Source organism: Podarcis tiliguerta (genome assembly GCF_965153285.1).
Source record: "Podarcis tiliguerta genome assembly, chromosome: 1".
NCBI classification, from domain to species: Eukaryota; Metazoa; Chordata; class Lepidosauria; order Squamata; family Lacertidae; genus Podarcis; species Podarcis tiliguerta.
The window spans coordinates 76,531,568-77,369,266 of record NC_139534.1 but is presented as its reverse complement, the minus strand read 5'-3'; the positions used below and the strand labels follow the sequence as shown (position 1 = coordinate 77,369,266).

The window sequence follows — 837,699 nt, the reverse complement described above, 5'->3', positions numbered from 1 at the left end:
TGGACTTGGTTCATAGCCTTATGTTCGGTGTTACTATTTCACACATGTAATCAATCAGCAAGTCTCCAAACATAATAAGCATGGCTTAGATGTGCATATATTATCAGCGATATTTCAGGGTTAAGGCCTCACGCAGTAACAGGTGCTGAATGAATGCAGCCTATGCATAAGGGTGCAGCCTGATCCTGACAAAGCGAATGGGCATATTCTTTGCAGATTTACTGCTCTCCCTAGGATGAGATGGAAGTGCTAAAAGCTTAAGCTGATACACAGGAGGCTTGTTTATTGCATTGTACAGACCAGAGAGGAATTTCCTGCACATAGTGCCAAAGACAGAGCGCACAAAAATGCCTCTGAAGTCTGTGGATAGCATTGAACAGGCTCCCTTCTGTATTAGCTTTACTCCTCATATATCTGGGTTTCAAATTTTAACACAGCTGTATAGGAGGGGCAACCCTAATGCCAGTCTACAGCCCGGCCAATTGTGAGCCAGAGTTTGAGAAAGAAGGGAATTGATTGGACAGCAAAATGGCTGGAGGGGGGGGGAGCTCGTCTACTGCGGGTCTGTAATGACATCATTCCCTGCGCTGTCTCCATCACAATTTTCTAGAACAGGATTAAAGTGCTGACAGATTCCATTCCAAAACTCCCAGGCAGCTCTTTACATAGCTGTTAGCAGAACAAAAGCATTACACGAGATTTCCTCTCTCCCTCCAACAGCATTTGATGCTCTCTAATCCTCACCTTGGGAAAAAGCACGGGAGAGCCAACTGCACTTGCTGACATCACACAGGATGTGTTGTCTCTCCGCTGGAATAAATGGATTGGGGGAGCCATGGGGGGTGCAGAAAAGGGAGGCTGTGTCTTCCAATCAACTGCTTTGGGTCCAAGGGGGAAGGTCATGTCCACAATCCAAGAGCTAACGTCTGCAGTTAGTAGACTCTGTTTGGCAGACCACACATGCAACTTTTACAGGAGCTCTGCACAGAGCGAATAAAAATAATGGCCACATCATGTGTTTTCCCTCCAACAGCTGGACAAAGTGAAAGGAGCATGCTCATTAAAACAGCACCACTGCAATTAACACCAAATTGGGCATGATATAATTCTCCTTCTTTCCATACTTCCCCACTGCTGTTTCTTCTGCAGGCCACAAGCCTGACCGTTGACGTTTTGAGTAAGCGTCACTGAATGCAACAAAATAAGTCATCATGTATAGGATGTGTCATTAGTCTATCCATGACACATCAGGGCTTCTGTGACATGCTGGTGGCATATCTGGACTTGCTAAAAAGGAATCCTGCATGTAGAAAAATTGGCTTGAAAATGAACAGAAGTACACCGATGCTCTTCTCATTACTGAACAATTCAAAGTGTTGGTGCTGACCTTTAAAGCCCTAAACAGCCTCAGCCCAGTATACCTGAAGGAGCGTCTCCACCACCATTGTTCAGCCCGGACACTGAGGTCCAGCACTGAGGGCCTTCTGGTGGCTCCCTCACTGCGAGATGTGAGGTTACAGCGAACCAGGCAGAGGGCCTACTTGGTAGTGGCGCCTGCCCTGTGGAATGCCCTCCCATCAGATGTCAAAGAAATAAACAACTATATGACATTTAGAAGACATCTGAAGGCAGCCCTGTTTAGGCAAGTTTTTAACGACTGATGTTTTAATGACCTTTCAATCTTCTATTGGAAGCCACCCAGAGTGGCTGGGGAAACCAAGCCAGATGGGTGGAGTATAAATAATAAATTATTATTATTATTATTATTATTATTATTATTATTATTATTATTACTATGGATGCAACACTTTGGCATTAAAAATTTAGACATTTAAAAAATGGCTTGAAAAAATAAATTACAAGCTATCTGCCATGAATGATCGCATTCAAAATAAAGCTTTTGTGGACTCTTCCCTTGATGGACCATGATGAACATTATGGCAACAAATGAACCTGTGGTTTCATTTCAGGCACCAAGGGAATAATGGACTGGAAGCGGCAAAGAAACAGAGGGAAGAATGGAGAGATCTAATGAATGTTTTCCCCTCTTTGAAAACTGATCTCTGTAGCTGAGATTTAGACTTGCCACACAGCTAATGGCTGTTACAATTGGTTGTAGATAAGATAGATAGCATCAAGATTGATGGTTTGCTGTTGTTGGGCCTAGCGCTTTAAGCAGTGCTCTTGCTGGAATGCAGAGTTCCCAGCAACAACCCAATTATAAGAGGATATAAAGGAGAGAGAGAGAGAGAGCACTGTGGTATTTGCCTATTTTTCAGACATCCCAGGAAGGGAGGGCTTGCAGTCACATGGCAATTTGTGATCCCCTTACCCCATTTATTTATCGTTTAGATGCACAGTGTCTTGGAAGTAACATGTTTCCTCACCCTGAAGAGGATTCTCCAATACATTGTTTTCCTCTCTCATTGATCCTGTAAAGTTGGGGACTTCATTATTTTCAAGCACTCTGCTCCCACTAGGTAGGAGAGAGAAATTCAATGCAGTTCGCATTCAAAGGCAAACCTACCTAATTCACACTTTCTGAAACCATACAGGAACTAGAACCCAGCCATCCTTTGAAATGTACATGTCTCTGAGTTTTACAATGCAGTTCTGCAGCCAAATGAGGTGTACAACATGCATATGCTAGTATAAAGTATGCATTAAAATTCATATGTATGTCAAAGTAATGTACAAAAATGCATTATTTGAAGGGAAATGGCTCTCCAGATATGTGTATATGAGGCAAAATGGCATACAAAAGTGTGTACATTAGGAGAAAGTCAAAGTAAAATGCTGGTGAATTTTCATGAGGGCTTTTAAAAAAAAAAAAAATTGCAAATTATGTAGAAATGTGGAGAAGTGAACCTAAAATTGGAAAAATTGTAAACGAGGGAGAAAACAAAACTGACAATCCCTTGCACCACTCAAACACACAACAGTTGAATGTACAGGAGAGTTTATCTTCCCCACATAAGATAAACAGGAAGTCCAGCTGGTCTACAGAGGCCCAGCAGAACAATATATCTGCTTCATTACTTAGCTATATATAGAAATTTATATTCTTTAGCCCTTTGCATCCTATTAAAACACAGCAAGAGTTGGGAAGGGGTTATTGGTTTGTTTTGCTTTTGTTTTATTATGTATTTTGTGTTTTCATTTTGTATTTTTATGTTGTAAACCGCCCTGTGAACTTTGGATGAAGGACAGTATACAAATTTAATTAACAACAACAACAACAACAACAACACCCAAACCTGTTTGTCTGTTACTAAGCTGATGACACTAGTAGTTTAGGATTCTGTGGTTATTGTGTATCCCTGTTTAATAACTTCACCCCTCTGTTGGTACTCCAGTTTCAGAAATTGGGTCTCTTGCATCACTGGAGAAAAACCCTTCTTCTTTATTAAACGTTTCTTTCATGTCTTTATAAATGAAATCGGGGATCATCCCGACATCCTTACATAAGGAAAACCCATTAGCAAATATAGAAGCAGTACTGAGAACTCTTCACGGTCCGTTGGATTTTACCACATTCCTCTGTAACCCCCTTCATCCATAGCTAGCCAGATGATAAACAGAGAGCTCTCTAAGAAGCTTTTGAGAAAAAATGAGGTTCAGAATGTTACACTAGTCCTAGCGATTCCACAGGTGATTGTTAAAGAATACAGAGTTCATGCCTTAAAAATAAAAAATTAAAAAGAGTCCATAGAAGAAGAAGAAATAATATGTGAATGTAGGGCAGGCTACTAATTTTAAATTATTCAGACATTTTAATTATTATTTTGTGTCATTTTTATAGTATTTTATGTTTTCTTGTACCTGCATGTGAGGTAGAACCGAGTCACTTTGGCTAGTCGCCAGTGATAGCCTCATCCTAGCAGTTTGTCTAATCCTCTTTTAATGCTATCGAAACTGGTGGCCACTGCTACCTCTTGCGTAAGCAAATGTCATAGTTTTTGCACTGTGTGAAGAAGTGCTTCATTTTGTCTGTCCTGAATCTTCCAACATTCAGTTTCATTTGATAACCCTGAGTTCTAGGTTTGCAAGAGAATAAAATATTTTCTCTATAGACTTTTTCCATGTGAAACCTTATTGTGTCCCTCCTTAGTAAGTCCTTGCTGACCTTTTCCTTCTAAACTAACAGTCTCCTGATGTGGTAACCTTTGCTTGGGGGAGTTGCTCAAGCCCCGTGATCATTTTGGTTACCATATTCTGAAACCTTTTCAGCTCTACCGTATCATTTTCGGAGTGAGGCAGCCAGAACTGGACACAGTGTTCCAAGTGCTGTCGCTCCATTGAGTTGTGTAATAGACTTATGGTATTTGAGATTTTATGTTCAATCCTTTCCCTAATGATCCCTTATCTGGAATTTACCTTTTTGACTGCTTCTGCATGTCTTCCGGAGAGTGAGTTCATTCATTTATGTGCTTCCAAAGTTCACAATACGTTTGGTCATAATCCACAGTAATTTTTGTTGTTGTTACTTGCATTATAAATTGAGATTTTACTGGGGAAAGTGGCTACTGTGAACCATAAAGCAATTGCCTCAGTCAAAAGCAATTTTGCACATTATGTGTAAGCATTGAAAGGATCGAATTGTTGCATTTATGCTTTTTACACGTTACCGTGCATTAAACCTGGGATACCTGATTTGTAGTACTTCACCCAATGCTGTTGGACTGCATATCCCATCATCCTTGCCAAATTGCCATGCTGACTGGGGCTAATGGGAGATGTAGTCCATCAACATATGGAGGTTACAGTCTTGGCTACATCTGCGTACGTAAGCCTATTGAAATCAATGCACTTAAGATGGAAAATAGCACTTTTAAATATTTTGAAAAAGAACAAATTGTATTTCCCACTAAGTGCTTGTTACTAGATATTTTATCCCATAAGGAACTAATAACAAAGCCGCTTCAGAGAATGTGGATCTAGACTGGCCTCAGAGACACCATGCATCCAAAAAGATCCCAATGCCTTCACAACTGCTGAAGAATTGGAATAAAGTAAGAACACATTCCTTAAAATATAAAGTGTGTGTGTGTGTGTGTGTGTGAGAGAGAGAGAGAGAGAGAGAGAGAGCAATTTTATGTCTCTATATTAAAAGTATTAGATATAAAAAAATATTAAAGAAGAAGAAACATTGCGGACAATGGTCTTTCATTGGTTGGGTAACAGCATCTACTTCTCTGCTCCAAGTTTCTGAGACAATATTCGAATTAAAAGCACTTCTCATATATGTTAGCAGCTCTTGTCAGTTACAGCATTTCCCCTTAAGCTCTCATTTATGACGGGGAGTTTATTGTATGCAGTTGGCAGACAAGACACTAGGCCCCCAGCTGTTCAGATTCCTTCTATGAGTCAACATAATTGCACCCCCCACTCTAATATCTTCAGCCTCTCTTTGCTGTTGGTTGGTTGTAATGGACATACCTAAAGTAATTGAGCCACCTGTTGCATCGCCAGTTCTGTTTATGGAAGCCCCGCTGAACACTCAGTAACTTGGTTTGACACTAATTGTTTAAGAGCATGCCATTGTAATGGCATTGTAAATAAAGTTGTAGATTTCTTTTAATCAATAATAACAACTTGCTCACTAGAGTATAAGTTTATGGCTTTGTTACCCTTTACCTTAGGCGCTTATGCCAATTTTAAGCCCATTATAAAATCTGTACATTTGAAAACAAGTTTATTTTTACAATAATGTACTCTTCCAGCTCGCATTTTTTGGAGTCTTAGAGCAAATGTCAAAATAGAAATGTCTACAATGAAATTCATATTTCTACATGGTTTGAGCTATCTGTTTGTTGTTCATTAGGGGGTATATGGCAAGTTAAATGATATCAGCACAATCCTTAGTAGGGAAGAGTAAATGGTGAAGGGATGGGAGGAAACAAAGATTGTGTCTAGGTTCACCACGGCTGCCATTGGCTCACCATCCAGAGGTTGGGCAGATCCACAATTCCATCTCATCCAGGGAAGGGAATGATGGAAACCACAGGAGGGGAACGTGCTCTTGTGCTTGAATCCTGCTAGCTGGTTTCTCATAGGCAACTGTTCAGCCATTGTGAGAACAGGATGCTGGACTAGATGGACCATTGGCTTGATCCAGCAGGCTCTTGTTATGTTCTTAAATAGTTATTTAGATTATGGTACATCTGTACTAATGGCACAGGTAAATGACCTTACACCAACCATAACATACCATGGAGACAATGGTCCTAATCTGTTTGCAAACACGCCATTTCCATTATCTTCTAGCCAGCCAATCCATAAAAGCCCAAGCATCTAGAACTGTCACTGGATTCAAGGCATTCTTCCTAAATCAAAGACACCAATGGAAGGGGCTGGTGTCAGCTCCCAATGGTAAACTTTTGGAAGTTTTCACAGGACCTTTATTAGGCCTTTAAAGTGTTTGGGAAATGGATATACAGTGGTACCTCAGGTTAAGAACTTAATTCGTTCTGGAGGTCCGTTCTTAACCTGAAACTGTTCTTAACCTGAGGTACCACTTTAGCTAATGGGGCCTCCCGCTGCCGCCACGCCACCGCCACACAATTTCTGTTCTCATCCGGAAGCAAAGTTCTTAACCTGAGGTACTATTTCTGGGTTAGCGGAGTCTGTAACCTGAAGCATTTGTAACCTGAAGCATCTGTAACCTAAGGTACCACTGTACAGATGAATGTAACTGAAAAGAGGTGGCATAAACTATGGTTATCTAGACTGTAATGGTCAGCTTCAGCATACAGAAGGGAGTGTACATTCAAAGTCACCCACAGGGGCACAGCACAGTGGTGCAACTTTCCCGAATGACATCAGGGACTCTCACCAATTTGCTGATGTTGATGTAGAGGTAAAGGTACATTCCACCATTTATGGTGGGAATGCCCAAATGTCGGTCTGATGTCTATAAAGAAATATCTAATGTCTGTAAAACTGATTGCTGTGTTGTATTTATGGGATGGGCTTGTGGGTACTCCATTCACAAAGGAGTTAGTAACATATTTGCTGACTGAAACTCGTATTTCAATTGCTTGAAATTGGAAAGACATAAAGGATCAGCAAATCACGCTCTGGTGTAAGAATATGTGGGTAACTGTAACTATATATATATATATATAGTCCTAATGACCCACCTAATGACCCACCACCTAATGACCCACCTAAGTGGGATTCAGGAAATCACTCAAGAAATCACTCAAGATATCCCTCAAGTAATTAAGGAACAAAAGAAGAAAAGGCACACTAGCCTGGGAACCTCCTCTCTGCCCAGAACATTGGAGGCTATACACCACACCTCCTCAACAGTATTTATAGGAACTCAAACACTGAGATCCTGCTCTGTTCCAGTAACAAGAAGCCGAAAGCACCAGCCTGAAGATGACGAGTGAGACCTCGTCGAAACGTCGCCTAGACACCCCAACTTTTACACGGGAAGACACCCGAGGACACCAAAACCTGCATTCCTGTACCCGTGAAAATCTACGAAAGCATATATATATATATATATATATATATCATTTAAAAGTTTCCACTGGCACAGAAAACCCAGAACACTTTTAAGCCATTTGGTGGGACTTCATGCACAAACTGGACCCAGTGCACAAACTCACCTGTCTGCATCGGTGGGAGAAATTTGGGTGTCTTAATCAATCTCTGTATCAATACCTTTGGCATATCAAAGATTGTTATCTGCACTACTCCTGTAATTGTCAGCTTTGTATACACAGTGTTAGTTTCTTATTATAGTGGTACCTCGGGTTAAGTACTTAATTCATTCCAGAGGTCCGTTCTTAACCTGAAACTGTTCTTAACCTGAAGCACCACTTTAGCTAATGGCGCCTCCTGCTGCCACCGCACTGCTGGAGCCCGATTTCTGTTCTTATCCTGAAGCAAAGTTCTTAACCTGAAGCACTATTTCAGGGTTAGCGGAGTGTGTAACCTGAAGCGTATGTAACCTGAAGCATATGTAACCCGAGGTACCACTGTAGTGCTAATATGTCCAACTCAGTTCTGCTCAGAACGGCTCCATTGAAATAAATGGATCCAAGTTAGTCTTATCTCTTTCAATAAGTTTACTCTGGATGGAGCTAGCATTGGATACAATCTATTGAGCTCAATGGAACTTAGTTTATTTTTTATTTTTTTAAAAACAGTAGATAACTAAATCCTAGGGCCATTTGTCACACAAACCGCATTCCATGAGATTTATGGCATATCAAATATTTGTTTTGCCAATGTGGGAATTTGCTGCCATGGCTCAGGATGAGTCCTGCATGCCTTGCTACTCTGTTATGTAACACCATAGTCTGCGATTAGGAAATTTCATGGAGCTCTATTGTTCATTTTCTTATCTGAATGGTATTTTTTAATGCAAGTACATATGCTTCTCTGCCAGAAAATCAAGGTCAGACAGAGACAACAGCTACAAATCAGACAGAGTATCTTCTGTGCCAGACATTGGGAAAGGGATTCTAAGCAAGGTTTGGATATCAAACCATTCATGGATGACTATCGAAACCAAAATATGTGACATTATAAGTTTCTCAACCTGAACTGGCTTGCAATTCATTTCTGGATCCAATTCATGGTCCTGGTGTTGACCTATAAAGTCCTATCTCAGTACTGAATGGTGCAACCATACCCCAAGATCATCATCAGAGACTATTCTCCAAGTACCCCCTAAATCACTGTATTTTCAATGCCAAGCAAATACTTATTTTTTGTGCCTTTCAATATTTTTAAAATCATTTTAACATCTATTTTGTCTCTGACAAATTGATGGAGCAAGGAAGATCTGCTGTTGCTGCTCTCTTTAATTGTTTGTTGCTTCTTTTAATTATTATATATAGTATTTTATTTTTATTTTTTGGTAGGGGGCCACCCTGAAGATATTTTTAGATGGGCACAACTCACTTGTGAGGCAGATGTGTGGTTGTCTCTTTTTTTCTGAATCAAGGGGGAAATGATAGAACTCTCTAGGGTAAGTCTAACCTAGAGAAAGAAATGCCCATGGGGAATAAGGGAAGGAGAGTATCAGACAGCTCTGAGTGAGCCCTGAGAAACAGGCTAAGAAGGCAAAAGTAGGAGCTGCCTTGAGTCTCTGTTGGGGAAAAGGCAGAGAATAAGAATAAGAATAATAGGAGTAGGGCCAATTCAAAAACTGTGAGTGGGGCAGAGAATCTTAGAAGATGAAGAACCATTTAGCACAGCAGTTAAATCATCTGCTTTGCATGCAAAAGGTTGCAGGTTCAGTCTCCACCATCTGCAGGTAGGACTAAAATAGACCCTCACCTGAAACCCAGTACAGCCACTGCCAGCTGAGCTAGATGAACCTATGGTGTAACTCAGTATAAGACAGCTTCCTATCTTTTCCTCTTAGGCCAGGCATGGGCAAACTTGGCCCTCCAGATGTTTTGAGACAATTCCCATCATCCCTAAAGGCTGGTCCTATTAGCTAGGGATGATGGGAGTTGTAGTCTCAAAACATCCGGAGGGCCGAGTTTGCCTATGCCTGTCTTAGGCAGTCAGTGACCAGAACCTTATTCATGAGTTACTCATGTGTAGGGCCTTGCTATGTTGACAGAGAAACAGGGCTGCAATTTTAGGCCCCCCAATATGTCACTACACCTTTCTGTAAGAAATGCATGTTGCTCTTGGTGGTCTGCAAAGAATATCCAGCAGGCTCTGCATCATGGCAGCATCCATGCAATGGACATCTGTGGATGCATAGTGGCAACACCTATCAAATATATAGATGATAAAGCTCTGCATGCAGAAAACCCCAGATCTTAGCACTGGCATATCAAAGGATATTACAGCACAATGCTAACCACGTCTACTCAGAAAGGAGCCTTGTTGAATTCAATGTATCAGATTTCCACAGATTGATATTTTAGTTTTAGTTAGCAGAACTGGGCAAGACCTTTGCCCTGAAGACTTGGGGAGCCATTGCAGGTCAGAATAAGCAGTCCTGGGCTGGACGGGCCAATGGTCTAACTCAGACCAAGATCAATTCATTGGTATTGTACCACTTAGTCAACTTCTGAATCCCTGCAAATGAGGAAGGAAAAGAAGTATATACAGCAAGCCAAGCCATTTATTCACAGTCACTATTGAGGTTCATTTTAATTAAACAGTTTTCGAGTGGCATGTCTTCAAAGCCCAGATCCATTTAGAATGTTGAGATCTAAACAATCACTTCTAAACATGTCCATCTTGTTTTTTTTAGAAACAACTATTTACATCAGTGCTTCAGAGGGATGCTGATCTTCCTGATTCAAGTTGGTATGGGTGAGTCTTTGCATCTAGGCAGCTGTTGTAGACTCAGGCAGCAGGTCAGCAACTTGTGCAAGAGGAAGGAAGTCATCTCACTTTGTCAAGACAGTGGAATTGTCCAATTGGCTGCCTGGATTCAATAAGATTGCATTCAGCCTATCCAAATACTTAGGTAGCAAATGGCTACAGGTCTGTTCCAGCAACAACTGCATGAACACCAGTTGACTGGACTACTTTGCAATTCGCTGCTTATTATAATCTAGGCCTATTTAAACAAATGGACCCTAAACTCAGTTGACCCTATGAAGAAAAGAATCATTAACTAGCCCCTTTGAAAAGATTTTTTTAAAAAAGAGTGTCCTGTTCTATGACATTGTCCAGTAAGGCACCATTTGTTCATTGAAAATGCATATGAGCTCTTTCAAGAGTCCTTCCTCTTTTCAGGAAACCTACGGGACAGTTTGTAATCTAAATAAGCGCTGAAACAGGACCATAAAATGAATCGCGTTAATATAATTACAACCACTAAAATCATCAAAGGGCCTGATCCCATATTTAAGCTACAATAATGAGGTAACGGGGTAGGGGGGGGATACTAATCCTACTACTATCACTGCTCTGGGAGATCTAATTATATAATGTCGTATTCAGGGCTGTGTGGCGGATGGAGCAATTCCTGTAACATTCCAATCAAAGTGATCTCACTAGCATGTGAAGGAAGAGTCCAGCTGACAGATTTGGGACATGTACTATTTAGTCAAGAGGCCCCATGTACTATTCATAAAGAATTAACAACTCTTATATTGACAATGACATTATTGTCAGAAGATCTTTGGAAGGGGAAGAAGGGGGGGGGACCTCCATAAACTCTCTCTCACACACCCTGTGAAGTTAGACTCCCTCTCTCTCTCTCTCTCTCTCTCTTTCCAGCCTCTTTTTTCCCAATGCTGATGTAATCTCCAAACATCTCCAACAGCAGCTGCTTAGCGAAACCGGGCACCTTCTCCCTAGTCCTTTTCAGAAGCACACGCGGCACTTTCCAGTCCCCTCAAGACAATTGGGGCCTTTCTTTTGCCAATTAGCTATCACTTCAAGAGCCCCCACGCTGTCCAACGGGCTCTTAAGAACAGTCTTTGCAGGAAACAACACTGGAGGGGCTTTTTCTTTTCCTTTCCTAGACAAATTAAAAAGGAACAAGAAGGGAGGGAGAAGAAGGGGGAAAGCAAATCAGAGCACAGAAACTTCCCAAAATGCATTGCTCATAAATTAGTCCAGGGCCGCATGCAAAAGCACCCATGAGAGTCAATCTCATAGCTAGGAAGAAGGCGGTCGGTGGTGGTGGTGGTGGGGAGGGAAATGCTCACTTTCTCTTTGGGAGACTGTTTCGGTCAGTATGTTAAGCAGATGTGACAGAAAAGACTGTTTGTTATAGCAAAGCTCAGAGTTACAAAAACTGTACAAGAAAAGGAGTTCTTGGAAGGCTGGTCTTTGCTTCTCTGTGTTAGGGGCATTGTTATTTGTAGCAAAGTGAAATAGGAAAACGAAGCTTTGTGGGGCTTGATTTTGCTAACTATTGGTGGAGATAAATAGGAGGGGGACTTTGCTAAAAGCCCTACTGTAGACCAGTGCAAATGAGACTCAGCTACTGTGCTTTCAAGAAAATAAAACAGGTTGGGTTCATGGGAAACTAGATATTGAGGCAGAGACAGATTGAACCGTAGTTATTGCCTCAGTTGGTCTGCCATGGTAGGATATGATACAGCTACTTGGCCCACTGAAGTTTCAATTCCTTGAAAGCAATAGAGCTGAGGGATACGACTTTGGTTTATTGTAGTACTTTACTCCAAACAAGGTGCCTTTTGGTCCCTGTCAGAACCAAAGGTCACTAGTTATTGTTAGCAGACTGACTGTCAGACTGTTTCCTAACTCTGATTTTATATATATATATATATATATATATATATATATATATATATATATGGGACCCGGGTGGCTCTGTGGGTAAAAGCCTCAGTGCCTAGGACCTGCCGATCGAAAGGTTGGTGGTTCGAATCCCCGTGGCGGGATGCGCTCCCGTCGCTCAGTCCCAGCGCCTGCCAACCTAGCAGTTCGAAAGCACCCCCGGGTACAAGTAGATAAATAGGGACCGCTTACTAGCGGGAAGGTAAACGGTGTTCCATGTGCTGTGCTGGCTCACCAGATGCAGCTTGTCACGCTGGCCACGTGACCCGGAAGTGTCTGCGGACAGCGCTGGCTCCCGGCCTCTAGAGTGAGATGAGTGCACAACCCTAGAGTCTGTCAAGACTGGCCCATACGGGCAGGGGTACCTTTACCTTTACATATATATATATATATATATATATATATATATATATATATATATTCTTAGAAAAATTGCCCTTACATCAGGGATGGAGAACCTCCAGAAGTTGCAGGAGTGCAATTGCTGTCAGCTTTGATCATTGGCCACGGTGACTGGAGACTCTGCTCGCTGGGACTGATGGGAGTCCAATTGCTTACCTTGAGGGATACAGGTTTCTCATCCCTGCATTAAAACATATGGTTGGAGTAAATCTTTTCTTCACATATTGACCAATCTCACAACCAGCTGAGGTCAAGTCAGCTGGGCCTGTTGTTTACACTGTCATTTTGACAGGTTCAGCTATCATCAGCTAAAGACTGAGCATTTAAACTGTAGCCCCAAGCCATGAAACCTCCCAGGCCTGTGTAGAGCTTGTCTGAGGACCAGTACAGGAGTCTTGTTTTAATAAAGTTATAAACGCAAACAAAAAAGCAGAGGGTCTCTGATGGGACCCCCTGGCCAGCTTAGCTCTCCAAGGCCTGGGGCAAGTGTCCCCAGCTGCCCGTCCCGTCCCCGCCCCCCGCCCCCCGCCCCCCACACAGGCCTGGAGCTTCTCAAGAGGTAAGGAAGGTTCATCTCCACTGCCCTTTCACATGGGTTGTAAATCCTCTCAGTTTCATCAAGGTTTCCAGAGAAGTTGTATTCATTTTGGTGTTTCGTTTCATATGCAATATGTACTGGTTTCAAATAATGTTTTGGTCTTGGCAATTTCGGGTGGTTGTAACTGCTTTGAGTTTAAGAAGCATGGGATCAAATTAAAAATAAATCATATTTATTTACATATACAATTTTATTACTCAGATTTCTACAATAAAGTTTCAGAATGATGTAACATACAAGAAAAAAAGTCAATACATACTACAATTTTATGGAAGTACAATAATCCATAGCCACCAGTCCAGTACTAATCACACTTTAGCAGAACTTAGAAAACTCATTTATAAAAGGTTCTAGTTCATCCTGTCCCAAAAGGAACTAGTTCAAGTTAAATCTCGTACTTTTATAAAACAAACTAGTTTGGTTCAAGTTCATCCAAATGAACTTTTTAGTTCATGAAAGACTAATTCTTTGGAGGTGGGAAATCAGCATTCAGAATATGATAAGCTGAAGTATAGGGTCCAAAAGTAAATCAGGGGCTACACACAAGTAATAAGATATCTAAAAGACAGAATTGTCTTTCCCCATAATTCTATTTCTATCTTGGAAAAGGCTTACCTGTTTAATTTCTGCCTGCTACACAGCAGGCACAAGACAGCATTCACTTTGTTATTTTACCTGTACTTCACACTGCAAGCTCCACCTGTTGGAAGAGAATGAATCTCTTCAGCAGAGAAGATACTGGAAATGCCTCATATTCCTTCTTTCTTTGCTTAGCAACAGTGATTTTGGTGACTGAGTGACCATAGCAACAGCAATACCTCCATATCTGCCTCATAAGACACATAATGTTGCCTCCATGTTTTGTTTTCTAACTTTCAACTGACACTTTAAAAAAAAAAATATGAAAGCTTCCAGGCCTCCTACTGGAGGCAAGGGGTGGAAAAGGGGAATGAACATGAAGATTAACTAGAAACAATTCAAAGTTCTACCCCAAAATAACCTTAATTCACCTTTAACTCATCCAGAAATAATGGGAACTATTTTCAGGTGTAGTTCAGAGATTTTTGAACTAGTTCAGTGAACTTCATTAAACCAAACAGGTTTATTCCAACCACTGCACTTTAGTCTATATCTAACCCAGAATGAGGGTACTTAAGCCAACAGTTATGCAAACTTAATTCTGGGTTTGATTTAAGCCTCTGTTTTGTGTGGCTAGTGGCCCAGTTGAGGGGAAGGGGATCCCTAGATGCAATAAACACAACAAACACATTGTGCTTAATGGGGATCAGATGAGAATTGTATTAGTTCTCTATTTCTGTGTCAGGATAAATTCTTCTTATAACATAACAGTGTTGACCTCATTATTCACAATTATCCTGGGGGGCGGATTATATCAGGCATTATTTTACAGTAATGGATCAAGTTACTTTTCTGGGGGGTATATTCTATGGCTTTTGCAACACAATCCCATGCATGTCTACTCAGAAGAAAATATCATTAAGTACAATGGATTTCCTCCCAAGTGTATAGGGTTGCAACCTTAATGTCCAGCATTGACTTTTGCCTCACACCTCCCTCTTCTGGAATTGAAGATCCTTCCTCTGCTTCACCATAAGAAAGAAATATTCCCAATATACTATGGTAATTTTAGCTCCATGTATGAGATGGGAAATGCACACACTGGGAGATTCATGGGATGGGAAGCCCCATGCTGTACATCTTTGTCCAGATCCAGTAAGGCAGATCCGCATGCACAGCTCATTTGAATGTGTATCTTCATCTGGATGGACTGTGAACATTATTATGCTTATCCTATCGAACTGGCTGAGTGCATCTTTTGATGCAAATGGGGCTGCATGTCGCCCCCATTCCAGACCACCAGTTGTTATGTATAACTAGATCTCCTTGACTACAATGGGACTGTGGTCAATGTATGTCGTATACACCTCTGTGAAAAATGGTGATATACTCATAACTAATACATTGTCATAGTATCTCGATTATATGCCTTTTTTTTAAAAAAAACCAACCAGATTCAGTATTTGTGATCTTCATGTGAATTAAAAACCTCGCAATCAGGAGGAAGATACTTGAACAACTAATCAGGAAAATAATAATTACATTTTAGGTGACCTCCAATTTGCAAACAAAAATTACTGACATTCAATATCAATAGTAAACAAGGATTATGTTCAGTATCAACTGCAATGGGTTCTAGTCCATAAAATTGTGTGTGTATGTGTGTGTGCATGTGTGTGTGTTACAAATTTATTTTACTTCTTTATATTGAAATATTTACATTCTGCCATTCCGCCTCATTTAAATTACCTTCAAGGTGCTTACAGCTCATAAGAAAACGACAATTAAAACATCCTAACCATCACCACAAGCTAACCACTATAGGAAATAAATAACATATGAAGCTGGTGAAAATTATATCTTAACACAAAATTAAAAGGAAATAGGATACTTAACTTACTCTTATTAGTCACATATTCAGAGAAGGTGGAAAAGGCAGCAACACAAACCTAGCAAGGGCCTTTTGACTAATACAGAGGTCTTGAAGTTTTCTTTTAAAGATTTTTTTAAATTAAAAAAACCTAGATATCGCCAATGCTTATCCCTTAGCATCACAGGTTTCCTACATTTATCAGACTGGAAAGGTAAAGGCATCTCTTTTCAATGTATTTACCTAAGGTCCCACAATTCCCTGTACAATGAAGTGAAAACAATACAGCCTTTTAGAGGAGTCCTGTTAAAAGCCAAATCAAGGAGTTTTATCTTTAAAGGGCAAAATTTGAAATGTTGACAAAGTAAACAACTGTTTCAAGACCTTGTGATTATATGCATGCTCCAAGTTCTTTCAATGTTACATTGTGCCGAGAAGGACACAAACCACATGCCTCTTACTTACTCTTCGGCAACGAAAAATGTCACAAAAGTACTGAGAGAACAGGCAAGCATTGATAGAAACTAAAGGAGAAACTATGCAAGAGTAGCTTCCCCCTCAATCCCAGATTTAAAAAAGAGTTCATTTTAATATCGTCCTTGCATTTTAATCAAATTTGCATCATATTGTGTAGGAGCGCTGGTCAAACCTGTGACATCAATTCTGAGCTGGTATGGTGAAAAAGACTGTTCAATTGCTTCAGAAGTGCATCAGCCTTCGTTCCATTTATTTCTGTGAGGGAAGGGAATGCTGTCAAGATGGCTGGGATTAACGTCCCCCAGTAATGGAGGCTGAGGACTGAGAGGTGGTCCCGGGATGTAGTGAAGCTAAGGGACAGGAAACCTAGAAGGGAGATTACAGAGCAGGCAAAGGACTTAGAGGGACATGAAGGAATAGTAGCTTGCTTGAGAGAAAAGACAGCAGGGACTGGAAATGAAAAATGGGACTAATCAGAGAAGGAGTCACAGCATTCAGTTTCAAAGCATTTAAGGTTGAGGGAGCTATATGCTTTGATGGGAAAAGAAAGGCATACTAGGAAGGCTGGTCAAGATATAGAGTGACTAATTGCTACATCCAGACTATGCCAAGGGATTCTTCTCATTGTGGGTTGGCCAGTATAACTGTCAAAAAGCGGGGGGGGGGAGGGGAGGCAAATATTATTTGAACTAATCAGCCAATTATCTCACAGTTAGACGTCTAGCACTTACTTGACTATGGAATAAAACATTTTAATAGAATGCCCAGGTGCCATGTACTAGAATTCCAAAAACTAATGGAACCGTCTCTGAGTTTGAAGAGGTATTTTACTAGGCCTCAGACCCAGAGTTGGTTTTCAACATGACAGGCACCAGAAGGTAGTCCACCTGGCTGTTGGCCCATAAAGGTAGGAATGGCAACAGAGGAGAGGAGACCTCAGATGCAACTCTTTGCCCACATACCTGCAGGGTGAAAAGGGGAGCATTGTAAGGGGGTGGGGAGGAAGGGGGACCAATTTTGGGAAGGGAACAATTTGGGAGTCAAAATGGGAAAGGGTTGCATTCTTCAGTAGCTGCAGCTTCCAAAACCAATGTAAGGGGAGCCCCACATAGATCACATTGCTATGATCCACATTACAAGGTGACCAGGGCATGGGGCACTGTAGCAAAGTTATCTCTATCCAGCAACAGTCAGAGCTGGCACACCAGCCAACGCTGATAAAAACCAATCCAGTGGCAATGATAGATGAAGGCATACTCCCAGCCTATATACCTGTTTCTTCAGAGAAGTGCAACCCCATCCCGTGTGGGTGATTATAGTCAAATCCAACAATGCATTTTCTTGCTTTTTAGTATGTTTTGGTGCTGATGACCACAGAGCTGTATTGCTGTTGACAGAGACTCAGACCATATAAATGTAATTGATAGAGAGGGTTCTATGTGATATCATTTCCCCATGTCTCTTGAGCGGGAAGAATCAAAGAAGTATTTCCTGTTCCTTCTCTCTCTCTCTCTCTCTCTCTCTCTCTCTCTCACCAGAAATGGGGGCAGACATGCCCTCTGCTTGGTCCATCTCAGGCTCATGCTCAAGACTGTTTCGACTGTAAAGTAGATTTCAATTGATCCAAAATACAGCAGCCAAATTACTGGCTGGCGTTCCATTTAGATCACATCTAACTCCTGTTTTAAAACAGCTGCATTGGTTGACAGTTTGTTTCCAAGCCCAGTTCAAGGTATTTAAAGTCCTAAATACATGAAAGACAACCTATTGGGAGTTGAAATCAGCCATGTTGGTAGTTCCACCACCCTCAGAAGTTTGGGGTTGGGGTGGGAGAGGCTGTTCTCTGTGACAACCCCTAAGTTGTGAAACACCTCCCCTGTATAATTTCAGGACCTACCCTATTTATTGTAATTGCTTTTTTCTGTAATTGTAAGTTTTTAAAAACTGCTTTTAATGTTGTGGTTTAAATTGTTGTAACCTGCCCTGGGACCTTAGTGTGGAAGTTGGGGGTGGTAATAATAATAACAACAACAACAACAACAACAACAACAACAACAACAATATCCTTTAGGGAATTAATGCACCACCCATTTCTGATCTTTTATTTAGTATTAATGGTCTATCTAGATTATGTTTACGATCTCTTTGAACATGAAAAGGAGGGCAGAGAGGAAGGAAAGAAAGTCCATTTCAGCAAGCTCCACTGAAAACTGATATGTAACTTTGTTCTGGCTGATCAAGCTGTTAACCAGGAATGCTGTCAGGAAGCAGGAAGCATGTTCTGTTGCGTTTTTTGGAAAAACAGTATACCTGAATGATTTTTCCTCATTCCCGTTGAGAACATACAAAATCAGTCAAGGAGGTGAAAAGTAACTGTATCGCCTTACAGACAAAAGCAACTTTCTGATTGCAGCTATTTCAGATACTTGGCAGTCTAAGGAAGGAAAGAAAGAAAGAAAGAAAGAAAGAAAGAAAGAAAGAAAGGAAGAAAGAAAGAAAGAACTCAGACTGCATTCACAGGTTTACATGGTGACAAACACACTTTTGTAAAAATTAAGAAGGCAAGGTTTGTACTAGCCATAGCTAAGACTACCTTAAACTGATTAGAAGTCTGAAGAGAAGCGTTTACAGCGGGATGATGTATTTGGATTGTAAAGAGGCCAAAATAAGCATTTTGAAAATAATCTCTGACTATGGGACATTTTATTTTTCATAAGAAGGAAAGAGCTGTTGCTGCAAGAGGAAGAAAAGAATTACTCTTTTATTTAAGCATTTTCTTTTCTTTTTTTTAAAAAAGACAATTTTGTAAAGGAAGGAAGTGATCATCAGGCCACAATCTTAACAAAAAAAATGCCCGCATGCTGAAACACCATACAAAACAAGGATTCTACAGAGAAAATGAGGAGATGACCTAATGATTCAGAGAGACAGTGAAAACACTGATCAAAGATATAACCAGCTCTCTGCAGTTCCTCCTCACTCTGTTTTAAGTGAGAGAAGTGAAGCAAGATTCAAGAGAAGGTATTATGGGGGGAGGAAAGGATGTGATCACACAGATCCAGTTACAAATACCCCACTCTTCCCTTAATTCAGTCTTTAGTATTGACAAGTTTAATATTATTGTGACAAGCCAATAAATAAATAAATGAAAGAAGACAATGGTGAAATTCTAAATGTGTGTGTGTGTGTGTGTGTGCGTGCGTGTGTGCATGTGTGCGTACACACACACACACACACACACACACAATACCTGAAGGATATCCATTCTAGAGAAGCACAAAAATTCATCCACTTAACATTCCTCTCTCTAGGGTTAAATATATTATGCACATTGCATGAATTTCACACTGCAAAAGAACAAGAGTCTCCTTATATTGCTTTCTATTACATGTCTAATTTTGAAACCAAACAGCCACATTCAACATTTTCTTTCACTTAATTATCAGAGCATTGCCCATAGCCGATTAGGTATTTAGGTCCAACTCTTCTGAAGATTCATTAGGGAAGACTTGCCTGTGGGGAGAATGAAATCATTTCCTTCCCCTTCCTCTGTTATCTCCCTTGTGCATATGTCTAGATTGTAAGCCCCTTGGGGCAGGGAGCAGTCTTTCACTCATGGAAAAGTGCCAGGTCATGTACATGGGGCTATATAAGTAATAAATAATGACAATATGAAGGAAGTGAGGCTTGGCTACAACAGCAGTCAGGACTGTCAATGACCAAACCTCTGGATGGCCCAGGAAGTATCCAGCCTGACGTTTTAAGAAGCTGGTAACAGTGCTGGCCAAAAATAGCAAAGTTACTGCAGCATATTTACACAGCTAAGGTAACGGTAAGCCTTTTTACCACTTACCTTAGAGTAAGAGCCACTGAAATCAATGGGACTTGATTCTAAGTCAATAGGGTTGTGTTGTAATATGTCTCCTCTGAAGCAAATTCCATTGTGTTAAACAGGACTTAATCACAGGTAGGCGTGAACAGAATTGCAGCCTAATGGCAAAAACAGGATAGAGCTTTGAGGACTGTAGATGTATCCTGATGGCCCAGCAGCCCACAACCATGGTGTCTTAGGTAAGTTGTAGCATCACAACTCACTGCTTTCCAGAAACACCTAGTTCTTCTCTGAGGGCACTTGCAGCACAATCCTAACCATGTCATAAGTAGATCCTATTGAATCCCGTAGGGCTTATTCATAGAATCATAGAATTGTAGAAGGGACACCAAGGGTCATCTAGTCCAACCCCCTGCAATGCAGGAATCTCAGCTACAGCATGCATGACAGATGACCAAATTCCAGGTAACTGGGGTTGGGATTGCCACCTAATTCTCACTGAGTTCAGTACAGCACGCTCACAACAAATTTTGGTTGAACTAGAAAGAGGGGGGCAGTAATACAGTAATTAAAACTGCTTACAGCCTTAAGCAGGATGCGGGTGGCGCTGTGGGTTAAACCACAGAGCCTAGGGCTTGCCGATCAGAAGGACGGCGGTTCGAATCCCCGCGACGGGGTGAGCTCCCGTTGCTCGGTCCCTGCTCCTGCCAACCTAGCAGTTCGAAAGCACGTAAAAATGCAAGTAGATAATAGGTACCACTCTGGCGGGAAGGTAAACGGCGTTTCTGTGCGCTGCTCTGGTTCGCCAGAAGCAGCTTAGTCATGCTGGCCACATGACCCGGAAGCTGTACGCCGGCTCCCTCGGCCAATAAAGCAAGATGAGCGCTGCAACCGCAGAGTCGTCCGCGACTGGACCTAACGGTCAGGGGTACCTTTACCTTTACAGCCTTAAGCATGCATAATGTTGTAATACCACACGTCTAAACAGTCAGACAAATGCTCATGAAAGTGACAAACACTAAGAAGAAAGCACTCTTCATGTCTGAAGCACTATAACACTGTGATTCTTGAGAGTCTCCCTCTACCCTGAAAGAAAGAGCAAACAGAGTGGCTGAACCTCCAGCATCCTAGAAAGAACATAAAGCCACAAATGTAATCAGCACTATATTGAGAAATTAGGTCCTCTGCATGTTTTGAGTTTTGCTCTGCATCAGGGATAGAAGCAATAAAATAGGCAAGGCTTATTGCAGAATTTTCAATGAATTTTTTAAACAGACTTTAGAAATGGGTACTGTATAATTTACCTCGTTTCTGTTACTAAATGTGGAGCTTTCTTTGCAATCGGTCATTTTACAGATTTTACCCAGAATGTATTCCATGGGTTGGGTTTAGTCTAAGTTAGTCACGTGTTAGTCCCATGTGGATCACTGGATCCAGTTAGTAAAGTTGAACTGCAGTCCCATTGCTTTTAATGGAACCCCAATGTGCCTAGTCTGGACCCAACCCCAATGAATGCAATTTGGATTGTTTATGTTTTGTAAATCTATGATTAGAACCAGAGAAGCAATGTGATATAGTGGTTAGAGTGTTGGACTAGGAGCTGGGAGACCAGGGTTCAAATCCCTACTTGGCCATGAAGCTCACCCTGGGCCAGTCATGGCCTTTCAGCCCAACCTACCTGATGAGGTTGTTGTGGGGATTGAATAAGGAGGTGGAGAACCACGTACATCTCCTTTTTTTCTTCCTGAAGAGCCTGCTGGATCAGGCCAATGGCCCATTTAGTCCAGCATTCTGTTATCCCAGTGGCCAAACGGGTGCCTATGGGAAACCAGGGAGCAGAATTCAAGCACAATAGCGCTCTCCTCTCCTGTCGTTTCCAGCAGCTGGTATTCAGAAGCTTGACTGACTTTGACTGTGGAGGTAGATAGAGCACAGCCACTGTGGCTAGCAGCCGTTGGTAGCCCTCTAAATCCATCCAACCGCCTCCTGTGGGTGCAAGTTTCATAATTTAACTACGTGCTACATGGAGAAGCATTGTCTTTTATCTCTCCTGAATCTTCAAACGTTCAGCTTCATTGGATGTCCATGAGTTCTGTGTTATGTGAGAGACAAACTTTCCTGCATCCTAGTAGCCCGCCCTGTGGAACGCCCTCCCACCAGATGTCAAAGGGAAAAACAACTACTAGACTTTCAGGAGACATCTGAAGGCAGCCCTGTTTAGGGAAGCTTTTACTATCTGAAGGACTATTGTATTTTAATATTTTGTTGGAAGCTGCCCCAGAGTGGCTGGGGAAATCCAGGCAGATGGGCGGGGTAAAAATAATTTATATATTATTATTATTATTATGCATATATTTGTGATAAAAATATAAGGTTACTTTAATTGTTAAGCCTATTCGGAAAGGGGCGGTATTCCAGGTTTCAAGCTTTTAAAGTGAAGTTTTGTCAGCCTTTTTGAGACATAGGCTGCATCTCTAGACACATGAAGTTAAACGCGTTAAACTTTGTATGAGAAATTTCGTTTGCAAAAATAGAACTCCACAGCGCCATCTGGTGTCACAGTGTTATAATGCATATACAATGCATATAAAACACTTTTTCTTTACCAATCTAGCTGAGTCCCTAGTGGTACAACCCGGACAAACTGGGGTTTGAATATGGGAAATCAGATTCGGCTTCAAATAATTATGCACCTATATGTTTACTGATCTCGGGCAGCCAAACCTACCTCATAGGGTTGTTGTGACAGGAAACTGCCTCTGTCAGCAAAAATGGAAGGAGAAAAGGATGCAGATGGGTGTTTTTGATGCTATGATGTCTACACACATCAACAATCCCCTTCCATCTTCATGTGGGGATGTGGCTATCATGTGAAAAGGACCACCACATTTTAAAGAGTCAAAAGTGACTGTTGCTGGGTAAAACTTCCTTAAAAATTAACACGCTGACTTCCCTACATTGGATGAAAAGAAATGTGTGAATCAGATACAAGTCACCTAAATTACAAACGATGCAGCCTGTTAATCAACTCGGACATGTGGTCCGATTAATGTTTGTGCCAGTTTCCTGTAGGGATGTCTTGCTGTTAGTTATTGCATCTGTCAGTGCAGCTTATCTTCATCCTTGGCCCAAAAACTCCATAAAGTCCAGAGAACAGCAGCCTTCCTTGAGGGAAATGAAAAGACAATCGCATAATTAACTTATATGGGTAAAATATGAAATAGGCAGAGGGAATCCTTTAGGAATGTTTATTTCCTTCCCTTGGAAGAGCGAGAAATTTGCTTCTACTACGTGCAAGCTGTGAGGAAGGGGCAGGGAGGTGGGGGGGCGGGGAGGGGGATAAAAAAAAAACGAGAGAAGAATTTGGACTTCTCCAAGTTGTGGATCACAGCCCTGAGTTAGCAGCGAGTCTAAACAAGGCCGACGTTAGCATTCAGAGCACACGTTGCCGCAGAGTATGGGAAAAGGACAGAACAGCCCAAAGAGCTGGCGCCACTAACTGACGAGCAGAGCGCAAGTGATCAAGATTTACTGCAAGAGAGGAGGAAACAGTCCGCTGGCCCGATTAGAGCTGTGAATACCGAGTTGTTCAGGGAGGATTTTGCAGCTGACTGATCACAGGCTGGCGGAGCAGGCCTCGGACAACAGCTGCAAGGCTTGCTGGGCTGCGAAAACAAAGAGCGCCTAGCACAGCGCAAAGAAAGAGCTGACAGGTTGTTGTTAGCAGTGGCAAATGTGTGAGGTATGGCGCTGTGTGTGAGGAGACACGGTGGGTTGCTGTAAAGGAAGGAAGGAAGGAAGGAAGGAAGGAAGGAAGGAAGGAAGGAAGGAAGGAAGGGGAAAATAGAGAGCAGGCAGACCTCAGGGAACAGGGACAGGAAGCAGAAGAAGGCAGGGAAAGGGAGAGAAGGTCAAACATGCTCCTAAAACCAGGCCAATGTTTATATGGGGAGCAATTGCAAGGCCCATTTGCTGCTGCTGCAGAGATGAATTAGCCCATCATCGTCTCATTGATAAGAAAAAAATCCAGTGGCACCCACTGCACAAGTATCTACTTAGTCATTTAAAGAGACCAATTACAGCCCGTTTGAATTAAGGCACAGTTTTTCTCCTTTGGCAAGCAGAACAGTAGGGGCCTAGCTGCAGGCAGCTTTCCCTCTTCATTGCTGAGGGCAGAAGAATGAACTAACCTGTGCAAGTACTGCTCTTGCTGGCTGATTGCATTTAGGGGGTTGTTCTCCGACCTACGCCTGGTCCCACTTCTCCAGCATTAAAAGTGAGCTCTCCCTCCCTCTCATTTAGGTGTTTGCACACACACACAGTTTTTCCTGCAGACCAACAGATAATGCGCTAGGAAAAGCTTCATCGGCTTAATTGCTTCATGTAGCCTGCTTTAGTTTTTCTTTTTAAGTTGAACAGTTTAAGTTGAACTCCCTCCACACAGTTACTTACTTTAGCTACTTGAATTGCATCCCACAACAGACAGTCCTGAAGCAATTTGCGAAAACAACATACGACAACGGTAGAAAATATACAGGCATGTTCAAATCAGCATTGTATCCAACCAAGTCTTGTTCATGAAGTTGCACAATGGAACTTCCCATCTCTATCCACAGACACATAAACCTATTCTGGGGGTCCCTCAACCCTCTGGAGCAGGTGGGGGGCAGAAGGAGACAAGAGAGAGGGGGTGCCATTGCATCCTGGAACAAACAGGATGACTTCACTAGATACAACCCATAATCAGAGTAAAAACAGCCAAGCATTGGTGCTGCCCAAATGCCCGAGAAAACAAAAAACAGTGTTTGCCTAGTGTCAAAACTCTGACAAAGTTGGCATCAGGTGGCCTTCCCTGGGGAGAGCCTTTCATGGAAAAGGCCTGCTCTCACTCTCTCTCGACCTCCCTCAGGTGACATGCAGAGAAGAGTTTCAAATGATGACATCGAGGTCCCTGTTTAGACAAAACACAACCACAGTGTTCTTGAAATGATAGAAATGACACGTTTAAATGAAGGTTGTGGTCCTTGTGCACTGCTCACTCAGTGGCTTTGCATGTTACACCCAAGTAGGAATCGTTTCAGCTAAAGTGTGTCGCCCATCTCTTCCGCTTCCGGCGTAACATCCAGAAAGGGTCCCTGAACATTTGACACCAAGGCAAGAAAACCATGAGCTACCTAAGCCTTTGAAACTGATGCAGAACACTGCGAGAGAGCTATCCTAGGCATGTGAAAAGCTGATGTGTAGAAGTGCACCTCAGTGTTCAGTGTCATGTTGCAAGATAGCCAAGCTGAAAAGACATTCTCATGTCTTTCTGACTTCTTTCAACATGTTGTGGTGAGGAGCAGAGATGGAAAAGGGTCAAAGAAGCCTATGTTAAGATTGCAGAGCAGCGATTTGGGAGGTTAGCAAGGGCTAGGATATGGGGAAGGAGGATGAAGCTAAAGTTCTTCATCACTTGACCATTCCATCTATCTATCTATGAGAATGAATAAGGGCTTGATTGTCTGGACTGCAATATGAAGTTTCCTATTTACTTCTCCATCTGACGACAAAGAAAACAGCTTCTAAAAAGTGACAGCCTCCCGCTAGAATGTAAATAAGAGATATTGTGATGCAGTGGAATAACCAAATCCAGCTCTCCTCCATGAAGGATTGTTTTAATTCAGAAATATCAGCATTATGCCACGTAAGCAATAAACAGCATTCACTTCATGGGGTATGTAGCTTGCCAAATAATGGAACTAGATTGATCAACCAGTTCATCTCAGATAAAAGCTGTACTTTCTTTTTTCCAAGTTGCTGAAGTTTGTTTGTTTTTTATGAATAATTCTAAAATAAGGGGAGTTTCAGACAAGAAACATCACGAGGCTTCTAAACACATCGCTGTCTATGTTCTCCCAAAATGTCAAATATTCCAATGTGCAGATTACTCCATCTAGGGGCAGAAATTTCATCTTCTTCCCCCTTCCCACCCCAAGCCTTGCTTTGAGCTGTGGCACAGTTTCAGGAAGCCAGACAAGACGTCTCTAGGCTCACAATTTTCCTTGATATCAGCTAAGTTAAGGCAATATAAAGTGTTACATTCCACCCCCAGCACTATGCTTTCTGTGCATAAACTTGCTCCTCTTGGGTTCGCACGAACACCTAACCATGGATATGTTTCATTCATGTTAATTTTTCCAGTCGTGAATATCCATGCCTGGTACCTATGCTGCATCCTTCTCAGAAGTTCACCCAGCTGTTTTTCTTAAAGGATTTTTTCATCTCAGTTTTTATTTCTCCTTTTTTTATTTGGTCATCTTTACCAAAAAAAAAAAAATTAATTCTGTATTGCAACCGGGTTTTTTTTTATTCATTCCATTTGTAAAATGCCCTGGAAACTGTTGTTGAAGAGCAATATAGAACTAAATAAACCTGAAAACTTTTTTTTAAAATGATATACTACTTTTTGGGGGGTGTGGCAAGGGGTTGGAATCCATGTTGTCATATGCTAAAAGAAAACCAACAGTTGCACTTGACTGTCATCCCAAGCTGCTTTCCCAGAGACAACTGAGGGTTGGAGGGAGGGAAACAGAAACGCAGGAAGACATCTGAAGAAATGATGCCTCTATCATGCCAACTTCAGGTGGCACAGTTCAGGTTGGGAGATGTTCGCAACCCCCTGTCCTTCGAGCCAACCACAACGTCAGTACCTTCGGCATAATTCCATGACATAATCATCTGCATATAATATTGGCATCTCATACCTATTTGCATTTTCTCCCTTTTGAGGAGGCGAATAGGCCAACGGCATTAAAGCCTCTCTCATTTTTCTTCTTCCTTTTTTATAAAAAAGCTTGCCATGTTTGCATTGCTGGACCATGGCAGTGTGGAAGCCAGTTAATTCCTCATGCAAGCAGTAAGGTCACAGCTTTCCGGCATACTGTATTTTGGTCCTTTGTCTCTCGCATCTGCCAGCATAGTCAAGTGGATTCAGAAGCGGCATTATAATATTCTGGAAGGTAACCAAATGACTTCTTTTAAAAATGCCCCTCTTCTCCATCCTCCTCCGAGGAGTCGGGCGTCGCGCACAGCTTATTTTCTGCCTACTCTGCCATTTCAACTGCAAAAACTTTTTTTTTTTTTACACAAAACGCAAAAGGCTCCAGAGACCGTGTTAATTTTTCAAATAGCAATCCAATTACTGAGCAAATTGGCACAGGTGCCTAGTTACATAGTGACTTGGCACTGGCTTCGTTCTCTCTCTCTCTCTCTCTCTCCTGGCAGTGATGAATGAGCTCGCCTTCGCCCTCCTCCTCTGTCTGCTCTTGCCTCGGAGCCAACATCAGTGACCACATAAGGAGAGTGCCTGGCAGCTGCAAGTCCTGGGTGCCAAGAGGCAGATTGTATTCGGTGGCAGCAGGATCAGGCACTGCGACTGGCTTCCTGGCTAGCCTTTTGTCAAGGCCCTCTCTCCCCCGAGCCTCTTTGCTGGCTCCAAAGTATAAAATGCCAGAGCGGGGCCAGTACGGAAGCAGAGGATTTGCTTTCCAAAAATGAGAGGGGTTTTAAGTTGGCACACACACACACTTTTCTACAACTACTGGGCTCAGGGTGCATGACAGCAGTACCACCAAACACATCACTGTCCTTTGAGGCTAGAGTTGGGCGGTCATTTTTGAGAGACCTGTGCGCTGCCCACAGTGTCTACACGTGTTTCTTTTGTCCTGTGGGCGCCTCTGATCCAACAGATTATGTAGGCTTTTGAAACACTACAAGACCCTGCAAAACCTAATTAACCCGTGGTGAAATTGGGCTAAGTGTGCTCACCAAAAGCAGCCAGCCTTCATTCAAATGGCTGTCAGCCCTCTGAGAAACTGATTACCTGCCTCCAGCCTTTGCATCAGTCGCTCTCCACATTGGGGGGTACATTTCTGGTTCCTGAAGGGTACAGTAGAACTGAGGTGACAGAAAGAGCAGCTGCCCTTCAGTAAGGAATGTGTTAGAGTGAAATTACCTGCATTTCTTTGAGTTACCTGCATATACAGCATTGCATGTTTGAAGCTGCTCAACTTGTGCCGAGTACTGGCCTTAGGCATGCAGCTCCCATTGAAGCACAGGAGAAGAGAGCAGGGAAATGGGATTTTAGGATTCTCAAGAGGGGGGGAAGGGGCTTCCCAAGAATAAAACTGTCTGGACCATCATGTGCATAACAAGGATCACACAGGTGACTTCATTTGCTTCTTCATTCATTGATTTATTCATTTACATACCATTTTCTTTAGCCAGAAAAATTCACAGAGTGACTTGCAAATCAATAAAAATATCACTCTCTCTACTTCCGGGCTTACATTCTAAAAAGACATGATACCAAGGGATAAGGGTATGGGGGAAGAGGAAAACAAGCAAAATCAGGCACCAAATGTTTAACACTATGAAGTTGTTGCTGTTGTTTTTTAAATAACCACCTTGGATGGAAATGATCCACTCACATTTCACAAAGCAGGACTTTGTAGCGCCTAAAAAGCCTAACAGACATATCTACACAGATATGCACTCTGTGACATCAAAATATATAAGATGTAATGTTAATTTTTAAGTCACTCTCATTTTTGGCTTAGAGTTGTCTTTTGAGCCCGGCCTATAAAAAAAAAAAAAGAGGGGTGGACTGGGTCAGTCCTTTTTCAGAAACACGCTCCTGGCATACCTAGAAGCCACTGAAGAGAATCCTAGTCATCTGACTGGCTGCTCTCAGCTGTGGACGTCAATCTTGAAAACATCTGACTGGACTCTGAACTGCACATGCTAGGATATTAATGCACAAGTCACTTGCTTGGACTTTACCTGCAAATCCAGCTGTTACCAGCGGAATTTTGCATAAAGTTCTTGACCGATAAGGAGGTAGCTCACAAACAGGTGGGGGCGGGGAAAATTCTGATTGGAGCCATGGCAGCAATAAAGGGTTAAAGCATCCCTCCCCACCACAACATCGTCTGAATCAGGCTCAATTCCTCCTTTTGCCAGCTATCTTTTCTTTTTTTAATGAACAGTTCACAGTCCTTCCTTTCAGAATTTTTAGAATTTTTTAGATAGGGGGCAATAGGACCTGTTGAAATCAATGAACTTAAAGCAGACATGACTGATATCAATGTATTTTGAATAGTGGATGGATCTACTGTATTGCTTAGTTGGATACAATCCTCTTCATTGATGGTTTTTCTTTTTCTTTCTTTTTTTCTTACTTAAGGTGCATTCTAACTTCTACCCAGCTAAGAGTAATGAGGCCATCACTGCATTTGCAACCCTACTGCTCACAGCAGCCCTGGTGGAAGAATCACCGGGCCCAATCTGGACCCGATCACTGCATCACCTCCAGGGTGGTGCAGTGATCAAGGCCAAATCGGGCATGGTGCTGTCATGCGATGGTTGTGAGACTGTCTCAGGATCCAGTGGATCCTGGGCTGTCTCAGCCTGCTTTCCCTCCACTCTCTCACAGAACTGTAGAGTTGGAAGGACCCCAAGGGCCATCTAGTCTAACCCCCTGCCAAGCAGGAATCACAGTTTAAGAATCCCTGACAGGCAGCCATCCAACCTATGTTTAAAACCTCCACTGAAAGACAGTCCACCACCTTCGGAGGTTGTCCATTCCACTGTTGAACATCTCTTACCATCAGAAAGCTCTGTCTCATGTTTAGTCAGAATCTCCTTGCTTGTGATTTGAATCTAATGGTTTGGGTCCTAGCCTCTGGAGCATCGGAAAACAAGCTTTCTCCATCCAGATGACAGACCTTCCGATATCTAAACGTCATTTGGGGGAGCTTCCACTGGTTCCCACCGGTAAGAAACCTACTGCCAGCATAATGTAGTGATTAAGACCGGTGGACACGTAATCTGGTGAACCGGGTTCGCTTCCCCGCTCCTCCACATGCAGCTGCTGTGGGCTAGTCTCTCAGCCTCACTCACCTCACAGAGTGTTTGTTGTGGGGAGGAAGGGAAAGGAGAATGTTAGCAGCTTTGAGACTCCTTAAGAGGAGTGAAAGGCGGGATATCAAGTCCAAGTTCTTCTTCTTCTTCTTCTTCTTCTTCTTCTTCTTCTTCTTCTTCTTCCAGCTTTCCTCATCCACACCCACCCATTTGGCTGGCAGGAGGACTGCTGCTAAGCCAGGAAAGCTGAGTAGAAGGACACATCCTTTTAATCCAACCCCGACCCCAACCCAGGATAACAAGGGTTTGGATTGCTCTGCCCCTCATTTATTTTAAGTGAGCTTTAAATGTTTTCTTTTAAACATCTCTGTAATGCACATTAAGCAACTCTTTAATTATCACCCAAATTTGAGATTTGAAGTTATCTGGTGCTATTGTTGTTTCAGTTGGCAACTATAATTGTTCTGTTTAGGCAATGCAAACTGAGTAGGAGCACTGTGGTAGGTGGTACCTATTTCAATGAATTTCATAAGCAATTTGTGTCCTGTTTTAGGCTAAATGGCTATGCTCATTGTCTACTCAACCAAATTAATTCATGCACATGAAATTTTGGATAAAGAATTAAGACTGAAGTGCATGATATACTGAGCCATAAGATGGCCGACCTTTTTAAATGATGATCTGGATTCCTTTTTTATGTAAGGTAACTTTTACTTTTTATGATGTATTGTCCTCTAATTAGCTGGTACATGCAATATTTTGCACCTTAGGTAATTTCAATCCTTAATTTTCAAAGCAACTCAATCAATTGACTATATAAAGTTTAATAAAAATCTGGCAGCAGCATTCATCTTTATCATTACATCTTGGGCTTGTTACCGTCACATGTTTTCTCTGGGTTTACACGTTCATGCTTAATGATATCTGTCAGAAACAATTTAATCAAGAACTTCTTTTCTCTTTGGGGATTGAATTGTTGCTAACAGGTATAATTGAGTTGTTGCTAACAGGTATAATGAACAAACAAGTAACAAACATGAGAGCTTTGTAGAAATGCTTTGGAAGTTCTTGGTAGTCTTTTTCAATCTTGTGACAAACAGAAGAGTAGTGGATTACACAAGTAACTGAATTAGACTTGACTCAAAATGGTAACAATAATTACAAAACCATTTCACTGACTATGAAATGGGTTGTTCTAAATTACCTTTTTCATTGTTGGTGGTCAAATGGTGAAATATTTTTTTTTAGAATAGGTGTGCTGAACCTCCAGCCCACAGGTCTACCTGAGGGTTTAAAATGGCCCATGAGGCCATTTTACTGGTAGGAGAGCAGGGTTCAATTTGCTCTTCAATCATCTTTGCAATCAGAGGCTCATTCCACTGCAGCTTCTCCTGCTGTCCCATCACACATCAGCATATGAATGCAGAATAAACTACAGGGCCTTTCAATATTGCAAACAGCTTTCCTAGAGGGGAGAAGCCACCGGAAGGTTTTTGTTTTTTTTTAAGGCTTGCTGTGATTCTGTGCATTTGCTGAGACAACATCTTCCAAAAGGACCCACTGGGAGCTGCCCAGGGTCCTGATTTGTCTGGTCAACATCCTGGTTTTCATCACAGCCTCGCTGCAGGTCTCTGCAGAACAGAATAGAGGCTAGAGAATTGCTGAGGGAGCAGGAGGCAGGCAGGCAGGCAGGCTGGTTCTTGCCTGCTCAGTTTCTAGCTCACAAACAAATATGGCAATGCCAAAACCCATGAATTGCAATCCAGTTGTCATGGAAGATTTAGAGGCCACACCAGTCAGGAAGTGAGATAAGAACTTTATTGTCTCCCTCCAAAAAGAAGAGAACAGAAAACTCCTGACTATGCACAGATTCAACGAGATCTAGTGATCTCGTAACATCAGAAATCACTTGGAACCTCCCAGCCATACAGATACAACTATCCTAGCACTGGCTTAATTTGAACCAGGGAGGACAGCTTTGGAATCTCTTCTGAGTGCCCCACAATAGGTGAATTCATTAAAGATTGCATCTGAAAGACCACCTCAGGTGTTAAGATGGCAAAAGGGGTCCTCTTGGTAGTTCAACCACCCTAAGAAGTTTGGGGCAGTGGCCCAGAAGAGGGTAGTCTCTGTGGCAGCCTATCAACCATGGAATTCCTGTCCCACAGAGGTGTGTCTGGCAACTTCATTATGTAGCTTTAAGAACATAAGAACAGCCCTCCTGGGTCACACAAAGGGCCCATCTAATCCAGCATCCTCTTTTCACAGTGACCAACCAGCTGCCTCTGATTACTAGCAACTGGTATTCAGAGATATACTGCTGTAGAGGTAGAACATAGCCACCATCAGAGGCTAGTAGTCATTGATAGCCTTATTCTCCATGAATTTGTATAGTAGTAGTAGTAGTAGTAGTAGTAACATAGTAATAGTAATAGAATTCCTAGAGTTCCCTGAGAAGAAGGATTTACCATTAAACCATTCTTGCAATCGAAGCTCTGGGGAATAGGGGTCTCCTAATAACTCTCAGCGCTCTTAAAAAACTACAGCTACCAGAATTCTTTGGAGGAAGCCACAACTGTTTAAAGTAGTATCATGCTTTAAAGGTATGGTGTGCATGTGGACTATATGCCTTCCCCCAAATAGTGGCAGCTAACAGGGTGCAAGTTATGAAGGGAATGTTAGGGGACTTTAATAAAATCCACAGCCCCCAACTCTTCACTCTCCCAAATTTTGGCTAAATCATGGTCTTCTTATAGTCTTCTAAAACTAAAAGGGAGGTGGGCAGCACAAAACATAGGGGCCTAGTCCCCTCCCCAGCTCCCTGTAGTTCCAACGTTGGCTGTAAGCTGCGGAGGGGAAAGATTTGTTTGTATTGTTCCCTTACAACAGCTTTGGTATAGTGACATAGATTAGGGAACATCGGAAGCTGCCTTCGTCCATCTAGCTCAGAATTGTCTACACTGACTGGAAGCAGCTGTCCTGGTTTTCAGGAAGCGGTCTCTCTCAGCCCTAACCTGCTGGTGCCAGGAACTGAACCCAGGATCTTCTGAGCTACAACCCCTGCTCTAGAAAAACAACAAGTGGGTGCGGTTAAAGCCTGCTCCTTCAGCCGTGCTGCTCTGATCACATTCAGTGCTCCCTACAGCCAGGAGAAGAAGGAAAGACACCAGGAGACCCAGTCACTGATCGCCTCTGGAAAATGCAGATTGGCCCTCAGGTTTCACAGTGCAGTCATAGGTTTAGCGCCTCATCTGCTGTTTGTGAGGCCTAGGCCAGAGGCACATGAGCAGTTTACTGCAGTGGGGTGTCTCTCCCCAGCCCACAGCACAGCCACTGCAAATCCATTGCAAATGCCAACTTGCAAAATGCCTAACTTGGCGTTTTAAATTCCCCATGTAAATCATCATCTTGCTTGAGGAGACGCATTAAGGCAGCACGCTTGTTTTTCCATTCCTGCTAGCGTGTAAAAGCAGCCCTCTGCCAGGCAGCAATCACATGGCTTCGAGGTGCTAAGCTGGCAGAGAGGTTCACCTGGTATTTGGCATCTCACCTTCTTGGCAACCAGCTCGGCAGTTGCGCTGACAGCCTGTGGATCTGTCAGGCAGTCAGATTCCCCTGATAGCCTATCAGACGCTGTGTCCTTGGGACACAGTTTTCACTGGAATTATCTTCCAAGGAAGAAAGGAGGCAAGGAAGAAGGTGATTGTTGCAAGAGCAGAGTGTCCCACAAATGTTTAAAAAGTCAAAATATGTGTTCCATTCATTAACATTGCATTAGGAGAGCAAGCTCCATACCCCACCTTTAAAAGAAGAAAGAAAGAAAGAAAGAAAGAAAGAAAGAAAGAAAGAAAGAAAGAAGCCACCACTGAATTCATCCATAAATTCAGTCGATTCATCCTGATCTAGGGAAAAGCCAAGGAGAGCAATAATCAGGTGAATTATTAGCTCTAGTCTAAGACATTCTTGTATTCTTGAAGAACATCTCAAGCTGTGTGACTCCCCAAACTAAAGCCAGCATGTTATTAAAGAAGGCAAGCAGTCCTGTCTTTTGCTTGCACAAAGAGCATTCTTTCATTCAGATGCTTTGGGGAAACTTGCTAAAAATTATATTTCCATGAGATCTTTTGAGTGGGCAAAACTGATAAGCATTTGTGCCTTTTTGATGTTACGGCATCTCCAGGAGAAATTCAGGGAAATGGTCCTTCCAATTCCTCTGTCTGCAAATAGAGTGGAAAATTTGGAGAAGCCCTAATGTGAGTGATACTGAGCTAGATGGACCAATCAGCATAAGACAGCTTCCCACTTTACATCTGTGCCAAATTATAAAAAGAGAGTTATACTACCAGAGCTTAATTTAAAAATGGGAGAAAATGTATTTAAGAACATCAATATTTTTTAAAGCAACTATTTATGCTTTTGAATAGGAGTACTCTTCAACAGATTTAAAAGCCAGAAACTGGACTTTTTTAATCCTGTGACATCACACTGCTTAAAACACTGTGTGTGTTTTGTACTGAGCTTAAGGCTGAGAAGTTAATAGAGTCCCCAGCATTTTACATTGCCTATTTCAATATTCACACAGAGCAATGACAGGAGAAGAGGTTGGGGAAGCTAATAAACATCCCCCATTAATTAGAAGGGGGGAAAAACAGTAATTGTGCCATAATGCAGAACTAAAATGATGTTTTGGAAGGCAGCTACCTCTGTCCCATTTATATGTTGATTTTTGAACTGCTTCTTCCTACAATCAGGTAAGGAGCTGAGGAATGTTCCAAAGGTTTGGATCCAACTCATTATTAACAGATTGGTTAGATCTGCATTAGTACTAGCTACTGGTTTTAACACCATGTGACCTTTACTCCCTGCACCACAATAAATTCATTTTACTTCTGTGTTTTCTAGCTCACTTGAGAATATGTAGATGGTTCTGGTTTATGAGACCTGCTCCTGACATTCTTTTATATTTTAGTAAAATTAAATTATATACTTAGGGAATCTATCACTGAGACATTTCCAAGGCAGGCAATTCTGGCTAATTTGAAAGAAGAAACAGCAAAGGCCATAATATATGTTAAGTTAGGGTCTCCCTTGAAATTTCCCATTCGGTGAAGGGGTCAAGCTACATCAGCTTGAGTAACCCTCAGGGCACTGTGTGTGACTTGGTGCATATGGCCTCCACACATTTTTGCACACTGCATGTGCCAGAAACTGAAATCTCAGGCTTTCAAGAATGTAAGCAATTGACCCTGTGGTGTCTGTGACACATCTATTCCTTGATCTGAACCATCAGAATGTTCACATTGCCTTTGGTTAAACTGAGGTTGGTCAATTCCAGTACATATACATTTTTGGATGAACCAGATTATCTATCTGGGACCATTTCAAGCCATCTTCAATCATGTTTTCAGGATTGAGACAGCTTTGGCTTCCTTGGGAAATGATCTCCGCAAGGAACTAGACATGGGGGTATGTCCTTGTTGGTTCTGCTGAACCTCTCAGCAATGTTCATTCCCATCAATGTCTGGACATTTTGACAGGAATAGTCTTGAGGGTTGGTTCCAGGAGGTGGTGTTGGAAGATTCCTGCTCAGAACATTGACCATTGGTTTGCGACACTCCACCACATTCAGTGTTGTCCCCCATGGAGCTGCTGGGAGAGATCATCTGGGGACTGGGGACACTTTTCCACCAATGTATGGATGACATATATTTATCTTTTTCCATCTAATACCAAGGAAGCTTGGTGTTTTGAATTGGTTTCTGCAGAACACAATTGGTTTGTTGTGGGCTAGCAAATGGAGGCTTAATCCTAAGGAGCTCCTGGATGGGAAGGAGAGGGTCTTTGAAGTGGGGATTTGAGCTGTTGCGGATGGGTGGGTGCTTCCCTTGAAGTATCAGGTTTGCAGGTCATGTTCAGTGGGGCCAAGCAATTGCCATTGCCACTTGCCATTGCCACTTTCTGGAGCTATCCATAGAGACTGCAGTGGAGCGGTGTTTCCAACACCCAGTCCTCAAAAGGACTCCTGGGGACACCATGGTCAATGCTATCGAATGCTGCTGAGAGGTGAAAGAGAATTAACAGGGTTGCATTCCTCCTATCTCTTTCCCAGCGGAAGTCATCAATCAGGGAGATCAAGGCAGTTTGCATTTCCCAAACTAATACGCAGATGAAAATGCAGTTAGTCTTCAGCTTTCACACTTCTCTGAATTTTGTACTACAGTTTGCAGCTAAACAAAAAAATACTAAAATATGTATATAAATGCACATTCTTTGCGCTGGAGGCAAATTCATAAATAATGGAAATTTTCATGACATATAAGAAAGAAAGAAAGAAAGAAAGAAAGAACACGTTGATGTGGGAACAGGACATAACAGACATCACAACAGACTTGTGGACTCAAGCAAAACTGACACAGACCAGAAATCATCCATCCATCCATCCATCCATCCATCCCTATAGACTGGGATATTGATCAATACTCAACTGGGCCCAAAATATAAAGTTTGGTAAATTTAAGAAGGCTTACAACATCATTTACATGAACACATGCGTCTGGAGAAAATAAGAACTAATGAAGGCTTACCAGGAAGGGTCTATGTGGTGACCTTGGCTAATGATGAAGCAAAGTATGAGCTTTCGGCCTACATGTGGTTTATGGAGAAATGTTTCAGAATCCATATAGCCCCAAATCTAGTTGAAATAATGTAATACTTCTACTAGCTTTTCTCTGCAGGTACTTTTGTCACATGGGGTGTTTCTTGTGGGGAGTACATAATGAAAAGCAGAGGCAAGCATCTTCAAAGCTGTGACAGACACATTCTAGGGAACCCCAACCTTTGCTGCTTCCTGGGTGTATGCCTACTGTCTGTTCCCAAATGTTTAGAGATACACAAGTGCCCTTTATGAGAAACACTGGTGTAAAGAGAGAGGTAACAGCGGGTTGTATCTAATGTTAGTCACACTCAGCGTAGACCCATTGAAATTAATGGACATGGCCAGTTTAGGTCAATTAATTTAATTGGTCTACTCTTGAGTAAACCTAGGTTGGCTGCAACTCAATGTGCATTACCTTATATTGTGTTGGACAAAGCAGCATTTGGCAGTAAGATCTGGGCAACAGCTAAAATCACAAGCGAGTCAGGAACACGCCTTCCTATGCGTTAGATACTTCAGTCAAATGAATCCTGATAATGATCTATGATGGTAAGTTGGCAGCCAGATGATGGAAAACCTCCAAACATTACCTCCACACTACAGAAATGAAGAGGATATGTGCAAATGCAATGCTTGGCAAGGAAAGGCATATTGTTTTTAGTGCTGTGGGAAAAAATACTTAATGCTCAAACATTTCCTTAAAATGAGATTATAATGAAACATTAGAGGCAACGTTATTAAAGTTAATCAACTCTGCTGGCTAGATGAAAAAAAAGAACGTCATTCTAAGCCTATGTCCTGTCCTCAGCCTACAAAATAAATCCAGTGTTTCCTACCATCATGTTTTATCTGAATGCTAGACAGGAGACATTTACCTAGAGAATGAGCTCTTGTGTGCCTTGACTCTTGAAATTCAAGCATGTTCCTGAATTACCTGAGGTTTCCAAATGAATGAAGAAGTGATTAGCTAAACCGTGAAAGGGTCTGGCTATGTAACACCAGTAATCTAACCTTACTTTGGCTGAGCAGATCCTGTTTATAAAAATTTCTCCAGAAAATTTGCAGTTATAAACAGAAGAGCCCTGTCATCTCAGCTCCCTCACATGCAGATGTGTGCACCCATACACCCCTGGGTTGAGGGCACCCTGTAGCTCAGTACCAGTGGAGTATCATTTCACAGTCCATATTTACTGGTGGCCTTTCAGCATCAATTACTGAGGCAAGAAGTGAGTACTGAGTCAAGTAAATAGCATGTTGGCCAAATTCTAGGAGCTACCCATCCTTTTGAGGTCCATTATTCAGTTGAAGTTATATTCTGACCTGAAGGAGTGTCTCCACCCACATCATTCGGCCTAGACACTGAGGTCCAGCTCCGAGGGCCTTCTGGTGGTTCCCTCACTGCAAGAGGTGAGGTTACAGGGAACCAGGAAGAAGGCCTTCTTGGTAGTGGCGCCCGCCCTGTGGAACGCCCTCCCAGCAGATGTCAAGGAAATAAACAACTTAGAAGACATCTGAAGGCAACCCTGTTTAGGGAAGTCTTTAATGTTTGATGTTTTATCGTGTTTTTAATATTCTGTTGGGAGTTGCCCAGAGGGGCTGGGGAAACCCAGTCAGATGGGTGAGGTATAAATAAATAAATCATCATCATCATCATCATTATCATTATTATGTCAAACATCAGAAAATACCAGTCTACTTTAGAACTTCGGGTTATTTCGTGGCTGAAAAAGAGAAATCCATTAAAAGGGCCACTGATCAGTAAATAGTCTGAGCGTATGATATTTTGCTCCTTGGGAGTCTGGCCAATTGGAATATGGGGAGAGAAAGATCACAATTTTATGCCATTTTATGCATGGAATAATCTTTCCCCACACACACTGCCAGGCTGTGCCTGAGTTAATACTACCCCTTCAATCAAAGAGCTGCCTAGAAAGAAGAACTTTCACAGATGAAGCTGTGGAAATTTCCGCCAGCTTCCCTTTGCCAAAGCCCAAACCAGGGGCATTCAGTGCCAAATTGCAATAACCAATTTGTTTTTCATAGCTTTCTCTGAGCAAGCAGGTAAGGTTTTTAAGTTGCTAGATGGGTTGACACCCTCCTATGTGGCAGAATCAAGCTCTTATTGTTCATAGCATTTTGAATACATATTTTAATTACAATAGTTGTCAGGGAATAGGCACATACTTGTTTGGGATTACGGCTTAAACATATACAGAAATGAAATAATGCTCATATCCTTCCTTATCTAAACTGTTCCATGTTTAATCTTGCTCTTTTTCATTTGTAAGCTCCTCAGGGCAGGGTTTGCCTGTGTCTCTGCTTGCAAGCAAATGCACAGCATTATATAATGTTGAGAAATGGGCCTGTTAATATGCTGTGCTGTGTTTTTAGTCACCTGTAAAATCTTTTTCCTCTGAGAACTCTTCTTGTCCCATCTCTTTTTATGCCATTGGCGAACCTGCTCTGATGTCACAGCAAGCCAAGGCAAACAAAGGATTCGCTTCCTGCCTCTGACTCCTGTTGGATTAGATGCTTTTAATATCACACAAGTCCTGAGTGTACTAAAGCCAAACAGCAGAGACCTTAGAATTTAAACGCTACAGGGTCATGGAAAATTTTGGTAAATTAAAATTGCCCTTTTGCAGCATTTGCAATTGGGAACACCTTGTAGATTTCAATCATTTGAATAGTTTTAAAGCCTCTTGAAAAGCTCAATCAATGCTTGACATTTACAAGTATACAAGTGGTGTCTCATTTGTACACAGAATTGCAGGTGTGGTTTTGGGTTTCTCTGGCTATTCCTTTTATCTGTTGCCCGGCATGCCTGACTGGGAGAATAAGAGTGAGCATTGCCAACCACATTGTTCCTTGCTAATCTACTCCATAGATTTCAATTTATCCGTTGGCCAATTTATCTGGTGGGAGTCTTGTATGTGACACACAGAAATTCAACAGGATGGGCAGCCCTGACAGCTACTGGAGATACAGTAACCTTCTTTGGTGACGGAGGCGGCAACTTTCGGAGATAGAGGACCCTAAACAGTTGGCTAACAGAGGCTTGTTATTACAATGTTTGAGAACGGCTCATTCAAAATCTTTCTGTTGTATGTCAGAGTTTTGAGCCAGCTTAGGAGTTTGGGTCCACAGTCTCCAGCTCGCTGACTGACAGTCGCTGGAATGTCACCATGTGGTACTTGGATGTGCCAGGTGTTTATGTGTCAAATGCTTTGCTGCCATCCAATGACGTTTCTTGGTATTGCCCCATCTCTGAAGCCTCCCAGACACTGGTCAGGTGGAAATCTATCCAGTTTAATTAAAAGATAGCACTCACAGCTGGAAGGACTTTGCATACCTGGCAGTGGCTTGGACTACAGCCTTGCCTCACCTGTATGCAAATACTCTGTTCTTTTCATCCGCTTGCCAAGAGAAGCAGAGCTTTATCTGAATTCCTCAGTCACAAAAACAGCATTGTGCTCTGGCAGTTAATTTTTACCGGTTTACAATGTACTTTCCTTTGCAAAAAGAGATAATGCCAGGTAACCACCACAAACCTTCTCAACACAGCTGTTATTCTTTATAGCTGATCAAAGCATTGATTTTTTTTTCACCCCCTTTTCTTTTTTGCAGGTCGTGTCTATGCCAGACACAGATATTCCCTCATTGCTTTCATTTCAGAATGGTTCTGCTTTCTCACAAAGGCCAACCTGTTTGTGGTTCCTCAGTGAAGCTGGCAATGGTATATTTAAGTACAAGCAGTATCTTGTAGGCTGAAATGGCAAAAGGGCATTCCGAAAAGAAAGTGACAACAGGGGAAACAATTCCAGCTCTGAACCCACCAACCACAACAATAAAGTGGACAAGATGTCGCTGCTGGATCTGGTGTCTTGAGCTTCGGGATCTGAGATCCACTGGGGGCCAAAACTACCCACGACCTCAGAGATGTGGGGATGAATTCCTGCCCACCCTTGGTAGCTGGTATTTGTGTGTGTGTGTTTACACACACGCACACAATTTGCATCATGCTGTGGCACATGAAAAGGAGTGGGCTATCCCTTCCCCAGCACATCGCCAAACTGTCAGCCAAAGTTTGGAAACATACAGGCAGAATAATGTCAACTCCATGGGATGGGTGAAATGGGTCACAGATGCAGCATGGGCAGAAAGGATCAACCTTCCATCATGCCACATCCCCAAATTGGAAGGAAGGCTAAAGAATCTGAAAGATGGGGAGCTGCCCTACACCAAATCAGTGCACAGGTCCAAAGTGCTAAGCATTATCCATACTGGTTAGCATCAGCTGTCCAGAGTTTCAGATAGGAGACTTTCTGAACCCTACCTGGAAATGCTGGAGATTGAACTTGTGACCTTATGTATATAAAGTATGTCCTCTACTACTGAAGCCCTTCCACCAGTGGGAAGCTGTATTTCTACCACCACCACCACCTGGACCGGTGTTTTATCACAGGGGTGTTCTGCAACACATTCTTGACATAATAATAGTGCATCAGTGGTGTGTTGCATAGAACCATAGAATTGTAGAGTTGGAAGGGATCCCAAGGATCATCTAATCCAAACCCCTACAATGCAGAAATCTCAGCTACAGCATCCATGACAGATGGCTCTACTTAAAAGCCTCCAAGGATGGCCATTCCACTGTCAAACAGCTCTTTCCATCAGAAAGTTATTCCTGGTTTTTAGTCAGAACCTCCTTTCTTGAATACATTGATTTGAGTCCTACACTCCAGAGCAGGCAGGAGAAAACAAGCCAGTTCCATGTGACAGCCTTTAGATATTTGAAGATGTCTATCAGATCTCCTCGCACTCTCCCCTCATCCAGGCTAAACATGCCCACCTCCCTCAACTGTTCCTCATAAGGCTTGGTTTCCAGACCTTTGGTCACCCTCCTCAACACACCTTTGAGCTTGTCAATATCCTTCTTAAATTGTGGTGCCCAGAACTGTTGACTCCTGTTAAGCTTGTGATCTACTCCTAGATCCTTTTCACATGTACTACTAGCAAGCCATCTTATATTTAAAGCCCATGGCATCTTCAACAAACCCTGGGAACTGTAGTTTGCTAAGGACACTGGTAATTGTAAACTGTGATTCCCAGGATTCTGCAGGGGGAGGGCAGGAGTCGTTTTTGCTGCCCATACATTTTCTCAGGAAGTGCAGACTATGGAACCAATGACACTGCAAGCAATAGCCTCCAGAAGATCAAAAGAGACTACGAGGCTCTGGGCAGGAAATTGAAGCAATTAAATGCACAAATCGTCATCTCATCTGTCCTCCCAGTTGAACGACGTGGCCCAGGGAGAGAGAGGAAAATAGTGGAAGTAAACAGCTGGCTTCGCAAATGGTGTAAACAGGAACGGTTTGGATTCTTAGATCACGGACTGCAGTTTCTTGAGGATGGACTTCTGGCAAGCGATGGGCTGCACCTCACAACGGTTGGGAGGAATGTTTTTGCCAAAAAACTAAGAAACCTCATCAGGAGGGCTTTAAACTGACTAATGTGGGGGAGGGAGACAGTGCTCCTGAAGGTAGGAGTCTATTAATTGATGAAGATGATCATCCAAATGTCATAGACCAAATGGAGCAAACAGCAAGCAGACCTAGTGGTGGGAGGAAAAAATCCTTAAATAAGAGACACGGGGGAATGACTAATGGACTTCAGTGTCTGTACACTAATGCACAAAGCATGGGAAATAAACAAGATGAGCTTGAGCTCTTGGTACAGCAAACTAAATATGACATAATAGGCATCACTGAAACCTGGTGGGATAAGTCCCACGATTGGAATGTAAAAATGGAGGGATACAATCTATTTCAGAGAAACAGACCAGACAAGAAAGGAGGAGGAGTGGCGTTATATGTCAGGGATGTGTATACCTGTGAAGAGATCCAAGATTTAGAACCTCAAAGCCAAAGTGAGAGCATTTGGGTCAAAATTAAGGGAGAGAAGAATAACAGTGACCTCATTGTGGGAGTTTACTATAGATCCCCAAGCCAAACGGAGGACATAGATGATGCCTTCCTGGAACAGATGGCCAAGCATGCAAAAGGAAGGGAGATAGTAGTAATGGGGGACTTCAATTACCCAGATATTTGTTGGATGTCAAACTCAGCCAAGAGCATAAGGTCAAACAGATTCCTCACTGGCCTTGCAGACAACTTCATTGTCCAGAAAGTGGGAGAAGCAACAAGAGGAACAGCCATTTTAGATCTGGTCCTAACCAATGTCGATGACCTGGTTAATGGGGTAGAAGTGGAAGGATCATTAGGCGCAAGTGATCATGCTCTTCTGAAGTTTACTATACAACGGAAAGGAGCAGCCAAGCATACTAGGACTCAATTTCTTGACTTTAAGAAAGCCGACTTCATAAAACTTAGGGAAGTGCTGGGTGAGATCCCATGGACAGTAATACTAAAAGGAAAGGGAGTTCATGATGGCTGGGAGTTTGTTAAGAGGGAGATAGTAAAAGCACAACTTCAGGCAATACCAATGAGACGGAAACATGGAAGGTGCCTAAAGAAGCCAGGGTGGCTATCTAAAGAACTTTTAACTGAGTTAAGATTAAAAAAGGATGTGTACAAAAAATGGAAAAGGGGGGAAACCACCAAAGAGGAATTCAAACAAATAGCCAGCACGTGTAGACACAAAGTCAGAAAAGCTAAAGCACAGAATGAACTCAGGCTTGCTAGAGAGGTTAAAAGCAACAAAAAAGGCTTCTATGGGTATGTTCGTAGCAAAAGGAAGAACAAAGAAACAGTGGGGTCACTCAGAGGAGAAGATGGTGAAATGCAAACAGGGGACACAGAAAGGGCTGAACTCCTCAATGCCTTCTTTGCCTCAGTCTTCTCCGATAAAGAAAACAATGCCCGACCTGAAGAATTTGGAGGAAATGATTCAGCAGAGGAAACACAGCCCAGAATAACTAAGGAGATAGTACAAGAATACTTGGCTAGTTTAGATGTATTCAAGTCTCCAGGGCCAGATGAACTGCATCCAAGAGTATTAAAAGAACTGGCAGATGTGATCTCAGAACCACTGGCAGTCATCTTTGAGAATTCCTGGAGAACAGGCGAAGTCCCGGCAGACTGGAGGAGGGCAAATGTTGTCCCTATTTTCAAAAAGGGGAAAAGAGAGGACCCAAATAATTACCGCCCAGTCAGTCTAACATCAATACCAGGGAAGATTCTGGAGCAGATCATTAAGCAAACAATCTGTGAGCACCTAGAAAGGAATGCTGTGATCACCAATAGTCAGCATGGATTTCTGAAAAATAAGTCATGTCAGACGAACCTGATCTCATTTTTTGACAGAATTACAAGCCTGGTAGATGAAGGGAATGCAGTGGATGTAGTCTACCTTGATTTCAGCAAGGCATTTGACAAGGTGCCCCATGATATTCTTGTAAAGAAGCTGGTAAAATGCGGTCTTGACTATGCTACCACTCAGTGGATTTGTAACTGGCTGACTGACCGGACCCAAAGGGTGCTCATCAATGGTTCCTCTTCATCCTGGAGAAGAGTGACTAGTGGGGTGCCACAGGGTTCTGTCTTGGGCCCGGTCTTATTCAACATCTTTATCAACGACTTGGATGATGGACTCAAGGGCATCCTGATCAAATTTGCAGATGACACCAAACTGGGAGGGGTGGCTAACACCCCAGAAGACAGGATCACACTTCAAAACGACCTTGACAGATTAGAGAACTGGGCCAAAACAAACAAGATGAATTTTAACAGGGAGAAATGTAAAGTATTGCACTTGGGCAAAAAAAATGAGAGGCACAAATACAAGATGGGTGACACCTGGCTTGAGAGCAGTACATGTGAAAAGGATCTAGGAGTCTTGGTTGACCACAAACTTAACATGAGCCAACAGTGTGACGCGGCAGCTAAAAAAGCCAATGCAATTCTGGGCTGCATCAATAGGAGTATAGCATCTAGATCAAGGGAAGTTATCGTGCCACTGTATTCTGCTCTGGTCAGACCTCACCTGGAGTACTGTGTCCAGTTCTGGGCACCACAGTTCAAGAAGGACACTGACAAACTAGAACGTGTACAGAGGAGGGCAACCAAAATGGTCAAAGGCCTGGAAACAATGCCTTATGAGGATCGGCTAAGGGAGCTGGGCATGTTTAGCCTGGAGAAAAGGAGGTTAAGGGGTGATATGATAGCCATGTTCAAATATATAAAAGGATGTCACATAGAGGAGGGAGAAAGGTTGTTTTCTGCTGCTCCAGAGAAGCGGACACGGAGCAATGGATACAAACTACAAGAAAGAAGATTCCACCTAAACATTAGGAAGAACTTCCTGACAGTAAGAGCTGTTCGACAGTGGAATTTGCTGCCAAGGAGTGTGGTGGAGTCTCCTTCTTTGGAGGTCTTTAAGCAGAGGCTTGACAACCATATGTCAGGAGTGCTCTGATGGTGTTTCCTGCTTGGCAGGGGGTTGGACTCGATGACCCTTGTGGTCTCTTCCAACTCTATGATTCTATGATTCTATGATTCTATGACTTTGGAGGTTCCTATTCAGGGTTCTCTGTATCCAGGTCTCCTCTCTCCAAACTGCTGATCAGCTTCAGATCTGGATCTCATGGTGATGAGTCCTGAGTCAAAGCCCAGACTGCTGCTCAGGTTGGGGGACCCAACAGACACAGGGAATTCCATATCTACAGATCTTTGGTTATGTGGCCAGCCAACCCCCAAAATTGGTTTGGCACCAAATACAACTCCACCCTCTTTACTACTCAGTGAGCACTCAGGATAAGTCAAAATGCTTTGATGTAAAGAACAGCACAAGCCCTTCATGGCGGCAATGCAGAAAGCCAATTACATGAATCAAACCCACATTTCTCAATATTCTTTCTGGTAAATGCCCCGTGGGCAGAAATACTTGAGTTGCAAAGGCGTTTTTATTTTGTTGCATGGAAGCACCGCAATTACTTTTTGATTTGCACAGCACTTTAAATGTATTTAAAAGAGATAGTAATTAGGGATCTGTCTGTGCCAACAACATACTGGCATTCCGCAGAATCTTGGCTAAAGACAGAACCAACTTTAAGGCGACATCTCCCAAACTGCATGTGACCCTTTCACTGCAGTGGCACTTTTGGACTACAGGAAGGCAGCACCTGCTGTGTCATATGATTGGCGATAAATAATATGAACTAGGTGACCCTAAGGAAATATTCAGGGTATCTTCTGTAACACGGAGCGCTTTCTGATAATTGTATTTGCACAGTAACATTATGGCAACCATTCAAAACAGAGGGAAAAATAATAACCCCATGCGGCAAAGTACAAAGCAAATGGCAGGGAAAACTCTGGCTTCCAGAAACCTAACTCAGCAGAGCCTCAGGCCTACAAATCTAGACATATGATGTTCTTCCCTAGATATGAAGTACCTGACCTTAAAACCAGAATAAAGGTGGTAGTTAAGAGAGTGAGGTCTGAGCCAAGATATTCCCTGGTTCAATTGAGTTGAACCAATGGGTGGAGTTAAATAAACCACAGTATTTCCACCTTACCCTGTTCCTTGCAGTGGCACCACAAGGGCCAGTTTGTGAGACCTTGGTCTGGGGCCCTGCAGTCCAGAGGACCCCAAACTACAGGACCCCAAGGGCAGCAGTCGCCACAACATCTTTCCTTTATTTTCCTTTTTACAGAGCAAGCGCCTTGCTCCGGGGGTCTATACAGTTGTGGCTGCCATCATTTTCCCAGAGGCACAGACACTATTGGGCCAGCTCATCCACTTCTGTAAAACGTAGAAGAAAGAGAAGAAGATGCTCCGCAGATTTCTGCCACTGCCCTGGGGAGTGAGAAGGGATGGGCCAAGGGGCAGGAAGGTGGCCAGAGAGTCTCTTTCTCTTTCTTCAAAACTTTTTACAGAGGATGTCAAGCAGACTAGAGTCAGCGCATTCACTGGACATCCTCTGTAAAAAGATTTGGAAAAGGGGACCAGATCCTTCCCTTCCTGCCTGGTATGCAAGAGACGGGGGAGGAAAGGAGCCCCTTTTCTATCTGTTTGAAAAAGGGAACCCTTTGTGTCCATCCCCCTTATCAGGCATTGGGGTGAAACAAATGGGTACTTTTCCCCTGTTGCCTGATAAGTGGGTTGTCACATAAGTGGCGCCCTCCATGCATGCCAGATTCCAGGGTGTGATCTCAAAGCTCATGAGGCCACCACTTTGTGGATGCTAAGCAGTTCTGGGTCTGGTCAGTTCCTCGGATGAGTGAGTGCCCCTAGAAACCACATTCATGCTAATTTGGGTGTGAAATGAATGTCGGAAAGATAAAATAAATGGCATCCAACGTGTGGAGAGGTGAGTGAGTTTCGTGGCGAGTCCCACTTCAAAATGTTTGAAAAACACAGGTCTAAGGCCTTCCTTCCTCCAACACCAATGTAAGCCTGAAGCCTTGCATGCCGGCATTCAGAAGCCTTCTTCATGTAATCCTTATGGCATGCAAGATCAACAAACTGCCCCAGCATCGAAACAGAACAAGGAGCAAAAGGCAGCTACCGTGAGCATGAGCCATCAAGTTGTTGTCCCATTCATGCAAAGACTTGTGCTTGCACAATCAAATTTCTCCTCCTTCTCCTCCCCCAGAAGAGATTGGGGGAGTGCATGGGGAGAGGAAAAGAGAGGAAGTTCAACTGAACAAGCAGAAGTCCCTGCTCAAACAGGATGACTCTGCAGGATATAAGCATAAAGATTTATTTTTGTGCCGAGAGTTTCAGCAGATTAAAAGCCTCGGCAGATTTATTGTCACATAAGCTTCCATGGACTGAACTTCACTTCATCAGATGCAGGAAGTATTATCTTTGCTTGGCTATATATACACATCAGGGATACAGCAGTGTGTGTGAGAGAGGCTGCAGGGGGGTACTAAATGACAATGAAATGGGGGGGGATAAGTATGTGAATATATCTATCTGCCAGCCGACATAACACTTTATGCATTTAACAAAATGGACTCAAATCTGCTGCAATAAATTTGTTTGCCACAATATGTTTTGTTGTTTTTGCTTTAGCAGACTTGCACAACAGTGTGCAAGTACCAGAAGGGTGGAATTGACATTTTATATAAAATAAATAAATCTGCTGGTCTGCAAAGGAAGGCAGTTCATCTGTGTCTTCAGGAGACTGGAGAATAGTTAGAAAAGATGGGTGCACAGCTTTTGAGATTTCAGAAAGCATCAGCCATATCTTTAAACGTGCCTTTAAAAGATAGGTGCCTGCTTCTTATTTAAAATGAAAACTTTGACTCTCAGGAAGCTGAATTCTTTACCCATTACCACATTCTGAGTTACCGTATTTCTATACTTCCCCTGCATTGCAGCATATGTATATGGCCTATAGAGGCACTTCCTTCTTGGTGGGACCTATGTTGGGTTAGGGAATAAATGAATAAGTCTCTTTCCAGTTCGTGTTAGCTTTGGATGTGTCCAGTCATTATCGATTTCATCCCTTTAAAAAAAATTGCAGAAAATTTGCATTTTTATGTACTCACTTCCCCTAAACTTGACCAATAATACACATTCTTGTATAATTTCCTCCTAAGCCATGCATTTCCCTATACATTTCTTTGAGCTGAGAACTACATGACACAACCTGAAGAATAACTGTATTCCAGTCCGCATAATAGATCAGGATGTTTGAATTAGTTGGTTTGCTCTGAATGGGGGATTCCACTTTCCATATTTAGCAATGAGGTAGGAATTGTATCCAATAACTATTGATAAAGAAATGAGTCTGATAAAATATTCAGGCTTTCTCCAGCCAAGCTAAGAACATTTGCCTGGTATTGAATCACCCAAACCTCAGTAGCTGTAGTCGAGAAGTTCTCATAGATAAAGCTGTGCCCTACAGAGCAGCTATCATGCTTGAAATACACTGAATAGGGACAGTGACAATTGCATAAATGACAGACCAACAGAAGCATTTATGGAAGCAAAAAGGATTTCCACCAGCAGTCTTTGTATTAGAGATGAGCCTATCAATGAAGTAATAATAATGTGGGGATGGGCCACTGTGTGTGCGTTTTAAAATATCTGTTCTGTTTTCTTGCAGGCAGTCCTCAACTATCATTTTGCTGACCCGGGTCAAATGCATGGCAGGATCTGAACTAATAAGGGTTGTATTCGATTGTCAGCTGCGATAGCTCAGTCGATAGAGCATGAGACTCTTAATCACAATGTCATGGATTCGACCCCCCCCCCCCTTCTATTTCCCCCCCATGTGAGCAAGTTTATGGCCATACAAAAAAAAAGCCATTATCAATATTTATGGTTTTGTGCTATTCAACTCTGCTGCAACTGACACAGCTGGAAGGATGAACGTCCTTCACAGCATAGTTACAGAATCCAAAACCTGCCTAATATGAACTGGGTTAACAGCACACTTGGGCAACAGGTGTTGTTGCTGCCCCCGCAAGCTGGGCTTGTGGATTAGCCAACCCCCATCAGGCCAGGAGGGTCTGCAGCCCAAAATCTAAAGCAAACAAAGCAGGTGCTCTCCTTGTCGATCCAGCCAGCGGCCCGATTGAATTACGTTTCGAAAGAATGGCTTTGCCTCTTTCATGAAATTCAATTACGAAAAGAGAGAGGTGGCACCTTCTGTGATGTGATGGAGTCGAAAGGACAATCTGCTCTTCTTGTGGCCTCCTTCTGTTGGCTACTTTGATCTGAGTTTTATTGTCTGGGTTTAACACCTTCACCTTTAATTCCAAACAGAGAAGGTCTTTAGAGCCGTTTTTCTATAGCAAGGATTGTTCAGGCCTTTTTAATAGGAACCCTCAATTATCCAGGAAGCCAGAAACTAAATACACATAGGTTTGGTGAAATATAAGATTATTCTCACCAGTATTAAAACAGGTAGGAGAGGCCACATTAAAGACTCGGGTTTTACTTTCTAAGACCATTGCTTAATAAAAAGCGCACTGGCAACAGCTCAGCAGCACATTAGGGCTGGAACCGGTTCAACCCAAAATGCAGAAAGGAGATGTAACTGAGTAAAATAATACAGGTTAGACAGGCTCTCCTGCTCACCTCAATGAGATCTTTATTGTAAAGAGCTACCACCATATTGACATGACCCAAGGCCGTGGCAGTTCAACACTATAGTGTTACAGATTTGCATCACAAATCTCCGTGGAACAAAACCACACTCCTCTGCTGGATAGAAATGCAACCTAAGCTGCCAGGACCCAATCCTGCACTACGGTTCTCACGTACATTTCAGGACCAGAAAGAGAACGGCCATCTAGCCAAGCTTCCACGCTGACAAAGGAAAAAAGAGGGGGCGATTCCACTTGTTTATTCTTTCACTAGACAAAATATGTCTCTTTTAGGAAGTCAACTTGTCTGTCTTCTAGACTGTAACAATTTAACATATTTCCTTTCTTTCTTATTCCAACTTTCAGCTGACGCTAGCCTCTTAAGGTTTCATGAATAAGATTGTCATCATCCCCCATATGTTTTCTAGCCGTTTCTGTTTTAGCTGTAAGCCGCCATGAGTCCCTGTCAGGGGAAAAGGCAGGATATAAATAAATATTTAAATAAATAAATAACATTCCTAGGTTCCTTTCTTTGGCCATACCTGATTGCTGGTTCACTAGTTTCCTATTTTCTAGTAGTTGGGAGTCCAAGATGATGAAAGAGAAAATGGAAATTGTGATTAACAGGCCTACTTTTGCAGAATTACAGATATCTGTCTTGCAGTCAATTTCAGATGTGGAGTCATCTGGGAAATGCATGGATGCCTGCTATGAATTGGGACCTTTGGTATAATAAGAAAAACAGAAAATGCAGAAACACTACACACCACTGGCATGTCAGCCTGACATACACACAGGTTGGAGATGTCATCTTTTGCTCTAGATTCTATCCCCATGGTTGAACTTGTTCTGTTCTACCAGATGACAATGGGGTAGATAGACAGTGAAAAGAGCAGTGCTGGTACAAGAAGATACCTATGCACATTTACTTTGGAGTCAGCATAACTGAGCTTAATGACCCTTGTTTCTGAGTAGATGAGGAGTCAAATCAAATCAAATCTTGATTACGGTCATAGACCAGCATAAGTAGATGGGGAGATTATGGTAAAAATTGATAATGATTTTCAAGCTTTTTCTACAGGGCATGAGGATGGATCTGTTGGGAGATTCCATTCCACTTTTTGTTGCAGATATGTGGGATTGTTACATGTCACATGTCTGTTTACATTCCAGCACAGACTGCTGGGTCCCGTGAGCGGAACTTCCGCTCTGTGTATTGCTTTTGTTTTTAGTCTCTCTCCGAGATGGCAAGGAAAGATGACATATTTCTTTGTTCTGATTTATGTAAAATAAATCCGTAGTTTTAGTAGGTATCTACTAAAGCCTCTTCTGTTGTGCAGTTTACTCTGTTAAGTAAAGTGTGCTCAAGTCAGCAAGCCTGATTTACGCTGATTTACGTCAGAGCCAGAGGTTGATGAATCTCTGCAGCACAAAGGCTGAGAGGGAGACTATCGATCCCTAGATGCTGACAGGATCATGTTGAATAAACAAGGTGAGAAGTGTCTACGCTGGAGGGGCTCACAACATTAACACCCCAGAAGGCCTTGTTTCTCCCATAGCCACAGCCTTGGATTCAAACAGAAATCAAACATCTCTCTCTCTCTCTCTCTCTCTCTCTCCGGCTTGCTGCTTTTCTTCATTTGTTTCAATGGGTCTACTTTGTGACTACGACTTATAACACCTGTATGCAGATTGCATACAAAACTATAAAATCATCTTGTTTCCTTAGGCAGCAATATTGTACCCATTACAACAAAGGAGACATACTTCCAAGTATACATGGCTGACAAAGGCAGGGGGTTCTCTTTGAATATGACATTTTGTTTTGCTATCTGCAAATCTAACATTAACATGAATCTTTTCAAGGCCTTGAACTGTCATTTCTTGTAAGTTCATCAGTTCCCTTCTGGTAAAAGTAACACAACACTCATCCTCGTTGGACTCTGTTGTGTTGAGTAGTTTTCTGTGCATTAGATATACAGTGGTACCTCGGGTTAAGAACTTAATTCGTTCTGGAGGTCCGTTCTTAACCTGAAACTGTTCTTAACCTGAGGTACCACTTTAGCTAATGGGGCCTCCCGCCACCACCGCACAATTTCTGTTGTCATCCTGAAGCAAAGTTCTTAACCTGAGGTACTATTTCTGGGTTAGCGGAGTCTGTAACCTGAAGCGTCTGTAACCCAAGGTACCACTGTACAGTAAATAACTGCACTGGTCTGACATTATCAAAGTCAATCCTCAATGAGAGCCCAATGAGAGTGTAGACTATGACACAGGAAGCTGCCTTATACCAAGTCAGCGTATTGGTCCATCTAGCTCAGTACTGTCTGTACTCATTGACTATGGCTTTCCAGGGTTTCAGGTAGCACACATTTTCAACTCTGACTAGAGGTATTGAACCTTGAACCTTTCAGATGCAACGCAGGAGCTCAGCCAGTGAGCTATGCCCTTCACCACACTGGGAAAGCCTTGCTTCCATTCCCTGATCAGCAATAAAACTCACTGAGTGACTCTCTCTCAGCCTAACTTACCTCAAAGGATGTTTTAAGGATATAGTTGATTTGGCAAGCAGGGGAAGAGATGGTACCCTGATTTCCATGGAGGAAACACGGGATAAAAAAATGAATGAGCAAATATTACTGTGTTGCTCGCTTGTGTAATCCGACTCATAAGGCAGGAATTTAAGCAAAAATATGGCAACACCAATTGAGCTAAACAATGCACGAATAAGAGGTTGACAGTAACCCACCTCAGACAAAACTGCCCCCCAAAATCTAGATGCTTAAAATGTTCAGAAAACCAGAGGACAGCTTAAGATTTCAGACAGCCCAATTTTCAAACAAGCAGACACACAAAATAAATGGGAGGATTCCAGTTGTTTCAAAAATATTTTACTATATTAACAATTACATTCAAATTTTTGTGCTCTCAGTAATGGACTTGCATTGACACACTTAATTTTTAATGCATTTTTAAAAATCACAAAATACACAATCCTAGTGGTTTTTCTATAAAAGATCCCAGAGCATGAATAAAAGGTATGTTGCATTGATATATTGGACACATTGTACTGGTCAAATGGCACTATTTTATTGAAAGTTGCATAAGAGGAACTTTTTGGGAGCCCCAACTGGTGTTAAGAGTATAGAAAAACGCTCATTTTACTTGTAATTTGAAAAGGTGAAAAATTACAGAGACATACTGTTCACAACTAAAGGTGAAACTAAGTTAAGACATGCCCTAGCCGTTATTAGACGGAGGAACATAAAATACAGTCCCAAAGTTCCCATGAGTTTATTATAAATGAAGAACCAGGTAAATTAATCTGGCATGTCACAGAGACAGTTATGGTATGTTCATTATTCCCAATGCGCTAGCCTTGTACACACAGGCATATTTTTCTTTTATTTTTGTATGAGGGGAGCATTCAGAACTGCAATCCTTTATGTGCAGTCTGAAGTGGTGCAGTAATGGAAGCAGTGCCAGATTTACGTATAAGCTAAACAAGCTATAGCTTAGGGTCCCACTCTCTTGGAGCCTCCCCCAAAAATGTAAAGGGAAAATAAACTGGATGTACTGGATCAAAGACTTTGATAAAATATATTTGTTATGTGCAAATGACTTTAGATACCTATTAGGTCCATAAATTACCATATAGCATATATTCAAAACAAAAAACAGTGGAAATTTGTTGTTGACAAAGGACAGCTGGACATATAATGGGCCCCCATTACCTTCAGTAGCTTAGGGCCTCATCAAACCTAAATCCAACCCTGGCTGGAAGTATTCTACCATATGACTGTACTGAACATGTATGTTGCCCTAAAGAGTTCTACTGATGCTAAGACAGGAATAATCCCAGGGCTGGTATAATGGCGCATACATATGAAATTGCTACAAAGGGATCACTACTCATTGCTTATTTTTTACAATTCCATTTGCTTGTCAACTGCAAAGATTGGAACTGTCTTCCTGAGGAATGAACGTGGTGTGCCAGTTTCCCTAATTTGTGCGGCAGGTTACTCAACACATTCTGATGTCCCTGTTCAATTTTCTGTACACTTCCCCCCCGCCCTCCAGGTTGTGGTTTGGGGACAGGTGGCACCTCTCAGGGGTCTGGCACTGGACCTCCAAGTTATTAAACCCTCAAAGCTATGCACAGCATGTTTAAAGAGGAAAAAGGATCCCAGCAGACAGTTTAAAGAAATTAAAAATTCAGGATTGCAATGGCCAAGAGGTTATTGGTTTAGAACTGCTTATGAATCTAGAATCTACTTGCTAGATGAAGTTCACAAGGAGAATGGGGAAAAGGGGGCAGAGCGTGCCATATGATGAAAATAACAGAAAGGGGCTATTTAATAGCTCTTGCTGACTAAATGAATCACAGGAATGGATATCAGAAGCAATGTGTCATAACACAGAACTCCTTAACCGGCAGGGATAGTCTCCATAACATCTGCGGTCTGTATCATGGTGTAATGAACTACTTTTACTTCTAAAACTGTATTTTTAGGACTCTTTCAAGGACTCGCATCCCAAGGTATTGCACACATGCTGTGATGGAACCACAGCTCATTCCTGCACACACAAAAAATTGTCTAAATGCCCAAGAAAAATATTTAGACTACTACTACAATTAAAAGCACTGAGATTTTCCTACTGTAATTCTCGTTTTTTAAAATTTGATGGCACAACAGCCTCAAATTCTCATTTTACTAATATAAAATGGATGTTGGTTTCACCTTTGTCTAATGGGATTCAACAGCAACGCAATAGTCCAAATACCAAAGGCTGTCTAGAAGTTTTATTCCACACTGCCAATAACTTCAGAGTCTACACTTGAAACATGGCTTTAAGCACCAGTCTTCGTAAGCATGGCAATGTATGGAAGTTATAGCTCCATGCAACCTCAAGATCCCATATGTAATGTTCTAGCAAAAACCCAAACCCCTGAGAAACAAAAGGATGCTAATGGGAATAGCCAGAACTATGGCAGGGTAGTACAATTAGGAATGAAACATGCACTCGGCAGTCTAACAATTTTATGAATGTGTAGAAGCAAAACCCCTAAGAGCAAAGGGGTGCTCCCTCTCATCTTCTACTTGCCATATAAAAACCATAGTGGTCCTAATCCAGATGCAGTCATGTTCCACAAGGCATTGCGCATGATCGGATAGCGGCCTAAGAAAGCAAATGAGGCTGTGTGTTCTCCTCCATGCTGCAAGAAAGAGGTGGCTCCTCCTAGAAATCTGGTGAGCATCAAATTTGACCACAGGTTTCCCAAACCAAGACATGGCGTATGTGCACAGAAGCCTGCTTCAATGCACATGTCTCCCTTATTGCAACAAGGCATATAAATATATATATCTGTATATCAACAACAACAAGGAGGCACAATCCATCACGCTCAACTATTGTGAAACTGCCAATCCATTTAATAAGGCATGTGTGGGAATTTAAAATAGGGAGAGCAGGTCTGCGGTTCTCAAACCGCTTCAGTGTAAACCCAGCAACAGGTACAACTGAGTCCAATTGCTATGAAGATGCTGTACTGGCACTGCATTATTCTTCATTCTAACCTAGGCTGCACATACACTTTACCGTTAAAGCACATTCAAAGCATATTTTCCTCTCAAAGAATTCTGGGCACTATAGTTCATTCATTGATGATAGGAAATGCAGTTCTCTAAGGGGAAAACTACAGCACCTAGAATTTTGGAGAAGATTGCGTTTTTTATGTGCATATACAGAGTCATAGATTTACCACTTTGGAGCAGGTGATATTGGAAAAGAATTCCCAGGATAATGGCGTCCTGTTTCAATCCTCACGCTTTTGCATTAAATATTTACTTTTTTAAAAGAAAAAAGATGCTATTTTCCAAGAACTTTCCCCGTTATCAAGGCATTGTCCGTGGCATATCACACACACAAAAATAACAGAAAAAGTTAAGTCCAACTTACAGAGTTTATGTTTTTAAATGCTAGCAGCAAGCCAGCATAGTAGTTCTACATCTTCCACAGTTTCCATTCTAAAGTGCAGTGTCATTAATGCATTTCCCTTCTTTAAAAGACTTAATTGCTCTGTCACATTATTTCCCATATTTTTAAAGTTCTGCATTTTGAATGTGACAGTGCCATAAGCTTATAAAAGTCAACTTAAAATAAAGTCAAATTAGGATTTTTTTAAAAAAATAATGTTTTAAATGAACCGTTTAAAACAAACCTTTAAAGACCATGTACTACAGGCACCATTCAAAAATAAAATCAAAGATATAGAGTACTTCTTTCAGAAAGATTCCCGATATCTTTCCTTCTGCTACAAAACCTGCATGCAGGCATGACTAGGAGAAACTGCTGCTTCCACCTGTGTCATCTACATAGATGCATATGTGGGTGCTGGTGAAGTTTTTCAATTAGCTCTTCTTCTGTAGGTTCTTCCAAAACATCCCTAGAAGGACAAAACAGGAGCCATTAGAAGTCAACAGAGCTAATGTCTCAGCGCAGATTTTGCACACCTTTATGTACTCTAGATATGAGGGATGCGGGTGGCACTGTGGTGTAAACCACAGAGCCTAGGGCTTGCCGATCAAAAGGTTGGCGGTTCGAATCCCCGCAACGGGGTGAGCTCCCGTTGCTTGGTCCCTGCTCCTGCCAGCCTAGCAGTTCGAAAGCACATCAAACTGCAAGTAGATAAATAGGTACCGCTCCAGCGGGAAGGTAAACAGGGTTTCTGTGCGCTTCTCTGGTTCTCCAGAAGCGGCTTAGTCCAGAAGCAGCTTAGTCATGCTGGCCACATGACCCGGAAGATGTACTCCTGCTCCCTTGGCCTATAGTGTGAGATGAGCCCCAGAGTCGTCCGCGACTGGACCTAATGGTCAGGGTTCCCTTTACCTTTACATACTCTAGATGCAACTTCTACAGTCGCTTGAACATTAATAACCTCTGTGGTGGCACACACTTTCTAAGTTGGTCTTCAAGGTATAGTTCACCCACATAATGTTTTACAGTTATCCCATATGCCCTTGCAGAGAATATAAAAGAATCCAACATCAAAAGGGGATTCACTCTCTTTCAATCAGGGAAAATAATACATCTTTCTAAAATCTGGTACCACACTGTGTCTTGACCATACTGTGTCTATAAGGTTGGTCCCTATTGAATATTCTGATCTTTAATAGAGTTAAGAAACAATCACTTGTGGAACACAAATTTCGTAGCCCTTAGGGAAATTCTAGTGTCAACAGCCATTCAACTACTCCTTAAAACGTGTTTTAAATCAGGAAATAAGATTAAGCACTCCATACTCACCGGAACATGAGTTCCATTGTCATCTGGTATTCAACTTCTGAGAGAGATGGTCGATGGCAGAGACGGTCCCATTTATGGATAAAATTCTGCCAGTCAAGAGAAAGAATGGGAAGAGGGCTATTTCAGGTGGTCTTTCTGAGAGGTGCTCATCACCACACCCACCAGGCAAGCATGACTCTACTCATGGAAGCAACCATTCATGGAAGCCTAGCTGTATGCCTCATAAAAGTGAGGTTCACCAGGAGCAGTGGAAATCTGCTTTCCCAGATTTCATGGAAGTTGGTGGTGCCCCTAATCACCACAGCAGCCTTTCTGTGCTGAGTAAAAGACAGACAATTTGAACCCGCTCTAAGTCTCAGGATGTAAGGTGGCCCAGGCAAAGACAAGGCTTTTGAAATCAGTCTAAATATTGTTTGGGAGAGGTACTGTAGGACTAGACAAATGTGTCTAAATGGCTATCAGCAAAATAAAAAAGACGTTTTCATTGTACTTGGGTGTCAAGTCATTTAAGGCTTTGTACACTGGTTCTAACACTTTGGGCCTGGTGGTTCATGTGCAGGCAATGCAGTTCCCTGAGGAAAGCAGTGGTATATCTCTTGCCATATCATTCAGCAAGTGGGCAGCAGTGTTCTGCACTAACTGCAGATTCCGGGCTATCTTCAATAGTAGTCCCATGTAGAGGGAATGGCAGTAATCCATCCAGGAACATGGGTCACTGAGGCCCACTGAGGCCTCTTGGTCTAGGAATAACCACAGCCAGTAAATCAGCTTTATCTGGGTATATGTGACATTCCTTGCCTCCAACAACTGCTTAGAATTGAGGAGCAGCACCAAGCTACATAACTGCTTTCTCAGGTGATCTGCTACCCTGTCCAGAACAAGCTGCCAGCCCTGTGCCTGGACCTGAGCCCTAAGGACCAACAGGGCCTCCTTCTTGTCAGGCTCCATTTTCAGTTTGCTGACCCTCACCCAGCCTGTTGCTGCCTTCGGACACCAGTTCAGCAACTGAACAGCCCTTTCTGATTCAGATGGAATGGAGAGAAAGAGCTGGGCATCATCCACATACTGACAACATTGTGTTCCAAATACTGCCTGTACGATAGCATAGCTTGCCTATTCCATTTATCCATCAGAGGGTTTGCTACTTCAAGAAGAACAAAAAGTGAATTCTCTTGAGATAATTAAGCCCATCGGCATTACCTCCAGAAGCAAAGCAATGAACAGATTGACCCAGATGACAGAGGAAATTAGCCACCAGGAGACAAAGTATAATTTTGACCATCTAGGGAGGGAAACAGATACATATATTTAAAGATAATCAAATAGCACCTATTATTCCAAATGAATGGGTTGGATCCAGACTTAATGATACTTAGGCTAAGCCCACTGAAATAAATGGGATTTAAGTTAGTCAGGCATGATCAACTCTAGATTCAACCCAATGTGTGCTGATCATGCAGGTGGACAGGCAGCCCACACATACTGGCAGACCTTCAGAGGAGGTCATTCAAAAAAACACTGCATTGCAAGTTCCACAATCAGGGCATATTCCAATCCCAGCTCTCCCCAGTCATGAAAGATGAAACACAGCATTCCAAGAATTCTTTCTTCCAATATGTATGCCTGTGTGAACAGACATGAGCTTCAAAACATACAGACTAGCCCTGGTAAGTGACATGGAGCAGATTTGAGTTCTTTTTTGTCTAGCAGAATGGTCACCTGTAAGACTATCCCTTTTCTCTTTATTTATGCTCTGGACTTCACAAGGGATCCATGTGTTCTACTGGGGATAGGTCTCCTAGCTTACACATTTTCAAAAAATGAAATAATAAGCATGGTCCCCATAACTCTGGATGCAGCCTGATCTCCATTAGGGGGTTATCCTACACTGTTTCTTAAGACTGCAGATTTTAGAGCTTTCCTATCATGCCCTGATATGTGCCTCTTTCTCCCACCCCACTCGCCCGCCCACCAACAGTACGATTTGTCTCATTCTGCTGTTCTTATTTGTTTCATTTACCATCCATAAAAGTATTTATTTTTTAAAGTACAAAATGTTCTAGAGAACTTTAAGAAACCTCACTCGCTTGGTTGGTCCTGATAAAGGGACTATCTGCTGGTTGCTTTAGGGTTATTTCCAAAGGGCCTACAAAATGCATCTCTCCGTGCTGAGTTTCTGAAGCAGCAGCACATGGCACTCTCCATACTGCAGAAGCAGAGCAAACCTCTTCCCCCCAAAATGCAAAGATCTTTTTTGCTTTGGAGACATCTGCCAAATGTACAGCTTCTGCCCATTACTTACGGAGATGAGTATCTGGAATATGCATCCAAGAAAACCTGCCAGTTGTTCACAACCATCACATCCCACAAAGTCACCAGGGATGCCTGAGGGACAAGAATGAAAAAATGAGCAGTAATGGAGATTATTCTAATTTGAGATTTAGAAGCAACAGCAAAGAGAGGAAACTGGTAGGTCTCAAACTGGTAGGGTAAATGTTGAAAATGACAAGAAATCCCTAATGAAAACACTCACCGCAAAGTCATCAAAGTTGTTTGGCCAATACTGCAGCTGTTCAAAGGTGCCGCACTGCAAACTGGCATTTGTTGCATTGACACCGCTATAAACAGAAAATAAGCGTAAAGTAGTTTCATTATTGCGCACAATGCATCGCAGGACCAGATGAGATGCTGCTCTGCAGCTGGCTATATTTGCACATGGAAATTACAACAAATTCTGTCTTAAAGCCACATTTAAGTGAGACTTACCTGATACTTCCCATGGGAGTAATGGCACCCCTAAACAGCTCCATCCCTACTATTGCAAATGCATAGAAAACCACCTGGAGAAGAACGAATTGGGCATCAGTTATTTTCTATTGCTAAGCTACCATTGCAAAGTCACTGGCAAGACAGCAGTCATTTTATAGGTAAGCTCAACGTTTTCCAGAGCACGCTAATCTTTGTTCACTCTTGAATTTTAATATAAGCAGTTTGGAAAAGAAGCGGAGACAGCAAAACCTCAAAGCACCTGCTCTGTAGTAATCTCACTGAAGCAAAATACAAGCCCTAGGAGCAGATTCATACACGGATGGGTGGCTCGCTCCAGGATCTTGGTGCATGCTCCTTCATGTGCCTTCTGGGCTTATTCAGAGGAAAGCATCATGTGCCCTTTTTGAATGCCTGCCTTGCTTTTCTAATACAAAAAAACAAACCCCTATGTTGCAAACTTAACACAACAAACAACACAAGCAACAAGACCAGTATACTAGATAGCACTGTAGTTCTTATTGCATAATATACATGATTTAGTACAACAAAAACAAAATGTGTACACTTGTAAATTCTCTAATATATTTGAAAACAAATGAACACACGTCTGTCAATCTTTGAAAGTCCGTAAAAGTATAAGTCTATGGTTGAAACAAAGTTATAGATGCTATCCTGTGGGGTGAGCCGTGTTGTTTGTTGCCTTGCTTTTTGGGTTTGAGGATTGTGGTCAAACTTTCTAAAAGCCCTAATTACACCCACTGGCACATACAGATACAGACACATAAAAAGGAAGCTTGTGCTTGTCTGCAGCACATAGCTTATGGTTCGTGGAACAATCATTGGCCACATTATGATTCTCAGTATGCAGACGCCCACTATTCCTTTGCTCAATTTTAAATAAATAAATAAATCATAGGAACATTTCCAACAGCTATCTGTGTTCAGATCAGAGATGACAGGCCCCTTTCCTTTGCCATCTAAATTATAGGCACATTGAAACAAGAGAGGAAGATAGGAAATAGAGGCACAGGCAGTTGGAGGAAAGTGGCTATTTAAAACAAAAACAACAAACTTTTGCTTCTGGCCTTACTGGGATAGTTATTTGTTCCTACGCTTCCGTGATAGAAAACTCCCACAAATTGTCTGACAAGCTATTTGAGGGATTTATCTTCACCTTGCAATTCCTAAATATATCAACAGATGGCACTTCACCCTTTAGGACAGAGCTTTCTAAACTGTGTGTAGCAACACATTCATGTGTTGGCTGCAGTGTGTAAGTGCTCCTCCCGGGGCTGGAAAGGGGTTAGTTTAACCTCCGGTTTGCTAGTAAAACTGAATTGCTGTGTCGTGAAATGATGCATGTCTAAAAAGTGTGCCACCAAGGTGAAAAGTTTGGAAAGCTCTGCTTTACGACAACTCTTATTTGTAGCCAATTAAGTTTTACTCTGATCGCCCAATGGGTTTGATCATTTCAGTGGATTTACTACGAGTAAAATTTAGCTGACTACCACCCTTTACTTTTATATAAGCATCTTGTATATTAAAAAAAACCATAAATGATGCCACACATTATTATAGATAATGATGTGATAATGGTGACCTACTGGAGTGGCCAGAGTTTGCTTACATATATTCCATTGCCAAATATTGTTTTATAAATCTATTTCATTAAGATGAAACATAGAAGGAGAAATGAATCTTTCTTGGCTTTCACTTACCACTAAGATCCCTGCGAAAGATCTTATGTTTTTCACAAGGTCCAACAGTGTACTGGCAACTAAGGACATGAACTGGAAAAAGAGATAGAATCATTAGGATTTTTTTAATTTTAAAAATAGTTCTTATACTTATGAGAACAGAGACTATAACCAAATTCAGATAAAAGCAACACAGTGAAGCAGAAGTACCTTTATGTTAGGGATGATCCGCAGAAATCGGAACACAATCAGCATGTTTGCCAGGCGAACCATGTCCCACAGAGAGAGCAAGCCCAACATTTCAGGTCTCCTAGAATTAAGATACGAACAAAACAAACAAACAAAAAACCTGGGAGAACGAACCAACACTATAAACTACATCTGCTTTTCTAAGCCAACTAAAAGTGTGATCTTACTCAAGCAAGGTGTTCATGCCAGTATTGGGAAAAGGAACACAATGCCACACAGTCTTAAATTATCACCTTTGCCTTAAGAGTTATAAGCTGATAACAGCACGGTCATTTCCCCATCCTCAGATCACTGGGATCACACTCACTGTGACTATTTCAAGTATTAATATGGCAGTGGGGAGGGTGCAGCGAGGAAAATCATGCCTATTTGCTATCCTTTCCAAGCTGCAATGTTCCGAGTGGCCTGCAACCCTCTTATCAAACTCCATTTTAAAAGGGATTGAGACTGAAGAGAAATACAACATTTTGGCTATGATCATACAAAGCCCCATGGCTGTAAGCCTGCTCTTTCAGTGCCACATCATCATAATCATCAATATATTCCTACAAATAAAGAGATACCAGAATCAACCACTATCAGGAAAAACAACAGTTGATTTTAGAGCTGGATGTGAGGCAGCTCCTGGTCACAAGTTTCTAGCCCCACTTTTCCCAGCAAGAATTCTAGCAAGAAGCAAAGTGGATGTTGGTTAAAGCATCAAAAGTTGCTGGTTTCTGGATAGCTGAAATTGCTTACAAAGAGCACATACCAGCCTCGATGAGGAAATCCATAGACAGCAAATGTCGACACCTCCAAAACCTTTGAGAAGAAGGAGCAGAGCAAAGCTATAGCAATTTCAAACGCTATTTAATAACTGAAATTTAAGTAGTAAATATCTGTTAGAAACAAATGTTCTGTTAAAATGCTGGGGAGGGATCTTTATTACAAGCAAGGTCCTAAAAGCTTTTCTTTCTTTCTTTCCTCTTGATCCAACAAAATAGTTTTCACCCATGAAGGAAACATAACCAACACAGTCATACTTTTAAACTCTTACAAACAGGAAGTTATTTTCGGATTTGACCGTGCAAAACACACACACACACAGCCTGGGTGAAGTCACACGTACATTCTCTTTTCCTATCTTATCCTCCAGCCAACAATTTGTGGTCAGTGGTCATCTTTACAGTAAAAAAAACAAAACAAAAAAAAACAAACCAGAATGGAACTTGTGCCACAATACTCACCATCAGAACTACAGTCAGAAGGCCATCAAATATGTTGCTTGGATAAGATATGTATCTTTTTAACCCCAGTGCTAGAATTTTCAATGACATTTCCAGGAGGTAGTAGAAAATGAAGACACAGTTTATAACCTTGAAAATTTAGAATTGAGATGTACATTAAGAATTGAGCATTTGGAAGAGAAACTCTTACAGAGAAAGTAAGAGAAAGTGGCCTTACCCCTAAAAAAAAGTCATCCCGTGCAGCAGGTTGCTTATCTGCATCTAGTACCATGACCACCTTAAGGGGAAGAGAAACAGATACTGGTCAGTTGGCACCCAACTTTTAAACTACAACATTATGAAGTGTCCAGAGCAAAGTTGTTCATAGCACATAAAGCAAGATAGAAAAAGGACCAAACCATAATTATGTTATAAAGACTGCATTCTCGCCCACTGACCATGGCAGCAGTCAAATATTTCAAGAATCTTCAACAGTTAGGACATACCTAACAGTATATCCATGCATCTCTCATTCCCTTCCTGCAATAGATTCAGGCATCCCCCAATAGGAAGGCAAGAACTCTCTAGCTGTGCAGTAAAAGCCACTGCACTTCAAGGGCCAGCAAGAATAACAGCTATCTGATTTGCTTTGTTTTTGCTTTGTTTTGTTGTAATTGGCATGCAGATACTGTTGGACTCCCATCAACCTCAGCCAGCATGACCAATGGTCAAGGCTGCTGGAAGTTGCAGTGTGACAACATCTGGAGGACCACTGGACCCAACTGACATTGTCAGTTACTGGGAGAAACAACAGGAAAGGGCTATTGCTTCCTAAGAATATCTGCCTGGCTGCAAGTGGAATCAGGATGCTTCCTGGAGTCTTGGTCTGATTCAGCAGGGCTTTTCTTATGAGAACAATTGCTTCGCAGAAAATGACAAGAGAACTGGGCTACTAAACTGCCCTGCTAAAACTTGCCTTAATGTAAAATCACTACTATTTGACACATGTTATACTTACGCACACAGACAAAACGTTTGCTACAGCAACTGCATTCCCTAAATAGCCAAAGTAACGGTGACCAAAGACAATTTGGATTCTCTGTAGAAAAGGTGACTGATAATCTGGCCTGGGAGGACGCTGAAAGGAAAGGATATGAGAGTCTTGTCAACATGACCTGTTGTTTCTTCAATAACACATGGCCTTGAGGAGGCATCTCTTTAGCTTAGGATATGTATCCCTGAGGCCTGCTGCGACAGCACTATGACAGCTCCACACCTGCATGCAGCCCCTCCTTAGAGACCAAGAAGAAAAGGATGACAGGGAAACTGTCCCCACCCAGAAATCTCTGAGTGCAACAAGATTAATTCCCTGGCACAACACGATACCTACTGGCCCAGTTAATCATTTATTTGCTTAAAACTTCAAAAAAAAACCACCCCCAAAAAATGCAACAAAAGTTCCAGTTATCAGCACTGATCATCAATCAAAGGGGTACAGTTAGTAGAAGATGATCTCGCTCAAATGATAGACTGTACAAATCTCTTGCATAAGTTATGGCATATTTGCGCCAATCTGTCAACAAAAAACCCCTCTTACCACATTGAGCCAGCTCAACATTACTACTAATTGGAATCTTTAGAAGTCCTTCTCTGGGAACCTTATATAACTGGTGGAAAAGTGTATTCTGAACAGTTTTCATATGCATAGGGCAGCGTTTCCCAAACTTGGGTCTCCAGCTGTTTTTGGACTACACATCCCATCACCCCTGACCACTGATTCTGCTGGCTACGGATGATGGGAGTTGTAGTCCAAAAACAGCAGGGGACCCAAGTTTGGGAACCTCTGGCATAGGGGATCTTTGTCTTATATCTTAATTTTTAATTTTCTGCACATTTTTTGGAGCAGTCAGACCCTATTCAGAAAGCAGAGGTTCATATCTCACTGACCAGCTATAATACGTTCTGTTCAGCTTCGCTTTCTTTTATTGGTAGGGGAGCAGCAATTTTCCAAATATGCTTTGTGCTTTAGGAAACACAGGAGCCCTATGCATTCATGAGCCATATGTAGAACACTCCTGGGTAGCAGCAGGAGTGGGACCACACATCTATACCCATTGCTGATGTTATGCCCTTGCCATTAAACTGCCCTCAACCTTCACATATTGAGCACAGAGGTCTGAAAAGGGAACCCTATGCAGAAGAGCAGCCCACACACAGAGGCTCTACATAAGCAGGACACCCATGACACTGGGTGTCCCAGTTGCATGGAGCTTAGATGTGTGAGCAGCTGCTTGCCTGAAGGGCCCATTGAGGCAGACACAGTGATGCCCCATCAAAGGCGGGGCTTGAAGTGCAGCCCCACTCCTCCTGAGGTATGGGAGTGCCCTACACTCAAGTAGACACATCATTAGAGCTAAGAGGAAACAAAAATTGAAAGGCTACTGTTCTGCAGAGAAGCAAATGCACCCAAAAACAAACAAACCCCTATTCGCAACTATTCCCATTAACTTTATCCAAGCAATTCTTTATTAGAACAACTCAGTATTAACTGCAGCTCCTTCAAGAGTTCTCAGACTCAACAAAGCTAGAAAATGTGAATATTTAAATTCTACATTTTATGCCAGGTAAAGGGAGGAAAGTTACATGCATGATTCAGACGCAACTTTCATGACTAACACATAGCACGACTCTCAGTAAACTTGTACACCATCCCCAAATGTATAATCAGCATTTGCCAGGCTGGTACCCTGCAGATGTTTTGGGCCACAGCTCCTATCTGCCTCAGCCACCACACCTGGAGGGAACCTGAAAAGCTAGCATAAATGAAAGCCAGGTCCATACCTCTTTAACTTTGTGTTTGTCCAGTTCATCAAAGAGTAACTGAAACTGAGCAGCGGTCAGACCTCCTGGGGGACACAACTCAAGGTTCTGCATATACAAGAGAAACTGGAAGTTAACATACCAATGTTGTTGTTCAAGAAGATTTTTTGAATGAAATCCAACTTCTCATTAAGTTAAAAAGGTGATTCCTACCCTAATGATTGCTTCCTTGCAGTCAGGATCCATTTTTACTCTATGAAGAACTTGAGCTAGAGTCTCCGCCTGGACACGCAAGCTACATAAACAAAGTTACAATGTGTGAGAAGGAATCGTTAACCTTCTGTTCCTTGTCTCTAGCCACCCTATGTGTGCTTGACGCCTTTCACTCACATGTTCTTATTGAGAGAAGTCTCCTTCAGAGAACAAAGAACTTCAAAGGCAGCCCGGATTCCTAAGCGCCTTCGGAAAAGTGAGGACTGAACCGATTTCTGAAATGGGGAAAAAAAATATATCCACCAACACATAGGAGAAAGTTACAGGCATGAAGAACACAAAGAACTAGAGAAGATTCGCTCTGTTTTGAAAGTGTCACATGGAGCAGAACACAAATCAAAGGCGCAAGTCCAAGACAAAAAGTCACTGGGGAAAAGTCCATCATGAGCTCCTGGCCTTCAGAACATCTCCATTGGCTGAACTGATTTTCTCACTCTTGCAGGTGAGGTGGCCAGATAAGCATTTCCTTGGGAAATGTTTGCTCACAATTTTGGTTTCTGAAATGTTAAAGAATATGAGTCTACCTCCATCACACAAGACAGCTGCAATGTGTACGTAAAAATCACAACCATGTATATGTGGAAGGGAGCGAATCGTGTGGATTTTCCTCACTCTGCCATCTCCCTCCTAAGGTGGCAATCACATGGGAAATACCCTAACCACCCACTCATGTGCTTGCAGCAGCAGCCACACATACAACACAAGCACATGAGATCCAAATGTGCCACAGCTGTATTCGACCATGCCATAGTCAAAATCTTCTAACAAAGACTCCCTAAAACCCAGATTCCTGAAGGCTGTTGAAATACCCCAACAGCAGGAACTTCCCGTGCAGTAGCCTGTGCTAGGTTTCATCATTTCAACAAAATGTCATCATTTCAACAAAATGTCATTTAGGCTTTACTCACCAGAAGATAGCCACGAAACTGATTGTATATTATTGCTGTCAGCAAGTTCATCAGAAATAAGTTCCCTTAAGAAAAAGAAAAAAAAATTACCTTTAAAAAAATAGAAGCTGTGCTGTTTGTTCAACTATAAACTGAACCCATATGAATGCCCTAGGAATTTGCATCAAAACTGTAAAAATAAGCAGAATTCCCAAGGTAAGCTGGTAAAATGGGAATTTCCTAGAATCATTTTACCACAAGTATGAATGCCACCTTTTAAAACCTGTTCGTTCTAGTACACTCTTTCCAAAGAAAGGAAGGAAGAAGGTACCTTTTTTTTTAAAAGACTGGCTTAGATAACTTTACGATGTATGAAAGTATAATGAATTTTAATCAGGTGAATTTTAAGTGTCAATAGTGTATGGGAGGTAATTTCTTCTGTCCCTAAATGTTATTTTATTTTCCCAGAGAAAGCCACAACTTCGGTAGAATACAGGGGAGGTTGAGGAGTATAGGTGCTTCCAAACAGAGGCTTAATTTGCAAACTGGTTTTGTGTGTGTGTGTGTGTGTGTGTGTGTCAGATTCCTCCCCCACCAGTCAGAGTTAAAATGGGGAGAGGGATATTTTAATGCCAATGATGTCCTATGGATGCTGAGGGGGGGAATGCATGAATGAGGAGTACCAATCTCACAGAAGTCTGGAAACACCCTTATATGGAGACAAATAAAACAAAGGTCACACTGAATGACTTGAACAGGGATCTTATTCAAATGAAGTGGCAGCTTACCTATTACAGTGAAGAATATGAAGAAGATGGAATATGCTCGATTCTTAGAGTAGGCAGGAATCATCACTGCACAACAATTTTTAAGAAGGTTAGAAAGTAATAATGAATATATAAAATGCTGAAAAAGAGAAGCACACACACTGCTTCTGTTGGGCCAATGAAGAAGTGCGCTCATTAAAACATATGTATACAATTATTTTTCAGGTAAAGCTCAGGGTGAACCTCTACTTATGAGGGGGGTTTTTTGCTAGAAGCCAGATATGCACAATACTAAATGGCCAGCCTTTATGCCAGTCACAAAGCCAACTTCTTCTTCTCTCCAAACGGTGTTTAAAAAATCAAGGCAAACACCAAGGAACACCTATCAGAGAAACACGCTAGGTGTTTGAAGAGACAAAAGAAGCAGTTAGTCGGCATGAAACATGGGGAAGAGAGGCAAACTGAAAAAGGAGATCAGAATTCAATTCATACTGGGGTAGATAAGAGCTTACTCTACAGGTCAAAACCCATTATGAACTCCAGTCCGTAAGTAAATAAGTTTAAAGAAAAACTGGAGGGGGGGTCTTGTATATTGCTATGGTAGTCAAATCAGGCCTGAGACACAGTGAAACTGAAGTAATTTGCGTTCACACTCCTAGCCATATGTCTCAAAGTTTGCACCACCATGAAAAACATGAATTTGCTCAAATCTTAATTCTCTTAACAGTAGAAAGTAAGAGGGGGGGAGAGAGAGAATACATTTAGAAAGTTATGCTTACCATCTGGATTATTTGCAGTTGTCAGCAGTACCAGCAGGGAAGTTAATGAATCTGGCAAGTTGTGAAAATATCCTTGCCATTCCTTGTCCTGCTGGGCATCCTAGTCACAGAGAGCCAAGCCATTAGCAAAGCAATGCCAAGTGTCTGCCACAGCCATTTAAGTAGCATGCACAAGTCCTGGGATCACACTGTCTGACCCAAGTGCATGATGTGATGCCACACACACACACACACAAACACACACACACACAACTAGCTTATCAGGCAGAATAGGACTGTGGAAGATTGGGGCCACACATCACAATGTTACAATCAAACCAGTTACTTCTGGCTTCAGATAGACAGGTGAGTACTTCAGAAAAATATAATGTAAAACATGATATTCGTTAAATTTCCACAAGACATACAACTAGTCTCAGGTGGCACTTTTTCTACTCTACTTGCACATAACAACATCATATATGAGCATCTTCCCAAAGTGGTCTTGTCTGAACTGGTGTATGAATACTAAGATGACTAGAATTAAGCTAGAATCTCAAAAAAAAGAACATTCTTCATATAATATTGCATTTTAATATCTATATAATTCTTCAACATTTTATCATTTTTGTATCGTTATCATAAACTGGCAGATTTGCAAACTATAACCCAAGAAAACCAATGGACATTTATTTTTTCCAATGTTGTATTTAGAAAGCAAACACATTTTTAAAAACCTGAGGGAAGGAATGCAGCTGGGGGGGGGGGCACCTAGAATAGAAAATATTCAAGCAGCAAAATGGTTAAGTATCCGCTTCTGCTTGAGAACTGGAGCTGTGTTACAGAGATTTGTTCCTTACAAGCAGTCAGCTTCAAAGTGAATATGCTGGAAGAGAATTGGTACCAGATATATATTGGTACTATATACATGGGCTTGTGTGTGTTCGCACGTACTCATTTACCCACAGGAATAAGACTTCTGTATTTAAATGCACAAGGGGGAAAGCACAGCAAAGTTCAGAGTGCAAAGATTCAAGAAAGACACAGTGAAATGAAGACATCCGTCTTCTACACAGGCATTTATTTTGGAGTTTGTGGTGGTTTGCATGTGGTAACTATCACCTCAGTTTTTCTTAGAGGGAACAGTTTGTGGGGAAAGCTATCATGCTGGAGCGTTTCATATATGTAATTTCTCTTATATGATTGGTCATGATATGGCAAGGGGGATTACCACTTTCTCCCTTGGAAAGTGCAAAGAGCTGAGGGAGGGAACTGAAAAGGGGAAGCTGGAGGAGTGATACTCTTTCCCACTTTTTTCAGCTCTATCCGCTTTTCAGGCTAATTCTGCTGGATCCAACTTTTACAAAGATCCTCTGGGAAAGCAAAGTGTGTACACACAAGCTTTATTTCCTTCTGATAAAGGAGGGAAATTAATCCAGACCTATCATAACACTATGTCTGAAACACAGAAAAGATAGCAGACATTTCAGAAAGGGGCAATACTTTTTTCCCCCAAAACTTATTACATTTGCCAACATTTCTGACAATGCTTTCAAGACAACCAAACCCTATATGAATCGTTCACGTTAGTTACCTTCGTTCGAGCAAACAGCAGCATGCCAAACATGGTAAAGAGAAACAGGTGAACAGCTAATAGCAGCATAACACTATTAGGGAGAAAGCACAAATGCCAAAATTAGTTCTTTCATTAAAATATAAGAAGGATGCAAATGGAGAGATGTCAGACTACAACATTCAAATAAACCAGAATACAGCATTTTTGAGGAGGAGGAGGAGGAGGAGGAGGAGGAGGAGGAGGAGGAAGAAGAAGAAGAAGAAGAAGAAGAAGAAGAAGAAGAAGGAGAAGGAGAAGGAGAAGGAGAAGGAGAAGGAGAAGAAGAAGGAGAAAGAAGAAGGAGAAAGAAGAAGTTGCCCTCTATTCAGAAAATAATTTCTTTGGCTGAGGCATTTAAGTTATAGCAAATTTAGTCAAAACCTGGGAAGAATGAGGATAAGAACATAGTACTTTCGTACATCTTCCTATGGTAATGTAGAACTTTTCCTTGATAGACCCCTCTCAACAAGTTTCCACTATACTCCAAAGACCCCAAAATTCACCCTCAACTTGCAAATGTTGTGCCAGAAGATTATCATCAAGATGGTTTTCCTGACTTCTCCTCACTTCCAACTGATTCCCAACCAGTCATTCCTTCAGGCATTTCCCAATTTCTACCCTTAGTTATGGTAGTGTGGTGACCCAAGTCATACTTTATGGTAAATCATAATTAACAGTTTACTGCCATCCAGATGTTGCATGGCCTATGGCCAAGGATGATGAGAGGTGTAGTCAAACAACATCTGGAGGGCCACAGTCTCCCCACCCCAGGTTTACCATGAACACAATAATCTGGGTTGTTTTCTCACTTCCCACTGGTTCATAGAAGACAAAACCATCTTCTGTCCCTGGCTTAGTGTTATGTCTGAAGTGGGGACCATGGTTTGTTTTGCTCATACAAACCATCATCATCATTCCAAAAACAAATCGGACATGAAACGTGGGTTGTTTTATCCACACACTACGGGCAGGAGCAAAACATCCCAGATTGACATGTCATGGTAAACAACTGTGGTGTGCAAACTGGGCCACTATGGGGAAGTAAAGCCTACAGTATTTATTGATTTCTTATCTGCAGGCTGGAAGATAGTGGCTCTATTACTCCTTATTACCTTGTAATTTCTGGCAATGTCCTCTTGATGCTTTTTAGTGTCTTTTTCATCATTGAAGAGTTCTGAAGGAGGAAGAAAGGACGCAGGATTCGCCGTATTCTCAGACTCTAAGATTGAAGGGGATAAATTTTGCACTTGTTAATGACAAAAAAGCCAGCATCCAAACCAGAGAATGAATTTGCTTTTTAATGCAATGTCCACATGGGCTGCTCAAGCTGAACAGTAAAATTTAGTTTTGCAAAATATAATGCAAGCACAAAAGGGAATAATTTCTTTATTTTTTTAACTGGAAGGCTGGTAACGAGACAAACAGGCAGCATTTGATCACCCACATGATGTAATGACTACCAGTGTATAAATGGATGACAAGAAAGAAAAACAAGGTTTGAACAAATTAACTGGGGGCGGGGAAAACATTAACGATTAACCAAGGTAAATGCTCATTTTGGGGCCATCTCAGTGATTGTGTTCCTTGTGGAATTCCCCCATCAGAGATATCCAACAGGCAGCAACAATGCTATCATTTAAGGGCCATGCAGAAAACTTTTGCGTTCTTTCAGGTGTTTTAATGTATTTCCTTTTTTTAACAGATTGCTGCAGAGAGGGGAATTGGTTTTGGGGTATCTTGGTTTTGGGGTTTTTTATGTAAACTGCCCTGGAAGTTCTGCTGAATTGTGGCTGAATTGTGGCATAAAAATGTTTTCAATAAATAAATAGACACTTTCCAACTTAAGACTTCATATGTTAGCTAAATGCCACTAGAAAACTCTTTGTTTCTGTTGTTGCTAGAACAGGTTAACCTGAGAATTCTTTAGAATGCTTTGAAGTCCGACAGAGGAAGGAAAAGATGGTTTGCTTCAGCTGCACCTGTTTTCACTGATATTGACAGTGGCATACTGAACCCTCACACAGCTAGCCAAGGAGAGAAGGACCTCAGGCCTTCTCCAAGCGATCAGCTCATCAGATGCAAAGTTTATATCTTTTGCAGTCATTGAAATAATAACCTTGGCATAAAATTCTGCAGATGGAGCAAAGCACAAAACTCTTCCTCTTTAGTTCCTCATACCTTTACATAATGTTAACATTTGGTTATCTTCATTTCTGGTGTGGGAGTTATTTCTAGTCAGCATACCTTCCAGGAAGAAAGTACAGGTACCAGAAGGGATGTTTCCAAAATCATTTTAAAAAACGCAACAAGTAGAAACACCACTGAAACAAACATACTTTCCAAAGAAAGCAAACTTCAAACACTCATACCTGGCTCAGCTGTTATATAACTGGGTGTCAACCGCAAATTAGTGATGCCTTGTTCCAGCCTGGAATCTTCTGCATGCAAAGCAGAAACTCTGTCACTGAGCTATGGCCTCTCCTTGTGGGGTTTACCGGCTAGTAATTCACAGCTTGGTTATAATGCATTATTGTTTACAGTGGTTTGAATGACATTGTGTTGCTATTATGGGCATTTTGTTGTACTGTCTTTATATATTGTGAACTGCTCCAGCATCGTGTCAATGAAAAGTAGTGGTACCTTGGGTTACATACGCTTCAGGTTACAGACTCCACTAACCCAGAAATAGTGCTTCAGGTTAAGAACAGAACAGAACAGAAATTGTGCTCCGGTGGCGCAGCAGGAGGCCCCATTAGCTAAAGTGGTGCCTCAGGTTAAAAACAGTTTCAGGTTAAGTATGGACCTCCGGAACAAATTAAGTACTTAACCCAAGGTGCCACTGTATAGAGATATTTTAAATATAATAAAAGTTAAAAGTTAAACATTACAAAGTTACCCAGTGTGCTTCAGGACTGAATGGAGATTTGAACTTTCAGCTGAGATGCCAATATGGTATGAAGGCTAGAGTGTTAAAAAGAAATGAGGGAGACCCAGATTCAAGTTCCCACTTAGATAGGAAGTGCACTGGGTGACTCTGGGCGTAACCTACCTCACAGGGTTGTCATGAGGATAGCATGGGGGAGGAAGAGGTTAGGAGGAGGACAGGATAAAAAGGCCAATGACAACAACTTCATAGCAGAGTGGGACTTTGAGCTATGCTTGCTCCAAGTTGTAAGTATATAAGCAGAGGATGCTCTCAGATTACAAACTCAAAAGTTTTGCAAAAGTAAAAATGTTTTTGTTGCTTGCTCAACTGCAAAGTGCCACTTGCTCAATCTGACCCTTCTTCTCTGTAGCCCCTGCCTCAGTGACATACACACATATAATCCTTACCTCACCACAGGAAGAGCTCAGTGAAACAGTCCAGTCTGCAAGGGAGACTACTAGCACCAGGATATATGCCATCAACCACTTGGTTTTCCGAAACTCTTCCCATCCTATTAAGTAACTCTGATGAAGCAATACAATACATGTTTAAACAGTTGTTAGATCATTGTAACATTTTCTTTCGCAGAAAGATTTACAAAACTAAAGTGTGACTAATTTTGATATACTCTTTCTAAAAAGGGCTGGACCAGTCAGCATGAAAATGAAGCCTTCACTGATGGGGAGGCTTTTCAAAAGAACTATTTCCTAATTTTCCCATTTCTGAAGCATAGAGCCCAGAATCATGTTGGAATTCATTGGTTATTCCATATATCCCACATAAGGAAATGTGGGCAATTCAAATGCACCTCATGAACCTGGAGATTTTCTAAGTGGCATCAAATGTGTCATCGCTCACCTTTACAGAGACATCTGCTATAAAGACAAGGAAGCAAAGCAGTTCAATGCTCTCCGTCAAGCCACAAGGAGGCTCCCAGGGTTCCAAGCGGTATCGTATGTCCGACGTGACAGTAAATGAAGAAGGCGTTTCGATGAAAGCAAGAGCCAGGATTAGTGTAATGGTGGCAATCAAAATCCTTGAAGAGCAAAGGAAGATCAATGTGATTACTGAATGAAAAACATATCCTCCTAAAAGCTACTTGACCAAAAAGAACTGTGCAGTATACAGCCATACAATCACTTAATATCAGGAGCAGTCAAAACGCATAATATATGGGATTGAGCCTAACTGGACAACTGAAAGCCTTTTTATAGCACGATGATGTGCGATAGTTACCTCCCTGCAAAGTGATAGTACAGCAGAAAGAGATCAAGCCCTTCATTCCAATCTCTATGGGCCGAAAGCCGGCCAAGCCATTCAGGCATCAACTAGTACATTCAGTGACATGCTTTTAGTTCAGGAATCCAAAAACAAATAAAAATGGCTTCAGCTCACAGGATCAGCTCAGACAGGTTTTTGCTCCACACCCAAGTAGTGCTAACTGTTCTCTAAACAAGGACCAGAGGGGCATACGAACGACGAGAGCAAAAAATTCAGCCAGCTGCAGCACCATTTCTTTTCCAGCTATTGCTGCCAGTTATACCTGCAATTGCTTGGTTCACATGTTACACTGTTAGGCGAATGCATATCTTAGGTTGGTAAGGATAGCATGCCCTTGGAAGAGGGTGAAAGTTTTGTGTGGACTGATACATGATGAAGCCACTGTATCTACAACAGTGTGAATAGCTGATACGATGACTATTAATAGTAAGACCATTTTTTAAAAATTAGTTTTTATTTGAGGTTTTTTCTGTTACAAAACAAATTAACAGGGGGAAAGTACATATAGCGTCTCTACTTTAGAATCTTTTTCACAGTTTATTTACATTCAGTATGAGACACTATTGTCAGAGACACCGTGCAGCTGGAGGAAAGAGGGGAGAGAGGGAGGGAGAGGCTGGGATAATGAACTTTTATTCTATCGCATAGTGTTTGTGCAGGGTTTTGGGGTCAGCATCACCTGAGTAGGTGCTTTATTTATATATGGGTTCATTTTTATTGGAATTGCAAGAGATTGGGAGGGTTGTGTTTGGTTGGTTGCAGCATGGTTTGTTTACATGTGTTAGAGGGGCGAGTGTTGGGTCTTATTAGCCATATTGATTTGTATGCTGTGAGGGTTTTTTTTTGGGGGGGGGGGATAGGCAAGCACCCTACTAGAAAAGTTAACCAACAAACTTAAACTAGCAAAGGGACAATCAAAGGAGGACACCTTCACCCCAGTGTGGCTCCCCTTTATCAAATATACAACGCAACAAGACAATGACCTAATGGTAGTACCATTGTTACTGCTGCAGTGGTCACTATTCAACCATTTCTGGTTTCCCATACCTCTGCTTTCATCCAGTGGGGTGTTATGCTATCACAAGAGCAGACAAAAGTGCAAATTCCGTTTCATCTTAAACGGAATTTTAAAATGTGGCTGAAACACTCTAATAAGGCCTCTGACTAAAGGTTGGTGGGGAACAGCAGCTGTGGAGTGCTGCTACACTCACATTCTGTTTGTGAGGTTTTCCACAGGCATCTGGTTGGACAGGGGCGATTTTATATCTGTGATGACCAGCAATATTTGTAGCAATGTCACATTGTTTAGCAAAAGGTCTCTTTCTCCAGCCTACCAACTTGGGAGTGCTGGAGAGAGGAATCATGGTTATTGCTGCAAAATGAAAGTGGCCAACGTAGCTGCTGACTTGCAGAAGCCAGATAGGAAATCCCAAGAGGGATAGTTAGGAAAATACAAAAATGCCTTGGATTGACAGAGGAACCAAGGATTTGTGGAGTCAGAGGCTTTAAGCATCAGAGATAAGCAAGAGAAAAGAGCCCAGTTTCTCACCATTGGCAAACTTCTGAGTAATACCACCGATAAAGCCACAAGGAGTAAGAATCCACACGGTGATTTATGGAACGATACTAGAGAGATGAAAGGCAAGATTGATCACTCAGGCATCACAATTGCTCTCTTATTCAAAGTCAAGCCATATCAATTTATACAGGCATGCACTATTCAAGGCAACAGCCACTAACCTTTAAACAAGCTGATTTCCCAACACGGAACGGCTCTTACAATTGCCATGAGCAATAATTATGCAATCCCGGTTGTCCAAAGAGATGTAAACACAAATATGCAGAAATCAAGCTTCCCTAAAATTATTTAGGGCAGTCTCTTACTGCACAGCTGGTAAGACCAGACTGCTGAGCCTAACGTTAATTTAACTGTGTGCCATAAACTGGCAGCTCACCAGGAAAACAGAATACTCAAGTCCTATGCAATAGTTTATTTTGCTGGGCACTAATCAGTTATCTCCACTTTGGCCATAGCCTGGCAGATGAGACATTTACCTGAATTGCATCTTCAATGAACACTACTGCTTGGTTCAAGTAGGGATTTTGGTCATCGGCAACTGCAAAGATACAACAGTCATTTCTGTGATCCCAACAAAGCTAATAGCTAGTTTCATTAATCATGAAGATCCCACACAAAGTGCTGGTAATGCTTAATTTAGCCTTTTGACTGCTGAGGATGTCAGACTATGTGTCATCCTATCTCAAGCCTCTTTTCAGTGAATACAATAGGAGAAGAAAGGAGGAAAGGAAGCTGAGAGCCCTTCTACTGATCTACCATCAGGATTAAGACAAGGCTCTGTGAATTAATCCAAGCACTGGATTTTAGGTTATCTAAACCAATACAGTAATGAAGTGAACATTCATGTGTTAGCCTTATACCTATCTCTGCTGTGCTGAGCTTGCATATATTAGGAAGGAAGACTGAAGATGCCACCAGTGCCAAATTTGTGCTAAAACAAACAAACAAAAATCAATTGAGGAGAAATCTGTAATGTTCCCCTTAAAGCAGAGATGGAGAACATTCAGCCTTTGGACAAATCATGGTCCAGCAGGGGTTCCAATATGGCACATGAGACCATTTTTCTGAAATCATGGCCACCTGACAATTTGGTAACATCATCCTAATAGGTGGGTGACATCGCCTTAATGGCAGGACACCATACTGCTTCGTTAGTTTCCTTTAGAAATGGTCCAGAGTTTATTGCTAATGCACCCAAAAAGTCCTCTTTTTCTAAAAAGCCAGAATCCTATCTAGTCATATTTCAGGAACTTTGGCATCAAGAAAAAAGGTATTTTTGAATTACAGTGGTACCTCGGGTTACATACGCTTCAGGTTACATATGCTTCAGGTTACAGACTCCGCAAACCCAGAAATAGTGCTTCAGGTTAAGAACTTTGCTTCAGGATGAGAACAGAAATTGTACTCCGGCGGCATGGCAGCAGCGGTAGGCCCCATTAGCTAAAGTGGTGCTTCAGGTTAAGAACAGTTTCAGGTTAAGTATGGACCTCCGGAATGAATTAAGTACTTAACCCGAGGTACCAATGTACTGGCTAATCTTCAGCTTTTTTTGTGTGGCTGAACCTTCAAAAACTAATGTTAATTGAGTGGTCCGGAAGGAAAATGAGGGGCCATTCACAATTACCCCTTTGATCATGATTTCAGTCATTTTGGACAGTTTCCTGGTTAACAGGATGTGACAAGAATGTTCTGGCTCCCACCTATTTCCTTTCTGATTTCCAGCTGCGATCACATCTACATGCTAAAGCATGTCCAATGAGAAATTTCACGTGCAGCGCAATGCTCTGCATATTTGCTCTGACGTAATTCTCACTGTGCTCCTCAGAGCTTCCTCCCTAATATGTCTTCTTAGGCTTGCAACCGAAGACACTCTTGATTTACTTCAAAACTGCCTCATACATGAGGTAATTTTCACATTGTTTACCACTTCCCTCTTGTTTAAGATGAAAGGGTTTAACTCAAGGAAACAGCAGCAATTGTAAATAGAGGGTTGCAGCAGATTACCCCTCATTTGGTGCTGTCCTTACATTCACTCTTCTCCAGCAAGGGCATACAGGCAAGCAAATTAGCAGAGGGAGTACTGACAAATCAGCATGGTGAAAGCAATTACAGGAAAGCAGCAACAAACCATTCCTGTAACAAGCAAGTCTGAGACTTTTGGATACAAAGTTGCACCCCAAATAGGCAGTGAGCCAACAAGCAAGATCACATATCAGGCTCTATGGGATAAGAAGCTCTAGAAGCAAACATGCATGTTAAGAGAAGAGCTGTGCTCTTGCATCACTCCCATCCATTGTAATGAAGCTTGTGAAGAAGTTCTTGGTGGACTGGGGTCCAAATCCTAAAAGTAGACACCAGGGAATGCAATAGAAGCACTCAAGAGACAAGTGCATTGCCCTTCTAAAGCCGGAATAGCTCAGGAGAAGGAACCTCCATCCCAGACATAGCCAAGATGGTACCCTTCAGATGTTTTGGACTGCAACTTGCATCATCAATGGTCAATGGTGAGGGATAATGGAAGTTGTGATCCACATCTGCAAGGTGCATTGACTTCCCATGTTCTAGCTCCTTGTCTGCAGGAGATAAAATTCTGGAACATACTGCAAAGCTCACAGCAGGCTGCCCAGCTCAGATACCCAGTGAGCTTCCCTTTCTTCCAGTTTTGCAACTGAAGTGACAGCTGCATATACCAGGAAACAAATGCCAATGCTGCCATGATGGGTCTTGTCCCTATGCTGCTTTGCACAGGCTGCCCAACATTTTAAAAAGCACCATTTGCAAGTTAATCTATTCAATTAATATTTTTTTAAAGGAAACGTTTTAAAGTGCAAAATTGCCCTGAAGATGGAAAAAGAGGAAATTGGGGGCTAGACTATGGCCATCAGTCAATCAGTCTTGTGCAAACAAACTTCTGCTGCAAACTTGCAGTACTCCCCCCCCCCCCCGCCACCACACAAAGTTCCACATTAGAAGGAATGGTGCATCTGAACTGAACACAGTGATGTACCTTCAGTGTCGAAGGTGGTATGCCTCCAGTGTTAGAAACTGGGATAGGAAAGCTAGGAGCCAAATGACTCCTGGGACCTGGGTTGTGGGCGCCAAAACAGAATGTCTAGTCGCTGGGGGGGGGGGGTTGGCAACACTTTTTATTTATTACTTTGATAATATGCAATTCACATAAGTGACACATTGTTAATACTACATTTTTTACATAAATTGTTAATACATGTTTAATTTGGTGTTTAAAATTTAAAAAAATTGGTACCATACTTGTTTTCAAAACACTCTACTCTTTATTGTTGAACTCCTTAACATATTGCCTATCCTCAACATATACTTCGAAGCTTCAAAGAACGTATATTTCAGTAATCCTTGAGTGTCAGCCAGGTGCAAAAAATGGCACCCAGGCTTTTGGAGGTGCTCGTAAATGGAGAATCTTTAGGTGCAAAATGCACCTGGCACCCTGCTAGTTTCGAACCCTGTATACTAGTCCTGAATACTAGTCACTGGGGATGCATATAGGGAGAGTGCTGCTGCACTCATGCCCTTCTAGCAGATTTCCTGTAGGCATTTGGTTGGCCACTGATGCTAGACTAGATGGACCTTTGGCATGATCCAACTAGGGCTCTCTGTATGTTCTTAGATGCTTCAAACGCAGCCCCCCTGTTCTAAAAATGTTGTGCCCTTCTCTTAAGCCAAGTATTCACGTTGTCCAGGAAAGTATGAACAAATGATTTCCAAATGTTATTGTGGGTGGAACTTGGGTGTGCCCTAGAGATTATAGGGAGAGTGACTTCTCAAGATGTGGAACTGAATGACTAATCCCCAACACAGATGAATCGTCTCAGTTAAAAACTTGGATGTAAATGGTGCCAGTCACTACGCTGACATTTACCATAGCACTGTGCATCTACAGTACTTTATAGAGTTCAAATAATTCAGGGGAAAGGCACAAAAGTCTGAGCTAGACTTAGCTATTGCAAATGCAAATGACTGATGGGAGTGCATGGAATCCTTGCTGAAACAATATGTAAACATGTTCTATGAAAATTGATTGCTTTCCTAGTGTTATGTGAACTGTGGAGTTCCTGTTCTGTATTTATTGGGAGGGTATCCCTGGGGATGTGGCACTGGACCTGCAACATTCCAGGCCATGGAATTGTTTGTACGATTTAATATGGATGGATTAGTAAATGGCTCTGTAATCCAGAAATGCAGACAGTCAATTAGCAGATCTGTTGTACCACTTCCATCACAGAGGTTGGCACAAGGCACAAGTATGCATCCAATGTTAATGTTTCATTGTACCATCTAAAGTACAGGCTCTATAGGTATTGTCCTACATGCTGTAAATGTAATTTTCTCTCTCTCTCTGCTCTTTCTTGCAACTCCAGTTTACCCAACAATATTTAAGCAGGCAAAGAAGTAAAACAGAAGGAATGCTGCCACACCTACCCAGCAGAGACCGTCATAAACAGGAGGCTAAGGTTACAGCACAGCAAATGGTGGGGCAAAAGCCTATAAAGGCGATTTATTTCTAATCCTGAGAAAGTTGCATTTGCTGCTCTGAAAATGCCTCACGAGGTCTCTGAGGTGCTGGTAGCGGACCTTGAGTCCTCCTGTCTGCACATGTTCAGGGGCACTTTAGAACCCATGCAGGCCTTACTGACCAAGGGCGCCCATTTTCAGTGCAAGGGCTCCCTGAGCAGGAACAAACTCCTCTGTTGTGAAAGCTACGCGATCCCACACCTGCGATCCCACACCTACTTACCGGGGAGAGGAAACCCTATTGAGAGAAAGCATGCAGAGATGGATGTAACAATGGAATGATGAATGGTTTAGTTTTTGTAAAAGATGCAGGGATTTATGATATACAAAATGAGCCATGGAAAGAGAAGAAGGAAAGTCACTGGTATTTTAAGGATGTTTAAATGAGTATTTAAAATGGTAAAACAGAAAATTGAATAAAAATGAGAGACAGAGAGAGAGAGAGAGAGAGAGAGAGAGCATGCGGAGGCTTGTGCTGCAGGCGCCTCACCCCCACCCCCTCCAATCAGCCCCCTGCAGGTGAGGATGAAGGGACGGCTCTTGGGCATCACAGGATGCAACTTCGAGGTTGGCTCAAGCCCGGGCACCTCCAGGGTCAGAACTCGAGCCCTGCAGTGGACTCGCTCTTGCCCCACCAGCCCTGCCCGGCCCGCGTCCCTGGCTTCAGGATCCAGCAGTCGATTCCCCACCGACGTCGACGCCCCCCTGGGCTCACCGTTCCCGCCCGGGGGAGACCGGGAGGCCTCGGAGCCGCCGCCGTCTCCTCCGTCGCCCGAGGCGGCGCTGTCCCCGCCCGAGTAGAGGCGCCCCAGCCCTCGGGGGCCGCCGGGAGCCGCCGTCGGCGGCGGCGCCGCGAGCAGAGGCTCTCTTTCGGGGTTGCCTGCCTCCTCCATGGCGAGCGGAAGCGGCTCCCGAAGCTGGAGGAGGCGGAGGCAGCCGGGCGAGCCGAGGGGGCGGGACTCTGGCGCGGAGCCCGGGGCGCTCCGTCCGCGCCGCGCCGGGGGAGGAGCCGCTTTCCCCACAGGGTGGGCTGTCGCCTCAGTGCCGCTCCGGCTGTGGCGCCCAATAGTCAGGAGCGGGGCGGGGCTTCCTCCGCGGGGGGGGGGAGAAGGGCAGTTCGCGCGGTTCGCCCGTTTCGCAGCGCTGCTGAGCCGCGGGCGCTCCTCTTCTGCGCGGCCGTCAAACTCCCGTGCGATTCTGGTCTTGCTGAGAGGGGGACTAAAGGGCCAGACCCGCGGGATCTTCCCCGATCCGAAGAATCTTCGGTCTATAGAGCATGTGGCAAATAAAGATCCTTGCATTGCAGGGGGTTGGACTAGATGACCCTCGCGGTCCCTTCCAACTCTACCGTTCTATTCTGTGATTCAAAGAGAGGAGCTCCGGAGCTCAGGCCTGCGTTAAAACGCGGGGGCAACTTCCCAGATGCTTCCAGGCGGGCGGTGCTGGGAGGTGCTTTCTGTTCATGCTCAGAGGAACTCTCGTCGTGTGACTAAAGGCAGAAAGCTGCAGGCCCGCACAGCTGTATACCCCCAGCCAGTCAGTGGCGAATTCAACAGGGGGTGCTAACCTCCGTATAAGTATCTGCTCCATCCTATAATGCAGGTTCCCACCCACTCATCCGCCGGCCGACTTAATTCAATTGGGTAGATATCATTGCCGCAGCGATGTGCTGCCCCAGACACACATTAACAGCAGTCCCAAACCTGTCTGCAGTAGTAAATCCCACTGCGTTCATTGGGACTTACCCCTTTGTGCATGTGTCTGGGATTGCAGTTCTAGGAACGCTTTCTTGGGAGTAAGTAAGCCCCATTGAACACTCTAGGACTTACTACTCTGAGCAAGCATGCATAGGATTGCGCTGCTAGAGGAGCAACTGTATACTAAATGGGAGTGAATAGAGACGAGTTATGTGCTCATTAGTTGTGTCTCTGAGCAGATCTAAACCATGAATTTCAAGGACATGACTCCCCCCCCCCCCCAAGACCCCTGAGAACTGGTTGGTTTAGGGGTGTTGGAAATGGTAGCTCTGGGAGGGTTCTTCAGGGGAAGATGCACTCTAAACACGCACTGGATGTCATTTATGTGTGTGTAACTGGAAAAGTTTGCTGCTGATTTATTACTGAAGGTCATGTCAGTTAGTAACTTTTCCATTAATTTAATTTTAGCAACAATGTATTTCATTTTCACACATGTCACCCTTAGTTGGGCATTAAATTGTGGTGGTTTCCCAAAAGGAAACTTTACCAAACTCTCTAAGGCTATGGCACTTTAAATTCCACACATTATCCCTTTTACTGCTGTTTTCTTGAGAATGCTTGGCCCAGTATATTTCTGTTGAAATTTCCTGTCAAAGGTATGGGAGCCCTGGCAATCATTTCTCACTGATCACACTTGTCCTTGCATGCAAAGTGGTTTTGTTCAACATTATTATATAGGATTTTAATTAATTCAAAAGCTTCCTTCTTTCAAAATGGATCGTTTTTGGCTGCCAGTGAATCAGTCAGTAGTTTTTCATGTTCAGCTTTTCAGGTTTGTTCAGCTGCCAGCATTTTCGTTGCCTAAGCTTTTAGGATGATAAAAGCATTCCATTCACGAAGGTGAACTCATCCAAATAAAGATGATCTCATTCAGATTTTTATCCTATGTCCACAGATACAATTCTATATGCCAGCCTTTTTTTGTTGCTGTTGCTTATGCTGGGCAACATTGTAAAGCATTACTATGCAATTACCTCCTACAAGGTTATCCAGCCAGCATAAGGCGAACAAATTATCCAAGCCATAGAAGTCAGCAACAAAAAGATAAAAACTTGGTTTAATGCATAGATCAGGCAAAAGGTGTAAAAAAACAAATGCAAGGAAAAAAACAGCAAAATGTTATATGGCCACAGTAGAAACAAAATAGAACAAATTTTTACTTCCATAATCAGTATCATGGTGTCCACAAACAAATGAGCATTAAACCACACAATCTGTCACACATTTCCATGTTTTTAGCATGTGAATAAAGGTGGTCAAACTAACTCAGGCAAAAGAGTCCAACCTGGAGTATTTTGATGATCTGTGTATGTTCCCACTATTGAAACTATATTTTTGAAGTGCCAAGAAACAATGATAATTTGCCAGCTAATATTTCTGAATGATATATGTTCATACTTTATTTTCAACTGGTTCAAACTCTACTATCCCATTTTTCTTTTCACCATACTGTTTCCCACTGTCTATCAATAAATTACCATGACAGAAAACCTGGCACACCTCTTTGACGCATAACTCAAAGTGAAAATGCTACTATGTCTATATCCATCACCCTTGCATAGAAAATGTTGACTCTGGGTTGTATCCAAATAAGCCCTACTCAGTGCAGACACAATGAAACTGAAATTAAGGGGTCTAATTTAGTCATATCAATTAATTTAATGAGTCGACTCAGGGTAAGGCTATTTGGATACAACCCTCTGTCTTAATCAGTTTATCCCTCATCTAAGTAGGATGCTGATTCCATAAGAAATGCAACTTTGAAAAGAATGGAACTGTAATATTCAATAATTTAAAAGGAATAACAACTTTTGCAATAAGAAAAATGAATAGCTTCATTATAAAATTAGTATTAAGCGCCTGGTTGGTGCAGAGTGATGAGCTATTTGCCTCTTATCCATCTAGAAAATTGGAAACATGATCCATTTTGCAGGGGTCTTTTGAAAATTAGTGGAACAAAAATGGTAAAGCACATGTTACCACAAATTTTAAATAATAATGCTCCCAAGAGGTAGGATTTTAAAAAATAATTGTGAGTGGCTAAACAATCTGGTAACATATCTTCATTCCTATATTGCCAAAGTAAAAACAAAAAAAAACCTTTGCCTTTCAGAACTTCACTGAGATCTTGTGTGACCTTTAGCTAACAATATTTTAATATCCAACTAGGGAAGCCTTATTTTGCTTTCTAGACATTTGTTATCATTGAGATCCAAATTAGTTTAAGTAACTATAAATGATTTTTCTTATTTAAATCTGATCTAACAGAAAAGCGAAATGGACCCATTCACTGAAACAAATAAGGACCATTAATTTCAAATGTGTCAGGCTAGTATTTCTTCCCACTGTAATAAAATTGGAGTAAGTTTAAGCCTGTACATGGTGAGAAACTCTTAGGTTTTCCTTTCTGGCATTTTAAATTCATTTTTTTCTTATATAATAGCCAAAATCCCATTAGTAATTAGGCCTATAGTGGTTTTATTCCATGCAATAATCATAGTTTGGCTATTGGTTTATAAATGATGACATCATTGTTCCCATGATAACTTACACAATAATTAGGAGTTTTAAAAAAAGTTTACTGCTGGACACGGGTTATATTGTGGGAGTTAGTAGTGGAGTTTTCTTTGTTCATTATGAAATAAGTTATAATGAGAAGTTACTGAGGAAGAGTTCAGCTACAGGTCAGATTAGGTAATGATTATTTTTTTAAACCCACATAAGAGTAAAAATACTCTTACACTGGTGGCCTGATAACCAGTCAAGATTTCATCAATGAGAAGTGGTTCTCTTGATAGTTGGGGATCTCTGCCCAGTGTTCAGAATGTAATCTGACTTTGAAAGGTAACAATGTTCAGTTACTGAGAGGGGACAGAGTACGGTTTTGAAGCAATCACAAGAGGTAAAGAGAGCTTGGAGTTTGGTGAAGTCAGAATCTGATGCAAGATTTAGCGGCTGTACTGTCAGCTGCTGGAGTACCTGTTTGCTTCAAATATGTGCAGCTTGTACATTTAAAAATAAATATTACAAAGACATTACCAAGTAGTGTCAACCCTGAAACTTCTTACAACTTTGGGGAACGCAGGTTATTTAATATTTAATTATTTTATATTTTAAGGAACAGCTTTTCTGATGTAAACTAGATCAGGGCTTTTTTTTACATTTTGGTAACCAGATAATCTGCAGGAAGTTTGGTGTTTAATTCAAGTATGGCACCATTCTGAAAACACCATTTGTGGGGCTTTTCTCAAATACATTGTAGCCTAATACCATTGTAGTCTAATGCCACACAACCACCCTATTTGTAACTCAGGAGATGTCATTGCATAGGGAAATGAAAGGAAGGGAGCAAAAGTCTCACTTGGGCTTTGTTTTGCACACACCATTACAGTGGTAGCTTGGTTTTAGAACAGCTTAGTTTATGAACAACTTGGAAATAGAAGGCTGCAAACCCGGAAGTACTGTAGGTGTTCTGGTTTGTGAAGTTTGCCTTGGAAGCGGAACATGTTCTGCTTCCTGTTGAGTGTGTTCCGTTTGTAAATTGAGTTCCCCACTGCTAATCAGAGGCTTCCTGTTGAGTCTGTTGGCTGCTGAGTCCTGAGCACCCACGCAATACAGAGGTGATATTTGGAGATTTTGTTTTTGCTATTATTATTTTTTGCATTTTTGTTTGTGTGGCTTTTTCTTTTCTTTTTACTGTGACTTGTTCTTCGTTTTATGGGACTGACTTGTGACTGTGGCTTGTGACTCCGTTTTTGTGACAGTGTGGAACCCAGTTCAGCTAATGATTGATTGATTGATTGATTGTGCAACTGCGGAAATGGATAAAAGCCCTCCATCCAAACAATGACTATCATCAGTGCACGTAAGAAAATAAATAAATTTTAATTTCTACCATCTACAATACTGTCTTTTTTTATAGTACAGTACATTGATTATTGCTTTAATTTTATGGATTAATGGTATTGTTAGATAGTAAAATTCATGTTAAATTGCTGTTTTAGGGGTTGTTTTTAAAAGTCTGGAACGGATTAATCCATTTTGCATTACTTCCTATGGGAAAGCGCGCCTTGGGTTTAGAACACTTTGGTTTTGGAGCAGACCTCTGGAACGGATTAAGTTTGGGAATCAAGGTACCACTGAATAATTTGTGATGCATGTATGAGAGCCATTATGTAAATTCAGCTTCTCTGCCTCCACCTTTTTTAAAGTCTACTATCTCAAGAAGTAAATATGTATATATATGTGCTAGAAACAGGCTAATATTAGCCCTGAAAGGAGGAGGAATAAAAGAAATGGGATGAGGCATTATTACATATGCATTTTTAAGTCAACATGGGCTTAAAGAGACCGACATTATATTCGATGATTTGGAATGTGTAAGGTGACATTAATTTTCAGCAAAGGAAGAAACAGTGGGATTTCTAACACTGCTTGGGTGTGGTTGACAGAAGCAGGTGTTGGGAGGTTAGTGAAAAACCATGTCTTTTAAAAGTGATTGTGCGTATCTCCCAGCAGGGCAGCCAAGTTACGGTAATCTGCTGCAGCAAAGCCAACAAAGTCTTGTGGTATTTTAAAGACTTAACAGCTTTACATGTATCTTTATTGGGCCATCCTCATAAAATGCATTTGTTGACTGAAAAAAAACACCTTTGTTAAACAATTCTTGCCTCATCTGAGACCAGGAGAACAGACCAGGTATCGCCTTAGCTGATAGGAAGGATAAACTGCTCTCTAGTACAAAAGCAGTAGCAAGCAACTAATTGGACTGCCCAAAAATAGATTATCAGGAGAACTTTATGTTCCTTCTTTATCTTGAAGACACACAGTGAGGACATTAACAAAACACTAAACTTCTGTCTCTGAATTCTTCTTCTTTGCAAGAGAACAAAAAAGGGAGACACACACACAGAGAGACTATCTAAGTCAGGTGGGGAACCTGTGGCCCTGTGTTGTTGATCTCCAATTCCCATCTCCTCCAGCCAACATGGCCAGGAGTCAGGGATGATGGGAGTTGCAGTTTAGCAACTTCTGGAGGGCCACAGGACTTCAGGTGGTCCTTGGTATGGCCATAAAATGACTGGACCATACTTCAGGGAAAGCCTTCTTTAGTAGCAGGTAACCTTAAGCCCCATGCTTTTTCACTTTTGCAAGCCTCTAGTTACACAAAGCAGCTCTCAAGCTGCAGGATCATTAAAAAAAAAAAAAGAAAGATCAGGTTCAGAGGCTGGTTCTTAATTGCTGACCCTTCAAAGGGGATAAGTAAAATCTTATTTACTCATTCCTAATCCTTTGTGTCTGAAAACAATTAGAATTAAAGTAAGAGCCAAGTGCACATAAGGACTCACCACATGGATATTGTTGCCCTCCTGCAGCTCAGCCACTCTTTCCACACAGCAAGCCATTCAGGGGACGGATTAGGCAGGAGATTTTGCCTACACCACCAAAAGAAACTCTTTCACTTATGGTCTGGGACAGAATCCTTCCATCTACACTGCAAACTGCTGCATGCAAATAGGCTACTGCTGCTGCAAAGAACCAGACACTAGTGGGAGTGATTTAAAATGTATTGTGTGGCCTATACCGTACACATTTGCCCGAGTCAAGTCTATGGCACTTTTGAGGAGAAACACACAGGATTTCATTGATAGTGGTCATGGGTACCTGCAAGATATAAATTCTGGTACACATTGCTCTGGCCCTCATTAGACAATTCCTCACACAGTGCATAGTTAAACTATGGAACTCCCTCCCACAGGAGGCACTGGATGGCTTTAAAACAGGATTACACAAATTCATGGAGGTCAGGGCTATAAATGGCTACCACCCATGATGGCTATGCAATGCTTCTGAATACCAGTTGCTGGAAACCACAATCTGGTTTCCCTCAGCCATCTGGTCAACCACTGTGAGGACAGAATGCCATACCCGCCAACATTTCTCTGATGAAAATAGGGACATCCCATTCCAAAATGATAATTTTACTATATGTACCCCACACATCTTACTGGGTTGCCCCAGCCACTGTAGGCAACTTCCAACACATATAAAAAAATAACGAAACATTAAACATTAAAAAAACCCCTTCTCGATACAGGATTGCCTTCAGGCAGCTTGGGGTTTGGATAACTCCATACCCTCCAACATTTCTCCAATGAAAATAGGGACATCCTAAGGAGAAGTGGGATATTCCGGGTTCGAATCAGAAACTGGGACGGCTATTTTAAATTAGGGGCGTCCTTGGAAAACAGGGACACTTGGAGGGTCTGGAATGTTAAATTAGATGAGTCATTGGCCTGACCCAGCAAGCTCTTCTTATGTTCTTATCCTTTTCTTCTAGAAGGCATAAGATTATTCTTAAAATGTTTATCATAGAATACATTTTTTAAGCTTCTCAGGATCTCTCACTATTTCTGTTCAGCAACCAGATCTCTCAAACACATTGCCCCCGCCCCCCCAAAGTGTGGTTTGCCATTTCATGAGGGCTTGGAACTCTTATAATCTAGCACTGCAGCATACATCACCCTAATCTAAAATATGCAAACACTTGCAGTGAGACTGTATCAGCTATTACATGAGGATGGAACAGTGCGGTGTTCACACCAGATCACGGCTAGCACAGGTGCCACATTAAGGGGAAATGTGCTTGTTTCAGTGTTCACTAGCTGATAAATTAAGGCCTAGATCCAGCCCCTCTCCAAGTTCTCTCTCTCACCCTCTGCATAGCTCCTACCTAATCCCAAGCCCCCATTATGTACACCAGCCACTTCCTCCGAAGCAGAGACAAAGGCAGAAGGCACTTAAATCCTTTCTCCAACCACTGCAGGAACAGATAAAGGCATCTCTTTACCCAAAAGGCTATTTTTCCAGTCAACAAACTTATGAGATGAGCAAACCAAAACAGCCTTCCAAGTTGCCACAAGGCTTATTGTTTTTAGTTCAGCCAAAAACTCTTTTGCTCATGCCAAGACATAAGAAAATGGCAGTGAGGCACTGAAGTAAACGAAGTCAGTGCCTCTGTTTCTGTTCACAATGGGGGGGAAAGAGGGTTAATGAACTTTTTGCCTATGTCTCAGCTCATACATATGGGCCAACATTGCTGGCTATTCTACCCTTATTCAGCTAAAAAATATAGCCCTCGTTAAAAATTAGCTGGCCTTCAGGCCCCTAAAAAAAAATCAAGAGAGACTATTTCATTCCCCTTTTCCTATAATTTTGGCCACACACTTGCAAGACACAGATGACACTGTGAACCTTAGTGCAAGTAAGCTAAAAACAGCAAGGGAGAGCCAAGAGGAGAGACTTATGGAACTTTCAAAAGAATCTAGCTTTATATGAATCTTAAATGTCTCAGAATGCAACGTATTTTTAAAAAATGTAATGAGGTCAATTCCAGGAAGACAGCATAGCCAAACAATGGTGTCATATGACCACCTTATGACTTACAGTCTGTGTAAGTGACTGTGGAAATTTTGGTGGGAACACTTGCTCACAGTCTCCTGAAGCAAACATTTCACACATCTGGGCTATTCTTAAACATAAAAGACCCATTTCATTCTCCCCCCCTTCATAGTTCTGGCACATCACCTCTTAAACATTTTTGACAAGTTTTTTATTTGATGAAGACCAAAAAGCAAATGAATATGAATGACTGCTTCCATATCCCAGCTCTCTAGGCATTAAATATGGAAGAAGCAGAGACAAAAGTCCTTGCCAGGTGTGTGTGCCAATTGCATGAGGTACCTGCAGGTCCCACATACAAGGGTGCCTGGCTGACTGCAGAGGTATCAGTGTAAATGCAATCAACATGGGGATGTAGACATGTGGAGTAGGTGTGCAGGTGAAAAGCAAGGACCAATCTGAGCATTACAGGCTGTGCACAGTGGTTGCTAAAATCTGCTTCTGGCATTTAAAGCCCTGTTACACCTCTGTAGCATCAATCCCCAAGAATTTGAAAATGCCCTTCTCATGTGTTGGCCTAATACACGCATGGACCAGAGTCACTCACAACATTAAATGTGACCCTGGGGAGAAGCTGTTTGGAATCCATCCCAATAAGGCCTGCAGCATTTCAATGGGCCAACTTATGAGTGTTCATATGTGGAGTTACTTGGGAGGGAGAGTATTATGGGTACAGGAACCGCAAAGCTTTTCAGACATTCCAAACCTGTCTCCTCCTGTCAAAGTAACTCCACTTTTTTTAAAAAAAGTGTGGCAAATAGGCAAGAATGAAGCATGATGGTTTAGAAGCCACAGATTAGTTTCTACACAATTCTACAATGGACAAGAAGACCATTCAGGCCGAGAATGGGCAACCCTGAAAAGACGGAGTTTCGTTTAAATGGGAGCTTTGTTATTCATCATCTCTTTCCTGTTTATGTACATATTATGAACAAACAGACAAACTCTATACCATGATCTCTCAGTGGGTTTTGAAATGCTTTTCGAGTCTCCAAGCTCCCCACTCCTACTGTGAGAACTTGGCTCTTTTCTAAATCTTCAGTTGTTCCACACTCTTGCCCCGTTTCCTGTGTGTGGGGAGACTTGCACAACCATATTCTGCCAACACAGAAGTTTACTTAAGCATAAAGACTCTTACCGGAACCCCACCCCACCCAGCCTATTGGTAAGCAAAACCTTCTACATAAATTCTCTGGAAAAGTCCAGTAACAAATTGTTTTTCTTCAGAATCTGGTTGTCCAGTCTACAGTCCCTGGTGTTCATTCACAAATAAGGCCATGAACCGAATTCATACCCACTGTGGAGAGACTTTCCTTTTGTCTCCAAAGCATATGATGTTTTCTTGCATGCCATATGGTGTTCTAAAGCCTAGTTCTTACAGAGGTGAGTCTGGGCTGAACCAATTTTTAGTGGAAATGAAAAGCTAAGGGACAGAATAGGGTAGGCAGATGGTTAGAGTAGGAGGGAAGAGAGATGTGGCTGTGCTGGCAGCCAGAGATGAAGCACCTGGGGGCCAAATCAAGCCACCAGACCTGTCACTAAAAGGCAATAACTTATATGCTAGCCTCTAACTACTACGTAAAATTCATCAGAGATAAGCACTGTAACATAAAAATGGAGGCAGATGGGAACTACCCTAGGTAGCAATGCAAAAATGCAATGCAAGGGCAAGCTCTCAAGGGTTTTAATGTTTAACTAAATTATTAAATATCAAAAGTGCCAAGCAAAGAACCCAGAAGTCCCTGTTTAGGCCATTCTGACGTCAGCAGGATTATATCCGTGTTTAAAGTTAATCACATACTCCACTACCAGGCTTAATCAGGGCCTCTATTTGCTGTCCTAGCCACCAGACCAGAGCAGTTAAACCTATGTAAATAACAAAAAATATGAAAAATAAAAACAGAGCCAATTAGATTCATTAAAATGTGAATTTATTGCACAGTAAAATGAAAAAAAAAATCATTTTTCACGTCCACATGTGCCAGTGACTGTAAAATTTTATGATTTCAGTTCAACAAGTTAAAAGAGAAAAATCATATGCAGACTGTTCATTAGAGGAGCAAATATTTTCCCAAACTAAAGATTGAGTTGCTATGACTGGTGTTGGTCATATTAATTATTTCCATATATTCCAATGGTTTCCAAGTATTGAACATTTTTTGTTTCATCCAAAACCTCAGACACAGCTACTACTCGTGTTCTAAAAGTTGCCACCCCAGCCAGAACACTGCAATAAATCCAGGCAACTTAAATGGCCAAATCATATTATATGACCTGTAAGTAACCAAAGTTTTGGAACAGTCATGTTGCTGATCCATCTTAAATCTTTAATGTATACAAAAAGGGCAACTGAATTATTACTTTGTTGGTCTTAATTCTGCACATGTTACTGATTATAGTGAAGAGTCTGACCAACTTTAGAATTCGTAAACTTGGCGCTTCTATAATCTCACAGGTTCATGACAGCAAGAGCAATTTCTTAGAAAATAGACTGATTCAATTCAATTCTGCAATTTTATTCTGCGTCAGTGCTTTTCCTTCTTTTCTGTTTAAACATTTAGTTTAATTTATTATTCATGATTGTTGATTTTTCTAAAAAAAATAAAAGCTATTGATTTAAAAAAACAGCTGAGACTGTCTCATGTCAAACTGTGGAGAGGGATGATTCAAAACAAGGACTAAAATGTCCTTAATAAAGAGACAATCAGAAACCAAGAAAACATACTAAACTGTGTAATTGGAACAATTTTATAATCATAATCATACTTTATGTGTTCAGTTTGAATTGTTTACTACTGTTGATATTACAGTAACATAAATCAGTAACATAATCAAAAATAAGGATGAAAATAATTCAGGGAACCTGCAGAACTTCTGATCTTCAAGATATCAACAAGAGTGAGAGGAATCAAGCCACTTCTTCAAGCTTGGAGTTCACTTCCTTGGATTCTACTTTTGAAACCTGTAAATCAGAAGTTCAAGCAACCATTTAACCTTTCGTCAAGATCCAGGCAGGACAAAACTCCAATTAAGAGCTGAATTATACATTATGCAGAAATAACTGCATCAGCTCCCCAACCCTTGTGGCCTTTTCTTCCAAGAAAAAGTGGAACAGAATCAGCAGGTGGGGTTCTTAGCCCTTCCAGCCCATGACTTCTCTACAGTGTCTCCTGAAAGCTTGTCACCTAACACACTTTGCTTGGAAGACAAACATATCCCAACCTTCAGTTTAAAGCAGGGAACCTGGAATATCTCCCAACAAACAGATTTGCTTGTGGGTAAAATATCACAACCAGTATTCCAAGCAGCAGGGAAACAAATTGAGAAGCACAGAAATGGTTTTGTGAGTCAATGGACCCAATATGCTGTTCCAAATGGCAGACTGGGGTGCTTCCTTGTGAGCAGAACTACTGGTAGAGAAGGCAAGCAAGCACCCCAGGTTGTTTGCCATAGCAGGCTGTGGCAATTCCTCTTGCGTGAAAATAGCTTAACTCATATCGCACAAGCTCTGCCCTGTCTGTTCTCACCAAGGGACACTAAAAAGCCATATAACACTGTTCCTGAAAGACCTACATTGGCTCCCAGTATGTTTCTGAGCACAATTCAAAGTGTTGGTGCTGACCTTTAAAGCCCTAAACGGCCTTGGCCCTGTATACCTGAAGGAGCATCTCCACACCCATCGTTCAGCCCGGACACTGAGGTCTATCTCCGAGGGCCTTCTGGTGGTTGCCTCCCTGCAAGAAGCGAGGTTACAGGGAACCAGGCAGAAGGCCTTCTTGGTAGTGGCACCCAACCTGTGCAACGCCCTCCCAGCAGATGTCGAGGCAATCTTACTTTTAAAAGACATCTGAAGGCAACCCTGTTTAGGGAAGTTTTTAATGTTTGATATTTTATGGTGTTTTTAATATTCTATTGGGAGCTGCCCAGAGTGGCTGGGGGAAAGCAGCCAGGTGGGCGGGGTATTAATTATTAATTATTATTATTATTATTATTATTAAAACACCTTTCTCCTCTCCAACTCCCATAATGGTCACTATACATGCCCCCTCGTCATGATGAGCATGTTCCCAATGAGCCAGTTTCCACACTAAATGGGTACTTCCTTTCAACATTTCATAGGGCTGTAGTGGCAACACATAACTGGTACTCGTACACTAGTGGTAGGAAATAGACTAGCATTCAGGATCTGAGCAGCTGCAATTGAAATTGCTGTACCAGGGTGTCTCCCTCTCTCCTGCCCAGTTACATCCCTTAAAGTCCCTCCATGGCTCTGATGGGAAGAGAGCACAGCAGTCCTTCTACGGCATCCCAAGGACCACAAGAGAGGCCTGGAAATGGTTTGGTGTGAAAATGTGCACCTCACTCACACAAACAATCCAACTCTGTGCCAGTTGTGGCCTTCAAAGGGACACTGGCAGGGAAGTAGCCGGGAGTGAAAAGGGAAATGCCAAGAGTTGCAGGGGTCCGCAAACACATGGAATGTGGCTTTAGCTTTAGCCCCAGAAACTAGCTGAGTGAGTGGGGCAGGGAATGGGAAGAGGGATCCTGGGCCTGCAACACAAATCATTCTGGTGTTCTGTCATAGATGCTTTAGCTGAGATTTTTGCATTGCAGGGGGCCAGACTAGATGACCCATGGGGTCCCTTCCTACTCTACAATTCTAGCCTCCTGGATACATGAGATATTAGGAATGTCATCCTTCCTGACAATTCAAATTGCTTAAGTTAAGCAATCCGGCTGCCAGCATAACACTGGTGCGCAGTCCAAGCTCCACATAAGGCTGCAAGACCTGGCAATATTGCCTAGGCATCTGGCAAAGGCTAATGACTACACCAATATACTGGGTAATTAGATACTTAAGCCTCGATTAATCATGCCCATAAATTATTACAGGCACAGAAAGATTTTAAAAATATGACCCCGCAATAACATCCAAACGAGCTCTCACTGAAGCTAGTAAGGTTTTTTTTTTTGCCCCCTTTTGACTTCAATGAGACTGGGTCAGGTCTACGTTGTGGAAAAAATGATGGAAAAACAATACAATGCTTAAAAGAAAGAAAGAAAAGAAGCAGGGACCACATGGCATCTTTTATCTTGCGTTTCCAGGAAGTCAGATACTATTACAGCATGTCTGGCATTTCAGGGAGGTGGGAATTAGCATTTTATTGCATGCATAAACATACTATTAAAGGCAACCAAGGTGTAAAAATCTTTGGCAGGGAAAATGTGAAGGTGTTAACATTCCTCTGTCCAGCAAAAGAAAATACATTAAAATAATGTTACGGCTGTGACTGAAGACCACAAGCAAGTCATAATTATGATGCCTGCTTGATCTTTTCCATACCTTCCAGTACCTTGTCTTGGAACAGAACCATATCCAGGTCTAAAACTCCACTGATCAGGCTGAATGCTGCTGCAAAGCAGGACCTCAGCTACGAACCTAATGAACCTTGCTTTGGGCAAGAAAGCCAGTTCAAGCCCCACAAAGGCTGCTTCTTCTTCTTCTTCTTCTTCTTCTTCTTATTATTATTATTATTATTTAAATCAAGGCCTTGGGCTGGGGTAAGCTCACATTTATCCAGGTGTGAGAAATAGTATTGCAAAAGACAGAGGCAAAGAGGGAGCATGGCCATGAATACCCACCACATTCATCACAGGTAAATTCAGGAGGGAGCCTAAGCTTTGCAAGACTCATGTCTTCTCCCCACTCATGTACCCAAAATTGAAGGCTACATAAAGCTATCCATTCTGCCTGTACTGGAGGGGATGGACAATGGCTCAAAAGCTTCCTCACCCAATGGTCCCCACAAAAGAAAAGCAAGTTAGGAAATGGGTTTGGGACCCCTTTAAAGAGGTAGTTTTGACATCCACAGACATCAACCTTTGCTCTGAAAGCTAGATGGTTATAAACAAATCCCATTACTAGTGTAGGCTTGAACAGTGAGGAATCTAGACTACAGACCCCATCCCCCCCCTTTTTATCCCTGGCCATGCTGTCTGGAGCTGATGGGAGCTGGAGGGCCACAGGTTTTTCACCTCTGGGCTAAACTGTTGTGCATGGACCCAAGAACCCCAGATTCCAATCCCTGCTTGGCTATGAAATTTGATGGTAACGTCTGCCATGCTGACCAACCTCAAGAGAAAGGGTGCCTATAGATGCACAAAAGAATAGCTCGTTCATTAAATGAACTTCTGCTTGCTGATAAGGGTCTCCATAACACTTAACTACTTCAATATTTTGACATCCATTTCTATAGAATATTTTAGCTCCTTGTAATGGCCATTGTTTTCTCTCTACTGGAGATGTACATTACAGTGGTACCTCGCGTTAAGTACTTAATTCATTCTGGAGGTCTGTTCTTAACCTGAAACTGTTCTTAACCTGAAGCACCACTTTAGCTAATGGGGCCTCCTGCTGCCGCGCCACCAGAGCACAATTTCTGTTCTCATCCTGAAGCAAAGTTCTTAACCTGGAGCACTATTTCTGGGTTAGCGGAGTCTGTAACCTGAAGCGTATGTAACCTGAAGCGTATGTAACCTGAGGTACCACTGCACTAACCACAATTCCATTATACATATAGTGAGTATATTATGCATCATCATGATGGCAACAACTATGGAAAGTTGCCCTCCAGATGTTGTTGAGCTTCAACTCCCATTATCCTTAGCTATGGACTAGGCCTAGGGGGCGATGGAAGTTGCAGTTCAGCAACATCTGGAGGGTCAAATGTTCCACGCACTTGGGCTCTGACATTAAATAAAGAACAGGCTCCCACTTACCTGTTCATCTATGCACCTGAATTGCCAGGACCAGGCGGTATTATAAAGAAAGGGCCTTAGATCAAATCGGTTGTCATCAGGGCTATAGTCTGCAGCATGGTAGGATGGGGTGAGAATTGTCATTTTGTGTCGATTGATAGAATACATTCGGAAGAAATGCTTAACCTTGGACGCCACCTGGTGTACAACACACAAAATTTCAGAATAAAACAACCTGAAGGTGCTTCACAACAGCAAACAGAATCCCAGATGAGAAAGGGGCTCTTAAAAGATGGATCTTTTTAGTATAGCATACTAGATTCAGCAAGAGAATGAGAATACACATCAGAATATGTATCAGAACATACTGATTCCAAGCTTCCTCAATCCTGACTTGGCAAGATGTCTGAATTATGCCACTGCATCTCTCAGCGTCAAATTGATTTCACCTTATATATTCTTGGTCAAATTTTAACAATCTATAAAGTTCTTAAGCCTCAGTATCTGTGCTGAAGGACCTGCCAATGACATGTGCATAAAAAATGGACTCTGTCCAAAATGGTGGCCAAATTCTGTCTGGCACACACAGAAAAAGAGAAAGTCTCCAACTTCCCATATTGCATCAATCTTGGGCCAATTCATTGATAAAATTGTCTTCCTCCAAATACTCATCAACCTCCTTTCTTCTGAATATATATAGCACTCAATAGGAATGGACACATCAGCCCATTTCCAGCCTGTCAATTTCACATATATATTTATAAATCAGTTCTATTCTGTTTCCATAATAATCTGCTATTTAACTTTTTTTATAAAGAATGTATTTAAATATGCAATAAAATGCAACTTTAAATATGTATTTTATCTCAACATACACATTTTAAAATACATTTCATCATAAAATATGCATTTTTAAATGCATTGTGGTATGTTTGAGCTTAGAACGGTATCATAGAATTTGGAGAAATACAACATCTGAAAAATAATTATATTCTAATCAATGTATTAGTCTGGGAGGTGAGAATTAATTCCTGCATTTGCTTAAAAATGCAGACCAAATGAAATTCTCTTCCTCCTCTACACTCAAAAGAAAAGAAAATGACAACCTTCTGCCATTAAGCTTTTCCTGCAGCTGACAATTTCATTGCTGCAGCCTTTGAACACCATGCCCAACATTAGCACCCTGCCTGCAAAATATCATGTCACTCATCTCCGCAGCATCCCAACTCCCAAATCTCACCTCCCAACATGGGACAAGGGTTCTCATTACCTCTCTTGGGGTGCAAATATCTTTCCACATTGTGATTAGCTTGCAAAACATAGTGTACGGTCCAGACTTGGCTATTTTCCTTAGTTTGCCATATACAGAGAGTTCAGCATATGTCATCCCCATGTCTTCCTGAAATCACATGGATTAAGATAAAAACCGTGAGTTCCTAAGGAGCAACCATCAACCGAATCAGACTCATGGTACATGTAGCCCTGTTATCGTTCTGAGGCTAGGAAAAGAGACTTTTCTTTATACACAGCAGAATAAAAAGCAATTTGAATGCTCCTTCACATATAGAAGCAACTCTTTTAAATTTTAAAAAAACTAGCAAAGCAGAAAGAATTATTCCCATCCAGCCAACATTTGGCTTCACTGGATGTCAACGAGTTTCTGAGGGAGAAAACCACTTTCTCCATAGCATGCCTAATTTTCTTATCACGTCACCTCTTGCTCACCTTTTCTCTAACTAAAAATTCCCCAATTCTGCAACTTCCCCTCATAGGGGAGACGCTCTATCCATTTGATCATTTTGGTTGCTTTTCCCCCGAACCTTTTCCAACCCTACAATATCCTTTTTGAGGTGAGGCGACCAGAATTGTACATTGTTATTCCTGAAGGAGTTGTGGTGTAAATTTGCATGATGACACTGTGATGTTGGCAGTTTTCTCTTCAACTCCTTTTCTATTGATCCAGACCATGGAATTTCCCTTTCTCACAGCTGCCACAAACTAACTCAGAGCTGTCAGACCAAGCCTTCTCGGCTGCGCAGAAGCTTCCCTCACTGACATCATGTCCAATACAATATATCATAATTGAGATGCCTTATTGGTTTGCTGGAGAAATAATTTCAGGAAAAGATGTGATATTTGCACATTTGCATTGATTTGTTTGTGCTGCATGAGTCACAAAACCAACACATAATGTAGAGTAATCAGGAACATTAAACAAACAAACAAACAAACAAAAAGCAGCTACACATCAGGCTTCCAAGGGGTTTTTGTAGTTGCTGTCCTTTACCTCATCTAATTGAGTGACCTCTCCTTTTTTCAGGGGCTCCAACTCTGCTGTTGGTGGTGCAGACACAACACTGAAAAAGAAAAAGAATCCAGCCGGATTAGTTTTTTTGTCTCCTTTGAAGAATTAGCTCTTCTTGCAAGGGGGAAGCTTATTTACATCAAGGACTCACTGTGCTCCCTTTTCCCCAGAACAATTATCAAGGGGGAGATATGACTTTCCAAGGACAGGTTTAAGTGTGAAGTTAAGGAAGATCTTAAATCTTCTGTAATGACTGTTGGTTTGAAACAAAGTGCTGTGCCTTTCAAAGGTAACCACTAAGCTATAACCCCCCTTCAAGTGTAAACAAATAAAGTTCTAGTTTTGTTGTAAAGGTGCCTCAATCTTACTTAGGTCCTCTGAGTTACATGAAAATGTCTGCTGTGGGAATACACAGGCTTTTTCCAATAAAATATATTACCCAGCACCTATTTTAAGCGTGGGTGTCTGTCACATGCAGCTCCCACTATTATCTCCTTTGTGGTTTTGTTTCTACTGAATGGGAAGCATACATAAATTGTCAATCAATGTCAAGATGATGGAATACAATTGGCCTCAGGAAACTATTTCCCATTGGTCAAGTAAGCTGTCAAATACAATCGTTCTTTAGGGTAAGCAATACTGTTTCTTGCTGGCATTCAAAAACGGATTGAAATTTAGTCAAAAGTCCTAATTGGGGTCAGACTTCAATCATACTAACATGCAACTATCACAGAAGAGTTTGTGGTGTCAAGAGTGTAGTCCAGTTTAAAGGAAAGCTTCATCACCGCACGTCTTACCTTCTGAGCGACGTTAGGTGAAAATTATCGATGCAATACTGGATAAAGCTGATCAAGTCTGTCTTCCTAATTCCACCAATAGGGTTGATATCGGCACTGGAACAGTCATACTTTGTGAAATATCCACGAAGGCTGACAGACAGAACACAAGTATTTTTACTCTGCATTTAATCCAGAAAGAAAATGAGAGAAAAAGGTCCAGATTCTTACACATTGTCATGCAAACGTATAAACATTTTAGTGGTTGTGTTCAACTAATGTTTATCCAGAGTAGAGTCACTGAAATTCACGACCATGACTGTCTGAACAACTCCTTTCTTTGAAATTTCCACAGAAGGAGAATCTACTATTAGTTGCTTCAGACAAAACGTGAGAAACCTTAGTATTCCTGGAATGACCCACTTCCCACTTTTGGTCAGCCCTGAACAGCTGGATCTTGTGCCGTCATGGTGAGTAATAGTTGACAGATATTACATAACTGAATTACTGGACTCTACTTGTTCAGTACAGTTTGCCATCCATTTTTAATCAGACATATTAAGCAAACATATTGAGAAAGTAAAAGGTGTGTACTACACACACAACTTTCTCAATCCACTTCCTATATCCAATTAAATGGTTATGTATATGTTTTCAGTAACTGTTTAACCGATGTTAACGAAAGTGGAACAAAAGATAATGAGTAAGCAGAAACAAAACCCACAAGCTGATTGTAGAAAAACAAAATGCTGAGCAGGTAAACTAAATGATTGCTAAGGCACCAAACTGGAATACAGAAGAAAACTTGACAAGTTTTTTGTGTTTTGTTTTTTTAGATTGGCACTCTGTTTTGTAACAAAACCCAAACCCATCAATGATATTTTTGTCTCTATCAGCATTTTAGATATCTACTGAAGTTATTTAGAGAGCTTCATTCCTAACCCCTAAGATGCATACCTTTCATCCACATTAGATGTTCCAAGTACTAGCAGTCCACCTGGCATTCCGCGACTCCATAGGCACAGCTGCGCAAACAGGTAGGCAAGTACCATTCTTATCCTGGCCTAGAAGTCAAATATAGAAAACCAGGTTTTAAGGAAGAAGGAATTCTCAAGTGGCAGGTTGTGGCAGGTCGATCAGTCTCAGCAAGAGGATATTAAGAACAGTATGAATTACATAAAGCCTGTGGGCACATTTCCTTCTGGGGAACCTTCTGGAGGCCACATGCCTGTGGTGGGCAGAGGCCAAAGTGGGTGGAGCAATGAATATCAGTAGGCTGGTGCTTACGCAGAAATTCATGCACCCCTTTCTATCCTCTATCCAAGCAAGCAAGAGGCACTATCAGAGTTCAGGGACACATTCCAGGCAGGCAAAAACTCACAGGACATGCCTAAGGAGAATGTGTGGCCTGGGGAAGAGTCTCAAGGCAGAGGGGCCTGAAAGGCCATATTCAGCTCCCAGGCCTGAGGTTCCTGACATAACAAAGTTAAGTGGGAGCAAGGTAAGTTATTGGAATGTTTAGTAAATTACTCTGTATTGTAAGAAGTGCAAAAGAGCCAACTCCTCTTCCTAAGGACAGTAGGCAATAGATGTTGCTAGTGAAGAAAGATAACTAAAACTGCAAGAAAGAGAAATTCTATGGTCAGTCTAAAGCGAGAGAAATCTGACTTCAGCAGCTAAGTCTACCATAGTCAGAAGAATCACTGAGTCCCCAGTAAATCAATAGGAAAAAATAAATATAGATAAAATTACCTGCACATTTTGTAGGGCCATATTTTCCGTGGCACTTCCTCCATGTACTTTATACTGGGGCAATCGTCCTGTTACAGCATTGAAAATGCTCCAAACAGCCTTCACAGCTCCATCTATGTTTATGTTTATATGATAACTGAGAGAAGAAACAAATACTTACCACCAAAGAAAAGCATTATCTACCTCATCAAGACAAAATTCATAAGTTTGCTTTAACATACTTTACTGTCTAACAAGGATTAAAGGCTTGGAACCAAATATAAGTTAACCTAAGGAAGTTCATAGAAGGAAAGCTTCCTGTCTCCTCATCTAACCTGCAGAGGCCCCTAAGAATCACGAAAAGCCTGGCAAACAATGTTCCCCCCAGAGGCTTCTGGGGGAAGAGATTCCTGTGCAAAACTAGGCTTGGTCCCAAGATGGCTTATTGAAGTTCACAGAATGAACACTTTCCATCCCCATCTCCCATAACAATACCCTCCCCTCCTTCTACAATCTTCAAGACAAACCCCCCAAACCTCCAGAGAGACTTTAGGGGGTCAGGCAACAGCTGTAGGGGAGAAGGCAACAATAAACTTTCATTTCATGAACTTCCTTAAATTAATGTAGCTCAGGAACCAAGCCAAAGTTTGTCAAGTGTTTAACTCACTGAAGATAGACAAGTTAGAACTGAATGTCACAGAAGACACTTTAGATTTCTGATTAAACTACCAAGTTCTCTAGCCTTGCCGACCTTTACAAAAGTTAATGTGCTCCCCCCCCCCCCGCCCAGTTCTTACTATTTACACTTACTAAGTATTTGAGGCAGTCCAGTAACCAACCTCAAAGTGACTTGAATTTCTAAAATACACCGACAAAATAAAATAAAATACTGAAAAACCAACAATACATAAAAAATACAAGCCAGAAGATGAAAATAAAAGCCAGAAATAATCTAGCAACATCTTTGACTTTAGATCAATGATTTGCGGAGGTCTGAAGAAACAAATGCATCTTGACTAATGCCGGGAGACAGCTAACGTAGGGGCAACTATCTTCATGTGGAGAAAATCCCATACCCATACAAGGGTTGGCTCTTCCCGCCTGTGATTTCCAGCAACTGTTGCATACGCAACATGGCTAGTAGCTAATGCAGATGCGTATCTGAATGTAATGGTACTGCTAGAATGTCTAATGGTACTGCTAGATCTGAATCAAGGTTTTTAATCACAACCTACAGTTTATCAAGCATTTATCATTCATATACCTGCCTATCTCTTCAGCCAAACATTTGGCTCTATTGCATGTTTCCTGAGAGGAGTTTTCACTAGCCATGTAGCAAGTTGTTAAGACACGTCCACAAAGTTCCTGAGGCTCCTTTGGTGTGTAGGCCTCATCATTTACTATTTTGCGTACATCATCCAGCACACTCTGATCTGAAAACGGTAAGAAAGGAGGGAGGCGGGAAATGAGAGATGAACTGAGTGTATCAGAACTAAAAGCAGTTGCATCATTTCATAAAGTAACATAATTCTGTGTTGGTAAGTATTCTGAATACAATTTACTGATGCTGGTAAGCTTACTTTAAACTGAGGAGCAAATATTTAATTTAAAGATGAAAAGGCATACTTTGGAGAAAGTTGTTTGAAGTAAGCATTTCTCCCATTTTTTGGAAAAGTTTGGACTCTTTACTACTCCTTGGTAGCAGAATAGAACTTCTTAAATGTGATTACATTTGTTCCAAATAATGTAAGTGATATAAAATTAAACCTGAGTGTGACAAGGCTGAAAATCAGGTGGGGGTATTACTGTATATGCAGCTAATTAAGATGTACAAAGAACTGTTATGGGATGCTGGGTAGGGAGTCCAAAAGAATTATTGAACAAGAATGTAAAATAAGAGCGTATAACTGAAAATCTATAAATAAAGAAATTAAACCTGAGAGAAATCAGGTAAACAGCCTTGGTTCAATAAAGGAGCCCAATTTGCTTTCGGTTCTAACACACCAACAACACAATCCTATGCATGTTTAGTTGGATATAAATCCCACTGTGTTTAACAAGACCTACTTCCTTAGTTGAGTATGTTTTAAGATTGCAGTCTTAAGCAATTTGGGAGTATGATTCTAAGCTGTGCTGATTACAGCATAACACACTGTGTGACTCAAAAGATCAAAAAGAATTGTTTCCATTATTTTGAACACTACAAAGGGGCTAGGCCAAATTAAAGATACTGACTCACTCTTGTTCCAGAGTCTTGGATTCTAATTCCCGCTCAGTAAAACAGATCCCACCTTTATCTAAAGCATAGACTCTAAGTGCAAGACATACTTTGAAAGACATTTTCAAAACTGTTTTGCTTAGAACGCTGAGGTTACTTGAAAGCTCCTCAGGAGCATCTCAGTAAGAAGACCACTAACGCGGGAATACCTTCTCTGAAAGACAACATGCTCAGACTACTGAACTTCCTCTGCAACATACAACTTCAGGGGAATATTAAGAGTACACTCTCAGTGCTTGCCATATGCTCTAAATGAGCTGTGTGTGTGTGACCTAAGATAAGCCACATGATCCTCTGTAACATACACAAGTTCTGGGCCAGCTGCTCAGAAAGGTTGCAGCTCAATAGCAAAGCACATGATTTTCATGCAGAGGACTCTTAGCATCCTCTGAGAAAGTCCTCTCTTTGCCCAAGACCCTGAAGATTGGCTGTCTGTCAGTGTTGACAATACTACTGACCTAGACAGATGAGTGGTCTGACTCAATCTAAGTCAGCTTCATACATTCAGCAAACTGAGCAGAACTGGAAAGAGTTCATGGAAAGTTTGAAAACAAATTCTTTGTAGAAGCATCCCCAGCATCTACAGCAGGGATGGGGAAGCTGTGGCCCTCCAGATGTTGGTGGACTACAACTCCCATCATCCTTCACTAGCTATGCTGGCCAGGGCTCATGAATTCTGGAGTCTAACAACATCCAGAGGATCACATCTCTGATCTATAGCTAACCTCCGGTCATCACAGCTATTCATGTGCACTTACTTCCATTCTGTACTGCATGACAAACCTGAAGACACATGGAGTACACAACGCAGGCGGCAGAAGAACTGTCCACGCCACCACTAAGTGGCAAAAGAAATCCTCCCTTAACGAATTGCAACAGAGTGGGGAAAGAAAGAAAACAGAACATTGTTGGCAACCATGTATCTGACTATTCAGCCCACCGCTGCACAAACTATATATCCACCCTAATCTTATTCACTTCTGGCCAGCTGTGGTCCCAAGACTCCCTTTTCAGATCAGAATTAAAATGCATATGACAAAACAAGGCCCCTTCCGTCATTTGGCTGAGAACAACTCCCATTTGACTCTACCCTTCTCAGAATTTATTTCTGCTGTGATCCTTCCGGATAATAATATTGTTGCATAATGACTATCATCATCATAATCAATTTATCATTCACCTTCTAAGCAACCACCTCAAGGTGAGGTACACAGAAGATAACAAAAAATATCCAATACGTTTGTGAACAGTATGAAACAGTTGGTACCGGAATGCCTTCCTCATTCCTTTTCCCTTATGTATCACGTCTCTTATACTGTAAGGCTGCAATCCTAATCCTAATAAAACTTACTTCTAAGTAGATATGGGTAGAATAGCACTGTAGGCCTTTTGTTTTGTTTCTGGCTGATTTACCAGAAATGTAGTGAACATGGAGTGTACTGAACATGTGGTTCTGACGTAGGGGTGGGAAACTGGCACAATGATTTAGTTGAATACCACCCATAGACTCCATATTCATTATCAGGCAATTCAAGGTGCTAGTGCTTTCCTTTAAAAACCCATACCAACTCAGGCCACAACTATCAGAAGAAGCACCTCCTCCCACACCAAGTTGTCTATGCACTATGATAGTCCAAGGTGGTCCTTCTCTGTGTTCCATCTTTAGGAAAAGTATGTCATGTATATGCTTTGTCTATGGTGCAACACAACTATGTAATGCCCTCCTGAGGCAGATATGCATGGCATCAACAATGTATTCTTTCCGGCACCGGATTAAAACCTTTTTACTTACCCAGACATTAAAAAAATTATTTTTGTCCGGTTAGGTGGTTTTATTCCTCTTAAATTTTGTTGTTGGTTTGTTTTTTTATAATTGGGTGCTTTTTAAAAAAGTGTGCACTGCCCTGAAATCCATTTTTGGACAAAGGGCACTTCACTGATTTTTAAGATAGAGTAATTATATAATAAAGCTGCCTGCATATGAATATAATTTTAAAAAATAAAAGAAGTGTGTCAGCACAGCAAATCCCTATTCATGGCAAGCAAAACTATGTCCTGCTTCCAAGGCAATTCACCAAGCTTATCTTTACTGATTTTCCCCAACTGTCTCCTTAACTTTAAGACATTAGGGGCTGTGGAATACTATGAATGGGGGGAAATCAAGCAGATCAAATTAAGTCAAAACATCTTTAAACAGTAAAAAACACTCCATAAATACCAGTTTTGCTACCTATTTCAGAAAGAAACAAGAATGGGCAACCTGCAATTGTAAGTTAAAAGTATCTTCATCTCAAAATCCATGCAGACTTTCCATTACCCTTTTTTTAAATAAAAAATTCAGCCTTCTCCAACCTGGTGCCCCTGAGATATTTTGAGTTGTAGTCCAATTTTTTTGAAGGACATAAGACTGGGGATGGCTAATTTAGTTGAATGAGGGAGTAGAAGTCTTTACCTGTTTACTGCGCCGCAAATAGTCCCAAAGCCAACATGCAGGGCCAAGGCTGAAAGCAAAAGAGCACCTGTTTCAAGATGACTGAGGAAAGAAGGCATATTCTCACAAAATCATTGGAGCTTCTCCTGGGATTGCACCTTGGCAGCACCTATATTTTATTTTTAATTTCATGGTCTCTATTTACATTGCACGCACACGCACGCGCGCACACACACAAAACTGACAGCACAATCCTGTGCATATTTACTCAGAAATCAATGTGACTTCTTTCCAGGTAGGTGTCACAGGGTTACAGAGCAAGTTACTTAAACTGGTCAATGGTATCGAGAACCATGAAGAGGAGTAGGAGAATGAGCACGGTCACACGCCATCAACAAATGTCTTCAACCTGGGTGACCAAGACAGTTTCAGTGTCGTGACAGGGACATGAATTCAGACTGAAATGGATCCAGGCATTTCATATCCGTTATGAAGGGCACATTTCGATATAAACCACAGCTTTGCTCTTTCAACAGATATACCAACAGTAAGTGAGAAGGGCTGGGGGAACTGTTCCTTTTCCAGAACTGAGCAATGATTGCATCCTATCCATACCCTAGTGCTAAAATCATGGAAAAAGAGGCCTGCAATATGCTTATTTTATTTTTATTTTATTTGTATCCTACCAAAGGAACTCAGGGAAACATACATGGTTCTCCCACACACTTGTGTGTACACAAATAAACAATTTTGTCCTCACAGAGTAGATTATGCTGGGCCAAGGTCACCCACTGACCTCCATGGTTGAGTAGGGATTTGAACCTGGGCTTCCCAGTCTTAGTCTGATATGATAATTAATAAATAATAATAATAATAATAATAATAATAATAATAATAATAATACCCCACCCAGCTAGCTGAGTTTTCCCAGCCACTCTGGGCAGCTTACAGCATATATTAAAAATTGTAAAACATCAGACATTAAACATTTCCTGATAAAGTCAGATAGTTGTTTATTTCCTTAACATCTGAAGGGAGGGTGTTCCACAGGGCGGGCACCACTACCGAGAAGGCCCTCTGCCTGGTTCCCTGTAACCTCACTTCTCGCAATGAGGGAACTGCCAGAAGACCCTCAGAGGAGGACTTCAGTGTTCGGGTTTAATGATGGGGGTGGAGATGCTCCTTCAGGTATACCCGCTATATTCCCAATTATTCAACCAAATCCTTACTCTATCCTACAGAACGACCTTACACTGTTACATCAGACATGTGCTCTTCAGAACTAGGTTTATATCACAGCCCTACATATGCTTGCTTAGAATTAGCACAAATGAACAGAAGCTCCTGGTAGCAAGGGTCTGAAATGTCCCAGCAATGGATGCTTCACATGTGGCTTCTATCTGTATTTTATTTCAGGAAGTCAATTCCTCTGAAATAAATTCCATTTAAATGTGTCTAGTATTGTTGTGCCTGTTCATTTTAAGTTTTAGAACTTTTGAACACAATGGGAAAGGGTGAGGGAAGGCTATATTGTAGTACATAATTTTCACTTTCCATAAGAATACTTAAGGCATTAAAAATAATAATAGAAAAATGGAATTAGAAGGTAGACTGTACAAAAATGAAGGTTGGGAAAGAGTCTGTAAGAAGGATTCTGTCATTCTTCATCACATTTCACCACAGAGAATCAACGTCCACTTAGCAGAAGGCTGAGGCTGAACAGTGTTCAGTTATGGAGAATGGAAATGTTGCTTGCTATTAAGTTCCAAACTGCTCCAAATCTGTTTACTTAGCTATCAACCTTGGAGGGAATCTTGCAGAAATATCAGCCTTGAAAATGAGCACACTTTGTAGAACACTTGTTCAGAAGTTCAACATCTCATTTTTAAATCTCCAATAAGGATAATTAATGATTTCTTTCCCTGCTCTAAAGACTTGTGGCTTATCTAGTAAAGGGGGTTGGGGAGCCCAGGAGTACAAACTAAAGCTTATGGGACTGATCATGGAGGGGAAAAGTGGAGTGGTGCGGTCCAACTCTGCTCTGTTTGCATCAGACAGGGAGATGTTATACAAGGAGACAGGCTTCTTCCTAATTTTGCCTACCTGATCTCTTCCTCAGGACTATGATACCTCCACTGGATTGGCTCGCTCACAGGTGTACATACGTCATCAAAACATGACAGGGCAAAATTTACTTTTATTCTATGGTAAGGAGTCACTCTGCTTCCCTGCTCAATTAAAACGGAAAAAGAGAAGGTTCAGAAAATGAGAGGCATTTTACCTGTAGAAAAGCAGGCTGTTTTCTTATGTTCTGGAATACAGTATCTGTCTGGATGCTTCAGTTTTAGCTCACATTGGCTGTAGTTTCTAACCTAACAAGCACCTTGTGGGGAGGGGAATCACATATAAGGAATTCTTACTGCTAAGTTTCGAGAGGATATTTCCGCCCTGTAACTTCTGACATCTTCCAAGTCCAGTGTGGCAGTCAACACTTCCTAAAAAACGACAGTGATATCAACCTGTAATAAGGTACTGAGTTTAGAGAACCATTTTTGATGTGTTTTCTCATTTATACTAAAGGCATAAGAATTTCTAACATACTTTTACTTTGAATGTAAATAAAATAGTAAAATAGTAAATAAAACTCCCATTATGCACTCACACTAACACACAGGAGTGTCCTTTTAAGAGTATTTTGCAGCACTCTCAAGCACAATTCCGAGAAGTGGGCACCTTCTGTGCCAGCATTTAAACACCTACTGAAAACTTTTGTAGTCCACCAGGCCTATGCAGGCAATTAAAGATTACAGTACATCTTCCACAACTGATGTTTGTTATTAACTTGTTTCTTTATTATTTTATTGTTTTGTTTTGTTTTATACTGATGTAAACCACTGTGAGATATTTTTATGATGCATTAGTACATTACAATTTAATGAATAAATGAATGCATTACCACATCATCCAGAGAAAACTGAAGTCCTTGAGCAACAATGTCTCCATTCATAGAGATCATAGCACAGCCATCATAATACAGACGATCGCCATCACAGCCTTTCTGGTTAGCCATGACATATATCCCACCATTCTAAAAAAGCATGCACACATATATTATTAAAAAGACAATTCAGCCCATATGTCACTAACTGCCACAATAATATTAACCTTTTAAATAACATAGCAAAAAAATGCTTTTCATTCTACTTTTAGAGAGCTGCTGTGAGCAATTTATGGGAAGCCACACTTTTGTCCGTCAACAGAATGCTTCATCAACAAGTGCCCTCAAAGTAATTTCCATAACAGCAAACAAAGCCATATTATTAAAAATTCACAGAACACAATTAAAACATCAACATTAAAGCATCAACAACAGGCATAGGCAAACTCCGGCCCTCCAGATGTTTGGGACTACTATTCTTATCATCCCTGACCACTGGTCCTGTTAGCTAGGGATGATGGGAATTGTAGTCCCACACATCTGGAGGGCCGAAGTTTGCCTATGCCTGATCTGTAACATACCCCCCAACACACACATGTCAGTGGTATAATACCAGACAAATTCAAGGCTTGCTCAAAACAATCTAACCACAACTCCAGAAGTTAGAGAAGTTTTGCAATCTCTATCAGTGTTGTGGCCATCTATGCCTCCAGGGCAGGGAGCTCTGCAGCTGGCGCACCACTACAAAGAACGACCTACTCTAAGGTCCCTGCACAGCAAGCTAAATGTACTGATGAGACCACAAGCAGGAGTCCCTGTCCCATATCTCGGAGCTTGGGCTGGCTGATATGGGGAGAAGTGCCCTGTCAAATACCTAGGCCTGGAGTCATTCAGAGCTCTATGCATTAAGAGTCAACACCCTGAACTGGGCCTGGTAACAAAGAGGCAGCTAGCGCATATTGCACAAAGTAGATGTTCTATGAAATTGCACAGAAGTGCCTGTCAGTACTCTGGTGGCTGCATTCTACACTAGCATCTTCAGACTGTCTTTAAGGGTAGTCCTGCCTTGTCTAGTAGTCTAGCTCCAATATGTTTAATAGGAGCATCAGCGTAAAGGCAAGGCCGTTCTCAACAAGTCCTTACAAACAACTGGGGCCACCCGTGCCACAGCAAGTTAACAAGCAGTGGGAAACAATACCAGCTCCACAAATATAAAAGCAACAAGGCCTAGTATTTTGCTTTCACCCACACAACTCAGCCACTTACTTCTCCCCACACAATCTGCTCCTGGTTACAGAATTATGTAAAGAAGTCAGGGAGGTTGTGGGAGCCAGACATCAAATACAGATACTTTTCAAAGAACTATAGCTCATTTCCATGATCAAGAGGGAAACTTTTTGCCAAATTGCTGCTATCAGAAAAATAACTTCTGGCCACTGCAGAGTATCTCAGTTTACAAGAGAATCCATACTGAAGTAATCAGTTTTTTGTGGAAATTTATCCTGTGTTTTCTTGTCAGGGTTCCAAAAACTGATCATCTGCTTAAAGCAGCGATGGCCAAACTTGGCCCTCCAGCTGTTTTGGGACTATAATTCCCATCATCCCTGACCACTGGTCCTAGGGGTGATGGGCATTGTAGTCCCAAAACAGCTGGAGGGCCAAGTTTGGCCATTGCTGGCTTAAAGGTAACTACCATGGCCAGGGATTTCTTTCTTTTCACAAGCACTAAAATCAAGTCCTAGGTTATAAAGGATAATTCAACATGACTACGCTTTACAGATTATGATCTGAAGATAGATAATGAAGCAGCCTTGCTGGCCCCAAGGAAGTCTGACTCTGGGAACAGAGACTTTTGGGCAACACTACATTTGCCATCTTGAATTATATTGATTAGATATCACTGTCACACACACCATTTAATGAAAAATCAGGTTAAAATGTGGGGGTTATTTGACCTACCTTTGCTGTTGCAAAATTTACCAATTCCACTCGGGTATTAGCTTTTCGCAATACATGGTGACTCGCTGAAGAATTTGTGAAGATCTCCACTCCATCAATTCCCATTTCAATGTGAGGACTATGAAATTGAGGAACCACAAATTAAGTGAAAAGCTTGCAGCTGTGTGCGATCCAAAATTTGCATTGTGCTACTGGATCAAAATTTAGCACAGCAACAGCTTGCTGTTTGACTACATGGAAAATGCAGTTTCACTGCCACCAAAGAGCTCTTCTAGGGAACAGATGTTCGGATACAACTAATATACCCATACAGAAAATGCCACTTACACCACCATTACTGCATGAGTAGAGTACGCAGCAAGACGGATGAAGTCTTCATTTGGAAATCGTCATCTATGTGAGTGTTGCCCACTCTTTGGTAAGAGTGCCTCTCGTCAAGTCCAATGTATGAGATAGTGCCACCAATCTAGAGCACTGCAGCCAGTGTGCAACGTCCCACATGCCTTGCAGCTTTACACCAGGTTTAGGCAAACTCTGTCCCTCCAGATGTTTGGGACTACAATTCCCATCATCCCTAGCTAACAGGGCCAGTGGTCAGGGATGATGGGAATTGTAGTCCCAAACATCTGGAGGGCAGGAGTTTGCCTATGCCTGCTTTACACTGAATCGAATGTTTATGGATGACTGAGCTCCATATATTGACTTTAGAAAAGTCAATTTACGAATGCCAAGCCCATGCTTACATTATAAAGTAATTAAGAAAAACTATTGTGCAAATATGAAATGTAAACTGAAGCTCTGGTAATAACATGGACATAGTCTATGAGCACCTCAAGCTACAGGAAGCATAGATACCCTCTGATTTAATGATTTGCTGATGCTTGTTATCAGATTTCTTTTTATGCATACAGAGTTATCGTTACTACCATTATTCTTTATATTATTATGGTTTAAGTTTGGTATTTATGATCAGTGACTTTGGATATGAACATTTATTTCCTCAAATTAGAAAAGCTCAACCGCCCCCACCCCCACGCACAATTACTAAATACAGTGGTACATCGGTTTAAGAACAGCCCTGTTTACAAACTATTCGGTTTATGAACTCCGCAAAACCAGAGGTAGTGTCCCAGTTTGCGAACTTTACCTCAGTCTAAGAATGGACACCGAATGGTGGAAGGGCACCGGCGGCGGGAGGCCTCGTTAGGGAAAGCGCGCCTTGGTTTAAGAACAGTTTCGGTTTAAGAACGGACTTGTGGAAAAGATTAAGTTTGAAAACCGAGGTACCACTGTATTCAGTGTTTAAAACAAGCAATAAACAATTTAAGAACATTTGTGGATACAGAAATATCTACAATGAAAGTTCTCCATATTGCCATCTTACTGATTAACCTGACTTGTTCTCTAGAATGTTCCACAGAGAGAGAGGGAGAGAGGGCGAAGGGGTCTTCAATGTTAACTGCAAAATTGATTTGGATTTTATTTATTTTAGCAGTTTTGGGAATCCTCTCCAAACCTTAATTCACCTCTCTTACCTGACTGGTGTCCACAGTTCTTCACAGATTTCACTCCCTATGCAGGTATCTAAAGTTGCCAGAACTGCATCACCAAATGGGACACTTTCCTAAGACAAGCAAGGAGTGAAGATGGGCCATTGGAATAGGAAAAAATAATCCACGCCCCAGTGATTGACCAACATACAAAATGATCCATCTAAAGCTGTGATAAAGGCTTTTATCGTATGCAATTTGACTCACAATACCCGAATAAAAACACCTCTCGAAAAGGTTATGAAACTAGTGTTTACATCATTTATATTTTTTTAGTTGGAACATACTGTACCATAACACAGGGATGGCCAATTATAATCCAAGTCACAAGATGTAATATTGGGCACAGTAGCTCTCAGCTACAAAACATGTCAGGAAATTAAGCTCTGGAAACTGCACTTCTGAAAGGCATGTTTCTGATCCCTTAACCAAGGAAAAAGGTATCACAAGTGGACTATGGGGTTTCACAATTCCTCCTCTCCTGCCCTTCTCTCCAATCAGTCCAGTGTTAACTTTTAATATTAAGCAAGGTTTTAGTTTAAATCAGATAATTTAAACTTGCTTCAAACCCTGGTTTGAAAGTGAATCCGGATGAGCAACAGCTATGGTTAAGGGCTATGCTAACATAACCATTGTATTAAGGCTAATGGAATTAAATGAGAGTTGCCAACATGACAATCACAGAGGCCTTCGCTGTTAGCCTCAGGGTCCCCTCTTCCTGCAGAATCTAGCCAGAAGAATAGGATATGGTGTGGCACCCACAACAATTCACCTGATTTGCAAATGTGCCCATGGTCTCCAAAACATCCTATGGCTTGTTTTACATGAGCTTTCATTTTAAATTTGTACACTGCAGAAACTGCCTTTTTGGCAAGAGAATACAGCGTATAAATACTGAGGTAACATTTAATCAGGAAAATTCGAAGTGCAAGGCTATGCATGTCCCATTAACAGTAATAATACATGAGTTTTCAATCAACTTTAGTTTTTGAATTTATTTATATTCCAAATATAAGAACATGGAAAGGAGAACAAAAATCACCAGTTAGCACCTGTAACATTAAACTGATAGTATCTAAACCTTGGGACACGGCAACATTTGTAAAGATAAAGCGCTTTATAAGCATTATAACACCAGATGGCACTGTGGAGTCCCATTTTTCGCCAACGGAACTTCCCTGTATGAAGTTTACAATGCGTTTAATTGAATCACTTCTTTGACGTGACTAGATCCAGTCATGGTCGACAGTCAAAGGTGGTGGATTTTATTATTATTATACTGCTATCCCCCATATGTATCAAAGCATTGTACCTGAACTGTTATCTCTTGTATCATCCTGGGAGGAAAATACTCTTCCACATGCCTAAAGGAGAGGTATGCGGGGGGGGGGGGGGAATTATGTGACAAATAAGCACTTAAACACACTTTTCAATATCCTAAATTTTAACACACTGCCAAACCTCTTCAGCTAAAACTCTGTGACAAGGAGGGGTTTTTTTAAAAAAATATCAAGTTAAAGCAGAAGCTTTTCATAAACGAGGCCCGCACAACTTGCAACCTACCAAGCCTGAGATCTAATAATAATTTAAAAGTCAAATGCAACTTTAATAATAATTATATTAATAATACATTTTTATTTGTATCCCGCCCTCTCCGGCCGAGGCTGAGCTCAGAGCGGCTAACATCATAAAAACAACACAATAAACATAAAAACAGACATCAATTAATTAAAATCCATCTTAAAATTAATTCAGACAAGTTAAAATCTGGGCAGGTGGCAAATGTCAGGGTGGAATTGAGAGTGGTTAATACTTGCCAAGACCAACTGTTTCCACTGATCATACAAGGACCTGTGAGCGGGTTGGGGGCCTCCTTTGGGCTTGTTTTATACAAAGGAAAGCAAGTCAAACTGCATTCTGCCCAAAGGCCTGGCGGAACAGCTCCGTCATGCAGGCCCTGCGGAAAGATGTCAAATCCTGCAGGGCCCTGGTCTCTTGTGGCAGAGTATTCCACCAGGCCGGGGCCACAGCCAAAAAGGCCCTGGCTCTAGTCAAGGCCAGTCTAATTTCCCTGGTGCCCAGGATCTTCAAGGTGTTGTTGTTAGCAGACCATAAGGTCCTCCGTGGGGCATACCAGAAGAGGCGGTCCCGTAGGTATGAGGGCCCTAGGCCGTATAGGGCTTTAAAGGTTAAAACCAGCACCTTAAACCTGATCCTGTACTCCACTGGGAGCCAGTGCAGCTGGTATAGCACTGGGTGAATGTGATACTGCAGCGGGGACCCCATAAGGAGTTTCGCTGCAGCATTCTGCACCCGCTGGAGTTTCTGGGTCAGTTTCAGGGGCAGCCCCAAGGGCAGCTTTACAGCCTGAGAGGACAACCCTCCTGGCTTTGCGGTCTCATGCAAAGGACAAACACAGCTTTGGCGGGCTGCCATGCATGGCTAGCATGCCACATGGTGCTCATGACAAAGTATTATACCAGGATGCAATGTCAGCATGGGTGCAATTCTGGCAATGATTTTTTAAAAAGATGTTTAAGACAAGCCACACAACAAAGCCTCCTGAAAGATCTTCTAACAGAGGTTTGGCATGATATACGTCAAGGAGCAACCCAATTCTCTAGAATAGCTATCACAATGAAGTATAGGAACTTGCCGTGATCTACTCCAAGGAGTGAACCATCGCATCTCCCGGTAGTTTCCTGTATTTGCCAGCGCCATCTTTGGTCGTATCAGAAGTATTTTCCTTGAATAAAACAAATAAAGCTACCCATGAAGACATGTAGTGCAACAAAATGAAAACAAGGCCCTTGAGAAATGTTTTTTTATTGCAACCCAGCCAAAGTTAAGGATTTTGAAATCTGCTTATTTCAACAGAGAACAATCAAACATATACTTAGGCCTAAGCATTAGGTTTTCCACTTTAAAAATGGGGATTAAATCTACACCTAAACACAAGCACACAGAGTATCCCAGAGAGGCACATTCTGAAAAAGAGAGGAAGAGTACTTTGATTGGAAAGCAGCCACGTACTTGTTTAAGAAGATCACTCTGCAATTGTAGCGAACATTTCGGTGCATAACAGGCCTGCAGAAATAATAAAAATGTGTAATCAAGAGATTCCTTACTAAAGATGACATTCACATATATATGTATATGAGAGGACCTGAACAAAATAATGGAATTTTGAGTATCTTTCACACACCTAGACTCTGATGCACTCAAAACGTCTGTTCTAGCACACACCAGAAATATTTCTCACTGTTGTCACTCTTCCTATTATAACCCCACCTTGCCAGAAACAGCCAATTCAGTGCTGCAGGCGTCCCCATTGCATGCCCATCATCTAGGCAAGGCAAAACTAGATTCTAGCCTTCTGCAGATCCCACTTCATTTATATATGACTGAGATTGTACAAATGTGCTCAGTACTGGAGAAGAGGAATCTCTGTTAATCATTTTACCCTTTTTTTAACTTTTAAAAAACCCCAAATGGCTTCACCTTTCCTCATAGGGGAGTTGCTCCAGCCCCTTCATCATTTTGGCTATCCTGTTCTGTACCTTTTCCAGCTCTACAACATCTCTGCTGAAGTGTAATGACCAGAAGTGTACACAATGGGTCAACTGCACTAGGGGAAGCCAGTACAAGGATTCCTACCAACGTGGTAGGAATTCCCCCTGATTCCCCCCCTCCCTAAATTCACTCTGAAGGGTTGGGGGAAGCCCTGGAACAGATTTAGAGGATGTGTGGCAAGAGGAGAGGGGAAGGTTCAGCCACAGAAGGAAAATCCTTGCATTGACAGAACCACACCCTCAGCACTACATTGAATACAACGCAGTACTTCAAATGAGGGTCATATTGTTATGAAACAAACGTATGAAATAATGGAATGAAACACGACACAGATGGGTGAACATGTCTTTTTTCCCCTTTAACAAGGCTAAAGGGGTTATAAGTCTAGTACTACCAAAAACTGCTGGAGTTGTCAAAAAACCAGCCGGAACAGGAAGACCAGGAGATAAGAACAGTGTGTACTTTGAAGGAAACAGCTGCAAAAAGAGAATGAAATGTGGAAACAAGGTCATGAAAAATAAAAAAGTCTAAAGAGCTATGAGAAGCCTGCATCCAGTGAAGAACAGAACCAGGTTAAAGAAAATGAAGGATATTGCCAAGACTCCCCCCTTTTAATCAAGACTAGTCGTGCAAGGGCTGCCCCCTCCATGTGCTTGCAAAAGTATGAATGAAATGAAAATAGCATCATGTACTGCTAGGTTGTTAAGAGTTAATAATAACAAGTCCAAATTGTCCTTAGCTTCCTTCTCTACAAGACCCACACACTTTCAAGGCAGTAATTTCATCACCCACTGGGATAAAATTGGCCACAATATCATACTTTCATATAAAAGCATAATCAAGTTGCTAGTTTCAGTCCCAATCCCATTGCTAGTGATGCCTACCACATAATTTGTTTGTTTCCCCCCCCCCCACAGGGGCAGCAAACCAGGTCAACATTTTCACTGAGCTATCTACCACAGCCCCAATATTTTGCTTCTGCAATGTTACCAACCCGTTAGGGCATGTGTGAAGTCAGAACAATTGAGGGTTGTTGTTCTTTAGCCCCCACGTGCATCCTTTGCTTACAATGAACCATATTTGACATTTTAACACCCATTCACAGACTTTGGAGAGATCTTTGTACAGCTCCACGCAACCCCTTTTTATTCTACCACCCTAAAGAACCTGGTATTATCAGCAAACCTGGTCATTTCACTGCTCACCCCTAACTCCAGACCAGTTATGAAGAAGTTCTGCTCCCAATACATTATTACTTCTTTTTCTGTTCACAGAATAGCATGGAGGAAATGAGGTCACAGAAAATAATTGAGAGGTTGTGCTGCATAGCAAAACACGACATGCATGTGGCTAGGAATGCTACACATAGAGTACATATTTGTGACGAGCAGAGCATATGCTCAGCTTTGGCTGGATCACTAGCTACAGCCATTCCTGGACCAGGGCAGCCTGACCTCAGTTGTCCACGCTCTAGTGTTCTGCTTGGACTACTGTAATGCATTCTATGTGGGGCTGCATTTGAAGATAGTGCAGAAGCTGCAACTAGTACAAAATGTGGCTGCTAGTTTGGTAATTGAGGCAGCCCAATGGGAACATCTGTCACCGATCCTGAAAGCACTCCACTGGCTGCCAGTGAGCTACCAGGCCCAATTCAAAGGGTTAGTACTAGAAAACTGTAACTGTTTTTTAGGTATTTTTAACTGAAACTGTTGTTAGAATGTTTTTCCTGTTTTAGAATCCTTTTCAAAAAACAAAATGTGGATGTGTTTGCTACCCTGGGCTCCTTCCGGAGGAAGGATGGGGTATGAAGCCAATAAATAAACAAACCATGGATCTCAAGCTAATGTACGCACATTTAATTACAAGGTAACTTACATTCCAACATCACAGATTATGTCTTGTGTAACAGGAGATTCCAAAAGTTTGGCCAGAACTTGAAATGAATGTAGAAGTGTATCAGACTCATAGTAATGATCAGAGCAGCCATATCCACTGCATGAAAACAAGAATCATATCGACAAACACATTATTTTCATACCAAGAAGGAAATTATGAGCTTTCGCAAGAGAAATTACCTAAAGCAGAACCACTTCAATATAGGCAATTGTACATTAATTGTACCAATTAATGTGAAACAACCACTTGAACCAAGAGTATATTATTATATTATATTTTTATATAAATATAAATTTTATATAAATATAAATTTATATATTATATTATATTATATTATATTATATTATATTATATTATATTATATTACTCCAGTGGTAATTGACGTTAAAGAAATAAGTACAGTGGTACCTCGGGTTAAGTACTTAAATCGTTCCGGAGGTCCATTCTTAACCTGAAACTGTTCTTAACCTGAAGCACCACTTTATCTAATGGGGCCTCCCGCTGCTGCTGCGCCGCAGAAGCATGATTTCTGTTCTCATCCTGAAGCAAAGTTCTTAACCTGAAGCACTATTTTTGGGTTAGCGGAGTCTGTAACCTGAAGCGTATGTAACCTGAGGTACCACTGTATGTAGGATACAGAATTATTTCCTTTTTGTATTAAAATCTCTATCTCATCCTTCTGCTGTCCACAATCAAATTTGCTACTGGTTATGCTATTGGCATGAATGAGATGGTTCTCTTTCCTCTCCAACTACAACCCCCCCCCCCCTTTGCTCCACAAATGGACAGAAAGAAGTTTGCACATTATTTCAGAAGGTAGAATAGAAGTGTTGAGGACAATTAATCTCTTAAGGTTAAATGTTTCAAACATTGCATAGCCCAACTCAAAAACCAGTAAGCATAGCAGTGAGCGTTAACACTGTCACCTTTAAAAGTGCTGATCACCTGTCTGAAGAGGTGAGCAGATGAAAACTGGCTTTCCCGTCTCCCATATAAAGACAGGAACAAGAGGGTGGAATGTGATTCTGGTGACTAGTCGACTGCTCTGGATGCCACCCCTGCTAAGTTTGCACAGCATTGTATCTGAACAATTTTCAGAAACAATGCAAAATAATATTTTACTTAAGTATGGTTACAATAGCTATAGCTATGTACAGAAACATTTCAGTTACATTTACTTTGACATATTTCTAACATACTTGATATCCTTACTCCCCAAGGTTATGGAGGATTAGGAAAATCATATTTCTCTTTTTAACTGCAAAAGGACTACATGTCTTTTCAGCATGGAGGGTAATAAAAAATATGAAATGGTTAAGCAATTCTCACCAAATTTCAAGTTCTGGCCCAAGCCGGTATCTTGCTCCCTTCTGTTTAGCAATTTCAATACCTAGAATATCAAATTATAATTATTAATCTTTGGCAATCTCATGGAAGGGAAGAATCCTACATCTTCAAGTATAGCGACATGAATGATACGACTCAGTAGAGCACAAAAAATGGCAGCATGTGATGCCTCAATACAGCTTCCTCAGAATCTCAGGTTTTTTAAAGCAAATTCCCAGCTCTTATGGTTGTACAAAAAGTGCTTGAAAATACGTGAGCGCTCCATTTTGAAATCTCAAAAGCCTGAGACTATTCAATAACTGAGAGGACGTGCTTCATGCAAATTGTCATCAGCATCAGTCTTTCTTGGTACAGAATATTTTCTTTTTCCAATGGGGTACTTACTGCCCTATGTACAACTCAGATTCAAAGAACTGTTTTAACTGCAATCAGTGGAGAACACAGGTGCATGAAATGGCTATCACAGAGCAATAACTATGCACTGAGCTCTCTTACAGCTTACACAGAACATACAAGCTTTACAAATTATAAGAAATGTCCTTCTGGATCAGACCGAAGGATTAGCTAGTCCAGCATCCTGTTCCCTGGTCACCAACCAAATGCCTGCAAGAAGCCTACAAACAGAACTTGACCACAACAGCCTTTTCCTGCTGTTGCTTTCCAGCAACATTATCCTTGGAACCAGGGCTTTTTTCAGCCGGAACTCGCTGGAACTCAGTTCCAGCACCTCTCAGGTGGGTGCCATTGCTATTATAAGAGAACAAGGGAGGCGTCCATGGTGAGTTCCGGCATCTCTTTTTCTGGAAAAATTGAACTGCTTAGAACTGCCACTTGAACCAGTCTGTGCTGGGCTAGCCAGCTGGAGATCACGGTAGTCCTGCCTCTGTGCTCCACCTGATGTCAGTCACCTTGTAGGGGAACAAACATTAACCAATTCTGCCATAACTGGAGTTTGCAAACAAAAAACAGCAGTGTTTCAATTGTAAAAAAACACCCAGCTGTGCAAATCAAATATGCAGGGCCCAATTAGACAACATGATGAAGAGTCATCACTAGGTATCTTAGTGACATTTAAAGAGATAGGAAACTGAATCACAGTTCTCATCACAGATCATCATTGAAGACTCATACCAGCTTCATGCCTTACAGAGCCACTGTAAGAGGTGCAGCAAAGAAGCCTGGTAAGTCTTGAGCAGGATTTGAGTTATGAACAACGGAAGTAATTCATTATAATATTGTGATTATGATTTAACAGATAGAAGATAGGGTACAGAAGAAGGAGAGAAACAACAACTCCATGGAAAACGGGGTGGAGAGAAAAGATGAAAATGTGTTTTGATTGTATATACTAAAAATGTTGAAAATTAATAAAATATAATTGGAAAAAGAGAAAAGAAACAGAATCCTGGAAGGGGAAAATCTGCATGGCACCCTGAACAAGAGCACCTGTGTCTGAAACATCTCATTGCATCATTTATTATAATTTATTAGCACTTGCATAATTTATTGTTGTGCTGCTGTGGGGCACAGGGTAAGCTAACTCCACCACAACCACAGAGTAAAGAGAAGTGCCGGCCTTTCATAGAGTTAGGTATTCATTGCAGAGTTGGAAGGTATTCATTGCAGAGTTACATCTTTGGTAAAGGCTGTTCTCCAATTGGAGCGCTCGCAGGCTAAGGTAAAGGTAAAGGTACCCCTGCCCATATGGGCCAGTCTTGACACACTCTAGGGTTGTGCGCTCATCTCACTCTAGAGGCTGGGAGCCAGCACTGTCCGCAGACACTTCCGGTCACGTGGCCAGCGTGACAAGCTGCATCTGGCGAGCCAGCGCAGCACACGGAATGCCGTTTACCTTCCCGCTAGTAAGCGGTCCCTATTTATCTACTTGCACCCGGGGGTGCTTTCGAACTGCTAGGTTGGCAGGCGCTGGGACCGAGCGACGGGAGCGCACCCCGCCGCGGGGATTCGAACCGCCGACCTTTCGATCGGCAAGTCCTAGGCGCTGAGGCTTTTACCCACAGCGCCACCCGGGTCCCTTTGCTCGCAGGCTAGTGTTTCCCAATTGTTGGTGTTTATACTACATTGTTTACAATTTGCCTTGAGACAGTCTTTGAACCTCTTTTGTTGACCACCAGCATTACGCTTTCCATTTTTAAGTTTGGAATAGAGTTGCTTTGGAAGACGATAATCAGGCATCCGCGCATGACCAGTCCAATGAAGTTGAAGAATCACTGCATGCATATATATGCACACACGCCCCCCCCCCCCCCCGCATCCAAGAAACACCAGCGTTCTTTGCTTTGCCTTACTTCTCAATATCCTTTCCAGATTGCCATCAAAATCCAGCGCCCATTGATTCAAGGCGCAGGTGGCCACAGTCACCTTCCTGCCCATGGTGCTTCGGTGCCTGAGGCTTCGCTTCTCCCGGGAGCCCTTCGGCGACAGCAGGTCGACTGTAAACAACGCACAGCGACAGCCCCAGACCAGAGCAAAAGCGGACCCTTTCGCTTCCGGGGGGGTGGCCAGGCGAGAGAATCCACACATAAGCCCCGCGGGGCACTTCCGGGCTAAATCATAGAGGTTGGAAGGGATTCGAAAATGGAACTAAACCTCCCACTCTCGTTATCCCAGCGCCAAGCAGAGGGCTTTCATCACAGAGATGAGAGAGGGTAGAGAGACGCGACGCCATTAGTAACGCGTTCGCGCCCCCCCTGGCTTCCTTTGGTATTTCAGTTTTCTCCCCGCGCGGCCAGAAATGGTTGAGAACGGTAATTCGGTTCCCGTGTAAATAAATGAACGGAGTCTTTATGTTCAGCTGAACTCGCGTCTGTATCCTGTAGGGCGCTAGATTGGTGGGTCGGGGTGGAGAGAAGGTTTACGGGGTTGATGGAGGGGGCCATGCGATTTCAGGTCTAGGGTTTGTTTTGGCTCCCCCCCCCGTCTCTTTCGGCATCTGTACTGTTTTAAGCATGATTGTGCGAGATTTTGGTTCAATTAAATGCACTTAGCAAAATGTGTGTGCTTGAAACTACAAGAAAGAAGATTCCACCTAAACATTAGGAAGAACTTCCTGACAGTAAGAGCTGTTCGACAGTGGAATTTGCTGCCAAGGAGTGTGGTGGAGTCTCCTTCTTTGGAGGTCTTTAAGCAGAGGCTTGACAACCATATGTCAGGAGTGCTCTGATGGTGTTTCCTGCTTGGCTGGGGGTTGGACTCGATGGCCCTTGTGGTCTCTTCCAACTCTATGATTCTATGATTCTATTAAATATCTGCATATCCTGTGTAGTTGTTTTAGTAGTATCTATGTTGCATCATGGTTGGTTGGCCTTCGTCTGTCTTGGTCTCGGAAAACAATTTCACCAATCAAGAGTGAGCAAGTCACAGTTACAAAGCCATTATTATAAAGTTGCAAGGCGTTTAACAACCACAGCCTGTATCTGAAATATGGAAAACCTAATATAACATAGCTGCATTCCCCTTTATTCTAAATTATTCTAAATTACCTGCTCTTCATCCTAAGGTCCCAAGGCAGGTTTACAGCACTATAACACAATATTAAAACAGTGCAATCCTACTTTTACATGGAAGTAATTACCACTGTGTCCAATGAGGCTTGCTCCCTGTGCAACTTTTTCTCCTGCATGGATGTTCCTTGGTAGTTCTTAAAAGGAGACAAATCTGACTAAAAGCAATGTTCTCTAATTTATATGTTCTGGGGCTGCTGTGATAGTGCAAAAATAGTCACATATGTTCTCCTTTACTAAGAATCCCCCATTTTATGTGGCCTTTTTTTCTTGTGACTGACAGCAGTTTGGGGATGACCATGACTCAAGTTAACCTTAGCCCAAATCCCCCAGACTGTTATGCTCATCTCCCCCATATTTTCTTCTATAGATGTAGAACAGCTGCTTCCAGAGCTGGCGTTATGCCGTCAAACTGAAAGACAAGGAAAGAGCAAAAATTAACCTGTTGAATTTGTTTGTGATGTAGAAGTTATAACTATAGAGCCCATGTAAGGGGAAAAGACCCAGTTAACATGCAAGTCAAGACATGAGCTCAGCAGCCCAACTTGTGAATCGCAGCAATTATACTGCCTCTCATGGGTGTAGCCATGATTTTTGTTAGTGGGGTGTAGGCTTTTTGGGGGGGGGGGAGAACCTCAGTTAGCTATGTATTTTTATTGACATTTATTGATTTGGGGAGGCAACTGCCCCTCCCTGTCCCCCATGGCTACACCCATGCTGCCTCTCATCTTGGAAGTACAGTGGTACCTCAGGTTACATATGCTTCAGGTTACACACTCCGCTAACTCAGAAATAGTGCTTCAGGTTAAGAACTTTGCTTCAGGATGAGAACAGAAATCGTGCTCCGGCGGCGCGGCAGCAGCAGGAGGCCCCATTAGCTAAAGCGGTGCTTCAGGTTAAGAACAGTTTCAGGTTAAGTACGGACCTCCGGAACGAATTAAGTACTTAACCTGAGGTATACAGCCATTGTTCTCCCCATGCATTTGTCTAACTTACTTAGAAAGCCATTTGAGCTGATTGCCACCACATATTGTGGGAGAGAATTCTGAGGTTTAGCTGTGCATTGCACGAAGATGTGCTTTGTCTGGGAAGGAGGTTATTAGCTTGTTGGTGGGGGTGGTATGTACAGTAAGGTTGCCAGATGTCCCCATTTCCTGGGGACTGACCTTGGATTTACAAATCAGTCCCCACACAAAATCCTATCATTCCTACTGAAGTTGAAAAGTGTCCCTGGATTCATTGAAAAAAATCTGATAACCTTAATGTACAGTAATTTGTGTCCTCATGTTGATCATTTATGTTGTGAACTGCCCTGTGATCTTCAAACAAATAATGCTTTATTTGGTCTTCCCTGAATCGTCCAACATTCAGCTTCATCAGACGTTATCGTGTCCTAATATTTTCAAAGAAGCCTGTTCACCTTTCGTGTCCTGTCTTATTTGTTTCCAGCGCCCTACTTTTTTTTTAAGCGCCAGATACTGCAACCTTTTTTCCTCCTATAGGAATTTCTCCTGTCCCTTGACCATTTCAGCTGCCCCTTTCCTGAAACTTTTCGGGATTGCAAGCCTTTTTCTCATTCCTAGAAAATGCCACACCAAGAAGTATGTTTTTCTTAGTGATTTGCAACACGTGCAAGGAGGCTTCCGTTGGATTTCCCACATTCGTTTTTATGCACACCACGGCCAAGCCCCTCGCTCGCTCGTGCGCGCGCGCGCTCTTTATCAACAAAGCGTTTCTTCCTCCGCTTCGCAATATTCATCAGGCGGCTGCTGCCATGGTGACTGGCATGGGCTCAGCTGATGGCTTGAGGCAGATGCACCAATCCAGCGGTGAAGCACGGGATGATGCTGAACAAACCCGGCAGGTGATTGGGCAGTGGGTGCAGGGTGCTATTTTTAGGGGGCGTGGCAAAGATAGGAGGGTGAAGGAGGCGGGAGGGGAAGAGTGAGCCTCGAGCCCTCCGCGCTGGAGCGAACAAAAGCGTCCCTTGTTCGCGGGCGGCTGCACAGCAGCGGCGCAGGTAAGTGGGGGGAATCGGTTTCTGGAACCCGAAGCGAAATGGGATATTGGAGTGAATCGAGGTCTCGGTAGCTAAGCAAGCAGAAAATAAATAGTTTTGCATGCTATTAATAAAGCGGCGCCCGCCTTGGGTGGTTTTCCGGCGATGAGAAGGTGCACGTCGCGGTTGTTGGGAGTTAAAAAAGAGCGGACAACAGGTTTCATAAGCTCTAGCTATAAAACAAAGCGGAAATTGAATATATTTCCTATAACGTCCCTTCGTTTTAACACTGGCACTAGGCATGAAGGGGGTCATTTTAGGCTCCTGTTAACGGTGGCCAGTTTTATCTCTAGGCTGCAATGGCTTGAATTCCATTTTATTTTCTTAACTTTGCATCCTACCAATGTAGTGGGGGGGTTGGGGAATTGTAGAGTTGAAGCAATAATGCCGTCTGCTCTTTAAAGAAAAGAAAGACCTTGTGTGTTTGCCAAGCCAGAGTACATAACAGATACCGGTAACTAAACAGAGCCCCCCCCCCTTTTTTCTACCTTCTTTTGAACGGAGTTCAAAGTGTTCAGCATCTGACTGGTTGACGACCTGTGCACCGAGATAAGCCTGCATATCGTGCAGATTGCTTAACGTCCTTGTGGATGAAACAGACCTCTAACATGTTCACTATTGTAGTCCTGGGAGGGGAGGCAGGGCGGCATTCTGCTTGAGGGGCAGCTTCTGGGGCAGGCGAAAAATGCTATTGTTATACTTGCGTCTACATAGCTTTCACCCCCATGCGGTTTAAAATTATGAACAACTGTGGGGGTGAGGCTTACTCTCAAGCAAGTTTTGGACCATGACCCTGATTCAAGAATCCACCCTGTACTTAAATTTCACCGAGCATCCTTGGGCTCGCTGTGCTCCCAGGGTTGTTGTACAGATAAAGGTGAATTCGGTAAATGTACTAAACTCTTTGGAAGAAGTGTGGGAATGAAATCCTCCCATTATGCAACAGTAATTCCCTCAAGGTGTATTGAAAGAAAACTAGCTAAATGGAAACTTACTCTCTTCTCCCCTCCCAATAAGTGAACAAGATTTCCTTGAGATAGGTAGAGTGTTTGGGGATATATATATTAGTGGGACTTTTCTCTGCGAGTCAGTCCCTGGTCTGCAACTTACTGGATTTGGGGCATGTTTTGAAGTAGAATGTCAGTAGCATTGACTCTTACCTATTCATTTACATCAGTACCAGTAAAAGTTCGCAAGGAGGAAGGTGTCTTTTGAACAGTGACTCTTTCTTAATCTCGGATGCTCCTTGTGGAGGAGAAGGGGAGAGAATGGGTAATTTTAGGGCAGGGGTAGGCAGCCTAAGACCCTGGGGCGGGATGCTGCCCAATCGCCTTCTCAGTCTGGCCCGCGGACGGTCTGGGAATCAGCGTGTTTTTACATGAGTGGAATGTGTGCTTTTATTTAAAATGCATCTCTGGGTTATTTGTGGGGCATGGGAATTTGTTCTCTTTTTTTTTTCAAAATCTAGTCCTGTCCACCACATGTTCTGAGGGGTGGTGGACCGGCCCACGGCTGAAAAAGGTTTCTGACCCCTGTTTTAGGTACCATTTTTGTCTTGAGAGTGACCTAGGAGCATAACAGTAGGAAAGGTCACACTCGTGCTGCTCACTCTAAGGAGAAGGAATTGTAAAAGCCAATAAAAAGTACTTGAGTGTGTAATAAATGTGTGTCCTTGAGAAGATATCTGTGCTGGAAGCCCTGAGGCTCAGATAAAACTCCAAGGTTGGCATTCTCCACTGTATGTTAAAGATTGGACAAAAAGAAAATGAGATGTTCCTAACAATTGTACATTGGAGGTAGGCAATCTTATCATTTGTTTTTCAATGATGGCAGATCACTGGCCACTGTTCCTATATTATTCTATATAATAATGCTACCTAGAGCTTAGCAATAAATTACTTTTTTACACTACTGGTGGTATTGTGTACTGTATTCATGCTTGGACAAGATTAGATTTCTTTAAAATATTTTTTGCCATGTGCATTAATACTTGCTCCATTAGGTAACAATACGGTTAAGGAGCAATGCTCCAGTTAAGTAACAATACATTGGTTTATGCAGTAGGGTGTTTCCTTTTCTTTACACTCAGGGCTGGTCTGAGCTCACCTTTTGAACTGTTCAAACCACACAAGTAAAACATAATCTACATCTGTTAAAACAACCTACTTTTGATATAGCTGTACTAAGTTGCCAGTTTCTTTCTTCTATGGTACCTGAGCTTTTAGGAATTAAGCAGTAGTCAAGCATTCAGCAGACACTCAGATCTAGAGAAGAAAATATTGTGCCTGTGGATTTTCTGCCTATCATAGACACAAGATTTCCTTGGTTTAATTCTGGTGCAAGTGAATTAGATCAGATAGCAATATAAAAATCTAGTTTAGTTTTATCCACACATGGTGTGTGTGCAGGGGCCCAGATGCTTGCTGATACAGCAGATGGAATTGGTTGTTGGACAGAAGTAGAGATGGGTCATCAGTTTTCTTTTTTACTATCTATATGAGGATAAAGATGATTTGGGAGAGGAGCAACAGGTAATCTGCTTTATCCAGGGAGATTGCTTGTGTGTTGGATTGTACACTACAAATCAGGAGCATTGGTAGCTGCCACTTAGAAAGGTTTTGCCTCCTCTTGAGGCAAGCATTGGCTTAAGAGAGGGTACAGAAAGATGTTGAAATGGAAGTAGTTAGGTACTTCTTGTTGGGATTAGGAAAGCAGGAGGCTATTGATCTGCAGTATTGGTGACTCTGGCAACTTGTAGTTGTATCAATCTATCTACAGGTCACTTGGGCTAAGGACTAAGTAGTTCTCAATTTGAAGATTATAAGCCCTAAGCTTATCTTGGCACTTTTGTGCCCAGCCCTCTATCCTTAGTTGCTCTAACCAGCAGAGTTTAGTAAGGGTATGATCCTCGAAGGCATTCAGCCTATGCCAGCATCTCAGATAGGCTAGATCAATTCTGGCTGCTAGTGAGGGAAGGCCCAACTCATTTCTGTGGTGGGTCTCCCGATGTTCTGCCAGGAAGTCCCAAAAATCAGCCTCATAAATTTATTTTGTAGGACCTCTATTTAAGATCTAACACCAATTCCCAAAATATCAGCCCGGTAGAGCATTTAGGCAATGATTTTAGAGACAGTGATCTTAATAGCTAGGTTTATTAACTGGCCACCCTTTGAATGGACGAACCTATATAGCTGCCCAGTAGTGACCAAATATTAGCTTAATTGCTTCCAGATGGTGTTTCCATTATGACTTTCCATCAATAAGTAATCCTAGATATTTAAATCTGGGTACTTGCTCAAGGGTGCAACAACCTAGAGTCCACCTGGACTTGGTAGTCCTCTTGCCAAATACAGTGACCTTGGTTTTATCATAGTTAATTTTTAGATGTTCGTTTTTACACAGCTGTCCAATTTAACCAGCACCCTCCTGTCCAATTTTATTCTGAGATAACAAAACTAAATCATTGGTGTAGAGCAGAATTGACAATTTACGATTCGCAAGGGTGGGGGCAGAAAAGAAGGAGGATTCCATATCAGAGATTAAATTATTTATATAGTAATTAAATAGGAAGGGTGCCAGGATACATCCTTGCTTGACACCTCTGTTAATTGTGATTCTTCTTCTTTGGCTATCACTTGTAGTTGAGTAAGATTGTCTTCCATAAACACAGTTTTAACAATGAGTCCTTACGTGACTGTGGAGGCCAATTCTGGATCCACATGTCCTTCCACAGTGGGGACATAGTTTTCTGGGCAGGAGTTGATCATGGTAAGGGTTTGCCAAGTGTGCCTTCCTCTTAGTGTGTTTCTCCCTTTCGTTCTGAGTTTGAGCATCTTCAAAGCCCATGACACCTTTGGTAAAGGCTGTTCTTCAATTGGAGCGCTCACAGGCCAGTGTTTCCCAATTGTCGGTGTTTATACTACATTTTTTAATATTTGCCTTGAGAGAGTCTTTAAGCCTCTTTTGTTGACCACCAGCATTATGCTTTCCATTTTTAAGTTTGGAATAGAGTAGTTGCTTTGGAAGACAATCATCAGGCATCTGCACAACATGACTAGTCCAGTGAAGAATGTTGAAGAATCATTGCTTCGACACTGGTGATCTTTCCAGTACACTGGCATTAGTTTGCCTGTATTCCCAAGTGATATGTAAAACATTTCAAAGACACCGTTGATGGAATCTTTCAAGGAGTTGGAGATGGCGTTTATAAATGGTCCACATTTCACAAGCATACAGTAAGGTTGGTAGTACAATAGCTTTGTAAAAAAGCATTTTGGTTTCCCTGCGAATGTCCTGGTCCTCAAACACTGCACATCGGGAGAAAGCTGCACTCACAGAGCTCAGGCAATGCTGGATTTTGGCATCAGTGTTGACCCTTATGGAAAGATTACTGCCCAGGCAGGAAAAGTGATCAACATTTTCCAACCTTACACCATTGAGTTGGATTTGTGGTGCTGCAGAGGGGTTGTTTTGTGTTTTTTGGTGCAGCACTTTGGTTTTTTGGATGTTGAGTGATAGGCCAAACTTTTCGTAAGCTTCTGCGAACATATTTAGGATGGTTGGGAGGTCATCTTCTGGGTGTGCACACACTACGTTGTCATCAGCATACTAAAGCTCTAGGATGAAAGGTACAGTAACCTTACTCTTTGCTTTCAGCCTGCTCAGATTGAAGAGCTTTCCATCTGTTTAGTATATGTTTTCTACTCCCGAGGGGAGTTTCCCTTTAACAAAGTGTAGGATCATGGCATTGAAAATAATGAATAGAGTTGGGGCAATAATGCAACCCTGTTTAACACCTCATCTCAATGTGAATGGTTCATTTTGAGAGCCATTGTTATCTGTGATTGTGGTCATCATATTATCATGGAGGAGCCGAAGCATGTTCACAAATTTATCTGGGCAGCTGATTTTCAGAAGGTCATTCCACAGGGCATTACGATTTACAGTTTCGAAGGTCTTAGTCAGGTCAATAAAAGCCATATAAAAAGGCTGGTTTTGCTCTCTGCATTTTTCTTGAAGCTATTGAGAGGTGAAAATCATGTCCACTGTCCCCCTAGAGGGTCAAAAACCATTTTGGGATATAGGAAGGGTCCCCTCAGATATTGTTAAGAGACCGTTTGCTAAGATCCTTACAAAAATTTTGTCAGCCGCAGCTAATAAAGAGATGCCTTGACAGTTTGTGCAATCTGTTCTGTCACCTTTTTTTTAAGAGATTGATTATTTTGGCGTCCCTTATGTCTGCTGGGATCTCCTCTCCCAGATTTTTTTCATGAGCTTGTGAAGTTGTGCAAGTTCATTTCCACCCACTTTGAAGACTTCAGGCAGGTATCCCATCAGGTGCGGTGGCTTTGTTGTTTTTCATTTGATTAACAGCTGTACACAACTCTCCCCGATTTGGAGATACTGCAAGCTCATCTTGTTTTTGCGGAATTTGTGAGAGGACCTCAGCAGCTACGGGGGAGTTGCAGTTAAGGAGATGCTGGTAATGTTATTTCCAGCACAGTGCAATAGCTTCTTTATCTTTACAGTGGTACCTCGGGTTAAGAACTTAATTCGTTCTGGAGGTCCGTTCTTAACCTGAAACTGTTCTTAACCTGAAGCACCACTTTAGCTAAGGGGGCCTCCCGCTGCCGCCGCGCCACTGCTGCGCGATTTCTGTTCTCATCCTGAAGCAAAGTTCTTAACCCGAGGTACTATTTCTGGGTTAGTGGAGTCTGTAACCTGAAACGTCTGTAACCTGAAGCATGTGTAACCCGAGGTACCGCTGTATTTATATAGTAATTAAATAGGAAGGGTGCCAGTATACATCCTTGCTTAACACCCTCTATTACAGAAGTACCTTGTTTTGCAACCAGGATTCGCTGGCAGAAAAGGACGCTGGACAAAGTGCCGCGTCTGCGCATGCATGCCAAACCCGGAAGTAACCCATTCCGGTACTTCCGGGTTTGCCACAGACATTTGATGGAATGGGCACTCGACGAGGCGGATGCTAGATGATTTGGAATTAGCAGGGAGTTCAATCCTGCTGCTTTGCCTTGTGCCCCTGGTGGGAAGATTGCAGGAATATGCAGCCAATGCAGGATTTCACTCCTGCCCACCAATCAGCATCAGGAGTGATGTCAGTGACTGAACATGGTTTGAAGGAAATTGCCTCACACCCAGATTGAACCCCCTCTGCTCTAGAGCATGGGCAAGTACCTGTATCTGAAGTGATACAGAATTCAACCAGAATTCTGATATTTCATTCTGCAAAATGTGTAGAATGACTCCAGAGCAAGTCTAGAGGAAGCTGACATTGAAAATGTGTGCAAATATTGTTGAAACAGACCTCAAACTAGTAGCAGTCAGCTGTGAGCCAGAAAGTCCCTGTATTTGCTATAGCAATGAATTATTTGGGGTAGTTTCATGCAAGTCACTCTCTCTTGACTTCAAACACAGCTAAACACTATGTAGAGGCTAAATATTTATTAGTCATAAGTTTTTTTATATTTCACAACTTCTTTGCTGACTAATAATTAGTTTGGCAGTTTACAAAACATAACTATCTGGACAGGGTTGTTTCTACTCTGTAAATAATGTACCAAGCGGAAACATGCATTTCCATGTTTGATCTTATATCATTTGTTTTGTAACCTTAAAAATTGGACAAAGAAAGAGGAAGTGAAGAGCACGCACTGTTGCTTATATTTTTAGACTTGTTTAAATGGGTCACACTAGATAGCTCAGTCGGTTAGGGTGTGGTGCTGCTAAACATCAAGGTTGCAGGTTCAGTCCAGCTGCATATTCTGCAATGCAGAAGGTTAGACTAGATGATTCTCAGGGTCCCTTTTAACTCTATGATTCTGTGAAATGGAGAACTTTTTGTTTTTACAGTCAAGCAGTGTATAAATTTTATTAAATACATGCATAAGGCACCCGTTGCCCTTGCATTTCAGAACAGCTACTGCAGACAGAAAGAAACAAAGTACAATGGAACCTCCATTGTCAAACATCTCGGCTGCCAAACATTTCGGAAGCTGAACGCTGAAAACCTGGAAGTGAATGCTTCTGTTTTCGAACACGCCTCGGAAGTCGAATGGCTTCCGAGGCACATTTCTCCATTTTCTCCATTCACCTTGCTGACAGCCCTTTGATCTTCAGTTTTCGAACATTTCGGAAGTTGTAACGGACTTCCGGAACAGATTCCGGAACAGAAAACTGAGGTCCCACTGTACAGTGGTACCTCGGGTTACATACGCTTCAGGTTACATACGCCTCAGGTTACAGACTCCGCTAACCCAGAAATAGTACTTCAGGTTAAGAACTTTGCTTCAGGATGAGAACAGAAATCGTGCTCTGGCGGCAGCGGGAGGCCCCATTAGCTAAAGTGGTGCTTCAGGTTAAGAACAGTTTCAGGTTAAGAATGGACATCCAGAACGAATTAAGTTCTTAACCCGAGGTACCACTGTACTGTACTGGAAACCACAGGAGGAGAGAGGGTTCTTGTGCTCTAAACCTGCTTGCTGGTTTCCTATAGGCCACTGTTCAGCCACTGTAAGAACCGGATGCTAGACTAGATGGGATGTTGGCCTTCTCAAACAAAAATGGAGGGGAAATAATGTTAGTTAATTATCACACTGAAGTGTCCCATCCCTTTCAATAATGAGATTTTTTGAGATAATTCATATATTTATTTAAGAATATTAGATTGGTTTTGTATTAAGATACAGTAGGAATCTTGAAAGGTTTCTATAACAGGATGTGTTACATTGTGTGATATTCTTTGCTGATATTTGTATTATCATTTGGAGTTCATATAGCACATGTAATGTTTATATTAATTGGATAATATATTTAATTAATAAATAAAAACAACCAGACACTTTTTGAGGGTGTTATGGAAGAGGGTCATTTTTAAAATTTTGCCTCACGTCCTTCCCTTGGGCTGGAACTTACATAACCCTGTATATAATATAACCTTATATATTGATCTTATATATCCCAGTTATAATGAAGATTCCCTGACACTTTCTGGGGCAGCCCAGTCAGATGGGGAGCATGTAAATAATAAATTATTATTCTATTAGCTCTCGCAACTGAAAGTTTTATAGTAGGCATGGGAACCTTTTTTAGCCTGAGGCTTGTGTCAGATGAATCCAGAGATGAAACAGGGCAAGAGCAACAGATGTGTCTCCTACTTTTTACAGTGACTCATTCCAGCTGTACAAAAACTGGCGCGTTTACACATTCCCAAACAGGTATTTCTTTCATCCAGGCAAGCAAGAGGGATTATCGTTGTTGAAGAGCACATTCTAGTCAGGCAAAATCACTCTGTGTTCATGAGTAAGGTCTGGGAAGTGCTAGATGGACTTGGAGGTTTCCTACCTGTTAGACAGCTTTCACAGCCAAGTTTTGACAGACCTTCGTGGGAAGAGCATACTGAATGCCTTTCTGTTCAAAACATACAACATAGATGATATTAAGAACACACTCAGTTTATGATGGTGCTGGATGTTTCAGAATAAAGGGTGTGGTTTTAGAGGTGTGTTGATTCTTAATTATGAAGAGTTTTGTAGATTAAAACCCAATGCCTTAATCTTCCCTGTAAACAATTGGGAGCCAGTGCAGATTTTGGAGCCCTGGTTTAACACACTGTGTACCATCCCAGCAAGGTAATGTTGTGCCTGTGCTAACTGAAGCTTTGGAACCTGGGAAGACTAGCACCACATCACCTATCCTATAGTATTTTAAAAATGACCAGGCTGGGTTCATTTTGCTCGGAGACCACCTGATCTCAAAACAGTAGTTTAGAGTGAAGCTGATCACCTCAATGACGTCGCAAGTAATATATGCACAGGAGTCCAATCAATGAGATCCAAAATAATTGTGAAAAGGTGGCCTTTGGGAGAGAAGCTCATTGTTCGCCAGTAAAGGGGGTAATAAAATTACCCTCTTGAAGTTAGAAGTCCTAGATAATTTAAGTTACTAAAGTCTAAACTCTTCATACACGAGGAAAAAAAATGAGAGAATGTTGAATTCAGTATTTAAAAATTCACCTGAAAACAGTTTGTTATAAGATGGAGGTTTTAAATTGCTTTTTTTCATTTTTATTCACCTTTCAGGAAGCTTTTTTTGTACCACTCGTTATTAACTGCATTCAGTTTTGGCATTAAGACCTCTTTTTGTAAGGATGTTTTTGGTCAGTTGGGTCAACTTTTAATTCATAAGCTGTTGTCTTGCTTTGGCTTAAGAAATACATAAAGAAAAGAAGTAAAGACAAAGTGTCTACAAACCTGTGTGCACCATTATTTTATTTGAAATTTTCCTTCTTTAACTACTATCAGCTGTAGCCAACAAGCCACAGATAGAGGAAGACTGATTTGAAGATGGAAGCCTGTTATGTGTGCATAATCCATTTTGGGTTGTAGCAATTGGCCTAGTGGGGAAATGTAGGGTACTTTTATTTCCTTGGAGCTTGCTTGGGTAAATTTATTGTTATTATTTGCATTCTTATCCCATCTTTTTCTCCAAGATAGTCAAAGTTGTGTACATGGTCCCCCCCCCCCCCTTTATTCACCACAATCCTGTGAAGCTGAGAGTGGGTGACTTGCTCAAGATCACCCAATGAGTGTCTTGGCTGAGTGGAGATTCGAACCCTGGTCTCCCAGGTCATAGTCTGACACTCCAATCACTGTACCACACTGGTGGAAACCTAGTATTTTCACTTTCATATGTTGAAGTCTTTTTTAAGAGCAAAGACTACAGAATTGTTCGTGGTGAGTTCCGGCATCTCTTTTTCTAGAAAAATAGCACTGCTTGGAACTATATTGTGTTGGGCAGGTTAAGGTTTGTTTAGCAATGACACCCTCAATAAACCATTAAATGTCAGACTTGGAAATATGTAGTATACAATGGTACAGTGTAGTACAAGCTTGGGCTTGTTTATCTGTACTTTAGAGCTTTGTTTTCTGCATTTGTATGCGAGGACCTTTTTGTTAAAAGGTCACTGATTTTGTTAAAGGCAAAGGGAGCCTTGCATTTTGTAGCTGTCAAAACTGTGTGATGCAGCAGTGAGCCAGAACAATGCAAACATAGTGGCCTAATCCTGAGTATTGTAAAAGCTGTTTGGAATGACAGCAGTGGATGTAGTCGTCGTCTTTGGCGATCACTCATAGCCGAGTAAGATTGTCTTCCATAAACACGGTTTTAACAATGAGTCTGTAAGTGACTGTGGAGGCCAATTCTGGATCCACACATCCTTCCACAGTGGGGATATTGGTTTCTGGGCGGGAGTTGATCACAGTGTGGATTTGCCAAGCGTGCCTTCCTCTTAGCACGTTTCTCACTTGCATCCTGAGTTTGAGTGTCTTCAAAGCCCATGACATCTTTGGTAAAGGCTATTCTCCAACTGGAGTGGATATAGTAGGCCTCTGCAAAACAGCTGTGGGCTAGGCCCAGGGCTTCCAAAACGATTAGTGGCAGAAGTACTGCAGGGACTCTCCAGGCTGCTGCTTGGGTCTGATCCTATCCATTTTGGTTCCACGTTTATGATCTCTAGCACACATACAAATGCAGGAAGCTGTAACCTCTTGGTAATGCTGTTCCACAGTGCCTCGTCTGAGAGATCCCCTGCAGCTTGCTGCTGTGTTCTTCTGGTGTCTTTCATGTTGGCCAAATTTTGCCAGTTCCTCTCCCCCACCCTCCACAGCTCTCCACATCCCCTCCTGCACAATGTTTGAGATTTTCAGGGCTTCAGTATGTGGGGAAGGCCTGTCGTGCAAGCAGAACTCTACTCAGCCTTCTCTGAATCCTAAACATGGCAGTGTGTGTAGGATATTCTCATAGACGTGTCTCTTAAGACATTCCATATGGGCATGAGGAGAGCCTAGCCCAGGGGTGCAGAACTTGTTAGGCTCCATGGGCCAGATCCTGATCAGGGGGCCCCCCACTTGTCAAAATCCCTTTCACTCTGGAGTGAGATCCGGCTGAAGGGGGAGAGAAGTCTTAAGCCCGAACTTGCTGTGATTTTAAAAAAGGAGCAGGAGACTTTGCTAGCCTTTGGGAGACTCACCCCACCCCAGATTTAAGATTGTCAACACCTAATGTTGTGGGAAGTGCCAGGAAAAGGCCTGCTAAAAATCCAATGCTTGGGAACTCTGGTTTTTTATTTATGTTGTATTGATATAACACGAAATTCATGCTTTGTAGACAAATGCAAACTATTATTTCCCCCTGCAAATAAGATAGCAAACTCTGATTTGCCATAGTCAAGCATAATAAGTTAGTGCAAGTCACAGAATTTCGGGCAGGGGTGTGTTATTGTTTTGCACTCAACAGTTTATGAATTTCCTATCGTCTCTCCCTGTAGGTTTCAATGGCTGCCTGTCGGCAAACACAATTTTCTGAAGGAGGAAAAAGTAAATCCATAATGAATGGAGCTGGAACCTCGCAAGGACAATGGGGGAGGGCCTGGTAAGAGAATACTGCCCCAACATACGGTAGTTTTAGGTGCTATATAAAAATTGCTTCCATTACTGCAACATGAAGAAGTGTCAGATCATAAGGCTGGCAGGCTGTGTTTTAGAGGTGATGTAGGTCCAACCCATTCTCCAGAGCAAATTACGGCTCCACTTCAGATTAATGTCTTCATTTCCTTTTAGATGCATTATTTTATGTGTATCAAAGTTATCTGTGTACCAAAGAAAGCAAAAAATCGACTCAAAAGCCTCTTTTGGAAACCTGCCTGGAGACATCCTCTCTAACTGGTATAGTTTGAGACAGTCTGGAAGCTGAGAATACAATTAAAATTTTCAGAAGTTGCCACACTTGAGGCAGTGTTGGATTTTGATGTATCAATGCAATCCTCATGATTAAGGCATTCAACAGATTATTGATCCTCCTGTTCTGGAAGTTTTTAGAACATGGATGGGCAACCTTTTTGTATGTGGGGGACACATTCCCTCAGGGATTATTGCTCCGGGGGGGGGGGGGGGAGTGTTAATATGCCAGCAGTGACCAGGGCCAGAATGGGAAGGCAGAGTAGGGACACCCCCATCTCTCTTTCTCCTAGTGCAGGAGGATTGTGGGGAGAGAAGCAGATTCCTCTTTCCAGAGCCCTGAACTCATTGCTTGCAGAGGGCTTTTGGACCTTACACTGAGGGCTGCATGTGGCCTTAGGTTACCTAGGCCTGTGTTAGAGGGGTTATCATATGAGTTGGATCCCGAGCAGGAAGGTGAGGGAGGTGTCTTGTGCTAAGTTAGGTTCATTGATTACATGTGGTAATTGTTGGGATGCAGCCAAGGAATCGGCAATTGGCAGGCCCCCAGCTGGCCCCAGCCTACCAGCCAGTGTGCCGGGCGATCTCCAGTCCTTGGATCAGCATGAAACTGCGACCCTAGCTTCAGAAGCCTTCAGAAGCTGGGCACACACACTCAGCAGAGTAAAACGCTGCACAACAGAAGTGGCATGGAGAGGCTGTGTTGAGCATATTTACCAGCAGTTTATCCAGCTTACATCAGGACGAAAGGAAAACATGTCTTCTCCCCTTCATGTCCAAAGCAAGACAGCAAAACAAAAGCTATACACAAACGGAAGTTCCCAGCAAGCTGTGCTGGACTATAAACAGATATGTGACACACAACAGTCTCATGCCTGTTCCTTAAGGTGGAACGGAATATTCTAACAGTAATATGCAGATGTTTATGAACAAGAAACAGAAAGGTACCCCTAGTAGGGTTATTTGGAGTCACAGATCTGAGATCAATGCCAAAATAAACATGGTGGCAGCAGGCCCATTTCTAGAAGTAAAGAGAAAATAGATGTGGGATGCTGAACCTTCCCCCAAATATGTCACTTACCTCCTTGAACTTTGTCCCTTACTATGGCTTTTCAGTGGGTGCAAATGCTGGAAGTGAGCCTAGGTGAAATAAGTTGTTATGGCAGGAAGAAGGGTGTGTGTAGGTTGGTTGGTTTTGCAAATTCTACTGTCATCCTTGAGACCCCGAGCACTGCACAATAAACAAATTATTTATCTCTGTGTCTAAATCAGGCCATAATCAAAGCAGCAGCATCTTGCAACTATTCAGTTTCTTTTGTCTCTTATGTTTCAGGAAAGTTGACGGGTATTCCTTGGCGTGTGTCATCTTTCTACTCCTATTTGCACCCTTCATTGTATATTATTTCATAATGTCATGCGATCAGTACAGTTGTTCTCTAACTAAGCCAGCCATTGACTTGGTCACGGGGAAAGCCAGTCTCTTGGATATCTGGCACAAGACACCACCATTGACTTGGAAAGCTGTGACCCTCTATGCTTCTTGGGTAATCTTCCAGGTATGTGCCTTGAGGCTTCTCTGTTGGAATCCAATAGGGCATAAGTAAGGCAGTCTCAGGTATGTGATCAAAACTGAGCTTTTCTGATTGCAAAACAGTATTTTATTGGTAGAATCAAAGTTCACACATGAAACTAGGGAATATAGACTGTCCATTATTATCCTGTGAATGCTATTGGCAACAACCCAAGACTCTGGGATTCAGCATTCTGTCACCACCCGATTTGCATCAGCTGTTAAGATCCCTGGCTTTCGGGACCCATCTGTGACAATTCTACTGCTGACCCTTTTTCATTTGTATTGCTGTTTCCAGTACTCTGTCCTCCCACTCATGTTCTACATACATACACACACCAAATACAATGACTGAGTCATTAGAAAGACTGTAGGTACATAAGAATTGACACAGGGAGAAGAAATGTAGATAATGTAGAATAATGCCTGAAACTGCAGGGAGTAGAAATTATCAAGGCGGGATTTGGAAGGGGGAAAAACAACTGTCAGAAATAAGAGCATTGAGAACACGAGCCAAAATTACCCATCCTTCATAACTACCTGACAGTTCAGAAATCATTTAACGTTTTTATAACAAAGATTCCTGCATTGTAGGGGGGTTGACTAGATGACCCTCAGGGTCCCTTCTGACTCTATAATTCTTTGATTCTAAGATGCTTCTCACAAATTAATTTTTGTTACAGGTATTTTTGTACATGCTTCCTGACTTTTGTCACAAATTTCTTCCTTATTTTCGAGGAGGAGTGCAAGAAGGGGCTGTCACACCCGCTGGTAAGCTCATTTTTGCCAATACTTTTTCTTCACAAGGCTTTTTAGCATCACCCAGAAATACAATGATGGCATGGGCGCTACTCTTGTCGTTCCATGTGCAGAGACCTAAAAAGGCAAACTCAAGCCTATAAGCGTGTTGCTTTTGTGATGCAGGAGAAAAGGCATTGTTTACAACTAAACCCCAAAGGAATTCTTAGAATGTGGGATCTGTGTCTTTCAGCTGCTTAGATTTTGCCCCTCAGAGGGTTGTATGAAGTCAGTATGAGGTAGTGGTTAGAGTTGTTGTGAGGATAAAGCAGGGAGGCAAAGAACCATGTCTATCACCTTGAGCTCCTTGCAGGAAAGTTGGGCTATGAATGCAATAAATAAATAAATAAAATTCTACAATGAAGTGTATACATGCTTAGGCATGCTGCATTGTACTGTAGAAACCCTTTTGACTCTGCAAAAGTGATTCACATGCAACATGCCTCCAGCTCAATGCCAACTGATCCCAGGAAGCTTGACAGCAGAAAATCTATGCAGTGTGCTAAAGCAGAGGCAGGGAGCCCAAGGTCTACATTACCTCAACGGCAACCTTCAAAGAGACCAAATGCCAGTGATGGGTAGGGCCAGAAGCAAAACGTGGGTGGGGTCCTAGGCAAAATGTGGTTGGAGCAATAGGTGTCGCTTACCTTTGTGCGGCAGGCTACATTCCAACCACACAAAAATGTGATGTTGCTACACAAACACACCCTCTGCTTGCATACATCCTACATCCAGGCAAGCAAGAGGTAGTATCATAGTTCAAAGGCATGCTCCAGACAGGAAGGATTGTGGTCTAGGGTGTCCCAAGGGGCAGATGCAGAGACCAGAGGACGACATTTGGCCTGTGGATTTGAGGTCTGTGTCAAAAGCTCAATTACAAGGTCCCCGGTAATAATGCAAGTAGCATTCCACAAAGCTAACAAGACATCCATCACTTGGGAAACGTTTTCTCTTCATAAAGGTCATCCTAATATTGGCTGAATTTCTGAGAGCATCCTAATGTCAAATTAAGGATTGAGAACTAAACCAATGCATATCACAGACAAGGAATGTAACCTAAGAACATCTCTGCTGGATATTTCCAATCCAGCATCCTGTTTGCAACAACAGCCAGGCACATGCTTCTAGGAAGTTCACAAGCAGGACATGAGAACCACGGGATTCCTGTTTCTTTATGTGATGTTAAACATGGACGTTCCATTTGGCTATCCTGGCTAATAGTAGTTGATACTCAATTTTACAGAAAATAGGTTTTATGGCTAATGCTTTATTTAGCATTATATTGTCAAGCGTTCACCATTCTGAGAACTCTTGCGAAAAGGCAGTCTACAAATACATCTGGGTACACAGTTGCCCATGTTGTACTATTGGAACGGGTTGGGAAAGTGGGTGATTTTTAAAATGTTCCATTACATTCAAAGCAGATTCATACAAATAGACTGGGTAGGATGAGTTGGTTCCTCCCCACTCCAAAACTCTATGCTATGAAGACTTGCATCACTTTATGAAAATGGTACAGAACTGCAAAGTTCACAACCACTGGATATCACACTGACTTCCCTACCTCTTTGTCAAGTGCCATCACTAAACTGGACCATGCAACTCTCTTCCCTTTCAGGCGCAGTACTCAAATATGAGGTCAATGGACTTCAAGCCTGGCTTATCACGCACATACTCTGGTTTGCAAACACTTACCACTTCCACTGGTTCTCGCCCACCATCATTTTTGACAACTGGATTCCTCTCTTGTGGTGTGCAAATATCCTGGGCTATGTCGTTTCCATATTTGTAATGATAAAAGCCTACTATTTCCCCACTAATGCAGAAGATCGGTATGTTGGCATTGCATATATTACTACATCTATGGTGTTTGCACATTTGATGAGCATTTTTCATTCTGATAAATAAAACAAATCAATCCAGTAGCGCCCTACTTTTGCTTTCCCACATGACATCCTAGATGCAGGAGTCTAATATTTGTCCGTTATGGCATACAACCATGTAAACTCATTAAACTAGTCAGTAAGTACAGTGGTACCTTGGGTTACATACGCTTCAGGTTACAGACTCCGCTAACCCAGAAATAGTACCTTGGGTTAAGAACTTTGCTTCAGGATGAGAACAGAAATCGTGCTCCGGCGGCAGCGGGAGGCCCCATTAGCTAAAGTGGTGCTTCAGGTTAAGAACAGTTTCAGGTTAAGAATGGACCTCCGGAACGAATTAAGTACTTAACGTGAGGTACCACTGTAATTAAGGGACGCAGGTGGCGCTGTGGGTTGAACCACAGAGCCTAGGATTTGCCAATCAGAAGGTCGCGGTTCGAATCCCCGTCATGGGGTGAGCTCCCGTTGCTCGGTCCCTGCTCCTGCCAACCTAGCAGTTCGAAAGCACATCAAAATGCAAGTAGATTAAAAGGTACCACTCCGGCGGGAAGGTAAACGGCGTTTCCATACGCTGCTCTGGTTTGCCAGAAGCTGCTTAGTCATGCTGGCCACATGACTCAGAAGCTGTACGCCGGCTCCCTCGGCCAATAAAGCAAGATGAGCGCCGCAACCCCAGAGTTGGTTATGACTGGACCTAATGGTCAGGGGCCCCTTTACCTTTACCTTTTACCACTGTAATTATGTGCCTTTTAAAAGAATTTTCTCAATATCATGTTTTGAAATTGATTTTAGATTAATCTTTTCAATTTTTTGTTTTTGTTTTAAACAATTTTAGCAAATTCACTGGTAACTTCTTCTATGACTTCATGATGGGGATTGAATTTAATCCTCGTTTAGGAAAGTGGTTTGATTTCAAACTGTTCTTCAATGGCCGCCCAGGCATTGTAGCATGGACTCTGATCAACCTCTCTTATGCAGCGAAACAACAAGAATTATATGGACAAGTAACTAACTCAATGATACTTGTCAATGTCCTCCAGGTAAGCCAAGACCTTGTTAAATGCCAAGTGAATCTTAATGCTCTGAATATATAAACTGATGGAATTTAGGATCTAATAGGTGCTCCATATATCTAGCTTCATCCCCTTGCTCCTGCTTACATTTATATCCCAACTTTCTTCCATCATGGAACTCAAGGTAGTGTACATGTGATTCCCAGTCACTCATCCAGGTGCTGAACAGAACAAGATCTGCTTTACTTCAGCAAAGTGCCTTCAGGCTAAAACTTGTAGACCATCATCAGTATAAGTTAGTGAGTTCTGATCTTAGTGTGGTAAAGAATTATGGCTCACATAAGTGTGCATGTGTGTGCCCATCCAGTTTAGGGGCTAGCTATACTTTCAAATATTGGAAGTTTGATTCTCTGAAGTGTGGAGTGTCTAGAACTGCATTTTTGTCAAAAACGTTTATCCCATCTCAAATAAGAGAAAATTTGTAAGATGAGGCTCAGCAGAAGCAATCAAAAGAAGCCTGATGTGACTATACTGCCAAAATCTAGCGATTTAAGCATTTAAATTTTCAAGGAAGGATTTCACAGTTGTCCCTCTATGGCTAGCCCTAGTGATCTCTGTTGTGTTCTTTTTCAGGGTATATATGTTTTGGATTTTTTCTGGAATGAAGCCTGGTATTTGAAAACGATGGACATCTGTCACGATCATTTTGGATGGTACCTGGGCTGGGGAGACACTGTTTGGCTTCCTTATCTCTATACACTGCAGGTATTTTCATATGTTCATGTTGTGAAATTCATTAATCCCTAGAAACAGTAGTAACAACAGTGGCATTATTAGCTGCTACAGTAAAGGTCCTGTTCAATTTTATTGACTGCTTTGGACACATGCTGTGGCTCCTGACATCCCAAACCAAATACATTTATATCCTGCCCCTTTTTCCCCCCTAAGAAGCAGGATACAAGTGGTCTCCTTCCACCCCATTTTATCCTTGCAGCAGCCCTGTGAGGAAGATTTTGCTGAGAGGTAGTGATTGATCCAAACTCACCCAGGGAGTTGATGACTGAGTGAAGATTTGAACCCAGATCTCCCCAGTCCTCATCCAGCAGTCTGAACACTACACCATATTGGCTCTCATTATGACAAAGCGAGTGACTGCAGGGTCATCTGTGGCTTATCTATCTGTGTTATAGAGTATTTATCATAAGAGCAGTTTCCCCACCCCCCCTGGCAGGCAACAGCTTCATTCTCTAGTATGGGCTCCTCTAATGAAAGCAGACAGGTACCAATTCTGTATAAACGTTTGCTTATGGGGTATGTTTCTCTCTCCTTCTTTAGGGATTATACTTGGTCTACCACCCTGTCCATCTGGCTACAAGCAGTGCAGTTGGGATTCTACTATTTGGTTTAGTGGGCTACTATATCTTTAGAATGACCAATCATCAGAAAGATCTCTTTCGTCGTACAGATGGCAACTGTAAAATCTGGGGCAGAAAGCCCAAGTACATTGAATGCTCCTATACGTCAACAGATGGGATCAAACACCACAGCAAGTTGTTGACATCCGGCTTCTGGGGAGTGGCACGCCATTTTAACTATACGGGTGACTTGATGGGCTCCCTGGCATACTGTCTATGTTGTGGTTTTGAACACATTCTGCCTTACTTCTACATAATTTATATGACCATTCTTCTGGTTCACCGTTGCATCCGGGATGAACACCGATGCTCCAGCAAGTATGGCAACGATTGGAAGAAGTATACTGATGCAGTACCTTACCGGCTAATTCCTGGGCTCTTTTAAATGCTCGATTTCTCGACTTCAAAAGGTTTATGAACAGTTATCTTTTCAGTGCAGCAAGTTTTGAGGATCTAAAAAGCAGCACCTTTTTGGCGCACCTGATGAGACACAATTCTAATATCTGTTAAGGTCATTGTGCCACTAAAATGATCTAACTTTTTTAAAGGTGTGGATTTTGTTTTGTTTTTTAAAAGTTCCCTGTCCTTGACCAACAAAGCTTCAGATTTAAAAGTTGAATCTTGAGGAGCATTCAGACTGATACCTTGGACACACAGAGATTCCAAAGTGTGTACAGGGACAGGAATACACACACAAGCCCTGCCACCAGTGTCCTCATGGATCTTTTCCCTGCCTGTCCTACCTGTCCTCATGTTGTGTGAGGAAGGTCTTGGTTCTTCTTGAAAGTGCCTAACTGCACATGATGGAAGATGTTTCTCCTCAACTTCACATGTTCAACTTCACAGAAGTAGAAGCCGCCTGCAGACTTCCATTGGGCAACACAAGGGAGGTTTAGAATGGGGGGTTGGGCAAGATGCTCGTGAGAACTTTGGGGACAAGGTTTCCTTGTGTGCTGGCCACAAGGATGCTAGGGGGAGGGATTGAATGCACATCCCTGCTTCCATCTACACTTGGAACATTTGCGTGTGAACATGCTTCTGGTTGTAACTGAATCTACAATGTCACTTCACTCTGGGGCACAACCCACAGGCAAATGACTGGCCCTTTAAAACTTCTATTCTTTCCCCTGTGGTTTGAACAGTGGTGATTCTTGATAGCTTCAATCTGAGTTTGATTGTTCTGGTCAGCTATAAATGAGCAGAGCTCCAGTTACATTATCATCTGATATATGGTCTTCGGATAGGTTTATTGTAACTACATCAGAGATTCTGGAGCAGTAGTTAAGCTCTAAATGCATACTGGATAACAAAGGGACACGATTCTAAAACATGACAGCTGGGTTGGTAGAAGGTCTCTTATCAGTTCTGTTAATTGTGATAAAAATCGCATTCTAGAAATGTGTTGGAATACTGCCCTCACTAATTATCATAGATGTTTTCTGCATACAAGTTCACCCTTTTTTATGGGAATGCATATATTTTAAGTGGGAATAGCAACACTTCTGCCTACCTTTTTCAGAATTGCATACTAGATGCAGATAGTTTACCACTTTGAGAACCAAGTTCCTGTTTGACAAGGAACCACCTAGCCTAAACTTCTTATGCAGTCTTTCCAGTGAAGTGACACCTCTTGCGTATACAGCTTAATGTTAGGGTGAGGAAGACTAGCTGGTGATGGACATCAAGGCTTTACCCTATAGTTAAATGCAAAAGTCCTTTGCCTGGCCCTAGATGGCTTTGATGCTTTCTATTTACTGTGAAAACAGTGCTGGAATAGTGTCTTCACAAAATCAAATTCAAAGGTGAAGAAAGAAGGCAGAGTATTCTTCCCATTCATGCATTAAGTGACACAATGTAAAAATAAAGTGGAGTGTTTTCTTCTGTCCTATCTTCTTAAATCTGCTCCCACCCAGATATAGTGCCACGGAATTAAAGTTGCTTTATGCTTGCTTACCACATTTTTCACATGCAAGAATATATTTTTCGTAATTAGGAAGGCACGGTTTTCACGTATGTACACAGCATAACAACAGTGGCTCACCAAGTCCACTGACAGATGGACAGATGGGAAACTATCTGTCTGCTATGTAGAAATCAAGCATGTTTTTAATAAAAGGATCACCTTGATCTTCCAAAATGTTATCTTTTCCAGAACAGAATATCTTTATTGTTATAAATACAATACACTTCCCTGTGATTCATGAATAGTCTAAGCCCCAAGCACATTCAACTGATTTGTGTTGGGATATTGGGTTGGATTGCACAAGCATAAGGCCTCTTCCCTGTACACATGGACTTTTCTTAATTTAGTGCCAGTAAGTTTATGTAAGCACAGAGAATGCAAATCCAACAGTTTGCTTGTATAGGTAGAAGCAAGGCATTGTGCAATATCTTACACAAGGCCTTACATGATATCTTACACAGTGCTGTTATCAGAAGTTTGAGTTCTTTTTATGAAATGAAAGAAGGAATGATGTGGAAACCAGATTTTTCATGCCGCATGCTTTGAAGCACACAAATGTACCATGCATTATTCACAGTATTACAGGTGCAGCCAGTGGCGCTCATGAGATGTTGTCATACTACAACACCCATCATCCGTAACTGGTAGCTGGGGCTGCTGAGAGTTGTAGTCCATTAATTGGAGGGCATCAGGTTGGCTATTCCTGCTATTGGTGGTGGTGCTAAGAAAATATCACCTTAAGAAATTGTAATGGAAAAATTATGGATCACCATAATTACTGGTTTGTTTTACTTTTGTTTATTATGTATTTTATGTTTCCATTTGTATTTTTATGTTGTGACCTGCCCTATGATCTTTGGAGGGCGGTATACAAATTTAATAAATAGGTAATAATGTGATCAACTTAATTTTCTAAAACTACAAAGTTACGAGGTGCATCTTCCCCACCATTTGAATACTTGCTCTGTTTTATCTTGATCTGAACAACATCTGCAAACATCTTTATAGCTCAGTTCCATACATAAAGAAGCCAGAGGGGCTTCAGCCGTTAAGACTGTTGAATTTTGATCGGGAAGACCTGGGTTCTAATGCTCATTCAGTTTCTTTCTCGGCTCATCCTCACAGGATTGTTGTGAAGAGAAAATCATGTATGCTGATCTGACCTCCTTACATACATGATTACTAAGAAGGCAGGGTATTCCCATTGCGCCCTGCAGGGTTAGGCACAGGATTGCAGCCTTAGCAGCTAGGTTTAAAGATTTCCCTTTCAGCTCTACAGCCGAAATGAAAAGGAGCAAATTAGTCAAAACGGAAGCCCCCCGTTGCTTTCAGTGGAACTTTCAGACCAACTAGTTGCCTTGTTTTACTCAGGGAGTAAGAGCTGCCCCACGATAAGCGCTTGCTTCTCAGCTAACAGATGCAGGCTGGGGAAACACAGCCGGATGGGCGGGGTATAAGTAATATATTGTTATTTTCAGGCTGCTCCAGGGGGCCTTCTCCTCCCAAAGACGGCGTGCAGCGTTGCAGCCGTTGAGCTGCGTTAGCCAGGAGCAAATGAGAACAGGAATAAGAGGACTTGTCGCTGCATGAGCTCTGTCCTCCGTGTCTATATGTGCACACACCGACCCACCCACCCCTGGCCCCCTTACCCACACAACACAACCGTATGCCCAGGAAGACCCGTGTAGCATGGGGCCTCCTCTCAGGTAGCTTTAACTCGCGTGCGATACAACTGGGGAGCGGAGGCAGAGGCGCTTTTCCCCCTCGGGAGCCTTGCAGGCTGCCTCCCCGCCGCCAGGGGCCGGGGCAGCCCAGGGAAGCCCGCCGCTCTTCCGTCTCCAGCAGCAGCAGCAGCAGCTCCTCCTCCTGGGCCAGAGCGGCGGGGAAGGTGCGCGTCGGTAACCAGGAAGCGGCGCCAAGAAGCAGCTCTGGTCAGGCGAGCGGGGCTGGGCCTGGTCTCGGCGGCCTGGCATGGAGGGCGGCGGAGGCTGCGGAGGGCATGAGGTGAGCACCGGGGTCGCGCAAGGGGGGGGGCGGACAGAAATGGAGGCCGCTAGCGGGGGGGGGGGGGAGAGGCTGGAGGGGTTGCTAAGCGAGGGCCGGGGAGGGAGAGGCCTAGAAGCAGAGCAGTAAGGCCGGAAGAAAGCGAGTAGGAGGAGGAGATGGCGTCTCTTGGCCCTCCTCCCCCCCCCCGCCGCCTTGTGCCCTTCCAAAGAAGAAGAAAGGAAAGCACGGGGGGTGGGGAGTTGTTTCCCGAGGGGGCGGATCCTGCTCCTTCCCACCGCCCAACGATCAGAAGCAAAACCCCAGTGGGAAGGCATGGAGGATCCTCCATCTGATCCCATGGCGAGGTTGGTTGGGGGCTGAGGCAGCAGCCGGTATAGGACAGCCCGCGGTTGCTATCCTTTCACAGTGTGTGAAACTGCAGGTATCATCTAGATTAGAGGTTTTATATATATATATATATATATATATATATATATATATATATTTATATAGGCCGGGGGGGGGTGCAGGTAAGCCCCGCCCCACATGATCGATCACAATATGTGGCACCACTTGAATGGCAATGCCCATCAACTTTGGAGGGGCAGCCTCTCAAGTGTTTTATGGGGGTGGGGCTGAAAGGATCTTGGCTGGTATGGCAGTATTGGGCTGGTGGGAAGAGCATCCCAGTTTCCTCACTCCTCCGCTCAACTTATGGGCGGACCTGACTCAAGCCTCCTTTTGGTAACAAGAGCTGAAATCACCCTCCTCCACGAAAGGTGTTGCATTTACAGACATTTCCCCCCCCCCCCCATCCCCAAATAAAGAGTGTTCAGCATAACTGATATGTGTGTGGACAATCCAAAACTAGCAGCAGGGCTTACATGGATGCAAGATTCAGACAACAGAGAATGATGGGGAGAACTTGAATGGGGCATATAACCAGAAATGAATGTGAGATGCCCTATAAAGGAAGATGATGATCTGTTGTTAAATGATCCTGATCAAAGATTCTTGCTGATATGGGGAGAGGTGCTCTGTTGAGACACACCAGCCCTACTCAGTAGAAAAGCTCATAAGTGGAAAAGGTGCATGTGCGGAGCTGCACCAATTAGCAGTTACCCCAACATCCTACACCCTTTGCAACTTCAGGGAGGAAGCTTTCGCAAATACTTCTATTCTCCCTGGTGTATCCATGTTGTTCTAGGAACCTGTGTGGCAATGCTCTAGATTGCTTGGATGTCTTTATGCGTAGACTAATTTTGGGAAAGTTCCCTCCAGCAAGCATCTTACACTGATATCAATGTACATTCCTTGGGAAACATCTCCAGCTTTTCTGATCTGAATTCTGATTGGCCAGAGACTCTTTGTCACCTGCAAGTTTCTGGAGGGAAATTGTATTGTAATCCTTGCTATTACTTCCTGTCATTAAATGGCTCATCCATCCATCTCTGTCTTCAATGAGATCACCCTTTATTTTAGAGCCTACGCCTTCCAGTGACTTTCCTATTACTTTTAAAAGAAGTCTTTAAGGGTGTGTCTACATATACATATACATATACATATAACATTCTTAAATATATTGCAATCAAAGTACTAATATTTATATGTAATGATTAATATTCACATTCTATGCTGTGACTGTACACGTGTGACTGAACTTGTTTCTCTGTTGTCTTCCTTCCTTGGGACACTCATTAATAGTGTTTCATTCATCCAAGACAAAATGGATGCCAACCAACCAATTCCTATTTCATTTCCTTAGTCCCTTTTCAGTTCCTTAGTCCAGTTGTCTCTCACTTCTTGTGTTAGTTCAAATCTCAGTCATTTGCATTCAAGCTCCCCCCCCCCCCCCCCGCATTTTAAGCCTGCACTGCGTTCTGCCTGATTCACTAGTGGCCACCTTCATTCCATATAAGACAAGCTCTGCTTAGCTCTGTGTAATAGGAAGAGACACAGGATAATAGGATAAGACACAGGTTCATGTGTACTCTTGTATACAGTGGTACCTTGGGTTACATACGCTTCAGGTTACAGACTCTGCTAACCCAGAAATAGTACCTCGGGTTAAGAACTTTGCTTCAGGATGAGTACAGAAATCATGCTCCGGCGGTGCGGCAGCAGCAGGAGGTCCCATTAGCTAAAGTGGTGCTTCAGATTAAGAACAGTTTCAGGTTAAGAACAGACCTCCGGAACGAATTAAGTACTTAACCCAAGGAACCACTGTAGATGCATAAATTGATATGTTTGAACATGAACTGGGATGTGGGATTATGTGCTCCCTCGTTGTTGTTTATTTAGTTTTGACCTAATTCCCATCATGTTCACACTAACAGGGGTAGGAAAAATGACTGTCTATCCTTAACTATGGTCAATGCAAATTACTCAGAGGCTTGGATTAAATGCTCCCATTACTGTTCATTTGTTTTTGTATATAGCAGATGGTTTATAACAGGAATACATATTGTAAATTGCAAGTAAGCAACAGCCTCTCTTAAGAATACAATGTTTTCGGGTAAAATATTTCTTATGAAATATGTTAATTGTTCATTAACAGTGTAAAAACCATAGCCACGGTCCCCTTGGCCATCATGGGCATAGCTGGTCTAACATGTATGAAGAAAAAGATCTACCAAAAGAACAAGATGTGCTTCCTTTTGCAGAGGACTACAGTAATTTTGATATTGTCAAAGCAACTCAGTAAGTTTCTTGAATAATTCACGTGTTATAAAGTAATGCATTGAATTTCAGCTACAATATGTTGTATAAGTGAGCGAGGTACTAGTTGTTGGCTTTTCGCAGTATAGTAGCACAGAGAGCTTGCTGGGGAGAGCTTGCATTAAAAAGGAAAGGGACTCAAAAATAACTTAAACAAGGTTTTAATAAGAAAAAGAAAAACTCCTTAAACACTAAATACATCTACAAACAAACCAGACCCAACCACCAACCCATCCCCCAGGGTAAAAGGCAGAGCTAGGTGCTGCTCCTTATATACTGTGGCCAATTCCCAACACAGCTTAATCAATGCAACTCAGCAGCACCTGCTATGCTTCACAGCTGTAAAGCTGGATCTCGTCAGCTTGCTCTGGCCCTTGCTCCGGCCCCTTAAAGGTATACACATTGGGTGAAACAATGATGAACCTTTTCATTTAAAGAAACAGTTCAACACTAGTAACTAGCATTTAAATATGTAGTGTGTGTGTGTGTTGGCCTAGCTATTTCTCACCCTGTTGCTCAAAAATGACTTGTTTCTCATAGGAAAGTCTCCCCCCCCCCCCCTGCTAGATTGTGTTTCTTATGCTTTCTTGGAATAAACGTTGCATTCTAGAGACTCTGTGTTGGTGCATGTAATATATTGTATTGTCCACTCTTACTGTCAGAGTTAGACGTAATGATGACTTAGAGTAAAGCTATAACTCTTTGCCTTTCAAATTTATCTTACTCTGATTTCAGATATGGCCTGTTGGATCGGTGTCAGGAATTGGTAGAAGCAGGGTATGATGTAAGACAGCCAGACAAAGAAAATGTTACTCTTCTTCACTGGGCAGCAATCAATAATCGGCTTGATCTTGTAAAGTAAGTGTTGTCAGTGATTGCGTGTGTAAGGACTTTGGACTGTATGTAAATGAAACAGATAAAAAATTGTTTGGTTTTTTCTTTGTAATGTGTTAAATTATCTAATTGAATATTATATTAGAATGCTAGTTTTCCTGTTAGGCAAAGATCAGAAGACAACCCAGATGGTCGCCAGATTCTGTGTACAGATCTCCCAACTTAAACTAGTTCGTTAAGAAAATCCCCAAACTCAGTTCTATGGGTGACTCTGGGTCAGCTCCCTGCGGTAGTTTATTATTGTACTTTGCTTTTAAATTTATTGTTGTACATTGTTTTAATTGTTTGTTTTCCTTCTGTGACGGTACCCCCAAGTGTGTTTTATAAGCTGGTCTGACCGTAATAAATTATCTATCTATCTATTAGAATGCTAATAAATTCTAATGATTAAGTGGCCTACAAACACCTTAAATAAATAAAACATGTTGCTTAGTTTTAGAAATACCTGTCCATATTGCACATTAGTTATGCCTGTGAAACTTCATTTTATTACTATTCACATTTGTTAGTGTGACCTTTGTGAGGCTTCTGAGTCTTAAGATCAAATATAATTGATATAATGGTTACAGATAATATCGAAAATGTTAGTTTTCAGTAACTGCAGTTTTATTATATGCCTTACTTTGAATTGTGGGTGGAATCCAAATAGCCATTTGCATGAGTCAGATATTTAAGTTGATATTCTGCACAAGGCAAGAATCATTAACACTAAGTTGCTATCAGAGTCTCTGTTCCATGACCCTCAAAGATGCAGCAGACAGGGAAAAGGGTCGGGAGATTTCCTGTAATGGCAGTAAGAGTCAGAAATAGCCTCCCAAGAAAGGTCAGCATGGGCTCATCTTTAGATAGGCATTTTTATTACAATAGGCCTTTGGGTCCTTTTGTTGATGTATTTTGAGCGTTTGGTTCTTAATCTGTTTTGGTTGGTTGGTTATTAGAGTTAGTTTATGCCTAGTTTTCCATTATTATATGACCCAGCAAAGTACAAACGTATAAATGTATAAACGGTTCATTTGGGAGAACAACCTTGCAATTAAGGCCAGGAAAGGATTTTGTCACTCCTTCCAAGTTTAAGGAGACCAGTGGCTTAATCTAGTCAAGCCTCCTGTTTCCCAGAATGTCCAGCCAGGTGCCAATGGGAAGCCCACAAGAAGGTCTTAAGGGCAATAGCGCTCTCTGCTGTTGTTCCCCAACAACAGCAGAGAGTGCCATTTATGTTAGTATCTCAGATGTGTATTAAAATATTTGCAAGAACTTGTTCCTTCTCAGACCCGAAGTGGTATACTTCTAGCTATTAAAACTGCCATGATAACCACTGAATGGTTATTTTTCAGAATGCATTTTGGGTGACTGAAGAAAAAGTCATCATTTTGACAGTCTTTAAATTTCTGTTTTTTAAAAGACTGTATTGCCAATTCTTGAATAAATTTGTTTCTAAAATCTACTGTGGGCAAATGTTCAGTGAACGATCCACTTTAGAACAAGCATTCAGTTTTAGTTATACATTGTCGTTTTGTTTGTTTGTTACCACAGGTTCTTTATTTCCAAAGGTGCAGTGGTGGATCAACTAGGAGGTGATTTAAATTCCACTCCACTTCACTGGGCTGTTAGGTATGGAATTAATGAAGAGCGAATCATGCTTTAGACTTCTTGAGTGTATGCATGTTACATGTGATGCAAGAAGGAAACATAGTTTTGCTTTTGTGAAAGTTATGTTGCTAGAAAGGTGTAGTTTTCACACTCTTGTTATCTCCCCTGACCCATACATAACTACTAATTTTATATAACTACTAATTTGTTTCTCTCTCATCTCATTTGTTTCTCTATTCTTTTCTTTCACCTCAGTTGTTGGCAAAAAGTCAGCTGACCATAAAAATAAGAAACACAAACAAAAGGCAAAGTTGTTGCCCAGGTTTAATGGTTCATTCAATTTCAGGATTTTAATACCGTTTTCCAAATAAGCACAATATTTATTTATTGCATTAATTAATTAATTAATTAATTTGCCAGTCTTCATCTGAAGATCACAGGGTGGTTTACAACATAAAAATACACAATGAGAACACAAAATCTGTTAGGAGAAAAACACCAATAGCCCCCCCCCCTTGGAAAAAAAAATTAAAAGGCCATAGAAGGTTAATCACCAAAGGTCTGATTGAAGAGAAACATTTTCACTTGTCATCTAGGTAAAGGTACCCCTGCCCGTACGGGCCAGTCTTGACAGACTCTAGGGTTGTGCGTCCATCTCACTCAAGAGGCCGGGGGCCAGCGCTGTCCGGAGACACTTCCGGGTCACGTGGCCAGCGTGACATCGCTGCTCTGGTGAGCCAGAGCCGCACACGGAAACGCTGTTTACCTTCCCGCTAGTAAGCGGTCCCTATTTATCTACTTGCACCCAGGAGTGCTTTCGAACTGCTAGGTTGGCAGGCGCTGGGACCGAACGACGGGAGCGCACCCCGCCACGGGGATTCGAACCGCCGACCTTTCGATTGGCAAGCCCTAGGCGCTGAGGCTTTTACCCACAGCGCCACCTGCGTCCCTTTTTGTCATGTAAAAATATGTAATTAAGGCGCCAGGGAAGCCTTCCTGGTAAGAGTATTCCACAAACAAGGAGCCACCTCAGAAAAGGTCCGTTCTCATGTTGGCACCCTCCGAATCTCCAGGTTGGTTCATATGGGGAGAGGCAGCCCTTGAGGTATTGTGGTCCCGAGCCATTTAAGGTTTTATAAGTCAAAAACAGCACTTTGCATAGGGCCTGGAAACTAATTGGCAGCCAGTGCAATTGGGCCCTATTAGGTTAGGCTGTGAGCTGGTGACTGGCCCAAGGTAAGCTACATGAATAAATGTGAATTTGCACCTGGTTTACTGTGTACTAGTCAAACACTTCTACACCCCACAATATATATACACCCAGAAAAAAAGGAAGATAGCCAAGCTCACAGAATTGACATTCTCATTTGAAACCAAATTATTGTTAATATGTCCATTCAAAAATTCCATAAATAAATAAAGTCTGTGGGTAGAATTCAACATAGCCCAACCATTCTATGTGGGAACTGCAGTGCTTGCCAGATGAAACCATTCCTGCTCTCCTACCCCAGGGGCATGTTGTTCTGGGGGCTCTCCTGATGCCGCTAAGCCAGTTTCCGGGGGGCACAGGACAGGGTGAAAAAGTCACATTGTACAAGTGGAAATCCTTTTGCAGGGCTCCTGCTGATGGGGCTGGTTAGGTGAATCCAGCCCAATTTTCCATCTTCGTTTCTTATTCTAATCTGATCAGTGCTTCATCAGTTACTGTACCTCACACAGTCACTTAGCAATAGGAATATCTCTCTTCTTCCATTTGCTAGTGACTAATAGTGTGGCTGCTATCAATATTTTTTGTGCTAATAATTGTAATTCCAAATTACAGTTTTAAAGCCGGCAGTTGGCAGTATCAGTGTTTTCTCTTTTCCATAAGAAATGATGCATTATATTTTCTATATCAGATAGTGTTCTAAAACTAAACACTTCTGTCTCTTTCCAGACAAGGGCATTTGTCTATGGTCATACTGTTGTTAAAATGTGGAGCAGACCCAACTCTAATTGATGGTGAAGGATATAGCAGCTTGCATTTAGCTGTGCTTTTTCAGCACATGCCCGTCATAGCTTACCTCATATCAAAGGGTCAGGTATGTTCTTAGTATGATAATATTACACCGGGCACTTCCTTTGTGTGGGTGCTATTATGAGATGAAACCTTACTGATGACTTGGATCCTAATAGTGGCACTGTTATGAAATCCCATTTCATAGCTGCACAAATAAAAGTAAATCCCTACATCCTGCCACAGATGTTTACTTCCTTTTGCAACAGCCTTTTGGATGAGTCTATTTAATTTTCCAGTTTCTTTTAGAGATCCAACTGCACAAACTGCTGTTATTCTAACTGCATAACCAGAAGAGTCTGGTACTGCATCTCAACCTCTTAGCCTTTGTTTCAGTGCTCAACATGTCAATTTGAAGATTTCTTTATCTGTCAGCCCAATTCATACAATCATACTTAGTCGGTTTAAAAAGTGCATTAAAATGCATGGTTTTTTCTCAGATCCCATACATATCAGTTTCTTCCCATTTTCATCACTGATAACATTGCAAAATGCAGCTGCTGAAGTAGGATCTTGAACCACTGATGAATTTGTTTTAAAGATTGCCAGCTTGGGGCAGGGCTGAAAAATCCTCCTAGTAATATTAGTAGTTTTTTAGATGCACCAAACCGCTTCTGCCTAGCACATCTTATTTTCATTTAATATAATTTATTATTTAATACTTCATGCTGTAATATTAATAGTCTAACAAAAAATGACAGTTGAAGGTAAGCCATTCAGATATATCACTTTTTCCTATTAATGTCTCTGATTTGGTGTGTATATTTATAGAAAATAAAGTTCCCAGAGTGTGCTGTGCTGCTTTTTAGTGGTACCAGTTCTAGAACTCCCAGTTCATGAGAACAATGGATACATATCATATATACCAGAGTAAGAAAGGCAGGGCCTGTGGGCCATACAAAAATGTTATTCGGCTGTAAATGTTCAATGAAATAAGTAGCTTAATTTAATTTGATGCAGGACTGTCAATTTATGGCTCTGTTTGTACATCTAGCTTAGGCTTTCATTTCCTGAAATGGTAATATCTTTTCATTTTTAGAGTGTAGATACAACTGATCATAATGGACAAACACCTCTTATGCTGTCAGCACACAAAGTAATTGGGTAAGTAATGATTATAATTAAGGTGCTGTATAATCGTAAAATGTTTATTTTGAAGTTAGTTGCACTGATTTCACTGAGACCTCTCCTGAATAAGTATGCATAGGATTGCAGCATTTAACCTGTATTATTTCAAAACAGCTCAAATATTTCATGAAGAAATACCAAGTGACATATTCATTACCAAAGCAATTGTTCAGAGTTTATTTTATAATGGAAAATATGATGAGTTCCCATAAGTGTAACTGTCATGAAATCAATACATCCATGTTGAACACTTATTTCTCTACTGCAGGCGAAACCATTTTGACAGATAATATCATAATCCTAAGTATTTCTGTCTCTTCTCCTTTCTGTAATTTTGCTATTTCTCGTAAGCTGCTTATAACTTTTTCTACCATGTACAAATTCTTCTTTAAATAGGCAAACATGTATGTCTGTTCACTATGCATCCTGTCCAGCTCAACAATACCCCTTCTCTGCTCTTGAAATGCTTTTCCTCTGTCAAAAACACAGAAAAATGATTGCAGTCATGAATCTTCTATGTCCTGCGCTGAATATCTTACTTCAGATGTTGAGATGTCCTTATTCCAAAGTGACTCAAAATAGAGTCCTGTGGTACTTTAAAGATTAACAGATTGGTTATGCCAAATTTATTAAGACTTTTTAAATCTTAAATGTACCACATTCTTCTGTTTGCAGTAACAGGTTAACATGAGTACACCTCTAGAATTTATTCCTAGGTAACAGCATACCAGTGTTACTATTAATAAAATAAATTATTAAAATAAATACATTTTAAAGGTGATGTGTGTTTTCTCTTCGCTGACTTTTATATATTTTCATCTAGGACGGAACCTACTCGTTTTCTGTTAAAGTTTAATCCTTCCCTCAAAGCTGTAGACAACATAGAGAAAAACACTGCATTGCACTGGGCTGTTGAATCAGGAAATGTTAGTGCTGTAGACGTGCTGTTAGAAGCTGGGTCGAGTCTGGACATCAAAAATATCAAGGTATGAGCTCCTGGCTATTAAAATCACAATACAGTTTTCAAAGTACAGCTTCAGGGCTACACTCTTTTTCCATCAAAAGCAAAAATATCTTTATTTCTGTTTCAAAGCAAAGAGCAATGCTAGCCACAAGAGTTTTGCTGTTCTGTTCTGCTCCATTGTGTTTTTTGAAATCACAGATAATATTACTCCCCATGGTGGTCAGAAGTTCTATATTTGTGCATCTAGATGCCTCACCTGTACATAAGCATGGTTAGCACTGTTGTAATAATAATAATAATAATAATAATAATAATAATAATAATAATAATAATAAATTTATTATTTATATCCCACCCATCTGGCTGAGTTTCCCCAGCCACTCTGGGCGGCTTCCAGTCAAATATTAAAAACAACGTTGTTGCTAACTATTTATATAAGCCATCCAACAACTGGTTACCTGGGCAGCTCACAAGAAATAAAAGAAAAAAGAATCATATTGAACTGTTTATTTGCTATAGTATAGTGGCTTGGAGTGTGAGTCAGGAAGTCCCTGGTTCATCTTAAACTCACAAAATAGCTTTATCTCCCTGCTTCAGTGTCCATCTACAGTATTGGGATAATAAAAACTTTACATTACAGGGTTGTAAAGATTACTGCAATTGTGTGTTGTAAAGTACTTTGTAGTGTTTGGAATGCAAAAGAAATGTTGGGTGAGATCCAAAGTATTCCATGACTGTGCAACCAAGAGGGCTTAGGGCTTGTGTTTCTTGGAACAGTGGCCACACTCTCCATGCCATGTGGATAACCACTTTTGAATCTGTTGGTGCCTTCAAAAGTAGGTTGTGATATGACATGGCAGTCTGTGATATGGCATGGAAAATGTCATGGTAGTCTGTGATATGGCATGAAAACGTCAATTCCATGGATCATGCCCAAGTCCTTTGGCACATCTCTCTGGGTTGCATTCAACACTACACCAGCAGGATTCCATGGGCACAGTGGGACTTCTTTTCTTTTCCTTCTCCCATGCCCCCCTCCTGCTCCAGAGTGTTCCCCAACCCTTAGGAGCTTATTTTGAGGGCATGTGGGAAACGAGTGGAAAGGAGAGGCCGAGGCAGTTCAGTGGCATGCAGGGAAGTTCCTTGTGTGAGTGGAGCTGCTGTGTTGGATATGGTCCTTTGGATACCAGCTGTTAATATTACTATTATTGCTTTAAGAAATACTTGTAGAGGAAAACACCACATTCACCTGTACGGCTGTTCTGTTCGAAAAAATGAAGTAGTGTAGCTTCATAATTATTTGTGAGGGAAATCAATTTGAGGAAATTTTTGTAAAGAGGATAAGTGGTCATCTTTTGTGGAGTGCGGGGAGAGAAATAGCTTATTATTAGAACAGGTAGGACACCTGGTCTCTGAAAACACCTGTTTTCTTTATGGGAGCCTTTGACAACCTGAGGCCCTCCAGATGTTTTTGCACTACAACTCCCATTGCCCTAGCCAGCACAGTTGTATGTGAATTGTGGTTTTAAATAGAGTAGCTGAATAAATACGAGATTTTGACAGTAATTCAACCATACACAAAAACCGAAGTATAATATGGTAGATCTCAAGGCAATTGAGTGTAGCATTACAATACAGTGGTGCCTCGCAAGACGAAAAGAATCCGTTCTGCGGGTCTTTTCGTCTTGCGGTTTTTTCGTCTTGCGAAGCAAGCCCATTGGCGGAGTAGCGCTATTAGCGCTATTGACAATTTAAGGGCTAAAAACGGCTTTTTAAGGCTTGGGGGATTAGCGGTTTTGCTGCTAAAATGCTTTTAGCGGCTTAGCGCTTCAGGAAAAGGGGTTTCTGGAGCGAAAAAAAAATTCAAAATTTTTCGTCATTTTTCGTCTTGCGAAGCAAGCCCATAGGGAAATTCGTCTTGCGAAGCGCCTCTGCAAACGGAAAACACTTTCGTCTTGCGAGCTTTCCGTCTTGTGAGGCATTCGTCTTGCGGGGCACCACTGTACATGATAAGGCATTTAATCTGTGCTCCTGTTGTTTTGCAGAATACTTAAAAGCATTCTCCCGTTTGAGTATCCTGGTATATCTCTCGGGATTTTAGCACTACGTAATTTTAACTTTGTTTGGAGCTAGGACTGCATGACATATAGAGAGGGCTGCTATTAAAAAACCCATCTATTTGTAGTGCTGATGTTACAATAGTTCATTTATTTCTCATAATTGGATTCATTTGCACAAAGCTAATATATCTGTTAATCTCCTCACACCGTTTAACTTTTAAACATTTCTGTAAGTTTCTCTTCTTACAAGGTAAACTTAAGGGTTTGTTTTGTCAAGCTTCTTTAGAACTAAGGTTGCCAACATGGTGCCCACGAGCTCACGTGTGGCCACAGAGGCATTCCCTGACACCAGCAGGGTTGCTGACATTAGGCCTGAAATAAGCATTCTGTTGTGATCAATAGAAGACGTTGTGCTATGTGCTTGCTTGCAGTGTGTGTGTGTGTGTGTGTGTGTGTGTGCGCACGCTGCCCACAACAGTTTCTCCAGTTTGCAAATGGACCATGGGCGCAAAAAGGTTGACAAGCCCTTCTGTAGAATAGCCCCAGTCTAAATATAACACTTAGGACTGTCAGGTAGTTGGAATTCTAAACTGAAGTAGCTACATAACCTTTTTGATCTTTTCTTCCTCTTACTTGTTTTTTAAAGAACTTTAAAACTTTTTATTTGAAGGGTGAGAGGCCGGTTGACCTTGCTCATCAAACTAAAAATCGCTTACTTGTTCATCTGCTTTGTGAAGAAGAACAACTGAGAGCCAGAAAAAATTCCAGGTTTCTGAGGATTCTGGGAAAGTATGAGGTATTGTACAGTGATACACATCTTGGCATGCAGCAGTGCACTTTCAAAGAAAATCTATTTGAGTTAGGAAGGCTTGCAGATTCCCACTTACTCCTTAGGCTGGAATTGAACCAGGACTTGATAGAATTTGCTGGTTGAGTCAACCTCAAAGAATGAATGGTGGAGACAAAAAGTTTATGAAAGCAAGGAGAATGTGTAGCTGGGAGAGAAACCTCGTGATGGGTTTAGGAAAAGTAAGATCTTGTGTATTGTTGGTAGAAAGAAAGGGGACAATTAGCAGACTCAAGGAATGCAGGGTTGTTGGTTCAGACCATTGGGTGCTTCCTTTAAATTTAAAGGAAGAGAGAATTGCTCCCAATATTCCTTCTCTAACACAGTTGCTCTGTCATGGGGAAAGTCAAATAAGGCAAAGTCTCCCATTCTTTGACAGCCACAAGAGTCCTCTTAGGGTCTGAACCTTGCAACTGTAAGTGAGTATTAAGGTCAAAGAGACAAACAAGGTAGTGGGCGTACAATCACATACAGTGGTACCTCGGGTTACATAAGCTTCAGGTTACAGACTCCGCTAACCCAGAAATAGTGCTTCAGGTTAACAACTTTGCTTCAGGATAAGAACAGAATTCATGCTCCGGTGGCGCGACAGCAGCAGGAGGCCCCATTAGCTAAAGTGGTGCTTCAGGTTAAGAACAGTTTCAGGTTAAGTACAGACCTCCGGAACGAATTAAGTACTTAACCCGAGGTACCACTGTACTTATTTAAACACACCCGCCAAATACTTGGCTATGGTTCTCTAATCGTAAAGTTGTTGGGTTTTTTTTTAATGCATCTCTTGACCTTCAATATTTTGCACGATTAAAAAAAAAACTTTAAATGATTGTTATCTGGCTGGGGAAGAGGGAACTTGTACTTCTGGGATCTTGCTCCCCAGCGAGAGAGGCAGAAGTGAAGTGAAGGGATGTACACAGCGCTTTCCCCCCTAGAAAAATAGGTGCCGGTATTCACCAAGAAGTTGTTACAGCAAGTGCCACACTTGCAACAACAAAAAGAGGTGATGGTACTGAGTACCCCCTGGGAAGCACTGGCTGTACCTGAGAGATGCCAGATAGGCTCTACTTTCTAGCTGATAAGCAAGGCAACTTCAAGCATTTCTGAGTTGTGAGATATGATTGTTCTCTCCCCTTCCCATTCTTCAGCATCAGCTTCTTCTGATCTGTTTTCCAACTTTCACATGTTGTTCCCTCCATACCATGTTATTATGAAACTGATACTATTTTATTTTATTGTAGTTCTTACTCTTGCTAGTGTCATCGTTGGCGTTGATATGGGCTATAGGATATGTAGCGGACTTAAATTCAGATTCATGGCTGTTGAAAGGAAGCTTGCTAGTCTTCATATTTGTTATCATGTCCCTGATTGCAAGGTAGGTGCCCTAGCTTCCTTGTGGGTATTTCTACATTGCAAAGAGTTATGCTTTGTGTTCCTGGAAGATCAACAAGGAACTCGTTTTAAGTTATAGGGAAAACACATGATTATATATGGCCTGGTTAAGATGATCACCTCCTAAACTATGAGCCACAGCAAGCATTGCCCTCTTTCATAAATAAGATGGTAGTCTTTCAATAATATTAATTGTGGCACTTGGAGTATTGGATGGAGAGATGGCACTGAATAGAATCCAAAGGGAAAAAGTTCTGCTGGACAAACTATGGCTTTCTTGCACAGAAATTACTTTCATAGTGAAAAATGTGTCATTGATTGGCTGCATGCAGCAGTAATTGACTGCAACTTCCCACAATGTGTGCACCAGGTGGATGCACAAGACATGTCATGTCTGTAGCACTGCTTACAAGTGATTACATATATTTTGAAAGTTTCTGTTGTATAGAAAAAACAGTACTATGTGAAACAGCCTTGGAACATTATTCAAATCTACATCAGTGTAAACAGTGTATTTTAAGTCTGTCTCTCTCTCTCTCTCTTTCTTTCTTTGTTTTTGGGTGGGGGATTTAGGAAGGCTCAGTTGAGACATCACAGGAAACCGTGGTTTTCCATCTTGTAGATAAGCCTGCATGACTCCTCCTCCCCTGCCTTCACGGAAGAGGGAAATAATGAAAGCTTCTAATTCATTTTAAAACAAACTGCAGTTTTGTGTTACATATAAACTCAGAACTGTCGTTTGAGTAACCTGAAAAATAAATTCACTGAAGTTTTTTAAATATTACTTTTAATGTTTGAATGTCAGATGTTATTATGAATGTTTAAATGTATACTTCATGGAAATATTTTTCAAATTTCCTTTTCAGGCAGTTTGTAGGTGTCAACAAACTACAATATTTCCCATTAGCATTCTTGCTTGGTTCTGTCTTCTGGATATCTTGGACCTGTTTCATCTTGTTCCTGCCTGATATCCTTTGTGTTTTATTGCATAGAAGAAACACTGGTCTTGTTCTTTCAGATATTAAAATGCTTTCATTATCTAGAAATTTTAAGAAATTCTGATTTTTAACATTTTATAGGAAGCTGCTTTAAGACATTTGCTGAGGTGGAAACATAAAATACAGTTTTCAATGTACTGACAGCTTGGGGCAATAGGTGGGCTTTTTCTTATCAAGGACGAGTCATGTTCCTGCAACACGTACCACCGCCCATCTGTCAGGGCTGTTGGCCTCTGACAACACTGATGTCTTGCTATTCCATCAAAGGAAAGGAAAGCAGATACTGACAATGAATCTAGTAGTTTTCCCTTGTCTTTAACTGGAATACAGTCTGGATCACCTCCTCAGCAGCATCCTTTCCTCCTATATGTAGGGTAGATAAAATACAAGTAATTTATTCCTACTGGGTTTGAGTGAATACCAACAAAGCATTACCAACACTCAGTGAGAGAATGGTGCAAGCGGCCTGATGTGTTGATATTACTGTGCTAATGGTACAAAAGATTAGCCATGTTTTGGTTGACAACAGCTAGGTAGCAGCATAACAAACATCTCTGTCTCCACATTGCCTTTAAGTTTGTTCTAGTACAACAGTATGTTCTTGCTCGCAGCTGCTGTATTTTGCATAGAATTGCTAATTCACACAGCTGCATTGTGCGAGTGACATGATTCTGATATTCATATATTGTATTTTCAGCCCTCTGTTTTGCTTAGCTTCTGCACATAGGGGTTTATTTTTTTTATGAAAAGGGATAACAGAGATTCGGCAGCAACAATAATTACTGTTTTAAGCCATCTTTAATCTGTTCTAGTACTAGATAGCATTTCAATGTTAATTACTTCATCTCTCAAGTGGTATTTTCTTTTTGCATGGTTTCTAATGAGATCTCATTAATACAATTATCTGGATTAATTCCTGTGAACTGCTTGGGCATGTTCCAGCTAAAATGCATGCATATATTTGCTTGGCTTCCAATAAAGATACTTTATAGCAGTGGCGCTACTGCTGCTTCAGTGTTATGATGTTGTGGCTTTATTTACAAAAATGTTGTAAACGTTGTTATTGTAGCATGCTTTGCAGGCATTAAAGCATCCATTCAACTTTGAAGCGTAGCTTGGGCTGCATCTAGACACATTAAAGAAGCATTTCAGTTTAAAGCGTTGTAAATTTAAATGGAAAACAGGTAGAGGAAATTGGGACTCCACATCGCCATCTGGTGGCACAATGTTATATTGCTTATACAACGCATATAAATGGCTTTTTCTTTACCAGTCTAGCGATTCCTTGGAGAGGGATGCTTAATATGCAGCAATACATGAATTTTGGAAGCATAAAAAGAGCCTTCCTGGGTCATAACAAAGGTTCATCTAATCCAGCACCTTCTTAGACGTATTCCTTAACTGGAGCTTACATTTTTCAGGCACGATTTCTCGGCTTCCCTTCTTTCTTGGTATAGTGGGTCTTTTCTATTATTTATACAAAACTATCAGAACTGATCCTGGATTCATTAAGACTACAGAAGAAGAGAATAAAAAGGTATTTTTTGCTTACATCAAATGTATGCCATGATTTCCTATAATACATTGTATTTTTTATACATTTGTCACCTGAGAACAATGCATTTTGGAGATACTTTACTTAGCACTTTCCTCATAATGTAAATATTCACCACCAGTAATAGCAACTTGGGGGGAATTGTGAGAGTATAGCAAGGAAGCCTGTCAGCACTTCAAGAAAATAGGAACTTGTATCAGATATATGAGGACAAGTAAAAGGAGTCTCCTGGGCCATAATAATGTAGGGGATACCTCCCAGTTTCAGAAACACTGCTTCAGCATCATACTTCTTTGCCAACAACATCCTTCCACTCTTTTGTTTACACACACACAGCACTAAGATACTGTAAACTTTTAAGGCTCTGGTCAGTTAAAGCTGAAATGATCCAGGAAGGGGTGTGGAGAAGCTTCCTATACTAATCAGGCAGAGATAAACTGCTTTAGATTGGGATGTCATGGCTGCCTTGAAAGGGATGAAAATCCCACTCCCAGCACCCAAAATGGGGTTACAGAAGTATATAAAGGTGAATGTAGGATCTATCAATGATCATGCCATTATGAGGATTCACGAAAATGATAGATAAAATGATTGCAAAATATCTTTCTTTCAGAATATTATTAATCTTGGAGAATCTGGCTCCTTGGATTTCAGAACCTTTTGCACATCATGTCTTGTAAGTCATGCTTTGTTCTAGTATTGATTTTTTTTTAATTCCACAGATATATATTTAATTTGGTATATAAGAAATTACACACAGAGCTTTTTATGTACTGGGATGAGAAAAGTGTGTCTGCACAGGTGTGCCTTTATGGCTATTCTAGAATGACACCAGAAGCATGGGTGCTCCTCCTTCTAATCTTCAGCTGGTCAGCAAGCATCTAAGCACAAGGGCCAAGTGTTAGTGGAGGCCTTCTTGCACAATTCCTTCCTGCTTTCTCTTGAGACTAAAACCAAGGAGCCCAGTCCTATGGCAGGAGTCCTAAGTGTTATAAGAGCCCAGTTGGATCAAATCAAAGGTGCCCACCAGAAGTTTGCAAGCAACAGCACTTGCAGATCAGCAGTTTTGTTTTTGTGGAGTCTGATTTCAGGTTGACCACATCCCAGAGGATGTGTGAAATGTGCATGCATACCCCATTCAATATACAGTGGTACCTCGGGTTAAGTACTTAATTCATTCCAGAGCTCTGTTCTTAACCTGAAACTGTTCTTAACCTGAAGCACCACTTTAGCTAATGGGGCCTCCTGCCACCGCCACGCCTCCGGAGCACAATTTCTGTTCGCATCCTGAAGCAAAGTTCTTAACCCAAGGTACTGTTTCTGGGTTAGCGGAGTCTGTAACCTGAAGCGTCGGTAACCTTAAGCGTCTGTAACCCGAGGTACCACTCTATATAATAAGTGATATTTTTTGCAGCCCAATCCTGCAAGCTGCTCTGCTGTCTTAACAGCTCGTGAATTAGGGGTTATAAGACCTGATAGGAGTGCCAACAAAAGTGGTCCATCAGTGGCAACAAACAGCTCTTGCAGCCTGCTTGTTGGCCTTGGCCTGCATTCAGATTTAAAACCCTTTCCCCAAAGGTAATGGGCATCTTCAGAATGGTATCCTTTATGTTACATGAATGGGAACTTCCTTCCTTCCCGCCTCCCATTCATACGTAGAAGCACTTTGCATGTGCACACAGCCTTCTCTGAATCCAACCAAGCCATGATCTTGGCCACCCAAAGTGGTGGCTCATATTGTTGGGTTTTGTGTGGTTTTGTAAGTAAACAAGGATGAAGATTTAAAGCTAAGCAGGACACCTGTGAATATATTGTCTAAATCATGAGTTAATTACTTTCCCCTGCATTCTTCCCAAGGTGAAAAAACCGTTGAGATCCATGCACTGCCACACTTGCAACTCATGCGTAGCTAGATATGACCAGCATTGCATTTGGATTGGACGATGCATAGGTGAGCTTATTTTAGCAGAGCTAGAAGTCCGTTGTTAGTGCCAGGAATGAGACTTCAAAGCAGAGCCCTTAATACATCATGTAGAGAAACTTTAGTAGTTGAGTGCTATGTGACGGGATGTTGACAAGCTGCACAGGGAACCGCAACCAGTTAGAATGTAAGAGTAGTTTCATATGCACCTTGCACAGTTTGGGTATTGTTGAGAAGCTTGGCTTGAAGTACTTAAGATACATTTTATGTAGTTTTGGGCTGAAATCCTATACATGTAAAAGTCAGCCTTACTGAGCTTTTCAGAGTAAACATGCACATTTCTGTTCTGTTAACACTACCATGATTTGGGTGGGATCTCAAATGGCCAACTCCTGAATTCTTACAGCAGAAAACATGTAGAACTTTAGTTATTAATTTCCCTGAACTAGTTTTGTTTCCATGAATTACTTGGGTGCATTTTTTTGATGACTGGGGATACGGTGTGGAAGAATTGCCTTGTGGCTGTGGTATAAACAAATCCTTACTAACTTTTCTGATCTAGGTGTTGGCAACCATTCTTATTTTGTCCTGTTTCTCGCTTTCCTGACAATGGTGAATATCTGGGCACTGTACGGAACAATTCTGCGTATGTATTCCCTACACTTATTTCACTAATTAGTTTGCCACAAACTGCTACATATTGATACCTAGCCCTGTATTGAGTAGCACTTTAAAAAATTCCACTGTCTCATGTTCCAGCTAAAAATGTTTTTTTTAAAAAAAAACTCTGGAGTCCTAATCTGGAATATGTAAAGTTGAGATCAGGAGAAATTACCATGTGAACAATTCTACTTGCAAAATGCATAGCTTCTGACATACACACACAAAATATTATGTAAATGGCAATGGAACAAATGGAGGTTACCTTTTGTTAGGGAAGCTTGTTCACGTTGAGCAATATCTCTCCCTAAAGCTTTAATTTTCAATTCAAAGAGTTCTGCTACAAATAGATCTTTGACCCTGGCCGCACTGAGAGAACGGCACTCCCTATTTATCCTTACATTCAGCTATTCCTGTGGGTTGTTAAATATGTGAACAATACTTTTGTAGTAAATGTACAGATTGGATCTTGTGGGTAGCTCACCATCATCTGTTCTCAAGCAACCTTTTTTAAAAACTGAAAATAAAAATTCCTTGTCCTAGATTGGTCAGAACACTGCACAACAACATACTGGGAAGATGGAGCATGGACTTCCTTCACGCAGATTGTGTCTTGTTCTCCATGGGTGTTGTACATTTTCACACTAATATCTTTTCACACGTCATGGGCTATGTTGTTGCTAATCCTTCAGCTCTATCAGGTACTGTTTGATTTTATCTAAGATTTAGTCCTAAAGGTTTTTCAGTTGTAATACTTCTTCAGCAACCTACTCTTGCATCCCTATAATTAATATCTCAATACTGAACCTCAGTTTTGTGTGTAGATCTAATTATAATAATATATAATAATAATTTATTATTTGTACCCCGCCCATCTGGCTGGGTTTCCCCAGCCACTCTGGGCGGCTTCCACAAAGACCAAAAATACACTAATATCTAACCACATCTCAAACCAGTAGGTGCCAATCAAGAGTGTATCTGTGAATCAGTACATCTGCAACAAAATGTTAGTGCAGAGTGCTTCTGTTCTGTTAGTCATCCACACCTTCCTTCATGATATTCATTCTGGTTTCCCTCCCAAAACAATTCCATGGCTACTGAAATTCTCATTGGGCTGTTTTGGAGGGCTCTGTTCCCTGTCCATTTCTCCCCCAAAAAAGACTTTTTGTACTTTTCCAGGCCTTGGAGTTCCTCCAGGCCTGCTAATACCCTTCTTGTGTGTTTTGGCTACATAAAGATCCACACTCACCTCTGAAGTTTGGATATAGATAGAATGATGATCTAGTAAACTAAGTTATTATGGAAATGCAGCAGCTCAGAGGATTGGATAGTAGCTTCAGCACTGGCACAAGAGACAAACTGGTGTCCCAGTGCCAGAGATGGGACTGGTTCCAACTCTAATCCCAGCACACCAGCAGCCAATATTGCACAAGTCCTCCACTTAATGTGATTGTACAACAGAGGTGCTCTCATTTTCAGTCATCCCCTGTCCTGGTGTGTAGCATGCCCGGTTTGCTCTTAATTGCCCTACTTCCAGATTTGGGATCTTGCTCTAGCTGCAGGATCGCAAACTGCAGCAAGTAAACTAGACCTTTAAAGTTTGGCTGTTAGTTTAAGGTTCATGCGCAGCAAATGCTTGTTGAGAATGTTATGTTCAGATGGAAGGACTTGAGAGAAAAATAGTCCCGTTGCCAGTTTCTAAAAATATGGTATGAATAATTGATCCTGCCCAGTGGAGTGGCTAGTGCTGAACTGAAGACTGTCGGGCAGCTCAGCTGTGCATCATTGTTCCATGCTAAACCCTTTATGACCTTTGAAAATAGCTGCCTGGGAGCATTAAGTCACCTTTTCCTCTTCTTTATTTTTGTGCCATTACAAATCAAGGATGCCAGCTTGGCTGCATAAGTAGCCACTTGTGCGCTCATTTTCAGCCAAGGAACGAGCATGGAAAAGTGTATTAGCAACAAATACATAAACTGGTCATCTTAGCTCATTTTCTTTAAGCTGTGATCAAGCGGAATGTGCTGAACATCATGAGCACATTCAACCTAAAGAGGAGGGGATTCTGTAGCCTCCCTCCCACTGGCAGTTATTTCTGGCATCAGTCTGAGATCTACCCTTCTCTTCTCCTGATTTTGACTCTTTTGAACTGTGCATATGGGGCAATGATTGGAGATGTGTTTCTAGTTGAGCTATTAAAACTGCACAGGGGGAAAAATACATGATCTTAAGTAAGAATGCCTGCTTACAGAATTTAGTTAAGATTGATAGTGTTCTTGACTTGGTATCTTGTGCCCAATAAGAAGTTGCTGAATAATTAATAGCATTACACAGAAAGTGATTCAAGCACACAGTTCTAACAGCTTGATATTGAGACCTCTGTCAATAGTTTAGGATGGTGAACCCAGCATTAATTGTTAGTGGTACCGCTCTCACAGTTTTTCCACTGTCAATATGCTTTTAACTGAAAGGGGCCCTGTTTTTTATGGCTTCATTAAAATACCGTATTTTTCGCTATATATGACGTACCAGACCATAAGACGCACCTAGTTTTTAGAGGAGGAAAACAAGAAAAAAAATATTCTGAATCCCAGAAGCCAGAACAGCAAGAGGGACCGCTGCGCAGTGAAAGCAGCGATCCCTCTTGCTGTTCTGGCTTCTGGGATAGCTGTGCAGCCTGCACTCACTCCATAGGATGCACACACATTTCCCCTTACTTTTTAGGAGGGGAAAAGTGTGTCTTATGGAGCGAAAAATAAGGTACTTCATTTCTTTCCGTATTCTTCCTGAATTGCATGTAATAGGTAATTTCCTTTTTTTGTTTGTTTGTTTGTTTGTTTGTTTTTTGTTTGTTTCTTTCAAGATTACCTTTCTTGGATTGACCTCACATGAGAGGAGTGCCCTCTGGAAGCAGAGTAAGCGTTCAAAGCATCCCGTTTCACTCAGGAAAACTCCATATAAGTAAGTAACTTTTGGCCCCATCATCCCAAGCCAATATGCCTTCAACTTCTAGAGACCACAAGATTAGGGAAGAGTTGCTGGGAGAGTTTCTGTTTCATGTCTGCATCACTCGCATGATATAGAGGGGACCTCCACCTAACCTTGGTGCATAAGAACCATGTTGCTTTGAAGCATCTGCAGTGACCTTGAGAAACAAAGCTGTTATTCATTCCCTCCACCATCACCCCTCAAACTGGGATGTTAAAGGATGTACAGCCTTTACCAAAGGTGTCATGGACTTTGAAGACACTCAAACTCAGGACCAAAGGGAGAAACGTGCTAAGAGGAAGGCACGTTTGGTAAACCCTCACCATGATCAACTCCTGCATGGAAACCTATGTGCCTACTGTGGAAGGAAGTGTGGATCCAGAATTGGCCTTCACAGTCACTTATGGACTTACTGTTAAGACGTGTTCATGGAAGACAATATTACTCGGCTATGAGTGATCACCAAAGAAGAAGACACATCTCAGTCTTGAGCTGGATCCCTTCATCCATAGCAAGGACTTGCAGACTGAAATAGACCACAAGCCTTTCATTTCTTTCCTGGATACAGTTGATAGCTCTTCTAATATCTGTTTTCATGGATACCCACAAGAGCCCAATGCCTTTATTAGAACCTACCAAGATGTCCCAAAACTTATCAGAAACCTTTTACATATGGGGGATGCTGTTTAGTTTTAATGTTGTTTCTGCGTTGTAAAAGTTTGTTACATATAGCTAAATCTGATTGGTTTCTTTTAGCGTATAAATACATTACTTATGTCCATTTTGAGTACCTTGGAAGTATGTAAAGGCCTGTGTGGAAGTGCCATATATACAAACCAGTATCTCTGTATGGGGCATATATGACTATAGCCGCATGTTGAGAAACTAGTTCTCACAAACAGCCCTTTCACAGGAGTGCTGCTCAGCAGTCCCCTTCTCCTCCCAGAACATTTCCCTGGGGTCATATAAATGTTTCAAGCACTTTGTTTATTAGCAAAACAAGGGAAAATATTTCCACTCTCATCATGTTGTTTTCTTCCCCTTCCTAGCTATGGCTGCCTTCAGAACCTAGCAGACTTCTTCCAGTGTAGATGCTTTGGAATGTTCAAGCCCAACATCATTGACTGGACTAAGCAGTACACACTAACGTTTCATTCACTGAAGGATAGAAATGTTCACGCTGTGTGAAGATAACTTACATCTGGTCCTTGGGAATCAGGTGGAAGCTGAAATAAATATGGATATTTGGTATATATTTTACAGTTTGCAACTTATTTCGGAATTTCCTTTGCTATATTTGTATCACTGTTATTTTGGGAAAGGTTGTTTTATGTGAAAAAACTGCAGCAAAGTGGATAATGCAGTGGGACAACTGTAGTTCATATATTAAATCTTCCAATAGGTTGGAAGTAAGTACAACTGTGAAATGTCACTTTACAAATTGCTAATGAAAGGCCTTTTTTATAAAGCAGCCTGGAAATCCTAGCCATTGTTGTTCTTACGTGTCCATTAAAATTTGCACTTGATAATTAAGGGTGGGGAGAGATGCTTTGAATTTCAAAATATTTTAGTATATGAAAACTGATTTGTAACTTGAACTGTCTCTTTGATCTGTAAATCTGTATATAAGGGCTGTTTAGATTTAATATATTCATGCTCACATTTATTAAATTAGAAAATTTTTGTATTTACAAGTGTAATTACTGGCTTTTCAACTAATCAAGGGAAAACATTTATATATGAAATAATAACCGTGGCTGAGGCCCTGATACACTGAATAATGATGAATAATGGCTGAAATACTTCTCTCAGTTGTGCTAATGCATTTAGAAGCAGGTAGCAGCAGCTTCAATACAAGTTTGCAAAATTCTCATGGCATTTGAAGGGCTTGTTTCAGACTACAGGTTTGTGGTTCACCTTTCTTAAAGGTTAAGAGGAGTGTGCAGCTCTTAAATACTACAAATCATACGTCTCGGTGGATTTGACACACAGCAAGGGTCCTGTGTACCCTGAGTTTCATACTGTAGTAAAAAAAAGTCACACTGAAGAATGGGAGGTTAAAATTAATAATCAGTGAACATATATTGTTTAAGATTATAGAATTAGTACAAGCTTGTTGGTCTTGAAGTATAATTCTTGCTTTGGATATGAGGCTTAGTTCCCATACAAGCACAACATTTGAGGGCTGGGTGAAAAATAAGATATTGTATAGAATAGCAGTTAAAATGTCAGAACTGATGTGACCTGGATTTACCTCTGAAACTCAGTCACAATGAGTGACTTTTGGCCCTTCACTTTCTATGTCTTATCTACCTCCAGGGTTGTTGTTGTTATTTAAAAAAACAACTGATTTTTTTATTGAAAGTTTTCAAAACAGAATACAGTAAAAACCAATCTAATATACCTCCAGTGGTTGTTGAAGTTGAAATAGGGTAGGAAGAACCAGCTACACTTCCTTGAGCTTGGAGGAGAGGCAGAATATAAATGTAATAGTAGAAATAATGAAATTACGGTGATAGACTTGCTTGTAGCTGAGTTCTACATAGTAAAGTAATGGACTTATTTCACTAGTACACAATGTATCATTTTAGAAGACACCATGGCATTAAAAGCAGCCTGTGGTGTATTACAACTTAAGGAATCAGACCATGATTTGATTTTAATACTGTTTCCACTCTTATTCCTGCCAAGTTTTTTTCTTGATGAAAGACGGTGGCATCAAACTGGGCTTCTGTTGCTAAAATTACAAGTGCTGTCCATTTTTAGAAGGGTTGTAGAGTTCAGAGTCAGGATTGTGGAATTACATTACAGGCTCTGTTAGACACTCAGAAGAATTTGAGAAATGATCAGTTGTAATCCAAGAGGTAAATATAACATACTTTTTTTCAGCACCTGCACTTGTAAGGCATATTTTTATTTCAAATCAGGCTGCCAACATGCAAGTGGTTCTACGTTCAGTGCTGTCCTTGTATTATCTGTTTGGAGATGAGATAATACCATCCCAAGTTTTTCCCAAGGAGAAATGGCATGGTTTTGAGAGGTTCAAATTGGAAAAAATATATATGAGATAATCCTCATAAATGAACTTGGTAGTAACTGGAACAGTGCTTTTTTAAAAACATAATTATTGTGGCTGCTTACAGTCCAATATCTTTATTTCATGACATACCAACAACACATCTTCAAAAGTGCTATTTTGGCACTTATAAGCAACAGAATGTAAAATAGGAATCAGGTTCTGTTTCTTTAACATTGATGTAAAAACAGTAATCTTTATAGTGGTATCCTATGTGCTCCTGTTATTTAAAATAGGTAGCAATTCTGAAATTATTTGTGAACAGTCCAGAAATTAAGATATTAAACAGTAGCTGTTAAGAAAGTAAATGTTTTCCTACACTACCTCTCACAACAAGCTTTCCTGCACCATTCTACAAAACTTGTGGAAGAAAGGAGAGTACTTCTTCAGATGAAAAAAGGATTCTTAATACGTTCTTGTTCATGTGTTACTATTTGGACAAGCCTAAGCCTGTTCAACTTGAGTGAGGCCACCAAATCCAATTCCTTTAGGACCAAAATTCTTTGCATAGCAAACTGGAAAAGAAAGAAAGGCATAAAGTTTGAGCTGTTTTCATGTGGCACTCAACAAAACACATATCCCTTACTTCCTTCAATGCCGTCCCTGAAACTCAGCTTCTCCAAAAGAAGCCTTTGGAACAACCAATAACATATTGTAACTAAGCCAAAGTATGTGTAACTTAAATGAGATTGGGAGGAATTCAGTATAGCACTACAAAAACTGCAAGTTTTTCACTTGCCAGACGGAATGATCCCCCTCCCCTCTGCCTGTGTGCTGTTCTGGGGGTTCTGAGCCTGAAGAGCCAATTGGGGTGGAGGCAAACCCCCACTGTACAACAGATCAATGGCCCTTGGCCTAGTTTCACATGGGTGAGAAGGAGAGGAAAGACGCCAGGGGAAGAGGGTATTTTGCATTTCCTTGCCTCAGCATCACTGGCAGGTTGGGGTGGGAAGATTCAAAATAGTGGGGTGTCAAGACATGGGGGTATCTCATACTTGAGGGAGGAGCTCGATATGTTTTCTCACATGTCTAGTTTAGCCCAGCCCTGAGAAGACAATTGGATCCTGTGAAAATTTGCACCTAGAATTCATAAAGCTAGCATTCCCATCCTGACCCCCTCCCCTTTCGTTTAATAATATTTCCAGTTTCTGGTAGGAACCCAGTGCTATTGCAGCCCAAATGTGAGCAGTAGAGGCAGCCTCTTTCTTTAAGGACCTTTAAGAAAACCAAGTGGCAGCAGAGTTTCACTCTGAAAACAAGCTTTTTTGGTAACTCCACAAGTCTTCAAGGGAGGCACGTTAATTTGTCTGAATTAGGTTTGAGGCCCGACAACTACACTTGCCTTTACAGTAAATCTCTCCATCTTTATCTGTGACATTTGTAGACTCTAGACTCTTCCCACAGAAAGCACATCGGAAGCATGTCTTGTGCCACGGCTGAAACGGAAAGCAAAAGAGTATTCAGGAAATTATAGACATTGCAGCTTTTCCTTTCCAAGATTTTTGCATTGGTAAATAAAGAGATTAACTCCCTTTACACAGACACCCACACACCTCTCCCCAGATTTCACATTTTCAACAGCTCAGGTGGAAATCTATTACCAGACTGACTGGAAGCGATGGAATCTATTATTCTCCTGTAGAAAGGAAATGTGATCCTTGATATGGGTTGTCTCTGCCTATCTCACCACTGGCAGGAAGTTAAACTTTTGAGGAAGACATCAGAGGCAGGACCACCCCTAACTCCTGATCTACTCCCTGCCTTTGCCACTTCAGGAAGGCTTCCTGCCCTGCTCTAGGCACAGCAAAAGAAAAAGGTGGGAACGCCATCTTGGAAAGGATTTCAAGAATATAGTGAATTACTTTGCTATATTACTGGATGTTAGCTTTATTTACAAGATGGAGTTGGTGGACGCCCAAAGAAATGATGCCCCATTCTCTGAAAGGGACTGTTACCTCAGTGCTCTACTGGGTTGCTTTCCTCTCTTGTACATTTGTCAAGCAGCCACTTGACAATCCCAACACACAGTCCAAGATGGACTCATCTTCCTCAGATGATCTATCCTTTGGAAGGAAGGTTCTCCAGAGGGTAGCCTAGCTGTTTGTCAGACAAAGTCTTCCTGGGTTTATATGGACACGGCTTTATTATATTCTACTCAAAGAATGGCCTCCAACCCCATCTGGTAAAAATGGAAAGCGAATTTCTATTTACAGATAAGAGTTGGAGGACATTCTGCCCACCTCTCCTTCTTCTTGAGACCACCTCTGGTGTGGGCTGGGTTTTAGGGCTTCTGCCTGCCTCATACATGTCATGCTTAGTGCTTGTGTTTGGTTTCTTCCATCCAATTGTTGATCTACTTTCTAAGTTTCCATGTTTTATATGGTTGCTGTGCATTTTTGTTTTGTGGGGGCTGAGGAATAATAGGAGTGGGGCGTTGTAAGGATCCCAAGAGACATCTTGTCCAACGCCCTGCAATGCTGGAATCTCAACACGTGAGTTGTTCCTCCTTTGACAGTTTGGACTGGAGGGCAAGACAATTCCTCTTCCTGGAAGAGGAGGCAAAAGACTTGGAAGGGCTGCCTATCATGATTAGAGGGAGACATCATTTGACCCAGAGAATGTCTTCCAGTTCCATCTGTAATTAGAAATTCACACCAAGTACCAATTTCCATTTCCTGCTATTGAAGAACACTATAAAGAACATAGAAGGAATTTGACATCACGCTTTTACAAACATGCTGTTAGTACAGGCAGTTCTGTTTGCCTGACAGAATGATCTCGCCTCTCCTCCCCCCACTCACCATTCTGGGGGTTCTCCCATAGCAAATAGGAGGCATGTGGCAGGTGTGGGGAGACTGGAAAGCCCCATTGCACTGGTGTCCTTCCGTGGGGCAGCAGAAATATTGGGGAGAGGAATAAACATTAAGCTTTCTATTACAAGAAGCTAATCGGTATTTGACTGGGAAGTTAGCCTCTTCTGCAATCAAGCCCTCCAGCCTCAGGAAAATACATTTAGAATCCATTTCAGGCAACTATGGTAGAAATCTTGAGTTTTAAGGATATAAATTCAATTACCAGCTGAAATTAGACAAGAACATTCGTGTCATGATGTTTGCATGCCTACTGGAGACATTTTTGTTTAATAAGTTTTTCCTTGGGGTTTGACCCAGTCATTTGTGGAATATTAATTGTGTTTTTTAAAAAGAATTTGTGAAGATGGCTATAGAGTTTGATGTTTTTAGAGCTGTGTTTTAGTCTATTTTTATCTTGTACGTCCCACCTTCAATGGCTTCAGCTTAGAATGGTTTTTACATTTGTGAAATAATATTTTTTAGTTGCCTTAATAAAAGCAAAGCTGTTGCAGTAAAATTAGTAAAATTATGTTGTATATGATTTTATGTGAAGTCTTAAAACATTTTATTTCTATGTGGAATTTAAATGCAGCTTATTTTGTTTTCTTTTAATCTGGTCTATGGGTTTAGCTATTCCAACAGGGAAGTTGATTGTTTGAATTAAATGTAGAACAGAAACATGCCTTTACAAGTCAACCCTAAATGTGTCTTTTCAGAAGCAACACCAAACAGTTAGCACTCTCATGCGCTTTCCATTCTCTTTGATTAAAATTTCAATTTTGGCAGCTGCCCCTCTGCTATAATGCAAAGGCACTTTACCTGCTTAGCTTGTTTCTTACCTTTCCTCCTCCCATTATCTTCTCTGCAGCATACACTGACTTCCCACAACGAGGGCATTTATCAACATCACCAATTTTTTTGGCAAACTTTGAAGGGTTGGTAGGAGTGGAAGGACGAGCTGGCTTTGGTGAGCTGATGACAAGAATGTTCAGTGCACATTAAGCTTTTTATCTTGGAGCAGCTAAATTAAGCACTACAAGCAGAAGACGTGTCGTGGCATCCGTAACAAAACACTAATCACTTTTGGTTGAAGAATACAAATACTTTATACAAAAAGAGGGGGCATTCTGTGGAGGAAGAAAGTAGCCGCCATGCCTAAGGTAAAGGTAAAGGGTCCCCTGACCATTAGGTCCAGTCATGACCGACTCTGGCATTGCGTCGCTCATCTCGCTTTATTGGCCGAGGGAGCCGGCTTACAGCTTCCGGGTCATGTGGCCAGCATGACTAAGCCACTTCTGGCGAACCAGAGCAGCGCACGGAAACGCCATTTACCTTCCCGCCGGAGTGGTACCTATTTATCTACTTGCACTTTGATGTGCTTTCGAACTGCTAGGTTGGCAGGAGCAGGGACTGAGCAACGGGAGCTCACCCCGTCACGGGGATTCGAACCGCGAACTTCTGATTGGCAAGGCCTAGGCTCTGTGGTTTAACCCACAGCACTACCCGCGTCCTGCCGCCATTCCTACTACCCTTCAATAACCCTCTCCTCCATGAGATGTAATGTGCAGTGGTACCTCGGTTTTCAAACGTAATCCATTCCCGAAGACCATTTGAGTTCTGAAACATTTGAAAACTAAAAACTCAAAAGCCGATAGCTAGGCCTCAGGATCTTGCACTCAGCGGAAGCTGCATGGCATGTTCGACTTCTGAGGCATGTTCGAAAACCAAAGCATTTACCAGTACTTCCAGGTTTACGGCATTCGAAAACCAAAATGTTCGTCAACTGAGACATTAAAAAACCGAGGTACCACTGTACTTGGAAGTAAGTCCTATCAATTTTCAAATAAGTTTCCTTAAGGTTACAGCTTTGGGAAATAATGATAATCTGATTCTACAAGTGATGAAAATCTTTATCGAATTAACATATTCATGCCACCACACATCTTGTAATGCTCCTTTTCTTATTCTTACTGTGTTGCAATTGTAACCTTTCATTCCATGTCTTTATGAACATAGAATTCTCCAAATGAAACAGCCCCCGCCCCCCAATATAAAATACCCACAGTCATTTTTCTGCCCGCCTTCCTTAGACAATACAGATTACATTGTGGCTATTTAAGTATTAATAACATCTCAGTACAACGCAGGAAAATAATTTCATCATTGTATTGAGAACCGATCCCTTTGATTGTACTGCACTTAATGAGTCACAATTGCGGTGAATAGTAAAGACTGTGACAATATGTAAAGCAAGGGCTCTTTCTGTAGTGTAATTGCCCACTGGCATAGGAAATCTTTTTCAAGTAATACTCTGCAGGGACAGAACATCATTAAAATGGATAAAAATTATTAGATCTATTGAAGAAAAGTCTGTGCTACAGCTTCCCCTGCGTGTTGTTATGGAAACTAATGAAGTGACTTGATGCAACAGAGGCCATAATTATTATTTTGTTAAAAACCAAGGATTCCACTCACTGCTGTAGATCCAGCCCAAGATGCTCTCCAGTGTCTGTGCTGAGGCAGCCTGCACCTTGTCCAAAGCCAATCCCTTTTGGGCCATACTTTCTCCCGTAACAAGTTTTGCAGTAGATTTCAGATTCGTGGGCTGCTACTGTCGTACTGTCCAGAGCTTTTCGGCAGGCCACTGGAAAGGAAGCAAATGCACTGAAACATATGCACCTACAGTTTGCTATAGGTTTGGGGGAGTTGGACAGGAGAGGGTTCCTGGAGCCTAAAGGTCTACTAAAAGCTACTTAAAAATATGCTACTCACATCTGGGATGTTAGTAAAATTACAGGTAAATGGCTCGGAAAAGTTAGGAGAGCAAATACTAAATGGTAGAGGTCTTTGTTTCAAATCTCTCTTCAGCCACAAACTCTTTAAGTTGCTTCGGGCAAGCCACATACAGTCTTGCCCTCTCCACAACAGGAGTAACAGGACTGGCCTACATTACAGGACTGCTGTAAAGATTACTAAGAAGATCTATGTGAAGTGCTTTGGATATTCATAAACGCTGCATATATTTTTTAAGGTCTGGTCTTATTAAGCCTTGCTTGTGTCTCATAAATGTGTATTACATCTAAGCACCACTTTGGGAAGTAATTGCTGTCTGATTCTAAAAGTGATTATTACCTCTACACATATTAACAGAACTTAGTAAAGCCATCACCAGAATTGTAACCTGCTCCAATTCTTATTCATACTTTGCTTCAGTTGTGGAAAATGTCATATTCTCTTCAGACATAAAACATCCTGATATAATGAGTGGTATAAAATGGAAGAAATGCCACTGGAGATATTTAATTTTCTATCGCTGGATTTTGGATCCAGTCCTAAATAGTGAAGAAATAGGAGAGTAGGGAAAAGAGAGAAACCAAAATTCCTGCAGAGTTCAATGGGATTTACTCTTTCATGATGATGATGATGATGATGATGATAAGAAGAAGAAGAAGAAGAAGAAGAAGAAGAAGAAGAAGAAGAAGAAGAAGAAGAAGAAGAAGAAGTTGTTATTTACCGGTATACCCGCCCATCTGGCTGAGTTTTCCTAGCCACTCTGGGCAGCTCCCAATCGAGTGTTAAAAACAATACAGCATTAAATATTAAAAACTTCCCTAAACAGGGCTGCTTTCAGATGTCTTTTAAAAATAGAATAGGTGCTTATTTCCTCGACATCTGACGGGAGGGTGTACCACAGGACGGGCGCCACTACCAAGAAAGCCCTCTGTCTGGTTCCCTGTAACATCACTTCTCACAATGAGGGAACTGCCAGAAGGCCCTCAGCGCTGTATCTCAGTGTCCGGGCTGAATGATGGGGGTGGAGACGCTCCTTCAGATATACAGGACTGAGGCCATTTAGGGCTTTAAAGGTCAGCACCAACACTTTGAATTGTGCTTGGAAATGTACTGGGAGCCAATGCAGATCTTTCAGGACCGGTGTTATGTGGTCCCGGTGGCCACTCCCAGTCACCAGTCTAGCTGCTTCATTCTGGATTAATTGCAGTTTCCAGGTCACCTTCAAAGGTAGGCCCACGTAGAGCACATTGCAGTAGTCCAAGTGGGAGATAACTAGAGCATGCACCACTCTGGCAAGACAGTCCACGGACAGGTAGGGTCTCAGCCTGCGTACCAGATGGAGCTGGTAGACAGCTGCCCTGGACACAGAATTAACCTGCGTCTCCATGGACAACTGTGAGTCCAGAATGACTCCCAGGCTGCGTACCTGGTCCTTCAGGGGCACAGTTACCCCATTCAGGACCAGGGAGTCCCACCCACCCTGTCCCCCCAAAACAGTACTTCTGTCTTGTCAGGATTCAGCCTCAATCTGTTAGCCACCATCCATCCTCCAGCCGCCTCCAGGCACTCACACAGGACATTCACCACCTTCACTAGTTCTGATTTAAAAGAGGGGTAGAGCTGGGTGTCATCTTCATACTGATGAACACCCAGCCCAAACCCCCTGATGATCTCTCCCAGCAGCTTCATATAGATATTAAAAAGCATGGGGAAACGGACAGAACCCTGAGGCACCCCACAAGTGAGAGCCCAGGAGTCTGAACACTCATCCCCCAACACCACTTTCTGGACACAGCCCAGGAGAAAGGAGCAGAACTGCTGTATAACAGTGCCCCCAGCTCCCAGCCCCTCTAGATGGTCCAGAAGGATGTTATGGTCAATTGTACCAAAGGCCGCTGAGAGAGCCAGCAGAACTAGGAAACAACTCGCACCTTTGTCCCTAGCTCGTCGGAGATCATCAACCAGTGCGACCAAGGCAGTTTCAGTCCCATGGTGAGGCCTGAATCCCAATTGGAAGGGATCCAAATGGTCCACATCCTCCAGGCGTGCTTGGAGTTGTTCAGCAACCACCCACTCAATCACCTTGCCCAAGAATGGTAGATTTGATACTGAATCAATAGTTGGCCATATTGGCTGGGTCTAAAGATGTTTTTTAAGAAACGGTTTAATGACTGCTTCTTTCAGCAGGTCTGGGAAGGTTCCCTGGCAGAGGGAAGCATTCACCACCCCGCAGAGCCCATCACCCAGCCCTTCCCGGCTCGCTTTTATTAGCCAGGATGGGCAAGGATCCAGGAGACAGGTGGTCGGTTTCACTCGTCCAAGCAGCCTGTCCACATCCTCGGAGGTAACAGATTGGAATTGATCCCATGTAACAGGACTCTAGCAGTCTCTCGCCCCGGCCCTGCTCCCATGGTGAAGTCTACCTCTTTCTGAATCTGAGCGACTTTATGTGCAAAAAAAAACTTTGCAAATTTTGCAGGAGATCTTGGGGTCCCTACTAGGCCCCGGTGATGAAGGTGGTTCCGATAGATTGCAAACCACCTTAAAGAGTCTCCTGCTGCTGTTTTCTGCAGATGCAATAGAGGCAATGAAGAAGGTCTTCTTCGCTGTTGCCATTGCCACTTGGTAGGCTCAACATTGAGCTCTAACCTGTGTCCGGTCCAATTCAGAGTGAGTTTTCTGCCACCAGAGTTCTAGCAGTCTCAACGATTATTTCATCGCCCTCAGCTCTGGGGATTATATTGTTGTCCTAAAATTAAGACCAGTAAAGCAAGACATTTCTGGCACTATGTGAAGCTGATCTGTCCCTTTTCTGCATTCTTCTCTGTGAAAAAATGATTTTGTGTGTCTGTGTGTGTAAGGGGAGTGATGCAGATAAAGTGCTTCTATTTCTGGCCCCTCTGGGACAGAGTATCTGTTTGCTGCAACAGATGGAGTCAAAGCCCTTGAAGTGCTATTGTTGAAACAGCTCCGAGATATTCGTCAATCTGCTGGCAGAGGCAGCACAGCCGCCATGAATTAGTTTTAGGCTTACAAATTGTGATCATGTCACATGTCCACCACAGATGTGCTTTAAGTAAAAGTCAGCTGGGAAGTAAGTAAATAGCAAGCCACACATGAAAGTGTATCTTTCAAGTCACAGGGCTGCAGATAATAGGTGGGCATTTAATTTTTTTAAAAAATGGAGGAAGGGGACTTTTCTGCCTGCATTATACTATAGAAATAGGAAGAGGATGGTGATATTGTGCATTTAATGGCACATTATGAGCTGCTTTTACCTCTCTAGTTTTTGATGATTTTTTTATTTAATCTCTGATTGCTTCTTTGCTTTAGCTGATTTTGTTACTTTTATAGACTGGTGTGGTTTTAGTGTTTTACCAGGGGAATCGAGATTCTTGTTGCTTTGCTTTAAGTTATTATTACTGCTATCATAATCAATATATTAATTTATTAATTATGCCCCCCGTATTTGAATAATGTAGCCAGCATATTGTACAGCATGAGCATAAGATCATATACTATATACATATACAGTGGGATCTTGGTTTTCAAATGTAATCCATTCCAGAAGACCGAGAAAATCGAAAAGCAAGTTCAATGGGGAAAATGGAAAAACATGCCACGGAAGCCATTTGACTTCCAAGGCGTGTTCAATAACGGAAGCAATTACTTCTGGGTTTTTGGCATTCGGATTCCGAATTGTTCGGCTTCCGAGATGCTCAAAAACCGAGGTTCCTCTGTATATAAAACTAACGAAGTTTCAAAAAGCAATGCAAAAGAATGTATAACCTAAACCATATCAACAGCAGCACAGCTAGAAGATATTACACATTCACAATGCAAGTAAAGGCATGTTCACTCAGAAATAAATCCTGCTCACTTCAATGGAACTAATTCCCAAGTAAGCATGTATGGGACTGCAGCCCACAACTGACAGCAATAAACCTAGATTTACATCAAAGTCTTCAAACAAAGGGTATCTGCAATTTCTGGCAATAGTCACCTGCTGGCTATGCCAACAGGGCATGAAGCTCAAGATGGACAGAATTGGTGCACTTTATAACATAAAATTTGTATCCAGTAACATAAAAGGTGTATTGACGTCTTCAACCTGATAGAATGTCTTTAATGATAGTAGCATGTGCTTCACAAATGCTCCTGTTCATTCCAATAAAACAGGATTTTGATATCAGTTTATGTGGTTTACTCTTGGTAGAGGGCATCTTTGGGCTTTCCCCCCTTTTTATACTTTCAGGAAGAGAAATGCCATCAACCTGCTGAGGCAGAGTGCTGCCTGCCTCCCTATCAGAGGCAGAAACTATGTACAGAGAAACTGAATTGTGAATAGCCCACTTAAAGTGTGGGTAGACCTGCCCTGCACCACTCATTGTCAGTCTGTCATTCAGAGAGCCAGCAAGAAAAATAATTACTGATCAGGGTTGTAGAGGCAGGAAGTCCTTTCTAAAGTTTAACCACAACTCAGCTTTCCTGTACTTTAAAACCATCACTCTTTATCCTATCTTCAATGAATCTCAGTTTAAATTATGGGAAAGTAAATGAGGGTTGAACATTAGAGGAGAATGTCTTACCAATCAGGGACAATCAGTAAGGAAAACAAGCTGCTGTCTGCCAGCCATCAATCCTTCTCTGTCCATGCCTTGCTAAGCTCTGTCCATGCCTTGCTAAGCAATTCCTTTTTTTAACCTTGTCCTCTCCCCCTTAACTTTATCTGATGATTGTTTGATTTGAAACATTTGCTTTTATTGTTTTTAAATATTTTGTTGTGGTTCGAGGGCCCGACCCCCGCAATGTGAAATGTACACACAAGGACACGTGATATAAGGTTAATGGGCAAGAAAAGGCCACAACTTTATTGATTACAGCAGTGAGAAGGTATTGGCTTAGGCATTGGATTTCTAAACAAGGGGGGTTTATTCACCAGTAGGTGGAGCCTGTTGATGCTAATCCAACTAAAGGCTCACCCCCTGATGTCACCGAGGGTCGTGCCATGGCCTCCCGCCAAGCAGGCATCGGACAGAATACACGACCGCCAGATTCCTTTAATGGAATACCCAAAAATTGAAGGCATAGGCGATGGCCACACCTAGCTCTTCGACACACCACAACACAATTCCAATGCCTAACCTACCCACCAATACCACAAAAGTTGTGACGATTGCTACGAGGTAGGCGAAAAAACCAAAAAGCCTAATGCCAAATGCCAAATGGAAAAATTCCTACCAGGCCCCCCAGACAACCAGGGCGACCAACCTAAGGTCCATAGCAAGGCCAATGAACTAAGACCCTGAACTAAAAGGGGGAGTGGAGGGTGGGTGACTCGCGATGAGACGACGAAGGTGAATGAGGCAGAGGAGGGGCTGGTGCCGCAGCAAAAGGCTGCTGTAAACACCCCCTCGGAGGCACCTGATTGGGTGCCTGCCATGGGGGGGGGGGCGTGGGCACCAGCCAGGTGGGCAGAAGAGGCAGGGGGCTCACGGCCCCCTGCGAGAGGCGGAGCTCGGGCTCCCGCCCACAACCACTCCCCTCTCTTCCAGGGAGGAGAGTCTTTGGGAGTCAGCCAGAGTAGCTGGAGCAGCCCTGTCAGATGTAAAAGGTAAAGGGTAAAGGAACCCCTGACCATTAGGTCCAGTTGTGACCGACTCTGGGGTTGCAAAGCTCATCTTGCTTTATTGGCCGAGGGAGTCGGCATACAGCTTCCGGGTCATGTGGCCAGCATGACTAAGCTGCTTCTGGTGAACCAGAGCAGCGCACAGAAACACTGTTTACCTTCCCGCCGGAGCGGTACCTATTTATCTACTTGCACTTTGATGTGCTTTCGAACTGCTAGGTTGGCAGGAGCAGGGACCGAGCAATGGGAGCTCACCCCGTCGCAGGGATTCAAACCGCCGACCTTCTGATCAGCAAGTCCTAGGCTCTGCGGTTTAACCCACATCGCCACCCATATAAATAATAAAGGTGTTGTTGCTGAGTTAAACTGAGTGTAATTTCTTCCTTATTCTTCACTGAAGATAATAACTTGTCGGCATCCGTCTATCCCAAGAGACAGTGATGTGTGCCTCCAGTCAAACCACTGTGTTAGCAGCACCAGCGTGACCTCCCGAGGGCACAAGCCTGGGCAGTGTGTATGGGGGTTCTGGGCTACCCAGGCAACAGGACCCCACTCTCAACCTAGCTGATATGGTCCCAAGGAAAGCAGAGCAATATGTTGGGCACTAGCTTGGCTGTAGGTGTTGCTGGAAGGAAGCATGCAAGGTGCCATCCAACCGTCTTTGGGGCTCCACTCTGAATTTGTGCAACAGAGGGTTAGGATTAGAGTTTTCCTTCTCCTAGATGGGCTACCTTCCCAGGTTGACAACCCCATCTACCCCTCAGATAATAACTATTCCACCATAAACCTCCATTCTCCACATATTCCTTTCAGTTTAGACGAGTAGGGTTAGTGCCACAATCAACTGTAGTATAATGTTACCAGACGTCCCCGTTTCCCAGGGACAGTCCCCGGATTTACAAATCAGTCTCCATATAAAAACCATTGAAGTTGAAAAGTGTTCCTGGATTCATTGAAAAAAATCTGGTAACCTTACTGTAGTACATTGTGGATTCGCTGGTGAAATAAAATAGCATAGATCCACTTACTGCAATGGAAGCACGTCTTATGAAAACTACGGCCATTACACTGGATTTCTTCAGCATGGTAGACAGTCTTGTCACACGCACCACATTTGGCTCCACCTCCCCAGTTTGGCATCCTTGAAACTTCCAACTGGTTTGCAATGACACCTTTAAACCAAAATACAAATGAGTCAGAATGAGAACATATTAGTAACCTAGTTTGCTCTCTCATACCTCTCTCTTTAGTAGTGGTCAGCGTTCCGGCAGCCCTTCAGAATGCCCCCTAGAAGGAAGCTATGTCATGATGTGGCATCATTCTAGAGCATTCTGGGGGAAGCAATGGTGGACTCCTAGAGGGTGACCACTCAGAGTTGCTCCACCACCTCTGGTGGCAGCGGCAGAAAAGAAAGGCAAGCAGAGGTTGCTACCACTACTGTGAAACTGATATGCCTTCCTGAGACTTTGGGGACTTCCAGATGGGTGTTTATTCAGTGCTCCTCTTGCATCAAATCTCCTTCTGGCATCAAAAGGCCAGACCATATCCCCCACCCCCCAATCTGAATTTTACCTTTCTGTGAGAAAATCTAACAACAACAATCTTCTTCTTCTTTGGCAATCATTTGTAGCCAAGTAAGATTGTTTTCCATAAACATGGTTTTAACAATGAGGCTGTAAGTGACTGTGGAGGCCAATTCTGGATCCACATGTCCTTCCACAGTGGGGACATAGGCTTCTGGGTGGGAGTTGATTATGGTGAGGGTTTGCCAAGCGTGCCTTCCTCTTAGCGCATTTCTCCCTTTCATCCTGAGTTTGAGCATCTTCAAAGCCCATGACACCTTTGGTAAAGACTGTTCTCCAGTTGGAGCGCTCACAGGCCAGTGTTCCCCAATTGTTGGTGTTTATACTACATTTTTTTAGATTTGCCTTGAGAGAGTCTTTAAGCCTCTTTTTGTTGACCACCAGCATTATGCTTTCCATTTCTAAGTTTGGAATAGAGTAGTTGCTTTGGAAGACAATAATCAGGCATCTGTACAACATGACCGGTCCAATGAAGCTGATGTTGAAGAATCATTGCTTCAACCCTGGTGATCTTTCCAGTACACTGGCATTAGTTTGCCTGTATTCCCAAGTGATGTGTATTCCCAACTTTCGAAGATACTGTTGATTGAATCTTTCAAGGAGTTGGAGCAGGCATTTATAAATGGCCCACGTTTCACAAGCATACAATAAGGTTGGTCGTACAATAGCTTTGTAAACAAGCATTTTGGTTTCCCTGCAAATGTCCCAGTCCTCAAACACACTGCACTTCAATCTGGAGAAAGCTGCACTCGCAGAAGCCAGGTGATGCTGGATTTTGGCAACAATGTCGGCCCTTGAGGAAAATCTAACAACAACAATACCCCACTGCCAACAATCTCAGTGACCTGTTGTAAACTTCATATAGGATAGGGGCTTAATTTGCAAAGCTCCCCAAATTTTCCTGCCAATTTTGCACAGACATTTTAAGCTGAATTTAACTTTCAGCTCTGCCTTTTTTAAAAAAAGATGCACTCCAAGAAATGTTGCCTTCTGTGCAGCTATTAATGGTACAGAAATCCCCTCCAGTTCTGAACCGGGTACACAGCTGACATCTCTTGCTGCTCCAATTACCGTTTCATCAAAGCCTGTGATGTGTTCACACCTGCCTTCTCAAGCTGCAGTTTGTTCTTTCCAAGTATTTCTCTTTTACTCCACTTGCATGCAATTGCCTCAGAGATTAAGGCGCTGCTGAACTTTTTGGATTCATCTCCACATTGAGAATAAAGTAATGGCTCTGCCACATTATAGTGGGAATATGCTGTGCCTATTAAGGGGACATGAAGGATTCTGCCTTTGAAAAGGAAATGTTGCCTAACTACACGTACTCAGCCCAGGAGGAGTGAGAGGAGATAGAGTTGTATTCCTAAAACATTTGAACTGACTCTTGCAATGATACATTGGGGGTACTCCTGACCATGTTTCTTCATCAGGAATAAGGGTATGCCTGGCAGTCCAGTCCCTAGTAAACTGCTAGTAGAAATATGCCATTGTAATGGTATAGGATAACTCTATCAATTTAAAACAGGGGTGGGAAAACTTTCAGCCTGGGGGCTGAGTTCTCTTCTGGACCACCTGGCAGTGGTGGGTGGGGTCAGAGGCAAAAGTAGGTGTAATAACAAATACAAATTTTATCTTTTCTATCCTCCATCCAGGCAAGCAAGAGCCATTATCAGAGGTTGAGGGCAAAGTCCAGCCATGCAAAAACACTTGGGGTGGGAAGCAAAACCAGTAATTGGTGTGGCCTGGGCCTTACAAAGAGGTCTGGAGAGCTACATTTGGACCCGAGTGTAGCTGTGCGTCATATTTTAAAGATTTTTAAAGATTAAAAATAAGAGAGTGAAGGGACCTTGAATCTGCCCATCAACAGCACTTGGACAGCAGAGTGAGCAGCCACACAGCTCAGCTGGTCAGAGTCTTTCCCACCATAGTGCAATGAATCACATTTCTATTCCATTTTTTCCTCCTAAATTTTCAGCTATACATCCAAACCACCCTATGTACAGCAGTATCCTCTTTTGCCTACCCTATCTAGTAGGCAGCTATATTTTCTTCCACCTTATGTTTCTAGCTGAGCTCCTTTCCTTTCTTTAGCTCAGTCTTCTCACTTATTCCCCCCTGAGCAGATGCTATTTTATCACAGCTTGCTATGTGGTGTTGCTCAGCGACGGAAGTTAAAAGGAATTCTTTCCCGCAGGCATCATGTCTCTGATATGATACGGTTGGTTATGAAGGCAGACTGCAGAATGAATTCCCACATGCTGGATTTTACAGCACAGCGATGCACACGTCTGCGCGGAGCATTTGAAAGTGTATCGGCTCAAAAAGGATATTGTAGGATTGGGAAAGAAGTAGAAAAGGAAAAGCCCAAATTATCAAGTAGCTGGAGCAAATGCCCTATGAGGAGAGGTTAAAACATTTAGGGGTTTATAGTTTAGGAAAAAAATGGGGAGGAAAGACACATTATAGAGGTTTATTGGATTATGCATGGTGTGGAGAAAATAAACAGAGAAGAGTTGTCCTCTCCTTCGCATAATCCTAGAGCCCAGGGCCAGTCTCACTACTGCCTGTTCAGTTGTCCTCTCTGAGCAGGTAAGCAGTGAAAAGAGTAAGATAATGGAGCAGTTTCCTTCTGTTGTGTCTCTTTGAGGTTTGTCCAACAATGAAATCTCTCTCAATAGTGAGTTGTCATACATCCGGAATTTCCCAGACACAGCTGGGATTCATCCGTACAAAAGAGCATCCGAGAGGAATGGCAGCCCATATGAGCAGTGCTGATTTTTTGGCAAGTTTTCCCCAAAATAGGCAAAAACTTCAGGGGGGGGGAGAGATTTTTCAAAAAAAGACCAACAACTTTGCCCCCCCCCCCCAATGCTCAACAACTTTTGTGCCCAGATTTTCACTTTTTGAAATATGGCAACCCTATTTTAACCTCTTATTCCTGTGCCACAGGAGTGGCTAACCTGTGGCCCTCCAAATCTTATTTGACTCCACCTCCCATCAGCCCCCAGCCAGCATGGCTGATGATGAAGGGAGAGCCACAGGGTAGCCTGTTGTAATAGTCCTGAAATTGTCAGCTCCTTCTTAACCCCCTGGTCTACTTCCTGGCTTCCATTTTCTTCTTCTAACTCTTACAGAAAAGTTCCAGTTTCTCTCCTGGAAACTACGGTCCTGCAGGAGTATTCATAAATAATTATTCATAAATAAACAACAACTATACTACATTTCCCCTTTCCCTCTTTTTTTTTTTTTTAAGATTAAAACGAACAATAATAGATTTGAGTGACACTTCTAACATTAGAAAGCTTACCACAGACTCTTACACGCTTTTTAAAATGCGTACTTATATAAATGCACTAGACATAAACATGTCTTTGGATAGCTTGATCACTCCTAATAGTCTTCTTTTGAGTAGGTTCAACAGCCACTATCTCTACCGTGGGCATAGCAAAGGGGGTGGGGGCACCTGCTCCCCCAAATCAATACAAATCTGAGGTTCTGACCCCCCCATAACAAAAGCCTGCTTCCCCCAACAAAAATCATGGCTACGCCCATGATTTCTACTGTTCCATTACTGCTGTTATTACCATATTCTTCAACATGTTGCAGTCATGAGAGGTCTCTGCATCACTGTACTACAGCTGTGGCAGGACCTTTAACAGATGTTTGACATTCTTAATTACAGTTATCTAATTATCAGTGCTAACAAGCTCAAAATAAGTAGCTGATCTGCTCCAAAGAGTTACATAGCATGCATGCTTATCTATTGGCCGATGCTGATCACCTGTGCTATTGCTAGCAACGCAGGCCAAATCTCCAACTCTGAAGTGTCGTTTCGCAGCACTGGCACATTCAGAACCTAAGAAGGCCTTGCTGGGCCAGGCAAAAGGCCCATCTAGTCCAGCATCCTGTTTTCACAGTAGCCAACCTATGAGAAGCTCACAAGCAGGGCATGAGCACATCTGCACTCTCCCCACTTGTGATGCCCAGGAGCTGGTATTCAAAGGCATGCTGCCTCCCACACTGTTGTTTCACCTTCTCACAGTTGGTGAATGTCTTTGAGGCCCTATCTGCAGTATACATTTAAAGCAGTACAATACCTCTTTAAACAGTCATGACTTCCCGCAAAGAACTATGAGAGCTGCAGTTTGTTAAGTGTGCTGAGAGTCGATTGGAGACCTCGATTCCCCTCACAGAGCTGCAATTCTCAGTGTGGCTTAACGATCAATCCCTGTTTCCAGAGAACTCTGGAAATTGTAGCTCTGTGAGGGAAATACAGGCCTCCTAATAACTCTCAGCTCTTACTAACTGTAGCTCCCAGGATTTTTTGGGAGATGCCGAATGTCTGAATGTTTAAGCTGATGTGATGCTGCTTTAATTGTATGGTGCAAGCAAGGCCTAATAGAAAGATCATTTGCCTCACCTTGGTTGTAGGGCCCAGGCGCGAATTTCACATAGCAAAAGCAATCTAGCAGGTGTCTCTATTAAAGTTCTGAGCAGAGGAACTTTGCTCCGTAGGAGATTGGTGAAAGTATCTTGTATAGAGAGGCTCCTTGAAACCTGGATCTGGCAATGTGTTTGGTTATGCTAACCTTTGTATTTAAGAAGTCAAAATGAAATTAATCTAGAACTACACATCATGCTGCATGCTTTTACAGTACCAATCACCTCTTAGGTTTGGTAATGGCTGGAAGAGAGAAAAGGGGTCTAGACCAGGGGTTGTCAATCTGGTCCCTACTGCCCACTAGGGGGCGTTTCAGGATTCTAGGTGGGCGGTAGGGGGTTCTACCGCACAAGCTGAATCCTCCTTCCATTGAGCACTGGTGGCTGGTAAGGAAATTTTACCATCAAGAAAGATGCATTAGTGGGTGGTAGGTATAAAAAGGTTGACTACCCCTGGTCTAGATACTTCCTTCATCTTAGGTGACTGGCATTGTCATTAAGCTCAGAGAGAAAAGGGAAAATGAATACTTTGGCCATATTCTGTGAACATGGAGAGGTGATATGATCACAGCTGCTTGGCTGGTGGCAAAAAAGTAAATCTAATGTCCTCTTCATTGACTCATGTTTCAGATTTACCGCAGAATCTAGTAGGTGGGTATCTGCTTTGCTCATGGCGCTTTCTTGATGTCTCTGAGTCATATTTTCTTGGATGATCAAATGCTAACTTGACATTAGAACATCACATCAACATTTGTCAAGTTGTTCTTGACCCAGTCCTTGCCAGGAGAGTTGTTTTCTTACTATAGCAACCTCACCCCCAAAATAAAAGTTGTGCTGAGTTTCTCTCAGTGGTGCTAGACAAAAGCACAACTGAGGTATTCTTAACTGAGTCAAAGGATTTCGAATAGTGAAAGATTTATCAAGTTCTATCCTTCCTTCATAAAAATGACCCTCTAAATGTCAAAAAGAATATGGAGCAGATTTTGTGTTGATATATTACCAAAAGGAGTTGCTTTGATTCTTTCTCACTTAAAGCATAAAAAACCACCCCAAAATAATCTGAGCAGATATGACTTATAAAGAAAACATAATACTGGGAAACCTATAGAAGAACTACTGTGGACTATCAATACTGCCATTTCTAAGAGCATTACACTAAACCTGTTCTCTCACATAAATGTTGAATGGATTTGATGATACTGGATACTGAAGATTTCAAGTTTAAGGAATATTGACTTAGGAACACTACTGTCATAGAGTCTTTTAAAGAACAAATAGTCTTCAATAAACTTCTATTTTCTTTATTTCTTTATGAAGAAAAACACAGAAATATAACTTCACTCTTAAACGATTTCGGCTAGAGCAAAATAACCGAATTACTATTTCTTGTGACATAAGATGGCTAAGATAATTAGATGCCTAGTGCACCCACAGTTCTCTATCAGGAAACTTAAGGCTTGATTCCAGTTTAAAACAACACCATCTAATAATGAAAACTGAAGATCTGGCTGTCGTAAATTATAATTGTTTCCAAATTACTACTAGTGCTAGTATCAGGAGCAGCAAACGTTTCATTCAGTACCAGAGGTCTGACACTGCACAGCACATAATGTTCATCTTTCTAAGAGTATTTTAAAAATCTATAATTCAGAATTTTTGGATATCAAGATGTCAACCGCCACTTCTTAACATAATTTTTGCCAGCATTACATTTTTAGTTGTGCTGTACTAAATAGATTTTCATTTATTGGAAGAAAAATTCAGAGAACCACAACACATTTGGAAGTAGCCAAAAAAAGATGTTAATAATCAACATGTCGTGAATCTTCACATAAAGCATCATGCCCCTGCAAACGTAAAATACAGAGCACTACCTTGGCTTGTAAATTAAATGAGATATAGGAAAAACATTCTCTCAATGAAAAGGAAAATGCTCAACGTGCTCCTCATTAAACATAATTGGAGCCTTTTGACACTTTATCATCATGACTTACCAGGATGAGTTGTATCCCCTTGTCTTCTGTGTCTTTTTGAAGAGCTTAAGCTAGGATCTGGAAGTCTTTAAATACTTCCAAGTAGTTACAAGCTTTGGCTAGGAAAGGGTAAGGGAAAGAAGTGTGTGTGTGTGTAGGGGCACAGGAGAAAGAGTACGTGAGCAATGCTACTGCTATCAGGTGGCTTAAAATAACTTGTGACAAAGCCTTGGATTGAGCACCAATTATGAGCAAGTTGCAGAACAATGCAGGGCCCTCCGATTACACCCAGATGCCCTTTCCAAGTGCAGCTGCCTAGATATAAAGAAATTTAATAAATCAATGTGTCACACAGGGCATGTGCTAGGTGAGAGGTCAATAATGAGTGAATCTTTAAAAATAAAATTAAAGGCAGAAACACTGCTCAACAATATAGGCAGCAATATGACGGTGTCCTCAGCCACGATGAATGGTCATTAGGGAAATACCTTACATGAATACTAATTTGCGTAAAGAAAATAATATGAGAATTGCGTTGCTACAACCTAAAGCCAATAACAGTCGAGCCAGTTGGTCAGGTATCAACCATGGAGCTGGCACTCATTGCTACTTTGTCAAGCCGCAGCTCTTCTGACAAAGCCTTACAGAATGCTCTGTTTACTTTTTGTGAAGAAACAGGGCTTTCAGACATTTTGTTCTGGGTTTTTACTTGGTTTCAGTGATTGCTTTTTTGCTTCAAGGGCACCTCCTGCTTAGGAGAGTCCAAAGTTCAGAGAAAGTTGTTCACAGAAGAGTAAGAAATCTAAGAGGCGATGTTTTGCTTACAACATTTTGCACAGGGAGGGTCAAAGTTTCATTCTAGACATCTGGAAATGAAGAGAAAATAGAAAATTAACCCAGACTTTCCTTTCCTCCTGTTTGGGTAAAAGGGGGGTGGGTTAGTAAAAACAACAACTGTATATAGGTCATGTTTAACAATAGATCAATTAGTCAGATGGTTGTGAAGTCAGAAATGTGAAGGCTTGAAACTGCAAGAGAGAAAAAGGGAATGAAACAGCTTCAGAGACCTGGAACCCTGGAAGATGTTGGTGGGCACAGTTAGGCATTGCAAGAGTAAGGAACCAGGAGAGGACTGTGAAGAAGCTTAGAAGTGGAATGAAACCTTCACAGTCCTTTAAATCTAGTTCAACATTACAAGAAGAATAAAGTATTACAGTGGCTTGTGCTTACAAGAGTCCAGACTAATTCAAAGAAAATAACAATCATGGCTGAGAGACAAGAAGATACTGTAGTAGAGGAGGCAGACATAAAGGGATTGAGCTAGAATGAAGACATTTTGCTCCGGCAGGCATCCAGGGGTTGGAGAAGGCTTGAAGAGAAATGTAGAGTGGCCAGTGAGTGTTAAACCTGTAAGGCTAAACTGTTTGGGAATCTGTACAGTACAGTACAGTAATAGGAAATACATTTCCTGAAGGGTTTAAGCTCTAGTTCAGAGAAAGGGACATTAATTGCTAGTTAATGCATGTGGCGCTGTGGGTAAAAGCCTCAGCGCCTAGGGCTTGCCGATCGAAAGGTCGGCGGTTCGAATCCCCGCGGCGGGGTGCGCTCCCGTTGCTCGGTCCCAGCGCCTGCCAACCTAGCAGTTCGAAAGCACCCCTGGGGGCAAGTAGATAAATAGGGACTGCTTACTAGCGGGAAGGTAAACGGCGTTCTGTGTGCGGCTCTGGCTCGCCAGAGCAGCGATGTCACGCTGGCCACGTGACCCGGAAGTGTCTTTGGACAGCGCTGGCCCCCGGCCTCTTTGAGTGAGATGGGCGCGCAACCCTAGAGTCTGTCAAGACTGGCCCGTACGGGCAGGGGTACCTTTACCTTTAATGCATGTATGGAATGGTTATGAGGGATATCATTGTAGGTTTCCTGTCACAAAGAGGCAGGGAGGTCACAAGGGACATTTGGCCAATTAGAATTCAGAGTCAGGTGACCAAAGTGCCCCTCGTGGAGAAATGTGGTGATGTTTCTCCAAAAATACAGATTTAGATTTAGTCCAATTACCAATGGAGGATTCTTTTACTGACCTCAGGGTCAGTAAGAGTATATACTTGCTTTAGATATAGCAAAATTGCCAGGGGCTAAGCTTGTAATTTTTTACAATTTTGCCACTCTAGCACATGTGTATATACAGCAATAACTCAGGACACGAGCACATGGAAGCTATAATATTTTTTTTAGTCTTCAAAGGAAGCACAAGGGTCTCTTTCTGTCCATAGATTCTATTTATTTCAATCTAAGTGTAAATGCAGGTTTGTTTTTGATCAAATGAATCACAGCAGCTGCTTCAATTTTTATTTCAATCACTCAAAGTGCAAGATGCAGTTATTTGGACTGACGGAATATGTGCAGAGTCTACGAACACCTTTCAAATGTTTGAAAGCTGCACATCAAGAACATGAAGTCAGACCCAAGATCAAAGAGAGCTTCCCAAGGCAGGCAAGTGAATGAGGTAATCAGGTCATACTGTATTTTAAGTCAGGCTGGCAGAAAAGCACAGCAAGTCTGATAAGCAGATCACTGATGGTATTAAGAGATACAAATAGGAAAGAAATAACAGAAAGGTTGTCATGTTGTAAACGTGAACCTGAGAACCTCCAAGAAATTAAAAAGAAGAAACAAAAGAGCAAGTTTTAGAGAAGTTGTTATTATTTCAGAAGCAGAGCCAGGAAGCCTTGATCTTGCAGTGGCTCAATAGCAAACAGAAGAGTACATATTTTTTTCCTATACAAAACATAAATTGGTGTACAGTAGTTCATTCTTCTAAGTCATTCCTTCATATAAAAATGTATCAAAAGAGAACCTGCAGGAGTTAAGAAGTGAGTAGAGGGCAAGATAAAAATGCAGTTTTCAAATGAATAAAACAATGGAGATTCTGTAGACAAAATATTTGACAGACTAATGATCTATAGCGTGGAAGGCAATAAGGTTAGATGGCTAATTTGGTTGGCATAATTATTGCCTCCTCCTCTTCATTAATTCAATTTCTTACCTACCTTTAAGGTCCCAGGACCTTAGAACTAAGTATAAATCAGAGTAGGCTTGAGATTGCTTTTAGCCTGAGATCATTCTTTCATTCTGAAAGAACAGTGAGGTTTTTCAACTATCAGTGGCAGAAACTGCAAAAATATAAACTGATAAGCCAATATTTTATTGAACACTGAGTGTACAGGGTGATAAAGTACAGGAAGATTATGATTTTGTCTCAGGCCTTTGTCACCTTGACTCACTATTTTGTTCAGATATTAATTATTCTTTTCAAAATCTAGCTTGTTTTTTTCTGGTTTAATGTTATAAATACTTAAAAATGATAATAAATGTGATTTGATACAAGGCCCATTGTAGTACTTCCATTCATATTTTTGTAGTGCTTTGTATCAACTCTGATGCAATGCCCCTAAACAAACTTATTTACAAATAGCAATACAGCTTCTTTTTCTAGATAACTAACTTTAGGATTGGGGTGTAATATGCTCACACTATTAATAGTATGTATAAAATTATAGTAAAAAGTACTTAGGTCAAAGTGATTTCAAACATGACATCTTTCTATACAGAAAAATCTCAGCTGTTGGGGTGAAGAGATTTCAGTTTCTTGCATCTGTGCCATAGATTCCATTTGCTTTTATTAGATGCAATCTATTACTCAATTTATATATTAAGACAACATTCAACAGATGGGGGGAAAGGGCATGAGCTATGTGCTCGAGAAGCTAGTAAAAACCAAGTTGTTCTGGCTACAACCCAAACAGACAGGTGGCAGCAAGTCTTTGCAGCCATTTCCAAATGGCATCCACATACCAGGTTGCATGATTTTGAACCTTGGCAAGGTTTTAGTCAGATTTAGGGGCACAATCTTAAGCTTTTACACACACACACACACACACACACACACTTTGCTGCATCTACAGCCATGACAGAAAGTAGGGGACGAACGATCGGGCTTCATCACTGTGACAACTCCAGGCTAGGGCAGTAATTGGACCCAATGCCATCATACGAAAACTGAGGGCAGTTTGAGATCCAGTGGGTCCTGGCCTGGCTCAGTCCTACCCTCCGAACATCATTTTGGGGTTTTCTGCCGACCCCTGTAAGCATGGATACAACCATGTTTAGCAGGTGAAAGGATTGGTTGGCGACACTTTTGTGACTCCATTGACAGCACCTGTTGGGAGGCCACCTCAGTTGGAGAGCTTGGAGAAATGGACCCTTTGGTCTAATCCTCATGCACTCCAGTCCATTTTAAGGCATTATGCAGCATTTTATCCTTATCCATACTTTTCCTGATATATATATGGCACGTTTTTCTGCACGCTCTTTCTGTGCATGTTCATTTTGTTTCAATGCCAAGAAACAACCCACAAGTATAAAAGTTAGAAAACTGACACAAAATTTAATTTGAAGAAATTGATTAATCCCTTAAATAAACCTTAAAATTTACACAGACGTGATTAAGATTTTAAAACTTTGCAACAGTATTAAAGAACACACAAAATTAAAATGTTATGTAAACTTAAGTAACAAGAGCCTCCTTAATAGTTTTTTTTAAAATACAATATATTACATGTTTGGTACTTGCAATGTGCCAGTACATATTTAGTATGTTTTTATACAAATAACGTACAAGAGCTTTCTATGAAGTCAGACATTTAAGTGGTGTTTTTACAGACAATAGTGTGTGTCCTTACTATATATATATATATATATATATATATATATATATATATATATATAGTTGATCAAGTAGAACTGTAACTAAAAAGATATTCAAGCACGAAGAAGTCATCATTATGATCAAATATTATTTCCAGAGTACACATTTATAATACCAGAAATAAGTGTTTCAATCATATCTGTTTGGCGGAAGAGTTCAACAATATTTTATACCAACTCAAAATTTATCTTCTGTTGAAACACCATGTTCTCTTTGTGGAATTGCCAGTGTTGCTTGAGATATTCTATCTGATTCATGAAAGGATGAACAAAACTCAGGAACTACAGCTGACTCGCATGATGCTTGGAAGTCATCCAGAATGCTGGACGTAACAGGAACAGTGGCCTGAATGGAAGAGAAAACTAAATTATTTGCAAGTGATGAGACTGAAACAACTAAAATGTATTTTGGAACCCTGTTTGGGGCTTTCCAATACTGTAACTAAACAGAAGAAACAGGAACAACGGAGAAGGAAATAAGAAGCAGGTGAAAAGGACACTGTTGCTAAGTCTTACTAATTATCCTCTCTCAGCATGCTCTATTAATGCTTTTGGTCCACTGGTAAATATTTGTAAATACGGAGAGGGTTGCCAATATAACAGCCAATTTCACAATCATCCCTTCTGTAATTTTCTAGCCCTTTCATACAATGGTACTGCTCTTTTAGCAGTCTGCATTTTAAACAGTTTTAACCAAGTAAATTTCTACAAGCACTGGTATACAAAGTTAAAAATCCTATTATACTGAAAATTTTATTGCTACTGAAAACCCACTTTTCCGACATCTGTATCCAAAGCTGTTAATGTCTTGCAGATCCTGTTGTTGCTAATAAAGAGTTAACTCCAAATTGCTGGGTGTGGTTTCCTGCTGGCTTGCTCCTGTTACCAAATCATGTAAAATGCCCCATTGCTTATGAGTGACTGTACACTCTGGCAAGAATATGTACCCATCAGTCTTATTTGAAACAGACTATTATTTAAAAGTTCTCTTACCTGCTGTAAAGAAGCTGCTGAAACTGATTTACCATTTAACTCATCACCGTACGGTGGTAAAACATTCTGCATTGCTTTCTCCTGTTTGAAGCCTACACTTTTTGAAACCAAACTAGCATGTTCTGCTCCTTGACAAACTGGGCCAGATCTAAGTACTTGATTTGCAGACATTTGTAGATTGGCTGGAATCAGTCCCAAGTGTTGTAGTGTAAAGTTCATAACTGAAGCGCTTGGGGCTTGGATCGAATCAGCCTGGTCTGAAGGCATAGCAGTGCCATTCACCACGGGGACAGTAGCAACAGAAGATGCGGGTAGTTTTAGGTTCACAGGTGCTATATGAAAAGCAGGGAAATTAACGGCAGTAAATTCAGACGTCACTGGAATAGCACCTATGAGAAGGAGAAAGAAAGAATAAACCGTCACAAATGACAATACTTCTGAGTCAAGGAACACAGGCCAATGTTTGGCAGGCGTGAACACCAAGTGCAGCCAAACACCAGGAGCTTGGTCACAGCAGGCTTCAGATGAATGAAATTAAGCCTTGGCATAGAATATTAATGCACAAACTATCACATTATAAGAAACTCTGAAAAGGTCCTGCAACAACAAAATGACTCACCTAGAACATTGATTTAAATACATTCAATAACTGAAAAAACAACCACCCCTCAAGATCAGAACATGGAACATGTGTAGAATGTGGATGTTTGTTTTAATTGGTTTTTTCCTTTATTGTTGATTTTATTGTTTATTGTTGATTTTACTGCATTGTTTTTATGGATTGTTACTGATGATTTTATTGTTTTATTCACTTTGACCTCACCGTTTTATTCACCTCACCGCTTTGAGGTGTTTTTTTTTTAAACAAAAACAATCCAGCGGCCTATCAATTTTATGAAACAAACAATCAAAAAGAAGTGCTTGAAGGAAATGAGAATTATAGGAGACAATAAGAACATTTATTTAATGAATTGTTAAATGGGTAACAAAAATGTTAGCTTTTATTTGTAGTTTTGTAAGCCCTCTGTAAATGAGTTCAGAACCGTTAATACATACTGTATTGAACTGATTAAATCCATCTTCTTCAGATCACAGAAAGTGGAACCATGTGGGACAAGCCACCATTGCAAAAGCTGAATGAGGAGGGCACAGGCCTCAGGCATGCAATAGCTGTAGTTAAATTGTAGTTAAATTTCCCACCTAAAGTCCTTCATCAATAGCTGACAGGAGTCATCAGATATAAACAAGTCTGGAATATTTTAGAGGCAGAGTTAATGAATACACACCAGCAATAGGAGAACTATAAGACTTCTGTTCTGCTGCACACATCTCAGCTTTCTCCTTGTTAGAAAAAATGGTCTCATTACCAAGCTTGGTACAGTGAGGAAGAGGTATAAGGTATCCTGAAGGAAACCAAGTCTAAAGAACAAGGGGAAATGTACTGTTTATATTCACAACAATAATCAACACAAATTTCATAGATTTAGCCCAGGTACTGCACTGTTCCTAAACTAGAAAGGGCCAAAATAGATATGACATGGCAGAACAATGACTGGATCTCTTGATGTCTTAACAATTAAAGAAGCCACTGGGACTGAAGGAAAACATTAAGAGAACTTAGCCATGCCATTTCTAAGATGGAAAACCACCCCTCTCCGCAAAGCAACTGTTACCCATGGGTGGGTGGGGGGTTCTTCAACATTGGATCTCCAAATGATGAGGTTGGACTACAATTCCTATCATCCTGGACCATTTGCTGGCTAAGATGGGAGTTGTAACCCAATTTTTGGAACCCAAGTTTGATATTACACTTGTCCAATATTGCAATGGATAATAATAACTTTGTAGCAGGGAAAAGATCGTAAACAACCACCACACCGATGCAGTTTTGGACCACCTCACGCTCAATTCATGCCACACTTCTATGTTCTCCTTCTTCCTCTTTTTCCACGCCACATTAAAAATGAAGACCTTATGTATATGAAGCAAAAGGCATCCCTGAATAATGATGAAAATTAAACATATTTGGGGTGGGTGGAGATAAATACAACATTCAACTTTTAAGAAAAAATGCAGCTATGTGTTTGTGCTCTACAAGCATGCAGAATGCATGATTCTTTTTCATTCTGATCTCTTTAAAAAAAATTAAATGATAAAATATTTTAAAAGACCATTACTTTTCATCCTGGAGTCTTATAAAGGATAATTTTAATATGGGCAACTTACTGATATATTATCAGTGTTGCTGGACAGTATTACATATCCATTATTGCATTCTACAATTCTGCCCATGGATTGCACAAAACATGTGCTTTGTCCAAATAGCGAGGGTCTGTCTGAAATGCAATACAGTAAATTCCAGCAGCAGTCCTTAATTAAAATATAAAAGGAAAGAGGGGAAAATGTCCATGGGCTGAAGCTGAAGATACATTGGTCCTGAATGTGATCTAATTTTCTTTCTTTTTTTGTAAAGATGGAGCATAAAATGCCTACTTTAAGACATTCAGTGCTCTTTACAGAAGAGCAAAGATATAGGGCAAATGTGCTTAAGGGGAAATATACCTTGTGTGTAGCGATTGCAAATGTTGCGGGCATCTCCTGCATTGTGGTGACGCTGTCGGGTTCCAAAAATTCCCCTTGCCTCTGCTGCTTAGGTTGACCCTCCAAGTGTTGATCTGTTTTTTCAGATTTACTTTGTTTCACAGCTGATGAAGTTGAGGTTTCCTGGTCAAGATGCGAAGCTATGGGACATCGGGATTTTTTGCTCTCAGCAGATACTCCCTGGGGTGGGGGAAATGCAAAATAACCAAAGGCTAATTTAGAGGGGGATACACACACCCATATGGATATTATTTATTTATTTCAACAATTTATACACTACTTAATTACAATAGTCTCTAAGCAGTTTACAAGTAACTCAGTACAGCAACAACAAACCAGTTAAAAGTATAATATCAGAATTCAGTTAAAATGCCTTTTGGAATAAACAAAAATTTCAGTAGGTGATGGAAGTTCAACCAAAGGGCAGGCACTGTTTGACCTCAACTGGAAGGGAGTCCCATACAATTGGGCCCACAAAGCTGAATGTGCGGCTCCTGGTGGATACAAGCCATGGGAGACCACTAACAAGTGACTCCGCTTCAGACCTCAGTGATTGGGCAGGGATATAATGAATCAGGTGGTCCCTGAGAGCCAAGTTGTTAAGGGCCTTGCAAGTTAAAACAAGAATCTGGAGCCTGGTCTGTGAGCATGCAGGCAGCCAGTGCTACTGGAGTTATGTGCTGGTGATAGTCTCTCCCCAACGGCACTACAGTCAGAGTGTTCTGTAACAGGTGAAGCCTCCAGACTAGGCCCAAGTGCAGCCCTACATAAACCACATTGCAATAACTGAGTCTTGAGGCTACTAAGGCGTGGTTCACTATGGCAAGACTATTCCTGTCGAAGAATCACTGTCATTGGCATATTGGCTGTACATGGTAATAGGTACCCCTCCCCAAATGAGGCTACCTAAGCTTCCAGTGACAAAGTTGGGTTGGGGAGCAGCCCCAAATTTATTCTTTCAGAGTGAGTGAAACCCCATCCAGAATAAGCAGTCAGGCAGAGACACAGACACAGACACAGACACAGACACAGACACAGACACACACACACACACAGACACACACACACACACAGAGAGAGAGAGAGAGAGAAAGCATATCTCTGAATGAGTAATATTAAAGGTGCCTTCTCCCTTCTTGTTCTCCTTCTCCCGCATTCTGCATGTCAACTCCATCCTCCAACACAATTCCTATTTTTCCCTTCTCCCAAGTTGAGGCTGGACTTTCCCCACCCTCTATTGCACTCCTGGAAAAGCAGCTCAAAGCACAACCGAGAGATATCCAGTTCCCAGAATTTAGAATCTATATCAAACCAGATTCTTTGAAACAAGCAACTGGCTGTCATCACTCAGAAAAACAGGAATACAGTACAGAGTAAAAAATAAATAAATGGGGAAACATGGTGCCTTGAAAACATAACTATAAAAAGCAACTGGTTGGGGCTATTGAAATTCCCAGATCTCTACACACACGAGACAGATTCAAGATATTCTTAACCTTAGCAAAGCTGGTGAAATGTGCCTCTCCAAAAGGTGTCATCCTTATGTAATCCTTCCTAACAGAGGTCTATTTCATGTTTCTTTAGTCATGTTGTCACTTATTTGTTACTAAGGAGTCTTCTACTCCCTCACATTACTTGCCAATCCTGCCCACAGCAACCCCCTGTTCTAGACCTCACCAACACCCCGCCCACAAAATTAGTATAAAAATCCTGGATACTGCCACCAAGCACCAATAATACAGAAGAATCCCAAGCTTTAAATCAGTAAAAGTAACAAGACAGAGGGAAAGTAAAAATAAGTTATGAAATTTAATCAATAGCAGAAAAGGCAGGACTAGCTTGGTCCAAGAGACTCAAGGAGGAGTGGGAAAAGGAATACGGAATAGCTGATGAACCTGACTAAAGTGCAAAAGGAAAAGAGAGAAGTACAAGCATACTCTAGTACAGTACTTTGCTTTATCATCAAAGTGCACACAGTAAATACATTTGATATTGTTTCCAGAACATTTGATCAGGGCTAGGAAAATAGGAAACAATCCTAATGCGGCAGCTGGTTCTGTGGGCAGATGCCCCAATTTTAAAAAAGGATTTCCTCCACTCTTAATGCCTTCTGCATTCATTCAACTGAGGAATGTAATCTACTTGTGTACTGCTTTGTGCTCACTGATGTTCCATCTCAATGACTGAAGACTTTTGGACACACACCTTTGGATCAACTTCTTATTAAAAAGAGCAGCTCAATATATGGGTCACATGAGCTCTGCATTTAGCAAGCCAGCCGCTAAGGAGGGCAGTTTTGCAACTTGATCTGCAATTACTGATTTGTCAGGTAGAAAATAATAGGCTTGCTCCAAAACTTAGTGCACTCTGTAATATGTGTCCCACCGTTCTGCAGCATCTACGGCACAAATTCCCAAAGCATACTTTAGCCCATTATCCATAAAGGGTGAAAGAAGTATGAATTACCTCTCCACGTGCCCTCCCCCAGCAGGAGAAGATGCTACATCATGTTAGTGTGTGTGGCAGCAGTTCTGAATATACCTGCCAGTTGGAAGGAGGCAGGCCCAGAGCCAGTGCTCTTGTTCTAGAAAAAGAGGTGCTCATCACAAACGTCTCCCTTGTTCTCTTAGAATGGCAATGGCACCCACCTGAGAGGTACTGGAACTGAGTTCTGGTGAGTTCCTGCTGAAAAGAAGCCCTGCCCAGAGCTGTAACTCATCCAAAAACACAAGACAGCTTCTTCTGAGGCTGGGCAACTGCTGTCCTTCTATATGGGGAGTAACTGGATGCTCCAATACCACAAAAGCAAAGCTACCTGGAAGTTAAAAGGGAGCCTGAGCAGATGGCCTCCTCCATAAGGTTAGGGTTGCCATATTTCAAAAAGTGAAAATCCGGACACAAAAGTTGTTGGGCCAAAGTTGTTGAGTTTTTCCTTAGCTTTGCCAAGGTTAAGCTTTTTTTTTGGCAAAAGTGCAAAAAAGGAGTTTTTGAGCTATTTTGAAGGGAAATCACCAAAAACAACGCTGGCAACATGGGTTGCCATATGTCTGGACACTGCTTCTGACTGCAGTATTCCAGGTATGTCCGGATGTATGGCAACCCTACATTAGGCTTGCAATACGGATGAATGGGGAGGAGGAAATGAATTTGGCACTTTGGGAGTTGGCAAGAACTTTTTCAGCTGTTGTTGTTTTAAAAAAATAATACTACTATATTTCTTAAGCTGTTTTCTTTCTCTGCTCCTAAGGCTTTGTGTAGAAAGAGAGTGGAGGTCAGGCAGTCAGAAGGGGAGCTCTACTGATAGTGTGGCTACCTGTGGCACAGATGAGATTTGAAAAAGCTGCCGCTGCCACTGCTAAAGGTAGACCCTGTGCATGAACCTGACTCACAGGAACCCCTAACTATTGAATTGATTTTCCACAGCAACCAATTAGAGAGCCCTATCACATGCATTTCATGCCTCAGCCACCCATTTAGTATTTGGAAAGTGTGTGCACTTTAATACAGCTTACCAGTAGCACATCATGCAGTGCCGCTTCTTCACTCGCACATTTTTTCATTGGACTGCCCTCCATTCTACGTCTCTTAAAATGTCTCTCAGGCACCACGTCATCCTTTGTACCTTCTTGCTCCTTCCCCAGCGAGAGGTCCTGGCCTTTAGCACAGGAAGCACTTCCTTCTCCATTGCTGCCACTGTCTTCAATAAATATTTTACCGGGGGCTACTTGGGAACTGGGCTCCTCGGGAGACTTACTTCCAGCCACATTAGCACAGTGGACCGGCCGCACCGTGAAACTTGGATTGTATGCTGTCACTAGCTGTGTTTGGGAAGGGTGCAGATATAATGCATAGGGCACATTGGGATGGAGAGGTAGCATTGCTGGAGGTACCGAGTTGTGGATCAGAGGTAGGATCTCAGCCTGAGAAGGTAACAAGAATGGTTTAGGCTTCAAACGAGTTTTGGGTGGCAGACCTAGAGGGGATGGCAAAGTAGAATGTTCCAGTTTCATTTTTCTCTTCTTGAAATCCCTAAGAAAAGAAATCCACAGCATTAAAATCCTTGCATCCAAAATCACTCCGCCAAAGCAATACAGTAGTATTGGCTTCGTTTTTTAGAAAAGAAAGCGCTGCCAAACATTAAGTCATGCTCTTCTTACACCAAATATGTTAATTTTAGTCCTGTTGTTGAGGAGTTGCGTTAGTAAGTGTGATATGCTGCTGGAGGATTCACCTAACTGGGAATTTTTGCTTTCAATAGGCAGGCTTTGTACGCATCTTTTCTTTTACAAACATACCTTGACTGTTCATCCAGCTGCTGTTTGCATATTGTTGCAAGTTGAGCCATCTTGCTTGGAAAGCTTGGTGGAATTTGATCTTTGGGAGAAGAGATAAATAAAGAGATTTCACTAAAACCGTACTGTTTGCATAGCTTGAGGATGACCAATTCATGGCCTTCCAGAGTCCATCACTAGAAGGACAACACCTTTTGGTACTGCTCATAAGGTGTTGTATACGGTTAGTCTTGTGGCCTGGATTTGGCCACCCACACAGCCATTGCCACAGTGGGACAAATCCATAGGATTACATGAAGCTGTCATATTAAGAACATTTTGATCCGACACAGCATCTCCAAGGGCTCAAGGTTTTTCAGCGCCTTGCTGCTCAAAGTCATCAGCTGGAAATGCCATGGATGGAGCCTACTACACTTCAAAGCTTCAAAATGGAACCTGCGACTGCACCTAACAATATTACCCATTAGCCTTTCCAACCGGAATACAGTGGTAACTCAGGTTAAGTACTTAATTCGTTCTGGAGGTCCGTTCTTAACCTGAAACTGTTCTTAACCTGAAGCACCACTTTAGCTAATGGGCCTCCTGCTGCCACCATGCCGCCAGAGCACGATTTCTGTTCTCATCCTGAAGCAAAGTTCTTAACCTGAAGCACTATTTCTGGGTTAGCGGAGTCTGTAACCTGAAGCGTATGTAACCTGAGGTACCACTGTATAGCACATACCTTCCACTTTGTATAAGTCTAGCCAAACTTAGTAAGGCTGCTCAGGAGCAGACAACTCAAGAGATTGCAAGATATACTGGGGTTTGTTTGTTTTTCTGCGCTAAGGCATTAAGCAGAACCATTCAACATTTCAATAGCATCTCCGGAATGACACTGAATAGAGTTTACATTTCAACTACGTACTTGCATTTTTCTTGACGGGGCTGCTTGGAGCAGATCTAATTTTCCTCTGATTGCTTTGCGTACCCTTTGCCAATTTCATTAAAGATGGGTGCCGTATGAAGCCTTGCTTGCTTCTCGTAGGGAAGAGGTTCTTGGAACAATGCTCTTTGGAAGACTTCCCTTCCGCAGGATGAGATGAAGCAGTCACAGTGGGTGTAGATACAGGCTGCGCAGCTACAAATCAATCGCGCACAAAGTTGTTATTAAGCCTTTGTTTGGGCAGAACTATTGGGAAATGATCACATCTACATATGAGTGAAAAATGCCTTTCATAAAAAGCCTTCTTTGGTTGGTAGCAGCAAGGAGCAGTGGATAAGAAAGCTTCACCATTACAATGACAGGTGGCGACCATTTTAGGTGAGTCCAATTGACATGCAACCACTGACATGGAACCACCGACATGCGGGTCCTTTCAGACCCCGGAAGAGGGAGGAATAGTGGCATAATGGGACACACTTACACACAATCTGCCAATGCATGCTTTGACCTGGAACAAAACCCCTGCGGAAATGGGGAATTGCCTGCAATTCTAGAGTACAGAAGTAATAGTCCACCTACCCAGAATCTCTGAAAAAACATCTGGTCCTGTCCATTTAAATGCTGGTTTGCGACCCTTCTCTTCTGTAACGTGAACCTTCCTGATGAGCTCAAGGCTACTGAGAACATTTGCAATATCATACAGCCTTCGAATTTTAGCTGAAATAAGTTAAAAAGACTAATGAAAATGCTGTACTACTCCATCACCATTAAGCAGAGGTTCAGTACTATGAAAACATCAGCCGCCTTCTCCTATTCATCCAAATGGTGCTTTAAACTTAGAAAACAAAAGCAACAGGGTCATTTATGTTCCAAAGATCCACAAGACTGGAGCACACAAATAGGTTAGTTAAATTTTGGTCCCTTGGTCAAGTCATATACTCAATATTTTTAAATGAGCTTCTGTGTGGATGACAAAAGGGTGGGGTTTAGGAAACTGTGGAAAATTAAATTTGGTAGGAGCCCTAAGAACTGTGTGCCCACGGAAGGACATTCTCAACAGACACCTTACTTTGTTAGATGGAGGCTGGATGAGAAAAGAGTAATCTTTCCCACATCCACAAGCTTTAACTTAGCTGCAGTTTGCTGTCTCATCTGAACACAGAACTGTAGCTATGGTTAAACCGCTGCAGGCCATTGGCTTGTTTCAAACAAGAGATGAGGAACCTGCAGCCCTCTGGTGTTGGACAACTCTTTATCTCTGACTATTTGACCAATGTTACACATTCCTGTTTCAAACTAACCATAGTTGATATAAGGCACCGCTTATCAGTTTGTATAACACAACAAACAGCAGTTAACCGAGTGGAAGTGAAGGTTCCCAAATTCTTCTTGGCTGTGCAGGAGGATAGGAGCAGGTAGAGGAGGCTGGGCTCATTTGTGATTTGCTTAGCCAGTTAAGAAATGACAGTCTGTCCAAGAATTATGAGGAGGCCAACATCATATACTGGTCGGGTTCAGGAGTCACTATCTAGGTCCAATCAGCCAGTTTACTGAACCGAAAGGTGTGTGCTTGTGCATTCAATCCTACTTTTGTGTGCCTGGCTTGTTAGATACCCTGGTTCTTAAACCACAGCCTCCCAGTATGGACATCATAGGAAACTGTGATTTAAGAAATCATGATATCTTCAAAGATGAGCAAAGGGGAGGAGTGAGGAGGGAACTTGGGACACATTATTTCAGTTTATTCTAATAAATCAGTTTCATGGGCCACCACTGGGCCAAACCTGGCCATTAAGAGCTAATGTCTAAATCTACCTGGGAACATTTGTACTAAGGTCATACTAAGCTGTAAAACACCTACATTCTCAGTATGCTATCTTATTTTTTTCATATTTTTAGTCTTGTATTCATGGGCTACAGGAAAAAGTGTTTAAATACATAAAAATTAAGACACTTAGGCCAAGCACAGTATAGAGAAGATATGTAAATAGCCATTTCTGCCACTTACTTTTAAACTTGCTTTTATCCAAATACTCAACATGGTCTTCACCAATCAAAATTTTAGCAGCGACTTCAAGATTCACAACTTGGGGGGTTGAAACAAGAAACAGCATCACAAATTTCTGACTCATCACCCGTAAAGACTTGTCTTTACGACTGTTTACTGAAGCTGTACGGAGAGATAACCATGGCAGAATATAATCCAAGTCATGAGAGCTTTGAAATCATTGTTCCTAATTCGCCTAGGCTTCGGGTTCACCCACTCCCCCCAATAAATGTTTCCATGCAGATTCCATTTGTTTATTTAAAGGATTTATATGCTGTCTTTCTAAAGAAAAAATGATTTGCTGCCCAGTATACAAGCCAATCATAAGGAGAGTTAAAAACAAATTAATCCAACTAATTAATTAAACATTGCCCCAGATGCAAGCATTTGGAACCAACCAAACTCAAATCGTAGAAGATACTGGCATGCCAAAACCAGAAAGCAAAGATGTACCTGCTCGAAACTCCATTCCAGGAAGTTCCACAAAGCAGATGTCTGTATGGTCATTTGGCCTAACATGCTTTGCCATCAACTGAATCTTCTGGTCATCCCCTTCAGGCTCTTCTTCATATTGTCTTCTTTTAATCAGCTCAACTTGCTGACTATAGTTGTTCTCCTCAGCCACTTTTTTCAAAATCTGTAGTGTTTTCTTAAGATTATGACGCCCATGCCAAGAATACCTGTTTTTGGCAAGTCGGCTCACCATGTGAAGACTTTCTAGTACATTCATTATGTCGTAGATGCGCCTGCGTTCAACATCTGTAAGAAGGGCAATTTAAAAAATATATATTTTCCACCTGCTTTTTAATCCTGTCATATTCTGGAAGGTGGGTAGACCCTCATGATTATATCTTAATTCCCCGTGAAAAGTGGAAGACTGGAAAACTGAAGACTATGCTCTTTCCACATAGTTTGCCACACTATAACATGCCCATTCCAAATTCCTGGTTGCTGTAAGGAGCTGTAAGGTTGCTGTAAAGACCTGTATGATGACCTTCAGCTGGCAGCCCAGCTGCCTCCATATCTGGGCAGGGATAGCCTAATTTCTGTTTTCTATGCCCTTGTAACCTCTGTGTTAGATTACTGCAATGTATGGGGCTGCCTCTGAAGACTGTTTGGAAACTTCAGTCAGTGCATAATTCAGTGGCGAGGTTGCTCACTGGGGCAAGATGGTTTGAGCATCTGCCAATTACTTTCCAGGCCCAATTCAAAGTGTTGGTTTTGATCTGTAACTTTCCAGGCCCAATTGTTAAAAAGGTAAAGGTACCCCTGCCCGTACGGGCCAGTCTTGACAGACTCTAGGGTTGTGCGCCCATCTCACTCAAAGAGGCCAAGGGCCAACGCTGTCCGAAGACACTTCCGGGTCACGTGGCCAGCGTGACATCGCTGCTCTGGCGAGCCAGAGCCGCACACGGAAACGCCGTTTACCTTCCCGCTAGTAAGCGGTCCCTATTTATCTACTTGCACCCGGGGGTGCTTTCGAACTGCTAGGTTGGCAGGCGCTGGGACCGAACAGCGGGAGCGCACCCCGCCGCGGGGATTCAAACTGCCGACCTTTCGATCGGCAAGCCCTAGGCACTGAGGTTTTAACCCACAGCGCCACCCGCGTCTCCAATTGTTAGTTTTGACCTATAAAGCCTTGAATGGCTCAGGACCACAATACCTCAAGGACCGCCTTTCTCCATATGAACCAACCCAGACCTTGTACTCATCATCTGAGGCCCTTCTCCGTATGCCCCCTCCATGAGAGGTCCAGATGGAAGCAACACAAGAATGGGCCTTTTCTGCAGTGGCTCCCCAGTTGTGAAATGCTTTCCCCAGGGAGGCTCGCCTGGCACCTTCGTTACATATCTTTAGGAGCCAGGCAAAAACATTTTCCTTCTCTGAGGCCTTGGGCTGCTTAAACAATCTGTGGCTTTTAAAATGTGACGGGAGTATTTGGGGTGGGTGGGGAGGGTATCATGTTATGTGTCTTGTCAAAATAACAGTATAAAATCCGCCCTTTGATCTTTGGATGAATGACAGTATATAAATTTAGTAAATAAATAAAAACGGTAGTTATTAATGTAATAACCTATTAGTATCAGCTACAGTGAGAGTATAAGGATCATAGCTGTTAACTTTTCCCTTTTCTTGCGAGGAATTCTATTTGGAATAAGGGAATTTCCCTTAAAAAAAAGGAAAACATTGACAGCTATGATAAGGATACTGAACCACATTATAAAATTGTTTATAAGAATTACCAAGACTCTAATCAATTGCTTATCATTTTGAACAGCGTGAAGTGAGTTTTGCTTTTTCCAGTAATAAACACCGGATCTTAGTCCCAAACTTACTAAGCTCTTCTGCTACTTCATCAAGGCAAATTTCATTGTTCTTAGAGATGTCGGGATAACTAGGATAGCGAGCTAAAAATTTGTGACAAAGCAACCCTAGACTTTTCTCTTTACGGCTGGGTTGAGATTTTTCATATTCGTCTCCTGACAAATGGTCCTGCGGAAAGAAAACAATGCAGAAACACCAATTGGTAACGCCTTACATGAAAAATATTAAGATTTGACAGATTTAGTAACAGCATTTCTGGCCAATGTGCAATGCCAAGTGCCTTCTTGGTGACAGCTGGTGAGCCTCAAAATAATAGAGTTACCCTGAAGCGTCTGCTATGCACACACTATAATCTCTAAAAATAACTAACACTCCAGATTTGAGGTCTAGCACAAAATACTGAAACAAACCAAAGCTGAGCTACTTTTCAAGTGCATACTTAAGCTTTGAGTACAGCGCTCAATAATATTTATAGCGATAAGAAGAAAAATGTTTTACCTCAGGGATTTCAATTCTGCTGTCTGACAATCTTTTTTCCTGTTCTCGATTTCTAATCTCAGGACTAGCTGCGCTGATTAGCATTTTCAGGTTAGCCGTTGGTGTCCATGGGTCTCCAGGAGAGATTTCATTAGGCTTGGGTGGCGTTGTCAGATGGCCAGAAGCAGGAGGCGGCTTCTCTGCCAAAAGCCAGTTGGAGGTCGCTGCCTGTTTCAGAGGAGTTTTCAATGTGCTTTCATGTGGTTCAAAAGACCAATTTTCCTGAGCCAAAAAGAAATGAAACTGTGTGACTCGAGATCAGCAATGCCAGGCATAAAAGCAATATGAAAACAAAGCTGTTTTTAATCAATAAACCAACCAATGTCATGTTGAAATCAATCAAGTGCCTGTTGTCAAAACAGTAGTCTGCAATTTCTTCAGACCTGGGACCCACCTTTAGCCCAAACATGTAAAGGACACATTCCTTTACATTTTGCCATGTATTTTTATGGTGGTAGTTGTGACCCATCTTCGATCAGGCTGCAGTATACCACCAGTTGAAAACCAATGTGTCAAAACTTTCACCTGTTTAGTTCCTAGGGGGTTTTATCATACTTCCTATGTATTTCAGTCAGTCTTGATTGTTTTGCTTTAGGGCAAAAATACATGCTGCAGTAAAAGAAGGCTGCTGCCAAACCCTTACCCTGCATAATGTGTACAATTTACTTGTGTTTTGATATACAACATCATGCATTTCTACATGACTGAATGTTGGGGACAAAAAAATGGATGGCGTCAAAATACAAATAAGTTTTGTTGTCTATTTTATATTTGCTAACAAAGCAAAAAGTGTAAACAAGTTCCTGATAAAGGGAGAAAAATAGCTGAAGAACATAAACAGCAGGCCTGTGGATAAAATCAAGCGCCTATCTAAACCAGCATTCTCTTTCCACAGTGGCTTTTTCTAGCAGACTCATTTAACTAGTGAACATGAAAATTATATGAAGAAAACTTAAGTTAGGAATAACATTTTTGGCCAGCTAATTTCAAAGTCAAAGGAGTGGCCAATACTTGCTATGCGGTAGATAAAGTGGGAGATAGGTTACCTTGTCTTCAGCATTCATTTTGCCACTGCAAGCTTTTCTCTTATTCATATTCGTTCGAATTAAATAGAGTAAGGGCTTTGTTGGTTGGGCAACCTTTACAGCATTCTTTGAGAAGAAGAAAAAAGGAAAATTGTTTTATGTATATGCACTTAACAAAGCAAAAAATGGAATATCGGTAGATGGAAGTCTGTGATGGTACAGTGACCAGTGTTGGACTTAGGATTTAGAAAACAGAGTTCAAGTCCACACTGAGCCAGTTAGCTTTGTAGGTGACCTGTTGTGGCGAAAAAGTGGGGAGGGGGCGAGCCATGTATGTCACCTTAATCTCCATGGAGGAAAGGTGGGGTGATGATGACATTATTTTACCAGAGATGCTGAAACAAATTTGATGTGGGAATACTGGTGCAAGACCTCTAGAATGAGAACTCTGGCCATTCATTCAGATGACAAATGTGCCACACAGTAGTAAGCACCTGTATTCAGAAGGCCAACTGAGTTTAGGTGGACTTACTCCATAGGCAGCATGCTTAGGATTGCAGGGTTATAAAAAGATTTCCCAACTCCATTGTTAAGAATGTGTCTACATGAGTCTTATTCTCACATATTGCTAAATATTGCTAAAGACGGTCACATGTCTTTACACGAAGGGGACTGGTGCAATTTGCTGAAGTACCGTATGTGTCTAGATTAGCACTAGTTTTGTTTAATCCTGTTTCAGGTTTTTTGCTTCAGTCAAGTTGGTGACTGTGAAGTTGCCAAATCAGCATTATAACATAAAAACAATAAAGAAAAATAATAAAGGCTGATGATCAGAAACTGCAGCATGAGACTTCTGTCCAAACTGGTTGTAGGAAGGTCTGTACCAACCTTCACAAATCTGGTGCACCCTAGATGTTTTGGACTACAACTTCCACCAGCCCCCGCTGGCATTCAGGCAGGAACAGATAGGCGTTGTAGCCCAAAACATCTAGGGTGCACCAGACTGGCAAACACTGGTCAATATCTGTTTAACAAGGTGCAGCAGGCTGTTCCCACCATTTACTGGCAGAATGGATAACCACAGATTACACAACATGGTAGGCAGCACATCACCACCTTCTTGCAGCCACAGCAGATTGACTCCAAGGCTGCCAGTCTGCACATATCTTTAGAGTTTTGATGACTGCAGTGTATGTCATCCAGAATACAACCCCCAAGTAATCCCGTTCAAAGGTGAGCCTTCCTTCTCTGGAAAACATCTCAAGGACTGCCACTTGTTTATCAAGCTGAGTGGCTTTCTTTTCCGTCCCAGCAGTTCCCAGACATTTTTTTAAAGTACTGTGGAGAAAAAGGTAATGTTTTGTGGGGCACCTGTGTAGTGAAATACATAATTATATATGATATTTTTTAAACTTGCAGGCCTGTGATTTTATGAAATAAAGCACCAGTACTTTAAAAGAAACAGCATTGGATAGTTGTGTCTGTTGAAAGGGAAAACGGCACCATTTCACTTTCTCTAAAATACATATACATATGTATGTATAATTTATGCAGCAATGATATTCTCCCCAGTGGTACAGCTGCTATCATGGTTGTTGGAGGAACTGAATCTGGCCAGTGTGCCCTGTGCTACCTCCAAGGTCCAGTTCATTGCTATTTGTTACAAATCACAGAAGCAGAAGCTAGTTGTAGCAAAAACGAGGCAAAGAGCCCCAAGATACCATAAAAATGTACAAAGCTTATCACAACACACACTTTCACGGGATAGAGGCTCCTTAATCAGATACAACCAAAGAATGGTGCATCTGTCAAAGTACAAGTCAATCAGATTTGAGCTGAATATCGTCAAGGTTATTGATTTCAGCAAACACGGTTTAACTATTAAGCAGCACTTTTTAAAATAAATAAATGAAAAGGATCCCGCTGCTGCAACCCAAACCTTACTGTCCACACACCCCAAAACGCCCACCATTTAAAATCACCTTTTTGCGGGCTACTTTCTCAAGCACGCCCCCCAGGTCTCCTCTGCCTTCTGTTACAGCTCCTTCTCTGCCAGTCACTCACCCCCCCCCCCTTTCCTCCTCCACTTCAACTTTCCCCTCCTTCCAGCCCCGGGATTCCACCCGCGCTCTTTCGTTCGGGATAAGCTCCTCCCACCCTTCGGGCGCATGGCGCCTCTGATTGGCTCTTGATGGGAGCGGGGCGGAGACCTGCCCTGATCCAGTTTAAATCGTTTGGCGCCACCAACCCCGCGAGATGAAGAATCCCCGCCCCGCCCTCACCTACCTTTTTTGTATGTGTGTGAGTCCCCCCCCCCTCACTTTCGTCCTCGCTTAGGGGGAATCTCGGGCGCGGCGCGGCGGTCGCCGTTCAGACGAAACGCGCGCCATCCCCTCCCTCGCTAGGCTGAAAGCTGCTGGTCCGCCCGTGTCAGCGATTTGAATTTGGCCCGCGGAGGGCGGAGAAGGTGGGCGTGGAAAGGAGCGCGGAGGAGGCGAGCCCCCTCAGCCAATTGGAGCGCGGAGGCTCTTGCGCCCCAGCCAATCGGCGATGTTCCTCGGTTAGGGAAAGCGGGTGGGGTTGGCGCGCGGGGGGGGGGTGAAGTTGGGCGCTCACTCGGAGGAGTTTGGCGCGAGAAGTTTGGGAGCCGGAGGGTGGGGGGCAGGCGCGGCGCCAAGCGCGGTTTTCTCCGACTTAACGCTCAGGGTCCCGTGGAGACCCCTAAATTTAGGAAGGTGAAGGTTCAGTCTTGAGGTCTGTGAATGACTGTCATTGTCTCTGAGCATGTGCAGAGTACCACCTTTCCCCTCATCTTTAGGATGAAAGAGCTGGTCTTTCCGCAGCACGGCTCTCGGCATCTCCTTTTCACAGGGTTGGAAGGGTTTGCCTTGGCGTGGCCTCTGGGGCGGGAACGCCTCAGTTGCATTTCAGGCAGATGCTCAGCAGGTAAAGCTTTCCCTTTTGTCCTCGCTGTATTTCCAAAGCGGGTAAGCTGCATTTGTTTAATATAAGGTTGGTGTAATTATTCATGCAGCTTTGGAGGGTACAAGAGCTTTGCAAGTGCAGAGAAACGAGATGGCAACTACTGCAGAGAGATCTCTGAACAAAGTATGCAAACTAATCAGCCTTGTGTCCTTTCAGGCCTCTGTTTACACAGTAGTTGAACAGAATGGCTGGATCAGACAATGGACACTTACACTTTGTTTTGAATCCCTAACCTTGGGCTAATCATCACGTTCTATAAACCTATCTCAGCTTTCTTAGGGGGAGAAAATGAGTTAACCATCTTGTACTCTGGCCTCATCTCTGGAGGATGATATACAGAGGAGGAGAGGAGCAGGGTGTATAGTGGGTGGGTGGCTGCCTATCAACTCAAGCTTTTTCTGGTCCCCTATCTTGCATGGTGGAGTCACTTTGATTTAAAACAAAAACTGCCCATATTGTCTAGGAAATCTTGTAATAAAGGCACTGTGTTTATTGGGAAAAAATCAAAACAGCAGCAAAACTTTGTGCAGATATTGTTGTAGAAAGAAAATTCATTTCATAACATGAAACCACATAAATATGAATACAAAGTGATAAATTTGTATTGTGATGGCTTCATTTCTCTCCAGGTGTTTTCAGAAGAGGAGGCAAACAATTAGAAAGGTATTGGAAAACAAGTTGGGCCACAGTCATAACTTTCAAATTGTTGTGACGCTGACCTCTGTGAGAGTGAAACAGAGAACTACCCTACCCATAAAGTTTTAGCAGCCAGGAATAAACTGCAAAGCTTTAGGAGATTACAGTGTACTATCTGGTTCCAGATGTACAACCGAGTCACTCTGAATCCTTGCGTATTGCAGATTTCAAGACATTCTTGAATTTTTTAATTCAATCCAAAAATCTTAAATCTGTAGGCAGGACCAGCTCAATACGTTTTGCTGTCTGAGACAGAGGACAAGATGGCACCCCCAGCCATTTTATGTACAGAAACCAGCCGGACTGGTAGCTGCATCTTAGTTCAACTCTGCTGATGGGACGTCATTGCTCCCTCAGCATTTACTGCCTGAGGCAGCTACCTCACACTGCCCAATAGTACAGCTGACCCAGCTATCAGGATTTTTCTGCTATACATAATAGTATGAACTGGCCTCCATCATTTTGAAGAAAACGGCATTGACTATAGACATGACATCAATTTAAGTTGTGTTTCTTGGATATTAATGCTCGCTGTAAGACAATTTGGATTTCTGTGCAGAAGATTCTAGGTTCAATCTGTGATATTCCCACATACAGGACTGGACAAAATTCCTGTCTGGAACCATGAGAAAGACTGCCAGTAAATGTGCATAGAGACTAACTGCCCCATTGTGTTCAATAGAGCTTATTACCACACTGTAGATATAATGACTATGAATAGTTGCAATCTTCAGTTTCTGAAGTATTCCCAGTTTTGGGCAGCTATCTTGGGAATCACAACTGGTCAAACAAATCTTGCAAACACGTTTATTATTTCCACAGAGTTTGCTGCCAAGCTTTGTATCGGCCTTGATATTTGTGTCTCATTCCTAAAGATACATGTAGGTAAAAAAATCTTTCCTCTGAAAAGATTCCCTCCCTGAAACAGGTTGGCTTACCCACAGGCAAAATAGTTACTGGAAATTTTCACCAAGAAACCTGTTCATCTTGAATAAACTGATCTGGTTTTTAAGGTGGACTCAGCCAAGATAGACATTTTACCTCTCTGTTGCAGGCTCTCATTGTCCATTGGAAAGTTTTTAGCATTTTACCAACTGGGTGCTTTTATCGACAAAGTGCAGCAATAATTCTTTACATAAAATTTTGTGCTCTTTTCGGAGATAATTGTTTTGTGTAGAGATAGATTAATTATGCACAATTAAGAAACTGGACATTTCTGCAATACTTTAAACTTAATAGAACTTCTGTTGTAGTATAAAAATACAACATACCATGCAATTTGCTGCCTTTGAGTTTAGATTGTGACAATCTGTGTGGTGTGTAGTGTGATCCTGTTAATTGTCGCCTTAAAGACAGAGAGGTGTGGTAGGAGCAGGCTTTTAAATTGACAGTTCTAGCTTTTAGAATTTTTTGTGTGTATTTAGTGGAAAAGGCCAATATTACGATTTCCATTACACCATTAAACAGTACTCAGATATATGAATTATGTACAGGACTGGACATTTGACGCATCTGTTTTGATTTGATCTACTGCCAAGGCAGTGGATCAACATTGCTATGCAGGGTTCAGCTTGGATCGTGAGCTCGCTTTAATTCCACCCTGTGAACTGAGAAAAGGGCTCCCCTGTTGGTGTTACAGTGTGTGTTATTGTGTGCATCTGTGTTTAATGTATTACATTTCTGGTGTGTGTCTGTGTGAAGTCTGGCCTCACCTGCTACTGAAATGCAGCCCCTAAGAACTTTCCAATCCAGGTAATCAGGCTCTCAGACTCATAAAAGTTCCCTGCTCCTGCATTATGGGAAGAGAAGGCATGACAGGTGCAGGCTTGGGGAGTGACTCACAATGTGTCAGTTTAGAAGATGCTGAGATATCACTGAGTCAACTGGTTTGTTGCAAACCAACACACCTTATGTTTGATATTAAACAGACTTGTTTGTACCTGGCATGTTGCATTACAGGACAGATCTCTCCTACTCGCCTAGATCAGGATATCTTTTCCCTTTTAGGGCATCTCCTCCTTTAAAAAATGGTCTCCCTTCCCCCTCTCCACAGGTTTTTGTAGAACGAGGTTCAGTGTGTGTCTTAGCAACGGATCTTTTTTTTAATGCTGCTACAGGGCCATCTGAATAATTTTGTATGGGTGACACCATTTTTACAAGGGTCTAAGGCAGGCATAGGCAAACTCAGCCCTCCAGATGTTTTGGGACTACAACTCCCATCACCCCTAGCTAACAGGACCAGTAGTCAGGGATGATGGGAATGGTAGTCTCAAAACATCTGGAGGGCCGAGTTTGCCTATGCCTGGTCTAAGGCAAAGTTTTTTGTTGGACTACAAATCCCATTATCCCTGACCATTGGCCAATGGCCATATTGGCAGGAGTTGATGGGAGTTGGAGTTGAACAACATTCGGAGTGTCACAGGTTCCCCATCCCTGAACTGTTGTACTTTGTCACTTAACATTATTAAACCAATAAATACATTTCATATGAATTCCTTCTTCAGCTATAAGTTTGACCTCAGTAACTACAGGAATTGTTGCTGCGACCTTCATTTATCTCTGAATGCTTCATGCTTTCCCCAGCACTATATTATCGACACTCATTGTTTCATCTCAGCTCAGATTATAAAGTTTGCGGTTTAGAGAGTCTTGTTTTAGCTCCTTATCCTGGGAAAACAAGTTCTAACATGCTTCAAGGTACTTCAGTAATGATAAGTAAATAGTGATTAACGACACTGAACATCTCAAAGGGTAGATAAGTACAAAAGCAAACACTGGAGAAATTAGCAGCCGGCAGGCGGCGCTGCATGATGCACAAGGCAACTTACTTCATTCAGCCAAAGGCTGGGGAAGAACCTCATGTTTTATTCACTAGCATGAATAAAATTAAATCAGAAGTATTGTCGAAAGAGCGGATTTCAATTTTCTTTTAATTTCATTTATTTGCTTTAATTGTTACATGATCCTGTAAGGGGAGAAAAGAAACCCCAGTCAAATCAATTTGTCTCAGAGCTTTGCTTATGCAAGAAGGGTGGAGGTATAGAGGAGGGAGAGATAGATCCTGGCAATCCTGATTCCTAAACAAATTAACACCTCCAGTGGTTAATAATAGGATTCTTGCTTTGTTTGAGGGAATGCTAATTAAAAGTTAATGCATACAGCTGGAAAGACGCTGAGAGAATGCTAAGAAGGCGGCACAAACAAAAGCGAGAAGATGTGTACTAACAGCCACTTCCGTACTGCAGTCTGTACCATGTACAGTATATTTCCACATTATTTGACTGGACAGGGAAATGGAAGTGACTGAACTGGTCTGACTGGGATCAGATGATAATAGCTAGAGTTATAGTGTATCTTTTGTCACCAGGGTGCCATGAAATTTAATATTTTCAGTATCTGAAGCTCTATAAGCCATGAAGATTAAGAGATCACCTTTTCTTACAGTGATCTGAATTATTTCTTTTGTGTCGTTTTGTGCTGCTTTTTCCTCGAATTAAAAGGGAAATAATATTGGAGACTTTGGATTTTTGTATTAGTTTGCTTACAAATACACAGGCTCAGCAGCTGAGGAGAAAAAAGCACTTAAGTAGTGCTAGTCCTAAAGCAGCATCATTCCTCCAAAAGAAAAGAAAAGAAAAGAAAAACACCTCAAAAAGCAAAAGCAGCGCTCCTGAACTCTGCAGAAGGGAAGGTTATAAAGCATTTTCACAAATGTGAAACATTGTGTTTTGTGTGCTCTGAAAATTCAATATTTCTAAGAACTGAGAGAAAATGTAAGCATTTGGCACAGAAAAAATAGAATCCAGTGTACATTTATAGCACAATATACAGAACTCTGCAAAAAGCTTCTAAGAGTTGTGCTATGGAATTGCTTCCTTTGTTTCTTTAGTTATTTATACCTTGCTTTTCAGGGCAAAATGTCTCCACAAAGAGGTTTCCGATATAGCTGAGCTAGTTCAAATTTTAGCCCAAATATCTTCTTTCACTTTCTCAGGACTAGTTGTTCCCCATGAAAGTCTGGAGGCACTTTTGTCACCCACATTTGGGTGACTGGTGGCAAAAAAGAAAAAAGGGGATGCCTCCTCACCGTTTTGAAAAGAGGTGCTAGAGCAGACATGGAGAACATGCAGCCTGCAGGCCAGATGAAGCCCATGAAGGGTCCTAATGTGGTCCATAGAACCATTATCCCCAAGCAACTCTCACACCTTACCTGGAACACGCAATCCTTTCACAAGTGTGGTCTGCGGTCAGTGTTGATCGGACTGCAAGCTTTGCTTTCTGCAGGAATCTCTCTTTGCAGCCTGGCTTGAATCCAAGCCGGTTAAGAAAGGAAGGAAGAAAAGAATGGATAGTGAGCTTAATAGTGTGCTCCCAATTATTTCCTTTGAAGATGAATTGCTTGATGTCATGGTGACATCAGGTGAGTGGCAGGTGGGCAAAGCTGGCAGCCTTCAAAGTGGCCCATGGTGGAACTGAGGATCCAGCCTGCTGGTAGGATCATCTCCACCAGAGCATTCTGCCCATTTTTCATTATTACTCCCCAAAAATTTTGCCTGCACTTCAAGTGGTAGGAGAGCTGCAAATGGGCCATTTGCTTTTCTATTAGACTAAAAGTGCAAGAAGGATTCTATGCTCCCCACCCCCCATTTGGGTACCATTATATGGCTCCCACACCTTTTCTGGACAATTCAGTTTCTGCTGGCCCAATGCTTATCTCAGTTTCTGCTGGGGGTGTGGAGAGAGGTGGCTGCTAGTGCTTGTATGTTCATGGATTTGTACATTCATCTCCTTCAAATGTGCTATGAGGATTACACCCAAAGTAGCAGAATCCGAAAAAAAGAACAATGTCTTTAAGTGGAATCTAATCTGGAAGCTTTTGTGCAGGCTGTCAGGCTGGCCAATAAAGCCTTAAGAATGTGCAATCCTCTTCTTTGCATCTGTAACAGACTCATCCATATTTTAATAACCACTTCTAACACAAGCTACCCTAGACTAATAATTGTGGGAAAAGTCACTGCTGGCATTAGAAGCATGATTACAAAACCTCAATTGTTATAAACGGATTAACAAAACAAGTGCCTAAGAACTGAGGTGAACACGACTGAGGATTTTAAAAAATATCATCATTCTCTGAACTTGGAATTTGTTAGCAATATTAATGGCTGAGGTCCAGATTGGATTCATCCTTGTCTTGATTTATAGTGAATAATGCTGCTTGCTGCCATGCAAATGACCATTTACCCGGTAATCCTTCATGTAACTCAGCTGGTGTTTGAGGAATTGCACCACCAAATTATGAACACAGGAAATGCATTTTTCTAGAAGGCATTTCTTATGGCACAAATCTATACACGTCTACTTTGATGTACCGTAAGTCCCAATGAGCTCAGCAAGAGTTACCCTACATGCATATAGGATTGCAGCCTCGGCGTGCAATTACAATAGTGTTAAAATACTATCAGATTATTTTCTTCTGGCTTGGCTCTCTCTTACCACTTGTTATTTTTGAAAAGCTGTCTTTTTTTTTTTTGCTTTGAGTTTTTTTGCTTTGTTCTTAGCATCTCATGCTTTATACATTTTGACCAAATTCTCCTTTTTATCTATTTAACTGCCCTTTCATCTTCTGTATCTGTTCTGTTTCCCCCTCCCCGAGTTCTTTTCTCCCTAATGTCTGACAATTCATTTGTTTCGCACACATTCTTTTAAAGCCTGTTCTCAAAATACTCTCATGAGTGGCTTCTTTCTTTTTTAGAAGTGCATGCGTAGAATTAGAACAAGACCCTCAGTAATAGGTTCAGGTTTGCAGCCCACTTTGTAAGTAAGAGTAACTGGGGTTGCTGGGTTCATAGTCAGGGTCTGTACAAATTGAGTTACTTAGTAAAGACCTGTCATTACATAATGGAGGAAATTGTGTGTTATTTTGTAGGATCTTCCAACTGAGATATGAAAACTAGGAGCTGAATGGCACTTTAAACCTAGGTTATGGGTGCAACAACAGAATTTATAGGTGCACTTTTTAAATAACAAGAATACAAAGCTGAAAATGAATGAACTGCAGATAAAATATTATATTCATTTTTCACATGGTCTAGTCCTTCCCCTGCCCACCCTCCTAATATTCTTAAGATGGTCTCTTCTCCACTCTTCAGAGAGTAGCTAGAAGTGGGGAGGCAGAAAAAGGCCCTCCTTTCCTTCCACTGTGCAGTTTTAATCTGAAATCTGAGGTGCAGTGCTGCACCCAGAGCTCAGAAACTGCTTGCGCTAATGAAATTCCCTGTCGCAAAATGCACCTAGAACAATGGGAGTTTCGAACACTGGGATCTTCCAATAATTATTGGCAATTGCACTGTCTTTCTGCCAAGGGCAAGAAGAATGTTGTGCACTGCAACAGACTTCAGTTTGGATCTAAATTCATGGCTGGATGCTCCATTCAGAAAGTTTTGGGTGAGAAATTTGCTATTTGATCCTTTGATTATTTTGTAAAGTGCCCAATATAAATACATTCCAAACACCTAAAAAAATGCAAGACTTCAGCATAATTACTACTGTTCATTGCTGAGACATATCCTGGAAAGGGGACAAAATAATAAGGCTTCTTTGTAGCTCAAAGGGTGGGATTGTGCGCATGGAACAAAGGCTGCTCTTGCCACAGAACCTCCCCCTGCACCCCCTAAATCTGCTCTGGAGAGTTGGGGGAAACCCCAGAACATGTTTAGGGGGCATGTGGGTGAAAGGGGGGGGAGCCATATTGTGTGAACAGACCTCTTTCCCCACATGCATGCTTCACTTAGTGCTATGTTGAATTCTACCCTATGTCTCAGGAGCATAATCAATAGCTCCATCATACCTTGTGAACTTTGATGTACCACATTGCAGAGAGGCTAGTAAGCTTGCCACCTGGGAACCATTCCTTTGAGAAATAATAATAATAATAATAATAATAATAATAATAATAATAATAATGATAATAATAATACTTTTATTTGTACATGACCCATCTGACTGGGTTGCCACACGCATAAGAAATGTGTGGGAAATGTCTTGTTCTGGTCTGGCAGAATGGCAGCAAGGCAGGTAGATTGTCACAGCACCACGGAGAGCTTCATGTGAGCAACTTGCTCCTACAAGGGTTGGAAGTGAACTGACGGTTTTTGAGCCTCTGCCTTTAGTCTACCTCTTCAAGGACCCTCAAGGGAGCTTTGGAGAATTAAAATCATTTAAGAGGCCAACTCTGAAGATTGGTACTTCTTCATCCCATGGCCTTCTGCCTGGAGCTTTCCCTCTGCTGTTGGACTGGTTAGGAATTGTGGGAAGCATTTGGTGGCTCAAGAGAAAGTGCCCTTAAAGGTCCTGGCTCCGGTTCTATGGGGCCCAGTGCTTTGGGATGAATGGATTCCCGATCGGCAGTATTAGGCTTAGATCAAGAAAACCATTTTGGCATCTTATCCAAGGATCTTGGCAAGGTGTCCTGATCACTGCTGAACTTTGGGGTCATGACAGCAAGCCCAGGAGCTGGGGATTATTAAGGGATGCCTCTGACAGATGGAGGAACAAAACACCTGTGCAGAAGGTATCCTTTCCAAACTGCAGACTGTGGTATCAATATGTAGGTTAAAGTGGCTGGTCCTTGAGTGATGGTCTTGGTGGAACAATGTTCAAGTTTGAAGGGTACCACAGTCCCAAGGAAGAAATCTGTACAGTCTTCATTTCAGCCGTCTTCAGAGTACAGCTTGATCCACTGGCAGATTTAATTCCATATAGAGAGAACACATTTCACCACAGCCCCTCCCCCTTGAGACTGAGAAAGAACCAGAGCTTTTATAATTAAGCTGCTGCAATTCCCAGTGAAGAACGGTTTGCTTATACAAGCCTGCGAGAAGGATGCTACACACTGGGTAGCATCGCAGTCCAGGATGTAGCCTTTAACCACTGCCTGCATAATAATTGGGAATATGTAACAGACTGCAGACATGAACCATGTTATGACGCATGCTATGAGGCATTGATCTTCAAACTCAGTTTATTATTGCAAGCAACAGAGCTAACTTGCAGAGTTAAGAAAGAGCTCTTCTGTTCCCTAGACTGAGTAAACAAGTCTGAAGCCAGCCTACCTTGTAGGAGTCTTAAGCAAAGCCCAGTTGTTAGTTCTGAAGTCCTGCTTTGTTTTCATCTATGTTCCTATGAGCAAGTTTGGCAGTTTCAGTTTACAACTTCAAACACCTCCTGACCAAACTACATTCTTACCTCTGCCTCCTACCCATATGTCAGTGCTGCCACCTATTGCCATCTTCAGTCTGTAACTATAGGTTTTGCCAACTCCACCTTACGTCAACCAATGAAAAGATCAAGCTTGAAATTATGCCTTGTAGCATATCTGCAGTGGAGAATGTGTTGGTTCCAGGAAAAATAATATATAGAAGGAGTATTTCCTGCATGCCAAGATCCAGGCTGGGAGCAAGTACTCTTTGGTGAGAGAACCCCAGCACAGATTTTTTAAAAAATAAAATGCAGCAAAGCAAAGCGTGGAAATATAGGCTGTTAGACCTTTAAAATTTGCTCTTCCAAGTTCCTTCCAAAGTTTCCCTCTTCCCCCAGCACAGAAAAAAACACACATGTTTGGCAAGTTAAAAATGGTTTACTTACAAACTCTTCAAAAGTCAGATTCACATGCTTCAGAAAGTTGGACAGGAGGTGAAACTTTGCTAAGTTAAAGGTAAAGGTAAAGGTACCCCTGCCCGTACGGGCCAGTCTTGACAGACTCTAGGGTTGTGCGCCCATCTCACTCAAAGAGGCCGGGGGCCAGCGCTGTCCAAAGACACTTCCGGGTCACGTGGCCAGCGTGACATCGCTGCTCTGGCGAGCCAGAGCCGCACACGGAAACGCCGTTTACCTTCCCGCTAGTAAGCGGTCCCTATTTATCTACTTGCACCCGAGAGTGCTTTCGAACTGCTAGGTTGGCAGACGCTGGGACCGAACAACAGGAGCACACCCTGCCGCGGGGATTCGAACCACCGACCTTTCGATCAGCAAGCCCTAGGCACTGAGGCTTTTACCCACAGCGCCACCTGCGTCCCTTTGCTAAGTTACAAAGTGCTAAAAGTTCCTAGATTATATTGGTATACCGTAGACACTCAAGAGAGGCTTGTGATAGCCATGTGGCAACCCCAAGCTATTTAGGGCTTTACAAGTAAGAAATAGCACCTTGATTTTGACCTGAAATTCATTGGGAGGCAGTGCAACTAATAAATATGCCTATATGATCAGGCTGTTGTCAGCAGCCTTAATGCCACATTTTGTACTAATTACAATTCCTGGGCACTCTTCAAGGGTTGCCCCACACAGAATGCTAAAGATAGTGTAGCTATGAAACATTTTTCCAGGAACCCATTCATGTGGTAGAGGTACCTCTTCCCGTAACGTCCTGCTTTTGAGAGGATGCTTGCATTTGTCTCTGCACTGTCAGAGAACAATGATGATGCTACTCACAGTGATTATATACGAGCCCATCAAGATGAACTGCTTTGTGTTTATAACAACTACAGTAGTTTTGCCCAAGAACAATAGATTTCTTGAGGATATTGTCATGCTGCAACACAATAAAAAAGGAGATAAATGTTTCTGTAGTATCTATTTCCTTGCCATCCAAAATCACCTTTCTTTGTAGAGTCAGATTTGCAGAGTAAAAATCTGCATCTACTGAAGATTATGGTTGTATGTCTTGCTTTCAGATATGAATTTATGTCTAGCTCCCAACCTCACGAATCCCTCCCTGTCAGTCAGGTGCACATCATTTGGAAAAGATTGCTGCAGTTCCCCCTAAAGGCACTGACATTTGTTTAGCCACAATAGAGAGTTGTCCATTAAAATGACAGGGGGTGGAGAGACACTCGGCATACCAGGCTCACAATATGAGGTATAATAGATAGTGCTAACAATCATCCTGGCACCTTTTCAAGGGCCATTTGTTCTGAGAACAGCTCACTGTGTCCTTTCAAGTAAAAAGCAGCTTTTCATTGTGAAGCTAAAAAAACGGAATGTATCACCTCCATGTATTGCCATATCTAAAGGAAAGGGTCGGGGTGTAAATCTTCAATCACTGTCAGAACAGAGAGTGGTTGAATTTGATATTGGTGTGCCAGTTTAAAGTTGGATTGGGCAGTAATTCATTACGTTTTCCACTATACACACAAGATTAGTTTTGTACTCTGTGGGCTGGTTCACACATGAAGGTCCATCACAGCAGTGACTTACTTATTATTTTCTGGAATGAGGCCACTGTGTGTAGCCAAGGATGCAGTGCTTCCAAATCTCCATCCATATTAGTGCACTGATGGCTACATGAGTGCTTTCAGACAGGTGCTTATTGTGGAATTGGTGCTCATCCATACAAGTTGTGGGGTTTTTTTGCAGTATCCACAAGATTTTGGCATTGACATAGCATCAGCCCATGGTCTGCACACACCCATTTAACCATTCCAAGTAAAAACACAACACCCTGTCCCTTGCAACCTGTTTGTAGTATCTCAATGACCCATTTGCAAGTAAGCTTCCATCTGAAGAATGTAACTATAAAGTGTGCTTTGTTTGTTAGTTTATATTTTTGTCTCACTCACCATCAAAAAAGGGGGAGGGAGAGCGAAAGGCCCTACTTACCAATTCAAAGACAAGGCACACAAGACAAGGGGGTGGAGGAAGATGAGTTTAGCAATGCCAGAACTAAGTGGTGAGATGTTAACTGGCATTTATATTCACTTGGAACCAGGCTGATACTCCTTACCTGCTGGTGATCTTTCTGGGATAGAGGTACTGTAAGTGACCCAGCAGCTCTTGTTCCCTGGGCCAATGGCAGACGCAAAAGCGTTGAACTGACTGGGTAAGGAAAGGAAGGTGTTCTTTGCTGGAAACATGGAGTATAGCTCCCGCAGAGAACTCCTTCCTTTCCTTTGACCTCTGCTGCATGCTTTTCTACTCTGCTAAGGTCCTTGGTTTTTCCCTCCTTCCCTTTAACATGGAAATGCGCATCAGAGGAAGTGCCATCAGGACAGTAGTGCTACACATTACTAGGAAGTGGGTTGGGAGAGAAATTGACACAGACCAGACATATTTGGCAGTAGCTCTGTTTTTTATGTGTAGTTTTGTCCTGAATTAGTTTTGGAGGCCTGTGCACCGCTATTGCGTTCTTCATTAAATAAGGGAGGAGAGAGGGTTTCCAAATTTTAGTCAAGAGTCCTACATTGCTATATCTGCCACTGGTGCTGATTTCTGGGGATAAGTATTGTTAAGTTTAGTTACCTGGGAATATTCTTCCCCAGCCCAGTCCTGGTGTCAATCCTTATACAGTGGTACCTCGGGTTACATACGCTTCAGGTTACAGACTCAGCTAACCCAGAAATATTACCTCGGGTTAAGAACTTTGCTTCAGGATGAGAACAGAAATCGTGCAGCGGTGGCACAGCGGCAGCAGGAGGCCCCATTAGCTAAAGTGGTGCTTCAGGTTAAGAACAGTTTCAGGTTAAGAACGGACCTCCAGAACGAATTAAGTTCTTAACCCGAGGTACCACTGTACAAGAAAAGGTACTGTACAAGTTTAGATTTAAAGAACAGGCCCCATTGGGAAATGGGAGGTATGGATAAAAATGGGACGTGGGTGGCGCTGTGGGTTAAACCACAGAGCCTAGAACTTGCTGATCAGAAGGTCGGCAGTTCGAATCCCCGCGACGGGGTAAGCTCCCGTTGCTCAGTCCCTGCTCCTGCCAACCTAGCAGTTTGAAAGCACGTCAAAGTGCAAGTAGATAAATAGGTATCGCTCCAGCGGGAAGGTAAACGGCATTTCCATGTGCTGCTCTGGTTTGCCAGAAGCGGCTTAGTCATGCTGGCCACATGACCCGCAAGCTGTACGCCGGCTCCCTCGGCCAATAAAGCGAGATGAGCTTCGCAACCCCAGAATCGGCCACGACTGTACCTAATGATCAGGGGTCCCTTTACCTTTACCTTTGTGGATAAAAGATGCTGAAAAAAACTGGATTAGATATGTTTGCATGTTCAGGCTAGCTCTTTTTCAAGAGATAGCCAGATATTAAACGTATCCCTGAAATCCAGATCTGGAATGTAGCAGCTTTTTCTAGCACATATAATATCTGGCCTGGTCTTATCCTTATAAATAACTCATTTGTTTTACAAACCTGCCCAACAGATCTTGTATGAGCATGAAATGACTTCAAACAATATGTTAATCACTGAGCTTCTCACTGTCCCAACCACCCTTGGGAAATTTGAGAGCATGTCCCACTAATATGCTTAGTTGTCATGACTGTCAGTTGCCTACGTCTACTCAAATTATTGTCTTGAACTTGAGAGAAGCAAAACCAGGATGGGTGGTTTTTTATGCCTTGTTAATCAAAATCTAGGCTGATCTGAGAGCTTTTTTCTTTTTGTCACTAGCTTGCTAAAATCAGGGAATGGAAAAGGGGAAAACACAAATCCTTTATGTTTCAAGCTTAACCGTTCTTAATAGATAACATTTTACCATGCACTCATTTCTGTGGTAACCCAGGACACTATTTTAGCAACTCACTGCAGTTTGACTTCATGCCAGGGTCATCTGCATAGCTTTCAAAAGCTCTTTGAACAGCAGGACAAGCTACCAGATCCTGAATACAGGGGGGTCAGACCACATATCACCCAAAGGGAAAAAACAGAAGACAAAAAAGGAGGTTATGCCTTTACATTCTCATCAAGTTTGCTGGCAAGTTTTATGATAGGGTACAATAACTCTATTAAATGCTGGATTGTTGAATCAACATCTGCTTTTCCCTGGGAGCTCTCCCCAGTCCTGAAACTGAGTCTGCCATTTCTTCCATTAGCCAGCTCCAGTTATTAGCCTTTATTTCTGAACTTGTTACCTGGAATAGGGAAAGCCCTCTTCCAAGTAACTTTGACATAGCACATCACCTATGCAACTCCCTTCCAGATGAAACCAGGTTGTTACCCACTCTAGCTATCCCTTTTGCAACTAATAGGAGTTAGAGGAGTGGGAGAGTAATTTGGCTTGGGGTCGTGGCATGGAAACAAAGGTTTAAAATTCACTTTCTTCTGACATTGTGGTTCCAAACCACATAGCCCCTACTGCACAGCTACAGTTTCAGAAAGAAAATGATGTGGGCAGCTCTAAAATGCAGCCCCACATCACAACTAGTTTGACCCTGACATTCAATAGTACATAAGCATTTGCAAGGGAGTACTGACAATCTTAGATTATTTTTTTGGTAAATGTCTGACAGTTTAGAAATACACTGGTGAATGCTGACAGTCACCTAATTGTGATTGTCAGTACAGTGGTACCTTGGTTTAAGAACGTAATTCGTTCTGGAGGTCTGTTCTTAACCTGAAACTGTTCTTAACCCGAGGTACCACTTTAGCTAATGGGGCCCTGCGCTGCTGCACAATTTCTGTTCTCATCCTGAAGCAAAGTTCTTAACCCGAGGTATTATTTCTGGGTTAGAGAACTTTGTAACCTGAAGCGTCTGTAACCTGAAGCGTCTGTAACCCGAGGTACCACTGTATTCACTGAATACTGAGAGGGAAATAAGTGTGTGTGTGTGTGTGTGTGTTTATCCACCCACCCACAGCTTCAGGCATTCACAAAATTAATTTAGAATTGTCACTATTCACATATTAATGGTCATGGTTTCACCTAATTTCTGGCATCCACTACAATGTAAAAAAAATAGGATTTTGCTTGCCTCTAAATTGAAACTCAAACAACAGGATCGTGCCCATCTTATTGGGAGGGAGGGAGTACTTATTTAATCAGGATAGACCAAAGTGTTGCAATTCATGAATTAATATTAGAAAGTCAACATAGTTAAGAATGAGCAAAGATTTGTGAATATGTTTAAATGAGACAAAGGTGGTTTTCATGAAGATCAGATATGTTTGAAAGGACTTCTGTCCTTTTCTTTCTGCATTATTGAGGCTGCAGACAAAGCTGAGGGGAAGAAATGTGATGATAAATTAAAACTGGGCTGTTTTACTAGATGATTGGCAGCCTATCAGTTAGGAGATAATCACTGCTTGTGCAATGTTTACAGAGAGTCCTCATGCTCTTTCCAAATCATTTAGTCTAGTAATCAGTGAGCCATGGAGCAAGATAAACACTTGTACAGAGTCAATAATAACCCTAATTCTTACTTCTATAATTAAAGAGGAAGAACCACCTGATTTTCTACATGGCATCAGTAATATAATTTCAACAGCAAAAGAAGCAAAGTATAGGGCCACTTTTTCAATTAATTAGAATTTTGTTGCCAAGGAATTAATCTGTTTTCCTGTCTCTTCGAGAGAGAAAAAAATCCTGCTTTCAAAATGAGTTTCTCAGCAGGATTAATTATAGAAAATGTAGAGTGAATTTCATTGGCCTGGAAATACATTCAGCATTTTGCTTTCCTTTGGATTAAGGTGCATGTGTGTGCGTGAAAGAAAGAGAGAGAGAGAGAGAAATGGGGGAGGAAATGACTGAATTCTTAGCATAAGCAAACGTAGGTAGACAAAGAATATATAACCTCCTGGCCTGCAATTATCATCCATCCTGTGTGAAATGGAGAAAGCTGTTCCTCCAGATTGTAGGTAACCATGTTTGAGTCAGTAATGGGTGGCTTCAGGTCTGAATTTCTTTGCAATTTTCTGCTGCTGTAATACTGATGGGTTACTGCTGCCAGAGCAGACAGGGCTGCATTTGCTTTTATTATTCCTTTGGCTTGCTCATATTATAAAAATTACTCTGGCTGAATTTACAGATTGAAGAGGTAAAATGGTTTGATAAAACACAACTCAGTGTCTTCTGTGGTGAACAGCCAATATGTAGCTTACAAGTGAAGAACCACGAGACGTTGAAGAAATACTGGGGAGAAGGTGTCCCTGGCAAGAGCTAGAGAGCTTCTTGTTGGGGAGTCCAGTGATCCACCCATGGCTGCATTCTCTTTCCTTCTGTCTGACAGTGTCACAGTTCTGTTCCAGCTGCTTCTGCTAGGAAACAGTGTGAGTTTGGGCACGGGGGTACGGCACAAATATCAGCCTCATCGCTTTCAGCATGGTGGGTGTGTCACACAGATGGTTGGGTTTAAATATTACTGAAGTCACCCTTTCTGCTTTGAGAGCTGCTGAGCATCAAGGGTGGTTTTTTCTATTCATGGATCATTTCTATGCTGTATTATAATTTAGGCAGATAATATCAGGGGGTTTGGGCTGGGTGTTCATCAGTATGCGGATGATACCCAGCTCTACCTCTCTTTCAAATCAGAACCAGTGAAAGTCCTGTGTGAATGTCTGGAGGCAGTTGGAGGATGGATGGCGGTTAACAGATTGAAGTTGGATCCTGAGAAGACAGAAGTACTGTTTTGGGGGGAAAGGGTGGGCAGGTGTGGAGGACTCCCTGGTCCTGAATGGGACAACTGTGCCCCTGAAGGAGCAGGTGCGCAGCCTGGGAGTCATTTTGGACTCACAGCTGTCCATGGAGGTGCAGGTCAATTCTGTATCCAGGGCAGCTGTTTATCAGCTCCATCTGGTACACAGGCTGAGACCCTACCTGCCCACGTATTGTCTCGCCAGAGTGGTGCATGCTCTAGTTATCTCTTGCTTTGACTACTGCAATGTGGGGCTACCTTTGAAGGTGACCCAGAAACTGCAACTAATCCAGAATGCAGCAGCTAGACTGGTGACTGGGAGTGGCCACCGAGACCACATAACACCGGTCTTGAAAGACCTACATTGGCTTCCAGTACATTTCTGAGCACAATTCAAAGTGTTGGTGCTGACCTTTAAAGTCCTAAACGGCCTCGGTCCAGAATACCCGAAGAAGCGTCTCCACCCCCATCGTTCTGCCCGGACACTGAGGTCCAGGGCCGAGGGCCTTCTGGCGGTTCCTTCATTGCGAGAAGTGAGGTTACAGGGAACCTGACAGAGGGCCTTCTTGGTAGTGACACGCGCCCTGTGGAACACCCTCCCACCAGATGTCAAAGAGAAAAACAACTACCAGACTTTTAGAAGACATCTGAAGGCATCCCTGTTTAGGGAAGCTTTTAATGTTTAATATACTACTGTATTTTAATATTTTGTTGGAGGCCGCCCAGAGTGGCTAGGGAAACCCAGCCAGATGTGTGGGGTATAAATAATATATTATTATTATTATTATTGTTATTATTATTATTGTATATTATTGTATTCCAAAAACATCTGGAGGACTACAGGTTTATGATCCTTGGCTTAGATGAAGAGTCTTGGGCACTTTATTTATGGCATATGGCTTCTGATTCTATGAAAGCCTTCTCCAAATGATTGGGATCTAAGTCTCAGCATAACAGGCAAGCACAGCTCTTAGCCATTTCCCAATTAGTGGGGTTATTTCCCATGCCAGAGTATGGCTTCACTCGGAGATGAAGCTGCAGTTGTGTTCAAGTGTCAATAGGTAATCAGCGCAGAATTAAATGTTGGAATCGGAGGAATGGTACAGCTCATATCTGAAAGTCAACAAGGATGATGAAAGCCAATGACTATTATGGGCTTAGATGACTGAATAAAAGTCTGGTCCACATTTGTGATTATGAATATAAAACCAAAGGCGGTAGTTATTCCATGTTAATTAAGCCAGAGTCAAAATTCTATGTAGACTTGAGAAGGGCAAGGGCAATAGTAGTCACAGAGTTCTGTGATCAGAGGTCTCAGAAACTGAAGATAGTGGAGTAAGTACTGAGTAAAGGTACTCATTAGACTTCCACAAGAATCTTGAATCCTACTACTGCCTTTTTCCTTAATTTGCCTTATGCCAGGTAAGTATGGTTGGTTGACTAGATGAGCGATGGAAACCATGTTGAGTCTTGGCAGACTACTAGGCCAGGCTGGGCTCAATATTCTATCATTTAATAGGGCTTTCCCCATCTACTGGCAAAATAAGGTGGCTGTTTCAGGTGGCTGGTTTTTGGGTGTCATGAAAGGGCAGCAGATAGTTTATTAAATATATTCACCCATTTTTTTAATCAAGGGAGTGGGAGAGGTGCCAGTGGGATTTTCTGCTTTGGGTGGCAAAATAATCTCTCAGGCATTGGGTACTATGTTGTTTTGTGCATGTGGATGCTCTTCTTCAGATAGCAACATGGCTTGGGCTGGCCTTGGGTCCAAGGAGCCAAAATGCTCAAGGCTAACTCTGGCGAGAATTACCAGCCACATTGTTTGTTCTGAGAAGACTCAAGGAACTAGGTGTCCTCAAATAGTAAACTTTCTATAACACAGTTTGAGGCAGCCAGAGACTAAACTAAAGGAGCTGAAACACAAGCGACCACTACTTTCTCAATAATTGTCATTGTAGGACCTCCATCTAACCTTCCTTTATGGCACTGAAACTGCCATTTCTGATGGGAAAAGGCACTCCTAGTCTATTAGCAAGAGTGTGAAAGTGAGATTTCATTTCACAGTCCATCTCCTTAAAAGGCTGTCAAAGCATCAATAAATGGAGGATCAGTTGAAATCAGTGACAAAAACTTCCATTGTTTGTTATACTACTACATATCATAAGATGAGCAATTTCCACTCCAGTGAAGATTCTTGCATTACACCTTCCCACCTGACACTTAGCACTTCAATAATAGTCAGAACACAGGAAAAAAGAAGATTATAGCTTTATGTTAGTGACACTGGAGTTATGTATGAAGAGGCACTTCTGTTCAAATCATCTGTTTCACGCACTTACAGCTATCTGAATATATTAACCTTTGGGTTCATTTTTGTACTTGTTTTTTGTGTTTTATATTTAAAGTTCCATACACACACACTTTTAAGCTACTGACATTTTGAAGTTATTTGACCATATACAGATTGTTGGAAATGGCCAGATTTTTAAGCACATAGTCTGCATTTGAATTAAAACTTTCTTTAGAAAATGTGCTATTTATTTGATTTGATTTACTGTATATATTTATAAACCACCAACCATTTCACAATACCAGAGTGGTATACAAGGTTAAAGCCATAAAAGAAGATAAACCTTACTTGTAACAACCATTGTTAGCACTAACTCTACATTCTGTAGTACTGTGGGGATGATAGCTTAAACATTGAATACTCAGTGTAGTCATGTAGCAGAAGAGTTTATTCGCCTCTTACTGTAATTTCATGTTGCTCTTCTGCATGGATATGTACCAAAATAATCACTATGCCTTTTCTGAAGCTGGATTCAGCTGCACCTATATAGATAACTCTATAGGACTTTGGCAAAGGTTTCCTACCCAACTGCCCCTTATTTTGGAACTTCCTCATATGTTAAATTTACACATGAGAAGAGAGAGCAGGAATGGGTGCATTGAGCATCATAACCCTATTGCCCTCCAATTCATAGGGTGAAGTTGGGAATCTGGGAGCCTGCTGTATCCACATAGCTTCCTCATACAATATAGAACCCCAATTATGTAGGGTCCTAAATCTCACAGGGAGCCTCCCTGCTTTAGGTCTTCACCCTCCATGAATTCGAAGTCAGTGAGGATGGCAACAGAGCCCGTACCCTGGCTATGCTTTGCTCCTGTGCATGTAACTTTGATGCACAAGCAGAATGGGGTTGAAATACTGTTGAATTGTTTCTTTAAATCTAAAGGTTCATCATTGTTTCACCCAATGTGTATACCTTTAAGGGGCCAGAGCAAGGGCCAGAGCAAACTAACGAGATCCAGCTTTACAGCTGTGAAGCATAGCAGGTGCTGCTGAGTTTCATTGATTAAGCTGTGTCGGGAATTGGCTACAGTATATAAGGGGCAGCACCTAGCTCTGCCATTTACCCTGGGGGATGGGTTGGTGGTTGGGTCGTGTTTGTTTGTAGAAGTATTTAGTGTTTAAGGAGTTTTTGTTTTTCTTATTAAAACCTTGTTTGAGTTATTTTTGAGTCCTTTACTTTTTCTAATGCATGGTCTCCTCAGCAAGCTCTCTGCGCTACTATACTGCGAAAAAGCCAACAAATACACCCTGGGGTCCCATTTCACTGCAGAACTGACACTAAAGTAGCCCTTCTAGGATGTAGTCCCTGCACAATTGTTGAAAACAAAGTCCCCAAATTTTCATCCATTTGCTTACAGAACACAAATTGGAAAAGACACCAGGGCAAAACACGTCTCATGAAATCTATTGGTTCTTGGTATCTTGCTCCACATATTGGGGTAAAAGAAAGATCCCATGCAGTTTTTCAAGTGGAAGCTGATCCAGAAATGATTAGTGTTCTTGTGACATACCACACATAGCTTCATTTCTGGGATGCATGACCAATCTGACACACATTTGAGTTTGGCTAGGGGTGGAGAAAAAAACCTCCACCCCCCAGTTTATGCCTGTTTCTGAGTTTCTCTTCAAGACTTAAAGTACTGGGGAGGGGGAATGTTCCATATGGTTTTCAAACAAATGCTGATTCCTGGAAGCAGATTAAAGTACTCTTCTCTTGCTTCAGCATGTGTGGCCTTGTCTGAGACATTCGACAACCTGAAGATAAATTGGAAGTCACCTTGAGGTAGAAAACTACTCCATAAAACTGTCTGTGTTCATTTTGGGAAGGGTTATACCTTGCCTACATAGCAGGAAGAAGTGTTCGTGCTGTATTATGGCAGGCTAAGAATGCTCTGCTCTTAGATAGTCAAATAGTTCACCTTATAGAGCCTGGGAAGGGTGTGTGTGCACGTGCAACACTCACATATACGAATGCCTTTTTCAGGATAACTGTTTCTTACGAGCAGAAATAGTGTAAAAAGGGATAGATCAGAGGAATTATTAACGTTAGCATTAAAGGAAAGCTCTTCCTTGTTTTTTCCTTACCTCCCCTCCACACCTTCCTTTAAACACACACACACACAGACACTTAGTCAACAGCGTTTTCTTGCTCTATTGATTTTTAAAAGGATTCTCTGCTCCCTGCTGTTAGATTATTTCCAGGAGACTGTCTCAGGTCAATAGGCACAATAGTCTTCCTCAGCTAACTCACTCATCATACTCTTGCACATTCTCTCATACACGACGCAGCAGGCAAAAAGGTGCAGCCTATCAATCTAAGCTAAAGTGAAAGCAATGAATCTCATGCCTTTTGCTTTATTGTACACGTTATACCATTTTAGGTATTAAGTGACTTCTCTGGGGGTTTTCAGCCAGGACTCCCTAGGGCTATGTCCAGGAATCTGTTACAAATGCCAGGGCTCTGTTGCGGTAGATGTAGAATAATAACAGGCTCTCCCTGAACATGTTTGGAGTGCATTTCCCTCACCAATGACTAAACGTATCTGGGATTAGAAACTAGAAAGATTTCAGAATAGAAATTGTGATTTCCAGAAAATTGTGGTTTCTGCTTTCCTTATAGCCATGGCTTTGTTATGCTTTGTTTTGGAATAAAATTCACAAGGGAGAGGGGAGGGAAAACAAACTTCAGATTTCAGTTATTTCTAAATCAGAATTTGTAACTCAAGTGCTATGCTGCCTACTTAAGCATATTATTTACTGTTTTTGGAGAAAAAAATACATAACGGCCAGATTTCCAATAAAATAAACAAAAGGTTAATTTTCCATCTTTATCAAGCTTTAGTATCAGATCAGTATTCTATGAAGGGCATTATAACCACACAGACCCCTCCTAATATTTTAATATTTTGTGAAGTTAAAATCATTCACAAGATTTTGGGATATAACTGCTTGCTGAGGGCCACATGCAGATGTTTCAAAGTGATAAGAGATATATTCAAAATGAATATATACTTATTTAAAAATCAACTGCATAGATGATAACAAGATTATTTTAATTATAGGTCTTGTATTAGCAGAAACAAAAATCATTCTGCAGTTCAGCTGATTCATTCTTTCCCAGTGCAAAAGCCAGTGTAATTCAATAAACATTGTTTCCATGGACTTGGATAGCAAATTTGCAGGATGTCGCCCTACAGTTGCAACAGCATTCAGGAATGGAAAAGGTCACAGAGGCTAATTTGAAAACAGCGCGGATTGATGGAAGCTATTAGGTGAATACAATGTTTGTCATGTCATGGTGGCTTGAGTTTTGGGAATAAATTTTTTATTGTGTTTTCTATTTTGAGATTGCAAACCCAGTCAAAACCCAGTCAAAACATTCTTAAGCATGTTGACTTCAGGTCTCTGATGCCTTGGCTCCCAAATCACTTACGAGGAAACATTTACTGATGCACATGGGTGAAATTGAGAATCTGAGGGACTGGTCCATTTCAGAGGACCAGAAAACCAGGAGATTTTCCATGCATGCTCTGTAAAGCTTTTGTTCTTAGACTATACTGTAGTATAAAAATGCAGTTGAGTCAGTTGTACTGATGTGCTGCCACATGAGGACATAAGAAGAAACTGTGGCCAAGCAGATGCTTGTGGGAAACCCACAAACAGGATTTGTGGTTTCCAGAAACTGGTATTCGGAAGCATTGCTGCTTTCAACTGTGGATGCAGAGCGCAGCCATCATGGCTAGTAGCTACTGATAGCCTTATCCTCCCTGAAATTGTCTAATCCTCTTTTAAAGCCCTCTGTGGGTTCTATAGTTTAACTCTGTGCTGCATGAAGAAGTAGTTTCTTTTGTCTGCCTTGAGTCAACATTCATATGACCAAATATAATGACTTCAACTCTGTCAAAAGGAGGCAACTTGTGTCCTTGGCCCAGTGTTTTGGGCCAAGCCATCTCTGCCATTATTAGTGCAGTGGCTGTCACAGTTACCCCAGCATTGCAAACAAGAAGCAGAATTTGGTTTTGATATCCCGCTTTATCACTGCCCTAAGGAGTCTCAAAGCAGCTAACAATCTCCTTTCCCTTCCTCCCCCACAACAAACACTCTCTGAGGTGAGTGAGGCTGAGAGACTTCAGAGAGAAGTGTGACTAGCCCAAGGTCACCCAGCAGCTGCATGTGGAGGAGCGGGGACACGAACCCGGGTCACCAGATTACGAGTCCACCGCTCTTAACCACTACACCACACTGGCTCTTTTTCATGATGGAAAATAGAGCTGGATAGGAGTGGAAAGGGAGGCAGAACTGCTATCAAAAAGCCACGTCTCTTTGGATCAGCTGCATGGGTCCCATTATACCCCTGACTTTTGCTTCTGCAAAGACTGAAGAGGGATTGTGCTGCTGTGATGACTATATATCTGTATTTCGCAAGAAGACCAACATACCTTGAGAAAACTTTTTTTTAAAATGTCAGTTGTGGTGAGATAAAAATTCTAAAATGCAGAAAAATATATGCTTATGAAATCCATAAGAAACAACAGCATTAAGGATTATCCATTCCATGGATGCATGCACACAACCTTTGTCCAATCACAGGGAGGACAATGGGGGAAGGAACAAAGCAGAAAGGGACTAATTGAATGGTGGGTTCAGATGTTTCTCATCTCTCTGTTTCAGGGCACATGCAGACTGTTGCTATTTTGGGGTGGGATTCAATCGCATCCTGGCAAATTCAGGTTGTGCAACAAAGCTAAAAAATAAGACTTTCTGGACTTTCAAGGAAAGTGATGAGCAAATGTACAGGTAAATGTGGGATAATGATTCATTTGATGCCACATCATCTAACCGCCCTGCAAACAAATCAGAATAAATGCTAAATAAAGAGGCCAACAGGAAGCCCCCTCAGTCTCAAGAGTTTGTACTTCAGTCAGGGTGGGAAATAATGGATAAACCAAGCAAGAGATGAAATATATCCTAGCCTCCCTCTTCAAGGAACCTCAAACAAGGAGTCTTTAATATTTCCCATTTCAATTTTATAGACCTGGGTCTTTGAAAAAACTGGATTTTCAGCTTAGCCCTTACTTTATTCTCCTAGGTCTAAGTAACCAAAATAGCTCACTTGTTCCAGGCATGATAGACTGCCTTGCATTATCTGAAGTGTCAGAAAAACATCCATGAATACAAAGCCATGAAGGCCAAAAGCCCTAATAGCAAAATATATGTCAGATACTGGAAGTGTTGACAACAATTTCCTACAGCAGGATACACTATTTGACAATCAATGTATCAGCTAAATGGCAGTATGGCGATAAAGGACCTTGACTATAATTGTGTCTTCAAAACTAAGAGAGACACCATCAAGCCCACAAGCTTAAATTCTTTGAGCCTAATGTGATAAATTGTGCCAATTTAGGGAATTGCACTTTTGAACTTTAAATATCAGTGGAATAACTCACTCCAAGCCTTTTCCCCCAACATGCAAATAATTAATTAAATTATTTTCTGCTTTACCCAAATTCCTGGGCCACATTATCATGGGTTGATCAGTCCTACTCCCTTGCCACAGGTGACTTTAGTGGGAGCTGTTGGCTGGCAACAACTTTCAAGGGAAGTCTACTTTATGATGGACTGGGGCGGCTAAATTAAACTTTAATTTATCCTTTAGGAAATTTAAAGCAACTCCTGTTTCTGAGTTGAGTACTTTGTGGATTGTTTTGTATTTCCAGACGCTAACAGAGCAATCCACCCCCTGCTCATGCTAGGCTTGGGTAGAGGTGGACTTAGTGGAGATGTCCTTCCATATAGCTTTCCTGGCTAAGCTGCCTTCCCTTTGGCTGCTTGGGGGCAACAGGCAGTATCCCCACTGGTGGCACAAGCAGAAAGCTCCAAAATGGGGCATTCCAAGAGTAGGGAGGAGCTGAGCCAGCCCGGGGTCAATGGGTTTCACTGCATTAAGGCAATGGCATTGGGCCTGATCCAAACCTGATCTCTGAGCCAATCTGCTTGACTCCCACCTTCTGTCCTATCTGCCATGCAGTCACTACATTCAGCCCTTCTGTATGAAAGAGGAAGAGGGTAGGGTTGAATTGTGCCCTAAATCTACTTCCAAAGCTGGGTTTTGGCGTCATTTCCCCCCAATATGTGAGGTTATTGCAACATCTAATGTAGTCTTTTAGTTCTCTCTTCCACCCCTCCCCCAGGTCTATTATGTTTTATCTACTATAAGAGGTTTATTCCAACTCAAAATGTATTCTCAAGAATGTTCAGGACTATATTTGCAATAAGAATTAATCTGTTGGTGCAGAAAAGTCAGTTGGCAGTGAACGGTCTTACCACCTTAACTGTGTCTGTGCATTTATTTGAATAATAATAATAATCTCAAGCTAACTTGTTGTTATTATTACATTGTGTCTCAGAAGCGAGGCAAGTTGCCTTATATCTGGGCTCAGAAAAATGCAGCAGTAAAACAGGTACGAGCCAAGCTCCTCTTTCTTTTTTCCTTGACGGTTAGCAGCATGAACATTTTCTTTGAAGTTCCATTTGTCACAGATTCACTCTCTCCTCCATGCATGTTTGTACTTCCCTGTGAAATTCAGAACTGAGACAGAAGCTGCTCTTGTATCTCAGATGGGCCATGTACATTGTGCCCATGTAATGAGGCCTCTCTTGAAGTGCAGTTTTTGTTCAATAGCAGAGTCCAAATGCATGTAAAGTGCATGTAATTCCTTTGCTCCGAGGCTTCTGCTGTTCCCCCTTTCCCAAACCAAACTGCAAAATTATATTTTAATCAATTATTCATAGCATAAACTCGGAGCTAGTGAAACCAGACCCAATGGAATTACAAGTACTAAGCTGTTTCTGAAGTTCCTTCAGGTTGCCCACCAAAGAGCTGCATAGCTATTCCCATCTAAGAATCCAGAGGTGCTGTCACCAGGTTGCAAGTTAATTGTTATGTCCAGATCACAAAATAGGAGCACAATTGTTTTCGGTACAAATACAAAAGTCCACAGCAGTGAAGGTGCCTTCCATAATGAAAGCTTGGTGGCATTGCTTTGGCATTGTGTCGAGAAAGGAGGAAATGATACTGGGCAGTGGGCTTTCCGCTGCACTTCCTGAGTTCCATCTTGACCCCCATGCTATTTCACATATTGATGAAGCTGCTGCAGGAGGTCATCTCAGGATTTGGAATTAGGTGTCACCAGCATCCTGATGGCAGTCAGCTTTATTTCTCCATGGTGGATTTGTAGAAAATCAGGTGCAGTTGTAGAAAATTTGGAACATTGTCTGAGCTTGATAAAGGGCTGGATGAGGGTCAGTAAACTGAAACAGATGTACTATTGGTGAATGGCTCTCCAGTCTTGGAAGGGGAAAGGAATTCATCCTTTGTGGGATGGGATTGAACCCTGTCTGAAAGATCAGGTTTGCCACCTGGGAATACTTCTTGATCTGGTTTTGTTGATTGAGGTTTAGGTGTCCTCAGTGGCACAGGGTGCTTTCTACCAGCTTAGACTGGGATTCTAACTGGGACATCTACTAGACAGGGATAGTTTGGCAACAGTCTGATGACAGCCCTTTTAAACTACTGCAATGTGCTAGACATTGCGCTTCCCTTGAAGACAGTTCAGAAGTTTAAAATACTGCAATTTGCCTGAGACTGTTTGCTGGTGTCATGTGCCCTAGTCTTGACTCACACTGAAGCACAAAGGAGGACACGAATAGAGTTGAAACATTATTGTCCTCTGCACCAAGTTCTTCCAGGTCAGAGGAAGTTGCTTCTTGAAGTCCCAGGGTAGCCCCTGTCACTTCCACGAAGCAGGAGCCAACTCCTCTAGAGCAAGGCAGTGATCTTTTAAGGGCCCAGACCTCAAGAGGGTGGGAATAAACAGTGGGAATAAACTGGATAGCCTTCAGAAGGCTTCCAAGGGCCTGTGCACCTCACTGATGCAACAACTCTTCTTCCATGTGTGAAAATACTCGGGCCCCTTTCTTACAATGCTCTGTCCAAGGTCCTGACTACTGATGCCTTGCCCAAAACAGACTCTGCCTTACCTTCCTTGACCTGACCTTACCAGATGTAACTCTGCCTGGCCTGACCCTATTGGAAATGAGTCTGTCTTACTTGCTATTATGCTGCCCCACCAGTAGATTGTGTTGTTGCAGTGTACTTTGCCCGGAAGCTGAGAGTCTGGCCAGAATAGGACAGCTGGGAACACATCATGACAGTTTTGAGATATTTACAATTATTGTTGGTTTATTTGGAGGATGGATGGTGGCTAACAGATTGAGGTTGAATCCTGACAAGACAGAAGTACTGTTTTGGGGGGACAGGGGCTGGGTGGGGGTGGGGGACTCCCTGGTCCTGAATGGGACAACTGTGCCCCTGAAGGACCAGGTGCACAGCCTGGGAGTCATTTTGGACTCACTGCTGTCCATGGAGGTACAGGTCAATTCTGTGTCTAGGGCAGCTGTCTACCAGCTCCATCTGGTACGCAGGCTGAGACCCTACCTGCCTGCAGACTGTCTTGCCAGAGTGGTGCATGCTCTAGTTACCCCTGCTTGGTCTACTGCAATGCACTCTACGTGGGGCTACCTTTGAAGGTGACCCTGAAACTGCAATTAATCCAGAATGCGGCAGCTAGACTGGTGACTGGGGGCGGCCGCCGAGACCACATAACACTGGTCCTGAAAGACCTGCATTGGCTCCTAGTACATTTCCAAGCACAATTCAAAGTGTTGGTGCTGACCTAAATGGCCTCAGTCCTGTATACCTGAAGGAGTATCTCCACCCCCATCGTTCAGCCCGGACACTGAGGTCCAGTGCTGAGGGCCTTCTGGCAGTTGCAAGAAGTGAGGTTACGGGAACCAGGCAAAGGGCCTTCTTGGTAGTGGCGCCTGTCCTGTGGAACACCCTCCCATCAGATAAAGGGAAATAAGGAAATAAACAACGATCCGACTTTTAGAAGACATCTGAAGGCAGCCCACTTAAGCGAAGTTTTTAATGTTTAAAGTTTTATTCTATTTTTAATGTTCTGTTGAAAGCTGCCCAGAGTGGCTGGGGAAACCCAGCCAAATGGGCAGGGTAGAAATAATAAATTATTATTATTATTATATTGTAATTATATCCAATGCCAATTCAAAGTGTTGGTTTGACCTTTAAAGCCATCACACCTTGAGACAGACATACCACAAGGGCTGCCTTCTCCCTACCTAAGCATGAATGTCCTTCTCAGTAGTGCTGCTACCACCACCAGAGAGCTGGTGTATGATAACATAGGGGGCTTTATTTTCTATGATGCCCTAGTTGTGCAATGCCCTCCCTAAGGGGGCTTGCCTGGCATCTGCCTTGCTATCACTAAGGCATTAGGTACCGTATTTTTCGCTCTATAAGATGCACCAGACCACAAGATGCACCTAGTTTTTGGAGGAGGAAAACAAGAAAAAAATATTCTGAATCTCAGAAGCCAGAACAGCAAGAGGGATTGCTGCGCAGTGAAAGCTGCAATCCCTCTTGCTGTTCTGGCTTCTGGGATAGCTGCGCAGCCTCCATTTGCTACATAAGACGCACATACATTTCCCCTTACTTTTTAGAAGGGAAAAAGTGAGTCTTATAGAGCAAAAAATATGGTAAATACATTTGATTATCTCGGGTATTTTTTTTTATCCATTAAAATAGCGTAGGGAGGATGCTATATTATAAAACACTGGATTTTTAAAAATGTTGCTGTTTAACATTCAAATTCACGTGTGTATTGTGCTAGTGATTGTTTTATTACCTCCAACTTATGGATTGTAGGTGTTGCTGCATTGTTTTAACCACATTGTTAATAAGCCCAAGACATGAAGGCTAGCAACATCAACTCTGCTGTGTAGGAATCCCTTGCAGACGACCGTAGTGCCTGGAGACATACAGGTTGTGCATCCATAGCGGTGACCAGAGGAGGAATGAACATTGGGAGGAGAGCAGAGAGAAGAAACGCCATGGTGCACCTGCAGCAGCGCAAGTGGTCCCCTTCATCTTCTCCAGCTGCAACAAAACATGTCTCTCCTGTATCGGTCTCCACAGACGCTGTGACTTTGCAACCGTTTGACTTCACCCACAAAGGCACACTCCTCCATTGTCTCCCGAGGCAGACAGATACCAACAACAAATAAGCCCAGGATCAATATTAGGAAGAGTTTTATACTGTTCAGAGCTACCCTACTGGGTAGGGGAGAGAGGCATAGTGGTGGATAAACGGCAAAATCCAAGGCCTTGCTATGTCTTTTTTTCTTTAATTGCCGTCATTGAGAGGGTACCTCAGGGGCAATGGACTATCTCTCCTCCTCCAAGGGCATGCCAAATGAATTGGGATGGTGGCATTCGGGGTCCATCCTTACCCAGTTTGTCCCAGCCACAAACCCCAGGGCACTCCTCTTTGCCCCATGACTGTTTACTGTAGAAGCAGCAAGCAGACTTTTCCTCTGCTGCTGCAAAGACGATTCCTTAATCAGACCTTCCTTTCCAAGGGTTGGGCTTCCCTCTCCATCAGAAAATAAAGAGTTTCACACCATCCTTTTTAAGGGTAGGATTGCAACTTTAATAACCAAAAAAAGAAAAAAAATTAGCTGAGCAAGATGCTAAGAGATGAAAGCTTTTTGGATACCATCATTTCTTTTTCTTTCAGCAAGATGAGGCTGGCCAAGCAAAAACTTCCAAGCATTCTTCTAGTGTTGACTGTCTGGAGGGCGCCTTCAGAGTTCTCAAGAATCGGAGCCTGGCTACTTTACAACTTGTAGTCAGGCCTTTAATCAAAGGCCAAGCAATACAAAGAGTGCTAAAGTGCTTTCTAATACACATCTCATATTAGCTGAGCCTGGAAACCATAACCTTTTGATCTAACACAATTTTAGTAGGCATTATGGAAACTCTGCCAAAACGGTCAGAGTCTGGCTAATGCAATAATATATACGTGTCTGTATCCTTGTCACATTCTTTTACTTCATAACGTTTGTACATTGCATGGCCTTAGTAAGAGATCATTTCCCCCAGACATATCTAGGAAACAATGAACCCTCAGATTGACCTGAAAGTCTCTGTAAACCCCTCAGGAAATGCTGGCTTGCAGGATCTGAGGATCAAAGCAGAAAATGTCCAATGTTAAATGATTAACATTCTTTGGATGATGGATTGCATGGGGTTCCTAAATGATTTTTGTTTTCTAATTAAGGCTTTTGTTTAATGCTTGGTCTCATATTAAATAACAACAATACCCTGAACACTAGGTCATGCAGTTGCTGCTAACACCACGTTAATTAGATTTTGATTTATATGCTAATTTTATCTACATATATCAGGCTTTACATGCAAACGGTCAGGTTCTGATTTAGTAAGAATGATAGTAGCTCCACCAAACTGTTTGCATGACAAAGAAATCCCTCAACTGTATGTACACAGCCTAGGTAAAACACAGTCTTTTAAGCACCCCCAACTTTCTCTGGTTGTTGTGTACTGGCAGTTTGGCGGGGGGGGGGCAGAAAATAAAATTATCATGGTCTATTGGCTTGCTTTGTTTTTATTCTTGTTTTTATTATGCATTTTGTGTTTTTATATTGTATTTTTATGCTGTGAATTGCTCTGAGATCTTCAGATGAAGGGCGGTATACAAATTTAATGAACAATTATAATTATAATAATTATGATTGCAACAACTTGATAAGAGAGACATCATTAACTCCATTATGGCCAGAGGTGTGTGTGTGTGTGTGTGTGTGTGGAGAGAGAGAGAGAGAGAGAGAGAGAGAGAGAGAGAGAGAGAGACTTGCCTAAGGCCATCCACTTAGCACACTGCAGAAGAAAGATTTGGTACAACAGATTTCCTGGTCCATATCTGTAATTTACAGCCAAGTGTGGCTTACTCCAGTGTAACAGGGCTATATTCCTAGGTATGCTCACCTGGCAGTAAGCCCCACTGAACACAGTAAGACTCACTTCCAAGTAAGCATGCACAGGATAGTTCTGTTTGGAACACTATATTAGCATATATTTTTGATGGAACACTAAACTCGTAGTTTGGTGTTCTACTTTTACAGGCTCTAAAGTTTATAGGAGCTAGGAAACTGGAAAAGATTAACAGTAAATCTTACTATGTGTATATCCTATTATGCATATCCTTTATCAGTCAGAACACCTACAAGACAACTCAATGTTGAAATAAAAGTGGAAATCTTCACTTAAACTGAGTGAACAAATAGTATGGCACTTTCAAACATTATATTATCAAGCCTCACAACTGGCTGAATTATTTAAATTTTCTCAAGGAGCCTGAACAAGCTGATATTCCACTACTATTTTAGTCAAGCAAGTTGATATCTCAATACCGTTATGAGCTCTTGTTTGATTAGGCGAGAGAGATTATACTTCATAAATTAAACCTAATTCAATAATTACTTCAATTCAAGATAATTGGGATTCATTAAAGAATTGATTAAATCCTCCGGGGTCACCATTAATTCCAATTTTCTATAATAAAATGTTCTATTCGTGGTACAGTCTACAAGTATTGCACTTGCAGCCTAAAGATTCAAGGATTGTATTGTTCTTGGAGATTATGGTAAGAATTATTTAATTTTTACAGAAATGTTCTGTGAAAAATGGGTGGAAAGTATGTTTGGATTTCTGTTTTAAACCTTAGGGAGCTGCTGCAATAATGAGCTGGATAAACCAATGGTTTTATTTGCTATAAGGCACCTTCCTGTGTTGCTATGTAGGTAGATCACATCTGCATCTGCACTTGCACAGAAATGCAAGAAGACAGGAACATCTCCAGTCCTACCTGGAGAGGCCAGGTATTGGAAGCTTTAACATGCAAAATATCCTCCATCACTGAGCTATGATCCTTCTCCAAAGGGCCCATTCAGTATGGCTGTGCATCAGCTTTGAACCTTGGCCTCCCAGGTCCTTGTCCAGCACTCTAACCACTACACCTATGCTCTGCTTCCTGTTTCTTAACTAGTTACTGATCCATAAAAGGACCTGATTTATCCTATGTCTGCTAAGCTAAATTTGCTTGGGTTTTTTTCCTCTGTGTCTTTTTTAAGGGACTGTGGGCAAAATAGGGAATCTGGGATGTTCTTCTCAGTGCTGATTCATGTCCATTGGCTATAGGAAAACATTGCAAGAAAGGAGAAGGATCTGTCTAAATCCCCAAAATCTCAAATACCCACTTTTGTCCCTCCAAATTCACACTCTGCTGAGCTGTATAATAGCAATCAAGAATCATCAAACTGATCTTACTTCTATCTTCTGGGCTCAGTCTAGAGATTGTTTCTTATGCTCTCATTCATTTGAAATTATTAACACGTCCGCGACTGGACAAGGGACACGGGTGGTGCTGTGGGTTAAACCACAGAGCCTAGGACTTGCCGATCAGAAGGTCGGCGGTTCAAATCCCCGTGACGGGGTGAGCGCCATTGCTCAGTCTCTGCTCCTGCCAAGCTAGCAGTTTGAAAGCACACCAGTGCAAGTAGATAAATAGGTACCGCTCCGGTGGGAAGGTAAACGGTGTTTCCGTGTGCTGCTCTGGTTCGCCAGAAGCAGCTTAGTCATGCTGGCCACATGACCTGGAAGCTGTACGCCGGCTCCCTCGGCCAATAAAGTGAGATGAGCGCTGCAACCCCAGAGTCAGCCACGACTGGACCTAATGGTCAGGGGTCCCTTTACCTTTAAATATGTACCTAACTCCCATTGTCTCAGATCAGTGTATTTCTAACTTACGTCTGTTTCAAATTCTGCTTGTGTTTGCTGCTAGATACAGTACTGCCTTTATTAATTAACACTATGCATAGCTTTTGCATATTAAAACCACTAAAGGGATGATTCACAGATCACTTAGGACTGGAACAGTCCCACAGAAGACAATGGGACTACATCAAAGTAAGTGGTCTGTAAATCGCACCGTAAGCATCATTATTGTTTTAACAGATGCTCATACAAATGCCCATGATTGTTCTCATGATTTACATTTACCAATAAAGCACTATAAAAGCCTCTTAGAACCGTGTACTTGAGAAAAGCTAAGTACAGTTGCTTTGCTGGCAGTGGGACTGGCTGCTCAATCCTCAGTGTTGTTTTCTTTTATTTAAGACACTGAGGAATATCTATAAATCTTCAGACATTGCTGCGTGTGTCAGACATGTGCATGGATGCAACTTGCTTTTGTGCACAGGCACCAAAGAGGAATTTTATTTCAGATGTGTGGGGGAGCTGTCTACATATTTCAGGGGAATGTATGTAATTGTGAACAACGGCCCACCAGTCCCGACCCAAGCTATATGATATCATACATGATATGATATGATACATGATATCAGGAATGGGGCAGGTAAGGTGAAGCGAAGCCAAAAGTAGGATTTGCAGGCACTGCTGCAAGCACTTTCATGCTGCACCTATTTAATGGTGTTTGCTTGTGGAATGTTCTTATTTTAGATTACTGTGTGATAGGTTGTGATTGTTACATGAACTAAGGAACTGATCATGAAGAAACCTGAACCAGTGTACTACCAGGAACTTTGTGCAAATATTTCCCAAGTGGGAAATTACCGTATTTTTCCGTCTATAAGATGCCCCCATGTAGAAGATGACTCCTATTTTTTGAGCCCGAAATAAAGAAATAAATATTTTAAACATCAAACAGTGAGGCAAGCTGTGTAATGGTTGCTGCTCCTCTCAGCCCACCCTGGGTGCCATCACTGAGCCCCTTGCAGGGGCGGGGTGCACTGCGGGGCCTCCAGAGTCTGCCTGCCCCCTCCCACTCAGCTGCCCTACATCCGGGGGGGGGGGGGGGCAGCACAGAGCCACAAGGGGCAGAGTGCAGTTTGCTCTCCTGGATGCTTGAGAGTGTAGCAGAAAAAAATCAACTTGACTTATGCCATTACCAGCCGTTGGGGACACGCTCTCTCTCACACTCCGCTGCCACTCGAGTTATTTAGCTTTTAGGGAGGGAATTCTAAAAAAGTAAAAAAAAGTTTTTGAGCTATTTTTAATGAAATTACACTTCTGACATGGGCTGCCATATGTCCAGATTTTCCCGGACATTTCAGCAATTTCTGCCCTGACCTTGTTTACAAAGGCTGAATACCAGCTATGTCCAGCAAATTCTGGACATATGGCAACCCTATTAGTGGGTATATGCCGTCTTCCTACAGTAAACCCAATTTAGGGCTTTTATTTGCAGAGCCTGGTTCTATTTTATATTGTATGATTTTATATATAATAGGATTTGAAATATTTTTCATTGTTGTAAGCCACACTGAGTAAAGTGAATGCATTGGAAGGGTAAGATAGAAATCTTTGAATATGCATTCCTTCTGCCGCTTATTTCCACTCCATTCTGACACTAAGGCACAAGTTGCACAGTGAGGTTACAAATGAGAAAAGCCTCTCCATTAAGCCTGGTTAGTCTTAAGGTAATAAGAAGATAATTTCTAATTGAAAAATGCTGTCCAACTCAGCCTTACAAATTTACCTTTTTTGGCCATGAGGAAAACAATGTGTAGAAAATAAATGTAAAACCTATTACAAAAAAACTACTGCTGCCTTCCCCAGAGCTTCTAATATTGGACAGTTTTAGCATACTCAGGAATCAAAGGTTTTGTATTTCTTTTGTAGGTAATGTATAATTTTTTGTGCATTGTGCAATTTCCAGTCAAGATATAAGACCTGCCCCTCATGAACAACTGAACAAAAACATTTTTCTTCTAAACATGGCAAAGATAAATCTATTTAATGCTAAGAAATATATCAATTTGCCCATCAAAACTAGGTAACAGTATGTTAATAATAGGGTGGCCCTACAGACGCAATCAGATTTGCCCATGGTGCTGTCAGTAAGGGCAAGTGAAGCCCGTTGCCCGTTACACACACACACACCACCTTGCATCTGTTCACTGCCATTATGATGTGCAGTAATGTGCAGAAATGCCTGCACTGTAAACAAACAAAAAGTTTTGGAAGGTAAGTTTTGTGTACCACCCCAAAAATTTTATTAAGGCTTTTTCATAATACAATAAACAAATAAACTTATCCAAATGGAAAAAAATGCAAAGTCATCTCTCAAAAGTAGATCTTAATCCTTGTCTCACACAAAGGGCTGGACCCTCGCAACACTCACCTGGGAGCTTCCCTTTCTTTTCCCAGCCTCCCACCTAGGGAGATCTTCCCTTCCCTGCCTCTCTCACAGGGTTGTGCACTTTTTTGAATGCCTCCCACTAACAAAGGCATTTTTTAGCCTGCTCTTCCTCCAAGAAGCTCATTGTACCATATAAGGTGTTGCCACTTCTTTTTTGTCCTTTTAACTATCCTTGGAGGTAGGATAGGCTGCAAATTAGACAGTAGCTGATGACATGGTGAAGTGGCTGTGCCCACTTGATCTCTGGACGGATGAGTTGCTGCTGCTACCTGGGAAGGGAAGGGAGGGGATAAGGCAGTGGGGAGATGGCTGCCCATTCCCTTCCCAGTAAGCAGCAGTGACTCAACTGTTGGGAGGTCAGGTGAGCACTGATGCTCCACCACATAGTTTGCTATTGGGATTAGGAATTGAACCAAGATTGACATATGGCTGATAAGGGTCCCATTTCTAGTCCAGCCACGAAATGGGGGCAGCCCATTTCAAGGAGTACAGAAATGTTCGGCACCCCAGTTCAGCACTGCACTAATTTTCAGCTGCTATCAATGCTGCTGCTGTGGCTATTATGGGATTTTTAATCGAATTTTGCAGGATTTTTAGAAGGCCATTTTAATAGATTTTGCATGAGCCACTTTGTACCTTCGAAATCAGATGGCAATATAGGGATGGCAGGGACAGAGTATAGAGCAGAAATGGAGATAAAGCGAGAATCTCGACTGCTCTGACAGTGGGAGGAGGGAGGAAGCAGATTCAAAAGAAGTACACACATAGAAGACATTGAAGTGATGCACCTGTTGGAAATTATACAAATTAGGTATGCTAATGTATTGCAACTGATATGTATAATTAGCAGTTTGATTGGCATCATATGCAAATTGTTATTTGGCTTTGGGAGCCTGGAATATGCCAATATTAGCTACTGGAGAATTCAGAGTAAAATTCTTCCAGACTGAGGACCCTGGAGGACTTCCCTCTTCCCTCGCAGTGGGATCTTTTAAGCACAGGTGTATACACTGTGGACCTGTCCCCTGGAGGTGGGAAATGGCTGCATCTCCTTCTCTATGTGGGTAAAAGAAAATAATGTCATTTTTTGGTTGAGCCCCATATCGCATTAACTGTGTTATCATCATCAAGATTATTAAAGTATTACTTGCCCTTCGTCAGCAGGTCCCAAGGCAGACGACAACTTAAAATTCAGTATTAAAAACAGTTAAATTACAGTCACTGGAATAGGCTGGGTGCTGAAAGCACACATCTCAGGTGACAATGACCAGGATAAAGAGGTGTGTCTTCAGCTTTCGCCAAATCTGCAGAGTGTATAGGGCACCTCTGTGATATTTGGGGCCTAAGTTATTTTGAACTTTAAACACTAGTGCAAGCACCTTAGACTGGGCCCAGAAGCTAACTGACAACTACAGTACTTGGGGTTGTTTCAGTTCTGAAGGCAACCCAAGTCTGGATTCTGACTGCTGCACTGTGGTCCAGTTAAAGTTTCTGAGTCGTCTTCAAGGGCAGCTCCACATAGAGTGCATAGCAACAAGCCAATCTGGAGTACTGTGGCCAAGTCATCTCTGTCTAAACAGGGCTGTAGCTGGTGGGCCAGCCAGTGCTGGAAGCAGGTACTGCTTGTCCTAGCCACTGTGGCTACCTGGGTGTCGAGTAACAATACTGGATCCAGCAGTACCCACAAGCTACGAACCCGCTTCATCCAAGAAAGTGCAACCCCATTCAGAATGGGCAATCTTCTGATCTCCTAGAAGATTCAATAACCTGGAAAACACAACAGCTCTGTCTTTCCAGGATTCAACTTCAATTTGTTGGACCACATCCAGCCCACCACTGCCTTCAAACACCTATCTAGCACCTCAGCCATGTCTCCTGCTTCAGAAGAAACAGAGAGATAGAGCTGTGCGTCATATTGCGGACACTTCACTCCAAGACTCCTGGTGACGGCTCCCAAATACTTCATGGAGTTGTTTTACAGCATGCCCCTCATCAAAAAGAACCCTGGAGGACAGGAAAGTTTCCATAGCACTGAACCCCTTGCTCAATAACTACTTTCTGGAAATGACTAGAACCACTGAAGTACAGTGCCCCCAACCTCACCTCTGAAGCCACTCCAGAAAAATACTGTGTTCAGTGGTATCTGGACAACTACTACCATCCCTGAGCTTTGGCTATGTTGGCTGGGCTGATGTGAGCTGGAGTCCAACCAATTTGTGCACACCACCCCATCAACAGAATCCTTTCTGATGTCTCACTCTGTCCTTCCATATCAGACTTGTCAGCTCCAGTGATCAAACTATTTGGCTAGACCTCATACCTACTGAAGAAAACTTAGCAACTCTCCCTCCTGGCAGCATTCAGTGGGACGGACACAGCTGTATGTATTCAAGCGAAAGGCAGGCAAGCCCAGCCATACAATTACTCCAAGGCCAAGGGCAACAACCAGAAATTAGGAGAGGGAAGCTGTGGTTGCACTGCCCACTTAAGCCCACAGAAGGGCGCTGTAGCCTCGCGTGGCTCACCATTGGCAGGCAATGATCTTTGATCTGGAGCTGCCCCCCAGGTTTCCCCTTAAATTAAAATCAGAATAAGCTTTCTGTCCCTCGCCAGTCTGTGCTGGTTCGGAAGAGTGACTCCTGCCAAGTAAGAGGCTGCCCCGTAGTTGGTTTGATCGGGTGCGTAAAAACTCTTTACTTCTTTTCCTTATACCTCGATCGGTACACCTTTCCGACGCCTACGCGCTGCCCAGTAGCTCCTCAGTCCCCAAGCAAAAATAAGCTACCAATAAAATTACAGTAAAAGAAAAATAAATCCTTCTTTAATTTGGTTGCCTCCCCCTCCTCGAGCTCCTTATTCCTGCAGCGCGATCCCCGCGCGAATTTACTGAGGGAAGCAAGTTACGCAGAGTTCGGCGGGACTTACTCCTGAGGATACCCGCCTTTAGCTGAGAGTAACTTATTTCCTCCCTTGGAGAAAGCAACTTATTTCCCTACATGCGCCTTCCCTTCACCCATCGCAGCCCCGCAGCAGCGCCCTCGACTCCTTCCACCCTCCGCCGGCGCGCGCGCTTCCCAGATCCTCCTCCTCCGACTTGAAAGTGGCTCTTCAATTACCGGAGTGCGCCCCGCTCCCTCGCCATTGGCCGCCGTGCGCGCACGTGCGCACCCAGAGGGTTGGGCTGGTTGGCTAGCTGGTTGCTAAGGTAACCGGGAAGAGTAAGGAGCGACCCCCCCCCGCCCCGCCGGCAGCCTCGGCTCTAAAAGAGCGCCCCCGCTCCCCGCGGAAGGATAGTGGCCCTCGTCACCCCGGGGGTTATGGAGGCTCCAGGGGCGCAGCGGCGGGGCAAAGAGAGGGTGACTGAGGGAACATCTCTGGAGGAACGCGAGCCCGGAGACGCAGGTAAAGCTCGGCTTCTAGTCCCTGGAGAGGCTCTCTTTGCCGGCTTTTGCGGAAGAATGCGAAAGTTTTAAGCCGTGGCTTGAGGGAAAGCGGTGGGTGGGTCGCTTCCCAGCAGGGGCTGCGAGCGACACGGGCAGCCCTCGCGCGCGGTTTGTTGGCGGTCTCTGGCAAAGCAACCTGCTGTCAGTCCCATCTGCTGCCGGCTGCCCCGCTTCCCAGATGAGGGATACTACTACTGCTGCTGCTACTACTACTACTGCTGCTGCTACTACTACTACTACTGTTAGTATTATTCCTATTATTAATAAAATAATAAGTACCCCCCCCCCCCGAGCAGCGCAGGGAACTAGGCTCCGGCTGCGCTCGTGAGCTCCTGTGGAAGTGGCGGGGCAGCCTCCCCAAGTGCCCAGAAGCGCCGTCCTCGGCCGCTCCCCGTCAGGCGCGAAGAGGAGGTGGCGGGAAGAAGAGGAGGCGGGGCGCAGGGACAGGCGCCGCTCCTGCCTGCCGGCGTTTCCTCAGCTGGGGCTGCTGCTCCCTGCGTGAAAAGGGCAACAACAGCCGCCGCCTCGCCGGGGAGAAGGAGCTGAGCGGGGCTTCCGAAGGAGCCAGCCAGGCAGCCGAGCAGTCGTCAGCGCCAGCGAGGTAGATGGTGCGCGCGGTAGCTCGGGAGGCGCCGGGTGCTTGGAGCAGCAGCAGCTCCTCCTCTGCTTGTATCATCTCCATTCCTGCCCGCCGCGGAGCTGGTGGCGCTTCTTTGCCTCCCTCTGCCTGTCTTCGCCTTGCAGGCAAAGGTGAGGGGAGAACTGGTACCCTTTTGCCTTCCTCCCTTGGCACAAGAAGGTAAATGAGTGTTAACGGGAAGGTTGGTTCATCGATGTTTCTGGAGCTCGGTAGCTCCTGTATGCCAGTCCTGGTTTCTTTTACCCAGGTTGGTTATTAGTTTTGTGTATTTGTGAAAAGAGCATCCAGCCAATTAAGCATGGTCTCTGAATCCTATAAGGCGTCTGTTTATTTGTTTTTATGAGGTTAGTCAAGAGAGAAGGCCTGGATATTTTTTCCCTAGATACCTTCTACTAAGTATTGTTTAGCAGGCTAGATTGCTATATCAAGGTTTGGCAGGAGGTGAATTGCGGTGGTTCTTTGGTACACCACTGGGCTATTTCTGCTGGACCAGCCAGTGCCTGCTGGTTGTTGGGATTCTTGTAAAGAATGCTGGACTAATGCAAGAGCACATTCTCAAGTTCACCTAACACAGGTTCGTATAAGCATCCTGTCTGAACTCTTGCTTTGCACATAAAGACATATTACTGAATGATGGGGACTAGGGGTTGGGGTGGAAGAAGGGAGGGAGGGAGGGAGAACGCACTGCCCATAGTTGGCTCCTATTTGAGGCATCTATACAAAAACAGGCTCATTTGTAACCTAAAGGAAGATGATTTATCTTGGTTTTTGTCTCTTTGTTGTATTTAATGTTATACTGATTCTTGATTCTACAGCATTTCAAGAAGGTTTATGATAGAAGGGCATACTAGTACATTTCCTCTCTTCTTGTAGTTGCTAATCTTCCGAACATCATGTTTCTAGGCTGAAATCTCTTGAAAGGTTATTCTAACTTGAAATAGACAAGGTTATATATTAATTCTTTTTTGCTTCAGGGGGTAGACTGTATTGTTTGACTGTTAGGATTCTAGGCCAAAGAGAATGAGAGAGAGAGAGAGAGGGAGGGAGAGAGCTCACGTGGTCCTCTGTGTACTTGGAAAGTTCATGAATATACTGGATAGCCTCTGCCAATGTGGTTGTTGATTCCTGACCCTGTAGCACTCTCTTAGTGTATGACACAACAACTGTCTGTGTTCCTGGAGTGGTATGCTGCCAGCCACAAAGAAATTTGGGAGCCTTCTAAGGGAAACGGCATGTGCCTTTTATCCCTGGCAAGCTACAGCTTTCTACCACCTGTATGGAGTCTGCAGTGCCCACTTGCTATGTACTACCAGGGGTTGAATGACCTGTTATTGATGGCTGGTGGGAATCAGAAGTGTGCTATGATTTGCACCCAGCCTCTGAAATGCAGATATATTCTAAGTATAGCATTTAATTTGGAATCAGAAAAGTTCCTACATGGAGCAATCTTGCTCAACTTGTAAAGCATCTGGTGCTTCACTTGAACACATTTGCAGGGTTTTATTATCTAGCCTCAATATATTTTTGTGAGATAGCCAATGTTTCAGATTTGTATCTAGCTAATGTGACACAGTGGATAGATTGCTTGACTAGGGAAACCTAAGTTCAGCTAGTTGTTCTTGGGCCAGTCAGTTTCTCAGCTTAACATACTGCACAGGGATAAAATGGAGGAAAACTCCTTTGACCACCACAAATGAGAGGCTCTAGTAAGTTGATGACATAAAAATATAGGGGTGATGTGACATCAAATTGTTGCTTTTGATAGAGATAGAAAAGCGGTCTTACTTGAAATAGTCAAAATTTTGTTTGAAGTGCCATTAGTTTCTCTTTGATTTTCCTCTTCACCAATCTTTAGCATGCCAAACTAACCTCTTACAGCATTAACAAAACAAGCTTTGTTTCCTGGGAAGATAAAACAAATCACTGTGTATATTGCAAATATTTGGGGACTTTTAAAATCATTTAGCTATGGATCTCTCTCCCCAGTCCCAGTTGGTAGTAAAAGTTTTTTTTTTTAAAGTTTTTCAACTCCATAGATTTATTTTTTGTACAAAGGGCTGTGTGAGCATCACCCTAAGGCTTTCCTGCAAACTCCAATTTCTACTCATGCATGTCCTGAGATTAATCTGAAGGGTGTAGAAGTAATAAAAAAAATTCTGGAAATTTTAATACAAAGGGACATTGAGGGAGAGATTGCACTTTTTCTGCTTCAGAGGATCGTTCACACTGTCCTTACTTGCACTGGTTATGTCATGCTATTGCAGCATGGTATAACATGATGTGACTGATGCAGTCTCGTGTGCCACATCATGGTGAAATCACTGAAGGGCGAAAAAAAGTTTTTCTCCATTGTTTTAGTAATTTTACCACAAAGTAAGCTAGTGCCTGTAACAATGAAGTTAAGATAAAGAAATACGCTGCCATCTTGCTACATGTATATATCGCTGCCAGAGAACCTTGCCTATGGGAAATGTTGATTTTGCACCACCACTTTTTTTAAAAAAAGAAAGCATTTAGTGTGCAAATAAAATATGTGTGCATATATCTGTGTAGACACATCTGGGGAAATGGGGGCAGCCACTCACACATTTATTTCCATGCGTGATGCATTGGCTGTAGTAGACACTGGCGTGGTGCCACTGGCGGAGGAACTGGGGGAGCGCACCACCCCCAGCACCATTGGGGAGGGGGTACCATCGTGGCCGCCCCCCTGGACATGCGCCATGCACCCCCAGATGCCAGGCCCCCGGGAAGCACACCACACCCCCGTGGGCAGTGTGCCACACCCCCACCTGCTCTCCGCCCCCAGTGCCGGAGCATGCAGCTTCACCACTGTGCGGTGCTGGTATTTCCCACAGTGATCCTAACGTATAGCTCCTTTCCTGATAGGGTGACAAATGGGGTTGTGTCCAATGTTGGCTTTGTACTAGTGTAAAGTCCTTGCAATCTCAGAAGGCAAGATGCCTGATATTCACCAGTCCTCCCTTCTTCAGTCTTCCATACCATATTGATACTGTTCCAGAGGGTCATCTAACTTTCAGGGGCAGCTTTCAGAGGCCATGGGGAGGCCGTCATGATTAGGAAGTCATTGGAAAATTGGGTGCCCTGCTTTGCATGAGTGGAGGTTCAGAGTCACAAATGGATGAAGCCACTTCCATAACATTTGCTAGTTGTGTAGAAGGGGTTTCGTTAGGTATGGTGAGTGAAGCAAATCCTACCACTCAGTCTGATGTGCTGTGGGAGGGACCTGAATGAGGATTTACATCCACTCGGCTCCACCAGGCTCTGACAGTGGGAGGTCTGCCACCATGCAGGTCACCACTATGCTCAGCAAAAGCACAGGTGGAAAATACTACCATCAGTTTACTCGGCAGCAGTAACTGGCACAAACCTCTGAAGTGCGGTGTTTCGGGGCAGAGCTGGGCTGGCCATAGGTTCTATCAGTGATGGTTCCAACCCAGGCCTTTCCACTGTGCCAGCCTGAAGCTAGTGCAGCCAAAGCCCAGCAGTTTCATTGAGCCCCAGTCAGTGTGGTTGATGGGCAGGGTGTGTGGCAGGGCTTCAGATTTATCGGTGCATCTGCTGGTTCATTCAGCCCTGCTGCTCCTGGTCAGCAATAAGCCAGCATGCAATAGTGCTTCTGGGAGCAAAAAGCTGCACATGCCAACATTTGCCATTCTTTTTTTTTTACATTTGAGTTTTAGTGGTTTTTGAAAAACTTTTAAAAAAAACTTTTCCATGGAAACCTGTTTTCCCCATGATAACAGACAAACAAAATATGCAAAGTAACAATTGCACAAGCATGTCACTTATCCTGTAGGTCATGAAAAGAAGAAATAGTTATGATAATTTAAATAAAGAGGAGGTGAAATACACTAACAGGGTGTCAGCAGTGTGATATTTAATCATAAATAGAAATTTGTCTCACCAACAGTATGTTGGCACTAGAACTATCTCCGTATTAAATGCGGATTTATATAACATACTTTTACCATTCCAGTGTTTAATAAAAAGGCCCTGTAAATATGTCCCATACTTTCAAACACCAATAATCTGAAGACAGCGGGTTATTTCTAACATAACATCTAAAGCATGGAAACCTTTAAAAGTTATGTTAGAAGTCAAAAGAGGTTCTATTCCTGTTGCACCTAACCATTGTTGACACATCACTCTGGGTAAGCTGATTGCACCCAATGGAAGGAGGGGGCAGTATGGGAGCAGCATTCTGTGCATTGAGCCGGCTGTGTGAATAGGCCCAGTGTAAATACAAAAGAATTCTCTGCATGCAGGATCAAGGAACCTGAAAAGCAGAGTCCAGATCCACATGGACAAGCCTACAAGCTTGCTGTTTTTGGAAACACATTTGGTCTGTTTATATGAGCAACAATGTGCATGGGACAGAGTCTGTCTGCCACATTCTCTTTTCAGCTGAGTGTATTCAGTCAGATGGCATGAACAGTGCTGTAGTAGTTTATACAGTGGTACCTCGGGTTACATAGGCTTCAGGTTACATACGCTTCAGGTTACACACCTGAAATAGTGCTTCAGGTTAAGAACTTTACTTCAGGATAAGAACAGAAATCTGGCTCCGGTGGCATGGCAGCAGCAGGAGGCCCCATTAGCTAAAGTGGTGCTTCAGGTTAAGAACAGTTTCATGTTAAGAACGGACCTCCGGAACGAATTAAGTACTTAACCTGAGGTACCACTGTATATGGTAGTTGCTTGCTAGAACTAGATACATTCAACAAATGACAGCCCTATGGGAAGAACTCATAATGCTTAGGCAAGGTTACCCATGTTGTTCTGTGGCCTTCATTATGTGTTTCGCTAACCCTGCCTCAAATAATTGATTGCCAGTAGTGAGGATGGGGAAACAATGTAAGTGTGACCAGCAATATAGGGATTAGTTGTAGCCCTGTGTTATGTAGATTGAGAAAGAGTGAATGAACCATACAGAATAAATCAGCGATTCATAAAGAGCAGTTCCTTCAGAGTAAATACAGACAACCTGTATGTGTATCCAAGAGCTGCGGATAATTTTACTAGATTACTTTTTCCTTGGAGATTGCTGAAGAGATGCAGAAGACTGGTAAAATTATGACAACCACTTGGTAGAAAAGGGGTGGGGAACTGAATCTGTCTGGAGCCTTATTTCCCCTGCAGGCAAAGTTTGACAGGTGGACAGTGACAGGTAGAGTTGAATTGTAATTGTATGGCAAAAAAGGAGACTGTTGTTCTAGTACCTTTGTTGCTCTTTATCTAGACTTTGTAAATAATTCCTTATGGGAGCCATTTTCATTTTTGTGTTTAGATAAAGAACCAATTAGACAACAAGGCATCCCACCTAAATAAATATTACAATTTGGCCTTTCCTTTGAGGTGACACATGATTATATACTGCAGGGTCTCAACTAATCATTTTTTAAAATTAGAGTAGGGAATGAGTTGTTTAAAAATACAGTTTTTAGATGATAGTAACTTTCTTTTTCTTTCACTGAGGAACAATAGTTCATTTGGCTTATGGATAATGTGTTTGTGTCTTTCTTGGACTTCTTCGTTGCAGAGCCAGGAACTGTCCAGTCTTGAACATTAACTTACCTGGTGATTATTACACAAAATATGTTATTGCTTTCCATGTGCCTTTCACAGATGGCTATATTTGGCTGAAACAGAGAAAGAAATTTAGATGACAGTAAAAGTATATAGAAGGAATGTTGGAGCACATTAAACTACTCTTGTAAAGCAACATTGATTTCATTTCTGTTAAATTAAATGCCAAAATAAGGAGGAGCTACATATTGGGAGACATCCAGTGGTATATGTATGTGAGGAGAATTGACTTCCACTCATGCAGTGGGACTTCCCCTTCCTCTCTTTCCCCCTGAAGTCCCCTATGTACCCCCCCCCAAAAAAAAAACTGCTTCTGAGAGTTGGGCACACTTTGGAAAGATTTTAGAGGGGATTTCAGAGGAGAGGAGAGGAAAGGGATGCCCTGTTGCACAAGTCAGCTCATCTGATACTACATTTTACCCATTATTTTAGCAACAGTGTGTTCTTAACCATGTGCATAAGAAGTGTTCTATGTGCAAAGCTCTGATTTTATCACACATTTTAGCTGCTAATGTAATAAAGATCCTTTCATCTGTCAAACAGATAAAATATATGTTTTCTCCATTTTAGGCCTTTGCTTGTGTGGAAGAAGATGATGACGACGGCACCGTTGCATGGATGATTTTATGTAATTTACACTTGCTAGATTTGCAAAAGGCAATTATCATTGTGAAGTGTTTACACTGATTTATGGGAGGAAGGTGGCCTAGGAGAGGGATGCTGATAATATCAACACAGTGGATTAAATGCACATTTACACCTTTATTGACACATATATTATCCATGCCAAGAATGCTGGTGGAGCAACAAGGAAGATGCTGGTGAAGCAATGATGTGGCACAGACTGTTAAATATGGATTCAGCTCTGCCAGCTCCCTATAAGGCACATCAATGGATTTCTACATCTGAGCTAAAATAGGGAATAAAGGGCTTACAGTGCTTGTCTGTTAAGATAATTAGCAGAGATGGCAAACCAGAGATCTGAAAGGATTATAAAAAACAAGGAAGAGATTTGAAGGTTCTCTCTATTTTTCGTTTCACATTAGTGTTTTCTTATTCATACTGTGGATTTTGAGGAAAAAGCTTCAGGAGACACGCAGGATATTTGTTACTGGGAAATGGAATCTGGATCAGAGTCTAGCCAGCATCAGAAAAGAAAGCCTGTGACACATGGACTGGAAGATCAAAAAAGAGTAAGTGACAAGACTTCACCACTGGCATTTTGTGCTTAAATTGCTGAGCATGATTCAGGGAGTTCAAATGCCACTTACAATTTTTGTATTCAGCGCAGATTTTCAGTGTTGTAGCTGGTGGTGGATGAGCTTTCTTAGGTTGAACATTGAACATTGATCTAGTTTAATTGGCTGGCACTGAGTGGTAAGGGAGCAGCAAAGAACTGGGAAGCATCTAGCTGTTTTTGAAAGAGCAATAGGAAAATAAGAAGCAGGAAGAACGATTGGTTATTATAATGAGTCTGCTGTCACGTGGTGACACTAGTGAGGAAAATAAAGCTAACTTACTATTTCATTTGTTGGTGGGTGCTGGGTTATTTAAAAAAAAAATAAAAATGCATAAAGGACTGTTTTCTATGTAAGATCTTAAATGAATAGTCATGTAGTGCAATCCTATGCATGTTTACATAGGAGTAAGTTCTTCCGTCTTCAGCAGAATTTACTCCCAGTTAAGTGAGTGTTGGATTGCAACCTTAATGGAATATTTGGTACCCGTGGATTTGCAAGATCGGTCTCTATATGTTTCCTGATGTCTCATGTGTTTGAGAAAAGTGAGAGTATACTTAAATAATTGTATGCTTTTCATTGGCCAGCAAGAGTTTGATGAAAACTATGCCTTGGGTTTTTCATTGACATGTGACTCTATATCCAATATAGTGTTGTCATTCATTAGTAGTAATTGAAAGTAGTGAGCAACTGAATTTTAAACTTATTTTACTGGTTCAGATTGTGATGTGTTGTTGCTATATAAGTCCACAGGGATTAGTTGGTGGTACACTAATGTATTCTGGTTCCTCTGGAGATCCCTTTTTTTCATTGTGACTTAAATGCATCGCTCTGAGAAAATAGTTGAAATATGCCTGAGCTGTAAATGGAGCAATAAGCTTTACTTCTCCTTTTCAATAATGCCAGTGATACAGCGAAACAAGAAGGATTATGTGTCTTGATTTTCTTTTGCTGAGTCTGTTGAAGAATAAAACTTACTTTCCACTGGAAATAAAACCAGCTTGGATAGCGCTCTCTCTCTCAACAAGATGAAAATGCAGTTGTTTGCTTAGGGAGCCTTCCCCAAAGAATCTCTCCCCCTCCCTCTCTCCTGTTTGCTATATCAGCTGAAGGCGACAAGGACCCTTCATTCCTCCCATTTTCACAACCCCATTCGGAGGTGGAAATAACAATCAATAGACACTGAAAGAAAATTCTTCTTATCGACTTAATTTCTAGAGGCCTTTAATATGTTTTAAAGCCCTGCTGTATACAAGGCTTGCGCTCTATGAGACAAACATTTGGTGTTCTTGACACTAAGATACCGTAGAGCTGGTTTACTAATATTAATATGCGGTTTTGACTGAAACTCTGATAAGTATGGAGGCCTACATCTTCCATCTGCTCTTGGCTCTGGGTGTTTGGTGCACATGTAAAATGGGGCCTCTGAAAGTATAATATAACCCCAAGTGAGGCTCGGTGGCAGCTGGGATAACATCAATTGGTCATGCTTAGCTGACATTCATTTTAACTTGAACTCTAGCCGTCATGGAGATTATTAAATTTATAATGATATATGTAAGATCTATTTTAATGACTCTTCACGCTTGGGTGATCTCTCTCTTACTTGTGTTTGCAAAACAACACGGGGAATTGGGTATTATTACGTTTCCTTCCTGGCTGAATTTCCCAGGGAAAAGGATGCGGGTCAGAAACTTCAGTGAAACCTATTTAGGATTATAGAAAGAAGCACTTTGGACCACAATCCTTGGGCTGAATGTGTGCTACCTGCCTGCCTCTTTGCGAGATACTCATCCAGAGATGTTGTGTATTTGACGGCTGTCTAACATTAATAATTAATTATTGGAACAGATTTGTTCATTGGAAATAAATTGGTCTCCTACATGAATAAATAAGAAAGAAATGGTGTTAAATTAGCACATGCTCCTGTTCTCTGTCTGTAAGAAAACTGTGCTAGGAGATTGTGAAGGTTTATCCACCTTTATAGAGGGAAAGAAAATAATGTGCCCATGTTCTTTGTGGTTTCTTTTCTGTAACATACATTGCCTGTGCAAATTGGAATGGAAAGACGAACACTACCCCATGAATATGTTTGAGGCTCAGCCCTTAATATGCTTTTTTCATAACCACATTTTGTGGGTGTTGAATTTAATTAGTATTCTTAGCCCTGATCTCCAGCTTGATCTCATCTAGCTTTGTTGTTATAGATTGGCCTTCAGAAAGCTGTAGAAAATTGGGGTCTGCTCCTGCCCCCACCCCCGAGTTGTAGTGATAGAAGGGAAGCTTTTCACTGATTTATTAGTTTCCAGAAAGAATTAAAATGGGATTGACACTAATCATGTTCACAGTTGAACTGGGTTTAGCCATACAATTTTTAATGGCTTTGATGTGAATTACATGCCTAAATCCTGGTTAACTTTTCATTTTAAAGTTAAAAATTAATAACCTAAATAACCATGTGAATAGATCTGCTGGAATCAGTAGAATTATTCTTATGGGCAAAGAAATAAGTTTTTGCTATTGATAGCATTACATAATTTTGGGGGCTTGTAGGTTACTGGTTTCAGGGAGGAGCCATAAATTAACTGTGCAATCCTATGCATGCTAATAAAAAGTAAGTTCCACTACAGTCAATAGGGGTTTTCTTCCCAGTAAGCATGTTTAGGGTTGCTACATCATAGTTGTTGTTTTTAACTGAGAAAAACTTCCTGGAAGCCACAATGAACCACGTAAAAATTGCTGGAAGAACAAGCAGCATTGTTTGGTTCAGTAAGAATCTATTTAACCAGTGTAGATGCAAGACGTCAATTTTCTGTGACACAATAGTATTGATTTCTCTTGGATTGATTCCTTTCCTTGTTAAGTTTCTTATTCAGAATTTCATAGACGTGCATTGATTTGAAAACAGTGCCAGGGGGTGGAGTATTGTCAAAATGTTTCTTTTTGTTATTAATAAATGTTACTTGGTTCACATTTTGAGGTGAACTGTTGTTTGTTTTAAACTTAAGCATAAATTTGCCTAGTAGTTTTGATATGACTGGTTATGCCATTAGTTTCATTGAGTTAGTGCACAATCACTTAAGGCAGAACTGACTTAAGAATGTATTCTTTTAAAAGCAGCTCCAGGCTAGGGATGTCAGAGATGTCTGACTTGAAATGGTAGCAGAAATTGCTGGTGTACACTTAATTCGTCCCATGTCTGGAGAGGAAATCAATCCAGCGACTGGTACATATGACTGGTCTTCGCTGTTGCTTTCAGTCTGCAAATGATAAATAATTGATGTTCCCTTCCCCCAATTTGCATTGTTTCCTTTGCACTGAAATTAATGGTATTTGTATTGAAATGAATGTAATAATAACTTAATTACATAAAATTCAGCCACAGTGAACATCAAGCACAATAATGTAGTGTTTGTTAGAAGCTGAACTGAAGCAGAATGGAAACAGTGCTGCATGCAACAAGCATTGGTTGGAGCAGACATTGATGGCTTCTTACTCCAGATTGTTTTTTTGCAGAATTCCCTTGACTTCTCCACCTTATTCCTTTCTCATAGCTGTCAACGTTTCCCTTTTTTAAAGGGAAATTCCCTTATTCCAAATAGGATTCCTCGCAAGAAAAGGGGAAAGTTGACAGCTATGTCCTTTCTCCAGATTTCCACTGAATTTGAACATAAGCGAAACAAACATTTAATTAGTTTAAGTGCATTAAAAGGCATTTTAAAGTTTTTTCATGATTTAATCTAATTGATACATAGGGACTTTTCTTTTTTCCTAGTAACACCATTTATTTGTTTGATTTTTGGGTACCCTTTCTTTGAGTAGTTACTTCTGAATCATCAAGTAGATTGGAGGTACCTTACCACTTCCTCACCATCAATCAAAGCAAATTTCACAGATTAAGTGGTCCAAGAAGTACTAACTAGAATGTTTAGTTCTCATGTTTCTTAAGGTATGATTAGATTGGCTGAATTAATGTTGTAAGAGTAGCACATGATTAGACACTTAATAAATTATGGGGTTCTTGTCTCATAAGAAAAGCCCTGCTGGATGAGACCAAAGGCCTATGGAGTCTAGGATTCCTTTTTCACAGTGGCCAACCAGGTGTCTATGAGAGGCCCACAAGCATGACATGAGTGCAATAGCACATTGAGTTTTACATATCCATGCCTATTTTAGCAGTGCAACAGAAATATATTTTCGATTATTTCTCCAATAGCACGAGCTGTTTGCATGTTCCACCAGGTTAAGAGTCTCAAAAGATAATCTGTGTAGTTTGTATGGCCACTGAGTTACTGTGGTCAGTTTGCCTCTTCAATGAATTTGAGATTAAAGACAGTGGCCAGGAACATACTATGTTAGAATAGATGGAGCATAGTTCAGTCTTACTGTCTCCCATATTGACTGAGTGTTCCCATATTGACTGAGCCATCTCTGCAGCATAGAAATGCAACGCATGACTAGGCTGTGGGACTTAAACACTCTTCTAAATTCAAATCTGCCCCTAACATGCAAAGAATAAGCTAGCAATTATGAAGCATGTATGCTACAGGCCTGCTGTGAGCAGAAAACTCTTGTTGTGAGTCATTCTAATACTCGGCTATCAAACTCTTGTAGTGCTCGAGTGATTTAAATGTGTTGAAATAATGGGTCTTGCTTAAGGCTTGTGTAAATCAACATGACATTGATGAAGCCTTGCAGATTTACTCCTGTTCAAGATCTTGTCCTATTCAGTGTGTGTGTGTGTGTGTGTGTGTGTGTGTGGAGAGAGAGAGAGAGAGAGAGAAGAGCTGATCATTGACTGGGTTAAATTCAAATAGAATTCTGACAGTTTAATAGTGCCCTTTTGTAGTCATTACCTATATCATTGGAAGAGCTCAGCTTTTATATTTGAGATTTCTCTTTTTCTTCTTTCCAGGTTTCAGATTTACCATTTTGCTGTAAAATTAATAAGCTGCTTGTACATATTTTAAAGGTTGTTTAAATGTGTTAAGGTGAAAGCTTAATATTCAGGTTTTTATGAGCAAAATGCTTGCGCCTCTCACTGTAAGGAACTCATTATCTTCACATTATTTTCTTTTTCAAGAGCCAACAGCCGTACAATGGCTTGTGGATAATAATCAGCATTTTAGCTGCACAATGTGCATGGAAACTTAAAAAATGAATAGGTTGTTTTCGATTGCTGCTTGGAGTCTTCTATCCCTATAGTTTCTTGTCTCCCCTCCTTATTTCTTTTGTTACAAAATGTTATACTTAATCTCCAAGTTCGCTCCCATTGCTGCCACAGTTTCAAGCATATACTACTTGTATTGCTGCAACACTGTGACGAAGAACTTCAGATCACTTGGAATTACGCTTTATGAAGAAGGCTTAATTTTGTTAATCCCTGAGCAGAGTTGTATCGCCAGTGTTCAGTTTGCAAGTTTAGACATACCTCAATGTTTGTTTCTCTGGACTTTTGCCAGTTTGCCTTTTGAGCTGCATGCAGAACTTGGTGTTACTTTGGCTGGTAATGCATGCCTCAAGATGGATTGTAGTTATAAGAAACTCAAGAATCTGCTTGGAAAGCAGGGACAAGGTTCTCCTGTAACCTGTCTTGGACTTTTTCATTTTTATTGCTATAACCTGCATTGTATGCTGAAATCCTTGCTTGCAGTTGCTAGAAGAGACGGTGAAAGGGCATACCGTTTCTTAATATTGCAATACGTTGATCTGTTTGAATGTTGTGTAAGTGGGGGTGTGGAAAGAGTTAAATGTGATTTTGCTCATTCCGTTCATACACTCACTACCTGCAGACCCTTAATTAAGATCCACATTGAGTCCCTCCTGAGAGGCTCCATATGGGGGAGAAAGGGAATGGAATGGAGACTAAACAATTTCCACTTATGCTACACTGAAAATAATTTTTAAAAATGAAATCTACTGAATTTTTGCTCAAGCTATAATGAAAATAAATTTTGGAACTGGGACAAAACAATTTTTGCATATGTGGCAACCAAAATGTTTTTTTATGGGAACTAGCGTTAAAAATAAAAAGCATTTGTCCAAAATGTAACCTTGGGTGTTAATATGAATGGGCTGGGCAACCCAATGAAAAGGAGAAGGGTATGAAATGAGTTAAAATGGAAATCCCTTATTGTCTTGCCAGTAACCCATTTGAAAAAGCAATTAGAGTCAAACCCACCAATCAGCATGTCCAAAGGGACTTGGCACTCAGCTGCTGGTAACTCCAAAGCTAGCAGGGTCAGCATCTGGCATGGGTATGGGCTCTCCTCAACTTTGGGAGTGCTCAGTGTGTGTGCATGTCATGCGCACAACATGCACATGTGACGTCACGCGGCAAGAGGAAGCTGCGAGGCCCGCCACAACTGCTTCAGCCTTTGCCCACGTCATATTAAATACTTCGGAATACAAAATCTTGGACACAACTTTACAATTTTTGTCACTAATAAGAATATCAAAACTTGGCGTAAGGCATTTTTGTCATGGATTGGTAGAGTGGCATCAGTTAAGAATATGGTGCTTCCAAAGTTTTTATTTCTGTTTCAGAATTTACCTATATGTATTTCAGTGGAAACCCTTAAGAAATGGCAAGAAATGGCAAAAATCGCAAAAGCAAAATTAAAGATTTGACAGATTTAGACCCCCAAATTAGCTCAATCTATATCACCATTAATACCTTTGGATAGCACCCTTCCTTCTACATGCCTGACAGAAATCGAATTGGCAAGAAATAGAAAGAAAAAGTCTTTTATATATTGGCTAATTTTTATGAAAACGACAGCTCCTTCACAGCAGAACAAATTATAAAAAATATGAGAGGATGCAATGTGAATTGGCTACTTATTCATCAAATTGTACATTTTATTTCAAGCTCAACACTTAAGTCTCAGGCACTTTGGTCATTGACGCCCTTTGAAAATTTAAGTTTGAATACGATTGAACATTCTAAAAAGATCCTGTCAATTTTGTACAAAATAGTGACCTTACTGCTGGACAATGTTCAGCAACCAAACAATTATGGGGAAATAGACCTAGATATAAAAACAGAAGAGGCTGACTGGAACAACTTATGAGGAAAAAACCCTTTAAGACCCATGTCAACCTACATAAGATCATTCTTTTAAGTTAATTTATAGATGGCATTTAGCACCTTTCAGATACAGTTACATAAACAAAGTATCTTAAGCAATGTATTGGAGAGGATGTAAGGCAGTTCGTATGACATTCTGGTCAGACCTCACCTGGAGTACTGTGTCCAGTTCTGGGCACCACAGTTCAAGAAGGACACTGACAAACTGGAACGTGTCCAGAGGAGGGCAACCAAAATGGTCAAAGGCCTGGAAACGATGCCTTATGAGGAACGGCTAAGGGAGCTGGGCATGTTTAGCCTGGAGAAGAGGAGGTTAAAGGGTGATATGATAGCCATGTTCAAATATATAAAAGGATGTCACATAGAGGAGGGAGAAAGGTTGTTTTCTGCTGCTCCAGAGAAGCGGACACGGAGCAATGGATGCAAACTACAAGAAAAAGATTCCACCTAAACATTAGGAAGAACTTCCTGACAGTAAGAGCTGTTCGACAGTGGAATTTGCTGCCAAGGAGTGTGGTGGAGTCTCCTTCTTTGGAGGTCTTTAAGCAGAGGCTTGACAACCATGTCAGGAGTGCTCTGATGGTGTTTCCTGCTTGGCAGGGGGTTGGACTCGATGGCCCTTGTGGTCTCTTCCAACTCTATGATTCTATGATTCTATATGTGGCAGTCATATGAACTTGTGCAGCCATTCTTGGAAAGTGTATTTGTGGAAATAAGCAATGTTACAAATCTTCATGCATAATGTAACCTAACTCTCTGTTGATTAACAATATTTAAAGAAGATCAGCTCAATTTACTTTATAAGGAACTCATCCCTTTTTCCTGGTGGCGGCATGACCCTATGACCATTTCTCTATGCTGAGCTTTGTCTAAAGGTGACATATGCTCCTCTCTGATATTCTGGTAGTAAAAGTGGGGGAGGGCAGGGAAATACTATGAAAAATTTCAGTCTGGGCTCCTCTGATCATGGGACTGTGATCTTCTTCTTTTTCTTTCCTTTTGGAGATTAACACTGTGTTGATAAGATTTGACAGAGCAGATGAGACCAGTGGTCCATCTGGTTTGGTATCCCGCCTGTGGCAGAGATCAATATCTTATGCTTTAGAGAAAAAAGTGCACATCAACCCCTACATTAATATGCCAAGTCAATCATGCAGTGCTGAATATGGGAAAGGAATAGCTTCCTTCCTTTCTTTACACCCTGGAGATGAGATGATTATTCTTATTTTAGTTTGCATAGTTCAGTATAATAATGGTCATAACATTATCTGTTCATCAGATTTCGCATTATTATATGCTTTTTGTAATACTAAGGCCAAAAATTCCACACTCGTGCTGTGTTGTGCAGGGAGTTTTGCTTCTTCTTGGTTGTTCCCATTTGTTGTTCAAAAGTTAACTTCAGCAGTAATGCGAAAGGGCTTTGATTAGAATCTGAGGTGTATTACATTTGCTGCCACTGGTTTCTCTAATTCATTTTTTATTAGGATGCACACAGACATAAGGCAAAGACACTGTACAAGAGCTTTGCAATTTTAAAAAGATTTTATCAGAATAATAACAAAAAGCAAACATTTACGAACCAGTTCTGTAATTCCACCTGCTTCCATTGTGCAGGTGCAGTTTTTCAGCCCTTGCTAAATTCTGAGACACTTGGTTCCTGTGTTTGCTGAAAGCTCAAGAGTATACTGCTTTGCATAAAAATAGCACCATGGACAGAACTGGCACCTGCATTCAGTAAAACATCTCTTAAATGTCCTTTTCTCCTTGCAGCTATTTAGATTAATTTGGATTACTCAGTGTATTGTGTGAGGACACTATCAATTTAAATGGGTTGTGCTTTAGTGAATCAGATGAGCCTCTGGGTAGGAAGATGATTCAGAAATAGAGAAGCTATGGCTTCCTTTAACAGAGACTCCTTGTTCTGTAAATAGTTAATAAAGTTTATCTTATGGTTATGGACATCCTGGATTCTGCAAGTCATTAATATGAGAACAACACAAATTGCTCCCATATTCTTGTTACAGACCTAAGCAGATTCCTTTACTGGGATCCATAGAGCTTTGTATGTGCCTAAGACATTTCCTTGCATATATAATTTCTCTTTCCAGGTCAATGTTGTGTCACACTGAATACTGCTCCAGAGGCCTCAATCCTCAGTAATGGCTTAATGGAAGGTGTGTGTTGATGATAGGAACCAACACAGATATCTCTGGCATGGTTTTTTAGTTGCTGTTGATTTTATTTACATGTGAATAATAATAATAATAATAATAATAATAATAATAATAATAATAATAATAAATATAAATATTTATACCCTGTCCATCTGGTTGCTTATTTGATTTTATAAGTTTTTAACATTTTAGTGTTGTGATTTTATTCTGTAGACTGCTTTGGGGTCCTTGGATATAGAAAGCAGTCCATAAAATTTAATAATAGCAACAATAACACAAACAATATCGCTGTTATGTGGAGCCTCATGTATGACTTGTTTGGATTCTGGTGTTTGGAGATACACTTACAGAAATAATTCTGATTTTCTGCTGTTGCTCTTAAAGTTTGCCTGGGGCAGTTTAGAACAAGACAGTTCCCTGCCATTCACCTCCTATATTCTCCAAAATTTGCCGTATTGGAGGGTGGAAGGTGTGAAGTTTTATGAAAGGTTGATGCGTGTAGCACAGGAATCCTAAGGAGAGAGAGCTCACGTTTTAAAATCTGATTTGAAAACTGGGCTTGAAATTTGGAGATGCGTGACTGAATGAATTCTGTGAATAATTTTGGTGCAAATAAATAAATTCTGAGGGGTATGCGAATGAGTCTCTGCCATTAGATCTGTAATGAGGTGCAGTAAGATAGGGCACTGGACCCAGACTCGGGCAGCTGTTCCCGTTTAAAGTTGTCATTGCTGAGACTAATTTTATGAATAGAGATAGCACTATTGGAGCAAATATGTATGCACTGGCTGTTTTTATTTTTCTTACTAGCATTTTTATTCTGTCCCCATTTTAGAGTCTGCCTAACAAGGCATCTGATATAAAGATTTCTTTATTTGTGTAGCCTGGTTCTACTTCTTAGACGTCATACAGCAAAATTCACCAGTTTGTTGGCTTCCCGTATCATTTTCAAGCGAATAAGTCAGTACCATGCAAATAGGTGCTGCATAGCTCCAAGTAAACTTTACATATGGTGTAACACAACTGTGATGGGATGAAGAGCTGCTTGTGTGTAAATTGCAATCCCTCAGAGTTTGAACAGCTTCTCAAACCTCTGCCTGTGACGGAGCCCCTCCAGCATGGCTGCGTCAGTCGCTAGCAGAATCCGAAAGTGGCTGCTTTCGGAAACGTTTCCAACATAAAAGCTCCTTAACGGAAACACGTCTTCTGGACTCTCTGCGTGACAGTTTCCGCCGAGGAACGGGTGTTCCTATAGGAGGTCCTGAGACCTCCCCACTGTTTTCACTGGAAGCATCTCTGAGCCATTCCTCCGACTCTCCTTCCCTTGACGTTCCTGTTCGCCCCCTACTGGTTCCCTCTTCAGGTGTCAAGTCTCTCTCTACCTCAGAGAGCCTTGGCCCCTCCTGTCCTGCCGATGGCAGTTCCCTGACATCCACCTCCCCTCCAGGGCCCCCTTCACCCCCTCCCGTCTCCTCCCCTACGGGTTGTGAGGAGGTAAAACCCCGGAAAGAACCTTCCTCATCGTCTGAAGTTTCGAACACCTTTCTCCACTCGTTGTGGTTCCTAGTCTCTCGGTACTCCTCGTCATCTGAGTCCGTTCCTTCTTCCAACTCCGACTCCGCGAATCCTTCCAGTTCCTCTTCCTCGTCTGTGGTGCCGAAATACTCCCTTCTAAACCTTGCTACCGGCTGTGGTTTCCGCGGGAATCTTTGGTGGAACGTTTCTGTTAAAACCTCGTCATTGACCTCCTCTGCAGTCACCCAGGTGTTTTCTGACTCCGGTTCCCCTTCCCACGCCACTAAATACTCCACCTGATTGCCCTTCCACCTGGAATCGAGGATTTCCGCTACATGGTTACTGCTTTCCCTCTCTTCCAAGACCGGTCCACTGGTGTGCTCCTCTTCACCTCCCCCCTTGTACGGTGACAGTAATGACCTGTGGAACACTGGATGCAATTTCATGTGGTTGGGTAACCGGAGTTTGAAAGCCACTGGGTTGACCTGCTGAATGACCTCAAAGGGTCCCAATCTCTTGGGTCTTAATTTCTTACAACCCCCTTTGAACGGCAACCCTTGGGTGGACAACCACACCTGATCCCCCACCCTTATGGTTTCACCTTCCCTCCTGTTCTTGTCTGCCTGCTTCTTATATTGAGCCTTGGCCCTTTCTAAGTTGAGCTGAAGCTGACGATGGATCGCTTCCATCTCTTCTACAAAATGTTCGGCCGCTGGGACGCTCCATCTCTCGCCCCCCTCCCCCGGGAATGCCCTGGGGTGACACCCGTAATTGGCCAAAAAGGGGCTCATCCCTGTGGACACATGCTCCGCATTGTTGTAGGCAAATTCTGCCAGCGCCAGCTTTTCGACCCAATCATTCCCTCTGTCATTGACATAACACCTCAGATATTGTTGGAGGATGCCATTTGCTCTTTCCGCCTGCCCGTTGGTTTCAGGATGCCGGGCCGTCGAAAAATTGACTTCCACGTGCAGCAAGCTCATGAGCTTCCTCCAGAACCTGGAAGTAAATTGTTTCCCGCGGTCCGAGACAACCCTCAAGGGGGCGCCATGCAGCCGGAAGACGTGTTCTACAAACAACTTCGCTGTTTCTTCCGCTGTGACTGCATGTGAACATGCTACAAAGTGGCACATCTTAGTTAACAGGTCCACTACTACCATGATGGCCGTCTTCCCTTTGGATTTGGGCAGATCCGTCATAAAATCTATTGATACCGCCTCCCAAGGCCGTTCTGGCGTGGGTAGTGGTTCCAATAACCCTGCCGGCGCCCTTCTTTCCCCCTTGGCCCTCTGGCATTGGTCACACCCTCTTACATACTACTTTACATCTTCCCTCACCTTGGGCCACCAAAACTCCCTGGTGACCATCCACATGGTCTTGTGTTGTCCAAAATGTCCCGCCGTGGGACTATCATGCAACTGCTTGAGTACCCTCCCTCTCAATTCACCTTCTGGTATATACAGTGCCCCTTTGTAATACAATGCCCCATTTCTTTCTTCAAAACCCTCCGGGCTCTCACCCTCTCCCCTGAGGCCTCTGAGCTTATTTTGGGCATATTCGTCAGTTTCCGTTTCTTCTACCAGCTCTCGTCTCCCCACCAGCGCCGCCCCACACACCCAGCGGTCCTCAGGAATGACATGTCTTTCTTCGCTTGCCCCCTCCCCTTCCAAGTACTCTGGTTTGCGTGAGAGAGCGTCCGCCCTGACGTTCTCTGGGCCTGGTACATAACAAATCTCGAAGTGGAATTTGGAAAATTCCTGTGCCCATCTCACTTGCCGTTGGTTGAGTACTCGAGCTGTTCTCCAATACTCCAAATTCTTGTGGTCGGTGCACACTTGCACCTTGTGTTGTGCCCCAATCAATAAATGTCTCCACCTCCGGAACGCTTCGTGAATGGCAAGTAGTTCCCTGTCATACACCGTGTAGTTCCGCTCGGACTTATTCAGCTTCCTCGAGAAAAAGGCACACGGTCTCCACTCCGACGTATTTCTTCCCGGCTGAAGAAGCACACCCCCCACCGCTCTGTCTGACGCGTCTGTCTCCACCCTCATGGGCTTCTGTAGGTCCACATGCAGAAGTTGTTCTTCCGAAGCGAAAGCCCTTTTCAGTTCTTCAAAAGCTCTCTCCGCCTCCGCCGTCCAAACAAATTTCTTCTTGCTACTGAGGCAGTCGGTGATGGGCGCCGTCAAGTGTGCAAAATTCTTGATGAACTTCCGATAAAAGTTCCCAAACCCCAGGAATCTTTGCACATCCTTCTTGGTTTTCGGTGTCTTCCATTCCAGCACCGCCTGGACCTTGCCTGGATCCATGGCCAATCCTTGGTCTGACAGGCGGTACCCCAGGAATTCCACCTCCTTGGCATGAAACTGGCACTTCTCCAGTTTCACCCACAGCTGATTGGCTTGCAGCCGGCCCAACACTTCTCTCACGTCCCTCACATGCTGCTCTTCATTTTCCGAATACACCAACACGTCATCCAAAAAGGCCACACAATTCTTGTAGAGCAACGGCCCCAGGACGTGGTTGATAAAAGCTTGAAAACATGCGGAGCCGGCTTGGAGACCGAAGGGCATTACGAGGTATTCAAATGCTCCCAAAGGGGTGAACATGGTGGTCTTCCATTCATCCCCCTTCCTTATTCGTATCAGATTATACGCCCCCCGCAGGTCCAGTTTTGTAAAAATCTTCCCCTTCCTCACCCTGGTCAGAATGTCATCAATTCGGGGCATAGGAAAGGCCAGGGGTTCCGACACGGCGTTTAGGGCCCTGAAATCCACTACAAGTCTCGGCTTATCTGTGTTTTTTTTGTCCACAAAAAACACTGGGCTGCCCCCCACCGCTCGGGACTCTCTGATGAAACCCCTCTTCAGGTTTTTGTCAATGAACTCCCTCAGCTCCTGCATCTCCCTGTCTGACATGGCGTACAGCTTGCCCACTGGGAGTTGAGCCCCCGGGAGTAGGTTGATTTGACAGTCAAAGGGTCTATGCGGCGGCAGTTTGTCCGCTTCTCTTTCGCTGAATACGTTGCTCAGATCTGCATATTGCGGAGGCACCTCCCCTTGCTTCATTACCTCCATCCCAGCTAAGGTGATCTTGGCTCCCCCTGGATCCTTCCCCTGCTTGCAGTGTTCCAGGCAATGCGCCGACCCAAAGGAGACCACCCTCTGGTGCCATCCCACTAGAGGATCGTGTAGTGCCAGCCAGCTCATCCCCAAAATAATGGGAGCTCCTCCCAATGTGGCCACATTAAACGCTATCCTCTCGGTGTGTCTTGCCACCCTCATTATCATGGGAACTGTCTGTTGGTTCACTTCTCCTCCCAACAGCTCTCTGCCGTCAATCGTGGTTACCTGCAGGGGTTTACTTAAGGGGAGGGTTTGTATCTGGTGCTCAGCTGCGAACTCCTTACTCATGAAATTACAGGAGCTGCCTGAATCCAGCAGGGCCTTGATCTGTAGGGGGTGTCCATTTGGCAGCTCTAGCAACACCTCTATCACTAGAGCAGGTCTGGGAGGTTCTGGTGCGGGCACTCTCACTGCTTTTGAGCCTGGCTGCTGTGCCCCGACGGCAGCCAGGCGTTGGCTTTTACTTGCTCTGTGCTTTCCTCCTCCTCTCCCCCAACAGCTCCTGCCATGCCTTGCCATTCCTTTCTCCGTGGACAGACTCTGGCAAAGTGTCCTGGCTGTTGGCAGAGATAGCATTTTTTCCCGCCCTTTCCCTCTTTCTTCCGCCCTTCACCGATGTTTGAAACTGTGCGCGCACGCGCTGTTCCCACTTCCATCGGCTCTGCCGGCGGGAAAGGCTGCTCTGGAATGTCTGGAATGCGGAGCTCCCTCCAACGTTCTCCTTTCCCCTCCCGCTTCTCCAAAGCCCTCGCTTCCTGGCGCGCTCCAATGGCTAGCGCGGCTTTAGTCAGCTGGTCCATAGACTCTGCTCTGGGGTTCCGGGAAAGTTCATCTTTCAAGGACGAAGACAGACCCTCTTCGAAAAGCATTTGAATGGGCTCAGAAGCCAAGTCCCACCCCAATCGATGAATCAACATAGTGAACTCAGTCCAGTACTCACGGACAGTCCGGTTTCCCTGTTTGCAAGCCATTAACTGCCTTCGCACCCCTCCCTGCTCAATGTCACTGGAAAACATCAGGTCCATGGCACGAAAAAACTTCATCGCGTCCTTTAGGATCTCATTATTTGCTGCCATCAAGGGTCTAACCCAGTCCTTCGCCCCTGATTCGAGGTGGCTAATTACAAAAGCCACTCGCGATTCCTCATCAGGGAAGTCATCGAATTGCAGATTGAGAGCATATTGCATCTCTGTCCTAAAGGCATGGTAGTTCCTGGGGTCCCCCCCAAATTTCTGCACCAATCCTGGCATCTTTCTGTTGAGTGGGGTGGCTTTCTCCCTCCCCCTCTCTGCATCCTGAGCCCTCCTTTCTTCCAGCCTCGCCGTCTGCAAGGCAAGCTGGATTTCCAACGTCCTATACCTTTCCTCCAGGCTTGGACCTCCTCCAGCTGCCCCTCCGGTTCCTGCTGGTTCGCTCATGATGCCTCTCCCTGGCACAAGCTAGCTGTCGGTGACTTTCGGATTGCTGTGATGGGATGAAGAGCTGCTTGTGTGTAAATTGCAATCCCTCAGAGTTTGAACAGCTTCTCAAACCTCTGCCTGTGACGGAGCCCCTCCAGCATGGCTGCGTCAGTCGCTAGCAGAATCCGAAAGTGGCTGCTTTCGGAAACGTTTCCAACATAAAAGCTCCTTAACGGAAACACGTCTTCTGGACTCTCTGCGTGACAGTTTCCGCCGAGGAACGGGTGTTCCTATAGGAGGTCCTGAGACCTCCCCACTGTTTTCACTGGAAGCATCTCTGAGCCATTCCTCCGACTCTCCTTCCCTTGACGTTCCTGTTCGCCCCCTACTGGTTCCCTCTTCGAATGTCAAGTCTCTCTCTACCTCAGAGAGCCTTGGCCCCTCCTGTCCTGCCGATGGCAGTTCCCTGACAACAACAGACCACAATATTACATCCTAGGATGTGTATGGCTATAGAGCTCTATAGTAACTGTTCCCTGAAATCTGTGGGAAACTGAAGATGCCCTGTACCTGTTTTGATAATCATACTGTGAGGTCAGGGAAAAGTCACTCAGCTGTTAAGACACCCTGTGTGGCTCATCTTCCTTCAGGGCTTTGTTGGAAGTAGGGGACAAAAGAGACTTGTGTGTGGCGGTTATACATGTCTGCTTGATACAATTTTAATTCTTTAGGGTCTTGCTTCTTGGTGATTTCTGAGCCATTCTTATTGCTTAATTCATGTTGCTGCATTTCGTCTTGTTTTTATTCTTAAGTTCCCTGATTAAATATTTGGAAGTTTTAGCATGTGGTACATTTTACAGTAATGCATAGTGTCCATTGCTGCTGCTGAGTCAGAAATCAGGAGAGTTAATAGTAGGCAGAGCCAGGGGGTAATGACTAGCAAATCTAGGACAGGTAGAAATGGTTTATGGTAGTTCTTAAGGTATCATTTTTATTACCTTATCTTGTTTTTAGAGCCAGGTGCTTAGCTTAGAAAGAAGCATCTGGTATGAATAGTATGGAAGAGACTGGTTCAGCCACAGCACATGAGCAGAATGCAGATTCCACACAAACACACCTAGGGAGTTTCCTCATGCCTGTATTTGTTGTGTCTAAAGGCTTGTGACTTAACACAAAAAGGCTGCAATCCTATGCACCTGTATAATCACAACATTAATGAAAGGCATTCTTTCGTAGTAAAATCCCTATAGAGCTTTCATCTGAAGGGATAGGAAATACAGCCTAAGGCCCTGCTCCTCAAATTCATTATCATTCACTACTACTAGTTTTAGATGGGAAGCTGCTTCTATGCTAATAACAAGAGACATAAGGCTGCAATCCTGTGTGGACTTATCTGGGAAGTACATTCCGCTGAATGCACAGTTATGCACAGGATTGCACTGTGTGTCCTTTAGACTTTAAATATAGGAGATCTGGCAGATTTTTAGGATTTCCCGTACCAGTCTAGAATTAGATTGTCACAAGGACAATCCTCACTCTCGTAATACAATAGTGCTTTTCCCCCCAAGCTGCTTCCTATACATATGAATCTTGGAAAGCATAATCTGGCCCAGACAATAGCCTGAAATGATGACATTAAAATGTCATTGTTCTGGAGCCTAGGGGTTTTTTGTGTGTGTCTTTTTTTGGAGTTGATACCTGAATGTTAACTACTCCTTTGTCGGCTGAGCTTAGGCTGATTGTGATAACTATGTATTATGATTTGTATGGCTTAGAATTTTTTCAGCATTTCCCCGTTAAAGCAAGGACTGAATTCAGAAGGAGAAAGCCTCCTTCTGAAGTATCAGAGAATAATAGATAGCAGAGTGTTTGACATGCCTAAGAAACGTATTCATTTTACATTTTGCATGCAGAGGCACAGCGTGGAAAAAGTGTTGCAAGCATTTACTTTGTTCTAGGTTCATCTGAATATACCCTGTGATGACAATGGGGGCAGTCAGAACTTTAATAAAGGGTGTGCATGCCTTAGGGAAGCAATGCAGTCTCATGTTTCTCACTTGAGAATTTGAATAGAGTTGCTCCCTTTCTCTTCTATTATTATTATTAAAAAGCTGTAAGGCTAAAATCTTTTGTGACTTTCTGAGGTTTACACTTTAAGAGGAATGCTCAAATCATCAGGGGAATAGTGATAACTATTTGCTTTGCTTAGCTTTAGCTAAGTATCTGAGTTTTTTGTTTTTTATTTTATTATCTCAAGGGAAGGATCTAAATACTTACCAGTAACTCTAGGAGCAGTTTCTGATTCCCTAACACTAGTGACACTCACCATCATTGGCATATTTTAAGATAATTTTTGGTGAAAAATGGGTTAGGTGATGAAAAGTTTTATTTACTGGGTAGGCTTTTGTCTTACCCTATCCTAAGGATTCACTGTTTTGAAAAGTAAGATGTACAGCAGCAGTTCTAGTTAAAAACCAGAAAATTTTGAAAAGATTTAAAATTAAAAATACTCAATATTGGCTTGATATTAGGGGCTGAAACTCAGCTGAGTTCAAGGCCATATCACATGCTTCTCATCAGGCTTTCAGGGACTCTGTCCCATGGAGCATATGAAAAGGAAACTCCTTAATAAGGGACCAGCATGATCAATATCTGCATCTGTGTTCATATTTGGCACACAGTGGGAAGAGGAAGCTCTTGTCTGAATGTAGAGGTTGAAGTTTGTTAGGTGAGATGGGCACAAGTTTCCTAAGGGCTTCACAATGCAATAGTACCACTTGGAAATGTTCACAGACAAAGCGCCAAAGCATGTGCTCCCAGTGGCGGATCTCAACTAGGAAGCAGGCTACCTTCATCTATAGCAGCTGTGTAGAACTTTAAACTGTGCTTTTACAGTCCACTGTGTCTAACCACATCTTTAGATGCAGCAGGTTAAGTGCTATTTGTTTCAGACCATTAGGTTTCTGAATTCCAAACGAAATGCAAGGCATCCAAACGCCTGTGGCCTCTGGTGTGATGCTCAGGTTCAATATGTACCCATGACATGTGATGAGGGCTGTAGTGGAGAATAGATAGTTAGCCCCCATGCTAACCTATTTTGTTCCTTTTGTCCTTGAGTGATATTGGGAAAGCTGCATAGCTGTAGAAAGCCTAGGAGACCCATCTGTGCAATTTCCCACCCCCATCTTTCTTTCCTAGAAGCGGGTAAGAAGGGATGTATCCATTTGCTTCTCTCTGTATCACTGTTGGTTCAATAAATGTTTTAATTCATCTCAATTTCCCAGAATAATTTATAATACTGTACTAGCAATTCAGAGATGGGTGCTGGCTTTCGGACAAAGCTTGGCTGTGATGGGCACTGAGACACAGAAGCAGGTGCCTGGTGAAAGGACTGCCGCATGTGCTCATTGTGTACCCCAAGGTTCCCAAGGAACTAGTTCTAAAAAAAATAAATGAGTGAACAAGATATGCTGGGAAGAGGGAAGCTTGCTCCATTGCCCAGAACTCAGTCCTCACAGCTTATAAAGGGTGCAGAAGCCACCACATCATCGTGACTAGTGGAGCAGTGTATTTGTCTGTCACACTGAGCCAGTGTGGTGTAGTGGTTAAGAGTGGTAGTCTTGTAATCTGGGGAACCGGGTTCGAGTCTCCGCTCCTCCACATGCAACTGCTGGGTGACCTTGGGCTAGTCACACTTCTCTGAAGTCTCTCAGCCCCACTCACCTCACAGAGTGTTTGTTGTGGGGGAGGAAGGGAAAGGAGAATGTGAGCTGCTTTGAGACTCCTTAAAGGGAGTGAAAGGCGGGATATCAAATCCAAACTCTTCTTCATCATCTTGGTTCATTCAAATACTTAGTGTCAGATCAACAAATGTTGCTGTATGGGCCAAAAGCCTGCACTTCGGTTCCCTCTCCTGCAGGTTTGTGCCATCGTAATCTGTTCCAGGATTCCTTCTCTTGGGTACAGCAACACCAGCAAGGGCAGGGGGCAAAAAGTATTTCTGCCCTTTGTGTCCCATGCAGGCTTCCTTCTCTTGGTGGCAGTGGGACAGCGACAAAGGGAGAAAGTATTTCTCCCATTCGCCTTCCGTGCTACTGCCACCACCAAAAGATGGAAGTCTGCAAACTGATGCCCTGTCTTGCAGCTTCATGCCTTCCTCTTCCTGCGGGAGTGGGCAAGGAGCAGGCAGAACTTTCTGTTGCCACCCATCTCTGCTTTTTAAAATAGTGGAAGCCAGCGGGAACATCTAGGAGGAAGAGTCAGGCCCTGATGACAACATGGCATGGGAAAGTTGGGAGAGGCACTGCACAGTTGCAGCATACTTTCAGTGACTCCTTACATTCCAGCTGGGTGGAGCTTCCTTCTAGAAGAGATAGGTGGATGACCCCCCACCTCTTCTAATATGTGGAACTTGGCCGGAATGTAAAGAGTCATTAAGTGTGTGCTGCAGTGCTCCTATCTCCTACGCTGCCATTTTGCCACTCCCTTACCTGCCTCCTGGGACATGTGCCCTCTTTTGTCCTCCTCAGTCTGGGCCTGTGCTTAGAGACAGAATAATAAAAGGGTCCTGAGGAATGTCATGTTATGCTTGAAGATCACAGACTGCTTCTTGAACCTTGGGGGCCACTGCTACTTGATAAAGCTGCTTAAGGGCCAGGGTCTTCTTATATTGTCAGGGAAAAGACGCTCAGTTTTCTCAGCCATTGCTTCATATGAATCATCAATAGCAGGCACACAGTAATTCTCCTCCGCAAACTTTGAAAAATAAGCCGTATCATAGTGCCATTAGCATTCATCTATAGAGTGCCAGGTGTGATAAATTTGTCTAAAGTCCTGGGCTATATGAGAAATCATCAGATAATCTGACGCCTTAATAAGATGAAGTTAAAATAATGCTGCAACAATTTTTTTATACACTGGTATACGTATGAGCCACACCAATTTTTGTGTTTATTACTTTGAAGTTGCTGTGTTGGGTTTGGAGAACTAGGTTGTAGCAAGGTATTGGCTATTGTAGTCAATAAGCATGGATATGCCTATTTAAAAGAGGCAACACAAAGGCTGCTGCTTAGAGTCCTTGGAGGTTACAACAGGATGCAATTAGATTTCTTTCAAAAAGCTTACATATGAACCCACCCCCTCCCACCGTTTGCAAATCTATCAGAGGCCTGAATGCTCAGGCTGTATTCTTCCATGAGTCTGCAATGTCTAATTTTCCTCTGTAAGATTATAGCCCATTTAAATTGCCCATCGCAAATCAATTCCTACAGTGCAATTTAATGAAACCTTTTGCTGGCAATTAAGATTACAAATCTAGAAATGCTTTCTACATAACTGTCACTGTTAAGCTGGGTTACCTTGTTATCTTTAGAGGGGGGAAAAGTGCAATGCATATTCCAATGGTGTGCTTTAAAAAACTTTAATCCAATTTTAATGTTTAATCTAGGAAAAATTTTGCTATAAAGTATTTATTTTGTTTTTTAAAAATTAATTGAAACACATTTTCCAATATTAATATTAAAATTAACCAGCTTTGAAAACCTTTCATGTAGAAATTCTGAAGGGAAAGGCTCAATTCCAGAGATTCTTTTTATACAAAAGTGAGATGCGTGCTGTCCTCAGTGGATCACATATTTGGGAATTAATCCCATCTCCCAGTAGTTAGCATTTAATGAGAGAGATCCTAGAGCACATCTCATTCCGTATGAGGACTTCTTGGTACCTGCCAATTCTACCCTCCCCTCAGCTTTGCCCCAACACACTTTTGTACTTATATGACCTGATCCAGAAGGAAAATTCAGGTTTCTGCCATGCAGATTGTCTCTGTTGGATACAGATAATTTGGGTATTTTCCATTTAAAGCTCATGAAAGCTTTAGCTCATTATCATTAGCGCCCCCCCCCCACCTTCACCAGCAGTTATATGTGCAGTTGTTGGGGGGCATATGTGTGTTTCCCTTCTGGATCAGGTCATATATCCTCAGAATAGCTTTTCATGGTGGAACAGTCCAGGGCATTAGAAATATTGGGAACTGCTTTTATTTATTTATTTTTGTTGGAATCACGTGTTTTTAATTAGCACTGGCATTTCAAAAGCAAAATGATCAGAAGCAGTGACAAATAACACAGAACTTTCCCTTTTGTCATCTCTGTCCTGTTCTTCCACAAGTTTGATAACTGCTTGCATGCTGGCCTTGTGAGACTTAACAGGCATGAGAAGTTGGACTTATCTCTCCGCCCAGATTTGGTAATTTGTTCAGCCATGGCAATCTGACAGCTCGCATGCCTTGAAGCCAATGACAACGGTTGGGATGTTTCCCACATTGACAGAGTTTCTGAATCATTTCCCATTAGATACTTAGAAGCATCTCTCAGCTAGAGATGTCCTGCGCATTAGGCTTTGACAAACTAAGTGACAGTTTGCTTTTGAAGTGGTGGCTGTTTGTGAACTCTGACTGAAGTGGCCTCTGGTTCAGATGCCCGGCTGTCCTCTTGGGGCTGGGCACACACTTTTTCCTGAGTGTTGGATTCCTTGTTTTCAGTGGCACTTTGCTGTTGCTGCCTTGCATGTTCCCCATCCCCCTTTTATTTTGGCTCCAGAGGATTGTTTGACCACAAGACAAGAATCTTCGGTCAGAGGTTGTGATCTCTTTACAGGAGACGACTCCTCACACAACATGAAAGTCAAAGTAATAGCCTCTATTGGAGGCAGACCTTTTTGTTTATGCACATCTGCACTATGCCCCTCATTAGCATTGATTACTACTGTATTGGTAACAGGCCTTTGATTAAAGCAATATATAGTTCCTTGAGAGAAGCACCCTAGATACTGGCAGGTGAGCCAGCCCAAGATCTAGTAATACGACAAGGAGAGGCATTCTCTACATTATGCTGATGGTCTGTTTTTGGTGCTGGAGATTATGGGGAATCTGTTAAGAAGATGAATCAGCACCCTCCCCCTTTGGCAACTTGCTGAACATTCAGCCTTACAGGGTTCACCATCTTCCACATGGCTTCCTCCATGCACAGAAATGCTGCACTTCATAGGAGTCAACTCCTAGGGGACAAATTCCCCGTAGCCCATGCAATAAAACATTTGAGCCTCTCACTCCCAGTTGATAGGCATTGCCATTCAAGTAACGTGTACACACTGCATCTTGTGATTGATTGGGCAGGGCGGGGCTTACCTGCCTCCTGCAATATTTTATTCAAGTTGGCACCCTTGCTGCACTCTCCACACACTTTCTCCAGTGCAAAATGGAAATTCAGAATGAAACAGTAACCTCCTTTTCCAGTTCCCAGTTCCTCCTTTTCCAGGCTCCTCCATATGGCAAGCCCAATGACATCTCAGAAAGCTGCCTTTTTGTTGAATCAGTTGATTGGCTCATCCAGTTCAGTATTATCTACCCTGATTGGCAGATGCTCTCCCGGGTTTTATTTAGAAATCTTTCTTAGCTCTCTCCGGCAATGCCAATGATCAATCCTGGGACTTCTTGCATGCTTAGAATGTGTCTTGCCACTGAGTGACATCCTTTCCTAGTGGAGCTTCTCTTGATGCCAGCCTCCCAGGAATTTAGTAGTGACCCTCAAGAAGGTGTGTTAGGTGCCATACTGGGCTGTCTTGGTTGATCCCTACTCTGAGCAAGCCGGATTTCCCCCTCCTGCTTTGAGATATCTGACTTCCAGAATTCATCTTCTCCAGTAGATCTCATGGGAAGTCAGAAGTTCTAACCATCAAAGCCACCCCCCCTTTTAAGTAAATGAAAGCTTTTATGAAGCAGAAGTAATAGTGTGTCAAATGTTTTCACTGTTGAACTTTGCTAGCCAAGAAACTATTCATAATGTCTGATAATAATTTAATATCCATTGATCCTTTGTTTCTCTTTTGCTGGCTGCCTGCCCAGATTCTGTAACGATGAGTAGCTGTCTATGTGACCTTTTTCATTATTGAATGCATGGTAATGTGCCATGCACGTTCTTCCCATTGCATCAAACACCAATCTTTAGGTAATGGGGAAAAGAATATCTAATTAGGGAAGCACCTTAACTTATTCTACAGCCCTGGAGATTTTAGCTGGGTTTCTTTTGTATGAGGTTTTGAAACTGTGCCTTGATTCTAAACTGTCTTCTTGCTGGGGTGGGGAAGCAATTAGTTCTGTTAACGTACAGATGATATCTATTGCATAGCATAAATTTTCACATTCAAGAATCACGCAAATGTTGTAAAATAGAGCTTCATGATTGCAAAATTATAGGTGGGTATTATGTGGGTGTAATTTATGCAAAATGATCTGCAATGATAAGTAGCCTTCAGGCTCAGGTACAACATGTTTATATTTCCCCCCAGGTTTATGTGAAAGTAAAGAGACTTATTGGAGCCATCAGAATTAAAAATTCAGCTGATCAGTTCCCATCAACTGATGAGTTCCCATGACCTAATGTCCGTGCAGGGGCAGGACGGGACATGCCTTATTTGCCATCTGATACACTTTACTACTTTTGACGGGATGTCTGCAAATACAAACTGAGGTTGGGATCCAAAGATCAGGCACATAGGTATGGGAGAGAAGCATACCTATAACTGGAGCTTTGTTTGCTGCTATGATTGATTTATTGCATTTCTGTGCCACTTTCCACCCAAGTGAATCCCAACGCGGCTTGCAAACAATAAAGAACAATAATATCACAAGCACAGGCTTTTGCAACAACAATTGCTCTCTTTAAGAGACCTGCAGTTGTTGAGTTTGAAAAGCACCGTGTCTCTCTGGCAGTGAGAAATCCTGCATCAGACAATAGCAAACAAATGTTATGTGCTATGTAGAGACATGTGGCACTGAAGTTGGTGCAGATTTGATATTTTCATACCCCCCCCCCCCCCGCATTTCTATGTGCCTCTTTTCCCCCCAAAAAAGAAAAAAAAAGGATGACAGCTGCATTTACTTTTGCTTCAGTTGCCAAAATGTTCATGGCTACCCCTGGTGCCCTATATTGGGCCAGCTGACAGCCTGTGAGGCACAGAGCAATACTTGAATGGAGCCCAGAATTGGAAGATGTCATCCAGCAACCGCCTGCCAGTAGATATTTGATGATAGCTAATCTGTTTCCAGAGACAGATGGACGTGGGTGGCGCTGTGGTCTAAACCACTGAGCCTCTTGGGTTTGCCGATCAGAAGATTGGTGGTTCGAATCCCTGCGATTGGGTGAGCTCCCGTTGCTTGGTCCCAGCTCCTGCCAACCTAGCAGTTCGAAAGCACGTCAAACTGCAAGTAGATAAATAGGTTCCGCTCCAGCGGGAAGGTAAACGGCATTTCAGTGCGCTGCTCTGGTTTTGCCTGAAGCGGCTTAATCATGCTGGCCACATGACCCGGAAAAACTGTCTGTGGACAAACGCCAGCTCTCTCAGCCTGTAAAGCGAGATGAGTGCTGCAACCCCAGAGTCGTCTGCGACTGGACTTAACTGTCGGGGTCCTTTACTTTTACCTTTAATCTGTTTCCAGAGCACAAGGCAAGGTTGAGTTCTGTAGGATATAGAGAACTCTTGAGTGACATCACCATGGCAAGACTGGACCTTGCTTTGTAGTCAATTGAGAAACTAAATCGCACAGCATTTCTATTGACTGCAAATCCCCACAGCATGATACCTTGGCACTGGGAAATTAGGAGTTCCTCAGCTTTTCTTCTTTGCTAAGAGCTTACAAGGGTGAATGGGGTTTTTTTACTGGTAGAACTGTGGGTTCCTGTTCCTCGCTTAAGGAGGCTTATCCCCAAACCTTGTGGCAGAGTAAGGCATTAATACTTTTTGCTGTGGGGGGCATGCAGATTGGCTTTGCCTTGAATTGCCCGCCAGGGGGTTTGAAGGAACACGGACAAGCTGTTTTCAGCCGTGGGCTGGTCCACTGTCCCTCAGACCATGTGGTGGGCTGGACTATATTTTGAAAAAATTTTATGAACGAATTCCTATGCCCCACAAATAACCCAGAGATGCATTTTAAATAAAAGCACACATTCTGCTCATGAAAAAACACCAGGCAGGCCCCACAAATAACCCAGAGATGCAATTTAAATAAAAGGACACATTCTGCTCATGTAAAAATATGCTGATTCCTGGACCATCCACAAACTGGATTGAGAAGGCGATTGGGCCGCATCCGGCTCCCGGGCCTTAGGTTGCCTACCCCTGATCTAGGGGATCACTAGTCTTTACTGTTCATGCAATCCCAGGGAGCTAGCAGAAAATGGAGGCAGCCAACACTGGACCACCATAAATGGATAATGAGTAAATCAGAATGAACAAGGATGAGTGTTGTGTGTTTTGTTACCTTTTGATAGATAGCCAAACAAACTAAGGGTGATTTTTCAGAGTCAAATAAGAGATTTTCATTGTTCTTTGTATAAAAAAATGAAAAAGCAGAAGCATTTTTTGTTTTGGGTTCAGATTTTTTTAATTGCAGTATTCTTCTTAAAAAAAAAAATCTCATCCCTATTCGTACTGCAGTTGAAACTACCATTTCAATTCCATTTATATACTGTGGACAGATAATAATCAACACAGCATGCTTACAATTACACGCAAATGAATGGAAACTGTGGTTCTTGTTGTGACAGAAATGATATTCTTGCATAATATCTTGTATGATATTCACAGAGGTGAATTGTTTGCAGGAATGCTCATAATTTCAGCCTGGAAATAATACTACCGTACCCATTTTTTGTGGAGGGGGCTTGCCTTGATAAGTAATCTTCCTCTGTTCTCCTGGGCACTCCTCTGGAATAAAAATAGGCCAGGGATTTTAGAGTTCTTATCCACGTATCTTAGTCTAGTTGAATTGTGACCCTCTCTTATGCCTCTTTAGACCTCTGGCTACATTTATTCTTCCCCTGCTGCTTCCTATTAAATAAGTTAAAACAAATACTCATCAGATTGACTAGCACAATGTTAAAATATTTTTGTTTCTATATTACCTTACTTATTTGGACTCCCCATGATCTTAGATCTCATGTACTACTGTCAAACCAAGTGTCACCCATCCTTTATTTGTGAATCTGTTTTCCCCAACCTAAAGGCAGAGCCCACCACTAGTGAATGGCTGAGAAGTTATATCTTGATCATGGATGCTTTTTTATATCCCCAAAGGTATTTGCTGCTGCTTTTATTTCTTTGTTCAAGTCTTGTATGCAGGTCTTAAACTGTAGTGGGCCCAGGACAGAACCCCATAGCTCAGAAACTAGGATGTGCAAGGAGGTTCAGAGCTAAGTAGGAATTTGCATCTGAGGTCCCTACGCCCAGAGCCAGCAGTGTATGTGTGTCGTTCCAGTGTGGAATAGTATGTGTGAGGCATGCACAGTTGGGGCAAAACCTAGCTCCATATTTTAATTTTAACAGATAACCATCCTAGATGAGTACTGTACTGAGAGATGCTTTGTTTCTTCACTTGTTTCTTGATCTGCTTGCCATTTCTTTTGAATGCTGATCATACTTGAAAATGATACCCATTTTGTATTACAGTGGTACCTCTGGTTATGTACTTAATTCGTTTCAGAGGTCCGTCCTTAGCCTGAAACTGTTCTTAACCTGAAGCACAACTTTAGCTAATGGGGCCTGCCCATAGCTGTCAACTTACAGATTTGAAAATAAGGGACCAGCAGCCTCGAAAATAAGGGATCAGCAGCCAAAATAAGGGATTTTAGTCAACCAGCAGCCAATTGAAGCCTCAAGCGGTGGTTCCCACAGCCTAGCAACCTGGCAAAGGGGGTGCAGCAAGGAAAACCACCGTCACCTCTCCACTGGGAAGCACTGAGTAAAGGCAAGTCCCCAGGCAATGCAGCCAATTTGATCGGCGCAAGGCATGCAAGCTCCACCCCCCACTCGTTCTTAGACTCCTTATTGGGTGAGCAGCGCAGCCAAGCAACACAGTTGGAGCCTCCCTCCTCCCTGGCCGGCAGGCAGGGAAGGAAAGGAGCTGCTTCCTTTGAAACCCAGGAAATTTAAGGGACATCATCAATCCGGGACAGCAGCGGGAAATGGCGCTGGGAAAAGGGAGTTTCCTGCCAAATAAGGGACGGTTGACAGCTATGGGCCTGCTGCACCGCCACCATGCGATTTCTGTTCTCATCCTGAAGCAAAGTTCTTAACCCGAGGTACTATTTCTGGGTTAGCGGAGTCTGTAACCTGAAGCGTATGTAACCTGAAGCGTATGTAACCCGAGGTACCACTGTATGTTGTCAGATCATAACCAGGATAGGCAATGGCAAGGCATGTGAGAAGAATTAAGATGAGCTTCTTGCTACTGATGAGAGTGTGAAGAGGAACAAAACCAATCAGGTTATGATCTGTGGAAAAGATAGAGCTTGCAGCATTTTAATAAGAATGTAATTGCCCAGAATTCTTAGATTTCACCATGGACGTTTCACTTGCTGACCAACATTTATTTTATAGTTCATCTGTTCTGGGCAATTTGGTTTTCATTTTTAGAATTGCAAAAGTTAACATTTTTGTGTCCCTGAATATGCGGGATGCAACATCAAACTTCTAATGCCTATATCTTAAATTGAAATAAATGAGGCTTACCTTCAGATAATGAGTTTAGGATAAATATGCTGAAGTTGGTCTCAGTCCAGGGCCCATCTTCTCTTTCCTTAAAAACAACAACTTGATATGGCGGTATTCCATCATACTTTCTCTATCTTTGAAGGGATTTTTCTGCCTGCTTTGTCAGTTTTGGGGCTGCCTTTCATTTCCCCCATAGTTATTAGTCATGCCATTTTAGATGACTTAGTAAGCAACTCTCGTAACATAAAATGTTTTAGACTTGTATCAGGATAATGCTACAGAAACTGCTAAATATTCTGTTCCTGTCCAAAAATGTTCCCATGAGTTATTGCCAGTGAAACATGCGGCTCCTACAAAGCAATTGTTTGGTTGTTTTCCTACTTTGTTGCTTGTCAAAATAGGGCTGTATATGTCTTATCAGTTCAGCCACAGACATATGACAACAACAAGGTGTGAAAGCCATGAATTTTTTGATACGCATTGCAAGCATGATGTGTTTGCTAAGGCAATAGAAAATCCAGCGTTTCTATTTGCTGTGATGCTGGCATAGTGATAAGAGAGCTTCATTAAGATTTGATTATTTGCAACAGCAGTGGTATAGCCATCCTCTGCCTTGCTAATCCTCCAAGTTCTACTTGAGGGATCCCTTCATTTGGCATGGATTTTTTGGGGGGGGGGGCGGGGAGCAACGTATGAAATTGGTTTCTGATTTAGAGCCCCATTTATGCCCTTCTCATGATTTTGATTCTGTTATAATTATTTCATTGACTTTGACTGTAAAAATCAAAAGGTTAGTCAGAAACATACATCTGTTGTCTCCTAAATTTTCATTGCATACTTCAAATACTGTTCTTTTGAGCACCAGTGGATTTCTGCTGATAGTGCCAAGTTACGTAAATGTTCCTGGTCTTTTCCAGTCACAAATATATATTGGTATATTTTGACAATACTGAATTATAGCAGTGAACCTTTTATTATTTAATGGCTTTTAATTTTTCCTGGACATTTGACTTAATACATAGGCTTGAATCTTAACTAGTTATCCTTGAATGGAAAACCATTCCTGTGTTCATGGAGGAAACTGGGAATTGATGGGGCTTCTGCAGGAGTACAAGGGTGGGACAACTCTTTGTCCCAATCTCCCCTTCTCCTTGCAGCTGCTTGCTCTGTTTCTCATCCTTCTCTGGAGGATCCCCCAACCCTTTCTCACTTCCGTTGTTGGGAATGTCATGTGTGAGGAACCCCACAGAAGTTTCTAACTTAGTTAAGAGCTTAGCATCAGAACTAAAGGTTTCCAATTGCCTCATGAACCGTGTCAAAAGCCCTCTGCGTAGGGAAAAAAAAAACTTTCCCGTCTTTCAACTTAAATTTGTCATCAGTTGCTAAATGGATGAAGAACAGGGAGAGATATGAAGGACAATGAAACCCTTTATGCTGTGGACAGCGCTAAAAATTCACCAGGTGCTAGGCACATTTTGCATCTGGTTATTGGCCACTTGTGACCAAGTGAAGGTGCCAGGAAGGCACCTGACATCTCCACCATCTGAAGGTGCATGCCTGGGGATCCTTGGGTCTTGCCTGTTTTCACACACTAACATATTTTCACACACTGAAACATCCTGTTGAATTCTATCTGTGATATTTTATCTGCACAATCAGAATGAATTTCAGGAACCAAAAATTTGGGCTGTCTGGCCCAAAAAGGGCAACTAGGCATTTCATTTTGGCAACATTAGTTTAATAAGCCATTTGGTGTCTAGCTTGAATATCTGAATTTCTAGCACTGGCTGTGGAGAATACCTATTTTGTGAGAAATATTAAAATAAGCAAAACATGGAAACAACAAATACTTTCTCAAATTGTCAACTCTATTGTACTTTTGGTGTTCATGTTTAGTCAGCATTCATTAAAGAAAATAATTTTATTTATAGTTTTCATTTGTATTAATTTCAATTTAAAAAAATTTACAACATTTGAAACAATTTGACTACCTGATCACTCTTTTTTAACATTAAAGGAAGAAAGAGTGAAATGTAACAAGCTTTGCCATATGTAAGCTATATAAAATTGTGGCTGGTAAATGTCTATAGTGCTGCTATATAGTGGACATTTAGTCCTGGAGGCCATCTGGCTGAAGATATTTCTACCTCTCAAACCATTCTTAAACCCATGAAAAATCTTTGTATTGTCATGTGCTAGGTAAGCTAACATATGCTTCTGGTGCTATGCTGGTTTTTAAAGCACAGTGGTCATTCTAAAAGTAAGTGCCCAAAGGTTATATGTGTTGATAACAGACAGAACAGGATCTGAGAGGAGGAGCAGGAAATCTTAATTTTTCCTGATGAATAAAGCCTGAAAAACCCCCTAAGGATGTAGTTTAATTCACAGTTCATGTCTTTCCCCCTTTACTAGAATCAACATTGAAAGAGAATTAGGGGTGGGTAGAGGCATGTAAGTCAAGATCAATATATAATTTCCCAACCGTTCACTAGTGGTGGTGGGGGGCGCGGGTTTGGTGGTCTTGGTGCAACAACAGGAAGTGTGTATCCTAGAGTTCTGATATCAAGTGGTATTTAATTTACTATGTCTGTTGGACCTGGCTCCTGTAAAGTCAGGGAACCAAAGCAGGAAACAGCAGCAAGCTAAGTCTTTTCATTGCTTGGTGCAAAAGAGCAAATCTGACTCATTTAGAGTTTATCATACTGCATGTTCTGCCTGGCCCATTGATGATCAAGAGGTGATTTTGCCGTTCCGGTTAGTTATTGTTAGTGATGTTGCTGGAATTTATAATTACTTGGTGTATGAATTTGTGCAGCTCATTCATGCTTAGCTGCCTCATGAATTTGGCATAATTTCCTCCAAGTTCTGCTTTAGCTCAAAATGTAAATAAGATTCTGATCAGGAGACGAGAAAAAGAAAGTTAGCTGGTGCATATAGTATATGTATACTGTGTATGTTGAAGTTATTTATTATTAACCCTTTATTCTCAAGGAGAGTGATGTTGATTGTTGTGAAAACACATGAATCAGCATCCTAAATATTCTATATTATATTCTCTAGTTACAGGATCTGCATGTGGATTATATACTTGCAGGGAGAGAGTGAGCGGAGAATGATAAAAAGCTTTCTCTATATTTTTAAAAATGTTTGCCTAAGCTTACCGTTTTGACTTAAGGTTTCTAATATACTATAGAAAATAAATTCTTAGCCCTTGGCAGAGCTTGCCAGGTTATTACTTTTGCCAGCTCTTCCCAGTACCAGGGGAAACTGTCAAGTTTAAATGCAAGAATTGCAGCTTGCTACTTCCCTTTCATGTGTAAGTAGAGAGGAACAATCTGAAGATTTCCCCCCTCCCCATAGTTATCTGGCTACTTTTTTAAAAAGTGATTTAATTGTAGAAATAATGAAGTACATTTATCAGCTCATATCTGCTGAGTTAAATGCAAACACTGCCTTTTGTTTTCTTGGGGGGAAATGCAAATAATGCCACTGATAATTTAAACTTTCCATAAAAGCAGCAAGATTTAACTTTTAAACTAAACTAAAACTAAACTAAAACACCCCCTTCTCAACAAAATGAATCTGTAGAAAATCAGTATCAACTGCTTGCCAAGAATTCAACACTCTACAGAAATTTCTATTCATTTATATGTTTATTGAATTTATATACCGCTTTATACCTGGAGGTCTTAGGGCCATTCAGAGGTACTGAGGTACAGCCCTTTGTCATAATTGTATATATGTTCAGTAATTGAGACTTCTAGACACACCAGTTGGACAGAGAAATAGAGGCCCTTATCTCTGGTTTAGTATCAGAGTTTTCCATCTCCTAGATGGGCTACCTTCGCAGGTTGCACTATTGCATGTTGACAGCTTCTAGGAGCCACAGTTGAGTGCAAGGTGGGAACCAAAGGTGGACAAACTATCCCAGGAGGTGCATGACATATCCCACAGCAGAGGTATTACCCCTCCCCTAACACCCCATGCATCCCACTAATGATGTCTTTTACATTTAAAACAAGATTAAAATCAATTTAAAGTTGGCCATTACCCATTTACAATTGTGTAATCCCTTTACCTTTTTAATGGTTGCTTATAGATTTTAATTGCTCGGAATTCAAACTTTGTGATTGATTCAGTTCCATAAGAATGCCACTTACTGTACCACTCTACAGAACTTTTGTTGGATTCCAAGCCTTTATCAGGAGAAACCGGCAACACTCCCAGGCACCCGGCTTGGAGTCCTGTTGACCTCCCGGTCTGCTCTCCCGGCAGGGACCTGGCAGAGGTCGCGATAGGCGATCCTTCTCAGCGTGAGAAGAACACACCACTCTTCCCTGCCCCCCCGGCAGGGGAAAGAGATAAGACAGAAACGTATTTACATGGCTTTATTCCTGTCTCTGCAGTGTTACAAAAATCATGTCTGCTCTCATCAACCTCCAGCAGACGACTCCACAAGCACTTCCTGTGCAGCTCATATTACACTCTGAGCTAATTCCGGTGCTGTCTGTTTCCCACAGACACTCCCAACAGAATGTGACTTTTCCAAGCAATCAGCTTGCAGCATCATTGCTTCAATATCGTAACAACTTTGTGGGAAGGGGCAAAGGACAAACCAGCCTGGTTCTTTCATCTCAATACAAGTAGGATCACAGTGCCAAAGCTGGGGTGTGAGAGGAGAGGGGAGAAGAGGGGCAAGAAGGGGGGGCTTGGCCCTGACACTCTTTCCTAGCTTCATAAAGCATAATATTTTGAACCAGGGCAGTCTGTCTCTGTATGTGGGAGATTCCATTTAGTCTGTAATTACTGAACTGCTCCCCTGAATAGATGATATTGTGTTAAATGATGCAAGATTTTGCTTGGATAACAGACACTTTCTCACTTTTCTTTCTTTTTTATTGGAATGAGGATACTTTTAGTCAGATTTTTTTTTTTAAATACTGAAACTTCTTGTCCCAAGTGGATTTCCAAATTGATGTGACAAGGTGTTCAAAACAATGGATCTTTTGTCTGTTATTATAATTGGTACATGAAAATTTTATGGGTGAAGTAATTCATATAAGAAAAGTAGCAGTGATTTTACAAAACTATGTTGTCAACAACAGCATATTGCAAATTTTCTTTTTAAAAAATTGTCAGAATATTATAATGAAATGTATTTATTATGAATTATGTAAACATTTCTTTTAGATTCCAGTATTTCATTTGTCAAAAGTGTCCCTCAGGAGAAGTATACATTGAAATGTGCAGATGCTGGATCTTTAAACTCTGACAACTTTATAATGTTGGGGTTTTTATAGCCGTTCACTGGTTCCCTGCCCCCTTTCTGCAATCTTTCTTAAAGCCATCTTGCCGCCTCACATTCTGAGCATGTTACGATTCTGATTCTGGCACACCACTTATTAGCACACATTCTGCTTGCTGGTAGATGGCCTCACTGCCAGACGCTGAAATCCCTGGGTGAGAGGGACCAGAATTTCACCCTGAAATAGCACATGGCAACCCAAAGGCCCAGGAAACATTATTTGTTCATGATATACACTCCTTTGCAATAATGAAGGCAGTGTTGTATTCTGAGGTACCTAAAACACAAATTGAAGAGGCTTCCTTAGCTCCAGCGTCACAAACAAGCTTAATAGGGTCCCACAAAGCTGTCAAAAACCAAAATGCCAAGCGTGTAGGGACTTACCCCGTTGCTTAAGGACTGCTGTTCAAATACCGGTACATGTATGGGAGCAGTGGTGCAGCAGTATCAATGGCTGCTTCTGTATCGGGGCTGGGACTAGAATGAAATGCATGCATCTTTCTGATGTTTCCTCAGATCAGTTGTGTCTTAATTGTTCTTAGCACTCCAAACCATGTTTAGTGGGGCAGGTGAGTACAGCACAAAGGATTTGCCAGCAATTTCGTAAGCTCAACTTTCTCTAGTACTCCTATACTCCAGGGATGCTTGAGCAGCAGTTCTGGGAAGCTGCTGATCTAGAAGGAAACTTCCCTTGTCCTGGACAAGCGGCTTAAGAAGTACTTGTGCTTGATTGTATGAAGTGGTCTGCTGCCGAAGCTCTCAGTGGCTCAGCCCATGAAACTGAAATGTCTGCCTCTTTCTTCAGGGAATGGTGTATTAGGCTAACTGCTTGATCCTGCGTAATCTTTCTCAGAGTTATTCCTTGATAAATATTTTATGAACAAGTTTTTTCCCCAACTTTTCTCAGCTAACAGATACACACAGTACTCTTTTCCAGAGGAATTTCATTTCAATTGAGCTTATTTTAAAACGTTAATGCTCACAGCTGAAGAGTTTTCTGTGGCATATGGAAGTCTTAATATGCATACACCTAAAATATACGTAACCTTTTTTTTTTATTGTTAGGTCAGCTTGTCCCTTATTTACTCCAGTTGATGCCAGACTATTTTGTACTGGTTTAATGCTTGCTGTGAGCTCTTCTGGCAGTATTTGTCCAATGATATTTTTCTTTGATGTTTAGAGCTTTTAGCTAAGCATATAATGGAATGGGTAAAAGGGGATTATTCAGTTCTAGAAAGTAGGCTGTGTTTTAAATGATGGGTTTTGCTGCCTGCAACTTGTTTTTAAAGTGAAAGTATTAGATTCAAAATTGCAGACTTGAGGTTTCTAAATTGGAACAAGCTCTGGAAATTAGCATTTACAGGGTATCCTCTGAAACCGCCTGTGTTTTGGGTATGTTTATTTATAAATATCATTTCACTAATGCAACATTTTTGCCAGGTAATTTTATTCAAAAATTTAATTGTCTCCTTCTTTGCTGCACATATTCATCGTTCCTAAACGCAGTAGTGATTCAGTTTGTAGGATGCTTGAGAACCCTGTAGAATGCCTCAGAAACTTTTCATACTTGTGAAACGTTGCATAATATGTGTGTATAGGCCTCATTCCCAGCCACCTTGAGTCCTGGGATGCCTGGAGAAGGGAGATTTGAACACAAATCTGGTCCTTCCTCACTTAAGAACCTGCTGCCACCAGATAAAGTGGTTTTTTTTTAAGCTGCCCTTTATCAATCCTCCTAAAATCTTTCCTAGCACCTCCCTGAAGCCTCTTAAAAAGATAAAGGTAAAGGACCCCTGACAGTTAAGTCCAGCTGCGAACAACTCTGGGGTTGCGGCACTCATCTTGCTTTACTGGCCGAGGGAGCCAACGTTTGTCCGCAGACAGTTTTTCCGGGTCATGTGGCCAGCCGCTTCTGGTGAAACCAGAGCAGCTCACGGAAATGCCATTTACCTTCCTGCCAGAGTGGTACCTATTTATCTATTTGCACTTTTTGGTGTGCTTTTGAATTGCTAGGTTGGCAGGAGCTTGGAGCGAGCAACGAGAGCTTACCCCGTCACAGGGATTTGAACCGCTGACCTTCCAATTGGCAAGCCCTACGCTCAGTGGTTTAGACCACAGTGCCACATGCATCGCCTTGAAGCCTCTTAAAGTAGCATAATTTATGGTTTCTATGTTTAGGGGTGTTCTAAATAAGATGAGTCCATTACTGGCTTAGGAAACAACAAGTTTACTAACACAAAATAAGAGTTTTAGGAAAAGGATATTTGATGGAAAAGATTCAGAAACCAGCATATTCTACAACAAAACAAAAGGTTACACTCTTCAGGGGGTGGGTTGTACTTCATATGTCCTCCATATGTTATCCTTGCTGACTCTGAAAAACACTGGTGTCCAAACTTCTTTCAAAGAGGGCCGGATTTGAAATGAAGGGCTGTGAGGGCCGACTTTTTTTAAGGATTGAAGTTGCTGAGCTTTTTTAGGATTTTACCCAGGAAATAAACTGCCACAGGAGCTGGATTAAACTGACCGGTGAGCCGGTCCCTGAAATGGATTTTGGACATGCCTGCTGTAAATCCTTTAATGCCTTCAGGGTCCTTTCTTGACCTGTCTGCCCCAAAGCCAGTCTTCTTCGAAATGGCCTCTTCTTACCAGCCCCTTCCACATCATGAGTTGTGCCCACCAGGTGACAGGCAGCAGGAGGTTTTCCTTTGGACAAGAAAAGTGCTGCATCTAACATCTTCTGTAAATTCTCCCAGTTTCTCATTAAAATAGAAATATTGATCATCTGTTGGTGATTACCACAAAACCAATTGCATTCTGGTTAGGGATGCACAAGTATCTTTATTTGTGCGTGTTCCAAGAGAGCTCTTAAACACACCCATGAGGTTTCCACCATGCCTTTCCTCTTCCACTACCTGAAGGGAATGGTTACAATCTAATAAAGAGAAAGGCAGAGGCACCACTGAGTGCTCACAGCCTCCAGCAGAGTGTCTTTCCCACCAAAGATGGAGGCGGGACTTATAAAGAGGAAAGTGAAACTGTATGTGTTCTGTTAAGTTGTGGGTGAACATATCAGACGACACAGCGATTCTTCAGACAGCTCTTGTTTATTCACAGGCCAGAACAGAACTGAAGGGTTCAGCCAGCCTGCTTATATAGAGCTCCACTACAACGCAACAGTAACAACTTTCTGAAACTATCCAATCAGTGAATGTCACTTTCAATTCTTTATTTACATATGTGGACCTGAGTGAAAACTATCTAGAGTATACCCCTGCTGGCCCAGGGTGAGAACTTCAGTACATAACATGTTCCACCCAGTCTTCAGCTGGGCCATTTTTTCCTGTGACCTGAGAGCATCTTCACTATGGCCTTTCACAACTTTATTTTCTAATGTTCACCTTCGAACAGTGGAAAGGTGGAAACTGGTTGCAGGACTGAGCACCAACCTTCCTTGTGAGTGTTTGAAAGCAGGTCTTCAGCTTTATGAGCACCTGTCCTCAAATGCTTGTATCGTCTCTCGTTTTGCTATCTGCAGTGTGCTTAGAACATGTAATGTTGGAAGAAGTGGTAGAAAATGTGGGAAGAACTTGCATATAGGAAATGACCATAGCAAAGTGAGTGGGTGCCAGAGAATGTTGGAAGCTGCTTAGTGTGGCTGGGGCAACCGAGTCAGATGGGTGGGGGTAAAAATAACAAAATTATTGTTATTGCTTTGTCATAGGGAGGGTGTGTTGTTCCGGCAGCCAAGCACATCAAACGAAACTGCCTTTCCAGTTCTATCAAGAAAGAACAACAATGTGTGATTAAGATCCAATTCTTTGTTCTATTGCACGGGTGTCAAACACAAGGCCCGCGGGCCAAATCCGGCCCGCCAGACCTCGTCATGTGGCCCGTGTAGCCAGCAATTCCTGGTGTCCGTAAGGGCCGCCCCCTTCCCCCGCAAGCCCTTTTATCAATGACAAAGGCAGGAACGCTCCTTCCGCGCCTGTCCGGCTCTGGAAAAGGCAACCCTTTCACGCGCTTGATTTGCAACCCAACCCAGCCGCGTGGTGCCCTTTCGGATTTCTCTCTCTCCTCCTCGCCAAGCCCCGAATCGAGCCCGCCCTCCGCTGTCAAGGCCTGTCTGGCTCGCAGTACCCATTGCGGCGCTTGTTTCTGGGAAATGCGGATCGCTTCCCGGCTCTCTGCCCTCGCTTTGCCCGCTTGGATGGAGCAAAGCACACGACACCGGCTGCGCCATCGCGGGGTCCGCGCGCGTAAGAGCCGCCGCTGCGCACGAGGCTAGGGATCCTTCTCTCTCTTCCTCCCTCGGTTCACCTTTGGCCCTGATCGGAGAGGCCTGATCCTGGGCCATCGCTCGCTCTTCCCTCCTGCACAGGTGACTCACCCGCCGCCGCCTCCTCCTCCTCCTCCTCCTCCTCCTCTCCTCCCAGAAAGGCAGGCTGGATGCGGGAGGGTCGCTGCACCTTTAAAGTCCTGCACATTTTCTGCAGTGTGTACAAACACCGAGGTCTAGCCGCAAAGTTAGCAAGCCTAGGCCCTTGTTAAGGTGGGCTGGAGGAGGGTTGGCTCGGAAAGCGGGTTGCTCTGTGCGAGCCCCCCTCCAAGCAACCCACGCGCGACGGGTGCTGGCTGAGCAAGGTCGCTGCTGCAAAAAATAAATAAAGAGAGCACAAAAGCAAATACCACGCACCAGGGGAAGCTTGGCCTGAGGAAGCCGAGCAGCGGCGGCGGACACATAGTCCTACAGATACAACCGGCCCTTTGAGGGTGACCAAACTGCTGGTGCGGCCCCCGATGAATTTGAGTTTGACACCCCTGTTCTATTGATATGTAAGTGTGACTAAGTAATTCCAAAACATAAAGTAGGTTGCTAGTAACAGAAAACTCATAACTGTAATTAGTGAATATGGGAGCATGCCAACAGTAATCTGGCTTTCGCTCACTTAGTGGTAGAAATGAAATCTTGGTTGGCCACAACAAAACATCTTTAGCAGTTAATATGGATTGGATAGCAGCATGATTATACATGCATCAGGCAAAGGCTATAAAGCAAATTTCATATGTCTGTTGGATTCATGGAGCCAAGGGAATTGGGAGCACAGCTGTCATCATTTGACTTTTTTGCTGCTGATGGTGGTCGCTTCCAACTCGTATGCAATTAATACATATGGCAGCCAACTGGCTATACTGAAGCATCTTTCCAATTTCTTAGACAGCCCTGAGGCTCTATTATCTGTCTATTCCATGGAAGCAATTTTTTTAAAAATAAAAAAAAATGCCTTAAGGATATATTTTTTTGAGCTGCCATTCATTTGCCTCTACTCTAAGGATTATTCAGTGTCTCTTTCCTCTGGGTTTTTGCATTTCCCATTCAGAACCTTGGCATTCTTAGAAATCCATGTGTCCTGCATTGATGGAGAGAAATCCTGTGAGCAATGTGGAAATAGCTCCCTGAAAAAGAGGGGTGGAAATTCTACCTGCTCTAGAATTTGAGCAATCAGTTCAAAAGATGGGAGCAGAAATGACTCATGGCATTTTTTATGAACTGTAATCCAGTGGGCATATTGAGCCAGATATCTGTCTGTCTGTCTGTCTGCCTCTATTCCCCAAATGTTTATAAATCACTTGGATTTGCTGCTCTTTATACAGTCTAGCACCAGCTTCCAAAAACACTGCTGCTCTGAACAGAAGGCTGCCTCCCTACTTGCATTCAGCGCAGTGAAATGATTCACTAAACACCTCAAATTTACATCTGTTATTCAATAGAAATTCAAATAGCAAGACAGTCTGGCTGCACTGGAATCTTGCCTTCTCTTCTCCTCCTCCTCCTCAGTATCAATAACATTCCCTTTGTCCACTTTACCTGGCATGGTGTCCTTTGGTTCAAGAGAAATGCCTCAACCACCATTCCAGTTACATCAACTGCTTCTTCATACAACAAATGTGATTCTCTTTGTTCCCTTTCTTTTCATTTCTTTCCAGCTGATTAGTTGGCCCCACAGTTGCCGAGATCCGGCTTCTGATAACATCTATTAAATCTGTCTAAAGAGTTAGCTGCCTGAATTAATAGACCATTTAAGATTGTAATTTTATGGCTTTGTATTATAGCTCTACCTACATCTGATTGGAAAATGCCATGTATTGTGAATACTGCCCCCCCCCAACAGTTGCCCTTTCATCAGGTGCAGCAAAATGCCATGTCCTTTCCCGCCTCTGATTGCCTACAAGGAGATGAAATGAAAGACCTTGGTTTGAGCTTAGATGCTTCTACAAATTGAACAGAATTTGGGGAGTTAATTCCTTTGACAGTTTAATGCTGTGGTGAGCATAGAAGGGCCTGCTCCCTCTGCAACACCTTCACCATCTGGCCTACGGGGAGGGGGCTAGGCCCTCACACTCCCAGCTATAAAGACTCCTGCTGCAGTGAAGGCTGGACCATCAGCTGTGGTGAGGACTGCAGGACCTGCTCCTTTTGCAAGGCCATCCCCAGCTGGCCTGGGGGCGGGCCGGACTCACTGGAACGAACTCTTGGGGCAGTGCTGGGTGGGGTGTTCTGCTATTGTTTCACTGCTCCAAGTGTCTAGTGTTTTTTTAAAAAAATAAGCAGCTTTTAATCTGTGGGGTTTCAAATTTTACCTGTCTTTTTTTTTGTTTGTTTTAGTTAGGTTGGGGTTGTTTTCAATGCTTAGATGGAGGTGGCTTTTATTTTAATCGTGTCTGTAGTAAAAAATTGTGTTTTGAGTTTCTTTAAATTTTCTATTGGTTTACTGGTTTGTTTTTTTGTTGCCTTAAGAGAACTTGTTTTTAAGGCAGGGGTCAGCAAACTTTTTCAGCAGGGGATCGGTCCACTGTCCCTCAGACCTTGTGGGGGGCCGGACTATATTTGGGGGAGGGGGGGGAAATGAATTCCTATGCCCCACAAATAACCCAGAGATGTATTTTAAATAAAAGGACACATTCTACTCATATAAAAACACGCTGATTCCTGGACCATCTCTGGGCTGGATTTAGAAGGCGATTGGGCTGGATCTGGCCCCCGGGCCTTAGTTTGCCTACCCATGTTTTAAGGGATAGGTTCAGGGCTGCCCTGGGAGTGGGCCCTAGCCAATAGCATGGCTGGGGCAGGTTCCACTGGGGGGGATGCATTGGGACACCTGATCTCAGTGATCATGGGTAGGAGGAGGAATTACGCTAGGACCAGACCATGTCATTACTGAGGAGGCAGGTTCAGTCATTGTTAGAAGACTATCCCTGCCTCCATGTTGGGTCCTGACCATTTTATAGTTCAAATTGGGAAAAATAAATACAGTAAATGGACAAAAATACAAAGATTCACAAAATGTGCCCCCCCCCCCAGAAAAAAGCACTGAGTCACATGACCTTAAGGTGCTGCTGTGCAATGCCAGGTCAATGGTTTTAGTGATTCTTAGGAAGGCAGAACCTTACATTTGTTCCTATTGAAATGCATTTTATTAAGTTCTTCTGGAATTCTTATTCTGTCTTCAGTGGCATTGACTACCCCTTAGTATCTTCATCCAAGTTATTTATAAAAATGTTGAACAATAATGGGCCCAGGACAGAACCCTGTGGCACACAACTTGCCACTATTTTCCAAGATGACAAGGAACCATTAGTGAGCACTGTTTGGGTTTGGGCTGTCAACCAGCTACAAATGCAGACATTCCCAGAACATTCATTCCCTAGGCCCCTGCTTCCTGCAGAATGCTTCTGTTATGTATTGGTGCTTATATAACAACACTTGGAGATAAATGTTAATGGTGCAATCCTTTCTGCTAATTGGAAAACCTGGTTCCAGATATCCAGTTGGTTTATAATTTTTGTAAAATGTCTCTCTCTTATTTTTTTCTCATTTAACAACTAACATTCAAACTACCCTAAGCTTTTTAGTGTCACCTTCTACCTCTGTCACCTAAAAAGTGGATTCCAAAACATAGTGGTTTTCTCTAAAGAAGGTAGGACCTTCAGGCTATTTTTACCTAGAATCTTTGGAAATGTAGAATCTCCCGTGTCTGACCTTTCCCATACGGCCTCTTCCAACGTACTGTATTTTCTCTTTTAGTTTTAGAGTTTCAGACTTCCTTCTGTTCTCATCTCAAACATTCTGATGACAGGTTGAATAACTCGGTAGGCTTCTCAGGAGACTGGAGGAAAAAAGAACCTCATTTCTTTGAGCTGCAAAGGTCATTTCCCAGTCCTAACCTGTGGAGGGTTCAATGCAAGGAAAGTGTCCAGTAAGAACTGAATCTTCACATTTCTGCGTAAGGAAGAAAAACGTGATAATGGAAGAAAAAACAATTGACCCTGCAAAGCAAGGTTTTTTTTGTGGGTTGGGACAAAAGTTATAGTCTGAATGTCACAGCATTCAACCCCCTTGAGTTGCTATAGGTGCTTGAAATAGTAAAAGAGTCAGATTTAATACAGCCAAACAGGGGATTTGGGCATACTTTCCCAATGTAACTTCTCTTAAGATACCTTATAATATGCTCTAATTATCTTACATGGGAAATGGGGAAAACAGGACTTCTAAGGTTACTCCTGTCCTTTTAAGTGTTGCACATGCAGTTCCTTCTCTTCCACTCTTTGTTCATCTTAATGACATCATAGCCACCTCACAATCTGGACCACACATCCCTAGTGATTATGGCCCATGAATTTGATGGGTGGAGTTGCAGGAGCTCTAGCTTTATCCTTTGCAGGCTGATTCCTTTCCAAGGACTCTTCCGTTTTCCTTTTCTCACACCTGCAATTCTGCTTCTCCCCCCTCATGGCCTGTGAGTGCCTACCGATCCTTTCCTCCTATGCCAAGTCTTTTTCCTTACAGAATTTAAGGCACTGCAAGAGGCAGTGTACAGAGCATCCCTCTCAACAATGCAGTGGCATTTGAAGCAAGAGCAGCAGGTTATTTTTTGTATCTGTTATGAATATTCAGGTTGAACTATTCATAAAGGTCTTATGAATCGGTGTACTATGGATGACTTTTTTGAAACTAGATTTATGAATAGAAGTATCTGTTTCAGTCCAGTTCATGGAAGTTGTTATAACGATCCCCTGTTCTGCCCTCTCAAGCAATTCTGAGTACGTATTTTGCCGCCTACAATAAATAAATAATTTAGATTGAGCAGCCACCTTCGAATAATGAGACATTTGTGAAACAAACAAATGGATCACATAAGTGGGTTAGTATTTCATTATCAGCTATTAAGACATTGTTTTCATCTTGTTCAACGGTAAAAACAACACACTTCTGGCTTCTTCAGCATTCCAAACCTCAGTTGCACTAAATGAGCACAACAAATGCAATAGAATGAAAGCATTATTACTGTCTGCCTGGCAATTCTCATGTCAGCTTTTAAGAGAGACTTCTTTGGCACATTTCTCTGTAGGTTGCATTTCTCCTCCCTTCTCTTTGCTAGTTTTGTTTCTGGAATGCAGTGCTCATTACAGTTTCTAGTATGACACTTCTGAAATCCTCTAACAGGCTTCAGAGGTGAAGGTTTTATCATGCTGCTTCCTAAATATTGGCTGTTAAGTGCTCTGTGTGAGTCAGAATGGCTGAACTCTCTTTTTCCAGGACAAGTGTGCTACTTAGATGACAAAAATTGCCTTGCCCTGTGCTGGTACCGACTGAGGCAGGTGGGACTTGAGGTGAGGCCCAAGCAATGGTGTCAGAACAGGAAGCACACAGTACAAAGATAAGAATATTGAAGGGCCCCAACCACTGTGGCCAATAGTTAGGGATGACAGGAGTTATGATGGCCATGGATTCCAAATCCCTGACGTAGCAGGTAACAAAAGCCGTCAATAAGTACCAGGCTGATGTTGGGTCTGCAGGACCTACGATAGCACCCAGGTTGTAAAGAGTCCATACCCTATCTCTTGACTGCAAACTAGGAGGTTCTTTAAGGGAACGAGTCCTTGCAATTTGGTTTTGGAGCAATACTTTTTAGCTAGTACATGCATGTGCAGAAAATGACAAAGATATCTCTCCCCACCAGTATTCTATCCTCAACTGAACTCTCTTCCCACAAAGTGATTTTTTTTGCATTTTTGAGATCCTTGCAATGTGATAATTGCAGTTTCCAGTAGACAAGCATCTTGGTTTTTTTGAGTGAATAATGTTATGGCCGCAACTCAAAGTAAAATAAACAAAAGTATTTCATACCACTGATTTAAGTGGAAGATGTTTAACTCTTTAAGTCTCCCATGGAAATCAATGAGACTTCAAAGTGCTGAATTTTGATTGGACTGCACCCCATATATATTAAAACCTTTCATTACACTTTCAAAGTCACTGGTGAAATTTAATCTTTCAGACTAACAGATTGTAGTCTTTGACATAGGTTGGGTTCTTTTAGAAGATAAATTATGAGCAAAAGCAGCTATTTTCCCTTGTGCATATATAGATAATTTGTGATAATTCAGGAAAGCTGCACCCCTGCATGAGATCACATAATTTGCTTTGAAGTGCTGAGATCACTTTTATTTTATTTTTTAAAAAATGATTCAATGGGGTACTCTTTTTCCAAGGTCTTCCTTCTGTGATATTTTTAAAGATCATTGTTAAATGTGTAGTCTCGTAGAATAATAACCAGGTGATCCTTTCCCTGATTTTAGGGTTTTGAAGTGTGTGTCATCAATCACTCTGTAAATGTGTTTGGAACATGTATTGTGTTATGATAAATGATGCTGTTCTAGGGGAACAGAAGATCAAGGAAGGCTTGTAACCTGGTTTCTATTTTGTTAAATTGCAAACAAAAAGGATTGGGTGACTATCCTGTTTTCTAGGCTTGCAAGGAACCACTTGCTTTTATATTATATGCTTTAGCAGAATCACGAAGTACTTAATGTGATGTAGTCCCAAAAATGTGAGTGAAAATACACCAGCATAAGCAATCTGTGAATCATCATTTGAATTCCCTTAGTTGATTGGGGTGTAATAATTAAACTGTTTTATTGATTTTCGCTTATGGTGCTTCACGGCCCATCCTATTTACATCTAGCCATAAATAGACCTAACGCATACATACATTTTGCCTCATTCCTGCATTGCTTTTTTCCACTCTGCCATAATAATACATTAAGTTAAAAGCAGCAACCTTAATCTTTATTTCTGAAAATGCATTTAAATAGCTCCCAAGAGAGAAACAGCAATCTCTCTATCTTCAAAATTTCTAGGGAATTTACATCTAAACTTTAGAGCATGATTTGGAGGCTGACTAAAATGAACTTCTGAATGTGTTTACTAGGCACCTGAGATGGCTTAGGAGACCTAATCTTCCATGATTTCATGCTACACTTTTCTTTTCCTGTTGGTAGTTTTTTTTTTCTTTGTAGGGCAATTTTTGCTAAAGTTATGCGTCTGTTGCACTTATAACAAACCACTAAGAGTTCTTCCAGATATGTTTTTTAACAACAGTACTGTTATCATCACATCACCTCAGAAAATATAGCAAGAAGTATCCCAGGCAGAGCTTTAGAGCAGGAGTTGTGGGCTGGATCTTTGCTTCCCCCACTCTTCCTATAGGCTAATTTTGACAGGTGGGTGGGGCTGACACCTGTCAGTCACTTGATGTCATTATGAGGTCAGATGATAACTAACTATTTGTATTTGCATAAACTTTTACATTCACAGATGAGGCTGAGTGATTAAACTGTTCAGGAGGACTGGGCAATATGCTCATACTCTTAATTGTTTTTCATTTCTGGCTTACTGTGAATGGTATGTTTCACAAGGATTTATAGAACCAGTCATGAAGATCGGGTTGGCTCTATTAGTATTACCACTAATACTAATAATACTACAGGATGATCAGTGAATTACATGCTATATTAATGAATATTCATGTATTACCTTGTAATTTATTGTAGTTTCAGGAGTTTCCACCCCTGATGATAGTTTTCTAACTTTTGCCTTGTATTTTCTCACAAACATGGGTACTTTCAGTGTCTTTTGGTACTTTTGATGTCTTTTGGAAGCATAGGGGTGGTTCCTGTTTGATTATTCTGTTGTCTGAAGTCTAGTAGTCTTAAGTCTTGTTCTAGTTTCTCCCTTGTCCCAGAAAAAGGCAACAGTATCAGCCTGTGTTGATAATACTACCCTCCTCTCCCTTGAGCAGGTGGTTTGTGAACCATAGAGTGGAGACTCCTGGGACATGAAAGGCCAAAAAGGGATGAGTATCTCTTCTGTGACTGGCAGTGTATGCCTCTTAATGAACTGGATCCCTTGATTTGCGGTGGCTGGATGGGCGTTAAAGATGTAGAGCAAAGGAGAAAGAAGAATAAAAGATAAAACCAAGGCTCTTCTTTTACATGTGAGCTTCTGTCATGAAAATTGTGATAATTAGATTTTATTAAACTGGAACCAACAGCATCCAAAATAACATAAAAATGCTCTTCCTGAGCCCCCCTGCAGACTGTCTCCAGCTATTTTAGATCAACGTAACCTCTAATGGATATAGGAAGTAATCAATACTCTTTTAAAGACATTTAGATTAGAGCACATAAAATATTTATTCCCTGCATTTGTCACTTTAAATATATATATTATATTCTTTATGCATTATTGAAAGGTGCTTATCTTATTAAATTAGTTAAGATGTTGATTTTTATATTACTCTGAGATAAAACTTAAAATTAATTTGTCCAAATATTGTTGTGTAATATTGTTGTTGTAATATGAAAGAGGAAACCTGATCCATTAAGTCTGAAGTTCTAGCAAGCTAATAACCTACTGAGTGTTTTATACAGTAAGTTATTTTATACAGAACTGCCAGCCAGTTTCAGGAGGCAAGTGCTGTTTATAAGCATGCTTACAAATTAGCCAAACGTTAGCAGATTTGAAAGTCCATTGCGTGTCTCTAGCATTGAGCATGATCTACCAAAGCGGGTTTGTGGCAAGAGTGACGGTCTGGTATTTTTAAAAAGTCTCCCCCAACCCTCTGCAGTAGATTTTGTGATGGCATCTGGGACGGACGTTGGGGTGGAGAGGAGGGAGAAGTCCTATAATGTAAGCAAAAGTCTGTTCTGCTAGTGGATGGGCACAACTGGATGACACTATTCTTCAGTGACACTGGAGGGGGAGCACTCCAAACAAACTTATGCTTTCTTAAAATTCCTATAGAAGGTGCAGAAGTAGGTAAAAAGGTGTCCTCCAGATGTTTCCGAACTCCGACTTCAGTCAGCCCCAGCAGGCATGGTGCATAGCCAAGGATGATGGGAATTGGAGTCCGATAGCACCTGAAGGATATCGTGTTGGCAACCCCTGACACAGGGGATTTAGTTTTCAGTCTCAGGCAAAAAAATTATTTAGATGTGAATCCCGGTGAAATTTAATGTCATCAGTCAGCATTTACCACAGTAGTTACGACAGAGAAATTCTTTTCTAACCTCTGTGCCTAGTGGAGATTCACTATACTAAATGTTGCAAATACAGACATTTGCATGGAAGATGAATAATGATTTGGTTTAAAAATAAAATTCAATATATAAAGGCACACTTGTGTTGAAATTCATGAAGCTTTTCATATTTATTGTGTTATACTGCAGCATGCATTGTTACACTGCAGCAAACATGAAGAGAAAGTGGACAGATTATCTGAACAAAGCAGATATGCAGAATAGTTGATCCAGAATGCAATCAGTTGAATAAGCATTGCAATAACACAAAACTGACTTCTAAAACAATTACACATATTTCAAGAGCTTTTAAAATTTTGTTTCTTACCCCTATTGTCATGAGAATAATGTTTCGTGCAATTGTCTGTCCCCCATGCAGAATCTCAGCTATCTGCCTCCAGCTTCTGATACCATTATGCAAGCATTAATGCTACTGGCAAGATAGTGGCACTCATGGAGATTCAGAATCCCATTAAGGGGCTGCATACCATGAACCATGAAATATCAGGACAGAGGTTGAGAAAAATCTGTTCACCTTCACTCTTTTTATTTATTTTTTAGCTAAAGATTACCCTGCTGGTTAAATACATGGGGGAAAGTGGCCTTTATGAAGTTCAGGATGAAAATAACTCAAATGCTATAAAATTCCAGGTCTTTTCTAGTCTTTTTCTGTAATTATTATTATTATTTGGGGGGGGGCGGGGGGAGAGAATCAGAATCAGAATAGCTTTCATTCTGTGTTAGTGTCATCTCATCCCAAGCTACGGAGACCTATGCATGCATAATTGGAGCTTGAACTGCAAATATAAATTAGAATGCTATTCCTGCATTGCTTTCAATGGGGTGTGCAATGAAGCACATGTTTTAACTATACATCCCTGTCCATATTTTGGGGTAATTAATAATCATGCTTACATTACCTTTAAAAAGTTAAACTAGAGCTGGATCAAGCATCTGCTTTTATTTTCTCTCTCCACATGTTTTCATTCTCTTAGTCAATTATCTCTGTCATTCCTGATTCAATTAGCAGATGCTGTTTGCCTTTAGCTGTGATAAGAAATTGCAACAACTTGTAATTGTTGGGAATACTATACAGTGGTACCTCGGGTTAAGAACTTAATTCATTCCGGAGGTCCGTTCTTAACCTGAAACTGTTCTTAACCTGAGGTACCACTTTAGCTAATGGGGCCTCCTGCCGCCGCCATGCGATTTCTGTTCTCATCCTGAGGTAAAGCTCTTAACCCCAGGTACTATTTCTGAGTTAGCAGAGTCTGTAACCTGAAGCGTCTGTAACCTGAGGTACCACTGTATCTCCATTCAGTGCTTTCTTGGGAGCTTCTGGGCTGCCACTTCCTCCTAGGAACAGAATTTTGTCTGTTTCCTCTTAAAGTGTTGTGTGCTTTCAAGAGTCATTTTCCTTTTGTTACAACTGAATATATCTTTGCTAAGGAATATTGCAGTACTCCTAGAGTTTAGGTTAATTGACCTCTCTATCTTTTGTGAAATTTACTACCAGTTCTCTGCAGTTTGGTATATTTCAGATTCGTTTCTCTTTCCTCGCCTCCTGCCCACCCCACCGTATACTTTTCCTGTGAACATACTCAGCCAGTTGCTTATCTGTCAGGTTTCTCTCTCATCTGCATGAGAAACTGCAGGCAGAATCTTCCTCCAGGATCAATCTCTGCTTTCATGAATAAGCCTTGATGTAAATCTTGTCACAGAGAAAATAATGAAAAAGTGATAGAAGCCTTCAGACTGGTTGCCAGTAAGCCTTAGCATCCGCCCCCACCCCCCTAGCCAAGGCAGTAATTTTTCCACATTAGTTTGAATGTAAGAAGAAAGCCAGAGTTAAGGATGGATTTGAAAATAAAGAACACAAGTTACCAAGTGCCTTAATGTTAGTATTTCAATAAGAACTTAAGAGGAGCCTTCTGGATCTAGCCAGTGGTCCATCTAGTTCAGTATTCTGTCCTTACAGTGGCCAAACTGTAGGAAGCCTGCAAGTGGGACCTGAGCATAAGAGCTCTCTCCCCAGCCATAGGATTTCTAGCAACTGGTGTCCAGAAGCATTACTCTCAATTACCCTCCAATTGTGAAGTCAGGGCATGGCTGTCATGGCCAGTACCCATTGATTGTCTTTTCCTCTGTGAATTTATCCAATCCTCTTTTAAAGCCATCAAAATTGGTGGCCATCACTGCCTTCTGTAGGAGCCAGTTCCATAGTTTAATCATGGTACACAGCAGTACATGATGTTGCCAATAAGCTTTCTTATTAGAAAATGTATGTTAAATTACTAGCTGAATTACCATATTATCTTGACTTTCAGAAGACCAGTGAACAACTAAATAATAATATTTTTTAAAATTATTTATTTATACCCCACCCTAGCCACTCTGGGTGGCTTACAGCATATATAAAACATAGTAAAATATGCTGCAAAAACATGACCTGCCACCCAAAATGGTAGCATGTGTAGTGCTTTTGGTGCTAATGCATGGTCTGTGGGCTCCTTTGCTGGGTTCTGACTCAATTAGTGATAACAGCAGGCAGCATGAACTCTGCCACCTCTTAAAATTTCTCACAGTGCTCCAGAGCAACACTGTTGGTGCATTGTGGTTAGTTAAAATTGCAGCTGGCTGACAGCATTCCTGTGCTGCTTCCAACCACTGCTGGTAATCTTGTCAAGGGGATCTGATGTCAAAAGGGATCTACCTGATGGCATTTTGTCAGGGCCTATTTCACTGTCCTTGTGTTTCCTGATGCTCTGCTCCTTATCACTGGCTGCTGTGGGTGGGAATGCTGAAACAGACCACATAATGACATCTGCACACGGAGCATGTTGCATAACATATATTGGAGGAGAACAGTGGAACTTTAGCAAAGGGTTGCTGTTTGTGGTGATAGCCCATGTTATTTATGTTTTATTCATTTGACAGTTTTATGTCTTGCCCATTCTCAAACCACACAACTTCAATAAAGCCACAAAACTGCAATAAACAACAGTGATGAAAGTTTATAAAACCACAACACCAAACCAACAAGCCTTTGCTGGGGATGTCAGCTATGGGGAAGACCAAATGTCACCTAGGTAGGAGTTCCATAGACCAGGGACTGAGAATGCCCTGTGTCGTGTCACCATTCTTCTTGCTTCTGATGCGGGTGAGATAATGAGTAGGGCATCTTCTGCCATTTGTAATTTCTGGGTCATTGGAAGTGGAGAGGACTACTTGTTGAACCCAAGTTGTTTACGGCAGGGATGTGAAACCATTAGCCCTCCAGATGATGTTGGACTCCAACTCCCATCAGTCCCATTCAGTATAGTCAGTGGTGACAGATAATGGGAGTTACAATCCAGCAACTTCTGGTGGGCCAGAGGTTCTCCATCCCTGGTTTAGGACTTTGTGCTAATAGCACCCTCAGTTTCTGTTTAGCCAGTGGGCCAAACTTTTCTTAAAATGCCAATATAGAGTTGGCAACAGAAGCTACTGCTGTTTGGCTCTTATACAGATTTCTGATGTATAATGATGTACTTTCTAGCTTTCAGGAAGCATAATTTGAAGCCAACACTTGACAAAAATCTCTGGAGGTACAGCTAACAGACCCCTTGGAAACAAGACTTCTTGCTTCATTTCCTCTCTGCTACAAATTGAATAGAACACAAGTGCAGCACGCCATTTTTGTCTGTCATGTTGGAGAACATTTCTTCCACTGTCTGATTTTGTTTTTATCCCTCCTGCCTAAAATTGTTTCATGGGAAGGGAAAACAGGTTTCTGCTCTTAAATGTCAAAAGCCACCCTGACAGAAAGGTTAAACTTAGGAATTAGAGAAAGGGAAAGAGACGTGATGTTTCTTTTTTATTTCTTCATTGATTTTGATTTGTAGACTCAGACAAAGGCTTAGGGTGCATAGCAACATGTTAAAGCCATAAAAGTCATTGCAATTATTAAGCATTTTCCTCCATTTTCAGACTTCAAACACCATTTAAATTATAACCTCTTAGCTTTGGGGGGATTCTCAGGCACAGATGAAGAAGGCAATTGCTGAGAGCCTATTTTAGTCTTAATACTACACCAAGAGTAGTCTTGAGACATAATTTAAGTGAAAAACAAATAACGCTTGTAACGTTTAGCGAAGCTTTGTAAAAAAGAAAGTTAAAATTATGGACTGAAAGTAGATTTAATTTAAGAAGTAGATAAGAACTAAGAAATGTGTGGAAAATTGAGAAGGGAAGGAGTACCAGCCAAGTTGAGGGAAGTCAAAAAATGAGAGAATGGTTTTATAAATTGTTTGAATTGTATTAATTTGTCTTATTTGTAAACTGAATAAAAATTATATTAAAAAAAAAAAAACAAGAGTAGTCTTGAGAGTGTTCCCAGTTGATCATAGAGGTCATGATGGAACTTCAAGGTAGATGCAACTGCTTCTTCTGAGCCTGCTTATTCATAAAGCAATTGTCCACCTCCCCACCTTAATTTTTAGAGGAGGACTGTGTTTGTGTTTTTCCTCCACTTAGTCTGTTGCCTCTACAAGGGAGCTGTAGATCGCTCTATCTCAGGGAGGGGAACCTGCAGCCTTTCAAATGTTGCTGGACTCCAACTCCCATCAGCCCCCAGCCAGCATAGCTAGTAGTAAGGTTAATGGAGCCGTAGTTATATATATGGATGACTTTAGGTTCCTCATCTCTGCTCCATCTGCTCAATAGTCTGGATATAGTAGCATTAAAGTTACTGCCCACCTGAACATCACAGGGTGGTTCACAACATAAAAATACAAAATGAGAACACAAAACAGACAATAAAACAAAAACAAACCAATACCATCCCCACTTTCCACAAACACATTTAAAAAGCCATAGAGTCTGCATATAGGGAAATGTTTTTGCCTGGCACCTAAAGATATGTAATGAATGTGTCAGGTGAGCCTCTGATGGCGTGCAGCTCTATTTCTCCATAACATCTGAAGCAGGAGACATTGTGAAAGTTCTGCATCAAGATCTGAATGCGGTGGTGGAATGAATGAGGGCTGACTGAATTCTGGGAAGATGGAGGTATTTGCAATGGAATGAAAGTAGTTCAGTTGCTGAATGTGGGAGGGTGTGGGTCTTACATAGTAAATATTAATTGCTTAAATGAAAGCACTGGGTGTTTTAATACTTCAAACTCACAAATCTGATCTAAGAAAGTGAAAAAAGGGGGGGACAGGACAAAATATGTGGTCTAAGGTTTCCATTTTGCTACAGCTAGTGAGAAACTGAAGATTTTCTTGGTTTCTCTGCATTCTTTGTGTATTTTAAGGGGTCTATGATCTTGAACTAGAAGAAATAGGGTTTTCTAGATTTAAGCTCTACAACATTCAAAAGAGGCGAGAACATAAAAGTTAACCCAGGTTCAGATGACACACTAAGCCAAACCTTGGTTTAGTTCAGTGCAGTATGGGAACAAAACAGGCCAGGGAGGAGTAAAGTGTCTGCCACCTGCTCTCTGGAAGACCCAACATTTGTATGGTCCTGGTAAGCAATGCTTGGTTTATCATTTTGTGTGAGCCCAGGGCCATTGTAAACTTTGATTAGTCCTTTAAAAAGTATTATTTCACTGACTTGTACGATTTTTATTTTTATCCAGACACTTTCTTCGGGCATAGAATGAAGTTGTCTTTGCAAGGGATATTTTCAGCCTGTCACTTCTTCATTCTACTTGGCACATAAGCTGAAATGAACACTAGCTGACAGGCAACTGATCTGCGCTGGAAAGTGAAAATGACAAAGGCAGCAATCCTCTGCCCAGTTAGCACTTCCCTGTTCCTTTTGAAGTCAGTAGGGCAGAGCAAATAATGTTGGGTGAACCCATATGCTATCCTATTTCAATATATATTATATATGGATTTATTTTTCTCATAGCAGATTTTATCTTGGGAAGAATTCACGGGAATCATTTTTTAGGTACATTCATTTGCTCTTATCATGTTGGGAAAGATCCATTTACTATATCAGTGGTGGAATTAAAACATGTAAGGATTTCAAAGATCATGGCAACATTTTCTAAGAGTCTTGGTGGATGTGGCTCAAGTCTTTTGAAACAGACATTTGGCAAACTGGTGGCTTTCACAACTTAGTTAAATCTTCCTCTGTTTTTCTCCATCAGACAGGCTTTGATGTCTTCTTAATGCCATGTTTTATCACACTTAACTGAACCCTTATACATTTATTTGCAGTAACAACAGCCTCTGTCCTTGTACATCTTTTATTGTGGGGGAGGAATTCAGAGGGTGTGTGTATTATGGGTATTACGCCATGGGTATTATCAATGGCACCATAATATTCCACAATAAACAGTATGCATCACACTTTGGGGAGCTAATTTTGGCTTTCCACGGCTACTGTTTGAAGCATTGCAAGGACAGTTTGCCCTGAGACCATCACAGCAGAACAGGAAAAAGTGAAAATGTGTACAATGACAGTAGTAAAAGACTGCTTCAAGGTCCCTGAGAAGTTAATGTGTGCACAGCACATATGAAGTCCATTTTGAATTAGCCTTAACTTTGTTCCAGGTTATGCCCACACTTTTTAATGCAAAGGCTATATTAATATAACACTTTAAAAATAAAATAGAAATAAAACCCTGAAAAACGTTGAGGCTGCAACTATGTGTCCAGTTCCTTTTTACTTAGGAACATATCACTGGCTGCAGAACTGCAACTTTGGGGTGCGGTTCAATAAGATTCCATCTACATCACAAAATAATGTTAAACCACCGTAAGACCCATGAGCTCCAAGATGGAAATCTGGGAATGGTGGAGGTATTGGCAGTTCTGATTGAGACCCTTTTCTACTTTTACTCTAGAATTGGGGAACCCTTCAGTGTACATTTCTGGGGTTGTGTGATGGGGGCTGAACTACGCATGTGGAATATTGTATGCAACCCTCCATCTCTGTCTACTCAGTCTGGATAAATTCTAAACTTATGCTTTGCGTTATCTTACCAAGTTAATCCCTGACATTCCATTAAGTTACAAACGTATGAATAATGCCATTGCTAATAAGCTTTATGAATTCAGTTTTTCTAGTTCCCCAATTGTTTAGCCTCTATTATGCTATTGAAAGGCCTGTCAACTTACCTGTAATAAATTCTCCATCTAGTGCCTTTTGGACTTTGATAACTTTTCATGTTTAGCATCCAGGCACAATTCAAAGTGCTGGTTTTGACCTATAAAGCCTTAAAGGGCTCAGGACCGCAATACCTCAGGGATTGCCTCCTCCCATATGAACCTACTTGGACCCTGAGATCATCCTCTGAGGCAGGCCCTTCTTTGTGTGCCTCCTCCACGAGAACGGGCCTTTTTTTTTTTTTTTTTTTTTTTTTGCAGTAGCTCACCATTTGTGGAATGCTCTCCCCAGGGATGTTCGCCTGGCACCTTCATTATACAACTTTAGGCACCAGGCAAAAACGTTCCTCTTTAACCAGGCCTTTGGTTGACTGACATTCAATGCCCTTTTAAAATGTGTGGGGGGTTTTTTTGGGGGGGGTTGTTACTGGGCTGTTCTTGTTTTGATTATGTATTCTGTGTTTTTATATGGTGATTTTATTTTGTGAACTGCCCTGAGACCTGTGAGTATAGTGCAGTATACAAATTAATATAATATAATATAATATAATATAATATAATATAATATAATATACTACTTACTGATCAAGTCTCCCATTCATGGTGAATCAGACTGTGCCCCTACCCACCTCTCCTCCACTTCCCAGGAAAGCAGCAGTAGCAGGTTCATAATTTGGACAATGCATCTGTCTATTATGCATAGTGTGGCCCCTAGGTGGCTTGATCAGCCTCTTGATGCTGCTGCCTTTCAGGGCTACAGCCACAGGGGGTTGTAAGGCTCCTGGCAGGCCACAATTGCATAATGTGTTCCGCTTCATGGATCACTAGTGGCACAGGCCTGGTCTAGCATTTTCTTAATGATTTCTTTCAGTACTCTCTTAATAGCTTTGCCAGTGACCTCTGGAAAGCCTTCTATGTTGTATGTGGCTTTTTGGCTTAAGTTTTCCTGCCATCGTAAGAGGGCCGGTCATTTGTGGTTCTGCTGCATGCTAACTGATAGTTTTCGATGAAGAGTGGGCTGAGATCATCAGGGCTGTCTTGTTCCAGGCAGATGTGTCTCTTCATATCCCCCAGGGGATAACAGGCTAATGGTTTGCCCATAAAGCCATGCAGCTTTTAATAGTCCTCTCTAAAAATGAACAGAGCAGCAGTAGAATCATATGCTGCATTGTGATAACATAATGCTCTTACAAAGCTATTCATTATACAAGCCGCTTTGGTGGACAAATTAGACATGCGGAATTTTCAGGTTTTTCCTTATTCAGAGTTTAATTAATTTAGTGTAATAAGCTGTAAGCGCATTAATATCAACAAAATACTTTGTACTGTTATCTGTAATACTCAGATGAAAAGCCATAGGCATTGTTGTTTCTTTTTAAAATAAGAAAGGCTTAGTAGTGTTTATAAATAACGTCTTCCAATTTATTGCAATTTATGCATGGAAGGGAGGAAAATATGTTCTTTTCTGTGGATGGAAAACCAATGTGGCAATGCAGATCTTTGCAAGGAAATCTTTATTAGTGCTTTTAAAACACATTCATTTGCATGCATAGCTGATCTTGAGATTTGAGAAAGCAACGTTTCTGCTCATGTGCATTAAGACATTGTAACTTTTCCAGTTACCACATTTGCAACTGCTTATATCTGATCATACAGAGCAGGATAGTAAGGTGATTCTAACTATGGCTGTTGCAAAATGTGTATTTGCAATGAGAATTATAGTGTTGGAACACAGACATCAAATGTACATTATTCAAATCATCTACTGCATGGGTAGGCAAACTAAGGTCTGCAGGCCGGATCAGGCCCAATTGCCTTCTGGATCCCGCCCGCGGATGGTCTGGGAATCGCTGCGTGGATCGCCAGCGCACACGTTCTTTCCCTCTCTCTCCCTCTTATGGCGGCGTGGGCGCCTCCTCCCTCCCGGCTTCTCCCTGCCCTGCCTAGAGGAGGAAGGGGGCTAGGCTTTGTTGGTGCCAGCAGCAGCAGCAGCCGCCATTTTAAGCAGCCCCTCTCCAGAGCCCTTTCACGCGCCGCTCATCGTCCCTCCGCCGCTACCACCGCCACCAGCCCCTGCCACTCGCAAGTCACAGGTAAGCAGCCACCGGGGCTTGTGGTGCTCTTGCATCATTCCCCCCCCCAAAAAAAATATAGTCCAGCCCCCCACAAGGTTTGAGGGACAGTGGACTGGCCCCCTGCTGAAAAAGTTTGTTGACTGTCTGAAACAGGGACAGCTGCATGCCTGATCTCCATGGATAAACTTGGATAATCCAGACCATAGTGATCACAAGCAGAGAGCAGTCAGATGTCTATTGCCATGGATGAAGTGTAGATGGTTGTCAGTGGGAAGTCCAGCACTAGGAACCAGGAGCCAAGTGGAGCTTCTTGGCAAATTCAAAGCAAATAGCTTCATATAACTCATATAGCACAGTGTTGTTAATTTCTTTACACAAAGGTTGTGTCATCAGAAAACATGACAGCATGGAATGGTGAGGGTTTGGGGTCATCCTAATGGGTTCCCGTGATTTGTAGATAGCCTCCAAGAACCACTTTATTATTTTAGCCATTTTTACGTTATGTCCTAGTTTGCATGAAACACTAAAACAAACCATGTCTTAGTGCCAATGAGCAAATATGCAGGTTTCTTGAACAAAGACTGTGGCTGTTGCACTTCTCCCCCAGCCCTGCTACAGTTGGGCTACTTGGGGTTAAGCTATAGTTTATTTTAGCATTATATCCAAACCTGGACTTGTGGGTTGCCTCACTCCAGACAAATCACTAGCAGTAACTAAGGTTTTGTTCTTGGTTCAGTCTTGTGGTTTGTCCAGGAGAAACAGCCCATGAACCTGGACATAAAGCTAAGCCCAAAGCACGACCTAGCCCTTGGCAGTCCAGCAGCAGGAGGCCATGGGAGGAGTCAAATGGCCATAGTCTTTACTGTGCGAAATATTGATTGTGCTAAGCCATGGTTTGGTTTAGTGTTATCTGCAAACTGGGGCAATGAACATATGCATGAGGGGGTGGGGTGGGGGTGGGAACAAGATTGCAGCAGTAGGTCTGGTCTCTGAATTACGCACATTCATTTGAAGGTCAGGACATGGCTTCTATCCCTACAATTGCACAGGTTCAGGGATCTCTCCATGCTTTTTCTGTTTTCCATTGTATGGAGAGAGGCCTGTGTTCCAACCTTCAAATGAATTCACGACAAGAGGACAGCATACAATGTGCCAACCCAATCCCATTACCCTCTCCCTCTTCCAGATGCATTCATTTGTCATCTGAAAGGGGCTTTGGCCTTTCACCTTTCTCTTTTCTTGTATAGAGAATCTCAGTACAGTTCCTTACGCTTTGCAGAAATTCTGCCTTTCAAGTTGGAATTATGATTCTCTTAATTCTGTCTTACACTTATTGTCCAGGCTGTGGAAAAGACCAATTAGTATGTCATCTTTGGAGAAATGTCTTCAGAATATATAACACCGGGAATGCACTTTCTTTCTAGTCGAGACTTAAATTGCATTGATCCATCAGAATATGTGCGGAATGCAAAGCGGTTTTTATTTATTTTAACTAATTAGCCAGCCGTAAAAGTTCACACTGTGCTCTGAGAGTCAAGCTGGGATCTTTCATCTCACAAAAACCATCCATTCTTACAGTGATTCTTTAGGGAAAACTTCTTAAATGCTCTCCATGCAATCAGATTATCTTCAAATTATATCCAGAGTGACAATATATGACTTGTACAAAGGTAACTGTAAAGGAGTAATTCAAAAACCAGGCAACTTGGGCCCTGTATGTTTTTCTCTTTAGAAAATAAATCCAAGTGATGTAGCAACTCTTGGTGAATAGTGACTGGTTTTCAATCTGTGTCAAAGGACAGGCACTCTACTGAATCTATACCAAGGTAGAAATTAACTGCCTTTAGCATCCTTCCACTTAGAATCTTAGATCATATCACTGAAGCAGTGTAATTTGCTTAAGGGCAAGCCTGGCTTGGTTAAAGAAATCCTTTGTCCAGAATGTAAAATTTTTGTGTTTTTCCCCTCCCTCTCTCAGTGATGCTCAGCAATCAGTGTAGCTTCACAATATTTATAAACAGATAATTGGAGCACGTTGTTCAGCTCTGCTGCCCTTCAACTGGGCATTATATGCTGTTAAACCAGGCACGCGACCAATATAATTTTTCATCTCTCCCATTGATCTTGTACAACATAATATATATCTTTGCAAGGTTGTTGCAGATCAGCTGTCAAAAACTTAAATAGGCTGGTGTCTAAAGTATACAGAATTGAAAGAGAAAATAGTCCGGCTTGCTGTCCCTTCTTTCCATTGTTGATGATCCTTGCAGTTAATAATGGCTTATTGTGAACAGGGTGCTGTTTGTTTGTATCCTGGGTTATCTTCCCAATCATTTCTGGATATCAGGAATGTTTCATATGATTCTGCATGAATGAATGAAGAGGGGTGTACACCACAGTAACATATTTCAAACATGCTACCTATTTATCTATTATCTAACATGTTATCTATTTAATTCATGTGGCGTATGGAAGCAATTTACAATGCTTACTACACTAAAAGAAAAATGAAACAGATAACATGTTGTAATAGTTCTCTCAAAGAGTTCGTGAGGAATTTGATTTCTGTGAATTCAAATGTGACCTTACATGATTCTTAAAAACTGCTATAAATATCAGAATCAATTGTTCTTGTTATTTTGCACATTTTCAGATTTTATGGTAAAGTTCTTGGCTGAAAAAAGAAAGATACGAAAATGCATTAAAAAGGCACATTTTAGGATAGGGTGCACTTACTAGCTTATATGTAGAAATAAAATTTATATTTAAATTCATATTTTGTGACAGAACACGTATTTAAATATGGACGTTAGTGTAGATTGTATAAAACCTTCAGATTAATGAAGACATAGAATGGAACAGGCTAATAAATAAGCACATGTGGAATTGACTTGGGCCCAGTCCATCCCTGGTTGTCTTGGAAGAGACAAATCTCTGCAGCAACTAACAACACACACACACACACACACCACATCCTTTCCCCTTTATTTCCAGCAGTTTTTAGAGTTCTCACTACATGGACTAATCAAGTAAAAAAAAATAATAATCTAATGTTTACTTTTAACATACACAGTCGTGAAGACAGGAAAACGATCAGACCCCTCACCTTGCATTTTAGAAAATTATTAATAGTGGTCTACATTGTAGGAACATGGTGCACTTTTTACTTTGTCAGCAATGTCTGCAGATTGCAATATGAGGAGAATGGGCTATGATAGCATTGCCTGGGTAATTTTTAATTGTCTACTAATGTGGCTACTAGGATCTTTGTGTGGCTGACACAAGTGTTAGTGTGCAGGGGGCATGGCTAGCAATGTAATGCTGCTGCCCCATCTTCTGTTCATTATCCACATGTACCGGATGTGTGAATAGTTGTGATAATTAGATTCATTAACTTGCACCACCCCATGAACCAGTTATTGAACCTTTATTGTCCTGAATTGGAACTGAACCAGATTACCATCAGTCACAACTGAACCCAAACAAAAGCCACAAAACCAGAACATTTAGTATTTTGATTATCTGGATCTAATAAATGTGGCTTTGGGGGTGGGGTGGGGTGGGGTGGGGGAGGATTTATTTACCATGTTGAGTGAACTTAAGAGATGCCTTTTCTGTGGACCCTTAACAGCCATGAAGTCTTACCTGGTTATGCATTTGTTACTTCACTGTTTGCTAGAATGATCTAATGGTGAAAGAACACTTTGTAGCAAAAAGAGTACATATTTGTTCTCTTTGTAGAGTTTTTGAACCTTTCCCTTCACTTTGCTTGTAGTATGTTGTGCTAATTCAGTTTTGGTTCAGCTGCACCAGTTTTTATAAACACACAATTTGTTTTCTTGTCTTGATGCCAGGCATTGTTTTTCAAGCTTCCGGACCATGACCAGAACTCTGAATACAAAGTACACATTTATTTTTTGCTTGGTTGAAGAGCACTGCCTAGGAGCAGAAGGTGCTTTTGACAGCTATATTAATGAGACAAGATGAACACAAAATGCCTATTTGGTACAAACCCATTGTGTATAGGAAGCATTTTTTATTAAGCCTTTAAAGTATTGTTCTGTATTTTAGGAAAGATATTTAAATAAGAATAAAAAACAACCCAACTCTTTTAACAGCTGACTTATTAGTTGAATTGACATGAGCGAGAGCAGTCACTAAAGGAATTTCTAAGTGGCGTGTGTGTGAGAGAAAAACTCAAGAAAATTCCTATAACTTTTCAAGGCACTTGTGTATGTCTTCTTATTACCACAGTTCCTGGGCTTCTTTTATGCCAAATTATATTGAGCTACAATGCTGTTGTTGCTATTTATATTACCTACCATTCACCAGAAGGTTCCACGACAAGTTACAGCAATTTAAAATATGGTGTAAGGCTAAACTATTAATAATTGAAATGGATATGAACAATTCTGATCCTCACGCAGCAGTGCTAGGAAAGGTGAGTGAAATGCAAGAGTCTGAGTCTTGCTGTAGCTCATGCCCATAATGATAAACCAGAGTTCATTGTTATGTCCAAATGGAACCAAAGCCAAGTTCAAGGTGGCTAAGTAATTTTGAATATTATACTGGTAATATTTCTGTTACCAGATACAGTATTCACAACGTACAAGATTGCTACATGGAGTTCTTTTCATTTTTCTCAAATGCTGTGAGAATAAAAATGCTCCCGAACTTTTTTCTTATCTCATCTGTTACACTATTAATGAGTTCTTTTAAATTAATTGTTTTTCCAGTTCTGTGATATGCCAGCATGCTCTTTTGGTGGTAAAAGTCATGATAATCTTAATATGCTGCAAATCACTTAGTGGATGAAATGAAAATTCTTCATCTACATGGCGCTTGATTTTTCTATTTAAATGCTTTGAAATGCTAAATTGAGAATTACGTTGCTGTGCCCATGTACCTCCCTTATCTGAAATGAGATTAACAGGAACATAGAGCAGGACTGTTCCTTTGGCACTCACATTTCAGAATACCCATCTCTTGGCAAATCTCTCAATAAATATTTCCGTCTCCCCTTCTCCTCATTTTGTTGCTTTCTACTGGTGTTGCTGTTTACTAAGTAATCATATTATATATTGTTTGCTTGTTGCTCTTATTGTATTTGGGTCACCTTGAGAGATATCTTGGGATGTTTCTCGTTTTCACAAGAGGAAGGCAAATCATCATGTTGCCAGTGTTCAAATCCAGTGTTCTATAGCCCAATCCATGCATCCCTTTCATGCATAGGGCTAATGTGTGGAGGCTGGAACACGGCCATGCCTGTGGGCCACTCACCCTCCATCTTCTTATACATGAGCAGCTGCTCGTGAATTGGTACTCTGGGTACACATACCTTACTGTTGCTTCTCATCATCCCAAAGCTGATAAGGACTCCACTTCCCACCCAGAGGTTAATCCTTGGATTAATAGAATTGCATTTCATATGAGCCCATTCACTAATTGGGGACAAGACAGTGGGCACTGCTGTCTGTGCCATCTATATGACACATTCAAACAGCAGCAGATAGAGGTCAAGCCTCTCCCCAATAGCCCCCAAATTGTGGAACCTCCTTCCAGAATGAGTCCGGAAAGCTTTGTCAATGGTCTTTGGCAAGGTTTATAAAACTTGTGTATTCCATCAAGCTTTTTGAGTAAAACTACTTTTGTTAGGTGTCTTTAACAATGGTTTAAATATTGTTCAATTTTTGTTTCAGCTGTACACCACTTCAGTGGCATCAACACATTGTAATATAAACTTCATCAATGAAGAAATTGATTTATGGGATTGTTTTATTCATTTAAAGCATTTCTATTCTTTAAATGGTCTAAACCACAGAGCCTAGGGCTTGCCGATCCGAAGGTCGGCGGTTCAAATCCCTGTTACGGGGTGAGCTCCCGTTGCTCAGTCTCTGCTCCTGCCAACCTAGCAGTTTGAAAGCACATCAAAGTGCAAGTAGATAAATAGGTACCGCTCCGGTATGAAAGTAAATGGTGTTTCCGTGCGCTGCTCTGGTTTCGCCAGAAGCAGCTGGCCATATGACTCGGAAAAACTCTCTGCAGACAAACAGATGCCTCGGCCAGTAAAGCGAGATGAGCGCCGCAACCCCAGAGTCGGTCACGACTGGACCTAATGGTCAGGGGTCCCTTTACCTTTACCTTTATTCTTCTCTTCTTGTTTTAAGGATTTGCAGAAACTGAGAGATAAGGAAGGCCCAGTTAAATCTGCTTCCCACAGTTGTTTTAGAAGGAAGGCTCAGAATTATGCCACATTCTGAATACAGATGACTTTATGCAGAGTTGAAGATTTTGTACATATTATTACATATTGTTCCTTATATGAAGTGCTCAGGGAGCAACACTTGGGATAAATTTTTGGAGAGATGTGGAGATGTCTGACCATGGGGTTGTAATTTATCTACACGGCCCACAAGATAAGTATTCAACTTCCTAATATATCTTCATCGAACTGTTGACTATGGATCCAATATGTCATTCCTGTCCAGTTATCACCAGTGAAGATCCCATGAGTGTACCTGTGAAGTTAAGATTTTTTGCATGGGACGTGTATAACTTCTTCATATTCAATTGCAATTGTCAATTTACTGCCTGTTTACTCAGTTTGGAGATATCCTTTTGTTACATAAGTTCTGAAAAACAAATTAAATTATGCAGCCTTCTCCAAAATGGTGCCCTCCAGATGTTTTGGACTACAACTCCCATCATCCCTATCCAGCATTGTTAACAATTAGGGGTGATGGGAGTTGCAGTCCAAAAAGTCTGGAGAGCGAAAGGTTGGGGAAGGCTGACCTCAGCTCATGATGTGCAGTCCTAAACTCGTGTGTACTATTGAGCTCAATAAGTTTTGCTTCCTAGTATGTTTAGGATTATAGATTACCTATTTTTGCTTCTCTTTTCCTAGCTTCATAGTGTGCAGTATGATCATCTAGCTGAGACCCTACTTTAACTTAATTAAGATTGAATTCCTTTATGAATGAACTGGAAGAACTCCAAGGAATGGATTCCTTGAGGCACATGAGAAAATAGTCTGCTTCAAGAAGGCATGGCAGGATTAGCATTTTTTCAGCTATAGCTTGAGGGGATTAAATAATAGGGGGAAGTATTATTATATTTGTGAGGAAATCTTCTAACTTGGTAGACATTAGCAACCAGTTGAAGCAGTGATGGTTTCATAATGTGCATTTATCTTGGAGCATGAGATGAATAACTACTAGACTCCCTGTTTTATAGAATCAAAAGGTATCTCTGTCTCTGAAGCAAGATGAAAATAATTTCAGAAAATTATGGTTGTTTGTGGTTAGAAACATATGGCAGTAAGCTGGGGGGGGGTTCAAAAACCAAAACATGAAACAGGTGATCAGTTTTAAGCTAACATCTTGAATCCGTCCTGGGAATGCGAGGAAAACAATTATTTCGGTTCATTTGTATCTTTTGTGCTTGTCAGAAGTGGAAATTATTTTAGCTGTAATAACTTTGGAATAAGAAATAAAAGAGTATTGCCCCAAATATCTCTTATGAAGAAGCTGACTCTGATCCCAAGGTAGCAGCAGATGTTATCCATGTGTACTGGTGGAGTTTTTTTTACCGCTCTTTCTCTGAACTGTTTAATAGGCTTGCTTATTCATTGATCCAAAACAGTTAACGAGCCCATACTATATAAGTCAAGAGTGGACAGACTTCTGATTCCTTGGATATACTTTGTATTTTTTCTAGAACCTCAAAGTCAGAGCTAAGTGCAAAAGATAGTTACAATTCATATAAAATAACAGGGTGGCTCCAAGCACATACTCTGAACCTCGGGATTTGTTTGCAGTACACATAACTGAATTGAAATCACAGTAGCTTTACATGAAACTTCAATTTTGATTAACTTTCTTAATTTCAACAGTGTGATTTAGGTTAAAAAAATGTTACAGTTGGGAATCAGAAATCCACACCCTTGGGAATCAGAAACCGACACCAATCTCCTGCAGATCAGCCATAGATTTACCAGTAGATCCCAATCTGCCTTCTACCTACCTGTGCAATAAGCTGTATAGTAGACTTGCAAAGGCTGAGAAATGTCAGGTTATCCACAGACTCACTGCATGGCTTCTGGCACTTTTTTTAGTAGGATTAACTTCTCAGCACTGCGTGTGAAATTGAATACAAACAAAAAGCACGTCCATCCCAAAATAGCATAATAATATTAGCTGGTGATGAGAGATGGAGAGTTAACTGGTTAAACTACCAGTATTCTAAAAGCAATGCTTGATAGGAAGCTGTTCTGTGGTGCCAGAATAATATATTAGGTATTGCACAGAAGATAAATGGCATAAATTACAGCACAAATGTTATGTTGGGACAATCAATATGGTGCTGATGTTCCTGTGGTTGTGTGCTGCTGTGATGTTTATCAGAAATCTTTATAGAAATGGCTTAGCAGAAAGGTATATATTTGTCCTGGCGCAGTGATGATTGTGAAAAAGAGACTGCATACAAGAAGTGTCATGGGTCTCTGATGAAATGATAGCGGTCTGCAAGATTAATAGTCTCTTGCAATTCACTTGCCTCCATATGTGGGTAATGCTTTGGGCATTTGCTGCCACAAGGTGTCCACTGGCTTAAATGGCTTTAAAAGAGCTTATGGAAATTCAGAGGTTCTTTGTCCATCAGTGCTTATTTGAGCCCTGGTAGTTCCATATTGGGATGCAGTATGTCTCTAGCAATGGATGACTTTGTCAACTTTGGTTTCTCTTAGTTGCTCAATTTTTCTAATCTTAAATTCAGTTCACCCCATTTCCTCATCAGTTGTGGCTTTTGTTTTTTTAAAAAATGCATGTGAATGTGTGTGTATTTCTGGTGCATTTCTCCTAACGTTCACATGTTTGCGTGCAATTTTACTTAATATACACATTTTTATAAGCAGTTTCTCCGTATACAGTGTGTTTTTCTCTATACTTACTTTCAATAATATGCTATGCACTTTTTTGTTTGCAGTATTCGCTTGGAGAACTATATCATTAAATTCAGCGATATTCAAAGAACAGCTGTGTTTTGGTTTGTGTATTGTTTCAAAAAGTGCAGCTTAGTTGGGCATGCATTAAAATGTGAACCAAACAAATGTCTATCTCTGCATCCCTATCTCTGCATATTTGAAGCTGTAATATTAAAGGCTGTGATTATTATTATTATTTTACTGTTGCTGTTAATTTGGTATTTACTTTGCTTGCTGATAGCAAGAAATTTCATGCAGCAATTTGTTTTGGGTTATTGTATTTTATATAATTGTATTTTAATCGTTTATGTTTTATGGGCTCAAAAACATTGCATTTGGCTGGCTTACGTAAATAAAAATAATTAATGATGCTATTAGGAAGCACAAGTGTACACTGGAAGAGTGGGTAAAAATCCAGATCCCGTCTTAAACTCTATTTAGAGTAAACCATCTTTGGGGTTTGGGGGCTAATGAGGGCACTGGAGCAGCAAGTCCCCTGGAGCAGCAGGTCGGAAAGTAAGCTTGCCGAAGGACCCCCTCAGAGTTGACAGTGCCTCTGTGAGGCTTTTGGAATTTATTTTTCTATCACCTCTGCAAACATTGAGAAGCAGGGGGAAAGGAGCATGACATACAGTGGCAATGCAGCAATGGATTTGGAGGCTTGGTGTCATCTATATGCAGTTTCTGTTCTTGTCCCCATCTAATCCAGCACTCTGCTTTCAACACAGTGCCCAGTCAAAAATGCCTGTGTCTCCTACAGTTAGTACTCAGTGATGTACTACAACAGTACATAGTATGAGGCCTGGGTGCCCTATCCTGGCTAATAGGAGTGGTTTCCATGGATGGAACTGGAATAGGGCAGGTGGGAGGAAACTTTGGATGGGTAGAGCTGTGAGAAGTGTCTTGCCCAAATGCCCAGTGCAGAGAGAAATTAAGCTCCTCACTGCAAGGGTTGTTTGTATCCAGTGCTAATCTGATAGCATAGCAGATTTTTGTTTGTGCAACAGAAATTTTGCCTCCTTCTCCTCCATAGCAGCTTGTGCATTCTCAAAATATGCTGCAGAGGGTTGGAGGAGCATTCTGAGGACACATGAGGAAAGGAAAGGAAGATCCTGCTGCATGCATTGAAGTCTATGTGCACAGTGTTGAATACAAGCTTAAATGAACAAGTTGGTCATGATGGCATGATTTTATGCAAGGTTTGGGACAGAACTAGGTTACAAGCCAGTCTGCATTTTTTCATAGATGACTAGTAGCCTTTGCTTCTTTATTTTGGAATCTATCAACAGATATCCAAAACAGCTGGGGGGGGGGGACTTGTTCAGCCTGCAATTTCTATTTTGGAACTGGGTCTAAAAGGTAGCTTTTGTTTTTTCTTCTTCACCCTCCTCACTTTCCATACTATCTTGTCTGATGTAGAGTTCCAAAGAACTCAAAAGCTTGTCACACACTTCTAACATCTTAGTTGGTTCCCATAAATGTATTGCCCAACTGTGGATTATTGATTTCAGCAGGATCTAAGTTCAACTACTGAGTTCAACCTACAATCTGTAACAGTCACGTACAAAAAGCCTGTCATAGAGCACTAAGCTACATTGAACGATGTTGGGATCAAAGCCTTAGTTTTCATCCTGTTATATAATCCATGTGCTTGAATCCAAGCCAGTTTTCTGATTTCTTTTTTGCTCTTCCATTTAGAAGGAAAGAAGAGATACTACTCTTTATTGAACCCAAACTTATTTATTGCATCAGTTGTGTTTCTATCATCAGTGAATATTTTTATGATTAGATCAAAGCAGTGACGTTGGGCATATCTGTGTCTGGAGCTTCAGTAATCACAGGCTTTATTCTGCGTAAGAAACAGAGAAACCTAGGGAGCTAGTTTGTCTTCTGACCAATTCTCTTATTCATCTGTCAAAGTTGGCTGGATCACAGACCTTCTCTTGGCTGGGATTCATCTTCTTGTATAGCCATTTGGAGCTGGGCTAATTGTTCTTGTTTTTTAATGCTTTGCTTGGTTTAGCACTGTCAAATTATTGTACTCTGTACAAGCAACTTTGAAATTTCTCCATGCCTGTTAACTTGCTCAGGAAGCACTGAATGCCAGGCATCTCCTTTTGGATCACGGCTGAACCTTTGATTGCTGCCTTACACGTTTTCAGACAAACAATGGTCATTGTTAAAGTGGTTGTTTTGAGATTTGTTCTTCTGGACGCACATTCTCTTGATCAGGAACACCTGTACAAATGGTGGCCCATCTAGATACAGTGTTGGACAACCCCCCTGCTTTTGCAAGCAGATGGTAAAGCAACAACAAGAGGTCTGTTGAGCTGCTTGTTGCCATTCATGGCTGTCAGGCCATGTTCAGCTTGCTGTGTTATAAGTTGTTTAGCCCTTGTTGAACTAAGTTTCTCTGTCCTCTTTGGATCCAGCATTTTTGTGGGGGTGTCTTCTTCCATATGTTTTAGACTTTTTTGCTCGCCTAGCCAGAGTCTGCCATTCAACACAGACTGGGAATATTGCCATGGTTCTGCCTTGCTCCATGCCCTTTGGGTTGTCTGGCTTTGCTGGCAGCTTTCACACCCATCTTGTGTTTACAAGCAGAAGCACACTCAGCTTGTTCTCACGCCTATTTTCTTTCTGCTGTACCTTTGGAAATTTCCCAAAGTCTGTCCTGATTTGTCTATTTAGAACTAATCTGTATGAAACCTTATTATCTCTTCAAGAGCTGCTTCCTGTGGAGTGCAATTTCAGTTCAGATATATTTTTAATCTCCCCTTATTTCTCCTAATTAATCGTGGAAACAGAATCCCTCTATGTGGCATCAGGTGGGTGAGCACACTTAGTTTCCTTGTGGCTGCAATCCTGTATTCACTTACCTGAGAGTAAGCATCATGTAAACCAGTGGGATTTACCTCAAAGTAGACATGTGTTACGTTTGCACTGTAAGAATCTAGATTAACAGTGGAATCTTGTACACGTATGCTTGAAAGCAAGTCCCACAAAATTCAACGAGGCTCTCTCTTTAGAAAGTGGAAATATCCCTGTGTGAATAATGTGCTTAGTTCTTTATCTGACATTTCAAAATAGCCTGGAGTTGGCAGGTTGTTGCCATGGGTCTCTGTACAGCCCTCGCTCTGTAATTGCTTCAGCTGCTGTTTACAATCAAGATGATTTTGTCCCAGATTTAAGGAGTGTTTGATGTTGGAAACAAGTGAAATGAATCTTACAGGATTTTTTCTTTCAGAACAGTTGGCATCTAAAAAACGATGTCCAAAAAACATATTTGTAATGAACTCTGTATGTAAAATTTAAAAGGTTAATGTGATTGCATAGTTTTTTTTAAGGGTAGTGCAGTGCTGGAGATTTATGAGGCAGTAGATACATGACTCTCTTAACCTTTGTGTTGCATCAGGAACAGCATTGATACATTTCCTGCCTGGGCTGCTGCAGTTCTTCAGGAGCAGCCTAATGGATTTCTATCACTATGCCTCAGTTAGGGATGCAAAGCACTGAGTATAGTTGCTGGGAAACAGAAATCTTCATTCCAGAAAGTGTGACGATCATGCATGCTGGGGATGGCAGTTAAGTTTGTATCAGTAGTGCCTACTGAATGTGTCAGGGCTTGGTAACCAACAATTGTTTCTAGCAGCCAGCAGGAATATAGTAAAAGCACCCCTGAGCCACATACAGAGTGTCTTTCCATTTCCACTGAGCAAGTTTGCAACCTGCTGCTCCTGCAGCTGTGCTATCCTATGAATAATTAGGCACACTCTGCTTGGGGCTGGATTTTAAGCCATCACAACACACAGTTGTCTTGTCTTTTTACCAGGATGGAAAAAACCCCTGTTGGTGAGTGGCAGCACCCTTGACTTTACTGTAGGATCATCACAAGGCCTTCTCCTTGTAGGTCCAGTTTCAAAACATTTTAAATAAATGTTTTCTTTAAAGCCATCTTTTTTCATTCAGTATACACCTACAGCTGTGCAAAAAAGGGGGAAACTTATCTTCCTCCTTCCCTGAAAGCAAGGTTAGGCTTCCCACATTCTGTTAAAGCAGGGATGGGAAACCCATGACCCTCTTATGTCGGACTTCATCTTCCGTTCTCCCCAGTTGGCATGGCTGATAGCCAGGGACAGTATGAGTTTGTTTATTTCATAAAGTTTATACACTGCTTGATTGTAAAAAGCCTTAAAAAGAGATTTACAAAAGATCAAGCAGTAATGTCAAGAAACAATCCCAGTCCTACTTCAAGACATACAAAAGTTAAATGACTAAAACAGATTATAATTACCTCAGGGTAGGTTTGTCTAAACATGAATTTTTAAAACAGGCGCCAGAAAGGGTACAGTGAAGTCACTTCCTTGATCTCAATAAGGCAGAAAGTTCTAAGTGTAGGTGCTGCCACGCTAAGCGTGTATTATGTGGCACCTGTAGTAGTGCCAATTCCGCCAGTTGAAATGGTTGAGGGGGCATATGCAGGGGCTTTGTATACTATTAGTAACACCTTGAACTTGGCCCCGCAGCAAATTGGCAACTAGTACAGAACTCTGACCACAGGTGTTATATGCTGACAAGTCCTCACTCCCCTCAGCAATCGTGCTGCAGCATTCTGCACTTACTGAAGCTTCTGCATCAAGAGAAAAAGAAGCTCCACATAGGTGAAGTTTTAGTTTGGATCTAGAGTTGATGTTGGGAAGGGTCAACCCAGCAGATGTAGAATAGTGTCCCAGAGTAAAACATTCCTTTAAGCCGATACAATTGCTCAAGATGTAGCAAAGCAGGCATTGGATTTGGGTGCCAGACTATATACGTACATGACATTATTCACTTCAATAGCCTTTGCATTTTTTAAGTTCCCGTCTATATGCACCTTTGTGTCCCTCTTACCAGATAGATAGATAGATAGATAGATAAAAGTCAGTGCCAAATGACATCTAGTTTGACACTCATTACATTTCTTAGCTGTAAGAAGAGTTGAGCATAACTAATTTCTTCCATTTGAGATGATAAAAGGTGGGATAACATAATTTTTTGTTCCATGGCCCACAGGTCTAGATACAAACGTAGTCCAGTAACATAACATGCCAGATGTCCCTTACCCCTGAATTAAAATTTTAAATGTTGGAGGAAATAACTTCTCATGTTTGAATATTCCTGAAAATTAAAATGCAGTTTGGAAGCTAAACATGTCACTTACTAGAAATGGTGCATTATCTATGTGTGGCATTTGTCTTATAGAAGGTCCACCTGCGTGAAGCTTGCCAAATCCATTCTATTGACTTCAGTTTTGCTAGATCTTCTGAATTTTATGTGTCTGATTTTGTGATCTCTCCTATTTAGTCCTTTGCTTTTTATGTTTGCTGTTTATTATAGTTGATTTTCTTTTTTTAAAGCTGTGAGGATGACAAGAACAGAAATTGGCATTGTCCAGGTCTTGTGGAATTTGGCCATTAGAAACTACAGCTATCTATGCTGTCTATGCCACCTCCCATGCTGTTTCAAAGGGTAACCCAACAATCTGGAGCAGATTTGGGGGGATTCGTTTTGATGATCAAATGAGCCTTCCATCTGTGGAGGGATGCTATTTGGAAACAACCCATTATATCTGTGAAACATTTCAATGAGTAAAGTATGTTACAGTTCTCCAGTGTTAGAAACTGAGATATGAAAGCTAGGAGCTAAATGGCACCTTAAACCTAGGTTATGGGTGCAACAATGGAATGTCTGGGCATGCTATTTTTAAAACAAGAATACAAAACTGAAAATGAATGAACTGCACCTAAAATATTATGTTCATATTTCAAATGGTCTAGTCCTTCCCCTGCCCACCCCCCTAATATTCTTAAGTGGGACTCTTCTCCAGTCTTCAGAGAATATCTGGAAGTGGGGAGGCGGCAAAAGGTCTTCCTTTCCTTCCACTCTGCAGCTTTAATCTGAAATCTGAGGTGCAGTACTGTGCCCAGAGCTCAGAAACTGCTCGTGCCAATGAAATTCCCTGTTGCAAAATGCACCTAGAACGATAGGAGCTTCGAACACTGCAGTTCTCATCTAAACCAATCAATCAATCTAAAAAACAACACTTGCTCAACTCCACTGTTTTAGCCTCCTGGCTGGATTAGGATTTCAGCTGGAATCTCTCATTCCCAGTTCCCCACTCTAGCCACTGTTTTCCAATGTATTCTTATATTGCAGTTGCCTTAGCCTCATAATTTCAGCCATAAAACTGTGTCTCTAAGAACTGTGAATTTTTCTCTTTGCCTTCCCATGTTGCCCGACAGCTCTAGCAGGATCTGCCTTTCAAGATGCGGGAGATGAAATCCTTAATATTTTACAGCACAATATTTGCAAGAGAAGTAATACACATCTCAGCATGGGAATGGTTTGGGAGGAAATCTCACTTTAGCAAAGCATTTAATGATACTAAATTGATCCAAGTTGTTATAATTTGTATCTTCCCTTTGGGAACTGTGCAGAGAAGTAGAAACTGTAAATGGATAGATGTGTGAGATTAAATGAAATATCCTCTTTCCTTTAATGGACTTAGATCTACGCAGCCATGACCCATGCTTTCGAGAAGGCAGTGGAAATGTTCACACAATGCCAGTGGACTCAGGCCCCATCTCATACACATCAAGGGAGCTCTTCTTACTCAGTGATATAAAAGATGACTGCTGTGTGTGTATGGGGGGGGGGAGGTAGGGAATACTGCAGAAATGCAAGTGGGTCTTTACTACATGCCTGACACTCTTACAAAGAGTGGCAAAGACTAACATGATCAGCCCAACCAATGTGGCTTCTGGCATTCACGTATACATCACTCTCTAGAAACACTCTCTCAGCATCTGGAAGTAGCTCCCATGCTGTTCAGTGTACACTTGAAGGAGGGCTTGGAACAAGCCAGAAAGAGGGTAAACCTGCCCAACATTAAATGAAGTGCAGGCATGAAATGTATTATGCACGACTACTTGGGATTCTTCACTAGCTAATATTCCTCTATAGTGCCAGGGTGATTGGCTTGCTTATCAGAGAGTCCTTTGCAATCAGAACTCAAGAATGCCTCATAGTCAGCGGTTCAGCAGTACCTTCCATACTCTCAATCCTCCTAGCAGAAACCCATCCTTTTCTTTAGATTTTTCTCTTGTTATCTTCCTCTTGCAGGAGAAGTTATTTAATACAAAAGAGCTCTTTAGCTTAGTGGACAATTCTCTAGCGGCTGGAAGTTTGCACTTTGATGAGCTGAAACTGGCAGTAGAGCACATAACATTTCAACAGTGAGGAAAAGTCACCTATCAAGGCTCAATCAATGAAGCTGTCAGGTTTTCTCTGTTACTCAGAACAATTAAATCAGAATTAGTTCCTGGCCTCTTGTTCCATATTAGAAGTTGTGGTTTGTGCTATGCATGAGATCTGACTTGATTCCCTTAAAGTTCCTTTTTGAATTTCAAATGGATTAATCATCAGTTTCCCCAAGCCAGTAGAGAAAAGCTTTTATTACAATAGTTTGCCTTGCATTTCTTTTTTAAAGAAGTTTTTAAAAAATAAAAGTCTCTCTGCAGTAAGGAGGAATAAAACATTTAAGTACAGCACTAACAATTGTATGTATAACATGTTGGTATCATACAGTGATTTGTAGGGATGGGTGACTCACTTTCGGTTTCAGTTTTTCCTTTTTCCACTTGTAAGTTCACCTTTCCACATTTCCATATCAGTGGGATACCAGGTCACAATTTATCTTGTTATTAATTACAAATGGAGCTAGAATTATAGGGTGAAAGTTCCTGACTCATAGTAAAAGCAAGTACTACATGCAGTGAAAAGTCACAATGCAAACCTATAAATGACATCCACATCACCAATAACATATCAATTTGAGAATTTAGAAATGGGTTTTGAGTTTCTTAATAGGGGGCTGTAGCAACTTTAGTACAGTGCTACCTCTAGTTATGAACTTAATTTGTTCCGGAGGTCCGTTCTTAACCTGACACTGTTCTTAACTAGAGGTGTTCTTTTGCTAATGGGGCCTCTTGCTGCTGTTGTGCCGCCGGCACACAATTTCCGTTCTCATTCTGAGGCAAAGTTCTCAACTTAAGGTAACTCTTCCAGGTTAGCAGAGTTTGTAACCTGAAGTGTTTGTAACGTGAGGCGTTTGTAACTCGAGGTACCACTGTACTATAGCCTGAACTCAGCAGATCTGGTGTTTATGGATTTCATTTACTTTTGCAGTTGAAAAATGATCTATGCTCGGGGTTCCAAACTATGGTCTACAGACCACCAGTGGTTCATGAGCTTCATTCAAAATATAGCCATGTTAATTTGTTTAATTAGTTTTTGTAACAATTTCTGCTGGCTATTACTGCTTTTAAATAGTTAATGCTGCTGCTTTCATTTTAGGTCAGTACTTCTAAGGCTTTCTGATTTGGTGTACCAGCAAATCCTGCCCCCACAACAGGCCAGGAACCTCTGTTAAATGGCCATTGTAGTAATTATGAGAAATGTGATCCATAGGGGGCAGATAATAATGCCCCCTGCAGATTACCTGGAAATTGTCATTACACCCAAAGGAATAATGTAGTGAGTTTCCCGTTCCCTTTGTTTGAAGAAAATGTTCTATTTACCAGAGATATTTATTTGACTCCTGAATCCTTCTAATATGTGTGTATGATTATCTTTTGCCCCCCCCCAGCCCGGGTTAACCTTTCCTGATGCAGAAACACCCCACCTCAATGTATTAGTTTATTCTTTATCCCCTCCCCACCTTCCTCAATCAGGTAACAACGCTGACATTTTCCTAGTATGCACAGCAGCTACCGTAAGCTTTTCCTCTGAATCTCATTATTCAAGTTCACGGAGCAGAAGAGCAACACAGCTCATCCATCTTGCTGGCTCGTTGCCCAGGGCTGGTGTCCAAAGATGGGCTTCATTATTTGAGAACACATGGAACAAGAACGCTTTTTCCCTTTAGCCTCACACAGGAGTGCCAGCAGTGTGAGTAACAGCCAGCGTCACTGGCAGAGACCAGAGTACCAGTTACAGGCACGGACTGGAATAGTGTCTTGAGATACTAGATCAAGAGTAGTTTATATCACTATCATCTACATACGCTGGTCTAATGATTTTCAAGTGGATGAAATGGCAAGAATGCCCCTAGGTGAGAGAGGCTATATTTGCCTTTATCCTTACAGGCATACACGTTGGTTGTGAAAGAGAAAAGCAGAGCCAAGCAACTGTGCCAAAAAATTTCATCTCAGCGGCACTACATGGCCTTATATAGAAATCAGTGTGCTGATCTGTAATGCAAAGAGCAGGAATTTCTTCATGTATTGACTGAGGCAGTGTCTGCCTCATAATGCCCCTGGCAGTTCAAAAGATCTGGTTCTGGGCCTAGCAGATTCTCTGTTTGCATGTGCAATCTCAGCCAAGTTACTTAGGGTCGGATTCTTCCCAGTCTTTTGTAGCATAGAAGTAACGGGGAGGCTGAGCTCAATACTTTGTGATAATGCTGACACAGCTGCTTCCAGCTGGCACTTAATGATAGGTTTCGAAATAGGTGGTGGGGGTGAAATAGCATGTTTTTTCTTTCAGATCTCAAACTGTTCAATACAGTCCTTCCAATGTAGATGCTTTTTAAAAAGCCATCCTGCAATTGTTTATTATTGAGGCATATCTTCTCTGGGGAATTATTGTAAAAAATACACATATGAGACAGATAGTGGTATTTATGCGAAAATTTTGACCAAGTTGATAGCATTATTCCCCATTGGAAATGTTCAGTGAAAGGAACACTTGGATCTGAACCACTTTACCCAGTCATTTGAAAAAGAACAAAACAGTGGGCATGATCCAGTCAAAGGCCTATTTAATAGCTTCAGGAGAAAGGAATGAAGCTTATGCTTCATTCTTGGGCTGAAATTACTCATAGAATCATGGAATTGCAGACTTGGAATGAGTCATCAGATACTCCAGTTTGGCTGGCCCATGCCCAATGTTTGTAGCCGCTTCTGAAAATGTAAATTGATTATATAAACCGGTGTAATGATGCACACCAAAACCTGCATGTAGCTGATAGCAAAAACTACCCCATTTATTTCTGTCTTCATCAGTGTTGTTTCTCTTTATCCTCATCCTTTTTTTATGCCTGGACACACCCACAGTTGGGCAGTGCATAGTATATAGTGCATAGTGCATAGTGCAATGCTGTATTTCTGTAGTGAGCAAATTGATCATCAACATGAAAGGACTGAATGGTTGTGGAATGGGCACTATAAATACGTTTCCCTAAGGGAACCATTCAAAAGAGGGTCATACATTCCCCATGACAAAATTGGTCTCTCTCTCTCTCTCTCTGAAACTTTGTATGACAATTGTGAAACCACTATATCATACCTTCCAACTGTCAGTATTTAACCGTGGCATTTCCAGAAATAAAGAAGCCATTGCGGCTTCTGATTTGTTCCAGGAATATCTTAGAAATGGAACAGGCCCAGTTTGCCTGGGTAGAGGTGGGGTGGCAGGGAGGTTCCTAGAGTCCTCCTGTCTAGGGTTGCCATATTTCAAAAAGTGATTGAGCTTTTTCTGCAAAATCTTTTAAAAAAATAAATGATCTATTTTTTGCCAAAATTTAGACTTCTGACATTGGTTGCCATATGTCTGGATATTCCAAGACATTTGAGCGATTTCCATCTGGGCCCTGTTTCTGATTTCCATATTCTGGCTATGTCTGAGAAATTCTGGGCAAATGGCAGCCCTACTCCTCTCTCCTTCCCAAAGCTGGTAAGCACTTAGGGGGCTTTGAGAAGGAGGGCTCTTGGACCCTGCCAGAGCACCACGCCTCCTTCCCAAAGCCAGACGAGGGCTTACTGGGCTCTGGGAATGAGGTGGAAGAGTCTGCTTTCCCCTGTTTTCATCTGCTCCAATTTTCATCTGGCAAATGTTAGAGGGTATGCTAATTTTATTTCATTTATTGCTGTTTGATGAAAAATATCTAAATAAATACTATCTCATACTAATGAATCAAAACAAGTATAATTTTTCCAAGATTAATTGCAGTGACTTACATAAGGCCTGTCCTCCTGGGACTTTAGCCCAGTCGATAATCCAATTTCATTAAAAATTAATAATTTTGAATTTAGGATGGCTTAGGTTTTTAGATTGCTTAATTTCACCTCCAAATTCACATCGAAGCCTTTAGGCAAAATTTGGTGACAACTCTTGCCCTAGCTTTCACCAACTTTGCCAATAGCATGCAGTGGCCTGGACTCCCAGCAGGACATGCCTTGCTGATGGACATCCACAGCATGGCTTGACCAACAGCCTGGCTTCACATCTTGCATGTGCAGGCTTAAAACTCATGGAAGGGCCATAGCTCAGTGGTAAAGCACATGTTCTGCATCCAGGTTCAGTCCTTGGTTGTTCCAGCTAAAAATGTAACAAGTGATTTAAAATGCCTCTTGAGACTGGAGAGCTGCTGGCAGTCAACATACACAGTACTGAGCTAGAAAAACCAGCAGTCTGGCTCAGTATAAGGCAGCTTCCTACGTCCCCCTGAGCATTTCTCAGATATTTTATGCAGGCATGACCATCCAAAGCCTTCAGTGTTTTCTTTTAACATCAAGCCTCTTATACCTTTTAATACGTGGAAGTTTGGCACATTTTAATCAGAGGCAGGACATGTTGCACAGCATTATCTTGATTTTCAAAATATTATATGGAAGTAAAATGTCAGGACAAAGAAAGGCTGGCAAGTTAATTACTGCACTGTTGATCATCCCACTCTTCCCAAATGATATTGGCTGTGTCAGTTGTCAACTCATGCAGAGAATTAAGAGCTGGTGTTATTAGCTTTTGTATTGTTCTGTATGACAGTAATCTGGGTCCCTCAGGATAAACTGCAAGGGTGGATTATTGTCAAAGAAAAACAAACACCAGACGCTACTATTGCTAACTTTGTTTTTCTGCAGGTTATTGAAATTGCCAGTGAAATAATGCCTTGCGCTGGTTGGAGGTAAAGAAAAGCTGAGGGCAAGGATGTGTGCTTGCTTCAACCTTGCTTGCATTAGATAACAGTGACCTCCATAGTTATCCCTTACTTATTTAATGTGTTACTCTACCTGAGTAGAGCATTGGCATATGGGTACAATGAAATGAATTAAAGAAATCAACTGTGCTAACTCCTGGAAATCTAAAAGCAAATGAAGATAAAAGGAGCAATGAAGTTAAGGGGAGTGAGGGAATATGCATTTGCCATATTAGTATTTTATCAAGTTTATCAATATTTCTTATTTTTGTTTAATATTGTTTAATATTTTGTTTAATATAGATAGGTATTTTGGTTGAGCATGTACACTTGATTTGTTTTGTTTTTTCCTGCATACATTTTCCCTCCTTGTTAAATTGGTTTATTGTACAGGATAGTTCATTATTTTGTTTGGGTGACATGTGAAAGCTCACATTAAATAGCAGGGCGTGTGGGGGGCGATGAGAGGACTGTTCCGGCCCATTTTTTTCTAGAAAGAAAACTGCTGACTACAACCCTCGTGAGCAGCAGCCAGCATGACCAATGAGACATTCCTTCCTGCTCTCTGCCCAATGGCACTCCTGACTGGAGTTGATGGGAATTGTAGTCTGCAACATCAGGAGGGCATGAGGTAGGGGCAGGGCTAACCTTGTGATCCATTTGGAAGGTTACCAGAGCATAGAGCCAACCACTAAACTGTGATGAAGCCAAATTTTGAAGTGAGTTTTGAGGATTCTGCTCTGGTATATTTGGAATTTGGAGAGAGGTTGAAGAAGATTGATGGGGGAATTCCTGTAAAATAGTTTAGAAGATAATTCTATATGTGCTGTACATGACATCTTTAGCCTGAGGGCTGTATTCGGTGAGATATTTGTTATGCAGTTTGCCCTAGCATGTCTGATTTAAAAGTAAACAAATAATGAGCAAGGGGTAGTGGTGCTGAGCTGGAATAAGATTATGGCACAGGAATTCATCCCTCCTCAACTGCTATTTGCAAGACAAGGAAAGCTCACACTGATCATTAGTGAACTGTTAGTTCCCAGTTCTGTGATTCTATGAATTTCCAGAGTTCATTACTGCAAAGTGAGTAAATGGAAATGTCTGCTTACATTCTTGAGGAGCACATCCAATATACTGATATTTTCAGCATTCTTTGTATAAAGGTAAAGGGACCCCTGACCATTAGGTCCAGTCGTGACCGACTCTGGGGTTGCTGCGCTCATCTCGCTTTATTGGCCAAGGGAGCCAGCGTACAGCTTCTGGGTCATGTGGCCAGCATGACTAAGCCGCTTCTGGCGAACCAGAGCAGTGCACGAAAACGCCGTTTACCTTCCTGCCGGAGTGGTACCTATTTATCTACTTGCACTTTGACATGCTTTCGAACTGCTAGGTTGGCAGGAGCAGGGACCGAGCAACGGGAGCTCACCCCATCGCGGGGATTTGAACCACCAACCTTCTGATCGGCAAGTCCTAGGCTCTGTGGTTTAACCCACAGTGCCACCCGCGTCCCATTCTTTGTATAGCTTTGTATAAATTGATGTTTCTAAATTGCTGTTGGTAGTTCAACTTCTTTTTAATATAATGTCACTGTTTTATATGGTGCTTTACTGAATAATTTAAGGGGAAAAACAGGTCCTCTGTGTGATTGCTTTTTGAAGAGTCAGATTAGCTTTGTATAATAATAGCTTTACAGGACAACAAAAGTATCCCAAGAACTGTACTTTTAGTACTATGAATTGCTGATAACTGGCTTTTATTCAGTCAATTGGATTAAGACCTCTTACAAAATATGTGAAAAAGTACAGTGTCAGATTCCTGTTATATGGTTCCTTTCCATGGTGATAAAATAGCAAAGGAGTCTGTTGGAACTTAATCTTAAAACAAAGCCCCTTTCCGTGTGTGTGTGTGTGTGTGTGTGTGTGTGTCTTTTAAACCAAATACACAGGTAACGGTTTATGCTGTGATCTCACTGCCAAAAATCCATTCTCTGCTGTGAGTAATCCCTTGTTTCCTCTGTGCCAAATGGCACTGTTGTGTGTGTCAGAAGGCAGCTAATGCCAGTTAAACACACTGAAACAGTGAAGTGCTTTATCACAGCTATCATTTCAAGCTTAGCAGCTTGCAATGTTATCTGTTTCAAGAGCACAGGGTTGCCATTTTCCCCCCCTTCCAAAAAGGGACTTTTGATAATACAGATATAAAGGTAAGGTTCTGTGGAGGTGCCGTGGCCAGTTTCATGCCAAGAGCAGATGGCCCCTTTCTTGGAGACGGTCCCATAAGATGGATTACTCCTCTGATGCAGAATGATACACCGGAAAATTGCAGATCCACCATGACCACACTTTTAACTTCCTTAATGCTTTTATTCTCCCCCTACTTTTCTTTCAGGCATATACACACACACACTGTTCTTTGTGCTGCTTGGAAAGCCTTTGATAGACAGAGTACAAGCTAGCACAGCAGGGCAGATTTATCATTAAACATACAAACACACATACACACTGCAATGTCTCTGAAAGGGAAGGGGGGGGGGACTCAAGTATCATTTGTTGGGTTAGTACCACAATATGTTTAGTTTTCCATTCAGGAGAAGCCAGTGAAATATTGATTTCTGAGTAAGGGCAAGGATTTCCAAATGTCTGCAATCAGGTGACAGAATGTAATGGAAGGTGTTGGTTTTTTTAAAATTCCTCTGTGGATGGAATTATTTCCTGGAGAGACAACCACAAAATTGGTTGTGTTTTGTCTTGAAAATTCACCCATGGCTCATTTATAAAGCCATAAATTAAATTCTAAGCCTTGTGGGAATGAAACAAGGAAACATAATTATGGGCTTGGAAGGGTAGTGCTGATAGTTTATTTCCTCTTGCCCATCACTTTGACTTGCACCTTCTGTTATCTGTATCCCCTCACCCCAGTATCTCTCTGAGAAGAGAATGTATTCAGCAATTGGTTTCAAGCAGGCTCCTAGATATAAAGTTCCTTTTGCCAGCTGCTTGCAGGTATAAACCAGAGCAATCCAGAGTCATAGCTGGCCCATGGAAATATTGCATTCTGGATGATTTCAGCCTCCACTGCCTCAGGGGAGCAGGGATCCTGACATAAGCCGGGTGCTTTGTGCTGCTAATGAAGCTGTATGGCCAGAGGTGGAAAAGGTGCCTTTCCCCCTGGAACTCCAGACTTTACTGTTATTCTGATTACATCACTGAGGCCACAGACATCTGCTGTTTAAAGGCCCTCTGCGACACGGGTCTGTCATCCAGCCATAGCAAAGGGCAGCAAGGATGGCATGAAAGCAAGCCAGCATCACTGAACTGAAATGTTTGTTTTGTGTCAGAGCTGAAATAGCTTCAGGTTAGGCTTTAGACAGATGCAGAATCTGTGTTATAGTGTGCAAAGGAGCAAGGGTACTGTTTAAGGCTGCTGGACCATTGACCAAAAGGCAGTAGAACAAAGAAAACAGTTGCTGAGCCTTATCCTTGAGGGAGCGGGGTGGGGCGCCATTACTGATGTCAGCATTGTACTGCCATGGAACTGTAGTTTATCATTGTAGGTATAACTTTCACTTCAAAGGTCTTTCTGTGATTTCTAAGCTCACATGTGGCCACCATATGATCAGGGTAGATTAGAAGTAGGGTTTGTCATGCCTTTTGGGCCAAATAAACAGTTCCCATGGAACTGTTGCTAATGCCACTCCTCCCCACCCTGGCTTTCATTTTTGCCCCAGCTTCTTCTCTATCACATTTTCAAAGGCCCATGAAAGATCCAGCTCAAGCTGCCTTGTTACATTGTTCATTGAGGATTCTAAACTTTGCTGCTCTTGCTTCCCTTGAGATAGCTGTTCGTTCATTTTATAAATTATAGCATTTTACCTGTTTAATTCTGACCCACAAGACATGGGGTGTTTCAGCTAGCTTGCAGTGAAGGAAGAGGTCATGTAAGTATTGACACACACATATATGTTATATCTACACCTGATTGCAGGTATAAAGCAGAGCAATCCAGAGTCACAGCTGGCCCATGGAACTTTTTCTTCTGGGTGATTTCAGCCTCCACTGTCTCAGGAGAGCAACTGTATCATTCACATCCCCCCAAGTTTTGAATTTTGCTCTGTAATTTTATTACAGAGAAGCATTGACACTAATAAGGTCACAATGACACTTGGTTTCCAACCACCATCCTCAAGGTAAACAGGGTCTTTCCTCAAGGGTCACAAACTGCATGCAGGAGTGCTAGCAAAAACAGCAACTATCTTTGACTTTATCCCGCTATAATTTTCCTGTTTTTATGCAACAGTATTGCATTACATAGGAAGTATTTGCCAAGAGCTGTGCGACATGATTTGGCCCTTTCTGTGTTCGAATATCCAGCATTTTCAATTCACAGGCTTGTGTTAAGCATTATCTTGAAAAATAAATATGCAAGTAACAAGGAAGCTTCGGTCAAGAAAATGTAAAACTCAGCAGACCAGAAAGACTATTGAAAGTGTGAAATGTAAATACCAAGATGCCTCAATCTATTTATAAACCAGGCTGCTGAATTAAATTATCATGTTCTGTAACTAAATATAAAGGCTCTGAATTTGCAAGCAAGAGGTTGAGAAATTTTGGGCACCATAAATAATAACCACAGCAGTATATTTTGGGGATTATAGTCATCTCAAAAATCACATTAGCTCAAACCTTGCAATATTTATCAAGAAGCTCCATTGTTTGTAGTACCGTTTGCAAAGGTTTATTTCCCTGGGGAACTATCGAGAGGAAATCAGTAAAGCAAAACCTTCTTTTCTCTCAGCTAGGCAATGCATTGACTGCTTGATATATAAACTGTTCAATGCCTAGCTACGTTGACACAAGCTTTGTGCATGTCCTTGGATTTCTTATCTCCCCTTGCTTAAACCCCAAAGATCCCCCCTTTCATGCTGGAGTGAAAGAGCTTGTGAGAGGAGCCACAGCACAGTTTGTAAAGAAAAATGTAATAGGACATAGAATCATAGAATTGTAGAGTTGGATAACCCTCAATCCTTCACACGAGGAATGATTGCCATTTTCCCTTACGCTCTGGTTGGTACAGATATAATGAGCAGTGGCTACCACCTCTTTGTGACTGCAGCTCCTTCACTTCACCATTCGATCTACTTTTGTCAGGTTGAGTGTAGTTTGCCTTGTGGGAGCATTGCTGCCTTCTCTTGAGCAGGGAAGGTAGAGTTGCCGTACGTACAGAATTTCCTGGACATACCCAGAAGACTGCGGTCAGAAGCAGTGTCCAAGTGGAAATTGGGCAAATGTCCGAGAAAATCTAGGCGTATGGCAACCCATGTCAGCAGTGTTGTTTTTGCTGATTTTCCATAAAAATAGCTCAAAAACATCAAGCTGAGTGTGCAGGCCATCCATCTCTCTCCCCCCAACTCCTCTCCCCCTACTATGGCCTCTGCTTCCTCATAGGGCTTCTCCTGCCTGTAACACAGCTAGCAGCTCTGCTGCTGCTGCCACCAGTGGTGATGGTTCACTCCCCACAGGGGAGTCAACAGCCTGGTCTTCATGCTCAGCAACTGAGAAGGCGTCGCTGAGAGCCAAAAGAGACTGAGGTTTGGTCAGCTGCAGAGGCAGATCCAGGTTTCAGCTTAACAACCACCTCCTCTGTTTGGGGGATGTGAAAGGCTGGATAAGAGGGAGGGAGAGAGGAAGGGGAAAAGGGAAAGAAGGCGCTTGGCGAAAGGGGTGCACGGAGCTCCTCACGATGGCTTCCTGTCTGTACCTGAGGTGCTGCAAGGGAGGGTGGCAGCCTTAAGTAGGCAGGAGGGAGAGAAAAGGTGCTATTTTAAAATGAGGGATTTCAGACTAGGGTTGCCATGTGTCAAACAACAACAACAACACTAAAAAAACCTTTGTGTCCGGATTTTCCCTTTTTGAAATATGGCAACCCTAAGGGAAGAGCCATGCTGTATATCTCAGCTACCATCCTATTAAATGTAACATCAGAAAGCACTCTTGGCCGCCACAAATGTTTATTACAGCAGTGTTGTTGCTAGGATTCTGAACTGCTCTGACATCTACAATAAGCACATTTGTAGTAGTACCTGCATAGTTTGTGCCATTTTTTTACTCTGCTACGAACACCACATTGCTCACTATAATCCCTGTCGTGCTGAAAAATTCACTGATTCCTGCGAGGATCTATTTAAGGCTGCTAGCAAAGGGCTGATAATGGAAATGTGGGAATCAAATGTTTTAAATGAAGTAAAACATTGCAAAATCTACTGTGAAGCACTAACATGGTAATTGTGCCACCAGGATATTATTTGAGTTAGCCCACAAGTTTGTTTCGGAGTGAATCAAGCGGTAGTGTATGGTAGTTGGAATTGCATATGAACAGACATGTGGAAACTTGCTTTATTCTTATATGAAATTTATACGTCACCTTATCGTCCCGCAGGACAGCTTACAATGTGTAATGAAATATAATAAAATACATCAAAACCGCAATGAATCATGATACCTAAAATATTCCTGCACAGCACTGGATATCTCTCCAAGAATAGCAGGAGTAGAATAAATGATCAAAAATAAAAAAAACATATGCAGTTACTTAATTTGCATGTGTAACACAGGTAGTAGAATTTAGTTACCCTTGGTACAGATTTTAAGAAGCAAAAAACCATTAAAGCACACAGCCCAGGATATGACAATGGGTATGGGAAGGAATTCATGTTCCAGAGTTCATGACCCTACTACTACTAGTAGTTTATTTCTTACACCCTGCCCATCTGACTGGGTTGCCCCAGCAACTATGGATGGCTTCCAACACTAATACTGCATCAAACATTAAAAGCTTCCTGAAACAAGGCTGCCTTCAGACATCTACGGAAGGTTGTATAACTGTTTATCTCTTTGACATATGACAGAGCGGGCACCACAACTGAGAAGGTCCTCTGTCTGTTTCCCTGTATTTTCACTTTAGTTCAGTGAGGGAACCGCCAGAAGGACTTCAGAACTGGACCTCAGTGTCTGGGCTGAACAATGGGATGCAGATGCTCCATCAGGTATACAGGGCCAAAGCCATGTAGTCCTTATGCACTTATTTGAAAGGAGGCTTCCAGGATCCATGCCACCATAAACACTTGGGTGGGTACAGAGAGTTGGTGGACGAAGACAGGCACAACTTCAAATTCTTTGTGCACCATCAACATCAGAGGAATGACGCCTATGCTAGGATTGTTGTTTCATTTATTTAAAACATTTTTACTCCACCCTTCATTAAAAACCCCAAGATGGTTTGCAACATATAAATACCAATCAAAATCCAATATGTACAGTACAGTAAATACAACTACTATGGTAGCCAGACAATTCTCAGTGGCTTTGTATCAACGACTGCATTCAGTAAAAGCAGTGAAGAGAGCAGTCAGCTTACCCAACACTGCAGTGCCTATACTGCAACTGTAGCATGGTATTATATGAGTGCCATTCCAACAAGGAGAGAAGTCGATGTTAGAGGGCTCATTCTCAGGACTGCTAGGAATCTTTATCAAGTTCTGATGCCTAAAACTATTCCAATATGCGTATCTTCACACCTAAGCATCATAGCAGGCACTTGCTCTCTTTCCAGGCACAGCTGCACACAAAATGATTCCCAACAGCTTCCTGGCCCCCAGTCCCTAGAGACAGCATTATCAGCACATTACCAGGCACGAAGGTGAAAACAAGGGAATGGAACTAGTCTGAGGAGGGAAGGGGAAAGGGGGGAAACTAAATGAAAAATACACAGCAGCTGGTCAGTGAGACTTGATTTTCAACTCTAATCTCAGCTTGCACAGTCAATGGGGGAGAAATACCACAATTTGCATGACAAGAGCCAAGTGAATTGAATGGTAGCAAATCAATTCTGCAGGAGGAGATAAAGCCAGAATATAGCTAATGTATTAGCAGAAAGGTAGAAATTCAATTCCCATAATGTCAGATGATATTGATTAAAACTGACACTTTTTTTTATTCTCCTGCCACTTGGGCTCCTGGAACAAGTTAGACTTATAAAGACACAGTTGTCCTACATGTATGTAAATACACTTTGGTGTTAAGGCGAATAATGTAAACTCCACCTTTTGAAAAATACAGTACTTGGGGCTTAGAAAGGTTGATTCAACTAATCACTTATAAAAGAAGAAAGGGCAGGAGTTAGGGACAGGATACCATCTATCAGTAAGAGAGTGTAAAGACAAAAATACAACCTTGGAGGTATGACGGACTTTTATAGTTGCACCCTTCCAAAATCTGCAACCATCACAGGCAAGGCAAAGTCCAATTTGTGTTCCTAATCATGCAACAGTCCACTGATTGCAGCCATAAGCCATTTCACTCCAATCATTAGCAATGCAAAGGGTCATCCATGGTTATATTTTACTGCCTCCTCATAACTACTTTTGACCTCCAGCCTCTGACTATTTAGTATTGTAATGGAATGATGTGCATTTAAAGAACAGCTCTATTCTGTTCTCCATCCATAGATATTCCCTTAAGTTTCTTTATGTTTGGGCTCTGCTTCAATACTGCTTCTGAATTTAATAAGCTCCACCATCAACACTGAATTTAATAAGCCATAAGATATTCTAAAAATGTGCACCTGTTTTCTGTAATTAAAAGCAATCCTTTTCATCTCACTATTCTGCCTCCCCCAATTTAATTATCTCATTAAATGGCAAGTCAGGTTTTTCTTAATGGAAGATATTACATCCATATCAGATTTGCTGATTTGACAAAGTAGGCTTGTTCAGGGTTTTTAAAAAAGCTTCAGTTGATAGGGCAGCTTTACAAAGAAGGAAGAGAGAAGGAAAAAGACAAACTGGTCATGCCTGCACAATAATGGAAGATTTGCAAAGCTGAGACTTCCAATAAAGATCCTGAAATAAAATTTGTATCTGGAAAATAAAACATTTTGATATTTTGTGTGTGAAATCCTGAACACTGTGGAGAGGTTTGGGGAAGATGCATGTTGGCTCCTTTCATGGGTTGCTAAACTGCTACTTGCTGTTGTGCTCTAGTCCTGCTTGTGGGTTTCTCACAGACATATGATTGGCCACTGTGAGAACAGGATACTGGACAGGATCCAGCAAGGACCTTCTTATGCCCCCACCACAAATACATCACATTTTCCAAAAGTATATGACTACCAGCGGTTCATTTACATAGGGGATACCTTAGCTTGTCATTTATTTTTTTTGTCCTGTAGTTTAACCGCTATAATGAAATTATAGATGTATAATTTACCCACATTTCCAAACATTGTGCGATAAGAATACAAGAGAGAATTCAAAAGGGGATACAGCATAAACTCAGTTAAAATAAACCATAAAAATCAGGAAACCTTGCCTAAAATGCCTACTGAAATGGAAAGAAGTTTTCAACAAGCAAAGCCCAGTGCTAATAGTATTTTATTTATGTTAGCAATGAGGAGATTTCACCCCTCCCATACTCAAGAATCACCTCATCAGTCTCCTGACTCTGAGGAGAGGAGGAGGCGTGTTCTTATATCTGCATGTTCCACTCCAGCACTCAGTCTGAGATAGTGTGAGAGAGACACTCAGTGTGAGAGAGAGACTCTGAGAGAGAGAGTCAGCCAGCGAGTGAGTGAGTCAGCAAGTCAGTGTATAGGAAAAGACTGAGAATCTCCATTTGTATATAGTGTATAGAACAGTAGCTGTTAGAGAATAAAGAAGATATTCTTCAGCACTGTCGTCTGAGTATTTATGCTCTGCTGTACTTCTGCTGCACAACGACTGTTATCTTGGTGAAGTGATTTGCGGTGCTCACAGCTCTGAGTTGTGAGTCCACGGCACTTGGACCTGTTCTACAGAGGAAGGTGGTCTCTGGAAGTGCCATCCAGCTCGCCTAGCCCAGTCGGGGCTGAGGTGGACGAGTCCAGTTGGTGACACTGGCTCTAGGGCGATGCTGACAAGCAATGCACCCAAATGTCACTTCTCTGGGTCTCAATGTGGTTTTATAGTTATATCCGTTACACCACTTGCATTATTCCAAGTTTTCTCCCCAAACTTTCTTGATTAGAGAAGTCTAATTTAGAAAGAAAAAACAACTTTTTAGCTGTTTCCATTGTTAGAAAACTGACAGTCAGAAACCCTTGCAGATCTACTGCAGATCATCCTGAGAGCTACCAGTAGATACCTATCTACTATTTGTCCAGCCCTGTGCTATAGCGTTTATATCCTTTGCCTTATTTTTGCTCCTCTCCACAGCTATACAGTGAGGACAGTTAGGATGGAGAGCAGTCTCTTCCAAAGGCTATTCTACCAACCTTAATAAGATGTTTGCATTTGGGTCTCCAGCATCTGAATTCTTATCACTATCCAACACTGGCAAGGAGAATGCCTCACTGCAGGCTCCTTGTATGGAAGTGAGGCCTCTGCTTAGGCAAGATGTCTTCTTTTGCTATAGAAACAAGTCAATCCTTGGTTTAACATTCTGTATTACGGGATCAGAAGGATTTGCATATTTGGCTTTAAATCGTGTTGTTGTTGTTTTTGGCCCGGTACCCCTGAGGAAGAGCGAAGACCCTCCTGCAAGTGGCAGAAGGAGAGCAGCTGGCAACAAGCCTGTATCCTAGTTGTGGTTCAGGGTTACTGAATCAACAGGCCTGAAGTTCCATCTTGCGAGATGATAATCAGGTTTCTAGGCAACCAAGCCTATTTTCACTTCCCTCCCATTGAGAGAAATGCCTCTCTGCGCAGTAAGGCAAGAAAGAGTGACAGATTTCGGCAGCGTCTAATTTGAGCTGAAAATAAAACTTAGCCCCCGAAATCTGAGGGCAAGGCAGTGTAAAAATGCAGCACTGGGAGCAATAAGAAGTAAATTGTTCCCACTAATTAAACGAAGCTACATCGGAGCCATGCTGATGGAAGCCTATCTCAGGTGTGCGCAGAAACATGCTCTTCTCCATTGCATCCATCACCCCTGCCGCGTGCTCAGTCATGCCTTACTCCAATTATCAAGGCAACATTTCAAGTGTGGTGTGGGGGGCCGGTTTGCAATTTTTAATGTCCAGAGTTAATTTAGTGCACAATCTATCAAGAGTGTTTCCTCTGTAAGGAATAACGGAGGTTCAAGAGCACTGTGCTGTAATGCACACCACCATTCATTGGTGGGGCCTGTATAATGTAGAAATTATGCTTCTGCTTAAATATATTGTTTCCCTTTTTATTCTTGTTCATTTTGTTTTCCCTTGATTGCTTCGGGCCCAGCTCTATTCAGACTTGTGCCTGTCCATTCCTTGTGCTGCTCTTACTAGGCTAAGGTAGGCTAAGTTAGTTTAAGGCAGACTTCCTTAGCTCTGAAAATGTTATCGCCCTGCTAAACTTTGCTGATCCCTTCTCTGTTCCTCATACAACCACAGCTGTGACAGCTACAACATTTCAGGTGGAAAACAGCAGGGGAAGGGGAATGGTGCTACAGTGGCACTACAAAGCGAAGGGCAAAGGGGGCAGCTCCAATGGTAGCAGAAGGGCATGGGCAGCAGTGTGGGGAGATGGTATTGGCCAGACCATGCCAATGGTTCCCTGATGCCTGGCACCTAAACATATAGTCCATAGACCATTGGCCACATATATTTCATCAAAGTTTTTCCTGTGGAAAACCGATCTCCCCATAAGCTTTTAGTGGTTCAGGAGACCTCTGCAGTACAGGACAGCAGTATATTTGAACGTATTTCCTTTGTTACATTCTGGGCAGAAACATCTTCAGCTTCCTCTTCTCCTCACTGCAGCCTCCCATGTGCTCCTCTCGCCTGCTCCAGAAAGTCACTCAACTCTCTGAAACAGATTTTGAGGGTGTGCGGTGGGGCTGAGAGGAAGGTAAAGTCCTGTTGTGCAAGTGGAAGTTCATTCCACTTGTGCATGAACAGCGCTGGATACAACACTCTGTCCTCTGGTCAAAATTTCACTGCATGTACATTCTTAATAGTGTACATGCCTTATAAATCTCCATTTTTCTTTCTAAAGCAGCTGGGAAATGTCCGGGAACAAATTATTTTAAAGGGGGAAAGTTGTGAATTTTTGTTTGTGTACATCCTTCATTGATGCTGTGCGCATGGATCTTCCACTTGGATATTGGTGTTTGAGTATAAAATATAGCCTAAAAAGCCACTTTGAGATTTAATTCCAAGTTAACAACAGCTTCCCAGCTTCCAGTGGCCATGGTCTTTAACCAAAATATGAGGAGGAAAATCTATTAAGATTCTTGTTATGAAACTTTATTCATTTTTTTCTCCACTGGTACTTGTTCCACTTAAGTGTGATTGAGGGAGTTCAGTAGGAAGGAGATGTGAGAAAATTAAAAATTGGTACAGGCAGACTCTTGTGAATATTAAATAAATAAAGGGAGCTTTAAAAAACCAGTAGCTGCAAATATTTACTTAGCACTCTGCATATTTTGTAAATCCCTCTTAACAGGGAATTGTATTGTTCATGCCAAGTGGTGTACAATACAGCTGCAGTGATGACAGATATTGGCTTGGTGCTAGCAGACCAATTTTTAAAGAGCAGTGACCTGCCGGGCCACTATATACAGGAAGCAGATGAGCAGGCTGCCGCAGGTGCTTGAGTGTTCTCACTGATTTAACTCTTTACAGGCCGATTTAGCCTGCAAAGGCAATAATTTCCATTCTTTAGAGTCCCCTTGTATGATCCAAGAAGCAAATCAGCACTATTACTAGGGGAAAGGTTTTGTCATTAAATTTGCCTTTGTGATTATCCTAGTTTATTGACTTATTGGCATTCATTTAATGTCTTATAGGCTCTAAATTGAGGGCAGGAGGTTAAACGTTATCACAGATTGTTACTGTGTTCCAGAATTCATCACCTTACAGGGATTCCCCACACCCCATCCTACTCAAGGGATTTTGTGTTTTTCTTTACCGATAATTCTTTATCAGAATATTTGTTTCTTATTCTATACTTGCTTTCTTTTATTTGTTATCTAAGCAGTTGCCAAATGTTAAGTATTAATTTTCTATAGGTAGGGAACAAAAATTGGCTGTGACTTGCAAAAAAATGGGCAGTGATTTGTATTGCCACAATTTTACTTTTGTTAAAAATGTATCTTAGTGAATCTAAGACTGAAAAGTTGCAGCTTCCATCCTCATATGTATCTATAGCTAAATGGCCCAATTCAATCATATTTCAAACATTTCCACATTTTCTTACTGACTAGGGATTTTTTTGGCTCAAATAAGCAAAACCTTGAGATACCCAACATCTCTCACATCTTTTCTGACTTTAATTGAGGGCTGGCTGACACATTTCCCCTGACACAAGTAAGATAATTTGATGAAAGTCACCTCCTTTTGGGAAACTGGCCAGTTGCCTGTTTCTGCCGATGCGTTGCTCATAAATATGAAGAATTAAGAATGCATTACAACAGAAATGCCTATAATACACATGCTTTTGCAAAAGATGATAGCCAGCTAGCTAGACCTGTAGAAAACTCCAGTTGGATTCTCAAACAAGAAAGAAAGGAAAACATCATACTGGGAAGCAGAGTCTATCTTTCAATAATTATCAATGAAGTATATATGTTACATATTCTGTAAAACCACAGATGATGTGCAGTCACTTGCATTTTTTATGTGTTCTCTATATCCCCAAGTGACAAGAGGTTCTAAGGACAGCACTTACTCTCGGAGGAGAGATAACCAGAGAAAACTTACGGTGTTTCTCTAAAAATTGAGTTCAGTTGCAGATATGTAAGTAGAGGACATGTGGGGCTGCCCCCATATCAGATCTCCAGAGACAACCCAGCATCCCAAGATGATACTTGTTTTCCCTCTGAGGTCAACCCTATCTTCTCTGTCTCCCTCTGATTCAAAGTGCAGTTGTTCCAGTACCCATGTACACCACCATGTTTTGTCCAGGAGAAAAAAATGTGTTCCTGGCCAATGATTTTCCCTATTCAGAACACTCAAGGATGATCCCACATTTTACTGGTTATTGGCTCCCATTAAGAGACATTTAGCAGGCCAATAAATCATCTCCCTAAGCTAAAGAAGGCATGAGCTGACTTGACTGGTAGAGTTGACCACCATTCATATCATCAAATTGAAAGAGAATAACTTCTGCTATTCTGTTGTTTTTTCCAGTCTTCTACCATAACAACTCCAGGACAACATTTTGTAGTCACTGAGTGTACTGAGTGGGATGACCCATTAAGCCTAAGAAGGATACACCACATTCTGGGCAGGCAAGCTATCACTGCAAGCAGAACAGTCATGTGGATCATTCCATTGACCCCTGTAGTTTGTAGCACTAGGGACATTCAGCTTGTGGGGTGGGATACTTTGGTAAATGCACATTGGTAAAAACATAGCTTGTTCTACTGTGATCACATGTGCAAAGCCATTCTAAGACTTAACTATGGTTAAGTGTATGCAAGTCTTCTGTGATGGAATGTAGGACATGCTCTAGTTGCAGGGAAATGTATTGCCTGAACATAATTTATATGGCTTTTAAAAAAAGTATGCGCAAATGCCGTGGCAGTGTGCATGAGTTTAGCCACTATTTATGAACTCTGGATTGTTTTGTTTTCAGTTGGCAGGCTGTGTTTGTAATTTGCTTAAAAATTGGAAAATTAATGTGCTGGAACAGTTTCTGAAAGGCTCATAAATAAAGAATTGAGGACCAAAAGCTTGAAATGTATCTGAGGTTCTGTTAATTATGATTAATTGCTACTCCTAAAGGTTTTTTACAGAAGCCTCTTAGCAACCATGAACCATAATTATTGCCCATCAATGAAGGCACAAGAGACTGGCTCCATTCAGCATTTCTTCCACAGGATGATGATGTTTTCCTTCATCCTTATGCCTTAAACGTATTGGCAATAATACAAATGAAATGTGAAGGTCCAATCTTAGGGGAAAGTGGAGATTATGTTTCCTTTAATACTACTGATGCCTTCTGTCTCAAAAGCTAGCAAAGTTGTTTTAATGTTTCTTCCTTGTTACCAGTTATATGAAAGTCAGTAAGGTGACTGGATGTACTTCATGATTGGCTCCCTGCTTGTGGAATCATCCTCTTGATATTCACATCTCAGGTAGCTTCTGGGGCACCAGCACAAAGTGGAGCATCTTGTTTCAAGATGTTTCATGTAATTTTTCCTCATTATGCAGTTTTAGTCACCAGCCAAGTAAATTAGCCAGAGGCTGAGACTGATAGCATTTTAAAATTGTTCATAATTTAACACTATCAAAAGATTATAATTGTATCATTTTTGCAGACAAGCATACAGACATCGGTTCTGGATTGCTAATACATTTTGAGGTCACTTTATTTGATTTTGTCAGATTGCTGTAATTACAGCTTTTATACCACACAAAATGACTTGAAGGCCTTTTAAACATGACCAGGGATGTACAAAGAAAGCTTTCTTCTAACTAAGAATCGAGCCCTAAGCTTTTGTATTTGGACAAACGAAGCTGCAATTCTGGGTTCTGTTCCCTGAACATGTTTCATTTAGTAAAACAAAAGCTGATGCCAGTTATGGCAAACAAGAGATGCTTATTTTGCTGCAACAATTTAAAACCATTTGCACAGTTGAATGAGATTATGCATGAACAGATACTTTCACTTGAGTACTTCCCCCCCTCCCCATTCATGTAAAAATCACTTTTTGATAGCTGCAGAGAATTCCATTTCAAACCAGCAACAACAGATGAGCTCAGAGCATTATCTATGTACAGATCACTTACTCACCTCTCTTTGCTTTAAGCAGCAAAATACTCTAGGAAATATAGGTTTATATGATGGCTGAGAGAGGTAGGGGGAAAATTGCTTAATGCAAATGAAGACAGAAAATGTGACTTCATGAATAAGAAATAAGCAAAATCTGAAACTTCCCATAGGCAGTATTGTGTGCTTTAAAATTAATTGCACAAAGCACTGCAGTACCCATGCCTCTTTCTTAGAAATACCATGCATAAATATACAAATTTTTCCTAGCTCATTTAGGGTGGATGAGAATAACAAAAAAAGTCTCATTTTGGGGGGTAAATGCTACATTTTAAAAAGTAAAAATATGTGTATTTAAATCTCAGCTTTACATGGAAACATTTTGTATTCTTCAGGGTGCAAATACATAGTATTAAGATTACTGAGTCTGCATACAAAGCTGGAGAAAAATGCAGAAAAATAAAAATAGATTAACAGTAGCAAGGCAATATGTAAATTATAATACAAAGACCATTCACTTACCATATCTAATCTAAGCTTTGGAACAGAAGTTGACACCTTTGTACTTCTTGGCATTAAACAGTAACTTTAAGATGTATGCAAGCACAAGCCATTTACCATCTCCATTCCTCAAATTCTCACCTGGAAATAAATGAATGTATACAAATGACCAGCAGTCAATTGGCAATTTTACACAGTGGACTTGCAACCACTTATCTATTGGTTGTTGCATTGTCTTACCAATTTTGCAGGAAGTTTTACTGTTTCACATTTGGTTACATGCACACCGTGGTGAGTTGCCAATGGACAAATAGTCATGTATTTATCCACTGTTAGCTTGAGCCTTTCTTGGTGCTTACCAGAGAATGCACCTGGTCAATTACTATTGTACAGACCTTACTGAAGCTAGAATCCTAGCACCCTTACTGAAGAGCAGGCCCAACTGAACCCGAACTTACTTACGGTCATTAAACAATTGCTATAAGTAGGTTAACTGCATTATCATTTTGCTACTGCTTTTGTCAGTTTATTCTGCTTTGCATTCTGATGCATAGAAGCCCAAGATTTTATTGAAAAATATTATATACCTCTCCAGGTGGTGGCAAATGTTTTTTTCCCCCACTTGCATTTTTCCTCATGCATTGATAAGGTAAATCCAAAATTTTAGCTTGGTTTTTACTCATAATTACTCTTATGAGTTGGTGAGTATTAAAGTTGACACATCTCACAATGAGTACATCATTCCTGGAGGTGTTCTAGCTTGTGGGGAATGTGTTGCAAGCGTGGTGTAGTGGTTAGAGTGATGAACTAGACTCTGGGAAACAGGAGTTTGAATTACCATTTTGTCATGCTAAATGGCTCAGGACCCCAATACTTCAAGGGCTGCCTCTTTCTATATGAATCTACCCAGACCCTGAGATCATCTTCTGAGGCCCTTCTTCATGCGCCTCCATGCTCTCCCCAGGGAACTTTGCCTGGTGCTTTCATTATAAAGTGGAACCTCGGGTTGCGAACGTGATCCGTGCGGGAGGCACGTTCACAACCCACAGTGCTGCGTTTGCGCATGCACATGACGCGATTTAGCATTTCTGCACATGCGCAAGCACCGAAACCCAGAAGTAACCAGTTCCAGTACTTCCGGGTTCGGTGCAGTCCGTAACCCGAAAACGCGCAACCTGCAGCGTTCGCAAATTGAGGTATGACTCTACACCTTTAGGCGCCAGGCAAAAATGTTCATTTTTAACCAGTCCTTTGATGAATTTGATTGACACCCTATGCCCTTTTAAAATGGGGGGGGGGGCAAGATTGGAGGGTTATTGGGTTATTGTTTTTATTTTGATTATGTAGTTTGTGGATTTATATTTTGATTTTATTCTGTGAACCGCCCTGAGACCTCAAGGTATAGGGCGGTATATAAATTCTAATAATAATAATGTCACAGAGATCACTGGTTAACCTTAGACAGTCACAGTCTCTCTGCCTAGCCTACCTCACAGGGTTGTTGCAAAGACAAAATGGGGAGGAGAACTATGTTTGCCACCTTGAGCTGCTTGGAGAAAAGGTGGGGTATAATTGCAAAGGATATAAAATGGCTCATTTGGTGTTCTTGGCTCTTCGTGAATTAATAACTGCACTAGCAGTACTACTATGTGTTTGGCAGTTGTACTATTACCTGCCCCCAAATGCCTTGTGCTATATTGTCAGAATCTAAAGGGAAAGAAAGTGGGAAGACATATTTTGACAGAAGATGGAGCGAGTGAGAGCAGAATTTCTGTGCTAACAGAATTTCCTTTGCTAACTTATAGCAGATTGCACTGTGCTTCAGTGTACAGAGATTATTTGATTTTTCCATAGCAACATCACTCACTGCACTTCCAGGCTATACTAGGCTTGAAGACATTAGTTTGAACAGAAACAGGAAAGGAGTTGGAAAGATGAGGGGGGCGGGGGAGCAGACAGGAGATATGGTGGCCTGAATGAAAATCCCTTACACTGTGTTGCAAATCTACTATAAGCAGCGTGTGTGTGTGTATGTTTCCTTGCTGACCAAATCCAGTGTGGTTACAGAAGTGTTGCTATGGTGACTGTAAGTGACAGCTGTTATGTTGTGCTCCCCAGAGTAATGTATGGTAATGATGGTCAACCTTCTCATGGGAACAGCTGGCATTAAAAGTTTAAAATAAACGAACAGGTAATGTGTTTTTAGAAAATCATTATCATGTGCAGTAATCAACAACATCTCCTGTATTCCAAAATTGAGTTTATTGCAGAAGTACTGTTTAACCAAGTGGATGTATTAACATGGTGGAGAATATGCACTTTTATTCTATAGGTCTACGTGAGACATGAAAGCAAGAGTGTTGAGCTGCAACTCTTTGGCTTTACGTGATCAAGCCTTTCTCAGCTTTTAGTAAAATAGCTGAAGAATTTTGTTTGTTTATGTTTTAAATGTAGATGTTATGCTAAATACTTGAGTATGCTACTCACAGATTTGAGTGTATAACATAAACTTTGCTGCTTACATGAATCCGAAGCTTTAAAGTAAACTTTAAAGTAGCCAAATCCCTCTTCTCAGGTTCCCATCCACATGTTTAATCAGCGTTCAGAGAGGAGTGGGATTGCAACTACTAGCTGCACCCTTAAATTATTTGCAGCCACTGGCCCCATTGTCTAGCTTCCCTGCATTGGGCAAAACATAAGAACAGGCTCTAAAGTTTTACATGTTCACATGTAAGGTATATGCACATGTTCAGAAAACACAGCTGCACCAGAATTTGTGGCTGCAAATGCAGCCACTATGCATGGAGTATCTGCGTGGGGTGAGCATTGTTATGTTACATTCAATCAGTGGAAGTCGGGGGCAGAGCTATCCATCATGGTTTCACTTTCCCTACATTAGTTGACTGAACTCTGATCTCTGAGGGGGGTCATGAGCAGTGGGGTTAGAGAAGCATATCTCATTATGAACTCTGAACTATGGAACAGGAGTCAATATAATTTTTCTGATAAGAAGCTTATGACAGACTAAGGACCAAACAAGACATGATGTCATTCGTGTAATTAAGAATTGCATGAATGGCTTTTTTAAAAAGTAAATTGCAGGCACAGGGAGGGTGGGGGGCTCCCTACCCCTCATGCTAGAGTCCTGATCTGGCTCTGGATCAAGTTCTCTTGCACTTAAGCCTTAAAAAGCCATTCATGCTAACTGTCTGCATGGCAACTTTGCCAGGTTGGCCCTAACATGTGTGTCTTTTTATGAGGCTTTCCTTAGGGATAGGGAACTGGCTATAATGACTCTCATTAAACCCCGCAATCCTGCGGATTGTTCTCTGACTAAGGATGGACAAATCTGTCAGTTTTGGTTTCTCTCTATTTCTCCCCCCCCCCCCATCTTGAATTATGTTCTCCACATTTCTGCATCAGTTAGCAATTTTTAAAAGGCATCTTGGAAATTCAACAATGTTTTACTGCAAATCTCTTCCAATATACGCATTTGCATATACCAAAACAATTTCCCCTAATACAATGCATTTTGTATGTTATTTTCACTACTGTTTGCATTTGTATGCACACTTTACCGCAGTATATGGTTTTCTGTGTACACATTACAGTACTTTGCTGGAGAATTGCCTTGCAAAATTCAAGGGAAGGGTGAATTTTAAATGACAGCTGTGCTTCGGTTCAGGCATTGTTTTGGATAGTGCAAATTAGATAGGTTCACCTTTAAATGTGCACTGACTTGAATTTCTCAGACATCAGTAGTTCTTACTGAGATGCATGATAAGGTAAAGGTTCTGCAGAGGCTTTTGTGGTTGATCACACCTGAAAAGAAGGGGTTTAAGAGCCTTACTGAATGTGTTTTTAACCAAGTCCTTTAGAGAATCCATAAACCTATTCACAGACAGGTTGTTCCATCAAAGGACTTTGGTGCCTCCTCTTGGAGTTTCTTTCCTGAAAAGGGCATGCCAGAACTCAGTTCCATATGCTGTGACTCCATTGGGGTTCAAATGCTGTCCCTCCATCATTGAGACGCAAGGTTGGCAATAATTTCAGGACATCTGCTTATAGACTCCTTACTGCTCTTTGGCATCTATTTTTCCTTCTGGTCCTTTTGTTCCACATCATGGATTGCCAATTTCACTGGGTTTGTGATGTGGTGCCCTTTGTTTGGACAGTTATGGAAAATCTCTTAAACACATTCCTTTTCTTCCAGAGGCAAAATTAAATGGAGTGCTATCTTTCTTTAGTTCTCATCGAGTCTGTTGACAGAGTGTTCTTTATTGGGGTAGATTTTTTCTTCAATTTGTTTTTGCAAAAGGAGTGAGAAGAATGGATCATATCAACTGTAGTAGAGAACTTTCATAAATAGTGAGCCCTTTTTGTGAACCCTGGGTGTCCAAACATGGAATTTATAAGCCCTCTTCTCAAGCAGTTTATAGAGGGCATCTGCCTCTCCTACAAGCTCCATGTGTTCAGAGATATCAGTGTTTTAGGCATAAAATAAGTGCAGCCATCGTACCCTCTTGTGTGTACAAGAGAAGATCATAGCTGATTTGCTCCTCCTTGGACATAAGCTAAACCTTGGTTTGGCTTAGCATATTATCTGAACCCAAGCCCTTGGCTTACTCTTTCAAAACAAACCATGAGTTGTAGCCAAAATCTGTCCTATGGTTTACAACTTGTGGTTTGTCTAGGAGAGGCAAGCCATGACTCTTAGTTTAGGTGACATGCTAAGACAAATATTGGCTTATCACAACACAGCAATCAAAGGACTGGGGAGAAGCAAAGTAGCTGCAATTTCCTCTCTGAATTTGCACTAAGTGATTATTGGGCTTAGCATGACGAGCAAACAAGGGCACTGCCTTCTACTTTACTCTGCAGCTTGCTCCATGTATTTCATAATGTACTTAGCAAATTTATGTTACTTTCCTAAGTTCACTGACCTCTGACCTAGTGACATTAAATCCAAGGAAGTCACTCTGTATATTTCTCATTTTTCCATTGTTGGCCACTTTCAGTCTCTCTCTCAACCATATGTACCTTCTTCTATTTTCCTGCCAAACAGTTATCATTTTTCATTAGTGGTTACTCAAGCCTGCATTGTGAATTTCCACGTTTTAAGAAACTGCTGGTGATGATTTAATTACCTGGAAAGCATGTTGCCAAGTGCTCTTGGGTATAATTCCAAGCCAAGTGGGAATTACGTAAAGAGGTGCAAAGTGTACAGTAATCATAAGTGACGACAACTAAAGGATATGATTACTGAGAATGGCTGATGACTAGATAATGGTTCAGCTTGACAACAATCAAACTACTACTGTAAACATAAAAAAGACACCAAGAAGCCAGGATAGTAACCTAATGGCCTTTCTTTATTTCAAATCATTGTTTCACCTCCTAGTTTCTGGGACATTTTCAAGAGCCATTTTAGAGATTCAGATTAGCTGATAACCAAAGCCTTAGTAAGGTACTTACATGTATGTATTTAGGACAATGGGCAGTGTGATGTTGTGAAGACACTTACCTGACCTCCTGACAGGTGAGTCACTGCTGCTTACCAAGACTGAGAGGCAGAGGGGAGAGACAGTAGAGAAAGAAGAGTGGTACCAGTGCCCTGGCAGGAGCTCCAGACTGGGCTGGTATTTGCACCATGACAGCCTTGTCATTGCCTTGTCCCTCCCCTTCTCAGTAACTAGAGATTCACCCCACCATGTTGTCCATTATTTGGTAGGATCTCAGACCTTCTAAAGAGTTATTCATCCTATTAAAGAGTGCTCAGACCATAAGTACTTTAATACTGTATCTCCCTGTGGCCCTGGTTATGCATTACATCTTTCTTAAATGAATTGGAATGAATACAAAGTTTCCATTTCTTTGACAGAAAGAGTCTTCCATGAAATGGATATTTATTCTGTTGAAGGAAGAGAACCTTTGGATACAACCCATTTATTCTCTGTTGTTGTGCCAGAAATTCAGAACTGAAATCTATTAGAGATCAATCAAGGACTAAAATAGATTGATGAACCAATGTGCGGTACACATTCTATGTAATATATATAAACAGCAAATGAAACCCCTCCCATCCTGCAAACACCTATATGCCACACACAGCAGTAGTCACAGGACTTTCAAGAACAGAATCACAGGACAAGGAACAACATTTTGCCCTGTTATACTTTAATCAGCTACAGATATATTTAAAGTTTAAAAGAAATTGACCACTAGAACTCAGCAGAAGGCCGAGGGACTGAGGGCATGGAATAATTAATGATCCATATAACTCTAGCAGCCGGGGTGTTGACTGGCTGGAGAATCAAGGCTACTACAGTCTGTCACTACTGTTTCATCACTCATCTGCTAATTGTGGTAAATAGCACTTTTATGGATCCCAGGGTGCTCGTTTCTGTGTAGTACCAGCACCACAAGGAAAAATTAAAGTCCCCCATCCTCCTTTTGTACTACTGATTGGGTTAAAAAGCAAAAAAGAAAAGAAAAAGGTTTCTGTTGGGATTAATTGGAGGAAAGGAGAGTAAGTAAAAATATATATTTTTCTGTTTCATTAAATGAGGGAAAAAACACCCTATGTCCATCAACAAACAAACAAACAAACAAACAAACAAACAAACAAGCCTCTTGCTTTGTGATTGCAGATATTGCCCATGGGCAACACAACAATTAAATAACAGCACAATCCTTTGCATGTTTACTCTTAAGTTAGTCCCATTGTGTTAATGGGGCTTGATCCCAGGTAATTACATCTTATGTCAGGTTGCAATTCAAAGACTACAAGCCATTTTTAATTTTGCTGCTCTAAATTCAAAGAATAATTTTGGTAGCCTGGAGATTACTGGATTTTTTTAAAGGATCATTTTGATAGCACATTGCATATGTTCTGAAAGTGCGAGCACTGCTCTACATCATTCCTTTTCAACAAAAAGAAAACACTGAGAGTTGCTGTGTATCTAACAAAGCATGATGGGCAGAAAGAAAGTGCAACTTCTCCTGGCATAGTGATGGGGAAGACTCCACCTGTTAAATTTCAATCCATCATGCAGCTGTGGGGCATACGGGGTGTTGCATTCAGCGCACACCTGTGGCTCCTAGGGGCTGACAACATGCAACGGCAGACACCCCCTGGGAAATCGCTTCAACTGGCCTGCTAAACCAGGTAAAAGGAGCCGATGGGTCTCAAACGCTCGGTGAATCAGGGACTTCCCCTCCACGTGAATGCAGGCTCTGGCAGATTGAGTGGATGGGACCAATAGTGGGTCCAATGGTCAAGAATGCAGCTTCTGCATGTGCTGTAGAGGGAAGTGTGGGGCAGATGGAGCTTGTCAACCTGGGAAGGTAGCCCATCTATAAGGAGGAAAGCTTTAATCCTAAACCTCCACTGCCTTGTGGGATATATTTGGAAGAAGGAAAAGGTAAAGAGTAAGTAAACCCTACACAAATCAGGAGTGGAGTCCCTAAGATGGCACCTTGTACACCTCTTTCCGGTAACTCCTGAAGCCAAACTGGTACCAAAAAAATTCCTCTCCTTTCCTTTGGACCACATCAGCGACAGCAACATTGCCATCTGGGCAGCCCAGGAGACAGGACCTCCATACACACTGCCCATGGTTGCATCCTGGTGTATTAATTTTGGTACTGCTGATGCAGTGGTTTGATTTCACCCCTGAGGGCACACTCCATTGTCTCTTGATACAGACAGATGCCAACAACAACATGTAGCTGTTAAAGGCTGCTAGGTTATAGTATTGTGTAACCAAGCATAAGGGGTGAAGGAGACATTGGCTGGGATTCACCTAATGAACGCTGTCAGCAGAAGTGCTGCCCAGGGGGTTCCACAAACACAAGTGGGTTTTCCCTCTGCACCTTATAAAATTGCCCTTGGGTAGTCCGGAGAAACCCCAGAACAGTTCTGGGTGGGGTGATCATTCTATATGCATGCTGATATGCTTGTGAAGCCATAGCACAACCTTGAATTCCACCCAGTTTGCCTCTCTTAGCCTGGGGATTCTAAGGCTGCAGTTCCATACCACTTACCTGGGAGTAAGCCCCATTGAACTCAGTGAAACTTACTTCTGAAACGCATACATAGGATTGGTCTGATAAGTTTAAATTCCTTACTGGGTGGGCCTGTCTGCCTAACCTTCTTGACAGGCTTGTTGTAAGGCTAAAGTGATATTATCCCTGTGTTCTGTTAGCAGATATCCTAGAATTATTAAATAAATAGGAATTATTAAAATAAATTATACAAAATGATATGAATTGAGTTTTGTGTACCCAGTACAGATGGCAGGAACTAATATATGCTAATAATTATCAGCTTCCAGAGAAAATATTTGCATTTGTATCTTGAATGGATAACAGTATGTTTGCATTATATCTTTATTAGAACAATTATAACAGATAAAGACCAAAAAAAATATTATTCATAAAATGTTACATTTATATTATTTCTTAATGATTACCAAAAAATACCCTGTCATGGCTAAACTGTTTTAAAATATAATTTTGTTGTCGTCATATAAACTGATCATTTTCCAGACACTTTACATCTTTGCAATTGTGATAATCTTAAAACCTGCCAAACACTGATCCATTGGTTACAGTCTAATTAATATCTCAGTTTAATGTACCAGCAGTGATTCATTTTAGGGGATATTTTGGCTTCCATTCCATGATTAAATGGATGTATTTGCTTGGTACAGATTGGCTGACAGTTATAATAGGAAACAATTCTAGCAATTAACTGCACATAAAAAAATGCTGCTCACATCATGCTTGAAATTCAAATTCTGTTCAAAATTGTTTGAGATTAATATGGTCATGATGGGAAAGACTATGAAGGGCCATTTCGTCTTCAAAGCACCTTACACCAAGTAATGGGACAAAGTGGCTGATGATGCATTGCATAGAAAGCACATATGTCAAAATTTTGATTGGGGAAAAATTGAGAAAAGGGGATACTGAACTCTCCCCCTCCCCACCATGTCTCCGTTCTGCCACTCTCAAACACCTTATGGAAAATACATGTAAATATATGAAGCTTCCCTAATATTGAACCAAACTATTGGTCCATCTAGTTCAGTGTTGTCTGTACTGAGTGGCAACAACTCTGCAAGGTTCCAGACAGGGAAGATTCCCAGCTCTGGAGATGCCAGTGGAGGTGCCACTGAGCCATGACCCAAGCCACTGGTGAAAAGCTACAGGAGCAAATACATAACAGGCTGGGGGGAAATTAAGTTCTCCATCTCTACAGTAGTTTGCTGCTCAAAGCCTTGACCCAACCATAGGGTTAGTGCTGGAGTGAGTGGTGCCCTTCCATTATAACAGGGACATATATAGATGAGCATATAGAATGGGTAGGCAAACTAAGGCCTGGGTGCCGGATCTGGCCCAGTTGCCTTCTAAATCCGGCTCGCGGACGGTCCGGGAATCAGCGTGTTTTTACATGAGTAGAATGTGTGTTTTTATTTAAAATGCATCTCTGGGTTATTTGTGGGGCATAGGAATTCATTCACCCCCCCCCCCAAATATAGTCTGTCCCCCCAAGGTCTGAGGGACAGTGGACCGGCACCCTGCTGAAAACGTTTGCTGACCCCTGGTATATAGAGTGGGAAACACTGCTGAGTAAAAGTACTAGACTGAGGGAGGCAGGGAGAGTGGTCTCAAATGACAGAAGAAAATGGGGACCAAAGGAAAGAAAATGTGGGCAAAGCATTCTGGGAAGGGAGGTTGAAGCTTGAAGCAAACTACTCATACAGTTACAGCCACCTTTATGGCCACATGTCCTTACCCATTCCTACCATTTGGTAGACATCTTACTAGTTGTTTATATAGAACTTTGAAATGTTCTGGGCACATCACAAAGACATAACTGAAGTCAATAACTTTAGAGTACTAGAGATAAAAAAAAAAATATCTCCACATAAAATGACTTACAGGTGAAGCGGGCAGGGAGTGAGGAAATAGATCTTTGTCACTAAGACAGCAGAAAAGTACTCCGAAACAGTTAATAAACCTGACCAGAATATAGCAAATAGGTGACAAAACAAACTTGTCAAAATACTTAGAATTAATTTCCAGCGGCTTGGATCCAACAGTGCCCAGTGTGAGTTGAATGGCATTTCCAGTCATGCAATGCTTGGGTCACTGGTTTCTGTCAGTTTTCTCCAGCTTCATGCCCCCCCCCCCCCAATCAATTGCTGTTCTAGAATGCCCCTTGGTGCTCACTACCAGGGCTTTGGAATGGATAATGGCAGGAAAGCCCTGTTTTAAGATCATAAGTCTACTTATGATTTGTATTAGTATTTTTTATTTTATTTGGTCAGTTTATCTACCACTTATAATTAAAAAGGACTCTAAGCAGTTTACAATAATTAATTAAAACATTTGAAATAAACAGCAAATACCCACACACCCCATATAATTTCTGTATTCTATAAAGCACAATTAATAACAAAGTAATACATCTTCTTTAGTATCAAAATGCAAACACCAAACATGAAAGCCAGTCATTTTTCCTCGCCCAGGAATCTCTCTTAGAGGGAGCATTCTGGATAAAGCCGTCAGAAGCAGCTAGCAATTATTATGTATGGTATTTTCCTTGACAAATCCCTGATCCTCATTTAGTGTGTCTCAGCAATAAACAATATTTGTCAGAAAAGCAGGATGAAAATATAGTAAAGAAATATTTTAAGAAAAGGAACTCATCATTGCCAATAAAATTTTGTAAGAATAATTTAGGATAGTATTCAACTACTTTTTTCCCTCAGAGCAGGCCCACTGTAATTAATGAACCTAACTTAGCGATATGCTTTACTTTCAAAAGGTCTACTCTTGAGTAAAGCTTAATTAAAAACGGCCCACATAGATTTGTTCCCAACATGAATTTTTCTAATTGATTTAACTGCTAGCTATGTCTGCTTCACAATTTCTTGCAGTAAGTTTAATTTCCCAGCATGAAGATAAATAGTAAAACAAATTCCTTAAGGAACCTGTGACAGATTTCAGATACAGAAATAGGAAAATGTGAATTTATGACGTTGTATGCAACATTTTCATTATATTCACTGTTACATTAGCACTAAAGCCTGATTTGTATTTATTTTTTTGCTAAAGGTACTATATATAAAAATCTGCTCAGCTCATATCTTGAATTCTATGTTTAGATGTTACGAAATCACCTTCCATTCTCTCTAAAATAATGCAGAATATGGAATCTATCTTTTTAAATGCGGTTATGCTAATTGAAGGTGAATCCTTCACTAAGCTGGGTCAAGGGTAAGAATTACAGCTCCTCTAGACGTAGGAGCTGGGATTCTTCTTCGGCAAGAATGAAATATTATGAGGTTACAGTGTTGACAGGAAGAGCTGACATGATGCTACAGAGGTTGATTGGATTATAAAGGGATTAAGTAGTAATGGGATAGGAAGATACTCCTGGAGTGAAAAGACACCACAGATGATTGTGAAGGCTAAATTTCTGGGGTCATTCCAGTTCAATGCTATGGTCGAAGGTTTTCGTTAAATATCAAAAGGTGGGACAAAGAGCTGGTGGTGCTCACTAGAGTACTTACAGTGCAAGTCTAGGCATGTCTACTCTGAAGCAAGTCTCACTGAGTTCAGTGGGGTTTACTCCCAGGTAAGTGTGTTTAGGATTGCACTCTCTGATTTTTAAAATTTATGATAGCCGCTTATTAAAACCAACATCAAAATTGTGCCTAGCAGTTTTCCAAATGCTTTTAGTCATCACAGATTATTTTTCCTTTTAATTAAGCAAGAAAGGATTATTTGGAATCGTATCAGCAGCACCTTATTTAGCCATTATTATAGTTATTGTGCTGTTGCCTAGGGCACCTTGACACCATATAAACGCCAAGCCAAGCCAAGTGTCCAGGTGAGTCTGAATTTGATTACACCACCCTCAAAAGTGATCAGTGATGTTGTAGTTCAGTATCAATTTACCGGTAATCCAGGTGTGTATGAATTATTTCTCCAAGAATTTTCTCAGTCCACATTTTGCCATTATTCTTGTTGTGACCATGCTTGCAAAGAAATGTGTTTGGGGTTGGTTGTTGTTAGCGGGGTGGAGAAATTCATTTCCGTTTATATTTTAATGCTAGCCTACCTATTTTTCACTTTCAGAAACAATATATGAACTCCGAAACACAATTCACAATTCTCTGAATTTTTGACAGAGTTTTCCAGTCAAACGATGTAAACAAGAATGTGCATACTAGTGGAAAGTATGCTCTAAAATGCATATATTAGCAAATATATTATTGTATTATTATATTATATTATATTATATTATATTATATTATATTATATTATATTATATTATATTATATTATATTATATACAGTCATACCTCTGGTTGCATTCGCTTCATGTTGCGGATTTTCGGGTTGCGAATGTGGCAAACCCAGAAGTGTATACAGAAGCGGCACTCTACTTACGGACTTTTCGGGGTGCAAATGGCACCCCAAAATGGATCATGTTCATAAGTAGAGGTACCACTGTATTATTATATTATATTATATTATATTATATTATATTATATTATATTATATTATATTATGGGAAATTGCTTGCATAAATGTGCATATCATGTAAAACTGTGTACAGAAAGACATATACTGTATTAGTACTGACAATTTTATAAGCCTTCTTAAAACCATAAAGTTGCAAACTAATTTTTTAAAACTGAAAAACAGGAAATGGTGGGAAGCCAAAATTAATAATTCGCCCATCCCTAGTTGAGCTGATCACAACCAATGCAAGCCATTCACCTGTCATTTGGATTTCAGGGATATTGATGAATGCGAACTCATACTTCTGGAACCACCTCATCCCATGCTTTCCTTCCTTTTCTTTTTGTACACTTCCTGTAGCATCTGTTCTTTCCACTCTATCCTCCATCTATCAAGAAAAGAAGCTGGAAAAAAATCTCTGGAAACTCTACTGTTTCCAATTCCAATAAGATAATTTTACTTTACTTAGCACTGAATGGTGGGAATATAGTACTCTATGGGAGGACAGAACAGAGTGTCATGTCTCCAAAAATGACACACCCTGCAGTGGAGGGCTATATATTTTATCTATGAATGAATATTTGCTGCTGCTTCCTTTTTTTCTTTTTTTCTTTTGCAAGATTGATGCATGTTTAATGTAACCTTTAAGATGACAGCATGAATGTATAATAAGACTGGATTATTCAAACACCGTTAAATATTGGTTTCATGGTAATGATAACATGCCCTCCTGTACTCATCTTCCAGAGCCTTTTTGCTGTTTTGAACTTTAAAAATGCAACATAAAACCGAGCATATAAAGCAATTTTACACAAAATGAATTATGCATATGTTGTTGCCATTGCTTTCTTAGTGCTTACTAATTTCTTCACAGGAATGTCCCCATCTTTAGAAACATGAGAGCATTGCAGGAAAGTGCTTTGCTACCTCAAATAGTACTACCACCTGAGACTGCATAGGTGAAAAATGGGTGCTGTGCAGGTGACTTGCTCACTTTCTAAAATTAATTCCCCTCCCCAAAGATAGTTGCTCCTTTCAAAAAAGAAAGTCCTGGCACTGTGCTCTCCTCTGCTACCACCTGGTTCCTGTTCTATTCAACCCCACACCACTTATTGTGCATTTATTTACATAATTTATTTACATATTCGGTAAGCAATGGAAGACATTTCAAAACATTTCAAAATTATGACATTTCAAGACTTATGAGAGATATAGTCTTCCTTTAAGGTTGTGATTTCTGGTTTACCTTATTTGAATATCAGCTGTTCAAAAGGGTGGAAATATGTAACATAGCCAAAATCTTTGAATTTCCCCCCAAATTTGCAAAGGACAGTAAAGTTAATAATTTTGATATGTAAAGCAATTGTCATGCATGCAAGAGTAGGGTATAATGAAAAGTACACTTTACCTAAGAAAGAGACCACCATATTGCATACAAAATGGTTTCCTGGGCAGAGCCTTCCTTAATCTGACCCACAGGCATCCCAGTATGATACATTGCTACTACATAATGACCAAACCATAGTGGTTGAGATCCCTTGGGGGAAAGTTATCTGATCTCTATGTTGAGTCGCTACACTCTGGAAAGGAAGGCCCAGGAAGGCTGTGGTAGTAAGCTTTGTAACTAGTGTGTCAAGGGGAATCCGTATGAGTCAAAAGATGGTGGTGGCGGTGGTGGGTCGAGGTGGGGGGTGGCAGGAGGAAGAGAGACAAGAATGGATGTGATGGGATGAAGAGCTGCTTGTGTGTAAATTGCAATCCCTCAGAGTTTGAACAGCTTCTCAAACCTCTGCCTGTGACGGAGCCCCTCCAGCATGGCTGCGTCAGTCGCTAGCAGAATCCGAAAGTGGCTGCTTTCGGAAACGTTTCCAACATAAAAGCTCCTTAACGGAAACACGTCTTCTGGACTCTCTGCGTGACAGTTTCCGCCGAGGAACGGGTGTTCCTATAGGAGGTCCTGAGACCTCCCCACTGTTTTCACTGGAAGCATCTCTGAGCCATTCCTCCGACTCTCCTTCCCTTGACGTTCCTGTTCGCCCCCTACTGGTTCCCTCTTCAGGTGTCAAGTCTCTCTCTACCTCAGAGAGCCTTGGCACCTCCTGTCCTGCCGATGGCAGTTCCCTGACATCCACCTCCCCTCCAGGGCCCCCTTCACCCCCTCCCGTCTCCTCCCCTACGGGTTGGGAGGAGGTAAAACCCCGGAAAGAACCTTCCTCATCGTCTGAAGTTTCGAACACCTTTCTCCACTTGTTGTGGTTCCTAGTCTCTCGGTACTCCTCGTCATCTGAGTCCGTTCCTTCTTCCAACTCCGACTCCGCGAATCCTTCCAGTTCCTCTTCCTCGTCTGTGGTGCCGAAATACTCCCTTCTAAACCTTGCTACCGGCTGTGGTTTCCGCGGGAATCTTTGGTGGAACGTTTCTGTTAAAACCTTGTCATTGACCTCCTCTGCAGTCACCCAGGTGTTTTCTGACTCCGGTTCCCCTTCCCACGCCACTAAATACTCCACCTGATTGCCCTTCCACCTGGAATCGAGGATTTCCGCTACATGGTTACTGCTTTCCCTCTCTTCCAAGACCGGTCCCCTGATGTGCTCCCCTTCACCTCCCCCCTTGTACGGTGACAGTAATGACCTGTGGAACACTGGATGCAATTTCATGTGGTTGGGTAACCGGAGTTTGAAAGCCACTGGGTTGACCTGCTGAATGACCTCAAAGGGTCCCAATCTCTTGGGTCTTAATTTCTTACAACCCCCTTTGAACGGCAACCCTTGGGTGGACAACCACACCTGATCCCCCACCCTTATGGTTTCACCTTCCCTCCTGTTCTTGTCTGCCTGCTTCTTATATTGAGCCTTGGCCCTTTCTAAGTTGAGCTGAAGCTGACGATGGATCGCTTCCATCTCTTCTACAAAATGTTCGGCCGCTGGGACGCTCCATCTCTCGCCTCCCTCCCCCGGGAATGCCCTGGGGTGACACCCGTAATTGGCCAAAAAGGGGCTCATCCCTGTGGACACATGCTCCGCATTGTTGTAGGCAAATTCTGCCAGTGCCAGCTTTTCGACCCAATCATTCCCTCTGTCATTGACATAACACCTCAGATATTGTTGGAGGATGCCATTTGCTCTTTCCGCCTGCCCGTTGGTTTCAGGATGCCGGGCCGTCGAAAAATTGACTTCCACGTGCAGCAAGCTCATGAGCTTCCTCCAGAACCTGGAAGTAAATTGTTTCCCGCGGTCCGAGACAACCCTCAAGGGGGCGCCATGCAGCCGGAAGATGTGTTCTACAAACAACTTCGCTGTTTCTTCCGCTGTGACTGCATGTGAACATGCTACAAAGTGGCACATCTTAGTTAACAGGTCCACTACTACCATGATGGCCGTCTTCCCTTTGGATTTGGGCAGATCCGTCATAAAATCTATTGATACCGCCTCCCAAGGCCGTTCTGGCGTGGGTAGTGGTTCCAATAACCCTGCCGGCGCCCTTCTTTCCCCCTTGGCCCTCTGGCATTGGTCACACCCTCTTACATACTCCTTTACATCTTCCCTCACCTTGGGCCACCAAAACTCCCTGGTGACCATCCACATGGTCTTGTGTTGTCCAAAATGTCCCGCCGTGGGACTATCATGCAACTGCTTGAGTACCCTCCCTCTCAATTCACCTTCTGGTATATACAGTGCCCCTTTGTAATACAATGCCCCATTTCTTTCTTCAAAACCCTCCGGGCTCTCACCCTTTCCCCTGAGGCCTCTGAGCTTATTTTGGGCATATTCGTCAGTTTCCGTTTCTTCTACCAGCTCTCGTCTCCCCACCAGCGCCGCCCCACACACCCAGCGGTCCTCAGGAATGACATGTCTTTCTTCGCTTGCCCCCTCCCCTTCCAAGTACTCTGGTTTGCGTGAGAGAGCGTCCGCCCTGACGTTCTCTGGGCCTGGTACATAACAAATCTCGAAGTGGAATTTGGAAAATTCCTGTGCCCATCTCACTTGTCGTTGGTTGAGTACTCGAGCTGTTCTCCAATACTCCAAATTCTTGTGGTCGGTGCACACTTGCACCTTGTGTTGTGCCCCAATCAATAAATGTCTCCACCTCCGGAACGCTTCGTGAATGGCAAGTAGTTCCCTGTCATACACCGTGTAGTTCCGCTCGGACTTATTCAGCTTCCTCGAGAAAAAGGCACACGGTCTCCACTCCGACGTATTTCTTCCCGGCTGAAGAAGCACAGCCCCCACCGCTCTGTCTGATGCGTCTGTCTCCACCCTCATGGGCTTCTGTAGGTCCACATGCAGAAGTTGTTCTTCCGAAGCGAAAGCCCTTTTCAGTTCTTCAAAAGCTCTCTCCGCCTCCGCCGTCCAAACAAATTTCTTCTTGCTACTGAGGCAGTCGGTGATGGGCGCCGTCAAGTGTGCAAAATTCTTGATGAACTTCCGATAAAAGTTCCCAAACCCCAGGAATCTTTGCACATCCTTCTTGGTTTTCGGTGTCTTCCATTCCAGCACCGCCTGGACTTTGCCTGGATCCATGGCCAATCCTTGGTCTGACAGGCGGTACCCCAGGAATTCCACCTCCTTGGCATGAAACTGGCACTTCTCCAGTTTCACCCACAGCTGATTGGCTTGCAGCCGGCCCAACACTTCTCTCACGTCCCTCACATGCTGCTCTTCATTTTCTGAATACACCAACACGTCATCCAAAAAGGCCACACAATTCTTGTAGAGCAACGGCCCCAGGACGTGGTTGATAAAACTTTGAAAACATGCGGAGCCGGCTTGGAGACCGAAGGGCATTACGAGGTATTCAAATGCTCCCAAAGGGGTGAACATGGTGGTCTTCCATTCATCCCCCTTCCTTATTCGTATCAGATTATACGCCCCCCGCAGGTCCAGTTTTGTAAAAATCTTCCCCTTCCTCACCCTGGTCAGAATGTCATCAATTCGGGGCATAGGAAAGGCCAGGGGTTCCGACACGGCGTTTAGGGCCCTGAAATCCACTACAAGTCTCGGCTTATCTGTGTTTTTTTTGTCCACAAAAAACACTGGGCTGCCCCCCACCGCTCGGGACTCTCTGATGAAACCCCTCTTCAGGTTTTTGTCAATGAACTCCCTCAGCTCCTGCATCTCCCTGTCTGACATGGCGTACAGCTTGCCCACTGGGAGTTGAGCCCCCGGGAGTAGGTTGATTTGACAGTCAAAGGGTCTATGCGGCGGCAGTTTGTCCGCTTCTCTTTCGCTAAATACGTTGCTCAGATCTGCATATTGCGGAGGCACCTCCCCTTGCTTCATTACCTCCATCCCAGCTAAGGTGAGCTTGGCTCCCCCTGGATCCTTCCCCTGCTTGCAGTGTTCCAGGCAATGCGCCGACCCAAAGGAGACCACCCTCTGGTGCCAGCCCACTAGAGGATCGTGTAGTGCCAGCCAGCTCATCCCCAAAATTATGGGAGCTCCTCCCAATGTGGCCACATTAAACGCTATCCTCTCGGTGTGTCTTGCCACCCTCATTATCATGGGAACTGTCTGTTGGTTCACTTCTCCTCCCAACAGCTCTCTGCCGTCAATCGTGGTTACCTGCAGGGGTTTACTTAAGGGGAGGGTTTGTATCTGGTGCTCAGCTGCGAACTCCTTACTCATGAAATTACAGGAGCTGCCTGAATCCAGCAGGGCCTTGATCTGTAGGGGGTGTCCGTTTGGCAGCTCTAGTAACACCTCTATCACTAGAGCAGGTCTGGGAGGTTCTGGCGCGGGCACTCTCACTGCTTTTGAGCCTGGCTGCTGTGCCCCGACGGCAGCCAGGCGTTGGCTTTTACTTGCTCTGTGCTTTCCTCCTCCTCTCCCCCAACAGCTCCTGCCATGCCTTGCCATTCCTTTCTCCGTGGACAGACTCTGGCAAAGTGTCCTGGCTGTTGGCAGAGATAGCATTTCTTCCCGCCCTTTCCCTCTTTCTTCCGCCCTTCACCGATGTTTGAAACTGTACGCGCACGCGCTGTTCCCACTTCCATCGGCTCTGCCGGCGGGAAAGGCTGCTCTGGAATGTCTGGAATGCGGAGCTCCCTCCAACGTTCTCCTTTCCCCTCCCGCTTCTCCAAAGCCCTCGCTTCCTGGCGCGCCCCTATGGCTAGCGCGGCTTTAGTCAGCTGGTCCATAGACTCTGCTCTGGGGTTCCAGGAAAGTTCATCTTTCAAGGACGAAGACAGACCTTCTTCGAAAAGCATTTGAATGGGCTCAGAAGACAAGTCCCACCCCAATCGATGAATCAACATAGTGAACTCAGTCCAGTACTCACGGACAGTCCTATTTCCCTGCTTGCAAGCCATTAACTGCCTTCGCACCCCTCCCTGCTCAATGTCACTGGAAAACATCAGGTCCATGGCACAAAAAAACTTCATCGCGTCCTTTAGGATCTCATTATTTGCTGCCATCAAGGGTCTAACCCAGTCCTTCGCCCCTGATTCGAGATGGCTAATTACAAAAGCCACTCGCGATTCCTCATCAGGGAAGTCATCGAACTGCAGATTGAGAGCATATTGCATCTCTGTCCTAAAGGCATGGTAGTTCCTGGGGTCCCCCCCAAATTTCTGCACCAATCCTGGCATCTTTCTGTTGAGTGGGGTGGCTTTCTCCCTCCCCCTCTCTGCATCCTGAGCCCTCCTTTCTTCCAGCCTCGCCGTCTGCAAGGCAAGCTGGATTTCCAACGTCCTATACCTTTCCTCCAGGCTTGGACCTCCTCCAGCTGCCCCTCCGGTTCCTGCTGGTTCGCTCATGATGCCTCTCCCTGGCACAAGCTAGCTGTCGGTGACTTTCGGATTGCTGTGATGGGATGAAGAGCTGCTTGTGTGTAAATTGCAATCCCTCAGAGTTTGAACAGCTTCTCAAACCTCTGCCTGTGACGGAGCCCCTCCAGCATGGCTGCGTCAGTCGCTAGCAGAATCCGAAAGTGGCTGCTTTCGGAAACGTTTCCAACATAAAAGCTCCTTAACGGAAACACGTCTTCTGGACTCTCTGCGTGACAGTTTCCGCCGAGGAACGGGTGTTCCTATAGGAGGTCCTGAGACCTCCCCACTGTTTTCACTGGAAGCATCTCTGAGCCATTCCTCCGACTCTCCTTCCCTTGACGTTCCTGTTCGCCCCCTACTGGTTCCCTCTTCAGGTGTCAAGTCTCTCTCTACCTCAGAGAGCCTTGGCACCTCCTGTCCTGCCGATGGCAGTTCCCTGACAATGGACTAGAAGTGATGTCACTCAGAATAGTGGGTACAAAGGGGACAAAAGTGGTATTTTGCATATTAGTTGGTTGAAGAGAAAACAAGCCCTCATTTGGAGTAGCATTGGAGGTGTTAGCCCTGACTGATGCTTCTGAGCCAGCAAGATGGCACACAAGGTAAGTCTTGTGAGACGTGACACCTGCAGCCACATCCAGTATCTTAAATTCGAAAAGACTACACAAATCCATGAAACGAAACAGACCCCTTCATGCAGTAATAACACAAAAGGGCCAACACCTGATTACTAGTCTTCCTCCTGGCATTGGACATATTGCTGCCCCCTCTCCCAGGGAAGTTCTGATTGCTTGGAAGCCAGCCTGTGCACGAGCAACTGCATTTGAGGAGGCTTTCCCTGTGTGGATAGCTCACACCAACATGTGGACATCTGGCAGACATGGCCTGGTTCCACTCCCTGTAATTGTGTGATGCTTCCTTCATGCAATTCACACATGACAGGGGGAATATAAATGGATATTAGGCAGGACACAGCCTCACATTCCTAAATGCTAATCTCCTCTACCCTGATACTGTTATGCTGTCTTCTAAAGCACCCAAAACTGAACCTTGCCTGGATATACTGAGATAAACAGGTAATCGGAGCACGGTAATAGGATCATATTCTGAGGTTTCTGTTAACTCATCAGAAAATTAGGCACAATCATTTAAAATTAAATGCTTCAGACAAATGGTGATTAATTTTAAATATAGAATTGTTCCTTTGGTTGGGGAAGTTCCTTAGTATAGACTAAGACTTGCAGTTGTTGCAGCTGTTAATACTGATCAGCCATTACAGCTGCATACTTGACTTCATTTATAATGAAAACAAACCTGGCCAGATTTTATTCCATATAACAACAACAACAACATTATAAATCAGACCTACAGATATTGCACAGCTAGGAGGATGTCTTTTAAAGCTTTTGCTTATATTTCCCATTAACCACAGTTTAACATTTCATATGAACCCTAAACGGTGGCTTTTTAGTTATGTTTTGTCTAAACAAGCCAACTCATAACCAATGATTTGAAGTTGGCATGTTTTAAACAAAGTTATGGTTAATCAGATTTTTGTCAGTTCAGACAGTGTGACAAACCACACTTAAGCAAAAATAGAAGTGAAAGATTTCAAACTCCTCCTCCCACATAGATGAGGAAAAGATGGGGGGGGGGGGAGAGAATTCATGAGCTGAGGCTTGCCTAAACTTTTTCATATCACACTTATCTATGGATTAGTGCAGGGATTGGGAACTTGTGGTCTGCTGGATGTTATTGGACTACAACTCCCATCATATTTGATTGTTGACCATGCTGGCTGGGGTTGATGGGAACTGGAGTCCAACAATATCTGGAGGGCCATAGGATCCCAGTGTTTAACGTGAGATATAAACATAACAATGACTTATATGGCATTAGTTTCAATAGTGATTGCACTGATATAACACCTAGAGTGCTAGATGGCTTCTATCTCCATAACAAATGGAAATATGGCCATGTGTCAAAATGTATCTATTTAATAGGTACATATCCGTTTGTTAGACATGTAGGTGTTTTCATTAGGGGTTCACAAATCAGGCTTGTTGTGTTACTTTTGCATATGTTCACTGATATGTCCATTCCATCCAGTTTCCAAATGGATTAATGTGTTCCAACATCTGCATATTAGTGTAGGAGGTGTGAATCAGATCAGAGATTACCTACCAGTTTTGGCAAAATAATGTTTGCCCTGCAACTATGCTTTTGGTTTGTACTTTGTCTTGTACTTTATTATTTTTAGATTGATATGTTTCATATATAAATTGCTGAGAAATGTATAGTTTGCAGTCTTTCAGAAATTATTTGGTAAGACATACCACCAGTCTTCCATGAAGTGATTTATTCATAACTGCTTCCAAATGGCCCTAAGAATCTCAGGGTGGTGGGTTTGAGACCCACATTGGGCAAAAGATTTCTGCACTGCGGGGGGTTGGACTAGATGACCCTAGTGGTCCTTTCCAACTCTACAGTTCTATGATTCTCTTATTCTACTTTGTTCACATACATATCAGCTAAGTATTCGCTATATGTTAATTAACTAAGGGGCAGATTATTTCAGGCACCAAATAAAATAAATTTAAAACTGGGTCATAGCTTCTCTGTATTTATTCCAGCGATAGATAATTCTTTGCCCGAGGGCCTATTTACAAATCATCCACCCCAAAAATACCCATAATGTATTAATTTAATTCAAAGTGAGATCTGTCTGCATGTTCCAGGAATAAATAAAAACTGTTTTTTTTTAAAGAAAATGTGAAACATACGCATAACAATACAACAAGATCATTAATTAAGAGAAAAAGGAAACTCACTGGATACAGTCCTTAGTATAACATGGATGGGCATATGGGACAAATGGAGTAAAACATCCTAAGGTGAATATTGACAGAATTTGGATGTATAAATTGCGTGGCCAAGTTATAGTCTGAAAAAACTAGAACTGTAGAGTTGGAAGGGACACTGAGGATCATCTAGTCCAACCGCCTGCAGTGCTGTTGTCCCATATGGGGATCCAATCTGCGACCTTGGCATTATCAACACCACGCTCTAGTCTAATCAACTGAGCTATTGGTTGACCTACCTATGTACTTGATTTGAATTTGATCAGAAGCTTGTAAAATAGCCCCCACCACAGATATCTTCTGTCAGTCTCCCTGATTTGATTTGAAATGTGTTCTTTGAGCCCCTGCTTGTGCTTGGGGTTCATCACCTTCTCCTCAGTGCTGCAGGGAACTTAAGCTGCCCGTGAGTTGGAGGGGTAGATGAACGTGTTGTAGCTGCTGGGTGCTTCCAGTGCCAGAAACTGTTATCCTTCGAAGGCATGTGAAGGGAAGCAAAACTGAGCTTCAAACTCTGTGAAGAGATCCTGTCCACCCTTCTCCATGCCTTGGGCTGAGCAATGTATTTCCTCTGCCCGTCCCCTCTGCCTCCTTCTATGGCCCAGCCAGGAGCAAATTTCACTCCAGCTCCAAAGTTACAGGGGCCCTTGCATCGCTTGCACGTGCACTCATTCGCTGTATGTATGCCCTTTCCACTCTGCCCAAAGGGATGGAAGGCAAGAGTGACATGATTGTAGATCTCCTAGGGCTGTTGGCCTGGCTTGCTTTAGCTCTTCCAAGTGAGAGTCAAAGCACAGTCGTCTTCTTAAGCTCTGCACTGTGTTGTTGCCCCCTCTACTTCCTGCTCCTGGTGAGAAAGACAAAAACAATAATTAGTATTTTAAAGTGTGTCGAGATTCAGATGTCCTTCCTTTTTTGTTATATGCATATTTATTGATCACGTGTGGAGATTCCAGCTTCCTAGGATCTGTTTGCTGGTCCTCCTAATTCTTCCATTATCCAGTGAGATAAACAGAAGTTAAATATTGTCCTGAGCAGCACACCCAGCCTCAATGAAGACAAGCATTTGGAAGTTTAGTTCTTTATTGGCAAAGCATTTACCGTAATTATATCAGCTCCTTACATGCAAGGGATATATGCACCACTCTTGCAAATTCACTAACTAAGCATCTCCTTCTTCTGACTTGCGCTCTGACCCAGACAGCTGGAGTAAGAGCGCAACCATTCCCCTTTCAGCACACTTAAACCCCCTCTTCTGATGTCGTGGGTTCAAGCAGCTGGCGACTTCTCTTGTACAGCACCTCCAGCTGCTCCTGTTGCTTTAAGCCCCTCCTGGAAACAGTGGTGGAGGGGACAAAGGAGATTCTAAACACCCAACTCTGGGACTGTCATCTCTGTGGCTCCCCTGCACCTCTTCCCCTGCCTCGTTTTCTCCCATCTGACTGCTCAGACTCTTCCTCTTCTCTCTGCCTTAAAAGTGGCACAGAACCCCACAAATCTCTGGGCCCTTCCTCTCGCTTATCCTCCTGTCCCCCTTCCTTCTCTGCCCATGTCTTGGACTCCTGCCTGCCCATGACAAACATGCTTCATATCTCACAGACTGCAGTCACCCCACATTGCAAATGCAAAACAGTCTGATGGGAGGAGACAGTAGGAAAAATGAAATTCTTGCAACAAATTATTTTGCAAAAAAAATATGTTTGAAAGGAAGGAAGATATTTACAATAGATGAAAACGTTTTCTGATTAGCTAAGCATCAATTAGTATTCCTTATGTGTGATCCTGAATTTAACCCCTGCCTTCAGAAATGTCTAATCTGCAATCTGAGCATTGTACTCTTAGCTCTAGCATTTAATACCTGTCTCATAGGGGGCTGGTAAGTCAAGGTTGTGGGCGGGTCAGGACTTAAAATGTTAACCATATTGAGGTTGGTTAACATGTATATGTGTTCTTAATTATAATTATAATCATCTGAACATCACTTAAAATTTTACTTTGGGAATTTCTCCAATGCAAATCCCTCTTTATAATTAGTTTATTTGCATTCTCTTTATCCCTTATTAATAAATCACATTTCAGCGGTTGCTGCCACCTCCCTTTGATCACAGTGTCTGGTAATTTACAAACTTGGTTTCATTCCCTATTGACATTTAAAATGCAGTGATGCAAGCGAGCAGAGCTTTCCATGGTCTGAAGAATTTAGCGTCGTCTTCTTTTTACTTATTGCAAATCAGTAATGAATTCCTCTGTTTTGCTTACATTTGAGTCTCCATACCCACACACGAACCACATTAAGTGAGGTCACTGGTTCATCTGTCCCTTGTGACCTAACCTCAAGAAAGAGCTCTGAGAAAGTGTATATGTGCTCTATAGCTGCTGTCACCATTTATTTCAAACCAAATAAAAGAGACCTAAACCAAGAGCGATATAAACATTTCAGTGGTTTGCTGCTGGCAAGCGTAATGTTAAGCAAACACTTCTCTAATGAGGGTAAGAATAAAGAGAGAAATGGCAGATGATACAGAGGAAGTCTTTAAAGAATCTAATGCAAGGGCGGGGTGTGTGGTGGGATTTGGCCACAACAAAAATGATACTGTATTTTTTGTTTTTGCACAGACACTCAAAACTTGAGGTGGACCTGGTGTTTAAACCCATACCATGCTGGTCTAAGTGAGAAGGCATTCTGATCCTCTCGGACAAGTATATAAGCAAATGGAATGTGGATTATTTCCCATCAATCTTGCACATCTCCTTGCTTGCCCTTCCTGTTGCACTGCTGCTTCCTCTGCTGCCTTCTCCTGCACCAGCTGACCAGAGTTTTGTTAGCTGCCTTCAGCTGGGGCAGTAGGAGGTGGCAACAAGGGAGGGAGAGGTTGGGAAGGGGCAAGATTTAAAGTTTCACTGTGCTTTCGATTTGCTGGTACACTCACCAATCAGCTCTGATGCGAAGGCAGACTAAGAGTACTGTACTGCCAAGAATATGACTGGTGCCCTCCTTTTAAATGAGATAAGTCTTCTCCTTTGATGTAACTGGGTTTGGGAACTCAGTTTGGCAAGTGGGCTGGATTCAAAATTTGGCAGCCTTCCACAGGCCACTTTGACAGGTGGAGTGGGGTGTGGGGCACCCACCTACCAATTGTGTGGTGTTATATGCCTTCAAGAGATTTAAAATTCAAGCAAGGAGCCTGCAGCATACTTCCTTGAAACTCCCAAGGAAAAATTGTCAGCACCTTTCCCTGGGGCACTGGTTTCAAAAGTGATCAGGAGTTCCCAAGTGTATTTACCTTACTCCTTTTGATCTCAGTGTCAATCCTAATTACATAATGGAAAATGTGGCTTTTACAGAGGTCATGTATATATAGTTGGTGTAAAACTCCTATTGTTGCTCCCTGCCTGAAACTGCAAAAACAAGGGTGGTCACAAGCAACTGACAGCAGTGGCAAGCGGACTGTGCTGAGCTTGGTGAGTCAGAAGTTCTTCCGGGTCTAGAAGGACTCCGAGTGGGAGCATTTTAGCTGTTCATGGGATTCTAGCTCTTATGCTCAATGGCAGGTGAGGTGACCGTACTCTTTTAAGCTACAGAACCTGCCATACTTATTTCTGTCTTTGGAGTCAGTTTCATATCACCTGCATCAGTCCTGGGTCTCATTGCTAGATGAAGAACTCAAAACTCCTAGCTCAGTTTCAGCCAAGGACTTCAATGCTTAAATCAGAGCAGAGAACATGGTTATGAGGTACAGCAGGTATGCAAGAGAATTAGATACATGGCTGGGTGCAAGCTAAGGTGTTGATCAAACAAGTTACATGCCCTCTGCACTTTCATTTTGAAGGACGGGGTGGGCACAGCACTTAGTGTGACAATAAAGTGGAGTCCTGGAACTGGGTGAGCAAGCAGGCACCCCTTTGAGTGGGTTGGGCTTTTGAAGTCCATTAGTGCCAGAGCTAGGGGACGCGGGTGGCGCTGTGGGTTAAAGCCTCAGCGCCTAGGGCTTGCCGATCGTAAGATCGGCGGTTCGAATCCCCGTGGCAGGGTGCGCTCCTGCTGTTCGGTCCCAGCGCCTGCCAACCTAGCAGTTTGAAAGCACTCTTGGGTGCAAGTAGATAAATAGGGACCGCTTACTAGCGGGAAGGTAAACGGCGTTTCCGTGTGCGGCTCTGGCTCGCCAGAGCAGCGATGTCACGCTGGCCACGTGACCCGGAAGTGTCTTCGGACAGCGCTGGCCCCCGGCCTCTTTGAGTGAGATGGGCGCACAACCCTAGAGTCTGTCAAGACTGGCCCGTACGGGCAGGGGTACCTTTACCTTTACTAGTGCCAGAGCTGGTGTCTTTGTGTCCTTAGAGAGGGAGAGGGAGTTGGTGCCAGCAGAGTGTCTGATTTGCTGCCTGTAGCTTTCTTCTCCAGAGGAGGCTCTCCACTGGCAGGAGATGCCAGGGTAGCTCTGCAGCAGGAGGGGTCTGCCTAGGAGTGTCTGGTGGCAGAGGAGCAGAACACTTCTCTGACAATCTGCTTAGTCCTTCCCATTGATTCTACTCTACATCCTGCTATTGGCCCCTTCCCTGGGCTCTGACACTTATTGGAGTCTCACAGACACTCCCCCCCTCCGCCATCTGGTTAGGACCCTGCCCTAGGAAATCCAACTATCTGAGCTGCTTTGATTCTTCCTCAGGATCTGACCTCTCCCTCCATGACACCTCTGTGGTACTCAGGGCAGCATCTAGTCATTCATTACAGATAGATAATTCATGAGAAGAATTGGGTCATATAAGCAAAAAGACCAAGATGGAGTATTACTCATCATCATATTAATGACAACTCCTTGGAAATCTCCACATGATCTCATCCACCTGCTTTGAATAGAAGAAAGAACAATATAGAATTCAAACACACCCAGCCTCCTAACCAGATGCATATACAGTATTTCAGAACTATCAATAATGTTTTAAGGGGGAGGGGGTAGTCATTGAACATTTTACAAAAACAACATGGAAAGTCATATTGAGGTGGTTTTTTTTACCAACTGAGAATATGATGTGTTTGTGTGTGCAAATCTGTTTCAGCTGAATACTTTTTTTATTCAGAATAGGAGTAAAGCTACATTGTGCTCCTAGATATGTTATGCATGATAATCATTAATATTTAAGTGACATGAAACTCCAGGATGGAAGATGCCTGAGAAGTATAAATTATTATTATGATTTGGGCTCTTTGTTTCTTTCCCTTTGCTGTAAGTGCTTTAGTCAAGACCCAAATGTAAAAAACCCAACCAACCACGAGGTTGTATTAAATTTTATTTGGTAAATATTCAGTTCCTTATATCCTGAATCTAAGAGAAGAAAGCTAAATATCGCTGCATATATTGACTAGCTTGCATTTTCTAGCAGGATTGTATATTTGAACCACAAAATTCTTCAGCAGCTCCAGGATGACTGTGTGTGTGTGTGTGTGTGTGTGTGTGTGTGAAACACTAAACCATTTATGCTGAGGTTATTCCTGCAATTACATGAGACAATCATGTAATTTGTGGGAATGAAAGTTAATGTAACATGCAACTACTGCATTTTTATTGTATTCACATTTTATTTTAAGTTTCATATCATGTGCAAAGTGACAATAATGGGGAGGAGTTTTTGTCAGGCAAATGACATAGCACATAGTCTCAGATGCTTTCACATTCAGAGCCTTTCCAGATGATTGGAGGTTTATTGCACTATAAATGAGCAGTTGTAATAGTTGTTGCTGAGAATCAAGGTACGGTACCTTTTTTTTTTTGCAAGTAAAACACATTTTCTCTGTAATCACAAAGCAATCTTTTGTTGCTGGTAAAATGCAGATCTCTACCAGCTAGTGCTCTGCTACAATAGTTTGGAGTTGTGTGGTGCAATCAATGATGTCATTTACAATTTCATGGCTTTGAATTTAATTTAGTTTTTCTGGTGGTGAGGGTTATGGCAGTGAGTGCTCTTCACTGCCCACAAAAGAACAAGAAAAAGCACATTGACAATTTCTGCAGAGTTGCAGTGCTACTCTTCTTGATAGGAAGAGGAACAAAACCAGCCTATCTCTTCTACTGCTTTAGTGGGTAAGACAAACCTCAGAGGTAGTAACATGGCAAAAAGATGAAGACAGCCATAAAGGTGGAAGACATAGGACTGAAAGGTCAGATTTGAGATAAAACCAACCAATTTCTTCCACCATCTCAAGACTTCTGGCTGGTATACTGTACACCTAGATGCTTGAAGCCTTCCCTGAAACATGTCGGTTTCCTAAGTACAGTATAGAGAGCTTTTGACATGGAAGCCTTTTAAAAACAAGGCCTGAAATGGCACCCACTGTCCTTACACATTTTTGATGGCTCTAAATTTCTTACTTTGAAACATGAAAACATAAACGTAGCCTTTCCAAAATTGTGATATGCAACTGACAACTTGAAAGACTCTGCATGAATCTGAGCGTCTTTCAGTTTGCCCTCCTGGTTTTCTTTTCTTTTCTTTTTAGTCCTTTGGTAATTTTATTCTCTTATTCTCTTGGTCATGTCAATGTCTGCCACCCCACGGTATAGATATGTACTTCCTCAGAAACAGCATGCAGCCTACAAATGGTGTTCTGCCCACCTTTCCCCTTTTCCCCATCTATTTCCAATAATTACAAAAGACCAGTAAAGTGTCATATGAAAATAACCTATGGAGCACATAATGTTGCTAGTCAGCTACCGCAAGGGAGTGAAGAGTCTCATCCTATCCATGTGTCATGCGCTTACACATGGGGTTGTGTAGGTGCTTACCTCAGGAAAAAAAATCATCCGTTTAATGCACGCCTGAGATGACAGGTCTGTGGCTCTGGAAACAATCAGAAGGGCTTAGAATGCAGAACATGCCAGCAGAAGAGAGATGTCTCTGGGATTTGTACTGCCCATGGGAGCCATTTCTTCCAGTGGGTCATTTTATTTTGTTACAATTGGACACCATTATTGATCTGAGCTGCATACCACCTGGTGTCCTAGCTGCACGCACTGTAGTAGAGCCTGATCTGCACATAGTGTTTTAGCTCACAAATGATCTCACAATAGCAAGCAAAATAACATTTGTCATCACTGTATGTATCCCCTGTGCTTAAATGCTGCTGTTTGTTTATAATGCTTCCCCGTTCTAATATGTGCATTTCTATAAAGGCACAATGCATCCTCATTCCTCTGCTTTTAAAATATATTCATGTTTTAAACAGAAAAATGAAACAGCATGTTCCTATTAACCCTACTAATATCAGAAGCCACCGTTCTCCTATACATGTGTGAATCCTTCCTTTGGATTATGCCCTCACTTTCCTTGTTCTTGTAGCGCATCTCTCCTCCTACATTTTCATAGTCTTTTACCCCTTTCCCTCCCATTCCTTCAGTGTGTGTGTGTGTGTGTGTGTGTATTTTAGAATGTTTGAAAAATTATGCACTGTGCTATTTCAAACCCAGTAGAATCAGCCTGTTTCTGTAATTTCCTTTATTTACTTGTTTTTGAGAATGCAGAATGTGTGTGCTTTAGTGTTGATTTTGATGTGCCTTTTGGACCATTACCAGGACCAATGAAATGTAACAAAATCCAGATGGATATGAAAAGAAATGTAAACATCAGCTTAATTTAACACATTATATTTAATCCTTAGACCAGAACCCGTGCAGGTCATCTCGAAAGATTTCTTATGGTTGAGCTTACTACTTTTCATTCCTTTCATATCTTCCTTCCCTGCCTGAAACTGCCAGGTTTCTGGCAATTTTTGAATTAATGGTTACGTATTAATATTCAAACCTACATATTATTTCTTATTTAATTGAAAATACGAAATGTAATTGAAATGCCAAATCCAGCACTGCTCCCTGGCTCTACATTCTCTGCCAGTAATTTAAAATGACAATCCATTTGGAGACTCACAAATCAAGAAGAAGGCTTTCTATTCAAAAGCAACTTATCTTACAGTAGGTGACGCGGGTGGCGCTGTGGGTAAAACCTCAGCGCCTAGGACTTGCCGATCGCATGGTCGGTGGTTTGAATCCCCGCGGTGGGGTGCGCTCCCGTTGTTCAGTCCCAGTGCCTGCCAACCTAGCAGTTTGAAAGCACCCCCGGGTGCAAGTAGATAAATAGGGACCGCTTACCAGCGGGAAGGTAAACGGCATTCCGTGTGCTGTGCTGGCTCGCCAGATGCAGCTTGTCATGATGGCCACGTGACCCGGAAGTGTCTCCGGACAGCGCTGGCTCCCGGCCTCTAGAGTGAGATGAGCGCACAACCCTAGAGTCTGTCAAGACTGGCCCATACGGGCAGGGGTACCTTTACCTTTTAGCTATCTTACAGTACAGTAAGTATATAGGCAGCAGTCTAAGCAGTAACCACAACCTTTACACCAAGCCACTGGTAAAGAAAATATGAAATAGCCACTCCAAATCTGCAGAGAGTGACGTTCTGAAACTTTCATGTTGCACCAGTGATTTGTATGTGTACAGGTGCAAAAGTGAAATTGCAGGTTTAGTATTATTTTTAACAGCCCACGATCTGAAGAGGAAGATATAACATTTAGGAAAGTGCTGTTGATTATTGGAAGTGGATTCACCGGCATGGCGGATGAAGGCCTCTAGTCTCAGCCCTGTTTTACAGAAGAAAACAAAACCAGCCAAGCACACTTTTGTGTAGTTAAATTTCATTCAATTACAGTTACAACAGTTCATGACATTTCCTCAAGATTACTGTGCTGATTAAAAGCATCCTAGATGTAATTGCCATCCATTTAAAGACAACAATGGGGAAGAAATGAATGGCGAAGAGATGGTTGGTTTTTTTTAGGCAATGCCCCTTTTATTGTCTGCTTTTGCGATGGCTGCACTTGACAGGCATGCCTTTCCTTAGGGAGCCACTGACAAACTCTTGCCAGTGTTGAGTATTGACACTGATCAATGTAAGGGTTAAACCAGCCATGTACATGGGGACAGAAACCCAGAGGACAAAAGGTGGGAATAGAACTGACACTAGAAAAAACTATTAACTAAACATTTCAATAAATATAAATATTTAAATAATAAAAAGTGAATAGATAGCTTTTACACCAGACTCCACCTCTAGACCTTCCCCTAAGTGTCAGGCTCTAGCTTTGTTTGGCCCCACTAAAACAGCTGGGGTCCAGACCTGCACCCCCCCAAAAAAACCTAGAGTCTGCCTACACTAGCCGTGCTCTGCACAGTATCTCAAAAACCCTTCCCAGATATCAGACGTCAAGAGTTTATAACCCTAGTTACAGTGCCATGTGGAGAGGCTCATTTGCAAATGCAATGAAAAGAAGACCTTCTCCACTGCCACCACTGTAAGAACAACCCTTTCCAAAAGATTTAATTGGGAAGTTAGCTATGGCACAAATCGAATGCCAGATTCCCTCTAGTCAATCCCCCACCATTTCTTGGTCTTCTGCTTACTTGCACACTTTGAGTGCATTGGTTCACTATTGATTCATCAGACAGAATACCCTTTAGATAATAAGAAGCAATGATGGTACAAATTCTCACTAGATAAAGCAGTCACTCAAATCAAACTCAAACCCAAGCACCCGAGAGGACGACCAGTTTGGTTCTGCTGGCTACGTTCAAAAGTTTCACTTAAACCTCTAGAGAAGAATGTGGGAGTGTGTTTTCCTCCCAGTTTTTGCTCTGTCATCTCTGAAAGCAAACTGCAAGCTAACGTTCTCCAGGTTCATACATGCCTTTTAAAAAATTTAGAAACCAGTAAAAATAGTAATTAGAGAGCACTAATTGCTTTGAAACAGACGTCATGTCAAAACAGCATTGCAATGCAGAAGCCTGTGTGAACATCTCTTACATTTTAAATTCCAGCCATTAAAGGCATTCAGAGCAGTAAATTATATTATAGCAATTTGCTTCACAAAATAGATATTGTAAATCTAGCTTTCACTGACAGCTGTGACAATCTGTGCTCCTAAATATATGTCTGATCCGGGCTTGATTGCTAGGCTGGATTCCCTGATCTATAGCAGCAATTAAACATTTCTTATCTGTCACTAATTTTTTTATTTGATCATTCATTCTGTTTTGCTGGTCTGATTCACCCTGCAGCTTCATTGGATTCATAAATGCTGTATTCTTTCCGCTCTCGCAGCATTAGAAAAATCTTTTTAGTGCCAAGGCAGTCATATTAGGAGACTTTTCTTTGTCTGCAAAAGAAGGAAGAGAGCATGAATGGCACTGGTTCCTGTGGGGTCTTGCTGGGGGTGGGGGAGAGAGATTTGTCTGTTGTATTCAGCTAGTAAATAATTAATGGAAGCTGCTAAATGGAAGCCACATGGTCAGCCAAGGCTGGAGGTGCTGCCTTTAGAAGACACCAAGGAGCCTTAGGCAGCGAGTTGATGCACAATGTTAGGTTGGGGGAGGCACTCAGATAAGCAGCTTGCAGATTTGCTGGAGTTATTTTTCTGTCTCAGGTCCTTCCACCAGCAAAAACCTGGATTACAGAGGAACGCTATCATGCTACTCCCCTTCATTTCCATGGCTTGGATGAAACAAATGCTGGGTTCTCGTGCCTGTTATTTGGGGCTATCTTTTTTGCTAGTACTTTTTTCCTAGTTCATAGTCATCACCATCACCATCAAGGCAATATTTTGAATTCTAGTTTAGTTGAGTTACCATGTAGCAAAAATAGGGGAGAGAAATGACTGCACATTTAATGTTCACACGGTGCTCTGTCAGTTAGGCAATTTATGATGCTGGTGCTTAATGGTCTCTTTAGGATTCATGAGGCAAAGCAGAGATAGGGCTCTTTCTACACACGATAGATACCAGGAACCTTTGGCAAAAGCCTCAATTTGTTCATTTGCTGCAAAACCCTTGAGGAAGTTTTTATATCCACTTAAAACAGCTGAAGCAAATTATGACATATTCTCTGTTTTCCTCACTTTCCATTCTTTTTTTTTTTTTTTGAGAGAGAGAGAGAGAGAGAGGAAGAGAGAAGAGAAATAAATGAATATGCTAACCAGATTATTCAGTGCTGAAGATCCTGCTTTTTAAAATTCATACAGGATAATACCTCTTCAGGAAGAAACTAGAATTCACCAACAGTTAGAGGATTTCAATTTTCTTTCTTTCTTTTTAAAAAAGCTTAGTTCCAGCTATAATTACCAGGATTGTAAAAACAAAAATTTAAAACACTTGTTTCTCTTGCAGTTTTCTCTGTGGTAAAAAGTAGTGCTAATTGTAAGTTTATTTGTATGTATAGTACAAAGCTGTCAGGAGGAAGTCTCAGTTGTGAAATGTTTTACAGTCCTTACAGTCCTTAATGCCACAGGATCAAATCCCAGGAGAACCGGTGCATTTCTTGGTCTTCCCGGAAACCAAGTACCTTGCCTTTCTGTTGTGAAGAGTTGTTCTACATTTCATTTGTACCTCAATATTTTGCTGACTTGTTTGATAAAAACATAAGAAGAGCCTGCCAGATCAGGCCTAGAGCCCATTTAGTCCATCATCTTGTTCTCACAATGGTCAACCAGATAAAAGCAGATGATTTTATGATCGAGATATCTTACATTCTACAGTCTGAGGAATAAAGGATACATACAAAAAAATGCAAATACCGTTTTTGACATGCAGATTCATGTTAATCAAAGAAAAGATCATTGAAGCTGCTGACTGTCCCAGTCTCTCAACTAGGCCCACTACTGACTCAAAATGGCAGTTACAGACACCTGTGGCCACCATTTCTCATTTAACCATTCTAGATTCCAGGCAGCTGAAGCCACAGTTTTAATCCCCGCACAATGCCTCATGGTCCTGACTTAGCATCAGTTCCAGTGATGCTATGGGGAATATATATTGCAGGCAGCAGCAAAAGCTAGTGCTTGCCATTTAAGCATTTCTTTTTTTATATAATATTTTTATTAGTTTTCAGTTACAGTCCAATATTGGCCTCATTATAACAATACCATTTTTAAAGTAATTATTAATATCAATCGTTCAAATACTGAATTATATAATTTAGTTAAAGTGGTCCCCCGTGTGCTAGACTTGATGATTTTCTTTATTTTTGCGTTGCAAAATATTATTAGTTTCCATCACATTTCGGTCATCATAATAATCCCTTATACAACAACTGCAATATTAATAACTTCTATTTGTGTTAACACATTAAATGATTTATAAAAATGTTGTTTCTTCCTGTCCTTGTAAGATGTTATGTCTTTCTTTCCCCCAATGGTTGCTATTATCTGTCATGCCTTGGGTGGGGATGATATCCCATTGCTGCTCCAGAAATTTCTCCATTGCTCCATCCCGTGCTTCCTGGTTTGCACCGAGAACTTTAACAACAGCTCCAAAAGTTGCTCTGTCCCAGTAAATAAACTGTTGTCACCATTTCCCCCCTCAGCCTGGGAAGAAGAGTGGTCTGTCAAACTGCAGATGACTCAATAAAACACCTAGTCAGTTCCTTAGCAGCTCACAGACTCTTTTCATCCTTCCTTCCAGCTAAAGATATATGGACAATTATCCTTCTAATTAAATTAAATTAGATTAAATTTCAAGTCCTCTTAGCATTATTCAGTTCACTTCATAGATACTAAGGATTGGGAAGAGTCAGCTCTTAATTTTCCATCGTAAACCTTTTGCAAAATAGAGCTTCCCTCCCTTCCCCCCTTTTTTACACACACACAGTTCCGTTTAATGTTATATTCCATATTTATAATCCAATTTCTTTCATCCTTACTTGTACAAATATAATTTGAACTATCATTCAGGGGAGGGTTGCCGAATCATAAAGGTAGAGAAGAAAACTTTAAATAAAGAAACCGTAGGCTCCCCCCCCCACGTCTTTTGCACTGAATGAAGTCTTATCTCAAATTCAAACCTTAAAGTCCTTGCAGCTGGTTTGTTCCACAGTTTGTGATCTCATCTCTTCCAGCATGCAGCTGTACTTTAGTCAAATTAAGCTCTAGTTAACAGGAGAACCTCTTCTTCTTAATAGCGACGTTGGAGAGTTTTCACCAGGTGTGCTGTTCCCGGGGGGAGGTTACCGTGGGAGAGGTCCAGGACCTGGGTCGAGAGTCGGTAGACTGTCCTCCACGGGCGAAGCGGGGTCCAAAGCGAGGAGCCGGGCAAGGACAGGAACTCTGGAGGAACAGGACTGGGTGCTGGCCGAAACAGCTCTTCAACGAGGTTGCTCCTGCAACCTGGGACTGGGCTGACTGGCCTTTATCTTCTCTGAGGCCAGGGGCGGTCCCGGCCCCCAGGTGACCCGCCTCTCCTGGCCTTAAGGCGAGCACTCCTCCTGGGAGAAACCAGTTCCCTCCGCCTCTCTGCCCTGAGCCTCTGCAGCTCAGGAGAGGCCAGAGGGTTACTGGACCCAGGGGGAGACTCACCTTCCCTTGACAGAGCTGGGAGAGGCACACTTGTAGGCAATGCATCCTCAATCGCCTCCGGAGCCAGAGTGGATTCACCTGGTGCCTGCTCCTGAGGATCCGGCACAGGTGCAGGTGCTTCATAATCAAGGCCCTGCCCCAGCTCAGCCGGCCCTGGAGGCGGGGACTCCTGTGCAGGCTGGGATTCCTCAGGTTCAGCCTCTGAATCGGATTCCCAGGCCATCACACCAGGTAAGGTGCTTTTGCACTCAGCGCCTTCCTACCCCCCACATTCCATGCCGGGGTGAGAGCCAGGTACGGAGACGAACTGCGAGTGAAACCCGTTCCCCCTGTCCCTGGGGGGTGGGGTGGGAATTTGCAAGGATGATTTACCCTTAATCACCCTTGTTTTTCCTTAACCTACAGTATCCCGCTGTCATGGGGGCTGCCTCCATTAAGGCAGAGTGGAAATGGAAGCTACCATTTAACCATTTCTTAATACTTTGTCCCCATTTTCATAGTGGCAAAAATAATAACGCTGGACTACACACTATCAGACACCATGACCACAGGAGGGGAAGACTATGTAGTGGTTTCTGCTGAGAGCCCTGCTAAACCTGGAGGTGGCCATGCTGAGGAGCTGAACCAAAGCAAACTGAGAAAACACATTGTTCCACACACAAAAAAAGGAGGTTCCCTGACCTGAGGGAATGCATACCTGTGTCTTTATTACAGTTTCCAAGCTGGCTTCCAGCCATGGAAGACCTGGGAACTATAGTTGTATTAGAAAAGGCAAGGAGTCTCTAATGCAATTTCCAGATGCCCCACAGAATTGTACCAACCAGAGATTTTTTTAACTTGTAAAGCGTTGCTGACGTTTCACAGATATGGATAAATGTCATAAATTGGCCTATCAAATACATTGCCTCCAGTGAATTTTGTGGCATATGCCAGATTAAACTGCCTTTGTTTGTGGATTGGTTTGTACATGGTTTTGGGTTGAGGTGCTACCGTTCTCTAACTGAATGGCTTTGTAAAGGTATTTGCATACATTGTTGGTGAAGTTGTTCTGGCAACCAGATCTGATCCAACACAGTTTTATTTTTCTTCAGGTCAGGAAGTTCTTGTCATAAGTCCCCCCACCCCCATAAATTTGGAATAGATCAAATTGTCAGACAGATGCTGCCTACTAAATCTTACACTGTTCCTGGCAATCCACACTGAACTGTATTAAGCTGTATATCAGCAGGACTTACAATAGTAACTTCACTTCACCTAAGATACAAAAGAAATGAAATTGTCTAGCAAATATTTTTAAATAACATTTATTTCATTTAGAATATTATTGTTTGTTTGTTTAGCCATTTTATATACTGCCCTTTGCCAATAAAGCCCCAGAGGAGTTTACATAAATAAAAACCTAAAAACAATACAAAAGAGTGCATATCAAGTAAAATAAAAAACAGTTCCACAACTCCAACAAACATAAAAAGGCAGCATTTTACTTCCATTCTTAATGTATATCCAACGACCGGGTATATTTGTATCAGATATCAATGTTGCATGTGTTTCAAGTGCATAACTGAGACTATTTTTTACCAAAAAGGATTTGTAACTTTGTTATGAAGGCAAAGAGCAGGTGTTACCTATTATCTACAGAAATGTTCCCAAGATCTTGTTGGCAAGAATATCTCCATGTTGAATAACAGAACACATTATTGATAAAACAAAGGTAGATACATTTTGTTCATTAATTTCCTCATGTACTGCATATGAGATCATAAAGTGCCCTCTACTGGTTTCTTACAAGAAATGCAAACTTTGGCCAATTGAAAAAATTATAGTGATGAATAACTAGCAAACTGCAATATGATTTGCAAAACTTTTCTGATCATTTGACTGAATCTAAAGGCAACACTGTCCTGAATTTTTATATTGAGACTTCCCCCTGTTTACTTATGAAAGTGAGTACTTGCAATGTATAAGTACAGAAAGTATCAGAAAAAAACATTCAGGGGCACTAGCAAAACTTTTCCCCAGGGGCACATAGTGTTGGCACGTAGCTGCTGCTACATTTATTAGACGCTAGCAGGAGAGAGATCTTGAATATTATTATTTAGTTATTTCAGCATTTTGGCTACTGCTTAATTAATCATAGTCATCTCGAGCAGTATACAGGATTATACCCAATACAATTACTCTTGCATCACAATGAGTAACCCAAACATGGGGTAAGAAAATAAATAAATCTAAAATCTAGATTATAACACAGTAGGACTGCTTCCAATAAACATACAATCTACCTTCATTGATCCTTCTGTTTGTCCCGACACAGTTATGGTCATTCCCTTTACCTAACTATTGATAAGAAAATGGACTATTCTGATTCAACTTGGCCTCATTCTCATACCTAGAATTAGTCCCACTTTTTTGCCAGGTGGATGGTGATATGGGTACTTCCAGACAACCTGTTTATTGAACTTTCATCCTGATTTGCTTGCAGGAATATTAGATGGTGTTTGCTACTTAATGAGTACTGTATTCACATTGATTTGCTTGCAGGGAGGTTAGATGATGTTGTGTCAAAGCAAGTGTTATACTTAATTATACTTGCTTACTTAATTCATGGAGGGTAATGGCTCTAAGCCACCTTGTCTATACCCTACCTCTGTGCTCGAAGGCAGTATCCTTCTGAATACCAGTTACTGGAAACTGCAGGAAGGGAGAGTGTTCTTGTTCTCAGGTCCTGCAGCTGGATGCCGAACTAGATGAGTCGTTGACCTGATCCAACATGTTCCTGTTAGGTTCATACTTTCCAGTGCCATTTCCCATCACTTTCATTGTCACAATATAGTCTGATCGTGAAAGGAAAGCAGGTTTGTTGCGCAAGAGCTCCAAATCTGCTGTGTGCTGCCTGAATTCACCAGTAGGTGATTGAATCCCACAATAAAATAATGATAGTCTGGAAGCACCTTATATTTCTTCCACACCTTCCTAAATGGCACATGAAACCTCAGCAACATTTTTTGCGTTAAAGAACTAAACAGTATTGGGAAATGGACCTTGAAAATAGGTTCTTAAAGCTTACCAGTCAGTAACAAAAGTATTGCTAGATCTCACACTAGCATTTGCAAATGTTAGCCACTTTTGACAATACTGCATTCTTCCTGAAATATTTTTTTAACATGTATTTCTGCAAACGTTAGGGCTCTCACAAGTCTGCTGATACCTCGTATATGTTGATGGTGGCATTTTGGCTGAATAAGGACTGGAACTCAGGGAACTGAGTTTATTATCACTATTAGTATATGTGGCAAGCCTATATGAAGACCCATCTTTTGATTACATGAATGCTGTGTCAGGCCATTTAGTAAACAAGGTTTCCCCTTATACGGAAAGTCTCTGTGTGATCCCTGATTATGAAAGAATTGTAATTTAAATGCAGACAAATCTATTTTGTTTAGCTTTCTTTCTGCATCTCCTGTGGTTACAGTTGTAGCCAAAATCCATTTTCTTGTTCAGAAGATACTCTTGGCTTCCCCTCACTTACTTTAACATAATCAGCTTTTTGGGGAGGTTTTAAGAAACAGAGACAAGAGTTAGGAGAATGCCAAGCCTACAAGTATAGTTTAATTGTCCTGAGGCAAAAAGGAATGCTTTCTTGTTGAATCATGCACATATTCATAATCCAAGCTCTTTTTTATATTATTTCTTGTGTTACCAGATTTATGTATGTGGCCTGCAGATGGCAGTAAATAACATCCTGCAACCTTAGAGAGTGACCTACGGGTACTCTTCTATGCTACATGTTCAGTATTGTCTACTGAGCTACAGATGTTTCCTTCGTGTGAGCCCTTTGTTTCCCCCTAGGACTATTATTTCCAGAGACTCAGTGTTTGTAATCGACATTAATTAGATGCCAGGTCTTCCCTAACCCCTCCATTAGCCAGGACTAGAATAACTTTGACAGCACTACCAGGAGAAAGAAAGACCCACTTTTATTCACTTTGACCTCCCGGGATGAATCAGAGCATGGCAGAATTAACATGCTTGAGTTCTGCACAATTCCGCTTGTGGTCAGGACCCCTTACATTATAATCAACAAGAGTTACATCTGCTCTGGTTGTCTCTTTTCTCACAGTTGAATTAATCAAGCATATTTTATGAAAGCTTCTTGTTATTTGTCTCTTCTGCATATGCTCATGCAGTCAGTTTAAATGGCAGTTTAGCTGCCTGTTTTATCCGATTAGGGGGAGAGGAGAGATAATGAGTTTGTCAGAAAATAACCATGATTTCTCCTTTACTCATTGGTAGCTTGTTGCAATGTCTCTTGAAACTTTTTGATAAGCTTTTTTAAAAAATATAAATGGTTGGCTTATATATTTAGCAGGGCAAATGGGGCTCAAAATGCTGAGAAGGTAGCTCATCTAGGAAAAGGAAAACTCTGATCCTAAACCTTCTTTGTGAGGTCCTTTGTGAGGGCCACCTCAGAGGGAGGTCTATAGGGTAGTGATAAGAGAATGTGCATTTTCCATGGTATCTTCCTGTCTAGGGAATGCTCTCCCCAAGGACGTCTGCCTGATGCCAACTTTGTCATCATTTCCATGCCAGTCAAAGACCGACACCACTACCATTTGTTTTTAGTCCTGTATTTCTAACATGCTTGTGTATTATTATTATTATTATTATTATTATTATTATTATTATTATTATTATATTCTTGCTGTAAATTGCTTAGGACTTTTTTGTGGGGAGCAATTCATTCAGTAAACCTAAACCTAGGAGTTCTTGGTGGACTGTATGTGTCCTGCAGCACATCTGTGAAGATGCTGCAGACTGTGAATATTAATGTTCATCCTTCACCAAGTTTAGTCTTAGAGGTTAGAATATGGGTAACATATAATGGAATAATGGATTATTCTGGAATATAAGGAGATGGCTGCTTCCTCCTTCTTTTTTGCAAATTCAAATATTATATAGACAGCCAAGTGTTACAAGTTGCTGTTTCTTTCTACTCCTCCAAGTTGGCTGCTCGGGCAGCAACTTCTATTTATTCAAATGGTGCAACTAAATGAAAGAAGCACTGCCTGGCCTTTCACACTGGAGTGAAAACTTTAGAACAGAGACTGTTTTGTATTAGGACTTTGCATGCTTTATCCTTATGCAGGGGGAGATTTTTAAGGCAACAAATAGATGGACAATCTTCCAAGAAGATTCTGGCAAGACCTTAAGGCTGAATTGCTCTTTACAAAACCTTTTGCTTTCCCCCCAGATGATCTCAGATGATCAGTGAATTGGGAGCTGCTTAATGGCTCCATCTGGATGTGGTCCTCTGTATACCGTTGCCCACTCTCCTAAGTGCAGTTAATTGATCGTGTCATTTTGAAATTTCACAACCTTGGCAATCTTTTCACCTGTATCTTAAAACATGTCGGCCAATTGCCTTTGTTGCAAATGGGCTTCTGCATTTCTCTTGTGCACTTTTACATTATTCTTAACCTTTTTCACTTCAAGAGAGGAAAAGCATTTTCTGCATTTGAAGTCTCCTGCGGTGACTCGGCATGAGCAAGACCCTTTGGGCTAAGATATAGCTGAAATAGCCTGCTGCATTCCCTTAAATTCCGTATGCCTCTAGAGGAGGTGAGTGGAAGGACCATAGCTCATTAGTAGAGTACATGCATGCATGCATAAAGTCCCCGTATCGATTCCTGGCATCTCTAGGTGAAATGGTCAGTTCATATAACAGGTAATGTGAAAGATGCCTTCATGAGACACAGGAGAGCCACAGCCAGAGTAGACAATCTTGAGGTAGATGGACAGATAGAATGGCCTGGTATAAGGCAGCTTTTGATGCTGTGGCCTCTCAGACAGTGACCTACCATGGAGCCCTGCAGCACCCAAATCACCTGAGACATATTCCTGAGAACAAGCTTCTGAAAACTTCTCTAAGAAGCACAGGTCATCAACTGATAAACCTGGGACTGATGGTTCAACCAAGTAATCCTCAAATGCAGACTATGCTCTAACTTCATGCAAATGAAGGATTGTGATATGGCACTACAAATCCTCCTATGGGTGCTGCACGATATCAGCCTTACATATAGGAAGGATTTGTTAAAATTCTTGTAATTGACTTGCAGCTTCCTAGTTATGGTTGATATCTAACTATGTTTGGATATCCATCTGCCTGTCTATTGCCACCTTGTCAGTTTCTATATGACTGCATCCTGTGCTCACTTACCTGGGTGTAAACCACTTGAACAAAATGGGAATTATTTCTAAGTAATCATGTATAGGATTGAGCTGCATACTAAGCAAGTCTTGCTCATCCACAACTGCCCAGAGGGATTCATCGACAAAAACAATGAATGCTCCAGCACTCTGCAGAGTATCATTGCTTTCAAAAAGCAAGACCTAGTTCTGTGGCTGGGACCACGGGGCTTGCTGTCATTTTCCAGTAGCTTCCTTCTTTCCCTGTGGGCATTTTTTCTCATGACTCCATGGCTGAATTATTGGTGATAACTTCTTTCTGACATTTACATTTTGCTCCCTGCTGAACCTCCTACTTTTGATTTGCTTTTATAATTGCTTTCACATTTTCCCACCCTTGGCCTTTTCAAAACCTTACAGCTCTATTTTAGAGTTGTGCGTAATAAAAGAACACAGGGGGTGGGAGGGGAGAGTCTCTGCTTAATGCAGGTTTATGCAGATGGCACTCGGCATTGAAGCTGCTGAGTGCACACTGCAGTGTGCATCCATTCTAGTGGCATGAGTTTGTCTCTAAGTTATATTCCAAATAATGGACCTAATTTCCCCCCTCCAGTTGTTGCTGGACTACAACTCCCATCATCCCTGACAAATGGTAATGCTGGTTGTGGCTCATGGGAATTGGAGTCCTCCACATTGGGGAGAGGGCATAAATCAGCCACCCTTGAAATAGAGCAAACCTCAAGAACATACATATAAAGTGTTGGTGAAGGTCTCCAACTGCTTTTCATTATTCTGTTATAGCTGGTGTAGCTGGCAAATAACAGTAGTTTTGGGAATGAGTGGCAACACATTTTGCGGTGCTGTATTGGCTCTGTTTTGTATCCCAGGAGTGATGTTGGCACAAGGACATTACTGCATCCCACTCTGGGTACTTATTTGCTCATGCACTGTTGCATGGATTCTGGGAAATTTGTAGTTGTTGAGTCTATTCGTGTAGAAATAAAGGAGAAGACTGGCATAGAGGTTTTTGAAAAATGAAAAACAAATATCCAATATATGGATAGAATATGGACAAACATGTTATTACTGGCCAGCAATATTTTGCTTTACTTTTCTTTCATTCTGCATTTTATTAACTGTTGTGCTTTAGATTACGGTAACTTGCACTGTTCAGTTTAAGGTCCACATGTGTTAGAACTGATGATTTTATGTTATTCTCATGCAATTTTTAGAATGGTGCACCGCCTTGTGAGGACTCCTCTACTTTTTAGTAAACAAATATTTTCAATATAGAGCAAATATTTTTTAAAGTGTTTTTGTAAAAGAAGAGAAGAGGCAAAAAAATTCTCCCACATATGAAGTGGATGAAAATCACTTGAAATGTGCTATTATAGAGCAACAGCTCTATATCTTTTCTGCCTGTTGAGTTCAACAGATGAACAAATTTCATTTCAGCAACTCTTTCATTGGAATCAAGTCTGTGTAGAGCTGTCATTTTAATGGCAGGTCAGCTTCCTACATTCTACCAGACTCCAAAATCTGAAAGGTGTCCCAAGCTATCAGAGGCTTTATGCTGTCAAGCTGGCATAGATAAAACTCCGGGCTCATAGAATCATAGAGTTGGAAGAGACCACAAGGGCCATCGAGCCCAACCCCCTGCCAAGCAGGAACCACCATCAGACCATTCCTGACATATGGTTGTCAAGCCTCTGCTTAAAGACCTCCAAAGAAGGAGACTCCACCACACTCCTTGGCAGCAAATTCCACTGTCGAACACCTCTAACTGTCAGGAAGTTCTTCCTAATGTTTAGGTGGAATCTTCTTTCTTGTAGTTTGGATCCATTGCTCCGTGTCCGCTTCTCTGGAGCAGCAGAAAACAACCTTTCTCCCTCCTCTATGTGACATCCTTTTATATATTTGAACATGGCTATCATATCACCCCTTAACCTCCTCTTCTCCAGGCTAAACATGCCCAGTTCCCTTAGCCATTCCTCATAAGGCATCGTTTCCAGGCCTTTGATTGGCCAGTTCCAATCTATTTGATTTATTGACAAAGTTCAAAAGTACATCTCCAGCGTTTCAATTTACGTCCGGCCCTTTTGGCACAGTTGCCGCATCTACCTTTCCCCCCCTTTTCTTTAACCAGCATCCAAGTCTGTGGAAACCCCGCCCCTGACTTCCTCTGTGTACAGAATGACTTGTTCCAGGCTCATCCTCCTCCCTCCCTGTGTCAGACTCACTGTCAGACGACAGGCTGCTAATGATCTCTTTAGGCTCTCTATAAGTGCTGGTTTCTGTTCTTGAATCTTTTCCCGTTTGCCTCTCCCTGACAAAAGGAACCATAGCCCAATGGTACTGCATCCTTTGCGTACAAATGTCTCAGCTTCGCTAAATACAAAGGAGCCTAGAATAGGTGATAAGTCCACTGAGAGCTGGTGCCAGACAGAATAGACAATATCGGACTAGGCAAACAATCGGACCTGAAATGAAGCCTCATCCTGTGTTTTGTCTATAATGCTCTAAATTCCACCTTGGCTTCATGTCTGTTTCAGGTTCAACTCGGGACCTGCTGGATGTTGCTTCAACCCATCACTGGTGGGTTCTTGTTTTATTTTTGAAAAATGTCTCATGGTCTATATTTGCCTAGTGCAGCAGAAATGTACTAATACCTCAGTCCTTTGTCACTTGGAGAATAGGTGGGAGTAGGGATGGCAGCATTTCTCAAGTTTTAAATTCAGTTCTCCACGTTTCTGCAACCATTTGTGATTTATTTATTTTTCACCCTCGTGAAAATTCATCAAAATTTTAGTGTGAATTTTGAAAGCCTTGCAAGCAATTCTTCCTGATATAATGCATTTTTGTTTGTTATCTTCACAAATATATTAATTTTATGCACAATTTCCCTTAACTGCTATCAAATCTGAAAGAAAAATGTATACTTTAAAGCAGTGTTTTTTCCCTGGGAGGATACAGGGGGATGCATACCCCTAAATATTTTGTGAAACTTTTTACTTTTGTTCACTTACTGTATTTATTTCCCCCGATTTGAACTATAAAATGGTGATTTTCTTGAGTCAAAATGAGAGTACCCCTAAACATTTTTTAAGAAAAAAGCACTGCTTTAAAGCCACATTTGCCTCTGAAACAATGAGCAAGTGATATAATCAGTTCCTGAATCTCTATGACTTAACTTTGCTTACTTTCCATAACAGTATTTATTTTATTTTTATTTAATACAATTTATATACTGATTAACTGCAGATAAAGCCTCCAAGCAGTTTTAAAAAAGTATAACAAACATTGAAATTGTTAATAAAAAACTAAGTTGAAAACAGGTAATTCAAAATATGAAAACATAATTAAAATCAACAGTAAGCTTTTTTTTTAAAAAAAAGAGAGTAAAACACTTATTGGCTTCTACACATCTGAACAGAAATGTAATTGACAGGTGCTGAGAAGAGTACAGCAAAGGCATGCACCTGCCAATATTTTTTTATTTATTCATGTTGGTAACATTGGCTGTATACTTCAAAATGTTTGGACATCTTTCATAGCTTAAAGGAAGTAAATGTTACAAGGAAAGCTATGAAAATATAAAAATAGTGTGCTTTTAATTAAGACCAACTCATTTGCACTTATGCTCTCGCTCTGTGTGTGTGTGTGTGTGTGTGAGAGAGAGAGAGAGAGAGAGAGAGAGAGAGAGAGAGAAGGCTAATATAGGAAAATATGATGAGTACAGCAATCCTGTGCTTCCATGGTGATGTGTGGCTGGAGATACATTGCTGCTACATGGGTGGAACAGCCACTATATCCAATACAAGTTATAGGACAGGAGGGTGAAACACATCAGCAGGAAATATTTAAAAGCTGCCACAAGAATATTCTCCAGGATCACAAAAATATCCCCAGCAATGCCTTTGGTATCTTTGGTAAACCCACTACTGCTCATCAATCTCAATAGGTAGCAGAAGCTACTCCATCAGGCAGCCCAGAAATGGAGGGGGCCAACCCAGACTGGATGCTTGACCAGGACCATGCCATGCCATCTCAACATGTGAAATACCCACAAGGACATTACAGCATGCTCAATACATGAGCCGCAATAGCACAGCTACTAAGAGACCCCAGGTATCCTTGCCCAAAGGAGTCTGAGACACCAGCAGCTACACTCTGCACACAACCAGCAAAGTCAATCTCACCAGGTTGGGATGGGTGGATCACTCAATTTAATTTTGTCATTTTTTCCGTTCTTATGTTCATTTCTCTGCATTTTCACAGCAGATCGAGACTTCTTTAAAAAAAACACAAAAACACAAATCTTCATGAAAATTCAGCAGCTTTTTAGTGTAACTTTCTCCTAATAGTCACATCTTTGGGTACAATTTTGCCTAAAAAATACATATTTTTGCGTAGCAATTCCCCCCTTTTATAAGGCACTATTGGTATGCTATTTTCATGAACATTTGCATTTCTATTATCATGTGCATTTTGTACATATTCCTTGGCTGGAGAACCACATTGCAGATTTTGGAGAAGTTCAAAGGATGGTTGTATTTCATTTCACATTTTATTACAGAAAGTGTGAATTAGGGAGATTTGCCTATGAATGCATATGGAATTGAATTTCTCCCCATCCCTTCCTGATGGCCCATGGTAGCAAAACCCACTCAACCCAACCGCTTCCTGTTCACCTGCCACAATCTTATCTCTTGTAGTTCAATTCTAAGAGAGTTGAATTGACTAAAAAGCAATCTGTGAAGTGTTAACTAAAACAGTGGCAGTAGCAGAAACAAATTATACTTAGTGAACTCCCACCCCCACCCTGCATGCTTTATTTTCCTGGAAGGCTACACATTCATTATCATTTCTAGTAGCATTTATTACTAGCATCTAAATAAATAATACCAGAACGGATTTGAACAAAGGGATAGATGATAGATGATAGATAGATAGATAGATAGAAAACATATTACAGCATTTGATATTTATGGAGGCATTTTTTGATCCTGGGAGATGTTCATCTTTATTGCTGATAGAGAATTAATTTCATGGACACCCATATACAACTGCATTTACATTAGAGGCTAATACAATCAGAGGATGTTCTTGGTTAGGGACTGACCATGTTTTATAATGAAGGGATGATACATATATTGCATTCAGATGTGCATAATGAAGTGATCTCCTGATATGGGCCATCTTTTGTTTCAAAAGACTTATTGGTATTGATGTCACCGGGTGCCTGCCTGATGTTTGCCCATTGCTGCAGGATATAATTTGTAAATTGCTGGCAACAGGGGGCAGGCTGGGTTTAGGTTTTAAAGGGGAAGCCCTCACTGCGGGAGAAGATGCATTGATCTGTTCACATGCATTTCCCTTTCTTTTTCTGCATGCAAAATAGAGACCGCCTTTTAGCTCCACTCTTTCTTGTCTTAAGTGCAGAGATGTAAGTGTGGAGGACTTCAATTGCTATGGCAGATCCCCTTTTCATAAAGCAGATAGATTGCAAGTTTGTATTCATCTTGGTTGACTTAAAATCTTTTTATTAACTGTTTATTTAATTTTAGCCACCCAGTATGGCTCTGGCATGCTCTCAGCATACTTTTGGCTGCCTTGCCTGTCTAAAGAGACTTTTGGCAGAGCCCTTGGTCTGGGATTTGCACGCTTTTTCCATCCTAACAAGCATGCTTGAGGCGCCTAACCATACTTAGAAAATAAAAAAGGAGCAAGCTTCACTTAACCATGAAAGGAGTAAAAAGGGATTCTGTTGCTTCGATTAATACCTTTTGTGAGCCTCGCTCTGATTTGAATTCTGATACCAAGCAAGAAAAAGAACTGCTACTCCAAATATACACAACACAGAGCAAAATATAAATCTGACTTTAAAGCCCAGAATATCTGCATTCTCGTGCCTCTGGGCTATGAAATGATATAGGCCAGGATATTCAGAGCTATGGTAGACCCCCAAGCGCAAGACAGTGGCCCATGCATTGATAACACCGAGTCTAGATTGCTGCAATGCACACCGAGTGGGGCTTCCCTTGAGGTTGGTCAGGAATCTGCAGCTGGTACAGAATGTGGCTGCTAGCTTGACAACTGAGGGAGCATACAGTGAGCACATTATGCATCTGGTTAGGGGCCTGCACTTCATGGCAAGGAGCTGTCAGCACAGCATGCTGTTATTGATGATAAAGCCTTTAAAACCTTGGTGCCAAGTTACCTGAGAGAATGGCTTCCTCTCAAAATGCCTGCCTGTCTCTCCACTGAGGGCATTCTGGTTGTTCTGCTGCCTGCACAGGTACATCCAGTAGCAACCCAAGGGATGGCCTTTGTTGCAGTTTGGTTCTTCTTGTTGTTTTGTTATGGTGCCTAGCCTCTGGAATCACAGCCGCACCCACAAGGTATGATAGGTGCCACTATTCTGGTGTTTGTTAAAGGCCCAACTGATTTTTACTGCCAAATTTTTGGTGATGGCTTTTATTGTGGCGTATTGTTACTGTTATGTGTATTTTTATTTTGATATATTTTGTACACCACCCTGAGATATTCTCTCTTTCTCTTTCTCTCCCTCTCTCTGTGTGTTTATGTGTTACATTAAGACTTTTAATTAATATGGGCTTAATTAATAAGGCACACTTACAAGATAAAGTCATTATTATTATTATTGTGTGGCAAGGCTCTTACATCAATATAGCAGCAGCATTAACAAAAATAACCAAGGAGAAAGTCTATAATATTTCTTCATTTACAGCAAGCAGTGTGTGTAACCCATTAATTCAGGCAATTCCTTCTCTGTTTCCAAGTCCTGCAAGTTAACTAGGGTTGCCAGCTTGTGATGCTCAGGGCTGCACTGAAATGGGAGCCTTTTTGCAAGCTCAGCCTCTGTAGAGAGAGGCCTGTTTTTCAGATGGGGACTTGAAAAGTGGCTGGTAGTGTTTGCCCATTGTGAAGAGGTGGTCATTGCTCCTATGGGGATGGTTCTCAAGTGGGAGATGAAGTCACAGAACTGTGGCCCAGCAGGTGAGGAAATCACCTGTAAAATCTACCTAAACAAAACTGTTGAGAAATGTATCAGTGATAAGTTAGAACCTGACATATGCTCCAAAAGCCACAGAAAGTAGGCTCAGAAGCACATTTTGTAATGTGTTACGTGTGATTCATTCTTCAAGCTGTCTTCAAGGGATAGTTTACCCACAGAGTGCATTACGGTAGTCAAGTTTTGAAAAGTTGAAGGCATGAATGATGAGTCCAAGATCTGAATCTGTAAGAAGAGGTTGCCTTTTAAGTCGTTGTTTAGGCTCTGCTTCCAAATAGTTCTAATCACAGTTATGGTATATATCGTTGTTTCATTTTAACTTAAAAGCTAACAGCCTCCAGTATGGTGACATATTCTTTCTGGCTGTAAGGTGAAACTGTCTATAGAATGAGAATGAAAAAATATACACTTTATATGGAAATGTTTATTCATTCTAAACATTGGCTTACTGCTTCCACCGTTCTTCCTCACACCAGAAAATAGGCACAGGCTGAACTTCTGTGTTTGCTTATGCACACTTCAGTCCTGCTTGGAAGCATTTCTGTGCATGGGGAGTATCTCTCCTTTCAATCTCTTTCATGTTTGACTGTTGCTGATGTGGAGTAGAAAGCAAAGGAGAGGTGTCTCCTATCTGAATGAGTGTTTTTGTCATAATAGGTTTTATGGTAAATAAGACAAAAAAGGAGAAAAATTGTAAGTGTCATGTGCAAATTCTCCCTTAAATGTATGCACTTGTAATTGGGGATAGAATTTTGACCATATCTACTTAGAAGTAAACCCCAATGATTTCACTGGGATTTCTAAATTAGTGCGCATATGACTGAAGCTAACTGCTACAAACTCAGAAGGAACATAAGTCATTTTCTCCCACTTTTAGGGTCATCTCTATAGCAGACTCAGCATAAACTGTGATGTTTAGCTCCTATTTATTAAAGCATTGTCATGTCATCCTTGCCAGATGGATAGGTGATCAGCAATAAACCTATAATTTATAGGTTGGACCAGATCAGCTATTGCTTTGCCATTTACAATGAATAATTGTTGTTGTTGCTGCTGCTGCTAACACGCTAAGGTTATCAGTTGCTAATAATGGCCTGGTTCACACATCAGATTAAACCATAGTTTTTAAAAATGTGGTTTATCATGAACTAGAAGAGAGTTCCTGGTGCTGGCCAGAAATTTTTAGAAACCAAATAATACTATGATTTTTAAATGGATAGTGTGATTTGTGAGTTTAGATCAGTCATACCAAAAATCAGCTGAGGTTATGCTGTCATGAACTGGCAGGACAACAGGGAGGACGAAGGGGATCCCAGCAAGGGATGTAGCTAGGGCTGGGACACACCAGGACAAGCAGGTGATGGGAGTCAGCACACAGAAACCAGAGCAGCAGGACCCGTCACCAGAGCCTGAGGAGCCCCTGTCTCCATGGACACAGCAGACACTGAGGCATAGGGAGAAGAGGGATGGGTGCTCTAGGAGGCTGAGGCAGGCAAAGGCCCATAGCTCAGCTCCTTAGCTGGCCAGGTGGGGCTCACTAGCTCTGGGAGAATGTATGTGATTCCTCAGCTGGAGTAGACTCAGAACAGAGGAGGGTCACATCAAGCCCAGATGCTGCAATCAGCATGCAAAACACAAAAGGGGAGCAGAGCTGCTCAACTGCCCATGTAGATGGCCCTTGACTTGGATGCACCTGGACCTCTAGGGGACTGTGTTTCGGGTTTGACTCTGGACTCTATCCTGACTGCTGGACTTCAGACTTGGCTGCTTGGATTGACCCTGGATTGTGTTTCCTGGATTTTGGACTCACTTGTGTGGACTGAATTCTGGACTTTGGATCTGGCATACTGCTTTGCAGCCAGTCAGTATGCCAAAGTCACATTGTGGCCCACCCTCTTTATTCAAATTGGTGCCTGGCATCCAAATGTTAATGAAATCCCCCACTTCCACTCATGCTGTGTTTGGCAACAACATCTCAAGAGATGGATGAGCTTATGGGGAAAGGGGGGGGGCAAAGTCATGCCAAAGTCACACCTGATTCAAAATGTCCCCCAGCATCCAAACAGTAATGAAGACTGCTACCCCTACCTCAGGAATGCTTTCTCTAAGTTTGGCCACAGCATCTCAAGAGGCACCAAACCTATGTTGAAAAAGTCACATTTCAGTATGCCATCTTGATTCAAAATGGTGCCTAGCATTCTAACAGTGAAAGAGTCCACTACCAACACCCCCCCCCCCCGGGAACGCTCAATATCTAGATAGGTGGCTGAAAGGCTATGCCAAAAAAGGGCCAAGTCACATCAAAGTCACATTTTGATCCACCATCTTGATTCAAAATGGCTGGCATCCAAACATTGATGTAGGGTGCTGCTCACACCTTGGGAACCCTCGTTCAATGGGAACCCTTTGGCAATGATCTCATAGGTAAGCCACTTTCCAAAATACATAATACAAAATACATAATAGATGTGCAGCATGGAAGTGCATGCTTGCTCCACCCCCCACCCTCTTGCCACGGCTGCACTGCCATGGCTTGTTGTTACATCTCTCCAAACAAGCCATGAATGATAACCAAAGTTTATTCTTGGCATATTGCCCGTGGTACATTTTGGATAACATTCCAAGCAGCCTGGGGAAGGAGTGAAGCAATATTTCTTCAACAGCTTGCAGCAGAACGCCACACCTTACATCAAACCACTGTCTGTTTTTAAGTACGGTTTAATGCGATATGTGAACCAAGCTAGAGAATGACAGCCAGATACTTTTAGGGGGAAGAAACTTGCTAATGGACAGTTAGTATGCCAAGCTCACGCTCTTGAATGTGTAAAATGAAGACACTAGTCTTTGAGGATGAGCAAAGCTATTTCAAGAATGATTCCCCAAGTGAGTTTGTAAACACTTCTAAAAACACCACTGGGAAATGCAACATCTGTGGTAAAACATATTTAGCAAGATGCAATGATAATGAAAGTCAGCCTTCATTGTTTTTTGAATGGGGTGTACCGTACTGGAACAAAACACCATTGGCCAAGATTTAAAGCAGCATGCAAATAGGGGCTTTGCATTATGCTTTATTGATCAGCAGCCACCCCATGCCCTGCACAGCAACCTGCTTTTAAAATTGGGTGAGGTTTAAAAACAAGCTGTGCTGATACTGCAAACCAAATCCTACAGAGTGCACAAAAGTCCTTGGCTGTTCCTAAATTAGACACTGGTCAATGACTTTACACACTTTGCTGCCTTGAGTTCTCAGTTGCTGGCATCTGTCTGTCTCAAGAAACAATGGAATAGTGCACTGTGGGGAGAGAGGGGATAAAGTCAAACTGTTGGAGAGTTACCGTGCCTGCTGTGGCTGTGGAGACCAATATGAGGGACACATGTTTCATTGCAGATGAAGACGTCAGTTTTCCTGTTACATATGCAGCATGGCATTTTTTCTCTCTGTTCGCCTCCCACCAGGCATTTCTCCTCTGGTCACTAGGAGTAACTTTAAATTACATTCATTACATTTTGGATCCAATGTTCAATTTTTCTCTGTTGGTAGTGCAACAGCCGAAATCATTCCATGTGCAATGTAAGTGTTAATCCTGTTATTGTTTAAAGTCAATTAGCCAATAGAAGGGCAGGTGAAGATGTTGCTTAGAAACCAAGCAAAGTGGCATGGTCTTCACTGAGGAAACGTGCTTTTAGTGGCTGTGCAGTTTTGAGGGAACGTTTCCTCTGTTTGTTTGGTGGTTCTATCTCTGCTATGTATAAGGCCTGACCTAAGAAAGACAAAACATTTCTGTTTCTTGCTCCTCAAATAATACACTGTTTTGTTCAGTTTTCTGAGTAAAGTGTGTCAGGACTCTCCTCTTTAGACTCTGTCTGCATTATTTAAGTGGCTTTGCTAATGATCCCCACCTCTTCAGCTGTGTTTCACAAATCAATAACTTCCAAGGATTTTCAGTGATATCGAGTGATAAGAAATGGAATACACTTTATATCATTGTAGAAAATTTCAGAATGAAAACTCCAAGAGATAATAGCACAGACAGTTTTGAATTTTCTATTTATATAAAATACCTGAGGGGAGTCTTGTGCACATTGCCTATGGTCCTACTTCCAAGTACAGTGGTACCTCGCAAGACGAATGCCTCAGAAGACGAAAAACTTGCAAGACGAAAGAGTTTTTCGTTTTCTGAGTTGCTTCACAAGACGGATTTCCCTATGGGCTTGCTTTGCAAGACGAAACGTCTTGTGCCTTTTTTTTAAAACCGCCAATGCATTCCTACGGGAAACCGTCAATACACAGTGGTGCTTCACAAGACGAAAAAACTCGTAGAACGAATTAATTTCGTGTTGCGAGGCACCACTGTATAATGGTTTGAGATAAAATCTCCATAGCAACTGCCATCTCTTGACCTTTGGACTCTAAACATGAAACTCTCATAATCTGATTTAAGTGGCTGTCATTAGACCTGGTAATAGAGTCCCTAATAGTACCTTTCCCATCCGAATAGGTATGCAGAGCACACCCTTAGCAAAGAAAGCAGGGCTACTCATGAAGACTATTCACCAGGAAGGCACCATAAAAACAAATGGTTGCTAGGCTAGAGCATGCTAATGTGGAGTGGGCCCTATATTTTTAAAACTTCTTAAGCAGCGTGCTCAGTTACATGAAATAAAGAAAAAAACACAATGGAGCAACTTTATTAATGCAAGCGCAGCAGAGTCTTTGTTTCACTTGAGCAGTGCTTGCTTACATAAGGGAAGGATCAATAGAAAGAGACAGAGACTTGACCTCCGCCCACCTGCTGAGATTTTCTGAATAGCACATTATACTATGAAGTGGGGCCCCTCAATAGCAGTATTCATTCCGCTACTGTTATCTGTCACTAAGTGCCAATTATAATAGAGACATATTTTGTAAAACATGATCCATCAAAGCCTCCACTGTGCGGTAATAGAAAATGTCAGGACAGTATTAAGGCATGTATATTTAACGCATTAATACATTGCAAATTGTGGCATTCCAGTAGCTAAGAAAATATTCAGAAGATAAGGCAGTTAAAAGAAATGCATTTAACTAAGTATTTATCAAGTATCACTTTTGTGGCACTACTCCTCATCATTTTAATAAATAAAAATAAACATAGGATTGGTATCATATGTGTGAAGCATTTAAACAAAAAGAAATTTAAATTCGGATGGGTTGGCTCCATGTTTAATGTGCTTTCCAATGTTATCTTCCCCTGCTAATATAAAGAGCAGTGTGTATATAGCAGGATACACACCAGGAGATGCTTAAACTGTGTCCCAGGATCTATCTGCTCCCTGGCCCGTCCCTGTTTTTCCCTCTAGTCAAGAGTCAAATGGGCAATCCAGTTTAAGATGCCACATCATCTTGCACCTATGCAAGATCATAATCCTGTGCAGTCTTAACCTGGGAGCAACAATGCATGGCAAGGATTTTTCCTTATCCAGTTCTAGTCATATCTTACAATTACTAGTTGCGACAGAAGGTGGATTGGGATATGCATTGTGAAGCCCATCAAATACACAGCCATTTGATAATAGTGCAATGCAGATGGATAGAATTCAGATACACACCTAGAAGTGGATGTGCTTTCAGTGGAATATGCACAGGCATCCTTAATCATGTGTATTATTGGATAAGGGTCCGGGTATGTCTCAGCCATGGGGACGCATTCTGCTGACAAGCTGGAAATATTTCATGAAGGGATGCAAGAAATCACCAAAATCCCTGCTTTTCACAGGGGAGCAAAAACATGTCTTTTGTGACATTGTGTGTGTATGTGGGGCGGGGTGGAGGAGAGAGAGAGAAGAATAAACTACATTAATGTTACTGCTCATTCAGAAAGTCAATAATGGCAGTTCAACACAGAATAAGAGAAGGTGTCCACTGTTCTGAAGAAGCTGCTTTCTGGGGAACAATATTGCTCCCTGTAATATTGATTCAGGTGGTAAGTGCCAACAAGACTGAAGCCAAAATAGGGCCACTAAGAAGGAAGAGGAAAGCATTTGCCCTGGGGATAACCTGTGGGAGATTTGCAGACATACAACTGAAAAGAAAACAACAACAACAAAGAGATCAGCTGCTTCCCCTAAAAGAAAAAAAGCCCTGAAGTGGACTGAGCATGCTCAGTATCAATGGAATATTAAGCATCAATTGAAAAATAAAAGTCAGAGGTGGTATTGGAATGGAGTGTCCTAGAGGAGGGTGTGGTGACTGTCTGGAAATCTGAAAAGAACACTCCTGAGGATATGCAACAATGTTTTTGCAAGTCCTGGTTCTTTCGTTTCTAGTACTGTACTGAAATTCTGGGATTCTACATCCCCTCTGAATCCAATTTAAATTAAAAAGCAGAAAGCTTGCCAGCTCATTAACAAGTATTGATCAGGGAGGGGGGAGTCCTTTACTCGTGGGGCCCAAACTCAGAAAGAAATTACATACCTTTAAAAAAAGCAATCAACATTCAGCTTTTGGATTTAAAGCCAGCTGCATGAAATATGCTTAGAAGACACACATTGAACATCTGGTCAGAAAAAGAAAACAACATAGCAAGTATAAGAAGTGACTGGATGCCCAGAAATTACATAAAAATGTAAAGTTAGAAAGTCACCAGTGTAATAAATCTTGTTCCCTTCTCCTAATAAAACCTAATTTTATGAAAATAATAATAAATAATAATCAGACACCCACCACATGCTTTCGGGCAGAAAAAGTGTGTTACCAATAATACACATTCTTTAAAATCAGCAGTTAGTTGCTAAAGTGTAATTTATTGATCTAATATAAATATCAGGCTTGAGAATCATTGTTATTTTATATACCACTCTTGATAAACAGGACTAGGGAGATCAAGAGATCAAGAGGAGATTCTGAATAAACATTAGGAAGAACTTCCTGATGGTAAAAGCTGTTTGACAGTGGGAAGGTCTCTCTCTGGAGGTGGTGGGCTCTCTCCTTCCTTGGAGGCTTTTAAGCAGAGGTTGGATGGCCATCTGTCATGGATGCCTTAGTTAAGATTTCTGCATTGCAGGGGATTGGACTAGATGACTCTTGGGATCCCTTCCAAATGTGATTGTGATGCATTGCAAGCACCTGCAAACACTCAGATTTAGGGCTCATCCACACATTTGTTTCCCCCGCTGTTTTCCCCCCATCACCAGAAAAATGCTCTCTTTACCCCTGAATGGGAACAACGACAAACAGGTTTTCTGCAGATTACCATTTGTTCCAATTCAGCGGTAAGGAGCATGTTTTCCAGGGGAAAGATGTGGAACAAAAGCAAAATGTAGAAAACATGGGACAAGCAGCAGTGTGGGCGAGTCCTGAATCTTCTCAAGCACCTGCTGCTACTGTCCACCTCAAGAATTCAGGAACTGGATTTGCTGCCATTTAGGATAGGGGAGGCCAGTGGCTCCCAAAAGCCTAGCTGAGCATCTTTTCCTGCATGTTAGTTTCACTGGCGATTCCAGAATTTGCAGTTCCAGTCTCTAATGGGAAAAGGTGCTCAGCTGTTTCTGCCTTCCTGAGTCCTGAAAAATATCTGCAGATCATCAGTTGGCTGGTTACTTATTTATCTTACATGTAGGGCTATCTATAGCACTGGGGTGCAAAGATCTGCCTGGTATTCCCCCCCCCCCAGGTTGCCCAGTCCCAAGCATGCAGGAGGGCGGGGCTAGCTGGCTCGGTCGCCCCCAAACTTGCAGTGCAGAGCCACATGCAGCAGAAGAGCCCACTGCGGTACTCCAACTGACAGATGGGCTCTTTGACTCAACTTTCGGGCCCCAGACTCTCCTGGCATCCCTGAGAACCCAGCGCCCAGGTGCCCTGCACCCCTAGCACCTATGGGTAAGATGGCCCTGCTTAGATGCAATTACATACTGCATTTGGTCACACAGTAAGCACAATATGAACTTTCCAATATACCAATTAAAAAATATATTGGAATATATGAAACACAATTAAAGCATTGACAATGTAACTCATAGTAAGAATAAAATAATTGCTACTGCAGTATAAAACAATCCCAAAACTCAGAGCTGCCAGGGTGAAACATTCAAAAGCTCAGGAGAACAGATAAGTTTTCACCATGTGACGGAACTGCACCAGTGTTGTGGCCATCAGTTCATCTAAGGGAGGGGATTCCACTTGGTGTTATTGACCCTATCAGAGTCAAAACAGCTTTGCTGGTTTCTAGTTTGTTTCCAGGTACAATTCAATGTGGTGCTTTTGATCTGTAAAACCCTAAACAGCCTGGGATCTGGATATCTGAAGAACCAGCTCTCACAGCATAATCCTGCCCTGCATTAGGTAAAGGTACCCCTGCCCGTACGGGCCAGTCTTGACAGACTCTAGGGTTGTGCACCCATCTCACTTAAGAGGCCGGGGGCTAGCGCTGTCCGGAGACACTTCCGGGTCACGTGGCCAGCGTGACATCGCTGCTCTGGCGAGCCAGAGCCACACACGGAAACGCCGTTTACCTTCCCGCTAGTAAGCGGCCCTGCATTAAGGTCAGCCAAATAAAGTTATCTTCTGGTTGCAACATTAGATGGGTGGCCACCAGGACAGAGCCTTTCAGTTGTGGCACCCCAGATGTGGAATGTCCTCCGCACACATGCCTAGCACTTTCTTTAACCATTTACAAATATGCCCCAGGAATATCTTGTAAAGACCGTCCCATCTAGTGTGCATTACTGTGTTTTATGGAGGGGGACGGAATGCATATCCAAGTAGTTGATCTTAGTGTAGGCCATTACAACTGAATATCTATTTATTCATCCATTCCACTTTCTTTAGTAGGTCAGTTCACAATCACCTGTTTGCTCTCCTGTTCATGCCTTATGCCCCTGCCTTTGTTGCTGCCTCCTTCTTGCCTCTAGTACATAGGTTTGACAAATTACAGCATTTGGATTTTTAATTGCATTGCCATCCATTTCCCCACCCAGGGCTTCCTTCCCCTTTCCCTTGCTTCACCACAAGCATTTGGGCAGGGGATGTTCTCGTGATAAAATAATGAGAGACCCTTGAGAAAACAAATCAAAAAGCTCATTTTCAAAGATCCTTGGGTACCCTGGGAAGAATGACTTTACATCTTGGGTTCTAAAATGCTACTGGTGTGTTGTGTGTGTGTGTTGGGGTGGGAGGTGTACAGAGTGCCTCCCCACTGCTGAAGCTGTTCTCTTGAAGCAACCACTGCTCTCCCTTCACACACAGCACACACACGCAAGGCACCTACTGTGCCACAATGTGTTTTCCCCATTCTGAACATCAGTATGCTCCAGCAGCAATGCCAGGAAACTATTCACTGGAGGAAATAACTGTGATAAGAGGCTAAAAATAGTCAGGCTGGGGGTGGGGTGGGGAGGAGGATGGAACACATTTTGTTGAAAGGTGTGTTGAAACTAAAGGAAATGAAGCTGTTAAATAGATATCATGTGAAGCAACACACACGTAAAACATAGAGAGGAAACATGTTCCCTTGGTTGTTGTTGTTTGTTGTTTAGTCGTTCAGTCGTGTCCGACTCTTCGTGACCCCATGGACCAGAGCACGCCAGGCCCTTGGTTAGAACAGGGCTAAGGATCCTGTGGTCCTCCAGATGCGGCTGGACTGCAACTTCTATCATCCCTGGCAACTGGCCACTGGAGCTGGAATCCAACAACAGTAGAGCCACAGGTTCTGAGGAAGTTGTGGTAAAATCAATGCAAGGTTTCCTGTTGAGATTTGCCCCCCCCCCCCGATGAATATTTGGGTTCAAAGCTGATGCAACAACTAAGCATGTTGGCTGAATGACAAAGAGGGGGAAGGTTACTTTTGCAGATTTTTCATTAGAAAATTATGCTGAGACACATAGACAACATGGTACAATTTGTGCCTCAAGGTCACTGCCATCCTTCCTACTTTCCAGAGATTAGGAGGGGAAATAACTATTTACAGCTAAAAACATTAGATCTAGTGGACTCGTACAGATTGCTTACCTTGATTCAGTTGCTAGTTAAAATAGCCTGATCAGCAATTAAAATAAAGTCTAGATGCTTTTCTCTTAAAATTAACATTTATATTGATGGATAAAAACACTTACATCCTGCCCTTCCTCCAAGGATATCAGAGCAGTGTACATGGTTTTTCCTTCCTGTCGTATTCTCACAACATGCCTGTGAAGTAGTTTAAGCTAAGATGGTACCCCTGTCACCATCTCACCCTCAGGATTGTGGGTGCCTGCCACCAAAATGCAGATGTGCAATGTCACACGCACACACGCCTGCAGCAGCGATGCCTCTTCTCGCTATCTCTGTTCTTCTGAGTCGGAGCCCCCACCCTTCCCCAGAAAAGCATGCTTCGCTGGCTGGCTGCGAAGGATGGAGCTGAACTGCTTCTTTCTCAGAGGCAGCACCACTGCCCCCTGCCAGCTTTTCTCATTGACTTTGTGGGTGTCCGGCTCCCACAATTATACTATTGTGGGTGCCCAAGCACCCAGGGTCCCCTGAAGTTAACTCCTGTGATGATGACTGACTCAAGGTCATCCTTTACGACTGAGTGAGAATTTGAACCTGGGCCTTCAAAATCATAATCTGGCACTCTAACCACAATGGGAAAGCTATTCTGTTGTTGTTGTGTTTAGGAAGGCTATTCTGTTTACCAACAATAATTTCTTAATAGGCTGAAACCATTGGCTATAGAGTCCCTGTGAATGTGTGGCTTGTTACCACTTGATGCTGTAGCCTACATATATGTTGCCTACGTGTATGTTAATAACAGATACCACAGGCAGAAGACAAATTGAGAGCCTTGAAGCATCTTCTCCCACTCTAAACTCCTAACAGCCAGTTTCAACATTCATGTTTACCATTCAATAGTGCATTCTCAAACTGTACCATGCACACAAGTTTTTTGAAGACTTTGCTATGAATTTGAATTACTGAGTAGGTCCAGTTTCCAGGATCATCTTTGAATGAAGTATGTTCGTATGTGTTGTGTAGCCGCAGGGATTGTTCCCCAAAGCTTCCAGCAAGTAGATGCAAAATATTATGCTGGAACTAGCCCTTGTGCCCAAACAGTTCAGCATAAGTTGAATGGTCATTTGAACCAATACATTTTGGTATCTGAGGCAGACCTCAAAATGGTGCCCCCTCCCGCATGGGGCCTCATAGGTGGATCGGCCCTGATTTGAACAGTCAGTCATACAAACTCCTGCCCATGAGAGCCTTTCAGCACCTTCTACCACTGTGCGCTCCTCCTTCCCATGAATGTGGCTAGACTAGAAAGAGCAGTGATGTGCTAGTTTGATATGGAGAATGCTTTCAAATGAGCAACCCTCCATTTGCCTTCAGAGCCTGATACACTCCTATGCAGGACTTTCTCGTTGGCAGCTCTGAATGTTGCATCCATTCTCTACAGAAGTCCTCCACGTGCTCTTGAACTGGGTTGGTTCTAATTGGATTGATCAATAAATGATCTGGGAAAGGTATGTAGCACCAATTGCTGAGGCAGCACTATCTGCACTCAGATTTAGACAGCACTCTTTGGCAATATCTGGCAACATCAGTGCCTTGAACACCTTCTATCATATGTATTTAGAATAAGCACTCTAAATCATTTGTGTGTGTGTGTGTGTGTGTGTGTGTGATGCAAGGCCTTAGTTGTGGCCAGAGGCATGACTTCTCAGAAATTGCTTTTTATCCTGTTAGCTTTTCAGTTTCAAAAGAGGTTTCTCCTGCATCATGAGGTTGTTAGCATCTGTCTGTCTCAGGAGACAATGGAGGAGTGCGCCTCCAGTCAAACCACTGGAGAATTACAGCGCCTGCTGTGGTTGTAGAGCTGATACGGGAGAGAAGTGTTATGTTGCAGCAGGGGCAGATGAATGTGTCTAGCTGTGCTGATGCAGATGCACCATGGCATTTCTTCTCTCTCTGCTCCTCTCAGTGGTCATCATGAGGAGGTCTTCAAGAAATACAAATTCATAGCCCTGTTGGATGCACAGAACTACTTGTGTATCTCATTGGATCCAGGCCAATATCTGGCAATCAAAAAACAACAACAAACCACAGTCACAGATCCTGTTGATCATGACACAATCTTCTTTCCTCAGGGAAACAACAGATTCACCAATCCATATGTATTTGAGTTAAATTGCATTTTTCAGACTTGGGGAAGAAGAACAAATGGAATTTGTTGTCGTTCTTCCTGCTTTATAGAATCTAGAATACGGATGACAAAACTTCACAATCTATTATAACTTTCACTCTAGCTTTGTGTTCTGGTGTGCACTGAATCAGTGCCAATTCAGTCTTCAGTAAACAATGCTGCTCTGCTAAAGCAGCATCTGCAAAGTAATTTGTGTGTGTGTGTGTGGCACTGCTGCAAAAAATAACCCAGAGGCAATTAACCTCTCTTGCTTCCAGAAAATCAAATAGAAAACTGACATCACATCAACGTGATGGATCCAGCAAATGTAAGGAAATACACAATGAAGGCTACTACTCAGTCCATCTTTCAGACACTTATATTTAAAAGATGCATTCTAACCACAGAACTGTCCTGTACGTACGTGCACAGCACTTGAAAAGGTTGTTTTCTTGACATTCTCTTAAACTGGGAATTTTGTGTCTGTTGTAATTTTCTTGTACCAGAGTCCCAATTACAATCATCTAGGTCTTGCAAATGAACACATGGACAGGCTAGCACCAATAATGCCTTTCAGACACTCCATCCTGTATGGAGAGCACAAAGTAGAAGCAAATCTGTTCCTTTGAAACTGCATAGAAAACAGATGCTTTTTTGGCACAGTGTATCAAAAGAGAATATCATAAACTGTAATTGATGTCACTTGTGATACTAGTCCAATATGGAAGGAGATTTAAAAGACCCTACTAGGGCATTTTTTACCAATGTATCTCTCATTTATTCGGAGTGGGTTTCTTATAGTGATGTGTCTTCCTCCCATGTGTTCTTCCCAATGTGGAAAGTCGGTGCTAATCACATTACTTGGCGTTAAAAATGGAATATATACTTCTCCCCCAATATTCTGTAATCAATGAAATCAGTGAAACTGCCTCATTATTTCTCTTGCAACTGTGTTCCAAGTGCCCATTCATTCTACTTAAAGTATGGTTTAAAATAGTTCAAATTTAGTAATAAAGTTTAATCAGTACAAAATATATCATTCAGATGTGATCCTTCCTGGGGGACTTTGAGAGAGGGGGTAATAGTCTTTGATTCTCCGTCCTGTAGAATTCAAAGGCAAAACCTCCCTTGTTTTGAATAACTGCAACTTATACCAAAATAGTTAGGCATGGAAACATTAATAAACAGGAAGCAACTACTTCGATCATACAGGTGAAATGATACATCCACAGAATAACTTTCAACACTTTCATGTGCATCAGCCACAGAACCTGAGCAAAAACAATTCAACAATCTAGATTGACATTTGGAGTTTGTTTTAGTTCTCTGCTACTTAACATCTGGAAACATCCTTTCATGATTGTGTTCTTTAGCAAGCAGGGAGAATTACAGTGGTAGAAGCTTGAAGGGATTTCAGCATAACTGCTCTTACCTGTTAGGAAGCATGGTTGTGCTATTCAAGATCCCAGCAAGGGGACAAAAATACACAACCTTCTGATGTCACGGCATTCAGCTACTTTTGTCTCTATGGGACACCTGCAAAGTAGAGATCCAGTGGGAAAACAGGACAGAATTAAGCATTCAGTATGTAGTCATGTCACCATAAATTAGGCAGCAGCTCATCACTTCCCAAGCTAATGTGACAACACACATTTCAGCCCTACCTGCTGTATGCAAACACAGATGTAGCAGTGCATGCTCTTAGACCAGACAAATGTAATTAGCAGCAAGCAATCTCAAACCATGGCATAATCCATTTTCAGTGTTACTCTGGCTCCATTATGATTTTTTATTTCTTTTATTGGTTCATGTAAACAGCAATCTGGGTGGTTGCCTAACTCCATGATTCTAACTCATAACAGTCACAGCTGAGCTGTTGAGAATTATTTTCTCTTAGCAGCAATTTCTGCCTATTAATTAAATGCGTTCTGCCAGTCCATTGGAACAGAGAATGCATAATGAAGAGGAATACATCTAAGAAAAAAGAAGGCAGCTAGCATCTTCCAGCAGTTTTTAATGTGCTCATTCTCAAAAACAGAGCCTTTGGGAGGAAAAGGGAAATTCCCTGCTGTTCAACAAGACAAGCTCTTTGCTTACCTAACATCTCTTTCCCTTTTTCCCTTTGCTGAGCAATTCATCAAGGGCAGACACTGAGCAACAGCAATTCCACCCTGATAGATCATGACTGAAAAAAAGCCTCTGTTGGGTTGAGAGGAGGCAGGCATTGGCAGGAAAGTGTATCCATGGTTCAAAAGTTCTCTCAGGCAACCTATATCAAACTTCGCCTTCTTATGTGTTAGTCAATGGGAACATTTGATGCAAATGTGCTCTCATTGGCCATAATGTTTTGGGATGGGAACTCTAAAGTAAGATTAGCCGCCTTTGGTCTTCCTCTTCAGAATGCTTAGAATTGTAGTGCCATATTGTTGCTGGGATCTCTTGGCAAGAAATCCCCAGGGAATTTTCCCTGTTTAGTGCACATATGCCCAAGGTACATCTAATCAAGCATGCATTTTTCAGGTGCTGGGGGAAATCTCAATTTGCCTTGCCATTCTTATGTTTTCTTTTTCCTTTGTGGGAATCTTCAAGAGACAAGTGTGTCTGTGATCAATTCTTGCAGACAATGGAAATATGTAATATCACAGCTGAAGGCATCGGATAATATTTACAGTGCTACATTTTGAACTTTTATTTGAACTTTTCAGTGCAATTCCTCAACACTTTCCTAATGCAAACAGTCTGTTGTTGTTATATTTTTAAAAGTGGCTCTGTTGCACTGGAGCAATAGAGTGCTTTAATTCGCTTTAATTGCACAAACTTAATTTCTCAGTATGTACTTGACCCACTCCTGCAAAAAATTTTTTTAATTAATTTCCAATATAACAATACAAATTTAAAGTGAGAGAAAATACCCTTCTACAAAATATGGATGGTCTGGAGGCATTCAAAGTTTGCAGTCATTGTGAAGCTTTTGGACTAATATGGATTCTGGTTTTCTTTGTGTGATTAAATGCAGGTTGACCAGATGCAACAGAAGGCAGGGCTCCTGCCACTTAGCTTGGTAGATATGGGGCTTTTGTCAAGTGTGGCTTATCATGAAAGCTACACCTGCTAAAATTCCTTCTTCTATGTTGTTGTTGTTTAGTCGTTTAGTCGTGTCTGACTCTTCGTGACCCCATGGACCAGAGCACGCCAGGCACTTCTGTCTTCCACTGCCTCCCGCAGTTTGGTCAAACTCATGCTGGTAGCTTCGAGAACACTATCCAACCATCTCGTCCTCTGTGGTCCCCTTCTCCTTGTGCCCAATATCAGGGTCTTTTCCAGGGAGTCTTCTCTTCTCATGAGGTGGTCAAAGTATTGGAGCCTCAGCTTCACAATCTATCCTTCCAGTGAGCACTCAGGGCTGACTTCCTTCAGAATGGATAGCTTTGATCTTCTTGCAGTCCATGGGACTCTCAAGAGTCTCCTCCAACACCATAATTCAAAAGCATCAATTCTTCGGTGATCAGCCTTCTTTATGGTCCAGCTCTCACTTCCATACATCAGTACTGGGAATGTAGGGAACGTATATCACTACTTCTTCTATAGTACTATTTAAAGTGAAGGATATCCTGCGCGCTCGCTCTCTCTCTCTCTCTCTCTCACCACCATAATTAAGCAGAGTAAGAACATGATTCAAACTCCACTTTTAAGGAGCAGATCTTATGGTGCTTTCTGAGGAGGGTGTCAAGACTGGACTCTCAACTTCATCATGTTTAAAAACAATCTTCATCTCCATTGCAAATGAAATGCCTCTTGTCTAAATTAGGAAATGGAGATTCACTTTGAACACTTGTAAATCGAGATTGTTTGCGATGGAAGCCTTGGAGATGCATAAAAATAATGTGTGATATTTAGCATAGTGAGCTTTATAGAGCTTAATCTGCGATATTAACGTTTTAAGTATTTCCCCCCTCGGTTTAATTAGCTATTACATTGTAATTAAAAGGCAAACAAGAATTAATTCTGCAAGATGGCTGTAGAGAAAATAGTGAAGTTAATTAAAACCAAACTGTATTTTAGAAGGATAAAACTGTTTACGGTGCCCTAAATGTGAGCTAATGGTCCTATATCTGACTCTAATGATCACTTTGCCGACTTTGGAAAACATCTCATATGAAATGTGATGCTAAGGGTATCTCCAGGATACCATTTCATGCTCACATCTGTCCTAGATTGCCTGTTTACTAGGCCACTCTGGTCTTCACTGGATCATTCAGGAGGTACAAGCCTTCTTGAGTGTGTGTGTGTGGGGGGGGGGTTTGCACCACTTCCCAGGCATTCTCCCAACCATTTATTGGAGGTTCCCCCCTCTCAATGCTTTTAGGGCAAGCTATTCCCTCAATAATGACACCAATAATTTACCATAGGGACCTTACACAATGTCACCAAGAACATAGGAGGAGACCTGCTGGGTGAGACCAAGAGGCCAGACTAGTCCAACATGCTGTATCCTGCAATGACCAAGCGGATCATACCCATGGGAAGTCCACAAGCATGGCATGAGGGCAAGGGCTCTCTGCAGTAACTGGTCTTCAGGGGGATATTTCCTCTGGTCCTGGAGGTATAGAGCCATTACTTTTCTCCCCCCCCCCTTTCCCCCTTTGTTCTTACTTTGTACAATCTTATCTTATAATTGCACTGTTGTTCAATAGTGGCGCCTGCCCTGTGGAACGCCCTCCCATCAGAAGTCAAGGAAATAAGCAGCTATCCTGTTTTTAAAAGACATCTGAAGGCAGCCTTGTTTAGGGAAGTTTTTAATATTTAATGCTGTATTGTTTTAACACTCGATTGGGAGCCACCCAGAGTGGCTGGGGAAACTCAGCCAGATGAGTAGGGTATAAATAATAAATTATTATTATTATTATTAAGCTCTTAATTTGGTTATTCCTCATATTTATATCCTACTTCTCAACCAAAAAATAAGGTGGCTTACAATGGAAAGTTAGGGGTGTGTGTCTTATGCATCTTGAGTGATGGGGGGGTGAACCATAGTTTAAGTCCAGATTTGTTTACACTGGGTTTCAGGACACGCTGCAAAGCAGAGTGCCAGAGAGACCTCGGACACCTGCCCTCTTAACTTGCCCAGAGGCTGCTTTGTGTCATGGGCTTCTGTCCCAAGACTTCTAAGTACCTAGTGATGCTGCTAGGTTCAGTTCACTTGTCCAGCCCATCACAGGTACTCTGATTGGAAATGGACCAAATATGGCAAGCCCCTATTTAGAAAATTACTCCTAATTTTTGTGAATCCAGACCCTTTCTGGTCAGTTCAGGTTATCTGCAGTGAAAAGGATCCTGCTTTAATGGCAGGCATTCCTGCTTCCAGACTTGAAATGACAGACTTGTCATTTTCCTGCCAAATCAAGGGACTTGTAGTTTTCCCTGCCCATGAAAAAGTAAAAAGCTCTTTGCGTCCAGCAGGAAATGACGGTTCTGAGGATGCTCAGAACCATCGTTTCAAGTTCTGCAGCTGCCCAGCATGCCTGCCTGTCTGATACTGAGTCAGGCTCTCTCCCGCTGTGGTTATCCTCTTTCACAATGGTAAGGATTTATTTATTTTTCCCTTTTGCAAAAGGGGTGGGAGGAGAGCCTAGAAATATGCCATCTCAGGTTTTCATCAGCATTCTTTGCGAGTAGTCACAAAACCCCTTGAGGATTTTTGAGTGCCACAAAGGAGTACTCATAAAAGCCACAATGGTTTGTGATGCCCCCTCAGTCCCTGGCTGCAATAGTACAAATGAAGTCTAGAATTCCTGAAGAGAAAAGCTCATAAATACAAGAAGTTTGTTACATTTAATACTGAGAGAACAAGGGGCAACCTGAAATGACACGAAATATACAAAGGAGGGGGGGGGGATTTACACCCCGTGAGTGTCTGCTGTGCTGTCAATCTTCTTACATTTATTCCATTTCACTTTTGTTTTATGCTCTTCCAGAACCAATCTTTGTATGTTTGCATGTACTCTGTACATACAAAAGAACCAAATGATGCTAATGAAATCGCAAATGTGGAACAATGGCCAAAAAGAATGGGACTTGGAGATTTCTGTCCAAACATTCACTTTTTTATGTTGGTTTTTTTATGTGACAGAAACTGGAATTATCTGGAATGGGACTGATAAAAAGCAACAAAGTTTTACAAATTGTGAAATGTGCTGCAGTCTGGACAACCTCTCCACATATACTTACACGATTGTGTGGGAAACTGCTCTTGTGGTGGTATCTGATGTGAATATAAGCACAAAATTATAAGGGATTGTGCATATGAGATTTGGCATTCAGCATTCAGTTCTGCTTCATAATTTGCTTCTTGCCTTCAGTGGTAAGATCAGAAGAAGAGGCATTATCAATAGCTTGGGTCTCACAAATCAATACACAGTGCAGGAAGGAGGAGTTATTTTTTTTTTTAAGCAACCTGTTTTATGTGTCAACAAAATCTCTAGATATCTCATTAGATTCCCCAGTATAGTTTCCTTCTCAGAGGCAAATGTAGTGAAATCTAGAAATTAAAACCCATGTTCCCCTTATGTTCACACAACTGTGTCAGTTCGCTACTGATTTTACCAAGCATTTGGTGCAGTAGCATTGTTCCCAAGTTTAGCAATGGAGACAATCCATAAGAGGATAGCTCTGGGGGGTGATTCCCCCACCCCCATTGTGTTCTACAAGTATAAACTTTCTTTAACAGGGCAATCCTAATTATATTCACTCAGAAGTAAGCCCCATTGAGCTAAATAAGACTTACTCCCCCCCCCCCAAAGCCTTTACCATGAATAAAAGGAGTGGCATTCATGGTTGTGCTATTACAAACATACCACCTGCACAAGCATATTGGCTCCCCCTCCCCCATGTCCTGTTCTAGGGGCTCTCCTAGGGAGAATTGCCATTGTTTTGGGGTGCTAGACATAGGGGTCACCAATATGAAGAAAATAACTTTGTCAGGTAGCACTAGATGTTACCAGGAAAGTGTGACTTTTTCCTGCTTCCTAGAACAAATGTAGTAGGACAGGGACATTTGCAGGTAAAATACAGATTGGTGGTAGCCATTGCTGAAACTTCCTCCCATGATTCTCCCCTGCAAATGTGCCCTTTGTCTTTTTCATAAGATATCCCTACCCCACCTCCAAGCTTGGCTCTGAAACCAGAATCTTAACTGGAGAAAAACAAAGGCCATTGGAAGGAATTGCATCAGAGAATCAATGGATGTGGAAAGGGTTAAGCATCAACCATGGCAAGTATCCCTTGCCATGACATTCATACCATCTCACCCAACACTAACAAAATGGGACTTTTGCTTCTGAATTGATCTGTTATTCCACCCCACTTTGAGCCACTGTTTCTCAGTCACCAAGCAGGACCCTCATAGTACTAGATTCTCACATCTAAGCTTTGCAATATTGCAGTGGCATTGCTGTCCCACTCTCAGGGGGTCCACACCAGCAGATTGCCAAAATCCAGCCTCTGACACTCATGTAATTCTTTCCATATGATTGCAACCTTTCCCAGATGATTTCAATACCAGAGTGGCATTGGGATGGAACCCTAGGCCCACAGCTCCTGTAATATAAGAATTGGGCATGCATTCTATTTACATGCCAGATAGACTTTCGTGTAATTTACTACTATATAATTAACCTAATCCAGCTGCATGCAGGACTCTCGTATGCTTCTTATGCATCATCCCATTACCTATGTGGGTGTTTTCTGATACTGAAGACCAAGAATCCTTTGCAGATCTCTGTATGCTTATCTCCTGTCGCCAGTAGGTTGCAGACAGAGTGCTTAAAACTGGTATGAGATGAAAAGCAAATTAAGGCATCTTCAAACGTTAACTGCAAACAGCAGGAAAATGACTTGTGTGGTACATGAGAATAAGTGTGAGCCTATATAATGAAGCGTGGCTTTCTAAATGCAGTTCTGAAAGCATTTACATCTTAAGTGGCCACAAGTACAAAGCAACCCAGTGTTCTGTACATGCAACAGTAAACAGTCTGGAGAAATTCACAGTTTATGTGTAAAAGTTTCATCCAATTATGACGGCTTGCACACACTATTGATTTCAGCTGGGCTGCTTCATAGCAAGAGGATTGCGGATTGTGCCTTGGAGCCTGAAGCAGAACTCCCATTGATTCCTTCGAGTGTGGCTGTAATTGTGATTTCATATAGCCAGGATTAATAAACTAAGAACCCCTAAGGAAATAAATGTGAAAAGCTGGCTTCTTCTAAGAGGTGCCCTTTTCATGGTCAATACATGCAGAAAAGTTTATTCTCCTCCAAAGCTCCAGGGAGAACTTTGGTGCATTTGAAAATAATCCCAGAACTGTCATTTGAGCTGGGCTCCTATCACTGAATAAACCAGTCTCATATGCTTAATTATATGTGTGCTTATGAAGGATTCATCAGAAGCAGACAAGTTTTAAAAAGAGTAAGTTTTCCAATAATGGCAGCTTTAGCCATTTGCTGTTGGAGTTACGATATCAAACCAACTTCATATAGATTTATTTATAGCCGAGAGCACATTTCAATTTATGAAGGATTTTCATGAAGGTATAAACTTAAGAGGAAGAGGGTTTTTTTAATATTTAAGGCCTCAGAGACTTATATTTTTTTGATATTGGTTTAAAATTTAGTTTCAAGTTCCAAGAAAGCAACTTCCATATGTACATGAGTGCCATTGTTCTGAATTTCTGAATAACTATAATATTTGGATGGTTACCTATTTACCCACACAGAAACAAATCCCAAATCCTTTGCAGCTGGAGAGCTTAGAGCAACTGTATGTTGGAAATTACTGCTTTCTATCAAATATAATAACACTTAGCATTTAGAAATCTCTTTTTCACAATGTTTGGCATGAAATATATTAAGTCAGTAAATCCTTACAGCTATGCTGTGACCTTACAGTGGTATAATCAAGTTCCTATTTGCAGTGCTTGGTCTGAGTATGTGAACGCGGGAAGAGCTGGTGTGAATTTATAGTTGTTATTATTATGTGTACTTATTAGTCTTTTTTTTTAAAAGATAAGGAAACTCAAGGTAACTTATAATGTAGTACTGATCATTTCCATCACAGAGATCTCACACTGCTGTCTAAAAACTCGACAGCACTCCAAAAATTATCACAGGAAATTCCTTGGTAAGAGAAAGCAACATGCACATGAAGTCACTAGGGCTTAAACAACCAGCTAGATTCTTTTGGGTAGGTTTGGTGACCCCTGTACTCCAGTCTTGAATCAGTTGTGGATTTAGGATGGATTCAGTTGTATGCTTCCATCCTCTAAACACAAGATAGCATCAGATGCATCAAGTTCTGTATCCCTAGATACAGAGGGATGTATAGCTTTCCTTGTGATGTGGTGGCCTTCAGACGTTGCTGAACTACAACTCCCATTAACCTCAGCCAACATGACCAAGGAGTGACGATGAATGCTCTCAGTTCTACAAATTGGACTACAACTCCTTTCATCCCTAGCTAGCAGGACCAGTGGTCAGGGATGATGGGAATTGTAGTCAAAAACAGATGGAGACCCACGTTTCAGAAACCCTTTGACTATAACTTAACCTGGGTGATGGGAAACTAATTCTTCTCTAGTCTGCCACACCCTCTTTGTGAGTTCATTTGGACACCATATTGAAGGTGTGAGGAGAGAGGGTTGAAGCAACCCATTGGTTTCATGGCTCAATCCATTTTCAACCAGAGTGGGTTTAGCTCAAAGCCCTTGCTTTTGATTACTGCTCTGCTCCAAATGGTGTCTGTGTCTTCCTTTCAATCATGCTTGCAAACACCCTGTGTTGATATGTAATATGCAGAACCTGGTTCCATTTGAACCATCTCCTAAGTCCACTTCCAGATGTGGCATGATATTGATACGGTTCCATGTGTGTATGGACTAGGTAAGAGAGGTTGAGTGCATGAAAAGAGGGCACTTCAGACTTTCTACTTTATGCACTTCTACACCAGAACATGCAGTTCAGAGGAAAGCAGGGAATATATATCTCCCATTATGTTTTCCTAGTAGCCAGAAATCGATTATGAGAGCAATCCTAAACTGTGATCTGTGAATCACAGCTTGTTTTTAGTAAGTCCAGAACGGGGCAGGGGGAGTGGGTACAGTAACTCAAGATCTGCTACCTTCAAACAGAAATTGTAACAGTGGAAAAGACTTGTGTGTGGACTCAGCTCTGCAGTTCTATTACAAGAATGTCTTGAATAATGTATGAGTGACTTAAACAGAAATCTCAAACGTGACAAATATCTTTTGGAGAACTATAAAGAAGCCCTGTATAATCTCAGACGTTAGAGCCTAGATGTAGAATTACAGGCAGTCATTTACTTACAAGCTAAGGATGAGAACGTTGCCAGCTACATTTTTCACTGCTGCCTGAAGAAAGGTTTCTGTTAACTGTAAGTCTCAATTTGTTTCATATTAGTTCAAAAATAATTGCAGATGCTGGTGTGTAGTATTTAGCTTTCAGTTCTGGATGTTGCAGAGATGCTTGTGGTCATACTTGACATTTTCTGCATTTCAAGTTAGCATGCGACTAAATGTTATTTTTATGGTATTTTGTGTAATATACAGTATTTGCCAGTACTGAATACGATGCCTTTCTTTCTTCCTTTTTTTTCTTAAAGAAAAATGTTATTTCCATCTGTAATTTTGGAAAAAAATAAACTGGGGCAGAAAAAATATCCCCATCTAATATCTTCCAAACAAGCAAATAATTCCACCAATTATTCATGTATTTGGGTTCAGCTATCCAGCTAAAACTTGAGGTTAGAGATCTAACAACTTGTAATTCGTGGCAGGCAATGATGGCTGGCAGCACATTGACCTATTGGTCATCTATTAGAATGGTTTTTCTACCTTAATACAGTTGGTTCTTCTCTGGTCCATTGGAGACCATTCCTAATACTATCCCACCTGATGCTCTAAATTTATTTTTGTCTTTTCTATATTCCTAGTTCTCTTCTGCTTTAAAATCAGTTTTTTAAAGGGGGGCTGGTTTTAAAGTCTAAGAGTTCCTATCAGGGGTCGGCAGTGCAGTATAAACACTGACAACTGGGAAACACTAGCGCTTGGGAAACAAGCGCTCCAATTGGAGAACAGCCTTTACCAAAAGTGTCATGGGCTTTGAAGACACTTGAACTCAGGATGAAAGGGAGAAACAAGCTAAGAGGAAGGCACGTTTGGCAAATCCTCACCATGATCAACTCCCACCAAGAAACTTATGTCCCCACTGTGGAATGATGTGAGGATCCAGAATTGGCCTCCACAGTCACTTACAGACTCACTGTTAAAAATGTATTTATGGAAGACAATCTTACTCGGCTACGAGTGATCGCCAAAGAAGAAAGAAGACCATTGTGCATGTGTGTGTGAAATCATTATTGTCACAAAGACCTACATTGGTTCCCGGTACATTTCCAAGCACAATTCAAAGTGTTGGTGCTGACCTTATAAAGCACTGAACAACCTCGGCCCTGTGTACCTGAAAGAGTGTCTCCACCCCCAACGTTCAGCCTGGACACTGAGATTCAGCGCCGAGGGCCTTCTGGTGGTTCCCACACTGCGAGAAGTGAAGCTATAGGGAACCAAGCAGAGGGCCTTCTTGGTAGTGGCGCCCACCCTGTGGAATGCCCTACCATCAAATGTTAAGGAGATGAGTTATTATATAACATTTAGGAAACATCTGAAGGCAGCCCTGTATAGGGTATCTTTTTAAGGTTTAATTTTTTAATGTTTTTATATATGTTGGCAAGCCACCCAGAGTTGCTAGGGCAACCCAGTCAGATAGGCGTGGTAATACTACTACTACTAATGATAATAATTTACTATTAAAATTCTTCTTAAATGTAATACCAAAGTAACTAAGATGCTAATTCATTTTTGGAGAGTAGGAACACGGGTAGCGGTGACTGTCACGATTCTGAATGGCAGGGCTCATATTTCCCAGTAACATGTTGTGTATTTTTAAAGAGAACTCTGCCCATAGGAGTATTTCAACAAGCTCCAAGCATGGGGTTAGGAAAGTTGACACTTTACTCAGTGGGTAGAGCCTGGATTGAAAATCCGTTACCATGTGAGAAGAATTAGAGCAATATTGAAGATCATGCTTGATTATATTTAATCAAGATGGGCGGGGTATAAATAATAAATTAATATTATTAAATTATTATTTCTCTGTATCTAAGTCGTATAAGATTGTGTGCAAATTGTTGGAGCCAATCAGAAGTATTGTTGGAATAGAACAAGCAACCTCGTTGAGACAGAGATATTCTACAGGAAATTTTAGAACTTGTAGTTTGAGTGACAGAAAGATGTGTAGGACCCTATGTGATATGCTCTCTCAAGACCAATATGTCCCAGAGTTCCTTAATTTTTTCAAGCATTTTCTGTGCACAAACTGGGGAGGCCATCGGGGCATGCTAGGAGGGTTGGGCAAGCACCATAATACCCACACTATTTGGATGTTAATTAATTGCATCTGTGGAAGGGATGCAGGGCTTCCACCACTCCCTCTACCATGTGCTGAGGCATGCAGTTGGCTGAATGTAATCAGTAGTCCTCCTTGCTACCAGGGTTCTTGATTGCTGGGGTGGGGGAACCTAATGTGCTTACAATCTCCCTTCAAACCTACCTCCCTGCTCAGTGCTGGAAGCTTGGAATGCAAGGAGCAGGGCTGGTGTCCAAAGCCCATCTATGGATACCATTGAGATTTACCAGCCTCAGAATATATTTGAGCAAATAACCTGTACTTCCAGTTTCTAGAGTGCATAGAAGAGCTGGTCCTGCATTTCAGGGACAGGGAACCCCATCTAATAGGCATTTCTTACCGAGGATAATTAATATACATACATGCCATTCTCAAATATCTGGCTATAAATACAGATCAGGCAGCAAGGAATGTAAGGAGCTTAAACAAACAAGAAAAACTAGAAGACACTCTTTAATTTTTCGAAACAGGCAAAGCCTTTCATGGAGTGGCAAGGGGCCCACGCTACAAGTTTTTTTGGGGGGGATCCTAGATGGGCCCAGAGAAATGATGCTTGCATTCTGCATTCCAGTATCACATAGTTAATTGAAGGAAGCAGTTCAGAGCCCACTCTCTCAAAATCTGCTCCCACAATTGCTAGCATTGTTGAGATTCACATTGCACACTTGAGGCGAGGCTTTAGTGTTCCGGATTCATACACCAATGTGGTTCCTGCCCAAAACCTGTTCCTGCATGGTTGGAGTTCTGTGCTGATGCATTCTTAGCTCCAACCACATGGAAGTAAATTTTAGAGGAAAACTATGTTGCTTAGTAACACAGACATTAGACTGAAAAGACTGCTAAATAAAGACCCATTAGTCTTAAATACATAAATCAAGAGGGTGGTTAAAGCATGTTAAGAAAGGAACTGTCCACTCTTCTCAGTGTAAAATGTTTGCTTCACATTTTGTGACACCTGTATACAGTGGATGATGAGATCACACCATAGGAGTGACCCAGAAACAGGCCTTATCTCAGCAGGCTAAATAATAAGGCAGGGATGCCATGCAGGAGATGTAGCTTTCTCATCAATCTGACGGAAGTATATGACAGTTAGTTACTAATACCAGCAAATTAAAGTAAATACGATATCCAGGGTGTTGCAAAGGGATATGCTTTTGCTGTAAAACCATGAAGGGATAAAGCCCTTGGGATTTTTCCTGAACGTTTTCAAGCATTTTCTTTGCTTTTATCATTGCTACATGATAAGAAGCTAGATGTTATATATTATTTCAGATTTCAATCTGTACATGGCTTAGGATTTTTACAGTAGAGAAAAAAATTGAAGCCTTGTTTTTGTGAAGGGTTAACAGACTAATTTCATAGTTGACTTGCTCTATTTCCCCCTGCTATATTTGATAAGTTGATTTCTTCTTTTAGAGAACACACACACACACACACACACACACACACACACAATCTTATGCTGATGTCAGTGTTTCCAGCACAAGCAATTCAAAGGCCTATTTGAAAAATCAAATTAGGAGGAAACAGACCTGCAGGGAGGCAATGTTCCATTTATCATTATTACTGCCTTGATTTCTCCCCTCCCTCCAAACTATTAAAATGTTTGCGTTTTCACTACAACTTGCAAATTAAAAAGAAATCATGAAACCTAACCACGGAAATGCTTTACTTAAGAGAGTTTATTTACTCCACTTTTTCAAGAAGAATTTCCAGCCTGTTGATATCTTGCATTGTAATACAGTATGCTCTAAGTCATCCTGCCAACTCACCCTAATGGAGAAGCTGCTTGACTAGTGAATTGAAGCAGGAAGCATACGTAATGCTTGCACATGTTCCCTTGATTGGATTTCTTTGCAATAAATGGTTGGCAGCCATCATGAATGCTCTAAATCTATTAAAGGAGACTGTGCTGATATAGGCTTATGGTCAAATTAAATTTCACATGGAAACCAAGAAGTGGTCACTTAGTGGCGGGAGGGGGGGGAGCAGGTGTTCAACTCTGTAGGTTTAAGCGCTTTGAGCAGGTGTAGAAGTAAATGGATTATACGTTATGGTTATTAGACTCATAAACTCTGACAAGCGTCACACTTCCCAAGCCACCAACCTGGCTGGGGTTTAATGGGACTTGTCCCAAACAGCTGGAGGGCACCAGGTTGAAGAAGGCTGCCTTCAATCCCTTTCTCTCTGTATCGACTGGCCCAGAGGACAGTTTTAATTCTTCAGATGTGCTGATAATTCTTGAAAGATGGCCCATCTGCCAGACAAATGTTATCAAGATTCAGTTTGTAACACCAAGGAAACAGCATCTCTATTCTTCTGGTTCAGCTTTTTTGCAATTAGTTTATTGAAGCTCAACACAACCTCTTATATTCCTGAATATATTTACAGCTTTCATCAAATTATAATATGCAGGAGTTGTTATGATTCTCTCGGGCTCTCTGTACACTCCATTCATCAAATTTCAGGCTGAGTGCCACTAAGAGCAGCTTTCATACTGGTTGGGAGCAGAGAACAGCTTAAAAAAAATATGCAATAGCATCTGCCAGAAAGGAAGGTCACTTTTCTGGTAGCTGCTTAGTTATGTAAGACTCCATGAATGAGCATTTTAAGTGATATATTTCCTACTATAAAATGATTAACACACCCCAGTCTCTTATGTGGGCGGAGATCCCAAGGGTCTAAGCAGATGTAATGGGATTGGTTTCCTTAGTCCAAAACACAACTGGTTTCTGGGTTTATTGTTCTCTTGTTCTTATTGTTATAGACAATAAGATTATTGTCATAGTCATAGAACAATAAACCTCCAGCCAGAGAAGTGTGGGAGGCCTGTTCACTTTAGGTCATCTTCTGGGAGCAGCTCAGGTGTTTAGTTTCTCTGGCAATGCACCTGCATGTGGCCAACTCTTTAGTTATGCAAAGAGATGCTTAAAGTAGATCCCATAAGTCTGAAGTCTGCCCACGTTCAACATAGGTTTCGTGCCCAGTGGCTGTCTTGTCAGGGTTGTGTGGCTGGAGGCAGGCTAGTGCCCAGCAGACCTTCTACCAGCTAGGGTGTGGGAAAGGGTGGACAATGTAGCTTTTCTGGTGGGGAATTGACCACTCTGGACCCCTTGCACTACCTGATTGTAATCAAGTATAACAACCAATAACTTGTGTTCATGATTGGGGCTCCAATCCTAAATAATTGTATTTGGGTAAATTCATTTACCCAAGTAAACGTGTTTAGGATTGATCAGTAAGCTGGTAATTTGCATTATATATAATTGTATGTAAACATTTTTTTAAAAAAGCTGCTTCTTATAATGCTTTCATCTTCTTTGAAGTCTTCAGAATTTTTACAGTCTGTTTCCCTTGCTAAGACAAATGTAACGGCAATGTGTTTCTTCAGAATTCCATTGGTGTTTTTCAATCAAAAGAACATTTTTATTAACTATTCATAATGTTGTTTTTGTTTTGCCAATGGCTATCTTTCACAGCAGAAACCTATTCTAGGTAAAGACATATATCTCAATTAAGCAATTTCTTATTGCAAGGCACAAGCTATAGGAAGCATTCTCATTTGAACAATGATTGTTTAATTAACTGTGTTAGCTGCTTGGAGTTTAATGGCACAGAATAAGGGGAGAAATGAAATGTGGAATTACTAGATTGCACACTGTAAGGAAATGCTACTCTGAGTGAGTTGACATGCCATGCCTGATAGTCACTCCCTTACAATCAACATGTAAGTGCTGTTAGTGCTGCTCTTTTGCAATTGAGTAGAACCCAGACAAACCTGAAGCGTATGTAACCTGAAGCTTATGTAACCCAAGGCACCACTGTATTGGTTGCAGATAATCAGTAATAAGCATGCCTGCTTAGTAGTACTTGAACTTCAAGTTAGTTCATGATCATGAATTTAGCAAACAATATTGCTTCTTGTATATCAAGTAGCAATTGCATTAAATTGTGGAATGGAAGGTGTGGAAGGAGCTCAAATGCAAGCCTATGCTCAGGACCGCAATATGTCAAGGACCACCTCTCCCCATATGAACCAACCTGAACCCTGCAATCATCACCTGAGGCCCTTCTCTGTGTGCCTCCTCCATGAGAGGTCTGGAGGGCAGCAACATGAGAACAGGCCTTTTCTGTGGTGGCTCCTCACTTGTGGAAAATGCTGTTCTCAGGGCTAGGGATGGATGGCAGCTAACAGATTGAGGTTGAATCCTGACAAGACAGAAGTACTGTTTTGGGGGAACAGGGGGGTGGGTGGGGGTGGAGGACTCCCTGGTCCTGAATGGGGCAACTGTGCCTCTGAAGGAGCAGATGCACAGCCTGGGAGTCATTTTGGACTCACAGCTGTCCATGGAGGTGCAGGTCAATTCTGTGTCCAGGACAGTCTGTCAGCTCTATCTGATATGCAGGCTGAGGTCCTACCTGCCCATGGACTGTCTTGCCAGAGTGGTGCATGCTCTGGTTATCTCCCGCTTAGACTACTGCAATGAGCTCTACATGGAGCTATCTTTGAATGTGACCCGGAAACTACAACTAATCCAGAATGCGGCAGCTAGACTGGTGACTGGGAGTGGCCGCTGAGATCACATAACACTGGTCCTGAAAGACCTACATTGGCTCCCAGTACGTTTCCAGGCACAATTCAATGTGTTTGTAAAAGGTAAAGGTAAAGGACCCCTGACAGTTAAGTCTAGTTGCAAATAACTCTGGGGTTGCAGCGCTCATCTCACTTTACTGGCCGAGGGAGCTGACATTTGTCCACAGACAGGTTTTCTGGGTCATGTGGCCAGCATGACTAAGCCACTGCTGGCAAAACCAGAGCAGCGCACGGAAGTGACGTTTACCTTCCCCCTGGAGTAGTACCTATTTATCTACTTGCACTTTGACGTTCTTTCAAACTTCTAGGTTGGCAGGAGCTGGGACCAAACCCCCCACAGAATTACCAGAGCAGAAAATTCAAGCAACTCATCTGTTATTTGTGGCATGACATACATTAAGGGAAATGACACTTTGTCTGGGTGCTTCAGGTTAAGAAGTTAAGAACAGTTTCAGGTTAAGAATAGACCTCCAGAATGAATTAAGTTCTTAACCTGAGGTACCACTGTATTGGTCTTTTATTTAGCATTGTGTGAAGGCTGCAACATTGTGGCCTCTGATCAATTCGTTTGGAAAATGGATACAAACGGTGAAAGCTCCTTCATGATTATTTTGGCTTTTCTTACTTTCAAGATACTTCTTTACTTTTCATTGGTGGGGAGGTTACCATGTTTCTTTCCCTGGTTAGTTGTTTAGACCTATGTGTTTCATTGTCGCTTGTTCTAGGGACCGAGTCCTCTGTTAATTACATAAGTACTGTACACTCTGCATAAAATGCCTGTCCTTAGGCTAGCAAGTGTAAAAAGTAAAAAAAAAAGCACACACACACAAAAAAACAACAACAATGATTGCATCTAGAAGGGTTTGTTTTACAGTGATCCACTGGGCACAATTTATTAATGGGAGCGATAACCTTGTAGGTGAATTCATTGTGCTGTTGCAAACAAAACTGCACAATCACTACTGGAAAACATACCGTAACAGCGCTGAATCTCATTGAGTGTGAGGGATGGAGGGAGAATTTGGTCCACTCTTCACAGCAGGCCTTCCCAATTCAATGTTTCCGAACTTGCTTGTAGATTGGAATGCAGCTATTAGTGGGATAATGCACTTCTCCATGTTTTGGCATGTAGTTTTAGTCCCATATGCAAAAATAATTTCATGTACAAACTGCATATTTTAAGGGACCCCTCATCTCTCTCTTGGCAAAGGACACCCCACAGATTGACCCAGGCAGTTTTTTCCACCATCTCAAAAACAAAGAAGGAAAAAAAAAAGACGATGAAAGGGAAGGGAAAATCTTTTCATGCTTGATGAAAGCATCAGCAGATGCATCTTCTCCCTTTCAGCTTAGCCCTACAAATTGCTAAACTGAGCTGTATGCGGACAAGTTAAAAATAGCACAGTAAAGTGCATGCAGTACCGCTGGTATATTGATGGAGAGGTTTCCCCCTCCTTCTTATCACTATTGTTTTCCAAACGCCTTCCTCTTCTAACCCCTAATTATTACTTGGGATGGCTGGAACTTCAATAAGAACACAGTGCATGGCAAACAATAGACTGAAACACACGTTGAAAAGCAACCAGATAGTGTAAAATGATTACAGCCTCCATAATCATAGGTTTTCAGACAAGAAAGGTTTAAATCCATGCTGCTTTTTTAAAGTCAGCAAACCATTTGACATTAAAAAAAAAGTTTTAGACTGCTACAAGAATATTATCCTCATACAGCAAGACTATTTTCTTCAGATTTGATTCTTGCTCTTCTGAATCCCACTTTAACTGAAATCCTTTTGTCGGGTGTCATCCAACACACTTTGGTGCATATGACAGGACTTCCCATTCTCTTTCTCCATCCTGCTGCCATCCCCCGGCAGTTTTTGTTGTTGTTTAGTCGTTTAGTCATGTCCGACTCTTCGTGACCCCATGGACCAGAGCACGCCAGGCACTTCTGTCTTCCACTGCCTCCCGCAGTTTAGTCAAACTCATGCTGGTAGCTTCGAGAACACTACCCAACCATCTCGTCCTCTGTCGTCTCCTTCTCTTTGTGCCCTCCATCTTTCCCAACATCAGGGTCTTTTCCAGGGAGTCTTCTCTTCTCATGAGGTGGCCAAAGTATTGGAGCCTCAGCTTCAGGATCTGTCCTTCCAGTGAGCACTCAGGGCTGATTTCCTTAAGAATGGATAGGTTTGATTTTTTTGCAGTCCATGGGACTCTCAAGAGTCTCCTCCAGCACCATAATTCAAAAGCATCAATTATTTGGCAATCAGCCTTCTTTATGGTCCATCTCACTTCCATACATCACTACTGGGAAAACCATAGCTGTAACTATACGGACCTTTGTCGGCAAGGTGATGTCTCTGCTTTTTAAGATGCTGTCTAGGTTTGTCATTGCTTTTCTCCCAAGAAGCAGGCGTCTTTTAATTTCGTGACTGCTGTCACCATCTGCAGTGATCATGGAGCCCAAGAAAGTAAAATCTCTCACTGCCTCCATTTCTTCCCCTTCTATTTCCCCTTTCCAGTGGCCATGATCTTCATTTTTTTTATGTTGAGCTTCAGACCATATTTTGCGCTCTCCTCTTTCACCCTCATTAAAAGGTTCTTTAATTCCTCCTCACTTTCCTCCTCACCCCCAGCAGTATCAAGGGACAAATTTGAGCAAGCAAAAGTGGCTTGCCTAGAGTTGCCACATTGCTCTCCCAGTGACACCACTGCTGCTTACCAAGAGGGGTGAGATGGTGGAGAGGTTGGAGCTGTGCAGGTGCACCAGCAGAACCAGTCTAGTGCTCCTGCCAGTGCACCCACACAGCTCTGACCTCACTGCCAGCTGCCCCCTCCCCCTCCCAGTATGTGGCAGTGACACTGCTGCCTGGAAACTAGCATTGTGCTCCCCCCCTATTGCTTCCACTTGCTTTTATGAGCAAGTGACAATTCATGAATTTGGGTTTTATTGCATTTGGACGATTATGATTTAGCCTTTATTTCAGTTCAGCATTGGACGTTACTAAGAATGTACTAAACGCGTCATCTTTCCAGTCCTAAATTCAGCTCACCTCATTTCTACACCAGTTTTGCAAATTGCGACTGGACTTAACTGTCAGGGGTCCTTTACCTTTATACCCTATAGTTCTTAAAAAGGAAAAAAAAAGCTAGCATAAAAATTTGTACACATTTTTGTATGTTGTTTTCCCTAATATGTGTATATGCTTTTCCATATTGATATGTGCTTTTTTAATACATTTTTTGCGGGTGGAGAGAAGTGGAGAGAATTCTACAAATTCGTAGAAGTGTGAATTTTGAAGGCTAGCTGTGTTTCATTGCATGCATTGATCTAGGGAAAGCAAATTAGGTAGGTTCACATTCAAAGGCCAGTGGAACAGATTGCTTCCCCATCCCTAGAGGCAGTGCCTTTTTTCTAGAAAAACAGGTACCGATACTCACCATGAAGTTGTTACAGTAAGTGTCACACTTTTTAACAACAACAAAAAGAGGTGCTGGTACTGCATACCCTTAAGTACACCTGGGGGGGACTTCCTAGAGGTAACACCAAAACTTCCCAGAAAAAGTGCAGATGCATTTGTGCAATGGTTGAGGAAGGGGGCTGGTTCACATGTAAAAGTTTGAGATGGTTGAGTTAAAGCATATTTATGTCTGTCTACATATGTTGTGGCTGGGAAGGAAAATAAATAAACCATAAATTTGTTTGGATTTTTCATCTTCCTTTAATACCATTACTAGATAAACTTTGGGCCATCTATAGTGATGAACAAAGATACCACTGAGAGGTAGCTTTGTGCCACACACCAGCTGAGTCTTTCCTCGATTTCTAGGCCTTATACAGATTCCGTTGAGCGGCTAACAACAGTCATCTGCTTTGTCTAATATTGTTGTGGTTCCTGATCAGCATAAATCCCCCGGTCTCTTTCTCTCTCCATACCACATGCATATATGAAAAAGTTAATCTATGTTTTATTAATCATGGTAATAAATGTATTATTTTAGTGATTAACTGCACCCTACCAGGATTCACAGCAAATTGTGCTGCATAAAGTTTAAAAAATCATCTGTATGTATTCATGTAGACTCATTTCAATCTGGCTTCAAGACAGGAAACAGCCAGGATTCAGAAACTGCCTTGGTCACCTTGGTTGATGACCTTTACCAGAAGAGCGGCAGTGGGGGTACAACTTGCCCTCTTTGTGGCTTTTGCCCATGATATCCTCCTGGATGGTTTTGATGGTTAGGGATTGATGGCACTATGTTCTGGTCCTCCTTCCAAGGCTGATTTCAGAGAGAAGAAATATGGGACTATGGCTCTGCATCTTGGGAGCTAACTTGCAGGGTTTTCCAGGAGCTGCTCTTGTCCCCTGTGCTCACTTACATTTGTATTGGGGCAGGCAACCTTTTTGGCTACACAGGTCAGATACATATCAGGATGTAGCCTTGTGGGCCAAATTTGACAGATGGGCAGAAAGAGATGCACATGCTCCTTAAAGCCAGCAGTACAGTGCATTGGGGAGAGCACAGAGAAGGGGGGTGGCTACTGTATTGTGTCAGTGGAAGTGAGGCTAAATGTCTTCTGGAATAATTTTTTATTCAAGCTGACGTGGTACCTAGGGATAGCCAAACTTTATGGATGGGACAAACCAGGAGTCCAATACATACATGGAAATGAGAGTCTAGACATAAATTCTGGGTAGATGCCACAACTGTATCTGGGATTTCAGTGACAGTAACTTTAAGGCACAGTATCTGTGTAGTTAAGGTGCTTTTAAAAAGTTTTTTTCTTCACCTTTAGGTGTCCATATGCACTTGCCCCAATTGGGTATCACCTTTCATTGCTTCCGATAATTAAATCAAGCCATTCTGTAAATTGGTTTTCATATGTAATCATAAGCAGATGGTTCTGTGGTCCTTACATTAAATGAGTACTTAAAGAAAATAATGTGCAGCAGAGCTCTTGTATAATTTTTGGTTTCAGTGCATCCTGTCAATCTGGTGCTGATTCCAAAATTGTCTTCCTGCAGCATCTATTCAGTTCCATATTGGATGTCCTGTTCAACTTCCTCAAGGAAAGTGATTAATTTTTTAAAAAAGACATTGTGGAGAGAACATCATGGTTTCATAATCCATGGTTCTTTCCCCTCCACTAACATTGTCATCTTTAAGAAACAGATTTTGAACCTTGAGGGCCACCCACACCAACAGTACAGGAGACTTCAAGAAGGGGATGGGAGTGTTTATTTTTCTGGCTTGGAAAATGTAATGCTCCACGAAATGCCTCACATATAAATTGACTGTGTTCATTTAAACTAGGCTCTGGTATTTACTAGCCTTCCCTCTCTTCTCAAATGAGAATTAGATTTGCCAGATGTTGCTGATCATAAAGAATATTCTTTTCTTCTCCCTGTAATGGAAATGTTCCTTGTTATTTCAGAACAGAGAAGCGGCATAGAACTCCACAGACCAAACCACAGCCCCATAATATAACTTTACCCTTATTTTTGAAATTCAGTGTTAACAGTGCCATGTGGACAACATTTTCTTTTAATGCTGTATTAGCATTCCTGCTTAGGTACATTTTTCTTGATCAAAGGCTTCATTTTTATTAAAATGCTGACATCTTCTTTTTCATACTCTTGGAAGGGAAGAAGATGTGATACAGCAGGTTTCCATGGCTGGAAATTGCAGCTACAATCATAACACAAGCTTTACAAGTAGGCATCTTTATGCAGCAAGAGAAAGCGTAAATGGATGCATGAAATAGATCCTAATTGCATAACTCGCAATTACAGCCTTGACTGAACATTTAGAAGTGCTATTAATTGTGGTCCAGAACACTTGTTCCTTTCACAGGGATGGGAATGTTTCTTCATCACTGTTTTATCCCAGTCTCCCTCCAAGGGTGGAATTTCTCTTCACAACAATCGTATGAGCTAGGATTGGCAAAGTGGCCATGATCTGCTCAGTGGCTGACTGGACATTTAAATCCAGGTCCTCCTGATCCAAGCCCAGCACACTGTCCATTATATCACATTCCATCTCATGTGGGATGTTAACAGGTTCTGCGCTTGGGTTCACTTTACACTTTGCTCTACTATCAGAAGCCCTACCTGTTAGCTATATTCACATTCTGCTGTCAGGGTTTGCGGAGGACTAGCTCCAATTTATTTTATGTGCTAAGACATTCATAAACCACCTTTCATATAAAACAACAAGGTGGTTTACAGGATAAAATCAATACAATAAAAGAGGAAATGTCACCAATATCCAATAGAAGTGGTGCTAAAAACAGGGTTTGGGAATGCCGTTGCAAGAAGATTAATCAATGTTTTAATCAATTGGTGGAATATCTTTAGTGGAGATGCCTGATGTATCTGTAAGCAGGGAGTAGGCACTGCAGAGGAGTGCCCTTGAGTAGTAACCAGATGATCTCAGTAAACTGGCTGGATTGTGCAAAACAAGACACTCACTTAGCCTGACCCTAAGCAGTTTAGGACCTTAGAAGACCTTAAATTTACCTTGCTAGAGAACAGTCACTCAAAGCAATTTCTTTAGCACAGGTGTCATATGTGCACAGTAAGATGCACCATTGAGCATCCTAGCACATTTTGCACTAACCACAACTTCTGAAGGGCATCTTCACATAAAGCACATTCTCTCTGTTCCTTATTAACACTGCTCTGGCTGTTTGTTGTCTGGCTTCTTGCTAAAAAATTGGCCCACTCCATTCCCTGGACAAGAAATCAGTATGCAGACAAGTGGCACCTGTAACAAGATGTTGCAGTTTATCCTCACCTCCTAGCAGTAATGCTTTTGTTTCAGAGTTCTAGCCAATCAGCCAGTGCTGCCCTCCTTGGGATGTTATGTTATAAGCTGTGGTGGGTTAACCAGAAGAATGTCTGAGATGAAAGAGTTTATTAATTCAGGCACATGGCACAGATAACAGTGGACAAGGGTTAGGGGTGTTATATGTTAAGACCTCACAAAGACCAAAGTTGGGCTGGGGGGTGGTAAGTTGAGGGCTCAGATCTTCAGAAGAGTCTCCCCAGCAATGTAATAGCCTTCTCTACAGCTGTTCAAGATTTCAAATATTGGTTTAGCTGAATGTCATTTTCCCCAGCAGCTGAATGTTATGGCCAGCATGATGTTGTGCTGGGGCTTTAAAACCCATTTAGTCAAAGAAACAAGACACCAGAGTAGCAGCCAAAACCACCAGAGCTGTCAAAGGCTAAATTCTCTCTCTGTTGTTTTACACCATGTAGCCAGCTCTGATGTGAACTGTGAAGACAGGTGTCATGTCACATTAATTATAGAGCAACTGGGTTGCCTTCTAAAAATACTATTGTAATGCTGAATAGACGTTCGCAGAGATTCAGGGGTGATTGTAGCAAGGGAGAGTGGGGTCTGGGGTCAGTTGCAAGTTCAGTCTTTAAGCAACCCGGGCAGTTTTGTTCAGACCTTGGAGAACTGGCTGTGTGTTTTGTTTTATTTGACATTTCTTTTGCTTATTCATTTGAAAATAATTCTGTGCCACCTTTCCTCCAAAATTTCACACCAGTATCCAGTAGTAGTAGCAGCAGCACTAACAGTATGCAGAAGTGATGGGGCCTACTGATCCATCATACTTTTGTTCACCCTGAGGAGAATATAATCATTGAGTCAGATAAGCCTTTCTCTTCCTGCTTGACCCTTTAGGCCAGCTTTCAGATAGTGATCTGCCCCTTAGAGATTGATGTGCAATCTGGTTTTTATGGTTTCTAGCTGTACTACTCTTTTGTTATATCATGCCTTAATTTTCTGTAGCTCCTATTTTCAGCACCATTGAATGCCTAGGATCAATTATCTCACTTTGAAAGAGAGAAAATGAACATAAGTTTTCTATTCTTCTAGCTCTCAGGAGCAGAAATTAGATAAGAACTTTACAAAGAACAGGAGTAAAATATTTTATTTTATTTTTTCACCACAAGACTATGATGAGATTTTTCTGGTGCTGTTCAAATGATTCCTACAGATGACCATTAATTAATAGGAAGCTTTCACTGGCCAGCCACATGCCTGAGGGAAGCCTAAAAGCAGGACATGAGCACAATGTAATTCTTCTGCCTTTGTGCAGCAACTTATATTCCGAACCACCTTGCCTTTGATTCGGGAGTGAATCTACTGCCGTCATGACTAATAGCCATGGTTTGCCTTAGCCATCATGAATTTGGTTAAGCCCCTTTTAAAGCCACCTGAGTAAGTAGCCGTCGCCACATATCATGGGAAGCTAGTCATTTGTCATTGCTTATGCATTGAGGAGAATTTTACCACACATCTACACCAACGACAACAGGAGTGGTGACATTTGTACCACATGGGATGATACTTCAGATAGATAGCTTCCTACCTGGTTTGTAAGCTCCCTATATCTTTTTATTGCCAAAACATCCTGGGCATGTGCTGAATGTACATGATGCAGGCGCTTTGCTGAAGTAAAGCTCGTTTAGGCCCAAATATGGTAAACCTATTTATGTCTGTGTCCTTTGGCCTTTTGACTAATTAAACAATGTATAATTTTAAATTGAGATAGGGTAGGTATTGTGTTTGTTTGTTACTACATTTTTGTGTTTTGATACTGTATTGTAAACTGCCTGTAAGCCTTAGATAAAGGGTGGTATAGAAATAACAACAACAACAACAACAACAACAAACAATAACAATAATAGGCAGGAGGAAAGGCAGGATATAAATGGTTTTGTATTTTTTTCAAATTAAGACTAAAATAGTTATTAGTTATTTCACAGAAGAAGACAGGGTCATAATCTGAACAGCCTAAGTTTCTGTTCAGTGAAACAAAGCAGTAATGTTTCCATTTCACAAGAATATCGTTTTGGAAGTATACTTTTTTTGTTAAGGCATGTGCTCAGATCACAATAAATACAGGTCTCATGGATGTGAGAAATGTGAGTGAAAGAAAGGAGAGCAAAACTTTATTTAAACTGACATCGTGTCTTCAATGATGTCCAATGGAATTTCAGGAGGTAACATGTTGTGTTTCCTTGGGGAGCTGTAACAATGAATTGGCAAGGGTAAAGATACCTCCACTGTGGAACAGAAACAGATTACTTTGAATCAAAGCGAAGAGAAATTGATGGATATTCCAGCCACCCAAAAGGTATATCTTACAGGCTCTTTCTATTTTTATACCATCTGGTAGGATCATTGCTGCTTGATATTAATGAAGCTTTCCCTCTGTGTTATGATGGTTCAAAGCATATACCTCCTTGTCAATATATATCTTGCATAGCCCTGCAGAGACAGATATCAAATTTATCTGCTTCAGGAGTTTCCACTTCATAAGCAGAAATGTTGTATGAATAGAAAGCAAACCCACTACTTTTTAAGTGTAAATTGGACTAAGAGCGGTTCAGCATATAAATGAACAGTATTGTAATCTGCCTGTGTTCTGAGATAATATATTGGGATAATAATTGTTTAAATGCAGAAACAAGTGCTTTCTATTTATTTCTTTATTTTGATAGCATTTACCAAATTGCAAAGTCATATCAAGACACTTCAAAATAAAGTAAATCAGCCTCTAAATATTCTTAATGGAATATTGAAACCTGCATATATTCTTTGATACAGATGAAGTGTATAACACCTTCTCTATCACACGTCTACTCACCCTGTTCACGACACTATACACATGTTCACACATTACTTATATGTCACATTCACCCCAGTCTTCTATACATGCAACATTCATGCTTGGACCTATGCTTTCTAGGCATGGTGCAACAGAAGTGTGGATGAGTCGTCAGTCAGAAGCTCCAAAGCATTAAAATATACAGTGGTACCTCAGTTTACAAACTTAATCTGTCCCAGAAGTCTGTTCTGAAACCAAAACCCTTTCTAAACTGAGGCACGCTTTCCCTAATGGGGCCTCCCACCACCGGTGCCCTTCCACTGTTCAGATTCTGTTCTTTGACTGAGGTAAAGTTCTCAAACCAAGACACTATTTCTGGTTTTGCAGAGTTTGTAAACCAAATCGTTCTTAAACCGGACTGTTCTTAAACCAAGGTACCACTGTAGTAGCCTGTGTTTACCTCAGCATTTGTTTGTTTTTAAACAGTTTTCTTTTTTTAGAAGATGGGGGAATATCAGGTCAGCACAACTGCTACTTTTCTGCAGATCTGTGTTTTAGGTTGATATCTTATTTGTCTCTCTACATACCCAGCAAGCGCCCTGAAGGCTAGGTGATATGCATTCCAGTGCATACTCAAGTTGCAAAGAAAGGACTTCCCATGTGAACTGAAACTGACTTGTTTCAAGATAATGTCTGGAGGTGCCTTTTGTCAGTTTCACTGCAATGGGATTGCAGCTTCCAAAGCCTTGAGGCAGAGTCTGAATACTCCTTCCTTGGGATTTGTGCGTGTGCTGAAACTGACAAATGACTTCTCCAGAATTTGTCTCAAGACTATAGCATTCTTCATGTGCTACTATGAATGTACACAGAGGAAGCAGTGGGACTGTGTCCATTATCGTTGCAACTGAATCATAGGTGTATATAACATAACTTCTGAAACAGCTATGCACGTTCAAAGTATAGGAACATAGAATATTTGCCTGCAGTTGGGAACTCTGTAATCTGTATGTTCCTAAGATCGTTCAGAATTCATATGTAGGATGTGAAAGTAAGGACAGCAGATACAAAACCGTGGTTCCCTCAATACACATTTATTGTAATGTAGAAAGAAAGTGTATGTTCACCTGAATGGACCTGCTCAAGTTAAGGCTAAAGGTCACCACCTGGCATTCACCAGCACGATCCTGAATGCCACAGGCAGATCACTATTCTTTGGCACTTGTGGCAGGTCACCACCAATGATTGTCTTTTCTGGTGGTAGCTGCCATTTTGCCCTCCTCCTTGAATACCCAGATGTTGCCTCATTTCAGGGAATTATTGGGGCAGCCACTATTGGTAGAACCTCACCCCCCCCCCAATTCCCAGAATGATGCTATTTCTGGGAGAAATGGCACCACTGATAGATGCTCTGCTGCTCTCACACCAGTGAATCCCTTCCACTTCCTCAATTGCCAACTGTCCCTCACTTCTGTCATTTGTTTCAGTCTGGCGTTTCAGTCTGTATGGTGTTCATCGTCTTCAGAGGCACTCATCTGGAGAGAGGCGAGTGGTGAGAGGGGTGCTATCTTTCTTGTTTGTGGTATGCCCCCCCCCCCCAAGCTCAACTGCTTCCAACTATGATCTCTTTTCTGTGCCAGGCAATTCAGCAATGTGTTATATAGCATGTTGGTGGTGTTTGTTATGGCTTGGTGGATTTTATGGATTTGCTGATTTTACTGGTACTTGGCTGTTGCTTTGTGATTAGTATTGATTTTATATGGTGTTTTACTGTATTGCTTTTATTGGACACTGCCCTGGGGGTCTTGGACAGAAGGCTGGCCTGTGCGTTTATCAAATAAACAAATGTTTAAATGCAGAGTTTTTGCTTGTTGTTTTTTTAATTTATTTATGCATTTTACATATCTTAGTACCTCAATTATACAATTGTCATTGTTTATCTTACACTCTACTTTCCACACACATCCGTCTGTGGGGTCTTATTTAAGCTGCATCTCCTTAATTACCACCCCTCTTCTGCTTATTTTTAACTGCTGCTCATATATCTAACCCCACTTGGAAGTTTATCTGATTGTGATATTTCTTTAAATATTCGCCAAAGTATTCCTACTCTTCTTTTATATCCGACTCATCCTGATTTCTTATCTTTGCAGTCAACATTGCTAGCTCCACATATTCTATGAGCTTCTTCTGCCAGTCTACTTTTGCAGGACCATTTTTGTCCTTCTACCTTTGGGCATAAATTATTCTGGCTGCTGTTATTGCGTAAAGGAAAAGACAAAGTACTTTCTTGGGTATTTCCCCCTTTAATATACTCAATAAGAACATCTCTTGTTTCTTTAAACCCAAATGGCTGACTAAGTTTTAGGGTGGTGGTGTTTTTTAACTGAATCATTGAGAACATCTTCTTTAGGTTCATTACCAGCTCATGCATCACGCTGAAGAACAGGCTGAGTATTCAGAAAACACATGAGTCTGTTATTGCCCACTTTTTTTGGCTCGGTGTCAGTGATCGCTGTAAGAAAGTTTCATTGGTCCAAAGAATGTGTAAAATGGCTTGGAAAGTTGCCTGCATATATCTTTCCCCCCCTCTTCCTCTCCCCGTCACCCACCCTTCCCCCTTTTGAGGATGGCATTCAAAATTGCAAGCTTTGCTCTCTTTTTCTTAGCTCTGAAAAGCATGGCCTTATTGCTGAGACCTTGTCTCTCACATTGTGTTCTCCTGTTAATGGTGATTTTATTAGCCCCTCTTCTTTCTTTCCATCTCTGGCAGCACACAAAATGACATAGCATCCAGGGCACCTTTCCAGGCTCTGAAGTTTTACAAGCAATACACAGTGGAAACATTTACAAATCTTTTCCAAAGCACATACACTACATGGGGGTGAGGGCTCCGTTATTCAATACTGATAGCTGTTATTTGGATTACCGTAGCTTTTCAGTTTATTGGACTTCTAAGGTGCAGATGAAAAATTTGTGAGTCTTCATGGTTTTTTTTAAGAAACTGAAGTAACTCAGAGATGGCAATGATAGTGGAATCCGTGTTCTTCAGACTCCTTAATATTAGCAAGTTAAGAGTTTTCAGTGTGATCAGATTCCTTCTATTGTTGGTTTGCCCTACCTGATTGCTGAATTGTTAAAATCACTGGATCCCTTGAGTTTATGATGTTGGCTGAGATCTCAGCTTGCTTAATCTCTTAATCGTTTGCACTAGTAAATCGCAACTTTGTTGGGGAGAGCATACCCTTCATATATTCTCTGTTCAGCAAACACAGTATCATTTTCAGACTATACACACCTGAATGGTGCCTGTAAACGGAAGTGCCAGTCTTTACCCATCTTGAAGGGCCAAGTATATGTTTCTGCTTTTTACATGTGGTTAATGTATATTAATAGCTCAAAAGGATGGTTTTATGGCTTTTTTCAGTATGGTTTTTAAAAACTGTATTTAAACTGTTGACCTGAACTTGGGCTGATCTGATTGTTTTTGTAATAGTTAAGAGTGTGGTTAGAACTATTTTAATGTTCATATATTTTATAGTGTGTTTTATGACACTAATCATAGGGTTTCCATACCTTGGAAAAGGAAATAGAAAGGATTTTATTTCTTCTTTAAATTATGGGTCAAAAAGTTTGCTGAGTCAAAAAGTTTATACCTAGAAGTATCTAATCTCTGGTTAGGAAGATTTCTGGCTTGGATATATTTCTTACGTTAATTAATTAGTTCCTGTGTACAAAATCTCTTCTTACCAGAATACTCTTAAAAAATCTGGCGTTTTTGATATATGCCCAAGTGCCAGTGACCACCATGTTATTTTTCATTCTGAGTACTATAATTAAAGACTCCTTAGAGTTCCATTTATTGAATGGCAATGCACACAGAAGAGCAACGCTCCAAAATAGCAGTATTTTAAACAACATTTGCCTAGAGCTAATATGCACCCACCGTTAATAAAGCTTCCAATGCAACAGAATTTCAATCACTCTCTCTGTCTCATTGTCAGAATGTAGAAATTCAGATCAATTCAGTCTTTTGCAATAATTCGTCCTCTGCTGCTCTGCTGCAAAAGCTGGACAGGAGACTTAAATTATTAGCAATATGAAGAATCTTTGACATGTATGCCATGTTAGATGTATGAATCTGTGAAGCAAAAAGGTAATGTGTGGCTGTAGTTGAGGGGGGGGGTCACATTCATCCTTTCTCTTTTCCTACCAGAATCGCTAGCCAGTTGACTGTGGGAGATTGTGGCCGTCCTCTTTTGTCTCCCTACTTGATCCTCCCTACTTTCCCCACTGTTCTCATCCACTGCCTGTGACCTATAAAGCCCTATAAATAAAAATAAATAAATATATATAGTTTAGGCCCAGATTGTCTGAAAGGCTGTATTCTCCCGTACAAACCTGCCCAGGCTCTGAGATATTCAGAGAAGGTAGACCCACCACCTTCACCAGCATGTTTGTTAGGGACATGGGAGAGGGCCTTCCTGGTGGCTGCTCACAGACTTTGGAACCCCCTTTCTAGAGAAACTAAACTGGCTCCCACCTTGTTGTTCTTCAGCTATCAAGTAAAGAGTGTTTTATTCTAACAGGCATCGGGGGAACTAACTGTTTTGTAAAGAAACTGCTTTTAATAGTGCTGTGCTATTTTTACTCTCCGCATTTTAACAAATTTGTTTAAATATTATTTTAATTCTGTTACAGTTTAACTGCTTTTTAACTATAACATTTTATTTGTTTTTAGCTTTCTGTCTGTGTTTTTTTAATTTATGTAAGCTTTCTTGAGTCCCGATCTGGGGGAAAGGCAGGGTATAAATAATGATAATGATAATGATGTAGTAGTAGTAGTAGTAGTAGTAGTAGTAGTAGTAGTAGTATTCATGGTACTTTGTTAACATTGCAGTTTGATTCAGGGTCAGGTAAAATAAGCCCAAATTACCTCTATTGTCCCATTATTTGGGACCCAGCACAGGAATCAAATAGGGGACACCAACCATCTGCTCATTCCCTAAGACAGTGACAATTCCATGCATTTTAACATGGAATTGCCCCAGTCTGTAGAAATAAGGAGGTAGGGTCTGATTTTAACAGCAAAAAAGGTGCCCAAATGAGAGGAGGTGAGCTCTTTCCTTCCAGAAGCTTCTCTGTCCAAATGCTGGGAGAATATAGCTTTAGAAGAGGGGTTAGATTTGGGAGGAGGGTAGAGGTTCCATCAAGCAGAGCTCAGGGATAGAATCCTAATGCCCAGAATATAAAACTGCAGAACTGCACCACTGGAGGAGAGACTGTTCAATACTCTGCATCCACACAAGCCATTTACCTTTGAAATTGGAACCCCACCTCTTTGCTCATGATTGGAGCAGTTCCATGTTTAAGTACAGGGAACTAGTGGCATTGCTTCTGGTTTGACACATATAAGGACAGTAGTCAAATAGGTGGCACACATCTACAGGATACAGAGAAAGGGGCAGCAAAGATTGTATGGAATCCCCTACTCAAATATTGACTATTGATTTGCATATGCATTTGGAGGAGGGGGATATTATGGGTTAGTACAGTTCCAAGGGAGCTGAGCTATGGGAGATCATTTTAAATGCTTATCTGAATAAGCCCACCAAACAATATAATCAAATAGAAGTTCTCTGGTCTCCATTGTTCACGCTAGCCTCTACATTCTGCAGGCAGTCCAAGTGGCATTCACCAAGAAAGTAATTACCCAGTTTGGCACCCGTCTGTACATTTTGCTGCAGCAAAACGGCTTTACATGCCAAATATTTAGATGGGAAGGAAAATAAAACATGTTTAATTAAAGCTGCTATTGTATTTTGTATTCTCTGTTGTGCCTGCATTTTGGAATACACCCTTCAGTACAATTACTCAAAAGACCGATTCCCATATGTGCTGAGAGACTTTTAATTAGACAGAGTATTTCAATATGCGGCAGTTTGGCAAAATGTTTCTTATTTCCACTACATCCATCTGCAAATAAGTGCCACAAAAATCACATCTCTTCGTCACTGTGTTGTGCTTGGATTGGAGGGATGGCAGCATCCTCACTTTCTTTTGCAATAAGTGCATGCACTTATTTACAAGGAAAGAGCACAAAGACAGGGAAATAATTGAAACTGGTGCTGCTACACAGGAAATATTTAAGCAAGTGCTTTATGAAAGCAGGGAGAGAGACTCACTGTTGTTTTGGAAACTCAGAGTCAGATTATGCAGAGAATGAGAGATTCCTAAGACAGTCAGATATTAATCATATTCATACTTCTTCCATTATTACATGGAGCTAGGGATCACACTTTATTCTCAACACAACCCAGTAGGGTAGGCCAAGCTCAGAGACAGTGGTTTGCTCAAGGCTGCAGCTTCACAGCTAAGCAGGAATTTGAACTCTGGTTTCTCCAGTGCATAACACCACACCTCATTATTGGGTACCTCATTATTTAGAAACTGGTTCACATAAATTAGCTGGGCAAAAGTAGACCATGCTTTGCTGTTGCGGATAAATATTGTCATGCCTTGGCTGAACACTGCCTTTTGAACAAAGGCACTAGGTTTTATCTGCCTAGGCTTTTTCATACAAAGTAATTTTGTTGTTTTATTACTATTGGTTTTATTGGCTCTGGTTTTTATTGTCTTTACTGCATCTCCTATTGTTTTATTTGTTTTCTGTTGTTTATTGGCTATAATGTTGTTTTTATTGTTTATTTTAATATTATGGTACACCACATTATAAATTTTTAATTGAAAGGCAGGGTAAATGAGTTTAAAAATGAATAAATAAGTGTCTGCTTTGTGGATTAGCAAACAACAACAAGAAGAACAACAACAGAATATTGTGAAATCTTAAAGACTGATTTAGTGGGCAAGATTTTATCATTTATCAGATGTAGATTAGGTAGCATTCAAGTGGAGAGCTCTGCAATATATATATTGTATCTGCTGATCATGTGCAAGTGGAGAGTTTCCTGTACTACATAATATACTAATGTTTTCACACACTAATCTGGAACTACAAAGGCTATATCTTTTTTTCCTAGTTGTAATGCACAGGATCCTTAGGCTGCATTCCCAATATTGTCGTCTTCTTCTTCTTCTTCTTCTTCTTCTTCTTCTTCTTCTTCTTCTTCTTCTGTGATCACTTGTAGCCGAGTAAGATTGTCTTCCATGAACACGGTCTTAACAGTGTTAAGTGACTGTGAAAGTGACTGTGGAAGCCAATTCTGGATCCACATGTCCTTCCACAGTGGGGATATAGGTTTCTGGGTGGGAATTGATCACAGTGAGGGTTTGCCAAATGTGCATTCCTTTTAGCACATTTCTCCCTTTTGTCCTGAGTTTGAGCGTCTTCAAAGCCCATGACACCTTTGGTAAAGGCTGTTCTCCAATTGGAGCGCTCACAGGCCAGTGTTTCCCAATTGTCGGTGTTTCTACTACATTTTTTAAGATTTGCCTTGAGAGCGTCTTTAAACCTCTCTTGTTGACTACCAGCATTACACTTCCCTTTTTAAAGTTTGGAATAGAGTAGTTGCTTTGAAAGATGATAATCAGGCATCTGAACAATATGACCAGTCCAACGAAGTTGATGTTGAAGAATCATTGCTTCGACACTTGTGATCTTTGTTTCTTCCAGTACACTGGCATTAGTTTGCCTGTCTTCCCAAGTGATGTGTAAAATTTTCAGAGACACCATTGATGGAATCTTTCATGGAGTTGGAGATGGCATTTATAAGTGGTCCATGTTTCACAAGCATACAGTAAGGTTGGTAGTACAATAGCTTTGTAAACAAGCTTTTTGGTTTCCCTGCAAATGTCCCGGTCCTCAAACACTCTGTACTACAATTGGGAGAAAGCTGCACTCGCAGAGCTTAGGCGATGCTGGATTTTGGCATCAACGTCGGCCCTTGTGGAAAGATAACTGCCTAGGTAAGAGAAGTGATCAACACTTTCCAACATTATACCATTGAATTGCATTTGTGGTGCTGTAGAGGTGTTGTTTTGTGCTTGCTGGTGCAGTACTTTGGTTTTTTGGATGTTGAGCAATATTCCTAGTATACACATTTATTTGGGAGCAAGCTGCCTTGAACTCAGTGGAGCTTGCTCCTGAGTAGACATGTATAGGATTGTGCTGAAGGGTTGTATTTGACAAAGCCCTGCTCAGAGTCATTGAAATCAATGGACCCTAATTAGTAATGACTAATTTAAGTCTACTGATTTCAATGGGTCTACCCTGAGCATAACTTAGTCAGATGCAGTCCTAATTGTTGTGATTACCACTTCTTTGTTGTCCATTTTGATGATTTGTAAGAACTGTGCCCTTAAAGGCAGCCTATAAGTAAGAATACAAATTGAATTAAAAATGTGTTATATCCTTATATTTTTAAATAGGCTTTTGCTATGCAAAACCTGACAATGTACAAAGGCCTTTTTTGGTCTACAATCCCAACCAAGACAAGAGAGAGAGAGAGAGAGAGAGAGTCCAGTTTAGATTTTGACTATTAACTTGAATTCTGCTCTTTACCCTAAACTCCATTCTTGTTGCTGAGGTGACTGGTGACCGGAATTGATGCTAGGGGCTAATTGTCTGGCTTGTTGGATAATTCCTTTCAGGGCAGAGAAAGTAGGTCACAAGTGTTCTGAATTTAGGATTTGGGTAATTCAGGCATTTGTGGAGACTTTCTAACACATTGTGCTGCCAAAAAGCATAAGGTTTCATAGTGAAAATCAACTAAATGTCCAAATCAGCTTGCAAACTTAGTGTTTTTCTTCTTCTTCACTGCCCCATGAAAGTGATGATAATGTAAAATCAAACTGCAATGAACCAAAAAGGAACTCTTTTAAAAACTAGCCATAGCTGTGATATAATGACAATATAGTTTCCTGGCACATAATTTGCAGAAGTCCAGTTACTTAAAACCAAGAGAAATGGTACCTTAAGGACTTTAATCAATCTTACTCTGTCAGCATGACAGACTTGCACACTTTCCTTAACAAATAATGGGGAGAAAGCCCTGTAGTCGATGCAGACCTTTCAAGGTACACCTCATTAAGTGTTAAGTTCACATTAGTTGCTTGATTTTAATGCTGATGATGAATTGCCTAGGACACATTATTTTAAGAATGTAGTATAAGAAAAGCTCTGCTAGATAAAATCAAACCCCATTTCAATTGAGGTTTAGGCCCAGTTTTGGCACAGAAACTGCTTTGGTCATCCTATATTATGACCTGTTGGGAGAGAGAGAGGAAATATGCTCCTGTTAATTCTCCTCGACCTCGGCAACATTTGATACCATCAACACTGGTATCTTTCTGGAGCAGAGGAGGTATGGGTGGGTGACACTGCTTTATAGTGGTTCTGGTCCTACTTGGATGGACATTTCCAGAGGCTGATGCTTGGGGAGTGTTTTTCAGCCCTGTGGAGCCTTCAGTTCCTTGGGGTTCATTTTTATCCTCTGTGCTGTTTAACATCTACATGAAACCACTGAGTGGGGTTATCCAGAGGTTTGGAGTATGTTGTCAGCAATATGCTGATGACACACAGCTCTACTTCTTCTTTACATCTGCAGATGTGGCAGAGAATGTGCTGGACCATTGTCTGTAATGGACTGGATGAGACTCCTAGGCTAGATGGATGGGAGATGGCCTGCTTATGGTGGGGTTACAGTCACTCCCTCTGAAGGAGCGGGTATGCAGCTGGATCCATTGCTGTTGCATGAGGCTCAGGTGGTCTGCATGGTGCAGAGTTCCATCCATCAGCTTTGGACCCTGACCCTGCAATAATCATCTAAGGTCCTTCTTCATGTGCCCCCTCCATGAGAGGTCTGGAGGGTGGTAACATGAGAATGTTGGCCAAAGGCCAAGCGGAACAACTCTGTCTTACAGACCTAGTGGAAAGAAATCAGATCCTGCAGAGCCCTGGTCTCATGAGGCAGAGCGTTCCACCAGGCCGGAGCCAGTGTTGAAAAGACCCTGGCTCTGGTTGAGGCTAATCTAACTTCCTTAGGACCCGTGACCTCTAGGGTAGCTGTGCAATGGGAATGAAATGGTTTCCTGGATCCGCTACCATCTTTTGGCTACCAGTTTTTTGTTCTGTACATGCTACTCTTTCAGCATGAAAGAATAAAGTATGAATTTGTATTGTTAGGAGAAAGAAATTTCAAAAATGTAACCCTGAAAGAAACTTCCCAAAGTCCTCAGTCACTGTTTACTTGTGTGATTGGGAAAGCAATTTAATGCTAACATTTCTGCCCAAATCAATATTATCTGGAGTTTATCATATATATTTTCTTTAAATACTTCTTTTCCTCCCTCTAACACAATATGATTCTGTAATGGACAAAAATATGATGGAAGAGCAACTATGTAGACCCTTTGGGAACATTTTCTTTCTAAATATTTTTATTTTAAGTTGAAAGAATGCCATCATATAAACAAATCATAGCCATGAACTATCTTAAAATATGCATCAGAGTGGAAGAATAGTTCACATAGCATGTCCCCTACACATCTCTGATGTAATGAACTGTTTTGTTTTGTTTCCAAAGCATTGATAATAAATGTTTACCACCCATTAACATACAAAATGATTAATGGGTAGAGCTTGAACTATGGTCACACATGGTCCCCATACCAGACAAAGTCAGGAACAGAGACTTAAACAGGAAAAGAAGTGAAGTATAAAGGAGTACTGGAGAGAGCAATATTAGTTTCAAGGCAGAGAGGCACAGGGATAATTTTTTTGGGGGGGGGAACACTGAGAGATATTGGCATAGTCCTGTGAATGTTTACTTGGGAGTAACACAATGGAACTTACTTCCTTGTAAATGCATTTAGGACTGCAGCCAAAATGTTGCTCACGCTGAACTACTCCCAAGAGAAATAAATCTACCTGACCCTGAAGGCAGCATAAGAGCAGTGCTTTTCCTATAAGGACCAAAAGCTTTAACAGACAGCAAGCAAGATATATTAAACAACAAATGATTCAAAGGGATAAACTATTTATATTGAATTTCATTTTCTGAAGACTCCCATAACTCTGTGGAATTATAAATGGCATAAAATGCAGATTTGAGAGATCTGTAATCTTGGAAAAAGTGCTCGGTTCAAGCTTTTTCTTGTTGCAAGTTGTTGGTTTCCCTTCTTCAATTTTTCATCTGTTATTTGTGGACAACAAGACTGGGTGTCCATTGCAGGGCCATTTTAAGGATTACTAAAAAAAATATTTATTTGTGAATTGTTTTAGAAACCGGCTCGATTTCTTTAACAATTTCCCTTGCTAACATTGAGAACATTGGTAGAGGTATGAAATCTTTAGTTAGATTAGGAATGGGGAGCTCTCCCCCATATTGATGGAACAGAGCTCCCATCATCCTTAACCATTAGTCATGCTGGCTGTACAGTACAAGTGGAGAATAACAGGTTCTCCATCCCTGACTTAGATGCTTTGATACTCAATAGGAGTTATTGGTCAGTAGAAAGAAGCTGACTTTGATAGATAGAAACTGCATCTTATGTATCTATGGTCTCAGCTAGATTGGTAAAGAAAAAGCCATTTTTTGTGTTGTATATGCGATATAACATTGTGCCACCAGATGGCACTGTGGAGTCTCATTTTTCCCTACCGGATTTCCCTGTTTAAATTTACAGTACGTTTAACTGAAACACATTTTTGCTGTGTCTAGATCCAGCCTATGTCAGAGAAACTGGTAATCACTTGGTAAATTCAGAACAATTCATAAAAAACAACAATCGGCTTATTTGGGAAGCAGTACTTTTTTTACTCACAAAACATACAAGCGTTCTGCTTTAGGAAAACAACAACTTGTAAGCTTTATAGTCACAGATGCCTTATTACTGCAGTGCTACTACCTCCACTGCTAGCTTTTTTTGGCAGGAAGGGGAGGGAGAAACTCCCCTTTCACAGCAAGCTGCTGCTCCTAAGTACAGAATTCAAAAGGCCTGTCATCAATCTTGATACTCCCCATAAAAAACGCCAGGATGATTTGCTTGTACGAGACCACATGAGATGAAACCTACAGCTTTCCAAATGCATGTGCAAACAAATGATGAGGGATGACATGCCATCATCTCCCCGTGTAGATGTGTGCTGTCATTTGCTTCCTATAGTGGCAACAGCATGACTGTACAAACAAGCAATGGAGTAAAACCTATGGTGAGCTGTGTGCCTGCACTGGAAATCACAGGTTTGCTGTGATTATGGTTATCATTGCTAAGAAGGGGGCAAGCCTGGGATGAAGGAAGATGTGCAGTGTGAGACATATCTGCATCTATTAGAGATTATATGAAGCAAGGAGGTCTTACAAGAGACACTGATTCTAACCTGTAGAATCTAAGCTGGTCAGGGTGAGGTGGTGACATGCGATTTTCCAGGTGTCGCTGTACAACATTTGCTAACCTTTGGCCATTCTGGTTGGTGTCGATGAGAGTTAGAGTCCAACTACATCTGGAAGGCCATAGGTTTTCCACCACTGATCAAAGCTATTGTCTCTTGCTATTTTTGCACTGCCAGATGTTTGTCCTGCAGCTGTCTCTAGCCACGGCATGTTGTCCCATGGTGACTTCTCAAGATGAAACTTCAAAGTTATACATTTTACTTCATGTTCTAGCAAAATAGCTGGCAAAGAAACACACGTACAAACAAGGACAGTAAAGAATGGCGACTTGATGGATGTGACCACATGCTCCTATGGCAAATCTGTTGCAGGACTGTTTCAGGCTTCAAGTGGAGGGCTGAATGTTTAATAACCTCTTGTGTTAAAAACACCTTGCACATTCAAAACTATGTATCAAGAAAACTCTTAGACTAGAACATTTTTACATTACATGTTCATGCAGGGACTTATTTTTAAAAAATGTGAGGGGCCATTTATTTATTTCATGAAATTAAATAACACTTGATTGTTTTTTTTAAAAAAGGCCCAGGCTGTCTTGTATTTGATATATGGGACAAGAGTAATCACATGACTTTCTCATAAATCCCCTTGAAAGGGAATGTAAAGCACATATTTAGTCTATGTGGACTTGCTCCTACCTCTCTTTTTGGCTTGAAGATAAACTTAAGCACTTTGAGAAAGGGTACAATTTTTTATTATCATTTGCAGTTTGGGTGGTTCAAACATATGAGAAAGCTTGAACACCTCTTTTTAATGAGTTTAATGTCTGATTGGTTTCAATTGGTAGCTCATGGATATATGTTCAGAAGACAGAACTGACTTCCACACAAGAATTTAAGAAATTTTTATTGGCTTGTCTTCTCATGATATCGCTGAGGAATTATGCTTCTACAAATTCCACTCCAGTAAAACCACATATTCTAGCAAAGATAATTTTCTTGTTGCATGATGTAGTAGAAAGGAAAAACTAAGAGAGGGACTTATATTTATAGCACAAGTCTACCCATGTCTACTTAAAAGTAAGTGTCATGGAGTTCACTGGGGCCTATTTCACAACAATGGACATACACATACTTTATTCCCTCTGGTTATAGCTGGACGGTGTGGATAAACCAGCCACAGAAAAACACATAAACACGCCAGGCAACTGAGATCATAATCCAAGGTCTTTCTCTGAATGCTCTGTCTTTGGTTGGTCGGGAGGTGGCTAATGTGTAGAGGCACTGAGATTATGGAATCCTTTGCCCACTGAAGTTAGTCTGGCACCATCTGTAGTGTGGTTTAGATGGCAGCTCAGAACTTGGTTGTTCCAGCAAGTCTTTTCTTGAAAGTGACCCATACTGTATTTCAGTGAAGTTTTCTTTCATTCATTGTTTTATTCTTTTTTGCAAATCATGTTGAGGTTTCATTAAGCAGTATTTGCGTGTTCAGATCCAGAGACCTCCCCCCTAAATAAATTCACACTCGACTCAAATTTTAGTTTTGGTTTTTGGCAGAATTTAGGCCACAACTTTATTGATTACAAAAGGTGAGTGGTTGCATAGGCTCTGGTTCGACTAGCTCCCTGCACCCTTGTAGGCAGCGCTGACCCAGGGCACCAGCATAGGTCAGCCAAGGGTGAAAACCTGGGTAGGCGAAAAGCTGGGAACAGACTATGTTCACCACCCAGATGCCCCCTGGACTCAGGCGCACAGGCACAACCCCCTCCTGGGGGTTGACCAAACCAATTGAGTCCCTGGATTCCTTTAACAGAATACCCTTCACATAGGTATGCTGTCCCATCCCTATCACATGAACCAGTGCCTATCCGCAACCTTAAAAGTTGTGATAATTTGCTACGAGGCAGGTGAAACCCAAATGGCAACAGCCAATCAGCCAAGTGGGGAAATTCCTGCCGTGCCCCTGTCCCAACAACAGACGACACATGACGGCATAGCAAGGTCAATCGCACAAAACCCTAAAAATAGGGAGAGGTGGGCGGGTATTTCAAATGCACGAGCCGAAAGAGGAAGCTCTGGGTCTCGTGCATGGGTATATATAGGTCCCTTGATCCGTTTAGACTGTGCCCCATTGGCCAGATTGAACCCAACACTGAGGGACCTACCAATCGGGTGTTGTGGCTAACCAATCCAACCCACTCACAACATAGGAGGTCAGTCTCCAGGTCTCACTGCAACACTTGCCCTCTTTTAGGGAGGACATGATATACATGTTGTGATTTTCTTTTATCTTTTGCTTTATTTTACAAATGTATAAACTAGTTCACAGCCTGAAGTTATCAAAGTGGTGTGTAAGATTAAAATGAGATAAAATACAATAAGAAGAGAATCATAGAATCATAGAGTTGGAAGAGACCTCAAGGGCCATCGAGTCCAACCCCCTGCCAAGAGAAGAAGAGTTTGTATTTGATATCCCACTTTATCTCCGCCCTAAGGAGTCTCAAAGCAGCTATCTCCTTTCCCTCCCTCCCCCACAACAAACACTCTGTGAGGTGAGTGAGGCTGAGAGACTTCAAAGAAGTGTGACTAGCCCACGGTCACCCAGCAGTTGCATGTGGAGGAGAGGGGACGCAAACCTGGTTCACCAGATTATGAGTCTACCACTCTTAACCACTACACCACACTGGCTCTCTAAGAACTCTTACAAGCTTTAAGAACAATTAAAATCCTTTCTCCAACCCTAAAAACTGAAACAGTTTCTGTAGATAGACCCTTAGTATTCCATAAATGAGGAAAAGCCTTCTCAAGCAAATGTCTTCATCAAGCTCCTAAAATATAGGAGGCTCCTCACTAGAGAGATTGCCCTCAATGTTGGTGACAGGGCTAAAGGGATGGTCCTACAGTATTTGCTAGTCTGTGTAGGTCTCAGTTGATGACCTAAAGCACAAACACAGAGGAGAAAGATCTCGTAACGTTAAAGTTCGATTTAACATATTTTGAATTCTTCAGAGTCCTGAATGACATGAAATATGCTTGTATTTTACATAATTTTGTTTTGGTCTTTTATATATGTAACAAGAAGTACTTTTATTAATTGTGCATAAATAATTCTTTAAAAAAAAAAAACACACGGCAAGTTTCTAGACCAATTAAATTATTCTTTGTGAATATAATTCAGTAGAAATGAAAAGCTCCAGTCATAATCCCCCTTCTAAGGAATTTGGGTTCTGATGCATAAATTAATATTCACATATTGAAAACTGTTCAAGTGAACAAAAGCATTTTAGAAGAGCACAAGGCTGCAATCTGTGTTCCATTTGAAAAGGCAGAAGATCAATTATGGAAGGTTTTTCCCTGCAGTTTGACAATGCTCTGTAGTACAGAAAAGGCTAAGGATGACAGAACACCCACATGAGAGTATCAACATCAGCACAAAATAATGGTCTATAGTCCCAAACAACACTGAATTCAGCTCTGTTCTCTTGGCTAAGGGTTATGAATCTAACCACAGGCAGCTCCAGGGTCTTGTGGATGAAAATGATTATATTCCTTAGCAATCTGACTTTGGGCCTGGATTTGGAACAGATCCTCATCAGCCTGCTGCATGACTACACTGTGAGGCTATTTATTCTGACAGCCTTCATATCCTTCTGGGTTGCCAAGCTGTGAGGGAAGATGCAGGAAGGTAAAGACACCTTATTTCACTGTAACTGTCGGATAGATCCTAGAGAAGGTCGGTGCTGGAGGGCTGCTTCTCTGCCCCATTGAATACGTTCTATGAGATAAAGCACAGTTCCTTCTTGTACACAGTACGCCATAATTTTTAACATCTACATGAAGCCATTGGAAGAGGTTGTCTGAAGTACAGTGACATACAGTGGTACCTCAGATTAAGTACTTAATTCGTTCCGGAGGTCCGTTCTTAACCTGAAACTGTTCTTAACCTGAAGCACCACTTTAGTTAATGGGGCCTCCTGCTGCTGCTGCGCCACCGGAGCACGATTTCTGTTCTCATCCTGAAGCAGAGTTCTTAACCTGAAGCACTATTTCTGGGTTAGCGGAGTCTGTACCCTGAAGCCTATGTAACCTGAAGTGTATGCAACCCAAGGTACCACTGTATGTAGATGACACCCAGCTTTATTGTTCCTTTTTAAGGATTCTGGGAGATATGGTGGAAATTATGAGTGAGTTCTGGGTATGGGGCAGCAATGAACATGAAGACCCTCAGTAAAGTCAAGTCTAACTTGTCAAAGCTGGGGTGGCTAATTGTTCTGAGCAGTGACTCATGAGGAGAGGGAAGAAGCAGTGGTGTCCTCCCAAGCAGTTGCACTGCGCAAGGTGGTGGTGGCAGGGTCATGGGACAACCATCACCAAGCCAAAGCTCCCCCAGTCTGGCCAGAGCCACCTTTCCATGTTCCTTACCAGTCACAATGAGCATGCTGCCATCAACAGGACGATACCATTGCTTCCATCTCTCATGAACCACTTCCTTCTCCGACTGAGATCAAGTTGTCAAGGACAAACCTCTTCCCATCTGCCACATATTAGACTAGACAGTTCAATTTTGTGAGATATTTAGACACTGAAATGGCTCTTATTTTAATCTGACTTTTTCAGGTTGGCAGTTTATGTTTTTGCTGCTTGGTTGTGTTTTATAGCTCAGCTGAGATATTTTTGGTTGATTTTTTGTAATGGGTAAGTTATCTTACTGAAGAATTTAATTAGGGCTGAGATAGTTTATTAAACGTTTTAGTTGCTATGGCTTTTATTTAGCTGCCTGAAGGAACTATTTTAAGCAGGTAGCATGGTAACACGATAGAAATGTGGAAATAAGAGAGCTTTAAATTTCTCTGTAAAATGCAGTGTTTGGTTCTGATATTTATTAGTGCTAATATTTCTATGTTGCCTTTGGTTCCAAAAGGAGCCCCAAAGTTGCAAAATTATAAAAGCATGCAACCATTTTTAAACAAAATAAAAAGTAGTATTAAATCTAACATCAGTTACTGCAAACAGCACAACTTTATGCTAAAAGGAAAGTGTGTTTAGCTCACTGATTTGTCTTTAACACTAGGTCAGAGCGGGGAAACCTGTCAACCTGCAAATATTGTTGGAATTGCAGCTCTCGTCATCCCTACCAATTGGCCATGTTGACTGAGGTTGATGGGAATTGGAAACATAGCAGCATAGAAGGCTGCCTTATACCAAGTCAGACTATTGGGGTGACTGTAAATAGGTCTTTGGGCTTCTTCTGTTCCTCGAATAACAGCCCTCCTCCTCTTCTGTGATGCATAACAAACGTGTGTGTTTTTAGTCCATTGTTTGTGGATCCATCATTGCAACCAAGAGGGAATAAATTTCAGTGGTCTCACAAGCCTTTGAACATACCTCAAAAGTCCTATTGGATCATGCTAAATGTGAGTATTTTTTGAGAACAAAGGGCAATGAAGCAAGCATGCAAAACCACTGGCTTGATTTCCCTACCCCACCCCTTTCATTTAATGTTATCATGACAAGAGAGACCTACCTTTACATTTCCCCCTGCTGTTATCTCACAATAGGCAGAAAACATTAATAACTAGTTTATGGGTACTGATAACACTTTAATGATTTTGCACACTATCTCCTGTCCCAGCACTTCCAATTCTAGCTGCATGCTGCTGTCTCTCCCTTTAAATAACTAATGTAATATACTTGGCAATTCCTTCCGTCATGCCTTGGTTCAGAATATGTACACACGCAGAGAGAAATCCTGCGGGAATGTGAAAATAAAAAAGGAAACAAAGACAGTGAAGCAGCCATTAAAATTATTAGTCAGTTTTGTGCTTTTTTCTCTCCTGTTGCACAGAATTAAGTGGGTCAGAACACAGCTTAAATCCCAGCAGTATGTATGGATTTCACAAATGATCTGCAGGTTTAAGTAATCACAACTCTGTGTAGTGCTTTAGACAATTAAAAGAATGAGAAATTCTCTCAGGTACATTTACAGCAGCTTTTTATTTCACAGAATTAGGAGCTGCTGAATAATTATAGGCAGGTAGTTTGTAAGAAATTCTCACAGTTCTCAGTTTCTTATGTTTTAAAAAATCATCTAGAACTTTAACCATGAGCAACTAGCATGGTGGGACAGGGTCAAGGAGCCACCCTCCCAACATGGGTGTTGCTGCCACTAACTGGGATGGTGAGGAGGATGGGGCTGTTGCAGATGCACCGGTGGGAACATTGGATTAGCTCCTACAATGTGGCTATGTAGCCCCAGCCTCACCACCCTGCCCTGCCTCCACACTATCCCAGTATGTAACTGAGATAACACAATTGGGAGGGTGGTTCTGTGGCACCACCCCACTGCACCAGCCACTTGCGATCTTAGCAGAATACAGAACTGAGATAGAAGCTGAACATCAGTTTTGTTAGATTTGGCATTTGGCTAAATCTCTTCCCCTTGTTTCCAGTAGGAAACAAGATGGAATAGCAGTTGCTTTAGAGGATTAATATTTTAGGGTCAACATACATGTAATGGTTTCACTTAACTGTAGTGTCCCCACCCCCCACCCCCCAAATAACAGGGCAGGGCAAATCTGGATCTAGACAAAATAAAGCCCCCCCCCCAATGCAAGAAAAACTAATATTTAACTGCCTGAATAAACACTTGTTGATCTGGAGAATCTACATTCAGGTTTTTGCATGCTTGCGCCATATGTGTGCAGTCCTGGGAGTGTTTTAATTATCTTATAAAGAATTTATGTGAAGTCATATGGCTGAAACATGCACACTTTGCTTCCTCGCAATAGGTTGTTTGGCCCTGGAAAGTCCTGTGCCTACTGCAAATTTCACTTAAATCAAATCAGGTGTGGGCCCGAGGGAGAAGTTTCAAGGATTACAGCTTAAGGCTGTGATAGCAACCCTCTCTCACAGTAATTTGTATCAAGGGTGCAACAGCGGTTTTCCTTATATAGGTACATTAAACACCATATCCTGCTTAGCTAAGGGATTTTAGTACTATTCTTCTTACTATTCACAATACTTACCCAGAGGTGTAGCATTTTTATTGCTCTTAGAGTGTAACATGTATCACCTGAATATCATTTGTATTTTGCTTGTGAAGACCAGATTTTTGAGGCAAACAAAGCGCCTTTGGGATGCTGACGGGAGTGTGTATGTTTCAAATATATCAGAAAGAAAGAAAGAAAGAAAGAAAGAAAGAAAGAAAGAAAGAAAGAAAGAAAGAAAGAAAGAAAGAAATTATGCATACAGTTTCAATTAAGGGATTCAGTATAAGATTCCTTCAAGTGACGACTTCAGAGTGCTAACCACCTGGCACCCTGTAAAAGGGACTTTATTCAGTTTCTGCACTGTTCCTAAATGTCATGCAATTAGCAAAAACCTTTCAGCTTAGCATATTGTGTTCAGGGCTTCTCATGTTCCCTTAAGCTCCAAAATGCCACAAAATTGCAGCAATTAAGGATCACACCATTAACAGATGCATTGTTTAGGAAATGTTTATATGGTAAGGTATCCTGTAGTTGGTTCCAGCCCCACCGCTGCCTTAGAGCTGGATAGCCGTCTGCGGCGGAGTAGTGGAGCTAAGTCCCAGACCTGACTGCTCAGGAGAGCAGACACATGGAATCCATGCAACTGAAAACACCAGTCCTCCTTACAAGTGCCCAGCTGGCAACCAATACCACCCATTGCCTTGGGCAGAGCAGGAAGTGGGGGCTTGACTTTTTCTCTCTCCCCCTGCCCCCTTTAGTGCAGTGGGAAGGATCAGCCCTATTTATGTGGGCATTACATGGAACCATAAGGGGCTTTGTACACAACATGGTAGCCATACCCACCACACCCCATTTCTCATTACTCCATTAATAGAACATCATCAGAGGAATTTCTAAGCTGCTGGAGATTTCTGTTACCATGTGGATGCATTTCTGGCAGCCTAAGTCTTGGCCTACCAGTATACAGTGGTACCTCGGGTTACAGATGCTTCAGATTACAGATTCTGCTAACCCAGAAATAGTACCTCAGGTTAAGAACTTTGTTTCAGGATGAGAACAGAAATCGCGTGGCGGCGGCATGGCAGCAGCGGGAGGCCCCATTAGCTAAAGTGGTGCCTCAGGTTAAGAATAGTTTCAGGTTAAGAACAGACCTCCGAAACAAATTAAGTTCTTAACCTGAGGTACCACTGTATCTCCATCTCCGCCAGCAGAATATGACTTATGCCACTTCCTGTTTCCCTTCAACCAGCTTTGCAATGGGACTTGGATTGCACCTTTAGGTTGTTATCCTCTTTCCCCCTAAATCAGTCCTTTTGCCTTAACTTGGACTTTTAACAATCCTGATTTCATGTGTCCTTATAGCCCCAATCCAAGGCATCTCATCAGCACAGTAGCAAATAAATGATTGTGTTGGAGGCTGTGTCCCAGCACTACCAAAGGAGGCAGTAATGCTTCTGAATACCTCCTTGCTGGAAACTGCAGGAGGGAAAGAGTTCTCTTGTGAACAGGTTCTGCTTACAGGTTTTCCACAGGCATCTGGTTGGCCACTTTGAGAACAGTTTGCTGGATTGGATGGGCAACTGGCTTGACCCAGCAGGCTGTTCTTATGTTCTTATGATGAGAAAGATCATTGAAAAGAAAGAATAGGCAATACTGACCTAATGCTGGGACAAATAGTTAGGCCTGTTTTTGATGGGCATTTGGGCTAAGAATATTATTTCACAAGCAACACTTGTTTATTGGGTAGCAACCCCTCTTCTATCAGTGCAGCTATCCTCCCACCCCAAAGGAAATTTCATTTCGATGTCACACAGTAGAGTATTCAGATAAGCTGGGATTGTCCTCAAGTCTGTTTCTTTGCCCTGGACTATATTGGCTCATTTATTTGAGTCTTCATCATAGCATCCACACAGATTTATACTGCCTCAGTCCCTCAACAGTTTGCTTTTTAAATGTTCGTTTCATTGAATATGTTGATAAAGATATTAAGGGATAACCAAGGTCAGTATTTTTCATGTTATTGAATAAGCACGAGGTAGATTGCATTTATATCAGTGTGCTGACAGAAGATGGGTTTTCATCCAATAAATTAGCTTTGGTCAGTAAAGACTTCAGGGCTTTTTTGGTAGTGTCGGTGTTAAATGACATACTTACCCCATATATGTCCATCAAAAACAGGACGGAGGGGTGGTAATTGACAGCATTTCAGCTAATTGAAAATCACAGTATATTAAATAGTTAATTCATATTGAGTGATAGCATCTTATAAAGTTTACATCTGACAAAGAATCTCCATAGCAACATAAGGAAATGAACCTATTTTGGTTTAATGTGTCCATGAGGAAAAGCTGACCAAGAAGCAAATAAAAGATGCATTTAGGTGCATTAACATTAACAGTTAACAGTTACCATTTGTAAGTGGAGTCACAGTCTCCTTTTTAGGGGGTCCTAATAACACAGACTTATGTCACTTGCTAATAACCACATGTGAAAATAAATCACTTCTGTTCTCTCTGTGTGGGATAATTATTAATTATCACTTGGTTGCTCCTCAGCCTCATTGAGAGGGCTGCATTTTGATGGAGTGAAGGTTCTGCCTCCCGCCTCCTTTCTGCTGCTTTAAGTGTGCGGCAAACACAACTTGTCTCCTAGCAGCAGGATTTATGTCACCGCTGTCTCTGCAGGGTTGCTTATTCAAAGAGTCATTACAAATTCTCAAATTAAACTGCTTAGCTGCTTGCCGCTTTCCTTGTGTCTCGCTGCTCCTTGGAGTCTCGCTGCTTTTCCACACCAAGGAAATCAACGGCCATCTTACACAGGCTAACAGCTGAACAATAGTCATCAGTTCTGTCCCAGTTCTTAGCCATTTACACATGCAACATACAAAGAATTAAACCAGAAAAAGCATTATAGATGAAAACACCATTAAAAACATCAATAAATAGTGATGGGTTAAAAATAGAAAATTCATATTGCAAAGGCCTGTCTAAACAATATCATTTTCTAAAGACATCTAGAAGAAGGGAGAGATGGTTCCTGTTGAACTTCTATGATCTGCTTCACTAAATGATCTGTTTCTAGTGAAGACCAACCAAACCTGAGGAGTACAGTTGGACCTTGTTCCTTTCGTTTTGGTCAAAGGAAGCCATTCCAGAGCTTCCTCAGTAGATATCCCCTCCCAAGGGAACATACAGTGGTACCTCAGGTTAAGAACTTAATTAGTTCCAGAGGTCCATTTTTAACCTGAAACTGTTCTTAACCTGAGGTACCACATTAGCTAATGGGGCCTCCAGCTGCCAACGCGCTACCTCCATGCGATTTCTGTTCTCATCCTGAATCAAAGTTCTTAACCCGAGGTACTATTTCTGGGTTAGCGGAGTCTGTAACCTGAAGCGTTTGTAACCTGAAACATCTGTAACCCAAGGTACCACTATATGGCACTGTTGTTCTGTACTAAGAAAGCTATAGGCATGGCCCCTCATGCCAGTGCAAGGCTGTTTATGAATAGTATGAATGAGCTTCATGCGCCTGCACACAGCTGCTTTGCTTCTGCCTTCACATGAGTAGGAAAACAAGCCAAGAAGCTGCAGTGAATTGTGTATTTCCTTTACTCCTGAACCAAGAAACAATAGTCTGGCTAGTTTGGAAGCCAGTATTAAACCATGGCTTCATATTCCTAGCTTAGGTATAACAGGAATCTTGTGCAGCTTCCTGGCTTGTTTCCTCATTTATGCAAAGAAAGCAGCTAAGCACCTGTGTGTGAGTGCATGAAGCTCATTCCCATCTCAGCTTAGTAAAGTGAGATTTGATTGTCCTAACATGGCCATAGTTTGGCCTGGCCCCAGATATTTTGCTGCCTGAGGCAAAGGAACAAGATGGTGCCTCACTGAAGACAAGCAGATTCAATGATAGGGGGGAAAAATCCTCTGCTGCACCTGAGGGAAGCAGGCTATCTTGGGCAGAGGACACATAAACCAGGCCAACCCGCATGCTTATAGCTGTGTCCTCTAGCGCTCCTCCAATATCCACCAGCACCTGAAGCAGCTGCCTCAGAACCAGCCTGGGCCATTGTGTATGAGCAAAGATGGCCAGGAGGCAGAAACCTTCACTTTGTCAAATGCAGCCTTCTCTAGGGGACTTACCATGTGATAATTGATAATTATACCATGCAAAGGAAACAGAAGTGATTTATTGTCCACATGCGGCTGTTATTAACAAATGACACAATGCTCTGATTTTTGGTTTGTCTGAGGTATCTTTAACTGATCTCAGAAGTCTGTGAGTGGCACCATTACAAACCACACAGGGCAGACCTTGAAACAAAGAACGGCATGCGAAAGTCCTCTTTTCTCAAAGAGAATCAGAAGCCCTGTAGTTAAATTCCTGCTTCTATGGTAATATCGAATCGGAAGGCTCAGGCAGCTGAGTGCAGGAGGAGCCTGACTGACTGTCAGCTTTAGTTTATCATTCATAGGATATTTCTGCATTTGTGTCATAAAGGTCACAGTGTCTGGAACTCGGGGGCTTACTTTAAATCAGTCTGGGTGTTCATGACAGTTTGTTGAGGTGGGGAGAACCACGGTGGCATTTGTGAGAAGGCTTTTTCTTATCCTGCAACGTGCGCCAATCGACAAAATGAAATCACGCCTAATATACCTCCAAGAGGGCTGCAGAGCCAAACGTTGTATCATCTAGTTGACAGAGAAGGTGGTCCTTGTTTGGCTTTTATTCAAAGATGTGTATTAGTAATATTTGTGACTAAAAGGTCACTGTGTAGCTCCTGAAATAATACATTCTTCCTTCCTTCCTTCCTTCCTTCCTTCCTTCCTTCCTTCCTTCCTTCCTTCTTCCCTCCCTCCCTCCCTCCCTCCCGGAGATGCAGATCCATCTACCGATTTTTGGGAAGCCTAGGCTGGTTACCCACAGTGAGCATACCTTAGTGTCCTATCCAGCTCCTGTTGCCACTTTGGGGCCCTGGTAGTACACCTGGCAGTCTCCTTAGCACAAGCTAAGACATTCACACAAAAAGCAAAGCCCACCCACACCCCTGCACCTTCCTTTTGAAGTACACTACTTGTAGGGCAAGTATCTGAAGTGCCTTTAGGTAGGCTGGCCCTGCAGGCCTGCTTGCACAGGTGCTGATGCCATCAAATTATTGGTGATGGGGGCCTGGGAGATGGAGCCAGAGCCAGCTTGACATCAGACCCAATCTCAGCTGTCTCCCTAGAAGAGAGGCAGCTCCACAGCAGGAAGCATCAGGCCGGGGGTCTCCAGATGCCCCTCCAACAGCCTGCTAAGGCCCTTCACTGGGATCCAGATCTCCACCTCTCATGCTGCTCCTCAGAATCAGACACATCCAGCGGCCTGGGATCTTCTCCCCCAGCCCACTTGGACCCTCTGCGGGGTCTTCTAACTCCTCAGTCTCTCTCCATTCCTTCTCAGCATCCCATCATCCTCTCCATTACATCTCCACAGGACTCAAGACGGTCCCCTTCCCAAATGGCAGTAGGCACTGGAGGACTGTGGACCCCTCCAAGTGTTCCAGCGTGTTGGGTTCTGACCCCAGGCTTGAGCTTCGGGTGGTATACATGGTTCTCTCCCCCCGCCCAATGTTATCTTTGCAACAAGGCTGAGAGATAATTAACAAACTTTCAGAAGCATCACTTACAGTGCAATTACCGGTATATACATGTCTACTCAAAAGCAAGGCCACTGGGGCTTCCTCCTAGGTAAGTAAGTTGCACTTTTAAGTGGTATCCATTTGTTACACTAGTTAATGCTGCATCTCTCACACACGTACACCTACTTTGAAACATAAGAATTGCTTCTGAGCAACGTTTTACTTACAACTGACTATGTTTTGCTACCCTAATCTTCCCGCATGAATATTTGTAGCTCAGATACTTGCAGTTGAAGAGATATGCATTTCACCGTGCAAAATCTGGATCTGAACCATGTAAATTCATGGCTGTCATCTAATACATTTCAGCTCTAGATATGTTCATCTGATTTCTTAGCTGTAATACAGCTTCCTGACACTTAGCTGCAAGCACAGCCTGAGCCAGAAGCTGGAAAACAATATGCAAAGAACACAACTCAGGAGAACGTTACATTTGCTCTGCTTCGGTTGAAATAAATGAGATACAAGTTCTTAATGTGTGCTTAAACCCTTTGGATTGAAATGAGGCTTAAGCATGACTGGCCTTCCCTGGAGTATGCCCACAATTTCAAGGGATTATTCCACACCCTCTGGAAGAAACAGTAACTTTTCCAACACTTGTGTGTGTGTGTGTGTGTGTGTATAATTTAAGGAACTGAGTTTTGATTAATCAGTTGAAACAAATTAGTTTAATGAATTAATGCACCAACAGTTAAATTAAAGGCAGGTCACAGGAATGGCCAGCATAGTGGGAAGGTCCCCCTGTGGAGCTGCCCCACCCCCAGCACCAACATTGCTGCCACTTACAAAGATAGTGCAGGGGCAGAGCATTGAGGTTGGGACTGCACAGCCACATATGGATGATTTAAGAGTGGCATTGTGTACAGACATTGCTTGATGGCAAGTGACTCCATAAGCACTTGGGTGAACAGGGTGGTTACCACTGGGCCTTGCAGCTCTATCACCCCGGATGACCTTACCCCCAGTACACTCCAACCCCAGGACTCTACCCATGTTCCAGAATTTCATTTTTCAGGTGTTAGTCATCAATGCTGATATAATAATGTTGTTATATGATTGGGTGTTTGCCTGGATGATATCCATGGGCCCCACCCAAGCCAGTGATTGTAATACAGTGGTACCTCGGGTTACATATGCTTCAGGTTACAGACTCCTCTAACCCAGAAATAATACCTTGGGTTAAAAACTTTGCTTCAGGATGAGAACAGAAATCGTGCTCCGGCGGCATGGCAGCAGCAGGAGGTCTCATTAGCTAAAGTGGTGCTTCAGGTTAAGAACAGTTTCAGGTTAAGAACGAACCTCGGGAACGAATTAAGTACTTAACCTGAGGTACCACTGTATAGAGAACCTGTTCAACTGATGAAGCCAGTCTCTTTATAAGGTAATGGCCCTCGCTGGCCCAGCTAAGTAGCCACCATCTTAAAGATTGAACCATGTTGCCATAGAGACGAATAGGTTGTCCTCCCCACCACTTCCTCGCTGGATGCCACACCATCCTATCAGGAAGCAAGGGAGAAACATGGTAAGAGGAAGGCACGCTTGGCAAATCCACACCATTATCAGCTCCCGGCCGGAAACCAATGTCCCCACTGTGGAAGGACATGTGGATCCAGAATTGGCCTCCACAGTCACTTACAGACTCATTGTTAAAACCGTGTTTATGGAAGACAATCTTACTCAGCTACGAGTGATTGCCAAAGAAGGAGGAGGAGGAGGAGGAGGAAGAAGAAAATGGACCAGTAGGGGCTAGTCTCTGTGTGGGTTTAGGCTGGTGGTGGAAGAGACACAAAGACATTACACACTCACAATGTGCTGAATCCAAAGCTATGGCTTGCAGTGGGCAGGGTGGGGGTGGAAATGCATGAAAACCTGATGGGGGAGCCAAGATCTGTTGGAGCGTTAGTGCTGTGAGCCCTTCCATCCTGTGCTCAGGTTGTATAAAGGTGTAAATGAAACTGTATAACCTAAAAGACACCTTCCTTCCAAGGAAAGCAACCCTTGTGTAAATGCTGTAAACCTTGCAGTCTGTCGCTGCTTGGAGATTGGGTTACACACAATAATATGTAGCAGAGCAGTTTCTGAATGAGGGCAAAACCCCAGGAATCTTGTAGCTCAGGGAGCAGAAACTCTCAGGAAGCTGTCATATTCTTTGACTAGTTCAATAGAGTGCTTTCTAGCCAATTTGGTTTTTGAAACGAACAGTTATTAGGGCTTGCATTTCTGGAAACAGATACAGATGTTGCTACATATCAGTTGTATGAGTTGTGTCTATTATATGATTATTAGAATCCCAGCGCAGCCATTGCCGTTAGTGATTACTATCCCTCTTGTCCTTGAGGCGCATTAAGTACCTCCAGGTTAAGTACCAAGAACACCTAATTGTCTCTAACCCTTACACCCTCCAGAAATGATTTATTCTAAAGGCAATGTGCTTTTGGGTTCCCGTGACAATTTGAAGGATGAATTCTATTACTCAAGCTTTTCCTGAGTGCATAAGCCATATGGTATCTTTATTGGAGAATGCAACAGAGATCAAATATGTCAAATTTTGGACAGAATTGCTCTGCGCTCCACACACACACATCTTAAATTGGTCTTGTTTGCTATGGAAGCAAATGTAGAAGTTCTATATGGTAATGAAATAGGAAATTATATAAATATCAGGTATTCCCAGTGATAACCAGTGAACATATTTCAACGGATTAATCCATATTTATTTTCTTGACAGCTAAATGATAACTTGTTTATTTGCTACTAAGAAGTTCTTGACAGGTTGCATTTAACAAATATTCTTTGTAACTTGGTGCTTGAACTGTAATTTAATTCAAACAGTAGTGAGACACATCAATCTGAATGAATCCTTTGGAAAATAAAATGCTATCAGTTTCCCTTACAAAACCAGAGTCTTCTACTATTGTCTATATTTCATATACTGAAAAATAAAACAGTATATTAATAACCACTGATCATAATGTCAAGGGAGTCAGCTGACATGTGGACCAACTTTTCATTATACCCTTGAAAATGTCCCTCAGAACTAATCTCTAGCAATGTCAGATGTGTTGTCATGTTACAATGTCTAGATGCATTAAAAAGATTAAGGGACACTTGATTTCCTAGCCATAGTTAAAAGATTGGGAGTGCCCCACATGCTCCTCCCTCTGCCTACTGCTTGTAAAGCCCCCTTTCCCTTCCCCTTCTCAAAGGCAATCATGGTTCAGTGTCGCTGATGCTATTGCTAATGAGATACTGGCAGAGTTTGCAGATAATGAGCTTGTGACACATTTTTCCACTGCTTGTAATATTTGTTTTTGTAATGAGCCTGGCACCCTTCTCCTGAAACACTGTTCATAATGAAGACAAATGGATGTCCCATTTTTGCACCTTGGTGCTCAGCAGTGCTCAGGCCAGAAGGGTTGATAGCTGCTGTTGGCATAGGCTAAGGTCTGGATTAGCCTCTTAGTCTGGTTGACAGGTCAGCCACACTTCTGCTTGCCCCATGCCTAAAAATCTTGGATCTGAACGGCTTTCTGCTTTTCCCATGCTTTCTCTGCACAGGTCAGAGCAGTTTTGTGTTTGCGCTGCAGCTTTCCCATGGAATCTGAACAAACAGCAAACTGTAGAAAACCCGATTGCCTTTTGTTCCAATTCAGTTTTAGTATTCCCATTGCTGGGGGAGGAAGAGTGGCCTCCCAATAGTGAAATACATTTCTCTGGGGCATATGTTCCTTATGACCCCTGCATGCTGCACAATAGACTCTGGAGAGCCTTCACACTATGGGCAAATATCCTTGCTGCTGGCTGGTAATGGCGTGTAAACTCTCTGTGCCATAGCGGCTGCTCTAAACCCACAATCTAAGCCCACACTTACCTGCAAGAAATCCCTATTGAGCTCAACAGGGCTTACTTCCGAGTAGATAGGTATCACAGTGCACTCTAAATTTACAGCCACCACCTAGAAACTAGAGTTGGGGTTTTCTGAAAATCTCAATGTTGAGCTTCTCAATTTCCCCCCATTTCATGTCTTGTTCCTTTATCTCACCAGTGTGGTGTAGTGGTTAGAGCATTAGACAAGGACCTAGGAGACCAGGATCATGAAGTTCATGGGGTGACCCTGGGGCCAGTCACTGCCTCTTAAACTAACCCACCTCACAGTGTTATTATGGGATTATATGAGGTGGGGGAGAACCATGTATCTAAATACATGGGATCTAAATACAAATATTAAAATGTGATGAGTTATTTTTTTCTTTAACCAGTTCCAATAAAAATACAAATAATTTTTGCAAATTATGGGTGGTGCTGTGGGTTAAACCACAGAGCCTAGGACTTGCTGATCAGAAGGTCGGCGGTTCGAATCCCCATGACAGGGTGAGCTCCCGTTGCTTGGTCCCTGCTCCTGCCAACCTAGCAGTTTGAAAGCACATCAAAGTGCAAGTAGATCAATAGGTACCGCTCCAGCGGGAAGGTAAATGATGTTTCCGTGCGCTGCTCTGGTTCACCAGAAGTGGCTTAGTCATGCTGGCCACATGACCCGGAAGCTGTACCCCAGCTCCCTCGGCCAGTAAAGCGGGATGAGCGCCGCAACCCCAGAGTCGGCCACAACTGGACCTAATGGTAAGGGGTCCCTTTACCTTTACCTATAATAAACAGATACATACAAGAATGCATGTAACTCTCTCTCTCTCTGTGTACGCGCATACAAACACACATAATGCTTATAAAATTATTCTGCAGAAACATAGTAACACATAATGTATCTTTGACATAATTATGCATATAATTGGTTGGCCTTTTTAAAAAAAAAAAAAGAAAAGAAACAAAACCAGCAATCCACAAGCAACTTGGACATAAGAGGGCACATAAGTGGGCACCATCAAGAGGTGGTCCAAGGTAGGCAAAGCTTGATTAGGTTAGAACCAGAAACATCCATGCATAAACCCGTTTTAAATGGATTACTCTTCTATCCCTACCAGAAACTACTGATTTCAGCATGGTGGTTGTAACATACATGCTCATTCACCTGACTAAACTGACTGAAGATGAGCCTTGTAATACTGGCTGGCTCTGTGCCATGATGAATACTATAGTATATGATGGCCTTGGAAAAAAAATTCTTTCTTTCTTTTAAAAATCATGTGTAGGTGGGCTTTTTTCTTTTTTTATTCTAACCACTTCATCTTAGAAAGATGTTTTTAGAAGATTAGTTGTAAAATTAGATATTGATTTCTCAGAGTTAAGGATGGGGAAGGCAGCATCAATCCAGCTGCATTAACTATGAAACTGATTGTGCTGATAAACGCATGATTCTGGTTTCCTGCTTTGCTTTATTATTTGAAGAACTTCTTTTTCACTGATGCCATTAAGAAAATTATAGCCGTATCATGTACATCACAGGCAAAGCTCCTATTGTTAGCACTCAGCAGGGAACAAACTCCCTGTAACTAGGATAATGCAGCATCCTTAGCAGAACAAGCAATATCCATTGTCTCTGCAATCCTCCAACATTTGCAAGGGCTTTCGCCTTTCTGTCACTTGCTAAACTTGCATTCTATCTGGGAAGGGAAGTTGGACCAAACTTCATTTCTGACTTTGGTTCTCAAAAGCACTGATTAAAGATAGCCATTTTGAACAAAACAGGTATTTGAAAAGTGCTGGGTAATTAACATCATCTGCATAATTAGCTCCATTGAAAAGCTATCTCCATGCATCAGTATTAGAGCTATGTCAAGCAAGTAGAACTAGCTGCTGATTATTTTGACAGCAATTAAAATGCAATTGCTTCTTATATATATGTTATGAAGGTGGTATAGATAAAGAAGTACATGGATTAATATGCCAGTGATGTTGCATTGTTTTGCACCAGGTAATGCTTGACTAGGTCTGTGGTGATTCCAGTTTTGTGTTCTTCTATTTGTAATTAATCGTGCCTTATGGTATGGTATGCTATTTGTGTTGACTGTGATCTGCAGTGAAGAAAGGGATAGACTGCATTATTACATCCTTAAAGGTTTTAGATAAATAAAATAACCAGGTGTTGCTGGAACAGATCAATGGAATGACATGCTCTTCAAAGAGAGGTGCACATATAATTTACATTGCTGCAGGTGCCTGCTCTGCAACATACCGTTTGTAGCATGATGGTAGATTGCAATTTCTAACATTAGTAAGATTTAACTCCATGAGTCTGAGAAACAATCATAATTAAAACTTTGCTTGAGGGGGCAAGCCCACCTTGGAATTTATTTGAAATCATCTGAATTCCATGCAGCTCTTAACTCACCCAGCACACATCTGCAGGGTGTCTTAACATACACACCAAATAAACATGCCTGAGGCTTTGCCATGCAGTGCTTCTTCCCCAGCTGTGCAGGACTGATTCAACCAAGCAGGTAGACTAGATAGTTGCCTGGAGCCATTTAATTAAAGGAATGTTCTTCATACCAGAAGCAGGGTCCCAGCTGAGGTTCCATGCTGCATTTAGCATAGCTGGCTACCCTTGCAAAGTCAGTGCATTCCAGAATGTCGAATGTGATCCCAATTTTTGTGTGGAGGCCCTTGGGTGGTATTGGAGATGGGCAGCCTTTATATCAGGCACCGTGCTGTTTGCATGGAAGTGCTCTAGGGAAGAATCACTTGCCTTTTCCCATCTTTGCTGGGTAGCTGCCATGGATGCATGCCCTACTGCCATCCTGTTAAAATTTAGTAGTATTGCTGTGGATTAAGCAACCGTCTTATTTCTTCAACATCGAAAGATAAAGATCACTCCCTCCAATAGCAAACTTAAGTAGTGAGCACTAACAGGATCACAACCAAAATGGGGCCATTTGAAAAACCTCAATGCTTGGGAAGAGCCTGAAGGTTACAGACAAGCAACAGCAATAATATTTTCTAAAAACTTTAAGAGAGAGACTCCTGCAACAGCTTGATGCAGTGAGCATGTTCAGTAGTCATTGCATACTGGAAAAAGGAAACTGAAAAAGGGGCAGTGAAATGCCCTGCTTGAGCCCCTGACAACATAACCTGGAGGAGGGCATGGTGGTTGGCTGGAACCCTAAATGGAAGCCCTCCTGCTAGTGTTGGAAGCAGTGGGATGCAATTCAGCTTGTACTGAAGACTGGTGTGTCTGTAGGGGAAAGAGTTGATAGAAGCGCCAAGTTTCATAGACTGTCCTTTCTGACCTAACCTCAACTTCTGCTGAGCAGTTCAATTCCAAATACCAATAGCTAGGAGGTGAGGTTACAGGGTAATATTTTGCTGCAGATCTCTCTTGTACTCATCAAGCCATATATTTATTGAAGAGTGATGAGCTGTTGTAATACTTGGAAATGTGCAAGATAGGGAAAAGTAGGTGGAAAAGCCGTGGTGTGGACCTAAATTTTTCATCAGAATACCTGCTGAGCCTTCAGAATCCCAAGCACCATTTTAACTTTTGAACACCCTGGATTTAATTTGGAACAGGTCTAGATATGCAGCATCCACAAGTAAGTGAGAGAAGAGGGATGCTGATAACTTTTATCCAATATAGGAGACTTTGCTGGCCATGTGCAGCAGCCCTACTGTATCAGTGAAGTCTCCAGAATGAGGGTGAAATTGCACCATATTCCAGTAGGTTTCCAGCCAGAACCGTAGATTTGTTTCCAAATTCTGCATGTAGCATCTCTAATCAAAACTCACAGTAGAAGCAGAGCAGTTTGCTGTTCCTTATTAATACCAGATAATGCCTTTCCACTGACAACATTTAGAGTTGTTTATAACTATTTCTTAATAAGCAGTCTCATAAGGCATAACCTAGTTTTCAGTGAGCAATTGCCTTTATTATTTGACAGGTTAATTTTCTGCTGCTGCCTTAAAAGAGCATTCCTTCTATTGCACCACGTTTTGATCTCTGCTGTAGTAAATAGAAGAGGCACATACATAATTGAGCAACAGCAACCAGCACTATTTGGGTGTTTCTGCTTCATCCCTGTGTACTGTATGAAGGAGGGAGCTATTAAACTAGAGTCACCTGGTGGTACCTCAGATCCCAGCACCAGGCAACTGTCTTTGGTAGAGCTGCAAGAGCCCTCTTTCCCTGCCCCACCCCTTGTGCCAGATTCTGTGGTGAGTTGTGAAAGCAGATCAGCAACATCTGCAACTGAAAGTATGTGAGTTGGGGTGCATGACCTGTGGCTTTGGGCTACATGTGGCATGCATCCTAATTTCATGTGGCTCTAGGGAGTGGGTGGGAGTGAATATCATACACACACTCAAACACACACTACCCCACACTATTTCTCCCTCTGCCTCTCTTGCATATGGGGTAGCTCTGATCCTTCCCAATGCCAGCATGTGCTCCGGAGAGATTAGTTCCAAGGGACTGCAGCCCTCAATGTGAGAGTGGGGGGAAAGTTGTCCACCCCGTGATACAGAGTTTCTGAGAAGTGTTCTGGCTAGTTTTGCTCTGCTTACCAGGAAATTTTTACTGAGATAACATGTGAAAGTCCCTCCTTGTATGTCTTTCTTTCTAGGTTTCATGTCATGCAGAGGAGAATAATAAGCAGAACATCACTTCATTTATTTTCTTCCTTTTTCCTTTGTATGTTGACATAGACCTAAGAAGACCCGTAACCGGTTCTGAGGATGCCTTCTGTTTGAGCATGTGTGGGATTCAGCAGAGTTTGTGGTTCCTGTCCATTGTATAAATGTCCCAAGATACCTCAGCCAAACATTACAGATGATCATTATTTCAAGCCGGCGGCCTATTTCCATACAGCCCTGCTCCTTTTATAAAACATGAAGTGCGCCGCTCTTGACCTGAGTCAAGAAGGATTCCCAGGGAACAGCTCAGTATACACAAAGCAGTGTTACAGGTTTAAAGTAGCACTGTGCCAGTGAACACGCTGAATGGAAGGTTTTCAATTTTTAATAGCCCAAGTTCAAATTATGCCTGCAGCCATAACAACAAGGGGCTTTGTTCTTGTCAGATCTAGCAAGCTGAAGAGAATCAAGTTGGCTTAGTGGGTGAATCAGAAATCTCAAAGAAACATTCAGGTTGCAGAACAAGTGACATGCGTCATTCGATGGGTGCCACTCTTCCCTTTTGAGACCAGTCAGTGCCACCGCACTTGTGCACAGCCAAGGGGTTCCTTTTTGCTAAAGCTGCTGAATGAATGAATGAAATAACGAATAAAGGGTTTGCATTGTTGTTAAAGACTTAGTATCATTCCAGAGAACCATTCAGAGCTGCATGCAAAGACATGAAAATAAACACCTGACTGCCACTTCCTGTGCCATAGAGAAAGGCAGGTTTGGGAAGGGACAATTAAAAGTGGGAGAGTGGCAGGGAAGCATTAGTGCCTCACCTGTGTTTGCTTGTCCATATTGCTTCCTTCTCCTTTAGGCTTCAGACCCATGTCTGCAAGTATAAACACAGATCTTAATGCTCATAGTGTGTGTGTGTGTGTGTGTGTGTGTGTGTGTGTGTTCAGCCAAAAAGCAGTGGAGGGAGGGAGGTTGAGCACCATTTCTCTTTACCACTGCTCTGCTTCTAACTGTGCTTCTGGAAATGGCTTTTCCCTTTAAAAACAAAAACAAAAAACAGCTGCTACAGTTTTGTTGCATGCATTCATGGGTAATAGGTAGCATCAACCTAAGAAGATCTTGGCTGGACTCCAAATGTAATAGATGTGCTCTAATATATTTTTATTCTGCCTAACTTCAAATCTCTTTCTGCTTTGATTATTCATTACCCATCCCTATAGGCTTTTGAACAGTTGCATATCCTTATATGCAAGATTTCCCTCCCCCCAAAAAATGTAGAGTGGTAAATCTGCATTTAAAGTAAAGAAACCTCTATCATCCATCTCATTTATTTCTCCCACCTTTCCACCTACATAGAACTCTCAGAATAGAAAACCTTAAAGAATACCATTACTATGACACCAGGTACTTACTTAACCATCACAATACCAAAGGCTATTTCCTGGGCTATATTTGGATGAAAATAAATTTAAAAATTCATGTAAATATGGTAGAATTTAGATTAGGAGTTCAGCCGGTTTTTTCTAGCACTTTTAAAGAAAGTGGTTCTTGAGCTGGGTTTGCAAGAAGAGACCATTCAGCCACTGGACAGAAAGCTTAAACAATATATAAACAGATCCAAGATCTGCATTTATTATACCCCTTCCCCAATCCCAGCACACAGTAGATTTTTCTGAAGATGTATCTATTAAGATGAAGGGAAAGGAATCAATTTCTTCCTAAGGCTAAAAAAATCAGGTCAGCAGTAGGCTGACTTGCCATGGCGATCTGTCAAGGTCTTGCTGTTTCCTCACCTATAACCCAAGGCTACAGACAGTGAGTTGTAAGCTTTCTTCTGCTCCAAGACAGATGTCTCACTTGTCCATCAAGCAGATTTCCTGAAAATGTGAATAAAGACAGACTGTCATTAGGATACAGGTCAGTAAATCAGTGAGCAGTTTGCTGGAATAGACAACAGAGGCATGGCAGGAAAGGAGGACTGTCAGGCAAATTTTTGTTAGTCTGCAGTTTATTTGTTCCAAAGCAGGAAAGAGATTAGGACACATTCCCTAGACATTTATTTTCTTTTATTTACAGCTTTTGCCAAATACAGCCTAAGAATGAAACAGCAGAAGTAGACATAATTATATAAATGCTGCACAGTGTGCCCTGAACCTCTGTGGGTGTGTGGTTCATAGGGTCTATGTGCAATGGGGGATCAGGGGATAGGTTTTTTGCTTAAATCATTGAGGCTGGGAGTAGGCTGGATCCATGGAACTAGCTGGATTGGAAAAGACCTCTCTACCTGAGACTCTGGGGAACAACCGCTAGGCAGACTACATAATAATGCTGACCTATAAAGATCAGTGGTCTTATCCAGTACATGGCAACTTCAAATGGAAGTCCCAGTTCCGGGGACTGTCCATCCTACTTTACAGAGGGGAGTCCACATTTGAAGCCCTCTTTTGAAGATGCTCTCTAATTAAAGTCTGCCTGGCTTTAGTTTGATTTACAACATAGAAATTGACATGTTGCACATTTCTTACAGAACTTTGTCCTCAGTTCTAGTGATGTGGTTCCTCTTTTTTTGGCAATGCATAACCAACCACTATAGTCCTAGTTTCAGGACTGAAGTTTTTTGTCCCATTCAAATGCCAGGTGGCCCTTTTGTCAGCATTTCAGTGTTTCTCAAATTAGGATGAGCTTCCAGTGGGTGTAAATTTTGGTTACATGGTCTTAATCTGGGCAGGTGATCACAGACATGTGAGTCACATATGAGCCACTTTTGCCTACTAGGCAACAGTGACACATGAAATATGCTGGTGAAGACTGTTCAAATGCCTGAAGTGTTTTTGTAAAACATGGTAGCTTAAGTCAGTCTGACTTTTTTTTGTGAGAAACTGCTGGGTTTTCTAGACTGGATTTCACATGTGGCTCAGACTACATTGAGCTAGTAATAATCTACATATGGTAGTTAAAAGCAAAGGACCCAGCAGCCTATCTTTGCTGAGAGGGACGACAGCAGAGAATCCACATGGCTGGAGCAGTTATTGGAGTGTGCTATGGTTGTAAATATATACTCTACACCCCGCAGATCTACAGAAGACTAATTTGGGATAGCCACAACTGACTCATCCCAGAAGGGAAACACGTTGCCATCTATCACTCTGCAAGTCTGTGATTCTGTATGCACTAAGGTCCTTCTAAGTAGGGTACTAGTAGATCCAGCTTTGTCACTGGAGACCCAGATAGCCTCTGTGGCCTTACATTAGCTTAGGCTAGTATGCTACCTGCAGTCTGTCCTGTTCTTCCTCCACTTTCCTCACAGGTGAATTGTTCCAACCCCTTAATTATCTGGGTTGCCCTTTTCTGATTCTGCCGCAGGGGATTGAGTCAATGCTATCTGTAGTACTTTGCTCAATAGACCATGTGCCTATATTACCTATAGAAGAGTGCTCTCCTCAACTCCTTTAGGAGTTGATGGTTTATTAGAACTACGTCAGCTGAAATGTTTCCTGATCTGGCAGCCTTACAGTCCAGGCACTGCTGCACAAAGGAGAAACAGGGATATATATCCCAGCCAGCCATCACAAGCCTCCATGTGCATTCTTATTGGGAAAGAATGTTAATATTTTTATTGTAACATTATTGTGTAAGTCTGAGGAAATGGCTCTGGGTTGTTTACTTCTCAGTGACTACTACTCACAGCCAATATCCCTTCCACTTAACAAAGGGGGCGGATTCTACAGATTAACTGGAGATGTTTTCTGATTTGACAACAGAATTTTGGATATGACTATCAAGACTTTGCTGAGAATTTATAGGTTTCTGGCTGCTAAATGCATTGAAAGCAATTGTGTTGAAGTATGAGCAAAATCCATTATAAAATATATAGCAAAAAGAAATAAAAAATGAACTTGTAGCATCAAGTTTCACACACATAATTATACTGTATTTTGTGTTGTTGGCCCTTTGAGACATCTGCTGTCAACACTGGCAGTTAATAGATACAACATTAATGATGTGACCATAATTTCGGTGCATTTTGTTAAGGACTATGTAAGTCAGTCATGGGGAACCAGATGTTGTTGGACCACAGCTCCCATCTTTCTTAAATATTGGCCATGCTGGAAGTAGGGCTGACATCAATTGGTTATTCAACAATTCCTCTAGAGCCACAGGTTTCCTGTGCCTGACATACAACAAGCAAGAGATAACTTTGCCAGGATTATTCAGTAGTGATGTTTTCTTCCTCTGGTCATTTATGTATTTCATTCAGTTTCCCCCCAAATAGCAAGACTAATATGCAGAAGAAAGAAGTATGGTGCATTCCCTCTAATGGCCTACCGCTCCAGCAGCATATTCCTATAGTGCTCCACTACAGAGCATACTCCACTAGCTGAGTTTACTTTCCTCAACTTTCCCATTCAGCTTCCCACCTAAACCCCTCCTCTGAGATCCAGTGTAATATAGCTGTTTGGTAGACATAGACCGGAGAGTTCCAGGTTGAAAATCTCTCAGCCTAAGCCTTGAGGGGATCGGGGGTTAAGGATTGCAGTTATTCCTCATGAATGAGGATTTCCCACAAATTGCTGGTTACATTTGTATTGTATGGTGCAGCACCTTTATTAGAAGAAATGCTGCAATTGACAGGTACTACATACCTACATACATACACAGTGGGTGGCGCTGTGGTCTAAACCACAGAGCCTAGGGCTTGCCGATCAGAAGGTCGACGGTTCGAATCCCCGCGATGGGGTGAGCTCCCGTTGCTCGGTCCCTGCTCCTGCCAACCTAGCAGTTTGAAAGCGTGTTAAAGGGCAAGTAGATAAATAGGTACCACTCTGGTGGGAAGGTAAACGGCGTTTCCGTGCTCTGCTCTAGTTTGCCAGAAGCAGCTTAGTCATGCTGGCCACATGACCCAGAAGCTGTCTGTGGACAAACAACAGCTCCCTTGGCCAGTAAAGTGAGATGAGCACCGCAACCCCAAAGTCGTTCGTGACTGGACTCAACAGTCAGGGGTCCCTTTACCTTTACCTTTACCTAAATAAAGACCTAGTTAAAAATATTTATTTATAAATGTATGGCTCACCTCCACAGTATACAAGAAGACAGCACAATACACCATACCTGCAATACTGAGCATAAGCAATGACTGATTTGAGCCATCAAGGTCTGCTTGCTATAGTCCAAAGTTGCTATGTTTCTCTGCCTCTCTCTTTGGACATTCTTAGAGCAGAGCTGGCCCCTTTTGTCTGACATGGTTAATCCTGAAAAATTGTGTTGATTTCAAGTATGACTGCTGGCAAAATATGCTAAATCACTGTCCGGGCCAACTCTCTCTACTCAAGGGAGTTATAACATCTAACTTTAATAAGGGACATCTTAATAATAGAAACGTGCACAGTCCTAGAGTCATGATTCACAAGTGAGAACTGGGCATTGCCCAATTGTTTTCACATGAGGTGACGGAAGGTCTGGTCCCACCATTTCTGGATCCATTTATTAGCTGAGTCACCCACGTCTCTCCATCGCCAAATGTACGTATAATTTATAGCAATGCAGTCTGGAGAAAACTTCTCTGGCTTGTAAAACATCATCACAGATCACTGCAGTGAACAGTAGCAGCTAATGCTGAAGATCAGGGCCTCTTTATTGTCAATGAGGTTTACATATCTGAGATTATTATTATTATTATTATTATTATTAATACCCCTCCCGTCTGGCTGGGTTTCCCCAGCCACTCTGGGCAGCTTACAGCACATAAAAAATTGTAAAACATTAGACATTAAAAACTTCCCTAAACAGGGCTGCCTTCAGATGTCTTCTAAACATCAGATAGTTGTTTATTTCTTTGACATCTGATGGGAAGGTGTTCCACAGGGTGGGCACCACTACCGAGAAGGCCCTCTGCCTGGTTCCCTGTAACTTTGCTTCATGCAGTGAGGGCCGCCAGAATGCCCTTGGCGCTGGACCTCAGTGTCTGGGTTGAACAATGGGGGTGGAAATGCTCCTTCAGATATACTGGGCTGAGGCCGTTTAGCTATTAGGGCAGCAGAGAATCAACCTGCATCAGCTTGCCTTGAGATAAGTTATGTTCTCTAGGGTTGTTGTTGTTTTTTTGTTTAGTCGTGTTCGACTCTTCATGACCCCATGGACCAGAGCATGCCAGGGACTCCTGTCTTCCACTGCCTCCTGCAGTTTGGTCAAACTCATGTTCGTAGCTTTGAGAACACTGTCCAACCATCTCATCCTCTGTCATCCTCTTCTCCTTGCGCCCTCCATCTTTCCCAATATCAGGGTCTTTTCCAGGGAGTCTTCTCCTCTCATGAGGTGGCCAAAGTATTGGAGCCTCAGCTTCACGATCTGTCCTTCTAGTGAGCACTCAGAGTTGATTTCCTTAAGAATGGATAGGTTTGATCTTCTTGCAGCCCATGGGACTCTCAAGAGTCTCCTCCAGCAGCAGAATTCAAAAGCATCAATACTTCGGTGATCAGCCTTCTTTATGGTCTAGCTCTCACTTCCATACATCACTACTGGGAAAGCCATAGCTTTAACTATACGAACCTTTGTTGGCAAGGTGATGTCTCTGCTTTTTAAGATGCTGTCTAGGTTTGTCATCGCTTTTCTCCCAAGAAACAGGCCATGTTTCTAGGGTGGCCATGGCTAATTTCTGGCCTTCCAGACAAAGACCTGTGTGCTCATCAACAATTAGCACAGCGAATGACTTAGGTTTTGAGCTTTGTTTGGTCATTGTTTTTACTTATGGATGATACAGCAGGTCATTTCCTTGATTACTGCTGCCTTACCTCTTTCCTGGATTCTACCTAGACTCTTGCTTTCTTTCCTGATCTTGTGACTCCAGTTTTGCACTAACCAATCATTCCAGTCTTAATCTTTGCAGCTCCACAACCTACCCTGTAGGACAGATTTCCCTGGTTTTGACACTCTTAGAGCAGAATACATTCCATGTTCTCCTCCTGCCCCCTTTTGCTTGGGCTTAACATATTTTGATTTTCTTGCTGGACTGTCACTTGGAATTAGTGTGTGAACGTGTGCATATTGGCTACCATGTATAGTTCCCATATCGGTTGCTGCAGGCTGACCACATCCTGATTCTTTGCCATCAGTGGTTAAGAATGTAAACAGCCATAGCACAGTGATAGCACATGCTTTCTAGGCAGAAGGTTCTGGAGTCAGTCCCTGTCACATTTAGTTAAAGGGTCAGAAGCAGTAGGTCTAGTATAGACCTCAGCCTCAGATCCTGAATAAAGGAATAGGGTCGCCAAGTGTACTGCTTTGTATAGAAGTCAGTCTTCTGTATGAAGAGCTTTCTGTCCAAGCTAGTTTAAAGATAAGCAAAAATAGGAAGGAAAATGAAAGATCTTGAAGTTGGTCATCAGTGGTTAGTACCCGGAAAGCAAACTCACCTGGAACACAGGTCCCCTGGTCACAATCTTCCCTACTTTGGGAAGATATATTATTTCTGTTTAGAAAGGAGCAGCTTGGGGCAGAGTTGCAGCAATAGCTTATCCGAAAGGGAGTCACTGTGATGTATCAGGAGGAGCAAGGCAGCAGTGAGGTCAGGGCTACATGGGCACACATTTGGAGTCTAGCACTCTCCTTGGTGTTCCTGTGCAACCCTAACTTTCCTACCACCTTGCCTTCCCCTCCTAGTATGCAACAGTGACACCTCTGCCAGGAAGCTGTTACTGCAGTTCTGATTCCTCACTGGGCAAGACACATTTATTATGTATAAATTAGCATATGCAAATTTGATCATGCAAATCAGTGCCCTTTTTAAAAAATCTCTTCTTACGTTGATCCATTTCCTCTTTTTAAGCAACGAGTGGCCATGCTATAGAGCAGGGGTGGGGAACTGGATTCAGCTGGTGAGCTGAAACTTTATCTCCCCCTTTCTCTATGGTTCAAGCCCACACACTTGTCGGTCACCTGTCAATTATGCCAGATAACTCATTTTTGCCTGCACAATTTGAAATTAAATTGCAAGCCCTGACAATCAATTCATTGTTAGTGCTTCTAAGTGCTGTGTAGGGCTCTATGCAAGCACCAATGACCAGTCAATCGGTCCTTGGTGCTTTAATAGAGCACTGCAGGACATTTTAAAGTGCTGACAATCAGCTGATAGTGTAGCACAGGTCTGACTCAATATAAGGCAGTTTAATTGGTACGTTTATATGACCTCCCTTAACTTCGACTGGTATGTTGACAAAGTTTTATCAGTCTGCAAATGAACATTTCTTCCTACAAATCCTTGCTGTTCATCCTTGTGGATAATTTAGCTCCCTGCATAATGTTTGTATAACTCTTGTCCTCCCACCCACAGAGAAGCTCTGCCTAAGAGGAAGTAGCTAGATGGGCATATGCCACAACGGCTGCTTGGGAAAGCTGGAATCGCTTCAGCTGAGACAAGCGGAAAGACAACAAGGTGCTTACTGAAGTGCAGCCTTTCCGGAATCACTACAGCCTAATCTCTTGTGCACCGTCTGCTATCAGTTAATCCTTCCTTACCTTATGCTCTCACTTTATGTTTTCTCCATCTGACATGCGTTGTAAGTGTTCTTGTCAGAATAAACCATGTCTTCAACATGTTGTAGAGCAGTCTTCCCTCACCAGATGTTTGCAACTTACACCATCACAGACTATTGGCCATGCCGGCAGGAGCTGATGGGAGTCTTAGTCCAAAACATCTGGAAGTTGGTACGTTGAGGAAAGCTATTGCAGAGCATACAACTGCATGCCTTTGATTCTACATTAATGGTGTGTTGCTATGGCTATAGTAACTGCAGCAGATCGCTATAGATCATTGATGTAGAATCTGTAGCATGCATGCTAAAAGTGTCACAAATAGTAGGTGTTGGTGGCAGCATTGCAATAAGATTGCACCTATCTTCTTTTCCTACACTGTGCAGCTGCTCAATGAACATAGAGGCAGAACCACACAAAGATACAGATTGTGAAGTAGATGTACACTCGAGTGACTTTATCTGAGCTGTAAACTTGACTTGTTGCCCATTTTTCATCACTCTGTGCTGAAAGTCAAAGTGGTGCCTTCCTGATGCTGCACTACAACTGTCATCAGCCCTGGTCAGCACAGCCATTGCTTAGGTGTGATGGGAGCTATAGTCCAACCATACCTGGAGAATATCACCATCAGCTACCCCTATCCTAGACCATAGGCAACCCTGGCTTGTAATAGAGTGTCTTGATTGATTTTTTAGTGAATTTGTCGGTGTCACGTTCACACTTCAATTTTTTTTTAACCATATTACATAGAAATGTAATATGTGAATCATAGAATCAAAGAATTATAGAGTTGGAAGGGACTCCAAGAGTCAACCCCCTGCAGTGCAGGAGTCTCAACTAAATCATGCAAGCCAGATGGCCATCCAACCTCTGCTTCAAAACATCCAAGGAAGGAGAGTGTAACCACCACCTCTTGTGGGAGTCTGTTCCACTGCTGAACAGCTCTTACTGTCAGAAAGTTCTTCCTGATGTTTAGTCGGAATCACCTTTCTTGTGACTTGAAGCCACTGGTTCATGTCCTACCCTCTACAGCAGGAGACAACAAGCTTGCTCCATCCTCCAGGTGACAGCCCTTTAGATATTTGAAGATGGGTATCATATCTCCTTTCGGTCTCCTCTTTACCAGGCTAAACATACCCAATTCCCTCAACTGTTCCTTATAAGGCTTGGTTTTCTGACCCTTGATCATCTTGGTCACCCTGCTCTGCACACCTTCCGTCCTGTCAGTATCCTTAAATTGTGGCTCTCAGAACTGGACACAGTACTGGACCACAGTTGTGGTCAGACCAAGGCAAAATAGAGCGGGACACTCTACTTCTGTTGATGCAGCCTAGAATAGGATTAGCTTTTCTTCTTCTTCTTCTTCTTCTTCTTCTTCTTCTTCTTCTTCTTCTTCTTCTTCTTCTTCTTCTTCTTCTGCTGCTGTTGCTGTTGCAGTAGCAAATGTACCTGGTGAGCCAGGTTTCCCCCATCTTCTATCTGTGTAGCTTGTTATTCTTGCCTAAGTGTAGAACCTTACATTTGTCCTGATTGAATTTAATTCTGTTTGTTTGGGCACAGTTCTCCAATCTGTTAAGGTCTTCTTGAATCCTGATTCTGTCTTCAGCTGCATGGCTACCCCTTCCAGTTTGGTTTCATCTGCACATTTGACGAGCATCTCTTCAATAACCTTCATCCGTCATTTATAAAGATGCTGAAGAGCAACTGGCCCAGGAAAGAACCCTGCAGCCCCCCACTTGTCACTTTTTTCCTGGATGAGGAAAAAGGGACCCTCAGCTGTCAACTTCCAGAAAGACTTCTGAACGTGCAGCAGGAAACCCTGCATCTGAATAGATACCCTTTCATCATTGGAGCCAGAATTAGATCCTTGGAGGGGTAAAGTCATCACTTTCATGATGATTATTCCATTTCCCAGAATGGGAAGGGTTCTCATTAGCTCAGACTTGGGGACAACCCAGAATTACCCTTGAAGTGTTACTAAATATTACTGTTATTACTGTACTTGTCAGATCTGGCTGCTAGTCACATCAGCCTTAATTCCTTTGAACATCAAACATCGGATCATTTTCCCTAATGCAGTATTACCAATTTTTTGCATTTCATAAAAGATAAAAATTAAAGAATCCTTTGCCCAGCAGTGCAGTGACTCATCTGAAAGTCAGAGGATTTACAGTTTAAACTGACTAATGTTAAGTGCCTGTTTTCTCAGATGTTTCTGGCATACTTTAGCTTAAGCAGCCTTCCTGGATATTTTGTTTTTATTCAAATTATAGAAATGTCAGAAAATATATTGTAGCCTCCCAAAAGTAATTGAGGGTAGTAGAGTCATTGGGCACCAACCAACCATATGTAATATGATTACACTTTGTAGCCACTTCTGCGGTCTTATTTTTTCCATGTTATTTATGGCTGTGTAGCATTATTATTAATATTTAATTACTAAGCTCAGTGCTTTGGAAATGTGCTGAACTTGACAGTTCCAGAGACTGAAGGAATAAGTGTAGCTGTGGACACATGCAAACAAGGTTGTGAAGGTGGAGCAACATTGGTAGCTACATAACATAATGTGGGGAATTGTGAAAGATAATTACATGAGGGAAATGCTTAATTATTCTCCTACTCATTAATTCTCCTGCTGGAATCACCCCACCCCAGGCCCTGAGTAAGGTGAAGGGAAGGCCTGAGGTAAGAACTGTATCTACAGGAAAGGGTTTCCACTCCCACTTGCCAATTCTACTCTGTAAAAAAATATTTTTAATTTTACAATATGAGCAGCTTGGGAAATGTATTCACAGCGTGCAGTTCTGTCCTGAGCATCCATCTGTCATGTTGTTGCTCTCAGCATTCTTTGGACTTTCCAAACCCAGAAAACACCTTTTAATCCCAACATGTAACAAGAGGTTGTTGTTGTTGTTGTTGTTGTTGTTGTTGTTGTTGTTGTTGTTGTTGTTTTATATCCCACCCATCCATCTGGGTTTCCCCAGCCACTCTGGGTGGCTTACAGCACATAAAAAATTGTAAAACATTAGACATTAAAAACTTCCCTAAACAGGGCTGCCTTCAGATGTCTTCTAAAAGCCAGATGGTTGTTTATTTGCTTGACATCTGATGGGAGGGCATTCCACAGGGTGGGCACCACTACCGAGAAGGCCCTCTGCCTGGTTCCCTGTAATCTCACTTATTGCAGTGAGGGAACCGCCCAAAGGCCCTCGGAGTTGGACCTATGTAGTGGTTACATAGTGGAGGAAACACACTTTTTAACCCCACTGCTATGCCACAGATGTTATGTGCGCTCCTAGGATTCAGTCCTCTATCCCTCCATGTATTGACCAAAACTGGGTGGAGAGCTGTTGAGGTGCTCAGGCTAGCCACCCCGCTGCAACTGTGCCCAGCAGCACACTCCCTGCTGTCTGCATAGTAGGAGCAATCAGGATGGACCCAACTGATATTATGATTTCTCTTTTGTATGGAAAAATTCTGTGTGCATGCATTGGTATTCATAGACAGCCCCTTCTCAAGTATGCCAAATGGGCAGACTGTGGGATTTATTGCCCCCAGCTGTGTTGTTGTGGGCAGGGCAAATCCCTACAGCACCGCATCCTGCATTCTTTCATGAAACCAGGAGTGGTGGTGGTGGGATTGTGCCCCAGTGGACCACCCTCCATTGACTATGCAGTGAGGTTCAGAACTTTATTGGGATAGAAGCCTAGTTTTCACAAATAGCAAATAAGATGGTAAATCTGTGCCTGGGCTGTGCCACTTCATATAGCTCAGTTCCCCTCATACAAAAATTACTTCCACATAGGAAATCATAGATGTCAGGAAGATACCTCTTGCCTGGTCTTATCCCTGAGAGTTTTGCACTTTCACATAGATATTCTCCACTCACATACCATTTTATAATTTCATAGTTGTTCCTAATCAAAAATGTTTCCTAATCTTTAACATGAGCTTGTTTGACGTTGGGGGGGGGGGGAAATTGCAGGCGCTGTGAACTCCACTTCTTAACAGATGTCTTTCTCTCAGTATAATGCCAGATTTCCAACCATATGCAGCTCTCTATTGAAGGCAGGATGGATTCCAGTTTTCTTGGCCTTTTCTTGTTTGTATCAAATACTAACAATGGGAATGTAGGGAATGCAAATATACTTCCCAACTGGAATAGAAATGTGTTGCTTCTTTTCTTTCCAGAGACCAACATTCATCCTAAAGATACCAAATGTATACCTTTTTAAGATTCCACATGTTACATCATACCTTTAGTTTCACATAGTGCATAATATTTAGAATATAGGTGTTTGGATACATGGCATAGAAAAGTATTGCTCTAAAGGTTTACTTTAAGTTTAACAACTCAGGGTGGGATTTCGTTGTTCATTGAACTCAGGTTAATAACATTTGCAGAACTGCCAATTAAAGAGAAAGCTTGCTTTTAAACCACCTTTCAGTATAGGTGGCCTATAGTGGTTTGTGCGAAAATATAAATTTATGGTGAATTGGCACAAGCTATTCTCCTTGGATCTGAGTTTATGGGATTTCTTTTGGCCTCTGTAGATTTTATTTTTTTCCATATGTGCATTCTCAGTTTTTTGATCATGGACTGAAAGTCCAAGACCATATTATTAAAGTAGCACTATTCATCAAATGATATCTGCCCTATTGCATGCATAGGTAAAAAAAGGTACAAGACCCCTGGATGGTTAAATCCAGTTGAATTCGACTATGGGGTGTGGAGCTCATCTCCGCTTTCAGGCTGAGGGGGCGTTTGTCCGCAGACAGCTTTCCAGGTCATGTGACCAGCATGACGAAACTGCTTCTGGTGCAATGGGAAATTGTGGTGGAAGCCAAAGTGCACAGAAACACCATCTACCTTCCCACCTATTTATCTACTTGCACTGGTGTGCTTTTGAAGTGTTAGGTTGGCAGGAGCTGGGACAGAGCAGCAGGAGCTCGGTCCATTGTGTGATTTCGAACTGCCATCCTTGCAATTGGCAAGCCCAAGAGGCTCGGTGGTTTAGGCCACAGCGCCACTTGTGTTCCACATGCATAACATATTTAGCAGTAGAGGAGCAAATAAGTAACAACAAATGCTCTTTTCACAATCCAAGAGCAGTGGAGTAATGATAAATTCTGAAGCGCATGGTGGCTCTATAGCCACATCCCCAATGGGTGTCCAAACATACAGACAACTGTGTTTATTGGCCAATGCATACACACCCCACTCCTCAAAGAGCAGCAGTACACCACATAATGCTCAATTTTAAAGGATTAGCTGGTAGTCATAGAATAATGAGCTGGCAAAGGGTGACAAAGTGCAATCCTATGGATAGTTATCTGACAATAAGCTTCATTGAATTCAGTGGTGCTTACCTTTTGACTACATAAATTCAACTTTTAAAACACATGGAGCTTTAACAAAAGCTCTTCAGCCAGCTGAAATGCAACCTTGAGCTTCTAATTAGATCAGCAAACAATATTTCATGGAAGCATTTACTCTTTAAAATGCTAGTATGAATTGGGAACTCTACCAAGAGAAGCACTCAGCCTTTGTTTTATTAGTTCACACATTTTTCGACTTTCTGTGTGCTAATCTGTCACAGACAGTGGTAAAACCTGAAAGCTTTGTTATCACCCCATTCGCTTAGCAGAGTGAAGAGTACAGTAAGACTTTCCTGATGCTCCTGCTGATCACATCATTGTTCCTGCTCTGCAAAAAGGTCCTGGAGCTGCCTTTCCGACGCATTCTTGCTCCATACACATTGCAATGTTGGAATTACACACATTAAGAAGAAACAAAATTGCACAACTGGCACAGCCCCCAAATGAGCCTGTAATGTTCAACAACAACAATAGCAACAACACATAACATGTCTACGTGCTTGCCCTACAAGTGTCTCTGGAGCTGAAGTCCTCACCTGTAAAGGCTACTGCTTTAGTATCTCCAGGTTCACCAGCAATGCATTTTGCCATCTGATAGAAACTGGTAGGGGGAATCTCTGGACATATTTTCCCTCAGAAGGGGACTGCCATCATTTCTGTCTTAGGGTTAAAAGTCAAGTCTTGGTAGGGTGATTTCTTTGGATATAACCATTGTACGAGGTACAATAATCTTGTAGCCTTTCCTTTAAAATAGAATGTCCAAGGATGATTTTTCAGCTTTCTTTCTGAAATATTTTGCCTGTGCTTTGTAGGATTTACTGCTACTATCTTCAGGCTCATCCTCTCTTTCCATTATGTATGCAGTATTTTAGCAGTGGTGCTCAATTACGCAGCAGGGCGTATTTAATGGCACAGGCTATTTTAAAGAATTTACGGCTGGACTGGCTGCTGCTTGCAAAGCACTGAGGAAGAGTTTAGGCTAATACAAGCTTTAGAGGGAGCCATTTGTGGGCAAATTGCCTAGATAGTTTGAATATAAAACTAAAAATATTTGTTATAGCCCATCCATATGTGATTGTATAAAGCAATTATACAGTTAATAAAAGATCTTTTGGAATTGGTATGACTGTCTTGCCAAAATACTGATAGCAGGTTTTATTTTAAGATAGCCTATTTCATTTTTGCTAACTAATCTTCTAACAGGCAGACACTTATCTTTAGCCAGTGTGTTCAGAATGTTGGACTAGGACCTAGGAGACTAGGGTTCAAAACCCTCCTTGGCCATGTAGCCTACAGGGTGACCTTGGGCCGCTCACTCCCTTTCAGCCTAACCTACCTCATAATATTGCTTTGGGGATTAGATGAGGAAGGGGAAAACCAGGTAGCTTCTGGGAGGAAAGTTGGTATATGTAATCTATCAATCATTTCAGCTAGAATTTATAGACTTCTAAAGAAAAGCAGGCACATTCTGAGAAAGAGGTTGAAAAACGACAGTTTCTTTCACAGGGGAAGAAAACTTCTGAGCAATTTGAAGGGCAGATTTAATCACAGCACTGCTTAAAAGAGTTTTAACCCAATTACATCTGCTCCCTCTTCCTATGCACCATATTAAGATAAAGACCAATGCAGGCTTAGCAGGTTGGATCCAGACTAACTCTGTAATGCTTTAGTTCCATTGATATCAACAAGTCATGTTGGTCATGATTAACAAGCCCCCTTTATTTAAGTGAGGTTAAAGTATGATTAACCCATCTGGGTCTAACTATGGCTTTTACACCAGCCTAACTATCTACACGGGTGGCGCTGTGGGTAAAACCTCAGCGCCTAGGACTTGCCGATCATCAGGTCGGCGGTTCGAATCCCCGCGGCGGGGTGAGCTCCCGTTGCTCGGTCCCTGCTCCTGCCAACCTAGCAGTTCGAAAGCACCCCGGGTGCAAGTAGATAAATAGGGACCGTTTACTAGCGGGAAGGTAAACGGCGTTTCCGTGTGCGGCACTGGTGCTGGCTCGCCAGATGCAGCTTGTCACGCTGGCCACATGACCTGGACGTGTCTGCGGACAGCACTGGCTCCCGGCCTATATATTGAGATGAGCACACAACCCTAGAGTCTGTCAAGACTGGCCTGTACGGGCAGGGGTACCTTTACCTTTACCTTAACTATCTACCACTCTTTGCATCTAGCCTGATAAAAAGTTCTGGAGAATTCAGAAACTTGTTCACCATTCTGTAACTTTTTCTGACGATATTGCCCTACTATGGATTTTGGTTCAAGGTACAAAGGAGCCACATGAGAAAAGTTGTTGAAGCCCCTTCAGGGAGCTACATCCAATATTGTAAGTTGCTTTGGTGCTGTCAAGATAAAACCATTTTGATAACAGAAAACTGGTATAATTTAGATGAAAGTGCTGATGCTGTTTAATATTGTCCTCACTGACACTGAAACCTGTCTTAACATCTACTTCTGATATCAGTTAAGTGGGGATTTTGGGGCAGTGTTAGGATTTTAGTGTTTAATAAAATCCTTCCATCCAGTGGACTGCAGTAAAATTTTGCTCCTGTGCTCAGTTGTAGGTTTATGCTTTAATATTTGGACTTTGTTGTGATAGTGCATATGAGGAAATATTACAAAAAGAGTTGTGAAAATGAATGAAAATGAAGCTCTACCCTTCAAATGAAGAACATATGTTAGTAAGAGCCGAGATTTAACTTTGTCTTTTTTGTGCTTGGGTTGCTTTAATAAAGCTTGAGTGCTTCAAGTCATTATTTCATTTTGAAAATTCATCTGGGAAAAGAAAGGTGATTTAGAAACCAAATACATATTGTCCTTGCTTTTCATGTTTTCATGGTCCAATTATCACTGCTATTTATATGCCACCTCTTAGGATAACACCATTTCCTCTTTTTCTTTTATGCATAACCTTGAAAACCAAGGATGCTGCGGGCCAGAACATTATTATCAGCTAGTATTAGTGGTTGTTGTTTTAATCAGAAAATATTAGTGGTCCCTGGTGTCCTCAATGAACAAAAGGTGTGGCCCCTTTCTGTCCAGAGAAGGCATACAGGCAGCAAATGATGTGGGTGCATGTTGACCTGTCATGGAGAGATCAGTGGCTATACATGGATATTCCTTATAATACCAAAACAGTAGGGCAGGAGGGAATAAGATTTAAAGGAGCCATCTTATGATCAATACTCTCAGGTCAGTGAAGTTGGGTTGCCTTGAGGCTTTTATACACCTTCCTGTCCTTGTCTCTGATCTCCTGAACCACTGTCAAATCAGAGACAAGGAAGCAAAATAGTAGTGGAAATAAATAGGCCAATGTTACCATCCCACCCTACAAATTCCTTTATTGACACCTTGTCACCTGCTAGTGCAGCACATTCTCCTCTGTTTAGCTAAATTTGCTTGACAGCAAATCCAGGTGGAGAGAGCTTCAGTTTTAAATCTGATGTCATTACTTTCCTGGAGAAATTAACAGGTGGGAGAGACTTGAGACAACATTATTTAAAACTCTTTGTTTTGAATTCATTTTAAGGAGGCATTTAAATATACCTTTTGGCCTACAAACAAAACTACTTACAGTTCTTGATGCATTCCATGACTAGTCATTGCCAAAGAGCTGCTAAGGAGTGGGTTGCATCTTGCAGAAAGATTAGGATGTGTGATGTAACTAATGCATTTTCCACAGATTCTCCTCCGTTGGCGTAGATACATATAATCTGAGCAGATCTGCACTTAAATTGTTTTGGGAAACACTTTGAAATAATGAAAGGGCTGTGGCAGAACATTTAAACCATTCTCTGTGCAAAAGTGCATAAATTCTTGGTTGCAGCCAAACTAATCAGGAACAGCAACATTCCTTTCAACAAAGAGAAATAGGTACTTATTTTATGTTAAGGCTGAGGTTGTCTACCCTTCTGGACCAGTGGGCACATTCTGATTTTTGAGAAAGTGCTGTAAGCACCCATCACAGAATGACGGTTTTAGGGGCATGGCACAACACAAAACTAGACAAAGTACAGTCATTGTCAGCTATGTCCTGCAGGTCCTGATTGTGAAGTTCACACAATATTGATTCTGCTAGACATACACATGTCTGTTACATACACTTGATGCTGTTGCAACCTTATGACAACAGGGAGCATTCTCCAGTACCAGTGAAAATATAAAAGGTGGCTTTACCGCACACACACTCTCTTTCACTGGCAGCACAAAAACACATTCACCACACACATAGAGGCCACAGACATACATGCATCTCTCCCATTCCCATATTCTCATATGCATCATGTATACACAGCCACACACATATCTCTTCCTCTCACCCAGACCACACACACACACACACACACACACACAGAGAGAGAGAGAGAGAGAGAGAGACCACACATTCATTCATCTTTTCCCCTCTGTCTCTCTCAAACACACTACACGTAAATACATGTGTGAATTTTGTACATTAATATGCATTTTGAACACTAAATCCTAAAATGCATAGACTTTCCAAAATGCTTGAAAAATTGTGAAGTCTAGTGAAGTCTGATCAGTAACATCCTGCCTGATGAACAGATGTGTATGTCTGGTAAGCTTCAATATAGTTGCACATCTGGTAGTCACTAGCAAACTGCATATCAAGTTAGGAAATACTGTACTGTATACAGCTTTCAAGTTACTGAAGTGCAGCTGCTAGGAAGTGCAAGACAGAGACAGTTCATGAGCTTTCAGTGGTGTGGTAGAAATGCCTGTTCTTACACTATGTGAGAGTTTCTTACATTCTATGTCTATTGCTGCATTATCTTCAGTGGTTCTTGCATTATATATTAAAATATATTAAATATATATTTTTAATGGTTTTGACCTTTAAAGCCTTATGCAGCTCAGGATCCCAATACCTCAAGGGCCACCTCTCCCCACATGAATGAATCCAGACCCTGCAATTGTCATCTGGCACCCTTCTTTGTGTGCCCCCTCCTCAGGAGATTTGGCGGATGGCAACACAAGAATTGGCCTTTTCAGTGGTGGCTCCTTGCTTGTGGAATGCTCTCCCTGGGGAGCCTCACCTGGCACCATCATTGCATAGGTTTTAGGTTTCAGACAGAAACATTTCTTTTTCGCCAGGCCTTTGGCTTTTAACTTATCTGTGGCATCCTTGAGTGGATGGGATGTTTTGATCCTGCCTTTTAAAAACAGGGTTGCTTTGTTTTCTTTTATGCTGATTTTAAAGTAAGTGTGTGTGTGTGTGGTAAAAAAGCAAACAGCCAATCAATCAATCAACCTATGATATGGTTGTCATTATTATTTAATTACATTTCTATCTCACCTTTTCTCACAAACAGCAAAAGGAACTCACACCCCAAAAAAATAATGTTATAATGTTATAATGTTATGTAATGTTACATAAAAGATGGCCAAGGAAGGTTGGGGATGCTGTCCTCCTACAGTGACATTGCTGCCACTTATCAAGATGGTACCCACACAGCATAGGGTCAGAGTAGCAGTGCAGTTGAGGCTGAGTGGGTGCACCAGTGGAACCAATCTGCCCCTCCCACCAGTGCACCCATGCATCCCTGACTTAACCCTTTCCAGCACTGTCTTGTTACCATGCAGTAGCAACACCGCTGGCAGAAAAGTGGCAACACAGAACCATCTTACTGCATGAGCTGCTCCTGCTCCCCACCCCATCATCATGAATGGGCAGGGCTGCAGCACACATAATTATTATTATATGCCCGTCATGGTCTCACATTTGAAGTATTACTGTAGTGATGTGCAACACAACCATTCCAGAATAGCACCACCCTACTCAAACATTCTAAGATTGGGCCATTTTGGAGCTTGCAACAGAAGAGCAAGCTATAAGGCTGATAAAAATTACAGGTTATGTGCAAGTGTGTGAAATAGTACCAACACAGGAAACGCCACTTCGTGAAATGTGACAAGGACAGAGAAATGAAAGAGGGAGAAGAGAAGGTCCTTACCCTTTCCAAACTATCTTCTTCTGAAGCAGTTTTCGAGAGCCAGTGTGGTGTAGTGGTTAAGAGCGGTAGTCTCGTAATCTGGGGAACCGGGTTCGCGTCTCCGCTCCTCCACATGCAGCTGCTGGGTGACCTTGGGCCAGTCACACTTCTTTGAAGTCTCTCAGCCCCACTCACCTCACAGAATGTTTGTTGTGGGGGAGGAAGGGAAAGGAGAATGTTAGCCGCTTTGAGACTCCTTAAGGTAGTGATAAAGCGGGATATCAAATCCAAACTCTTCTTCTTCTTCTTCTATATTTGAGTGTTGCTCTTGAGTTACTGTAAAATGTGTTGCATGGAGTTTGACCCTGATGATTATAGAGCTTCTTGTCTCTAAGACTAGGCTCAGGAAGAAATGTGTTTTTGCTAGTGTCTTATGTTTTAGTCAGTAGGTGGCACTGGACTTAGTTATAGCTTAGTTATAGAATTAGGAGTTTCCTCTTTGTGCTTTATTATCGTGCCGAGAAAATAAAATTCTTGCTTGGCTACTAGGTTTGTATGTTCTTCTTATGGCTGACTGAGCTGCATGAAGCTAGAATAACAGTATGAGAAACCGAGCTGTGGATTAGTGATGAATGCTATGGAGAGAGGGACTGTTGGGGAAAAGGTGGTGGAAATGATCTGCTGTTCATGGTCATGTCAAGATTTTGTTATATTGCTGCTCCCCCCCCTTTTTTCCTCCCCCCCCCCCACGAGCATTATCCATACTTGCTTTCTTTTGGATACCTGAGCTGTGCTTTTGATGCAGGAACTTTTATTATCCTTCCTCCAACATAATCTTTGGATGGTATTAAATGGTTGCTTAAGATCTCAAAGAAGATATTCAATTACCCTTGCTTTATTCTGGTGATTGATACTTATGCAGTATTAATTATCTAGTTAAAAGTTCAAGCCAAAGCTCATTAACTAGGAAATAAGTTCCACTGAACGCATTTGGACTTAGGAGTTGACACACATGTACTTCTGTTTTTCAGTTTGGCCATCAGTTCAATCTTGTGCGTGCAAACAAGAATCATCATTGTTAAGCCATGGTTAATCCTATTTAAACCACAAGATATCACTAGTATCTGTGTAATTATCCAGATTCATTTCCATATCCTTTGCCACTTCAAAACAGCACTTACTTGCTGCAGAGAGGAATTTGGAATAAGATACTGATGATGTTGGTTGGAGGGAAGAATCTTCAGATTTAATATGTGTACATTTAACTTGCATAAAACTCCACATGTTTTACTGAGACCAATTAGTTCAACTTTATCCATTCTCAAATCCTTGTGATCCCTTTTAAGATACTTATATACACAAGAAGATCTCCCCTGTAGCGTCTTCATCTTCATACTGTATAGTCTTAAGATCATTATTGTGGTTCCCATTAACACAGCAAAGTCCTTCTCCATGCCGGTTCAATCCTGAAGCTCTTCCCATTTCCTCCTCTTAAGCTTGTGCTGCGAAGGTAAGAGCCTCAAAGTGGACTCGAAATGCCAGTTAAGTCCTTCAAGTTGGCTTTTTACCATGACATAATCATTCCTTCCCTCTTGTTCTTAAAATGTAGCTTTGACTGCACTGCTGGAAGGCAGTCGGTTTCTCTTGGCATGGCAGCCATGTGCTCTGAACCCTTTACCTTTGGCAAGAATTCTGGCAAATAAACTCCATCTGCATTGCAGTCAGAGTGCAGGCATTTGAGACCCATAAAAACTGGTTCAGCCCACTTGCAGTGTAAAATCCAGCAGCAATTGCAGCTACATTAGGCTAAGTAAGTAAAGGAGCTGCTTGAATATTTTTTTTTAAAGAATGTAAGGCTCTGATTGATTGACTGATTTTTGAAAAGACTAGCAGGATTTCAGTAAAAACTCCATGGGAAGTGTAAGGTTGTACAGTACTTGGAGTATTTTGTTATTGTCATGACCTAGTGGCATCAATTGTACATGCTAAGCTCTATGTCTCAAGCTCTATGTCCCTTTCACATTGTGGACTACAGTGAGCCATAACTGTGATATTTGTATATTTAACTCAACAGAGAGGGGAGAGAGAACCCAGATGGGTATATTTTATATTAACTGTTATTCTTCAAAGGTTGGTGAAAGCCATTACTTTGTTGATGCCCCTCCCAGCTTCAGTCCATAGAACTATGCTTTAAAACTATTGTCAGATCATCAACAATAATCTAGTTTCAGCTGGCAAGAGCTTCAAAGGTACTTCATGACACTGAAACTAAACCTTTGGCATCAATAATTCCAGTATGCATCGTCCTAGCTTTTTCTACTTAGTCAGCTGTTCTACTTATGTCCTGCCTGGCAGCCAGAGTCAGGTCTTTATTTTAAGTTTCTTGCTCCTCTGATGCCCTTCAGTTAAAATAGCTTAAAATTTGGCTCCTACTGGATCTCCACAGTAATGAGATTCATGATTTCCAGGTGACATCTGTTGAGATCTATGAGGTCCATTTCAACACCTTACTTCAAAAGCACTGGGCACTCATGCTTCTGGAAACTATACAAAGGAAGTAATGTATGAACCGCCTATAAGTAATCTTAAATGGACAAAGAAGTAAATGTTAACGTGGGATGGAAAAGGCCCTGAAATTCTTCAAAGAGCATCTTCAGATGTTACATTCCTGTGCAGGAACAGCATGGCAATTTTTCACACTTTCTGTTCCTCCATAACAATGTCACATCTGAAATATAGTCTTGCATATCCCAAGGAAATCTGCAGGCACTCATAGAATCATAGAATCATAGAACCATAGAACCATAGAATCATAGAGTTGGAAGAGACCACAAGGGCCATCGAGTCCAACCCCCTGCCAAGGAGGAAACACCATCAGAGCACTCCTGACATATGGTTGTCAAGCCTCTGCTTAAAGACCTCCAAAGAAGGAGACTCCACCACACTCCTTGGCAGCAAATTCCACTGTTGAACAGCTCTTACTGTCAGGAAGTTCTTCCTAATGTTTAGGTGGAATCTTCTTTCTTGTACTTTGGATCCATTGCTCCGTATCCGCTTCTCTGGAGCAGCAGAAAACAACCTTTCCTCCCTCCTCTATGTGACATCCTTTTATATATTTGAACATGGCTATCATATCACCCCTTAACCTCTTCTTCTCCAGGCTAAACATGCCCAGCTCCCTTAGCCGTTCCTCATAAGGCATCGTTTCTAGGCCTTTGACCATTTTGGTTGCCCTCCTCTGGACACGTTCCAGTTTGTCAGTGTCCTTCTTGAACTGTGGTGCCCAGAACTGGACACAGTACTCCAGGTGAGGTCTGACCAGAGCAGAATACAGTGGCACTATATCCTTGCATATCCCAAGGAAATCTGCAGGCACTCTCACAGGTATGGAAGAAGCAAAGGCTCTGTTGTATTGGAAGAACAGGAAGCATGGGGAACTGTTCAACCAATTTCTATACAGCAGGGACGAGGAAACTGTAGCCCTCCAGATGTTGCTGTCCTCCAACTACTCCCACCAATCCCAGACAGCTTAGCCAATAGTCAGGGATGGTAGTAACTATGGATCAAGAACATCTGGAGAACCACAGTTCCCCACCCCTACTATATAGCAAAGTATCATTTGAAGCTACTCTTAGCATTCAGTACTTTAAAAGGGAGCGAGCGAGAGACAGAGATATTTTGGGGTCATCTGTCTGGAAACAACATACACCAGTCTAGAAGATTTCCCCTTAATCCTTGATGAGTGATGACACAGAGTGTGGCAAATGCACTCTGAACATTTTTGGGGCACTTTTATCTATTCTTTATGTATTCCAGAAATAAGTTCCTGGAATTAGATAGCTGGAGTTAGCAAGAGCCATTGCTTACATCACACAGACTTTTGTTCATGCATTCAAAATAAATCATGCTTCCCTATGTGTTGAGTTATGTGGGGACAAATGCATGTTCACTAGAATGGGTGTGCTTTTAGCAAGCCGGGGGTGGAGTGGGGGGTGGAATCAGCCCTTTTCATTCTTATCAACTCTCTTTTTCTTATCCAAATGGTCCCCAAAGTTCCTTCTTTCTCACCTGCCTACTGAGTTGCTGCTCCTCCATCTGTGAAGAGGAACAAAGAGCAAATCCCCCTCCAGCATCTGTATAACAGCACACCAGATACTGGAGGAGGGAGAGGCAAAGAGGCCTTCTTGATAATAGCTGGCAGAAGTATGGGATGAAGTTGGATGTTCATGGATAGGTTGGTGGTAGGGTAGAGTCATCCCATCCACGTTTATTTTTCCCTTGTTTTCTTGGGGAATGTTTGGCCAATGCCCATGTTTGTTCTGACGATATTCTGAGAAAGCTCTGGAGAATTGTGTGGTTTCTAAGATGATCTGGAGGAGTGCTTGCCTAGCATTGACCCTTTCCATGATCCTTTAGGTAAGAATGAGAATCAAATACGGTGGATCCTTGTCAAAGCACCTCTCTCTCCTCCCTCAAAACACAACCAGCTGGAAGAATCCAGATATATTTATTGGCATTACTTTGAAATAGCTGACTGCCCCAGAACAAAAATCATAGTGCATATAGAAATAATAATTATTAAATGCTAAAGTGGTTGGAACCTTTTAAGGCTTAACTGCTACTGCTGCTCAACATGAATATTTGAGGAGGAGTGTTAGGAGTCCTGGGTGGGGTTTCAAGGCACGCGTACTCTGAACCCCAACTCCAATGCTGATGTTTTAGTACATCTCTGACAAAACATATAAATCCTTTGAACTTTTCTCCTTTGTCCCTGTAAAACTGAGGGACTGCTTTGTTTCATACAGTGATGAGAGCTTGGGGTATTTTTTTTAATTATGCTTTGAAGTGAAAGGTCTTTACAATTACACATTCAATATATATAACACTACACATACCCAGCATTTTGATAATAAAATCCTCTCGTCAACTGAAAATATCCTGTCTGGAGTATAATAACAGTGATTAGGGAATGGCTGTGTTAGAGCCTTTGAATTTTCATTCTTAATTTATAGCACTTACAGCTGATGTGGTAACCCCATGCTTGGCACTCAGCTGTTTCTAGGAACTTACAGATATTATCCTTTCATTTCGATGCTTCTTGTAGGATATTTAAGAGCCAGCCTGAGATGTAAGCATTTAATGGAGACTTAACTTACTGAAGTCCCTTTGCCTCACAAGTCCATTGTCACTACTTTTCCAGTTATACATTATCCTCATATGAATTCTGTGCTGTCAGCTTTTCTGATGCTCTCAGTTAGGGGAACTCAATTGTTCATATGCTGGAGTTTGGTTAACTAATTAGAAGAACATTCTGTCAAGAGCTCCTGATTCAATCGGACAAAATTTGCTCAGAGTTGCTTGCCCTAGGCTATGAAACAGAACTGTACATACTTAGATGTACTTGCATATGTAACAATGATTCAGGATATGTGTGGACCAAGTATGGTGATGGGCAATCCATATACAGTGGTACCTTGGGTTAAGTACTTAATTCTTTCCGGAAGTCCGTACTTAACCTGAAACTGTCCTTAACCTGAAGCACCACTTTAGCTAATGGGGCCTCTTGCTGCTGCAGCGCCGCCGGAGCCCAATTTCTGTTCTTATCCTGAAGCAAAGTTCTTAACCTGAAGCACTATTTCTGGGTTAGCGGAGTCTGTAACCTTAAGCGTATGTAACCTGAGGTACCACTGTACTCATAGAAATGTTTGCTCCCAGGCACTCTCAGTGCATAGGACTGCAGCCTTAATGCTGTAAAAACTCTTTTGAGATGCATTGCTGAAAGGTGTAGTGCAAGAACAAAGTATTATTCCTGCAGTAATCATATTCACTACTGGCTCTGAACTTTTGATGCCCATTTTATCTGTTCATGTAATGACAGGGGAAGCTGACTGGCGTCCTAAATAATTGCCTCTAATCTTCTTTTTGTGTATTTATAGTATACAACACTTTTCCTCAAGTGGTCCCTCTTGCTAGTGTCTCTCTGCCCACAGTGGAATGACTGTTTTGCAGTGGCAACTTTATGAAGCCTGTACTCTTATCACACTTGCTTTGGGAGGTGTTGCCGTCCCCAAACTAGGTTTGTATTAAGTTGCTCATCAGGTTGGGTCTCGGAGCTCTCTTGGTTACATTTTAATCAAACGCTATGGAGTCTTGTTTGTACCCTTGAGAACATAAAGCATCACAAACTCTACATCATGTTGGAAATCAAAGCAGAATGCCTCTCTGGGATACTGTGCAATGCTTAATATGGGCCGCCCTGGAGCTGGCTTTCCTGTGCTCATTGTTCTGTTACTTAGCTTCTGCTAGCAGGAAAGATAGCTTTGACGCCTGGTGGAATCCTTGTTTCCCGGGGCTGGTTTTTCACTAATCAGCCATTGCCCTTTGCTGCCACATTTGCCTTCTTGGTCATTATAGTCCCAGATTAATTTTTTTGTTTCCTTCAGTTATCTGCTCCTGCACACAGCTCTATGACACATGCAGCTTCAGACATCATTTGAAAGGGCTGTCCTCAGTTTGACTGATACCTGTTGGTGTGTTGAGAGAGGAGAAGAGGGAGAGGGAGGGAGAGCATATATTCATTAAACCTTGTTTTGAAGCAGGCGACTGGGTGGATTGCCTGATGACATTTCAAACTTGACCTTTCCTATTGCCCTGTTTTTTGAGGCAGGGACTGAAAATACAAAGGGGTTAAAGGAAAAACAAACAACAATTTCCATTTGTTTTTCGTGGCCTCACAAGTGCTACTTTTATGATGTTTTCTCGTGTGTTTTTTTCATTCCCCCACCCCCACCCCCTGTTTGCCTGTGACTCCTTTAAACATAAAGCACCCCATCAAGGCATATTTCCACATGAAAACAGGCAGCTGTTAAAGCTGTTTTATATTGCTTTTATACATTTGTTTTTACTTTTTATTGGCTATAGCACCCTCTCAGAAGCTGGGCCATATTTTTTCTCCCTAATGACTTCGGTCTCTTTCCACTTGGCAGGCTTCAGTTCTCCACCCCTTTTTTCCTGCTCTGTGTTTGTGTGGATTAGATATATTAATAGGGTTGTTTGCATAACTGCCACCACCTCGTTTTGCATAGCAGCCTTGGGGGGTATCCAGTTGCCTTTGTTTATACACCAGCTCTGAGGATTTATCAGGAGCAAAGCACAAGCCTCTCTGCTGATATACAGATTTGTGGTGATCCTATACAAATATTACTTTATTTGGTTCCAGTATTGTTGTTATTTTTTTACTCCAGAATGCTTTCAAGTGAGAGCACACCATGCAGAACCTGATATGACACAAGCTGCATAGAATATCCCTGGCCTCCCTTAGTATATAGGAAGGGACTGTAGTTTGGTGATAGAGAACATGCTTTTAAAGCAGAAGATCCCAGAAGATCCAGGCAGAGGTTTGGAAAAACTCCTGCCTGAAACCCTGCAGATTTGATGCCAATCTCTGCTGTGGACAACACTAAGTGGGATAGATGAGTGTTCTGACTTGGCATAAGGAGGCTGCATTTGAATAATCCGTTGGCAGACCAAAATAGCGTACAGTCTTCATGACCCATGTGCTATTTGAAAATCAACAACAATACCTGGGACTCCGTTTTGGAGCACAGTAGCTCACTAGGATCGGCTGGCCTTAGAGTCTGCCCCCATTTGCACTGTACATTTAAAGGAATATCAAATCACTTTAAACAGTCATAGCTTCCCCCAAAGAATCCTGGGAACTGAAGTTTGATAAAGTTTTGAGAGTTAAGAGCCCTCCCCACAGACCTACAGTTCCCATAGTGGTTTAACAAACAATTGCTCTTCCCAGGGAATTCTGTGAATTGTAGCTTTATGAGGAGAATAGGGGCATCCTTTGTGTTTCTTACTCTGTAGGGAAATGGTCCTCTGAATAGCTGCATCCCTGGATAAATGCACCCCAATTCTTGAATTCCCTCCCCCTTGATGCATGGATGGCTACATATTTCATGGGCTTCTATCACCTTCTATCACCTGCTTAACACATATATATTCTCCCAGGCTTTTGAGAGATCTGGCTAAGTCTGCTCTGGAGGTCAGGAGTGTTTGTATTCTGCTGCTGCTGTCTATTGATTTTACTTGGATTCTGGTTTTTAAAATTGTTGTGCTGGTTTTATGGTGTTGGAAACCACATTATGGAGAAAAGTAGCTTATAAATTGCGTAAAGGCATACAATTAATGAAACAAACAAACCTTTTCCCGGACTATGCTATTTAAATGCTGCCCATGTTACAATATATGTTCATGCTGAAAACTAGCATGAGAGGAAGAAGCGTTTAGCCTAGCCTCAAAGGTCCAAGGCCTGCTGTATATCCCAGCTTTTGTGTGACGAATAAAACAAAATCTGGGTTAAAACTAGAAAATGCTTAGAAAACATAGCTCTTCTTTGCAGAAACACACATAATTAATTTTTGAAATGCCACCATTCCTAAAGCTATAGTGGGGTTATTTTTAGGATGCTATACTGAGGATTAGCTCCAGAGCCCTTGAAGCAGCTTGAACAACTTGGTTGTTTGTATCATCTTGAGCTCATGAAGATGAAAATTACTGCACAGGGCATGACCAGAGAAGTGTGACATCCCTCTGACCCTTCCTTGCCTGCCAGACATCCTTAAGTAAGGGGATTCCCTCCTTACTGGCCATGCAGGTCAGCATGGCATGGGGGGATTAGTGTCAGTTTGAAGAAAATGAGCTCAAGCCTTTAACCATGTTGATATTTGTCCCTTAAAAAAAAAAAAGCCTCCAGTGATCTGGAACTACATTGACAGCTGTTAAAAGAAAGGCTTAGTGCTTTTGCTGCTTTGATAAACTGCCTAGCTAGATGAATATCCTTTGTCAACCTGAGATTTTTTGGGAGGGGGAGTGGGGGTGGGGAGGAAACAGGACAAGCAGGTTCTTGTAGGAGGAACTACCAGTTACTATAAAAGGTAGATGCAGGGTGAGGCGTATTTTTCTGTCTTTGTTTGGGCTAATAACAAACGCTGACTCCAGGAAGCGTTTATACTTACTTGCTTTAAGTGTGTGATGCTATGCCCATACACTGAAATGCCCTCATGCTGCTACTTTTTGTTCCATAAGCTAGTATAGCAACAATTCCCTGGTCAACTCCACTTTCCATTTCCATACCTGTCTATCTACCTATCCCATATTGAGCATGCCTAGCATTCTTCTACAAGATATTAACCAAACAAAACAGCTAAAACAGGTTCTTAGCTGTCTTTGAATTTTTAAAACTGAAATTACTTATTTGGGGGGGCAGGCTAACCTCAGTTAGTTAAATATTTTGTATTGATTTACTTGATTTGGTGGGGGCAGCTGCCCCTCCTTGCCCCCTGGCTATGCCAGTGTGTGTGTGTGTGTGTGTGTGTGTGTGTGTGTGTGTGCACCCTGATGGGCTGGTGACTCTCATGCAAGATTGCAAAGAGAAGCAATAGCACACACATGCTGGAGAGAAAGACAGGATGAAATATTCAGCGTTTGCTCAGATGTTTGTAACTATTGTAACACTGAACAGCCCCCTCCCTGGCCAATATTTAACAGTGAATGCAAGGGAGAAAGGGCTGTGACTCGAATGACACGGAAGGATCCTTGTCAGTAACATAACCAGAACTCACATTACAGTACTTAGTACAAGATAAAACCTAGCTATACAATGTAAGGGTTTCAAAAAAATGATTTTGATGGGTTGGGCAAGGGCATATCAAAACAGCTGTTAATCTGGCTTTCCCCAAAACTTCCCAGGCAGTGGTTGTGCCACCAGGAATCACATGCTGTTGTGTGCTATCTTCCATGTACAGTACTGCTTCATACTCACTCTCCAATTCCCCAAAACATTCTGTGAAGATGATTAGATCTCTGAGCCCTCTCAGATCAGTGAGGAACTTTGAGCTGCAAGGCTTGGTCTACTGTACACCCCACTCCAAGTTAATCCAGCTTTTCAAGAAAGATCACCTCTTCATATCCAAGTCCCAGATTTCCATGGTCACCCCAGCGTCTGGCTCAGAAGAAATGGCAACAGAGCTGAGGTAGAGTTCCTTTTCCAGAGATAAAGTACCTTCTTGGCCTAACAGGATCTGACCGTTGTTGCATCCATCAAGACGAGATGAGCACCTACACATCAGATCAACCCGAAAGGGAACAAAGAAAGTCTGGGCTGGTAGACTTCCCTGAAGTATAAGTAGGTTTAGTCAGTATGGCCAGAAAGTATTTTGCTGGTGCAAAAGTTCCATTGTCAAGCTCCCACGTGTCCAATATACCCTTGCCTTCAGGATGTGCTTTTCAGGACTCCACCAGAGGTTGCAACGTGGTTTTGTAGATGCCGCACAAAATTCGCTCCCTCAGTTCCCAATACAATAGAACAGCAAGTGGGCTTAAAGTCCTGTTTTCACATTGATCTTTACTAATGCAAGGTTAAAGCTTTGGTATTTGCCAGTGCTCTGATTTTTCTACAGAATGTTAATTACTCTTTTGATTTGGAAATGCTTGCTCAGCACAGTCAAAGAGAAAGCTGAAGTGACATTGTGATGGCTGCGCCCAGTACGTTGCCTCCAACCTTTTCCCCTTTATTGCTGTTCTCGTTTTCTTAGCCATAACTCTGTTTTAAATGCGACGAAGGCAAACGTACAGCTCTACACATTTACAATTTCACTCTTAACTGTATAAAACTATGAATAAGAAAACCTGTTTCTTCCTGCGCTGTGTTCGAGGTAGGCAGTTTGTCAATCGGAAACATTTTTATCACTCGCTTGTGAGAGATAACTTTTCAGTATAAACTAAAGGTGTAGTCAGATGAACTGCTTATCTGCTGATGAGCTTGTGGGGAGAATTAACACAAGGAGATTAAAATGGTCATGTGATAATGTTATAATTGACTACGTAGTGAAAAATAAGCATCCATTATTATATGGATAGAAAGAAGCCCAAACTCCTTCATTATCTTCCAAAAACCCTTTATGTGCAGTCATCAATGGGGGCAGGGGTGGGGGACAAACATTACCATCTATGTTCCTCCTGTTCATGGTGCACCTCAACATTAACGGAGCTGAAATTTCTCAGAATGCAATTTTCTGACAATTTCTCCTCTGCTCTTTTGTCCCCAGCTGCCTTCCCCTCTAAGAATATTTGACAAAATGCCCTTTCCAATTTCACTTCCTGCATCTAGTGTAGAGGGTTTTGGGAAGCTGTTTTCACTTACCCTAAATCCAGGATAGAGAGTCTCAGGCATGGGAACCAAATGGCTCTCTCCAGGCCTGTCTGGTCCATGGAAGGTGGGAGATGAAAGTTGGGAGTCCTATCTGAATCCTGCATTCACTCTAGTGAGCCCGAGCCCAACTCCCTCCCAAGCTGAGATTAGATAGGCACTCAAGCACCACCTTGCTGATCTTCAGGGGCATGAACTTGTCCATTGCTATCAGGTCTTCTCTGAAGAACCAAACCAAGGGAGAAGCTGAGAAAATCCAGAAAAAGAATGATGGAGAATGATGATGCGTATGCCACCGTCTTCCTGAGTAGCATTAGGCAAAGCACTACACTTCAGCCTCAGTCCCCCATCTCAGTGAGATCTCTGGTAGTAGAAGCAGAAGCTACATTTTCACAACTTTAATCTGTCAGAGTTGACCTTATCCTGAGGGTTTACAGGGCTCAAGTGCTTGGCTCATTATCATAGTCGCTTGGGGTCTCTGGTGTTTTCTAAATGTTTTCTAAATGTTCCCTGTTCAGGGAAGTTTTCAATGTTTGATGTTTTATCGTGTTTTTAATATTCTGTTGGGAGCCGCCCAGAGTGGCTGGGGAAACCCAGCCAGATGGGTGGGGTATAAATAAATATATTATTATTATTATTAGGTTTTCCAGAGAATTCAGCAATGGGGAAATTCATTTAAGATGCTAAATACAATGTAAACTAAGCCTGTAAGTGTGGCACTTGGCAACACTATGGTCCATGATGTAGGTTATATTAATGGCTAAGTTTGCTCCCCTTTAGAAATGAATGCTTGTTTTTTGTTGTTTTTTTAAGAATAGTGAAATGCCACACTGTTCCCCGCCCCCCCCCATGCCACTCTGCAGGGTATACAGTATTCTGTATAGTGGGTAGTCTGATTTACTGAAGGAACTTTGCAAGCCATTTGGAGTGTCAGGGCCACTGTTTCCTTAAGGACAATTCATCACCAAAGGTTACTAGTATTTTGCTAGTAACCTATTTCATCTCAAGAATACCCTGCTGGATAAGTGGCCAGGTGCTGAGCAATATTTTAGTCTCCTCAACCTTGGGGATGTTATTTCTTTATTTCTCTTTATCCAGGCCATGTGTAGTATAGGTAACATTGGTTTGGTACAGATGCAACAGACAGTGGGGTAGAACCTTTTGCAGTCTGAGGGCTGAATTCTGCTCTGAGAGCCACATACCAGTGGTGGGCAGGACCAGGGGCAAATGTGAGTAGAGCAAGGAATGTTAATTGTACCTTTGTAAAGTAGGTTATTTTCTGCGAATACTCTCACACCCCTCTCTAACCTCCATCCCTGAAAACAAAAAGCCTTATCAGAGTTCCAGGACATATTCCAGCCAGGCACAAACACTTGGAGTGTAGCCTGGGGGTCATTCAGAGAATTGGACAGAAAGACCTGGAGAGCCACATTTGGTCCCTGGGCTGAGATTTCTCACCTCTGTTCTAAGAAAATTAAGCTTTAAGAAGTATTGTTTGTCCCCCACAACCCACTTATCATTTCCTGGTTCAATATATTTAAGAAGCCCTTCAAGATTCCCAGTCACAGAGAAGACTGCAGCCACATTCAGACCTTCTCACTCAATGAAGTTCAGGAATGGTACATCCCCTGCACAAGTAGAATTTAATAATACCTGACCTGAATAGGTCCATAGCTTGCCATCACATCCAAACCAGCAAATTATACTTTCTACTTTCCACACAAACTAAGCATAGAAAGCAGGATCAGACGGTTATTTATAGTCTTGGTTTTCAGGACAAACACAGACAAAATGGCAAACTATAGTTTGCCTCTAATGAGGAAAACTTGGAGGGAAGAGGAAATATGCAAGCCTCAGGATCCTTGCAGGATGTTTCTCACAGTGCCAGTAGATAGTTGAGGAGACCTCTGCTCAAATAAAACCTTAGCCAGAGTTGCTGAGTGGCATTGTGCCAGGCCCTATCTTTCAGCCTTAGTTTGCCATCTGCTGAAGAAATAGAAGTCATTCTGAAATATCTCATTAGTAGCTGTGAGAATGAGAGGACATAAAGAACCTGGTACACAGTCCTGCATAACTCATTGGCAGCATGATTACAAAACCCCCTCAAAACAAGAAATGAGTGAAGTATCAGAAATTGCCCTCTAGATTTACCTCATTTTACCCACTAGGAGACTAACGCCATATGCTAGTAAAAGGCTTGGAGGTCTGACAGGGATTCTGGACAAGTGCAGATGGGCACCACTCTCAAGCCAGCTGGCAGGACCATTCTGGGTTGGCTTCCAGGAAGACAAGGCAGTGGATCTTTTCCAGATGTACCAGAATGTAGGTAAAAGGTCAATCTACTCCTAATTGTAAAATGGGGGGATGGGTTTCTTTTATATATAAAAAAACACCCTCACATGTCTCCGTACATTGTGTGCTTTTTATTAGTCAGACTTTGATTGTTTTCCCTTCCTTGTGTTTTGAATGGAGCTGAAATCAACACAGCTGTTTCTGTTTAATAACTTCCTATTAAAGAGCATCTTGTGCCTAAAACAAGCTGTCACCAGCCTCACTGATTGCTCTCCACACGGTTCTGGGAATGGCTCGTCTCAGATAACCAGCAGTGCACACAAAACAGAGGTACCAGCAATAACTTCATTATGGTTTCTGCAAATGTTCTGACTCCATTGAGAAAAATGAATGCAGTTTGTGTACAGTTTGGGAAAGGGATGAACCTCAGTGCTTGGACATATTCCTTGTCTGCAAAAGGTCCCAGGTTCAATATCTGATGTCTCAAGGTGGGGCTGGGAAAGACCCCTGCCTGAGACCCTGGGGAGCTGCTTCTAGTCTATATTGACAATAACAAGCTGGATGGACCCAACTTGGCATAAGGCAGCTTCCTATTTTGAACATGCTTGGCGTGACCTTTGCAAATCCCACATCCTGTAGTAGTGCTAAGTAAGTGGCTCTTCCACTGCTTGAAAACAGCAGTCATGAGATTGCTTCTGGAAAAAAAGTTGCCTTGGATCATTCCAACTATTGGCCCATTGCAATGGTTATACCCCTTTTTGGCAATCATCTTAAGCAGCTGGTTGTTATATAGCTCCATGCACTCTTGGGTGACACTGTTTAAATCAGGGATAGCCAATACAGTGCTCTGCAGGTGTTGCTGTACTCCATCAGCCCCAGCCACCATTATGGGAGCTGTAGTCCAACATCAGGAGGACATAACATTGGGTTCCTCAATATAAATCCATTTCATTTTGGTTTTTGACTTGGCTTTGGCACAGGAACTGCTTTGCTTGTACTAGATGGATGGCATATGCCAGGAGAAGGACAGGAGGAATCGTAGAATTATAAAATCATAGAATTGTAGAGTTGGGAGGGACCCCAAAGGTCATTTAGTCCAACTCCCCGCAATGCAGGAATCGCAGCTAAAGCATCCATGACAGATGGCCATCCAACCTCTGCTTTAAAATCTCCAAAGAAGGAGAGCCCCCAATCTTCCGAGGGAGACTGTTCCACTGTTGAACAGCTCTTACTGAGTGTCACCCTGCTATTTCTCTTGGAACTCCCACCAGTTTTCAGTGCCATCAGCCATGGTATCCTTTCAGAGTGGCTTTTCAAAGGGAGAACTGGGCGCACTTTGCTCCATTAGTTCTGCTCCTGCTTGGACAGCTGTTTCCAGAAAGTGGTGTTGAAACACAGCCGCCCTGATCCATGGCAATGCCATTGGGCCCTACTCTGTTCTCCATGCTTCTCAGAACCTATGGCAAACTGCTGAGTGATGTCACTTAGGCTGTTGATTCGAATGACACTCAACTGTCTTTCTCCTTTTCATGTAATTCAGGCAAAGCAAGGGATGTGTCAAACCAGTGTCTGGAGTTGTTAATGGACGTGATGAGGACAAATGAAACTAAAACCTGCTAAGTTGAAGATGTGGTTGATAAATGGTCTGTCTGTGCTAGGAGGAGTGTTTCGCTTGTCAGGAAAGGATTTTACTTCCCTAAAAGAATCCATTTTGGAGTCTGGGGACTGCTAGAATCCATTCTTTTGAGAACGAACCTAGTAACTTTAGCAGCATGAAGCAACTTTCACCAGCCTGGCCACAGTCATTTATGCTCAGGTTACATCCCAGTTGTCTTTCTGCAGTGTACTATATGCCAGGCTTTCTTTGACGAACATGTCAAAAGTGGAGGTAGCACAGAATGCAGCAGCTACATTACTGACAGAGACAGAAATAGGGATACAGCTTCCTGGACATAACAACACTTTTACTGGATCCTGGTTTATTTCCAGGCTAAATCCAGGGTCCTTGTTTTAAAATTTACGCTATTTAAAATTCAGCCATTTCTGAAGATGAGCCAAAATGAGGCTCAACATGAACAAGAGTCTAGCATCTATTTGGATTTCTGCTCTAGTTTCAGAGTGAATTGGGAAGACGCCCCCCAAAAAGAATTTCTTCTGCTTTAATTTCACCAAGTCTGTCAGTCATAAGGAATCCAGGTTGATTAGTGCTGTGTGCTTTTTTAAAAACAAAAACAAAAAATCCTACAGAGAGGTGTGCGCATCATTCCTTTTTGATAAGTGCTACAGCTCAGATTACATATTGCATGCTTATTAATTATGCTACGGCATAATAGACTCATTTTCATTATTACTTTGCATGCTGCACAACTGAGTCCTAAAGGAAGTTTGTGTATTCACACCTGGTGAGCCCTGGTACAGATTAATAACTCATTCCTAGGCATGTCTACCCAAGAGTAAGCCCAGCTGAGTTCAATGGGACTAACATCCAGGTTACATGTGTTCAGGACTATACCTTTAAGCATCATTGAGGCAAACTAGTGGTGTGGGCAGTGTGAATTGAATGTGCTTTTGAAGGTTTTAGTAATGGCACTTCATTTAATCTTACAGTCCAGATCTAGAACTGCAATGCTTTATAATTAGGTTTCTGCTTTGTGGTCACAATAGGTGTCTTTTGCATGTATTGTTCCATGCATATTACTTGGAGACTTGACATTGCAATGTGAACTAGACCAGTATACAGTTATGCCATTGTGGCAATGACAAAGTGACTATTTTTAGGCAGCAAGAATTTGCAGAAAAATGGGGCAAGATAGATCAAATATTAATGGCAGCTTAGAAACCAGGGGCAGCCGGGGTGGTGGTGGAGGTGGGGTGGGGGGGAGCAAAGTAAAGCTACTCTTATATTAACCAAAGTGTTGAAAGCAGATTTGCCATCACAATGTCCTTTCTCCTTGACAAATAGCAGCAGCCACCGACTCTGGTAATAAAATAAAGTAAGCAAAACCACTTAACTTAACGTAGTTATGTACCACGTCTGCTGTAAGAGGTGAAGCTAATTATTAAAGCTTAAACTACCAGCGAAATGCTATGCTGGATCCTTTTAAAAGGAATTTAATCTTCTCTCATCCTATAAAAAGGAAACACATGGGGAGACAAGGAGAGTGTGCAGACTACAAGTGTCTGGTGAAACTAATTCCCTTTGGGAAGTCTGGGATACAGAGGCACTTGACCATGTTGTCTCTTTGCAAGTACGAAAGCAGAAGGGCAGGGGAGGGGACTAAGCGTATATGGCAGTTTTCTCCAGTAACTGAATGGTCAGCAAGAATCGTGGCTTATATTAGCTTCCATTTGGACTCCCAAGACATAGTTTTTCTCTCATTAAGTTCAGAAGAAAAGCAGCACATGTTAATTGTCAGACTGCTTCCTTTGGCTGCAAGGAGGTGTGTATCTGTTCTATTCCTGGGGGCTTTCTGGAATTCCTCCTGGGAAACTGTTTCAGAGGATACTAATGCTCTTGATTGCCTTCCTGATATATTCAGCTATAGCTAGCCTGAATTTTTCAGGAGGGCGTATTTTTCTATTTCAAGACTCCTCTGAAGTGTTGGAAAGTTTCAGCCCACCCATCTCTGGAGAATATTCAGCAATATTTCACCACCTACAAATAGGACCTAGAATTTCAGACATAACTATGGAGATATATTTTGAAATCATTACTGAAGGAAGCAACGAGTTCACCCTATACTCCTCCTAGTCTTCCTCTCTAAGTATGTGTCTCCCTTCGTCAGAGGCACCAGCTTGTGAGGGTGATTGGGGGAGCCACCATCATGTGGGGGAGCAATGGATCCAAACTACAAGAAAGAAGATTCCACCTAAACATTAGGAAGAACAGTAAGAGCTGTTCGACAGTGGAATTTGCTGCCAAGGAGTGTGGTGGAGTCTCCATCTTTGGAGGTCTTTAAGCAGAGGCTTGACAACCATATGTCAGGAGTGCTCTGATGGTGTTTCCTGCTTGGCAAGGGGTTGGACTCGATGGCCCTTGTGGTCTCTTCCAACTCTATGATTCTATGATTCTATGTGCATGATGTCCTGATGTTGGGAGGAGCCGGGGGCAGAGCCAAACACAGCTTCAATGGCCAGAGGTTCCTACTTTTCCTGGCACTGCCACCAGGGTGGGAGGAGGTTGCTTCAGCCCCTTTGCGGCAGAGGAGGAGGAGCTGGCCACTGGAGCCACACTGTGCTTCACCTTCATGCTTTTGGGACATTGGGAAGGCCCAGCCCCCACCCCAAACATATTGGGGCATGGAAAGGGCTTGGTCCCCAGGATCTGGCACCCTTCACTAACCAGTATCAACAACAAAGTTGTTTCATTTCAGCTACATATTACTGCCTTAAAACAGAGCAAGGTCGTTTCCTCCCGGTGTGTTTCAAGTCATGTTTGCATGCTGCTGTGCACACCAGAGAGGGGGCAAGGGACGCTTTCACCTGATGTGTACTGCCTGATTTCCTTCCCTTTGCCTGCAACCCCTGGAGCCCCTATTCAATGAAGCTGTTGTCTGCGCATGCACTATCATCTGTGCATAGGCAAGAGCTGTCTCAAATGTACACACCTCATCTTAGCTGTGGCTTAAGTTTTCAAATTAGCTGGTTTGAGGGAAAATACATCAAGCAGATATGTGTTTGTGGCTTCAAACACCAATGGTAGGGGCACACTGGGAAATTTTCAGATAATTTTCTTCCCCCAGCAAGAATATTTGATGAAATGATTCTCTTCCAAGTTTTCCACCTGCAAATAGAGTTGAGTATTTTAGGATACTATTTTCACTCAGCCCTAAATTTTTGGCACAACAATGGATAGCAGAAAGTGGGCCGTTTTCTTGTGTTTTGCCCTCACCATTGTCTAACAATGCTTTCAAGAAATGAGCCTAGGAGGGGGATAATTTTTGCTTTTCATGAAATATTGATACATATGGCTTATGAATCTTGCCCATGGGTTTCCCACAGGCATTTGGTTGGCTACTGTAAGAACAGGATGCTGGATACGATGGGCCGTTGGCCTGATCAAAGAGGCTCCTCTTCTGTTCATTATAGGAATTAAATACTAAGCTGACCCAAGCAAAAATGGCTGGTGCAATTTTAAGAATCTGATCCACAGTGAAGCAGAAAGACCATGTGTCAGAAGTTTTTAGAGATGCAACTTTAATGCTGTGTTATACTGAATGCAGGGGGGCACTGTGACAATTTAAAATAGACCCCTTGGATGGGGTTTGTGTGCGGTGGTCTTCCTGTAACAAACAGACTTTTTCCTAGGGATGAGGGTTAGTAATCTGCCTAATCAGAAGAAAATGCCTACAACAGCTCACTTGTTTCCGAAAGAAGTTACACAGACAAGGCTGCAACATCAGTCTAGTGAAGCCTCTCTGCTAGAGTATAAATATAGAAAGTTTGGAGCTGCATTTTGTATTTAATAATGTGTGCATGTTCTTCCATGCACATAGAAAACTAGATATCAGGGGAAAGATTAAACTGGAGCCTTTTGTCCTCCTGACCTACCAGCTTTCTATGTGGAGAGATTTCATTTTACTGGAGGAGTTTATAGTAATCTAAGCCTAAGGTTCCAACAGCAGTAGTACAAATTAGACAATGGTTTGCAACCCCAATGATAACTATGTTAATGTCATTGGGTGACCCCCACCCTCTGAGGTAAACTGTAGAGCAGGGGTCAGCAAACTTTTTCAGCAGGGGGCCAGGCCACTGTCGCTCAGACCTTGTGGGGGGCCAGACTATATTTTTTTTGGGGGGGGATGAACGAATTCCAAAGCCCCACAAATAACCTAGAGATGCATTTTAAATAAAAGCACACATTCTACTCATGTAAAAACACGCTGATTCCCGGACCGTCCACAGGCCAGATTTATAAGGCGTTTGGGCCTTAGTTTGCCTACCCATGCTGTAGAGGCTCACTTTCATTTGGGAGAGAGCCTTCTCTGTAGGGGTGACAATGCTGTGCCCCAGGATTTCCATCTGGTTCCTACTTCACTCTCTTTTTGCCACTTTATTAAGATCCACTCATCTAGGCAGGCTAATTTTTCTATAATTTTAAACTTGTTTTATCTGCTGTCTTCGTCTCATCCTTAATGCTTGTGCTTTGGTCATGTGATGCTGTCTTAGGTTGTTTGGGCGGTTTTAACTTGTTTGGATGGCTTTAATTTGTTCTGTATCCCGACCCATTTTCTGATTGTGATCCCGCATTGATTTGGAGTTTTCAGGTTGTGCAAGAGGAAGAAAACAATCACTCAGGTTCTTCCATCCCTCCCAAGAGCTATGCTCTCACTCTTAAGCAGCAGAAACTTTGTACTGGCTGTCACGTGGGCAATACGTACTTTAGCTTCAATTCTCACTCATTAGCAACGGTTTCCACTGTTTACATTATCATATCATTACTTTGTCTCCTTTATGTGACGATCACCAAACCATCCTATAATTTCACACTAGAATTAGCACAAATGTCATCAGACACTTATTCCTACAGATACGGAGTCCCTTGAATTCCTGCAAAATTATGTAAACCAAGTGTCAGTAAATTGACAGCTGTGGGATTAAAAACTAGCCTTGTATTAGAATCGTGTATTCTGTAGATCCCTATGGTGTTTTCTTTTTTAAAATTGATGTTTTTAAAAAAGTATCAGAACAAATGGGAATAGTGAAGTAACTCTTAACACATGTCTTGGTTCCCACCACCAGCTCTCTTTTCATCTGGCAAAATCTGACACTGGCTTGTCAGGTTTATTAAAGCTTTGAAATCTTTGTTCACAATCATTTTCAGCTCAAAGCTGTGCTTCACGCTGTGGCAAGAGAGAAAACATTGGAAGGTTTGCCTGAATGAGATGGAAGAACAGAGATGAGCGCTTTGTAATCTGAGATTAGTGGACAAAGGAGACTAGAGGAAAAACACATTTCCTGTTTAAAAAATTACCCACTTAGCGTTAATGCAAGGCAACCCACTGAGTGAGCATGGAAACTGAGATTAGAAACCAGGGGCATGTCAAATGAACGGAAAGTATATGTCTTGGCTCTGAAGAACCTTCAGGTGTTTTTCGCTGGTTGTCTTGAGATGGACAGTGGAAAGCTGAAAATGGTATGATAGAAGCGCTGTTTTCCCTTGTAAACACATTTATTACTTTTGTCCTGCTAAAACAGGTTTTGTAGGCTTTTCAGATGAGGTATAAAGACCACCAACAATGCTACGACAACGCCTTCATAAAACATACCATAAAATAACACCTGCCATATAAAAAAGCAATGTCCGTATAAAGGGAAAACCATGTAAGTCATTCTGTAACTAAGGACTATTTTCAGAATTTCTATTGCCAGTTGAAGGTGTACTCTGTGTTGCAGGCCAGGCCTGTCAATCTACCATAGTTCCCTATGGAAATATATAAGATAAGCCGCAAGTTCCCTGATCACAGAGATCATATATAAGCCTCGAGAGATCATGTACAGGTGCTGGTTGAATGTGTGAGGGCCCAATGCCTGAAGAGGTATAATATATCATTAAGTGTTATCAGTATGCTCATTAAACCCAGCTCTATTTCTCCATTGCATATAAGTCAGGAAAGACTATGTGAGGCCTGGACCAGTGCCTGGATGCAGTGTTGGGCTGGATGTGTGCCAGCAAATTGAGCTGGAATCCTAGAAAGATGGAGGCATGGGTGCATGTCCAGAAGGTAGGCCAATTGCCTGTTCTGGATGGGATTGCACTCCCTCTGAAGGAGCAGGTTCATGGCTTGGGGGTACTATTCGATTCATCTTTGTCAGTAGAGGCCCCAGTGACATCTATTGCTAGAAATGCCTTCTACCAGCTTCTGCCAGCTGCAGCCATTCCTGGACTAGGATAGTCTGACCATGGTGGTTCATGCATTGGTAACCTCTGGACTTTATGTGGGACATCCCTTGTATTTGGTCCAGAAGTTTCTGCTAGTACAGAATGGAGTGGCCAGCCTGCTCACAGAAGCAGGCTTCTGGCAACATGTTACTCTGCTGCTGAAAGAGCTGCACAGGTTCCCAATTTGCTAGGAGGCGTACAAGGTGACATCCAACCGTTTTGGGGACTTCACTCTGGATTGGTGTAGTGTTTACTCCTTCAATACTCCTTCGGGATACCTCCTGAAGATAACCTGCGAAGCATCAGAGGTTTAGCACCAGAGTTTTCCTTCTCCTAGATGGGCTACCTTTTCAGGTTGACAAGCCCCATCTGCCCCTCACTTTCCTCTACAGCACGTGCAGAAACTGCCTTCCTGACCATTGGACCCACTGTTGGTCTCATCCATTCAATCTGCCAGAGCCTGTCTTCACATTCAGGGGGAAGTCCTTAACTCACTGAGGGTTTGAGACCCATCAGCTACCCTCACCTGGTTTAGCTGGCCAGTTGAAGATGTTTTGCGGGGTGTAGCCACTGTAGCATGCTGACAGCTTTTGGGAGCCACAGGTGAGAACTGAGTGCAGGGTGGGGACCAAAGGTGGACGAACTACCCCAGAAGAAACATAATGTGTGCGTCCCCCAAAGGTACTACCCCTCTCCTAACACCCCATACAGGTTGCATACCGTCTCGTGATATCCCATATGAAAGGGTGGTCTATAAATACTTCAATTATAAAAAATCAACACCTGCCTGGCAGGGAGAGTCAATGCAGCCCTGGTTTCTCCCGGCCTTCTTTGCCCTCAATCCCTTTATCCTCCCTAGTCACTTTCTGAAGAAAGTTGAATCCCTTTCCACAGCAAATGGGAGAGAGGGAGCATGGGAAGACTGGTTGGGAGAAATCATAGGCAGTCGTGCTTCCGAATGCCAGTTGCTGGAAACCACAGGAGGGGAGAGTGCTCTTGTGCTTGAATCCTGCTTGTGGGTTTCCCATAGGCATCCGGGTGACCACTGTGAGAAAAGAATGCTGGATCTTGTGGGCCATTGGCCTAATACAGTGGGATCTGCTTGCATCCATTGCTTTCCCCCCTCTTGCCTCTGTGCCCACCCACCATTGGCATGCAGCACCTGGAAAGCATTGGGACATTCTCTGCCGGCTGGAAAAGTATCCCCAACCCTGTTTTAAATAATGAAAGAGCCACAGCAAATCTTAAATGTGTATGCAGGGGTTTGGGGGAGAGGGGGAGGAGGCTGTACTATTCATTGGCATGCACATTTATCTTGATTATTTTTAATGCTGCTTTTACTTTTTTTGCTGTTTGCTTAGTGCAGTGGTTCTCAAACTTTCTTCTCTGGGCCACACTTTCATAATTAAAATTTGATTGTGCCACACTAATTTTTTTGTTGACAAGAAATACATTGAAAAACAAAAAGAAACAGCTCCTAGCGGTGCTTGATTTATAACATACAACACAACTACTTTATAATGTGATCATGAGACATCCAGAAAGTATAAAACGACGCAGCTACATAGGAACACGTATTACTCCCCAAATATAATTATATACGGGTCTTCTCCAACATGCTGTTTGAACAGTAATTCTGGATCACAACTAGGATTGTTCTGGTTGATGCTCTTGCTCTCGTTTTGAAAAGATATCTATCCATATTCTGCAAATAAAAAGAAATATTTTGACATGGTACTACACTACACTACACCACAGCACAGCACACCACGCTACGCTACGCTATGCTACACTACGCTACGCTACGCTACACTGAAATGTTTAAATGTTAGTTTGATTGTCCTTGAATGTTCCTGCCGCATTTGCCATCCCCTCCTGCCACACCAGTGTGGCATGCCACACAACTGGCTTAGTGTGTGTGTGTGCGCGTGTATATATATGCGTGTGTGTGTATACACACACACACGCACACACATGCATATATATATATATATATATATATATATAGTGGTACCTCGGGTTACATACACTTCGGGTTACATACGCTTCAGCTTACAGACTCTGCTAACCCAGAAATATTACCTCAGGTTAAGAACTTAGCTACGGGATGAGAACAGAAATCGTGCCCTGGCGGCCCGGCGACAGCAGGAGGCCCCATTAGCTAAAGTGGTACTTCAGGTTAAGAACAGTTTCAGGTTAAGAACAGACCTCCAGAACGAATGAAGTTCTTAACCCGAGGTACCACTGTATGTGTGTGTATGTATATATATATGTGTATATATATATATATATATATATATATATATATATATTTCTTGTGTCCCATCCTAAGAAGTCTGTTATAGGATAGCCGGTAAATACTGTTAAGTAATAAGGAAAGAAACAAATGAAGACTTTCCGCTGATCTCTATTTCACCCTGGGATAAGTAGGTCACAAAAATAACAGCAGGGTGACTATGCCTCACGGTGTTCCAAAAATTAACCCATGAGAGCCAACGGGGGAGTGTCGTGTGTTTTAAAAACAAACAAACATTGTTATCGCAATAGTCCAGAACATTATTTGGACATTGTCTTTAAGTGACCCCATTGCTTTTCACTCCTTTCTGCAGCTGCCAGGTGACCTTTGGCATTAAAGTCATTTAGGTCACATATTAAGAGGGTCAAAAATGCTTATTGGGTCAGACCAAAGTCCAGCTACACTAATGTAATGTTTTCAGCAACAATGAGGTTGGCAGCTATCTTCCTTCCGCAGCACCTGGCATCCTGCCTTTGTTCCTATAAGGGCTATTCCTCATTAATTGGTCTAGCCCTGCACACATTGCACAGCTGTGTACAGGTGAGCTGTGCCCAATCCTTGCCCCCAGAAGATGTAGCTGTAAAGCACATGCAGCTTTGCTGATGTGTTTGTTACGTGTGTAATTATTATGCAGCTAAGCACATGTGTGTGGAATGTTGTAGAGCCACACATCAGAAGCGTAATGTGCAAATAAGCTTTTTGCTCACGGGGAATACTGGCTTCTCTGGGGAGAAGGGGGAGGGGAGAGAGATAGAACAGGTTAGATGGTCTACAACCACCTGTACAAAGCCCCTGCGCATTCCCAGCTCCAACTCGATGGGTTAAATAACTCAGCCTTTATTCACCCACATTTTTGTTGGCATTTTCAGTGGGAGTTTCCCTGAATGAGTAGTCAGTAAAAACGGAATTGTGATTCACCCTCATGTGTTTTTCTTTGAAAGGGCCTTCCATTTAAAAAAAAACACAAAACAGCAGCATAGATGGTTAGGAATTTTCGCCTCGCCTCGCCCCCCCCCCCCGCCTTCCCCACTCCTCCTGTACATCCTTTACATTTAGCTCAGAGACCCACCGTGTTGCCGCAGAGCTGCTACAGAATGTGCTTTGTACTAGAGCGGAGGGGAAAGAGTTTCCTGCCAGTCACTTGAGTTGAAGCCACTCCTCTTTTGCAGAGATATTTTGTTTCTGATTTGAGTTGGGAGGACCAATCAGGAGGCTCGCACTGTTTTTACTGTACTGTCAGATTGCAACCTTCTCCCGCTCTTGCTAATCTGGCTAGCCTTCTTTGGCGTAGTCCACAGCAGGCTGCCTTTACTCACACACATCCGCTCTCTCTCGCTCTCTCGCTCGCTCTCACTCTTTCACACCATAGCTCAGCCTCTTATTAGCCATTCAGCTCTGAAACCTGTTTCACTGCTGAGGTTTAAAAATGAGGTGGAAGCTGCTTTTCCCGCAGCTTTGACAGGGGAAATTCTCCTTCTAGGCTTGCAGCAGCAGCAGCAGCAGCACTGAGAAATCGCTTTGCCACCAGCCGTCTTATGATTTAAATGTCATCCATGGACGTTTCTCCCTCTGCTCCGGCATCGTTGGTCCTGTTCACAGATATTAAGATTAAAGAGCTTGGATTCTCTAAGGCTCGTATCCAAGGGCATCGGCTGCTAACATACTGAACTACATCTGCTTCTTGGCTAAGACTGAAGAAAGACATCTTAAGCCTGGAAATCCTTCCTGTGCTTGTTCTCTGGCGTGGTCACACACACACACACACACAGCAGGCAGCCCAAGAAGCATATGCTGCAGCAGGTTTTTTCTAGCTTTCTTTAATTCCAAAAGACTGCTTCACTTTCCCATTTCCAGTGAAAAGATAATGAAATAAGAGCCTCTCGCCTCCAAGAAAGAAAATTACAGGAATCAGCTACCGAGGAGGAATCAGCAAGTTAAACAGCAGCAGAAGAGGACAAGGCGGAAGGAGGACACTGGTTGAGAATAAAGATCAACAGCCAAAAGGAAAAAGAGGAAACAGGTGGAAGGCTGAGACACCTGTCAGAGCTAGTTCGGGCTTTAAAGTGGGGAACCCCCCCCTTATCCCCCCCACTCTCTGCTCATTTTGTATGTGTGTGTGTGATTCAGTATCACCAGCTTGCAAAATCTGCCTCTAACCTCGTTCCCTGGCTGCTGCTTGTTGCTGGTCCTGTTGCTGTTACTGACAGAAACGTGTTAACAAAGCCGAAAGAGAAAAAATGCCAGCCATCCTGGTAGCCTCCAAAATGAAATCCGGACTACCTAAACCTGTCCACAGTGCTACTCCTATTGTTCATGTTCCAGCAGCAAGGACCATCCCACAACCCTGCTACCTGAAGTTTGGGAGCAAGGTGGAGGTGAACAAGTCATCCTATTCCAGCCAGATCCCTCTCAAGTCACACAATGGTCATGAGAATGCAGGAGATGGCTTCCTACCCAAGAAGAGCAGCTCCATGGAAAATGGCTTTGACACACAGGTCAGCAAAAATGGTGTTAGTGTGGTAACAGCATGGGTGTGTGTACTGTGTTTTATGGAAATCTGTTGAGCAGATTGTGTTGCGATGCTGATGGGATGTATGTGTATTATATTCCTGGTGGTTGCATATATTGGCGAGGAAATTGTATTTTTGTAGATATATTATAGTGAAAGGGGGAGTTGGATGTTCATAGATATTCTTTTAATGTTTCTTAGTTGTGGTGGGTAGCTTCTTACTTGTGATGTCCTGAATATTTCACTAAAGCAGGGCTGTCAGTAGTGGAGTGTGTGCTTTGTTTGTGATGCCAATATATACGATTCCAGTTTGTTGTGGTACAGGTTGCAGTGGGTGTGTTTGTGCATCATACTGGTAACACAAGGGTTTTCTGCTTGCGGAGGTTTCCTGTTGTGATTGCACTGCTGTGTGTAGCTGAGCATCATTATGCTTTACGTTGCTGAGCTTGTGGGAGTGGTGTGTGTGTGTGTATGTGTGTGTGTAGCAGTCATGTGTAAAATGATGGTGAAGCATGATCTATATTATGGTATGCATGAAATATACTGATATTTAAACATACCATGCATTTAGATTCAGTGAGTGTGTGTGAAATATAGTAACATTGTCCATGCCTTGGATGCCTGGGGGAAAAAATAGGCTAATTGGAATTTCCTCTCCACTATATATTCCTGTCATCCTGGATATAACCATCTTCAAATGTGGCTTGAATCCATTTTTAGATGCCTCTTTAAATGCTGCTGCTTTATATGGCGAGAGGCTGCAACTGTCTGTGTGATTCTGACTTGCTTTATTTTTGTGAGTGTATTAGTATTTTCAGCATGGATCAGATTGCTTCTGCATCACCAGTGCCTTAATATGCTCAATAACAGCGTAAGCAGATAGTAAACGCTCACACACTACTGAGTGAGCAAAGCAGATGGTCTGCTGCCACAAATGGGACTAATTAACATTAGCTAGATAGAGATTGCCGTGTGCCCAGATCATGAATTCTCAAAACGGCTTTGCATGCTGCAAGCCTCTTCTGCAGACGTTTGTGCCTGGTAGCAAATGGTGCAGCCATGTTGGGGTGGGAAGTTAGATGCTTCAGAAAGAATGCTATTGGTTTGTTTCCCCACCACTGGGGAATACTAGGTCACCCCTGCAAATCTAGGTTTTGCAGTCTGTGGCCTCATAACCTATTCTGCTAAGGAATAGCATGGCTGCTGACAGAGCTTGGCCTCCTGCCCTGCATTTTAGGGGATGCTGCACTCTCTTGTCCTGGCAGGCAGAGTGACATATCCGGCACGACTCATGCAACACTACCAGTTCCTGGGGGCTTGAGAACCAGAAGGGAGACATGATAGTACTGATGTCAGGGTAGTGGCAGCAGACAGACTGACCTTTGCATCACATCACACTCCAGAGAGAGCCACAAATGTTCTTTCGATTTTCTATATTTCATTTTCAAAGCACTGGCAAAACCTCAACTTTTACAGACCCTCCTCCCCCCCCCCAAAAAAGAGGGGGGATAATCTGGTGCTTGAAAGAGTGATTGATAAGAATATGATATGATATGGGTGATGGAGTGGGTGAGTTGATTTTATAACTCTTAAGAGGGCTGTAGAAGTCTAGCATGCACCTATCTGTGGCACATTAAATGCTGAGAACTGAATCACTGAATGGTGTATGTGTTAGGAGCTCGAAATTGAATCAATTGGTGCTAATTGGGTTTTGCTTTGGGGGAGGAATGATAACTCGCATGCCCAATCTATAGCTCAAAGCCTGAGGAAGTGTTTCACATTTACAAATCTCAATAGTTGTAATAGAACACAAGGCTCAGTGAGAGTTCAGCATGTAGCTTTACTAGTCTGAATGTAGCCTCAATGGTGGTAATAATGGTCATTTGGTTATAGCATTTATGCCTAGTATACTGCTCGGTTTCTGTTTGTTTTCCATTCCTACCCATCTTCAGCAGATTGTTCTCAAGACAATCACAGCCTCACCTGTTTTAGGATGCTTCCAGTTAATCTTTCCTTGTGCTCTTCATCTCAAAATATCTGCTCCTCCATTGTGTTAAATCAAGAGCAAGGCTTCTGGGAAGCTGCTGTATAACCTATGTGTTCTGTTGGCGATAAATAAATGCTCAAGAGTTCTAGTATTGTCATGGGTCTGGTAATATCCATTGAAACTCATGGGGGGGGGGTGAGAGATTTTGCCTGCCAAAACAGTCACACTGTGCATATAGTTGTGATTTTTCAACCAGTTATGGTACTTAACTTACTTTTTGCTGCTAGCAGAGGATCACGTTGTGACAGACCAGAGTTCTCCATTGTGGTGTCCTCCAGATCCTTGAGCTGTAACCAGCATGGCCAGTGGTCAGGGATGATGGGAACTGTAGTCAAAGAATATCTGGATGGCACCAGGCTGGAGATGGCTGTGCTAGTTTGACCCTCAAACCATAGCAGTTCTGCATCTGATATTCTTCTTCTTTGGCGATCACTTGTAGCCGAGTAAGAGTGTCTTCCATAAACACGGTTTTAACAATGAGTCTGTAAGTGAGCAGGAAGCCAAAACTATATGACAGCACTAGCCTATCTGGGACCCTGCAGATGTTGTTGGACTCCCATATCTGACAATTGACCATGCTGGTTGGAGCTGATGAGAGTTGGAGTCCAATGACATCTGGAGGCTGTCCATGCTTAAAGCTCCCTCTTGTCCTCTGGGGTGTACTTTGAAGAATACAGATCCCCAAGTCAGAGTTCAGCTCTGGATTGCAAGAGCTTTGGGAGAGGGGTATGAGTGTTAGCCAACAGGCTATGGGGTGATGTTAGGACTCTGCTTAGCCTAGGAAACAGATGTTTAGTCCAAATGACAAGTAAGTTATTGGCAAGGATAATGTTCTTTTGGTGAGTCCCTTGGATACCATAAGAACAGCTTTGAGATCTTCTCCACAGCCACTTCTGAGTGTTCCAATTTAGTTTGCATTGTAGCAACTGAAGTACTTGACCTTGATAAATGGGGTAGAGATGTCCATTCCCACCACACCATGCCGTTCCCTTTCAAATAATGTATGACTCTGGCTGCACAGTGTAATGGGTTTTGGGTGAGATGAATATGGTGGGAACATACCTGCTCAGTTTATTGTCCACACCTAGGCTTTGCTTACCAGGAAGCGCCCCGAGATTCGGGTACCTCCACAAAACATGAAAAACACCAAACATGAAGAGGTACTAACTTCTGAGCGGTCACATGACACATTATCTCAGCAGCTCCAGGACCTGCACTGAGAGACAGAAAAGGTGACTGAACAAGTGAGACTCTTCCCAGGTTCCCATGAGGAAAGAGAAACTAAAACTTGTAGGTGCTCTTAAAAGCCATTTACACATTCTATACATTACAGTTAGGACCAACCCACCCATGGCACAAGGTGAGAAAACCGCCTCAGGAGGCAGGATCCACAGGGGCAGCAGATCCGGCCTCCAAGGAGTGCACACCTTGGAGGCCAGACCTGTTACCTCCTTGGCAGCACTCTCCCCCATGCCACCTCTATAGCAGCCTCTTGGTGAATAGGAGGCTCTGCTAGTCGCCTCAAACCCTAGAGAGGAAATGGTGGGAGCTGCCCTCTGGAGTCTCCAGAGTGATTCAGAGCGGGTCCCCTCCACCATGACAGCCTTTAATTCCCACATTAACCATTGGGTAAAGCTGTTTAGTTCCTCCCCAAGTTCTTGATGTAGATCACGGGTGTCAAACACAAGGCCCGCGGGCCGAATCCGGCCCGCCAGACCTCATCATGTGGCCCGTGTAGTCTGGTCTATATATATCTGTGAGGGAAGCTTGGGCTGCGGCGCGCGCGCAGGGCGCCTCGGGTCCCTTCTGCGCAGGCGCCGGCCTCCCCCTCCTCCAGCTACCTAGCTGAGACTTATTTGACACGGCGAGGGCGGGGTTGGATATGGGAGGCCGCTGCTGCTGCTCTCAACTTCTTTTCGGGCTCGCCGGGGTGAAATAAGTCCCGGCGGGAGCGCAGCGCGCCTGCGCGAGGTGGAATGCGGAGAAGGGCAGAGCTGGCTTCGCACGCCTTGCAGAGAGGGAGACCGAGAGCGCGCTTGTGTTTCGGGAGCGCGCCCTGTGAATACTCGGGGCAGCGTGCTTTTGCTTTGCTTTTCTTTATTTCTTTAGGCGCGTTTCCGCGCTGCCCAATGAACAGCATCCTCCGCCTCTGGGGATTCGTGATTCAAAAGCAAATTCGATACGCAAGTGCATGTTTTGTAAATAACGTCAGGTGCGGCTTCCGCAGGGTGCGCGTTGCAAAAATTTATATATGGAAAAAAGGCTGATAAGGAATTGGTTTATTTTTTAGGGTATTTACACATCATGCAATTTTTTCCTCAATGTTATTACAGGGTCCGGCCATCAGTTCCCGCCCTCCTCAAAGGGTTAGGGTAGGTAGCAAAGGGGGGAAAATCCAAACAAACGCTCGATTAAAATTTGGGGAATGAGAAAAATTAAAACCTGCACATCTTGTGTAACTTAAACACCAAGCCAAATAGGAAACAATTTTTATATTCATATATGTATTCAGATGAAATCAAGGTCTAGTGTTCCATGAGCCAGAAGCTCTGCATTACTTAATCCAGCTGTTAAAGGTGTCATGGGCTTTGAAGACACTCGAACTCGAACCAGCCCTTTGAGGGTGACCAAACTGCTGATGCGGCCCCCGATGAATTTGAGTTTGACACCCCTGATGTAGATCTTCACTCACCCCTTCTTCCTTGAAGGGAGGCCTGCCTTTTTGTGATTCGCCATAGGTGCCAAAATGTCTTGGGCCAGTCCTGATTGCAGTTATGATGGTGGGGCTGCCTACTTAGCCAGCAGGTCTTCATGTTGTGGGTATGTTTCTAGTGACATTGCTAAAGAAGTCTTACTGGTTCTGGGATCCGTCAATTGCAAGGGGACATAGGAAGGTGTTTTTATACCAGGTCAGATTATTCATCCATCTAGCCCATTATTGTCTCCTCTAACTAACAGTGGTTTCTAGAGTCACCAGTGAGGATCCTTTCAATCACCTGCTATCTAACCCTTTTAATAATAATAATAATAATAATAATAATAATAATAATAATAATAATAATAATTTATTTCTGCCCCACCCATCTGGCTGAGTTTCCCCAGCTACTCTAGGCAGCATTCAACAGAACATTAAAAACAGAATAAAATGTCAAACATTAAAAACTTCCCTAAACAGGGCTGCCTTCAGATGTCTTCTAAAATTTGGATAGTTGTTTATTTCCTAGACATCTGATGGGAGAGCGTTCCACAGGATGAGTGCCACTACTGAGAAGGCCCTCTGCTTGGTTTCCTGTAACCTCACTTCTTGCAGTGAGGGAACCGACAGAAGGCCCTCCGTGCTGGACCTCAGTGTCCGGGCTGAACGCTGGGGGTGTAGACGCTCCTTCAGGTATACTGGGCTGAGGCCATTTAGGGCTTTAAAGGTCAGCACCAACACTTTGAACAAAAGATATCATGGATTGAATTTGGGGATTTCTGCATGTGTTAGGAATTGGGTAGAAATTTGTTCAATTTGCATTTTAATGTGAATGTATCTAAATTTGCCATTTCAGAACAGATAAGAGAACCAAAACACAGTAGCCTTTTAAGGTTGTACTTCTCCACATTTGCACAAAACATGTACGAAAATGTATATATTGGTGAAAATAATGTACCATGCAACATTGCTTTGATTGAAAAACGCACTTCGTTGGCAAAAATGTGAACAAAAATGTGTATATTAGGAAAAATACATGAGAAAATGCATACAATTTTTCATGTAGACTTTTAAAATAAGATAAATCACAAACAGAAATCCTGTGAGCTTAACTTAAGGTTGGGGAAATAAGAAGCAGAAAAAATGAAATTGACAGATTCACCCATCCCAACACTGAGCTTCAGTCCCCCTCATGATCAGTCAGCTCAGTGAGACCCTTAAAACATTACTAAAAACCCTACACTAGACTTTCCGTGTGTTTCCCCCTCCTTTATAAGGAGTAAGCTACAGACTGTTATATGTTGAGTGCCACAATGGCCATGTTTGGCCACTGCTGTCCTTGTTTTGACAAACCATAAAGGTAATTCTTGCATCATTAGCCATTGTATCTTATTTCATTGGGTGTGGGGCTGCGACAGTGAGGAAACAAAGTAAGGATTTATGTCATGGAGGTCACATTGGTAGTGAGGCTTAGTTAGGCTTGAGGATGGTCTGCTATTGATAAACCTGTCAAATTCTCATATTCAGCTTGGACTTGTAGCCTAGACGTTTGTATTAGCATCAAAACCAGTATTTCCTTTTCAGAATTTTGGCCTTTACTCCTCTCTTATTGTATCTATAAATGGATGTGATAACTGCAGTGTAGTACAGTACTGACACTTTTAAAAGCAATAAATAATTAATGTTTGAAAGGGTTGAGACTGCAGGTTGCCGTCTAGTGTGAATGTGGCATAAAAAAACTGTAAGCTGAGGAAACATAGATGTAACATACCTTTGTTTTAGAAAGTATATGACTCATCATGCCAACAGGAGAGGGGCAATTTGCAGAGCAATCTTATACTTGTGTACTGAGAAGACTCACTGAATTTAATGAACCTTACTCCCAGGGAAGTGACTATGGGATTACAGCCTTAAATAAGTAGATGAAAATACAGTGCTGAATTCCTGCTGCACCCATACTTACTTCCAAACTGTCCCCGGATCAACTGTCTCAGTAGATTTTCCTTCCAGTCTTTTGTCCCAGCCATATGAAAAGCAGCTAGAGGAACAGCTTTCAGAGAAAAGTGCGGGAGACGAAGGATCCAAGCTCTCCCCTCCTCCTCCCTGTACTTCTTCCACATGAAGTTGCCAACCGCTCCATTATATTTGTTCAGTTGTAACCATTATAAAACACAGGCTATTACCCTGTCCAGTTATAGTAACGTGTGCCTGCCTTTCATGACTCACAATAGCTTCCTCCTCGTTAACTGATTTGTTGATGTTTAAATGGTCAGTTTTACAAACATACGGAAATAAATTATACTGTGATATGGATAGAATTGTTTTGGAAATATTTAACTCGTTTCCACAGAAACCTCCATTCAGTAGATTGCAAAGCAAGGATCTGAATACGCAGGTTGGGATTCACTAGTTATTTTTTTGTTAGTTCTTTCACGAATCACTGTTGACTTTGTTCTCCAGGTGTTCCTGGAGCATGGTTTATAATCAGAAATTGGAAGCAAATAACTCCAAGACTACAATCTGTCACAACGTTATACTGCTGTGTTTAAATAGCAAGATAATGCTTTGGAAGTGAGTTCAACAGGAATGGAAGCTTTAGGGGAGTTTCTGAGTATTGTAAACATCAGTGGCTACTAGATGGCTACATGCTGCCTCCTGTATCAGAGGCAACCTGTCACTGTAGAAGAGGGCCATTGCTCATATGTATGACCTTCATATTGGCTTCTGGTTGGACTAGATGGGCATTGGTCTGGACTAGAAAGATGGATGAGATGGTCCTTGGGTTTCATCCAGCAGGGCTCCTCTCATGTTCTCAACTCTTGGATAAATCCAGTATCTGGGCAGAGCCCCAAGGAACGGACTGTTGATAAAAAGAGTAGAGCTCAGCATTAATCTTATGGCCCCATATGGTATTGTTGGAGCTAGTAAACTTTGGTGTCTAAAGGACTTGCAGAGAGACAAAACTGAAAGGTCAGTTGAAAAATACTGAAGTTGTAGCAGGACTAGCAGTGGGAGGTAGACTTGAATCTTAGACCTTCCAGGATCAGAGCTAGTATCTGGTCTCTGGTGGCTAAGTTCCCTTGCTGGCCTTAATGAAATTCAGGGACCAGAAGATCCTACTTTTCCATCAGGCCCATGCCTTTCCCTATATCAGCTTCCTTTTTTGTGGGGATTCCTTGTCTGTGTGACAAGCCTTGATATGCTGCTTATAAAATGCTGTTTATCCTTCCTGCACTTACCTGCTTTCACTTCTCTTCTTGTCCCTGCCACAGAAGGGCCATAGCTGAGTAGTAGAGCACATGCTTCATAGGTCTTAGGTTCAGCCAAGACTCATGTTAGTTATGGGCAACTTTTATACCATTTAGTTTGCAGTACACCTCTATTGCAGGACCAGCCTTGCCCTGCAGCAGGGTAAAGCAACCTGCTACAGGAGAAGCAACGTGGGGAGGGATTGGCATCTGATGATACAGTTTAACCTTTTTGGCCTAGCAAAGGTGTGAGGAGGCAGAACCATTTGGTCTCTGCTTCAGGCAGCAAAAGGTCTTGGACTGGTCCTGGCACTGCCTGGAAGTAGACTGGGAAAAGCCTGGAGGTTAAGCAATAAAATCATGTGTGTGTGTGTGCATGCGTGCGCACACAGACAGTCTCAGTTCTTAGATTATACAACATGTTTAAAACGATGAACCCTGTCAAGTAGCGCTGACCTGATTCTTTTTAATTTCTATTTCTGCAAGCTGAATGTGTTAAGCTACGTTCTGCTTTGTGACCTTTGTCAACCCCGCATCAGTACTGAATAACATCAGTAATGCGGATTTCCCAGGGAAATGCCACTAATTCAGCTCATTCAGTGACATTGATGGAGTTAGTGTCAGCAGCACTGGGCTGTAAGTAGCCGAGCATGTGGGAGCTGAAATGAAAGACCTGACAGTTTTAGGACCAGAGATGAATGGGAAGATGGGGCAGATGCACAAGGAGGGTCAGTCCAGAGAAAAGAGAGGGAAGCAAGCAGGTAGGCACACCCAGAGCAAGCATAGGGAAACACACAAATGAGGCAACAAACCACGCCTGACCCAAAGCATTAATGCAAAGGAACCAACATAATCTACGTATGCTAGGACCTGAGGCATCAATGTTGTCCCCTTTTTCTCTTCTCTAGACTTTGCCAAATTGGTGCCCTTCTGATGTTTTGGACTATTACTCCCATCAATCCTAGATGACATGGCCATGCTGGCTGAGACTGATGGGAGTTTTACTCCAAGGCATCTGATTGGTGGAGGCTGATCTACTCTGCAGTCTCAAGACACTTACCGCTAGAGGAAACACAGCATAGAGCAGGAAATTCTCTAATTGAGTCCTGGCTGAATTTTCACTTCTGTATCTCTGTGCAAAACACCGCCTTTCAAATTCCACTCTGTGAGCTGAATCATAGAAGAAACCAGTCTAACTCAGACTTATTTACCTTGCTAAAAATATACCGGTTTCAGTTTTAAAAATAAGAAATAAAAGAAACATTTATATATCAAGCTTATAAATTGCCAGTGTCAGTGTGTATTATTAGGCATGGGCTGTTGGTACATTTTGTAACAGGAAGCTGCTGGTTTTCCATTCACCAAGAACTGGAACATAGTCAAACACTTGTCACTTCACTGGCAAGCTTCTAATATTATCTGGAAATTCATTCCTTCAGAATAAGTTTGTGCACTTTAGATTATTTGGGACAGGAATATCAAACTGAACCTAGGCTCTGTTTTCCTGTATTGTGCAGTTCCCGTTGCCATATCATCGCAGCACCATTTATTAAGAGTAATTTATTATTGTGAACTATAAGGTCCGTGACTTGTTTTTGAGAAACCAATGCTGGGGCTCAGTAATCATACAATCCTTTTCTAAGTGCTCACAGACCAACCGTTTAATTACCTGTTCTAGGCCGTTTCCTGGTATTGATGTCAGGCTGGAAGGTTGGTAGTTCCTGGTGTCTTTCTCCCCCCCCCCCTTTGAAGATGAGGACAACATTTGGCTGCCTCCAGTCCACATTCTCTGGGATTACATCCACAAGCTCCTTTAGTATACTTGGATGCAGCTCGTCAGGCCCTGGAGATTTGAATTCATTTAAAGCTAGGTGTTCCCTTACCACCTCTTTTTGTATCTTGGACCGCAGCTCCCTCCTTGCACCATTTATTCTGTTATCACCAGGTTGAGCCTTGCTTTTCTTTTGGGTGAAGACAGAAGCAAAGTAGGTGTTAAGCAGTTCTGCCTTCTCTCTGACACCCAGGGCCCCAAGTGATATCTGAACCATATTATTTCTGGATCGGCCAATATCCTACATCTCATTTTAAGACAAGTTACAATTCTCTAGCAGTATAAATGTATTGCTATTGTCCTCTATTAGAATGTGCAAGGCTTAATTTCAACAATTTCCATTATGGGATTGTCAAGAAATATGTGATATAGCACGCCTAAGAGAATGTGGTTTTTAGGAAATCAGTCCACATTTAATTCAGTGGAACATAAGTGTCCATATAACCGTGTGAGTACTGAATTTTAGCCTAGAAAAGCAACTTGAGAATTTTAAAACTGATTTAGTACAAACAATTCTATTAAATTCAGTAATGATCATCTTGTATGCTATTCCTGTACTGAAAGACCAGGGGAGTAATTGTCTCAGAGACTCTGTCTTTCATCAGTATAAATTAAAAGTTACTCTTACATGTTTTATTGCTTCTTCTAATTCTCACTAATCATCGTAATGTCTCCAGTTAAGCCAGTGTTGATTTAATATTAATCTACATTGTTTATCGCCAGGACCCACTCCAGAGGGTGGCAAAGGGCCCCAAGTCTAGCAAAGGGTCCAGTGTATTATTAGTACTAGCATTTCCACATTCCTAGAAGAATGCTCAGTTTACCTGTCCTGCCACTTCCAGGTTAGGGAGCTCCGCTGAAGGTGCCATACCATAAAAAGTGAGCCACATTTCCTAATATGGTACCAGCTAAATTTGGGGTTCTTTTAAGACACTCAAAGGCCTATGAAGACTCTCCAGCAGACTCAGGGAACATAGAATGGAGAGAGAGAGAGAGAGAGATTATTAATAAACACATGCAGTATAAAACTGCATTCCAGATAAATAGAGTACATGCATGGTTCAGTGAGTTAGATCTGGAGGACCCTGAAGATGGGCCCAGCTGAGTGGGGGGTAGTAGATTCGAAACTCCAATTGTCTGATCCCAGTAGGCTATAGGGTGAATATCTATGTACTCCCCCCTCCTCAAGGGCTCAGACAAACTGGTGCCTCCTCTTGCTGCCCATCCTTAACTTCTCTAGCTGAGGAGCCACCTCCAGCACTTCCCCTTGCTACACAGGAGCTTTTCCTTTCAGGGAAAGTGGCTGAGAGTAAATCTGGTACCTAGCTGGCATCCACTTCACCCTTGTTGCCTAGGACACAGGTGCCATCACATACAAACTTCCCCTATCCATCCCTCTAGAAGGAGATACTAGGACACTGAGAGAAGCTGGTGTTTTATCAGGTGACCCTGCTTTGCTTCCTGATCATCCTGAGAATGACCTGACTAACGTTACACGATCCATGCGTTTCTTGTTTGTGTTTTCCTCACATTATTGTCAGCAGCACTGCCAGAGGACCATAGCCATCCTGGGCTCTGTGGCACAGCCCTCTGGAGATCCCTTGCCAATCCTCACAGATGAGGAGGTGAAACTCCCAACTCAATATGTGGCTTTTGGAGATGTGTTCTGCAAGGAGGAGGCAGGACAGTTAGCACCTCGATGTTCCTACAATTGTACCATTGAGCTGATCCTAGGAGCCCCGATCCCCTTTACTCCCTGTCAGAACTGAAGTTGGCTGTGCTGCAGGAATTCATTGACACAAACCTCAAAAGGAGTTTTATTCTGTTTATAAAGAAGAAATCTGGCAAACAAGATCCTGCACAGTAGTCAGGGTCTTGTTCTTTAGAAATCACAAAACTACACTAAGGGCCCCCCAAATCCTAGAGCTAGCACTGCATATCCCAGAAGTGAGAAACATTATAAAATCATTTTATCTTATGACATTTCATCACACTTCCTACATGTGCTTCGGGAAGCAAGCATAGTCCTAGTAACATTAAACATTAAAAATACTTACCTATGTTATCTGTATCTTTTCCTTTCCTGTGTCTGCCTGCATTAACATTAAAGATGTCAGTAGTAAGGAAATCATATTTAATCTAACTCGCTTTGGAAAAAATATCCAGGCCGGAGAAGTCATAATAATTCTCATATCCCATCTGTCAAAATTGCAGATTCCTGCAGTGTGGATGATAAGGACAAAAGTTATTTTTCCTACAGAAGCTTCATTACTTGTTTAGACTTAAAGATGCCTATCCAATGTTAAGAAGGCTGGGGACAGGCTTATGAGATTTATTTGTAAATTCGGATGAGTTCCCAGTTCATTATTAAGTGAAAGTAAAATCTGATGATGCTGTAAACTACTTATTGACGTGATTCATGTAAACTTCAATTATGAGTTCTGAAACTAAAGGATTCCAAAGTTTTGTGGGGTTTTTTTTAAAAAAAAACCTTATTAGGCAACATAAAGAAGGCAGCATTAACAAACACAAAGATATCTTCATTCTACTCTGCATATCAAGCAATTATTTCTACATATGTTTTCTTCTAAATCTGAATTTCAGTGTTGAGATGATGAGAAATTGACATGGAGGTCCCATTGTGGCCCATGTGATATGTAGCTCTACCTTCACATTGTCATCCCCATGACCACCACTGGGGTGTTCCAACTTTCTTTACACTTGATAGACAATTTTTAAAAGCAGCTTCATCTCCAGTGTAATATATATTTCTAACTTGATGCACAATGTGTTGGAAGTTCACATCCCCTTCTCCTTTTAGCACTTTTAGAGCATCTTGCAATCCCAATAGAAAGAAGCACCTATTGACATGACACTCGCAAAGAGCAGAAGAGAGACAAAACATAGCAAAGCAAAACATGAAGAACTTCCGCAGAGGGACACTGGCGCAGACATAACCAAAGCAACCAATGCGGCCATATGCTTCCACTTAGAGCGTCCAGAATTGACTACTATTAGAGGCAAGACACTAGATTGTTGACATGACCCTGTGAAGTTGTTTTTACTAACAATGAACAGGCCTAATTAGATTCAAAGCCAGGAGTCATTTCTTACAGGCCTTACTTTGTCTTGTTAGTTTGGTGCATTTTGACACCCATTCTTAGGTCTGCTCCTTCCACCAGTACACCTCCCCATGGAGCATTGGGAATAGCTTAGTTCGGAATATAATGGAAAAACCCAAAGCATACAGGAAACTCAGCATTTTGATCTAGGGTGACCAGGTGCAATAAGGACAGTGCTCCTGTGCCCTTCGTAGCAGTTTACTCACAAGGGGATTTTGATGGGGAGAGCTTATCATTTCTAGGTTGCAGAAATACGCTGAAGTTTCCCTGCACAACTATGAAAGCCAAAGGAAGACTCTCCTGCTGTGAATGGGACACATTCCCATAGAGACACCACACATATAACACAGGCGTTTTGGTGAATAGGAGGAGTCCAGTTTGTTCCTGTGTAGATAGAAGATCAGGGCATGCTATTCAGATTTTGCCCTTACAGAATGAAGCACCCACTATCTGTAAACCTGGAAAGATTCTAAGGCTTGCTTGCCAAAGATAATGCTTCCACGGCAGCTTTAATTCTGGCTCATGACCAAGAGCACTTGGCAAGCTGCAATGTGCTTAGTCATTTCTTTTTAGGGGAGCGGAGTGGGATGACATGTGCAAGCAGTTTTACTTTTTAGCACCCTCTGCTGGTCTGTGTATGTGCCTGCGGTACTGCAATTCCAAATCTCTCTTGAGAAAATGTGGTGGGATTTTATATCTTAAAACCACAAGGGGAAAGGTCAGTCTTGTCAACAATTTACATGCTAGAAAACCCAATTTGCCTGGTGAAGTAGTTCGTGTTGACCTCTGGCATCTTGTTGGTGTTACAGTAAATGCAGACTTAGGAAAAATGGCTTCCATTATCCTTGAAGACCTGTGTGTTCAGTGAGCAGTATTGTACCTTTGGCTCCACGAACATGCTAACATACCATAGGGCTGCCATATGTCTGGGATTCCAAAATAAGAAGTGACATTCAGAGGGAAATTTCCAGAAGAGGTTTGGGGGTGATTTTGGGTTTCCCAAAAGAGAGAGAGAGAGAGAGAGAGAGAGAAGAAGAAGCAGCACAACAAGTTTGGGGGTGTCCAAACTCCTTAGTTTGACAAGAGCTTTTTGTGTGGGTGAGCGGACTAGCATAATGCTGCTGCCACAGCCATCTGTTGATTAGTACCTGGGAAGGTAACTTGCTACAACTTATTCCCTGCATCAAGGATGTCCCCCCCCTCCCTGTTGAAATGTTGCAGGAATGAAGAGTTAACGGGTCAAAGAATTTGCTTTCTGCCCCAGATAATTAGCACAAACTCCTCAGTGACAGGATAGTGGGAGTATAATCTTTTAATACCTGCCTTCTTATAAACTCACCATATTACAAGAAGGCAGTGCTTCTTGAGGAGGCAGCTGTGACCAGTGTGTCCAATGGGAAGCCCCACAGAATGTTTGTTGGTACTGGTGGGTGCACGCCTGCTTGCCCTGCTCACCAACCTCTCTGCCATTTCCCCCCACATTAACCCCCTAGAACTAACCCTTCCCATCCCATTCCTTTTCGCCTACCCAGCCCCATTTCCGAAGCCACTTCTTCTTTGCACCCCCATTTTCACTTTCACCCCATGTCTGTGCCTCCCCCTCCTTTTGTGCAACCCCCTTTGCACACAAAGCCCACTCCCCATGGGAACCTCCTGCATCTTCCTTCTCCTGTGCATTGCAACTACTAAGCACCCTTTTCAGCTTATGAGGCCACCACCTGCTCCTGTTCTTCAGACCCTTTCATGTCCCTGCTTTAAACCCATTCTGATGCCTTCCACTACCTCCTCTTTTCACCCCGCCTTCAATCTTTTCCTTCCTTCATTTACCCCTCTAGAGCTCCAATCTGCTTTCTTTTAAAAAGAGAGAGCAGGATATCTTAACATGGCCCTTTTCACTAATTTGTCCAATGAATAAAGGGCAGTCTGAATCTAACTAGGACATCCAAACTATTGTCATTATTGTGGGAAGGAGTATGTGCAGATTTGTTCATACTTTCACCTTTGGTGGGAGTTCTGGAACATGGCTGCAGATTACTCCCAGGAATTCCTCCACATTAGACTGCGGGTGGCTACTGAATCAGCAGTGGGGAATCTTTGGTTTCCAGATGCTACTGAACTCCCATTAGCCCTAGCAATTGTGCCCAGTGGCCAGGGATGATAGGATTTGTAGTTCAGTGACACCTAAGAAGTCTAAAGTTCCCTATATCTGTCCTAAATCTATGTTTCTTCATCATTTGGAACCTCATGATTGCTTCACAGAGACCGTCTTAAGCAATTGGCAGAATTGGGTACAACACAATTAGAATCATTGAATCATAGATTTGTAGAGTTGGAAGGGACCACAAAGTCATCTAGTCCAACCCCCAGCAATGCAGGAAACTGTCTCCCAATGTGGGGCTCAAATCCATGACCCTGAGATTAAGAGTCTCAGCAGTAGTCTGATAAAATTTGGGAAACCCTGATTTTGTATACACTACCTTAACAAGGGAACAATCCTCTTGTTTCTTATTCTCAAAAAATGTTGTTATGGCCCCATGGTTTCTATTTGTCTTCTATGTGAAATGCTTTCCTATCACAACATAAAGTGGTATAGAAATGAAATGAATAAAAATAATAACATTGCAAACAAATACAACCTGCCATTTCAACCAGTTTTCTGGGAACCTCAGTGGTCCTGATAAAATAATTATTTTTTATAGCATGTTTTTAATGTTGAAATTGTACTAACCATGTTCCTACTCAATGTGAATTATTTTTTGCAAAGTCTGGCAACTGGGTGCTGATCCTGAGAGTAAAACTTCTAAAGGGATTATGGAGGGGGATTCCCTTGTGAGTGGCACTAAGATAAATTGACCTTCATGGATGAGACAGACTGTCATTTAAATCTTACCTTGCCCATGCATGAATAAATTACCTCGTGGAGTTATTAGTGTTCACACCCATGGCAGGTCTGCATTTAATGAAACTAATGTCTATTGCCAAATGATTAAATTATTTAGAGTTAAGGGGAAACCAGGTGCAAAATAACTCAATTAAAGTTGTATAGATTTCCTGGTTTGTATCATGTCCTTTCTTATTTGCCTCATTCCAAAGCTGAGTGCCGTATCATACATGGAAGATGAGGACATTGTTAGCTGTGTAGATGACACCTTTATCCTTCAGGCTGCTTCAGTCTGAGGTTGGTACATCTTCTAATGAGAGAGGAAAGGAGGGGCTTTTCGTTCTATTACCATGTCATACTAACAGTCCATGAGAACAAAATTCGTTGCAAAGTTGCCAATTCTTCTGAAAAGGAAATGCAAAGACTTAAAAAAAAAACCCACCTTTACTTAAAGTAATTTATGGGTTCTAATCAACCGTACCTGTTTCATTTCAGAGTCCAGTTGTCAGGGACCGTACTGAGGAGGGTTGCACTGAGGAGGAATGGTGGGTGCCACCCCCTCCCCCTGCTCCTGATCCAGATCCTGTATCTTCCCAGGAGCAGGACAGTATAGATTTGGAGCAGTGGTTTGCAGAGGGACATAGTTCAGAAGGCAGAAGCTGGGAAATACTGGATGGGGAACAGCTAGGAGAAGAAACACTGGGGGAGAGAGAGTTAACAGATTCACTGTCTCTGGAAAGCATTCCTCCACTCTCCCCAAGGTCAAGAAGAGCTCAGAAAGTAGCAGAACAGAAAGCACACAAATCACAGGTGGTACAAGCTCAGATTACAAGACATAGAAGTGACAGAGATATAGGGACGTAAGGGGGTGGGATTCTTAATTGGGAGCACCGCCATTTCTAGGAGATGGGTTCTTTGTTCTCTCACTGTGATTTATTAAACTTTCTAACTGATAAGACTCCTTTTCCTTTGTTCTGCATATCTACTGCCACAGGGATAGGAATCTGATTCCTTGAAGCATGACACAAATTCAAGGAGCTGCATATATAAGGAGTGATACCAGGATAACTGAAGAACCGCCTCCTCTATATGAATCTGCCCATCAGTTGTAGTCATGATTGCAGACATTGTCCATTACCAGGAAAGCTGCAATTGAAGGGGGATACATGGGAACATGGGAAGATACTGAGTCAGACCATTGGTCCACCTAGCTCAGTATTGTCTATCCAAACTGCAGGGGCTCTCCAGGGTTTCAGGCAGAGGCCTTTGTGAGAGCCAGTGTGGTGTAGTGGTTAAGAGAGGTAGACTCATAATCTGGTGAACCGGGTTCGCATCCCTGCTCCTCCACATGCAGCTGCTGGGTGACCTTGGGCTAGTCACCCCCACTCTCAGCCCCACTCACCTCGCAGAGTGTTTGTTGTGGGGGAGGAAGGGAAAGGAGAACGTTAGCCGCTTTGAGACTCCTTCAGGTAGTGATAAAGTGGGATATCAAATCCAAACTCTTCTTTCCCAGCCCTACCTGGAGATGCCCATACTTTCTGCATGACAAGCAGATGCTTTACTACTGAGCTATGGCCCTTCCCAGGACAAGCAAGGCCTTTATCACACCAACACCCCAATTGTGGAATTCCTTCCTAAGAAAAAGTAGGTTTGCCCTTTCATTGGTATCATTGAGGTGGATGACGAAGACTTTTTATTCAACAAAAGTATATTAATATTGCAGGCTATGAGTTTGGTTTTTCTGTTGATTTATTCTGGCTTTAATATTGTCCCAGGGAGGTGGGTTCTTTGCATTGAGGGATGGGTTTGTGTGTGTGTGTTTTGGTGTGTGTATGTAACTGCCATCAGGTTTATTTTCAGGGCTCAAAGGCAGGATATAATGGTTTTTGTAAAAACCTACCTACTTCAAGTCACTTAATCTGCTGAAAGGGAAGGTTTTTGCACACGACTAGAAACAACAAGGCATTGTTATTTTGGTCCTGCTTGCGGAAAAGCAGCACCGCATGCATCTTTTAATTCTAAAAATATTATAAAGCAAAGATAAGAATCAAAATGGCCTGTGCACAGAATCTGAAACAGTAACGAGAAGCTTGTGGGCTGCGGGTTACCATCTGTACTGCACTTTGATGCCATCTGCCCACAAGCAGAATATCACCATAGGGGAAAATAGCAGGATGTCCTGCAATTATCAAGTCACATAACCACCGGTTAGACATGAAGACTTTTCAGGATTTGTAGTGAAATCCAAATCTTTGATACTATCTCTCTGCAAAAAGGGAGGGAGGTGGGAAGCAGCGGGGCATTGGAGGGGGGCGATCTTTGAAATTATTCTGTGGTAGATGAAGGTTAGGTTCCAGAAACTGCCAGATGAATTCCTTGGTTGGCCACATGAAAGGAAGGGAAAGTGCATGTTGCCGACCATTAATTCATACCATATCATGCTGTAAACCGAAAACTGTTAGTGAAGGCTGAAATTATGGTAATTTTATGCAGTTCCCACTGCTGCAAGTGTTTAAAAATAGCTTCCTTCCTAGCAAAGTGGCAGTGCTACCGCACATATCTGTACTCTGCAGGTTGTGTAGCTTTAGAAAATGCTAAACGTAAGTGAGCACTAAGTAAAGCCCCAATTATGTGAGCCTTCTTGCATACAGGGCCAACCAGGTAGTGTGGGGCTGCACAGGTTTTCCACTCAAGAGGCTGAAGGAATGCGGTGGCCAGGCAGCACACAGGCCTGCTCCTGGTTCCAGAGCCCAGTTATGCAGGTTCAAGGAGAACTATTGGCTAGGTTAAGAGAGAATAAGGAGAATGGGCTTTTCCTAGGTTCAGATTCAGTTTTATAGCATTAGAAGAAATCATAGAATTGTAGAGTTGGAAAGGGACCGTGAGGATCATCTAGACCCCTTGCAATGGAATATGTAGCTGTCCCATATGGGGATAGAACCTGCAACCTTGGTGTTATCAGCACCATGCTCTAACCAGTGGCGTAGCGTGGGTTGTCAGCACCCGGGGCAAGGCAAGTAATTTGCGCCCCCTAACCCGTGGATTTGTGCCCCCTAACCCTAACCTCCAGATGTTGCGCCCGGTGTGGCCGGCCCCCCCTGCACCCCCCACGCTACGCTACTGGCTCTAACCAACTGAGCTCTCTCATGCCCTTAATGGACATTTGACATATTTTTGGCCACATCGACACAATCATTCTTATAGCTCTGGTTGGAGGTATGTAGATGGGAAAGGAACATGTAATTCATCAAAATAAATTTTAGCTTTTTTCTGCTATTTTATTAGAATATTTATAAACTGCCAACTAGGTAGTGGTGTGTGTGTGTGTGTGTGTGTGTGTGTAGTGGTTGTATACTATGAAACCAGGGACATTACTCCTTCTTGTAATGAGACATTGACTATGGTCTGAACCAACACAGTCAAACCTCTCTGACTGGTTTTAATCAGTCAGGATGGGCAAGGGTTGAGAGCACATTCGCATGAATGCATACTAGGAAGCACCTTGCCCACATCCTCTGGCTCCATCAGCTGAAACTGATCCCCCCCAAATCGATTAAAAGGAATATTGGGGCCTCATCAGCCCATGCTATGGTAACAGCATCAAGGTCATTGTGAAATTGAGCCATTTTACCCTCAAAATGTATTGCACGGAGGTCACGAGCCACACAAAACACCTCAATCCACCTAGAATGATCTGCACACAGAAGTAAACTTCCATGTTTGAAATACCTCAAAACACAGCAACTATGGGTGTAGTTTATTTTGCTGGACCAGGATGATGTGCAGAGCTCTGAGCAGTAGTGGTCAGCAGGGCAGGAGCAACTTACCTGATCTCCCACAACTGCAGCTATGAGGTCAGTGTGGAGCAAATGTACTGGCAGAAGATAAGATTGGCTCTGCTAGTGCATTTGCACCATGCCTGCATCCCCGCCTCCTTGCCCCTCTTCCCTCTCACTTAGCTGCAGCGACACTGGTGATGGGATGTCAGGTAAGTGCTGCCAACCCACCAACCACTACTAGTGCCAAGAAGACATTTGCCAAATTTAACCCTGTTTGAGCGACAAACAAGCTAGGTTTCTTTTTTCCTGCTTCAACAGGTGATCAGCACTGTCAAAGCTGACATTGCTGGTTATTCAAGGAGTGTGTTCCTGCAAATCTCTGAATCTGGCCATCCTATGAACCTACACGTTGTATTTATGGCACAGGTACAGTTGGAAGTCATACTAAAAAAAACCAATGTGGCAAAGGGTTGTCAGTCCCATTGCCCCTTTGCCACAATCCAGTTACATTGGCACAGAACAGGATGTCGATGAACATTCAGAAGTGGGCAAAATCAGGCTGGGATGTGCATCTCACTGGAGGTATAGCTATTAAGATGACTTAGTAGCATCTGGATATACAGGATGTATGTCACAATGCATGTGTCACCCATCTGCAGTGCATTACTTTCTCCCTTTTTTGTCCTTTTGTTATAATGCATTCTCATCAGAACAGGAAAAGGAAAATAATCTACTACAAAGAAGATGGCTAAAGATTGTCATTATGTTTCTAATTCTAATCAAGAACAAATGAAAACAGTTTTCCATACATCGGTTTGTTGTTGTCCTCTGATAATGGGACGCGGGTGGCACTGTGGGTAAAACCTCAGTGCCTAGGGCTTGCCGATCGCATGGTCGGCGGTTCGAATCCCCACGGCGGGGTGAGCTCCCGTCTTTCGGTCCCAGCTCCTGCCCACCTAGCAGTTCGAAAGCACCCTTAAGTGCAAGTAGATAAATAGGTACCGCGTTATAGCGGGAAGGTAAACGGCGTTTCCGTGTGCTGCGCTGGTGCTGGCTCTCCAGAGCAGCTTCGTCACGCTGGCCATGTGACTCGGAAGTGTCTCTGGACAGCGCTGCCCCCCCGGCCTCTTAAGTGAGATGGGCGCACAACCCTAGAGTCGGACACGACTGGCCCGTACGGGCAGGGGTACCTTTACCTTTACCTTTACCTGATAGCTATGCATTATTTTCAATGGGATGCACATCTGAATAGTCATCCTAATTTACATTCTTTCCCAGTTGGTCATGATGTTGTGAAAATAGCTGCTGGGTCTTACATCTCTCCCACCCCTCTCTCTTCCATTGACAGCAGCTGGTGGGAGAACAAGAGTTACATGTGAGTGTGGAAAATGTGCAATTTTGCATACACACGCAGATCAGCACTTTAGATGAAAATTGAACCTCACAAAAATTGAGTGTTGAACACAGAGGGCTGCTTCTTGCAAACCTTTGCTGTAGGATCTCTGCACTAAATCCTCTGGGGCTTTATTAGATGTAAAAGCAAATCTGCCCAGTGTGGCCTGCCTGCTTCCGACACTTACCTAATCAGCAGCAAGACAGCAGCAGTCACTGATTTTTTAAAAATTATTTATTTATTGCATTTATACCCCACATTTTTCTCCAAGAAGCTCCAGGTGGTGTGCATAGTCGCCCCTCCACCCCTCATTTAATCCTCACAACAACCCTGTGCAGTAGGTTAGGCTGAGAAGCAGTGAGTGACTCAGGGTCACCCAGTGAGGGGCCAAGTGGGGATTTGAACCCTAGTCTCCCAGGTCCTAGTCCAACACATTAACCACTACACTGCGCTGAGTGGTGGTCATGCACCTCTCCCTTTCACTATGCAAACAAAATAGCATGTGCTACGGGTGCTTCACACAGAAGCACTTACGTGTCAAAGCTTCAATACATGATTTTCCTGCTCCTCTTCAAGAGGGAAGAATTGCTTCTCCATCATGTGAAGACTGTTGCCTCCATGTAAGTGTCCAAAACTTGTTAAAGTGCCCTGTCGTCCAGTTAACAGCTGAAATACATCCAGATGTTGCACAGTAGCTTGTTGCTGCAGCCAAATAATACTCCTGTGGGGTATGTGGAAGTTCTTGTTACCAACAGGGTCAAGAATACTGATTGGCTCTAGGCAGGATGTGAATACATGGATGGGCATCATAAAGCAAGTCCTAGAATCTGTCCAGATCTCTTGTGCCTAAATGCCGTCTAAGCGGATGAGCCTTCCTGAAGGTGGAGTACAGAACTCAAAGCATTCGGTCAAAATGATGTAGGCCTTAGCTAATCTTCTCTCCAGACTTCCATTCATTCAAGTCTTATCAAGAACTATCATCCTTTGAATAGAGGATAAAATGGGTTCTACTGGAGATAAGCTTATTAGTATAGTCTAGCTTTTTTATGCAGTATATAGGCTGGCATGCAAATTGCATTTTGCATACTTTTTATGAATGTGATGCTTCATTGAATTTGTCAGCTGCTCTCAGATTACCTCTCTACCGAATCTCTATTTTTCTAGGTATGTAATAAAAAAGGGACCGCTTACTAGCGGGAAGGTAAACGGCATTTCCGTGTGCTGTTCTGGCTCGCCAGAGCAGCGATGTCACGCTGGCCACGTGACCCGGAAGTGTCTCCGGACAGCGCTGGCCCCCGGCCTCTTGAGTGAGATGGGCGCACAACCCTAGAGTCTGTCAAGACTGGCCCGTACGGGCAGGGGTACCTTTACCTTTTTAATAAAAAAGTGCCACCTACAGGCACAGAAATATAGGTGGCAGCACACTGTTTTCATATTATGCTCAATAATATACGTTTGCTGTGACAATTCCTGCGGGCAGTTCCTAAATTGCATTCTTATCAAATGTTGTGGTTTCTTTATAGCACCGTAGAAGCATAATTTTGTTAAATTAGATCCTTTCCTAAATTCTTGAGAACCTCAGCTGCCAGAGTAGCTTTATGTTTCTATCCTTCATTAGCAAATGTTCACTGACTGACGGATATGGATATGGTTTAAAGTATAGAATTTAATTTTACAAATCCAATTACTTGATGGGCACGGGAATTTAAAAAAAATATTTTTATTTTTATTTTTGCATCTTGGAAACTGGCAGCATTGCCTTTTGGCTGGATATAGTGCCCCTGCAAATTAGAGCCAAAGTCACACTTGAAAGAAGTCAAATATCATGTTAATGTGCATGTCAGAAAACAGCCAACACAATTGCATTTTCTCCCCTTTTAAAAACCCAGGGCACTGAGAGGTGTTCCTAGTCCTGGACCTGGTCCAAGGTACATAATTATTTTTCAAACTGGGCACTGTATTTCAAAGATAATTGCATTCGGAGAGGATGTGTTTGCTGTTCCCCAACATCGCTGGAATCCCAAGTGCTGAGAAAACCGCCATATGGTTTCCTTTTTTACACATGATTAGGCTGACAGGGAATTTAACTGCTAGAAAATTAAACTGAGCCTTATCCTGTGTATTTAGGAAGATAAAGGATAAGGATGGGAGTTCCCTGGTTAATTTGGTTGCTACCGCCACCTGGTGGGATTAGGGGGGAAATGAAGACACTATTCTGGAACATTTCTTTTCGAGTGGATTTGACACTTCTTGCAAACATTTTAGAATAATGTTTCGTTCCTGAGCACACACCTGGTCATCATTATATATTCTAAAATAAAATATGTCTCTGCATGAAGCCCCGGCCTCTGCTGACATTCCCAAAGCTGTCTGCGATCCATGTGCCTTTGTTGCCTTCTACGTTCTCCTGCAAGACAATAATTTGAATACTTAGTGTGCACTTGCTCATTTGTTTTTCATAATGGTGGGTGTTTATTTGTTGTGCAATTTGTACTTATTTGCCATGGTTTTGTTTAGTGAAGTGGCTGGGGAAACCCAGCCAGGTGGGCGGGATATAAATAATAAATGATGATGATGATGAAGAAGAAGAAGGACAAGCAGGAGAAATGCACTCTGTTTTGGGAGGGGGAAAAAACATACAATGTCATAGTTGGAAGGAACTTTGGAGATTATCAAGGCCAACTTGCATTGAACCACTACAGGATGCAACTGCAGCATCCCTCCGGGAAAAGAGCCCACTGACTTCTGTTCCACTGCCAAACCATTAGGATGCATGAGGAGCTGCATCTCTAAAATGGAGAGAGAGAGAGAGAGATTACAGGGCAGAGGTGGGAGACCTCCAGCCCACAGATCAGGCCCACCAGGCCTCCTCGTTTGGCTCATGAGGCCATTTTCACCAGGCCACACCCACCCCTGCCCTACACCTGACATGTATATGACATCATCTGATCAGCAATGGCTGCAACGTGCTGTGCACAGAGCTTTGTATCTATGCCTAAATATATTTACAAAATTCCCAGGAAAGGGATTTGCAATACCGTGTGGTGAAAAAATGTCACTTAATGAAATTATGGTGTTAGGTGATTGACAGGTGCATGGTCCTGCCCACCTGTCAAACCTGCCCCTTGTGCATAGCTGTCAAGGTTTCCCTTTTTTAAAGGAAAATTCCCTTATTCTGAATAGGATTCCTCACAAGAAAAGGGAAAAGTTGACAACTATGCCCTTGCAGGGTGGGGGAGATAATGATCTGGCCTGCTGTTCAGATCAAATTCCTTACCCCCTGTTATAGGTAAAGACAGGGAAAATAAGGAGTGAGACTCTAGAAAGGAGCAATATGGGATGGCTAAGGAAAGCCCGTGACCTCACTTACTGAAGCTTCCCACCTCAACATCCCCAAGGTTTTTTAATAGAAAGCTCCCATATGTTTTACTTTTTATTACGTCTTTTTTTGAAGATACAGCCCTTGTTCTTCAGGGGTAAAGAAAAACCCCCTGAAAGGAAGATTTTTTAAAAAAGGTTCCTATAAAGCTTTCAGATGTTGTGCTATATCAGACCACCCACATTTTTGTTTCCCCCATGTGTATTCAAGATTCACACCCGGAAATCTTTCTGGGTGGGGAGGTTTAAAATCAGAGCAAAAGCGTTGTGGTAGAAAATGCTAGGGAGAGTATAAAAGTTGAATTTCAGTTAAGCGTTAACAAAACAACAACACAGCGGCATTTCAACAATTTTAGTAATGGGGGTGAATACTTGCCTGGACTGGAAATAAGCTCTTCTCCGCCCCTCCATGAACTGGAACTGGCCTCAGTCAAGAGCCTTTATATAATGTTGTGATCAAGTGCTGGATTTGGGCCAAGAAGATCATGATTCATGTCCCCATTAGGGCATGAACTACTGTGTGGCCCTGGAGAAGTCACTGTCTCTCATCTTAAGTTAGCCCTGGGAAGGTAAAAGAAGATCTGTTGTATCCAATCAACCAAATTCAAGGGCACAACCCACTTTTGCTAGGTTCCCAAAATGAACCCAAATTTTAATCCTTGCCCAAAGGTTCCCAGTACATTGTGCACAACCAAAACACACACAACTGCCAAGGCACACACCGCTTTTGGCTCCGGAAGGTGGCATGATGGGGTGGAATGGGCTTACACACGGCCACTGACACCATGGCTGAAAAAGTGCTTTTTTGAGGCGGGGGGGGGGGGGCTGAGGCAGGTTGACCCCTTGCCTTTCATTGACCAAAGGTATTTGGTGAGCAATTAGATATGTCCATACATCCTCAGGAGTCATCCCCCCCCCCCCCCGTCTTTGAATTTGGGATCTAGAATAGCAATTATAATAAAAACCCCTCTCACTGCAAAAAATACTTGTAATTCTCAGTCATCAACACAAGTCCTTGTGTTTGATTTGGTTCCATCTTGTGCTGCCAATCATGATTCCCAAAGATAGATCCAGCAGCCTTCATCTCTGCCCCACTGACCTATAGATGGAAGAACTGTACCTAATGAACCTCTGCCCTCTGGGGCCAGGACAAGAAACACTGACTACTGAAAAACCATTCATTTCATTTCATTTATTTGCTTGCTGACTGCTTTTGTACTTCTACCACCTTCTTTGCATGGCTGCTCCGCCTCCTTCTTCCCTTTCGATAAACCAGGAGAAGCCCCTGAAATATCTCCAAAAGGAGCAACTGCTACTGGATTACCAATTTCCATGAATATTTTTTTGCTATAAGCCTTCTCTCATTGCCAAAACTAGCAATTGTATTATGGGGTGTTTTCTTTTTTTAACCCAAGAGACTATTTTGACCAGACAGTATATAGTCATTTCAGGCCTTGTGGTTACTAATAGCTTATCGGAACGAAGCGCATGGTCATGCCAGCAGGAAAGAGAGCAGCCAGGTGTGTGCAAGTGCCACTTGAATTAGTAATATTTCCTGAAATGAAAGCCAGCAGTATTTTCTCCTCTCTGACCCTCCTCCCTTCCTTCCAGCTTCACTTTGTTTGTTCACTGCAGCACTCGAAAATTAATGGAACGGCAGTAGTACAAGCCAGTCTCACGTAACAGTGTACATTTTAGAGCGGACCAAAACAAACATGCTGGACTCAATACCCGTTTATCTCAGCAGAAGGCTGTGGTTTGGGATGAATGTTCCCTTCTCTTTTATGGGGCACAGCAAGTTCAGTGCAAGTGACAAGAGGAGTTGGCAAGGGGGCTGAAGGAACTGCAAAAGGTTACGTTTCTCAGAGCCTCGTTCTGTGTACCAATTGTGCAAACTTGCCACGGTTAGAGCAACTCTTCTTGGAGACAAATGGCTACTGTCATGATCAAAGGCTTCTTATGTGAATAAATGTTCACTTGGTAGCAGCCGAAGATGTGAAATGTTGTCACAGTAACAATTGCTCATCTTAAATCCAGGAAACCTAATGAGCGGCCTCATTTAACCCTAAGCCTTCTCTCTCTCTCTCTCTCTCTCACACACACACACACACACACTCACACTCTTACACACCCCTACCTCTCTTATTCAGTGCATGGACTATCTCCTCCTAGGATATAATAGTCGGAAGGTGGAGCTATAGCCATCATGCCACCCCCAGTGGGCAACGAAGCTGCTCCTTAGATGAACCAGGTGCCAGCTTAGAACAGTATTGGGGACCACAAGCTATTCAGGAGGGAGAACTGCACAAGTGACATTCTCGTCACTGAGGGTGAAAGCCTGAAATGAAGTACTTAGCTGAGCTATCTGCATGTCACAGGTAAAAGTAGACTTTAATGAACTTAATATAAGCATATCTTCTATTCTACCTGCTCCTTGGCTTTCAAGCTGTAATCATCTTAAGAGAACAATGTCTGACCTGAATGTTTCAGATGCAGGCTGTGGTTAGCTTGTTGGCAAGCTTGCATCTTAACACTTGCACAGCTTTTTCTGCGTGTTACAAACTTTTAAACAAAGTGAGACATAACTTTGTGCTGAAATTCTAAAGTAAGTATAGCACTTATGCTAATCATACAAGTACTATTTCCAATCATTTTGTTTTATGCTTGTTCCTTCATCCTTATTCCAAGCTGTTAACTTTTCTAAATTACACACACACACTTCTGCAAAATCTTTTCATGTGTTATGGTGCTGTTTGAAGGAATGTTTTTATGTAGCCGTGGCTTTGAGGGAATCATGTTATATCCTGTCAGAGATGTTCTCTGTGCATTGCTGAAGCAATAATAAGCCAGCAGAGATATATTTATCAAGGACTATATAACTTTAGAATAAATTAAGTTGGGCTGGGGGTTCATCCATATGCAGATGATACCCAGCTCTACCTCTCTTTTAAATCAGAACCAGTGAAGGCGGTGAAGGTCCTTTGTGAGTGCCTGGAGGCAGTTGGAGGATGGATGGCGGCTAACAGATTGAGGTTGAATCCTGACAAGACAGAAGTACTGTTTTGGGGGGGCAGGGGTGGGGGACTCCCTGGTCCTGAATGAGGCAACTGTGCTCCTGAAGGAGCAGATGCGCAGCCTGGGAGTCATTTTGGACTCACAGCTGTCCATGAAGGCTCAGGTCAATTCTGTGTCCAGGGTAGCTGTCTACCAGCTCCATCTGGTACGCAGGCTGAGACCCTACTTGCCCACAGACTGTCTCGCCAAAGTGGTGCATGCTCTGGTTATCTCCCGCTTGGACTGCTGCAACGTGCTCTACATGGGGATACTTTTGAAGGTGACCCAGAAATTGCAACTAATCAAGAATGTGGCAGCTAGACTGGTGACTGGGAGTGGCCGCCGAGACCATATAACACTGGTCCTGAAAGACCTACATTGGCTCCCAGTATATTTCCGAGTACAATTCAAAGTGTTAGTGTTGACCTTTAGAGTCCTAAACGGCCTTGGTCCTGTATAACTGAAGGAGCGTCTCCACCCCCATCGTTCAGCTCGGACACTGAGGTCCAGCACCGAGGGCCTTCTGGCAGTTCCCTCACTGCGAGAAGTGAGGTTACAGGGAACCAGGCAGAGGGCCTTCTCGGTCATGGCGCCCGCCCTGTGGAATGCCCTCCCATCAGATGTCAAGGAAATAAACAACTATCCGACTTTTAGAAGACATCTGAAGGCAGCCTTGTTTAGGGAAGTTTTTAATGTTTGAAGTTTTATTCTGTTTTTAGTATTCTGTTGAAAGCCACCCAGAGCCACCCAGATGGGCGGGGTAGAAATAAATAAGAATTATTATTATTATTAATAATAATAATTTACTTGTCAAATATTATTACCGTGGTCCCATATTCACATGCATATAGTCAGCAACTACCTGCACCAGCTTTCCCCAACCTGGTGCCCTCGAGATGTTGTTGGAATACAACTCCCATCAGCCCCAACATCGGGCTGGGGAAGCTTGATCTACACCCTGATTATTCAGGGTTTACTGCCATTATGACCATTTCAAATAACACCCTCTTGCAGACAAAGACATCATTACTTCTGCTATATAACACTTGAATTGGCAGAAGTCTTTCCACCACCAGTTTTAGAAGCCTTTGTCCAGAATAGAAACAAGTGGTTGAAATACAAGGAAATACCACCAGAACCTGCAAAATCCAGTAGGTATCGACTGAAAATTGAATAGAAACCATTATCCCCCCCCCCGAGCTTTTCCTATTGGACCACAATTATGCCTCATGAGACCATAATCTTACTTTTTGCTGAATAGAAATATATTCCCTTGTATGGCACAACAAGAGGTGACAGCTGGGGTGGGTCATCACTGCATGTTGTGATGTTGAGATACCTTTTAGGTGGAATTTTGTGCTGAAGGTAACCCTTTTTGTATTAAAGGTGTTGTGCTTTAGTACTTTCTGGTATTAATAGATAAGCTTCTGAATTATGTACAGTGGACCCTCTAGTTACGTACTGCTCTGGATACGTAACTTTCGGGTTATGAACGCGGCAAACCCGGAAGGGTATACTTCTGGGTTTCACCTCATGCGCATGTGCAGAAGCGGCGCCTCTGCCTATGGACTTTTTGGGTTGCAGATGGACCCCCGGAACGAATTTAATTTGTATCCGGAGGGTCCACTGTAATGGCAATATATGGCATAATAACAGAATGCAGGGTTGAGCCCAGTGCTGGCTGAGAAAAGTACAAATATTGTTAGAAAACAGGGAGATGGCACTACTGTATTATGCTAACACTAATACCTAGCTAATAACTGATCTCTTGAATCCTGAGTAGGAATCCTTGTAGGAATGTTTGAATGACTAACTTAAGACTCAGCATAGCTGGGGCAGAAATGGAACTGCATCTACAAGAAGGGGGGGGGGGCTTACATCCAGAAAGAATGAAGTTTTCTCTCTCTTCAAGTTCGTAGAGCTAGACAACACACACCTGGTGGTGCTCTAGTGCTGCCCCCCCATCCTTCAGGTGAGTGCCATATTAGTCCCATATTCATGTTTGAAGTTGTGTTTTATTTTTAACTTTCCTCTTCTTGATAGTTCCAGAAAATATTTATTAACACAATGTGTTTGCCTAAACAGCAGACGTTATAGGTAAATTCTTTCTTCAACCTTGATGGAACTCCCAAAATGAATCTAAAACCCTAGCTGTGTGGGTTTTGTGCTGGATTCTACAAAACTGATTTCATTTAATTGATTTGTTTTCTGCCAAGCAGATTTATCTATCTCATATACCTGCAATTCTGTCTTATACATTCAAGATTAGCTGGGGATGGGGCCTTCGCTTTTCCTCATTGCAATTTAAATTAGAAGTTTATGCCTGCTTTGTAATGGAAAAAAGACACTGATAATAGGGCAAATTAATCCTTTCCAGCTGGAAAGCTTAGGAAAGGGGGGGGGGGGACCAGTGTGTTGCTACAATACATCAGTCAGATACACATTTGTTGTGAAGCTCAGGGCACCAAAATTCATAGGCTTGCTTTAGCAACAAACCACTGTGGCCTTTTGACTTTGATGCTTCACCAGATTGTTAAACTGACCCGTAAGTTAACTAATTTTGAAAAAGATGGTTTTTCCAGTGTAAACCTTTGCAGACATGATTTTAGACTCAGGCCAAGCCTATAAGATGATAATTCTAGGGTTTTCATCTTTAAGGTCTTTATTAAAATCTTTAGAAAAAGTTAAAACTATAAAGACAAACTACAGCAAATGCCTAGGTTAATAAAAGCAAGGTCTGAGCCTTGTTACTGATGACTGATTGGCAAATGAGTGTTTTAAATAATTTACTGAGATACCAAGAATTATCCATATACTATATCTGAGATTCCTGTATCTGTTAAAGTGGATCTTTTTAATGAAGTGTTGCTGTCCTTCTGAGCTGCCATCCTAGGGAACAGCCTGTATGTTGCCTGTTGTCCCTTAACTGGCTGCATATGAATGTACCAATAAACTATGTTTTATCGTTACATGAACAAGACTTGGGTATATCAGCTCCCAGCTCCTTTCTCCTCTAGCCCAGCCATGAGCCATTTGATGTTTTTGCTTGTAAGTTTAACTAATTGCAGTTTAGCATTATTATCCAGAAAATATGTGGTTAGCCTTAAACCATGGTTTACTGAAACAAACTAGTTCCAAACCATGGCTTATGAAATTGGCATGTTTCAATAAACCATACCACAGGTTAGGGCAGTGTTGGGGATATGTAGTCCTCAAAATGGTCTTGAATGCCAACTCCCACAAGATGGCACTCCCATTAGCCAGCATGACCAGTGGCTAGAGAGATGATGTGAACTCTTGCTCAGCCACACCTGGAGGGCCACAGACTCCCCTTTCCTGGTTTAAAGTTGGTACATAACAATGAACTTACTGTTTTTTAATTCAACAATTTAATTATATTTAAGGCATTTGTAGCTCAGTTCATTAAAAAATAATGAAAAGTGGGTTTTATACTCATTCTGTTTCTCCACGACCTCCGAATTGCCAGAGGATCTTCAGAGTGCCAATATATTTCAGAATTTACTGGGTGGGGGCCATCACTATAAGAGTACAGGCTCCCTTTTTATCACAGGACTCCCCTAGCCTTGTCCTTTAGCCTGCTTTCAACCCCTGCTTTCCTTATATTCTCCCAATCTTTTTGTCCCAGACCCTGTCTCCAATATCTCAATTGCTTGTTGCCTTCTTATTTGTTGTGCCCTCCAAATCCCATTTCTCTGTACATCTTTCTTCGGGTGCTGCTTTAAAGGGCTCCGCCTCCTCCTGTCAGCTCCCACAAACTGCTGGCTCTGCAAGCAGGATGGAAGAATCCTCTCTCCTTCTGCCCACTCCCCTGCCTCACTCTTTCTGATTCCTCCTCAAGCTGGTCCCTCCCCTTCAGCATTTTTTGCTTCATCTCTGCACACTGAGAAGAGAGATCTGACCTTCAGCCTAATCTAATTTATTGCTGGAGGTGGGGGCTTCCCACAAATATTTATACAGGCACAGCAAAATATAACCAAAAATAAGCCAATATATATAAACCAATCATAACATTAAAACTCAGCAGCAAATATAATGAATTGAGAAGTCCAATGAGGAGATGCTGTCCCCCCTCCACAACCTATTCAACCCATCAGAGTTGATGCCCATCAAATTGGTGAGATGGAGGCATTCCACAGTCAGAGTGTCACAACTGAGAACACTCTCTGATCTCTTCCTTCTAGCTTCTGATCTCCTTGCAGCCACTTCGAAGGAAGAGATGGGAAGGGAAAGAGCCTGAGCCTGAGGCTCAGGAATAATAAACCAATCGTTCATCGTTGCATCCAAATGCAGTCAGTCAACAAGGTTGTGTAGGTATGTGCAATACAAGCCTATGTTTGTTGTTTACTCAGAAGTAAGTCCTGCTGCGTTCAGTGGGGCTTGTTCCCTATCCAAGTGTTCTGGGTTGCAGTCTCAAAAGCACTATTACGGATTTATTAAAAAGAACGTTTACTCATTTCTTTTTGCTGAGTTGCTTTTATCACGATCATCAAGGATACAGTCATTTCCTCCCAATTTGTAATTTGGATGAAAAAATGAGTGGTTGCAGGCTCTACTTTTTTGTGACTGAAGCAAAAAGAGCTGCATATGCTTCCAGCCAAACCTTGTAAAAGCCATTTATCTCAATTTTGTATCTTTGTTGAAATTTCTTGTTTTATTACAAGGAATGCACCACCTTGCAATCTTTGCTCTACCAGGAGGTACCTCCTGGGGCTCTTAAACCATCTTTTGACCTTTTGTGTGCCTTTTCTTTTATATTCCAGGGCAGCCTGAAATAGCCCTTTCCCATCCTAACAGATGTTTGCGTCTAGTTTATATTTCAGCATCCCTTGAGCTTTAAACATTGTGATCCATGGGTCTTTCCACAAGCAAAATCCAGGGTGCACCAGGTTAATGGAGGGGTGGGGAACTCAACAAGATTTTATTTGCGACAGAGAAATTTTAGAGATGGAAAAAGAGGGGGGGGGAGTTCTGTTCATGCATAATTGGAATTAGAACAGTTATTAAAATGTGTTGGGAGTACATTCGATATTATAAGAAACACATCTATTGTAGCAACTGCAAAACAAACATTTGCAGTAGAGGTTGCTGACAGATGTTATAGTCAAAGTAATATGGGGATCAAATGTTGTAACATTTAATAGTAGTAGTAGTAGTAGTAGTAGTAGAAGTAGTAGTAGTAGTAGTTTCCCCAGCCACTCTGGGCAATTTACAGCATATATAAAGAATTGTAACACATCGGGCTTTAAATATTTCCTGATACATGGCTGCCTTCAGGTCTCTTCTAAAAGTGGTTTATTTCCTTGACATCTGATGGGAGGACATTTCACAGGGGAGGCACCACGTCCAAGAAGGCCCTCTACCTGGTTCCCTGTAACCTCACTTCTCACAGTGAGGGAACTGCCAAAAGGCCCTCAGAGCTGGACCTCAGTGTGCGGGCTGAGCGATGGGGGTGGAGACTCCCATCAGGCATCTGAATTCATTGACATTCTCAAGTGTCAGTGAATAGCTCCCCCACCACCTACACTCAATTAAAGTCCCTAGATCATGACTTGTAGAGTATTGTAGTACATACCTTTAAGAACTGCAGGAAAATTTTTGCCCACTCTGTCATTTACTACCAGAGTGCTGCTTTGGGAATTTTTGCAAGGAATTTTCTTTTTGGTGCAGTCTTTAGAGCTACGCTCTCCCATGCTGGAACTACCTTGTAGAAACTTACCTTAACCAATGGCAGGGATCCAAAGTGTTCTCTTTCTACACCCAGGCAGTTTTGTGTGCACAACAGAGATTTGACATCCTAGTCAAAGTGGAGCTACTTCACATAAAGTCCCCTATAGGTTCCCAACTAACTCTTCATGCAGCAAGGGGATGTTGCAATCAGAAGAGAACCCCCAAAGTCCTGCTCTAATGTATTCCCAGAAAAAAGGGAATGTTCTTAAAGATCAGTTAGATGAAAAGATGTGCCTGCCAAAATTCTCCACCCTAAGCAAGCATTAAAGGCACATAGGAAATCTAGCCTGCATATACCAGCTTTATGTAACCCTTTCTTGGGCTACTACTTTAGACTACTAAATATTAAAAGTTAAAATATGTTCAAGACTAGATATGCAGATAGTGTGCAGTGTGCCCTTTCTATAAAAGATAAGCTATTTTGGTTTTGCTTGCTGTTTTTGGATGGAAAACATGCCATGCTTCAGTCATAGAATCATAGAATCATAGAATCATAGAGTTGGAAGAGACCACAAGGGCCATCGAGTCCAACCCCCTGCCAAGCAGGAAACACCATCAGAGCACTCCTGACATATGGTTGTCAAGCCTCTGCTTAAAGACCTCCAAAGAAGGAGACTCCACCACACTCCTTGGCAGCAAATTCCACTGTCGAACAGCTCTTACTGTCAGGAAGTTCTTCCTAATGTTTAGGTGGAATCTTCTTTCTTGTAGTTTGGATCCATTGCTCCGTGTCCGCTTCTCTGGAGCCGCAGAAAACAACCTTTCTCCCTCCTCTATGTGACATCCTTTTATATATTTGAACATGGCTATCATATCACCCCTTAACCTCCTCTTCTCCAGGCTAAACATGCCCAGCTCCCTTAGCCGTTCCTCATAAGGCATCGTTTCCAGGCCTTTGACCATTTTGGTTGCCCTCCTCTGGACACGTTCCAGTTTGTCAGTGTCCTTCTTGAACTGTGGTGCCCAGAACTGGACACAGTACTCCAGGTGAGGTCTGACCAGAGCAGAATACAGTGGCACTATAACTTCCCTTGATCTAGATGCTATACTCCTATTGATGCAGCCCAGAATTGCATTGGCTTTTTTAGCTGCCGCGTCACACTGTTGGCTCATGTCAAGTTTGTGGTCAACCAAGACTCCTAGATCCTTTTCACATGTACTGCTCTCAAGCCAGGTGTCACCCATCTTGTATTTGTGCCTCTCATTTTTTTTGCCCAAGTGCAATACTTTACATTTCTCCCTGTTAAAATTCATCTTGTTTGTTTTGGCCCATGCTGCAACTTATGTCTCCAGTGCAATGATCTTTGAGCAGGTCTGTGTTGGCTGCCCTGCTTGACCACACCTCACTTTGCCCGCTGAAAACATTCCTGTCATTTTTCCTGTTAGTTTCATTCTAAATCATTATTTCAGAGGTAGGCTTCTATGTGTAAAGTTTCTTCTCGGAAGGTCATGGGCAGCTTATACAGTTTGAAACTGCTTTAACACTGTAACCTAAAACCTCTCCAGTCTTGCCAGGACTTAATTGCTTCACCATGCCAGAATATAATCAAAGTAAAGGAAAATGAAGAGGAGGCGATAATCGGGTAATTGAACAAATTGTTTCAGAAAGGGGAAAGTTATATTGCTTTCAAGACTATTTTAACTCAAGGTTGCTGGGTGTTTGGTTTTTTTAAAATCAGGATAATGAGGTTGCAACCAGTTTTCAGAATTAAATGGTCTAACCTGAGCAGAAATGGGAATAAGAAGAGTTCATTGCACTGTCTCTCTCTCCATAGAGGTCTGTCAGTGACACGTGGAGATAATTCATGGAAGGCATCTCTGAAAGCTCTGTAGCCAACAAAGTAATATTTCATTTCATCAAATGTGAGCAGGAAGTTGCAATGCTGACTTCTGAAAGAATCCTGATAATCCTGTGCATAAATAAAGCGAACCCCCCCCCCAACAGGTAAATCATAATAATCCTTTCTAGAACTGTCTAGAACTATCATAATAAGAAAAAGAGAGAGAGGTGATTTTGCTTAATTTACTTCAGCTCGAATTCATTGAGAAACAGGTGAATTCCTGGCCCTGCATCTTCATGTGCCCAAACTGAAAAGCAGCTCCTGGTACTCCGGACACCGTCCAGAATGGTGTGGGAAGTAGCACACAGAGAGGGACTCCCACTAGACAAGAAAATCAGTGGAATCAGTAACTCACCATTATACATGCAGGAAGTGTTTTCCACTCATGCAGGAAACTCTTTGGATCAGAGCCACAGAATACAAAACTTTCTTTTTCTTTTAAAGCATTTTTAACTTTGTTAATTATATCAAGGGCTTTATGCAATAAGATCCAAATCCAGAGAGAGATAGTTGCACTTAAATCACATTGTAATAAATGAGGCTATAAATCATGAAATAATTGTCAAAAAGATATGAATGACCTGGCCTCCACCCAACATGCACAGTCAGAGACTTTTACTTCTAAATAAGAGAGAGATATTATTTCAGGCAGGTAACAGTACAGACTCAGCAGCAGACACAGTGCACAGGAGTCACAGTTCAGAAGTTCAGGAGTAGGGCAAGAAGTTCATAACCGGATAGAGGTAGTGAAGATGTCCCAATGAGTTTCTCCATCACTCCAATCAAGCTTTTAAAGACAAGGCATGGCATACTCCTTCATAAGACTCTCTCATTTTCTGGGAACATGGGCATAGCCAGGATTTTTGAAGGGGGTAGCCAAAGGTTTCTGCTAGAGGGACAGAACCTCAGTTATTTGAGTACTTTCAATGCTTTTCAATAATTTTTGTGGATTGTGGGGAGCTGCTCCCCCAGCTACACCCATGTGTAGGAATATTGAGATTGCGAGCACGTTCCTCGTTGGGTTGGGTGGATGCTGTTCTAAGTGACAAGACTGTACCCTCCTGCTCTGCCACTGCCATCTCCTGCTCAGCCTCCTCCTTAGCTGATCAAATCCCTCCCCAGCCTCCATTGAAGTTCTCCTATCTGCAGGAAGATCAAAGGGGATAGCTGGCATCCCTGTTTCCCCTTCCATATGAAGTTGAGATGGAAAGGGGAGGCCACACCCTCCTCCAACCCAGGTTCCCACAATTTAGCCCTCTTCTGCTTCTTCTACCTCCTCCTCCATCAGAGCTTGCTGACCCAAACCAGATCCTGACAGTGCCCCAAAGTTGCAAGACAATCAGATGATATGCCACCTGCCCCCCACTCTTCAGTTTGGCACTTAAACTTCTCATGCACCAACTGAAATCTCAGCCCCAGAATTTATATTCTCCATACACCCAAGTATTTTGAGGCAGCTGCTTTATTAGAATGTGCATAGATTAAATCTCTCCAAACCAGAACTTTTTGTGCTCCTCTTGGAGTCTTAGCCTCATTATGATTTGGGATGGGGAAAATATGAAGCTCCATGAAGAGCTGCTCCAAACTATAGAGAAAACGATGTGAATAATACACTGTAATTTAGCAGCTAATCTCTCTGAGCATGGGAGGTGGTGGGAGAAGAGCAAGGGAGAAAATCTTTGAAGTGAGTGGAACTGTCCAGCTTTGGGGATGCTGATGTCATCCCAGGGATCATTGAATGATAAGCCTCAGTAAATCTGGTGAGTCACTGCTGCATAATAAGAAGGGCAGGGAAACCCTGAATGCTTTCAAAGATAATGCTGCAATAAACAGCCAAAAATAAATGGATAGGGCTGTAAATCCATCAAAGCAACACAATCTGATGCAGTCATGATGGAACATAAAAGCAAATGTGGAATACTGTTGACTCATTAGAAGTGGCCTTTGGTTTTCAAGGGCTGATGAAGCAGCCACAGAAGCTTTGTCAATATACAAGGGCATCCATTTCCACAGCTGCTTTCTTGTCACTGCTTATGTTCACTACAACATTTGCACTCAAACTTGCCAAGATTTTAGACAATCTCATCTCTTACTTAGTTATACAAGGGATGCATGTTAGATTCTAGGCCTGTAAAAAAAAATGAGTTGGACTTTCATTTCATTTTATCCACCCTACTTCTTGCTTCAAAACACCCTGCAAATTAATATTCATTGTTACAGTTTAAAATGTTGTTCAAAGACATTTCCTAATGCTTCTGCAAATGATAAATTAATTTGATAAATAATTTATTTGCATTGATCTCAATTTTATTGCATGTAAAATCCATCCTCAGATGTGTTCCTGTGTGTCCCTCTAAAGCAGGTGGCAAGTCTTACTTACCCACCCCTCAAAATCAACATGATCAATTATATCTTCTTCAGTCATTGCTTCTGGGCATATTGATCCAGGAAGCACTATTAGGGAAACCAAGAGAGATTTTTCAACTTCCTGAAAAGGATTAGCAAGCACCACTTGTCCTCTTCTGCAAGAGAAATAAAGAATGCATGTCATCAGTTAAGCTTTTTTCTCTGTCATACAGATTTTGTTGGGGGTCATGTGCTGTGTTGTTTTATTTTATTTTTAGACTGCCTTTTCTGCCCTGGGAACTTAGGCTGGTATACAGCACAATCACATAAAATGCAAGCAGTTAACGAAAATCAAAACATGTAAAAACTAAATATCATATATATCAGTCCATAGCATTTCCATCATGCAATCTGAGGGTCTTTATCATTTTTATCACCCCAAAACCTGAGTAAACAGGTATGTCTTTAGTAGATGCCAGAAAGCCATAGGAGGGACCAAGTGCAGGGAGGAAATTTCACTTCCACAATGGGACCTCCCCCCCCCCTCACCCTTCATCCCCTGCACTCCCTAAATCTGCTTGGAAGAAACCCCATTACAGATTTAGGGGGTGTACAGGGTAACAAGAAGGAGGAATGCCCAGTCACATGAGCAGACCTTGTTCCATGTATGCATACTCCACTTAGGACTACACTGAATTCTGCTCGTTGTTGTTATTGTTATTAGCTTAAAGAAATACCAAGATGTTTCACAAACAACAAATAACAACCAACAGAAAAATAACAAAAATAAAATTGGCCCATTGGCTTAATATGCATGTAGTGAATTAAAAATTAATATCTTAAGCACTGCATCTGTAAGAACTCAATGGTTTAGTGTGGTAGCACTGATACTTTGGAACTCCTTGCCTATTGATCTCAGGTGGGCACCCTCACTGTATTCTTTTTGGCGGAGGCTGAAAACCTTATTTAGACAAGTTTACCCAGGTGTTTGTATGAAGTTTAATTTATTTCAGCTAATTCTGTTGCAGTTTTAACTTCCCTATGTTTTAAATTATGGTTGTAAATTTCTTAGTGATCATTTTATTGTTTTATTCCTTTTTTGTAAACTGCTTTGAAGTTTTTCCGTTACAGTCAAGCAACATTTTTTTTAATATGAAATAAATAAATAGATTTGTATCTTCTCTTTAAGGGGTATGGATCCATGGGAGGTCCAGAGGGTGGCAACATGTAAAAGGGCCTTTTCTGCGGTGGCTCCCATTTGTGGAATGCTCTCTCTCCAGGGAGGCTTTCCTGTTGCCATTGATAAATATCTTCAGCTGCCAGGCAAAAACTTCCCTCTATAACTAGGCGTTTGGCCTTTAACTCTCTGTGGCCTTTTGGAAGTAGGTAGGAAACTGCAGGAGGCAGTGGAAGATAGGTGTGTGTGGTGTGCTCTGGTCCATGGGGTCACAAAGAGTCGGACACAACTGAATGACAACACCCCCCCCCCCCAGGTTCTAATGTGAGGGGTTTTGTCTGTCTGTTTAATTGGTTGTAAGTTGCTTTAGGCTGCCCTGGGCAGGATAAAGCAACTAACAAGTTCTATGAATAGATAAAATAAAAATACAATTCAGCATATACAGTAAATCAGAAATCCTGATGGAAACATCTTTATTTTGAAAAGATTCAGCCATAGATTCTGCTGTAGAGGGAAGAGTTTTATATTTTCAATCGCATCAATAATTGTCACTGTGATCTTATTCATTATTCTCCGGAAAACTTCCATCAGAAAATCCCATGCAAAAACATTTTGCTTTATAGGCAGTAGCTTTCGTAACCTGGCATTTATCTGCATCTGATGACACAGGCTCTTGTCTACAAAGGCTCATACCACAATAAAATTGCAGTAACAAGACTCAGAAAACATGTGTGAAGTCACTCCAGAACAAAGTCCAGATGTGTAGCTGTTGCAGTAAAAACAACAAAAAGCCTTATGGCACTTTAAACACTAACAAACTGGGGGAGAAAGATTACCAGGGCTTATTTCTGAGTTGGCTTGGTTAGGCCTGATGTTATAACAGCATTAACTCAAGAAAACAGCAAGTGTAAATGGCAAAGTGTTCTATTAGTAGGCTTCATGCATTAATTAATGAATAGTTGTAACTGAGTTAGAGAACTCAGAAATAAAAAGCCAAAGTAATTGTAATGAATCTAATATGACGGAGAAGCTTAAATGCTAGCTAGCCAGTTGTTGTTATGCATGTTTTTCATGGCAACACAATGGGTAAGTAGTTAATGGGTTTTTCTTTCCCTCTAGTAACTGATGTATTGACAATGTTTATGCGTTCTGAATTCATTCATAATTTCCCCAACATCTGTTTCCTCTTGTTTTCCCAACAGTATCCTTTGTGTCCTGGGAGTTAGAATTATATTCATTAGGGGGCTGAATGCAGGACTCATACCTGTTTTCTGTGTCATTGAAGAATCATCAATGAATAACAAGAGCATTATTTTGCACATTAATTGGGATGCTTAAGTGCCCATTAACATCCCATTAGGGCTGCTAACAAGCTTTTTAGTCTGACATGCATTTCATGTACTGGTAAAAAGCTCCTTGGCCACCCCCACCTCTATCCTTCCTTGCTAAATGTCAGTAGTTTCAAGAAAAGGGTTTGTGAAATCCTGATAAATGCTATTTTTTAAAGGAATTGTATGTATTTGCCCTTGCCATCCTACCCTTTTAAATTAAGGCAGAATGTGTGAGCAGCATGTCTCTGTGGAGTCAAACACACAGCACTGGAGGATGAGCTGTCTAAAGGTTGCTTGTGGGAGGAGGAAAAGGTCATAGCAAGGATTTTGCCAACTCCACTTCCAATCTTATCTCTTCCATTTTGTTCAAGGAGCTCCTTATTAGGGAAGTTCTGCAAGAGGATGAAAGAAACTCCAAAGCCTTACTGCTTTTTTATTTTTATTTTTTAAAAAAGAAAGAAACAAGTGTCAATTACACCTGGCAATGCTATCAGGATTTCTTCTGGAGGCAAAATACATCTTGAGTTCAAAAAAGCTCAATTAAATGAATGTGTCCAAAATGGGCTGTATTTTAGAAAATGATGGGAACAAAATAGGATTTCTGGTTGTTGTTTTTTCTAGTAACACAGCATTCTGTTGTGTTTCTAAGCTGATGAAGGTCCCTGTGTTTTCTATCATACTCAGGAAGTTCTAGCATACTTTGTATATCTTGTATGCTTTGTATATTGTACAGCATAATAGTCACAATCTGTTACTGTAGGAGCATTCTTAGAGTTTGCCATGTAGAAGTTATGGGATGGTTCATCCATGCATGAACAGATTACCCAACATTTGGTGACTTGTAGCTGAATTTGTGAATTGAACCTCTGGAAAATCATTGTAGAAAAAGTTCTGCTTTGAAGGAATGGTGAAAATGATTGTGGAAGTGATAAAGCAGTTAATCTACCATTGGCCCCAATAACTTTTTGGCCTTTTGCATATTCATTTAATTGTTTACTCTATTTATATCTCACCTTTCGTTATGGAGTTCAAAACAGTGTATACAGGTATCCCTCACCCTCCATTTTATGGTCTCAACAGCCCTGCAAGGTAGGTTAGGCTGAGAGATAGTGTCTGGCCCAAGGTCACCCAGTGAAAGGAAAAGAAGAAGAAGAAGAAGAAGAAGAAGAAGAAGAAGAAGAAGAAAGAGTAAAGGACCCAGTGAACTTCATAGCTGAATGGAGATTTGAACAGGTTCCAAGAGATTCAAGTTGATATAGCAAACAAAATCACCAGAAGTAGAAAATGCTCCAAAGGTAGTTGGCAAAGATTTTATGTTAGGACTGTCTGAGATTGTGGGGCGGGTTGGCATCAGGTCTCCATAACAGGCCTCTGTAATAATGTCAAGTGGGTAGACTTCAAGAAACTGTAATGCTAAGTAATAACACTGTTAAGAGAGGCAGGGGCGGCAGCACAATCATTGCAAAGGAAGGAGTGACAGGGGTCAGAGAGGACAGAGGACAAATTCGTGGAGGCTAAGGTTGTTGATGACTACAAGCCATGATGGCTACGCTCTGCCTCCACAGCTGGGCACAGTAATGCCTCTGAATACCAGTTGCTGGAAACCACAAGAAGGGAGTGTGTGCTCTTGTGCTCAGGTCCTGCTTGCAGGCTTCCCTTTAGCAGGCATGGCCAAACTTGGCCCTCCAGCTGTTTTGGGACTACAATTCCCATCATCTCTGACCACTGGTCCTGTTAGCTAGGGATGATGGGAGTTGTAGTCCCAAAACAGCTGGATGGTCAAGTTTGGCCAAGCCTGCTTTAGAGCATGGTGGATCACTGTGAGAACGGGATGCTGAACTAGATGGGCCGCTAGCCTGGTCCAACAATCTCTTACTATGTTCCTATGTTCTAAAGGCTGTGGAGGGGGAACAGCAGTCATTGCAGTGGTTTGGGGGAAAAGAGTATTGGGGCTATCAGAAGTAGGGGGCAGTAAGGAAAACAAAATAAGACAGGAGGGAGGTGTGTAAGGAATCATGTGACTGAAAACAAGAGAGCAAGCAAGCTATATGAACGGATGGTGAAATAATTGAGGAAATAAGAGCTGCTTATTGGTTCGTTGTCGATCAGCCAGCTGGGCCCTATTGGATCTTAATTGGCTTCTGTTTAGGAGGCCATTCTAATTCTTCCCCTCTAAGTCAGAGCAACCCTGGGTCACATCCACTTAGTTCAAGGAGCTGCTGAAAACCACAGGGAAGCACTGAAAATACAGATATGGCCCAGAGCCTTCTTCCATATCCTTCCCTGAGCTGCACGTTCTGGCCTGAACCTCCTTGAGGCACAGTTGGGAAGCTGGGTGACAACATCCTAAGTGGCAGGCTGTGTAGTGCTTCCACTGGGTCAGCAGCAGCACGGAAGGGACAAATTAAATTTAGTTAAAAGGAAAGCTCTGAAGGGCCTGGCAGTTTGCGTGAGCACTGTGCTTAAGAAGACTTATGTAATTCCCATAGAAATCCCTTTGGCCTCACATCCAAGGTTCTCTCCCCCTCTCCTCATATTCATTTATCTTTTCATTTGTCATTGGCTCATTGGAGCTGCCTTTGACCCTCCTGCAAATCGTGCATCTAATTTCCAAAGCCCGCCAACAGGCTTCGACCTTCTCCCTCAGATTTCCAACCTCCTGGAGGTGACCTTTCAGCGGGGCACTCACTCTGGCTAGTTCAGAAGGTTTTGCAGTGCAAGGTATTTTGCTGCCACAAAAGCAAATGAAGAAGAGTCCTTTATACCTTTGAGAAAAAATTAAAAGCTCGTTCTATAATGGCCAAATGAACCTGATGAATTTAAAGGTTGATGTAACTGTGCAGGTGTCTGTCCTCGTCTGCTTTAAAACTGTAGCTCAGGGAAACCTTTTGACTTCTTTGTTGGTCTCTGAGGCTGGCAAAAGTTTTGCTTGCCAAGCAGATCAGAAAATCCTTTCAATAGCATGTTGTGGGATAAGAAAGAGAATATGCTTTGCGTGGATTAGTGCTGGGCTAAAGCATAGAAACCTGCTAGCTGGACATATCCTTAATTTCCTTAGACTCCATTGATTGGATATCTGATGTGGTGACCTTAGACTGCATACTGCACTACCATCAGCCCAGAAGAATCTATGTTAAATATAAAAAAGAAACCCACCCCAAACTCCTCAAAACCAAGGGTAGCTGTGTTGGTCCATAAGGGAAAAAACCCCCTCTGAATTCCAAAGTTGGGCAATATCTTTATCTTTATTAGATATAGCAGCTTCCAACCAGACTCTAGTTGTGAGCAGTGGATAGTGGCCCTGAATGGGCATGAATATCCAGACAATTCCCCATGAAAATGTGTACCCAGTGAATTCAGTGTTGCAATGACAATGCATATAGATGTGTACCTACAATGGCTGCACATACAAAGAAGCCAGTTGCAGATATTGGCAGATGTTTCAATGAGTGTGGGTGGCTGTACAATACTGATTTCTGTCCTGAACCCAGCTGCCTAATCCACAAGGCAGATCTGCATGTGGAAGGAGGATTCCCTTCCTGCATCTGATGTGGATGTGCCTCCTCATCTGCACAGACATGCTTGGTCACAGCTTATTGAACTGGCCAGAAGACTGTTTGACAAGAATGGGGATGTGTGCATCCCCCTGGGGCAGGAGTGACATACATGGCCCGCTGCTTATTTTCAGTGCATATATGGGTGGGGAGGATAACAGAAGGGGAAGTGGGGGGAGGAACAGGAAAAGCCCTAACTGTTGGAGCAGTGGAAGGAGGAAGGAGAAAAGCCCATTGCAAGGAATCAGTTCTGGCAAGAGCAACTTGTCCATACAGCTGTAGCCTGGCTGGGTGGGGTGGAAGAGAGAAGGAGATGCATGTATCAGAAAGAGAGAGAAAAAGGTGGTGGAAGGAAAGAATAGAGAAAGCAGGTGTTCCACCCACTGCTGGGCTTGGTTCAACTCACCACTGGCATGCAGCTGCTGGCATTTCCCCAAGGATATGTGGCCCTTAACAGATGAAAGCAGTGCATGCCGCTTGACCATTGGTTGTGTTGTAACTTTAACTGGCTCATTGGCAGCATCCTTTAGGCTGTCTTACACTGTTTGATCTTATTGCAGTCCATAGGACTCTCAAGAGTCTACTCCAGCTTTTGCATTGTGGTGCTGCAGGAGACTCTTGAGAGTCTCATAGACTGCAAGAAGATCAAACCTATCCATTCTTAAGGAAATCAGCCCTGAGTGCTCACTGGAAGGACAGATCATGAAGCTGAGGCTCCAATACTTTGGCCACCTCATGAGAAGAGAAGACTCCCTGGAAAAGACCCTGATGTTGGGAAAGATGGAGGGCACAAGGAGAAGGGGACGACAGAGGATGAGATGGTTGGATAGTGTTCTCAAAGCTACCAGCATGAGTTTGACCAAACTGCGGGAGGCAGTAGAAGACAGGAGTGCCTGGGGTGCTCTGGTCCATGGGTCAAAAGAGTCAGACACAACTAAATGACTAAACAACAACAACACTGTTTGAAAGCAGGTGGGAAGAAACATTGCCTGAAAGAAGGAACAAGATTGGGGGCATGTATATTAAAAAAGAAGCAAATTATCTCAGAATTTCTGTCATTACTGCAAAGTCTGCTTTGCATGTAAAAAAAAAAGCAAAAAAAAAAAGCCGAGGGGTTGTACTATCAGAAGAACCAGCAGCAATAGCTCATTCAGTAGAGCATGAGACTCTTAATTTCATGGTCATAGGTTCGAGCCCCATGTTCCACAAAAGATTTCTGCATTACAGGGGTTGGACTAGATGCCCCTTGTGGTCCCTTTCAACTCTACCATTCTATTCTTCCCACTGCAAGGACACTCCCCTGCCCCCAGCAGTTCCTGGCCAGGAGACACTTATCCTCAGGCCCGTACAGAGCTTGTCTGAGGCCCAGGGTGGGAGTCTTGTTAGAATAAAGAACAAAAAAGCAGCTGGTCCCTGCTTAGCCCTCCAAGAGTTGGGGCAAGTGTACCTGGTCGCCAACCCTACTCTGCCTGTGCTCCATCCTAAGAAAAGCCCAGCCATCCCTGTGGGTTGGGGTGGGCTGGCAGGCTGCTTCACAATGTGTAAGCCTGCTCTGCTGCATTTAAGGGTCCTCTTGCTTATCCTACTGAGCGGGCCCAAACTTTTGCCCCAAACTGCTATCCCTGATGCCACCCCTAGAAAATCATTGCCAGAGAGAGTATGCTGTATAAATCAATGTCTGATAGCATCCAGTAGCTTCATATGTCCCAAGGATGCTGGAAGAACTGATTCCCTGCATAAGCAGAGGGCTGGACTTCCAGCTCCCTTTCCACCTCTGTGATTTGATTGAGATAGGATTCCTCTTGCAGTTTTGTAGAAGAGAAAATGTCATCCAGTGCCGCTCCCCCTGGATGTACACCTGCCCAAATTTGAAAGGAAAATAAAAGTCCCATTGCACCAGGTCACCCTAGAGCACGTGCTACCTTTCCAGCTGGTGGCTTGTGCCATCCTAGTTGTTTCTTCTTCTTTAATCAAACACAAAACCTCAAGATTTGCCCTTGAAATCGCCAGCTCCGTTTGCAAAATCGGCTGAAGCAGGGAGCAAGCAATTCTGGGCGTTTTAACTCCCCGCCTGCCCTGCCCTCGCCCCCTCCTCGCATGCGGGGCCCGTTGTTCTGCGCGCTGCTCCCATTCTTCCCCGGTTCACGGATCAAACTCTCGCCCCGAAGGGGTTAAACGGGATTCTCTTCAGAAACGATGAACGGCCCATTGAACCAGGAATGCCCAATCTGCGAAGTGCTTGTGGTTGCCGGGCGGGGGGGGGGGAGCGGGGAGGGAGACTTCCTTGTCCTTCTTTCACTCCTGCAGCCCCAGCTGCCTCCTCCAGCTCATTTGAGGAGTTGTTTGATTTGGCTTGAGAGAGAGAAAGAGAAAGAGAGAGGAGTTGATGCATCATGGTCTTAGCTCAGCTCCGTGCACGACTAGAGAGCTAAGTTTGCAGAGAACACCGTCAAGATGAGAGAGGCTTTCCTTAACCCAACAGAGGGGAATGAAGCTCTCTGTAGCGGCTGGATGTTAAGGTACTGGAAGCACGCGTGAGATGGACGCGTAGCCTGGCTGGGTGCTGGCTCCTCTGGGCAGGTGCTGCTGGCTGGGTGCGCTGGCCGAGGAAAATGAGTGTGATGCTATGGCGCTGGGAACAGAACAACATGACCATGAAGTTGGTAAGGATTTCCGATTGCACGCTGGTGATAACTGTGAAGAGGAAGTCTGCTGGAGACCCTCTCGCCATGTGCCTTGGTCATTTCTTGTGGATGGCATTTTTATGTGTGCTGTTTTCTAGGCATCATTGCTGGAGTTTGGCTCCAAGCGGCGTAGCGTTCAGAATAAAGCTGTTAAGCAAAGCAGGAGTGCAGAAGCAGAGGCCGATCTCCCAACAGATCCTCCTCTCTCTCTCTCTCTCTCTCTCTCTCTCTCTCTCTCTTGCAACGCATGGCTGCGCCTGTAGTTTGATCTTTCCTAGCTTAAGCTTCTTTCAAAGCAGAAAAATAGAAATCGATGGTGCTTATACTTTGTTCTTCAGCTTCTTCCTCCTCTTCCTCCCTCCCCCCCCCCTGCTTCTCTGGATTGCCTCAGTGCCCTTTGCTGTAATAAGGATTCCTCAAGCGCAGGCATTTGGGCGCTGGGTTTGCTGATCGCTTCGTGTGTGTTTTTTTAAAAAACCTTCCCCGTTAATTTCCCCAAGAGAGTTAAAAAGAAACCGCAGCTCCTTGTTTGCAAAGAGAAAGTTTGTGGGTTTCCCATTTCCCCCAGCGCAAATGAGATCAGGAAACCCAAACGTCTGCCTGTCTTTTCCAATTACTCCCCGTGCCAAGATTGGAACTGTGGGTTAAAAAACTTAGGGAGTCTGCACATTAGCGGCTTTTGGAAATCTGCTTCCAAACCTGAGCCAGCAACTGCTCTTTTTAAAGAGTGTTATTCTTTATCCATCTATTGGATTATATTAAACAATGGAAATTGCACTCCTGTGCACATTTCACTTTAAATATGTTTCCTATGAAGTTTAGAATTCAATACCAAGGGTTTGTTCCAAGTGTCAAGGGGCCCCAAACCAGCGTATGCCTGGGAAATTGGTACTGTAGTGCAGAAAGTGCCTTAAGAGCATCACTCGCGTGGAGCATTAATTGAAACCCATATCTCTATGGCTGTCATTCAAAATTACTTCCCATCTTTTAAAAAATTATTTACATTTGAAGGACTGTTTGGGCAGTCATAATCAGTTTATGGATGATCTTACTGGATACAAAAGCCATTCTTGGTTGGGAGATCAGGATGGTTTCCGATTTGGCATGCGTGAGTGCCTCTTAGAAAATTGAATTATTATTGTTTTTGAATTGGCAGGAAAGGGTGCATGTTAAGCACAGGGGTTGCCCAAGCATGGCTTGAGCTGCTGCCAGGCATGTTGAAATGAGAGGTGGCTCCTGTTCCAGCAGCCTGCCTTTTTATGCTCCGGAAATCAGGAAGCTAAGAGAATGGGCTACGCAGGTGTAGCAAAAGCCCTTTCTGCAAACATAAACATCTGAGCCACTTTGGAGTGGGCCTCCCAAACAAAGAGGAGGAACTGAATGCATGGGGAAACTGAGCCAGCTTTAAAAAGTAAAGCGGGGAAAGAAGCTTTAAAAATGCAAGGCGGGGTATGCCAGCAATTTTAGCACTTGATATTTTGCCAAATAGCCGAGAACACTTGGTTCAACAAGCAGATCCATGAGATCATATCTCATGGGGTCACAGAGGTAAAATTAAGATACAAAGTCTAGAATAACTGATAGGTTTGTATTTATGATATAAAAAGATCTAAAGCAAATTGAGACAAGCAAGAAAATTCCCTCCCATTTTCGGCTCCTTTGCATTTACCAGATAGACATAAACTACTTTAGGTGATTCAGTGATTATTTTTCCTTTATTGCGGTTGCTGACTTTAAAAAAAGGGTTCTGTCAGGACAGACAGCAAGGCACAGTGCTGTGCTTACAAATTACCTATGAGTGCTGAGGATATCTGAGAAACACTGACTGTCTCTGGCCTTTATATGGGCTTTTGAGAATCCAGTAGGTACAATGGGCTCCTCTGTGGGCTTTAGTGATAATCAGATACAACTAATGCTGTTTAATATTTATTTAGCTCAATGATGTGCTAAGCTCTGGCAGTGAAAGCTTACAGCCACACATAATAGGCTAAAGGCCCAATGCCCAGAAAGTGCAATGGAGGTAACATGGACCTGGGCAGGGTTCCATATCCCACATCAGCTCATGGTTGTGACATCTGTGCCTTTCAGAGGTCAGACCTTTATTTACTGAATGCTGCTGCCCACCAGGCTTGTCTCATGTCCACTAGAGGGAGCTTGCTGGACCTACCTTTCTCTTTCCATTGTTGGTGAGCTGGGATCCGGCTCCTCTCTTCCCTGCCTGTTGGAATTCACTACCTCTTAGCTTTGCAGGTCCGTGTCTTGAAAGAGCTTCTGTTTGCATTTGCATAGAAAAGATAATTTTACATATTGTGACTTTTTTTTGGTCGTCATTGTGTTAGAATGAAGGGAGAACCTGTATCCACTAGGATTTCCCCTCAAAAAGTAGGAGCCCTTCATAGGATGGATCTAGTGGCTCTTGTCCTCAAATCCCTGGCACCTACCAAGCTACTTTACTTCCATGGGCTAAGAGATGCAGAGGGGCTACATGGAAAGGATTAAGAGCGCTCTTCCCCATCATCACATTAGGAAGAACTTCCTAAACATTAGGAAGAACTTCCTGACAGTAAGAGCTGTTCGACAGTGGAATTTGCTGCCAAGGAGTGTGGTGGAGTCTCCTTCTTTGGAGGTCTTTAAGCAGAGGCTTGACAACCATATGTCAGGAGTGCTCTGATGGTGTTTCCTGCTTGGCAGGGGGTTGGACTCGATGACCCTTGTGGTCTCTTCCAACTCTATGATTCTATGATTCTATGATTCTATGATTCTATGATTCTATGATCACCATTCCTCTAGTTCCAATGGCAGTCTCTGAAATCTTATTTTCACATTAGGAAAAGGTGGAAGAAAGCTACATGTATCTGTGTGCAATGTCCAGTTTGGCTCCAAAATAACAAAGTTTGACGATGTTGCATGACGTATCAGCCCAATAAGCATTGGTGGCAATCCTAAAGTCAGCTAGTGAGGACTGGCAGTTCACTTTAGAAAGCAGCAGCAGCATTGTATTTCTGGTTCATGGATCAAATAGTGCTCAGAAGTTTCTTCTGAGTGGCTTTACAGCCACTCCTGCCTTGTGTAGGCAAATCTGCCTGCTTGTCACGGTTTTATTGGACTCCGTGAAACCTAATTGCTTCCTTCTCTCCTCTTTCATGGTGGCAGTGCTCTATATATGTTGTAAACACTTTTCTCTTGCTTTATTACAGATAGCACAGAATGTAGAAGAGCACTGAAATGCTTTCTACACTTTGTTGCACCTGGTGTGCCTGTCATGGTGTTCCTCTTGGATGATTTACTATATGTCTTAAATATTTTAGTGGCTGTCCTCAGGGAATTTCTTCTCCCCTGGTATCCATTTTTTGTAGTCATTTTGTCCAGGGAATAAGGCTGAAACTATGTAGAATGCCTCTGTTTCTGCTGCAACAGATGAGCTGCCTGCTTTATTGATAACAAAAAGTTTGGATGTTATGTCTCAAACACGGATGACAAATCAATGGAGGCTGGTCTGTCAGGGGCAAGTGGGATGCAACCTTGTGGGCTGGGCAGGCAAGAAGGGGCTGGCTGAAGACAGAATGAGATTGGTGAAGCAGCATTCAATTTGACTTAATGGACCAGCCTCCCTGGAGATGGCCTAGTTCTCCTATAATGCTAAACTATGGTTTAGCATTGCATGTGCAAGCCAGAGTTCATGTGTGTTTCCCCAACCCCTCTCATCCTCTAGCATTGTTATGAGGAACAGGTGAGAAGCTTGTGCTTCCATAATAGGCTTGATTCTCTTTCATGGCCCATGCTGACCCACACTGCTATAGAGAGAAAAGCAGAGGTTAACACTTTGTGGATATTTCATTCTGAGCCAAACAGATGCTGAAATTATTTATTGTGCTGAGGGCTGTTGTTAATTGCAAGATTCCAATTAGATAATATTTAGTTGTCGCTTCTTTCTACTCTAAGGGCTGTGAGGACAGGAGTTTTACAAGGTATATAAATATATGTGTAGATGATTATATCAGTCTTTCAACACCTGGAGATTGCCCATTGCGAGAAAGGTTTCCAGGTGCTAACAAGTACATCATCAACTATGACTTGATCTTTCTAAATGGCTACAGGGCTAAAAATGGAATGAGCTACTGAATCAAAATCAAGACTTGGTCGGGTTCATCACATATTCCTCCCCACTTAGCACTGATGGGGAGATAAAAATCACTGTCTCTACTCTTTCAACAGCAATCTTTGAAGCAAAGAAAGAATAATTTTTCTCTTCCTCACATCTATTTCCGATCTTCCTCCTGTGTGTATGGATGTGCATGTTTATGCACCCATGTGGGTGGGTGTGCATGTATGTGATGTGTACCTGAATGTCTGTTTTTGTGCAGGTGTGGAGGAGAGAGTGAGTGTATGTGCGGAGAGTGTGTATGTGTGGTCTGCAAGTGTGACTCGTGTACTTCTGTGTGCACATTCATTTATTTACTTAAAACATTTATATATGGCTTAACATTTCAAAAATAAACAATATCACTAAAACAAAAATATGACATAAAACCAGAAAAACAATAGTATAAAAGCATATATAAGTAGGAATTCATGGTGGGCAGAGGGAAGTTTTGTGGTCACAACTGTTTTGGCCATAAGAAGCACTGACTCATAGCCCTTGAAGGATTGGCCAACCCTGAATGCATCTCTCTGGTCCAAAAGGCTAGCCACCCTGCTCAAAGCAATAGTGAAGGGTTAGAGCATGAGCCCCTCTCACAGTCTTTGCATAGCACGGAAACCCAATACAGAAGTGGTTCTGGGTATTAAAACAAAGCCCCAAGAGTCCCCATGTGAGGCTCCATATGGCAAATGGCACTGTTTAAATAGTGTTGTTGACTCTGTTAGGGCACCAGTGCAATGTGCAACTTATCCATGCATAGGAAACTGTAACTCAGTTTCTGAAGCATGAGGATGGCCATGTAGAACTCTCCCTCCCCACCCCTGTTTTTTTACATGAGCCTCTGCACCACTGTTAGATTGGGCTTTAGCAGCTTCCAGAAAAGAGAGCACACTTTTGCACGAGCTGTGATTGGTTACAACTGCATAGTCAGATCTCTCCCAGCATTGCACCCCAGAAGCTAGTATTCAGGGGCATAATGCCTCTGAATGCAATGCTTGCATATATTGCCATAATGACTAATAGCCATTTATAGGCTTGTCCTCTACGATTTTGCCTGCCCCCTTTTAAACCTTTGTTAGCCTATCTCTCTCTCCACCTCCCACTTTCATAACTCTTATTTATTTTACATACGTGCCATTTCTTTCTCATTCTCAGCTTTTTCTTGTGTATCATGCCTTCTTTTCTGACTCTGGCTGCTATATAAGCTGCTTGCTAGCAGCTTTAGTGATGCTGTTACTATTTCTGCTTCTGAAATATATTGTTACATATTAATATTGTAAATCTTTCTTGTCCTCCCCCCCCCTTTTTTTTTAAAAAAGTGCAATTAAGGCAAATATCAGACAATTAAAATACAGAAGTGATTAATCCAATTCCTTTATAGAGAAACCATGCTTCCTTTGAAACATGATCAAGGTTTATGTTACCATCTGCTATCAGTTTACATGTAGGAAGATAAGCCTTGCATGGAAAAAATGTTTATGTGAAATTCTAGACAAGGCAAACATAATGATCTTTTTATGCCTTTAAAAGGGGACCTGACCTTTAATCATACTGATAACCTGCTATTTTCCGAGAAAGCACCACATTTATGTTTCTCTCTGAAACGCAATTACTGCTTGCATTTGCTTCCCAACTGCTAATAGCACTGCATGCTCCACAGAGTATGATGGGAATATGTGCAAACCGACCCACTATTTTGCCATTGAAACCTCACTCTAGCAAAGATCAAGGCAGCGGCAGAAGTGAGAGACCCCCACTTTCTGTTTGTTCCCAAGACTCTGCTAGCTGTGAGCTGAAGAAAAAGCACTCTTCTTTTATTGACATGCAAATAAGCAGGGCAAGCTTTCCTCTTCATGTCTAGAATCTCTTTATCCAACACTGGCATAAACCCTAGAATTCTATAGGGTTGCTGTTGGGAATTGGGAGGCAGGCAAGAACTGAACAGGTGGCTTACCTCTGAACTGCTTCTGTTGCAGAAGTACCACTTCAGTGTTAACATCCCCCCCCCATCAGTTGCGTACTCTGTAGCACTTTCGCTGTAGAGTTTTGCCTGCTCCCTTCCCCCTACCCCCTGCAACTGTGGGAATGTTTTGCTGTTTCTCAACAAGGGGATATTTGTTTCTGATTCCAATCCACTACTAATTCCAGCCTAGTAAGGTGCACTTTTGTAGGAATGATCAATGGCTAACAGGGCTGAATGCATCAAACATTGAATAAAACACCACAGCTGTTACAATAGCAATAATAGCTTTATTGATTAACAGGTAGGTAGCCGTGTTGGTCTGCCGTAGTCAAAACAAAATACATGAAAGCTCATGCCAATAACAAATTTGTTGGTCTCTAAGGTGCTACTGGAAGGAATTTTTAATTTTATTTATTAAGTATATTTTTACCTCACTTTCATCTTACAATGTCAGGTAAAGGTAAAGGTAAAGGGACCCCTGACCATTAGGTCCAGTCGTGACCAACTCTGGGGTTGTGGCGCTCATCTTGCTTTATTGGCTGAGGGAGTCGGAGTTTGTCCGCAGACAATGTCAGAGCAGGTTACAATTGAACTGAAATATAAGCAATCCAACAAAGTAACAGGGCAGATGAAAACAGTCCTGAAAACAACTGCAAGATCAACCACAAAACATCCTGTGGAGGCAACACAGCACCTCATAGCAACACAACAGATATTGGTGTTCATATCACATATTTGTAAGCTATTCCATGGAAATGTTTTCCATTGGTTTCAGTGGGCTTTTGACTTCAGCTTTACTGTTGACAACCATATGGTACACAGGAGTAACAACCTGGTAAGCAATTGCATAGATTGAAACACACCCTTATGTTAGAAGATTGTTGAGTGGAATGTTTTTCACATTCTCAGAACTGCATACCATGCTCATGGAAGGAGTATGTAATAGTTCCCAGGTAGATCTCAAAGTGACAAATGCCTGGGATCTCTCAGCAAAAAGCCCAAATGGCAAAAGTGTGGTTTGAGCATTGGAAGGTTGGTGGCCATCTGCATCTTGCGCTAATTTAGCATTGTATCTATGTGGCAAGTGAATTAGTACTTTATTTTGCCTTGAACTTTCCAACATTCTGTTTCCTTGGGTGCCCCTGAGTTCTAGAATTATGATAGAAGGAGGGCGCAGGGAGGAAGCTTTCTTAAAATCCCAACAGGAAAGTCTGTTTTCCCAAAAAGACTTATTTCTGGTTTGGAAGCTAAAGTATAACTGGAGAAAACCCTTTTATGGATTTGTGTGGGCTCAGAATGGGTTGATTTGCATGCAACATCACTTGCATGTGGTGTCTGTGTCTGAGATCAATGTAACAGAAAGCATCTCTGTGACTCATTCAATATTCAGAAGCCAAGTAGTACCATGGAAAGAACAAAGATCAAAGCCAAGTGAGTGTGTTAACATTAATCAAAATTAGTGGGAAAACAAGTTTGATTTGTATTTATTTATTGCCTGTTTAAAGTTCTTCAGGCTACTGTTTGGAGTGTTAGAACATCTAATGTGATTTGCCCCCATCTCATTCACTTGCAGCTAGGAGAAGAATGAGGGAGGGCAGCACTGATTCAAAACTGTATGTCTGACCTTCCACTAAGAGGCCAGGATATTGTGGGGGTTTTTTGCTACAGGAATGTTCTAAGAAAAAAATGTTTGAAAGGGCAGAATGACTCTGAATATACTTATGCTTGGATGTAGTTATTTTAAGTAGTTCTCTAAGCAACAAGAGAATAATAAGTCCAATAAATAGTATCTAAAGTTTGACATGATTTATGCAATATTCCTCTCCCACCAGCACCGCTGTGCAATCTATGCTAGAAATGAACAGGTTTGCTAGATGAAGGGAAGCTGCTATTTGGCTAGGCATGAGACAAAAAGTAACGTGTGGGTTGACTGGCATGCGGAGTGGTAACTTCTTCTTATGGCAATAGATTTAGGCATTGCATACATTTTCCACAAATATAGATTGTCACAAGCACTGAGGGGAGACGGGGTCAATTGACTGTGAGGGGAGTGGCTATGAGAATTCTTCCAGGTACAACAAGTTCTTAAAAGCAACGGTGCCTGTAGTATTTCAATAAAGGCTGTGATATGATCTTACTTTGCAGTAATATCCACTGAACTTAGTGGGACTTTTTCGAAAACACCCAGAGGGGCAAGCCGAAAGCATTTTAGCACTTTTTATATATTGTTATGGGCTACCCCAATCTCTGCCAAGTGGTGCACGAGATTCCAGGAGGTCTTGGCACATAACCAGGGTTTATGTTTCCCTCAGAATTGAGGCACAATGGAGACTGTAGTGTCTTTGTGAAATATGGTTTATTTACACATATTTACACCTGAGTCTACTGGAGTTCCCAGCATTCCTGCAGGAGTGTAGCATTGGATTCAAAGGCATCCTGAGTGCCATCTCTGTGTCTCTCCTTCAACTTGCCACCCTGCCCAAAGTTCTTCCCCTGCCCTCCATTTTCAAACCCTTTTTTTTAACTCCACAATTTTTCCTCCAGCCCACATCCCCGCCTACTGCTCACCTGGAACTTCCCCTCCCAGCTTATATCATCAAACACTGAAATCCTAAACCTGGCCTCTGATCATCATTCCCTCATGGGAGGAGGGGCTCACACTTTTCTGCTGCTCAGCACAGGGTAACCATTTGTGTCAATCGCCCATGGTTCTTCTCGCCATGCAGCTCCTGGTCAGAAAGCTGATTCAGCCTGCCTTTTTACACTGCTAAGCTGTCTCGCACCCAGGTGAAGACTTCAAGCATTTAGTAATCTCCTATATTTACTAAGTCTAGAAATTAGGGGGTTGGGAATCTGGTACCCAGGACTTTCAGGATAATTTGCCTCCCCCCACAGACTCGTAGTAATATTGTAAGTGCTTTGTGGATCTAGCACAAAAGCAGAATAGAAATTCATTCATTCAAGAAATGTTGCAATGCTAATATTGGGCATCAGCACAACTATCTGACAGTGACTTAAATGTGACCTGTGCAAACAACCTAAAATGAAATAGAAGACGAGTGTTGCAACTGTACTTAAAAAAGGATGGTGCAATTTTTCCTGGACCTTTCCTGTTGGTAATGCTCTGCTTGCCACAATAGTCCTCTCTTCTGTGACCACCCTAAGGCTGACATTGTAATTTTTACACTCAGCCACAATGCTGTTGCACAAACAGCCTGCATAATAGATTTCATTGAGATGTAATCTCTTGCTGGAGGATTGCCAGCCCAGGATTGCATTTTCATGCTCCCATTTCCCTCACAATAGCCTGTTTATGCAGGTGTCAGAACACAGACCTGACCCTAGAATGTGTGCTTGGAAGGCTGTCTTAGCACCATGGTGTAAACTCCCCAGCTCCTTACAGCTATTGAAAGTAATGCCAGCAACCTACATTTTTGACAACCCCAAATCTGACACTTCTCCCCCTCCATCAGAAACTCAACGTAGGCTGCATGTCTCTTAGCAACACCTTCTGTTTTTATCATAACCACAGCAAGGTTACTATGACCTCTTTGCTACCGCCTGCTTTGTATATTTGCAGAGAATGACGTGCTGTTCAGGTGTTGTTGTTTTTAAGGCTCTGAATGCAAGATACTGCCGCAAATAACTTTTGATCTGAATTCTCTTGACACAAGGATTTTAACACTCCTTGCGGCCAGCTTAGTACGTGTATGAAACCCGAGATCCATCCTGCTCCTTTTTAGATTAACCTTTTGCCATTACATCAGTAAAAGAATGATGACTAATGTAACTGGATATAATAGGCATCAGATAACCCTTCCTGCTTTGTTTTTCTAATCTGTTTGAATCTGCCAAGGAAAGGCCAAGTGAAGAAACTGAGAACATTTCAAGAAGGAAGCAGGGCAATCCTAAACACATTTGCATAATTGTAAGCAGCATTTTCACTCAGCAACTTCTCTCAGACTCTGGACCGCCTTACGAAAGGACAAAGGTTTATCCCATTTCTGATGGCCTGCAGGGAGGCAAAGACATTTTTTATTTAGAGAGTCCTTTGGCCTATAGGCTGACTTAGACACAGTTGAAAGTGTTTTTTCAATTGGTTGTTTCTACTGTGTTATTGCTTGATTTGTTCTTAAGTTTATTATTTCAGTTTCTTACTCACCCTTTGCCACAAGGTCTCAGGGCGGGTTACAGCAATTTAAAATACAACAGTTTACAATGAATGTAATAAGATGGGTCTATACACGTGTGTGTGTGTGTGTGTGTGTGTGTGTGAAATAGAAAGAGAGAGAATCCAACATAAATAAGGTTGATGTTCAGTATGTGGCAGAAACTACATAATGAGGGCTCCCTGTGGGGAGGGAGTGTCACAAGTTAGGGCCTGCGACGAAGAATGCCCTCTCCAGGATCATGACGAATCCAAGCTTTTGAGGGTGGAGAAACTACCTTCTGCTGATCTTCACACAGGGTTTGTAGGGAAGGAAGAAATCTTTCAGATACAGTGGTACCTCAGGTTACATACACTTCAGGTTACATACGCTTCAGGTTACAGACTCTGCTAACCCAGAAATAGTACCTCGGGTTAAGAACTTTGCTTCAGGATGAGAACAGAAATCGTGTTCCGGTGGCACGGCAGCAGCAGGAGGCCCCATTAGCTAAAGTGGTGCTTCAGGTTAAGAACAGTTTCAGGTTAAGAACGGACCTCCAGAACAAATTAAGTACTTAACCCGAGGTACCACTGTACTTGGAGCTTGAGCTGTTTAGGGCTTTAAACACTAATGTGAGCCCCTTGAATGGGGCCCAGGAATGAACTGGAAACCAATTGCAATTTTCATTATATATTTTTATTGAGTAGATGAGGCCCGTCAGCTGAAGCCTTGCACAATTATATTTGTGTTTTATTGTTATCTAACTTGAGCATCATTTGGTGGAAAGACAGTATACAATAACATAAATAAATAGAACTCTGGGGCCCACAACACCAACAACAACGTAGAAGCAGCTCCTTATGAGTTTGTCTCCTAGAAAGGTCATGGGAAAGGGAGACTGAGACCAAAATGAGCTAAGGGAGAAAAGAAGGCTCCCTCGGTCGGCTGATGTTCTCCTGCTTCTTGCTTCTCCTGGAAAGAGGAGAGTGATAGCTGTCTTTGCCAAGAACACATCAGGCTTCCTTGAGCCCCCACATTTTAGATGGTCCGCCAATAAAAATAGTTGCCAACCAACAAGGAAATAATGTGTTTGATGTTGATCTACAGTATATTCTTTTCAAGGAAAGGTTGAAACTTGTTTAGCTGTGAACATTCTTGGCACAAAATTGGATTCTTATCATTGCAGCAAGGATATCCTTGCAAACACTGACATATTTTTAAGAACAGTTGTGAGATGAAAACATTTATGCCCTGGTCATATTTTTCTTTTGGGGATTTCTGTTTGTTTTTGTGGAAGGACTCACTCACTTCTGTCCTGTGCAAACAGAATCTCCGAGGCTGTTGACTCACAAGCTGCTGAAATACTAGTAGTAGAGAATTGAACTTTGTCTATCTTTTATTCTTTACCCCACAACTATATGGCTGGGTGAGGAGTTGCAGTCTAGAACATATGGTTGGCCAAGGCTAATTTTGGGACTAGTGATGTATGGAAGTGAGAGCTGGACCATAAAGAAGGCTGATCGCCGAAGAATTGACGCTTTTGAATTATGGTGCTGGAGGAAACTCTTGAGAGTCCCATGGACTGCAAGAAGATCAAACGCATCCATTCTTAAGGAAATCAGCCCTGAGCGCTCACTGGAAGGACAGATCGTGAAGCTGAGGCTCCAATACTTTGGCCACCTCATGAGAAGAGAAGACTCACTGGAAAAGACCCTGATGTTGGGAAAGATGGAGGGCACAAGGAGAAGGGGACGACAGAGGACGAGATGGTTAGACAGTGTTCTCGAAGCTACAAACATGAATCTGACCAAACTGCGGGTGGCAGTGGAAGACAGGAGTGCCTGGCGTGCTCTGGTCCATGGGGTCACGAAGAGTCGGACACTACTGAACGACTAAACAACAACAACAATTTTGGGACATAAATGGTTACAAGCATGTGTCATTACTCCCTATTCTGTCCCTAGCATGCATTACATACCCTTGTTACGAGGGACTATGTGGAATGTACAGGTGATGGTTAGCAGCAGGTTCTACTCCCCACCACCCATGTTTAGAAATACACGTCTGCAACATAGGTGTAAAGGCAGGACTCACCACAGTTGAGAACCCTGAGAAAGCAAAGCTGCAGATCCTGTGGTTCCCCACAACCATGCATATGCACCAAAGCACACTGCAAATCTACATTGCAGTGCACATATAGCAGCAGGTGGAACCTGCCACTACCACCCCAACTCAGATACTCAGAGATTAACCTTAATAACTGAGCAAGGCCCTTACAGTGCCTGGCAGGCTGGGATGTATGTAGGTGTGAAGCAGAGTTTTGGATGTGAGTGATAACATTTTGCTGGGAGAAGCCAAGTGAGTATAACCTATTTTCCTCCCTCCCTTCCTCTGTGGCAATTCTGTATTTGTAGCAGAATGGGCCATAAAGTAAAAATGCTAGAACTGGACCTAGGAAAATTGGGTTCAAATCTCTACTCATCTACATTTTCACCATGTGGCCTTCTGTGCTTTACTGTCTCACTCTTGTTTACATACAGGGGTGCCAACTCAAATAAAATATTGGGGACGCCAGGTAAGCCCTGCTCCACATAATCAATCACTAGACGTGTGCATGCACACCATTTGAATGGCAATGCCCATCAACTTTGCAACCCCCAACCCCCTCAAAAATTTTAATTCGGGTCCAAAGGAACGTCAGCCCATAGGAGCTGGCTCCTATGTATACCTATGTGTAACGGGAATCCAGATAGATAACTATAGAATGAAACATATCATTACTTTTGAAGTGATAAAATGCCATTAGACATGACTGGCACATTGTAATGTAGTGATAGCCAATCATTGTTTGTGGAGTACTGGAAAATTTATGGACATTGTGGTGAGACCCATAACGCACAGCAATCCACCCCTCCCCATGGTTCTTTCTCTCATAAAAATACATACATACATACATACATACTGGCACATTAGTGCCAGTAAAAACTTTCCACATCTGTTGTGAGCCTTCCAAACAAAGCTGCATACGTGAGTACTGGCAACAGGACCCAGAAAATTCCCTGAAATATTTGGACAATGAGAACCACTCATATAGCATTGACTTCCTGGCTGCAAGGGGGAGACGTGTGACTCAGGCCAACAGTTTTAGTAGAAATGTAGATGGTGCAACAAGGGCACAGAGTTTCCTTTGCCTAAAAAAAAAAAAAAAAAAAAAAAAGGAAGCAGATAGTGCAGACTTTACCCTGCTACAGCCAACCTGATGTATTTCAGTTGTAATTTCTACTTGTTCCATGTGACTAATTGGTTCTGATTTATATTCTCCTAAAAGGTGATCTGTATGTCAATTTTCTGGCCTTGTGATTGTGTGTTTAGTACAGTGGTACCTCTGGTTACGTACTTAATTCATTCTGGAGGTTCGTACTTAACCTGAAACTGTTCTTAACCTGAAGCACCACTTTAGCTAATGGGGCCTCCCGCTGCTGCTACGCCACCGCCGTGCGATTTCTGTTCTCATCCTGAAGCAAAGTTCTTAACCCGAGGTACTATTTCTGGGTTAGCAGAGTCTGCAACCTGAAGCGTATATAACCTGAAGCGTATGTAACCCGAGGTACCACTGTAATGTGGTATTGAGAGGTGAGAGGAAGAACTGTTAAAAAAACTGGGTTACACAGCTTTCCTATGTGTTTGATTGCAGTATTTATATGCCATCCAACAAGAGAAGTTCTCTTTGTGACTTAGAATTAAAGTTGAAGACAATCAAATACTTGGATAAAACCATAACACATGAACTCTAAAACAGAATAAAACAAGTAACAGAGCAAATCTCACAGCAGTACACCCCCCCTCCAAATCTTGAAACGGGGAGGGAACTTGTAAGCACTAAAAGAATGAAAAGTCTGGGGAAATAATGGGTCCTCTACCACAAACTGTGTGCAGAGAATGACTGAGAAATTAGCTTTGTAAATCCATTATGGGCTTGTTCAGACAGGCATATCCAGTACTCAATCTGCATCATCAAGTGATGACTTCCGTGAATGAGTGGGCCACTGGGTATATTAACCAGCATTTCCCAACATCACCTTTAGTGGTTTTGGTGGAATCATGCCATATATTGCTCTGCCAACCATCAAATGTAGAAAAATCAAGAAAGGTAAGGGCATATATTAAACCAGTCCTGAATTGGTCACGCAATTTTGTACTGAAAAGGATCAGCATTCTTATAGTGGGCTGCAGGTACAGTACATCTCATTTAAGCCTCAGGGCACTTCAACCAAGGCATTTTTGTATTCCCATAATACAAAGTACAGGTGTGATGATGGGTGTGATTCCCATAATACAAAGTACAGGCCTAAAATCTAATTTTGAGATGCGCTCATGGGTATATTTAGCTCCAGTCCAACAGCTATTTGGAAAGGATTAGACCCTCACAAATGTGTATTTCTCAAGAGGCAAGCAGCTGCAAGTGTGTGTGTGTGTGTGTGTGTGTGTGTGTGTGTGGTTCAGATTAAAGCATGCAATGTGTATTTTTTTGTACCTAGAAATAACTACCCCCTCCAAAAACTTTCATTTGAACTAACCCTGAATCTCTAGACTGCCTTTTAGCTGTGAATTTTGGCTTGTGTTTCAAAAAGTTTTAAGTTCTGCTCATGTAAATTTTGAACTAATTTAGAATGCTCCCTCTGAAGAGTGCAAGAAGGTTTATATCACTGAAGCTAGGATATCTGTTCTACATGATTTCACTTTCTGCTCAAAATATGTCTTTAATGCTCTTATCACTATGTGCCTTCTGGGTTCTTGAGGAGAATTTGCCAAAGACGGAATGCTTATTTAGGGATAGTAATTACATTTGGAAAGACTCTTGCATGCTGAAGTTTAAAACTGCAAGGGAGGAACTGATTCAAGAGGATAAGAGATTATGGAGTTTGGAGAATTAGGATTTGATCAACCAATTTTTCTCCAGCAGAGTCCTCCGCCTGACATACATTTGTTAGCTATTTTAACACCTATTGTATTTCCCTCGCACACATATGTGCAAAGTATAGCTGCAATTTTAAGTAATAATATTACAGTCTCAAAAGTTTTTCCTTTCTCTGTATGATAGAACAAAACTATTCATTAGAATCACATTTTATTAAAACTATTTCATTAGAATAAGAAGGGCCATAGCTCTGTAGTAGAGCATCCACTTTTCATGAAGAAGGTGTCACTCATGTTCAGGGCTATTTTTCTGGAACTCATTTCTGGCACCTCTCAGGTGGGCATCATTTCCATTCTAAGTGAATGAGTGAGGTGTTCAAGGTGAGTTCTGGCACCTCTTTTTCTAGAAAAATAGCACTGGTCAGGTTCAATCCCTGGCACCTCTAGTTTGGGTTCGGAATGTCCCGTCTGAAACCTTGGAGAGCAACTTCCAGTAAGTCAGCTAAATGGCACAATGATCTGGCTAGGTAGAGTATAGCTTCCCATGTATGTTATGAAACTTAATTACATTTATATTCTACCATTTTTACAAGGAGCTCAGTGTGGTGTTCATTGTTCTCTTCCTCCACTTTTTAAACTCACAGCAACCCTGTGAAGTAGGTTAGGCTGAGGAGATAGTGGTCATCCACCTAGCTTCATGGTCCAACACTCACAACCCCAAACTGCTGTCAGTCAGTCACAATATGAATCACCAACCTCTTGGGATTCCCATCCTATTGCAATGAGTTTGGGAGATGAAATCATCTGCAGGAATTTTTTTCAGTTGTAGTCTCGGGCTTCTGGAATGACTGTTCTCAGCAGGGTACAATTTAGGCATTAAGGTCAATTAAAGAGAGGTTAGGACTTTATTTTATTTTATAGTCTCTTATGAGAGGCAGAGGGCGTCATTACTGGTGTTGCAATAAGGCTTTTGGATGGAATTAAAGGCAGTGCTGAAGCAAAAGTTCCATCAGCATAAGGACAATGGAATGTTCCCCCCCTTTCTCTCCCTCCGAGTCCCCTAAATCTGTTTTAGGGGTTCCCCCAATCCTCTGGATCAGATTTGGACACATCACAGAGCACACACAGGGCAAAAGGGAAGTCCCATTTCTCAAGTGGAAATCATTTGACTCATGCAATTGTTTAGTTGAATACCGCCCTTCGTCTTTATTTTATTCTGGTTTTAATATAGTGCAATTGAACTTCTGGAAGGTTCTAGAAATGTTTTCAGTCAATATTAGCTAGTGCTATTACAAGTAGGGAGTTAAATAAATACACTTTGCTGAACTTAGAACAGTTTGTCGGAAAAAGATACATTGCTTGTGTCAAAGAGTTTTCCTCTGAAGATAAATATGCAAGTTTATCTCCTGTAATATGGTTTTGCCTTATTTGTCTGTCATACTTCATGCTCCTAGTCTGATTTGCTCCTTTTTTTATGACAAATCACTCTTGGCCTGAATTGCAAGAAGATAATTTGCTGTCTTCCTTATTGTGCTACACTAATGTTGCTGCCAGTGATAATAACCATAATCACCTTTGTAAATAGCTTTTTTGAGTGATTACTTCAAAACCCAAAGAAAACTGAGCTGATTTTTATAGAGACTTGTGTGGCAGTCTTGATTCTCCTTTACTGCCAAGACAAAATGGGTGCATGTCCTTGAAATATGTACAAGAGAACAGAAGTGTGGCCAACAACTACATGCTATTTTGAAAAAAACTTTGTTTGCTGCTGTGCCATATAATCCTTCTGTTCATTTATTTAAAACATTTGTAGGTCACCTTTGAGAGTAAAACTCGAGATGTCCTCCGTAACTGAACACAGTAAAATACAGTACAATATAATACAATACCACAAAAAATTTCAGACTCCAATAAAACTGGCAATGGTAAAACCAAGCAGCCCCAAACTTACCATATTTTTCGCTCCATAAGACACACTTTTTCCCTGCTAAAATGTAAGGGAAAATGTGTGTGCGTCTTATGGAGCGAATGCAGCAGGGAGGCAGGCAGAAAAAGCCCCAGCGGCTCTTGGGGGCTTCTCCCCAGGAGGGAGAAGGGCCAGTCAGTCCCTTCTCCCTCCTCGTAGAAAAGCCCACAGGAGCTGTGCGCTTCTTAAAGGGTGCGCGGCTCCTGTGGGCTTTTGCGGGAGATGGGGGAATTCTCTATGAAGAGAGAAACATCAGCATTCATCAATGCACATACTTGAGGTAAGGTACTTGAGTATTTATACCCTTTACAACAGATCCAAATCCAGCTCCCAATGTTGTGAAAAGTCAGCAGTCTGGCCCCTGAGTGAACATCTCTTGGCCCACCAGTTACTAATAATCTAAGGCAAAAGAAGGGAATGCCTAATAAAGGATTTTTAAATTGAAATTGAAAAAGGAAAAGGTGTTGCTGGTTAGAATTTGGTGTTGGGAGGGAAGAAAGATTGGCAGGGGCACCTCTTATTTCCCAGTCCAAGTGTTCTTCAAAGAACATGAGTGAGGACCAAGGTTTTTAAAACGAGGGCAGAGTGTCCTTCCTTGCTTTCAGTACAAATTCTTCTAAGAAAACAGAACTCTTTCCTCCACCCCCCCCCCCGTGAAACTGAATTGGTTAATCAAAGTGGAAGTCACGGCTGCTCCCGGTGTCATTTACTTTCTTTCTGAAGGCATGAGCCCTGCCTATTACATTTTTGTTAAATACACACATATAAAATATTTGCATTAATTCTGTAGATATTCTACTTATATTAATAGCCCCTTAAATCCTCGTGACAGAATGCCGCCTTTGTAGCTTTAGACCATATAAATAGTTCTAAATACTGGGCTGACTTTCACTTCTTCAGGATAATCTTATGATATCCTTAATACTGAATGGTGGCTGCAGATATTTCCACTAAGCCCTTTTAAGACCTAAATTGGGGTCACTTTGAAGGGGGGGCCACTGTGGGGGCTTGTCTCCTTGCATTTAATAGCAGTGTGAGTGAGACCATGAATTTGTGCCCATTTCTTAAATTTGTTCTTGTTCTTAAATTTGGTTAATATAACATTCACTGGAGGATGTTATGAAAGTCTCTTTCATTGCTGACAAGACATCTTGGGCAATGCGGCTGATTGGAAAATGAGGAATTCTCAAGACGAACCCCCAAACAATTAGTGTTTTGTTCACTAAGTGTTAGGAAGAAGAGGCTGGGCCATTTGCCACTGTGAAATTGGTGGTTGTCAGACAGCTGTCTTACCCATTTAGAAACAACTAATGCTAATTGTGCATAATCCTCTCATAAGGAATCAGTTGGCCCAACTGCCAATAAGCACTGTTTATGAAGCCTGTAAGTCATAGTTGGATGCACAGCAGTAGCAGCTTCCATTAATCTGGTCATTTATTTTCTCTCCGGAGATTGCAGAACTCAATGAAATAATTGGGTCTTTCCAAGTTTCCCACAACAGAAATGTTTAAAATATAGTCTAGAAAATAATTATTGTAGCATTTTTACCTAGCTCTTCTCTTGAAAAACTCCCAGAGTGGCTTTCTGATTAATAAAAACAAGAGAGTCCTGTCATCAGGGTCTCAGTCTACAAGACATAAAAGGAAAAAAAGGAATGAAGAAGGAAGGAAGGAAGGAAGGAGAGAAAGGCAAATGTGGGTCTTAGTTCTTAAAATGATAATCCGGGATGGAAACAGTTCAGATTTGCTCTCTAAGGGCTACGAAAAAGTCCTGAAAAATCTCTGTTTCAGACCATGGAGAGAAAAAGCTAAAGGAATCAGACAGTACTGGGCCAGAGGGATCAATGATCTGATTAAAATATAAGGCAGATTTTAATCAGGCATAATGGATGGGGGGATGCGTCGAAGGTGTTGTTTTTTGAAACAGCCTTGTTCAAAAACTCAACTGTTGGGCAGAGGGACAAATCATGGTTTGATGCGGCCTCTAGTGGGCTTCTTTTACATGGAGAGTCCCCAATTTACCCCAGTGGACTTAACTGGCAGTAAGTTGGGACATACATTTAAATTTCCTGCATCCTGAGAGCAATGCTATATTGGGGGGGGGGGGGGCAGCTTTTGGACACTGTCAGAAATGTAAATAGCATCTCTAAGCTGCCCCACTGCTCAGCAGAGCACAGGAAAGGGGTGAGGTTGGTGATGGGCCCTACTGGTGCACTGGGGTCCTGGCAATTGCCCAAGGAGTGCTGAAGCCAGTTCTGGCTGGTTGGCAAAAGATGAAATACCTATTCCAATATGCATGGTGGGTTAGGTTGGAGGATGGTAAAGAATACTGTAACACTTGATGTGGCTACCAGATAGTTTGCTAATTTGTATGACTTCTCCAGTTGGATCTTTTGTTATGCCTAAATATTTTTCAAATTTTTCCCTGTCCAGACAAACTAGATTTTGTACCCTTTTGAGACATAAATCAATTTATTTATCTTGTCCCTGTTTTTAATATCAAAGGCTAAATCTTGGTTACCTGCCCTGATCCCTTGGGCACAGACAAGCCTGGAGTCCACATAAATAATAACATCCAAAGTAGGCTTCGCAAAACATTTAGTAGAAATATATTTATAGAGCTTACAAAGGGTGACTTTGCCAAAGGTTCTGCTTTTGATCTTACTGGTGTAGTCTTATCATATATACACTTCCATTTCACACAAGCAAAAAAACTTTTCTCTCTTTCTAATGGCTTCTGTTAGCTTTGAAACTGGTTTCAGTTAAATATGTTATCTCAGTTTTATGTGAAAATTGACCATTTAATTATATTTTGTTGGAATAATCATGGTTTTGCTGTCGTCATCCCTAACAGATTTTATCTTGGAGAAACCATCTGATATCAATCTAAAAGTTGAAAGGAGAGGTGGTTCAAAAGATTTTCAGCTTTGGTCACTGCTGTGTGCCATTCAAAAGCAACTTGCCATACCACAGGCAAGAAGACAAACAAAGCACTTTCAGCTCCTTATGCACAACCAACACATGGTGTTCTACAGCAGGGATTGTTGCAAACCTACTAATTCTGTATATCATTTTCCCAGTTATAAAAACCTCCAGATATGTCACACATGACTTGATTTCATGTCTCTCTGTTTAATCTGACCAGGTTGCCAGATTACCTATGTCAACTAGGAGAAATTATGAACTATAGCAGTTTGGACTTCAAGACAGTATTATCTTCCTTCACGCATTTCTTGTTATTCTGTCATGCTTCCATGAGACCTCTAATCACATCAAAAACCACTGCCTATCAAAAACATTTGCTTGATTGACCTTTTAAAATAAATAAATAAACTGGACACTGTGCTGATAAAACTCTTTGAATGAAACTAAAGTGTTAATGCTGCAGGGACTAGTCCTGGTGTATTGACTGGAATCATGCTCTGCTGTGTTGAAAAGTGAAGTTCAGCACTGAACCGTAGGTTAATGTGGCTAACTAGAAATTTACATTTTGTGGGGGGAGAAAACCTAGATTTTATCCAAATAAACTACCTTTTATTGTAAATTTAAAATGTTTTTTTTTTTAAACACACACACACTCACACACACACAGGCTAAGTGATTATTAGTACATTGTTTTTGTAAATGATAGAGTGTGCCATACAACAACTAGGACTGCATACACACCACACACTAAAAGCATTTCCCCCACCCCCACATAATCCTTAGAACTGTCATTCATCCCTCACATAACTATAATTCCCAGCAGCCTTAAACTACAGCTCCCAGGAAACCAATATTTACATATGCTACACTTTTAATGAAATGTATGCAAGGCTTCATTTGAGTTCATGCACCTGTCATCTTATGAATTAAGCAGTGGAGACATGTGACACAAATAATGGAATAGGATGGGTTTCTTCATGCTTATGCCAACTGTATTACTCCAGGTCTGGCTCCAAGCCATTGTTATATATGCAGTTTACTTATAACCATGTCAATCTCAAGCATCATTTAATGCACAAAGAGTCCTGTTCATTCATAGCGAATTACACCTCAGTACAAAGTGCCAGCAAAAAGCCCTTAAGTGTTGTCATCAGTACAGGCTCTTAAATGCTTAATGGGCTGAGTGCTTGTTTTCTATACTTGTATGGGTTTCACATTCAAATGGTTCCTGCATAGCATTTTAGTTATGTGCATTTTAATTCTTGGTTCCTTATACTTTAGAACAGGCACGTCCAACAGGTAGATTGAGATCTACTGGTAGAAAAGTCTTCCTCCTTCCTAAAAAAAGCTCAACAATTTTGGCCACCCCTACTTTAGAACAATTCTTCAACAGCAACATCAGTTTTAATCCTGGAGCAATCCAAACATCATTTAGTTGTCATCTTCTGCTTCCATCTGCTTAAAAGCATTACTGGGTTGTCTGTGGCAATGGGAGTGTCAAACTAATACCTAATTTCTTTGGATGTACCTTCGGAAATCAAGTTGACCCAATCGATCATTGGCAGAGCAATTGGCTAACATGAAACCTGCTGGTCTTGCTGCCAAGGTGGATGTGTGTGTGTGTTGGGTAACCAGTTGGAAGGAAATGCAGTATGCCACCTCTGGGGCATGTTAGGTGAATGGGAGGACTTTGGATCCAACCCCAGCATGGCCCCTTCTCTCTGCCCCTGGGGTACTGGCGACAGCCTCAGCTGAACCATGAACTCATCAGGTAGCTTTAGTCAAACCACTGCCACTTTCAGCTCCTTTCCTCATGCCTGCAATTTAGGGATAGTAATACTGTGAACAGCATCTTAAAAAGCAGAGATACCACCTTGCTCACAAAGGTCCGTATAGTTAAAGCTATGGTTTTCCCAGTAGTGATGTATGGAAGTCAGGGCTGGACCATAAAGAAGGCTGATCGCCAAAGAATTGATGCTTTTATGGTGCTGGAGGGAGACTATTGAGAGTCTCATAGACTGCAAGAAGATCAAACCTATCCATTCTTAAGGAAATCAGCCCTGAGTGCTCACTGGAAGGACAGATCCTGAAGCTGAGGCTCCAATACTTTGGCCACCTCATGAGAAGAGAAGACTCCCTGGAAAAGACCCTGATGCTGGGAAAGATGGAGGGCACAAGGAGAAGGGGACGACAGAGGACTAGATGGTTGGACAGTATTATAGAAGCTAGCAACATGAATTTGACGAAACTCTGGGAGGCAGTGGAAGACAGGAGTGCCTGGTGTGCTCTGGTCCACGGGGTCACGAAGAGTCAGACATGCCTGAATGACTAAACAACAACAACAACAACAACACTGTAAAATTAATTGTAATGCTCTGAACAGCTTTAATCACTAGGGAAGTTACCTTATTCTTTATCTACTCCTTTGTCACCTTCTCTCTCTCTGTCTGTCTCTGACTCTGTCTCTCCCTCTTCCCCTCTACCTCTCTCTCTCTTTTTCAGTATGCCTTCTAAATAATACGTTGCCAGTATGGGCTAAGCCATTAATGAATGAAATTACTGAATGAAGACAGAAGTAATTACTCTTCGAAAGCTCTTTCCCATTTCCCACTGGGCAAATTTGGAAATCTGGCAAATTTGAAAAACGTGATACCCTCCTCACCTTCCTCATGGCTCTAGTTTTGTTTTTCAGCAACGATCTAGACAGTTTAAAGAGTTTCAATTTGTAATGACAAAATGTATTTTGACCCAGAAACCTCTAAATAGAAGCTAGAGCGACCAAGCTGACAGCAGGTTCACAACAGACAATTAATTTAGAAAGTTATCAGTCAGTAGAAAATTTTTGCTTTTGTTTACATCTGTGAAACAGATGGCCAAATACAAGATTATTTGATTAGATCTTTTATGCCTGTTTGAAATTAATTCAGCACCGTATTATTTGAAAAAACTTGTGTGATATACTTAACACAATCTAACTAAGGAGATTTACGGCAGCATCATTGTTCTTTGATGTGAAATTGGGAAACTCCCAGAACATATTAAATTATGCATCTGGTGACTGCCAAGTATATGAGGTGTGACAATACACCAATATAAATGCTGCCATCTATTGATGTATGATAGCTACTGTTCTTTCAACCATTATCTTATTTTACTCTAATCTGTCATTACAAAGCACTTGCAACAATTACTTGCTCCTCATTGAAGTACTCTAGACCAAACTCTCCAATATAACCTCTTGGCGTGTTTCTGTTTTAAGTTGTTGAGCATCTGACTCTTATTCTGCCAAGATCTACTAGTTACTTTTCTGCTGACCACATAGGACATTTGGCTCATCCTTAAAATGCAGTCTAAAACTGAAAAGTTCTAACTGCACTGCAGTTCATGGGGTAGACCATGCACATTTTCTTGTCCCAATTTATGTTTTCCTTTAAACAATCAATTTATGGACTTCTCTGTGGGTGCATCAACAGAAAGTCTTGCACAAGCCCATTGGAACACATGAAACTTGCTCAGACACAGTTCCTGGCTCCATTTGAAACATGGAGAAAGACTCGGTGGTTTAGACCACAGAGCCACCCACGTCCCGTTATGGAGAGACACTACCTTCTTGTAACCCAAGCTTGCTTGAATTTAATACCTAAATGGTACACACATTGCAACGGTCTCTCGTCTTTGCTTTCCAAACCAAAGGATAGGAGCATGACAGTTTGACTGTTTATTTTATGAAGGAAATCAGTAACGCTTTACAGCTGTTTTAACTGCTTCATGAAAAGTAAATAAATTGATCTGCCCACATGAGTCTGAATTAATTCCCTCTTTAGAAAAGTTCTAGAGGCTTTTCCCCAACTTCCTAAATGGGTGAGGAATATTTTACAAAAATATAATGCATTTTGCAGAGGACGCAATATACTCTGGCTATCAACAACTGAATTGGCTACTTTCTTTACTCTTAGGTAGCATCGTTTTGCTGTCACTGGGAAATATCTGATTCTAAGCAAGAAAGTTCTGCTGTTCTGCTGATAGTTACAAGTATTTGAGAGGGCAGAGTAGAGTAAGGTGGTTTATATTTTGGAAAAGAGGACAAAAGCAATCTGATTATACAGTATTTACAAAATATATGAACTTCTAGAGCTAGAAGGCCCAACCAGTCCCGTCTTCTGCACTAAAGCAAAATGATTTCTCTACAATATATGCTATTTATACCTTAAGGCTAAGGCCAGCTCAGTTGAAAGCACTGGCAGCAAATTTCACCAGGATCAGAACCAGTTACCAGCTCAGGGGCTTATAAATACTCAACTTTTTTTGAGGAAATCATTAAGGAGACCCTGAATTCTTCTTTGGATTGGATTCAAATCTGAGCTGGAGAAGAATTTCTGATTTACATCCCATCTAGCCTTCCAATCCCAAAATGGAGAATGAGAAGGAAGGAAGTGGGTTGGGGGGTACAACTTTCTAAAGTTGTATTGACATGTCTATTTCCAACCTGGTACATTTTCTGAGCCACTGGAACACAAATCCCAGGGGAAATTTCCCATTTTTCTTTGATACAGATCCCCCAGGACTTGAGCTGGCAAATCCTGATGCCACAGGTCAGTGAGTCTTATTGGGGGATGGAGTTGAACCAGACTCCAATCCTTCATGAGCCTCACTGCCTGCTAAGGTTTTATTGGCTACACACTTCTGCTTTAACAGGATAACATTGATTTTGAAATGCTTTTGTGCTCCCTATTCTTTGAAGCTACAGTCTGAACAGGTAGAGACCAATAGCAAGAAATGTGGTGGCTGGTTTTGTTGGACTGTCTTGAAGTACAGAGTACTAATTTCAGATTGAAACATTTCTTCAGGTACGGTATAATGTTGCCTCCGCCTTTCTTTTACGAAACATGCATTCCTCAGGGAGCAGGGGGCTGTGTGAGGGAGTTAGATTGTGCACCAGGCTGTGATTGCTGAGGCAGAAGGGATCTATCCTGATTAAGAGGGAATTTCCTGTCTCTTTTAAGGACAGCTATAAAGGACTTTCCCACTGAGAAGGGGAAGTAAGAGAGCTATAGAAGAGAAAAATGAGGATGAAGTATTATAGAAAGGGTGGGTGAAAACAGGTGTGAGGGTAGCCGTATCAACTGACATTCTGTTGCAATATCAAATACCTCTTATTTAGCAGCAGGCATTCAGCTGGAAATATTTGATGGCAGTATGAACCTGAGTTGGTGGGATTTCAAATGCAATTCCTGTCCTCACTGTATTGCAATGTAAGGTAGATAAATGGAGGACTACATACCCAAAACAAAGGACACCTGCTTACAAACTGTGTAGTAGAGCAATGCGAAACTAATATATGTATGCTATTTAATGGAGCTCAAAGCTATACAATCAAACTGTCTAGGGAGAAAATGAAAATTCCTGTTATATTTTTAAGCATTTACATTATTTAAAACACTGTGAGCTGTAGAAGTTTTGTACCAGTACAGCGCCTATCTTTTGCTGCCTTGTTTCCAAGTACAGAGTAGCGTCTGTGAATGGGTATTGCAAACTTTTGAATTTATTTTCATATCTCAACAGTACATTCTGTAGAATTCATCTCCATTGAATCTTATTTCCGTCGGTTCAGTCAAACTTGTGTTGCACAACATGATAAAATTTCCTCTGTTGTGCTCCTATTAGAATACAGTATCTGAGAGACTCTGCAATGAATTGAGCTTCATTAAGTTCAGCTACAATAAAATTAGTGGAAATGTTACTATTTCCTCCAGTGGAAGTTGGACAGTGTCTCTAATTGAGCACACTTGTAAAGTGCAAAAAGGGTGGCATCTTATTGTGTCCATGGGCTTTGCTCATGCAACAGGGCTTCATCTTCCACTCCTCCCTCCTGTAACCTCCACGTGTCTCCTCAATCTGCGCTCTAGAGTATGGGGCACTTCCAGAACAGATTGGGAAGGAGAGGAAGAGGAAGTTCCATTGCATGAGCAGAAGTTCACCAATGTGATGTTGAATATCATCCAAGATGTTAGAGAACGAGTTACGACTTGAAGATGGCAATATGCCATCTTTTTGGTAAGACAACATAGGCACATCCCCAGTTCAAAGTTCTATATACATTTCAACTTCTTTTGTCTACTCACAGTTAAATGAACATTTCAGAAATAAGGGACTTTTGGTGTTTGGTTTTAATACTTTTGTTGTTGTCATGTTCTGAAAAAATGGCCTACTCTAATCCATCTTCACATAATTAGTAGGATTTGTAACTCCCACTTGGATGGGGCTAGTGAGAAGAAGGGACAGTTGTCTTGCGCAAAAGCTGAATTATTTCCTTTAAAGACACAGGTACTGTACTTATGTTGTTTAAATGTAAAACAATTGCGAGCTGTGCTAGTTTAATATATCTAATCTGTGCATGCCACCACCCCATTAAAATCAAAGACAAAGAACTGATCATTGGCACACTATTGGATATAACAACTTCATGTACTTCTTAATGTAATATATTGGGGCTGGCATGAGCTGTGCTGTTTCACAGCTATGAAATTTTTACCAGCTTGGATATATTCTCCTCAAAACAGTAGGTGTTTCATGTATTGTTTTGGTGCCTGTTGAAGACATTCTTATTTAGAAAAGCCTAACCAGATGCTTAGAACATTTGTACAAGTTTTCATTTGTTTAGGTCTAGTCAATTGCAGTTTTAACCTTTTGGATGTTTTAAATTATGGTTGTAATTTTTTTTTAGTGGAAATTATTGTTTTAGCTTTTTTGTAAAAAAATTGCTTTGAGGTTTTTTCTTACAATCAAGCAGTATATAAATGTTATGAAATGATAGAATAATGATATTTTAAAAGGTGCTCAGGGTTATGCAGAAGAAGACTGAAAAGAAAAGGAGGCAGTGACAGGGTTATGGGGGCTGAGAGACATGCATGAGCTGTGTCAGGGTGGGTGTACTAATGCAGCAAACATTCCTGTGTAAGAATATCTGATCAGGGTGCATTCATGACCTCCACTAAAATTAACTACTGAGGCTTCACATGCCAGCATATATTTCACCCTCCACTGTACATCCTTTGACAAAGAAGAGCAGGCTGCATTGTAAATGGATATTCTACCTTCATTTTAAATATTATGCCAATAAGTATGAATTTCCGGGTCCCAGCTTGTGAGCGAAGTAAATTTTCCTATGATCACTATAAAAGAGTAAGCAGTTCGTAGCTTGGTTTTGTTCTCATTACTGTGGTGTTACCCTGAGGTTGATGTTGTCTGTTTGAGATTCTGAAATTCAGTTTCCATGTTTATTGTGAATTCCTGTCTGTGACCTTTTTCAGATAAGTTTTTCAGATTTGTTTGTTTTAAAGGAGTAATACCTGAGGACTCTAAAGCCAGCTTAATGCATGCAAGCTGTATTGTAAGGGAATTATGTGAGAAGAGGCTTCCAGGGCCAGCCCTACCATTAGGCAGAGGGAGGCAGCTGCTTCAGGCAGCTGATTTGGGGCATTGAGAAATGTCGCATATTGTTAGTTATTTAATTGGTGGTGGTGGTGGTTGTATCTTTACAGCAGGAGTGGCATTTGTGGGATTTTCTGCCTCAGATGTCAAAATAACTTGGCTGGGTTTGATTATTACCATGTACCTTGATGTAAAAAGAAGCACTCTTTATTTTGCCTCAGGCTGCTAAATGTCTTGGACTGGCTCTGAGGTCAGAAAAAAATCATTTTCTGAAGGCAGAAAAAAATCTTTCAGGCAGTTAAAAGTATTGCTGCTACTCACCCAAGGCATGTGTTCCATCTATACAGACAAGTTTCTATTTCTGATACCCTTTAAAAATAAAAATAAAAGATGATTGTATGCACATATACCCAGAAGTGCTTTTTCTGATAGTGAAGGTTGCTGCACATGTTTGAATTGCACTTTTTCTATAACAAATACAACCAGCATATAGCAAGAATATGTACACTGTTAAATATCATAAAGTTTTAAAGGAACTCAAATTCCTAGGAGGCAAAAAAGATATAATTTTTAAAAATGAGTAAGATTTAAAAAGGGGTAACTGCTATTTCTTTTTACACCCATGCTTGAGAAGCCTGTGCAAGGAAGGCAATTGCAGAGTCAAATAAATCAATGAGGTATATGGCAGGCATAAAGTACCTGGTTTGTGGGGAGAGGAGGATGCCTGGGCAGTAGTCTTGAGTATTAAGAATAGTGGAAATACGTACGAGAGTCCTATTTTGTTGAGGACATAAGTTAAGACCCAAGATGCATTGCAGTAAGGAAGTTCACATTTCTGAACTGTGTTAAAGTGTTTGGAATAATTTTCGGTTTCATAAGCACACATCTGCACAGAAGTTTGAAATTAATTCAGAGGTGAATCTAATACCTTCATATGTATTGGGATTTTTTGCCCAAATACCTAGAAATGTTATGCTGACTTCTGGGAGTGGCTTGGGGAGTGGCTTGCACAACCAGTGCAAATTGATCATATGTTTTTGCCAGTGTTTCTGTATGACAAAAACTGTTAGACTGTAAATTATGCAAGCCTATATCATTTTTTGAAGCTTGACAATACTGTCACTTGGCTTCCCCCCTCAAGTTTAATTAAAAGCGTATTAGTTAAGTAAGTTTAAATAAATGTTAAAAATTAAGAACTAATCAAAAAATTGTAGCACAGTTACTTGTTATATTGTTATTCCATCATTCCTCAGCGGTTGTCTTGTTTGCTCAAGTGGGAGAGGACACTTAGCATGGAGAAAGTCTCCTAATGGCATTTCAGAAGAAGGGGCCCATTCCTTCATTGCCCAGATGACTTCTTCTCTTTGTGAAAGGGGAAGAAGCTCTGGCAGGGGCTTAAGAGGAATCCTGGATTGTGGTCCTAGCACAGGAGAAGACAACTTTCCCTCACAGAAGGTGTCCTTCTCTCAAGTAGAACAAACACACTCAAAAGAACAGAATTCCCACCTCTCCCCTTCCTGTTTTTCTTCACAGCAACCCTGTGAAGCAGGTTAGGCTGCAAGGCAGTGATTGGCCCAAGATCACTCAATGAACTCCATCATGCCTGTGTGAGAATTTGATATACCATCCAACACTGGCATACCACGTCCTAATCCAACACTTTAAACACTACATTACTCAACTAAGAGGCCAGCTGAGAGAACATTGACGTTAAAATATGATTCAGCAGCAAGGTATTCAAAAGCAAAAGTACCAGTTGACAATACTTTAAAATAGGAGTCAAGTAACTGGAAGTTCCTAAGCCAAGTTCAGCCCCTTGAGGATTATTTAGCACCAACTGAGAGTGAAAAGAGTTGAGACAAGCGTGGCATCTTGTATCTTCAGAATTTGATGGCAACAGGGAGTGGGAGTTTAAGGCAGAGGCATCTTCTCTCACTCCCAATTTAAAATTGCCCTTTAGGTAAATTAAGTTTTGACCAGGGCTGTGTTTTACACTTTATTCTGCACTTGGGATTGTGACAAGCAGGAAATGTGAATGTTCCTGTGAGGATCACCTCAGAGTGCTGATGCTAAGTTTAAGCATAGTGTGAATCTCAACAGTCCCTTGTGGTTTTAGATAGCACCATGAGAGGCACTGCATTTTAACACATGCTTTTCTTTTCTTTTGCGGGGCTTTTTTTCTATGACTAACCTTGTCAGCCATCAAGGAGCGGAGCACACTCTTTAGTCAGTTCTAATTATGGTATTTGCTATCAAAAATACAGTGCTCAGCTGTTACTGTGGTATCTCCTTGAGTCATACTCATGAGTGTCTGATTCACACACATCTCTTCAAAGGAAAATGTTCAGAGGGACAGCAGAAGAAAATGCATTTCATTGTTAGTAACTGGCAATGAGAAGCAAAGTCAGGAATGCAGGCATTTCATTACAGAAAGTAGTTGTGTGTGACAAATAAAAATTTCCAAGGGAGCTTCCAAATGCACATTTTCTCTGCACCTATGTGTGTATAAACCATTCTTATTTGTTCTTGATTAATTTTTTTAATTAAAAATATTTATAACCCAGCCCTCATCTGTATGAACAAAGACAAAAGAATAGCTTGCTGGATGAGACCAAAGGCCTGTCTAGTTCAGCATCCTGTTCTCACAGTGGCCAACTAGATGTCTGTGACAAGTTTGCAAGCAGGACCTGAGAACTCTCCCCTCCTGTGCTTTCCAGCAGCAGGTATTCAGGTGCATAATGACCTGAAACTGGAGTTAGAGCATAGCCATCATGACTTGTAGCAATTCATAGCTTTATCGTCCATGAGTTTGTCTAATCCTCTTTTAAAGCTACCCACACTGGCGGCCATCATTACCTCTCATAGAAGCAGAAACCATATAACCATGCACTCTACTTTCTTGTGTCTGCTCTGAGTCTTCCAACATTTAGCTTCCCTGAATGTCCACAAGTTCTAGAAAGACGGAGAAAAGCTTCTATCTATCCCCTGCTTCCTTACCTGTATTATTTTATACATTTCTGTCACCCTGCCTCTTACTCACCTTTTCTCTAAAATGAAAAGTCCCAGTGACTAGGATCCCAGCGGAGATTTACTCACGTGAAATCATGGTTTGATAGGATTCTTTCCCCACCCCACCCCTTCTCCCGTCAAGTAAAGCATATTTCCTGAGCGGGCCTCTTCCTCATTTATCATGTCACTCTTTTAAGCTTTTAAGAAAATGAAGTTCAGCTCAGCGCTTGATTAATGAGTTTGTCAGCTTGATGAAACTAAGGGTAAATAAATGTGCTTAGTTTTTAACAAAATTTCCATGGGAACTTTTGTGCACATGATAGAAGAGTCTTTTGTCTACTGAATAAATCCAGTTCACCTGTCATAACCAGTTCATTGTTCTGGGCCCTCCAAAAGTTGTGGGTGTGTGACACTCAAAGCATTTGACAAGGCCACATGTTTGACAGCCACCCTTACATATTTCCCCCAACTTGTGCCTTTAAGCTTCCGAATTTTAGAATATAGTTGTTTCCCTAGGTCTTACTCTTGTTTTCTTACAGGCAGTGTCCTGTTTATATTGACTTTATGAGGTCATCTGTCAGGACTTTGATTGCTCTGTCTTTAGTCTTTCAGCAGTGAACTGAAAAATTCTGGGTTATATTTGGAAAAACAATATTGACCTGGCAACTCAGAGTATGAAAAGGGTGTGCGTGGAACTCTTTTTCACATATAGCTCTTTCATCATTTATGTGTTAGAGGCAACTGCTGTGATTTAATACCAGTTTTTTTAAATCCATGAATACATGTTTTTAGCATCATTTGAAAAAAATCTACAGGGAACAGAAGGTCCATATTGGATGGCAGCAATCATGCAGAATGAGAGGCACGGGGTTCAATTCTGAACAGCCAGAATTGGAGCATATTGTCCTTTCTTGCCAATTACAGCTCCTCTCCCCAAGTGCTTCTCCATCCCTACCCTCCCACCCCCGCCAGCCTAAGTCACTTTCATTATCTGAGGAACAAGGGAAACATTGAAAGGTGCCTTTTGCTGAGCCAGACCACTAGTCTACAGCAGGTGCAGGGTACCTTTGGCTATCCATATGTTGTTGAATTACAACTCCTATCATTCCTTGGCCATGCTTGCTTGGTGTGATGGGAGTTATAGTTCAGCAACATCTAGCTCTCCAGGATTTCAGACAGGAGTCTATGCTAGCCTTACCTAGAAATTCCAGGGATTGAATCTGGAAAGCATGGAACAGCAAACACAGATGCTCTATCAATAAGCTACAGCCCTACCTGAAAGCTTGACTGGGATGGAGGAAAGCACTTGAAGTGGTAGACAGAAACTATGGGAAGATTAAGCTAGAGGTGGAAACTGCCACTCTCAAATCTTGCTTGTCCCTTGCTGGCAAGGCACTTGCTTTGCCTTCAGAAACAATTTTAATTTCTTGCATATCCAGTTAAAAGAATCTCTGGTAGAAGAACTGGAGAAAGTCTGGACTTGAGACTTTGGACTGCACTGCTTGTCATGAGTGGACAGTTCCAGGGTTGATGAACTTATGGTTTGATTCATTATAACACTTTTTCAGAACTTTGTGCAATGTTGCAGAATTTTTGCCTAGATTCAGTTCCTTAATGTCTTGTTAAAAATTGATACATAGATTGTTATTGTTATAAACAGTAATAAGCATAATCTTCCCAGTTCTGTCACTGTGTCTATCTATTTGTTGATCTTTTCAGCCATTTGAACTTGTCAATTGCAATGCAGATTTTGACTGGTTTATCAATGGACAATGAGGAAATACTGGGCATCACATTATGCTATCTTCTGCAATAACTAAGCTAGGGCTGGATTAGTGAAATTCCTAGGGTCTTGCAAAACTGGAGGAAGCTGCAAACTCAAGCAATCTCTTGCCTGTATTCTGCAATGCTTCCATAATTACCGTAGTTTAATGTGTGCAAGAAGACCTTGCAATTCATGTAAAGTAAGGTGTTGCTTAAAATGAGCTACGCCCTTGGTAATTTAGCATTCATAGAATTGTGCTGTAAAGCAAAAACACAGGCAACATCTCTTCCTTCCACTACAAATAATTCTATTAGATTCAAATATGCATATGGTCGAATAATTTTGTCTTCAGCAAATGGATGATATTAATAACAATTCTCATTTTCAAATGTGTCAAGATGTAGCTTTATCCCTATCCTTTTCTAGACTGTATCAGTTCATATCTAAACTATTTTCTTTTTGGCTAATATGCTGAGCATTCTGTGTCCATCTGAGTTTGTAACTAAATAAAAAAGTTGTTCATTGTAATTCTATCAACTGCTTTATTAATAGCAGTTTTTTTGGTATTGTGTTTCGTTAATCTTTCCAGTGCATTAAAGAACTAGGTTTCCAAGAGTGATGTAAAAGTGATATGACAAGAGGATGGGTTTCATGAAGGGGGCGGGGGCGGCTTTGATTAAAAATATGAAAATCATAGCAGTGACAAAATGAAATGACCTGCTAAACATCATTCATCCCGTCTGCCTAGATCTGATGAATTTACTGTTATTTGGACAGCATTTTCCAATGAATTATTCGATGTCATTTTAAATGTTCCAAAGCACATTTTACCATTACATGCAGTTAGTTGCCAGTATATCCATGCAACACTGGATTTAGGGTGGTGCTGGTGGTCCCCCCCCCCCAGGGTGCCAAGACAAGGGGGTGCAGAATGGAAGGCGAGAGGAAGGAGGGCATGAAAATAAGAAATATTGGGGGGCACCAAATTTTGCAACACTCAGGGTTCCATATAACCACAGTCTGCCCCCTGCCACATGGTTCTTTCTGGGGTGTGAAGACGGCTGACTTTTTCTTTGAAGAATTGTGTTTAAACACAATATTCTTTCTTGACTAAAAGAGCTTGTTCCCTAAGAGTGTTTTTGCAACATGCAATACAACTCTGCAACAATCAGATATCTCATCTCTGGTCTATATGTGCTTTTGCATTCTTAAAAATAATGCAAGCAAATGTCTTATATTTTATGTGTAGGATAGAATTACAAAGGTTATTCAGGTTATATCACCAATTAGCGCAGTACTGTCAGCCATTTGAAAAATGGCTATATCTTTAATACATAGGGTATTTTTTAAAAAATGGAATATAACTTGGATATGAATGTTATCAAAATAGGAACTTTTCCAATTTCTTTCTGAAGTCCTTACATAGAAAAATTGCAAAGTATATTCAGGATTAATATATAAATCCTTTAGAAACAATATTAGGCGTTACCAGTGAAGATATCTATAGATATATGAGGATATTTTAGGATGAATGGGATATATGTTTCACAAATCTAATTTGGGATACCAGCTTTGGAACTGTGAGCTGGTAATGTGTAAGGAGAATGTTTCACATGTAAAGTGAATAGCAATATCATTTAGGTTTCTTGCTATCTGCATCCAAAAAGACTTTAGCAATTTAAATAAACCCAACTGATTTAAAAATACTGTGGATCATTTACAGAATTTTTTTTTAATGTAAAAATGTCTAACGTTTGCTGCCAAAAAATATGCTTCAGCTTTTTCGGTACTAGGACATTGAATTCTTTAGCATAAATAGAGAAATTCAGCCCAGTCTCTCTTGCAGACTGTTTAGTTCCATGTCTGATAACCCATTCAGGCTTTAGCATGTTTAGAAGCTTTCTTTAGTTTCCTCCAGCTCTGATGTCAAATTTCTCTATACAAGAAAGACCTGCTATAATAAGCTGAATACTTGATTAGCACAATGCCTTGAATTTTAATGTTGCTAACTTTGTTTCAATCAGCTCAGGGAAAAAGAAGAGAAACGTTATAGTCCAGGGATTGCAAACCTTGGTGGTTGGCTTTAGTTAGTTTGCTTGATAAAATTCTGGTTTAAAAAGCCAATTAGACACTGTGATTAATACGTATCTTTTAATCCCCTCTCTGCTTTTTACAGATTTATACAGACTGGGCCAATCACTATCTAGCAAAATCTGGTCATAAACGTTTGATAAAAGATCTGCAACAAGATGTGACTGATGGAGTTTTACTGGCTGAAATAATCCAGGTAGTAGGTAAGTAAGTTTGCCTTTTGTTATATCACATCCACAGTTGTCTCATCAGGAGCATTTTTTCTGTGAAAAAGCAAATATGTTTAATGAAATATTTTTGTGCTGCTTTGCAGGGCCAAAACAGCCCTTTAAAGGCAGTGCACACATAAAATCATAGTACAATAGCTTAGAAAGTCAGATATAGTGTTCATGATAAGAATTATCTGGAAAAAAATCTTTCTAAAATCATATAGATATAGATAGTGCTATGGGCATGCATGCTGTAATTATTAGTTGGATTTTTTAAAAAAATCATGGGAATAGTTTGTGGTAATTATTTGTTGTTGACAAGATCTGTCAAAGCAGTAGATCATGTACACAACTAAAGCCAAAAAGAAGCTGATGACAAACTTTATAATAGTCACACTGGATTTTTAAATAACTGCTAGTGAGCATTCAATTTTTTATTATTTCCTCTTTTCTTTTTGATTAATATTGAAATAATTGATGAGTTAGCTAGCTGTCTGCTGTAGTTTTGGCTTCAGAAGTGGGTATTAGATGGTAGTGTTTATGCACAGAATTCTTAACATTTCTGTTCTGGATTGTAAAATTGCTTTGAGATGCTTCATAAGAAGCAATTCATAAATTAAATTATTATTATTATTATTATTATTATTACTATTATTATTATTATTTCAGTTTTACAAAAAATAAACTTAAATCTGAGAGGTTATATGAATCAAAGCAGAGATCTAAGTGCAATAACTAGCAGATCCTTGAAAATACTGTAAGTTTCTAATGTTACAATCCTATACAGTTGCCTGGAGATGTCCCATTGAATTCAGTGGCACAACTGAGCAGACATGCATAGGATTGCACTCTTAAGTTCTGGTTCACAAATTCAGGTACATCACTTGGTAATGACACCTTCAATCACAGAATAAGATAGAAATTTCATATCACTTCAAATACAAAGTTTTTTCTTCATAGAGTCAGGGCCAAAGTAGCTGTTATACTTGATACTATGGTTCTTTTTTTAAAAAAATTAATTGCAGCAGTGCTGATTGTTTGTTTGGTTTTGAGATTGCAGCATGCAGGGAGTGGAAGTTTATCCTTTGTCTCCCTTTCTGCCCCCCCCCCCAAGAAATCCCCCCTGTCCAGCTATGAGTTTTAGTAAAAGATGAAGAAGTAGTTCTTATTAACAGTGATGGGAACTACGTAATGGATCACCACAGTGCTCTCTATGTTGGGCTTCCCTTGCATTTGACCCAAAAACTGGTGTTAGTGCAGAATGCTGCAGCACAGCTGTTGACAGGAGTGAGATCTTGTCAGCATGTAATTCCTGCACTCAGAAATCTGCACTGTTTGCTAATTAATCACTAGGTCAAGTTCAAGGTGCTAATACTAGTATTTAAACTACTTAACAGTTTGGGACTAGTTTACCTGCAAGATATTTTCCGACTCAACCACTCTGATCTGCAGATCTGGAATGTTACAGGTACCACATAATACTCATTCTGTATTTGTAAGAAATCAGCCTTTTAGCATGGCAGCACCAAACCTTTGGAACTCCCTGTCTGTTGACGCCAGGAAGACACACCAGTGTCTGCCAACAGCATTTTTATTTAAGCAAGTCTATGCAGACTTGGGACATGGGTGGCGCTGTGGTGTAAACCACTGAGCCTTGGGCTTGCCAATCAGAAGGTCGGCGGTTTGAATCCCCATGACGGGTGAACTCCTGTTCTTCATTCCCTGCTCCTGCCAACCTAGCAGTTCAAAAGCACGTCAAAGTGCAAGTAGATAAATAGGTACTGCTCCGGTGGGAAGGTAAATGGTGTTCCCACGCACTGCTCTGGTTTCGCCAGAAGTGGCTTAGTCATGCTGGCCACATGACCCAGAAAAACTGTCTGCGGACAAATGTCAGCTCCCTTGGCCAGTAAAGCGAGATGAGTGCCACAACCCCAGAGTCGTTCGCGACTGGACTTAACTGTCAAGGGTCTGTACCTTTACCTTTTTTATGCAGACATACAGAATATTGACATGTTTTAATCAGTTTTTTTTGGCTCATTATTGATTGTTAATATTTTTGAAGGTTTAAAATTGTTACTTTTAACAGTTTTTATTGATAATTTCGTTGTTTTATTCTTTCTGCAAACCACTTTGAGGGGTTTTTTAAACAATCAAGTGGTATATAATTTTAATGAAATAAATAAAACTTTTTACTACAACCCATAGCTGTCGAGAGTAGATTTTCTTGGGGAACTGGGGAGAGATAAAACTCCTCTCTGTGGATGCTGTGATATTGATAACAATCAGGGATTCTCTGCAGCTGTAATTAATTTAAGAAAAGCAAGACACATAACTGCTTGCTATGCACTCAGCATACTGTGTTGTTTTTGAGCCTCAGTTCATACATGCAGCTTCCAGTCTGCCTATATGAGGAGCACAGTGAGCAACTCTAGAGAAATCAAATGATGTACTTGGTTGCATAAACCAGCTCTCACTTGTTTGTTAAATAGCATGGGCCTCGTTAACCTTGAAGATTATTGCAACTGAATAAGCTGGGTATTTTTATTTTCTCGGTACTGTAGTGATAAAAGCTCCATATGTTGCTGGCATCATCAGCTCAGGTTGCGATCTGCAGAAACTAGGGATGTACTACAGCTCTCAGCATTGGAGTGTTTCCTGCTCTTCTTCCACTTTTGCCAGTTTGTCAAGTTAATTATTTCCTTTAGTGATCCATCCATATGGTCTTGTCGCCCACATGGATGAAATAGCAGTGAGCTGAACACTCAAGAAGTCCATTAGCACAAATTAGAATGAACAAGAGAAGAACTTTGACATTTGACATTTTCTGCCAAAAGCACTAAAAGAGACATAGTGGGTCTTCACTAGCGAGAGGCTTCAGGGGTGGTCCATCTTTGACCTCATTCACTTCTTTTCTCTCAAATTCCCTGGACATGGGTGACATATATGCAATTTCATCAACATCCATTGTGCTTTAGCTAGTCTGTTCTTTTCACCAACAACTTTTTAATATATTAATATCTGATTAATTTACACATTCCTAATCCAATTTCAAAAGTTAACCCCAAAATTGAAGCACACACAAAAAGACAGATACACATTGTCAAAAGAAGACTTTAAAATGAGAATCTCAGCAGTCTCAGCAGCATTTTCTGGTTTTTAACTTCCTCCTAAATGATCTAGAGTTAGGGATGATCAGTGAAGCCGCCAGAACCCCAAAAATGGGGTTATGAGGAACACCAAATGTTCTTGTCATACTAAATGAACGAGCATTAAAATGGCAGCTGTAATTCAATGCAGGCAAGATTAAAGTGATGCATACTGGGGGTGGGGGAATCCTAACTTCACAAATAGGTTATTGGAGTCTAAACTGATGGTGACTGACCAAGAATGAGACTTTGGGCTCATAGTGCATAGCTTGATGAAGATGACAACCCAGCTGTGGCAGCTGTGAAAAAGGTGAATCCCAGGTTAGTGATAATTAGGAAAGGAACTAAAAATAAAACTGCTAAGGTCAACAGTTCGAATCCGTGCAGCAGCGTAAGCTCCCATTGCTTTGTCCCAGCTCCCGCCAACCTAGCAGTTTGAAGGCAAAGCAGCACAGGAGATAAATAGGGACTGCTGAGGTGGGAAGGTAAACGGCATTTCCGTGCACTCTGGCACTCATCACAGTGTTCTGTGCACTGGCCACGTGACCTGGGAAATCTGTCTGCTCCCTCAGCCTGAAAGTGAACCTAATAATCGAATTTGACTGGACTTAACCGTCCAAGGGTCCTTTACCATTACCTGCTGTTATACAAATCTATGGTGTGACTAAACTTTGAACACGGTGTACAATTCTTGTTTCCTAACTTCAACAAGAATATTGCACTGCCTGCAGAGGACTCTGTTTCAACCAATGCATCAGTTCCCGAACTCAACTAGCAGGGCCTACCAGGAGCTGCCCAGGGTCCTGATTTGCTTTGCCTTCCACCTATCCGGACCTGGAATGGAAGAGGCTCTGGTATTCATTACCATGTATCCCCAAGGGCCCCAGTCCCAGCAGAACAGGATAGAATGTGGAAGGAATTTACCACTTACTGTTAAATGAACATAAAGCAAAAGCACAGCTTTGCATGGGTTTTCATTCATCATAATTCCATAACCCCTGCACCTATCTTTCTGAAATTTTGGAAGTTACTAACCTAGTGTTACCTGTGCTATGTATGCCATTTTCATAAAAAGTGCCCCCAGAATCACATATGGGTTAGGTATGAAAATCCACTTCCCCAAGACTTTTGCATAAAAACCCTTTTGCCTGAAATTTAGCAGGCTTCATCCCTTCAGAAGGGGTTGCTATGTCTGCAAATTCCATCTAATTCTTCTTATAACTTTTCTGTTATAAGTTTCACTTTAAAAACAAACCCTCAAACTGTAAATTTCAACACCAAAAACCCCCCTACATATATTTATATGCAATTTGGCAGCCTCATGAACTCAGAAAGTGTTCCTGTTCCTGAAACGTTCACCTACTTCTGAAAAGAAAGTAAAAAGGTTTCCCCTGTGTATTTCTTCATGTTAGTCAATGCATATACATCTGAAACCTTTGATTTTCTAAAGCAAGGCTTCAGACCCAAGGCAAAGCAAGTGGTACTCAAAGCTGTCTGAGGTGTTTGTGAACTGACCCATTTTCCAAAACAGAATGCAAACCAAATCTTGCCTTCCATGCAGACCAATAGTTTTTACCCATGAAAAATACAATAAAGACAGGAAAGAAAGTTGTATATTTTCAAGACTTGATTCTCTTTTTCCATTTCCTCTTCCCATTGCTTTAATACATTTGGGTTCAGTTGTTTAAGAACACTTAATTGTTAATACGTAAGATTCCACCACCACCCATTTCCATGAAAAAGAAAACTCATCTTTTAAGCACACCTGCTCCTATTTTAATCTCTCAATTTGACACTAAAAAATTGTAGTCATTTGTATCCCATATACTAGCTGTAGTCAAAGTGAATATCATTGTCACATCTGAGGTGATAATATGCACCTATAGTGATTGTGATCACAGTTTCAGTATAGCTAATGAAATGGAAGCTACAACATCACAACTCATCCAGAAAGATAACCCCAGAGCTCTAGATATTTTGGTCTGGATTGGAGAGATAGTGGAGGAGAGAGCTGGAGAGCAGGGTGAAATAGGCATTTAGAGGCTTCTTAGAGGCTGCTCCCTTCTTTATGCAATTTCACTTATGCATGTCGGGGCCCAGAACATAGCCCCCACCTGTATATATGAACATGACCTAAAATACATTGGGTTACTTAGTGGTGGTGGTGTGTGTGTTTGTGTGTGTTGCCTTTTTTCTTGCTACAAACATGGTTTGTCTGGAATTTTCTTGCTACAGACAAACCTGGTTTGTCTGGAATTTCTTCAGGAGTCCTGGCGAAGGTACTTCGCAATACTTAATCCATTGTTTTAAGGCAATCTGAAGAGGGAAAATGTACTTGTTTGCTGCCAGTTTTGTGATGAATGGAAAGAAGAGTGAACAGCTCACTTCTTGTTCAAGTTTCTTGGGGAGGAGGGGGTGTTACCCTGTCTCTAGTATTGTTATTCTTTTAAAAAAGACAATCAGAACTGTGTTGTTTTTCTTGGACAATTCTACAATGACTAGAGACGTGTGAGGATTAAACTGGCAGGGGCAGCACGAACATAAACTTCCAGTATGTCTTCATATTTTCCAAGATTTTGAGAAGACTGCTATTGACTCACTACTGTATGCTCCATGCTCACCAACATCCTTAGTACTGTTGCACTTCATACCAGTCAAAATCACCACATAGAACTTTTCCACACATGACCCTAAAGTCATATTTTAGCTCTTCTGTAAATGAATGTTGTTAATAGGCAATGGAAGACTCAGTCCACAATAAAACCTGGATTGGAACATCTCCAGATTCTGATATACTAGAGCTTGTGGAAAACTTGAAGTGGATTTTTAATCAGTACAGTAAAGATCCACTTTCATACAGACTGCATATTGGGGGAAAATAAGAAAAAATTATAAAGCAAATTTACTTTTAATGTAAATGGAACCTATAATGCAGCTCTTTATGAATGAGGGCACTTTATAAAGAAGCAAAATGACCTCCAGAAGAATATAAGAACTGTGTAGATGGATCAGAACAGCATGACAAATCTCTTGCTCAAGTTACCGTACATCTCCCAAGTCAATAGGCAGTTTATGCAAGTGTGTGTGCGCGTGCGTGCGTATGTGCACACACAGACACTTCCAGGACTTGCCAGAGTCATAATAATTTTGGAAGAAATTCACTGGAATGAGCATTTTTTAAAAAGACCATAACACTCCCTATTAGTGTGATTATCATTTTGAATTGTGAACACCCAAAAGACAGCTTTCAGCTGCTACCGCATCTCAAAGCCATCAGCATGTGTTATCATCAAGCTTTGCTGAGACCAGCAGGGGAGCATTAATCATGGCTCATATGCAGCAGTACCTCTTGTGTGAGTTTCCAGGTCCTACATTGCACAGCTCATGTCCCCCCCCCCTTTCTTTTTGTGAGAGGAGAGCCATGGTTTTGACTGGCTGGTCTTAGTGCTTTCACTACTCGTACTCCATCCTCTCACTCCTTTGGATTCCACCCCCTACATGGGAAAGAAACAGATTGAACACGACATTAGTGTTTGAAAGCCCCTCCTTTCATGGCATATGGTTGTATTTTATGCTTGGAGGGAAGTGGAGAGCATGGCAGTCTGATAAAACTTTCTGCTGACTATGGATAGACACCCTCCTACATGTACTTATCTAGTCCTGAATATGGGATGATCTATGCAAAAGCAGGACCAAGTTCATCATACCTACAGAAGGTCTGCAAAATGCTGCTGGCAGATGTAAGGGATTTTGTTTGCTGGTGACTTTTCATTTCTATATATAAGTTTGGAGAAACCAGCAGCTGCCCAGCAAAGCTATTTCAGGAATACTTTGCTGTCGCTTATAGCATAGAGGAGATGTTGCCATATACATTTAATACTCTGTGTCTCCATGTAGAAGCTAAGTAGTCTTGGAATGTGCCTGTCACCAAAGAGTTGAAGAAAAGCATTCTTTTAGGCTGCCTTCCAGTTTTTGATACGCTCAGTGTACAAGAAGCAAAAGTTAGGCCAATCCACAGTCTGCTTTAATGTGGAGTTAAGCCATTTAGTTTGCTCTTTTGACATGAAGAAGAAAGAAGCCATAATTCATCTTCTGAGAATGTATGGAATGAGTACTTAAAAAGGCCATTATTTTTGTTAAGGCATGTTTTCACCCAGTTGCCATATTTATGTATGTGTAGCATGTAGTATAGTGGGAGAAAACAGAAATATTGTTTGCGAATGTAGATATTTCTGCCATGCAATTATTTTGTTCTTGTTATGCTAGAGAGCTGATGCATAGAGATCTGTTTAATATCTGTATACTATGCTGCTTAAACTGATAGTTTTTTTTTGCCCTAAAAGTAGGGGACTAGGGTGTTCTACTGGATAATATGCTGTACTTGTGTCTGAAAGAATGCAGTTAAAATCCAAACCTATACCTATAGTGTAAATCACTGGTCTTCAACTGGTGGATCATGTACCCTGGTGCAAGGTGGGTCACAGAAGGCTACCACCATACATCTATATGGTAAAAGATTGAGAAATGGGTCCCAAATTCATGGTTGGGTTAAATGTGGGTCCTGGGTCTGAAAAGGTTGAAGATACCTCGTTTAGATGAAGTTGTTTGAGCAAGATATATCTCTTGAGCAATCTGGAATATTAAAATAATTGTCTACCACTCTTACTATTTCTTTTTCTGCTTTCTCTCCCACTTTGAAGCCATTGCCTAACCTACTGCCCTCTTTCCTTGTAACAGTAAGCCATGGCTAGAAATAACCTGTGGCTTACCACAAATGAGTGGAGTGCTGGTGCATGGTGCCGAATCATGCTTGCTTTGGACTACCCTGACCAGAGCCAGGAAACAAATAATACAGTGTTTGGCTTACCATTACGTGTGAACCCACACAACACGAAGCCAAGAACAAACTTTGACTTCAAGAGAAACAAGCCTCAAGTGCTGGTTCACACAGAACAGTAAGCCAGCCACTCCACAGTTTGTTTTTGAGCTGTCTCCGGAGAGGAGCAAAGTGGCCATGATTGACCAGTGTGCACATCACACTGTGGTAAACCATAGTTTTTCTTAGACTGCGGCTTACTATGATGTGTGAATGAAGCCAATGTTTTGTCACTAATGGCTTGTGTGAAACTTGTGAGTTGAGTCACTGGATGTTCATGTGAGTGTGCCCACTGGCCACACCTCCTGATGCCAGCGTGTTCTCTGGGCTCTCAGTGGTTGCACATCTGGCAGCAATGGAAGAGGGCCCTTCTGCATGTACAACATGCCAGGGGTTACAACTTTCTGGTGAACAAGATTGGCTGCACAGGCCAGAGTTATGGAGGAGCCATATGCCACACATATGCAAGGCCACTTTCTCACTAAAATCAGATATGTAGCCACCTGGAGGCATGTACAGGTGGACATCAGCATCTGGGGTGTAGCCAGTGGGAGCAATCCTGATTTATCTTAACATGTTAAGTTAACACCCCTTCAGTTACCAGCCCACAGCCTTTCAGTTCCTTATGACAATTCATAGGATCAACTGGGTAGGCCTCAGAGTCTTGGCCTCCCAACTGCCTTTAATTCAGATTATTTGCTGCCACTTTCCCAACAACTATGATGGCACAAAATACTTTGAAAGAATTGGGAGAGAAAGATGATTGAGTCAAGGAATTGTGGAATCCTGTGAATCAGAATACTGAGTATCATCAACACCTCTGGATTAAATTGCACAGTACTGGAATATATTTGCACCATGTGCATTTATACTTTATAGGTTCAGGTTAGTTGCTAGATCTTGGAAATGTGTCATCAACAATAGACTTCACCCACTGCTTGTAAAGTAAATGAGAATTTTTTTAAAATGCAATTTATTTACATCTGACTTGTACATCTGCATGGCTTATTAAGCAAACCAGCCATGCACTCATGCACAAAGAGTGATGTGGCTTCCAGATTTGAAACAATCGGTCTGGCAAAGATTACCCATCACTTTAAGAATTGCTGTCAGCCCAGTTGTCTCTTTTTGAAATGGTGGTGACCTTCTCCAGCTGTCTCTAGAGGAATAGCTCAGAAGAAGAATTTCACCGGATGGCTCTGGGTGTTTCACACATTTGTTTTGATTGGGCAACCATAGCTCTAGGCTGTTTGATTTAGTTGCAACAAGTGCTCTGGGAATAACTGCACCAGGTGTCTTTACAATAGGTTTTGTTTTGAAATAATTCTGTCTGTTCATTTTTAGCAAATGAGAAAATCGAAGACATCAATGGCTGTCCAAAGAATAGATCTCAAATGGTAAGTGAAAAATTAAATGTGTTTTGTCTTCACTGTGTTTTCCTCTAGGCGTACTTAAGAGGAAGTGAGTTTCTTTGAGCTCAGTGGGACTTACTTCTGAAGAAACCTGTTTGGGATTTAGCTGCAGACATGATGGCATATTTAACATTTAATCAATCATCCAATATTGCTTTGTTGCACAGCCATACAATATATCAAATCAGATCACATGGAAATCATTAATTTAATTACAATAATTGCATCTTCTGTTTATTAACTTGTTATTCACACATTGTGATTGAATCTTAGCTGCAACCCCTACTGTATAGGCTTGTTTAGCAGCACAATTTAGAATATTAATGCAAGTGTATTGGACGTAGAGTTTTTAATTCATTTTATAGAATATTTAAAAATAGTATGGGGAAAGTATGCAAACATTTAATATACATCAATGTAATGCACTTATTACATTGATATTTGTTATGTGAACCGTTTGCTTAAAAGTTATATTTTTTTCGTATGCTATATGCTTGCACAATGGAGCTTTCCCCCCTCTCCTTCCCCTGTGTGCACCCCCTATTCCCTCTGAAGTAGACTCGGGGAGGGGGGTAGCTAAAAAAAACAGCACATGGGGGGAGGGAAAGGGGAATCATTCTGTCTGGCAAGCTTATAGCCTTATGCAAATGGAATGCTTGTAATACTGTGATGTTGAATTCCACCCAGGGCTGGGAAGTTTTCATTGATGAACTAAAGTCACATTACTATATGACATGGTACAGCTGGCTGAGCCATCAAAAACATAACATTAATAACCTCCTTTATCTTAAAGGCTGATTCAAAAAGTGCTTTATTCTATCCCTTGTATGTTCAATGGAAGGCCCTGTCTTTAGTTAATGGCATTAAAGTTAAGTTGTTCTGCACCCAAAGGACGTCTGTTATGTGGCAACCAGAGACTAGGATTACTCTGCAATGGCACCCTGATTATGGAATGCCCGCCCCCCAGGTATATGACTGGTGCCAATCCTGAGTAGTTTCCAGTGCCATCTCTTGAGTAGTTTCAGGTGCCGGTTGAACAGCATCTTATTCCAGTGGGCTTTTATGATGATAAAATAAATTAACCAGTTTTGTTGTTGTTTGTTAACTTTTCTGCTACTGCCAATCTGGTTATGATTTTGTCTGGTCCCTTTATCTTTGTGCACGCTGATTGTATGTTTGATTTTTAAGTAATTGCACCCCATCCTATTATCATGTATTGATAAAGGCTGGTTTAAACTATTTCAAATAAATGAACTATGTGTTCAATATATGGAGCTAGGAATTTGGGGTTCATGGTTTTTATGATGGTTTTAAGTTCTGCTAATAAAATGAAAGTTTTTTAAAAATAATAATGATTAAGTTTTGAAAAAGATGCAGGTACCATTTCTAAAAGGCTAACCCAGCCAGAAAGCATTGGGTGTTATTCTTAACCCTATGAAAGTGAAGCTGGTTGAGGTGGTCTCAGGCATGATGCTGAAGAACTTCAGGACCATTGTCCTGGGGAACTTCAACAACATTCACACTGCGACTGCTTTTAATGATCCAGCTCAAGATTTCATGGCCCTCATGACAATCATGGGACTTTGTCACCTGCCCTTAGTCTTTGACTCATCTGATATGAATGTGATGATGTGGAGATAGGAGGAGGTGAGATAATCCCATTGTCATAGTCAGACAAAATCCTGGTCAACAATAGCAGTTCCTCCACTAAGTTATGGCTCCATTAAGATAGTCCACCTCTGGAGACATATGAAATCTGTTGGATTCCTAAATACCCTAGGAATTTTTTTGACAGGAATGGCATTTAAGTGGTAAATAAGTGAATAAATAATCTGTTGAGGTTCTAATGTCACCTTGGAATGGTGAAATGTGATAGGCCATTGACACAATTGTTCCCCAGTGCCCCTTCTTGTGCTTAGGACCTGTGCTACTCCTTAGTACTCTGAGGAGTTACAGGTGATAAAACAGGCCAAATTATACCAAGAGTGAAAATTATGTAAAACTTGCTTTTAAAGGTGACAGAACGTTCATTAGAGCACATAGTTTAACACTACTTCTGTATCAGGCCAGCCTGAAAGATGGAGAAAGCAGAACAATTGAACCAAAATATAGGAAAGAGAGATTTAGCCAGAGGAAAGTGAAAGAAGCTGTGGAGCATCCAAGCAGTAATATCAGACAGGCAGAAAGAAATGCAGCCTTTACAAAGAAACCACAAATTTATCTTATAATAAGAACAGGAAATAACTGTGGTGACTGTGTGGTGCTTGTGGTAAAGTGGTGAATCTAAATTGTGCAGAGCTGAGCCTAGATGTTCATAGAGAGGGTGCCTTTGGCTTCTCTGTGGCTGTACATTCTCACCCATTTTTGTTTCATTTAATTTCAATTTAGGATTACTGAAATATCACACCATATAGACTTCAAGAGGCAGTTTGAATGAATGTAGCCAGCTGTGCTAACTATTACAATGAAACCCTCCCAGGAGAATTTTAAGATTGAGAATAAAATTCATCTTCCTAACACCAAGGGTTTAGTTGGCCTTGAAAACTGTTACAGGGGAATCACAGAGGGGGCAACAAAAAGTTCAAAAGCATCAGAGACATTTTTTTTGCCCTGCAAATTCCAGACAGGAATGTATTTAGAAGCATTAGCAATAGTATAGCTGTAGTAACCAACCGCCCCCTGCCCAGAAAAAACCATCCTCAGTTAATGTCATATTATATGCTTTGGGCAATTACCCTGGGCAATATACTTAAAACTTTGTCATTTACTTCATATATATTTGCAAATGTATATTTATTTATTAATATAAATATTTATATGCTGCCTTTCACCCCAGCATATCCTCTCAAAGCAGTTTGTAAATATAAGAAACCCTGTCCCAATGAATGCACTAAACATATCTCAGATAGGAGAAAGATGAGAGCATAGTCTCCACAGGTGGGAGAGTAATGTGGGAGAAGGTAGTCTTTCAAATATCCCAGACTGAAACTATATAGAATATTAAAAGTAACAGCCATCACTTTGAATTGAGCATACCAAAAGCCAACACAGATTAAATAGCAGTGGAGTCACATACTCCAGTCACATACTCCAAATAACTAGCCCCTGCCAAGAGACTGGCAGTAGTATTCTGAACCAAGCAGCAGTTGTAAAATTGCAACCTATGCAAACTTAATTGGAAATAAGCCATATTTAACTCAATGGGACTTGCTTTAGGAGCTCCAAGTTTTTAGTATGGCCATAGCATCTTTAGCTACAGTAGGGACGTTAAAATACTCTTCGAAAGTACACCTATATATTCTTTGAAAGGAGAAGCAGCATTCTGAATATTACAATAATATACCTTATAAGCCACCTGCGTTACACCTAGACCTGCTTCAAACATAATTCAGATAACACAGTTGCTGCTAAGTGCCTGAAGTCACATTTACGCCATATTTTAAAGCACTCTTATACCACTTTCACCTCATGGAGAATCCAAGAACTGTAGCTTGTTGAGGGTGCTGGGAACCGTAAATCTGTGATTTAATCCCTGTTTTAAAAGGCTCTATCTGCACTATACATTTGAAACAATATCATACCACTTTAAACAATCATGGTTTAACTACCAAAGAACACTGGGAAGTGTAGTTTGTTAAGGGTACTGTTACCCCCACAGAGTTACGATATTCATCATCAATCCCTCTTCCCAGAATCTTGGGAATTGTAGCTCTGCAAGAGAAATAGGAGTCTCCTAGCAACTCCTACAGCCTTAGAGATGTGATTCCACTAAATTGTGGCATTCATGGAATGCGGTCCACTCACAGAATGAGACCTTCCTCCTCCTGTTCTCTCTGCACCTCTTAAATCTGCTCTGGAGATTTGCGGAACAGCTACAAGGCCATTGGGGAGGGAAGTGAGGGAAGTCCCATTGTGAGAGCAGACCTTGTTCCTCATAGGTATTCCCTGTGGGAATTTGATTCTAGTTCCCATTTACAGAGCTATGCAAAGGAAGAGACCGGGTAGTTTCACCCTTTCATTAGTTCCCTTTTCCCTCCCTAAAAAATACACAAGAAACTCTCTTTTAAAGTTCAAATAACAAATAACTTTTACTCAGTGTACTTGCACTTGTTGGTTTAAAGATACAAGACAGGCAGGTGTTACTTATGTTACTAATATATATTACATAGAGTGGTATCTAAGACAAAAACTGTTGCAGACTACGGTAACTCTGAAGCAGACAGCAGCACAACAGAACAGACCTACTTCTCAGCTGCTCAAAAAAACCGTTAATAACTGCCATAACTGTACCAACTGCCATAACTGTCTCTGGCAGAAGGTGTATGACATCACAGAGTACTGTATTGGAATGCTATAACCGTCCACTTAGCATTTGGGATGCTTTCATCCCACATACCCCACTTAGTGCTATGTTGAATTCCATCCATTGTTTGTGTGGAAAGGAAAGTGTTATCCCTGTACACAGCATTTCCCGAGTAAAAATGTGGAGGCTACAGCTCTTTGTAATGTAGACGGATCCACAATGCTTATGCTTGCATAGTCCAAATTGCCTTTTTCTAATTCCAAATGTGTGCTCTGGTTTCTGGATTATATTAATAGAACCCTATTATTTCTATAGTCTGTTAAACAATATACAGCGAGGCAGCCTGCAATTCTGTGTGCCACATCAGAATGTGAGGGGGGAACCTTGACAGGGATTTAATTTTATGGCAGAACTCTTTATACAGCTGCTTCCACCCAGGCTGCTCTGACTATTTAAATATGCCTCTATTTATAGAGTACCTACTACTGAGGTTTTCACACCTGAAATTGGCATTCGATTGAAGGCAGAAATAATATCCTTTCTCTATCTTTCCAAACTTCTAAAGCCTCTGAATGGAAGGAGTCTTCTTATTCTACTACTACTTTGCAATTTACTTTTAACACTTTTGGCCACAATTTAGTAGCATTGTCCTGTTCTGTTGCAGTGCTGAGAAATAGAGATCTCCTCAACTTTGCAGTAAGGGTCTTTCTGCATTGATTATTTTACATATTTTTCTAGAACGTTTTGTAAAAAATTTAAAATGGTTCAGAATTTTACATATATCCAAGGCTGCCATCCTATGCAAACTAATGCTCCTTAGAAGACCAGTAATGTACAGTACACAAGTGTAGGATTCCTCTGCATGTCACAAACCTTCTGAGCTACATTCTAAATTTGAACTGCTTTACACTTTATTTGGTATTCAAGCTACATCAAGCATTTGGACAAGTCTATCTTAGCTTGCAAAACCAAGATATGCATAAGCAGTTTTCCTGCCCTTGTGACCCCCTTCACATGAGCTGCAGTAAAACCAGGAAGCTTCTAAATAACCATAGTTCCCCCTTTCATTCAAAACAGGAAACGATGGTTACCAGCTTCAGAACAAACCAGGATATTAAACCACAGTTTGAAGGCCTGTGTTGATATGAACTACAATAGTCTGAACTGGCTCCAAGTGTTACACTAGTGTGTGTTGCAGTAAACGCCTGTGATCTGGGAGGGAAATGTGTTTGCAACCCCTTGGGAGGCATGCGGCTCTCTTGCATGGTTGCACAAATGGTTCACATTTGTTATGACAACTCAGTGGCAGGGCACAAGCTTTGTGTGCTCTGTGTCCTGGGCTCAAACCGTTGAAAGGACCAGGCAGTGGGTGATGGGAAAAGACCTGTATTGAGATCTTGAAGAGCTTCTTCAACTCAGAGTAGACAATTACGGACTTGAGGGTCCATGGTCTAACACAGCATAAGGCGGTTTATAGGTTCCTGTCTGTTTTAGCTTCAGACTTTGCTTTTACCTTTCAACTCCATAATTCTACGTGCTATAGCTTGTGAAGGGCTAAAGCAGGAGTCAGCAAACTTTTTCAGCAGGGGGCCAGTCCACTGTCCCTCAGACCTTGTGGGAAGCCAGACTATATTTTGAAGGGGGGGAAATGAACGAATTCCTATGCCCCACAAATAACCCAGAGATGCATTTTAAATAAAAGGGCACATTCTACTCATGTAAAAACATGCTGATTCCTGGACTTTCCGCAGGCTGGATTTAGAAGGCGATTGGGCCGGATCCGGCCCCCGGGCCTTAGTTTGCCTACCCATGAGCTAAAGAGTCAAATTTTCCTACTTTCTTGTATAGGCCTGAGTGTGTTTCCATTGTCTTCCTAACACAGCAGGTTTGTCAGTTGTGTGGCCAACAAAATCCTGTGGGGCTGTTTTAGTACAAAATCTTAGAAATGCATAGCAGGGAGTATAAAAATCAAAACCGAGACAGAGACTTCTTCCAAGTTGTAGTGGAATGGACACAGATGGGAATTGGAAGAAAAGCATACATGGGATGCATGTATCCAGCTGAAAGATCTGAGCCCAGTGATTTCAGCACACTCAGCCAGACTTTTCCATTTCCTGTTTGGTATTTTTCATATTCATTTCTAGTGATGATTCTGGTATTGCATATAAATCCAGCTCACATTTTTGAAATGTAAGATGCTGACATTCTCATTTTAAATATACTTTTAAATTGTTTCTCTACCTTTTTAAAGGATACTTTTTATTAAATATTTTCCTCGTTTACAAAAGCACATGCACGGTCTCTATTTTCAGGTTTTGTTTTCTACAGATCAGTTATATTTGTTGTGAGACAATAGTTTCTCTACTTTAAACAGATATGGGAAATGGATCCTGGCAGACAGCAAAAGCGTGGCCACAAAAGGGAGTGAAGAAAGATTGCCTCTTCTCCCCAGGGTGGAGTGTATAAACACAAAATGAACTGGAATAAATCTGGCTGGGATGGATCTCAGTAACTGGTCCACCTTTCTGAGCTTTCTTCCTCTTTACTGGTTAGTAAAGAAAACATTTTTTAAAGAGGGTAAAGGCCTGTGCACAAACCCACTGAAACATGTAAGAGTATAAGATGAGCCTGTTGGATCAAGGCAATGGCCCACCAATTAGTCCAGCATCCAGTTCTCACGGTGGCCAACCAGATGTCTGTGGGAAGCCTGCAAGCTAGACATGGGCACAATAGCATATCTGGGGATAGCCATTCATTTGCTGGGGGAAGAAGGCATGATTGTATGCCTGCTCTGGCGTGCGCAGAGATAGAATTTTAGTTTTGTGTTGTAAGCTAGTCAGAAAGCAGGTGCTAAGTTCAACCTGCATATATCAGGTTCCTTCACTGTATAGATGAGAAGCCTCACTGTATGGACTAACAGCAACATGTAAAGGAAAAGGTAAAGGTACCCCCTGACTGTTAGGTCCAATCGCGGACGACTCTGGGGTTGCGGTGCTCATCTATAGGCCGAGGGAGCCGGTGTTTGTCTGCAGACAGCTTCTGGGTCCTACTCAGAAACATGTAGGGTAGGGCAATTCTGCTGGCTCACCGAGACTACACCAGGTCTGGAGAACCTGTGGTCTTCCAGATGCTGCTGGCCTTCAACTTGCCTCAGCTGCAGCCACCCTGGCCAATTTTCAGAAATAATGGGACTCAGAGGGTGAAATTCAATGTTGCACTATGTTGAGCATTCCATCAGCTTGTCAGTTGGAAAGATTTCAATAATAATAATAATAATAATAATAATAATAATAATAATAATAATTTATACCCCACCCATCTGGCTGGGTTCCCCTTGCATGCTGTTTTGGGGTTTCCTTACCCCCAACTATGCACCTGCAGGGGGTGCATGGGGAGAAGACGGGGGGAAAGTTCAAGTGGAAGACCTTGCACAAGGCTTCGGCTAAAAGGATTCATTAGGTGAATCCCTCCCATAGTCTAACAATATCTGGAGGTTCACCATCTCAGTTCTTACCACATACCAGATTTGCCATGAAGTATTTCATTTTTGCGGGACGCGGGTGGCACTGTGGGTAAAAGCCTCAGCGCCTAGGGCTTGCTGATTGAAAGGTCGGCGGTTCGAACCCCACGGCGGGGTGCGCTCCCGTCGTTAGGTCCCAGCGCCTGCCAACCTAGCAGTTCGAAAGCACTCCCGGATGCAAGTAGATAAATAGGGACCGCTTACTAGCGGGAAGGTAAACGGCGTTTCCGTGTGCGGCTCTGGCTCGCCAGAGTAGCGATGTCACGCTGGCCACGTGACCCGGAAGTGTCTCCGGACAGCGCTGGCCCCCGGCCTCTTGAGTGAGATGGGCGCACAACCCTAGAGTCTGTCAAGACTGGCCCGTACGGGCAGGGGTACCTTTACCTTTACCTTATTTCATTTTTGCTAATACAGCCATTATGCTTCTCTAGACAGACATGATGGGTAGAAGGAAAACTGTGGACATTATTCAGCATCAGCATCAGCATCATTTATATGCCACCCATCTGACTGGAAACCACCAGGTGCTGTGTAGAAATACCCACAAAGATTAATCCACATTACAATATGAATGTTAAAGAGCATAAGAACTTTCTTTTTTGGCTGGCATTTGGTGGCTTGCTTTGCAAGTTAGGAGTGATGTAGAGTAGAGCTCAGAGTAGACCAAGTGAAGTCAATGGACAAGCCTCTAGGTCAAATCAGGATATGAGCTCATGCAAATAAATAGCAAAGCTCTTCAAACAATGTTGCAGAGTCTTAAGAAGAAATATAATACCACGCAGACACCATGTTCTTGCACTTTATCTTGAGGTTTTTTGAACTGTTTACAGATGTGCATCTTTACAGTTGTGCAGTATGCAGATTAATAGTGTGGTGGGGTTCAAAGCAACATGGTTCTATTTGTGCCATTTTTCAATCTGCCCCCCCCCCCCCCGAATTCTCTGGTGCTGATTCTGTCCATGCGTTTAGAAAGGGAGCGTTCCAGTGCTCATCTTTACCTCTTTTTCTTTGCTGTACTATAAAGTGGCCCTCAAAATGAGGAGGAGATGCAGGACTGTTGAAAATCAGAACTGGCTGCCAGATTTATTCAAAGAGTAAAAGAAAACACAGAATCTCATTTTGGCAAATCAACAGACTTTGTTGTGTTTGTTTTGGATAGTGTGCAGCCTTGGCCCAGGGCAGAAAACTTAAGAAATGAAAGGTTTAAGTATAGGCCAGGGGTAGGAAACCTAAGGCCAATTGCCTTCTCAATCCGGCCTGCGGACGGTCCGGGAATCAGTAGAATGTGTGCTTTTATTTAAAATGCATCTCTGGGTTATTTGTGGGGCATAGGAATTCCTTCATCCCCCCCCCCAAAAAAAAAATATAGTCCGGCCCCCACATGTTCTGAGGGGCGGTAGAGCGGCCCACGGCTGAAAAAGGTTGCTGACCCCTGGTATAGGCATTCCCAACTGGGAGCTGATTCACACATCACTCCCCACACCCCTGCCCATAGCTGTGTAACTATAGGATTGCTTTCCACATTTGCATTTCTCCAAAAACATACAACACATGAAAATACACTCCTTTACCATGAAGTTACAAACTGCTGCAATGACATGGCTAAGAGGGTGAGCAAAGAATCCACTGCTTGAAACTTGCTTGAGCCAGCCAGGAGGTCACTAAGGAGACTCAGAAAAACCTCCATCACATAAGCACTGCCTACACATATAAAGGTACCTCGGGTTAAGTACTTAATTCGTTCCGGAGGTCTGTTCTTAACCTGAAACTGTTCTTAACCTGAAGCACCACTTTAGCTAATGGGGCCTCCTGCTGCCGCCACGCCGCCGGGGCACAATTTCTGTTCTTATCCTGAAGCAAAGTTCTTAACCTGAAGCACTATTTCTGGGTTAGTGGAGTGTGTAACCTGAAGCGTATGTAACCTGAAGCGTATGTAACCCGAAGTACCACTGTACAATAAAGCATTTGATGCAGGAGTGACTAGTCCTCTGTTTGGAGGCCTGATTCAACCCCACTAAGCATTCCCCCCCCCCTGCAGCCACCCCTCCAACAATATGTGTAGTTGTTGTTGTTTTACAAAGACATAGTGCTGGGGTGTTGGATTTATTATTTTATTATTATTATTATTTTTAATTAAATTTATATAGCACCCTTCATCAAAAGATCTCAGGGCAGTTCACAGAATAAAATACAAGATAAAACACAAGTAAATAATTAAAGTCAACAAAACAAGAAAACCTCCCCTTCCCACAGATACATTTAAAAGGCTGTGGGTTAAAAGGGCTGGATGAAGAGGAGTGTTTTCACCTGGCACTTAAATATATATATAATGATGGCGCCAGGCAAACTTCCCTGGGGAGAGAATTCCACAAATGGGGAGCCACTGCAGAAAAAGCCCGTTCTTGTGTTGCCATCCTCCAGACTTCACATGGAGGAGGTACGTGAAGAAGGGCCTCGGATGATGAATGCAGAGTCTGGGGCGCTTTATATGGGGAGGGGCGGTCCTTGAGGTATAGCGGTATTGAGTTGTTAAAGGTTTTATAGGTCACAACCAGCACTTTGATCTAAACTCTCGGCCCAGTTCAGTACCCTGATAGTGATGCAAGACACCTGTCACAGATTTATCAGACCAATAATTTGATGAGCAGGGAGGGGCAGTAATCCTCCCCACTCAGGTGAGCTGCTTGCCTATGTGTGTTTGTGTTGTGTGTGTGTGTGCATGCATGAGTATGAGGTGGCCACACCTGCAACTGTCATGCAGCCTGTGGAGTGTTGTAGAAGGGTAAATAAGGCAAACCCTTGGTCCAAAAAGTTCAAGAATGGTTCCCACACCTGTGCAAGCTGCATCCCTGCAGAGACTTTTTTGCACAGCCAAGCAACTCTTTAAGGCTGCCTAGATGTAGATACAATCTTGCATGAGTACAGTTTGGAGTACAGTTTGGAGAACTGGGCCAAAGCTATCAAAATGAATTTTGATAGGAACAAATGTAAGATTCTACATTTGGGCAGGAATAACCAGCTGCACAAATAGAAGATGGGGAATGACAAGCTTAACATGAATCAATAGTGTGATGCAGCAGCAAACAAAGCTAATGTTATTCTAGGCTGCATCAATAGAAGTTTAGTGTCCTGATAAAGGAAAGTAATAGTCCCACTCAGTTCTGCCTTGATCAGACCACACCTGGAGTACTGTGTCCAATTCTGGGCACCACAATTTAGGAAGGATATTGACAAGCTGGAATGTGTGCAGAGGAGGGCAACCAAGATGATTAAGGGTCTGGAAAGTAAGCCTTATCAGGAACAGGGACCATACAGAACACACATAGGTTGAAAGGTTTGGCTTCACAATCCTGCAAAGTTGTTAGGAACTTCAGTTCTGCTTGAAGTCCTTTCACTGTAGAGGCCTTTTTCCTGAGTGTTGCTGCCATTAAGTTGCAGCAGAGAATTTGCCCTACTTCATAATGGCACCTTCTCTGTAGAATCCAGTCCAAAAGGAGCTTGCCAGACCAGCTTTTACCCAGGTGTAAAATTGCGTATTTGTTTCAGCAAATCTGAGTTGTGTTCTTTGTTGTACCTTAAAGTGGCACTCAGGTTTTAAAAAAGCTGTATCAACAATGTTTTAAGAAGTGATCGGTAAAGAACTTGCTAATGGACGATCTGTTTAATGCTTTTTGTTGGTTTTATTGGTAAAAAGTAAAGGTGTCCAAAGAAAACTAATATTCCAGGCACCTACACTTTAGTGCTGCTGTTATGATTGCAGTCTTTTTATATACTTTGCATTTTCACTGTTGTACCTGAAATGCTGGATGTAGCTTGAGACAATGGTATGTCTCTCTCTCTCTCTCTCCACGTCCTATCTTGCTAGCATGGATAATTTACATGAAGTTGTCGTGTTAAGTATTCCTAGGAAAATGATACCATGACAACTGCCACAACAGATGGTATTTTTCCTGTCTCTAAGATACGGAACAAACATTCAGTGAAGTCCTGCCCTTTTGTGATTTGTAAAATATTTTGGGGCTCCACTCAAATGTTATGAATCAAAACAGATTTCCTGGAAGAAACATGCTGGTGGCCGTCAGGAACTAGCATTCAAGTTGTATTAATAAAGGGGCATCAAAATAGAATTATGTAGGAGGACAATGAGTCTTGTGGGCCTTATTTAAAATTCCACTTAACATCAGTAAACTTTTAACCTCAATACTTTTGTTTTTAATAGAAATATCTGCACTGTCAAGATGCTTGCCTTAGTAAATAACCCACCTGAATTTTTAGTGCTTCATTTTGGCTTCCAGCCAAGTTGAATGATGTTTAAAGTTTAGGGTTTTGGTTTTTTTTAATGTTAAGATCTTTCATATGTATCATGGGGCAAACACTTTCACACACATTTTAAAAGTATGATCTCCCCAATTCATCAAAGGCTGCATCTCTCTGGGTTCCTTTATCTTCAGTAGGATATATATTCGGGGTGTTCTTTGTTGTATTCCTGCCAAATATCTACAACTGCAAGCATGTTCCTCTTGTTGGATTGGTGAAACATGCACAGTACTGTATTCAGCAATGGTAGAACCAATCATATATTTGAAGAGGGTAAAAGGGATGGATCCTTCCCTTTCTTCTATGGGTGCTGGATTATTTTCTGTCTGATCTGACATCAAGTCTTTAATAAATGGCTACTGGCAGGGTTTGTGAACTAGCTCTAATTGCTTTCTGAAATGAGTACAAAAAGTTCTTTTTTAAAAAAAAACTTTGGGTCAGAGGACCAACTGCACATGATGGTGTCCTGTTGGGTTAGGATCTCATACACACACACACACACACACAAACACACACACACCTTTTCTTTGCATGCCGCCTTTCCATAATTCAGATCATGCTTAACATGAAAAAAATCTCATAATTTGCAAATATAACAAAAATAGTCATAAAAAATAAAAACAATGCATCAAAAGGTACACAACCAAATCAACAATTTCCACACTAAATCATAATAAGATCTAAAAATAAAAATACAAAAAATATTTTCGATAACAGCAACAACCCTCCTCTCAACAGAAACTCCTTAAATAATACCCCAACCCAAGTGTCTGTTCAACAGCCTCAGTTTTCGTAGCTGAAGTCAGTCAAGGTCCCCGCTGTCTCAGGCCAGGTGGAAAAGGCCTGCAAGGCAGGGAGCCAGGTCTTTCAGGACTCACACCCAAGATGGTCCGCAGTGTCCTACATCATTTGTTAAGGGTATGCAACTTACTAGATTTCATGCTGGGCACTTGGAAGCCAGAGGATGGGACTTGTATATCAGCTGCATAGGATTCTGACAATGGAGGGTTGCAGGATGCAGGAAGCCACTACAGAACGAACCTTTCTGGTTCCTTCATGCTTCATAGTGGATTTTGGGTCTTAATAACAATTTTGATGCCCTGAAATCAGCTGTGACTGTGCAAGGAAATAGGGCATGCCTAGTTGCATTTCCGGACTCCCACGTGGATACTTTGTTTAACACCCATTACTTGAAACATATGCAACCTTCTGCACACTCTCTCTTCCTGGTTTCTTCACTTTTCATATTTGTCAGACTTAGACAATGGTAACTGAGGTGAAAGAATAGATTGAACAGTGTATCTTAATTCTAGATGTGCTAACTGATGGCCATGAAGAAGCTACACAAACCGTTTTTTAAAGTCTTCTCTCTGCTGTGATTAGTGACATTTACCAGACATGCTTACTAAGCTAGAAAGATTTTACTACTTATGCTTTTTCCAGCTCAGATCTTTATTGGCTGCTGTTTAAGCCTACATTATGTGCACTTTGCAGCAAGGCAGGTTTGCTATTAAACGATATGTGACCAAATATAGTTTTAGTTGTAGCGCTCTCTCTCTCTCTCTCTCTCTCTCTCTCTCTCTCTCTCTCTCTCTCACACACACACACACACACACACATTCACTCACTCATACACCCACCCCGTGTTTTTTTCTTAAATAAATGTTTAGGGGTACTCTCATTTTCCTATTCATATTGAAATACTGTCCCTCAGTGAGGCCAAACTTAGATCCACAAAATGTTTAGGGGTATGTGTACCTCTGTGTCCCCCCAGAAAAAAGCACTGTGTGTGTGTACAGTAAAACATCAAGCCCTGTATAGTAAAATTGAAAGTGTGTGTTTTAGTATGAATGTGCAGAATAAATGATGGACCACAGATGTATGGTGTTTGTCATTGAAGATTTGGATGAAGACTGTCACATAGCAAGGCAAGGACTGAGTCACATTAACGGCGTAAAATGCCGCTCAGACATTCCTTTTCTTAATTTGGATCAAAGCTGGTTTGGGGGGAAATTCATCAATATGCAGTGTTTCATAAGTAAAAAAACAGGATAGATATGGATTGTGGCTAATGTTGCGTGTACACTGCTTCCCAAACCAGCAGTGGTAGCATAGAGGATGCAGAGTAAACTGAAGTGTGTACATAGCCAATAACTCTTTTGTGCATTAAACAAGAACATTTACAGGAAACTTCACACTCCACCCAGATATAACTCCAGTACCACCTACTGATTAAACTATATGATACTATCCATATTGTGGTCATAGACTAAAATGTTTTATAATATTAGGGTAAACATTTTTATTGTGTGTGTTATTTTACTATACATAATGAGCTTTTTATATGGAGAATCAGTTTCAAAACCGGTTCCCTTACTTGCAGTTAGAAGTGGCAGAAGTTTCTCCTGCATGATATAGGCCTGGTTTACACACACAGCATAATGAGGTAAGAATAAGGTAGTAGAATTCTCACCTGGTAGAATGGATTATACCAACTGCAGTTAGGCAATCACATTTCTTGTGTTAAGAAAACAAAAACCTCCTGCAAAAAGAAATCCAGCACAATAGGAACAGGCTAGGTTAAAAACATTAATCATAGGGTCTTGGGTTTTGCTCTGGGGGGTTGTTGGTTTCCATGCAGGAGCATTAAAAATGGTGCTCCCCTTCTTCAGCCTGAAGTGGCATAGCTCACTTTATCACCTCAGGATTCTACTATTTCCTTCTTCTGCGTGTCTTGACCAGGCCATATAAATTAGAAAACCCAGAGATATTTTTTGCAGGGGGAGAGGAGAGAGGGATAGCTCTTCTTTAGTCTCAAAAGCAATACTTTCAGTTTTTGTTTAGATACCTGGTGGTAATTGAACTTGGAGCTGGTGTGCCTTTAAATAAGAGGACAGAGAGAAATAATTTTACATTAGGATTGCTGGGGAAGGGAATGTTACCCCCACAATGATTTTTCTGGCCAAATGAAGTTTATAGTGATAATACTCCCATGCTCTAGTCACATTGAAAGAAATTCTGAATACAGTGGTACCTCGGGTTAAGTACTTAATTCGTTCCGGAGGTCCGTACTTAACCTGAAACTGTTCTTAACCTGAAGCACCACTTTAGCTAATGGGGCCTCCTGCTGCTGCCGCACCACCAGAGCACAATTTCTGTTCTCATCCTGAAGCAAAGTTCTTAACCTGAAGCAATATTTCTGGGTTAACGGAGTCTGTAACCTGAAGTGTATGTAACCTGAAGCGTATGTAACCTGAGGTACCACTGTATCTGCATAGCCCATTTTGTAGTTCTCTTTATTTTAAACGAAGAAGAGACTCACCATGAGAAACAGCCGTTGCCTTCAGTAATCAGCTGCTATTCATACCATTTAGAGAATGATGTGAGTAAACATGCTCTGGATTCCAGTTGAGGTTTCTAGTTTCCTTTTTTGAATTCTACTGCCTCCATGACTGGAAATTTCTGCCAGCTGTCCCACCTAGGAGTAAATGAGAAACTTTCCTCACATCAAACAAATATGGTGCCCCATGTTTATTTTCAGCAGACAGTGACAAGAAACATTGGAAAAATTACTCTTGGGACCCATTTGTATATTGCGCTGGTAGCGTGGCACAGCTGGGAACAAACTGGCTCTAAATCAGTTGGCAGGCATATGTGTGTCTGAGAGAGAGATCCTTATTTGGTCGAGGCAATCTTAACCGTGTCATAAAAAGGTTCCCCCAAATAAAGATTTTGTTACCTGAACCACCCGAACCACATGTAGAACTGTGTCACACAAACCATTTCCCATAGGGCTTATTCTCCCTGTGGTATCTAATGCAAGTTAAGGACAGGTCTGCATTGTCTTTCTATTATATGAGTGATAAGAGCATAAGGTATTGTGGTCTGCACAAACATAAGCAATTCACTATGGCCTGCTCAGAAGGTGTCATGTTGGTGTAGCTACTTGGAGAATATGAGGGTTATAATTGTAATAAATAATAACGTAAAGTATTAAGCAGAGGATTTTGACATGAACTTCTGCCTGACAAGTTGATTTCACATGAATAGTAGGATGAAAAAAGGGTGCAGTAATGCATTTTCATTTATCTCTCATTCCCTCTCTCTTTCTCCTTTTTCTCTTTTTAAGATTGAAAATATAGATGCGTGCCTGAGTTTTTTGGCTGCCAAAGGAATAAACATACAGGGACTGTCTGCAGAAGGTGAGTCCGTATTTGTAGTATTTATATAGCAACAAGATTAGTGGAGCTACAGGACAGTCTTATAGATTATGATGATGACAAAAAAATAAATAATAACCACCATCAGTGTGAATAAATATTTTATATCGTAACCTGCTTTCAAGTTTATTGGAGTCCAAGATAGCAGTGTATCTGTTTCACCTAATACTAGGTGTAAAGTATAAATAGAAGTTAGCTTGTTAATCATTCTAAGGGTAACACAATTTTGACTTTGACTGATTTGTGTGCACTGAGTTGGCCAAACCAGATTCAGGCAATGAATTGTGCTTTGTGGTTAATTTATCTATAGAGATCATATGTCTTAAAGGTGTTGATATAAAATAATCCAGTGCTCAGACTGTAATTGTTTAAACTCCTTCATGGCATAATCATGAATTAGGTATGTTTCATGCCTGCTTAATTAAAAACAAGCTGTATGTTGTCTGGCTCTTATCCAAGCTCTGTGGGCAACTCCTGATATTCACTTGGGATAGACACATTGAGCTGTTCCTGGTGCTATGAGGTCAATAGGGAAACTCTTGTTTGCATCAGAGTCATTGTGCACACAAAAGGTGATCCTTGATTGGGCTGCGTGGAGAAGCTATTTGTATGTTCATCTCAGCTCTGAGTTGCTATTTTACTTTCACTTGCATGTTTGCAAGCGGAAGCAGGAGTTAGCCGCTTCAATAAATGGCAGTTAAATCTGCCGCTGAACGCTTTCTCTTACCCCTCCTCACTATTCTCAAAATTAGCAGTTGGATTTGCAAATACAGGTGAGCCTGTTTTATTCTTGGTCATTTATGTGAAGGACAGATTGTGTGAGTTTTGTATGCATTTTTACTTGCGAATAAGGTTTACCTTGACAGCAAAAGCTGCCACAATTTCCTTGAGTTCACACTGCTGCTTTGAGAGCACATTTATACATGTCAGCTGCCAGAATGCTTAAATGGAAGATCAACAGATCAACTCTCGTCTGACACGGGAAAGATTCCCTCATTCCCTTGGTAGGAGAATCCCGGTTGCCAGCAAATGGAATCTCCTGGCTCTAAACAAGAACACTGAGCACGGAGGGAATCCCAGCTGCTTATGCCAATGGGATAATTATACTTTTTCTTTCTGTCTTCCACTCTCAGGCTGAATTATATTTATCTTTAAAGTAAGAGCACTAAGTGGCAGACAAGTACTGTACATACAAAATATGACTTTAAAATCCAAAACAAGGGGAGCCCAGAAATTCAACAAGCCTTTTTTTTGTTTTCCCCTGTACAAGGACATGATAGCTTTCGAGTTTTTCGGGAAAGGGTTTCTTCCAGTCAAGGGCTGGTTCACACATGCCTTTACATCATCAAAATTTGTTGAATCGCAGCTGAGTGACTCCATTGAAAAACATTATGTTTGAAGTTGTTGATATGAAATTATATGAAAGTCCTGCCAGGAAAGCATATTTTCACATGCAAGTCTGTTCCTCCATGCTGCTGCTACTTCTTCTCTTCCTCCTCCTCCTCCTACTTGCTTAGTACTGAGCCTCTTCAGCTAACTTTCTGTGTGGCTTCTTTTGCTCCCAATTGTGATTTGACTGGTTTGTGTCACAAGGGGAAAAGAAGAAGAGAAATAATATAAAAAACTGAAGTAAAGGAGATCAAGGCATCCAAGACAACAGAAACCTCACAGCATGGAAGCTTCCAAACACCAGACTGAAAAAAGAAACCCCCCCTGCCCTAAAAAAACCCAGAACATCTGGCAGTATTTTGTTTTCAGTTTTTTAAAATACCCTTTTTTGTGGCCAAAATGGAAATGACTGGGCTACAGACTCACACCGACAAAACCTATGTGTATATATTTAAACAGACACACAGGACAGAAGGGAGCAGCAAGAGGAAGTAATTCAGACTGTACTAGTCGGCAAAAAACAAAGAGGTTGATGTGCCCTCTATGTGCAAAGTCCAGTGGCATAGCGCCAGGTGAATTACCTCAGTCCATCTCCTGAGATAACTTAACAGGAAATGCATCTGTAGCGATTATTTGAAACCTAGTTTATGGCTTACTTTTAAACCAGCACTCTACAAAGTCCAGTAATGTTTTGCTATGCCATTCGTTGGGCTTGGGCTTAATTTTTAGGGTGTGTTACCTATATCGCTATCAGAAGATGCATGTTACCGGGACATGAATTGTATTAGAAATTAATTGGCACTCATCTAGTTATTCTGGCCACAATGTCGTAGGGTGGGTCCACATGAACTTCCTCACTGAAAGCACACGAGAGGGTTTGTGGAGTCACACCAGCTAGCTAGCCCTGTGCATGCTAAACCAATAGGATGATCTTGCCTCTCTCACCAGCCAAGTGTTTGGTGGCTATGTGAATTATACAGTCTTCCCTCATGCAAATTGGGAATCCAGATTGACCCTGTGGCAACAAAAGGCCACTTCACATGGCCAGTCACTATATGTACAGCTGCCATGGGTCATCTGCAAGGGATTCCCACACGGCACGATTAATGTTGTCAGTCTTCATGCCACGTTTGCAGACATCTTTGTAATGCAGAGTTAGCCTGCCAATGGGTCTGGTGCCTAAAGCCAGCTCCCTGTAGAGCACGGCCTTGGGGATCCTGCCATCTTCCATTTTATGGGCATGACCAAGACATTGTTGAAACTCAGGTACAAACATGCCTGGAATGTGGACTTGGGAAAGCACATCTTTGTGTGAGACTCTGTCCTGCCATGGGATGTCCAAATTCTTCATGATGCAGCACATATGAAAGGTATTGAGGCATCATTCCTGGCAGGTGTAAATTGCCCATGACTCTCTTCCATAAAGCAGCACGCTCAACATGCAAGCCTGGTAGACCTTCATCCTTGGTATTGGTTATTAGCATTGCATTCTCCACTCCACTCCATTTCCACTATTGTTCTGGAAGTGGCTTTTACATCATGTGAAAGCTCAAATAGAATGTGAAAATTAAGAGTTAGCAAAATGTCATGAAAATGGAATAAACTGCCATGTGAATGCAGCCTAACAGTATATTCTTCTTGGTTTTTCTTTAATTGAGAAGTGTTTGCCATGATCCCGAAATGTGCTTGCATGGGTATTGACATGTCTTCAGAAGGAGCCAAGGAAAATGAAATATATATCTCCCCCTTCAACTGCAGTAGGTCATACTGTGCTTAGAGGCCTGGGAGTCTTAGAAATAAGAACCTGGACTCAGACTATGCTTGCTAGATGGAGAGGTTTATTTCAGAGTTCTTTTCTTTTGGTTACATGCAAACTGTGATTCTTCCTTGCAGAATTCTCTGAAAGTCCTGGAACGAAGTAGACTATGTTTAGCCCAGAGCATTCTGGAATCCTGGTCTGGATTAAGGAATGGATCTGCCATAGGCATGGCAGGTTCCATTGTGCACTTTAGTGCTGATGGATGTCTAGCTCACTAAATCATCTCTGCCATAGTACCAAGCTCCCTGTCTGCATTTAGTTTCTGCAGGGGAGAAATAACTAAGTTGCTCAGTGGATGATGCCCAGTTTTAATCAATTGTGACATCAATTAGGTTTGCAGGGAGCTGTCAGTAGTACTATGAATAGTGTTAAGGCTTAAACAAGCAACTCTACTGAATGTATAAAGTGCATTGGATGCTGATATAAATGACTTGTGATTTGTCTTGCAGAAATCAGGAATGGGAATTTAAAGGCTATCTTAGGCCTTTTCTTCAGTCTGTCACGATATAAGCAGCAGCAACAGCAGCCCCCTAAACAATATTCACAGCCCCACCCATCCCAGCAACCTCCCACATCACCCCAGCAAGTAAGGCCTCCATCCCAGTGCCAATTTGGGCTGCAAGAACAGCAAATCCAACAAGAACAGCAGCAGCAGCAGCAACCACCACAATCTGTGCCAGCATCACCCCAGTCTCAGTGCCAACAACCCCAGCAAGCACCACATCCTCAGTTAAAAGCACAACCAGAAATGCAGTCCAGGTGGGTGTTCCTTTTCAAAATCTTCTTTTTGTTTTAAAATGTCAAGTATTTCACGGATGCTAAAATAGCGTCTTACTTTGAAATCTTTGCGCCTGGAAATAACTGTAGCTAACACGAATTAGCTCTATTTCTTTTTCACCCGGGTAATGGATTTGAAATGTCCGTCAATTTTTTAAAATGCATGTATCAGATGGAGGTGGAGCAAAAGAAAACATCCTAAAAATAGAAGTTAGAAAGGCCAGTGTACACTGCTGAGTGCTTTGGTGTGGATGTGGGAGCAGGCGTTGCTCAATCGAGTCCCTGCACTCCTCCTCTTAAACAGCTGCCTGTGCAATTCCTGTTTTATTAACGCCCTCTCCAGGCGTTCAGAGTGAACATGTGAGGACAGTGGGCTTGCTGTCTTCCAGTGTCACAACAGGAGACTTTCGTGCATCAAATAGGAATGTCTGAAGGAGCATCTAATTATGCTCAACTGACTGACTGTGGTTAGAAGGTTCCACACAATGGGCAGGCCTGAATAATCAGGGCTCCTGCAGGGAGGCTGCTAAAAATGTTCAGCTGAGTATCCTTAGAAGTTCCCTCAGACTTCCCCATGGTGTAGCAGGGCAGGGCGGCACACGTTGGGTGGGGATGTTAGGGGTGGGCCCACTGCACATTCCCATCTCCTATATGTTGTTTGAATGCCTTGACTGGGTTCCACATGGGGAGCCTGGCACCTGGATTGTACGGGAAGGAACTGTGTCTGCAGCAGCCCTGTGCACACAGATTTCCTCATTCCTTGGGATACAGGTGCTGAATCCTTCTTCCAGAACCACATGATCCCCAGCTGGATTGGATTGGCTATGTGTAAATTCAGTGTGGTTGCAGGCTAATCGATTGATTGGAGAATTCATATTCTGATTCTTCAGTCTCCATTCAGCTACATATGCTATACTCCATTTGTAATGCTTAAGGTGTACCAATGTACTTGTAGACCCAAAATACATTTGATGTGGGAGATCCATGACTGGGTCTCCTTTAAAGTGTAAAAGCAGCACAGGGGCAAATCGGCTTAAGGGAGGAGCAATTTAATCTTTCTCCTACATGCCGCTTCCTACTTGAAATCCTCCTCCTGCCCTCCCCATTCCTGCTAGCTTTACTACTTAGGAGAAACAAGCACAATACAAGCACCTGTCTTTTAATAGCAGCTCTGGCAAGGTGGATCTTTGAAAAAAAAAGATACTGGTCAAATCCTTCCCTTGAGCCAATTCACGCACCCCCCCCCCCCAAAAAAGCTGCTCTTTAGATGCCTTCTGCTGTCTCTCTTTTGTTTTATCTCCAGTACAGAGATTGTGGTTAAATCAGATCCAGACCTCAGTTCTTTTGATCAACCCTAATGACTTGGGGAACATAATATTTTCTGGTTTATTTGAAATAGCCTCTCTGCAGAATAACCTTCCATAATACCTTCAAAGCATGTGTTCATATAGAAATCTTAATATATCCATACATGACACACAGTTTGCATATTTTTCAATATAACAGTATATATGATCTCTGTCGAATTTTAAACTGAGCTATAAAACCATTTTATAGCCCTTACAAATTATTTGCAGACTTAAATTCAACCCAATTATGTACCTGAATCAAAAATCAAAACTTTTGAATAGTTACTTTTTCATTTTGTAACAAAATTGCCATCACTGAATCTTGGCTGGTTGAATTTTGTTTTCCTCAGAATTAAAACCCAGATGATAAATATTTTATATACATTTTGAATGTGGAGATCATAAATGTTGAACTATAAATGTACCATTTAAGCCTGAGTCCTGCATTACTTTTTGTATCTTTTTCATGGTATTTGAAAATAAATAATTTCATCCCTTTTACAAGGTGAAAGCTTTCATTGGAACACACCCTCATGTGGTGAAATATGGTATTTAACACCACGACAAAAACTAAACTAAAGGAAAGTCTGCTTGACCAAAATGTGCTCTTTGACATGGTGAACATCAGATCATCCCATGGATATTTTTCAAATCCAGAAATGTGCATATAGACAGCATTTGCTTATGAAAGTTCATTCAAATGACCCTGAAGTAAATTTGCTTGCATACATACTGTTGCCTCTCTTACTATTGCTGCTTTGATAAATCCAAAGGTACTACACCTGAATGTTTAATTTGGCTGAGGGATTGTTTTTCCCTTCTGAAACTCTTGGATTAATCTCGTTCCAAAAACCCCCCACGCCTTGGTCAGCTCAGTGGGTTCATGTGCGAATGTATCTTCTTTACTCACTCACATCTTTCACTTTTTTTCTTTCTTGTTGTGCAGTGCATCACCCAGGGACTCATCTCAAAGCAAAATCATCCGATTCACTCTCGGTCAGAAAAAGGCTTCTAGGTTAGCTTTTCTTCCTCTAATGCAAAGCATGGAAAACCCTCCTTGCAAGAACCCCAGTTTGCATGTCTCAAGGCTCACCTTACCACTGCTTACCTGTTGGTTTCAAACCAAACATTTAAGAAAAAAACAAAGCAAAGAGAGCTATTTTATCCTGTATTATACCTAGGGGTCGGCAACATGCGGCCCAAGGGCCGGATGTGGCCCATGAAGACCGTTTTACCGGCCTATGAGCTGCCCCTGAACCGAGCCGCCCACTCGGCGAGTCCCCCGCATGCTGTGTTAAACTGGCGCATCACGGCGCAGGGACTCACCGAGCGATGCCGGAAATCGCATCTGCGCATGGCCACAGCACCAGAAATTGCTTCTGCACAGGCCCAGACACCCAAAACCATTCCCGTGCAGAAGAGATTTTTGGCGTTTGGGCATGCGCAGACACGATTTCCGGTGCCGCGGACATGCACAGACGCAATTTCCGGCATCACGCTGCGCCAGTCCAGCCCACGGACAATCTCCATGGGAGTGATCCAGGCCATGGCCGGTAAACCTTGCCGACCCCTGATTATACCCCTCTCTGTCTTTGGGGCTGAGGATGTTTTTGGTTTCTTTTTACAACAATGTCATCAGTATATGACTCACAATTAAAATCTGTAATTCATATTACTAGTTTGGGGGATAGTAGCATAATAGGCCCCTTCATAGGTGAATCACATGATGAGCGCATCACGTGATCTTCATTCTGTGCTGCACAGTGCTGCCCCTGGATGACTGAACTGACAAAGCTTGTGCATGAGCAGCTATTTGTTTGGAGGCTTCCATGTCATCTGAGTGCTGAACACCAGGAAGCTAATGCATGAGCACTGGCAGTTCAGGTGTCCATGCCATTCGTTGACATCTTAGGCTGGGGCAACAATGCAGTGCGTTCCGTAGTTAACTGCATTATATTGCCTTCCGGCAATTCATGTGTGAAGGGGACTCAATTCCTGTGAATTTTCCATCCATCTTGAAAAAATAAATACATGAATGTGTTTGGACACTCTCTCCTTCCCCTTGCTCTAACTTCCTTGTTAATTTCTGTTTATAGATTATGCTTGTAAGGTACAACTTATTTTCTCATGGGTGAAAAAGAGTAATGAGTATGACTACTGTCAGATAATATAACACAGCAGCGTAGATAGGTGTGTCCTCTCTATTCTGGATTACTCAGTGTCCTGTACTGGGGAACATCTAATCTCTCTGAGAATGAATAGTAGGTGTTTCAGCCCATTTGTCTTCCTCTAAGCCACAGCTTGACATGCATTCTGACTCCTACGAGCATCTCACTGCAGCACTTCAAAAATGCAGCTCTAATCTTTATTAATACCTGTGATATTCATCATAGGTTTTCTTGAGATGAATGCTACTTTTACCATGCTGTGCTGCATTAGAAATACCCCTAACATCTCTCTCTATATAAGGCACCATGGTTTATCCTGTTTTGTGCACAAACTATACTATATTATTTTTACTTTGTGATTTAGATTCCTTTATTCTAAATCATTCCTTGTTCCATAATTTTTCTTTGGTATTAGTATAGGATCCTCTAGTCCTAGGATCCTAGTATAGGATCCCCTCTCCTTCACTGATTTTTAATCTTCCTTCATCTCAATTATTTACCAATTCATGCCTTTTCACCTATTTCAGCATTTCAGTCAGCAACTTCTTTCACAGTTTTAGAGAGAAACTGGACAAGACATGAGTCCTTGCAGGAGTAACCTGCTGACTTATTTTAAGACTGAGATAGAGAAGTAGAAGTGATGGGAGCCAAATTTTACTGATGCTGTGCACTTAACTCCTTGTGCAGTCTATTTTTTTCTGATCAAATTGAACTCTCCAAGCTTTTTTTCTACTTGCAAAGGAGATATACAGGTTTCTTTTACTGATAATTTTATTTTATTGAGAATTCACAAGGATATATCTGCAACTTCCTATAGTCCCTCCACTTTAAAACATTGAATGATAGGGTACTTAGAGAGATGTCACAAAAAGCGAGATGTTCAAAAAGCAAAACAAAACTATCCAACCAGGTGAATATTTTAGAATTGTCAACACTTCCACTCTACTTTGATTGATATCTCAGTTCTCCATAATTGCTGTAGTCAAATGTTATCTCTTCTTTTGCTTGTAATTCCTACACATTTACCATTTGGCCACATACTTAATGTCCATGTCTGGGTTCTCCTAGTGGGAGAACACTTTATATGTTTTTTTAGAAAGACAAACAAATATCCTAGAAGCCATGGGGGAAGATAAAGACTAGGGGAAAATGTCCTTTTTGTGTGAAAAGATTATGCTTCAACACTTTTTCTCTATACCTTTCAACCAGCATGAGCTCTGCATGAATGTCATTGCCATGTCAGTGTCAAATCTTACACAAAAGCATGGAAAGTGAAAAAGAACCTTATTTTTCCCTAGCCTTTCACCCTGGGTTCCTCTGTGCCTTCCTCTATAGCCTTTCTGTGGGCTGTTCTGTATCCGGGGTTGGTTGGTTGTGTATTTGTGACGACTGCTATGTGAAGCTTTCTAGTGTTCCTCTTGCTTTGGTTTCCTAGGTTTATTTCACATGCACTTGAGAGCAGAAGAGTCTGCTTTTGGGAAAGCAAGGAAGCCAACTTTACACAGTTCTGTGTTTTAGTGGTCTGTGGTGATGTGGAACTAAATGGGTTGCGTGCAAACTTGCCAGCTTTAAGCTTTGAAAGCATGTGCATGCATTTGCTGAGACTTATGTGCTTCTTTTCTTCTCCCCATTTATCCTCCTTCTGATCAATCTTATGAATTTGTTGGGAAGAAATCACTAATCCTCTTTTCTTCCCAGCTCTAAAAGTGCCATTCAAGTACCAAAGGTTTGTAATGTTGCTAATCAGATGGGAATTCTGTCTTCAGGAAACTGTATACGAATCAATGCTGCAATTGGTTTTAGCCTATTGGTTTTATGGTTTACTTCAAGCATTTCTTGAGTTCTGTATTGAGCAAGTAAAAGGAAAAAAGTAAGCTATTGAATAATATTATCATTCATGAAAACAATGGGGTAAATAATTTGCTACTATAAATTAAAGCCATTGGCCACTGGGAACTCCTGCACAAGCCATTGTGATAACAACCTGTATGATGGGCTGGTGCAGGGTGGGGGAAAATCTAGGCAGATTGTACCAAAGTGAGCTATTTTTATTTTTTAAGCCTTAGAATAAAAAGGACCACCACACAGTATTATGTTCAAAAAATTCTGCAACATTCCATCTAGTGCACTGTTTTGCATTTTGAGTTTTACTGCACTGTATAGATTTGATCAAATGACCGCTTCAAAAATAAGGCAGAAATTCTAAGCATACTGATTTCTGAATTGAGAGGTTTTGGATTATGTTGCATGGCTACAATCTGGGGCCCTGTATGGAAACTCTGTGCTCTGGACCTTTGGAATGGAATGCATATTGCTAGCTAAAAGAGCCTTGCTAGCTCGTGTTTTCATGCGCATACTTGTCAATGGGCATATGCAAGGATTTGATTCTCTGAATTGTAGCCTGGGGCTGTAATCCAGCACATATAGTAGCTATACCTGGTAGAAATCAATGGGTTTGTTGTACAAGCTAGTTTCCCCTTCCTCTCCTTCTTCCTGCAGCCTCCACATTTCCCCAAATATGGCCCAGAGGATCTCCTAACTCTCTCAAACAGAATTGGTGGGTGCAGACTCAGAGAGACTTTTGGGGATAAGATAGGAAGGGACATCTCACTACATGAGCAAAAGTCTTCTCCACTAGCAATGGGCACAACTGGCTATCACCCAATGTGATTTAAGGCAATGCAACCATGTGCAATGTTACAGCCAGTGTATCCAGACCCATACAGGCTAACGGTTTATTCTGACATCTCAGAGTTTGTGAAATTCAGCTAAGAAATTTTTTTCCCCAACTAATGTATCAAGCGTTTTCATAAGTAGATGACCTCTGCAACATTCAGTTAGGCACACTATCCAAGTCTAAGATGATGACCTTTTGGGGGCATTAAAATCAACTAGGCAGTGGGCATGAAGATCAACTGGAAATTGACTGGCACCTGAATCCACTAAGATAACTGAATCCACTGAGGCAACCTTATAGCATAACTTTTCAAAAATTATTTGCAGTTAGTCAAGCTTCCAAAATGACATAGATTGGATACCTAGTCATTCTGGGCTACATTTTAGTGGAAGCTCCAATACTCAAGTTCCATGGACAGATTATTTGCATGCACATAACTGCTCTCTCCACTAAAGTAACCAGGAAAGTCCTTTCATTGGAGCTCCATGTAAACAAAAGGGCACACATGGAGCTCTTCACCGGGCAAGTTGTCTTTTACGGGAGGAAAACATTCCTCCAATTTGACTGTGTTTAACTTGAATTCATTCATGTGCTTTAGGGAAACATTTGCTTATTCTCCTTTTTTTTACCTCGAAAACAGACTTCCAGGTCCTACGAGAGTTTCAGCTGCAGGCAGCGAAGCAAAAACTCGTAGTTCAGTTAATGCCAACAACCGGCGCAGCCAGAGCTTTAACAACTACGACAAATCCAAACCCACAAGCCCACCATCCCTTCTATCAAATAGCAATGAGAAAGGTATGTGAATTGAAGTATATGTTATTCTGATCTGTATTGTACTCTCAAAAGTAGAATATCTATCTAGCTTTTAAAAACAGTTGGAAATACAGGGTGTGATGTATTCAAAAGTAAGCATTTAAAACATGTGCATTTGTCTTATTGAAATCAAATCAACTTCAAATGTGCTTAACTTTGACTGGAGTGTTCTCACAGACTCTCCCATAATACAGTTCTTAGTCTAATGAATCTCCACAGAAGTTACATGGAGTTTATTTTAACTTTTGTATGTGTTTCTGGATCTAGCAGAGTTCAGATGATTTTCTGGTCTCATTTGTTTCCTGCTTAGAAAATTTGATAAATTTTCATATGTAAGCAAATGACACAAAATAACACTATGCATAACATTTAGGAAGTGAGCTTGGATTGAATATTTGACACTGATATTTTTATATTTATTGCCATGTGGTGGGGGGGAACAGTTATGGCTCCACAAATACTTGGAGGTCAGGAAAAGAGTGTCTTCAATAAACAGGAAATCTTGATCCCAAAATCAGAGGAAGTTGATGGTTGGATTTGGCTATCTAGTCAAGTTGTTTGTTGTATCAGAGACTGGTAAGGAATTTCAGCTAGGTTGTCCTCCCTTCCCCTCTTGAAGCTTGTCATCTATTCTGTGGGCACTTTGAAACAGCGCACTATGCTTGTGTCTGCTTTCTTCTAGTGATCCATTATAGCACTTCTCCACTCCAAATAATTTCTTCCAAGAACTTCCCAACACCACAGCAGATTTCCAAAGGAACATTTGCAGGGATAAATACATGCTTGGGGTCTCAGAAGGAAATGCAGTTCCAGCACGAATATAGAACAGAAACATGCTGATTGGGGAAAGCATTAAGCACACCCTCACCCACCCACTGCTGCTTTTCTGTTTCATATTGCCCTTCTGCTATCAGAAAACAGAGCCATGCTGCATGCATTTATGCTTAATCTCTAGTCCTTGTGCTGAAAGGAGGAGGAAGGTCACTCTTCAATTATTAGAAAGTTCTTTGTAGATGACATCCAAGCACCTGCAAATGAATTTCTCCTACTCTTACTCCTGCTGACTATCTGAACCCTGTTCTGTACCATAGTTCTTTGCTGCTACAGAAAAAGATAAATTGAATGGTATGTGTATAGCATTTACCCTTTAAAACCAGCTGGCGACTGCAGCCACAAAGTGTATATATTTGTGGTTCAGCATAATTGAAGTAAATCTCCTTATTGTTAAACAACCTTCCTCATCAGCATATATGTGCCCGCAAATCCTGCCAATGAATCCTATTGCCCTGTGATTTTTACTTTGTTTTTTTAAAAGTGGAGGCAAATGGGAAGTAAAAAATAATTATATATATAGATATATTTGATTAACAGGAATTGAAAAATAACCAGTGGAGACATCCTCAGACTTTTTCTATGACAAATAAGCCTGTTGCCTCCCACCCTCTCCTCTCCTCCACTTTCTACAGCAAGGGTAAAAAGTACCAAATGTACATGATTTAAATTTAATTTCAAGGATCATTGGATACAGGCTAGATAGCTGAAGATGTGCTATAGCTTTATAAATGTTACAGAGAAATGAGGCAGCTCATCATGAATGCCAAATACAGTGTTTTCCTAAGAGAATATGGTCGCCCCCCCCCGCCCCCGCCGCAAATGGTTGTTTCACTAAACTTAAATAACTTGATAAGATATTCGGAACCTGAACTGGTGTCTTACAGTACAGCACTAGCCCTCAATCTGGGGGTTTATGAACAGAAAAAGGTATTTCTTTGGCCCTGTGGAGGCTTCCTCTGCTCTTAGTGAAAGCCAGGCAGCCTGGAGCAAGTGCAGTAATAAAGATAAAGTAACCTCCTCCTACTACTACTACTACCATCTGCCTGGCTGTTACCTGGTTTCAAATTAATCTCATTCGGCAGTGAATCTGCCCCCCCCCCCGCCATTCCACCCAATGGCTCCTGGCTGGGGCTTTGGATTGCTGTGCCTGGATCTGTAGTATAATAGTATTTTAAAAGTGCACCAAAAGTGTGTGGTTGTCTTAATTTGCAATATTCATAGGCCACCAAATAAAAAAAAATTCTCAGGTCCACTTACACAAAAAGGGCAAACAGGTAAACAACAACAACAGTAATAGAATAGTATAATAAATGTGATACAGCATAATTAAAACAAGCTCCAAACTAAGGTCAGGTAAAACTAAGAATGGAAAATAAAGCAGAAGAGCTAAACATATTTTAAAAAACCTTCAGCAAGAGTTGAAAACTCTGTAAAAACTTGTTTGTTCCACACAAAGCTGGGCTGTCTCTATTCATAACTTCACTCTGCTTGAATGTTATCAGGGCCACCTTTTCTTTCCCATTTGACAATTACAGTTCTGCAATTATCTGGCTGTTTGTATTTGGGATGCTGCTTCTTTGTCTTGTTATCCTTGGAGGAGCTTCTAATCACCAGCAGCACATGAGTACAGTGGTACCTTGGGTTAAGAACTTAATTCGTTCTGGAGGTCTGTTCTTAACCTGAAACTGTTCTTAACCTGAAGCACCACTTTAGCTAATGGGGCCTCGTGCTGCCGCTGCGCGATTTCTGTTCTCATCCTGAAGCAAAGTTCTTAACCTGAGGTACTATTTCTGGGTTAGCGGAGTCTGTAACCTGAAGCATCTGTAACCCAAGGTACCACTGTACCAGTGAGATATGGTGGGCAGAGTATCTGACATACATGGACGTAGCCAAGGGGGGAGGGAGGGGGACATCTGCCCCCCATCAATAAACATCAGTGGAAATCAATACAAATCTGAGGTTCTGCCCACCCCTAGCAAAAGCTTGCCTCCCCCACAAAAATCCTGGCTATGCCCATGCTGACATCCTACTGAATTCAGTGGGGCCTACTCACATAGGGTTATAGCATTTGACCAATGGCTGCTCAGCCATGAAACTCCCTTGGTGACTTTGGCCTAATCATGATCTGGAAGCTTAACTTACATTCTAGGCATTTTGTGAGGATAAAAATCCCCATGTGAACTGCCGTAAGCAACTTGGAATATTATGATGTGACTGGCCGGCAGGCAAATGTCTCTTTCATCTCCTCATGTACTTTTTTTAAAAAAGTGGTTAGATAAAGAATTGTTGACTGCTCTTCTGTCACTGGATGCTTAGCAAAAATCAGCTACTGCCTGCATCTGGTGGCCATATGTAGAAAAGATGGTGTAGAAGAAAGTGAGAAAACATACCTGTTTGAAATGTTGCTGCCCCCTAGTGAGAGAGACTGATATAACTTCTCCAGGGACTAAAATGTAGATTTGATACTTTAGCTCAGGAATGGGGAAGCCAAGGCCCTCCAGACATTTTTTGGACTTTAAGTCCCATCATCCTTGACCATTGGCCATGATGGCTGGGGCTGAAGGAAGTTGGAGTTGAACAACACTTGGAGGGCCACAGGTTACCCATCCTTTCGGTATACTAATACTGTGTATGTAACATGGTTAATTTTATTTAAGATACAGCTGCAGTTTTCGTGTACTTGCATATCATAAGTAACTTTTCCCATATGGTGTATTTTCTCTCTGTACATCATTATATTTTCAACATGTTTACCAGAGCTTGTAATTTCAAGCAACTTCACAGAATGAGGCTGCACATTCACATAAGATCAGCAAAAGCTTGTTAGTTCGTACTTGATGAAGTCTATCAATATTTGTGCATTCAAAAATACTGGGAAGCGCATGATTAGATTCTGTCCAGTTCTGTTACCTTTTACCATTCTTTAGCTCATAGCAACATGTGCTTCCTTTTAAAAAGACCTGACTTGTTATTGACTTTTAACAACAAACAGAAACAGTAAACAAACAGTACATGTCTGCAGTTTTTTGCCTGCAGAAAAAGCAGGTAAGGAGCGATATAGTCCATAACAGGTTAGCACTAGCAGTAATTTATCTCATGAGCGAATCTATCCAGAAATACACCTGAGAGGCTGGGGACCATGGCACATTGCCACTGAATTGAACATACGCAGTAAACGGAAACCATATTTCAGAAAATGTGTCCTCTTCGCCTCTAGCCATCCTACAGCTCCAAGTTAGGTTCTCTGCCAAAGCCACATGCCATATTCAGTAATGCCTCCTTTACACAGAGAAGCCTTCCTCTTGTTTTCTAGAAGTGGTCAATTTCATATGAGCCCTTACAAACTACTGCAGAACATTTTCAAGATGCTGATAAAAGTGTAACAATCACAAATATAGCTGTGGGAAGTAGCCAACCACAGTCTCCAAGTCTTTCCATTCCCCCCCTCCCCATGTTAGGATTTTTGCTCTGTGCTTGCAGTCATGGGATTGTTTTATGTCACATGATGGTGTATGTTTTCATTCCACATAGTGGGAAGTGATGGAGACAGGATGTTTGTGTTTCTGTGTTGTGGGACTATTGTCCTTTGTTCTTTCTCTTTGCTGTCTGATGAGAAAGAGGAAGGAGCTAAGTCAGAATGCTCCGAGTGTATTATATGTAAATAAAAGTAGATTAGCCAAACTGCTGTGCTGCTGAGTTTGTTAGGCAAACCACTAATACTCTGCAGGTTCCGTAAGCGTGCTGATGCCCTTTGGTATCAGTCACTGTGATGTTTGGGCTGGAGAAAGCTTTTGAAGCTCCCGAACGACTGACCAGGAGGGAGAGAACATGCCAGTCGGGCATGTGTCTCTGCCAGGGTCCTACACGCGAGTAGGACGAGCCTGACACACACTCCCAGTAATACTGTATTTCATAAGAAGTAATTCAGTAATGATAAAATAAAAGTTATAAATACTAGGAAGTTGGAGAAGAAATATAGCACAAAGTAAGAACTCCACTACACTCTGAATATATATAAGGTGCATGTAATCAGTGGAAGTTGATCCACCAAGACTATTGAAGCACAGCCCTCCAAAGGAGAATGGCAAGCATAGGTTGAATGCTCTATCAGCCCAAGCATTTTTTAAAGGTACAAATGACCTAAAATTGTGCAAGTAAATTGAAAAGGCTATACAGTATCTCAAGCCCCTTTACAATACGGACATCTATTTAATCATGGTAGTACCAGTGGCCTTGATAACACCACATTGCTAACTTTTATCAGAAATTGAAATCCACCTAGAACAGGGGTCTGCAACCCGCGGCTCCGGAGCCGCATGTGGCTCTTTTACACTTTTGCTGTGGCTCCGGGGCAGATACTAGCGAGGGGAGGAGGCGCATTGTGCGCCCCGACACTCCCCACTGTAGCGGGCGCTGTACTGGCTGTGACGTCGCATGGGGGTGGTGCGTGCGTTAGTCATGCACCGTCCCGACGTCACCTTCCCGCCTGCTGTCAGATCGGAGGGCAGCGGCGCGCATGCTTTAAATGTCGCAATGGTTTTGCGGCTCCCAGGTGTTTTTTTTCCTTCGGAAACGGGTCCAAGTGGCTCTTTTTGTCTTAAAGGTTGCAGACCCCTGACCTAGAAGAAAAGCTCCACTGGTGTCCTGTGTGCTCTACATGTTATTTCATAACTCCTTGTGTTAAAGCACAGACCTCTATGAATAGAAATTGAAAGTGAAAATTCCTTACACAGCATAATTACGCCATAACCTTCCTTAGTTTAATTTTTTCCGTTCATTTTCACTGTGCTCAATAGCATTTTAATTAGCAACCCACAGTTTAGACACTGCATTTTGATGTGAATTGTTGCACTACTTGGCCTGCTGAACGTTGGGTTTGTTTATTTTTTAATGGTCAAGCAGCTGAGCAGAGCTGTAATTATAACTTAGGGTTACAAAGAAAGTGATGAAGCATTCAAGGTTGTGATTTCTGATGTCACCCACTCGCTTCTGTGTAATTAAAACCTTGTAATCCACATCTGAATTGTCACTGTCACTTACCCATTGCTTATCCAAATGTACCCCCTGTCTGGTTTGTCTCTTTTACAATACAGACTGTGAATAAACCACAGCATAAGAAACATATGCCCTCTGGACAAGGTCATTGTTGGATTCTTCTTAATTACTTGAGACATTTCTGTGCAGTCTAAACAAACATGCACTACATGCAAGCCTTTTCATTCATCAGTCTGCACTTTGTCCCTTGAGGTACATATATTTCTTTGCATTTCATATCCCTATAGATATTTCTCATTATATATTGTTATTTAAATAACATTACAGTTGTTCCAATCCATGTTCAGTATCCAGAGGTATATTCACATTAAAAATGGATGTTTCTTTTATAGTTTGAATTGCAAGAAACAGCTAAGAAAAACAGCAGTGCTCATATGTCTTGTTCATATGGACTAGCAAACTTCAGTGCTATGAGCTTGTTCTGACTGGTCAATGCACTCGCTTAACTGCATTGTTTGGTTGTCTTAGTTGTGCCCCAACCTTTACTTGACCACAAAGCTATGCTCTGTAAATCTGTCTTAGCACGCCTGTGCAGTGCTCTGTAACAAAAGAACACTCTTTTCTTTGAAATGCTTCACTTTGTTATAAAATACTGACTTGAAAATAATCCTGCAGGTGGCAGCAGAAATGCAGATGAAACCAAAAATCATTTTCATTTCAGTGAGAATTAAATGTTAATGTAGGATGTGTGGTATATTTAATAAAAACAGAGGTGACCATTACTCTGTTACATACTAAAAAAGTAATTGTTTCTGTGAGGTTCTATTAAAAGTACATTTGAATATTGGATAGAATACCTGGGTTTCCTGGTATTTGATGATCGCACCCATGTACAGATAGAATTTATTAAAAATAATTGCAGTGACTTGTTCACAACAATGAAACTTCCTACCATGAAGGCTAGCCAAAACTCTGTGGAACACCCTCCCATCAGACATCTAGGAAATAAACAACTATGTGACTTTTGGAAGACATATGAAGGCAGCCCTGTTTAGGGAAGTTTTTAGTGTTTGATGATTTATTGTATTTTTAATATTTTGTTGGAAGCTGCCCAGAGTGGCTGGGGAAACCCAGCCAGATGGGCGGAGTAGTAATAATAATAATAATAATAATAATAATAATAATAATAATAATAATAATATATTGACAATCTTCTGGATGTATTTATTTAAAGTTTCTTTAATCAATAATAACAGTAGACCACCATCAGTTCACACTGGAGATACAGTGCTATTATTAGTACTTTTGTAAATTATTATTATGTTGGGAGGGGCTTCTCATCTGTCTCTTTCTTAATTTTAATTATTTTCTTTTTCCCCCCTTATTAAATTTGTGAATAAAAACTTCTTGCTTTTATTTGCTTCATCAGTATTTGTTTCGTCAATATTTCTTAGCTAATCTATATATTCATTGGAGAAAGTACTATTAACCAGCTTCGTTATCTCCAGAAAGGTTTTTTGGTGTTCTTTACCACTATAAATAAATTTGCATCTGATATATGAAAGAAAAGTATAACTGTGGAAACAGATATCTGTACTGGTCTCTCTTGTGAACTGTGCACATTATTGTCATTTGCCAATGAGAACCCTGAGATACTTTAATTGATCTTGAAAAGCCAGTGACCCTTTCTGGACAACTGCCAGATCATCAGTGAAATTGATTTTGGACTGTGCCAAATTCCCTGTAGCATTGAATCCAAGTGTGTTAGCTGGACAAGGGAGGAGGGGTGAGAGGGGAATGATGATAAATTTTCAGAAACTGAACGGGATTAACAGCAGTTTGCTCAGCTGTCAAAACTAAGTAGAGGTTTTTAGGTAGAGATTGTTTTAGTTGTTGGTGAATGCTGCATTAGTGCCTGCAGAGGGAAACTAGCAGCAGCAATTATAGAGTGAAATAGTTTGGCTCAAACACTCCAAAGCAGTAAGTTAAATATGTTTAGCTTCCTTCATGATAAAAGGATGAATGCTTTACTATTTCAAACACTTGGAAAACGGTGGGCGATTTACTTTGATCTTTCTCGGTGTTTACTTCTTAAAGTGCTGTGGTAAGTTTTTCATCTTATAAAAATTTCACCATGCTTTCTGTTTTTAATGGGATTCTGCTTCCTAGATGCTTGCTTTTAGTATTAATATTTTTGCATTTTATTTATAGCCACAGAAACGCAGGTTTAGTATCACAAAGCACTAAAAACACAAGCTGAAAAATAATGCCAGCTAAACTGAAGCTGAAAACCTCTCCTGCATTTTCAGTCAAGAACATGGAGTTTGAAACTATGGTGCAGCATCGAGTCCAGTGCTGGGTTTCTGTCTAGTAAAACTGTGCAGCAGCACCAGTGTGCATATCAGAGTTGCAGGCTTGCTTTTATGTGTCCATGTGCTGAATAACTGTCTAAAGTGCTATATCCCAGTTGGGTGCTAAGCAAGCATTACATTATCATACTTAGAAGTCGATATCACTGCAGCCCAATCACTGCAGAAGCTCCTGCTCTAAAAAAGTGAACACTATAGCAAATACAGCACAGTGAATAGGTCATAGCAATTTATAGAAAAATGGCATAGACAACATATTTATAAACTAGTGCGTTCAGTTCCTCTCCTCATTATGAAGCACACATTGGGATTCTTTTTTGTAATCATTACATTCCCAGTTTCTGTCCCATTAGCCCAACTGAGCATAAAACACAGGCTGCAGAACAATTGCAGTAAGATAAATTCTGTTTGGGAAACCACAAGCCCCTCTTATAGAATCATAGAATTGTAGAGTTGGAAGGCATCTCAAAGGTCATCTAGCCCAACCCCCCGCTGTGCAGGAATCTCAGCTAGATAATACATGACAGATGACCATCCAACCTCCGCTTAAAAACCTCCGAGGAAGGAGAATCCACCACCTTTGGAGGGAGCCTGCTCCACTGTTGAACAGCTCTTACCATCAGAAAGTTCTTCGTGATGTTTAGTCGGAATCTTCTTTCTTGTAACCTGAGGCCACTGGTTTGCGTCCTAGCCTCCAGAGTAGGAGAACACAAGCTTGTTCCATCTTCCATGTCACAGACCTTTAGATATTAGAAGATGGCTGCCTTGTGACTAGTCTTTTGGATGCTGCCCTTCAATAGCTAGTCTCAGTAAGGACACCTAGTGTTTTAGATGGTGTTTAGCTGGGAGGGTGGACAGTTTTTGAAAAACTGTGATGAAATTGATGTTTGATGCTTTAGCTGAGATTCGTGCATTGCAGGGGGGTTGGACTAGATGACCCTTTGGGTCCCTTCCAACTCTACAATTCTGTAAAATATTTATTAGATAGTAACGGCTGGCTAATGTTCTCCTTCCTCCATTATAGTCACTAGAATTAAGCAGTTGAGACAGGAATGTGAATCTTGCCCTTTTTTGTTCAATTGTTTCTATTGATACTTCAGTTTTCTTATAGCCGTTATACTATTATTATTTGATGTGACTTATTAACATTATCTTAAGAATACAACTGGCTTGTCTGAGTCAGTCCTGACAGCTTATTTATATTGGAGATGTGCCATGGGGGACAGTAAATCCAAGGCCCGATGCAGTTAGAGGACAAGATACAAGCAGGCCGTAAATCATGCTGTTTAATCTTATGTCTCTTTTAACAGGCTAAATTTGGCCCTTTTTTGGCATTTTGAAGCATACCCAGTTTTTTTACTTAAACATAAAGAGGCTAAAGTTTCAATAGCAGCTGAAATAGTGAAAGCTTTGCCATACTTGGTATAAACTTGTTGAAATATTAGAGTAAAATAAAACTATATTTAAATACACTTCAACGAACTGACAAGAGCCAAGGAATACAGTTGATGCAGGTTTCTTAATTCCCACCCTTTTAAAAAGGCCACAAAACAGATTTAAAACTAAACCTTCATAATGGGACCCCACCTATGGGCCTTTTTAAAGGTCTAAGAACATAAGGAGAATTCTGCTGGATCAGGAGACCATCTAGTCCATTATTCTGTTCTCACAGTGGCCAACCAGATGCCTGTGGAAACCTCACAAGCAGGACCTAAGTGCAACAGCTCTCTCACCATTTGTGATCCCTGATAGCTAGTATTCAGAAGCTGCTTCTGACATGCTGCTTCAAACAGTCAAGGTAGCATATAGCCATTATGGCTTGTAGGCATTTGCAGCCTCCACAAATTTGTCTAATCTTGTTTAAAGCTATCCACATTAGTGAAAAGCATGGTGGAATCCATGTAGGAAGCCTTGAAGAGTTCTTTATGGTGGTATCTTTACAGAGGGGCAGGAAATGGCCATCACTTTATTGCTCCCTGGAGTATTTCATCTCTAGTAATCCAATCCTGAAGTGACCAACTGGTGTGGAATAGGGATCTGGTCAGTGTTCCTCAGGAAAGGGCAGCAGAAGGCAACTCAGTCATACTATCACTTCCAGATCAGTAGTGATCAGGTGACCCAAGGAACTATGAAGCTGCTGACTCTCTATGACTCTATGAAGCAGCAATGGCACTCAGAACCTTATGTCCTACAGTGTGAGATACTTTGGTATTGAGCTATGAAAGAAGGTATGCTTGCATCCATGAGGGCAGAGAGGGATGTGTGCAGAAGGAAACAACAGGAAGAAGAAGCTAGCTGAAGAATACTAAAAATAGAGGCCAACACAGATGAATGTGGATGGAGGGATGTAATAAGGATATGTGAGGTTGAACACAGCAAAGAATGTGTAAGAACTGACAGAAAAGCAAAGTGTGGATATTTGCTGGGTTGGTTGTATCTAGGAATAAAAGCTTTGTGAAACCCCTGCTGTTTTTAATATTTCAATGCCATTTGAAGCAAACATTTTGATTACTCTTTTCTCTTTTCGCATCTGGATTATTATAGCATGCTTTCATTTCCTGGTTATTCTTTGGTGACAAAAATGTTGTCTAACTTGATGTCCATGACTGACAGGTTCCCATGATTGTATCAAGTCTTTCTAGTGCCTTATAGATTGTATGCCAGACCTCTCTCTGTGGAGTTTCATTAAAACATTCAGTCAGGGTCCAAGGAGAATCAGCCTTCCAAGGGCTCTTTGGAGGGCTCCGTCATCTCAAACCTGTCAGTGTTTGTTATTACAAATGACTTAAATCCTGAAAGACTACATAGAGGGGCAAGTCTTGCTCAGTTTTTAAAAGCACCTCACATCTTCTATTGTTGCATAATGGGATGATAGGAGTGCCTCTAGCATTTCAAGTACTTATACAGTGTTTAAACAAAGACAATAAGAAATTGTAGTCACTTAAGGCCAGACAAGGAAATAAAAATGCCTGTATTGTAGCATTGTGGGATTCCCTCCTCACCTTTCAAAGTTAGTTCTCACAGCCAGAAGCCCCTTTCTTCTCTGTGTAATCACAGTTCCATTTTATTTATTGCATTTAGATCCCCCCACCCTGCCCATCCTCTTGGAAGCTCAGGGCTGCATCCTCCCCTCATTTTATTTTGTCAACATTATTGTGAGGAAGGTTCAGCTATCACTGTGAGGCACTGAGTCGCCCAAGGCCCCTGCAGAGCAGGGAGTTGACATCCGCTCTCCATGGTTCAAGTCCCATCTTCAGCACTACACTGTCTCTTAAGGGTATAGACAATATCGTAGGACTAAAAACTCTCTGTTACTACTCAAGGTCTTATGCAAGCGAGCTACAGTAAGAGAGCACAGGTTCAAGAGGGGCTGGGAAATATATTCTGTACAGTGGCAGTTCACATTTTTTCAATTTGGCAGATCTCCCCGGCCATGGTGGTTCTTGGAAGCACCATGAGGTGGACATATTTACTGATACACAATATGAGTTTCTGCCTGTGATAATATACAGAGGGCCAGAATTATGTGTAGAAACAAGATGCTTTTCAGCGGTGGAAATAGCCTGGTGGAACAACGAAACATTAATGAAATAATTTAGCAAACAGTTAAAGCTTGCTTATTTATTTGTCAATTTAAAGCGTTTTTACCCTGCTTTTCAGCCAAAAGGATTTCCAAAGTGAATGAAACCAATGAATAAGCAAGAGAGTCTCTTTTTTTTCACAGGCTTGCAGTGGAAAAGAAATCACAGAGAAGCAAAAAAATAAATTGGGGGGGGGGATGAGGAGGAAAGAGAGAAACAAGTAGGCCCAAGGACCAATTCTTAGCATATTAATTCTTGATTCTCAGCTGGAATGGAAACGGTTGAGGGACAAAAGGAGTCAACTTAAGCTGGTCTCACAGCAGAGCTAATGGAACAGCCTTCCTTCACATTGTTCCACTAAATATCAAGTGATAGTTTGGTGTAGTTCTGCTTTAGAGGGATTTGGAGGGAAATGTGCTTCTTTATAGGTATTTTTGACGGACACACTTTGGGTTTCATTTTCAGAACTGAACAATCAAAATAAATTACCGTATTTTTCGCCCTATAGGACGCACCGCCCCATAAGGCGCACCTAGTTTTTTGGGGGGGGAAATAAAGGAAAAAAATTATTTCCCCCCCAGGCGTGGGGTTGGGGAAGCCCGAGCTTCCCCCGACCCCAGCCCCCAAACAGGCAGCTCTCTGCAAGCCGTGGGAGCCCAGTGCTGGCTCCCGCTGCTTGCTGAGAGGTCCACGAAGCCTGGACGCGCTGAGCTCAGCGCGCGCAGGCTTCAGCATGCAGGCACCCCTCTGCCAGCAGCGGGAGCGCTCCCGCTGCTGGCGGAGAGGTCCGCGAAGCCTGGACGCGCTGAGCTCAGCGCGCGCAGGCTTCAGCATGCAGGCACCTCTCCGCCAGCAGCGGGAGCGCTCCCGCTGCTGGCGGAGAGGTCCGCGAAGCCTGGACGCGCTGAGCTCAGCGCGCGCAGGCTTCAGCATGCAGGCACCCCTCCGCCAGCAGCGGGAGCGCTCCCGCTGCTGGCGGAGAGGTCCGCGAAGCCTGGACGCGCTGAGCTCAGCGCGTGCAGGCTTCAGCATGCAGACACCCCTCCGCCAGCAGCGGGAGCGCTCCCGCTGCTGGCGGAGAGGTCCGCGAAGCCTGGACGCGCTGAGCTCAGCGCGCGCAGGCTTCAGCATGCAGACACCCCTCCGCCAGCAGCGGGAGCGCTCCCGCTGCTAGCGGAGAGGTCCGCGAAGCCTGGACGCGCTGAGCTCAGCGCGCGCAGGCTTCAGCATGCAGGCACCTCTCCGCCAGCAGCGGGAGCGCTCCCGCTGCTGGCGGAGAGGTCCGCGAAGCCTGGACGCGCTGAGCTCAGCGCGCGCAGGCTTCAGCATGCAGACACCCCTCCGCCAGCAGCGGGAGCGCTCCCGCTGCTAGCGGAGAGGTCCGCGAAGCCTGGACGCGCTGAGCTCAGCGCGCGCAGGCTTCAGCATGCAGGCACCGCTCCGCAAGCAGCGGGAGCGCTCCTGCTGTTTGCGGAGAGGTCCGCGATGCCTGCATTCGCCCCATAGGACGCACCCAGATTTCCCCTTCATTTTTGGAGGGGAAAAAGTGCGTCCTATAGGGCGAAAAATACGGTAGGTCATAGATCCTTAAATAAATGTGTCCACCATTTACTGCCTTTTAAAAGTCTGTTTTGTCATTCAAATCTGTGATTCCAGTTGTCATTTTTGCTGTATTTTTGTTTAATTCTTGTGCGCTGTTTTTGCTTCTTACTGTAAGCCAACCAACCGCCTTGAGCAATGGGACAAAAGCCAGGGTAGAAATGTTGGGTGGCTATCCTTACATCTACCTATCCAAATGTCCTTCAGTAAGTTGGAACCTCATGATTGATCCAGCTGACTGAATATTCCCTTCTGCAGTGGCATTCGAAGTATGACTTTGATGTAGTGGCTACAGGGAGATCCTGAGGGAACGTGGTGTTCATGCATCTCATTATGGTTCATCTAGGATCTCCATATTAAACTCTGGAGCTAAGTCCAGGGGGCCATGGGTGCTTTGGCTATATATGTGGGGGCTGCCTGCCCAAAAAATCAATGGGCAAAGTTGAAGCCCTTCGCCACTGTCCCCATCTCTTCAACGTGAGAGAGGAGGGGCTGCTGTGTCTGGCTGTGGTCAGTGAGGGAGGAGGAAGAAGAGGAGCCGCAACTGCTGGTCGGTCAGTTTGTGTGACATCACATGTACTACATGCATGATGTGTGTGTGACATCACACATCCGTGTTATGTTGCAGACACCCACAATCTTCAGTGCAAGATGGCACCTATGTTATTAAATGTTACTGCAGATGTAATTAATCAGAAGCATGAATCAGTCATGCTTCTATTTCCCCCTGGCTCACCCAGATCTCTGTTGAAATACACTGCTTTTTCCTCTGAATTAGTAACATGACTACTGTATTTCCATCTCCGGGTATATTTATTTTTGTAGACTAAAATGTAAAGTTGTTGCTGAAGATTCCCTTTATGTGTTTTAACTAAGACCTGAACTGTCTCATATGGTGTCTGGCTTCGCACAATCTGCTGTGTGTGAATGAAATTGGCCCAGGTTACTTTATGTGCACAACCCAGCATGCTCTGAGTGGTGTTTGGCGAATAGACTAGATAGTCATATGCATTAAAGAATTGTTAAACTGATCTAATTTTATTTTCTGCTGTATTTTCTTTCGTTTGTGCTTTCTTATGTTGATAAATTCCAGACACCATTTAACTATATTTGCTTTATGAAAATCTCTTATATTTATGTTTCTTTTTGGGTACTCACTGTGAGTCTGCCTAGAACTATGTTTGGTAATATTTAGAGGCATTTTTGGTTACTTCTAGCAAAGTTACACAGATAGTGAGAGAGCAGCTTGTGTTTGACAAATGATGGGAAATTGCATATATTTTCTGTGGCATTTATTATAGTGCACGCTCTCTAGCATTTCACAGAACAATTCAAACCATATGCATCTTCTCATTGCAAATGGTTAGGCATGCGTTTGCAGTCAAGACATTACAGGAGCAGATGAAATCCAACCTAGCTGTACTGCAGTGTATATTGGCATTCAAACAAGACCACCATCATCTGTGTAACAGAAACACTTGGAATTAAATAAACTCTAGGCACAGCACTTGTCTATGAAAGAGGCATAGTGAGTGGTTATTCAGCCTAGCTGTATTTTGAATTTGAAGACATTTCATTTGTTGTCGATAAAAGTCAGCAATGGTTCTTGCAAAAAGAATACAGCTTCACAAAATAAGACAAATGGGATTTTAACTCATCATAAAATCAGTTGAGTGTTCAGCAGGACAAAGTCAGAGCTAATTGAAATGAAAATTTCTTTAGGAAGTGAAGCTTTTTATTATGTATTGTTGAGATAGGGCCAAAACAATTTACCACACTGAGCAGCAAATTTTTGTAAGTAAAAACTGATCAAGAGATGGAGGCAGGCATGTGGTAAAGTCCTCAGGCAAGTGCATCTTCTTCCAGAAACTCCATATTGGGAGCTGATGATGAGCAACACTGAGTTACTTCTAAAGTTACACAGTCTGTCCATAACAAAGTTGTGGCTTAAAGTTTCCCATATTCAGCTCTCTGACCACTAGAAGTTTCTTCAGAGAATAAAACATATTGTATACATAAAAACAGTCCTCATTAAAAGGTTTTATGATGAGATAATACAATCCTCATTATACAGATACAGATATAACAGGATTAAGGATGAGGGCATTGTTTATTTCTAATTGAGAAGGCAATGTGTGCTGGCAGCAGTTTATAGTTCTGAGGAAAAGGAAGAACAGAGAGATAAAATAAGAGTGGGAGATCGGAGAAGAGGATAAGAATTGAGAGTAGTGAGAGAGAAAATGAGGATCAAGGAATGGTACAGGAGACAACAAGTTGTGGGTGGGATGGATAAAGAATAGCTTTGCACAGTTCAGGGCTGCTTAATAAATTACAAAAAAGTTTCTAAAAACCTCTCCTTTAAACACCACAGCAGCTTTTGCAAATAAATTTTACAAATTTACAAGTGAAGAGGAACTTTTACTAGCCTGCTGCTCATTCATTGCTAGATGTTGAGAGGACCGAAAAGCATTTAGCCCTACCTAGATTTGATTCTTTCTTATCAGAGGCAACTAGACAAGTCCCTATACTCAGTCCTGCATTGCAGAAACACATGAAAAACATAGTAAGAATGCATCTTTTACTGAAACATATCAATAAATCCTTAGTGGCTTAAAGGCTTAATTGACACTTCGGCACTAAGACAGATCTGAGGTCTGTGCACATACTACGTTGGTTTACAGTCAATGGTACCCTTGAGCTCTGCCTTTTTAGGTGCATTTAGCATAACTTGTGAAAGAGCCCATATGGGTTGACGATGCACCAATTAAATGTGTGTGCTAATTAATCCATGAAAAGCTCTTCTCCCTGCATCTAGGTCTGTTAATAAAATTTCTCCTGTGCCATGCCTTTCTGTGGCTCCTGGCATAACGCTTTCTGGGGAGGAAACTGCAGCAGAGACCGTCCAGTTTTAACGGGTTGTGGTTAATAATCCAACACACTGGAAATCTTCCCACATCCTAGCAATGCCTTCTTTCTATAAAACAAGCATACACATCTGCTCTTCTAGTTAGGACGTAACAGTGTGAAATGACCATGGGCTTATTACAAGAGGGTTCTCCTTGAAATTCACATCCCTGCTACGTAAGGAAGATGGGTGTGCTTGGAAATGTGAGGTGGTCTGGTATGGATCATGCGAGGGAGGTTAACAGAGCTTTATCTTCAGTGAGCAGCCAAAAGTGAAGCAAAACAGCCTCTGTGTGGCTGCAGCAGTTAGTGATTCACAGAACAGCATTCACAGTTTCCCCCCCACAAACTGCTGCAAACATTAGCTCTCAGCCGTTGTTTATTTTTAAGTTCAAATTTTTTCTTTTTTTCTTTTTATAAAAAAACCAGCTTGAGAAGCTCTAGATGCCGTTTATTGCTAGAGGATCTGGGACGGCAGGTAAAAGCCGTTAATCCCCAGCAAGCTCCTGGGCAGACTAACAGTCAGAGATGACAAAAGTTAATTGGAAACATGAGCAGCATAACAGAAGACATATTTGCAGTAATTGGGATGTAATGTCTCCAGAAGAGAGAGTTTGCAAAGAGTAACTTTAGAAAAGAAGTGGCTCTCAAGCGGTGGGTAAGCAACTGTGGTTCTTATGCTCTCGTATTCATTGAATGAGATGCTTTCAAACAGACAGAATCAATAAGAGATTTGGACTTGCCAAGGAAGCATTTTCAGCTAGCTCTTTTTACTTCAGCTGGTTTCAATTATGAGATAAAGATGTATCGTTTATTGTTGCTCCGTGAATAAGGATATGCTGAGTTTCGGTTTTGTGGATTTGGGTTTGATTCAGTGTTTTACTGGACTAGAAACTGAGCTTGCAGTTATCAGAAGGATCTTCTGATAGGGTGTGCATGTGTGTGTTGTGCTGTTTGATCCATGTTACAGTTGGATTTTTGCCAAGTAGCAAACTTCAGCAGAGCTAATTCTGCTCAGTATAAAGCAGACAGTTTGGGTTATAAAGTTTTTATATTTTTAAATTTTCTAATAGTGCGCTGTTAGTGTCTGAGCAGGATACTCTGACACACACTGACCATGTGCATTTATTTGAATGTAGTTGCTGTTAGGTAACATCTGAAGTACATTATTCTCTATTATTTGGTAAGCAACTAAAAGTAGACAAGGTAATTAATAGCAATAAGAAACAGAAGGTCCCTGCCAGAAGGCTTTTTAAAAAAACTAAACAATTTTAATTGTTGATGAGTTGATTGTGCTATTATTTTACTGCCCCCCCCAGAACAAAAATAAAACAGATTTTGTTTTGAATGACATAGATAGTGTTGTGTTCAGGTCATATAAAACGTTACCTTAGTATTTCGTAGCTGCTGTTAGATGTCAGCATTTTGTGAAAGCAAGCTGTGTTCACCTGAAGACTTTCCAAAAACCAAGGCATCATGATTTTCTTTTCATTTTGTTCTCTGTCTCCAGAGCCAGCAGACAATTTAGCCTCTCAGCCCACAGGAATGAATGAAAATGCACCACCTTCAACCCAAAGCAGCAGTAGCAACAACATTGCCGGTTGCAATAACTCCTCAGCCATCCCCCAGCCCAACTCTGCCGTTAAACCTTGGCGCAGCAAGTCACTCAGTGCCAAGCACACAGCTACGTCTTCCATATTATCAGTAAAACAGCAGGTCCAGGAACCTCCAAAATCTTCTCCAGAGATGGTCAAGCCAACTCCCAACGGTCAGAAATCTATGCTGGAAAAGCTGAAGCTTTTTAATACAAAAGGAGGCTCCAAAGCAGGAGGGTCATCCCTTGAATGTCCGGGGTCTCGGGACACTAGTTGTGAAAGGCTAGAGGCCCTCCCTAGCTTTGAGGAAAGTGAAGAGATTGAAGCTGCGAATCGGAACGCAAACAACCCCCCATCAAACAGTCCCAAAATTGCACTCAAGGGAATTGCACAAAGAACGTTCAGTCGGGCACTGACCAATAAGAAGAGTTCCCCAAAGGGCAATGAGAAAGAAAAGGAGAAGCAGAAGGATAAAGAAAAGGAAAAGGGCAAAGACGTTGCCAAGAGAATATCCGTAACCGAGAAAGCAGACGTGAAAGAGGAGCCGAAAGAAGAACAGATCCCACCAGCTACAACCGAGATGCCAAAAAAATCCTCCAAGATCGCAAGCTTTATCCCTAAAGGAGGAAAGCTAAACAGTGCCAAGAAGGAGGCACCTGCCCCTTCGCACAGTGGAATACCAAAACCAGGGTTGAAAACCGCCACAGGGAAATCCTCAAGTGCCCCAAGCTGTTCGGCAAAGGATGGTGAGAGAAGCCGCAGTGGGAAGCCTGCCTCAGGCCTCTCTCATCAGAAGCCCCAGCTGGACGGCAGGAATTCCAGTTCCACGTCAAGTTTGGCCTCCTCTGAAGGGAGAGGCATTGGCGGGGTGCCTGCTCTGAGTACTAGTAGCAGTACCCAGGCTGTCAATGGGCCCACAGGCAGTACCACACAGACCACAGGAAGCAATACTGTGAGTGTTCAGCTACCTCATCCACAGCAGCAATACAGCCACCCGAATACTGCCACAGTAGCACCATTCATGTACAGGTAGGAGTAACTTTTTAATCAGGGTGTGTCAAGTCTGACTCGCTTAACGTCGTCTGCTTCTTCTGTGGCATGCTTTCTCTAGAAGTAGGAAAAAACCTACAATAACAACTTGAGTTTGGTTTCCACCCCAAACGAGCGTTCCAGATCCTAATAAGCAGCAGACTTGTGGTGTGCGTAGGACAGAGCTTCTTTTTATTTGTGTCTCAAGTTAACTGTGAAAGCGACACAAAAGAAGAAATACAACTGTATGTTTCTAGGCTACAAATAATAATAATAATAATAATAATAATAATAATAATAATAATGGTAAGATTATGGTTTGGTTACATTTTGTGCCAAACCTTAATAACACGGGGCTGCTCAAGGTACAAAATGAAAAATCCCTCGCCACAACTATATAGCGATTATAGAGATGTTTGGAAATTGGCAGAAATGTTTAAAGCAGATTGCTGAATCCAGATAAGACAGAGATGCTGTTAGTGGTAGGTTTCTCAGCCTAAATAAGTAGATTACATCCTGTTCTGGATGGAATGGCACTCCCCTTGAAGGAGCAGCTGTGTAACTTGATACTCTTGGATCTGGCATTGTCATTGGAGGCAAAAGTGGTCTCAGTGGTATGAAATGCCTTCAACTAGCTTTGGCTGGAAGCCCAGCTGTCTTTGGTTGCCTATGTTCTGGTAACCTCCAAGTTAGACTAGTGCAGTGCATTGTACATGGGGCTGTCTTTGAAGTTGGTTTGGAAACTACAATTAGCGCAAAACTATGGCAGCTCAGTTGTTAACTGGGAGAAAAAGGCATTACCATATAAAGCTGGTTCTAACCCAATTGTGCTGGCTGCTGATTTGTTTCTGGGCCAAATTCAAAGTGTAGGTTTTCACCTTTACTGTCATATACAAATCAGGACTCCTATGCCTAAAGGACTGCATTTCCCCATATAAATCTGTCCAGAACCTGAGGTCATCATGTGAGACCTTTCTCTGTGTGCCACCTTCAGGGGAGGTTTGGAGAATGACAATGAAAGAGCAGACCTTTCCTGTAGGAGCTCCTCATCTATGGAATGCTCTCCCCAGGACAGCCTGGTGTCAACTTGGCATTGTTTTGGTACCAGACAAAGATTTTTTCCCCTGGGCATTTTCTCTTATTATATTTTTAATAGGTTTATATATTTTTCTATTGTATTGCTGTAGCAATTCATAAAGTTAATCAACTGACTCTGGCTGAAATGCTTTTTAAAATTCATAAACATTTAATTCAAGGTTAACAGACTAATCAGTTAATGGCTACATTCCAATATCATGATAAACTGCACATATAGTACCCCCCAGGCTTGTACACTCCCCTGCTCCTCTTCACAGTTGGAGGCAGCAATGCTCCTGAATGGCAGTTGAGGAAAACCATAGGAGGGGGTTGTGCTCTTGGGTTTGGGTCTTGCTTATGGGTTTCCCACAGACATCTGGTTGGACTTCTGTCACAGTGTGCTGGACTAGACGGTCATTGGTCTGATCCAGCAGGTTCTTCCAATGCAACTGTGATGAGGCTCTCAGAAGCTTTCACTGCATCTTATCAGGTTGTCTGAACCCACCAAACCGTGATTTGTTTAAAACAAGCCAATTTCAAACTGGCTTTCAAATTGCCATTATGAAGCTAGCTTGCTTCAACAACCTATAGTTAAGATTAACTACAGTTTTGTGTTTGGACATAAGCTAAACCGTGGTTAGCTGCAATCAGAACTGAAAGCTTCCCAACTCCTCCTTGTGGCTTCACTGGAGGAGGAGAGCAGACTAGGGAGTGCACAAGCTTAAGGGAAATTAGCTGGTTGCTGTCATGAGAAAACTTAGTTTCTTGTGATGTCTGGACGTTGCTGATGACTTTAAATTTCTTTTTGCAGTATTGGGAACATCTTTGATTTATTTCTGAGGACTCTGACAAAGTGTGTAATGTTCTTAGAGGGTCATGAATGAAGCAATATCTAGACTGGATTTTCTGATACTTTGCGTTCATTTGAGAACATAAGATCTATTAAATCCTTCTAAAAATAAGAATAAATAGGAATGCTCATAATAAGAATACTCCTTCCCAGCATATGTCATTCTGTAGTTAATGAGCCCATAGAAATAAGCCATCTGCTTAACTTTGCATCAAAAGGATTCCTATCTGTTTTGGCATCTCTCACATGGCAGTGGGATATGTAAAGAAAGGCACCTTCTGTATAGTTCCAACATGAAAGTCAGCATAGATTGACATGCGCTGACTGTTAGTCAAGAGTAAACTATTCACACATTGTGGCTCATACCCAACCCAGCCGAGGAGTTGATTTCTTCTTCTATACCAACCTTGCACTGGCGTTAAGAAAATCATCCAAACCACATGCTGAGCCACTTCACACAAAGAGTGAACCATGTTACAGCAGCTGTCATGTGGTCACCATCACAAGTAAACCAGCCCCTAAATGCTAGAATAAAAATTAACAGAGATTTTTTTAAAAGCACTAGGAAGTTATATGCTGCTTTAATATGATCTAAAACACTATGCCTCTTGGAGGAAAGGGGGTATACAAATGGAACAAATACTTTAAATAAAAAAAGAAACTGACACAAACAGTCTGCATCACATTGCCTAAAGTAGTCTCTGTTGTCATCAGTGATGGCTGGATCATAAAACAGCAATAAAGGTTGTTGACCAGGCTGAATGCTTAATTTAAAAATGTGAAGGTATTTGTATAGCCAGTCTGTGGGCCTGCAAAGCCTGTATTTGACAGTGAATATTTCATATATTTTTTACAGTTGAGTGCTTGTTTCCATTTCTAGGACATAGCTCAACATGGGACTAATGAATTATGTAAAGTCAGTCTGCTAGTATATCCTGGGGAGAGGACACAATGCGAGATGGCAAGTGTACTTGTATTGGTGCTGGAATGCTTTTTTGCCATATGAATGACTACATCTCTCTCTCTCTCTCTCTCTCTCATATTTTGAACTTAAGATCCCAGACAGACAATGAAGGGAATGTAACGGCCGAGCCCAGCACTGGAGGGATGAGCACAAGCATGGATTCTGCTCCTTACACTAAAACTACACAGCCTATTTTAGAAGATCTTTCTGGTAAGACTTACATGTGTTGACTTTGTTAATACAGAGGAATAAAGGATGGGGCTAAATGAACTCATTAGCTACCACTATCTCCCTTCTGTGATGGGAAGGAGATTAGTGTGCATTTTTATTCTGATTCTGGGTGAAAAGGCCCTGCCTAACCTTCCCAGTCCTGTTCTTTGGCTGCAAATGTAGGGACCACTTTTCCAGGATGGGCTGGTTAAATCCTTAAAATTCAGGGTCTGGGAGATTCACATTGCATGACCAGTAGAGAACATTCTCTGTCTTCATTAAATTTATTATTTTATTACTCCTTTTTGCCACCATGGCAGACAGTGGGAGTCCTGTTTATTTATTCAATATATTTGTTAGTTGATGTAAAAATAAATCTCTATATGGCTTACATAAAATATAACCATGAAGGTATCAGTATAAAAGTAGAATGACAATATTCGAATAAGACTTTTTGAAAGCGAAATACAAGCAGAGCAATACTATATACCATATATAAAACTTAGCCGTGCGTAGAGCCCTGGAAAGATTGAGTAAACATACATAACTTAAAGAGGTGATTAAGGCTGGTTACTTTACTCTGCTGCTTGAACTAACTGAAGGGCATTCCAAAGGGTGGATCTATCACCAAGAAAGTCCACTTCTGTGCTGGAACCAAGTGATAGTATGTTGGTTGAGAAATTGCTAGCAGAGCTTCAGCAGAAGATATCGAGGCTCATCTTGGTCTATGCTGGAGGAGGTAGTCTGCTGTTATTATTTATTAATTTATGTACAACTTACTTGCCAATATGGCTTCTAAGCAATTGTTCAGGGTCTTAAATATCAACAACAAAGCATTGAACCTGGCTCTGTAGCCAGGATCTTTCAACACCAGTGCAACTGTGTAAAGCTGGGTGTCCCACTTTGTACTAGATTATGCTGGTGAACTAGGCAGAAGGGTAGCTCCACATACTGCACATTACAGTAATCTAGACAGGGTTACAAGTGCATGGCAACTATGGCGAGGCTGCGCTGCTCTTGTCTGGGAGTGATCATAGCTGTTGAACCAACTGAAGTGACAATGGGCAAGGCAAGCAACTGTAGTCATCTGGGCCTCTAGTGAGAGATTGGCTACCTAAGGTATATAGAAAACACATATCAGCATAACCAGTAAGGAAAGATATGCGTTCCCCATGTAGTGGTGCCTCAGGAAATCTTCCAGACCTGAGTTACACATCTACAAAAAGCAAATAATAGCTAACTCGTATTGGTCCTTTGTCATCAAAACTGGAAATGTTTTATTTTAGCACACTGTAACTTTTGATCAAGCACCATGAGAAGTGGGACAACAGTTTCACAAAGACAGATGGTTAGTGGCATTCAGCAGATAGTCTTATAAATTGTAGGCCGCTAGCAAAATAAATTAGGGGGAGGAAGAAGCAGTATGGAGATGAAGAATGAATGAGCTTCTGAATCTGTATAGTTAATAAAAACCACTTTAGGACAAGCTTTCTCATCTCTTCCTAGGGTACCCTCATCAGATCAAATAAGTTATGTATTAAAAACTCAGGCTTCACTTAGGTTAATGAACACATGAAAATGATTTTTCACTTTGAATCTGTGATTCATTCCATGAATTAACAGAGTTCTCCTTTCCGTTTTGCAAGACAAGTATTTGCTGTACAAAAGATCATTGTTAAAAATTCCTCAAATATTATGCAACTTCCACATTTTCCTACAAAATTCAAAATGTGAGGAAAGTATGCCAAGAATATGTCTACTTTAATTTCTTGCACAAGAAATCGTATTATAAAAGAGAATAACAGTTTTGCAAGACTGAGGAGTCCTTGTAGTGTCTTTAACACACATACACACACACACCCAAAAAAACCTGGATCACTAAAACTTACAGGATTGCAAAAGCTACTCTGTAGTTCATTTTTTAAATCAAGACTCAAAAAGTACATTTTTGGAATATGATCCTTTGTTACAGTCCTCATACTGATGAGGGTTTAGTTGTTTCCCTCTCAGTCAGCCAGCATGATAACTGATACGATGCAAGGATGTGTTGAGCGAGAAAATTCATAATTTTTCAAGCTAAAGAACTGTTTGGTCAACTAAGTCTGTTCAGGCTCCCATAAGCAGCATTTTTTAAATTTTTTGAAAAAAGGTAAGCATCTTACGTTCAAAAGTGACTGAAGTATTCCAGTTATCAGCGCTTTCAAACGACAACCTTCAAACTACAAGCCGTACTATATTCTTCTGAAATGCACTGAGTATTTGCTTTAACAATTAAGTGATCAATAATATGGCTTAGGAAAAAGACCTTGTCAGTAGCAAGAGTAATATTTTAGTATATTAAGCATTTGATACTGGTTGTTGTGGAAGGGATCCTCCTAATGTCATTAATGTGCTATTGTACATCAACAGTAGGTACCCATTCCATAAAAAACTGGTGCTAGTGTGCATTAACTGTAAAAGAAGCAAACCACATTTGGGTTGGAGCCATAAAAAGATGGCAATTTCTGTTGGTAATAAAATCTAGTTGTTTTCCCCTCTAACAATTATATTTTTTCATAGGGGAAGATCCAGAAGCTCGACGATTGCGAACCGTCAAGAATATCGCTGATCTGCGACAAAACTTGGAGGAGACCATGTCAAGCTTACGAGGGACCCAGGTTTCTCACAGGTGGGAGGCATGAATTGCTTCTCTGTTCAAATAGAAGAAGAACTGTGGGGGCCTTTTTCCTGTCCTTGACTCAGTTTTTGCCCCGAGAAACGATTTAAGACTGGTAATGACAAGCATTGACTGAACTAAGCATGTATTGTGCTTTATTCTTTTTTAAAACTAAAAGCCCAGGTTCTAAACTGTCTAAAGATGATGAAGTAAATTTTGGTAGAGGAGAAAACCAGATTGTATATAGAAGCCTAACCCTGAATAAATGCTTGTTACATACTTTAGGTGATGTTTGAATAAAAATGTGCAAAGGTTACTACTTAAAATGTTACTTACGAGAGACTTCAATGCATTTTTACCAGATTTACAATATTGTGTTTAAACAAGCACCTGAACTTTACATGACCTGTTTGATAAGGTGCATAGCTTGAATTCCTACCTGCTCTTTGGTCAAACAAAGCCTTATAGTTTTTTTAAGTGATGTACATGTATATGATTTTTAAGAGAAAAGCAACTTTTAGGACTCTCCAGTAACATTTCAGAGATAAAACAAAATGTCTGTTGTTAAGCCAATACTCAGTTAGATTGCCAACTTAAGTTTTTAACAAAAGGTTTTGGAAGGAATATGACGTGCAAAGACATTCAAGAGCTAGTTTAATTTGACTGTTAAGCGGTTGGATACCTCTTAGCATAAGATCTCAAATGAATTCAACATTTGAAAGTTTGCCTGGAAAATTCAATTAATTTAGTTCCTGCACTTAGGAACTTCCAGCACATCAGTTTTCCTTTTGAAGTTTAAATTAATACAGTGGCTCAGTGTGATTAATGACAATTACTATGGAGTCATTAGACTTGCTCAGAACCCTGCAGAATACTTATTGTTCTGGCAGATAGTCAAAATGGAGGCATTTTGCATGTTTCAGTGCCCGTTCTTATAGTATACGTTATGTAACTAGGAAATAAAATCAGCCACAAAAGAAATAATGGAGACCCATATAGTTCAGTGGTAGAGCAAATGCTTTGCATGCAAAATGTGCCTCAGTATCTCTAGATAGGGCTGGGAAAGACTCCTGCCTGAAATCCTGGACAGCTGGCACCATTCGATGACATGGAGTTTGATGGATCAATGGTTTGACATGGTATAACTCAGATTCCCATGTTCCTCTTTTCAAGCAGTAACTGTAGAAAAAGATTGAAGAATAGTGTACAATGTTTCTTGTTAATCAAAGAAAGGCTGCTCCCAGTACACATCCACAAACAAATATAAAATCTGGAAGAATACTTGGATCTTACTGCAAGAAACCTTAAAACACTGGCTCGGGACCAGAGTGGTCCTTCCATTTTCAAAAGGGCTGGCAATATAGTGAAGGCAATTTCCTCCCATCCTTTCTCTGCATCTTCCAGGATCACCTACCACACAGGTCTGGAGGGTCCTTCAATATTCCAGCACAGATTTTCAGGGAACATAGGGCACTGCAGATGGGGAAGTGAAATCAAACATAAAATTCATTCACAATATCACTGAATCCAGACCATTGTATACACTTAATCCAATTTTTTGATGATCAAATTAGCATTTCAGCTAACTGTTAAAGGAAGCTAATAAAACCACAAGAATGTGACATTCTGTGATTTGTAGCTGTTAAATCACCCAGCATACCATATTATAACATTAGGAATCCAAGCTCCCTTTTCGACCTCCAAGGAAAAAATGCAATAGCCTAAATTGTATTTTAAAAGTATTTCTTGTCTTGAGAGGTGTAAAGCTTTCACTTGGTCACAGTGATGAAGCATGTGTTGCTCAAATATGTTCCCTGTAGGATTCCTTCAGCAAGGATGAAGCTTTTTAATTAAGTGCCTACCTCCATATTCACAGTACATGCAAATATATTTCTGTTCTTTCAGTGTTGTAGCTCATAGAGATCTTAACACAAAGCAAGGCTGCAGGTTAAAATTGGAATGAGGGAGAATAGAGAATATTAACTTAACCCTTAATGTTTTTTTTAAGAGTTAGGCTAGAGTTCAATATATCTAAGCATTGTATCTAAGCATCTCAGCAGAAGAGGTTTGAAATGAATCCAGTATTTTAAAACTACAGTTGTGTTTTTATTAAATCCCTTTATAACAGAGTGGGAAACCTCCTTCCCAAAGGCCTAATTAGGCCTTCCAAGCCTAATTTAGCCCAAAAGGGGGTTTGCAAGACATTTTGGAGTCCTGACTATCAGCTGATAGGGTCTTCAAAGTGTAGAACAAGACTCATTGCAAGTACAAACAATCAGCTGTATTTGTAACAATGGGGAGGACCCTTGTTATTCACTACAAATGAAATGTATTTTGATTAAAAGTTTCCCAGTTTTAAATTCTTTCATAATTTCGATTTCTTATTCTTTCAAGCACCTTGGAGACCACCTTTGATACCAATGTCACCACTGAAATAAGCGGACGCAGTATTCTCAGTATGACTGGAAGGCCAACACCCTTATCATGGAGACTTGGGCAGTCTAGTCCCCGCCTTCAGGCAGGTGATGCTCCATCAGTGGGCAATGGATATCCTCCAAGAGCCAATGCCAGCCGGTTCATCAATGCAGAATCAGGGCGTTATATGTATTCAGCTCCCTTAAGAAGACAGCTAGCATCGCGGGGCAGTAACGTTTGTCATGTGGATATCACCGACAAAGGAGGTGATGAAATAGATCTCGAAGGAATCAACATGGATGCCACGGGTTACATGAGTGACGGAGACGTTCTGGGGAAAAATATAAGGACTGATGATATTACAAGTGGGTGAGTACATTCAAGTTTACTGATATAATAATAATAATAATAATAATAATAATAATAATAATAATAATAATGTATAATTTTCCTTTGAGCCAGAATTGGTCCCAGAGCATTTTATAACCATTACAATACTTTATGAAAATACGTAATATTAAAGATAGATGGACGTGTGTGTTTATGGTAGCTTCAACTGGTTCCATAAAGCTGATGATCCAAGTCTAGATTTTACGCTCTTCCCTGCAGGAGAAGGGAGGAGCAAGAAGAGCTGCAGGTGGCCATAAAGGCCATGCATCAGGACTAATAAATGATCAGATGTACTTTGTTTGCTTGACACAGGATGCAGATGTTCAAGCACTTCCATAAGAATGTAGATTTTGTTCCTGTTATGCATGCCTGATGCAGACACTTTTATAGTGAAATGTCTCCTAAGAACACTACAGTCTATTTCAAGGATCTGTAAAGCAGTTGGTTGAGTTATTTGGTTTTTTCAGGGTAATGGGACACCCCACAGCAAACACGCCACTCCTCCCTAGTATATTGTGACATGGTAGGACACTGAAGCAGCATGTTGAATTATTGACTACTATAAAGTTTCAAATTCTTGGGGGGATATGTTTTCCTGCCACCATTCTTCAGAGAATTTGTACAAATAGTCTGCATTTTAGAAACATGCTCACAGCCTATAATGGTAGAATTAAATGTAACACCTCTGCCTTAACTATACAGTCAAACCTCGGTTGTCAAATGTAATCCATTCCGGAAGCCTGTTTGGCTTCCGAAATGTTTGACAACTGAGGCGCGGTTCCGGTTGGTTGCAAAAGCTTCCTGCACTCAAGCAGATTATAGTGAAGGGGTGCTTTGTGTTTTAGTGGGTGTCTAAAAGAGAATTGCTGCACCATTCCCTGTCACCACAAGGGGGTGCCTATTTCTACTCTTAGTTCAACAAGAGCTTTTTCAGAATTATTTTAAAAATCTAGATGCTGTCAAGTTAATATAGGAGATTATCGTTACGTGGAAAATTATGTTTGTTATGCAACATATACTGCTTGTAGGTGAAGATTTTGAGTACACTTGATGGGCCTTCAGTGAAATGATTTATCAAAAAACATTAATAATGTGGAAGTATTCCTACAGAAAAGGAAGGAAGGAAACATTGATCAGAAAATGATCACTTTTAGTATTGTATACATGGTATACAAATCCATTTTTTGAGCACCAAATAATGTTATTTATTTAAACACACATCTTTAAAGGAAAATAATTACTTCAAGAAAACAAAATTAAAAAGGCTGGTGCTTTTTTAAAAGGTATGTTGGACCAGGAGAACCTCTAAAAAACTTCAGTTACAAAATCTGAGCTCTCCACACATTGAACATTATGGACCCCATCCTTATTTGTCTCTCCTTCCTTGCCTCCCTAAATACAGATGAACCTATCACAATCTGATGTCCTTAAGTAGAGAGCAGGTGCAAATGAAATGTGTGTTTGATTCAAGAAATGGTTTATAACAGTTCTGATGAATCAAATTAATCGGCCAAGATAAAAAGAAGAAGCAGAGATTCCTTAGGATCTCTTACCAGATTTAAGGGATATAAAATTCCCGCCAAGTACTACCTGTTTGCCAGTTGGCTAGTCTCAGTATATGGTACAAACCACATATTCTAGGATCACAATTTGGCTCGTGCCAACATGGAAGTGACTTTTGTGTTGAAATTACTGTCTTGTCCATGGGTTTTATGTGTGTCAGTCCCATATAAATGTAAACTGTTGCAGGTACGCCAAGGTAAACAGTGGAGGGGAATGGATTCAGTGCCCTGGTCCGGCACTGGCTCCCTGTTCAAATCATCCCTCTGACTGTTTTAAACTAAAAACAACTTCAAGTCCATAGGAAATGTAATCATGGATCTCCTGGCATCTTGTCTAGTTTGGTCCTCACCTGAAACATCTTGAATTTGAGGCTGCTGATTTTTACTCTGACAGTTTCAAAAGCACATTGTAAAAAAACCACGCACACACACAAATAAAAATTCTATCCTGCAAAAGGTTTAGAAAATGATTATCAAAGGAACCCTTTAGCAACCAGTGGTCTAGCAAACACACTGCTTGCCCATCCCATGTTTCTGCAAATAAAGTAGTGCAAGACTTTGCTTTTCAATGTTTCTTGTGCTAATATTTGCAAAGCAAATGACCTTTACCTGAAACTGCATTTGGAATACATTTTATTTCCAAGAGAGTTTATTTTAAATGATTGTGAATCCTTTCATCAAAGGAATGTCTTCGGTCAAGAAAATATATGCATATGTACATTCAATTGAATTGGGGAAAATTATAGGCTTCCTATAGATGGTTGTCTGATTTGTTAGGGTAGCTTTGCACATGCACTTGCAGACAGATGCCTGTGCTTTGTACAAGTTTTGCTTTTTTTTGTTTGTTTGTAGCTCCATCTAGTGGTGGATGATTTCGTTAATATATTTGCATATGCCTGTGAAACTCAAGTGTTGTACGGCAAACCTGTTACTGTCAGATAGCATTGCAGTTTCCTATTCTTGAACGTGAAACCCTCAGGAACAAAAATAGATGAAAAATTCAGCATCACTGTTTCTACCACAGACTGGTAGTTTCCTAACTTGTGGCTTGCCTGCAGAGCATAATTATAACTAGTAAATCCAACATAGCAAATGCTGACTGCAGTTACTGAACTGTAACTACTACCACTTAAAATGTTTGCATTTTTCTACTGTTTGTTTCGTATATTGTAGTTCTTATTAGCTATTTTAATTGCTGTAAGCTGCTGTGAATGCAGTAACAGGACAGAATATAAATCTGTGAGTAAATAAACAGAAGTGGTGCTGTGGGTTAAACCACAGAGCCTAGGACTTGCTGATCAGAAGGTCGACGGTTCGAATCCCCACGATGGGGTGAGCTCCTGTTGCTCGGTCCCTGCTCCTGCCAACCTAGCAGTTCGAAAGCACGTCACAGTGCAAGTAGATAAATAGGTACCGCTCCGGCGGGAAGGTAAACGGCATTTCCGTGCATTGCTCTGGTTCACCAGAGGCAGCTTAGTCATGCTGGCCACATGACCTGGAAGCTGTACACTGGCTCCCTCGGCCAATAAAGCGAGATGAGCACCGCAACCCCAGAGTCAGCCATGACTGGACCTAATGGTCAGGGGTCCCTTTACCTTTACCTTTATCTAGCGTGAATGGTGTGTTATGCACTTTATTGGATAGAAATTAAACCAACATAGTGTGAAAAAATGGAAAACAGTCAGTCAATCTTAGTTTTTCCAAGCAGCGCCCATAAGCATCTGTTTGACACTTTAGCTAATAATACTACTCTATATGTGCATCCTTACTTATGTGACTGAGATAACACATATTATTTCATTGTGTGGGCTTTGTTTTTGTAAACAATTCCAGTGTTAAGTAGACGGTATATGTTTCAGCAATTATCTTGGTGCTCATGAAAGAGTTTCTAGGTTAAACATTAACAGATGCAGAGAAATAATTATACTCCACAATTGCATTGGTTTCCTGGATTGGGCCAAAGGTCTGTATAGTCCAATACTCCTTCTCTACCAGCAGCCAGCGAAGCTAGACTCCCTCTCTCTGGCTCTGTGCCTAATAAAATGACAGATTGATAGTTACTCATATCCATTGGCAAGCCCCTTGGACTGTTAGATTAATGACTGAATATGAGCTTGTTGGTGTTTTGGGGATAAGTAAATGTCATATTTGCTTAGAAGCAATTGAAATCAAGATATTGTAGCAGTGGGGCAGGGAAACGCAGTGTTGATTTTGGACTTTTTAATTTGATATATAAGCTCATATTCTTGTTTGCCCCAGAGGAAGGCAGCATTCCAGTACTGTGTTGCAATGACGCAATTGGATAACATCTCAAAAACTGTTATGGGACATAAACTCTTCCGCCTCTAGGGGAAGGGTGTTACCTTAGCGAACAATGCAGGCACCTAATACTGCTGGAAGAGGGTTGTCTGCAGTGCAAACAGATGTTTCTGTAGCATCAGTTTCACGAGACATGGCTTTTGGACATCTACAACACACGACAAGAGAAAACGAGGAAGCCACATTTCTCACTGCAAGAGAAATAATATCGCTGTGCACATCTGCACAATTAGATGTGCCCCAGGAAACAATCCTGGGTGTTTAACTCAGGTGTATTTTCAAAGTACCCATCATGTGCCTTGCAGGGGGAAAGCATGCAGTAGCAGCTGGTGTGGTTGAGTAGTACAGCATAGCATCACTGCAGCTTGGACAGTGCTGGGGTGGAACAGGGTGGCAGCAAGGTCAGGGCTGTACCTGTGTAGATGCACGGACAGGTGGGAGTGCCTCCAGGTTGGTTCTGCTGGCATATCCGCCACCCTACTCCACCTCAGCACTCTCTGGGTAAGCTGCAAGAATACTGGTGTAAAGAGGAAGCTCCATGGCTCTGCCCTATCACACAACCTTCTCCCCATGCCAGTCAGCTTTGGTTTTCATATGTTGAAAACAGCATGTCTCGGAGTGCCAGATGATGGGGACAATTTGTTTCATGCCCTCTTTGAGACTACCCAGAAGCGATGGCTGGCTACTGAGGAAAACATAGGCCACATTCACATCCTACACTGAAAGCACCACTATACAAATTGAACAGCCATAGCTTCCCCCCAAGAATCCTGGGAGTCGTGGTTTGTTAAGGTTGCTGAGAGTTGTTAGGAGACCCCTATTCCCCTTACAGAACTACAGTTTACAGAGTGGTTTAACAATCAACCCTTTTCTACAAGGATCTCTGAGAATCGTTGCTCTGCAAGAAAGGGGTCTGCTAACAACTCTCAGCAACTTTAACGAACTACGGTTCCCAGTATTCAGATTGTTTAAAGGGGTATCATAGCACTTTAAATGTATAGTGTTAATGTGGCCATAATGCTAAACTAGGTGAACTTTTGTTTAGAATCATAGAATCATAGAGTTTGAAGAGACCACAAGGGGGGTTGGACTCGATTTGGCCAGGTATTTTCTTTGGCCAGGTATTTTCAATAGTGGTTCCTAAAGCATGTCAGTTGCACATCTCTCATTTGTTTCCAGGTATATACCCCACTTCTGAGCATCGCTCATGGTGTCTATGCTGAAAGTGCCTCTACTCCACAAAATGTGGAGCAGCACTTCTTTGAAAAAAAGCAGTGATGAGGCTTGCCATTAATTCCTTGATGCAAATGTTGCAACACCCTCCTTCTACTCATGTAACCCCTATAATAGTCTTTTCTTGCTTGGCCGCTGCTCACTTTCTGAAATGGGAGGAAAATTGTGGTTGTCTTTTGCAAGAAATCTTGTGAAACGAGAGGTTGGAGCAAAAACCACTGATATATCAGGCAGACAGAAGGAGTTGCACACTAGCCTTGGTTAATTGGCAGAAGCATGTTGCCCTGATTTAAACTGAGGAGCAAAGAACAGTTGCTTCCAGGATTAATTAAGTAGGTTTTGAAAAAGGTTTCTTCCTCCCCACAAGGGCACTTAAAAGTGAGAAGAGGGGCTGGTATGAAAACAGCTTGAGAGAAGCAGCAGAACAAATGTGTACAAATTCTTTGCTGTGTCTTGGTGTACAGATAATAACAGGAGGCTTGAAAAAAAATTACAGTACGAATGCCCTTTTGTCAGCTGGCATGTGCTCCACTGTCATTCTCAGAATGGCAAGTATCTGTGTTTTTACTGGCAACTAGATAGGAAAGTGAGCCAAAATATTTGTTACAGCCAAAACAAACCCAGTGGCCAAGATAAACCATTGCAGCCACATGTTCTCAGATCCCTCGCTGATCTATCTTGGGTCATGGGAAATTTTGTGAGGCCTCACTTACAGGTCTGTCCAAGCAAAGTTCTGGCAGGCAGCAATTTTGGTATCTTGAGGTTAGAAGGAATTGAATTCTTCTTGGTTTGTAAATATCTGAATATATCTATGACCTTGTATGCCTCTGCAAACCTTAGGGGGCCACAGGTGCTTGTTCTGAAACTGATTGACCCACCCAGGGGAGTTGCCTTGCCATAGATACCAGAAATCAACACAGCCAAGCAACGTAAAGAGGGGATATAAACAAGATCCTTGTGTATCTCCATCTTCTCTTTCAACTGAGTATGCCAAACCCAGCCTTACTCATGTGTAACACAAGCTGTAAATGTGCAACTAGTGATGCATTAAAAAAAAGTGGATTGGGATGTAAGTTTGAATGCACATCAGAAAGCGCATCCCATTCGCACAGTGCAGCTCAGACTACATCTTCTCTTGGATGTGCAATGTCTGACTGTAGTTCCTAAGCCCAGCATGTGATAACATGCATGTGAAACCTGCACAGGGTACATACGGGGCACCCGACTTTTCACAGCAGTGCTAATTTTTGTTTTATACAAATGTAATCACATCAATTTTACAACCAGTTCAACTCTGTCTCCACCTAAGTATGTGTGTGAACATCTGATGATTCACAGGACATTGGAAAATATGGATGAGCTCCTTAATTACACCCTGGGCCAGAGGGTACAGGTTTCTGAATGTAAACACTAGGAGGTGCTTCCCAATTGCTTGCATCTGCAAGAGAACTTTAAAGGAGCAGCGTCACCCAGCTATCAGTTGATGTCCCTTCCCCCTTAAAAATTCAAGGATTTGTGAGCAAGGCCAACCGTATAATGAAGTGTGCGTCTTGGCAAATTGCACTTTCCATCTGCTGTCTGTGAAGCTGCCTGTTGTCACCAGCATGGTTGGCTGGCAGCCGACTTTTCTGCCTACTGTGATTACTGTTGCGGTGGCAGCAGTGGTGGCAGCAACTGTGACTCGCCCTCATTCACCCTAGAGTCTTTCTACTGTTAATGGAAAGCAGCTGGCAGTTGTGCTCTTCAGACCACCACAAATGGGGCCCCCCTGATCAGAATAAGGCATTGCAGGTAAGCTGGCCCCAGAGAATGCCTGTGCCACTGCTGCATTGCATCAATGGTGGTAAATGCTATTTCTGTGACTGCTCCTTCCCTCATCCGCACGCCTGATCTCCTGTTTCAGACATCATGATATGCAATGTTTACCTGCTGGTATATCACGATGCTGAAAACCAGATATCGCTCAGCCCTAGTCTGTTTTTTAGTATACCTAAAATCCATTGCTTATTAGGGGCTACCGCACATTTTGTTTTTTAAATAAATGCTTTGCAGAGGTAACTACCATAGAGTTATCAAAAATTTTCAAAAGCAGGGGGTCTGTGACTTCACTTTTGAAAATTAGGGGGTCCTCAGTAATTAGCTAATTGGGAACCATTGATCTAGAGGATGAAAGCCCATACTGAATATGTGGTTGTTGAAGTAGGTCACAAGTTGAGTTTGAATATGTTAGATTTGTTTGGGTGGAGATAAGAATGTAGCAGTGCTTGTGAAGCAAGATAGAGCGTGGATTTGCTTGAGTGCTGAGTAACATGAGCAAGATTCTGATGTGTGTCTGGTGCCCCTTGTGATGGATGCTTCATATCAGTCTCATTGTTCATGTCAATATTGTCTGGAAAGCATCAGTTGTACATTTCCACCTGCCACTTTAGATTGAGAGTATATTTAATCTTTGCTTAGGGTGAATGCCTTTTATATTCATCTCTATACATTCTCATCATGCTCTTTCCCTCCCTTTCCCCCTTGTACTCATCTTGCTGTAAATGTTGGGTTGCTGAAGCTTAGGGGTTTTTAAAAGGGGAGGAATATAAATAATAATGATACCATACCACCTACCTGTCCATGAATGTATATGGCATTCTATAGAATTTAGTAAGCCAAAAAAATAAGTGTCTAACCCAATGGTATTTAACAACTACAACCTGATCACATATACCCCCCTTTCAGGCAAGATACTCAAAAAGACATGGTGATGCAGCCGCAGACATTCCTGAATGAAAATGATTATATAGGCCCATTCTACTCTGGGCTCAGGAGTGAATCTGACTTGCTTGCCCTGATGAATGAACTGTTATCAGAAGAGGGATGTAGGGAGTGTGATCCTGTTCCTCTTGCTAGACATCTCTTTGGTCTTTGTTCTTTGGTCTTTGTTCTCTTTGGTCTACCATGGCTCCAGAAGGTAGCATTGGTTGAGTGTTTCTCAGCCTCCTCCCTCTGAGCTAACCTTTTAATATTGGCTTTAAAGGAGGATGAAACAGCTTCATAGAGGAGACAGCTATCAATGGCTATTAACCATGATGACTATGCTTTGCCCCCACATATGGAGGCAGAAATGCTTCTGGATACAGTGCTGGAAACCACAGCAGGGGAGAGCAATCCTGTGCTTGAATACTGCTTGCTGGTTTCCCACAGTGAGAACAGAATTCTGGACTAGATGGGCCATTGGCCTGAGATAGCAGGCTCTCTTTATCTTCTTACAGGGTGTCACACAGCACTACTGTTCAAGTTCTATTTAACATCTGCATGGAGCTGTTGTGGGTGGTCATCTGGAGCGAGGTATCATTGGTATGCCAATGATACCCAACTCTACTTCTCTGTAACATCTGAACTGGGAATGGCAGAGAAGCCTCAGGTCTGGGTGCAGTGGTAGGCTGGATGAGGGCTAATAAGCTGAATCCTGGCAAGATGGAGCCTTTGTGGGTGAGTGGTTTCCAGGTTTAGGAGGTAGTTAACTTGCCTGCCCTAGATGGTGCAAGTGTGTTGTTTGGGGGTGCTCCTGGATTCAGATCTGTCATTGGAGGCACAGGTGTCTTGTTCTCAACATCAATTGGGAAGAAAGCTGCGACCAGGATAGTTTGACCACAATTACCATGCATTGGTAACCCCAAGGTTGGATTAGTGCAATGTGTTCTATAAGTGGGGCTACCATTGAGGATGATCCAGAGACTGCAGCTGGTGTAGAACAGATTATTTGTAGTGGCAAACTACCAATGGCATAGAACACCCTGCTTGTAGGATTTCCACTGACTGCCAATCTGCTATGGGCCAAATTCAAGGTTTGGCACCAATATATAAGGTCCTATGTCACTGAGGACCAGGTTACTTGAGAGACTGCCGTATCCCTTATATATCCAGTAGGTCACTGTGGTCTGCAGGAGAGCTTCTCCTGCAAGTTCCAAAGATCTCTGCACTTTCTGTAATCAAGTGAAGATATATTTGTTCTGACGAGCTTTCTGAGCTGGATGAATAGGTCTCTGCCACGGGCGTCTACTAGGTACTGCTTTTACATTTTATCTGCTGTTTTCTGTGGGTTTGTTTTATTGCATTTTGCCTGTTGCCTTGAGACGTGTGCGGAAGATTTTCAGGGTCCAAAACTCTGAAACAATTGGCTTAGATCCTAATGCTAACAAATCTCACTTGGTGAAGGCTGAACTGCAGTGTAATCAAACTCAAGTGCAATTTGAACTTTGTAACCTTTCCAGCATTTCATACCGGGGCCCCTCAACAGTGTTAAAAATAAATTAGCACGACTTGGTCAGTTCAAAAGGCACAGTAACATTAAACAACTTGGCTTAGAAGAACAGGACTTGATCTCGCTGACTAATGAAGAGAGCTGAAAACTCTACTTATATACCGTATATGGCTGTATGATTTCAACGTGATTAATAATAATTACAATGTCATTTACGTTATCTTTTCTGAATGTGGTGTTTGTTTGAATTGCTTTCTGTTGGAGCAGGCTTTCTGCTGATTTTGTTAAATATTGAAGCATTGCAACTAAATACACAGTGGGACAGAAAGGCTGGCTTTGGGGGTTTCTGCTAACTCGTCTCCAGAATGTCAGTGCACATACTTCCCTTTTCACCTCCATACACTCCATTACATTGCGTCAGCTCTGAGGGTTAGGGTTTGAGACAGCTCTCAAGATACTGGTGCTGTTGCAAGATCAGAGCTAGATCCGTATTTGTGATAAGCAGGAGATTGTTCTCAATGCTACGCATAAATAGTCTGGGGTGTGTGTGTCTCCTTGTGTAATGAAAAGTGAGATACAGTGGTACCTCGGGTTACATACGCTTCAGGTTACATACGCTTCAGGTTACAGACTCTGCTAACCCAGAAATATTACCTCGGGTTAAGAACTTTGCTTCAGGGTGAGAACAGAAATCATGCTCTGGCGGTGCGGCGGTAGCAGGAGGCCCCATTAGCTAAAGTGGTGCTTCATGTTAAGAACAGTTTCAGGTTAAGAATGGACCTCTGGAACGAATTAAGTACGTAACCCGAGGTACCACTGTAAATATATAGGCAATAAATTAATGAGTCCATGCTGCTGCCATTTCAGTGAAAGGCTTGCTGCATGCTACAATACTGTACATTGGATCTGTCCACTAGAGGGAAATGTGATCAAGAACAGCAAGCCAGTGGAATTCAACAGACTGCATATTTTGTTTGAGATTTTCCATTGTTTGATTCCTTAAGGTAGTAAAACCAATATTGTCTCTTCAGTACTTGTTTTCTGGCTAAGCCTGAAAAGGGATAACAGAAAAACAGGCCGGTTATTTCATTTTTAGCATACCTGAGCTTTCAATTTTATTTCGAATCTCTCCCCACCATGAGGTCATTGGAAGTTTATTTGCCCCTGGCCATACAGAAAAATGGGTGCATGCAGTTTCATCTCTGTTCATTTCAAACAAGCTGGGAGATACTAGGCCTGAAAACCGACTCTAGGCAAAAGTCGCTTTGTTCTTAATCTTCCTCAGCTGAATATTTTTTTAAAAGGGGGGTGCAGGTGGGCAACACATTATAACCTCATTATTATGGAGATAAATTTTGAAGCTCTGTTTGACCTAAGATATGTCTTACTCAATCCCAATGGCATCTATCATTATGCAATCCAGTGAACATATATTTTAACAAGTACCAAGTTCTTAAAGTTTGTTATGTTTTGATATCCTTTCTATTGAAATTCCTACCTAGAAACCACCAGCCAACATAGCACTAATGGATAATAGGTATCATGTGGTTTTAGGACCCTGGGTTCTATTTTTAATTAGGTTTTTTAGGTATATACATACATACATACATACACAAACACACACATTGTAGAAGTATTATTTTTTACAATAACAGTACGGTAATAACTTTTGTATGGCATTCATTTATGGGGGGGGCATGTATACCGCCACCTTGAGCTCCTTGGAGAAAAGGTGCAATAGAAGTCTAATAAACAAATAAAATGAAAGTGGCATTGTACAGTGGTACCTCGGGTTACATATGCTTCAGGTTACACACTCCGCTAACCTAGAAATAGTGCTTCAGGTTAAGAACTTTGCTTCAGGATAAGAAGCCTGCTCCGGTGGCATGGCGGCAGCAGGAGGCCGCATTAACTAAAGTGGTGCTTCAGGTTAAGAACAGTTTCAGGTTAAGAACAGACCTCTGGAACAAATTAAGTACTTAACCCGAGGTACCACTGTACTTCGTTATGTTTCATACTCACTATCCCATTTCCTATTCCAGCAATGTGAAAGAACATGGGTTCTTTCAGCCCAGTTGTCACCATCGATCTTAGCAGGATGCTGACTGGGTGAGATAAACCCCACCATCATGATTGTTAATATTCACACACTTTCTCCACCTGTAGGGGATCATGTCACAGTGAAACAGCTCCCATACAGCTGGGTGTGCTTGTGAAGCGGAGCTCAAAGAGCAATGGAGGACTGGGACATGAATGTCTCAACGTTCCTCCTTCATTCATGTTCTAGGCATGTGATAGTGCCTCCTGAAGATTTGTGACTCAGTGATCTTTTCTGTAGGGGCTCTGCCAGGACAAGGGACTGTTGCACATCCCTGTCATAATATTCAATGACCTCTGTTTGTCTCAGTTGTTTTCCTCATAGGTCTTCCCTCCCTGTAAGCTTATTTTTCAGACTATGCCGCTTACAAAACAATTTCTTATGCAGTTTGAAGCTCATCTAAGATACCACATAGCAAGGCTAGACTGTACTATTAGATTAAAAGCTAATGCTTAGAGTATGTTGAGTAGATATGTACTCAAAGAAAGTCTTTGGAGTTGACTAAACACTGTGGCCTTGTGACAACAAAGCCATGGACAAGTTCATGACCAAACTACACTCTGCCTGACTTCATTCATCAGTTCAAGTTTTGTAGACTGAAACTTGAATTGACCCTAGCCATCTGGCTATATATTTCTTAGTTTTCACATTGACAAAACTTGTGGGCAGACTTCACATACTACTCTTTGTCCAGAAAGATCAAGTTGAAAGGAGATGGTGGTCAGTTAAGACTGATGGGTTGACAGACTAAGGGAATAAAATATGGTTTGGCACAGAAATTTAGCCAAGAAAAAAAGAAAGAAAAACAAAACTATTCTGAACTGACGTGTCAGATTTCCAGTAGTTCTAGAGAAATTATGGGGCTTTGCTCTCTCCTTTCTTTGAGCACTGCTGCCCATCTTTTAACACAGCAATCCTTGTGGGCCAGCATAGGTTCTTACTTTAAAGTTACCACATGGACTTCCAGATCCAACTCCTGCTGCATTCCAGTTGGGAAGCCAATTGTGATTTAATGGATAACCCACCCAAAACCACAGCATATTAAATAAGCATCCCTGCTTGCAAAGGAACAATTAGGAGCTCACTCTAAGCTCCTAGTTTTTCCTTTGTAGCTGTGTTTGTACCTCACCTCACCTGACAGCAGGTGGGCGTCATCAGGACTTTGGTCTTTCAAATTTCAGTGGCACCCTGTAGGGGGCCAAATATCAAAGGAGGGCATAAGAGAAAGGGGAATCTTTTCTGTATTTTTCTGTGGACTCCCCTGACCTCCTCCAAACTTTGGCCCAAATCAGAGTTTTCCTATTAGACTTTAAAGTCCATACCAGCTTGGGACCAGTTTGTCTAAAGGATTGCCTTGCTCCATACTTGCCCACTTGACCACTTCAAGCTGTGGAACTTGCACTTCTACAAGTTCCATATAATGTTCATTCCACAGTTAGAAGTCGTATCTTTTCATGTGGTGGGCACCCTTGCTATACTGTGTTAGATGCCTGCTTAAGAAAAAATATTATTTCAGCAATCCTACTCAGACATATAATTTAGTTACATATACTTGTTTTTTAAAAATTGCTGATTTTATCTGTGGTGTCATTATTTTATATACGCTGTTTAGCTATTCTTTAAAAATAAGAGAGAGCAGTATATAAATTTTGCTGAGTAAAAAATCCATGTGACAAATGTCCTAGGTTTGGAGGACCCTCCACAACAGCATGAAAGGTAGCACTGCAGAGGGAAGATGAATTCACAGAAAACCACCTCTTCTTTTTTATGTCAACCGACGTCTGTGCTGGATCAAAAGCAATTCTTCAAGCAGCATGTTAGCACTGGATTTAACCCAGGCAGACTAGAACAAAGTAAACATGGGTTCAAACATTCAACTTTCTTTGTTCACCTTAATAGGAATTATATTTATAAATAGAAGAAAATAACTTAAAACACAAGTCAAACATAAAACCACCAGAGGAGGAGGGGACAGGAGAGAAGTGATGACAAAATAGTAATAAAAACTTAGGCTGTGTACACATTGCCAGTTATTCCGGCTCCAGCACACTCCCAGTGTTGGTGTTTGAAGCTGTGTACACATGACCTTGGCCACAATCTGTATCTGTTCTGCAGTTATTTGGAGAAATACTGCTGTTTGATGCACTTTCCCTCAAACTATCTTCCATCCCATCTGAAAGCGTAAGCCATCATTTATATACCTCCCCCAAAAGCCCATTCCAGAATGTTGGCTCCATAACAGAGAAGGTCTAATCAATTTCTCCAGCTGTTGTCATCTCTTTGTAAAATGTTTTCAACAGATTTGATTCTGCATTAGATAATGTCAGGTGCTCCTGTAAATTGGCAACTGGAAGATAGGCAACGTTTAGATTGCTAAAGTGAAACCTACTGTACCTGATCTCGTTCAGTGAATGGAAGTAGGAGTGAAAAGCATTACTTAAGGCATCTTTTTAAAAAACAAAAACAAACAATGACTTGGAATGACTTTGCTGTACCAAACAAAATGTTTGAGGTGCAAGCAGCAGGCAAAAGGAGAGAAAAGTTCAAGAGTTTAAGTTGCCAAGGGAACTCAGAAGCAGTTGGTTTATGCCAGCAAATTGGGAACAGAGGAGGGGGGAAGCATTCCCCCCCCCTTTTGCCTAGAAAAGCATATATATATGTATGAGGTTGAATTTCCATTTGCGGTGAGTCCTTTTAATGCTCTATTAATAACAGTTGGATAAATAAAGGTTGCACACTGAATGTGACTGTAGAAAATGAATTTTATGACCCATTACTAGTTGTAGAATAGCACTGTCATTGAGAAAAATCCTGAGATAATCAGGGAAATGAATCAGAGAATTCTTTTGGTAGTTTATGCTTAATTCATTAATAATTTCGGTCATCCCCATCTGCCATTTTTAAGCTATGCTAAACTACACCCTTTATATGTTTTGAGAAAGTGCTGAAATTTAATAATTTGCATAGAAATCACAAAAGTTTAAGGGCTTCTCTGGGTTAGCTCCCCTGATGCAATAAAACCAAAATGCCTCAGTGTGTCATTTGCACTTTCCATTATTCAAATGGGTTTAGGCAGTGTGTGTTGAGTTACTTTAAGAACACAAAAGCCATCAGATCAAAGGTCCATCTAGCCCATCATCCTGTTCTTACAGCGGTCAATCAGATGCCTATGGAAACCCTGCAAGCAGGATCTTAGTACAACAGCACTCTTCCCCACTTGTATCTGCCAGCAAATGGTATGCAGAGACATATTGCTTCTGACTCTGGAAGTAGAATATAGCCATCATGCTTTATCTTCAGAGGAACCCTGTGAGGTAGGTTAGGTTGAGTAACCTAAATTCACCCAGTGAGCTTGACAGCTGAGCAGGATTTTAATCTATACTTCTCCAGTCCAATCCTAAAGCTATCAACGTTTCAGTCTACATTGGTCTAATTTGCACTTTATGCTAAGGCAAACCATGGCTTAGCCTAAATGAGCACATGGGCTCTGGAAGAGGAGATTGCAGCCACGTTGCATCTCTGCTGCTGTTGCTGCTGTACTGTGCTGAGGTAAGCCATGGTTTGGCTTAATGTGCTCTCTGAACCCTGGTTCATAGTTCAGTTCTCTCCAGAGTCTGACCACAAACTGTAACCCGAGATTTGTCCTGTAGAGTTTACAGTTTGGGCTTTGTCTGGAAGAGCTAAGCGATGACCCTGTGCTCAGTGTAGCAGCAAAGTGACTGGAAAGGAACAAAGTGAATTGGCTTAGCATGACTGTGGGAACCAGGCCTCTGTAGACATTATTTTAACTGCAGCTTCCTATGTAACCATCCACAAGTGATAATCTTTTTCTACATTTGGTTAAAAGAAGGAACCTATTTTTGCATGCTGCTACTGTTAAAGACACAGTTACTGAGGCTGACTGAAAAACTGGCACATTTTGTTCATTATATCACACTGGTTCGCTAAGGTGGTTTTTGATTGATAGTGAAGTAGTTCTGAAACAGAAGCATCTCAGCATCACAGTGCTTAATGACTACCTCTTTCTTGCAATTGTTTTATGAAATGGTAATGTTATGTGTTATAAAAAAAATAATGGTTTTGCACTAGAATAGTGAGATTTAAAAAATAAAATAAATAACTAGACTAGATAACCAGCTAAAGGTAAAGGGAGCCCTTGACCATTAGGTCCAGTCGTGACCGACTCTGGGGTTGCGGCGCTCATCTCGCTTTATTGGCCGAGGGAGCCGGCGTACAGCTTCCGGGTCATGTGGCCAGCATGACTAAGCCACTTCTGGCGAACCAGAGCAGTGCACGGAAATGCCATTTACCTTCCCGCCAGAGCGGTACCTATTTATCTACTTGCACTTTGACGTGCTTTCAAACTGCTAGGTTGGCAGGAGCAGGGACCAAGCAACGGGAGCTCACCCTGTCACGGGGATTTGAACCGCCAACCTTCTGATCGGCAAGTCCTAGGTTCTGTGGTTTAACCCACAGCGCCACCCGCCTCCCTTGATAACCAGGTAGCAATCATGAAATATGTCCAGAATCTATTTTCATCTACTGGTGGTTTGTATTCATGATTGTATGAGGATTCCACAGATGAGTTCAATAAATATCCCAGTGGAATACATTTTGGATAATGAATCATTCAAATCTTTGTTGATATCTCCAATACATGTTGCAACTTGTTGTTGTGCTAGAGGGTCACAGACTTTGTCGTAACCTGCCTGCCAAAGTTAAGTAAACTTCCCCCTCAAAAGCTGTGCTTCTGTGGAGCAATAATTCAGCAGAGCAAATGGGGGAACTTCTTATTTACAATTCCTCTGGCACACTGGCCCTAACCCCAGATCAATAGCTTCTTCATTTATGACAACCTTAAGAAGGAGAGCTTTATTGGGTATGAGAAGTCCATTTGCTCTGTTTTCCCAATAGTTTTGCTAATTGCAAAATCTAAGATGCTTACACACAAATACACACAATGTATCTTGGTGAGGGGGGTGTTATTGTTGAAGGAAGCAGAACAGCACATTATTCATAGCTATTCACACTGTTATTTATAATCAAATATTTGGGTACAAAATATGTCCTGATAGTGAAGAATGGTGGCTGCTGCTGCTTTCGGACAAGCAGAAAGATTAGACCATAAACATGCATACATTTGGAAAGCCACTTTTCTTATTCCTGTGCTTTGTCTACATAGGTCTGCCAAAAGAGGTACAAGTGTTTCACTTAAAATAATGAAAACTAAAAAGATGGCTTCTCTCTCTCTCTCATATGCAGATATTCCACTGATTTGAGCCTCCTTAAGCTACACTCATGAGGTTCTGTTTCCTTTCCTGTTCCAACATGTATGTCCAGAAAGGTGGTGATAAATAGGCACCAACTACCCAAAGGGGGGTTGGGGATGGAATGCCCTGTCATTGTGACATGTGGGAAAGTCAAAGTTCATTCAGTGTTTCTTTTTTTCAATGCAATGTAGTGCCGTAGCAAACGTTGCTGGTGCAGGAAAAGAGGGTTGTGGTTATATTAGTGTTTTTAAATGGTTGTAAGTGAATAGGAACTGGAAGGATAAGATGGAAATGTCTATAAACAAGAAAGGATCTGCCTATTAGGCAGGAGAAGCTAACTCTGTTGAGGGGAGGGGTAAGCAGCAGCTAGAATAACAGAAATGAAGTACACTCATGCTTTTGTTTACGTATTTCTAAAATGTATATTAAGTGATTGGACAAAGTCTAGCCTCATAGATTGATCCGATTGATCTCAGTGGAGAGATTTAAGCATGTGCTTGCCTGCCCCACTGAAATCAGCAGGGTTTCAGTGTTCTCAAATTTGATTGACTTCTCTAGTACACATTCTGTATGTGCACCTGAGATTTTAAAGATTTTAAAACTGTATTCATCTAAATACATTGAGTTTGAACGGAACGAAAAGGTGTTTTAATGTGCATGGAAAGAAGACATTGGTCAGACCATTAGGATGGCTGCAGTATTCTGTTAAATACTGCCTTGGTGGCAAACCTGTTAGTTACTGTGGAATATATGTGTGTATTTGTTTATATTTGTGTATATGTTCTCTGTGGCACTTATTCCACGTTGAATGAAATGCCCTTAAATACGAGCACTTTTAACTTGGCCTGTTACATAACTGCTGCATTTTCTTCTTCCACTTTTAAGGTTGATTTTTGTAAGCTCCTGACAAATAAATGAATGGAGGACTAGTGGCAAGCTAGCTTCTATTAGTGCCATTGAAACTGGACTCCTTGTTTATGCAGTTGAGAGAAAGTATTGTGTCTTGTCCCCATGGACAAAGCAGAACTGAGAATAGCCCTGTCCCTAGTTTAACTAGCTTAGCAACCTCTTTGTGAAACCCCGGAGGGGCAATTGTCTATTGTTCTTGAACCCAGTAGAGACTCACAAAGCTAACTTACATCCATTGCACTTTTTTTCTTGCCTTCCTGTTGCATGAGAAGTTTAATAATTGAGTTAGGCAGCACAGTCAGGTTTTGTCTCTTAATGTTGACCGTATAACACCAGGGTTTCAAAAAATGGGTTAGTGCTTCTGTGGACTAAGGGTTGTTTTCTGTTAGTCATTGCAAGATTATCCACTTTAACAGCATTTGGACTGGCCGTGTGATGGGGGAAGGCTTCTTTTTCCCTTTCTCACGGACAAAGATAAGTCTCTAGAAGAAAAATCAGTGAGTGACAATGAACTTTGCAAAACTAAAGGACGTCTTCAGCCTCTTCAGATAATTTGGTCACTGTTTCCAGAACTGCATTGGACGAAATAGCTCTTCAGGTTACAGTTTAGTCAAGTATGTTATTTTATTGAATGTTTGTTTGTTTTCTTGTTTATTTGATGTACATTTGGATTGGATTGCCAATTTGGAAACAATCTAGAAGAAGGGGAAAGGTGCACATATACCATGCATTTAGAGTTTTTTCTCCAGTGTTCATAAGCTTATTCATTCATACTCCTGTTTGCAAAAAACAACAACAATATAAATGCTTCAGGGCATGCATCAATCTCTATCTTATAGCCAAGCATATTTTTCATGTGTATGTATTTGGATGAATTATTTGCATTTATTTTACTTTTAATATATTCAGCTTAATAGATATATTTTAATTTCAGCTGGACTGGATTGATATAGATATTTATCCTTTAGGGGTAATAACACTTACTTTATCATTTTAAACAATTTTAAATCATTTTTAATGTTGTTTGTCAGAGATGCTCCTTTTATTTCAATGCCAGTGTTTTATTTTATCCTGTCTTATCCAAAGAGATAAATTACATTCATAACTTGTTTTAAGTTCTTAAGTGTGACAAATTTACACTCTGTTAAACTCCATGAAATGAACATAGTGATGCTATAGCCGGCTAGTAGACTGAAGAGTTCATGTGTGAGTGTGATTGCATACTGCAGACATGGAAGTGGGTGTTTTAATGACAGAAAATATGCAGCAGTAATTCCAACGTTTTCAAGCAAGAGCCTCTCAGTTCCAAAATGTTACGCAAGCTGTATGGCACCCAGTGGCAATGAGAGGTCTATTGCTGATATTACCAGCCCCTGCTACCACTGGAAGAATTTCCTTTTTACCCTGTATCCTCAATTATATGAAGATACTGGAAGGATAATCCTGCCTGAAAAATAAGTTTTCTTACCTATTTACTTATGAAGATAACCTCACAATATTACCAGTCCATTCCTAGTTGGAAGACATTATTACTCAATCAATTAATTACATTGATATCCTACCCCTCCTTCCAAAGGAGCCCAGGGCAGCAAACAAGAAGTGTCCATACAATAAAAACAACTTAAAAGCAATTCCCGTACACATGCAAACTGAGAACGATATGGGAAAGTACAGTAGGCACCAAAAAGACAGCAGAGATGTCACCTAATATTCAAGGGAAGGGAATTCCGAATGGTAGATGTTGAAATAGTATATGCTTGGTTCCTATATTGTGCAGAATGGACCTCCTGATAAGATGGTATTTGCAAGAGGCCCTCACCTGCAGTACATAAAGGTAGCAAGACCTTTGCCATGCTTCTAACATGCCACATTCCCCCCTAAAACTGACTTTTAACAGAAATCATGGTAAATGTAACGTGTAAAAAAGCTCTTGTGTTTTATTCCTTGGCAAAATTTAGTTTCAAGTAAATGTGATCTAACTTTACATCTTTGGGTGTTGAATTTAGTGATTATATGATGTGCATGCATTTTTCTATCATATTGTTACCCTTTTGACTTTTTTGGTGAAGGATAATATAAAAATGAATAGCTAGCTAGCTAGGTTGACTGATCTGGTAAACCTGCAACACAAACGTATTTCTGGTGTTTTCAAAGGTACATGACAGATGGTGGATTGGGCCTTTACACTCGAAGGCTAAACAGACTTCCGGATGGGATGGCTGCTGTACGGGAAACTCTCCAACGCAACACCTCGCTGGGCCTGGGCGATGCAGACAGGTAGGCCTGCACCTGCCATTCTTTATTTTTACATTCTGTATTTTTACACTCTTATGAACTGTGTTCCACCGCAAGCACAAAGGAAAACTTGTGCCTTTTGAATAGCCTGCAAATATATTGCAAGGAAGTGGAATTTGGCCGCTGTGATTTTGAGTAGGATCTTCTGAGGATACTTGAGTTAAGATATTTAAGTGGAGTGGAAATTAGGCATATTTTCTATGACAGCACATCTGGACAGTTATTTCGATGGTTAGTTGGTAATGGAATAAAACTGAGAGACAGTAGCTTGTTGAAGAATTTGTGGCAGAGGTGAGATTTTATCTACCCTGTTTCCCCTGCACTGTGTGACCTCAGAATGCAATCAATCAATCAATCAATCAATCAATAAATGGTGTCTGCAGTGTAGGGACATTGACTGAAAACAAAGCCGTATGGCTGAACCAATTGAAGAAGGCCATGCAGGTTCTCACCCTGCCCCAGAGTCTTCAGTCAAACTGTGGGAACGTATTTTTCTGACCTCATGCCAGTCCATAAGACCTGGAGACCAAAAAGCAAACTCTTTTCCCAAGCCACACCAAGAGATAACTTGCTTATTATTCAAAGTCAGCTCTATCCTTCCCAATACCCAAAGTCAACCTATGATAGGGTTGCCATACGTCTGGAATTTCCTGGACATAGCTGGGATTTGGCCATCGGAAAAAGTGCCTGGGCAGAAATAGCTTAAATGTCTGGGAAAATCAGGACGTATGGCAGCCCATGTCAGAAGTGTAGATTTTGGCTCAACAACTTTTGTGTCCGGATTGAATTTCACTTGTGATGTCAAAAGATTTTTAAAGCGTGGAAAAATCAACCCTTACTCTGTCTGCCATCTCTCCCCATCTCAACACCTCTAATGATGATGCTAGTGGTGTTACGCTGGCTTACTCAGTAAGGCATTTGAGAGAAAAATGGTGGCAAGTGGCACTTTGGCTAGACTTTCAAACGTAAAGGGTGGAGGGGGGTAGCAGTAGACAGCATATTCAGCATTACTGTTAAAAAGATGAGGGATGGGGAAAGGAAACAGCACCCCCTGCAAAATAAATTGTAATTCCAATTCCGAAAACTGCCAAAATTGCCATTCCAGTTCACATAATTTGTGAACAGGGCTGGCAAATTTGTTGGAGAGGCATTTCCACTCAGCCCTAACAATAAGTAAAACATTATTAAGTTGCTCTTAAACATGATTCATGAAATAATATTCTAGAGACTGGATTTATATCCCTTTGAAACTGTATAAAGCTGAATGTCCCAAGACTGAGCCAATCCAACACTGGACTTGAATGTCACAGTAAAATGGCTTATTGCTAAGATATCCCCAGTGGAGCTCTTTCATTTCCAGCTGCTCAGCTTACTTGTGCTATCTCATTAGTTGTAGATAGAATGAAGATTTCTCCATATTAACTGTATTAGCATCAAACATGGCCCTTACAAGATACATTTCCCCCTGCAGCAGACCAGCAGATCTGGATGTGGAAAATTAATTTAATGCCTGATTGCTAGGTTAATGGGGATTACCTTAATAACAGCTGAGCGTACCAGTTTATTTGTATTTTTGTGTGCACAGGCATACACGCCACTCACAATGAATAGCATCTGAAAGCCCCCTTTAATTTAGATTTGTTTTGTTTATTTTAAAAGGATGTAAAACAGACAAAAATAGTTTCAGCTTTTCTTTATTTACTGTGTTGGGTTTACCCACCTGGTTGCGGGAGTTATTAATTAATTTCAACATCTGTGCAAGCCAAAGACTTCTCTCTCTCTCTCTCTCTCTCTCTCTCTCTCTCTCTCTTTTTGGTCACAGAATGGTAAAAGAGACTAGACATACCAGGTCCGGCCCTCCTAAGAGGTAGAGTGAAGCCACTGCCTCAGGCGACGGCAACCCACCCCATCACTACTGGAGAAATAGCAGCAGCAGCGCCAATATCCGGCAAAATCTCACCGGAAATTGGTGATATTTGGCCAGAAACCAGCGCTGGCCGCCAGAGGCAGTGGAGCAGGGCAGCGCTTCCCCCTTTTGCCTCAAGTGGCAAAACGGGATACATCACCCCTGAGACATAGGTGTAGGTACAGAGTTCTAGGAATTAAACTCTGTTTTCCAAATCTAGATCCCAAGGCCTTTGTTTGTTACAAAAGTGAATGTGCAAGAAGGTTGGAAAAACACCAGCTGCCACATAGATCTGCACATCTCCCAGGTGCCACCCTTTAACAGGGAAAGGTTGTCAGGATAGGGAGAAATTCCGAATCTTCGCTGTTTTCTTTCTTATTCTTCTATCTTCTTCTGGTGGAATTTTCTGCCCACTGAGGATCTCCAGGCCTCATCTCTTTCTTCTTTTAGGAGGCTAGTAAAACATTCTTATTTTAAAAGGCCTTTTATCTTTTTGGGTTTTTTTTATAGCTGCATTGTTGTTGTTAAACCTTCTTCAGTAAGAACCCAGCCCCGCGCATATATATGGTCACACACACATCGATCGTGCGTAAGTAAGTGGGGGGCAGGGGGGACGCCTGTACAAATTTTTGATAAAATACTCTTCTGAAATGTACAGTTGAAATAGGCAGGAGGAAAGGCCTGTAGCCAGTTAGACAGAGGAAGGCATGCAGGACATCATGCACTAGAGCAGGACAAATGAGTTCTTCCCAGCAGCAGCTTTAATTAGTATTTACATTGCAAAAACATGAGGCCAGGCAGAGGACAACCCACAACCTGAATCCCTGTAGGTGACAACAGGATTCAGACAAAGGAATGGAACATACTGCGTTCAAACTGGTCAGACTAACTGCTTTGCTAGCATTGTTAACTTCTACAGTAGAGTTTCCACTTTTTGTAAAATGGAAGCTGGCCAGACCTGAGAAACCATGGCAATTATAGGCCTATATCATGACAGGGAGTGTTTATAATTCATTATGCTAACTGTTGGGCTATAATTTAATTTAACCGTTAAAGTTGTCCATGCTTTTATAAGCTTAGAGGATACATGGGCAGCTGCTTTCAAAGTCAATGTGTGGGAAAATTTATTTTAGTAGTATATCTTTAACTCTAAATATATGTGTGGCATGTAGGGTCCACCTACACAACTCTCATTCATGCCCCCATATTTTAATCCACCATCTCTTAACACATGTTTCTGAATGTTCTTGTGAAAAGTAGTATTTCTTGTAGCTGACAAATCGTGTAATATCTTTTGATATCTTGTAAGTGCACATAAAGAAATCAAGCATTGTTTCCTGCAAAGTACAAACAAGTCAGTTGATGGAGCTAGTGGATATACCTTGCAGGGAAAAAATATGATATGTAACTAATAAGTCTATTCTTTATTGTTCCCTCTAGGGCATGATACCCAATCTTTGATAAAAGAGGGGTATACTGTTCTTATATCCCAAACACACTATAAAAGACTTGTGGCTCCTTTAAAAGTAACACGAGTCTAGATCTGAGCTGGGTGGAGGTGCAGAAGCAAGTGGAAGGATAAGTGTCCTCTTCTTGTTTATAGCTTTTCCGCTGCAGATAGCACTTTCCTGGCTTTCATTTCACAAAAAAAGCCACTGTGGTTTGAGTGCCAAACTAGGACCAAATAAGACACAAATTCAACTCTCCGCTCTGTATGAGCCAGCTATTCCATCGTTCTTTCAGCCTAACCTACTTCACAGGGATGTTGTGATGGTAAAATGAGACCAGAGGAGGACAACGTCCATTGACCTGAGCTATTTTGGTGAAGGGCATTATCAAATGTAATAAAGAACAGTTTTGTTCAGATGCATGATCTTAAGGAAAGCGATGCAGTGTCTTGCTAAAGCTAAGTGGGTCATGGTGTGATCAGTGCCTGGATGGGAAACTGCCAGGGAACATTACTTATGCTGCCTTGAGTTTCATGATGAAGGAATACAGGATATAAATCAGAAATGGGGAACCTGTGGCCCTCCAGATAGTGTTGTACCAAAACACCCATCATCCCTGACCAGGATGGCTGGGGCTGATGGGAATTGAACTCCAACAATACCTGGAAGGACACAGGTGTCCCATCACTGATTCATTACTGATACAAGTATACTGAACACATCAAATAAGCAGCCACAAAGTTAAGCCAGAACATGTTGGCATATAAACTTTTAGTGGTGTGTTTATCTCACTGAATTCAGCAAGACTGAAGGATATTGGATTATGTCTGAGCTCAAAAGAACACAAAAGTCAGACAGGTAAAACTAAAGTCGTTTTACTGTAGATCGTAGCCTGGTTCAGCTGCTGCATTATGAGACAGCAAGGCAGAACACTCTGTATTTTTGCTACTACAGACTACAGAGCAGCATCACTACTCTTCTCTGGCTTTCATCTCTGGGTATTTGTTGACACCCTGGCCCTTGGAAGTGATCATGTATCCCAGTTTAGCCACCTAGACTGTAATATATGAATATTTATAGCTGCTGTAACAGAGAAATCAAAGGACCACTTAAACCTTCAACCCAAAAAACCCCACTCCTCATGTAGCTGTCTGGTTTGGTTTTTATCAGCTGGCTCAAAACAACCCTGCTCTCAAAGTTATACTTGAGTGCATGGAGAGATAATCTCCCTCTGCCTTAGAAAGACAACTTTTATCTTGTAAATCAGATGCGAAAAGAAGAACAAAGGGAATTCCCATCAAAAGTTCTTTTGAACTCTTGCATTCTAGAAAGATGATTGTCTGGTTACAATAGCTAGCAATAACAATAGAAAAGGCCTTCATTTTATAGGTGAGATTTTTTGTATGCCTTAACTCAGTATGCCCACCCCAGAGTTACCCTTTGATGAGCATGAAGAACCCCAGCATCCCCCCCCAAGCCAAAACTACAGAAGGGGCAGGGGATCATCCTCGCAACTGGACAGTGATTCCCTGACCCCCATCAACTTCAAGATTTGGAGGAAGAGCTGTTTGGATGCTGTGGTGCTCCAAGCTCCCCGCCAACCTTTTCTGGTTCTAAACTGGTGAAAGGCTAGAATCCTGACAACCACAATGTTTGGATTAGCTGCCAAAATTATAGACCCGTGTTCCCTCCTTTAGAGCCCAACAAGGTGGATAGGATAGCACTATTCTGTCGAGCATAAAGGTTTAAGTGCAGCCTTTTCAACAGCGTTAACCTTTGTGTCAAAAAGTTGAGTTAAAATATATGCACATTTACAAAGACATGGACAGGGCACAATATTCCAATACTATCTTTTTTTGTAAGGAGCATTGAAATTAGGCTTGTACTAAAGACATTCCTAGTACAGTACATCTGCCTTCCATCCAACTAAGGCCATCCTCTTCTATGTATCCTACTTGAAAACAGGAAAAATAAGCACTGTGATTCCATCTGACTGCCCCAGTCAGATGCTGGCAGTCGCATTCTACACTAATTAAAGCCTCTGAGTCGTTTTCAAGGACAGCACCATGTACAATGCATTATAGTAATCTAGCCGGGAAGTTACCAGATCACTGCAAATATTAACATATAGTGGCTTTTCAAACTCAGCAGAGCAAGTGGGCAAAGTAGGTTTGCTATCCAAAATTAAGCACAGTAGGCTTACTTTGTGGTTTGCAAAACAAGCTGAAGGATGTAAAATGTTTTTTTTTGACACAGAGCAGAAACTGTTATTTGGCTTTTCATATCTAATGGCAACAACATCAACAAAAGTCTCCAGACAGCTGCTTCAGTAACCTCTTATCTTGGGATTTCCCTGTTGTTGAGGTTATCTGTTCAGCTTCCAAAGTGCAAACACTGGTTTCATACATTTGGAGCTTTCATTCGGACTTGGGTATCTTGTGAGGCAATAAGGTCATATGTAAAGGCAATCAAACAACAAGCAAGTGCACTTTTGAGCATTCAAGCAAATATATGATAAATCACTGGGGAAGGGTGTGCCTAATTTTCAACCCTTATGAACTCTACTTTTGTGGATGAAGGCATGCAATATAATTAGTTGTCAGTGAATTGTGCGCTCTCAAGTGATAAGCTAAGGCTGCATAACTACACTTGGCTGGAAGTTAAGGTGCAGTAGATTTAGTGAGAATTATTATGTAGCACCAGTGGGACTTCCAAATAAACATGTATCAGACCAATTTGTACAGTCTCACCCCCAAGGACTGTCCTTACGTCAGTTTTTCATGTTGTTTTGACAATATGCATCATTGTTGACCTCGGCGGGTGATGTGCTGAGTTCTTGGATCCACTGATAGAAACTGCAAGAAAAGCAAGTATGGTGATGTTTTTGAAAGGGATATCACTTCTCATGTGACTGATGTACGTGCTTTGGGAACTAAGACCTACTGACCTTCTGGAAATTATCACATTGCTGAAGGCTGCACTGATGTATATCAGGATTTGAACAGTCAATGAATAGCTTGAAATGGTGACAAGTGAGCACTTGAGTATATCTGAGTAAAGATTTAAGCTTTAAATTATTTTGGTCAACACTTTAAAAATCTCTAATGGATCAGGTGGGGCATTCAGCTCAATGTGTTGTCACTTCACACTGTTGTCTACCTTTTGTTTTCTTAGTCTAACTATTCAAGCATACATCATTTTATTTCCATAGTTCACCAGTGCTCAAGCCCACTTGCAATATGAAAAAAATACAAAATTACAACACAATAAAAGTAGTCATACACAATAAATAAAACTTTTAAAAATGCACAACCAAATGAAACAATTTCCATATAAATCATAGTAAGATCTAAAATAAAGATTAGTATCAATAACAGCAGTGACAACCCCAAACAAAAAGTCCTAAACAATACTCCAGCCCAAGAGTCTGTTCAACAGCCTCAGCTTTTGTAGCTGTAGTTAGCCAGTCATCAGTCAGGGCCCTGCTCTCCCAGGCCAGGTGGGAAAAGGCCTGCAAGGCAGGGAGCAGGTCTTCCAGGACTCATAGTCAAGATGATCTGATCTCTGGCCTCTTCAGCAGCCTCAGCTTCTGTAGCTGGAGTCAGTTTTATCTTCTTTAATAATACTAGGTTCTGAATTATTTTCTGTTCAGCTAGTTAGCGGTACTTTGGATGGAGACAATGGAAGGAGTAAGCCGGGTCTAGCTTCTGTACATGTTTTCCTTTATGCTTGATCCCCCCCCATACATTTATAACTGATATATTCGTGTTCTGTTACCATTTTCATAAAATTAGATCCAGACTTACTTTGCGTTCTATGAATGGAAATGCTTTCCCCACACAACATGGAAATAATGCTTTTTCCACCCAGCTGGTGGAGGTGAGAGACATCTTTCACCAATTCTCCAGTTCCCCTGCGCCTCACACCCCGTATCACCCCTCCCAACATGTGGAAAGCAATGAAGCTGGCAACAGTGGAACAATGGAGGGCATAAGGCAATGGGTTGTCCCTTCTCTCTCCTTGGTCACTTGAGACCTGAATGCCTCCTAAATACATATAGCATATAAAATGTACCAGCACATGTCAATATCTTGAGTGTTAATAATTAAGAGCAAGGCCCATTAAAGCTTTCAGGAGCAGTTTATGTCTGTAAGGCTCAGGCAAGAGAAATGTACCTCCCCTTAATCCCATAGAGGGAGCAGTGTTGGAAACACAGTTCGTCACAGGAAATGGCAGGCCCAGGAGCACAGGAAAGGTAGGAACCTTCTTGGAATAATCCTGGGTCTATTAGAGAGCAGAACCACAAATTTGAATGATACCAGAATTCCTCTAACATAGGTACAGTGTCATGTATAATGTGATATTTCTAAAGATTCCAATTTTGCAAGAATACCATCATCAGATACACGAGACTGGCCTGCCTATGATTTCCACTTAAGCAGATAGCTGCTAATAGGGAGTCTGTAATAATCTCTCCTCTTTGCCCTGGTTATTTACCATAATGCTGCCAATAGCAGGGTTATTAGGCTTTTGTAGAAGCAGTGCAACTTCCTCACTTGTGTGAAGAATCATGGCCTGCTCATAGCAGGCAAGCAAAAGAGTTGGCATAGCTGGAATTCCTGTTGTAGAGGCCTTGTTACAACTACTTTATTCAGTACAAAGGAAGGTGCAGTCGAAACGGCGCTTTTCACACTAAAAACATGTAATCTCCCACTGAACCTCAGAGTTGCCTTACTGAATCATTACTATGTCAAATAGCTATCTAGCGTTTGAGATGTCTCCAGAATATAACACACAAAGTTATGTTCATGGTTGTTCTTCTACAGTATCTGGTATTCCAAGGTATACTACCTTAGAAGATAGAGCTAATAGTCATTTTTAGGTTTTGATTTATTTCTATGTTATCTTGTCTGCTTAAATATTTACTGGAGTTTTCATTCCCAGATAGTATCTTGCTTCCAATGACTAAGTTGGTGACACTCATTATAAGCTTGAGTGAACAATTTTAATGAGGGGTAACAGGAAGAGTTTCTTACAGACGGACATTTGTCTTATGGCGATCCAAAGTAAATATTTAACTCCGTTTATAAGGTACATAATGGAGACATTTACTTTATAGGCAGCTAAAAGAAAATAGTTTTGCAGATCATTGTCAGATGACATTACATGAATCACGTTAACAAATCTAGATCTCTGATCAGATGCTGGTGAAGTGATCTTGTAAATAAAAAATTTTAAAAAATGTGAATAAGCAGAACTGCTAAATACACAAAGCCAAAGGTATTAGTTGGGCCAAAGCAAATAATTATAGTTCATGTTACCAAGAAACTAGTAGCTTTTCTTCTTACAGTGTTTCTGCTACCTAAAATCTTACTTAGCGATAAGCCCTCTTCAGTTCAGTAAACACACAAGGAGGCACCAGGGATGAGCTCTCTAGCTCTGCTTGCCATATTTGTAAGAGGGCAGCCATCTGAGGTGGAAGGCTTCCTATACTCCTGGAGATTACATGTATGTTTTATAAACAGAGTTCTAAAATGTACAGGGAGCCTCTAGAAGTTCAAGAGTCTCTCTACTTCAGTGAATCTATTACTCTGAAAGGTAGAGTTAGTACACTTGTCCCTGCTTTCCCCCACCCCCTCACATATTTACTAAACACCTTAACATAATACCTGAAGAGTACTGAAGTCACTTGTAGAAAGGCACAAAAAATAGGAATGGAAAAATAGAACCAGTAGGAATTTGATAGTGGTGAGTCAAGCGATACTGTACTTTGCACACTTAAAAGTTCTAGAAGGCTGACAATCTCAGAAAATGTTTATGTGTTACATGGAAAATGGGATGATTTGGAAAAATGAAAGCCTTATGGGTAGCTTTTGCATAATTTACCATTAGGTAGCATTCCCCCCATTATATGTACAGCAACCATACCAGTTTGGGCGCCAAAAGAGGGCTTGTCAAGAATTGAGAGGAGGCATTAATTCTCGGTGTAAAGCTATCAATAAAGAGCTTACTGACCGTGAAGTGAAAATTTGAGCCATTTGATCCTTGCATTTTTTGTGGGCTGTGGTTTCTTTCCAATAAAACTCATTGAAGCTGATACGCTTAGTCATACCTTGCCTTGTAAGACTGTTAATATTCTCAAATAACAGAAAGGGCTTGACCAGATATTTTATTACACAATAGTTCTCTGTAACAGTTCGTTAATGTGTAAGTGGTCGTGTAAGGCTGAATAGATTTCATTTAGGGCATATTTCAATTCAGCGGCTTGAATTCTTGTGGAATTTTCAAAGCTCTACTTAGTTTAGGAAGCTTAGGAATCTCTTCCTGCTTCACTATAAGGATGTATGTCATCTAGATGGGGACAGGCATGGAATTGTTATATTCGTTAATAAAAACGTACAAATAGAGTACTGGATCAGAGCAATGGCCTGTCTAGTCCTGCTTCCTGTTCTCACAGTGGACAACCTATGGGAAGCCCGTAAGCAGGACCTGAATGCAACAGCACTCTCCCCACTAGTGGTTCTTAGTAGCTGGCATCCAGGGGCATGGAGGAAGAAGAAAGCCTTTGCATCTAGTAGCCGCTGATAAGCTTACCCTTCATGAATTTGTTTAATCCTCTTAAAGCCATCCAAGCTGGTGAGCATCACCACCTCTTGGGGAAGTGAATTCCATAGTTTTAACTATGCTCTGTGTGAAGAAGTACGTACTTTCTTTTGTCTCTCCTGAATCTTCTAACGTTCAGATTCATTGGATGTCCCCGAGTTCTAGTGTTATGAGCCAAAGCTCCAACAATGACAGTCTGAAAAGGGGTTTCCTTTTCAAATGTGTTCACTTGTGAGACAACTACTGTTGGGAAGAAATAATGCTTGTCAGATTTCTGATAAGCTATTCTTTCACTGAGAATGAGAGGAAAACATCAAGCTCGTGTACGGGCATGATGGAATTTTGCAAGACAGAGGAAATGAAGTTATCTGAAGTCTTAAGTAACGTATGTATTGAAGTTCCACTGCATAGAATCATAGAATTGTAGAATTGGAAGGGACCCTGAGGGCCAGCTAGTCCATTGTAGGTATTAAACCTGTTGCATGGAAAGACTTAAAGGGGGAAGAATATACAAACTCCCAAGATAGTTTGAAATCACCCCCCTTGTGTGAACAAAAATTCCTGCCTGAGATTTATATGTGAATAGAAAATGATTCCATTGTTAAATATCATGTGTTACAAGAAAGTGTGAGGGGGTTGCAGGATCATGCTCACATGATTTCATGTCATGACAATATGCACTGTCCAGAACTCCCATCAGGTGGTCATTTGGCAGCCATTTGAATGAGTGCCGCAACCCCATAGTTGCCTTTGACTGGACTTAACCGTCCAGGGGTCCTTTATTTTTACCTTTTTATAATCTATTATTTGAGCCCATGAAGGGATATAAATCAATAAAAAACACCTTGGAGAGACAGAAAAGAAACCAGGAATCATGTCATGTCCAGGTAGGACCTTTGGCGGATTCAGTAATAAATGGTGCACAGATACTTCATGCATTATGGCTTGAATATTTGAACCCCTGTTAGATCTGTCATTTTTTCCTTCTGTCATGCACATGCACATGTATACGTATAAGAAAAGACAGTGGTTAGTGTTCATGACTTGGCTGCTACTTAGGAACATAGAAAGCTGCCTTATACTGAGTCAGACCATTGGTCCATCTAGCTCAGTACTGTCTGCATTGACTGACAGCTGGGTTTCAGACAAGAGTCTGTCTCAGCCTAATCTGGAGATATCAGGAATTGATCCTGTAACTGTAGCCACAAGGCCTTTTCCTGTTGTGATTGGATGCACTGAGGACTGTCCAACTCTTAAAAAGAGGACTGTCCAATTCTAAAAGAAAGCCCTGGATAGAAGCACCCATTGACTCCAACACGTCTTGTTGAATAGTTATAGGCTCAGAAATACTTTAGGACTGTTCTCTAGCCAATTTCATTTGTAATTCAGAGCTTTAATTAACCAGACTGAATCCCAAACACTAACAATCACAATTGTTTACTCAGATTCAGGTGGATTGTTTATTTAAATACTATTCTACATAAAAGGGATGCGGGTGGCGCTGTGGGTAAAACCTCAGCGCCTAGGACTTGCCGATCGCATGGTCGGCGGTTCGAATCCCTGCAGCGGGGTGAGCTCCCGTCGTTCGGTCCCAGCTCCTGCCCACCTAGCAGTTCGAAAGCACCCTTAAGTGCAAGTAGATAAATAGGTACCGCTTTATAGCGGGAAGGTAAACGGCGTTTCCGTGTGCTGCTCTGGTTCGCCGGAGCAGCTTCGTCACGCTGGCCACGTGACCTGGAAGTGTCTGCGGACAGCGCTGGCTCCCGGCCTCTAGAGTGAAATGAGCGCACAACCCTAGAGTCTGTCAAGACTGGCCCATACGGGCAGGGGTACCTTTACCTTTACCTTTACTCTACATAATCTACCATATTGATCATAGTTCCTCATACTTTTCTACTATTGAAACTAGGGCAGTAGGGAGGGGGAGAGAATTCAGTTGTTTTGATAACCCTTTTTGTAGTCCAGAGGACCTAGTCAAATATTAACAGCTGCAAAAGACAAGGGGGTATTGTAGGATAAGAAAGCAAAGTAATATTCTGGTCTGTTGCATTAACCTAAAAGAATGGAATTTTCTTCTTTAACCAAGGAAATTAATTGATCCTGTAACTGGAAGGTTATCCTTCACAGTTTACATTGTGTAATGCTATAGAAATTGAATTGAGGTTAAAATCAAAGTTAGATGGAAAAATCCATTTTAGGTGGAACAGATTACAATAAAAGACATAATTTGGAAAGAGAGGGCATAATTCTCTCTCAACCTAACCTTTATGTAGTTGTTCTGAGGATGAAATGGTGGAAGGGGAAGAACCTTTAGCTCTTTGGAGAAAAGGTGAGATATGAATGTAATAAATGAAAATAATATTAGGAGTGCAATCTTCTGGGTGATATTTATTTATTTAAAGTACTTATGTGCGTCCCTTCAGTGTAAAGCCTCGCCAAGGTGGCTTACACACGGTAACTAAAACAATTATTTTAAAAACCAAATAAACATATTTTAAAAGGTCACCCTGTATGATTGCCTATGTGAGGAGAGAGACAGGGGGGACATGTCCTTGCTAATTCTCCTCAACCTCAGCAGCATTTGATACTGTCAACATTGGTATCATTCTGGAGCAGCTGTCCAAATTAAGGGTTGGTGGCACTGCTTTGCAGTGGTTTCAGACCTACTTGGATGTTGTTTCCAAAGGAGTGATGCTTGTGGCATGCTCTTCAGCCCTGTGGAGCTATCAGTGTGGAGTTCTTCAGGGTTCAGTCTTATTTCACATGCTGTTTAACATCTACATGAAACTGCTGAGTGGGGTCATCTGGAGTTTTGGAGTATAATGTCAGCAATATGCTGACACACAGCTCTACTTCTCCTTGACATCTGCAGGTGAGGCAGTGGATGTGCTGGGCCAGTGTTTTGCCTCGGTAATGGACTGGATGAGAGCCAGTAAACTGAGACTCAATCTGGATAAGACAGAGGCACTGTTAGTGGGCGGTTCCCTAGACTGGATGGATGGGAAGTGTCCTGCTCTTGATGGGGTTACATTCTCTGAAGTAGCGGGTACGCAACTTGCAGGGACTTTTGGATTCATTACTGTCACTTGAGGCTCAAGTGGCCGTGCACATGCAGAGTGTCTTCTATCAATTTTGGCTGCTGGTCCTGCTTGCACAGGGATAGCCTAACTTCAATCATCAAATGTTCCCCTTCTCCCAAGCCTCTGGCTAATTAAACAGTCTATGTCCTTTTAAACTGGGAGTGGGGTTATTGTTTTTGTTAATAACTATTTTATGCATTTTTGTGTTACTGCATTAAACCTCCCTGTGATCCTCGGATGAAGGGTGGTATAGAAACTTAATAAATATTTTAATAATAATAATAATACACAGCTTTTTGAGGTGTTCCTTCACAAAGCTGCATATTTCAAACAGACCACATGTAAGTAAAGGAACCACATGCGAGTAACCACAATAAAATAAAACGAGCCTGAAAACAGCAGCAACTTAATCATGTCCCAGTAAGCAGCCTTCACCTATTACATATTAATAAAAGCTTTAGAGAAGGGACAACATTTTAAAGACTTTTTCAAAAAGTGAGAGTTCCATAAACTACACATGAAACAATCCAGTAACAAAAGCTAAAAACTGAACTCACTACACTGTTAACAGAATCCAGGCCGAAGCAAATACCGTAAATTATTGAGGTCTGCCCAAAAAACTAAGAAAGATTAGGTCATACGTATTGCTTGGATTATGGGGCCACAACTAAAAAGCTTTTCTGTCTGATGGATCTTGAAAGTGTGGCTGTGAGCAGAGACTTGAACTTGAGGGTGCAGGGAGTCCTTGAAATAACCTAGTTCCAAAGGGTGATATTCAACTATGTTTTACTCAGAGTAGGCCCATTGAAATAAATGGGCCTAAATTAGTCATGTGCAGCTGGTACTGACTGATATTACATGATCTGGATACTTATTCCCACAAGCATCCTAACAGCTGTATTCTTTACTATGAAGTTTCTGAACCCTATTTAAAGGCAGACCCATTTGGAGCTTATTACAGTAGTTTATTTTGGATGTAGCCAGGGTGTGAGAGGAGGCAAAACCTGCTTTTTCTAGAAAGGGTTGCAAGTGGCAGCAGCGGAGGAAGCTGCTCGGGCACCTGGGGTGGGGCACCCAGGGGTGGGGCGAGCTGCCCAGAGGGGCAGGGTGCACCACGGGGCCTCCAAAGTCTGCCTGCCTCTTCCACTCAGCTGCCCCACAGCTGGTGGGGAGGCAGCAGGTGGACCATTTGGGCAGCGCGGAGCCTGCGCGCGCCCAAGCCACAGCGTCTCTCCCAAGAGAGACATGTAGCTCAGGCGTGCTGCAGGCCCCACGGTGTGTGACACCCGACATTTTGTTACCCCCCTCAGTGGTGACACCTGGGGTGGTCCGCACCCACCGCACCCCCTTCCTCTGCCCCAGCAAGTGGTAAACGAGAATGAGCTGGGAAAAGGCATGCCAATCACCTATTTTAATATGAATTAAGTTGTATATATGGTGCTATGTCTAAAAACACCACATATACTTTTAACTGTTTTCTTAATTTTCTTTATGTGCTTTATAGAAAAAACCCCTCAACAAATACATTTTTAAATAAATTTAATGATACTTAGTAGGGTCATGTTCTGAATTAGTCCAAAGGAATGATAAAGTCAAGCTGGATAATTTGAAACAAGTTATGGCAGGAAGTATATATAACAAATTTAAAATAAATGTGTGTTAAGTCTCTCTCTTGCTCTCTGAGGAATGATTTCCAACTTCATGTGGGTTCAATATGGACACCAAACTTTGCACTTCAAGACAGGAAATAAAAGTATTAAGTTGAGTTTTTACATTACTGTGGTAATGTGCCGCTATCCCCTTTCAGTGCAGGCTGGATCCAGTTCCCATTAATTTATAAAGGAGCTGAACACATGCTTAGGCAGGAGGCTTAAACCCTAAACCAGTGATTCTTTGGCTTATTTGTCTGTGGTTTCATTACACTGGGCATGTATGACACAATGCAATGTGTTTTCTAACAGCTGCTCTTTAGGTAAATTAATACCTGGGGCCTCTTTACTTCTATCCACAATTTTAACTACTGGAACAGACCTTTAATGTAAAACTTATCTCACCGGATTGCTATTTGGATTTTTTTTTTAATTATAATTTTCAAACACACTTGTTATAAACCAAATCCTTATAAACTGAATCACAACTAATCTCACACAGGTTATTAAGTAAAATAAATACAAGTTCATTCTCCATTCACTGAATAAATGCAGCAAATTCATCTGACTTCAGAGGAGCTCAAGAAAATTAAAACTCATTGAAGCTCACAGGCTATGCGTTTGTTTCAGGACTTCATGGACTGGGACAAATCAGGCAGTGCAGTTATTTTTATTAAGCAAGATGCTATTTTTTGTTTGCCTTGTCATTGGAAGGAGCCAATAAGTTTCCAGTTGTAGAGACTGCACTATAGTTAGAACATGCTATTGTTGATACTGTGATTCAGTGTATATGGAATATGAGTGGACAGTTTTGACCAGTCTCAACTTTTTTTTTGAATAATAAAAATAAAAAATCAAGATAAAAAAATTCTAGCTTTCAGAGGTTTGAGACTTTTCAGGCAGCATGCATGTCGTAATCCAGGATTTCAAAGTACAGTTGTACCTTGGAAGTCGAACGGAATCCATTCTGGAAGTCTGTTCGACTTCCAAAACGTTCGGAAACTAAAACATGGCTTCTGATTGGCTGCAGGAGCTTCCTGCAGCCAATCGGAAGCTGTGGGAGCTCCGTCAGACATTTCAGGTTCCAAAGCACGTTCGCAAACTGGAACACTCACTTCTGAGTTCACGGCGTTCAGGAGCCCAAACGTACAAGTACCAAGGCGTTTGGGATCCAAGGTTCGACTGTACCTCTGTACATAAACTGATTAATATTTTGGAATTTCCTTAATGAAGTCCATCCTCAGCGTCTGTGGGGTCAGCTTTGAAGTAGCAGTGAAGAATGGTGGACCAAAGCTCCCCCCACCTACAGCCAGCACTCCTCCTTTCACAGATTTCTCTTGCATCTAATTTGGTAGCTGGACAGAGAGGGAAGCAGATGTCATCCCTCAGCAAGCAGGAATTGGCCCTGGACTTCATTTGCTAGCATGTCACTGTCAAAACATGGTTGTTGTTATTTTGTTTTTTGTTTTACTTTGCTGCTGGAGGTATACTGATCAGGCAACCAATGTACGCAGTGGCTGCCCAGTTTGTATAATCTGGGGAGAAAAAAATTCTAGTGTCACACATCAGAGGTTACACCAAACATTATTTTTCTTGTACAGAGAGCTCAATCTCCCTTGTATGAAGGAGCAGCTATTTCATTCAGTTCACAGTCTGCCTTTGATATCTACTCATCTAGCATCCACCCAGCTAAGACAGTCTCTAGCTCTGTCATTATACAAATATGTGGCGAGAGACTAGAGTGCTCCTGTCTTTTTATATTCATAGCTAATCTAGTTTAATGCGATAATGGTCCAGCTGCAGGAAGGAATTTCATTAACACTCTTTCTTTTCATCCTAAAAACACAATCATCTGGTTTTTTTAAATTAGGCTTTTCTGAACGGCTGTGATTTTTTTTGTTTATTTAAAAATAGCAAATTGTCACATGCAACCTCTAAATAAGCAGTCTTTCATGTTGCCATAGTGACACAATAGCCACTAAACCATAGACTGAGGAAAGAAGAAGCAAGTGCAGGCATATATATTGAATTAGTTTTGCAGTTCTTTGTTTCCTGAAGTCGGTATTTTTATAACTGTTTGGAGAACATACAGTTTTAACCCATTAAAACAGTGAAAGTCTTTAGGATTTATTAGGTTGTGTGTTTTACATCATGGCAAGCCACGTAGCCTGGAAACAATTAACCTTGTAGGTGTGATTTAAGTGCATGGCACACATTGCACAGAGGTGAACTTGATAAGTGTATAATCAACTGGAAATGACAACTGCCACCGTGATACTATTATTATTATTATTATTATTATTATTATTATTATTATTATTATTAATTGGGGGTGTATGGGAGCAGCCAGTGCCCCTAGGAATTGCTTTACATCATGATGCAGTGTCATTCCCATTGACACAATCTGTTTTTTTAATTAGGAAGGCTACTATCAGCATTGCCAGTGGCAGCAAATTGTGTGTGTGTGTGTAAAAAAAAAGAAAAAACTGTCAGGCACCTCATCCACAGTGTCGCTCCAATTATAAGAATTCAAATGCAACCTTCCTCCTGAATTATTAGAATGCACCATTATTTGCCCAAAGCTGCCAAATTTCCCCCATCCTTTTTTGCAGGGGAATTCTTGCTCCTGTGCTAGCAAGTAAGCTAATGACACTATTGAAACTTGTATTTGGCTCGGAAATATTAAGCTTGCAAGCTTGTACTGCATTCCTCAGATATGAGGTAATCATTACGACCCTCTGCATTATTGTACAGGTTTGATTTTAATCTAAATTTCCCCCTTTCAATTTGAACCACCCTACCCCCAAGGCCCTATTGTCTTCCTTACACCACTTATTTTCGGACAGCAGAAGGAAAGGGAGGGAGATCTGTCCCCCTTTCACACGTGACAATACAGGTCCCGTACCTGGGGGAAACTACATTTTCCAGAGCCTGTTTGCACCTGTGGTATTAAATAACAGATGCCAGAGGGGAGAGATGGCTTCTTTTCCTCCTGCTTGTTGCTTCTTGCCACTGCAAAGTAAGTGGACTTAGAGGAAAGGTGGAAGAAGTTTGGAGAACTGGTTGATGGACTGTGACTGTGTAGAAGCGGTGAGGGTGGGCAAAAACACAATTCAGATCACTTGGGGAATAAACCAAGCTATTTCTCAGTCTTTGGAGAAATAGTTCTAAGCCAAGCAACCCTAGGAAAAGAACCAGCCATTACTGCCTAAGTATGGAAATAAAAATGAGAAATGTGAAGGGCTTTTAATGACCTGTGTTCTCTATTTTTTGTTTTCTAAAGGTTACGGGTTTTGATTTATTCTCCACCAATTTTCACTTGGAAACCAAATGTTACAAAAAAAGGATGCAAAGCACTCCAAAATCTGTGTATTAATAAGCTTGGCATACCTCAGGGGTATTCATCTCAGGTGCAAGGTGTTGGCTAAGTCAGGCCTTGCAACCTGACAAGCCAAACAAAACTCACCAATTGCATATGGCAGCCACAGGGAGGTTTTCAAGCACCTCAACACCATAATTACAAGTCTGGTCGGCTGCAGTCAGGCTGCTGTGTCACAGGTGATTCAGGCCTGCTTTGGGCTATTTGTAAAAATGAATTAATGTTAATTCTGATGAACAGCACAGTGTTCAACAATCCACACTTCAAATGCCTTAATTATGATTATGATAAAGAACTTTGCCATGAATGTGCTCACTTTTTCATCCCAGTGTCTCAGTTTTCAAGGAAAATTGTTAAATGTGTTGCAGTCAATAACAGAAGAGTTCAAATCAATCCTCTCATGCAATGGTCACACTTCCTCCACTTGTTGGGTGACCATGAAAGAGATGTGTGTTGAGTTCCTTCATGTAAGGAAGGATCCTCTACACCAGTGAGGACAATTCTAGAGAACTTCAATAGATGCACACACACAGGGCCCATTCTTATTGCGGCCATACCTGTGGCTAGCGGGGTCTGTGGCCCGCAAAAGAACTGGCAAGCAGAATGTGAAACTAGCAAATTAAACCAGGGACTTTGCTTGCATGAGCCAATAATAATACATATTCTGACTCGGATCAAACCAATGCTTCAGCCTGATGCTGTACTACCTTGTGGTTTTTCCAGTACGGTTTATATCGCTTACTCAAATTATAGCAATCAAGTATGTGTTCTCTGTGCGTTGTGTCCATAAAAGGCCAGATGTATGGTATTGTGCAAGGCAACTGGGCAACATATCAGTTATGTTCTAACAAACGAAAATATTAAAGGAATTTAGTGTATTCAAATGCAAGTGTTTGTACAGTGATTTCAGTGTTTGAGAGGGCCAGTTCTGATTGTATTGTTTGCCCTTCACAGAAGTTCCAAGAAGGCAAGAATCTCTGCTTTTGAGACCTTTTCTTCAAAATCCAAAATAATGTTTCTCTACAGCTTTTTCTCTACGGAGAAAAAAAGAAAGGTTACATTGGGCACAACCTGATAAAATCCACTGGAAATGTTGAGAAGTGTATCAGACCTGTTTTAAATCAGACTAGGTTAGGATTATGTGGTCTGGTTTGTTTGTTCTCTGCAGACTGAGGTCTGCTAGCTGTGATCAGATTGTGCTGCCCACATGAGGGTAACAGAGTTACTGTATCTGATCTGAAGGCTTTGCACAACCTTGTCTGCCTCTTGAAAGCCAGGCGTGTCGAAACTCTTCCGCAGCTGACCTAGTCCCGGGGAAATGGCTCGGTCTCATTCTCCCCCAGCATTTCAGAGGTTAATTTCACAGAGGGATCAGATTACTTTCTAGGGCCGTTTATAGTATTCACCTTCTAGCTAGCTTGCTTCTTTCCCAGCCTCGTGCGGAGCCACTGTGTGTGCTGTTGAGAGAAGCAGCCTTGTTTTCTCCTGTGTGTCACCGGGCATCCCAAGATCCTAAACTCTTTTTTTTTTTTACCCCTTCCTGCTGGAGTGTTTTGATGGCAGCCAAATGAAGGTGTCAACCTGTAAAATAAATCTGGCCCCTTTCTCTAGAGTTCTTCATGGGCAGCAAAGTGGAGAAATGCTTTGGCCTAGGGACCTGGCAAGGTAGGAATATTCTTCTTCTTTTTTGCACTTCGAATAAGGATGGTCTTCATGTGGTGGGTAAAGGGAGAGTAGCAAAGGAGGAACGTTGAGATTTTTATTTGAGTAGGTGACTGAATCTTTGCAACACTGGCGTAAGAATTCTCCTTGCTGAAATGCCGTGAGTACAGCACCGAATTGAAGTTGGAACAATGAATGAAATCTGACTTTTATTACTTTGATTTTCAATGTAATAACACATTTTAGGGGGTGGATGTGTGCAGTTGACAGATGGCAACCTTGGGGTCCTTAGAAGGAATGGCAGTATATAAATGAAATACCGGTAAATAATCTAAATACACAATTAAAATTGCTCTCTACTGTGGAAGTAGAGTGTCAGAAGGTTTTTTTAAAAAAATGCTTTTTCTTGTGCAACTTACTACACTTATATTCACTTATTAGTCAAAACATCTAACAACAATAAGGATATTTTGAACAGTCAGGTTTTTAAAACATCTCTCTCCCTCCCCCCCCCCCATATGTATGTGTGTGTAACAACAGAGTTATTGTTCAATGACTGTAAATTGGGACTAGTTTCAAACCCACATTGCTGTGTGGTCTGCAGCAAGTATTGCGTACAAAAACGGGAACAGTAACTATCTCAGAGGGATTGTTGTGATGGCAAACACAGCAAAGACTTTGCAAGTCAAAGAATAATGTTCCAGCAATTCCAGACTTCTTTTGCTTGATGTTCCAAGTGCTTTCCCTTCCTTATCCTGCAGGTGGAGACTTTCTTTGAAGTCTCTCTGTCCATGCTCCTGTTCCCTGGGATAAAAACCTGCGGTCTCCTCTACAGTTTGCTTTGTCTACCTGGCTGAAATCTGCTCAGATTCTCCAGTTTCCCATAGGAAATACAATCACATTGTGTCCCCGTTGCTTGAAACTGGACTTGTGATGATTTTAGGCTGCTAGGCAGATCAGTCTTGTATCCATACTGGTATCCCCTATATGAGGACAGGCCACCAGGAAAGCCTGACATTGTAAAATTAGCAATGTACCTTATTCCTGTATGTAAATCTAGATGGAAATGTGCCCTAGTGGAGACTGGCTATTGTGGCATGTTTGTTACATTTCTATTCTCCCTTTCCTCCCAAAGAAGCCAGGGAGGCAGACCACAAAACATTCTGAAAAGCTTTTAAAATTGTTGTATACTTGGAATCCCCAAGTATGTTCCTTTTATTCTTGCTTGTTTTTATTTGCTTGTGAACCACCTTGGCATTCTCAAAATGAAAGGCAGTATCTAAATTCTTTTATTAAAAATGTTGGTAATGATGATGACACCTCACAAAATGGGTATCCTGTTGTTAGGCGGCTTTCTGCTAGACTCTGTGCCTGACTTGTACCCAATTTACAGGTGAAGCAAATTGCCTTTTGTTTTGCTTGTTGCTGTTTTGAGTGCAAGAGTCAAGTTACCTTTCAGTGGGAGCAGGTCTTGTAAATTTGATGCAAGAAAGACACCATCCCAACATATGATAGACCAGTTAAACTGCATTGTTTCATTCATAGTAGACTCTTGGCCACATATGTAAACTTGTGCTAAACCAGACTCAGATGAATATATAAACTAGTATAAGTTTTCAGGTGGTCAGAAAACAACCTACTGGTGCAACATTATACCCATTCCCCGTTTGTAAGAACTCAGTTGTTTACTGTGGCAGCAGCTGCACACTGGAACTCCCAGCCTATTTAGATCAAGCAAGCACCTTCACTGTACTCCTTTTGACACCTGCTAAAATCATTCGTGTTTAGACAAGCCAACCCAGATGTTTAGAAAGTTGAGGTAATTTTAATCCATTTTGTATTTAAACCTTTGTACATCTTAAAGTATGGGACACGGGTGGTGCTGTGGGTTAAACCACAGAACCTAGGACTTGCTGATCAGAAGGTCGGCAGTTCGAATCCCCGTGACGGGGTGAGCTCCCGTTGCTCGGTCCCTGCTCCTGCCAACCTAGCAGTTCGAAAGCACACCAAAGCGCAAGTAGATAAATAGGTACCGCTCCGGCGGGAAGGTAAACAGCGTTTCCGTGTGCTGCTCTGGTTCGCCAGAAGCGGCTTAGTCATGCTGGCCACATGACCCGGAAGCTGTATGCCAGCTCCCTCAGCCAATAAAGCGAGATGAGCGCCGCAACCCCAGAGTCGGTCACGACTGGACCTAATGGTCAGGGGTCCCTTTACCTTTATCTAAATCTTGAAGTATTATTGTAGTTTCCCCACCCCCCTTGATTTTCTTCATTTGTCGCTTTGAGGTTTTTTTACAATCAAGTGGTATAGAAATGTTATTAAATGAATAAATAACCTGGGTGGCCCAGCCGGTGGTGGACAATGTGAGCAGCCATGCTACAAAAATCTGGAGCGGTGTCCCCTACCTGTTCGTTCCCTCTCTCATCTTGATGTAACTCTTACCTTGCTTGATGGACAGTCACTGAGTTTCTGCATACTGCTTCAGGGTATACTCAGATAGGCCTGACTGACCGAGACCAATTTGATCGCAATTCCAGAAACTGTCTGCAAATATGTATGGGATTTGGATCCCAGCTGCTGCCCACTAGCAGCTTCATAATGACTCCTGGCTCTCACTCTGTCACAGCTGCGACACTTCAGTCTTCCATATAAATTATGTGTGTATTTGGTGTTGGTCTCTATGTGGCTGTTAACAAACTGGGTGGTACTGTATAATGCAGGTTCAGTGCATTTTAAAAGAAAACTCTGCAATAAGTGCAGGAGGCAGTGGCAGGCATCTGCTGTGTACTGGCTACACATCTAGGAACAGCTGGGCGGGGGAATTGTGCAGCAGTCCCTTTCCCAAACCAAACATTTGCTTCCAAGCAACCCCAGGAGAATGATTTCAGCTGTGTGTTTGCATTGCTTTGGGTGTGCTTGTTATCATGTAGAGAAATGTGTGAGACAGTCACTACTTTGATATTGCCAGCAAAAACCTCTGAAATCGGGTGGCAATTGTTAGTTCTTGTACAGTTGTTTGTTTGGAGATTTTTTTTAAAGAACAACAAGCAACATCAAGACAAAATAAGAAGTAATGTAATTATTAACAGATGGTGATGATGCCATGTTTAACATTTTTTTCCTCTTCAAAAGTAGGTAGCCATAAACTTAAGATCCATTGGCAACTTGACGGTTTTCTGTATGCTTCATCATGATGTTGCAGTTTTATAGCATTTAGAATCATGGAGTTGGAAGGGATCCCAAGGGCCATCTAGCCCAGCCCCCTGCAATGAGGAATCTCAGCTAAAGCATCCACGACAGATGGCCATCCAACCTCTGGTTAAAAACCTCCAAGGAAAGAGTGTCCACCACATCTCACGGGAGTCTGTTCCACTGCTGAACAGCTCTAACTGTCATAAAGTTTTTCCAAATGTTTAGTCAGAATCTCCTTTCTTGCAGCTTGAAGCCATTGGAGTCCTACCCTCAAGAGCAGGCGAAAACAAGCATGCTCCCTCCTCCATGTAAAAGTCCTTAAGATTTTTGAAGATAGCTATCATATCTTTTTTCAGTCTCCCCCTTCCCAGGCTAAACATACCCAGCTCCTTCAAGCGCTCCTCATAAGACTTAGTTTCCAGACCCTTGATCATCTTGGTGGCCCCCCTGCACACGTTCCAGCTTGTCAACATCTTTCTGAAATTGTGGTGCCCAGATTTGGACACAGTATTCCAAGTGTGGTCTAAGGCAGAATAGAGTGGTACTATTATTTCCCTTGATCTGGACACTATACTTCTATTGATGCAGCCTAGATTAGCATTAGCTTTTTTTTTCCTGCTGCTGCATCACATTTTTTACTCATGTTCAGCTTGTGGTCCACCAAAACCCCTAGATTCTTTTCACATGTACTGCTAGTAAGCCAGGTATCTCCCATCTTATATTTGTGCATCTGGTTCTTCCTGACTAAGTGCAGACCCTTACATTTGTCCCTATTGAAGTTCATTTTGTTAGCTTGTGCCCAGTTCTCCAATCTATAGTGTCATTTTGAATTCTGCTTGTCTTCTGCAGCATTAGCTAGACGCCGCCCCAGTTTGGTGTCACTTGCAAATTTGATGAGCATTCCCTCAATTACAAATGACTTTACAAAGTCATTTGTAAAGATGTTAAACAACAATGGACCGAGGACAGAACCCTGCAGCACCCCACTTGTCACTTTTTCCAGGATGACGAGGAACCATTAATGAGTACTCTTGGGATTTGGTCAGTCAACCAGCTACAAATCCACCTAACAGTTACCTCGTTCAACCCACATTTTACCAGCTTCCTCGCCAGAATATCAGGGCGGACAAGTTTGTAATTCCATCAAAAAAGAGATTGGTCTGGCATGACTTATTTGTGAGAAACTCATGCTGGGTCTTTGTAAATCACAGTATCCTTTTCTAAATGCTCACAGACTGACTGTTGAATTATCTGTTCTAGGACCTTTCCTGGTATCAATGTCAAACTCACCTGCGTCTTCCTCCCCCCCTTTTAAAGTAGGGGCCAGCATTTGCCCATCTCCAGTCTGTAGGGACTGTTCTCCAAGAATTCTCAAAGATAATTATCAAAGGCTCTGAAATAACATGCACAAGCTCCTTTAGTACCCTTGGATGCAGCTCATCAGGCCCTGAATATTTGAATGCATTTAAAGTAGCTAGGTGTTCCCTTACTACCTCTTTTCCTATCTTGGGCTGATGTAGCCTATTTTACATAATCTGAGGAAAGCCTCTGATAAACGTAGCTGCATATGTCCCTGATCTGTATATGAAACAAAATCATTCCACACTATATATACATCAAATATTTGCTTTTAGATCATGTTGTTATTATGGAAATCACTGCTGGCTATGTCCATGCACCTTCCATTTCATCATTTCTACATCCATGTTAAAAAAAAGTCAATACGGTTCATGAGTGGAGTGTGTGTGTGTGTGTGTGATCCAACTTTTACTATTTGTTTTATGAGTTATTGCAAACTACTTTGGAAAATTTTTGAACTGCAGCATGGTGCAGAAATGACTTCAATAATTAATAGGCTTCTCTTTTGATTTATATTAAACCAGCAGAATTCCAGCCTAGCAAATATCTTGGCAGGGCTTTATTACAGTGACGGAAGCTCAGGAATTCTTAGGTATTCTGGCATTTTTTCACATTGTAGCGTAAGTGCTGATATAGTTCTGCAGTCTTTCTCTTTTCTTCATAAAATGCTCTTTTTGGTGATTTCTTCCATTCCTAACAACTCCCAACAGACCAGGCTCTTGTGTTTTTATCTCTGAAATATTTTCTCTCTGAGATGTTGCTTAGGTTATAGGTAGGCTAGGAGCTTACAACTGCCTCCCCCACTATTGTTAAGAAGTAATTGTGCACTTGAGCCCAGAGTTATAAATGATGCCTTAAGGCAAATCTGGTACCCTTTCTCTGTGTGGGGGAAAAAAACTGACTATGGAAATAAGATATTAAAGGTCTGCTATGAGGAGAAGCGTCATTGGACGCTTGGTGAAATGGAAATAGGGCACTGCCTGATAAAACACTTCACTATGCCATTTATTTTAAGCAGACAATTGAGGATGTCATCCTTAGTCTCCTAGGAGGCTGTGGGCCAGTGTATAAATTAATAAGTTTTGTGTGCTCTTTTACTTAGTTCTTTTATTTTAATGTTGGAGTCATCATTCATGACACATTAGAAGCATAGGGCTGGTTCGAGATGGTCTGTTCCATGGATGGAAAGTCCTCTTCCATTTACACAGAGATCCAGGAGAGGAAGCACATTTGAGAAAGGGAGCGGGAGTCAATCTTTGCCAAGTCCCCTTTCAGCCCCTATGCACTGCCTCTCAGCAACCACCTCAGGGTAGGGTGGGAACTGCAAACATTATGTATATACGTGTGTGTGTGTGTGTGTATGCACACCACTTAATTCTAAAAATATAAGCATGTTGCATATCATATGATAAACTAAAATAGCAATAAAACCAGACCTTAAAAACAGTAGACATAATACATCTATCACAATAATTGACAGTACATATATTAACTAAAAAATAAGTGACTAAAAGCCACCACTGCAGTGATTTTGCATGGCAAAAATGAACATGAGAACTGGACTTCATATAAGGGGGAGGGAGGTGATTTTGTGAAGAGAAAATCTAAAAAGGCCAGGCCACTGAAAAGAATGTGCAGTCCCCTGCTGTATATAGTATAAAATGGGAGCAGTCTTGGCAGTAATAAACTGAGCTATTTATGTCCCATACTTCTGTACAACTTTAAAATTGTTCAGTCTGTAGCAGCAAGACTTTCAGTTGTCTGTGATGCTCAGCACTTTCTGCCCGGAGATTTAGGAATAGACCAGATGTACATAGTCTTGAACCAGCTGAATGGTAAGCACTTTTAAATCCCAACAGTTTCAGTGAGACCTTTTCACGGTTTCAGTGAATCCTTGATGTTCATTCCAGTCAGGAGAATCACACAAATATTTAGAATTAAAACATGAATTTAACACAGCTACCCATGAGAGTAATATGTCTGAATGAAATCTTTGCATAGTATTCTGATCTCTTTTCTGTAGGTTAGTGTTAATCCTACTTTTGGGTTTGACACTTTACTACTTCCTGATTTATCTCCTGTCCCTTAAGGCATTTCGGAAAGCTTTGTGTTGAATGATTCCCAGAAAACAAGTTCCACTAGTTATGAGTTCTCCAAGCATAAGTGCAAGCTGAAGAGAAAAAGCTTATCCTGTTATACTGAGTTTTCATTTTCAATTTGAGAAATATCCCAATCTCTCTAAAAATGCACTTCTATTATTCTCTACTGTGATCTTTGGATAGTGGTGTTTATAACTTAAATCAGCTGATAGTAATGTTGGTGGCTAACAGCATAGTGAAGATTGAAAAGAGCAGAAGAGAGAGAGGAGGGGCAGTGTATTTAAGAACCAATAAATGAGCTGTGATAAGGGAGACAGAGAGCCTGTTTCTGCTCAGCATTTTCAGTTCTTGAGCAATGCCTTCGCCTAAAAAAAAAATCTTATCATTGCCAAATCTTCTTTTAACATGTATTTTAATTTCTTTGAAGTATTCTGTTATGCTGGTAGTTGCTTAGTGAATTCTTAATCAAATCTGTACACTGTTGGTCTTGGAATAATATCAGTATTAGATTTTAGTAGCAAAAAAGGTTCCACAATTCAGTACAGAAGCATCTTTAACCCAGCTGAAACTAACCTTAGGCTGATGCTGCATGTGAAAACTCGTGCCACAATCAACTTAAGTATCTTTTTCATCACATGCTTAGGAAGACTGAGAAAGCAGTAGGTATGAGAGTATTTAGACTGAAAACCATATGGATGTTGCAGACTCTGAATGCAACATTCCCTCCCCCCACCCCTCCCAGTGTGTTCCTCTGCATACCTGATAGTGTGTATAGGAGAGGAACTGGTGCAGACTCACATGTCAGCAAGATGAGAATGGGCAGAGCTGTCTGAATGGGCCTGGGACAACTGAAACAGCAGAGCCACTGTATCCAACCCCCCCCCCCCCCGGCTACTGTCAATCAGGAAAGAAAAGGGTGCGTGTGCGTGTTGCATCAGATCAAGGGTTGTTGCAGATTAGGAACCAACGATTGGGTCCCTTGGGGGATCCCACCCCAACCCTGCCCCAAAATGACTCACTTTGGGGTTTCTTGCTATATTCTGCCCCAACCCCCCTGCCAACTGAGAGAAGCCCCTCACCCTTTTTTGAACACGCTTGTGGAGTGTTCCCTCAGCCTCCTCTCTTCTCCCCTCTCCTTGGCCAGCCACAGATGCCTTCTCTGGTCTCTGAGCTGCCCCCCTGCCCCAAAGAGAGGTGCCCCCTCCCACTGCCCCACAGGGGCATGGGAAGCACCCCCTGACCAGCACCAGAGACACCATTCACCTGGGGAGCTTGTAGCTAGGGCTGCTGCAACAAACAGTTGTGCAAGCTTTTGAGATGCTAGAGGGCATCAGAGGAGGGAGGAAAGGAAAGAGGAACAGAGACCAGTGTTGCCCATTACACCCCTGACCATCATCAGCGTGTGGATAAGAGAAAAAATCATGATTACAGTGGTACCTCGTGTTACATACACTTCAGGTTACAGACTCTGCTAACCCAGAAATAGTACCTCGGGTTAAGAACTTTGCTTCAGGATGAGAACAGAAATCATTCTCTGGCAGCGCGGCAGCAGCAGGAGGCCCCATTAGCTAAAGTGGTGCCTCAGGTTAAGAACAGTTTCAGGTTAAGAACGGACATCTGGAACGAATTAAGTACTTAACTCAAGGTACCACTGTACTGGAGTGGTAAACCATGTACCTGTTACATAGTCAAATTGGGATACAGTTTCCAACAACCTTGAAATAAACCATAATGTTTGTGTAACATGTCAGGGTTTATATCTGGGCTTATGGCTCCCCTATTAAACCCTGTTATGTTCACATTTTGCCTTCTATTTATAGACGTTTCCATTTGAGTTGGCTTTGAAAATCATATTAACTACACACACACACACACACACACACCCCAAGCTCTGCTATGAGTGTGTGTTTGTGTATTCATTCTGTGCAACTGTTTTGGAGCTGAAATCATGCCATCATTTATTCTTCAGACTGATGATTCAACATTTTGATATAAACCCCATGCAGTCATTGTTATCGTTCCTAGAATTCCTCGTGCCGTGATGTTAGCATCTGATGGGTGTCCCAAAGAAAAACAGTGGAAACAGCTATTCTCACTTTGTTTTATAGTACAGTTTAAGACGCTTTGTGGTTTTTCTTTTCTCAGAAGAATTTCTCTTTTAGGCTGTGATGTCTTGTATCTGTCATTGAACAAATGAATAGCTAATGTTTTAGGAAGAATCACCAAGTTTCCAGTTGAAATGTTGCATGCTCATGTAGTGTAAAATAGCCTTCTAATGGGAGAGTTCCATGTTAAACTTGGACTATTAATATCTGACTTGGTTGTTGATACACGTGTAAGTATGTCACACCTTTATCCAAAAAGCACCTGTATATTACTCTTACTCCTCTTGCTTGAAATAGAAGAGACATGGAGGATTTCTGTTTGTGGGAGAATAAATACACCTTCATGTTCCCAGTAGACAAGCCATGCAAACGAACGAAAGGTAGTAATTATGCATCCTGGTAAAATGATGATGGACTGTACCATATTAAACTTACCTTTTCCAGTTGTGTGTACACATGTGGTTTTGGTATTTGCAGAGCTTTGAATAGTTTGTCTGTTGGGAATCAGGTTTGTTTCTTCCACCAACTGGTATTTAAAAGGATCCGATTTGTTATATTCCTTTTCTGAAGAGGCTGGATTCCTGCGGTTGGCTGCAGTGAGCATTCAAAATCTAGCAAAGTTTGTAAACAGTCAATTTGGCATGGGAGGAATATGATAGTATGAGCAGAATACAGTGGTGCACTTGCCAACACTGCACAAGAACCTTTAACTGCGGTCAGATTTTCAGTTGAGCGTTACTTCTGAGCATGTCACCAAAAATATGCAATTTGCATATGGTACTTTTTTATGGCAAATGCGATGGACTTTAACCATTGCGTATGCGGCATTGCCCTGTGTATAGCTGATGAAGAGCTACTCTTTGTTTTAAATTGAAACTTGGTAAAAGTAAAAGCTAATGGCTCAGAGCTTCAGAGAAGCTACCACCTCTACAGATTTAAGTTTTCTGGTTGTAGTTGAGTTTGACTGGGCAATCCTAGGTTCAAAACCTCACTGACTGGATAGCTTTTGGAAATCACAGATTTTCAGGTACACCTAATTTACAGGATTTCAGTGAAGATAAATGACTCAACCTACTATTGAAAGAAGTATGGGCTTGAGACTTGATTAATACACCAATGTAAAGAATCAGTTATGATGTTGGAGACCCAAATAATTTTAAGTGTTTTAGAGGTAAGGCAGGCAGAAGACTAACTTGGCTAAAGGCTTCTGGTTAACAATGCACTAGCCAGTGATAGTGCTTTTAACCTTGATTGCTATACTAATCTGCATGTTTAAACATGTCTTTTATCCTTCTGGTAATGTTCTTTCCATTTTTTGTGGCTGGTGTTGTGTTCTAGGAATCTGGCAGTGAAATGTTTGTTAAGGACCAGTTGAGATTGTTTTTGGGGGGCTCCCAAAGTTCACAGGAAACTAGTATTTTGGCTGAAACAGAATAGATTCTTATTTAATATTTGAGGTCCTAAAGAGTTTTGGTTAAGATTTGGATATTTAGTCAAATCCCCCCCTTCCTTCTGGGATTGAGCCCGTGCTATTTGTCAGAATCCTTCATTCTTCACTTGGCACCTGCAATTTTTATTTAATTGTAGGCTGGAGTAGGGAAGATTTGCGTTCTTAAACAAGTTCAGTCCTATATGAGGACTTACCTCAGTCATCTTATGAGGCTTCATTTCTTCTCTTTCAAATTGTAATGTCTTACCTGTCAGATTGAGTTTCAGCTTTATTTTCAGTTTTAAAATGGCTTTCCACAACAGGAAGGAAAATGACTATGTCTCTCAGCACTCACATAATTTTCCAGCATTGAAAGTAGATTTCATTTGATTGATCAAGTGACTAAAAGGAAATAAGACAGGGTCTCAAGTTATGGCTGAGTGGACTTTTGTTGGCATCAGAAGTTATTGATTGCCCCAACTAAATTACGAAGATCTTATCATTGTTCACTGAGCATAGAATGCTGTAATTAGGAGGACTGTTACATTTCCCTTCCTTTCCATTTGCGTTTGAATGCAACCACTGAGAAACTGAAGCATGGGCAAAATTTTAAAACAATATGTGTAATGAAGTGGTTTAAAATTGGTATAAAACTACATTCTGGAGTTGGTTTCTACTGAGGAAAAGAGTGCTTGTGTGCATTCTTAGATCTATCAAACATTTTGCTGTGCATAATTTTCATGAGCTTGCTCTTCTATTGGTTAGATTATATTCTGTTTGCAGTTCATTAGGAAGACTATGTTTGCTGGAAGGAAAGGACTATTAATGGTGTAATAACACAGAAATATTATGAAGCAACTACTGTGTACTATGTTTATATCTGTCTTCAGTTCTGCAGCAGCTAATATGTTAATTGGCTGCTATCTAAGTAAAAAGTAAAGAACACTGCCAGTTCTTTCACCATGATTAAGGATGTGAACCATGGAAGTAGAGTCCTTTTCCTCCAGTCTTTTCCCCCCTTGCATGCAGAATTCACTGGTGGCTTTAACTATGGTTAGTTGTTAATCTCTCTCCCTCTCCAAATTGTGCGTCTGTGTCTGTTCAGGAGATAGTGATCCTATTATTTATTGCTGACTGACACAGTTTAGCTCAATGCAAGGTTAATAACAAAAATAAACATGGTTGACGCTAATCAGGGGCCCAGTTTTTGCATTCACTGTGAACCAGAACTGAAATAACATATTGGAAGAGCGGCTAAAGCAAACTGGAAGGTAGGGGGGGCATTTTTGTGAGAGCCATGAGGAGTCTGCAAGACAGCAGCTCATGCCCCATTTCCAAGCCATGATTTGGAGATAAAAGATACAGTATCAGAACCAGACCTTAGTCTGGCACAACTTCCATTGAAATTGGTGAAACTTAACCCCAGGGGGATGAGTTTAGAGTGTGCCTATCCCAGCTGTCCTTTATGCAATATGTCCCAAAACATATTGCAAACAGCTGGGCCACTGCCTAATAATTCTCTAGGGCCTTCTCTGAAGACTTTTTAAATATTATATTCCTGTTTACAAATCTCTCCACTAGTAGTTCATATTTAAATCAGTTCATGTGTTATCAGTTACAACTTTTGCATATGTGCTTTTATTCTATGTTGCATTCCATGCTCGGAGGATTTAAAAAACACACTATTGTCTCTTGCTTGAAGAGGCAAGTCTTACATAGTAAGTCTTTGTTTTTCCGCATGGTGTAACTTTAGAAACTGAATCCAGCTGGCAACTCCTGAATGAATTTCTGCTTCATCTCCGCCTTCCCCCCGCCAACCCCAACTGAGTTTAGAAGTGATACTGCATATCTAGCTCTTGAGAGGTTGATGAAAGGGCATATCATCCTGTCAGGTACACTTAATAAGAGCGCACCCAGAGGCTTGCACAGAGAGGCCTTCTGTATGAGATCACATTTGTCTTTGAACCAGTAAAGATTTGCTTCATGTGTTACTCTTTCCAGAAGCTCTTCCTGAGGGCTATATAGGCCGTGGCCTCACACAGAGTCAGGCCATTGGTCCACCTCAGTTGTGCGGTCAGGAGCAAGCCCCTAGCTCTTTGCCCCTTCTGTAACTTGTAACTAGTAATCGTCTGCCTCATAGGATTCCCAACAGACAAACCACTGTAAGTCACTCTGAAAAATGATAAAATAACTGATAGGTAATAGAAGTAAGTCTATGCCAGAACATTGTAGAGAAATACCAAGCTCATTAAGTGGTTCATTTCACTTAAGCAAAAATCCAGAATGAAGTTCATTGCCCACCTTCCTCCAAATTGTCATCTTTTCTCTCACTTTCTGCGTAAAAATCTGATAGCATGATTTTGTGTTGTGTAAAAGTAAGAAAGCTACAACAGCAATAACGTCAGCGTTCTTTAAAAAAAAGCACTTAGGGAAGTTGCCTGAATTAACATTTGATTCTGTTTGAAGCTGTTTCTAGAGGCCTAAATCAATAATTGCTGTGAGACCCTGAGATGTTTTAAAGCTCCCTTGCGTGTCACCTGGCTTCTTGGTGTAGCTGTGGCTATTGTTTGTTTGAGTTATGAAGTTTTTGTGGCTTTTTTCCTCCCCTCAGCTGGGATGACAGCAGTTCTGTCAGCAGTGGGATCAGTGACACCATAGATAACCTCAGCACCGATGACATTAACACAAGCTCCTCCATCAGCTCCTATGCCAACACACCTGCATCCTCTCGTAAGAATATAGATTCCCAGGTAAGGTTTCCTTTCTATATCAGACATGTTTTAATAGTGTTGGAGGTATTCAGTGCCTCATGAGCCTGTGTATAGTGTTGCTTTACCAAAAGAGAATTAAGGACTTATTTCATTTGAAGCTTCTGGATTTCAAGGCTGCCGTCCTAAAGAGTATACCCCATTCCATACAGTGGGACCTGCTTCTAAGAAAACATAGATCTGTTTCCAGATTCTGATGTTTCCTGACTGCTCCTAGAGATCAGAGCAGAGACACGACCAGGCTAGAATAATGAATTGTTGATGCCCCTATATGTTTTGGTGATTGTCATGTGCTTTTTAAAATTGATACAATATTTTATATGTTTGCTTATTTTATATGTTGCCCATGTTGCGCTACAGTAGGTGGCTTTCAGTAATATTTGATATGCAGATTCTTCCTTTCCCTGAATGATCTTACATTGGTCTGGATGAATGAAAGAATTGCCTTAAACTGTGTGGTTAAGAGAGTATTGACTGTTGACAAAACATATGGGGTGTGTGTGTAAGACTAGACCATTCTTCCTTCCTCTGCCCCCCAAACCCATGTGTTATCTACACATATACAAGTGAACATGCCAAAGGTCCATATTCAAGATTAGAAACTTCTTTTCTTTTCATGGAGACTTCACTCATAAATACCAAGAGTGAAGTATACACAGACATCCTTTTCTCACGTTGTCACAAACGGAGGTTACATGCAAGGCCAACTATTTTAAAATAAAAACACACTTCACCTATTGCAGTCTGTCTCAAGGCAGTGTCCCAGCATTGAGAGTTGAAAGACACAGCAACCTTTGTCTGTGCTGAGGATCGGTGGCTTTTCAGCTTCCATAGAAATGTAACAATTAGGTGCTGAACTTGAAAAAAGAGTAAGACCACACACATCTAACAAATAGTTCTTTTTCTTTCTTTGTCACTGAAACTGTATAATCTACTATTAATTAAGGAATGGATTTTTAATTTAGTTCAAATAAAAGTGTAAAGATGATTACACTTTCAGCAGAAATGTAAACGTGTCTACTTAATGAAATGCACTATTATTTTCCAAGGTTGCATGTTGTTACTAGCCATCCAGTCTTTTGGCAGCGTTTCACAAGAAATTTATATTTAATGTCTGTAGGTGGCATTCTAGGAGCATCCAGTGTTTCTAGCCAACAGATCCAAAAACAGTAAAGAATTTTACATCAGTATGTAATTTGGAAGTTTTCTGTCCCCAAGATGAGCTGTAAGAATTTGCATTCTCTTTTGCTTTCCAAAGTGGATACAACCTGATTACATCTAAAACTTCTTTGAAGAATGCAATAATTTAGGAGTTTTCACAAGTCAAAGGCAATTTGTCCATGCTTTCTAACCGTTGCTGTTTCGTAAACATTTCTGTGCAGCTATTATTTCACTTCCTTCTTTTCTTTTCTTTTCTTTTAATTGAAACGTGAAAATATTTTAATAGCAGTTTTTAATATAACAGTGCAGTTGCCATGAAGTGTTACTCTTTGTTCTCTTGCCATGAAGTGCATAGCTGTGGCTGCGTTAAAGAGTTTTGCCTCTAGTTGTGCATCAAGAGTTTTCATGTGTGTTTTAAATTGGTGGTGCCTAGTTGCCCCACACCCCAGAAGAATTGAGACACGGCAAGTTGAGGAAATGTAACAATAAGAAGAGGAGTCCCAGATGCCAATCTGGGGCTCCCCACAAAATTCCTATGCAATTCCTCAAGAAAAGCAGCTAGCACAAGCCCAGGCTGTGAAAAAGAGGGCAGGAGGCCACGCACCATGAAGATAAAGGAGAGCTAGTGTGGTGTAATGGTTAGAGCATTGAACTATGACCCGGGAGACCAGGGTTCGAATCCTCACTCAGCCGTGAAGCTCACTGGACCAGCCACTGCCTCTCAGCTTAACATACCGCACAGGGATTTTTGTGAAGATGAAAAGGGAAGAAGCGGAACCATGTACAGTACCTTGGGCTCCTTAAGTGGTATATAAAGGTTGATTAATTAATTAAGGATGAGCAGGGGGAAGAATGACATTGATGAATCCAGTCAGTCTTCCCCTTCCTAACTGAGCATTCCAGCCCAGGTGAGCTAGCAACCTTTAACCCCAGGAGAAAACAAATCACGTCTCTTCCTAGGTGAGGGATGGGTGGGCCAAACCCATGCCTGCTAGAAACAGAAGCACCACTGCCCCCACACCCCAAAAAAGGAAACAAGCCACAGCATGTCAAGGCAAGGTCATGTTTATTAAAATACCACAGTTTGAAGACCTGCAGAATAAAAACTAATCCAACGGAATAAGGGTTGCTGAAGTAAGCTAAGTTTCTGGAGGGAAGCCTCTCGCCTCACCTCGGGGCATGTGCACCTTCACTCAGTTTGCCGAATTTGTATGATTACACTGTGAGGTTTAGCATCAGTGGGACTGTGGGTTGCATCTAGCATTTTCATTATACAGTGGTACCTTGGGTTAAGTACTTAATTCGTTCCGGAGGTCAGTTCTTAACCTGAAACTGTTCTTAACCTGAAGCACCACTTTAGCTAATGGGGCCTCCTGCTGCTGCCTTGCCGCCGCTGCACGATTTCTGTTCTCATCCTGAAGCAAAGTTCTTAACCTGAGGTACTATTTCCGGGTTAGCGGAGTCTGTAACCTGAAGCATATGTAACCCGAGTTACCACTGTATTTTCAAGAATTGCACTCAACGGAACGAGTCCTTCTGTGAGTGCAGCTTCTCTTCCTTGAATGGAAATGGCTGCTGTTCATTGGGCAAAAGAGGGTCACCTTGAATACTTCCCCTCACCAGTGCACTCAGAACAATTATACACCATGATGTCATGTTTTCAGGTGATACATTACAGGGATGCTCCTCACAGGCTGTTTGGAGGAGTGTAGCTGCTGTGGCAGAATTATTTTTTAAAAAATGTTTTATTTAAAAAAGGAAAATAGAAGCCTCTGTCATTCCACCCCTCTGAAAATGTGGCAGTTGCTCTTCTTCTGCATCTGAAAATGGCAGAAAATGCTCCCCCACCCATGAAACATGAGCCCAGGTCACCTTTAGTTTGTAAGATCATGCCTCATGTCTGAAGAAAAACGTTGCCTATTTTGCATTTTGAAATGTTTTATTTATGTAAACAGGGCAGGAAATAAAAGGACCCACTCAGCAGGATAAGGAATAAATAGAGTGCCCAAAGACACAGATTCCCCCAGTGCCTGCAATTTTGGGTTCCCATATGTGTAGCAGGTTCACAGCTTTTTCAGCTATTTTGGCATTTGTGGATGTCAGTCTCCATGTGTGGGATTTGAATTGCAAATCATTTCGGATGGATGGTGAAGCCAGTGCAAGTGAAACAAAAGAGTGCAGATAAAGAATACATCCCAGAAAAGAGTCCCTTCCCTTGGTCATCATATGAAGAAAAAAAATAATAATATTGTACTTGAAGGGTCCTAGCTTGTAGCATACATTTGGAGGAAAAGGGGAGATAATTAATTGTGAGGAATAAATAAACCAGGCTTTTAGGAAATTCTAGGTAATCACAAATTTAAATTTAGTCATCAGATGTGAAGCATTGCCACTTCTGAAAATTTCTCACCTCAGTTGATGATAAAGTTAGAGTGAGGCTGTGGGTGTGCAGGAAGCACACATTTCAGTCTTGCGAAAAGCTGCTTCTTCATACTCCACAGATCACATTGCCAGTAAGGAGATAGGAAAGCAGAACAAAGGAAGAAGCTCACAACACAGATTTGAAGTGGGTTCCTGTCTTGCAGTAAAAGATATTGTGAGGAAGCTCAGGATGAATCAGTTGATTTCTCACCTTTATAAATCTTATTTTTATGTCTTTTATTTAGTGACTTTTTTGCTTAAATGCATTAGAAATGAATTTACAGAAAATGTGATTTAGCTTAATTATTGTTTGTATTTAGAATTGATTTTTTTAAAAAAAATTGTAAAGGAGACAAAAATAGCTAAGTAAAAAGTCCCTAGTGAGGTCTTTAAATAATTAGTGAAGTTTTCAAGGGTTAAATTTTTCATGCTGGGAGAAGAAAAAGTTTACAAGTTTATGATTTCCTTTTTCTCTTCAGACTGATGCTGAAAAGCATTCCCAAGTGGAGCGGAATTCCTTGTGGTCTGGCGACGAAATCAAGAAATCCGATGGTGGCTCAGACAGTGGTGTGAAGATGGAGCCTGGGTCTAAATGGAGAAGGAATCCCTCTGATGTGTCTGATGAATCTGATAAAAGCAATTCGGGGAGGAAGAACACAGTCATTTCGCAGACGGGTTCCTGGAGACGGGGCATGTCAGCTCAGGTTGGCATTACCACACCAAGGACAAAAACGGCAGCCACCTCAGGAACTTTGAAGACACCTGGAACAGGTGAGGAATGCACAGCCAACAGACAAGCAATGCAGGCCAAGAATTTGTGCAGTTAGAAGAAAATTTCCTCTGTCAGGATTTCAACAGCATTTTGATCTATGCTTGTCTTTGATGGAGAACTGTGCAATAAATCTCTGCCCTTGTGTACCAGTGCCAAACTAAAGAGGTCCTGCCAACAATGATGTCGACTCAATAGTGTCTTGTAACTGGGGTGAAATTTGCCTCTTGAATGGATGATGTATGTGCTAAGCAGTAGAACTCATGTGTTTTCTTGAAAGCGTAAATAAATCTGAAGGCACCTTTGAATGCTTAGTTAAGACCAGCTTGTTATTTGCTAAAATCACAATCTACTTAATTAGAAAACGTGTCTAAGTTGCATAGGCAACCTATCGCCTTGCAATCATCATATCCAGCTGTGATAACTAATTGTCCCTGCACGTTTCTTAACACTGCATCCCATTGCAAATGAAATATAGTAGGAGAAACTGAGTGTCTAGGCACCTTTAGCCTGGTGTATCGGTACCCTTAATTTAAAAGTAACTTTGAGGTTCTAAACCAGGAGTCGGCAAACTTTCCGTCGGCGGGCCGGATCGCCCGCGCGTGGGAGTGTGCGCGCTCATGCAAATGTGTGTCCGCCCACTGCTCTTTCCCCGCAGGCTTTCGGAGCCATGGCAAGGGAGGAGGTGGCATCTGCGGCTTCCTATTGGCTGCAGAAGCTTCCTGCAACCAATAGGAAGCCGTGGCTACGTCCTGGAAGTCACTCCCATGCGGAGCTAAACTGGCACACCACGCTGGTTTATCTCCACGCGGGGACTGACTGAGCGGGCGGCAAGGGCAAGGGGCCGGTTTAATGACCCCCCATGGGCCATGTCTGGCCCACGGATCATAATTTGCCGACCCCTGTTCAAAACTAAGTGCAAAAAAGTATTTTCTAACTACCACTGTGAAACAGTAGCAGCACAGGCCCTCTGTGGCCCACATCACCCAGAATGCCTTGCACTTAGGATGCACCCCCTCTTCAGAGCAAGGGAGAGTGAGAGTACCAGGTCTGCTGGCATGTTAGTATGGACAGAACAACTTTAAACTAAGAGATGGGGGTGAGGAGAGGAGGGGTGTGGCTGGTGGGGACCACTGTGGTTGATGCACTGCCTTGCCTCATTCTTGCACAACCACCTCCAGTTGCCCCAATTTTTCATACCCTAGGGCAGGGCTTTTTTTCACCTGGAACTCAGTGATACTAAGTTCTGGCACCTCTCAGGTGGAGGTATTCATGGTTAGTTCCGGCACCTCATTTTCTAGAAAAATAGCATTGCCCTTGGGTAAGTGTGGGGAACCTTTGGGCTACTGTTCCTATCATCCCTGGCCATTGGCTGTACTTGCTGGGGCCAATGGGAGTTGTAGTTCAGCAACACCTGAGAGGCAAAGTTTTGCCGCATCTGCCCTAAGGATACCCTGTTCACTTGGTTTAAATCATTGGGCCCACGTGCTCAAATTTCACTTTTAAACACAGCAGTTATATTATCCTGTCATTCCTGTGCATAGTGCTATTGATTTCTAGAAATTAAGCAAAGTGAGAATGCTTCCACATACTCTTGTGTTTCATGTTTTAAGCTTTTTCATCACTTCTTTATACTAATGTGCACAGTGTTTGGTCCCACGCAATATTTGAACTTACTTTCCTTTTTTCCTAGGGAAAACTGATGATGCCAAGGTATCGGAAAAGGGTAGAATTTCTCCCAAATCCGGACACATTAAACGTTCCCCATCAGATGCAGGACGGAGCAGTGGTGATGAATCAAAGAAACCTTCTGCAAATAACTCTAGAACAGCTGCTGCTAACACAAATGCATTTGGATTTAAAAAACAGAGTGGGTCAGCTGTAGGCATGACCATAATAACAGCTAGTGGGGCAACTATCACTAGTAGATCAGCTACCCTGGGCAAAATCCCCAAGTCATCTGGACTTATGGGAAGGTCTACTGGTCGGAAGACTAGTGTTGATGGCTCGCAGAATCAGGACGATGGTTACTTAGCCATTAGTACTCGAAGCAATCTTCAGTACCGGAGTTTACCCAGGCCCAGCAAATCCAGCAGCAGAAGCGGAGCTGGCAATAGATCTAGCACCAGCAGCATAGATTCCAACATAAGTAGCAAGTCAGCAGGCTTGCCTGTTCCTAAGATGAGAGAGCCAGCCAAAGTTGCCCTTGGGAGCTCTCTGCCAGGTTTAGTCAACCAAACAGATAAAGAGAAAGGGATCTCATCAGACAACGAAAGTGTAATCTCTTGTAATTCTGTTAAAATGAACCCAGCATCTCAGCCGGCTTCAAGTGCATCCCAGAGTGCTCACCAGCAAGGAGTCAAGTATCCAGATGTAGCCTCCCCTACCTTGCGCAGGTATGTAGAGCTTGTTCAATTGTGCAGTGTCTGAAAGGAGTTCAGGGGGGGTTATATTCTGACTTTGACATTATTGAAACAGAGATGATGATGATGATGATGTATAGACAGCTTCATGGCATAAAGCCATAAAAACAGTGTAAAAACAGTGTAAAAACAGAATGAAACACTGAATGAAATATTCTCTGGGAACGACTTTAGCCACAATAAATCCTCCGTTACACTGCCATTCTGGATGAAATCCAAAAGATGACCTCTTCTGAAAATGAAATTTTCCTTTCCTTTTGTAAGAAGAATACACATTTTGCAGCCAGATTTGCTAAAACACTGTCATTGCAGACCTGTTCATAGCTAGAAACAGTCATTCTGGTGATCCTAGCCAAGATTGCATATACTTATAGGTGTGCTTGGTGCCCATTTCCTCCCCCTTGCCCCCCCCCCATATTAAGTGGGACAGTGACTTGCCCAACATGAATCTAGGAGAAAGTACATGATACACATCCTGAAAAGTATGTTAATATGAATACTTACGTATTTGCACTGACACCAATTTGCCTATTCTGAGGTTATACTGTGTGGATGTTCATCTACACACAGTATAGATCAGAACGAAATAATCTCTAATGTATCCCGTTAATCTGACAAATAAGGATTTCTCCCAAATGTGTTTGAGCCAAGTAAAATATGAAAAAAAAGTTTAAACTCAAAGGTTCTTAGTATGTTTCCTGACTTTCTTTCCTTTTCTTCCCTTCTTCAGACTTTTTGGTGGAAAGCCAAGTAAACAAGCTCCCATCACAACTGCAGAAAGCATGAAAAATTCAGTGGTCATCTCCAACCCACATGCAACCATGAACCAACAGGGGAACCTGGATTCTCCTGGCAGTGGCATACTGAGCAGTGGTGGTAGTAGTCCCCTTTATAGCAAGAATGCAGACATGAACCAGTCTCCATTAGCTTCTAGTCCCAGTTCAGCTCATTCGGCTCCTTCCAACAGCTTAACCTGGGGCACTAATGCCAGTAGTTCTTCTGCTGTTAGCAAGGATGGGATTGGATACCAGTCTGTTAGCAGCCTGCACACCAGTTGTGAATCCATAGATATTTCACTCAGCAGTGGAGGCGGCCTGAGCCACAACTCGTCCAGTGGCTTGATTGCAGCTTCTAAAGATGACTCGCTGACTCCCTTTGTTAGAACCAACAGTGTAAAGACAACATTGTCAGAGAGGTGAGATTCCCCTCCCCCCCAGAAGACCTTTGTGATACATACTGTGGTTTATATAATCGGTAGCTTAATCATGACATGTTTCACTGTGAATTATTCCCACTGAGTTCAAGTGTCATTCAGGATAACTTATTTTTGTTCAGTTTGACATTCCTATGAGGTAAATAAGGATTGATGGAGACGTTGTGCAAGCATGAATTAATGGAGTTCAGAAGATGGCTGTGATCACTGTGCCTGTCATCCTTTAAAAAATTTCTTAACTGTGGGCTCCCAAACATGTATGATGAAAAGTGCCTAGATTTTCAGACGGGTGAATAACAAACCACCTCATATATGAACTGGATCGTCACAGGTCTGATTTCACCAGTGAGAAGTATAGCCATGAATAAGAGGCTTGGCATACACCTTGACATAATGTGGCAACTATGAAGAACATGCTTTATTTCCTGTTAAACCATACTTGAAAAGAGCAGCATGCCTTGTCGTGTCCATCCATTCAATGGGCATCCTGTTCTGCCATTTAGATCTCAGCTAGGATCACATCAGTACATTACTTTTCAGTACTGTATTAAGCCAATAAATTAGTGTAGGTTATAATTTCATAGATCAAGGCATAAGAACTCAACATAAAGCATAGTGCCCGAGACATGGGGAGAGATGTGAGTTGGGAAGGATTTAGTTCAAATCTCACCTCAGCCACAGATTTGCTAGATAATCTTAGGCAAGCCATTATCAATCCACTTCATTCGTCCCTTTTTAACATGTGGACAGTAATACTGGCCTATTGGTAATTACTGAGATAATGCATCTTAAGTACTTTGAAATACTAGGGGCCAAACTACATATGACATTTAATGTGCCGTTAAAATAAATGCAGATTGCATTATCTGGTTTAATTAACAAATAATTAACTGGACCAGGACAGACCAGAATATGGAATTTAAGCCTCTGCTGCAGTCCTGAGAAAAATCCTTTCTGTGTTGCTGGTATTTGATGTGGAGGAAACTATTCCACTAATGCCCATGGAGCTTTCCCCCAAAGCAAATACCAACTTCAGAAGAGAGATTTTCTTTAGGATTGCAGAAGATGAAAGACTTAAATTCCCTCTTCATATCTACTCTGTTCCCATTAATTATCAATATGATGTAATTTGTATTTTTAGAAACCTGCACATTAGCTGCAAAGATGCATTTAATGATGTTCTTAACCTCACGTGTAGTTTGGCCCTAAGATTTAGTATCTGTTGTTCCTTTCTGGACATAGCCATAACAGTTATGATGACTAAGTAATCCAGTTTAATTTTGTCACCCTATATTTATTTTGATTGCAAAAGTGAGCTATTTTCATTGATCTTACTTACTACCACAATTTTGATCTGATGAGTAAGGGCAAGTTAGAAGGTAGGCACCAGGAGCTAAACAAAGACAAAATGGATATGTCACTTTTTCTTGTATAATTGATGATAGTATGAGCTTTTTGTGCTATACTACTGCTGCTGTAGCTATATTACTACATTTACCTTTTCTTGGAAAAGATGTGCTGAGCCTTCTACAGAATGTAGGAATGATACAATTCCTACCCACCTTGGGCTATGGCAGCTGAGGAGGTTTGTTGTCCTAAATAAAAGCATTTTCACCAGAATGCTCTCAGTTGTTCTCTGCCCTCCGTATCCACCCCAGAAATAGGTAGACCCATGTATTTAAATCTTTCCCAGATCCATTTCAATGGTTGGTTCACCACTCAGAGCAAAACTTGGGTTCTAGTATCTGCAGTTCCTCAGATTGTTTTGGTTTGGGAATGGCACCTATCAAGTTTGTTTTATGGTCATGGATCTGCAACGGCATGCCAACTTACCCATTTGTTCAAGATCCTTGTCAGTTTGCATTCCTATGGAAAATGGTTCTCATGCAACCACTGTATGGATAAGAAACCACAAAACAAAGAAGTTGGAACTGACGTTAAATGTTTCTCCAGTGAAAACCACAGGAGTTGAAAGAAATTTTGAAGCTGTCTAACTCCGTTGTAGACCTTTTTTCCACTTAGAACATTCTAATTTGCTGTGGCATCGTAACATACAAAACCTCTTTCCCTTTCTTCCTTTTGTGCTAATATTCCTCTCTCTTTTTGTTGTTTTTGTTTTTGTCTTGTTGGAATTTATTCTTCTAGCCCTCTCTCTTCCCCTGCTGCTAGTCCCAAATTCTGCAGAAATACTTTACCCAGGAGGCAGGACAGGTAATGCTGTCTCAGGGCAGTAGAATGCACAAACAGCCGAGAAGGTTCATTTTCACACTTGAGAAGCCAAAAGTGTATTGTGCAAGACTGTGCTCAGTGAAGAGTGTGTGTGTTTCACTGGGATGTGTAAACCGTCACTCAAAAGACATGCCAGTGAGAGACCGTTTTACAGCGCTATGTCCCAGTTTACTCTGGGGAGAGGCATGTGGAAAAGCTGGGGAGTGTAGCAGTTTTTCCAAGAACAAAATGAACAATCTCTTCAAAGTTCAATAATTTTATCTGCCAGCGTAAACTCTCACTAGCATTTCGGCATTCTGGTGGCATGCTGCTTTCCCTCACGTTTCAGGCCGTATCACCTTTTTGTCTTGATCCCTCTATCCCCCACCCTTCCAGCGTGGCTGAAATATATTTCCTGTTACAAGTTGCTCACCCATTTTAGCTTGTGGGGTGGGAGAGGGAGGATCGTAGGGGTGTGTGTGTGTGTCCTTGTAAAAATGAATGCAAGGAAGCAAGATATGTCAGAAGTGCTGTTGCTGTCATCTGTGCTTTGTTCATCTGACACCAGTAACTGATAGAGAATTAATTCTAACACTTCTATGTCTTCTGCATGGGTACCATTTCAGATTTCAGTAGGTGGGGAAACCTTTTAAGCTAGATTGAAAGTCTTGTGATTGGAGAATCCAAGATTATTATTATTAGTTTGTTTAAAGCAGTATATTTTAAGAGCATTTGTTGCAACTGCTTTTTAATGTCATTATCAACACACACCTGTCACACCTTATTTAAAGCAAATGTATTTGTTGCTATTGGTGGCCCTTGTGAGAATTTATAACAGTAGCCATTCCTACTGTGTATAGGATGCCAGGAACAATCACATGTGATCTGGACCACAGTAGTACCCTGGTCTCCTGAAAGTGGAAACCCAGATCCCTGTTGGTTGGTCATTTGCCTAGTCGCCATTTTCAGTGGTGTGCATTTGTTAGAGATAGAGATAGAAAAAAAGATTGTGGCCATCTGTGTCCTAAATGCATTCATCTGAGGCATACACACTTCATACTAAAAGCTAGCCTCTTCCAGCCACATTTGTGGAAGAGAAACAGGAAGGTCACTGTGTGATCCCTATCTTCGGATGACCATGAAAAGTCACATAAAAGTAAAATGCTGTTTACACGCAGTTCAGTGGTTTGAGGGTCCAAAGTCTTCATTTTGCATGGTCCCTTGTGCATGTTCTGTATATAACACAACCCACACGTGGTAAGAAGGTTTTTTGCATGTCGGCTTGGCAGGGGCTCTCGTTATCTTTTCCAGTACCATGGTGCAGCTGTTTTAATAGTGAATTCTCCTCTCTTTCAAGCTGATCTTTAATCCTCCTCTTTCGTTCTTTTCTTCTGAAGTTCTTTTCTTTTAACTTTTCTACAGCGACCCTCATCTTGATAGGAACACTTTGCCTAAGAAAGGACTCAGGTATTGGTGTTTCCACATAGCATAAGCAGTTTTCCATGTGGTTTTTGGAGCTTTGCTTTGTGTGTCTCTTGTGGCCGTCAGTAGTGCTGGTGGTGGTGGTGGTCTCAGCTTTTGCAGTGCCTGGCTGCAATCTCTTCCTCCTTCCTCCCTCAGCCTCTTTGAAGCAGGTCATTGCCCCCTTTCCTTTACCCTACATGCTTCTTTCCATCTGATAACGTCTCAGCTTGAGCAGGGACTGCAACAGTAGCTGGCTGGCTCTTCGAAAAGCGCATCTCACGAACCATCACTGAGCTTGATTTGCAAGCAATAATTTGCAGCTTTTACGACCAAAGTAGTAACTAGATGATGTTATTCTCACAGTGTAACTTCTGAAATGCAGATCAAGAGGAATTTAGAGGTCATTAAAAATGCACATTTTACAATACAACAGTTGGAGCTGTACTAGTACTTTAAATACAAAAAAGCATCAAACCAATCAGGTGCTCCATAAATGTCTGCTTCCAAAACATATAATACATGTGATTTGACATTAAGACAAATTACACAGAAGAATATGTTTCTTTTGTAAAGAAAGTAGACTTTAAACATGTTTACTAGGTTTACTAGGTTCATTAACCTGAATACAACAAAATGAAAGCGCTGAACTAACTCAGTGGAAAGTATCTGGCAAAAAGAGTTGAATTTCAGACTGTATTATAAATACTTTTTTAGATAACAGAAATGATGGCTTTACATTAGAGCTGCAATTTATTCTGCACTACAAAGACATTGTTCTTTGCAGCAGCTTTGATTGTCACACTGAGCTAGGTGCTAAAAGCATTTTGCTAATTTGTGGGGTGAGGGTGGGGAGAGATTGGTCGGTCTGAATTGTTTTCTGTGCCTGTCAAATGTCTCCAGCTAAATAATGAATGACATCTTTTAAGTTTAAAGTATTTGAATGTCAAAGAGGTAGGTATTTACACTTTTGTTTATGGCTCCAATCCCTGAAAGATCTATACACATGAATGACTTTTATCTTCAGTATCTGAAACTAATACTCAAAATTCAAGGCTGATGGCAGGAAGACAGTGGTGTTGCCAGTACCCTCTTAAAAGTTGTGCATTCTCATTTACTTCAAAGACTAAAAAATAACTGAGGATGTGATGATGATCACTGTGATCCAGAACCTGCCATGCACAAAATTTATATTTGCATATAAATGGGCTTTACCTGGGTTCCTCCCTATCTATTTATTTATTTATTTATTTATTTATTTATTTATTGTTGCTTTTTGTTTTGTAATGAACAGTAATCCCAGTCTTGCAAATACCAGTAGACCTTTGTTGTGTGTTTTAAAATTTATTAGCTCTATATCCTATTCTCCCTGAATGGGGAGGGTGTTACCCCGCCACCCTCATTCAAGCCCCACATTGCCTATACAACTATCATGTGAGGTTAGCTAGGCTGAGCAATAATGACTGTGGCTCACCACTGACTCATGATTAAATGGGAATTTTAATCTAGTCTTTCCGTTCCTGGTCCTATACTAGGGTTGGCATATTTCAAAAAGTGAAAATCCGGACACCAAAAAAGTTGTTGAGCTTGCTTTCTTTTTTTGCAAAATCTTAAAATCTTCGCCACCATCTAGACTTCTGACATGGGTTGCCATACATCCAGACATTTCAGTGATTTCTGCCTAGACACTGCTTCCGACTGCCGTATTCTAGCTATGTCTGGGAAATTCTGGATGTATGGCAACCCTGTCCTATACTCTAACCAGCAGCTTGAAAAGCAGGGAAGATCTAACATCTTTGCCCAGATGTCTGGAGACAGTTTGTACTTTTATGTGCACCTTAAGTGCCTATTTACAAGCTTGGTGTAGCTTTTTTTAGGGATAGATCTACACCCCTGATAGGGTATATGTTTAGGTGAAGGTGTCCTTCTGACCAGCTCTGCCAGGTTTTGTAAGCAAGGAGGCTTTGCCACCACAGGAAATGCTGGCAGTTTGGGAGCTGCTGCCAGAAATCTTTCCATCAGCAGAAGCCAACACACGGCCTTTCAACGAGGTCTTTCAAAGTGAAGCAGAGCCAGGGCAGGCTAAAGATCTGCTGGGACCTGAGCCAGCCCATTGAGAGGGAACTGGGCTCCTTTGAGTGGTTTCCTCTGCCACACCAGTCTGAAGCTTTGGATGCAGTTGTGATTTCTCCACTCCAATTATCCCTGTGGCTGGGCGGCCCCAGGAAGCGATTGCTTTGTTAATCTCTAGCCATGTGAAAGCTTCCTCTCAATTCACACTATTTCTTTTCATGGATGCTTATATGCATCTCATTTTGCTTCACTATGTCCTCTTTCTACAGATCCTTCACCCACCTTTCCAACAACATGTTTGTCCTGTGCTGAAAAGTAGCATTTCACATGAGATTGGATACTCAGCCAACATTTGTAAAATGAAATTAAAACATTTTGTCTCGGAAGTGAAATTCTGATCTTTTACATGGCTTGAATATAAGAAAAGCCATTTTTAAGACTCCCAAAGTCTCCCCCACCCACCCCATTTAACTTCCTTCCTTCTACTGGCACAACCCAATGTAGAAAAGAAAAAAAAGAAAAGGCCTCTGATAGGCAGGAGACTTCATTCAGGCTCGCTGCCTGTTTTCTTGTCCATGTGCTTATGGATTTTCGGTAAACGAAACATTTTTTGAGCAAATGCTAAAGCTTATTTTGTTTGCACAGGTATACTCCTTCATCGCAACTTCGCAGTCAAGAAGAAGCAAAAGAATGGCTGCGTTCGCACTCTGCAGGAGGACTTCAGGATACAGTTGTCAGTTCTCCATTTTCCTCTGGTTCCAGCATCACATCACCTTCTGGAACTAGATTTAACTTCTCCCAACTGGGTGAGTGAACTATTTGCTTTTCATAACTGGAACATGTTTAGCGTGCCTACCTTTGCAAAGTAGCAGATGGCACATTGATTATTTTCCTCACCACAAACTAAAGTGGGATCTCTGCCTGCACAACTGTATGGTGATAGTACTCGGAATCAAATATTTTCTAAAAATAATTTTATTTAAATTCAGTCGTTCCCCTCCTCCACATCATTGTAATGTTTTATATATCATTTCATCGCCCAGAATGGAAGGCTTAGCAACTCTCTAGGCCTTTCAATATGGCAGGCTACATTATGAGGTATACCGTAATCAGAGGAAGAAGGTCAAGCTAGGGAGTCTGTAGGCAAGTACAGAGAGATAGGCATGGGAGAAGCCAAACACAAAAATTTTAAGACTCAGGACAGATGTAGCCACAAAGGAGGCCTTAGGAAGACCAGCAGTAACTGGCCTAGCAATCTCTGAGAGGAGAGTGCCAGGGGGAAAATAGGCACTTTTGTCATGTCCTTAAGGGTATATTAAGGGGTGGGGAACACTGGCCAAAGTTTCTTCTGGACAGCCATCTGAGGGCCACACAATGGTGGTCAGTAAGGCAAGAGGCAAAAGTTGACGCTGCAGCACTATCATCTCAAACACAGAGACTATACTTTAGCTAAACATGGCAGAAAGGGCCTGAATAGCAATGGCCATTCCTGCTTCAGAGCTTGGGAAGGGAAGTAGCTGCCATCTCTTGTGGGTGATATTCAGTTCGTGCCCTTCTCTTCTGCGAGCAAAGGATTCTGCTACACAACAGTCCTAATCACACTTAATTGCAATTTATCCATGGTCCATGACCAAGGAGATGGTACTCCATATATGGCATTAATTGCTCTTGCCTGATGACATCTAATGCTAGCAAAAGATACTACTGCCCTGTTTGTGTAGTCATGTTACAATAGTGTTATTTGGTTCAGGGACCAAATAACTGAGATGCTAAGAAAATTTGCTGCCAAGGTTGCCAAGTAAATCACTAAAAAAAGAGTGAAGTACAAAACCAATTGTCAGGAAATTCCAGGAGAAGAAAAGTAGGAAGGGTAGTTAAATTAGGCATTTTTTCCCTATGGATGTGTGTGGCATTGCTGCTTATATAAAAAATAGAGGTTATTTAATGCATATATAGATACTTAATATTCAACAGTTTATTAAGATTTTTTATGATCTGCCACAATAAGTAACGATAGAAGTGAAACATTATAAAATGGAGCATTATAGCTAATCTTAGAACAAAACCTGAAGGTTTCTTTCCAAATAAGTAATCTTGAATGACCCTCTATGCAGTGGCTGTAAAAAGAAAAAAGGAAAAAAGGAAAAAATCGCTATAAGTTGTTTTGGAGATTTGGAGGTATAATCTGAAATCAAGCTAGATTTGAGGTTGTTGGTGTCTATGATATCTTCCCTGTCTTTCATCATGGAGGTTGGCTTATTTTGTGGATGTATGTTCTGTATTATTGTATTAGCACTATTTCTATAAGTTTCTCATGACATTTGGTTAGAACAATAAACTCATGAACTTGAATATAAAAAGTGTTATCTGACAAACCAGTATGGAACTTCAGCTATCAGTGTGTGGCTTAACAGCCATATCATTCGCATTTGGGATTCTCAAACCCCATACTCTTCCTGTCCTTTAAACCTCACTTGGCCTATAGCCTGAGCTCCAGCTATATTAACACAGTCTTCATCCTGGGAACCCAGTTCTGGAAATGCCTTACCTCAAGAAGGAAAATTCCATACATATATACCCGTCTTAATTCCAGATACTAATTATGAAATATTGTACATTTCCATTTTTGATATCTCCCTAAAAACATACCCTGGAGTACTTTGCTCTTGTTTGACTGTTATATTTAAATACATTCACCAGTTTACAAGAATGACTATATAGTATATGAAAAAGCTAAGCATATACCCGTGGGGCATTGCTTTGTGACTTGCAGAAACCTGTGGCCTATCCTTGTAATTTTACTGATTTCTGCATTGATGTAGTTCCATCTTCAAGGAGCTTTTTAAAAAAGTGTATTTCAAGGAATCCTGTTAATAAAGTGTCAAAGTTCTTGATTAAGATTAGAAATTTACCATATAATTTATTTCTTTGTTAAATTTGTACCCCACCTTTCCATCAACCAGTGCCTAACATAGCTACCAACAGTAATGACATACAATAAAATGCCAAGACACTGCAATAAAATCTGATTAAAATATATGTTGTAAGAGATGCAAGCCTATATAGCCTGTTCCTGCAGCTTTTACTGCTTGCTTAGAACTTGTGCTTTCTTGAAAGGATAGAAGAAATAAGCCAGACCACACCTGCAGTGAACAACTTGGGATTCATGCCTTTTGCAGGGATTGCTTTTTGTTTCTCTCATCCCATCAGCTTTGCTAGTATGATGGGAAAACTTGAGTCCATTTTATTCTAAGCTAATGCTAACTCTGTATGAAATGGGAAGTGGAGCTTTAACTCTTGGAACGAGAATGAATAACAAGCAGCACTCATTCTCTGTACAAATCATCATTTTCGTTACTTTGGGTGATGGATTTTGTCCGATAGAAAATTACTCCACTGATGATTACAGAATTGATGCATATGAGGAGACATTTGTTTGATGTAGCTTACCAATGAAGACCAGTGTAGGTATAATGCCATCCAGTCTTCTAACTGTACTTGAGTGCCCCATGGACTTGCACTCTTTTCTCTGCCCTGCTCTTGCATGTAAAATTCCCTTCTTTAAGGTTTTTGGAGCTAACCATAATTAGTATTATGCTTTCACCAGTATTTTCACTGATCTGGATTAGCTCCAAGCCAGAGTGTGCAGCTGTAGGTAGAATAGGGTTTCAGTGGGTGGTAGGAAACGGACATGGTGTTAGGAAGTCAAAGGGATGGCAACTATTAATCAGTCAGAATGTGTAGGGACAGCAGTACCATGGACAGCTCCAAGCAAGACACCTTGCTCAAACAAGACCCACATATGTCATTAGTAAGGTAAAAGGTAAAGGGACCCCCCCCCCCGCAACTATGGAGTGCGGCACTCATCTCGCTTCCGGCCGAGGGAGTTGGCGTTTGTCCACAGACAGCTTTCTGGGTCATGTGGCTAGCATGACTAAACTGTTTCTGGCACAACAGAACACTGTGGCGGAAACCAGAGCGCATAGAAATGCTGTTTACCTTCCCGCCACAGTGGTACCTATTTATCTACTTGCAATGGTATGCTTTCAAACTGCTAGGTTGGCAGGAACTGGGACAGAGCAATGGGAGCTAACCCCGTTGCACAGATTCAAACAGCTGACCTTCTGATCAGCAGACCCAAGAGGCTCAGTGGTTTAGACCGCAGCGCCACCCACTCCCTGTATGCCATTATTATCTAAAAATATTTCAAGCGTCGTCCTTACACTCTTTTGCTGCTCAGTTATATATGCCCAGGTGCATTATATTCTTTGCCAGGTGGCAGACTGAAGATAGACAGGCCCTTAGTGATGACAGTAGTGGTTCTTTTAAAGGTGTTCTGACTCAGGAGTGTTGTTCTAGGGGTTTTGACTCAGAAGGACCCATCTCAGGTGAGGTCTGGAGTTGTGTTGGGGCCTGTGCCTAGGCGTCTGCAATCCTTGTCTCTGCACCCCAGAGTTCTTGGGGACCTTTGCTTGCCTTCCCTCTGCCTTGATCACTGCTCAAAGCTAGAGCTATAGCAATATTTTAACAAATCATAATTAGTCTTGATGCTGATGTAGGAGTAACCCAAACCAAGCTAACTTCAAAATTCAAGGGGACATGGGAATGAGGGGAGAAGGAAACATGAAAGGCTGTGTGGAATATGAATGTCTGTGATTAGAAGATTGCTCAATGAGCTCAATGTCATGTGTTGAAATCAACTTTGTACCATTGTAGGCTTTGTATAGCTTTTCAGTTAATTAGATGTAGACAGAGACTGATACCTTTTTGTAGTGGTAGAGTTGCTTCTTTTGGTACTTGCATGTGCATAGATTTTTGAACTTTCTGTGTCTGCCTTGCTTTCTAGCAAGCCCCACCACAGCAGCCCAGATGAGCTTGTCAAACCCAACCATGCTACGGACGCACAGTCTTTCTAATGCGGATGGCCCTTATGATCCTTACAGTGACACCCGGTTCCGGAACAGCTCAATGTCACTGGATGAAAAGAGCAGGACAATGAGCCGTTCGGGGTCATTCCGGGATGGCTTTGAAGAGGGTAAGTGAGCTGAAAATCTTTTTCAAAAGTTGGATCAAGTTTCCGATTGAAATTTGCTGGGGGATAAACTGAATCAAACATTCTTAAAGTTTCTCAAGTGTTTAACCATAATGTTGATTAACATTGACTTATTTATACTTAAGTAAAATTGCAAATATAAAATATAGGGTTTTTTTAAAAAAAAAATTGTTAAATGAGGTAAACAGAGGTGATGGGAATGTTTTGCTTGAGTCCTAATGTGATACTAATTTGCGTAAGACCACTAAAACATTTAACCATTGCTTTCAGATGTCATCACATTCTGTCAAATACCTTGTAAAATCCTAATGGTTCTTACTGAAGAATATCTTTGCATAAATATTTGTGTCCTTGCATTTTAAGATGCTCAACATTTAATCAACTGCTTATTGTTTCCCTCTGTATATAAATGTGAATGGTGCCATTTTCTGTACCTTTTAAGAGCCTCTAAAATTCATTTCCTTTACCTTTCAGTTCAAGATGTTCCAAGTAGCAATTTCCCAACTTGAACAGAGTAGATCTTTGTCTTCCATAGTTCAGGCTTCTTTCTCATACTGTCTGTCAGATGTGGATTGTGAGTGCCTGTCGTTGTGGATAATGATTTCATCTGGGAAAGTTCAGTTATGGCACATGCAACATCATATTTTCAGGATTTTCCTTTGAAGTTGCAGTGTTGCCTAGAAACCAGCTATTTTTCAAAAGCTGAAGTGCTGGTTTGGATTCATATCCTGTTCACCTAGTTTAAGCTTTGTCTTGCTGAGAGAGATCAATCAGTTGGCTATTTCATGCTGCAGTTCTAGGCCCTAATAGGTGGCAGTCGGGTGGAGGTGGACCGTTCAAGGAACTGCTGGTTTCTGGCTCTCAAAGAGCTCCCTAATCATCTTTGCTGCATCAGCCTGGAATTGGTGCAGTGAAAAAATTTAAAATAGTGCCCCCTCCTCCTTTCTTGGTCAGCATTAGTGTCAGGGCTTCGAATATGGTGGTGGCTCTACCGCTCCATTTCACACTGCCAAATTTCCCAGCCAAAGTTAGAATTTGCTGTGTCCTTGTATGTATTGCAATACGTGTTATAAAATTATTATGAATGCCATGGAAGAAAGCAAAACAAATAGTTGTTTTAATGGCATGGGTTAAGACAAAAAAATTCCTTTACTTCTTGACTTTCATGTCAAACTCTTAAATCATTAATAGGCCAATATGATTTTCTGATTTGCCCTTTCCCACAAATTATGTGGACAATGCAATAGTGGCAATGAATGTATTTTTAGTTTAATTCATAAGAGCATTTAAAACTATTTTCATTCCTTTGGCTATGGCACCCTCCCTATGAGAATTATAACCTTTAATAAAGGAGAAATTGAGAGCATACAGAATGAAATATGCAAAATGCTTGGCATGCCAAGATTAATATGTCCCAAAGTAGAGTAATTTAAAATGCAGTTCTGAAGCAAGAGAAAATCACAATCAGTATTCAGATTTTCATATATATTTATACACTCTCTCTTTCTCTCTCTCTCTCTCTCTCTCTCTCTCTCTCTCACTCACACACACACACACACACACACACACACATTTAGGTCTACTAAGAAGTTACCAAAATATTAGTTGTATTTGATTAATGTAAAATTAAATTACTTAAGACAGAATCATTTTCTTACTTGGGGATTATGAGCACACCATAGAATTTATTTTCCTGGAAAGGTCCCCTTACAAATAGTTGGAAATGTCTAACACAATCTTATTTCAAAGTATACAAGAAAAAATTCCAAAGAATCCAGACATAGCAGAATGGAGCTGCTACTGAAAGTAAGAACTTAATGGTATATGGTTATTGGGCTTGTGAAATGTAACATTACTGTAGCCTGAATCAGGTACTCTCTACAGTGGTACCTCGGGTTACAGACGCTTCGGGTTACAGACGCTTTGGGTTACAAACTCCGCTAACCAGGAAGTGGTTGCTCCAGGTTAAAAACTTTGCCCCAGGATAAGAACGGAAATCGCGTGCCAGCGGTGCAGCGGCAGCGGGAGGCCCCATTAATGAAAGCACGCCTCAGGTTAATAACTGTTTCAGGTTAAGAACAGACCTCTGGAACTAATTCAATTCTTAACCCGAGGTACCACTGTATTGAGAACACATAGGCTAGCTGTGCCCCTTTGACACTGAGACATATGCCAGCCACACACCCAGATGACGTGTGGTCAGCATCATTCTGAAGGACAGCAGAGGTATGGATGCACACAGGTGAGGCTCCTTCAGCAAGGACGGCAATTGGGATTTCAATTCCCATCCATGTAAAATGACCATACAACCAAGCCCACTTCAGTTTAAAGTTGATCATGTGTCTGCAGGTAGAGCTAGCCTGCATGTTTTCCATAGTCCCACGGGGACTGAGCTCCTGAACACTGCTAAATTTGGATCATGCGCATAGAACCACTTCCAGTTTAAAGTTCCATTGATTTTAGTTTGTGAACTTGATTCAACCCATGATGTAAATTGCATATTAAACAAACTTCTTTCTTTGTCATTGTGGAAATCGTTTTTAATAATACAGATAACTTCTTAGGGCTTTCCCCCCTTTTGTTCGTTGTTTGTTTATTGGCACGTCCAGATTTTTATTTATTTATATGCTTTAGTGCAATAAACATGCTGTTGTTAAGTCTTGCCTCAGGGAAGCTCTTTTTGGTTTGCTATTTTACTATTTTGCTTATTAAATTTCTATACTGTCCTTCATCCGAGGATCACAGGGCAGTTCCCAATATAAAAAGCACAAAAATACATAACACAACTAACAAACAAAAACAATACTTGATGGTTTAAAAGGCCATAAATTGTTTAATTAGCACAAGGCCTGTGGGGGGCGGGTGTTTTAATGTTCTACTGCAGGGATGGGGAACCTGTGGCCGTCCAGATGGTGTTGGACTACAGCTTCTATCATCCTTGAACATTGGTTGTGCTCTTTGGACTGATGTGAGTTCAGCAGTCTCTGAAGTAGCACAGGTTATTAATGTGATTTATAAGAAAAGCAGTATGCTGGGACCTTGGTTTGAAACGTCTATTCTGGTACAGAGCCGGCATGGCGGGAGGGAGATTAAGGCGATCCTGTGTAAAAGAAACAGGATCTATAGGTTCTGTCTTGTTGCAAGGGAGGGAAGTGGGATGGCCAATAATGAAGTGGCTTGTCTCGTTGCCTCTGTACTACTTATTGCTGATGGCGGATTTTCAGCCACATGTCTAGACATCCTTAAGGCATTTTGCATAACACAGCTTTATTGCGTACTCATAGCATTAGAAGAAACTTACTTTTTACAGCAAAATCTGTTTCTAAGCCAGTTGAATTTGTTTATTTTGCAATAGCATATTTTTGTATTTTCCCCACTTTTCTCCCCCTTGAGCAGACTTCCCCAACTTGGGGCCCTCCAGATGTTAATAGACTGCTACTATTGTGTCCCTAGAATCATAGAATCGTAGAGTTGGAAGGGACGCCAAGGGACATCTAGTCCAACCCCCTGCAATGCAGGAATCTCGGCTAAAGCATCATCTGGAAGGCACCAGAATGGGGAATCCCGCACTAGAGAAAATGTCAAAATATATTCATTTTTTTCCTCTTTGCTGTCTTAACCTATATTACCTAATATATTACCTATATTAACACCTAAATATTCAGCCTTCTTTATTTATAAAACCTTTTAACTCCCTTTTGCTGTTTATGCTTCAGGCCAACCATATGGTGAAACTGGACTGGTCAGTTTAACCTTTACTTTGTCTGCTTCTCATCATCTTCTGTTTCATTTTTCATGCACTATCATAACTTTGTAATGTATGAAACATAAGAGGCAGGCAAATGTTTACATCCCAATAATGATTTTTTAAATTTAAAAAAAGCTTTATTTTGAGACCATTTTTGGGTATGCTCTGTATAATGCTTCCATTTATTTCAGCTTACTTCTTGACACTTCTGCAAAGATTTTTTTGAGTAAATATGTTTATGACTGGTGATGCAATTTTTTAATAGGCTGCTGATGAAATGTTAAAGCTGCTAGCAGCATCCACAGTGAATTATCTGCTGTCATTTACTGTGTTGTACACAAGGAATCAGTTGAGCAATTTGCTTTTTTATGTTTCCTTTAGTGCATGGATCCTCTCTGTCTTTGGTTTCAAGCACATCATCTATTTACTCAACGGTGAGTGTCATAAAACGGAAATGACGATCTTAATGCTCAGAACTGGGCACACAAAATGTTAAACATACTTAAATTGCGCCAAAAGAATTTCTGTGCTTACATCCTCTTGCTTTCTATGATACCTAAGCATGTGAAATCATCTAATTTCCTCCCTTTCTTTTTGGACAATATTATCTGGTATCAAATAAATAATCAATATGACTTTCACACAATCATTTTTAATTCTTTTTTCCAGCCTGAAGAGAAATGTCAGTCAGAGGTAAGGAAGAGTGCCTTTTCTTTCATATTAGTAACCTTTCCACCTTCAGTGGCAGGCATACTTAAAAAAAAAAAGTCTGGCATTCATGGTGGCAATAGTCTCAGCTTTTATAAAACCAATGACCCTAAGAACAGTGTCTTGCACTATCCTGCCCTTCTCCATATGCTTTCCCCACATGAGTACGTCTCTTCTTGCCAACCCTGTCAGGCTCCCTCCTATATGCAGAACTGTGCATGTAAGAGGGCTGTATGTACCCAGTATCATAAATGGTGCGGAGACTGGCTCATACAAAAAAAAGTTTCTTGCATATTTGTATTTCTTGGCTTTGAGAGTTACATTAAGTTCGTAGGCTAAGAAAAGGCTATTGTACTCATTGATGTCCGCAGTTCCTCACTGATCTTAGATGTTTTCAGACTCAGTTTGGCACCCATTATTTTGTGTCTCCTTTTCCAAGTTCCAGGCTGTTCATTTTCCAGACCAAAACTAGACTAGACACACTGGAATTAAAGGCACTGAACAGCCTGGCCAGGCTACTGTAAAGTAATATTACTCCCCATCTTCAAGTGTAAACTTTTGTTTCAGTGGCAAGAGCTGGGGGAAGACTAGAAAAATGATGGAGTTCAAACCATCACTTCAGTTCAAGCAATCCTTCAGTCATGGTCAAACAACATACCTTAGGAATCTCTGGCCCTTCCTCAGCAAAGAACTGGGCATGGGATCTATACTCACCAGTTCCTGCTGGAGAGAGAAAACCCACCAGTGTTTATGTTTTGCACTATTCTTCACACTGATAAGTGTGTGTTGTTTGAATTTCCTTGTTGGGTTTCTTTTTTTAGTGCTTATCTCAGTTTTCATCTTAGCATCTAATTTGCATGGTGTGGGTATAGCTGCTTCCTTTGTGTTTTAAAAAACAGTGTGGAGGCCCAAGTGCTCTTTTGCAGCAGTGGTGTGCCATTTCAGTTTGGCACCAAATTCAAGCCACACCTCTGTCAGGTGGGATTGATTGTGCTCAAGAGCTCCCAGTCACACTTCCCAAATGAATCTGATCCCTGCCAAAATCAGCACAGCTTCCATTTGGCACCAGATTTTAAATGCACCGAATGCAAGGCATGGCTGCAAAGGAACAATCAGAAGCACACTCTTAAGCCACACAAGCCCAGTTGTTCCTTTGCAACCTCAGCTCACATTAATCGCTGTTTAAATTTGGAGCCAAATGCAAATCCAGCTGCTTTCATGGAGGGTTGGGCACTATTTGATCCAGCCCTCTGCCCAAAAGTCATTCCCAACCTCTGCCTACTAGTTTATGAATATTGTCATTTCAAGTTTGGTCTGAATATGGATTCCTGTTTACATTTTCTCTCATCATCTTTTTCAAAAGCAGGTAGATACGTTTTCTCATTTTGTATAACTTAATTTTGAAAATTGTTTCATCAAACAAAATATTCCTTTGAAATATAATACGTAGATTCGCAAGCTAAGGAGGGAGTTGGATGCATCCCAAGAGAAAGTCTCGGCTCTGACAACACAGTTGACTGCCAATGTGAGTACAAGATGATAGATAGATAGATAGATAGATAGATAGATAGATAGACAGACAGACAGGCAGGCAGGCAGGCAGGCAGGCAGACAGACAGACAGACAGACAGACAGACAGACAGAAGCAATCTGGTGATAAACAGTGAGCTGGTTTATAAGAATTTCGGATATAGTTTGGTATCAAAAATACATTAACTTTTAAACATAATACATTTTAGATTAACTTTAGATTTAGATATAGTTTGGTATCAAAAATACATTAACTTTTAAACATAATACATTTTAGATTAACGTGTGGGTGGTATCCAAATAATGTGTCCCATTACTGTGAGTATTTACGCTTGTGCAGCAGAGTCTCTCTCCCTCCTCTCCCTGTGTCCCCCTAAAACTGTTCTAGGGGTTCCCCAAGCCCTCTAGTAGATCTGGGGAGGGCATAGGGTGGGGAGGTTGTGTTGATCAATTAATTAATACAGTACTAATTAACACCCACTAAGATATTACCCTTGGAACAATTGTCAAATAGCAACATCTTTCACATCAACTATCCAAATCTAACAGAGAGATCACCTTAATCAGCACTATGGAATGTACTAACTGTTCCCCCTTTAAATGCCTCTTTTCCTACTAATATTTGAATTGAGACTCTTCGCTGGTTCTTTGAATAGTTGGCAGACCTTTTCAAGCGGGAATTACTCGCTCCAGTATTTTTTAAGTAAACATTTTAGCTTCATAACACATGTAGTCAATGCTAAGCTTGTTTTATTTTCTCCCATTTTTTCTCACTTGTTCAGCCAGGCTTGTTTTTATAGGGGCCAGAGGGAGCAAGAGCCACATATCCCAGTGTTATCATACTCTTCATGGTTGTTTTCACGGTGAATGTGAGAACAGTTAGTTAGGTTAAGGCAACTATGTGCTGATGATGAACAATGCTGGAATGACTGCACAAGGCTTTACTGTACCACATCGATACGGGATAAATATTTGTCATGGCTTTTCCTTAGCTTGGAGGAAGTGGTTATAAAGTTGCCACCCTAAGCTGATTCACCATACCTGAGGCCAGAAGAGACTTCATAGGCCAGTTTATGACACTTTGCTATGACTGATTGGAGCAGTTATCACAGCTCCAAGCCAGGAACTGCAAGCTCATGGCAGGTGACACTTAGACCCAGATGCAGAAGCATCAGTGGTTATTTTGTGGCTACTTAGTTTGATGGTTTTGTCATCTCAGGAATGTTAGGTTTGCCAGGTTTCAATTGTCTGCTATGTTCTTTCTTGACTAGCTGGTTGTGGATTACATTCAGCATGCCGTAATGTTATCTTCTGCATTATTCTGCAAACAGTCTACAAAGGTACAGTCTTGATTGTGTAATGCAATTCAACTTACAGGCTCACCTCGTGGCAGCATTTGAACAGAGCTTAGGAAATATGACCATTAGACTACAAAGCCTTACCATGACAGCAGAACAGAAGGCAAGTCTGAAGCTCACTTGTACATTTTTCATGAGCATAGATTCCATAGTAGAACTTTTAAAATTGGGTTTGCAGTAAAGTGATGTCTTTGGGATTGGGCTGCAGAGTGAAGCAAAACTTCTCAGACATCTATGTGCTGCTGACGTTCCAGTGACAACTGAGTATAAACTTTCTCTCTGGGGTTAGTGGTGGGGTGAAAATGAGATGTTAGTCCATTTGCACTAGCAACTGAATGTTATCTGGTGACACTGGTTCCTATTCCCTGCACTTTCTTGAGTCTGTGTTTTAAACCTGACATCCTATCTCTCTCTCATCATTTCCACAAAATGAGCATGTCAGTGCCTGTACATTAGAGGGGTCGCAGAGACCAATTATGCAATGACTGGAAGCAATAAATACTTATTTCAGTTGTATCCTGTTTTTCCTCCAAAGCGCCCTAAGCAGCTTCCCTCTGGTTCCCAGGTGGTCTTTCATTCTCAAGAGAGTTTACAGGACCAGACCTGCTTAGTTCCAGCAGTAGAACACCAACTGATGTCTTCAGGCCGTATTCTGGGCTAATATTACACTCCCTCAGTATTTTATTACTATTAATTTAGCTTTTTTGCATGTGTTTGTAATATATATGCAAACTACAAATAATGCATTTTCTATGAATTTTATCTAGTACAGTCATACCTCAGGTTATGAATGCTGACCACTGCTCAGGTACCAGATTCAGACTCACCTTAGAGTCCCCGTTAAACATCCATCCACCTTGACTGCATGGACTCAACTTTTAGTACCGTACAGGCTGCTTGGCCACTCTTTGGAGAAAATCCAGAGGCAACATTCATTCATTTGTTTGTTTTTGTGTGTGTTGCAGGATTCAGAACTGAACGAGTTAAGAAAAACTATTGAACTACTGAAAAAACAAAACGCTGCTGCTCAGGCTGCCATAAATGGTGTAATTAACACACCTGAGCTCGCCTGCAAAGGTAAAGGAAAGATTTCAGCCTTCCCTTTCAATAACAGTGTAACGCTCTGAGGGCATTCATCCCCTTGGTAATAGCTGATGCAAAGTTTTGCAGAGTTCTTTTTCCAGAGATAGACTATGTGTTTAATCATCAAACTGAACTTTATTTCTTGCAGTGGTAGGCCTATTGTTACTAATACTGTTTATAGACTTGTAGCTTAAGAATCCCCACAATATTACAGTAGGTTCCCTTGCTGCACATCTCTCTAGCAGTTTCTTTTCCAGTGCCACAGTCTCCATACCCAGTAGTCAGCATTGCTCTGCCTCTTCCATCTAACATAACCACCACTGCTCTGTTGTTTCAGCAGTCAAGATTCACTTCCTGCTCCATCACCCACATAGTGATGTCATTCTGCCATGCTAAGATAGTCTTCTTTCTTCTTCTTTGGCAATCAATCGTGGCCAAGTAAGATTGTCTTCCATGAACACTGTCTTATTGGTGTGTCCGTAAGTGACTATGGAGGCCAATTCTGGATCCATGCTAGGATATAGTATGGCAGGAGGAACAGAGATTCAGTGATTAAACTCTCCAGATATTTTGGCTACAACTACCGTATTTTTCCGTGTATAAGATGCCCCCATGTATAAGACGTCCCCTATTTTTGGGGACTCGGATTTAAGAAAGTGGGGATGTATCCGTCTATAAGACGTCTCCTAATTTTGACATTATTTTTTAAGGAAAAAACCTAGTCTTATACTAGTCTTATACATGGAAAAATATGGTACCATGTGCCCCAGCCAGCACCAGCACAGGACTATTATAGTTCTCTGGGCTGGCTATGAAGAAGGTGGGACAGGCAATTTTGATTGCATGTGATAGCAAGGGGCAGCAAGGGAGAATGTCCATGTATAGGAAGAAAAAGGAAGATGCCATTTCTGAATGCATTTAACTAGGTTTAATTACCATGTAGGAAGTGGGACTGCGCAAACCACTGATTTGCGGATCCGGAGGCAGCACTCCTCAGACAGTGTCTCTAGCATTAACAGCGCAACCAGCCATTCCAGTGTGGGAAGCAACATAGAATGCGACTCCAAGAAAAAGAAAAGAAAGAACTGGGTATGTATGCTTCCACAGAGCAGATCAAATGAACTGAAGTGTGTGCGTCTTATCAGCATTCCGGAAAACACAGTACATGGGCCAAGTAGTCTATGTAAATGCACTGCCTTGAACTAAAATGAGTATGATGGACACCCAGTGAATAAATATTAACTTATGCCCATTTTTAGGACTTGACAAAGTTTTAGCTGGAAATGGTTGACATCCAAACAACATGTAGTACCACAGGAGATCTGTGAATGGATCTCCCAATTTTCCCCTCCTCCCTGAAGGCTCTCCCTGAAGCATCTACAAGGTTTCTAATTTCAGAGCAGCTGAAGTGGTGGTTTAACCCCTTCCACTGTGCTGTTCAGTGAAGTATGGACTCTGTCTCAGCTTATGGTCACCAAAATTGGTGTATTTTTAATATAACGGGGCCAACAGCAGCCTGGAAGGGGAAACAATTCTGACTGGAAAAATGATATGCAAGGGAAGAATTAGTTACACACACACACGCTGCTCCTCCAGATGAATTTTTCATGCCATAGGTGTGGAAATGTGAATTTCAGTACAATACTTGTTAAGAATTCACACCAAAAAGTAATCATCAGCCTTTTGGCTAAGATCAAGTATAGCATAAAGTAATTCTATGACTGAGTGTTATGCTGTTCATCTGCACAGGGAGTTGGAAGTGGTGGATTTTACTTTAAATAGATATCAGTTGGTAAAATCTAGCAGTCAAATAATAATTAGTATTTGTGTCCGTGATAAATGTGTGTGTAAGCTATCTGCATAATGAAAAGCTCCACTCTCTTGAGTAGTCTGGTTTCACCCTTAGGAAAAGTATTGATTATGTTCATTATACCTTGGGCCCTCTTTTGACTACAGTGATACCTCTGGTTACGTACTTAATTCGTTCCGGAGGTCCGTTTTTAACCTGAAACTGTTCTTAACCTGAAGCACCACTTTAGCTAATGGGACCTCCCACTGCTGCCCGAGCACGATTTCTGTTCTCATCCTGAAGCAAAGTACTTAACCCAAGGTACTATTTCTGGGTTAGCAGAGTCTGTAATCTGAAGTGTATGTAACCTGAAGTGTATGTAACCTGAGGTACCACTGTATTGTCTTGGCAAAACAAAACTACACACAGGTCCTGCGACCGGAACATTTGTTATCCAAAATCTCAGTTGTCCAAATGCAAAGAATTCTACCCAAACCTTGCTATACAAATGGCTGATTCAGATATCCAAAGAGCCAGGGTTTGTCCAACCCTGACTTGTTTTTTTGCTGGTCGGTGGCAACCATTACAGGCAGAGGGGGAGAGTTTGGTACAATCAGGGAGCAGGAGTGATTGGACGAATCAGCTTTTCCTTTGTTTGGCTTTTGCTGATTGGTTGCTGCAGTTTCAGGCAGAAAGCATGGCGGGAGAAAGCATTGAATAGACGTGTTCCCATAGGAAACAACTCGCTATGCAAACCTAATGAATGATTTCCTGGGAATGCATTGTGTTCAGAAAGTGAGACCTATGTGTATCAGTCTTTAAACTTAATTTGTGGTAGAAGCCTTCAAAATAACCATTTTCACTTCCCATTTCTTCATTGCTCACCGCTTATTGTATGCAAGGTCCCATGTGCTGGAGGAAAGGTATCTGATATCGAATCCCGTTTTTTGTGATACTACCTCTGCCGTCGTGACGTTGCTTTTATTGTAGTTTGAACAGATGAACTTAGTTCCTGTAGTCCCTTTGCGTCTTTGGATTTTGTGTGTTGTAAGCAAATAAACGGATGCTGCCTCCTATCCCTATAAAAAGGGTTAGCTAACATAAGACTTGTAGATCCTATTCAGCCCACTAAGGCTTTTTCCTTGGAAAAGGTTGACTTCCCCACCCCTGCAACAATGAAACTACAGGTGAATTGCCAACATTAATATTCTCCAGTATATGGGCTTCTGCACTTCCTCCCCTTCTGGATCTTGACTTATGCTTGTTTGAAAATGGGCCCTCCCTTACCCTCAATAAACTTCTTTCTCTAGTATTTTCATTATTCTATCAGAGTTCCACAATGCAAATTCTGTCATGGGACAGAAATAACTTTCTGTCAATAATGGAAAAGAGCATGTCAGCCTGAGGCCTGCTCCGGTTTTTGCTGAATATTATGGGAGGCCAGTAATTTACAGAGTCTAAGCACTGTTCTCACCTCCTGCATTCTTTTAATCAGCACATGGAAAGGAATTGTCTCCTCTTGAGGCTCCCTGACCTCTGCACCTCAGACCAAGAGTGGAAAGGGTCTCTACGCATGTACAGTTTTATACATGCAGGGCATGTGTTCAGGATTGGGGAACTGGTTGTGTGAAGGAGGTTCTATAAATGTATAGTTGACAAAACATGTGCTTGAAAAAATGAGAATAGGGTTATTACGGTCAGTAATTTTGATGGATTGTGTACAGGGCTTTTGTGCACAGTGATTTTGAGAGATTATGGTCATGTGTACAGGCCCTACAAATGTATACTTGCCAGAATGTGTGGCAGAGAATATGAGCATAGAGTTTTTGTGTACAGTAATTCTGAGGGATTATGTTTGGATCCGACAAATGTGCACTTGACCAAATGTATGGTGGAGAAGTTGAGAATGGGGCTTTTGTGCAAAGTCATTTTGAAGGATTATGTGAGATCCTTTGTTGGGCAGATAGGAGATAATTTGGGTGACTTGCAAAATATAATGGGTGGAATTCATCATAATGCTCTTCTAATCGTTCTGTCTGCACAAGCGTTGCAGCTTCCCTGACGGAACAATCCCCCCTCTTCTCCGCCACATGCTGTCCTGGGGGTTACCTTGACCCCAGCCAAGCCAATTTCAGGTGGGGCACAGGGAGGCAGAGCCCAATTGTGCAAGCAGAACTCCTTATACAGGGCTTCTGCTGACAGGACTGGCTAGGTGAATACCATCCCATGTGATTTTATATTGAACTCTGTACATCATCCTTTCAGCTCTGTGAAATGTCCCAGGCCTATTCTGATCATAAGATGACATGCTTTACAATATTATTTTCCATGGTAAAATGATTTGTGTGTGTGTGTGCTTTTGTGGATGGGTGGGGTTCATGTTTGTCTGAGAAATCCGGCGCTTTCCCTGTCACAGGCTTTATCTGTTAAAACTTGTCTTTTTTTCCTTCCCGCTTCCCTTTTTGCTTGTACTTCCTCTGGCAGGTCAACGAGGTAAGAAAGATGTATTTTAAATTTTAAAATACAAAGCTAACTAATCCATTCACATGATTAACTCTGTCAGCATCAATAACCTCATCTGAGCCATGTCATTTCATAACTGCAACCTGTGATAACACTGTAATAAAATTGTCCTTGAGCCGAAATTTTTTTGCAATGTCTCAGAGTGGAAAGGTGTGCTTCAGAATAGGGCTTCTCAACAGCCAGCACTTTTGCAGTGTCTCAGACAGTGTCCTTCTTAAACACAGTGTAAAGATTTCCAGACAGAAAGGTGGCAATCTGTACTTCCATTGTCAATTTGTACTGCCCAAAATGGACTTTTGTAACCATTTTTTAAAGTGTTGCATGCTAACTATTTTTTCCTGTTCCTTACTTATCGTCATGAGGCAGAGTTTGTTTTATGTATAATCTTTCTTATTCTGCTCTTTTTCTTTCAGTTGCGTAGTTCCTTCAAGCAAGCATTTGGTAAAAAGAAGTCCCCCAAATCAGCATCTTCTCATTCAGATATTGAGGAGATGACGGATTGTTCTCTGCCTTCATCGCCAAAACTGCATCACAATGGCTCAGTTATCTCTACGCCATTACTGAGAACGTCCCATTCTAATTCACTGTGAGTTGAGTTTCCATGTTAAAAAAGAGTTCCTGTTGACATGTTGTTGTTGTTTTATGCTGGGGTTGGAGTCCGTTTTTTCTGTGGACTCTATAAAAGAACAAGACACTAAGTATTAAGTAGATTTTCTTCGGCTGAGGTTTATTTAGTCAGGTACTTGAAGCCAGTGCCAACTATAATGTGGGTATTTGCTTTATCTTTTTTCTTTATTGCTTTTGGCTGTTCATTTATACAGTGATGCTTACTCATCCACCATATACCTTAAATTGCTAGATCAGACCCAGAAGCCATCAAAGTGATGGTGAGAGGACATTTTTGAAACGTCCACTCTAGATTGTAGCTTTGAGGAAGACTCTAAGGCTCAGGAGAAGCTGTCAAAAGTTATTGAAGGGGTTCAGGAAATGGTGAATGTAAACAGTAAAAAGCTTGAATATTCTTCTTCCATGCAACCTCCATGGTTAAGATGATTTTCCACTGCCCCTTATAGTCAACTGTGTGTGATGGTAAGATACAGAATTTAGTAGAGATTAGAAAACAGGGAATACTTGACTCTGAGAAAATAAGGCATTACTAAAGTTTGCTTCCTGAAATTAAAAGCCCTGTAGATTAAGATGTCATAGAACCATATATTTTTACTTTTAAAATTCTCACTTATCTTCAACTATGTTATCTCATTTTCATCACTCTGAAACTAGCCTATCCTATCCCTGTGGTAGTGAATGGTGAGCAAAAGCTTAAAGCCATGTAATCCATCATGTTTTTTATGATGGTGCCTGTCATCAGTCAAAGTATGCATGTGACGAGTCTTGACAAGTACCAAGTACCTGAGGAATAAACAGGCCTACAGAATTAAGGAGGAGAAAAGCAGAGCACTAGGCTGCCTAGGGCTTCAGCACTGATTTATTTGGCTTCTGAGTGTAGCCTTTATTAGAAAGCAGGAGAGCACTATGAACAGATATACGTAGTGTTAATGTTTCCCAGATTCAGCCTACATAATATTTTCAGCCTGACAGTCATGTAAGCAAAGACTGTATTTTATCAAGATGTATTGTATCAATGCTTGAAATCCAAAGTTTCTTTATATAGTTGAATTTCTTGAGTTGGTTGCACTTTGCTGATATCATTTAGTCCTTGGCACTTTATGTTTCTGTCACCAGTTTTGTCAGTCTTAACAAAGCCAAAGGTTTGCAAGTACTCCATTGTGAACACAGAATTCCCAAACTAAGGGATTTTTTAAAGTATTCATTGGACTGGAAAGTGGTTAGAAGCAATATTTTCCATAGTGCTCCATGGTCTTACACCTCACTGTTACCCAGAAAGTCTAGGAGACTGAAAGAGAGGGGAGGGAATCGTCCTCCTCTTCCCCTCACTATGCACCATTGCTGCTGCTACTGCAGCAGCAGCTTCAAGGCAGGAAAATGATGGGGGGATATGGTTTGAAGGATGGCAGCAGGCAAGGATGATATTTGAAGAAGGGGAAGGCTAGCAGAAACAGCCAAGGAGAAGCTAGGAATTCTCCACCTTGGACAACTTTGGAACAAAAGAACCCCAAGCTTTAAAAAATCCTTGCATTTGAGGCAGGCCCTCAAAGTTAGTTTCTTAGCCTGAACTGAGAGAACTTTGGAAGCATCCCTAACATGGCAGTATCTAAATAGCACATGGGTCATGGGGCACAGAGGGAGCCCGCTGTGGCAGCGGCTCAAGGGCGCACTCGCGCACCCCAGTCCAGGAGAGTGGGTGGCAACATAGCCACCCACTCTCTTCAGTCTCCTGGAGCTGGCGGCAAGGAAGCAGGAGCTTCCTTGCACACCACAGCATCTCTCTGCCCCCGGGTCAGCCTTGACTCAGGGAAGGAGGAGCCTCTGCTGGGCGCGCTATGGCCACTCTCCAGAGTTGCGGCCAGGCACTGCAGCTGCTCTCCGTCCCTGGGTCAGGACTGACCCTGGGAAGGGGGAGCTGTGGCTGGACATGCCAGGCGGGAATGAGACACACAGAGGGCGATCTTCACCCTCCGTGCTCTCCAGCCCCTGGCGCTGGCAGGGTGCAAGGGGGGGTCTCTGCAGGGGGGCGCCTGGTTCAGGCCCCCACAGATTGTGCACCCGGGGCCATGCCTCCTCATGCTGTGCCACTGCATGGATGGTAAAGCACCATTTTTCTCCATACCTCTCCCCTTCCTTTGTTGTTTCTTGACTGCAGCACCATATAATTGGTTTTTGATACTGCTAAGGACGGGGGAAGCCAATCGGGGGGGGTGGGGAGATTTATTCACAGGATACATGCAATATGAAAAATTGCCAGAAAATGGCAAGGGTGCTGCTTGTCTTTTATGCGTTAGGGAGTAATTCAACCCTGTTCAATTTGCGTAGGTGGGAGGGTGGAGAAAGCTGTTGCCAGGAGAATAAAACTACTACTTCTTTCTTTCTTTTTTTTTAAAAAGCCTGAACAGTGCGGAGTAAGCTGAAAAGGTATAGGATTCCAAAGCCCTCCAGAGTCATACAGGGGCGCCCAGCTGTGCACTACACCTGCTGAGTACTAAATCTTTCTTTGAGGCCATCAATCTCCAAATGACTGCTGCTACTATGCCTCCTTAATTTACCTGGGATTTTCAGGCTGAATAGATTTCCCAATGAACAACTGTACGTTTAACAGCAGCTTAACAAACTCCGTATAGGTCACAACCAAAATGGTAGTTTCTCTGCTCTTATTCCGCTGGCTGTCATCATACTTTTTTCCTTGGGCAGGCTGAGACCATTCCTAATGATAGGGTCCTCGTCATCTCACCATTTTTGCCAAGTCCCCCCAAACAAACCAAAATCTGGTTGCTGACTTTCAGAATTTCTGCTTCTCAAGCTCTCCGGTGAACGGCTCGTTATTATCTTTTCCCAGGATTTCAGAATGTATCGATAGTGAAGCGGAAACAGTCATGCAGTTGCGAAATGAGCTGAGAGACAAAGAGATGAAGCTAACCGATATCCGTTTGGAGGCCCTCAGCTCCGCCCACCAACTTGACCAACTTCGGGAAGCTATGAACAGAATGCAGGTAGGAAGGAACTGCAGCAACACACATGCAAACTTTAGAAAAACCCTGCTGGGCTTGCTTAGCTCAGCATCCTCACAAACAGGGGCAAACAGATGCCTGTGGGAACCCCAAGCAGGACCTGAGTGCAACATCACTCTCCCTGCTTGTGATTCTCAGCAGATGGCGTTCAGAGGCACACTGACTCCCAAAGCATTATTTTGTCCCTCCTAAACTGTCCTTCATTGCTCTGCTTTTATGAGAGAGGGAGAAAAACATTTCCATATCCACTTTCTCCACACCTTGCATCATGTTACGAACCTCTATCAGGTCTCCCTTTTTTTAAGGTGATATTGGAAGTTTTATTTTCAGTCCCTTTCCTAATAATTCCCTAGCATGGCATTTGCCTTTTTCACAGCAGCAGCACACTGGGTCATCGCCTTCATCGAGCTGTGCACTACAACCCCAAGGTCTCTTCCTTGGTCAGTCACTGTCAGTTCAGACCCCATGAGCAAATATGTGAAATTTGGTTTTTTTGCCCCCCCCCCACCGTATCACTCTACACTTGCTTACATTGAAATGCATTTGCCATTTCCCTCTCTGCTTACCTAGTTAGGAGAGATCCTTTCCAAGCATCTCCCTACCCTCTTTTGTTTTAACCGCCCTGAACAGTTAGGTATCACCAACAAAACTTGGTTACCTCACTGCTTTCTCCTAGCTCCATATAATCTATGGAAAGTTAAAAAGCACAATTCCCTATACCGAACCTCAGGGAACTACACTTCCATTGGGAAATCTGTCCATTCATTTTTACTCTGTGATTCCTATTTTTTATTCAGTTGTTACTGATCCATATCAACACACACATCTACACGCTAAACCTAAAATTAGAGCTTCTCTGTAAAGATTTTACATAACACTATATTTTTCATTCCAGAGCAAATGCCAAGGCAAGACCCTTGAGCCATGCTCATTAAAGTTGCCACTAATTGTCACCAATGTGTGTAGATGGGCCATAGGGCGAGGCAAGGTGGTCACTCTTTGGTTACATTCTGCCATGAATATATAGATATTATACATCCAAACGTGTGTGTCATTTCCACTTCATAAATCTGGCTCTTCGATCCCACCGTTTTAATTATAATTCATTTGCTTTACTTGCAGAGTTTATGGCTTTGTTATTTATTCAACATGGGTGTTCAAAGTGACATCCAAACATATATTAAAACCCAGAAAATGTTCTGAAAACAATAATACCAAAAAACCATATAAGCAGCAGAGTAGAACCACACCCATCGTCAGAAAGCCCATTTTAAGCAAGACTTGAAAAATGTGTTTCTCTGAAGTTAGCTTCTCTTTTGGTGCATCTCTGTTGTGCTTTTGGGCCTTGTTACACTTAAATGTGAGAGCCAGTGTGGTGTAGTGGTTAGAGTGCTGGACTAGGACCTGGGAGGCCAGAGTTCAAATCCCCATTCAGCCTTGAAGTTCAGTGGCTACTCGAGAGAGAGAGTGCACAACAGCCACCACATCATTCAGAAAGAAAAAACAGTACTGCTGCAAAAAGGGCAGAGATCCCTGCAGGTCTCATTACAATTCAAAGAAGATTGCCATGAAAGTTTTATCAGCTCTCGTGTGTAATTCTGCCTGATTGGGGGAAGATTGACTGTGGGAAGGCCAAGGCGAGGGGATGGATAAAGTGGGGAAGCCTGGTCTACTAGCAAAGCTTGAAAAGGAAACGACTTTGATTGAAAGCTGTTGGGGAGAGTGAGAGACAGTGGACCAGCTGGTAAGCTGTAGCTCATGTTTGTGTGTGTTTGTGTGTAAGAAATTTTTATCTCTCTTTGTGTATAAAAAAAGCTGAAAGGGCATGCACCTTCCATTCCCTTTACTGGCTGTTTTCTTGTTCTAATCTAGAGTGAGATCGAGAAACTAAAAGCAGAAAATGACCGTCTGAAGTCGGAAAATCAAGGCAGCTGCAGCAGGGCCCAATCTCAGGTTTCCATTTCATCCTCTCCAAGGCAGTCCATGGGTCTTTCCCAGCACAGCCTGAACCTCACAGAGTCAGCGAGTCTTGGTGAGCAGGGCAGCTGACAGGTTTTATCCTGTAGCCGTAAATAAATAATAGCTGTAAATAATCGCTGGTGGCTAAGGTGTGAAGGTGGAAGGGCTGGGACAAACCCTTCCATTACAATATCATTGGCAGCTCTATTTCACTTTGAAGCGTAGCATTCCAGCTATGACTTCAGCTGTGCAAAATCATGTTGGGAGTCGGTTTAATTGCACCCATTTGCAAAAGTAAAATTTATTTTGAGAGAAAACACTGTTAATTTTTCTGTGGTCTTCCCTCATTTCTTCCATGTCTATTCCGGATTGCGAAAGGAATGTCTTTCCATTATTTCAGGTCTTACATACATTCCAAGAAGTGTGCGCTTCACAATTTCAAAAGCACCAAACCTGGCAGTGTTTACAGAATCAAGCAATTAAAAATCTAATTATCCAAAGCAAGCAACTGTTTGAAAGTTTGTGTAACATAGACACGTGCACCTACACTTTTCTTGCTGCATAATTTTCATGTATAAGGGCTGGAGTAAACACAGCCTTGCATATATTCACAAAAAGAGTAATACTGTAGGGTATTTTTTATTTTTTGTAGCAGGGTAAATCAAGACCATGAACCTGCCCTTTAAGTTCACAAATATCTGCTTCAGGGATTCTGCTATTTGTCTCACCGCTAGGAGAGGTTAGGTTGACTTCTTTCTTTAGTTGTGGGTGGGTCCTTAAAACTTATTTGTTCCACACAAAGCTTTTGAATGTCACTCATTTTACTCTCTCTCTTCAAAGGTGATTCTCGCCCCCACCTTTGTTCTCAATCTGTTTGTCATTGTCTTGGGTTGTATCCAATGCTAGTCCTACTCAGAGAAGACCCACTGAAATTAATAGACATAACTAACTCATGTCTTATAAATTTCAACGGGTCCACTCTTAGTAGAATTAGATAAGGTTGTATGTAAAAAAAAAATACAAATTACAAATTTGAAACTTTTAAGTAGCTCGGGGACCCTTTTTGAGCTGAAAGCCAACTCGTAAATTATTTTATAAATGAAATAAATAACCATATGAGCGTATTTTCCCAGCTCACCATTTGTGACTAAAAAAGAATTTCTGTTTCCTGTCCACAGACATGCTGCTGGATGACCCCAGCGATGGTTCTTCTCGAAAAGAAGGTGGCAGGCATGTTAAAATAGTTGTCAGTTTTCAGGATGAAGTTAAATGGAGAGAAGTGAGTTATGTGTGGAGTTTGCTTTTCACCTTTTTCCATTCCACGTTATCAGAGACTAGGTCTGTTGGCATGCTGTGTAGACTGAAGTTTTTGCGAGGAAACCCACATCATTCACTATTTTAAGTATTTTTGTCACTTGAAGTCCTATCTGTAGTCTGAAGCAATGCAGTCAAGACTCAGGTTTTGTCACTAGTTTGCTTCTAGGAAATGACTGATGACCCAATGGCTGATCATAAGAATAATATTATGCTTAAATGAATAGAAGGTTAAAGAAACTGCTTGAAGCATACAAAAAAGGGTTTAGTGCAGAAAAATGAACTCCTCCAACCCCTGGAGACCCATTTTGGCTGACCACCTGTTACTCACCTGATTTCAGGTGAAACAACTTAAAAGTCAATCCCTTCAGGGCTTTGCTGTAATCCTTTGATCAGCTGCATGAAAAAGTTCCCCTTGTGGGGAGAGCAGAACTACGGAATACTCCAAAAAGTGGAAAATCTACAGAAATAAGTTGTATGCAATATTAGCCATACTCTGAGTAATCCCATTGAAATGAATGGACATGATTAACCTAGGTCAATTCATTTCAGTGGGTCTGCTCTGTTGAAACGTTATTTTAGTGGGTTGCATCCAACTATTTCCTTAGTTTTCAAAGACTAAGAAAAAAAGGACTTCTCAGAAGTACTTCCATTCTCAAAAGATCAGCTTTGGCCTGGTTCCCACTAGGACCTTTCCTTTATCACGGCTTCTAATGGGATGAATATGCTTGGAGTTGTAGTCTAGACACAATGCCAGCAGCCATGGATGTTGTGAAGTCCAGACCTGCTAGTACCCTAGGAACTTGGCATGAATAAAAGAGAAATTGAACCAAACATGCTTAGCTTTGAGGAAGTTTTCAAGATCTGTCTTGTATAAGCTGAAACATGCCCTTTCTCCTGTTCACTGGTTTTAAATTAACTTTTAAAATAAACATTACTAGTGACGAGTGATCCAAGACCTAGATCAGGTGCAGGGTAATGAGAGAGACACCTGTTTATCTGCAGAACTCGCCTGCTAGGTTTAGAAGGCTTGTAATGTCACATGGGAGCACATTTTTTGACTTTTAAAGGGATCTGTTGTATGCTTCATGGTGACAATGATTTGCAGAAGTCAGCACAGGTTTGACACAAATGGTTCCTTCCAAACTAATCCTACCTGTGTTTTTAGATTGAATTCCTAAATTAGTGGATTATGGAAATGCTCTGGATATAATTTAATTCTGGTCATAATTCAATAAATCATTTGACGACCCCCCCCCCCAATATATTTCAGTTAGCAAAGTGGTTAAATAGACTGTACTAGTGTTTAGGAACTTGGCACATAATTTGACAAGGTGCCAGTGAGCTTACAGAATTCTTTGTGTCTAGGTTCTGCCCTATTTGCCTAGTCAAAGAATAGATCAGGTCTGCAATGGCACACATGTAGGGGTTATGTCTCAGCCCTGTCTCAACACTGAAGTAGCTTGGATGATGGTGAAATAATTTATATAGTGCTGCAACAGCACCATACTTGCCTTTCTTTTAACATATTTGTATGCTTTTAGGATTCCAGGCCTCGCCTCTTCCTTATCGGCTGCATAGGCGTCAGTGGAAAGACCAAATGGGATGTTCTCGATGGCGTTGTTAGAAGGCTGTTTAAGGTGAACGCTGTTATTTTTGTTACTTCTAACAACTTGGATAGCTTTGAAAGCTATTATTTTTTATTTAGGCAGAAAACTATTCTGATGGGTTCCTTTGCTGCATCAGTTTAAATTGAGGCTCCCCCAAGGCCTGATGTACTGCAGCCTGCAAAACATACTAACTTGAGCATCGTATTTCTCTTTATGTTGTATACATTATTATTTTTACACCGTATATAATGTAGGCTTCTGAAAAGTCATTAAGTACTGGCTGCAGTGTGTGCTAAATAATCTTACTTTATTTCAACATTCCGATCTTTAAAACAAAAAAAGTAAAAGAGAAGACCAAATACACAATGTATATCTGGTCATATGGTACATCCTTCTTGACCACTGCATCCTCCCAGCTCCAGAGATTCAAATATATGCCAACTGAGGATATGCGAGACCTGTATGTGCTTCCATTGGAATATGCAGCATGGCAACTGACACTTTTCTGTTGATACTTGTGATCTCACTGAAGGAAGAGGCTTCATGCATTATGCCATAGCCTGAAATGGAGGAATGTAAGAAATACCTTGCTGGGTGAGGTCTAAATTCCACCTAATCCATTCTTTCCCACCGGTGGGTCTACATATGTTGTTGAACCACTCCTCCCATCATCTCTAAAGCTTTTGCTGGCTGGAGCTGATAGGAGCTGGGAGTCCAAGAAAATTCAAGGACTCAACATCCGGGAAACACCTTGTCCCAAAGTAGCCTGCCAGATGCCTCTGAAAGTTCACAACCAGGGTAGGGAGATGACAACATCCCCTGTTGCTGTTGTTTTTGTCCAGCACCTGGCCTCTTTTCATAATGTATACAGGGCTTCATATGTGTCTGCACTTCTTAATTTAAATATACAGTGCATATACAATACATTTCACATAGACAGAAAAGTCCTATATTAACTCTCTTACATGGAAACTGAGTGTGATGGTGCAACAAGGACTGAAATCTCTGGTGGGGCTGCTGATACGCTGTGTGGTTTTTGCATATATTTGTTACCCTTTCCCTCTCTTTACTATATGATTAAAATAGACTTTGGGTTTGCCTTTCTTCATTGCGCAAATTAGTTCGTTTTCAAAATGAAAAATGCAGTTGTGAAATTTCAATATTAGGGAACCAAGACCCTTGAAGATAAGGTTGATGTATTGTTATTATTCTTTTCTACTTCCCTTTCATAGGAATACATCATTCATGTTGATCCTGCGAGTCAGCTAGGGTTGAACTCAGACAGCGTCCTAGGATACAGCATTGGGGAAATCGTTCGCACAAATAGCATGGAGACACCTGAGCTGCTTCCCTGTGGCTATCTGGTTGGTGAAAACAATACCATATCGGTGACTATCAAAGGTAAATTATAGGTGATCCATTTGTTACTGTTCTTTGTAATTACAGGTCTTGCCAGGCGTTGGAGAAACCTCAGAGGAGCAAGAGACATTTTCATGAGTTTCTTTCTTCTTCCTATCCTTTTCATGTCTTCCTTTGAGTGAAAAGTTGCAAATGAAGAAGCATTCATGTTCACTGACGTTAGGGTGGTTGCATAAAAAAATGGAACAGGGATCTTACACCTTGAAACTGCTGTATAGAAGATGGAATTTCAGCCAGTATTTTTGCTTGTTTGTAATTGTTAACTATCAGGCAAGCTTTGACTGCTGAAGTTTATTTATGTATATTTCAAGTTATTTATTTAGGCATTTCAAGAACTACGCTGATGCTGGATTTTAAGAGTCAGGTTATAGTACACATATTTTAATACGATCAAAGTGCTTTTTAAGTCGTTTCATGGTAACATTTCTACCTTCCAGATATACAGCTGTTCATACAAATGTTTAAGCTTGATAATTTTTAACAGGTGATAAACATTCCATCCCTATGTATTCTCCCAGCTGAAGTTCCATCTGCGGGATTCTAAGAATTGCTGACCTTTTTCACAGTCAATTCTCCCTGCTGACATTGCTTGTAGTCTCTCCCCCCGCCCCCCCCCCCCCCGGTGGAAGTTTTTCTGCCAGAAAACATAACACTCCCTCTAATATTAAACTTTGGCAGCGAGTGCCAACAGCTATGTAGTCAAAACACAGCCACTAAGAAACAGAAGGGAAGTATCAATATGCTCAGAAGAATGCCTTGGTTTACAGAAATATGTGTGCAGATACATTTTTAAACAAAAAAATATGGAGGAAGAAAATATTTTTAAAGCTAAGAGAGAACCACCACCACCCTGGGGTAACCATGAAATATTGAATATCAGTTAGAGGGAGGGGGAAGCCACAGAAAAGGGGCAAGGGGCAATGGAACAGATTGTCGTGGCTAGTGAGAACCCTGCCATGGCTAGCTGACTAGTTGGAATTCTGAACAGGAATAATCCACACTGCAATGTTTCATTGTAGTCTCCCTTGTTTATCCCATAACGTGCAAAACAAGATTCAACATATCACTTGGTTTTTCAGGGGAAACAGAAGTATTTTGAATTCAGAGGAAGTTTTTTTGGGGTGGAGGCGGGAATGCTGTTGTAAAGTGAGGCATATTTACATGACAATCATAGTAAATGTGTAGAATCTGGAAGCATGAATCTACTCTCTTGAGCCTTGGCTTCTTAGAGCTAGTCTAAGGGGAGTGACTACTGTGTGGATCCAGGAAGTGATCAGTGCTTCATTGAAAGTACCATCCACCTTGATGGAGGCACTGGTGTATTCCCTCCTGTAAAGGTAGAAGTACATAACAATTATCTAGAAGTACAGAAATGTTGAGTTGGAAGAGACCCCAAGGGACATCTGGTCCAACCCCCAATGCAGGAATCTCAGTTAAGCACCCATGACCGATGGCCGTCCAACCTCTGCTTAAAAACTTCCAATGAAGGAGAGTCCATCAGCTTCCAATGGAGTTCGTTCCACTGTTCAACAACTCTTACCATCAGAAAGTTCTTTCTGATGTTTAGTTGGAATCTCCTTTCTTGTAATTTGAAGCCATCACTTCGGGTCCTAACCTTTGGAGCAGAAGAAAACAAGCTTGCTCTATCTTCCATGCGAGAGTCCTTTAGATCAGGCAAACTCGGCCCTCCAGATGTTTTGGGACTACAGCTCCCATCATCCCTAGCTGGTCAGGAATGATGGGAATTGTAGTCTCAAAACATCTGGAGGGCCGAGTTTGCCTGTGCCTGCTTTAGATATTTGAAGATGGCTATCGGATCTCCTAGGGGACGCGGGTGGCGCTGTGGGTAAAACCTCAGTGCCTAGGACTTGCCGATCGCATGGTCGGCAGTTCGAATCCCCACGGCGGGGTGCGCTCCCGTCGTGCGGTCCCAGCGCCTGCCAACCTAGCAGTTCGAAAGCACCCCCGGGTGCAAGTAGATAAATAGGGACCGCTTACCAGCGGAAGGTAAACGGCTTTCCGTGTGCTGCACTGGCTCGCCAGATGCGGCTTTGTCACGCTGGCCACGTGACCCAGAAGTGTCTGCGGACAGCGCTGGCTCCCGGCCTATAGAGTGAGATGAGCGCACAACCCTAGAGTCTGGCAAGACTGACCCGTACGGGCAGGGGTACCTTTACCTTTTACTTTTATCGGATCTCCTCTCCTCTTAACCAGGCTAAACTCCCTCAACCATTCCTCATAAACTTGATTTCCAGCCCCTTGATAATCACAGGACTTCAAGTGTGGTCTTGCCATGGCGGAATAGATTAAAGCTGAATCCTTATCAGACAGGTGTATTAAGTATCCTCAGTTCTGAGAGGTGGGAAGGCAGCTTGTTGTGGACAGAGTTGCACTCCCCTGAAGTGAGTAAGTTTAGAAAAGCCTATCCAGACACGTAGATGCTGAAATGTTTTAATCTATTTTATGGTTGGTTTTAATTATATTTAAATGGTTTTTCTTATAATTTAATTAGTTGTTGTAAACAACTTAGAGATTATGCTACAATAAAGTAGTTTATAAATTTTGTTAAATAAAATCTTCTGGAGATAACTTTTAGTTCTTAAGTTTTGAATGCCACGTCTTCTGTTGTTACAGGGATTGCAGAGAATAGTTTGGACTGTCTGGTGTTTGAGTCCCTGATCCCCAAGCCTATTCTGCAGCGCTATGTGTCACTACTGATGGAGCACAGGAGAATCATCTTATCTGGCCCAAGCGGCACAGGAAAGACCTACCTAGCCAATCGTCTGTCAGAGTACATGGTCCTTAGAGAGGGCAGGGAGCTGGGTGATGGTGCTATTGCAACATTTAATGTGGATCACAAGTCCAGTAAGGTGAGTATTCATATAATTGACTTGCCCCCCCCCCAAAAAAAAGTTTACTACAGTGGTGCCCCGCAAGACGAATGCCTCGCAAGACGGAAAACCCGCAAGACGAAAGGGTTTTCCGTCTGCAGAGGCGCTTCGCAAGACGAATTTCCCTATGGGCTTGCTTCGCAAGACGAAAAATGACGAAAAAATTTGAATTTTTTTCCCACTCCAAAACACCTTATTTTGAATCGCTAAGCTGCTAAAAGCATTTTAGCAGCAAAACCGCTAATCTCCCAAGTGTTAAAAAGCCGTTTTTAGCCCTTTTTTAGCCAATAGCGCTACTCCGTCAATGGGCTTGCTTCGCAAGACGAAAAAACCACAAGACGAAAAGACCCGCGGAACGGATTCTTTTCGTCTTGCGAGGCACCACTGTATTTACAAATCAAAATAATTTGTTCCTGAGCAGCAGATTGGTGCGATAAAGGCCCTGATGCATTTGCCTGCCTTAGCAGGCATGCAGGTGACACTCTTCTTGTAGGGTGAGCTGATGTTTCTTCTAGGTGGGATCTGAAGGACTGTAATCTTCGGAGACGCCCGTGAACTTCCCAGCATGAAATCAACCAGTCAGTCATTTTATTTGTATGCTGCCTTTCCAACTTTAAGACCATGTTCAAGGCGGTTTACAACGTATAAAAAGTTACATAACTACAAACATAACAAATGGAGCCAGATTTCCACCTAAATCACAAGATCCGAAATAAAGATACAAAAAAATAACAGCAGCAACAACCACACCCCAACAAAAAGCCCTCAACAATACCTCAGCCTAAGATTCTGTTCAGCAGCCTTAGCTTTTGTAGCTGGAGTTAGTCAGGGCCCTGCCCTCCCAGGCCATGTGGAAAAAGGCCTGCAAGAGGACCACTTTTTCTGTCTAGTGAAGAATAGTATTCAGTTACTAATTAATGTCCTCCTAGGAGTCCTCCATTTTGTAATGCTGAGCCTGTGTCCTGTGCAATGACATTCTTGGACCTGGTAGCTTTCTGTAGAAGGCTTTGTGCAGAAAACTAGTTGATACCTTGGTGATTTTACCTAGCCAAACTTGGCAGCCCAAATTTTGTTACCCTCATCCTGTCATGCAGCTCCACCCTGTCCCCAGACACCACTTCTCGTTACATGATCACTTCAAGAGAGATCTGTTAATGCCTACAGAGGCAATCTCAATTCTTTGGGAGTATCAGGGGACATCTGTGAACTGCCCCAGAATGAAAGAGGACCACCTTTTCCTGTCTCGTGTGAAATAGCATTTAGTGGGATCATAGTCAGCTTTTCAATTAAGATTCTAAACAAGATGTCAAATTCATCCGAGCTATTATATACTCTATTCAAAAGGTTGTTTCTCTTGGGAGAATGTTGGCCCTGTGTAGTTTGCTATCACACCCTTAACAGAAGACTGTTCTGCCACTGAATCCAGCCACTTCCATGTCTTTCAAGATCTTCAAAAGAAATGTCTGAAAGCCAATTTTCTCTTTTGCGTCTGCATCACAGGAACTCCGCCAATACCTCTCCAACCTTGCTGACCAATGCAATAGTGAAAACAATGCTGTGGAGATGCCTCTTGTGATCATCCTGGACAACCTGCACCATGTCAGCTCCCTGGGAGAGATCTTCAATGGGCTCTTGAACTGCAAGTACCACAAATGGTAACAGCATGTTCTGCCTCAAACTTTCATGAAAGGAAAGTGTGTTTGCTCCAGGAGCATTCCTTGAGACTTGACCTGGCTGGATCCAACACATTAGTTGCTTGTGATACTATTGAAATCAAACGTGAAAAATTAGCCATGGCTTAGTTCCCACTGAAATCAGTGAGATTTAACTGAAGTGACCTATTTTAGGGCGTAATCCAAACTCCCCAATATGACCAGCAGTGTGGCTTTGCAGAGCAGCAAGGCCACTGTCTCATTCTCAGCCCTGTCAGTCATGGCAGCAGAAGGTGAAGGGGCCAGGATGATTCGAGGCCATGCTGTTTTCAATGACATTAAGATTTGCTCAAGATCCAGTGGTTCCTGCGCTTGCTCAACCTCACCCTTGGAACACCCAGTTCTGAGGCTTTCTGCCTGCAAAGACCGCAGCAATGGGGCCACCTGCATGTTCAGCAGGAGCCTGGTTGAGCCAGGAAAGCTTGGTGGAGAGACATCTCTGCCTAATCCAAACCACCACCCTGACATGGGGGTTGAATTTTTCTGCCCATCTTGAATTTTTCTGCCCAGCCCAGAATAAATAAAATGTATAGGATCTGCAACCAAAGATTTAGTAGGCTGATGGGTTAGTTGATATTAAAATGTGGAATTTAGCCACCCTGTGCAGTATTTTTTTCCCCATTATTCATTCACGGATTCTGTACCTTCTGTTTCTTAAGCAGATGAAATATTCTGAAATGTTCTGTAAAATCACAGATACTCTCAGCCAATACTGTGGGAGGGATGGAGAGGTCTGATCAATGTTGTTTAGGCTCAGATAGTTTTCCTTCACATGCCAGTGGTAGTAGCAAAAAAGTAGATAATGTGATTACTTAAAGGTTTTCTTTTTTTTTTTTAACATACTGTGTTTTTAGACATTAATAGTGACTGATCTGTTTCCCACAGTCCCTACATTATTGGAACTATGAACCAGGCAACTTCCTCTACACCGAACCTTCAGCTCCACCACAACTTCAGATGGGTGCTGTGTGCCAACCACACTGAGCCAGTCAAGGGCTTTCTTGGCCGTTTCTTGAGAAGAAAACTCATTGAAACGGAGATTGGTGGTCGTATGAGAAATGTGGAACTAATTAAAATTATAGACTGGATTCCCAAAGTCTGGCAGCATCTCAACAAGTTCTTAGAGGCTCACAGCTCTTCAGATGTTACTATTGGTGAGAACTCAGAATTATCTGTTAGAGCTCTTGACGCATTTCTAAACACTTGGTCAAGAACATAGATTTCATCTACTCTACATAGGATAATAGTTTCCTTTTTCCTTAGTGTCCTAATTACATTAAAAACTAGAGCTTTCTGAGGAATGGAATCAGATACATTATACTTTTTGTTATAATGTGAACCCCATAAAAATAGGCTGTGCCCAACTATTGAGGGAGCTTGATTTTAAATGCCTGCTCACTAAAGATGCCATAGCAAATGTTCAACTTGTAGATAAATCCTAGTCTATTATTATGGGTTAATTGGCTCCTTTGTTGGTGCAGTGCTTTATCCTAAGTGTACGTTTCCTTCTCCTCTCTTGTCATTTTTTACTTGATGTTGTGGCTGTAATTCAACCCATATTCACCAAAGATGCTTGGCATATGTAACCTTCTCCTTTTTTCTCACAGGTCCAAGACTCTTCCTCTCCTGCCCTATAGATGTCGACGGTTCTAGGGTTTGGTTTACTGACCTGTGGAACTACTCTATTGTTCCCTATCTTCTTGAGGCTGTCAGAGAAGGGCTACAGGTAAGGAGCTTGCATATGAACTACACCTACTCAAAGAGTGTGGGCATGGGGGAAGAACAGATACAGCACAACCTAGGTCTTCACGTCTCATTTATTTGTTTTGTTTTACTCTGTTTATACCCCAGCTTTCCTTCAAGGAGCTCAAGGTGGTGTAGATGGTTCTCTTCCTCCCTGTTTTATCCTCACAACAACCCTGGGGGGTAGCTTAGGCTGAGAGGCCATGACCGGCCCAAGATTCCTCCCTCCCCCCGGGTGTGTTTTATTTGCCTGGATTTGAACCCTGTTCTCCCAGGTACCAGCTCAATCCTCTAACCACTACACCACACTGTCTCTCCTTCAAGCCGATCACAGCCCACCAACCATTTAATAGCCTGACAGGAGCTTGACAAACCCAAATATGCCTCAGAAGCTTGTGAGGGAACTCTCCCCATGAGAGCATTAATGTGGGGCAAACTCTCAGCAACAAGTCCCCGACAGGCATTGAAAACAAGAGTATTTCCTTCCCCCACTTTTGACATTGTTTGGCTTTTGGAGTCACAAGTTATGCAGACTTGCATTAATGCTTTCTTTAGCTTGGAAAGGAATTGCACCAATACCCGGTGGGTTAGACCTAGACTTGCTGGGAACACAGCTCTACTAACGGGACTCATCTACTGGAGGAAAGCGATTTTCACCAATTCCTCCTGCAGCCCTCTCTCTGCTCTGTTGGGCGACACTCGGGGACAGTGTTGGAGCCTCCACTGGATCAGAGTCCCTTCTGATAACTAAATTAGCCTTCCTTTTCATGCAAGCACATGTCTGGAGCTATCTCACTACATTTATTACTATCTTTTTAAGAACACAGTATTCTTTTCATTGGAGTAAGATGTGGGAAAAGGGCACTTTTCTCCGCAATTCAAGTAGTTTTGTTTGTCTTCTTATCATTCAGAAGAACAAAGCAAAAGCAATGTAATTAAACTAGTAACATTTTTGTAGATTTTTTTTTTTTTAAAAGAAATATATATTAAATTCCTTTATGGTGCGTTAGGAGTCATTAAAGTGATTTAGGAGTCTTTTAGGACTGATTGAACTGATAGTGCTTAGTATCTTATTACAAGTTCTAATTGTTCAGCAGTTTCAAGCAGCTCAGACAACACTGCTGTTGTTATCTCTGCCAGCATATCTGTGAAACAAACATGATAACTGCTGGTAACTCTGCATCTTAATCTATTTTGTGTTTCATGTTCCCATCCTCAACAAGTCGGTAACCATCTCAGTCTTGTAAGAAAGGACACCATTTGCTGCTGATTGTTTCCCATAGGAATGTATGGGGATTCCTGTGGTTTTTCAGTGTCATAACTTGCTGGATGCACAGTGATCTGAAAGCATATTTCAGACACTTAGATAGCCTTGAATAAAGAAGAAAAAAGGGGAAATAGTGTGATAAATTTATAACCTTAATTTTAAGATTTAAGATATTATTCCACATTTTTGGGAAAGGACTTGAAAGTGGAACTGGAATTTTATAAGCATCCATTTGCCAGGGTGAATCTCTGTCTTTGGAGTAGAAATCCTCTTCTCTCCTTGTTCCACCTGGTGTCCTGTGCTTCATGGTGGGTTCTTCTGACATACCATTTGGTTGAGTGAGAGTCCCTGATTTTGAATTACATGGCACCACCTAGTGGACAAATTTGCTTAGTAACCATTTGGCGTGCTCTCAGAATAAAGCATGAATTCTGTTAATTATTTACTTAATAAATACACACCCTGCTTTCTGAAAAACCTCTACAAAACATATTTCACTGTATATAGAATTGTTTTATTTCATACGTATTGTAATGTTTGTAAAACAATTCTGGATAGAGGAAGAATATACTTTGTAGCAACACCATGCTATATAGGTTCCTAAATGTTGTCAAATCAGATATGTCCTACAGAAGCTTCAAACTGTCAGAATCCAAAGGTAGCAAAATACGTACACAGAGATTCCGTCTACCTCAAGTGTATGGTTCAGTATTTCCCCCTCTTGTGTTTCTAAATGCCTTGGTCAAGAGAATGTTCACCATAATATATATATATAGAGAGAGAGAGAGACTGTAATGGCCAAATGCATAAATGTACCACCCGATTTTTGTTTTAACTAATTGACTGGTTCGAAGGAAGCTCCCCAGTATTTTCTTTTAAAACTTAAGTTAAAATTTAACACTTAGGTTATGAAAGAGACGAATAGGAATAGGAGCATTTATGTTCGTCATGTAACCCACTGCAGTCATGGGTTGCTCTTGAAATCTTTATGCCTGGAACGCTAATGACATTCTGATGTTCTCATAATGCATCTTTGCTCCCGTGGGGTGGGTCTGTTTAATGTTCCACCATGTAAGCTGTCAGAACAGAGAAGTATAGCAAATGAAAAACAATCCCCAAAAGAGCAGCCACCTTAAACTCTGTATTACAAGCATGAAAACATGAACATTCATTTTCCTCTAGAAACACTTTCTGTAACTTCAGCTTTCATCTTGCTCAAATGGTTTTGGCTGGCCCAAGACGCTGCATGTAAATACGTTCACAAAAAGCCATGGCTCCACAGAGCAGGGTTTGTGGTGTCTTTTTGCAAGCTACAGTCAAATCAAACCGCCTCTTCAAAGTGGCAAGGGCATGTGTGTTTGAAGTCAAAGACTAAAATGTGTGGAATCACCTGTTCCTTGGGAGCTTTTTGGCACCAAAGCTGGGGAAGCTTGCCAAGCACTGAACTGTAGTTCTTTGATGACTTTGAAGCCAAACATTCAAGCACACAGTTTGGCAAGGGCACTTCTGAAGCTTCAACCACATTTGGTCTAAAAGGACAGGAGATCAGAGAAGCTTCATACCTCTTTTGTTGTTTACAAATTCTCAGAGGAGACGGTTGTCTATCCCTGAGTGCTTCCAGACAACCTGTTTATTGAGCATTCATCTTGATCTGTTTGCAGGGAGATTAGGCAACACAGGCTATTTAAAGACCATTCATTATGAATTGAGGGGTTGGGGGCAGCGCTGATGACATTATGTGAAACCAAGTGTTATCCCACACTTTCCTGTGCATTCTCCTTTTGCTTGCCTCGTTGCTCAGTTCTCATGAGCTGGCCAGCCCCATTAGTCCTTACTTTCAATTCACATGTACTAAGAGTTCATCCTAGGTACCTGCAACACATAAAGATCCCATGGTTGCGTGTGATATATGATATGGTAGGGGCACTTTGGTCCCACCATTCTCCTTGAGGAAACCCTCATAAACGTCTGAGGAATCCCAGGCTTTCTCAGAACACAGAAAACCATTGCTGTGATGGTTATGACCTATGAGAAATCCAGATGCTCAGACACCTCCAAATGCTTGGGAATCACCATTCCACATCAGTTGCAATGAACAGGCAACCCAGGAACAGTTAGAACTTGGTGCTTAAAGGAGGAAGCACACAGAGCTCTCGTTGTTCTTGCCCCAGACATTTTTTACACAATGGGAGATTCCTCTTGTGAAATGTCATGACAAACCAAGAGGCTATACCTTAAAGGCCTATATATCCCCACCCCACTCACCATCCTCCACCCCTCCCCCTCTTTTCTTCCCAACTTTATACTGTATGCAGCACTAATGCCTCGCAACAAAGAAAACTGATCTGTAGAAAACACAACTTGAAAAAAGAGACAATGCACATATTTTTGAAAACTAGGAAATCTTTAATAGAATTTTTTTTTTTTTAAAGGGCCTATATATTGAAAAATCTAATCTTTTAATGAGGGACGATGTCTTGTTCTTGCTTGCAGTTGTATGGAAGAAGAGCACCATGGGAAGACCCTGCCAAATGGGTAATGGACACTTACCCATGGGCAGCCACCCCACAACACCATGAATGGCCTCCCTTGCTGCAACTGCGGCCAGAAGATGTTGGATTTGATGGGTACTCCATGCCTCGGGAAGGTTCAACCAGCAAGCAAGTTCCACCTAGTGATGCCGAAGGAGATCCTCTGGTGAGATTTCTCAGCTAGTCAGCAGCACAAATTTTATTGTGTTGAATGTTGTATCATTTGGAACCATTGAGACTTGGTCCAGGAAGGCACAGGTGGTCTGTATAATATACACACACATGACCCCAGTCTAGCCCCATATGTGGTTTGTGGCTCATCCTAGAAGTTTAGAATTGTGTTGCAGATGTGATGGTGTCTGCTTGGCTTGCAATGTCTGTGATTGCTTTGTGTATACTGTGCTGACCTTACAACATGTTCTATGAGAAGCATCTCTTAAGTTTTGGAGGGAGTAAAACAGTGATTACAAACCACCTTGGAAACTTATCTCAAGGCCATGCCTTCTGCAAATTCTTTCACTGAGCTGCTTTTTCCATGGATTCATCGGATGGCACTGTTATGTGAGTGGTTTTGCCCATTACAAACAAATGGGCAGGACCAATTATGTGGGTCCCAAAATCTGTTATACTGTCAACTGGCTGCAAAAGACACACACTTCAGCATCAATGACATTGCATGTGACTTGCAAAAGGGACTTAGATAAGGGGTGGGGAATCTAATCCCCTGAGACTGCATGCATCCCTAACTTGATGCAAGTCTGAGGAGCCAAGAGAGAGGAGATGGGCGGGGGGGGGGGGGCGGATGGACCCTGGAGAACATCAAAATGAACAGAGCAATGGAAGGAGGATGTTTGCAAGCAGTCGGTTCACACTTCCAGCAAGAGCAATCATACTCTCCCCTGGCAGCCCACTGAGAGGGGAGAGAAAGGGGTGGGCCCTTGACAAACACTGTTTTTCGCCCTGCCCAACATTGGCATGTGAGCCGCAACAGATCCAAGTGTTCATTGACCCTGCATTGCATGATGCGATGGAGGTGGGTAACTTATAACCTCCAGAGAAAGGTTGAAATGTTTGGCATGATCTGCTACTAGGACAGAAGGGTTTTTCTAGCTTGTCCAGCAAGCTAGTTCCATTTCACCCAGCCTAACTCCAATTCTGTTTCCACCACATAGCTACTGCCAGTAGTCCATAAACACCAAGGAAGAATTGGTTGCAGAGTCTACCCTGCTTATGTAGGTGCTGGACTTCTTGTGGCATTGAACGCTAATTGTGGGTCTTATGCAGCAAGCAGAGCAAGTGCTTAAACAGGCCAATAAATAAATGTGGAAATAGAGCCAACATTCAAGTAACACCGCTTGTCCTCTTGTGATATTTCCTCAGATGAACATGCTGATGAGATTGCAGGAGGCAGCTAACTATTCAAGCCCACAGAGTTACGACAGTGACTCCAACAGCAATAGCCATCACGACGACATCCTCGATTCATCTCTGGAATCAACATTATGATGCGAAAATAGCAGCAGTGGGTTATTTCCCATGGTCCATCTCCTGCCTTGCTCAGAAGACATAATCACCAAACCATGAAGATCACTGGTCTTTAGTCCAGCTGGACATCTCAGTATTAGAGCTGCAAGAACAATAGAGACACTATTCCGCCCCTTCTGTTTCTCCCCCAACCACCCCCTTTTCAGTCTCAAATATGGGTGCAGGCAACCCAGTTGATGTTTTTGAATTGTGTTTTTATTTCCCTTAATAATTAGAACTGCACTACTTTGTTTTTGTTCTTTTCGACATTGCTGTGAGCTCACATGCCTAAGACACTGAATACATGTTTTTTTCCCATACCAACAATTACATTAGTCATAGTAATTTGTGGTGGGCGTGGAGGACGAAGGAACAAAAAATGCTCACCTACAAAGCTATGAAGCAAAAGAGCTTTGTGCCATGTACTGTCCAGAAAGGGAGAAAAGGGAGTGGACCTTGCCTATGCTGCTTCTGACCAAACTCATTCAGTATTCACTGAACTTAAACATCATCTTTCAGTCTAACCTCATCTACAGATAGTTCTGGTGCTATAAAATATTTGCTTGCCTTGATAATGTTCCACAAAAGGCAAAGAGCTGAGAAACAGGGAAAACACGTATACACACACACACACACACACACACACAGTGTTCTCTAGTTAGAGATCTGGCTTTTTATGTTTATGTATTTAGTTTTCTTTATATAGGTGCAGATGTGAGGCTTAATCCACCCTGAACACAGATGCACATCATTTGCTACTTTCCAATGGAGCCATGAACCTTTGAGCTACAACAGCATGTTGTGGACTATGACCATTTTGGCCAGGATCCAAAGTAATGCGTAGGAAAACAAACATACCCACAGCCTGTGTTTTACTTCCACTTTTTGCTTTAGCAGTTGTCACCGCTGAAAAGGCAAGTGGCTTTTAAAACTAGATTGCAGCTTGTCTCTTCAGGAATAGGATCTGCATCAGGGAAGATTGGAAGCAAAACTCCAGTTTTCATCACCCATGGATGCACATCCGTTCTTTGCATAGCTGCCCATAGCTGAAGGGTGAAAACACGCTTAATGAACGCTTCCGGTTTTAGTTACACTGTTACTTAACCCAAACATTTACCAAAAGTTTATACAGCAATTGTTTAGCCTTCACACTGCCCAAGTACAATTTTTTAACACTTCATCCTCATGCCTCAAAATAAACTGTTTTTGAAACGCCCTCATTTTCAAAAGCCACTTGTCATGAGGGATGAGAATCCACTGTTTTTCGGTACAAAAACACTAAAGCCTACTTGGACTCCTGGAACTTGTTAAATCATTTTTATTAAGCCAGGTCTTGCGTAAAGGAGAACTGTGTCTTTAAATGTTTTATTTTTTTCTTTGAAGGGTCGTGGTTTTGAACCTATCTGGTTCTCAGATTCTCCTTTTCCTCCTTGCCCAAACGCACAGAGTAAAGATTCGTGTGTTTTTTATTTATTTTTTAAAAAATCTTGGTGCTTCTGCTGGGGAACAAGAACACCTCACAAAGAATTGCATTCTGGTTTGTGTTTTCTGTTTGAAATATACAACTAGTCAGCTGTCTCAGGCTACCACAGCTGGAGCCGCAGTCAAAACACACACATACACACACACACGCCTTTTCAGCTATCTTTGGGTGCTGATTTTTTTTAAAGTGATGCCTTACCTACTTTCTACTAATTGTGTTTGAATTCCATTAGTGCTGCATATGATGGGGTTTTTTTATTTAAACAAAACAGGGCTATAGGAGTCATCTCTTGGAGTACAATTATGTGAGTTGCTGTGAATACTGTTTGTAATAAGATAATTGAGATTTCTTCTGGTTTTTTTTTAAAAATGTGACAATAACTAAAAGAGTGGGGGGAAATAAGAGGGAGAAGGCTTTTCAGAATGTCCATATCAACTTACAGCTAACAGTTTATTGGGCAAATGTTTATCTAATGGAGGCAGAAACAAATATTCTAGGATGCTGTACAGCATCACTGCTACAATCTTTTGTTTTGTTTTAGAACATGCAGGCTAGATGTTTGTCACCATTTTGAAAAGAAAGTGTTACCGTAAATCTTTGTAGGGTTAATATGATGCAACAGACACAAGAGCCCTCTTCAGACATTATAAATGTCGAAACGTATAGGACAGTCTTCAGCAACCTAGTGCCTTCCAGAAGTTTTAGAGGGCACCAGGCTGGCAAAGGGCAACGTAAGAGCTCTTGCCCCACTTCCAACCTCACTGCGTTGAGCAGCAAGGTATATAGGGGGCTTGTAAATGGGTACCCCTGAGCATATTTACAAGCCTCTCTGCAATCAGGAACGCCAGTTGTGCAGGGGTTTGTCAGCATGTTCAGGTGAGCAAACTTACAATCCCACTTCAGTCCTTACCATTCAACACAGCAAAGTCGGGTGGAGGAGAGCAGGACCGCTACACAGTGTTCCCTGCCTCCAAGACATCCAGAACCTGGTGGTGCAGCAATGAAGCTGCTATCACATTTGCAAAGCTAAGCAGGATCTGCTATGATTTCAAATTGGATGGTAGACCACGTGTTTAGATTCCTGCAATGAAGTGGGTCAGACTAGATGACATTCAAAGTCCCTTCCATCTCTACAATTCTATGATTCTAATTATCACCTGTGATTCTAACTTTGTAATGCCTGAAGAGGACTATGGTTATGCTACCATGTCTCATGAAAGAGTAAGGGTTTTTTATTATACCTCATAACTATCTGCTTTTGGTGACGTGTAAATTTAATCTGTTGTGTTTGGAGTTTTTTGTGAACTTGCTCCCATTATGTTTTTCTAGAACTAATGGCCTGTTGAATTGTTGAACCAGAATTGCTTGAGTGTTTCATCATAACAAGATAGAGGGAAGGTATTTAGCTAACCTTCTTAATTCTCACCTGGTTGCTGAAAATGGGCCACAGTGATCCACAGCCCTAAGCAGATCCATCTAACATGCTGGAGAGAGCTAGTTTTTTAGCTCCCTGCTTCTTAGGACCTCTTGCGGGACAGATTTAAAAGATTCTCCCAGGTCATAAAATCCATCATCCTAGAAAATGATTCTTTGCCTTCTCCCTGAAGTGCTATCTTTACAAAGCCAGCATTAAAATAGGAGATCCATGTACATTTTGAATGGTATAGTCCCAGGAAATTTGTACTGCATGCCTTTTATAAATGTTTGAATAGATTCATCATACCCAACATTGAACACAGTCTGGACTTCTTTCAGCATAGCACTTTCCTTCATAGGAATATGTGTTGTTCTCTGTTGAAATAATTTTGAAGGAAAAAGAATTTTAGAGGAAGACCACTTGCATTGGGAAAGACCCATCTGTGTCCCATTGGAGATTAGTTTCTACATTGCATGTTTTTAAGCAGTTTGTTTCGCACCCCATGGATGTTGTAGTTGGAGACCCATACATCTTGAGTCTTGCAGAGTTCCTAAATTCATACCCTGACTTGCATGATTCAGTAGCAACCACACACCCTACCTGGAACCCAGAGCTTGCCTAGAAGGAGGTGCACGTCATACGGGCAATGTATTTTGTTGTATATGTGAGGCTTTCCCCCAAGTCTGGGATTTACAAACTAGGGGAAGATTCACCTAAGTTGCTGTGTACAATGAATGAGGTCTGCTCATGCAATGGGACCTCCCTCCCTCTGCATCCCATAAATCTGTTCTGGAGGGTTGAGGGAGACCATAGAACAGGTTTGGGGGGTACAGGGGAGAGAAGAAGAAAACTCATTGTGCAAGCAGACCTCGTTCCCTGTGTGTGTACCCCAGTTAGCACAGTGTTCACCCCAAGTGATGATCTAGTGCAAGTTGGAGTCAGGCATTGCACCTGTATGGCAAGATCTGCATGGAACTGTGTAGCATGAGTGATTCCCAGCTGCCATGCCTTTAGCATGCAACATTTTAAAGTCTTGCTGAAAGCATAATTGCCACATAGTTAATAGTGCCAAGAAAAGTATGCCCTAGAAGGGTTCCCATCATCTCCTGCCTTTTCTCTGCTAAAAACAGAGGGATCCTGTTTAAAGTAAATCAACCAATGAGGGGTTTTTTTCCCCAGCCAGTGGGGACTTTTTCCTATGGGAACTGTGGAATCCGGTTCTTGATGTGTCTATGCATAGGCTCATAAGAAACATTCAAGGCTTCTGTTCACCCAATATGGAAACTGGCCTGAGGAATAAATGTGTATAAATCTAGGTAAACAATGTTTATTACAGTTGTTTCCCAATGGCTAAATTATACAATTTGATTCCCAACCACAACCACCCCTTGCATCTGTTTGGAATTGACATTTAGAATTTGCTATTTGTCATTTCCAGTCAAGTCTCCTCCTCTGCAAAGTGGTTTCTGTGAAGGTACATTAACAACTTTACCCTGTTGCGCAAGTCCAGAAACTTCCTTATAAAAGTGCCACAAATTTATCCTGATGCAGTGATTCCATCCATGCTTCTGCTGTCTGGTCCATTTCAAAGGAAAGAGCAACTCTTCAAATGTAGAAAGCAAACACCACGTATGGAGATGATCTCTCCAGTGAAATGTGTGGAGAAAATTTATTTAGCCGAAGGCTTTGTTGTCCAGCCAGACTGAATTGGGAGCACTGAGATTTCACAAACATCAAGACACAATAATTATTTACAGGAATTATGTGGCTGGGGAAAGCAGTATGTGGGATCTCGACTGACATCACATATGTAGCCTATTTGACTCCCTTTACAAAATCTCTATGCTGGGTATTCAGGTTTTTCCCCTCTCCTGCATATCCTGTTGCCATGAACAGGAAATGAATTCTATCTTTTTATTACCATAGTTTGTGTCACTGAAAAATAATTTACATTGAGCAACTTCATCCTTTTGGATGATCAGACAACTTCAGTATCCTTTCTGAAACTTCGGGATTCAGGGTTACCTGTTGTGCACATTTCTTACCTAGCTCTTCTTTTCAACATCGATAAATAAACATTCCTTCCCTTTTTAGAATGATGAAATACTTCATCTGAGTTGCTTCCAGTTTTGCCTTCCCTCAACCCGCCCCACAAATTGGAATTACTTCTTGTTTTTAGTGCAAGACTCTATGCAACAGTCGTGTTTTGTTATAAATTGGAAGCATGCAAAATACTTCTTTCCTTCATAACTGTCAAGAATTGTACAAGTCATATATTGGATTTCTTTTTTTTTAGGGTGATGGTGCAGAAACAGGGAGGGGTTGGTTAGTTCCTCCTCCTTTTTGGTATATTTTGGAGAGACAAATAAACCCCTTACAATATTGCATTGGTGATGCTGACATTTTTGATATTCTGTGTCTTGAAACTTGTCTAAATGTGACAATTCCCTTTTAAGGAAAAGGAGAGAGCAAGGGGGGGGGAACACATGGAAAAAAATTGTGGAGATTAAATGGAAGGTTGCTGTTTTGATCTAGTTGTTTCCAGTGGAACCATTTATGAGAAAAGTTCTCTTTTAAGATGTACATTTTTTTTCATTGTAACATAGAACTGTAAATATTTGATTACAAGTGCTGCATTTTGATGAATTTTTTCTAGCCATTTTTAAAGAGAAAAACTAGGAATTGAGTATTTTGTGTACAGTATGATGTTTACCTCCGCCCTACCATCCCTATTTAATTTTCTGTTACCATTTAGGATTGGAATCTGCCGTTGGTCTGTTCTGGACCATGCCTCCCTCTGGCCTGCCCTTCTCACCCCTGTCCTGTGTCATGGAGAATAAAGCTAATGATTGTACCAGTCTTAAATTATTCATGATTCAATAAATTTGATGATTATTTATTCAGATTGGTTGGTCTTACTGCCGTTTTTACTGCTGTAAGGGTTGGGGCAAAATTCCTCATAGTTCATATGCCATATAAACTATAATAGCAGCAGCAGTAGTAGGTGATGTGCCGCATTCACCAATCCAGTTATCTGTGTGTTTTGGATTCAGATCCTTTCATCTTCTTTATTATTAAAGCCACGTTGCTGTATTCCCAGCAGCAACAATCTGCACATGCTGCCGAAGAGAATGTTCAAGGCTCATTTCAACCCCGCGGAACTTTAAGAACAGATACTTGATGAATCAGAGTGTTTTAACTGTGCAGTCACAAGCCAAGGGATGCACACCCTAAACAAGGTTTGCATGGTCCACTCAGGTGGACAATGCAATGGTCTCCCAGCTGCCCACATGGGATCTGCAAGTATACAAACATTACTAGTGTTCGTGTAAGCTTTTTCAAAAAGTGCCAAGTAAAAAGGGAGCATGTTGTAGGAGTGTGTAAAGTTACGCATGGGATGAAGAAAGTTGGTCGTGAGAAGTGTTTCTCCCTCATAAGAACTAGAACCCTGTGTAATCCAATGAAGCTGAATGGTAAAAAACAACAACCCCTGGATGGTTAAGTCCAGTCAAAGGCGACTATGGGGTTGTGGCACTCATCTTGCTTTCAGGCCGAGGAAGCCAGCATTTGTCCACAGACAGCTTTCCGGGTCATGTGGCCAGCATGACTAAACCGCTTCTGGTGCAACGGAACACCATGACGGAAGCCAGAGCGCACGAAAATGTCATTTACCTTCCCACTGTAGCGGTACCTATTTATCTACTTGCACTAGTGTGCTTTCAAACTGCTAGGTTGGCAGAAGTTGGGACAGAGCAACGGGAGCTCACCCTGTCACAGGAATTCGAACTGTTGACCTTCCGATCGGCAAGCCCAAGAGGCTCACTGGTTTAGACCACAGCGCCACCCTAGCTGAACGGTGGGAAACAGTGGATACAAATAAAAAAGGAAGTACTTCACATAGAGCTACAAATTTGCTGTCGAAAGAGAGTCAAATTCATGGAGAATCACAGCTAGTAGTCATGGTGTCAACATGACCTCTAGTATCAGGCAGTAGAGTACTGAGTACCAGTTACTGGGAAACACTGTGCTATTGCTGTCATGCTCTGCTTGTGGGCTTCCCCTAGGCATCTGGTTGACCAGCAAGGTTCTTATGTTGTTAAGGCAGCCTCTTTGAGTTCAATGGGACTTTTCTTCCTGGTAACTGGGTCCCAAGATTGCACCCTAAATGATCAAACATGTTTTTCTGGCATAACTGTCCTCGGGAAACAACTAGTAGAGAAAGGTGAGCTAGAGGTGTTCAAATGTTCGTAGGCAGCATTTTATCAGCAAACCTTGAGATAGCATAGAATCCAGTCGTTTACAATATGAATGAGACGTGTGAACCAGAAAATAAGCTGCCTTAAATCTCATTGGTGTAAGATATAGTGATTTAAGGATTAATGAATAGGATTATCAAATTGCTTGGCTTTGTCTGGTTTGATTCCAAAATTATTTAGTATTGTTATATACTGTCCCTATCTCTGAGTGGTGAGAGAATCCAGGGGTTCACCCAGGGTTTGGAGTTTTTGCAATGAAGGTTAATAAGACTGGGATTTCTATAGGATATATGGTTTATTTACACATATATACAACCTGCACATATGATAGAGGGATTCACAGCATTAACATGCCAACGATCTTGCTTCTCCATTAATCACAGCTTTGGATACAGCACAGAGCAAGCATGTCCCTGTGTCTCCAGCTTCCAGTCTGCTTCCAGCTCAACTCAGCCACTCTGGCTATGCTTTTCCTACCTGACAGCTAGTTTGGGGTGGGGATAAAGCCTATCCATTTGTTCCATGGCACCGAGCAACATCTCCGGTTCTGCTAATTGTTGTGACTATACTAGCTAGCCTAAATCATTACCTCAACAAAGGAACTGGTTTATTGCAGCCTTGCAATAGGTGAAATGAACTCAGGACAGCAGCCAGACTGACACCCTCCGAAACACATTAGGATATGAAGATCTCTCAGGAAAGTTTTTGTAATTATCTCAATCTGACCACCAGATGGCAGCAACCTCAAGCTAACTGAAATTGGGCTTTGCTTGGTTGCTTAAGCCTTAAGTGACCAAATCTTCATATAAACTCAAGCGCGCTCTCGCTCGCTCCCTCCCTCCCTCCTTTCTCCTAGTGCAGGTCCCAATGTGGCTCACAACAAGAATGGAAACAAATACAACTAAAAATACACAAGCAGTGTAAAAAAAAAAGTAGCTCTATTAAAAACTGCATTGAAAACACTAAAGCAATTAGAAGTGCACAAAAAAAGAAAATGTACACTCCCAGCACTTGCATTTAAAAGTTTCAAAATAAGAGATTTGTATACCTTTAGAACATGGGAACATGCCTTACACAGGCTGACCATAATTTATTTTTACATAATTTATTTTTACATACTGCTCGCTGAAGAATTGATGCTTTTGAATTATGATGCTGGAGGAGACTCTTGAGAGTCCCATGGACTGCAAGAAGATCAAACCTCTCTATTCTTAATGAAATCAGCCCTGAGTGCTCACTGGAAGGACAGATCCTGAAGCTGAGGCTCCAATACTTTGGCCACCGCATGAGAAGAGAAGACTCCCTGGAAAAGACCCTGATGTTGGGAAAGATTGAGGGCACAAAGAGAAGGGGACGACAGAGGACAAAATGCTTGGACAGTGTTTTTGAAGCCACCAGCATGAGTTTGACCAAACTGCGGGAGGCAGTGGAAGACAGGAGTGCCTGGCGTGCTCTGGTCCATGGGGTCACGAAGAGTCGGACACGACTAAACGACTAAACAACAACAAATATATTGCTTAATACTTAAGGCAGTTTCTCTAAGTAATTTACAAATTAACAAGTACATCATAACAATGAAACCGAGAAACTACAATAAAACTACAGTATGGGCTCCTCTGAGATGAAAGGAAGGATAATAATAACAACAATAATAAATGCAATGCAATACTAAAACGCTGCTCAAGATTGCTTTGGCTACACCTCTATTTCATGGCTGGAACGAGTTCTAGAAATCACTGAGGCCCTGCCTGCACTACACATTTAAAGCAATATCGCAGCACTTTAAACAGCCATGGCTTCACCCCCAAAATGGCTTCCCCTCACAGAGCTACAGCTCCCAGGGAACTTGGTAGCTGTGTAAGGGGAATAGGGGGGTCGCATTGATCCATAATTAAACATATACAGGGTGAGATTTAACTAATGAGCCCCACCCAGCAGAAGCTTATGCAAGTCTTCTGCTAGCACAATGGGGCTTTCATCCCCTCTCCTCTAGCCCACTGCGTGGCCCCCCCTCCCCAAATTGGTTCTGAGTTAGTGGGGGGAACCCCCAGAACAGCACACAAGCAGAAATGAGAGAGAAATCTGCTTAGTGCTTCATTGAGTTTTCCTTTTTGAACCTGCTAAAGTGAAATGCCTGGTTTTTTTCTTGATGACACATCCTGTTTGATGGTTGTATGGAACATGGTGGCAGGAGTAAAGCAGATGGCATTTGCAACATTGTTACCACATGGCAAAGAACATAGTTTATCATCTCAGTCCTTTAATATTTTTGTGGAGAAGCATTCATGTCATTTGGTGGTTGTTAGCTCCCCCACAGTACAACCCCTGAGTTGGGTTTTCTTTCTTTCTTTCTTTCTTTCTTTCTTTCTTTCTTTCTTTCTTTCTTTCTTTCTTTCTTTCTTTCTTTCTTGATGACACTAAATAGCAACTCTGCTCCCACTTCTTACTACCCTGCTTTTTCATCAGTCTCTGGATTTACACACACACAAACACAAACACACACACACAATGTATCCATGACTCCATCCCACCCCTTTTAGCTTCTTGGCACTTTCTCACTCACAGGTTGAGTGACAGTAGCAATGAAGACTGAAATGTAGGGCCTTATTTTTAGCTGCATGTAATTGTTCTCTCTGATTTATATGCATTATAAAATGAAATTTATTTTTTGCAGATGAGAAGTGTGTGTTATGGCACAATTATACATTTTTAATTGTGCTTATTTTATATACACTTTCCTGTTTCATTCTCTTTTCAGACCAAATTCATAATTTATCCAGGGACCATATCTCCCCACAGTGGTTGTTAATTCAGTATTACAACATAGTTGGGTAGCAAGGGCTTGTCTGAAGATTTGTTTCTTGCATTGCTTTTTCCATCACAGGATGAATGATAACTAATGTGAGAATTGGTTATGAGTCACACCTGACATTTACCTGCACTTTTGCAGACAGACACACACACACACACAAAGTTTACACTAGTGCAAGTTATAATGAGGCAAAGTGGCAGAGAGGAAAACGCTCCTGAATTTCGTTTTGTTTTTAATACACCTTGGAATTTTATGTTTTCTATTTGTCATGTGGGTATTTAATTGCTTCCTTTGTTTGCAAGTAATACTGTAGATCTCACACTTTCCTCCTGAAGGTACCTGAAGATTGCAGGCTGCAAGTGCAATCTGCATCTGAATTTGTAACCCTGCATGCAGGATCTGGGGTAGCTTCCCTTTCAGACCATGTTTTTTTTGTATGGAGCATCATCCCTGGTGGAAACAGAGGGCCAGGAGATTAGCAGGATCAATGCAGGTGAGGCATTTCAAACAAGGGATTGTTGTTAAAACTACGAACAACCTTTAAAGCTGATGCAGCTCCCACGTCAGTCGGAAGCAGCTGTCAGCAAGCCCTGTTAACTTATCACCCTTACACTCCAAATTTTTCTTGCTACCACAGACTCCGCCATAGGAAAGGAAGAACTGTTTTCAGTGGTGCTATCAGGGCAAGACTTTGAAATAGACACCCGGGGCCCCAAACGGAGTAAGGCTTGGAGGGGGGAGGGTTTTTTTTTGGGGGGGGGGGAATCAAGTGATAAATAAATGTCCTGAATAAGTAAATGTTGAAGTAAGTGAAGTAATATACATGACCATCCAAAGCAGGGGGCGTGCCTTTCAAGACCATAAAGTCCAGAGTTTAAAATTCCCTACCAGCACTGCTGATCATTTAACATCTTTATCTGTTGAAGGACATTTGTCCATGTGTGCAAAATGCAGCTGCATCCTAGGAATTGCTACAGCCAAGTGGAACATGCAGGTACACCCCTCTTCTTCTGGGACATTATAATTGCTCATCTTCATTTTTCGCTGCCTCCAAAGGGCCCATGTCCTATGATCCTGTGCTGTTTCCAGATGGCTTAGCACCACTAATCCAGCTATTTGCACATGCATAGGAAAGCCACTGGGGCAGTATCAACATGCAGGAGTTCCACCGACAGGAGGCTTTTAAGCACATCTGATATCAACAGAAGTTACTTCTACATAAAGTGTGTTCCGAATTACGACCCACTTCAGCTTAGAATATGCAACACTCTAGCCAGGCTATGGTTGCTAATGCATGACTAGGAATGCATGAAATGTAATCCCCAAGCTTCAGAAATGATAGGCCTTGCACACCTTTTTTTTTTTAATTTGGCATTTGCTTCGTTTGTTATATATACATATTTAAAATATGTACAAAGTAAAAATACAAAATAGACAATGTTTTTTTTATAAGTTACACAGTTAGAAGCTAAGCTTCTCTTTGAGTTAACCCCCCCCAAAAAAATCACACCAAAAAAAAAAAAAAGATAACCCAGACAAAATATAATATTCTTCCATCTGCATACTTGCAATTGCCTTGGTATAAAATATCCATACAGTGTAAGAGTACAAAATAGTGTACAGATCATAGAAGCTGTGCAAAGACAGCAAAGTTCAGTCAACAATCAAAGAGGCAGGTCCAGTTCCCTGCATCCACACATTGCACCTGCAGCAGTCACAAAACAAGGAGATGGCCAAAGAGCTGGGGACAAATGTGGAAATGGTGTGAAGCAGACAGATGCATAAATTAACACAGAAATGTTCAACACTGGAACCAAGCCCATGGTTCTTGTGGGTGCACATGGATGGTTTCAGGGGCAGCTCCAGTTTACATGCCCACACTCAGTAAGTGTGCTCTCTGGAATAGCAACCACCAGCACCACCACCCCAATTCACACTGGCTGCATTTTGGAGCTCAGCACATGAGGCTGGTCTGAAATCATTAACAACCACTTGGATTTTTCAGCATTGCATCAGCATCACAACAGATTAGGGCTTATGGGGAAAAGATTGCTCATATTTTCAGAGAAATTAACACATCCTGGAATTAGCTAAGCGAATCACAATTGAATTAGGCTAATTATTCTGCTTCTAAATCAACATGATCTTAATACCAAAGGGGTGTGTATGTTTTAATGGCTTTCTAGTCTATAGTTTTCAATTGAAAAGTGCAAGACTGGCTGATTAGTCAGTGATCACAACAGGAGGATATTGAGGCAAGGGGTTCCTAATCAGGGTAGTTCTGGAATATGTCATACAGAAACCCCAAGGTTGCACGATGATCAGTACATTGTCTATTTGAACCGTGTGGGTGTGGAAGGACACCACCTCTTCAATTAGATAGCCCTTAGTTTATTTACATCTTTGCAATGTCCCCTTTCATGACAGCAAGAAGAAGGCTCTCTATGAGACCGTGATCTCTTCTTCCTCCTCCTCTCCCTCTTCATCCTCTTCCTCAGAGTCTGAGAAGTCTGACGGTTTGCTGGGGCTGCTGGAATGGGTGGGGGAAGGGAGCATGTGGGAGTCCAACCTGTCTCTCAGGCGTGGGTCATCTGTGGACTGGTGATATGTTAAGGAATGCCTGGGGCTGGCTGGGCACCGGGGTGAGACTGCTTCTTCCTCCTCCTCTCCAGAACCTTTCTTGCCTACGTCACTGAGATCTGGGTGAGGGTTGAACTTTGTGGGTAAAGTCTGCTCCCGGCAGCCGCCAGATGACAGGAGCTCTCTCTCTTTGGAGTTTCTCCACTTCATCCTCCTGTTTTGAAACCAGATCTTCACCTAGAGTTTTCAAGGGTACACAAATAAGGTTTTGCAGCATCAAGGCAACTGCTACATGACAAACACCAACCATCAAGTACACATCCGGAGACACATTTGAAGAGCAGAATCCTTACCTCTCCCCACCCCGCACAAGATCCTCAAGGGCCACTCCCTAAGTGAGCTGCACTAAGCGTCAAAGATGACTCCACAAAGAAACACTCGTACAATTATTTGAAAATTACTTGGGTTGTCCAAAAACAAAATGGGTTATATCCTGTCCCAATGTGGTGGCAGTAGAAGAAGCATGCATTTGCACAATGGGACTTTCCTTCCCTCCTCCCTACAGCCCCTTGTGCACCCTCAAAATCTGCTCTAAAGGTTGGAGGCCTCCAAAGCAGATTTGGGGGGCATAGTGGAGGGATGCAGGGGGGTGGAGAGAAGGGAAAGTCAAGTTTCATGAGCTAATGCCTCGCTGTTGCAGGAAAGTGGGAGTTTTTGCATCTCTTTTTTAAAGTATGCATAATGGACACTACCATTCTAAGGTGCTCCAGGTCTGCATTCAGGGCAGCAACTCACAGGAAAGCTCATATATCTGGTGGCAGCCAGCACTTCCAAATTTTAACAATTTTCAGGTTTTCTCCTTGGCGAATACCTCATCCCCCACCCTTGTGCCAGAAATGCAAGTTAATATGTTGGACTAGCCTGAGGAGACCTCATGAAATTCTCAAAGGGGGCTGTGAAAATAAACCTGAGGGTGATGCACATTGGGCTGCAATAAGCATTTCTATTCTGTCAAGCTGCTTTGAGACAATTTTCTGGTGGAAAGCAACCAAGAAATGCAATAAAGGATAATATAGTGTTTTTTGTTTGTTTATTTGCTTTCAGCAACTAATTGTGTGACACCTAACAGTGACAGTCTACTTGCAGAATGACCTTGCATTCACACAATGAGACTTCCCCTTCCTCTCCTCCCCAAACCCAAGCCAGGGATCAACTTGAGAAATTAGTCGCATTGATTTGAATGAGACTAACCTATTCATGCAAAACTCTCTATGGCCCCATTTAAGAAATAATAATACTTAGAGGTAGCCATGCATGCATACTTAAAACTAAGTCCCATTTATTTCAGTGGGGCTTACTTGCAGGTAAACAGTATAGTGCTATGCCAGGCATAGGCAAACTTGGCCCTCCAGATGTTTTGGGACTACAACTCCCATCACCCCTAGCTAACAGGACCAGTGGTCAAGGATGATGGAAGTTGTAGTCCCAAAACATTTGGAGGGCTGAGTTTGGGGGTGCCTGATATAACCATAATAAATTTGTTCATTTTCAAAAGTGCCAGTAATCAAAAGACTGTCATGATTACATCTCACTGAAATCAATGGTAGTATAATACCACATTGAGAAACTTTCAGATTGTTCAAAGTTCCTCCTACCACAGAGCCAGGGGGTCATGTCTATTGGTCTTAAGTGCCGCCAACATTATCTGGATGGAGTCTTTGGCTCCAGTTCAGAAAGTCCCCTTATACTCACACTTCTCTTTGAGGAGGAGAGGTCTTGTTTTTGAGAAGTGAAAGTTAAATGTCTACCGCCACCACCGCCAACCTCTTTCCAACCTGTGGCTTCACATTCTCTGTGATTGTCTAGTGGGAGAAAGAAGATGAGTTTACCTGGGAGTCCTTCAAGCCCAGCTTGGCTGCCAGTTTCTTCCTGTCTGGTTTGCTGATGTACTTCTGCTTCTGGAACATTTTCTCCAGGGCTTTGCGCTGCACATCTGAGAAGACAGCCCTGCGGAGCATACCTCTGCGTGGTTTTCCCCGGGCAGCCAGAGGCCAAGAGAAAGTGCCAGGAATAGGCACCACAGATGAAGCTGTGCGAAAAGGAAAAAATAAAGCACTGAAACAGGCTGGATCAACTTTTTTTTTTTTTGCTTTTTTTTTTTTTTTTAAAGAAAGACAAGCTTGGTTCCAAAAGTCCTGCTCCAAAAGATAGAATCCCCATCCCACTGAAGTCAAGGAGCAAATCTCCCTTTCATTTGCATGCCCATAGATTTCTCTCTTTTCCTTTCTCTTTCTTGCCACCTCTTTTTTCCTTTCTGTACTCTCAGCTGAATTAAGCAGATCAGCACCTATGAACCTAGTTTTGTGAAAGGGAGTTTACGCTTAACTTAACTGTCCTTTTCAACCAATGGTAACCAGATTTGATTAGATACACCAAGTGAATGTATTTATAGTTGGCCTGTTTTGTTACCAGATTCAAAGATCTTAACTTTCAAAAGAAAAGGCCAGGAAGATAGAGGTATACTTTTAAAAGGGGGGAAAGGGAAGGGGGTAAGAACTCTCTCTCTCTCTCTCTCTCTTGTCTGAGTATTTAAATGTTCAGAAGTCCCCCCCCCCCAATTGCAGGAACTTTATTTTACCCCAGATTAAAATAAGGGACTTTTCTTACAGGAACAAAAAAGTCCTTTTAAGTGGCAAGTTTTGATCAATCAGTATTCATCTTTTTAATATATGAATCTTTCCTCCCCTGCCCCCACCTCTTCCTTACAAAACTTGCAGAATTCACTCTGGAGACATGAAAAGTAACAGCTAATTAGCACATTGACTGGTTCCCAATGGAATTGGTATGATAAAAAGGGCAGAGTTTCGCCTTTAAGCGGAAAGAAAAACTCCCAAAGAGAAACAGAGATTCTAATGAAGCGTGAATGGTAATTGTGTAGTAATGAACTAACAGAAAAAGACTGAGGACAAGCAGCTAAAGCCATATATTATTGGAACAAAAGAGATTTACACTTTCAAACTAAACACAACTGCATGCCAAGCTCCTTGGAGAGAATACTGATGACACAGCCTTCTCTTTCCCCAAATCATTTTCATTAAATGGACATGAAAAGCTATATATAAGGCTCAAGTTGTTTTTGTTGGGCCATTCAAATGCTGGAGAAAGGAAGCAAATTCCATTATCAGGAGTGTGAATGAAGGAGCTCTTGGCTTTTGGTACAAAGTATATTAGCAGCTTGTTGGTAGAGTGATATTTTTGAGAGTCATTCTTCTTAACCGTCACTTTTCTCAGCTTCAAAATTAAGATTTGAAGTTAACTTGCCTAGGCATTCCTAACCTGAAAATGTTTAAAAGAATATGCTCCAAATAATCAGTTGAACACCAACAGCGGATTGGAGTAGATCTGTGTGTGATAATTTGGGGCATATTCTTCTAAACATATTTAATTTCAGTTCGACACCAGTAGAGGATTATAGATGTGTAATGTGAGAGGTATCCTCTGTGTATGATTCTACACACCCCATAGAAAAAGTTGAAAACCCAAACTGGCAGTGGAACATAACTTCAGTATGGAAATGTGATATCTATAGGTGCTTCTTTTGTGCCTCTCTTTCTTTTGAAAACTTGGGGGAGCTTACCTGGGGAAAGGCTCTATTGATCTCCTTTCCAAACCACCTGCCTAACTGTAGCAATGCTGTAGCACCAGGTGATCCCCGGCTCATGCCAGGCGCTATATGTTGAGTATTAATACTTCGGGTGGCAGAGGTTGCAATGGTCAAGTAACATCAAGTAGCAGGAAAGTTGGCAATCATCAGGGTAGTAGGGTGTGAATTGATCCTGGCCTCCCAGCCTGATTCTGCAGAGCCTGAGACCCACCTGCTTCTGAGGTCCCTTTGAGATGGAGGTAGGTAATAACTTTCTCAGAGCAAAAGATTTAGAGGTGGGGGTTTGGCTTCGGCCACACCGAATTCCCAAACAAGGGAGCGCTCCATGTGGCCTTGTGAAAACGTTGGCAAAGCGAATGACCTTTAAAGGGAAATTAGCCCATGGCTGGTAAATGTCTATCAGCAGCACGGCGGAGTCAGCGCTTGGTCTGTGTGTGGTTGCCCGGAGGGAGCTGACCAAATTGGTCATGGTGCTGAAACTTTTGTTGCCGATCACCGGCTCTGTGGGAAAACCGCCGCCCTGAAGAGGAGGCCGGACAGCATCTCTGTGTCAGAATTGAACCGCCTCGCATTCGGACCGTGACAATCCCAGCTAATTTGTCGAGCAGGGGAGGGGCGTGGGGGGGGAGGGAGAAGAGAAATCGGGAACGAAAATGTCAAGCAGCCACAGCGCTTGTGCTAAATAGGGCATCAAATTGGCGCGACGGATTCTTGAATGTTGTACCCCGTCCAACCTCTGAACTGGAGGACGAGCAACGGCCTCCCCCTTCCCCCAACCACCACCCATCCACCGCCACCTCCCGGACCCTCCGAAAGATATAATTCGCTTTTGATGCCTGCAACAATGAGGGAGAAGTGGGTGGCTGGGGGGGGGAGGGGCGAGCGTCGAGGAGGAGGACCCCAGACCTACCTGGAAAATAAGAAGACCTGATGAAAGGTTGGAAGGATCCTTCGAAATACGGGAAAGTGAAAGTCTTGGGAGGGACGTTCTGCATCAGCGCGTGGGAGGTTTCTGGGGAGAGCAGAGAAAATGCACATTAGTAAGGACGGGTTGAAGGCAAGGAGGGGCTGCGGCTTAGTGGTTAGAGCGCAGGCACTAAAATGCCAAGGGTTTCCGATGGTTCAGTTCTTGTCATCTCCAGGTAGCGGGATCGGAAGAGACGCCTCTGCCCTCCCAAGCCTGAAACCCCGGAGAGACAATGTCAGGATGCTGGGACAGTGGTCCTCCCCCACCTAGCTTCCTGTGCAACTAATGAATCACATTGACAAACCATTACTAGAACTGACATCTCTCTCTTTTTTGTCACGTCGGTGGTGCTAAAGAACCAACCGCAGTCTCTCCCCCCCCCCCCCCGGGAATCGTGTCTACTGATTTACCTACCACAACTGGGAAGAATATCCAATTACTCCCCCCTTTTAACTCTCCCCACACCTGGTTTGTGACGCGATCCTCCCTACTGCTATACGATTGTCCGTCCGTCCCCCCCCCCCCTTCTCTCCTGAATGGGTGCGCAAAGGAGGAAGCCCCTGCCCCTCTCGTCAAGTCTCTCTCTTACACACACACACACCTGGCACCTCCCCGCTCCTCCCATTGGCAAGGCCTCCTTCCCTGAGCCAACCCGAGCGGAGGCTCCCTCCCTCAGCTTCCCCCCGACGGCGCCGCGCGCTCACCTGTCCGGGGCGCCGACGACAGGATGGCGTGCACGCCGAACTTGAGGAAGGGCGCGTCGCTGGCGGGCGAGGCGGAGGCGGGCGCCGAGCAGCCCCGTCGCGCAGCGCCGTCGGAGTTGGCCGGCTCGGCCGACGAGGGTCCTGGCGGGCCCGTCCGGGCGGGGCTGGCGCCCGACAGAGGCGGTGGCGGTGGGGACAGGCTGGCCGGCGGCGGGGCGCCGCCGCCTCCGCGAGGCAGGTAAGCGGCGGGCCGGCTGATGCGGATGAGGTCTTCCACCAGGAAGCTGGAGTGGCCGGAGAAGGCGGACTGCAGCGACTGCGGCAGCGTGAGGGTCGGCGTGGGCCGCAGGAGACTCGGGTAGACGGCGGGAGGCGCGATCAGGCTGGGGAACATCATGGCAGGAGACGGGGAGGGAGGCAGAGGAAGCGCCCGCCTGGCCAAGGGTCCGAGCCTCAACTTGGAAGGGCTGGCTGTTGCTTTTCCAAAGCAGTCTTCGCCCCGCTTCCTTTTTCCTCCCCCCTCCCGCTTTTTTTATTTTTTAAACAAATGGTCTTGCTCTGTCTCCTTTTCTCTCGAGATCCACCTAAGCGAGACTGGCAGGCTTCTTCTCCTCGGCCTTTCTCTGGCGCAATGGGGTTTTATAGGGGTCCGGGCCGCTCAGGCGCTTCCCGAAGTGACAGCTCCCACAATGGGGTTCTCCCCTTGAGTTTCATTCATCGGGCACTCGGGGCTCCCTGATTGGTCCGGGGGCGCAATTTAGGATTGGATTAGGCTTCATCAGCAAGCCCCGCACAATGGGCCCGCCACAAAGAAGGGGCAGGCATCAATTTTGCATATTGACCGCCTCTTGGGAGAAAGGCGTCGCTCCGAGGGCGACCAGCGGGGTTTTGTTCCGATGCAAGGCGCGCGCGCACGGGACGGATAATTAAATGCGTATTTCTTATTTATTTATATATTTACAAAAAGTTTCCAGGGACATTTTCTCCCCCACCCTCCTCAGAGAAAAAAAGGGGGGAATTATTTTAAGAAAAGCATTAAATTTATTTGCGCGCGCTCTCTCTCTCTCACCCCCACTACCCCCGCTGGCTCTCAGGAAATAAAGCAATAAATATTCATATAAACTTATCTCGGAGCTTTCTGCAGAATAGAAAATACAAATGAGGCAACGTGAAGTGAAATCTTTGCCGCAGATGAAAAGGGTTTTTTTGATATATGATCCGCTGTGCCTTTTGGGGGGGGGGCTTTGTTTGGGGGGTTAGTTGGTAAACTTAAATTGGGCTGCTCCCCAGTGTGTCTGCGTCTCGGAACAAGTTTCCAGTTGCTAAGGTTTAAACGGGCTCCCGCGACTGCTGCGGTTAAAGACCTAGTCATAAATCAGCGTTCTGGGATGGAGTGCTTTGGTGTGTATGGGGCGTGTGGTGTGTTTTTTTTAACTCATCCAAAGCAAAACTATATATAGGTCTGTATATAATGGAAATTAGAACTACATCTTCGTCGTAACTACTTTATGTCTGGCTTTGAGACATCCTGGGAAGCAAAAATATAGCTTTCTTTATTAAAAACCATTTGCTGAAGACAAGATCTTACCCATTTTGGGAAACAGCCTTACATCGCATACGATTACTGATTCATATTATGTACCAATTTTTAAATTTTAGTGTTTTGTTTTGGGGAATAAAATAACGCATCGCTTTAAAAAAAAAAAGACTTTAGCCGATTTGCGCTGCGATCCTAAATATGTTCCTTGGAAACAAAACTATTTATTTGCTGTTATGGAAGGTAAGTTCCTATTTCAACTCACGTCGAAGTTCCATTGCTTGATTTCAAGCGGATTCGCCTCCACTTGGAGGCGACCAAATCGGCGTCAGCCGCAAGGGCTGCTGCCATCGTACTGGGTTGTGCATCTCAACGGCGCTAACAGACCCAGGCTGCAAGGCACACCAAGGTAAGCCCCAGGCGTATGCCCAGTATGTAATGCGATGGGACTGGGCTTCCGAGGAACAGTGGACAAGACTGCACTGCCACTGCCGCTCCCTGTACGGGCTGATCGTATAACTCTTTGCTTGATGTTTCAGCCCTCTAAGCTCTAAGCGGCTTTTTCGCAGACTTTCTGAAAACACCTCTCTGGAGGGGCAGCAGGGCTAGGCTTCGGAGCCAGACCGAAGAGTCCTGAAGACTGACACATTTATTGTGGCAGAAATTCCGCGTGCTGCAGCGCACTTCCTCAAGATGCATCGTTATGCTGAATTGCAGGTGTCTGGGAGAGAAGGAAGACTGCGAAGAGGGAAGTCTGCCCTGGCTATCGAATGGGAAATTTAGCACAAAGCTCCTACCCAAACTCCAACCTCACTGAAAAAAAGCGATATTCTGGTATTCAAGAAAAATCGTTGGTGGGTGAATGCATAAAAGAAAAACCAACGCAAACGTGCTGGGCAGTCGAAAATTGAGGGCAGTTAACACTGCAAAGAGGTCGTTGCAAAGGCTTTCTTTCCCTTTTCTTTTCTCTTTTTGAACCTCTCCGTTGCAGAATCTCTAACAGATGTGTTAAATCGTCGTATGTTTTAAAAGCACCCTATTCAGCCTTTTGGTGCTGAACTTTTAGCCGGCAGAAGCGTGCAGCCCGAGGCAGGCAGCCCTGATCCTATTAAGCATGAACTAACTGTCACCTTCAGCTGTTTCAACACCCCTCTTTTTTTTAACTTGGGGACACAAAGCTTTCTCCCTTCCAAAAAAATCTTATTAACCAGCTTTACTTTCTTTCGGTGGTTTTCCTTTGGGGTCCGGGCCTTCGTCTTTTCCTTTCTTTCTTGGGGGTGTGCGTGCGCGCGCTCATGATCTCCATGTCTCCATGCTTTAACCATTCGGAGGGGGGGGGGAGAAAGTGCATCTGTGATTTATATCACATTAGCGAAGAAAGAACGTCTGTTCAACCTCTCCCTCGATTCAAATCAAAAAGTTATTTGAGAGAAGGCGAAGGGGATTAGTCTACGAAATAATATGGTGGCGTTAGAAGCCCCTCCTGCTCCCACCCCCACCCACAAATACCCCTACCCAACTAGGAGTAAGTAAGCACTGGCCCGAGTTGACAGCAAATCGAGTGGCTTGATGTTTAAGGCGCGATTTCCACGCATTACTATGTATTTTGGTGAAAACAAAGGGAAAAAAACCCTAAGAAATGGCACAGAGGGACAACGGATATCTCTTGCAAAAAGAGCAGAGTTTGGGCTCTGAATATAAATAATCATCACTTTCCAATGCTCGCAGTGGGCTGGCTCTCGCTGAGGCTCCGCAGCTCTTTTGTGCTCCTGCGGCAGGAAGTTCCACTGCTCCATCTACTATTCTAATCTTAAACTGCAAAGGGGGGGGGGGGAGCAAATGCTCTCCGAATCTTCAAGCGCAATGACTTCGAATTAAGTCCCATAACGCGGGTGCCAAGGGGACATATTTGGAAAGCTGCACTGATGGGTGGGGAGAAGTCCCCTTTGGGTGGTGTCCAACGTTGGCCATACTCAGTAAAGACCCACTAAATCAATGGACCTAAGTTAGAGTAGACCCATTGAAATTAATGGACAGGACTGAGTCCATTAATTGAGGGGGTGGGGATGGGATGGTGTACAAGTTCATCCCATTGAATCCAGTGGCGCATATTTCCAAGTAGTAACGGACCGGGGCTAGCTCCTGGCACCCGCTGACTCCGGAGCAATTCTAAATGAGAAATCAAAAGCTGCTGCAGAGTTCTTAATAGCATTCGGATTTGTTTCTAGTGTGGTTCCTTTTTTGCAACAATTTTGCAGAGACCGATTCAATGTAAGTAAATGAGAGAGGACACCGAAGACCACTAGAACCATGACTTTTAAAAATAAATCAATCTTGGAAGTCTTTGGAGGTTAGCATTTGGAAGCTGCAGAAGGTTTATTCGATCTTTTGCATCCAGTCGCGCTTCTGGAGACTGGAAAGTTATTCGTGTTTGCGCTGAGGACATTTGCTTAGTAGTACGTCCTATTAAGTCATGGAAAGGCACAGGCTGCACATAGCAGCTGTTATTCAGGTGCAATAATTATATAGCGGCTGTTATTTAGGTGTAATAATGAAGACGGATCTAAAGGATATGAGGTTATCCTTGTTGGAAGAGAAAGGGCTGCTCAGAATTAGGCTGAACCTAAGGAAATGATCCTTCCTCAAGTTCAGACATGAAGCAACTGATCAGAAACAAATACTCCGGCTTTGTACTTCCTGATACGAATGAGAAATCACCAGGTCATTCATAAGCACAAGAAGGGAGGGGATCCTTACCATCCTTTACGCACGGGTAATGAATAAGACAAAGCTGGTTAAATGTGCTTGAGGAGTCACTAGTGCGCATGGGCGGAGCCATGATTTTTGTTGGGGGGAACAGGACTTTTGTTAGGGGGGGCAGATGTGATTGGTCAGTTACTTAAGTATTTCTATTGTTTTACTTAATGGGGGGCAGCTGCCCCCCTTGGCCACGCCCATGCTGTAGTGCGTAACTACTAGCCCTTTAGGGCATGTTCACTTTCAGGGTGCGCTTATTTTATTTCTAGCACTGGAAAGAAGGAAGAGCATTTGTGGTTCCTCACTCTGGGCTACTAAAGTTTTGCCATTATTTAATTCCATACCTCGAGAAAATGGAGAGGGGGGGGGGATACGGTTTACGATATTTCTGTTATTTCAACTCATGTCAAGAAATCAAGCCAGTGAGAACAGACGTTCCTGGGATAAAGCTGAATGGGTAGCGACCGCATTTTGAAGCAAATACTCTCTGGGAATTTGCTCGTCAAAAAATGGGTTCGGATTTGGGACGCCAACCCAATAGGCTTCAGTCCGACTTAGGCCCCCGACCTTCTTGAAGCGAGCAGACTTCTAAGCGCAAGAGTTTCAGAAAACAGAAAACGACCTTGGCCATTCATGTTTTGCATACCCTCCAACATTTCTCCGATGAAAAGAAGGACGTCCCATTCCATAATGATAATTTTACTGTTTATACCCCCACACATCTTACTGCGTTGCCCCAGCAAATCTGGGCATATATATATAAACATAATAAAACATTTAAAAAACCCTCCAATACTGGGTTGCCTTCAGACAGCTCAGGGGTCGGATAACTCCATACCTCCAACATTTCTCCAATGAAAACAGGGCCATCCTAAGAAAAAGTGGGACATTCCGGGATCAATTCAGAAACCGGGATGGCTTCTCTAAATCAGGGAAAATAGGGACATTTGAAGGATCTGGTTGCCGCTAGGAGGATGCAGATTGCCACAACCCATTGTTTCGGGCGGGGAGGTGATTAAAATGGGAAAGTATTTACGCGCTGTTATCCTTAGAAACCTTTCTGTTTATAATTCGCTTTGGTCATAACGCGTGTAAACGCAGCGAGCGAGCAGGCGCCACATCCCAAGAATCGGAGCGCAATCCACAGTCCCACCGACGCTGGGGTACCTGGAGGCAACAGGTGACGGCAATAACTTTCTGAGACAGGTCTGGTGTGTCTGACAGCCCCATTCACAACCCCGAAAATATGTCACGTTCAAGGCTGCAGTCCGACGGAAAGACCCGCGGAGCCCCCAGGGAGAAGGACGGGCTTCCAAATCAGCGCGGATCCGGTGACGCGCCACAGCAGCTCCAGCGACTTGCTCGGGCTTCAGGGGACCGCAGGCGAAAGGCGGAATTGCGGCCCAGGCAGGCAGGCAGTCGGATGCCCTTTCGTGGCAGCTGCCGTGGCCCCGTCGGGCTTCCGGGAGGCGAACCTTTGCATTGCCTCTCATGTGGGTCCGCCGCCCGCAGAGGCGCCCACGTGGCCCCGGGCTCTGTTTCGGGGGCGCGCAGGAGACTTCTCTTACGCAGCGCGGCGAAAGGGGCCCGAAGAGGTATTGAGAAGGGAAGGCCGCCGCCCAAGAAGCCCAGAAATCGGAGGGAAGGGATCTTCCTTTTCAGCAATTTCTTTGGAAGTGTCTTTTCAAAGGCGCTGGGGGTGGAAGGGAAGGGACTTCTCCCTCTAAAACCTGTGACGAATGCCGCTTGACCTGGGATCGGCGGCGCGGGGAGAGGGCGGGGTGCTGCGTCCTACCATTCATTTCCATGTCCTGATCTCCCAACTTTCTTCCTTAACTGTCACTCGGCGGCTTTGTTGCCGTTGTCCGCCTCTCCTTCCCCTTTATGGCAAAAAAAAAATCAAATTGGGGGGTGTTGCTGGTGGAACTTGGAGCATGCACAGAGGGATGGAGGGATCCAGGCAGGGCCCGGCCTCAAAGACATATTGTTGCCTGGGACTAAGCATCTTTCACCCCTCCCATTAAGGCTCCAGGCCCCCAAAGCCCACAATCACCTCTTTCCCTTCCAGGCAGTGAACAGCCAGTCACAACAGATTGGTGCCACCAACCAATGCTGCAGTAGCAGCATCCCTGCCACTTACCAGGACAGTCTGGTGGGACGCCAGATGGGCTCTGTCTGTGCTCTGCTGCTACCCCAACCTCACCGAGGCTCTGATCCTGCCTGTACCCTCCAGTCAGTAAAGCTGCTGCTTGGAGGCCAGCTGAGAGTTCCTGGACCCAATGTCAGTTATACACAGCATAGACCTGTGGAAATAATGGACTAGAACAACTTCAAGTTTTTCAATTTCAATGGATCGACTTGATGTTGGTAGGGCCAGCTGTTATGTAAGGTTGGTGGAAGCTACTAACCAAAGGGGCACTGTGGGTGGTAGCTCTTCCTGACCCAAAATGCCAAGTTAGTTGTCCTAGTTCAGGGACGTCCAACTCCCAAGAGACCGTGATCTACTCACAGAATGAAAAACTGGCAGTGATCTACCTCTTTTGTGGGGGTTCAGGTCGAAGTTGTTGAGTTTTTTTTAGGGTGGAATGTCCTGTTTTTTTTGGGTTCAGCTAAGGAAACTATCTGCATCTTCCGTTCCAGCAATCATGCAAAAATGGAGGATGGGGCGAGGGGGTGGGACCAGATACTCTTATGCCACCTCAAAGGAAAAGGAGCTGGCAATCGACCGGAACCTCCCGGGGATTGACCAGTTAATAATGATCAACATGTTGGACATCCCTGGTAGGACATTTGCTAGCATGTACTAGTCAGTTTCTTAGAATTTGCCTAGATCCACGGTTCTTCTGGAACCAGTCTCCTCAGAGTTCTTTATTACCACATTCATTTTCTGAGTTTCACCTCCATTACTACATCCATCTCCTGCAGTACGGTGTTACTTCAACTTCTCAAATTTAGCATCACCCCGTGAGGAGGAACTCTTGAACATTACGTGAAAGAGTCCAGCTGATGAGGAAATGGGCCTTTTTTCACAGGTTGCCTAAACAATCTGCAACAATGAACAAATTCACAGGACCATGTGGTTTATTTTGGATGGGTGCTTAAGGACATAGGCTTGGGTCCTAACTTTCCATTATCAGAGTTCACATCCACAGAATGCCTGCACCCCCTGCCTCTGTCCTGTTGCTTCCTGTACCTCCTGAAAATCTGCTCCTGGGTCTTGGGGACTATGGTATGGGGTACGTACAGGGCTCTGCAAATGAAATGGGAGAAGTTTGCTGTCAATTTGCACAAAGTCAACGAAGTTTTGTTGCCTAAACTCCACCATCCATGGATGCAAGGGCAAAGAATCAGCTGGCAAAAGAATTGCCAAGTGCAAATAAATATTTAAGAGGAAAACTTCAATGAGGGGTAGAATCCAAGTACAGCTCAATGAGGAATGAGCATGCTCAGTGTTTGTGGAATAATGAGTGACTTGGTGGTCAGCAGCCAGCAGCAGTTCCACTTAGCTGATTGCAGCCTCTGGGAGCTTGTGACCAGGACTTGTTAAAAGGAGTGTTTGTCAGGGATTGGTGAAGGAGAAGGAAGAGAATGAGCTTGTGTCTTTTGGATTAAGGCTGGTTGTTTGAGCTGTTTGGAGGTTTGATTGTGAGTTTGTGTGTGTGTGGCCTCTGCTAGAGCACAGGGTCTAAGAGAAGAGAAGGTACAGTAACTTGAGGCTCGTCTATCCACACTTGGAGCTATGAGGTAAGATGTTGAATTTCTTTATAGAGCAGAGTGGACTGTCCTTGAACAGTGAAGCAGGTGGGTTGCCCCTAGAGAGAAGGAAGATTATCCACTGCAGGAGATGAAACCCTGGAGGAGCGTGACACATAGAAGCAGGACAATCAGGATCCATGCTGTTTCACTGGTATAGCAAAATATAGGAAGAACTTCTGGCAAGAAATGGATTGCACCTCACAGTGGTTGTCAAGAATCTGTTTGCTTAGAGTCTTGTGAACCTGATCAGGAGATTTTCAAACTAAATGCTGAGGGGGAAGGAGACAATATTACAGATTGCAGGGGAACACCTGGTACTGGGTATAATAGCTTCATTGATGCACAGGAAACTGAGGTAGTGCTACAGAAACATGCTAAAGGGCAAGAAACTACAAGAAAGAAGCAGCTGGAAGGAATGAATCATGGTTTCAGTTGTCTCTATACTAATGCACAGAGTATGGGAAAGAAGCAAGACAAATTTGAGCTCTTAATGCAGGATGGTAAATATAACCTAATGGGCATTACTGGGATGAGATTCATGACCGGAATGTAGAAACTGAGGGATAGAACCTATTCAAAAGGAATAGATCAAACAGGAAGTGAGGAGTAGCAGCATTATATATAAAGGATGTATACACTTGTAAAGAGATCCATGAGCATGGAAGGCAGATTGAGAGTATATGGGTAAAAATGTAGGAGAGGGAAACAACAGAGACATTACTTTGGGTGTCTGCTATAGACCACCATGCCAGACTGAAGACTTGGATGAAGCCTTCCTACAGCAGAATGCCAAATATTAAAAAAGGAGAGATATAACAGTCATGGGAGACTTCAACTACCCTGATAGCTCTTGGAACTCAAACTCTGCCAATAATGTAATATGCAACAAATTTTTCAATTTCAATAGGGACAAATGTAAGGTTTTACACTTAGGTAGGAAGAACCAGCTGCACAAATATAAGATGGGAGACACTTGGATTGCCAGCAGTACATGTGAAAAGGATCTTGGGGTCTTGGTGGACCACAAGTTTAGCATGAGTCAACAGTGTGATGCCACAGCAAAAAGAGCAGATGCTATTCTAGGATGCATTGACAGATGTATAGTGTCCTGATCAAGGGAAGTAATAGTACCACTCTATTCTGCCTTTGTCAAACCTCACCTGGAATACAGTTCTGGGCACCATAATTTAAGAGGGATATTGACAAGCTGAAATGTGTACAGAGGAGGTGACTAAGATGGTCAAGGCTCTGGAAACCAAACCTCATGAGGAATACCGGTAGTTGAAGGAGTTGGGTATGTTTAGTCTGGATGAGAGGAGACTGAGAGGAGATATAATAGCCACCTCCAAATAGCTCAAGGGCTGAATGTGAGGGCGATCTGGCTGCGACATGTGTCACTCCATTGATCGCCAGGGTTGATTCGGCTGATCTGGCTGGCTAGGTGGGTGTCCCCTTCCTCCCAAATAGCTCAAGGGCTGTCACATGGAAGATGGAGCAGGCTTGTTTTCTCCTGCTCTAGGGGGTAGGACCCGAACCAACAGATTCAAGTTACAAGAAAGGAGATTCTGACTAAACATTTGGAAGAGCTTTCTGATGCTAAGATATGTTTGACAGTAGAACAGACTCCCTCAGACAGTGGTGGGCTCTCCTTCCTTGGAGGTCTTCAAGCAGAGGTTGGATGCCCATCTATCATGGATGCTTTAGTTGGGTTGGCCTTATGACCTTCGGGGTCCCTTCCAACTCTACAATTCTATGATTCTATGTCCTGTTGGGGGGAGAGACTGAGAGGAAGCTTAGTTTGGGCTTTGTAAGCATCTTAGGGTGCTGAGTGTTCCTAGAGCAGGCATGGCCAAACTTGGCCCTCCAGCTGTTTTGGGACTACAACTCCCATCATCCCCAACCACTGGTCCTGCTAGCTAGGGATGATGGCAGTTGTAGTCCCAAAACAGCTGGAGGGCCAAGTTTGGCCATGCCTGCCCTAGACATCTGATATGCTGAGCAGTGCTTCTGGCCATCTAGTAAGTGTTCAAGCTGTGTGTCTCCAGGGGGTTGGAGTAGATGATCCTCAGGGTTCCTTCCAATTCTACAGTTCTATTTCTATAATTCTATGATTTATGGTGGGGCAGGAAACTGGAGGCTGGGTAAACAAAATGGAATGGAATATGTGCAGGAGGGCATGGCTGGTTGGCTGAAACATTGAAAGGCTCGCTTGTAAATAATAATTCATCAATGAAAATAGATACGATACATTTACTACTACAGAACTAAGTTTTGGATTGTAGTCTATCATCCTATTGTAAACTGGCATGGAAAGATTTATGCATAATTTTAATGGAAGTACATTCCATTATTTATCTTTCGTTTGCTTACATTATAGAGAGTTCAAATTGAGCCTTACTACATGGACATACAGGCATATGAAGGCTGCTGGAAGTTCCCTTGCAATTGCTGCACATAACGTTTCCTAGGGAGCCAGTGTTGTGCATACACCCCCATCAAAACTGGGTACCTAGAAGCCCTAGGGCTAACATTTTGTTTTAAAAGGCACTAAGCAATTGCGGGTTGACAGAGGTGTGACACAAGCCCAGTCCTGTGAATGGTTACACTTGTGCAGGGTCAATCCAAACAATGCCTGGTCCCTCAGCATGCGAGAGCAGTAAAAACATCAACAATTACCAGTCTGCTGTATGACATTCACTATATGCAGAAATAGCTGTGAATGGGCTCACCTTGGCAGCTTAGCACAGACCACTATGGGAACTCATTTATGCAGTGATTCCAGTAGGCTGATGTGTGTTGTTTAATTTAGGTTGGGCAGATAAGGGAGCTTAGAACCCAAGTCCAAATCAGGAAGCATCATCCATTTGAATAGGACTGCTCTTGATGGCAAACCATTTGCAATGTATATAGTTTAGGGGCAGGGGAAGAAATGACAGCTTGGCACATTTTGCTTGTTTTGCCTTCCTTTGATAACTCATATTCCAAACATGTTAGCATCTGATGGAACAAGAGAGGCTAGGAAATCATTTGGGCCTGAATGCATTTCCTGCTGGTGGCTAGGCTTCTCCAACTGGGCGCCTTTGGCTAGTGCCCCTCTCGCTCAAATCTAGGCTATCTAAAACACACAGAGAGATTTCTCTATTTTTGTTTCTTTCTAGAGGGGGGTGGGTAAGGATGAAGGTTCTCTGCGTGGAGTTTTAATACCTTTCTAGGTGCCCTTATTGATGCTCATCGACCTTGCTGAATACCTGAATGGGACATGCTGTATTAAGACACCTAAGACGTTCACCTTTAGAATTCAGCACAAGGAACAGTAACTGTTGGGTCCTTCAAAGCTTTGCTGGTCTTTCCCCCACCTCCTCCTCCCCCCTCCTCCCTCCCTCCCTGTTTTTTTCCTTGAAAATCCCTCTATTGTGCCAATCAAGCAGATGGTTTGCAGGAAATATAGCTTGGCCCCAATGACCGAAACTAATTTTAACTAGCTTTCCAAACCTGGCACGTTTGTTTTGCTCTTTCAAACCAGCTCCAAAAACAGCTGGCAAGGGTGAATTAAACCCATTAAAGACACATTTATAAGAAATTATATTCACATAGGTTGTCTGAATCTACCCCCCTCCTCCCTCTATTCCCCCAAAGAGGGGGGAGAGATGAGTGCATTGAAATGAAAATGGCTTGCATACACTACCCTCCTTAACATCGCCTGAAAGTCTCAAAACATTTTACTAAATAGATTAACTTGACTATTGTTTTGCATCACATTTATCAGCTTCATTAAGTGAATAGCTGAACAAATATATTACGCATGCATGAAAAGCTCTTTTGGGGGCTGTCTTATTGTGTCCTCAGCCCTGACAGGTGGTTAACTGTGTGGTGTTTCCCCCCCTTTTTCTCTTCTTTTTCTCTCCCTGCCCCAAAGAAAGAAGGGATCTTGGATAAAACAGCAGAGACGAGACTTGGCAAAGGAACCTGGAGGCGAGAGTTACATGCTTCCACCCCTTCCATTCAGACTGGCCAACCCTGAACGACCATGTTCTCAAATACACAGACGAAGGATGTGATCAGGTCAAAAGTAATTCACTGGAGTTTTGTCCCTGTTTCTTTGCCAGGCCAACTGTGAGGCTAGTTAATTTGTCCCTTCCCTTCTTAATGTGTTTCTCTTGTCTACTTTGAATTTTATTTTCCCATTTGTCATGTGTCTGGTTATTGTTGGTATTAATTCGATCTCTATCTCTACATATATTTCCTCAGCTTTTAAGCCACGCAAAGCAATCAAGCAGAGATTAAGCATCGTCCAAGCCTTCCCCCTGCAAACAGCTGAGCAGTCATGACTGTGGTCCACAAGTAGACGGAGCATAGGGCTTCAAGCTCATCAGCTTCATTGGGAGTCCGTCACCTAGTCCTGCTCTTCCAGCTTCAGTTTCTAATGTGTCAGATGAGCACATCAACAGCCTATGCCAGCCTTCCCCAACCTGATGCTCTCTAGATGTTTAGGACTACAGCTCTGTCAGCACTGAAGAACTTGATCACACAGTAAGTTACACAGAAGTAAGAAGCAAGATTTAATCCTTCTGTATGATACACACTAACACAAGAACAAGCATAGTCTTGAATGCTAAGTTTTAGGAAGCTCTTGCAATCCTTGCTGTGATTTCCTGCACCACATTTACAAGGTCAATCAATGATTACAGTGACTGAAGTCTGGACTATAAGAACATAATAAATGCTTGCCAAAGGATCATCTAGTCCAGCACTCAATATGACCCTTACCTTTGTTGCACAGCATTGACACAATTCACTCTAATACCAGTTCAGACCCAGTACATGTCAGGTATATCTATCATCTCTGGATACTGGTTAAATCCTAATGAGAGTGAAACTGTTCTAGGGTGGACAGTCTATACATGGAATTCTGTTAATGCTGAGACTGTAAATGTTATTAAAACATTCATAAGTTACTTTGTACTATCTAAGCCATGTTGAGAACATACTGTTGAAAAGTGGTATACAAATATTCTATAAATATATAAATACATAATTTCTTAAGCTTTCCTTCGTAATAATGGTGCTTTAACCCAGCTGATCACTAATTACCATTTTCAGGTTCCCTTCATTCAACAATATCCTAGACAACCAAACCAGAAGGTCTGTATAGTTAAAGCTATGGTTTTCCCAGTAGTGATGTATAGAAGTGAGAGCTGGACCATAAAGAAGACTGATCACTGAAGAATTGATGTTTTTGAATTATGGTGCTGGAGGAGACTCTTGAGAGTCCCATGGACTGCAAGAAGATCAAACCTATCCATTCTTAAGGAAATCAGCCCTGAGTGCTCACTGGAAGGACAGATCTTGAAGCTGAGACTCCAATACTTTGGCCACCTCATGAGAAGAGAAGACTCCCTGGAAAAGACCCTGATGTTGGGAAAGATGGAGGGCACAAGGAGAAGGGGACGACAGAGGACGAGATGGCTGGATAGTGTTCTTGAAGCTACCAGCATGAGTTTGACCAAACTGCAGGAGGCGGTGGAGGACAGAAGTGCCTGGTGTGCTCTGGTCCATGGGGTCATGAAGAGTTGGACACGACTAAATGACTAAACAACAACAACAATGGCCGTGCTGTATATAGACATTATGTAAGTTTTATGCAAGTGATATTAAAACACTTGTTTTCTAAAATTTTCAGTTCCTCAATTTCACTGAGTTTTCAGCTCTGGTTTATTTCTGGTGGGTTGAAGCCCCTTAACATATACGACTGAAAAATGTCAGCAGTATTGAATATAGTGTGAATAAATCCTTTTGGAATGATTCACAGTCTGCTTGAAATTTCACAGTCCCACGTATTTTGGTGCTCACTGCAACCTCACCTACCTCTTTGCATAGTACCACGAACAAAGATGACCTCTCTTCACCACAAATGGTAGCATAGGGCCAACTTTAAGAGAGCTTTGAATGGCTGTGTTTAACCTTCCCTATGTAATGTGCACCCTAAAGGCTGAACTACAAATCATATGATATGTTTAGAACATGCCTTGTAAAATAATCCCTAGCGACCCATGCTTTTTCAAGTAAATGGAAGTCTTGTTTTCTTTTTCTTCTCCATACTTCCTTCCAACTTATTTAAAAACAGGTTTTTAACTGGAGCTTTTGAGAAGCTTAGTTATCAGCTATGCACAATGAACCGTACAGCAGAGAAAATGTTTTGATAAGAGTTTCAAAGCTGGCCTGATAATCTAATTAGAGAGTGTAAGTTCTCTGCCAGAGAGCTGCCTACAGAGGGTGGTGGGGGGAGGCTTTTCTCACACCTGGTGGATTGTTTGGTCAATCTTTTTAAATGCCTGTGGCTTTACAGGGGGAAAACTTTTTTCCTTAAAACATACACCCCCATACAAGTTCCTGTGCAATGCAATTGAAAGAATGTGGTGGTTGTCAACATGAGTTTGGTATAAGGGTGCGGTACAAAATGTGGGTTCACTTTACGTTGACCTTTACTCACAGTTATCAAAAAATGGCCTATAAAGGAAGGTGTGGGAAGACTTTAAAAGACCATAATAAATTTGGATAACTGTTAAAATTAAGAGCTGAGCGCCCATGTGTATTTTTGGTTCTTAGGACTCAAAGTAGTTAGCAGCTGTGAGTGAGAAGTTCTGAATTGTAGCCACACCAACAGAACTTTTTTTTATAATTAAAAAAAAAAAGCACAAAAAACACCCTGTTTAGTCCTTGATTCCTACAAACAAAATAAAGTACCTTGTCGAATAGGGCCCATTGAGCAGGAATTATGGGTTAAGAGAGGGGGTACGAGATGGCAGCGTGGGTGCTTGTTTATCAGGCAGGAGTTGTCAGTTGTTAGCAAAGCCAATGAAAGGAAGGACGCCAGAGTCTGATGGCTGGGATAGCATTGATGTGAGGTAACGGAGTAATCGGATTGAAAGTTAGCCATAGTATTTATGTCAGTTCACGTTTCGTCAAATGAATAATATGGGGTTGCTACCTAGCCCAGGCCTTGGCCTAAGGGTTCAATTATAAAGCGTCTAGGGCTCATTTGATTCAAATATAAATTAATTCTCACTGAAGCATTGGCTGATTAATCTATTTGCATAATAGTACGAGGGGAACTGCACCATGGTTATTTTGCAGGGATTCTGAAAAGCTTTAAATTCATTTAAAAGAATATTGTGTGAGAAGTCAGAGAAGCTGAAATACCTCTATAGGGCTCCTGAAGCCATTTTTAGAAAGAGGCTGATGGGCTAAATTCTAAGGGTGTCTGAATTTGGTTGCACCAAAAAAAGGCTCCATTTTTGTCTCTTTTATGTCTGTTGTGCGTCCTTTGCTTTCAAAAGTGTGCTCCATTCCCACCATTTTTCTTTCTTTCATGGACCATATACCAAGATAGGCTGAAGGAATATTGGGCCATTTACCACAGCAAAGCTTTTGATGCAGTAATACACGTCCAGATAGGTCACCCCTCTTCAGGATGATTGGCGTTATAAGCACATGATTAATGGATAAAGAAGAATTAGGAATTATCACTAGTGGTACTAGTGCAAGTATACATTAAATAGTGATTCCTACATAAAAGTAAGGAATGGGTCATTTTTTTTTTGTTGCTTCAGTTTTTTTGTCAGCCAGTTTAAATGGGTCATTGTTCTACTCCACACCCACAGATGCTTACAAGACAAGCATCTGATGCAATAGCTCATCCCAAAATACAGTACAAGAATTATAGAGCAATCCTTTGGGGTAGGAATAGGAGGAATCAAAGGCAGAAGAAGCTTCAAATCCAAACCCAAGGTAGCCACAGGCTTCTCTTCTGGGAAATAAATGATGCTATTCCCCAATTCCACGAGTGTTTTGGGGAAACAGGAGAGCTTTGGATCCACAGCTTCTCCCAGAATGCCTTATTTTTGCCCTTTCGGAGTCCAAGATCTGATGTTGGTAGAGCAACAACTATCTCCAGGGACCTCTTTCTCCATTCTTGGAGAGAGAGATGCAAAATAGTCTAACAGCTTCTGGGATGCTCTCAGAGAGACCAGAGGACTTCAACCTTAGACTGTGCACACACTATACCTCTAAAGGACATTTGAAGCACATTTTGACCACCTCAAATAATTCTGAGCACTGTAGTTTGTTAAGGCTTGCCAGGAATTGTAATTCTGTGAGAGGTAAACTACAATGCCCAGAATACTTTGAGGGAAAGAATATGGTTTGAATGTGCTTTAAAGGTATTGTATGTAAGCAGCCTTTGTTTTTTAGGTGACACTGCTGTTATATTTTACAGACTGGAGACTCATGCTTCCACAGAAGCAGATGTTGCCTCCTGCTACATATGCATACATTATATTTTACTTTCCCTATAGTCTATGATTTGAATATAGGGATTTGCTTTTATCTTCTAGAATCAACTAGTCTGCATAACATTTGTTGATTTCTGTTTCTGTCATTGGTAAAGACTGGAATGTGACCTTCCCCCTGTTCCTTAAAATATATAGAATTTACCGTATAGAATTGGGGAGGGGGAAAAAATAAAGGAGAAGCATTTGCTTTGGCTTCTAGTATCCTTTGCAGTGACATTATTCTGGAGAGAGAATGCATGAAGGAAGGAAGGAGGGAAAGACAAAATTGCAACTCCAGAGCAATTTAATATGATTTATCAAACCTGATTGCCTCAGAATAATGTACAGTATAATCTCATTAAGCTAAATGGGCCTGAAGTTATTAAATAGTTGTGGGTCATCAGAAGATTAGCTAAATGGGGTGCTATTTACATTGGATTATACTGCGTACCAGAAAATGAATACATGCCTAATTTCTTCTTTGAATATTTATTCATTCTTAACTTTTACATGGCTGCTACCAATTTTCATGTGTTGGTTAGACAAGGAAAGGTATTGGTCACTGACAGAAAGAATATACTACACCCAAGGACCAATATGGTGAAAAGTTTCTTCTCACAGCTGGAGAGCTACTATCCTTTAACTCTTACCCTCTGCCCTTGACTCTTACTCACCTTACAAACGGGACAATAGGCTGGTTCCTTTAAATTTCCCAAAACAAAATGAAAGCAGACAGTTTCTTCTTCTTGCTCTTTCCCTTATCAGTTGTAGTATCTGCCTCCATTTACTCCTTTGCTCTATGGCACAAGGAATCCTTGTGTCTGGTTGGGAGGGATGGCAGATAGGGAAGGGAATAAACACAAGGAGCAAGAGCTGCTTTCTCTCCAGATGCAAAAGTCAGTGTGGTGGAGTGGTTAGTCGTTAGTGTGTCAGACTGGGAGTCTAGGGTTTAAATCCCCACTCAGGCATGAAGCTCACTGGGTGAATATGGGCGAGTTGCTGCCTCTCAGCCTAATCCAACCCCACAGGATTGTTGTGGCGATTAAATGAGGAGGGGGAGGACCATCTATGCCACCTTGAGCTCCTTGGAGAAAAAGGTGGGATATAAATGCAGTAGGTAGATAGATAGATTCAGAAGTTTTAAGGAACTTTGTTAAAGTGGGAATCTCACATTACCTTCATTATTCTCAAAAAAAATTAACCCAGAAGGAAAAACAACTCATCTCTGAAGGACTGGGGCAGAACTCTGAAGGTGGGTAAATTACTGTGAGCACACCATACAAATGACTTTGCCCAAAGAATCTTGGAAAATGTACTTTACAGACCCATAGTTCCCAGCACTCTTGACAAACTACAGTTCCCAGGATACTTTGAGGGAAGTCATATGCTTTAAATGTTTGGTGTGTACACAGCCATGATATACCAAAATGTGTTAGGCACCACCAATATTTTTCATGGTTTGTTAAGCATTTTGGGATTCCCTTATTTTTTTGAGGGGCTATTAGTGAAGTAACTGAGGGACTTTTGAAGTGAATCTGACATGAGTATGGTGCTTGAGTTGGCCTTGAGGGAACTGGTGGTGAGCTCAGATTTTCCTCACAAACTGAAGTTTCTGGTGCGTGTAGGGGGGCGGGGGGAGAGAGATCTTTTCAGGGCAGGACTTGATGACACTTAAGGCTCTGGCTACCAGGTGTGGTCCCTCCAATTCACTGCCTCATAACAGTGCTTATAGAACAGCTGCCTTTTGACTGTATACTTAAAAGTTAGAATGGCATGCCTAATTAATAGAACATTGTCACAGGATAATGGTGGCCCTGCTGATTTGCTGTAGTGTTTGTCATCAGCAAACAATACTGAGGCAAACACTAAGACATCTGCTTCCCAAACAGAAGCCTATCTTCTTCCTGTGGCAACTTTCTAGCCCAATTAGCCAGTTACTTTTATACCAAAAATGATTGATTTTGGCTCGCTTGGTTTTGCCTGGAATTAAAGCAGTCCAGCTTTAACTGATTTAGGAAGGTGACCCAACCATTAGTATTAACCACCAATAAGTATCCTGTAGTAGAAAGAGTTATTGAGGCACCCAGGCCAGCTATAAAAGGATCTCAGGAAAGTTGAGACATAGTCTGATACCTTAGAAAACTGCTACCTGCCAAACTAGAAAGTTCTTGACTAGAATGCTCAATGGACCATTAGTAATAGTAGTTATTATTATTATTATGCTTCCATCTTAATCCCATCATCCCCCCTGCCCCCGATCCAGTTTCAGGTCCTGTTCCACTTCTTCCTTCAATGTTCCACTGATTGACAGATAAATCTATTTTCTTAAGTGTTGTTTATTGGTGAAGAGGAAAAAAACACAGTGAAAGAACAATAGCACATTTAGTTCTTTTAGGTGAATCATTGAGAGAAATGCTCTTTTACTCAGAGTTGCAGGAAGCTGAATGACTGGCATAACTAACTAGCCATTCTACAATGGGATATGTTCAGCAATATTTATGTGAGCTTTGTAGGCTAAGATACACTTGGGTGGCAATGAATTGTCAGTTCCTATATCAATCTGCCAAGTATGAATAGGCCTTAGTGAGCCTGAACATTAAGTTCAGGAATCCGTAAAGCTGATAGAGATCATGCATGATATCGATATGACCTTAATCTCGGAGGATATAAATTAATCCATTTTAAGCAAGCAAGCCACCTTATTCTGCAAAGTTGCATCTCAGATTTTGCACAGGACATTTTATAAAGAAGCAAATAGCTAATTAATGTGATAACTGAAGTGGCAGCTATTGTGATAAGTTTACCACTGTGCTGGCTTCCATTGGTATCCCCCAAATTAGTGTTATAAAGAAACCTTGTCTGTGATAACTAAATCTGTGTTAAGATATTTAGGATAAACATTTGAGGTCCATCCACTATTCCTTCAGCCACCGTAACATAGATTTCCCTCCCAACTTGTCATAAGGGCCCTGGAGTATTGTTTGATTTCAGGGCTATATATCTACCACCCATGACTTAATCATGAGTAAGGGAACTGACATACTGTGTATTACTGAGATGTGGGTGTGTAAGCTGAGAGAAACTGATTTCTCAGCAGCGGTGTTTGCCTAGGGTCAGCTGAGTTTCCCTATAACACTAATATATGCATGCGAATTGGTTGGTGAGAGATCATTATAGCCTATAGCAGCCTTCCTTAAACTAGTGTACTCCAAATGTTTTGGACAACAATTCCCATCCACCCCAGCTGGCATGGCCAATACTCATGGATGATGGGAGTTGTAGGAGAACACCTGGTTGCAGAAGGATTTGTATTTCTTCTCTATCTCCTCACTGCCCTCAGAATGCCTGTTGAATTCCTGGTTCCTCTCTGGAATACCAGTGGTAGTCACCATCACTCCCAAGTGCCTCTCCCACTTTGCAGAGCTCAGTCTTCTCCTTGGCTTTCTGAGGAGCTCCAAGCAGTGAAGCTTTCTAAAGAGATGAGTACAATATTAATGGTGAAAGTCTCAAAGTGAATTTGACTGAAGCCAGAAAAGAGCTCATTACTGAGCCTACTGAGTGACAGTGATGGTGACAAAGCCATTTTAAGTCCTTTGCTGCTTGAGGCAATGAAAAATATAGTGTCTCACCCAGTCCATGTATGATGGCTAATAAAGCTAGCAGCTTAATCTTCCTTCAACACTGGTGACCCAATAGCATCTTCCATGGTATCCGAGAGCAGCAGACTAGCTTAAGGAGCAGAAGACAGATTATGGGGCAGAAATGCCACCTAAGGCAGCTGGCCCTGGATTGCAGTGAAAAAGCATGACTTGTCAAGCCACCATTGCATCCTCAGGGTGCCACCCAGTGGAGCTTTTCCAAGTTGTTCAGGGCCTACTTCAACTTGGGCAAATTGGTGGCATTAGAGAAACTTTGGAGAGTCACTAAGATAAGTTTGCTAAGTACTTTGAAAATAAAGGCTTTTGCATTTACCTTGACCTGGACTTGTTCACAAGTTCAGACAGTGGATGTATCTATGGCACCATTAAGTTATGGGGTTATGGGATGCATTTTTGTTTTTGTAGCTTTGGGCTGTGAAGAAGGGGCTTGAATGAGTGTGGCCTGCTATATGTCTTCTTGACTATTGTCCTTCTTGACTAGCAAAAGTGGGTTGACCAGCTGAATCTAGAAGATAACAAACATCTCTTTATGAAAGGCAAAAAATTCAATTGTCATTAATAATTTGGTGGTGAGGCTGCTCATGAAGAACCCCTTCTTCATGTCCAGAAACATTATGGCAAACTGGGCAACATTATCCTCAGAGGTGTCCAAATCACTGCGGTTTGGAACAGTTCAGTCTGCCACCTTGATTCGAAAAGGCATCCAATAGTATCTAAACAATAAACCAAAGCCTGTACCTTAATCTCAGGAACCATCACATCCAACTGGAATGATGATGTCTTCAGAGCATTCTAAACTGGCAGAGTTTGGAACCATCATGCCAAATTGGGTTATGTGATGCCAAATTGGGCCGTGATGTTTTCAGAAGCATCCAAATTGGCATAGTTCAGAACAGTCATCTCTTTGGAATGGTTCAGTCCACCACCTGGAGTCAACAGTATTCAAGTGTAGACCAAAACCCACTCCTCACTCTTCGGAACTGTCACTCCAAATTGGGTGATCATATCTTCAGAGGCATCCAGGCTGGTGCGATTTGGAACCATCACATCAAACTGGGCCATTATATCTACTACTTGCAACCAGAAGTTTCAATAAGGCAGAATTAGTTATGGTGCATACAATGACCTGGAGGAGTATCACACAGTTTGCTCTCATGTCAACTGAACCACCTCAACTATTCCATGGAGGCCTGTTTGGTGTGATCTTCCATTTTTCTCCAGTGTCACATGTCATATGGCCCTGGAAAACTGGTCACAGTTCCAACTGGCCACAATCCCCCCTTATTTTCCTATATAGCAGTGCCATTTTTCAAAATATGGAAAAAATAACATTATGTATTATATGTCTATCAAATAATTTACCCTTATTAGAAACAAAGGAACATAGCTTATACCAAATCCAACCTTATAACTCGGTATTGCCTATACCAATTGGGTACCCCCCCACACCAAAAAACAAATAATGTTGCAGAGGGCAGCTCCCCATTATCTATGACCACTGGCCATGCTGGCTGGAGCAGATGGGATTTGCAGTCTAAGATATCCAGAGGTCACCGTGTTGGCTACTCCTGGTCTGCACTGACTGACGGTGGTTCTCCAGGGTTTCAGACAAGAGTATTTCCCATTCCTACTTGAAGAAGCCAGGGATTGAACCTGGGACCTTCTGCCTGCAAATCATGTGATCAACCACTGAGCCATGGTCCTTTCCCATAGTGACATTTGAGGCAGAGGTTAGAATGTACATCTGTTGTTTAATTGCTGCATCCGGAAGTCCATTTCTCTCCAGCATCCATCATAGTCATTATTATTTTAGTAAAAACAGAACTGATAGTTCAGACACACAGTTCTGCTATATAGAAATGGCAGAAATATATTCTATGGCATGTGGAAAACTCATTACTACTACTACTACTATTTCCTTATTGGTAGAATTATACTGAAAGATGAAGAGTTCATAAAACTACGAACTGGTGGTGACCCAATAATCCAACATATGGAAGAAGCCAAAATAAATCCCATGAAGCTGACAGATGAAAGAGAAACCAGAGTGCAAACTAGCTTACAAAAATGGTCAAATATTGTCAAGTGATCTGATGGTAGGTTGTCTTATATACCGACTGCATTGTGAAAAGTAAAAAACAAGGACTATGTCTTGCCAGGAATAACTAGCTTGAAAATGAAAGCGGGGAGACAGGGAGATGAGCAGGAGGAGAGAAAGGATTGTTGTCTTTTTAATGGACTTTTAAGAAGTGAACAGCCACAGTGTTTCTAGGGAATGTGATCCTGGTCAGTAACACACAGACCTCGGGGCAGAGAGGTCCTTAACATTCCGTTAGGACCTTTTGAACTCTGTTCATGCTACAAAAACTTCCTTTGAAAGGAACTGATTCACTGGCCTGTCAGAATTAAGGGGGGGAGTGATGCTAAATTAATGCCCTCCCCCCGCATCTTGTTTGACTAAGAATCTGGCTGGGGAAGTATTAATTCCAATTGCTGCTGGATTAACAGTAGGCCCTATATTCAAACCCTTATTAGCCCTTTAATATGAAAGAAAAGCCACACATGGCTATTAATTACGTAAACAGCATTACTTTTTCATCGTGCATTAAAAAAGAAAGAAAGGAAAAGACCAGCCATTTCCCCATAATGGTGGGGGACTTCAGGAGTATAATTTAATTACAAACCCAAATGATCGAGGCAGACCAAACACTACAACATTTTCCTTTCCCCCTTTTTTTATTTTAATACAATCATTCTCTCATTAATTGCTCGGATCTGTGAAGGGAAGGCCTCCAAGCCCGGGCTTTGCACAAAACTCATCCAAGAGTGAAGAGGGCAAGCTGAACACTTTAGTCCGTCCAGCTGCCTTTAAGTGAATGGTTTTCTGAAGGGTATGAATGCTTTCTGTCTCTCCTCATACAATGTAGGTGTTACTGCTCTGAGGGAAAGAAACAAAACAATAATCACTTGAAGGGAGCTCAGTCCTGCGGAGGGGAGGGCAGCGTTCTCACTCACTCATAAAATCATGCCTCCTTCATATCAGTAAGAGGGACATGGTACAAAAGGTGACTTCGAATGGTACTTTCAGGGGGTCGGGAGAGCTCTTTGAAAGCACCGAGCTATTCTAAATGAGATTGGAATAGCATCTGCCTTGGTTTTGTGAGTCAATCGGTGGGCATTTTACAGTGAAATAACCCTCAAAAAGACCAAGTAGCACTTCTAAAGATGCACAGAGGAGATGCATTTTAGTACAAAGACCCCTTCCACTATGCCTGCCTGCCTGCGTGGATATCCACCATTAACATCTCTACAAATGCCTTTTAAAATAACGAATGTGGGCTATGGGATTTCTCTCTCTCTCTCTCTCTCTCTCACTCACACACACACACACACACTTCTCTGCCATAATAATGCAAACACTGGGGTATTATGATATATAGTAGGTGCTTCTTTTATAACAGGACATGTTGGCACAGATAAATTTTGTTTGCCATAAATGTGGGCAAAGTGGTTCTTGTTAAACATACGTGACATATAGAAGCAGTGGCCTATAGCTAGTTATTTCTTTAAAAAAAAATAGTTAAAATGAGAGTGTGCTGCATGTAGAATGAGGCACATTTCTGCCCTGTCACCCCAATAATAATGTTATTTATGTGAATCTGAACCTATTCAAGATCTTTCACATTATTTGTTAATATTCCATTCCATAGATTAGGCAGAAGAGGTTGTTCTCAATCCTGAATAAGGATTAATAAGTGAAGTTGGATGTTTTGGTTAACCCATAATTTTTTAATTATGCTATTTTCTGTATCTAGATGCTGAACTTAAGGGAAAATTTGTTTAAAATAAGTCACTCAGTGTCAAAAGGATGCAATGCAAGCTAGGGGCATTTTTGTAAGCGGGCTTTTCTTTTTCTTCGCTCTTATATACAGTGTTCCCTCAGGTTACATACGCTTCAGGTTACAGACCCCACTAACCCAGAAATAGTACCTCGGGTTAAGAACTTTGCTTCAGGATAAGAACAGAAATTGGGCTCCAGCGGCGCGGCAGCAGCAGGAGGCCTCATTAGTTAAAGTGGTCCTTCAGGTTAAGAACAGCTTCAGGTTAAGAACGGACCTTCAGAACGAATTAAGTATGTAACCAGAGGTACCACTGTAATGTAAACATTATATAGCTAAGATAACTTGCAGTATGTAAAGAAAAGCTAAAATGCAATAAACTTGACTTCTCGTGATGTGGAAAGGTGAAATTAACCATTAGTAAATTTGATATCGGAATGGCTTTGGTCATGCACTGTGTAGCTCTGATAATAATTAAATTAGGTTTACTATTTACAGATTTGCCTCTTCTGCAGAGGGGCTGCAGGCTTCAGACTTGCATTCTGTGGAGAGGTATACTGCTGTCCATTTCCCCCCAACTATTTTTTCCATCAAGGTCTCTCACTCTTTACACAGGAATTCCTATCCAGCACATTGGCTGCTAATAGATTGATGGGAGAAAGGTGGAAAGGCACAAATAGGTAAGTTTACTGAAATCAGGTGTCTCTTTCTTGGGGTGTGTGTGTGTTTTAAAAAACCATTCTGGCCATGTTCAGTCTGCATTTAAGCCCTTTTGCGTTAGTTACTTTTGGTCTGAGGAGACCTTTACTCTGATTCCAGCATAAAAGGGTGAGGTGCAGTGCTTTCTATAGCAAAAACCCTTGCTGGGTCAGAGTAAAAACCTCTCCCCCCACGAACCAAAGCGGACCAACACAAAAGGTTTAAGGAGGAAAATTGTTAAAAGGGAAACCCTTTTCTCTTTGGGATGAATGCATTGGGGAGATTAAAACTTTCATTTGAGATTTTGCTGTATTCATAGTAGTGAGGCTATGAATAGAGCTAAGTCAGAGCCCGCAGTGGTGGTGGTGTGCCCTTTTATACTCTGGCACATCTTCAGACACAGGTTGTTTTGCACTTGAAAGAAGGGGAATGTGGGATTTTGACAGCTGATATTGGCCTCTGAGCTCTTGATGGGGATTTTCTAATTAACCCCAAGAGCCCATCAGGTGGTCAAACTGGAATGATTTCTGTCAGAGAGGGCAAAAAGTTGGGTTTCCCTATTCCTCCTTTCTATCGAGTTCACTGGGGAAGTCTTTTAACATCACCTATTAAATGAAACCAATTTTGCTTCTCTTTAAAGGGGTTTGGAAACTGAAAGGGCGATGTAACCCAGGCAAGCTGGAGGTTTCACAAAGGACTTTTGAACAGGTTAAAAAACTGTGTCGATAGCCAAAATGACAATGCCATTAAAATCTCTTAACGATTACATTGTCAGTGTTTCGGCCCCAGAGATAAATAGATAGATAGATGATAGATATAGATAGATGATAGATATTCTGTTTAATTTTGAAAATATCAAGTTGAATTCTTTTTCAGAGGAACTAGATGAGCATTTACATTCTTGCGTATATCCTGAACGTGAATGACCATGAAGTGCTCTGAATCTGAAATAACTTTTACTGACTGCACGGATCATTTTCTTACTATGTGCCACCTATCAAGTGCTCACCTTTCGTGAATTGAACTCACTACATATTTCATTTCCACAGTCCTGGAAAGATTTGTGGCTACCAGGTCTCCTCCTGTGAGCATACAACACACATTGCAGAATTGTCCCAGAAAAATATGGATGTTTGTTTTTTCAGTTTCCTTGCCATAATTAGTGCAACAGGATATATGTGGATTGGACTCCTTATACTGACCCAGGTTGGTTGGGAGAGGACCAGCATGATCTGAAGCATACTGCACATCTGGAAAGCATGCATTTGAATCTGAAGTGATGCAACAGCACTCTCAATCTAGGAAGTCAGAGTGATCAGATTTACTAGCTGGGAAGCATATATTTACATCATGTTTAGAAATGTGCACCAAAGCTGAGCTCCATGTGGAACAGCCCTGAAGGCAAAATCTAAATCTAATTCTACGAAAACTGCAACTGCAGAGAAGGAACATTTGTGCTCAACACAGGAGACGAAATCCACCTGTCTATTTCTTGACTGGGTCTTGTAGGTTTAAGCTGCAAGGAGCCACAGATGAAGTTTCAGCAGAAGTGATGCTGTCTATATCATGCTTTCTCCGCATAAATCAAACCCATGCATTCACTCCCTGACAAATGGAAGCGGACACCGTAAGGAAGAGGGTGTGAAGCATGTAGGTTTAGAACAGCTAGTAGAAAGACATGATTATTTGTATTATTGCAGCACTGAGAGGCAACAAGCGAGATCATGGGGGCCATTGTGTTAGACATGGCATATATTTATAGAAAAGGACAGCTTTGGTTCCAAAGAGCTTACAACTTACACCGAAAAGAAAGAAAGGGTTGAAAAGGAAATAGAGGCAAAGAAGAAAAGTGACTTGTTCACAATTTCAGCTTTCCCTTCCGTCAGTGTGTGGGAGTGATCTACAGGCTTTGAAGAACAGAAGCAAAAAAGGAGGAGGGATGGAATAAGAATTCCAGTGAGCTTGCATATTGTAAGACTGTTTGCTACATTATAATTGGTTTTGCCTATTGAAAGTTGGCTAAAATATTTGCTTTCCCCCCTCCATGCATCACCAAGACCAAGAGTGTATTCTAAAGCCTCATAAAATGATTCTGCTGTGTTGAAGATTAGAGATATAAAAGCCTTTTTTATTATCTCTATTTTGCCATGTGCATTTGCAATGAACTGCAACCTCCTACCCCCTAGCGGCATAATTAGTTCAATCAAGCCACATTCAAGGTTGGGTCCGATACTGAAGAGTACACAGAGAAGCTTTGACTTGAGTGTTATTCCTTGTTACATGGGGAGAGAGAGCAGGAAGGTAAGAATGTTCCTTTCCCTGGTCATTCCATGCAGTGGCGTAGCGTGGGTTGTCAGCACCCAGGGCAAGGCAAGTAATTTGCGCCTCCCCCCCCCCCGCTGCACTGTCCCTCCCCCAGATAGTCCCTCGCTCTCTCTCCGCACCGCACCGCACGCCTGGCCTCCCCTCCCTCCACAGTGGGCGGCGACCCGGCGGCTCGGATCAGATTCACACAGCCAGCACTGCAGTGAGAGAGAGTGAGTGAGCCAGGTAGGGGCAGAGAGCTGCGAGTGCGAGCGCCCCCCCCCCAGATGTTGCGCCCGGTGCGGCCAGCCCCCCCTGCACCCCCCACGCTACGCCACTGATTCCATGGTGGGAAGAACTGCACCAATCCTTAAGTGCTACTCATCCAGGCCTGAAAAGCCATGGGCTACTTGGTGTGCATAGGTTGTTTGGTGTCCTTCTCCTGGCCTGTCATATTGAGGTAGTCTGCTTCTATGGAATGCTGGAATAACTCAAGCTGGAGGTGTTATTATGCAGAGAATATAATGCCACCATGTAAAATAGCATGAGGCAAGCACAATATTTTATACAACGCTGTCAGTGTGCATAGAGCATAAGAGAATACAGAATATGACAGGCCCCTGCCAGAAGGAGCCTTAACGTAAAATTCAGCACAGGAAGAACACATAGCTATCAACTTTCCCCTTTTTTAAAGGGAAATTCCCTTATTCTGAATAGGATTCCTTGCAAGCAAAGGGAAAAGTTGACAGCTATGGAAGAACAGCAGATAAGAGAGGTAAGTGGAGGTAGAGATCAGTAGGATGTTGTGCATGGTCTATTTGTGACAATAGTGCTATATAACATTTTGTCATTTTCTTTCTGTGTAGCAGTAATTGCTTCAATTGCTGGAAAGAAGGAGATTTTCAATGCCCATAAAAGCAAGATTAAACCTAGTTATGCAATTTAAGCCTAACTATTTTCAGAACGTGAACCTCCTTTCCACACAGCAAATCCTAGAGGTTCCGCATAGCTTTGAGTAGCTCCACAGAAATACATGCACACTCTTCACATTGAAGCAGCTGCTGCCCCACCATGCCATTCGCCATTAGGTGCTATGCCATATTTTAATCAGTTTTACAAAATAAGCCGCCAACCCTGGGACCATCAGTGAATGGTAGCTTGACTGGGAAAGGTTACCCTTAACTTCAGAAGGACTGCATGGGCTAAATTTGTAACTAAAGCAGATTATAAAATTTCGTTCATTTATCATAATGTATATAATACTTGATTGTAAACAGAACGTCTAAACAATGTACAAAAAACAAACAAACACAAAAAACAGAAAACAAGTAATAATAATGAAAATCTACAAAAAGCTAAAAACAGTTTCAAACACATGTTGACTTCTGCATGTCTGGATAGGCCTGCCTGAACAAAAATGCTTTTAGGCACCTTCTGCCTGATGTGAATAAGGAAGAGAGTTCTAGAGTGTAGGTGTTGCCATGCTAAATGATTGATTTCTTACAAATGCAGAACATAAGTATTTATGATGACCTCAGCTTGCATTTATTTTTATTTCCTTTTACAATCAGTCGCAGCTGATCAGCTTCCAAATATGAATGGCCCTTGGGCATTGTATGATGTATATCTGGACCAAACGATAAAAATGAACAGGATGAGATTAGTCACAATCAAGGAGAGAGGTGGCTTGATACATATTTTGGCAAACTGCACATTGTCTTAATTGGCAAGATGATAATAAACAAATTTAAATAAATGTATTCCTCCAGTTCTGCTCATCGCTGCCATATATTATATCAAGTAGCATTAATCTTCCGGTCACAATTTCTCTGAGCTGTTGCTGTTACAGATTGTCTCATTGCAGAAGTGCAGCTGAAGCAGGGCTTGATTATCCATTATGTTAAGTATTCCTAAGAGTCAGGCCACAGCCAAGGGGATGACCCAGACATCATCTAATTGTTTAGTTTCTGCTCTCTGTTCTGAATTTCAGACTGTTGAGTAGAAGTGGGGGGGGGGGGGGGGAATCCAGATCAGAACCATGGGCTGGGGGAGGGAAGGAAATGTAACCCTTGCCTTCAGCATGGTCCCAGTATTGTTCACCCCCCCCCCCGATGCTATTTGCATAGAAGGGAAAAGACTCATTGATGCCAATAGGAACTTTTCTCCCAATGCAAGTAACAGCCATAGGAGTATACAATATTCATAGAAAGGATTTGGGCTCCCCCCCCCCCCAGCTGAAGCTCATTGGAGCTCAGCTCTGGCACCTCTCAGGTGGGCACCATTGTCATTCAAAAAAACAAGGGAGAAGTTCATGTTAAGCTCTGGCACTTAGAAAAAAGCTCGTTTTCTAGAAAAATAGCACTGAAAAGGATTCCATTGCAAAATGCTCCATTTCCCTCTTTCCCCTTTTGTTCTTATATGGTGCACTAATTTGGCCACAACTTACTACACTAATCTTTCAACAAGGACAATAAAAATAAAAATAAAATAACTAACAAAAACTCACCTTATTTTCTGGTTGTTTATATACCTGTACCATGGACATGCCACAAATTTACATTTTTCACTGTTTGATATATTACTGATAACGGTGGTGTGATTCAAGTTACTGCCATAGCCAAACTAAAACGTTGTTCCCCCTCTTTCCCGCAACCAGGGGAAGTAGGCAGCAACTAAGGAAGAGCAGGAGGGTAGGACTTGAACCAATGGCTTCAAGGTACAAGCAAGAAGATTCCATAAACATATGGAAGAACTTTCTGACAGTAAGAGCTGATCAACAGTGGAACGGTCTCCCTTGGGAAGTGGTGGACTCTCCTTCCTTGGAGGTTTTTAAGCAGAGGTTGGATGGCCATTTGTCACAGATGCTTTAGCTGAGATTCCTGCATTGCAGGGGGCTGGACTAGATGACTCTTGGGTCCCTTCCAACTCTATGATTCTAAGTAAGATAACTATTGGGAGGAGGGTATAACCATAAATGAGAAATTTGCTAGACCCTGGTGTCCCCAAGATACCATACCTTCATCACTTCAGCTATCTGCTTTTCTATTTCTATGTCCATTAGCTTTTCATTTGAACAAATTCCTTGGTGTCAGTATGCTTTAATGCAGAATGTGAATTGCTTTCAAAAATTATGCTGCCATGCATAAAAATTACATACTTAGGAAGTGTTGTATAGGTCATAACTAAGAAATTAGATCTCTGCTTTGGATGCCCAGAATCTTCAGTGGAATGGAATTCCTGGCTACTTTCAGTGTAGAGTCCTGAAGGTAGTATATAGCCATCATGAGTAGTAGCCATTGATAGCCACATTGACTCTCTCAAGGCAAATCTAAAAAAAATTTGTATAAACACTGACAATTGGGAAACACTGGCCTGCGAACACTCCAATTGGAGAACAGTCTTTACCAAAGGTGTCATGGGCTTTGAAGATGCTTGAACTCGGGACAAAAGGGAGAAACATGCTAGGAGGAGGGCATGCTTGGCAAACCCTCACCATGATCAACTCCTGCCCAGAAACCTATGTCCCCACTGTGGAAGGACGTGTGACTCCAGATTTGGCCTCCACAGTCACTTACGGACTCACTGTTAAGACCGTGTTCTTGGAAGACAATCTTACTTGGCTTCAAGGGATCGCCAAAGAAGAAGAAAGAGAAGATAGCCACATCCTCCATGAATTTGACAGCATCAGTGGCCATCACCATATTTTGTGAAAGTGAGTTCAGTAGTTCACAAGATGGATTCCTTTTGTCTAACCTGAATTTCCTTACCTTCAGCTTCTAGTACTATGAGAAACACTTTCTCCACATCATGCATGTCTATCGTGGCCGCCTTACTTGCCTTTCTTTTCTAAACTAAATATCCCCAAATATCATTGCCTTTCCTAGTAGGAGACCTGCTCTAGCCTCCTGAGATTGAAAGTACTTTGTTGGCATTCGTCTGCCTCAGGTGACATTGCAAGTCAATCTGTTGGAGAGTCTCAGCGCCTGCTGTGGCTGTGCTGTGACCAATACGGGAGAGGCATGCTTTATTGCAGTAGGGGCAGCTGAAGGTGTCTGGTTGTGCTGATGCAGATGCATCATGGTGTGTCTTCTCTCTGCATTCCTCCCAGCACTCATTTCTCCTCTGGTCACTAATGTGGATACACAACCTGACTGTTTGTCTTCAGACTTTACAGTGCAAGTATATAAATATCCACTCAGAAGTAAATGAGTACAGTTAGACATATAGTGAATCCTATGTATATCTCCTCAGAAGCAAATCCAAGTTAGTGCTATAGGGCTTTGTTTCAGAAAAAAATGGTATAGGATGTCTTACTTACTCTGGTGTGTGTATATGATTTAGCCTGAAAACACATAAATTAATCACATTAAAAAATATTTGTAAATGAAAGCAGGTACAGCGGTACCTCGGGTTACAAATGCTTTGGGTTAAAAACACTTTGGGTTACAGACTCCGCTAATCTGGAAGTAGTACCTTGGGTTGAGAACTTTGCTCCAGGATGAGAACGGAAATCATGCAGCAGTAGCGGCGGGAGGCCTATTAGCAAAAGCGCACCTCAGGTTAAGAATGGTTTCGAGTTAAGAACGGACCTCCAGAACAAATTAAGTTCATAACCCGAGGTACCACTGTATATGGATATATGTGTTCTGCACATCTAAACCATTCCGCTGACATATGAGTCCATGAGATCATGGCCAATAGATATGAAGAGCTGTGGCTCAATGGTTAGGCAGCTGCCTAGCATGCAGATGGTCACAGGTTCAATCCCCAGCAAAGGGCTGGGAATGATTTCCGGCCTGTTATCCTGGAGTGCCACTGCCAGTCAGTGCAGACAATACTGAGCTGGATGGACCAATGGGCTGACTCAGTATTAGGCAGCTTCCTGTGTCTGGCTCCCTTTGTATTTGGAGCCATCTGCAGGGCAAAGAAGTGAGCACTGATTATGCTTGCTGCATTTACATGCATCTGCTCCTTCAGACTCTTTTAAGATCTGTTTATTATATTCCTGGAGCAAGAATATGTGTGATTCAACGGTTAATCATTCTGAATCAATGGTCTCACTTCTTTAGACAAAAAGAGAATCACACTCCTCCCCTGCTTGGTGTCTTGGTTGATGTGCTCTTTCCGTGATGTTTAAAGGAGCCTACCTGAGGAAAGGACATTGTTAATTATTCTTGAGGTGAAAACAAAGGCAAGGAAAGAGCAAATGATGGTGCCGAGAGCATCCCTTTTTGTTATCTGTTTGTTTGGTAAGAGGTTATCAGGATATACGATCAAGTCAACAAGATCTTGGTATTGCCCTCTGGTGACAGAGTCAAGGAAGTTACAGGTCTTGTATTGCTAAATCAGTCTAAGGCTGCAATCTTATTTCCACTTACCTGGGAGTAAGCACCACTGAAACCTGTAGAACGTAACCTGTTTTTAATAGCAGTCAACGAAGGCCCAAGTATGATCACAAAAAGGGATGTTTCCTGCTGTTGCTCCTCAGAATTTAGTATTCGGTGGCTTGCATTTAGCTAATAGTTGTCAACGGAGCCATATTCCATGAATTTATCCAGTTCCCTAAAGAATACCCTAAACTTATGACTGCACATTTCATATGTATGCTGGGATGATCAATTTCCTGTTATAACTCCTGAACTTACTGGCATTCAGCTTCACATTCAATACACAGGGGCAAGAGTACACAAAAGAGAATTTTCACGTGTGTATCAGTTCCTTTGAGCAGGGATTCAAACTGAACTTGAGCCTGAGACAAAATAAATAATGGAACAGAACCTGAATCTGAACTGCAACAAAATACAAAAAGATGCACACACCCATGATCAACTAGTTCAATGGAAGAAACAGTTATCAACTCCAAGTAGAATAAATTAAGAGCATTTAAGACTAATGTGTGGAGAGTGGGATCAAAATAATTAAATGTTTAAGCTTCTTGACAAACTGAAAAGCAGCAGGAATGACAAGGCTAAAAAAATTAAGGTTGCAACCTGCTGTAACTAAATATTACACCTGAACAAAACTTGCTATACATTTGCTTTTATATATTCACACTTGCTTTTTCTTTCTTATGAATTATGGTTGGCATTTAGTTGTTTACGAATTAGGCCCATTTATTTACTCTCACTGTACTTTTGCAAACCTGTAATGATATTGTCATGCTCATCCCACTGAGGTGAGAAGTTCCAGGATTGCAGCAATAACTCAGGTTTGGTTCTGTTTGGAAGGAAGTTGTTGGAGGCTTATTGCCATTTTGCAATACTTATGTTTCTTTACAGATATACAGGTTGAGCAAAAGTGGAAACACACAGCTTGAACACTTCATAGATGACCAGAATCACTGCTCAAACATATCAGATCTCTAGGGAAAGTGAGCACCCTAAGATGCTTACAAAGCCCAAACTAAGCTCCCTCCCAATCTCTCCCTCCAAAGCACATACAATCATAGAATTGTAGAGTTGGAAGAGACCCTGAAGATCATCTAGTCCCTGGTCGAACCCCCTGTGATGCAGGAATCTCAACTAAGGCATCTATGACAGATGACCATCCAACTTCTGCTTAAAAACAGAAGGAGAGTCAATCAGCCTCCAAGAGAGTCTGTTCCACTGTCAAACAGATCTTACCGTCAGAAAATTCTTCCTGTTTAGTCGGAATCTCCTTGCTTGTAACTTGAATCCAGCTAAAAGTAATTAATTAAATATGGTAATGGTGTTAACATTGGTATTAACATTCTTGGTGATCAGAGAGAATTAATACCTCTTCAATAAGTTGAATTGAACTGCTTATCAGCGCTGATATTTTTACCTAACTACTAAATTTTATCTGTTTCAGAACTCCAAGGAAGCCAGTTAACTTCCTTCTATGTATATAATTCAATGCGTTAAAAAATAATGGTTTAGAAATGCTGTAATTCTTCTGAAAGCCCTACCTACATGCTGAAATTAGCCAACCATTTTTAACATTACGTGAGCTCTCTTCTACTACACAATCAATATTGCTATTAATATCCCTCCTTATGGGGAAAAAATAAGCCGGTCACTTCTGAATACCAGTTACCACAAATGCACTTTTCATAGCTCAATGCTGCTTACTGTTATACTCTCAGGGCTGCTGCACTTGCTGGCCCTTATCCAACAGGAGGAAATGTACGCACAAACAGCTATGTGCTCACATTTCCCAGGGATTGGACATTTGATTGTGGAGTCAGGGTTGCACATGCAGAGCTAGCTCTGATCAGGTTGTATGCAAAAGTCACCAATCATCTGCTAGGGAGAAAGAATGGGAATTAGAAGGCAAAATTCAGAGAGCTGGGAGTTAAGTACAGGGTGCCAATTACATTGTAATAATTTAGAAATATTTTATTATTGCCTACTTCTATTTCCCTCCTTATTTGTTTTGCTCTGGACTATTCTTCATGGTTTGATCCTATAACCCAAAGAAAGTCAATGCACATATTCATAGCTCTCAAAACTCCTGTTAACAGTTTCCACATCCTGGCTTTTATTTAAAGTTCTTCAGACATTTCTATCTATTTTTGGTACAATCCAAAGATTTTATCAGTCTCTGCGACAGGCATATCTTTTGTAATTATATTTTATGTCACCAGTGTGACACATTAATGAAATGTGTCACTACACCTAGTGTTAGGATACATTTCATTAATGCAAAGCACTTTTGTTCTATGCTTTACATTTGGAAACAGATTTAAGTATTAAGTGGCTAATGTCTGCAGCCAGGGAATCCTTTCCGAATTTGTAACACTGACCAGAACAGACCGCATTACACTCTCCAAATGGTGCATTTTTGCATTTGAATGTCTGAATTATCCTGGTTTCTTAGAGACGACCACAACACCAACATCTTAAATCCCCAAAATATTGTCCGCTTCATTGAATGCTCGTGATCTAAGCATATGTGTAATTATTCTGTAATTCTCCCCAAAATGTGATTCCTTGGAAATGCATACTAGATTTCCCCTATTGTAACTGCAATGACTATTTCTTTGTGTCCGTTTCTTTAAATACGGTCACAAGGAAGTTTGTATGCCTTGGTGCACCGCATGGATAATGATGATTCCCCCCCTCCCAATGTCCATCAGGGGGAAAAAATCCTGCTCATTTGTTGGAGGGTACAGACCAAGGTCACAAAAAGACCATTTAAGATAGTATACATACAACAGTGGCCTTTATTACAAGAAACAAGCCTAATGTCAGAGCCAATGGAATCATAACTAGGCATGTATACAAATTAATAATTTGCAATCTATGCATACGTATACTCCAGCAGGGAAGCAAGAAAGTTATGTAAGCTCACATATAAAATATTGTTCAAGTGTATTTGGGTGGCAGTTGCTCTGGCTCTCTATAAAAGATAAAATTTAATCCAAGGTTAATAATTACGGTCAGTTTAATATTAATTTTCTGGTTTCAATTTTGTGTACATAAAACAGACTGTGAAAATAGCGCCTTTCAGGTTTGTTTTATTTTTTTTCAAATTTAAAAGCAAGGTTATTGTATTTGCATGAAGCAAGCATTTTATTTTAGGTGCAAGGTTTGTATCCAAGCATTGTATTGTTAGTAGAACTTTAAGTTAACAGATGTTGAAACATTTGAAAACAAACCCCTGAAGAAGTTCTCCGTTTTAGCATGGGACATTGTTTGTCTTTAATATTCTAAATTTATTAATAATTTTATATTGTACCACTGCTGAAAACCCATCCAGTTTTAACTCATTCAAAATATGTCATATACTTCCAGCTCATTTATGAACAAAAATGGGGTTGGAGAGTATAATAGACTTTGAATGAGCAATAATCCAATTGCTCTTAAAAGCAGGAGAATTAGTTATTTTGTTTTAAAAGAGAAGCTGATTGAAATAGTGCCAAATAGTACTCAATGCTAAAATCAATTATAAAAAAAGATATTCTGGTTAAATTTAAAAGGGCTGTTCAAGGCACAAGTATTTCACGGGTATTAAAAAACCCCACACAGAAATAACTTATAAAGTCTGTGTTAATGCTAAGGGAAACCATTTTCTTTTTAAAACATTTCATTTATGGATGGAAATTAGCCTTTCGTTAACTATATGAAGTAACAGGTTTTACAAATCAAAAGAAAATCCAATTTGTCCTAAACAGGGTTTGAAAAGCATGAATTAATAGGAAAGGATGAAACGAAACAAGAAAAAGGTCTCTAGATTTCCCAGGAATGGATCTACAATCTGAGCTGAATAAACTTTGGGCTTTACATGAATATAAAAATAAAAAGAAGATAAAAATTGTAAAATAAACACATGTGCGATATTCTTTCTCTACACCTATAACTTGTAAATTGCTTGACACATGTGAAGAAGGCAAATCATAAATTAAAACAATAAAAAATAAATGATTCTAAATAAAATAAATGAGTGTATATTTTCTATTGTATTCATTTCTATTCAGAAGTCACATTAAATTTTAAAAATTAAATATTTATTGCTAATTTCTAGGTACAAAAGAAACCAAACTCACTGGGAACTGAGTTATTATTTTTATATAAGCTACTTGTGCACATTTTCTTGGGAATAAGCCCCAGTGAACACACTGGTACTTACTTCTGAGTAAGCATGCATTAGATTGCAGAGTAAGATATCTTCCTATTTTCTGCACATAGCTTTTGTGGCAGGTTACAAACAGAAATTAAGAACAATAATACAAATACGCACCCTCCATGTGTTCTTATTTTCCAGGGACGTCCCTGATTTTGAGATGTTGTCCCGGTTTCTGATTTGATCCCAGAATGTCCCACTTTTCCTTAGGACAGCCTAAGGGTATGCAAATAGAATAAAAAAATAACAATTTAAAATCACTTAACAGCTAAAAATCAAAATTACAGAACCATGGCAATAAAACCCAAGAGATCACAATTAAATATAGCACTGCAAAGGTTGGAAGAATAACAAGACAGTATTTTACATGTCTACTCTTAAGTAAGTATGCAAACAGAATAACAGCCCAAAACAGTTTCCACCATTTAGATGCCTAAATGATAATAAAGTAAGCCCACTCCTCATACTACTCACATGAAGGAGCAATATGGATACAAAGCAGGTGCAGGGCCAATTAAGTCCTGCCCCCAAGGTCACATGGCTCTGTCCAGGCCTTCATATGTTTAGAGCAAACTTCTGAAATAAAGTTCTTTTTCACTCTAACATACAGTATGTGCGTATGAAGAGTGCTTAGGTCACAAGTAACAATTCTGGGGGGAATTCAATGACTGGGTGCCATGACAGATTCTGTCCTTACTTAACCTCTGAGGGTAGGAGTACCAGAGTGAGTCCTCCATGGACAATCTCAAGCACAGATAGTTTATATTATACCACTAAGGGCTTTGAAACATCACGTGTGACTGAAAAGAGGCCCCCAAGCTTCCTCTGTGAAGCCCAGTACTGATTATCTTGAAAATTTAAGACTTGCAAAGTATTAATTAGTATTAGCCAGCTAAATCTTTATGACTTGATCCAGTTGATACGATTCGTGCTTTTCGGGAAGCACTGTAGCTCAGTGATGGAGAACATGCTTAGCACCCAGAAGGACCCAGGTTCAATCTCTGGTAGAGTCTCCAGGTGCGGCTGGTAAAGACTCCAGCCTGAAACCCTGGAGAGCCATTGTCAATCAGAAGTGATGATGCTGAGCCCCTTGGACCAATGGTATAAGGCAGCTTCCTATATTCCCATGATCCCCATGGGAGTACAGATATCACTTGCTGGATGAGGAACCAGGCACACAAATGGCTGCTATATGCTGCTTGTCTCTCCAATTCAGCTACCTGTGCTGTGGATGCTGAAGTGCATTAGAAAATCAATGATCATGCTGATCAGCTCTTTGGGATGGGGAAAGAGCTCCACCCAATTTAATTCTTTTTGCACCAGTCTATTTGGCAAGGCCGGAAAGCAATTGCTGCAAACCTAACGGGACTCTGCAAATGCACCCCAACTGCAGCATACACAGTTGGACCAGATTGAGGTGCTCTTGGAGGAAACTGATTTTCAAGATCCATTTGCATTGGGGTTTAGGCCCCATTTTGGCTTTCAGGGTGTCCTGGTTTTTACTTTTTGAAATATGGTAACCCTATTTTTAAGATAATAAAGGTAAAGGTACCCCTGGCCATTAGGTCCAGTCGCAGATGACTCGGGCTGTGGCACTCGTCTTGCTCTATAGGCTGAGGGAGCCAGCGTTTGTCCGCAGTTTTTCCGGGTCATGTGGCCAGCATGACTAAGCCACTTCTGGTGAAACCAGAGCAGTACACAGAAACGCTGTTTATCTTCCCTCTGGAGCTGTACCTATTTATCTACTTGCACTTGATGTGCTTTTGAACTGCTAGGTGGGCTAGAGCTGGGACCAAACAACAGGAGCTCACCCTGTCACGGGGATTCGAACCGCCGACCTTCTGATCGGCATCCCTAGGCTCTGTGCTATAGATCACAGCGCCACCCGCATCCCTACTTCAAGATAATACAGTATAACAAAACACGGAAAGAAGCTCTACTATTCCATTACTAAGCAAACTGTTTTCTGGTAAACGGTTTATGATTACTTCTTAGTTCAACAATAATTCTTCAATAGCGCATTTCTTAAATCTGTGCCTATCCTTTCTGAAGGCTTCAGTCCTACACGTCTTCTCAGAAGAAGTAGGTCTCATTAAGCTCACTGGGGTTTCCTTCTAGGTTAGTGTGTATATAGGTGCTGCACCCCTCATTTCTGTATGTTTGTTAATCTTGTTAAGATCCTTCTTAACTGAAGACAACGTTCAGCTATGATTTTGATTTTTGGTTTAGTGTTTCTTTGAAGGAAATATACATTTTTTAATTAAAAAAAACACAGAAAAAGGGAAGATCAAATAGAAAACATTTTCCTCCAGTATATTTACATTTCAGTTATATGTTTTTATTGATGCCAGCCAACAGCTTTCTTTTCTCCCTCCTTCCCTCCCTCCTTAGAACGAGTTGATTATATACCAGCAAAATGGGTTGTGCTTTGTATGCTCCAACTTGGCAACAGCTTGTTGAGAGTAAATCCTGTCATGGAAGGTTTTGCTAATCTGAATAAATTCAATTTCAAAATCCTTCCTTGATCTAAGCTTGCTTAAGCTCTCGCTGAGGCCTAGAGATCCTGAGGGTCAATTCCAATAACAAAAGATAAGAAAAACCTGCCCTTTCTCATATCTCTTTGCAAGACGCTATAAGCTGTTACCTCACTGCAAAAAAATAAAAATAAAATCATTAAGTTTAATAAAGTTGCCTTTTGATACTTCTTAATGGATGAAGTTCAATGTTTCCCACTCTAATGCTTATCTGCTTGGCATGTTACCCAGAAGTGATGTCATAAGGACCACATAGACATATTTCCTGGGACCAGGGCTAGAAAATTAGAGACTTTAAGGCACTGAAGAGCCTTTGCAGCACAGTAAGATGTTTTACAGTGTAGGCAGCTGTTATTCGTTTAGTGTTGTTGCAGTCATGTTCTCAAATAATGAAGAAAGGCAAAATAGACAAAACTTTTCATAGACTCCATGTCCACTGATGAGAGCAAGTGCAAATGCTCTCAGACTTGACCAAAAATACTGACTTAGGGAGGCAGCAGAGCAACAGCTGAAGGAGTGAAAAGACTGAATAGGCATTTCTAGTCTTCCTCAAAACAGAAAAATCACCTCAAAATGAAGTTTCAGTCGTACTTTTTATTTAACATAGGCCCTGCCAGGGGACAGGGGGTGGGATACAAACACACATTTTCATTCAATAGCTCAGTCGACTTGCCTTATGTTTGGCTGTGCTACCTTTTACATTGGTTTTCACATTACAACTGTAGTTGCTGAAAAAGCTGTTAACGGAATTACACATAATGATTTTGAAATAATGGTGTACATTTCTGGTTGCTGTAGAAACGTCAATACCCTTTTGACATTGTTATTAGCACTAAATCTTTTCACCTTCATTGAGTATCTTTGCTAATAATATGCAGTTCTTATTATGAAAATTCATTACCCCCTTTCATAAATCATATGATTGTAAGAAGGAAAAGATTAGGAGGGCACATGAGCTCCTTTTAGACATAGATATGAATGCATGGATGTTGGATTTGCAGTCACTGTTTTCCATTCCACGATTTATATAATGTAGGAAAGGGGCTATTAAGTGGGTCGTCATCTCCATAGTTCCATGAGAAACCTAAATGTTCATTTTCATCTAAATTTAACTATCCAAATGCAATAGATATCACCCAAGCTACTTAGATAAGACAGGTAATAGGTAAATGACCCCTAGATGGTTAAGTCCAGTCACAGACAACTCTGGGGTTGTGGTGCTCATCTTGCTTTCAGGCTGAGGGAGCCAGTGTTTGTCCACAGACAGCTTTCTGGGTCATGTGGCCAGCATGACTAAACTGCTTTTGGTGCAATGGAACACTGTGACAGAAGCCAGAGTGCAGTATCTAATAATATATATGTGAATTAGTGAGGGTAAGCATGCTTATGATCTATTTTAGGATTAAATCCGACTTAATTTTGGCTTCAAAATCAAGACAAATTTTCAGAGAAATATAATGATACATAATAAATCATTTGTTTTAAAATATCTCTTACTTATCCCATGATTTTAGACCAGGTTATACCAATGACCTTGGCAGTGGAAGTTAAACAAAAGGGAATAATTCCTTTCTCCCCTTTAAAATTGGGGTGAATCAGCGTCTATATTTCCAACTGGGATGCCTTCTGCTTCAGAATTCTATTCTTGACACATAATCTAATCAATTGACATTTAGGGTAATGTGAATCAGCAAGCCAACCTAAATGACTGTTGGTGTGGATTGCAACTAAATGCACCACTCTATGCAATGGCATGAAAATGACAAATGCTGTTGTTTTGTAAACCTAATTTAAAGCTTTTATACTGAACCTTTCCAATGGGCAGGCCAATTATTTCTCTATTCCATTGAGCATGCACTTTTAATGTCTTCATTTTCATGCCATGAAGCTATTTTATGTCGTACACAGACACAAATAAACTGCAGTTATTAGTGTGAAGCTATCAGATTCTAAACCGTGACATTGGTACAGTGATACTTGCTTTCCAGTTCCGCCTTGCAAGGGGACTAATTGGATAGAATGTTTCTTTGAGTCTTGCTGTTCAACATCTCACCAAATCAAGAAGCTGAATTTTCTTTAACACAAGATATTCCCCATATAAAATTGGTTAAATTATTCAGTGTGTGGATGAATTATCAGGTTAATCAATCCTTTTTCAGTTTTCAAATGATTCATTAGTTGATCTGATTTCTGCCCAGAGCAAAGCAATAATCAGTTAATTGGTTTGATTAACTGATTACGACTTGATCACAGATTAAGAAGAGGCAGCCATCTGGGCTACCTCCCGGTTGCTGCCAACTCCTCTTGACATACTCTTGGCATGCCTCTGATTCCATCAGGGACTCAGCGGCTCATGGCCCTCCTAGTGACAAAGTCAAGCAGAGAAGCCAACAAGGAGGCAAACAGTGACAAAGACCAAGGATAAACTGCAATATCAAACCTGACATTTAAGGAGTTGGCCAACAGTCATTAGGCAAAAAGAACTCATTGAAAGTTGCCTGAGTTATGTGTATCAAGCCCTTAACCTCTTAATAGTGTGTATGAATGCACATGAGTGGTGCCCACCCATGTGGGTTCAGACATATACTTTGTAAACAATAGTTGCATAAGTACATGTCTGTTTCAGAGAACCAGAAATCGGTACAGTATTCGAGTTTGAAAGCAATTGTTTACATTTATTGTAAATGTTTGTTGAAATGTTTGAAAGCATTTGTTTTCATTAAGGCATATTAATAATGACAATAATGATATTAATGGCTGAATAAACAATCTGTGGCCTTTTAAATGTGTTTGTGGGAGGGTGGTTATTTGTAGTTGCAGTTGTTGTTGTTGTTGTGATAGGAATTCTGTTTTTCATTTTGTATTTTATGCTGTAAACTGTCCTCCCACAATAATAATAACAACAACAGGCATAAATCACAAATATACAAATACATCAAAATAATGTTGCCTTAGCTAGAGTGCTTTTTAATGTCCTAATTTTTTACTTGTAGCTTGCAGTACATTCAGCTACGATGTTGCTCATTTGGGTGTGAAGTGGTGGGTTAAAGAAGAGCTCGTGACCTAGATGAAGATGCATTTTCATAGCAAATGCAAATCTTCAAAGCTCTCATCTGCTTTGGTAGTTATTAGCAGATCTGAATGGGTGGTCAAATATGGATTTTTTGCTAGTATGTAGACTTGAATGTTTGCATTTTAAAAACATATTTTCATTATCTAAGAAGGTCACTGGAACAGATGATTGGGCGAGAATAGAAGAGCTGGAATGAAATGGGATTGTGGAAAGCAGGTTGATGCTCCCATCTCCTGCCTTCCTGCGCCCTCCCTCCCCAAAGACCATATAAACATGATAACTCCATTAGCAGTCCCAGAACAGGGATGCCCAGGAAAATTCATTTCTAAAATTGGAAAAACATCAATCCAGAATAGTTTGCAGACACTATAAAACCACAGACCTTGATACTACATGCTTTTTTTTTTTTTTTTAATTGCATTAGAAAGGAGACCTTTGCTACTGAGTGGATTCTTACAATCTAAGAACTCAGAGGATTGTAGCTCCGTGAGGGAATAGGAGTTCCCTAACAAATCTCAGTAGTGCCCCTTTAACAAACTCCAGTTCCCATGATTCTTTGAGAAAAACCATGGCTGTTTAAAATGGTAAAACGGTGTTTTAAAAGTATATAGAGCAGATGGCCCCTCAGTATTTCATGGCCAGTGGCCCTGACCACACTCACTCGTAATTTGGCTATTTTCCAAGTCCCTACAAAACGTTAGGGGGGGGGGTTCTTTTTGGTAAATATTGTTTTGGGTGTTTTTTGGTCCTTCAGAAACCCTTGGTTTCCCCAAACGTGTTGGCACCTTCTTCTTGTGCATGGATGGTACCATTTTGGCTACATAAGAAATCAAACTCATAGCCTGAATACAGGAAGAGAGTAAATAATTTATTTTAACAGTACAAATGCTTTTTTCCTGGTCCAATGATTTGTTGGTTTCCTGATGCACAGAAGTGTTACTTAGGAATACTTATTTACAAAATATCTAGACCACCCTTAATCACAAAGAGTGACCAAGGGCGGTTTCCAACAATATCATAAAGCAATATCACACCCCATAAAAACAGCAGCAAAATACAGTAATTAAAACTAATCTACAATAAAAGCATAGCAATGCAGATTAAAACATGAGACCTTATACAGCTAAAGGACCCAATTTTCACCAGAGGTCAAGGTGAACAGGTAAAGTTGAACTTGACAGAAGCATTGCAACAAAATTTTCATCCTTCATGTCCTGGTCAGGACACAGTTGCAGAGAAAGCCCTGTCCTGTAGGGTCAGGGGTGGTTGATAAGGGAGGAGTCACTCAGACAAATAACTGGGTCCCAGGTTATTTAGAGCTGTAAAAGTCGACACTAAATACCTTAAATGGGCAGCCAGTGCAGTTCTCACAAAGCATCCGTCAATACAACAGATCTCTGGATCATATCTGAAGGAGGCCAAATGGAGAGCACATTGCAGTAGTCTAGATGTGAGGTTACAAAAACGTGCACCACAGTGGCCAGGTTATCTAATCTAGGAATGGTTGTAGCTGGGGCACCAGACAGAACAGGTAGGCAATTCTCACCCATGAAGTCACCTAGGCCTCAAGTTCCAGCACTGATCCAGGGGCACTGCTGACCACAACCCAAGACTACAGACATGCTCTTTTAGGGGAAGGACAGCCCCTTCAAGAACAGGCCCCACACCTAATTCCTGGACATGGGACCCTCTCACCAGCAGGGCCCTCATTTTGCCAGAATTCAGCTTCATTTTGTCAGCCCTCATTCAACTCACTACTGCCTCCAGGCACTAGTTCATCATCAACACAGTCTCATTTGGTTCAGGTGAAATGACAGGGGGGGGGCGGGGACCAGGTGTTATCTGCATATTGGTGACGCAGAACTCCAAACCGACCAGAGTGACCCAAGCTATCTTAGTGCTGAAACAATATTGAAATGTATCAAGAAATTCTGCTTCATCTGCACATGCCCGAAGTTGCCTAGCCAACAACCCTCTCAAGAACTTTCACCATAAACGGAATATTTGTTATTGGTTGGTAGGTGCTACAAAAACATCGGTGTCCAGAGAGAGAATCACCATCTCTTCTAAGGTGGAAGGAACATCACATGCACACTGGAGTGTGACACTCACTACTTCCTAGACCCACATAATCAACCCCTTTGACTACTTTTTAAAAGTCAAGGGTCAAGAGAACAAGTAGTAGGCCAGACTCCATCTAACCTCTTGTCCAAATCCCCAGGCCACAGGAATTGAAACCAATCCCAAACAACCTAAGTTATGGATGGCTCACCAGAAACTACCAAATGTGACCTCAAGATTAGAACAAATATGAGTGCATTTATTTTTGAAATGCCCTGCAAATGTGTTTACACTTTGAACACACATATACTGTGCTGTCATTATACTGAACACTCAGTAGAGTGGAGCCAGATTATTGTGTTATAAATTGTGTTATAAATTGAATCTATGCGTAAGCAACACATGCACAGTTCTAAGAAGTTCCAACATGAGATCACTTCCCTACCCACTTTGGTGGTAAAGAAACTCTATCCAGGCAAGGGTTCCTGCACAATTCTGCCCTCACCCCCATCACTGCAATAAACACAGAAGCCTTTTCATAACTAAGCACTTTATATGTACCGGTACCTTACGAAAAGAGCGATTGAATCAAGCTAAGTATTATTTTCTGTTCCTGCATGTGGTTGTTTTTAATCCAGGATATTTCCCTTCCCTGAAAGGGAAGACTTTTTTTCTTTTGGATGATAATGATTTTGCTGGCTTGCCCAGACAAAATCAGAAGAATTGGCTTCCCAACAAATACCATGACTGGAGAGCAGCTCTTAGTGGCCTCTAAGGATTGCAATAAGACATAAGGGAGAAGGCAGTTTCTGAGGTCTGCAACACCCAAGCTGTTTACTGCTTTTATGAAAGCAATGCTTAGACATGTAAATTAGCACTGAGACAAAGCTTTATTGTAAATGCTGAATTAAACAATTTGTTTGCATTCACATAATGCAAATTCAAATGTTCATCAAATGAAATGAATATTCAACCTCAAGTCTGTGAATTTGAAACCTGCTCTTCAAAATCATATGATCAGCTTCAGTAAGTTGAAGCAGAAAACTACCTAGCGATCTATGATGTAAACTTCTATAATATAAGAGATTAAATAACTACTAAAAACCAGAGCGACACACATTTAAAACAGCAGAAATTTATATCTGTTTACATCTTTAAAAAGTTAAAGGCTTGCATATGTATCTCAAAATACATCAGTTTTAAGGACTGATAACTAGGAAACTGGTTGAGTCATGAACACAATTAAATAAAAATTGACCTGATATGAAGTGGATTCAAGTGAACAGTTTTTTTCATGAATTCGTAAACTAAATGTTTACATAGATACCATAAATGAGACTTTTATGGAGGAAAAAAAATCCCTTGCATTGCTGACAGCCCAACTTTGCATATGTGTGTTAACAGGAGAATGCGCTATGTTTAGGATGAATGGTAAAGCGGGTCTAAATGACTTTCAGATTAGCTGGAACAGATGGAAGGGTCACAGTTGAACAACTTTACACAGCAACATAAAGGCAATGTTCAAGTGGAGTTCATTGCCTCTGACAGATACTGTCAATCAAGCAAGGGACTTCTCAGTTAACCAGCAGCCTGTCCTTTTAAAGATTAATAATAATAAAAAGGAATTGTGAGGTGATGACTAGAGTTTATCTAGTCTATGTTTGGCATAAGCGCCACCCCAAATGACTAGGTTTTTCACAAGAAGCAAAATAGCTTGCTAAAATTTTCGAGGCAACCTTGCACCAAGTAAAGAGACACTGCTTGTGTGTCATTACCACATATATTCACTATGCTTGTATCCATAGCACTGAAGTGATTATAAGATTTTATTTGTTATGCTTTAATGCTACTACGTAGCCTGGAAACACTGCAGATTTAAACAGAGCAGCGTGTAGAGCTACTTTAAGAAAACTATGATTTCATTTCAAAGGTACAAAAACCAGTGGAAAAAATTATATGTATGGACATTGTATTCAAGAAATGTCATTTGGTTAGACTGCTAAACTACATTTCAGGATATTAGCATTTCTGTTTCTGATTGACCATAATCTTTGTGTTATAATGTTCATACATAATACAGAGTTTTCCTAACTGAGTGTATATGTGAAGATTAACTACATTAGAGTTCAGGCATAATGCTAAGCCACACCATGGCTTAGTTTGGGGTAGTGTGGCAGCAGCAAGACTAGGGAAGAAGCAAAGCAGCTAAGATTTTTGTTCTGAGTACCTGCATGCTGGCTCATTCATGTTTAGACAGAGTTTGGCTTAATGCTCTGTGCAAACAAGGTCTACAAGAGCAGTGCCACTTTTTTGCCTCCATCACTGTGTGACTTTTAGAAAAACAATTTGTGGTCCATAGTAAGGTGTCCAGGTAGGGACAGGTAGCCTCTTTGAGAGCTGAACTAGCCTAGGATACAGAAGATCTTTGGCTGGGCCAGCTGTACCCCTGAAATGTCTTACATTATTTCCACTGTGCTTCCCTTGAGTTCAATGAATACATCTGCGGCAATGAATCGCCTACACCAGTGGAGGCCAAAGGAGGGAGGCCTATAGACGACATCCACTGGATCATAACCCCCTCCAGGAGTGAAGATTGTGGGGAGTTAGTACTGCTTCCTCAAGTGCCATTTAAAAATTATAGTGTGGTAGGCATTCTTCTTTGGGTTCAGTGAAGGGCATTCTGGTAATTTTTAAAAACCTGCAGCTCTGGTGAAGTGCTGATTCCAGGGCAAAGGTCTACATGACTAGTCCAACCAAGTGGTTGTAGGCCTTTCTGTAGATGAACCCCATATAAAAGTGCCTAGTAACAGCAACAATATCATTAACATTTGTATCTGGCCTTTCCTCCAAGTTCCTCATGTGCTGTATATTTCAGCATTCCAGCAACCCTGTGTGTTTAGCCTGAGAGAGAGTGACTGGCCCAGCATGCCTCATGGCTGAGTGAGATTTGAACCTGGCCCAGTCAAATCTCTGGCCACTATGCCCCACTGGCTGTCTCCGGTTAACAGTACAACAATTAAATGACATCTTATAGCCACCAGCTGCATGGAGGAGGATAAATGCAGAGCCTAATTGGAAGCTAATTGGACAGATCATGAAGCTGAGGCTCCAATACTTTGGCCACCTCATGAGAAGAGAAGACTCCCTGGAAAAGACCCTGATGTTGGGAAAGATGGAGGGCACAAGGAGAAGGGGACGACAGAGGAAGAGATGGTTGGACAGAGTTCTCGAAGCTACAAACATGAGTCTGACCAAGCTGCGGGAGGCCTTGGAAGACAGGAGTGCCTGGTGTGCTCTGGTCCATGGGGTCACAAAGAGTCAGACACGACTAAACGACTAAACAACAACAACAACAATTGGAAGCAGAGAAGGCACATGGAGTGCTTTTACGTAAATGCTTCCCACCACTACTTCTCCATGTCATTTTCTTTTCCATGGAGTCTGATAACTGCCAGGTTAGGGGAAAGCAGCTTCAGTTGTTTGAGGAAGAGCAAGCTGTTTTTGCAAGTCCCTGCCTCATAGTACCTGCCTCTTGCAGTTTTGTGCACAGTACAAACATGGATAATTGGTTGTTGAAAGCAAGCAAGCAAGCAAGCAAACAAACAAACAAACTTGATGCTTGTCACAGTTTAGCACACTAAACAGATGCCAAAAACCCACAACAAACCCTTCAGAGGAATGAAGCAAAAGCTTCCTTGTCCCACCACTCTGCCACTGTACAAGGCAAGCTACTCCCTAGCCAGCATATTGGCTAAAGATAAATAATGCAGCACACAACTTTTGTTCACGAAGAACACAACCCTGTGCAAACAGCTCTAAAAAAAAATTTTAATCAGAAAAGCTTTACAAGCAAGCCACAGTACGTATCATCTATTCGCTTCACTGGGTGGGGTCTGCAAAGGAGTGAACATGTGGAAGGCTTTTTCCACTGAAGTGAAAAGGGAATCTTATTTACATGAGGGTTTTGCAGGAGTATCTGGAGGGGAGAAGCCTGGAGTCCCAAAAATAGTATATTCTGATCTTATTCTTTTTTTAAAAAAAGTTGTCTGTATATACAACTGAAGGCTAAAATCCTGTGCATGCTTATTTGATTTCAGTAGAAATAACTTCAGAATAAATATTCATGGGGTCAGGCTCCATACCTTCAGGCTTCTCTCACATCTCTTCAGGATAAAATAAGGCAGAATGAAGAAGCTAGCTCTGCAAGATGAAACAATTATGTAACTATCCTGGAAAGCCTTAGCTTCCATAAATCGAAACCCATCTCTAAGAATCCCCCAATATCAAATATTCAGAAAACAAGTAGCATGAGTAGCATATATTTACTATAAATTTATTCTTAGGCTGGTACAATCACTGATATGCCATTAGATCCAAAATATTTCTGTATCACTAGTTTCTGTTATTGACTCAAAACTATCTTTTGCACATTATCCAACAGTTCAGTCAATGCGATACTTTTTGTAAACTGCTTTGAAGGTTTTGTTGTTGTTGTTATAGCAGTCAAGCAGTGTATACATTTAATGAAATCAATCAATCAATCATGACACTATGTCAGCTATGAACATGCTTTTATTTTTGTACATGTGCTTGAATAGTAGCAGTAGTAGTTGTATTGTGGCATGCAACATCTTTTGTACTTTGTATGTTACTTGTTAAACAAGCGCCAAATTCACTGCTTTAAAGCAATGTATGTTTTAAAACATACATGCTGGTGCTGCCATGTACCTAGTCAGACCTTTGGTACTTCCATCTCAGTATTGTCTATACTGACCAGGGTTTCAGGCAGGAGTATTTCCCCAGCCCCACCTGCAGATGCCCAGGGATTAAACCCAGGGTTGGCTGCATGCAAAGCATGAACGCTGCCACTGAGCTGCATTCCCTCCTCAAACCTGTGCCGTAACACTGATTCTTTTCACAAATTTCCAAAAGGCCGACTTAAAAGGCTCTGCGGCCTCAAACATCTGCCACCAGGCATCAGATGTGGCACGGATTCTATCAGTCACACCCATGCTACAGCAGCAAAAGTGAACAAGCGAAAGAGACAGGCATTTGTTCCGATGAACACCCACATGCTACTGTTGTTCATTGCGGTTGATCACCCAAAACACTAGAATTGCAAAGCATCTTTCCATCCAGACACTTCTGGAAGGATACGCTGCAGAAAGTAAATTTGCAAATATTCAAGTGCCGAGCAGAAGAGTGCAAAAACAAAAGTTACAGAGGCTCTGCCTTCACCTGCAGAAGAAAGCAAATTCCTCCAGAAGGATGGCCCCATTTCTTCTCTTGCTTTTATAAAGAGGCTGGGGTTGTCAAACTTTGATTCAGAACAGGAGTGCATTCAGCAGCATCCTCAGGCTTGGCTGGGAGCTGCTCACATCCCCGGAAAATTCAGTGGGAGAAAAAGTTTATGGAAGCGAGTAGGAGTTTATTCAACAGTGTCTGAGGCTTTTCAGAATCATGAGTGAGTGTCTATAAGGGGGCAATCAAGCATAGGCTGGGAATTATCTCTGTTGGTTGCCTACCTGTGACAGGCCCTCAAGTGCGGCTAAGAGGCTCATTCAGTGACGGAGAAA

The 837,699-nt window shown here is 41.9% G+C and overlaps 8 protein-coding genes and 3 long non-coding RNA genes across 33 annotated transcripts; 4 read left to right on the top strand and 7 right to left on the bottom strand.

Annotated features, from left to right (window-relative positions):
* Window positions 1-10,838: 10,838 nt before the first annotated feature.
* Window positions 10,839-15,979, bottom strand: LOC310681532. Its single transcript, XR_014513373.1, has 4 exons — window positions 15,726-15,979; window positions 13,862-13,946; window positions 12,689-12,829; window positions 10,839-11,458 (listed from the first exon to the last, which is right to left on the bottom strand). It is a non-coding gene; the product is annotated as an uncharacterized lncRNA (long non-coding RNA).
* Window positions 15,980-52,504: 36,525 nt separating this feature from the next.
* On the bottom strand, window positions 52,505-81,345 carry TPCN2 (two pore segment channel 2). Its single transcript, XM_083431509.1, has 25 exons — window positions 81,027-81,345; window positions 76,240-76,301; window positions 75,734-75,810; window positions 73,762-73,939; window positions 73,311-73,427; window positions 71,090-71,196; window positions 69,957-70,029; window positions 68,384-68,483; window positions 67,626-67,691; window positions 66,859-66,923; window positions 66,068-66,165; window positions 65,891-65,972; window positions 65,699-65,785; window positions 63,876-63,995; window positions 63,096-63,155; window positions 62,879-63,007; window positions 62,404-62,453; window positions 61,614-61,713; window positions 61,425-61,496; window positions 59,704-59,777; window positions 59,471-59,555; window positions 59,240-59,322; window positions 58,138-58,219; window positions 56,938-57,023; window positions 52,505-56,077 (listed from the first exon to the last, which is right to left on the bottom strand). The coding sequence occupies exons 1-25, from the start codon at window positions 81,202-81,204 to the stop codon at window positions 55,999-56,001; spliced, it is 2,310 nt and encodes a 769-aa protein (XP_083287635.1). The 5' UTR covers window positions 81,205-81,345; the 3' UTR covers window positions 52,505-55,998.
* A 10,098-nt stretch (window positions 81,346-91,443) lies between these two features.
* On the bottom strand, window positions 91,444-121,673 carry NADSYN1 (NAD synthetase 1). The gene is made up of 21 exons (XM_083432844.1): window positions 121,382-121,673; window positions 119,055-119,115; window positions 117,705-117,821; window positions 115,290-115,343; window positions 114,913-115,002; window positions 113,569-113,620; window positions 112,242-112,330; window positions 110,707-110,824; window positions 108,766-108,897; window positions 108,230-108,304; window positions 107,913-108,037; window positions 105,831-105,879; window positions 104,137-104,239; window positions 102,365-102,533; window positions 101,122-101,257; window positions 100,327-100,433; window positions 99,391-99,522; window positions 98,576-98,645; window positions 97,559-97,687; window positions 96,310-96,486; window positions 91,444-92,491 (listed from the first exon to the last, which is right to left on the bottom strand). The coding sequence occupies exons 1-21, from the start codon at window positions 121,614-121,616 to the stop codon at window positions 92,438-92,440; spliced, it is 2,274 nt and encodes a 757-aa protein (XP_083288970.1). The 5' UTR covers window positions 121,617-121,673; the 3' UTR covers window positions 91,444-92,437.
* A 2,832-nt stretch (window positions 121,674-124,505) lies between these two features.
* DHCR7 (7-dehydrocholesterol reductase) lies at window positions 124,506-145,972 on the top strand. The gene is made up of 8 exons (XM_083435522.1): window positions 124,506-124,616; window positions 136,003-136,106; window positions 137,745-137,967; window positions 138,665-138,752; window positions 140,398-140,611; window positions 141,498-141,702; window positions 142,309-142,440; window positions 143,011-145,972. Exons 2-8 carry the CDS (start codon window positions 136,009-136,011, stop codon window positions 143,473-143,475), a joined length of 1,425 nt encoding a protein of 474 aa, XP_083291648.1. The 5' UTR covers window positions 124,506-124,616; window positions 136,003-136,008; the 3' UTR covers window positions 143,476-145,972.
* A 536-nt stretch (window positions 145,973-146,508) lies between these two features.
* Window positions 146,509-170,491, top strand: ZDHHC13 (zDHHC palmitoyltransferase 13). 3 transcript variants are annotated; one of them, XM_083433627.1, is made up of 17 exons: window positions 146,509-147,057; window positions 149,597-149,739; window positions 150,493-150,615; window positions 152,185-152,262; window positions 154,178-154,322; window positions 155,337-155,401; window positions 156,249-156,411; window positions 159,120-159,245; window positions 160,532-160,665; window positions 161,549-161,649; window positions 163,093-163,217; window positions 163,849-163,911; window positions 165,093-165,186; window positions 165,719-165,802; window positions 166,360-166,517; window positions 168,680-168,777; window positions 169,854-170,491. In XM_083433627.1, exons 1-17 carry the CDS (start codon window positions 147,025-147,027, stop codon window positions 169,990-169,992), a joined length of 1,872 nt encoding a protein of 623 aa, XP_083289753.1. In that variant the 5' UTR covers window positions 146,509-147,024; the 3' UTR covers window positions 169,993-170,491. The 3 variants fall into 3 exon arrangements, with proteins under 3 accessions (XP_083289753.1, XP_083289754.1, XP_083289755.1); XM_083433628.1 differs by having other exon boundaries at window positions 146,511-147,057; window positions 161,549-161,658; window positions 163,102-163,217; XM_083433629.1 differs by lacking the exon at window positions 146,509-147,057 and adding an exon at window positions 147,348-147,481 and having other exon boundaries at window positions 161,549-161,651; window positions 163,095-163,217.
* Window positions 170,492-171,941: 1,450 nt separating this feature from the next.
* On the bottom strand, window positions 171,942-191,284 carry CSRP3 (cysteine and glycine rich protein 3). Its single transcript, XM_083444796.1, has 6 exons — window positions 191,172-191,284; window positions 184,183-184,326; window positions 177,208-177,376; window positions 175,572-175,704; window positions 173,223-173,316; window positions 171,942-172,395 (listed from the first exon to the last, which is right to left on the bottom strand). Exons 2-6 carry the CDS (start codon window positions 184,292-184,294, stop codon window positions 172,325-172,327), a joined length of 579 nt encoding a protein of 192 aa, XP_083300922.1. The 5' UTR covers window positions 184,295-184,326; window positions 191,172-191,284; the 3' UTR covers window positions 171,942-172,324.
* A 3,049-nt stretch (window positions 191,285-194,333) lies between these two features.
* E2F8 (E2F transcription factor 8) lies at window positions 194,334-213,106 on the bottom strand. Of its 3 annotated transcripts, none has more exons than XM_083429929.1 (15): window positions 212,975-213,106; window positions 210,675-210,779; window positions 209,590-209,850; window positions 209,103-209,259; window positions 207,220-207,525; window positions 206,728-206,889; window positions 205,299-205,436; window positions 204,702-204,914; window positions 203,801-203,879; window positions 203,018-203,534; window positions 199,467-199,685; window positions 198,191-198,323; window positions 196,905-197,293; window positions 195,949-196,257; window positions 194,334-195,881 (listed from the first exon to the last, which is right to left on the bottom strand). In XM_083429929.1, exons 2-14 carry the CDS (start codon window positions 210,720-210,722, stop codon window positions 196,090-196,092), a joined length of 2,790 nt encoding a protein of 929 aa, XP_083286055.1. In that variant the 5' UTR covers window positions 210,723-210,779; window positions 212,975-213,106; the 3' UTR covers window positions 194,334-195,881; window positions 195,949-196,089. The 3 variants fall into 3 exon arrangements, with proteins under 3 accessions (XP_083286055.1, XP_083286054.1, XP_083286056.1); XM_083429928.1 differs by lacking the exon at window positions 212,975-213,106 and adding an exon at window positions 212,636-212,726; XM_083429930.1 differs by lacking the exon at window positions 212,975-213,106 and having other exon boundaries at window positions 206,728-206,805.
* Window positions 213,107-258,522: 45,416 nt separating this feature from the next.
* Window positions 258,523-775,911, top strand: NAV2 (neuron navigator 2). 19 transcript variants are annotated; one of them, XM_083452668.1, is made up of 38 exons: window positions 258,523-259,134; window positions 599,980-600,097; window positions 609,470-609,522; window positions 625,807-625,879; window positions 629,555-629,864; window positions 632,178-632,246; window positions 636,717-636,871; window positions 654,682-655,795; window positions 658,778-658,896; window positions 661,456-661,564; window positions 663,947-664,336; window positions 684,152-684,274; window positions 716,815-716,953; window positions 721,033-721,324; window positions 723,016-723,718; window positions 724,476-724,940; window positions 727,104-727,169; window positions 728,589-728,633; window positions 731,346-731,506; window positions 735,547-735,735; window positions 739,883-739,935; window positions 740,171-740,194; window positions 741,660-741,734; window positions 743,117-743,200; window positions 744,063-744,174; window positions 745,124-745,269; window positions 748,906-749,078; window positions 751,965-752,118; window positions 754,009-754,168; window positions 755,274-755,374; window positions 756,954-757,049; window positions 758,252-758,420; window positions 761,073-761,308; window positions 762,830-762,984; window positions 763,927-764,195; window positions 764,649-764,767; window positions 768,545-768,748; window positions 769,963-775,911. In XM_083452668.1, exons 1-38 carry the CDS (start codon window positions 259,060-259,062, stop codon window positions 770,086-770,088), a joined length of 7,224 nt encoding a protein of 2,407 aa, XP_083308794.1. In that variant the 5' UTR covers window positions 258,523-259,059; the 3' UTR covers window positions 770,089-775,911. The 19 variants fall into 19 exon arrangements, with proteins under 19 accessions (XP_083308794.1, XP_083308796.1, XP_083308779.1 ...); XM_083452653.1 differs by lacking the exon at window positions 258,523-259,134 and adding an exon at window positions 518,187-519,416; XM_083452669.1 differs by lacking the exon at window positions 258,523-259,134 and adding an exon at window positions 565,185-565,518.
* Window positions 581,244-613,809, bottom strand: LOC310681509. Its single transcript, XR_014513362.1, has 4 exons — window positions 612,997-613,809; window positions 606,596-606,743; window positions 584,223-584,301; window positions 581,244-581,512 (listed from the first exon to the last, which is right to left on the bottom strand). It is a non-coding gene; the product is annotated as an uncharacterized lncRNA (long non-coding RNA).
* Window positions 775,912-781,444: 5,533 nt separating the features above from the next.
* Window positions 781,445-788,582, bottom strand: DBX1 (developing brain homeobox 1). The gene is made up of 4 exons (XM_083427070.1): window positions 787,990-788,582; window positions 787,229-787,330; window positions 784,544-784,743; window positions 781,445-782,891 (listed from the first exon to the last, which is right to left on the bottom strand). Exons 1-4 carry the CDS (start codon window positions 788,384-788,386, stop codon window positions 782,517-782,519), a joined length of 1,074 nt encoding a protein of 357 aa, XP_083283196.1. The 5' UTR covers window positions 788,387-788,582; the 3' UTR covers window positions 781,445-782,516.
* An 11,051-nt stretch (window positions 788,583-799,633) lies between these two features.
* LOC310682117 lies at window positions 799,634-814,656 on the top strand. Its single transcript, XR_014513746.1, has 4 exons — window positions 799,634-800,108; window positions 800,288-800,569; window positions 812,483-812,547; window positions 813,616-814,656. It is a non-coding gene; the product is annotated as an uncharacterized lncRNA (long non-coding RNA).
* Window positions 814,657-837,699: the final 23,043 nt, after the last annotated feature.

Bases quoted from the DNA above. Each gene is read 5' to 3' on its own strand.
- TPCN2 (XM_083431509.1), bottom strand. From the start codon at position 81,204: ATGGAGGAGGCAGGCAACCCCGAAAGAGAGCCTCTGCTCGCGGCGCCG. The intron at 71,197-73,310 runs GTAAGGATTATA...CTTCAATCTTAG, and splicing joins TGAGCTCTTCCTGTGGTGAG to AGTCTGAGAATACGGCGAAT. The intron at 57,024-58,137 runs GTAATGCCGATG...CTTGACTGGCAG, and splicing joins TCATTGCTTTGCTTCTGGAG to AATTTTATCCATAAATGGGA.
- NADSYN1 (XM_083432844.1), bottom strand. From the start codon at position 121,616: ATGTGTGGATTCTCTCGCCTGGCCACCCCCCCGGAAGCGAAAGGGTCC. The intron at 113,621-114,912 runs GCAAGTTCCTAT...CCTCTCCTTTAG, and splicing joins ACTCCTTGGAGTAGATCACG to GCATGTGGAAGAGTATTTTC. The intron at 98,646-99,390 runs GTAAGACGTGCG...TTTCTTTTTCAG, and splicing joins CACCTAACGTCGCTCAGAAG to TGTTGTGTCTGCACCACCAA.
- DHCR7 (XM_083435522.1), top strand. From the start codon at position 136,009: ATGGCTGCCTGTCGGCAAACACAATTTTCTGAAGGAGGAAAAAGTAAA. The intron at 136,107-137,744 runs GTAAGAGAATAC...CTTATGTTTCAG, and splicing joins GGACAATGGGGGAGGGCCTG to GAAAGTTGACGGGTATTCCT. The intron at 138,753-140,397 runs GTAAGCTCATTT...CTTCCCTTTCAG, and splicing joins AGGGGCTGTCACACCCGCTG to GCGCAGTACTCAAATATGAG.
- ZDHHC13 (XM_083433627.1), top strand. From the start codon at position 147,025: ATGGAGGGCGGCGGAGGCTGCGGAGGGCATGAG. The intron at 147,058-149,596 runs GTGAGCACCGGG...GTTCATTAACAG, and splicing joins GAGGCTGCGGAGGGCATGAG to TGTAAAAACCATAGCCACGG. The intron at 160,666-161,548 runs GTAGGTGCCCTA...TTTCCTTTTCAG, and splicing joins ATCATGTCCCTGATTGCAAG to GCAGTTTGTAGGTGTCAACA.
- CSRP3 (XM_083444796.1), bottom strand. From the start codon at position 184,294: ATGCCAAACTGGGGAGGTGGAGCCAAATGTGGTGCGTGTGACAAGACT. The intron at 177,377-184,182 runs GTAAGTGGATCT...CTTCCTTTCCAG, and splicing joins TAAGACGTGCTTCCATTGCA to TGGCCTGCCGAAAAGCTCTG. The intron at 173,317-175,571 runs GTAAGAAACAAG...TTTCCGTTTCAG, and splicing joins AGATAATGGGAGGAGGAAAG to CCGTGGCACAAGACATGCTT.
- E2F8 (XM_083429929.1), bottom strand. From the start codon at position 210,722: ATGAATAAGAGAAAAGCTTGCAGTGGCAAAATGAATGCTGAAGACAAG. The intron at 205,437-206,727 runs GTAAGTGGCAGA...AACTTATTTCAG, and splicing joins GGATAAAAGCAAGTTTAAAA to CTAAAATTCGAAGGCTGTAT. The intron at 203,535-203,800 runs GTATGTTTGTAA...TTCTTTTCTTAG, and splicing joins CAGCTGGATGAACAGTCAAG to GGATTTCAAGAAGAGAAAAA.
- NAV2 (XM_083452653.1), top strand. From the start codon at position 519,159: ATGCCAGCCATCCTGGTAGCCTCCAAAATGAAATCCGGACTACCTAAA. The intron at 741,735-743,116 runs GTGAGTACAAGA...TTCAACTTACAG, and splicing joins CAACACAGTTGACTGCCAAT to GCTCACCTCGTGGCAGCATT. The intron at 761,309-762,829 runs GTGAGTATTCAT...TCTGCATCACAG, and splicing joins TGGATCACAAGTCCAGTAAG to GAACTCCGCCAATACCTCTC.
- DBX1 (XM_083427070.1), bottom strand. From the start codon at position 788,386: ATGATGTTCCCCAGCCTGATCGCGCCTCCCGCCGTCTACCCGAGTCTC. The intron at 787,331-787,989 runs GTGAGCGCGCGG...TGCTCTCCCCAG, and splicing joins GTCGTCGGCGCCCCGGACAG to AAACCTCCCACGCGCTGATG. The intron at 782,892-784,543 runs GTAAACTCATCT...TGAAAACTCTAG, and splicing joins TGGGCTTGAAGGACTCCCAG to GTGAAGATCTGGTTTCAAAA.